The following is a 1,047,559-nucleotide window of genomic DNA, read 5'->3' as shown; positions in this document are numbered from 1 at the left end:
GCTGAGGTTGCACTCACTCCCACAACACACAGCACCCCCATCAGGGTGGAGGGTGCACTCACTCCCCACACACACAGCGCCCCTCAGGCGATGCTGTACTCACTACCCACACACAACAATGCTCCCTCAGGGCGGAGCTGCACTCACTGCCCACACACAATCCGCCACCGCAGGGCAGTGGCTGCATTCACTCCACACAGACACACGCAAAGCGCCCCCCTCAGGGCGAATGCTGTACTCAATCTCCACACACAAACAATGCTCCCCTCAGGGTGGAGGCTGCACTCACTGCCCACACACACACAGCGTCCCCCTCAGGACAGAGGCTGCACTCACTCCCCACACACACATACAGCGCCCCCTTCAGGGCGGGAGGCTGCACTCACTCCCACACACACACACACACACCAGCGCCCCCTCAGGGCGGAGGCTGCACTCACTGACCGCACTCACATACAGCGCCCCCTCAGGGCGGAGGCTGCACTCACTCCCACACACACAGCGCCCCCCTCAGGGCGGAGGCTGCACTCACTCCCACACACACGCACCCCATCAGGGCGGAGGCTGCACTTACTCCCCACACACACACACAGCGCCCCCCTCAGGGCTGAGGTTGCACTCACTCCCCACACACACACACAGCGCCCGCTTCACAGTGGAGGCTGCACTAGCTGCACACAGACATACACACAGCACCCCCTTCAGGGTGGAGGCTGCAATCACTCCCCCAACACATACGCAGCGCCCCGTCAGTGTGATCGGCTGCACTCACTCCCCCACACACACATCGCCCCTCAGGGCGGAGACTACGATCACTCCCCACACACACACAGACACACACACTCACACACACACACAGCACTCCCCTCAGTGTGGAGGTTGCACTCACTCCCCAAACACACACACACACAGCGCCCCTCTCAGGGCGGAGATTGCACTCACTCCCCACACACACTCCGCCGCCGCAGGGCAGTGGCTGCACTCACTCCACACAGACACATGCAAAGCGTCCCCTCAGGCGAATGCTGTACCCACTCCCCACACACAAACAATGCTCCTCAGGGCGCAGGCTGCACTCACTGCCCACACACACACACAGCGACCCCCTCAGGACAGAGGCTGCACTCACTTCCCACACACACAGCTCCCCCCTCAGGGTGGAGGCTGCACTCACTGCCCGCACACACACACACAGCGCCCCCTTCAGGGCGGAGGCTGCACTCACTGCCCGCACACACTCAGCGCCCCCTCAGGTCGGAGGTTGCACTCATTCCTCACACACACACACACAGCGCCCCCCTCAGGGCGGAGGCTGCACTCACTGCCCGCACACACACAGCGGCCCCATCAGGACGGAGGCTGCACTCACACCCCACACACACATACAGCGCCCCCCTTGGTGCAGATGCTGCACTCACTCCCCACACACACATCGCTCCCTCAGGGCGGAGGCTGCACTCACTCCCCACACACACACAGCGCTCCCCTCAGGGTGGAGGCTGCACTCACACCCCACACACAAACACACACAGCGGCCCCATCAGGGCGGAGGTTGCACTCACTCCCCACACACACACACACACAGCGCCCCCCTCAGAGCGGAAGCTGACTCACACCCCACACACACACACACACACACACACACAGCGCCCCCATCAGGGTGGAGGCTGCACTCACTCCCCACACACACACACACCGCTCCACTCAGAGCGGAGACTGCACTCACTCCCCACACAGACACAGTGCCCCCCTCAGAGTGGAGGCTGTACTCTCTCCCCACACACACACACATAAAGCGCCCCCTCAGGGCGGAGGCTGTACTCTCTCCCCACACACACACACACAGCGCCCCCTCAGAGTGGAGGCTGCACACACTGTCCACACACACACACACATCGCCTCCTCAGGGCGGAGGCTGCACTCACTCCCCACACACATACACAGCGCCCCCTCAGGGCGGAGGCTGTATTCTCTCCCCACACACGCACACCCAGCGCCTCCCTCAGGGCTGAGGCTGCACTCACTCCCCACACACACACAGCGCCCCCTTCAGAGTGGAGGCTGCACTCACTCCCCACACACACATTGCCCCCTCAGGGTGAAGGCTGCACTCACTCCCCACACACATACAGCGCCCCCTTAGGGCAGAGGCTGCACTCACTCCCCACACACACACACACAGCGCCCCCCTCTGAGCGGAGGCTGCACTCACTCCCCACACACACACAGACTCACACACACACACACACACACACAGCGCCCCCCCACCCTCAGGGCGGAGACTGCACTCACTGCCCGCACACACACACAGCGCCCCCTTCAGAGTGGAGGCTGCACTCACTCCCCACACACACATCGGCCCCTCAGGGCAGAGGCTGCGCTCACTCCCCACACACACACAGACTCACACATACACACACACAGCGCCCCCCTCAGGGCGGAGGCTGCACTCACTGCCCGCACACACACACAGCGTCCCCCTCAGTGCGGAGGCTGCACTTACTCCCCACACACACACACAGCGCCCCCCTCAGGGCTGAGTTTCCACTCACTCCCCACACACACACACACAGCGCCCCCTTCACAGTGGAGGCTGCACTAGCTGCACACACACATACACACAGCGCCCCCTTCAGGGTGGAGGCTGCAATCACTCCCCACACACACACACAGCGCCCGCCTCAGGGCGGACGTGGCACTCACTCCCCACACACACACACACAGCACCCCCCTGTGAGCGGAGCCTGCACTCACTCCCCACATACACACACACACACAGCGCCCCCATCAGGGTGGAGGCTGCACTCACGCCCCACACACCCAGCGTCCCTCTCAGGACTGAGGCTGCACTCACTCCACACACACACATTGCCCCTCAGGGCGTAGGCTGCACTCACTACCCACACAGACACACATACACACACACACACACAGAACGCCCACCTCAGGGCGGAGGCAGCACTCACTGCCCACACACAATCCGCCACCGCAGGGCAGTGGCTGCACTCACTCCACACAGACACACGCAAAGCGCCCCCCTCAGGGCGAATGCTGTACTCAATCTCCACACACAAACAATGCTCCCCTCAGGGCGAAGGCTGCACTCATTGCCCACACATGTACAGCGCCCCCCTTAGGGTGGAGGCTGCACTCACTCCCAACACACACACAGCGCCCCCCTCAGGGCGGAGCTGGCACTCACTCCCCACACACACATCGCCCCCGAAGGGCGGAGGCAGCACTCACTCCACACACACACAGCACCCCACTCAGGGTGGAGGCTGCACTCACTGCCCGCACACACATACAGCGCAGCCCTCAGTGCGGAGGCTGCACTCACTCCCCACACACATACACAGCGCCCCCTCAGGGCGGAGGCTGCACTTACACCCCACACACACACCCAGCGCCCCCCTCAGGGCTGAGGTTGCACTCACTCCCCACACACACAGCACCCCCATCAGGGTGGAGGGTGCACTCACTCCCACACACACAGCGCCCCCCTCAGGGCGAATGCTGTACTCACTACCCACACACAAACAATGCTCCCCTCAGGGCGGAGGCTGCACTCACTGCCCACACACAATCCGCCACCGCAGGGCAGTGGCTGCATTCACTCCACACAGACACACGCAAAGCGCCCCCCTCAGGGCGAATGCTGTACTCAATCTCCACACACAAACAATGCTCCCCTCAGGGTGGAGGCTGCACTCACTGCCCACACACACACAGCGTCCCCCTCAGGACAGAGGCTGCACTCACTCCCCACACACACATACAGCGCCCCCTTCAGGGCGGAGGCTGCACTCACTCCCCACACACACACACACACACAGCGCCCCCCTCAGGGCGGAGGCTGCACTCACTGACCGCACTCACATACAGCGCCCCCTCAGGGCGGAGGCTGCACTCACTCCCCACACACACAGCGCCCCCCTCAGGGCGGAGGCTGCACTCACTCCCCACACACACAGCACCCCCATCAGGGCGGAGGCTGCACTTACTCCCACACACACACACAGCGCCCCCCTCAGGGCTGAGGTTGCACTCACTCCCCACACACACACACAGCGCCCGCTTCACAGTGGAGGCTGCACTAGCTGCACACAGACATACACACAGCACCCCCTTCAGGGTGGAGGCTGCAATCACTCCCCCAACACATACGCAGCGCCCCGTCAGTGTGATTGGCTGCACTCACTCCCCCCACACACGCATCGCCCCCTCAGGGCGGAGACTACGATCACTCCCCACACACACACAGACACACACACACTCACACACACACACAGCACTCCCCTCAGTGTGGAGGTTGCACTCACTCCCCAAACACACACACACACAGCGCCCCTCTCAGGGCGGAGATTGCACTCACTCCCCACACACACTCCGCCGCCGCAGGGCAGTGGCTGCACTCACTCCACCACACAGACACATGCAAAGCGTCCCCTCAGGGCGAATGCTGTACCCACTCCCCACACACAAACAATGCTCCCTCAGGGCGCAGGCTGCACTCACTGCCCACACACACACACAGCGACCCCCTCAGGACAGAGGCTGCACTCACTTCCCACACACACAGCTCCCCCCTCAGGGTGGAGGCTGCACTCACTGCCCGCACACACACACACAGCGCCCCCTTCAGGGCGGAGGCTGCACTCACTGCCCGCACACACTCAGCGCCCCCTCAGGTCGGAGGTTGCACTCATTCCTCACACACACACACACAGCGCCCCCCTCAGGGCGGAGGCTGCACTCACTGCCCGCACACACACAGCGGCCCCATCAGGACGGAGGCTGCACTCACACCCCACACACACATACAGCGCCCCCCTTGGTGCAGATGCTGCACTCACTCCCCACACACACATCGCTCCCTCAGGGCGGAGGCTGCACTCACTCCCCACACACACACAGCGCTCCCCTCAGGGTGGAGGCTGCACTCACACCCCACACACAAACACACACAGCGGCCCCATCAGGGCGGAGGTTGCACTCACTCCCCACACACACACACACACAGCGCCCCCCTCAGAGCGGAAGCTGACTCACCCCCACACACACACACACACACACACACACAGCGCCCCCATCAGGGTGGAGGCTGCACTCACTCCCCACACACACACACACCGCTCCACTCAGAGCGGAGACTGCACTCACTCCCCACACAGACACAGTGCCCCCCTCAGAGTGGAGGCTGTACTCTCTCCCCACACACACACACACAGCGCCCCCTCAGAGTGGAGGCTGCATACACTGTCCACACACACACACACATCGCCTCCTCAGGGCGGAGGCTGCACTCACTCCCCACACACATACACAGCGCCCCCTCAGGGCGGAGGCTGTATTCTCTCCCCACACACGCACACCCAGCGCCTCCCTCAGGGCTGAGGCTGCACTCACTCCCCACACACACACAGCGCCCCCTTCAGAGTGGAGGCTGCACTCACTCCCCACACACACATTGCCCCCTCAGGGTGAAGGCTGCACTCACTCCCCACACACATACAGCGCCCCCTTAGGGCAGAGGCTGCACTCACTCCCCACACACACACACACAGCGCCCCCCTCTGAGCGGAGGCTGCACTCACTCCCCACACACACACAGACTCACACACACACACACACACACAGCGCCCCCCCCACCCTCAGGGTGGAGGCTGCACTCACGCCCCACACACACCCAGCGTCCCTCTCAGGACTGAGGCTGCACTCACTCCACACACACACATTGCCCCCTCAGGGCGTAGGCTGCACTCACTACCCACACAGACACACATACACACACACACACACAGAACGCCCACCTCAGGGCGGAGGCAGCACTCACTGCCCACACACAATCCGCCACCGCAGGGCAGTGGCTGCACTCACTCCACACAGACACACGCAAAGCGCCCCCCTCAGGGCGAATGCTGTACTCAATCTCCACACACAAACAATGCTCCCCTCAGGGCAAAGGCTGCACTCATTGCCCACACATGTACAGCGCCCCCCTTAGGGTGGAGGCTGCACTCACTCCCAACACACACACAGCGCCCCCCTCAGGGCGGAGCTGGCACTCACTCCCCACACACACATCGCCCCCGAACGGCGGAGGCAGCACTCACTCCACACACACACAGCACCCCACTCAGGGTGGAGGCTGCACTCACTGCCCGCACACACATACAGCGCAGCCCTCAGTGCGGAGGCTGCACTCACTCCCCACACACATACACAGCGCCCCCTCAGGGCGGAGGCTGCACTTACACCCCACACACACACCCAGCGCCCCCCTCAGGGCTGAGGTTGCACTCACTCCCCACACACACAGCACCCCCATCAGGGTGGAGGGTGCACTCACTCCCCACACACACAGCGCCCCCCTCAGGGCGAATGCTGTACTCACACCCACACACAAACAATGCTCCCTCAGGGCGGAGGCTGCACTCACTGCCCACACACAATCCGCCACCGCAGGGCAGTGGCTGCATTCACTCCACACAGACACACGCAAAGCGCCCCCCTCAGGGCGAATGCTGTACTCAATCTCCACACACAAACAATGCTCCCCTCAGGGTGGAGGCTGCACTCACTGCCCACACACACACAGCGTCCCCCTCAGGACAGAGGCTGCACTCACTCCCCACACACACATACAGCGCCCCCTTCAGGGCGGAGGCTGCACTCACTCCCCACACACACACACACACACAGCGCCCCCCTCAGGGCGGAGGCTGCACTCACTGACCGCACTCACATACACGCGCCCCCTCAGGGCGGAGGCTGCACTCACTCCCCACACACACAGCGCCCCCCTCAGGGCGGAGGCTGCACTCACTCCCCACACACACAGCACCCCCATCAGGGCGGAGGCTGCACTTACTCCCCACACACACACACAGCGCCCCCCTCAGGGCTGAGGTTGCACTCACTCCCACACACACACACAGCGCCCGCTTCACAGTGGAGGCTGCACTAGCTGCACACAGACATACACACAGCACCCCCTTCAGGGTGGAGGCTGCAATCATCACTCCCCCAACACATACGCAGCGCCCCGTCAGTGTGATCGGCTGCACTCACTCCCCCCACACACACATCGCCCCCTCAGGGCGGAGACTACGATCACTCCCCACACACACACAGACACACACACACTCACACACACACACAGCACTCCCCTCAGTGTGGAGGTTGCACTCACTCCCCAAACACACACACACACAGCGCCCCTCTCAGGGCGGAGATTGCACTCACTCCCCACACACACTCCGCCGCCGCAGGGCAGTGGCTGCACTCACTCCACACAGACACATGCAAAGCGTCCCCTCAGGGCGAATGCTGTACCCACTCCCCACACACAAACAATGCTCCCTCAGGGCGCAGGCTGCACTCACTGCCCACACACACACACAGCGACCCCCTCAGGACAGAGGCTGCACTCACTTCCCACACACACAGCTCCCCCCTCAGGGTGGAGGCTGCACTCACTGCCCGCACACACACACACAGCGCCCCCTTCAGGGCGGAGGCTGCACTCACTGCCCGCACACACTCAGCGCCCCCTCAGGTCGGAGGTTGCACTCATTCCTCACACACACACACACAGCGCCCCCCTCAGGGCGGAGGCTGCACTCACTGCCCGCACACACACAGCGGCCCCATCAGGACGGAGGCTGCACTCACACCCCACACACACATACAGCGCCCCCCTTGGTGCAGATGCTGCACTCACTCCCCACACACACATCGCTCCCTCAGGGCGGAGGCTGCACTCACTCCCCACACACACACAGCGCTCCCCTCAGGGTGGAGGCTGCACTCACACCCCACACACAAACACACACAGCGGCCCCATCAGGGCGGAGGTTGCACTCACTCCCCACACACACACACACACAGCGCCCCCCTCAGAGCGGAAGCTGACTCACACCCCACACACACACACACACACACACACACAGCGCCCCCATCAGGGTGGAGGCTGCACTCACTCCCCACACACACACACACCGCTCCACTCAGAGCGGAGACTGCACTCACTCCCCACACAGACACAGTGCCCCCCTCAGAGTGGAGGCTGTACTCTCTCCCCACACACACACACATAAAGCGCCCCCTCAGGGCGGAGGCTGTACTCTCTCCCCACACACACACACACAGCGCCCCCTCAGAGTGGAGGCTGCACACACTGTCCACACACACACACACATCGCCTCCTCAGGGCGGAGGCTGCACTCACTCCCCACACACATACACAGCGCCCCCTCAGGGCGGAGGCTGTATTCTCTCCCCACACACGCACACCCAGCGCCTCCCTCAGGGCTGAGGCTGCACTCACTCCCCACACACACACAGCGCCCCCTTCAGAGTGGAGGCTGCACTCACTCCCCACACACACATTGCCCCCTCAGGGTGAAGGCTGCACTCACTCCCCACACACATACAGCGCCCCCTTAGGGCAGAGGCTGCACTCACTCCCCACACACACACACACAGCGCCCCCCTCTGAGCGGAGGCTGCACTCACTCCCCACACACACACAGACTCACACACACACACACACACACAGCGCCCCCCCCACCCTCAGGGCGGAGACTGCACTCACTGCCCGCACACACACACAGCGCCCCCTTCAGAGTGGAGGCTGCACTCACTCCCCACACACACATCGGCCCCTCAGGGCAGAGGCTGCGCTCACTCCCCACACACACACAGACTCACACATACACACACACAGCGCCCCCCCTCAGGGCGGAGGCTGCACTCACTGCCCGCACACACACACAGCGTCCCCCTCAGTGCGGAGGCTGCACTCACTCCCCACACACACACACAGCGCCCCCCTCAGGGCTGAGTTTCCACTCACTCCCCACACACACACACACACAGCGCCCCCTTCACAGTGGAGGCTGCACTAGCTGCACACACACATACACACAGCGCCCCCTTCAGGGTGGAGGCTGCAATCACTCCCCACACACACACACAGCGCCCGCCTCAGGGCGGACGTGGCACTCACTCCCCACACACACACACACAGCACCCCCCTGTGAGCGGAGCCTGCACTCACTCCCCACATACACACACACACACAGCGCCCCCATCAGGGTGGAGGCTGCACTCACGCCCCACACACACCCAGCGTCCCTCTCAGGACTGAGGCTGCACTCACTCCACACACACACATTGCCCCCTCAGGGCGTAGGCTGCACTCACTACCCACACAGACACACATACACACACACACACACAGAACGCCCACCTCAGGGCGGAGGCAGCACTCACTGCCCACACACAATCCGCCACCGCAGGGCAGTGGCTGCACTCACTCCACACAGACACACGCAAAGCGCCCCCCTCAGGGCGAATGCTGTACTCAATCTCCACACACAAACAATGCTCCCCTCAGGGCGAAGGCTGCACTCATTGCCCACACATGTACAGCGCCCCCCTTAGGGTGGAGGCTGCACTCACTCCCAACACACACACAGCGCCCCCCTCAGGGCGGAGCTGGCACTCACTCCCCACACACACATCGCCCCCGAAGGGCGGAGGCAGCACTCACTCCACACACACACAGCACCCCACTCAGGGTGGAGGCTGCACTCACTGCCCGCACACACATACAGCGCAGCCCTCAGTGCGGAGGCTGCACTCACTCCCCACACACATACACAGCGCCCCCTCAGGGCGGAGGCTGCACTTACACCCCACACACACACCCAGCGCCCCCCTCAGGGCTGAGGTTGCACTCACTCCCCACACACACAGCACCCCCATCAGGGTGGAGGGTGCACTCACTCCCCACACACACAGCGCCCCCCTCAGGGCGAATGCTGTACTCACTACCCACACACAAACAATGCTCCCCTCAGGGCGGAGGCTGCACTCACTGCCCACACACAATCCGCCACCGCAGGGCAGTGGCTGCATTCACTCCACACAGACACACGCAAAGCGCCCCCCTCAGGGCGAATGCTGTACTCAATCTCCACACACAAACAATGCTCCCCTCAGGGTGGAGGCTGCACTCACTGCCCACACACACACAGCGTCCCCCTCAGGACAGAGGCTGCACTCACTCCCCACACACACATACAGCGCCCTCTTCAGGGCGGAGGCTGCACTCACTCCCCACACACACACACACACACAGAGCCCCCCTCAGGGCGGAGGCTGCACTCACTGACCGCACTCACATACAGCGCCCCCCTCAGGGCGGAGGCTGCACTCACTCCCCACACACACAGCGCCCCCCTCAGGGCGGAGGCTGCACTCACTCCCCACACACACAGCACCCCCATCAGGGCGGAGGCTGCACTTACTCCCCACACACACACACAGCGCCCCCCTCAGGGCTGAGGTTGCACTCACTCCCCACACACACACACAGCGCCCGCTTCACAGTGGAGGCTGCACTAGCTGCACACAGACATACACACAGCACCCCCTTCAGGGTGGAGGCTGCAATCACTCCCCCAACACATACGCAGCGCCCCTTCAGTGTGATCGGCTGCACTCACTCCCCCCACACATACATCGCCCCCTCAGGGCGGAGACTACGATCACTCCCCACACACACACAGACACACACACACTCACACACACACACAGCACTCCCCTCAGTGTGGAGGTTGCACTCACTCCCCAAACACACACACACACAGCGCCCCTCTCAGGGCGGAGATTGCACTCACTCCCCACACACACTCCGCCGCCGCAGGGCAGTGGCTGCACTCACTCCACACAGACACATGCAAAGCGTCCCCTCAGGGCGAATGCTGTACCCACTCCCCACACACAAACAATGCTCCCTCAGGGCGCAGGCTGCACTCACTGCCCACACACACACACAGCGACCCCCTCAGGACAGAGGCTGCACTCACTTCCCACACACACAGCTCCCCCCTCAGGGTGGAGGCTGCACTCACTGCCCGCACACACACACACAGCGCCCCCTTCAGGGCGGAGGCTGCACTCACTGCCCGCACACACTCAGCGCCCCCTCAGGTCGGAGGTTGCACTCATTCCTCACACACACACACACAGCGCCCCCCTCAGGGCGGAGGCTGCACTCACTGCCCGCACACACACAGCGGCCCCATCAGGACGGAGGCTGCACTCACACCCCACACACACATACAGCGCCCCCCTTGGTGCAGATGCTGCACTCACTCCCCACACACACATCGCTCCCTCAGGGCGGAGGCTGCACTCACTCCCCACACACACACAGCGCTCCCCTCAGGGTGGAGGCTGCACTCACACCCCACACACAAACACACACAGCGGCCCCATCAGGGCGGAGGTTGCACTCACTCCCCACACACACACACAGCGCCCCCCTCAGAGCGGAAGCTGACTCACACCCCACACACACACACACACACACACACACAGCGCCCCCATCAGGGTGGAGGCTGCACTCACTCCCCACACACACACACACCGCTCCACTCAGAGCGGAGACTGCACTCACTCCCCACACAGACACAGTGCCCCCCTCAGAGTGGAGGCTGTACTCTCTCCCCACACACACACACATAAAGCGCCCCCTCAGGGTGGAGGCTGTACTCTCTCCCCACACACACACACACAGCGCCCCCTCAGAGTGGAGGCTGCACACACTGTCCACACACACACACACATCGCCTCCTCAGGGCGGAGGCTGCACTCACTCCCCACACACATACACAGCGCCCCCTCAGGGCGGAGGCTGTATTCTCTCCCCACACACGCACACCCAGCGCCTCCCTCAGGGCTGAGGCTGCACTCACTCCCCACACACACACAGCGCCCCCTTCAGAGTGGAGGCTGCACTCACTCCCCACACACACATTGCCCCCTCAGGGTGAAGGCTGCACTCACTCCCCACACACATACAGCGCCCCCTTAGGGCAGAGGCTGCACTCACTCCCCACACACACACACACAGCGCCCCCCTCTGAGCGGAGGCTGCACTCACTCCCCACACACACACAGACTCACACACACACACACACACACAGCGCCCCCCCCACCCTCAGGGCGGAGACTGCACTCACTGCCCGCACACACACACAGCGCCCCCTTCAGAGTGGAGGCTGCACTCACTCCCCACACACACATCGGCCCCTCAGGGCAGAGGCTGCGCTCACTCCCCACACACACACAGACTCACACATACACACACACAGCGCCCCCCCTCAGGGCGGAGGCTGCACTCACTGCCCGCACACACACACAGCGTCCCCCTCAGTGCGGAGGCTGCACTTACTCCCCACACACACACACAGCGCCCCCCTCAGGGCTGAGTTTCCACTCACTCCCCACACACACACACACAGCGCCCCCTTCACAGTGGAGGCTGCACTAGCTGCACACACACATACACACAGCGCCCCCTTCAGGGTGGAGGCTGCAATCACTCCCCACACACACACACAGCGCCCGCCTCAGGGCGGACGTGGCACTCACTCCCCACACACACACACACAGCACCCCCCTGTGAGCGGAGCCTGCACTCACTCCCCACATACACACACACACACAGCGCCCCCATCAGGGTGGAGGCTGCACTCACGCCCCACACACACCCAGCGTCCCTCTCAGGACTGAGGCTGCACTCACTCCACACACACACATTGCCCCCTCAGGGCGTAGGCTGCACTCACTACCCACACAGACACACATACACACACACACACACAGAACGCCCACCTCAGGGCGGAGGCAGCACTCACTGCCCACACACAATCCGCCACCGCAGGGCAGTGGCTGCACTCACTCCACACAGACACACGCAAAGCGCCCCCCTCAGGGCGAATGCTGTACTCAATCTCCACACACAAACAATGCTCCCCTCAGGGCGAAGGCTGCACTCATTGCCCACACATGTACAGCGCCCCCCTTAGGGTGGAGGCTGCACTCACTCCCAACACACACACAGCGCCCCCCTCAGGGCAGAGCTGGCACTCACTCCCCACACACACATCGCCCCCGAAGGGCGGAGGCAGCACTCACTCCACACACACACAGCACCCCACTCAGGGTGGAGGCTGCACTCACTGCCCGCACACACATACAGCGCAGCCCTCAGTGCGGAGGCTGCACTCACTCCCCACACACATACACAGCGCCCCCTCAGGGCGGAGGCTGCACTTACACCCCACACACACACCCAGCGCCCCCCTCAGGGCTGAGGTTGCACTCACTCCCCACACACACAGCACCCCCATCAGGGTGGAGGGTGCACTCACTCCCCACACACACAGCGCCCCCCTCAGGGCGAATGCTGTACTCACTACCCACACACAAACAATGCTCCCCTCAGGGCGGAGGCTGCACTCACTGCCCACACACAATCCGCCACCGCAGGGCAGTGGCTGCATTCACTCCACACAGACACACGCAAAGCGCCCCCCTCAGGGCGAATGCTGTACTCAATCTCCACACACAAACAATGCTCCCCTCAGGGTGGAGGCTGCACTCACTGCCCACACACACACAGCGTCCCCCTCAGGACAGAGGCTGCACTCACTCCCCACACACACATACAGCGCCCCCTTCAGGGCGGAGGCTGCACTCACTCCCCACACACACACACACACACAGCGCCCCCCTCAGGGCGGAGGCTGCACTCACTGACCGCACTCACATACAGCGCCCCCCTCAGGGCGGAGGCTGCACTCACTCCCCACACACACAGCGCCCCCCTCAGGGCGGAGGCTGCACTCACTCCCCACACACACAGCACCCCCATCAGGGTGGAGGCTGCACTCACTCCCCACACACACAGCGCCCCCCTCAGGGCGGAGGCTGCACTCACTCCCCACACACACATCGCCCACTCAGGGCGGAGGCTGCACTCACTCCACATACATACACAGCGCCCTGCTCAGGGCGGAGGCTGTACTCTCTCCCCACACACACACACACACATACAGCTCCCCTTCAGGGCGGAGTCTGTACTCACTCCCCACACACATGCACAGCGCCCCCTCAGGGCGGAGGCTTTATTCTCTCCCCACACACACATTCACAGCGCCCCCTTAGGGCGGAGGCTGTATTCTCTCCCCAAACACACACACACAGCGCCTCCCTCAGGGCTGAGGCTGCACTCACTCCCCACACACACATCGCCCCCTCAGGGCGGAGGCTGCGCTCACTCCCCCCACACACACATCGCCCCCTCAGGGCGGAGGCTGCACTCACTCCCCACACACACAGCGCCCCCTTCAGAGTGGAGGCTGCATTCAATCCCCACACACACATCGCCCCCTCAGGGCGGAGGCTGCGCTCACTCCCCACACACACACAGACACACACACAGCGCCCCCTCCTCAGGGCGGAGGCTGCACTCACTGCCCGCACACACACACAGCGCCCCCTTCAGAGTGGAGGCTGCACTCACTCCCTACACACACACACACACACAGCGTCCCCCTCAGGGCGGAGGCTGCACTTACTCCCCACACACACACACAGCGCCCCCCTCAGGGCTGAGGTTGCACTCACTCCCCACACACACACACAGCGCCCGCTTCACAGTGGAGGCTGCACTAGCTGCACACACACATACACACAGCACCCCCTTCAGGGTGGAGGCTGCAATCACTCCCCCAACACATACGCAGCGCCCCGTCAGTGTGATCGGCTGCACTCACTCCCCCCACACACACATCGCCCCCTCAGGGCGGAGACTACGATCACTCCCCACACACACACAGACACACACACACTCACACACACACACAGCACTCCCCTCAGTGTGGAGGTTGCACTCACTCCCCAAACACACACACACACAGCGCCCCTCTCAGGGCGGAGATTGCACTCACTCCCCACACACACTCCGCCGCCGCAGGGCAGTGGCTGCACTCACTCCACACAGACACATGCAAAGCGTCCCCTCAGGGCGAATGCTGTACCCACTCCCCACACACAAACAATGCTCCTTCAGGGCGCAGGCTGCACTCACTGCCCACACACACACACAGCGACCCCCTCAGGACAGAGGCTGCACTCACTTCCCACACACACAGCTCCCCCCTCAGGGTGGAGGCTGCACTCACTGCCCGCACACACACACACAGCGCCCCCTTCAGGGCGGAGGCTGCACTCACTGCCCGCACACACTCAGCGCCCCCTCAGGTCGGAGGTTGCACTCACTCCTCACACACACACACACAGCGCCCCCCTCAGGGCGGAGGCTGCACTCACTGCCCGCACACACACAGCGGCCCCATCAGGACGGAGGCTGCACTCACACCCCACACACACATACAGCGCCCCCCTTGGTGCAGATGCTGCACTCACTCCCCACACACACATCGCTCCCTCAGGGCGGAGGCTGCACTCACTCCCCACACACACACAGCGCTCCCCTCAGGGTGGAGGCTGCACTCACACCCCACACACAAACACACACAGCGGCCCCATCAGGGCGGAGGTTGCACTCACTCCCCACACACACACACACAGCGCCCCCCTCAGAGCGGAAGCTGACTCACACCCCACACACACACACACACACACACACACACAGCGCCCCCCTCAGGGTGGAGGCTGCACTCACTCCCCACACACACACACACACCGCTCCACTCAGAGCGGAGACTGCACTCACTCCCCACACAGACACAGTGCCCCCCTCAGAGTGGAGGCTGTACTCTCTCCCCACACACACACACATAAAGCGCCCCCTCAGGGCGGAGGCTGTACTCTCTCCCCACACACACACACACAGCGCCCCCTCAGAGTGGAGGCTGCACACACTGTCCACACACACACACACATCGCCTCCTCAGGGCGGAGGCTGCACTCACTCCCCACACACATACACAGCGCCCCCTCAGGGCGGAGGCTGTATTCTCTCCCCACACACGCACACCCAGCGCCTCCCTCAGGGCTGAGGCTGCACTCACTCCCCACACACACACAGCGCCCCCTTCAGAGTGGAGGCTGCACTCACTCCCCACACACACATTGCCCCCTCAGGGTGAAGGCTGCACTCACTCCCCACACACATACAGCGCCCCCTTAGGGCAGAGGCTGCACTCACTCCCCACACACACACACACAGCACCCCCCTCTGAGCGGAGGCTGCACTCACTCCCCACACACACACAGACTCACACACACACACACACACACAGCGCCCCCCCCACCCTCAGGGCGGAGACTGCACTCACTGCCCGCACACACACACAGCGCCCCCTTCAGAGTGGAGGCTGCACTCACTCCCCACACACACATCGGCCCCTCAGGGCAGAGGCTGCGCTCACTCCCCCCACACACACATCGCCCCCTCAGGGCGGAGGCTGCACTCACTCCCCACACACACAGCGCCCCCTTCAGAGTGGAGGCTGCACTCAATCCCCACACACACATCGCCCCCTCAGGGCGGAGGCTGCGCTCACTCCCCACACACACACAGACACACACACAGCGCCCCCTCCTCAGGGCGGAGGCTGCACTCACTGCCCGCACACACACACAGCGCCCCCTTCAGAGTGGAGGCTGCACTCACTCCCTACACACACACACACACACAGCGTCCCCCTCAGGGCGGAGGCTGCACTTACTCCCCACACACACACACAGCGCCCCCCTCAGGGCTGAGGTTGCACTCACTCCCCACACACACACACAGCGCCCGCTTCACAGTGGAGGCTGCACTAGCTGCACACACACATACACACAGCACCCCCTTCAGGGTGGAGGCTGCAATCACTCCCCCAACACATACGCAGCGCCCCGTCAGTGTGATCGGCTGCACTCACTCCCCCCACACACACATCGCCCCCTCAGGGCGGAGACTACGATCACTCCCCACACACACACAGACACACACACACTCACACACACACACAGCACTCCCCTCAGTGTGGAGGTTGCACTCACTCCCCAAACACACACACACACAGCGCCCCTCTCAGGGCGGAGATTGCACTCACTCCCCACACACACTCCGCCGCCGCAGGGCAGTGGCTGCACTCACTCCACACAGACACATGCAAAGCGTCCCCTCAGGGCGAATGCTGTACCCACTCCCCACACACAAACAATGCTCCTTCAGGGCGCAGGCTGCACTCACTGCCCACACACACACACAGCGACCCCCTCAGGACAGAGGCTGCACTCACTTCCCACACACACAGCTCCCCCCTCAGGGTGGAGGCTGCACTCACTGCCCGCACACACACACACAGCGCCCCCTTCAGGGCGGAGGCTGCACTCACTGCCCGCACACACTCAGCGCCCCCTCAGGTCGGAGGTTGCACTCACTCCTCACACACACACACACAGCGCCCCCCTCAGGGCGGAGGCTGCACTCACTGCCCGCACACACACAGCGGCCCCATCAGGACGGAGGCTGCACTCACACCCCACACACACATACAGCGCCCCCCTTGGTGCAGATGCTGCACTCACTCCCCACACACACATCGCTCCCTCAGGGCGGAGGCTGCACTCACTCCCCACACACACACAGCGCTCCCCTCAGGGTGGAGGCTGCACTCACACCCCACACACAAACACACACAGCGGCCCCATCAGGGCGGAGGTTGCACTCACTCCCCACACACACACACACAGCGCCCCCCTCAGAGCGGAAGCTGACTCACACCCCACACACACACACACACACACACACACAGCGCCCCCATCAGGGTGGAGGCTGCACTCACTCCCCACACACACACACACCGCTCCACTCAGAGCGGAGACTGCACTCACTCCCCACACAGACACAGTGCCCCCCCTCAGAGTGGAGGCTGTACTCTCTCCCCACACACACACACATAAAGCGCCCCCTCAGGGCGGAGGCTGTACTCTCTCCCCACACACACACACACAGCGCCCCCTCAGAGTAGAGGCTGCACACACTGTCCACACACACACACACATCGCCTCCTCAGGGCGGAGGCTGCACTCACTCCCCACACACATACACAGCGCCCCCTCAGGGCGGAGGCTGTATTCTCTCCCCACACACGCACACCCAGCGCCTCCCTCAGGGCTGAGGCTGCACTCACTCCCCACACACACACAGCGCCCCCTTCAGAGTGGAGGCTGCACTCACTCCCCACACACACATTGCCCCCTCAGGGTGGAGGCTGCACTCAGTCCCCACACACATACAGCGCCCCCTTAGGGCAGAGGCTGCACTCACTCCCCACACACACACACACACAGCGCCCCCCTCTGAGCGGAGGCTGCACTCACTCCCCACACACACACAGACTCACACACACACACACACACACAGCGCCCCATCCCCACCCTCAGGGCGGAGACTGCACTCACTGCCCGCACACACACACAGCGCCCCCTTCAGAGTGGAGGCTGCACTCACTCCCCACACACACATCGGCCCCTCAGGGCAGAGGCTGCGCTCACTCCCCACACACACACAGACTCACACATACACACACACAGCGCCCCCCCCTCAGGGCGGAGGCTGCACTCACTGCCCGCACACACACACAGCGTCCCCCTCAGTGCGGAGGCTGCACTTACTCCCCACACACACACACAGCGCCCCCCTCAGGGCTGAGTTTCCACTCACTCCCCACACACACACACACAGCGCCCCCTTCACAGTGGAGGCTGCACTAGCTGCACACACACATACACACAGCGCCCCCTTCAGGGTGGAGGCTGCAATCACTCCCCACACACACACACAGCGCCCGCCTCAGGGCGGACGTGGCACTCACTCCCCACACACACACACACAGCACCCCCCTGTGAGCGGAGCCTGCACTCACTCCCCACATACACACACACACACAGCGCCCCCATCAGGGTGGAGGCTGCACTCACGCCCCACACACACCCAGCGTCCCTCTCAGGACTGAGGCTGCACTCACTCCCCACACACACATTGCCCCCTCAGGGCGTAGGCTGCACTCACTACCCACACAGACACACATACACACACACACACACAGAACGCCCACCTCAGGGCGGAGGCAGCACTCACTGCCCACACACAATCCGCCACCGCAGGGCAGTGGCTGGACTCACTCCACACAGACACACGCAAATCGCCCCTCTCAGGGCGAATGCTGTACTCAATCTCCACACACAAACAATGCTCCCCTCAGGGCGAAGGCTGCACTCATTGCCCACACATATACAGCGCCCCCCTTAGGGTGGAGGCTGCACTCACTCCCAACACACACACAGCGCCCCCCTCAGGGCGGAGCTGGCACTCACTCCCCACACACACATCGCCCCCGAAGGGCGGAGGCAGCACTCACTCCCCACACACACAGCACCCCACTCAGGGTGGAGGCTGCACTCACTGCCCGCACACACATACAGCGCAGCCCTCAGTGCGGAGGCTGCACTCACTCCCCACACACATACACAGCGCCCCCTCAGGGCGGAGGCTGCACTTACACCCCACACACACACCCAGCGCCCCCCTCAGGGCTGAGGTTGCACTCACTCCCCACACACACAGCACCCCCATCAGGGTGGAGGCTGCACTCACTCCCCACACACACAGCGCCCCCCTCAGGGCGAATGCTGTACTCACTACCCACACACAAACAATGCTCCCCTCAGGGCGGAGGCTGCACTCACTGCCCACACACAATCCGCCACTGCAGGGCAGTGGCTGCATTCACTCCACACAGACACACGCAAAGCGCCCCCCTCAGGGCGAATGCTGTACTCAATCTCCACACACAAACAATGCTCCCCTCAGGGTGGAGGCTGCACTCACTGCCCACACACACACAGCGTCCCCCTCAGGACAGAGGCTGCACTCACTCCCCACACACACATCGCCCCCTCAGGGCGGAGGCTGCGCTCACTCCCCCCACACACACATCGCCCCCTTCAGAGTGGAGGCTGCACTCAATCCCCACACACACATCGCCCCCTCAGGGCGGAGGCTGCGCTCACTCCCCACACACACACAGACACACACACAGCGCCCCCTCCTCAGGGCGGAGGCTGCACTCACTGCCCGCACACACACACAGCGCCCCCTTCAGAGTGGAGGCTGCACTCACTCCCTACACACACACACACACACACAGCGTCCCCCTCAGGGCGGAGGCTGCACTTACTCCCCACACACACACACAGCGCCCCCCTCAGGGCTGAGGTTGCACTCACTCCCCACACACACACACAGCGCCCGCTTCACAGTGGAGGCTGCACTAGCTGCACACAGACATACACACAGCACCCCCTTCAGGGTGGAGGCTGCAATCACTCCCCCAACACATACGCAGCGCCCCGTCAGTGTGATCGGCTGCACTCACTCCCCCCACACACACATCGCCCCCTCAGGGCGGAGACTACGATCACTCCCCACACACACACAGACACACACACACTCACACACACACACAGCACTCCCCTCAGTGTGGAGGTTGCACTCACTCCCCAAACACACACACACACAGCGCCCCTCTCAGGGCGGAGATTGCACTCACTCCCCACACACACTCCGCCGCCGCAGGGCAGTGGCTGCACTCACTCCACACAGACACATGCAAAGCGTCCCCTCAGGGCGAATGCTGTACCCACTCCCCACACACAAACAATGCTCCCTCAGGGCGCAGGCTGCACTCACTGCCCACACACACACACAGCGACCCCCTCAGGACAGAGGCTGCACTCACTTCCCACACACACAGCTCCCCCCTCAGTGCGGAGGCTGCACTTACTCCCCACACACACACACAGCGCCCCCCTCAGGGCTGAGTTTCCACTCACTCCCCACACACACACACACAGCGCCCCCTTCACAGTGGAGGCTGCACTAGCTGCACACACACATACACACAGCGCCCCCTTCAGGGTGGAGGCTGCAATCACTCCCCACACACACACACAGCGCCCGCCTCAGGGCGGACGTGGCACTCACTCCCCACACACACACACACAGCACCCCCCTGTGAGCGGAGCCTGCACTCACTCCCCACATACACACACACACACAGCGCCCCCATCAGGGTGGAGGCTGCACTCACGCCCCACACACACCCAGCGTCCCTCTCAGGACTGAGGCTGCACTCACTCCACACACACACATTGCCCCCTCAGGGCGTAGGCTGCACTCACTACCCACACAGACACACATACACACACACACACACAGAACGCCCACCTCAGGGCGGAGGCAGCACTCACTGCCCACACACAATCCGCCACCGCAGGGCAGTGGCTGCACTCACTCCACACAGACACACGCAAAGCGCCCCCCTCAGGGCGAATGCTGTACTCAATCTCCACACACAAACAATGCTCCCCTCAGGGCAAAGGCTGCACTCATTGCCCACACATGTACAGCGCCCCCCTTAGGGTGGAGGCTGCACTCACTCCCAACACACACACAGCGCCCCCCTCAGGGCGGAGCTGGCACTCACTCCCCACACACACATCGCCCCCGAACGGCGGAGGCAGCACTCACTCCACACACACACAGCACCCCACTCAGGGTGGAGGCTGCACTCACTGCCCGCACACACATACAGCGCAGCCCTCAGTGCGGAGGCTGCACTCACTCCCCACACACATACACAGCGCCCCCTCAGGGCGGAGGCTGCACTTACACCCCACACACACACCCAGCGCCCCCCTCAGGGCTGAGGTTGCACTCACTCCCCACACACACAGCACCCCCATCAGGGTGGAGGGTGCACTCACTCCCCACACACACAGCGCCCCCCTCAGGGCGAATGCTGTACTCACTACCCACACACAAACAATGCTCCCCTCAGGGCGGAGGCTGCACTCACTGCCCACACACAATCCGCCACCGCAGGGCAGTGGCTGCATTCACTCCACACAGACACACGCAAAGCGCCCCCCTCAGGGCGAATGCTGTACTCAATCTCCACACACAAACAATGCTCCCCTCAGGGTGGAGGCTGCACTCACTGCCCACACACACACAGCGTCCCCCTCAGGACAGAGGCTGCACTCACTCCCCACACACACATACAGCGCCCCCTTCAGGGCGGAGGCTGCACTCACTCCCCACACACACACACACACACAGCGCCCCCCTCAGGACGGAGGCTGCACTCACTGACCGCACTCACATACAGCGCCCCCCTCAGGGCGGAGGCTGCACTCACTCCCCACACACACAGCGCCCCCCTCAGGGCGGAGGCTGCACTCACTCCCCACACACACAGCACCCCCATCAGGGCGGAGGCTGCACTTACTCCCCACACACACACACAGCGCCCCCCTCAGGGCTGAGGTTGCACTCACTCCCCACACACACACACAGCGCCCGCTTCACAGTGGAGGCTGCACTAGCTGCACACAGACATACACACAGCACCCCCTTCAGGGTGGAGGCTGCAATCACTCCCCCAACACATACGCAGCGCCCCGTCAGTGTGATCGGCTGCACTCACTCCCCCCACACACACATCGCCCCCTCAGGGCGGAGACTACGATCACTCCCCACACACACACAGACACACACACACTCACACACACACACAGCACTCCCCTCAGTGTGGAGGTTGCACTCACTCCCCAAACACACACACACACAGCGCCCCTCTCAGGGCGGAGATTGCACTCACTCCCCACACACACTCCGCCGCCGCAGGGCAGTGGCTGCACTCACTCCACACAGACACATGCAAAGCGTCCCCTCAGGGCGAATGCTGTACCCACTCCCCACACACAAACAATGCTCCCTCAGGGCGCAGGCTGCACTCACTGCCCACACACACACACAGCGACCCCCTCAGGACAGAGGCTGCACTCACTTCCCACACACACAGCTCCCCCCTCAGGGTGGAGGCTGCACTCACTGCCCGCACACACACACACAGCGCCCCCTTCAGGGCGGAGGCTGCACTCACTGCCCGCACACACTCAGCGCCCCCTCAGGTCGGAGGTTGCACTCATTCCTCACACACACACACACAGCGCCCCCCTCAGGGCGGAGGCTGCACTCACTGCCCGCACACACACAGCGGCCCCATCAGGACGGAGGCTGCACTCACACCCCACACACACATACAGCGCCCCCCTTGGTGCAGATGCTGCACTCACTCCCCACACACACATCGCTCCCTCAGGGCGGAGGCTGCACTCACTCCCCACACACACACAGCGCTCCCCTCAGGGTGGAGGCTGCACTCACACCCCACACACAAACACACACAGCGGCCCCATCAGGGCGGAGGTTGCACTCACTCCCCACACACACACACACACAGCGCCCCCCTCAGAGCGGAAGCTGACTCACACCCCACACACACACACACACACACACACACAGCGCCCCCATCAGGGTGGAGGCTGCACTCACTCCCCACACACACACACACCGCTCCACTCAGAGCGGAGACTGCACTCACTCCCCACACAGACACAGTGCCCCCCTCAGAGTGGAGGCTGTACTCTCTCCCCACACACACACACATAAAGCGCCCCCTCAGGGCGGAGGCTGTACTCTCTCCCCACACACACACACACAGCGCCCCCTCAGAGTGGAGGCTGCACACACTGTCCACACACACACACACATCGCCTCCTCAGGGCGGAGGCTGCACTCACTCCCCACACACATACACAGCGCCCCCTCAGGGCGGAGGCTGTATTCTCTCCCCACACACGCACACCCAGCGCCTCCCTCAGGGCTGAGGCTGCACTCACTCCCCACACACACACAGCGCCCCCTTCAGAGTGGAGGCTGCACTCACTCCCCACACACACATTGCCCCCTCAGGGTGAAGGCTGCACTCACTCCCCACACACATACAGCGCCCCCTTAGGGCAGAGGCTGCACTCACTCCCCACACACACACACACAGCACCCCCCTCTGAGCGGAGGCTGCACTCACTCCCCACACACACACAGACTCACACACACACACACACACACAGCGCCCCCCCCACCCTCAGGGCGGAGACTGCACTCACTGCCCGCACACACACACAGCGCCCCCTTCAGAGTGGAGGCTGCACTCACTCCCCACACACACATCGGCCCCTCAGGGCAGAGGCTGCGCTCACTCCCCCCACACACACATCGCCCCCTCAGGGCGGAGGCTGCACTCACTCCCCACACACACAGCGCCCCCTTCAGAGTGGAGGCTGCACTCAATCCCCACACACACATCGCCCCCTCAGGGCGGAGGCTGCGCTCACTCCCCACACACACACAGACACACACACAGCGCCCCCTCCTCAGGGCGGAGGCTGCACTCACTGCCCGCACACACACACAGCGCCCCCTTCAGAGTGGAGGCTGCACTCACTCCCTACACACACACACACACACAGCGTCCCCCTCAGGGCGGAGGCTGCACTTACTCCCCACACACACACACAGCGCCCCCCTCAGGGCTGAGGTTGCACTCACTCCCCACACACACACACAGCGCCCGCTTCACAGTGGAGGCTGCACTAGCTGCACACACACATACACACAGCACCCCCTTCAGGGTGGAGGCTGCAATCACTCCCCCAACACATACGCAGCGCCCCGTCAGTGTGATCGGCTGCACTCACTCCCCCCACACACACATCGCCCCCTCAGGGCGGAGACTACGATCACTCCCCACACACACACAGACACACACACACTCACACACACACACAGCGCCCCTCTCAGGGAGGAGATTGCACTCACTCCCCACACACACTCCGCCGCCGCAGGGCAGTGGCTGCACTCACTCCACACAGACACATGCAAAGCGTCCCCTCAGGGCGAATGCTGTACCCACTCCCCACACACAAACAATGCTCCTTCAGGGCGCAGGCTGCACTCACTGCCCACACACACACACAGCGACCCCCTCAGGACAGAGGCTGCACTCACTTCCCACACACACAGCTCCCCCCTCAGGGTGGAGGCTGCACTCACTGCCCGCACACACACACACAGCGCCCCCTTCAGGGCGGAGGCTGCACTCACTGCCCGCACACACTCAGCGCCCCCTCAGGTCGGAGGTTGCACTCACTCCTCACACACACACACACAGCGCCCCCCTCAGGGCGGAGGCTGCACTCACTGCCCGCACACACACAGCGGCCCCATCAGGACGGAGGCTGCACTCACACCCCACACACACATACAGCGCCCCCCTTGGTGCAGATGCTGCACTCACTCCCCACACACACATCGCTCCCTCAGGGCGGAGGCTGCACTCACTCCCCACACACACACAGCGCTCCCCTCAGGGTGGAGGCTGCACTCACACCCCACACACAAACACACACAGCGGCCCCATCAGGGCGGAGGTTGCACTCACTCCCCACACACACACACACAGCGCCCCCCTCAGAGCGGAAGCTGACTCACACCCCACACACACACACACACACACACACACAGCGCCCCCATCAGGGTGGAGGCTGCACTCACTCCCCACACACACACACACCGCTCCACTCAGAGCGGAGACTGCACTCACTCCCCACACAGACACAGTGCCCCCCCTCAGAGTGGAGGCTGTACTCTCTCCCCACACACACACACATAAAGCGCCCCCTCAGGGCGGAGGCTGTACTCTCTCCCCACACACACACACACAGCGCCCCCTCAGAGTAGAGGCTGCACACACTGTCCACACACACACACACATCGCCTCCTCAGGGCGGAGGCTGCACTCACTCCCCACACACATACACAGCGCCCCCTCAGGGCGGAGGCTGTATTCTCTCCCCACACACGCACACCCAGCGCCTCCCTCAGGGCTGAGGCTGCACTCACTCCCCACACACACACAGCGCCCCCTTCAGAGTGGAGGCTGCACTCACTCCCCACACACACATTGCCCCCTCAGGGTGGAGGCTGCACTCAGTCCCCACACACATACAGCGCCCCCTTAGGGCAGAGGCTGCACTCACTCCCCACACACACACACACACAGCGCCCCCCTCAGGGCTGAGTTTCCACTCACTCCCCACACACACACACACAGCGCCCCCTTCACAGTGGAGGCTGCACTAGCTGCACACACACATACACACAGCGCCCCCTTCAGGGTGGAGGCTGCAATCACTCCCCACACACACACACAGCGCCCGCCTCAGGGCGGACGTGGCACTCACTCCCCACACACACACACACAGCACCCCCCTGTGAGCGGAGCCTGCACTCACTCCCCACATACACACACACACACAGCGCCCCCATCAGGGTGGAGGCTGCACTCACGCCCCACACACACCCAGCGTCCCTCTCAGGACTGAGGCTGCACTCACTCCCCACACACACATTGCCCCCTCAGGGCGTAGGCTGCACTCACTACCCACACAGACACACATACACACACACACACACAGAACGCCCACCTCAGGGCGGAGGCAGCACTCACTGCCCACACACAATCCGCCACCGCAGGGCAGTGGCTGGACTCACTCCACACAGACACACGCAAATCGCCCCTCTCAGGGCGAATGCTGTACTCAATCTCCACACACAAACAATGCTCCCCTCAGGGCGAAGGCTGCACTCATTGCCCACACATATACAGCGCCCCCCTTAGGGTGGAGGCTGCACTCACTCCCAACACACACACAGCGCCCCCCTCAGGGCGGAGCTGGCACTCACTCCCCACACACACATCGCCCCCGAAGGGCGGAGGCAGCACTCACTCCCCACACACACAGCACCCCACTCAGGGTGGAGGCTGCACTCACTGCCCGCACACACATACAGCGCAGCCCTCAGTGCGGAGGCTGCACTCACTCCCCACACACATACACAGCGCCCCCTCAGGGCGGAGGCTGCACTTACACCCCACACACACACCCAGCGCCCCCCTCAGGGCTGAGGTTGCACTCACTCCCCACACACACAGCACCCCCATCAGGGTGGAGGCTGCACTCACTCCCCACACACACAGCGCCCCCCTCAGGGCGAATGCTGTACTCACTACCCACACACAAACAATGCTCCCCTCAGGGCGGAGGCTGCACTCACTGCCCACACACAATCCGCCACTGCAGGGCAGTGGCTGCATTCACTCCACACAGACACACGCAAAGCGCCCCCCTCAGGGCGAATGCTGTACTCAATCTCCACACACAAACAATGCTCCCCTCAGGGTGGAGGCTGCACTCACTGCCCACACACACACAGCGTCCCCCTCAGGACAGAGGCTGCACTCACTCCCCACACACACATCGCCCCCTCAGGGCGGAGGCTGCGCTCACTCCCCCCACACACACATCGCCCCCTTCAGAGTGGAGGCTGCACTCAATCCCCACACACACATCGCCCCCTCAGGGCGGAGGCTGCGCTCACTCCCCACACACACACAGACACACACACAGCGCCCCCTCCTCAGGGCGGAGGCTGCACTCACTGCCCGCACACACACACAGCGCCCCCTTCAGAGTGGAGGCTGCACTCACTCCCTACACACACACACACACACACAGCGTCCCCCTCAGGGCGGAGGCTGCACTTACTCCCCACACACACACACAGCGCCCCCCTCAGGGCTGAGGTTGCACTCACTCCCCACACACACACACAGCGCCCGCTTCACAGTGGAGGCTGCACTAGCTGCACACAGACATACACACAGCACCCCCTTCAGGGTGGAGGCTGCAATCACTCCCCCAACACATACGCAGCGCCCCGTCAGTGTGATCGGCTGCACTCACTCCCCCCACACACACATCGCCCCCTCAGGGCGGAGACTACGATCACTCCCCACACACACACAGACACACACACACTCACACACACACACAGCACTCCCCTCAGTGTGGAGGTTGCACTCACTCCCCAAACACACACACACACAGCGCCCCTCTCAGGGCGGAGATTGCACTCACTCCCCACACACACTCCGCCGCCGCAGGGCAGTGGCTGCACTCACTCCACACAGACACATGCAAAGCGTCCCCTCAGGGCGAATGCTGTACCCACTCCCCACACACAAACAATGCTCCCTCAGGGCGCAGGCTGCACTCACTGCCCACACACACACACAGCGACCCCCTCAGGACAGAGGCTGCACTCACTTCCCACACACACAGCTCCCCCCTCAGGGTGGAGGCTGCACTCACTGCCCGCACACACACACACAGCGCCCCCTTCAGGGCGGAGGCTGCACTCACTGCCCGCACACACACAGCGGCCCCATCAGGACGGAGGCTGCACTCACACCCCACACACACATACAGCGCCCACCTTGGTGCAGATGCTGCACTCACTCCCCACACACACATCGCTCCCTCAGGGCGGAGGCTGCACTCACTCCCCACACACACACACATAAAGCGCCCCCTCAGGGCGGAGGCTGTACTCTCTCCCCACACACACACACACAGCGCCCCCTCAGAGTGGAGGCTGCACACACTGTCCACACACACACACACATCGCCTCCTCAGGGCGGAGGCTGCACTCACTCCCCACACACATACACAGCGCCCCCTCAGGGCGGAGGCTGTATTCTCTCCCCACACACGCACACCCAGCGCCTCCCTCAGGGCTGAGGCTGCACTCACTCCCCACACACACACAGCGCCCCCTTCAGAGTGGAGGCTGCACTCACTCCCCACACACACATTGCCCCCTCAGGGTGAAGGCTGCACTCACTCCCCACACACATACAGCGCCCCCTTAGGGCAGAGGCTGCACTCACTCCCCACACACACACACACAGCGCCCCCCTCTGAGCGGAGGCTGCACTCACTCCCCACACACACACAGACTCACACACACACACACACACACAGCGCCCCCCCCACCCTCAGGGCGGAGACTGCACTCACTGCCCGCACACACACACAGCGCCCCCTTCAGAGTGGAGGCTGCACTCACTCCCCACACACACATCGGCCCCTCAGGGCAGAGGCTGCGCTCACTCCCCACACACACACAGACTCACACATACACACACACAGCGCCCCCCCTCAGGGCGGAGGCTGCACTCACTGCCCGCACACACACACAGCATCCCCCTCAGTGCGGAGGCTGCACTTACTCCCCACACACACACACAGCGCCCCCCTCAGGGCTGAGTTTCCACTCACTCCCCACACACACACACACAGCGCCCCCTTCACAGTGGAGGCTGCACTAGCTGCACACACACATACACACAGCGCCCCCTTCAGGGTGGAGGCTGCAATCACTCCCCACACACACACACAGCGCCCGCCTCAGGGCGGACGTGGCACTCACTCCCCACACACACACACACAGCACCCCCCTGTGAGCGGAGCCTGCACTCACTCCCCACATACACACACACACACAGCGCCCCCATCAGGGTGGAGGCTGCACTCACGCCCCACACACACCCAGCGTCCCTCTCAGGACTGAGGCTGCACTCACTCCACACACACACATTGCCCCCTCAGGGCGTAGGCTGCACTCACTACCCACACAGACACACATACACACACACACACACAGAACGCCCACCTCAGGGCGGAGGCAGCACTCACTGCCCACACACAATCCGCCACCGCAGGGCAGTGGCTGCACTCACTCCACACAGACACACGCAAAGCGCCCCCCTCAGGGCGAATGCTGTACTCAATCTCCACACACAAACAATGCTCCCCTCAGGGCGAAGGCTGCACTCATTGCCCACACATGTACAGCGCCCCCCTTAGGGTGGAGGCTGCACTCACTCCCAACACACACACAGCGCCCCCCTCAGGGCGGAGCTGGCACTCACTCCCCACACACACATCGCCCCCGAACGGCGGAGGCAGCACTCACTCCACACACACACAGCACCCCACTCAGGGTGGAGGCTGCACTCACTGCCCGCACACACATACAGCGCAGCCCTCAGTGCGGAGGCTGCACTCACTCCCCACACACATACACAGCGCCCCCTCAGGGCGGAGGCTGCACTTACACCCCACACACACACCCAGCGCCCCCCTCAGGGCTGAGGTTGCACTCACTCCCCACACACACAGCACCCCCATCAGGGTGGAGGGTGCACTCACTCCCCACACACACAGCGCCCCCCTCAGGGCGAATGCTGTACTCACTACCCACACACAAACAATGCTCCCCTCAGGGCGGAGGCTGCACTCACTGCCCACACACAATCCGCCACCGCAGGGCAGTGGCTGCATTCACTCCACACAGACACACGCAAAGCGCCCCCCTCAGGGCGAATGCTGTACTCAATCTCCACACACAAACAATGCTCCCCTCAGGGTGGAGGCTGCACTCACTGCCCACACACACACAGCGTCCCCCTCAGGACAGAGGCTGCACTCACTCCCCACACACACATACAGCGCCCCCTTCAGGGCGGAGGCTGCACTCACTCCCCACACACACACACACACACAGCGCCCCCCTCAGGGCGGAGGCTGCACTCACTGACCGCACTCACATACAGCGCCCCCCTCAGGGCGGAGGCTGCACTCACTCCCCACACACACAGCGCCCCCCTCAGGGCGGAGGCTGCACTCACTCCCCACACACACAGCACCCCCATCAGGGCGGAGGCTGCACTTACTCCCCACACACACACACAGCGCCCCCCTCAGGGCTGAGGTTGCACTCACTCCCCACACACACACACAGCGCCCGCTTCACAGTGGAGGCTGCACTAGCTGCACACAGACATACACACAGCACCCCCTTCAGGGTGGAGGCTGCAATCACTCCCCCAACACATACGCAGCGCCCCGTCAGTGTGATCGGCTGCACTCACTCCCCCCACACACACATCGCCCCCTCAGGGCGGAGACTACGATCACTCCCCACACACACACAGACACACACACACTCACACACACACACAGCACTCCCCTCAGTGTGGAGGTTGCACTCACTCCCCAAACACACACACACACAGCGCCCCTCTCAGGGCGGAGATTGCACTCACTCCCCACACACACTCCGCCGCCGCAGGGCAGTGGCTGCACTCACTCCACACAGACACATGCAAAGCGTCCCCTCAGGGCGAATGCTGTACCCACTCCCCACACACAAACAATGCTCCCTCAGGGCGCAGGCTGCACTCACTGCCCACACACACACACAGCGACCCCCTCAGGACAGAGGCTGCACTCACTTCCCACACACACAGCTCCCCCCTCAGTGCGGAGGCTGCACTTACTCCCCACACACACACACAGCGCCCCCCTCAGGGCTGAGTTTCCACTCACTCCCCACACACACACACACAGCGCCCCCTTCACAGTGGAGGCTGCACTAGCTGCACACACACATACACACAGCGCCCCCTTCAGGGTGGAGGCTGCAATCACTCCCCACACACACACACAGCGCCCGCCTCAGGGCGGACGTGGCACTCACTCCCCACACACACACACACAGCACCCCCCTGTGAGCGGAGCCTGCACTCACTCCCCACATACACACACACACACAGCGCCCCCATCAGGGTGGAGGCTGCACTCACGCCCCACACACACCCAGCGTCCCTCTCAGGACTGAGGCTGCACTCACTCCACACACACACATTGCCCCCTCAGGGCGTAGGCTGCACTCACTACCCACACAGACACACATACACACACACACACACAGAACGCCCACCTCAGGGCGGAGGCAGCACTCACTGCCCACACACAATCCGCCACCGCAGGGCAGTGGCTGCACTCACTCCACACAGACACACGCAAAGCGCCCCCCTCAGGGCGAATGCTGTACTCAATCTCCACACACAAACAATGCTCCCCTCAGGGCAAAGGCTGCACTCATTGCCCACACATGTACAGCGCCCCCCTTAGGGTGGAGGCTGCACTCACTCCCAACACACACACAGCGCCCCCCTCAGGGCGGAGCTGGCACTCACTCCCCACACACACATCGCCCCCGAACGGCGGAGGCAGCACTCACTCCACACACACACAGCACCCCACTCAGGGTGGAGGCTGCACTCACTGCCCGCACACACATACAGCGCAGCCCTCAGTGCGGAGGCTGCACTCACTCCCCACACACATACACAGCGCCCCCTCAGGGCGGAGGCTGCACTTACACCCCACACACACACCCAGCGCCCCCCTCAGGGCTGAGGTTGCACTCACTCCCCACACACACAGCACCCCCATCAGGGTGGAGGGTGCACTCACTCCCCACACACACAGCGCCCCCCTCAGGGCGAATGCTGTACTCACTACCCACACACAAACAATGCTCCCCTCAGGGCGGAGGCTGCACTCACTGCCCACACACAATCCGCCACCGCAGGGCAGTGGCTGCATTCACTCCACACAGACACACGCAAAGCGCCCCCCTCAGGGCGAATGCTGTACTCAATCTCCACACACAAACAATGCTCCCCTCAGGGTGGAGGCTGCACTCACTGCCCACACACACACAGCGTCCCCCTCAGGACAGAGGCTGCACTCACTCCCCACACACACATACAGCGCCCCCTTCAGGGCGGAGGCTGCACTCACTCCCCACACACACACACACACACAGCGCCCCCCTCAGGACGGAGGCTGCACTCACTGACCGCACTCACATACAGCGCCCCCCTCAGGGCGGAGGCTGCACTCACTCCCCACACACACAGCGCCCCCCTCAGGGCGGAGGCTGCACTCACTCCCCACACACACAGCACCCCCATCAGGGCGGAGGCTGCACTTACTCCCCACACACACACACAGCGCCCCCCTCAGGGCTGAGGTTGCACTCACTCCCCACACACACACACAGCGCCCGCTTCACAGTGGAGGCTGCACTAGCTGCACACAGACATACACACAGCACCCCCTTCAGGGTGGAGGCTGCAATCACTCCCCCAACACATACGCAGCGCCCCGTCAGTGTGATCGGCTGCACTCACTCCCCCCACACACACATCGCCCCCTCAGGGCGGAGACTACGATCACTCCCCACACACACACAGACACACACACACTCACACACACACACAGCACTCCCCTCAGTGTGGAGGTTGCACTCACTCCCCAAACACACACACACACAGCGCCCCTCTCAGGGCGGAGATTGCACTCACTCCCCACACACACTCCGCCGCCGCAGGGCAGTGGCTGCACTCACTCCACACAGACACATGCAAAGCGTCCCCTCAGGGCGAATGCTGTACCCACTCCCCACACACAAACAATGCTCCCTCAGGGCGCAGGCTGCACTCACTGCCCACACACACACACAGCGACCCCCTCAGGACAGAGGCTGCACTCACTTCCCACACACACAGCTCCCCCCTCAGGGTGGAGGCTGCACTCACTGCCCGCACACACACACACAGCGCCCCCTTCAGGGCGGAGGCTGCACTCACTGCCCGCACACACTCAGCGCCCCCTCAGGTCGGAGGTTGCACTCATTCCTCACACACACACACACAGCGCCCCCCTCAGGGCGGAGGCTGCACTCACTGCCCGCACACACACAGCGGCCCCATCAGGACGGAGGCTGCACTCACACCCCACACACACATACAGCGCCCCCCTTGGTGCAGATGCTGCACTCACTCCCCACACACACATCGCTCCCTCAGGGCGGAGGCTGCACTCACTCCCCACACACACACAGCGCTCCCCTCAGGGTGGAGGCTGCACTCACACCCCACACACAAACACACACAGCGGCCCCATCAGGGCGGAGGTTGCACTCACTCCCCACACACACACACACACAGCGCCCCCCTCAGAGCGGAAGCTGACTCACACCCCACACACACACACACACACACACACACAGCGCCCCCATCAGGGTGGAGGCTGCACTCACTCCCCACACACACACACACCGCTCCACTCAGAGCGGAGACTGCACTCACTCCCCACACAGACACAGTGCCCCCCTCAGAGTGGAGGCTGTACTCTCTCCCCACACACACACACATAAAGCGCCCCCTCAGGGCGGAGGCTGTACTCTCTCCCCACACACACACACACAGCGCCCCCTCAGAGTGGAGGCTGCACACACTGTCCACACACACACACACATCGCCTCCTCAGGGCGGAGGCTGCACTCACTCCCCACACACATACACAGCGCCCCCTCAGGGCGGAGGCTGTATTCTCTCCCCACACACGCACACCCAGCGCCTCCCTCAGGGCTGAGGCTGCACTCACTCCCCACACACACACAGCGCCCCCTTCAGAGTGGAGGCTGCACTCACTCCCCACACACACATTGCCCCCTCAGGGTGAAGGCTGCACTCACTCCCCACACACATACAGCGCCCCCTTAGGGCAGAGGCTGCACTCACTCCCCACACACACACACACAGCACCCCCCTCTGAGCGGAGGCTGCACTCACTCCCCACACACACACAGACTCACACACACACACACACACACAGCGCCCCCCCCACCCTCAGGGCGGAGACTGCACTCACTGCCCGCACACACACACAGCGCCCCCTTCAGAGTGGAGGCTGCACTCACTCCCCACACACACATCGGCCCCTCAGGGCAGAGGCTGCGCTCACTCCCCCCACACACACATCGCCCCCTCAGGGCGGAGGCTGCACTCACTCCCCACACACACAGCGCCCCCTTCAGAGTGGAGGCTGCACTCAATCCCCACACACACATCGCCCCCTCAGGGCGGAGGCTGCGCTCACTCCCCACACACACACAGACACACACACAGCGCCCCCTCCTCAGGGCGGAGGCTGCACTCACTGCCCGCACACACACACAGCGCCCCCTTCAGAGTGGAGGCTGCACTCACTCCCTACACACACACACACACACAGCGTCCCCCTCAGGGCGGAGGCTGCACTTACTCCCCACACACACACACAGCGCCCCCCTCAGGGCTGAGGTTGCACTCACTCCCCACACACACACACAGCGCCCGCTTCACAGTGGAGGCTGCACTAGCTGCACACACACATACACACAGCACCCCCTTCAGGGTGGAGGCTGCAATCACTCCCCCAACACATACGCAGCGCCCCGTCAGTGTGATCGGCTGCACTCACTCCCCCCACACACACATCGCCCCCTCAGGGCGGAGACTACGATCACTCCCCACACACACACAGACACACACACACTCACACACACACACAGCGCCCCTCTCAGGGCGGAGATTGCACTCACTCCCCACACACACTCCGCCGCCGCAGGGCAGTGGCTGCACTCACTCCACACAGACACATGCAAAGCGTCCCCTCAGGGCGAATGCTGTACCCACTCCCCACACACAAACAATGCTCCTTCAGGGCGCAGGCTGCACTCACTGCCCACACACACACACAGCGACCCCCTCAGGACAGAGGCTGCACTCACTTCCCACACACACAGCTCCCCCCTCAGGGTGGAGGCTGCACTCACTGCCCGCACACACACACACAGCGCCCCCTTCAGGGCGGAGGCTGCACTCACTGCCCGCACACACTCAGCGCCCCCTCAGGTCGGAGGTTGCACTCACTCCTCACACACACACACACAGCGCCCCCCTCAGGGCGGAGGCTGCACTCACTGCCCGCACACACACAGCGGCCCCATCAGGACGGAGGCTGCACTCACACCCCACACACACATACAGCGCCCCCCTTGGTGCAGATGCTGCACTCACTCCCCACACACACATCGCTCCCTCAGGGCGGAGGCTGCACTCACTCCCCACACACACACAGCGCTCCCCTCAGGGTGGAGGCTGCACTCACACCCCACACACAAACACACACAGCGGCCCCATCAGGGCGGAGGTTGCACTCACTCCCCACACACACACACACAGCGCCCCCCTCAGAGCGGAAGCTGACTCACGCCCCACACACACACACACACACACACACACAGCGCCCCCATCAGGGTGGAGGCTGCACTCACTCCCCACACACACACACACCGCTCCACTCAGAGCGGAGACTGCACTCACTCCCCACACAGACACAGTGCCCCCCCTCAGAGTGGAGGCTGTACTCTCTCCCCACACACACACACATAAAGCGCCCCCTCAGGGCGGAGGCTGTACTCTCTCCCCACACACACACACACAGCGCCCCCTCAGAGTAGAGGCTGCACACACTGTCCACACACACACACACATCGCCTCCTCAGGGCGGAGGCTGCACTCACTCCCCACACACATACACAGCGCCCCCTCAGGGCGGAGGCTGTATTCTCTCCCCACACACGCACACCCAGCGCCTCCCTCAGGGCTGAGGCTGCACTCACTCCCCACACACACACAGCGCCCCCTTCAGAGTGGAGGCTGCACTCACTCCCCACACACACATTGCCCCCTCAGGGTGGAGGCTGCACTCAGTCCCCACACACATACAGCGCCCCCTTAGGGCAGAGGCTGCACTCACTCCCCACACACACACACACACAGCGCCCCCCTCTGAGCGGAGGCTGCACTCACTCCCCACACACACACAGACTCACACACACACACACACACACACAGCGCCCCCCCCCCACCCTCAGGGCGGAGACTGCACTCACTGCCCGCACACACACACAGCGCCCCCTTCAGAGTGGAGGCTGCACTCACTCCCCACACACACATCGGCCCCTCAGGGCAGAGGCTGCGCTCACTCCCCACACACACACAGACTCACACATACACACACACAGCGCCCCCCCCTCAGGGCGGAGGCTGCACTCACTGCCCGCACACACACACAGCGTCCCCCTCAGTGCGGAGGCTGCACTTACTCCCCACACACACACACAGCGCCCCCCTCAGGGCTGAGTTTCCACTCACTCCCCACACACACACACACAGCGCCCCCTTCACAGTGGAGGCTGCACTAGCTGCACACACACATACACACAGCGCCCCCTTCAGGGTGGAGGCTGCAATCACTCCCCACACACACACACAGCGCCCGCCTCAGGGCGGACGTGGCACTCACTCCCCACACACACACACACAGCACCCCCCTGTGAGCGGAGCCTGCACTCACTCCCCACATACACACACACACACAGCGCCCCCATCAGGGTGGAGGCTGCACTCACGCCCCACACACACCCAGCGTCCCTCTCAGGACTGAGGCTGCACTCACTCCCCACACACACATTGCCCCCTCAGGGCGTAGGCTGCACTCACTACCCACACAGACACACATACACACACACACACACAGAACGCCCACCTCAGGGCGGAGGCAGCACTCACTGCCCACACACAATCCGCCACCGCAGGGCAGTGGCTGGACTCACTCCACACAGACACACGCAAATCGCCCCTCTCAGGGCGAATGCTGTACTCAATCTCCACACACAAACAATGCTCCCCTCAGGGCGAAGGCTGCACTCATTGCCCACACATATACAGCGCCCCCCTTAGGGTGGAGGCTGCACTCACTCCCAACACACACACAGCGCCCCCCTCAGGGCGGAGCTGGCACTCACTCCCCACACACACATCGCCCCCGAAGGGCGGAGGCAGCACTCACTCCCCACACACACAGCACCCCACTCAGGGTGGAGGCTGCACTCACTGCCCGCACACACATACAGCGCAGCCCTCAGTGCGGAGGCTGCACTCACTCCCCACACACATACACAGCGCCCCCTCAGGGCGGAGGCTGCACTTACACCCCACACACACACCCAGCGCCCCCCTCAGGGCTGAGGTTGCACTCACTCCCCACACACACAGCACCCCCATCAGGGTGGAGGCTGCACTCACTCCCCACACACACAGCGCCCCCCTCAGGGCGAATGCTGTACTCACTACCCACACACAAACAATGCTCCCCTCAGGGCGGAGGCTGCACTCACTGCCCACACACAATCCGCCACTGCAGGGCAGTGGCTGCATTCACTCCACACAGACACACGCAAAGCGCCCCCCTCAGGGCGAATGCTGTACTCAATCTCCACACACAAACAATGCTCCCCTCAGGGTGGAGGCTGCACTCACTGCCCACACACACACAGCGTCCCCCTCAGGACAGAGGCTGCACTCACTCCCCACACACACATCGCCCCCTCAGGGCGGAGGCTGCGCTCACTCCCCCCACACACACATCGCCCCCTTCAGAGTGGAGGCTGCACTCAATCCCCACACACACATCGCCCCCTCAGGGCGGAGGCTGCGCTCACTCCCCACACACACACAGACACACACACAGCGCCCCCTCCTCAGGGCGGAGGCTGCACTCACTGCCCGCACACACACACAGCGCCCCCTTCAGAGTGGAGGCTGCACTCACTCCCTACACACACACACACACACACAGCGTCCCCCTCAGGGCGGAGGCTGCACTTACTCCCCACACACACACACAGCGCCCCCCTCAGGGCTGAGGTTGCACTCACTCCCCACACACACACACAGCGCCCGCTTCACAGTGGAGGCTGCACTAGCTGCACACAGACATACACACAGCACCCCCTTCAGGGTGGAGGCTGCAATCACTCCCCCAACACATACGCAGCGCCCCGTCAGTGTGATCGGCTGCACTCACTCCCCCCACACACACATCGCCCCCTCAGGGCGGAGACTACGATCACTCCCCACACACACACAGACACACACACACTCACACACACACACAGCACTCCCCTCAGTGTGGAGGTTGCACTCACTCCCCAAACACACACACACACAGCGCCCCTCTCAGGGCGGAGATTGCACTCACTCCCCACACACACTCCGCCGCCGCAGGGCAGTGGCTGCACTCACTCCACACAGACACATGCAAAGCGTCCCCTCAGGGCGAATGCTGTACCCACTCCCCACACACAAACAATGCTCCCTCAGGGCGCAGGCTGCACTCACTGCCCACACACACACACAGCGACCCCCTCAGGACAGAGGCTGCACTCACTTCCCACACACACAGCTCCCCCCTCAGGGTGGAGGCTGCACTCACTGCCCGCACACACACACACAGCGCCCCCTTCAGGGCGGAGGCTGCACTCACTGCCCGCACACACACAGCGGCCCCATCAGGACGGAGGCTGCACTCACACCCCACACACACATACAGCGCCCCCCTTGGTGCAGATGCTGCACTCACTCCCCACACACACATCGCTCCCTCAGGGCGGAGGCTGCACTCACTCCCCACACACACACACATAAAGCGCCCCCTCAGGGCGGAGGCTGTACTCTCTCCCCACACACACACACACAGCGCCCCCTCAGAGTGGAGGCTGCACACACTGTCCACACACACACACACATCGCCTCCTCAGGGCGGAGGCTGCACTCACTCCCCACACACATACACAGCGCCCCCTCAGGGCGGAGGCTGTATTCTCTCCCCACACACGCACACCCAGCGCCTCCCTCAGGGCTGAGGCTGCACTCACTCCCCACACACACACAGCGCCCCCTTCAGAGTGGAGGCTGCACTCACTCCCCACACACACATTGCCCCCTCAGGGTGAAGGCTGCACTCACTCCCCACACACATACAGCGCCCCCTTAGGGCAGAGGCTGCACTCACTCCCCACACACACACACACAGCGCCCCCCTCTGAGCGGAGGCTGCACTCACTCCCCACACACACACAGACTCACACACACACACACACACACAGCGCCCCCCCCACCCTCAGGGCGGAGACTGCACTCACTGCCCGCACACACACACAGCGCCCCCTTCAGAGTGGAGGCTGCACTCACTCCCCACACACACATCGGCCCCTCAGGGCAGAGGCTGCGCTCACTCCCCACACACACACAGACTCACACATACACACACACAGCGCCCCCCCTCAGGGCGGAGGCTGCACTCACTGCCCGCACACACACACAGCATCCCCCTCAGTGCGGAGGCTGCACTTACTCCCCACACACACACACAGCGCCCCCCTCAGGGCTGAGTTTCCACTCACTCCCCACACACACACACACAGCGCCCCCTTCACAGTGGAGGCTGCACTAGCTGCACACACACATACACACAGCGCCCCCTTCAGGGTGGAGGCTGCAATCACTCCCCACACACACACACAGCGCCCGCCTCAGGGCGGACGTGGCACTCACTCCCCACACACACACACACAGCACCCCCCTGTGAGCGGAGCCTGCACTCACTCCCCACATACACACACACACACAGCGCCCCCATCAGGGTGGAGGCTGCACTCACGCCCCACACACACCCAGCGTCCCTCTCAGGACTGAGGCTGCACTCACTCCACACACACACATTGCCCCCTCAGGGCGTAGGCTGCACTCACTACCCACACAGACACACATACACACACACACACACAGAACGCCCACCTCAGGGCGGAGGCAGCACTCACTGCCCACACACAATCCGCCACCGCAGGGCAGTGGCTGCACTCACTCCACACAGACACACGCAAAGCGCCCCCCTCAGGGCGAATGCTGTACTCAATCTCCACACACAAACAATGCTCCCCTCAGGGCGAAGGCTGCACTCATTGCCCACACATGTACAGCGCCCCCCTTAGGGTGGAGGCTGCACTCACTCCCAACACACACACAGCGCCCCCCTCAGGGCGGAGCTGGCACTCACTCCCCACACACACATCGCCCCCGAACGGCGGAGGCAGCACTCACTCCACACACACACAGCACCCCACTCAGGGTGGAGGCTGCACTCACTGCCCGCACACACATACAGCGCAGCCCTCAGTGCGGAGGCTGCACTCACTCCCCACACACATACACAGCGCCCCCTCAGGGCGGAGGCTGCACTTACACCCCACACACACACCCAGCGCCCCCCTCAGGGCTGAGGTTGCACTCACTCCCCACACACACAGCACCCCCATCAGGGTGGAGGCTGCACTCACTCCCCACACACACAGCGCCCCCCTCAGGGCGAATGCTGTACTCACTACCCACACACAAACAATGCTCCCCTCAGGGCGGAGGCTGCACTCACTGCCCACACACAATCCGCCACCGCAGGCCTAGTGGCTGCATTCACTCCACACAGACACACGCAAAGCGCCCCCCTCAGGGCGAATGCTGTACTCAATCTCCACACACAAACAATGCTCCCCTCAGGGTGGAGGCTGCACTCACTGCCCACACACACACAGCGTCCCCCTCAGGACAGAGGCTGCACTCACTCCCCACACACACATACAGCGCCCCCTTCAGGGCGGAGGCTGCACTCACTCCCCACACACACACACACACACAGCGCCCCCCTCAGGGCGGAGGCTGCACTCACTGACCGCACTCACATACAGCGCCCCCCTCAGGGCGGAGGCTGCACTCACTCCCCACACACACAGCGCCCCCCTCAGGGCGGAGGCTGCACTCACTCCCCACACACACAGCACCCCCATCAGGGCGGAGGCTGCACTTACTCCCCACACACACACACAGCGCCCCCCTCAGGGCTGAGGTTGCACTCACTCCCCACACACACACACAGCGCCCGCTTCACAGTGGAGGCTGCACTAGCTGCACACAGACATACACACAGCACCCCCTTCAGGGTGGAGGCTGCAATCACTCCCCCAACACATACGCAGCGCCCCGTCAGTGTGATCGGCTGCACTCACTCCCCCCACACACACATCGCCCCCTCAGGGCGGAGACTACGATCACTCCCCACACACACACAGACACACACACACTCACACACACACACAGCACTCCCCTCAGTGTGGAGGTTGCACTCACTCCCCAAACACACACACACACAGCGCCCCTCTCAGGGCGGAGATTGCACTCACTCCCCACACACACTCCGCCGCCGCAGGGCAGTGGCTGCACTCACTCCACACAGACACATGCAAAGCGTCCCCTCAGGGCGAATGCTGTACCCACTCCCCACACACAAACAATGCTCCCTCAGGGCGCAGGCTGCACTCACTGCCCACACACACACACAGCGACCCCCTCAGGACAGAGGCTGCACTCACTTCCCACACACACAGCTCCCCCCTCAGGGTGGAGGCTGCACTCACTGCCCGCACACACACACACAGCGCCCCCTTCAGGGCGGAGGCTGCACTCACTGCCCGCACACACTCAGCGCCCCCTCAGGTCGGAGGTTGCACTCATTCCTCACACACACACACACAGCGCCCCCCTCAGGGCGGAGGCTGCACTCACTGCCCGCACACACACAGCGGCCCCATCAGGACGGAGGCTGCACTCACACCCCACACACACATACAGCGCCCCCCTTGGTGCAGATGCTGCACTCACTCCCCACACACACATCGCTCCCTCAGGGCGGAGGCTGCACTCACTCCCCACACACACACAGCGCTCCCCTCAGGGTGGAGGCTGCACTCACACCCCACACACAAACACACACAGCGGCCCCATCAGGGCGGAGGTTGCACTCACTCCCCACACACACACACACACAGCGCCCCCCTCAGAGCGGAAGCTGACTCACACCCCACACACACACACACACACACACACACAGCGCCCCCATCAGGGTGGAGGCTGCACTCACTCCCCACACACACACACACCGCTCCACTCAGAGCGGAGACTGCACTCACTCCCCACACAGACACAGTGCCCCCCTCAGAGTGGAGGCTGTACTCTCTCCCCACACACACACACATAAAGCGCCCCCTCAGGGCGGAGGCTGTACTCTCTCCCCACACACACACACACAGCGCCCCCTCAGAGTGGAGGCTGCACACACTGTCCACACACACACACACATCGCCTCCTCAGGGCGGAGGCTGCACTCACTCCCCACACACATACACAGCGCCCCCTCAGGGCGGAGGCTGTATTCTCTCCCCACACACGCACACCCAGCGCCTCCCTCAGGGCTGAGGCTGCACTCACTCCCCACACACACACAGCGCCCCCTTCAGAGTGGAGGCTGCACTCACTCCCCACACACACATTGCCCCCTCAGGGTGAAGGCTGCACTCACTCCCCACACACATACAGCGCCCCCTTAGGGCAGAGGCTGCACTCACTCCCCACACACACACACACAGCACCCCCCTCTGAGCGGAGGCTGCACTCACTCCCCACACACACACAGACTCACACACACACACACACACACAGCGCCCCCCCCACCCTCAGGGCGGAGACTGCACTCACTGCCCGCACACACACACAGCGCCCCCTTCAGAGTGGAGGCTGCACTCACTCCCCACACACACATCGGCCCCTCAGGGCAGAGGCTGCGCTCACTCCCCACACACACACAGACTCACACATACACACACACAGCGCCCCCCCTCAGGGCGGAGGCTGCACTCACTGCCCGCACACACACACAGCGTCCCCCTCAGTGCGGAGGCTGCACTTACTCCCCACACACACACACAGCGCCCCCCTCAGGGCTGAGTTTCCACTCACTCCCCACACACACACACACAGCGCCCCCTTCACAGTGGAGGCTGCACTAGCTGCACACACACATACACACAGCGCCCCCTTCAGGGTGGAGGCTGCAATCACTCCCCACACACACACACAGCGCCCGCCTCAGGGCGGACGTGGCACTCACTCCCCACACACACACACACAGCACCCCCCTGTGAGCGGAGCCTGCACTCACTCCCCACATACACACACACACACAGCGCCCCCATCAGGGTGGAGGCTGCACTCACGCCCCACACACACCCAGCGTCCCTCTCAGGACTGAGGCTGCACTCACTCCACACACACACATTGCCCCCTCAGGGCGTAGGCTGCACTCACTACCCACACAGACACACATACACACACACACACACAGAACGCCCACCTCAGGGCGGAGGCAGCACTCACTGCCCACACACAATCCGCCACCGCAGGGCAGTGGCTGCACTCACTCCACACAGACACACGCAAAGCGCCCCCCTCAGGGCGAATGCTGTACTCAATCTCCACACACAAACAATGCTCCCCTCAGGGCGAAGGCTGCACTCATTGCCCACACATGTACAGCGCCCCCCTTAGGGTGGAGGCTGCACTCACTCCCAACACACACACAGCGCCCCCCTCAGGGCGGAGCTGGCACTCACTCCCCACACACACATCGCCCCCGAACGGCGGAGGCAGCACTCACTCCACACACACACAGCACCCCACTCAGGGTGGAGGCTGCACTCACTGCCCGCACACACATACAGCGCAGCCCTCAGTGCGGAGGCTGCACTCACTCCCCACACACATACACAGCGCCCCCTCAGGGCGGAGGCTGCACTTACACCCCACACACACACCCAGCGCCCCCCTCAGGGCTGAGGTTGCACTCACTCCCCACACACACAGCACCCCCATCAGGGTGGAGGGTGCACTCACTCCCCACACACACAGCGCCCCCCTCAGGGCGAATGCTGTACTCACTACCCACACACAAACAATGCTCCCCTCAGGGCGGAGGCTGCACTCACTGCCCACACACAATCCGCCACCGCAGGGCAGTGGCTGCATTCACTCCACACAGACACACGCAAAGCGCCCCCCTCAGGGCGAATGCTGTACTCAATCTCCACACACAAACAATGCTCCCCTCAGGGTGGAGGCTGCACTCACTGCCCACACACACACAGCGTCCCCCTCAGGACAGAGGCTGCACTCACTCCCCACACACACATACAGCGCCCCCTTCAGGGCGGAGGCTGCACTCACTCCCCACACACACACACACACACAGCGCCCCCCTCAGGGCGGAGGCTGCACTCACTGACCGCACTCACATACAGCGCCCCCCTCAGGGCGGAGGCTGCACTCACTCCCCACACACACAGCGCCCCCCTCAGGGCGGAGGCTGCACTCACTCCCCACACACACAGCACCCCCATCAGGGCGGAGGCTGCACTTACTCCCCACACACACACACAGCGCCCCCCTCAGGGCTGAGGTTGCACTCACTCCCCACACACACACACAGCGCCCGCTTCACAGTGGAGGCTGCACTAGCTGCACACAGACATACACACAGCACCCCCTTCAGGGTGGAGGCTGCAATCACTCCCCCAACACATACGCAGCGCCCCGTCAGTGTGATCGGCTGCACTCACTCCCCCCACACACACATCGCCCCCTCAGGGCGGAGACTACGATCACTCCCCACACACACACAGACACACACACACTCACACACACACACAGCACTCCCCTCAGTGTGGAGGTTGCACTCACTCCCCAAACACACACACACACAGCGCCCCTCTCAGGGCGGAGATTGCACTCACTCCCCACACACACTCCGCCGCCGCAGGGCAGTGGCTGCACTCACTCCACACAGACACATGCAAAGCGTCCCCTCAGGGCGAATGCTGTACCCACTCCCCACACACAAACAATGCTCCCTCAGGGCGCAGGCTGCACTCACTGCCCACACACACACACAGCGACCCCCTCAGGACAGAGGCTGCACTCACTTCCCACACACACAGCTCCCCCCTCAGGGTGGAGGCTGCACTCACTGCCCGCACACACACACACAGCGCCCCCTTCAGGGCGGAGGCTGCACTCACTGCCCGCACACACTCAGCGCCCCCTCAGGTCGGAGGTTGCACTCATTCCTCACACACACACACACAGCGCCCCCCTCAGGGCGGAGGCTGCACTCACTGCCCGCACACACACAGCGGCCCCATCAGGACGGAGGCTGCACTCACACCCCACACACACATACAGCGCCCCCCTTGGTGCAGATGCTGCACTCACTCCCCACACACACATCGCTCCCTCAGGGCGGAGGCTGCACTCACTCCCCACACACACACAGCGCTCCCCTCAGGGTGGAGGCTGCACTCACACCCCACACACAAACACACACAGCGGCCCCATCAGGGCGGAGGTTGCACTCACTCCCCACACACACACACACACAGCGCCCCCCTCAGAGCGGAAGCTGACTCACACCCCACACACACACACACACACACACACACAGCGCCCCCATCAGGGTGGAGGCTGCACTCACTCCCCACACACACACACACCGCTCCACTCAGAGCGGAGACTGCACTCACTCCCCACACAGACACAGTGCCCCCCTCAGAGTGGAGGCTGTACTCTCTCCCCACACACACACACATAAAGCGCCCCCTCAGGGCGGAGGCTGTACTCTCTCCCCACACACACACACACAGCGCCCCCTCAGAGTGGAGGCTGCACACACTGTCCACACACACACACACATCGCCTCCTCAGGGCGGAGGCTGCACTCACTCCCCACACACATACACAGCGCCGCCTCAGGGCGGAGGCTGTATTCTCTCCCCACACACGCACACCCAGCGCCTCCCTCAGGGCTGAGGCTGCACTCACTCCCCACACACACACAGCGCCCCCTTCAGAGTGGAGGCTGCACTCACTCCCCACACACACATTGCCCCCTCAGGGTGAAGGCTGCACTCACTCCCCACACACATACAGCGCCCCCTTAGGGCAGAGGCTGCACTCACTCCCCACACACACACACACACAGCGCCCCCCTCTGAGCGGAGGCTGCACTCACTCCCCACACACACACAGACTCACACACACACACACACACACAGCGCCCCCCCCACCCTCAGGGCGGAGACTGCACTCACTGCCCGCACACACACACAGCGCCCCCTTCAGAGTGGAGGCTGCACTCACTCCCCACACACACATCGGCCCCTCAGGGCAGAGGCTGCGCTCACTCCCCACACACACACAGACTCACACATACACACACACAGCGCCCCCCCTCAGGGCGGAGGCTGCACTCACTGCCCGCACACACACACAGCGTCCCCCTCAGTGCGGAGGCTGCACTTACTCCCCACACACACACACAGCGCCCCCCTCAGGGCTGAGTTTCCACTCGCTGCCCACACACACACACACAGCGCCCCCTTCACAGTGGAGGCTGCACTAGCTGCACACACACATACACACAGCGCCCCCTTCAGGGTGGAGGCTGCAATCACTCCCCACACACACACACAGCGCCCGCCTCAGGGCGGACGTGGCACTCACTCCCCACACACACACACACAGCACCCCCCTGTGAGCGGAGCCTGCACTCACTCCCCACATACACACACACACACAGCGCCCCCATCAGGGTGGAGGCTGCACTCACGCCCCACACACACCCAGCGTCCCTCTCAGGACTGAGGCTGCACTCACTCCACACACACACATTGCCCCCTCAGGGCGTAGGCTGCACTCACTACCCACACAGACACACATACACACACACACACACAGAACGCCCACCTCAGGGCGGAGGCAGCACTCACTGCCCACACACAATCCGCCACCGCAGGGCAGTGGCTGCACTCACTCCACACAGACACACGCAAAGCGCCCCCCTCAGGGCGAATGCTGTACTCAATCTCCACACACAAACAATGCTCCCCTCAGGGCGAAGGCTGCACTCATTGCCCACACATGTACAGCGCCCCCCTTAGGGTGGAGGCTGCACTCACTCCCAACACACACACAGCGCCCCCCTCAGGGCGGAGCTGGCACTCACTCCCCACACACACATCGCCCCCGAAGGGCGGAGGCAGCACTCACTCCACACACACACAGCACCCCACTCAGGGTGGAGGCTGCACTCACTGCCCGCACACACATACAGCGCAGCCCTCAGTGCGGAGGCTGCACTCACTTCCCACACACATACACAGCGCCCCCTCAGGGCGGAGGCTGCACTTACACCCCACACACACACCCAGCGCCCCCCTCAGGGCTGAGGTTGCACTCACTCCCCACACACACAGCACCCCCATCAGGGTGGAGGGTGCACTCACGCCCCACACACACAGCGCCCCCCTCAGGGCGAATGCTGTACTCACTACCCACACACAAACAATGCTCCCCTCAGGGCGGAGGCTGCACTCACTGCCCACACACAATCCGCCACCGCAGGGCAGTGGCTGCATTCACTCCACACAGACACACGCAAAGCGCCCCCCTCAGGGCGAATGCTGTACTCAATCTCCACACACAAACAATGCTCCCCTCAGGGTGGAGGCTGCACTCACTGCCCACACACACACAGCGTCCCCCTCAGGACAGAGGCTGCACTCACTCCCCACACACACATACAGCGCCCCCTTCAGGGCGGAGGCTGCACTCACTCCCCACACACACACACACACACAGCGCCCCCCTCAGGGCGGAGGCTGCACTCACTGACCGCACTCACATACAGCGCCCCCCTCAGGGCGGAGGCTGCACTCACTCCCCACACACACAGCGCCCCCCTCAGGGCGGAGGCTGCACTCACTCCCCACACACACAGCACCCCCATCAGGGTGGAGGCTGCACTCACTCCCCACACACACAGCGCCCCCCTCAGGGCGGAGGCTGCACTCACTCCCCACACACACATCGCCCACTCAGGGCGGAGGCTGCACTCACTCCACATACACACACAGCGCCCTGCTCAGGGCGGAGGCTGTACTCTCTCCCCACACACACACACACACATACAGCTCCCCTTCAGGGCGGAGGCTGTACTCACTCCCCACACACATGCACAGCGCCCCCTCAGGGCGGAGGCTTTATTCTCTCCCCACACACACATTCACAGCGCCCCCTTAGGGCGGAGGCTGTATTCTCTCCCCACACACACACACACAGCGCCTCCCTCAGGGCTGAGGCTGCACTCACTCCCCACACACACATCGCCCCCTCAGGGCGGAGGCTGCGCTCACTCCCCCCACACACACATCGCCCCCTCAGGGCGGAGGCTGCACTCACTCCCCACACACACAGCGCCCCCTTCAGAGTGGAGGCTGCACTCAATCCCCACACACACATCGCCCCCTCAGGGCGGAGGCTGCGCTCACTCCCCACACACACACAGACACACACACAGTGCCCCCTCCTCAGGGCGGAGGCTGCACTCACTGCCCGCACACACACACAGCGCCCCCTTCAGAGTGGAGGCTGCACTCACTCCCTACACACACACACACACACAGCGTCCCCCTCAGGGCGGAGGCTGCACTTACTCCCCACACACACACACAGCGCCCCCCTCAGGGCTGAGGTTGCACTCACTCCCTACACACACACACAGCGCCCGCTTCACAGTGGAGGCTGCACTAGCTGCACACACACATACACACAGCACCCCCGTCAGGGTGGAGGCTGCAATCACTCCCCCAACACATACGCAGCGCCCCGTCAGTGTGATCGGCTGCACTCACTCCCCCCACACACACATCACCCCCTCAGGGCGGAGAGTACGATCACTCCCCACACACACACAGACACACACACACACAGCACTCCCCTCAGTGTGGAGGTTGCACTCACTCCCCAAACACACACACACACAGCGCCCCTCTCAGGGCGGAGATTGCACTCACTCCCCACACACACTCCGCCGCCGCAGGGCAGTGGCTGCACTCACTCCACACAGACACATGCAAAGCGTCCCCTCAGGGCGAATGCTGTACCCACTCCCCACACACAAACAATGCTCCCTCAGGGCGCAGGCTGCACTCACTGCCCACACACACACACAGCGACCCCCTCAGGACAGAGGCTGCACTCACTTCCCACACACACAGCGCCCCCTTCAGGGCGGAGGCTGCACTCACTGCCCGCACACACTCAGCGCCCCCTCAGGTCGGAGGTTGCACTCACTCCTCACACACACACACACAGCGCCCCCCTCAGGGCGGAGGCTGCACTCACTGCCCGCACACACACAGCGGCCCCATCAGGACGGAGGCTGCACTCACACCCCACACACACATACAGCGCCCCCCTTGGTGCAGATGCTGCACTCACTCCCCACACACACATCGCTCCCTCAGGGCGGAGGCTGCACTCACTCCCCACACACACACAGCGCTCCCCTCAGGGTGGAGGCTGCACTCACACCCCACACACAAACACACACAGCGGCCCCATCAGGGCGGAGGTTGCACTCACTCCCCACACACACACACACAGCGCCCCCCTCAGAGCGGAAGCTGACTCACACCCCACACACACACACACACACACACACACAAACAGCGCCCCCATCAGGGTGGAGGCTGCACTCACTCCCCACACACACACACACCGCTCCACTCAGAGCGGAGACTGCACTCACTCCCCACACAGACACAGTGCCCCCCTCAGAGTGGAGGCTGTACTCTCTCCCCACACACACACACATAAAGCGCCCCCTCAGGGCGGAGGCTGTACTCTCTCCCCACACACACACACACAGCGCCCCCTCAGAGTGGAGGCTGCACACACTGTCCACACACACACACACATCGCCTCCTCAGGGCGGAGGCTGTATTCTCTCCCCACACACGCACACCCAGCGCCTCCCTCAGGGCTGAGGCTGCACTCACTCCCCACACACACACAGCGCCCCCTTCAGAGTGGAGGCTGCACTCACTCCCCACACACACATTGCCCCCTCAGGGTGGAGGCTGCACTCACTCCCCACACACATACAGCGCCCCCTTAGGGCGGAGGCTGCACTCACTCCCCACACACACACACACAGCGCCCCCCTCTGAGCGGAGGCTGCACTCACTCCCCACACACACACAGACTCACACACACACACACACACACACACAGCGCCCCCCCACCCTCAGGGCAGAGACTGCACTCACTGCCCGCACACACACACAGCGCCCCCTTCAGAGTGGAGGCTGCACTCACTCCCCACACACACATCGGCCCCTCAGGGCAGAGGCTGCGCTCACTCCCCACACACACACAGACTCACACATACACACACACAGTGCCCCCCCTCAGGGCGGAGGCTGCACTCACTGCCCGCACACACACACAGCATCCCCCTCAGTGCGGAGGCTGCACTTACTCCCCACACACACACACAGCGCCCCCCTCAGGGCTGAGTTTCCACTCACTCCCCACACACATACACACAGCGCCCCCTTCAGGGTGGAGGCTGCAATCACTCCCCACACACACACACAGCGCCCGCCTCAGGGCGGACGTGGCACTCACTCCCCACACACACACACACAGCACCCCCCTGTGGGCGGAGCCTGCACTCACTCCCCACATACACACACACACACAGCGCCCCCATCAGGGTGGAGGCTGCACTCACGCCCCACACACACCCAGCGTCCCTCTCAGGACTGAGGCTGCACTCACTCCCCACACACACATTGCCCCCTCAGGGCGTAGGCTGCACTCATTGCCCACACATATACAGCGCCCCCCTTAGGGTGGAGGCTGCACTCACTCCCCACACACATACACAGCGCCCCCTCAGGGCGGAGGCTGCACTTACACCCCACACACACACCCAGCGCCCCCCTCAGGACTGAGGTTGCACTCACTCCCCACACACACAGCACCCCCATCAGGGTGGAGGCTGCACTCACTCCCCACACACACAGCGCCCCCCTCAGGGTGGAGGCTGCACTCACTGCCCAAACACACACAGCGTCCCCCTCAGGACAGAGGCTGCACTCACTCCCCACACACACATACAGCACCCCCCTCAGGGCCGAGGCTGCACTCACTCCCCACACACACACACACACACAGCGCCGCCTTCAGAGTGGAGGCTGCACTCACTGCACACACACATGCACACAGCGCCCTCCTCAGGGTGGAGGCTGCACTCACGCCCCACAGACAAACACACAGTGCCCCCGTCAGGGTGGAGGCTGCGCTCAAGCCCCACACACACCCAGCGTCCCTCTCAGGACTGAGGCTGCACTCACTCCTCACACACGCACACAGTGCCCCCTTCAGCGTGGAGGCTGCAATCACTCCCCCAACACACACACAGCACCCCGTCAGTGTGATAGGCTGCACTAATTCCCCACACACACATCGCACCCTCAGAGCGGAGACTGCGATCACTCCCCAAACACACACAGACACACACACAATCACACACACACACAGCACTCCCCTCAGTGTGGAGGTTGCACTCACTCCCCACACACATACACAAACAATGCTCCCCTCAGGGCGGAGGCTGCACTCACTGCCCACACACAATCCGCCACCGCAGGGCAGTGGCTGCATTCACTCCACACAGACACACGCAAAGCGCCCCCCTCAGGGCGAATGCTGTACTCAATCTCCACACACAAACAATGCTCCCCTCAGGGTGGAGGCTGCACTCACTGCCCACACACACACAGCGTCCCCCTCAGGACAGAGGCTGCACTCACTCCCCACACACACATACATCGCCCCCCTCAGGGCGGAGGCTGCACTCACTCCCCACACACACACACACACACACACAGCGCCCCCCCTCAGGGCGGAGGCTGCACTCACTGACCGCACACACATACAGCGCCCCCCTCAGGGCGGAGGCTGCACTCACTCCCCACACACACATTGCCCCCTCAGGGCGTAGGCTGCACTCACTACCCACACAGACACACATACACACACACACACACACAGAACGCCCACCTCAGGGCGGAGGCAGCACTCACTGCCCACACACAATCCGCCACCGCAGGGCAGTGGCTGCACTCACTCCACACAGACACACGCAAAGCGCCCCTCTCAGGGCGAATGCTGTACTCAATCTCCACACACAAACAATGCTCCACTCAGGGCGAAGGCTGCACTCATTGCCCACACATATACAGCGCCCCCCTTAGGGTGGAGGCTGCACTCACTCCCCACACACATACACAGCGCCCCCTCAGGGCGGAGGCTGCACTTACACCCCACACACACACCCAGCGCCCCCCTCAGGACTGAGGTTGCACTCACTCCCCACACACACAGCACCCCCATCAGGGTGGAGGCTGCACTCACTCCCCACACACACAGCGCCCCCCTCAGGGCGGAGGCTGCACTCACTGCCCAAACACACACAGCGTCCCCCTCAGGACAGAGGCTGCACTCACTCCCCACACACACATACAGCACCCCCCTCAGGGCCGAGGCTGCACTCACTCCCCACACACACACACACACACAGCGCCCCCTTCAGAGTGGAGGCTGCACTCACTGCACACACACATACACACAGCGCCCTCCTCAGGGTGGAGGCTGCACTCACGCCCCACAGACAAACACACAGTGCCCCCGTCAGGGTGGAGGCTGCGCTCAAGCCCCACACACACCCAGCGTCCCTCTCAGGACTGAGGCTGCACTCACTCCTCACACACGCACACAGCGCCCCCTTCAGCGTGGAGGCTGCAATCACTCCCCCAACACACACACAGCACCCCGTCAGTGTGATAGGCTGCACTAATTCCCCACACACACATCGCACCCTCAGAGCGAAGACTGCGATCACTGCCCAAACACACACAGACACACACACAATCACACACACACACAGCACTCCCCTCAGTGTGGAGGTTGCACTCACTCCCCACACACATACACAAACAATGCTCCCCTCAGGGCGGAGGCTGCACTCACTGCCCACACACAATCCGCCACCGCAGGGCAGTGGCTGCATTCACTCCACACAGACACACGCAAAGCGCCCCCCTCAGGGCGAATGCTGTACTCAATCTCCACACACAAACAATGCTCCCCTCAGGGTGGAGGCTGCACTCACTGCCCACACACACACAGCGTCCCCCTCAGGACAGAGGCTGCACTCACTCCCCACACACACATACATCGCCCCCCTCAGGGCGGAGGCTGCACTCACTCCCCACACACACACACACACACACACACAGCGCCCCCCACTCAGGGCGGAGGCTGCACTCACTGACCGCACACACATACAGCGCCCCCCTCAGGGCGGAGGCTGCACTCACTCCCCACACACACAGCGCCCCCCTCAGGGCGGAGGCTGCACTCACTCCCCACACACACAGCACTCCCATCAGGGTGGAGGCTGCACTCATTCCCCACACACACAGCGCCCCCCTCAGGGCGGAGGCTGCTCTCACTCCCCACACACACATCGCCCACTCAGGGCGGAGGCTGCACTCACTCCACATACACACACAGCGCCCTGCTCAGGGCGGAGGCTGTACTCTCTCCCCACACACACACACACACATACAGCGCCCCTTCAGGGTGGAGGCTGTACTCACTCCCCACACACATGCACAGCGCCCCCTCAGGGCGGAGGCTTTACTCTCTCCCCACACACACATTCACAGCGCCCCCTTAGGGCGGAGGCTGTATTCTCTCCCCACACACACACACACAGCGCCTCCCTCAGGGCTGAGGCTGCACTCACTCCCCACACACACATCGCCCCCTCAGGGCGGAGGCTGCGCTCACTCCCCCCACACACACATCGCCCCCTCAGGGCGGAGGCTGCTCTCACTCCCCACACACACAGCGCCCCCTTCAGAGTGGAGGCTGCACTCAATCCCCACACACACATCGCCCCCTCAGGGCGGAGGCTGCGCTCACTCCCCACACACACACAGACACACACACAGCGCCCCCTCCTCAGGGCGGAGGCTGCACTCACTGCCCGCACACACACACAGCGCCCCCTTCAGAGTGGAGGCTGCACTCACTCCCTACACACACACACACACACACAGCGTCCCCCTCAGGGCGGAGGCTGCACTTACTCCCCACACACACACACAGCGCCCCCCTCAGGGCTGAGGTTGCACTCACTCCCCACACACACACACAGCGCCCGCTTCACAGTGAAGGCTGCACTAGCTGCACAAACACATACACACAGCGCCCCCTTCAGGGTGGAGGCTGCAATCACTCCCCCAACACATACGCAGCGCCCCGTCAGTGTGATCAGCTGCACTCACTCCCCCCACACACACATCGCCCCCTCAGGGCGGAGACTACGATCACTCCCCACACACACACAGACACACACACACTCACACACACACACACAGCACTCCCCTCAGTGTGGAGGTTGCACTCACTCCCCAAACACACACACACACAGCGCCCCTCTCAGGGCGGAGATTGCACTCACTCCCCACACACACTCCGCCGCCGCAGGGCAGTGGCTGCACTCACTCCACACAGACACACGCAAAGCGTCCCCTCAGGGCGAATGCTGTACCCACTCCCCACACACAAACAATGCTCCCTCAGGGCGCAGGCTGCACTCACTGCCCACACACACACACAGCGACCCCCTCAGGACAGATGCTGCACTCACTTCCCACACACACAGCTCCCCCCTCAGGGTGGAGGCTGCACTCACTGCCCGCACACACACACACAGCGCCCCCTTCAGGGCGGAGGCTGCACTCACTGCCCGCACACACTCAGCGCCCCCTCAGGTCGGAGGTTGCACTCACTCCTCACACACACACACACAGCGCCCCCCCTCAAGGCGGAGGCTGCACTCACTGCCCGCACACACACAGCGGCCCCATCAGGACGGAGGCTGCACTCACACCCCACACACACACACAGCGCCCCCCTTGGTGCAGATGCTGCACTCACTCCCCACACACACATCGCTCCCTCAGGGCGGAGGCTGCACTCACTCCCCACACACACACAGCGCTCCCCTCAGGGTGGAGGCTGCACTCACACCCCACACACAAACACACACAGCGGCCCCATCAGGGCGGAGGTTGCACTCACTCCCCACACACACATACACAGCGCCCCCCTCAGAGCGGAAGCTGCACTCACACCCCACACACACACACACACACACACAGCGCCCCCATCAGGGTGGAGGCTGCACTCACTCCCCACACACACACACACCGCTCCACTCAGAGCGGAGACTGCACTCACTCCCCACACAGACACAGTGCCCCCCTCAGAGTGGAGGCTGTACTCTCTCCCCACACACACACACATAAAGCGCCCCCTCAGGGCGGAGGCTGTACTCTCTCCCCACACACACACACACACAGCGCCCCCTCAGAGTGGAGGCTGCACACACTGTCCACACACACACACACATCGCCTCCTCAGGGCGGAGGCTGCACTCACTCCCCGCACACATACACAGCGCCCCCTCAGTGCGGAGGCTGTACTCTCTCCCCACACACGCACACCCAGCGCCTCCCTCAGGGCTGAGGCTGCACTCACTCCCCACACACACACAGCGCCCCCTTCAGAGTGGAGGCTGCACTCACTCCCCACACACACATTGCCCCCTCAGGGTGGAGGCTGCACTCACTCCCCACACACATACAGCGCCCCCTTAGGGCGGAGGCTGCACTCACTCCCCACACACACACACACAGCGCCCCCCTCTGAGCGGAGGCTGCACTCACTCCCCACACACACACAGACTCACACACACACACACACACACAGCGCCCCCCCCTACCCTCAGGGCGGAGACTGCACTCACTGCCCGCACACACACACAGCGCCCCCTTCAGAGTGGAGGCTGCACTCACTCCCCACACACACATCGGCCCCTCAGGGCAGAGGCTGCGCTCACTCCCCACACACACACAGACTCACACATACACACACACAGCGCCCCCCCTCAGGGCGGAGGCTGCACTCACTGCCCGCACACACACACAGCGTCCCCCTCAGTGCGGAGGCTGCACTTACTCCCCACACGCACACACAGCGCCCCCCTCAGGGCTGAGTTTCCACTCACTCCCCACACACACACACACACAGCGCCCCCTTCACAGTGGAGGCTGCACTAGCTGCACACACACATACACACAGCGCCCCCTTCAGGGTGGAGGCTGCAATCACTCCCACAACATACACACAACGCCCCCGTCAGTGTGATCGGCTGCACTAATTCCCCACACACACATCGCGCCCTCAGAGCGGAGACTGCGATCACTCCCCACACACACACAGACACACACACACTCACACACACACACACAGCACTCCCCTCAGTGTGGAGGTTGCACTTACTCCCCAAACACACACACACACAGCGCCCCTCACAGAGCGGAAGCTGAACTCACACCCCACACACACACACACATTTCCCCCTCAGGGTGGAGGCTGCACTCATTCCCCACACACATACAGCGCCCGCCTCAGGGTGGAGGCTGTACTCAATCCCCACACACACATCGCTCCCTCAGGGCGGAGACTGCACTCACTCCACACACACACATTGCCCCCTCAGGGTGGAGGCTGCACTCACTCCCCACACACATACAGCGCCCCCTTAGGGCAGAGGCTGCACTCACTCCCCACACACACACACACAGCGCCCCCCTCTGAGCGGAGGCTGCACTCACTCCCCACACACACACACACACACACACACACACACACAGCGCCCCCATCAGGGTGGAGGCTGCACTCACTCCCCACACACACCCAGCGTCCCTCTCAGGACTGAGGCTGCACTCACTCCCCCCACACACATACAGCGCCCCCTCAGGGCGGAGGCTGCACTCTCTCCACACACAAACATACACAGCGACCCCATCAGGGCGGAGGCTGCACTCACTCCCCATACACACACATTGCGCCCCCCCCGAGAGCGGAGGATGCACTCACTCCCCACACACATATCGCCCCCTGAGGGCGGAGGCTGCACTCACTACCCACACACACACATACACACACAGCGCCCCCGTCAGGGCGGAGGCTGCACTTACACCCCACACACACACCCAGCGCCCCCCTCAGGGCTGAGGTTGCACTCACTCCCCACACACACACACAGCGCCCCCTTCAGAGTGGAGGCTGCACTCACTGCACACACACATACACACAGCGCCCTCCTCAGGGTGGAGGCTGCACTCACACCCCACACGCACACACATACACACACACACAGCGCCCCCCTCAGGGCGGAGGTGGCACTCACACCCCACACACACACACACACACACAGCGCCCCCCTCTGAGCGGAGGCTGCACTCACTCCCCACACACACAGACACACACAGCGCCCCCATCAGGGTGGAGGCTGCACTCAAGCCCCACACACACCCAGCGTCCCTCTCAGGACTGAGGCTGCACTCACTCCTCACACACGCACACAGCGCCCCCTTCAGCGTGGAGGCTGCAATCACTCCCCCAACACACACACAGCACCCCGTCAGTGTGATAGGCTGCACTAATTCCCCACACACACATCGCACCCTCAGAGCGGAGACTGCGATCACTCCCCACACGCACACAGACACACACACACTCACACACACACACAGCACTCTCCTCAGTGTGGAGGTTGCACTCACTCCCCACACACATACACACACAGCGCCCCTCTCAGAATGGAGATTGCACTCACTCCCCACACACAATCCGCCACCGCAGGGCAGTGGCTGCACTCACTCCACACAGACACACGCAAAGCGCCCCCTTCAGGGCGAATGCTGTGCACACTCCCCACACACAAACAATGCTCCCCTCAGGGCGGAGGCTGCACTCACTGCCCACACACAATCCGCCACCGCAGGGCAGTGGCTGCACTCACTCCACACAGACACATGCAAAGCGCCCCCCTCAGGGCGAATGCTGTACTCAATCTCCACACACAAACAATGCTCCCCTCAGGGCGGAGGCTGCACTCACTGCCCACACACACACATCGCCCCCTCAGGGCGGAGGCTGCACTCACTCCCCCCACACACACATCGCCCCCTCAGGGCGGAGGCTGCACTCACTCCCCACACACACAGCGCCCCCTTCAGAATGGAGGCTGCACTCAATCCCCACACACACATCGCCCCCTCAGGGCGGAGGCTGCGCTCACTCCCACACACACACAGACACACACACACAGCGCCCCCTCCTCAGGGCGGAGGCTGCACTCACTGCCCGCACACACACACAGCGCCCCCTTCAGAGTGGAGGCTGCACTCACTCCCTACACACACACACACACAGCGTCCCCCTCAGGGCGGAGGCTGCACTTACTCCCCACACACACACACAGCGCCCCCCTCAGGTCTGAGGTTGCACTCACTCCCCACACACACACACACAGCGCCCGCTTCACAGTGGAGGCTGCACTAGCTGCACACACACATACACACAGCGCCCCCTTCAGGGTGGAGGCTGCAATCACTCCCCCCACACACACATCGCCCCCTCAGGGCGGAGACTATGATCACTCCCCACACACACAGCTCCCCCCTCAGGGTGGAGGCTGCACTCACTGCCCGCACACACACATCGCTCTCTCAGGGTGGAGGCTGCACTCACTGCCCGCACACACATACAGCGCAGCCCTCAGGGTGGAGGCTGCACTCACTGCACACACATACACACATCGCCCCCTCAGGGCGGAGACTGCGATCACTCCCCACACACAAACAGACACACACACACACAGCGCACCCTTCAAGGCGGAGGCTGCACTCACTCCCCTCACACACACAAGCACAACGCCCCTCTCAGGGCGGAGATTGCACTCACTCCCCACACACACTCCGCCCCCTCAGGGCAGTGGCTGCACTCACACACCACACACACACACACACACACACACACACACACACACACACATACACAGCGCCCCCATCAGGGTGGAGGCTGCACTCACTGCCCGCACACACACAGCGCCCCCATCAGGGTGGAGGCTGCACTCACTCCCCACACACACACAGCGCTCCCCTCAGGGTGGAGGCTGCACTCACACCCCACACACACACACACACACACACACACACACAGCGCCCCCATCAGGGTGGAGGCTGCACTCACTGCCCGCACACACACAGCGCCCCCATCAGGGTGGAGGCTGCACTCACTTCGCAGACACACACACAGCGCTCCCCTTAGGGTGGAGGCTGCACTCATTCCCGATACACACATCGCTCCCTCAGGGTGGAGGCTGCACTCACTGCCCACACACACACACATCGCCCCCTCAGGGCGGAGACTGCGATCACTCCCCACACACACACAGACACACACACACACACAGCGCACCCCTCAGGGCGGAAGCTGCACTCACTCCCCTCACACACACAAGCACAACGCGCCTCTCAGGGCGAAGATTGCACTCACTCCCCACACACACTCCGCCCCCTCAGGGCAGTGGCTGCACACACACCCCACACACACACACACACACACACACACACACACACAGCGCCCCCATCAGGGTGGAGGCTGCACTCACTCCCCGCACACACACAGCGGCCCCATCAGGGCGGAGGTTGTACTCACTCCCCAGACACACACACAGCGACCCCCTCAGGGCGGAGGCTGGACTCACTGCCCACACAGACACCGCCCCCCTCAGGGCAGAGGCTGCACTCACTGCCCGCACACACACAGCGCCCCCATCAGGGTGGAGGCTGCACTCACTCCCCACACACATTGCCACCTCAGGGCGGAGGCTGCACTCACTCCCCACACACAGATTGCCCCCTCAGGGCGGAGGCTGCACTCACTCACCACACACATACACAGCGCCGCCCCCTCAGGGTGGAGGCTGCACTCACTGCCCGCACACACACAGCGGCCCCATCAGGGCTGGATGTTGCACTCAATACCCACACATACACACAGCGCCCCCCTTCGGGCGGAGGCTGCACTCACTCCCCACACACATACAGCGCCCGCCTCAGGGTGGAGGCTGCACTCACTGCCCGCACACACACAGCGGCCCCATCAGGGCGGAGGTTGCACTCAATCCACACACATACACACAGCGCCCCCCTCAGATCGGAAGCTGAACTCACTCCCCACACACACACACACACACACACACATTGCCCCCTCAGGGTGGAGGCTGCACTCATTCCCCACACACATACAGCGCCCCCATCAGGGTGGAGGCTGCACTCACTCCCCAGACACACACACAGTGCCCCGCTCAGGGTGGAGGCTGCATCACTGCCCGCACACACATCGCTCCCTCAGGGTGGAGACTGCACTCACTCCCCATACACACCCAGCGTCCCTCTCAGGACTGAGGCTGCACTCACTCCCCCCACACACATACAGCGCCCCCTCAAGGCGGAGGCTGCACTCTCTCCCCACACAAACATACACAGCGACCCCATCAGGGCGGAGGCTGCACTCACTCCACACGCACATACACAGCGCCCCCTCAGGGCGGAGGCTATACTCTCTCCCCACACACACACACACAGCGCCCCCTCAGAGTGGAGGCTGCACACACTGACCACACACACACACACACACAAACAGAATGCCCCCCTTAGGGTGGAGGCTGCACTCACTTCCCACACACACAGCGTCCCCCTCAGGGCGGAGGCTGCACTCACTGCCCGCACACACATACAACGCCCCCCTCAGGTCGGAGGCTGCACTCACTCCCCACACACACATACACAGCGCCCCCATCAGGGCGGAGGCTGCACTCACTGCCCGCACACACACAGTGGCCCCATCAGGACGGAGGCTGCACTCACACCCCACACACACATACAGCGCTCCCTAAGGGCGGAGGCTGCACTCACTCCCCACCCACACACAGCGCTCCCCTCAGGGTGGAGGCAGCACTCACACCCCACACACAAACACACACTGCGCTCCCCTCAGGGTGGAGGCTGCACTCACACCCCACATACACACACATACACACACACACACACACACACACACACAGCGCCCCCATCAGGGTGGAGGCTGCACTCACTCCCCACACAGAGACACACAGCGCTCCCCTCAGGGCGGAGGCTGCACTCACTGCCCGCACACACATACAGTGCCCCCCTCAGGGCGGTGGCGGCACTCACTCCCCACACACACACACACAGCGCCCCCCTCAGAGCGGAGGCTGCACTCACTGCCCGCACACACACAGCGGCCCCATCAGGGTGGAGGATGCACTCACTCCCCACACACACACACAGCACCCGCTTCAGAGTGGAGGCTGCACTCACTGCACACACACACACACACATACACACACACACAGCGCCCCCATCAGGGTGGAGGCAGAACTCACTCCCCACAGACAAACACATAGTGCCCCCGTCAGGGTGGAGGCTGCACTCCCACCGCATCCCCCCCACACACACACACACACACAGCGGCCCCATCAGGGTGGAGGCTGCACTCACTCCCCACACACACACACACACAGCGCCCCACTCTGAGCGGAGGTGGCACTCACACCTCACACACACACACACAGCGCCCCCTTCTGAGCGGAGGCTGCACTCACTCCCCACACACACAGACACACACAGCGCCCCCATCAGGGTGGAGGCTGCGCTCACGCCCCACACACACCCAGCGTCCCTCTCAGGACTGAGGCTGCACTCACTCCCCACACACACACACAGCGCCCCCTTCAGCGTGGAGGCTGCAATCACTCCCCCAACACACACACAGCGCCCCGTCAGTGTGATAGGCTGCACTAATTCCCCACACACACATCGCGCCCTCAGAGCGGATACTGCGATCACTCCCCACACACACACAGACACACACACACTCACACACTCACACAGCACTCCCCTCAGTGTGGAGGCTGCACTCACTCCACACACACATACACACACAGCGCCCCTCTCAGAATGGAGATTGCACTCACTCCCCACACACAATCCGCCACCGCAGGGCAGTGGCTGCACTCACTCCACACAGACACACGCAAAGCGCCCCCCTCAGGGCGAATGCTGTACTCACTCCCCACACACAAACAATGCTCCCCTCAGGGCGGAGGCTGCACTCACTGCCCACACACACACAGCGTCCCCCTCAGGACAGAGGCTGCACACACTCCCCACACACACATACATGGCCCCCTCTGGGCGGAGGCTGCACTCACTCCCCACACACAGACACACACAGCGCCCCCCTCAGGGCGGAGGCTGCACTCACTGACCGCACACACATACAGCGCCCCCCTCAGGGCGGAGGCTGCACTCAAAGCTCACACACACAGCGCCCCCCTCAGGGCGGAGGCTGCACTCACTCCCCACACACACAGCACCCCCATCAGGATGAAGGCTGCACTCACTCCCCACACACACATCGCTCCCTCAGGGCGGAGGCTGCACACACAGACACACACACACACACAGCGCTCCCCTCAGAGCGGAGGCTGCACTCACTCCCCACACACACATCGCCCCCTCAGGGCTGAGGCTGCACTCACTCCCCACACACACATCGCCCCCTCAGGGCGGAGGCTGCACTCACTCCACACACACACTCAGCGCCCCGCTCAGGGCGCTGGCTGTACTCTCTCCCCACACACACACACACACATACAGCGCCCCTTCAGGGCGGAGGCTGTACTCTCTCCCCACACACACATCGCCGCCTCAGGGCGAAGGCTGCACTCACTCCCCACACACACATCGCCCCCTCAGGGCGGAGACTTTACTCTCTCCCCACACACACACACACAGCGCCTCCCTCAGGGCTGAGGCTGCACTCATTCCCCACACACACATCGCCCCCTCAGGGCGGAGGCTGTACTCTCTCCCCACACACACACTCACAGTGCCCCGCTCAGGGCGATGGCTGCACTCTCTCCCCACACACACATACACAGCGCCCCCGTCAGGGTGGAGGCTGCACTCCCACCGCACCCCCCCCACACACACACATACACACAGCGGCCCCATCAGGGTGGAGGCTGCACACACTGTCCACACACACACACACACAGCGCCCCCTAAGAGTGGAGGCTGCACACACTGTCCACACACACACATCGGCGCCTCAGGGCGGAGGCTGCACTCACTACCCACACACACACACACACACAAAGAATGCCCCCCTTAGGGTGGAGGCTGCACTCACTTGCCACACACACAGTCCCCCTCAGGGCGGAGGCTGCACTCACTGCCCGCACACACATACAGCGCCCCCCTCAGGTCGGAGGCTGCACTCACTCCCCACACACACACACACAGCGCCCCCCTCAGGGCGGAGGCTGCACTCACCGCCCGCACACACACAGCGGCCCCATCAGGACGGAGGCTGCACTCACACCCCACACACACATACAGCGCCCCCACTTGGTGCAGAGGCTGCACTCACTCCCCACACACACATCGCTCCCTCAGGGCGGAGGCTGCACTCACTCCCCACCCACACACAGCGCTCCCCTCAGGGTGGAGGCTGCACTCACACCCCACACACAAACACACACAGCGGCCCCATCAGGGCGGAGGTTGCACTCACTCCCCACACACACACACACAGCGCCCCCATCAGGGTGGAGGCTGCACTCACTCTCCACACACACACATTGCGCCCCCCTCTGAGGGCGGAGGATGCACTCACTCCCCACACACACACACACACACACACACAGAACGCCCACCTCAGGGTGGCGGCTGCACTCACTCCCAATACACACACAGCGCCCCCTCAGGGCGGAGGCAGCACTCACTCCCCACACACATACACACACAGCGCCCCCCTCAGGGCGGAGGCTGCACTCACTCCCCACACACACACACACAGCACCCCCTTCAGAGTGGAGGCTGCACTCACTGCACACACACATACACACAGCGCCCTCCTCAGGGTGGAGGCTGCACTCACACCCCACACACACACACATACACACACACACAGCGCCCCCATCAGGGTGGAGGCTGCACTCACTCCCCACAGACAAACACACAGCGCCCCACTCTGAGCGGAGGTGGCACTCACACCTCACACAAACACACACAGCGCCCCCCTCTGAGCGGAGGCTGCACTCACTCCCCACACACACAGACACACACAGCGCCCCCATCAGTGTGGAGGCTGCGCTCACGCCCCACACACACATACACACAGCGCCCTCCTCAGGGTGGAGGCTGCACTCACTCCCCACACACATACACACACAGCGTCACTCTCAGGACTGAGGCTGCACTCACTCCCCACACACACACACAGCGCCCTCTTCAGCGTGGAGGCTGCAATCACTCCCCCAACACACACACAGCTCCCCATCAGTGTGATAGGCTGCGCTAATTCCCCACACACACATCGCGCCCTCAGAGCGGAGACTGCGATCACTCCCCACACACACACAGACACACACACACTCACACACACACACAGCACTCCCCTCAGTGTGGAGGTTGCACTCACTCCCCACACACATACACACACAGCGCCCCTCTCAGAATGGAGATTGCACTCACTCCCCACACACAATCCGCCACCGCAGGGCAGTGGCTGCACTCACACCACACAGACACACGCAAAGCGCCCCCCTCAGGGCGAATGCTGCACTCACTCCCCACACACACACACACACACAGACACACACAGCGCCCCCTCAGGGTGGAGGCTGCGCTCACGCCCCACACACACCCAGCGTCCCTCTCAGGACTGAGGCTGCACTCACTCCCCACACACACACACAGCGCCCCCTTCAGCGTGGAGGCTGCAATCACTCCCCCAACACACACACAGCGCCCCGTCAGTGTGATAGGCTGCACTAATTCCCCACACACACATCGCGCCCTCAGAGTGGAGAATGCGATCACTCCCCACACACACACAGACACACACACACTCACACACACACACAGCACTCCCCTCAGTGTGGAGGTTGCACTCACTCCCCACACACAATCCGCCACCGCAGGGCACTGGCTGCACTCACTCCACACAGACACACGCAAAGCGCCCCCCTCAGGGCGAATGCTGTACTCACTCCCCACACACAAACAATGCTCCCCTCAGGGCGGAGGCTGCACTCACTGCCCACACATACACAGCGTCCCCCTCAGGACAGAGGCTGCACTCACTCCCCACACACACATACAGCGCCCCCCTCAGGGCGGAGGCTGCACTCACTCCCTACACACACATACAGCGCCCCCCTCAGGGCGGAGGCTGCACTCACTCCCCACACACACACACACACACACACACACAGCGCCCCCCTCAGGGTGGAGGCTGCACTCACTGACCGCACACACATACAGCGCCCCCCTCAGGGCGGAGGCTGCACTCACACCTCACACACACAGTGCCCCCCTCAGGGCGGAGGCTGCACTCACTCCCCACACACACAGCACCCCCATCAGGGTGGAGGCTGCACTCACTCTCCACACACACACACAAACAGCGTGCCCCTTAGTGTGGAGGCTGCACTCACTCCCCACACGCACATCACTCCCTCAGGGCGGAGGCTGCACACACACACACACACACACACACACACACACACAGTGCCCCCATCAGAGTGGAAGCTGCGCTCACACCCCACACACAGACACACACACACAGCGCTCCGCTCAGAGCGGAGGCTGCACTCACTCCCCACACACACATCGCCCCCTCAGGGCTGAGGCTGCACTCACTCCCCACACACACATCGCCCCCTCAGGGTGGAGGCTGCACTCACTCCACACACACACTCAACGCCCCGCTCAGGGCGGAGGCTGTACTCTCTCCCCACACACACACACACAGCGCCCCCCTCAGGGCGGAGGCTGCAGTCACACCTCACACACACAGCGCCCCCTTAGGGCTGAGGCTGCACTCACTCCCCACACACACAGCACCCCCATCAGGGTGGAGGCTGCACTCACTCTCCACACACACACACAAACAGCGCGCCCCTTAGTGCGGAGGCTGCACTCACTCCCCACACACACATCGCTCCCTCAGGGCGGAGGCTGCACACACACACACACACACACACACACAGTGCCCCCATCAGAGCGGAAGCTGCACTCACACCCCACACACAGACACACACACACACACACACACACTCAGCGCCCCGCTCAGGGCGGAGGCTGTACTCTCTCCCCACACACACACACACACACATACAGCGCCCCTTCAGGGCGGAGGCTGTACTCTCTCCCCACACACACATCGCCCCCTCAGGGCGGAGACTTTACTCTCTCCTCACACACACATACACAGCGCCCCCTTAGGGCAGAGGCTGTACTCTCTCCCCACACACACATACACAGCGCCCCATTAGGGCGGAGGCTGTACTCTCTCCCCACACACACACACACACAGCGCCTCCCTCAGGGCTGAGACTGCACTCACTCCCCACACACACATCGCCCCCTCAGGGCGGAGGCTGTACTCTCTCCCCACACACACACTCACAGTGCCCCCTCAGGGCGGAGGCTGCACTCACTCCCCACACACACATCGCCCCCTCAGGGCGGAGGCTGTACTCTCTCCCCACACACACACACACACACATCACCCCCTTCGGGTGGAGGCTGCACTCACTCCCCACACACACATCACCCCCTCAGGGCGGAGGCTGTACTCTCTCCCCACACACACACACATACAGCGCCCCCTCAGGGCGGAGGCTGTACTCTCTCCCCACACACACACACACAGCGCCCCCTCAGAGTGGAGGCTGCACACACTGTCCACACACATACACACATCGCCGCCTCAGGGCGGAGGCTGCACTCACTACCCACACACACACACACACACACAAAAAGAATGCCCCCCTTAGGGTGGAGGCTGCACTCACTTCACACACACACAGCGTCCCCCTCTGGGCGGAGGCTGCACTCACTGCCCGCACACACATACAGCGCCCCCCTCAGGTCGGAGGCTGCACTCACTCCCCACACACACACACATAGCGCCCCTCTCAGGGCGGAGGCTGCACTCACTGCCCGCACACACACAGCGGCCCCATCAGGACGGAGGCTGCACTCACACCCCACACACACATACAGCGCCCCCCTTGGTGCAGAGGCTGCACTCACTCCCCACACACACATCGCTCCCTCAGGGCGGAGGCTGCACTCACTCCACACCCACACACAGCGCTCCCCTCAGGGTGGAGGCTGCACTCACACCCCACACACAAACACACACAGCGGCCCCATCAGGGTGGAGGCTGCACTCACTCCCCACACACACACACATCGCTCCCCTCAGAGCGGAGACTGCACTCACTCCCCACACAGACACAGTGTCCCCCTCAGGGCGGAGGCAGCACTCACTCCCCACACACATACACACACAGCGCCCCCCTCAGGGCGGAGGATGCACTCACTCCCCACACACACACACAGCACCCCCTTCAGAGTGGAGGCTGCACTCACTGCACACACACATACACACAGCGCCCTCCTCAGGGTGGAGGCTGCACTCACACCCCACACACACACACATACACACACGCACAGCGCCCCCATCAGGGTGGAAGCTGCACTCACTCCCCACAGACAAACACACAGTGCCCCCGTCAGGGTGGAGGCTGCACTCCCACCGCACCCCCCCCACACACACACACACACACACAGCGGCCCCATCAGGGTGGAGGCTGCACTCACTCCGCACACACACACACACACAGCGCCCCACTCTGAGCGGAGGTGGCACTCACACCCCACACACACACACACAGCGCCCCCCTCTGAGCGGAGGCTGCACTCACTCCCCACACACACAGACACACACAGCGCCCCCATCAGGTTGGAGGCTGCGCTCACGCCCCACACACACCCAGCGTCCCTCTCAGGACTGAGACTGCACTCACTCGCCACACACACACACAGTGCCCCCTTCAGCGTGGAGGCTGCAATCACTCCCCCAACACACAGACAGCGCCCCATCAGTGTGATAGGCTGCACTAATTCCACACACACACATCGCGTCCTCAGAGCGGAGACTGCGATCACTCCCCACACACACGCAGACACACACACACTCACATACACACACAGCACTCCCCTCAGTGTGGAGGTTGCACTCACTCCCCACACACATACACACACAGCGCCCCTCTCAGAATGGAGATTGCACTCACTCCCCACACACAATCTGCCACCGCAGGGCAGTGGCTGCACTCACTCCACACAGACACACGCAAAGCGCCCCCCTCAGGGCGGAGGCTGCACTCACTGCCCACACACACACAGCGTCCCCCTCAGGACAGAGGCTGCACTCACTCCCCACACACACATCACTCCCTCAGAGCGGAAGCTGCACTCACACCCCACACACAGACACACACACACACACACATAGCGCTCCCCTCAGAGCGGAGGCTGCACTCACTCCCCACACACACATCGCCCTCTCAGGGCGGAGGCTGCACTCACTCCACACACACACACAGCGCCCCGCTCAGAGTGGAGGCTGTACTCTCTCCCCACACACACACACACATACAGCGCCCCTTCAGGGCTGAGGCTGTACTCTCTCCCCACACACACACACATCGCCCCCTCAGGGCGGAGGCTGCACTCACTCCCCACACACATGCACAGCGCCCCCTCAGGGCGGAGGCTTTACTCTCTCCCCACACACACATACACAGCGCCCCCTTAGGGCGGAGGCTGTACTCTCTCCCCACACACACACACACAGCGCCTCCCTCAGGGCTGAGGCTGCACTCACTCCCCACACACACATCGCCCCCTCAGGGCGGAGGCTGTACACTCTCCCCACACACACACACACAGTGCCCCGCTCAGGGCGGTGGCTGCACTCTCTCCCCACACACACATACACATCACCCCCTCAGGGCGGAGGCTGCACTCACTCCCCACACACACATCGCCCCCTCAGGGCGGAGGCTGTATTCTCTCCCCACACACACACACATACAGCGCCCCCTCAGAGTGGAGGTGGCACACACTGTCCACACACACACACACAGCGCCCCCTCAGAGTGGAGGCTGCAAACCACTTTCCACACACACACACACAGCGCCCCCTCAGAGTGGAGGCTGCACACACTGTCCACACACACACACACATCGCCGCCTCAGGGCGGAGGCTGCACTCACTACCTACACACACACACACACACAAAGAATGCCCCCCTTAGGGTGGAGGCTGCACTCACTTCCCACACACACAGCGTCCCCCTCAGGGCGGAGGCTGCACTCACTGCCCGCACACACATACAGCGCCGCCCTCAGGTCGGAGGCTGCACTCACTGCCCGCACACACACACACACAGCGCCCCCCTCAGGGCGGAGGCTGCACTCACTCCCCACACACACACACACACAGCGCCCCCCTCAGGGCGGAGGCTGCACTCACTGCCCGCACACACACAGCGGCCCCATCAGGACGGAGGCTGCACTCACACCCCACACACACATACAGCGCCCCCCTTGGTGCAGAGGCTGCACTCACTCCCCACACACACATCGCTCCCTCAGGGCGGAGGCTGCACTCACTCCCCACCCACACACAGCGGCCCCATCAGGGCGGAGGTTGCACTCACTCCCCACACACACACACACAGCGCCCCCCTCAGAGCGGAAGCGGCACTCACACCCCACACACACACACACACACACACACAGCGCCCCCATCAGGGTGGAGGCTGTACTCTCTCCCCACACACACGCACACACAGACCCCCTCAGAGTGGAGGCTGCACACACTGTCCACACACACACACACATCGCCTCCTCAGTGCGGAGGCTGCACTCACTCCCCACACACATACACAGCGCCCCCTCAGGGCGGAGGCTGTCCTCTCTCTCCACCCACACACACCCAGCGCCTCCCTCAGGGCGGAGGCGGCACTCACTCCCCACACACACACACACACACACACACACACACAGAACGCCCACCTCAGGGCGGAGGCTGCACTCACTCCCAACACACACACAGTGCCCCCCTCAGGGCGGATCCGGCACTCACTCCCCACACACACATCGCCCCCTCAGGGCGGAGCAGGCACTCACTCCCCACACACACATCGCCCCCTCAGGGCGGATCCGGCACTCACTCCCCACACACACATCGCCCCCTCAGGGCGGATCCGGCACTGACTCCCCACACACACACAGACACACACACACACACACACACACAGCGCCCCCCCTCAGGGCGGAGCCGGCACTCACTCCCCACACACACATCGCCCCCTCAGGGCGGAGCCGGCACTCACTCCCCACACACACATCATCCCGCTCAGGGCGGAAGCTGCACTTACTCCCCACACACAAATCGCCCCCTCAGGGCGGATCCGGCACTCACTCCCCACACACACATCGCCCCCTCAGGGCGGATCCGGCACTCACTCCCCACACACACATCGCCCCCTTCAGGGCGGAGCCGGCACTCACTCCCCACACACACAGCATCCCGCTCAGGGCGGAGGCTGCACTTACTCCCCACACACACACAGACACACACACACACACACACACCCACACAGCGCCCCCCCTCAGGGCGGAGGCTGCACTCACTGCCCGTACACACACACAGCGCCCCCTTCAGGGCGGAGCTGGCACTCAGTCCCCACACACACAGCATCCCGCTCAGGGCGGAGGCTGCACTTACTCCCCACACACACACAGACACACACACACACACACACACAGCGCCCCCCCTCAGGGTGGAGGCTGCACTCAATCTCCACACACACACACATACAGCGTGCCCCTTAGTGCGGAGGCTGCACTCACTCCCCACACACACATCGCTCCCTCAGGGCGGAGGCTGCACACAAACACACACACACAGCGCTCCCCTCAGAGCGGAGGCTGCACTCAGTCCCCACACACACATCGCCCCCTCAGGGAGAAGGCTGCACTCACTCCACACACACATACAGCGCCCCTTCAGGGCGGAGGCTGTACTCTCTCCCCACACACACACACACATACAGCGCCCCTTCAGGGCTGAGGCTGTATTCTCTCCCCACACACACACACACACACACACATCGCCCCCTCAGGGCGGAGGCTGCACTCACTCCCCACACACATACACAGCGCCCCCTCAGGGCGGAGGCTTTACTCTCTCCCCACACACACATAGACAGCGCCCCCTTAGGGCGGAGGCTGTACTCTCTCCCCACACACACACACACAGCCCCTCCCTCAGGGCTGAGGCTGCACTCACTCCCCACACACACATTGCCCCCTCAGGGCGGAGGCTGTACTCTCTCCCCACACACACACACACACACACACACAGTGCCCCGCTCAGGGCGGTGGCTGCACTCTCTCCCCACACACACACACACAGCGCCCGCTCAGGGCAGAGACTGCACTCTCTCCCCACACACACACACACAGCGCCCCCTCAGGGCGGAGGCTGTACTCACTCCCCACACACACACACACACAGCGCCCCCTCAGGGCAGAGGCTGTACTCTCTCCCCACACACACACACACACATCGCCCCCTCAGGGCGGAGGCTGCACTCACTCCGCACACACACATCGCCCCCTCAGGGCGGAGGCTGTACTCTCTCCCAACACACACACACATACAGCGCCCCCTCAGGGCGGAGGCTGTACTCTCTCCCCACACACACACACACAGCGCCCCCTCAGAGTGGAGGCTGCACACACTGTCCACACACACACACACATCGCCGTCTCAGGGCGGATGCTGCACTCACTACCCACACACATACACACACACAAAGAATGCCCCCCTTATGGTGGAGGCTGCACTCACTCCCCACACACACACACACAGTGCCCCGCTCAGGGCGGTGGCTGCACTCTCTCCCCACACACACATACACATCACCCCCTCAGGGCGGAGGCTGCACTCACTCCCCACACACACATCGCCCCCTCAGGGCGGAGGCTGTATTCTCTCCCCACACACACACACATACAGCGCCCCCTCAGAGTGGAGGTGGCACACACTGTCCACACACACACACACAGCGCCCCCTCAGAGTGGAGGCTGCAAACCACTTTCCACACACACACACACAGCGCCCCCTCAGAGTGGAGGCTGCACACACTGTCCACACACACACACACATCGCCGCCTCAGGGCGGAGGCTGCACTCACTACCTACACACACACACACACACAAAGAATGCCCCCCTTAGGGTGGAGGCTGCACTCACTTCCCACACACACAGCGTCCCCCTCAGGGCGGAGGCTGCACTCACTGCCCGCACACACATACAGCGCCGCCCTCAGGTCGGAGGCTGCACTCACTGCCCGCACACACACACACACAGCGCCCCCCTCAGGGCGGAGGCTGCACTCACTCCCCACACACACACACACACAGCGCCCCCCTCAGGGCGGAGGCTGCACTCACTGCCCGCACACACACAGCGGCCCCATCAGGACGGAGGCTGCACTCACACCCCACACACACATACAGCGCCCCCCTTGGTGCAGAGGCTGCACTCACTCCCCACACACACATCGCTCCCTCAGGGCGGAGGCTGCACTCACTCCCCACCCACACACAGCGGCCCCATCAGGGCGGAGGTTGCACTCACTCCCCACACACACACACACAGCGCCCCCCTCAGAGCGGAAGCGGCACTCACACCCCACACACACACACACACACACACACAGCGCCCCCATCAGGGTGGAGGCTGTACTCTCTCCCCACACACACGCACACACAGACCCCCTCAGAGTGGAGGCTGCACACACTGTCCACACACACACACACATCGCCTCCTCAGTGCGGAGGCTGCACTCACTCCCCACACACATACACAGCGCCCCCTCAGGGCGGAGGCTGTCCTCTCTCTCCACCCACACACACCCAGCGCCTCCCTCAGGGCGGAGGCGGCACTCACTCCCCACACACACACACACACACACACACACACACAGAACGCCCACCTCAGGGCGGAGGCTGCACTCACTCCCAACACACACACAGTGCCCCCCTCAGGGCGGATCCGGCACTCACTCCCCACACACACATCGCCCCCTCAGGGCGGAGCAGGCACTCACTCCCCACACACACATCGCCCCCTCAGGGCGGATCCGGCACTCACTCCCCACACACACATCGCCCCCTCAGGGCGGATCCGGCACTGACTCCCCACACACACACAGACACACACACACACACACACACACAGCGCCCCCCCTCAGGGCGGAGCCGGCACTCACTCCCCACACACACATCGCCCCCTCAGGGCGGAGCCGGCACTCACTCCCCACACACACATCATCCCGCTCAGGGCGGAAGCTGCACTTACTCCCCACACACAAATCGCCCCCTCAGGGCGGATCCGGCACTCACTCCCCACACACACATCGCCCCCTCAGGGCGGATCCGGCACTCACTCCCCACACACACATCGCCCCCTTCAGGGCGGAGCCGGCACTCACTCCCCACACACACAGCATCCCGCTCAGGGCGGAGGCTGCACTTACTCCCCACACACACACAGACACACACACACACACACACACCCACACAGCGCCCCCCCTCAGGGCGGAGGCTGCACTCACTGCCCGTACACACACACAGCGCCCCCTTCAGGGCGGAGCTGGCACTCAGTCCCCACACACACAGCATCCCGCTCAGGGCGGAGGCTGCACTTACTCCCCACACACACACAGACACACACACACACACACACACAGCGCCCCCCCTCAGGGTGGAGGCTGCACTCAATCTCCACACACACACACATACAGCGTGCCCCTTAGTGCGGAGGCTGCACTCACTCCCCACACACACATCGCTCCCTCAGGGCGGAGGCTGCACACAAACACACACACACAGCGCTCCCCTCAGAGCGGAGGCTGCACTCAGTCCCCACACACACATCGCCCCCTCAGGGAGAAGGCTGCACTCACTCCACACACACATACAGCGCCCCTTCAGGGCGGAGGCTGTACTCTCTCCCCACACACACACACACATACAGCGCCCCTTCAGGGCTGAGGCTGTATTCTCTCCCCACACACACACACACACACACACATCGCCCCCTCAGGGCGGAGGCTGCACTCACTCCCCACACACATACACAGCGCCCCCTCAGGGCGGAGGCTTTACTCTCTCCCCACACACACATAGACAGCGCCCCCTTAGGGCGGAGGCTGTACTCTCTCCCCACACACACACACACAGCCCCTCCCTCAGGGCTGAGGCTGCACTCACTCCCCACACACACATTGCCCCCTCAGGGCGGAGGCTGTACTCTCTCCCCACACACACACACACACACACACACAGTGCCCCGCTCAGGGCGGTGGCTGCACTCTCTCCCCACACACACACACACAGCGCCCGCTCAGGGCAGAGACTGCACTCTCTCCCCACACACACACACACAGCGCCCCCTCAGGGCGGAGGCTGTACTCACTCCCCACACACACACACACACAGCGCCCCCTCAGGGCAGAGGCTGTACTCTCTCCCCACACACACACACACACATCGCCCCCTCAGGGCGGAGGCTGCACTCACTCCGCACACACACATCGCCCCCTCAGGGCGGAGGCTGTACTCTCTCCCAACACACACACACATACAGCGCCCCCTCAGGGCGGAGGCTGTACTCTCTCCCCACACACACACACACAGCGCCCCCTCAGAGTGGAGGCTGCACACACTGTCCACACACACACACACATCGCCGTCTCAGGGCGGATGCTGCACTCACTACCCACACACATACACACACACAAAGAATGCCCCCCTTATGGTGGAGGCTGCACTCACTCCCCACACACACACACACTGCGCCCCCCTCAGGGCGGAGGCTGCACTCACTGCCCGCACACACACAGCGGCCCCATCAGGACGGAGGCTGCACTCACACCCCACACACACATACAGAGCCCCCCTTGGTGCAGAGGCTGCACTCACTCCCCACACACACATCGCTCCCTCAGGGCGGAGGCTGCACTCACACCCCACACACAAACATACACAGCGCCCCCATCAGGGTGGAGGCTGCACTCACACCCCACACACAAACACACACAGCGGCCCCATCAGGGCGGAGGTTGCACTCACTCCCCCCACACACACACACAGCGCCCCCCTCAGAGCAGAAGCTGCACTCACACCCACACACACACACACACACACACACACACACACACACACAGCGCCCCCATCAGGGTGGAGGCTGCACTCACTCCCCACACACACACACACCGCTCCCCACAGAGCGGAGACTGCACTCACTCCCCACACAGACACAGTGCCCCCCTCAGAGTGGAGGCTGTACTCTCTCCCCACACACACACACATACAGCGCCCTCTCAGGGCGGAGGCTGTACTCTCTCCCCACACACACACACACACAGCGCCCCCTCAGAGTGGAAGCTGCACACACTGTCTACACACACACACACAGCGCCTCCTCAGGGCAGAGGCTGCACTCACTCCCCACACACATACACAGCGCCCCCTCAGGGCGGAGGCTGTACTCTCTCCCCACACACACACACCCAGCGCCTCCCTCAGGGCTGAGGCTGCACTCACTCCCCACACACACATCGCCCCCTCAGGGCGGAGGCTGCACTCACTCCCCACACACACACAGCGCCCCCTTCAGAGTGGAGGCTGCACTCACTCCCCACACACACACAGCGCCCCCCTCAGGTTGGAGTCTGCACTCACTCCCCACACACACACACACACACACAGCGCCCCCTCAGAGTGGAGGCTGCACACACTGTCCACACACACACAGCGTCCCCTCAGGGCGGAGGCTGCACTCACTCCCCACACACACACATTGCGCCCCCCCCCCCCCCCTGAGGGCGGAGTATGCACTCACTCCCCGCATACACAGCGCCCCCTCAGAGTGGAGGCTGTACTCTCTCCCCACACACACACACATACAGCGCGCCCCTTAGTGCGGAGGCTACACTCACTCCCCACACACACATCGTTCCCTCAGGGCGGAGGCTGCACACATACACACACACACAGTGCCCCCATCAGAGCGGAGGCTGCACTCAGTCCCCACACACACATCGCCCCCTCAGGGAGAAGGCTGCACTCACTCCACACACACATACAGCGCCCCTTCAGGGCGGAGGCTGTACTCTCTCCCCACACACACACACACATACAGCGCCCCTTCAGGGCTGAGGATGTACTCTCTCCCCACACACACACACACACACACACAGCGCCCCCTCAGGGCGGAGGCTTTACTCTCTCCCCACACACACATAGACAGCGCCCCCTTAGGGCGGAGGCTGTACTCTCTCCCCACAAACACACACACACAGCGCCTCCCTCAGGGCTGAGGCTGCACTCACTCCCCACACACACATCGCCCCCTCAGGGCGGAGGCTGTACTCTCTCCCCACACACACACACACACAGTGCCCCGCTCAGGGCGGTGGCTGCACTCTCTCCCCACACACACATACACAGCGCCCGCTCAGGGCAGAGGCTGTACTCTCTCCCCACACACACACACATAGCGCCCCCTCAGGGCGGAGTCTGTACTCACTCCCCACACACACACACACAGCGCCCCCTCAGGGCAGAGGCTGTACTCTCTCCCCACACACACATACACAGCGCCCCCTCAGGGCGGAGGCTGTACTCTCTCCCCACACACACACACACACATCGCCCCCTCAGGGCGGAGGCTGCACTCACTCCGCACACACACATCGCCCCCTCAGGGCGGATCCGGCACTCACTCCCCACACACACATCGCCCCCTCAGGGCGGATCCGGCACTCACTCCCCACACACACATCGCCCCCTTCAGGGCGGAGGCTGCACTCACTGCCCGCACACACATACAGCGCCCCCCTCAGGGCGGAGGCTGCACTCACTCCGTACACACACATCGCCCCCTCAGGGCGGAGGCTGTACTCTCTCCCCACACACACACACACATACAGCGCCCCCTCAGGACGGAGGCTGTACTCTCTCCCCACACACACACACACAGCGCCCCCTCAGAGTGGAGGCTGCACACACTGTCCACACACACACACACATCGCCGCCTCAGGGCGGATGCTGCACTCACTACCCACACACATACACACACACAAAGAATGCCCCCCTTAGGGTGGAGGCTGCACTCACTCCCCACACACACACACACACACACTGCGCCCCCCTCAGGGCGGAGGCTGCACTCACTGCCCGCACACACACAGCGGCCCCATCAGGACGGAGGCTGCACTCACACCCCACACACACATACAGAGCCCCCCTTGGTGCAGAGGCTGCACTCACTCCCCACACACACATCGCTCCCTCAGGGCGGAGGCTGCACTCACACCCCACACAAAACATACACAGCGCCCCCCATCAGGGGGGAGGCTGCACTCACACCCCACACACAAACACACACAGCGGCCCCATCAGGGCGGAGGTTGCACTCACTCCCCCCACACACACACACAGCGCCCCCCTCAGAGCAGAAGCTGCACTCACACCCCACACACACACACACACACACACACACACAGCGCCCCCATCAGGGTGGAGGCTGCACTCACTCCCCACACACACACACACCGCTCCCCACAGAGCGGAGACTGCACTCACTCCCCACACAGACACAGTGCCCCCCTCAGAGTGGAGGCTGTACTCTCTCCCCACACACACACACATACAGCGCCCTCTCAGGGCGGAGGCTGTACTCTCTCCCCACACACACACACATACAGCGCCCTCTCAGGGCGGAGGCTGTACTCTCTCCCCACACACACACACACACAGCGCCCCCTCAGAGTGGAAGCTGCACACACTGTCCACACACACACACACAGCGCCTCCTCAGGGCAGAGGCTGCACTCACTCCCCACACACATACACAGCGCCCCCTCAGGGCGGAGGCTGTACTCTCTCCCCACACACACACACCCAGCGCCTCCCTCAGGGCTGAGGCTGCACTCACTCCCCACACACACATCGCCCCCTCAGGGCGGAGGCTGCACTCACTCCCCACACACACACGGCGCCCCCTTCAGAGTGGAGGCTGCACTCACTCCCCACACACACACGGCGCCCCCTTCAGAGTGGAGGCTGCACACACTGTCCACACACACACAGCGTCCCCTCAGGGCGGAGGCTGCACTCACTCCCCACACACACACATTGCGCCCCCCCCCCCCCTGAGGGCGGAGTATGCACTCACTCCCCACATACACAGCGCCCCCCTCAGAGTGGAGGCTGTACTCTCTCCCCACACACACACACATACAGCGTGCCCCTTAGTGCGGAGGCTACACTCACTCCCCACACACACATCGTTCCCTCAGGGCGGAGGCTGCACACACACACACACACACACACACACACACACAGTGCCCCCATCAGAGCGGAAGCTGCACTCACACCCCACACACAGACACACACACACACACAGCGCTCCGCTCAGAGCGGAGGCTGCACTCATTCCCCACACACACATCGCCCCCTCAGGGAGAAGGCTGCACTCACTCCCCACACACACACGGCGCCCCCTTCAGAGTGGAGGCTGCACACACTGTCCACACACACACAGCGTCCCCTCAGGGCGGAGGCTGCACTCACTCCCCACACACACACATTGCGCCCCCCCCCCCCTGAGGGCGGAGTATGCACTCACTCCCCACATACACAGCGCCCCCCTCAGAGTGGAGGCTGTACTCTCTCCCCACACACACACACATACAGCGCGCCCCTTAGTGCGGAGGCTACACTCACTCCCCACACACACATCGTTCCCTCAGGGAGGAGGCTGCACACACACACACACACACACACACACACACACAGTGCCCCCATCAGAGCGGAAGCTGCACTCACACCCCACACACAGACACACACACACACACAGCGCTCCGCTCAGAGCGGAGGCTGCACTCAGTCCCCACACACACATCGCCCCCTCAGGGAGAAGGCTGCACTCACTCCACACACACATACAGCGCCCCTTCAGGGCGGAGGCTGTACTCTCTCCCCACACACTCACACACACACACACACATCGCCCCCTCAGGGCGGAGGCTGCACTCACTCCCCACACACATACACAGCGCCCCCTCAGGGCGGAGGCTTTACTCTCTCCCCACACACACATAGACAGCGCCCTCTTAGGGCGGAGGCTGTACTCTCTCCCCACACACACACACACAGCGCTTCCCTCAGGGCTGAGGCTGCACTCACTCCCCACACACACATCGCCCCCTCAGGACGGAGGCTGTACTCTCTCCCCACACACACACACACACACACACACAGTGCCCCGCTCAGGGCGGTGGCTGCACTCTCTCCCCACACACACATACACAGCGCCCGCTCAGGGCAGAGGCTGTACTCTCTCCCCACACACACACACATAGCGCCCCCTCAGGGCGGAGTCTGTACTCACTCCCCACACACACACACACAGCGCCCCCTCAGGGCAGAGGCTGTACTCTCTCCCCACACACACATACACAGCGCCCCCTCAGGGCGGAGGCTGTACTCTCTCCCCACACACACACACACACACACATCGCCCCCTCAGGGCGGAGGCTGCACTCACTCCGCACACACACATCGCCCCCTCAGGGCGGAGGCTGTACTCTCTCCCCACACACACACACATACAGCGCCCCCTCAGGGCGGAGGCTGTACTCTCTCCCCACACACACACACACAGCGCCCCCTCAGAGTGGAGGCTGCACACACTGTCCACACACACACACACATCGCCGCCTCAGGGCGGATGCTGCACTCACTACCCACACACATACACACACACAAAGAATGCCCCCTTTAGGGTGGAGGCTGCACTCACTCCCTACACACACACACACTGCGCCCCCCTCAGGGCGGAGGCTGCACTCACTGCCCGCACACACACAGCGGCCCCATCAGGACGGAGGCTGCACTCACACCCCACACACACATACAGCGCCCCCCTTGGTGCAGAGGCTGCACTCACTCCCCACACACACATCGCTCCCTCAGGGCAGAGGCTGCACTCACACCCCACACACAAACACACACAGCGCCCCCATCAGGGTGGAGGCTGCACTCACACCCCACACACAAACACACACAGCGGTCCCATCAAGGCGGAGGTTGCACTCACTCCCCACACACACACACACAGCGCCCCCCTCAGAGCGGAAGCTGCACTCACACCCCACACACACACACATAGACACACACACACAGCGCCCCCATCAGGGTGGAGGCTGCACTCACTCCACACACACACACACACCGCTCCCCACAGAGCGAAGACTGCACTCACACCCCACACAGACACAGTGCCCCCCTCAGAGTGGAGGCTGTACTCTCTCCCCACACACACACACATACAGCGCCCTCTCAAGGCGGAGGCTGTACTCTCTCCCCACACACACACAGCGCCCCCTCAGAGTGGAAGCTGCACACACTGTCCACACACACACACCCAGCGCCTCCCTCAGGGCTGAGGCTGCACTCACTCCCCACACACACATCGCCCCCTCAGGGCGGAGGCTGCACTCACTCCCCACACACACACAGCGCCCCCTTCAGAGTGGAGGCTGCACTCACTCCCCACACACACACAGCGCCCCCCTCAGGGTGGAGTCTGCACTCACTCCCCACACACACACACACACACACACAGCGCCCCCTCAGAGTAGAGGCTGCACACACTGTCCACACACACACAGCGTCCCCTCAGGGCGGAGGCTGCACTCACTCCCCACACACACACATTGCGCCCCCCCCCCTGAGGGCGGAGTATGCACTCACTCCCCACATACACAGCGCCCCCCTCAGAGTGGAGGCTGTACTCTCTCCCCACACACACACACGTACAGCGCCCCCTCAGGGCGGAGGCTGTATTCTCTCCCCACACACATACACAGCGCCCCCTCAGGGCGGAGCCTGTACTCTCTCCCCACACACACACACATACAGCGCCCCCTCAGGGTGGAGCCTGTACTCTCTCCCCACACACACACACATACAGCGCCCCCTCAGGGTGGAGGCTGTACTCTCTCCCCACACACACACACACACACACACAGCGCCCCCTCAGAGTGGAGGCTGCACACACTGTCCACACACACACAGCGTCCCCTCAGGGCGGAGGCTGCACTCACTCCCCACACACACACATTGCGCCCCCCCCTGAGGGCGGAGTATGCACTCACTCCCCACATACACAGCGCCCCCCTCAGAGTGGAGGCTGTACTCTCTCCCCACACACACACACATACAGCGCCCCCTCAGGGCGGAGGCTGTATTCTCTCCCCACACACACACACACAGCGCCCCCTCAGAGTGGAGGCTGCACAGACTGTCCACACACACACACACACACAGCGCCTCCTCAGGGCAGAGGCTGCACTCACTCCCCACACACATACACAGCGCCCCCTGAGGGCCAAGGCTGTACTCTCTCCCCACACACACACACATACAGCGCCCCCTCAGGGCGGAGGCTGTACTCTCTCCCCACATACACACACACACACACACAGCGCCCCCTCAGAGTGGAGGCTGCACACACTGTCCACACACACACATTGCGCCCCCCGCTGAGGGCGGAGTATGCACTCACTCCCCACATACATAGCGCCCCCTCAGGGCGGAGGCGGCACTCACTCCCCACACACACACACACACACACACACAGAACGCCCACCTCAGGGCGGAGGCTGCACTCACTGCCCGCACACATACACAGCGCCCCCTCAGGGTGGACGCTGTACTCATTCCCCACACACACACACACACAGCGCCCCCGTCAGGGCTGAGGTTGCACTCACTCCCCACACACACACACAGCGCCCCCTTCAGAGTGGAGGCTGCACTAGCTGCACACACACATACACACAGCGCCCCCTTCAGGGTGGAGGCTGCAATCACTCCCCCAACACACACAAACAGCGCCCCCTTCATGGTGGAGGCTGCAATCACTCCCCCAACACACACACAGCACCCCGCCCCCCCCAGTGTGGTGGCTGCACTCACTCCCCTCACACTCACACACACACACAGCGTCCCCAGCAGGGTGGAGGCTGCACTCACTTCCCACACACACACACAGCGCTCCCCTCAGAGCGGTGGCTGCACTCACTCCCCACACACACATCGCCCCCTCAGGGCGGAGACTGCCCTCACTCCCCAGACACACACAGCGCCCCCTCAGAGTGGAGGCTGCACACACTGTCCACACACACACACGCACACAGCGCCCCCTCAGCGCGGAGGCTGTACTCTCTCCCCACACACACATACACAGCGCCCCCTCACGGTGGAGGCTGTACTCTCTCCCCACACACACAAACACAGCGCACCCTCAGGGCGGAGGCTGCACTCACTCCCCACACACACACACACAGCGCCCCCTCAGGGCGGAGGCTGTACTCTCTCCCCACACACACATACACATCGCCTCCTCCGGGCGGAGGCTGCACTCACTCCCCCCACACAGACAGCGCCCCCTTCAGAGTGGAGGCTGCACTCACTCCCCACACACACATTGCCCCCTCAGGGCGGAGGCTGTACTCTCTCCCCACACACACACACACAGCGCCCCCTCAGAGTGGAGGCTGCACACACTGTCCACACACACACACACATCGCCGCCTCAGGGCGGAGGCTGCACTCACTACCCACACACACACACGCACACACAGAATGTCCCCCTTTTGGGTGGAGGCTGCACTCACTTCCCACACACACAGCGTCTCCCTGAGGGCGGAGGCTGCACTCACTGCCCGCACACACATACAGCGCCCCCCTCAGGTCGGAGGCTGCACTCACTCCCCACACACACACACACAGCGCCCCCCTGAGGGCGGAGGCTGCACTCACTTCCCGCACACACACAGCGGCCCCATCAGGGCGGAGGCTGCACTCACTCCCCACCCACACACACACAGCGCCCCCCTCAGAGCTGAAGCTGCACTCACACCCCACACACACACACACACACACAGCGCCCCCCTCAGGGCGGAGGCTGTACTCTCTCCCCACACACACACACACAGAGCGCCCCCTCAGAGTGGAGGCTGCACACACTGTCCACACACACACACACATCGCCTCCTCAGGGCGGAGGCTGCACTCACTCCCCACACACATACACAGCGCCCCCTCAGGGCGGAGGCTGTACTCTCTCCCCACACACACACACCCAGCGCCTCCCTCAGGGCTGAGGCTGCACTCACTCCCCACACACACATCGCCCCCTCAGGGCGGAGGATGCACTCACTCCCAACTCACACACAATGCCCCCCTCAGGGCGGAGCCGGCACTCACTCCCCACACACACATCGCCCCCTCAGGGCGGAGCCGGCACTCACTACCCACACACACAGCATCCCGCTCAGGGCGGAGGCGGCACTCACTCCCCACACACACACACACACACACACACACACACACACACACACAGAACGCCCACCTCAGGGCGGAGGCTGCACTCACTGCCCGCACACATACAAAGCGCCCCCTCAGGGTGGACGCTGTACTCACTCCCCACACACACACACACACAGCGTCCCCCTCAGGGCGGAGGCTGCACTTACTCCCCACACACACACAGCGCCCCCGTCAGGGCTGAGGTTGCACTCACTCCCCACACACACACACAGCACCCCCTTCAGAGTGGAGGCTGCACTAGCTGCACACACACATACACACAGCGCCCCCTTCAGGGTGGAGGCTGCAATCACTCCCCCAACACACACAAACAGCGCCCCCTTCATGGTGGAGGCTGCAATCACTCCCCCAAAACACACACAGCACCCCGCCCCCCCAGTGTGGTGGCTGCACTCACTCCCCTCACACTCACACACACACACAGCGTCCCCAGCAGGGTGGAGGCTGCACTCACTTCCCACACACACACACAGCGCTCCCCTCAGAGCGGTGGCTGCACTCACTCCCCACACACACATCGCCCCCTCAGGGCGGAGAATGCCCTCACTCCCCAGACACACACAGCGCCCCCTCAGAGTGGAGGCTGCACACACTGTCCACACACACACACACACACACAGCGCCCCCTCAGGGCGGAGGCTGTACTCTCTCCCCACACACACACATACACAGCGCCCCCTCACGGCGGAGGCTGTACTCTCTCCCCACACACACAAACACAGCGCCCCCTCAGGGCGGAGGCTGCATTCACTACCCACACACACACATGCACACACAGAATGCCCCCCTTAGGGTGGAGGCTGCACTCACTTCCCACACACACAGCGTCTCCCTCAGGGCGGAGGCTGCACTCACTGCCCGCACACACATACAGCGCCCCCCTCAGGTCGGAGGCTGCACTCACTCCCCACACACACACACACAGCGCCCCCCTGAGGGCGGAGGCTGCACTCACTTCCCGCACACACACAGCGGCCCCATCAGGACGGAGGCTGCAGTCACACCCCACACACACATACAGCGCCCCCCTTGGTGCAGAGGCTGCAGTCACTCCCCACACACACATCGCTCCCTCAGGGCGGAGGCTGCACTCACTCCCCACCCACACACAGCGCTCCCCTCAGGGTGGAGGCTGCACTCACACCCCACACACAAACACACACACCGGCCCCATCAGGGCGGAGGTTGCACTAACTCCCCACACACACACACACAGCGCCCCCCTCAGAGCTGAAGCTGCACTCACACCCCACACACACACACACACACACACACTGCGCCCCCATCATGGTGGAGGCTGCACTCACTCCCCACACACACACACACTGCTCCACTCAGAGCGGAGACTGCACTCACTCCCCACACAGACACAGTGCCCCCCTAAGAGTGGAGGCTGTACTCTCTCCCCACACACACACACATACAGCGCCCCCTCAGGGCGGAGGCTGTACTCTCTCCCCACACACACACACACAGAGCGCCCCCTCAGAGTGGAGGCTGCACACACTGTCCACACACACACACACATCGCCTCCTCAGGGCGGAGGCTGCACTCACTCCCCACACACATACACAGCGCCCCCTCAGGGCGGAGGCTGTACTCTCTCCCCACACACACACACCCAGCGCCTCCCTCAGGGCTGAGGCTGCACTCACTCCCCACACACACATCGCCCCCTCAGGGCGGAGGATGCACTCACTCCCAACTCACACACAATGCCCCCCTCAGGGCGGAGCCGGCACTCACTCCCCACACACACATCGCCCCCTCAGGGCGGAGCCGGCACTCACTCCCCACACACACAGCATCCCGCTCAGGGCGGAGGCTGCACTTACTCCCCACACATACACACACACACACACACACACACAGCGCCCTCCCTCAGGGCGGAGGCTGCACTCACACCCCACACACACACACATACACACACACACACATCGCCCCCATCAGGGTGGAGGCTGCACTCACTCCCCACAGACAAACACACAGTGCCCCCGTCAGGGTGGAGGCTGCACTCCCACCGCACCCCCCCCACACACACACACACACACAGCGGCCCCATCAGGGTGGAGGCTGCACTCACTCCCCACACACACACACACACACAGCGCCCCACTCTGAGCGGAGGTGGCACTCACACCCCACACACACACACACAAAGCGCTTCCCTCTGAGCGGAGGCTGCACTCACTCCCCACACACACACACAGCGCCCCCTTCAGCGTGGAGGCTGCAATCACTCCCCCAACACACACACAGCGCCCCGTCAGTGTGATAGGCTGCACTAATTCTCCACACACACATCGCGCCGTCAGAGCGGAGACTGCGATCACTCCCCACACACACACAGACACACACACACTCACACACACACACAACACTCCCCTCAGTGTGGAGGTTGCACTCACTCCCCACACACATACACACACAGCGCCCCTCTCAGAATGGAGATTGCACTCACTCCCCACACACAATCCGCCACCGCAGGGCAGTGGCTGCACTCACTCCACACAGACACACGCAAAGCGCCCCCCTCAGGGCGGAGGCTGCACTCACTGCCCACACACACACAGCGTCCCCCTCAGGACAGAGGCTGCACTCACTCCCCACACACACATACAGCGCCCCCCTCAGGGCGGAGGCTGCACTCACTCCCCACACACACATACAGCGCCCCCCTCAGGGCGGAGGCTGCACTCACTCCCCACACACACACACACACAGCGCCCCCCTCAGGGCGGAGGCTGCACTCACTGACCGCACACACATACAGCGCCCCCCTCAGGGCGGAGGCTGCACTCACACCTCACACACACAGCGCCCCCCTCAGGGCGGAGGCTGCACTCACTCCCCACACACACAGCACCCCCATCAGGGTGGAGGCTGCACTCACTCTCCACACACACACACATACACCGGGCCCCTTAGTGCGGAGGCTGCACTCACTCCCCACACACACATCACTCCCTCAGGGCGGAGGCTGCGCACACACACACACACACACACACACACACACACACACACAGTGCCCCCATCAGAGCGGAAGCTGCACTCACACCCCACACACAGACACACACACACACACAGCGCTCACCTCAGAGCGGAGGCTGCACTCACTCCCCACACACACATCGCCCCCTCAGGGCGGAGGCTGCACTCACTCCACACACACACACAGCGCCCCACTCAGGGCGGAGGCTGTACTCTCTCCCCACACACACACACACATACAGCGCCCCTTCAGGGCTGAGGCTGTACTCTCTCCCCCCACACACACACATCGCCCCCTCAGGGCGGAGGCTGCACTCACTCCCCTCACACATGCACAGCGCCCTCTCAGGGCGGAGGCTTTACTCTCTCCCCACACACACATACACAGCGCCCCCTTAGGGCGGAGGCTGTACTCTCTCCCCACACACACACACACAGCGCCTCCCTCAGGGCTGAGGCTGCACTCACTCCCCACACACACATCGCCCCCTCAGGGCGGAGGCTGTACTCTCTCCCCACACACACACACACACAGTGCCCCGCTCAGGGCGGTGGCTGCACTCTCTCCCCACACACACATACACAGCGCCCCCTCAGGGCAGAGGCTGTACTCTCTCCCCACACACACACACATAGCGCCCCCTCAGGGCGGAGGCTGTACTCACTCCCCACACACACACACACAGCGCCCCCTCAGGGCAGAGGCTGTGCTCTCTCCCCACACACACATACACAGCGCCCCCTCAGGGCGGAGGCTGTACTCTCTCCCCACACACACACATGCACATCGCCCCCTCAGGGCGGAGGCTGCACTCACTCCGCACACACACATTGCCCCCTCAGGGCGGAGGCTGTACTCTCTCCCCACACACACACACATACAGCGCCCCCTCAGGGCGGAGGTTGTACTCTCTCCCCACACACACACACACACAGCGCCCCCTCAGAGTGGAGGCTGCACACACTGTCCACACACACACACACATTGCCGCCTCAGGGCGGATGCTGCACTCACTATCCACACACATACACACACACACAGAATGCCCCCCTTAGGGTGGAGGCTGCACTCACTCCCCACACACACACACACTGCGCCCCCCTCAGGGCGGAGGCTGCACTCACTGCCCGCACACACACAGCGGCCCCATCAGGACGGAGGCTGCACTCACACCACACACACACATACAGCACCCCCCTTGGTGCAGAGGCTGCACTCACTCCCCACACACACATCGCTCCCTCAGGGCAGAGGCTGCACTCACACCCCACACACAAACACACACAGCGCCCCCATCAGTGTGGAGGCTGCACTCACTCCCCACACACACATCGCTCCCTCAGGGCGGAGGCTGCACTCACTCCCCACCCACACACAGCGCTCCCCTCAGGGTGGAGGCTGCACTCACACCCCACACACAAACACACACAGCGCCCCCATCAGGGTGGAGGCTGCACTCACTCCCCACACACACACACACCGCTCCCCTCAGAGCGGAGACTGCACTCACTCCCCACACAGACACAGTGCCCCCGTCAGAGCGGAGGCTGTACTCTCTCCCCACACACACACACATACAGCGCCCTCTCAGGGCGGAGGCTGTACTCTCTCCCCACACACACACACACTCGGCGCCCCCTCAGAGTGGAGGCTGCACACACTGTCCACACACACACACACAGCGCCTCCTCAGGGCAGAGGCTGCACTCACTCCCCACACACGTACACAGCGCTCCCTCAGGGCGGAGGCTGTACTCTCTCCCCACACACACACACCCAGCGCCTCCCTCAGGGCTGAGGCTGCACTCACTCCCCACACATACATCGCCCCCTCAGGGCGGAGGCTGCAATCACTCCCCACAAACACATCGCCCCCTCAGGGCGGAGGCTGTACTCTCTCCCCACACACACACACATACAGCGCCCCCTCAGAGTGGAGGCTGCACAAACTGTCCACACACACACACACAGCGCCCCCTCAGAGTGGAGGCTGCACACACTGTCCACACACACACACACATAGCCGCCTCAGGGCGGAGGCTGCACTCACTACCTACACACACACACACACACACAAAGAATGCCCCCCTTAGGGTGGAGGCTGCACTCACTTCCCACACACACAGCGTCCCCCTCAGGGCGGAGGCTGCACTCACTGCCCGCACACACATACAGCGCCCCCCTCAGGTCGGAGGCTGCACTCACTCCCCACACACACACACACAGCGCCCCCCTCAGGGCGGAGGCTGCAGTCACTGCCCGCACACACACAGCGGCCCCATCAGGACGGAGGCTGCACTCACACCCCACACACACATACAGCGCCCCCCTTGGTGCAGAGGCTGCACTCGCTCCCCACACACACATCGCTCCCTCAGGGCGGAGGCTGCACTCACTCCCCACCCACACACAGCGGCCCCATCAGGGCGGAGGTTGCACTCACTCCCCACACACACACACACAGCGCCCCCCTCAGAGCGGAAGCTGCACTCACACCCCACACACACACACACACACACACAGCGCCCCCATCAGGGTGGAGGCTGCACTCACTCCCCACACACACACACACCGCTCCCCTCAGAGCGGAGACTGCACTCACTCCCCACACACACACAGTGCCCCCCTCAGAGTGGAGGCTGTACTCTCTCCCCACACACACACACATACAGTGCCCCCTCAGGGCGGAGGCTGTACTCTCTCCCCACACACACACACACAGCGCCCCCTCAGAGTGGAGGCTGCACACACTGTCCACACACACACACACATCGCCTCCTCAGGGCGGAGGCTGCACTCACTCCCCACACACACACACCCAGCGCCTCCCGCAGGGCCAAGGCTGCACTCACTCCCCACACACACATCGCCCCCTCAGGGCGGAGGCTGCAATCACTCCCCACACACACATCGCCCCCTCAGGGCGGAGGCTGTACTCTCTCCCCACACACACACACATACAGCGCCCCCTCAGAGTGGAGGCTGCACACACTGTCCACACACACACACACACAGCGCCCCCTCAGAGTGGAGGCTGCACACACTGTCCACACACACACACACAGCGCCCCCTCAGAGTGGAGGCTGCACACACTGTCCACACACAAACACACATAGCCGCCTCAGGGCGGAGGCTGCACTCACTACCTACACACACACACACACACACAAAGAATGCCCCCCTTAGGGTGGAGGCTGCACTCACTTCCCACACACACAGCGTCCCCCTAAGGGCGGAGGCTGCACTCACTGCCCGCACACACATACAGCGCCCCCCTCAGGTCGGAGGCTGCACTCACTCCCCACACACACACACACAGCGCCCCCCTCAGGGCGGAGGCTGCACTCACTGCCCGCACACACACAGCGGCCCCATCAGGACGGAGGCTGCACTCACACCCCACACACACATACAGCGCCCCCCTTGGTGCAGAGGCTGCACTCGCTCCCCACACACACATCGCTCCCTCAGGGCGGAGGCTGCACTCACTCCCCACCCACACACAGCGGCCCCATCAGGGCGGAGGTTGCACTCACTCCCCACACACACACACACAGCGCCCCCCTCAGAGCGGAATCTGCACTCACACCCCACACACACACACACACACACAGCGCCCCCATCAGGGTGGAGGCTGCACTCACTCCCCACACACACATACAGCGCCCCCCTCAGGGCGGAGGCTGCACTCACTCCCCACACACACATACAGCGCCCCCCTCAGGGCGGAGGCTGCACTCACTCCCCACACACACACACACACAGCGCTCCCCTCAGGGTGGAGGCTGCACTCACACCCCACACACAAACACACACACCGGCCCCATCAGGGCGGAGGTTGCACTAACTCCCCACACACACACACACAGCGCCCCCCTCAGAGCTGAAGCTGCACTCACACCCCACACACACACACACACACACACACAGCGCCCCCATCATGGTGGAGGCTGCACTCACTCCCCACACACACACACACCGCTCCACTCAGAGCGGAGACTGCACTCACTCCCCACACAGACACAGTGCCCCCCTAAGAGTGGAGGCTGTACTTTCTCCCCACACACACACACATACAGCGCCCCCTCAGGGCGGAGGCTGTTCTCTCTCCCCACACACACACACACAGAGCGCCCCCTCAGAGTGGAGGCTGCACACACTGTCCACACACACACACACATCGCCTCCTCAGGGCGGAGGCTGCACTCACTCCCCACACACATACACAGCGCCCCCTCAGGGCGGAGGCTGTACTCTCTCCCCACACACACACACCCAGCGCCTCCCTCAGGGCTGAGGCTGCACTCACTCCCCACACACACATCGCCCCCTCAGGGCGGAGCCGGCACTCACTCCCCACACACACATCGCCCCCTCAGGGCGGAGCCGGCACTCACTCCCCACACACACAGCATCCCGCTCAGGGCGGAGGCTGCACTTACTCCCCACACATACACAGACACACACACACACACACACACACACACAGCGCCCTCCCTCAGGGCGGAGGCTGCACTCACTGCCCGCACACACACACAGCGCCCCCTTCAGGGTGGAGGCTGCACTCACTCCCCACACTCACATCGCCCCCGCAGGGCGGAGACTGCGATCACTCCCCACACACACACAGACACACACCCACTCACACACACAAACAGCGCCCCCTTCAGGGTGGAGGCTGCACTCACTCCCCACACTCACATCGCCCCCGCAGGGCGGAGACTGCGATCACTCCCCACACACACACAGACACACACCCACTCACACACACAAACAGCGCCCCCTTCAGGGTGGAGGCTGCAATCACTCCCCCAACACACACACAGCACCCCCCCCCCAGTGTGGAGGCTGCACTCACTCCCCTCACACTCACACACACACACAGCGCCCCCATCAGGGTGGAGGCTGCACTCACTTCCCACACACACACACAGCGCTCCCCTCAGAGCGGTGGCTGCACTCACTCCCCACACACACATCGCCCCCTCAGGGCAGAGGCTGCCCTCACTCCCCACACACACACAGTGCCCCCCTCAGAGTGGAGGCTGCACTCACTCCCCACACACACATCGCCCCCTCAGGGCAGAGGCTGTACTCTCTCTCCACACACACACACATAAAGCGCCCCCTCAGGGCGGAGGCTGTACTCTCTCCCCACACACACACACACATCGCCCCCTCAGGGCGGAGGCTGCACTCACTCCCCACACACACACAGCACCCCACTCAGGGCGGAAGCTGCACTTACTGCCCGCACACACATACAGCGCAGCCCTCAGAGCGGAGGCTGCACTCACTCCCCACACACATACACAGCACCCCCTTCAGAGTGGAGTCTGCACTCACTGCACACACACATACACACAGCGCCCCCTTCAGAGTGGAGGCTGCAATCACTCCCCCAACACACACACAGCGCCCCCGTCAGTGTGATCGGCTGCACTCATTCCCCACACACACATCGCCCCCTCAGGGCGGAAACTGCGATAACTCCCCACACACACAGGCGCAAACACACTCACACACACACACAGCACTCCCCTCAGTGTGGAGGTTGCACTCACTCCCCACACACACTCCGCCGCCGCATGGGCAGTGGCTGCACTCACTCCACACAGACACACGCAAAGCGCCCCCCTCAGGGCGAATGCTGTACTCACTCCCCACACACAAACAATGCTCCCCTCAGGACAGAGGCTGCACTCACTCCCCACACACACATACAGCGCCCCCCTCAGGGCGGAGGCTGCACTCACTTCCCACACACACACAGCGCCCCCCTCAGGGCGGAGGCTGCACTCACTGCCCGCACACACACACACATCGCCGCCTCAGGGCGGAGGCTGCACTCACTACCTACACACACACACACACACACAAAGAATACCCCCCTTAGGGTGGAGGCTGCACTCACTTCCCACACACACAGCGTCACCCTCAGGGCGGAGGCTGCACTCACTGCCCGCACACACATACAGCGCCCCCCTCAGGTCGGAGGCTGCACTCACTCCCCACACACACACACACACAGCGCCCCCCTCAGGGCGGAGGCTGCACTCACTGCCCGCACACATACAGCGGCTCCATCAGCACGGAGGCTGCAGTCACACCCCACACACACATACAGCGCCCCCCTTGGTGCAGAGGCTGCAGTCACTCCCCACACACACATCGCTCCCTCAGGGCGGAGGCTGCACTCACTCCCCACCCACACACAGCGCTCCCCTCAGGGTGGAGGCTGCACTCACACCCCACACACAAACACACACAGTGCTCCCCTCAGGGTGGAGGCTGCACTCACACCCCACACACAAACACACACAGCGGCCCCATCAGGGCGGAGGTTGCACTCACTCCCCACACACTCACACAGCGCCCCCCTCAGAGCGGAAGCTGCACTCACACCCCACACACACACACACACACACACACACACACAGCGCCCCCATCAGGGTGGAGGCTGCACTCACTCCCCACACACACACAGTGTCCCCCTCAGGGCGGAGGCAGCACTCACTCCCCACACACATACACACACAGCGCCCCCCTCAGGGCGGAGGATGCACTCACTCCCCACACACACACACAGCACCACCTTCAGAGTGGAGGCTGCACTCACTGCACACACACATACACACAGCGCCCTCCTCAGGGTGGAGGCTGCACTCACACCCCACACACACACACATACACACACACACACATCGCCCCCATCAGGGTGGAGGCTGCACTCACTCCCCACAGACAAACACACAGTGCCCCGTCAGTGTGGAGGCTGCACTCCCACCGCAGCCCCCCCACACACACACACACACACAGCGGCCCCATCAGGGTGGAGGCTGCACTCACTCCCCACACACACACACACACACAGCGCCCCACTCTGAGCGGAGGTGGCACTCACACCCCACACACACACACACAAAGCGCTTCCCTCTGAGCGGAGGCTGCACTCACTCCCCACACACACAGACACTCACAGCGCCCCCATCAGGGTGGCGGCTGCGCTCACGCCCCACACACACCCAGCGTCCCTCTCAGGACTGAGGCTGCACTCACTCCCCACACACACACACAGCGCCCCCTTCAGCGTGGAGGCTGCAATCACTCCCCCAACACACACACAGCGCCCCGTCAGTGTGATAGGCTGCACTAATTCTCCACACACACATCGCGCCCTCAGAGCGGAGACTGCGATCACTCCCCACACACACACAGACACACACACACTCACACACACACACAACACTCCCCTCAGTGTGGAGGTTGCACTCACTCCCCACACACATACACACACAGCGCCCCTCTCAGAATGGAGTTTGCACTCACTCCCCACACACAATCCGCCACCGCAGGGCAGTGGCTGCACTCACTCCACACAGACACACGCAAAGCGCCCCCCTCAGGGCGGAGGCTGCACTCACTGCCCACACACACACAGCGTCCCCCTCAGGACAGAGGCTGCACTCACTCCCCACACACACATACAGCGCCCCCCTCAGGGCGGAGGCTGCACTCACTCCCCACACACACATACAGCGCCCCCCTCAGGGCGGAGGCTGCACTCACTCCCCACACACACACAGCGCCCCCCTCAGGGCGGAGGCTGCACTCACTGACCGCACACACATACAGCGCCCCCCTCAGGGCAGAGGCTGCACTCACACCTCACACACACAGCGCCCCCCTCAGGGCGGAGGCTGCACTCACTCCCCACACACACAGCACCCCCATCAGGGTGGAGGCTGCACTCACTCTCCACACACACACACATACACCGGGCCCCTTAGTGCGGAGGCTGCACTCACTCCCCACACACACATCACTCCCTCAGGGCGGAGGCTGCACACACACACACACACACACACACACACACACACACACACACAGTGCCCCCATCAGAGCGGAAGCTGCACTCACACCCCACACACAGACACACACACACACACACACAGCGCTCACCTCAGAGCGGAGGCTGCACTCACTCCCCACACACACATCGCCCCCTCAGGGCGGAGGCTGCACTCACTCCACACACACACACAGCGCCCCACTCAGGGCGGAGGCTGTACTCTCTCCCCACACACACACACACATACAGCGCCCCTTCAGGGCTGAGGCTGTACTCTCTCCCCACACACACACACATCGCCCCCTCAGGGCGGAGGCTGCACTCACTCCCCTCACACATGCACAGCGCCCTCTCAGGGCGGAGGCTTTACTCTCTCCCCACACACACATACACAGCGCCCCCTTAGGGCGGAGGCTGTACTCTCTCCCCACACACCCACACACACATCGCCCCCTCAGGGCGGAGGCTGTACTCTCTCCCCACACACACACACACAGTGCCCCGCTCAGGGCGGTGGCTGCACTCTCTTCCCACACACACATACACAGCACCCCCTCAGGGCGGAGGCTGCACTCACTCCCCACACACACATCGCCCCCTCAGGGCGGAGGCTGTACTCTCTCCCCACACACACACACATACAGCGCCCCCTCAGAGTGGAGGCTGCACACACTGTCCACACACACACACACAGCACCCCCTCAGAATGGAGGCTGCACACACTGTCCACACACACACACACATCGCCGCCTCAGGGCGGAGGCTCCACTCACTACCTACACACACACACACACACACAAAGAATGCCCCCCTTAGGGTGGAGGCTGCACTCACTTCCCACACACACAGCGTCCCCCTGAGGGCGGAGGCTGCAATCACTGCCCGCACACACATACAGCGCCCCCCTCAGGTCGGAGGCTGCACTCACTCGCCACACACACACACACAGCGTCCCCCTCAGGGCGGAGGCTGCACTCACTGCCCGCACACACACAGCGGCCCCATCAGGACGGAGGCTGCACTCACACCCCACACACACATACAGCGCCCCCCTTGGTGCAGAGGCTGCACTCACTCCCCACACACACATCGCTCCCTCAGGGCGGAGGCTGCACTCACTCCCCACCCACACACAGCGGCCCCATCAGGGCGGAGGTTGCACTCACTCCCCACACACACACACACAGCGCCCCCCTCAGAGCGGAAGCTGCACTCACACCCCACACACACACACACACACACACAGCGCCCCCATCAGGGTGGAGGCTGCACTCACTCCCCACACACACACACACCGCTCCCCTCAGAGCGGAGACTGCACTCACTCCCCACACAGACACAGTGCCCCCCTCAGAGTGGAGGCTGTACTCTCTCCCCACACACACACACACAGCGCCCCCTCAGAGTGGAGGCTGCACAAACTGTCCACACACACACACACATCGCCTCCTCAGGGCGGAGGCTGCACTCACTCCACACACACACACAGCGCCCTGCTCAGGGCGGATCCGGCACTCATTCCCCACACACACATCGCCCCCTCAGGGCGGAGCAGGCACTCACTCCCCACACACACATCGCCCCCTCAGGGCGGATCCGGCACTCACTCCCCACACACACATCGCCCCCTCAGTGCGGATCCGGCACTCACTCCCCACACACACACACACACACACACACACACAGAACGCCCACCTCAGGGCGGAGGCTGCACTCACTCCCAACACACACACAGTGCCCCCCTCAGGGCGGATCCGGCACTCATTCCCCACACACACATCGCCCCCTCAGGGCGGAGCAGGCACTCACTCCCCACACACACATCGCCCCCTCAGGGCGGATCCGGCACTCACTCCCCACACACACATCGCCCCCTCAGTGCGGATCCGGCACTCACTCCCCACACACACACAGACACACACACACACACACACACACACACAGCGCCCCCCCTCAGGGCGGAGCCGGCACTCACTCCCCACACACACATCGCCCCCTCAGGGCGGAGGCTGCACTTACTCCCCACACACACATCGCCCCCTCAGGGCGGATCCGGCACTCACTCCCCACACACACATCGCCCCCTCAGTGCGGATCCGGCACTCACTCCCCACACACACATCGCCCCCTCAGGGCGGAGGCTGCACTTACTCCCCACACACACATCGCCCCCTCAGTGCGGATCCGGCACTCACTCCCCACACACACATCGCCCCCTCAGGGCGGAGGCTGCACTTACTCCCCACACACACATCGCCCCCTCAGGGCGGATCCGGCACTCACTCCCCACACACACATCGCCCCCTCAGGGCGGATCCGGCACTCACTCCCCACACACACATCGCCCCCTTCAGGGCAGAGCCGGCACTCACTCCCCACACACACAGCATCCCGCTAAGGGCGGAGGCTGCACTTACTCCCCACACACACACAGACACACACACACACACACACACACACAGTGCCCCCATCAGAGCAGAAGCTGCACTCACACCCCACACACAGATACACACACACACACAGCGCTCCCCTCAGAGCGGAGGCTGCACTCACTCCACACATACACACAGCGTCCCGCTCAGGGCGGAGGCTGTACTCTCTCCCCACACACACACACACACACACATACAGCGCCCCTTCAGGGCGGAGGCTGTACTCTCTCCCCACACACACACATACACATCGCCCCCTTAGGGCGGAGGCTGCACTCACTCCCCACACACATACACAGCGCCCCCTCAGGGCGGAGGCTTTACTCTCTCCCCACACACACATACACAGCGCCCCCTCAGGGCGGAGGCTGTACTCTCTCTCCACACACATACACAGCGCCCCCTCAGGGAGGAGGCTTTACTCTCTCCCCACACACACATAGACAGCGCCCCCTTAGGGCGGAGGCTGTACTCTCTCCCCACACACACACACACAGCGCCTCCCTCAGGGCTGAGGCTGCACTCACTCCCCACACACACATCGCCCCCTCAGGGCGGAGGCTGTACTCTCTCCCCACACACACACACACAGTGCCCCGCTCAGGGCGGTGGCTGCACTCTCTCCCCACACACACATACACAGCGCCCCCTCAGGGCAGAGGCTGTACTCTCTCCCCACACACACACACACAGCGCCCCCTCAGGGCAGAGGCTGTGCTCTCTCCCCACACACACATACACAGCGCCCCCTCAGGGCGGAGGCTGTACTCTCTCCCCACACACACACATGCACATCGCCCCCTCAGGGCGGAGGCTGCACACACTGTCCACACACACACACACATCGCCGCCTCAGGGCGGATGCTGCACTCACTATCCACACACATACACACACACACAGAATGCCCCCCTTAGGGTGGAGGCTGCACTCACTCCCCACACACACACACACTGCGCCCCCCTCAGGGCGGAGGCTGCACTCACTGCCCGCACACACACAGCGGCCCCATCAGGACGGAGGCTGCACTCACACCCCACACACACATACAGCGCCCCCCTTGGTGCAGAGGCTGCACTCACTCCCCACACACACATCGCTCCCTCAGGGCAGAGGCTGCACTCACACCCCACACACAAACACACACAGCGCCCCCATCAGGGTGGAGGCTGCACTCACTCCCCACACACACATCGCTCCCTCAGGGCGGAGGCTGCACTCACTCCCCACCCACACACAGCGCTCCCCTCAGGGTGGAGGCTGCACTCACACCCCACACACAAACACACACAGCGACCCCATCAGGGCGGAGGTTGCACTCACTCCCCACACACACACACACAACGCCCCCCTCAGAGCGGAAGCTGCATTCACACCCCACACACACACACACACACACATACAGCGCCCCCATCAGGGTGGAGGCTGCACTCACTCCCCACACACACACACACCGCTCCCCTCAGAGCGGAGACTGCACTCACTCCCCACACAGACACAGTGCCCCCGTCAGAGCGGAGGCTGTACTCTCTCCCCACACACACACACATACAGCGCCCCCTCAGAGTGGAGGCTGCACACACTGTCCACACACACACACACACAGCGCCTCCTCAGGGCAGAGGCTGCACTCACTCCCCACACACGTACACAGCGCCCCCTCAGGGCGGAGGCTGTACTCTCTCCCCACACACACACACCCAGCGCCTCCCTCAGGGCTGAGGCTGCACTCACTCCCCACACACACATCGCCCCCTCAGGGCGGAGGCTGCAATCACTCCCCACAAACACATCGCCCCCTCAGGGCGGAGGCTGTACTCTCTCCCCACACACACACACATACAGCGCCCCCTCAGAGTGGAGGCTGCACACACTGTCCACACACACACACACACAGCGCCCCCTCAGAGTGGAGGCTGCACACACTGTCCACACACACACACACAGCGCCCCCTCAGAGTGGAGGCTGCACACACTGTCCACACACACACACACATAGCCGCCTCAGGGCGGAGGCTGCACTCACTACCTACACACACACACACACACACACAAAGAATGCCCCCCTTAGGGTGGAGGCTGCACTCACTTCCCACACACACAGCGTCCCCCTCAGGGCGGAGGCTGCACTCACTGCCCGCACACACATACAGCGCCCCCCTCAGGTCGGAGGCTGCACTCACTCCCCACACACACACACACAGCGCCCCCCTCAGGGCGGAGGCTGCACTCACTGCCCGCACACACACAGCGGCCCCATCAGGACGGAGGCTGCACTCACACCCCACACACACATACAGCGCCCCCCTTGGTGCAGAGGCTGCACTCGCTCCCCACACACACATCGCTCCCTCAGGGCGGAGGCTGCACTCACTCCCCACCCACACACAGCGGCCCCATCAGGGCGGAGGTTGCACTCACTCTCCACACACACACACACAGCGCCCCCCTCAGAGCGGAAGCTGCACTCACACCCCACACACACACACACACACACACAGCGCCCCCATCAGGGTGGAGGCTGCACTCACTCCCCACACACACACACACCGCTCCCCTCAGAGCGGAGACTGCACTCACTCCCCACACACACACAGTGCCCCCCTCAGAGTGGAGGCTGTACTCTCTCCCCACACACACACACATACAGTGCCCCCTCAGGGCGTAGGCTGTACTCTCTCCCCACACACACACACACAGCGCCCCCTCAGAGTGGAGGCTGCACAGACTGTCCACACACACACACACATCGCCTCCTCAGGGCGGAGGCTGCACTCACTCCCCACACACACACACCCAGCGCCTCCCTCTGGGCTGAGGCTGCACTCACTCCCCACACACACATCGCCCCCTCAGGGCGGAGGCTGCAATCACTCCCCACACACACATCGCCTCCTCAGGGCGGAGGCTGCACTCACTCCCCACACACACACACCCAGCGCCTCCCTCTGGGCTGAGGCTGCACTCACTCCCCACACACACATCGCCCCCTCAGGGCGGAGGCTGCACTCACTCCCCACACACACACACACAGCGCCCCCCTCAGGGCTGAGGCTGCACTCACTGCCCGCACACACACAGCGGCTCCATCAGCACGGAGGCTGCAGTCACACCCCACACACACATGCAGCCCCCCCCATTGGTGCAGAGGCTGCACTCACTCCCCACACACACATCGCTCCCTCAGAGCGGAGGCTGCACTCACTCCCCACCCACACACAGCGCTCCCCTCAGGGTGGAGGCTGCACTCACTCCCCACACACACACAGTGCCCCCCTCAGAGTGGAGGCTGTACTCTCTCCCCACACACACACACACATACAGTGCCCCCTCAGGGCGGAGGCTGTACTCTCTCCCCACACACACACACACAGCGCCCCCTCAGAGTGGAGGCTGCACACACTGTCCAAACACACACACACATCGCCTCCTCAGGGCGGAGGCTGCACTCACTCCCCACACACATACACAGCGCCCCCTCAGGGCGGAGGCTGTACTCTCTCCCCACACACACACACCCAGCGCCTCCCTCAGGGTGGAGGCGGCACTCACTCCCCACACACACACACACACACACACACACATAGAACGCCCACCTCAGGGCGGAGGCTGCACTCACTCCCAACACACACACAGTGCCCCCCCTCAGGGCGGATCCGGCACTCACTCCCCACACACACATCGCCCCCTCAGGGCGGAGCAGGCAATCACTCCCCACACACACATCGCCCCCTCAGGGCGGATCCGGCACTCACTCCCCACACACACATCGCCCCCTCAGGGCGGATCCGGCACTCACTCCCCACACACACACAGACACACACACACACACAGCGCCCCCCATCAGGGCGGAGCCGGCACTCACTCCCCACACACACATCGCCCCCTCAGGGCGGAGCCGGCACTCACTCCCCACACACACAGCATCCCGCTCAGGGCGGAGGCTGCACTTACTCCCCACACACACATCGCCCCCTCAGGGCGGATCCGGCACTCACTCCCCACACACACATCGTCCCCTCAGGGCGGATCCGGCACTCACTCCCCACACACACATCGCCCCCTTCAGGGCGGAGCCGGCACTCACTCCCCACACACACAGCATCCCGCTCAGGGCGGAGGCTGTACTCTCTCCCCACACACACACGCACACACAGCGCCTCCCTCAGGGCTGAGGCTGCACTCACTCCCCACACACACATCGCCCCCTCAGGGCAGAGGCTGTACTCTCTCCCCACACACACACACACACAGTGCCCCGCTCAGGGCGGTGGCTGCACTCTCTCCCCACACACACATACACAGCGCCCCCTCAGGGCAGAGGCTGTACTCTCTCCCCACACACACACACACAGCGCCCCCTCAGGGCGGAGGCTGTACTCACTCCCCCCACACACACACACAGCGCCCCCTCAGGGCAGAGGCTGTACTCTCTCCCCACACACACATACACAGCGCCCCCTCAGGGCGGAGGTTGTACTCTCTCCCCACACACACACATACACATCGCCCCCTCAGGGCGGAGGCTGCACTCACTCCGCACACACATACACACACACACAGAATGCCCCCCTGAGGGTGGAGGCTGCACTCACTCCCCACACACACATACACTGCGCCCCCCTCAGGGCGGAGGCTGCACTCACTGCCCGCACACACACAGCGGCCCCATCAGGACGGAGGCTGCACTCACACCCCACACACACATACAGCGCCCCCCTTGGTGCAGAGGCTGCACTCACTCCCCACACACACATCGCTCCCTCAGGGCGGAGGCTGCACTCACTCCCCACCCACACACAGTGCTCCCCTCAGGGTGGAGGCTGCACTCACACCCCACACACAAACACACACAGCGCCCCCATCAGGGTGGAGGCTGCACTCACACCCCACACACAAACACACACAGCGACCCATCAGGGCGGAGGTTGCACTCACTCCCCACACACACACACACAGCGCCCCCCTCAGAGCGGAAGATGCACTCACACCCCACACACACACACACACACACACACACACACACACAGCGCCCCCATCAGGTTGGAGGCTGCACTCACTCCCCACACACACACACCGCTCCCCTCAGAGCGGAGACTGCACTCACTCCCCACACACACACACATACAGCGCCCTCTCAGGGCGGAGGCTGTACTCTCTCCCCACACACACACACACACACAGCGCCCCCTCAGAGTGGAGGCTGCACACACTGTCCACACACACACACACAGCGCCTCCTCAGGGCAGAGGCTGTACTCTCTCCCCACACACACACACCCAGCGCCTCCCTCAGGGCTGAGGCTGCACTCACTCCCCACACACACATCGCCCCCTCAGGGCGGAGGCTGCACTCACTCCCCACACACCCTAAGCGCCCCCTTCAGAGTGGAGGCTGCACTCACTCCCCACACACACACAGCGCTTCCCCAGCGTGGAGTCTGCACTCACTCCCCACACACACACACACACATACAGCGCCCCCTCAGGGCGGAAGCTGTACTCTCTCCCCACACACACACACACACACAAACACACAACGCCCCCTCAGGGCGGAGGCTGCACTCACTCCCCACACATACACATTGCGCCCCCCCCTGAGGGCGGAGTATGCACTCACTCCCCACATACACAGCGCCCCCCTCAGAGTGGAGGCTGTATTCTCTCCCCACACACACACACACACATACAGTGCCCCCTCAGGGCGGAGGCTGTATTCTCTCCCCACACACACACACACAGCGCCCCCTCAGAGTGGAGGCTGCACACACTGTCCACACACACACACACACAGCGCCTCCTCAGGGCAGAGGCTGCACTCACTCCCCACACACATACACAGCGCCCCCTCAGGGCGGAGGCTGCACTCTCTCCCCACACACACACACATACAGCGCCCCCTCAGGGCGGAGGCTGTACTCTCTCCCCACACACACACACACACACACAGCGCCCCCTCAGAGTGGAGGCTGCACACACTGTCCACACACACACAGCGTCCCCTCAGGGCGGAGGCTGCACTCACTCCTCACACACAGACATTGCGGCCCCCCTGAGGGCGGAGTATGCACTCACTCCCCGCATACACAGCGCCCCCTCAGGGCGGAGGCGGCACTCACTCCCCACACACACAGCGCCCCCTTCAGAGTGGAGGCTGCACTCACTCCCCTCACACACATCGCCCCCTCAGTGTGGAGGTTGCACTCACTCCCCACACACACTCCGCCGCCGCAGGGCGGAGGCTGCACTCACTGCCCGCACACATACACAGCGCCCCCTCAGGGTGGACGCTGTACTCACTCCCCACACACACACACTCACAGCGTCCCCCTCAGGGCGGAGGCTGCACTTACTCCCCACACACACACAGCGCCCCCGTCAGGGCTGAGGTTGCACTCACTCCCCACACACACACGCACAGCGCCCCCTTCAGAGTGGAGGCTGCACTAGCTGCACACACACATACACACAGCGCCCCCTTCAGGGTGGAGGCTGCACTCACTCCACACACACATATCGCCTCCTCAGGGCGGAGACTGCGATCACTCCCCACACACACACAGACACACACACACTCACACACACAAACAGCGCCCCCTTCATGTTGGAGGCTGCAATCACTCCCCCAACACACACACAGCACCCCGCCCCCCCCAGTGTGGAGACTGCACTCACTCCCCTCACACTCACACACACACACAGCGCCCCCAGCAGGGTGGAGGCTGCACTCACTTCCCACACACACACACAGCGCTCCCCTCAGAGCGGTGGCTGCACTCACTCCCCACACACACATCGCCCCCTCAGGGCGGAGGCTGCCCTCATTCCCTCGACACACACAGCGCCCCCTCAGAGTGGAGGCTGCACACACTGTCCACACACACACACACACACACACACACACAGCGCCCCCTCAGGGCGGAGGCTGTACTCTCTCCCCACACACACATACACAGCGCCCCCTCACGGCGGAGGCTGTACTCTCTCCCCACACACACACACACAGCGCCCCCTCAGGGCGGAGGCTGCACTCACTCCCCACACACACACACACAGCGCCCCCTCAGGGCGGAGGCTGCACTCACTCCCCCCACACACACAGCGCCCCCTTCAGAGTGGAGGCTGCACTCACTCCCCACACACACATCGCCCCCTCAGGGCGGAGGCTGTACTCTCTCCCCACACACACACACACAGCGCCCCCTCAGAGTGGAGGCTGCACACACTGTCCACACACACACACACATCGCCGCCTCAGGGCGGAGGCTGCACTCACTACCCACACACACACACGCACACACAGAATGCCCCCCTTAGGGTGGAGGCTGCACTCACTTCCCACACACACAGCGTCTCCCTCAGGGCGGAGGCTGCACTCACTGCCCGCACACACATACAGCGCCCCCATCAGGTCGGAGGCTGCACTCACTCCCCACACACACACACACAGCGCCCCCCTGAGGGCGGAGGCTGCACTCACTGCCCGCACACACACAGCGGCCCCATCAGGACGGAGGCTGCACTCACTCCCCACCCACACACAGCGCTCCCCTCAGGGTGGAGGCTGCACTCACACCCCACACACAAACACACACAGCGGCCCCATCAGGGCGGAGGTTGCACTAACTCCCCACACACACACACACAGCGCCCCCCTCAGAGCGGAAGCTGCACTCACACCACACACACACACACACACACACACAGCGCCCCCATCAGGGTGGAGGCTGCACTCACTCCCCACACACACACACACCGCTCCACTCAGAGCGGAGACTGCACTCACTCCCCACACAGACACAGTGCCCCCCGAAGAGTGGAGGCTGTACTCTCTCCCCACACACACACACATACAGCGCCCCCTCAGGGCGGAGGCTGTACTCTCTCCCCACACACACACACACAGAGCGCCCCCTCAGAGTAGAGGCTGCACACACTGTCCACACACACAAACACATCGCCTCCTCAGGGCGGAGGCTGCACTCACTCCCCACACACATACACAGCGCCCCCTCAGGGCGGAGACTGTACTCTCTCCCCACACACAAACACCCAGCGCCTCCCTCAGGGCTGAGGCTGCACTCACTCCCCACACACACATCGCCCCCTCAGGGCGGAGGATGCACTCACTCCCCACACACACAGCGCCCCCTCAGGGCGGAGGCGGCACTCACTCCCCACACACACACACACACACACACACACAGAACGCCCACCTCAGGGCGGAGGCTGCACTCACTCCGAACTCACACACAGTGCCCCCCTCAGGGCGGAGCCGGCACTCACTCCCCACACACACATCGCCCCCTCAGGGCGGAGCCGGCACTCACTCCCCATACGCACATCGCCCCCTCAGGGCGGAGCCGGCACTCACTCCCCACACACACAGCATCCCGCTCAGGGCGGAGGCTGCACTTACTCCCCACACACACACAGACACACACACACACACACACACACACACACACACACACAGCGCCCTCCCTCAGGGCGGAGGCTGCACTCACTGCCCGCACACACACACAGCGCCCCCTTCAGGGTGGAGGCTGCACTCACTCCCCACACACACATCGCCCCCTCAGGGCGGAGACTGCGATCACTCCCCACACACACACAGACACACACCCACTCACACACACAAACAGCGCCGCCTTCAGGGTGGAGGCTGCAATCACTCCCCCAACACACACACAGAGCACCCGCCCCCCCAGTGTGGAGGCTGCACTCACTCCCCTCACACTCACACACACACACAGCGCCCCCATCAGGGTGGAGGCTGCACTCACTTCCCACACACACACACAGCGCTCCCCTCAGAGCGGTGGCTGCACTCACTCCCCACACACACATCGCCCCCTCAGAGCGGAGTCTGCCCTCACTCCCCACACACACACAGTGCCCCCCTCAGGGTGGAGGCTGCACTCACTCCCCACACACACATCGCCCCCTCAGGGCGGAGGCTGTACTCTCTCTCCACACACACACACATACAGCGCCCCCTCAGGGCGGAGGCTGTACTCTCTCCCCACACACACACACACAGCGCCCCCTCAGAGTGGAGGCTGCACACACTGTCCACACACACACACACATCGCCCCCTCTGGGCGGAGGCTGCACTCACTCCCCACACACACACATTGCACCCCCCGCTGAGGGCGGAGGATGCACTCAATCCCCACACACACATCGCCCCCTCAGGGCGGAGGCTGCACTCACTACCCACACACACACGCACACACACACACACACACACGGAACGCCCATCTCAGGGCGGAGGCTGCACTCACTACCCACACACACACAGCACCCCACTCAGGGCGGAAGCTGCACTTACTGCCCGCACACACACACAGCGCAGCCCTCAGAGCGGAGGCTGCACTCACTCCCCACACACATACACAGCGCCCCCTTCAGAGTGGAGGCTGCACTCACTGCACACACACATACACACAGCGCCCCCTTCAGTGTGGAGGCTGCACTCACTCCCCTCACACTCACACACACACACAGCACCCCCATCAGGGTGGAGGCTGCACTCACGTCCCACACACACACACAGCGCTCCCCTCAGAGCGGTGGCTGCACTCACTCCCCACACACACATCGCCCCCTCAGGGCGGAGGCTGCCCTCACTCCCCACACACACACAGTGCCCCCCTCAGGGTGGAGGCTGCACTCACTCCCCACACACACATCGCCCCCTCAGGGCGGAGGCTGCACTCACTCCCCACACACATACACAGCGCCCCCTCAGGGCGGAGGCTGCACTCAGTCCCCACACACACACATTGCGCCCCCCGCTGAGGGCGGAGGATGCACTCACTCCCCATACACACATCGCCCCCTCAGGGCGGAGGCTGCACTCACTACCCACACACACACGCACACACACACACACACACACACAGAACGCCCATCTCAGGGCGGAGGCTGCACTCACTCCCCACAAACACACAGCACTCCACTCAGGGCTGAAGCTGCACTCACTGCCCGCACACACATACAGCGCAGCCCTCAGAGCGGAGGCTGCACTCACTCCCCACACACATACACAGCGCCCCCTTCAGAGTGGAGGCTGCACTCACTGCACACACACATACACACAGCGCCCCCTTCACGGTGAAGGCTGCTATCACTCCCCCAACACACACACAGCGCCCCCATCAGTGTGATCGGCTGCACTCATTCCCCACACACACATCGCCCCCTCAGGGCGGAGACTGCGATAACTCCCCACACACACAGGCACACACACACTCACACACACACACAGCACTCCCCTCAGTGTGGAGGTTGCACTCACTCCCCACACACACTCCGCCGCCGCAGGGCAGTGGCTGCACTCACTCCACACAGACACACGCAAAGCGCCCCCCTCAGGGCGAATGCTGTACTCACTCCCCACACACAAACAATGCTCCCCTCAGGACAGAGGCTGCACTCACTTCCCACACACACATACAGCGCCCCCCTCAGGACGGAGGCTGCACTCACTGCCCGCACACACACAGCGGCCCCATCAGGACGGAGGCTTCACTCACACCCCACACACACATACACACACACAGCGCCCCCATCAGGGTGGAGGCTGCACTCACTCTCCACACACACACACACATACAGCGCCCCCCTTGGTGCGGAGGCTGCACTCACTCCCCACACACACATCGCTCCCTCAGGGTGGAGGCTGCACTCATTCCCCACACACACACAGCGCTCCCCTCAGGGTGGAGGCTGCACTCACACCCCACACACACAGCGGCCCCATCAGGGCGGAGGTTGCACTCACTCCCCACACACACATCGCCCCTCAGGGCGGAGGCTGTACTCTCTCCCCACACACACACACACACACACACACACACATACACAGCACCTCCCTCAGGGCGGAGGCTGCACTTACACCCCACACACACACACCAAGCGCCCCCCTCAGGGCTGAGGTTGCACTCACTCCCCATACACAAACACAGCGCCCCCTTCAGAGTGGAGGCTGCACTCACTGCACACACACATACACACAGGGCCCCCTTCAGGGTGGAGGCTGCAATCACTCCCCAACACACACACAGCGCCCCTGTCAGTGTGATCGGCTGCACTCACTCCCCACACACACATCGCCCCCTCAGGGCGGAGACTGCGATCACTCCCACACACACACAGACACACACACACTCACACACACACACAGCACTCCCCTCAGTGTGGAGGTTGCACTCACACACACACACAGCGCGCCCCTCAGGGCAGTGGCTGCACTCACTCCACACAGACACACGCAAAGCGCCCCCCTCAGGGCGAATGCTGTACTCACTCCCCACACACAAACAATGCTCCCCTCAGGGCGGAGGCTGCACTCACTCCCCACACACACATACAGCGCCCCCCTCAGGGCGGAGGCTGCACTCACACCCCACACACAAACACACACAGCGACCCATCAGGGCGGAGGTTGCACTCACTCCCCACACACACACACACAGCGCCCCCCTCAGAGCGGAAGATGCACTCACACCCCACACACACACACACACACACACACACACACAGCGCCCCCATCAGGTTGGAGGCTGCACTCACTCCCCACACACACACACCGCTCCCCTCAGAGCGGAGACTGCACTCACTCCCCACACACACACACATACAGCGCCCTCTCAGGGCGGAGGCTGTACTCTCTCCCCACACACACACACACACACAGCGCCCCCTCAGAGTGGAGGCTGCACACACTGTCCACACACACACACACAGCGCCTCCTCAGGGCAGAGGCTGTACTCTCTCCCCACACACACACACCCAGCGCCTCCCTCAGGGCTGAGGCTGCACTCACTCCCCACACACACATCGCCCCCTCAGGGCGGAGGCTGCACTCACTCCCCACACACCCTAAGCGCCCCCTTCAGAGTGGAGGCTGCACTCACTCCCCACACACACACAGCGCTTCCCCAGCGTGGAGTCTGCACTCACTCCCCACACACACACACACACATACAGCGCCCCCTCAGGGCGGAAGCTGTACTCTCTCCCCACACACACACACACACACAAACACACAACGCCCCCTCAGGGCGGAGGCTGCACTCACTCCCCACACATACACATTGCGCCCCCCCCTGAGGGCGGAGTATGCACTCACTCCCCACATACACAGCGCCCCCCTCAGAGTGGAGGCTGTATTCTCTCCCCACACACACACACACACATACAGTGCCCCCTCAGGGCGGAGGCTGTATTCTCTCCCCACACACACACACACAGCGCCCCCTCAGAGTGGAGGCTGCACACACTGTCCACACACACACACACACAGCGCCTCCTCAGGGCAGAGGCTGCACTCACTCCCCACACACATACACAGCGCCCCCTCAGGGCGGAGGCTGCACTCTCTCCCCACACACACACACATACAGCGCCCCCTCAGGGCGGAGGCTGTACTCTCTCCCCACACACACACACACACACACAGCGCCCCCTCAGAGTGGAGGCTGCACACACTGTCCACACACACACAGCGTCCCCTCAGGGCGGAGGCTGCACTCACTCCTCACACACAGACATTGCGGCCCCCCTGAGGGCGGAGTATGCACTCACTCCCCGCATACACAGCGCCCCCTCAGGGCGGAGGCGGCACTCACTCCCCACACACACAGCGCCCCCTTCAGAGTGGAGGCTGCACTCACTCCCCTCACACACATCGCCCCCTCAGTGTGGAGGTTGCACTCACTCCCCACACACACTCCGCCGCCGCAGGGCGGAGGCTGCACTCACTGCCCGCACACATACACAGCGCCCCCTCAGGGTGGACGCTGTACTCACTCCCCACACACACACACTCACAGCGTCCCCCTCAGGGCGGAGGCTGCACTTACTCCCCACACACACACAGCGCCCCCGTCAGGGCTGAGGTTGCACTCACTCCCCACACACACACGCACAGCGCCCCCTTCAGAGTGGAGGCTGCACTAGCTGCACACACACATACACACAGCGCCCCCTTCAGGGTGGAGGCTGCACTCACTCCACACACACATATCGCCTCCTCAGGGCGGAGACTGCGATCACTCCCCACACACACACAGACACACACACACTCACACACACAAACAGCGCCCCCTTCATGTTGGAGGCTGCAATCACTCCCCCAACACACACACAGCACCCCGCCCCCCCCAGTGTGGAGACTGCACTCACTCCCCTCACACTCACACACACACACAGCGCCCCCAGCAGGGTGGAGGCTGCACTCACTTCCCACACACACACACAGCGCTCCCCTCAGAGCGGTGGCTGCACTCACTCCCCACACACACATCGCCCCCTCAGGGCGGAGGCTGCCCTCATTCCCTCGACACACACAGCGCCCCCTCAGAGTGGAGGCTGCACACACTGTCCACACACACACACACACACACACACACACAGCGCCCCCTCAGGGCGGAGGCTGTACTCTCTCCCCACACACACATACACAGCGCCCCCTCACGGCGGAGGCTGTACTCTCTCCCCACACACACACACACAGCGCCCCCTCAGGGCGGAGGCTGCACTCACTCCCCACACACACACACACAGCGCCCCCTCAGGGCGGAGGCTGCACTCACTCCCCCCACACACACAGCGCCCCCTTCAGAGTGGAGGCTGCACTCACTCCCCACACACACATCGCCCCCTCAGGGCGGAGGCTGTACTCTCTCCCCACACACACACACACAGCGCCCCCTCAGAGTGGAGGCTGCACACACTGTCCACACACACACACACATCGCCGCCTCAGGGCGGAGGCTGCACTCACTACCCACACACACACACGCACACACAGAATGCCCCCCTTAGGGTGGAGGCTGCACTCACTTCCCACACACACAGCGTCTCCCTCAGGGCGGAGGCTGCACTCACTGCCCGCACACACATACAGCGCCCCCATCAGGTCGGAGGCTGCACTCACTCCCCACACACACACACACAGCGCCCCCCTGAGGGCGGAGGCTGCACTCACTGCCCGCACACACACAGCGGCCCCATCAGGACGGAGGCTGCACTCACTCCCCACCCACACACAGCGCTCCCCTCAGGGTGGAGGCTGCACTCACACCCCACACACAAACACACACAGCGGCCCCATCAGGGCGGAGGTTGCACTAACTCCCCACACACACACACACAGCGCCCCCCTCAGAGCGGAAGCTGCACTCACACCACACACACACACACACACACACACAGCGCCCCCATCAGGGTGGAGGCTGCACTCACTCCCCACACACACACACACCGCTCCACTCAGAGCGGAGACTGCACTCACTCCCCACACAGACACAGTGCCCCCCGAAGAGTGGAGGCTGTACTCTCTCCCCACACACACACACATACAGCGCCCCCTCAGGGCGGAGGCTGTACTCTCTCCCCACACACACACACACAGAGCGCCCCCTCAGAGTAGAGGCTGCACACACTGTCCACACACACAAACACATCGCCTCCTCAGGGCGGAGGCTGCACTCACTCCCCACACACATACACAGCGCCCCCTCAGGGCGGAGACTGTACTCTCTCCCCACACACAAACACCCAGCGCCTCCCTCAGGGCTGAGGCTGCACTCACTCCCCACACACACATCGCCCCCTCAGGGCGGAGGATGCACTCACTCCCCACACACACAGCGCCCCCTCAGGGCGGAGGCGGCACTCACTCCCCACACACACACACACACACACACACACAGAACGCCCACCTCAGGGCGGAGGCTGCACTCACTCCGAACTCACACACAGTGCCCCCCTCAGGGCGGAGCCGGCACTCACTCCCCACACACACATCGCCCCCTCAGGGCGGAGCCGGCACTCACTCCCCATACGCACATCGCCCCCTCAGGGCGGAGCCGGCACTCACTCCCCACACACACAGCATCCCGCTCAGGGCGGAGGCTGCACTTACTCCCCACACACACACAGACACACACACACACACACACACACACACACACACACACAGCGCCCTCCCTCAGGGCGGAGGCTGCACTCACTGCCCGCACACACACACAGCGCCCCCTTCAGGGTGGAGGCTGCACTCACTCCCCACACACACATCGCCCCCTCAGGGCGGAGACTGCGATCACTCCCCACACACACACAGACACACACCCACTCACACACACAAACAGCGCCGCCTTCAGGGTGGAGGCTGCAATCACTCCCCCAACACACACACAGAGCACCCGCCCCCCCAGTGTGGAGGCTGCACTCACTCCCCTCACACTCACACACACACACAGCGCCCCCATCAGGGTGGAGGCTGCACTCACTTCCCACACACACACACAGCGCTCCCCTCAGAGCGGTGGCTGCACTCACTCCCCACACACACATCGCCCCCTCAGAGCGGAGTCTGCCCTCACTCCCCACACACACACAGTGCCCCCCTCAGGGTGGAGGCTGCACTCACTCCCCACACACACATCGCCCCCTCAGGGCGGAGGCTGTACTCTCTCTCCACACACACACACATACAGCGCCCCCTCAGGGCGGAGGCTGTACTCTCTCCCCACACACACACACACAGCGCCCCCTCAGAGTGGAGGCTGCACACACTGTCCACACACACACACACATCGCCCCCTCTGGGCGGAGGCTGCACTCACTCCCCACACACACACATTGCACCCCCCGCTGAGGGCGGAGGATGCACTCAATCCCCACACACACATCGCCCCCTCAGGGCGGAGGCTGCACTCACTACCCACACACACACGCACACACACACACACACACACGGAACGCCCATCTCAGGGCGGAGGCTGCACTCACTACCCACACACACACAGCACCCCACTCAGGGCGGAAGCTGCACTTACTGCCCGCACACACACACAGCGCAGCCCTCAGAGCGGAGGCTGCACTCACTCCCCACACACATACACAGCGCCCCCTTCAGAGTGGAGGCTGCACTCACTGCACACACACATACACACAGCGCCCCCTTCAGTGTGGAGGCTGCACTCACTCCCCTCACACTCACACACACACACAGCACCCCCATCAGGGTGGAGGCTGCACTCACGTCCCACACACACACACAGCGCTCCCCTCAGAGCGGTGGCTGCACTCACTCCCCACACACACATCGCCCCCTCAGGGCGGAGGCTGCCCTCACTCCCCACACACACACAGTGCCCCCCTCAGGGTGGAGGCTGCACTCACTCCCCACACACACATCGCCCCCTCAGGGCGGAGGCTGCACTCACTCCCCACACACATACACAGCGCCCCCTCAGGGCGGAGGCTGCACTCAGTCCCCACACACACACATTGCGCCCCCCGCTGAGGGCGGAGGATGCACTCACTCCCCATACACACATCGCCCCCTCAGGGCGGAGGCTGCACTCACTACCCACACACACACGCACACACACACACACACACACACAGAACGCCCATCTCAGGGCGGAGGCTGCACTCACTCCCCACAAACACACAGCACTCCACTCAGGGCTGAAGCTGCACTCACTGCCCGCACACACATACAGCGCAGCCCTCAGAGCGGAGGCTGCACTCACTCCCCACACACATACACAGCGCCCCCTTCAGAGTGGAGGCTGCACTCACTGCACACACACATACACACAGCGCCCCCTTCACGGTGAAGGCTGCTATCACTCCCCCAACACACACACAGCGCCCCCATCAGTGTGATCGGCTGCACTCATTCCCCACACACACATCGCCCCCTCAGGGCGGAGACTGCGATAACTCCCCACACACACAGGCACACACACACTCACACACACACACAGCACTCCCCTCAGTGTGGAGGTTGCACTCACTCCCCACACACACTCCGCCGCCGCAGGGCAGTGGCTGCACTCACTCCACACAGACACACGCAAAGCGCCCCCCTCAGGGCGAATGCTGTACTCACTCCCCACACACAAACAATGCTCCCCTCAGGACAGAGGCTGCACTCACTTCCCACACACACATACAGCGCCCCCCTCAGGACGGAGGCTGCACTCACTGCCCGCACACACACAGCGGCCCCATCAGGACGGAGGCTTCACTCACACCCCACACACACATACACACACACAGCGCCCCCATCAGGGTGGAGGCTGCACTCACTCTCCACACACACACACACATACAGCGCCCCCCTTGGTGCGGAGGCTGCACTCACTCCCCACACACACATCGCTCCCTCAGGGTGGAGGCTGCACTCATTCCCCACACACACACAGCGCTCCCCTCAGGGTGGAGGCTGCACTCACACCCCACACACACAGCGGCCCCATCAGGGCGGAGGTTGCACTCACTCCCCACACACACATCGCCCCTCAGGGCGGAGGCTGTACTCTCTCCCCACACACACACACACACACACACACACACATACACAGCACCTCCCTCAGGGCGGAGGCTGCACTTACACCCCACACACACACACCAAGCGCCCCCCTCAGGGCTGAGGTTGCACTCACTCCCCATACACAAACACAGCGCCCCCTTCAGAGTGGAGGCTGCACTCACTGCACACACACATACACACAGGGCCCCCTTCAGGGTGGAGGCTGCAATCACTCCCCAACACACACACAGCGCCCCTGTCAGTGTGATCGGCTGCACTCACTCCCCACACACACATCGCCCCCTCAGGGCGGAGACTGCGATCACTCCCACACACACACAGACACACACACACTCACACACACACACAGCACTCCCCTCAGTGTGGAGGTTGCACTCACACACACACACAGCGCGCCCCTCAGGGCAGTGGCTGCACTCACTCCACACAGACACACGCAAAGCGCCCCCCTCAGGGCGAATGCTGTACTCACTCCCCACACACAAACAATGCTCCCCTCAGGGCGGAGGCTGCACTCACTCCCCACACACACATACAGCGCCCCCCTCAGGGCGGAGGCTGCACTCACTACCCACACACACACGCACACACACACACACACACACACAGAACGCCCATCTCAGGGCGGAGGCTGCACTCACTCCCCACAAACACACAGCACTCCACTCAGGGCTGAAGCTGCACTCACTGCCCGCACACACATACAGCGCAGCCCTCAGAGCGGAGGCTGCACTCACTCCCCACACACATACACAGCGCCCCCTTCAGAGTGGAGGCTGCACTCACTGCACACACACATACACACAGCGCCCCCTTCACGGTGAAGGCTGCTATCACTCCCCCAACACACACACAGCGCCCCCATCAGTGTGATCGGCTGCACTCATTCCCCACACACACATCGCCCCCTCAGGGCGGAGACTGCGATAACTCCCCACACACACAGGCACACACACACTCACACACACACACAGCACTCCCCTCAGTGTGGAGGTTGCACTCACTCCCCACACACACTCCGCCGCCGCAGGGCAGTGGCTGCACTCACTCCACACAGACACACGCAAAGCGCCCCCCTCAGGGCGAATGCTGTACTCACTCCCCACACACAAACAATGCTCCCCTCAGGACAGAGGCTGCACTCACTTCCCACACACACATACAGCGCCCCCCTCAGGACGGAGGCTGCACTCACTGCCCGCACACACACAGCGGCCCCATCAGGACGGAGGCTTCACTCACACCCCACACACACATACACACACACAGCGCCCCCATCAGGGTGGAGGCTGCACTCACTCTCCACACACACACACACATACAGCGCCCCCCTTGGTGCGGAGGCTGCACTCACTCCCCACACACACATCGCTCCCTCAGGGTGGAGGCTGCACTCATTCCCCACACACACACAGCGCTCCCCTCAGGGTGGAGGCTGCACTCACACCCCACACACACAGCGGCCCCATCAGGGCGGAGGTTGCACTCACTCCCCACACACACATCGCCCCTCAGGGCGGAGGCTGTACTCTCTCCCCACACACACACACACACACACACACACACATACACAGCACCTCCCTCAGGGCGGAGGCTGCACTTACACCCCACACACACACACCAAGCGCCCCCCTCAGGGCTGAGGTTGCACTCACTCCCCATACACAAACACAGCGCCCCCTTCAGAGTGGAGGCTGCACTCACTGCACACACACATACACACAGGGCCCCCTTCAGGGTGGAGGCTGCAATCACTCCCCAACACACACACAGCGCCCCTGTCAGTGTGATCGGCTGCACTCACTCCCCACACACACATCGCCCCCTCAGGGCGGAGACTGCGATCACTCCCACACACACACAGACACACACACACTCACACACACACACAGCACTCCCCTCAGTGTGGAGGTTGCACTCACACACACACACAGCGCGCCCCTCAGGGCAGTGGCTGCACTCACTCCACACAGACACACGCAAAGCGCCCCCCTCAGGGCGAATGCTGTACTCACTCCCCACACACAAACAATGCTCCCCTCAGGGCGGAGGCTGCACTCACTCCCCACACACACATACAGCGCCCCCCTCAGGGCGGAGGCTGCACTCACTACCCACACACACACGCACACACACACACACACACACACAGAACGCCCATCTCAGGGCGGAGGCTGCACTCACTCCCCACAAACACACAGCACTCCACTCAGGGCTGAAGCTGCACTCACTGCCCGCACACACATACAGCGCAGCCCTCAGAGCGGAGGCTGCACTCACTCCCCACACACATACACAGCGCCCCCTTCAGAGTGGAGGCTGCACTCACTGCACACACACATACACACAGCGCCCCCTTCACGGTGAAGGCTGCTATCACTCCCCCAACACACACACAGCGCCCCCATCAGTGTGATCGGCTGCACTCATTCCCCACACACACATCGCCCCCTCAGGGCGGAGACTGCGATAACTCCCCACACACACAGGCACACACACACTCACACACACACACAGCACTCCCCTCAGTGTGGAGGTTGCACTCACTCCCCACACACACTCCGCCGCCGCAGGGCAGTGGCTGCACTCACTCCACACAGACACACGCAAAGCGCCCCCCTCAGGGCGAATGCTGTACTCACTCCCCACACACAAACAATGCTCCCCTCAGGACAGAGGCTGCACTCACTTCCCACACACACATACAGCGCCCCCCTCAGGACGGAGGCTGCACTCACTGCCCGCACACACACAGCGGCCCCATCAGGACGGAGGCTTCACTCACACCCCACACACACATACACACACACAGCGCCCCCATCAGGGTGGAGGCTGCACTCACTCTCCACACACACACACACATACAGCGCCCCCCTTGGTGCGGAGGCTGCACTCACTCCCCACACACACATCGCTCCCTCAGGGTGGAGGCTGCACTCATTCCCCACACACACACAGCGCTCCCCTCAGGGTGGAGGCTGCACTCACACCCCACACACACAGCGGCCCCATCAGGGCGGAGGTTGCACTCACTCCCCACACACACATCGCCCCTCAGGGCGGAGGCTGTACTCTCTCCCCACACACACACACACACACACACACACACATACACAGCACCCCCCTCAGGGCGGAGGCTGCACTTACACCCCACACACACACACCAAGCGCCCCCCTCAGGGCTGAGGTTGCACTCACTCCCCATACACAAACACAGCGCCCCCTTCAGAGTGGAGGCTGCACTCACTGCACACACACATACACACAGGGCCCCCTTCAGGGTGGAGGCTGCAATCACTCCCCAACACACACACAGCGCCCCTGTCAGTGTGATCGGCTGCACTCACTCCCCACACACACATCGCCCCCTCAGGGCGGAGACTGCGATCACTCCCACACACACACAGACACACACACACTCACACACACACACAGCACTCCCCTCAGTGTGGAGGTTGCACTCACACACACACACAGCGCGCCCCTCAGGGCAGTGGCTGCACTCACTCCACACAGACACACGCAAAGCGCCCCCCTCAGGGCGAATGCTGTACTCACTCCCCACACACAAACAATGCTCCCCTCAGGGCGGAGGCTGCACTCACTCCCCACACACACATACAGCGCCCCCCTCAGGGCGGAGGCTGCACTCACTTCCCACACACACACACACACACACACACACACACAGCGCCCCCCTCAGGGCGGAGGCTGCACTCACTGCCCCACACACATACAGCGCCCCCCTCAGGGTGGAGCATGCACTCACCCATCACACACACACAGCGACCCCCTCAGGACAGAGGCTGCACTCACTCCCCACACACACATACAGCACCCACGTCAGGGCGGAGGCTGCACTCACTCCCCACACAGACACACACAGCGACTCCCTCAGGGTGCAGGCTGCACTCACTGCCCGCACACACACAGCGGCCCCATCAGGGTGGAGGCTGCACTCACTCTCCACACACACACACACACACACACACACACACACACAGAACGCCCACCTCAGGGTGGAGGCTGCACTCACTCCCAACACACACATAGTGCCCCCCTCAGGGCAGATCTGGCACTCACTCCCCACACACACATCGCCCCCCCAGGGCGGAGGCAGCACTCACTCCCCACACACACACACACACCGCGCCCCCTTCAGAGTGGAGGCTGCACTCACTGCACACACACATACACACAGCGCCCTCCTCAGGGTGGAGGCTGCACTCACACCCCACACACACACACATATACACACACACAGTGCCCCCGTCAGGGTGGAGGCTGCACTCCCACCGCACCCCCCCCACACACACACACACACACACAGCGGCCCCATCAGGGTGGAGGCTGCACTCACTCCCCACACACACACACACACAACGCCCCCCTCTGAGCGGAGGTGGCACTCACACCTCACACATACACACACAGCGCCCCCCTCTGAGCGGAGGCTGCACTCACTCCCCACACACACAGACACACACAGCCCCCCCATCAGGGTGGAGGCTGCGCTCACGCCCCACACACACCCAGCGTCCCTCTCAGGACTGAGGCTGCACTCACTCCCCACACACACACACAGCGCCCCCTTCAGCGTGGAGGCTGCAATCACTCCCCCAACACACACACAGCGCCCCATCAGTGTGATAGGCTGCACTAATTCCCCACACACACATCGCGCCCTCAGAGCGGAGACTGCGATCACTCCCCACACACACACAGACACACACACACTCACACACACACACAGCACGCCCCTCAGTGTGGAGGTTGCACTCACTCCCCACACACATACACACACAGCGCCCCTCTCAGAATGGAGATTGCACTCACTCCCCACACACAATCCGCCACCGCAGGGCAGTGGCTGCACTCACTCCACACAGATACACGCAAAGCGCCCCCCTCAGGGCGAATGCTGTACTCACTCCCCACACACACATACAGCGCCCCCCTCAGGGCGGAGGCTGCACTCACTTCCCACACACACACACACACACACACACACACCAAGCGCCCCCCTCAGGGTGAAGGCTGCACTCACTGCCCCACACACATACAGCGCCCCCCTCAGGGCGGAGCATGCACTCACACCCCACACACACACACATACACACACACACAGTGCCCCCGTCAGGGTGGAGGCTGCACTCCCACCGCACCCCCCCCACACACACACACACACACACAGCGGCCCCATCAGGGTGGAGGCTGCACTCACTCCCCACACACACACACACACAACGCCCCCCTCTGAGTGGAGGTGGCACTCACACCTCACACATACACACACAGCGCCCCCCTCTGAGCGGAGGCTGCACTCACTCCCCACACACACAGACACACACAGCCCCCCCATCAGGGTGGAGGCTGCGCTCACGCCCCACACACACCCAGCGTCCCTCTCAGGACTGAGGCTGCACTCACTCCCCACACACACACACAGCGCCCCCTTCAGCGTGGAGGCTGCAATCACTCCCCCAACACACACACAGCGCCCCATCAGTGTGATAGGCTGCACTAATTCCCCACACACACATCGCGCCCTCAGAGCGGAGACTGCGATCACTCCCCACACACACACAGACACACACACACTCACACACACACACAGCACTCCCCTCAGTGTGGAGGTTGCACTCACTCCCCACACACATACACACACAGCGCCCCTCTCAGAATGGAGATTGCACTCACTCCCCACACACAATCCGCCACCGCAGGGCAGTGGCTGCACTCACTCCACACAGATACACGCAAAGCGCCCCCCTCAGGGCGAATGCTGTACTCACTCCCCACACACACATACAGCGCCCCCCTCAGGGCGGAGGCTGCACTCACTTCCCACACACACACACACACACACACACACACCAAGCGCCCCCCTCAGGGTGAAGGCTGCACTCACTGCCCCACACACATACAGCGCCCCCCTCAGGGCGGAGCATGCACTCACTCTCCACACACACACACAGCGCCCCCCTCAGGACAGAGGCTGCACTCACTCCCCACACACAAATTCAGCACCCCCCTTAGGGCGGAGGCTGCACTCAATCCCCACACACACACACACACACACACACAGCGCCCCCCTCAGGGTGGAGGCTGCACTCACTGCCCGCACACACACAGCGGCCCCATCAGGACGGAGGCTGAACTCACTCCCCACACACACACACACACACACACAGCGCCCCCCTCAGGGCGGAGGCTGCACTCACAGCCCGCACACACATACAGCGCCCCCCTCAGGGCGGAGGCTGCACTCACTCCCCAAACACACACACACAGCGCCCCCCTCAGAGCGGTGGCTGCACTCACACCCCACACACACACACATACACACACACACAGCGCCCCCATCGGGGTGGAGGCTGCACTCACTCCCCACAGACAAACACACAGTGCCCCCGTCAGGGTGGAGGCTGCACTCACTCTACACACACACACATTGCGCCCCCCTCTGAGGGCGGAGGATGTTCTCACTCCCCACACACACACACATACAGCGCCCCCTCAGGGCGGAGGCTGTACTCTCTCCCCACACACACACACACAGCGCCCCCTCAGAGTGGAGGCTGCACACACTGTCCACACACACACACACATCGCCCCCTCTGGGCGGAGGCTGCACTCACTCCCCACACACACACATTGCACCCCCCGCTGAGGGCGGAGGATGCACTCAATCCCCACACACACATTGCCCCCTCAGGGCGGAGGCTGCACTCACTACCCACACACACACGCACACACACACACACACACACGGAACGCCCATCTCAGGGCGGAGGCTGCACTCACTACCCACACACACACAGCACCCCACTCAGGGCGGAAGCTGCACTTACTGCCCGCACACACACACAGCGCAGCCCTCAGAGCGGAGGCTGCACTCACTCCCCACACACATACACAGCGCCCCCTTCAGAGTGGAGGCTGCACTCACTGCACACACACATACACACAGCGCCCCCTTCAGTGTGGAGGCTGCACTCACTCCCCTCACACTCACACACACACACAGCACCCCCATCAGGGTGGAGGCTGCACTCACGTCCCACACACACACACAGCGCTCCCCTCAGAGCGGTGGCTGCACTCACTCCCCACACACACATCGCCCCCTCAGGGCGGAGGCTGCCCTCACTCCCCACACACACACAGTGCCCCCCTCAGGGTGGAGGCTGCACTCACTCCCCACACACACATCGCCCCCTCAGGGCGGAGGCTGCACTCACTCCCCACACACATACACAGCGCCCCCTCAGGGCGGAGGCTGCACTCAGTCCCCACACACACACATTGCGCCCCCCGCTGAGGGCGGAGGATGCACTCACTCCCCATACACACATCGCCCCCTCAGGGCGGAGGCTGCACTCACTACCCACACACACACGCACACACACACACACACACACAGAACGCCCATCTCAGGGCGGAGGCTGCACTCACTCCCCACAAACACACAGCACTCCACTCAGGGCTGAAGCTTCACTCACTGCCCGCACACACATACAGCGCAGCCCTCAGAGCGGAGGCTGCACTAACTCCCCACACACATACACAGCGCCCCCTTCAGAGTGGAGGCTGCACTCACTGCACACACACATACACACAGCGCCCCCTTCACGGTGAAGGCTGCAATCACTCCCGCAACACACACACAGCGCCCCCATCAGTGTGATCGGCTGCACTCATTCCCCACACACACATCGCCCCCTCAGGGCGGAGACTGCGATAACTCCCCACACACACAGGCACACACACACTCACACACACACACAGCACTCCCCTCAGTGTGGAGGTTGCACTCACTCCCCACACACACTCCGCCGCCGCAGGGCAGTGGCTGCACTCACTCCACACAGACACACGCAAAGCGCCCCCCTCAGGGCGAATGCTGTACTCACTCCCCACACACAAACAATGCTCCCCTCAGGACAGAGGCTGCACTCACTTCCCACACACACATACAGCGCCCCCCTCAGGACGGAGGCTGCACTCACTTCCCACACACACACAGCGACCCCCTCAGGGCGAAGGCTGCACTCACTGCCCGCACACACACAGCGGCCCCATCAGGACGGAGGCTTCACTCACACCCCACACACACATACACACACACAGCGCCCCCATCAGGGTGGAGGCTGCACTCACTCTCCACACACACACACACATACAGCGCCCCCCTTGGTGCGGAGGCTGCACTCACTCCCCACACACACATCGCTCCCTCAGGGTGGAGGCTGCACTCATTCCCCACACACACACAGCGCTCCCCTCAGGGTGGAGGCTGCACTCACACCCCACACACACAGCGGCCCCATCAGGGCGGAGGTTGCACTCACTCCCCACACACACATCGCCCCTCAGGGCGGAGGCTGTACTCTCTCCCCACACACACACACACACACACACACACACACATACACAGCACCCCCCTCAGGGCGGAGGCTGCACTTACACCCCACACACACACACCAAGCGCCCCCCTCAGGGCTGAGGTTGCACTCACTCCCCATACACAAACACAGCGCCCCCTTCAGAGTGGAGGCTGCACTCACTGCACACACACATACACACAGGGCCCCCTTCAGGGTGGAGGCTGCAATCACTCCCCAACACACACACAGCGCCCCTGTCAGTGTGATCGGCTGCACTCACTCCCCACACACACATCGCCCCCTCAGGGCGGAGACTGCGATCACTCCCACACACACACAGACACACACACACTCACACACACACACAGCACTCCCCTCAGTGTGGAGGTTGCACTCACACACACACACAGCGCGCCCCTCAGGGCAGTGGCTGCACTCACTCCACACAGACACACGCAAAGCGCCCCCCTCAGGGCGAATGCTGTACTCACTCCCCACACACAAACAATGCTCCCCTCAGGGCGGAGGCTGCACTCACTCCCCACACACACATACAGCGCCCCCCTCAGGGCGGAGGCTGCACTCACTTCCCACACACACACACACACACACACACACACACAGCGCCCCCCTCAGGGCGGAGGCTGCACTCACTGCCCCACACACATACAGCGCCCCCCTCAGGGTGGAGCATGCACTCACCCATCACACACACACAGCGACCCCCTCAGGACAGAGGCTGCACTCACTCCCCACACACACATACAGCACCCACGTCAGGGCGGAGGCTGCACTCACTCCCCACACAGACACACACAGCGACTCCCTCAGGGTGCAGGCTGCACTCACTGCCCGCACACACACAGCGGCCCCATCAGGGTGGAGGCTGCACTCACTCTCCACACACACACACACACACACACACACACACACACACAGAACGCCCACCTCAGGGTGGAGGCTGCACTCACTCCCAACACACACATAGTGCCCCCCTCAGGGCAGATCTGGCACTCACTCCCCACACACACATCGCCCCCCCAGGGCGGAGGCAGCACTCACTCCCCACACACACACACACACCGCGCCCCCTTCAGAGTGGAGGCTGCACTCACTGCACACACACATACACACAGCGCCCTCCTCAGGGTGGAGGCTGCACTCACACCCCACACACACACACATATACACACACACAGTGCCCCCGTCAGGGTGGAGGCTGCACTCCCACCGCACCCCCCCCACACACACACACACACACACAGCGGCCCCATCAGGGTGGAGGCTGCACTCACTCCCCACACACACACACACACAACGCCCCCCTCTGAGCGGAGGTGGCACTCACACCTCACACATACACACACAGCGCCCCCCTCTGAGCGGAGGCTGCACTCACTCCCCACACACACAGACACACACAGCCCCCCCATCAGGGTGGAGGCTGCGCTCACGCCCCACACACACCCAGCGTCCCTCTCAGGACTGAGGCTGCACTCACTCCCCACACACACACACAGCGCCCCCTTCAGCGTGGAGGCTGCAATCACTCCCCCAACACACACACAGCGCCCCATCAGTGTGATAGGCTGCACTAATTCCCCACACACACATCGCGCCCTCAGAGCGGAGACTGCGATCACTCCCCACACACACACAGACACACACACACTCACACACACACACAGCACTCCCCTCAGTGTGGAGGTTGCACTCACTCCCCACACACATACACACACAGCGCCCCTCTCAGAATGGAGATTGCACTCACTCCCCACACACAATCCGCCACCGCAGGGCAGTGGCTGCACTCACTCCACACAGATACACGCAAAGCGCCCCCCTCAGGGCGAATGCTGTACTCACTCCCCACACACACATACAGCGCCCCCCTCAGGGCGGAGGCTGCACTCACTTCCCACACACACACACACACACACACACACACACCAAGCGCCCCCCTCAGGGTGAAGGCTGCACTCACTGCCCCACACACATACAGCGCCCCCCTCAGGGCGGAGCATGCACTCACACCCCACACACACACACATACACACACACACAGTGCCCCCGTCAGGGTGGAGGCTGCACTCCCACCGCACCCCCCCCACACACACACACACACACACACAGCGGCCCCATCAGGGTGGAGGCTGCACTCACTCCCCACACACACACACACACAACGCCCCCCTCTGAGCGGAGGTGGCACTCACACCTCACACATACACACACAGCGCCCCCCTCTGAGCGGAGGCTGCACTCACTCCCCACACACACAGACACACACAGCCCCCCCATCAGGGTGGAGGCTGCGCTCACGCCCCACACACACCCAGCGTCCCTCTCAGGACTGAGGCTGCACTCACTCCCCACACACACACACAGCGCCCCCTTCAGCGTGGAGGCTGCAATCACTCCCCCAACACACACACAGCGCCCCATCAGTGTGATAGGCTGCACTAATTCCCCACACACACATCGCGCCCTCAGAGCGGAGACTGCGATCACTCCCCACACACACACAGACACACACACACTCACACACACACACAGCACGCCCCTCAGTGTGGAGGTTGCACTCACTCCCCACACACATACACACACAGCGCCCCTCTCAGAATGGAGATTGCACTCACTCCCCACACACAATCCGCCACCGCAGGGCAGTGGCTGCACTCACTCCACACAGATACACGCAAAGCGCCCCCCTCAGGGCGAATGCTGTACTCACTCCCCACACACACATACAGCGCCCCCCTCAGGGCGGAGGCTGCACTCACTTCCCACACACACACACACACACACACACACACCAAGCGCCCCCCTCAGGGTGAAGGCTGCACTCACTGCCCCACACACATACAGCGCCCCCCTCAGGGCGGAGCATGCACTCACACCCCACACACACACACATACACACACACACAGTGCCCCCGTCAGGGTGGAGGCTGCACTCCCACCGCACACACACACATACACACACACACAGCGCCCCCATCGGGGTGGAGGCTGCACTCACTCCCCACAGACAAACACACAGTGCCCCCGTCAGGGTGGAGGCTGCACTCCCACCGCACCTCCCGCCACACACACACACACACACAGCGGCCCCATCAGGGTGGAGGCTGCACTCACTCCCCACATACACACGCACACAGCGCCCCCCCTCTGAGCGGAGGTGGCACTCACACCCCACACACACACACACACAGCGCCCCCCTCTGAGCGGAGGCTGCACTCACTCCCCACACACACAGACACACACAGCGCCCCCATCAGGGTGGAGGCTGCGCTCACGCCCCACACACACCCAGCGTCCCTCTCAAGACTGAGGCTGCACTCACTCCCCACACACACACACAGCGCCCCCTTCAGCATGGAGGCTGCAATAACTCCCCCAACACACACACAGCGCCCCGTCAGTGTGATAGGCTGCACTAATTCCCCACACACACATCGCGCCCTCAGAGCGGAGACTGCGATCACTCCCCACACACACACAGACACACACACACTCACACACACACACAGCACTCCCCTCAGTGTGGAGGTTGCACTCACTCCCCACACACATACACACACAGCGCCCCTCTCAGAATGGAGATTGTACTCACTCCCCACACACAATCTGCCACCGCAGGGCAGTGGCTGCACTCACTCCACACAGACACACGCAAAGCGCCCCCCTCAGGGCGAATGCTGTACTCACTCCCCACACACAAACAATGCTCCCCTCAGGGCGGAGGCTCCCCTCAGGGCGGAGGCTGCACTCACTGCCCACACACACACAGCGTCCCCCTCAGGACAGAGGCTGCACTCACTCCCCACACACACACACACACACAGCGCCCCCCTCAGGGCGGAGGCTGCACTCACTCCCCACACACACACACACACACAGCGCCCCCCTCAGAGCGGAGGCTGCACTCACTGACAGCACACACATACAGCGCCCCCCTCAGGGCGGAGGCTGCACTCACTCCCCACACACACAGGGCCCCCCTCAGGGCGGAGGCTGCACTCACTCACCACACACACAGCACCCCCATCAGGGTGGAGGCTGCATTCACTCTCCACACACACACACATACAGCGCGCCCCTTAGTGCGGAGGCTGCACTCACTCCCCACACACACATCGCTCCCTCAGGGCGGAGGCTGCACACACACACACAGTGCCCCCATCAGAGCGGAAGCTGCACTCACACCCCACACACAGACACACACACACACACAGCGCTCCCCTCAGAGCGGAGGCTGCACTCAGTCCCCACACACACACACACACACAGCGCGCCCCTTAGTGCGGAGGCTGCACTCACTCCCCACACACACACACACACAGCGCGCCCCTTAGTGCGGAGGCTGCACTCACTCCCCAAATACACATCGCTCCCTCAGGGCGGAGGCTGCACACACACACACACACACACACACACAGTGCCCCCATCAGAGCGGAAGCTGCACTCACACCCCACACACAGACACACAGCGCCCCGCTCAGGGCGGAGGCAGCACTCACTCCCCACACACACACACACACACATACAGCGCCCCTTCAGGGCGGAGGCTGTACTCTCTCCCCACACACACACACACAGCGCCTCCCTCAGGGCTGAGGCTGCACTCACTCCCCACACACACATCGCCCCCTCAGGGCAGAGGCTGCACTCACTCCCCACACACACATCGCCCCCTCAGGGCGGAGGCTGCACTCACTCCCCACACACACATCGCCCCCTCAGGGCGGAGGCTGCACTCACTCCCCACACACACACAGTGTCCCCTTCAGAGTGGAGGCTGCACTCACTCCCCACACACACATCGCCCGCTCAGGGCGGAGGCTGCGCTCACTCCCCACACACACACAGACACACACAGACACACACACAGTGCCCCCCCCTCAGGGCGGAGGCTGCACTTACTCCCCACACACAGACACAGTGCCCCCCCCTCAGGACTGAGGTTGCACTCACTCCCCACACACACACACAGCGCCCCCTTCACAGTGGAGGCTGCAATCACTCCGCCAACACACACACAGCGCCCCCGTCAGTGTGATCGGCTGCACTCATTCCCCACACACACATCGCCCCCTCAGGGCGGAGACTGCGATCACTCCCCACACACACACAGACACACACACACTCACACACACAAACAGCGCCCCCTTCATGGTGGAGGTTGCACTCACACACACACACAGCACGCCTCTCAGGGCAGTGGCTGCACTCACTCCACCCAGAGACACGCAAAGCGCCCCCCTCAGGGCGAATGCTGTACTCACTCCCCACACACAAACAATGCTCCCCTCAGGGCGGAGGTTGCACTCACTTCCCACACACACACACACACACACAGTGCCCCCCTCAGGGCGGAGGCTGCACTCACTGCCCCACACACATAGAGCGCCCCCCTCAGGGCGGAGCATGCACTCACTCTCCACACACACACAGCGCCCCCCTCAGGACAGAGGCTGCACTCACTCCCCACCCACACTCCACCCCCTCAGGGCAGTGGTTGCACTCACTTCACACAGACACACGCAAAGCATCCCTCTCAGGGCGGAGGTTGCACTCACTCCCCACACACACACACAGCGCCCCCCTCAGAGCGGAAGCTGCACTCACACCCCACACACACGACACACACACAGACACAGCGCACCCATCAGGGTGGAGGCTGCACTCACTCCCCACACACACACAGCGCTCGCCTCAGAGCGGAGGCTGCACTCACTCCCCACACACACATTGCCCCCTTCAGGGTGGAGGCTGCACTCACTCCCCACACACACATTGCCCCCTCAGGGTGGAGGCTGCACTCACTCCCCACACACATACAGCGCCCCCCTTAGGGCGGAGGCTGCACTCACTCCCCACACAGACACACAGCGCCCCCCTCAGAGCGGAAGCTACACTCACTCCCCACACACACACACAGCGCCACCCTCAGGGCTGAGTTTGCACTCACTCCCCACACACACACACAGCGCCCCCTTTAGAGTGGAGGCTGCACTAGCTGCACACACACATACACAGCACCCCCCCTCAGTGCGGAGGCTGCACTCACTCCCCTCACACACACACACACAAAGCGCCCCTCTCAGGGCGGAGATTGCACTCACTCCCCACACACACTCCGCCCCCGCAGGGCAGTGGCTGCACTCACTACCCACACACAAACAATGCTCCCCTCAGGGCAGAGTTTGCACTCACTCCTCACACACACACACACACACACACACACACACACACACAGCGCCCCCCTCAGGGCGGAGGCTGCACTCACTGCCCGCACACACACAGCGGCCCCATCAGGACAGAGGCTGCACTCACAACCCACACACACACACATACACACAGCGCCCCCTTCAGGGTGGAGGCTGCAATCACTCCCCCAACACACACACAGCGCCCCCGTCAGTGTGATCGACTGCACTCACTCCCCACATACACATCGCCCACTCAGGGCGGAGACTGCAATCACTCCCAACACACACACAGACACACACACACTCACACACACACACAGCACTCCCCTCATTGTGGAGGTTGCACTCACACACACACACAGCACGCCCCTCAGGGCAGTGGCTGCACTCACTCCACCCAGACACACGCAAAGCGCCCCCCTCAGGGCGAATGCTGTACTCACTCCCCACACACAAACAATGCTCCCCTCAGGGCGGAGGCTGCACTCACTTCCCACACACACACACACACCCAGCGCCCCCCTCAGGGCGGAGGCTGCACTCACTGCCCCACACACATAGAGCGCCCCCCTCAGGGCGGAGCATGCACTCACTCTCCACACACACACAGCGCCCCCCTCAGGACAGTGGCTGCACTCACTCCCCACCCACACTCCACCCCCTCAGGGCAGTGGTTGCACTCACTTCACACAGACACACGCAAAGCATCCCTCTCAGGGCGGACGCTGCACTCACTGCCCACACACACACAGCGCCCCCCTCAGGACAGAGGCTGCACTCACTCCCCACACACACACACAGCGCCCCCATCAGGGTGGAGGCTGCACTCACTCTCCACACACACACACACACACACATACAGCGCCCCCACTTAGTGCGGAGGCTGCACTCACTCCCCACACACACATCGCTCTCTCAGGGCGGAGGTTGCACGCACTCCCCACACACAGCGCTCCCCTCTAGGTGGAGGCTGCACTCACATCACACACACACACACACAGCGCCTCCATCAGGGTGGAGGCTGCACTCACTGCCCGCACACACACAGCGGCCCCATCAAGGCGGAGGTTGCACTCACTCCCCACACACACACACACACACAGCGCCCCCCCCTCAGGGGGAAGGCTGCACTTACACCACACACACACACACACACACACACACACAACGCCCCCATCAGGGTGGAGGCTGCACTCACTCCCCACACACACACAGCGCACCCTTCAGAGTGGAGGTTGCACTCACTCCCCACACACACATCGCCCCCTCAGGGCGGAGGCTGCACTCACTCCCCACACACACACAGCGCCCCCTTCACAGTGGAGGCTGCACTCACTCCCCACACACACACACACACAGCGTCCCCCTCAGGGCGGAGGCTGCACTTACTCCCCACACATACACACAGCGTCCCCCTCAGGGCGGAGGCTGCACTCACTCCCCACACACACACACAGCGCACCCTTCAGAGTGGAGGCTGCACTCACTGCACACACACATACACACCGCGCCCCCTTCAGGGTGGAGGCTGCAATCACTCTCCCAACACACACACAGCGCCCCCGTCAGTGTGATAGGCTGCACTCACTTCCCACACACACATCGCCCCCTCAGGGCGGAGATTGCGATTGCTCCCCACACACACACAGCGCGCCCCTCAGTGCGGAGGCTGCACTCACTCCCCTCACACACACACTCACAGCGCCCCTCTCAGGGCGGAGAATGCACTCACTCCCCACACACACACAGCGCCCCCCCTCAGGGTGGAGGCTGAACTCACTGCCCGCACACACACAGCGGCCCCATCAGGGCGGAGGTTGCACTCACTCCCCACACACACACACAGCGCACCCTTCAGAGTGGAGGCTGCACTCACTGCACACACACATACACACCGCGCCCCCTTCAGGGTGGAGGCTGCAATCACTCTCCCAACACACACACAGCGCCCCCGTCAGTGTGATAGGCTGCACTCACTCCCCACACACACATCGCCCCCTCAGGGCGGAGACTGCGATCGCTCCCCACACACACACAGCGCGCCCCTCAGTGCGGAGGCTGCACTCACTCCCCTCACACACACACTCACAGCGCCCCCCTCAGGGTGGAGGCTGAACTCACTCCCCGCACACACACAGCGGCCCCATCAGGGCGGAGGTTGCACTCACTCCCCACACACACACACATCGCTCCCTCAGGGTGGAAGCTGCACTCACTCCCCACACACACACAGCGCTCCCCTCAGGGTGGAGGCTGCACTCACACCCCACACACACACACACACACAGCGTCCCCATCAGGGTGGAGGCTGCACTCACTGCCCGCACACACACAGCGCTCCCCTCAGGGTGGAGGTTGCACTCACTCCCCACACACACACACACACACACACACACACACACACACACAGCGCCCCCCACTCAGAGCGGAAGCTGCACTCACACCCCACACACACACACACGCTCCCCTCAGAGCGGAGGCTGCACTCACTCCCGACACACACACAGCGCCCCCCCTCAGAGTGGAGGTTGCACTCACTCCTCACACACACATCGCCCCCTCAGGGCGGAGGCTGTACTCTCTCCCGACACACACACACACAGCGCCCCCTCAGAGTGGAGGCTGCACACACTGTCCACACACACACACACATCGCCCCCTCAGGGCAGAGGCTGTACTCACTCCCCACACACATACACAGCGCCCCCTCAGGGCGGAGGCTGTACTCTCTCCCCAAACACACATACACAGCACCCCCTCTGGGCGGAGGCTGTACTCTCTCCCCAAACACACATACACAGCGCCCCCTCAGGGAGGAGATGTACTCGCTCCCCACACACACATCGCTCCCTCAGGGTGGAAGCTGCACTCACTCCCCACACACACACAGCGCTCCCCTCAGGGTGGAGGCTGCACTCACACTCCACACACACACACACACACACAGCGTCCCCATCAGGGTGGAGGCTGCACTCACTGCCCGCACACACACAGCGCTCCCCTCAGGGTGGAGGTTGCACTCACTCCCCACACACACACAGCGCTCCCCTCAGGGTGGAGGCTGCACTCACACCCCACACACACACACACACACAGCGTCCCCATCAGGGTGGAGGCTGCACTCACTGCCCGCACACACACAGCGCTCCCCTCAGGGTGGAGGTTGCACTCACTCCCCACACACACACACACACACACACACACACAGCGCCCCCCACTCAGAGCGGAAGCTGCACTCACACCCCACACACACACACACGCTCCCCTCAGAGCGGAGGCTGCACTCACTCCCGACACACACACAGCGCCCCCCCTCAGAGTGGAGGTTGCACTCACTCCTCACACACACATCGCCCCCTCAGGGCGGAGGCTGTACTCTCTCCCGACACACACACACACAGCGCTCCCTCAGAGTGGAGGCTGCACACACTGTCCACACACACACACACATCGCCCCCTCAGGGCAGAGGCTGTACTCACTCCCCACACACATACACAGCGCCCCCTCAGGGCGGAGGCTGTACTCTCTCCCGAAACACACATACACAGCACCCCCTCTGGGCGGAGGCTGTACTCTCTCCCCAAACACACATACACAGCGCCCCCTCAGGGAAGAGATGTACTCACTCCCCACACACACATCGCCCCCTCAGGGCGGAGGCTGCACTCACTCCCCACACACACATCACCCCCTCAGGGCGGAGGCTGCACACACGCCCCCCACATACACAGTTCCCCCCTCCGGGCGGAGACTGCGATCACTCCCCACAGACACACACACACACAGCGCCCCCCTCAGGGCGGAGATTGCACTCACTCCCCACCCACACTCCACCCTCTCAGGGCAGTGGTTGCACTCACTTCACACAGACACACGCAAAGCATCCCTCTCAGGGCGGACGCTGCACTCACTGCCCACACACACACAGCGCCCCCCTCAGGACAGAGGCTGCACTCACTCCCCACACACACACACAGCGCCCCCATCAGGGTGGAGGCTGCACTCACTCTCCACACACACACACACACACATACAGCGCCCCCACTTAGTGCGGAGGCTGCACTCACTCCCCACACACACATCGCTCTCTCAGGGCGGAGGTTGCACGCACTCCCCACACACACACAGCGCTCCCCTCTGGGTGGAGGCTGCACTCACATCACACACACACACACACACAGCGCCTCCATCAGGGTGGAGGCTGCACTCACTGCCCGCACACACACAGCGGCCCCATCAAGGCGGAGGTTGCACTCACTCCCCACACACACACACACACACAGCGACCCCCTCAGGGGGAAGGCTGCACTTACACCACACACACACACACACACACACACACAGCGCCCCCATCAGGGTGGAGGCTGCACTCACTCCCCACACACACACAGCGCCCCCTTCAGAGTGGAGGTTTCACTCACTCCCCACACACACATCGCCCCCTCAGGGCGGAGGCTGCACTCACTCCCCACACACACACAGCGCCCCCTTCACAGTGGAGGCTGCACTCACTCCCCACACACACACACACACAGCGTCCCCCTCAGGGCGGAGGCTGCACTTACTCCCCACACATACACACAGCGTCCCCCTCAGGGCGGAGGCTGCACTCACTCCCCACACACACACACAGCGCACCCTTCAGAGTGGAGGCTGCACTCACTGCACACACACATACACACCGCGCCCCCTTCAGGGTGGAGGCTGCAATCACTCTCCCAACACACACACAGCGCCCCCGTCAGTGTGATAGGCTGCACTCACTCCCCACACACACATCGCCCCCTCAGGGCGGAGACTGCGATCGCTCCCCACACACACACAGCGCGCCCCTCAGTGCGGAGGCTGCATTCACTCCCCTCACACACACACTCACAGCGCCCCTCTCAGGGCGGAGAATGCACTCACTCCCCACACACACACAGCGCCCCCCCTCAGGGTGGAGGCTGAACTCACTGCCCGCACACACACAGCGGCCCCATCAGGGCGGAGGTTGCACTCACTCCCCACACACACACACAGCGCCCCCCTCAGAGCGGAAGCTGCACTCACACCCCACACACACGACACACACACAGACACAGCGCCCCCATCAGGGTGGAGGCTGCACTCACTCCCCACACACACACAGCGCTCGCCTCAGAGCGGAGGCTGCACTCACTCCCCATACACACATCGTTCCCTCAGGGCGGAGACTGCACTCATTCCCCCCACACACACAGCGCCCCCCTCAGGGCGGAGGCTACACTCACTCCCCACACACGCATTGCCCCCTCAGGGTGGAGGCTGCACTCACTCCCCACACACATACAGCGCCCCCCTCAGAGCGGAAGCTGCACTCACTCCCCACACACACACACAGCGCCCCCCTCAGGGCTGAGTTTGCACTCACTCCCCACACACACACACAGCGCCCCCTTCAGAGTGGAGGCTGCACTAGCTGCACACACACATACACAGCACCCCCCCTCAGTGCGGAGGCTGCACTCACTCCCCTCACACACACACACACAAAGCGCCCCTCTCAGGGCGGAGATTGCACTCACTCCCCACACACACTCTGCCCCCGCAGGGCAGTGGCTGCACTCACTCCCCACACACAAACAATGCTCCCCTCAGGGCAGAGTTTGCACTCACTCCTCACACACACACACACACACACACACACACACACACACACACACACAGCGCCCCCCTCAGGACAGAGTCTGCACTTACTCCTCACACACACATACAGCGCCCCCCTCAGGGCGGAGGCTGCACTCACTGCCCGCACACACACAGCGGCCCCATCAGGACAGAGGCTGCACTCACACCCCACACACACACACATACACACAGCGCCCCCTTCAGGGTGGAGGCTGCAATCACTCCCCCAACACACACACAGCGCCCCCGTCAGTGTGATCGACTGCACTCACTCCCCGCATACACATCGCCCACTCAGGGCGGAGACGGCGATCACTCCCAACACACACACAGACACACACACACTCACACACACACACAGCACTCCCCTCATTGTGGAGGTTGCACTCAACACACACACAGCACGCCCCTCAGGGCAGTGGCTGCACTCACTCCACCCAGACACACGCAAAGCGCCCCCCTCAGGGCGAATGCTGTACTCACTCCCCACACACAAACAATGCTCCCCTCAGGGCGGAGGCTGCACTCACTTCCCACACACACACACACACCCAGCGCCCCCCTCAGGGCGGAGGCTGCACTCACTGCCCCACACACATAGAGCGCCCCCCTCAGGGCGGAGCATGCACTCACTCTCCACACACACACAGCGCCCCCCTCAGGACAGAGGCTGCACTCACTCCCCACCCACACTCCACCCCCTCAGGGCAGTGGTTGCATTCACTTCACACAGACACACGCAAAGCATCCCTCTCAGGGCGGACGCTGCACTCACTGCCCACACACACACAGCGCCCCCCTCAGGACAGAGGCTGCACTCACTCCCCACACACACACACAGCGCTCCCCTCTGGGTGGAGGCTGCACTCACATCACACACACACACACACAGCGCCTCCATCAGGGTGGAGGCTGCACTCACTGCCCGCACACACACAGCGGCCCCATCAAGGCGGAGGTTGCACTCACTCCCCACACACACACACACACAGCGCCCCCCTCAGGGGGAAGGCTGCACTTACACCACACACACACACACACACACACAGCGCCCCCATCAGGGTGGAGGCTGCACTCACTCCCCACACACAAACAATGCTCCCCTCAGGGCGGAGGCTGCACTCACTTCCCACACACACACACACCCAGCGCCCCCCTCAGGGCGGAGGCTGCACTCACTGCCCCACACACATAGAGCGCCCCCCTCAGGGCGGAGCATGCACTCACTCTCCACACACACACAGCGCCCCCCTCAGGACAGAGGCTGCACTCACTCCCCACCCACACTCCACCCCCTCAGGGCAGTGGTTGCACTCACTTCACACAGACACACGCAAAGCATCCCTCTCAGGGCGGACGCTGCACTCACTGCCCACACACACACAGCGCCCCCCTCAGGACAGAGGCTGCACTCACTCCCCCCACACACACACAGCGCCCCCATCAGGGTGGAGGCTGCACTCACTCTCCACACACACACACACACACACATACAGCGCCCCCACTTAGTGCGGAGGCTGCACTCACTCCCCACACACACATCGCTCTCTCAGGGCGGAGGTTGCACGCACTCCCCACACACACACAGTGCTCCCCTCTGGGTGGAGGCTGCACTCACATCACACACACACACACACACAGCGCCTCCATCAGGGTGGAGGCTGCACTCACTTCCCGCACACATACAGCGGCCCCATCAAGGCGGAGGTTGCACTCACTCCCCACACACACACAAACACAGCGCCCCCCTCAGGGGGAAGGCTGCACTTACACCACACACACACACACACACACACAGCGCCCCCATCAGGGTGGAGGCTGCACTCACTCCCCACACACACATCGCTCCCTCAGGGCGGAGGCTGCACTCACTCCCCACAGACACACAGCGCCGCCCTCAGGGTGGAGGCTGCACTCACACCCCCCCCACACACACACACACACACACATACAGCGGCCCCATCAGGGCGGAGGTTGCACTCACTCCCCACACACACACACACAGCGCCCCCCTCAGAGCGGAACCTGCACTCACACCCCACACACACACACACACACACACACAGCGTCCCCCTCAGGGCGGAGGCTGCACTCACTCCCCACACATCGACACTGCGCCCCCCTCAGGGCAGAGGCTGCACTCACTCACCACACACACACAGCGCCCCCCTCAGGGTGGAAGCTGCACTCACTCCACACACACACACACATACACACAGCGCCCACTTCAGGGTGGAGGCTGCAATCACTCCCCCAACACACACACAGCGACCCGTCAGTGTGATCGACTGCACTCACTCCCCACATACACATCGCCCACTCAGGGCGGAGACTGCGATCACTCCCCACACACACACAGACACACACACACTCACACACACACACAGCACTCCCCTCAGTGTGGAGGTTGCACTCACACACACACACAGCACGCCCCTCAGGGCAGTGGCTGCACTCACTCCACCCAGACACACGCAAAGCGCCCCACTCAGGGCGAATGCTGTACTCACTCCCCACACACAAACAATGCTCCCCTCAGGGCGGAGGCTGCACTCACTTCCCACACACACACACACACAGCGCCCCCCTCAGGGCGGAGGCTGCACTCACTGCCCCACACACATACAGCGCCCCCCTCAGGGCGGAGCATGCACTCACTCTCCACACACACACAGCGCCCCCCTCAGGACAGAGGCTGCACTCACGCCCCAAACACACATACAGCACCCCCCTCAGGGCGGAGGCTGCACTCACTCCCCACACACACACACACAGCCCCCCGCTAAGGGTGGAGGCTGCACTCACTGCCCGCACACACACAGCGGCCCCATCAGGACGGAGGCTGCACTCACTCCCCACACACACACACACAGCGCTCCCCTCAGGGCGGAGGCTGCACTCACTCCCCACACACACACACACACACACAGCGCCCCCCTCAGAGCGGAGGCTGCACTCACTCCCGACACACACACACATACATACAGCGCCCCCCTTAGTGCGGAGGCTGCACTCACTCCCCACACACACATCGCTCCCTCAGGGTGGAAGCTGCACTCACTCCCCACACACACACAGCGCTCCCCTCAGGGTGGAGGCTGCACTCACACCCCACACACACACACACACACAGCGTCCCCATCAGGATGGAGGCTGCACTCACTGCCCGCACACACACAGCGCTCCCCTCAGGGTGGAGGTTGCACTCACTCCCCACACACACACACACACACACACACACACACAGCGCCCCCCACTCAGAGCGGAAGCTGCACTCACACCCCACACACACACACACGCTCCCCTCAGAGCGGAGGCTGCACTCACTCCCGACACACACACAGCGCCCCCCCTCAGAGTGGAGGTTGCACTCACTCCTCACACACACATCGCCCCCTCAGGGCGGAGGCTGTACTCTCTCCCGACACACACACACACAGCGCCCCCTCAGAGTGGAGGCTGCACACACTGTCCACACACACACACACATCGCCCCCTCAGGGCAGAGGCTGTACTCACTCCCCACACACATACACAGCGCCCCCTCAGGGCGGAGGCTGTACTCTCTCCCCAAACACACATACACAGCACCCCCTCTGGGTGGAGGCTGTACTCTCTCCCCAAACACACATACACAGCGCCCCCTCAGGGAGGAGATGTACTCGCTCCCCACACACACATCGCTCCCTCAGGGTGGAAGCTGCACTCACTCCCCACACACACACAGCGCTCCCCTCAGGGTGGAGGCTGCACTCACACCCCACACACACACACACACACAGCGTCCCCATCAGGGTGGAGGCTGCACTCACTGCCCGCACACACACAGCGCTCCCCTCAGGGTGGAGGTTGCACTCACTCCCCACACACACACACACACACACACACACACACACACACAGCGCCCCCCACTCAGAGCGGAAGCTGCACTCACACCCCACACACACACACACGCTCCCCTCAGAGCGGAGGCTGCACTCACTCCCGACACACACACAGCGCCCCCCCTCAGAGTGGAGGTTGCACTCACTCCTCACACACACATCGCCCCCTCAGGGCGGAGGCTGTACTCTCTCCCGACACACACACACACAGCGCCCCCTCAGAGTGGAGGCTGCACACACTGTCCACACACACACACACATCGCCCCCTCAGGGCGGAGGCTGTACTCTCTCCCCAAACACACATACACAGCACCCCCTCTGGGCGGAGGCTGTACTCTCTCCCCAAACACACATACACAGCGCCCCCTCAGGGAGGAGATGTACTCGCTCCCCACACACACATCGCCCCCTCAGGGCGGAGGCTGCACTCACTCCCCACACACACATCGCCCCCTCAGGGCGGAGGCTGCACTCACGCCCCCCACATACACAGTTCCCCCCTCCGGGCGGAGACTGCGATCACTCCCCACAGACACACACACACACAGCGCCCCTCTCAGGGCGGAGATTGCACTCACTCCCCACCCACACTCCACCCCCTCAGGGCAGTGGTTGCACTCACTTCACACAGACACACGCAAAGCATCCCTCTCAGGGCGGACGCTGCACTCACTGCCCACACACACACAGCGCCCCCCTCAGGACAGAGGCTGCACTCACTCCCCACACACACACACAGCGCCCCCATCAGGGTGGAGGCTGCACTCACTCTCCACACACACACACACACACATACAGCGCCTCCATCAGGGTGGAGGCTGCACTCACTGCCCGCACACACACAGCGGCCCCATCAAGGCGGAGGTTGCACTCACTCCCCACACACACACACACACACAGCGGCCCCCTCAGGGGGAAGGCTGCACTTACACCACACACACACACACACACACACACACACACAGCGCCCCCATCAGGGTGGAGGCTGCACTCACTCCCCACACACACACAGCGCCCCCTTCAGAGTGGAGGTTGCACTCACTCCCCACACACACATCGCCCCCTCAGGGCGGAGGCTGCACTCACTCCCCACACACACACAGCGCCCCCTTCACAGTGGAGGCTGCACTCACTCCCCACACACACACACACACAGCGTCCCCCTCAGGGCGGAGGCTGCACTTACTCCCCACACATACACACAGCGTCCCCCTCAGGGCGGAGGCTGCACTCACTCCCCACACACACACACAGCGCACCCTTCAGAGTGGAGGCTGCACTCACTGCACACACACATACACACCGCGCCCCCTTCAGGGTGGAGGCTGCAATCACTCTCCCAACACACACACAGCGCCCCCGTCAGTGTGATAGGCTGCACTCACTCCCCACACACACATCGCCCCCTCAGGGCGGAGACTGCGATCGCTCCCCACACACACACAGCGCGCCCCTCAGTGCGGAGGCTGCACTCACTCCCCTCACACACACACTCACAGCGCCCCTCTCAGGGCGGAGAATGCACTCACTCCCCACACACACACAGCGCCCCCCCTCAGGGTGGAGGCTGAACTCACTGCCCGCACACACACAGCGGCCCCATCAGGGCGGAGGTTGCACTCACTCCCCACACACACACACAGCGCCCCCCTCAGAGCGGAAGCTGCACTCACACCCCACACACACGACACACACACAGACACAGCGCCCCCATCAGGGTGGAGGCTGCACTCACTCCCCACACACACACAGCGCTCGCCTCAGAGCGGAGGCTGCACTCACTCCCCATACACACATCGTTCCCTCAGGGCGGAGACTGCACTCACTCCCCCCACACACACAGCGCCCCCCTCAGGGCGGAGGCTGCACTCACTCCCCACACACACATTGCCCCCTTCAGGGTGGAGGCTGCACTCACTCCCCACACACACATTGCCCCCTCAGGGTGGAGGCTGCACTCACTCCCCACACACATACAGCGCCCCCCTTAGGGCGGAGGCTGCACTCACTCCCCACACAGACACACAGCGCCCCCCTCAGAGCGGAAGCTGCACTCACTCCCCACACACACACACAGCGCCCCCCTCAGGGCTGAGTTTGCACTCACTCCCCACACACACACACAGCGCCCCCTTCAGAGTGGAGGCTGCACTAGCTGCACACACACATACACAGCACCCCCCCTCAGTGCGGAGGCTGCACTCACTCCCCTCACACACACACACACAAAGCGCCCCTCTCAGGGCGGAGATTGCACTCACTCCCCACACACACTCCGCCCCCGCAGGGCAGTGGCTGCACTCACTCCCCACACACAAACAATGCTCCCCTCAGGGCAGAGTTTGCACTCACTCCTCACACACACACACACACACACACACACACACATACACACAGCGCCCCCCTCAGGACAGAGTCTGCACTTACTCCTCACACACACATACAGCGCCCCCCTCAGGGCGGAGGCTGCACTCACTGCCCGCACACACACAGCGGCCCCATCAGGACAGAGGCTGCACTCACACCCCACACACACACACATACACACAGCGCCCCCTTCAGGGTGGAGGCTGCAATCACTCCCCCAACACACACACAGCGCCCCCGTCAGTGTGATCGACTGCACTCACTCCCCACATACACATCGCCCACTCAGGGCGGAGACTGCGATCACTCCCAACACACACACAGACACACACACACTCACACACACACACAGCACTCCCCTCATTGTGGAGGTTGCACTCACACACACACACAGCACGCCCCTCAGGGCAGTGGCTGCACTCACTCCACCCAGACACACGCAAAGCGCCCCCCTCAGGGCGAATGCTGTACTCACTCCCCACACACAAACAATGCTCCCCTCAGGGCGGAGGCTGCACTCACTTCCCACACACACACACCCCCAGCGCCCCCCTCAGGGCGGAGGCTGCACTCACTGCCCCACACACAAACAATGCTCCCCTCAGGGCGGAGGCTGCACTCACTTCCCACACACACACACCCCCAGCGCCCCCCTCAGGGCGGAGGCTGCACTCACTGCCCCACACACATAGAGCGCCCCCCTCAGGACAGAGGCTGCACTCACTCCCCACCCACACTCCACCCCCTCAGGGCACTGGTTGCACTCACTTCACACAGACACACGCAAAGCATCCCTCTCAGGGCGGACGCTGCACTCACTGCCCACACACACACAGCGCCCCCCTCAGAACAGAGGCTGCACTCACTCCCCACACACACACACACAGCGCCCCCATCAGGGTGGAGGCTGCACTCACTCTCCACACACACACACACACACACATACAGCGCCCCCACTTAGTGCGGAGGCTGCACTCACTCCCCACACACACATCGCTCTCTCAGGGCGGAGGTTGCACGCACTCCCCACACACACACAGCGCTCCCCTCTGGGTGGAGGCTGCACTCACATCACACACACACACACACAGCGCCTCCATCAGGGTGGAGGCTGCACTCACTGCCCGCACACACACAGCGGCCCCATCAAGGCGGAGGTTGCACTCACTCCCCACACACACACACACACACAGCGCCCCCATCAGGGTGGAGGCTGCACTCACTCCCCACACACAAACAATGCTCCCCTCAGGGCGGAGGCTGCACTCACTTCCCACACACACACACACCCAGCGCCCCCCTCAGGGCGGAGGCTGCACTCACTGCCCCACACACATAGAGCGCCCCCTCAGGGCGGAGGCTGCACTCACTCCCCACACACACACAGCGCCCCCTTCACAGTGGAGGCTGCACTCACTCCCCACACACACACAACACACAGCGTCCCCCTCAGGGCGGAGGCTGCACTCACTCCCCACACACACATTGCCCTCTTCAGGGTGGAGGCTGCACTCACTCCCCACACACACATTGCCCCCTCAGGGTGGAAGCTGCACTCACTCCCCACACACATACAGCGCCCCCCTTAGGGCGGAGGCTGCACTCACTCCCCACACACACACACAGCACCCCCATGGTGGAGGCTGCACTCACTCCCCACACACACACACAGCGCCCCCCTCAGAGCGGAAGCTGCACTCACTCCCCACACACACACACAGTGCCCTCCTCAGGGCTGAGTTTGCACTCACTCCCCACACACACACACAGCGCCCCCTTCAGAGTGGAGGCTGCACTAGCTGCACACACACAGACACAGCACCCCCCCTCAGTGCGGAGGCTGAACTCACTCCCCTCACACACACACACACAAAGCGCCCCTCTCAGGGCAGAGATTGCACTCACTCCCCACACACACTCCGTCCCCTCAGGGCAGTGGCTGCACTCACTCCCCACACACAAACAATGCTCCCCTCAGGGCGGAGTTTGCACTTACTCCTCACACACACATACAGCGCCCCCCTCAAGGCGGAGGCTGCACTCACTGCCCGCACACACACAGCGGCCCCATCAGGACAGAGGCTGCACTCACACCCCACACACATACACACACACACACACAGCGCCCCCATGAGGGTGGAGGCTACACTCACTCCCCACACACACACACACACACACAGCGCCCCCATGAGGGTGGAGGCTACACTCACTCCCCACACACACACACACACATACAGCGCCCCCCTCAGGGCGGAGGCTGCACTCACTGCCCGCACACACACAGCGGCCCCATCAGGACAGAGGCTGCACTCACACCCCACACACACACACACACACACACAGCGCCCCCCTTAGGGCGGAGGCTGCACTCTCTCCCCACACACACATCGCTCCCTCAGGGCGGAGGCTGCACTCACTCCCCCCCCCACACACAGCGCCGCCCTCAGGGTGGAGGCTGCACTCACACCCCCCCCACACACACACACACACACACACACACACAGCGCCCCCATCAGGGTGGAGGCTGCACTCACTGCCCGCACACATACAGTGGCCCCATCAGGGCGGAGGTTGCACTCACTCCCCACACACACACACACAGCGCCCCCCTCAGAGCGGAACCTGCACTCACACCCCACACACACACACACACACACACACACACAGCGTCCCCCTCAGGGCGGAGGTTGCACTCACTCCCCACACACAGACACTGCGCCCCCCTCAGGGCAGAGGCTGCACTCACTCACCACACACACACAGCGCCCCCCTCAGGGCGGAGGCTGCACTCACTCCACACACACAGAGAGAGCGCCCCCATCAGGGCGGAGGCTGTACTCACTGCCCTCCCACACAAAGCGCCCCCATCAGGGCGGAGGCTGCACTCACTGCCCTCACATACACAGCGCCCCCCTCAGGGCAGAGGCTGCACTCACTGCCCACACACACACACACAGCGCCCCCCTCAGGACGGAGGCTGCGCTCACTCCCCACACACACACACACACACACACACACACACACTTTCTTTTTCAAAATATACTGTATTCATGTAAAAATTTGCACAATACATTGGAAAGCAGTTCAGTACATTTGGATGCGGTCAGCAATTCCATACAATACATTTGGATGCTGACGGCAGTTCTGTTTCGATACATTTGCTTGCTTTACATTTCGAGGTACAATTCAGTACAATCCAGGATACATTGTAATACAGTCATCAAATTACGTTACATGTGGCACTATACGGTACACGGAATGGGTGAGGGTACAGTTACATTTCTTTGCAACATACATTACGAAACAGAACTTGCATTATACTTGGCACTACATTGGTATTTTCAGATCTATGTATACAAAAAGTTTACAAGTACAGCCCGAGGGGAGTTTTGTACTGATTCCAGCCCCTGGGTTTAAAAACATAGAAATATAGAAACATAGAAAATAGCTGCAGGAGTAGGCCATTCGGCCCTTCGAGCCTGCACCGCCATTCAATAAGATCATGGCTGATCATTCCTTCAGTACCCCTTTCCTGCTTTCTCTCCATACCCCTTGATCCCCTGAACCGTAAGAACCATATCTAACTCGCTCTTGAATATATCCAGTGAACTGGCATCAACAACTCTCTGCAGCTGGGAATTCCACAGGTTAACAACTCTCTGAGTGAAGAAGTTTCTCCTCATCTCAGTCCTAAATGGCCTACCCCTTATCCTAAGACTATGTCCCCTGGTTCTGGACTTCCCCAACATCGGGAACATTCTTCCCGCATCTAACCTGTCCAGTCCCGTCAGAATCTTATGTTTCTATGAGATCCCCTCTCATCCTTCTAAACTCCAGTAAATAAAGGGCCAGTCAATCCAGTCTCTTCTCGTATGACAGCCCAGCCATCCCTGGAATCAGTCTGGTGAACCTTCGCTGCACTCCCTGAATAGCAAGAACGTCCTTCCTCAGACTAGGAGACCAAAACTGAACACAATATTCCAGGTGAGGCCTCACTAAGGCCCTGCACAGCTGCATTAAGACCTCCCTGCTTCTATATATCCCCTAGCTATGAAGGCCAACATACCATTTGCCTTCTTTAACGCCTGCTGGACCTGCATGCCCAATTTCAGTGACTGATGAACCATGACACCCAGGTCTCGTTGCACCTCCCCTTTTCCTAATCTGCCGCCATTCAGATAATATTCTGCCTTCGTGTTTTTGCCCCCAAAATGGATAACCTCACATTTATCCACATTATACTGCATCTGCCATGCATTTGCCCACTCACCTAACTTGTCCAAGTCACCTTGCAGCCTCTTAGCGTCCTCCTCACAGCTCACACTGCCACCCAGTTTAGTGTCATCTGCAAACTTGGAGATATTACACTCAATTCCTTCATCCAAATCGTTAATGTATATTGTAAAGAGCTGGGGTCCCAGCACTGAGCCCTGCGGCACCCCACTAGTCACTGCCTGCCATTGTGAAAAGGACCCGTTTATCCCGACTCTCTGCTTCCTGTCTGCCAACCAGTTCCCTATCCACGTCAGTATATTACCCCCAATACCATGTGCTTTAATTTTTCACAACAATCTCTTGTGCGGGACCTTGTCAAAAGCCCTTTGAAAGTCCAAATACACCACATTCACTGGTTTTCCCTTGTCCACTCTGCTAGTTACATCCTCAAAAAATTCCAGAAGATTCGTCAAGCATGATTTCCCTTTCATAAATCCATGCTGACTTGGACCGATCCTGTCACTGCTTTCCAAATGCGCTGCTATTTCATCCTTCATGATTGATTCCAACATTTTCCCCACTACTGATGTCAGGCTAACCAGTCTATAATTACCCGTTTTCTCTCTCCCTCCTTTTTTAAAAAGTGGTGTTACATTACCTACCCTCCAGTCCATGGGAACAGATCCAGAGTCGATAGACTGTTGGAAAATGATCACCAATGCATCCACTATTTCTAGGGCCACTTCCTTGAGCACTCTGGGATGCAGACTATCAGGCCCCGGGGATTTATCGGCCTTCAATCCCATCAATTTCCCGAACACAATTTCCCACCTAATATGGATATCCTTCAGTTCTTCCTTCGCACTAGACCCACAGTCCTCTAGTACCTTCGGAAGGTTATTTGTATCTTCCTTCGTGAAGACAGAACCGAAGTATTGGTTTAATTGGTCTGCCATTTCTTTGGTCCCCATTATAAATTCACCTGAATCCGACTGCAAGGGACCTACGTTTGTCTTTACTAATCTTTTTCTCTTCACATATTTATAGAAGCTTTTGCAGTCAGTTTTTATGTTCCCTGCAAGCTTCCTCTTGTACTCTATTTCCCCCCTCTTAATTAAACCCTTAGTCCTCCTCTGTTGAATTCTAAATTTCTCCCAGTGCTCAGGTTTGTTGCTTTTTCTAACCAATTTACATGCCTCTTCCTTGGCTTTAACACTATCCTTAATTTCCTTTGTTAGCCATGGTTGAGCTACCTTCCCAGTTTTATTTCTACTCCAGACAAGGATGTACATTTGCTGAAGTTCATCCATGTGATCTTTAAATGTTTGCCATTGCTTATCCATCGTCAACCCTTTGAGTATCGTTTGCCGTGTATTCTAGCCAATTCACACCTCATACCGTCGAAGTTACCTTTCCTTAAGTTCAGGACCCTAGTTTCCGAATTAACTTTGTCACTCTCCATCTTAATAAGGAATTCTACCATATTATGGTCACTTTTCCCCAAGGGGCCTCGCACAACAAGATTGCTAATTAGTCCCTTCTCATTACACATCACCCAGTCTAGGATGGCCAGATCCCTGGTTGGTTCCTCGACATATTGGTCTAGAAAACCATCCCTAATACACTCCAGGAAATCCTCCTCCACCGCATTGCTACCAGTTTGGTTAGCCCAATCAATGTGTAGATTAAAGTCGCCCATGATAACTGCTGTACCTTTATTGCACACATCCCTTATTTCTTGTTTGATGCTGTCCCCAACCTCACTACTACTATTTGGTGGTCTGTACACAACTCCCACTAGCGTTTTCTGCCGTTTGGAATTCCGCAACTCCACCCATACCAATTCCACATCATCCAGGCTAATGTCCTTCCTTACAATTGCATTGATTTCATCTTTAACCAGAAATGCATTCCGCCTCCTTTTCCTTTCTGTCTATCCTTCCTAAATGCTGAATACCCCTGGATGTTCCCAGCCTTGGTCACCCTGGAGCCATGTCTCCATGATGCCGATCACACCGTATCCGTTAACTGCTATCTGCGCAGTTAATTCATCCACCTTGTTTCGAATACTCCTTGCATTGAGGCACAGAGCCTTCAGGCTTGTCTTTTTAACACACTTTGCCCCTTTAGAATTTTGCTGTAATGTGGCCCTTTTTGTTTTTTGCCTTGGGTTACTCTGCCCTCCACTTTTACTATTCTCCTTTCTATATTTTGCTTCTGACTCCATTTTATTTCCCTCTGTCTCCCTGCATAGGTTCCCATCCCCCTGCCATATTAGTTTAACTCCTCCCCAACAGCACTAGCAAACACTCCCCCTAGGGCATTGGTTCCGGTCCTGCCCAGGTGCAGACCGTCCAGTTTGTACTGGTCCCACCTCCCCCAGAAACGGTTCCAATGTCCCAGGAATTTGAATCTCTCCCTTCTGCACCACTCCTCGAGCCTCGTATTTATCTGCGCTATCCTGCGATTCCTACTCTGACTAGCACGTGGCACTGGTAGCAATCCTGAGATTACTACTTTTGAGGTCCTATTTTTTAATATAGCTCCTAGTTCCCTAAATTCGCCTCGTAGGACCTCATCCCGTTTTGTACCTTGGTCATTGGTACCTATATGCACCACAACAACTGGCTGTTCACCCTCCCTTTTCAGAATGTCCTGCACCCGCTCCGAGACATCCTTGACCCTTGCACCAGGGAGGCAACATACCATCCTGGAGTCTCAGTTACAGCCGCAGAAACGCCTATCTATTCCCCTTACAATTGAATCCCCTATCACTATTGCTCTCCCACTCTTTTTCCTGCCCTCCTGTGCAGCAGAGCCAGCCATGGTGCCATGAACTTGGCTGCTGCTGCCCTCCCCTGATGAGTCATCCCCCCAACAGTACTCAAAGCGGTGTATCTGTTTTGCAGGGGGATGACCGCAGGGGACTCCTGCACTACCTTCCTTGCTCTACTCTTCCTGTTGGTCACCCGTGGCAGAAGGGCTTTAAACTGTGACTCTTCCCCACCGTGCCTTTGCGGCGACTGCACCAGTTTTTAGTGCGTCCCTCAACATGTACTCCTGGATCTTGGATTGTGCCAGTCTGCAACACGCAGCCGTGGACATCTCCTTGCTCTGGAAGACCAGCAAGTTTCGGCAAGACCAAAGTGCGTCTTTCACTGAGTTGATGGCCCTCCAGCAGCAGGTGATGTCTGTCTCGGTGTGTGTCCCTGGGAACAGCCCGTAGAGCACAGAGTCCTGTGTTATGGAGCTGCTAGGGATGAACCTCGACAGCAACCACTGCATCTCCTTCCAGACCTGCCTTGCAAAGGGGCAATCCTGAAGGAGGTGGATGACAGTCTCGTCTGCACCACAGCCGACTCAGGGGCAGAGTGCCGTGTCTCTGAAACCCCGGCCGTGCATGAAGGATCTGACGGGTAGGGCCCTCCTCACCGCCAACCAAGCTACGTCTTGGTGCTTGTGTGAAAGCTCTGGCGATGAGACGTTCTGCCAAACGAGTTCAACAGTCTGCTCGGGGAACCACCCGACAGGGTCCACCCTCACCTTTCGTAGGGCGTCCAGGACTTTACGTGCCGACCACTGCTTTATGGCCTTGTGGTCAAAGGGGTTTTTTCTGAAAAACTTTTCCACGAAGGAATGGTGGGCAGGCATGGTTCAACTGGTGGGGGCGTTCGCGGCAGTGTTGCCAGACCCATCCTTCGCAATACCGGGGACAGGTAGAACCTTACCACGTAGTAACACTTGGTGTTTGCGTACCGGGGGTCTGTGCACATCGTGTCTCTGCGGACACGGTCCATTTTGGACTTTCAGACAAAGTGGAAGACGGCCCGGGTGACTCCCGCTGCACTGGAGCGAGAGATGGGCCAGACCTGTGCCACGTACAACAACCCCGAGAGCACCTCACTCCTGATGACCAGGTTCTTTCCTGCCATGCAGAGGGAGCACAGCTTCCACCATCCCAGTTTTTGTTTCACTTTGGCGATACGCTCTTCCCAGTTTTTGGCGCATGTCCCGTCCGCTCCGAACCATATTCCCAACACCTTCAGGTAATCTGGCTTAACGGTGAAGGGAATAAAGGATCGGTCGGCACATTTGCCAAAGAACATGGCCTCGCTTTTGCTGCGATTAACCTTCGCTCCCGAGGTCAGTTCAAACTGGTCGCAGATTGTGAGCAATCTGCGGGCCGACTGTGGATCCGAGCAAAAGATGGCGACGTCGTCCATGTACAGGGAGGTCTTGACCTGAGCGCCTCCGCTGCCTGGGATCATCACCCCTCTAATGCCCGCATCCCTCCTGATGGACTCGGCAAAGGGCTCGATACAACACACAAACAAGACAGAGGAGAGGGGACAGCCTTGCCTGACTCCAGATCTGAACGGAAAGCTTTCAGTTTCTCACCCGTTAATTAGAACTGCGCTACTGATATCTGTGTAGAGTAGTTGGATCCAATTGCGGATACCCTCCCCAAACCCCATTTTGGAGAGCACGTCCATCAGGTACGTGTGCGATATCCTGTCAAAGGCCTTCTCCTGGTCTAAGCTGATTAAGCAGGTGCCCACCCTCCTGTCCCGCACGTAGGCGATCGTATCTCTGAGTAGCGCGAGGCTATCAGAGATCTTCCTGCCGGGGACAGCGCAGGTCTGGTCCGGGCGAATCACCAGCTCAAGAGCAGACGTGACCCGGTTGGCGATGACCTTTGACATGAGGCTGCACTCATTCCCCACACACACACACAGCACACACACACGCTGTGTGTGTGTGTGTGTGGGGAGTGAGTGCAGCCTCTGCCCTGAAGGGGGCGCTGTGTGTGTGTGTGGGGAGTGAGTGCAGCCTCTGCCCTGAGGGTAGCGCTGTGTGTGTGTGTGGGGGAGTGAGTGCAGCCTCTGCCCTGAAGGGGGCGCTGTGTGTGTGTGGGGGGGAGTGAGTGCAACCTCTGCCCTGAAGGGGGCGCTGTGTGTGTGTGGGGGGGAGTGAGTGCAACCTCTGCCCTGAAGGGGGCGCTGTGTGTGTGTGGGGGGGGGGAGTGAGTGCAGCCTCTGCCCTGAGGGGGGCGCTCTGTGTGTGTGGGGGGGGGGAGTGAGTGCAGCCTCTGCCCTGAAGGGGGCGCTGTGTGTGTGTGGGGGGGAGTGAGTGCAACCTCTGCCCTGAAGGGGGCGCTGTGTGTGTGTGGGGGGGGGGGGAGTGAGTGCAGCCTCTGCCCTGAGGGGGGCGCTCTGTGTGTGTGGGGGGGGGAGTGAGTGCAGCCTCTGCCCTGAAGGGGGCGCTGTGTGTGTGTGGGGGGGAGTGAGTGCAACCTCTGCCCTGAAGGGGGCGCTGTGTGTGTGTGGGGGGGGGGGGAGTGAGTGCAGCCTCTGCCCTGAGGGGGGCGCTCTGTGTGTGTGGGGGGGGGAGTGAGTGCAGCCTCTGCCCTGAAGGGGGCGCTGTGTGTGTGTGTGTGGGGGGAGTGAGTGCAGCCTCTGCCCTGAGGGGGGCGCTCTGTGTGTGTGGGGGGGGGGAGTGAGTGCAGCCTCTGTCCTGAAGGGGGCGCTGTGTGTGTGTGTGTGGGGGGGTGGTGAGTGCAACCTCTGCCCTGAGGGGGGCGCTCTGTGTGTGTGTCTGTGTGTGTGGAGGGGGGGGGGGGAAGTGAGTGCAGCCTCCGCCGCCGGAAGCTTGAAGGGAGAGCGTTTCCGGTGCGAGGGAGCGTTGCTGCTCGCATGATGGCGGCGCGAGGTTTCCAGACAATGAGCCCGGGCGCGGCGGCGGTGGCGGCCATGGCAGCGGGGCCTGGGCAAGGGCAGCCGCCGGGCCGGATCGCGCCCAACCAGCAGCAAAACATCTTCCGCTCGGCCATGCCAGGGCAGGGATACCCGGTGAGTGCGGGCCCAGGGTGGGGGATGGAAGTGTGTGCACGGCGGGGTGAGGAGGGCAGGCCAGGTCCGAGGCCTTGTGTCCCCCTCCAGCCCAGCGCCTGGCCTCAGACTGCTGACCTCAGGCCCCGCAGCCCTGGCTGCTCCAGCCTCTTGCATTGTTCTCTCGCCCAGAAAGTCACGACTGCTTTAACGAATGCTTTGTAACTCCAACCCACCCCCAAATATACTTGTCCAGGGATGTGGAAGGGAGTTTCTTTGCTTGCAAATTTTAATTTTTAACTTTGGGAAACCCACTTGTGTTGAAAATTGTGACCGGCAATTGATGCTAGAGTTCCAGACCCCCACCACCCTCTGGGTGAAGAAATTTCTCCTTAAATCCCCTCGAAATCTTCTCCAATTACCTTAAATCGATGCCCCCTGGTTGTTGACCCATCTGAGGGAAATGGGTCCTTTCTCTCCACTCTATCTTGGTCCCTCAATTTTGTACACCTCAATAAGGTCTCCCCTCAGCCTCCTCTGTTCCAAAGAAAACAAACCCAGACTATCCAATCTTTCCTTGAAGGTAAAATTCTCTGGTCCAGGCAACATCCTCATAAATCTCCTTTGTACCCTCTCTAGTGCAATCACATCTTTCCTGTAATGCAGTGAACAGAACTGCATGCAGTACTCTAGCCTTGGCCTAACTAATGTTTTATACAGTTCAAGCATAAACCTCCCCTGCTCTTGTATTCTATGCCTCGACTAATAAAGGCAAGCATTCCGTATGCCTTCGTAACCACCTTATCTACCTGGCCTGCTACCTTCAGGGATCTGTGGACATGCACCCCAAGGTCTCTTTGTTCCTCTACACTTCTCAGTGTCCTACCATTTATTGTGTATTCCCTCGCCTTGCTAGCCCACCCCAAATGCATTACCTCACACTTCAGGATTGAATTCCATTTGTCACTGTTCTGCCCACCTGACCAGTTCATTTGATATCTTCCTTCAGTCTACAGCTTTCTTCTTTATCAACCACACAGCCAATTTTTGTATCATCTGCAAACTTCTAAATCATACCCACTACATTCAAGTCTAAATCATTGATATACACCGCAAAAAACAAGGGACCTAGTACCTGCAGAACCCACTGGAAAACAACCTTCTAAACACCCATCAACCATTACCCTCTACTTGCTGCCTCTGAGCCAATTTTGGATCCAACTTGCCACTTTGCCCTGGATCTCATGGGCTTTTACTTTCTTGACCAGTCTGCCTTGTGGAACCTTATCAAAGGCCTTGCTAAAATCCATATAACTACATCAAATGCACTATCCTCATCGACCCTCCTTGTTACCTCATCAAAAAATTAAATCAAGTTAATCAAACACGACCTTCCCTTAACACATCGATGCTGACTCAACTTGATTAATCAGTGTCCTTCTAAATGAAGATTTATCCTGTCCCTCAGAATTTTTTCCAATAATTTTCCCACCATCGAGGTTAGGCCGACTGGCCTGTAATTACTCGGTCTATCCCTTCCTCCCCTTTTTGAACAAAAGGTACCAGATTAGCAGTCCTCTGGCACCACACCTGTAGTCAGAGGCAGGTGGATGGAGTTAGATTGCAGGTCAGCCATGATCTCTCTGAATGGCGGAACGGACACAAGGGGCTGAATGGCCTCTTCCTGTTTCCATGTTCATAATTGTAAGGATCAGATGCAAGTTGGTGCAGCCTCGATGCAGTTCCTTGTGTGCAGAGGTCTACAGTACAGAACTGTAATTTGGCCAACTCGCTCATCCTGCTCCAGCCACCTTGTGATATGGGGCAGACTTGATGGACCAGTAGATCTTTTTTGCCTGTCAATTTTGTATGTTTGTATCAGGAGCTATTAGCCTTGCCATCAGTGTTGTTTCAGCGTATGAACCTTGAGTTTCCTTCAGCAAATGGTACTGAGGAAGTGCTGCACTGCCGAAGATGCCATCTTTCAGATGTGACGCTAAACCGAGGCCATGTCTGCATTCTCAGATGGAGGTAAATGCACGGCATTATTCAAGCAAGATCAGAGGGGTTCTGGCCAAGGTTTAACCCTCACCCAACATCATTAAAAATGGATTGTCTGGTCATTTATCTCATTGCCGTTTGTGGGACCTTGCTGTGTGCAAATTGGCTGCCCTGTTTCATATAACAGTGACTTTTAAAAAAAGTACTTCATTGGCTGGAAAGCCCTTTGGGACGTTCTGAGGCCGTGAAAAGCACGCGGCTGTCAATGGGAGAGCGATGAAAATCAGGGATGCGCAAGAGACCATAATTGGAGGAGCGCAGAGATCTCGGAGGGTTGTGGGGTTGGAGGAGGCTACAGAGGTAGGTGGGCAAGGCCATGGAGGGATTTGAAAACAAGAATGAGAATTTTAAAATTGAGGTTTAAAATTGCCGGAATGGGAGCCAGTGTAGGTCAGCGAGCACTGAGGTGAGGGATGAACGGGACTTGGTGCGAGTTTTAGATGAGCTCAAGTTTGCGGGTGGTGAAAAATGGGAGGCTGGCTAGGAGAGCACTGGAATAGTCAAGTCTAGAGGTCACAAAGGCATGGGATGAGGGTTTCAGCAGCAGATGAAGACGGGCGATGTTACGGAGGTGGTCTTGATGGTGTGGATTTGTGTTCGGAAGCTCATCTCGGGGTCAAATATGACACCAAGGTTGCGAACTGTCTGCTTCAACCTCAAGCAGTGACAAGCCAAAGTATCTCCCTGTTGGTGAGGAGCACAAGACTGCAACTTTTAGTGACCGTAGGTTTGTCAGTTTCATGTAGTTGCACCAAGGGCCAGGCAACCCTAGTGCATTCCCCAGTTGAATTGACTTAACTTATGCACACTGCGTGCATTGTGCGGTTGAGGAATTGCACTGGAGCAACACTTTAGAGCTGGATGAATATCTGGACAACAACTGGATTGAATGCTGCAGGAAAAGTTTCAGATTGTGCAGTTGAATACAGGGCGGAACACAATGGCCCTGAAATCCCGGCCTCCCCGTGTCCGTACGGACCCGGGGAGGCATCGCAAAAGCCGGTTTTTGGCATGCAATGTGCATGCACTGAAAGCTGGCTTTTCCGATCTGTCAAGTTTCTGGCTTGACAGATCTCCCGCATGTCGGGAGCAAGGACATTCCCACGGCAGAGATTGAGCTATTTGCCCATCTCTTTGCCCAGCGAATGTCCTTCAAACTCTTGTGCCTGGTAAAAGCAGACGCATAGCCTACTTTTACCAGCCTATGAGTTTAAAAACATATTAAAGTAAAATTTAAAAATACATATTTATGTTAAAAACCCTGCTCACTCAGGTAATTTTATTTTAAACCATAATTAAAACTTTTTTAAAAAATCGGCAAATTTTTTCCCAAAAACTTATCAACTTTAATTTCTATATATTTATGTGAGGTGTTTTTAAAAAAATGTTTTATATAGTGTTTGGGGGTGTTTCCCATTCATAGTTAATAGGTGTTTCGGACTTGTGAAACTCCTATAACTATGAATGAGAAAATACTTTACCGTGATTGGGTGTCCAGGCTCACGTGACTCCCTAAGGACGTCCCAACGTGAACGCGCTCCGTTGCGCAAGAAGAGGAGACCTTGAGTCCGGGATCTCTGGTGAACGTTCGACCAAAAGGCAAATGCTATTTTTAGTCGAACGCTCGTGGGAAGAAGAAACCGGGATTTCAGGGCCATTAATTTCAGTCCTTCTGGGGCCCTGGGCATGTCAGTTGTGGAATGCCACTGGTCAGGGTTGAATAATGTCACAACCATTTCTTAAAGCTTTGGTCACCTTCAGGGCATCGGGAGAGAGTCTTCAAGTTTTATCTCCGCATTCACATCTCCAGCAGAGTAAATACATTTGGGGGCATTTAGAGTAGCATGTATTCTTTGCAAAAAACAAAGTACAAACTTTATCACTCATCTGGCCTCTTATTATTGACTTATGACTTTGTGTATCTTGTTGCTATCTATTGCACTTTTTTTTTTAAACCTGTCTTTCTATAACGTCTGTCTCACTTTTGGTCATGTTATAATTAACAACTGGATTGAGGAATTTCCAAGGTTGACTGTTTAAGGAAACAAAAAGAAAGATTTGCATTTCTATAGCGTCTTTCACAACTTAAGGACGTCCCAAAGCGCTTTACAGCCAATGAAGTACTTTTTGGAGAGTAGTCACTGTTGTCATGTACGAAACGTAGCAGCCAATTTGCGCACAGCAAGCTCCCACAAACAGCAATGTGATAATGACCAGATCATCTGTTTTAGTGATGTTGATTGAGTGATAAACATTTTGCCAGGACACCGGGGATAACTCCCCTGCTCTTAGAAATAGCACCATGGGATCTATTACATCCACCTGAGAGAGCAGACGGGGCCTCGGTTTAATGTCTCATTCGAAAGACGACACCTCCGACAGTACAGCGCTCCCTCAGCACTGCACTGGGAGCGTCAGCCTAGATTTTAAAGGGAAAGTAGACACATGTTTCAAAACGAGGGTGGTATAAGGCTATGAGGAGAGAGCAAGGCAGTGAGAGTAGCTCTGGATTGCTCTAGCAAGTAACTTGCACACACATGATGAATCAAATGGCCCAGCTCTGTACTGCAAACATCTCTGTTCCATAACATGCCTTATCATGCAACATGATCGGGGTATCCCAAAGTGCTTCATATCCAATTAATTACATTTGAAGTAGAGGCACTATTAAGCAATCACACTTGGCAGCCAATACGTGCAAAGCAAGATCACACCACCAGCACGAGAGACCAGTTAATCTTTATTTGGTGGCATTAGTTGCGGGAAGAATTTTGGCCAGGACTCGGAGAACTCTCTGCTCTTTTTTGAATAGTGCCAGGCAATCTTTAAAGTCCCCCTGATCAAAAAGAGGGGGGGGGGGCGGGCGGCATATTGGTTTAAAATCTCTTTCAAGAGACAGAAAATGCAACACTCCCTCGGTGCTGCACTGAAGTGTCGGCCTAGATTACGTGTTGGTGCTTTGCATTTAACTGTATTCTGGTTACTCGAATGCACGGTCAGCTTTTCACGATTAACAAAGATGGCCAAACTTTAACGCAGTTAACAAAAAAACGATTAGCCATGAACTGGTGGAAGAAATAAAAGCTTGAAAGTGGTTGGGAGATGGATTTTTTTTTTTGTTGCCAGGTTGATGTCAAGTCAGGATTCGGAATCCGAACGCAACCTTTAGAGGAGAATGCATTTGAAAGTAACCTGGTTCTGTCAGCATTCAATGCGATTTCCAAAACTGCTATTTCAGCAAAAGACAATTCTGCACATTAGCAAAACCAATGAAGAAAATACTACACTGTCTGCAGTGTGCTATTTTCATGGCATGAGTATGAACAATCAAGCTCCACAATAACGGAAGCGATCCCGGGAAAAAGATTAGGACTGATTCTGTCAGCTGTGGCTCAGTGGGTAGCACTCTCTTGCCTCAGTCATCTGAGTGCGTTCAAGTCCCACTCCAGAGACATGAGCACAAAAATCCAGGCTGACTACTCCAGTGCAGTGCTGAGGGAGTGCTGCACTGTCGGAGGTGCCGTCTTTTGGATGAGACGTTAAACCGAGGCCCCGTCTGCTCTCTCAGGTGGACTTAAAAGATCCCACGGCACTGTTTCGAAGAAGAGCAGGGGAGTTACCCCGATGTCCTGGGGCCAATATTTATCCCTCAATCAACATCACTAAAACAGATTATCTGGTCATTATCACATTGCTGTTTGTGGGAGCTTGCTGTGCGCAAATTTGCTGCTGTGTTTCCTACATTACAACAGTGACTACACTCCAAAAGTACTTCATTGGCTGTCAAGCGCTTTGAGACATCCGATGGTCGTGAAAGGCGCTATATAAATCCACGTCTTTGCTTAAAAGATGGAGTGGTTTCTAACACAACTGCTCCCTGTGATAAGGCATTGATCTTTGTGATAGTTTAAAATGGATGACTTATTACTGACCTCCCAACTACAGGAAATCGTCTTTCCCTGGTCGCCCTATCAGAACCCATGGTCATTTTTTAAAAACCCCTCCCATGGCCTTCCCTGCTCTGGTGTAAATGGCCCCGAGTGTCTCAAGTCTCTCCTCTTAACCATAGTGCTGTCACCCTGAATGCAAGTTTTTTCCACTAATCCCCGTTGACCCATTGCATTTTCATATAGTCTATTCCGTTTTTAAGGTTCTTGAGCACCCTTTTCGCATACAGTAGCCGACCAATTTCTAAAAGTAGACCAGATCCCTTGGAACTTGAAATCTTTATCCTTTTGTATCTGATCCCACACAGGCATTAACAGTTACCCCAAGCATGGTCAATTGTGTACTGGAATTGATGTACCATGTCTTCAATCTATTCGGTTGAATAGAAATAGTACTCTCAGACCAGAGATCCAACGTGCTAAAGCTAATCAAATTTACACACACACATCTAGGAATTTATCGACAGAGTTTGTGGTATATTTTGACTTGTAAAAAGTCTTTGATAATATGCTTAAGAACTGTGGTATTAATGGTAAAGTGATGCCATGAATGGCTAAAAGATAGAAAGTATAGCGGGCAAGTCAGTGAATGTCTCTTGGATTGCCAACCTGCGCTAATCATGTGCCCCAGGGATTAGTGTTTTGGGCTCCTCTCGTTCTCCAAATACATAAATGATTTGGACGTGGAAATTAGAGAGAATATCATCAACATTTACTGATGCAACCAAATTCAGGATCATAGTAGACTATGAGGAAGAATGCAGGAGGACCGAGATAAATGGAGTGGGCTGATAGGTGGCAAGTGCAGTTCAACATTTACAAATATGTAGTACAGGTACAACGTCCGGAATCTGGAATCCTCAGGACCGAGTCCGTTCCTGTTTTGGAATTTTTCCGGATTTCAGACAAGAAAATCAAGAGTCTGAAATCCGGAATCCTCGACCGAATCCGTGCTGAGTTTTGAGCGGTGAGGTCCGAAATCCGGCAAAACCCGAAATCCGGCACGGATTCGGTCGAGGATTCCGGATTTCAGACTATTGATTTTCTTGTCTGAAATCTGTAATCCGTGCCGGATTTTGGGTTTTGCTGGATTTCGTACCTCGCTGCTCGCCGATTCACGCAGGTATTCCGCTGCTCGCCACCCGGCGCTGAGCTTTTCACCGGTTTCCTTGTCCCTCGCTGCCCGAAGTCGCCATCTTGGCCGCCTCAACAATGTCCGGTTTTCATTCAATAATTCTGGATTCCGGATAACTCCATCTGGGATGCGCAAAATGTCTGGTTTTTGGACAATAATTCTGGATGACTCCATCAGCTATGCGCAAAATGTCCAGTTTTCAGACAATTCTGGTTTTTGGAGTTCCGGAATCGGGACGTTGCACCTGTAGTACATTTTGGGGAAAGAAACAGAATAGAAATGTGCTCTAAATGGTATCATTCTCAGTGCAACAGTGAGATCGAGGGATAGGGGTACATAGATCTTTAGAAGCAGGTTTGCACCTTGAAAAGGCCATATAAAGGATAAATATGAAAGAACATGGGGTAGGAACAGGAAAATGGGATTGGAGTTGATTGCTCTGGCACAGACTCTGTCAAAGAGTCTATGAAATATCTATGATTCTATAATTCGGGAGGATTTGAAGAATCTGCATCGAACCTGCTTTTGTCCACTTCATTTTTTTTCAAAGAAGGAAAGGTGACACATTTGCGATACATCCTCAAAAATAAAGTACAATAAAGTAACACTTTGTAGCTTGAGTATAATCTACAACCATTTTCACATGGTATGACAACTTGTAATGTGGAACCACAATAAAGCCACATTTTTAAAAATTTGTTCCGGCTTGTGGGCGTCGCTGGCAAAGCCAGCATTTATTGTCCATCCCTCAAGAAGGTGGTGGTGAGCTGCTGCCTTGAACCGCTGCAGTCCCGTGCGGTGAAGGTGCTCCCACAGTGCTGTTAGGGAGGGAGTTCCAGGATTGTGACCCAGCGATGATGAAGGAACGGCCGATGTATTTCCAAGGTGTGTGACTCGGAGGGGAACGTGGAGGTGGTGGTGTTCCCATGCGCCTGCTGCCCATGTCCTTCCAGGTCGTAGAGGTCGCGGGTTTGGGAGGTGCTGCCGAAGAAGCCTTGGTGAGTTGATGCAGTGCATCTGATGCTACACAATGAAGAAGTTCTTGATTCTGAATCAAAAAACGTGATGCTGGGAATCTGAAAGCAAGCATAGAAAAGGCTGGAAATAGTAAGTCAGGCAGCATGTGTGGGGGGAAAACAGGAGCCAGTAAATGTTTTTGGACCCTTGGGACCGGCCCGACATTACAACAGTGACTTCTGAAAGTACTTCATTGGCTGTAAAGCGCTTTGGGGCATCCTGAGGTTGTGAAATGTGCTATATAAATGCAAGTTATTTTTCTCTTGATTCTGAAGTAATGACCTTAACTAATTTACAGAGCTTCAGTGATGGATGTTTACTGGCGTGAATTAAGGTGTCCCTGGAAGCATCAGGGAAGGCCACTTTGTCAGATGGGTTGAGGCAGCACTGTAAGGTGAAGGGGACAGAAAGCTACGAATTCGTCTGACGTGTTTGTGGGCTTGGCCCAAGTCTGTCTTTTGTGGGCAGTCTTATTTTTCAGGGTAGAATGCGGAGGAAGGAAGACCAATACCAGTTGAGCCATTGTTCTTGGGTCTTTTGTTTTACTTTGGTGTAGGAACTTGCAATCCATTCATACTGAGGCCTGGTGCTATCATTGGGCTTGGTGCTTGAATTCATCATCTCAAATCCAACCAGTCTGCCGCCTTAATGCTCTCTCTTTGCGATGCCGTTCGCTGTGCTGAGAAACGAGCAGCCTTCATTCATTAATTACATTTAGGCTGTAAAAGTAGATCATAATGTGTTGATTAGAGGCAAATGCCCCATAGATAGTACTGGTAAGTCCTAAATGAGTGCCAATAAAACTGGACGTGTTTGGCATGCTGGGGTTACACATTCTAATAATGTCAAGTGGAGGTTGGGTGTCCTCTTAGTTTGTGACTGGCTTGACCTGGTGCCAATGTAATGGAGTGAATAAAACTTATTCTGCATCATTTTCCTCTGGTGACATTCCCATATTGCTGCGTATACTCCGCTCTGAGGGATGATTGCTGATCTCTTGTCCTCCTTTTAGCCGCTCTGCAAACCCCACCTCTTTTGACCAAGCTTTTAGTCGTCCCTTCTAGTCGCCCCTTTAGAAAGAATGGACTTGCATTTCTGTAGCGCCTTTCACGACCTCCGGACGTCTCAAAGCGCTTTGCAGCCGATGAAGTACTTTTTGAATTGTAGCCACTGTTGTAATGTAGGAAATGCGGCAGCCAATTTGCGCACAGCAAAATCCCACAAATAACCGTGTTATAATGACCCGATAACCTGTTTTAGTGACATTAGTTGAGGGATAACTATTGCCCAGGACACTGGGGGAAACTCCTGCTCTTCTTCGAAATAGTGCCATGGGATCTTTGACGTCCGCCTGCGAGGGTAGACGGGGCCTCGGTCTAACATCTCATCTGAAAGACGGCACCTCCGACAGTGCAGCCCTCCCTCAGCACTGCGCGAGAGAGAGTGTCAGCCTAGATTTTTGTGCTCATGTCTCTGGAGTGGGTTTGGAATCCACAACCTTCTGACTCGGAGGCGAGTACTGAGCTGTGGCTGACACCAAGCACAAAACACAATTTATATTCAGCAATAACCCAAATGAGCAAAGGCTGGCGCTTCCTTTGGCATGCCATCGATTTGTGTCTAGTTTTACCTCTGTAAACAACGATGCCTTTCTATGGTAAGGGCGCTATATAAATGCAAGCTGCTGTTCTGCGCATTGTTTGTCAGCCATTTCCCGTGTACGGGTACTTAATTTTTTGCCATCGTGCCTGCTGATGAGATCGTTTTGAATTATATTAATTTATTTCATTAAAAATCCTCTCCAGTTGACTGGAATTTAATTGCAACAATTCAGCTATTATTGCGCCAGCATTCAAGGCTTTTCTTGAACACCCTTCACTGCGAGCAACTCTTGCTGTGTGCAGGCAGAGCCTTTATTCTCTTTTGAGTCTTGATGTTAATTAGCTGAGACCCGCAAGAGCAGCAGTGTGGAGCTGAAAGGCATGTACAAGAGACGCGATAACTGCTGCTACAAGGTCCTTCGCTGATCCATCTCTTTTGTGGCCTTTCGACTACTCACCGTCTGGCCTTGGACGGAACAATATCGCGACATCTTCTGGCGTGCCAGTGGCTCGTGCAGTTTGACAGTTGATTTGCTGAATTTCTTGTAAAGTTGAGGCGCGTGCATCCTCCCCACAATAAAATGTCGGCTGCCCACGAGCCACAACGTCAGCTTGCCGAGCGAGAGTGCAGTAAAGTCGAGCACAGCACACGGACAAAGGGTGTTTGAAAGGGACGCGGGACATGCAGTCAGCAACCAGGAGCAAACTCTTTGAATTTCTTGCTCACGGTTTGGTAAGGGTCTGTTTCCAAATTAACCCCGCTTTTATTTCCGGCGGTGGCAGCAGGTTTTTGTGAATTGTGTTGCAGCGTTTCGGGTCCAGGAGGTTTACTGTCAACGGACGACTTCTGTCCTAAAGAGGAGAAAGGGTTGCGTTTTTTCCCAGTTGATGCATTTCCCAGCTTGACTGCAGAATCAGTTGCAGCCTCCTGTTCAGCAGACCGAGCAGTTGGATTGATATGTACCTTGTAAGCTGCCTGTACTGGAGTACTGATTTAATGATTTGTTTTTTGTCATGCAACTTATTTTTACAGTCTATTTTTCTGACGTCCCATTCCCCCTATTTCACATGTTGGGTCACATTGTAGCAATTGCCTGTGCTTTGACAGCCAAGAGAGAAGGGAGCGGGACTGCTGACTTGTCCATTTCTTAACCTTCAGACCGAACTTGTCTGTAAATTTGCAAATTTTAAAACATAACTGACTGTAACTGTTTCTCCCCCCCCCCCCCCCCCCCCCCACCACCACCACCACCACCATGGTAACTTGAGAATATACTCGTCTGTGGCCGAGAGCAGTTACACGACCACTTTATACCCCCATACCTTTTCCAATACACGTCTTTAATCTGTCAGCTGGAGTAAAAATTTGATGGGGCAGCTGGCCCTTTGTGTTTTGCCCTCCCATTTGGAGCTGTATCTGGCCTCCATTCAACCACCCCCCCCCCTCCCATCTCCCTGATAATGTGGGCAAGTTTGATCATTTAACATGTGAGGCGCATGAGGCTACCTTGCGAACAATTTCCGTTTCTCGGGGTTTAATACTGGAGTGGCAGCTCTTACTACTTTTAAACTGAGCTTGCTGCTGCCCTCTCTTAGTGTCATACTTTTGTTTTCCCAGCGCCTGGCTCGGTTTCTCTCGAGGCTTGTGTTAGGTGGCTGTTGTGTTCAGAGTTGTCCTTTCGAAACCTCCAGTAGTTGGTGGCAATTTCCCATCCAACACCCGATTGTTGGTATCGAGGTGTGGGGAGTTTGTGTGCTGATTCCAGCTTTTCCCCCTGGTAAGGTCCAATCCTTGCCGCCTCTCATTTTGTCGCTTTCCATTTAACTAGCGTCCAGGAATGCCTCCGGGCAGCCGCATGCCGCCTCAAGGTGCGTCGATGGGTCCTCCGGGCCCTTCCTATGGCGGGAGCCCAGCAGTGCGACCAGGCATGCCTCAGTCGATGATGGACCAGTCTCGCAAGCGGCCAGCTCCTCAGCAGATTCAGCAGGTGCAGCAACAGGCAGCCCAGAACCGCAATCACAAGTACGTCTGATACCCCTACAGAACCTAAGTTCCTCGGCATTCAATGCAAATCAGCCTTGCCAGAAATGATGCGCTTTGAAACTAGGGGGCACAGTCTCAGGATAAGTGGCAGGCCATTTCCAGACAGAGATGAGGAGGAACTTCTCTGAGGGTTGTGAATCTTTGGAATTCTCTGCCCCAGAGGGCTGAGCATGCTGAGTCTCTGAATATATTCAAGACTGAGATAGATAGATTGTTGGAGATAGGGGAATCAAGGGATCGGGAAATCGGGCGGGAAAGTGGAGTTGAGGTCGATAATCACCCACGATCTTATTGAATGGCGGAGCAGGCTCTAAGGGCCGTAGGGCCTACTCCTGCTCCTATTTCTTATGTTCTTATGAAACGGTCGCTGTCTTCATCCCTGTAAAATGCTGATGCATGCAGGGTGTGGCTCTACAGGCGCTGGCAGCGTTCAAATGCCTCGCCCAAGTGACCATCCTTTATGTACGAGTCAAGGAAGTGAGTGTTGACTTGCTATTCTACACTGGGGGGCATCACAGCCAAGCCGAGTATAGGGCGATCCTACCTCCATTCAATGTCCATATCGGTACACCTTCTGATAGCGGTCAGGAGCAGGTAGCCTGGCTGTTTTCTTTTCTCCCTCAAGCCCAAAGTATTGTAGTAGCCCATAACTGCTGAACGTTTTCTTTATTCTGTTCGCCAGAATAGTGGTCTTATCTGCAGCAAGCACACTGCTTCTACAGAGTTGCACGATGAACATTTTCAAATCATAAATACATTATTCTTCACACAGTGGGACTCTTGCAATACTGTACAGCCAATGTCAGCCATTCAGCTGCTGCAGTTATTTCATCATCTTTGTGCTTTATCATATTTATCCTTACCATCCATTAATGTGGAGAAACCGGCATAGAAATGTCCTTGGATAGCTTAGTAGGTAAATGCATGGCTCCGTGTGTACGCCATGTGCAGTCCCCACCATTTATAGGAGTCGCCTTGCTCGCTCGGCTGTCTGTGCTGAGTGGGGACTAGGTTAGTGGTAGGGACTGCAGTTCAGAAGATCGCCCCCTGCTGTGTGCTCAGGTTGGTGATTTCAGCCGGGGGAGCAGATTGGGCACTACATGTCACTACTGTACTCCTGGGCTGATTTTTTTTTTTTTCCCCCTCTCCTGATCACTATCCAATGACTGACTGAAGTGCACACGTATGTGTACCTTGGGTTCATGGCAGGATTCAACGTTGCTTTTGTATCTACTCCCCCATGTCATCAAATCACCTGCTGACGCACACTGTTTGTGCATGAAGTATAGCCACTTAGACGAGGCGCTGGATGGCTGTCTGTATCCGTTGAGCTTTACCCCAGTAGTGGGAGGCCGAGACACAGGGCTTCAGGGAGGAACACGGGACCTAAAGAGCTGAAGGCACGGCCACCAATGATTAAGTGAATGGAAGGGGGTGGTGTCTTTTGGGGTGATGGAGAGGAAATTCGAAAGGAACACAGTTTTAAAAACTTATTGAGAACAAAGTTCTTAATGCACAAATGCTTTGTCTTTACAATAACTGGTTAGTTGTGTGATCTCATTTTGTCCTGACATTTGATCAGTTTTGTGATTAATTTACAGAGTTGTTGCGGGTCATGTTTCTGTAGTTGTTTTGGCAGTGTTTTAATGTCAGGTTTTTGCCAGGTAACCTCTTATGGTGCCTTGTGCTTCTAATGGCCATGGCACTCTGCCTGAATATTAAACGGGTGCCATTTTGGAGTGGCTGGTTTTGGAAGATCGGTTGTCAGGGTAACACATTTATTCTTTCATTTGAATAGTGCAAAGAAGAAGAAAATGGCAGATAAAATTCTACCTCAGAGGGTAAGTATTTCCTTTTTTTGTTATTTTCCTGCACCACATTCTTCACCTCGGGCACCTGATCCAAAAGTTTTGAATTTAAAAAAAGTAATCTTCGCACACCATTCCATAGCTGAAGGCAGGCGAGATGTGCTGATCATAAGGCTTGTCAATCAGCATGTTTAAAATGGCCACTCGGGCTGATGGGGAGCAAGACCTTTTTTTTGGTCAATGCTTGATATGGTCTAGGCAACTGCAGTGCAGTGGGTTTGATGTGGACTTGCATTGCTTGGGACCTGGCTTCAAATCCAATTCAGAACATTTCTGGTTCAGCCTGCAATAATTGCCGGGGAGGGGGATGGAATCGGTGACAATGACTTGGAGTTTATGGCAGGGCTGAAGACGATGGATTTGGTCTTCCCTCCGTTTAACTGGAGGAAATTGTGATTCATTCAACACTGGATGCTGGACAAGTAGTCCATCAACACAGAGGCAATGGGGAGGGGTTGAGGGGGAGGTGGTGAGGAGGTCGAGCTGGGGGTCAGCATCATGCCTTCAAGAAGCAGCATGTTGATGAAAAAGAGGAGGGGTCTAAGTACTGGATGGATAAGAGTGGAACCAGACGAGGGCAGCCCCACTCAGCTGGACAATGGAGGAGGGTGGTGTGGTCGACCATGTCAAAGGCTGAAGACAGGTGGAGGAAGGTAAGAAGGGATTGTGCACCACAGTCACCGAGGATGTCATTTGTGGCTTTGAAAAGGGCTGTTTTGGTGATGATCAGTGTTTGCATTATCCTTTTTGCTACAGATTCGGGAGCTTGTGCCAGAGTCTCAAGCCTACATGGATTTACTGGCATTTGAGAGGAAGTTGGACCAGACTATAATGAGGAAACGTCTAGACATCCAGGAAGCATTAAAAAGACCAATAAAGGTAAAATGTATGGCACGAGCTCAGTTATTTGGAGACGATCTGTACCTCATCCTACTAAAACTTGATTTTTAAGCAATGTGGCTCGGACACTTTTTAATCTAGTGTCATAAGAACAAAAGAAATAGGAGCAGGAGTAGGCCATAAGGCCCCTCGAGCCTGCTCCGCCATTTAATACGATCATGGCTGATCCGATCATGGACTCGGGTCCACTTCCCTGCCCGCTCCCCTTATTCCCATATCGTTTAAGAAACTGTCTATTTCTGTCTTAAATTTATTCAATGTCCCAGCTTCCACAGCTCTGAGGCAGCGAATTCCACAGATTCACAACCCTCTGAGAGAAGAAATTTCTCCTCATCTCAGTTTTAAGTGGGCGGCCCCTTATTCTAACATTATGCCTCGAGTTCTAATCTCCCCTATCAGAAGAAACATCCTCTCTGCATCCACCTTGCCAAGCCCCCTCATAATCTTATACGCTTCGATAAGATCACCTCTCATTCTTCTGAATTCCAATGAGTTAGAGGCCCAACCTACTCAACCTTTCCTCATAATTCAACCCCCTCATCTGCGGAATCAACCTTGTGAACCTTCTCTGAACTGCCTCCAAAGCAAGTATATCCTTTCGTAAATATGGAAACCAAAACTGTACACAGTATTCCAGGTGTGGCCTCACCAATACCCTGTATAGCTGTAGCAAGATATCCCTGCTTTTATACTCCATCCCCTTTGCAATAAAGGCCAAGATTCCATTGGCCTTCCTGATCACTTGCCGTACCTGCATACTATCCTTTTGTGTTTCATGCACAAGTACCCACAGGTGCCGCTGTACTGCAGCTCTTTGCAATCTTTCTCCATTTAAATAATAACTTGCTCTTGGATTTTTTTTTCTGCCAAAGTGCATGACCTCACACTTTCCAACATTATACTCCCTCTGCCAAATTTTTATCCACTCACTTAGCCTTTCTATGTCCTTTTGCAGATTTTTTGTGTCCTCCTCACACATAGAAACATAGAAAATAGGTGCAGGAGTAGGCCATTCGGCCCTTCGAGCCTGCACCACCATTCAATAAGATCATGGTTGATCATTCCCTCAGTACCCCTTTCCTGCTTTCTCTCCATACCACTTGATCCCTTTAGCCATAAGGGCCATATCTAATTCCCTCTTGAATATATCCAATGAAGTGGCATCAACAGCTTTCTGCAGCAGGGAATTCCACAGATTAACAACTCTGAGTGAAGAAGTTTCTCCTCATCTCAGTCCTAACTGGCCTACCCCTTATCCTAAGACTCTGTCCCTTGGTTCTGCACTTCCCCATCATCGGGAATGTTCTTCCTGCATCTAACCTGTCCAGTCTCGTCAGTATCTTGTAAGTTTCTATGAGATCCCTTCTCATCCTTCTAAACTCCAATGTATAAAGGCCCTCTTCATATGTCAGTCCCGCCATCCCGGGAATCAGTCTGGTGAACGTTCGCTGTACTCCCTCAATAGCAAGAACGTCCTTCCTCAGATTAGGAGACCAAAACTGAACACACTATTCCAGCTGAGGCCTCACCAAGGCCCTGTACAACTGCAGTAAGACCTCCCTGCTCCTATACTCAAATTCCCCTAGCTATGAAGGCCAACATACCATTTGCCTCCTTCACCGCCTGCTGTACCTGCATGCCAACTTTCAATGACTGATGAACCATGACACCCAGGTCTCGTTGCACCTCCCCTTTTCCTAATCTGCCGCCATTCAGATAATATTCTGCCTTCGTGTTTTTGCCCCCAAAGTGGATAACCTCACATTTATCCACATTATACTGCATCTGCCACGCATTTGCCCACTCACCTAACTTGTCCAAGTCACCCTGCAGCCTTTTAGCGTCCTCCTCACAGCTCACACTGTCACCCAGTTTAGTGCCATCTGCAAACTTGGAGATATTACACTCAATTCCTTCATTTAAATCATTAATGTATATTGTAAAGAGCTGGGGTCCCAGCACTGAGCCCTGCGGCACTCCATTAGTCACTGCCTGCCATTCTGAAAAGAACCCGTTTATCACGACTCTCTGCTTCCTGTCTGCCAACCAGTTCTCTATCCATGTCAGTACATTACCTCCAATACCATGTGCTTTGATTTTGCACACCAACCTCTTGTGTGGGACCTTGTCAAAAGCCTTTTGAAAGTCCAAATACACCACATCCACTGGTTCTCCCTTGTCTACTCGACTAGTTACATCCTCAAAAAAATTCCAGAAGATTTGTCAAGCATGATTTCCCTTTCATAAATCCATGCCGACTTGGACCGATCCTGTCACTGCATTCCAAATGCGCTGCTATTTCATCTTTAATAATTGATTCCAACATTTTCCCCACTACTGATGTCAGGCTATAACCGCCTACAATTACCTGTTTTCTCTCTCCCTCCTTTTTTAAACAGTGGTGTTACATTAGCTACCCTCCAGTCCATCGGAACTGATCCAGAGTCGATAGACTGTTGGAAAATGATCACCAATGCATCCACTATTTCTGTGGCCACTTCCTTAAGTACTCTGGGATGCAGACTATCAGGCCCCGGGGATTTATTGGCCTTCAATCCCATCAATTTCCCTAACACAATTTCCTGCTTTATAAGGATATCCTTCAGTTCCTCCTTCTCACTAGACCCGTGGTCCCCTAGTATTTCCGGAAGGTTATTTGTGTCTTCCTTCGTGAAAACAGAACCAAAGTATTTGTTTAACTGGTCCACCATTTCTTTGTTCCCTATTATAAATTCACCTGAATCTGACTGCAAGGGACCGACATTTGTTTTCACTAATCTTTTTCTCTTCACATATCTATAGAAGCTTTTGCAGTCAGTTTTTATGTTCCCAGCAAGCTTCCTCTCATACTCTATTTCCCCCCTCCTAATTAAACCCTTTGTCCTCCTCTGCTGTATTACAAAATTCTCCCAGTCCTCCGGTTTGCTGCTTTTCTGGCCAATTTATATGCCTGTTCCTTGGATTTAACACTATCTTTAATTTCCCTTGTTAGGCACCGTTGAGCCACCTTCCCCGTTTTATTTTTACTCCAGACAGGGATGTACAATTGTTGAGGTTCATCCATGTGATCTTTAAATGTTTGCCATTGCCTATCTACCGTCAACCCTTTAAGTATCAGTCGCCAGTCTATTCTAGCCAATTCACGTCTCATACCATCGAAGTTACCTTTCCCCAAGTTCAGGACCCTAGTCTCTGAATTAACTGTGTCACTCCCCATCTTAATAAAGAATTCTACCATATTATGGTCACTCTTCCCCAAGGGGCCTCGCACAACAAGATTGCTAATTAGTCCTTTCTCATTACACATCACCCAGTCTAGGATGGCCAGCTCCCTAGACATATTGGTTTAGAAAACCATCCCTAATACACTCCAGGAAATCCTCCTCCACCGCATTGCTACCAGTTTGGTTAGCCCAGTCAATATGTAGATTAAAGTCACCCATGATAACTGCTGTACCTTTATTGCACGCATCCCAGTTTCTTGTTTGATGCTGTCCCCATCCTCATTGCTACTGTTTGATGGTCTGTACACAACTCCCACTAGCGTTTTCTGCCCTTTGGTATTCCGTAGCTCCACCCATACAGACTCCACATCATCCAAGCTAATGTCCTTCCTTACTGTTGCATTAATTTCCTCTTTAACCAGCAACGTCACCCCACCTCCTTTTCCTTTCTGTCTATCCTTCCTAAATGTTGAATACCCCTGGATGTTAAGTTCCCAGCCTTGGTCACCCTGGAGCCATGTCTCCGTGATGCCAATTACATCATATCTGTTAACTGCTATCTGCGCAGTTAATTTGTCCACCTTACTCCGAATACTCCTTGCATTGAGGCACAGAGCCTTCAGGCTTGTCTTTTTAACACCCTTTGCTCCTTTAGGATTTTGCTGTAATGTGGCCCTTTTTGCTTTTTGCCTTGGGTTTTCTGCCCTCCACTTTCTTTTCTTCTTTCTGTCTTTTGCTTCTGCCCCCATTCTACTTCCCTCTGTCTCCCTGCATAGGTTCCCATCCCCCTGCCATATTAGTTTAACCCCTCCCCAACAGCATTAGCAAACACTCCCCCTAGGACATTGGCTCCGGTCCTGTCCAGGTGCAGACCGTCCGGTTTGTACTGGTCCCACCTCCCCCAGAATCGGTTCCAATGTCCCAGGAATTTGAATCCCTCCCTTCTGCATTACTTCTCAAGCCATATATTCATCTGAGCTATTCTGCGATTCCTACTCTGACTAGCACGTGGCACTGGTAGCACTGATATTACTACTTTTGAGGTCCTACTTTTTAATTTAGCTCCAAGCTCCCTAAATGTGTTTTGTCGGATCCCATCCCGTTTTTTCTACCTATATCGTTGGCACCTATATGCACCACGACAACTGGCTGTTTACCCTCCCCCTTCAAAATGTCCTGCACCCGCTCCGAGACAGCCTTGACCCTTGCACCAGGGAGGCAACACATTGCTTTTCCTCCTATCTTTGTATCATCAGCAAACTTGGCTATGTTGCACTTGCTCCCTTCTTCCAGGTCGTTAATATAGATTGTAAATAGTTGGGGTCCCAGCACTGATCCCTGCAGCACCGCACTAGTTACTGATTGCCAACCCGAGAATGAACCATTTATCCCGACTCTGTTCGTTAGCCAATCCTCTATCCAAGCTAATATATTAGCCCCAGCCCTGTGAACTTTTATCTTGTGCAGTAACCTTTTATGTGGCACCTTGTCAAATGCCTTCTGGAAGTCCAAATGCACCACATCCACTGGTTCCCCTTTATCCACCCTGTTCGTTACATCCTCAAAAGAATTCCAGTAAATTTGTCAAACATGACTTCCCCATCATAAATCCATGCTGACTCTGCCTGACTGAATTTTGCTTTTCCAAATGTCCTGCTACTGCTTCTTTAATAATGGACTCCAACATCTTCCCAACCACAGATGTTAGGCTAACTGGTCTATAGTTTCCTGCTTTTTGTCTGCCTCTTTTTTTAAATAGGGGCGTTACATTTGTAGTTTGTCAACACCTGGTATTAAACTGTGAGAGGATGGAACAAGACTCTTTGAATCTTTTCATTGTGGAAGGGACTTTGCAGAACCAATGGGATTTGTGTGTTACAGCAGTTTAATTCTTTGTAATTATTCATTTTAATTTAACCGTTTGTCTTTTGTGTGGCACTTTAGATTCTGAGCTTCTGGGGTTTTTATTTCAAAGTTTGAGTGCCGGTTTATCATTGCGTGAAGTATGTGACCTTTGTATAGAATGAATAGCGTGCGTCACAATATTCCTCGGAGTAGGGGTGTAATAAGGCTTCCTTTCTCCAATGTTGGGCTTCGAAGCTCCATTCAACTCCTTTTCTCGACCTTGCATCTGGTTTCAATTTTGTTTGCTTGCGGGCTACACAAATCGATTTGCTTGCGATAGCGTACCGCTGCATTCATGCCCTGCGGGTTAATTCAGCAGCAGTTAACCGATTTTAACAGCATAGGTAACCAAGCGAGGTAATGAATTCTTCACGGCTGCTGTCATGACTGCTCAAGGCGGATGATTGATAAATTGGGTCTCCTTCTGAGAGCCAAAACATTGATGTAGTTAGCATCAGAGAGCTTGACTCTCCATGGAATAACCACTAGCTTCCTCCTCCTTTTTAAGAAACCCCAATGTTCCTCTCGTGCCTCATGAATGGATATGTTGGACCATGCAGCCCAGCAAGGTTTGATCTAGGTTAGAAATGTGGAGCTCTCTCCTCCCAAAAAGCTGTTGAGGTTAGGTTAATTGGTCATTTCAAAGCGGAGATTGCTAGATATTTGTTGGGTAGGGATATTGAGGGTTACGGAACCAAAGCGGGCAAACGGAGTTGAGACACAGATCTGCCAGGCTTGAGGGGCTGAATGACCTGTTTCCGTTCCTTTGTTCCTTTTTATGAAAGGGAAATCGTGTTTGACAAATTTATTAGAGTTCTTTGAGGATGTAACGAGCAGGGTGGATAAAGAGGAGCCAGTAGATGCAGTGTATTTGGATTTCCAAAAGGCATTCGAAGGTGTTGAGGCTGGGTCATTGAATATATTAAAGGCCAAGATAGACAGATTCTTGAACTATAGGGGAGTCGAGGGTTATGGGGAACAGGCAGGAAAGTGGAGTTGAGGTCAAGATCAGATCAGGCTCGAGGGGTTGTATGGCCTACTCCTACACTTATTTCTTATGTTCCTCGCTCTGTGCTAAGTGAGCTGATCTTTGGTGTTAAAATTGATCTCCGTGTGGTTAGGAAAGAAATCAACGAGGCTGATGTGACCCATGCTGGAACGTTGAATGAGGATAAATTGTGATTTCCTACAGTAGAGCATGCCACCAACACTCACTATCTAGACTTGCCTGTCGAGTAAACACGTGGGTGAGACACTGAATGGGTGCTGGTACCGATGGAATTCCCCCTTCAGGAGAGAAGGAATAAGGGGCAGAATTCAAAACTCAACCAAAATAGCCAAACAAAAGAAGCCATCCAAATACTGAAATGCAAGTGGGATATGTCGCAAGGGGGAAACAGCAAGCATTCTACACCAGGCAAACCGAAACAAACTCTGGATTCCTCAGTAGCTTGCTTTAGAGACTCTTTCATACAATAATATTTCTGCGCAACAGAAGAAAAAAATATTTTAAGGTAAAACTCCCTCTTTTTTTTTTCCAGCAAAAGCGAAAGCTTCGTATATTTATTTCTAATACGTTCAACCCTGCAAAACCAGACGCAGAAGATGGGGAAGGAACAGTGGCATCCTGGGAGCTTCGGGTCGAAGGAAGGCTTCTAGAAGATGTAAGCTTTTTATTTTTCTCAGTTACCTGGGGAAGGAGTGTATCAAAGATTGCCCCTACCCCTGTCATACCAATCTCCACATTCCTTAGCAACGATATAATGAATAAGCCAGTCGGGTTGTGTTTATGTCAGTTGTCAAGAATCTGCTTTGTTGCACTGACCAGTATGGAGTTGACCACTGAGATGTTGATTGTGCCTTGATCTGCTGTGGGGAGGCACGAAACAGAATCCATGCATTGTTTGGGGTGATGGTGGTCAGGGGCGAAGAAAATTAGCAGGCTAGTTGTTTCTGGGTACCTGTCTCATGGCTTCCAGTGCAGCCCAACGAGAGGCTGGGATCAGGGTGCTCGTCTTGGCACTCAGCCACAGAGACACGTAGCTTTGGCAGACCACTAGAGAACTGTAGGCGGTGGGGGAGTGGGTGCATTAGAAGGTGGTCGCTGGAAATTAATGGTGAAAAACTGCAAGGGAATCTGTGACTCAGTGGGTAGCACACTCTCCTCTGAGTCAGAAGGTTGTGGGTTCAAGTCCCACTCCAGGGACTTGAGCACATAAATCTAGGCCGACACTCCCAGTGCAGTGCTGAGGGAGTGCTGCACTGTCGGAGGTGTGGTCTTTTGGATGAGATGTTAAACCGAGGCCCTGTCTGCTCTCTCAGATGGATGTAAAAGATCCCACGGCACTATTTCGAAGAAGAGCAGGGGAGTTATCCCCAGTGTCCTGGGGCCAATATTAATCCCTCAATCAACATCACTAAAGAAACGATTATCTGGTCATTATCACATTGCTGTGTGTGGGAGCTTGCTGTGCGCAAATTGCCTGCCGCATTTCCTACATTACAACAGTGACTACACTCCAAAAGCGCTTTGAGACGTCCGGTGCTATATAAATCCAAGTCTTTTTCTTTCTTCAATTTCACTCAAATCATCTACTGATCTGCATTAAACTGCAGGAAGCTTATGAAATCTTATTTTTTTGTGTTTATGTAGTCAGCTGTATCGAAGTATGACGCTACGAAACAGAAGCGCAAATTTTCCTCTTTCTTCAAATCCCTTGTGATTGAGCTGGATAAAGACCTCTATGGACCTGACAACCATCTGGTTGAGGTAAGCAGACTGGAGTGATGTGCACTCCGCGACTGAATCATTTGGTTGTGCTACATCTTATTTGTTTCAATTTTAATGCCGACAGTTGAACATTTGAAGAGTGAAGCATGTCTGAGGATTTTCTGTCTGCAATAAAATGTCAGCACCATGATGACAGCTTCACAGACACCACAGTGGTTTGGGTCTCTTCTTTCCTCGGGCATTCTGGTGACTTATGTCATAAGAACATAAGAAATAAGAGCAGGAGTGGGCCATTTGGCCCATCAAGCCTGCTCTGCCATTCAATGAGATCGTGGCTGATCTGATCGTGGCCTCAGCTCCATTTTCTTGCCTATTCCCCATAACTCTTGACTCCCCTATCGTTCAAAAATCTGTCTATCTCTACCTTAAATATATTCAATGACCCAGCCTCCACAGTTCTCTGGGGTAGAGAATTCCAAAGATTCACGACCCTCAGAAGAAATTCCTCCTTGTCTGTTTTAAATGGGTGACCCTTTATTCTGAAACTATGGCCCCTATGATTGCTCTAGATTTCCTCCATGAGGGGAAACATCCTCTCTGCATCTACTCTGTCAAGCCCCCTCAGAATCTTATGTTTCAATAATATCACCTCTCATTCTTTTAAATGCTAATGAGTATAGGCCCAGCCTGCTCAACCTTTCTTCATAAGACAACCCCTTCATCTCAGGAATCAACCTAGTGAACCTTCTCTGAACAGCCTCCAATACAAGTATATCCCTCCTTAAATACAGAGACCAAAACTGTGGTCTCCCCAATACCCTGTATAGTTGTAGCAGGATTCCCTATTTTTATACTCTATCCCCCTTGCAATAAAGGCCAACATTCCATTTGCCTTCCTAATTACCTGCTGTACCTGAATGATAACTTTTTGTGTTTCATGTATAAGGACTGAAGCATTTTGTAGTCTCTATTTAAATAATTTGCTTTTTTATTCTTCCTACGAAAATGGATAACCTCACATTTTCCCACATTATACTCCATCTGCCAAATTTTTGCCCACTCACTTAACCTATCCATATCCCTTTGCAGATTCTTTATATCCTCTTCACAACTTGCTTTCCCACTTGCTTCCCCATGTCATGGGAGGAGCCTGAATGCATCCTGTAACTTGTCCATTCCCTACAATAGAAACTGACAGGTCTGCTGGACCCCAGTAAAAGCTTATTCTGGCTGGCTGTCATGGCATAACTCGTGAGTGTAGTTTAGTTCAACAATCAGCACTCTGGACTAGAGGTGGGACTCAATACTGGTAAGTGACACAAAGGAATCATTTGAGGCGAAACTGATAGAATGCCAGATCGTTTGTGTCTCTAACAGTGCACTCTTCATTAAAATATGTCATTCGTGCAATTGCATTGGCTGTAAGTGAGAGCATGATTGCACAGATGATTCTCTGAAGAATTCTACTGGTGTAGATGGTGAAAGAATGAGTTGCTCTCAGTTATACAAAGTGGTAACTGTACTTCATTAACTCCACTCAGTGGCACAGGACAGCCACAACCCAAGAGACTGATGGCTTCCAAGTGAAAAGACCAGGAGATGTGAACGTGCGCTGCACAGTGTTATTGATGTTGGATTACCAGGTAAGCAAAATGGGCTGACTGTACAGTTTTGGTCTCCTTATCTAAGGAAGGATGTACTTGCCTTGGAGGGAGTGCAACATAGGTTTTCTAGTCTGATTCCTGGGGTGATGGGATTGTCCTATGAGGAGAGGTTGAGTAGACGAGGCCTATATTCCCTTGAGTTTAGAAGAATGTGAGGTGAGCTCATTGAAATATACAAAATTCTTGACTGGGTAGATGCTGAGAGGATATTTCCTCTGGCTGGAGAGGCTAGAACTAGGGGTCACAGTCTTAGAATAAGGGGTCGGCCATTTAGGACTGAGATGAGGAGAAACAACTTCACTCAGAGGGTTGTGAATCTTTGGAATTCTCTGCCCCAGAGGGCTGTGGAGGCTCAGTCATTGAGTATATTGAAGACCGAGATCGATAGATTTTTGGATATTAAGGGAACCAAGAGATAGGGGGTTAGTGTGGGAAAGTGGAGTTGAGGTATGTCATGTATTCAACTGTCATTGTAACCCATGTATAAACTGACCTAAGTTGTACACCGTGAGAACATTGACCACTAAGTGGTGAACTTGTGGAAGACACTCCTAACCTGGACTTTCAGGTATAAAAGGGGAAGCTCCACCCACCTTCATCACTTCAGTGCTGGCTAATAAAGGTTACTGGTCACAGTGACCACCTCTCAAGTATGGGCCTCGTGTGCATTTATACTGTATAGTAAGGACACATTAAGGTAGAAGATCTGCCATGATCTTATTGAATGGTGGAGCAGGCTCGAGGGGCCGAATGGCTGAGTCCTGCTCCTAATTCTTATGAAGAGTTACATATGATCATTTATTAGCTCCAGACGTACTAAATCCACAAGTATATTTCCTTGAAATATTTTAATGAGTTTTAAATACCCAGAACTGGCAAAGGATATGAATTGCTATTAATGTCGTTTGAGCTGCCCAATGGCTCAGTTGGTTAAAGGCATTGAGTAGCTGAGACATACGGATCTTGGTCTGACATCTGATCTGTGCTGAGGTTAGTTGATTCCAGCTGAGGTGACAATGTGTTGACCGTGGCTCATGCAAGTAAAAAAAAATATCCAAGGCTGCCGTTCCTGAATGCTGTTCCTGACTCCTGCTGGGATCTGCGCCTTTGTGGACATCAAGGGCGGACAGGATTGGGTTTTCTGTGCTGGAGCTCACAGTCAAATAACCTGCCAGTTATTACCGTCTAAGCTCACACGTGAATAAATGACCAATCTAGTAAGGTATCGAAAGGTACCCAGCTCCCGTGGAACCCCAGGATGAACTAACCTTCAAACGAGAGGATTGGAAGGGGAAACCAAAAAGTATGATCATTTGAGGTTTGAAATGTGCTAGGAGTTGACAAAAAGCAGCACACTAACTTTATAGCCTTGCCCTTTCTGGACTTTCAGCCACTACTAAATCCCTGGCTGCTTCAGGGTGTTTATCATTGTACTGTGTTTACAGTTAGCCCTTTCAAACGAGCCTTGTTGACTTTTGGGCAAAGTTCAGGACTCTGCTCTCTTGCTGATTATCACTTCTCCTTTCCCTCAGCCAATCTCTAAAATTGAGAAACCTAAGTAAACTGCCACGGTTGAGAAGCGAAAGATTAATCAGTAAGTAGTGTTTGGGTAACTTCTGCTGCCTGCAGTGTTTCATCATTCTGCCCACTGTTGAAAGGGTCAGTTTGGGCAGTAAGCAGAAGAGAGTGGTTGTATGGCAGGGATGACATGGAACAGCTCATTAATACTACTGCTTGTTCAGTGAATCACTGAGCCAGTTCTGGACCTACCATGTGCCCAAATCCTGGCATATTTGGTTACCAGAAACATGTTGAATTTAATTATTTTGAGCCTCAGATGATGTAAGCGGCTGGATCTGCAGTCTCGGTGAAGACTGAGGGTGGCAGCAAACACATTAACTTCTCCAGCTGATTCGAATCTCCTGCATGCAGACACTGGCAGCAGCCTGCGTGTAGTGTAGATCAGGTGTCTGGTGGCCATTTACTTGGTGGCGTTGCTGGGTCTGTATAATGATTCACTTGCATTTTCTTTCTCAGCCGCCCCAGTTTAAATTGGATCCTCGTCTGGCACGTCTGCTGGGCATCCACACCCAGACTCGGCCCGTCATCATCCAGGCTCTCTGGCAGTACATTAAAACCCATAAGCTGCAGGATTCCCATGAGCGGGAGTTCATCAACTGTGACAAATACCTCCAGCAGGTAATTATTGGTGTGCTCTGTGTCTATATGTGAATGCACTGAATCAGCAGGAACGACCAGGTAACGAGAGTGCTTAAAAGCCCGTGAAACCCCACACAATTTCCACTTTCGATTAATCACGAAAGTCTGTGAAAGAAAAGGTGACGGTACTTTTTGATTTATATTCAATAATGCAGGAATGCCCAAGCGTTTTGTCTTTGTGGCCTGCTTAGGTGTGTGCCATTAATTCCCATATACCTCGAGCTGTGGATACGAACAGATCTCGGTGTTCTGGTTTAGGATTTATCCACCAATTATACAAACCTCCAGGTTCATAAATTTCGAGCGAACTATCAAATAAGAAATATGTGCAAATAGAGCTGGGCTGCGAGGGATTTGGCAGCCAGATTGTCTGAGCTTGTGGGCCTCGTGTATCCCACTGGCTGTAGTTGGGACAGCCCTGCAGTAATGCATTACTTTTCAAAATGCAGTAAAAATGTAATTTTATACTTGGCCAGTGCTAAGTGATACTGTTGTAAAGACCCACTTGCTCTTTACGTAACCTCCCCCGCCTCCACAAATCATCCGTTCAGTTTTTATTATATTGATCAAAATGATGTTTGATCGCCATGTTTTTACTTTGCAGTCATCGTACTCGAGGTGGGAATGAAGGGTGCATTAAGTGTTTTCACCAGCTGGATTTGAACCATTTTCTTCTAACTGCTGTCAGGCATACATTGGGACGTGAGTGGCTATACTTCACATGAACAACTGCTCGTGAATTCAGGGTGCCTTCAAAAGAGACGATGAAGAGACGAGTGCAATGTTCCTTTTAATTTTTTGGGCGGGTGGGGCCCCTTTAATGGGCTGTGCGGCCCATTCAAATTTCCACGCATGCACGATTTTTCCATTTAAAAGCTGGCGAACAGACTCTGTGGGACCTCCAGACAGCTGTGTGACCGCGCAGCTTAAAGGGAAACATTGCTCGAGTGTCACAATGGATTAGCACACTGCCCTTTGACCAGATAGTTATCTGCTGACTGTAATGCTACTAAGAGCAATGAGTTTAGTGGAGGCTTTCCTACACCTCTGCTACAATATTGGGATGATTGTAATCCTTAATCTTGGTTGCAGCTTGCTAATTTTTTTTTAAACCGAAGTTTAGATCTGAAATTACAGTTTAAATGGCCTTAACATAATTTTAAAGCAATGAATCACGTGTTCTTATCTTTTCTCCAATGAGTTTGTCAGTCTTTCATAACTTGGGGTTTTAACCCCTTCAAATCAATTGCACAAATCCTCCTGCAGGTACTCTGATAGTATTCCAAATATGGCCTTCTCTGTGAGTCGTAATGAGAGAAATTGCCCATTTGGGACAAAATGCCTGGATGTCCCTACTTGTAAACTACTCGGAAGCATTTTCTTTATTACTCATGTAACAGATCTACATTGTCTCGTGTGTGCATCAGTATCAGAAAATCACAGGTTGACAATGACCAAGGATGATAAAATGACTGTTCTCTCGTGGCCTGATCTGTGCAGCCTCTGAGTACAAAGCTTTATTCTTGCATAAGAGATGTCATTTCCACTAGCTAGATTAGTACTCCTGCATCTAATCTTTGTAAACACGAATCTGCTGGGCATGTGCTTTACACACATGGCTGCAAACTACTCACTTGGGCAATTTCATAGGATTAATATTTTCTCGGAATACTGAGATTAGACAGATTTCTCTTTCACTGTGGTACACCACACACGATTTCGATTTCTGCTGATTATTTTTTTGTTAAAATCTTCCACCTTCCATAAATTTCAAATCATCCAAAACTCTGCTGTTATCCTATCAGTCACCCAACGCCTCCAATTTAAAATTCTCATCCGCGTGTTTAAATCCCTTCATAGCCTCGCCGCTCCCTATCTCTAACATCTCCTCGAGCCCCACAACCTCCTCCCAAAGTCTCCGTTCATCTGGCTCTGGCAACTTTGTGTATCTTCCTCTCCCGCCATTGGTGGCCGTGACTTCAGCCGCCTAAGGCCCTACAATCTGGAATTATTTCCCTTAAAGCGCCTCTGCCTCTCTAACCCCTCTCTCCCTTAAAACCTACCTCTTTGACCAAGCATTTGGTCGCCTCTCCTAGTACTCCTCCTTTGGCTCGGTATCCGTCGGTTCTGCCTTGACGGCTCAGTGAAGCTCCTTGGGACATTAGAAGAGTTGGGGAGAAGACTAGAGGTGAATGGTTTGCTCTGCAATGGTGCTTTTCTTTCACAAATTGCAGGCAAATATTATCAGACTGCTGCCTGGACTCCAGTGTCAAAATAGCACGACAATGAAACTGTGCAGGTCTGTGTTTCAATCAGTCTCCTTTTGTACTGCGGCCTGTGAAAGTCACTTTATATTCCAGTCTCACCAGCCCTTGCTGATTACTGGCAGACATGCACCGTGCAATGTTAGCATTGACTGACATCAGTGGTGTGAGACTTAATATAGATTTAATTTTTCACTTCTCCACATCGCCCGTTACTTGTGATTGGATGTCTTTGTTGGTGTAGCGGTTGTATTCTCTGGAGACTGCTCGAATCACTTCAACCACTCGTTGCAAACAGAGCCACTCGATTCAGTCGGATAATCGGCCTGTCTATACAGAGCTTGTGGGAGCTGCGACCCCTCCTTCCTCCCCGTCCACCAACTGACCGGTCCGTTGAATGAGTAACATCACTGCCGTCTGTGATGTTGCAATCTGCAGACAGCATGCCCATGCAAATTTAGACAGCGCCTGACATCACAACTGGAAAGACCCGGCTGTCCTCCCAGGTGCCTGATCAGATTGATGGGTTGGCACGTTGTCGGAATCTAATTGGTATTATTTAAGTAGATTACTACCTTGGTCAGCCATAATTCAGTTCAGGTATCAAGATACTTGTGTGCCTTTAGAATGCAGTGTTACTGCTTGACTGTTTTCCTATATTGGTGCAAATAGGCGACGGAAAAAGCATCACAGCTAAGTCAATATGCTTCAATGTTTTACGAGATTCTTAATTCATGATTTCAAATTGTTCCTCCCACCAATACCTCGCTCTAGTTTACTACTGCTGAAAATCTGGCTCCAGACAAACATCAAGTTTGGAAGGATAGGATCGAAAACTCAGCGTTTTTCACAATTCAGATAGACGTAGTAGCACAATTTCACACAGCCACCATTACACGTCGCAGAAATCCTAGCGACAATGAGCATACTCAGTCTACCTTATGAATGTGTCTGAGGAGACATTCACATGTGGCTCTGCTCACAGCTATAAGGCAGGCTGACCATTTCCATAAGTATGTTACTATGGAGACTAAACGGATTTGGGTACTGATCTTTTCAAAAGCAAAAAACTGCGGATGCTGGAAATCTGAAATAACAGAAAAAACTGAAAATCTCAGCGGGTCAGGCAGTATCTGTGGAGAGAGAACAACAGAGTTAACGTTTCAGATCTGTTCCCCTCTCCACTGATATTTTCAAGCTGGAATAACCTTAAGTACCGTATTAAAATACAGAACCATGTGAAAAGTAGTAGTCCTGGCTTTTGAAAAATATTGGGAGATCTGCGCTGTAGATTTCTATGTTTCTTTCTATTTTTTCTAGTTCATAATGGCTGGACTCTATATTGGCATTTGATCAATCACAAGGTAAAAATGAACACTTACAATTAGATCGTGTCTTATATCGAAATATCTCCAATCTCGTCACATTATGAATAACTTTTTGGAGTGCAGAGGCTGTTATATAGGCGAAGGTGCAGTCATTCTGCACCAGTAATGCTGCACGGCCAGGAAATGAATGATTTTTCAAGGTTTGTATTGGTTGAGACCTGGTCCTGAGCTTGGGCTCAACCTTGGTGTTGATTTAGACGTGAACAGTGCAAAATGTGTTGAGATTTCTGACTGAACCAGGGCTCTAAATGGCTGCGTCAGACATTGTAGTCTAGTGGAGTAGCTTTGAGCACTAATGTTTAGTTTGGAAATCTAGTTGGTATTTGGAATTTAATATTCACTGTTTTAACAAATTGCAGGTGATGGTTTTTCAATGGTATATGCAGCTCTTATTTTGAAACTAAAACAGGATCCTGTTTTTATTGAAGATCCTTCCTTTGTTGCAGATCTTTGAGTGTCAGCGAATGAAGTTCTCAGAAATCCCTCAACGACTACATGCTCTGCTGATGCCTCCTGAGCCAATCATCATCAACCATATTATCAGGTGAGTATTGTTGACATTCGACCTGCTACACAAGAATTTGAGCTTGATCCATTTATAAAAAGTTCTTAAATATTAAGTTCTAACAACTATACTATAAATGTATTTCTCCAAATACACTCTACTAATTTCTTGCGTTTTCATTTCACTGAATGGGTTTTATATGTGGTTTGCTGTGCATTTTCATTGGTTAAAAGCTTTGCAAAGTGTCGGGATGTTACTGTTCTAACCTTCCTAGACTCCAACTCGGGCCTTTGGTCTGATGCATTTACCCTGCAGAAAGCCCATAGTGTTCAAAATCAGGAACTCCTTGTGCAGTGTCACTAGTGCAAATATGTAACCTGTAACTCCATAACCTATTGGGTTGTCCGCAATGTTCCCACTCACCTTTTTTTGCTCTGTCCCTTTATATGGTTGCGTGGCCCATTTCAAATTTTCTTTCAAATTTTCGCGCATGCGTGGTTTCTTTCATGCGAAAGCTGGCAAGCAGCCTGCACGGGACCTCCAGACCGCTGTGTGGTCACATAGCTTAACAGAAAAATGTTGGCTGTCAGTGTTGTGGGCCACTTTAATTTAGCTGGTGTTTGATCAATTTGAGGTATCTAAACTCTAACCAGACTAATGCATGTAGTGAGCTGACATAACTGCAGCTTCAGTGCATGCTTCAGTGTATTCTGTAATATCCCATCTCCATTTGATGTTTCAGTGTGGATCCAAATGATCAGAAGAAGACTGCTTGTTACGATATTGATGTCGAGGTGGATGACACACTAAAGACTCAGATGAATTCTTTTCTGCTTTCTACTGCTAGCCAGCAGGAAATCGCTGCTCTCGATAATAAGGTTAGCTGGGACCATTCTAACTTGGAGTACATTTGTGGTTCTGGGCAAACAGCTTTGACTGCACTAAACTTCTGTAGTGTAAATTCAGTGTTGGGGACTGATCTAAATCAAGAGTGAAGACTTTGCATCTCACTCTTGTGCGATGGCCTTTTAATGAAGCCCTAAATGGTGAAAGGCAAAGACGTGGCTGTGTGTATTTTGAATTCACTTGTAGCCCTGAGACGAGAGATTGTCGACTCAAACTAGTCAAACCTCCTGCAAGGCTAGAGATACGTAGGAATTTTTATTCTCTGGTGTGTGGAATGGACTTTGTTGCTAATTCACTAAGCTCCTTTAAAAAGAGTTTGCATTATCTCGCAGAAAGTGGGATTGAAGGCATGTGGCCTATTAGTCAGTACACGGCAGAAATATTTGGCGAAAATTCATTGCTTTGGGTTTTTATCTGATTTAAATTCCATTGTCTGGGTTGGTGTGGGGGGAGGGGAGAAAGAGAGAGTGGGCTCCACGAGCCAAATGGCTTTTTCCCAGTGCATGATTCCTCATGTACTTATAGAATTAAATGCTCGTCTTTATGAATGTGCGAGATAAAAACACGTTTGTTCTTCATTCATGGCCTCCATACACTATAGGAATGAAGTCTAGCTTGATTGTTTCTTGGGAATCCGTGTGCTAAGTTTGCATACAAAAAATGATGTGACGTTACAGCTAGGTGCCTTTTGAGGTCTCTTCCCATTGCCATCGAAACCCCAGGACTTGAGCCTTAGGACAAATCTCTTTCCCCCCCCCCCCCCCCCCCCCCCACCACAGTGAAAAATATTTTGTTCACGTTGCTTTGAAAGTGAGGAAAAACCATGGCTTCTCATTGCATACAAGTTATGCCAGATCTCAGATCTTCCTTGTCGACGTACAAATTTACCGCCTCTTTTTCAGGCGTTAACCTGTAAATTGAGATATTGCCCCTAATTGACAACCCCTAAAGCAAGTGCATCTGTTCCTGTATAATTTTTAAAATTCTTCACTTCAGGGGCACACAGTATTCAGAATCTTGGAGAGATTAGGAAGGCAAATGGAATGTTGACTTTATTGCAAGGGGGATGGAGTATAAAAGCAGAGTAGTCCTGCTACAACTGTACAGGGTATTGGTAAGGCCACACCTGGAGTACTGCGTGCAGTTTTGGTCTCCGTATTTAAGGAGGGATATACTTGCATTGGAGGCAGTTCAGAGAAGGTTTATGAGGTTGATTTCTGAGATGAAGGGATTGTCTTATGAAGAAAGGTTGAGCCTGTACTCGGAGTTTAGATGAATGAGAGGTGATCTTATTGAGACACAAGATTCTGAGGGGGCTTGACAGGGTAGATGCAAAGAGGATGTTTCCCCCCTGTGGGGGAATCTAGAACCAGGGAGCATAGTTTTAGAATAAAGGGTCGCCCATTTAAAATGGAAATGAGGAGGAATTTCTTCTGAGGATTGTGAATCTTTGCAATTCTCTACCCCAGAGAGCTGTGGAGGCTGGGTCAATGCATATATTTAAGGTGGAGATAGACAGATTTTTGAATGATAAGGGAGTCAAGGGTTATGGGGAGCAGGCAGGGAAGTGGAGTTGAGGCCAAGATCAGATCAGCCATGATCTTATTGAACGGCTGAGCAGGCTCGAGGGGCCAGGTGGCCGACTCCTGCTATTTCTTATGTTCTTATTATGTATATTGTCAAGTGGCTACACACGAACTTTGTGTAACGGTTGCTATTCCTCCACAAAGTGTCTTAAATCGTGGGCAACATTCTTAAAAAGCCAAAAGCAAAATACTGCGGATGCTGGAAATCTGAAATGAAAAAAAAGAAAATGCTGGAAATACTCAGCAACTCCAGCAGAATCTGTAGAGAGAGAAACAGAGTTAATGTTTCAGGTTGTGACCTTTTGTCAAAACTGGAACGTTAACTCTGTTTCTCTCTCTACAGATGCTGCCTGACCTGCTGAGTATGTCTAGCAATTTCTGTTTTTATTTCTAAAGCCATGTGTCCGTTACGAAAAGGGTTTGTAAATCTTTCACCGAACAGGCAGAGCTGTCGTGCAAACTGTGGAAAGATGTCTCTGAGTTGGGGCCTGTTCACGTAAAACAATTGCCCGCCCAGCCCACACAGTGTTGAGAGTCTTGAGTATTTCTGTAATATTTTTGTCTGCATGCCTTAGAGATAGCACAGCATTGAGGAAGAAAAGAAAAAATAATAACATTTGTGAATTTGCTCCAAGAAAATAATGTCCCTAACTGTTGGGGTTTTAAGCATTATCCGGACGATTTCCATAGGCCAGATAAATAGTGCATTTTCTGAGTTAATTGCGAAAAGAGATCGAAGTTGCCTGTTTGGCAGAGAGCATAGATTTGAGGTTCTATGCAGCTCCCAAGTATAAGCCGTTTATCCTTGCTGTTTTACTCGCACAGATCCATGAAACAATAGAGACCATTAACCAGCTCAAGACACAGAGGGAGTTCATGCTGAGCTTTGCCCGAGATCCACAGGGCTTCATCAATGACTGGCTGCAGTCACAGTGCCGTGACCTGAAGGTACGTATTTTACCAGCTGAAGCCATGCTTAGCTTCTCTTTTGGCTGTGCATTGTTCTGACACTACACCACCGTGCACTGTATTCCTGAGGGGAACTAGTTTGTAAAACTATTACTTCAGGCATGAGCATTTATTGGAATAATGTTTACTTACTAAGACATGAACTTCCAAGTTACAGGAAGCACTATTCAAAGTTCCTTATTTTCTTACAAGAGGCGTGTATTGTGTGGAAGGGGATTTAAGAAGCATTTGATATCTGACTGTACCTGAATTTTTTTTTTTTTTAATTTGACCCAAACTACTATATTCCCAATCTGAGCTGTGTCTGTGGTGAATTGTTGACTAACTTGAGCCTTTAGATTTTTATTTTCCATTATTATAACAGACATAAAATTGTACAATGTTGGCACAGTATACAGGAAGTATAATTCAGTGTGCACAATATTGAAGTACAGAACGAGAGAGAGTAAATAAGCCTTAAGTAGAGGCGCACACAGCCCATATGTTTTGGTGAAAGGTATTGGTGATTAAGTATGCTCCTGTGGCAGTCTTATTGATGACTCTTGATTGTCTTGGGTATGTCGCTTTAACTTTGTGAGTTGCCACAGGCAGGTGGGTCAGCGCATGTTCCTTTTGCATGGTACCTGGGCTAATTAAACTGCGTTGAAGAATAGGGTGCCAGAATGGCCTCCTAGGACAGAGATTGCTGCTTGTGATTTCAACACGAGACGAGTTTCTCATCTCCCTGTATCTTTACCTCCAGTCTGCCATTGTAAACCAGTTACGCCATCAACGTACTCACTTGTAACACACCGCCTTCCTTTCTGCTGAGTCATGCTGGTGTTATCTGCATTCTTGTATTGGGACTTTAACCAAACTATTTACCTACTCACAAACTGAATTGGTAGTTGTCCTACAGAAATCACATTGTGTTATCTTATTTTGCATTGCTGTACTCCACATTTGATTCTCCTTATTATTCAAAAAAAAATGCTGGGCTTTATTTTAAATCCCAAAAGCCAGATTCTTGCTCATTGCTGTATCCTGCGCTTACAGCCGGCAACATACAAGCATAGGAAGCCGAATTCAGGAAAATGTCATTCAATCCGCCGAGCCCTTTCTTTCCATAGGCCGTGTACAAAGCACTCTATCTTGGGCTCTTCAACCCATCTCAGCATAGTCAACTGCAAGTTTTGTATCAGCAGACAATGCCTCATGCATTTATATGACATTCCTGTGACTGTTAGTTTAGCGGAGATGTTAACCCATCTTGTGTCTGTACATTTCCTGTGAACTTTTCCCGTTATAATTCCTATGTCTACATTTGTGGTAGACTTGTTTTGCTGTCATTACACCCTCTTTATTCCCATTCCCCCCCCACCCCTCCATAGCACCTACAGCAACGCGACTGGGTGTAATTACAGTGTGGTGCGTTTGTATGGGCCGTTTCCATTATCGACGTGGAAATGGGAATCTATAATAAAATAAGGACACAAAGTACGACTTGAAAGTGGGCATGGAATTCCAGCTGCACAACCTGGTCCAATTATCAAACCCTGCTTCGACCTTAAGACTTGTTCTTGACTCCCATCAGGAGAGTCATCAAACCTGTGTTTTAAAATAGCAGACAGAGGAATGTTTTCTGAATGGATGAAGCATTTGTCCACCCATATCACTGAAAAGAAGAGCAGTGGTGTCCTGGCTAATATTTATCCCTTAACCAGCATCACTTTATTTAAAAAAAACAATGATCATCTGGTCATTATCTCATTGCTAATTTTGGGATCTTGCTCTGCGCAAATTGGTGGCCGCATATGCTTGCATTGCAACAGTGACTACGCTTCAAAACTAGCGAATTGGGCTGCAAAGCAATTTGGGACATCCTGAGGTTGCGAAAGGCGCTAAATAATGCAAGTATGTTCATTCTTTCCTTACAACCAGTTTGACAGCTATCTGTAAGCAGAGGGGTGACACTGCAAGAGGCTTAGCTGTAAACCCGGTGAGAGTGGTGTGCAGTAAGGGTACACAAGTAACAGGCTGAGATCCAAGTCCACATATTGGGTGCAGCGTTTTTGCACCTCCTGCAGGTTGCAGCAGAAGTGGCCTACAGACCATTAACAGATTTAGTTCCCTCGTAGTCTACTTTACATAGCCTCAAATACAAACACACATTTCTGTTTCCATGGCAACTCTGCGCTCTGCATTCTGTTTGAGGCAATCAGAGGTTCAAAGGAATCTTAAATGTGACAATCAAATTTATAGAAATTTCAGCTCCGAAGGAGGCCATTTTATTCCACTGTGCCTGTGACAGCTCCATACTGGAACTGTCCAATCCCATTGCCCTGCTCTTTCCCTATAGCCTTTAACAGTTGCTGTAATATATTCCACACTTCCCACTTTATACTTGTACTTATCCTGAATTTATGCCCCAATTCAACCAGTGGAAACAATCTTTGACTTTACTCCCTCAAACCCTTTTAACACTTTTATTTGGTCCTCCCCTTTTCTCTGATGAATGCACCTCTAGTTTTTTCAATCTCTCACCATAACTAGTCCCTCTCATCCTTGTAAATCTGTGTTGCGCCGTTTCCATGGTTCTCGTAACCTGTAAACCTGCCCACGTTACTCCAACTTTAGCCTAATCGACACATTCATCACCACCTTCTTTGCCTTTGTATTCAATGCCCTTTTATCTAAAATCCAGCATCCCATTTGCCCTTTTTACAGATTTCTCCACTTGTAATCTTGATTTTAAAGTTCTACATATCTGCACTCTGAGATTATATGTTACTTCATTCCTTGAGAGTTTGACTGTTTAGGGTATATTTCTGTTCTCTGTCTTTCCACACTAGCCCTCACCCCCAGCCCAAATTTTTAACTTCATATATATCTACGTTGAGCTGCATTTGCTACACAACTGCCTAGACCCTATGCCCTTTTTACATTCTTCTTCACTGCTTTTTAGTTTAAAAATGTACAAATGGACTTTGTTCCAATCGAAATAGAAACGTTTCCTTTTGTTGGAACTCGAGTGCGCAAAGCAAAATTAAAACTGGGAGCCTCGAATTGCCACGGTCTTGTTCTGGACTTGTGCTGTTGGGTACAAGGGCCACGCATGGTTCATGATTCATTGGTTCCTCCTTGACTTATTCAGCAGAGGCATCTCTATCTCCGTTCTTGCCAAATACTAACTCGATTTGAGTGTTTGACTTTAGATATCAGTTAGCTGCAAGTACATGGCTTTCTGCTTTGTCATGATGAATTACTCCTCACTGCCAACATTCATGCAGGCGTTCTCTGTCGATTCCGCAATGCGTTGGATGCTCCAAACTTGAGCCAATTACGCGGCGGAGCTAAATTCATGGCACCAGCAGCAACTACATGCGACGCTTCTTTTCTGCTTGATGGGAAGGTCCATACAGACCAGTGGTGCCAAAAATACATTGGTGCCCTGTGTGGGGCTGAGCTCCCAGCCTTTCCGTGGCCAGAAGAAAATGGTGGCCTCTGACAGCCTGCAGTGGTCTGCTCATCCTTCCCAGTGACGTTTGCATCCCGGGTGAAACCACGTTTTCGGGTATTAGCTGTCAGCAGCACTGCAATCGAACTGAAGCATCACTTCGCAGAACCACTTTAGGAGCTCGTTCTGCGATGCTGAGCCCCGGATGCTGTCGATTATCCCTGCCCCTTTTATTGTCACAGGGTGATTCCGACAGTGGTTTGAACCGCCACTCTGCCACCAACAGTGGAGCTGTGGCTGACAGCAGACAGGCTGTGTAAAAGGGTACAGCCGTGGACTCTCAGCCTCGAGGTCATGAATTCAAATCCCACCATGGCGCATTGTGAAATTTAAATCGCAATCTAGCCCTTTGTGGGCTGGTACCAGAAAAAAAGCGCTGAAAGCAAACTTACTGCATTGTTTTTTAAAAATCCATCTGGTTCACTTTGTGCCTTGAGCGAGAGGAATCCTCCACCTTTCCCAGTCTGGCCTACACTTCCGCACTACATGCACTCCGACGTAAAACAATCGCTATCGGAAGGCCCACCCACACCCCATGAACAAATTTGTTTTGCGAAGTCGCAATGCAGTTAAGCACCTGTAAACCAGCACAGCATTCAGCAAAAGCAAGTACTTGGCTTTTATGGATTTTTTTTTTGCAACAGATAAAACTTGTGAAATACTAATGCTGTGGAAGAATAGAAGGTGTAAATCAGCCGTGGTCAAATTGAATGGTGGAACAGGCTCGAGGGACTGAATGGCCTCATCCTGCTCCTATATACATACCTATTATGAGACAGTTAATCATAACCTGGCTGCCTTACTAACAACACACTTATATTTACCCTCACACGTTCCCTTGCTTTCTGCATTACCACCCAAAACAAATTTGAGTACTTGCTTCACTTTCTCCAGCCATTTTGCATTGCGATATTCGCAATTTGCGCTTTGTTCTGCAGCATGAAGTAGCAGGAAGGTGGCTTTCAACTGCGTCTCCGATCCTGTGTGTTTCTGTGGTGCGCTAATGCAATGCAAAGTGCAATTGCCAACAAGCCTTCCGTTCCACCCCCTGACATTTTGATAGCGAGTGAACTTGGTCTACCCGAGTGACTTGCATAGAATCTGGGGAAGCTTCGACACCATTTATTTTTAAATTGCATCTGTCTATTCCAGTCACTTGTTTGATATTTTGTATTTGTAGTCTATGACTGATGTGGTAGGAAACCCGGAGGAGGAGCGCAGAGCAGAGTTCTACTTCCAGCCCTGGGCTCAAGAAGCTGTCTGCAGATACTTCTATTCTAAGGTAAGAATATAATGAGACCTACCCATCATTGGGCAAAATCTTTGTTCTAATTACTTTGCATAATAGAGCTTGTAATGGGGACTGGGTGGCACCGTTGAGTGAATATTTCTCATTCATCCTAAAACCTGGGTTTAGATCCATCCCGCATTGATGGGATGAATGACTCTCGTACCTCTGCTATCTGAAGTCCCCATGTGAAATTGAGTTTGGGGTAGTGTCAACCAACGGTCTAAGCTGTGCAGCCACACAGCTCTCTGCTGGCCCCACGATCTCAGCATTGGATATACTCAAAAGACTGAGCCTCCACAGCCCTCTGGGGTAGAGAATTCCAACAATTTAGCACCGAGTGAAGAAGTTTCTCCTCGTCTCAGTCCTAAATGGCCGACCACTTCAAAATGCTTCACAGCCAATTAATTACCTTTTGCAGCGTGGTGACTTATTAAGTAAGTAAATGTGGCCCACAAACTGCAAATGATAAATGGCCAGTTAATCTATTTTTGGTGGTGTTGTTTGAGAGATGAGGGTTGACCACGGCACCAGGAGAACTCCCTGCTCTTTGTGAAGTGCCATGGAAACCTAGGGCCTCGGTTTAACATCTCACCCACAACCATCTAGCACTCCCTCAGACCTGCACTAAATTGTCAGCTTAGGTTATGTGCTTGAGCTCGAGAGTGAGGCTTGAACCCATGATCTTTTGCCTCGGGCAACAGTGATACCAACTGAGCTAAGTTAACACTTCGCTGTGGTTTTCAGGGCTTCAAGGATCAGTCCAACAAGAAAACGAGTAATTGGGACAGATGAGCTAAAGAAAAGTTTGCTTTAATGGGGACATTTACACAAGTATAAGGTTTATTACCCCACATATTCATTTAACTTTATTATCCTTGAGTTTTCCCCTTCTGTTTTATATACAAGGGGAAAAAATGAACGACAGAATTCAACTATCCCAACACAGACTTTAAATAGTGAAATGTTTAGAAAGATTTTTTTTTAAACTTTTGAAACTGCAATCTTTGAACCATCCACACACCATGAGCAGCTGACTCAACCGGTTATGTACCAACTGAGTTGCTGACTGCAAAGTATGGTGTTTCCCTTTGCCCACAGGGCAAGTAAGTCTACAGGTTTTCACATTTCAGCATTTTAAGCAACTAATGCATGTTAGCTATTAGATAAATAAAATGGATCCTGGTGTGACTTGGCATTTGTCTTGCTACAATTGCACAGGGCCTTGGTGAGACCACACCTGGAGTATTGTGCACAGTTTTGGTCTCCTTATTTAAGGAAGGATATACTTGCCTTGGAGACGGTGCAACAAAGGTTCAATAGATTGATTCCTGGGATGAGAGGGCTGTCCTATAATGAGAGATTGTGGAGAATGGGCCTATACTCTCTGGAGTTTAGAAACATGAGAGGTGATCTCATTGAAGCATACAAAATTCTGAGGGGGATTGACAGAGTAGATGCTGAGAGGCTGTTTCTCCTGGCTGGAGAGTTTAGAACTAGGGGGCATAGTCTCAGGCTAAGGGATAGGCTATTTAAGATTGCGATGAGGAGGAATTTCTTCACTCGGAGTTGTGAATCTTTGGAATTCTCTGCCCCAGAGAGCTGTGGATGCTAAATCTCTGAATATAGTCAAGGCTGAGATCGATAGATTTTTGGAGTGTAGGGCAATAAAGGGATATGCAGATCTGGCAGGAATGATCAGCCACGATCTTATTGAATGGGGGAGCAGGCTCGAGGGACCGTGTGACCTGTTCCTGCACATATTTCTTATGTTCTTATTTAAACAACTTGTGAGCCCAACTTGAAGCAACATATTTCGGGCATCTCTGCTCTTGTTATGCAAACTGTTCTACTTACTGAGATGTGGGTTCACATCAGGACCCATGCGGTATATCCTCTCCCATTTTAAGAGATACGAGGTAGATTTCCCCCTCGTCCGATAGCCCCCCAGGGAGGCCTGGTCCATTTTGCTGGCAGGGCCTCATTGGTGTCCAGATGACTGGAAATCCATAGAAACAGGATGAGATCATTGAGCCCCTCGAGCCTGTTCTGCCATTCAATGAGATTATAGCTGATCTGCGACCAAACTCCATATACCCGCCTTTGCCGCATATCTTTTAATACTTTTTGGTCACAAAATCAATCTCCGATTTAAAATTAACAATTGATTGAGTATCAACTGCCATTTGTGGAAGAGTTTTCCAAACTTCTACCACCCTTTGTGTGCAGTAGTGTTTCCTAACTTCACTCCTGAAGGACCTGGCTCTAATTTTTAGGCTATGTCCCTCCAGCACCCCTTGCCCATGCAACTTGCGGGCTCGGGCTCTGAAGACGGTAGATTGATTGAGGGCAGGGCAACAGGGACCCAGGCTACCTTTCGTGGAGCACTCCGGCTCCTCCTTGCCCAACAGCAATAAAGCAGAACTTACCTTCGGGGTCCTCGTCGGCCAGGCCGCCAGCTGACACGCTCTTCCCAGTTTATTTTAGAAATGCCAGTTGGGTGTCTTCCATACGTGATTTTAAATGGGCTTGACTTGGGGCTGCTCTGTCGCCCACCGGTAGGCCGAGTGGAACACATTCACCCCGCCAGTGTGCCACTGCCCATTGTAAGCAATTATGAAAGCAAATGGTATGTTGGCCTTTATTACAAGAGGATTTGAGAATAAGAGTAAAGGCATTTTATTGCAATTGTATAGGGCCCTGGTGAGACCACACCTGGAGTATTGTGCACAGTTTTAGTCTCCTTACCTAAGGAAGGATATACTTGCCATCGAGGGAGTGCAACGAAGGTTCACCAGACTGATTCCTGGGATGGGGGGGGGTTGTCCTATGAGGAGAGATTGCGTAGACTAGGCCTATATTCTCTCGAGTTTAGATGAATGAGAGGTGATCTCATTGGAACATGCACAGTTCTTACAGGACTTGACAGGGTAGATGCAGGGAGGATGTTTCGCCTGGCTGGGGAGTCTAGAACCAGGGGTCACAGTCTCAGAATAAGGGGTCAGCCATTTAGGACTGAGATGAGGAGAAACTTCTTCACTGAGGTGAGGGTGGTGAATCTTTGGAATTCTCTACCTCAGAGGGCTGTGGAGGCTCAGTATATTCAAGACAGAGATCAATAGATTTTTGGATACTAAGGGAATCAATGGATATGGGGATAGTGCAGGAAAGTGGAGTTGAGGTAGAAGATCAGCCATGATCTTATTGAATGGCGGAGTAGGCTCGAGGGGCCGAATGGCCTACCCCTGTTGCTAATTCTTATGTTTCTGCCAGGGCAGGAGGGCTGAACAAGCACCCTATTGTTGTGTTTTATATCTGTTACAATGCCTTTGCTCTGAAGCTGAATTAGCAACTTTGTCCTCTGCTTTCTCATGTTTTAGGTGCAGCAGAGAAGACAGGAGCTTGAACAAGCCCTTGGTATCCGCAATACATAAGAGATCTGTGTGGCCTCGTCCCATGAGTGGCAACGGGTTGACATGAGATGTCTGGGTTCAAGGTTGAACGCAGTTTTATACGTGCACAAAGATTTCCGTTACAGTTTACAAACTGTAAAACTACATGCATCACTTGCACAAAATAAATCACCGCATAGCCCTTGTACTCCTGAAGTGTTCTTTGCTACCTTTTAGTACAACTGACACGTTCCCTTTATAAAACAGCATAGGATTAGAAAATAAGATTAGCTTATTGGCATTTGGGGGAAGTATAAGCCACAAGTGGTGACCTCAGTAACTATGTAAACAGTATATAAATGACCTAGTACTACTAATAGTGACACATTAGCAAACTAGATCAGACAGATTTGATGTTATATTTGCTTCCTTTGCTGCGTTTTTTTTTGTAAGTGGCTTTGTGTTGAAAGTGGGCAAGTATTTTGACCACAAACTGTGATTTTAGCTCCCTTCCTTAACACCCACCCTCAAAGAACCCTATGCTTCTTCTACCAATGGAGTGTTCCTTAAAATCAGTGAGACAGCGGCGGTGTACTTGCAGCAGCATTGGTACCTGCCTGAAAGCGGGTCAGAGCTTCTTTTACCCCTTTATGTCAGGGCTAAACTATGCCACTTGCCAACTATTCGGGGCCATTTTAGATTACACAATTTATTTTTTAAAAAATCCCCCAAAAATCTCTAGCTTGCAAGTAACATTTATTAATTCCTCTATCTCCAATCCATTCTTCCTCTGTCTTCTTCCTTCCGAGGCTGATTCTAATTTGCACCGAAAGGTTTCTTTCACAGTCTCATTTTCTCTGGTTTGAAATTCATCTCGTTAGTATTTGACAAGAAGTTACACGAGTTTAAAATGAGTTTTGTTCTCAAATTAGTGAATGACTTTAAAAATCACTCCAGTGCTGCTTTATATACTGGGTCGAATGTATTTTATGTATTTTTGTTTATTCCTCTTGACTCCTATCAGAAGTTTCAAGGCCAGAAATGAAGGGATAATTTTGTCTGGCTTTAGACAAAAAAAACTGTTGTGTACAATTCCAATTTAAAGGTGGTTGTCTGGCTATAGTTGCTTTACCTGATGCATTGATACAGGTGTTACATATGTTCCCTTGTTTATGTATCGTTCAATTCTTTAACTTCAAGATTTGTGTGTGCTGTACCCGAAACATCACCCTTCTACTTTGCATTAGTCTTAATAGCACTCAGTACAATTCTACTGAATGGCCACAGTAATAACTGTAGCAAGAGGTTGATGTTAGGGAACTTTTCAAAGCACACTTTAATCTTGATCAAGGCACAAAGTTCACTCAACTTTTGTCCTTGCCATGTAACCTTTTACCTCTGAACATGTATGTAAATCCATGTAGCAGTGAGTGAAACCCAGTTCAATAGTTGTACAAACTGCAACAGTTGGACTAAGACTTTGAAGAGTGCAGCTTCATAGGAGTCAATATTTTGTAGCGATTTAAAGGTGAATTAGTTTTAAAATGTGAAGCGGTGACAAAGTGATACACAACCATTCACTGTCTTTGCAGCAGCATTGTAGCAGCTTATGCTAATCCATGTGTGATCCCTCTTCTGTCTGAACCACATGCTATTGTATTAGCCAAGTTTAACTTTGTGGCATTGAATAAGTTTCTTCACCTAAGCCCATTATAACTTGGTTCTACCATTCAACTTGGAAAGAGTTGATGCCACCCTCTGAAGTGTGATAAACCAGGTTTCTCCAGCTCCCTGTTTAAAAGAAATTAACTGTGAGGGTAAATTATACAAATCCCCATAGTTAAACAAATGGATGTGTATGCTTTGACATTTAATTTTCAGTAACCGATAGCGTACTATCCACTGGATCAGACACTGCTCTAATGCCCTCTCTGGTTGTGTAGCCTGTTGACACTTGCTGTCTAGGCACTCTGATAAAGAGTGCCCAGCTGGGCAAGATACTGGACCATGAATGGTGACAGGAATCAGTGGCTGAAAAAAAAATTCATTTTTTTAATGTGTGATTTGTAATGCTGATCTGAAGTGGAAGATGACCGAGTTGTTCCATCTTCGCTGCAGAAACGGTTATCATACCGACGCTTTATTTCTGCATACACATCCATTTGTTTAACTATGGGGATTTGGATAATTTACCCTCACAATTAATTTCTTTTAAACAGGGAGCTGGAGAAACCTGCTTTATCACCTGTTAAACTTTAAAAAGTCCAGGCATTTTTTTTAAAACCTTGTTGATCTTGGAATTTTCATTTTTAGATCTGTGTCCCAAGGTTAACCATTTCCCTCCAAAGAGATCTCTCTCTTTAATTTAAAAAAAAATCCCCCAAATACGGGGGCAGTGTGGGGGGAGTTGCTCTGAGTTATTCCAGCTATCAGCTGGGACAGGATTAGGGGCCCTTACAATTGGCCTCAATGTCCCCAGGCTGGAAAGGGAAATGAATTAGCCTGAGTTCCCTCCTAATCACTGCCCAGTCACCTTTGCTGGAAGGTGGTTAAGTATGGATATCTGCCACAGACAGAATGAGCTGTTTGTTTTCCATCGTTAAATACCGACCATAGCAGTTCTGGGCTTGCTCGTGAAAGTTCCTTTTAGTCGGTGGGGCGGGGGAAGGCAGCCATAACTTCGGGAGATTAAAGGGTTGGAGGGGGAAGATCCTTCTAAGGATGTCATTGGATAGAATATGAAAGTAACAACAAGAGGCCTTGGCCATCAGTAACTGACTAGCTGGGTATTACACCTGAAAATAAATCAGTTACATCTCCAGTGACATTGAAAGGCTGTTCTTAGTTACGCTGCTATTAAATACATAAGTTGAAACTACTTACTCGGACTGAAATTTGAAGTGGTTGCCGTGTGTTTGATGGCGTAAGCCTGCTCTGTATTGCCAGGTGTTCCAGGGTCCATTTTATTCCAGTTAGCTACCAAATGTAGAAGGAACAACATGAAGGCAATTTGATTTCAAACTCTTCCTTGCCTTCTCTTTCCAAGTGTGTTATGACTGTGGTTAGGATGGGAGTAGTGATGAACAGAAGCTGTATTTAGACAGTTGCTGCAATAAACTGTATTTTTACTAAGTATTTTGAGGGACCAGACTTTTGTACTGTATGCTTGTATGTGTCACTCAGTTTTAATAAAACCTTCAATACAGAATGTTACTGTCTGATTTACTGCAGCGCACATCTGCATTTAACGCAGAAGAGTGGAGGCGTGGCATCGTGAGACTGCTTTTACAACGTCTTGTTACATTTCCGTTCAGCGCGTGGTGCTTACATTTGTAATATCTTTTAGATAATATATTAAAAAAAGGACCTGCAGCTTCAGATGTTGAAGCATTTTGCAGAGTGCAGTATTTATCTGTTACACTAACGACAGGACAGGTTACCTGAAATTATAGCTAGTTTCAATGCCACTGGGTTAGCCCAGAAGAGATTCGAGTCCAGCCATATTTTACTGCATTGACAAATGACCACCAACGTGTGTGCAAAATACATTTGCTTTGCAACGAGAAGTTAACTGAAGGGCTCGAGTGTTTTGTTTTCTTTTGGTTTGGTTTGCAAACTTGTTGAAATCAAATTGGCAATTTGTTTCTTCTTGAAGTTAATGACTGATAAATCCAGTTGGTGTGTTCGAGAAAAACAATTGCAGTACAATCACAAGCCACAGAATGAGCACTTTGGATGAGACCAGTAAAAATGGGTGTACTCCAGTGCAGTGCTGAGGAAGTGTTGCACTGTCGGAGGTACCGTCTTGCGGATGAGATGTTAAACCGAGGTCCTGATTGCTCGCTCGGGTGGACGTAAAAGATCCCATGGCACTATTCAAAGGAGAGCATGGGAATTCGCCCTGGCCAATATTTATCCCTCAATCAACATCGCAAACTGATTATCACGTTGTGGGAGCTTGCTGTGCGCAAATCGGCTGCCGCGTTTCCGACATTGCAACAGTGACTACACTTTGAAAAGGTACTTAATTGGCTGTAAAGCGCTTTAGGATGGCTGGTGGTCGTGAAAGGCGCTATATAAATGCAAGTCTATCTTTTAACAAATGAGGCATTTTGGACCTTGTAGGCTGTTGCACAAAGCATGGAGGTTTTCTATGCACACACACTCTCACTTACAGTACCAAACGCAATCTGGATAGTGATGAACTCAACTTGCAAATTAATAGATTATAGGAAATAAATAATTGTGAAATAGTTCAGTGTACTTGAATTATAACAGGTGCACTGTGGGATCTTGTATCTTGGAAATCAAATGCTTTATTTAAAAAAAAACTCCCTGTTGTCCATACAGTCTGGACTTTCAGTAGATGCAGGGATAGAAATCCAATATTTTACTGTTAGCATCTCAAGCTATCTATCCACTGGGTTTGGTGGCCTGATTGCAAAAACTGAATTCACCAAAAATGACTTGGGTTTTTATGATTCTTGCTGCATGTTGCGGCCCAATGACATCATTGAGACCCGACTGTAATTTTAACTCTGGTCTGAGCGGGGAATCCACCTGTTGTTAAAATCGGGCCACCAGTCTCAGAATTTGAAAGGTTATGTTCAAAATCCTGCAAATTTGCTGATGAAGTGTTCAGTTGGTTCAACCAAAAGGGTGTCCTTAATTTGTTTCACAAGCCTATTTTAGTGGGCCAGCAGAGTAAAGCTTTAAGTGTGGCAAACCATAAAAAGATTTGATGTAATCTCTCCAATGTTCAATGGTTTGTTGTGCAGTGAGAGATATGATCAGTGAGACCCACCACTTTTAGATTCCACTAATTTTAATGGTCATCATTTAAAAAAAAACTTTATGGTGTAACCAAAATTGATCGGCATTGTGATGCGATACCATTGCCATCTATTCTGCTCTATACCGTAGATTCTGCCCGAACTGCATGCAAGGCCCTACAAACGGTAATGAGTTTGAATGAGCAGTTCATTTGATTTTACTCTTTGGTTGATCAGTACACTGGGCGATTGACCTGCTCTTGGACAATACCGTGAGATCTGTAACGTCCACTTCAGCGGGCAGGTGGGGCCTCGGGTTAACATCTCACCCAAAGGACAGTGAGGGGAGGAGAATTAGTAAAGGAAATCTGCCGACCTTACCCAGTCTGGCCTATATGTGACTCCAGACCCACAGCAATGTGATTGAATCTTAACTGCCCTCTGAAATGGCCTAGCAAGCCGTTTCGTTGTTAAGAAAGCGGCTCACCACCACCTGCTCCAGGGCAATTAAGCATAGGCAATAAATGCCGGTTTTGCCAGCGATGCCCACATCCCGTGCATGAATAAAACTATTGGAACGGGAACAAAAATGATTGCTTTATTCTTGAGTATGAGAGAACCAGCCAGTAACTGCCTTGTGCAGTCAATGAACAGTGTTGTACCACCACCATTGTGTTGACACGAAGCGATTTTGGAAGCACATTAACGCAAGAATCTGGGGTGGGGAGTTCTAAAGCAAAAAGATGCAAGACCACCTCCAGGTGCGGTATAACTCCAGTCCAGTGCAAAGCCAACGTGGAATTATTTTTAACTTGGCTTCACGCTGGGTTGGAGTTTTATTACGTCCAATGTGAAGTCCCAAGTGGTGCGATATAAGAAGCAGGAGTAGGCCATTCGGCCCCTCGAGCCTGCTCCGCCATTCAACAAGATCATGGCTGATCTTCTACCTCAACTCCACCTTCCCGCACTATCCCCATATCCCTTAATTTCCTTAGTTCCCAAAAATGTATTGACCTCTGTCTTGAATATACTCAGCAACTGAGCATCTACAGCTCTGGAGTAGAGAATTCCAAAGATTCACAACCCTTTGAAGAAATTTCTCCTCATCTCAGTCCTAAATGGCCGACACCTTATTCTGAGACTGTGACCCTGTGTTCTAGATTCCTCAGCCAGCGGAAACATTTTCTCAGCATTAACCCTGTCAAGCCCCTTAATAGCTAGTAACACTACCTACTGGCTTTTAAAATTTGAATGCATTTCTTTTATCCCATTTCTCCCGAAGGTGGTGTCTTGTGTGGCAGTATTATCTTCTAGATGTTAGCAGTACCAACTGGCTAGTCTTTGTGTGAACCTTGACAGAATGTGTGAGGACATCATGCTTGAACTCGATCCTGCCCTCCTCCAATGTCCGAGCATGTATTGCCAGCTGGGATCACCAGTTAGTGATAAGGAGCTCTCTTTTTTTTCTCCCTCGCTTGCCGAGGCCAGTGTTAGCTCCCAGGTATGCACCCAGCATTGATCCGCTAACTGAGCACAAACTGGACTAGTTGTCGAGAACTATCACATGCACGGGCAGAGCTCCTTTATCATTGGGCAGGATGCAACTGGCCACAAAGCTCTGATCTGCTGGCGCAAATCACACTCCACAGCTACAGTCAACCATGGCTCAGTGGGTACACGCTCACCTTTGAGCCAGAAGGTCGTGGGTTCATTCCCACTGCAGGGACTGGAGCACATAATCTAGGCTGACACTCCAGTGCAGTACTGAGGGAGCGCTGCACTGTCGGAAGGGCAATCTTTCAGATGAGACGTTAAATCGAGGCCCTGTCTGCGCTCTTGTGTGGACGTAAAAGATCCCATGGCACTATTCCGAAGAGCAGGCAAGTTCTTCCTGGTGTCCTAGCCAATATTCAGCCAACACCTAAATCAGATTCTCTGGTCATTATCACATTGCTGTTTGTGGGAGCTTGCTGTGCACAAATTAGCTGCCGCGTTTCCCGCATTATAATAGTGACTACACTTCGAAAGTACTTCATTGACTGTAAAGTGCTTTGGGATGTCTTGAGGCCGTGAAAGGCGCTATAAATGCAAGTCTTTCTTTTACTGGTCTGAGACCAATATCTCTAGTTGGAGAGCACCTTTAAAAAATAAACCTTTTTTTTCCTCAATCTCTCACACATACAGATTTTCTGGCAGAGCTAGTATGAACACTGAAGCCCTGCTCAGTCTCACCAACCAGACTGCAACAATCTCATTAGCCACGCGAGGAGTCATTAAACAGGCCTATGCGAAAATGGCACATAAATCGAAAGCCCTCCTGCTGCAGCGCTGTGGGCACCGGTCGTTTCCTGAAACCAGTGCACTTTTATTGAGCGCAAATTACAATTGCCATGGCAGAGCAAGTCATTTCAATACAGACAAATGAATTGTGCCCATCAAATTTAGTGAGGCGTAGATTTTTTTTTAAAAGAACTGTTGTGTTTTGAAATGTGACTAAGGGAATGGGTCAAAAATGCTCCCAAACTGGGAGTTTTGATCATCAGCCATCCATCTGCTCACTTGTGCATGCACAAAGTAAAAATCTTTCTCTGAACAAATGTTAAAGCATACATCAAGTCTAAAGCATCTTAGTTATCAAGATAGGTTAAAAGAGTTGGGACTCTTTACCTTCGAGCAGCGTAGACTTAGGGAGAATATGATTGAGGTTTATAAGATAATGAAGGGAATAGACAGTGTTCCAGCTGACAGTTTATTTCAATTAAACAGGTTAGGCAGGACCAGGGGGCACAGATTTAAGTTGTATAGGGCTAGATCGAGGTTAGAGGTGGTTCTTTTCCCAGAGAATAGCAGACCTCTGGAACAAGCTGCCCTCTCATGTGGTGGGTGCAGACTCACTGAATTCCTTCAAGCAAAAGCTGGATTTGTTTCTGTCTGCGGCAGAGATTAACTCTTAGAGAAGGTAGGTACTGCAGGGAATTTAATGGCTAGAGTGATCTGGACTAGTTTCGCTCGCCTAGATGGGTCGGAGAGGAATTTCCCAGATTTTTTCCCCCAAATTGGCCTGGGTTTTTTAATCTGGTTTTTTGCCTCTCCCAGGAGATCACACAGTTTGGGGTGAGATATCGCAATTGTGCAGGACAGGCTGGATGGACCAGGTGGTCTTCACCTGTCCCGTCATTTTTCGTATGTTCGTATCAATGAATGATAGCTTGGAATTTAGGCCACTCTAGACTAATGAATAACAGAACATGAATAGAAGGTTGCAATCGAGGCAAGGGATCCAATGAACAACAGAGGCAGCATCTGAACCACTGACATAATTAAAAATAAAAACCTGACCACTCCAGGTCAGGCAGCATCTGTGGAGAGAGAAACAGAATTCACATTCCAGTTCTGATGAAAGGTCACCGAGCTGAAACATTAACCCTGTCTCTCTCTCCACAGATGCTACCTGACCCGCTGACTGTTTCCAGCGTTTTCTGTTTTTATTTCAGATTTCCAGCATCCGCGGTATTTTGCTTTTGTACCACTCATTTAATTACTGAGTTATAACCCACTTAAAGTTGCTTCTGTTTGGTATCTGCTGTTCATGAGAGGAGGTAGTTTTATTCAGTATTGCGTTCGTGGTTGTGATACATTTGTGCCAAATGATTGCTACAGATTGGAGTTGATCAGGAAATTCTGTGAGCTATGTAGATATTTTTTTAAATCAAATGCATCAGCTGTCTTAGTTTACTAATCAGATGTCAGCTGTGGCTCAGTGGGCAGCGCACTCGCTTCTGAGTCAGAAGGTTGTGCGTTCAAGTCCCACTCTGGGGATTTGGGTATGTAACCCAGGCTGCGCTCCAGTGCAGTTCTGAGGGAGCCCTGCAGTGTCAGAGGTGCTGTCTTTCAGCTCAGACGTTAAACCGAGGCCCCGTCTGCTCTCTCAAATGGATGTAAACGATCCCACGGCACTATTTCAAAGTAGAGTGGTGTCTTGTAAAATATTGATCTCTCAACCGACATCACTAAAACAGATGATCTGGTCATTATCACATTGCTGTTTGTGGGAGCTTGCTGTGGGCATATCAGTTGTCGTGTTTCCTATATTACAACAGTAGCTACAAATTGGCTGTAAAGTGCTTTGGGACATGCTAAGGTTGTGAAAGGCGCTATCTAACTGCAATACTTTACTTTTTCTTCTTTCTTCCTGGGGTATACACACCAGTTGTCATTTCGGTGAGGTGGGGTGACTCTTGATGCATCCTAGCATAAGTCTGGATATTAAGGACAAAATTGAGAGGTTAACTTCTTCGAATCAATTTGCTGTAATATATCTGAAATCTTTCCTGATTTATTGTTTGCTGGCAGGAGGGAAATTTTAGGATCGGCATTTCTCCTCTACGTTTTGGGATAATGGTACCGTTTTTGAGAGGCTCCCTAAAAGCTGCTGCAAACACAGCTTGGCACTATTAAGAATTGATATCATCGCTGACCAATAAGCTTGCCCGCAACGCGAGCCAATGAGCGAGCTGGGAGCGGGGTGTGTTTTTCCTTGGCGAGGACAGGCGTTTGAAAGCCCCGGGTGCGCAAAGTGCCCCGGAATTGGCTACAGAGCCGAGCGAATAGCGGCAGAGTGCAGAGTTCCCGTGTCTTCTGCAGCAGCACAAGTGGCCATGGCTCCGAAAAAAGTCTGCATCGTTGGATCTGGCAACTGGTAGGTATGAGCCGTTTTCTCTGCTCTGAACTGTAATATACATCTGTTACATTTCAGTTTGTGTAACTTAAAGCCTGTAGGTTTCATGTTGGTTGAACTGGTGCATTTAACAATGAGTATTGGTATATGCAGTAATAAGATTTCTTTGGATTGCAGTTTGGTGCATTTAGAACATTTTCACCGAGTGACATTTGTCAGTTTGGATACTGATCTTAATCAATAGTTTCCATTTTTGCACTGTGCAAATCCAGAAAGTCAGGTTTGTAACGTAACGAAAAAATAGAAAAGCAAATTGTAATTTAAATGGAGAAAAATTGCAAAGTGCTGCAGTACAGAGGGACCTGGGAGTCTATGTGCATGAAACACAAAAAGTTAGTATGCAGGTACAGCAAGTAATCAGGAAGGGGGATTGCAAGGGGGCCAGAGTATAAAAGCAGAGAAGCCCTGCTACAACTGTACAGGGTATTGGTGAGGCCACACCTGGAGTACTGCGTGCAGTTTTGGTCTCGGTATTTAAGGAAGGATATACTTGCATTGGAAGCTGTTCAGAGAAGGTTCACCAGGTTGATTCCAGAGATGAGGGGGTTGTCTTATGAAGATAGGTTGGGCCTATACTCATTGGAGTTCAGAAGAATGAGAGGTGATCTTATCGAAATGGTTAAGATAATGAGGGGGCTTGACAAGGTGGATGCAGAGAGGATATTTCCACTCCTAGGGGAAACTAAAACTAGGGGACATAGAATAAGGGGCCGCCCATTTAAAATGAGATGAGGAGGAATTTCTTCTGAGGATTGTAAATCTGTGGAATTCTCTGCCCCCAGAGAGCTGTGGAGGCTGGGTCATTGAATATATTTAAGGTGGAGATAGACAGATGTTTGAGCGATATGAGAGTAAAGGGTTATGGGAAGTGGAGCTGAGTCCATGATCAGATCAGCCATGATCTTATTAAATGGCAGAGCAGGCTCGAGGAGCCAGGTGGCCTACTCCTGCTCCTATTTCTTATGTTCTTGCGTTCTTATAAGATATTAAATTTCAGAGAATAAATTATCTTTCTCTACATAACTCCATTTGCTTAACACCATTGAATATTATAGCTCTTATTCAGTTGTCTGTTTCAGTCATATTTTACAAAACAGTACCTGGCCTGCCTAGAATCATAGAAATTTAGGCACAGAAGACGGCCATTTGGCCTATCGTGTCCAAAAAAGAGTTATCCAGCCTAATACCACTTTCCAGCTCTTGGTCCGTAGCCCTGCAGATTACAGCACTTCAAGTGTGCATCCAAGTACTTTTTTAAATGTGATGAGGGTTTTTGCCTCTACCACCCTTTCTGGCAGTGAGTTCCAGACCCCCACCACCCTCTGGGTGAAGAAAGTTCTCCTCAACTCCCCTCTAAACCTCCTATCAATTACTTTAAATCTATGCTCCCTGGTTATTGACCTCTCTGCTAGGGGGAATAGGTCCTTCCTATCCACTCCATCTAGGTCCCTCAATTTTATACACCTCAATCAGGTCTCCCCTCAGCCTCCTCTGTTCCAAGGAAAACAACCCCAGTCTATCTAATCTTTCCTCATAGCTAAAATTCCCCAGTCCTGTTAACATCCTCGTAAATCTCCTCTGTACCCTCTCTAGTGCAATCGCAACTTTCCTGTAATGTGGGCAGTCACATCTTTCTTGTAATGTAGAAATGTTTTGACTGCATTTAGTCGACGGTTGAAGCCTCTGAATAATGCAATGCACTTCTGGAATAGGGGAACATTGGTCTCCCCCGGTTCCTTTCAGTCAGTTGAGCCTGTTCCACTATTCTATTAGATCATGGCTGATCTGCACCTCAACTCCATATCCTTGGATATCCTTACCCAACAAAAATCTATTGATCTAAGTCTTGCAAATTTTAATTGACCCCCAGCCTCAACAGCCTTTTGGGGGAGGGGGTCAGATTTCCACTACCCTTTGTGTGAAGAAGTGCTTCTTGACATCACCCCTGAACAGCCTGGCTCTAATTTGTAGTTAATGCTCCTTGTTCTGGACTCCCCCCACCAGAGGAAATAGTTTCTCTGTATCTACCCCATCAAACCCCTTTATCATTTCACACATCTTAAATAGATCACCATGCAACTTGTCCTCATATAATTTAACCCCCGAAGCTCCGTTATCATTCTGATGAATCAGCACTACACCCCATCCAAGGCCAATATCCTTCCTGAGGTGCGGTGCCTAAAACTGAATGCAAAAGTCCAGATGGCCTGTGACTAGGAATGTGCCTCAATAGTTCACTGCAGTCTAATGTAAATAATGCAGCAGGATCACCTCACACAGCAGTTTAGCAGTGCTACTGTGTTTTTAGTGTTATGAATTTGGGTGTACATAGAGACTACAGCTATTCGGAATCGGAATCTATTAAAAATAGAACAGCAATGAATTTTCCACGGCTTAGTTCCAACTGTTGGAAGGTTATATCAAAGATTCAGCTGTGAAGGCCACTGCCTTTCTCACTGCACCCCCACCCCCCTTTCCCACTCTGAGTTTGTGTCCCAACATTGCTATTTTACACAGGATAGACGGCACAAAAACAGCCCATTCGGGCCAACCAATCCATGCCAGCGTTTATGCTCCACTCGAGCCTCCTCCCGTGAATAGCACGTTTAGTGAGTTGGTCTTACCGCAGGTAAAGGGTACACAGCCAGATAGGGAAGAGCAGTGCAAGGAAGGTAGTGCAGGGGTCCCCCTGCAAAACAGATACACCGCTTTGAGTACTGTTGGGGGGATGACTCATCAGGGGAGGGCAGCAGCAGCCAAGTTCATGGCACCGTGGGTGGCTCTGCTGCACAGGAGGGCAGGAAAAAGAGTGGGAGAGCTATAGTGATAGGGAATTCAATTGTAAGGGGAATAGATAGACGTTTCTGCGGCCGCAACCGAGACTCCAGGATGGTATGTTGCCTCCCTGGTGCAAGGGTCAAGGATGTCTCGGAGCGGGTGCAGGATATTCTGAAAAGGGAGGGTGAGCAGCCAGTTGTCGTGGTGCATATAGGTACCAACGATATAGGTAAAAAAATGGGATGAGGTCCTACAAGATGAATTTAGGGAGCTGGGAGCTAAATTTAAAAAGTAGGACCTCAAAAGTAGTAATCTCAAGATTGCTACCAGTGCCACGTGCTAGTCAGAGTAGGAATCGCAGGATAGCTCAGATGAATACGTGGCTTGAGGAGTGGTGCACAAGGGAGGGATTCAAATTCCTGGAACATTGGAACCGGTTCTGGGGGAGGTGGAACCAGTACAAACCGGATGGTCTGCACCTGGGCAGGACCGGAACCAATGTCCTAGGGGGAGTGTTTGCTAGTGCTGTTGGGGAGGGGTTAAACTAATATGGCAGGGGGATGGGAACCTATGCAGGAAGATGGGGGGGAAGTAGAATGGGGGCAGAAGCAAAAGATAGAAAGAAGAAAAGTAAAAGTGGAGGGCAGAGAAACTCAAGGCAAAAAGCAAAAAGGGCCACATTACAGCAAAATTCTGAAGGGTCAAAGTGTGTTAAAAAGACCAGCCTGAAGGCTCTGTGCCTCAGTGCGAGGAGTATTCGGAATAAGGTGGACGAATTAACTGCGCAGATAGCAGTTAACGGGTATGATATCATTGGTATTACGGAGACATGGCTCCAGGGTGACCAAGGCTGGGAACTCGACCTCCAGGGTTATTCAACATTTAGGAAGGATAGACAGAAAGGAAAAGGAGGTGGGGTGGCATTGCTGGTTAAAGAGGAAATTAATGCAATAGTAAGAAAGGACACTAGCTTGGATGATGTGGAATCGGTATGGGTGGAGCTACGGAATATCAAGGGGCAGAAAACGCTAGTGGGAGTTGTGTACAAACCACCAAACAGTCAGGTTGGGGACAGCCTCAAACAAGAAATTAGGGATGCATGCAATAAAGGTACAGCAGTTATCATGGGTGATTTTAATCTACATATTGATTGGGCTAACCAAACTGGTAACAATGCGGTGGAGGAGGATTTCCTGGAGTGTATTGGGGATGGTTTTCTCGACCACTATGTCCAGGGAGCTGGCCATCCTCGACTGGGTGATGTGTAATGAGAAAGGACTAATTAGCAATCTTGTTGTGCGAGGCCCCTTGGGGAAGAGTGACCATAACATGATAGAATTCTTTGTTAAGATGGAGAGTGACACAGTTAATTCAGAAACTAGGGTCCTGAACTTAAGGAAAGGTAACTTTGATGGTTTGAGGCGTGAATTGGCTAGAATAGACTGGCAAAGGATACTTAAAGGGTTGATGGTGGATAGGCAATGGCAAACATTTAAAGATCACATGGATGAACTTCAGCAATTGTACATCCCTGTCTGGAGTAAAAATAAAACGGGGAAGGTGGCTCAACCGTGGCTAACAAGGGAAATTAAGGAGAGTGTTAAATCCAAGGAAGAGGCATATAAATTGGCCAGAAAAAGCAACAAACCTGAGGACTGGGAGAAATTTAGAATTCAGCAGAGGAGGACAAAGGGTTTAATTAAGAGGGGGGAAATAGAGTACGAGAGGAAGCTTGCCGGGAATATAAAAATTGACTGCAAAAGCTTCTATAGATATGTGAAGAGAAAAAGATTAGTGAAGACAAACGTAGGTCCCTTGCAGTCAGATTCAGGTGAATTTATAATGAGGAACAAAGAAATGGCAGACCAATTGAGCAACTACTTTGGTTCTGTCTTCACGAAGGAAGACACAAATAACCTTCCGGAAATACTAGGGGACCAAGGGTCGAGTGAGAAGGAGGAACTGAAGGATATCCTTATTAGGTGGGAAATTGTGTTAGGGAAATTGATGGGATTGAGGGTCGATAAATCCCCAAGGCCTGATAGTCTGCATCCCAGAGTACTTAAGGAAGTGGCCCTAGAAATAGTGGATGCATTGGTGATCATTTTCCAACAGTCTATTGACTCTGGATCAGTTCCTATGGACTGGAGGGTAGCTAATGTAACACTTTTTAAAAAGGGAGGGAGAGAGAAAGCGGGTAATTATAGACCGGTTAGCCTGACATCAGTAGTGGGAAAAATGTTGGAATCAATTATTAAGGATGAAATAGCAGCGCATTTTGAAAGCAGTGACAGGATCGGTCCAAGTCAGCATGGATTTATGAAGGCGAAATCATGCTTGACAACTCTTCTGGAATTTTTTGAGGATGTAACTAGTAGAGTGGACAAGGGAGAACCAGTGGATGTGGTGTATTTGGACTTTCAAAAGTCCAAGGTCCCACACAAGAGATTGGTGTGCAAAATCAAAGCACATGGTATTGGGGGTAATATACTGACGTGGATAGACAACTGGTTGGCAGACAGGAAGCAGAGAGTCAGGATAAACGGGTCCTTTTCAGAATGGCAGGCAGTGACTAGTGGAGTGCCGCAGGACTCAGTGCTGGGACCCCAGCTATTTACAATATACATCAATGATTTGGATGAAGGAATTGAGTGTAATATCTCCAAGTTTGCGGATGGCACTAAACTGGGTGGCGGTGTGAGCTGTGAGGGGGACGCTAGGAGCTGCAGGGTGACTTGGACAGGTTAGGTGAGTGGGCAAATGCATGGTAAATGCAGTATAATGTGGATAAATGTGAGGTTATCCACTTTGGGGGCAAAAACGCGAAGACAGAATATTATCTGAACGGTGGCAGATTAGGAAAAGGGGAGGTGCAACGAGACCTGGGTGTTATGCTTCATCAGTCATTGAAAGTTGGCATACAGGTATAGCAGGCGGTGAAGAAGGCAAATGGTATGTTGGCCTTCATAGTAGGGGATTTGAGTATAGGAGCAGGAAGGTCTTACTGCAGTTGTACAGGGTCTTGGTGAGGTCTCACCTGGAATATTGTGTTCAGTTTTGGTGGTCTAATCTGAGGAAGGACGTTCTTGCTATTGAGGGAGTGCAGCGAAGGTTCACCAGACTGATTCCCGGGATGGCAGGACTGACATATCAGAAGAGACTGGATCAACTGGGCCTTTATACATTGGAGTTTAGAAGGATGAGAGGGGATCTCATAGAAACTTAAGATTCTGACGGGACTGGTTAGTCGCGGGTAGAATGTTCCCGATGTTGGGGAAGTCCAGAACCATGGGACACAGTCTTAGGATAAGGGGTAGACCAATTAGGACTGAGATGAGGAGAAATTTCTTCACTCAGCGAGTTGTTAACCTGTGGAATTCCCTGCCGCAGAGAGTTGTTGATGCCAGTTCATTGGATATATTCAAAATGGAGTTTGATATGGCCCTTATGGCTAAAAGGATCAAGGGGTATGGAGAGAAATCGGGAAAGGGGTACTGAGGGAATAATCAGCCATGATCTTATTGAATGGTAGTGCAGGCTCGAAGGGCCGAATGGCCTACTCCTGCACCTATTTTCTATGTTTCCTCATCTAAATCTATCAGCATAATCCTGTATCACCTTCTCCCTCATATGCTTGTCCAGCCTCCCCTTAAATGCATCAATACTATTCACTTCAACCACTCCCTGTGGCAGCGAGTTCCACATTCTCACCCCTCTTTGGGTAAAGAAGTTTCTTCTGAATTCCATATTTGATCTTTTGATGGCTCTCTTATATTGATGGCCTCTAGTTATGCTCTTCCACACAAATGGAAACTCTCTCTCTCTATCTAATCTATCAAAACCGTTCATCATTTTAAAGACCTCTATTAGGTCACCCCTCCGCCTTCACTTTTCAAGAAAAGAGACCCAGCCTGTTCATCATTTCCTGATATATATACCCTCGCATTTCTGGAATCATCCTTTTAAATCTTCTGCACCCTCTCCAGTGCCTCTATATCCTTTCTATAATATGGCGACCAGAACTGTACGCAGTACTGCAAGTGTGGTCTAACCAAGGTTCGATACAGATTTACCATAATGTCCCTACTTTTTAATTCTATACCTTTTTAGAAATAAACCCGAGTGCTTGGTTTGCTTTTTTATGGCCTTGCTAACCTGTGTTGCTACTTTTAGTGATTTATGTATTGGTACTCTGAGATCCCTTTGTTCCTCTACCCCACCCAGACTCTCACCCTCCAAGTAATAAGTGACCTCCCTATTCTTCCTACCAAAATGTAATACCTCACATTTATCTGTGTTGAATTTCATTTGCCAATTATATGCGCATTCTGCAACTTTATTAATGTCCTCCTGTAATTTGTTGCACTTCTCCTCAGTATTGACTATCCCTTAATTTGGTGTCGTCTGCAAATTTAGAAATTGTGTTTTTGATTCAAAGTCTAAAATGGTCAATATAAATTGTGAACAGCAGTGGTCCCAGCACTGATCCTTATGGAACACCACTACCCAGCTTCTGCCTCTGTGAATAGCTACCTTTTACCTCTACTCTCTGCTTTCTGACTTGGAGTCAGCTAGCTATCCAATCTGCTACTTGTCCCCTGACTCCACATTCTCTGATCTAATTCATTAGTCTATTATGTGGTAACTTATCGAAGGCCTTTTGAAAATCTAGATCAATTACATCCTCTGCATTACCCTTGTCTACTCTTGCGGTCTGTAGAAGTCTTCAGTACAACATCCTGGAGGGTTTCTCTTCAAGGTGAATTCCTTCGGTCATCTCAACCGGGGGCAGCAGTTGGGGCACTTCATCTTGCCTCAGTGAAAAATGAGAAAAATCCTGCAGGATTTCCACTCCTGGTTAGAATCATAGAAATTTACGGCACAGGAGGCCATTCGGCCATCGTGTCCGTGCCAACCGAAAAAAGAGCTACCCAGCCTAATCCCACTTTCCAGCTCTGGGTCCGTAGCCCTGCAGGTTACGGCACTTCAGGTGCACATCCAAGTACTTTTTAAATGTGGTGAGGGTTTCTGCCTCTACCACTGGTTGCAATCCAGTGACTCTCTCATTGTAATTTGCTTTGTGTCTCTACGTGCTGTGGTAACGCAGCTAAATAGAGATCCAGTGAAGGTCAAATATTTTACTCTGACTGTTTTGCCGCTTGGTTTTGCACATTGAGCACAATAAATAAACTGCTGAAATGATGGACAGGGTGGGAACTGGAACTCTCGGTAGGGTAAGTGAGGCAAGTAAATAGTTTGTCGTAGTGTGCGGGGGCAGTGACTCTCTGGGATGTCAAAGTGAGTAACGTTCAACCTTGGCCAATGCTTAGAAACCCCAGGGCGCTTGATAACAAGGCAATACGATGGCAGTAATCCCGATGGAGAGGGGTGGTTGCTTTTATTGTTTTGCTTGGTTGGTCGATGATTCCTTTTTCCAATCACTACTTTTTTTTTGCATTTGATCACAGATCTTGTTGATTCTCTCAACTTAATAAAAACTGCCCAGCAGCGTTGCGATTTTTAAACTTGCATGGCATGTACAGCACAGAAACAGGCCATTCAGCCCAACAGGTCCGTGCTGGTGTTTATGATCCACACGAGCCTAGATAAAGAGGGTGGAAGGAGGCTCATCAACATACCCTTCTATTCCTTTCTCCCTCATGTGTTTATCCAGCCTCCCCTTAAATGCCTCGATACTATTCGCTTCAGCCACTCCCTGTGGCAGGGAGTTCCACATTCTCACCACTCTCTGGATAAAGCAGTTTCTCCTGAATTCCCCATTGGATTTATTAGTGACTATCTTGTATTAATGACCCCTGTGGAAACAAGTGGAAAGATCTTCTCTACATCTACCCAATCAAATCCTTTCATAACCTTGAAGACCTCGATCAGGTCACCCCTCAGTCTTCTTTCTCTCTCTGCGGTATTTTGGATTGCCCGTTAGTGGTTAGGTAATTAAAACTTAATTCTACTGTTTAGAACAAGACCTTTCACACTGCCATTTTGTTGATTTCGCTTTGGCAAGTTTTTCTTTTTAAATTATTCAACCATTTTGTCATCTCTCTCTGCCTTCCCTTTTATGCTCTTTTCCCAGTCTTTTGTTTTTTTTAATGATTTCCTTTCCCTTTCACTATATATAGAAACATAGAAAATAGGTGCAGGAGTAGGCCATTTGGCCCTTCGAGCCTGCACCACCATTCAATAAGATCATGGCTGATCATTCACCTCAGTACCCCTTTCCTGCTTTCTCTCCATACTCCTTGATCCCTTTAGCCGTAAGGGCCATATCTAATTCCCTCTAACGCCACACAAGTGCCAGGCAATGACGATCTAAAACAATCGAGAGTCTAACCATTGCCCTTTGACATTCAACGGCATTACTATTGCTGAATACTCCACCATCAACATCCTGGGGGTCACCATTGACCAGAAACTTAACTGGACCAGCCACATAAATACTGTGGCAACAAGAGCAGGTCAGAGGCTGGGTATTCTGCGGCAAGTGTCTCACCTCGTGACTTCCCAAAGCCTTTCCACCATCTACAAGACACAAGTCAGGAGTGTGATGGAATACTCTCCACTTGCCTGGATGAGTGCAGCTCCAACAACACTCAAGAAACTCAACACCATCCAGGACAAAGCAGCCCGCTTGATTGGCACCCCATCCACCACCTTAAACATTCACTCCGTCCATCACCGACGTACTGTGGCTGCAGTATGTACCGTCTACAAGATGCACTGCAGCCGTCTTGGTTAATCCTTGCCACTGGACCAAGACCTAGCTCTGTCAAGCCCGTGCGGTGGCGAGTGTACAACGGCCACCGCACATTAAAAAATCTACGCACAGGCATCTTCCATCCTTTAACATGTAGCTTAGGACCTGAAATATTAGGTCCTTCATTGAAACACCTGTGAACTCATCCCTTTTTGGCGTGGAAGCAAGTTATCCTCGATATGAGGGACCGCCTATGATGATGTTGAAGAAGATGCACTGCAGCAACTCGCCAAGGATTGTTCGGCAGCACCTCCCAAACCCACAACCTCTAGCACCTAGAAGGACAACACCAGCAGGCACATGGGAACACCACCACTTCCACATCCCCCTCCAAGTCACACACCATCCTGACTTGGAACTACATCGTCGGTGGATCAAAATCCTACAACTCCCTCCCCAACAGCACTGTTGGGAGTACCTTCACCACACGGACTGCAGCGGTTCAAGAAGGCGGCTCACCACCATCTTCTCAAGGGCAAGTAGGGACGGGCAATAAATGCTGGTTTTGCCAGCGACGCCCACATTCCATGAACGAATTTTAAAAAAAGTATTTCCAGCATTTTCTGTTCTTATTTGCTTCAAACATAATTGGCAGAGCTGCTGCCTTGTGGGCCTGCACTGAGCAGGCAAGGCAGGTTCTGTGGGACTCAAGTTAATGGCAGCAGAACCTGCTGGTCTACAACTATTTTAGTTGTGAACATTAAACAAGTGCCCCCTGATTAAAGGGAGGTCACACTCCAAAAACCTTTCAAGTGCCCCCTTGTTTTTTTTTAGGGCACCAGAAACACACATTTTACAATTGCCCCCTGGGTATAAAAGCAGGGAGGGGCACTAAAACTGACAAACATAGACAAATTAAACTTTAAACAATAAGGATCAAATTAAAGTTTGGTTGCCGGGGGTGATGATGCACTCCAGTCCCTCCGGCGCCCACCTCTCGCGGAAGGCCGCGAGCGTACCGGTGGACACCGCGTGCTTGGATGTAATCGCAGAAGAGAGGCAGGCAGTCGGGCTGAACGACCCCCTCGACTGCCTGGACCGGGTGATGGCCCCCTTGGCCAGGCCCAGGAGGTGGCCTTCCGACCTTCCCGCTCCCCTCCGCACAGGGTGCCCAAAGATCAGGAGTGTGGGACTGAAGTGCAGCCAGAATTTGAGGAGCAGCACCTTCAGATATTGGAAGAGGGGCTGCAACCTCGCACACTCAATATACACATGGAACACGGACTCCTAGACTGCAGAAATTACAAGCGGTGTGGCGTGAACCGACTTTAAAAACCTATTGCACGGGACTGCTCCGTGCAACACCCTCCTGGCCAAGTCCCCAATAAATAGGAGGACTCCTGCATAGAGAGCACTCCATTGAGGACCCCCGCCTCCTCCGGACGTCAACGTGGTGCTCCATGGCGTGTCTGGACGGCAGATGAGGATGGCAACATGGAGAGTGTGCAAGAGCAGCCTGTACAGGAATCCCCTCCGTGCAGAACTGAAAGGCACGGAGGGGATTTCCCAGAAGAGGCTCAAGTTGTGAGGCACCGGGTCCCGAGGGAGGTTTCGGGGCTTGGCGCCGATGAACCTGCTGGTCTACAACTGCAGTTGTGGAATGAGAGACTCGTTAATCTCATAAAGCGGCAGATCAACATGGACCATCACAAGTGAAACGCTTGGTGAATCCAGGTCCGTGTTGTTGCATAAATTGTATAAATTCCTCAACAAGATCAATCCCCTCCCTTACACAATCAAGAGTCGAGGTTCATCCCATGATGAGAACATAGCAACATACGAACATATAAATGGAAGAACTGAACAAGTGCATAAACATATTAACTGCCTTGAATAAGGTCAATTCTGAACGTTACTCTAACATAAGGCAAGTTAGTAGGACCAGACTCCAAACCGTAAACTGGTGAAAAGTTACATTTAGATCCGATCAGAGAACGGACTTCTTGATACGAAGGGCAGTGTAGTTGAGATGTCGACATTCAGGGCAACTCCAAACTTCTAATTCTCATCTTTGTGTTTAAATCTCTCCGTGGCCTCGCCCCCTCCCTATCTCTAACCTCCTCCAGCCCCACAACCCTCCTCCCAAACACTCCATTCCTCTGGCTCTGGCCCCTTATGCAGCCCCCTGTCCCTTTGCCCCACCGTTGGCGGCTGTGCTGTCAGTTGCCGAGGCCCCACGCTGTACAATTCCCCTCCGCCTCTTCACCTCCTCCCTCCTCCTTTAAAACCTTCCTTAAAACTCCACTCATAAACCAAGTTTTTTAGTCATCCTGGACCTTGGCATCCATTTTTATTGCGCCTCTGAAGCACCTTCGGATGGTTTATACATAAAAGGTGCTATATAAATGGAGGTGGTTGTTGGATATCAAGCTGTTGGCATCCAGTACCTTAACTAAGGTGGACAGCGAGTGGCAGCGGGCTTTCGACCATGGGGCCAAGCCCGATTTTGCCGACATTCGCGCTTCCAGCAGTAAAGTTGCTGGCCAGTGATCGGCAGTGTAAATCCTGGTTAATTCCCCCCGTGCCACTTAGCCCAGGGGTACTGCACTAATTGCAGTACCCGTACCACAACCCTGCCTGAAATGAGCTAATTCAGCCTTGACCCCATGACCTTCCCCAGCCTCTGGTTCAGTACCCCGTCAGGCCTTTATCCACCAAACCTAAGGGAGAAGCTGCTAATGAGTAAAATACATACTTGGTAACATAGGAATAAAGGGAGGGAAGATAGATTATGAAAGTAAACTAGCACAAAATATAGAAACAGTAAGAGTTGCTACAGGTGCATAAAAGGAAAAGAGTGGCTAAAGTAAATGGTCCCCTTGAGGATGAAACTGGGGAATTAGTAATGGGAAACAGACATTGAACAAATATTTTGTATCGGTCTTCATGGTAGAACACACTTAAAAACATTCCAATAATGGATAATCAAGGAGCTATAGGGAGGGAGGAACTTAATATCAATGTCACCTAAAGAAGAAGTACTCTGTAAAATAATGGGACTAAAGGCGGACAAGTCCCCTGGACCTGATGGCTTGCATCCTAGGGTCTTAAAAGAAGTGGCTGCAGAGATGGTGGATGCATTGGTTGTAATCTACCAAAATTCCCTGGATTCTGGGGAGGTCCCAGTGGATTGGAAAACTGCAAATGTAACGGCCCTATCTTTTTTTTTTAAAAAAGGAGGCAGACAGAAAGCGGGAAACTATAGACCGGTTAGCCTAACCTCTGTCATTGGGAAAATGCTGGAGTCCATTATTAAAGAAGCAGTAGCAGGACATTTGGAAAAGCATAATTCAATCAAGCAGAGTCAGCATGGTTTTATGAAGGGGAAATCCTGTTTGACAAATTTGCTGGAGTTCTTTGAGGATGTAACGAGCAGAGTGGATAAGGGGGAACCAGTGGATGTGGTGTATTTAGATTTACAGAAGGCATTCGATAAGGTGTCACATAAAAGGTTACTGCACAAGATAAAAGTTCACGGGGTTGGGGGTAATATATTACCATAGATAGAGGATTGGCTAACTAACGGAAAACAGAGCGTCGGGATAAATGGGTCATTTTCCGGTTGGCAAACAGTGACTAGTGGGGTGCTGCAGGGATCGGTGCTGGGTCCTCAACTATTTACAATCTATATTAATGACTTGGATGAAGGGACCGAGTGTAATGTAGCCAAGTTTGCTGATGATACAAAGATGGGTGGGAAAGCAAGTTGTGAGGAGGACACAAAAAATCTTCAAAGGGATATAGACAGACTAAGTGAGTGGGCAAACATTTGACAGATGGAGTATAATGTGGGAAAGTGTGACATTATCCACTTTGGCAGGAAAAATAAAAAAGCAAATTATTATTTAAATGAAGAAAAATTACAAAATGCTGCAGTACAGAGGGACCTGGGTGTCCTGGTGCATGAAACACAAAGTTAGTATGCAGGTACAGCAAGTAATCAGGAAGACAAATGGAATGTTGGCCCTTATTGCAAGTGGGGTGGAGTATAAAAGCAGAGAAGTCCTGCTGCAACTGTTATTGGTGAGGCTACACCTGGAGTACTGCGTACAGTTTTGGTCTCCTTATTTAAGTAGGGATAGACTTGCATTGGAGGCAGTTCAGAGAAGGTTCACTAGGTTGATTCCTGAGTTGAAGGGGTTGACTGATGAAGAAAGGTTGAGCAGGTTGAGCCTGTACTTATTGGGAGTTCAGAAGAATGAGAGGTGATCTTATTGAGATAAATAAGATAATGAGGGGGCTCAACAAGGTAGATGCAGAGATGATATTTCCCCTCGTGGGGGAATCTAGAACTAGGGGGCATAGTTGTAGAATAAGGGGTCGCACATTTAAAACTGAAATGAGGAGGAATTTCTTCTGAGGGTTGTAAATCTGTGGAATTCTCTACCCCAGAGAGCTGTGGAGGCTGGGTCATTGAATATATTTAAGGTGACGATAGACAGATTTTTGAAAGATGAGGGAGTAAAGGGTTATGGGGAGTGGGCAGGGAAGTGGAGCTGAGTCCATGATCGGATCAGCCATGATCTTATTAAATGGCAGAGCAGGCTCGAGGGGCCAAATGGCCGACTCCTGCTCCTATTTCTTATGTTCTTTATGTAGGAGAAGGCCATTCAGCCCCTCGAGCCTGTTCCACCATTCAATTAGACCATGGCTGATCTGTATCTTAACTCCACCTACTTGCCTTGGTTCCATAACCCTAAATACCCACGCCCAATAAAAATCTATCAATACAACAGGCAAAATACTGCAGATGCTGAAAATCTGAAATATAAACAGAAAATGGTGGAAATACTCGGCAGGTCAGTCAACAGCTGTGGTGATAGAAACAGCATCCCTAAAATGTGTTCAACCGCACTTATTCCACACGTTTCGATGGTTGTTGGACAGGAACAGCACAGTGATGGACATTTCGGAGAAGCAGTCTTCTGTGCTGAACATTGACCTGCTTTTCAACATCAGCACAGTTTTAAGGTGCCAGCCATGGCTCAGTGGGTGGCAGCCTCACCTGAGTCAGAAGGTTGTGGGTTTAAGTCCCACTCCAGGGACTTCAGCATAAAAATCTAGGCTTGCAGTACTGAGGGAATGCTGCACTGTCGGAGGTGCCGTCTTTCGGGTGAGATGTTAAACCTGCCCTCTCAGGTGGACGTCCAGGATCCCATGGCATCATTTCGAAGAAGCGCGGGGGGGGGGGGTTCTCCCCGGTGTCCTGGCCAATACATATCCCTCAATCAACGTAACCAAAAAAACATGTTATCTGGTTGTTTATCTCATTGCTGTTTGTGGGAGCTTGCTGTGCACAAATGACAACAGTGACTTTCTCCAGAAGTACTTCATTGGCTGCAAAGCGCTCTGGGACGTCTCGAAGGCGTGAATGGCTAAATAAATTGCAAGTTCGTTCTTTTTTTCCTTTCATAACTTCACGCTATTTTCTGAAAACGTCACTTCCTTCCCTCTCAGGGGATCAGTCATCGGAAAAATAGTTGGAGAGAATGCGGCCAAAAGTAAGAAGTTTGACAACACTGTTAACATGTGGGTGTTTGAAGAGATGGTGAACGGCAGGAAGCTAACGGAAATGATAAACACTGAGCATGAGAACGTGAAGTACCTGCCTGGAAACAAGCTACCAGCAAACCTGGTGAGTGCTGTGCAGCATGGCTCGAGAGGTTTGCAGAGGGGAGAGGTTGTGGGTGGGCTGGGGCACGAGTGCCCAAGGGCTTTTTCTGTCTCACTGTCACTTTGATATGGAGCTTGGGAGGCGGTGTAAAATTATTTAAATCCATGTTCCCATTAATTAGCGTTCATCTCAAACTCCAGTACTATCAGATGCTGCCTGTTCTGACTTCAGATTGATCCACCAACAAGGTGTTCAGAACAGCCCTTTGTAAACCTCCAGGCCCTTCAAGCCAACAAATAAACAAAACATAGGGCAAGTAAAGTTGAGTTGTCTGGGCTTCCCGGATGAATTGTCAGGGCTTGGGGCCGAAGTTTGGACCCTGTAATGTGTTTGCTTCACAGGTTCTTTGCTTAAGAATCCATAGCAACATATTGCTATTGAGAACTAGTTGATTTATTAGCAAAGGTTTAACAATCACACGACACATTAGCAGTTCATCCACCTGCCTCATCGTGGACCCCAGAACACCCAATTGACTGGGGTTTTATTGAGTCTCGTGAACATCATGTGACTGGCTGAGCCATTGTCAATTCAACAGCTCTCCAACTATTTTGTTGTGAACAAAATAAAACATTAAATCAAGTGCCCCCTGATTAAAGGGGAGGTGGGGTGGGGGGGGGGAGAGAGAACGACACTCCAAACACTTTCAAACAAGTGCCCCCCTGTTTTTTTTTTTGAGGGCTCTAGAACCACAAATTATACAAGTGCCCCTTGGCTAAAAGGGGGGGAGGGGGGCACTCATCATAGGCAGTCCCTTGGAATCGAGGAAGACTTGCTTCCACTCTTAGCATGAGTTCTTAGGTGGCTGAACAGTCCAATACGAGAGCCACAGTCTCTGTCACAGGTGGGACAGATAGTCGTTGAGGGAAGGGGTGGGTGGGACTGGTTTGCCGCACGCTCTTTCCGCTGCCTGCGCTTGGTTTCTGCACGCTCTCGCCGACGATACTCTTGGAGCTCAGCGCCCTCCCGGATGCACTTCCTCCACTTTGGCCAGGGATTCCCAGGTGTCAGTGGGGATGTCGCACTTTATCAGAGAGGCTTTGAGAGTGTCCTTGCAACGTTTCCTCTGCCCACCTTTGGCTCATTTTCCGTGGGCGAGTTCCGAATAGAGCGCTTGCTTTGGGAGTCTCGTGTCTGGCATGCGAACTACGTGGCCTGACCAGCGGAGCTGATCAAGTGTGGTCAGTGCTTCAATGCTGGGGATGTTGGTCTGGTCGAGGACGCTAATGTTGGTGTGTCTGTCCTCCCAGGGGATTTGTAGGATCTTGCGGAGACATCGCTGGTGGTATTTCTCCAGCGACTTGAGGTGTCTACTGTACATGGTCCACGTCTCAGCCATACAGGAGGGCGGGTATTACTACAGCCCTGTAGATCATGAGCTTGGTGACAGTTTTGAGGGCCTGGTCTTCAAACACTCTTTTCCACAGGCGGCTGAAGGCTGCACTGGAGGCGGTGTTGGATCTTGTCGTCGATGCCTGCTCTTGTTGATAGGAGGCTCCCAAGATAGGGGAAGTGGTCCACGTTGTCCAGGGCCACACCGTGGATCTTGATGTCTGGGGGGCAGTGCTGTGTGGCGAGGATAGGCTGGTGGAGGACCTTTGTCTTACTAATGTTTAGCGTAAGGCCCATGCTTTCATACGCCTCGGTAAATACGTCAATTATGTCCTGGAGTTCAGCCTCTGTGTGTGCACAGACGCAGGCATCGTCAGCGTACTGTAGCTCGATGACAGAGGTTGGGGTGGTCTTGGACCTGGCCTGGAGACGGCGAAGGTTGAACAGGTTCCCACTGGTTCTGCAATTTAGTTACACTCCAGCGGGGAGCTTATCAACTGTTGAGGTGGAGCATGGCAGCGAGGAAGATTGATAAGAGGGTTGGGGCGATGATGCAGCCCTGCTTGACCCCGGTCCGGACGTGAATTGGGTCTGTGATGGATCCGTTGGTAAGGATCACGGCCTGCATGTCGTTGTGGAGCAGGCGGAGGATGGTGACGAACTTTTGGTGACATCCGAAACAGATGAGGACGCTCCATAGACCCTGTGGCACAATAAACAAAAATTAAACTTTAGACATTAAAAATCAAATTTAAATTTGGTTGCCGGGGGTGATGATGCATTCCAGTCCCTCCGCCGCCCACCTCTCGTGGAAGGCCGCGAGCGTACCGGTGGACACCGCGTGCTCCATCTCCAGGGACACCCTGGCTCGGGTGTAACAGCGGAAGAGAGGCAGGCAGTCGGGCTGAACGACCACCTCGACCGCCCGCTGCCTGGATCGGCTGATGGCCCCCTTGGCCATGCCCAGGAGCAGTCCTACGAGGAGGCCCTCGGACCTACCCGCTCCCCTCCGCACAGGGTGCCCAAAGATCAGGAGTGTGGAACTGAAGTGCAACCAGAATTTGAGGAGCAGCCCCTTCAAATAATGGAACAGGGGCTGCAACCTCTCACATTCAATAAAAACAAGGAACACTGACTCTTCCAGACCGCAGAAATTGCAGGCGGTCTGGGAGCCCGTGAACCGGCTTAAAAACTTATTGCAAACCTGGAAGCAACCTCACAGGTGCACACATTACAGACACCCCCTGGGTTTGGAGTTTTCCTAGACAGCTCCAAAGTCCATGGAATGACGGCTGCTGACCAGACCGTTCACAACCTCAACATCCTATTTGACCCTGAGCTGAGCTTCTGACTACATGTCTGCTCCATCACCAAGACTGCCTACTTCCACCTCCATAGCATCACCCGTGTCTGACTCTGCCCCAGTCCATCTGTTGCTGAAATCCTCATCTGTGCCATTGTTGCCTCTAGCCTACACGATTCCAATGCTTTCCTGGCTGGCCTCCCATCTTCCACCCTCCATAAACTTGAACTCATCTAAAACTCTGCTGACCATGTCCTAACTCGCACCAAGTCCCGTTCACCCATCACCCCTGTGCTCGCTGACCTACATTGGATGACAATGCCTCGATTTAAAAAAAAAAAAAAATTCTCATCCTTGTTTTCGAATTCCTCCTTATCTCTAACGTCTCCAGCACCACGAGATCCATGTGCTCCTCCAATTCTTCCCTCTAAAATCAGGGATGTTCAAATCACTCGCAAAAAGTCTCTTCAGACTGGTGTTGGAATTGAAGATTCATTCCATGGTACAACAGCTAAAGCAACTTGAACAGCGAGAACATTAATAACTGATAACGGGCAGCTCCAAACATCTGAAGGCCAAGAACGGCCTGTCTGACTCCAACCATGGGAGGATGTGAAGAGGAGGGTTTCACCCACGAGTTGAGACAAAGAACTCGACATGCCATCGGTTAAATGGTCCTGCCAATATCCTACACCAGGCCCACCCCTAAAAAGAGAATAAAAGAAAGACCTAGACGGTGAAGATAAGAACTGTTCGTGCCACCAGCCGTCTGTCCGATCGGGACTAGTACCAGCTACTTGTCACGGTCGTATGTACTATGTTTATCCTGATTGTGTGTTGTGTTTGACTGAATTTGAACTACCGCTCCTTTAATAAATTGCCTTATAACTCCGAAGACCCTTTGGTTATTTGTGTGTGACCTGTGATCCTAATCTTACACCGCTCCTCACTGCTGTTTGTTGTCCAATCCTTTCAGGTTGCGGTGCCTGAGCTGCTGGATGCGGCAAAAGATGCAGATATTTTAATGCTGGTCGTCCCGCACCAGTTCATCAGACGAACCTGCGATGAGTTGAAAGGTCACATCAAGCCTTCCACTATCGGAATCTCTCTCATCAAGGTATAGTGTGATCCTGCAGTTATAGGATGGGTCTTTTCTTTTCTCTTGTCTCCCTTCTCCCCTCCCTCTGTCTATTTCTGTTTCCTCTGAGCAGACTCTGCCCAATATATAATTTAGCTCCTCACTGGATCTAGTCCGAATGTCTGTGAGTGCTTTACCCATGGCTGGACAGCCTATTTCTGTTTAATCTTTCGGCTCGGATCTTGCACATCCAATCGTAAAATCATGGTCTTAAATGTTGCTTTCTGCAGGGTATTGACGTTGAACTAGATGGTCTGAAGCTGATCTCTGACATAATCCGGGAAAAGCTTGGGATTGAAGTGAGCGTGCTGATGGGGACCAATCTCGCCAGTGAAGTAGCAGCTGGGAAATTCTGCGAGACCACCATTGGTAATGTCGCACAGTCCTCCATTACCAGGTTGAAGGGTGTGTGTTGTGTACACGGGCAGGACCTGGGAGCTGAAGCCTTCAGTAGTATAAAACGGTGGGCCGTATTCTGGCACCTATGATTTCCCGCCCCCCACAACCAAAAAATCTTCTGATCTCAGCCTTGCTAACGGGGGTGGGGGTGGGGTTGGGGGGGGGGGGAGAAAGAGGGTTTAGATACCATCTCTGCTGGTAGAGAGGAAAACTTGGAAGTCCTTGCACACCTAGCATTTAGTTCAAGGAGCGGAGGTAAGAAGCCAGAAAGACCCTCGGCCAAGGAATGGTACATGACTCCTTCACTTGGAATCATTGGCAAGCACCAAACATCAGGATCAGGAGTAGGGGGACACTAGGGATGCCCATGTGGGGCTCTAAAGGCAGAGTGCAGTAACCACGTGAAGAGAAAATTGACATTCTTAGTGGTATGGCAATGTTCCCTTTAATTTTTTTTTTAGGTGAGCAGCCCCTTTAAGGTTCAAAATACCGTGTGTGTGCGGTTTTTCCTATTTAAAAGCCGGTGACCCGGCTGCGCGGGAGCTACAGGGCGCCATGCGGCCTCGCAGCTTAAAGGCAACATTGTGATACGGTATGTTCGAATCCAGCTGAGGGAAATTTGTACTTGGGAACAGAGTATATTTTTGGGATTTGCGCCCAGTGATGCTTTATGACGCTGATCCTGAACAAATCGAGCTTGCATAGGCAATGCTTACACTTAATCTAAAGGAGCATTAATTTCCAATGGCTTGTGAAAAAAATATTTTAAGAATATCCTGTAATGTGGACGGTGCAGCTCTAAGATAGACACTCCAAAAAGTATTTCATCCGGTGGTCTTGAAAGGCGCTATATGAATGCAATTCTTCGTTCTTCCTTCTTCGTTCTTCCTTCTTCGTTCTTCCTTCTTCGTTCTTCCTTCGTTCTTCCTTCGTTCTTCCTTCTTCGTTCTTCCTTCTTCGTTCTTCGTTCTTCCTTCTTCCTTCCTTCTTCCTTCGTTCTTCCTTCGTTCTTCCTTCGTTCTTCCTTCGTTCTTCTTCCTTCTTCCTTCGTTCTTCGTTCTTCGTTCTTCGTTCTTCGTTCTTCGTTCTTCCTCCTTCTTCCTCCTTCTTCCTCCTTCTTCCTCCTTCTTCCTCCTTCTTCCTCCTTCTTCCTCCTTCTTCCTCCCTTCTCTCTTCTCTTCTCTTCTCTTTTCTCCTCTTCTCTTCTCTTCTCTTCTCTTCTCTTCTCTTCTCTTTTCTCCTCTTCTCTTCTCTTCTCTTCTCTCCTTTTTTTTTCTCTTTTTTTTCTCTTTTTTTTCTCTTTTTTTCTTCTCCTTTTTCTTTTCTCCTCTTTTTCTTTTCTCCTCTTTTTCTTTTCTCCTCTTTTTCTTTTCTCTTCTTTTTTCCTTTTTCTTTTTTCTTCTTTTTCCTTTTTTCTTTTCTCTTTTTCTTTTCTCCTCTTTTTCTTTTCTCCTTCTTCTTTTTCTTTTCTTTTCTCCTTCTTTTTCTTTTTTCTCCTTCTTTTTCTTTTCTCTCCTTCTTTTTCTTTTCTTTTCTCTTCTTCTTTTTCTTTTCTCTCCTTCTTTTTCTTTTCTTTTCTCCTTCTTCTTCTTCTTCTTCTTCTTTTTTCTTTTCTCCTTCTTTTTTCTTTTCTCCTTTTTCTTTCCGGTTTTTTCTTAGTCTTTTTTTTTTCTTTCTTTCTGCTTTCTTCTTTCATCCTTTCTTTTTTTTTTTCTTTCTCCCCTTCTGACTAAACTTTGCATGACTTCTTCTACTGTTTAGGAGCCACAAGCATTGAACATGGAAATGTTTTAAAAGAACTACTGCAGACACGAAACTTCAGGATCAGGGTGGTGGAGGAAGCAGACACTGTGGAGATATGCGGGGCCTTAAAGGTAGATAAAGCTCTCACACGTGGGTTTCCCTGCTTATTTTGAGGAATTTTACGATTGTACGTTACTCATGAGAATTCACCTGTACAGATAAGAGTGATTACATTTCTGAAGCGCAAACTTTAGATGGACAGGTATCAGCTGAGTCAGAAGGTTGTGGTTCAAGTCTCACTCCAGAGACTTGAGCACATAAATCTAGGCTGACACTCCAGTGCAGTGCTGAGGGAGCGCTGCCGTCTTTCGGATGAGACATCAAACCGAGGCGAATTGGTGGATGAATGCACAACCTCAAGACATCCCAAAGCGCTTTACAAACCATGAAGTACTTTTGGAGTGTAGTCACTGTTGTAATGTCTGAAACGCAGCAGCCAATTTGCGCACAGCAAGCTCCCACACACAGCAATGTGATATTGACCTGATAATCTGTTTTAGTGATATTGGTTGAGAGATAAATATTGGCCAGGACACCGGGGAGAACTCCCCTGATTGACTACATCATAACAATACATAACACTTTAAAAATAAAGCACTTTAGATGTCCTGAGGCCATGTAAGGCATTATGCAAATGCCAGTTCTTGTTCTTTTGAATCACCATTTGGTCAGTGATTCACTGGAATTGAGTGTTATTCAGGCCTTTTCCCATGCTCTGTTTAGCTGAATGTTGGTTCATGCGCGGTCTGCTCTCTCCCTCTTTTTTTCTGTTTTTTTTTAAGAACGTGGTTGCTGTCGGTGCCGGATTCTGTGATGGACTGGGCTGCGGAGACAACACGAAGGCTGCCGTGATCCGACTGGGCTTGATGGAGATGATCGCCTTTGCGAGGCTGCACTGCAAGGGCTCTGTGCTGTGCACGACCTTCCTCGAGAGCTGCGGAGTGGCGGACCTCATTGCCACCTGCTACGGAGGCCGCAACAGGAAGATTGCAGAAGCGTTCGCAGTAACGGGAAAGGTGTGGTGGGAGGAAAAACCGGCGTGTCCCTCAACCCCACCCTGAGCTTCGATCCCGCAGTCGGTGACTAAGTTGGGAACGACCCAACACCCTATCTTTCCTGTAGACACCGACTCTTGCTGGAAACCCATTCGACAGGCTCCAGCCGCCCTTGGGGACCTCGCCCAAGTGGCCGTTCTGCATTGAATGTCGGCTGGCTGTTCTACCACATATGACATCACAGCTAAGCCTGATCGTACCCGTCCTTATCTGACATTGCAGGAGTCACTAGATGTCGATCGATAGTGCACATTGTGGTTGATTTTCCCTCTTCCTAGCCCAGGGGCACTGCGGCCTGACTTCAGCTCTCTATCGCGGCCTTGGCTGTGGGTCACAATAGACAGGGAGTCCTGCTTTAAGGCTGGTTATGTTTGTTATCACCAATGATAGTTTAGAATTGCGGCGTGTCTGATGCCTGTGATTGTGTATTTGGGATTTTGGGAGGTTTTGCAGTTCTGAAGATGGAGAACATTCTCCTGACAGAAGGTGTCCTGTTCTCCCCATGGTGCGCTGTCTATATCGAGTGTGGAGATGAGATCCCTTCGAAATGGCAAAGCTCCTCTGCTGCAGGCACTGCCTAACCCCGAGGGCGCGATCTCATGACCTCACTCAAGTGGCTGCTCTCCGGTGGTTGCCGCCAGTGATTGTCCAAAGGAGAGAGGGGGGGGCGGGGCCGGGGGGGGCCATCAGAACCATCCTAACCACCAACAACAATTTTCATTTATATAGCGCCATTAGTGTACTGAAACGTCCCAAGGTGCTTCACAGGAGTATTATGAGATAAAAGAATTTGACACCGAGCCAGATAAGGAGAAATTAGGGCAGGTGACCAAAAGCTTGGTCAAAGAGGTAGATTTTAAGGAGAGTCTTGAAGGGGGAAAAGGAGATAAAGAGACAGAGAGGTTTAGGCAGGGAATTCCAGAGCTTGGGGCCCAGGCAACAGAAGGCACGGCCACCAATGGTGGAGCGATTATAATCCGGGATGCTTGAGGGCAGAATTAGAGGAGCGCAGACATCTCTTTGTGGGGGGGGGGTAGTTGTGGGGCTGGAGGAGATTAGAGCTAGGGAGAGGCGAGGCCATGGAGGGATTTGAAAACCAGGATGAGAATCTTGAAATCGAGGCGTTGCCAATGTAGGTTAGCGAGCACAGGGGTGATGGGTGAGCGCGACTTGGTGCGAGTTAGGACACGGGGAGCCCAACCCAACCGTGTCCTCATCCTATTGTTTGTTAGATAAGGTTATCCAGGGATATGGAGCATAGGCGGATAAATGGAGCTGAGGTGCACATCAGCCATGATCTGATTGAATGGCGGAGCAGGCCTGAGGGGCTGACTGGCCTTCTCCTGTTCCTAGGTTCCACATCTGCACTTTCCAGCAAAAGTCAGGGGGTGGAGGGGAATTCCACCACGCTCTGGAGCCTCCCTCACCCACGTTAAGGGGTACTGGAGCCAATTGTGTTTGTATGGATTCCAACACGTCACGGAACCACCTTCAGACAGATGTGACAAATTGAAGTGACCGTGCTCACTTAGCGTAGGAAATCACAAATTAATTTGTTTTAAAGTTGGCAGCGAAATTCTCGAATGATTCTTGTATCCTTCCTCAGCCTATTGAACAGCTGGAAAAAGAGATGCTGAATGGGCAGAAGCTTCAGGGACCGCAGACAGCTGTTGAAATCAATCGTACTCTAAAGCTCAAAAACCTGGTCGACACGTAAGTGTTATTGTGGCCTATAATTAAATCCCTGCTCCCCGCCCACACCGAGAGACCAGCCCTCCTCTGATTATTCCTTGGGCAGCCCATGCTTGGCACACCCAAAAGGTAGTGTAGTCATCTGTTCTCTAGATTCATACAGCACACAAGGAGGCCCTTCGTGCCTGTGCCAGCTCTTTGACGAGCTGCCAATTTGTCCCACTGCCCTGTTCTTTCCCCGTAGCCCTGCAATTTTTTCTTTCCTTTTCAAGCATTTATCCGATTTCCTTTTGAAAGTTACTATTGATTCTGCTTCCACCGCCCTTTCGGATTATAACAGCACACTGGTGACCGAACCTCCTGCCACTGGGGTAAATATCGTCCAGGGCACAGGGTAGAACTCCCCTGCTCTTCTTCAAAATAGCGCCGTGGGATCTTTTACGTCCACTTGAGAGAGAGCAGACGAGACCTCCTGTTTAACGTTTCCTCTGCAAGACAGCATCTTTGACAGTGTGGCACTCCCTCAGCACTGCACTGGGAAGATTATGTCTCTGGGGTGGGACTTGAACCCACGACCTTCTGACTCCGAGGCAAGAGTGATACCCACTGAGCCACGGCTGATCTAGCATCCAAATGAGAGTCATTGACACCAACAGAGAAGGCCATGTTTTTATTTTGCTCTTGCTAGGAAAAGCGGAATAAAAATGTTGGGAAAAATGCCACTACTTGGAGTGTATGCTGGAGAGGGTGCCATTGTGTCTCTATAACCTATCTACTTTTTTTGGCGAATTTTGCACTTCTCCAGGTAAAGCAAGTTGGTGCTGGGGAATGGAATACCTAGCATTTTGGAGACCCAGTATCTGTATAACCACTACCAGCTCACGTATAATACAGTTGGATGCAGACTATAGCAGTGGCTCAGTGGGTAGTGCACTCGCCTCTGAGTCAGAAGGTTGTGGGTTCAAGTCCCACTCCAGGGACTTAAGCTCACAAATCTCAGCTGACACTCCAGTGTAGTACTGAGGGATCGCTGCATTGTCGGAGGTGCCGTCTTTCAGATGAGACGTTAAAGCGAGGCCCCCTCTGCTTTCTGGTGGATATAAAAGATCCCATGGCACTTTTTGAAGAAGAGCAGGGGAGTTATCCCCGCTGTCCTGGCCAATATTTATTTATCCCTCAATCAACATATAAACTGATGATCTGGTCATTATCACATTGCTGTTTGTGGGAGCTTGCTGTGCGCAAATTGGCTGCCGCATTTACTACATTACAACAGTGACTACACTCCAAAAGTACTTCATTGGCCATAAAGTGCTTTGTGATGTCCTGAGGTTGTGAAAGGCGCTATAGAAATGCAAGTCTTTTTCTGCACTGCTCCAATTGTGTAGCCCATCTCTAACCTCAGATGAGCCCCCTGTACGACACTAGTGTAATGCTTTTCCATTTCCCATAACAACCATCCTGGGGCCTATGAATGACATGACCAACGTAGTACCTGTACCAATTCATGCCAAAGTAGTGCCAGTTTAGTGCTGTCGGCCCCCACACACCGGAAACTGGATTGAGTCTACCCAAACTCCTTTTACGTTAAGACACGTACAACCAGAAGCAACTTTCATCCCATTAATTTGATCCAAACTTCCAGCGGTGGAAGGCCAGTGTCCAATTCACTGCTTCACCTAGTCTGCCCCCATTTTGTAATTTCCTTTGGAATGCCATTGATGATGTCAGAAGAAGTTCACGGACAAGATATCCTGGCCTAACATCTGGGTGAGGCTACGCTTGGGAAGCGGAGCAAAATGAAGCAAGACTGGAGCAGGGAAAGTGTCATAAATCGGCCTCCTCTTTCAATGATGTGCTTCGTTCCGCTTAATATTCAGCTACGTGCAACTGACCTTTGTTCCTTTCCTAGATTCCCTCTGTTCACTGCTGTGTACCAGATCTGTTATGAAGGCAAGCCCGTCTCGGAGTTCATCCAGTGCCTCCAGGATCATCCAGAACACAAGTAACCAGGTCAACCCCGAGGAACCTTTTCCAGACCTCGCTTGGGTTTAATTGACTAACAAATCGAACACCATTCAATGCACGCAAAATATCTACGCCGTATTTGTGTCATGCAAATCTCTGGGTATTTGTGTCATGCACATCTCTGGCACTCGTACAAAATGAGGCAGGTTTTTAACATACATCAAATGTGTGTGTGTGTCTGTATGGGGGGTAGAGTTTCCACTTTGGATGCAATCGGGAAAATGCGCTTGAAATTGCGCTGGTTCGGTCAGGCTTCAAGTTTCTGCTAAAATTGATTTGTAAAATCAACGTAAAACCTTCCATGAACCAGCGTAACAGAACGCAATCGTTTCTCTTTTATTCCACCTTTCCATTCCTTGACGTATTTTAGAGTGGTAACCTGGTGCAGTTTTATTGCATCTGAAAACGGGTTTATCAGCAAAAATAAGCATTTTTAATGGGGTCCAGTCCTCCACCTGATTTAAAATCACTGAAAATTACTTTTTTAAAAAAAAACTATACTGAACCATTGAATAGTTTTATTGCTGTACACGAATCAGTTTCTTAGTAAATTAAATATTTTTTGAGATGAAAAACTTTAAAAACGTGCTGCTTCGTGCCTGTGCACAGGGCCGGCCTTGAAGGTGGGCAATCGCCCAAGGTCCAGAGGGTCTGACATTAACAGCGTCGACATCAGCGAAGACTGTAGTGCCCTCCCAAGAAGAGCAAACTTCAGGTTTCCAGAGCAAGTTCCCAAACACTGGTTCGGCCACAGCTGGAGTACTGCGTGCAGTTCTGGTCACCACATTACAGGAAGGATGTGATTGCACTCGAGAGGGTACAGAGGAGATTTACGAGGATGTTGCCTGGAATGGAGAATTTTGGCTGTGAGGAAAGATTGGAGATACTGGGGTTGTTTTCATTGGAACAGAGGAGGCTGAAGGGAGACCTAATTGAAGTATATAAAATTATGAGGGGCCTAGATAGAGTGGATAGGAAGGACCTATTTCCCTTAGCAGAGGGGTCAATAACCAGGGGGCATAGATTTAAAGTAATTGGTAGAAGGATTAGCGGGGAGTTGAGGGGAAATGTCTTCACCCAGAGGGTGGTGGGGGGTCTGGAACTCATGGCCTGAAAGGGTGGTAGAGGCAGAAACCCTCACCACATTTAAAAAGTATTTGGATGTGCACTTGAAGTACCGTAACCTACAGGGCCACGGACCAAGAGCTGGAAAGTGGGATTAGGCTGGGTAGCTCTTTGTCGGCCGGCGCAGACACGATGGGCCGAATGGCCTCCTCCCGTGCTGTAAATTTCTCTGATTCTATGAAATGCATGGCTAGCACTCCGGATCCTGTTAACTATGCCCATATCAGTGGCAATGGATAGCGCTCAGGATCCCGTCAACCATGCCCACATCAGTGACGAGTAGCGAAAGGAGCTTCTCGAATTCGAAGCTCATTTAAAAACATATTTGCAATCGACCATGGGAAACAACAGGCTATCTTCGCTGTCCATCGAGAATTCTTGGCTCAAACTGTCTTAGTGAACAAAGTTTTAAAAAAAAAAAATGTTAACATTTATTAGTTCAGTGTTCAATTCAATGTTTTGTTTATTTGGCACTTAGCTATAATGTTTTTTATGACTTTTATCGTTATTTAAGTTATAAAATCTTTTTTGAGATTACGGGGTCGAAACTGCCCCTTTCTATAAGGCCTCTGGCTCCCTGAAAGTGACCACGGAGCGGCGGTGGTGAATGTCCGCCCACTCTCCATGGAGGGGCCGCCATTTTGTAAATTGCCCTTCCTCAGGAGCGGTGTCTGGGACCGCTCCGCCCGTTTTGCCGCCGCGGCTTTTGCTGTCGGTACACTCTCTGAAATGGTGGCGCGACAGTCCTTCAAGGGGCGGTGGCACTGCCATCGATGTCATGTTTTTTTTTTGTCGGCCGACTGCCAGGTCGGGCTGACAATGACTGCCGTGTGTCCGGCCGGGCCGCCGACAGGCAGCCTGACACCCCCTATTGGGTACCAGGCCGCTGGCCCGGCCAAAACCCTTCCTGGTGGCCCAGTGGACCTAACTGAAATATCTGCCGAGCTCGCAGCAGCTCTCCCCCTTTAACTGAAGGCGAGAGATGTGGTGACACGCCAGCGCGATGACATCCTCAGCCCCGTCGGTCACTCCGTCTCACCCCCACTTCTGCCCCGCTCGTGATGGCCTCTCCGCTCGGCCCCCACTTCCGCCTCCATGATGAGGCCACATCTGCCCCGCTGGGGGAAAAAAAAAACCCCACGACGAGCTGAATTTCACCAGATAGGCCGCTGCATCCATTGCGGCGGCCAGAACACTTCAAAGTCGGTCGGTGCGCCCCGTTTCGGGCGAAGGTGAATTTCTACCCCTACAGCTTTATTTCTGAAACTTTCGCTGATACTACCGCACCCGTAAACTCAAAGAAAGGGCGGCAAAATACAAGTTTGCCCAGGGCTCGTTTCCCGAAGGCCGGCCCTGTCTGCGCCTAAGCAAATGAGTGCAATTTGAAGAGCCTTCCCAAACCAGCGCAATGTCTGTGTTAACCCGGGGGCGTGGCCTGTTTGTTCGGCGAGGCCTGATTCGGGCAAATTGAATCTTTAATGGCGGGAAACGCGAGCGTAAGTGGTTTTGGACGGAACTCGTGTTTAAAACTTCCTGATCTTTTGTGTTGGTTTGGCCAGTTACACTGATAGTGCTCGCGTAAACAATCGAAAACTCGACCCCATAATAAACTAGTATACTAAAGGCTTGGAAAATAAATCGGTTTTCTAATTTACTGTTCTGCATGCACAAATGGGCTCAATTCATTGGGATTTAGCTTCCAACTTTTAATTAATTGATACAAAGGTGGCTGATTCCCACAATGCATCTGGATCTGTTTTGGTGACGCGACCACGAATGTAATCCAATTGTTATATCTCATTACACCTGCAATTTCAATGTCACATTCTAACCAGTTTTCTACCTGATTACAAGATGAAGGACAAAACTGTTGTGCTTAATATATCGTGTGGAGTTAGAAAAGATCTTTCAGGTTCCAAGATGACCTGCATCTCCTTTGAAATAAACAGAGAGCTGGTCATGGGGAGAGGGGTTGAGATGAGAGCTCTTGCATTCGTTTTTAGTACAGGAACAGTTAACCTGGAGGGAGTTCCAAGATTGTCGCGCTGCCGCAGACAGATTGTGCAAATTGGCCACAGGCTGTCCCACTGCTAAATTGGTCCGAGTTATTGTCTAACATCCGAAAATCAGGCGTAACATGTACTGATTTCTACCCCAGTGCCTGCATCTGACCAGTTGTTTTACCTGACCTGAGCTGGAGATCATAAAGTAGAAAAATGCTGCACAAACATTCTCAAGAATGAAGCACTCCGAGACGAGAGACCCCTGATCTGCCAGTTAATTTTGTTTGTGAAGAATTTTGTATTTTATTTCCAGCGATAATGTGTTTTATTTTTCATTTAACAATGTATTTCTGGTGCAGAAAGAAGCTGGCCCAGGTTTCTTGTGCTATTTATTGATACGTGCTGCACAGCTCTGGCTTTACGAGTGGGCCCATTTTGTGCTTGCAGGCAGTAATTTTTCTTTTCACAACTTCCCTGCCCTGTCCAGCTTTATTTTGAACAAATGGTGGCCACCCTCACCTAAATATGACCTGCAATAATTTGTCACTTGTCCTGTAAATTTTATATGGAATTATTTTAGATACCACTCCCGCCATCCTGACTGTTGATCATAGTTATCTTTCTCATGGGTCGTTATTCGGTGATCTCGAATGATAATCGTAGGCCTCGTACACAGACATTATACCAGATCATCTATCATTGAAAATTTGTAGCAGTTCTAACATAAGGGCTATGGTCAGTCTTGAGGTATTTTTGGCAAAGGCATTGAACCTCCTCGATTTTTAAATACTGCACAAGTGAGTTGTTCCTATTCAACCCTGGCCCTAATAACCAAGCCATAATATTTGATGGAGGTACCTTTTGTTAGGTCTATGATCTGAGGTGTCAAATGGCCATATTTGGGACCTTCTCGTCCCAGGCATTAAAGTTCTATGTTGTTGTCCTCCCATCTCACCGTGATCTCTACGACCATCATTTCTGATTCCCTCTTGAATAAAATGACTGGTTTCTATAGAGCACCGTCTGGTGAGGTGATCCTTGGTTCTATGAATGATGTCCATCCATATTTGGCCACCAGATCTTTTAGGCTGCGTACAATCTTATTATGGTACTTCATTCTAGCGTCCTTGACTGCGGGGCACCTCCCAGAGATTTGGGCTAAGGTCTCATTTGCTGCGTTGCATCTTCTACAGATTTTAATCAATGTTAGCCCTCCCATAGGAGAGGGTGCATCTGGTGAGATAGAGATTACATCTAAGCGACAACCCTTTGATAAACCATGATTGTTTTAGGCCATGGAAGGGGTTGGTCCATGAGTTGGAGATCCTGTCCTTCTGGTAATATCTGATGCCGGAGCCTTGGTATGGAAGGTTCGCCCACCTTTTCAGACTCCCATTCCTCCCCAGCTTTTATATCTGTTCCTCGGTTTGATTTCGCCGCTCGGAGGATTGACGCAGGTGCCGCCTGTGGCCAAGGTGTCTTCAGGGCCGAGGGTGAGGTTGCCTTCTATGGTACTGCTGAACTTTCCTTTGAGGAACTCCTCCACCTCCTTGAGGGGCTTTCAGGTTTCTAAGTTTGGAAATGGTGTTGATAGTACTTTCGCAACAGAATTTGAAGGATGAGTGGATCACTTTGTTGTTAGACAGCTCTAGCACCTCAAGCATTCTGATGACTGCCAATATGATTTGCACCTCCAGTTTTGGAAGCCAAGGCCACCATCCCTGTTGGCGGAGGACAGGATTCCATCAGTAACGTCAGCCGCAAAGTGTAGTATTTCCTTCACGGCCTTTTTGATTAGTTGATCAAGCACAGTAAGGGTATTTTGAGAGGCCTCCGTAAGGACAAGGTGATAGTAAATCCTCGGAATTATGTGCATTTTCAGAAGCTCAAGTTATTGCATGGGCTTCAGCTTGGCCTCTTTCAAGTTGGTAATCCGTGAACCAAGTTTATCGGCCCAGTTGTCCTCGGCAACACCTGCCCATGGATCTATCCGGGCATCCAGGTACTTCTCCGGGGGGGGGGGGGAGTAGCATACGAGGTTCCCATTCAGCCACCAGTTCTTGCATAAAAGTGGAACCCGGCGGTGGTCTTGGGGTTGATGGTTAATCCCACATTCTCACAGAATGATTGTATGCTGGGATTCTTAATCATCCCCGCGTAAGAGTCGCCGAGGGCTGCAACATCATATGCCAATGCAAGTGATGCACAGAATCATCTGCCAATGGAAGTGATACACAGGAAATGGGTTTGTTGCTTGACCGAATCGCCACACGCATATTTACCTGATCAAGCGAGCAGAGCAGGAGGTCCATAGTGATGTTGAACAGAATTGGTGAGAGGATCATCTTGTTTTACACCTCTCCCTAGGGGGATAGGATTGGTCTTAATTCTATCCCCCTCTACCTCAGTGTAGAGGTCCTCGATGAGGTGTATAAAGCCCTTGGGCAGACCTTCCAAGGGCCTCGGAAATGAGTTTGATACAGAATCAAATGCCTCGACTGAATCAACGAAAACAGCCATGAGCTCCTTATTTCTTTTAGCCCCCTTGGTGACCTCCAGTAGCATGGCGGTTAACTTGTGATGGCACAAATTTAATATTGTGGTGCAGGTGCACGGAAAGGTTGGGACAATCTGACAACAGACACTGCCCATGGCAGCCATTGGAGGAAATATAGAAAGCCTTCCACAACACTCGAACGTGTGTGTGTGTGTGTATATATGTAACTCCCATCCATGCTTCAGCTGTGTGTTTTTTTTAAAGTGCTTTCCAACTGATTGAGGGGAGGATTCCTGCTATCATGCAGGAGCTGCCATTTTGTTTCTGTTTCTGACAGGACCCCCCCCCACCCCTAGATTAACTCCTTGTGAGCACTGGCGATTCATTGTGACTTAACTGCAACCTTTGACAAAATATTAGTGTAAATGTCAACTGGAAATTCCTAATGGTGAATGTAGGCCTCTTGGTTTGAGCAAATAATGGTGCCCTGGATGTCACTGATCTCATTTGCAATGGGGTTAAACTAGCCATTTAAGCTCATTTGGCACTGTACACTTGTGATTCCTGAGTGGATAGGGCGCTGTACTACAAGGCCTTGATAATCTGAAGTCACTAGGTTTATTTAGTGTATCTACAATACAGGCAAAAACGTACTTGGCCCGATACTTAAATGTCCTATGTGCTAGTCTGAATTTACCACCTCATTTCTCCTGTCATTAGCACCAATGACCACGTCTGGTGGCTGTGAAAGGTGCTAAAGGCCCCTGGCCCTAACAGTGGGTGCACTTCGACCCCCAAAGTATTTTTCTACCCCTAAAACCCATGCTGCAAGGGCCCACTGCCCATATCCCAATCAAGACTTGCCTTCCAGGTCGACCTCCCTGCTGCCAAGTCCCTCCAACTGGACCCTCGCTTCTCAATCCCCATTGGCCGACTCAGCTTCTCCAACCGATCCCCGGCGATCTCAACGGTGGTGAGCCTCCGACTAGCTCCAACCACAGGTTTGGCCCCTACCTTCACTCCTCGCCCTGACGCACAGGCCTTCCCTCCATTTGGGCCTCCCTCTCTCTACCGACATTTGGGCCTCCATCCCCCCGGCGCCATCCGGGCCTTCACTCTACCGGCAACATCCAGGCCTTCCTCACTGGCAACGTTCAGGCTTCCATTACTCTGGTGACGTTCGGGCCTCCATCCCCCCAGCAACGTCCGAGCTGCCATCCCTCCGGCAATGTTTAGGCCTCCCTCCCTCTGGCAACATTCAGGCCTCCATCCCCCCAGCGACGTCCAGGCCTCCTTCCCCCCAGCAATGTCCGGGCCTTCACACTACCGGCAATGTCCGGGCCTTTAACTCTACTGACTATGTTCGGGCCTTCACTCCACTGATGACGTTCAGGCCTCCATCCCCCCGGCAACGTCCTGGTCTCCATCCCACTGGTGACGTCCTGGCCTCCCCCCGGCTGCTGGCCCCACTCAACAGCGGAGTCTCTGTCGAGCATGTGGTGTACACAATGGCTGTGACCTCTCTGACCTCTCCTCCTCCCACGAAGTGGACCTCTGACCATTCCAATGCCTGCCCCCAGCCAGGCCTCGGTTTTCTCACCACCTCACCGCAGGTTGCTGCCCATCACCGAGCTTACGGCTCACATCCCGCCGTAGGCAATTGGACCCATACAGCAGTGCCTGGTCTCCAGTTGTCTTGGACCCCCTTGCCACTGGGCCAAGACCTTGCTCAGTTTAGCCCATGTGGTAGCCGGCATGCAATGGCCACCTCACGTTAAAAGAACTCACGCACAGGCATCTTCCACCCTTCAAAATGAAGGAACATCAGGACCCTCATGGACAACCCCAACAGCGACAGACCGGAATGCTGCACCACCATCATTGCCCGGGAATTTAGACGATGTCGACATCACTGCTGTAAGCGAGACCCGGTGGGCATTGGCAGGCCAGCTCAAGGAACAAGGTGGAGGTTACACCTTTTGGAAAGGCAAACCAGAAGAACGCCACCTTGGTTTCACCGTCAAGAACGAGCTAGTTGCCCGTCTCAGAGACTCCCCCTGCGGGATTAGCGAACGTTCTATGACACTCTGACTCACCCTATCCCGGAATCAGCGCACCACAGTTATCAATGCGTACACCCCAACACTCGATGCAACAGATGACACCAAAGAGGTATTCTACTCCAGCTTCAAACAATTCCTGTCCCGCAACTTCAACGCCAGAGTCGGTAAGGACACAGACCTCTGGGGAGGTGCGATCGGCAGAGAGGGGGTAGGAAAAACCAACTTCAGTGGTACCCTACCCTTGACAAAATGTCCAGAACATAACCTTGTCATCACCAACACCTTGTTCCGCCAGAGGGACAAGTACAAGGCATCGTGGCAACACCCTCGCTCCAAGCACTGGCACCTGCTCGACTACGTCATTGTCCGAGCCAGGGTTCGCAAGGACATGCACATCACCCGTGCCATGACGGGAGCTGATGACTGCTGGACGGACCACCGCCTAATCCGATCCATCATTAATATCTGAGAACTCACTTTTAGAGTGGAAGCAAGTCTTCCTCGATTTCGAGGGACTGTCTTTGATGATGAGTGTTCGACAGCTCAAAAAATACTCTCCCGAAGCAACCCTAGTTTGAAAGCACGAAAGCTCCAAATAGATTTATCTGTGACATAAACAGCAATTTATACAGCGCCTTTAGCGTAGTAAAACGTCCCACGGTGTTTCACAGGATTGTTAACAAAACTTGACACCGAGCCACATAAGAAGATATTAGGACAGGTGAGCAAAAGCTTGCTCCGAGGTAGGTTTTAAGGAGTGTTGTAAAGAAAGAGCACGCGGTGGAGAGGTGCAGGGAGGGAATTGCAAAGTATACAGAACATCAGGAGTACACAGTGGCCGTTCGAAGTACTGCAAGCCCCTTTCCCCAAGCTTCACTTCGGTATGTTTGTGAAGCCCCACACCATGGTGCTACTTTGCAAAGGCGCTGCGTCTCAGTGACCGAAGGCTGGCTCATGCCCAAAGTTTCCAGTCTGATCTGGACTGTTGGGGAGAAAGCATTCTGCTGGTGGAGTGGACAAATCTGCACCTCCAAGCGACAAAACAAATCGCTTGAATTGATATGGCGCCTCAGCATGTTCCCCCAAATGTCTGGAAGAGCTTCACACAACAGATGAATTTTTGGTTTTTTGGGGTGCGGTGACTATTTATGTAGTTAAATGTGGCTGCCATTCAGCGCCAATAACATTGCCCAATCAGCAGGGAGAGGACTTAACGGTTTAGATGTTTTCACTTGCAAGGGAGACCAGAACTGGGGGCAATAAATATGATAGTCACTAATAAATCCAATAGGGAATTCAGGAGAAACTTCTTTACCCAGAGTGTGGTGAGAATGTGGAACTCGCTACCACAGGAACATAGGAGCAGGAGGAGGTCATTCAGCCCCTCGAGCCTGTTCCGCCATTCAATGAGATCAACCTAACTCCATATACCTGCCTTTGGCCCATATCCCTTAATACCTTTGGTTAACAAAAAGCTTTCAATCTCCGATTTAAAGTTAACAATTGATCTAGCATCAATTGCCGTTTGTGGAAGAGTGTTCCAAACCTCCACCACCCTTTGTGTGTAGAAGTGTTTCCTAATTTCACTCCTGAAAGGTCTGGCTCTAATATTTAGATTATGCCTCCTAGTCCTAGACTCCCCAACCAGCGGAAATACTTTCTATCTACCCTAGCTGTTCCATTTAATATCTTAAAAACTTTGTTCAGATCACCCCTTAACTTTCTAAATTCCAGGGAATACGACCCTAATTTGTGTAATCTCTCCAAGAGTAGTTGAGGCGAATAGTATTGATGCATTTAAGGGGAAGCTGGATAAACACATGAGGGAGAAAGGGATAGAAGGATATGTTGATGGGGTGGGAGGAAGCTCGTGTGGAGCTTAAACAGCATGGACCCATTGGGATGAATGGCCTGTTTCTGTGCTGAAAATATCATGTATGTATGTAATTTTATTTTGGCGATGATGGTTGAGGGATGGCTGTTGGCCCAGGACACCGGGGGAACTCTCCTGTATTCCAAGGATTCATAGGAGGAGCGAAGGTAAGAGAGCACAGTTAATGCACTGCCGCCCCTTGGTGACTAAGTTGTCAAAGTGCTACTTGTGCTGTTGGCATTTAAAATCTGATGGTACATGTTGTGTATCTGTAAAGCATGCACTCCCATGTTCCGCCACCAGGGAGCTCATCCCCTGAAGTCCCAAGGGATCCCAGCATCTCTTGGGAGCACTGTATATAAGTCGGCCCCTAAGGCCTGTTCCTCACTCTGGAGTGTCTTATTAAAAACTGAGGTCACTGTTACTTTAACCTCCCTGTGTGCAGTCTCATCTGTGTTAGGAACACAATAACTGGTGACGAGAATACGAATCCAACGCAGAGATGCAGCAAACTGTGGGCACCCTGGAGAAGTTCTCGGAGGGTGAGGACTGGGAAGCCTATGTAGAACAGTTAGACCAGTACTTTGTAGCCAACGAGCTGGACGGAGAAGGAAGCGCTGCAAAAAGGAGAGCGGTCCTCCTCACAGTCTGCGGGGCACCGACCTACAGCCTCATGAAGAATCTTCTGGCTCCGGTGAAACCCACAGATAAGTCGTATGAGCAGCTGTGTACACTGGTTCTGGAGCATCTTAACCCGAGGGAGAGCGTGCTGATGGCGAGGTATCGGTTCTACACGTGCCAGTGATCTGAAGGTCAGGAAGTGGCGAGCTACGTCGCCGAGCTAAGGTGACTTGCAGGACAATGTGAGTTTGATGGCTACCTGGAACAAATGCTCAGAGACTTTTTTGTACTGGGCATTGGCCACGAGACCATCCTACGAAAACTTTTGACTGTAGAGACACCGACCCTCAGGAAGGCCATTGCGATAGCACAGGCGTTTATGTCCACCAGTGATAACACCAAACAAATCTCTCAGCACACAAGTGCCAGCAATGTTCATAAATTAATGTGCACGAATTGCCACTCTGGATTGTCCCGGACAATGGCCCCACACTGATTGGAAGGAACTGGCTGGGCAAAATCTGCTGGAACTGGGATGACATCCGAGTGCTATCACATGTCGATGAGGCCTCATGTACCCAGGTTCTGAACAAATTTCCTCCCCTTTTTGAGCCAGGCATTGGAAACTTTTCCGGAGCGAAGGTGCGGATCCACTTGGTCCCAGAGGCACGACCCATTCACCACAAGGCGCGAGCGGTACCTCACATGATGAGGGAGAGAGTGGAAATCGAGCTGGGCAGGCTGCAACGCAAGGGCATCATCTCCCCAGTGGAATTCAGCGAGTGGGCCAGACTAATTGTTCCAGTTCTCAAAAGTGATGGCACGGTCAGGATTTGTGGCGATTATAAAGTAACTATTAATCGTTTCTCGCTACAGGACCAATACCCACTACCTAAAGCAGACGACCTATTTGTGACGCTGGCAGGAGGCAAGACGTTCACCAAGCTCGACCTGACTTTGGCCTACATGACGCAGGAGCTGGAGGAGTCTTCGAAGGGCCTCACGTGCATCAACACGCACACGGGACTGTTCATCTACAACAGATGCCCATTTGGAATTTGGTCGGTTGCAGCGATCTTCCAGAGAAACATGGAGAGCCTACTCAAGTTGGTACCACACACGGTGGTCTTTCAGGACGACATATTGGTCACGGGTCGGGACATCGTCGAGCACCTACAAAACCTGGAGGAGGTCCTCCAGCGACTGGATCGCGAAGGGCTGCGGCTGAAGAGGTCGAAATGCATCTTCATGGCAACAGAAGTGGAGTTTTTGGGGAGAAAGATCGCGGCGGATGGCTTTCGGCCCACAGAGGCCAAGACAGAGGCTATCAGGAACGCGCCCAGGCCACAGAACGTCACGGAGCTGCGGTCGTTCCTGGGACTCCTCAACTATTTTGGTAACTTCCTACCGGGGTTAAGCACCCTTTTTAGAGCTCCTACATGTGTTATTGCGCAAAGGTGAGAACTGGGTATGGGGAAAAACAAGTAATTGCTTTTGAGAAAGACAGAAACATTTTATGCTCCAACAAGCTGCTTGTATTGTATAACCCGTGTAAAAGACTTGTGCTAACATGTGATGCATTGTCGTATGGAGTTGGGTGTGTATCACAACAAGCTAACGTTGCGGGGAAGTTGCAACCTGTCGCCTACGCTTTCAGGAGCTTGTCTAAGGCCGAGAGGGCCTACAGCATGATTGAGAAAGAGGCATTAGCGTGTGTGTTCGGGGTAAAGAAAATGCATCAGTACCTGTTTGGCCTCAAATTTGAGCTGGAAACCGATCACAAGCCCCTCATATCGCTGTTCGCTGAAAACAAGGGGATAAATACTAATGCCTCAGCCCACATACAAAGGTGGGCACTTACGCTATCAGCGTATAACTATACCATCCGCCACAGGCCAGGCACCGAGAACTGTGTGGATGCTCTCAGTCGGCTACCATTGCCCACCACGGGGGTGGAAATAGTGCAGCCTGCAAACTTGTTGATGGTGGCGCAGCCCGCAGACTTGTTGATGGTCATGGAAGCGTTTGAAAATGATAAATCACCTGTCACGGCCCGCCAGATTAGGACTTGGACCAGCCAAGATCCCCTGCTGTCCTTAGTAAAAAACTGTGTACTGCATGGTAGCTGGGCCAGCATCCCCGTTGAAATGCAAGAGCCAATTAAGCCGTTCCAGCAGCAAAAGGATGAGCTGTCCATTCAGGCAGACTGCCTGTTGTGGGGTAACTGTGTAGTGCTACCCAAAAAGGGCAGGGAGACGTTCATCTCGGATCTCCACAGCACACACCCAGGTATAGTAATGATGAAAGCGATAGCCAGATCCCACGTGTGGTGGCCCGCTATCGACTCTGACTTCGAGTCCTGTGTACGGCAATGCAGCGTGTGTGCTCAGTTGAGCAACGCGCCCAGAGAGGCACCACTAAGTTTGTGGTCCTGGCCCTCCAGACCATGGTCGAGGATCTATGTCGACTATGCGGGCCCGTTTCTCGGTAAAATGTTCCTGGTGGTGGTGGTGGATGCTTTTTCAAAATGGATTGAATGTGAAATAATGTCGGGAAGCACTGCCACCGTCACCATTGAAAGCCTGAGGGCCATGTTTGCCACCCACGGCCTGCCTGACATACTGGTCAGTGACAACGGGCCATGTTTCACCAGTGCCGAATTTAAAGAATTCATGACCCGCAATGGCATCAAACATGTCACCTCGGCCCCATTTAAACCAGCCTCCAATGGGCAGGCAGAGCGGGCAGTACAAACCATCAAACAGAGCCTTAAACGAGTCACAGAAGGCTCACTCTAAACCCGCCTGTCCCGAGTACTGCTCAGCTATCGCACGAGACCCCACTCGCTCACAGGGGTGCCCCCGGCTGAGCTACTCATGAAAAGGACTCTTAAAACCAGACTCTCGCTGGTTCACCTCAACCTGCATGATCAGGTAGAGAGCAGGTGGCAGCAACAAAATGTAAACAATGGTCGCGCCACTGTGTCACGGGAAATTGATTTGAATGATCCTGTGTATGTGCTAAACTATGGACATGGCCCCGAGTGGATCGCGGGCACGGTGATAGCTAAAGAAGGGAATAGGGTGTTTGTAGTCAAACTAGACAATGGACAAATTTGCAGAAAGCACCTGGACCAAACGAGGTTCCTGACTGCCCTGAACAACCCACAGCAGACACCACCTTTTTCGAGCACACAACACACACCCAAAGGATCAACGATACTACGCCGGACCAGGAAATCGAACCCATCACGCCCAACAGCCCAGCAAGGCCAGGCTCACCCAGCAGCCCTGCAGGGCCAACAACACGCCAACCCAGCGAGGGCACAGCCAACACACCAGAACAGACATTTGTACCGTGGCGGTCCACCAGGGAAAGAAAGGCTCCCGACCGCCTCACCTTGTAAATAGTTTTCACTTTGACTTTGGGGGGTGGGGGGGGAGTGATGTTGTGTATCTGTAAAGCATGCACTCCCATGTTCTGCCACCAGGGAGCTCATCCCCTGAAGTCCCAAGGGATCCCAGCATCCCTTGGGAGCACTGTATATAAGCCGGCCCCTAAGGCATGTTCCTCACTCTGGAGTGTCTTATTAAAGACTGAGGTCACTGTTACTTTAACCTCCCTGTGTGCAGTCTCATCTGTGTTAGGTACAAAATAGTACAGGACACTCAGGTTTCTGTTTTTGGAAGGCTGGTCCATTTTGTTGAGCAGGCCTTTTCTCCAGGTGGTGTTCAGCATTGTGTTGTGCATCATCTGAGGGTCAATTCCAACTGGTAGAGGCTTTGATAGTGCAAATACCACAAAAAATTCAACTTAAAATAATGTCAGGATATGGCCTTTTTGAGCAATTATTGACCGTGTTGCTTATTTCCTCATTTGACTCACCTCTGCTTAACATTTGAACTTGTATTTGTATCTTGTGTGTCACCTGGCTCAATTGTGAAATTGTAGCTCAACATGGGGCCTATGAAAGTGTAGCTCAACATGGAGCCTATGAAAGTGTACATCAACATGGGGCCTATGAAAGTGTACATCAACATGGGGCCTATGAAAGAGTACATCAACATGGGGCCTATGAAAGTGTACATCAACATGGGGCCTATGAAAGTGTACATCAACATGGGGCCTATGAAAGTGTACATCAACATGGGGCCTATGAAAGTGTACCCTAACATGGGGCCTATGAAAGTGTACCCTAACATGGGGCCTATGAAGGTGTAACTCAGCACGGGGCCTATAGAAGTGAGTTGTTTTTAACTGGGATATTCAACAAAGAATAGAAGGGATGGTGAAAGTACCTGTTAATTGAATCCTGAATCTTTCCAAGCAATGGGATTTCAGCCTCCAACGTGGCTGGAACCATCTGATGATCTATAATTTCTTTCGAGAGAGTAACAGGAAGATTCCTTCATTCCTGTCCATTATAGTATGTGACGGGACACAGGAACACACCTGCAAGTCCATAACTTAAAGGTTTCTGTTACAAAAATCACAAAATATGTTGGATGTTCGGTAATAAATGGGTGCACTATGTATCAGGATGTTCATTATGGGAGCAGTGCTTAAAGTGGAATTTGTCAGGAGGTATATTTGATCTTTTTTACCATGTTAATGGAAGCAGAGTCTGCCCATACTACTCTATAATAATCACTATGTTATAGAATAGTTGCTCTCTTACTGAGCAGTATGGTTATGCTCTGCTCTCTCAACCTGTGGCTGTAGACGGAGGAAGACAAGTTAGCAAGTGAACAGTATATCGGGCTGTCTATGGCATCATATGTTTTGTGACAACTGTGAGCTAGAGACCTGCAGCGGGAGAGACAAAGGTTGTTGAAGAGCTGGAATAGCATTCCACAGCGTTCTAGCTTACTTTTTAAATTCAATGCAAATTGTATGAATTTTGAGGGAAGCCCCAATACTCCCAGCCGATCCCACCTCAGATCTCTTATCCGTTAGCTGGGGAAATGCACTGTCCTGGCCTTTGTTCTCAGTTAGTTGATGTTATGTATGCAATAAAGGTTCAAACTGAGTACTGTTTAACTAAGCAAGGTACAACCTTGGCTCTGCTTTATTTTGGCCCAAAGTGCTTGACTCACAAAATGGCTGGCCTTTTATACCAGAGCAGCATCATGTGCGTGCTGCTCAGTGGCCTCCAACAATGACGCCATCTGGTGGCTACAAACAGCATGTACATACATGACAATACCATCCTCTGAGATCTTATCACAGTCTTTCACAGGTTGAGACGGTCCGGTACTTTGCTTTCCTGGGTTGACCGTCTCCATTCGATTCCAGCCTTGGCTGAATGTGCGGGGTTTGTTGTGGCTGGTGGCTGGATGACTGACTGACTTGTTGGGGGTAGCAGTGGCCATGTCAGGAATTGCAAGTCCATTTTTATTAAACAGGTCCATGATGGAAATTCCGGGTTCACTGATGACCCTTGAGTCCTCTGAAGGCTGCTAGTAGGTTGGTTGGTCGTCAATGGTTTCTTTGTCCAACTGCTCTGGCTCGTCTGTGTGCCTCAGCTTTGTCTGATCCATGTGTTTCCTGCAAGTTTAATTCTTGAGCTTAATAATGAATACTCTGTTGCCCTCTTTGGCCATGCCTGTACCAGCGATCCATTTGGGATCCTGACCATAATTCAACACATATATAGGATCATTAACAGCAATCTCGCGTGACACAGTTGCGCGATCGTGATACCCTTGTTGACTTTGTCTTCTGTATTCAACATGATTATTTAAATCCGGGTGTACCAGAGATAGCTTGGTCTTAAGATCTCTTTTCATCATGAGTTCAGCAGGCGAGACCCCTGTGAGTGTGTGGGGTCTTGTCCTGTAACTCAGCAGTATGCAGGACAAGCGGGTTTGCAGTGACCCTTGGGTTACTCTCCTCATGCTTTGCTTGATAATTTGTACTGCACGTTCAGCTTGCCCGTTGGATGCAGGCTTGAATGGTGCTGACCTTACATGTTTTATGCCATTTAAGTTTTACAAACACCTGAAACTCCTGACTGGTGAAGCACGGCCCATTGTCTCTCACTACTATATTAGGCAGACCATGTGTCGCGAACATGACATTGAAATTCTCTATGGTTGCCGTGGATGTACTGGATGACATGATTATGCAGTCTATCCATTTTGAATAAGCGTCCACCACCACCAAAAATATCTTGCCCAGGAAGGGACCTGCAAAGTCTACATGGATCCTGGACCAAGGTTTGGATGGCCATGACCACAGACTCAGCGGCGATTTTGCTGGTGCTTTGCTGAGCTGCATGCAGGTGTTGCACTGATGCATGCATGCTTCCAGTTCAGAATCAATTCCTGGCCACCATAAGTGGGACCTGGCGATGGCCCTCATCATCACTATACCAGGATGTGTGCTGTGTAACTCACGCACAAACTTCTCTCTCCCTTTCTTGGGCATTACAACGCGATTGCCCCACAATATGCAATCTGCTTGAATAGACAGTTCGTCCTTGCGACGAATGTGTACGGTTTGGCCTCCTCGCACACTTGCTTAGGTATGGAAGACCAATCCCCTTTGAGGATGCAACCCTTTACCACCGATAAAATCGTGTCCTGGGCTGGTCCAGGTCTTAACTTGTTGAGCCGTGACCGGGGTTCCTTCACTCTCAAAAGCATCCGTGATTAACATTAAATCTGCCAGTTGTGGCGTTTCCACCTCCGGTGTGGGCAACGGCAACCGGCTCTCAGCATCGGCACAATTCTCTGTGCCAGGTCTGTGGCGAATGACATAATCATAGGCAGATAATGTCAGCGCCCACCTTTGGATGCGGGATGAAGCGTTGGTATTGATACCTTTGCTCTCGGAAAAGAATGAAATGAGCGGCTTGTGATCGGTCTCTAATTCGAACCTCAGACCGAGCAGGTATTGATGCATCTTTTTAACATCGTACACACACGCTAAAGCTGCTTTTTCTACCATGCGTAGGCTCTTTCCGCTTTAGACAAACGTTTGGATGCATACGCGACAGGTTGAAGTTTCCCTGACTCATTGGCTTGTTGGAGTATGCAACCAATTCCATATGATGCTGTGTCACAGGTCAAAACTAAACGTTTACATGGGTCATAATGTATCAGCAGCTTGTTCAAGTAAAGCAAATTGGTGGCTTTCTCGAAAGCTCTGTCTTGCGATGTGCCCCACACCCAGTTGTTGCCTTTTCTCAATAGCATGTGCAGTGGTTCTAGTAAGGTGCTCAATTTGGGTAGGAAGTTACCAAAGTAGTTGAGTAGACCCAGGAACGAACGCAGCTCCGTCACATTCTGCGGCTTGGGTTCATTCGTGATGGCCTTGGTTTTCACGTCAGTAGGTCTGATGCCATCAGCGGCGATTTTCCTCCCAAGGAATTCGACCTCCAGTGCTATGAAGACACACTTCAAGCGTTTCAGTCTGAGTCCCACTCTATCCAAACGCAGTAGAACCTCTTCCAGGTTGTTCAGATGTTCCTTGGAGTCACGACCGGTGATCAGGATGTCATCTTGGAACACAATGGTTCTGGGAACGGACTTCAGTGGACTTTCCATATTCCTCTGGAATATTGCTGCAGCCGAGTGAATTCCGAAAGGGCACCTGTGGTAAATAAACAGTCCTTTGTGCGTGTTAATGCACGTAAGTCTCTGCGACGTCTCGACCAATTCCTGTGTCATATAGGCCGACGTCAAGTCCAGTTTTGTGAATGACTTACCTCCGGCTCGCATCGCAAACAAGTCATCAGCCTTCGGTAACGGGTACTGATCTTGTTTCGAAACCCTGTCGATCGTATCCTTGTAGTCTTCACAGATTCTGACTGTGCCATCACTTTTCAGCACAGGAACAATGGGGCTGGCCCATTCATTAAATTCGACCGGTGATATGATCCCTTCACGCTGGAGTCTGTCCAGTTCAATTTCGACCTTCTCCCTCATCATGTACGGCACTGCCCGAGCTTTATGATGGACAGGTCTTGCATCTGAGTCCACGTGGATCTGCACCTTGGCTCCCGTGAAATTGCCGATACCCAGTTCGAACAGCGAGGGGAACTTGCTCAATACTCTGGCACATGTATCTTCCTCCAATGACAATGCCTTCATGTCGTTCCAGTTGCATCTGATTTTCTCCAACCAGCTCCTGCCGTGCAGCGTTGGACCATTGCCTGGAACAACCCACAGCGGTAATTCGTGAACCACACCGTTATGACATGTTAATTTGTGCGCTGCCAATCACCTTTATCAGTTCTTTGGTGTACGTGCGCAGCTTGGCGTTAACAGGGCTCAGCCTGGGCCTCACAGTCTTAGTATCCCATAACTTATTAAATGCCCTCTCGTTCATGATCGATTGACTCGCCCCCCCCCCTGTCCAGTTCCATCGATACCGGTATCCCGTTAAACTTCACATTAATCAAAGTTGGTTTACTCTTGGTTATGAAGGAGTACAGTCCATACACTTCCTCCTCTGGCATCTCTGATTGCGTATCCGGATCTGCACTAGTCTGACTCTCATCCTCCACGTGGTGTGTCGCAGCTCGCTTGCTCATCTGTGGACACTTGTGCTGGAGGTGCCCCACTCTCAGACAGCCTTTGCAACTACATTGCTTAAATCAGCACTGCTGGTGCCGATGATTTCCCCCACAACGCCAACACGGAGAAGTCGGATACATTCCCGCTGGCGGACTTTGGGCAGCCACAGGTTTCGTGAATGCAGTACTTGCCGAGGTTCGGTTCGGTTCGGTTCTTCACCGATATTTAAAGTGAAGAACTCCTTCACTTTAGACTCCTGTCCGTGTCATACATGATTGAGCGATCTGGATGGCCCTTTTTAAACCCAACTCCTCCACCGGTGGAAGTTTGCGCAGGATCACCTCGTGGTTGATACCGGTAACAAAGAAGTCCCGCAGCATGTCTGCCAACACCGTCCCCAACTTGCACGGTCCCGCTAGACGTCTCAGGTCGGCAACGAATTCCGCCGCGCTCTGGCCCTCCGCTCGAACGTGTGTATAAAACCTGTATCTCGAGATGATGATGCCGTCGTTTGACTTGAGGTGCTCCTGTACCAATGTACACAACTCCTCGTACGTTTTCTCTGTTGGATCTTTATCAGACCGTAGATCTTTGAACCGCACACAGTGAGGAACACGGCCCGGCGCTGATCTGTATCGTCGACCCCCTTCATTTTGTTGACCACGAAGTACTGCTTCAAACGGCTCACAAAGTCTGCCCAATCTTCTCCCTCCACAAATCGCTCTAAAAATTCAATCGTGCTCATTTTGCAAATTCTTGTATTCTTGTCGCCAAATGTTATGTATGTAATAAAGGTTCAAACTGAGTACTGTTTAACTAAGCAAGGTACAACCTTGCTCTGCTTTATTTAGGCCCAAAGTGCCTGACTCTCAAAATGACTGGCCTTTTATACCAGAGCAGCACCATGTGCGTGCGACTCAATGGCCTCCAACAATGACACCATCTGGTGGCTACAAACAGAATGTACATACATGACGGTCGACACCTTCTCCCTTGTCATGGACCAGCTGAGACAGCTCAAAGCTCAGTGTCGGCAGCCAGAAATAAAGCATAGAATGACAAAACTGCATCGACTCAATTTCTCTCTGTATCTCTTGTATGATTCAGCCCTGAGTTAGTTACATTCGGTGGAGTTGATGGGAATGCCGAATGAGGCTGAATTGGTTGCTTTTGATGCATCTCCACAGCTGCACGCTGAATGGAGGGAGTGAGCAGTAGCTGGTTATAATGTGGCGGCACTGACTGGTGTGACTTGTTTTCACTCTCATAGGCTGCCTGTTTGCCACATTTACCAACTAAGCTGGGTGTACCTTCCTATCTCTGTAACCTCCTCCAACTATTACAATCCTCCGAAATCTCTGCGCTCCTCCAATTTTGGCCTCTTGTGCATCCCTGAGTTTCATCGCTCCACCATTGGCGGCCGTGCCTTTAGCTGCCTGGGCCCTAAGCTCCGGAATTCCCTCCCTAAACCTCTCCATCTCGCTCCTCCTTTAAAACCTACCTCTTTGACCAAGCTTTTGGTATCTCTTCCAAGATCTCGTTATGTTGCTCGGTGTCAGATGTTGTCTGAAAGCTCTCCTGTGAAGCACCTTGTGATGTTTTACCACATTAAAGGCGCTATATAAATGCAAGTTGTTGTTGTGTCAATGAGCAACCCCATACTTGTCAGGAGCTGAGATCTGTTTCCCACACCCCTTGCCCCCAGCCTCTAATCCTGGCTTCCTGAATTGCAGCTGGCTCTCATTCCCTTACACTGCTACTGCTACACGCACACCCATCTGAGCTTGAGGGCTTTTGTTACATTGAAAAACCTTGTTGAAATGCCGAAGACCCTAGTGCAGGACACCTCCAAGGTGGAACATAGGAACAGGAGGAGGCCATTCAGCCCCTCGAGCCTGTTCCACCATTCAATTAGATCATGGCTGATCCGTAGCTCAACTCGATTGACCCGCCTTGGTTCTAGAACCCTAAATATCCTTACCCAACAAAAATTCTGTCGATCTCAGTTGTGAAACTTTCAATTGAGCCCCCAGCCTCGACAGCTTTGTGGGGAGCGACTTGCAGGTTTCCACTGCCCTTTGTGTGAAGAAGTGCTTCCTGACATCATTTCTGAATGTCCTGGCTCTAATTTCAAGGTTATGCCCCTTGTACTGGACTTCCCCCGCCACACCAGAGGAAATAGTTTCTCTCTCAATCTACCCTGTCAACCCCTTTAATCATTTTAAACATCTCAATTAGATCAACCCTTAATCTTCTATGCTCGACGGAATAAAGGTCTAGCCTATGCAATCAGTGTTCATAATTTAACCCTTGTCGGAGAGAAGATGAGATAAAGTGAGCCGTCATGGCAAGCCAATGATACAACATGGGGCTTTAAAAGCTGGTACATATGTTGAGGGAAGGCCAGGCTGGGGGACATATGGAGTTCCCCAGTTTTAAGCTCCAGTAAAAGACCAGGGGCTGAAGCAGTGTGTCTTGATTTCAACACGGGAGAGTGGGAGGGGAGAAAGTAGAGCGTGTGGGATGGCAATTTAGAGCATGCGACAACACAAGAGTCATAAGGCGAACAATGAACTGAATACAACTGATACAATAAAGAGATGAGAAATGTAGGGACCAAGAGAGAGATTGGCGGTGAGGGAAAGCAATGAGGAGCTTTTCTTTGCGTCCTGGCCAGGGGTTGGAGAAAGGTGCTGAAACAAGCCTCCTCAGATAGCGGAGGAAGACTCCAGTCTTGGACAAACTTTATAGAGTTCGGAAAAGTGCAGCAAAAAGGAAGAATTCGTGGCTCGAGGAACAGAATAAACAGACACTTTGAGCTGATCATCTTTTATTCACCTTACAAAACAAATTCAGATGGATAAAAGACTCATTTACAGTTTCAAATTAAACACATCTCGACACAAATGACTGAAGGAGACAAGATGAGCAGAGTCTAAGCTTCGACTGCGATGTTTCCCGAAACATATTGGCTCAAACTGGGGCCTGAATCAGGCCAGGAATCAACACTTAAGCTTGATAGCAGAGAGCGACTATCTGACATTAAATATTAGGCTGCTTCAGAACACTGCTGAGTAAGAAAATACAATCCCCAGCTTCCACCAAAAATGGTTCAGGAGAATCCCATCCAAGTGGTCCTAGGATTATAGTCAAAGATGTTTCACCCCTTCAATTTGCTCCATTTTCCCATTTTGAACAGGCACCATTTTATTATAAAAGGATTCAGGCTTATTTAACCACAGAACTTAATACTTGATTTTGGTGAAATGTTGTGCTCATCAAGGTGAGGGAAATTGGTACCCAGTGTCAGCACCAAACATTCCTTAGCAATGTGGAGCACAAGTTAGATACAGAGTAAAGCTCCCTCTACACTGTCCCATCAAACACTCCCAGGGCAGGTACAGCACGGGGTTAGATACAGAGTAAAGCTCCCTCTACACTGTTCCATCAAACATTCCCAGCGCAGGTACAGCATGGGTTAGATACAGAGTAAAGCTCCCTCTACACTGTCCCATCACACACTCCCAGGGCAGGTACAGGGGATGAGATACAGAGTAATACTCCCCCTACACTGTCCCATCAAATACTCCCAGGGCAGGTACAGCATGGGGTTAGAAACAGAGTAAAGCTCCCTCTACACTGTCCATCGAACACTGCCAGGGCAGGTACAGCATGGGTTAGAAATAGAGTAAAGCTCCCTCTACACTATCCCATCATACACTCCCAAGGCAGGTACAGCACGGGTTAGATACAGAGTAAAGCTCTCTCTACACTGTCCCATCAAACACTCCCAGGGCAGGTACAGCACGGGTTAGATACAGAGTAAAGCTCCCTCTACACTCTCCCATCAAACACTCCCAGGGCAGGTACAGGGGGTTGGATACAGAGTAAAGCTCCCTCTACACTATCCCATCAAACACTCCCAGGGCAGGTACAGGGGGTTAGATACAGAGTAAAGCTCCCTCTACACTGTCCCATCAAACACTCCCAGGGCAGGTACACCACGGGTTAGGTACAGAGTAAAGCTCCCTCTACACTGTCCCATCAAACACTCCCAGGGCAGGTACAGGATGCATTAGATACAGAGTAAAGCTCCCTCTACACTGTCCCATCACACACTCCCAGGGCAGGTACAGGATGCATTAGATACAGAGTAAAGCTCCCTCTACACTGTCCCATCACACACTCCCAGGGCAGGTACAGGGGATGAGATACAGAGTAAAGCTGCCTCTACACTGTCCCATCACACACTCCCAGGGCAGGTACAGCATGGGTTAGATACAGAGTAAAGCTCCCTCTACACTATCCCATCAAATACTCCCAGGGCAGGTACAGCACGGGGTTAGATACAGAGTAAAGTTCCCTCTACACTGTCCCATCAAACATTCCCAGCGCAGGTACAGCACAGGTTAGATACAGAGTAATACTCCCTCTACACTGTCCCATCAAATACTCCCAGGGCAGGTACAGCACGGGGTTAGAAACAGAGTAAAGCTCCCTCGACACTGTCCCATCAAACACTGCCAGGGCAGGTACAGCATGGGTTAGAGACAGAGTAAAGCTCCCTCTACACTATCCCATCATACACTCCCAAGGCAGGTACAGCACGGGTTAGATACAGAATAAATCTCCCTCTACACTGTCCCATCAAACACTCCCAGGGCAGGTACAGCACGGGTTAGATACAGAGTAAAGCTCCCTCTACACTTTCCCACCAAACACTCCCAGGGCAGGTACAGGATGCATTAGATACAGAGTAAAGCTCCCTCTACACTGTTCCATCAAATACTCGCAGCGCAGGTACAGCATGGGTTAGAGACAGAGCAAACCTCCCTTTATTCTGCTCTAACAACGTGCCTTCGTCTGTACTGAAGACCTCCTGCACTAGTGCAGCATTTCAATTCCTCATACCACCTCCAAGTTGTCATGTATCTCACACTACTGTACATAACTGTATCTTACCATGCTATACATGACTGTAACTAGAGATGACCTGTAACCACCAGCATACCTTACCACCAGGGATGCACTTGCAGGAGACACTGGATACCTGGATAAGGACAGGTCTCAGGCAAGTGAGGCATTCGAGAGCTGTGTAATAAAGGTGCAGGTCCTGAGTGACCTTGACTTCAGCATGTGCCTCGTGTGTGTCTGTACTGCAGGGACAGGACTTTACAGTGGCGCCGAGTTATGGGATTACAGAATCCACAGAATGGCAACCAACAGCTCAGATGAAAAATACAATGCTGGAGACAATTGGGAGGACTTTATAGAAAGGCTCCAGCAAAGCTTTGTGACCAAAGACTGGCTGGGCGACGATAAGGCAGACAAGAGAAGAGCCCATCTCTTGACCTGCTGTGGCTCGAAAACATACGCCTTAATGAAGGACCTGCTGGCACCCGAGAAACCAGTGAACAAGTCGTTTGAAGAGTTGAGCACACTGGTAAGAGGCCACCTGAAGCCAGCGAGCAGCCTACACATGGCCAGACACAGGTTCTACAACTACAGACGCTGTGTGGGCCAGAGCATACCCGACTTCGTGGCGGAACTTCAGAGGTTGGCTTGCTTATGTGAGTTCTCCGATGAACTAAGGAGAGAAGTACTGAGAGGCTTTTTTATTGAAGGAATAGGCCACACAGGCCTATTCTGAAAGCTCATAGAGACCAAGAACTTGACCCTGGAGGCAGCAGCACTGGTTGCACAGACATTCTTGGCAGGAGAAGAAGAAACGATGTTGATCTACACTGCAGGTACGACAACTAACGAAACATCGGAACAAGGGGTTCACATTGTGAAACAAGCCGCTACCCCCACATACAGACAAAGGCAGGAGAGCAGGCCCTCAACAGCAGGCAGTGGCGCCAGAAGCCATCAAGGGCCACATGAACGGCCGTTCACACCTCATCAACCCACAAAATGAGCAATCAACTACAAACTGAGAGAAGCTCAAGAGAGATCAGCCAGACGCAGCTCATCCTTTGGAAACAATGGAAGCGGTCTGTGCTGGAGATGTGGGGGAAGGCACTCATCAAGGGGGTGTCGATTTCAGCATGCTGTTTGCAGAAACTGCGACGATACAGTCTGATGGATCTGTATGAATCTGTGGGGACTACAAATCTACCATAACCTACAGGACCAATACCCGCTGCCCAGAGCGGAGGATTTATTTGCCACATTGGCTGGAGGAAAACTTTTCTCAAAACTAGATCTCACATCTGCGTATATGATGCAGTATTGACCGACGAGTCTAAGCTACTCACCACCATCAACACACATCGAGGCCTTTTCATGTACAATCGATGGCCCACATGTGCAGAAAAACGGCAGCTTGGCTGGTATACGAATCGGAAAGCGGACCAGAAGACGGTGGGGACAGTACCCAGGGACACCTAGGTACAGCGGGTCAACACGATCAATGGCCACTGCTCTTACAACAAGATGCCTCCAATAATGATGAGGGTCCTACTCAATGGGATACCCGTCAACATGGAGCTGGATACGGGAGCGAGTCAATCTCTCATGAGCGCTCAACAATTTGAACAGCTGTGGCCGCACAAAAGAGACAGACCAAAACTCACAAGGGTCGACACCAAACTAAGGACCTATGCCAAAGAATTTGTCCCAGTCCTTGGCAGCGCCATGCTCTCAGTCACACACAAAGGGAGGGTGAACCGACTTCCCCTGTGGATTGTCCCCGGAGATCTCCCAGCACTGCTGGGGAGAAGCTGGCTGACAAAACTAAACTGGAAATGGGATGATGTTCACGCCATGTCGTCAGAGGAACGGACCTCCTGCTCAACAGTTCTAAGTCGATTTGAACATCTCTTTCAGCCAGGTGTGGGCACCTTCAAAGGGACTAAAGTCAAAATCTACATCACACAGGATGCTAGACCGGTCCATCACAAGGCTAGAGCTGTGCCCTATGTGATGAGGGAAAAGATTGAACATGAACTGGACAGGCTTCTGCGGGAAGGCATTATCTCACCCGTGGAATTTAGCGACTGGGCAAGTCCCATCGTCCCAGACATGAAGCCTGATGGATCTGTATGAATCTGTGGGGACTACAAATCTACCATAACCTACAGGACCAATACCCGCTGCCCAGAGCGGAGGATTTATTTGCCACATTGGCTGGAGGAAAACTTTTCTCAAAACTAGATCTCACATCTGCGAGTCTAAGCTACTCACCACCATCAACACACATCGAGGCCTTTTCATGTACAATCGATGCCCATTCAGCATCAGGTCGGCAGCTGCTATATTCCAGCACAACATGGAGAGTCTGCTCAAGTCCATCCCGGGGACGGTTGTATTTCAAGACGACATACTTATCACGGGCAGGGACACCGACTCCCATCTCCGCAATTTGGAGGAAGTAGTAAAGCGGTTGGATCGGCTAGGCCTAAGAGTTAAGAAATCCAAGTGCCTGTTTCTCGCGCCCAAGGTTGAATTTTTGGGCAGAAGGATTGCCGCTGATGGAATCCGCCCAACAGAGTCCAAAACAGAAGCAATTCGCCTGGCACCCAGGCCCCAGAATGTCTCAGAACTGCGCGCCTTTCTCGGGCTACTCAATTACTTTGGGAACTTTATGCAGAACTTAAGCAGGCTGCTGGAGCCTCTCCACATGCTACTCCGAAAGGGGTGCGATTGGTTTTGGGGGGACGCCCAGGAACGCGCCTTCAATAATGCACACAACCTTCTGTGTTCCAACAGTGTTTTGGCTTTCTTTGACCCAGGTAAAAAGCTAGTTCTTACATGTGATGCGTCAGCGTATGGGGTCGGGTGCGTTTTACAACATGTCAATAGTGCGGGTAAATTACAACCCATAGCTTATGCCTCCAGGTCACTTTCGCGGGCGGAGCGCGGGTACGGAATGGTAGAGAAGGAGGCACTCGCGTGCATGTACAGTGTCAAAAAGATGCACCAATACCTTTTCGGGGCCAAGTTCGCGTTAGAAACCGACCACAAGCCCCTCACGTCCCTACTATCCGAGAGCAAGGCAATAAACGGCAACGCCTCGGCGCGCATCCAACGGTGGGCACTCATGCTGGGCTCTTACGATTACATCATAAGGCACAGACCAGGCACAGACAACTGTGCCGACACGCTTAGCTGGCTACCCCTGGCGACCACGGAAGGGTCTGACGAACAGCACTGTGAGATAGTCATGGCAATCAATGCCTTTGAGTCCACAGGTTCGCCCATGACGGCTCGCCAAATCAGAGCCTGGACGACCAGCGACCCCACGTTATCCCTAGTAAAAAGATGTGTCTTAACTGGTGACTGGGCAGAGGCTCGCGATGCCTGCCCCGAGGAGATCAAACCTTTCCATAGGCGCATGCATGAGCTGTCCCTACAAGCAGACTGCCTGATGTGGGGCAGCTGAGTAGTTATGCCTCTGCGAGGCAGAGAGGCATTTGTCCGGGAGCTCCACCGCGAGCACCCAGGGATTGTTCTCATGAAGGCCATAGCCAGATCTCATGTCTGGTGGCCTGGCATTGACGCGGACTTGGAGCTCTGCGTCCGATGGTGCACCATTTTGTGCCCAACTCAGTAATGCCCCCAGGGAGGTCCCCCTGAGCCCCTGGCCCTGGCCCACCAAACCATGGTCGCGGGTGCACGTAGACTATGCGGGCCCATTCATGGGCAAAATGTTCCTCGTAGTTGTAGATGCATTTTCAAAGTGGATCGAATGCACCATTTTAACTCGAGCACCACCTCCACCACTGTGGAGAGCCTTGGAACCATGTTTGCAACGCACGGCATTCCTGACATATTGGTCAGTGATAATGGTCCGTGCTTCACCAACGCAGAATTCCAAGATTTCATGAGTCACTACGGCATAAATCACGTTACGACGGCACCGTTCAAGCCGGCCTCCAACGGCCAGGCGGAGCGAGCAGATCATTAAACAAGGCATGCTCAAAATCCAAGGTCCCACGCTGCAGGGCCGCCTGTCGCGACTGCTGCTGGCATACAGATCTCGTCCGCATTCATTGACTGGAGTTCCCCCAGCGCAACTATTGATAAAACGGACCTTAAAGACAAGGCTCTCATTAATCCTCCCAGACATGCATGAAATCGTTGAGGCAAAGCGGCGTAAGCTAACCGAGTACCATGACCGAAATTCGAGGGGGAGGTGGAATGAGATAGGGGACAAAGTGTTTGTGCTAAACTATGGTAGGGGCCCCAAATGGCTTGCAAGGACAATAACAGGCAAGGAAGGAAACAGGCTACTGGTGGTACAAATGGACAATGGCCAAACCTGCCGGAGACATGTAGACCAAGTCAAAAGTAGATTCACCAACAACACTGCTGAACCAGAAGCAGACTACAATGTGGAACTCACACCACACCTGGTGGACAGACAGAGGGAACAACCTGAGGAAAGGGCAATCCTAACAGACAGCCCAGGCGAGTCAACAACAATCATACTGAACGAAACAGACAACCCAGGCGAGATACCAGCAACCACACCCAAAGAAAAACAGACACCAAGGCAAACAACTGAACCACAACTCAGACGCTCCACGCGAGAGCGTAGACCACCTGAGAGACTGAACCTATAAAGACAATAAGACCTTGGGGGAGGGTGATGTCATATATCTCACACTACTGTATATAACTGCATCTCACCATGCTATACGTGACTGTAACTAGAGATGACCTGTAACCACTAGCTTACCTTACCACCAGGGGTGCACTTGCAGGAGACACTGGATACCTGTCCCAGACAGATATATAAGGACAGGTCTCAGGCAAGTGTGGCATTCGAGAGCTGTGTAATAAAGGTGTAGGTCCTGAGTGACCTTGACTCCAGTATGTGCCTCGTGTGAGTCTGTACTGCAGGGACAGGACTTTACACACATGAGCTTGCCAATTAGCACTGAATTGGAGATAGGTTTATGCCATGGGTTACATATCCCACTAGGAATCCGACAGAGTACTCAACTCCTTTCATGAGGGTCTTTAAAGATCTTCACAAACTGGCGTTGGAGACATTTTTAAGGGAGAACTGATGGGATTTTAAAAATATATATTTTCAGATTTTTTTGTATCGAGAAACCAGCAAGTTTATGGTACTGAAGGTAAATGCACAGAAAATAAAACACCTTTCTCATTCACTATTCTACATGATAAAGTCTTTTTGGCATAAATTAAACCTTTGTATAAAATAACAGCGAGATATGCATTCAAAGTTCTTATGAGCAACACCTAGCCTGTCAGTTGATTTTTGACTCACTGATTAACCTCCTAAAGGCCTTTGTGAAGGGAGTTAGAAGCGGGAACAAGTTGATATTTGGTTTTATCAAACCCTCTTGCTATTCCTTTTTGACCAAATCTGTTTTACTCCCAGCAGTGGAGACTTTCCATGCCTCTACCATAGACCATATTTTTGGATGTTGGCCCGTAGGCGAAGACTTGCCCGGCAGTGTGTTGGGGCGAGCTTCCCTGATAATTTGATGCTTTAGATGATAGTAGCGATTGCGTTTTTTTTTAAGCGCTTTCCTTTTAAACGCTGTCTCCCACCAGAAGGCGGGATGGGTCTGAGCAGTTCAACTGCACCATGCTGCTACCAATACACTTCTCTGCTCAGGCTGACGAGAAAAGAAAGAACTTGCATTTATATAGCACCTTTCACCACCTCAGGACATCCCAAAGCGCTTTTCAGCCAATGACGTACAAGTGTAGTCACTGTTGTAATGTGGGAAACGCGGCAGCCAATTTGTGCACAGCAAGCTCCCACAAACGGCAAAGCGATAATGACCAGATCATTTGTTTTTGGGTGTAGGTTGAGGGAAAGATAGTGGTCAGAACTCCCCTACTCTTCCTCAAAATAGTACTGTGGGAACTTTTATGTCCATCTGAGGGGACAGACAGGACCTCGGTTTAACATCTCATTAATGGCACCTCAGACAGTGCAGCACTCCCTCAGCCTGTATTTTTGTGCTCAACTCTCTGGAGTCAGGCTCAAACCCATGACTGTCTGCCTCAGAGGCAAGAGTGCTACCCACTGAGCTATGGCTCACACCAATGGTTCGGACTAGGCTGGACCCAAGCTGAATATCCCAGCTTTTTAAATGCTGCTTCACACATTCCTCATCTTAAATTCTCAATTACTTCTTCAGGGGCCCTGCTGAATGTTGCTTGCTGCAGCTTGATTTGCTCCTGGGTGAGCATTCTCATAGAGGGAGAAAGAGACCTGAGGGGAGGGTCCCTGATTTTGTTATTTCGGAATGGTGGAATTTACCTCAGAATTGGGGTCCAAATGGTGAAGTGCATGAGTGGGATGCCAAATACCCACGTAACTCACAGACTGGTATAAAAAAGGTTTGTGCTTAAACCTGTTAAATTAAAACCTCCTGGGTTTGGGCCTAGTCATTTAACATAGGATAAAGATGGTAGCCATGTGTCATTGGGGTCATAGCTATCCTCTATCAAAGGTCAGCCTTTCTCTCAAGCGTTCCCCCTCTCTCGCTCTTTCCCTCCCACCCCAGCCCACATCAAGTTGCAGCACCTTGTTGCTATGGGAGATTCTGTAACCCGGCCTAGACTTCAGGCTCTCTGGAGCTTGACTGCTGACCTTCCGGGTCAGAGTTCAACTCTCGGCCTTGAAAGACCTGGCAGGCAGTGTTGTAAATGACGTCAAACTGAAACCAAGCGCATCATTTAAAAAAAAATGTGATGTTTAAATCTACGTTGGACAGTAATATCCACTGATTCTCCTGTCTTAGCACCAAGGCACATGTGATGATCGTTTCGCCATGCCCAAGATAGAACTAATTCATTAAATTGTAAGAATGGTGCAAGATAATTTGGACTTAGCTACAAGTTTTTTTATCCTCTGTTCAAGGTATGCAGTAAAATGCAAATCTTGCAACAGGGTAAAAGATAAATGTATCTGCCTTCAAAACAAGCTCATTTTTATTGATCAGAAACACAGTAAGCCAATATTATAACTCCAGCATTTGAAGAGCAGTTATTTTGTGAGTCAAAATGGCAGCTCATCTTACCCAAGCTCCTTCGTGTGTATGAAAATACTCTATTATGCAGGATTCAGGTGATGTTGCGAGCAGTAACAAACACGAGTCGAAATGACCCTCCTCTTATCCAAACTTCTCGGCAATGTGAAGGTATAGAGCCGTCTCACATCTGTGGTAAAGTATAGGCGGCCATTTTATGCAATGTGTGCATTTGCAATGGAGGTTTACTGTATTTAAACAGAAGAAGTCATGGGAAAATGTGTCAAGTCTGATCAGACATGACTGGTGAATGGGAATGTAAAAATCTGTATGGAATTCAAATGATCGCATTTCTTTTTTATTTACAACCTGACCGTTATCTGAGTTCGGCACACCAGTGCAGAGCAGAACATCTGGAGAATACTTTTCAAAACGAGACACAGGCCCTAAAATGGACCTTTCACCTCCGCTGCTCCCTCCTTGTTTCAGGAGTGTCACCGTGTGATGTGATTGTTAAGGCGAGTGATGTGCTCCAGCTGAGATCTGCTTGGATACTGGCCCCGGGACGTTTCCGTACAGAATTGTGGTCATTGTCGGAATTTGCGGGATTTGTCCTGGGCTCGCATCACTTGCCCCGGCCCGTTGGGATCTCTCTGGATGCACTTATTAAGATGGGCCGAATGGCCTTCCTCAGCCTCAATTAACTTATTCCCTTTCACTTGCACACAACTTCCCGGCATTTCCCAGCAATCAATGGTAACCAGGCCAATTCCCGCTTGTGCTCCCAATTGTCCCGTTGGTGTAAGTTTTCAATGACCCCCACTCCGTTAAGACTATGGCTGAGAAATTCGGTGCATTTGCGCCTCCCCTTGGTGCTAACGGGGCGCAAATGTGTCAGCGCCCTGGTGCTCCCGCCATAGTCAGTGGGAGTTTAGCGGCGGCGCTACGACATTGCGCCTCGATCTCCTGCTCCCGTAGATCATGACGTCATCGCCGTGCGCATTGCCCCGGCCCTGAACGGAAACACCGACGGCTGCAGGAGGCGCGGATCGGACGTTACAGGGGCGATGATTAAAGGCGAGGTGGCCGAGGTAAGTTTAAAAAAAAAACCGTACCTTTGTTTTCGCTGCGTTCCTCCGTTTCCGTCGCGGGCTTCCCCCGCTGGTCCAGGTCGGTGCTTTTTCATTCGCAGAGCCTGCAGCGGTGGCCCGAACGTGGCAGCGCTGCGCGGCCCAGTGAGCAGCGCTGCTGAAGTCTCCACCCCGCCCGCGTCCTTTAGCGCTTCAAGAAGAAAGTGGAGCGCTAAATTTCCGGGAGCGTTGAAGCGAATTTTGTAAGAGGGGGGAAGCATTCGCGCCGGGCGCTAAGTTTCCCGCCTCTCAAAAGTTACCGCCCCCCGAACCAGGGCGATAATGAATTTCTCCCCCCATGAGTCTTTGCGCCTTCACAATTTCACTACCTGCTTTGAAAATCGTGTGCAGAAGGTGTGAGCAATAGAACCGGTCGGCCTTTTCCACACACACAGATTTACTCACTTCCAGTTGTTTTTTTTTTCTAAACCCTTAGCGGGCTGAAGTTCCCCCGCAATTTTCACAATGGACGTGGAATCAGCCATGATCTCACTGAATGGCGGAGCAGGCCCATTCCTGCTCCAAATTCTTATGTTTTTAAGTTCCCTTGCCTAACACTAATTGCCTGTGAATTTCCGAGCCTGGAGGACCTTCCAGGATCCTCTGAATAAAATTCAATACACCGTGCCAGTCCATTCCACTTGGACCTGATTTGCCCACTAAACAGGGACAACGCTAGCAATAGGAAGACATCGACAAAACAGAGCAAGAGGCAAACAGAATGGTGCAGAAAGACCGAGATAACAAACCGAAACAGAGAGAAGGAGGAAATAGGAAGAGATACATACAGAACCTCAGGGATAGTCAGAGGCAGGTAGAGTCGTAGATCGTTTGGAAAGACAAAAAAAACCGAGCTAGGCAGAGAGAACGAGTCAGAGGGCGAGTGAGACAAATGGAACGAGGAGACAAATAAGGCCCAGACAGAGAGAAGAAATGCAACAACATAGAGATAGAAAGACACAGAGAAAGAAAGCAAAGGGTGACATAAAAAGAGAGGCACTGATAAATCCAATAGGTAATTCAGGAGAAACTTCTTTACCCAGAGAGTGGTGAGAATGTGGAACTCGCTGCCATAGGGAGTGGTTGAGGTGAATAGTATCAATGCATTTAAGGGGAGACTGGACAAGTGCATGAGGGAGAAAGGAATCGAGGGATATGCTGATGGGGCGAGATGAAGTAGGGTGGGAGGAGACTCGTGTGGAGCATAAACACCGGCACGGACCTGTTGGGCCGAATGGGCTGTTTCTGTGCCGTACACACTGGGAAATTCGATGTAAACTCTAGACAGTTGGAAGATTCGATGATGGCAATAACAGGAGTCAGCTGATGCTGGTGGTCACTACTGTGGAGCGAGAGTCAGTACACAATGTCGTTGAATTTATTTACCAACAGAGTCTGGAGTTTGGTGTCACTATTCTCCCTCAGATATTTGTTGATTTGAGTGGAGCTGTATTCTTAATTTTAAGAAATTGGAGCTGGCCACTAACAAGAGTGCCACTCACTGACGTTCATTCTGTGTAGGACATCAGCTGGTGTGTGCAGTCGATATCCTGCCCAAGTCGGGAACGGTGTAACAGATCAACAGGCCTCGGTTTAACTGTCTCATCTGAAAGACGGCACACTCCGACAGTGCAGCACTCCCTCAGCACTGCACTGGAGTGTCAGCCTGGAATTTTGAGCTCAAGTCTCTGGAGTGGGTCTTGAACCCCCAACCTTCTGACTCAGAGGCGAGAGTGCTGCCCACTGAGCCACGACTGGCACTGGTGTGTTTCTCTGACCAAGGTTCCTCGAAGTAGAAGTAGATCTTAACAGAACAATGAATGAGGAAAAATTATTTCCTCTGGTTGGGGAAGCTGTGATGAGGGAGTCATCAATTGAAAACTGCTACTAAGAGAGTGAGGGGAGAGGATGTATTTAACACAGAGGGTTATCGGAGCATCGGATACTTTAAGACATAGTAGTTGAGACAGAGACCAGCACATCTTTTGAGGGAAAAGCGGATAAATATTTGAAGCAGAGGAAGATACAGGGCTATGAGGAGTTTTGGCTAGCTCCAGCAAAGAACTGCCACAGACACGTTGGGCCAAATGGCCTGCTTCTGTGCTTTAATCTTCTTTGGTTCCAATCACTGTGCTCAGCTTGTGAGACACTGAACAAGGTCACTCCCGTGAGTTGATGGCAAGGGCCGCCTTTGAGTTGAATCACTTGGAGGCGACGTATTAAATTAAATTGTCCGCTTTGACGTTTGGGTTTGTTTTGCTCGGCAACTGATTCACGAGGGTTGGACCTGAATCTCCTGCTGTCTTCTCAATAAACCCGAGGCATCGGAAGTGTGAGTTTCTAACTCTCAAATCCGAGGCAGCAATTACCTGAGCATTCTCAGCAAACGTTCGCGGCCTCAGACTTTCAGGGTATCAGCTGTGGCTCAGTGAGTTGCACTCTCATCTCTGGTTGTGGGTTCAAGTCCCACTCCAGGGACTTGAGCACATAAATCGAGGCTGACACTCCCAGTGCAGTGCTGAGGGAGCGCTGCACTGTCGGAGGTGCCGTCTTTCGGATGAGACATTAAACCGAGGCCCCGTCTGCTCTCTCAGGTGGATGTAGAAGTTCCAAAGGCACAATTCAAAGAAGAGCAGGGGAGTTCTCCCCGGTGTCCTGGGGCCAATAATTATCCCTCAATCAACGTCACTAAAACAGATGATCTGGTCATCATCACATTGCTGTTTATGGGAGCTTGCTGTGCGCAAATTGGTTGCTGCACTGACCTCACTTCAACAGTGTTTCATTGGCTGTAAAGTGCTTTGGGGTGTCCTGAAGTTGTGAAAGGCGCTATATAAATGCAAGTTCTTTTCTCTTTCAGATAAAAAGTTACTTAAAGGGGCCAGGACTTTGTGTCACTGCTGCCCGTCACTTTTTTAGCAGTCAGGTGGCCACGATAATCAGGCCAACCCCACTCTTTATTTTCAAGCTCAGTCTTTATTCAAAACAGCACGTTAATTTGAGGTTGGGAGTGGTTGGGATTTCCTCTTCCCTCTCCATTCCTGCCCTCAAGGGGCTGCTTCTTCATGGGGTACAGTTCCTCGCTCACCGGCATCCTTCTGGTACTCTGTTCAACTGGCCATTGTTCGAGTGTGAGCCTTGACAGTATCGGCAAGCTGAGTGACTGCAGGAGGCATCACAGCTGTGCCCAATTCTGTCTGCACGTGGACATTCCACGAGGAGTGGCTGGATAATAACCAGGAACGGGTATCCCAGGAGAATTTCTCCTGTCTCGCACCCCCAGCCCCCTCTCAAAAGCATTGGGCTAACTTATATTGTGTCAGGTGCTGGCCTGGTTGAGACCATAAGCGAATTGGGGGCTTGACCCCCTGTCAATCCTCTAAACTAGAAAGGGTTAAATTACATTCGTGCGACCATACAAGTGTTGACATTCTTTATCAGTTGACAAAAAAAATAATCCATTTAATAGAATTTCTGTTCAGTCCATACAGATTTTTTTTCTCTCTCAAACAAAGGCAGTACATCACATTATCCAAATGTGCCAATCATCTCCGAGAACCTTTTTCTACATTCCTAACAAGTTCCTCACGGAATAACATTTGCTTCGCCCTGGTGTTCCAGTGAAGGTCATAGTGGATGCCATTTTACCACAAGCAGAGTGCAGGACACTGGGCCTTCCAGTAGGGGAGGCAGTGAGCACAGACAGGTCACACGAACCATTTCACAAATACCAGTAGCTTCCATGGTGACGTCTCACCACAGCTAGCTTGCAATGTGTTCTGAAAAATGAGGTATTCTCATCAATTTGTGAATTAAATATTTGCAACTCTGAATGCCCGGTAATGAATATTTTCAAAAGTTAAAAAAAAAACCCACATTGGATAGAGGTGCGTGAAATCTGATATTTTTCCCCCCCACAATCTTGGCCCCCATCCCCAGTACGATCGTGTTTTTGCACGGATAGATTTCTTTAAAGTGCAAATCGTTTCTGTGCCTTTAGAATGCGTGCTTTAAATACATGTGAAATACAGACTCAAAATGGACCCCAGCCTTTCTGTTCCAGGCATTTTCTGCTTTGATGTCAGATTCCCAGCCCTCATAGTTTTTTATTTCATGTTTACAGGTGTTGATACCAAGGTTGCCAATAGTCCTGATTTTGTTACTTGATGAATTTTACCTCATGTTTTGATGTTGCAATTCACTCCCTACTCCCTCTCTCTGTCTCCTCGCTCTCTCTCCACGCACACTCTCTCCACTCACTCACTCTCTCCACTCACACTCCGTCTCCACTCACTCTCTCTCCTCTCACATTCTCCACTCACACTTGCTCTCTCTCTCCATTTACTCTCTCCCCACTCACACTCGCTCTCTCTCTCTCTTCACTCATTCTCTCTCTCTCTCCACTCACACTCCACTTCCACGCACTCTCCCTCTTTTACACTCACACTCACTCTCTCTCCACTCACTCTCTCTTTCTCCACTCACACTCGCTCTCTCTTACTCTCTCCCCACTCACACTCGCTCTCTCTCCATTCACTTTCTCCCACTCACTCACTCTCCCCCTCTCTTTCTCCACTCACACTCGCTCTCGCTCTCTCTCCACTCGCTCTCTCTCTCGCCACTCACTCTCTCTCTCCTTACACACACTCTCCCTCTTTTACACACACTCACTCTCTCCACTCACACTCGCTCACCCACTCTTTTCCACTCATACTCTCTCCACTCACTCTCTCTCTACCCCCTCACTCTCTCTCCACCCTCTCACACTCTCTCTACCCCCTCACTCACTCTCACTCTCTCCCCCTCACTCACTCCCCACTCACTCTCACCCCACTCACTCTCACTCTCTCCCCCTCACTCACTCCCTACTCACTCTCACTCTCTCCCCACTCACTCTCAATCTCTCCCCACGCACTCTCACTCTCTCCCCACTCACTCTCTGCACTCACTCTCCACTCACACCCTCTCTCTTCCTCTCTCCACTCACATTCATTCTCTCCACTCACACTCACTCTCTCTCTTCCTCTCTCCACACACTCACTCTCTCTCTTCCTCTCTCCACTCACACTCTCTCTCTCTCTTCTCACACTCACTCTCTTTCTCCACTCAGCGCTTTGAGACGTACGGTGGTTGTGAAAGGCGCTATATAAATGCATAAACATTTCTTTTACTTGCTAGCAGCTGGCTCTCAAGAGTGGAGATAGCAGATATTTCTGAGCACATTCCTTGTTCAACCTTCGGGAAGGGCACGAGGATGAGAGACCAGGAAAAGCAACTCCAGGGTCTCGCATGATCAGATTGGGCTTACAACTCAGAAATACAATGGAATTGAGGCAATTCTGACCTGAACTTTCGGGCCCAGTGTCTGTTTTCATGGCACCAGGTTGTTATCTCTTTGCTCCTTCAAGAGACTGACATCCCCTGAGACATATCCTGCTCTTGCTGCCACCCTTGCCCGAAGGGGGGTCAACATTAATTCTCCTAAGGGTGTGGAGGCCCACCAGCCAGAGACCAACCCAATTGCCAATGTCACAATTTGTGACAGACTGACATCTAAACCCATCAGGCCCATTTTTCTAAGTCAAGCCCTTTAGTCCTGATCTAGAGGTCCCTCGCTATTTTCTAATGATTTGACAATACATAGATACAAGGATTTCTGTCAAATTATTACATTGCCGATTTTACTGAAGTTCGACTCTGACAGCTGTTTAAAGCACGCATTTGGCGGGGGGGGGGTACAATTTCAAACCAAGGAAGCAAGATGCAGTAACATTTGCACTGTGGTTGTTGGATGGAGACGGTTGCTAGGAGACAAACTCACACTCGACACTACGGTCTCTCACGTGGTTTAGCAGCAGCAGATAACTTTTTTGAAACTATGAAATTGTCGGTAAAGTTACAGGAACAAAAAGCACACAATTGAAGGTTCGGGGAGCAGCACGTGATCATCAGCCTCCAAAGGAAGGCCCAACAGGCCGAGGTCTTGCTGTGTTGTCTGATTCATAGATGGCGGGGAGGGGGGTTGAGTTGAGTGAAGGGCCTGCACTTGTGAGGTAGTTAAATGAATGAAATAATAGGGGGTAGAGTCAGACTTGAGGGGTAGGGCTGGTAATGCGATTAGCTATAATTTGCCCTGTTCCTCTCGACTCGCCCCAGTCCTATGATATGCGCGGCATGCTGTATGAAGCTCATTTGGAAGCAGAACAGATATTGTGAACAGCCACAATTTGTGAGGGGGGGGGGGGGGACAGTGAGGAAATGATCCCGCATCTGTTAGTGGTTAACAACACGATTTAAATCAGAAAGCCAAGGTGAAAGGTTACAGATCAAAGGCCAAGGTCCAGGACATCGGCAAGGCTGAAGGAACAGGGAAAAATATGGGCTAAGCCAGGAAATAGTGGTTAGGCCGGATTTAAAAGGCTGTAGATTGAGAGAAGGAAGGACGTCTGGGAAAGAATGGGTCTTGAGTTCGACCCAGTGAGGAAGAAGGGGGTTGTAGGGTGGCTTGTCCTGTGTGTTATGGCTGTGTCTAACAATGACGATTCCACATAAGACATTGTTGCTGGGATAGTTTCCTCTGGTTGCTACGTGTGAACGAAAACAGGGGAAACCCAAGTGAAAATACATTGGCTGTTGAAAAAGATGCAAATGGCCCTGGAATCTTCAGCCATGTTGCACAGTGCCAAAGATTAGAGGTTGTCGCAGAGAATGTGCTGCAGACAGATATCTGGTGACGCTGAAATAACCATCGCCGTTCATAAGGCTGCCGCAATTCGAGAACCCCGTGAGAAGTCAACACAATGTCGCGTTACTGATTTGCGTGTCTGATTTCAACCGAGAGAAAAAGCACTTGCTTTTATCGAGCGCCTCACGACAACCCGCAAGCCAACGATTTATTGTTTGAAGTGTTGTCCCTGTTTTAATGTAGGCACGTGTGGCGGACAATTTGTGCACAGCAAGCTCCTGCAAACAGCAGCTGAGTTGGACGCCCAATTAAGTTGCTTCTTTAAAAATTTCGGGCGGTATTGGCTGAGGGAAGGAATATTGGTCAGGACATCGAGGGTGAGGCGGGTGGCGGGGGGAAGAAACCCCCTGCTCCTCTTCAAATAGGGCCACGGGTTCTTTTACTTCCACCTGAGCAGTGAGACTGGGGAGGAGGCCTATTTAATCTGGAAGATGAAACCTCCGACAATGAAGTGTCAGCCTAGATTATGTGCTCAGGGACCCATAACCGACTACACAACTGGGCCACAGAGCTAGCCAGAAGTACATAGGAAACGGGGCCAACCAGGAAACGATAGGGTTCAGAGGCTGACAGAGCTCAATGCCTTTGATGTCCAGTCTGATTCAGATCAGTAGTACCTCCCTGGTTTGCAAACGCAATGGGCCAGCCTAGTTACGAATAATTGCCCACTCCTTTAAAAAAAACATAATTCAATCAGCAATTTCATAGTTTCAAAATACATTTTGGGGTGTGTGTGTGTATGTGTGTGTCTGTGAGTGAGCGAGATGGTGGTTGCAGAACCAATGATAGTACATTTCCTTCATGACTAGCAATGAACCATAAGAAGCCAGCAGCAAGGCAAACTGTACAAAATGGTGCACCTGGATCTCGAGGAACCACGCGGTGAAACTAGTCCAGCAATGTCCAAAAAACAAAATGAATCAAGCGGAGATAAAGCTTCCTCAATGACTGGTGGATGGATCGTGACTCTTTGGTAAATAAAACTCTCTGAACATACCCAGTCAGTTGTCTTGTATCTAACTAGGAACTAGGCAGCACAGGCACCAATTTCAGGTATATTCATTTGATACAACGGCAAGGCAGAACTTGGAGGGGCTGGGAGAACGTCCTGGGAAAGAGGGACGCGGGCTGGGAGGGTTTTCCACTGCCGCCACGATGCTCGGTGCCTTCCAGTGATTCTCTTGGCCCGAAAGGCAAGGTTGCCTCAAAATGAGTACTGCAAATGGGAGCCATGCTGAGATGGTCAGTCATCAAGGTCCCACCCCATCTGAATGAAGCTCACCCATTTGTGGACACCTGCCTTGATGAGGTCGCTAAAGGTCGGATTGCACAGGGGGTCTCCCACATGGGTGTGTGTGTTTTATGAAAGGGTGGGAGGGGACATGTCTGCTTCATTTAGGATGTCATGGGGAAGCCGCTGTGACATCAGAGCAGTTGCGACATTGTAAAGAAAGCAGCAGGTTTGGGGAAAATTGTCATTTCAGTCTTGTCAAGAAGCAAAAAAAGAAATTGATAAATTCCCCCTAAAGACTGTGCGTTTTTATTAAATTGAAGAGTAGTGACCGATAGAATTTTGGGGCGGGGGGGAAAGACAAGTATCTTGGTGGACTTGTTTTAAATAAGTATTTCTTGCACCAAACTCCCAACAGAAAGAATGCCAGTTCGACTGGTTTGAGGAAGATGGGCTAAGGCCTCATGGGCCACCTTGAATTCCAGTGCGGGTTGGAATAGCCAATTGAATTGTGTTGCAGGAGTAGGTTGGTCGCCCCTTTTACTGGAGTCTCCCCGTTTATTGCAAGGACATGATGCACTGTTTATTTACTTGTGGAGCACCGGATTGCTTTGGGTAGTCCTCAGTGGTAGCATCGAGTAGGGGTCATGAGCCCCTCCTCCCCCCCCGCCCTCCCCAACAACCATTTTGCGGTCAGCCAACGTGACTCTGGAGGACTCCCTCCATTTCGCTCCCAGGAACCTCCTTGAAAGCCCACCTTCAGACTAGGGGGCGGGGGTAAACTCGTCGTTCTCCAGCTCCCCTCCCTGCCAGCTTGGCCAAATCTCGAGTTTGCCCTCGCCCCCCGCCCCCCCCCCCCCCCGCCACCTCCCACTCCAGTCGGCCAAACCTCGTTCCTCCAGCTGCCCCACTCTCCCGCTGAAGATATCACACAAGCAGCCAATGCGTCGCAGTGGATATGGCGGGGCGGGAGGGGAAGCGGATAGGCCCCAGTCCCATCTTGTCCCCCATGTAGCCCACTTGCTTTCAATTGGGAGACGATAGCGGGACAGACGTGCAAGGGGTCAGGGAAGAGGAGCTTTGTATTTTGTCGCACCTGGGGACTTGGCCTTCCAAAATTGATGCCTTCACCGACACTATAGAACAGCATTCACTTCACAAAAAAGAAGGAAAAAGAAGTCTCTTTACAAACGTGTCCACTCTCAGTAACAAAACAAAAAGAAAATTCAAATAAAGACTATTTTCAGCACAAAAACAGAACTCAACACAACTGCATCATCAACAAAACGTATCCTTATCAACACATTTAAAAGAAAAATTAAGCGGTAGCATCTAGATTTACTAAAAAGAAATTGCATCTGCCTCGCTCTCCAAACATCTGTTTTAAAAAAAAATCTATAAAAGTGTTCAATTGAGACATTTCATTTTAAAGCAAACATTTTTTTTTTGTGTCTCATTTCTACTAAGAGTTGAATTCATTTTTCTTTTTAAAAAGTTAGCGATAAAACAGTGAAGAAAGCACCATTTCTAATTGTGCCCCCCTCCCCCACCCCTACCCCCCCCCCCCCCACCCCGCTCTAATTTCCCGCAAAGCTCTAAGAGACAGTTCGATGCGTGACACAAGTAAATATATTTGCATCTTAAAGCTACCTAATGAATCTAGGGCGAAATTTTTTTTTCATTAAACGCGGCAAAGTCAAGTAGCAGAGAGAGAAAAAAAAAACAAGAAAATAGTCTGCAACACAACTTCAAATTACCCGCTTCTTTGTTACTTTTTGTGGTTTAACATTTATGTCTAAAACTTCTATGATTGTTAAAATATATATATTTTTTTGCACTTTTTTTGCAGCACCCCTGAGGTGTTTTTGTGAGGTGGGGGGCGGGATGAGGGCATTAACATTAACTCTTTTTTTTTCAGGTGTTGAGAATTGGGAGATGTTTTCAGTTAAACGAACCAAGAACACGTTTGTTTAATTTCAGGTCCTACTGTCATTGATGCTACGTCAAAGGCCACAAGTCTGTGGGAGTGTTTCGGTCAAGGGTGGTTTTAACACAGTTGCTGTGAAGCAACTCAATCTGGTTAGTTTTTCCTCTTTCCCCAACCCTCCCCCCACCCCCATTTATTTTTCTTAAACACTAACTTAATTCTTTCTCCCCTCTCACTCGCATGTAATCCAGCAACATCTCTCTGTGAATTGAGAAAAAAATTGAGGAGCAGGCCTGATAAGGAGAGATAGGCCACAAGTGGCTCCCTTTCTGCTCGGGGAATTCTATAGAAGGTGTAAAAAAAAACCTCATAGTTTCTGGTGATTGTATATACTAAACACATTCATGATTACCAGCAAATAAACTAAGAGACTACTTGGGATCCTCGTGACAAGATTTCGGGCTTGATTGTCATGCGGGTATTGACCGCTTCAAAAGGGAGACATAGATAGAATGGCAATGTTGAGTATTAAGGATGAGCGGAGATGGGGGACGAAATGAGGGCTCAATTTCCGGTCACACACTTCATTCTAGCTGCACCAAGAAGGGAGGCAGTAAGGGAGGGGGTAAATGGGATGGGCCAGTTATGCCTGCTGACTGGCCACAGGGGGCACCGATGGCAGGTTGCATACTCACAAAGGTCTTGTGCGCAAGTGAACAGAAGGTGTGGGACAAATTAAAGGACGCGGCTACTGCTAATGACATAAAGTCGTTGCACGTGCACAGTTCCAAAGGTCTCTTGGTTGTTCTTGCCGGACTTCGTAGTCAGCAGTCATTTTGATAGGATGGAAACTGTGTTCGTTTTGTCAGTCATTGGAATAATTCACAGCCCTGCTTCGCAAATGTGGCCACAGACCCCAAAAAGGTTTAGGAAAGTATAATATATGCACCTGGGAGTATGCTCACAGGTTTGCAGAGCTGTTGAGTCCTGTGCAATATGTCTTTAAGTCGGTTCACGGGCTCCCAGGCCACCTGCAATTTCTGCGGTCGGGAGAAGTCCATGTTCCATGTCTATGTTCAATGTGAGAGGTTGCAGCCCCTGTTCCATTATTTGAAGGGGCTGCTCCTCAAATTCTGGCTGCACTTCAGTCCCACACTCCTGATCTTTGGGCACCCTGTGCGGGGGGGGGCGGGGGGGCGGAGGGGGATAGTCGAAATAGTTGAAAGATCTCCATTTACTGTTTATTGTTAAAAAGTTTTATTTTGAATTTGTTGGTTTTAGTGCCCCTTTAATAAGGGGCCACTTGATTTATAGGTTCAACTTAAAATAGTTGTAGAGCTGCTGAGTTGGGAGTGGCTTAGCCAGTCACGTGATGTTCACAAGACTCAATAAAACCCCAGCCAGTTGGGTTCGGAGGATCCACGATGAGGCAGGTGGTTGTGAGCCTGGTGGATGAACTGGTAATGTGTCGTGTGATTATTAAACCTTTGCTAATAAACCAACTAGTTCTTAATAGCAATGTGTTGTTATGGATTCTTAAGCAAAGAACCCATGAAGCAAATACATTATAGAACGGACATTAACTATTCATAAAATCCTAATGCTTGTAAAATGCTAATGACCACGATTTCGATGTAAATATTTGGACAGGAAGACTCTGCAGGTTTAACGGCGAAGTTGAGCATGTTCCCGGCTTCGATCAGCGGAAAGATCTTTAAAAAAAGAGAAACATATAAAACTTGAGCTAAATTTGAGCCTGGAGCTTTCGGCTGAGGAATCTTGGCGATTTTTAATGTGGAACCGTCTTTAATTCAAAAATGCAGTCGGGCAGAAATGGCAGTAGACATTATCCTGTTAGCTGTGTGTTTACAAATCAAATCGTTACTGGGAAAATGATGTGCGTTTTTAATTTTATTTGCATTTCTTTTCAATAAAATTATTTCCAACGGGGGAAAAAAACCACGAGAGCTGCCATTTACGCAGACCTCCGTCTGTTGGGAAGGTTATTTTTTAAAATTTGGGACCCTGACAGTTATGCCGCAGAATACTTCTGGGCAGCTTCCGGTTCGTTGGCAGGAGTCACTCCGTGGTTCGTTGGCAGGAGTCACTCCATGAGTTGAAAGATACTCAGTGAAGACATGGCAAGAGGTTATTGTAGGGCAGAGGGCGTGTAAGCCAGGTTTAGGGCAACGTGTTCACCTTGCCTTTGGTGTTCTACATGGAGAGATTCAACTTGTATGACTACGTCCTCAGCCAGTTTTTGCGCAGAGCAAGTTCCACAAACGGAACACAGCCAATGAATCTCGTCTGTATTTTTTTTTGGAGTGGTGATGGTTGACGGGGGAATCTTGGCCAGTTCTCTGAGAATCACTCCTTGCTCTTCAAATCATGCGATATTTTGTATCCACTCAAACAAGCAGACGGGGCCTCGGTTTAGTATCTCATCTGAGGGACAACAAAGAGCGAGCACACACAAACGATGGGCCAAATGGTCTCCTTGTGTGCAATAAATTCATATGGTTCTGGTCCGTGTCTGTTGAAGTCTCCGTCTAGATTTTGTGCTCCAGTCCTAGAGTGGGACTTGAACCCCCGACCTCTGACTCTTACCAACTGAGCCAAATAAATATACGCTACATAGATGCAAGTTGTTATTTTAATACTGGCTCGCCTTAAAACTTAAAAGTGCAATGAATACCCCATTAAAGAACGTAAGAAATAGGAGCAGGAATAGACCATTGGGCGCCTCGAGCCTGCTCCGCCATTTAATAAGATCACGGCTGATCTGATCTTGGCCTCAACTCCACTTCCCTGCCCACTCCCCAATAACCCTTGAACCCCTTATCATTCAAAAATCTGTCTTAAAAAAAATTCAAATCAAATACTTAATCCCTGCTGAGAACAAGTCAGCTTTTATTGAAAGAATTGGCTCCTAACTGGCTCGCAGTGCAGCTCTTGTCGGTTACCTTCACTGCCGGAGCCTGTAATATGTCAAGTTGAAGCTCACAGTTGCAGGCCCACACAGTGAGAGGACTCCCTCTTGTGGCTGTTCCTATCACAGGCACGCGCGCACACACACACACACACACACACTTTTTTCTCCTTTTCCGGGGGTACTGACTTAAACCGGGGTATAGTTCGTGCCAGGCACCCTCCAGTAATTTGCTCAAGCGGGCAAGTGTCAGTTCACTGTGACTGACGGGCAGGGGGTGTGGTCACTATAGCCCCCCACCCGTGCTCTTGGCCACTGGATAGACATCACAAGCAAGGATACCTGACTGATTTGCTCACATTGAGGCCATTTGTAATCTTTTATGTTGTTGTTGGAGATCAGTTGCCTCATGATTAAAAAAAACAAGAACTTGAGTGATTGTGCAGCAACTTTGAAACAATCAGATGAACATCACTGTGTCTATCATTTAGGAATCATTTGCTGCCCTCAGGGACAAGGTGTCCATTCGGATGGATAATCCCTTAAACGTTTTGTCAGATTGTTTGTAAGTGGATTATCCCAACGCAATGTATTGCCCTTGAGTTAGTAGCATATATTTAACTTCAGGTTAGGTATTTAAACGTTGCAGATAAAGTCCAAGCTATGAAGCTAGTTAACTGGGACAGCAGGACAATAGAAAACTCGCACAAAGTTAAAGATTAGAAAAACGGATTTTCCACCCACGAGACCAAACTCCCACAGAAGGGAGATGATTCAGGGTTTAATTGGAACCTTTAAATGAAAGGTATTGGTTGGAAAGGGGGATTGAGAACTGGAGAGTTATTAACAACACTACTTGATTAACATCCAGGAGAAGAACTTCAATGTTCCTTTAAAGTAGCAGAGGGAAATCCATGATAAGATAATCAGACATGGACTCTGAGTGACCAAAAGCTTGGTCAAAAAGGTAGGTTTTAAGGAGCATCTTGAAGGAGGAAAGAGAGGTAGAGAGGCGGAGAGGTTTAGGGAGGGAGTTCCAGAGCTTGGGGCCCAGGCAACAGAAGGCACGGCCACCGATGGTGGAGTGATTATAATCAGGGATGTCCAAGAGGGCAGAATTAGAGGAGCGCAGCCATCTCGGGGGTTTGTGGGGCTGGAGGAGATTACAGAGATAGGGAGGGGCGAGGCCACGGAGGGATTTGAAATTAAGGATGAGGATTTTAAAATTGAGGTATTGTCAGACCAGGAGCCAATGTAGGTCAGCGAGCACAGGGGGTGATGGGTGAGCGGGACTGGGTGCGAGTTAGGACACGGGGCAGTGTGCACAGGGGGTGATGGGAGAACGGAACTTGGTGCGAGTTAGGACACGAGCAGTGAGCACAGGGATGATAGGTGAGCAGGACTTGGTGCGAGTTAGGACACGGGGCAGCGAGCACAGGGGGTGATGGGTGATTGGGACTTGGTGCGAGTTAAGACACGGGCAGCGAGCACAGGGGGTGATGGGTGAGCAGGACTCGGTGCGAGTTAGGACACGGGGCAGCGAGCACAGGGGGTGATGGGTGATTGGGACTTGGTGCGAGTTAAGACACGGGCAGCGAGCACAGGGGGTGATGGGTGAGCGGGACTGGGTGCAAGTTAGGACACGGGGCAGCCAAGTTTTGGATGAGCTGAAGTTTACATCACATAGAACATTCTTAAAGGGGAAGGACAGTGTCGGAAACAGATATTTTCCCACACAATACATAAATGCACCAAGCCCTATGATACAGCTAAGAAAATTAATGTACCTCGAATGTTGTTAATGTTAGAATTGTGTCATTTAACTTTCCTAGCGAGTAGGCTCAATCCCTGCTACGTGCTAATAATTGGCTATTTCATCTCCTTCCTCTTTAGATAAGGTTTACTTTTGTTAACCAGAGACATAGCGATGGGTTTTGCAGAACTACTTGACTCAAAGCAAACCAAACTCCCGTTAAAATGATTGATGGCAAGACTAGTCAAAAAAAGGACCATTCTGCCTGTTAAAGCTCATTCTCCTGGTACCTTAACTCTCTCTTTATAGCATTCAGCTGAATCCCGAAGGCTTTTGCCTGGCTAATCACACTTACGTTCTTCCTATGATCAGCTCTGAAACTATTGTGCACGCTACACTAGTTTATAAATCTCACCCTGCTGCAATAAAAGCATAAATATGCCGATGAAGGTGCAAGTGGTAGCCCAGATTATACAGCACTGCTCTGTCATTCTCATGTGCGCCAGTTTACCTTTAATGGGATCGGAGTTTGTGGGGGGGCAGGAGGCGGGGAGATGAGAATTTATTTTTACGCAGCGAGTTGTCGTGATCGGGAACGCGCTGCCTGAAAGGGTGGCGGAAGCAGATTCAACAGGAACTTTCAAAAGGGAAGTGGGAAAGGAAAAATGTGCAGGGGGCTATGGGGATTGAGTGGGACTAATTGGATCACTCTTTCAAAGGCCCCTGGCTGTGCTGTATCATTCGGCGAGTTTTATGGCTTGATACAATATCCATTTTAAGCTTTGGCAATGAGGCCATTGATTCGAACTGATCGCCTCTAGCCATGGCCACAGACGTTATTCGGTCTGTGCGAAACATGCAGAGGGTGAGGTGGGCGAGAAAGGGCGGATTCGTGGGGCTTGTGTCAAGGATCTCGATTATCAAGAAACTGTAATTCGAAGTTGTGTTTTTCTGTTAGTGTTCCCACAGAGGACGTTAAAAAAAAGAAGAAAACGGAAACTGCACTAATCTCTACAGCATCGTCATGGCAGCAACAGACAAGTCAAATTGTGGTAAGATCGCAACTGTACAAGGTCATGGACTCCACCTAGTGAAGGTTTGAACTCAAATCAACCTGGATATTTTACAAAACAAAAAAAAACTAATCACGGTTAAAAAGACATTTGATGTGTAATCTTCTCCTCTCTCACTCTGAGCAATTTCAGAATGCTTAAATAATGATTTGCTATAGTTGCACTTTCAAAAAAATAAGCTCTCTTCCCTGTATCAAAATAAACCTCTTTTCCACAGATTCTGCCACCGGGTTTGGTATGTCTGGTTAACTGAAGTAGAAAGTTTATCAAAATAGCTGTGTTTTTTTTTTCTTTCTTTGTTGAATGTCTTACAAATAAAAGGAAAAACTTTTGTGTGTTTTTTTTTTTCTCTCCAAATCTTGTGCAAAAATTTCTCTCTTTTGTTTTCCCTCCAAAGCAGTCTGGTTTCTGGTTCACACCGATTCAGGAGAGCTGATTCTTTCATGTTCTCACTCTCGCATCTGTAAGGAAAGCAAAGAGACTTAAAATAGGTCTGCACCAATCGATCATTTTATGAGCTGCTCCCTCCATGGCCCTCGCCCCTCCCTATCTCTGTAATCGCCTCCAGCCCCACAACCCCCTCGAGATGTCTGCACTCCTCTAATTCTGCCCTCCTGAGCATCCCTGATTATAATCGCTCCACCATCGGTGGCCGTGCCTTCTGTTGCTGGGCCCCAAGCTCTGGAACTCCCTCCCTAAACCTCTCCGCCTCTCTACATCTCTTTCCTCCTTCAAGACGCTCCTTAAAACCGACCTCTTTGACCAAGCTCCTGCCCTAATTTCTCCTTATGCGGCTCGGTGTCAAATTGTTTTATCTCATAATACTCTTGTGAAGCACCTTGGGACGTTTCGCTACGTTAAAGGCGCTATATAAATACAAGTTGTTGTTGTTGAGATAGATGCGCATAAGGCCTCACCTGCAAGTTGCCCTGAAGTGGTGGTGGGCCGCCTTGTCGAGTGATTGTGTTTCTCCCCGACAATTGAGGGGTTTGCTTACCCACTTCAGCCTCAATCACATAGTGTAGGGATGGCAGGTTCCCTTCCCGGAAGGCCATTAATGAACAAATCGGGGTTTTTAAACCAGACCCGTCATTTCTTTGTTTCTGGTGCCAGCCTGTAAATGACCAGATTGATTGAGGCCAACTTTACAACTTGCCTTAGGTGGGACTTGAACTCTGGACCTGCAGGTTGCTCATGGAGCACCATAAGCAGGACAATACTGAGTCCCTTTCCTCATGATGGGGTGTGGTTTCATGGGTGCCTCACCCACATGAAGTGCGAGTCTTGCCCTCATCACGGCCTTGCCAAGATTTTTTTAAGTTTATCTAAAGAACTATTTCAGTTCGGTGTGAGTAACTCTTATTAACTTGATCATCTTCAGAATGACGTTTTCTATCCAAGTATTTGACCGTGACAATCTAGGGTTAAAGAGTGGCTGTCTCCCAGTACTGTGGTTATGGGTTTGGGTCCCAGGACCTGAGCACTTTGATGCTAGATTTGGTAACTAGCCTTAAGCTATGGCAAGTGCTCCGAGGACTAAACCGTATGTTTGTTCTGAGCTGAGGGTGATGGGGGAAAGGAAGGGTGAAAATAGTGTGGACTCTAGAGATGTGCATCTTCAAGGTATCGACTGATAGATTTTGGGATACGAAGGGAATTAAGGGATATGGGGATCGGGCGGGAAGGTGTTGAGCTCGAAGATCAGCCATGATCTTGTTGAATGGCGGAGCTGGCTCGAGGGGCCGAATGGCCTCCTCCTGCTCCAGCTGCTTGTCGGTCCTGTGCATGCGCGAAACATTGAATGGGTCGTGTAATCTGTTAAAATGACCGCTTTCCCCAAAAATAAGGGGGTTCATTGTTGTGCTTCTATTTCTTATGTCCTTATGTGTTGAGGTGTGAAGCTGAAGGTTGAGCTACGTTGTAGCCCATTTCTACTTGACTTTTGCATACGACTCAGCTCTGACCACACTTTTCCTGTTCTCCAGGCTGTTTCTGCTCATTCTCTAGTCTCATTGCCCCATCTTCCTGGGTCACAAGTTTTGGCTCGTTTCAGACTGTCCATCCGTTTAATAAAACAGTGACGTTGGCCAGGTTCTCAGGTCTGAGGGTTAAAAAGCTTGGCATTGAAGCACAGCTTTGTTACAAGTGTAGTGCGCAGGTTCGTACCCATCACTCCTGGCTAGAAATACCTCCGTAGTACTGGGGACATGGCTTTGGCTGTGGGATAAATGTCACATGCACAGGAAATTGCTAGCCAATAGAAAATCCAGCCATGCCCTCAGGTCGGGCTTTGCCACCGGGACGAAAAGAACTGGAAGGCAAGGCTCCTCCCATGCACTTCATAGCAGGTGGCATCAAGAGTGGCCATTGGCAACGGCCCAGGAACAGGTGGGAGTCCAGAGAGAATGTCGGACAGGAAGAAGGAAAACATAATGATTAAAAATGAGAGGAGAAAAGGCTGAGAGCAACGGAACAGGTGCAACAGAAATTCTATACTGAGAGGATTAGCTGCCTACCTCAGGTTTACTTGTTGTGCTGGTAGGAATAGGTTGCATGTTCAGAGGACGTTTCCATAGCAACCTGCTGCTGCTGGCCACTGGGTTCCTGTAAATGGGAAAACATCAAGCCGTCACACAAACATTTCCCAGTTTCAGGAAAGACTTGATGAAAGAAAAAGAAAGGAACGGTGAAGACTGAAATCTGACAAAACTTTGGAGTTAGAAAGCCCAGTGTTCTCTGCTTCCCCCACACAAAGTACTGATCCCAAGACAAGGTGAGTTAACATGTCCGGAACCCAATGTGCAGCAGATTATCTTTTAGAACATGAATTTGACCAAGCAAGGTGGAGCTAATTTAAGGCCGAGGCCGTAAATTGCGGCCTCTCCGGGTGTATACACTGTGCGCACCCGCCTGTAGAGGCCCCGCAAGTTCTGGGTTTAAGCGTGCACTGCACAACATTCAGTTGTTTTCTATTTGTTCTGGATCCAAATCGCCACAGTCAAGCAGAAATATTCCTTCTTCAGTGCTTTCACAATCACTTGGATTCTTTTGACAGATCGTACGAATGCAAAAGTAAAGGGCTTCTGCGGACAGAGATTTGGGCTATTTGCCCACCTCCTGCCCAGCGGATGACCTCATAACGCTTACGTAAGGCCTGCTTTTTTACCAGCGTAAGAGTTTTAAAAGACAGAAAAAAATGAATTTCGTGACTAATTTTTATATTAAAAACCCTGTCCACTAAAATTTAAAAAAAAACATTTTTTTTCGAAAGCATTTCATTTAATTCAATTTCTAACAATTTTAAACAAGTGAGGTGTTTTTTTTTTAATTCGTGTATTGTGTTTTCTTCGTTTTTGGTGGTATTCCCATTCATAGTAGTGGCAGCTCCGTACAACAAGACTGTGGAGTTAAAGAAAATCGGCCGGGGTGGCCTGTTCAAATTAACCTTTTGAACAGGCCGTGTGGGCGGGGCTATCTCCTGAATGAAGGCCGAGGCTTCGTGCACGCAGTGTCCCCGGGCGGTGTGACGTCATGCGCGACCCAGGACTCTGCCGGTTCAAAAGGGAATTCTCTGTGCGCGCGGGGACGGCAGGGCGTATTCGGTAGGCGGAGCTTTGCGTCCGCGGGAAAGCTCCGACCGCAATTTTTGGCCCCTAATTGAAGCAGCTTGGCTAAAGCTCCACTTACTTCTCCTGGTACATGGAGTCCATGCAGCAGCTGATATGCTGTTGCCAATGGTTGTGCGATACTTATCGCTGGGTGCAGCAATGCAACAGCAGCGTAACAGAACCAGGAGATAGTCTTCACACCCTATCAAGACTTATCTTTTGTTTCCTAACTTGTGCCATTACCATCGAATTTTTGCCCATCAGCCCTTTTGTCTCTCGAATCTCTCCTACCTTCCACCCTATCATAAAAACATAGAAACATAGAAAATAGGTGCAGGAGTAGGCCATTCGGCCCTTCGAACCTGCACCGCCATTCAATGAGTTCATGGCTGAACATGCAACTTCAGTACCCCACTCCTGCTTTCTCGCCATACCCCTTGATCCCCCTAGTAGTAAGGACTACATCTAACTCCTTTTTGAATCTATTTATTGAATTGGCCTCAACAACTTTCTGTGGCAGAGAACTCCACAGGTTCACCACTCTCTGGGTGAAGAAGTCTCTCCTCATCTTGGTCCTAAATGGCTTACCCCTTATCCTTAGACTGTGACCCCTGGTTCTGGACTTCCCCAACATTAATAAGAACATAAGAACATAAGAATTAGGAACAGGAGTAGGCCATCTAGCCCCTCGAGCCTGCTCCGCCATTCAACAAGATCATGGCTGATCTGGCCGTGGACTCAGCTCCACTTACCCGCCCGCTCCCCGTAACCCTTAATTCCCTTATTGGTTAAACATCTATCTATCTGTGATTTGAATACATTCAATGAGCTAGCCTCAACTGCTTCCTTGGGCAGAGAATTCCACAGATTCACAACCCTCTGGGAGAAGAAATTCCTTCTCAACTCGGTTTTAAATTGGCTCCCCCGTATTTTGAGGCTGTGCCCCCTAGTTCTAGTCTCCCCGACCAGTGGAAACAACCTCTCTGCCTCTATCCTGTCTATCCCTTTCATTATTTTAAATGTTTCTATAAGATCACCCCTCATCCTTCTGAATTCCAACGAGTAAAGACCCAGTCTACTCAATCTATCATCATTAGGTAACCCCCTCATCTCCGGAATCAGCACTAGTGAATCGTCTCTGCACCCCCTCCAAAGCTAGGATATCCTTCCTTAAGTAAGGTGACCAAAACTGCACGCAGTACTCCAGGTGCGGCCTCACCAATACCCTGTACAGTTGCAGCAAGACCTCCCTGCTTTTGTACTCCATCCCTCTCACAATGAAGGCCAACATTCCATTTGCCTTCCTGATTACCTGCTGTACCTGCAAACTAACTTTTTGGGATTCATGCACAAAGATCCCCAGGTCCCTCTGCACCACAGCATGTTGTAATTTCTCCCCATTCAAATAATATTCCCTTTTACTGTTTTTTTTCCCAAGGTGGATGACCTCACATTTTCCGACATTGTATTCCATCTGCCAAACCTTAGCCCATTCGCTTAACCAATCTAAATCTCTCTGCAGCCTCTCTGTGTCCTCTACACAACCCGCTTTCCCACTAATCTTTGTGTCATCTGCAAATTTTGTTACACTACACTCTGTCCCCTCTTCCAGGTCATCTATGTATATTGTAAACAGTTGTGGTCCCAGCACTGATCCCTGCGGCACACCACTAGCCACCGATTTCCAACCCGAAAAGGACCCATTTATCCCAACTCTCTGCTTTCTGTTAGCCAGCCAATTCTCTATCCATGCTAATACATTTCCTCTGACTCCGTGTACCTTTATCTTCTGCAGTAACCTTTTGTGTGGCACCTTATTGAATGCCTTTTGGAAATCTAAATACACCACATCCATCGGTATACCTCTATCCACCATGCTCGTTATATCCTCAAAGAATTTCAGTAAATTAGTTACACATGATACCCCTTCATGGATTCATGTTGCGTCTGCTTGATTGCACTATTCCTATCGAGATGTCCCGCTATTTCTTCCTTAATGATAGCTTCAAGCATTTTCCCCACTACAGATGTTAAACTAAGCGGCCTATAGTCACCTGCCTTTTGTCTGCCCCCTTTTTTAAACAGAGACGTTACATTAGCTGCTTTCCAATCCGCTGGTACCACCCCAGAGTCCAGAAAATTTTGCTAGATTATAACGAATGCATCTGCTATAAATTCCGCCATCTCTTTTAATACCCTGGGATGCATTTCATCAGGACCAGGGGACTTGTCTACCTTGAGTCCCATTAGCCTGTCCAGCACTACCTTCCTAGTGATATTGATTGTCTCAAGGTCCTCCCTTCCCACATTCCCGTGACCAGCAATTTTTGGCATGGTTTTTGTGTCTTCCACTGTGAAGACTGAAGCAAAATAATTGTTTAAGGTCTCAGCCATTTCCACATTTCCCATTATTAAATCCCCCTTCTCATCTTCTAAGGGGCCAACATTTACTTTAGTCACTCTCTTCCGTTTTATATCTCGGTAAAAGCTTTTACTATCTGTTTTTATGTTTTCCGCAAATTTACTTTCGTAATCTATCTTTCCTTTCTTTATTGCTTCCTTAGCCATTCTTTGCTGTCGTTTAAAATTTTCCCAATCTTCTCGTTTCCCACTAACCTTGGCCACCTTATACGCATTGGTTTTTAATTTGATACTCTCCTTTATTCCCTTGGTTATCCACGGCTGGTTATCCCTTCTCTTGCTGCCCTTCTTTTTCACTGGAATATATTTTTGTTGAGCACTATGAAAGAGCTCCTTAAAAGTCCTCCACTGTTCCTCAATTGTGCCACCGTTTAATCTGTGTTCCCAGTCTACTTTAGCCAATTCTTCCCTCATCCACCTGTAGTCCCCTTTGTTTAAGCATAGTATGCTTGTTTGAGACACTACTTCCTCACCCTCAATCTGTATTACAAATTCAACCATACTGTGATCACTCATTCCGAGAGGATCTTTTACTAGGAGATCGTTTATTATTCCTGTCTCATTACACAGGACCAGATCTAAGATAGCTTGCTCCCTTGTAGGTTCTGTAACATACTGTTCGAAGAAACAATCCCGTATGCATTCTATGAATTCCTCCTCAAGGCTACCCCGTGTGATTTGATTTGACCAATCGATATGTAGGTTAAAATCCCCCATGATTACTGCCGTTCCTTTTTCACATGCCTCCATTATTCCCTTGATTATTGTCCGCCCCACCGTGAAGTTATTATTTGGGGGCCTATAAACTACGTCCACCAGTGACTTTTTCCTCTTACTATCTCTGATCTCCACCCACAATGATTCAACATTTTGTTCATTAGAGCCAATATCGTCTCTCACAACTACCCTGATATCATCCTTTATTAACAGAGCTACCCCACCTCCTTTCCCTTCTTGTCTATCTTGCCGAATTGTCAGATACCCCTGTATGTTTAACTCGCAGTCTTGGCCACCCTGCAACCACGTTTCTGTAATGGTCACCAAATCATACCCATTCGTAATGATTTGTGCCGTCAGCACATTTACTTTTATTTCGAATGCTGCGTGCGTTTAGGTAGAGTATTTTAATATTAATTTTTAAACCATGATTTTTAGTTTTGACCCCTCCTGCAGCCCCTTTATATTCATACATATTGTCCCTTCCTATCACCTTGTGGTTTACACTTACCCCAGTGCTACTCTGCTCTGTTGCCTCCTGCCTTTTGCATTCTTTCTTGGGGTTCTGTTCATCTGAGCTCTCACCCACTCTAACTCGCTCAGAGCCCTCTCCTGGGTTCCCATCCCCCTGCCAAGCTAGTTTAAAGCCCTCCCAACTGTACTATCAAAACCACCCGCGAGAACATTGGTCCCGTCTCTGTTGAGGTGTAACCTGTCCGACTTGTACAGGTCCCACCTACCCCAGAAGCGGTCCCAATTGTTCAGGAAACTAAAGGCCTCTCTCTTACACCAACGGGAGAGTGGAGAGCACTAGTTCCAACTGTCACAGGACGGGAGAGTGGAGAGCACCAGTTCCCACTGTCGAAGGAGAGAGAGTGGAGAGCATCAGTTCCCACTGTCACAGGACGGGAGAGTGGAGAGCACCAGTTCCAACTGTCACAGGAGAGCGAGTGGAGAGCACCAGTTCCAACTGTCGCAGGAGAGAGAGTGGGGAGCACCAGTTCCCACTGTCGCAGGAGAGCGAGTGGAGAGCACCAGTTCCAACTGTCACAGGAGAGAGAGTGGAGAGCACCAGTTCCAACTGTCGCAGGAAAGAGAGTGGAGAGCACCAGTTCCCACTGTCACAGGAGAGAGTGGAGAGCACCAGTTCCCACTGTCACAGGAGAGAGAGTGGAGAGCATCAGTTCCCACTGTCACAGGACGAGAGAGTGGAGAGCACCAGTTCCCACTGTCACAGGAGAGAGAGTGGAGAGCACCAGTTCCCACTGTCGAAGGAGAGAGAGTGGAGAGCACCAGTTCCCTCTGTCACAGTAGAGAGAGTGGAGAGCACCAGTTCCCACTGTCGAAGGAGAGAGAGTGGAGAGCACCAGTTCCCACTGTCACAGGACAGAGAGTGGAGAGCACCAGTTCCAACTGTCGCAGGTAAGAGAGTGGAGAGCACCAGTTCCCACTGTCACAGGACGGGAGAGTGGAGAGCACCAGTTCCAACTGTCACAGGACAGAGAGTGGAGAACACCAGTTCCCACTATCACAGGACGGGAGAGTGGAGAGCACCAGTTCCAACTGTCACAGGACAGAAAGTGGAGAGCACCAGTTCCCACTGTCACAGGACGGGAGAGTGGAGAGCACCAGTTCCAACTGTCGCAGGAGAGAGAGTGGAGAGCACCAGTTCCCACTGTCACAGGACAGAGAGTGGAGAGCACCAGTTCAAACTGTCACAGGACAGAGTGTGGAGAGCACCAGTTCCAACTATCGCAGGACGGGAGAGTGGAGAGCACTAGTTCAAACTGTCACAGGAGAGAGAGTGGAGAGCACCAGTTCCAACTGTCACAGGACAGAGAGTGGAGAGCACCAGTTCCCACTGTCACAGGACAGAGAGTGGAGAGCACCAGTTCCCACTGTCACAGGACAGAGAGTGGAGAGCACCAGTTCCCACTGTCACAGGACAGAGAGTGGAGAGCACCAGTTTCCACTGTCACAGGACAGAGAGTGGAGAGCACCAGTTCCCACTGTCACAGGACGGGAGAGTGGAGAGCACCAGTTCCCACTGTCACAGGACGGGAGAGTGGAGAGCACCAGTTCCAACTGTCACAGGAGAGAGAGTGGAGAGCACCAGTTCCCACTGTCACAGGACAGAGAGTGGAGAGCACCAGTTCCCACTGTCACAGGACAGGAGAGTGGAGAGCACCAGTTCCCACTGTCACAGGTCAGAGAGTGGAGAGCACCAGTTCCCACTGTCACAGGACAGAGAGTGGAGAGCACCAGTTCCCACTGTCACAGGACAGAGAGTGGAGAGCACCAGTTCCAATTGTCACAGGACAGAGAGTGGAGAGCACCAGTTCCCACTGTCATAGGACGGGAGAATGTAGAGCACCAGTTCCCACTGTCACAGGACAGAGAGTGGAGAGCACCAGTTCCCACTGTCACAGGAAAGAGAGTGGGGAGCACCAGTTCCCACTGTCACAGGACGGGAGAGTGTAGAGCACCAGTTCCCACTGTCACAGGACTCGGAGTGGAGAGCACCAGTTCCCACTGTCGCAGGAGAGAGAGTGGAGAGCACCAGTTCAAACTGTCGCAGGACAGAGAGTGGAGAGCACCAGTTCAAACTGTCGCAGGAGAGAGAGTAGAGAGCACCAGTTCCCACTGTCACAGGACGGGAGAGTGGAGAGCACCAGTTCAAACTGTCGCAGGACAGAGAGTGGAGAGCACCAGTTCCAACTGTGACAGGACCGAGATTGGAGAGCACCAGTTCCCACTATCACAGGACGGGAGAGTGGAGAGCACCAGTTCCCACTGTCACAGGACAGAGAGTGGAGAGCACCAGTTCCCACTGTCACAGGACAGGGAGTGGAGAGCACCAGTTCCCACTGTCACAGGACAGAGAGTGGAGAGCACCAGTTCCAACTGTCACAGGACAGAGAGTGGAGAGCACCAGTTCCCACTGTCACAGGACAGGGAGTGGAGAGCACCAGTTCCCACTGTCACAGGACAGAGAGTGGAGAGCACCAGTTCCAACTGTCACAGGACGGGAGAGTGGAGAGCACCAGTTCAAACTGTCGCAGGACGGGAGAGTGGAGAGCACCAGTTCAAATTGTCACAGGAGAGAGAGTGGAGAGCACCAGTTCCAACTGTCGCAGGAGAGAGAGTGGAGAGCACCAGTTCCAACTGTCACAGGACAGAAAGTGGAGAGCACCAGTTCCCACTGTCGCAGGAGAGAGAGTGGAGAGCAGCAGTTCCCACTGTCGCAGGAGAGAGAGTGGAGAGCACCAGTTCAAACTGTCACAGGAGAGAGAGTGGAGAGCACCAGTTCAAACTGTCACAGGAGAGAGAGTGGAGAGCACCAGTTCAAACTGTCACAGGACGGGAGAGTGGAGAGCACCAGTTTCCACTGTCACAGGAGAGAGAGTGGAGAGCACCAGTTCCCACTGTCACAGGACAGAGAGTGGAGAGCACCAGTTCCCACTGTCACAGGACGGGAGAGTGGAGAGCACCAGTTACCACTGTCACAGGACAGAGAGTGGAGAGCACCAGTTCCCACTGTCACAGGAAAGAGAGTGGAGAGCACCAGTTCCCACTGTCGCAGGAGAGAGAGTGGAGTGCACCAGTTCAAACTGTCGCAGGACAGAGAGTGGAGAGCACCAGTTCAAAATGTCGCATGAAAGAGTGGAGAGCACCAGTTCCCACTATCACAGGACAGAGAGTGGAGAGCACCAGTTCCCACTGTCATAGGATGGGAGAGTGGAGAGCACCAGTTCCCATTATCACAGGACGGGAGAGTGGAGAGCACCAGTTTCCACTGTCACAGGAGAGAGTGGAGAGCACCAGCTCCAACTGTCACAGGAGAGAGATTGGAGAGCACCAGCTCCAACTGTCACAGGAGAGAGATTGGAGAGCACCAGTTCCAACTCTCACAGGACAGAGAGTGGAGAGCACCAGTTCAAACTGTGACAGGACGGGAGAGTGGAGAGCACCATTTCCCACTATCACAGGACAGAGAGTGGAGAGCACCAGTTCCAACTGTCGCAGGAGAGAGAGTGGAGAGCACCAGCTCCAACTGTCGCAGGAAAGAGAGTGGAGAGCACCAGTTCCCACTGTCACAGGAGAGAGTGGAGAGCACCAGTTCCCACTGTCACAGGAGAGAGAGTGGAGAGCATCAGTTCCCACTGTCACAGGACGAGAGAGTGGAGAGCACCAGTTCCAACTGTCACAGGACAGAGAGTGGAGAGCACCAGTTCCCACTGTCACAGGAGAGAGAGTGGAGAGCACCAGTTCCAACTGTCGAAGGAGAGAGAGTGGAGAGCACCAGTTCCCTCTGTCACAGGACAGAGAGTGGAGAGCACCAGTTCCAACTGTCGAAGGAGAGAGAGTGGAGAGCACCAGTTCCAACTGTCACAGGACAGAGAGTGGAGAGCACCAGTTCCAACTGTCACAGGACAGAGAGTGGAGAGCACCAGTTCCAACTGTCGAAGGAGAGAGAGTGGAGAGCACCAGTTCCAACTGTCACAGGACAGAGAGTGGAGAGCACCAGTTCCAACTATCACACGACAGAGAGTGGAGAGCACCAGTTCAAACTGTCGCAGGACGGGAGAGTGGAGAGCACCAGTTCAAACTGTCACAGGAGAGAGAGTGGAGAGCACCAGTTCCAACTGTCGCAGGAGAGAGAGTGGAGAGCACCAGTTCCAACTGTCACAAGACAGAGAGTGGAGAGCACCAGTTCCCACTGTCACAGGAGAGAGAGTGGAGAGCATCAGTTCAAATTGTCACAGGACAGAGAGTGGAGAGCACCAGTTCCCACTGTCACAGGACAGAAAGTGGAGAGCACCAGTTCCCACTGTCACAGGACAGAAAGTGGAGAGCACCAGTTCCCACTGTCGCAGGAGAGAGAGTGGAGAGCACCAGTTCGCACTGTCGCAGGAGAGAGAGTGGAGAGCACCAGTTCCCACTGTCGAAGGAGAGAGAGTGGAGAGCACCAGTTCCCACTGTCGCAGGAGAGAGAGTGGAGAGCACCAGTTCCCACTGTCACAGGAGAGCGAGTGGAGAGCACCAGTTCCAACTGTCGCAGGAAAGAGAGTGGAGAGCACCAGTTCCCACTGTCACAGGAGAGAGTGGAGAGCACCAGTTCCCACTGTCACAGGAGAGAGAGTGGAGAGCACCAGTTCCCACTGTCACAGGATAGGAGAGTGGAGAGCACCAGCTCCAACTGTCACAGGACGGGAGAGTGGAGAGCACCAGTTCCCACTGTCACAGGACAGAGAGTGGAGAGCACCAGTTCCAACTGTCGCAGGTAAGAGAGTGGAGAGCACCAGTTCCCACTGTCGAAGGAGAGAGAGTGGAGAGCACCAGTTCCCACTGTCGCAGGAGAGAGAGTGGAGAGCACCAGTTCCTACTGTCGCAGGAGAGCGAGTGGAGAGCACCAGTTCCAACTGTCGCAGGAGAGAGAGTGGAGAGCACCAGTTCCAACTGTCGCAGGAAAGAGAGTGGAGAGCACCAGTTCCCACTGTCACAGGAGAGAGTGGAGAGCACCAGTTCCCACTGTCACAGGACGGGAGAGTGGAGAGCACCAGTTCCCAATATCACAGGACGGGAGAGTGGAGAGCACCGGTTCCCACTATCACAAGACAGAGAGTGGAGAGCACCAGTTCCCACTGTCACAGGACAGGAGAGTGGAGAGCACCAGTTCCCACTGTCACAGCACAGGAGAGTGGAGAGCACCAGCTCCAACTGTCACAGGATGGGAGAGTGGAGAGCACCAGTTCCCACTGTCACAGGACAGAGAGTGGAGAGCACCAGTTCAAATTGTCACAGGACAGAGAGTGGAGAGCACCAGTTCAAATTGTCACAGGACAGAGAGTGGAGAGCACCAGTTCCCACTGTCGCAGGAGAGAGAGTGGAGAGCACCAGTTCCCACTGTCGCAGGAGAGAGAGTGGAGAGCACCAGTTCCCACTGTCGAAGGAGAGAGAGTGGAGAGCACCAGTTCCTACTGTCGCAGGAGAGAGAGTGGAGAGCACCAGTTCGCACTGTCACAGGAGAGCGAGTGGAGAGCACCAGTTCCAACTGTCGCAGAAGAGAGAGTGGAGAGCACCAGTTCCCACTGTCACAGGAGAGAGAGTGGAGAGCACCAGTTCCCACTGTCGCAGGAGAGCGAGTGGAGAGCACCAGTTCCAACTGTCGCAGGAGAGAGAGTGGAGAGCACCAGCTCCAACTGTCGCAGGAAAGAGAGTGGAGAGCACCAGTTCCCACTGTCACAGGAGAGAGTGGAGAGCACCAGTTCCCACTGTCACAGGAGAGAGAGTGGAGAGCATCAGTTCCCACTGTCACAGGACGAGAGAGTGGAGAGCACCAGTTCCAACTGTCACAGGACAGAGAGTGGAGAGCACCAGTTCCCACTGTCACAGGACGGGAGAGTGGAGAGCACCAGTTCCAACTGTCACACGACAGAGAGTGGAGAGCACCAGTTCAAACTGTCGCAGGACGGGAGAGTGGAGAGCACCAGTTCAAACTGTCACAGGAGAGAGAGTGGAGAGCACCAGTTCCAACTGTCGCAGGAGAGAGAGTGGAGAGCACCAGTTCCAACTGTCACAAGACAGAGAGTGGAGAGCACCAGTTCCCACTGTCACAGGAGAGAGAGTGGAGAGCATCAGTTCAAATTGTCACAGGACAGAGAGTGGAGAGCACCAGTTCCCACTGTCACAGGACAGAAAGTGGAGAGCACCAGTTCCCACTGTCACAGGACAGAAAGTGGAGAGCACCAGTTCCCACTGTCGCAGGAGAGAGAGTGGAGAGCACCAGTTCGCACTGTCGCAGGAGAGAGAGTGGAGAGCACCAGTTCCCACTGTCGAAGGAGAGAGAGTGGAGAGCACCAGTTCCCACTGTCGCAGGAGAGAGAGTGGAGAGCACCAGTTCCCACTGTCACAGGAGAGCGAGTGGAGAGCACCAGTTCCAACTGTCGCAGGAAAGAGAGTGGAGAGCACCAGTTCCCACTGTCACAGGAGAGAGTGGAGAGCACCAGTTCCCACTGTCACAGGAGAGAGAGTGGAGAGCACCAGTTCCCACTGTCACAGGATAGGAGAGTGGAGAGCACCAGCTCCAACTGTCACAGGACGGGAGAGTGGAGAGCACCAGTTCCCACTGTCACAGGAGAGAGAGTGGAGAGCACCAGTTCCAACTGTCGCAGGTAAGAGAGTGGAGAGCACCAGTTCCCACTGTCGAAGGAGAGAGAGTGGAGAGCACCAGTTCCCACTGTCGCAGGAGAGAGAGTGGAGAGCACCAGTTCCTACTGTCGCAGGAGAGCGAGTGGAGAGCACCAGTTCCAACTGTCGCAGGAGAGAGAGTGGAGAGCACCAGTTCCAACTGTCGCAGGAAAGAGAGTGGAGAGCACCAGTTCCCACTGTCACAGGAGAGAGTGGAGAGCACCAGTTCCCACTGTCACAGGAGAGAGAGTGGAGAGCATCAGTTCCCACTGTCACAGGACGAGAGAGTGGAGAGCACCAGTTCCCACTGCCACAGGATGGGAGAGTAGAGAGCACCAGTTCCAACTGTCACAGGAGAGAGAGTGCTGAGCACCAGTTCATACTGTCGCAGGACAGGAGAGTGGAGAGCACCAGTTCCCACTCTCACAGGAGAGAGAGTGGAGAGCACCAGTTCAAACTGTCACAGGACAGAGGGTGGAGAGCACCAGTTCCAACTATCGCAGGACGGGAGAGTGGAGAGCACCAGTTCAAACTGTCACAGGAGAGAGAGTGGAGAGCACCAGTTCAAACTGTCGCAGGACGGGAGAGTGGAGAGCACCAGTTTCCACTGTCACAGGAGAGAGAGTGGAGAGCACCAGTTCCCACTGTCACAGGACAGAGATTGGAGAGCACCAGTTCCCACTGTCACAGGACAGGAGAGTGGAGAGCACCAGTTCCCACTGTCACAGGACAGAGAGTGGAGAGCACCAGTTCCAACTGTCACAGGACAGAGAGTGGAGAGCACCAGTTCCCACTGTCACAGGAGAGAGAGTGGAGAGCACCAGTTCCCACTGTCACAGGACAGAGAGTGGAGAGCACCAGTTCCAATTGTCACAGGACAGAGAGTGGAGAGCACCAGTTCCCACTGTCATAGGACGGGAGAGTGGAGAGCACCAGTTCCCACTGTCACAGGAGAGAGAGTGGAGAGCACCAGTTCCCACTGTCACAGGACGGGAGAGTGGAGAGCACCAGTTCAAACTGTCACAGGACAGAGAGTGGAGAGCACCAGTTCCCACTATCACAGGACGGGAGAGTGGAGAGCACCAGTTCCCACTGTCACAGGACAGAGAGTGGAGAGCACCAGTTCCCACTGTCACAGGAAAGAGAGTGGAGAGCACCAGTTCCCACTGTCGCAGGAGAGAGAGTGGAGAGCACCAGTACAAACTGTCGCAGGACAGAGAGTGGAGAGCACCAGGTCCCACTGTCGCAGGAGAGAGAGTGGAGAGCACCAGTTCAAACTGTCGCAGGAGAGAGAGTGGAGAGCACCAGTTCAAACTGTCGCAGGACAGAGAGTGGAGAGCACCAGTTCAAACTGTCGCAGGACAGAGAGTGGAGAGCACCAGTTCCAACTGTCACAGGACAGAGAGTGGAGAGCACCAGTTCCCACTATCACAGGACAGGAGAGTGGAGAGCACCAGTTCCCACTGTCACAGGACAGAGAGTGGAAAGCACCAGTTCCCACTGTCACAGGAGAGATTGGAGAGCACCAGTTCAAACTGTCGCAGGAGAGAGAGTGGAGAGCACCAGTTCAAACTGTCGCAGGACAGAGAGTGGAGAGCACCAGTTACCACTATCACAGGACAGGAGAGTGGAGAGCACCAGTTCCCACTGTCGCAGGAGAGAGAGTGGAGAGCACCAGTTCCCACTGTCACAGGAGAGCGAGTGGAGAGCACCAGTTCCAACTGTCGCAGGAAAGAGAGTGGAGAGCACCAGTTCCCACTGTCACAGGAGAGAGTGGAGAGCACCAGTACCCACTCTCACAGGAGAGAGAGTGGAGAGCACCAGTTCAAACTGTCACAGGACAGAGGGTGGAGAGCACCAGTTCCAACTATCGCAGGACGGGAGAGTGGAGAGCACCAGTTCAAACTGTCACAGGAGAGAGAGTGGAGAGCACCAGTTCAAACTGTCGCAGGACGGGAGAGTGGAGAGCACCAGTTCCCACTGTCACAGGAGAGAGAGTGGAGAGCACCAGTTCCCACTGTCACAGGACAGGAGAGTGGAGAGCACCAGTTCCCACCGTCACAGGACAGAGAGTGGAGAGCACCAGTTCCAACTGTCACAGGACAGAGAGTGGAGAGCACCAGTTCCCACTGTCACAGGAGAGAGAGTGGAGAGCACCAGTTCCCACTGTCACAGGACAGAGAGTGGAGAGCACCAGTTCCAATTGTCACAGGACAGAGAGTGGAGAGCACCAGTTCCCACTGTAATAGGACGGGAGAGTGGAGAGCACCAGTTCCCACTGTCACAGGAGAGAGAGTGGAGAGCACCAGTTCCCACTGTCACAGGACGGGAGAGTGGAGAGCACCAGTTCAAACTGTCACAGGACAGAGAGTGGAGAGCACCAGTTCCCATTATCACAGGACGGGAGAGTGGAGAGCACCAGTTCCCACTGTCACAGGACAGAGAGTGGAGAGCACCAGTACAAACTGTCGCAGGACAGAGAGTGGAGAGCACCAGGTCCCACTGTCGCAGGAGAGAGAGTGGAGAGCACCAGTTCAAACTGTCGCAGGAGAGAGAGTGGAGAGCACCAGTTCAAACTGTCGCAGGACAGAGAGTGGAGAGCACCAGTTCAAACTGTCGCAGGACAGAGAGTGGAGAGCACCAGTTCCAACTGTCACAGGACAGAGAGTGGAGAGCACCAGTTCCCACTATCACAGGACAGGAGAGTGGAGAGCACCAGTTCCCACTGTCACAGGACAGAGAGTGGAAAGCACCAGTTCCCACTGTCACAGGAGAGATTGGAGAGCACCAGTTCAAACTGTCGCAGGAGAGAGAGTGGAGAGCACCAGTTCAAACTATCGCAGGACAGAGAGTGGAGAGCACCAGTTCCCACTATCACAGGACAGGAGAGTGGAGAGCACCAGTACAAACTGTCGCAGGACAGAGAGTGGAGAGCACCAGGTCCCACTGTCGCAGGAGAGAGAGTGGAGAGCACCAGTTCAAACTGTCGCAGGAGAGAGAGTGGAGAGCACCAGCTCCAACTGTCACAGGACGGGAGAGTGGAGAGCACCAGCTCCCACTGTCACAGGACAGAGAGTGGAGAGCACCAGTTCCCACTGTCACAGGACAGAGAGTGGAGAGCACCAGTTCAAATTGTCACAGGACAGAGAGTGGAGAGCACCAGCTCCAAATTTCACAGGACAGAGAGTAGAGAGCACCAGTTCCCACGATCACAGGACAGAGAGTGGAGAGCACCAGTTCCCACTGTCACAGGACAGAGAGTGGAGAGCACCAGTTCCCACTGTCACAGGACGGGAGAGTGGAGAGCACCAGTTCCCACTGTCACAGGACGGGAGAGTGGAGAGCACCAGTTCCCACTATCACAGGACGGGAGAGTGGAGAACACCAGTTCCAACTGTCACAGGAGAGAGAGTGGAGAGCACCAGTTCCCACTATCACAGACAGAGATTGGAGAGCACCAGTTCCCACTATCACAGGACAGAATGTGGAGAGCACCAGTTCCCACTATCACAGGACAGAGATTGGAGAGCATCAGTTCCCACTGTCACAGGACAGAGAGTGGAGAGCACCAGTTCCCACTATCACAGGAAAGAGAGTGGAGAGCACCAGTTCCAACTGTCACAGGACGGGAGAGTGGAGAGCACCAGTTCCCACTGTCACAGGAGAGAGAGTGGAGAGCACCAGTTCCCACTGTCACAGGATGGGAGAGTGGAGAGCACCAGTTCCCACTATCACAGGACGGGAGAGTGGAGAGCACCAGTTCCCACTGTCGCAGGAGAGAGAGTGGAGAGCACCAGTTCGCACTGTCGCAGGAGAGAGAGTGGAGAGCACCAGTTCCCACTGTCGAAGGAGAGAGAGTGGAGAGCACCAGTTCCCACTGTCGCAGGAGAGAGAGTGGAGTGCATCAGTTCCCACTGTCACAGGAGAGCGAGTGGAGAGCACCAGTTCCAACTGTCGCAGGAGAGAGAGTGGAGAGCACCAGTTCCCACTGTCACAGGAGAGAGAGTGGAGAGTACCAGTTCCCACTGTCACAGGATGGGAGAGTGGAGAGCACCAGCTCCAACTGTCACAGGACGGGAGAGTGGAGAGCACCAGTTCCCACTGTCACAGGACAGAGAGTGGAGAGCACCAGTTCCAACTGTCGCAGGTAAGAGAGTGGAGAGCACCAGTTCCCACTGTCGAAGGAGAGAGAGTGGAGAGCACCAGTTCCCACTGTCGCAGGAGAGAGAGTGGAGAGCACCAGTTCCCACTGTCGCAGGAGAGCGAGTGGAGAGCACCAGTTCCAACTGTCGCAGGAGAGAGAGTGGAGAGCACCAGTTCCAACTGTCGCAGGAAAGAGAGTGGAGAGCACCAGTTCCCACTGTCACAGGAGAGAGTGGAGAGCACCAGTTCCCACTGTCACAGGAGAGAGAGTGGAGAGCATCAGTTCCCACTGTCACAGGACGAGAGAGTGGAGAGCACCAGTTCCCACTGTCACAGGATGGGAGAGTAGAGAGCACCAGTTCCAACTGTCACAGGACAGAGAGTGGAGAGCACCAGTTCCAACTGTCGCAGGAGAGAGAGTGGAGAGCACCAGTTCAAACTGTCGCAGGAGAGAGAGTGGAGAGCACCAGTTCAAACTGTCGCAGGACAGAGAGTGGAGAGCACCAGTTCAAACTGTCGCAGGACAGAGAGTGGAGAGCACCAGTTCCAACTGTCACAGGACAGAGAGTGGAGAGCACCAGTTCCCACTATCACAGGACAGGAGAGTGGAGAGCACCAGTTCCCACTGTCACAGGACAGAGAGTGGAAAGCACCAGTTCCCACTGTCACAGGAGAGATTGGAGAGCACCAGTTCAAACTGTCGCAGGAGAGAGAGTGGAGAGCACCAGTTCAAACTGTCGCAGGACAGAGAGTGGAGAGCACCAGTTACCACTATCACAGGACAGGAGAGTGGAGAGCACCAGTTCCCACTGTCGCAGGAGAGAGAGTGGAGAGCACCAGTTCCCACTGTCACAGGAGAGCGAGTGGAGAGCACCAGTTCCAACTGTCGCAGGAAAGAGAGTGGAGAGCACCAGTTCCCACTGTCACAGGAGAGAGTGGAGAGCACCAGTACCCACTCTCACAGGAGAGAGAGTGGAGAGCACCAGTTCAAACTGTCACAGGACAGAGGGTGGAGAGCACCAGTTCCAACTATCGCAGGACGGGAGAGTGGAGAGCACCAGTTCAAACTGTCACAGGAGAGAGAGTGGAGAGCACCAGTTCAAACTGTCGCAGGACGGGAGAGTGGAGAGCACCAGTTCCCACTGTCACAGGAGAGAGAGTGGAGAGCACCAGTTCCCACTGTCACAGGACAGGAGAGTGGAGAGCACCAGTTCCCACCGTCACAGGACAGAGAGTGGAGAGCACCAGTTCCAACTGTCACAGGACAGAGAGTGGAGAGCACCAGTTCCCACTGTCACAGGAGAGAGAGTGGAGAGCACCAGTTCCCACTGTCACAGGACAGAGAGTGGAGAGCACCAGTTCCAATTGTCACAGGACAGAGAGTGGAGAGCACCAGTTCCCACTGTAATAGGACGGGAGAGTGGAGAGCACCAGTTCCCACTGTCACAGGAGAGAGAGTGGAGAGCACCAGTTCCCACTGTCACAGGACGGGAGAGTGGAGAGCACCAGTTCAAACTGTCACAGGACAGAGAGTGGAGAGCACCAGTTCCCATTATCACAGGACGGGAGAGTGGAGAGCACCAGTTCCCACTGTCACAGGACGGGAGAGTGGAGAGCACCAGTTCCCACTGTCACAGGACGGGAGAGTGGAGAGCACCAGTTCCCACTATCACAGGACGGGAGAGTGGAGAACACCAGTTCCAACTGTCACAGGAGAGAGAGTGGAGAGCACCAGTTCCCACTATCACAGACAGAGATTGGAGAGCACCAGTTCCCACTATCACAGGACAGAATGTGGAGAGCACCAGTTCCCACTATCACAGGACAGAGATTGGAGAGCATCAGTTCCCACTGTCACAGGACAGAGAGTGGAGAGCACCAGTTCCCACTATCACAGGAAAGAGAGTGGAGAGCACCAGTTCCAACTGTCACAGGACGGGAGAGTGGAGAGCACCAGTTCCCACTGTCACAGGAGAGAGAGTGGAGAGCACCAGTTCCCACTGTCACAGGATGGGAGAGTGGAGAGCACCAGTTCCCACTATCACAGGACGGGAGAGTGGAGAGCACCAGTTCCCACTGTCGCAGGAGAGAGAGTGGAGAGCACCAGTTCGCACTGTCGCAGGAGAGAGAGTGGAGAGCACCAGTTCCCACTGTCGAAGGAGAGAGAGTGGAGAGCACCAGTTCCCACTGTCGCAGGAGAGAGAGTGGAGTGCATCAGTTCCCACTGTCACAGGAGAGCGAGTGGAGAGCACCAGTTCCAACTGTCGCAGGAGAGAGAGTGGAGAGCACCAGTTCCCACTGTCACAGGAGAGAGAGTGGAGAGTACCAGTTCCCACTGTCACAGGATGGGAGAGTGGAGAGCACCAGCTCCAACTGTCACAGGACGGGAGAGTGGAGAGCACCAGTTCCCACTGTCACAGGACAGAGAGTGGAGAGCACCAGTTCCAACTGTCGCAGGTAAGAGAGTGGAGAGCACCAGTTCCCACTGTCGAAGGAGAGAGAGTGGAGAGCACCAGTTCCCACTGTCGCAGGAGAGAGAGTGGAGAGCACCAGTTCCCACTGTCGCAGGAGAGCGAGTGGAGAGCACCAGTTCCAACTGTCGCAGGAGAGAGAGTGGAGAGCACCAGTTCCAACTGTCGCAGGAAAGAGAGTGGAGAGCACCAGTTCCCACTGTCACAGGAGAGAGTGGAGAGCACCAGTTCCCACTGTCACAGGAGAGAGAGTGGAGAGCATCAGTTCCCACTGTCACAGGACGAGAGAGTGGAGAGCACCAGTTCCCACTGTCACAGGATGGGAGAGTAGAGAGCACCAGTTCCAACTGTCACAGGACAGAGAGTGGAGAGCACCAGTTCCAACTGTCACAGGAGAGAGAGTGGTGAGCACCAGTTCATACTGTCGCAGGACAGGAGAGTGGAGAGCACCAGTTCCAACTGTTGCAGGAGAGAGAGTGGAGAGCACCAGTTCCAACTGTCACAGGACAGAGAGTGGAAAGCACCAGTTCCAACTATCGCAGGACGGGAGAGTGGAGAGCACCAGTTCAAACTGTCACAGGAGAGAGAGTGGAGAGCACCAGTTCAAACTGTCGCAGGACGGGAGAGTGGAGAGCACCAGTTTCCACTGTCACAGGAGAGAGAGTGGAGAGCACCAGTTCCCACTGTCACAGGATGGGAGAGTAGAGTGCACCAGTTCAAACTGTCACAGGACAGAGAGTGGAGAGCACCAGTTCCAACTATCGCAGGACGGGAGAGTGGAGAGCACCAGTTCAAACTGTCACAGGAGAGAGAGTGGAGAGCACCAGTTCAAACTGTCGCAGGACGGGAGAGTGGAGAGCACCAGTTTCCACTGTCACAGGAGAGAGAGTGGAGAGCACCAGTTCCCACTGTCACAGGACAGAGAGTGGAGAGCACCAGTTCCCACTGTCACAGGACAGGAGAGTGGAGAGCACCAGTTCCCACTGTCACAGGACAGAGAGTGGAGAGCACCAGTTCCAACTGTCACAGGACAGAGAGTGGAGAGCACCAGTTCCCACTGTCACAGGAGAGAGAGTGGAGAGCACCAGTTCCCACTGTCACAGGACAGAGAGTGGAGAGCACCAGTTCCAATTGTCACAGGACAGAGAGTGGAGAGCACCAGTTCCCACTGTCATAGGACGGGAGAGTGGAGAGCACCAGTTCAAACTGTCACAGGACAGAGAGTGGAGAGCACCAGTTCCCACTGTCACAGGACAGAGAGTGGAGAGCACCAGCTCCAAATTTCACTGGACAGAGAGTAGAGAGCACCAGTTCCCACTATCACAGGACAGGAGAGTGGAGAGCACCAGTTCCCACTGTCACAGAAGAGATTGGAGAGCACCAGTTCCCACTGTCACAGGACAGAGAGTGGAGAGCACCAGTTCCAACTCTCACAGGACAGAGAGTGGAGAGCACCAGTTCAAACTGTGACAGGACGGGAGAGTGGAGAGCACCAGTTCCAACTGTCGCAGGACAGAGAGTGGAGAGAACCAGTTCAAATTGTCACAGGACAGAGAGTGGAGAGCACCAGCTCCAAATTTCACTGGACAGAGAGTAGAGAGCACCAGTTCCAACTGTCACAGGAGAGAGAGTGGAGAGCACCAGTTCCAACTGTCACAGGAGAGAGTGGAGAGCACCAGTTCAAACTGTCGCAGGACAGAGAGTGGAGAGCACCAGTTCCCACTGTCACAGGACGGGAGAGTGGAGAGCACCAGTTCCCACTGTCACAGGACGGGAGAGTGGAGAGCACCAGTTCCCACTATCACAGGACGGGACAGTGGAGAGCACCAGTTCCCACTATCACAGGACAGAGAGTGGAGAGCACCAGTTCAAACTGTCACAGGACGGGAGAGTGGAGAGCACCAGTTCCCACTGTCACAGGACAGAGAGTGGAGGGCACCAGTTCCCACTGTCACAGGACAGGAGAGTGGAGAGCACCAGCTCCAACTGTCACAGGACGGGAGAGTGGAGAGCACCAGCTCCCACTGTCACAGGACAGAGAGTGGAGAGCACCAGTTCCCACTGTCGCTGGCTGGGAGACTGGAGAGCACCAGTTCCCACTGTCACAGGACAGAGAGTGGAGAGCACCAGTTCAAATTGTCACAGGACAGAGAGTGGAGAGCACCAGTTCCCACTATCACAGGACAGAGATTGGAGAGCACCAGTTCCCACTATCACAGGACAGAGAGTGGAGAGCACCAGTTCCCACGATCACAGACAGAGATTGGAGAGCACCAGTTCCCACTATCACAGGACAGAAAGTGGAGAGCACCAGTTCCCACTATCACAGGACAGAGAGTGGAGAGCACCAGTTCCAACTGTCACAGGACGGGAGAGTGGAGAGCACCAGTTCCCACTGTCACAGGAGAGAGAGTGGAGAGCACCAGTTCCCACTGTCACAGGACGGGAGAGTGGAGAGCACCCGTTCCAACTGTCACAGGAGAGAGAGTGGAGAGCACCAGCTCCAACTGTCACAGGACAGAGAGTGGAGAGCACCAGTTCCCACTATCACAGGACAGAGAGTGTAGAGCACCAGTTCCCACTATCACAGGAGAGAGAGTGGAGAGCACCAGTTCCAACTGTCACAGGAGAGAGTGGAGAGCACCAGTTCAAACTGTCGCAGGACAGAGAGTGGAGAGCACCAGTTCCCACTGTCACAGGACGGGAGAGTGGAGAGCACCAGTTCCCACTGTCACAGGACGGGAGAGTGGAGAGCACCAGTTCCCACTATCACAGGACGGGAGAGTGGAGAGCACCAGTTCCAACTATCACAGGACAGAGAGTGGAGAGCACCAGTTCAAACTGTCACAGGACGGGAGAGTGGAGAGCACCAGTTCCCACTGTCACAGGACAGAGAGTGGAGAGCACCAGTTCCCACTGTCACAGGACGGGAGAGTGGAGAGCACCAGCTCCCACTGTCACAGGACAGAGAGTGGAGAGCACCAGTTCCCACTGTCGCTGGATGGGAGAGTGGAGAGCACCAGTTCCCACTGTCACAGGACAGAGAGTGGAGAGCACCAGTTCAAATTGTCACAGGACAGAGAGTGGAGAGCACCAGCTCCAAATTTCACAGGACAGAGAGTAGAGAGCACCAGTTCCCACTATCACAGGACAGAGAGTGGAGAGCACCAGTTCCCACTATCACAGGACAGAGAGTGGAGAGCACCAGTTCCCACTGTCACAGGACGGGAGAGTGGAGAGCACCAGTTCCCACTGTCACAGGACAGAGAGTGGAGAGCATCAGTTCCCACTGTCACAGGACGAGAGAGTGGAGAGCACCAGTTCCCACTGTCACAGGATGGGAGAGTGGAGAGCACCAGTTCCCACTATCACAGGACAGAGAGTGGAGAGCACCAGTTCCCACTGTCACAGGACAGAGAGTGGAGAGCATCAGTTCCCACTGTCACAGGACGAGAGAGTGGAGACCACCAGTTCCCACTATCACAGGACGGGAGAGTGGAGAGCACCAGTTCCCACTATCACAGGACGGGAGAGTGGAGAGCACCAGTTCCAACTGTCACAGGAGAAAGAGTGGAGAGCACCAGTTCCCACTATCACAGGACAGAGAGTGGAGAGCACCAGTTCCCACTGTCACAGGAGAGAGACTGGAGAGCACCAGTTCCCACTATCACAGGACAGAGATTGGAGAGCACCAGTTCCCACTATCACAGGACAGAGAGTGGAGACCACCAGTTCCATCTGTCACAGGACGGGAGAGTGGAGAGCACCAGTTCCCACTGTCGCAGGACGGGAGAGTGGAGAGCACCAGTTCCAACTGTCACAGGAGAGTGGAGAGCACCAGCTCCAACTGTCACAGGAGAGAGAGATTATTGTCCGCCCCACCGTAAAGTTATTATTTGGGGGCCTATAAACTACGCCCACCAGTGACTTTTTCCCCTTACTATCTCTAATGTCCACCCACAATGATTGAACATTTTGTTCATTAGAGCCAATATCGTCTCTCACAACTGCCCTGATATCATAGACCTTCTCTTTTGTTCTTTCCTCCCCTCCCCTCCAGCATTTCTTTAAGAATCTGTTACATCTTGAATTTTTCCAGTTCTGACGAAGGGTCATAGACCTGAAACGTTAACTCGGTTTCTCTCTCCACAGATGCTGCCTGACCTGCTGATTCTGTTTTTATTACAGGAGATGGTCTATTGGCTTAAACGGTTACTGCACAAGATAAAAGTTGACTGGGTCGGGGGCTAATATATTAGCATGGATAGAGGATTGGCTAACGAACAGAGAACAGAGAGTCAGAATAAATGGTTCATTCTCGGGTTGGCAATCAGTAACTAGTGGGGTGCCGCAGGGATCAGTGCTGGGACCCCAACTATTTACAATCTATATTAACGACTTGGAAGAAGGGACCAAGTGTAATGTAACCAAGTTTGCTGACGATACAAAGATGGGAGGAAAAGCAATGTGTGAGGAGGACACAAAAAATCTGCAAAAGGACATGGACAGGTTAAGTGAGTGGGCAAAAATTTGGCAGATGGAGTATAATGTTGGAAAGTGTGAGGCAGAAAAAATCTTGGCACTTTGGCAGAAAAAAATCAAAGAGCAAGTTATTATTTAAATGGAGAAAAATTGCAAAGTGCTGCAGTACAGTGGGACCTGGGGGTACTTGTGCATGAAACACAAAAGGTTGGTATGCAGGTACAGCAAGTGATCAGGAAGGCCAATGGAATCTTGGCCTTTATTGCAAAGGGGATGGAGTATAAAAGCAGGGAAGTCTTGCTACAGTTATACAGGGTATTGGTGAGGCCACACCTGGAATACTGCGTACAGTTTTGGTTTCCATATTTACAAAAGGATACACTTGTTTTGGAGGCAGTTCAGAGAAGGTTCATTAGGTTGATTCTGGAGATGAGGGGGTTGACTTATGAGGAAAGGTTGAGTAGGTTGGGCCTCTACTCATTGGAATTCAGAAGAATGAGAGGTGATCTTATCGAAATGTATCAGATTATGAGGGGGCTTGACAAGGTGGATGCAGAGAGAATGTTTCCACTGATAGGGGAGACTAGAACTAGAGGGCATGATCTTAGAATAAGGGGCCGCCCATTTAAAACTGAGATGAGGAGGAATTTCTTCTCTCAGAGGGTTGTAAATCTGTGGAATTCGCTGCCTCAGAGAGCTGTGGAAGCTGGGTCATTGAATAAATTTAAGGCGGAGATAGACAGCTTCTTAAACAATAAGGGAATAAGGGGTTATGGGGAGCGGGCAGGGAAGTGGAGCTGAGTCCATGATAGGATCAGCCATGATTTTATTGAATGGCGGAGCAGGCTCGAGGGGCCATATGTCCTATTCCTGCACCTATTTCTTATGTGCTTATTAAACCTCCAAGTGCCTCTATGCTGGCTCTTGGCAAACTTGCTATTTCCCAGTAGATCACTGAGGAGGGTCTCTTTGCTCCGATGGGAGTGAGGAGCTTGGTGGCCTTCCACATCTAAGGCCCAGGTTCACAGGCCACCCAAAGTGACGAAGGTCCCTCAGTAGTATAGATTAAATCTGTTTGGCCAAACAGATGCAGGTAGATAAAATCATAAACAATCCAACAGCATTTTAGATGTCATAAATGTGGATATAGAGTATGACAATAAAGAGAGAACTATAAGTTTATACAAAACATGGGTTTGGCCACAGTTACGGTTTTGAGCACCCCATTGTGGCGGGACTGACATATCAAGAAAGACTGGATTAACTGGGCTTGTATTCATTGGAGTTCAGAAGAATGAGAGGGGATCTCAAAGAAACATATTAAATTCTGACGGGATTGGACAGGTTAGATGCAGGAAGAATGTTCCCAATGTTGGGGGAAGTCCAGAACCAGGGGTCACAGTCGAAGGATAAGGGGTAAGCCATTTATGACCGAGATGAGGAGAAACTTCTTTGCTCAGAGAATGGTGAACCAGTGGAATTCTCTAGCACAGAAAGTTGTTGAGGCCAATTCACTAAATATATTCAAAAAGGAGTTAGATGAAGTCCTTACTACTAGGGGGATCAAGGGGTATGGCGAGAAAGCAGGAATGGGGTACTGAAGTTGCATGTTCAGCCATGAACTCATTGAATGGCGGTGCAGGCTCGAAGGGCCGAATGGCCCACTCCTGCACCTATTTTCTATGTTTCTATGTTTCTATTAAGGCCTTGCAGAGTGGAGGCATAGATTCCAAGTGTGTGGCCAGGGATGGGAAACTCTGGTTCTGAGGAGAGACTTGAGATAGCAAGGCACTGGGATTGGTTTGGATTGCTTCAGCAAAGAGCCGGCACAAACACGATGGGACGAATGGCCTCCTTCTGCGTCCGACACCACAACAAAAGACAGCGAGTCTTGAGAATGAAGGGTCTTACCTCGACAGACACGTTGGAGGGAGGCATTGGGTTGTACTGGGGAATGTACGTCCCTTGTATTGCTGTGGTGGCAGGCATGTACTGGAAGAAGATACAGAAACAAATTGGTTATTACAAGCAACTTGACAAAATAAAGCTACAGACAAGCTCCACAACTATCCTTTGGTGAGAACAACGTACTTTCTAAATGGTGAAAAGCTAAAAACAGTGGGGGGCCAGAGAGACTTGGGGCTTCAGGTACATAGATCACGAAAATGTCATGAACAAGTACAGAAAATAATCAAAAAGGCTATCCAGAGGACTAGAATACAAGGGGGTAGAAGTTATGCTGCAGCTGTACAAAGCCCTGGTTAGACCACACCTGGAGCACTGTGAGCAGTCTGGACACCACACCTTCGGGACGGTCTATTGGTCTTGGAGCGAGTGCAGCGTAGGTTTACCAGAATGATATCCGACTTCAAGGGTTAAGTTACGAGGCGAGATTACACAAACTCGGGTTGTATTCCCTGGAATTTAGACGGTTAAGGGGTGATCTGATGGAAGTTTTCAGGATATTAAGGGGAACAGATAGGATAGATAGAGAGAAAGTATTCCCGCTGGTTGGGGGGTCTAGGACTAGGAGGCAGAGCCTAAACAATAGAGCCAGACCTTTCAGGAGTGAAATTAGGAAACACTTCTACACACAGAGGGTGGTAGGGGTTTGGAACTCTCTTCTGCAAACGGCAATTGATGCTGGGTCAATTGTTAATTTTAAATCTGAGATTTTTGCTAACCAAAGGTATTAAGGGATATGGGCCAAAGGTCACAGATCATCCATGATCTCATTGAATGACGGAACAGGCTCGAGGGGCTGAATGGCCTCCTCCTGTTCCTATGGTAACAGGCTCGAGGGGCTGAATGGCCTCCTCCTGTTCCTATGGTAACAGGCTCGAGGGGCTGAATGGGCCTCCTCTTGTTCCTATGGTAATAGGCTCGAGGGGCTGAATGGCATCCTCCTGTTCCTAATGTAACAGGCTCGAGGGGCTAAATGGCCTCCTCCTGTTCCTATGGTAACAGGCTCGAGGGGCTGAATAGTCTCCTCCTGTTCCTAATGTAACAGGCTCGAGGGGCTGAATGGCCTCTTTCTGTTCCTAATGTAACAGGCTCGTGGGGCTAAATGGCCTCCTCCTGTTCCTATGGTAACAGGCTCGAGGGGCTGAATGGTCTCCTCCTGTTCCTAATGTAACAGGCTCGAGGGGCTAAATGGCCTCCTCCTGTTCCTATGGTAACAGGCTCGAGGGGCTGAATGGCCTCCTCCTGTTCCTATGGTAACAGGCTCGAGGGGCTGAATGGTCTCCTCCTGTTCCTATGGTAACAGGCTCGAGGGGCTGAATGGTCTCCTCCTGTTCCTGTGTAACAGGCTCGAGGGGCTGTATGGCCTCCTCCTGTTCCTAATGTAACAGGCTCGAGGGGCTGTATGGCCTCCTCCTGTTCCTGTGTAACAGGCTCGAGGGGCTGAATGGTCTCCTCCTGTTCCTAATGTAACAGGCTCGAGAGGCTGAATGGCCTCCTCCTGTTCCTATGGTAACATGCTCGAGGGGCTGAATGGCCTCCTCCTGTTCCTATGGTAACAGGCTCGAGGGGCTAAATGGCCTCCTCCTGTTCCTATGGTAACAGGCTCGAGGGGCTGAATGGCCTCCTCCTGTTCCTATGGTAACAGGCTCGAGGGGCTAAATAGCCTCCTCCTGTTCCTATGGTAACAGGCTCGAGAGGCTGAATGGCGTCCTCCTGTTCCTATGTTCCATTATGGGCACACATACTGAATGAAACTAATGTCAATGAAACAAATTGCAATATAACCGTGGGGCTGAATCCCAGGCTGGTACCTGGAGGAGAGGATGGTGGGAAAGGGGCAGGAAGCAACCAGGAAGCCTAAAACGGCAATTCTATTTTTTGTTGCAGTATATCATCAAACCTGCGTTCTCATTTAATACAAAAATTGTATTTTCCACAAGATACCAGCATTCTTTAAAAAAAAAGCAATCAAAAACAAGATGGTGCCTTAGCACATCTCCCAGAAACACTCCCAAAACTCTTTGCAGACGACGAATTGCTTTGATGTTTTGGTGCAGTGGGCAACTATTTTGGGTACAGCAAGATCCCACAGGCGGCCATGCTAATGACCAGATTGCAGTGTTGGTTGAGGGAGAAATCCTCCTTGGGAGGACTCCCTGCTAATCTTTCAATAGTGCCGTGGGATCTTTTACATCCACCCGAACAGGCAGACTTTCCCTGTAGCACTCTCAGTACTGCATTGGAGCGCCAAACTTGATTGTGCCCTGGCCTGGGAGCTTGGACCTTTCTCTTGGCTTTGGTGCCTTGGAGACCACGTTCTATGCCAATTATAATATTAAAATGGCTTTGGTTACTGCCAATAGTGTGAAGTAATATAAATGAGTCAATTGTCCACTTGGGGAGGTCAAGTGGTGTACCAGCTGCAATGAGTTAGCTTTCAAATCATACCCCACAGACTACTGAGGATTTTCCCTGTGGATTTTCCCTGTGGATAGTATAGGCCACACATAAGTAGCGACTGATATGCAGTCTCACCTGCTCTTTCAATGCCTCCCCACATTGACTGGTCTGGGTTAGAGGCAGCTGGCATGGATGTGGTTGCCTCTGGTTACAAAGCCTGATTTTCATTCACACTTCGCTATTGCCCATTGGAGGAAAGGCTCACCAGGGGAGGGAATGCAGGTATTGACTGCAACAACAGTTCGCATTTATATAGCGCCTTCCATAAAACATCCCAAGGCGCTTTGCAAGAGCGTAATCAATCAACATTTGACGCCGAGCTACATAAGGAGATATTAGGGTAGCTCGGGCAAAGAGGTTGGTTTTAAGGAGCATCTTAAAGGAGGTGGAGAGGGGGTCTCGGTTTAACAACTCATCCAAAAGTTGGCACCTCCGACAGTGCAGCACTCCCTCAGTACTGCACTGGGCATGTCAGCTTAGATTTATGTGGCTAAGTCTCTGGAGCAGGACTTGAACCCATGACCTTCTGACTCAGAAGTACATAAGAACATAAGAATTAGGAACAGGAGTAGGCCATCTAGCCCCTCGAGCCTGCTCCGCCATTCAACAAGATCATGGCTGATCTGGCCGTGGACTCAGCTCCACTTACCTGCCCGCTCCCCATACCCCTTAATTCCCTTATTGGTTAAAAATCTATCTATCTGTGATTTGAATACATTCAATGAGCTAGCCTCAACTGCTTCCTTGGGCAGAGAATTCCACAGATTCACAACCCTCTGGGAGAAGAAATTCCTTCTCAACTCGGTTTTAAATTGACTCCCCCATATTTTGAGGCTGTGCCCCCTAGCTCTAGTCTCCCCGACCAGTGGAAACAACCTCTATGCCTCTGTCTTGTCTATCCCTTTCATTATTTTAAATGTTTCTATAAGATCACCCCTCATCCTTCTGAACTCCAACGAGTAAAGACCCAGTCTACTCAATCTATCATCATAAGGTAACCCCCTCATCTCCGGAATTAGCCTAGTGAATCGTCTCTGTACCCCCTCCAAAGCTAGTATATCCTTCCTTAAGTAAGGTGACCAAAACTGCACGCAGTACTCCAGGTGTGGCCTCACCAATACCCTGTACAGTTGCAGCAGGACCTCCCTGCTTTTGTACTCCATCCTCTCGCAATGAAGGCCAACATTCCATTCGCCTTCCTGATTACCTGCTGCAACTGCAAACTAATCTTTTGGGGATTCATGCACAAGGAGCACCTAGTCACGATGGCTGAGCAGTCGAAGGTGCTGTGTTTGGATTGCAATTGCATGTGGAGGAGTGGGTTCAAATCCAATGGCTGACACTTTCTGCTTTGCTTTCGCTGTGGCTCAGTGGGTAGCACACTTGCTTCTGGATCAGAAGGTTGTGGGTTCAAGTCCCACTCCAGGAACTTGAGCATATAAATCTCGGCTGACATTGCAGTGTAGTGTTGGAGGTGCTGTTATTTGTGGGCACGGCCAAGGGTGCCATCAGCCGGTCCAGGCAGCGGGCGGTCGATGGGGTCGTTCAACCTGACTGCCTGCCTCTCTTCCGCTCTTACATCCGGTCCAGGGTGTCCTTGGAGATGGAGCACGCGGTGTCCACCGGTACGCTCGCGGCCTTCCGCGAGAGGTGGGCACCGGAGGGACTGGAGTGCATCATCATGCCCGGCAACCAAATTTTAATTTGATTTTACGTTTTAAAGTTTAATTTGTTTTAATTGCCGGTGTTTAGTGTCCCCCTCCCCTAGGGGGCACTGGAAAAAAAAAATTTGATTTTAGTGCCCAAAAAAAAGAAAAACACAAAAAAAAAACCACAAAAAAGGAAAAAAAGGGCCTTGTAAATGTCTGGTGTGTCATCCAGGTCGGTGGCACAGATTAATGTTTTATGTTTTCAGATAAACTCCAAAAAGAGTTTCATGCACAAGGACCCCCAGGTCCCTCTGCACTGCAGCATGTTGTAATTTCTCCCCATTCAAATAATATTCCCTTTTACTGTTTTTTTTTCCCAAGGTGGATGACCTGACATTTGCCGACATTGTATTCCATCTGCCAAACCTTAGCCCATTCGCTTAACCTATCTAAATCTCTTTGCAGCCTCTCTGTGTCCTCTACACAACACGTTTTCCCACTAATCTTTGTGTCATCTGCAAATTTTGTTACATTACACTCTGTCCCCTCTTCCAGGTCATCTATGTATATTGTAAACAGTTGTGGTCCCAGCACCGATCCCTGTGGCACACCACTAACCACCGATTTCCAACCCGAAAAGGACCCATTTATCCCGACTCTCTGCTTTCTGTTAGCCAGCCAATTCTCGATCCATGCTAATACATTTCCTCTGACTCCGCGTACCTTTATTTTCTGCAGTAACCTTTTGTGTGGCACCTTATCGAATGCCTTTTGGAAATCTAAATACACCACATCCATCGGTACACCTCTATCCACCATGCTCGTTATATCCTCAAAGAATTCCAGTAAATTAGTTACATATGATTTCCCCTTCATGAATCCATGTTGCGTCTGCTTGATTGCACTATTCCTGTCTAGATGTCTCGCTATTTCTTCCTTAATGATAGCTTCAAGCATTTTCCCCACTACAGATGTTAAACTAACTGGCCTATAGTTACCTGCCTTTTGTCTGCCCCCTTTTTTAAACAGAGGCGTTACATTAGCTGCTTTCCAATCCGCTGGTACCTCCCCAGAGAATTTTGCTAGATTATAACGAAAGCATCTGCTATAACTTCCGCCATCTCTTTTAATACCCTGGGATGCATTTAATCGGGACCAGGGGACTTGTCTACCTTGAGTCCCATTAGCCTGTCCAGCACTACCTCCCTAGTGATAGTGATTGTCTCAAGGTCCTCCCTTCCCACATTCCCGTGACCAGCTATTTTTGGCATGGTTTTTGTGTCTTCCACTGTGAAGACTGAAGCAAAATAATTGTTTAAGGTCTCAGCCATTTCCACATTTCCCATTATTAAATCCTCCTTTTCATCTTCTAAGGGACCAACATTTACTTTAGTCACTCTCTTCCGTTTAATATATCGGTAAAAGCTTTTACTATCTGTTTTTATGTTTTGCGCAAGTTTACTTTCGTAATCTATCTTTCCTTTCTTTATTGCTTTCTTAGTCATTCTTTGCTGTCGTTTAAAATTTTCCCAATCTTCTAGTTTCCCACTAACCTTGGCCACCTTATACGCATTGGTTTTTAATTTGATACTCTCCTTTATTCCCTTGGTTATCCACGGCTGGTTATCCCTTCTCTTGCTGCCCTTCTTTTTCACTGGAATATATTTTTGTTGAGCACTATGAAAGAGCTCCTTAAAAATCCTCCACTGTTCCTCAATTGTGCCACCGTTTAGTCTGTGTTGCCAGTCTACTTTAGCCAACTCTGCCCTCATCCCACTGTAGTCCCCTTTGTTTAAGCATAGTACGCTCGTTTGAGACACTACTTTCTCACCCTCAATCTGTATTACAAATTCAACCATATTGTGATCACTCATTCCGAGAGGATCTTTTACTAGGAGATCGTTTATTTTTCCTGTCTCATTACACAGGATAAGATCTAAGATAGCTTGCTCCCTTGTAGGTTCTGTAACATACTGTTCTAAGAAACAATCCTGTATGCATTCTATGAATTCCTCCTCCAGGCTACCCTGTGCGATTTGATTTGATCAATCGATATGTAAGTTAAAATCCCCCATGATTACTGCCGTTCCTTTTTCACATGCCTCCATTATTCCCTTGATTATTGTCCGCCCCACCGTGAAGTTATTATTTGGGGCCGATAAACTACGCCCACCAGTGACTTTTTCCTCTTACTATCTCTAATCTCCACCCACAATGATTCAACATTTTGTTCATTAGAGCCAATATCATCTCTCACAACTGCCCTAATATCATCCTTTATTAACAGAGCTACCGCACCTCCTTTCCCTTCTTGTCTATCCTTCTGCATTGTCAGATACCCCTGTATGTTTAATTCCCAGTCTTGGCCACCCTGCAACCACGTTTCTGTAATGGCCACCAAATCATACCCATTTGTAATGATTTGTGCCTTCAACTCATTTACTTTATTTCGAATGCTGCGTGCGTTTAGGTAGAGTGTTTTAATACTAGTTTTTAAACCATGATTTTTAGTTTTGACCCCTCCTGCAGCCCCTTTATATTCATACATATTGTCCCTTCCTATCACCTTGTGGTTTACACTTACCCCAGTGCTACTCTGCTCTGTTGCCTCCTGCCTTTTGCATTCTTTCTTGGGGTCCTGTTCATCTGCGCTCTCACCCACTCTAACTCACTCAGAGCCCTCTCCTGGGTTCCGAATACTCCTTGCATTGAGGCACCGAGCTTTCATGCTTGCCTTTTTATTACACTTTGACCCTTTCGAATTTTGCCTTACAGTGGCACTTTTTGGTTTTTTGCCTTGGTTGTCTCTGCCCTCCACTTTTACTCAACTCCTTTCTGTCTTTTGCTTCTGTCTCCATTTTGTTTCCCTGTGTCTCCCTGCATTGGTTCCCATCCCCCTGCCATATTAGTTTAACTCCTCCCCAACAGCACTAGCAAACACTCCCCCGAGGACATTGGTTCCCGTCCTGCCCAGGTGCAGACCATCCGGTTTGTACTGGTCCTACCTCCCCCAGAACCGGTTCCAATGCCCCAGGAATTTGAATCCCTCCCTGCTGCACCACTGCTCAAGCCATGTATTCATCTGCGCTATCCTGCGATTCCTACTCTGACTAGCACGTGGCACTGGTAGCAATCCCGAGATTACTACTTTTGAGGTCCGACTTTTTAATTTAGCTCCTAGCTCCTTAAATTCGTCTCGTAGGACCTCATCCCTTTTTTTTACCTATGCCGTTGTCATCCCTTTTTTTTACCTATGTCGTTGTAAACATGCTATCAATTGAGCCAAGTGAACACTTCAGATTGTGGGTTTACAATGGGCTTTTCCTCTGTTTAAAGAAAAATGACTACAAGACACCGCGCCCCCCCCCCCCCCACCCCCACCACAATACTCAAATAACTTGAAGATGCACACTGAAAATGGTGGTGAAAATGGGCTGGCACAAGTCTATTGCTATACTTTTCTAATGGAAGAATCATAGATATGCTATCATGGATAAACTTGGCTCAACTACATAAGTTCACCCCCGAGTGTGTAACTGAGCCATACAGTCAGGGCCAGGAAAATCCCACATTCAATACCTACTCTATGCTGAGTTTGCTCATCTCCGGCATGGTGGCTGCTACAATTGGCCTCCGTGCTAGGGGGAGAAAAAATTTGGTTGGACTTCCAACTCCCGATCAAAAATCCAGTAGGGCACTGGTGCTGGCATCCTCCAGCATCTCAGCCAGGTGGTCATCCTTCACGTGAGCTTAGGCGATAAATGTTGGCAGGCTATTTGGCCACAGGGGACATAACCGCTATGGCCGCTCCCATGTCCACCCACATGCACTGCCCAGCAGGCTGATTTCAACAACCCTTCTCCCTCTCCCTCTCCAGCCCAGGAGAGCTGCATCCAATTGTAGCAGCCTAGTTGCGAACAGCCAACACAGATTGGGGATCTAACCTGAGACTTTGAAAGTCAATAGGGCTCAATGCCACCGTGGGCATTGTATTTATCCGCTAAGCCATTGTGAGCTACAATGAAGGAGAAACTGCTTTGAGGTTAGTTGTGTACTCACTTACTTTTCCCCACGATCCCAGAGCACTACCAGTGTAGGCAGCACTTACCGTTCCTGTGCTGCCCAGGGAGAGGTGACTAAGCTGTTGGGTTAATGGTCCTATCATCGATGTGGGCTGGATAGACATGGCGTGGTCCATTGTTGGTGTTATTACCGTTCCCTTGAAAAACAAACATTACAAACAGTTATGGGCTTTCTATTTTTCCGTTCTCTTGGAGGCAGAGTAACTCACGTTGGGAGATCACTGTTGGAAGCCCTCGAGGGCTCATTCTTCAAGCTGAATAAGGCAGATAAGTTCCTCATCACGGCTGGGCAGTCAGAGGAATGATGTGGCACGGAGAGGCCTGCGCACCTCCTTCACTGGCACCCCTTGGTGCTGGTTAAAGGGCAGTATTGTCAAGGATTGGTTGCCAGTCACTCTCTTGGCTGGGGATTGGTTCATTCTACCAGAAAGGAAGAAGAAAACATTGGCTGGAGGGCTGTGGGGGGAGGTGAGGGAGAGGGGGGGGGGAAATGCCAGAAAGTCAGCCTGGATTCAAGCCCCCGATCGTTCGCTCGCAAGTGGGTACATGTCGGACGAGGACCTGGATGGCGGTTCTCCTTGGCGTTTAGTTGTTACCCGGATGAAGTGGGCACATCAGGTGAACAGGACCAGGCTCAGCTGTAAGGGCAAAAGAGCTCCAAAAAGGTGACAACATCATCAGGGCAGGAGGGTGAGTGGAATTAAGGGTGGGCGAAAGGAGATTTACTTTATAAAATGCAAGGGGGAAAAAAAAAGAGTAAATGAAGCTTACCATTGGCTGCATAAGGTATGACTGATGGTGCATCCAGGATGGGCTATGGACCTGTGGACGACACAAAGAGAATATTCAACAACTTGCATTTATCTAGCGCCTTGAACGTAATAAAACGTCCCAAAGCACTTCACAGGAGCATTACCAAACAAAGTGTTATGTATTGATGCTTGGGGTCACCAGACACCAGAGGGCGCCACTGTCGGAGGTCATCAGGCTGTATGCGTGTGTGCGCGGTCACTGGTATATAAGCGCGGGTACTCTGTCACGCGGGTACTTTGGGCGCGAATAAAGTTGGATCAGGTTTACACCTGAGGCAGTTTGCAGTAACAAGACTCTTGAGTCATTACATTTGGTGACGAGGTAACTTAAGAACCTTCACATGTACAATGGGCACTATTGGAATTCTGGAGAAATTCGTGGAGGGTGAGGATTGGGCTGATTTTATCGACTGCCTGGATCAGTATTTTGTGGCCAACAAAATGGAGGGGGAGGCTGGCGCAGTTCGGCGCAGGGCAGTTTTCCTCACTGTTTGTGGTCCGAAAATTTACGGCCTCATGAAGAACCTTTTCTTGTCTTTATGTCCAACGGACAAAGAGTACGAGGATTTGTGTGCTTTGATGTTTGACCATCTTAAGCCAAAAGAGGGGATCATCAATTCACACTATCGCTTCTACACGCATGTTCGTGCTGAGGGCCAGGATGTGTCGGGATTCGTTGCCGATCGATGACGTCTTGCTGAGCCGTGTAAGTTCGGGAACATGTTGGAAGACATGTTGCGAGATTTCTTCGTGATAGGCATCAACCATGATGTGATTCTTCGGAAGTTATTGGCTGGACTTGAGAAAGGCCATCGCGACTGCCCAGGCATGCATGACGACTGATGATAATTTGAGGCAGATATCATCGAAGAGTCAGAGCTCCACGGCAGGTACTGTAAACAAGATTGTGTCATCTTCTGGCAGAGCTGCTTATGGCAGGGCCTACTCGACTGCTTATGTGAAACCTGTAGCTGCTCAGAGTCTGACAACTGGTTTGAATCTGATTTCTTCCTGTTGGCGTTGTGGGGGCAATCATCGGCCTCATCAGTAGTCGGTGTAAACAATACTCCTGTAATGGCTGTTCGAAAGTGGAGCATCTTCAGAGAATGTGCCCACAACTGAGCAAGCGTGCTGCCGCTCATCACATTGCTGATGATGACCAGTCTAGTGCTGTCCCAGATACACAACCCAAGGAGGAAGTGTACGGTCTGTATTCATTCTTGGCAAAGAGCCAGCCGATAATTGTTAATGTGAAGCTGAATGGCGTGCCTGTATCAATGGAGCTGGACACGGGAGCGAGTCAGTCGATAATGAGCCAAAGGACATTTGACAAGCTGTGGGACACTGAGGCTGTGAAGCCTAAGCTGAGTCCAGTCAATGCCAAGTTGCGTACCTACACTAAGGAACTCATACCGGTGATTGGTAGTACAGTAATCGAGGTGTCATATGATGGTGTGGTTCAAGATCTACCATTATGGATCATCCCAGGTAATGGTCTAACGCTGTTTGGCAGTAATTGGCTCGAGAAAATCAAGTGAAATGAAAAGGCGACAACTGGGTCTGGGGTGTGTTTCAAGATAGAGTCTTTGAGAAAGACTAGAATCTGCCATGTTCAAACAAGTTGCTTGTTCATTATGATCCGTGTAAGCGTCTTGTATTGGCCTGTGATGCTTCATCATATGGGGTTGGCTGTGCACTCCAACAAGCAAATGAGTCGGGTAAGCGTATGCTTTAAGAAGTTTGTCAAAAGCGGAAAGAGCTTACAGCATGGTAGACAAAGAAGCTTTGGCCTGTGTGTATGGTGTAACAAAGATGAATCGGTACCTGTTTGGTCTTCATTTTGAACTCGAAACGGATCACAAGCCACTCATTTCATTGTTTTTAGAAAACAAAGGTATTAATACCAATGAATCATCCCGCATCCAGAGGTGGGCGTTGACATTGTCTGCCTATGATTATGTTATTTGTCATAGACCTGGTACTGAGAATTGTGCCGATGCACTGAGTCATCTGCCTTTGCCCACACCTGATATGGAGATGCCTCAACCTGCAGATCTACTGTTAGTAATGGATGCTTTTGAGAGTGAAGGAACCCTTGTCACTGCTCAACAAGTTAGGATCTGGACCAGTCATGACCCTATTTTATCGGTTGTGAAACATTGTGTCCTCAGTGGTGATTGGTCTGCAATATCTATAGAGATGTGTGATAAGACCAAACCTTACAACCGTCACAAAGATGAGCTGTCCATTCAGTCAGATTGTTTACTGTGGGGTAATCATGTCATCAAGCCTAAGAAAAGTAGAGAAAAATTTGTGCATGAACTACATAGCACTCATCCCGGTATTGTCATGATGAAAGCCATTGCTAGGTCTCATGTATGGTGGCCTGGAATTGACTCTGATCTGGAATCATGTGTGCATCAGTGCAACACTTGCATGCAGCTAAGTAAAGTACCAGCGGAATCTCCACGGAGTCTTTGGTTGTGGCCATCGAAACCATGGTCCAGGATCCATGTCGATTTTGCGGGCCCTTTCCTGGGAAAGATGTTTTTTTGTTGTGGTGGATGCATATTCAAAGTGGATAGAGTGTATTATTATGTCATCCAGTACATCCACAGCTAGATGTCATGTTTGCTACTCATGGTTTGCCTGACATTGTTGTGAGCGACAACGGAGCTTGCTTCATAGGTCTTGAGTTTCAGGAGTTCATGAAACTCAATGGTATTAGACATGTGAGATCAGCTCCATTCAAACCTGCTTCTAATGGTCAAACAGAACATGCTGTTCAAACGATCAAGCAAAGTATGAAACGTGTAACTCAGGGCTCACTGCAGACTCGTTTGTCATGTATATAGCTCAGCTGCAGGACAAGACCTCATACGCTTACTGGGGTTTCCCCTGCTGAACTACTGATGAAGAGAAATCTCAAGACCAGGCTTTCTCGTGTTCATCCTGATTTGAAAACAGATGTCAAAGTCAGCAATGGTATCATGATCGTGCTGCTGTGTCACGTGACATCTCTGTCAACGATCCGGTTTATGTACTGAACTATGGTCAAGGTCCAAAGTGGATCACCGGCACTGTTACAGCCAAGGAGGGTAACAGAGTGTTTATTGTCGTGCTCAAGAATGGGCAACCATGCAGGAAACATGTTGATCAGGTGAAACTGTGGCACGCAGATGAACTGGAACCGTTTGAGGAAGATGTAGTCAGTGACCAACCAACCAACGTTCACTCATCAGAGGACTCTGCTGTCATTACTGACTCTGAACCTTCAGTCTCTGATGTGGTCAGGACCACTCCCATCAGATCGGCTACTCAGTCTTCAGTCACAACTGACTCAGAACACTCGCCCAGAACTAAAGTTGAACTGAGGCGATCAACTCCTGAACGGAACATCTCAGACCGTCTTAATTTGGAAAGAGACTGATATTAAGATCTTGAAAGGGGGATGTTGGTATGTATTGATGCTTGGCGTCACCAGACACCAGAAGGCGCCACTGTCGGAGGTCATCGGACTGTATGCGCGTGTGCGCGGTCACTGGTATATAAGCGCGGGTACTTTGTCACGCAGGTACTTTGGGCGTGAATAAAGTTGGATCAGGTTTACACCTGAGGCAGTTTACAGTAACAAGACTCTTGAGTCATTGCACAAAGTTTGACAACGAGCCACATAAGGAGATATTCGGGCAGGTGGCCAAAAGCTTGGTCAAAGAGGTAGGTTTTAAGGAGCGTCTTAAAGGAGGAAAGGGAGGTGGAGGGGCAGAGAGGTTTAGGGAGGAGTTTAGGGTCCAGGTAGCTGAAGGCACAGCCGCCAATGTTGGGGCGATTAAAATCGGGGATGCACAAGAGGCCAGAACTGGAGGAGCTCAGAGATCTTGGAGGATACCTGTTCATCATCTGCCAACACATATATCCAACACGGAGCAAGAAAGGGAAGTGAAACATCGATTTAGCTTTAAAATACAGATTGAGAGGTGATCGTTACTCTGGTTGATGTGTAATTGTGTCCAACATTATCAAGTGCCCCACGTGAGCTTTGATATCAATTTGTGGCTTAAGGTAATGGTTGCACATAAGAATTTTTAGGAACAGGGACCAGCCCCACCCTTTCAGAGATTAACCCCACCTTTTCACCATATCCCTCACTCCGTTCTCGCTTGTTATATTGTAAGAAAGAATGAAAAACTTGCATTTCTATCGCGCCTTTCACGACCACCGGACGTCTCAAAGCACTTTACAGCCAATGAAGTACTTTTGGAGTGGAGGCACGGTTATAATGTGGGAAACGCGGCAGCCAATTTGCGCACAGCAAGCTCCCACACACAGCAATGTGATAATGACCAGATAATGTGTTGCTTCAGTGATGTTGATTGAGGGATAAATATTGGCCCCAGGACACCGGGGATAACTCCCCTGCTCTTCTTCGAAATAGTGCCACGGGATCTTTTACATCCACCTGAGAGAGCAGACGGGGCCTCAGTTTAACGTCTCATCCAAAAGACGGCACCTCCGACAGTGCAGCACTCCCTCAGCACTGCACTGGGAGTGTCAGCCTAGATTTATGTGCTCAAGTCGGACTTGAACCCACAACCTTCTAACTCAGAGACAAGAGTGCTGCCCACTGAGCCACAGAAGTCTTCTCTGGTAAATCTGGATGAACACTTCACTAGACTTCTCTTCTAACTCTTGTTAAACTTGTCCTCCCTTGGATTTGAACCCTCTGCTGTCACTGTGGGTTGGGATGGGATGGGATGGGATGGGATGGGATGGGATGGGATGGGATGGGATGGGATGGGATGGGATGGGATGGGATGGGATGGGATGGATACACACGGAGCAGCAATCAATGGGGAGTGGGAAATATAGAACTGCAACCGAGTAGGTCAGTAAAATCCTATTTCAGCCAAGTTCTCATGTGCAGCGGAGAAGAGGCTGGATTTAAAACCATTGACACTTAAGATAAAAAAACTTGCATTTCAACGAAACAGAACGTGTAATCGTTTTTCCCTCTCTGCACATCAAAGAAAATTTACTGTGTGAAGGGTGCTCTGAGAGATTTGAGAGTTGGAATAAGGCACTATATTAATGCAAAATCTTTTTCTCAGGTTTCCTGTCCACCATATTAACCCAGCGAAAGGTGTTTGGTACAGGTCAGGCGTATGGGGGAGCAAAAGAAAAGAAATAGAGGAGGGGAAAAAAAACTCAATTAGGAAGGATAGCTTCATAAAACAACACAGCAATAAAGGTTGAGAGATGTTTTATAGGGTAAATTTCTCCAATTGTACCAATTCCCAATAGGAAATATTGGTTGTGGTCGAGCAGTTGAGTGAATCATAAAATAAATCTGCGGCGAGTGGATTTCCCATTACTGTTAATGCCTCTCTCAATTCGTGTGCAGGAGAAGAGAGAAAGCTTGAAGCAAGCACTCGCCCACATCTAGCCTCCAACAGCGTCATGTTGAAATCTAGGCTGACACTGCAGTGCAGTACTGAGGCAGTGCTGCATTGTTGGAGGTGCCGACAATGCAGCTCGCTACAATGTTCAACCTCCTGCACTAGGGTTGCCATCTCTGGTTGGGCGTATTCCTGGAGGTTGCAGCACATGACCTCCCATCTCGAACTGCCCCGCCCACACACTCCCGCCATTGGTCCATCCTACACACAGCCTTCCGATGGCCTTCTTTCGGATGAGATGCTAAACCGAGAGGCCCACTTGCCTGCTCCATTAGATGTGAAAGACCCCAGGGCCCGATTCAAAGACGAGCAGTGCATTCTCCAAGTGTTCTGGACATGTTCTTCCTTTCATGTGTTTCTCCATTGCAATGCTCCTCCAATGCTCTTCCCACATTACATCAGTGACTACACTCCAAAAGCACTTCATTGACTGTGAAGCGCTTTGGGACGTCCGGTGGTTGTGAAAGGCGCTATATCAATGCAAGTCTTTTTTTTATTGTTCCTTTCTAACCCATTCATTCACAGAAGCTCAAAACAGTGGACCTTTTTTAAAAAAAGTCTATGAACCCAAACTCAATAATGAAGACTTGCCTCACCTTCTCTCCTACAATGCACTCGGGTTGCCATCTCTGGTTGGGCATATTCCTGGAGGTTGCGTCACATGACCTTCCACCTCAAACCGCCCCACCCCCACACTCCCGCCTTTGGTCCATCCTACATTGCCAGTGCCCACACTGCCATCCGACAGCCAATTGGAAAGCGAAGAGACCCTTTGTTAACCCGATTGGAAGACTCTTGACTAACAGTCAAGCAGCAATTTTTTCCAATCTTCAATATTTAGGGAGCTAATAAATCAAAGAGAATGGAATGGCCCTGTGATTTTTCTCCTGGGTTTGCTTGCAGGAGATTAATCTTCAATTCCTGGAGACTCCAGGACAATGCTGGAGAGTTGGCAATCCTACCTGCACTTGAGGCCTGAGGCCTTCACTTAGAATTCATCGGGTGTTGTGGGGTAATCTCCAAGCACTCACCTGATATGAGGACACGGGAGAGGTGATGTATGGTGAAATGGATGTCTGTGCGATCATCCTGTTTGGAGCAATACTGTACGGGCTGGAATAAAATCTAGAGCAAGAGAGGACACAGATAGACTTTACGCATCGTTAACCACTTATTTCGTTTAACGCTCCACTATTGTTCCCTTGTCCTTGTTTCTTCCCATTTCCACTCTAATCCTGCTTGATTACAACCATGGGAAGCCCTGCCCCACAGATACTATGCGAATCCCAATGATACCGTCTCTTGTTTAATGCATGCTTCAAAGGTGCAGGAAGGAATAGCACCTTCTTTCCAAAGACGCCCCAAGGAAACAAGGAAATCCCTGTAAATTGTAAAAAGTGGCAGGAACCTGCCGATCCCTTGTTCCTGACCTCTGCACCTGGGGAACTGGGCACTCCACGAGGGCAAAGGTCTCCAAAAGTCACCCGTGGCCATCACGGCCCACGCAGGAATGAGTCACTTGGGTGAGGAACTGGAGGGCAGTCGGTCGCCATGGAGCTAAACCCCAACAGGAGTCATCACCTTCAGGAGAAGAGGGGGCAGATCTAGAAAGAAGAGAAATCCTTTCTTCTGCTGTGATCAAAAAGGATCGCCTCAGAGGCCCTGGGTTTTCGGGTGGCGGAAGTCGATCATGGGGAGCGGGAGCCAGTTGCTTATTCTCCCGCTTAGCCAGGGGAATAGGTGGTGCTGGGGTTAAGGCATCGAAAGAGATGGGAGAACTTTAAAACTACATCGGAAGAAACTATCACGGATGAGGCTAAACTACTTACTCATTTTGCAGAGCAGTCGTTGGGTCATAGGTCAGTGTCATTCCACCCTGCGGGGAAAAATGAACAATGTATTACGGTATAATGTATTTATTATCACAGCGCCATTTTAACAGTCATCTCACTGACAATGAACAACCACCCTAAGAGCACAAGAAAGAAAATGGAATGAGTAAAGGCCATTTGGCCCATCCTTCCACAGACTCTAAACAGTCTAACCTCGCATAGACTCTACCCCACCGACTTAATCTCCTTCCACAACCGCTGCATAATCTATCCATGAGTCACCTAGTTGATCTTCTGAGGGAAAATTGTGCACAAATAGCCCGTAATCCCGAACAGTAATTAAGCAAAACTCCTGGATATTTATATCCACATCGCCGCTATTCAACCCTAACCTACTGTCAGTTGACACCCTCAGAGTCCAGGCACGTAGAAACCTTGTTGTGCCATGGTGTCTTTGATTATCTTTCTCCATCCTTAAAACTATTCCCAAACATTGTGAATCTTTCATAAGCATGTCAACCAGAAGTGAAATATAACACAAGGGTCATGGAATGGGAAAGATATGTTTGCATTATGCATGTGCTCCAAGTTATTTATTTCGTAATGCAAACACATGTGGACAATGTGACCTGATTTAAGTACGTGTGTGTGCTGCATGTTCTGGTATCACCGTCACCACCGATGTTTTGCAACCGCATTCGTTTCCTTGCTGAAGGGATTGACTGATGCGAGAGTCCCGGGCCAGGCTTGTGTTCCCTTGAGTATAGAAGATTAAGGGGTGATCTAATTGAGGTGTTTCAGATGATTACAGGAGTTGATAGGGTAGATCGAGAGAAGCAGTTTCCTCTGGAGGGGGAGTCCAGAACAAGGGGGTGTAACTTTAAAATTAAGAGGTGGGGTTCAGGGGTGATGTCAGGAAGCACTTCTTCACACAAAGGGTCGTGGGAATCTGGAACTCTCTCCCTGAAAATGCTGTTGAGACTGGGGGGTCAATTCAACATTTTAAAACTGAAATTGATGGATTTTAGATAGGCAAGGATATGAAGGGTTGTGGAACCAAGGCGGGTAGATAGATTTATGATACAGATCAGCCATGATCTGACTGAATGGCGGAACAGGCTTGAGGGGCTGAAGGGCCTCCTCATGTACCGTTCCACGAGACCGAGTCGCCCTCTGGTACCTCACACAGCTGGCCCATTCTTCATGTGTGAGCCTAGACAGTGAGTACAGGCTATTCCGCCATGGATGATATCACACCTAAGTTGGATTGTCTCTTCATTCATTGAGCACTTCCGAGCAGGGGTCACCGGTTGGCGATCAGGAGCAGGGAGACTTGTTGACTTCCACTTGCTTCCTCATCTTCCCTGGTCACTGAAGCCAATAACTGCACCTGAAAGCAATCACCAAACTCAACGCAGGCCAGAGATCCTAAACTGGGACCCTTGTGATCGATAAGGGAATAAGGGACTATGGGGAGCGGGCAGGGAAGTGGAGCTGAGTCCATGATCGGATCAGCCATGATCGTATTAAATGGCGGAGCAGGCTCAAGGGGCCGAATGGCCTACTCCTGTTCCTATTTCTTATGTAGTACCACACTGGGCGGTCCAGTCACCCATGAGCCTCTGCGAGAACTCCTTGCATTTTGGATCTTGTTAGGGAGACAACATTTATATAGCGCCTTTAACATAGTAAAACATCCCAAGGCGCTTCACAGGAGCGATTATTAAACAAAACCTGACACTGAGCCACACAAGGAGAGATTAGGGCAGGTGACCAAACACTTGGTCAAAGAGGTAGGTTTTAAGGAGTGTCTTGAAGGAGTAAAGAGAGGTAGAGAGGCAGAGAGGTTTAGGGAGGGAGTTCCAGAGCTTGGGGCCCAGGCAACAGAACGTACGGCCACCGATGGTGGAGCGATTATAATCAGGGATGCTCAAGAGGGCAGAATTAGAGGAGCGCAGACATCTCGGGGGATTGTGGGGCTGGAGGAGATTGCAGAGATAGGGAGGGACGAGGGCCATGGAGGGATTTGAAAACAAGGATGAGAATTTTGAAAACGGCGCGTTGCTTAACCGGGAGCCAATGTCGGTCAGCGAGCACAGGGGCTGATGGGTGAGCGGGACTTGGTGCGAGTTAGGACATGGGCAGCCGAGTTTTGGATCACCTCAAGTTTACTGAGGGTAGAACGTGGGAGGCCAGCCAGGAGTGCGTTGGAATAGTCAAGTCTAGAGGTAACAATGGCATGGATGAGGGCTTCAGCAGCGGATGAGCTGAGGCAAGAGTGGAGACAGGCGATGTTACGGAGGTGGAAATAGGCGGTCTTAGTTATGCTGCGGATATTTGGTTGAAAGCTCATTTCAGGGTCAAATATGACACCAGTGTTGCAAACAGTCTGGTTCAGCCTCAGACAGGAGTTGGGGAGAGGGATGGAGTAGGTGTCTGGGGAACGGAGTTTGTGGCGGGGACCGAAAACAATGGCTTCGGTCTTCCCAATATTTAATTGGAGAAAATTTCTGCTCATCCAGAACTGGATGTCGGACAAGCAGTCTGACAATTCAGAGACCGTGGAGGGGTTGAGAGAAGTGGTGGTGAGGTAGAGCTGGGTGTCGTCAGCGTACATGTGGAAACTGACGCTGTGTTTTCGGATGATGTCACTAAGGGGCAACATGTAGATGAGAAATAGGAGGGGGCCAAGGATAGATCCTTGGGGGACACCAGAGGTAACGATGAGGGGGCGGGAAGAGAAGCCGTTGCAGGTGATTCTCTGTCTACGATTAGATAGATAAGAATGGGACCAGGCGAGTGCAGTCCCACCCAGTTGGACGATGGGGGAGAGGCGTTGGAGGAGGGTGGAGTGGTCAACCGTATCAAAGGCTGCAGACAGGTCGAGAAGAACAAGGAGGGATAGTTTACCTTTGTCACAGTCACAAAGGATGTCATTTGTGACTTTGATGAGAGCCGTTTCGGTACTGTGGCAGGCGCGGAAACTGGTTTTGGAGGGATTCAGAGAGGTAGAGAGGCAGAGAGGGTTAGGCAGGGAATTCCAGAGCTTAGGCACGGCCACCGAAGGTGGAGCAATTACAATTGGGGCTGTGCAAGAGGCCAGAATTGGAGGAGCGCAGATATCTCGCGAGGGTTGTGGGGCTGGAGGAGATTACAGCGATTGGGAGGGGAGGCCACGGAGTGATTTGAACACAAGGGGTGGGAATTTTAAAATCGAGGTGGTGCTGGACCAGGGAGCCAATGTCGGTCAGCGCGCGCAGTGGGTGATGGGGGAAACGGGACTTGGTGCGAGTTAGGACACGGGCAGAAGAGGTTTGGAATGAGCTCAAGTTTACGGAGGGCGGGGAGGCCTGCCCAGGAGCAGGCGAGACTGCATTCTCCTTGGGGGTTTGCCCGTTTCTACAGTTGCCACTCACCGCCTTTGAAGTGTAAGTAACAGACACAACAGCAACCCGCTCCTTACCGGCTCCCCATCTCTGGGCCAAGCTCTGCCGTTCTGCAGGTACTTGTTCTGATTCTGCCGTTTTTTCTGTCCACCATCAGCAAATTTACACAGCAGCGGTTCCGAGGGAGCTACGACAACAGAAAAACACCAACATGTCGGAGAAGGGTGGCACTCAGGCCCGATCCAAGAACTCTCCACCCCTGCCCGCCCCTTCCTTATTTTACACATTAACCCACATCGTCCCGCTTTGCCCCATTATCGTCAATAATATCTTCGCCTCGCTTCCCCAACCGTCACCTTTTAAAGAGCACGAAGAAGGGGGGGGAAAGGTTCAAGATAAAATGTACTCACCCGGAACTCCTGGCTGCAGCTTAATGAATTTACCATTGAAATGAGCGATGATGGCTTCGCATTTCTCTGTTGATTCCATCCTACAAGAAGAAGAATCCAACGGTGCAAGGTTAAACAAGACTAATTGATCCGTGCCTTTGCTACCTCCAGACTTGACTATTCCAACGCACTCCTGGCTGGCCACCCACATTCTACCCTACATAAACTAGAGGTGATCCAAAACTCGGCTGCCCCGTGTCCTAACCCGCACCAAGTCCCGCTCACCCATCACCCCCTGTGCTCGCTGACCGACATTGGCTCCCGGTTAAGCAACGCCTCGATTTCAAAATTCTCATCCTTGTTTACAAATCCCTCCATGGCCCTCGCCCCCTCCCTATCTCTGTAATCCCTCCCTATCCCTACCTCCAGCCCCACAACCCCCCCGAGATGTCTGCGCTCCTCGAATTCTGCCCTCCTGAGCATCCCTGATTATAACTGCTCACCATCGGTGGCCGTGCCTTCTGTTGCCTTGGCCCCAGGCTCTGGAACTCCCTCCCTAAACCTCTCTGCCTCTCTTTCCTCCTTTCAGACGCTCCCTAAAACCGACCTCTTTGACCAAGTTTTTGGTCACCTGTGTTCGTTTCTTCTTATGTGGCTCGGTGTCAAATTTATTTGTTTTGTATTAAAACACTGCTGTGAAGCACCTTGGGATAGTTTACTATTTTAAAGGCGCTATATAAATAAAAGTTGTTGTTGTTGTCAAGAGGTGCCTCATGGAGGCTAGGATGGAGAAGCTAGATCGTCTTAAAGGCCTTAAAAATAGATACTTTCTCCCCAACAAGGTGTGCCATGCCTGCTGGCTGTCAGGGCTCCATGTGAAGGGAGTTTAGACAGTCTCGACCCGGGCTCCAATGGACTTGGGCCCATAGCACAAACTGCACATAATCCAGGCCGCCACTCCCAGTGCCAGTACTGAGGGAGTGCTGCACTGTCGGAGGTGCCGTTTTTCGGATGAGATGTTAAACTGAGGCCCCCGTCTGCTCGCTCAGCAAAGATCCCATGCAACTATTTCGAAGAAGAGCAGGGAATTTGTCCCTGGTGTCCTGGCCAATATTTATCTCTCAACTAACCTCACCAAAACAGATCATCTCGTCTTTTATCGCATCGCTGTTTTGTGGGAGCTTGCTGTGCGCCAATTGGCTGCTGCGTTTCCCACATGACAACAGTGACTACACTCCAAAAGTACTTCATTGGCTGTAAAGCGCTTTGGGACGTCCTGAGGTCGTGCAAGGCGCTATAGAAATGCAAGTTCCTTCTTATCGCCAAGGGTGAACATGTCGTGTGAATAATCCTCTCGCAAAAGCAGACTGAAAAAAAGTAATTTTGCTCCCACTAAATGAAATGATCTTCATAGAATCATGGCTTGATACAGCACAGAAAGAGGCCCACCGTGCCTGTGCTGGCTCTTTGAAAGACCTATCGATTAGTCGCACTTGCCCACTCTTTCCCCATAGCCCTGCAAACCTTTCCACTTCGAGTACTTATCCAAAACCCTTTTGAATGTTACTATTGAATCTGCTTCCACCGCCCTTTCAGGCAGTGTGTTCCAGATCATCACAACTCGCTGCGTAAAATAATGTTTCCTCATCTCCCCCTCTGGCTCTTTTGCCAATTACCTTAAATCTTTGTCCTCTGGTTATCAATCTTTCTGGCAATGGAAACAGCTTCTCTTTAGTTACTCAATTGAAACCCTTCAAGATTTTAAATACTTCGATCAAATCTCCTCAGCCTTCTCTACTCCAAGGAGAACCGTCCAGTCTCCAGTCTCTCCTTGGATAGAGTAAAGAGAGCTTTCGAATGACACATGCTTGCGACACTTGGACCCAGGGGTGCTGATGCTGGCACTGGGTGACAAAAGTCTGCCGCTGTCTTTCTGAGCACAGAGTTTCACCAGAAACCGACTCAAACAGCGCACTGTCCAAAAGCGACACAACGCATCAAATACACCTTCTGCTTTTAACACAACATTGATCTCTGCTCCATTTTGAGACACTGGCCCCGGAATTCCTGGGGGGTGAAGAGGGCACAAGTTGAACTTCTGCCCCAGGGGCCCGCAAGAATACGGGCCGGATTTCAACCAGACCTTTGATATTCTGGTCAGGGGGACGGTGGGCGGATCTCCCTCCTACATCATTAGGGGAGTGTCGGGGGGACGGGGGGTGGGGGGGAGATCCCGAGAAATTCCTGCCTTTATGCTCTTGAAAGGCCTGAGCAGATCTCACATCGGTAGAGACCTGGTAGGAGTCCCTTTAAGGCCCTCTATAGGGCCCAATTCTTTACTTAAGTAGAGATAATCTATCCTGGAGGGAACTGAATACCTCCTCTTGTCGGAGTGGCTCCAATGGGAGCCAAAGAGTTCAAATGTTTCGAGGTCTATCTTCCTTACTTACCCCAGGATATACAGACCTATCTCCCTTACTTACCCCAGGATATACAGACCTATCTCCCTTACTTGCCCCAGGATATACAGACTCATCTTCCTTACTTACCCCAGGATATACAGACCTATCTCCCTTACTTACCCCAGGATATACAGACCTATCTCCCTTACTTACCCCAGGATATACAGACCTATCTCCCTTACTTACCCCAGGATATACAGACCTATCTCCCTTACTTACCCCAGGATATACAGACCTATCTCCCTTACTTACCCCAGGATATACAGACCTATCTCCCTTACTTGCCCCAGGATATACAGACTCATCTCCCTTACTTACCCCAGGATATACAGACCTATCTCCCTTACTTACCCCAGGATATACAGACCGATCTTCCTTACTTGCCCCTGGATATACCAGGCCTATGTTCCTGGCACACAATCCACACAGCCCTCTCCTGAGCTTTGAAAGATAATCACATGATCACTGTGTTTTCTTAATGGTCAACTCAGACGTGCTGCTTACTTTGGCACCAGGTGAAGCCTGGGGCCTAAAGCAAACACTGGCCTTGTCAGAAGCCAGGATTAAAGCATATAATGCTTCAGGTTTATTGTGGGAATTAGATGTTCAGGAATTGTGTGATGATTGCACATTTCCTTGTGAGGTTTACATTATTTTTCTCGGAGGTGGTTACCGATACTGATGTGAAACACAGAAGCTGCACTAAAGTATACAACAGACAGCAATAAACAGGAGATTTATTGGGCCATTAACACAAGCAAAATCCACCTTTATGACCTGCCATAATCTTAATTATACTTTATTTCCTTTGACAAAACCTTATTTTATGCTTTCCACATTCTGCTTTAATTCAATTCTTGTGCATTAATTTTAGTCCTATTTTAATCCTATCTTAAATACATCTATTTTTCCTCTGCTTTAGTGTCGCTGGGTTAGGGAGGGGGAAAAAACATCTACCGGGGCTCCCATTCCTGATCCCTAGCCAGTGACCCCTACTAGAAAATGCAGCTATGTGGGTGTCAGATGCCATCAGGATTGGGCTCGGTTGTGATGGCGGCCGTGGTCAAATAGTCAGTCACCATTCACTGGGCTCATACAGAAAGTTGGCCCAATTGGGGAAGGTGCCAGAGGGTACTCCAGCAAAACCCGGAGAGTAAAGAAGAGGAGAAAGGGACAGCATGTAGCCCGGATTTAGTTGTGGCTCAGTGGGCAGCACCCTTGACTCTGAGTCAGAAGGTTGTGGGTTCAAGTCCCAATCCAGGGACTTGAGCACATAAATCTAGACTGACACTCCCAGTGCAGTGCTGAGGGAGTGTTGCACTGTCGGAGGTGCCGTCTTTCAGATGAGATATTAAACCGAGGCCCCATCTGCTCTCTCAGGTGGATGTAAAAGATCCCACGGCAATATTTCGAAGAAGAGCAGGGGAGTTATCCCTGGTGTCCTGGGGCCAATATTTATCCCTCAAAAACAGATTATTTGGTCATTACCACATTGCTGCTTGTGGGAGCTTGCTGTGCACAAATTGGCTGCTGTGTTTCCCACATTACAACAGTAACTACACTTCAAAAGTACTTCATTGGCTGTAAAGCGCTTTGGGACGTCTGGTGGTTGTGAAAGGCGCTACAGAAATACAAGTCTTTCTTTCTATCTGGGCAAATACCAGCACATTTCATTATGCCTGTGAAAGTAGGCCTTATGAAAAGCATGTTACCGCAGTGGGTGAGCAATACAGCGCAAAGTGGTTGTAAGAATGAGGTGAGGAAGAGAGAATGTAGAGTTTCTGCCACATGGGGGGAAAAAACAAGACTAATCTCGCCCACGACACTGAGATCCAACAGTTCTGTTGTTGATGCCAAGGATGACTATAATTCATTTCTTCCTGCAGCGCACTTTCAATTGCGAGCTTTACACACGGCTGCAAGCGTAGCGTTAACCTGCAAGCTAGCCTGGATCTCTCCCTTCTGTCCCCCTCCTAATTACTCTCCTCTTGCCCCGAGGGTGCTGATTCACATTAGGGCAGGGTTCCACGGGCTCTGGTAACCCTCTAGCACCTCACCCAAGTGACCGGTCTGTAATGTCCTTACTCGACAGTATGAAACCACACGAGGCACATTCTGGGGACAAGGTCACTCTGTGACCTTAACTCTTTATTCACAGGACTCCAAAGATGATGACCCTGCGTGGGACCTCCCTTTTTATACCTGTGAGATCAGGTAAGGGGTGTCTCCCACAAGTCCACCCCTTGTGGTCAAGGTGTGCATCTAGGTTGAGTGTATGCAGTAATACAGTGGTGTTACATTGTGGTTACATACATGACACGGTCCACATCTGTGAGACAGTAAGTGTCAGCTATTATAGCCTATGAGTTAGAAGGTTGCGGGTTCAAGCCCCACTCCAAGAGACTCAAGCACATAATCGAGGCCGACACATCGGTTCAGTACTGAGGGAGTGCGGCACTGTTGGAGGTGCCGTCTTTCCAATGAGATGTTAAGCCCATTTGCCCGTTGAGGTGGGCGTAAAAGATCCCATGGCACCATTCGAAGAAGAACAGGGGGAGTTCTCCCCGGTGTCCTGGACAATATTCCTGCCTCAACCAACATTATTGAACGCTGATTAACTGGTCATTCATTTCATTGCTGGTGCAAAATGGCTGCCAGCTGCCAACAAAGTAGTAGTCACTGCCCTGCAATAGCATTTGAATGTGCTAGCAGTGTGGAAAAGGAATATTATTACTTATGTCGGCGTCTGTGTGAGCACTAAACTCATTTTGATGTGTGGTTGGACTGTTCCTGGAGTACTGAGCACAGTTCTGGTCTCCACATCACAAAAAGGAGGCACTGGAGAAGGTGCAAAAAAGATTTACGAGGGTGATACCAGAACTGAGAGGTTATGCCGATCAGGAAAGCTGGGGCTCGGAGTCATTGAGTACATTCAAGGCTGAGCTAGATAGATGTTTGGACTCTCGGGGAAGCAAGGGATATGGGGATCGGGCAGGAAAGTGGAGTTGAGGTCGAAGATCAGCCATGATCTTATTAAATGGCGGAGCAGGCTCGAGGGGTGAACTCCTGCTCCCAATTCTTATGTTCTTATTATGTTCTTAGCTCTGGAAAAGAGAAGGCTGAGGGGGTGACCCGACAGAGGTCTTTAAGATTAGAAAGTGGTTCGATAGGGTAGACGTAGAGAAGATGTTTCCACTTGTGGGGGAATCCAGAACTAGGGGCCATCAATATCAGATAGTCACTAATAAATCCAATGGGGAATTCAGGAGAAACTTCTTTACCCAGAGAGTGGTGAGAATGTGGAACTCGCTGCCACAGGGAGTGGTTGAGGCCAAAGCGTAGATGCATTTAAGGGGAAGCTGGATAAACACACGCGGGAGAAAGGAATAGAAGGATATGGTGATGGGGTGAGATGAAGAGGGGTGGGAGGGGGCTGGTGTGGAGCATAAACACCGGCACGGACCAGTTGGGCCCAATGGCCCGTTTCTGTGCCGTACATTCTCTGTCACATGCAGCCAGACAACGCGGCGGTTGGCAGTGCCCAGTGCCACCAGCAGCAGCCGTTTGCATTCGCCAGGGAAAGCACACTGCGTGCCACTTCATTTCCACTGTAAACGGGCGGTGACGTGAGGGGGTGTTGGCGCCAGCAAAGCTGAAATGGAAATGGAGCGGAAACTATTTTTTGTTGTTGCTCAAAAAAAAAACTGTGACAACCTTTGATGTTCAAAAGATTACACAGGAGAGGAACAAAAATAAATATCTCCGCGGATCATGTGGAAAAACAGGAAAGAAAGAGTTTGCACAAGTGCGTTGCGCACAGGTCAACCAGTCCCGATCCCAGGTTCCTCGTCGTTTCCATCACACTGTTGTTTCTGGCGCGAGGGAGCCAGGAGACAGGATTTAGGTTTTCCATTGTTTTTTGCTTCTCGATGTCTGCATTCTGATTGCTAAACTGCTGAGAGGGACAATTGCTGCCTGGCGGGGGGGGGGGGGGGGGCAAGAGGACAAGTAGAGGCTCCGCAGCCCTCGACAAGGAAGAAGTCAGGAGTAGAATGGACAGAGTGACCCTGGTCAGCTCAAGGGCAGGCTCGGCATTGGGAAGCGTAATGTGTTTGCTTCACGGGTTCTTGGCTTAAGAATTCAGAGCAACACATTGCTATTAAGAACGAGTTGGTTTATTAGCAAAAGGTTTAACAATCACACGACACATTAGCAGTTCATCCACCAGGCTCACGACCGCCTGCCTCAACGTGGATCCCCCGAACCCAACTGGCTGGGGTTTTATTGAGTCTTGTGAACATCACGTGACTGGCTGAGCCGCTCCCAACTCGACAGCTCGACCAATCTGTGAGCATGCTCACCAGTGCACCCATTGCAGCGAGTAACATAGAAAACCTCGAAGGGAGGAGGGGGAAGAAAGGGGGGGGGCGGGGTGGACAAATTTAAATGCAGACAAAATGGATGTGGGGGGGGGGGGAACATTTAATTACAGTAACTTGCACTGCCCATGATTTCCCAACATGGACAGACAGTGTGCAAAGTTTCCTCCTCAGCAGTGCAAACGACCAAGAGCATGCCCAACTTTGACAATTCTTACAGATTCTTGTCTTCTTCAATGGGTGGTGCAATGGTTCGAAGGAAATTGGATTCCTTTTTTGCCTCTCATCTCCCCAATGGAGTACAGTTCGACAGAACCAGCTGCCTCCTTTCACTCATGAATCAGCCAGCAGGGGGCATCACAGCAAAGCAACATGGTGCCCCAGTGTCTATGTGTACACACACACACACACACACACACACACACACACATGTGTTGCCCTACCCATGTACAATTGTAACATCCCAACTCCTGCCTCTACTCAGCTCAACTAACTCAGACTGGGGATTGACCCTGGGATCTTCTGGACTGTATGGCTCCGAAATATACCAAGCTATCCTTTGCCCCTTCGGCCATCTGGGGAACTGGGATCCTGCTATTTGACTATTTCTCTTACGAAAACTCAAAGAACAACACAGGCACATGCAGGGGGCCTGAGATGCAACGGAGTGATTTGAAAGATATTGGCCATGCTGTGACCACGTCAGTACACAAGGGGGCGGTATTGTGCCATCCACATCATAAGCCTGTCCTGTTTCAGTTTCAACCTCCTTTTCTGTGCCGGGGAGAGACTCTCAGGGAATTAAACATTCGCCTCCTTATCACTAATCACCACGAGGACGGATCCATTATCAGTCACCATTCCCCCAACAGGGAAAAAAGGCTTTCAAACTGATCCCAGGTCTCTGTTATTTTGCGCTTGAACTATCCTGAGCAGCATGGGTTGACAGCCCCTCATTTCCTGTCCCTCTCTCCACATCCCTTTTGGAGGGAGTGGTTTGCCAATATCAGGAGCGCATGATACAGGAAATAATGAGGCCAAGCTCATGCCACCACTGCATGGCACAGCCCAATGCCATGCCAACCTGCTGCACACCCTCCATCCACCTGGCATTAATCAATGTCCTGTAGTATTCTTGGATAGTGTAATGTATGTACCTGTGAGTATGCTCACAGGTTTGTAGAGCTGTTGGTCTGCGGTCTGGAGGAGTCCGTGTTACACGTTTATTTTGAATGTGCGAGGTTGCAGCCCCTCTTCCAATATTTGAAGGGGCTGCTCCTCAAATTCTGGCTGCACTTCAGTCCCACACTCCTGACCTTTGGGCACCTTGTGCGGAGGGGAGCCGGGCAGGTCGGAGGGTCTCCTCACAGGACTGCTCCTGGGCCTGGCCAAGGGTGCCATCAGCCGGTCCAGGCAGCGGGCGGTCGAGGGGGTCGTTCAGCCCGACTGCCTGCCTCTCTTCCGCGCCTACATCTGAGCCAGAGTGTCCCTGGAGATGGAGCACGCGGTGTCCACCGGTACACTCGCGGCCTTCCGCGAGAGGTGGGCGCCGGAGGGACTGGAGTGCATCATCACCCCCGGCAACCAAATTTTAATTTGAACCACTTGTCTAAAGTTTAATTTGTTTAAGTTTGTTGGTTTTAGTGCTCCCCCCTTTTAGCCAGGGGGCACTTGTATAATTTGTGTTTTTGGTGCCCTCAAAAAAAAAACAATGGGGTACTCGAAAAGTTTTTGGGGCACTTGTTTATTGTCTACACAAAAATAGTTGTCGAGCTGTTGAGTTGAGAGTGGCTTAGCCAGTCACGTGATGTTCACAAGACTCAATAAAACCCCAGCCAGTTGGGTTCGGGGGATCCACGATGAGGCAGGTGGTTGTGAGCCTGGTGGATGAACTGGTAATGTGTCGTGTGATTGTTAAACCTTTGCTAATGAACCAACTCGTTCTTAATAGCAATGTGTTGCTATGAATTCCTAAGCAGAGAACCCGTGAAGCAAATACATTACAGATCGTAAGAGAGATGTGTAAAAGGACCAGAAGACCAGCTTGGGCAGCAGTGTTGCCAACCCTCCAGGATTGGCCTGGAGTCTCCGGGAATTGAAGAATAATCTCCCGGACACTGCTGCCAGCAATCCAGGCGAACAATTATTGGGGGTGTTAAAATGTTTTTGCATTTTCTTTGAACACTTCTGTTTATTAATTATTGGTGATGGGGTAAACAAGGCTGACAGTCACGCGTCATCCAATTGGGTAATGAATAGTCATTTTGCTTTCTGATTGGCCATGGGAAAGCGGGGCCCCCGCGAAGATGGACGGGTTGGGCGAACAATGGCGGGGGTGTAGAGACGTGAGGTCATGTGATGAAACCTCCAGGAATGTACCCAAGCTGAGGTGGAGACAGGCAATAGACTCTGCTCAGTGACTCAGAATACAAGAGCAGGGAGGTTATGCTCGAACTGTATAAAACACTAGTTAGACCACAGCTGGAGTAGCGTGCAGTTCTGGTCACCACATTACAGGAAGGATGTGATTGCACGAGAGAGGTTACAGAGGAGATTTACGAGGCTGTTAACAGGACTGGAGAATTTTAGCAATGAGGAACGATTGGATAGGCTGGGTTTGTTTTCTTTGGAACAGAGGAGGCTGAGGGGAGACCTTATTGAGGTGTATAAAATTATGAAGGGCCTAGATAGAGTGGATAGGAAGGATCTATTTCCCTTAGCATAGGAGTCAACAACCAGAGGGACATAGATTTAAAGTAATTGATTTGAGGAGAAGTTCCTTCATGCCGGTGTTTATGCTCCACTCGAGCCTCCTCCCGTCTTTCCTCATCTAACTCTATCAGCATAACCCTCTATTCCCTTCTCCCCCATATACTTGTCTAGTCTCCCGTTAAATGCATCGATATTATTCGCTTCAACCACTCCCTGTGGCAGCGAGTTCCACATTCTCACCACTCTCTGGGTAAAGAAGTTTCTTCTGAATTCCCGATTGGATTTCTTGGTGACTATCTTATATTGATGGCCTCTAGTTATGCTCTTCCCCACAAGTGAAAACATTCTCTCTGTATCCACTCTATCAAAACCTTTCATCATTTTAAAATACCTCTATTAGGTCACCCCTCAGCCTTCTTTTTTCAAGAAAAAAAAGACCCAGCCTGTTCACCGTTTCCTGATATGTGTACCCTCGCATTTCTGGTATCATTTAGGGGGATGGGGGAAGTTGGAGCGGGCGTCACTTTTCTATGTCAGTTAAGATTTCTGAATTAATGCGATGATCATTTGAATTATAGAATCATAGAATCTTAAAGCACAGGAGGTGGTTATTCGGCCTATCATGCCTTTGAAAGAGTTAGTCTCGCTCCCCCGCTCCTTCCCCACAGCCCTGAAAATGTTTTCCCCTTCAAGTACGTATCTAATTCACTTTTGAAAGTTACTATTGAATCTGCTCCCACCGCCCTTTCCGGCAGCGCGTTCCTGATCACAACAACTCGCTGCGTAAACACATTCTCCATCATCTCCCCCTCTGGCACTTCTCTGCCAATTATCTTAAATCTGTGTCCTCTGGTTACTGACCCTCCTGGGAACAGTTTCTCTCTGTCTACGCTATCAAAACTGTTCATGATGTTGAACACCTCTATTTAATCTCCCCTTAACCTTCTCTGCTCTAAGGAGAACAATCCCTGCTTCTCCAGTCTCCCCACATAACTGAAGTCCCTCCTCCCTGGTTTTTGCACTGATGACTTGAAGTGACATTACTCCCTGAAACCTGGCTGAATAGCCCGAGTGGTTTCTATAGTGACAGTGCCCTTTGTTATTGTTAACCCTAATAAGACGCGAGTTGAATGATCAACCAAAATTCTTACTTTGTTCCCAGCCATATCATCAGATGTAGCAGTTACTGATTGACCACCCAATGGAATGCCGTGATTCACACACAAACAAATGTCTTTGTTTTACCCAAGGGCACCAGTTTCACTGAGAGCTGACACGCTGCAGGAGACACCCACAAAGCTAGGGGAGTTCTCAGCCAATGAAAACCGCTTCTTTTCTTTTTTGAAAAGTTGATCTCATTTCTAAAATGGACGGTGGGATCAGGGAAAATGTGGAGCAGAAATCCCGACATTTTAAACTCAAAGACAAAAAAAAGCTTGAGGCGTGGAAGGTTGAGTATGTCGCGGGTTACTGTTCCAGTAATAAAGCTACTCTTGGTGTTTGAGTACTTTTTTGAGTGTAATATTAGTGTCCCTAAAAAAACCAGGGTGACGGAATTTCCCCATGACCTGTTGGCAGGCTAACGCATTCAAAATGATCCTCAATTTTAACATGCGCACCAGACCTTCTGAATACTTTCTGCAAACTTCTTCAGGAAATATAATCAAATATGTGTCAGCTGTGGCTCAGTGGGCAGCACCCTCGCCTCTGAGTCAGAAGGTTGTGGGTTCAAGTCCCACTCCAGGGATTTGAGCACATAAATCCAGGCTGACACTCCCAGTGCAGTGTTGAGGGAGTGCTGCACTGTCGGAGGTGTGGTCTTTCAGATGAGACATTAAACCGAGGCCCCGTCTGCTCTCTCTGGTGGACGTAAAAGATCCCATGGCATTATAACGAAGAAGAGCAGGGGGAGTTCTCCCAGGTGTCCTGGGCCAATATTTATCCCTCAATCGACATCACAAAAAACAGATTATCTGGTCATTATCACATTGCTGTTTGTGGGAGTTTGCAGCAGGTGCATGGGAACACCACCACCTCCACGTTCCCCTCAAAGTCACACACCATCCCGACTTGGAAATATATCGGCCGTTCCTTCATCGTCGCTGGGTCACAATCCTGGAACTCCCTCCCAAACCGCACTGCGGGAGCACCTTCACCACACGGACTGCAGCGGTTGAAGAAGGCAGCTCACCACCACCTTCTCGAGGGCGATTTGGGATGGGCAATATGGAGATGCGCAGTGCCCCGTTACCGATCGGGCGTGATATTCACTCTCGCCCTCTGCAGCATCGCCGGGTGTCAACAATGGCAGCTGCAGGAGGGGTTGTCACCTGGGCTGGCCGCTTGGGGAGCGCTAATTAAAGACAGTGGGGGGGTCAGGTCGGGCAAACTTTATTACTGGCACCAGTCTGGGGCCTTCGGATTGCTTTTCACCGCTGATTTCTGTGTGATTGCTCAGCCCTCCACTCTCTGAGTGCTTGGGGCTGTAATGCTCGTAGCGCAGGTCCCGTGGCCCCACAGAGAGAACATTAGGATTGATTCAACCCATCATTGGCCCTTCCCTTTAAAGGAGAGAAGGAGCCTGTACAGACGGCAGCACTGCACTGTACATTGCTCAGAGCTCTGCCAACACCGCCCCTCTCGCACACTTTAGCGCTGTAAGGGAAGTGCTAACGCTTGATTGAGTGCGCTACTTCCCTCTTGGGAGTATTAAAGCGAAACTTCCCGGGAGCAAAAAATCACTTTCGCCCGGCGATATCTTTGCAATAATTCGAAAGTTAACGGCCAATTTCTAGCCCCCAACATCTCATCTGAAAGACGACAGCTCCATCAAGGCAGTACTCCCGCAGCACCGCACTGAAATGCTCGTCTTTACTTACGAAATAGAAATATGTGTTCCACATTTTAGTTATTCATCCACAGTGTCAATAAACCACCACAACAATAACTTGCATTTATACAGTGCCTTTAACGTAGGAAAACATCCCAAGGCGCTTCACAAGAGGAGGTATTTGGACAGCTGACCAAAAGCTTGGTCAATGAGGTAGGTTTTAAGGAGCGTCTTAAAGGAGGAGAGGTGGAGAGGCGGAGAGGTTTAGGGAGGGAATTCCAGAGGGCCTCGGCAGCTGAAGGCACCAATGGTGAAGTGATCGTAATCAGGAATGCTCAAGAGGTCAGAATTTGAGGAGCGCTGATATTTTGTGGGGGTGTGGGGGTGGGGGGGGGGGGGGGATGGGGGCCGCGGCGGGAGGGGGGCTAGTGGGGCTGAAGGAAATTACAGAGATAGGGAGGGGCGAGGCCATGTAGGGATTTGAAAACAAGGACGAGAATTTTAAAATCGAGGCGATCTTTAACCGGGAACCAATGTAGGTCCGTGAGCACAGGGGGTGATGTGTGAGCGGGACTTGGTGTGGATTAGGACACGGGACAGTGAGCACAGGGGGTGATGTGTGAGCGGGACTTGGTGTGGATTAGGACACGGGACAGCGAGCACAGGGGGTGATGGGTGAGCGGGACTTGGTGTGGATTAGGACACGGGACAGTGAGCACAGTGGGTGATGGGTGAGTGGGACTTGGTGTGAGTTAGGACACGGGACAGTGAGCACAGGGGGTGATGGGTGAGTGGGACTTGGTGTGAGTTAGGACACGGGACAGTGAGCACAGGGGGTGATGGGTGAGCGGGACTTGGTGTGGATTAGGACACGGGACAGCAAGCACAGGGGGTGATGGGTGAGCGGGACTTGGTGTGGATTAGGACACGGGGCAGTGAGCACAGGGGGTGATGTGTGAGCGGGACTTGGTGTGGATTAGGACACGGGACAGCGAGCACAGGGGGTGATGGGTGAGCGGGACTTGGTGTGGATTAGGACACGGGACAGCGAGCACAGGGGGTGATGGGTGAGCGGGACTTGGTGTGGATTAGGACACGGGGCAGTGAGCACAGCGGGTGATGGGTGAGTGGGACTTGGTGTGGATTAGGACACGGGGCAGTGAGCACATGGGGTGATGGGTGAGCGGGACTTGGTGTGGATTAGGACACGGGACAGCGAGCACAGGGGGTGATGGGTGAGCGGGACTTGGTGTGGATTAGGACACGGGGCAGTGAGCACAGGGGGTGATGGGTGAGTGGGACTTGGTGTGGATTAGGACACGGGGCAGTGAGCACAGGGGGTGATGGGTGAGCGGGACTTGGTGTGGATTAGGACACGGGACAGCGAGCACAGGGGGTGATGTGTGAGCGGGACTTGGTGTGGATTAGGACACGGGACAGCGAGCACAGGGGGTGATGGGTGAGTGGGACTTGGTGTGGATTAGGACACGGGACAGCGAGCACAGTGGGTGATGGGTGAGTGGGACTTGGTGTGGATTAGGACACGGGGCAGTGAGCACAGGGGGTGATGGGTGAGTGGGACTTGGTGTGGATTAGGACACGGGACAGCGAGCACAGGGGGTGATGGGTGAGTGGGACTTGGTGTGGATTCGGACACGGGGCAGTGAGCACAGGGGGTGATGGGTGAGTGGGACTTGGTGTGGATTAGGACACGGGGCAGTGTGCACAGTGGGTGATGGGTGAGTGGGACTTGGTGTGGATTAGGACACGGGGCAGTGAGCACAGGGGGTGATGGTTGAGCGGGACTTGGTGTGGATTAGGACACGGGACAGCGAGCACAGGGGGTGATGGGTGAGCGGGACTTGGTGTGGATTAGGACACGGGACAGCGAGCACAGGGGGTGATGGGTGAGCGGCACTTGGTGTGAGTTCGGACACGGGGCAATGAGCACAGGGGGTGATGTGTGAGCGGGACTTGGTGTGGATTAGGACACGGGACAGCGAGCACAGGGGGTGATGTGTGAGCGGGACTTGGTGTGGATTAGGACACGGGGCAGTGAGCACAGGGGGTGATGTGTGAGCGGGACTTGGTGTGGATTAGGACACGGGGCAGTGGGCACAGGGGGTGATGGGTGAGCGTGTGGATTAGGACACGGGGCAGTGAGCACAGGGGGTGATGGGTGAGTGGGACTTGGTGTGGATTAGGACACGGGACAGCGAGCACAGGGGGTGATGTGTGAGCGGGACTTGGGTGTGGATTAGGACACGGGGCAGTGAGCACAGGGGCTGATGTGTGAGTGGGACTTGGTGTGGATTAGGACACGGGGCAATGAGCACAGGGGGTGATGGGTGAGCGGGACTTGGTGTGGATTAGGACACGGGACAGCGAGCACAGGGGGTGATGGGTGAGCGGGACTTGGTGTGAGTTCGGACACGGGGCAATGAGCACAGGGGCTGATGTGTGAGTGGGACTTGGTGTGAGTTAGGACACGGGGCAGTGAGCACAGGGGGTGATGGGTGAACAGGACTTGGTGTGAGTTAGGACACGGGGCAGTGAGCACAGGGGGTGATGGGTGAGCGGGACTTGGTGTGAGTTAGGACACGGGGCAATGAGCACAGGGGCTGATGTGTGAGTGGGACTGGGTGTGAGTTAGGACACGGGGCAGTGAGCACAGGGGGTGATGGGTGAGTGGGACTGGGTGTGAGTTAGGACACGGGGCAGTGAGCACAGGGGGTGATGGGTGAGTGGGACTGGGTGTGAGTTAGGACACGGGGCAATGAGCACAGGGGCTGATGTGTGAGTGGGACTTGGTGTGGATTAGGACACGGGGCAATGAGCACAGGGGCTGATGTGTGAGTGGGACTTGGTGTGGATTAGGACACGGGGCAATGAGCACAGGGGCTGATGGGTGAGTGGGACTTGGTGTGGATTAGGACACGGGGCAGTGTGCACAGGGGGTGATGGGTGAGTGGGACTTGGTGTGGATTAGGACACGGGGCAATGAGCACAGGGGCTGATGTGTGAGTGGGACTTGGTGTGGATTAGGACACGGGACAATGAGCACAGGGGCTGATGTGTGAGTGGGACTTGGTGTGGATTAGGACACGGGGCAAAGAGCACAGGGGCTGATGGGTGAGTGGGACTTGGTGTGGATTAGGACACGGGGCAGTGAGCACAGGGGCTGATGTGTGAGTGGGACTTGGTGTGGATTAGGACACGGGGCAAAGAGCACAGGGGCTGATGTGTGAGTGGGACTTGGTGTGGATTAGGACACGGGGCAAAGAGCACAGGGGCTGATGTGTGAGTGGGACTTGGTGTGGATTAGGACACGGGGCAATGAGCACAGGGGCTGATGGGTGAGTGGGACTTGGTGTGGATTAGGACACGGGCTGCAGGTCTTTGGACCACTGACAGGAAAGGCAAGGAGGGACATCTGGCGACCTCGTTGCCCTGTATTAATACAAGTTCGACTCAAGATGTCCTCACCTGGCAAATCCGACACCTCGGCTGGTGCCATTGGCATCCCGCAGTATCCTCGTGGAAATAACCTGACCAAACGGCTTGAGCATGTTCTGTAGCTCCTGTTCGTCCATGGTTAATGGCAGGTTGGAGATGTACAGGTTCGTTGGGTCCTGCTCTTGTTGCTGCAGGGTAAAAACAAAAGTCCAATTACAGCGCTAGTTCCATGTCTGTATCACCGCTGTGTCCTATCGCTCACCCCCCACTAAGCATTTTCCCTTCCTCTCCTGAAAGTTAGATGTACGGACTGCTGTGGCTCAAGAAGGCGGCTCACCACCACCTTCTCAAGGGAAATTAGGGATGGGCAATAAATGCCAGTCTTGCCAGCGATGCCCACATCCCAGAAACAAATAATAAAAAAGGAATGCCCCCTGATTCCTCACCCAAAGGCCATCCTTCATGCGTGAACCGCGTTGCAGGTTTGGTGACCGTTTTGACAGACGAGGCATAGACGCCTCACCAAGCCAGCATGTTGCCATGGCAATGGGGCCTTCCTGTGGGATCCCACCACCGCCAACCTGAGAAACCGTTATCGTCTCATTTCCCGACTGCTTTTGATGGGCCGGCTGTTTTCTTTGAAACCTTTGCATCCAGGATTGGGACTCAAACGTGGGAGAAACAAGATGAGCTGGAGCATGTTGCTGCTCGGGATGGAGAGATAATCAAGCGGGAATCTTTTCAAATTCCCCAAAGGCGGGTGGAGCCGCGTATTTACAACCAGAGGCCTTGCTCGCCAGCTGCTGCTGACAGGCCCCTCCGGGTGAGGCACTGCCTCAATCCACCATGCTTCTTCGACAGTGAGTGTCCACAGATGTTTTTCCAGACGGATGCCGCTCACTTGACAAACACACATGCGCGTTTCCCAGCCGAAATCAGCAGGCAACAATCAGGGGTGGCGTTTCCTGGCTGTTTTCTCCGCTCGCTGGCTCGGAGACCAATAGTAGTACCAGTGCGAGTGACTTGGGTAAGAGCAGCCAATGTCCAACTACAGGCCAGAATCCAGCCTGGGACATTCCTGGTCCTTGTGGCTGGGTTCCACACTGTGCGGCGCACTTACTAACTGAACCACAGGGGGGCACTGTTGCCCACTTGTTCCACTTCTAAATATAATACACAGGTTCCCCATGGCAGATGCACTTGCGACAGTATATGCCTGTCCTCTGGGACCTGCAGTGAAAAAAAACCCACCAGCACTGCTTTTGAAGCCACATTTGATTTCAATTTGTATGAATTTGCTGGGGAATCTGCCACTAGTCTATCAAAGCACCTCCACTGTCCAAACAAAAACGCCTTTAAAGTGAGATTGGACCCCCACAAACTTTCACTGGATATATTCCACACAACACAGGCTGGAGTATTTGTCAAGAATGTAACACACCTTGGTGATTTGACCTTTGCCCTAATGGTTGAGGACGTAATCTGAACATCTCAGTGTGTTACTGCATTGAGTAGACTGGGTCATTACTCGTTGGAGTTCAGAAGGATGAGGGATGATCTTATAGAAACATTTAAAACAATGAAAGAGATAGACAAGATAGAGGCAGAGAGGTTGTTTCCACTGGTCGGGGAGACTAGAACTAGGGGGCACAGCCTCAAAATACGGGGGAGCCAATTTAAAACTGAGTTGAGAAGGAATTTCTTCTCCCAGAGGGTTGTGAATCTGTGGAATTCTCTGCCCAAGGAAGCAGTTGAGGCTAGCTCATTGAATGTATTCAAATCACAGATAGATAGATTTTTAACCAATAAGGGAATTAAGGGTTACGGGGAGCGGGCGGGTAAGTGGAGCTGAGTCCACGGCCAGATCAGCCATGATCTTTTTGAATGGCGGAGCAGGCTCGAGGGGCTAGATGGCCGACTCCTGTTCCTAATTCTTATGTTCTTATGTTCTTATGTTCTTATGCATATTCCACACCTCCGAAAGGGCTGTTATATTTTTGTTATACAACTGCTAAGAAAGCCGTTACATATTTATTCCATTCCTGTTACAGACGCATTCCATGCTAGTGACAGGGTGGTTATATACGCATTACGTACCCGTTATAGGCCATCATATACTAGTCACACATGTAGACTATACACAATTCTTGATTGGCACCCCATCCACCACCTTCAACATTCCCTCCCTCCACCACCGGCGCCCCCTGGCTGCAGTGTGCACCATCTACAAGATGCACTGCAGCAACTCGCCAAGGCTTCTTCGACAGCACCTCCCAAACCCACGACCTCTACCACCTAGAAGGACAAGGGCAGCAGGCGCATGGGAACACCACCACCTCCACGTTCCCCTCCAAGTCACACACCATCCTGACTTGGAAATATATCGGCCGTTCCTTCATCGTCGCTGGGTCACAATCCTGGAACTCCCTCCCTAACAGCACTGTGGGAGCACCTTCACCACACGGACTGCAGCGGTTCAAGAAGGCGGCTCACCACCACCTTCTCAAGGGGCAATTAGGGATGGGCAATAAATGCCGGCCTTGCCAGCGACGCCCACATCCCAGGAATTAATTTTAAAAAATCACAGATTAAAGGACTGTTCTATACCAGTTCCAGTCTACCAAGGGGCTGTTAGATACTTATTACATCACTGACATATGCCCATTAAATAATACATTGACCATGAATCAATGTGGGACATCCCGAGAATGTGAAATGTGCTCAGAAATGCATGTTCGTTCATTCGTTCGTGTTCCATGCCTATTACAGGGCTTTGCTTTATTGGTTTTATGATTTAGATTTTTTAAATCCTTCAACTGAACAAAGTGCTCCCACATATAGTCCAGATGGGAAAACACATGGGGGACACATGGAGCCCACTTTGGGAAACACTGAAGCTATGACGATGGAGATTGCCTTCCTGATTAACTGGTGCCAGGCTAAGTAAATAGGCCCAACATTTTCAGGGGGTGGAAATAATCTCTCATTTGTCTGTGTTTCAAGACTTGATATTTTTTTAACCGATGCATAAAATAAAGTGCTAAACTTTTCGCAATAATGAAAATGGAACCAAGCTAACCTCACGCCTCCTTGTATAGACCATCCTTCTTCATAACACAGTCCTCTCAGTTCAGGAATCAGCCTCGTCCACCTCTTGTGGTCCCCCTCCAATAATTCTACATCTTTCCTGCAATATCTCCAGTACCATAACTCCCTCATCGAAGCCCATCCCTCTATTGACAGCTCCCCCAACAAAGCCCATCCCTCCAGTATCCTAACCCTCCCATCGAAGCCCATCCCTCCAGTACCATAACTCTCCCATCGAAGACCATCCCTCCAGTACCCTAACTCTCACATCGAAGCCCATCCCTCCAGTACCCTAACTCTCCCATCGAAGCCCATCCATCCAGTACCCTAACTCTCCCATCGAAGCCCATCCCTCCTGTACCCTAACCCTCCCATCGAAGTCCATCCCTCCAGTACCCTAACTCTCCCATCGAAGCCCATCCCTCCAGTCCCCTAACTCTTCCATCGAAGCCCATCCCTCCAGTACCCTAACTCTCCCATCGAAGCCCATCCCTCCAGTACCCTAACTCTCCCATCGAAGCCCATCCCTCCAGTACCCTAACTCTCCCATCGAAGCCCATCCCTCCAGTCCCCTAACTCTCCCATCGAAGCCCATCCCTCCAGTACCCTAACTCTCCCATCGAAGCCCATCCCTCCAGTACCCTAACTCTCCCATCGAAGCCCATCCCTCCTGTACCCTAACCCTCCCATCGAAGCCCATCCCTCCCGTACCCTAACTCTCCCATCGAAGCCCATCCCTCCAGTCCCCTAACTCTCCCATCGAAGCCCATCCCTCCAGTACTCTTAACTCACATATCAAAGCCCATCCAACACACATGCCTCATTTATAATGTGTTACTGCTTCTACTTGAAATGATATATGTTAGCTCCAGTGTCACGGGTATTCCCTATTTACCCCTTCGGTTGGCAGTGAGCATTGGCAGAAACTGGGAGACAATCAGGCATGCACAAGATGCTTCCATGTGACGTAAAAAAATAAAATAAAAGATATATTATTTGTAAATCAAACTGCAGGCTTGTACAGGAAGATTGAGATATCAGCCCACCAGAAAGTTGACTCCTGAGAGCTTATGCCATCAGAGGCAGATGTTTATAATCGGCATTCATGGTGTTTTGACTCTGGAGTTACGAAAGCCACCGTATCCATGTCAAGGCACCACCACGGCAGGGGGAGGATGGGGGGAATGAAAATCAGCATAGTTGAAACCAGTGGTGGAATGTTCTCGTGCAACATGGAGTGACCCTGGGGCTCGTGACTACCCTCTATTGAGATGGATGCTCGGACACCTGGACCTCCCTAAGGTAACTGAGATATATTCTTATGACACACTTTATGAGATGGCCCCAATTCATCATGTGACTTGTTTTATTGTTATACATCGGGATGTGGACCATATACAGTAGACATCTCAAATCGCTGGAGAAATACCACCAACGATGTCTCTGCAAGATCCTGCAAATCCTCTGGGAGGACAGACGCACCAACGTTAGCATCCTCGATCAGGCCAACAACCCCAACATCGAAGCACTGACCACGCTCGACCAGCTCCGTTGGGCGGGCCACATTGTTCGCATGCCGACACAAGATTCCCAAAGCAAGTGCTCCACTCGGAACCCCTACACGGCAAACGAGCCAAAGGTGGGCAGAGGAAATGTTTCAGGGACACCCTCAAAGCCTCCCTGATAAAGTGCAACATTCCCAACGACACCTGGGAGTCCCTGGCCAAAGACCAGTCCGCCCTAAGTGGAGGAAGTGCATCCGGGAGGGCGCTGAGCACCTCGAGTCTCATCGCCGAGAGCATGCAGAAACCAAGCGCAGGCAGCGGAAGGAGCGTGCGGCAAACCTGTCCCACCCACCCCTTTCCCTCCAACCACTGTCTGTCCCACCTGTGACAGAGACTGTAATTCCCGTATTGGACTGTACAGTCACTTGAGAACTCACTTTTACAGTGGAAGCAAGTCTTCCTCGATTCCGAGGGACTGCCTGTGATGATGATGTTATCCATCAGGAGTTGCATTACCACAGTAGTCCACTAGGCGGAGCAGTAGTCCTCTGGAGGGAGCTCGATGTTACAGTAACCAGAGCTGGCTGCCCTTCCTCTGGTAATCAGATTGGACAATGAATGGGTTAAAGTCTCCTGACATAGCAGTTCCTGGAAAAACACTGCTCGGGGGCGGGTGGCGGGGCGGGACAGAAAGAGAACGAGAGCGAGAAAAAAACCCGAAAATCTCCAACAGCACTAGGTTACAGATTGAGCAAATGTTTCACTGCTGGACAGAGTATGGACATTTCCCAGCTGCTCTCACTGACAGCTTCAGCCCTGTGCATACAACTCACAACTAATGCTTGATTAACTGTTCTTGGAAAAAAAAATAAAGGACCCCTTGCCTCTTGTTCCAAGAATTCAGGAAACCAGACATTAGCGATTTCAACCGCAAAAGACATAAAAGAACGAGTGGCTAATTCCAGAAGTCTACCTGCCTTGGGGGCCATACCCCTTCCCTTCCCACCCCCTCCCCTCACTCTGTCCCCACCCCTCCCCGCCACACTCATTTTGTTGTTCTTCAAGAACATAGATTTACTCCTTTGGACCCACAATTATCAGTTGCTTTTTCTCATGCTGGCCTGGTTTTGCTCAAGCAGTGTTGAACCGTAACTGTTAATTGGCAAAGGACCATTCCAGATACCAGAGCCCTACAAATCAGTGTCACACATGCACTGTCTTAGGGCCGGCCACAGACCTCTGCCTGTCTCCTGGTGTTGCTCTGTCACCATTTCCCTCTATTTTCTCTCCCCCCCCGCCCCGCTCTCCTGAGGTACCAGAGGCATCGAGACGGCCGTTCGTACCACGTGCAACGACTCCCCGTCCACCCACTCCCGCGTCGCTGGCTGCCGCCGATCGGAGTGGCAGCTCTGCTGGGGTGGCAATGCCGGCGCATTTTCGCATTCCCTTCGCCCGTGGCCCACGGTGGTTGCCCAGACGCACGCCCGGTCTCAGACCATGTGACTTGGCGGAGCTCGGGGATCGGTCCCGAGACTCCGCCCCCAAGGCTGCGCTTAAAAAAAAAGGGACTTAAAAAAAAAAAAAAAAATTGGTTCCTGGGATGTGGGCGTCGCTGGCAAGGCGGGCATTTGTTTCCCGGCCCCTGATGGCCCTTGAGGAGGTGGCCGTGAGACGGGACTGCTATTGAGTGTTGCCTTTTGTTCCACTTACAAGCTGGAAGGCACCAAGTGCAAACACGCTTCCTGCTTTGAGTTCTCACCAAGGGAGATGAAGTGGGGGCTGTCAAGCGCCCAGCACAGGGTCCCTGCAGGGTACAGCTCCTTCTACCCTGCCCCAGCGAAGAACAGCCGAGCCCACCGCACCATTGGGACATGTCCTCCCATCCTGTAGCCCCTCATGAGTGCGACTGGCACATTTAAAAGGTAGAAGGTAAACTGGACAACAATCTGTCTGCTTGAAACAGATGTAGAGGAATTTCCCAGTTTTTTCCCCCCCCAAATTGGCCTGGGTATTTGATCTGGGTTTTTTTGCCCCTTCCAGGCGATCACATGGTTTGGGGTGGGGGTGGAGTGTATATGTTGTGATACACACGAGGCAGTGCAATGGTTGTGAGACAGGCTGAAGGATCAGATAGTCTTTACCTGTCCCGTCATTCTTCGTATGTTCGCATGTACCGAAAAGGGGTTAGCCCCTGTGCTACACTAACACAGAGAGCAATTTGGTACCAGGCAGTGAAGTGTTTAACAAGGCCCATTCCGGTTACACTTTCCAGCTTTCAATGCCAAATCCGAAGCAGTTTTGGGTGAATGCCCAGTTCAAGGCAGCGGCTCACCGCCATCTTCTCAAAGGGTATTTGGAGATGGGCAATGAATGTTGGCCTTGCCAACGACGCCCGCTTCCTCGGAACGAATAAAAACAATATAATACAGTTCAGCCCAAACCCACTTTACCAAAGAGATCTTTGGTTAGCACAGAGTGGGTTGGCTTAAAAACAAAAGGCTGCTTTCGTGACTTCCCAAGTGCCGGCCAGAATGGAGATGTGTGGCTAATTCCCGCCTCCATGTCACTGGCAGTGGTGTCCATATCCACTCTGAACTCAAAACAAACTGTCCTCTCATTTCTCGTCCCAGTGAACCCTGATCGAACATACATAAGAACATAAGAAATAGAGCAGGAGTGGTCACACGGCCCCTCGAGCCTGCTCCGCCATGCCTGATCTTCTACCTCAACTCTATTTTCCTGCACTGTCCCCATATCCCTCGATTCCCTTACACCCCCAAAACCTATCGCTCTCAGCCTTGACTATACTCAAGAGACTGAGCCTCCACAGCCCTCTGGGGCACAGAATTCCGAAGATTCACCACCCTCTGAGTGAAGAGACTGCTCCTCGTCTCAGTCTCACGCAGCAGGCAAGAGCAGCACGGCCCGTGCGATGGCTGCCACGGGCGAAGAGCCCCGTCGGCCGACACGCGCTCTCGGGGGCCGCGTGCCGAGAGCGGCCCCACGTGGCTCGGCGGCGGTGTTGTGGCGCGCGCCCATCATCACAGACCTCGTCACCCCAGCCACGTCAGACGCGAGCAAAATCCCTCGCTTGAACCAGGCGGCTTAGAACTCCGTGCCAGCTATTTCACGTGCTGTCGAGCCGGGGCAGGCTCGAGCGAGATTTTCATTTCCCTCTGGTTCACGCGATCCCTTAAACTCCTTTCACGTGTGAAAGGCTGCGTTAAGGAGCACACCAAGGCGTTTTATCTCTGTGCATTGAACAGCGTGCTGCCAAAGCAGATGAAACATCAATGAGCCAGCCACAAACCCGATTTGGCGAACCGACAGAACGTACACCGTGTCATGCAATGTTCCAAACAGGCGTCCTTGACTTGGGGACTAAGAATTGCTGCTGGCACAGGGACATCGAGTGAAAATATTGCACAGGCCTCTCCGTACAAAGGGAATGTTTCAGTGCCGTGTCGCTCCCCCAGATTATTGGTTTTACATTACTTGTCCAGAACAGATGACAAGGCTCAGTATTTAAGCCTGGGGGAGGTATCCTTCTCTGTGCTGCCAACTCCCGATTTTCCATCTACTCCTTTTAAAAGGGTGTCAAATCTCGGGCCTGACGATTTATTGAGGGGATTCATCTCAATTTATGGCAATGTCAAGGGGTTTAGTGCAAATTGTTTGATCATTGGTCTCGAGCGCACATTGTCTCACGCTGTCTTCAGGCATTATCACTATCGAAGGGGGTGGGTGGGAGGCCATTTCAATCTTAACCCCCGCCCGGGGCGGGAAATGGGGGTGGGTGATCAGGCCTGTTTCGCCAGAGCATAAAATCTGGGCAGTCTGTAAAACGGGGGGGGGGGGGCGGACCGAGCCAACCTGCTTGCCGCTGGCGGGGGGAGTCGGCTCAAATTGCTCCCCGTGAATCAACAGTCACGCCTCAGTGCCACTGCTGAGGCAGGGAGGTGGGAGGTGGGGGTGGCGGATACAGCGGATTACGGCAGGGAAGTCCCTCCCTATTTCCTGCTGTATCCTCAGCAGGAACCCGGAAGCAACAGCGCACCGAGAGGTTTTTGCGGGGAGGGGTTGTGGTGGGGGGGGGTGCGGGGGGAAGTTCTGCCAAAGTCCTGGCGGGTGTTTTTGTGGGAACAAGCCCCGCTTCCCCACCCCGTGGAAATTCCAGGCCATTGGTGGCACGGCCCGTTGTTGGGTCAGCCGTGGCTCAGTGGGTGGCGCATAAATCCAGGCTGACACTCCCAGTGCAGTGCTGAGGGAGTGCTGCGCTGCCGGAGGTGCTTTTTTTCGGATGAGACGTTAAACCGAGGCCCCGTCTGCCCTCTCAGGTGGACGTAAAGGATCCCGCGGTGCTATGTCGAAGAAGAGCAGAGGGAGATATCCCCAGGTGTCCTGGGGCCAATATTTATCCCTCAATCAACACCTGGGAGTCCCCTGGCCAAAGACCAGTCCGCCCTAAGTGGAGGAAGTGCATCCGGGAGGGCGCTGAGCACCTCGAGTCTCGTCGCCGAGAGCATGCAGAGACCAAGCGCAGGCAGCGGAAGGAGCGTGCGGCAAACCTGTCCCACCCTCCCTTACCCTCAACGACTATCTGTCCCACCTATGACAGGGTCTGTGGTTCTCGTATTGGACTGTTCAGTCACCTGACAACTCACTTTTAGAGTGGAAGCAAGTCTTCCTCGATTCCGAGCGACTGCCTATGATGATGAGCCCTCAACGAACATCACGAAAACAGATAATCTGGTCATTATCACGTTGCTGTGCGTGGGAGCTTGCTGTGCGCACATTGGCTGCCGTGTTTCCCCACATTACAACCGTGACCACACTCCAAAAGTACTTCATTGGCTGTAAAGCGCTTTGGGACGTCCTGAGGTTGTGAAAGGCGCTACATAAATGCAAGTCTTTCTTTTAAAATGTTGTTTTTTTTGTCGGGGGAGAGCTTGTGCAGGGTATTGGATGAGAACGCAATTCCTGTCTCCACTATTTCAGTCAAGACACCAACCCGCTGAAAATAAATACCTCAACATTTCAGCTAAAATAGCGGAGGGGCGGCGAGGGAGGCGGTTTCGGAAGCGGCGGTTCAGGGTTTGTACGCTTGTGGCCCCCGGCCTAATTTCCAGGCCTCCACGTGTTCCCGATCGCGGTCAGCAGATGATGGTGGTCTTGGGAGGAGACCGCGGTGGAATAATCCACGTGGGCCCGGCTTCACCTTCACCGGAGGTCCGCGGGGTTTCCGGCAAAGTTCGGGCAGGTGATGGCGGGGGGAGCAGCTCCCAAGGAAATTCCAGGCCAAAGGTCTCTGGATGGATTGGGCTGAATGGCCTCGCCTCATTCCAAACTTTACGCTGCTGTGAGGTGTCCAGATAGTTGCCCGAAAAATCCGCCGCAGTCCGAAAGATTCCAAGGCAGGCCTGACGAATGACTCTTTGGGAGATAAATTGGCCACCTTTGCGCCTCCCCGTTAGCGCCTCCGGGGGTGGGGGCGGCGATAACGGGGCACTACCAGCTCTACGACCGGGCGCGGTGAGAGGACTGACGGCCGGGGACTTGCCGTGCAGGTTCGCGGCGACGGTAAACCACAACGCCACGATTCCCTCGGAGACTGCGATGTCATCCAGTGCGCAGCGCCCTGGTAGCGCCCCGGATGCTAACTTCGCTTCCGCCCCCCCCCCCCCGCCCCCCCTGCAGCATCGGCGGGCGCCGGCGGCGACAGGAAGCGCCGTCAGGTCGGCCGGCCGTTTGGGGAGCGGCAGTTAAAGGCAATGCCCGTGAGGTCGGCGAAAACATTTTGCTCAACCCCCCCCCCCCTCCGAGTGCGTTTTCTCCGAATGTTCCTCTGCCCCGATTGATGAGCTCTGTTGGGAGCTCGGGGCTGATCGCCGCAGATCGCGGCTGCCGTCGGCGAGCCGGGGGAATCAGATTTATTGCGGAGCCGGGCAGCTTTAAGGATGGCCTTTCCCTTTAAGGGAGAGGAGGAGCCTCCGATCCCGGCAGCGCTGCCCTGGACATGGTGGAGCGCTCTGCCGCGACCGCCCCTGAGGCCTGGTTTAGTGCTCCACTTCCCTCCTGGAGCGCTAACACGGAGGTTTGCGTCCGCTCGAATAGGATGGTGCCCGGCGGTAGTTTTGCGCTCCCGCAAAAGTTAGTGCCCTCCCCCCCCCCCCGCTCCCCCTGCCCCCAGATGGGGCGCGACGCAATTTCTAGCCCTTTGTGTTTAAAATGGGAATTATTCTTGAGCTGTACGAGCTCCAAATTCGCCTCAGAGGGAAGCTCAAGAATGCCGGGCTGATGCTACGAAAGGTCAACAGCAGGAGTCAAAGCAAATTGAACCCGACATACAATGCCCTACAAGTGGAGCCGACTGCACTACAGAAACCATTCTCCAGAAATGTTTGCGACGATTTATAGCTGTAAGCTGAAGCTTGTTTTTTTTTAAAAGCCTTCTCAATAGGCCAGCCTGAATAGGCCCAAAGAATCCGTTTAATAGGGCCTACAAACATTCCTTTTAGCTGAGGGCACGCACACAGAGAGCGACAACACAAGCAATTGATATGTTTCTTCACAGAAGGAAATGGTGGGAAAAACTACTCTCCAGTTCTCAGCGGCTGGCACTTGACCAAGACCCAAAAACTGGAACAATTAGCAAGTGTCACGGGCCAGCTACGTGATACTCTGGCCTGCAGGATGAGGACTGACAGCTGCTTTTCATGGTTAATGAGCTAACCAAATATCTGGTCTCCTTCTCCCCCCCCCCCCCCGCCTCCTCCCCCTCCCTCCCCCCTCTCTGTCCACCCCTTCCCCTCCCCCCAAACAGGAACCACAGACTACGGTATCGTGCCCAAGAGCTAATCCTATTAAACAAACCTTTCAAAAACAGGACCGCTTTGGGCCAGTGCTGCTGTTCCTTTACAGCTCACTGGCAACAATGCAGCAAATTCCATTCACGTTGACGGTACACTCTCCCTCAGGGAGCTAGACAAGAAGGGCTTTGTGGAGTGAAGAAAAGCGGCAGCTTCGCTAAAAATCGCGTCAACGCCTCAAACCAGGATCTCGGGCTGGTTAGCCACCAGACAGCGAGAATTCCATTCGCACATCGTCGTAATACATCACTCAGAAACATCTCAGAGCACTGCAACAGACGCAAGTTATGCTGCCGAAAAAAACCAGCAGTCACGGGTGCACAGCAGGATCCCACGAATGCAAGGGATGAGCCGCTAATCTCTCGTGTTGGCTGCAGGGGGAATATTGGCCACCCCTCTTCGGAATGGTGCCAGGGAAGCTTCAGCATCTACCCGGTCTACTGGATGGGCAGACAGGGCCTCGGTTTAAGCTCTCACCACCGGGAGTGTCAGCCTGGGTGATAGGCCCAAGGCCTGCACTGGGGGCTTGAACCCACGACCTTCTGACTCACTCGAGCCAAGTGGCTACTTTCATCAGGTGGCCAGGCCTTCCGGTTTGACCCAGATTCTTCTCGTTTAGTCGCCTTTGTCCTGACGTTTTCTTTTGCGGTGGGGCAGGGGGGGGAAAAGGGAAATGGGTGGGCGGGGGGGGGGGGCCCACAGGTTCTTACCAAGTGGGAGTGGATGTTTCTGGCCTGCCACCTTGCTTTCCTTATGAGGCACTTAATGGGTGGTACCCCATTCTGGGCATGGCCATGAGAACCATGGCCTTACTTCTGACCCGAGAATCCCAGAGAAAGAAAGAAAGATTTGCATTTCCATAGCGCCTTTCACGACCACTGGACACCCCTAAGTGCTTGATAGCCAATGAAGTACTTTTGAAGTGTAGTCACCGTTGTAATGTAGGAAACGTGGCAGCCAATTTGCGCACAGCAAGCTCCCACAAACAGCAATGTGACAATGAACCAGATAAACTGATTTTTGTTATGTCGATTGAGGGATAAATATTGGCCAGGACACCGGGTAGAAGTCCCCTGCACTTCTTCGAAGTAGTGCCACGGGATCTTTTACGTACAGATTTATTGTGTAAAAATGTATGAATTATATAAAGTAAAATATATCTGTTTCTTTTCCCTTCCTGTGGTCTTGGTGCACCACATCCCACTCCTGGTCAACGTCTTTCCACACCTCCGCTTACAAGTTTGACAAATGGCCACGCTGAGCTTTTGGAGGTAGTCCTTTGTGATTTACCATTGTGAGGAAGCGTAGCTCAAGCCCCGCCAAAAAACGCCATGGTTGCCACCAAGAATATACTGTGCAGCAAAGTGTGGATGTGCTCTGGTCCAGATCCAACAGACGGATCCTGATCGCGGAGATCCAAGATCGACCTTGAGGCCGCTTGCGGCCAACTTTTCTTCTCTTTTTCGATCTCCCTGGGCCACCCACTGTGGCCGAGCAAGTGGGTTGGCATCCTATTCCTAGTGTCAGCCGTGGCTCCGTGGGGCAGCACTCTCACCTCTGGAGAAGGGTTGTGGGCTCGGGTCCCACTCCGGAGACTTGGGCACCTAATCCACGAGAAAGGTGATCGGCACAGAGAGGTCTGAAACGGAGTGGAGCGAAGCGGAATGGTTTATTCGGGGGATTTGGAAAGCGTGGGAATTCGGAGAAGAGGGGACAATTAATTTAAGCTGGACAAATAGGTGAGTGATATTCCCCAGAGGCAGCGGACCTGCGTGGGAGCAGCAGCGGGACTGGCGTCGGAGGCTTGAGAGGCAAGGCTCAACAGGCAACATTCGAAAGGGGACGTCAGAGTTTGAAAGTGACGTCAGCACAAGGGAAGTAGCTGATTGGTGAACGTTTTTTTTCTTCTCTCTGTTAAGTTAGCACTCAGGGGCCGAAATTCATCAGCTCACCGCCCGCTGCCGCTGACATTGACGTTCTTGATCCGCCCAGTGCCACTTTCGAGGTGTCCTGGAGCGGGCGGGAGGAGAGAGGTGCCAGTATCTGCCCACTGACGTCGGCAGACGGCCGAGCGAGTGGCGCAACTGACACCCCCACCCCCCCCCCCACCCCCCACCCCCACCCGCCGAGCTCCCAGATTCCTGCGGGCAGCAGAATGGGGCTGGACCGCTGGCTGGAGGCTGGTCTGTCCCCGACGGTGATTATGGAGAACCTGAAACAAAGGTAAGTGAACATTTTAATACTTTTTTCCCCCACAGTGACTTACCTGGATGGGGGTCCCCTTGAAGGTCTTCCGATATAGTTTTTACATTTTTTACCGTTGATTTTTTTTCTCAGCTCTTTGACCCTCCCTGGGCCCGACTCCATTCTCGGCGGCACTTGGGCAGCAAAGACTTCTGCCGCCGAGAATGAGAGCTCCCGCCCGCTGCCGCCCAGATTGGTGGCGTATGTCGTCCACTTGCCGCCCGCCGACCTTCGAGGGACCTCGGCCATGAATATCCCGCCTAAAGTACCGTCCGGTACCTCGGCGGCCATCGGCGGCCATTGGGCGGGCGGAGGCCCTGATGAAAATCGGCCCCTTGGTCTTTAAATAAAGGTTCGTTAAATCAGCTGACTGCTGAGTAGCGGCTGGGTGTGTTGTGCTAAGGTTTAGAATTTAGTTCTATTCGATAGTTCTGAGTGTAACTCGAGGGATGGCAGGGCAGCTCAGTCCCGTGGAGTGCACATCCTGTGGCATGTGGGAAGTCCCGGGTGCTTCGCACAGCCGGGACGACCCTGTGTGCAGGAGGTGTCTCCAGCTGCACCAACTCGAGCTCCGTGTTTTGGAGCTTGAGCGGCAGCTGGTGCATCCGCGAGACTGAGAACTACGTGGATAGCACGTTTCTAGCGGCGGTCACCCCTCAGCTTAACAGTGTGCAGGCAGAGAGGGAGTGGGTGACCGCCAGACAGAAGGGGAGGACTAGGCAGGTAGTGCAGGAGTCCCCCGAGTCCATCTCACTCTCCAATCGGTATTCTCTTCTGAGTACCGGTGAGGGCGATGGTGGCTCTGGGGAGTGCAGCCAGAGCCAAGTCCACGGCACCACGGGTGGCTCAGCTGCACAGGGGGAAGGAAGAAGAATGGAAGAGCTATAGTGGTAGGGGATTCAATAGTCAAGGGAGCAGACAGGCGTTTCTGCGGCTGTGGGCGTGACTCCAGGATGGTATGTTGCCTCCCTGGTGCCAGGGTCAAGGATGTCACTGAGCGGCTGCAGGGCATTCTGGGAGGAGAGGGTGAACAGCCAGAGGTCGTGGTCCACATCGGGACCAATGACATCGGTAGAAAGATGGATGAGGTCCTGCAGGCAGAGTTTAGGGAGCTAGGAGAGAGATTAAAAAGCAGAACCTCAAAGGTAGTAATCTCCGGATTACTCCTGGTGCCACGAGCTAGTAAGGACAGAAACAGGAGGATAGAGCAGCTGAATGCGTGGCCAGAGAGATGGTGCAGGAGGGAGGGCTTTAGTTTCCTGAGGCATTGGGACCGCTTCTGGGGGAGGTGGGACCTGTACAAGCCGGACGGGTTGCACCTCAACAGAGCCGGGACCAGTATCCTCGTGGGAGGGGTTTGCTAGTGCTGTTGGGGAGGGTTTAAACTAGCTTGGCAGGGGGGTGGGAACCGGAGAATAGATTCAGTAGGGAGGGGAGTAAAGCTGGGATTAGAAAGCAAAAATAAAGAAAGTCAGTTTGAAGGAGAGAGGAAACAAGCAGGAAAAAAGGGTAAAAAAACTAATATAAAAGCTCTTTGTCTAAATGCACGTAGCATTCGTAACAAAATAGATGAGTTGACGGCACAAATAGATACAAATGGGTATGATCTGATAGCCATTACAGAGACGTGGTTGCAAGGTGACCAGGACTGGGAACTAAATATTCTGGGGTACTTGACAATTCGGAAGGAGAGACAGAAAGGAAAAGGAGGTGGGGTAGCACTGTTAATAAAGGATGGGTTCAGTGCGTTAGTGAGAAACGATATTGGCTCAGAGGATCAAGATGTTGAATCAGTTTGGGTGGAGATAAGGAATAATAAGGGGAAAAAGTCTCTGCTGGGTGTAGTCTATCGGCCCCCTAACAGTAACTACACTGTTGGATGGAGTATAAATCAAGAAATAATGGAGGCTTGTAATAAAGGAACGGCAATAATCATGGGCGATTTCAACCTTCATATTGATTGGACAAAACAAATTGGCCAGGGTAGCCTTGAGGAAGAGTTCATAGAGTGTATCCGGGATAGTTTCCTTGAACAGTACATTGCGGAACCAACCAGGGAGCAGTCTAAGATCTGACACTGTGTAATGAGACAGGATTAATAAATGATCTCGTAGTAAAGGATCCTCTAGGAATGAGTGACCATAACATGGTTGAATTTCAAATTCAGTTATAGAGGGTGAGAAAGTTGGTTCTCAAACCAGGGTCTTAAGCTTAAATAAAGGAGACTACAAAGGTATGAGGGCAGAGTTGGCTAAAGTGGACTGGGAAAATAGATTCAAGTATGGGACGGTTGATGAGCAGTGACAGACGTTTAAGGAGATATTTCATAACTCGCAACAAAAACATATCCCAATGAGAAGGAAAGGCTGTAAGAGAAGGGATAACCATCCATGGCTAACTTAGGAAATAAGGGATGGTATCAAATTGAAAACAAGGGCATACAATGTGGCCAAGACTAATGGGAGGCCAGAGGATTGGGAAACTTAAAAGCCAGCAAAGAACGACTAAAAAATTGAGAGAGAGGGAAGATAGATTATGAAAGTAAACTAGCACGAAATATAAAAGCAGATAGTAAGAGTTTGTACAGGTACATAAAAAGGAAAAGAGTGGCTAAAGTAAATGTTGGTCCCTTGGAGGATGAGACTGGGGAATTAATAATGGAGAACAGGGAAATGGCAGAGACGTTGAACAAATATTTTGTGTCGGTCTTCACAGTAGAAGACACTAAAACATCCCAATAGTGGATAATCAATGGGCTATAGGGAGGGAGGAACTTAATACAATCACTATCACTAATGAAGTAGTACTAGATAAAATAATGGGACTAAAGGTGGACAAGTCCCATTACATCCTAGGGTCTTAAGAGAAGTGGCTGCAGAGATAGTGGATGCATTGGTTGTAATTTACCAAAATTCCCTGGATTCTTGGGAGATCCCAGCAGATTGGAAAACCGCAAATGTAACGCCCCTATTTAAAAAAGGAGGCAGACAAAAAGCAGGAAACTATAGACCAGTTAGCCTAACATCTGTCGTTTGGAAAATGCTGGAGTCCATTATTAAGGAAGCAGTAGTGGGACATTTGGAAAAGCATAATTCAATCAAGCAGAGTCAGCATGATTTTATGAAAGGGAAATCATGTTTGACAAATTTGCTGGAGTTCTTTGAGGATGTAACGAGCAGGGTGGATAAGGCGGAACCAGGGGATGTAGTGTATTTGGATATCCAGAAGGCAGTCGATAAATTCGCCAAATCCTGCTCCTATTTCTTCTGTTCTTATCCAGGCTGTCACTCCAGTGTCAATACTGGAGCGCTGCACTGTCGGAAGTGGCATCTTTCGGATCAGAAGTTAAACCGAGGTCCCCGTCAGCCCTCACTTTCTTTACTACCAGGCCTCAGCCAATGCTCTTAGCAAGAACCACTACAACAACAACTTGTATTTATATAGCGCCTTTAACGTAGTGAAACGTTGCAAGGCACTTGAGAAAGAGAAAAATGTTCAGAAAGTTACAGGATGCACCATATTAATATGGTTCTACGAACTGGTTATGAGACAAAAAATTTGACACCGAGCCCACGTAAGGAGAAATCTACCCGTGACCCCTCAGGGTCAACAGGAGTTGATAGGGCAGAGAGAAACTATTTCCACTGGTGGGTTTGGGGGGGGGTTTGCGGTGGGGTGGGGAGTCCAGAACAAGTGGGCATGACCTTAAAATTAGAGCTAGGCTATTCGGGGGGGGGGGCAATTGAAAATGTCAACATTTGAGATTTTTGTTGGGGCTGAATGGCCACCTCCTGTTCAAATGCTCCCAATTGCTGCATGGTGCTGAATTTCACAGCAGTGTAGCTTATCTCAGTTTTAGTGGCCAGTCCCACAATCAGGTTCATCCATGTGCATCGTGTGCTACAACGAGATGGGATGGAGTCTCGTAAGCAATGGAGCGAGAGACCGAATCCTGAAGGCTTAGTAACAATGTGGCGGGGGGGGGGGGGGGGGCGTGGGTGGGATATTTTAACCCCCCAGGTCGGGCGGGAGAGGGGTTAACTTCTTAACGAGAGTAATGCAGACCCCAACCTGTCGCGGACCTGCCCTCTTCCGGTTTAACTGAGGTGGGCTGGGGATCGGGCGGGTAACCCGCTCTCAAGATATTTAAATGAGGCTCAAGATATTTCCCAGGACTCGGGAAACCCGGCAGCTAAAGGGAGACGGGAGCTGAGGGCTGCAGCGGGCAAGGGCTTTTCCAGCACTGCTTGTGGGCCATGAGGAGCAGGTGTGGCCCCCCCTCCCCACCCTATCTCACCCCCCGCCGGCCCCTCAAGCAAACCTGCCGCGATCTCTCCCTCCCCGCGATCTCCAGACCCCCCTGCGATCCGATGATTCCCCCTAATCTCCCTCCCCCCACTCCCCCACCCCCGGCGATCTCCCTCAAGGAGAAGGCCCAGCCCTCCCCGACCTTCTCAGGGCAACCAGGGATGGGCAATAAATGCGGCCCTTATCCCATAAACAAATTTGAATTAAAAAAAAAAAATGACATTCATTGGCATCTAGGCTGGGGAGAGAGAAAGGATATCAGCCAGGGTTCCCATTCTGATCACCGCCCAATAACCCCTGCTGAAGGTGACTATGTTTGGCGCTCACTTGAGGGCAGAATTGGGCTCAGACGTGATGCCTTCATGGCTGAATAGCCTTCCAACGCACACAGCCCGGGCTGACACATGAAGGGACTGTTGGGTTGTGGGAGCCCCTGGTTCCACATTGCAGCCCAAGCCAGCACCTTCTCTTGCGAGTGGTGGTGGTGGGGTGGGGGGTGATAATCTTGCGCTCCTACTCAATCCCACTCCCCCCTCTCCCCAATCGCACATTAACTGCTTGGCTGACGATTATCAAATGTCTGCCTTACCATCCAGTCACTTATAATGATCCAATCTGATTCCAGACATACACTTTCCTGGCCAGGCCCAGTCAGCCCAAATCAAAAGATAAGACTATATTCTGGAAAGATTCTGTTCGAAACACTTGAGCAACTAAAGAATGACCAAAGTATGACTGGAGGAAGCGGAGCAAGCATTTTCCCATAGTTCCATGGGGTGCTGTTATCTCCGTGACAAGGCATAAATGGTCCTCTTAAACCTACCTCAAAAACATTGTGTGTGCAGCCAGGTTTTTACAATACGTCAGGGAGCAGGAATTTTTTAAATGCTTATTTTTGTGAATTGCGGGCCCAAAGAAGGTGAGGTAGCCACTGTTGGCACTGAGCGCTCCCAGGTGGCACATGGCACGTTTAAAGAAAATAAGACTTGCATTTATATAGCACCTTCCATGTCCACCGGACATCTTAAAGCGCTTTACAGCCAATGAAGTACTTTTGAAGTACAGTCACTGTTGTAACGTAGGAAAAGCGGCAGCCAATTTGCACACAGCAAACTCCCACATACAGCAATGTGATAATAACCAGATAATCTGTTTTTGTTATATTGATTGAGGGATAACTATTGGCCGAGGACACCGGGGAGAACTCCCCTGCTCTTCTTCAAAATAGTCACCTGAGAGCGCAGACGGTGCCTCGGTTTAACGTCTCATCCGAAAGACGGCACCTCCAACAGTGCGGCACTCCCTTAGTACTGCCCTCCGACAGTGCAGCACTCCCTCAGCACTGCACTGGAGTATCAGCCTAGATTTATGTGCTCAAGTTCCTGGAGTGGGACTTGAACCCACAACCTTCTGACTCCGAGTTGAGATGCTACCCACTGAGCCACAGCTGACACTTAGATGCAGAGTAAAGCGCCCTCTCCATTCGACCCAACAATGTGCATCGGCCTCCAACCCAACTGCACCAGTGTGACATTTTCCAATTCCTATGGCCTTCCTCCATCGCCTCTCTCAGACTGCTGATGTCCAATGGCGAGCAATTGCCCTGTGGGATCATTTTGGCAAAGTGACGGTTAAGACCGACGAACGTCTGATGGCGGATCGACTCCACTCTTTGCCCGCATTTGGCAGGTCAACCCGGAATTCCTTCCCGCGCGGCACTGCGGATGTCCACCTGGGAAGACGACAGGACGGAAGCGGAGTGCGATACAATTCAACAAAAAGGGCATTCGCACCGTGCGGTGAATGACTGGCTAGCGAGGAGCAGCAAGTTCCTTACAGGACTGACACCATTTACTGAGCCTGAATTCAATGGTCAAGTTAGCAGGCCGACAAAAATTCAAGTTCAAAAGTCAAGAAGGATCCCCAATTATGAGATAGCTTTTGGCTCTGATCTGTCAAAATGACTTTTTTCGAGTGTACATAAGGACTTAGTGATTGGTTTAACTAGCCTTGTACCAGCAACCATCATATTGAAGCAATAGTTTACACAGCCATTTTAAGTCTTAATAGAACATGTTTTGTATGGTGGCTGATGATACTGAGGCATAGTTCAATGAAAGGCCAGGCAGAATAATACTGTACAATTTACAATATCGGGTTACCAGCTCTAAAACGTACTCTGCCCGCAGAACTACACAAGAGTTCAGCTAACAGGCAGACAAGGACTACCTTTTACATTACACGTTCTATGCAGGAACAGAAATAGTTACACGCTTTGCCACGTTACAACTGAGAGTGCAAGATAATGAGCAAGTGAAGATATCATAAAATATGCGCCCAAACCTTTAAGACGGAGGCAGAACCGCATTGCGTACTCCCTGCATGAAACCTTCCGCCACGAATACAAGGTGCCTCTCGAGACGTGTGCTGTGATTTACTCTTCACAGTCTGCAACAATGACTAGCCTGCTCCGAAAGTCTGAGAACTTATATGCATGTTGGAGCTGAGAATAAGACCTTATCAAATCGATAGCAAGGTGCACTCTTGCAAAGAAAGATTTGAGCACAGGCTGCAATGTTTTATTTGCAAATTGCGGAAGAGTTGCCTTTAAGAGCCTGAGCGACGGCAGGGCGTTCTGGGTACGTTGGGTTTCTCGCACGCCCAGCTAAGCCAATCAGAACAAAGATTTCCAGAGGCAGGAGCACCTCACGGTGCTTTTAGCGACACTTCTCCCCCCCCCCCCCCCCGCAGTTTTCAGCTCCTTCTGTGCATCATTAGCAGCTTTTTCACAGGCACAATGCAATTAGCTTTCCAGGTTGCGCGTCTGTTATCGTGTGTTCAGGCCTCCGCAGGCCCTTTAGCGCAAAAATAGCACATTGCAGCACGTGAGTTGGAAAGCAGATGTAACCCAAGCATTCTTAGCGCATAAATGAAGAAATTATTGCAAGCGGTGCCAACTAACGCAGTATATGGAGGGGCGGTTTGGTGACGGGAGCCTGTGTCGACTGGAGGTTGGGGGTGAAAGTGCCACAACTCATTTCACATGGGCCAGGAAAGACGTTTATTTCGCGACTCTGGGCTGGATTCAAGTGAAAGCCGACGGGTGAAAGGAAAGCCCGCCAACCCCGCCCCAACACGCACGCACACATGCACACACACACAAACAAGATCGTAGAGAAAAATAAACATTGCTGGGGCGGGGGCTCTTTCAGGGGGCGAAACATATTGCGAGTTGCTCTCGATGCCTTTCCCAGCTGGCTCTGAAGTGAATTCGCCCTTGCGAGTTCCCCTCCCCCCCTCCCCCCCTCCCCCCAGAGGTCTCCAGAGAATGTGAGGCGAACAGCTCAAAGGCAGCCCCGGTCCCAAGCCGGAAAAATGGTCAGATCTAGCTCAGTGGTAACGAGCGCAAATTAAGATCAACAGATTTCAATTGCCCCCCCCACCCCCCCCCGCGCCTCGCCCCAACCCCTCAGCGGTAAGCACAGTGACTGAACAGACAGCGTCCCCACAAGTGTGAACAATTTGAAGCCGCGATTTTAATTCTCAAGCAGTGAGTGCACCTTGATTGAGGCAAAAAATAATCATTTCAGATTGCAGGGTGGATGGGGAAATAGGGGAGCAGTACAACATTTATCTCCAGGTTGACATCCATGCAGGCCTCTCAGAAAAGCCATTTCTCGGCTATGTAAGCACAAAGTCAAAACTGTTCTCATCAATCCTGCATTGTAGACGCGGAGGTTGTAAAGAACCCATTTTGCTGTTCCAAATACGCAGATAGATGCACTCCTGTGTAATCCCGGGCAGTCATAATCTCCTTTGGTCTAGGCCGCAAGCCAGAGCAGTGACTCACTCAAGGGCTCGCTCTCACAGCTCTCCCATAAAAGTTTCCATGCACTGATAATTTGCTTTTAATTAATTGTGTTTTTCCTCTTTTTTTTTTTCCTTCTTCTCCGCCCTGCTCCCAAATCCCAGCCGGAGCATCACCCCGAGAGCCGGCGAGCTGTGAGGGCCAGAGACACGCACAGCAGCGGCTCGCCTGTGGGCCTCCAGTGACTGCTGGGCCATATCGTAAGCACGAGTGTTTCGCTGGGACGGACACCATCTGCCCCCTCGGTATACTTAGGTAAACGTAACCCGGCACCATCAGTTCTGGTCTCCGTATTTAAGGAGGGATACACTTGCATTGGAGGCAGTTCAGAGAAGGTTCACTCGGTTGATTCCGGAGATGAAGGGGTTTGTCTTATGAGGAAAGGTTGAGCAGGTTGGGCCTATGCTCATTGGAGTTTAGAAGAATGAGAGGTGATCTTATTGAAATGTATAAGATTCTGAGGGGGCTCGACAGGGTAGATGCAGAGAGGGTGTTTCCCCTCGTGGGGGAATCTAGAACTAGGGGTTGTAGTTTCAGAATAAGGGGTCGCCCATTTAAAATGGAGATGTGGAGGAATTTCTTCTCTCAGAGGGTTGTGAATCTTTGGAATTCTCTGCCCCAGGGAGCTGTGGAGGCTGGGTCATTGAATATATTTACGGCAGAGATAGACAGATTTTTGAGCGATAAGGGAGTCAAGGGTTATGGGGAGCGGGCAGGGAAGTGGAGTTGAGGCCAAGATCAGATCAGCCATGATCTTATTAAATGGCAGAGCAGGCTAGAGGGGCCGAATGGCCGACTCCTGCTCCTATTTCTTATGTTATCACAGGAACCAAGGAACAGGAGGAGGCCACTCAGCCCCTCGAGCCTGTTCCGTCATTCAATGAGATCACGGCTGATCTGTGACCTAACTCCATATACCTGCCTTTGGCCCATATCCTTTAATACCTTTGGTTAACAGAAAGCTACCAATCTCAGATTTAAAATTAACAATTGATCTAGCACCCTTTGTGTGTCGAAGTGTTTCCTAATTTCACTCCTGAAAGGTCTGGCTCTAATTTTGAGGCTATGCCCCTTAGTCCGAGACTCGCCACAAGCCCACACAACCAGCGTTCCCGTTAGGCTGTGCAGGCCGCTCACCGGCTGTTATACGAGAGAAACCGCACACACGCGGAAATTTGAACGGGCTACGCATCCAGTTAAAGGGGCCGCGCACCCTCAAAAAATGAGAGGGAACATTGCACACCACCCCTTGGAATACTCGAACTCAGACCAAAATAGGCACATTCCACTCTCTGCTCAATCTGGCCGGCACCTCTTACCTAAACCCTGCCACAAACACTGCCCACTGCACCTCTCTGGTTACCCACAATCCACCCACATGGCACATCTAAGCAAAGCTGTTCGTGGGGTGTGCTTTCTGCCCTGTTCTGTGGCTTGAGACAGCCCCCTTCTAACTCCAGCCATTTTAGAAGGAAGAATGTCATCTGATCTGTGCGAACGGGATTCAATTTGAAACCCGGTTCCCTCCACCACCGGCGCCCCCTGGCTGCAGTGTGCATCATCGACAAGATGCACTGCAGCAACTCGCCAAGGCTTCTTCGGCAGCACCTCCCAAACCCGCGACCTCTACCACCGAGAAGGACAAGGGCAGCAGGCGCATGGGAACACCACCTCCTCCACGTTCCCCTCCAAGTCACACACCATCCTGACTTGGAAATATATCGGCCGTTCCTTCATCGTCGTTGGGTCACAATCCTGGGACTCCCTCCCTAACAGCACTGTGGGAGCACCTTCACCACACGGACTGCAGCGGTTCAAGAAGGCGGCTCACCACCACCTTCTCAAGGGGCAATTAGGGACGGGCAATAAATGCCAGCCTTGCCAGCGACCCCCACATCCCGTGAATGAATAAAAAAATAGATCAATTCCTGATCTCAGGCAGGCCGTGGAGAGCAGAGATGGGACGTGGGGGAACTCCCCAGGAGGGGAGGGGACAGGGAGGGGAGTGCGGCTGCTCTTGATGGCTTGGCACTGCCGCCAACAGAGGGCTTGGGTTGGACACGGGGCCTCCCAACCCGCGGACACTGAGTGGCTCAGAAAAGGGTCTGGGACCCTGATGAAAGAGTGAGGGGTGGGGGAGGAAGAACCGATAAAAGGGTGTGGGGGGAAGGGATGGGAAAATAATCACCTTTAAGCAACGAATAGTGAATAAAAAGTTGAACGAGGAAGTCCCCTTTCTGTATGTATTGCACATAGCCTAAAGCCTATAGCTGCGTTAATCATACACTAAGGCTGCGTTGCTGTCTTTGAAAGTCAATGCGGGCACAGTCACCTCGTAAAATGTGCTGTCATTACGTGAGCAGTGGAGCACACCATCATGCAGCACTGTAACGTAAAGTGGAAGGCTTAGAAATTCATCTGGGGTGGTGGCGATAAACAGGCAGAATCAGATCAGCCGTGCATCATACGCAGTTCCACTGACTGCCACGGAACAGAATCTCAGGTACGCCGTATTAAGGGGCAGCCAGTCCGATATTGCCCGTTTATCACCACCGCCCCCCAGACCAATTTCTCGGCCTTTAAGTTTCACGTTGAAAACACGAAGGGTCGTTCCCCCCCCCCTACCCCCCCCCCCCTGCCGTCCCCACTAAGGTAAATGCACTGCCTGCTGACTGAACAAGCAGTACAGGTCCGAATGCCCCAGGTTCAATCTCCAGTCTGTGCCGGGTGAGCGGAAAAAGTGAAAATGAAAACAGTTTGCGCCGCAGGTACGCCGTGGCCGCTCGCGCATCTCCCCATTTGGCCGCCGGCTCAGCACACGGACACTGCGAGAGGGATGACTTTCTGAGTTACAATCGCATGTGGAACGAGCACATAGCCGCGTTCGCACAAAACTCCTTTCTCCATTATTTCCACGCATCGCACAGTTTATTTTAAATGGGCTGTCGCCTTTGTTGAAATGGTGTGCAGAGGAATTTTACATAAACGTTAATGTGTTCCTTACAAACAGCGAAGAGTTACCCTCACAATATCCTGCACTGCAGAAGTGAGAGCACAGAAATAGTATTGTGCACAGGAATTATTTTCAACAGGCTGAAATCTAGTCGATGCAGGTGAATGGAACATCATCTTGTTAGCAATGCAGGCTTTTAGGTTGTGTATGTGTGGATGTGCATGTGTGCGTGAATATGGGTGGGTGTGTGGCTATGTGAGCATGTGTACTGATATGGATGCGTGTGCAGATGTGCGTGAATATGTGCGTGAATATGTGTGCGTGCGTGTGTGCGTGAATGTGTGTGTGTGCATGCGTGAATATGTGTGTGTGTGCGTGCGCGCGTGTGGATATGGGTGTGTGGGCGGCTGTGTGCGTGGATATGGGCGGGTGTGTGTGTGTGTGTGTGTGTGTGGATATGAGCAGGTGTGTGTGTGTGTGTGTGGATATGGGTGGTTGTGTGTGTGTGGATATGGGAGGGTGTGTGTGTGTGTGTGTGTGTGTGGATATGGGAGGGTGTGTGTGTGTGTGGATATGAGCAGGTGTGTGTGTGTGTGGATATGAGCAGGTGTGTGTGTGTGTGTGTGGATATGGGAGGGTGTGTGTGTGTGTGTGTGGATATGGGAGGGTGTGTGTGTGTGTGTGTGTGTGTGTGGATATGAGCAGGTGTGTGTGTGTGTGTGTGTGTGTGTGTGGATATGGGAGGGTGTGTGTGTGTGTGTGTGTGTGGATATGGGCGGGTGTGTGTGTGTGTGGATATGGGCGGGTGTGTGTTTGTGTGGATATGAGCAGGTGTGTGTGTGTGTGTATGGATATGAGCGGGTGTGTGTGTGTGTGTGTGGATATGAGCGGGTGTGTGTGTGTGTGTGGATATGAGCGTGTGTGTGTGTGTGTGTGTGTGGATATGGGAGGGTGTGTGTGTGTGTGTGTGTGTGTGGATATGGGCGGATGTGTGTCTGTGTGGATAGGAGCGGGTGTGTGTGTGTGTGGATATGAGCGGGTGTGTGTGTGTGTGTGGATATGAGCGGGTGTGTGTGTGTGGATATGGGCGGGTGTGTGTGTGTGTGGATATGGGCGGGTGTGTGTGTGGATATGGGCGGGTGTGTGTGTGGATATGAGCAGGTGTGTGTGTGTGGATATGAGCGGGTGTGTGTGTGTGGATATGGGAGGGTGTGTGTGTGTGTGTGTGTGGATATGGGTGGTTGTGTGTGTGTGTGTGGATATGGGCGTGTGTGTGTGGATATGGGCGGGTGTGTGTGTGTGTGTGGATATGAGCGGGTGTGTGTGTGTGTGTGTGGATATGGGTGGTTTTGTGTGTGTGTGTGTGTGGATATGGGTGGTTGTGTGTGTGTGGATATGGGCGTGTGTGTGTGGATATGAGCAGGTGTGTGTGTGTGTATGGATATGAGCGGGTGTGTGTGTGTGTGGATATGAGCGGGTGTGTGTGTGTGTGTTGATATGAGCGGGTGTGTATGTGTGTTGATATGAGCGTGTGTGTGTGTGTGTGGATATGAGCGGGTGTGTGTGTGTGTGGATATGGGCGGGTGTGTGTGTGTGTGGATTTGAGCGGGTGTGTATGTGTGTGTGGTATGAGCGGGTGTGTGTGTGTGTGTGGATATGGGCGGGTGTGTGTGTGTGGATATGGGTGAGTGTGTGTGTGTGTGTGGATATGACTGTGTGTGTGTGTGGATGTGAGCGGGTGTGTGTGTGTGGATATGAGCGGGTGTGTGTGTGTGGATGTGAGCGGGTGTGTGTGTGTGTGTGTGGATATGAGCGGGTGTGTGTGTGTGTGTGGATGTGAGCGGGTATGTGTGTGTGTGGATATGAGCGGGTGTGTGTGTGTGGATATGGGCGGGTGTGTGTGTGTGTGGATATGGTCGGGTGTGTGTGTGTGTGTGGATATGAGCAGGTGTGTGTGTGTGGATGTGAGCGGGTGCGTGTGTGTGTGGATATGGGCGGGTGTGTGTGTGTGTGTGTGTGGATATGAGCGGGTGTGTGTGTGTGGATATGGGCGGGTGTGTGTGTGTGTGTGTGGATATGAGCGGGTGTGTGTGTGTGGATATGGGTGGTTGTGTGTGTGTGTGTGGATATGAGCGGGTGTGTGTGTGTGGATATGGGCGGGTGTGTGTGTGTGTGTGGATATGAGCGGGTGTGTGTGTATGTGGATATGGGCGGGTGTGTGTGTGGATGGATATGAGTGGGTGTGTGTGTGTGTGTGTGGATATGAGCGGGTGTGTGTGTGTGGATATGGGCGGGTATGTGTGTGTGTGTGGATATGAGCGGGTGTGTGTGTATGTGGATATGAGCAGGTGTGTTTGTGTGGATGTGAGCGGGTGTGTGTGTGTGTGGATATGACCGTGTGTGTGTGTGTGTGGATATGACTGTGTGTGTGTGTGTGGATATGACCGTGTGTGTGTGTGTGTGTATGACCGTGTGTGTGTGTGTGTGTGTGTGTGGATATGACTGTGTGTGTGTGTGTGTGTGTGTGTGTGTGTGTGTGGATATGACCGTGTGTGTGTGTGTGGATGTGAGCAGGTGTGTGTGTGTGTGTGGATATGGGCTGGTGTGTGTGTGTGTGTGGATGTGAGCGGGTGTGTGTGTGTGTGGATATGGGTGTGTGTGTGTGTGGATATGACCGTGTGTGTGTGTGTGTGTGTGTGTGTGTGTGTGTGGATATGACCGTGTGTGTGTGTGTGTGTGTGGATGTGAGCGGGTGTGTGTGTGTGGATATGAGCGGGTGTGTGTGTGTGTGTGGATATCGGCGGGTGTGTGTGTGGATATGGGCGGGTGTGTGTGTGTGGATATGAGCGGGGGTGTGTGTGTGTGTGTGTGTGTGTGTGTGGATATGACCGTGTGTGTGTGTGTGTGTGGATATGGGCGGGTGTGTGTGTGTGTGGATGTGAGCGGGTGTGTGTGTGTGTGGATATGGATATGGGCGGGTGTGTGTGTGTGTGTGCGTGTGTGTGGCTATGACCGTGTGTGTGTGTGTGGATGTGAGCGGGTGTGTGTGTGTGGATGTGAGCGGGTGTGTGTGTGTGTGGATATGACCGTGTGTGTGTGTGTGTGTGTGTGTGGATATGACCGTGTGTGTGTGTGTGTGTGTGTGTGTGTGTGTGTGTGTGTGGATATGACCGTGTGTGTGTGTGTGTGTGTGTGGATATGACCGTGTGTGTGTGTGTGGATATGGGCGGGTATGTGTGTGTGTGGATGTAAGTGGGTGTGTGTGTGTGTGGATATGACCGTGTGTGTGTGTGTGTGTGTGTGTGTGTGTGGATATGACCGTGTGTGTGTGTGTGGATATGGGCGGGTGTGTGTGTGTGTGGATGTGAGCGGGTGTGTGTGTGTGTGGATATGACCGTGTGTGTGTGTGTGTGTGTGTGTGTGTGTGTGTGTGGATATGACCGTGTGTGTGTGTGTGTGTGGATATGACCGTGTGTGTGTGTGTGTGTGTGTGTGTGTGTGTGTGTGGATATGACCGTGTGTGTGTGTGTGGATATGACCGTGTGTGTGTGTGTGTGTGTGTGTGTGTGGATATGACCGTGTGTGTGTGTGTGTGTGGATGTGAACGGGTGTGTGTGTGTGTGGATATGGGCGGGTGTGTGTGTGTGTGTGTGTGTGTGTGTGTGTGTGTGGCTATGACCGTGTGTGTGTGTGTGGATGTGAGCGGGTGTGTGTGTGTGTGGATATGGGCGGGTGTGTGTGTGTGTGGATGTGAGCGGGTGAGTGTGTGTGTGGATATGACCGTGTGTGTGTGTGTGTGTGTGTGTGTGGATATGACCGTGTGTGTGTGTGTGTGTGTGGATATGAGCGGGTGCGTGTGTGTGGATATGAACGGGTGGGTGTGTGTTTGGTGTCAGCGGGGGAGCGGCATTTATGGGAACCTTTCTGAATGTGTTGTCTCAGTTGAAGATGAAGCCCCTAATTCAGATATGAAGGTAGCGGGTGTGAAATGCTGCACAATTAACCGTTCTGCTCGGCCTAGCCTTGCGGATAATTGCCAAGAGTCTGCTCCTAATGGCTCTGATATGGAGATTAAGGTTGCCTTGTAAATGTCAAGACCTGAGAAATTGAATCTCTGCTGGCCCATTCAGGGGACTGCTGACTGCCCCCCTTGTGTACTTGTACCCTCTCCATTTACTATAATTTAGTGACAACATAAAGGTTCTCACTGTTAGGAATTGGTCAATTCGATTAATGATTTATCACAGGAGAAGGGGTGCGTCAATTTTAGTGCAAATATTTGCAGTTTTGAGGACGGTTGAATTCTTGCTGAACTTTAAACACTACATGGGCGTAATTTTAACCGAACCTGTCCCAGGGGATCGGAACGACCGCCCGTTTTACGTCCCGTCTGATTTTACCGGCCATTGAAGTCTGCGGGAAAGATGCGAAACCTGGCTTAAGGGGATGAGAAAATGAGTGGGCTCAGCGAAAATGGCCCCCTACGGGCTTGAAGCTGTTTCAACGTGACAAGTGTGGTACAGACATTCACTATTTAAATGTGGACACTGACTCATTTATTTCAAATGCGGCAAGTAGCTCCATTTAAAAGAAAAGGTCACAAAGGAGTCTGAAGTGAACGCGTTAAGAATTTGTACACAGATCTTCCCACAGCTAAGTTTCAAGCCTTTCCTGCTCCCCCCACAATGCACCGTATTTCGATAACGGTCATGGCGGAGTTCGGCTTTTCTCTTCTTCCCCGCACCCCGCCCTCCCCCCAACCCGCCCAATTTTCTCCTCTGGTCTGCTGAAGGTGGCGACTTTAACTGGTACCTGGTCCCACAGGCACGAGGAGGCCTCGGGCAGAAGTGGCCGCCATTTTGATTGTGTGGAGTGGGCCTCACCGCTGAGGCCTGATCCTGCCCTCGCCTGGCACCCACACACACACACACACACACACACGTGCACTTTGCCACCTGGCGAGCAGCAGTCGGAACCCACACTGATTCCCCCCCTGCCACACCCCCCCGCCCCCATGCCCCCTGTGGCACTGAGCTCAGTTGCAGCGCAGAATGATACAGCGCAGAAGGAGGCCATTCGGCCCATCGCTTTTTGAAAGAGCCATCCAATTGGTCCCACTCCCCATCGCCCCGCAATTGTTTCCGCCTTCAAGTGTTTATCCACTTCTCTTTTGCCGTTGAATCTGCTCCCACCGCCCTTTCAGACGAGGCAGCGCGATCCAGATCACAGCAACTCGCCGCGTAAAAAAAGCATTCTCCTCATCTGGAATCTGGTCCTTGTCGCCCAAAGCCCGACAATCACCATCTCGCAGAATGGAAGTACATCATGTGGCCATGCAACGATTGTCAGCGTGGGCCCGCTCTATACTTCACTCTTGGTCACAACACATTTGAGGCCTTGCTCTGCCCACTAGCACAGGCTGACTTCTGGAATGCTGTCCTCTGTGTGCATCACTCACACAACTGTTTGAAACCCAGAACACAAACTGACCGGCAGACAGCGTTAATCTTTGGTTGTTTAGCTTCTTTTTTTCCCTTTTAGACACTGCCTGATAGTGTGGTGCTATCGCCGAGTGACTGAACAGGAACAGAATGTCTGTCAACGAACTGCTATCCCTTATCACCAATCCGCAGGGAGACACAGAGGATGGAGTTGCTGGTTCAAAATGTCTCGCAGACTCGCGATTGCCACACCAGCTTGCCTGGGATGTGACTCCTCTGTCGTTCCTCCCCCAATTTTCCACTTCCCCCCTCCCGCTGCCTCCGACTCCTGCCTGGGCTCAGTTCCGCGGCTGCCAATAGCTTGCCCTCCACCCGCCCCCGCCCCCCCCCCCCCCCCCATCGCCGCCACACCTCCTTCCCCCCCGCCGACCCCGGTATTTCTGGCCCAAGGGGGCAACACTTCGCGGGCGAGCCTGGCCAGTGAGCAAGCTGCTCGACTACAGGCAGCGGGCGTCACAGCCAAACCCCAGTCGTGCCCTCGTCAGATGCCCCACCCTGACCACACACACACACACACACACGCAATCTGTAGCAGTTTAGAGATTAGGATCAGGGTCACTGGCTGATATTCACCCCCCCCCCCCCCCTCTACCCCACAGCCCATGGACACTGAAGCCGATGGCTGCGCCTCAATGTCACACCAGTCCATGCCAACTAACTTTAGACAGGCCATGAATGAAGCCTGGGGCCTTCTTGGCTCAGTGGCAAACCAGGCCCAACTATCGGGGTGAGGGGAGACGGCAGGGGGGGATGGGGTGGGGGCGGGGGCTACTGTTCACGCCATGAGGCCATAAGAAGAAGCAGGGAATTGAGAAAAGGCCATTTGGCCTATCAAATTCTCTCCTTCAAGCCCATGTGCAATCTACCCTTTCAGATGCCCGAATGCTAAAATGACAGAAGCCATGAATATGATTTTTAAAAAAATGTTAAGAACATGATAGAAAAGCATCCACTGAGCAAGGCTGAGTAACAAAACAAAAAAAAAAAGAATCTTGTTGGCAGGAGAGAAATACCAACAAGTCATGAGGTATATACTGAGTACAGGGGCAGGGAGGTGTTGCTACAGTTGTACAGGGCCTTGGTGAGGCCACACCTGGAGTATTGTGTACAGTTTTGGTCTCCTAACTTGAGGAAGGACATTCTTGCAATTGAGGGAGTGCAGCGAAGATTCACCAGACTGATTCCCGGGATGGCGGGACTGACATATCAAGAAAGACTGGATCAACTGGGCTTGTATTCACTGGAGTTCAGACGAATGAGAGGGGATCTCATAGAAACGTTTAAAATTCTGACGGGTTTAGACAGGTTAGATGCAGGAAGAATGTTCCCAATGTTGGGGAAGTCCAGAACCAGGGGTCACAGTCTAAGGATAAGGGGTAAGCCATTTAGGACCGAGATGAGGAGAAACTTCTTCACCCAGAGAGTGGTGAACCTGTGGAATTCTCTACCACAGAAAGTTGTTGAGGCCAATTCACTAAATATATTCAAAAAGGAGTTAGATGTAGTCCTTACTACTAGAGGAATCAAGGGGTATGGCGAGAAAGCAGGAATGGGGTACTGAAGTTGCATGTTCAGCTATGAACTCATTGAATGGTGGTGCAGGCTCGAAGGGCCGAATGGCCTACTCCTGCACCTATTTTCTATGTTTCTATGCTTCTATGTAAAACTGGCGCCCGCCCCCGCATCTCTGTGCCTCAACGTGACCCCGACACCATATTTGACAGTATTTAACTGTTTCCGGGCAAATGCAACAGATATTGCCGACGGATCTGGCCACTCAGCACGAGTGTCCAACGATGGGGACACCCGCAGAGGACTGGCGCAGCCAGGAGTTGGCAACTGCAATTGTGAGGTGAGTGTGCAAAAGAAATAGATAGCTATCTCGCCCTGGTTTGGCTGGTCAAGCGGTGCTGTCCGTGGGAGGACATTCACTGCTTCGAGTCCCAATCTGGGCAGCAGGCGCATGGGAACACCACCACCTCCACGTTCCCCTCCGAGTCACACAGCATCCCGACTTGGAAATGTATCGGCCGTTCCTTCATCGTCGCTGGGCCAAAACCCTGGAACTCCCTCCCGAACAGCACTGTGGGAGCACCTTCACCGCACGGACTGCAGCGGTTCAAGAAGGCGGCTCGCCATCACCTTCTCGAGGGGCGCCTAGGGGCGGGCAATAAACGCCGGAATTGTCGGCGACGCCCACATCCCGTGAACGAATAATGCAAAACAGACCAATTGCTGATCTCAGGCAGGCCGTGGCGAGCAGAGACGGGACGTGGGGGAACTCCCCAGGAGGGGAGGGGAGTGCGGCCGCTCTTGATGGCTTGGCACTGCCGCCGACAGAGGGCTTGGGTTGGACACGGGGGCCTCCCAACCCGCGGACACTGAGTGGCTCAGAAAAGGGGCTGGGATGGATCCTGATGAAAGGCGGAGGCGGGTGAGGGGATGGGTGGGTGGGGGTGGGGTGGGGGGGAGGGGGGGGGGGGGGCGGCCGGGTGGGGAAGGGACTTTTTTGTAAAGGGGGCAGGGAGGGATGGGAAAATAATCGCCTTCAAGCAACGAAAGGTGGTCAGCCTCTGCAGCCAGCGCTGTGTTACAAGTGCAAGAGTGTGCGCTTACCTTTGCCATCTGAGCCTGTACCCCACTGGACTTCAGCGCAGACACTGCCTTCTGTGCAGCAGCGGGACTGTCGAAATCCACAAACCCATAGCCTTGAAAAAAAATCCAACAGTGTCATTACAAGTGATTCAATGTTAAAATCGGACTTGAGCAATCATTACTGCTGTACCGCACAATACCAAGCAGAGGCCAACCTGCAGCACAGAAAGCACATGCACACGGCTCTCTCGCCGGTTGAAGCACTTGTGCAATCGGGTGCGGCTGCTTGGAGGCTCTCCCGTCTCTCTCCCACCACCCCCCCCCTCCCCCCACACCCGCCCTCCCCCCCACCTCCACCGCGGGGCAGATCTGAAACAGCTCCGGCAGCGCCATTTTGCGCGCGTGTGCGAATTTGCTCCAGCGCCGCATGCTTGGTTTGCCCCAGTCCTGCGCGAGCAACCTTGCTGCAATACTGCATGTGCAGGCTCAGAACAAAATGGTGTGCCCGGCTCTCCCCTGCCCCCCCCCACCACCCCCGCCCCCCACCAGTGCCCACTGCAGGCGGCGGGCATCCGGTCATTGCTGGGCAGAGGTGGCACCCTTGGCGCCAGGCTGAGTGAAACCACCCGACGAGCGGACGAGCTGGTCCACGCCTTTCACTTAAGGTTTTTTTTTTTTGCTCCCATCATGAAAGGACACATCTCTCCACTCCTTTCGTCCGTTGCGCTCCGTGGTCTGTTTACTCCGGCTGGGCTGGGAGGATGTCGCCTTGGCTTTCCGCTCAGCGTTGTCACTCTGGCAAGAGACCAGTGAACAGCACGCGCCCTCGCCGCCCCCCCCCCCCCCCCCCCCACCCCCACCGCCCCTGCTCCCGAGGTAGAATGAGGCCGTTCATCTGACAGATTTCTCCCCCCGCCGCCGCCCCCCCCCCGCACCCCCGGTGGTTTAGTGGGTAAAGGCACGGCATGGGCTGTGTGCGACGGACCCAGGCTCGATGCTTGGCCGACGTGGATCCAAACCATAGCTAAAGGTGCCCTCCCAGCCGCTGGGTTCGGGAGAGCTGTCGGATCCCCAGCGAGCCTGTCCCAGAAACCCCGCCTGCGAGCAACGTTCGGCGAGAACAGGAGCGGGACTGGCTCGAACGCCCTGTGCAGTTGAATGACCTGCCGACACTCACTCTCAACAACAACAACAACAACTTGCATTTAGGTAGCGCCTTTAATGCAGCAAGACGTCGTCCCACGGTGCTTCACGTGAGCGTAATCAGACCAAAGTTTGACACCGAGCCACACAAGGAGATATTAGGACAGGTGACCAAAAGCTTGGTCAAAGAGGCAGGTTTTCAGGAGCGTCTTAAAAGGAGGAGAGAGAGGCGGAGAGGCTTAGGGAGGGCGTTCCAGAGCTTAGCGCCACGGCAGCGGAAGGCACGGCCGCCAACGTTGGAGCGATGAAAATCGGTGATGCGCAGGAGGCCAGAATTGGAGGAGCGCAGAGAGCTCGGAGGGGTGTAGTGCTGGAGACCCTACAAAGACTCTGGTCGATACTGAATGTATAACATGACAGCCTTTTGTATCGTGGAAGGCTCATATGTGATTAATGGCCACTTGCCGGGGTGGGGGGTCGGGGGGGGTTGGTACCAGAGAGCTGCCCATGGAACCAGACCCAGCGAGGACTCAGAGAGAGGAGGAGTGAAAATGAAACATGTGCCTCGAGAGAGTCGACCTCGGCCAATTGGAGCTCTCCAGAACACGGTTGCTACATACGAGTGAAGCGATGGGAGTCTCATCACCCAGTGACCTTTGACTCTGGTGATCATTCTCAGCTCGTTCAACGCGTTACTTTTGAAAGGTCGAGTCAAAATGCCAGCAGCCTCGCATCAAAAAATGGCCACCATCAGTCAATTTAAGCAGAACGTTTAAATGGAGAGAGACTCCAGAATGCTGCGGTACGGAAGGATCTGGGGGTCTTTGTACATCAAACACAAAAAGTTAGTATGCAGGTACAGCAGGTAATCAGGAAGGCAAATGGAATGTTGGCCTTTATTGTAAGGGGGATAGAGTATAAAAGCAGAGAAGTCCTGCTACAACTGTACAGGGTATTGGTGAGGCCATACCTGGAGTACTGCGTGCAGTTTTGGTCTCCGTATTTAAGGAATGATATACTTGCATTGGAGGCAGTTCAGAGAACGTTCACTCGGTTGATTCCTGGGATGAAGGGGTTGTCTTATGAGGAAAGGTTGAGCAGGTTGGGCCTCTACTCATTGGAGTTTAGAAGAATGAGAGGTGATCTTTTTGAACCATATAAGATTCTGAGGGTAGATGCAGAGAGGATGTTTCCCCTCGTGGGTGAATCTAGAACTAGGGGGCATAGTTTCAGAATAAGGGGCCGCCCATTTAAGAAGGAGATGAGGGGGAATTTCTTCTCTCAGAGGGTTGTAAATCTGTGGAATTCTCTACCTCAGAGAGCTGTGGAGGCTGGGTCATTGAATATATTTAAGGCGGAGATAGACAGATTTTTGAGCGATAAGGGAATCAAGGGTTATGGGGAGCGGGCGGGCAAATATAGCTGAGTCCATGATCAAATCAGCCATGATCTTGTTAAATGGCGGAGCAGGCTCGAGGGGCCAAATGGCCGACTCCTGCTCCTATTTCTTATGTTCTTATGTTTCACACCATGCAGCATGGTGGTGGCCTGCAGTGTACCTTTGAGAACAGGAACCTATCTAGACATATTTGAACGTCATGGTCCTCAGCTCAGTTGGTTACAAGCCTGAATTACCTAAAGGCAGCCCATTGTGGTGATCGGGGATTTATAATTGGCATCAATTGGCATAATTGAGCGAAGGACGTAAAGTAGTCATGGCTCCTGCACTTGCATGGTATAAAATGCACATCTGTAGATATTGGGCGAGAAAAGGATTGGGGTTGATTGGGATGACCTCCAACAGCAACTGGTATTTAAATAGCACCTTTAACGCAGAAAAATGTCCCAAGGCGCTTCACAGTGGAATATGCCAATCCGAAGATGAACATGTTAGGAGGGTGCTTGGTCAACAAGTTTGGATTTTAAGGAGGGGAGAGAGGCGGAGAGGTTAAGGGAGGGAATTTCAGAGATTAGGGCCCAGGCAGCTGAAGGCACGGCCACCAAGGGTGGGCGAAATGGGTGGAGGTGGGAGAGGTGTGGGTGCACAATACGCCAGAGTCAGAGCAATCTAGTTCAAGGGGGTGGGGTGGGGTGGGGGTATCTATGGAAGGATTTAAAACCAAGAGGGAGAATTTTGAAGTTGAGGCGTTGCCGGACCGGGAGCCAATGTAGGTCAGTGAGCACAGGGGGTGATGGGTGAGTGGGACTCGGTGTGAGTTAGGACATGGGGCAGTGAGCACAGGGGGTGATGGGTGAGCGGGACTCGTTGCGAGTTAGGACACGGGGCAGTGAGCACAGGGGGTGATGGGTGAGTGGGACTCGGTGCGAGTTGGGACACGGGGCAGTGAGCACAGGGGGTGATGGGTGAGCGGGACTCGTTGCGAGTTAGGACATGGGGCAGTGAGCACAGGGGGTGATGGGTGAGCGGGACTCGGTGCGAGTTAGGACACGGGGCAGTGAGCACAGGGGGTGATGGGTGAGCGGGACTCGGTGCGAGTTAGGACACGGGGCAGCAAGCACAGGGGGTGATGGGTGAGCGGGACTCGGTGCGAGTTAGGACACGGGGCAGCGAGCACAGGGGGTGATGGGTGAATGGGACTTGGTGCGAGTTAGGACACAGGGCAGCGAGCACAGAGGGTGATGGGTGAGCGGGACTTGGTGTGAGTTAGGACACGGGGCAGCGAGCACAGGGGGTGATGGGCGAGCAGGACTTAGTGTGAGTTAGGACACGGGCAGTGAGCTCAGAGGGTGATGGGTGAGTGGGACTGGGTGTGAGTTAGGACACGGGCAGTGAGCACAGAGGGTGATGGGTGAGCGGGACTTGGTGTGAGTTAGGACATGGGCAGTGAGCACGGGGGTGATGGGTGAGCGGGAGTTGGTGTGAGTTAGGACATGGGCAGTGAGCACAGGGGGTGATGGGTGAGCGGGACTTGGTGCGAGTTAGGACATGGGCAGTGAGCACAGCGGGTGATGGGTGAGCAGGACTTGGTGTGAGTTAGGACATGGGCAGTGAGCACAGGGGGTGATGGGTGAGCGGGACTTGGTGCGAGTTAGGACACGGTCAGTGAGCACAGGGGGTGATGGGTGAGTGGGACTTGGTGTGAGTTAGGACATGGGCAGTGAGCACAGGGGGTGATGGGTGAGCGGGACTTGGTGCGAGTTAGGACATGGTCAGTGAGCACAGGGGGTGATGGGTGAGTGGGACTTGGTGTGAGTTAGGACATGGGCAGTGAGCACAGGGGGTGATGGGTGAGCGGGACTTGGTGCGAGTTAGGACACGGGCAGTGAGCACAGCGGGTGATGGGTGAGCAGGACTTGGTGTGAGTTAGGACATGGGGCAGTGAGCACAGGGGGTGATGGGTGAGCGGGACTTGGTGCGAGTTAGGACACGGTCAGTGAGCACAGGGGGTGATGGGTGAGTGGGACTTGGTGTGAGTTAGGACATGGGCAGTGAGCACAGGGGGTGATGGGTGAGCGGGACTTGGTGTGAGTTAGGACATGGGGCAGTGAGCACAGGGGGTGATGGGTGAGCGGGACTTGGTGCGAGTTAGGACACGGTCAGTGAGCACAGGGGGTGATGGGTGAGTGGGACTTGGTGTGAGTTAGGACATGGGCAGTGAGCACAGGGGGTGATGGGTGAGCGGGACTTGGTGCGAGTTAGGACACGGTCAGTGTGCACAGGGATGATGGGTGAGTGGGACATGGTGTGAGTTAGGACACGGGCAGCAAAATTTTGGATGAGCTGAGATTACAGAGGGTGGGAACAGGACAAGGCTATTCAGCCCCTCGAGCCTGTTCCATGATTCAATTAGATCATGGTTGATCTGTATCTTAACTCCTGCCTTGGTTCCGTAACCCTTAATACCCTTGCCTCACAAAAATCTACCAATCTCAGTTTTGACATTTTCAATTGACCCCTGGCCTCGACAGCTGTTTGGGGGAGGGAGTTCCAGACTCTCATTGCCCTTTGTGTGAAGAAGTGCTTCCTGACATCACCCCTGAACGGCCTGGCTCTAATTTTAAGGTTATGCCCCCTTGTTCTGGACTCCCCCCACCAGAGGAAATGGTCTCTCTCGATCGACCCTATCAATTCCTGCAGTCATCTTAAACACCTCAATTAGATCACTCCTGAATCTTCTATACTCAAAGGAATACAAGCCTGGTCTATATAACCTGTCCTCATAATTTAACCCTTTCAGAGTTGAAGGTGGAGGATGCGACTCCGGCCATGGGAGTATTGGAATAGTTTGAGTTTGGAGATGACAAAAGAAAGACTTGGATTTCTATAGCGTCTTTCACGACCAGCAGACATCTCAAAGCGCTTTACAGCCAATGAAGTACTTTTGAAGTGTAGTTACTGTTGTAATGTGGGAAACGCAGCAGCCAATTTGCGCACAGCAAGCTCCCACACACAGCACTGTGATAATGACCAGATAAACTGTTTTTGTTTTTGTTGATTGAGGGATAAACATTGGTCAGGTATTCGAAATCGTGCCATGAGATCTTTTCCGTCCACTTGAGAGAGCAGACAGGGCCTCGGTTTAACGTCTCGGTCTCAACTCCACTTCCCTGCCTGTTCCCCATAACCCTTCAGAGTGCGGCGCTCCTTCAGCACTGCACTGGGAGTGTCAGCCTTGCTGGCGATGCCCATAATAAATGAATATATGTATTTTAAAAAGTGAAGGGGTTTAGCTGGCATAACTGCCTCTCTCTGAAGTCCTCCAGGGAAGGAAATCTGCCACCCTTACCCGGTCTGGGCTGATATCTCACTCCAGATCCACAGCAATGTGGCTGACTCTTAACTGCCCCTGAAATGGCCGAACAAGCCACTCGATTGGATAAGGCAGCTCGCCACCATCATCTCAAGGGCAATTAGGGGTGGGCAATAAATGCTGGCCTTGGCTGTGACACCCACATCCTGTGAATGAATAAATTTCAAAGAAAATGCGGAACAAGTTGTATCCTCGCCAGCAAGGCCACTCTAAGTGCTCAATTTTCCCCAGTGATTTGCGCCTTTTTTTGGAGCAGGCTGCTCTTTTTGGCCAAAGTTGAAAAACCACAGTTTCCCCGATCAATTTGCACCAGCGTAACTCAGTTTTTTTTTCAGCCAAAGGGGGCGTAACCAGCTACCTATGCCAAGAGAGAGAGAGAGAGAGAGAGAGTGTGTGTGTGTGTGTGTGTGTGTGTGTGTCCGGGGACCGAGAATGGGACCGGACCGAATGGGTTGGAGGTAAGTTGCTGCTATGTGCTTTTGTGTTGGGAGCTGGCTGTATGCTTTGCAGCCTCAGCTCGCACTGTGTCCCTGGTTACCATGGCAGCCTGATCTTTTTGGCGCAGATCAAGGCTCCGCCCTCAAAACTAAAGGTCGGGTTCGGCCACGCCAAAATGAAGAAAGACGCGAGATGTTACTTGACACACTGGAGTTGGGTCAGGTAGGTTCACTGTTTCCTATTTCTGTGAACGGGACGGGCGGGAAGCCTCATCTCAGCGTAGCGGCAACTCAAGATTTGCGACCAGCCGCTTAATATTTGCAGTGGACTTCTTGTATCTATCGGCAGCGTTTTGCTTGGGCAACCAGAGATGACGTCTCCTTTGCACGGCGTGTTTTGGGAAAATGATGACACCAGATGGACCTGCTGATGTTCCGCTCGGGATTTACCTTTTGAACGGCGAGTCTGTAAACTTCTCAAAATGGAAAAGCAGGCGCTGAAGATTTGATTCCCCAACTGGGTGCTCGTGGCAAGGAGCGATCGCCTGGAAATCGCGGGCCGGCAACTTAAAAGGGACGGAACGTCAAGATCATAGCATCATAGACATTTACAACAGGGAAGGCGGCCATTTTGGCCCATCGTGCCCGCGCCGGCTGACCAAGAGCTACCCGGCCTAATCCCACTTTCCAGCTCTTGGTCCGTAGCCCTGCAGGTTGCGGCGATTCAGGTGCACATCCAAGTACTTTTTAAATGTGGGGAGGGTTTCTGCCTCTACCACCCTTTCAGGCCGTGAGTTCCAGACCCCCACCACCCTCTGGGTGAAATAAGTTCTCCACTCCCCTCTAAACCTCCCCCCAATTACTTTAAATCTATGCCCCCTGGTTGGTGACCCCTCTGCCAAGGGAAATAGGCCCTTCCTATCCACTCTATCCAGGCCCCTCATAATTTTATCCACCTCAATAAGGTCTCCCCTCAGCCTCCTCTGTTCCAAAGAAAACAAACCCAGCCTATCCAATCTTTCCTCACAGCTGATGCCATTCTTCCGCCGAGCACTTCTAATCAGCTCTCAAAAGTCCAATTTTGAAGATGAAAATCCATTATTCCCTTCACGTTGGCTCGTCATGATGCGCAGTCATTAATTTTTAATCTTCTCAATGAATTCTCAGCCACAGCAGAGTCAATCAACAGCAGTCAAGGCTTGTCGTGCCTCCACTTCGAATCACAATCCAAGATACAGATGAGGAAGAAAGAAAGACTTGCATTTATATAGCGCCTTTCGTGCCCACAGGATGCCCCAAAGAGCTTTACAGCCAATGAAGTACTTTTGAAGAGTTGTAATGTAGCAAACGCAGCAGCCAGTTTGCGCACAGCAAGCTCCCACAAAACAAATGAGATAATGACCTGATAGCCTGTTTTAGCGCCGACAAAGTATTTACAGCACAGAAGCGGGCTATTCCGCCCAACAGGTCCTTGCCGGTGATGTTGGTTGAGGGATAAATATTGGCCAGGACACCGGGGAGAGCTCCCCTGCTCCTCTTCAAAATTGTGGTCATGGGATCTTTCACGTCCACCTGAGAGAGCAGACAGGGCCTCGGTTTAGTGTCGCATCTGAAAGATGGCACCTCCGACAGTGCGGCTCTCCCTCAGTTCTGCACTGGGAGTATCAGCCTCGATTTTTGTGCTCGAGTCCCTGGAATGGGACTTGAACCCACAACCTTCCGACTCAGAGTGCTGCCCACTGAGGCACGGCTGACCGGAAGGCCATTTAGATTGTCCACACAGAACAATCCTCCAGTCTCCCTGCCACAACACGGACTGTGCCTGAAGTTATTCCCTGGCGTTTGCTTCTGCCACCTATCCAGAGGTCCACTGCCACATCTGGACCTTCCTGGCATTCTCTCACATTGGCCGCTCACCAGTTTGACCGTGTTCTATCGTCAGAGGTCAGAGGTGACCTGCAGCTTTGCCCCAGGTGACAACCCTAGCCGTGATGCAAACTGTTACGAGAGAGAATTCTGCGTTGGACGAAACAAGAGGAGAAAAAAACTCGAGACTCCTTACCTCACGTTTAAAAACAAAAAGACTTTTGGTTCAGAGCCAAGTTAATCCAGAATGTTCTGGCCAGACCACAAGGCGGAGACAGAGACGTTATCCTTCCCAGGATGCACCATGCACTTCCAGATGCTGAACCTTTGAGCCCTGAGCATTCCTCTGAACAATAGATGTTGTTCATGCCCGTAGGGGTCTCCTGTAGTGTCAAGACCGCTTATTTTCTTAAATGAAAGCTTATCCCACACGCAAGGTACCAGATTCCTGTTTCCAGATATCCAATTTCACAACAGAAAACGGAAGAAACTTTTATGGATCCAGTTTGTTGAACCTTGTGTCATTTTTTAAAATAATACCACCACAGATTCCCCGGTGTGTTAGTTGGTAAACGCATGGCTCCTCTGTAGCACTGACCCCTAAAGATCAGGAAGATCTCAGGTTCAATCCCTGCGATAGGGACACCATTGTTAGCCTCAGTAAGGCCACACGAGCTGGCTTAATTGATCGGCCTAAATTGAGATGTTCCACTGCTAGCAACAGATGTGACGCGGGTTAGCCATGCCTGGGTAAACTATTACAAGCAAAATACCCGGGAGGAAATATGAAATCTGGACAAATAGGACAAAAAAAAGCCACCGTTCCCCCTCCTCATCCACGACGCACCAGCCTGCCCTCTCTGGCTCTGCGCACACTTTAATCTGTCTCCCCACAAAAGCTGTTGAGGTTGGAGGGGTCAACTGAAAATATCAAAAGTGTGGTTCCGGGACCACGGCGGGTAAGATGGAGTTAGATCACAGATCAGCCATGATCTCAGTGAATGGCGGAACAGGCTCGAATGGGCTCAATGGCCTCCTCCTGTTCCTATGAAGAATGGCAAGTCGGATGAAGGAGGGATGTCCTTACTCCAGGAGAGGAGAACTATGGAGGGCACTGTGTGACATCAAGTGTGTGTGAGAGTGCGTGTGAGTGAGAGTGCGCGCGCGCGTGAATGCGAGTGTGCGTGATCGTGCGTGTCGATGTGCATGTCAGTCGAATAGGCTACCGGCACTCACTGCATAGACCAATATTTGAAGGCCAGCCACTCAGGTGAGGTATTGGTAGGCGGGTGGCACCCGTAGAACCATCTCCAGCAAGAGTCAGGGCCATCAGGAGAGGGGAGAGAGAAAACTGGAGGGGGAAAAAAGAAAGTATGGAATAAGGTACAGAATGAGCTGGAAGGTGGAAATCAGACACGAGCAGCTTCCCCCTGTCTGTGCAGCGGTTAAACGTTGAGCTGGAAGAAAAGCAATCTCCATTTCTGAGGTGACCAACACGAGCGCAGGCAAATACGAGAAGCGCAAACTGACGGCTGTGAAATGAATGAGAGGGAGCCGTTACCTAGTCACGAAGTTGTTCTACTTTTCCAGACGGGTTGCAAAATAAATGAGTCATAGTAAATACAGTCCCCCGCCTCTTATAGCGATGGTCGGTATAATGGGAGAGCGTGAATAACATTCCAGGTGGTTGCCATTTTGGGTGGCTGCTGGACAGAATTTGTACGTTACGGTTGTCGGTAATCACGTCCACTTCTCGTCCTGTGTAAATCAGTGGCTTTGCCCGCCATTAGTTTCAAATTATAATCGCCCATAATTTCAATGGGATGTGAAATTAAAAAGTTCTTTCAAAAGAATATACTGTATTAAAGGCTGCCAGAGAGAGGACAGTTAAAATACCACGCTGTTTTTGAAGAGTAGAATCATACAGCACAGAAGGAGGCCATTCGGCCCATCATGCCTGTGCCAGCTCTTTGGCCACGGGTTCCTCCCTCTTTACAGTCGCTCTTGTTTTTCTTTAAAGGAGAGAGAGAGGTAGGGCTTGGTAACCTTAAGATTCTTTCTACACGGGTCGATTTATGTAAAGGAGTGAAGGGTGAGGTTTGCTGTAATTGCACGAGCGAGTGAGTAAACCCAGTTGTTTCTGCCCGGGATAAAAGGCGTCTTTAAGGCGCTGTGACTGGCAACTTTGAAACGAATGCAAATGGCAAATGGCGATGGTTTTTCTGTCGCTATAAGCGACAGGCCATTTTAAAGGTGGGCGTCTTGAGGAGGTGGGGTCTGGAGCTGGCTTTAACCAGCATATTTTAAACCAACAGTAATGCAAGCTCGGTAGCTACTGAGAGCCAAGACGGAAATCAGGCCTTTTATCAAAGTTATACACCAGGGGACCGCCAAAGACCGTCAAGGAACATGCAAAACATTTAACCCAGCCTTGGCGTTTTTCAAATTCACTGATGCTTTGACACGCACTGATATTGCTTTACCTCCCTTGCTCTTCTAACTCACGAGTGAGCTAGACAGTGAGTAGGTGCCGGGCTATTCAACTGCGAGGGCGTCGCAGCTGAAGCTGACCCCCTCCTCCCTGAACGTCCACACCTTCCAGCAGGGCTCACTGACCAGCATTCCGGGAGACAGGATGGAACCGAGCCCGACAGGCCAGGGATGGTCCAGTGTTTGATCCCCGATCTGTGCAGAATCTTAGCCCGGGTGGTGGTGGGTTTTCCCCAGCCCTGTTTCAGCTGGGGCGGAGAGAAATAAACCAGGGCCTCCGCTCCTGATCAGTGAGTCCCTGCTGGAAAGCGCGGACGTGTGGAATGCCAGGCCAGGATCGTGAGCAATTGCGACTCTCCTACAGTCAAATAGCCGAGAAGCACTCACTCTTTTAGGCTGACACATGGCAAAATTCATTGTTTTTTTCAAAAAAGAGCCTGGTTGTATTTTTCAAAAAAAAAATGCACGGCTGCCGACGTCTAATGTTTTCAATCAGAATTTCTTTGATGAAATAAATTCCCGGATCACGGCAGTGCCAAAGCGAGAGACCTTGCTCGGGAATAGACAACAAAAACGTGAGGTGATTTGCCCTTATGACAGACTGAACTCCCGACAAACTAGGACCAGTGGACTGGAAGCAACTGGGAGGGGCTGGGGAAGGGCAGAGGTCAGACTCAGCAATGCTCCCATGGCGACGATTTGCGGGGCATGTGGTGGGTTATTGGCTTCTTAATTACCGTGGAAATTGCCCCAAGGGCCAGTGAATTTGAACTGCTGCAACTTCATTTGGGTTGCCGTCGCAGGGACAAGGGGCTTGGTGGCTTATAAAATGGCCCCTTCAGTTCCCCCTTAGAGGGCAGAAGGTGGATCCATTCCTCCCCTTTGGCTCGCCAATCTCAACAGGAAATGTTGCTGGAAGTACACCAAGTTCTTTGTGTATAAATACTCTTGCAGATGCCGTTACATGTTTCAGACAACTTTATTGCACGCTCTCTCTCTCTCGCTGGTTCCCCCCACAGTGCAGTTGTCCTTCGGGACCTCCCTAGTGTTCCGTGGATAGCTGGAATCCCAGGAATGCGAAGCCTGCAAAGGCTGGAGAATGCGTTGTGATCAAATGATATGCAATTAGCTTCGGTAAAAGTCTTGAACCTGCGTTTGGCTTTGGGGGGGGGGGGTTGCGTGGAAAGAGAAAAAAAACGCACTTTTGACACAAAGAAAAGGACCTCATTTCAACCTCTCTTCACGGACAAAGGCTGTAACCATGACACTCTGCTGTGTGAGCGCTTTGCCAGTTCCCCGCTCGACACTAATGGAACTGCAGTTCATTCACCCCCCCTGGGTGAATGGAGAATCCTGAGCATTTTACTTTGCATTAGCAGCAAGGAAGTAAAGATTATGAATCCTGCCCCGCTCCCACTGACTGAGAGGCGTGCGTTAACCATTTCAGGTTCAAATCCTGCTCTGCCATATCAGCGATGAACGCACAAGCAACCACCACCGTCACGGAGGCACAAACCTGTTTATTTATCCGTAAACTTGAGCTCATCCAGAACTTGGCAGCCCCGTGTCCTAACCCGCACCCAGTCCCGCTCACCCATCACCCCCTGTGCACACTGCCCCGTGTCCTAACTCACACCAAGTCCCACTCACCCATCACCCCCTGTGCTTGCTGCCCCGTGTCCTAACCCGCACCCAGTCCCGCTCACCCATCACCCCCTGTGCACACTGCCCCGTGTCCTAACTCACACCAAGTCCCACTCACCCATCACCCACTGTGCTTGCTGCCCCGTGTCCTAACCCGCACCCAGTCCCGCTCACCCATCACCCCCTGTGCTCACTGCCCCGTGTCCTAACTCACACCAAGTCCCGCTCACCCATCACCCACTATGCTCACTGCCCCGTGTCCTAACTCGCACCCAGTCCCACTCACCCATCACCCCCTGTGCCCCGTGTCCTAACTCGCACCGCGTCCCGCTCACCCATCACCCCCTGTGCTCGCTGCCCATGTCCTAACTCGCACCAAGTCCTGCTCACCCATCACCCGCTGTGCTCACTGACCTACATTGGCTCCCGGTTAAGCAACACCTTGATTTCAAAATTCTCATCTTGTTTTCAAATTCCTCCATGGCCCTCGCCCCCTCCCTATCTCTGTAATCTCCTCTAGCCCAACAACCCCCCCGCGACCTCTGCACTCCTCTAATTCTGCCCTCTTGCGCATCTCCGATTTTCATCGCTCCACCATTGGTGGCCGTGCCTTCTGTTGCCTGGGCCCCAAGCTCTGGAACTCCCTCCCTGAACCTCTCTGCCTCTCCGCCTCGTTTTTCCTCCTTTAAGACGTTCCTTAAAACCGACCTCTTTGACCAACCTTCTGGTCACCTGTCCTAATAAGCTCCTTATGTGGCTCGGTGTCAAATTCTGTTTCTGATGACGCGCCCGTGAAGCCCCTCGGGACGGTTTAACTTTGTTAAAAGGCGCTATAGAGATGCAAGTTGTTGTTGTTGTTAATACTTCCACTACAGAAGCAGAATTTCACGTGAAAATGTTAACGTTGCTGGCATCACACTGCACAATTTCAACCGATTGGCAAAGCTTACTATTATCCATTAAATGGTTTCATTAAGAGGGTATCACACAACTGGCCACAGTATAGACACAGTTACCAGAACACACCACCCTACTTTGACTCGCATCTCAAGCACGAGATCGCTCTCAGTTATCGTACACTTTATAGACGGGACCAGTTTGAATCAGACCACCTCATCCTGGTAACTGGTGGAACACTCCCATAAAAACAAATAGCCGTGTTAGTATCTCTCCCTTGTGTCTGGTCTCCATGCATCTCACATCATTCCTGTACAGTGCTTAATTCCCGGCTTCCCGGAGGAGCGTGGCAGCACCTGATAACGGCTCCACACTGCTATCGCCCCTCCTACCTTCCTCGCCCTCCATGCTGCTGCCCGTCAGCGCGGATTAAAATCAGGGAATGCCGACAATGGGAAAACAGGTGTTCACCTACGGCACAGGGGCGAGGGGAGGGACCATGGATGCATCATGCCCCCCCTGGCCCTGGCTTACAAGTCCTTTAACATCAGATACTGTTGAAGTAGAGTCTCCTACCTTTGCACTTGTTAGTTGTCTTATCCAGAATGGCTTTTGTGGAAACTATTTTACCATACCTGTTAAGAGAAAAAGGAGAATTTTAGAAATAGCAAAATGGTTGAAGCCGCAAATCAGCGTTTGGGCCAGTGACTTGTTACTGCTGGTACCTGTCCAGGCAGCTGCCTCGAGATGCATAAGCTAGGAATACCGTCATGTTGCAAACAGTTCTTTACTTTCCTCTGCCCTTTCACTGTTCTAAATGGTGTCAGCTGTGGCTCAGTGGGCAGCACCCTCACCTCTGGGTCAGAAGGTTGTGGGTTCAAGTCCCACTCCAGAGACTTGAGCACATAAATATAAGCCTTCACTCCGAGGGGAGTGCTGCACTGTCGGAGGTGCTGTCTTTCGTATGAGACGTTAAACCGAGGCCCCGCCTGCTCTCTCAGGTGGATGAAATGGATCCCATGGCACTACTTCAACGAAGAGCAGGGGAGCTATCCCTGGTGTCATGGAACAATATTTATCCCTCAATCAACATCACTAAAACAGATTGTCTGGTCATTATCACATTGCTGTTTGTGGGAGCTTGCTGTGCACAAATTGGCTGCTGCGTTTCCCACATTACAACAGTGACCACACTCCAAAAGTACTTCATTGGCTGTAACGCGCTTTGGGACGTCGTGAAAGGCGCTATATAAATGCAAGTCTTTCTTTTTCTGTCAGGCTAATGCCAATTCTAACCCTATTTCTTCTACTGACCTCAGATTGGCCGATTCTAACACATGACATTGGTCCGACCAGCTCTGATTCCCGATCGCCCTCTCAGCTCCCTCCTGAATCTGGTATTTCTTTTCCGCCATTTTAAATGTTAAATCTCCAACATCCCCCTTCCTCTTCCAAATTCATATAGGGGCCCACCCTCTACGCCCCTGCGGGCTTCTTCTCTCAACTTGGCAGGCGGCCATGGTCACTATGCAGCTGCCCCATCCCCCTCCCGTGACCCCTGACAGGTCCCCACCCAGAGTTCAGGGCCTCTTTCCCGTGAGAAAGCAGCCATTGCTACGATGGACCACCCAGCATTCTCCGACGCACTCCGAAGTAAACGGTAACTCGGAACCTCGGAGAACATCTTCCTGCTGATGTGCATCATAACATCAAAACAAGGCAAGGGACATTATTGATCAGTCAGTGGGCATTGAGCCAGAAACTGGCCTTTAATTGATTGAAGTGCTTTTACTCAATTGCCCTGCAGTCCCAGTCAAATATACTGAAACCCCATTGAGTGCATGAAAACGTTTAAAAGGCGATTCCCGACTCAGTGCCATGAAGCCAGCACTTGCCATTTTATTGACTTACTTTCCAAGGGATATCATGGGGGAGATGTGCAAGTGGGGCACAATAAGGACCCTGGCCCTATTTTAACTGTAATCTTTCAGATGAGATGTTCAACCGAGGCCCCGTCTGCTCTCTCAGGTGGATGTAAAAGATCCCATGGCACTATTTCGAAGAAGAGCAGGAGAGTCCTCCGGTATTTATCCCGCAACCAACATCGTTAAAACAGATTCATCATCATCATCATCATCATAGGCGGGCCCTCGAAGTGAGGGATGCCAAAAAGGGATGAGTTCACAGGTGTTTCAATGAAGGACCGAATATTCCAGATCCCGAACTACATCCTGAAGGGTGGAAGATGCCTGTGCGTGGATTTTTTTAACATACGGTGGTTATCCGGTCATTATCACATTGCAACTGTGGGAGCTTGCTGTGCTCAAATTGTCTGCCACGTCGCCCCACATTACAACAGTGACTACACTTCAGAAGCACTTCATTGGCTGCAAAGCCCTTCGGGACGTCCTGGGGTTGTGAAAAAACACTGTATAAATGCAAGTCTTGCTCGTAAAAGACAAAACCCCTGCTTTTTAGCTCATACAGATAACTTTTCAGTTACATATAACCTATGATTACATAAAACCCTTCCATATCCTTGTGACCCCCTCTACACCACTACCCCCAATCCCATAGCGCTCAGTCCCTGCTCCCAATACGCCCATATCCCATCACTGACTCACACTAAGACCACAACCTAACACCCATCTCCAGAAAACCACAACGTCACCAAAACAACCCTCGAAACTGCAAAAGCTCGTCACCCTCCTCCACACGATTCCCAGAACCCTCGCCCACACTCCTAACCCCCACCCCAGTGTCCTCTCAGTACTCCCTCACCACACCACAAGTCCACCATCACGCCACCACCAAACCACACAACCCCCTCCAGTCCACACTAACACCTCACGCCCCCACCTGCCCGCAACCCTGAATATTTACTGTAGCATCTTCCTCTCTATCCTTGAATTCAAAACAGTGTAAAGCATAAAGCACAATGCATGGCACAGTGTTCCGTTCCATTCGCAACTCCTCAGATAATGAAGTAGTCCGTGCCCGCATGCAGCAAGGCCTGGATGACATTCAGGCTTGGGCTGATAAGTGGCAAGTAACATTCATGCCACACAAGTGCCAGGCAATGACCATCACCAACAAGAGAGAATCTAACCACCTCCCCTTGACATTCAATGATGTTACCATAATGGAATCCACTACCATCAACATCCTGGGGGTCACCATTGACCAGAAACTTAACTGGACCAGCCACATAAATACTGTGGCTACTAGAGCAGGTCAGAGGCTGGGTACTTTGTGGCGAGTGTCTCACCTCCTGACTCCCCAAAGCCGTTCCACCATCTACAACGCACAAGTCAGGAGTGTGATGGAACACTGGATGAGTGCAGCTCCAACAACACTCAAGAAGCTCGACACCATCCAGGACAAAGCAGGCGCTTGATCGGCACCCCATCCACCACCTTCAACATTCACTCCCTCCACCACCGGTGCACCGTGGCTGCAGTGTGTACCATCTACAAGATGCACTGCGGCAACTCGCCAAGGCTTCTTCAGCAGCACTTCCCAAACCCGCGACCTCCACCAGCTAGAAGGACAAGGGCAGCAGGTGCATGGGAACACCATCACCTCCACGTTCCCCTCCAAGTCACACACCATCCCGACTTGGAAATATATCGGCTGTTCCTTCATCGTCGCTGGGTCACAATCCTGGAACTCCCTCCCGAACAGCACTGTGGGAGCACCTTCACCACACGGACTGCAGCGGTTCAAGAAGGCAGCTCACCACCACCTTCTCTAGGGATGGGCAATAAATGCTGGCCTTTTTTAGGATTTTGAAAGGAATTGATAAGGTTGATAGAGAGAAACTTTCTCCACTGGTGGGGAAGTCTAGGACAAGGGGACATAACCTTAAAATCAGAGCCAGGCCATTCAGGAGGGAAGTTGAGAAACACACCTTCACGCAAAGGGTCGTAGATGTGTGGAACTCTCTCCCACAAAAAACAGTAGATGCAAGCTAAATTAATAATTTTAAATCAGAGATTGCTAGATATTTGCTAGCCAAGGGTATTGAGGGATATGCAGCCAAGGCAGGTGTATGGAGTTGAGATACAGATCAGCCGTGATCTCATAGAATGGAGGAACAGGCTCGAGGGGCTGAATGACCTCCTCCAGTTCCTATGTTCCGATGACTGGGTCGTTTCTGAGTCTAGTTCCCAGTGGGTGTGAGCCCACAGCATCAAACTGCCCAAAAGTTGGCACGGACTTGGCAATCTCGCTCAAGGAGTCCCTGGGGAACGAAAGTGAGGCACTGGTGCTGTAGAATATGTTGTTCTAAGCTTGGGGCTGATGTGCAGAGCTGACTGAGAGGTAGCTGGTTGTCCCTGACCTTCGAGTGCCGAGTATTAAAGGAGACTGATAACCCTCACCCTGATGAACTCAACACCAACGCTTCCCCCAAGTAAAATTGTCGAAAGCCATCTTTATTGTGAAAATAAAATGCTAATTAAATTTCTGCTGCCATGTTAGATGTAGCTGAGTCGAGCTAATTAAAAAAAAACATTCTCGGGATGTGGGTGTCACTGGCAAGGCCGGCATTTATTGCCCATCCCTCATTGCCCCTTGAGAAGGTGGTGGTGAGCCGCCTTCTTGAACCACTGCAGTCCGTGTGGTGAAGGTACTCCCACAGTGCTGTTAGGGAGGGAGTTCCAGGATTGTGACCCAACAACGATGAAGGAACATAGAAAACATAGAAAATAGGTGCAGGAGTAGGCCATTCGGCCGTTCGAGCCTGCACCGCCATTCAATAAAATCATGGCTGATCATTCCCTCAGTACCCCATTCCTGCTTTCTCTCCATACCCCTTGATCCCTTTAGCCGTAAGAGCCACACCTAACTCCCTTTTGAACATATCCAACGAACTGGCCTCAACAACTCTATGCGGTAGAGAATTCCACAGGTCAACAACTCTCTGAGTGAAGAAGTTTCTCCTCATCTCGGTCCTAAATGGCTTACCCCTTATCCTTAGACTGTGACCCCTGGTTCTGGACTTCCCCAACATCGGGAATATTCTTCCTGCATCTAACCTGTCCAATCCCGTCAGAATTTTAAACGTTTCTATGAGATCCCCTCTCATTCTTCTGAACTCCAGTGAATACAAGCCCAGTTGATCCAATCTTTCTTCATGTGTCAGTCCTGCCATCCCGGGAATCAGTCTGGTGAACCTCCGCTGCACTCCCTCAATAGCAAGAACGTCCTTCCTCAGATTAGGAGACCAAAACTGTACACAATATTCCAGGTGTGGCCTCACCAATGCCCTGTACAACTGTAGCAACACCTCCCTGCCCCTGTACTCAAATCCCCTCGCTATGAAGGCCAACATGCCATTTGCCTTCTTCACTGCCTGCTATACCTGCATGCCAACCTTCAGTGACTGATGTACCATGACACCCAGGTCTCGTTGCAGCTCCCCTTTTCCTAATCTGTCACCATTCAGATAATAGTCTGTCTCTCTGTTTTTACCACCAAAGTGGATAACCTCACATTTATCCACATTATACTTCATCTGCCATGCATTTGCCGAACAAAGGCACAGCATCTCCCTTGCCTCTTCCCCCGCCCCACCCGGAATGCAATGCAGCCCCTTCACACAAGCATTATATTTGAGTACACTTGTAAATCTGAAACCAAAGCAGGAAATGCTGGCAACCCAGAGCAAGTCAGTCAGCATCCGTGAAAAGGACAGACAGATCCCCATCCAAAAGGTTGTCTTGTCTGACTTTCCGCAGATGCTGACTGACCTGCTGTGTGGTTTCAGCATTCCTTGTTCCTGGTTCACCTTGGCACAGACACTGCCTTGCCATCTCACCGTTACTGCCCTTCCCCTCGATCCGTAACTCCAGCCCTTCAGTCTGAAATGCTCTCCTCACAACGCAGTGATCCTACAGCTGAAAAGTCAAAAGGCTTCGCGATGCCCCGGCGAGGTACCGGGACCGAAAAAGAAAGAGCTTGCATTTATATAGCGCCTTTCACGACCCCAGGACGCCCCAAAGAGCTGTACAGCCAATGAAGTACTTTTGGAGTGCGGTCACTGTTGCAATGTGGGAAACGCAGGCAGCCGATTTGCGCACAGCAAGCTCCCACAGACAGCAACGTGATAATGACCCAGATAATCTGTTTTTGCGATGAGGGATAAATATTGCGGGAGAACTCCCCTGCTCCTCTTCGAAATAGTGCCGCGGGATCTTTTTCGGCCACCCGAGAGGGCAGACGGGGGCCTCGGGTCTGTCCGGGAAAGACCAGAATGGCCTCGGGGTTGACCCCCTAGTCCCTACCGAGTGAGCTGGATAATCAGCCAGGGCAGGAGCAGGGTTGGGGAGGGTGTTACGATCGGATTCCGCACGGCTGGACGAGGGAGAGGACAAAGCAGCCAGGGTTGCTGCTCCTAATCATCTGTCCAGTGGGGCCACCGGTAGGACAGGTGTGTGTGTGTGTGTGGATGCCGCGCGCCGGTAAAATTGGCCTCGGACGTGAGAGCCCCCGGCGTTGAAAGACTGCTGCCCGGCACTAGCTGGCTGGCCCAAGCTCAGAGCAACATATTCGACAGCACCAGTGCCTCACTTCCGTTCCCCAGGGACTCCCTGAGCGAGATCGCCAAAGTCCGTGCCAACGCATGAGGTGCCGCCACTAGGGGGAGCCAGAGGCGGGCGATGGGCACTTGGGAGGACTGGGCCCCCAGCGAGAGGCAATGCCTTCAGGAGAGCAGCAGAGAGTTGGAACGGCAGGAACTTCTCAGCGGCTCAGTGGCACGGGGCCAGCAGATGGGAGAAGGTGGCTGTGTTTGAAAAGCGCTTGGCAGGGCTGCGATTTCATAAGGACCCGTCCCCTTGGAGGCGAAACAGAATCAGATTTCTCTCCTCCCTCAGCTCCTCCAAGCCCCTTCGGAAACTTTACGCATGAAGCAACGCAAGCAATCTGCTTCGAAAGCTTCCTCCCCTGACCTCCCCCCGCTGCCGCCCTTCCTAGGAGGGAAAAGGTTACCAGAGCTGAATGAATCAGGAGGCTCTATAAATAATTCCCGTCACATGCAAAAATATTTCCTGTTCTCATCAGCTGCAGCCTCGATAGTGCGTATAAATTTCCTGAATGACTCATTGAAGCAAGGCATCCGTGTGATCTCATGCTCTTTTTGAATGGCTCGGTGTTAATTACAGTTTATTTCGGTGATTAATTGCGCCGGTGGCCAGGTTCGTGCGAGCAGACAGATATTTCCAGGCTGCGTGAGGGGAGCGGGTAGGTCCGAAGGCCTCCTCGTAGGACTGCTCCTGGGCACGGCCAAGGGGGCCATCAGCCGGTCCAGGCAGCGGGCGGTCGAGGGGGTCGTTCAACCTGACTGCCTGCCTCTCTTCCGCTCTTACATCCGGTCCAGGGTGTCCTTGGAGATGGAGCACGCGGTGTCCACCGGTACGCTCGCGGCCTTCCGCGAGAGGTGGGCACCGGAGGGACTGGAGTGCATCATCACCCCCGGCAACCAAATTTTAATTTGATTTTACGTTTTTTAAGTTTAATTTATCTTAATTGCCGGTGCTTTTAGTGTCCCCCTTCCCTTTTAGAGGGGGCACTGGGGAAAATTGTGATTTTAGTGCCCAAAAAAAAAACAAAAAAAAAAAAAGAAAAACACAAAAAAAAAAAGGGGGGGGGGGAAAAAAAAAAAAAGGGCCTTGTAAATGTCTGGAGTGTCACCCAGGTCGGGTGGCACCGTTTAATGTTTTTATGTTTTGCAGGTAAACTCAAAAGAGTTTCCAGGCTGCGTCGCCTGAGCAAGAGGCGCAGTCAGTCCCCACTGGCGTTGGCCAGCTAAGCCGGCGACCTTGGCGCCGCTTGCTCGCCCTCGGGCACCCAGGGCATCGCAGCCCCGTCCCGGTCGAACCCGACCCGGGCACCCCTGCACGGCCCAGCAGGGGGGGCGCCGGAGAGCCAGCCGGAGTGAGAGGACCGGCCGATTTATTTCTCCACCCCCCCCCACCCTCACTCCCACCGTCCCCACCCCCTCGCTCCTCAGGTCAGAGGCCCTGAGGCCAATTGTAGCGCTCGAACTCCGGCCTTGGCTGAGACCAGCACAGTGCCGGCGTCAGATCCGGGACCCCCTTTGTCCACGTGTCTCAGTCCTGCGTCTCCGACTTCACCCAGCGAGCCACAAAGTGGCCGGAACGCAAGTTCTTTTCAAAGTTTCCAGTGAACTCCTTCGAATGCACAGCACGGAAACAGGCCAGTCAGCCCAACTGGTCTGTGCCGGTATTGATGCTTGCCACAAACCTCCTCCCACCCTGTCCTGGGGCCAATTTTTATCCTTCATTCAAAATCACAAAAACAGATGATCTGGTCATTATCACATTGCTGTGTGTGGGAGCTTGCTGTGCGCAAATTGGCTGCCGCGTTTCCCACACTACAACAGTGACGACACTCCAAAAGTACTTCAATGGCTGTAAAGTGCTTTAAGACGTCAGGTGGTTGTGAACGGCGCGACAGAAATGCAAGTCTTTCTTTCTCCTTTAGCACACCCTTCTATTCCTTTCTCCCTCATGCAGCATTCCCCTTTAATGTGGCGAATAGCCCAGTTTGTGCATGAACCACAATAAGCTGCAGGGCCCTTCGCTAATCCAGTCTTCACTGCCATCCCACTTCAAGCTGGAAGTGTGAAACCTGATGACTGTGGGCCTCTAAATAGTGCGACAGAGTGAGGGCGAAATTCCCCTGTTGCGCACCTCCCGTTTCGCCTCCGGGGGGCGCTAATAGGGGGCAGAAGTGTTTTCGCCCGGGGTTGAAGGGGTGGCGGGGGAGGGGGCGCGGCAGACTCCCGCGGAATCTCGCGGGGGTTAGCGGAGGCGCGAATCCAGTCGCGCCGCGCCACACTGGTCGCGGCCTGGGCCGCTGCACCGGCAATGATGATGTCATTGCTCTGCGCAGCGCCCCGTGGCGGAAATTGGCCAACGCCAATTGCGATGTCAGCGGCCAGCCCTGTGGGTCGCGAACCGGGCTGCACTCCGCTCGCGGGGGCGAAAGTGAAAGGGGAGGTGCGCTGCTCCGGGCGCCGCCATTTTATTTTCTCTCCGACTCACCGGCCGGGCCGTTGTCCATCGCTGTTGCGGGGTCTTGTGGAAATGTATTTTTATCTAAGCTGATACCACACGGTATTTTTGTGCCCTTTTTAATATGTAACAAAATGGAGTTCTGGTCCTTCCAGGAATTTCTGCATAAAGCAGTCGGTTTGCATAAACAGCTAAACCTGGCTTGAAATGGCTGCTAGCCATCAGACAGCTAGGAGACAAGTCCTGCTGAAGACAAGTACCCCCCCATGGTGCTCTCCTATTGTCTATACGACACCAGTTTCACTCCACCCCACCCTTTTCGAAGTACTCAAACCACCAGCCAATTTATCTTGTAGAGACCTCATCCATTTGATGCAAACAGATAACTGACTAGGAAACTGAACAATCCTGACACAATGCAAGACAGGTAATAGCTCATTACCACACTCTCATGGAGTAATGGCCGGCTGGCCAACTAATAACCCTGACAAAAGGAAATATCTGGAAACCATGTCAGGACAAGGATGTAGTAATTAACTCTTTATCTGTATTCACTGACTGCGAGACAGAGCCAATACACAGGGAGAGGCCATAACTTGGGTTTTACTGTATAAATATCTCGTGAAACTGTACCATTAGAAAGGTGTTCACTTAGCCATTGACTGAGTGTAACCTGCCCCTTGCTAGCAAGTAAATTAAAGAAACATCTGCCGGAGCTGAAGGTGTCTGAGTCATTTATCGGAGGTCGAGATTTCAACAGTTACTTCTTGGAGGTTCCACCGAGATGCATACTCCCTGCCCTGTGAGTAAAACGGATACAGGCATAGTGCCTCTCCAGTGAAAGGCTTCAGTGGCCAAAACAAGGTGAGCCTTTTGCTCACAAGAGGTTTCTTCACTGTTGAATCGCATATGTAATCTGTTGTCCACATGGGAGGTACTGCAATCTACGAGACTCGACATTTAAAAGCTAAAGTTATTTTTTATGATCATTTCTTTCTCAGCTCGCAAGCAGAAGAGATCTGGTTCTGGAAATATCTTGAAACAGCCCGGGGAAGGTTTCAGTAGGTAAGGTAGAAACAGCGTTAGTCGATCGAAGGTTCTTATGTGATAAGAGTTAAGGTAATGGGACCATAAGTTTTATAAGTTTTATTAGGATAAGTTAAGGACTCGGTCTGTAGTGGCGTACAACGCAGACTGAGAATTGATTATTTGTTTAGATAGAGCTTAAGGTTATGATTTGTATACTCGTGTGAATGTTGTTTGTCCTCGTTGTCCTTGTTAGACTGTTGTGTTCAATACCTTTGAGCGACATTGCCATTAGAGAAATGGGAAGAGTCACTCGGGAAAATTGTGATTTGGAAAAACAAGGATTAATTAAGAGAAGAAACAGTGACTGATTGATCAACTACGGTTGGTTCGTGCCAACATATCTCACACACCCAGACTGAGCCCGAATTAAGAGCCTTTTCAGGCCATGTAACGGCCAGGAGAAGTGGGCGTAGAGAACTCGGTTGGCCGAAATGATTGTGAGATCAGAAACTGTGGAAAATCTTAATCATCCAGAATGGGGGCTGGAGCAAGTAAACCACCACCAAAAGGGACCCCAGCCCATTTCATGCTCCAGAATTGTGGTCAGTCTTCAATTGACCACCTAAGGGTAAAGTGGACTAAGGGTGAAAACAGGCCATTTCCACCCGATGGTTCATTTAATTTCGAGAGAATAACCTGTCTAGAAGAATGCCTTATAGACAGAGACCCAGGTAGGAGAGGGAAAAAGAAAGTGAATTGGTCGGCGTTTGGAGATTGGAAAAGGGAAGCTGAGGAACGACACGAGAAGAGCCGAAGAGTTAGCAAGCAGTGTACTTGAGGGAGAAAGCAGATGGATGAACGAGTAGAACAGGTGAATCGCCCTAGACATAGCAAACATCCATCTGTTATGGTTGCTAAAGAGACAAAGGCACACTCACCAAGTGCCCCTAAGGGTTGGGAAAAAGATGAGGATGAGGAATGGGACGATGATTGGACTCCCTACAGCCATCGACCACCGCCGTATGTTCCACCCCCGGGGGGTGCTCCAGGCCAACAAGGAGGAGACGATCCTCGGGCCGGAGCACAGGGAAACGGGGTAACACCCGCTCCCAACAATGCAGGTGCGGCTGCAGGAAAAATAGATCCGTCACAAGGGAATCAATACCGTGACAGCCCTGCAGGGGGCACGCGAAGTCTTACCCGTGGACCAGGGCCCGGTGCCCTGGAGCCATCATCATCTGCATTCCCAGTAAGACTTTTTCCCAGTCCACTCCCTGAGGGGGCTCCGGTCCCTATTTATCGACCATGGTCACCAAGTGAGTTAAGAATAATTGTGGAAGGATTGGCAGACCCTAAAACCAGTATTGAAAAGGCCATAGACCAGTTAAAAGTAATCATCTTGTGCCACGAACCCAGTATATTAGATGGTCAAATCTTACTGAAAGCATGGTTAAAGGACACGAAATTTGCCGAACTTGAGATAAAATTCACAAATTTAAAAACCCATCGAGAGGCTCCCAATGCAGATCCCAGCACGAAGCCAGGAGAGGGGTTCTGGAAAAGAAGCCTTACATTTGGTGTTCCCAAGGAAAACAAATTGGTCCAAAATGATGGAAACTACACAAAGAGTGCGAGAGATCATGAACCAATGTTCAGGCATGAAAATAGAGGAGGTAGAATCTCCCATGATCAGCGCCGTGGTAAATGGGCTACGACCCGAACTCAGAGATCCCTTTAAACTAGTTTGTCTCGGATGGCGACAGGAATCGCTATCCAAGGTTGTATCTATGTTAAAGGACATACAAGAGCGAAATAGAGAATCTAAAAGCAAGGTCACCATGTTTGTGGAACAAGCAGCTGCAACAACACCCACCCCAGCGACACCGTCCTACGGCTCCACCCAGGATAGAGGAAGAGGGCGAGGCAGAGGAGGGAATTTCAGAGGAAGAGGGAGAGGAGGTGCAGGGCGGGAACAATATGATACCTGTTACAATTGTGGTCAGATTGGACACTGGGCTAGAAATTGCCCGTCAAAACAGCAACAACCAAATTATGATTGGACTCAACAGGCAGGTAATAGACCACCTCCTCCCCCTCCAGGACCCAACCCAGGTACATGCTGGACCTCAGACTAATTTCTCGGTTCAAAATCCATTTGGATCACAGAATCAAAAGCAATTCGGCCAACGACCAAATTATCCGTATAATGACCAATGACGCCCAATCCCAGACCCAAGTGCTGTGAACAAACAGCTACCCGTCGTTTCGTTAAATGCCATAGGAGAACCTGAAGTAAAAGTACGAATACAAGGAAAGGATATCCCATTCCTGGTGGATACTGGCGCCACCTATTCGGTCCTTTCGAGGGAAGATACACAGGGAATTCCCACTTCCACTAACCAAACCTCAGTGATTGGACTATCTGGATACGCGCAGCAAATGTTTTTCTCAGATGTACAATTAGAAGATTATGAAGATAGTCATTCATTCCTACTGTCTAAGGAGGTTCCAGTAAATCTGTGTGGACGTGACCTATTATGTAAAATGAATGCCACTATCCTCTGTTCTCCAGCCGGTATGGAAGTTCGAGTCCCCATAGATAAATGTGGCGCATATTCACTACTTCAACCCACAACACCCATATTGTATGCCTGGAAAAGTTTGGACCCTACACTAAGCAAAACCCTATCCTATTTGGTTGGTTCATATTGGTGTGTAACACGGTTAATCACAGACTACCTCAAATCTCAAACCTTGGAAATTGGCACGAAACATTACACTGCACAGCATATTGTGACAACACGGGATCAGACGCTACAGCACAAATCTTTTATCAACCATTCCTGCACCAGAAACATCAATTGATGATCGAACAAATTTTTATCGGACCCGAAGGGATAGCGGCAGGGGTTGAATTATCCTCCCACAGTCAGAGCTTGTTTAAGGTTAAAGGGAGCGTTCCACACTGCACCCTTGCGGTTGCAGGCACACACATAAGCCCCAGGATTTGGGACGAATGGTTAAAAGAATGCAAGGATCCCCAGTACAAGAGGAATGGCACACACGTAATGGAACTTTGGGGCAACATGAAAGGGGGGGAGGCTATTCTGTCAAGTTGAATGGGAAAATATATTTCGATACTGTCTGAGAAGAAAGGATGCTTTCAGTCACTAGCTTCCCATTACAACAAAGCACAGCAGAGCTTCTTGCTAAGGTTCCAGAGCAACTATGGTCTACACACGCTAATGAAGTAGGAAAGATGCTCACCGCACAACCATATAAGGTAGCGATCAATTCGACCGTACCACTTCCTAAGAAACCCCAATACCCATTGTCTCCAGCCGCAGAACAAGGTATCGAGCCAGTCATTACATCTCTGCTGGCCCAGGGAATAATCGTTCCAACTAGAAGTCTGTGTAACACACCGATCTTTCCGGTGCAGAAGCCCAATAGTGACAAATGGAGATTTGTCCAAGACCTAGGAGCTGTGAATCATTCTGTATTCCCAACTTATCCGGTGGTACCCAACCCGGCAATTATACTTGCCAGTATTCCGGCATCCTCAACGTATTACACAGTGATTGATCTGTGTTCAGCATTTTTCTCAATACCCATTCACCCAGAGTCTCAATTCCTGTTTGCCGTCACGTATAAAGGTCGCCAATATACGTGGACAAGACTCCCGCAGGGATATACCGAAAGCCCCACTCTATTCTCACAATGCCTAAAGAGGGATCTGGAAGATGTAATTTTACCAGCAGGTTCTAGTCTTGTGCAGTATGTTGATGACTTATTGCTCGCCTCACCCTCCAAATTGGCCTGCGAAACGGACTCCCTTGTGTTATTAAAAGCCCTGGCCTCGAAAGGACACAAGGTGTCAAAGGCAAAGTTACAATTTGTCTCAGAAAAGGTTCGGTATCTAGGACACAAATTGGTCAGAGATACGAGACAAGTGACACAAGACCGAGTAAAAGCAATCTGCTCTGCCCCACTACCAGTAACCAAAAGAGAAATGAAACACCTCCTCGGCATGACAGGATACTGCCGGCAATGGGTTATGAGTTATTCCGAGATCGTTAGACCACTGTTAGACATGTCCATGCCCGCACTACCAGAAAAGTTGATTTGGAATGAGGTGTCCTGGAATGCTTTCCAGAACCTTAAACAGTCCCTCACTTCAGCACCAGCCTTAGGATTACCAGATTACACGAAGCTATTCAACTTATTTGTTCATCACAAGTCGGGTTTTGCACAATCTGTTTTGACTCAGTTACATGGGGACAGGCAGCGGCTGGTAGTGTATTTCAGTGTCCAACTAGACCCAGTGGCACGCGGACTACCAGGATGTCTTCCTTCATTGGCAGCAGCTTATTATGCTATACAACAGGCTCAGACAATAACTCTAAATCATCAGACCATTCCATACATCCCACACTCTGTCGAGATTTTACTTACTAAATGTGCTACCCAACACCTAACCTCCGCAAGAACCACTAAATATGAAGTTCAACTGTTATCAAATCCGAACCTTATCATCAAAAGATGCACTACCTTAAATCCAGCCACTCTACTCCCCACGGAAGAAGACGGCGAACCCCATTCATGTGAAATGGTAACCGAATTAGTGACTAAACCACGTATCAATCTAACAGATGTACCAATGTGTAACCCTGATCTAGTGTACTATGTTGATGGATCAGCCTTACGAAATGATAGGGGCCAACCTTGAGCGGCTTATGCAATTGTAACCCAGTTTAATGTTGTCGAAACAGCCTCTCTTCCAGACTCCTTTTCAGCCCAACAAGCCGAATTGTTTGCGTTAACTCGAGACTGTATTCTGGCTAAAGGACAAACAGTTAATATCTACACTGACTCCAGGTATGCTTTTGGGGTATCACATGATTATGGACAAATTTGGAAGATTCGCGGGTACCTGACTTCTTCAGGAACCACGATCAAAAATGCAGAACAAGTGGAAAATCTCCTGCGAGCCATTCAATGCCCCTTAAAACTTGCCATTATCAAATGCCAAGCACATACAGGCCAGTCGAATGAGGTGACACTTGGGAATGCCAGAGCTGATAATGCGGCTAAGTCAGCAGCTCTGTCAAAAGGGGGGATGCAGGTGTCATTGTTCCCACTAAGGAAAAATAATTGCTCAGACTCGCCACCCACTATTAATGACGTGCTGGCCTTTCAGACACAGGCCAGTACGGAGGAGGTGGTGACCTGGACGAAGGATCAATGTTATAAAAATCCAGAAGGAATATGGGTTCACCACGACGGCCGCGTGGTGGCCCCCAGATCCTTACTTCCATGGATTGCCCGATGTGTTCATACATTCACACATGCAGGCAAAGTGGTGGGGGGGGGTGGCAGATTATATTTTGGCAACTTGGTATGCACCAGGTATTTCGGCAATTGCAAAACAAATCTGTGAAAATTGTGTTACCTGTCAGACAATGAATCCGGGTAAGACGGAAAAGGTAGAATCTGCCTCCCACCCAAATCCAATCGGGCCTTTTGTACATTTACAAATGGATTTTATTGAATTACCTATGTGTATGGGATTCAAGTATGTATTAGTTATTGTAGATGTGTTCTCGAGATGGATTGAAGCCTTTCCATGTAAAAAGGCCGATGCCACTACTGTTGCTAAATGTTTGTTAAAAGAAATCGTACCGCGCTTTGGAATCCCTGCTAAGCTTTCTCGTGATAACGGGTCACGTTTCACGGGAACTGTTATAAGAGAAATGTGTAAAGCTTTGCAGATTAATCAACATTTTCATTGCAGTTATCATCCACAATCAGCTGGACTTGTTGAAAGATATAATGGAATGCTTAAAAATAAGCTGGCAAAATTATGCAATAACACTGGACTGAAATGGACAGAACTGCTGCCCTTAGCTTTGATGCTGCAGCCAACAGAACAACAGGCCTGTCACCGCATGGGATAGTTATGGGACGTCCCCAACGACTACCTTTTACAGCACCATTTACTGCAAAACAGATGGACATCCACAAAATGGAGGAAAATATGTTGAATTATTGCACTAACCAAATGTATTTCCAGCTTTCATTCACAAGTAAAGGAAGCTCAAGTCAAGCCAGCAGAAGGGAAGTGTCATAACCTGGAGCCCGGGGAATTCGTTTACATCAAAATCTTTAAAAGAAAAAGCAGTCTACAGCCAAGATTTGAAGGACCATACCAGGTCTTGCTGGCGACTAATACTGCAATCAAGGTAAAGGAAAGACCAACATGGATCCATGCGTCCCATTGCAAAAGGGCACCCAACCAGGAGGAAGGGAAGAAGGAACCAGAGGAACAGAAAAAGGAAGACTGAATAAGGAACTGTATGGACTATAGGGACTGATGGTGTTGGGCTTGACAGGGTTTTACTTTGCATTATTGATTACACCAGGGGTACAGACCCGCCACCGAAGGGAACTGCAAGTAAACGTATTTATGGCACTGAGTCATAAGTATGCTCAAGAAAGAAACTTGTCGAGTTGTTGGATATGTTCCCATGTACCTGTCCACTCCGAAGGGGGTATTCCCCTGAGATCTGTCCCCTTTAACGAATCAGAAATGGTAGAATGGTTTTTAGTGCAAAATAGGACAAACCTAACCAAGGTGTCAGAAACGAAGGATCTAACAGAATGGAGGTCAGCAGGGTATAAACTTACAGCCTTCCAGGGATGGTACCAGCCCAATTATAATAATAACCATCAGCCTCCCTTCCTAAGCATTACTCCCAGAATAGGAAATCCTGAAGGTATAATATGCCGAGTGAGTAATGAGACTAAAGGACCAGAAATGGGACGCAGCAAGTGTTCCCAAATGACTAAATGGCAAGCCACAACTAATCCCACTGAGAGAAAGATAGCAACCGTTGGCTGGACAACGGTCCATAACAAAGCCCCAGGTGAAGGGTGGGAAGGTGAGACCACTCGAGTAGGGATAGTGCGAAAGGACCAGGAGCTGACGTCCTATAATTGCACCTACTTTATTTGTGGCCATAAAGCCTACCCATGGTTACCAGCCAACTGGACAGGGTCCTGTTACTTAGAATATGTGGTACCCTTTATCAGATCAATAAGGACTCAAAGGGATGCCTATGGAAGTCATAGATTTAAACAGGATTTGACATGGCTAAATGGAATATTCAAGGTAATGATGCCACCCTATGGAATAGCATCGACCGAATGGCAGTTATGGGAACTGGCTAACTTAGTCGAATCAGTAGCCAACGCAACTTCCCAAGCCTTTGAAGGGGTGAATGATGAAATGGTAGCTATTCGAACAGTGGCTCTCCAAAATCGTATGGCCTTAGATTATCTCCTAGCCAAGGAGGGAGGGACATGCGCATTAATAGGTGAAGAATGCTGTACGTATATCCCAGATAAATCAGAAGGAATCGGCAGTCTCGCTGAATACATCAGGAAAAAGGTAATAGAGTATAAACAGACAGTTGGCCAGGACGGTATCACCTTGTGGGGTTGTGCATCGGGATGGTTGGGATCCCTAGGGAAATCTGTGGGACAGGGTTTGATCATATTCCTGCTGATAGTCTTCGCTTTCTATCTATTATTTGTCGTCGTTAAGTGTTGCTGTGCCAGGGTGGGAGAAACTATGTTACCTACCGAGACCACGGCTAGAGTTATGGTAGCAACAACTGCTGAAGGCTCTTGTGTGGAAATGGAAATGGAGAGACTGTACAAGATCAGAATGGATTAAGTTGTCCTTGTGAAGGACAAAATGGGGGAATGTGGAAATGTATTTTTATCTAAGCTGATACCATACGGTATTTTTGTGCCCTTTTTAATATATAACAAAATGGAGTCCTGGTCCTTCCAGAAATTTCTGCATAAAGCAGTCGGCTTGCATAAACAGCTAAACCTGGCTTGAAATGGCTGATAGCCACCAGACAACTAGGAGACAAGTCCTGCTGAAGACAAGTACCACCCATGGTGCACTGTTATTGTCTATATGACACCAGTTCCACTCCACCCCACCCTTTTCGAAGTACTTAAACCACCAGCCATTATCTCTTGTAGAGACCTCATGCATTTGATGCAAAAAGATACCTGACCTGGAAACTGGACCATCCTGACACAATGCAAGGCAGGTAATAGCTCATTACCACACTCTCATCGAGTAATGGCTGGCTGGCCAACTAATAACCCTGACAAAAGGAAATATCTGGAAACCATGTCAGGACAAGGATGTAGTAATTAACTCTTTTTCTGTATTCACCGACTGCGAGACAGAGCCAATACACAGGGAGAGGCCATAACTTGGGTTTTACTGTATAAATACCTCGTGAAACTGCACCATTAGAAAGGTGTTCACTTAGCCATTGACTGAGTGTGACCTTTCCCTTGCTAGCAAGTAAATTAAAGAAACTTCTGCCGGAGCTGAAAGTGTCTGAGTCGTTTATCGGATTTCGACAGTCTGGGCCACGATCGTGCAGCCCGGCGCTCCGTCGCGATGCCGGGCTGCGACCACGGCAGCCCCTAGACCCGGTGGCCCGGTGAAGGCCCATCAAATGGCCATGCCGAGCTCACAGCGGCCCTCCCTGTTACCGGACAGGGAGGGGCGTTGAAATGCGTCAGCGCTACGTGTAGAGGCCGCGTAGCGCTCTGCGATGCGCCCTGGTCGCGCCTCCAAACCCTGTGAGGGGCGGTAACCCCAATTCCGCTTCCGGGGCAGATTGTCCGGCCTCAGAAAGGTTACCGTCCCCAACCAGGACGGTACGCAATTTCGGCTCCCCCCGTTCCTCCTTTCAGTCAGCAGAGAAGGCCTGCAAGTTTGTCTGTTCCGAGATGGCTGTCATGCGCCAACCACCTTTACGCCAGCCGTGAACGTAACCTGCGACACCCTGAACGACCGTCTCTGCCCGCTTTACCCGTCGGCCCTGTTGACAGCAAGTCGCCGATATCAGGCTGGGTGTGGGGGCGCTCGATAATCGCAGCGTTCGTGTCAGCAGATGTTTTTGCCGACTGGCTGCGCGGCGTGCCAGGAGGGCAACCTGTTGACAGGCCTCAGATGTCAACATCTGGAGCAGGGACGCAGGGAAAGCTAAATGGGCACGGCCCGAGCACAGTCTGCTCATTGACTCAGCAATTGGCTGTGTTGACATCGTGCCCACAGCCCTGTTTTTTTCTTTCAACAGCTGCAAACCAAAAATGATTTTTGTGCTGTCTGATCGCTCTGTCCTCGGCCTCCTGCACTGTTCCAATGGAGCTCAGCATAAGCTCGAGGAACAGCACCTCATCTTTCGTTTAGGCACGTTACAGCCTTCTGGGCTCAACATTGAGTTCAACAACTTCAGACCATAACCAAGGAATAGACATTTTCCCGGACCGGACGTGCTGGTAATGGTTCTGCTGTTGTCATGTACACCTCCTCCAGGCCCAACCTTGCTTTACTTGTCCCATTACCGCCCCCTTTTGCCTTGCACCCTCATCCCTTTTGTAACCCTGCTCTCCAGCCTGTCACAGACCGTCCCGTGTGTACTTGCTCGTTGTGTGCTTTCTTAAAACCTCTAAAATCTCAAACGTCTTCCACCTTGGATGTTCCCTTTAAGCTGCGTGGCCTCGCAGAGCTCCGGGGGGGGGTCCCGAGCAGCCGGCTTTTGATTTGGGAAAGAAAAGGTGCACGTGCGGACTTTTGAATTTGCCGCGCAGCCTGTTAAAGGGGCCGCGCGGCTCAAACCAAAATTAAGGGGAACATGAAAGGTCATCGACCTGAAACGTTAACTCTGTTTCTCGCTCCACAGGTGCTGCATGGCCAAGCTTTCCAGCAGTTTTTGTTTTTTTATTTACGGTTTGCAGTACAGGGTATTTTGCTTTTGTTTCACATTGTGCTTTGGCCGGTGAGCCTCCCCTGTTGCTGGCCAAGTGTACGACTGCCGAGATTCACCAAGACAGCCGGGCAGGAAGATGCACGGCAAAGGCCAGCCAGCAGCAGTGCGCGCCAGAACATTTATGATTGGCGTGCGAAAGGTTTCAGGTTTACGGCACCAGTCAGCACCAGAGCGGGTGTTGTGCATTCAGCTCCCTATGTTCTGCTCCAGAAGTGTGCCTCAATGTCAACCGCACCCTTACTGTGCCAGTGCACTCTTTCAAATCCCCACACCAGCCATCCTTGAGTGAGACAACCAATTTAGTGCAGGATTACAGGGAGGTTGCTGCTGTACCAGAAACCAGTAAACAAACTAACGTCAGAACCAGGTAACAAACTAACAACAGAACCAGGTAACAAACTAATATCAGAACCTGGTAACAAACTAACATCAGAACCAGGTAACAAACTGACATCACAACCAGGTAACAAACTAACATCAGAACCAGGTAACAAACTAACGTCAGAACCAGGTTACAAACTAACATCAGAACCAGGCAACAAACTATCAGAACCAGGTAACAAACTAACAACAGAAACAAGTAACAAACTATCAGAACTAGGTAACAAACTAACATCAGAACCAGGTAACAAACTAACATCAAAACCAGGTAACAAATTAACATCAGAACCAGGTAACAAACTAACATCAGAAACAGGTAACAAACTATCAGAACCAGGTAACAAACTAACATCAGAACCAAATAACAAACTAACATCAGAACCAGGTAACAAACTAACATCAGAACCAGGTAACAAACTAACATCAGAACCAGTTAACAAACTAACATCAGAACCAGGTAACAAACTAACATCAGAACCAGTTAACAAACTAACATCAGAACCAGTTAACAAACTAACATCAGAACCTGGTAACAAACTAACATCAGAACCAGGTAACAAACTAACATCAGAACCTGGTAACAAACTAACATCAGAACCTGGTAACAAACTAACATCAGAACCAGTTAACAAACTAACATCAGAACCAGGTAACAAACTAACATCAGAATCTGGTAACAAACTAACATCAGAACCAAGGGCTAGAATTTCCCCTCCGATTGCTGGCGTCGGATCCTTAGCATTATTCCGGCGGTTGCGTCTTTTTACCCGAAGGAATACTGCTGGTGCACGCTCCCGTGGTTTTGGGTCCTCGATGTCGCCGGTGGCAAAGCCGAGCGATAGGTGACTGGAGTGGGCGGAGAAAACGGGAGAAAGCTCGGCGATCTCCTTACCTTTAGTAAGGAACGCAGAACCACTACAGAAAACGGCCGGGAAATCTTTTCTGCGCATGTGTGGTCATTCCCCCGTGATTTCGGGGTCAAGGGTGACCCTGCACATGCGCAGAGAAGAGTAGGACAGCACTAGACATCGTGAAGCTGCAGAGGTTAGTTGAGGGCAGTGAGAGAAGAGCTGTGAGAGGATTTTGTGAGGTATTTTGAAGAGTACATTGATTATATTCAGTATGTTTAAAATTATATCATAGTATGAAATAATATAATTAATAATATAACTAGTAATAATTATAATAATGGATCTTAAAATCTTAAAAAATAATAGTAATAATAATAAATAATTCATTAATTAAATTCAAATATATATACAAATAAATATCAACAAAATGGAAAATCGAGCCATGGAAGTGGAGAGGGAGTTAGGTGGGAGGAAGAGGGCCACTCGTTTCTCGGAGGAAGCCCAGGAGGCATTGCTGGGCGAAGTAGAGGTGCGTTGGAATCAGTTAACACGGGGTGGGCGAGGGAAACCATCACTCTTCGTGTAACAGTGATTATGGTGAGAGATCGTGGAGGCGGTGTCCTTCATTTCGCCCGTGATGCAGGGGCCGAATCAATGCTGCAAACGGTGGAATGACATCGTTGGGTATGCGAGAGTAAGTACGAACTTTTAGCATGCATTTACTCTTGAAGAGTGACACGTTTTATTATGTTGCAACGCTTGGTGTCATTTTTATTTCCCATTGTCGATCTCATTGTGTGAGTCCTTTGTATTTTCATGTGTTCATCATGCAACATTTGCGTGCTAACAAAACTTAAATCCTGCACTCGTTGACGAAAAGACTGCGGGATGGTTAATTGGGGATGTGCATGTATGTATGTATGTCTGTATGTATGTATGTATGTGTGTGTTCGGTATTAGTAGCTGTCAAATTAGTTCACAGATATTTTTTGTCCCCTTTGCAGAAAAAACTAGCCGGCAATAGGGCGGAGCTCCGCAAAATGGGCGGTGGTCCGCCGAAAACTATTCCTCTGACGGACCTCGAGGGACGGGGGCACATGGTCGCAGCGCCATGTGTGTTGGTGCCGAACCAGTTCTCCCGGAGGCTAAGTCTGCATAATCCCTGGACTGTACTGCGATCATGTAGTTCAATCTTTTGGCCATATAATGTAGAATGTAATATAATGCTGGGAGCAAGACATGTTGTTAGTTGTGACATGATTTATTGGTTGATCACACTCTGCCACTTGGAAAGCAAACAGTTTGGGACTCAAGTTTTGTTATGTCATGTACTCTCTCTATACTTTGCTTATGATAGTTTCATGCAATGATTCTCAGAAAAAAAGGTTTGTTCTCCACATAAGCCTGCGCAAAGTGAATTGCTCTGATGTTACCTCTGACCCCTCCCCTCCCCTGCCGCCGACCATTCATGTTATGTTTTTACAGTTGCCCAGGTGGAGCCGCCTGCCCCTCCCAGAGAGGAGTCATTGCAGGGAAGACCAAATGAAGAGGTGGTGGAAGATGCGGAGGAGATGGTGCTGCAGGAGCTGGAGGTGACCACTCCTCAAAGCGTTGTAATGGTGGTGGTGCAGGAGGGAGGGAGGAATGGCGGGACTTGAAGAGTCCTTTCTGCCGGCGGCCACCGGTTCCTCGGATTCCGGCCCGAGGAAGCGGGATCAAGCGGAATGCAATGGCGCACACCGCTCCCCCCCATGGTGAATCCGCGGTGGCTAATCCGCCAAAGTGGGAACGCCGCGCGACAGGCAGATGCGAGCCTGGACATGGTGGGACTGTCCAGGGTGAGCATCGACTTGATTCGAGAGCTCCTCCGGGCCATTGCTGGGTTGTCTGAAAACATCGCGGCTTTAGCAGCCCGTCAATCGGAGGACATGGCAGAGCTGATTGCCGCGGTGAGGGAGAACACCCAGACTGCCAATGCCAATGCTATGCAGCAATCGACAGTCCTGGGATATGGCACTGCACCCTAAGGTGCCACACCACCAATGGTGACAGCACCTGATCGTCGGGAGGAACCAGTTTCTTCCGACTTTGAAGATGGGTTCTCAGCACCTCCATCTGCTTCAGCACCCCCAAACATAGCGCTGCTATTGTCGCCCCCCCGCCCCGCGTCCTCAGCAGACACACTCGAGGTTCTGTGCTGGTGCACGATGTACTGTTCCCGACGTGAGCAGGGCCAGGGGTGTTGATAGTGGGAGGAGGAGGGTGTCAGGGGGGAGATTGGGGAGGAAAGGCGTTGGGAAAAGTGGCCGCAGGTAGAATTGTGGGAGGGTGCACGGACTTTTCAGTGGTGTTTATACTGTTGTTCATAATGGGTTTTTTTGCACAAATTTTCATTCAGAACAATGATGTTATTTTATTACATTGTTAAAGTTTAATACAAATTACAAGTTTTATATTACATTTTATTCAACTAAACCATTCTTGTATTGTGTCTCACTCACTTCTGGGAAGGGGAAAATATGTCCCATATGACAACTTTTAGGAAACACAACTTTAAATGTGTGATTGCCGGTGTCCCTTGTAAACTCAGACCTCATCTTGGATGATCCAGACCCAACTGGCTGGGGTTTTATTGAGTCTTGTGAACATCATGTGACTGGCTCAGCCTCTCTCAATGCAACAGCTCCACCAACCTGGGAGCATCCTCACAGGTGCATACATTGCAGTTGTCACGCCGGCTACAGTTGAATAGCCCCACGACCACAGTGTCAAGCCACGTGAAGAATGGTTACTTGGATGAGGCCCCGGTGCATGGACACAACCCCTCCCCCGCTACAGCCAGCATCAGTAAGGGGGGGGCGGCGTGGGGGAGAGAACATTTCCAGCAAATAATTCATTTTCAACAATGGGCTGACTCCAATGGCTTTTTCCTGAGTGGTGTTACATATGTTACAAAATCCCTTTCCTGACACCCACAAAATCAGCCCCTCGGGTACTGGTCAGTTGCTCCAGTCAAACAGACGTGAGACATCTGCGATTGAATTGGGTTTATTTTTTAAATAATGTTTCGATTGGGAGCGTCTGTTTGTGCGGAACCAGAAATACACCAGGCAGCATCGCTCAGCAAAGACCCTCAGTTCAGTGTGTCTGAATTCACGGCAGCGAGCGAGACCTGGCATGAGATCAGTAGCGAGGCATCATTCCTCGCCAACCTGCATTCCTCAGTTTAAAAAAAAAAGTTCAAGCAGTAAAATGAACCACTCCTCTCCCTCTTCCCATCCCACTCACACGTGTAATCGCGAATAAAATATTTCATTGCCGGTGATTGCTGTGACTGGCTTTAATTAGATCAGCCCAGGCCGAGTTCGAAGTACTTCAGAAATGACTTTATCGTCTTTGAAATGTGATAATAAATGCAGATTTTCTTTCTAAAGGCTATCGAGCTGTAATGCGTCCCGAGCTGAAAATGTTTGCGTCAGCCTCTGCAAATGCTGCTTCCTCTCCATGCAAACTGCTCCAGTAACTGGAGTTGGCCCAGGAGCTTGATGGAAGTTCAACTCATGATGTTGATGGAACAAATGCTGAAGTTGCTCCTCGTCGGTCTAATTCAAAAATCTCTGGTGGGATGTAATGGGGAGCAAACGTTGTTGGGGAGGTGGGGGGTATCTCCCCAGACTGTTATATCCCCTGATAGTGAGATTGAAAAGGGGGGGGGGGGCAGCCTATTTTCTTCGCTGGACTACTGCTTTTCCTTGGAGTTCTGATCCACAGCACCCCTCCAGCACCTCACCCAAGTGGCTATCCCTTTAAGACAAGCCAAATTTTGTCTATTTGGCTACAAATCAAATTTACGTCATGGAAGGAGGCCATCTCGGCCCACTGTGTCTGGGCAGGCCGACCAAGAACTATCCAGCCTAATCCCAGTTTCCAGCTCTTGCCTCTATGGGTGTACTGCAGCCGAGCCTGATTAGGTGATCCAACACTACAGCAATACATTATAGAAGAAAGTCTTTGGTCTCTTGGTGCTGAAGCGTGGCTTGTGCTGGCGACAAAGAGGGGAATTGATCGTGGAACCATGGAACAGGGAATGGGGGGGCTCCCCCTCCGGGTCAGGGAATGGGCCCCACCCCCCGCCGCCCCCGTCCGGGTCAGGGAATTTGGAGATCCCCCTCCGGGTCAGGGAATGGGGAGATCCCCCTGTGGGCCTTCACCCATTCCTTGACCCCTGGGACGACCTGCTGACCCTCACTGTCTGGGCTCAAACAGTGTTGCGACTGCCGCTCCTCAGGATGGAGAAGTCCAAGGACGAGACCATTGCCGACATGAAGGAGAGAGAGGTAATGATCGAGATTGTTTCGGCGCTCACAGCGGATTGGGCTCGATATTGGCCTTTGACCTATGGTGCCCGATTTAAAGGGAGCCTTACTCTGCTGTACCCGTGCTGTACCTGCCCTGGGAGTGTTTGATGGGACAATGTAGAGGGAGCTTTACTCTGTATCTAACCCCGTGCTGTATCTGCCCTGGCAATGTTTGATGGGACAGTGCAGAGGGAGCTTTACTCTGTATCTAACCCCGTGCTGTATCTGACCTGGGAGTGTTTGATGGGACAGTGTCGAGGGAGCTTTACTCTGTATCTAACCCGTGCTGTACCTGCCCTGGGAGTGTTTGATGGGACAGTGTAGAGGGAGCTTTATTCTGTATCGAACCTCTTGCTGGACCTGCCCTGGGAGTGTTTCATGGGACAGTGCAGAGGGAGCTTTACTCTGTATCTAACCCGTGCTGTACCTGCCCTGGGAGTGTTTGATGGGACAGTGTAGATGGAGCTTTACTCTGTATCTAACCCCGTGCTGTACCTGCCCTGGGAGTGTTTGATGGGACAATGTAGAGGGAGCTTTACTCTGTATCGAACCCCGTGCTGCACCTGCCCTGGGAGTGTTTGATGGGACAGTGAAGAGGGAGCTTTACTCTGTATCTAACCCGTGCTGTACCTGCCCTGGGAGTGTTTGATGGGACAATGTAGAGGGAGCTTTCCTCTGTATCTAACCTCGTGCTGTACCTGCCCTGGGAGTGTTTGATGGGACAGTGTAGAGGGAGCTTTACTCTGTATCCAACCCCCTATCCCTGCCCTGGGAGTGTTTGATGGGACAGTGTAGAGGGAGCTTTACTCTGTATCTAACCCGTGCTGTACCTGCCCTGGGAGTGTTTGATGGGACAGTGTAGAGGGAGCTTTACTCTGTATCTAACCCCGTGCTGTATCTGCCCTGGCAATGTTTGATGGGACAGTGTCGAGGGAGCTTTACTCTGTATCTAACCCGTGCTGTACCTGCCCTGGGAGTGTTTGATGGGACAGTGTCGAGGGAGCTTTATTCTGTATCGAACCTCTTGCTGGACCTGCCCTGGGAGTGTTTCATGGGACAGTGTAGAGGGAGCTTTACTCTGTATCTAACCCGTGCTGTACCTGCCCTGGGAGTGTTTGATGGGACAGTGTAGAGGGAACTTTACTCTGTATCTAACCCCGTGCTGTACTTGACCTGGGAATGTTTCATGGGAGAGTGTAGAGGGAGCTTTACTCTGTATCTAACCCCCTGTACCTGCCCTGGGAATGTTTGATGGGACAGTGTAGAGGGAGCTTTACTACGCATCTAACCCCGTGCTGTAACTGCCCTGGGAGTGTTTGATGGGACAATGTAGAGGGAGCTTTCCTCTGTATCTAACCTTGTGCTGTACCTGCCCTGGGAGTGTTTGATGGGACAGTGTAGATGGAGCTTTACTCTGTATCTAACCCGTGCTGTACCTGCCCTGGGAGTGTTTGATGGGACAATGTAGAGGGAGCTTTCCTCTGTATCTAACCTTGTGCTGTACCTGCCCTGGGAGTGTTTGATGGGACAGTGTAGAGGGAGCTTTACTCTGTATCTAACCCGTGCTGTACCTGCCCTGGGAGTGTTTGATGGCGCAGTGTAGAGGGAGCTTTACTCTGTCGCTAACCCCGTGCTGTACTTGACCTGGGAGTGTTTCATGGGACAGTTTAGAGGGAGCTTTACTCTGTATCTAACCCTGTGCTGTACCTGCCCTGGAAGTGTTTGATGGGGCAGTGTACAGGGAGTTTTATTCTGTATCTAACCCATGTTGTACCTGCCCTGGGAGTGTTTGATGGGACAGTGTAGAGGGAGCTTTACTCTGTATCTAACCCCCTGTACCTGACCTGGGAGTGTTTGATGGGACAGTGTCGAGGGAGCTTTACTATGCATCTAACCCCGTGCTATAACTGCCCTGGGAGTGTTTGATCGGACAATGTAGAGGGAGCTTTACTCTGTATCTAACCGCCTGTACCTGCCCTGGGAGTGTTTGATGGGACAATGTAGTGGGAGCTTTACTCTGTATCGAACCCCGTGCTGTATCTGCCCTAGGAGTGCTTGATGGGATAGTGTAGAGGGAGCTTTACTCTGTATCTAACCCGTGCTGTACCTGCCCTGGGAGTGTTTGATGGGATAGTGTAGAGGGAGCTTTACTCTGTATCTCACCCGTGCTGTACCTGCCCTGGGAGTGTTTGATGGGACAATGTAAATGGAGCTTTACTCTGTATCTAACCCCGTGCTGTACCTGCCCTGGGAGTGTTTGATGGGACAGTGTCGAGGGAGCTTTGCTCTGTATCGAACCCCGTGCTGCACCTGCCCTGGGAGTGTTTGATGGGATAGTGCAGAGGGAGCTTTACTCTGTATCTAACCCCGTGCTGTACCTGCCCTGGGAGTGTTTGATGGGACAGTGCAGAGGGAGCTTTACTCTGTATCGAACCTCGTGCTGTACCTGCCCTGGAAGTGTTTGATGGGATAGTGTAGAGGGAGCTTTACTCTGTATCTCACCCGTGCTGTACCTGCTGAGAGTGTTTGATGGGACAGTGTAGATGGAGCTTTACTCTGTATCTAACTCCGTGCTGTAACTGCCCTGGGAGTGTTTGATGGGACAGTGTAGAGGGAGCTTTACTCTGTATCTAACCCCCTGCACCTGCCCTGGGAGTGTTTGATGGGACAGTGTAGAGGGAGCTTCACTGTATATTTAACCCCGTGCTGTAACTGCCCTGGGAGTGTTTGATGGGATAGTGTAAAGGGAGCTTTACTCTGTATCTTACCCGTGCTGTACCTGCCCTGGGAGTGTTTGATGGGACAGTGTACAGGGAACTTTACTCTGTATCTAACCCCGTGCTGTGTCTGCCCTGGGAGTGTTTGATGGGACAGTGGAGAGGGAACTTTACTCTGTATCTAACCCCGTGCTGTACCTGCCCTGGGAGTGTTTGATGGGATAGTGTAGAGGGAGCTTTACTCTGTATCTAACCCCCTGTACCTGCCCTGGGAGTGTTTGATGGGACAGTGCAGAGGGAGCTTTTCTCTGTATCTAACTACCTGGACCTGCCCTGGGAGTGTTTGTTGGGACAGTGTAGAGGGAGCTTTACTCTGTATCTAACCCCCTGTACCTGCCCTGGGAGTGTTTGATGGGACAGTGCAGAGGGAGCTTTACTCTGTATCTAACCCCCTGTACCTGCCCTGGGAGTGTTTGATGGGACAGTGTAGAGGGAGCTTTACTCTGTATCTAACCCCCTGTACCTGCCCTGGGAGTGTTTGATGGGACATTGTAGAGGGAGCTTTACTCTGTATCTAACCCCCTGTACCTGCCCTGGGAGTATTTGATGGGACAGTGTCGAGGGAGCTTTACTCTGTATCTAACCCGTGCTGTACCTGCCCTGGGAGTGTTTGATGGGACAGTGTAGAGGGAGCTTTACTCTGTATCTAACCCCCTGTACCTGCACTGGGAGTGTTTGATGGGACAGTGTAGAGGGAGCTTTACTCTGTATCTAACCCCGTGCTGTGTCTGCCCTGGGAGTGTTTGATGGGACAGTGGAGAGGGAGCTTTACTCTGTATCTAACCCGTGCTGTACCTGCCCTGGGAGTGTTTGATGGGATAATGGAGAGGGAGCTTTACTCTGTATCTAACCCCCTGTACCTGCCCTGGGAGTGTTTGATGGGACAGTGTAGAGGGAGCTTTACTCTGTATCTAACCCCCTGTACCTGCCCTGGGAGTGTTTGATGGGACAGTGTAGAGGAAGCTTTACTCTGTATCTAACCCCCTGTACCTGCCCTGGGAGTGTTTGATGGGACATTGTAGAGGGAGCTTTATTCTGTATCTAACACCCTGTACCTGCCCTGGGAGTGTTTGATGGGACAGTGTAGAGGGAGCTTTAGTCTGTATAAACCCCCTGTACCTGCCCTGGGAGTGTTTGATGGGACAGTGTAGTGGGAGCTTTACTCTGTATCTAACCCCGTGCTGTATCTGCCCTGGGAGTGCTTGATGGGATAGTGTAGAGGGAGCTTTACTCTGTATCTAACCCGTGCTGTACCTGCCCTGGGAGTGATTGATGGGACAGTGTAGAGGGAGCTTTACTCTGTATCTAACCCATGTTGTACCTGCCCTGGGAGTGTTTGATGGGACAGTGTAGAGAGAGCTTTACTCTGTATCTAACCCACTGTACCTGCCCTGGGAGTGTTTGATGGGACAGTGTAGTGGGAGCTTTACTCTGTATCTAACCCGTGCTGTACCTGCCCTGGGAGTGTTTGATGGCGCAGTGTAGAGGGAACTTTACTCTGTATCTAACCCCGTGCTGTACTTGACCTGGGAGTGTTTCATGGGACAGTGTAGAGGGAGCTTTACTCTGTATCTAACCCTGTGCTGCACCTGCCCTGGGAGTGTTTGATGGGGCAGTGTAGAGGGAGCTTTACTCTGTATCTAACCACCTGTACCTGCCCTGGGAGTGTTTGATGGGACAGTGTAGAGGGAGCTTTACTCTGTATCTAACCCCGTGCTGTACCTGCCCTGTGAGTGTTTGATGGGACAGTGTAGATGAAGTTTTACTCTGTATCTAACCCCGTGCTGTCCCTGCCCTGGGAGTGTTTGATGGGACAGTGTAGAGGGAGCTTTACTCTATATCTAACCCACTGTACCTGCCCTGGGAGTGTTTGATGGGACAGTGTCGAGGGAGCTTCACTCTGTATCAAACCCCCTGTACCTGCGCTGGGAGTGTTTGATGTGACAGTATAGAGGGAGCTTTACTCTGTATCTAATGCCGTCCTGTAACTGCCCTGGAAGCGTTTCTTGGGACAGTGTCGAGGGAGCTTTCCTCTGTATCTAACCCCCTGTACCTGCCCTGGGAGTGCTTGATGGGACAGTGTAGAGGGAGCTTTACTCTGTATCAAACCCCCTGTACCTGCGCTGGGAGTGTTTGATGTGACAGTGTAGAGGGAGCTTTACTCTGTATCTAATGCCGTCCTGTAACTGCCCTGGGAGCGTTTGTTGGGACAGTGTCGAGGGAGCTTTCCTCTGTATCTAACCCCCTGTACCTGCCCTGGGAGTGTTTGATGGGACAGCGTAGAGGGAGCTTTACTCTGTCTCGAACCTCGTGCTGTACCTGCCCTGGGATTGTTTGATGGGACAGTGTAGATTGAGCTTCACTCTGTATCTAAACCCATGCTGTAACTGCCCTGGGAGTGTTTGATGGGACAGTGTAGAGGGAGCTTTACTCTGTATCTAACCCCGTGCTGTGTCTGCCCTGGGAGTGTTTGATGGGACATTGTAGAGGGAGCTTTACTCTGTATCTAACCCCGTGCTGTACGTGGCCTGGGAGTGTTTGATGGGGCAGTGTAGAGGGAGTTTTATTCTGCATCTAACCCATGCTGTACCTGCCCTGGGAGTGTTTGATGGCACAGTGTAGAGGGAACTTTACTCTGTATCTAAAAGTTGTTAAAAGTTGTAATGACTTTTTTTTTTAAAGCCTTTGTGGGTCTCTCGAGGTGCAGGCTGGGGGAGTACACTCTCATTGTCCTTGGTGTAAAATCTTGGTACAAAAGCTTCTAGCTCAGTAAGAGGATTTATTTTTAGATAAAGAGTGGCAGTACAATATTTGAATTGGGATTTTGAGATATTTCAGGTGATCTCCTTGATCAACATTTTGGGTGTATTGGAAAAATCTTGGGTTTGGAAGCCTTTTAATAAGATTAGAAAACAAGTACTTTACATTCTGTGACCTGTGAATCACTATAAGCATAAATGAGAAGTCCGTGTAACACACAGATTCGTCCAGTTCAGAAGCCCACACAAATGGAGGTTTGTCCATGACCTACGAGCTGTGAATGAATCTACTATATTCTCACAATGCTTAAAGGATGTGGAATGAAGTATCCCGGAATGCTTTCCAGAGTCTTAAGCAGTCCCTCACTTCAGCACCAGCCTTGGGAATTACCAGATTACACTAAGCTATTCAACTTATTTGTGCATCACAAGTCGGGTTTTGCACAATCTGTTTTGACTCAGTTACATGGGGACAGGCAGCGACCGGTAGCATATTTCAGTACCCAACTCGACCCAGTGGCACGCGGACTACCAGGATGTCTTCCTTCGTTGGCAGCAGCTTATTATGCTATGCAACAGGCTCAGACAATAACTCTAAATCATCAGACCATTTTGTATATCCCACACTCTGTCGAGATTTTACTTACTAAATGTGCTACCCAACACCTAACCTCCGCAAGAACCACTAAATACGAGGTCGAACTGTTATCAAATCCGAACCTTATCATCAAAAGATGCACTACCTTAAATCCAGCCACTCTACTCCCCACGGAAGAAGACGGCGAACCCCATTCATGTGAAATGGTAACCGAATTAGTGACTAAACCACGTATCAATCTAACAGATGTACCAATGTGTAACCCTGATCTAGTGTACTATGTTGACGGATCAGCCCTACGAAATGATAGGGGCCAACCTAGAGCGGCTTATGCAATTGTAACTCAGTTTAATGTTGTCGAAACAGCCTCTCTTCCAGACTCCTTTTCAGCCCAACAAGCCGAATTGTTTGCGTTAACTCGAGACTGTATTCTGGCTGAAGGACACACAGTTAATATCTACACTGACTCCAGGTATGCTTTTGGGGTATCACATGACTATGGACAAATTTGGAAGATTCGCGGGTACCTGACTTCTTCAGGAACCACGATCAAAAATGCAGAACAAGTGGAAAATCTCCTGCGAGCCATTCAGTGCCCCTTGAAACTTGCCATTATCAAATGCCAAGCACATACAGGCCAGTCGAATGAGGTGGCACTTGGGAATGCCAGAGCTGATAATGCGGCTAAGTCAGCAGCTCTGTCAAAAGGGGGGATGCAGGTGTCATTGTTCCCACTAAGGAAAGATAATTGCTCAGACCCGCCACCCACTATTAATGACGTGCTGATCTTTCAGACACAGGCCAGTATGGAGGAGGTGGTGACCTGGACGAAGGATCAATGTTATAAAAATCCAGAAGGAATATGGGTTCACCATGATGGCCGCGTGGTGGCCCCCAGATCCTTACTTCCATGGATTGCCCGATGTGTTCATACATTCACACATGCGGGCAAAGGGGGATTGGCAGATTATATTTTGGCAACTTGGTATGCACCAGGTATTTCGGCTATTGCAAAACAAATCTGTGAAAATTGTGTTACCTGTCAGACAATGAATCCGGGTAAGACGGAAAAAGTAGAATCTGCCTCCCACCCAAATCCAGTCGGGCCTTTTGTACATTTACAAATAGATTTTATTGAATTACCTATGTGTATGGGATTTAAGCATGTATTAGTTATTGTAGATGTGTTCTCTAGATGGATTGAAGCCTTTCCATGTAAAAAGGCCGATGCCACTACTGTTGCTAAATGTTTGTTAAAAGAAATCGTACCGCGCTTCGGAATCCCTGCTAAGCTTTCTCGTGATAACGGGTCACGTTTCACGGGAACTGTTATAAGAGAAATGTGTAAAGCTTTACAGATTAATCAACGTTTTCATTGCAGTTATCATCCACAATCAGCTGGACTTGTTGAAAGATATAATGGAATGCTTAAAAATAAGCTGGCAAAACTATGCAATGACACTGGACTGAAATGGACAGAACTGCTGCCCTTAGCTTTGATGGTAATGCGATCTGCAACCAACAGAACAACAGGCCTGTCACCGCATGAGATAGTTATGGGACGTCCCCAACGACTACCTTTTACAGCACCATTTACTGCAAAACAGATGGACATCCACAAAATGGAGGAAAATATGTTGAATTATTGTATTGCACTAACCAAATGTATTTCCAGCTTTCATTCACAGGTAAAGGAAGCCCAAGTCAAGCCAGCAGAAGGGAAGTGTCATAACCTGGAGCTAGGGGAATTCGTTTACATCAAGATTTTTAAAAGAAAAAGCAGTCTACAGCCAAGATTCGAAGGACCATACCGGGTCTTGCTGGCGACCAAGACTGCAATCAAGGTAAAGGAAAGACCAACATGGATCCATGCATCCCATTGCAAACGGGCACCCGACCAGGAGGAAGGGACGAAGGAATCAGAGGAACAGAAAAAGGAAGACTGAATAAGGAACTGTATGGACTATGGGGACTGATGGTGCTGGGCTTGACAGGGTTTTACTTTGCATTATTGATAACACCAGGGGTACAGACCCGCCACCGAAGGGAATTGCACGTAAACGTATTTATGGCACTGAGTCATAGGTATGCTCAAGAAAGAAACTTGTCGAGTTGTTGGATATGTTCCCATGTACCTGTCCACTCCAGGGGGGGTATTCCCTTGAGATCTGTCCCCTTTAACGAATCAGAAATGGTAGAATGGTTGACAGTGCAAAATAGAACAAAACTAACTAAGGGGCCAGAAACGAAGGAGCAAACAGAATGGAGGTCAGCAGGGTATAAACTTATAGCCTTCCAGGGATGGTACCAGCCCAATTATAATAATAACCATCAGCCTCCCTTCCTAAGCATTAGTCCCAGAATAGGAAATCCTGAAGGTATAATATGCCCAGTGAGTAATGAGACGAAAGGACCAGGAGCTGACGTCCTATAATTGCACCTACTTTATTTGTGGCCAGAAAGCCTACCCATGGTTACCAGCCAACTGGACAGGGTCCTGTTACTTAGGATATGTGGTACCCCTTATCAGATCAGTAAAGACTCAAAGGGAGGCCTATGGAAGTCACAGATTTAAACGGGATTTGACGTGGCTAAACGGAATATTCAAGGTAATGGTGCCACCCTATGGAATAGCATCGACCGAATGGCAGTTACGGGAACTGGCTAACTTAGTCGAATCAGTAGCCAACGCAACTTCCCAAGCCTTTGAAGGGATAAATGACGAAATGGTAGCTATTCGAACAGTGGCTCTCCAAAATCGTATGGCCTGAGATTATCTCCTAGCCAAGGAGGGAGGAACATGCGCATTAATAGGTGAAGAATGCTGTACGTCTATCCCAGATAAATCAGAAGATATCGGCAGTCTCGCTGAAAACATCAGGAAAAAGGTAATAGAGTATAAACAGACAGTTGGCCAGGACGGTATCACCTTGTGGGGTTGGGCATCGGGATGGTTGTGAGCCCTGGGGAAATCTGTGGTACAGGGTTTGATCATATTCCTGCTGATAGTCTTCGCCCTGTATCTATTATTTGTCGTCGTTAAGTGTTACTGTGCCAGGGTGGGAGAAACTATGTGACCGACCGAGACCACGGCTAGAGTTATGGTAGCAACAACTGCTGAAGGTTCTTGTGTGGATATGGAAATGGAGAGACTGTACAAGATCAGAATGGATTAAGTTGTCCTTGCGAAGGACAAAATGGGGGAATGTGGAAATGTATTTTTATCTCAGCTGATACCACACGGTATTTGTGTGCCCTTTGCAATATATATCAAAATGGAGTCCTGGCCCTTCCAGAACTTTCTGCAGTTTAGCAGTCAGCTTGCGTAAACAGCTAAACCTGGTTTGAGATGGCTGATGGCCATCAGACAGCTAGGAGACAAGTCATGCTGAGACAAGTACCCCCCCATGGTGCTCTCCTATTGTCTACACCACACCAGTTCCATGTCACCCCACCTTTCCTATGTACTCGATTCCACCAGCCACTATCTCTTGTCGAGACCTCATCCATTTGATGTAAACGATAAACTGACCAGGAAATTGAACTATCCTGACACAATACAAGACAGGTGATAGCCCATTAACTATGACTCATGGAGTAATGGCCGGCTGGCCAACTGATAACCCTGACAAAAGGAAATATCTGTAAACCATGTCAGGACCAGAATATAATAATTAACTCTTTATCTGTATTCACTGACTGTGAGACAGAGCAATACACAGGGAGAGGCCATAACTTGGGTTTCACTGTATAAATATCTTGTTAAACTGAACCATTTCGGAGGTGTTCACTTAGCCCTTGACTGAGTGTAACCTACCCCTTGCGAGCAAGTAAATTAAAGAAACTTCTACCGGAGCTGTAAGTGTTGGAGTCATTCTTTTCAGAGGTCGAGATTTCGACAAGAGGGAGCTTTATTGTGTATCTCACCCCCTGTAACTGCCCTGGGAGTGTTTGATGGGACAGTGTAGAGGGAGATTTACTCTGTATCTAATCCCTTGCTGTACCTGCCCTGGGAGTGTTTGATGGGATAGTGCAGTCGGAGCTTTACTCTGAATCTAACCCTCTGTCCCTGCCCATTGGATTGTTTGATGGGACAGTGTAGAGGGAGCTTTACTCTGTATCTAACCCCCTTTACCTGCCCTGGGAGTGTTTGATGGGACAGTGTAGAGGGAGCTTTACTCTGTATCTAACCCCGTCCTGTAACTGCAATGGGAGTGTTTGTTGGGACAGTGTAGAGGGAGCTTTCCTCTGTATCTAACCCCCTGTACCTGCCCTGGGAGTGTTTGATGGGACAGTGTAGAGGGAGCTTTACTGTGTATCTAACCCGTGCTGTACCTGCCCTGGGATTGTTTGATGGGACAATGTCGACTGAGCTTTACTCTGTATCTAACCCCATGCTGTAACTGCCCTGGGAGTGTTTGATGGGACAGTGTGGAGGGAGCTTTACTCTGTATCGAACCCCCTGTACCTGCGCTGGGAGTGTTTGATGGGACAGTGCAGAGGGAGCTTTACTCTGTATCTAACCCCGTGCTGTGTCTGCCCTGGGAGTGTTTGATGGGACAGTGTAGATGGAACTTTACTCTGTATCTAACCCCGTGCTGTACCTGCCCTGTTAGTGTTTGATGGGGCAGTGTAGAGGGAGTTTTACTCTCTTTCTAACCCCGTGCTGTACCTGGCCTGGGAGTGTTTGATGGGGCAGTGTAGAGGGAGTTTTATTCTGCATCTAACCCATGCTGTACCTGCCCTGGGAGTGTTTGATGGGACGGTGTAGAGGGACCTTTACTCTGTATCTAACCTGTGCTGTACCTGCCCTGGGAGTGTTTGATGGGACAGTGCAGAGGGAGCTTTACTCTGTATCTAACCCTTGCTGTACCTGCCCTGGGAGTGTTTGATGGGACAGTGTAGTGGGAGCTTTACTCTGTATCTAACCCCGTGCTGTATCTGCCCTGGGAGGGTTTGATGGGATAGTGTAGAGGGAGCTTTACTCTGCATCTAACCCGTGCTGCACCTGCCCTGGGAGTGTTTGATGGCACAGTGTCGAGGGAACTTTACTCTGTATCTAACCCTGTGCTGTACCTGCCCTGGGAGTGTTTGATGGGACAATGTAGATGGAGCTTTAATCTGTATCTAACCCTGTGCTGTACCTGCCGTGGGAGTGTTTGATGGGATAGTGTAGAGGGACCTTTACTCTGTATCTAACCCCCTGTACCTGCCCTGGGAGTGTTTGATGGGACAGTGTAGAGGGAGCTTTACTCTGTATCTAACCCGTGCTGTACCTGCCCTGGGATTGTTTGATGGGACAGTGTAGATTGAGCTTCACTCTGTATCTAACCCCATGCTGTAACTGCCCTGGGAGTGTTTGATGGGACAGTGTAGAGGGAGCTTTACTCTGTATCGAACCCCGTGCTGTACGTGGCCTGGGAGTGTTTGATGGGGCAGTGTAGAGGGAGTTTTATTCTGCATCTAACCCTGTGCTGTACTTGACCTGGGAGTGTTTGATGGGGCAGTGCACAGGGAGTTTTATTCTGTATCTAACCCCGTGCTGTAACTGCCCTTGGAGTGTTTGATGGGACAATGTAGAGGGAGCTTTACTCTGTATCTAACCCCGTGCTGTAACTGCCCTGGGAGTGTTTGATGGGACAGCGTAGAGGGAGCTTTACTCAGTATCGAACCTCGTGCTGTACCTGCCCTGGGAGTGTTTGATGGGACAATGTAGATGGAGCTTTACTCTGTATCTAACCCCGTGCTGTACCTGCCCTGGGAGTGTTTGTTGGGACAGTGTAGAGGGAGCTTTACTCTGTATCGAACCCCGTGCTGTATCTGCCCTGCGAGTATTTGATGGGATAGTGTAGAGGAAGCTTTACTCTGCATCTAACCCGTGCTGTACCTGCCCTGGGAGTGTTTGATGGCGCAGTGTAGAGGGAGCTTTACTCTGTATCTAACCCTGTGCTGTACATGCCCTGGGAGTGTTTGATGGGACAGCGTAGAGGGAGCTTTACTCTGTCTCGAACCTCGTGCTGTACCTGCCCTGGGAGTGTTGATGGGATAGTGTAGAGGGAGCTTTACTCTGTATCTAACCCGTGCTGTACCTGCCCTGGGAGTGTTTGATGGGACAATGTAGATGGAGCTTTACTCTGTCTCTAACCCCGTGCTGTACTTGCCCTGGGAGTGTTTGATGGGACAGTGTAGAGGGAGCTTTGCTCTGTATCGAACCCCGTGCTGCACCTGCCCTGGGAGTGTTTGATGGGATAGTGCAGAGGGAGCTTTACTCTGTATCTAATCCCATGCTGTACCTGCCCTGGGAGTGTTTGATGGGACAGTGGAGAGGGAGCTTTACTCTGTATCTAACCCCCTGTACCTGCCCTGGGAGTGTTTGGTGGGACAGTGCAGAGGGAGCTTTACTCTGTATCTAACCCCGTGCTTACCTGCCCTGGGAGTGTTTGATGGGATAGTGTAGAGGGACCTTTACACTGTATCTAACCCCCTGTACCTGCCCTGGGAGTGTTGATGGGACAGTGCAGAGGGAGCTTTACTCTTTATCTCACCCATTGTACAGTGTAGAGGGAGCTTTACTCTGTATCTAACCGCCTGTACCTGCCCTGGGAGTGTTTGATGGGACAGTGTAGAGGGAGCTTTACTCTGTATCTAACCGCCTGTACCTGCCCTGGGAGTGTTTGATGGGACAGTGTAGAGGGAGCTTTACTCTGTATCTAACCCCCTGTACCTGCCGTGGGAGTGTTTGATGGGACAGTGTAGAGGGAGCTTTACTCTGTATCGAACCCCTTGCTGTAACTGCCCTGGGAGTGATTGTTGGGACAATGTTGAGGGAGCTTTACTCTGTATCTAACCCCGTGCTGTGTCTGCCCTGGGAGTGTTTGATGGGACAGTGTAGAGGGAACTTTACTCTGTATCTAACCCCGTGCTGTACCTGCCCTGGGAGTGTTTGATGGGATAGTGTGGAGGGAGCTTTACTCTGTATCGAACCCATTGTACAGTGTAGAGGGAGCTTTACTCTGTATCTAACCCCCTGTACCTGCCCTGGGAGTGTTTGATGGGACAGTGTAGAGGGAGCTTTACTCTGTATCTAACCCCCTGTACCTGCCGTGGGAGTGTTTGATGGGACAGTGTAGAGGGAGCTTTACTCTGTATCTAACCCCGTGCTGTGTCTGCCCTGGGAGTGTTTGATGGGACAGTGTAGAGGGAACTTTACTCTGTATCTAACCCCGTGCTGTACCTGCCCTGGGAGTGTTTGATGGGATAGTGTGGAGGGAGCTTTACTCTGTATCTAACCCATTGTACAGTGTAGAGGGAGCTTTACTCTGTATCTAACCCCCTGTACCTGCCCTGGGAGTGTTTGATGGGACAGTGTAGAGGGAGCTTTACTCTGTATCTAACCCCCTGTACCTGCCCTGGGAGTGTTTGATGGGACAGTGTAGAGGGAGCTTTACTCTGTATCTAACCCGTGCAGTAACTGCTCTGGGAGTGTTTGATGGGACAGTGTAGAGGGAGCTTTACTCTGTATCTAATCCGTGCTGTATCTGCCCTGGGAGAGTTTGATTGGACAGTGTAGAGGGAGCTTTGCTCTGTATCGAACCCCGTGCTGCACCTGCCCTGGGAGTGTTTGATGGGATAGTGCAGAGGGAGCTTTACTCTGTAACTAATCCCGTGCTGTACCTGCCCTGGGAGTGTTTGATTGGACAGTGTAGAGGGAGCTTTACTCTGTATCTAACCCCGTGCTTACCTGCCGTGGGTGTGTTTGATGGGATAGTGTAGAGGGACCTTTACTCTGTATCTAACCCCCTGTACCTGCCCTGGGAGTGTTTGATGGGACAGTGTAGAGGGAGCTTTACTCTGCATCTAACCCGTGCTGTACCTGCCTGGGATTGTTTGATGGGACAGTGTAGATTGAGCTTCACTCTGTATCTAAACCCATGCTGTAACTGCCCTGGGAGTGTTTGATGGGACAGTGTAAAGGGAGCTTTACTCTGTATCTAACCACCTGTACCTGCCCTGGGAGTGTTTGATGGGACAGTGCAGAGGGAGCTTTACTCTGTATCTAACCCCCTGTACCTGCCCTGGGAATGTTTGATGGGACAGTGTAGAGGGAGCTTTACTCTGTATCGAACCCCGTGCTGCACCTGCCCTGGGAGAGTTTGATTGGACAGTGTAGAGGGAGCTTTGCTCTGTATCGAACCCCGTGCTGCACCTGCCCTGGGAGTGTTTAATGGGATAGTGCAGAGGGAGCTTTACTCTGGAACTAATCCCGTGCTGTACCTGCCCTGGGAGTGTTTGATGGGACAGTGTAGAGGGAGCTTTACTCTGTATCTAACCCCCTGTACCTGCCCTGGGAGTGTGTGATTGGACAGTGTAGAGGGAGCTTTACTCTGTATCTAACCCCGTGCTTACCTGCCGTGGGAGTGTTTGATGGGATAGTGTAGAGGGACCTTTACTCTGTATCTAACCCCCTGTACCTGCCCTGGGAGTGTTTGATGGGACAGTGTAGAGGGAGCTTTACTCTGTATCTAACCCGTGCTGTACCTGCCCTGGGATTGTTTGATGGGACAGTGTAGATTGAGCTTCACTCTGTATCTAAACCCATGCTGTAACTGCCCTGGGAGTGTTTGATGGGACAGTGTAGAGGGAGCTTTACTCTGTATCTAACCCCGTGCAGTGTCTGCCCTGGGAGTGTTTGATGGGACAGTGTAGAGGGAGCTTTACTCTGTATCTAACCCCGTGCTGTACGTGGCCTGGGAGTGTTTGATGGGGCAGTGTAGAGGGAGTTTTATTCTGCATCTAACCCATGCTGTACCTGCCCTGGGAGTGTTTGATGGCGCAGTGTAGAGGGAACTTTACTCTGTATCTAACCCCGTGCTGTACTTGACCTGGGAGTGTTTCATGGGACAGTGTAGAGGGAGCTTTACTCTGTATCTAACCCTGTGCTGTACATGCCCTGGGAGAGTTTGATGGGGCAGTGCACAGGGAGTTTTATTCTGTATCTAACCCAGTTGTACCTGCCCTGGGAGTGTTTGTTGGGACAGTGTAGAGGGAGCTTTACTCTGTATCTAACCCCCTGTACCTGCCCTGGGAGTGTTTGATGGGACAGTGCAGAGGGAGCTTTACTCTTTATCTCACCCATTGTACAGTGTAGAGGGAGCTTTACTCTGTATCTAACCGCCTGTACCTGCCCTGGGAGTGTTTGATGGGACAGTGTAGAGGGAGCTTTACTCTGTATCTAACCGCCTGTACCTGCCCTGGGAGTGTTTGATGGGACAGTGTAGAGGGAGCTTTACTCTGTATCTAACCCCCTGTACCTGCCGTGGGAGTGTTTGATGGGACAGTGTAGAGGGAGCTTTACTCTGTATCGAACCCCGTGCTGTAACTGCCCTGGGAGTGATTGTTGGGACAGTGTTGAGGGAGCTTTACTCTGTATCTAACCCCGTGCTGTGTCTGCCCTGGGAGTGTTTGATGGGACAGTGTAGAGGGAACTTTACTCTGTATCTAACCCCGTGCTGTACCTGCCCTGGGAGTGTTTGATGGGATAGTGTGGAGGGAGCTTTACTCTGTATCGAACCCATTGTACAGTGTAGAGGGAGCTTTACTCTGTATCTAACCCCCTGTACCTGCCCTGGGAGTGTTTGATGGGACAGTGTAGAGGGAGCTTTACTCTGTATCTAACCCCCTGTACCTGCCGTGGGAGTGTTTGATGGGACAGTGTAGAGGGAGCTTTACTCTGTATCTAACCCCGTGCTGTGTCTGCCCTGGGAGTGTTTGATGGGACAGTGTAGAGGGAACTTTACTCTGTATCTAACCCCGTGCTGTACCTGCCCTGGGAGTGTTTGATGGGATAGTGTGGAGGGAGCTTTACTCTGTATCTAACCCATTGTACAGTGTAGAGGGAGCTTTACTCTGTATCTAACCCCCTGTACCTGCCCTGGGAGTGTTTGATGGGACAGTGTAGAGGGAGCTTTACTCTGTATCTAACCCCCTGTACCTGCCCTGGGAGTGTTTGATGGGACAGTGTAGAGGGAGCTTTACTCTGTATCTAACCCGTGCAGTAACTGCTCTGGGAGTGTTTGATGGGACAGTGTAGAGGGAGCTTTACTCTGTATCTAATCCGTGCTGTATCTGCCCTGGGAGAGTTTGATTGGACAGTGTAGAGGGAGCTTTGCTCTGTATCGAACCCCGTGCTGCACCTGCCCTGGGAGTGTTTGATGGGATAGTGCAGAGGGAGCTTTACTCTGTAACTAATCCCGTGCTGTACCTGCCCTGGGAGTGTTTGATGGGACAGTGTAGAGGGAGCTTTACTCTGTATCTAACCCCCTGTACCTGCCCTGGGAGTGTTTGATTGGACAGTGTAGAGGGAGCTTTACTCTGTATCTAACCCCGTGCTTACCTGCCCTGGGAGTGTTTGATGGGACAGTGTAGAGGGAGCTTTACTCTGCATCTAACCCGTGCTGTACCTGCCTGGGATTGTTTGATGGGACAGTGTAGATTGAGCTTCACTCTGTATCTAAACCCATGCTGTAACTGCCCTGGGAGTGTTTGATGGGACAGTGTAAAGGGAGCTTTACTCTGTATCTAACCACCTGTACCTGCCCTGGGAGTGTTTGATGGGACAGTGCAGAGGGAGCTTTACTCTGTATCTAACCCCCTGTACCTGCCCTGGGAATGTTTGATGGGACAGTGTAGAGGGAGCTTTACTCTGTATCGAACCCCGTGCTGCACCTGCCCTGGGAGAGTTTGATTGGACAGTGTAGAGGGAGCTTTGCTCTGTATCGAACCCCGTGCTGCACCTGCCCTGGGAGTGTTTAATGGGATAGTGCAGAGGGAGCTTTACTCTGGAACTAATCCCGTGCTGTACCTGCCCTGGGAGTGTTTGATGGGACAGTGTAGAGGGAGCTTTACTCTGTATCTAACCCCCTGTACCTGCCCTGGGAGTGTGTGATTGGACAGTGTAGAGGGAGCTTTACTCTGTATCTAACCCCGTGCTTACCTGCCGTGGGAGTGTTTGATGGGATAGTGTAGAGGGACCTTTACTCTGTATCTAACCCCCTGTACCTGCCCTGGGAGTGTTTGATGGGACAGTGTAGAGGGAGCTTTACTCTGTATCTAACCCGTGCTGTACCTGCCCTGGGATTGTTTGATGGGACAGTGTAGATTGAGCTTCACTCTGTATCTAAACCCATGCTGTAACTGCCCTGGGAGTGTTTGATGGGACAGTGTAGAGGGAGCTTTACTCTGTATCTAACCCCGTGCTGTGTCTGCCCTGGGAGTGTTTGATGGGACAGTGTAGAGGGTGCTTTACTCTGTATCTAACCCCGTGCTGTACGTGGCCTGGGAGTGTTTGATGGGGCAGTGTAGAGGGAGTTTTATTCTGCATCTAACCCATGCTGTACCTGCCCTGGGAGTGTTTGATGGCGCAGTGTAGAGGGAACTTTACTCTGTATCTAACCCCGTGCTGTACTTGACCTGGGAGTGTTTCATGGGACAGTGTAGAGGGAGCTTTACTCTGTATCTAACCCTGTGCTGTACATGCCCTGGGAGAGTTTGATGGGGCAGTGCACAGGGAGTTTTATTCTGTATCTAACCCAGTTGTACCTGCCCTGGGAGTGTTTGTTGGGACAGTGTAGAGGGAGCTTTACTCTGTATCTAACCCCCTGTACCTGCCCTGGGAGTGTTTGATGGGACAATGTAGAGGGAGCTTTACTCTGTATCTCACCCCGTGCTGTAACTGCCCTGGGAGTGTTTGATGGGACAGCGTAGAGGGAGCTTTACTCAGTATCGAACCTCGTGCTGTACCTGCCCTGGGAGTGTTTGATGGGATAGTGTAGAGGGAGCTTTACTCTGTATCTAACCAGTGCTGTACCTGCCCTGGGAGTGTTTGATGGGACAATGTAGATGGAGCTTTACTCTGTATCTAACCCCGTGCTGTACCTGCCCTGGGAGTGTTTGTTGGGCCAGTGTAGAGGGAGCTTTACTCTGTATCGAACCCCGTGCTGTATCTGCCCTGCGAGTGTTTGATGGGACAGCGTCGAGGGAGCTTTACTCAGTATCGAACCTCGTGCTGTACCTGCCCTGGGAGTGTTTGATGGCGCAGTGTAGAGGGAGCTTTACTCTGTATCTAACCCTGTGCTGTACATGCCCTGGGAGTGTTTGATGGGACAGCGTAGAGGGAGCTTTACTCTGTATCTAACCCCCTGTACCTGCCCTGGGAGTGTTTGATGGGTCAGTGTAGAGGGAGCTTTACTATGTATCTAACCCCGTGCTGTAACTGCCCTGGGAGTGTTTGATGGGACAATGTAGAGGGAGCTTTACTCTGTATCTAATCCCGTGCTGTAACTGCCCTGGGAGTGTTTGATGGGACAGCGTAGAGGGAGCTTTACTCTGTCTCGAACCTCGTGCTGTACCTGCCCTGGGAGTGTTTGATGGGATAGTGTAGAGGGAGCTTTACTCTGTATCTAACCCGTGCTGTACCTGCCCTGGGAGTGTTTGATGGGACAATGCAGATGGAGCTTTACTCTGTCTCTAACCCCGTGCTGTACTTGCCCTGGGAGTGTTTGATGGGACAGTGTAGAGGGAGCTTTGCTCTGTATCGAACCCCGTGCTGCACCTGCCCTGGGAGTGTTTGATGGGATAGTGCAGAGGGAGCTTTACTCTGTATCTAATCCCATGCTGTACCTGCCCTGGGAGTGTTTGATGGGACAGTGGAGAGGGAGCTTTACTCTGTATCTAACCCCCTGTACCTGCCCTGGGAGTGTTTGGTGGGACAGTGCAGAGGGAGCTTTACTCTGTATCTAACCCCGTGCTTACCTGCCCTGGGAGTGTTTGATGGGATAGTGTAGAGGGACCTTTACACTGTATCTAACCCCCTGTACCTGCCCTGGGAGTGTTGATGGGACAGTCCAGAGGGAGCTTTACTCTTTATCTCACCCATTGTACAGTGTAGAGGGAGCTTTACTCTGTATCTAACCGCCTGTACCTGCCCTGGGAATGTTTGATGGGACAGTGTAGAGGGAGCTTTACTCTGTATCTAACCGCCTGTACCTGCCTTGGGAGTGTTTGATGGGACAGTGTAGAGGGAGCTTTACTCTGTATCTAACCCCCTGTACCTGCCGTGGGAGTGTTTGATGGGACAGTGTAGAGGGAGCTTTACTCTGTATCGAACCCCGTGCTGTAACTGCCCTGGGAGTGATTGTTGGGACAGTGTAGAGGGAGCTTTACTCTGTATCTAACCCCGTGCTGTGTCTGCCCTGGAAGTGTTTGATGGGACAGTGTAGAGGGAACTTTACTCTGTATCTAACCCCGTGCTGTACCTGCCCTGGGAGTGTTTGATGGGATAGTGTGGAGGGAGCTTTACTCTGTATCTAACCCATTGTACAGTGTAGAGGGAGCTTTACTCTGTATCTAACCCCCTGTACCTGCCCTGGGAGTATTTGATGGGACAGTGTAGAGGGAGCTTTACTCTGTATCTAACCCCCTGTACCTGCCGTGGGAGTGTTTGATGGGACAGTGTAGAGGGAGCTTTACTCTGTATCTAACCCCGTGCTGTGTCTGCCCTGGGAGTGTTTGATGGGACAGTGTAGAGGGAACTTTACTCTGTATCTAACCCCGTGCTGTACCTGCCCTGGGAGTGTTTGATGGGATAGTGTGGAGGGAGCTTTACTCTGTATCTAACCCATTGTACAGTGTAGAGGGAGCTTTACTCTGTATCTAACCCCCTGTACCTGCCCTGGGAATGTTTGATGGGACAGTGTAGAGGGAGCTTTACTCTGTATCTAACCCCCTGTAACTGCCCTGGGAGTGTTTGATGGGACAGTGTAGAGGGAGCTTTACTCTGTATCTAACCCGTGCTGTAACTGCCCTGGGAGTGTTTGATGGGACAGTGTAGAGGGAGCTTTACTCTGTATCTAATCCGTGCTGTATCTGCCCTGGGAGAGTTTGATTGGACAGTGTAGAGGGAGCTTTGCTCTGTATCGAACCCCGTGCTGCACCTGCCCTGGGAGTGTTTGATGGGATAGTGCAGAGGGAGCTTTACTCTGTAACTAATCCCGTGCTGTACCTGCCCTGGGAGTGTTTGATGGGACAGTGTAGAGGGAGCTTTACTCTGTATCTAACCCCCTGTACCTGCCCTGGGAGTGTTTGATTGGACAGTGTAGAGGGAGCTTTACTCTGTATCTAACCCCGTGCTTACCTGCCGTGGGAGTGTTTGATGGGATAGTGTAGAGGGACCTTTACTCTGTATCTAACCCCCTGTACCTGCCCTGGGAGTGTTTGATGGGACAGTGTAGAGGGAGCTTTACTCTGCATCTAACCCGTGCTGTACCTGCCCTGGGATTGTTTGATGGGACAGTGTAGATTGAGCTTCACTCTGTATCTAAACCCATGCTGTAACTGCCCTGGGAGTGTTTGATGGGACAGTGTAAAGGGAGCTTTACTCTGTATCTAACCACCTGTACCTGCCCTGGGAGTGTTTGATGGGACAGTGCAGAGGGAGCTTTACTATGTATCTAACCCCGTGCTGTAACTGCCCTGGGAGTGTTTGATGGGACAATGTTGAGGGAGCTTTACTCTGTATCTAACCCGTGCTGTACCTGCCCTGGGAGTGTTTGATGGGACAATGTAGATGGAGCTTTACTCTGTATCTAACCCCATGCTGTACCTGCCCTGGGAGTGTTTGATGGGACAGTGTAGAGGGAGCTTTGCTCTGTATCGAACCCCGTGCTGCACCTGCCCTGGGAGTGTTTGATGGGATAGTGCAGAGGGAGCTTTACTCTGTAACTAATCCCGTGCTGTACCTGCCCTGGGAGTGTTTGATGGGACAGTGTAGAGGGAGCTTTACTCTGTATCTAACCCGTGCTGTACCTTCCCTGGGATTGTTTGATGGGACAGTGTAGATTGAGCTTCACTCTGTATCTAACCCCATGCTGTAACTGCCCTGGGAGTGTTTGATGGGACAGTGTAGAGGGAGCTTTACTCTGTATCGAACCCCGTGCTGTACGTGGCCTGGGAGTGTTTGATGGGGCAGTGTAGAGGGAGTTTTATTCTGCATCTAACCCATGCTGTACCTGCCCTGGGAGTGTTTGATGGCGCAGTGTAGAGGGAACTTTACTCTGTATCTAACCCTGTGCTGTACTTGACCTGGGAGTGTTTCATGGGACAGTGTAGAGGGAGCTTTACTCTGTATCTAACCCTGTGCTGTACATGCCCTGGGAGAGTTTGATGGGGCAGTGCACAGGGAGTTTTATTCTGTATCTAACCCAGTTGTACCTGTCCTGGGAGTGCTTGTTGGGACAGTTTGGAGGGTGCTTTACTCTGTATCTAACCCCCTGTACCTGCCCTGGGAGTGTTTGATGGGACAGTGTAGAGGGAGCTTTACTATGTATCTAACCCCGTGCTGTAACTGCCCTTGGAGTGTTTGATGGGACAATGTGGAGGGAGCTTTACTCTGTATCTAACCCCGTGCTGTACCTGCCCTGGGAGTGTTTGTTGGGACAGTGTAGAGGGAGCTTTACTCTGTATCGAACCCCGTGCTGTATCTGCCCTGCGAGTGTTTGATGGGATAGTGTAGAGGGAGCTTTACTCTGCATCTAGCCCGTGCTGTACCTGCCCTGGGAGTGTTTGATGGCGCAGTGTAGAGGGAGCTTTACTCTGTATCTAACCCTGTGCTGTACATGCCCTGGGAGTGTTTGATGGGACAGCGTAGAGGGAGCTTTACTCTGTATCTAACCCCCTGTACCTGCCCTGGGAGTGTTTGATGGGTCAGTGTAGAGGGAGCTTTACTATGTATCTAACCCCGTGCTGTAACTGCCCTGCGAGTGTTTGATGGGACAATGTAGATAGAGCTTTACTCTGTATCTAATCCCGTGCTGTAACTGCCCTGGGAGTGTTTGATGGGACAGCGTAGAGGGAGCTTTACTCTGTCTCGAACCTCGTGCTGTACCTGCCCTGGGAGTGTTTGATGGGATAGTGTAGAGGGAGCTTTACTCTGGATCTAACCCGTGCTGTACCTGCCCTGGGAGTGTTTGATGGGACAATGTAGATGGAGCTTTACTCTGTCTCTAACCCCGTGCTGTACTTGCCGTCGGAGTGTTTGATGGGACAGTGTAGAGGGAGCTTTGCTCTGTATCGAACCCCGTGCTGTACCTGCCCTGGGAGTGTTTGATGGGATAGTGCAGAGGGAGCTTTACTCTGTATCTAATCCCATGCTGTACCTGCCCTGGGAGTGTTTGATGGGACAGTGGAGAGGGAGCTTTACTCTGTATCTAACCCCCTGTACCTGCCCTGGGAGTGTTTGGTGGGACAGTGCAGAGGGAGCTTTACTCTGTATCTAACCCCGTGCTCACCTGCCCTGGGAGTGTTTGATGGGATAGTGTAGAGGGACCTTTACACTGTATCTAACCCCCTGTACCTGCCCTGGGAGTGTTGATGGGACAGTGCAGAGGGAGCTTTACTCTTTATCTCACCCATTGTACAGTGTAGAGGGAGCTTTACTCTGTATCTAACCGCCTGTACCTGCCCTGGGAGTGTTTATTGGGACAGTGTAGAGGGAGCTTTACTCTGTATCTAACCGCCTGTACCTGCCCTGGGAGTGTTTGATGGGACAGTGTAGAGGGAGCTTTACTCTGTATCTAACCCCCTGTACCTGCCGTGGGAGTGTGTGATGGGACAGTGTAGAGGGAGCTTTACTCTGTATCGAACCCCGTGCTGTAACTTATCTGGGAGTGATTGTTGGGACAGTGTAGAGGGAGCTTTACTCTGTATCTAACCCCGTGCTGTGTCTGCCCTGGGAGTGTTTGATGGGACAGTGTAGAGGGAACTTTACTCTGTATCTAACCCCGTGCTGTACCTGCCCTGGGAGTGTTTGATGGGATAGTGTGGAGGGAGCTTCACTCTGTATCTAACCCATTGTACAGTGTAGAGGGAGCTTTACTCTGTATCTAACCCCCTGTACCTGCCCTGGGAGTGTTTGATGGGACAGTGTAGAGGGAGCTTTACTCTGTATCTAACCCCCTGTACCTGCCCTGGGAATGTTGATGGGACAGTGCAGAGGGAGCTTTACTCTTTATCTCACCCATTGTACAGTGTAGAGGGAGCTTTACTCTGTATCTAACCGCCTGTACCTGCCCTGGGAGTGTTTATTGGGACAGTGTAGAGGGAGCTTTACTCTGTATCTAACCGCCTGTACCTGCCCTGGGAGTGTTTGATGGGACAGTGTAGAGGGAGCTTTACTTTGTATCTAATCCGTGCTGTATCTGCCCTGGGAGAGTTTGATTGGACAGTGTAGAGGGAGCATTGCTCTGTATCGAACCCCGTGCTGCACCTGCCCTGGGAGTGTTTGATGGGATAGTGCAGAGGGAGCTTTACTCTGTAACTAATCCCGTGCTGTACCTGCCCTGGGAGTGTTTGATGGGACAGTGTAGAGGGAGCTTTACTCTGTATCTAACCCCGTGCTTACCTGCCGTGGGAGTGTTTGATGGGATAGTGTAGAGGGACCTTTACTCTGTATCTAACCCCCTGTACCTGCCCTGGGAGTGTTTGATGGGACAGTGTAGATTGAGCTTCACTCTGTATCTAAACCCATGCTGTAACTGCCCTGGGAGTGTTTGATGGCGCAGTGTAGAGGGAACTTTACTCTGTATCTAACCCCGTGCTGTACTTGACCTGGGAGTGTTTCATGGGACAGTGTAGAGGGAGCTTTACTCTGTATCTAACCCTGTGCTGTACATGCCCTGGGAGAGTTTGATGGGGCAGTGCACAGGGAGTTTTATTCTGTATCTCACCCAGTTGTACCTGCCCTGGGAGTGTTTGTTGGGACAGTGTAGAGGGAGCTTTACTCTGTATCTAACCCCCTGTACCTGCCCTGGGAGTGTTTGATGGGACAGTGTAGAGGGAGCTTTACTATGTACCTAACCCCGTGCTGTAACTGCCTTTGGAGTGTTTGATGGGACAATGTAGAGGGAGCTTTACTCTGTATCTCACCCCGTGCTGTAACTGCCCTGGGAGTGTTTGATGGGACAGCGTAGAGGGAGCTTTACTCAGTATCGAACCTCGTGCTGTACCTGCCCTGGGAGTGTTTGATGGGATAGTGTAGAGGGAGCTTTACTCTGTATCTAACCAGTGCTGTACCTGCCCTGGGAGTGTTTGATGGGACAATGTAGATGGAGCTTTACTCTGTATCTAACCCCGTGCTGTACCTGCCCTGGGAGTGTTTGTTGGGACAGTGTAGAGGGAGCTTTACTCTGTATCGAACCCCGTGCTGTATCTGCCCTGCGAGTGTTTGATGGGACAGCGTAGAGGGAGCTTTACTCAGTATCGAACCTCGTGCTGTACCTGCCCTGGGAGTGTTTGATGGGATAGTGTAGTGGGAGCTTTACTCTGTATCTAACCAGTGCTGTACCTGCCCTGGGAGTGTTTGATGGGACAATGTAGATGGAGCTTTACTCTGTATCTAACCCCGTGCTGTACCTGCCCTGGGAGTGTTTGTTGGGACAGTGTCGAGGGAGCTTTACTCTGTATCGAACCCCGTGCTGTATCTGCCCTGGGAGTGTTTGATGGGACAATGTAGAGGGAGCTTTACTCTGTATCTAATCCCGTGGTGTAACTGCCCTGGGAGTGTTTGATGGGACAGCGTAGAGGGAGCTTTACTCTGTCTCGAACCTCGTGCTGTACCTGCCCTGGGAGTGTTTGATGGGATAGTGTAGAGGGAGCTTTACTCTGTATCTAACCCGTGCTGTACCTGCCCTGGGAGTGTTTGATGGGACAATGCAGATGGAGCTTTACTCTGTCTCTAACCCCGTGCTGTACTTGACCTGGGAGTGTTTGATGGGACAGTGTAGAGGGAGCTTTACTCTGTATCGAACCCCCTGTACCTGCCCTGGGAGTGTGTGATGGGACAGTGTAGAGAGAGCTTTACTCTGTATCTAACCCCGTGCTGTACCTGCCCTGGGAGTGTTTGATGGGACAGTGTCGAGGGAGCTTTGCTCTGTATCGAACCCCGTGCTGTACCTGCCCTGGGAGTGTTTGATGGGATAGTGCAGAGGGAGCTTTACTCTGTATCTAATCCCATGCTGTACCTGCCCTGGGAGTGTTTGATGGGACAGTGGAGAGGGAGCTTTACTCTGTATCTAACCCCCTGTACCTGCCCTGGGAGTGTTTGGTGGGACAGTGCAGAGGGAGCTTTACTCTGTATCTAACCCCGTGCTTACCTGCCCTGGGAGTGTTTGATGGGATAGTGTAGAGGGACCTTTACACTGTATCTAACCCCCTGTAACTGCCCTGGGAGTGTTGATGGGACAGTGCAGAGGGAGCTTTACTCTTTATCTCACCCATTGTACAGTGTAGAGGGAGCTTTACTCTGTATCTAACCGCCTGTACCTGCCCTGGGAGTGTTTGATGGGACAGTGTAGAGGGAGCTTTACTCTGTATCTAACCGCCTGTACCTGCCCTGGGAGTGTTTCATGGGACAGTGTAGAGGGAGCTTTACTCTGTATCTAACCCCCTGTACCTGCCGTGGGAGTGTTTGATGGGACAGTGTAGAGGGAGCTTTACTCTGTATCGAACCCCGTGCTGTAACTGCCTGGGAGTGATTGTTGGGACAGTGTAGAGGGAGCTTTACTCTGTATCTAACCCCGTGCTGCACTTGCCCTGGGAGTGTTTGATGGGACAGTGTAGAGGGAGCTTTACTCTGTATCGAACCCCCTGTACCTGCCCTGGGAGTGTGTGATGGGACAGTGTAGAGAGAGCTTTACTCTGTATCTAACCCCGTGCTGTACCTGCCCTGGGAGTGTTTGATGGGAGTGTCGAGGGAGCTTTGCTCTGTATCGAACCCCGTGCTGCACCTGCCCTGGGAGTGTTTGATGGGATAGTGCAGAGGGAGCTTTACTCTGTATCTAATCCCATGCTGTACCTGCCCTGGGAGTGTTTGATGGGACAGTGGAGAGGGAGCTTTACTCTGTATCTAACCCCCTGTACCTGCCCTGGGAGTGTTTGGTGGGACAGTGCAGAGGGAGCTTTACTCTTTATCTCACCCATTGTACAGTGTAGAGGGAGCTTTACTCTGTATCTAACCGCCTGTACCTGCCCTGGGAGTGTTTGATGGGACAGTGTAGAGGGAGCTTTACTCTGTATCTAACCGCCTGTACCTGCCCTGGGAGTGTTTCATGGGACAGTGTAGAGGGAGCTTTACTCTGTATCTAACCCCCTGTACCTGCCGTGGGAGTGTTTGATGGGACAGTGTAGAGGGAGCTTTACTCTGTATCGAACCACGTGCTGTAACTGCCCTGGGAGTGATTGTTGGGACAGTGTAGAGGGAGCTTTACTCTGTATCTAACCCCGTGCTGTGTCTGCCCTGGGAATGTTTGATGGGACAGTGTAGAGGGAACTTTACTCTGTATCTAACCCCGTGCTGTACCTGCCCTGGGAGTGTTTGATGGGATAGTGTGGAGGGAGCTTTACTCTGTATCTAACCCATTGTACAGTGTAGAGGGAGCTTTACTCTGTATCTAACCCCCTGTACCTGCCCTGGGAGTGTTTGATGGGACAATGTAGATGGAGCTTTACTCTGTATCTAACCCCGTGCTGTACCTGCCCTGGGAGTGTTTGTTGGGACAGTGTAGAGGGAGCTTTACTCTGTATCGAACCCCGTGCTGTATCTGCCCTGCGAGTGTTTGATGGGACAGCGTAGAGGGAGCTTTACTCAGTATCGAACCTCGTGCTGTACCTGCCCTGGGAGTGTTTGATGGGATAGTGTAGTGGGAGCTTTACTCTGTATCTAACCAGTGCTGTACCTGCCCTGGGAGTGTTTGATGGGACAATGTAGATGGAGCTTTACTCTGTATCTAACCCCGTGCTGTACCTGCCCTGGGAGTGTTTGTTGGGACAGTGTCGAGGGAGCTTTACTCTGTATCGAACCCCGTGCTGTATCTGCCCTGGGAGTGTTTGATGGGACAATGTAGAGGGAGCTTTACTCTGTATCTAATCCCGTGGTGTAACTGCCCTGGGAGTGTTTGATGGGACAGCGTAGAGGGAGCTTTACTCTGTCTCGAACCTCGTGCTGTACCTGCCCTGGGAGTGTTTGATGGGATAGTGTAGTGGGAGCTTTACTCTGTATCTAACCAGTGCTGTACCTGCCCTGGGAGTGTTTGATGGGACAATGTAGATGGAGCTTTACTCTGTATCTAACCCCGTGCTGTACCTGCCCTGGGAGTGTTTGTTGGGACAGTGTCGAGGGAGCTTTACTCTGTATCGAACCCCGTGCTGTATCTGCCCTGGGAGTGTTTGATGGGACAATGTAGAGGGAGCTTTACTCTGTATCTAATTCCGTGCTGTAACTGCCCTGGGAGTGTTTGATGGGACAGCGTAGAGGGAGCTTTACTCTGTCTCGAACCTCGTGCTGTACCTGCCCTGGGAGTGTTTGATGGGATAGTGTAGAGGGAGCTTTACTCTGTATCTAACCCCGTGCTTACCTGCCCTGGGAGTGTTTGATGGGATAGTGTAGAGGGACCTTTACACTGTATCTAACCCCCTGTACCTGCCCTGGGAGTGTTGATGGGACAGTGCAGAGGGAGCTTTACTCTTTATCTCACCCATTGTACAGTGTAGAGGGAGCTTTACTCTGTATCTAACCGCCTGTACCTGCCCTGGGAGTGTTTGATGGGACAGTGTAGAGGGAGCTTTACTCTGTATCTAACCGCCTGTACCTGCCCTGGGAGTGTTTCATGGGACAGTGTAGAGGGAGCTTTACTCTGTATCTAACCCCCTGTACCTGCCGTGGGAGTGTTTGATGGGACAGTGTAGAGGGAGCTTTACTCTGTATCGAACCCCGTGCTGTAACTGCCTGGGAGTGATTGTTGGGACAGTGTAGAGGGAGCTTTACTCTGTATCTAACCCCGTGCTGTACTTGCCCTGGGAGTGTTTGATGGGACAGTGTAGAGGGAGCTTTACTCTGTATCGAACCCTCTGTACCTGCCCTGGGAGTGTGTGATGGGACAGTGTAGAGAGAGCTTTACTCTGTATCTAACCCCGTGCTGTACCTGCCCTGGGAGTGTTTGATGGGAGTGTCGAGGGAGCTTTGCTCTGTATCGAACCCCGTGCTGCACCTGCCCTGGGAGTGTTTGATGGGATAGTGCAGAGGGAGCTTTACTCTGTATCTAATCCCATGCTGTACCTGCCCTGGGAGTGTTTGATGGGACAGTGGAGAGGGAGCTTTACTCTGTATCTAACCCCCTGTACCTGCCCTGGGAGTGTTTGGTGGGACAGTGCAGAGGGAGCTTTACTCTTTATCTCACCCATTGTACAGTGTAGAGGGAGCTTTACTCTGTATCTAACCGCCTGTACCTGCCCTGGGAGTGTTTATTGGGACAGTGTAGAGGGAGCTTTACTCTGTATCTAACCGCCTGTACCTGCCCTGGGAGTGTTTCATGGGACAGTGTAGAGGGAGCTTTACTCTGTATCTAACCCCCTGTACCTGCCGTGGGAGTGTTTGATGGGACAGTGTAGAGGGAGCTTTACTCTGTATCGAACCCCGTGCTGTAACTGCCCTGGGAGTGATTGTTGGGACAGTGTAGAGGGAGCTTTACTCTGTATCTAACCCCGTGCTGTGTCTGCCCTGGGAATGTTTGATGGGACAGTGTAGAGGGAACTTTACTCTGTATCTAACCCCGTGCTGTACCTGCCCTGGGAGTGTTTGATGGGATAGTGTGGAGGGAGCTTTACTCTGTATCTAACCCATTGTACAGTGTAGAGGGAGCTTTACTCTGTATCTAACCCCCTGTACCTGCCCTGGGAGTGTTTGATGGGACAGTGTAGAGGGAGCTTTACTCTGTATCTAACCCCCTGTACCTGCCCTGGGAGTGTTTGATGGGACAGTGTAGAGGGAGCTTTACTCTGTATCTAACCCCCTGTACCTGCCGTGGGAGTGTTTGATGGGACAGTGTAGAGGGAGCTTTACTCTGTATCTAACCCCGTGCTGTGTCTGCCCTGGGAGTGTTTGATGGGACAGTGTAGAGGGAACTTTACTCTGTATCTAACCCCGTGCTGTCCCTGCCCTGGGAGTGTTTGATGGGATAGTGTGGAGGGAGCTTTACTCTGTATCTAACCCATTGTACAGTGTAGAGGGAGCTTTACTCTGTATCTAACCCCCTGTACCTGCCCTGGGAGTGTTTGATGGGACAGTGTAGAGGGAGCTTTACTCTGTATCTAACCCCCTGTACCTGCCCTGGGAGTGTTTGATTGGACAGTGTAGAGGGAGCTTTGCTCTGTATCGAACCCCGTGCTGCACCTGCCCTGGGAGTGTTTGATGGGATAGTGCAGAGGGAGCTTTACTCCGTAACTAATCCCGTGCTGTACCTGCCCTGGGAGTGTTTGATGGCGCAGTGTAGAGGGAGCTTTACTATGTATCTAACCCCGTGCTGTAACTGCCCTGGGAGTGTTTGATGGGACAATGTAGAGGGAGCTTTACTCTGTATCTAATCCCGTGCTGTAACTGCCCTGGGAGTGTTTGATGGGACAGCGTAGAGGGAGCTTTACTCTGTCTCGAACCTCGTGCTGTACCTGCCCTGGGAGTGTTTGATGGGATAGTGTAGAGGGAGCTTTACTCTGTATCTAACCCGTGCTGTACCTGCCCTGGGAGTGTTTGATGGGACAATGCAGATGGAGCTTTACTCTGTCTCTAACCCCGTGCTGTACTTGCCCTGGGAGTGTTTGATGGGACAGTGTAGAGGGAGCTTTACTCTGTATCGAACCCCCTGTACCTGCCCTGGGAGTGTTTGATGGGACAGTGTAGAGGGAGCTTTACTCTGTATCTAACCCCCTGTACCTGCCGTGGGAGTGTGTGATGGGACAGTGTAGAGGGAGCTTTACTCTGTCTCGAACCCCGTGCTGTAACTGCCCTGGGAGTGATTGTTGGAACAGTGTAGAGGGAGCTTTACTCTGTATCTAACCCCGTGCTGTGTCTGCCCTGGGAGTGTTTGATGGGACAGTGTAGAGGGAACTTTACTCTGTATCTAACCCCGTGCTGTACCTGCCCTGGGAGTGTTTGATGGGATAGTGTGGAGGGAGCTTTACTCTGTATCTAACCCATTGTACAGTGTAGAGGGAGCTTTACTCTGTATCTAACCCCCTGTACCTGCCCTGGGAGTGTTTGATGGGACAGTGTAGAGGGAGCTTTACTCTGTATCTAACCCCCTGTACCTGCCCTGGGAGTGTTTGATGGGACAATGTAGAGGGAGCTTTACTCTGTATCTAACCCCCTGTACCTGCCGTGGGAGTGTTTGATGGGACAGTGTAGAGGGAGTTTTACTCTGTATCTAACCCCGTGCTGTGTCTGCCCTGGGAGTGTTTGATGGGACAGTGTAGAGGGAACTTTACTCTGTATCTAACCCCATGCTGTACCTGCCCTGGGAGTGTTTGATGGGATAGTGTGGAGGGAGCTTTACTCTGTATCTAACCCATTGTACAGTGTAGAGGGAGCTTTACTCTGTATCTAACCCCCTGTACCTGCCCTGGGAATGTTTGATGGGACAGTGTAGAGGGAGCTTTGCTCTGTATCTAACCCCCTGTACCTGCCCTGGGAGTGTTTGATGGGACAGTGCAGAGGGAGCTTTACTCTGTATCTAACCCGTGCTGTAACTGCCCTGGGAGTGTTTGATGGGACAGTGTAGAGGGAGCTTTACTCTGTATCTAATCCGTGCTGTATCTGCCCTGGGAGAGTTTGATTGGACAGTGTAGAGGGAGCTTTGCTCTGTATCGAACCCCGTGCTGCACCTGCCCTGGGAGTGTTTGATGGGATAGTGCAGAGGGAGCTTTACTCTGTAACTAATCCCGTGCTGTACCTGCCCTGGGAGTGTTTGATGGGCCAGTGTAGAGGGAGCTTTACTCTGTATCTAACCCCCTGTACCTGCCCTGGGAGTGTTTGATTGGACAGTGTAGAGGGAGCTTTACTCTGTATCTAACCCCGTGCTTACCTGCCGTGGGTGTGTTTGATGGGATAGTGTAGAGCGACCTTTACTCTGTATCTAACCCCCTGTACCTGCCCTGGGAGTGTTTGATGGGACAGTGTAGAGGGAGCTTTACTCTGTATATAACCCGTGCTGTACCTGCCCTGGGATTGTTTGATGGGACAGTGTAGATTGAGCTTCACTCTGTATCTAAACCCATGCTGTAACTGCCCTGGGAGTGTTTGATGGGACAGTGTAGAGGGAGCTTTACTCTGTATCTAACCCCGTGCTGTGTCTGCCCTGGGAGTGTTTGATGGGACATTGTAGAGGGAGCTTTACTCTGTATCTAACCCCGTGCTGTACGTGGCCTGGGAGTGTTTGATGGGGCAGTGTAGAGGGAGTTTTATTCTGCATCTAACCCATGCTGTACCTGCCCTGGGAGTGTTTGATGGCGCAGTGTAGAGGGAACTTTACTCTGTATCTAACCCCGTGCTGTACTTGACCTGGGAGTGTTTCATGGGACAGTGTTGAGGGAGCTTTACTCTGTATCTAACCCTGTGCTGTACATGCCCTGGGAGAGTTTGATGGGGCAGTGCACAGGGAGTTTTATTCTGTATCTAACCCAGTTGAACCTGCCCTGGGAGTGTTTGTTGGGACAGTGTAGAGGGAGCTTTACTCTGTATCTAACCCCCTGTACCTGCCCTGGGAGTGTTTGATGGGACAGTGTAGAGGGAGCCTTACTATGTACCTAACCCCGTGCTGTAACTGCCCTTGGAGTGTTTGATGTGACAATGTAGAGGGAGCTTTACTCTGTATCTAACCCCGTGCTGTAACTGCCCTGGGAGTGTTTGATGGGACAGCGTAGAGGGAGCTTTACTCAGTATCGAACCTCGTGCTGTACCTGCCCTGGGAGTGTTTGATGGGACAGCGTAGAGGGAGCTTTACTCTGTCTCGAACCTCGTGCTGTACCTGCCCTGGGAGTGTTTGATGGGACAGTGTAGAGGGAGCTTTACTCTGTATCTAACCCCGTGCTTACCTGCCCTGGGAGTGTTTGATGGGATAGTGTAGAGGGACCTTTACACTGTATCTAACCCCCTGTACCTGCCCTGGGAGTGTTGATGGGACAGTGCAGAGGGAGCTTTACTCTTTATCTCACCTATTGTATCGTGTAGAGGTAGCTTTACTCTGTATCTAACCGCCTGTACCTGCCCTGGGAGTGTTTGATGGGACAGTGTAGAGGGAGCTTTACTCTGTATCTAACCGCCTGTACCTGCCCTGGGAGTGTTTGATGGGACAGTGTAGAGGGAGCTTTACTCTGTATCTAACCCCCTGTACCTGCCGTGGGAGTGTTTGATGGGACAGTGTAGAGGGAGCTTTACTCTGTATCTAACCCCGTGCTGTGTCTGCCCTGGGAGTGTTTGAATGGACAGTGTAGAGGGAACTTTACTCTGTATCTAACCCCGTGCTATACCTGCCCTGGGAGTGTTTGATGGGATAGTGTGGAGGGAGCTTTACTCTGTATCTAACCCATTGTACAGTGTAGAGGGAGCTTTACTCTGTATCAAACCCCTGTACCTGCCCTGGGAGTGTTTGATGGGACAGTGTAGAGGGAGCTTTACTCTGTATCTAATCCCCTGTACCTGCCCTGGGAGTGTTTGATGGGACAGTGTAGAGCGAGCTTTACTCTATATCTAACCCCGTGCTTACCTGCCGTGGGAGTGTTTGATGGGATAGTGTAGAGCGACCTTTACTCTGTATCTAACCCCCTGTACCTGCCCTGGGAGTGTTTGATGGGACAGTGTAGAGGGAGCTTTGCTCTGTATCGAACCCCGTGCTGCACCTGCCCTGGGAGTGTTTGATGGGATAGTGCAGAGGGAGCTTTACTCTGTAACTAATCCCGTGCTGTACCTGCCCTGGGAGTGTTTGATGGGACAGTGTAGAGGGAGCTTTACTCTGTATCTAACCCCCTGTACCTGCCCTGGGAGTGTTTGATTGGACAGTGTAGAGGGAGCTTTACTCTGTATCTAACCCCGTGCTTACCTGCCGTGGGAGTGTTTGATGGGATAGTGTAGAGCGACCTTTACTCTGTATCTAACCCCCTGTACCTGCCCTGGGAGTGTTTGATGGGACAGTGTAGAGGGAGCTTTACTCTGTATCTAACCCGTGCTGTACCTGCCCTGGGATTGTTTGATGGGACAGTGTAGATTGAGCTTCACTCTGTATCTAAACCCATGCTGTAACTGCCCTGGGAGTGTTTGATGGGACAGTGTAGAGGGAGCTTTACTCTGTATCTAACCCCGTGCTGTGTCTGCCCTGGGAGTGTTTGATGGGACATTGTAGAGGGAGCTTTACTCTGTATCTAACCCCGTGCTGTACGTGGCCTGGGAGTGTTTGATGGGGCAGTGTAGAGGGAGTTTTATTCTGCATCTAACCCATGCTGTACCTGCCCTGGGAGTGTTTGATGGCGCAGTGTAGAGGGAACTTTACTCTGTATCTAACCCCGTGCTGTACTTGACCTGGGAGTGTTTCATGGGACAGTGTTGAGGGAGCTTTACTCTGTATCTAACCCTGTGCTGTACATGTCCTGGGAGAGTTTGATGGGGCAGTGCACAGGGAGTTTTATTCTGTATCTAACCCAGTTGAACCTGCCCTGGGAGTGTTTGTTGGGACAGTGTAGAGGGAGCTTTACTCTGTATCTAACCCCCTGTACCTGCCCTGGGAGTGTTTGATGGGACAGTGTAGAGGGAGCTTTACTATGTACCTAACCCCGTGCTGTAACTGCCCTTGGAGTGTTTGATGTGACAATGTAGAGGGAGCTTTACTCTGTATCTAACCCCGTGCTGTAACTGCCCTGGGAGTGTTTGATGGGACAGCGTAGAGGGAGCTTTACTCAGTATCGAACCTCGTGCTGTACCTGCCCTGGGAGTGTTTGATGGGACAGCGTAGAGGGAGCTTTACTCTGTCTCGAACCTCGTGCTGTACCTGCCCTGGGAGTGTTTGATGGGACAGTGTAGAGGGAGCTTTACTCTGTATCTAACCCCGTGCTTACCTGCCCTGGGAGTGTTTGATGGGATAGTGTAGAGGGACCTTTACACTGTATCTAACCCCCTGTACCTGCCCTGGGAGTGTTGATGGGACAGTGCAGAGGGAGCTTTACTCTTTATCTCACCTATTGTATCGTGTAGAGGTAGCTTTACTCTGTATCTAACCGCCTGTACCTGCCCTGGGAGTGTTTGATGGGACAGTGTAGAGGGAGCTTTACTCTGTATCTAACCGCCTGTACCTGCCCTGGGAGTGTTTGATGGGACAGTGTAGAGGGAGCTTTACTCTGTATCTAACCCCCTGTACCTGCCGTGGGAGTGTTTGATGGGACAGTGTAGAGGGAGCTTTACTCTGTATCTAACCCCGTGCTGTGTCTGCCCTGGGAGTGTTTGAATGGACAGTGTAGAGGGAACTTTACTCTGTATCTAACCCCGTGCTATACCTGCCCTGGGAGTGTTTGATGGGATAGTGTGGAGGGAGCTTTACTCTGTATCTAACCCATTGTACAGTGTAGAGGGAGCTTTACTCTGTATCAAACCCCTGTACCTGCCCTGGGAGTGTTTGATGGGACAGTGTAGAGGGAGCTTTACTCTGTATCTAATCCCCTGTACCTGCCCTGGGAGTGTTTGATGGGACAGTGTAGAGCGAGCTTTACTCTATATCTAACCCCGTGCTGTACCTGCCCTGGGAGTGTTTGATGGGACAGTGTAGAGGGAGCTTTACTCTGTATCTAACGCCATGCTCTACCTGCCCTGGGAGTGTTTGATGGGACAGTGTAGAGGGAGCTTTACTCTGTATCTAACCCATGCTGTACCTGCCCTGGGAGTGTTTGTTGGGACAGTGTAGATGTATCTAAAATCTAAAATCATAGCAGGCCAGCGAAACTTGCTCGATGGAGTCTCTTTTACCTGCATGATCTGAACGGAGTGAGCACGAGCACGATGGTGAGCCCCCATGTCACGGTAGCACTGGGTGACAGGACCAGCAGTGGTCAGGTCCCTCTGCTCCCTACGCTGGGTTTCACTACGCTGCGCTTATACATTACAAAAAATCTTCTCCTCTCCCCTCTCGCTCTTTGGAGAAGGTGGAACAGCTAGAGTGACAAGCCAGCCTGTTATGATGGTGAACAGGAGTAATCTCCACTGTGAATTCAGTTTGCATCCCAGCTGCCAATACTTAATCCTGTATAACGCTGGCCAAAGTCAGGTCGGTACTTCAAAAATGGCTGGTTGTGCTCGGAGCAATAAGGCGCGGTCGCAGACCTTAAAAAATACTTTTTGGTGGAAATTAGCGCTGGGGGAAATTTTGGGTGGCAAATGTTGACGGGCGATTTGCAGCAATGCCAGCGGTAATCAGAGGCCGAAAATCCCGCTGGCGATAATCGGGAGGTGAAACGGGCGGCACAGGGCAGTAATTAACATTTCTGACCAAAACGGGAGGTAACTGGGCGTTAAATGGGCGACAACAGAGCAAATTCTAGCTCCAGTAACAAACTAACATCAGAACCAGGCAACAACCTAACATCAGAACCAGGTAACAAACTAACATCATAAGAACATATGAACATAAGAAATAGGAGCAGGAGTAGGCCATATGGCCCCTCGAGCCTATTCTGCCATTTAATACGATCATGGCTGATCCGATCATGGACTCAGCTCCACTTCCCTGCCCGCTCCCCATAACCCATTATTCTCTTATCGCTCAAAAATCTGTCTACCTCCACCTGAAATATATTCAATGACCCAGCCTCCACAGCTCTCTGGGGCAGAAAATTCCACAGATTTGCAACCCTCTGAGAGAAGAAATTCCCCCTCATCTCAGTTTTAAATGGACGGCCCCTTATTTAAAGATTATGCGCCCTAGTTCTAGTGTCCCCCATCAGTATAAACATCCTCTCTGCATCTACCTTGTCAAGCCCCCTCACAATCTTATATGTTTTGATAAAATCACCTATCATTCTTCTGAATTCCAATGAGTAGAGGCCCAACCTACTCAACCTTTCCTCATCAGTCAACCCCCTCATCCCTGGAATCAACCGAGTGAACCTTCTCTGAACTGCCTCCAAAGCAAGTATATCCTTTCTTAAATATGGAAACCAAAACTGCACGCAGTATTCCAGGTGCAGCCTCAGCAATACCCTGTATAACTGCAGCACAACTTCCCTGCTTTTATAGTCCATCCCCTTTGCAATAAAGTCCAAGATTCCACTGGCCTTCCTTGATCACTTGCTGTATCTGCAAACTAAACTTTTGTGTTTCATGCACAAGTACCCCCAGGTCCCGCTGCACCGCAGCACTTGGCAGTTTTTCTCCATTTAAATAATAACTTGCTCTTCGATTTTTTTTTCTGTCAAAGTGCATAACCTCACACTTTTCAACATTATACTCTATCTGCCACATTTTTGCCCACTCATTCAGCCTGTCAATATCCTTTTGCAGATTTTATGTGCCCTCCTCACACATTGCTTTTCCTCCCATCTTTGTATCATCAGCAAATTTGGCTACGTGACACTCGGTCCCTTCTTCCAAGTCATAATACAGATTGTAAATAGTTGGGGTCCCAGCACTGATCGCTGCGTCACGCCACGAGTGACTGACTGCCAAGCCGAGAATGAACCATTTATCTCGACTCTGTGTTTTCTGTTAGTTAGCCAATCAGAACCAGGTAACATATTTACATCAGAACCAGGTAACAAACTAACATCAGAACGAGGTAACAAACTAGCATCAGAACGAGGTAACAAACTAACATCAGAAACAGGTAACAAACTAACATCAGAATCTGGGAACAAACTAACATCAGGACCAGGTAACAAATTAACATCAGAACCAGGCAACAAACTAACATTCAAAACCTGGGAACAAACTAACATCAGAATCTGGGAACAAACTAACATCAGAACCAGGTAACAAATTAACATCAGAACCAGGCAACAAACTAACATCAAAACCAGGTAACAAACTAGCATCAGAACGAGGTAACAAACTAACATCAGAAACAGGTAACAAACTAACATCAGAATCTGGAAACAAACTAACATCAGCACCAGGGAACAAATTAACATCAGAACCAGGAAACAAACTAACAGCAAAACCTGGGAACAAACTAACATCAGAATCTGGGAACAAACTAACATCAGAACCAGGTAACAAATTAACATCAGAAACAGGCAACAAACTAACATCAAAACCTGGTTACAAACTAACATCAGAATCAGGTAACAAACTAATATTAGAACGAGGTCACAAACTAACATCAGAACCAGGTAACAAACTAACATCAGAATCTGGGAACAAACTAACATCAGAAACAGCTAACAAACTAACATCAGAACCTGGTAACAAACTAACATCAGAACCAGGTAACAAACTAACATCAGAATCAGGTAACAAACTAACATCAGAACCATGCAACAAACTAACATCAGAACCAGGTAACAAACTAACATCAGAACCATGCAACAAATTAACATCAGAACCAGGCTACGAACTAACGTCAGAACCTGTTAACAAACTAACATCAGAACCAGGTAACAAACTAACATCAGAACGAGGCAAAAATCTAACACCAGAACCTGGTAACAAACTAACATCAGAAACTGGTAACAAACTAACATCAGAACCATGTAACAAACGAGCATCAGAATCAGGTAACAAACTAACATCAGAACCTGGTCACAAACTAGCATCAGAATCAGGTAACAAACTAACAACAGAATCTGGTAACAAACTAACATCAGAACCTGGTAACAAACTAACATCAGAACCATGGAACAAACTAACATCAGAATCAGGGAACAAACTAACATCAGAACCATGCAACAAACTAACATCAGAACCAGGTAACAAACGAACATCAGAACCATGTAACAAATTAACATCAGAACCAGGCTACAAACTAACGTCAGAACCTGGTAACAAACTAACATCAGAACCAGGTAACAAACTAATATCAGGACCAGGTAACAAACTAACATCAGAAACTGTGAACAAACGAACATCAGAACCAGGTAACAAACTAACATCAGAACGAGGCAAAAATCTAACACCAGAACCTGGTAACAAACTAACATCAGAAACTGGTAACAAACTAACATCAGAACCTGGTAACAAACTAACATCAGAACCATGTAACAAACGAGCATCAGAATCAGGTAACAAACTAACATCAGAACCTGGTCACAAACTAACATCAGAATCAGGTAACAAACTAACAACAGAATCTGGTAACAAACTAACATCAGAATCAGGTAACAAACTAACATCAGAACCATGTAACAAACGAGCATCAGAATCAGGTAACAAACTAACATCAGAACCTGGTCACAAACTAACATCAGAATCAGGTAACAAACTAACAACAGAATCTGGTAACAAACTAACATCAGAACCTGGTAACAAACTAACATCAGAACCATGGAACAAACTAACATCAGAATCAGGTAACAAACTAACATCAGAACCATGCAACAAACTAACATCAGAACCAGGAAACAAACTAACATCAGAACCATGTAACAAATTAACATCAGAACCAGGCTACAAACTAATATTAGAACCTGGTAAAAATCTCACATCAGAACCATGCAACAAGCTAACATCAGAACCAGGGAACTAATTAACGTCAGAACCTGGTAACAAACTCACATCAGAACCAGTTAACAAACTAACATCAGAACCAGGTAACAATCTAACATCAGAACCAGGCAACAAACTAATATCAGAACCAGGTAACAATCTAATTTCAGAACCAGGTAACAAACTAACATCAGAACCAGGTAACAATCGAATATCAGAACCTGGGAACAAACGAACATCAGAACCAGGTAACAAACTAACATCAGAAATTGGTAACAAACTAACATCACAACCAGGTAACAAACTAACACCAGAACCAGGCAACAAACTAATATCAGAACCAGGTCACAAACTAACATCAGAACCTGGTAACAAGCCAACATTAGAAACAGGCAGCAAACTAACATCAGAATCTGGGAACAAACTAACATCAGAATCTGGGAACAAACTAACATCAGAACCAGGTAACAAACGAATATCCGAACCAGGTAACAAATTAACATCAGAAACTGTCAAAAAACTAACATCAGAACCTGGTAACAAACAAACATCAGAAGCATGTAACAAACTAACATCAAAACAAGGTAATAAACTAACAGCAAAACCATGTAACAAACTAACATCAGAACCATGCTAGAAACGAACATCAGAACCAGGTAACAAAGTAACATCAGAATCTGGGAACAAACTAACATCAGAACCAGGTAACAAACTAATATCAGGACCATGTAACAAACAAACATCAGAACCAGGCAACAAACTAATATCAGAACCAGGTAACAAACTAACATCAGAAACTGTTAACAAACTAACATCAGAACCAGGTAACAAACTAACATCAGAACGAGGCAAAAATCTAACACCAGAACCTGGTAACAAACTAACATCAGAAACTGGTAACAAACTAACATCAGAACCTGGTAACAAACTAACATCAGAACCATGTAACAAACTAACATCAGAATCAGGTAACAAACTAACATCAGAACCTGGTCACAAACTAACATCAGAATCAGGTAACAAACTAACAACAGAATCTGGTAACAAACTAACATCAGAACCTGGCAACAAACTAACATCAAACCCATGCAACAAACTAACATCAGAACCAGGTAACAAACTAACATCAGAACCATGTAACAAACTAATATCAGAACCAGGTAACAAACTAACATCAGAACCTGGTAACAAACAAGCATCAGAAGCATGTAACAAACTAATATCAGAACCAGGCAACAAACTAACATCAGAAACTGTTAACAAACTAAGATCAGAACCAGGTAACAAACTAACATCAGAACGAGGCAAAAATCAAACACCAGAACCTGGTAACAAACTAAGATCAGAAACTGGTAACAAACTAACATCAGAACCTGGTAACAAACTAACATCAGAACCACGTAACAAACGAACATCAGAATCAGGTAACAAACTAACATCAGAACCATGTAACAAACTAGCATCAGAATCAGGTAACAAACTAACATCAGAACCTGGTCACAAACTAGCATCAGAATCAGGTAACAAACTAACAACAGAATCTGGGAACAAACTAACATCAGAACCTGGTAACAAACTAACATCAGAACCAGGTAACAAACTAACATCAGAATCAGGTAACAAACGAACATCAGAACCATGCAACAAACTAACATCAGAACCAGGTAACAAACTAACATCAGAACCATGCAACAAATTAACATCAGAACCAGGCTACGAACTAACGTCAGAACCTGGTAACAAACTAACATCAGAACCAGGTAACAAACTAACATCAGAACGAGGCAAAAATCTAACACCAGAACCTGGTAACAAACTAACATCAGAAACTGGTAACAAACTAACATCAGAACCTGGTAACAAACTATCAGAACCATGTATCAAACTAACATCAGAATCAGGTAACAAACTAACATCAGAACCATGGAACAAACTAGCATCAGAATCAGGTAACAAACTAACATCAGAACCTGGTCACAAACTAACATCAGAATCAGGTAACAAACTAACAACAGAATCTGGGAACAAACTAACCTCAGAACCTGGCAACAAACTAACATCAGAACCATGCAACAAACTAACATCAGAACCAGGTAACAAACTAACATCAGAACCATGTAACAAACTAACATCAGAACCAGGTAACAAACTAACATCAGAACCTGGTAACAAACAAACATCAGAAGCATGCAACAAACGAACATCAGAACCAGGTAACAAACTAACATCAGAATCTGGGAACAAACTAACATCAGGACCACGTAACAAACAAACATCAGAACCAGGTAACAAACTAATATCAGAACCAGGTAACAAACTAACATCAGAAACTGTTAACAAACTAACATCAGAACCAGGTAACAAACTAACATCAGAACGAGGCAAAAATCAAAAACCAGAACCTGGTAACAAACTAAGATCAGAAACTGGTAACAAACTAACATCAGAATCAGGTAACAAACTAACATCAGAACCATGTAACAAACTAGCATCAGAATCAGGTAACAAACTAACATCAGAACCTGGTCACAAACTAGCATCAGAATCAGGTAACAAACTAACAATAGAATCTGGGAACAAACTAACATCAGAACCTGGTAACAAACTAACATCAGAACCAGGTAACAAACTAACATCAGAACCAGGTAACAAACTAACATCAGAACCATGCAACAAACTAACATCAGAACCAGGTAACAAACTAACATCAGAACCAGGTAACAAACTAACATCAGAACCATGTAACAAATTAACATCAGAACCAGGATACAAACTAACGTCAGAACCTGGTAACAAACTAACACCAGAACCAGGTAACAAACTAACATCAGAACGAGGCAAAAATCTAACACCAGAACCTGGTAACAAACTAACATCAGAAACTGGTAACAAACTAACATCAGAACCTGGTAACAAACTAACATCAGAACCATGTAACAAACTAGCATCAGAATCAGGTAACAAACTAACATCAGAACCTGGTCACAAACCAGCATCAGAATCAGGTAACAAACTAACAACAGAATCTGGTAACAAACTAACATCAGAACCATGGAACAAACTAACATCAGAATCAGGTAACAAACTAACAACAGAACCATGCAACAAACTAACAACAGAACCATGCAACAAACTAACATCAGAACCAGGTAACAAACTAACATCAGAACCATGTAACAAATTAACATCAGAACCAGGCTACAAACTAATATTAGAACCTGGTAAAAATCTCACATCAGAACCATGCAACAAGCTAACATCAGAACCAGGGAACTAATTAACGTCAGAACCTGGTAACAAACTCACATCAGAACCAGTTAACAAACTAACATCAGAACCAGGTAACAATCTAACATCAGAACCAGGCAACAAACTAATATCAGAACCAGGTAACAATCTAATATCAGAACCAGGTAACAAACTAACATCAGAACCAGGTAACAATCGAATATCAGAACCTGGGAACAAACGAACATCAGAACCAGGTAACAAACTAACAACAGAACCATGCAACAAACTAACAACAGAACCATGCAACAAACTAACATCAGAACCAGGTAACAAACTAACATCAGAACCATGTAACAAATTAACATCAGAACCAGGCTACAAACTAATATTAGAACCTGGTAAAAATCTCACATCAGAACCATGCAACAAGCTAACATCAGAACCAGGGAACTAATTAACGTCAGAACCTGGTAACAAACTCACATCAGAACCAGTTAACAAACTAACATCAGAACCAGGTAACAATCTAACATCAGAACCAGGCAACAAACTAATATCAGAACCAGGTAACAATCTAATATCAGAACCAGGTAACAAACTAACATCAGAACCAGGTAACAATCGAATATCAGAACCTGGGAACAAACGAACATCAGAACCAGGTAACAAACTAACATCAGAAATTGGTAACAAACTAACATCACAACCAGGTAACAAACTAACACCAGAACCAGGCAACAAACTAATATCAGAACCAGGTCACAAACCAACATCAGAACCTGGTAACAAGCCAACATTAGAAACAGGCAGCAAACTAACATCAGAATCTGGGAACAAACTAACATCAGAATCTGGGAACAAACTAACTTCAGAACCAGGTAACAAACGAATATCCGAACCAGGTAACAAATTAACATCAGAAACTGTCAAAAAACTAACATCAGAACCATGGAACAAACTAACATCAGAATCAGGTAACAAACTAACAACAGAACCAAGCAACAAACTAACAACAGAACCATGCAACAAACTAACATCAGAACCAGGCAACAAACTAACATCAGAACCATGTCACAACTTAACATCAGAACCAGGCTACAAACTAACATCAGAAACAGCTAACAAACTAACATCAGAACCAGGTAACAAACTAATATCAGAACCAATCACAAATTAACATCAGAAACAGGCAACAAATTAACATCAGAACTAGGTAACAAATTAACATCAGAATCTGGGAACAAACCAACATCAGAATCTGGAAACAAATTAACATCAGAACCAGGTAACAAGCTAATATCAGAACCAGGTAACAAACTAACATCAGAAACTGTGAACAAACTAGCATCAGAACCAGGTAACAAACTAACATCAGAACGAGGCAAAATCTAACACCAGAACCTGGTAACAAACTAACATCAGAACCATGTAACAAACTAACATCAGAACCTGGGAACAAATTACCATCAGAACCATGGAACAAACGAATATCAGAACCAGGAAACAAACTAACATCAGAACCTGGTAACAAACTAACATCAGAACCATGTAACAAACTAACATCAGAATCAGGGAACAAACTAACATCAGAACCATGTAACAAACTAGCATCAGAATCAGGTAACAAACTAACATCAGAACCTGGTAACAAACTAACATCAGAATCTGGGAACAAACTAACATCAGAACCTGGTAACAAACTAACATCAGAACCATGCAACAAACTAACATCAGAATCAGGTCACAAACTAACATCAGAACCATGTAACAAACTAGCATCAGAATCAGGTAACAAACTAACATCAGAACCTGGTAACAAACTAGCATCAGAATCAGGGAACAAACTAACATCAGAACCTGGTAGCAAACTAACATCAGAACCAGGTAAAAAACTAACATCAGAACCATGTAACAAACTAACATCAGAATCAGGTAACAAACTAACATCAGAACCATGCAACAAGCTAACATCAGAACCAGGTAACAAACTAACATCAGAACCATGTAACAAATTAACATCAGAACCAGGCTACAAACTAATATTAGAACCTGGTAAAAATCTAACATCAGAACCATGCAACAAGCTAACATCAGAACCAGGTAACAAACTAACGTCAGAACCTCGTAACAAACTAACATCAGAACCAGGTCACAAACTAACATCAGAATCTGGGAACAAACTAACATCAGAACCAGGTAACAAACTAATATCAGAACCAGGTCACAAATTAACATCAGAACCAGGCAAAAAACTAATATCAAAACCTGGTAACAAACTAACATCAGAATCTGGGAACAAACTAACATCAGAACCAGGTAACAAACTAACATCAGCATCTGGGAACAAACTAACATCAGAATCTGGGAACAAACTAACATCAGAACCTGGTAACAAACTAATATCAGAACCAGGTCACAAATTAACATCAGAACCAGGCAAAAAACTAATATCAAAACCTGGTAACAAACTAACATCAGAATCTGGGAACAAACTAACATCAGAACCAGGCAACAAACTAACATCAGAACCATATAACAAATTAATATCAGAACCAGGTCACAAATTAACTGCAGAACCAGGCAAAAAACTAATATCAAAACCTGGTAACAAACTAACATCAGAACCAGGCAACAACCTAATATCAGAATCAGGTCACATATTAAAATCAGAACCAGGTAACAAGCTAATATCAGAACCAGGTAACAAACTAGCATCAGAATCAGGTAACAATTGAATATCAGAACCTGGGAACAAACTAACATCAGAACCAGGTAACAAACTAACATCAGAAACAGGCAAAAACTAACAATGGAACCTGATAGCAAACTAACATCAGAACCAGGTAACAATCTAACATCAGAAATTGGTAACAAACTAACATCACAACCAGGTAACAAACTAACACCAGAACCAGGTCACAAGCTAACATCAGAACCAGGTAACAAGCTAATATCAGAACCAGGTAACAAACTAACATCAGAACCAGGTAACAAACTAACATCAGAATCTGGGAACAAACTAACATCAGAACCAGGTAACAAACGAATATCCGAACCAGGAAACAAATTAACATCAGAACCATGTAACAAATTAACATCAGAACCAGGCTACGAACTAACGTCAGAACCTGGTAACAAACTAACATCAGAACCAGGTAACAAACTAACATCAGAACGAGGCAAAAATCTAACACCAGAACCTGGTAACAAACTAACATCAGAATCAGGTAACAAACTAACATCAGAACCATGTAACAAACTAGCATCAGAATCAGGTAACAAACTAACATCAGAACCAGGTAACAAACTAACATCAGAACCATGTAACAAACTAACATCAGAACCAGGTAACAAACTAACATCAGAACCTGGCAACAAACAAACATCAGAAGCATGCAACAAACGAACATCAGAATCAGGTAACAAACTAACATCAGAACCATGTAACAAACTAGCATCAGAATCAGGTAACAAACTAACATCAGAACCTGGTCACAAACTAGCATCAGAATCAGGTAACAAACTAACAACAGAATCTGGGAACAAACTAACATCAGAACCTGGTAACAAACTAACATCAGAACCAGGTAACAAACTAACATCAGAATCAGGTAACAAACTAACATCAGAACCATGCAACAAACTAACATCAGAACCAGGTAACAAACTAACATCAGAACCATGTAACAAATTAACATCAGAACCAGGCTACAAACTAACGTCAGAACCTGGTAACAAACTAACATCACAACCAGGTAACAAACTAACACCAGAACCAGGTCACAAGCTAACATCAGAACCAGGTAACAAGCTAATATCAGAACCAGGTAACAAACTAACATCAGAACCAGGTAACAAACTAACATCAGAATCTGGGAACAAACTAACATCAGAACCAGGTAACAAACGAATATCCGAACCAGGAAACAAATTAACATCAGAACCATGTAACAAATTAACATCAGAACCAGGCTACGAACTAACGTCAGAACCTGGTAACAAACTAACATCAGAACCAGGTAACAAACTAACATCAGAACGAGGCAAAAATCTAACACCAGAACCTGGTAACAAACTAACATCAGAATCAGGTAACAAACTAACATCAGAACCATGTAACAAACTAGCATCAGAATCAGGTAACAAACTAACATCAGAACCAGGTAACAAACTAACATCAGAACCATGTAACAAACTAACATCAGAACCAGGTAACAAACTAACATCAGAACCTGGCAACAAACAAACATCAGAAGCATGCAACAAACGAACATCAGAATCAGGTAACAAACTAACATCAGAACCATGTAACAAACTAGCATCAGAATCAGGTAACAAACTAACATCAGAACCTGGTCACAAACTAGCATCAGAATCAGGTAACAAACTAACAACAGAATCTGGGAACAAACTAACATCAGAACCTGGTAACAAACTAACATCAGAACCAGGTAACAAACTAACATCAGAATCAGGTAACAAACTAACATCAGAACCATGCAACAAACTAACATCAGAACCAGGTAACAAACTAACATCAGAACCATGTAACAAATTAACATCAGAACCAGGCTACAAACTAACGTCAGAACCTGGTAACAAACTAACATCAGAACCATATAACAAATTAATATCAGAACCAGGTCACAAATTAACTACAGAACCAGGCAAAAAACTAATATCAAAACCTGGTAACAAACTAACATCAGAACCAGGCAACAACCTACTATCAAAATCAGGTCACATATTAAAATCAGAACCAGGTAACAAGCTAATATCAGAACCAGGTAACAAACTAACATCAGAACCAGGTAACAATTGAATATCAGAACCTGGGAACAAACTAACATCAGAACCAGGTAACAAACTAACATCAGAAACAGGCAAAAACTAACAATGAAACCTGATAGCAAACTAACATCAGAAACAGGTAACAATCTAACATCAGAAATTGGTAACAAACTAACATCACAACCAGGTAACAAACTAACACCAGAACCAGGTCACAAGCTAACATCAGAACCAGGTAACAAGCTAATATCAGAACCAGGTAACAAACTAACATCAGAACCAGGTAACAAACTAACATCAGAATCTGGGAATAAACTAACATCAGAACCAGGTAACAAAGTAACATTAGAACGAGGCAAAAATCTAACACCAGAACCTAGTAACAAACTAACATCAGAAACTGGTAACAAACTAACATCAGAACCTGGTAACAAACTAACATCAGAACCATGTAACAAACTAACATCAGAATCAGGTAACAAACTAACATCAGAACCATGTAACAAACTAGCATCAGAATCAGGTAACAAACTAACATCAGAACCTGGTCACAAACTTACATCAGAATCAGGTAACAAACTAACAACAGAATCTGGGAACAAACTAACATCAGAACCTGGCAACAAACTAACATCAGACCCATGCAACAAACTAACATCAGAACCAGGTAACAAACTAACATCAGAACCAGGTAACAAACTAACATCAGAATCTGGGAACAAACTAACATCAGGACCACGTAACAAACAAACATCAGAACCAGGTAACAAACTAACATCAGAACCATGTAACAAACTAACATCAGAACCAGGTAACAAACTAACATCAGAACCTGGTAACAAACTAACATCAGAACCAGGTAACAAACGACATCAGAACCAGGTAAGAAACGAACATCAGAACCAGGTAACAAACTAACATCAGAACCAGGTAACAAACAAACATCAGAACCAGGTAACAAACGAACATCAGAACCAGGTAACAAATGAACATCAGAACCAGGTAACAAACGAACATCAGAACCAGGTAACAAACTAACATCAGAACCTGGTAACAAACTAACATCAGAACCAGGTAACAAACGAACATCAGAACCAGGTAACAAACGAACATCAGAACCAGGTAACAAACTAACATCAGAACCAGGTAACAAACAAACATCAGAACCAGGTAACAAACTAACATCAGAACCAGGTAACAAACAAACATCAGAACCAGGTAACAAACGAACATCAGAACCAGGTAACAAACGAACATCAGAACCAGGTAACAAACGAACATCAGAACCAGGTAACAAACGAACATCAGAACCAGGTAACAAATGAACATCAGAACCAGGTAACAAACGAACATCAGAACCAGGTAACAAACTAACATCAGAACCTGGTAACAAACTAACATCAGAACCAGGTAACAAACGAACATCAGAACCAGGTAACAAACGAACATCAGAACCAGGTAACAAACTAACATCAGAACCAGGTAACAAACGAACATCAGAACCAGGTAACAAACGAACATCAGAACCAGGTAACAAACGAACATCAGAACCAGGTAACAAACGAACATCAGAACCAGGTAACAAACTAACATCAGAACCAGGTAACAAACTAACATCAGAACCTGGTAACAAACTAACATCAGAACCAGGTAACAAACTAACATCAGAACCAGGTAACAAACAAACATCAGAACCAGGTAACAAACGAACATCAGAACCAGGTAACAAACTAACATCAGAATCTGGGAACAAACTAACATCAGGACCACGTAACAAACTAATATCAGAACCAGGTCACAAATTAACATCAGAACCAGGCAAAAAACTAATATCAAAACCTGGTAACAAACTAACATCAGAATCTGGGAACAAACTAACATCAGAACCAGGCAACAAACTAACATCAGAACCATATAACAAATTAATATCAGAACCAGGTCACAAATTAACTACAGAACCAGGCAAAAAACTAATATCAAAACCTGGTAACAAACTAACATCAGAACCAGGTAACAATTGAATATCAGAACCTGGGAACAAACTAACATCAGAACCAGTTAACAAACTAACATCAGAAACAGGCACAAACTAACATCAGAAACAGGCAAAAACTAACAATGGAACCTGATAGCAAACTAACATCAGAACCAGGTAACAATCTAACATCAGAAATTGGTAACAAACTAACATCACAACCAGGTAACAAACTAACACCAGAACCAGGTCACAAGCTAACATCAGAAGCATGTAACAAACTAACATCAGACCAAGGTAACAAACTAACAGCAAAACCATGTAACAAACTAACATCAGAACCATGGAACAAACTAACATCAGAATCAGCTAACAAACTAACAACAGAACCATGCAACAAACTAACATCAGAACCAGGTAACAAACTAACATCAGAACCATGTAACAAATTAACATCAGAACCAGGCTACAAACTAACGTCAGAACCTGGTAACAAACTAACATCAGAACCAGGTAACAAACTAATATCAGAACCAAGTCACAAATTAACATCAGAAACAGACAACAAATTAACATCAGAATCTGGGAACAAACCAACATCAGAATCTGGAAACAAATTAACATCAGAACCAGGTAACAAACTAACATCAGCATCTGGGAACAAACTAACATCAGAATCTGGGAACAAACTAACATCAGAACCTGGGAACAAACTAATATCAGGACCATGTAACAAACAAACATCAGAACCAGGTAACAAGCTAATATCAGAACCAGGTAACAAACTAACATCAGAAACTGTGAACAAACTAACATCAGAACCAGGTAACAAACTAACATCAGAACGAGGCAAAAATCTAACACCAGAACCTGGTAACAAACTAACATCAGAACCATGTAACAAACTAACATCAGAACCTGGGAACAAATTCCCATCAGAACCATGGAACAAACTAATATCAGAACCAGGAAACAAACTAACATCAGAACCTGGTAACAAACTAACATCAGAACCATGTAACAAACTAACATCAGAATCTGGGAACAAACTAACATCAGAACCTGGTAACAAACTAACATCAGAACCATGTAACAAACTAACATCAGAATCAGGTCACAAACTAACATCAGAACCATGCAACAAACTAACATCAGAATCTGGGAACAAACTAACATCAGAACCAGGTAACAAACTAATATCAGAACCAGGTCACAAATTAACATCAGAACCACGCAACAAACTAACATCAGAATCTGGGAACAAACTAACATCAGAACCAGGTAACAAACTAACATCAGAACCAGGTGAGAAATTAACATCAGAACCAGGCAACAAACTAACATCAGAATCTGGGAACAAACTAATATCAGAACAAGGAAACAAACTAACATCAGAACCAGCCGTAAACTAACATCAGAACCTGGTAACAAACTAACATCAGAACCAGGTAACAAACTAACATCAGAACCTGGGAACAAACTAACATCAGAACCTGGGAACAAACTAACATCAGAACCAGGTAACAAGCTAACATCAAAACCTGGTAACAAACTAACATCAGAATCTGGGAATAAATTAACATCAGAACCAGGCAACAATCTAACATCAGAAACAGGCAACAAACTAACATCAAAACCTGGTAAGAAACTAACATCAGAATCTGCGAATAAATCAACATCAGAACCAGGAAACAAACTAACATCAGAATCTGGGAACAAACTAACATCAGAAGCAAGTAACAAACTAATATCAGAACCAGGTCACAAATTAACATCAGAACCAGGCAACAAACTAACATCAGAATCTGGGAACAAACTAACATCAGAACCAGGTAACAAACTAACATCAGAACCAGGTAAGAAATTAACATCAGAACCAGGCAACAAACTAACATCAGAATCTGGGAACAAACTAACATCAGAACCAGGTAACAAACTAACATCAGAACCAGGTAAGAAATTAACATCAGAACCTGGTAACAAACTAATATCAGAACCAGGTAACAAGCTAACATCAAAACCTGGTAACAAACTAACATCAGAATCTGGGAATAAATTAACATCAGAACCAGGCAACAAACTACCATCAGAACCAGGCAACAAACTAACATCAGAACCATATAACAAATTAATATCAGAACCAGGTCACAAATTAACTACAGAACCAGGCAAAAAACTAATATCAAAACCTGGTCACAAACTAACATCAGAACCAGGCAACAACCTAATATCAGAATCAGGTCACATATTAAAATCAGAACCAGGTAACAAGCTAATATCAGAACCAGGTAACAAACTAACATCAGAACTAGGTAACAATTGAATATCAGAACCTGGGAACAAAATAACATCAGAACCAGGTAACAAACTAACATCAGAAACAGGCAAAAACTAACAATGGAACCTGATAGCAAACTAACATCAGAACCAGGTAACAATCTAACATCAGAAATTGGTAACAAACTAACATCACAACCAGGTAACAAACTAACACCAGAACCAGGTCACAAGCTAACATCAGAACCTGGTAACAAGCTAACATCAGAACCAGGTAACAAACTAACAGCAAAACCATGTAACAAACTAACATCAGAAACAGGCAACAAATTAACATCAGAACTAGGGAACAAATTAACATCAGAATCTGGGAACAAACCAACATCAGAATCTGGAAACAAATTAACATCAGAACCAGGTAACAAACTAACATCAGCATCTGGGAACAAACTAACATCAGAATCTGGGAACAAACTAACATCAGAACCTGGGAACAAACTAATATCAGGACCATGTAACAAACAAACATCAGAACCAGGTAACAAGCTAATATCAGAACCAGGTAACAAACTAACATCAGAAACTGTGAACAAACTAACATCAGAACCAGGTAACAAACTAACATCAGAACGAGGCAAAAATCTAACACCAGAACCTGGTAACAAACTAACATCAGAACCATGTAACAAACTAACATCAGAACCTGGGAACAAATTACCATCAGAACCATGGAACAAACTAATATCAGAACCAGGAAACAAACTAACATCAGAACCTGGTAACAAACTAACATCAGAACCATGTAACAAACTAACATCAGAATCAGGGAACAAACTAACATCAGAACCATGTAACAAACTAACATCAGAATCTGGGAACAAACTAACATCAGAAGCAAGTAACAAACTAATATCAGAACCAGGTCACAAATTAACATCAGAACCAGGCAACAAACTAACATCAGAATCTGGGAACAAACTAACATCAGAACCAGGTAACAAACTAACATCAGAACCAGGTAAGAATTAACATCAGAACCAGGCAACAAACTAACATCAGAATCTGGGAACAAACTAACATCAGAACCAGGTAACAAACTAACATCAGAACCAGGTAAGAAATTAACATCAGAACCTGGTAACAAACTAATATCAGAACCAGGTAACAAGCTAACATCAAAACCAGGTAACAAACTAACATCAGAATCTGGGAATAAATTAACATCAGAACCAGGCAACAAACTACCATCAGAACCAGGCAACAAACTAAACATCAGAACCAGGTAACAAACGAATATCCGAACCAGGTAACAAATTAACATCAGAAACTGTCAACAAACTAACATCAGAACCTGGGAACAAACAAACATCAGAAGCATGTAACAAACCAACATCAGAACAAGGTAACAAACTAACAGCAAAACCATGTAACAAACTAACATCAGAACCATGGAACAAACTAACATCAGAACCAAGTAACAAACTAACATCAGAACCTGGTAACAAGCTAACATCAGAAACAGGCAGCAAACTAACATCAGAATCTGGGAACAAACTAACATCAGAACCATGGAACAAACTAACATCAGAATCAGGTAACAAACTAACATCAGAACCATGCAACAAACTAACATCAGAACCAGGTAAGAAATTAACATCAGAACCTGGTAACAAACTAATATCAGAACCAGGTAACAAGCTAACATCAAAACCAGGTAACAAACTAACATCAGAATCTGGGAATAAATTAACATCAGAACCAGGCAACAAACTACCATCAGAACCAGGCAACAAACTAAACATCAGAACCAGGTAACAAACGAATATCCGAACCAGGTAACAAATTAACATCAGAAACTGTCAACAAACTAACATCAGAACCTGGGAACAAACAAACATCAGAAGCATGTAACAAACCAACATCAGAACAAGGTAACAAACTAACAGCAAAACCATGTAACAAACTAACATCAGAACCATGGAACAAACTAACATCAGAACCAGGTAACAAGCTAACATCAGAAACAGGCAGCAAACTAACATCAGAATCTGGGAACAAACTAACATCAGAACCATGGAACAAACTAACATCAGAATCAGGTAACAAACTAACATCAGAACCATGCAACAAACTAACATCAGAACCAGGTAACAAACTAACATCAGAACCATGTAACAAATTAACATCAGAACCTGGGAACAAACCAACATCAGAACCTGGAAACAAATTAACATCAGAACCAGGTAACAAACTAACATCAGCATCTGGGAACAAACTAACATCAGAATCTGGGAACAAACTATCAGAACCTGGGAACAAACTAATATCAGAACCAGGTAACAAAGTAACATCAGAACGAGGCAAAAATCTAACACCAGAACCTGGTAACAAACTAACATCAGAAACTGGTAACAAACTAACATCAGAACCTGGTAACAAACTAACATCAGAACCATGTAACAAACTAACATCAGAATCAGGTAACAAACTAACATCAGAACCAGGTAACAAACTAACATCAGAACCAGGTAAGAAATTAACATCAGAACCAGGCAACAAACTAACATCAGAATCTGGGAACAAACTAATATCAGAACAAGGTAACAAACTAACATCAGAACCAGCCGTAAACTAACATCAGAATTTGGGAACAAATAACATCAGAACCAGGTAACAAGCGAACATCAAAACCGAGTAAAAAAACTAACATCAGAATCTGGGAATAAATTAACATCAGAACCAGGCAACAATCTAACATCAGAACCAGGCAACATACTAATATCAGAACCTGGGAAAAAACTAACATCAGAACCACGTAATAAACTAATATCAGAACCAGGTAATAAACTAACATCAGAACCAGGTACCAAACTAATATCAGAATCTGCGAACAAACTAACATCAGAACCATGTAACATACTAACATCAGAATCTGCGAACAATCTAACATCAGAACCAGGTAACAAACTAACATCAGAAACAGCCAACAAACTAACATCAAAACCTGGGAACAATTTAACATCAGAATCTGGGAACAAACTCACATCAGAATCAGGTGACAAGCTAATATCAGAAGCAGGTAACAAATTAACATCAGAACCAGGGAACAAACTAACATCAGAACGGGGGAACAAATTAACATCAGTACCAGGTAACAAACTAATATCAGAACCTGAGAACAAACTAACATCGGAACCAGATAACAAACTAACATCAGAATCAGGTAACAAATTAACATCAGAACCAGGTAACAAACTAACATCAAAACCTGGTAACAAATTAACATCAGAATCTGGGAACAAACTAACATCAGAACCAAGTAAAAAACTAATATCAGAACCAGGTAACAAATTAACATCAGAACCAGGTAACAAACTAAGATCAGCAACTGGGAACATACTAGCATTAGAATCTGGGAACAAACTAACATCAGAACCAGGTCACAAATTAACATCAGAACCAGGCAAAAAAATAACATCAGAACCAGGTAACAAACTAACATCAGAATCTGGGAACAAACTAACATCAGAACCAGGCAACAAACTAACATCAGAATCTGGGAACAAACTAACATCAGAACCAGGTAACAAACTAGCATCAGAACCAGGTAAGAAATTAACATCAGAACCAGGCAACAAACTAACATCAGAATCTGGGAACAAACTAACATCAGAACCAGGTAACAAACTAGCATCAGAACCAGGTAAGAAATTAACATCAGAACCAGGCAACAAACTAACATCAGAATCTGGGAACAAAGTAATTTCAGAACAAGGTAACAAACTAACATCAGAACCTGGGAACAAACTAACATCAGAACCAGGTAACAAGCTAACATCAAAACCTGGTAACAAACTAACATCAGAATCTGGGAATAAATTAACATCAGAACCAGGCAACAATCGAACATCAGAACCAGGCAACAATCTGACATCAGAACCAGGCAACATCCTAATATCAGCACCTGGGAAAAAACTAACATCAGAACCAGGTAACAAACTAATATCAGAACGAGGCAAAAATCTAACATCAGAACCTGGTAACAAACAAACATCAGAAGCATGTAACAAACTAACATCAGGACAAGGTAACAAACTAACATCAGAACCAGGTAACAAACTAACATCAGAACCAGGTAACAAACTAACATCAGAACCTGGTAACAAACTAACATCAGAACCATGCATTAAGCTAACATCAGAACCAGGTAACAAACTAACATCAGAATCTGGGAACAAACTAACATCAGAACCAGGTAACAAACTAACATCAGGACAAGGTAACAAACTAACATCAGAACCAGGTAACAAACTAACATCAGAATCTGGGAACAAACTAACATCAGAACCAGGTAACAAACTAACATCAGAACCAGGTAACAAGCGAACATCAAAACCGAGTAAAAAAACTAACATTAGAATCTGGGAATAAATTAACATCAGAACCAGGCAACAATCTAACATCAGAACCAGGCAACATACTAATATCAGAACCTGGGAAAAAACTAACATCAGAACCACGTAATAAACTAATATCAGAACCAGGTAATAAACTAACATCAGAACCAGGTACCAAACTAATATCAGAATCTGCAAACAAACTAACATCAGAACCATGTAACATACTAACATCAGAATCTGCGAACAATCTAACATCAGAACCAGGTAACAAACTAACATCAGAAACAGGCAACAAACTAACATCAAAACCTGGGAACAATTTAACATCAGAATCTGGGAACAAACTGACATCAGAATCAGGTGACAAGCTAATATCAGAAGCAGGTAACAAATTAACATCAGAACCAGGGAACAAACTAACATCAGAACGGGGGAACAAATTAACATCAGTACCAGGTAACAAACTAATATCAGAACCTGAGAACAAACTAACATCGGAACCAGATAACAAACTAACATCAGAATCAGGTAACAAATTAACATCAGAACCAGGTAACAAACTAACATCAAAACCTGGTAACAAATTAACATCAGAATCTGGGAACAAACTAACATCAGAACCAAGTAAAAAACTAATATCAGAACCAGGTAACAAATTAACATCAGAACCAGGTAACAAACTAAGATCAGCAACTGGGAACATACTAGCATTAGAATCTGGGAACAAACTAACATCAGAACCAGGTCACAAATTAACATCAGAACCAGGCAAAAAAATAACATCAGAACCAGGTAACAAACAAACATCAGAAGCATGTAACAAACTAGCATCAGGACAAGGTAACAAACTAACATCAGAACCTGGTAACAAACTAACATCAGAACCAGGTAACAAACGAACATCAGAACCTGGTAACAAACTAACATCAGAACCATGCAACAAGCTAACATCAGAACCAGGTAACAAACTAACATCAGAACCAGGTAACAAACTAACATCAGAACCAGGTCACAAACTAACATCAGAATCTGGGAACAAACTAACAGCAGAACCAGGTAACAAACTAATATCAGAACCAGGTCACAAATTAACATCAGAACCAGGCAACAAACTAACATCAGAATCTGGGAACAAACTAACATCAGAACCAGGTAACAAACTAACATCAGAACCAGGTAAGAAATTAACATCAGAATCAGGTAACAAATTAACAGCAGAATCTGGAAACAAACTAAGATCAGAACCATGTAAAAAACTAATATCAGAACCAGGTAACAAATTAACATCAGAACCAGGTAACAAACTAACATCAGCATCTGGGAACATATTAGCATTAGAATCTGGGAACAAACTAACATCAGAACCATGTAACAAACTAACATCAGAACCAGGTAACAAACTAATATCAGAACCTGGGAACAAACTAACATCTGAACTGTGGAAATGTATTTTTATCTAAGCTGATACCATACGGTATTTGTGTGCCCTTTGCAATACATATATAACAAAATGGAGTCCTGGTCCTACCAGAACATTCTGCATTTTAGCAGTCAGCTTGCATAAACAGCTAAACCTGGTTTGAGATGGTTGATGGCCATCAGACAGCTAGGAGACAAGTCATGCTGAGACAAGTACCCCCCCCCCCCCATGGTGCTCTCCTATTGTCTATACGACACAAGTTCCATGTCACCCCACCCTTTTCTTCTAGACTCAAACCACCAGCCATTATCTCTTGTAGAGACCTCATCCATTTGATGCAAACAGATAAACTGACCAGGAAATTGAACAATCCTGACACAATGCAAGACAGGTGATAGCCCATTACCTCATTCTCATAGAGTAATGGCCGGCTGGCCAACTGATAACCCTGACAAAAGGAAATATCTCTAAACCATGTCAGGACCAGGATGTAGTCATTAACTCTTTATCTGTATTCACTGACTGCGAGACAGAGCCAATACACAGGGAGAGGCCATAACTTGGGTTTTACTGTATAAATATCTTGTGAAACTGCACCATTGCGGAGGTGTTCACTTAGCCCTTGACTGAGTGTGACCTACCCCTTGCTAGCAAGCGAATTAAAGAAACTTCTGCCGGAGCTGTAAGTGTCGGAGTCATTCTTTTCAGAGGTCGAGATTTCGACAGTTACTTCTTGGAGGTTCCACCGAGATTGCATACTCTCTGTCCTGTGAGTAAAACGGATACAGGCATAGTGCCTCTCCAGTGAAAGGCTTCAGTGGCCAAACAAGGTGAGCCTTTTGCTCACAAGAGGTTTCTTCACTGTTGAATCGCATATGTAATCTGTTGTCCACAGGGGAGGTACTGCAATCTACAAGACTCGACATTTAAAAAGCTAAAGGTATTTTTTATAACCATTTCTTTCTCAGCTTGCCAGCAGAAGAGAACAGGTTCTGGAAAAATCTCGCAACAGGCCGGGGAAGGTTTCAGTAGGTAAGGGAGCGCTAGTCGATTGAAAAGAGTTCCTGGTTCTTATGTGATAAGATTTTTATTGTTTTGAATTCGGAAGGGGTTCTTATGTGATAAGAGTAGAGAAAAAAAAAAGAAAGCGCAATCGATCAAAGGTTCTTATGTGATAAGATTTTGGGTATGGAACCATAAGTTTAATCAGTTTTTTTTATTAGGATAAGTTAAGGACTCGGTCTGTAGTGGCGTACAACACAGACTGAGAATTTGTTTAGATAAGGTGTAAGGTTATGATTTGTGTACTCGCGGGAATATTGTTTGTTGTCCTTGTTACACTGTTGTGTGCAATACCTTTGTGAGACATTGCCATAAGAGAAACGGGAAGAGTCACTAGGGAAAGTTGTGATTCGAAAAAAAACACACAAGGATTGATTAAGAAAAGAAACAGTAACTGATTGATCAACTACGGTTGGTTCGTGCCAACATATCTCACACACACAGACTGAGCCCGAATTAAGAGCCTTTTCAGGCCACGTAACGGCCAGGAGAAGTGGGCGTAGAGAACTCGGTTGGTCGAAAGGATTGTGAGATCAGAAACTGTGGAAAATCTTAATCATCCAGAATGAGGGCTGGAGCAAGTAAACCACCACCAAAAGGGACCCCAGCCCATTTTATGCTCCAGAATTGTGGTCAGTCTTCAATTGACCACCTAAGAGAATGGGTAAAATGGACTAAGGGTGAAAACAGGCCATTTCCACCCGATGGTTCATTTAATTAAGAGAGAACAACATGTCTAGATGAGTGTCTTATAAACAGAGATCCAGGTCGAAGAGGAAAAAAAAGGAAAGTGATAGAAAAGGCCTGGGTTCCGATTCTTCAAGCCCATGTAAAATTAACAGAGGAGGAAATTTCAGGGGAAGAGGGAGAGGAGGTGCAGGGCGGGAACAATATGATACCTGTTACAATTGTGGTCAGATTGGACACTGGGCTAGAAATTGCCGGGCAAAACAGCAACAACCAAATTATGATTGGACTCAACAGGCAGGTAATAGAGCACCCCCTCCCCCTCCAGGACCCAACCCGTATGCGACCCAAGTCCAGGTACATGCTACACCTCAGACTAATTTCTCTGTTCAAGATCCATTTGGATCACAGAATCAAAAGCAATTCGGCCAACAACTAAATTGCCCGTATAATGTATCAATGACGCCCAATCCCAGACCCGAGTGCGGCGAACAAACAGCTACCCGTCGTTTCGTTAAATGCCATAAGAGAACCTGATAGTGACTTATGGATTCAAAAAAAAGAGAAGCTTTATTGAATGGAGAGAATGTCTTGTGAATGTCTTGTCTTTGAATGAGAGTGCATGAATGTCTTGTCTTTGAATGAGAGTGCTTCTGTGTTTTTTCCTTGTGTCTGGAAACCTGTTTGGAAAGGTTGTGGAGCTGCCTGTTTGTTTTAGCTCCACCCACTTTTTCAAACAAAGTGAAGTTTTTTAACCCTTCATAGTGTTGTCCTGTATGTGGGAAGTTTAAGTTCGAAGCGCAGGTGTGGATTTATTCGGATGAGAAGTTACGGAGCTAGGAAATGCACAAAGGATAGGTTTGTTGAGACATGGTCCCGGTGGTTAAAAGTTGTAATGCCTTTTTTTTTTAAAAAAGCCTTTGTGGGTCTCTCGAGGTGCAGGCTGGGGGAGTACACTCTCATTGTCCTTGGTGTAAAATCTTGGTACAAAAGCTTCTAGCTCAGTAAGAGGATTTTTTTTCGATAAAGAGTGGCAATACAATATTTGAATTGGGATTTTGAGATATTTCAGGTGATCTCCTTGATCAACATTTTGGGTGTATTGGAAAAATCTTGGGTTTGGAAGCCTCTTAATCAGATTATAAAACAAGTACTTTACATTCTGTGATCTGTGAATCACTATAAGCATAAATGAGAAGTCCGTGTCACACACCGATTCTTCCAGTTCAGAAGCCCACACAAATGGAGGTTTGTCCATGACCTACGAGCTGTGAATGAATCTACTATATTCTCACAATGCTTAAAGAAGGATTTGGAATGAAGTATCCCGGAATGCTTTCCAGAATCTTAAGCAGTCCCTCACTTCAGCACCAGCCTTGGGATTACCAGATTACACGAAGCTATTCAACTTATTTGTGCATCACAAGTCGGGTTTTGCACAATCTGTTTTGACTCAGTTACATGGGGACAGGCAGCGACCGGTAGCGTATTTCAGTACCCAACTAGATCCAGTGGCACGTGGACTACCAGGATGTCTTCCTTCGCTGGCAGCAGCTTATTATGCTATGCAACAGGCTCAGACAATAACTCGAAATCATCAGACCATTCTATACATCCCACACTCTGTCGAGGTTTTACTTACTAAGTGTGCCACCCAACACCTAACCGCCGCAAGAACCACTAAATATGAGGTCGAACGTTATCAAATCCGAACCTTATAATTGCTCAGACCCGCCACCTACTATTAATGACGTGCTGACTTTTCAGACACAGGCCAGTACGGAGGAGATAGTGACCTGGACGAAGGATCAATGTTATAAAAATCCAGAAGGAATATGGGTTCACCACGACGGCCGCGTGGTGGCCCCCAAATCCTTCCTTCCATGGATTGCCCGATGTGTTCATACATTCACACATGCAGGCAGAGGGGGGATGGCAGATTATATTTTGGCAACTTGGTATGCACCAGGTATTTCGGCAATTGCAAAACAAATCTGTGAAAATTGTGTTACCTGTCAGACAATGAATCCGGGTAAGACGGAAAAAGTAGAATCTGCCTCCCACCCAAATCCAGTCGGGTTTACAAATGGATTTTATTGAATTACCTATGTGTATGGGATTCAAGTATGTATTAGTTAATGTAGATGTGTTCTCTAGATGGATTGAAGCCTTTCCATGTAAAAAGGCCGATGCCACTACTGTTGCTAAATGTTAGTTAAAAGAAATTGTACCGCGCTTCGGAATCCCTGCTAAGGTTTCTAGTGATAACGGGTCACATTTAACGGGAACTGTTGTAAGAGAAATGTGTAAAGCTTTACAGATTAATCAACGTTTTCATTGCAGTTATCATCCACAATCAGCTGGACTTGTTGAAAGATATAATGGAATGCTTAAAAATAAGCTAACAAAACTATGTAATGACACTGGACTGAAATGGACAGAACTGCTGCCCTTAGCTTTGATGGTAATGCGATCTACAACCAACAGAACAATAGGCCTGTCACCGCATGAGATAGTTATGGGACGTCCCCAACGACTATCTTTTACAGCACCATTTACTGCAAAACAGATGGACATCCACAAAATGGAGGAAAATATGTTGAATTATTGTATTGCACTAACCAAATGTATTTCCAGCTTTCATTCACAGGTAAAGGAAGCCCAAGTAAAGCCAGTGGAAGGGAAGTGTCATAACCTGGAGCCAGGGGAATTCATTTACATCAAGATTTTTTAAAGAAAAAGCAGTCTACAGCCAAGATTCGAAGGACCATACCAGGTCTTGCTGGCGACCAATACTGCAATCAAGGTAAAGGAAAGACCAACATGGATCCACGCATCCCATTGCAAACGGGCACCCGACCAGGAGGAAGGGAAGAAGGAATCAGAGGAACAGAAAAAGGAAGACTGAATAAGGAACTGTATGGACTATGGGGACTGATGGTGCTGGGCTTGACAGGGTTTTACTTCGCATTATTGATAACACCAGGGGTACAGACCCGCCACCAAAGGGAATTGCACGTAAACGTATTTATGGCACTGAGTCATAGGTATGTTCAAGAAAGAAACTTGTCAAGTTGTTGGATATGTTCCCATGTGCCTGTCCACTCCAAAGGGGGTATTCCCCTGAGGTCTGTCCCCTTTAACGAATCAGAAATGGTAGAATGGTTGACAGTGCAAAATAGGACAAACCTAACTAAGGGGCCAGAAACGAAGGAGCAAACAAAATGGAGGTCGGCAGGGTATAAACTTACAGCGTTCCAGGGATGGTACCAGCCAATTATGATAATAACCATCAGCCTCCCTTCCTCAGCATTACTCCCAGAATAGAAAATCCCGAAGGTATAATATGCCGAGTGAGTAATGAGACTAAAGGACCAGAAATGGGACACAGCAAGTGTTCCCAAATGATTAAATGGCAAGCCACAACTAATCCCACTGAGAGAAAGATAGCAACCGTTGGCTGGACAACGGTCCATAACAAAGCCCCAGGTAAAGGGTGGGAAGGTGAGACCACTCGAGTAGGGATAGTGCGAAAGGACCAGGAGCTGACGTCCTGTTATTGCACCTACTTTATTTGTGGCCATAAAGCCTACCCATGGTTACCAGCCAACTGGACAGGGTCCTGTTACTTAGGATATGTGGTACCCTTTATCAGATCAATAAAGACTCTAAGGGAGGCCTATGGAAGTCATAGATTGAAACGGGATTTGACGTGGCTAAACGGAATATTCAAGGTAATGATGCCACCCTATGGAATAGCATCAACCGAATGGCAGTTACGGGAACTGGCTAACTTAGTCGAATCAGTAGCCAACGCAACTTCCCAAGCCTTTGAAGGGGTAAATGATGAAATGGTAGCTATTCGAACAGTGGCTCTCCAAAATCGTATGGCCTTAGATTATCTCCTAGCCAAGGAGGGAGGGACATGCGCATTAATAGGTGAAGAATGCTGTACGTATATCCCAGATAAATCAGAAGATATCAGCAGTCTAGCTGAATACATCAGGAAAAAGGTAATAGAGTACAAACAGACAGTTGGCCAGGACGGTATCACCTTGTGGGGTTGGGCATCGGGATGGTTGGGATCCCAAGGGAAATCTGTGGGACAGGGTTTGATCATATTCCTGCTGAAAGTCTTTGCCCTCTATCTATTATTTGTCGTCGTTAAGTGTTGCTGTGCTAGGGTGGGAGAAACTATGTTACCTACCGAGACCAGTTATGGTAGCAACAACTGCTGTAGGCTCTTGTGTGGAAATGGAAATGGAGAGACTGTACAAAATCAGAATTGATTGAGTTGTCCTTGTGAAGGACAAAATGGGGCAATGTGGAAATGTATTTTTATCTAAGCTGATACCATACGGTCTTTGTGTGCCCTTTGCAATATATATATAACAAAATGGAGTCTTGGCCCGTCCAGAACTTTCTGCATTTTAGCATTCAGCTTGCATAAACAGCTAAACCTAGTTTGAGATGGCTGATGGCCATCAGACAGCTAGGAGACAAGTCATGCTGAGACAAGTACCCCCCATGGTGCTCTCCTATTGTCTACACGACACCAGTTCCATGTCACCCCTCCCTTATCTTCTCGACTCAAACCACCAACCATTATCTCTTGTAGAGACCTCATCCATTTGATGCAAACAGAGAAACTGACCAGGAAATTGAACAATCCTGACACAATACAAGACAGGTGATAGCCCATTACCTCATTCTCATGGAGTAATGGCCGGCTGGCCAACTGATAACCCTGACAAAAGGAACTATGTGGAAACCATGTCAGCACCAGGATGTAGTAATTAACTCTTGATCTGTATTCACTGACTGTGAGACAGGGCAATACACAGGGAGAGGCCATAACTTGGGTTTTACTGTATAAATATCTTGTGAAACTGTACCATTGCGGAGGTGTTCACTTAGCCCTTGACTGAGTGTAACTTGCCCCTTGCTAGCAAGTAAATTAAAGAAACTTCTGCCGGAGCTGTAAGTGTCGAAGTCATTCTTTTCTGAGGTCGAGATTTCGACAGAACCCAGGAACAAATTAACATCAGAACACTGCAACAAACTAACACCAGAACCAGGAAGCAAAATAACATCAAGACCAGGTAACAAACTAACATCAGAACCAGGTGACAAAATAACATCAGAACCAGGTAACAAACTAACATCAGAACCAGGTAAAAAACTAACATCAGAATCTGGGAACAAACTAACATCAGAACCAGGTGACAAACTAATATCCGAACCAGGTAACAAACTAACATCAGAAACTGTCAACAAACTAACATCATAACCAGGTAACAAACGAATATCAGAACGAGGCAAAAATCTAACATCAGAACCTGGTAACAAACTAACATCAGAACCATGTAACAAACTAACATCAGAAACAGGTAACAAACTAACATCAGAACCAGTCAACAAACTAATATGAGAACCTGGTAACAAACTAACATCAAAACCATGCAACAAGCTAACATCAGAACCAGGTAACAAACTAACATCATAAACAGGTAACAAACTAACATCAGAAACTGTCAACAAACTAACATCAGAACCAGGTAACAAACTAATATCAGAACGAGGCAAAAATCTAACATCAGAACCTGGTAACAAAGTAACATCAGAACCATGCAACAAACTAGCATCAAAACCATGTAAAAAAGTAACATCAGAACCAGGCAACAAACTAATATGAGAACCTGGTAACAAATATACATCAGAACCATGCAACAAGCTAACATCAGAACTAGGTAAAAAACTAACATCAGAACCTGGCAACAAACTAACATCAGAACCAGGTAACAAACTAACATCAGAACCTGGGAACAAACTAACATCAGAACCTGGGAACAAACTAACATCAGAACCAGGTAACAAGATAACATCAGAACCTCGTAACAAACTAACATCAGAATGTGGGAAGAAATTAACATCAGAACCAGGCAACAATCTAACATCAGAACCAGGCAACATACTAATATCAGAACCTGGGAAAAAACTAACATCAGAACCAGGCAACAAACTAATATCAGAACCAGGTAATAAACTAACATCAGAACCAGGTACCAAACTAATATCAGAACCAGGAAACAAACTAAGATCAGAACCTGGTAAGAAACTAACATCAGAACCATGCAACAAATTACCATCATCACCTGGTAACAAACTAACATCAGAAGCATGTAACAAACTAACATCAGAACCAGGTAACAAACTAACATCAGAACCAGGCAACAAACTAACATCAGAACCTGGGAACAAACTAACATCAGAACCAGGTAACAAACTAAAATCAGAAACTGGGAACAAACTAACATCAGAACCATGTAACAAACTAACATCAGAACCAGGTACCAAACTAATGTCAGAACCTAGGTACAAACTAACATCAGAACCAGGTAACAAACTAATATCAGAACCTGGGTACAAACTAACATCAGAACCAGGTAGCAAAATAACATCAGAAACATGCCACAAACTAACATCAGAACCAGGCAACAAACTAATATCAGAACCAGGTAACAAACTAACATGAGGACCAGGTAACAAATTAAAATCAGGACCAGGTAACAAAATAACATCAGGACCAGGTAACAAACTAATATCCGAACGAGGTAACAAACTAACATCAGAAACTGTCAACAAACTAACAGCATAACCAGGTAACAAACTAACATCAGAACAAGGTAACAAAATAACATCAAAACCATGTAACAAACTAACATCAAAACCATGTAACAAACTAATATGAGAACCTGGGAACAAACTAACATCAGAACCATGCAACAAGCTAACATCAGAACCAGGTAACAAACTAACATGAGAACCTGGTAACAAACTAACATCAGAATCTGGGAACAAACTAACATCAGAACCAGGTAACAAACTAACATCAGAATCTGGGAACAAACTAACATCAGAACCAGGTAACAAACTAATATCAGAACCAGGTCACAAATAAACATCAGAACCAGGCAACAAACTAACATCAGAACCTGGTAACAAACTAACATCAGAATCTGGGAACAAACTAACATCAGTACCTGGGAAGAAACTAACATCAGAACCAGGTAACAAGCTAACATCAGAACCAGGTAACAAACTAACATCAGAACCATGTAACAAACTAACATCAGAAACAGGTAACAAACTAACATCAGAACCTGGCAACAAACAAACATCAGAAGCATGTAACAAACTAACATCAGAACAAGGAACAAACTAACATCAAAACCATGCAACAAACTAACATCAGAACCAGGCAACAAACTAACATGAGAACCTGGTAACAAACTAACATCAGAACCATGCAACAAGCTAACATCAGAACCAGGTAACAAACTAACATGAGAACCTGGCAACAAATTAACATCAGAACCATGCAACAAGCTAACATCAGAACCAGGTAACAAACTAACATCAGAATCTGGGAACAAACTAACATCAGTACCAGGTAACAAACTAACATCAGAACCAGGCAACAAACTAACATCAGAATCTTGGAACAAACTAATGTCAGAACAAGGTAACAAACTAACATCAGAACCAGCCGTAAACTAACATCAGAACCTGGTAACAAACTAACATCAGAACCAGGTAACAAACTAACATCAGAATCTGGGAACAAACTAACATCAAAACCAGGTAACAAACTAAAATCAGAACCAGGTAAGAAATTAAGATCGGAACCAGGCAACAAACTAACATCAGAATCTTGGAACAAACTAATGTCAGAACAAGGTAACAAACTAACATCAGAACCAGCCGTAAACTAACATCAGAACCTGGTAACAAACTAACATCAGAACCAGGTAACAAGCTAACATCAAAACCTGGTAACAAACTAACATCAGAGTCTGGGAATAAATTAACATCAGAACCAGGCAACAATCTAAGATCAGAACGAGGCAACATACTAATATCAGAACCTGTGAAAAAACTAACATCAGAACCAGGTAACAAACTAATATCAGAACCAGGTAATAAAGTAACATCAGCACAAGTAACAAACTAACATCAAAACCATGTAACAAACTAACATCAGAACCAGGCAACAAACTAACATGAGAACCTGGAAACAAACTAACATCAGAACCATGCAACAAGCTAACATCAGAACCAGGTAACAAACCAACATCAGAACCTGGTAACAAACTAACATCAGAACCAGGTAACAAACTAACATCAGAATCTGGGAACAAACTAACATCAGAACCAGGTAACAAACTAATATCAGAACCAGGTCACAAATTAACATCAGAACCAGGCAACAAACTAACATCAGAACCAGGTTACAAACTAACATCAGAACAAGGTAAGAAATTAACATCAGAACCAGGCAACAAACTAACATCAGAATCTTGGAACAAACTAATATCAGAACAAGGTAACAAACTAACATCAGAACCAGCCGTAAACTAACATCAGAACCTGGGAACAAACTAACATCAGAACCTGGGAAGAAACTAACATCAGAACCAGGTAACAAGCTAACATCAAAACCTGGTAACAAACTAACATCAGAATCTGGGAACAAACTAACATCAGAACCAGGTAACAAACTAACATCAGAACCATGTAACAAACTAACATCAGAAACAGGTAACAAACTAACATCAGAACCTGGCAACAATCTAACATCAGAACCAGGCAACATACTAATATCAGAACCTGTGAAAAAACTACCATCAGAACCAGGTAACAAACTAATATCAGAACCTGGCAACAAACTGACATCAGAACCATGCAACAAGCTAACATCAGAACCAGGTAACAAACTAACATCAGAACCAGGCAACAAACTAACATCAGAACCAGGTAACAAACTAACATCAGAACCAGGTAAGAAATTAAGATCAGAACCAGGCAACAAACTAACATCAGAATCTTGGAACAAACTAATGTCAGAACAAGGTAACAAACTAACATCAGAACCAGCCGTAAACTAACATCACAACGAGGCAACAATCTAACATCAGAACCAGGCAACATACTAATATCAGAAACTGTGAAAAAACTAACATCAGAACCAGGTAACAAACTAATATCAGAACCAGGTAATAAACTAACATCAGAACCAGGTACCAAACTAATATCAGAACCTGGGAACAAACTAACATTAGAACCAGGTAACAAATTCACATCAGAAATAGGCAACAAACTAACATCAAAACTTGGCAACAAATTAACATCAGAATCTGGGAACAAACTAAGATCGGAATCAGGTAACAAACTAATATCAGAACCAGTTACAAATTAACATCAGAACGGGGGAACAAACTAACATCAGTACCACGTAACAAACTAATATCAGAACCTGAGAACAAACTAACATCAGAAACAGGTCACAAACTAATATCAGAACCAGGTAACAAACTAACATCAGAAATTGGTAACAAACTAACATCACAACCAGGAAACAAACTAACATCAGAACCAGGTAAGAAATTAACATCAGAACCAGGCAACAAACTAACATCAGAATCTTGGAACAAACTAATGTCAGAACAAGGTAACAAACTAACATCAGAACCAGCCGTAAACTAACATCAGAACCTGGTAGCAAACTAACATCAGAACCAGGTAACAAACTAATAACAGAACCAGGTAATAAACTAACATCAGAACCAGGTACAAAACTAATATCAGAATCTGGGAACAAACTAACATCAGAACCTGGGAACAAACTAACATCAGAACCAGGTAACAAGCTAACATCAAAACCTGGTAACAAACTAACATCAGAATCTGGGAATAAATTAACATCAGAACCAGGCAACAATCTAACATCAGAACCAGGCAACATACTAATATCAGAACCTGTGAAAAAACTAACATCAGAACCAGGTAACAAACTAATAACAGAACCAGGTAATAAACTAACATCAGAACCAGGTACCAAACTAATATCAGAACCTGGGAACAAACTAACATCAGAACCATGTCACAAACCAACATCAGAATCTGGAACAAACTAACATCAGAACCAGGTAACAAACTAACATCAGAAATAGGCAACAAACTAACATCAAAACCTGGTAACAAATTAACATCAGAATCTGGGAACAAACTAATATCAGAACCAGGTCACAAATTAATATCAGAACCAGGCAACATACAAACATCAAAACCTGGTAACAAACTAACATCAGAATCTGGGAACAAACAAACATCAGAACCAGGCAACAAACTAACATCGGAACCAGGTAACAAACTAACATCAGAACCAGGTAACAAACTAACATCAGAACCAGGTACCAAACTAATATCAGAAACTGCGAACAAACTAACATCAGAACCAGGAAACAAACTAACATCAGAACCAGAGAAAAATCCAACATCAGAACCGGGTAACAAACTAACATCAGAACCAGGCAGCAAACTAACATCAGAACCAGGTAAGAATCTAACTTCAGAATCACTGAATAAACTAACATCAGAACCAGGCAACAAATTAACATCAGAACCAGGTAACAAACTAGCATCAGCATCTGGAAACAAACTAACATCAGAAACTGGGAACAAACTAAATTCAGAACCTAGGAACAAACGAACATCATGACTTGGTAATAAACTAATATCAGAACCTGGGAGCAAACTAACATCAGAACTAGGTAACAAACGAATATCCGAACCAGGTAACAAACTAACATCAGAAACTGCCAACAAACTAACATCACAACCAGGTAACAAACTAATATCAGAACGAGGCAAAAATCTAACATCAGAACCTGGTAACAAACTAACATCAGAACCTGGTAACAAACTAACATCAGAACCTGGTAACAAACTAACATCAGTTCCTGGTAACAAACTAACATCAGAACCATGTTACAAACTAACATCAGAAACAGGTAACAAACTAACATCAGAACCTGGAAACAAACAAATATCAGAAACATGTAACAAACTAACATCAGAACCAGGTAACAAACTAACATCAAAACCATGTAACAAACTAACATCAGAACCAGGCAACAAACTAACATTAGAACCTGGTAACAAACTATCATCAGAACCATGCAACAAGCTAACACAAGAACCATGTAACAAACTAACATCAGAACCTGGGAACAAACTAACATCAGAACCATGTAACAAACTAACATCAGAATCTGTGAACAAACTAACATCAGAACCAGGTAACAAACTGACATCAGAAACAGGCAACAAACTAACATCAAAACCTGGTAACAAATTAACATCAGAATCTGGGAACAAATTAACATCAGAACCAGGTAACAAACTAATATCAGAACCTGAGAACAAACTAACATTAGAACCGGGTCACAAACTAATAACAGAACCAGGTAACAAACTAACATCAGAACCAGGTAACAAACTAATATCAGAACCAGGTACTGTCGAAATCTCGACCGCCGAAAAGAATGACTCCGACACTTACAGCTCCGGCAGAAGTTTCTTTAATTCGCTTGCTAGCAAGGGGTAGGTCACACTCAGTCAAGGGCTAAGTGAACACCTCCGAAATGGTACAGTTTCACAAGATATTGATACAGTAAAACCCAAGTTATGGCCTCTCCCTTTGTATTGCTCTGTCTCACAGTCAGTGAATATAGATAAAGAGTTAATTACTATATCCTGGTCCTGACATGGTTTACAGATATTTCCTTTTGTCAGGGTTATCAGTTGGCCAGCCGGCCATTACTCCATGAGTCATAGGTAATGGGCTATCACCTGTCTTGTATTGTGTCAGGATTGTTCAATTTCCTGGTCAGTTTATCGTTTACATCAAAAGGATGAGGTCTCTACAAGAGATAGTGGCTGGTGGAATGGAGTACATAGGAAAGGGTGGGGTGACATGGAACTCCTGTAGTGTAGACAATAGGAGAGCACCATGGGGGGGTACTTGTCTCAGCATGACTTGTCTCCTAGCTGTCTGATGGCCATCAGCCATCTCAAACCAGGTTTAGCTGTTTATGCAAGCTGACTGCTAAAAACCAGAAAGTTCTGGAAAGACCAGGACTCCATTTTGATATATATTGCAAGGGGCACAAAAATACCGTATGGTATCAGCTGAGATAAAAATACATTTCCACATTCCCCCATTTTGTCCTTCACAAGGACAACTTAATCCATTCTGATCTTGTACAGTCTCTCCATTTCCATTTCCACACAAGAGCCTTCAGCAGTTGTTGCTACCATAACTCTAGCCGTGGTCTCGGTAGGTAACATAGTTTCTCCCACCCTGGCACAGCAACACTTAATGACGACAAATAATAGATAGAGGGCGAAGACTATCAGCAGGAATATGATCAAACCCTGTCCCACAGCTTTCCCCAGGGCTCCCAACCATCCCGATGCCCAACCCCACAAGGTGATACCATTCTGACCAACTGTCTGTTTATACTCTATTACCTTTTTCCTGATGTTTTCAGCTAGACTGCCGATATCTTCTGATTTATCTGGGATATACGTACAGCATTCTTCACCTATTAATGCGCATGTCCCTCCCTCCTTGGCTAGGAGATAATCTAAGGCCATACGATTTTGGAGAGCCACTGTTTGAATAGCTACCATTTCATCATTTACCCCTTCAAAGGCTTGGGAAGTTGCGTTGGCTACTGATTCGACTAAGTTAGCCAGTTCCCGTAACTGCCATTCGGTCGATGCTATTCCATTGGGTGGCACCATTACCTTGAATATTCCGTTTAGCCACGTCAAATCCCGTTTAAATCTGTGACTTCCCTAGGCCTCCCTTAGAGTCTATACTGATCTGATAAGGGGTACCACATATCCTAAGTAACAGGACTCTGTCCAGTTGGCTGGTAACCATGGGTAGGCTTTATGGCCACAAATAAAGTAGGTGCAATTATCGGACGTCAGCTCCTGGTCCTTTCGCACTATCCCTACTCGAGTGGTCTCACCTTCCCACCCTTCAGCTGGGGCTTTGTTATGGACCGTTGTCCAGCCAACGGTTGCTATCTTTTTCTCAGTGGGATTAGTTGTGGCTTGCCATTTAATCATTTGGGGACACTTGCTGCGTCCCATTTCTGGTCCTGTAGTCTCATTACTCACTAGGCATATTATACCTTCAGGATTTCCTATTCTGGGAGTAATGCTTAGGAAGGGAGGCTGATGGTTATTATCATAATTGGGCTGGTACCTTCCCTGGAAGGCTGTAAGTTTATATCCTGCCGGCCTCCATTCTGTTTGCTCCTTCGTTTCTGGCCCCTTGGTTAGGTTTGTCCTATTTGGCACTGTCAACCATTCTACCATTTCTGATTCGTTAAAGGGGACAGATCTCAGGGGAATACTCCCTTCGGAGTGGACAGGTACATGGGAACATATCCAACAACTCGACAAGTTTCTTTCTTAAGCATACTTATGACTCAGTGCCATAAATACGTTTACGTGCAATTCCCTTCGGTGGCGGGTCTGTACCCCTGGTGTAATCAATAATGTAAAGTAAAACCCTGTCAAGCCCAGCACCATCAGTCCCCATAGTCCATACAGTTCCTTATTCAGTCTTCCTTTTTCTGTTCCTCTGGTTCCTTCTTCCCTTCCTCCTGGTCGGGTGCCCGTTTGCAATGGGATGCGTGGATCCATGTTGGTCTTTCCTTTACCTTGATTGCAGTATTGGTCGCCAGCAAGACCTGGTATGGTCCTTCGAATCTTGGCTGTAGACTGCTTTTTCTTTTAAAAATCTTGATGTAAATGAATTCCCCTGGCTCCAGGTTATGACACTTCCCTTCCGCTGGCTTGACTTGGGCTTCCTTTACCTGTGAATGAAAGCTGGAAATACATTTGGTTCGTGCAATACAATAATTCAACATATTTTCCTCCATTTTGTGGATGTCCATCTGTTTTGCAGTAAATGGTGCTGTAAAAGGTAGTCGTTGGGGACGTCCCATAACTATCTCATGCGGTGACAGGCCTGTTGTTCTGTTGGTTGCAGATCGCATTACCATCAAAGCTAAGGGCAGCAGTTCTGTCCATTTTATTCCAGTGTCATTGCATAGTTTTGCCAGCTTATTTTTAAGCATTCCATTATATCTTTCAACAAGTCCAGCTGATTGTGGATGATAACTGCAATGAAAACGTTGATTAATCTGCAAAGCTTTACACATTTCTCTTATAACAGTTCCCGTGAAATGTGACCCGTTATCACTAGAAAGCTAAGCAGGAATTCCGAAGTGCGGTACGATTTCTTTTAACAAACATTTAGCAACAGTAGTGGCATCGGCCTTCTTACATGGAACGGCTTCAATCCATCATGGGAACACATCTACAATAACTAATACATGCTTGAATCCCATACACATAGGTAATTCAATAAAATCCATTTGTAAATGTACAAAAGGCCCGACTGGATTTGGGTGGGAGGCAGATTCTACTTTTTCCGTCTTACCCGGATTCATTGTCTGACAGGTAACACAATTTTCACAGATTTGTTTTGCAATTGCCGAAATACCTGGTGCATACCAAGTTGCCAAAATATAATCTGCCAATCCCCCTTTGCCTGCATGTGTGAATGTATGAACACATCGGGCAATCCATGGAAGTAAGGCTCTGGGGGCCACCACACGGCCGTCATGGTGAACCCATATTCCTTCTGGATTTTTATAACATTGATCCTTCGTCCAGGTCACCACCTCCTCCGTACTGGCCTGTGTCTGAAAGGCCAGCACGTCATTAATAGTGGGTGGCGGGTCTGAGCAATTATTTTTCCTCAGTGGGAACAATGACACCTGCATCCCCCCTTTTCAATGACACCTGCACCCCCACTTTTGACCGAGCTGCTGACTTAGCTGCATTATCAGCTCTGTCATTCCCAAGTGCCACCTCATTCGACTGGCCTGTATGTGCTTGGCATTTGATAATGGCAAGTTTCAAGGGGCATTGATTGGCTCGCAGGAGATTTTCCACTTGTTCTGCATTTTTGATAGGGGTTCCTGAAGAAGTCAGGTACCCGCGAATCTTCCAAATTTGTCCATAGTCATGTGATACCACAAAAGCATACCTGGAGTCAGTGTCCTTCAGCCAGAATACAGGCTCGAGTTAACGCAAACAATTTGGCTTGTTGGGCTGAAAAGGAGTCTGGAGGAGAGGCTGTTTCGACAACATTAAACTGAGTTACAATTGCATAAGCCGCTCTAGGTTGGCCCCTATCATTTCGTAGGGCTGATCCGTCAACATAGTACACTAGATCAGGGTTACACATTGGTACATCTGTTAGATTGATACGTGGTTTAGTCACTAATTCGGTTACCATTTCACATGAATGGGGTTCGCCGTCGTCTTCCGTGGGGCGTAGAGTGGCTGGATTTAAGGTAGTGCATCTTTTGATGATAAGGTTCGGATTTGATAACAGTTCGACCTCGTATTTAGTGGTTCTTGCGGAGGTTAGGTGTTGGGTGGCACACTTAGTAAGTAAAATCTCGACAGAGTGTGGGATATACAAAATGGTCTGATGATTTAGAGTTATTGTCTGAGCCTGTTGCATAGCATAATAAGCTGCTGCCAATGAAGGAAGACATCCTGGTAGTCCGCGTGCCACTGGGTCTAGTTGGGTACTGAAATACGCTACCGGTCGCTGCCTGTCCCCATGTAACTGAGTCAAAACAGATTGTGCAAAACCCGATTTTGTGATGCACAAATAAGTTGAATAGCTTCGTGTAATCTGGTAATCCCAAGGCTGGTGCTGAAGTGAGGGGCTGCTTAAGACTCTGGAAAGCATTCCGGGATACTTCATTCCAAATCCTTCTTTAAGCATTGTGAGAATATAGTAGATTCATTCACAGCTCGTAGGTCATGGACAAACCTCCATTTGTGTGGGCTTCTGAACTGGAAGAATCGGTGTGACACGGACTTCTCGTTTATGCTTCTAGTGATTCACAGGTCACAGAATGTAAAGTACTTGTTTTCTAATCTTATTAAAAGGCTTCCAAACCCAAGATTTTTCCAATACACCCAAAATGTTGATCACGGAGATCACCTGAAATATCTCAAAATCCCAATTCAAATATTGTACTGCCACTCTTTATCAAAAAAAAAATCCTCTTACTGAGCTAGAAGCTTTTGTACCAAGATTTTACACCAAGGACAATGAGAGTGTACTCCCTCAGCCTGCACCTCGAGAGACCCACAAAGGCTTTTAAAAAAAAAAAGGCATTACAACTTTTAACCACCGGGACCATGTCTCAACAAACCTATCCTTTGTGCATGTCCTAGCTCCGTAACCTCTCATCCGAATAAATCCACACCTACGTTTCTAACTTAAAATGTCTTAAACTTCCCACATGCAGGACAACACTATGAAGGGTTAAAAAACTTCACCTTTGTTTGAAAAAGTGGGTGGAGCTAAAACAAACAGGCAGCTCCACAACCTTTCCAAACAGGTTTCCAGATACAAGGAAAAAACATAGAAGCACTCTCATTCAAAGACAAGACATTCACAAAAGTCTCTCTCCATTCAATTAAGCTTTTTTTTTTGGCTAGCTTTATTTTTTTTTGAATCCATAAGTCACTATCAGGTTCTCTTTTTTTTTACATTTGATTTACTTCCTCTGTTAATTTTACATGGGCTTGAAGAATCGGAACCCAGGCCTTTTCTATTACTTTCCTTTTTTTTCTCTTCTACCTGGATCTCTGTTTATAAGACACTCCTCCAGACATGTTGTTCTCTCTAAATTAAATGAACCATCGGGTGGAAATGGCCTGTTTTCACCCTTAGTACACTTTACTGGTTTTTGTTTCTTTGGTCAATTGAAGACTGACCACAATTCTGGAGTATGACATAGGCTGGTGTGCCTTTTGTGGTGTTTTAACTTGCTCCGGCACCTATTCTGGATGATTAAGATTTTCCACAGTTTCTGATCTCACAATCCTTTCGGCCAACCGAGTTCTCTACGCCCACTTCTCCTGGCCGTTACGTGGCCTGAAAAGGCTCTTAATTCAGGCTCAGTGTGGGTGTGTGAGATATGTTGGCACGAACCAACCGTAGTTGATCAATCAGTTACTGTTTCTTTTCTTAATCAATCCTTGTGGTTTTTTTTCCCGAATCACAATTTTCCCTAGTGACTCTTCCCGTTTCTCTAATGGCAATCTCTCACAAAGGTATTGCACACAAAAGTATAACAAGGACAACAAACAATATTCTCAGTCTGCGTTGTACGCCACTACAGACCGAGTCCTTAACTTATCCCAATAAAAAACAGATTAAACTTATGGTTCCGTACCCAAACTCTTATCACATAAGAACCTTTGATCGATTAGCGCTTTCTTTTTTTTTTCTCACTCTTATCACATAAGAACCCCTTCCGAATTAAAAACAATAAAAATCTTATCACATAAGAACCTTCGATCGATTAGTGCTTTCTTTTGTTTTCTACTCTTATCACATAAGAACCCCTTCCGAATTAAAAACAATAAAAATCTTATCACATAAGAACCTGGAACCCTTTTCGATCGACTAGCGCTCCCTTACCTACTGAAACCTTCCCCGGGCTGTTTCGAGATTTTTCCAGAACCTGTTCTCTTCTGCTGGCGAGCTGAGAAAGAAATGGTTATAAAAAATACCTTTAGCTTTTAAATGCCGAGTCTTGCAGATTGCAGTACCTCCACTGTGGACAACAGATTACATATGCGATTCAACAGTGAAGAAACCTCTTGTGAGCAAAAGGCTCACCTTGTTTGGCCACTGAAGCCTTTCACTGGAGAGGCACTATGCCTGTATCCGTTTTACTCACAGGACAGGGAGTATGCATCTCGGTGGAACCTCCAAGAAGTAACTGTCGAAATCTCGACCTCCGAAAAGAATGACTCCGACACTTACAGCTCCGGCAGAAGTTTCTTTAATTCGCTTGCTAGCAAGGGGTAGGTCACACTCAGTCAATGGCTAAGTGAACACCTCCACAATGGTACAGTTTCACAAGATATTTATACAGTAAAACCCAAGTTATGGCCTCTCCCTGTGTATTGCTCTGTCTCACAGTCAGTGAATACAGATAAAGAGTTAATTACTATATCCTGGTCCTGACATGGTTTACAGATATTTCCTTTTGTCAGGGTTATCAGTTGGCCAGCCGGCCATTACTCCATGAGTCATAGGTAATGGGCTATCACCTGTCTTGTATTGTGTCAGGATTGTTCAATTTCCTGGTCAGTTTATCGTTTAGATTAAAAGGATGAGGTCTCTGCAAGAGATAGTGGCTGGTGGAATGGAGTACATAGGAAAGGTGGGGTGACATGGAACTTGTGTCGTATAGACAATAGGAGAGCACCATGGGGGGGTACTTGTCTCAGCATGAATTGTCTCCTAGCTGACTGATGGCCATCAGCCATCTCAAACCAGGTTTAGCTGTTTATGCAAGCTGACTGCTAAAAAGCAGAAAGTTCTGGAAAGACCAGGACTCCATTTTGATATATATTGCAAGGGGCACACAAATACCGTATGGTATCAGCTGAGATAAAATACATTTCCACAGTACCAAACCAATATCAGAACCAGGTAACAAACTAACACAGAACCAGGTACCAAACTAATATCAGAATCTGCGAACAAACTAACATCAGAACCAGGTAAAAAACTAACATCAAAGCCTGGCAACAAATTAACATCAGAATCTTGGAACAAACTAATATCAGAACAAGGTAACAAACTAACATGAGAAACAGGTAACAAACTAATATCAGAACCACGTAACAAACTAACATCAGAACCTGGGAAAAAACTAACATCAGTACCATGCAACAAACTAATATCAGAAACTGAGAACAAACGAACATCAGAACCAGGTCACAAACTAATATCAGAACCAGGTAACAAACTAACATCAGAAATTGGAAACAAACTAACATCACAACCAGGTAACAAACTAACATCAGAACCAGGCAACAAACTAATATCAGAACGAGGCAAAAATCTAACATCAGAACCTGGGACCAAACTAACATCAGAACCATAAAACAAACTAATATCAGAACCAGGTAACAAACTAACATCAGAAGCATGTAACAAACTAACATCAGAACGAGGTAACAAACTAATATTAGAACCAGGTAACAAACTAATATCAGAACCAGGTAACAAATGAACATCAGAACCAGGAAACAAACTAACATCAGAACCTGGGAAAAAACTAACATCAGTACCATATAACAAACTAATATCAGAACCTGAGAAGAAACGAACATCAGAACCAGGTCACAAACTAATATCAGAACCAGGTAACAAACTAACATCAGAAATTGGGAACAAACTAACATCACAACCAGGTAACAAACTAACATCAGAACCAGGCAACAAACTAAAATGAAAACCTGGTAACAAACGAACATCAGAATCTGGGAACAAACTAACATCAGAACCAGGCAACAAACTAACATCAGAAACAGGTAACAAACTAACATCAGAAGCATGTAACAAACTAACATCAGAACCAGGCACCAAACTAATATCAGAACCAGGGGCTACCAAACTAATATCAGAATCTGCGAACAAACTAACATCAGAACCAGGTAACAAACTAACATCAGAACCAGCTACTAAACTAATATCAGAATCTGCGAACAAACTAATATCAGAACCAGGTAACAAACTAACATCAGAAACAGGCAACAATCTAACATCAAAGCCTGGTAACAAATTAACATCAGAATCTGGGAACAAACTAACATCAGAACCAGGTAACAAACTAATATCAGAACCAGGTAACAAATGAACATCAGAACCAGGGAACAAACTAACATCAGAACCTGGGAAAAAACTAACATCAGTACCATATAACAAACTAATATCAGAACCTGAGAACAAAACGAACATCAGAACCAGGTCACAAACGAATATCAGAACCAGGTAACAAACTAACATCAGAAATTGGGAACAAACTAACATCACAACCAGGTAACAAACTAACATCAGAACCAGGCAACAAACTAAAATCAAAACCTGGTAACAAACGAACATCAGAATCTGGGAACAAACTAACATCAGAACCAGGTAACAAATTAACATCAGAACCAGGCAACAAACTAACATCAGAACCAGCTAACAAACTAACATCAGAATCTGGGAAGAAACTAATATCAGAATAAGGTAACAAAATAACATCAGAACCAGGCCGTAAACTAACATCAGAACCTGGTAACAAACTAACATCAGAACCATGGAACAAGCTAACATCAGAACCAGGTAACAAACTAACATCAGAACCAGGTAACAAACTAACATCAGAACCAGGTAACAAACTAACATCAGAATCTGGGAACAAACTAATATCAGAACCAGGTAACAAACTAATATCAGAGCCAGGTCACAAATTAACATCAGAACTAGGCAACAAACTAATATCAGAACCAGGTAACAAACTAAAATCAGAACCAGGTAACAAACTAACATCAGAACCAGGCAACAAACTAACATCAGGACCTGGGAACAAACTAACATCAGAACCAGGTAACAAACTAATATCAGAAACAGGCAACAAACTAACATCAGAACCTGGGAACAAACCAACATCAGAACCAGGGACCAAACTAATATCAGAACCAGGTAACAAACTAACATCAGAAGCATGTAACAAACTAACATCAGAACCAGGTCACAAACTAACATCAGAACCAGGTAACAAACTAACATCAGAACCTGGTAACAAATTAACATCAGAACCAGGTAACAAACTAACATCAGAACCAGGCAACAAACTAACATGAGAACCTGGAAACAAACTAACATCAGAACCATGGAACAAGCTAACATCAGAACCAGGTAACAAACTAACATCAGAACCTGGTAAAAAACTAACATCAGAACCAGGTAACAAACTAACATCAGAATCTGGGAACAAACTAATATCAGAACCAGGTAACAAACTAATATCAGAACCAGGTAACAAACTAACATCAGAAGCATGTAACAAACTAACATCAGAACCAGGTCACAAACTAACATCAGAACCAGGTAACAAACTATCATCAGAAGCATGTAACAAACTAACATCAGAAGCATGTAACAAACTAACATCAGAACCAGGTAACAAACTAATATCAGAACGAGGCAAAAATCTAACATCAGAACCTGGGACCAAAGTAACATCTGAACCTGGTAACAAACTAATATCAGAACCAGGAAAGAAACTAACATCAGAACCTGGTAACAAACTAATATCAGAACCTGAGAACAAACTAACATCAGAACCAAATCACAAACTAATATCAGAACCAGGTAACAAACTAACATCAGAAATTGGTAACAAACTAACATCACAACCAGGTAACAAACTAACATCAGAACCAGGCAACAAACTAACACCAGAACCAGGTGACAAACTAAGATCAGAACCTGGCAACAAACTAACATCGGAACCAGGTAACAAACTAACATCAGAACCAGGTAACAAACTAACATCAGAAACAGGTAACAAACTAACATCAGAAGCATGTAACAAACTAACATCAGAATCTGGGAACAAACTAATATCAGAAGAAGGCAACAAAATAACATCAGAACCAGGCCGTAAACTAACATCAGAACCTGGTAACAAACTAACATCAGAACCAGGTAACAAACTAACATCAGAACCAGGCAACAAACTAACATGAGAACCTGGCAACAAACTAACATCAGAACCTGGTAACAAACTAACATCAGAACCTGGTAACAAACTAACATCAGAACCATGTAACAAACTAACATCAGAACCACAGAATAAACTAACATCAGAACCAGGTGACAAACTAAGATCAGAACCTGGCAACAAACTAACATCAGAAACAGGTAACAAACTAACATCAGAAGCATGTAACAAACTAACATCAGAACCAGGTACCAAACTAATATCAGAACCAGGTAACAAACTAATATCAGAACCAGGTAACAAACTAACATCAGAACCAGGTAACAAACTAATATCAGAATCTGCGAACAAACTAACATCAGAACCAGGTAACAAACTAACATCAGAAACAGGCAACAAACTAACATCAGAACCAGGTAACAAACTAACATCAGAACCATGGAACAAGCTAACATCAGAACCATGTAACAAACTAACATCAGAAATTGGGAACAAACTAACATCACAACCAGGTAACAAACTAACATCAGAACCAGGCAACAAACTAAAATGAAAACCTGGTAACAAACGAACATCAGAATCTGTGAACAAACTGACATCAGAACCAGGTAACAAATTAACATCAGAACCAGGCAACAAACTAACATCAGAACCAGCAAACAAACTAACATCAGAACCAGGTAACACACCAACATCAGAACCAGGCAACAAACTAACATGAGAACCTGGTAACAAACTAACATCACAAACATGGAACAAGCTAACATCAGAACCATGTCACAAACTAACATCAGAACCTGGTAACAAACTAACATCAGAACCAGGTAACAAATTAACATCAGAATCTGGAAACAAACTAATATCAGAACCAGGTAACAAACTAATATCAGAACCAGGCAACAAACTAACATCAAAACCTGGTAACAAACTAAGATCAGAATCTGAGAACAAACTAAAATCAGAACCAGGTAACAAACTAATATCAGAACCAGGTAACAAATGAACATCAGAACCAGGTAACAAACTAACATCAGAACCTGGGAAAAAACTAACATCAGTACCATATAACAAACTAATATCAGAACCTGAGAACAAACGAACATCAGAACCAGGTCACAAACGAATATCAGAACCAGGTAACAAACTAACATCAGAATCTGGGAACAAACTAACATCAGAACCAGGTAACAAATTAACATCAGAACCAGGCAACAAACTAACATCAGAACCAGCTAACAAACTAACATCAGAACCAGCTAACAAACTAACATCAGAACCATGGAACAAGCTAACATCAGAACCAGGTAACAAACTAACATCAGAACCTGGTAATAACTAACATCAGAACCAGCTAACAAACTAACATCAGAATCTGGGAACAAACTAATATCAGAATAAGGTAACAAAATAACATCAGAACCAGGCCGTAAACTAACATCAGAACCTGGTAACAAACTAACATCAGAACCATGGAACAAGCTAACATCAGAACCAGGTAACAAACTAACATCAGAACCTGGTAACAAACTAACATCAGAACCAGGTAACAAACTAACATCAGAATCTGGGAACAAACTAATATCAGAACCAGGTAACAAACTAATATCAGAGCAAGGTCACAAATAAACATCAGAACTAGGCAACAAACTAATATCAGAACCAGGTAACAAACTAAAATCAGAACCAGGTAACAAACTAACATCAGGACCTGGGAACAAACTAACATCAGAACCAGGTAACAAACTAATATCAGAAACAGGCAACAAACTAACATCAGAAACTGGGAACAAACTAACATCAGAACCAGGGAACAAGCTAATATCAGAATCTGGGAACAAACTAATATCAGAACCAGGTAACAAACTAACATCAGAAGCATGTAACAAACTAACATCAGAACCAGGTCACAAACTAACATCAGAACCAGGTAACAAACTAACATCAGAACCAGGTAACAAACTAACATCAGAACCAGGCAACAAACTAAAATGAGAACCTGGTAACAAACTAACATCAGAACCATGGAACAAGCTAACATCAGAACCTGGTAACAAACTAACATCAGAACCTGGTAACAAACTAACATCAGAACCATGTAACAAACTAACATCAGAACCACAGAATAAACTAACATCAGAACCAGGTGACAAACTAAGATCAGAACCTGGCAACAAACTAACATCAGAACCAGGTACCAAACTAATATCAGAACCAGGTAACAAACTAATATCAGAACCAGGTAACAAACTAACATCAGAACCAGGTAACAAACTAATATCAGAATCTGCGAACAAACTAACATCAGAACCAGGTAACAAACTAACATCAGAAACAGGCAACAATCTAACATCAGAACCAGGCAACAAACTAACATCAGAACCAGCTAACAAACTAACATCAGAACCAGTTAACAAACCAACATCAGAACCAGACAACAAACTAACATGAGAACCTGGTAACAAACTAACATCAGAACCAGGTAACAAATTAACATCAGAATCTGGAAACAAACTAATATCAGAACAAGGTAACAAACTAATATCAGAGTCAGGTCACAAACTAACAACAGAACCAGGCAACAAACTAACATCAAAACCTGGTAACAAAGTAAGATCAGAATCTGAGAACAAACTAAAATCAGAACCAGGCAACAAACTAACATCAGAACCAGGTAACAAACTAACATCAGAACCAGATAACAAACTAACATCAGAACCTGGGAACAAACTAACATCAGAACCAGGTAACAAACTAATATCAGAACCAGGTAACAAACTAACATCAGAAGCATGTAACAAACTAACATCAGAACCAGGTACCAAACTAATATCAGAACCTGGGAACAAACTAACATCAGAAGCATGTAACAAACTAACATCAGAACCAGGTACCAAACTAATATCAGAACCTGAGAACAAACTAACATCAGAACCAAATCACAAACTAATATCAGAACCAGGTAACAAACTAACATCAGAAATTGGTAACAAACTAACATCAGAAATTGGTAACAAACTAACATCACAACAAGGTAACAAACTAACATCAGAACCAGACAAAAATCCAACATCAGAAACAGGTAACAAACTAACATCAGAACCAGGCAACAAACTAACACCAAAACCAGGTGACAAACTAACATCAGAACCTGGCAACAAACTAACATCAGAAACAGGTAACAAACTAACATCAGAACCAGGTAACAAACTAACATCAGAACCAGATAAAAATCCAACATCAGAACCAGGTAACAAACTAACATCAGAAACAGGTAACAAACTAACATCAGAAACAGGTAACAAACTAACATCAGAACCAGGTAACAAACTAACATCAGAACCAGGCAGCAAACTAACATTAGAAGCAGGTAAGAATCTAACATCAGAATCACAGAATAAACTAACATCAGAACCTGGTAACAAACTAACATCAGAAACAGGCAACAAACTAACATCAAAACCTGGTAACAAATTATCATCAGAATCTGGGAAAAAACTAACATCAGAACCAGGTAACAAACTAACGTCAGAACCTGGGAACAAACTAACATCAGAACCAGGTAATAAACTAACATCAGAAGCATGCAACAAACGAACATCAGAACCAGGTAACAAACTAACATCAGAACCAGGTAACAAACTAATATCAGAAGCATGTAACAAACTAACATCAGAAGCATGTAACACACTAACATCAGAACCAGGTAACAAATTAACATCAGAACCAGGTAACAAACTAATATCAGAACGAGGCAAAAATCTAACATCAGAACCTGGGACCAAAGTAACATCTGAACCTGGTAACAAACTAACGTCAGAACCAGGAAAGAAATTAACATCAGAACCTGGTTAGAAACTAATATCAGAACCTGAGAACAAACTAACATCAGAACCAAATCACAAACTAATATCAGAACCAGGTAACAAACTAACATCAGAAATTGGTAACAAACTAACATCACAACCAGGTAACAAACTAACATCAGAACCAGGTAAAAATCCAACATCAGAAAAAGGTAACAAACTAACATCAGAACCAGGCAACAAACTAACATCAGAACCAGGCAAAAAACTAACAAACGAACCTGGTAACAAACTAACATCAGAACCATACAACAAGCTAACATCAGAACCAGGTAACAAACTAACATCAGAACCTGGTAACAAACTAACATCAGAACCAGGAAACAAACTAACATCAGAATCTGGGATCAAACTAATATCAGAACCAGGTCACAAATTAACATCAGAACCAGGCAACAAACTAACATTAAAACCTGGTAACAAACTAACATCAGAATCTGGAAACAAACTAACATCAGAACCAGGTAACAACCTAATATCAGAACCAGGTAACAAACTAATATCAGAATCTGCGAACAAACTAACATCAGAACCAGGTTACAAACTAACATCAGAAACAGGCAACAAACTAACATCAAAACCAGGTAACAAATTAACATCAGAAACTGTTAACAAACTAACATCATAACCAGGTAACAAACTAATATCAGAACGAGGCAATAATCTAACATCAGAACCTGGTCACAAACTAACATCAGAACGATGTAACAAACTAACACCAGAACCTGGTAACAAACTAACATCAGAAATATGTAACAAACTAACATCAGAACCAGGAAACAAACTAACATCAAAACCATGTTACAAACTAACATCAGAACCAGGCAACAAACTAACATTAGAACCTGGTAGCAAACTAACATCAGAATCTGGGAACAATTTAACATCAGAACCAGGTAAGAAACTAATATCAGAACCAGGTCACAAATTAACATCAGAACCAGGCAACAAACTAACAACAGAACCAGGCAACAAACTAACATCAGGACCTGGGAACAAACTAATATCAGAACCAGGTAACAAACTAATATCAGAACCAGATAACAAACTAACATCAGAACCAGGTACCAAACTAATATCAGAACCTGGGAACAAACTAACATCAGAACCATGTAACAAACTAACATCAGAATCTGCGAACAAACTAACATCAGAACCAGGTAACAAACTAATATCAGAACCAGGTAACAAATTAACATCAGAACCAGGTAACAAACTAATATCAGAAGAAGGCAACAAAATAACATCAGAACCAGGCCGTAAACTAACATCAGAACCTGGTAACAAACTAACATCAGAACCAGGTAACAAACTAACATCAGAACCAGGCAACAAACTAACATGAGAACCTGGCAACAAACTAACATCAGAACCTGGTAACAAACTAACATCAGAACCTGGTAACAAACTAACATCAGAACCATGTAACAAACTAACATCAGAACCACAGAATAAACTAACATCAGAACCAGGTGACAAACTAAGATCAGAACCTGGCAACAAACTAACATCAGAAACAGGTAACAAACTAACATCAGAAGCATGTAACAAACTAACATCAGAACCAGGTACCAAACTAATATCAGAACCAGGTAACAAACTAATATCAGAACCAGGTAACAAACTAACATCAGAACCAGGTAACAAACTAATATCAGAATCTGCGAACAAACTAACATCAGAACCAGGTAACAAACTAACATCAGAAACAGGCAACAAACTAACATCAGAACCAGGTAACAAACTAACATCAGAACCATGGAACAAGCTAACATCAGAACCATGTAACAAACTAACATCAGAAATTGGGAACAAACTAACATCACAACCAGGTAACAAACTAACATCAGAACCAGGCAACAAACTAAAATGAAAACCTGGTAACAAACGAACATCAGAATCTGTGAACAAACTGACATCAGAACCAGGTAACAAATTAACATCAGAACCAGGCAACAAACTAACATCAGAACCAGCAAACAAACTAACATCAGAACCAGGTAACACACCAACATCAGAACCAGGCAACAAACTAACATGAGAACCTGGTAACAAACTAACATCACAAACATGGAACAAGCTAACATCAGAACCATGTCACAAACTAACATCAGAACCTGGTAACAAACTAACATCAGAACCAGGTAACAAATTAACATCAGAATCTGGAAACAAACTAATATCAGAACCAGGTAACAAACTAATATCAGAACCAGGCAACAAACTAACATCAAAACCTGGTAACAAACTAAGATCAGAATCTGAGAACAAACTAAAATCAGAACCAGGTAACAAACTAATATCAGAACCAGGTAACAAATGAACATCAGAACCAGGTAACAAACTAACATCAGAACCTGGGAAAAAACTAACATCAGTACCATATAACAAACTAATATCAGAACCTGAGAACAAACGAACATCAGAACCAGGTCACAAACGAATATCAGAACCAGGTAACAAACTAACATCAGAATCTGGGAACAAACTAACATCAGAACCAGGTAACAAATTAACATCAGAACCAGGCAACAAACTAACATCAGAACCAGCTAACAAACTAACATCAGAACCAGCTAACAAACTAACATCAGAACCATGGAACAAGCTAACATCAGAACCAGGTAACAAACTAACATCAGAACCTGGTAATAACTAACATCAGAACCAGCTAACAAACTAACATCAGAATCTGGGAACAAACTAATATCAGAATAAGGTAACAAAATAACATCAGAACCAGGCCGTAAACTAACATCAGAACCTGGTAACAAACTAACATCAGAACCATGGAACAAGCTAACATCAGAACCAGGTAACAAACTAACATCAGAACCTGGTAACAAACTAACATCAGAACCAGGTAACAAACTAACATCAGAATCTGGGAACAAACTAATATCAGAACCAGGTAACAAACTAATATCAGAGCAAGGTCACAAATAAACATCAGAACTAGGCAACAAACTAATATCAGAACCAGGTAACAAACTAAAATCAGAACCAGGTAACAAACTAACATCAGGACCTGGGAACAAACTAACATCAGAACCAGGTAACAAACTAATATCAGAAACAGGCAACAAACTAACATCAGAAACTGGGAACAAACTAACATCAGAACCAGGGAACAAGCTAATATCAGAATCTGGGAACAAACTAATATCAGAACCAGGTAACAAACTAACATCAGAAGCATGTAACAAACTAACATCAGAACCAGGTCACAAACTAACATCAGAACCAGGTAACAAACTAACATCAGAACCAGGTAACAAACTAACATCAGAACCAGGCAACAAACTAAAATGAGAACCTGGTAACAAACTAACATCAGAACCATGGAACAAGCTAACATCAGAACCTGGTAACAAACTAACATCAGAACCTGGTAACAAACTAACATCAGAACCACAGAATAAACTAACATCAGAACCAGGTGACAAACTAAGATCAGAACCTGGCAACAAACTAACATCAGAACCAGGTACCAAACTAATATCAGAACCAGGTAACAAACTAATATCAGAACCAGGTAACAAACTAACATCAGAACCAGGTAACAAACTAATATCAGAATCTGCGAACAAACTAACATCAGAACCAGGTAACAAACTAACATCAGAAACAGGCAACAATCTAACATCAGAACCAGGCAACAAACTAACATCAGAACCAGCTAACAAACTAACATCAGAACCAGTTAACAAACCAACATCAGAACCAGACAACAAACTAACATGAGAACCTGGTAACAAACTAACATCAGAACCAGGTAACAAATTAACATCAGAATCTGGAAACAAACTAATATCAGAACAAGGTAACAAACTAATATCAGAGTCAGGTCACAAACTAACAACAGAACCAGGCAACAAACTAACATCAAAACCTGGTAACAAAGTAAGATCAGAATCTGAGAACAAACTAAAATCAGAACCAGGCAACAAACTAACATCAGAACCAGGTAACAAACTAACATCAGAACCAGATAACAAACTAACATCAGAACCTGGGAACAAACTAACATCAGAACCAGGTAACAAACTAATATCAGAACCAGGTAACAAACTAACATCAGAAGCATGTAACAAACTAACATCAGAACCAGGTACCAAACTAATATCAGAACCTGGGAACAAACTAACATCAGAAGCATGTAACAAACTAACATCAGAACCAGGTACCAAACTAATATCAGAACCTGAGAACAAACTAACATCAGAACCAAATCACAAACTAATATCAGAACCAGGTAACAAACTAACATCAGAAATTGGTAACAAACTAACATCAGAAATTGGTAACAAACTAACATGACAACAAGGTAACAAACTAACATCAGAACCAGACAAAAATCCAACATCAGAAACAGGTAACAAACTAACATCAGAACCAGGCAACAAACTAACACCAAAACCAGGTGACAAACTAACATCAGAACCTGGCAACAAACTAACATCAGAAACAGGTAACAAACTAACATCAGAACCAGGTAACAAACTAACATCAGAACCAGATAAAAATCCAACATCAGAACCAGGTAACAAACTAACATCAGAAACAGGTAACAAACTAACATCAGAAACAGGTAACAAACTAACATCAGAACCAGGTAACAAACTAACATCAGAACCAGGCAGCAAACTAACATTAGAAGCAGGTAAGAATCTAACATCAGAATCACAGAATAAACTAACATCAGAACCTGGTAACAAACTAACATCAGAAACAGGCAACAAACTAACATCAAAACCTGGTAACAAATTATCATCAGAATCTGGGAAAAAACTAACATCAGAACCAGGTAACAAACTAACGTCAGAACCTGGGAACAAACTAACATCAGAACCAGGTAATAAACTAACATCAGAAGCATGCAACAAACGAACATCAGAACCAGGTAACAAACTAACATCAGAACCAGGTAACAAACTAATATCAGAAGCATGTAACAAACTAACATCAGAAGCATGTAACACACTAACATCAGAACCAGGTAACAAACTAACATCAGAACCAGGTAACAAACTAATATCAGAACGAGGCAAAAATCTAACATCAGAACCTGGGACCAAAGTAACATCTGAACCTGGTAACAAACTAACGTCAGAACCAGGAAAGAAATTAACATCAGAACCTGGTTAGAAACTAATATCAGAACCTGAGAACAAACTAACATCAGAACCAAATCACAAACTAATATCAGAACCAGGTAACAAACTAACATCAGAAATTGGTAACAAACTAACATCACAACCAGGTAACAAACTAACATCAGAACCAGGTAAAAATCCAACATCAGAAAAAGGTAACAAACTAACATCAGAACCAGGCAACAAACTAACATCAGAACCAGGCAAAAAACTAACAAACGAACCTGGTAACAAACTAACATCAGAACCATACAACAAGCTAACATCAGAACCAGGTAACAAACTAACATCAGAACCTGGTAACAAACTAACATCAGAACCAGGAAACAAACTAACATCAGAATCTGGGATCAAACTAATATCAGAACCAGGTCACAAATTAACATCAGAACCAGGCAACAAACTAACATTAAAACCTGGTAACAAACTAACATCAGAATCTGGAAACAAACTAACATCAGAACCAGGTAACAACCTAATATCAGAACCAGGTAACAAACTAATATCAGAATCTGCGAACAAACTAACATCAGAACCAGGTTACAAACTAACATCAGAAACAGGCAACAAACTAACATCAAAACCAGGTAACAAATTAACATCAGAAACTGTTAACAAACTAACATCATAACCAGGTAACAAACTAATATCAGAACGAGGCAATAATCTAACATCAGAACCTGGTCACAAACTAACATCAGAACGATGTAACAAACTAACACCAGAACCTGGTAACAAACTAACATCAGAAATATGTAACAAACTAACATCAGAACCAGGAAACAAACTAACATCAAAACCATGTTACAAACTAACATCAGAACCAGGCAACAAACTAACATTAGAACCTGGTAGCAAACTAACATCAGAATCTGGGAACAATTTAACATCAGAACCAGGTAAGAAACTAATATCAGAACCAGGTCACAAATTAACATCAGAACCAGCCAACAAACTAACATCAAAACCTGGTAACAAACTAACATCAGAATCTGGGAAGAAACTAACATCAGAACCAGGCAACAAACTAACAACAGAACCAGGCAACAAACTAACATCAGGACCTGGGAACAAACTAATATCAGAACCAGGTAACAAACTAATATCAGAACCAGATAACAAACTAACATCAGAACCAGGTACCAAACTAATATCAGAACCTGGGAACAAACTAACATCAGAACCATGTAACAAACTAACATCAGAATCTGCGAACAAACTAACATCAGAACCAGGTAACAAACTAATATCAGAACCAGGTAACAAATTAACATCAGAACCAGGTAACAAACTAATATCAGAACCTGGGAACAAACTAACATCAGAATCTGGGAACAAACTAACATCAGAAATATGTAACAAACTAACATCAGAACCAGGAAACAAACTAACATCAAAACCATGTAACAAACTAACATCAGAACCAGGCAACAAACTAACATTAGAACCTGGTAGCAAACTAACATCAGAACCATGCAACAAGCTAACATCAGAACCTGGTAACAAACTAACATCAGAATCTGGGAACAATCTAACATCAGAACCAGGTAACAAACTAATATCAGAACCAGATCACAAATTAACATCAGAACCAGCCAACAAACTAACATCAAAACCTGGTAACAAACTAACATCAGAATCTGGGAAGAAACTAATATCAGAACCAGGCAACAAACTAACAACAGAACCAGGCAACAAACTAACATCAGGACCTGGGAACAAACTAATATCAGAACCAGGTAACAAACTAATATCAGAACCAGATAACAAACTAACATCAGAACCAGGTACCAAACTAATATCAGAACCTGGGAACAAACTAACATCAGAACCATGTCACAAACTAACATCAGAATCTGCGAACAAACTAACATCAGAACCAGGCAACAAACTAATATCAGAACCAGGTAACAAATTAACATCAGAACCAGGTAACAAACTAATATCAGAACCTGGGAACAAACTAACATCAGAATCTGGGAACAAACTAACATCAGAACCAGGTATCAAACTAACATCAGAATCTAGGAACAAACTAACATCAGAACCAGGTAACAAACTAACATCAGAATCAGTAACAAACTAACATCAGAACCAGGCAACAAACTAAAATGAAAACCTGGTAACAAACTAACATCAGAATCTGGGAACAAACTAACATCAGAACCAGGTAACAAACTAACATCAGAACCAGGCAACAAACTAACATCAGAACCAGGTAACAAACTAACATCAGAACCAGGTAACAAACTAACATCAGAACCAGGTTACAAACTAATATCAGAACCTGGGAACAAAGTAACATCAGAACCAGTGTGGAAATGTATTTTTATTTAAGCTGATACCATACAGTATTTGTGTGCCCTTTGCAATATATATATAAAAAATGGAGTCCTGGTCCTTCCAGAACATTCTGCATAAAAACAGTCAGCTTGCATAAACAGCTAAACATGGTTTGAGATGGCTGATGGCCATCAGATAGCTAGGAGACAAGTCATGCTGAGACAAGTACCCCCCCCATGGTGCTCTCCTATTGTCTATACGACACAAGTTCCATGCCACCCCACCCTTTTCGAAGTACTCAAACCACCAGCCATTATCTCTTGTAGAGACCCCATCCATTTGAAGCAAACAGGTAACTGACTGGGAAACTGGAAAATCCTGACACAATGCAAAACAGGTAATAGCTCATTACCACACTCTCATGGAGTAATGGCCGGCTGGCCAACTAATAACCCTGACAAAAGGAAATATCTGTAAACCATGTCAGGACAAGGATGTAGTAATTAACTCTTTATCTGTATTCACTGACTGCGAGACTGAGCAATACACAGGGAGAGGCCATAACTTGGGTTTTACTGTATAAATATCTTGTGAAACTGAACTATTTCGGAGGTGTTCACTTAGCCCTTGACTGAGTGTAACCTGCCCCTTGCTCGCAAGTAAATTAAAGAAACTTCTGCCGCAGCTGTAAGTGTCGGAGTCATTCTTTTATTCTTTTCGGAGGTCGAGATTTCGACAGTTACTTCTTGGAGGTTCCACCGAGATGCATACTCTCTGTCCTGTGAGTAAAACAGATACAGGCATAGTGCCTCTCCAGTGAAAGGCTTCAGTGGCCAAAACAAGGTGAGCCTTTTGCTCACAAGAGGTTTCTTCACTGTTGAATCGCATATGTAATCTGTTGTCCACAGGGGACGTACTGCACTCTACAAGACTCGACATTTAAAAGCTAAAGTTATTTTTTTATAACCACTTCTTTCTCAGCTCGCCAGCAGAAGAGAATGGGTTCTGAAAAAAATCTCGAAACAGCCCGGGGAAGGTTTCAGTAGGTAAGGTAGAAACAGCGCTAGTCGATCGAACAATGTTCCTGAAGGTTCTTATGTGATAAGATTAGAAAAAAAAAGCGCTAATCGATCGAAGGTTCTTATGTGATAAGAGTTAGGGTTTGGAACCATAAGTTTTATCAGTTTTATAAGTTTTATTAGGATAAGTTAAGGACTCGGTCTGTAGTGGCGTACAACGCAGACTGAGAATTGATTATTTGTTTAGATAGAGTGTAAGGTTATGATTTGTATACTCGCGTGAATATTGTTAGTCCTAGTTGTCCTTGTTGTACTGTTGTGTGCAATACCTTTGTGCGACATTGCCATTAGAGAAACGGGAAGAGTTACTAGGGAAAGTTGTGATTCGGAAAAAAAAACAAGGATTGATTAAGAAAAGAAACAGTAACTGATTGATCAACTACGGTTGGTTCGTGGCAACATATCTCACACACCCAGACTGAGCCTGAATTAAGAGCCTTTTCAGGCCACGTAACGACCAGGAGAAGTGGGCGTAGAGAACTCGGTTGGCCGAAAGGATTGTGAGATCAGAAACTGTGGAAAATCTTAATCATCCAGAATGGGGGCCGGAGCAAGTAAACCACCACCAAAAGGGACCCCAGCCCATTTTATGCTCCAGAATTGTGGTCAGTCTTCAATTGACCACCTAAGTGAATGGGTAAAATGGACTAAGGGTGAAAACAGGCCATTTCCACCCGATGGTTCATTTAATTTCGAGAGAATAACATGTCGAGAAGAATGCCTTATAGACAGAGACCCAGGTAGGAGAGGGAAAAGAAAAGTGAATTGGTCAGCGTTTGGAGATTGGAAAAGGGAAGCTGAGGAACGACACGAGAAGAGCCGAAGAGTTAGCAAGCAGTGTACTAGAGGGAGAAAGCAGGTGGATGAACGGGTAGAGCAGGTGAATCGCCCTAGACATAACAAACACCCATCCGTTATGGTTGCTAAAGAGACAAAGGCACACTCACCAAGTGCCCCTAAGGGTTGGGAAAAAGATGAGGATGAGGAATGGGACGATGATTGGACTCCCTACAGCCATCGACCACCGCCGTATGTTCCACCCCCGGGGGGTGCTCCAGGCCAACAAGGAGGAGATGATCCTCGGGCCGGAGCACAGGGAAACGGGGTAACACCCGCTCCCAACAATGCAGGTGCGGCTGCAGGAAAAATAGATCCGTCACAAGGGAATCAATACCATGACGGCCCTGCAGGGGGCACACAAAGTCTTACCCGTGGACCAGGGCCCGGTGCCCTGGAGCCATCATCATCTGCATTCCCAGTAAGACTTTTTCCCAGTCCACTCCCTGAGGGGGCTCCGATCCCTATTTATCGACCATGGTCACCAAGTGAGTTAAGAATAATTGTGGAAGGATTGGCAGACCCTAAAACCAATATTGAAAAGGCCATAGACCAGTTAAAAGTGATTATCTTGTGCCATGAACCCAGTATATTAGATGGTCAAATCTTACTGAAAGCATGGTTAAAGGACACGAAATTTGCCGAACTTGAGATAAAATTCAAAAATTTAAAAACCCATCGAGAGGCTCCGGATGCAGGTCCCAGCATGAAGCCAGGAGAGGGGTTCTGGGAAAGATGTTGGGAAGCCTTACATTCGGTGTTCCCAAGGAAAACTAATTGGTCCAAAATTATGGAAACTATACAAAGAAAGGAGGAGGATGTTGAGGATTATGTAGAAAGAGTGCGAGAGATCATGAACCAATGTTCAGGCATGAAAATAGAGGAGGTAGAATCTCTTATGATCAGCTACGACCCGAACTCAGAGATCCCTTTAAACTAGTTTGTCTCGGATGGCGACAGGAATCGCTATCCAAGGTTGTATCTATGTTAAAGGACATACAAGAGCGAAAGAGAGAATCTAAAAGCAAGGTCACCATGTTTGTAGGACAAGCAGCTGCAACAACACCCACCCGGTGACACCGTCCTACGCCCCCCCCCAGGGTAGAGGAAGAGGGCGAGGCAGAGGAGGAAATTTCAGGGGAAGAGGGAGAGGAGGTGCAGGGCGGGAACAATATGATACCTGTTACAATTGTGGTCAGATTGGACACTGGGCTAGAAATTGCCGGGCAAAACAGCAACAACCAAATGATGATTGGACTCAACAGGCAGGTAATAGAGCACCCCCTCCCCCTCCAGGACCCAACCCGTATGCGACCCAAGTCCAGGTACATGCTAGACCTCAGACTAATTTCTCTGTTCAAGATCCATTTGGATCACAGAATCAAAAGCAATTCGGCCAACAACCAAATTGCCCGTATAATGATCAATGACACCCAATCCCAGACCCGAGTGCGGCGAACAAACAGCTACCCGTCGTTTCGTTAAATGCCATAAGAGAACCTGATAGTGACTTATGGATTCAAAAAAAAAGAGAAGCTTTATTGAATGGAGAGAGACTTTTGTGAATGTCTTGTCTTTGAATGAGAGTGCTTCTGTGTTTTTTCCTTGTGTCTGGAAACCTGTTTGGAAAGGTTGTGGAGCTGCCTGTTTGTTTTAGCTCCACCCACTTTTTCAAACAGAGTGAAGTTTTTTAACCCTTCATAGTGTTGTCCTGCATGTGGGAAGTTTAAGACATTTTAAGTTAGAAGCGCAGGTGTGGATTTATTCGGATGAGAGGTTACGGAGCTAGGAAATGCACAAAGGATAGGTTTGTTGAGACATGGTCCCGGTGGTTAAAAGTTGTAATGCCTTGGGAAGTTGTAGTGCCTTTTTTTTTAAAAAAAGCCTTTGTGGGTCTCTCGAGGTGCAGGCTGGGGGAGTACACTCTCATTGTCCTTGGTGTAAAATCTTGACGCGAAAGCTTCTAGCTCAGTAAGAGGATTTGTTTTTTTTCGATAAAGAGTGGCAGTACAATAGTTGAATTGGGATCTTGAGATATTTCAGGTGATCTCCTTGATCAACATTTTGGGTGTATTGGAAAAATCTTGGGTTTGGAAGCCTTCTAATAAGATTAGAAAACAAGTACTTTACATTCTGTGATCTGTGAATCACTATAAGCATAAATGAGAAGTCCGTGTAACACACAGATTCGTCCAGTTCAGAAGCCCACACAAATGGAGGTTTGTCCATGACCTACGAGCTGTGAATGAATCTACCATATTTTCACAATGCTTAAAGAAGGATTTGGAATGAAGTATCCCGGAATGCTTTCCAGAGTCTTAAGCAGTCCCTCACTTCAGCACCAGCCTTGGGATTACCAGATTACACTAAGCTATTCAACTTATTTGTGCATCACAAAATCGGGTTTTGCACAATCTGTTTTGACTCAGTTACATGGGGACAGGCAGCGACCGGTAGCGTATTTCAGTACCCAACGAGACCCAGTGGCACGCGGACTACCAGGATGTCTTCCTTCGCTGGCAGCAGCTTATTATGCTATGCAACAGGCTCAGACAATAACTCGAAATCATCAGACCATTTTGTACATCCCACACTCTGTCGAGATTTTACTTACTAAATGTGCCACCCAACACCTAACCGCCGCAAGAACCACTAAATATGAGGTCGAACTGTTATCAAATCCGAACCTTATAATTGCTCAGGCCCGCCACCCACTATTAATGACGTGCTGGCCTTTCAGACACAGGCCAGTACGGAGGAGGTGGTGACCTGGACGAAGGATCAATGTTATAAAAATCCAGAAGGAATATGGGTTCACCATGACGGCCGCGTGGTGGCGCCCAGATCCTTACTTCCATGGATTGCCCGATGTGTTCATACATTCACACATGCAGGCAAAGGAGGATGGCAGATTATATTTTGGCAACTTGGTATGCACCAGGTATTTCGGCAATTGCAAAACAAATCTGTGAAAATTGTGTTACCTGTCAGACAATGAATCCGGGTAAGACGGAAAAATTAGAGTCGGTCTCCCACCCAAATCCAGTCGGGCCTTTTGTACATTTACAAATGGATTTTATTGAATTACCTATGTGTATGGGATTCAAGTATGTATTAGTTATTGTAGATGTGTTCTCTAGATGGATTGAAGCCTTTCCATGTAAAAAGGCCGATGCCACTACTGTTGCTAAATGTTTGTTAAAAGAAATCGTACCGCGCTTCGGAATCCCTGCTAAGCTTTCTAGTGATAACGGGTCACATTTCACGGGAACTGTTATAAGAGAAATGTGTAAAGCTTTGCAGATTAATCAACGTTTTCATTGCAGTTATCATCCACAATCAGCTGGACTTGTTGAAAGATAGAATGGAATGCTTAAAAATAAGCTGGCAAAACTATGCAATGACACTGGACTGAAATGGACAGAACTGCTGCCCTTAGCTTTGATGGTAATGCGATCTACAACCAACAGAACAACAGACCTGTCACCGCATGAGATAGTTATGGGATGTCCCCAAAGACTATCTTTTACAGCACCATTTACTGCAAAACAAATGGACATCCACAAAATGGAGGTAAATATGTTGCATTATTGTATTGCACTAACCAAATGTATTTCCAGCTTTCATTCACAGGTAAAGGAAGCTCAAGTCAAGCCAGCGGAAGGGAAGTGTCATAACCTGGAGCCAGGGGAATTCGCTTACATCAAGATTTTTAAAAGAAAAAGCAGTCGACAGCCAAGATTCGAAGGACCATACCAGGTCTTGTTGGCGACCAATACTGCAATCAAGGTAAAGGAAAGACCAACATGGATCCACGCATCCCATTGCAAACGGGCACCCAACCAGGAGGAAGGGAAGAAGGAACCAGAGGAACAGAAAAAGGAAGACTGAATAAGGAACTGTATGGACTATGGGGACTGATGGCGGGTCTGAGCAATTATAAGGTTCGGATTTGAGAACAGTTCGACCTCATATTTAGTGGTTCTTGCGGCGGTTAGGTGTTGGGTGGCACATTTAGTAAGTAAAATCTCGACAGAGTGTGGGATGTACAAAATGGTCTGATGATTTAGAGTTATTCCGAAGGGAATTGCACGTAAACGTATTTATGGCATTGAGTCATAAGTATGCTTCGAAACATAGAAACATAGAAAATAGGTGCAGGAGCAGGCCATTCAGCCCTTCTAGCCTGCACCGCCATTCAATGAGTTCATGGCTGAACATGAAACTTCAGTATCCCCTTCCTGCTTTCTCGCCATAACCCTTGATCCCCCGAGTAGTAAGGACTTCATCTAACTCCCTTTTGAATATATTTAGTGAATTGGCCTCAACTACTTTCTGTGGTAGAGAATTCCACAGGTTCACCACTCTCTGGGTGAAGAAGTTTCTCCTCATCTCGGTCCTAAATGGCTTACCCCTTATCCTAAGACTGTGACCCCTGGTTCTGGACTTCCCCAACATTGGGAACATTCTTCCTGCATCGAACCTGTCTAAACCCGTCAGAATTTTAAACGTTTCTATGAGGTCCCCTCTCATTCTTCTGAACTCCAGTGAATACAAGCCCAGTTGATCCAGTCTTTCTTGATAGGTCAGTCCCGCCATCCCGGGAATCAGTCTGGTGAATCTTCGCTGCACTCCCTCAATAGCAAGAATGTCCTTCCTCAAGTTAGGAGACCAAAACTGTACACAATACTCCAGGTGTGGCCTCACCAAGGCCCTGTACAACTGTAGCAACACCTCCCTGCCCCTGTATTCAAATCCCCTCGCTATGAAGGCCAACATGCCATTTGCTTTCTTAACCACCTGCTGTACCTGCATGCTAACCTTCAATGACTGATGTACCAAGAAAGAAACTTGTCGAGTTGTTGGATATGTTCCCATGTACCTGTCCACTCCGAAGGGGGTATTCCCCTGAGATCTGTCCTCTTTAACGAATCAGAAATGGTAGAATGGTTGACAGTGCAAAATAGGACAAACCTAACCAAGGGGCCAGAAACGAAGGAGCAAACAGAATGGAGGTCTGCAGGGTATAAACTTACAGCCTTCCAGGAATGGTACCAGCCCAATAATGACAATAACCATTAGCCTCCCTTCCTAAGCATTACTCCCAGAATAGGAAATCCTGAAGGTATAATATGCCTAGTGAGTAATGAGACTAAAGGACCAGAAATGGGACGCAGCAAGTGTTCCCAAATGACTAAATGGCAAGCCACAACTAATCCCACTGATGGGAGAAAGATAGCAACCGTTGGCTGGACAATGGTCCATAACAAAGCCCCAGGTGAAGGGTGGGAAGGTGAGACCACTCGAGTATGGATGGCGCGAAAGGACCAGGAGCTGACGTCCGATAATTGCACCTACTTTATTTGTGGCCATAAAGCCTACCCATGGTTACCAGCCAACTGGACATGGTCCTGTTACTTAGGATATGTGGTATCCTTTATCAGATCAATAAAGACTCTAAGGGATGCCGATGGAAGTCATAGATTGAAACGGGATTTGACGTGGCTAAACGGAATATTCAAGGTAATGGTGCCACCCTATGGAATAGCATCAACCGAATAGCAGTTACAAGAACTGGCTAACTTAGTCGAATCAGTAGCCAACGCAACTTCCCAAGCCTTTGAAGGGGTAAATGATGAAATGGTAGCTATTCGAACAGTGGCTCTCCAAAATCGTATGGCCTTAGATTATCTCCTAGCCAAGGAGGGAGGGACATGCGCATTAATAGGTGAAGAATGCTGTACGTATATCCCAGATAAATCAGAAGATATCGGCAGTCTAGCTGAATACATCAGGAAAAAGGTAATAGAGTATAAACAGACAGTTGGCCAGGACGGTATCACCTTGTGGGGTTGGGCATCGGGATGGTTGGGATCCCGAGGCAAATCTGTGGGACAGGGTTTGATCATATTCTTGCTGATAGTCTTCGCCCTGTATGTATTATTTGTCGTCGTTAAGTGTTGCTGTGCCAGGGTGGGAGAAACTATGTTACCTACCGAGACCACGGCTAGAGATATGGTCGCAACAACTGCTGAAGGCTCTTGTGTGGAAATGGAAATGGAGAGACTGTACAAGATCAGAATGGATGAAGTTGTCCTTGTGAAGAACAAAATGGTGGAATGTGGAAATGTATATTTATCTAAGCTGATACCATACGGTATTTGTGTGCCCCTTGCAATATATATATAACAAAATGGAGTCCTGGTCCTTCCAGAACTTTCTGCATAAAAACAGTCAGCTTGCGTAAACAGCTAAACCTGGTTTGAGATGGCTGATGGCCATCAGACAGCAAGGAGACAAGTCATGCTGAGACAAGTACCCCCCGCCCATGGTGCTCTCCTATTGTCTATACGACACAAGTTCCATGCCACCAGACCCTTTTCGAAGTACTCAAACCACCAGCCATTATCTCTTGTAGAAACCTCATCCATTTGATGCAAACAGATAACTGACTAGGAAACTGAACAATCCTGACACAATGCAAGACAGGTAATAGCTCATGACCACACTCTCGTGGAGTAATGGCCGGCTGGCCAACTAATAAACCTGACAAAAGGAAATATCTGGAAACCATGTCAGGACAAGGATGTAGTAATTAACTCTTTATCTGTATTCACTGACTGCGAGACAGAGCAATACACAGGGAGAGGCCATAACTTGGGTTTTACTGTATAAATATTTTGTGAAACTGTACCATTGCGGAGGTGTTCACTTAGCCCTTGACTGAGTGTAACCTGCCCCTTGCTAGCAAGTAAATTAAAGAAACTTCTGCCGGAGCTGAAAGTGTCGGAGTCATTCTTTTCGGAGGTCGAGATTTCGACACCAGGTAACAAACTAACATAAGATTCTGGGAAAAAACTAACATCAGAACCAGGTAACAAACTAACATCAGAACAAGGCAACAAACTAACATCAGAACCAGGTAACAAACTAACATCAAAACCAGGCAACAAATTAACATCAGAACCAGGCAACAAACTAACATCAAAATCTGGGAACAAACTAACATCAGAAACAGGCAACAAACTAATATCAGTATCTGGGAACAAACTCACATCGGAACCAGATAACAAACTAACAGCAGAATCAGGTAACAAATTAACATCAGAACCAGGCAACAAACTAACATCAGAACCAGGTAACAAACTAACATCAGAACAAGGCAACAAACAAACATCAGAACCAGGTAACAAACTAACATCAAAACCAGGCAACAAATTAACATCAGAACCAGGCAACAAACTAACATCAAAATCTGGGAACAAACTAACATCAGAACCAGGCAACAAACTAATATCAGTATCTGGGAACAAACTCACATCGGAACCAGGTAACAAACTAACATCAGAACCAAGAAAAAAACTAATATCAGAACCAGGTAACAAACTAACATCAGAAACTGTTAACAAACGAACATCAGAACCTGGGAACAAACTAACATCAGAACCAGGCAACAAACTAACATCAGAATCTGGGAACAAACTAACATCAGAATCTGTGATCAAACTAACATCAGAAATAGGAATCAAACTAACATCAGAATCAGGTCACAAATTAACATCAAAACCAGACAACAAACTAACATCAAAACCTGGTAACAAACGAACATCAGAAACATGTAACAATCTAACATCAGAACCAGGCAACAAACTAATATCAGAACCTGGGAACAAACTAACATCAGAACCAGGTCACAAATTAATATCAGAACCAGGCAACAAACTAACATCAGATCCTGGGAACAAACTAACATCAGAACCATGTAACAAACTAACACCAGAACCTGGGAACAAACTAACATCAGAACCAGGTAACAAACGAACATCAGAACTTGGGAACAAACTAACATCAGAACCAGGCAACAAACTAACATCAGAATCTGGGAACAAACTAACATCAGAATCTGGGAACAAACTAACATCAGAACCAGGTAACAAACTAACATCAGAAACTGGAAACAAACTAACATCGGAACCAGGTCACAAACTAATATCAGAACCAGATCACAAATTAACATCAGAACCAGGCAACAAACTAACATCAAAACCTGGTAACAAACTAACATCAGAATCTGGGAACAAACTAACATCAGAACCAGGCAACAAACTAACATCAGAATCTGGGAACAAACTAACATCAGAACCAGGTAACAAACTAACATCAGAATCAGGTCACAAATTAACATCAGAACCAGGCAACAAACTAACATCAGAACCAGGTAACAAACTAACATCAGAACCATGTAACAAACTAACATCAGAACCAGGCAACAAACTTACATCAGAACCATGTAACAAACTAACATCAGAACCAGGTAACAAACTTACATCAGAACTTGGGAACAAACTAACATCAGAACCAGGCAACAAACTAAAATCAGAAACTGGGAACAAACTAACATCAGAACCAGGCAACAAACTAACATCAGAATCTGTGATCAAACTAACATCAGAAATAGGAAACAAACTAAGACAAGAATCAGGTCACAAATCAACATCAAAACCAGACAACAAACTAACATCAAAACCTGGTAACAAACGAACATCAGAAACATGAAACAATCTAACATCAGAACCAGGCAACAAACTAATATCAGAACCTGGGAACAAACTAATATCAGAACCTGGGAACAAACTAACACCAGAACTGGGGAACAAACTAACATCAGAACCATGTAACAAACGAACATCAGAACCTGGGAAGAAACTAACATCAGAACCAGGCAACAAACTAACATCAGAATCTGGGAACAAACTAACATCAGAACCAGGTGACAAACTAACATCAGAATCAGGTCACAAATTAACATCAGAACCAGGCAACAAACTAACATCAGAACCAGGTAACAAACGAACATCAGAAACAGGTAACAATCTAACATCAGAACCAGGCAACAAACGAACATCAGAATCTGGGAACAAACTAACATCAGAACCAGATAACAAACTAATATCAGAACCAGGTCACAAATTAATATCAGAACCGGGCAACAAACTAAAATGAAAACCTGGTAACAAACTAACATCAGAATCTGGGAACAAACTAACATCAAAACCAGGGAACAAACTAACATCAGAATCTGGAAACAAACTAACATCGGAACCAGGTCACAAACTAATATCAGAACCAGGTCACAAATTAACATCAGAACCAGGCAACAAACTAACATCAAAACCTGGGAACAAACTAACATCAGAATCTGGGAACAAACTAACATCAGAACCAGGCAACAAACTAACATCAGAATCTGGGAACAATCTAACATCAGAATCTGGGAACAAACTAACATCAAAACCAGGCAACAAACTAAAATCAGAATCTGGGAACAAACTAACATCAGAACCAGGTAACAAACTAACATCAGAATCAGGTCACAAATTAACATCAAAACCAGGCAACAAACTAACATCAGAACCATGTAACAAACTAACATCAGAAACAGGCAACAAACTTACATCAGAACCATGCAACAAACTAACATCAGAACCAGGTAACAAACTTACATCAGAACTTGGTAATAAACTAACATCAGAACCAGGAAACAAACTAAAATCAGAAACTGGGAAGAAACTAACATCAGAACCAGGCAACAAACTAACATCAGAATCTGTGATCAAACTAACATCAGAAATACGAAAAAAACTAACATCAGAATCAGGTCACAAATTAACATCAAAACCAGACAACAAACTAACATCAAAACCTGGTAACAAACGAACATCAGAAACATGTAACAATCTAACATCAGAACCAGGCAACAAACTAATATCAGAACCTGGGAACAAACTAACATCAGAACCAGGTCACAAACTAATATCAGAACCAGGTAACAAACTAACATCAGAACCAGGTTCCAAACTAATATCAGATCGTGGGAACAAACTAACATCAGAACCTTGTAACAAACTAACATCAGAACTAGGTAACAAACTTATATCAGAACTTGGTAACAAACTAACATCAGAACCAGGTAACAAACTAAAATCAGAAACTGTGAACAAACTAACATCAGAACCAGGCAACAAACTAACATCAGAATCTGTGATCAAACTGACATCAGAAATAGGAAACAAACTAACATCAGAATCAGGTCACAAATTAACATCAAAACCAGACAACAAACTAACATCAAAACCTGGTAACAAACGAACATCAGAAACGGGTAACAATCTAACATAAGAACCAGGCAACAAACTAATATCAGAACCTGGGAACAAACTAACATCAGAACCAGGTCATAAAATAATATCAGAACCAGGTAACAAACTAACATCAGAACCAGGTACCAAACTAAAATCAGATCCTGGGAACAAACTAACATCAGAACCATGTTACAAACTAACACCAGAACCTGGGAACAAACTAACATCAGAACCATGTAACAAACTAACACCAGAATCTGGGAACAAACTAACATCAGAACCAGGTAACAAACTTACATCAGAACTTGGTAACAAACTAACATCAGAACCAGGTAACAAACTAAAATCAGAAACTGGGAACAAACTAACATCAGAACCAGGCAACAAACTAACATCAGAATCTGTGATCAAACCAACATCAGAAATAGAAAACAAACTAACATCAGAATCAGGTCACAAATTAACATCAAAACCAGACAACAAACTAACATCAAAATCTGGTGAAAAAACGAACATTAGAAACAGGTAACAATCTAACATAAGAACCAGGCAACAAACTAATATCAGAACCTGCGAACAAACTAACATCAGAACTGTGGAAATGTATTTTTATCTAAGCTGATACCATACGGTATTTGTGTGCCCTTTGCAATATATATATATCAAAATGGAGTCCTGGCCCTTCCAGAACTTTCTGCATTTGAGCAGTCAGCTTGCATAAACAGCTAAACCTGGTTTGAGATGGGTGATGGCCATCAGACAGCTAGGAGACAATTCTTGCTGGGACAAGTAACCCCCCCGCCATGGTGCTCTCCTATTGTCTACACTACAGGAGTTCCATGTCACCCCACCCTTATCTTCTAGCCATTATCTTCTTTCCGAGACCTCATCCATTTGATGCAAACAGATAAACTGACCAGGAAATTGGAACAATCCTGACACAATACAAGACAGGTGATAGCCCATTACCTATGACTCATGGAGTAATGGCCGGCTAGCCAACTGATAACCCTGACAAAAGGAAATATCTGGATACCATGTCAGGACCAGGATATAGTAATTAACTCTTTATCTGTATTCACTGACTGTGAGACAGAGCAATACACAGGGAGAGGCCATAACTTTGGTTTTACTGTATAAATATCTTGTTAAACTGAACCATTGCGGAGGTGTTCACTTAGCTCTTGACTGAGTGTAACCTGCCCCTTGCGAGCAAGTAAATTAAAGAAACTTCTACCGGAGCTGTAAGTGTCGGAGTCAATCTTTTCAGAGGTCGAGATTTCGACAGTTATAACTTGGAGGTTCCACCGAGATGCATACTCTCTGTCCTGTGAGTAAAACGGATACAGGCATAGTGCCTCTCCAGTGAAAGGCTTCAGTGGCCAAACAAGGTGAGCCTTTTGCTCACAAGACGTTTCTTCACTGTTGAATCGCATATGTAATCTGTTGTCCACAGCGGATGTACTGCAATCTACAAGACTCGGCATTTAAAAGCTAAAGGTATTTTTTATAACCATTTCTTTCTCAGCTCGCCAGCAGAAGAGAACAGGTTGTGGAAAAAAATCTCAAGACAGCCCGGGGAAGGTTTCAGTAGGTAAGGGAGCGCTAGTCGATCGAAAAGGGTTCCAGGTTCTTATGTGATGAGATTTTTATTGTTTTTAATTCGGAAGGGGTTCTTATGTGATAAGACTATAAAAAAAAAAGAAAGCGCTAATCGATCGAAGGTTCTTATGTGATAAGATTTTTATTGTTTTAATTCGGAAGGGGTTCTTATGTGATAAGAGTACAGGAAAAAAAAAAGAAAGCGCAATCGATCAAAGAGTTTGGGTACGGAACCATAAGTTTTATCAGTTTTTTATTAGGATAAGTTAAGGACTCGGTCTGTCGTGGCGTACAACGCAGACTGAGAATATTGTTTGTTGTCCTTGTATTACTGTTGTGTGCAATACCTTTGTGCGACATTGCCATTAGAGAAATGGGAAGAGTCACTCGGGAAAATTGTGATTCGGAAAAAACACAAGGATTGATTGAGAAAAGAAACAGTAACTGATTGATCAACTACGGTTGGTTCGTGCCAACATATCTCACACACCCACACTGAGCCCGAATTAAGAGCCTTTTCAGGCCACGTAACGGCCAGGAGAAGTGGGCGTAGAGAACTCGGTTGGCCGAAAGGATTGTGAGATCAGAAACTGTGGAAAATCTTAATCATCTAGAATGGGTGCCGGAGCAAGTTAAAACACCACAAAAGGCACACCAGCCTATGTCATACTCCAGAATTGTGGTCAGTCTTCAATTGACCAAAGAAAAAAAAATGGTGAAGTGGACTAAGGGTGAAAACAGGCCATTTCCACCCAATGGTTCATTTAATTTAGAGAGAACAACATGTCTAGAGGAGTGTCTTATAAACAGAGAACCAGGTAGAAAAAAAAAGGAAAGTAATAGAAAAGGCCTGGGTTCCGATTCTTCAAGCCCATGTAAAATTAACAGAGGAAGTAAATCAAATGTAAAAAAAAACGAGAACCTGATAGTGACTTATGGATTCAAAAAAAAGCTAGCAAAAGAAAAAGCTTTATTGAATGGAGAGAGACTTGTGAATGTCTTGTCTTTGAATGAGAGTGCGTGAATGTCTTGTCTTTGAATGAGAGTGCTTCTGTGTTTTTTCCTTGTGTCTGGAAACCTGTTTGGAAAAGTTGTGGAGCTGCCTGTTTGTTTTAGCTCCACCCACTTTTTCAAACAAAGTGAAGTTTTTAACCCTTCATAGTGTTGTCCTGTATGTGGGAAGTTTAAGACATTTTAAGTTAGAAGCGCAGGTGTGAATTTATTCGGATGAGAAGTTACGGAGCTAGGAAATGCACAAAGGATAGGTTTGTTGAGACATGGTCCCGGTGGTTAAAAGTTGTAATGACTTTTTTTTTAAAAAAAGCCTTTGTGGGTCTCTCGAGGTGCAGGCTGGGGGAGTACACTCTCATTGTCCTTGGTGTAAAATCTTGGTACAAAAGCATCTAGCTCAGTAAGAGGATTTATTTTTAGATAAAGAGTGGCAGTACAATATTTGAATTGGGATTTTGAGATATTTCAGGTGATCTCCTTGATCAACATTTTGGGTGTATTGGAAAAATCTTGGGTTTGGAAGCCTTTTAATAAGATTAGAAAACAAGTACTTTACATTCTGTGATCTGTGAATCACTATAAGCATAAATGAGAAGTCCGTGTAACACACAGATTTGTCCAGTTCAGAAGCCCACACAAATGGAGGTGTATCCATGACCTACGAGCTGTGAATGAATCTACTATATTCTCACAATGCTTAAAGGATGTGGAATGAAGTATCCCGGAATGCTTTCCAGAGTCTTAAGCAGTCCCTCACTTCAGCACCAGCCTTGGGAATTACCAGATTACACGAAGCTATTCAACTTATTTGTGCATCACAAGTCGGGTTTTGCACAATCTGTTTTGACTCAGTTACATGGGGACAGGCAGCGACCGGTAGCATATTTCAGTACCCAACTAGACCCAGTGGGACGCGGACTACCAGGATGTCTTCCTTCGTTGGCAGCAGCTTATTATGCTATGCAACAGGCTCAGACAATAACTCTAAATCATCAGACCATTTTGTATATCCCACACTCTGTCGAGATTTTACTGACTAAATGTGCTACCCAACACCTAACCTCCGCAAGAACCACTAAATACGAGGTCGAACTGTTATCAAATCCGAATCTTATCATCAAAAGATGCACTACCTTAAATCCAGCCACTCTACTCCCCACGGAAGACGACGGCGAACCCCATTCATGTGAAATGGTAACCGAATTAGTGACTAAACCACGTATCAATCTAACAGATGTACCAATGTGTAACCCTGATCTAGTGTACTATGTTGACGGATCAGCCCTACGAAATGATAGGGGCCAACCTAGAGCGGCTTATGCAATTGTAACTCAGTTTAATGTTGTCGAAACAGCCTCTCTTCCAGACTCCTTTTCAGCCCAACAAGCCGAATTGTTTGCGTTAACTCGAGCCTGTATTCTGGCTGAAGGACAAACAGTTAATATCTACACTGACTCCAGGTATGCTTTTTGGGTATCACATGACTATGGACAAATTTGGAAGATTCGCGGGTACCTGACTTCTTCAGGAACCACAATCAAAAATGCAGAACAAGTGGAAAATCTCCTGCGAGCCATTCAATGCCCTTTGAAACTTGCCATTATCAAATGCCAAGCGCATACAGGCCAGTCGAATGAGGTGGCACTTGGGAATGTCAGAGCTGATAATGCAGCTAAGTCAGCAGCTCTGTCAAAAGGGGGGATGCAGGTGTCATTGTTCCCACTAAGGAAAGATAATTGCTCAGACCCGCCACCCACTATTAATGACGTGCTGGCCTTTCAGACACAGGCCAGTACGGAGGGGGTGGTGACCTGGACGAAGGATCAATGTTATAAAAATCCAGAAGGAATCTGGGTTCACCATGACGGCCGCGTGGTGACCCCCAGATCCTTACTTCCATGGATTGCCCGATGTGTGCATACATTCACACATGCAGGCAAAGGGGAATTGGCAGATTATATTTTGGCAACTTGGTATGCACCAGGTATTTCGGCAATTGCAAAACAAATCTGTGAAAATTGTGTTACCTGTCAGACAATGAATCCGGGTAAGACGGAAAAAGTAGAATCTGCCTCCCACCCAAATCCAGTCGGGCCTTTTGTACATTTACAAATGGATTTTATTGAATGACCCATGTGTATGGGATTCAAGTATGTATTAGTTATTGTAGATGTGTTCTTTAGATGGATTGAAGCCTTTCCATGTAAAAAGGCCGATGCCACTACTGTTGCTAAATGTTTGTTAAAAGAAATTGTACCGCGCTTCGGAATCCCTGCTAAGCTTTCTCGTGATAACGGGTCACGTTTCACGGGAACTGTTATAAGAGAAATGTGTAAAGCTTTACAGATTAATCAACGTTTTCATTGCAGTTATCATCCACAATCAGCTGGACTTGTTGAAAGATATAATGGAATGCTTAAAAATAAGCTGGCAAAACTATGCAATGACACTGGACTGAAATGGACAGAGCTGCTGCCCTTAGCCTTGCTGGTAATGCGATCTGCAACCAACAGAACAACAGGCCTGTCACCGCATGAGATAGTTATGGGACGTCCCCAACGACTACCTTTTACAGCACCATTTACTGCAAAACAGATGGACATCCACAAAATGGAGGAAAATATGTTGAATTATTGTATTGCACGAACCAAATGTATTTCCAGCTTTCATTCACAGGTAAAGGAAGCCCAAGTCAAGCCAGCGGAAGGGAAGTGTCATAACCTGGAGCCAGGGGAATTCGTTTACATCAAGATTTTTAAAAGAAAAAGCAGTCTACAGCCAAGATTCGAAGGACCATACCAGGTCTTGTTGGCGACCAATACTGCAATCAAGGTAAAGGAAAGACCAACATGGATCCATGCATCCCATTGCAAAAGGGCACCCAACCAGCAGGAAGGGACAAAGGAATCAGAGGAACAGAAAAAGGAAGACTGAATAAGGAACTGTATGGACTATGGGGACCGATGGTGCTGGGCTTGACAGGGTTTTACTTCGCATTATTGATTACACCAGGGGTACAGACCCACCACCGAAGGGAATTGCACGTAAACATATTTATGGCACTGAGTGATAGGTATGCTCAAGAAAGAAACTTGCCGAGTTGTTGGATATGTTCCCATGTACCTGTCCACTCCAGGGGGGGTATTCCCCTGAGATCTGTCCCCTTTAACGAATCAGAAATGGTAGAATGGTTGACAGTGCAAAATAGAACAAAACTAACAAAGGGGCCAGAAACGAAGGAGCAAACAGAATGGAGGTCGGCAGGGTATAAACTTACAGCCTTCCAGGGATGGTACCAGCCCAATTATGATAATAACCATCAGCCTCCCTTCCTAAGCATTACTCCCAGAATAGGAAATCCTGAAGGTATAATATGCCTAGTGAGTAATGAGACTAAAGGACCAGAAATGGGACGCAGCAAGTGTTCCCAAATGATTAAATGGCAAGCCACAACTAATCCCACTGAGAGAAAGATAGCAACCGTTGGCTGGACAACAGTCCATAACAAAGCCCCAGGTGAAGGGTGGGAAGGTGAGACCACTCGAGTAGGGAAAGTGCAAAAGGACCAGGAGCTGACGTCCTATAATTGCACCTACTTTATTTGTGGCCATAAAGCCGACCCATGGTTACCAGCCAACTGGACAGGGTCCTGTTACTTAGGATATGTGGTACCCCTTATCAGATCAGTAAGGACTCTAAGGGAGGCCTATGGAAGTCATAGATTTAAACGGGATTTGACGTGGCTAAACGGAATATTCAAGGTAATGGTGCCACCCTATGGAATAGCATCGACCGAATGGCAGTTACGGGAACTGGTTAACTTAGTCGAATCAGTAGCCAACGCAACTTCCCAAGCCTTTGAAGTGATAAATGACGAAATGGTAGCTATTCGAACAGTGGCGCTCAAATCGTATGGCCTTAGATTATCTCCTAGCCAAGGAGGGAGGAACATGCGCATTAATAGGTGAAGAATGCTGTACATATATCCCGGATAAATCAGAAGATATCGGCAGTCTAGCTGAAAACATCAGGATGGTTGGGAGCCCTGGGGAAATCTGTGGGACAGGGTTTGATCATATTCCTGCTGATAGTCTTCGCCCTCTATCTATTATTTGTCATCGTTAAGTGTTGCTGTGCCAGGGTGGGAGAAACTATGTTACCTACCGAGACCACGGCTAGAGTTATGGTAGCAACAACTGCTGAAGGCTCTTGTGTGGAAATGGAAATGGAGAGACTGTACAAGATCAGAATGGATTAAGTTGTCCTTGTGAAGGACAAAATGGGGGAATGTGGAAATGTATTTTTATCTAAGCTGATACCATACGGTATTTGTGTGCCCTTTGCAATATATATATATCAAAATGGAGTCCTGGCCCTTCCAGAACTTTCTGCATTTGAGCAGTCAGCTTGCATAAACAGCTAAACCTGGTTTGAGATGGCTGATGGCCATCAGACAGCTAGGAGACAAGTCATGCTGAGACAAGTAACCCCCCCCCGCCATGGTGCTCTCCTATTGTCTACACTACAGGAGTTCCATGTCACCCCACCCTTATCTTCTAGCCATTATCTTCTTTCCGAGACCTCATCCATTTGATGCAAACAGATAAACTGACCAGAAAATTGGAACAATCCTGACACAATACAAGACAGGTGATAGCCCATTACCTATGACTCATGGAGTAATGGCCTGCTGGCCAACCGATAACCCTGACAAAAGGAAATATCTGGATACCATGTCAGGACCAGGATATAGTAATTAACTCTTTATCTGTATTCACTGACTGTGAGGCAGAGCAATACACAGGGAGAGGCCATAACTTTGGTTTTACTGTATAAATATCTTGTTAAACTGAACCATTTGGGAGGTGTTCACTTAGCCCTTGACTGAGTGTAACCTGCCCCTTGCGAGCAAGTAAATTAAAGAAACTTCTACCGGAGCTGTAAGTGTCGGAGTCATTCTTTTCAGAGGTCGAGATTTCGACAGAACCAGGTAACAAACTAACATCAGAACCAGGTACCAAACTAAAATCAGATCCAGGGAACAAACTAACATCAGAACCATGTAACAAACTAACAACAGAACCTGGGACCAAACTAACATCAGAACCAGGTAACAAACAAACATCAGAACCTGGTAACAAACAAACATCAGAAGCATGTAACAAACTAAAATCAGAACCAGGTAACAAACAAACATCAGAAGCATGTAACAAACTAACATCAGAACCAGGCAACAAACTAACATTAGAACCTGGTAACAAACTAACAGCAGAACCTGGTAACAAACTAACATTAGAACCTGGTAACAAACTAACATCAGAACCTGGTAACAAACAAACAACAGAACCAGGTAACAAACTAACATCGAAACCATGTTACAAACTAACATCAGAACCAGGTAACAAACTAACATTAGAACCTGGAAACAAACTAACATCAGAACCAGGTAACAAACTAACATCATAACCAGGTAACAAACTAACATTAGAAGCAGGTAACAAACTAACATCAGAACCAGGTAACAAACGAACATCAGAACCTGGTAACAAACTAACATCAAAACCATGTTACAAACTAACATCAGAACCAGGTAACAAACTAACATCAGAACCAGGCAACAAACTAACATTGGAACCTGGTAACAAACTAACATCAGAACCTGGGAACAAACTAACATCAGAATCTGGGAACAAACTAACATCAGAACCAGGTAACAAACTAATATCAGAACCAGGTCACAAATTAATATCAGAACCAGGCAACAAACTTACATCAAAACCTGGTAACAAACTAACATCAGAATCTGGGAACAAACTAACATCAGAACCAGGCAACAAACGAACATCAGAATCTGGGAACAAACTAACATCAGAACCAGGTAACAAACTAACATCAGAATCAGGTCACAAATTAACATCAGAACCAGGCAACAAAGTAACATCAAAACCTGGAAACAAACTAACTTCAGAACCAGGCAACAAACTAATATCTGAATCTGCGAACAAACTAACATCAGAACCAGGTAACAAACTAACATCAGAAACAGGCAACAAACGAACATCAAAACCTGGTAACAAATTAACATTAGAATTTGGGAACAGACTAACATCAGAACTAGGTAACAAACTAATATCAGAACCAGGTAACAAACTAATATCAGAACCAGGTAACAAATTAACATCAGAACCAGGTAATAAACTAACAACAGAAACAGGTAACAAACTCACATCAGAACCAGGCAACAAGCTAAAATGAAAACCTGGTAACAAACTAACATCAGAATCTGGGAACAAACTAACATCAGAACCAGATAACAAACTAACATTAGAATCGGGGAACAAATTAACATCAGAACCAGGTAACAAACTATCAGAACCAGGTCACAAACTAACATCAGAAATTGGTAACAAACTAACATCACAAGCAGGTAACAAACTAACATCAGAACCATGCAACAAACTAAAATGAAAACCTGGTAACAAACTAACATCGGAATCTGGGAACAAACTAACATCAGAACCAGGTAACAATCTAATATCAGAACCAGGTAACAAACTAAAATCAGAACCAGGTGACAAACTAACATCAGAACCAGGTAACAAACTAACATCAGAATCTGGGAACAAACTAATATCAGAACCAGGTAACAAACTAACATCAGAACCAGGTAACAAACTTACATCAGAACTTGGGAACAAACTAACATCAGAACCAGGGAACAAACTAAAATCAGAAACTGGGAACAAACTAACATCAGAACCAGGCAACAAACTAACATCAGAATCTGTGACCAAACTAACATCAGAAATAGGAAACAAACTAATATCAGAACCAGGCAACAAACTAAAATGAAAATATGGTAACAAATTAACATCAGAACCTGGGACCAAACTAACATCAGAACCAGGTAACAAACAAACATCAGAACCTGGTAACAAACAAACATCAGAAGCATGTAACAAACTAACATCAGAACCAGGTAACAAACAAACATCAGAAGCATGTAACAAACTAACATCAGAACCAGGTAACAAACTAACATGAGAACCAGGCAACAAACTAACATCAGAATCTGGGAACAAACTAATATCAGAAACAGGCAACAAACGAACATCAAAACCTGGTAACAAATTAACATAAGAATTTGGGAACAGATTAACATCAGAACCAGGTAACAAACTAACATCAAAACCAGGTAACAAACTAACATCAGAACCAGATAACAAACTCACATCAGAATCTGGGAACAAAGTAACATCAGAAACAGGTCACAAACGAACATCAGAACCAGGCAACAAACTAACATCAGAACCAGATAACAAACTCACATCAGAATCTGGGAACAAACTAACATCAGAACCAGGCAACAAACTAACATCAGAACCAGGTAACAAACTAACATCAGAACCAGGGAACAAACCAACATCAGAATCTGGAAACAAACTAAAATCAGAACCAGGTAACAAACTAAAATCAGAACCAGGAAACAAACTAACATGAGAACCAGGCAACAAACTAACATCAGAATCTGGGAACAAACTAATATCAGAAACAGGCAACAAACGAACATCAAAACCTGGTAACAAATTAACATAAGAATTTGGGAACAGATTAACATCAGAACCAGGTAACAAACTAACATCAAAACCAGGTAACAAACTAACATCAGAACCAGATAACAAACTCACATCAGAATCTGGGAACAAAGTAACATCAGAAACAGGTCACAAACGAACATCAGAACCAGGCAACAAACTAACATCAGAACCAGATAACAAACTCACATCAGAATCTGGGAACAAACTAACATCAGAACCAGGCAACAAACTAACATCAGAATTTGGGAACAAACTAACATCAGAACCAGGTAACAAACTAACATCAGAATCAGGTCAAAAATTAACATCAGAACCAGGCAACAAACTAACATGGAAACCAGGCAACAAACTAACATCAGAATCTGGGAACAAACTAACATCAGAACCAGGTAACAAACTAACATCAGAATCAGGTCAAAAACTAACATCAGAATCTGGGAACAAACTAACATCAGAACCAGGTAACAAACTAACATCAGAACCAGGGAACAAACCAACATCAGAATCTGGAAACAAACTAAAATCAGAACCAGGTAACAAACTAAAATCAGAACCAGGAAACAAACCAACATCAGAATCTGGAAACAAACTAAAATCAGAACCAGGTAACAAACTAAAATCAGAACCAGGTAACAAACTAACATCAAAACCTGGTTACAAACGAACATCAGAAACAGGTAACAATCCAACATCAGAACCAGGCAACAAACTAATATCAGAACCTGGGAACAAACTAACATCAGAAACAGGTAACAGATTAACATCAGAACCAGGTAAAAAACTAACACAGAACCAGGTAACAAACCAACATCAGAATCTGGTAATAAACTAAAATCAGAACCAGGTAACAAACCAACATCAGAATCTGGGAACAAACTAAAATCAGAACCAGGTAACAAACTAACAACAGAATCTGTTAACAAACTAAAATCAAAACCAGGCAACAAACTAACATCAGAACCAGGTGACAAACTAACATCAGAACCAGGTAACAAACCAGCATCAGAATCTGGTAACAAACTAAAATCAGAACCAGGTAACAAACTAAAATCAGAACCAGGTAACAAACCAACATCAGAATTTGGAAACAAACTAAAATCAGAACCAGGTAACAAAGTAAAATCAGAACCAGGTCACAAACCAACATCAGAATCTGGAAAAAAACTAAAATCAGAACCAGGTAATACAAACTATGATCAGAACCAGGTAACAAACTAAAATCAGAGCCAGGAAACAAACCAACACCAGAACTAGGTAACAAATTAACATCAGAACCAGGTAACAAACTAAAATCAGAACCAGGAAACAAACCAACATCAGAATCTGGAAACAAACTAAAATCAGAACCAGGTAACAAACTAAAATCAGAACCAGGTAACAAACTAAAATCAGAAACAGGTAACAAACTAAAATCAGAACCAGGTAACAAACCAACATCAGAATCTGGTAACAAACTAAAATCAGAACCAGGTAACAAACTAAAATCAGAACCAAAAAACAATCTAAAAGCAGAACCAGGAAACAAACCAGCATCAGAATCTGTTAACAAACTAAAATCAGAACTAGGTAACAAACTAACATCAGAATCTGGTAACAAACTAAAATCAGAACCAGGCAACAAACTAAAATCAGAACCAGGTAACAAACTAACATCAGAATCAGGTCAAAAATTAACATCAGAACCAGGCAACAAACTAACATGGAAACCAGGCAACAAACTAACATCAGAATCTGGGAACAAACTAACATCAGAACCAGGTAACAAACTAACATCAGAATCAGGTCAAAAACTAACATCAGAATCTGGGAACAAACTAACATCAGAACCAGGTAACAAACTAACATCAGAACCAGGGAACAAACCAACATCAGAATCTGGAAACAAACTAAAATCAGAACCAGGTAACAAACTAAAATCAGAACCAGGAAACAAACCAACATCAGAATCTGGAAACAAACTAAAATCAGAACCAGGTAACAAACTAAAATCAGAACCAGGTAACAAACTAACATCAAAACCTGGTTACAAACGAACATCAGAATCAGGTAACAATCCAACATCAGAACCAGGCAACAAACTAATATCAGAACCTGGGAACAAACTAACATCAGAAACAGGTAACAGATTAACATCAGAACCAGGTAAAAAACTAACACAGAACCAGGTAACAAACCAACATCAGAATCTGGTAATAAACTAAAATCAGAACCAGGTAACAAACCAACATCAGAATCTGGGAACAAACTAAAATCAGAACCAGGTAACAAACTAACAACAGAATCTGTTAACAAACTAAAATCAAAACCAGGCAACAAACTAACATCAGAACCAGGTGACAAACTAACATCAGAACCAGGTAACAAACCAGCATCAGAATCTGGTAACAAACTAAAATCAGAACCAGGTAACAAACTAAAATCAGAACCAGATAACAAACCAACATCAGAATTTGGAAACAAACTAAAATCAGAACCAGGTAACAAAGTAAAATCAGAACCAGGTCACAAACCAACATCAGAATCTGGAAAAAAACTAAAATCAGAACCAGGTAATACAAACTATGATCAGAACCAGGTAACAAACTAAAATCAGAGCCAGGAAACAAACCAACACCAGAACTAGGTAACAAATTAACATCAGAACCAGGTAACAAACTAAAATCAGAACCAGGAAACAAACCAACATCAGAATCTGGAAACAAACTAAAATCAGAACCAGGTAACAAACTAAAATCAGAACCAGGTAACAAACTAAAATCAGAAACAGGTAACAAACTAAAATCAGAACCAGGTAACAAACCAACATCAGAATCTGGTAACAAACTAAAATCAGAACCAGGTAACAAACCAACATCAGAATCTGGTAACAAACTCAAATCAGAATCATGTAACAAGCCAACATCAGAATCTGGTAACAAACTAAAATCAGAACCAGGTAACAAACTAAAATCAGAACCAAAAAACAAACTAAAAGCAGAACCAGGAAACAAACCAGCATCAGAATCTGTTAACAAACTAAAATCAGAACTAGGTAACAAACTAACATCAGAATCTGGTAACAAACTAAAATCAGAACCAGGCAACAAACTAAAATCAGAACCAGGTAACAAACTAACATCAGAATCTGGTAACAAACTAAAATCAGAATCAGGTAACATGCTAAAATCAGAAACAGGTAAAAAACTAACATCAGAATCTGGTAACAAACTAACATGAGGACCAGGTAACAAATTAATATCAGGACCAGGAAACAAACTAAAATCAGAACAAGTCAACAAACTAACAGTACACCCTCGTAAAAAACTAATATCAGAACCAGGAAACAAAGTAACATCAGAACCTGGTGACAAACTAACATCAGAACCAGGTAACAAAGTAACATCAGAACCTGGTGACAAACTAACATCAGAACCAGGAAACAAACTAACATCAGAACCTGGTAACAAACGAACATCAGAACCAGGTAACAAACTAACATCAGAAATAGGTAAAAAACTAACATCAGAACCAGGTAACAAACTAAAATCAGAACCAGGTAACAAACTAAAATCAGAACCAGGTAACAAACTAACATCAGAATCTGGTAACAAACTAAAATCAGAACCAGGTAACAAACCAGCATCAGAATCTGGTAACAAACTAAAATCAGAACCAGGTAACAAACTAACATCAGAATCTGGTCACAAACTAAAATCAGAACCAGTGAACAAACCAACATCAGAATCTGGTAACAAACTAAAATCAGAACCAGGTAACAAACTAACATCAGAACCAGGTAACAAACTAACATCAGAACCAGTCAACAAACCAACATCAGAACCTGGAAACAAACTAACATCAGAACCAGGTAACAAACTAAAATCAGAACCAGGTAACAAACCAACATCAGAATGTGGTAACAAACTAAAATCAGAACCAGGTAACAAACGAAAATCAGAACCAGGTAACAAACTAAAATCAGAAACAGGTAACAAACTAAAATCAGAACCAGGTAACAAACCAACATCAGAATCTGGTAACAAACTAAAATCAGAACCAGGTAACAAACTAAAATCAGAAACAGGTAACAAACAAAAACCAGAACCAGGTAACAAACTAACATCAGAATCTGGTAACAAACTAAAATCAGAACCAGGTAACAAACTAACATCAGAATCTGGTAACAAACTAAAATCAGAACCAGGGAACAAACCAACATCAGAACCAGGTAACAAACCAACATCAGAATCAGGTAAAAAGCTAAAATCAGAACCAGGTAACAAACTAACATCAGAACCTGGTAACAAACTAAAATCAGAACCAGGTAACAAACTAAAATCAGAAACAGGTAACAAACTAAAATCAGAACCAGGTAACAAACCAACATCAGAATCTGGTAACAAACTAAAATCAGAACCAGGTAACAAACCAACATCAGAATCTGGTAACAAACTCAAATCAGAATCATGTAACAAGCCAACATCAGAATCTGGTAACAAACTAAAATCAGAACCAGGTAACAAACTAAAATCAGAACCAAAAAACAAACTAAAAGCAGAACCAGGAAACAAACCAGCATCAGAATCTGTTAACAAACTAAAATCAGAACTAGGTAACAAACTAACATCAGAATCTGGTAACAAACTAAAATCAGAACCAGGCAACAAACTAAAATCAGAACCAGGTAACAAACTAACATCAGAATCTGGTAACAAACTAAAATCAGAATCAGGTAACATGCTAAAATCAGAAACAGGTAAAAAACTAACATCAGAATCTGGTAACAAACTAACATGAGGACCAGGTAACAAATTAATATCAGGACCAGGAAACAAACTAAAATCAGAACAAGTCAACAAACTAACAGTACACCCTCGTAAAAAACTAATATCAGAACCAGGAAACAAAGTAACATCAGAACCTGGTGACAAACTAACATCAGAACCAGGTAACAAACTAACATCAGAACCTGGTAACAAACGAACATCAGAACCAGGTAACAAACTAACATCAGAAATAGGTAAAAAACTAACATCAGAACCAGGTAACAAACTAAAATCAGAACCAGGTAACAAACTAAAATCAGAACCAGGTAACAAACTAACATCAGAATCTGGTAACAAACTAAAATCAGAACCAGGTAACAAACCAGCATCAGAATCTGGTAACAAACTAAAATCAGAACCAGTGAACAAACTAACATCAGAATCTGGTCACAAACTAAAATCAGAACCAGTGAACAAACCAACATCAGAATCTGGTAACAAACTAAAATCAGAACCAGGTAACAAACTAACATCAGAACCAGGTAACAAACTAACATCAGAACCAGTCAACAAACCAACATCAGAACCTGGAAACAAACTAACATCAGAACCAGGTAACAAACTAAAATCAGAACCAGGTAACAAACCAACATCAGAATGTGGTAACAAACTAAAATCAGAACCAGGTAACAAACGAAAATCAGAACCAGGTAACAAACTAAAATCAGAAACAGGTAACAAACTAAAATCAGAACCAGGTAACAAACCAACATCAGAATCTGGTAACAAACTAAAATCAGAACCAGGTAACAAACTAAAATCAGAAACAGGTAACAAACAAAAACCAGAACCAGGTAACAAACTAACATCAGAATCTGGTAACAAACTAAAATCAGAACCAGGTAACAAACTAACATCAGAATCTGGTAACAAACTAAAATCAGAACCAGGGAACAAACCAACATCAGAACCAGGTAACAAACCAACATCAGAATCAGGTAAAAAGCTAAAATCAGAACCAGGTAACAAACTAACATCAGAACCTGGTAACAAACTAAAATCAGAACCAGGTAACAAACTAAAATCAGAACCAGGTAACAAACTAAAATCAGAACCAGGTAACAAACTAACATCAGAACCTGGTAACAAACTAAAATCAGAACCAGGTAACAAACTAAAATCAGAACCAGGTAACAAACCAACATCAGAAACAGGTAACAAACCAACATCAGAAACAGGTAACAAACCAACATCAGAATCTGGTAACAAACTAAAATCAGAACCAGGTAACAAACCAACATCAGAATCTGGGAACAAACTAAAATCAGAACCAGGTAACAAACTAACAACAGAATCTGTTAACAAACTAAAATCAAAACCAGGCAACAAACTAACATCAGAACCAGGTGACAAACTAACATCAGAACCAGGTAACAAACCAGCATCAGAATCTGGTAACAAACTAAAATCAGAACCAGGTAACAAACTAAAATCAGAACCAGGTAACAAACCAACATCAGAATTTGGAAACAAACTAAAATCAGAACCAGGTAACAAAGTAAAATCAGAACCAGGTCACAAACCAACATCAGAATCTGGAAAAAAACTAAAATCAGAACCAGGTAATACAAACTTTGATCAGAACCAGGTAACAAACTAAAATCAGAGCCAGGAAACAAACCAACACCAGAACTAGGTAACAAATTAACATCAGAACCAGGTAACAAACTAAAATCAGAACCAGGAAACAAACCAACATCAGAATCTGGAAACAAACTAAAATCAGAACCAGGTAACAAACTAAAATCAGAACCAGGTAACAAACTAAAATCAGAAACAGGTAACAAACTAAAATCAGAACCAGGTAACAAACCAACATCAGAATCTGGTAACAAACTAAAATCAGAACCAGGTAACAAACCAACATCAGAATCTGGTAACAAACTCAAATCAGAATCATGTAACAAGCCAACATCAGAATCTGGTAACAAACTAAAATCAGAACCTGGTAACAAACTAAAATCAGAACCAAAAAACAAACTAAAAGCAGAACCAGGAAACAAACCAGCATCAGAATCTGTTAACAAACTAAAATCAGAACCAGGTAACAAACTAACATCAGAATCTGGTAACAAACTAAAATCAGAACCAGGCAACAAACTAAAATCAGAACCAGGTAACAAACTAACATCAGAATCTGGTAACAAACTAAAATCAGAATCAGGTAACATGCTAAAATCAGAAACAGGTAAAAAACTAACATCAGAATCTGGTAACAAACTAACATGAGGACCAGGTAACAAATTAATATCAGGACCAGGAAACAAACTAAAATCAGAACAAGTCAACAAACTAACAGTACACCCTCGTAAAAAACTAATATCAGAACCAGGAAACAAAGTAACATCAGAACCTGGTGACAAACTAACATCAGAACCAGGTAACAAAGTAACATCAGAACCTGGTGACAAACTAACATCAGAACCAGGAAACAAACTAACATCAGAACCTGGTAACAAACGAACATCAGAACCAGGTAACAAACTAACATCAGAAATAGGTAAAAAACTAACATCAGAACCAGGTAACAAACTAAAATCAGAACCAGGTAACAAACTAAAATCAGAACCAGGTAACAAACTAACATCAGAATCTGGTAACAAAGTAAAATCAGAACCAGGTAACAAACCAGCATCAGAATCTGGTAACAAACTAAAATCAGAACCAGGTAACAAACTAACATCAGAATCTGGTCACAAACTAAAATCAGAACCAGTGAACAAACCAACATCAGAATCTGGTAACAAACTAAAATCAGAACCAGGTAACAAACTAACATCAGAACCAGGTAACAAACTAACATCAGAACCAGTCAACAAACCAACATCAGAACCTGGAAACAAACTAACATCAGAACCAGGTAACAAACTAAAATCAGAACCAGGTAACAAACCAACATCAGAATGTGGTAACAAACTAAAATCAGAACCAGGTAACAAACGAAAATCAGAACCAGGTAACAAACTAAAATCAGAAACAGGTAACAAACTAAAATCAGAACCAGGTAACAAACCAACATCAGAATCTGGTAACAAACTAAAATCAGAACCAGGTAACAAACTAAAATCAGAAACAGGTAACAAACAAAAACCAGAACCAGGTAACAAACTAACATCAGAATCTGGTAACAAACTAAAATCAGAACCAGGTAACAAACTAACATCAGAATCTGGTAACAAACTAAAATCAGAACCAGGGAACAAACCAACATCAGAACCAGGTAACAAACCAACATCAGAATCAGGTAAAAAGCTAAAATCAGAACTAGGTAACAAACTAACATCAGAACCAGGTAACAAACCAGCATCAGAATCTGGTAACAAACTAAAGTCAGAACCAGGTAACAAACTAAAATCAGAACCAGGTAACAAACCAACATCAGAAACAGGTAACAAACAACAATCAGAACCAGGTAACAAACCAACATCAGAATCTGGGAACAAACTAAAATCAGAACCAGGTAACAAACTAACATCAGAATCTGGTAACAAACTAAAATCAGAACCAGGGAACAAACCAACATCAGAATCAGGTAACAAATTAAAATCAGAACCAGGGAACAAACCAACATCAGAATCAGGGAACAAGCTAAAATCAGAACCAGGTAACAAACTAACATCAGAACCAGGTAACAAATCAGCATCAGAAACTGGTAACAAACTAAAATCAGAACCAGGTAACAAACTAAAATCAGAATCTGGAAACAAACTAAAATCAGAACCAGGTAACACACTAACATCAGAACCAGGTAACAAACCAACATCAGAATCTGGAAACAAACTAAAATCAGAACCAGGTAACAAACTAAAATCAGAGCCAGGAAACAAACCAACACCAGAACCAGGTAACAAATTAACATCAGAACCAGGTAACAAACTAAAATCAGAACCAGGAAACAAACCAACATCAGAATCTGGAAACAAACTAAAATCAGAACCAGGTAACAAACTAAAATCAGAACCAGGTAACAAACTAAAATTAGAAACAGGTAACAAACAAAAATCAGAACCAGGTAACAAACCAACATCAGAATCTGGTAACAAACTAAAATCAGAACCAGGTAACAAACTAAAATCAGAAACAGGTAACAAACAAAAACCAGAACCAGGTAACAAACTAACATCAGAATCTGGTAACAAACTAAAATCAGAACCAGGTAACAAACTAACATCAGAATCTGGTAACAAACTAAAATCAGAACCAGGGAACAAACCAACATCAGAACCAGGTAACAAACCAACATCAGAATCAGGTAAAAAGCTAAAATCAGAACCAGGTAACAAACTAACATCAGAACCAGGTAACAAACCAGCATCAGAATCTGGTAACAAACTAAAGTCAGAACCAGGTAACAAACTAAAATCAGAACCAGGTAACAAACCAACATCAGAAACAGGTAACAAACAAAAATCAGAACCAGGTAACAAACCAACATCAGAATCTGGGAACAAACTAAAATCAGAACCAGGTAACAAACTAACATCAGAATCTGGTAACAAACTAAAATCAGAACCAGGGAACAAACCAACATCAGAATCAGGTAACAAATTAAAATCAGAACCAGGGAACAAACCAACATCAGAATCAGGGAACAAGCTAAAATCAGAACCAGGTAACAAACTAACATCAGAACCAGGTAACAAATCAGCATCAGAAACTGGTAACAAACTAAAATCAGAACCAGGTAACAAACTAAAATCAGAATCTGGAAACAAACTAAAATCAGAACCAGGTAACACACTAACATCAGAACCAGGTAACAAACCAACATCAGAATCTGGAAACAAACTAAAATCAGAACCAGGTAACAAACTAAAATCAGAGCCAGGAAACAAACCAACACCAGAACCAGGTAACAAATTAACATCAGAACCAGGTAACAAACTAAAATCAGAACCAGGAAACAAACCAACATCAGAATCTGGAAACAAACTAAAATCAGAACCAGGTAACAAACTAAAATCAGAACCAGGTAACAAACTAAAATTAGAAACAGGTAACAAACAAAAATCAGAACCAGGTAACAAACCAACATCAGAATCTGGTAACAAACTAAAATCAGAACCAGGTAACAAACTAAAATTAGAAACAGGTAACAAACAAAAATCAGAACCAGGTAACAAACTAAAATCAGAACCAGGTAACAAACTAAAATTAGAAACAGGTAACAAACAAAAATCAGAACCAGGTAACAAACCAGCATCAGAATTTGGTAACAAACTAAAATCAGAACCAGGTAACAAACTAACATCAGAATCTGGTCACAAACTAAAATCAGAAACAGGTAACAAACTAACATCAGAATCTGGTAACAAACTAAAATCAGAACCAGGTAACAAACTAACAGCAGAACAAGGTAAAAAACTAAAATCAGAACCTGGTAGCAAACTAAAATCAGAAACATGTGACAAACTAAAATCAGAAGCAGGTAACAAACTAACATCAGAATCTGGTAACAAACTAAAATCAGAACAAGGTTACAAACTAAAATCAGAACAAGGTAACAAACCAACATCAGAAACAGGTAACAAACCAACATCAGAATCTGGTAACAAATTAAAATCAGAACCAGCAAACGAACCAACATCAGAATCTGTTAAGAAACTAACATCAGAACCATGCAACAAACCAACCTCAGAATCTGGTAACAAACTAACATCAGAACCAGGTAACAAGCTAAAATCAGAACCAGGTAACAAACCAACATCAGAATCTGGTAACAAACTAAAATCAGAACCAGGCAACAAACTAAAATCAGAACCAGGTAACAAACTAACATCAGAATCTGGTAACAAACGAAAATCAGAATCAGGTAACATGCTAAAATCAGAAACAGGTAACAAACTAAAATCAGAAACAGGTAACAAACTAACATCAGAACCAGGTAACAAACGAAAATCAGAACCAGGTAACAACCTAAAATCAGAAACAGGTAACAAACTAAAATCAGAAACAGGTAACAAACTAACATCAGAATCTGGGAACAAACTAACATGAGGACCAGGTAACAAATTAATATCAGAACCAGGAAACAAACTAACATCAGAACCAGGTAACAAAGTAACATCAGAACCTGGTGACAAACCAGCATCAGAACCAGGTAACAAACTTACATCAGAACCTGGTAACAAACGAACATCAGAACCAGGTAACAAACTAACATCAGAACCAGGTAACAAAATAACATCAGAACCTGGTAACAAACTAAAATCAGAACCAGGTAATAAACTAAAATCAGAACCAGGTAACAAACTAACATCAGAATATGGTAACAAACTAAAATCAGAACCAGGTAACAAACTAAAATCAGAGCCAGGAAACAAACCAACACCAGAACCAGGTAACAAATTAACATCAGAACCAGGTAACAAACTAAAATCAGAACCAGGAAACAAACCAACATCAGAATCTGGAAACAAACTAAAATCAGAACCAGGTAACAAACTAAAATCAGAACCAGGTAACAAACTAAAATTAGAAACAGGGAACAAACCAACATCAGAATCAGCTAAAAAGCTAAAATCAGAACCAGGTAACAAACTAACATCAGAACCAGGTAACAAACCAGCATCAGAATCTGGTAACAAACTAAAATCAGAACCAGGTAACAAACTAAAATCAGAAACAGGTTACAAACAAAAACCAGAACCAGGTAACAAACTAACATCAGAATCTGGTAACAAACTAAAATCAGAACCAGGTAACAAACCAACATCAGAATCTGGTAACAAACTAAAATCAGAACCAGGGAACAAACCAACATCAGAACCAGGTAACAAACTAAAATCAGAACCAGGGAACAAACCAACATCAGAATCAGGTAAAAAGCTAAAATCAGAACCAGGTAACAAACTAACATCAGAACCAGGTAACAAACCAGCATCAGAATCTGGTAACAAACTAAAATCAGAACCAGGTAACAAACTAAAATCAGAACCAGGTAACAAACCAACATCAGAAACAGGTAACAAACAAAAATCAGAACCAGGCAACAAACTAACATCAGAATCTGGGAACAAACTAAAATCAGAACCAGGTAACAAACCAACATCAGAATCTGGTAACAAACTAAAATCAGAACCAGGGAACAAACCAACATCAGAATCAGGTAACAAACTAAAATCAGAACCAGGGAACAAACCAACATCAGAATCAGGTAACAAACTAAAATCAGAACCAGGGAACAAACCAACATCAGAATCAGGGAACAAGCTAAAATCAGAACCAGGTAACAAACTAACATCAGAACCAGGTAACAAACCAGCATCAGAAACTGGTAACAAACTAAAATCAGAACCAGGTAACAAACTAAAATCAGAACCATGTAACAAACTATAATCAGAATCAGGTAACAAACTAAAATCAGAATCTGGAAACAAACTAAAATCAGAACCAGGCAACAAACTAACATCAGAACCAGGTAACAAACCAAGATCAGAATCTGGAAACAAACTAAAATCAGAACCAGGTAACAAACTAAAATCAGAGCCAGGAAACAAACCAACACCAGAACCAGGTAACAAATTAACAGCAGAACCAGGTAACAAACTAAAATCAGAACCAGGAAACAAACCAACATCAGAATCTGGAAACAAACTAAAATCAGAACCAGGTAACAAACTAATATCAGAACCAGGTAACAAACCAACATCAGAATCTGGAAACAAACTAAAATCAGAACCAGGTAACAAACTAAAGTCAGAGCCAGGAAACAAACCAACACCAGAGCCAGGTAACAAATTAACATCAGAACCAGGTCACAAACTAAAATCAGAACCAGGAAACAAACCAACATCAGAATCTGGAAACAAACTAAAATCAGAACCAGGGAACAAACTAAAATCAGAACCAGGTAACAAACTAAAATTAGAAACAGGTAACAAACAAAAATCAGAACCAGGTAACAAACCAACATCAGAATCTGGTAACAAACTAAAATCAGAACCAGGTAACAAACCAGCATCAGAATCTGGTCACAAACTAAAATCAGAACCAGGTAACAAACTAACATCCGAATCTGGTCACAAACTAAAATCAGAACCAGACAACAAACCAACATCAGAATCTGGGAACAAACTAACATCAGAACCAGGTAACAAACCAGCATCAGAATCTGGTAACAAACTAAAATCAGAACCAGGTAACAAACTAACATCAGAATCTGGTCACAAACTAAAATCAGAACCAGACAACAAACCAACATCAGAATCTGGGAACAAACTAACATCAGAACCAGGTAACAAACTAACATCAGAACCAGTCAACAAACTAACATCAGAATGTGGTAACAAACTCAAATCAGAACCAGGTAACAACCTAAAATCAGAAACAGGTAACAAACTAACATCAGAACAAGGTAAAAAACTAAAATCAGAACCTGGTAGCAAACTAAAATCAGAAACATGTGACAAACTAAAATCAGAAACAGGTAACAAACTAACATCAGAATCAGGTAAAAAGCTAAAATCAGAACCAGGTAACAAACTAACATCAGAACCAGGTAACAAACCAGCATCAGAATCTGGTAACAAACTAAAATCAGAACCAGGTAACAAACTAAAATTAGAAACAGGTAACAAACAAAAATCAGAACCAGGTAACAAACCAACATCAGAATCTGGTAACAAACTAAAATCAGAACCAGGTAACAAACTAAAATTAGAAACAGGTAACAAACAAAAATCAGAACCAGGAAACGAACCAACATCAGAATCTGTTAAGAAACTAACATCAGATCCATGCAACAAACCAACATCAGAATCTGGTAACAAACTAACATCAGAACCAGGTAACAAGCTAAAATCAGAACCAGGTAACAAACCAACATCAGAATCTGGTAACAAACTAAAATCAGAACCAGGCAACAAACTAAAATCAGAACCAGGTAACAAACTAACATCAGAATCTGGTAACAAACTAAAATCAGAAACAGGTAACAAACCAACATCAGAATCTGGGAACAAACTAACATGAGGACCAGGTAACAAATTAATATCAGAACCAGGAAACAAACTAACATCAGAACCAGGTAACAAAGTAACATCAGAACCTGGTGACAAACTAACATCAGAACCAGGTAACAAACTAAAATCAGAACCAGGTAACAAACTAAAATTAGAAACAGGTAACAAACAAAAATCAGAACCAGGTAACAAACCAACATCAGAATCTGGTAACAAACTAAAATCAGAACCAGGAAACAAACCAACATCAGAATCTGGAAACAAACTAAAATCAGAACCAGGTAACAAACTAAAATCAGAACCAGGTAACAAACTAAAATTAGAAACAGGTAACAAACAAAAATCAGAACCAGGTAACAAACTAAAATCAGAACCAGGTAACAAACTAAAATTAGAAACAGGTAACAAACAAAAATCAGAACCAGGTAACAAACCAGCATCAGAATTTGGTAACAAACTAAAATCAGAACCAGATAACAAACTAACATCAGAATCTGGTCACAAACTAAAATCAGAACCAGATAACAAACCAACGTCAGAATCTGGGAACAAACTAAAATCAGAACCAGGTAACAAACTAACATCAGAACCAGTCAACAAACTAACATCAGAACCTGGAAACAAACTAACATCAGAACCACGTAACAAACTAAAATCAGAACCAGGTAACAAACCAACATCAGAATGTGGTAACAAACTCAAATCAGAACCAGGTAACAAACGAAAATCAGAACCAGGTAACAACCTAAAATCAGAAACAGGTAACAAACTAACATCAGAATCTGGTAACAAACTAAAATCAGAACCAGGTAACAAACTAACATCAGAACAAGGTAAAAAACTAAAATCAGAACCTGGTAGCAAACTAAAATCAGAAACATGTGACAAACTAAAATCAGAAGCAGGTAACAAACTAACATCAGAATCTGGTAACAAAGTAAAATCAGAACAAGGTTACAAACTAAAATCAGAACAAGGTAACAAACCAACATCAGAAACAGGTAACAAACCAACATCAGAATCTGGTAACAAATTAAAATCAGAACCAGGAAACGAACCAACATCAGAATCTGTTAAGAAACTAACATCAGAACCATGCAACAAACCAACATCAGAATCTGGTAACAAACTAACATCAGAACCAGGTAACAAGCTAAAATCAGAACCAGGTAACAAACCAACATCAGAATCTGGTAACAAACTAAAATCAGAACCAGGCAACAAACTAAAATCAGAACCAGGTAACAAACTAACATCAGAATCTGGTAACAAACGAAAATCAGAATCAGGTAACATGCTAAAATCAGAAACAGGTAACAAACTAACATCAGAATCTGGGAACAAACTAACATGAGGACCAGGTAACAAATTAATATCAGAACCAGGAAACAAACTAACATCAGAACCAGGTAACAAAGTAACATCAGAACCTGGTGACAAACTAACATCAGAACCAGGTAACAAACTAACATCAGAACCTGGTAACAAACGAACATCAGAACCAGGTAACAAACTAACATCAGAAATAGGTAACAAACTAACATCAGAACCAGGTAACAAAATAACATCAGAACCTGGTAACAAACTAAAATCAGAACCTGGTAACAAACTAAAATCAGAACCAGGTAACAAACTAACATCAGAATATGGTAACAAACTAAATTCAGAACCAGGTAACAAACTAAAATCAGAGCCAGGAAACAAACCAACACCAGAACCAGGTGACAAATTAACATCAGAACCAGGTAACAAACTAAAATCAGAACCAGGTAACAAACCAACATCAGAATCTGGTAACAAACTAAAATCAGAACCAGGTAACAAACTAACATCAGAACAAGTTCACAAACTAACATCAGAACCAGTCAACAAACCAACATCAGAACCTGGAAACAAACTAACATCAGAACCAGGTAACAAACTAAAATCAGAACCAGGTAACAAACTAACATCAGAACCAGGTAACAAACCAGCATCAGAAACTGGTAACAAACTAAAATCAGAACCAGGTAACAAACTAAAATCAGAACCAGGTAACAAACTAAAATCAGAATCAGGTAACAAACCAACATCAGAATCTGGTAACAAACAAAAATCAGAACCAGGTAACAAACTAACATCAGAATCTGGTAACAAACTAAAATCAGAAACAGGGAACAAACCAACATCAGAATCTGGTAACAAACTAAAATCAGAACCAGGGAACAAACCAACATCAGAATCAGGTAACAAGCTAAAATCAGAACCAGGTAACAAACCAACATCAGAATCTGGAAACAAACTAAAATCAGAACCAGGTAACAAACTAACATCAGAACCAGGTAACAAACCTGCAGCAGAATCTGGTAACAAATTAATATCAGAACCAGGAAACAAACTAAAATCAGAACCAGGTAACAAACCAACATCAGCATCTGGTAACAAACTAAAATCAGAACCAGGTAACAAACTAACATCAGAATCTGGTAACAAACTAAAATCAGAACCAGAGAACAAACCAACATCAGAATCAGGTAACAAACTAAAATCAGAACCATAGAACAAACCAACATCAGAATCAGGTAACAAGCTAAAATCAGAACCAGGTAACAAACTAAAATCAGAACCAGGTAACAAACTAAAATCAGAACCAGGTCACAAACCAACATCAGAACCAGGTAACAAACTCACATCAGAATCTGGGAACAAACTAAAATCAAAACCAGGGAACAAACCAACATCAGAATCAGGTAACAAACTAAAATCAGAACCAGGTAACAAACCAGCATCAGAATCTGTTAACAAACTAAAATCAGAACCAGGTAACAAACTAAAATCAGAAACAGGTAACAAACCAACATCAGAATCTGGTAACAAACTAAAATCAGAACAAGGTTACAAACTAAAATCAGAACAAGGTAACAAACCAACATCAGAAACAGGTAACAAACCAACATCAGAATCTGGTAACAAACTAACATCAGAATCTGGTAACAAACTAACATCAGGACCAGATAACAAATTAATATCAGGACCAGGAAACAAACTAAAATCAGAACAAGTCAACAAACTAACAGTACACCCTCGTAAAAAACTAATATCAGAACCAGGAAACAAACTAACATCAGAACCAGGTAACAAAGTAACGTCAGAACCTGGTGACAAACTAACATCAGAACCAGGTAACAAACGAACATCAGAACCTGGTAACAAAATAAAATCAGAACCAGGCAACAAACTAAAATCAGAACCAGGTAACAAGCTAAAATCAGAAACAGGTAACAAACTAACATCAGAACCAGGTAACAAACCAACATCAGAATCAGGTAACAAGCTAAATTCAGAACCAGGTAACAAACCAACATCAGAATCTGGTAACAAATTAAAATCAGAACCAGGAAACGAACCAACATCAGAATCTGGTAAGAAACTAACATCAGAACCATGCAACAAACCAACATCAGAATCTGGGAACAAACTAACATCAGAACGAGGTAACAAGCTAAAATCAGAACCAGGTAACAAACCAACATCAGAATCTGGTAACAAACTAAAATCAGAACCAGGCAACGAACTAAATTCAGAACCAGGTAACAAACTAACATCAGAATCTGGTAACAAACTAACATCAGAATCAGGTAACATGCTAAAATCAGAAACATGTAACAAACTATCAGAATCTGGTAACAAACTAACATGAGAACCAGGTAACAAATTAATATCAGAACCAGGAAACAAACTAACATCAGAACCAGGCAACAAAGTAACATCAGAACCTGGTGACAAACTAACATCAGAACCAGGTAACAAACTAACATCAGAACCTGGTAACAAACGAACATCAGAACCAGGTAACAAACTAACATCATAAATAGGTAACAAACTAACATCAGAACCAGGTAACAAAGTAACATCAGAACCTGGTGACAAACTAACATCAGAACCAGGTAACAAACTAACATCAGAACAAGGGTACAAACCAACATCAGAATCAGGTAACAAACTAACATCAGAACCAGGTAACAAACCAGCATCAGAAACTGGTAACAAACGAAAATCAGAACCAGGTAACAAACTAAAATCAGAACCAGGTAACAAACTAAAATCAGAACCAGGTAACAAACCAACATCAGAATCTGGTAACAAACTAAAATCAGAACAAGGTTACAAACTAAAATCAGAACAAGGTAACAAACCAACATCAGAAACAGGTAACAAACCAACATCAGAATCTGGTAACAAACTAACATCAGAATCTGGTAACAAACTAACATGAGGACCAAATAACAAATTAATATCAGGACCAGGAAACAAACTAAAATCAGAACAAGTCAACAAACTAACAGTACACCCTCGTAAAAAACGAATATCAGAACCAGGAAACAAACTAACATCAGAACCAGGTAACAAAGTAACATCAGAAACTGCTGACAAACTAACATCAGAACCAGGTAACAAACGAACATCAGAACCTGGTAACAAAATAAAATCAGAACCAGGCAACAAACTAAAATCAGAACCAGGTAACAAGCTAAAATCAGAAACAGGTAACAAACTAACATCAGAACCAGGTAACAAACCAACATCAGAATCAGGTAACAAGCTAAATTCAGAACCAGGTAACAAACTAACATCAGAACCAGGTAACAAACCAGCATCAGAATGTGGTAACAAACTAAAATCAGAACCAGGTAACAAACTAACATCAGAACCAGGTAAGAAACCAGCATCAGAATCTGGTAACAAACTAAAATCAGAACCAGGTAACAAACTAAAATCAGAACCAGGTAACAAACCAACATCAGAAACAGGTAACAAACCAACATCAGAATCTGGTAACAAACTAAAATCAGAACCAGGTAACAAACTAAAATCAGAAACAGGTAACAAACAAAAATCAGAACCAGGTAACAAACTAACATCAGAATCTGGTAACAAACTAAAATCAGAACCAGGTAACAAACTAACATCAGAATCTGGTAACAAACTAAAATCAGAACCAGGGAACAAACCAACATCAGAATCAAGTAACAAACTAAAATCAGAAAAAGGGAACAAACCAACATCAGAATCAGGTAACAAGCTAAAATCAGAACGAGGTAACAAACTAACATCAGAACCAGGTAACAAACCAGCATCAGAAACTGGTAACAAACTAAAATCAGAACCAGGTAACAAACTAAAATCAGAACCAGGTAACAAACTAAAATCAGAATCAGGTAACAAACCAACATCAGAATCTGGTAACAAACAAAAATCAGAACCAGGTAACAAACTAACATCAGAATCTGGTAACAAACTAAAATCAGAAACAGGGAACAAACCAACATCAGAATCTGGTAACAAACTAAAATCAGAACCAGGGAACAAACCAACATCAGAATCAGGTAACAAGCTAAAATCAGAACCAGGTAACAAACCAACATCAGAATCTGGAAACAAACTAAAATCAGAACCAGGTAACAAACTAACATCAGAACCAGGTAACAAACCTGCAGCAGAATCTGGTAACAAATTAATATCAGAACCAGGAAACAAACTAAAATCAGAACCAGGTAACAAACCAACATCAGCATCTGGTAACAAACTAAAATCAGAACCAGGTAACAAACTAACATCAGAATCTGGTAACAAACTAAAATCAGAACCAGAGAACAAACCAACATCAGAATCAGGTAACAAACTAAAATCAGAACCATAGAACAAACCAACATCAGAATCAGGTAACAAGCTAAAATCAGAACCAGGTAACAAACTAAAATCAGAACCAGGTAACAAACTAAAATCAGAACCAGGTCACAAACCAACATCAGAACCAGGTAACAAACTCACATCAGAATCTGGGAACAAACTAAAATCAAAACCAGGGAACAAACCAACATCAGAATCAGGTAACAAACTAAAATCAGAACCAGGTAACAAACCAGCATCAGAATCTGTTAACAAACTAAAATCAGAACCAGGTAACAAACTAAAATCAGAAACAGGTAACAAACCAACATCAGAATCTGGTAACAAACTAAAATCAGAACAAGGTTACAAACTAAAATCAGAACAAGGTAACAAACCAACATCAGAAACAGGTAACAAACCAACATCAGAATCTGGTAACAAACTAACATCAGAATCTGGTAACAAACTAACATGAGGACCAGATAACAAATTAATATCAGGACCAGGAAACAAACTAAAATCAGAACAAGTCAACAAACTAACAGTACACCCTCGTAAAAAACTAATATCAGAACCAGGAAACAAACTAACATCAGAACCAGGTAACAAAGTAACGTCAGAACCTGGTGACAAACTAACATCAGAACCAGGTAACAAACGAACATCAGAACCTGGTAACAAAATAAAATCAGAACCAGGCAACAAACTAAAATCAGAACCAGGTAACAAGCTAAAATCAGAAACAGGTAACAAACTAACATCAGAACCAGGTAACAAACCAACATCAGAATCAGGTAACAAGCTAAATTCAGAACCAGGTAACAAACCAACATCAGAATCTGGTAACAAATTAAAATCAGAACCAGGAAACGAACCAACATCAGAATCTGGTAAGAAACTAACATCAGAACCATGCAACAAACCAACATCAGAATCTGGGAACAAACTAACATCAGAACGAGGTAACAAGCTAAAATCAGAACCAGGTAACAAACCAACATCAGAATCTGGTAACAAACTAAAATCAGAACCAGGCAACGAACTAAATTCAGAACCAGGTAACAAACTAACATCAGAATCTGGTAACAAACTAACATCAGAATCAGGTAACATGCTAAAATCAGAAACATGTAACAAACTATCAGAATCTGGTAACAAACTAACATGAGAACCAGGTAACAAATTAATATCAGAACCAGGAAACAAACTAACATCAGAACCAGGCAACAAAGTAACATCAGAACCTGGTGACAAACTAACATCAGAACCAGGTAACAAACTAACATCAGAACCTGGTAACAAACGAACATCAGAACCAGGTAACAAACTAACATCATAAATAGGTAACAAACTAACATCAGAACCAGGTAACAAAGTAACATCAGAACCTGGTGACAAACTAACATCAGAACCAGGTAACAAACTAACATCAGAACAAGGGTACAAACCAACATCAGAATCAGGTAACAAACTAACATCAGAACCAGGTAACAAACCAGCATCAGAAACTGGTAACAAACGAAAATCAGAACCAGGTAACAAACTAAAATCAGAACCAGGTAACAAACTAAAATCAGAACCAGGTAACAAACCAACATCAGAATCTGGTAACAAACTAAAATCAGAACAAGGTTACAAACTAAAATCAGAACAAGGTAACAAACCAACATCAGAAACAGGTAACAAACCAACATCAGAATCTGGTAACAAACTAACATCAGAATCTGGTAACAAACTAACATGAGGACCAAATAACAAATTAATATCAGGACCAGGAAACAAACTAAAATCAGAACAAGTCAACAAACTAACAGTACACCCTCGTAAAAAACGAATATCAGAACCAGGAAACAAACTAACATCAGAACCAGGTAACAAAGTAACATCAGAAACTGCTGACAAACTAACATCAGAACCAGGTAACAAACGAACATCAGAACCTGGTAACAAAATAAAATCAGAACCAGGCAACAAACTAAAATCAGAACCAGGTAACAAGCTAAAATCAGAAACAGGTAACAAACTAACATCAGAACCAGGTAACAAACCAACATCAGAATCAGGTAACAAGCTAAATTCAGAACCAGGTAACAAACTAACATCAGAACCAGGTAACAAACCAGCATCAGAATGTGGTAACAAACTAAAATCAGAACCAGGTAACAAACTAACATCAGAACCAGGTAAGAAACCAGCATCAGAATCTGGTAACAAACTAAAATCAGAACCAGGTAACAAACTAAAATCAGAACCAGGTAACAAACCAACATCAGAAACAGGTAACAAACCAACATCAGAATCTGGTAACAAACTAAAATCAGAACCAGGTAACAAACTAAAATCAGAAACAGGTAACAAACAAAAATCAGAACCAGGTAACAAACTAACATCAGAATCTGGTAACAAACTAAAATCAGAACCAGGTAACAAACTAACATCAGAATCTGGTAACAAACTAAAATCAGAACCAGGGAACAAACCAACATCAGAATCAAGTAACAAACTAAAATCAGAAAAAGGGAACAAACCAACATCAGAATCAGGTAACAAGCTAAAATCAGAACGAGGTAACAAACTAACATCAGAACCAGGTAACAAACCAGCATCAGAAACTGGTAACAAACTAAAATCAGAACCAGGTAACAAACTAAAATCAGAACCAGGTAACAAACTAAAATCAGAATCAGGTAACAAACCAACATCAGAATCTGGTAACAAACAAAAATCAGAACCAGGTAACAAACTAACATCAGAATCTGGTAACAAACTAAAATCAGAAACAGGGAACAAACCAACATCAGAATCTGGTAACAAACTAAAATCAGAACCAGGGAACAAACCAACATCAGAATCAGGTAACAAGCTAAAATCAGAACCAGGTAACAAACCAACATCAGAATCTGGAAACAAACTAAAATCAGAACCAGGTAACAAACTAACATCAGAACCAGGTAACAAACCTGCAGCAGAATCTGGTAACAAATTAATATCAGAACCAGGAAACAAACTAAAATCAGAACCAGGTAACAAACCAACATCAGCATCTGGTAACAAACTAAAATCAGAACCAGGTAACAAACTAACATCAGAATCTGGTAACAAACTAAAATCAGAACCAGAGAACAAACCAACATCAGAATCAGGTAACAAACTAAAATCAGAACCATAGAACAAACCAACATCAGAATCAGGTAACAAGCTAAAATCAGAACCAGGTAACAAACTAAAATCAGAACCAGGTAACAAACTAAAATCAGAACCAGGTCACAAACCAACATCAGAACCAGGTAACAAACTCACATCAGAATCTGGGAACAAACTAAAATCAAAACCAGGGAACAAACCAACATCAGAATCAGGTAACAAACTAAAATCAGAACCAGGAAACAAAGTAACATCAGAATCTGGTAACAAACTAAAATCAAAACCAGGGAACAAACTAACATCAGAATCAGGTAACAAACTAAAATCAGAACCAGGTAACAAACCAACATCAGAATCTGGAAACAAACTAAAATCAGAACCAGGTAACAAACTAAAATCAGAACCAGGAAACAAACCAACATCAGAATCTGGGAACAAACTAAAATCAGAACCAGGTAACAAACTAAAATCAGAAACAGGTAACAAACTAAAATCAGAACCAGGCAACAAACCAACATCAGAATCTGGTAACAAACTAAAATCAGAACAAGGTAACAAACCAACATCAGAATCTGGTAACAAACTCAAATCAGAATCAGGTAACAAGCCAACATCAAAAACAGATAACAAACTAACATCAGAACCAGATAACAAACCAACCTCAGAATCTGGAAACAAACTAAAATCAGAACCAGGCAACAAAGTAAAATCAGAACCAGGTAACAAACCAACATCAGAATCAGAAAACAAACTAAAATCAGAACCAAGTAATACAAACTAACATCAGAACCACGTAACAAACTAAAATCAGAACCAGGTAACAAACTAAAATCAGAACCAGGTAACAAACCAACACCAGAACCAGGTAACAAACTAACATCAGAAATAGATAAAAAACTAAAATCAGAATCTGGAAACAAACTAAAATCAGAAGCAGGTAACAAACTAAAATCAGAACCAGGTAACAAACTAACATCAGAACCAGGTAACAAACCAACATCAGAATCTGGAAGCAAACTAAAATCAGAACCAGGTAACAAACCAACATCAGAACCAGGTTACAAACTAAAATCAGAACCAGGTAACAAACCAACATCAGAATCTGGTAATAAACTAAAAGCAGAACCAGGTAACAAACCAGCATCAGAATCTGTTAACAAACTAAAATCAGAACCAGGTAACAAACTAAAATCAGAATCTGGTAACAAATTAAATCAGAACAAGGTAACAAACTAAAATCAGAACCAGGTAACAAACTAAAATCAGAATCTGGAAACAAACTAAAATCAGAACCAGGTAATACAAACTAACATCAGAACCAGGTAACAAACTAAAATCAGAACCAAATAACAAACTAAAATCAGAACCAGGTAACAAACCAACACCAGAACCAGGTAACAAACTAACATCAGAACCAGATAACAAACTAAAATCAGAATCTGGAAACAAACTAAAATCAGAACCAGGTAACAAACTAAAATCAGAACCAGGTAACAAACTAACATCAGAACCAGGTAACAAACCAACATCAGAATCTGGTAACAAACTCAAATCAGAATCAGGTAACAAGCCAACATCAAAAACAGATAACAAACTAACATCAGAACCAGATAACAAACCAACATCAGAATCTGGTAACAAACTAAAATCAGAACCAGATAACAAACTAAAATCAGAACCAGGTAACAAACTAAAAGCAGAACCAGGAAACAAACCAGCATCAGAATCTGTTAACAAACTAAAATCAGAACCAGGTAACAAACTAACATCAGAATCTGGTAACAAACTAAAATCAGAACCAGGCAACAAACTAAAATCAGAACCAGGTAACAAACTAACATCAGAATCTGGTAACAAACTAAAATCAGAATCAGGTAACATGCTAAAATCAGAAACAGGTAACAAACTAACATCAGAATCTGGTAACAAACTAACATGAGGACCAGGTAACAAACTAACATCAGAATCTGGTCACAAACTAACATCAGAACCAGGTAACAAACCAACATCAGAATCTGGAAACAAACTATAATCAGAACCAGATAACAAACTAAAATCAGAACCAGGTAACAAACCAACACCAGAATCAGGTAACAAACTAACATCAGAACCAGGTAACAAACCAACATCAGAATCTGGAAACAAACTAAAATCAGAACCAGATAACAAACTAAAATCAGAATCAGGTAACAAACTAAAATCAGAACCAGGTAACAAACCAACATCAGAAACAGGTAACAAACCAACATCAGAACCAGGTAACAAACTAAAATCAGAATCTGGTAACAAAGTAAAATCAGAACCAGGTAACAAACCAACCTCAGAATCTGGAAACAAACTAAAATCAGAACCAGGTAACAATGTAAAATCAGAACCAGGTCACAAACCAACATCAGAATCTGGAAACAAGCTAAAATCAGAACCAGGTAATACAAACAAACATCAGAACCAGGTAACAAACTAAAATCAGAACCAGGTAACAAATTAAAATCAGAACCAGGTAACAAACCAACACCAGAACCAGGTAACAAACTAACATCAGAACCAGGTAACAAACTAAAATCAGAATCTGGAAACAAACTAAAATCAGAACCAGGTAACAAACTAAAATCAGAAACAGGTAACAAACTAAAATCAGAACCAGGTAACAAACCAACATCAGAATCTGGTAACAAACTAAAATCAGAACCAGGTAACAAACCAACATCAGAATCTGGTAACAAACTAAAATCAGAACCAGATAACAAACTAAAATCAGAACCAGGTAACAAACTAAAAGCAGAACCAGGAAACAAACCAGCATCAGAATCTGTCAACAAACTAAAATCAGAACCAGGTAACAAACTAACATCAGAATCTGGTAACAAACTAAAATCAGAACCAGGCAACAAACTAAAATCAGAACCAGGTAACAAACTAACATCAGAATCTGGTAACAAACTAAAATCAGAATCAGGTAACATGCTAAAATCAGAAACAGGTAACAAAGTAACATCAGAATCTGGTGACAAACTAACATGAGGACCAGGTAACAAACTAACATCAGAATCTGGTCACAAACTAACATCAGAACCAGGTAACAAACTAACATCAGAACCAGGTAACAAACCAACATCAGAATCTGGAAAGAAACTAAAATCAGAACCAGATAACAAATTAAATCAGAACCAGATAACAAACCAACACCAGAATCAGGTAACAAACTAACATCAGAACCAGGTAACAAACTAAAATCAGAACCAGGTAACAAACCAACATCAGAATCTGGAAACAAACTAAAATCAGAACCAGATAACAAACTAAAATCAGAACCAGGTAACAAACTAAAATCAGAAACAGGTCACAAACTAAAATCAGAACAAGGTAACAAACCAAGATCAGAACCAGGTAACAAACTAAAATCAGAACCAGGTAACAAACCAGCATCAGAATCTGGTAACAAACTAAAATCAGAACCAGGTAACAAACTAAAATCAGAACCAGGTAACAAACCAACATCAGAAACAGGGAACAAACCAACATCAGAACCAGGTAACAAACTAAAATCAGAATCTGGTAACAAAGTAAAATCAGAACCAGGTAACAAACCAACCTCAGAATCTGGAAACAAACTAAAATCAGAACCAGGCAACAAAGTAAAATCAGAACCAGGTAACAAACCAACATCAGAATCAGAAAACAAACTAAAATCAGAACCAGGTAATACAAACTAACATCAGAACCAGGTAACAAACTAAAATCAGAACCAGGTAACAAACTAAAATCAGAACCAGGTAACAAACCAACACCAGAACCAGGTAACAAACTAACATCAGAAATAGATAAAAAAACTAAAATCAGAATCTGGAAACAAACTAAAATCAGAAGCAGGTAACAAACTAAAATCAGAACCAGGTAACAAACTAACATCAGAACCAGGTAACAAACCAACATCAGAATCTGGAAGCAAACTAAAATCAGAACCAGGTAACAAACTAAAATCAGAACCAGGTGACAAACCAACACCAGAACCAGGTAACAAACTAACATCAGAACCAGGTAACAAACTAAAATCAGAACCAGGTAACAAACTAAAATCAGAACCAGGTAACAAACCAACATCAGAACCAGGTAACAAACTAACATCAGAATCAGGTAACAAGCCAACATCAAAAACAGGTAACAAGCAAAAATCAGAACCAGTTAACAAACCAACATCAGAAACAGGTAACAAACTAACATCAGAACCAGATAACAAACCAACATCAGAATCTGGTAACAAACTAAAATCAGAACGAGGTAACAAACTAAAATCAGAACGAGGTAACAAACTAAAATCAGAACCAGGTTACAAACTAAAATCAGAACCAGGTAACAAACCAACATCAGAATCTGGTAATAAACTAAAAGCAGAACCAGGTAACAAACCAGCATCAGAATCTGTTAACAAACTAAAATCAGAACCAGGTAACAAACTAAAATCAGAATCTGGTAACAAATTAAATCAGAACAAGGTAACAAACTAAAATCAGAACCAGGTAACAAACTAAAATCAGAATCTGGAAACAAACTAAAATCAGAACCAGGTAATACAAACTAACATCAGAACCAGGTAACAAACTAAAATCAGAACCAAATAACAAACTAAAATCAGAACCAGGTAACAAACCAACACCAGAACCAGGTAACAAACTAACATCAGAACCAGGTAACAAACTAACATCAGAATCTGGTAACAAACTAACATCAGAATCTGGTAACAAACTAAAATCAGAACCAGATAACAAACTAAAATCAGAACCAGGTAACAAACTAAAAGCAGAACCAGGAAACAAACCAGCATCAGAATCTGTTAACAAACTAAAATCAGAACCAGGTAACAAACTAACATCAGAATCTGGTAACAAACTAAAATCAGAACCAGGCAACAAACTAAAATCAGAACCAGGTAACAAACTAACATCAGAATCTGGTAACAAACTAAAATCAGAATCAGGTAACATGCTAAAATCAGAAACAGGTAACAAACTAACATCAGAATCTGGTAACAAACTAACATGAGGACCAGGTAACAAACTAACATCAGAATCTGGTCACAAACTAACATCAGAACCAGGTAACAAACCAACACCAGAACCAGGTAACAAACTAACATCAGAAATAGATAAAAAACTAAAATCAGAATCTGGAAACAAACTAAAATCAGAAGCAGGTAACAAACTAAAATCAGAACCAGGTAACAAACTAACATCAGAACCAGGTAACAAACCAACATCAGAATCTGGAAGCAAACTAAAATCAGAACCAGGTAACAAACCAACATCAGAACCAGGTTACAAACTAAAATCAGAACCAGGTAACAAACCAACATCAGAATCTGGTAATAAACTAAAAGCAGAACCAGGTAACAAACCAGCATCAGAATCTGTTAACAAACTAAAATCAGAACCAGGTAACAAACTAAAATCAGAATCTGGTAACAAATTAAATCAGAACAAGGTAACAAACTAAAATCAGAACCAGGTAACAAACTAAAATCAGAATCTGGAAACAAACTAAAATCAGAACCAGGTAATACAAACTAACATCAGAACCAGGTAACAAACTAAAATCAGAACCAAATAACAAACTAAAATCAGAACCAGGTAACAAACCAACACCAGAACCAGGTAACAAACTAACATCAGAACCAGATAACAAACTAAAATCAGAATCTGGAAACAAACTAAAATCAGAACCAGGTAACAAACTAAAATCAGAACCAGGTAACAAACTAACATCAGAACCAGGTAACAAACCAACATCAGAATCTGGTAACAAACTCAAATCAGAATCAGGTAACAAGCCAACATCAAAAACAGATAACAAACTAACATCAGAACCAGATAACAAACCAACATCAGAATCTGGTAACAAACTAAAATCAGAACCAGATAACAAACTAAAATCAGAACCAGGTAACAAACTAAAAGCAGAACCAGGAAACAAACCAGCATCAGAATCTGTTAACAAACTAAAATCAGAACCAGGTAACAAACTAACATCAGAATCTGGTAACAAACTAAAATCAGAACCAGGCAACAAACTAAAATCAGAACCAGGTAACAAACTAACATCAGAATCTGGTAACAAACTAAAATCAGAATCAGGTAACATGCTAAAATCAGAAACAGGTAACAAACTAACATCAGAATCTGGTAACAAACTAACATGAGGACCAGGTAACAAACTAACATCAGAATCTGGTCACAAACTAACATCAGAACCAGGTAACAAACCAACATCAGAATCTGGAAACAAACTATAATCAGAACCAGATAACAAACTAAAATCAGAACCAGGTAACAAACCAACACCAGAATCAGGTAACAAACTAACATCAGAACCAGGTAACAAACCAACATCAGAATCTGGAAACAAACTAAAATCAGAACCAGATAACAAACTAAAATCAGAATCAGGTAACAAACTAAAATCAGAAACAGGTAACAAACTAAAATCAGAACAAGGTAACAAACCAAGATCAGAACCAGATAACAAACTAAAATCAGAATCTGGTAACAAACTAAAATCAGAACCAGGTAACAAACCAACATCAGAAACAGGTAACAAACCAACATCAGAACCAGGTAACAAACTAAAATCAGAATCTGGTAACAAAGTAAAATCAGAACCAGGTAACAAACCAACCTCAGAATCTGGAAACAAACTAAAATCAGAACCAGGTAACAATGTAAAATCAGAACCAGGTCACAAACCAACATCAGAATCTGGAAACAAACTAAAATCAGAACCAGGTAATACAAACAAACATCAGAACCAGGTAACAAACTAAAATCAGAACCAGGTAACAAATTAAAATCAGAACCAGGTAACAAACCAACACCAGAACCAGGTAACAAACTAACATCAGAACCAGGTAACAAACTAAAATCAGAATCTGGAAACAAACTAAAATCAGAACCAGGTAACAAACTAAAATCAGAAACAGGTAACAAACTAAAATCAGAACCAGGTAACAAACCAACATCAGAATCTGGTAACAAACTAAAATCAGAACCAGGTAACAAACCAACATCAGAATCTGGTAACAAACTAAAATCAGAACCAGATAACAAACTAAAATCAGAACCAGGTAACAAACTAAAAGCAGAACCAGGAAACAAACCAGCATCAGAATCTGTCAACAAACTAAAATCAGAACCAGGTAACAAACTAACATCAGAATCTGGTAACAAACTAAAATCAGAACCAGGCAACAAACTAAAATCAGAACCAGGTAACAAACTAACATCAGAATCTGGTAACAAACTAAAATCAGAATCAGGTAACATGCTAAAATCAGAAACAGGTAACAAAGTAACATCAGAATCTGGTGACAAACTAACATGAGGACCAGGTAACAAACTAACATCAGAATCTGGTCACAAACTAACATCAGAACCAGGTAACAAACTAACATCAGAACCAGGTAACAAACCAACATCAGAATCTGGAAAGAAACTAAAATCAGAACCAGATAACAAATTAAATCAGAACCAGATAACAAACCAACACCAGAATCAGGTAACAAACTAACATCAGAACCAGGTAACAAACTAAAATCAGAACCAGGTAACAAACCAACATCAGAATCTGGAAACAAACTAAAATCAGAACCAGATAACAAACTAAAATCAGAACCAGGTAACAAACTAAAATCAGAAACAGGTCACAAACTAAAATCAGAACAAGGTAACAAACCAAGATCAGAACCAGGTAACAAACTAAAATCAGAACCAGGTAACAAACCAGCATCAGAATCTGGTAACAAACTAAAATCAGAACCAGGTAACAAACTAAAATCAGAACCAGGTAACAAACCAACATCAGAAACAGGGAACAAACCAACATCAGAACCAGGTAACAAACTAAAATCAGAATCTGGTAACAAAGTAAAATCAGAACCAGGTAACAAACCAACCTCAGAATCTGGAAACAAACTAAAATCAGAACCAGGCAACAAAGTAAAATCAGAACCAGGTAACAAACCAACATCAGAATCAGAAAACAAACTAAAATCAGAACCAGGTAATACAAACTAACATCAGAACCAGGTAACAAACTAAAATCAGAACCAGGTAACAAACTAAAATCAGAACCAGGTAACAAACCAACACCAGAACCAGGTAACAAACTAACATCAGAAATAGATAAAAAAACTAAAATCAGAATCTGGAAACAAACTAAAATCAGAAGCAGGTAACAAACTAAAATCAGAACCAGGTAACAAACTAACATCAGAACCAGGTAACAAACCAACATCAGAATCTGGAAGCAAACTAAAATCAGAACCAGGTAACAAACTAAAATCAGAACCAGGTGACAAACCAACACCAGAACCAGGTAACAAACTAACATCAGAACCAGGTAACAAACTAAAATCAGAACCAGGTAACAAACTAAAATCAGAACCAGGTAACAAACCAACATCAGAACCAGGTAACAAACTAACATCAGAATCAGGTAACAAGCCAACATCAAAAACAGGTAACAAGCAAAAATCAGAACCAGTTAACAAACCAACATCAGAAACAGGTAACAAACTAACATCAGAACCAGATAACAAACCAACATCAGAATCTGGTAACAAACTAAAATCAGAACGAGGTAACAAACTAAAATCAGAACGAGGTAACAAACTAAAATCAGAACCAGGTTACAAACTAAAATCAGAACCAGGTAACAAACCAACATCAGAATCTGGTAATAAACTAAAAGCAGAACCAGGTAACAAACCAGCATCAGAATCTGTTAACAAACTAAAATCAGAACCAGGTAACAAACTAAAATCAGAATCTGGTAACAAATTAAATCAGAACAAGGTAACAAACTAAAATCAGAACCAGGTAACAAACTAAAATCAGAATCTGGAAACAAACTAAAATCAGAACCAGGTAATACAAACTAACATCAGAACCAGGTAACAAACTAAAATCAGAACCAAATAACAAACTAAAATCAGAACCAGGTAACAAACCAACACCAGAACCAGGTAACAAACTAACATCAGAACCAGGTAACAAACTAACATCAGAATCTGGTAACAAACTAACATCAGAATCTGGTAACAAACTAAAATCAGAACCAGATAACAAACTAAAATCAGAACCAGGTAACAAACTAAAAGCAGAACCAGGAAACAAACCAGCATCAGAATCTGTTAACAAACTAAAATCAGAACCAGGTAACAAACTAACATCAGAATCTGGTAACAAACTAAAATCAGAACCAGGCAACAAACTAAAATCAGAACCAGGTAACAAACTAACATCAGAATCTGGTAACAAACTAAAATCAGAATCAGGTAACATGCTAAAATCAGAAACAGGTAACAAACTAACATCAGAATCTGGTAACAAACTAACATGAGGACCAGGTAACAAACTAACATCAGAATCTGGTCACAAACTAACATCAGAACCAGGTAACAAACCAACATCAGAATCTGGAAACAAACTATAATCAGAACCAGATAACAAACTAAAATCAGAACCAGGTAACAAACCAACACCAGAATCAGGTAACAAACTAACATCAGAACCAGGTAACAAACCAACATCAGAATCTGGAAACAAACTAAAATCAGAACCAGATAACAAACTAAAATCAGAATCAGGTAACAAACTAAAATCAGAAACAGGTAACAAACTAAAATTAGAACAAGGTAACAAACCAAGATCAGAACCAGGTAACAAACTAAAATCAGAACCAGGTAACAAACCAGCATCAGAATCTGGTAACAAACTAAAATCAGAACCAGGTAACAAACCAACATCAGAAACAGGTAACAAACCAACATCAGAACCAGGTAACAAACTAAAATCAGAATCTGGTAACAAAGTAAAATCAGAACCAGGTAACAAACCAACCTCAGAATCTGGAAACAAACTAAAATCAGAACCAGGTAACAATGTAAAATCAGAACCAGGTCACAAACCAACATCAGAATCTGGAAACAAACTAAAATCAGAACCAGGTAATACAAACTAACATCAGAACCAGGTAACAAACTAAAATCAGAACCAGGTAACAAACTAAAATCAGAACCAGGTAACAAACCAACACCAGAACCAGGTAACAAACTAACATCAGAACCAGGTAACAAACTAAAATCAGAAACAGGTAACAAACTAAAATCAGAACCAGGTAACAAACCAACATCAGAATCTGGTAACAAACTAAAATCAGAACCAGGTAACAAACCAACATCAGAATCTGGTAACAAACTAAAATCAGAACCAGATAACAAACTAAAATCAGAACCAGGTAACAAACTAAAAGCAGAACCAGGAAACAAACCAGCATCAGAATCTGTCAACAAACTAAAATCAGAACCAGGTAACAAACTAACATCAGAATCTGGTAACAAACTAAAATCAGAACCAGGCAACAAACTAAAATCAGAACCAGGTAACAAACTAACATCAGAATCTGGTAACAAACTAAAATCAGAATCAGGTAACATGCTAAAATCAGAAACAGGTAACAAAGTAACATCAGAATCTGGTGACAAACTAACATGAGGACCAGGTAACAAACTAACATCAGAACCAGGTAACAAACCAACATCAGAATCTGGAAACAAACTAAAATCAGAACCAGATAACAAACTAAAATCAGAACCAGGTAACAAACCAACACCAGAATCAGGTAACAAACTAACATCAGAACCAGGTAACAAACTAAAATCAGAACCAGGTAACAAACCAACATCAGAATCTGGAAACAAACTAAAATCAGAACCAGATAACAAACTAAAATCAGAACCAGGTAACAAACTAAAATCAGAAACAGGTCACAAACTAAAATCAGAACAAGGTAACAAACCAAGATCAGAACCAGGTAACAAACTAAAATCAGAACCAGGTAACAAACCAGCATCAGAATCTGGTAACAAACTAAAATCAGAACCAGATAACAAACTAAAATCAGAACCAGGTAACAAACTAAAATCAGAACCAGGTAACAAACCAACATCAGAAACAGGGAACAAACCAACATCAGAACCAGGTAACAAACTAAAATCAGAATCTGGTAACAAAGTAAAATCAGAACCAGGTAACAAACCAACCTCAGAATCTGGAAACAAACTAAAATCAGAACCAGGCAACAAAGTAAAATCAGAACCAGGTAACAAACCAACATCAGAATCAGAAAACAAACTAAAATCAGAACCAGGTAATACAAACTAACATCAGAACCAGGTAACAAACTAAAATCAGAACCAGGTAACAAACTAAAATCAGAACCAGGTAACAAACCAACACCAGAACCAGGTAACAAACTAACATCAGAAATAGATAAAAAACTAAAATCAGAATCTGGAAACAAACTAAAATCAGAAGCAGGTAACAAAATAAAATCAGAACCAGGTAACAAACTAACATCAGAACCAGGTAACAAACCAACATCAGAATCTGGAAGCAAACCAAAATCAGAACCAGGTAACAAACTAAAATCAGAACCAGGTGACAAACCAACACCAGAACCAGGTAACAAACTAACATCAGAACCAGGTAACAAACTAAAATCAGAACCAGGTAACAAACTAAAATCAGAACCAGGTAACAAACCAACATCAGAACCAGGTAACAAACTAACATCAGAATCAGGTAACAAGCCAACATCAAAAACAGGTAACAAGCAAAAATCAGAACCAGTTAACAAACCAACATCAGAAACAGGTAACAAACTAACATCAGAACCAGATAACAAACCAACATCAGAATCTGGTAACAAACTAAAATCAGAACGAGGTAACAAACTAAAATCAGAACCAGGCAACACACTAAAATCAGAACCAGGTAACAAACTAACATCAGAATCAGGTAACAAGCCAACATCAAAAACAGGTAACAAACAAAAATCAGAACCAGTTAACAAACCAACATCAGAACCAGGTTACAAACTAAAATCAGAACCAGGTAACAAACCAACATCAGAATCTGGTAATAAACTAAAAGCAGAACCAGGTAACAAACCAGCATCAGAATCTGTTAACAAACTAAAATCAGAACCAGGTAACAAACTAAAATCAGAATCTGGTAACAAATTAAATCAGAACAAGGTAACAAACTAAAATCAGAACCAGGTAACAAACTAAAATCAGAATCTGGAAACAAACTAAAATCAGAACCAGGTAATACAAACTAACATCAGAACCAGGTAACAAACTAAAATCAGAACCAAATAACAAACTAAAATCAGAACCAGGTAACAAACCAACACCAGAACCAGGTAACAAACTAACATCAGAACCAGATAACAAACTAAAATCAGAATCTGGAAACAAACTAAAATCAGAACCAGGTAACAAACTAAAATCAGAACCAGGTAACAAACTAACATCAGAACCAGGTAACAAACCAACATCAGAATCTGGAAACAAACTAAAATCACAACCAGGTAACAAACTAAAATCAGAACCAGTAAACAAACCAACACAAGAACCAGGTAACAAACTAACATCAGAAGCAGGCAACAAACTAAAATCAGAACCAGGTGACAAACTAACATCAGAATCAGGTAACAAGCCAACATCAAAAACAGGTAACAAACAAAAATCAGAACCAGATAACAAACCAACATTATAATCTGGAAACAAACTTAAATCAGAACCAGGTAACAAACTAAAATCAGAACCAGGTAACAAAATCAACACCAGAACCAGGTAACAAACTAACATCAGAACCAGGCAACAAAATAAAAGGGGAACCAGGTAACAAACTAACATCAGAACCAGGTAACAAACTAAAATCAGAATCTGGAAACAAACTAAAATCAGAACCAGGTAACAAACTAAAATCAGAACCAGGTAACAAACTTACATCAGAACCAGGTAACAAACCAACATCAGAATCTGGAAACAAACTAAAATCACAACCAGGTAACAAACTAAAATCAGAACCAGGTAACAAACCAACACCAGAACCAGGTAACGAACTAACATCAGAACCAGGCAACAAACTAAAATCAGAACCAGGGAACAAACCAACATCAGAATCAGGTAACAAGCTAAAATCAGAACCAGGTAACAAACTAACATCAGAACCAGGTAACAAACTAAAATCAGAACCAGGTAACAAACTAAAATCAGAACCAGGTAACAAACCAGCATCAGAATCTGGTAACAAACTAAAATCAGAACCAGGTAGCAAACTAAAATCAGAACCAGGTAACAAACTAAAATCAGAACCAGGAAACAAACTAAAATCAGAACCAGGTAACAAACCAGCATCAGAATCTGGTAACAAACTAAAATCAGAACCAGGTAGCAAACTAAAATCAGAAACAGGTAACAAACCAACATCAGAACCAGGTAATACAAACTAACATCAGAACCAGGTAACAAACTAAAATCAGAACCAAATAACAAACTAAAATCAGAACCAGGTAACAAACCAACACCAGACCCAGGTAACAAACTAACATCAGAACCAGGTAACAAACTAAAATCAGAATCTGGAAACAAACTAAAATCAGAACCAGTAACAAACTAAAATCAGAACCAGGTAACTAACTAACATCAGAACCAGGTAACAAACCAACATCAAAATCTGGAAACAAACTAAAATCACAACCAGGTAACAAACTAAAATCAGAACCAGTTAACAAACCAACACCAGAACCAGGTAACAAACCAACATCAGAATCTGGAAACAAACTAAAATCAGAACCAGGTGACAAACTAAAATCAGAACCAGGTAACAAACTAAAATCAGAAACAGGTAACAAACTAAAATCAGAACCAGGTAACAAACCAGCATCAGAATCTGGTCACAAACTAAAATCAGAAACAGGTAACAAACTAACATCAGAACCAGGTAACAAACTAACATCAGAATCAGGCAACAAGCCAACATCAGAAACTGGTAACAAACTAACATCAGAACCAGATAACAAACTAAAATCAGAACCAGGTAACAAATCAACACCAGAACCAGGTAACAAACTAACATCAGAATCAGGCAACAAGCCAACATCAGAATCTGGAAACAAACTAAAATCAGAACCAGGTAACAAACTAAAATCAGAACCAGGTAACAAACCAACACCAGAACCAGGTAACAAACTAACATCAGAAGCAGGCAACAAAATAAAAGGGGAACCAGGTAACAAACTAACATCAGAACCAGGTCACAAACTAAAATCAGAATCTGGAAACAAACTAAAATCAGAACCAGGTAACAAACTAAAATCAGAACCAGGTAACAAACTAACATCAGAACCAGGTAACAAACTAAAATCAGAACCAGGTAACAAACAAACACCAGAACCAGGCAACAAACTAAAATCAGAACCAGGGAACAAACCAACATCAGAATCTGGAAACAAACTAAAATCAGAACCAGGTAACAAACTAGAATCAGAACCAGGTAACAAACTAAAATCAGAAACAGGTAACAAACTAAAATCAGAACCAGGTAGCAAACCAACATCAGAATCTGGGAACAAACTAAAATCAGAAATAGATAACAAACTAAAATCAGAACCAGGTAACAAACCAACATCAGAACCAGGTAACAAACCAACATCAGAATCTGGTAATAAACTAAAAGCAGAACCAGGAAACAAACCAGCATCAGAATCTGTTAACGAACTAAAATCAGATCCAGGTAACAAACCAGCATCAGAACCAGGTAACAAATTAAAATCAGAACCAGGTAACAAACTAAAATCAGAATCAGGTAACAAGCTAAAATCAGAAACAGGTAACAAACTAACATCAGAACCAGGAAACAAACTAACATCAGAACCAAGTCACAAAGTAACATCAGAACCAGGTCACAAACCAACATCAGAACCAGGTAACAAAGTAACATCAAAACCAGTTAAAAAACTTACATCAGAACCAGGTAACAAACTAACATCAGAACCAGGCAATAAACTAACATCAAAACCTGTTAATAAGCTTGCGTCAGAACCAGGTAACAAGCTAACATCAGAAACAGGTAACAAATGAACATCAGAACCAGGTAACAAATTTACATAAGACCAGGTAAAAAACTGACATCAGAACCAGGTAACAAACTAACATCACACCAAGCAAAAAGCTAACATCAGAACCAGATTACAAACTATCAGAAGCAGGGAACAAACTAACATCAGAAACAGAAAACAAACTAACATCAGAACCAGGCAACAAACTAACATCAGAACCAGGCAACAAACTATCATCGGAACCAGGTGACAAACGAAAGTTAGAACCAGGAAACAAACTAACATCAGAACCAAGTCACAAAGTAACATCAGAACCAGGTCACAAACCAACATCAGAACCAGGTAAAAAAGTAACATCAAAACCAGGTAAAAAACTTACATCAGAACCAGGGAACAAACTAACATCAGAAACAGGCAACAAACTAACATCAGAACCAGGCAATAAACTAACATCAAAACCTGGTAACAAATTATACATCACAACTAGGTGACAATTCATACCAGGTAAACAACATCAGAACCAGGATAACAGCAATGTAACAAAAATTACATCAGAACCAGTCAACAAAGTAACATATAGACTTGGTAACAAAGGAACATCAGAACCATGTAACAAACTAACATCAGAACCAGGCAATAAACTAACATCAAAACGTGGTAACAAACTAACAACGAAACCAGGTCACAAATTATCATCACCAACAGGTAACAAACTAACATCAGAACCAGGCAACAAACTAACAGCAGAACCAGTTAACAAACTAACATCAGAACCAGGCAATAAACTTACATCAGAACCAGGTAACAAACTGACATCAGAACCAGGCAATAAACTAACATCAAAACCTGTTAATAAGCTTGCATCAGAACCAGGTCACAAAGTAACATCAGAAACAGGTAACAAATGAACATCAGAACCAGGTAACAAATTAACATAAGAACCAGGTAAAAAACTGACATCAGAACCAGGGAATAAACTAACATCAGACCAAGCAAAAAACTAACATCAGAACCAGATAACAAACTATCAGAAGCAGGGAACAAACTAACATCAGAAACAGGTAACAAACTAACAGCAGACACAGGCAACAAACTAACACCAGAACCAGGTAACAAATTAACATCAGGACCAGGTAACAAACTAACATCAGAACCAGGTAACAAACTAACATCAGAACCTGGGAACGAACTAACATCAGAACCAGGTCACAAACTAACATCAGAAACAGGCAACAAACTAACATCAGAAACAGGCAACAAACTAACATCAGAAACAGGTAACAAACTATCAGAAACAGGTATGTCGAAATCTCGACCTCCGAAAAGAATGACTCCGACACTTACAGCTCCGGTAGAAGTTTCTTTAATTTACTTGCTCGCAAGGGGTAGGTTACACTCAGTCAAGGGCGAAGTGAACATCTCCGCAATGGTTCAGTTTAACAAGATATTTATACAGTACAACCCAAGTTCTGGCCTCTCCCTGTGTATTGCTCTGTCTCACAGTCAGTGAATACAGATAAAGAGTTAATTACTATATCCTGGTCCTGACATGGTATCCAGATATTTCTTTTTGTCAGGGTTATCAGTTGGCCAGCCGGCCATTACTCCATGAGTCATAGGTAATGGGCTATCACCTGTCTTGTATTGTGTCAGGAAAGTTCAATTTCCTGGTCAGTTTATCTGTTTGCATCAAATGGATGAGGTCTCGGAAAGAGATAATGGCTAGAAGATAAGGGTGGGGTGACATGGAACTCCTGTAGTGTAGACAATAGGAGAGCACCATGGGGGGGGGGGGGTTACTTGTCTCAGCATGACTTGTCTCCTAGCTGTCTGATGGCCATCAGCCATCTCAAACCAGGTTTAGCTGTTTATGCAAGCTGACTGCTCAAATGCAGAAAGTTCTGGAAGGGCCAGGACTCCATTTTGATCAAAAGGCACACAAATACCGTATGGTATCAGCTTAGATAAAAATACATTTCCACATTCCCCCATTTTGTCCTTCACAAGGACAACTTAATCCATTCTGATCTTGTACAGTCTCTCCATTTCCATTTCCACACAAGAGCCTTCAGCAGTTGTTGCTACCATAACTCTAGCCGTGGTCTCGGTAGGTAACATAGTTTCTCCCACCCTGGCACAGCAACACTTAACGACGACAAATAATAGATAAGGGGCGAAGACTACCAGCAGGAATATGATCAAACCCTGTCCCACAGATTTCCCCAGGGCTCCCAACCATCCTGATGTTTTCAGCTAGACTGCCGATATCTTCTGATTTATCTGGGATATACGTACAGCATTCTTCACCTATTAATGCGCATGTCCCTCCCTCCTTGGCTAGGAGATAATCTAAGGCCATACGATTTTGGAGAGCCACTGTTCGAATAGCTACCATTTCGTCATTTACCCCTTCAAAGGCTTGGGAAGTTGCATTGGCTACTGATTCGACTAAGTTAGCCAGTTCCCGTAACTGCCATTCGGTCGATGCTATTCCATAGGGTGGCACCATTACCTTGAATATTCCGTTTAGCCACGTCAAATCCCGTTTAAATCTATGACTTCCATAGGCCTCCCTTAGAGTCCTTACTGATCTGATAAGGGGTACCACATATCCTAAGTAACAGTTGGCTGGTAACCATGGGTAGGCTTTATGGCCACAAATAAAGTAGGTGCAATTATAGGGCGTCAGCTCCTGGTCCTTTTGCACTATCCCTACTCGAGTGGTCTCACCTTCCCACCCTTCACCTGGGGCTTTGTTATGGACCGTTGTCCAGCCAACGGTTGCTATCTTTCTCCCATCAGTGGGATTAGTTGCGGCTTGCCATTTAATCATTTGGGAACACTTGCTGCGTCCCATTTCTGGTCCTTTAGTCTCATTACTCACTCGGCATATTATACCTTCAGGATTTCCGATTCTGGGAGTAATGCTTAGGAAGGGAGGCTGATGGTTATTATCATAATTGGGCTGGTACCATCCCTGGAAGGCTGTAAGTTTATATCCTGCCGACCTCCATTCTGTTTGCTCCTTCGTTTCTGGCCCCTTAGTTAGTTTTGTCCTATTTTGCACTGTCAACCATTCTACCATTTCTGATTCGTTAAAGGGGACAGATCTCAGGGGAATACCCCCCCTGGAGTGGACAGGTACATGGGAACATATCCAACAACTCGACAAGTTTCTTTCTTAAGCATACTTATGACTCAGTGCCATAAATACGTTTACGTGCAATTCCCTTCGGTGGCGGGTCTGTACCCCGGTATAATCAATAATGCAAAGTAAAACCCTGTCAAGCCCAGCACCATCAGTCCCCATAGTCCATACAGTTCCTTATTCAGTCTTCCTTTTTCTGTTCCTCTGATTCCTTCGTCCCTTCCTCCTGGTCGGGTGCCCTTTTGCAATGGGATGCGTGGATCCATGTTGGTCTTTCCTTTACCTTGATTGCAGTATTGGTCGCCAGCAAGACCCGGTATGGTCCTTCGGATCTTGGCTGTAGACTGCTTTTTCTTTTAAAAATCTTGATGTAAACGAATTCCCCTGGCTCCAGGTTATGACACTTCCCTTCCGCTGGCTTGACTTGGGCTTCCTTTACCTGTGAATGAAAGCTGGAAATACATTTGGTTCGTGCAATACAATAATTCAACATATTTTCCTCCATTTTGTGGATGTCCATCTGTTTTGCAGTAAATGGTGCTGTAAAAGGTAGTCGTTGGGGACGTCCCATAACTATCTCATGCGGTGACAGGCCTGTTGTTCTGTTGGTTGTAGATCGCATTACCATCAAAGCTAAGGGCAGCAGTTCTGTCCATTTCAGTCCAGTGTCATTGCATAGTTTTGCCAGCTTATTTTTAAGCATTCCATTATATCTTTCAACAAGTCCAGCTGATTGTGGATGATAACTGCAATGAAAACGTTGATTAATTGCAAAGCTTTACACATTTCTCTTATAACATTTCCCGTGAAATGTGACCCGTTATCACGAGAAAGCTTAGCAGGAATTCCGAAGCACGGTACGATTTCTTTTAACAACCATTTAGCAACAGTAGTGGCATCGGCCTTTTTACATGGAAAGGCTTCAATCCATCTAAAGAACACATCTACAATAACTAATACATACTTGAATCCCATACACATAGGTAATTCAATAAAATCCATTTGTAAATGTACAAAAGGCCCGACTGGATTTGGGTGGGAGGCAGATTCTACATTTTCCGTCTTACCCGGATTCATTGTCTGACAGGTAACACAATTTTCACAGATTTGTTTTGCAATTGCCGAAATACCTGGTGCATACCAAGTTGCCAAAATATAATCTGCCAATTCCCCTTTGCCTGCATGTGTGAATGTATGCACACATCGGGCAATCCATGGAAGTAAGGATCTGGGGGCCACCACGCAGCCGTCATGGTGAACCCAGATTCCTTCTGGATTTTTATAACATTGATCCTTCGTCCAGGTCACCACCCCCTCCGTACTGGCCTGTGTCTGAAAGGCCAGCACGTCATTAATAGTGGGTGGCGGGTCTGAGCAATTATCTTTCCTTAGTGGGAACAATGACACCTGCATCCCCCCTTTTGACAGAGCTGCTGACTTAGCTGCATTATCAGCTCTGACATTCCCAAGTGCCACCTCATTCGACTGGCCTGTATGTGCTTGGCATTTGATAATGGCAAGTTTCAAAGGGCATTGAATGGCTCGCAGGAGATTTTCCACTTGTTCTGCATTTTTGATAGTGGTTCCTGAAGAAGTCAGGTACCCGCGAATCTTCCAAATTTGTCCATAGTCATGTGATACCCCTCCATAGTCATGTGATACCCCAAAAGCATACCTGGAGTCAGTGTAGGTATTAACTGTTTGTCCTTCAGCCAGAATACAGGCTCGAGTTAACGCAAACAATTCGGCTTGTTGGGCTGAAAAGGAGTCTGGAGGAGAGGCTGTTTCGACAACATTAAACTGAGTTACAATTGCATAAGCCGCTCTAGGTTGGTCCCTATCATTTCGTAGGGCTGATCCGTCAACATAGTACACTAGATCAGGGTTACACATTGGTACATCTGTTAGATTGATACGTGGTTTAGTCACTAATTCGGTTACCATTTCACATGAATGGGGTTCGCCGTCGTCTTCCGTGGGGAGTAGAGTGGCTGGATTTAAGGTAGTGCATCTTTTGATGATAAGGTTCGGATTTGATAACAGCTCGACCTCATATTTAGTGGTTCTTGCGGAGGTTAGGTGGCACACTTAGTAAGTAAAATCTCAACAGAGTGCGGGATATATAAAATGGTCTGATGATTTAGAGTTATTGTCTGAGCCTGTTGCATAGCATAATAAGATGCTGCCAATGAAGGAAGACATCCTGGTAGTCCACGTGCCACTGGGTCTAGTTGGGTACTGAAATATGCTACCGGTCGCTGCCTGTCCCCATGTAACTGAGTCAAAACAGATTGTGCAAAACCCGACTTGTGATGCACAAATAAGTTGAATAGCTGAGTGTAATCTGGTAATCCCAAGGCGGGTGCTGAAGTGAGGGACTGTTTAAGGTTCTGAAAAGCATTCCGGGATACCTCATTCCAAATCAACTTCTCTGGGAGTGCGGGCATGGACATGTCTAACATTGGTCTAACAATCTCAGAATAACTCATAACCCATTGCCGGCAGTATCCTGTCATGCCGAGGAGGTGTTTCATTTCTCTCTTGGTTACTGGTAGTGGGGCAGAGCAGATTGCTTATAGTGATTCACAGATCACAGAATGTAAAGTACTTGTTTTCTAATTTTATTAAAAGGCTTCCAAACCCAAGATTTTTCCAATACACCCAAAATGTTGATCACGGAGATCACCTGAAATATCTCAAAATCCCAATTCAAATATTGTACTGCCATTCTTTATCCAAAAAAAAAATCCTCTTACTGAGCTAGAAGCTTTTGTACCGAGATTTTACACCAAGGACAATGACCCTGCACCTCGAGAGACCCACAAAGGCTTTTTAAAAAAAAAAAGGCATTACAACTTTCAACCACCGGGACCATGTCTCAACAAACCTATTCTTTGTGCATTTCCTAGCTCTGTAACTTCTCATCCGAATAAATCCACACCTGCGCTTCTAACTTAAAATGTCTTAAACTTCCCATATACAGGACAACACTATGAAGGGTTAAAAAACTTCACTTTGTTTGAAAAAGTGGGTAGAGCTAAAACAAACAGGCAGCTCCACAACCTTTCCAAACAGGTTTCCAGACACAAGGAAAAAAAAAGACAGAAGCACTCTCATTCAAAGACAAGACATTCACGCACTCTCATTCAAAGACAAGACATTCACAAAATCTCTCTCCATTCAATAAAGCTTTTTTTTTGTTACGAGCTTTATTATTTTTTGAATCCATAAGTCACTATCAGGTTCTCTTTTTTTTTACATTTGATTTACTTCCTCTGTTAATTTTAAATGGGCTTGAAGAATCAGAACCCAGGCCTTTTCTATTACTTTCCTTTTTTTTTCTACCTGGATCTCTGTTTATAAGACACTCCTCTAGACATGTTGTTCTCTCTAAATTAAATGAACCATCGGGTGGAAATGGCCTGTTTTCACCCTTAGTCCACTTTACCGTTTTTTTTTGTTTCTTTGGTCAATTGAAGACTGACCACAATTCTGGAGCATGACATAGGCTGGTGTGCCTTTTGTGGTGTTTTAACTTGCTCCGGCACCCATTCTGGATGATTAAGATTTTCCACAGTTTCTGATCTCACAATCCTTTCGGCCAACCGAGTTCTCTACGCCCACTTCTCCTGGCCGTTACGTGGCCTGAAAAGGCTCTTAATTTGGGCTCAGTGTGGGTGTGTGAGATATGTTGGCACGAACCAACCGTAGTTGCTCAATCAGTTACTGTTTCTTTTCTTAATCAATCCTTGTGTTTTTTTTTCCCGAATCACAATTTTCCCGAGTGACTCTTCCCGTTTCTCTAATGGCAATCTCTCACAAAGGTATTGCACACAACAGTATAACAAGGACAACAAACAATATTCTCAGTCTGCGTTGTACGCCACTACAGACCGAGACCTTAACTTATCCTAATAAAAAACTGATAAAACTTATGGTTCCGTACCCAAACTCTTTGATCGATTGCGCTTTCTTTTTTTTTTCTGTACTCTTATCACATAAGAACCCCTTCCGAAATAAAAACAATAAAAATCTTATCACATAAGAACCTGGAACCCTTTTCGATCGACTAGCGCTCCCTTACCTACTGAAACCTTCCCCGGGCTGTTTCGAGATTTTTTTTCAGAACCTGTTCACTTCTGCTGGCGAGCTGAGAAAGAAATGGTTATAAAAAATATCTTTAGCTTTTGAATGCCGAGTCTTGTCGATTGCAGTACCTCCCCTGTGGACAACAGATTACATATGCGATTCAACAGTGAAGAAACCTCTTGTGAGCAAAAGGCTCACCTTGTTTGGACACTGAAGCCTTTCACTGGAGAGGCACTATGCCTGTATCCGTTTTACTCACAGGACAGAGAGTATGCCTCTCGGTGGAACCTCCAAGTTATAACTGTCGAAATCTCGACCTCCGATAAATGACTCCGACACTTACAGCTCCGGTAGAAGTTTCTTTAATTTACTTGCTCGCAAGGGGCAGGTTACACTCAGTCAAGGGCTAAGTGAACACCTCCGCAATGGTTCAGTTTAACAAGATATTTATACAGTAAAACCCAAGTTCTGGCCTCTCCCTGTGTATTGCTCTGTCTCACAGTCAGTGAATACAGATAAAGAGTTAATTACTATATCCTGGTCCTGACATGGTATCCAGATATTTCCTTTTGTCAGGGTTATCAGTTGGCCAGCCGGCCATTACTCCATGAGTCATAGTTAATGGGCAATCACCTGTCTTGTATTGTGTCAGGAAAGTTCAATTTCCTGGTCAGTTTATCTGTTTGCATCAAATGGATGAGGTCTCGGAAAGAGATAATGGCTAGAAGATAAGGGTGGGGTGACATGGAACTCCTGTAGTGTAGACAATAGGAGAGCACCATGGGGGGGGGGGTTACTTGTCTCAGCATGACTTGTCTCCTAGCTGTCTGATGGCCATCAGCCATCTCAAACCAGGTTTAGCTGTTTATGCAAGCTGACTGCTAAAATGCAGAAAGTTCTGGAAGGGCCAGTACTCCATTTTGATCAAAAGGCACACAAATACCGTATGGTATCAGCTTAGATAAAAATACATTTCCACAGGTAACAAACTAACATCAGACACAGGTCACAAACTAACACCAGAACCAGGTAACAAACTAAGATCAGAACCAGGTTGCAAACTAACATCAGACCAAGCAAACAAACTAACATCAGAACCAGACAACAAACTATCAGAAGCAGGTAACAAACTAACATCTGGACCAGGTCACAAAATAACATCAGAACCAGGCAACAAATGAACATCAGGACCAGGAAACAAATTAACATCAGGACCAGGTAACAAACAAACATCAGAACCTAATAGCAAACGAACATCAGAATCAGGTAAGAATCTAACATCAGAACCAGGTAACAAATTAATATCAGAACCAGGTAACAAACTAACATCAGAACCAGGTAACAAATGATCAGAACCAGGGAACAAACTAACATCAGAACCAGGTAACAAACTAACATCAGAAACAGGTCACAAACTAACATAAGAACCAGGCAACAAACTAACATCAGAAACAGGCAACAAACTAACATCGGAACCAGGTGACAAACGAACATCAGAACCAGGAAACAAACTAACATCAGAACAAAGTCACAAAGTAACATCAAAACCAGGTCACAAAACAACATCAGAACCAGGTAATAAAGTAACATCAGAAACAGGCAAAAAAGGAACATGAAAACCTGGTAACAAATTAACATCAGAACCAGGTAACAAAGTAACATCAGAACTAGGTAACAAAGTAACATCAGAACCTTGTAAGAAACTTACATCAGAACCAGGTAACAAACTAACATCAGAAACTGGAAACAAACTTACATCAGAACCAGGTAACAAACTAACATCAGAACCAGGCAATAAACTAACATCAAAACCTGGTAACAAACTAACATCGAAACCAGGTCACAAATTATCATCACCAACTGGTAAGAAACTAACATCATAACGAGGTGACAAATTAACATCAGAACCAGGTAACAAACTAACATCAGAACCAGGTAACAAACTAACATCAGAACCAGGCAATAAACTAACATCAAAACCTGGTAACAAACTAACATCAAAACCAGGTCACAAATTATCATCACCAACAGGTAACAAACTAACATCAGAACGAGGTGAAAAATTAACATCAGAACCAGGCAACAAACTAACATCAGAACCAGGTAACAAACTAACATCAGAACCAGGCAATAAACTAACATCAGAACCAGGTAACAAACTAACCTCAGAACCAGGCAACAAACTAACATCAGAACCAGGCAACAAACGAACATCAGAACCAGACAACAAACTGACATCAGAACCAGGTGACAAACTAACATCAGAACCAGGTAACAAACTAACATCAGAACCAGGTGACAAACCAACATCAGAACCAGGTAACAAAGTAACATCAGAACCAGGTAACAAACTAACATCAGAACCAGGTAACAAACTATCAGAACCAGGTTACAAATTAACATCAGAACCAGGCAACAAATTAACATCAGAACCAGGTAAAAAACTTACATCAGAACCAGGTAACCAAGTAACATCAGAACCAGGTAACAAACTAACATCAGAACCAGGTCCCAAATTAACATAAGAATCAGGTAACAAACAAATATCAGAACCAGGTAACAAACTAACATCAGACCAAGCAAAAAAGTAACATCAGAACCAGATAATAAACTATCAGAAGCAGGGAACAAACTAACATCAGACACAGGCAACAAACTAACACCAGAACCAGGTAACAAATTAACATCAGAACCAGGTAACAAACTAACATCAGAACCATGTCACAAACTAACATCAGAACCAGGCAACAAATTAACACCAGAACCAGGTAACAAACTAACATCAGAACCAGGCAACAAATTAACATCAGAACTTGTCAACAAACTAACATCAGAACCATGCAACAAATGAACATCAGAACCAGGTAACAAATTAAAATCAGAAACAGGTAAAAAATTAACATCAGGCCCAGGTTACAAATTAACATCAGGACCTGGTAACAAATTAACATCAGAACCAGGTAACAAACAAACATCAGAACCTGGTAGCAAACTAACATCAGAACCAGGGAAGAATCTAACATCAGAACCATTTAACAAACCAACATCAGAACCAGGTAACAAACTAACATCAGAAACAGGCAATAAACTAACGTCAAAACCTGGTAACAAATTAACATCAGAACCATGCAACAAATTAACATCAGAAACTGGGAACAAACTAACATCAGAACCAGGTAACAAACTGATGTCAGAAACAGGCAACAAACTAACATCAGAACAAGGTAACAAATTAACATCAGAACCTGGGAACAAACTAACATCAGAACCAGTTAAAAAACTGATATCAGAAACAGGTAACAAATTAACATCAGAACCAGGTAACAAATTAACATCAGAACCAGGTAACAAATTAACATCAGAAGCACGTAACAAACTGATATCAGAACCAGGTAACAAATTAACATCAGAAGCTGGAAACAAACTAACATCAGAACCTGATAACAAACTTTTATCACAAACAGGCAACAAACTAACATCAGAACCATTAACAAACTGATATCAGAAACAGGTAACAAATTAACATCAGAGACAGGTAACAAAGTTACATCAGAACCAGGTTACAAACTGATATCAGAACCAGGTAACAAACTAACATCAGAACCAGGTAACAAACTGACATCAGAATCAGGTAACAAACTAATATCAGAACCAGGTAACAAACTGACATCAGAAACAGGCAACAAACTAACATCAGAACCAGGTAACAAACTGATATCAGAACCAGGTCACAAACTGATATCAGAAACAGGTAACAAATTAACATCAGAACCAGCTTACAAACTGATATCAGAACCAGGTAACAAACTAACATCAGAACCAGGTAACAAATAGCATCAGAACCAGGGAACAAACCATCATCAGAACCAGGCAACAAACTACCATCAGAACCAGGCAACAAACTAAACATCAGAACCAGGTAAGAAACTCACATCAGAACCAGGTAACAAACTCACATCAGAAACAGGCAACAAACTAAATATCAGAACCAGATCAGAAACTACCATCAGAACCAGGCAACAAACTAAACATCAGAACCAGGGAACAAAATAACATCAGAACCATGTAACAAACTGACATCAGAAACAGGCAACAAACTAAACATCAGAACCAGATCAGAAACTAACATCAGAACCAGGTAACAAACTGACATCAGAAACAGGCAACAAACTAACATCAGAACCAGGTAACAAAGTGACATCATAACCAGGTAACACACTAATATCAGAAACAGGCAACAAACTAATATCTGAACCAGGCAACAAACTAACATCAGAACCAGGTAACCCACTAATATCAGAAACAGGCAACAAACTAAAATATCAGAAACAGGTATTAAATTATCACAACCAGGTAACAAACTGATATCAGAAACAGGAAACAAACGAACATCAGAAACAGGTAACAAATTAACATCAGAACCAGGTAACACATTAATATCAGAACCAGGTAACAAACTAACAACAGAAACAGGTAAAAATCTAACATCAGAAACAGGCAACAAACTAACATAAGAAACAGGCAACAAACTAACATCAGAAACAGGCAACAAACTAACATCAGAACCAGGCAACAAACTGATATCAGAAACAGGCAACACACTAACATCAGAGCCAGGTAACAAACTGATATCAGAAACAGGCAACAAACTAACATCAGAACATGGCAACAAACTAACATCAGAAACAGGTAACAAACTAACATCAGAAACATGCAACAAACTAACATCAGAACCAGGATCAAACTAACATTAGAACCAGGCAACAATTTAATATCAGAATCAGTTTACAAACTGATATCAGAAACAGGATACAAACTCACATCAGAACCAGGTAACAAAGCATCATCAGAACCAGGCAACAAACTACCATCAGAACCAGGCAACAAACTAAACATCAGAACCAGGTAAGAAACTAACATCAGAAACAGGCAACAAACTAATATCTGAACCAGGCAACAAACTAACATCAGAACCAGGTAACAAACTAACATCAGAACCAGGTAACACACTAATATCAGAAACAGGCAACAAACTAAAATATCAGAAACAGGTATTAAATTATCATAACCTGGTAACAAACTGATATCAGAAACAGGAAACAAACTAACATCAGAAACAGGTAACAAATTAACATCAGAACCAGGTAGCACACTAATATCAGAACCAGGTAACAAACTAACAACAGAACCAGGTAACAAACGAACATCAGAACCAGGTCACAAACTAACATCAGAACCAGGTAAAAATCCAACATCAGAAACAGGCAACAAACTAACATCAGAAACAGGCAACAAACTGCCATCAGAAACAGGCAACAAACTAACATCAGAACCAGGTAACAAACTAACATCAGAGCCAGGTAACAAACTGATATCAGAAACAGGCAACAAACTAACATCAGAACATGGCAACAAACTAACATCAGAAACAGGTCACAAACTAATATCAGAAACATGCAACAAACTAACATCAGAACCAGGATCAAACTAACATCGAAACCAGGTAACAATTTAATATCAGAACCAGGTAACAAACTGACATCAGAAACAGGCAACAAACTAACATCAGAACCAGGTAACAAAGTGACATCATAATCAGGTAACACACTAATATCAGAAACAGGCAACAAACTAATATCTGAACCAGGCAACAAACTAACATCAGAACCAGGTAACAAACTAACATCAGAACCAGGTAACACACTAATATCAGAAACAGACAACAAACTAAAATATCAGAAACAGGTATTAAATTATCAGAACCTGGTAACAAACTAACATCAGAACCAGGTACCAGTTTAATATCAGAACCAGCTTACAAACTGATATCAGAACCAGGTAACAAACTAACATCAGAACCAGGTAACAAACTAGCATCAGAACCAGGGAACAAACTCGCATCAGATCCAGGCAGCAAACTACCATCAGAACCAGGTAACAAACGAACAACAGAACCTGGCAATAAAGTAACATCAGAACCATGTGAAAAACTAACATGAGAACCATGTAACAAAGTGACATCAGAAACAGGCAACAAACTAACATCAGAACCAGGTAACAAACTACCTTTCAGAAACAGGCAACAAACTAACATCAGAAACAGGCAACAAACTAACATCAGAAGTAGGATCAAACTAACATCAGAACCAGGTAACAAATTAAAATCAGAACCAGGTAACACACTAATATCAGCACCAGGTAACAAACTAACATCAGAAACGGGGAACAAATTAACATCAGAACCAGGTAACAAAATAACATCAGAACCAGGTAACAAACAAACATCAGAACCAGGCAATAAACTAACATCAGAACCAGGTAACAAATTAACATCAGAACCAGGCAACAAAATAACATCAGAACCAGGTAACAAACTAACGTCAGAAACAGGGAACAAACTAACTTCAGAACCAGGAAACAAATTAACATCAGAACCAGGTAACAAACTAAAATGAGAACCATGTAACAAATTAACATCAGAACCTGGTAACAAACTAACATCAGAACCTGGTAACAAACTAACATCAGAACCAGGTAACAAATTAAAATCAGAACCAGGTAACACACTAATATCAGCACCAGATAATAAACTAACATCAGAACCAGGCGACAAACTAACATCAGAAACAGGCAATGAACTAACATCAGAAACAGGCAACAAACGAACATCAGAACCAGGTAACAAACTAACATCAGAACCAGGTAAAAATCTAACTTCAGAAACAGGCAACAAACTAACATCAGAAACAGGCAACAAACTAACATCAGAACCAGGTAACAAACTAACATCAGAACCAGGTAACAAACTAACATCAGAGCCAGGTAACAAACTGATTTCAGAACCAGGTAACAAAGTAACATCAAAACCAGGTTACAAACTAACATCAGAACCAGGTAACAAACAAACATCAGAACCAGGCAATAAACTAACATCAGAACCAGGTAACAAATTAACATCAGAACCAGGTAACAAAATAACATCAGAACCAGACAACAAACTATTAGAAACAGGCAACAAACTAACATTAGAACCAGATAACAAACTAACATTAGAAACAGGTAACACATTAAAATCAGAACCAGGTAACAAATTAACATCAGAACGAGGTAACAAACTAAAATGAGAACCAGGTAACAAATTAACACCAGAACCTGGTAACAAACTAACATCAGAACCAGGTAACAAATTAACATCAGAACCTGGTAACACACTAATATCTGAACCAGATAATAAACTCACAACAGAACCAGGTAACAAACTAACATCAGAACCAGGTAACAAACTAACATCAGAACAAGGCGACAAACGAACGTCAGAACCAGGTAACAAACTAACATCAGAACCAGGTAAAAATCTAACTTCAGAAACAGGCAACAAACTAACATCAGAAACAGGCAACAAACTAACATCAGAACCAGGCAACAAACTAACATCAGAACCAGGTAACAAACTAACATCAGAGCCAGGTAACAAACTAACATCAGAAACAGGCAACAAACTAACATCAGAACATGGCAACAAACTAACATCAGAGCCAGGTAACAAACTAACATCAGAAACAGGCAACAAACTAACATCAGAACATGGCAACAAACTAACATCAGAACCAGGCAACAAACTAACATCAGAACCAGGTAACAAACTAACATCAGAACCAGGTCATAAATAAATATCAGAACCAGGAAACAAACTATCTGAACCAGGTAAAAAACTAACATCAGAACCAGGTAACATAGTAACATCAGAACCAGGTAACAAACTAACATCAGAAACAGGGAACAAACTGATATCAGAAACAGGCAACAAACTAACATCAGAACATGGCAACAAACTAACATCAGAACCAGGTAACAAACTAACATCAGAACCAGGTCACAAATAAACATCAGAACCAGGAAACAAACTATCTGAACCAGGTAAAAAACTAACATCAGAACCAGGTAACAAAGTAACATCAGAACCAGGTAACAAACTAACATCAGAAACAGGGAACAAACTGATATCAGAAACAGGCAACAAACTAACATCAGAACATGGCAACAAACTAACATCAGAAACATGCAACAAACTAACATCAGAAGCAGGATCAAACTAACATCAGAACCAGGTAACAATTTAATATCAGAACCAGCTTACAAACTGATATCAGAACCAGGTAACAAACTAACATCAGAACCAGGTAACAAACTAGCATCAGAACCAGGGAACAAACTAGCATCAGAACCAGGCAACAAACTACCATCAGAACCAGGTAACAAACGAACAACAGAACCTGGCAATAAACTAACATCAGAATCATGTGACAAACTAACATGAGAACCATGTAACAAACTGACATCAGAAACAGGCAACAAACTAACATCAGAACCAGGTAAGAAACTAACATCAGAACCAGGTAACAAACTGACATGAGAAACAGGCAACAAACTAACATCAGAACCAGGTAACAAAGTGACATCATAACCAGGTAAAACACTAATATCAGAAACAGGCAACAAACTGATTTCAGAACCAGGTAACAAAGTAACATCAAAACCAGGTTACAAACTAACATCAGAACCAGGTAACAAACAAACATCAGAACCAGGCAATAAACTAACATCAGAACCAGGTAACAAATTAACATCAGAACCAGGTAACAAAATAACATCAGAACCAGACAACAAACTATTAGAAACAGGCAACAAACTAACATTAGAACCAGATAACAAACTAACATTAGAAACAGGTAACACATTAAAATCAGAACCAGGTAACAAATTAACATCAGAACGAGGTAACAAACTAAAATGAGAACCAGGTAACAAATTAACACCAGAACCTGGTAACAAACTAACATCAGAACCAGGTAACAAATTAACATCAGAACCTGGTAACACACTAATATCTGAACCAGATAATAAACTCACAACAGAACCAGGTAACAAACTAACATCAGAACCAGGTAACAAACTAACATCAGAACAAGGCGACAAACGAACGTCAGAACCAGGTAACAAACTAACATCAGAACCAGGTAAAAATCTAACTTCAGAAACAGGCAACAAACTAACATCAGAAACAGGCAACAAACTAACATCAGAACCAGGCAACAAACTAACATCAGAACCAGGTAACAAACTAACATCAGAGCCAGGTAACAAACTAACATCAGAAACAGGCAACAAACTAACATCAGAACATGGCAACAAACTAACATCAGAGCCAGGTAACAAACTAACATCAGAAACAGGCAACAAACTAACATCAGAACATGGCAACAAACTAACATCAGAACCAGGCAACAAACTAACATCAGAACCAGGTAACAAACTAACATCAGAACCAGGTCATAAATAAATATCAGAACCAGGAAACAAACTATCTGAACCAGGTAAAAAACTAACATCAGAACCAGGTAACATAGTAACATCAGAACCAGGTAACAAACTAACATCAGAAACAGGGAACAAACTGATATCAGAAACAGGCAACAAACTAACATCAGAACATGGCAACAAACTAACATCAGAACCAGGTAACAAACTAACATCAGAACCAGGTCACAAATAAACATCAGAACCAGGAAACAAACTATCTGAACCAGGTAAAAAACTAACATCAGAACCAGGTAACAAAGTAACATCAGAACCAGGTAACAAACTAACATCAGAAACAGGGAACAAACTGATATCAGAAACAGGCAACAAACTAACATCAGAACATGGCAACAAACTAACATCAGAAACATGCAACAAACTAACATCAGAAGCAGGATCAAACTAACATCAGAACCAGGTAACAATTTAATATCAGAACCAGCTTACAAACTGATATCAGAACCAGGTAACAAACTAACATCAGAACCAGGTAACAAACTAGCATCAGAACCAGGGAACAAACTAGCATCAGAACCAGGCAACAAACTACCATCAGAACCAGGTAACAAACGAACAACAGAACCTGGCAATAAACTAACATCAGAATCATGTGACAAACTAACATGAGAACCATGTAACAAACTGACATCAGAAACAGGCAACAAACTAACATCAGAACCAGGTAAGAAACTAACATCAGAACCAGGTAACAAACTGACATGAGAAACAGGCAACAAACTAACATCAGAACCAGGTAACAAAGTGACATCATAACCAGGTAAAACACTAATATCAGAAACAGGCAACAAACTAATATCTGAACCAGGCAACAAACTAACATCAGAACCAGGTAAGAAACTAAAATCAGAAACAGGAAACAAACTAACATCAGAAACAGGGAACAAATTAACATCAGAACCAGGTAACACACTAATATCAGAAGCAGATAATAAACTAACAACAGAACCAGGTAACAAACTAACATCAGTACCAGGTAACAAACTAACATCAGAACCTGGCGACAAACTAATATCAGAAACAGGCAATGAACCAACATCAGAAACAGGCAACAAACGAACATCAGAACCAGGTCACAAACTAACATCAGAATCAGGTAAAAATCTAACTTCAGAAACTTGTAACAAACTAACATCAGAACCAGGTAACAAACTAACATCAGAGCCAGGTAACAAACCGATATCAGAAACAGGCAACAAACTAACATCAGAACATGGCAACAAACTAACATCAGAACCAGGTAACAAACTAACATCAGAACCAGGTAACAAACTAACATCAGAACCAGGTCACAAAATAACATCAGAACCAGACAACAAACTATCAGAAACAGGCAACAAACTAACATTAGAACCAGGTAACAAACTAACATCAGAAACAGGGAACAAACTAACTTCAGAACCAGGTAACAAATTAACATCAGAACCAGGTAACAAACTAAAATGACAACCAGCGAACAAATTAACATCAGAACCTGGTAACAAACTAACATCAGAACCAGGTAACAAATTAAAATCAGAACCAGGTAACAAACTAACATCAGTACCTGGTAACAAACTAACATCAGAACCAGGTAACAAATTAAAATCAGAACCAGGTAACAAACTAAAATGAGAACCAGGTAACAAATTAACATCAGAACCTGGTAACAAACTAACATCAGAACCTGGTAACAAACTAACATCAGAACCAGGTCACAAAATAACATCAGAACCAGACAACAAACTATCAGAAACAGGCAACAACTAACATTAGAACCAGGTAACAAACTAACATCCGAAACAGGGAACAAACTAACTTCAGAACCAGGTAATAAATTAACATCAGAACCAGGTAACAAACTAAAATGACAACCAGCTAACAAATTAACATCAGAACCTGGTAACAAACTAACATCAGAACCAGGTAACAAACTAACATCAGAGCCAGGTAACAAACTGATTTCAGAACCAGGTAACAAAGTAACATCAAAACCAGGTAACAAACTAACATCAGAAACAGGGAACAAATTAACATCAGAACCAGGTAACAAAATAACATCAGAACCAGGTAACAAACAAACATCAGAACCAGGCAATAAACTAACATCAGAACCAGGTAACAAATTAACATCAGAACCAGGTAACAAAATAACATCAGAACCAGACAACAAACTATCAGAAACAGGCAACAAACTAACTTTAGAACCAGATAACAAACTAACATTAGAAACAGATAACACATTAAAATCAGAACCAGGTAACAAATTAACATCAGAACGAGGTAACAAACTAAAATGAGAACCAGGTAACAAATTAACATCAGAACCTGGTAACAAACTAACATCAGAACCTGGTAACAAACTAACATCAGAACCAGGTAACAAATTAACATCAGAACCTGGTAACACACTAATATCTGAACCAGATAATAAACTCACAACAGAACCAGGTAACAAACTAACATCAGAACCAGGTAACAAACTAACATCAGAACCAGGCGACAAACGAACGTCAGAACCAGGTAACAAACTAACATCAGAACCAGGTAAAAATCTAACTTCAGAAACAGGCAACAAACTAACATCAGAACCAGGTAACAAACTAACATCAGAGCCAGGTAACAAACTAACATCAGAAACAGGCAACAAACTAACATCAGAACATGGCAACAAACTAACATCAGAACCAGGCAACAAACTAACATCAGAACCAGGTAACAAACTAACATCAGAACCAGGTCATAAATAAACATCAGAACCAGGAAACAAACTATCTGAACCAGGTAAAAAACTAACATCAGAACCAGGTAACAAAGTAACATCAGAACCAGGTAACAAACTAACATCAGAAACAGGGAACAAACTGATATCAGAAACAGGCAACAAACTAACATCAGAACATGGCAACAAACTAACATCAGAACCAGGTAACAAACTAACATCAGAACCAGGTCACAAATAAACATCAGAACCAGGAAACAAACTATCTGAACCAGGTAAAAAACTAACATCAGAACCAGGTAACAAAGTAACATCAGAACCAGGTAACAAACTAACATCAGAAACAGGGAACAAATTAACATCAGAACCAGGTCACAAACTGATATCAGAAATAGGTAACAAATTTACATCAGAACCAGGTTACAAACTGACATCAGAACCAGGTCACAAACTGATATCAGAAACAGGTAACAAATTAACAACAGAACCAGCTTACAAACTGATATCAGAACCAGGTAACAAACTAACATCAGAACCAGGTCATAAATAAACATCAGAACCAGGAAACAAACTATCTGAACCAGGTAAAAAACTAACATCAGAACCAGGTAACAAAGTAACATCAGAACCAGGTAACAAACTAACATCAGAAACAGGGAACAAACTGATATCAGAAACAGGCAACAAACTAACATCAGAACATGGCAACAAACTAACATCAGAACCAGGTAACAAACTAACATCAGAACCAGGTCACAAATAAACATCAGAACCAGGAAACAAACTATCTGAACCAGGTAAAAAACTAACATCAGAACCTGGTAACAAACTAACATCAGAACCTGATAACAAGCTTTTATCAGAAACAGGAAACAAATTAACATCAGAACCAGGTCACAAACTGATATCAGAAATAGGTAACAAATTTACATCAGAACCAGGTTACAAACTGACATCAGAACCAGGTCACAAACTGATATCAGAAACAGGTAACAAATTAACAACAGAACCAGCTTACAAACTGATATCAGAACCAGGTAACAAACCAACATCAGAACCAGGTAACAAGCTAGCATCAGAACCAGGGAACAAACCATCATCAGATCAAGGCAACAAACTACCATCAGAACCAGGAAACAAACTAAACATCAGAACCACGTAAGAAACTAACATTAGAACCAGGTAACAAACTAACATCAGAAACAGGGAACAAACTAACTTCAGAACCAGGTAACAAATTAACATCAGAACCAGGTAACAAACTAAAATGACAACCAGCTAACAAATTAACATCAGAACCTGGTAACAAACTAACATCAGAACCTGGGAACAAACTAACATCAGAACCAGGTAACAAATTAAAATCAGAACCAGGTAACAAACTAACATCAGTACCTGGTAACAAACTAACATCAGAACCAGGTAACAAATTAAAATCAGAACCAGGTAACAAACTAAAATGAGAACCAGGTAACAAATTAACATCAGAACCTGGTAACAAACTAACATCAGAACCTGGTAACAAACTAACATCAGAACCAGGTAACACACTAATATCAGCACCAGATAATAAACTAACATCAGAACCAGTCGACAAACTAACATCAGAAACAGGTAATGAACTAACATCAGAAACAGGCAAAAAACGAACATCAGAACCAGGTAAAAATCTAACTTCAGAAACAGGCAACAAACTAACATCAGAAACAGGCAACAAACTAACATCAGACATGGCAACAAACTAACATCAGAACCAGGTAACAAACTAACATCAGAACCAGGTAACAAACTAACATCAGAACCAGGTCACAAATAAACATCAGAAACAGGAAACAAACTGTCTGAACCAGGTAAAAAACTAACATCAGAACCTGGTAACAAACTAACATCAGAACCTGATAACAAGCTTTTATCAGAAACAGGAAACAAATTAACATCAGAACCAGGTCACAAACTGATATCAGAAATAGGTAACAAATTTACATCAGAACCAGGTTACAAACTGACATCAGAACCAGGTCACAAACTGATATCAGAAACAGGTAACAAATTAACAACAGAACCAGCTTACAAACTGATATCAGAACCAGGTAACAAACCAACATCAGAACCAGGTAACAAACTAGCATCAGAACCAGGGAACAAACCATCATCAGATCAAGGCAACAAACTACCATCAGAACCAGGAAACAAACAAAACATCAGAACCACGTAAGAAACTAACATTAGAACCAGGTAACAAACTAACATCAGAAACAGGGAACAAACTAACTTCAGAACCAGGTAACAAATTAACATCAGAACCAGGTAACAAACTAAAATGACAACCAGCTAACAAATTAACATCAGAACCTGGTAACAAACTAACATCAGAACCTGGGAACAAACTAACATCAGAACCAGGTAACAAATTAAAATCAGAACCAGGTAACAAACTAACATCAGTACCTGGTAACAAACTAACATCAGAACCAGGTAACAAATTAAAATCCGAACCAGGTAACAAACTAAAATGAGAACCAGGTAACAAATTAACATCAGAACCTGGTAACAAACTAACATCAGAACCTGGTAACAAACTAACATCAGAACCAGGTAACACACTAATATCAGCACCAGATAATAAACTAACATCAGAACCAGTCGACAAACTAACATCAGAAACAGGTAATGAACTAACATCAGAAACAGGCAACAAACGAACATCAGAACCAGGTAAAAATCTAACTTCAGAAACAGGCAACAAACTAACATCAGAACCAGGTAAAAATCTAACTTCAGAAACAGGCAACAATCTAACATCAGAAACAGGCAACAAACTAACATCAGACATGGCAACAAACTAACATCAGAACCAGGTAACAAACTAACATCAGAACCAGGTAACAAACTAACATCAGAACCAGGTCACAAATAAACATCAGAACCAGGAAACAAACTATCTGAACCAGGTAAAAAACTAACATCAGAACCAGGTAACAAAGTAACATAAGAACCAGGTAACAAACTAACATCAGAAACAGGGAACAAATTAACATCAGAACCAGGTAACAAAATAACATCAGAACCAGGTAACAAACAAACATCAGAACCAGGCAATAAACTAACATCAGAAACAGGTAACAAAATAACATCAGAACCAGACAACAAACTATCAGAAACAGGCAACAAACTAACATTAGAACCAGATAACAAACTAACATTAGAAACAGGTAACACATTAAAGTCAGAACCAGGTAACAAATTAACATCAGAACGAGGTAACAAACTAAAATGAGAACCAGGTAACAAATTAACATCAGAACCTGGTAACAAACTAACATCAGAACCTGGTAACAAACTAACATCAGAACCAGGTAACAAATTAACATCAGAACCTGGTAACACACTAATATCTGAACCAGATAATAAACTCACAACAGAACCAGGTAACAAACTAACATCAGAACCAGGTAACAAACTAACATCAGAACCAGGTAACAAACTAACATCAGAGCCAGGTAACAAACTGATATCAGAACCAGGTCACAAATAAACATCAGAACCAGGAAACAAACTATCTGAACCAGGTAAAAAACTAACATCAGAACCAGGTAACAAACTAACATCAGAACCAGGTAACAAACTGATATCAGAAACAGGCAACAAACTAACATCAGAACATGGCAACAAACTAACATCAGAACCTGGTAACAAACTAACATCAGAACCAGGTAACAAACTAACATCAGAACCAGGTCACAAATAAACATCAGAACCAGGAAACAAACTATCTGAACCAGGTAAAAAACTAACATCAGAACCAGGTAACAAAGTAACATCAGAAACAGGGAACAAACTGATATCAGAAACAGGCAACAAACTAACATCAGAAAATGGCAACAAACTAACATCAGAACCAGGTAACAAACTAACATCAGAACCAGGTAACAAATAAACATCAGAACCAGGAAACAAACTATCTGAACCAGGTAAAAAACTAACATCAGAAACAGGTAACAAAGTAACATCAGAATCAGGCAACAAATTAACATCAGAAGCAGGTAACAAAATAACATCAAAACCAGACAAAAAACTATCAGAAACAGGCAACAAACTAACATTAGAACCAGGTAACAAACTAACATTAGAAACAGGTAACACATTATAATCAGAACCAGGTAACAAACTAACATCAGAAACAGGGAACAAACTAACTTCAGAACCAGGTAACAAATTAACATCAGAACCAGGTAACAAATTAACATCAGAACCAGGTAACAAACTAAAATGAGAACCAGGTAACAAACCAACATCAGAACCTGGTAACAAACTAACATCAGAACCTGGTAACAAACTAACATCAGAACCTGATAACAAGCTTTTATCAGAAACAGGAAACAAATTAACATCAGAACCAGGTCACAAACTGATATCAGAAATAGGTAACAAATTTACATCAGAACCAGGTTACAAACTGACATCAGAACCAGGTCACAAACTGATATCAGCAACAGGTAACAAATTAACAACAGAACCAGCTTACAAACTGATATCAGAACCAGGTAACAAACCAACATCAGAACCAGGTAACAAACTAGCATCAGAACCAGGGAACAAACCATCATCAGATCAAGGCAACAAACTACCATCAGAACCAGGTAACAAACTAAACATCAGAACCACGTAAGAAACTAACATCAGAACCAGGTAACAAACTAACATCAGAACCAGGTAAAAATCTAACTTCAGAAACAGGCAACAAACTAACATCAGAAAAAGGCAACAAACTAACATCAGAAACAGGCAACAAACTAACATCAGAACCAGGTAACAAACTAACATCAGAGCCAGGTAACAAACTGATATCAGAAACAGGCAACAAACTAACATCAGAACATGGCAACAAACTAACATCAGAACCAGGTAACAAACTAACATCAGAACCAGGTCACAAATAAACATCAGAACCAGGAAACAAACTATCTGAACCAGGTAAAAAACTAACATCAGAACCAGCTAACAAAGTAACATCAGAACCAGGTAACAAACTAACATCAGAAACAGGGAACAAACTGATATCAGAAACAGGCAACAAACTAACATCAGAACATGGCAACAAACTAACATCAGAACCAGGTAACAAACTAACATCAGAACCAGGTAACAAATAAACATCAGAACCAGGAAACAAACTATCTGAACCAGGTAAAAAACTAACATCAGAACCAGCTAACAAAGTAACATCAGAACCAGGTAACAAAATAACATCAGAAACAGGGAACAAACTGATATCAGAAACAGGCAACAAACTAACATCAGAACATGGCAACAAACTAACATCAGAACCAGGTAACAAACTAACATCAGAACCAGGTAACAAATAAACATCAGAACCAGACAACAAACTATCAGAAACAGGCAACAATCTAACATTAGAACCAGGTAACAAACTAACATTAGAAACAGGTAACACATTAAAATCAGAACCAGGTAACAAACTAACATCAGAAACAGGGAACAAACTAACATCAGAAACAGGGAACAAACTAACTTCAGAACCAGGTAACAAATTAACATCAGAACCAGGTAGCAAATTAACATCAGAACCAGGTAACAAACTAAAATGAGAACCAGGTAACAAATTAACAACAGAACCTGGCAACAAACTAACATCAGAACCTGGTAACAAACTAACATCAGAACCTGGTAACAAACTAACATCAGAACCTGATAACAAGCTTTTAACAGAACCAGGTAACAAATTAACATCAGAACCAGGTCACAAACTGATATCAGAAACAGGTAACAAATTTACATCAGAACCAGGTTACAAACTGACATCAGAACCAGGTCACAAACTGATATCAGAAACAGGTAACAAATTAACATCAGAACCAGCTTACAAACTGATATCAGAACCAGGTAACAAACAAACATCAGAACCAGGTAACAAACTAGCATCAGAACCAGGGAACAAACCATCATCAGAACCAGGCAACAAACTAAACATCAGAACCAGGTAACAAACTGACATCAGAAACAGGTAACAAATTAACATCAGAACCAGGTAACAAAATAACATCAGAACCATGTAACAAACTGACATCAGAAACAGGCAACAAACTAACATCAGAACATGGCAACAAACTAACATCAGAACCAGGTAACAAACTAACATCAGAACCAGGTAACAAATAAACATCAGAACCAGACAACAAACTATCAGAAACAGGCAACAATCTAACATTAGAACCAGGTAACAAACTAACATTAGAAACAGGTAACACATTAAAATCAGAACCAGGTAACAAACTAACATCAGAAACAGGGAACAAACTAACATCAGAAACAGGGAACAAACTAACTTCAGAACCAGGTAACAAATTAACATCAGAACCAGGTAGCAAATTAACATCAGAACCAGGTAACAAACTAAAATGAGAACCAGGTAACAAATTAACAACAGAACCTGGCAACAAACTAACATCAGAACCTGGTAACAAACTAACATCAGAACCTGGTAACAAGCTTTTATCAGAACCAGGTAACAAATTAACATCAGAACCAGGTCACAAACTGATATCAGAAACAGGTAACAAATTTACATCAGAACCAGGTTACAAACTGACATCAGAACCAGGTCACAAACTGATATCAGAAACAGGTAACAAATTAACAACAGAACCAGCTTACAAACTGATATCAGAACCAGGTAAAAAACCAACATCAGAAGCAGGTAACAAACCAGCATCAGAACCAGGGAACAAACCATCATCAGAACCAGGCGACAAACTAACATCAGAAACAGGCAATGAACTAACATCAGAAACAGGCAATAAACGAACATCAGAACCAGGTAACAAACTAACATCAGCACCAGGTAAAAATCTAACATCATAAACAGGCAACAAACTAACATCAGAAACAGGCAACAAACTAACATCAGAACCAGGTCACAAACTAACCTCAGAACCAGGTAAAAATCGAACATCAGAAACAGGCAACAAACTGATATCAGAAACAGGCAACAAACTAACATCAGAACATGGCAACAAACTAACATCAGAAACATGCAACAAACTAACATCAGAACCAGGATCAAACTAACATCAGAACCAGGCAATAATTTAATCTCAGAACCAGCTTACAAACTGATATCAGGAACAGGTAACAAACTCACATCAGAACCAGGTAACAAACTAGCATCAGAACCAGGGAACAAACCATCATCAGAACCAGGCAACAAATTACCATCAGAACCAGGCAACAAACAAAACATCAGAACCAGTTAAGAAACTAACATCAGAACCAGGTAACAAACTGACATCAGAAACAGGAAACAAATTAACATCAGAACCAGGTAACAAACTGATATCAGAACCAGGTCACAAACTGATATCAGAAACAGGTAACAAATTAACATCAGAACCAGCTTACAAACTGATATCAGAACCAGGTAACAAACAAACATCAGAACCAGGTAACAAACTAGCATCAGAACCAGGGAACAAACCATCATCAGAACCAGGCAACAAACTACCATCAGAACCAGGCAACAAACTAAACATCAGAACCAGGGAAGAAACTTACATCAGAACCAGGTAACAAACTGACATCAGAAACAGGTAACAAATTAACATCAGAACCAAGTAACAAAATAACATCAGAACCATGCAACAAACTGACATCAGAAACAGGCAACAAACTAAACATCAGAACCAGGTAAGAAACTAACATCAGGAGCAGGTAACAAACTGACATCAGAAACAGGCAACAAACTAACATCAGAACCAGGTAACAAAGTGACATCATAACCAGGTAACACACTAATATCAGAAACAGGCAACAAACTAATATCTGAACCAGGCAACAAACTAACATCAGAACCAGGTAACAAACTAATATCAGAACCAGGTAACACACTAATATCAGAAACAGGCAACAAACTAAAATATCAGAAACAGGTATTGAATTATCATAACCTGGTAACAAACTGATATCAGAAACAGGAAACAAACTAACATCAGAAACAGGTAACAAACTAACATCAGAACCAGCTTACAAACTGATATCAGAAACAGGTAAAAAAACTCACATCAGAACCAGGTAACAAACTAGCATCAGAACCAGGGAACAAACCATCATCACAACCAGGCAACAAACTACCATCAGAACCAGGTAACAAACTAAACATCAGAACCAGGTAAGAAACTAACATCAGAACCAGGGAACAAACTGACATCAGAAACAGGTAACAAATTAACATCAGAACCAGGTAACAAAATAACATCAGAACCATGTAACAAACTGACATCAGAAACAGGCAACAAACTAAACATCAGAACCAGGTAAGAAACTAACATCAGAACCAGGTAACAAACTGACATCAGAAACAGGCAACAAACTAACATCAGAGCCAGGTAACAAAGTGACATCATAACCAGGTAACACACTAATAACAGAAACAGGCAACAAACTAATATCTGAACCAGGCAACAAACTAACATCAGTACCAGGTAACAAACTAACATCAGAACCAGGTAACACACTAATATCAGAAACAGGCAACAAACTAAAATATCAGAAACAGGTATTGAATTATTATAACCTGGTAACAAACTGATATCAGAAACAGGAAACAAACTAACATCAGAAACAGGTAACAAACTAATATCAGAACCAGGTAACAAACTGACATCAGAAACAGGCAACAAACTAACATCAGAACCAGGTAACAAACTGATATCAGAACGAGGTCACAAACTGATATCAGAAACAGGTAACAAATTAACATCAGAACCAGCTTACAAACTGATATCAGAACCACGTAACAAACTAACATCAGAAACAGGAAAAAAATTAACATCAGAACCAGGTAACAAAATAACATCAGAACCATGTAACAAACTGACATCAGAAACAGGCAACAAACTAAACATCAGAACCAGGTAAGAAACTAACAACAGAACCAGGTAACAAACTGACATCAGAAACAGGCAACAAACTAACATCAGAACCAGGTAACAAAGTGACATCATAACCAGGTAACACACTAATATTGAAACAGGCAACAAACTAATATCTGAACCAGGCAACAAACTAACATCAGAATCAGGTAACAAACTAACATCAGAACCAGGTAACACACTAATATCAGAAACAGGCAACAAACTAAAATATCAGAAACAGGTATTAAATTATCATAACCTGGTAACAAACTGATATCAGAAACAGGAAACAAAATAACAACAGAAACAGGTAACAAATTAACATCAGAACCAGGTAACACACTAATATCAGAACCAGGTAACAAACTAACAACAGAACCAGGTAACAAACTAGCATCAGAACCAGGTAACAAACTAACATCAGAACCAGTCGGCAAACTGACATCAGAAACAGGCAACGAACTAACATCAGAAACAGGCAACAAACGAACATCAGAACCAGGCAACAAACTAACATCAGAACCAGGTAAAAATCTAACATCAGAAACAGGCAACAAACTAACATCAGAAACAGGCAACAAACTAACATCAGAAACAGGCAACAAACTAACATCAGAACCAGGTAACAAACTAACATCAGAACCAGGTAACAAACTAACATCAGAGCCAGATAACAAACTGGTATCAGAAACAGGCAACAAACTAACATCAGAACATGGCAACAAACTAACATCAGAAACAGGTAACAAACTCACATCAGAAACATGCAACAAACTAACATCAGAACCAGGATCAAACTAACATCAGAACCAGGCAACAATTTAATATCAGAACCAGCTTACAAACTGATATCAGAAACAGGTTACAAACTCACATCAGAACCAGGTAACAAACTAGCAGCAGAACCAGGGAACAAACCATCATCAGAACCAGGCAACAAACTACCATCAGAACCAGGCAACAAACTAAACATCAGAACCAGGTAAGAAACTAACATCAGAACCAGGTAGCACACTAATATCAGAACCAGGTAACACACTAATATCAGAACCAGGTAAGAAACTAACATCAGAACCAGGTAACAAACTAACATCAGAAACAGGCAACAAACTAACATCAGAACCAGGTAACAAAGTGACATCATAACCAGGTAACACACTAATATCAGAAACAGGCAACAAACTAATATCTGAACCAGGCAACAAACTAACATCAGAACCAGGTAACAAACTAACATCAGAACCAGGTAACACACTGATATCAGAAACAGGCAACAAACTAAAATATCAGAAACAGGTATTAAATTATTATAATCTGGTAACAAACTGATATCAGAAACAGGAAGCAAACTAACATCAGAACCAGGTAGCACACTAATATCAGAACCAGGTAACACACTAATATCAGAACCAGGTAACAAACTAACAACAGAACCAGGTAACAAACTAACATCAGAAACAGGTAACAAGCTAACATCAGAACCAGGCAACAAACTAACATCAGAACCAGGTAAAAATCTAACATCAGAAACAGACAACAAACTAACATCAGAAACAGGCAACAAACTAACATCAGAAACAGGCAACAAACTAACATCAGAACCAGGTAACAAACTAACATCAGAACCAGGTAACAAACTAACATCAGAGCCAGATAACAAACTGGTATCAGAAACAGGCAACAAACTAACATCAGAACATGGCAACAAACTAACATCAGAAACAGGTAATAAACTAACATCAGAAACATGCAACACACTAACATCAGAACCAGGATCAAACTAACATCAGAACCAGGCAACAATTTAATATCAGAACCAGATTACAAACTGATATCAGAAAGAGGTTACAAACTCACATCAGAACCAGGTAACAAACTAGCATCAGAACCAGGGAACAAACCATCATCAGAACCAGGCAACAAACTAAACATCAGAACCAGGTAACAAACTGACATCAGAAACAGGTAACAAATTAACATCAGAACCAGGTAACAAAATAACATCAGAACCATGTAACAAACTGACATCAGAAACAGGCAACAAACTAACATCAGAACATGGCAACAAACTAACATCAGAACCAGGTAACAAACTAACATCAGAACCAGGTAACAAATAAACATCAGAACCAGACAACAAACTATCAGAAACAGGCAACAATCTAACATTAGAACCAGGTAACAAACTAACATTAGAAACAGGTAACACATTAAAATCAGAACCAGGTAACAAACTAACATCAGAAACAGGGAACAAACTAACATCAGAAACAGGGAACAAACTAACTTCAGAACCAGGTAACAAATTAACATCAGAACCAGGTAGCAAATTAACATCAGAACCAGGTAACAAACTAAAATGAGAACCAGGTAACAAATTAACAACAGAACCTGGCAACAAACTAACATCAGAACCTGGTAACAAACTAACATCAGAACCTGGTAACAAGCTTTTATCAGAACCAGGTAACAAATTAACATCAGAACCAGGTCACAAACTGATATCAGAAACAGGTAACAAATTTACATCAGAACCAGGTTACAAACTGACATCAGAACCAGGTCACAAACTGATATCAGAAACAGGTAACAAATTAACAACAGAACCAGCTTACAAACTGATATCAGAACCAGGTAAAAAACCAACATCAGAAGCAGGTAACAAACCAGCATCAGAACCAGGGAACAAACCATCATCAGAACCAGGCGACAAACTAACATCAGAAACAGGCAATGAACTAACATCAGAAACAGGCAATAAACGAACATCAGAACCAGGTAACAAACTAACATCAGCACCAGGTAAAAATCTAACATCATAAACAGGCAACAAACTAACATCAGAAACAGGCAACAAACTAACATCAGAACCAGGTCACAAACTAACCTCAGAACCAGGTAAAAATCGAACATCAGAAACAGGCAACAAACTGATATCAGAAACAGGCAACAAACTAACATCAGAACATGGCAACAAACTAACATCAGAAACATGCAACAAACTAACATCAGAACCAGGATCAAACTAACATCAGAACCAGGCAATAATTTAATCTCAGAACCAGCTTACAAACTGATATCAGGAACAGGTAACAAACTCACATCAGAACCAGGTAACAAACTAGCATCAGAACCAGGGAACAAACCATCATCAGAACCAGGCAACAAATTACCATCAGAACCAGGCAACAAACAAAACATCAGAACCAGTTAAGAAACTAACGTCAGAACCAGGTAACAAACTGACATCAGAAACAGGAAACAAATTAACATCAGAACCAGGTAACAAACTGATATCAGAACCAGGTCACAAACTGATATCAGAAACAGGTAACAAATTAACATCAGAACCAGCTTACAAACTGATATCAGAACCAGGTAACAAACTAACATCAGAACCAGGTAACAAACTAGCATCAGAACCAGGGAACAAACCATCATCAGAACCAGGCAACAAACTACCATCAGAACCAGGCAACAAACTAAACATCAGAACCAGGGAAGAAACTTACATCAGAACCAGGTAACAAACTGACATCAGAAACAGTTAACAAATTAACATCAGAACCAAGTAACAAAATAACATCAGAACCATGCAACAAACTGACATCAGAAACAGGCAACAAACTAAACATCAGAACCAGGTAAGAAACTAACATCAGGAGCAGGTAACAAACTGACATCAGAAACAGGCAACAAACTAACATCAGAACCAGGTAACAAAGTGACATCATAACCAGGTAACACACTAATATCAGAAACAGGCAACAAACTAATATCTGAACCAGGCAACAAACTAACATCAGAACCAGGTAACAAACTAATATCAGAACCAGGTAACACACTAATATCAGAAACAGGCAACAAACTAAAATATCAGAAACAGGTATTGAATTATCATAACCTGGTAACAAACTGATATCAGAAACAGGAAACAAACTAACATCAGAAACAGGTAACAAACTAACATCAGAACCAGCTTACAAACTGATATCAGAAACAGGTAAAAAAACTCACATCAGAACCAGGTAACAAACTAGCATCAGAACCAGGGAACAAACCATCATCAGAACCAGGCAACAAACTACCATCAGAACCAGGTAACAAACTAAACATCAGAACCAGGTAAGAAACTAACATCAGAACCAGGGAACAAACTGACATCAGAAACAGGTAACAAATTAACATCAGAACCAGGTAACAAAATAACATCAGAACCATGTAACAAACTGACATCAGAAACAGGCAACAAACTAAACATCAGAACCAGGTAAGAAACTAACATCAGAACCAGGTAACAAACTGACATCAGAAACAGGCAACAAACTAACATCAGAGCCAGGTAACAAAGTGACATCATAACCAGGTAACACACTAATAACAGAAACAGGCAACAAACTAATATCTGAACCAGGCAACAAACTAACATCAGTACCAGGTAACAAACTAACATCAGAACCAGGTAACACACTAATATCAGAAACAGGCAACAAACTAAAATATCAGAAACAGGTATTGAATTATTATAACCTGGTAACAAACTGATATCAGAAACAGGAAACAAACTAACATCAGAAACAGGTAACAAACTAATATCAGAACCAGGTAACAAACTGACATCAGAAACAGGCAACAAACTAACATCAGAACCAGGTAACAAACTGATATCAGAACGAGGTCACAAACTGATATCAGAAACAGGTAACAAATTAACATCAGAACCAGCTTACAAACTGATATCAGAACCACGTAACAAACTAACATCAGAACCAGGTAACAAACTAGCATCAGAACCAGGGAACAAACCATCATCAGAACCAGGCAACAAACTAACATCAGAACCAGGCAACAAACTAAACATCAGAACCAGGGAAGAAACTCACATCAGAACCAGCTAACAAACTGACATCAGAAACAGGAAAAAAATTAACATCAGAACCAGGTAACAAAATAACATCAGAACCATGTAACAAACTGACATCAGAAACAGGCAACAAACTAAACATCAGAACCAGGTAAGAAACTAACAACAGAACCAGGTAACAAACTGACATCAGAAACAGGCAACAAACTAACATCAGAACCAGGTAACAAAGTGACATCATAACCAGGTAACACACTAATATTGAAACAGGCAACAAACTAATATCTGAACCAGGCAACAAACTAACATCAGAATCAGGTAACAAACTAACATCAGAACCAGGTAACACACTAATATCAGAAACAGGCAACAAACTAAAATATCAGAAACAGGTATTAAATTATCATAACCTGGTAACAAACTGATATCAGAAACAGGAAACAAAATAACAACAGAAACAGGTAACAAATTAACATCAGAACCAGGTAACACACTAATATCAGAACCAGGTAACAAACTAACAACAGAACCAGGTAACAAACTAGCATCAGAACCAGGTAACAAACTAACATCAGAACCAGTCGGCAAACTGACATCAGAAACAGGCAACGAACTAACATCAGAAACAGGCAACAAACGAACATCAGAACCAGGCAACAAACTAACATCAGAACCAGGTAAAAATCTAACATCAGAAACAGGCAACAAACTAACATCAGAAACAGGCAACAAACTAACATCAGAAACAGGCAACAAACTAACATCAGAACCAGGTAACAAACTAACATCAGAACCAGGTAACAAACTAACATCAGAGCCAGATAACAAACTGGTATCAGAAACAGGCAACAAACTAACATCAGAACATGGCAACAAACTAACATCAGAAACAGGTAACAAACTCACATCAGAAACATGCAACAAACTAACATCAGAACCAGGATCAAACTAACATCAGAACCAGGCAACAATTTAATATCAGAACCAGCTTACAAACTGATATCAGAAACAGGTTACAAACTCACATCAGAACCAGGTAACAAACTAGCAGCAGAACCAGGGAACAAACCATCATCAGAACCAGGCAACAAACTACCATCAGAACCAGGCAACAAACTAAACATCAGAACCAGGTAAGAAACTAACATCAGAACCAGGTAGCACACTAATATCAGAACCAGGTAACACACTAATATCAGAACCAGGTAAGAAACTAACATCAGAACCAGGTAACAAACTAACATCAGAAACAGGCAACAAACTAACATCAGAACCAGGTAACAAAGTGACATCATAACCAGGTAACACACTAATATCAGAAACAGGCAACAAACTAATATCTGAACCAGGCAACAAACTAACATCAGAACCAGGTAACAAACTAACATCAGAACCAGGTAACACACTGATATCAGAAACAGGCAACAAACTAAAATATCAGAAACAGGTATTAAATTATTATAATCTGGTAACAAACTGATATCAGAAACAGGAAGCAAACTAACATCAGAACCAGGTAGCACACTAATATCAGAACCAGGTAACACACTAATATCAGAACCAGGTAACAAACTAACAACAGAACCAGGTAACAAACTAACATCAGAAACAGGTAACAAGCTAACATCAGAACCAGGCAACAAACTAACATCAGAACCAGGTAAAAATCTAACATCAGAAACAGGCAACAAACTAACATCAGAAACAGGCAACAAACTAACATCAGAACCAGGTAACAAACTAACATCAGAACCAGGTAACAAACTAACATCAGAGCCAGATAACAAACTGGTATCAGAAACAGGCAACAAACTAACATCAGAACATGGCAACAAACTAACATCAGAAACAGGTAATAAACTAACATCAGAAACATGCAACACACTAACATCAGAACCAGGATCAAACTAACATCAGAACCAGGCAACAATTTAATATCAGAACCAGATTACAAACTGATATCAGAAAGAGGTTACAAACTCACATCAGAACCAGGTAACAAACTAGCATCAGAACCAGGGAACAAACCATCATCAGAACCAGGCAACAAACTAAACATCAGAACCAGGTAACAAACTGACATCAGAAACAGGTAACAAATTAACATCAGAACCAGGTAACAAAATAACATCAGAACCATGTAACAAACTGACATCAGAAACAGGCAACAAACTAAACATCAGAACCAGGTAAGAAACTAACATCAGAACCAGGTAACAAACTAACATCAGAAACAGGCAACAAACTAACATCAGAACCAGGTAACAAAGTGACATCATAACCAGGTAACACACTAATATTAGAAACAGGCAACAAACTAACATCAGAACCAGGCAACAAACTAACATCAGAACCAGGTAATAAACTGATATCAGAAACAGGCAACAAACTAAAATATCAGAAACAGGTATTAAATTATCATAACCTGGTAACAAACTTACATCTGAACCAGGTAACAAACTAACAACAGAACCAGGTAACAAACTAACATCAGAACCAGGTACAAACTAACATCAGAACCAGGCGACAAACTAACTTCCGAAACAGGCAACGAAATAACATCAGAAACAGGCAATAAACGAACATCAGAACCAGGTCACAAACTAACATCAAAACAAGGTAAAAATCTAACATCAGAAACAGGCAACAAACTGACATCAGAAACAGGCAACAAACTACCATCAGAAACAGGCAACAAACTAACATCAGAACCAGGTAACAAACTAACATCAGAGCCAGGTAACAAACTGATATCAGAAACAGGCAACAAACTAACATCAGAACATGGCAACAAACTAACATCAGAAACAGGTAACAAACTAACATCAGAAGCAGGCAACAAACTAACATCAGAACCAGGATCAAACTAACATCAGAACCAGGTAACAATTTAATATCAGAACCAGCTTACAAACTGATATCAGAAGCAGGTAACAAACGAACATCAGAACCAGGGAACAAACGAGCATCAGAACCAGGCAGCAAACTACCATCAGAACCAGGTAACAAACGAACAACAGAACCTGGCAATAAACTAACATCAGAACCATGTGACAAACTAACATGAGAACCATGTAACAAACTGACATCAGAAACAGGCAACAAACTAACATCAGAACCAGGTAACACACTAATATCAGAAACAGGCAACAAACTAATATCTGAACCAGGCAACAAACTAACATCAGAACCTGGTAACAAACTAACATCAGAACCAGGTAACAATTTAATATCAGAACCAGCTTACAAACTGATATCAGAACCAGGAAACAAACTAACATCAGAAACAGGTAACAAACTTGCATCAGAACCAGGGAACAAACTAGCATCAGAACCAGGCAGCAAACTACCATCAGAAACAGGTAACAAGCGAACAACAGAACCTGGCAATAAACTAACATCAGAACCATGTGACAAACTAACATGAGAACCATGTAACAAACTGACATCAGAAACAGGCAACAAACTAACATCAGAAACAGGCAACAAACTACCATCAGAAACAGGCAACAAACTAACATCAGAACCAGGTAACAAACTAACATCAGAGCCAGGTAACAAACTGATATCAGAAACAGGCAACAAACTAACATCAGAACATGGCAACAAACTAACATCAGAAACAGGTAACAAACTAACATCAGAAACATGCAACAAACTAACATCAGAACCAGGATCAAACTAACATCAGAACCAGGTAACAATTTAATATCAGAACCAGCTTACAAACTGACATCAGAAACAGGAAACAAACTAACATCAGAACCAGGTAACAAATTAACATCAGAACCAGGTAACACACTAATATCAGAACCAGATAATAAACTAACAACAGAACCAGGTAACAAACTAACATCAGAACCAGGCGACAAACTAACATCAGAAACAGGCAATCAACTAACATCAGAAACAGGCAACAAACGAACATCAGAACCAGGTAACAAACTAACATAAGAATCAGGTAAAAATCTAACTTCAGAAACAGGCAACAAACTAACATCAGAAACAGGCAACAAACTAACATCAGCAACTGGCAACAAACTAACATCAGAACCAGGTAACAAACTAACATCAGAACCAGGTAACAAACTAACATCAGAGCCAGGTAACAAACTGATATCAGAAACAGGCAACAAACTAACATCAGAACATGGCAACAAACTAACATCAGAACCAGGTAACAAACTAACATCAGAACCAGGTAACAAACTAACATCAGAACCAGGTAAAAAACTAACATCAGAACCAGGTAACAAAGTAACATCAGAAGCAGGTAACAAACTAACATCAGAAACAGGGAACAAATTAACATCAGAACCAGGTAACAAACTAACATCAGAACCAGGTAACAAACAAACATCAGAACCAGGCAATAAACTAACATCAGAAACAGGTAACAAAGTAACATCAGAACCAGGTAATAAATTAACATCAGAACCAGGTAACAAAATAACATCAGAACCAGGTAACAAAATAACATCAGAAACAGGCAACAAACTAACATTAGAACCAGGTAACAAACTAACATTAGAAACAGGTAACACATTAAAATCAGAACCAGGTAACAAACTAACATCAGAAAAAGGGAACAAACTAACTTCAGAACCAGGTAACAAATTAACATCAGAACCAGGTAACAAACTAAAATGATTACCAGGTAACAAATTAACATCAGAACCTGGTAACAAAGTAACATCAGAACCTGGTAACAAACTAACATCAGAACCAGGTAACAAATTAACATCAGAAACTGGAAACAAACTAACATCAGAAACTGATAACAAACTTTTATCAGAAACAGGCAACAAACTAACATCAGAACCAGGTAACAAACTAACATCAGAAACAGGCAACAAACTAACATCAGAAACAGGCAACAAACTAACATCAGAACCAGGTAACAAACTAACATCCGAACCTGGTAATAAACTAACATCAGAAGCAGGTAACAAACTAACATCAGAAACAGGCAACAAACGAACATCAGAACCAGGTCACAAACTAACATCAGAACCAGGTAAAAATCTAACATCAGAAACAGGCAACAAACTAACATCAGAAACAGGCAACAAACTACCATCAGAAACAGGCAACAAACTAACATCAGAACCAGGTAACAAACTAACATCAGAGCCAGGTAACAAACTGATATCAGAAACAGGCAACAAACTAACATCAGAACATGGCAACAAACTAACATCAGAAACAGGTAACAAACTAACATCAGAAACATGCAACAAACTAACATCAGAACCAGGATCAAACTAACATCAGAACCAGGTACAATTTAATATCAGAACCAGATTACAAACTGATATCAAAACCAGGTAACAAACTAACATCAGAACCAGGGAACAAACTAGCATCAGAACCAGGGAACAAACTAACATCTGAACCAGGTAACAAACTGACATCAGAAACAGGCAAGAAACTAACATCAGAACCAGGTAACAAACTGACATCATAACTAGGTAACACACTAATATCTGAAACAGGCAACAAACTAATATCTGAACCAGGGAACAAACTAACATCAGAACCAGGTAAAAAACTAACATCAGAAACAGGCGACAAACTAACATCAGAAACATGCAACGAACTAACATCAGAAACAGGCAACAAACGAACATCAGAACCAGGTAACAAACTAACAACAGAACCAGGTAAGAATCTAACATCAGAAACAGGCAACAAACTAACATCAGAAACAGGCAACAAACTAACATCAGAAACAGGTAACAAACTAACATCAGAACCAGGTAACAAACTAACATCAGAACCAGGCGACAAACTAACATCAGAACCAGGCGACAAACTTACATCAGAAACAGGCAACAAACTAACATCAGAAACAGGTAACAAACTAACATCAGAACCAGGTAACAAACTAACATCAGAACCAGGCGACAAACAAACATCAGAAACAGGCAACGAACTAACATCAGAAACAGGCAACGAACTAACATCAGAACCAGGTAACACACTAATATCTGAAACAGGCAACAAACTAATATCTGAACCTGGGAACAAACTAACATCAGAACCAGGTAAAAAACTAACATCAGAAACAGGCGACAAACTAACATCAGAAACAGGCAACGAACTAACATCAGAACCAGGTAACACACTAACTACAGAAACAGGCAACAAACTTACATCAGAAACAGGCAACAAACTAACATCAGAAACAGGCAACAAACTAACATCAGAACCAGGTAACAAACTAACATCAGAACATGGCAACAAACTAACATCAGAACCAGTTAACAAACTAACATCAGAACCAGGGAACAAACTAACATCTGAACCAGGCAACAAACTAACATCAGAAACAGGGAACAAATTAACATCAGAACCTGGTAACAAACTGATATCAGAAACAGGTAACCAACTAACATCAGAAACTGGTAACAAACTAATATCAGAAACAAGCAACAAACTAACATTCGAAACTGGAAACAAACTAACATCAGAACCAAGTCACAAACTAATATCAGATACAGGCAACAAACGAACATCAGAAACAGGTAACAAACAAACATCGGAACCTGGTAACAAACTAATATCAGAAACAGGCAACAAACTAACATCAGAACCAGATAACAAATTAACGGCAGTACGAGGTAACAAATTAATATCAGAACCAGGCAACAAATGAAAATCAGAACCAGGTAACAGACTAATATCAGAAACAGGCAACAAATGAACGTCTGAACCAGGGAACAAACTAAAATCAGAAACATTTAACAAATTAACATCAGAACCAGGTAACACACTAATATCAGAACAAGGTAACAAACTAACATCAGAACGAGGCAACAAACTAACATCAGAACCAGGTAACAAACTAACATCAGAACCAGGTAACACACTAATATCAGAACAAGGTAACAAACTAACATCAGAACGAGGCAACAAATTAACATCAGAACCAGGGAACAAACGATAATCAGAAACAGGTAACAAATTAACATCAGAAGCAGATAACAAACTGATATCAGAAACAGATAACAAATTAACATCAGAACCAGGTATCAAACTGATATCAGAAACAGGCAACAAACTAACATCAGAACCAGGTAACAAACTAACAACAGAACCAGGTAACAAACTAACAACAGAACCAGGTAACAAACTAACATCAGAACCAGGTAACAAACTAACATCAGAACCAGGCGACAAACTAACATCAGAACCAGGTAATAAACTAACATCAGAAGCAGGTAACAAACTGATATCAGAAACAGGCAACAAACTAACATCAGAACCAGGTAACAAACTAACAACAGAACCAGGCGACAAACTAACATCAGAAACAGGCAACGAACTAACATCAGAAACAGGCAACAAACGAACATCAGAACCAGGTAAAAATCTAACATCAGAAACAGGCAACAAACTAACATCAGAACATGGCAACAAACTAACATCAGAACCAGGTAACAAACTAACATCAGAAACATGCAACAAACTAACATCAGAACCAGGATCAAACTAACATCAGAACCAGGTACAATTTAATATCAGAACCAGATTACAAACTGATATCAAAACCAGGTAACAAACTAACATCAGAACCAGGGAACAAACTAGCATCAGAACCAGGTAACAAACTAACAACAGAACCAGGTAACAAACTAGCATCAGAACCAGGTAACAAACTAACATCAGAACCAGTCGGCAAACTGACATCAGAAACAGGCAACGAACTAACATCAGAAACAGGCAACAAACGAACATCAGAACCAGGCAACAAACTAACATCAGAACCAGGTAAAAATCTAACATCAGAAACAGGCAACAAACTAACATCAGAAACAGGCAACAAACTAACATCAGAAACAGGCAACAAACTAACATCAGAACCAGGTAACAAACTAACATCAGAACCAGGTAACAAACTAACATCAGAGCCAGATAACAAACTGGTATCAGAAACAGGCAACAAACTAACATCAGAACATGGCAACAAACTAACATCAGAAACAGGTAACAAACTCACATCAGAAACATGCAACAAACTAACATCAGAACCAGGATCAAACTAACATCAGAACCAGGCAACAATTTAATATCAGAACCAGCTTACAAACTGATATCAGAAACAGGTTACAAACTCACATCAGAACCAGGTAACAAACTAGCAGCAGAACCAGGGAACAAACCATCATCAGAACCAGGCAACAAACTACCATCAGAACCAGGCAACAAACTAAACATCAGAACCAGGTAAGAAACTAACATCAGAACCAGGTAGCACACTAATATCAGAACCAGGTAACACACTAATATCAGAACCAGGTAAGAAACTAACATCAGAACCAGGTAACAAACTAACATCAGAAACAGGCAACAAACTAACATCAGAACCAGGTAACAAAGTGACATCATAACCAGGTAACACACTAATATCAGAAACAGGCAACAAACTAATATCTGAACCAGGCAACAAACTAACATCAGAACCAGGTAACAAACTAACATCAGAACCAGGTAACACACTGATATCAGAAACAGGCAACAAACTAAAATATCAGAAACAGGTGTTAAATTATTATAATCTGGTAACAAACTGATATCAGAAACAGGAAGCAAACTAACATCAGAACCAGGTAGCACACTAATATCAGAACCAGGTAACACACTAATATCAGAACCAGGTAACAAACTAACAACAGAACCAGGTAACAAACTAACATCAGAAACAGGTAACAAGCTAACATCAGAACCAGGCAACAAACTAACATCAGAACCAGGTAAAAATCTAACATCAGAAACAGACAACAAACTAACATCAGAAACAGGCAACAAACTAACATCAGAAACAGGCAACAAACTAACATCAGAACCAGGTAACAAACTAACATCAGAACCAGGTAACAAACTAACATCAGAGCCAGATAACAAACTGGTATCAGAAACAGGCAACAAACTAACATCAGAACATGGCAACAAACTAACATCAGAAACAGGTAATAAACTAACATCAGAAACATGCAACACACTAACATCAGAACCAGGATCAAACTAACATCAGAACCAGGCAACAATTTAATATCAGAACCAGATTACAAACTGATATCAGAAAGAGGTTACAAACTCACATCAGAACCAGGTAACAAACTAGCATCAGAACCAGGGAACAAACCATCATCAGAACCAGGCAACAAACTAAACATCAGAACCAGGTAACAAACTGACATCAGAAACAGGTAACAAATTAACATCAGAACCAGGTAACAAAATAACATCAGAACCATGTAACAAACTGACATCAGAAACAGGCAACAAACTAACATCAGAACATGGCAACAAACTAACATCAGAACCAGGTAACAAACTAACATCAGAACCAGGTAACAAATAAACATCAGAACCAGACAACAAACTATCAGAAACAGGCAACAATCTAACATTAGAACCAGGTAACAAACTAACATTAGAAACAGGTAACACATTAAAATCAGAACCAGGTAACAAACTAACATCAGAAACAGGGAACAAACTAACATCAGAAACAGGGAACAAACTAACTTCAGAACCAGGTAACAAATTAACATCAGAACCAGGTAGCAAATTAACATCAGAACCAGGTAACAAACTAAAATGAGAACCAGGTAACAAATTAACAACAGAACCTGGCAACAAACTAACATCAGAACCTGGTAACAAACTAACATCAGAACCTGGTAACAAGCTTTTATCAGAACCAGGTAACAAATTAACATCAGAACCAGGTCACAAACTGATATCAGAAACAGGTAACAAATTTACATCAGAACCAGGTTACAAACTGACATCAGAACCAGGTCACAAACTGATATCAGAAACAGGTAACAAATTAACAACAGAACCAGCTTACAAACTGATATCAGAACCAGGTAAAAAACCAACATCAGAAGCAGGTAACAAACCAGCATCAGAACCAGGGAACAAACCATCATCAGAACCAGGCGACAAACTAACATCAGAAACAGGCAATGAACTAACATCAGAAACAGGCAATAAACGAACATCAGAACCAGGTAACAAACTAACATCAGCACCAGGTAAAAATCTAACATCATAAACAGGCAACAAACTAACATCAGAAACAGGCAACAAACTAACATCAGAACCAGGTCACAAACTAACCTCAGAACCAGGTAAAAATCGAACATCAGAAACAGGCAACAAACTGATATCAGAAACAGGCAACAAACTAACATCAGAACATGGCAACAAACTAACATCAGAAACATGCAACAAACTAACATCAGAACCAGGATCAAACTAACATCAGAACCAGGCAATAATTTAATCTCAGAACCAGCTTACAAACTGATATCAGGAACAGGTAACAAACTCACATCAGAACCAGGTAACAAACTAGCATCAGAACCAGGGAACAAACCATCATCAGAACCAGGCAACAAATTACCATCAGAACCAGGCAACAAACAAAACATCAGAACCAGTTAAGAAACTAACGTCAGAACCAGGTAACAAACTGACATCAGAAACAGGAAACAAATTAACATCAGAACCAGGTAACAAACTGATATCAGAACCAGGTCACAAACTGATATCAGAAACAGGTAACAAATTAACATCAGAACCAGCTTACAAACTGATATCAGAACCAGGTAACAAACTAACATCAGAACCAGGTAACAAACTAGCATCAGAACCAGGGAACAAACCATCATCAGAACCAGGCAACAAACTACCATCAGAACCAGGCAACAAACTAAACATCAGAACCAGGGAAGAAACTTACATCAGAACCAGGTAACAAACTGACATCAGAAACAGTTAACAAATTAACATCAGAACCAAGTAACAAAATAACATCAGAACCATGCAACAAACTGACATCAGAAACAGGCAACAAACTAAACATCAGAACCAGGTAAGAAACTAACATCAGGAGCAGGTAACAAACTGACATCAGAAACAGGCAACAAACTAACATCAGAACCAGGTAACAAAGTGACATCATAACCAGGTAACACACTAATATCAGAAACAGGCAACAAACTAATATCTGAACCAGGCAACAAACTAACATCAGAACCAGGTAACAAACTAATATCAGAACCAGGTAACACACTAATATCAGAAACAGGCAACAAACTAAAATATCAGAAACAGGTATTGAATTATCATAACCTGGTAACAAACTGATATCAGAAACAGGAAACAAACTAACATCAGAAACAGGTAACAAACTAACATCAGAACCAGCTTACAAACTGATATCAGAAACAGGTAAAAAAACTCACATCAGAACCAGGTAACAAACTAGCATCAGAACCAGGGAACAAACCATCATCAGAACCAGGCAACAAACTACCATCAGAACCAGGTAACAAACTAAACATCAGAACCAGGTAAGAAACTAACATCAGAACCAGGGAACAAACTGACATCAGAAACAGGTAACAAATTAACATCAGAACCAGGTAACAAAATAACATCAGAACCATGTAACAAACTGACATCAGAAACAGGCAACAAACTAAACATCAGAACCAGGTAAGAAACTAACATCAGAACCAGGTAACAAACTGACATCAGAAACAGGCAACAAACTAACATCAGAGCCAGGTAACAAAGTGACATCATAACCAGGTAACACACTAATAACAGAAACAGGCAACAAACTAATATCTGAACCAGGCAACAAACTAACATCAGTACCAGGTAACAAACTAACATCAGAACCAGGTAACACACTAATATCAGAAACAGGCAACAAACTAAAATATCAGAAACAGGTATTGAATTATTATAACCTGGTAACAAACTGATATCAGAAACAGGAAACAAACTAACATCAGAAACAGGTAACAAACTAATATCAGAACCAGGTAACAAACTGACATCAGAAACAGGCAACAAACTAACATCAGAACCAGGTAACAAACTGATATCAGAACGAGGTCACAAACTGATATCAGAAACAGGTAACAAATTAACATCAGAACCAGCTTACAAACTGATATCAGAACCACGTAACAAACTAACATCAGAACCAGGTAACAAACTAGCATCAGAACCAGGGAACAAACCATCATCAGAACCAGGCAACAAACTAACATCAGAACCAGGCAACAAACTAAACATCAGAACCAGGGAAGAAACTCACATCAGAACCAGCTAACAAACTGACATCAGAAACAGGAAAAAAATTAACATCAGAACCAGGTAACAAAATAACATCAGAACCATGTAACAAACTGACATCAGAAACAGGCAACAAACTAAACATCAGAACCAGGTAAGAAACTAACAACAGAACCAGGTAACAAACTGACATCAGAAACAGGCAACAAACTAACATCAGAACCAGGTAACAAAGTGACATCATAACCAGGTAACACACTAATATTGAAACAGGCAACAAACTAATATCTGAACCAGGCAACAAACTAACATCAGAATCAGGTAACAAACTAACATCAGAACCAGGTAACACACTAATATCAGAAACAGGCAACAAACTAAAATATCAGAAACAGGTATTAAATTATCATAACCTGGTAACAAACTGATATCAGAAACAGGAAACAAAATAACAACAGAAACAGGTAACAAATTAACATCAGAACCAGGTAACACACTAATATCAGAACCAGGTAACAAACTAACAACAGAACCAGGTAACAAACTAGCATCAGAACCAGGTAACAAACTAACATCAGAACCAGTCGGCAAACTGACATCAGAAACAGGCAACGAACTAACATCAGAAACAGGCAACAAACGAACATCAGAACCAGGCAACAAACTAACATCAGAACCAGGTAAAAATCTAACATCAGAAACAGGCAACAAACTAACATCAGAAACAGGCAACAAACTAACATCAGAAACAGGCAACAAACTAACATCAGAACCAGGTAACAAACTAACATCAGAACCAGGTAACAAACTAACATCAGAGCCAGATAACAAACTGGTATCAGAAACAGGCAACAAACTAACATCAGAACATGGCAACAAACTAACATCAGAAACAGGTAACAAACTCACATCAGAAACATGCAACAAACTAACATCAGAACCAGGATCAAACTAACATCAGAACCAGGCAACAATTTAATATCAGAACCAGCTTACAAACTGATATCAGAAACAGGTTACAAACTCACATCAGAACCAGGTAACAAACTAGCAGCAGAACCAGGGAACAAACCATCATCAGAACCAGGCAACAAACTACCATCAGAACCAGGCAACAAACTAAACATCAGAACCAGGTAAGAAACTAACATCAGAACCAGGTAGCACACTAATATCAGAACCAGGTAACACACTAATATCAGAACCAGGTAAGAAACTAACATCAGAACCAGGTAACAAACTAACATCAGAAACAGGCAACAAACTAACATCAGAACCAGGTAACAAAGTGACATCATAACCAGGTAACACACTAATATCAGAAACAGGCAACAAACTAATATCTGAACCAGGCAACAAACTAACATCAGAACCAGGTAACAAACTAACATCAGAACCAGGTAACACACTGATATCAGAAACAGGCAACAAACTAAAATATCAGAAACAGGTATTAAATTATTATAATCTGGTAACAAACTGATATCAGAAACAGGAAGCAAACTAACATCAGAACCAGGTAGCACACTAATATCAGAACCAGGTAACACACTAATATCAGAACCAGGTAACAAACTAACAACAGAACCAGGTAACAAACTAACATCAGAAACAGGTAACAAGCTAACATCAGAACCAGGCAACAAACTAACATCAGAACCAGGTAAAAATCTAACATCAGAAACAGGCAACAAACTAACATCAGAAACAGGCAACAAACTAACATCAGAACCAGGTAACAAACTAACATCAGAACCAGGTAACAAACTAACATCAGAGCCAGATAACAAACTGGTATCAGAAACAGGCAACAAACTAACATCAGAACATGGCAACAAACTAACATCAGAAACAGGTAATAAACTAACATCAGAAACATGCAACACACTAACATCAGAACCAGGATCAAACTAACATCAGAACCAGGCAACAATTTAATATCAGAACCAGATTACAAACTGATATCAGAAAGAGGTTACAAACTCACATCAGAACCAGGTAACAAACTAGCATCAGAACCAGGGAACAAACCATCATCAGAACCAGGCAACAAACTAAACATCAGAACCAGGTAACAAACTGACATCAGAAACAGGTAACAAATTAACATCAGAACCAGGTAACAAAATAACATCAGAACCATGTAACAAACTGACATCAGAAACAGGCAACAAACTAAACATCAGAACCAGGTAAGAAACTAACATCAGAACCAGGTAACAAACTAACATCAGAAACAGGCAACAAACTAACATCAGAACCAGGTAACAAAGTGACATCATAACCAGGTAACACACTAATATTAGAAACAGGCAACAAACTAACATCAGAACCAGGCAACAAACTAACATCAGAACCAGGTAATAAACTGATATCAGAAACAGGCAACAAACTAAAATATCAGAAACAGGTATTAAATTATCATAACCTGGTAACAAACTTACATCTGAACCAGGTAACAAACTAACAACAGAACCAGGTAACAAACTAACATCAGAACCAGGTACAAACTAACATCAGAACCAGGCGACAAACTAACTTCCGAAACAGGCAACGAAATAACATCAGAAACAGGCAATAAACGAACATCAGAACCAGGTCACAAACTAACATCAAAACAAGGTAAAAATCTAACATCAGAAACAGGCAACAAACTGACATCAGAAACAGGCAACAAACTACCATCAGAAACAGGCAACAAACTAACATCAGAACCAGGTAACAAACTAACATCAGAGCCAGGTAACAAACTGATATCAGAAACAGGCAACAAACTAACATCAGAACATGGCAACAAACTAACATCAGAAACAGGTAACAAACTAACATCAGAAGCAGGCAACAAACTAACATCAGAACCAGGATCAAACTAACATCAGAACCAGGTAACAATTTAATATCAGAACCAGCTTACAAACTGATATCAGAAGCAGGTAACAAACGAACATCAGAACCAGGGAACAAACGAGCATCAGAACCAGGCAGCAAACTACCATCAGAACCAGGTAACAAACGAACAACAGAACCTGGCAATAAACTAACATCAGAACCATGTGACAAACTAACATGAGAACCATGTAACAAACTGACATCAGAAACAGGCAACAAACTAACATCAGAACCAGGTAACACACTAATATCAGAAACAGGCAACAAACTAATATCTGAACCAGGCAACAAACTAACATCAGAACCTGGTAACAAACTAACATCAGAACCAGGTAACAATTTAATATCAGAACCAGCTTACAAACTGATATCAGAACCAGGAAACAAACTAACATCAGAAACAGGTAACAAACTTGCATCAGAACCAGGGAACAAACTAGCATCAGAACCAGGCAGCAAACTACCATCAGAAACAGGTAACAAGCGAACAACAGAACCTGGCAATAAACTAACATCAGAACCATGTGACAAACTAACATGAGAACCATGTAACAAACTGACATCAGAAACAGGCAACAAACTAACATCAGAAACAGGCAACAAACTACCATCAGAAACAGGCAACAAACTAACATCAGAACCAGGTAACAAACTAACATCAGAGCCAGGTAACAAACTGATATCAGAAACAGGCAACAAACTAACATCAGAACATGGCAACAAACTAACATCAGAAACAGGTAACAAACTAACATCAGAAACATGCAACAAACTAACATCAGAACCAGGATCAAACTAACATCAGAACCAGGTAACAATTTAATATCAGAACCAGCTTACAAACTGACATCAGAAACAGGAAACAAACTAACATCAGAACCAGGTAACAAATTAACATCAGAACCAGGTAACACACTAATATCAGAACCAGATAATAAACTAACAACAGAACCAGGTAACAAACTAACATCAGAACCAGGCGACAAACTAACATCAGAAACAGGCAATCAACTAACATCAGAAACAGGCAACAAACGAACATCAGAACCAGGTAACAAACTAACATAAGAATCAGGTAAAAATCTAACTTCAGAAACAGGCAACAAACTAACATCAGAAACAGGCAACAAACTAACATCAGCAACTGGCAACAAACTAACATCAGAACCAGGTAACAAACTAACATCAGAACCAGGTAACAAACTAACATCAGAGCCAGGTAACAAACTGATATCAGAAACAGGCAACAAACTAACATCAGAACATGGCAACAAACTAACATCAGAACCAGGTAACAAACTAACATCAGAACCAGGTAACAAACTAACATCAGAACCAGGTAAAAAACTAACATCAGAACCAGGTAACAAAGTAACATCAGAAGCAGGTAACAAACTAACATCAGAAACAGGGAACAAATTAACATCAGAACCAGGTAACAAACTAACATCAGAACCAGGTAACAAACAAACATCAGAACCAGGCAATAAACTAACATCAGAAACAGGTAACAAAGTAACATCAGAACCAGGTAATAAATTAACATCAGAACCAGGTAACAAAATAACATCAGAACCAGGTAACAAAATAACATCAGAAACAGGCAACAAACTAACATTAGAACCAGGTAACAAACTAACATTAGAAACAGGTAACACATTAAAATCAGAACCAGGTAACAAACTAACATCAGAAAAAGGGAACAAACTAACTTCAGAACCAGGTAACAAATTAACATCAGAACCAGGTAACAAACTAAAATGATTACCAGGTAACAAATTAACATCAGAACCTGGTAACAAACTAACATCAGAACCTGGTAACAAACTAACATCAGAACCAGGTAACAAATTAACATCAGAAACTGGAAACAAACTAACATCAGAAACTGATAACAAACTTTTATCAGAAACAGGCAACAAACTAACATCAGAACCAGGTAACAAACTAACATCAGAAACAGGCAACAAACTAACATCAGAAACAGGCAACAAACTAACATCAGAACCAGGTAACAAACTAACATCCGAACCTGGTAATAAACTAACATCAGAAGCAGGTAACAAACTAACATCAGAAACAGGCAACAAACGAACATCAGAACCAGGTCACAAACTAACATCAGAACCAGGTAAAAATCTAACATCAGAAACAGGCAACAAACTAACATCAGAAACAGGCAACAAACTACCATCAGAAACAGGCAACAAACTAACATCAGAACCAGGTAACAAACTAACATCAGAGCCAGGTAACAAACTGATATCAGAAACAGGCAACAAACTAACATCAGAACATGGCAACAAACTAACATCAGAAACAGGTAACAAACTAACATCAGAAACATGCAACAAACTAACATCAGAACCAGGATCAAACTAACATCAGAACCAGGTACAATTTAATATCAGAACCAGATTACAAACTGATATCAAAACCAGGTAACAAACTAACATCAGAACCAGGGAACAAACTAGCATCAGAACCAGGGAACAAACTAACATCTGAACCAGGTAACAAACTGACATCAGAAACAGGCAAGAAACTAACATCAGAACCAGGTAACAAACTGACATCATAACTAGGTAACACACTAATATCTGAAACAGGCAACAAACTAATATCTGAACCAGGGAACAAACTAACATCAGAACCAGGTAAAAAACTAACATCAGAAACAGGCGACAAACTAACATCAGAAACATGCAACGAACTAACATCAGAAACAGGCAACAAACGAACATCAGAACCAGGTAACAAACTAACAACAGAACCAGGTAAGAATCTAACATCAGAAACAGGCAACAAACTAACATCAGAAACAGGCAACAAACTAACATCAGAAACAGGTAACAAACTAACATCAGAACCAGGTAACAAACTAACATCAGAACCAGGCGACAAACTAACATCAGAACCAGGCGACAAACTTACATCAGAAACAGGCAACAAACTAACATCAGAAACAGGTAACAAACTAACATCAGAACCAGGTAACAAACTAACATCAGAACCAGGCGACAAACAAACATCAGAAACAGGCAACGAACTAACATCAGAAACAGGCAACGAACTAACATCAGAACCAGGTAACACACTAATATCTGAAACAGGCAACAAACTAATATCTGAACCTGGGAACAAACTAACATCAGAACCAGGTAAAAAACTAACATCAGAAACAGGCGACAAACTAACATCAGAAACAGGCAACGAACTAACATCAGAACCAGGTAACACACTAACTACAGAAACAGGCAACAAACTTACATCAGAAACAGGCAACAAACTAACATCAGAAACAGGCAACAAACTAACATCAGAACCAGGTAACAAACTAACATCAGAACATGGCAACAAACTAACATCAGAACCAGTTAACAAACTAACATCAGAACCAGGGAACAAACTAACATCTGAACCAGGCAACAAACTAACATCAGAAACAGGGAACAAATTAACATCAGAACCTGGTAACAAACTGATATCAGAAACAGGTAACCAACTAACATCAGAAACTGGTAACAAACTAATATCAGAAACAAGCAACAAACTAACATTCGAAACTGGAAACAAACTAACATCAGAACCAAGTCACAAACTAATATCAGATACAGGCAACAAACGAACATCAGAAACAGGTAACAAACAAACATCGGAACCTGGTAACAAACTAATATCAGAAACAGGCAACAAACTAACATCAGAACCAGATAACAAATTAACGGCAGTACGAGGTAACAAATTAATATCAGAACCAGGCAACAAATGAAAATCAGAACCAGGTAACAGACTAATATCAGAAACAGGCAACAAATGAACGTCTGAACCAGGGAACAAACTAAAATCAGAAACATTTAACAAATTAACATCAGAACCAGGTAACACACTAATATCAGAACAAGGTAACAAACTAACATCAGAACGAGGCAACAAACTAACATCAGAACCAGGTAACAAACTAACATCAGAACCAGGTAACACACTAATATCAGAACAAGGTAACAAACTAACATCAGAACGAGGCAACAAATTAACATCAGAACCAGGGAACAAACGATAATCAGAAACAGGTAACAAATTAACATCAGAAGCAGATAACAAACTGATATCAGAAACAGATAACAAATTAACATCAGAACCAGGTATCAAACTGATATCAGAAACAGGCAACAAACTAACATCAGAACCAGGTAACAAACTAACAACAGAACCAGGTAACAAACTAACAACAGAACCAGGTAACAAACTAACATCAGAACCAGGTAACAAACTAACATCAGAACCAGGCGACAAACTAACATCAGAACCAGGTAATAAACTAACATCAGAAGCAGGTAACAAACTGATATCAGAAACAGGCAACAAACTAACATCAGAACCAGGTAACAAACTAACAACAGAACCAGGCGACAAACTAACATCAGAAACAGGCAACGAACTAACATCAGAAACAGGCAACAAACGAACATCAGAACCAGGTAAAAATCTAACATCAGAAACAGGCAACAAACTAACATCAGAACATGGCAACAAACTAACATCAGAACCAGGTAACAAACTAACATCAGAAACATGCAACAAACTAACATCAGAACCAGGATCAAACTAACATCAGAACCAGGTACAATTTAATATCAGAACCAGATTACAAACTGATATCAAAACCAGGTAACAAACTAACATCAGAACCAGGGAACAAACTAGCATCAGAACCAGGTAACAAACTGACATCAGAAACAGGCAAGAAACTAACATCAGAACCAGGGAACAAACTAACATCTGAACCAGGTAACAAACTGACATCAGAAACAGGCAACAAACTAACATCAGAACCAGGGAACAAACTAACATCTGAACCAGGTAACAAACTGACATCAGAAACAGGCAAGAAACTAACATCAGAACCAGGTAACAAACTGACATCATAACTAGGTAACACACTAATATCTGAAACAGGCAACAAACTAATATCTGAACCAGGGAACAAACTAACATCAGAACCAGGTAAAAAACTAACATCAGAAACAGGCGACAAACTAACATCAGAAACAGGCAACAAACGAACATCAGAACCAGGTAACAAACGAACAACAGAACCAGGTAAGAATCTAACATCAGAAACAGGCAACAAACTAACATCAGAAACAGGCAACAAACTAACATCAGAAACAGGTAACAAACTAACATCAGAACCAGGTAACAAACTAACATCAGAACCAGGCGACAAACTAACATCAGAACCAGGCGACAAACTTACATCAGAAACAGGCAACAAACTAACATCAGAAACAGGTAACAAACTAACATCAGAACCAGGTAACAAACTAACATCAGAACCAGGCGACAAACAAACATCAGAAACAGGCAACGAACTAACATCAGAAACAGGCAACGAACTAACATCAGAACCAGGTCACAAACTAACATCAGAAACAGGCAACAAACTTACATCAGAAACAGGCAACGAACTAACATCAGAAACAGGCAACAAACTAACATCAGAACCAGGTAACAAAGTGACATCATAATCAGGTAACACACTGATATCAGAAACAGGCAACAAACTAATATCTGAACCAGGCAACAAACTAACATCAGAACCAGGTAACAAACTAACATCAGAACCAGGTAACACACTAATATCAGAAACAGGCAACAAACTAAAATATCAGAAACAGGTATTAAATTATCATAACCTGGTAACAAACTGATATCAGAACCAGGTAACAAACTAACATCAGAACCAGGCGACAAACTAACATCCGAAACAGGCAACGAACTAACATCAGAAACAGGCAACAAACGAACATCAGAACCAGGTCACAAACTAACATCAGAACCAGGTAAAAATCTAAGATCAGAAACAGGCAACAAACTAACATCAGAAACAGGCAACAAACTGCCATCAGAAACAGGCAACAAACTAACATCAGAACCAGGTAACAAACTAATATCAGAAACATGCAACAAAGTAACATCAGAAGCAGGATCAAACTAACATCGAAACCAGGTAACAATTTAAAATCAGAACCAGGTAACAAACTGACATCAGAAACCGGCAACAAACTACCTTTCAGAAACAGGCAACAAACTAACATCAGAAACAGGCAACAAACTAACATCAGAACCAGGTAACAAACTGATATCAGAAACAGGCAACAAACTAACATCAGAACATGGCAACAAACTAACATCAGAACCAGGTAACACACTAATATCAGAAACAGGCAACAAACTAAAATATCAGAAACAGGTATTAAATTATCAGAACCTGGTAACAAACTAACATCAGAACCAGGTACCAGTTTAATATCAGAACCAGCTTACAAACTGATATCAGAACCAGGTAACAAACTAACATCAGAACCAGGTAACAAACTAGCATCAGAACCAGGGAACAAACTAGCATCAGATCCAGGCAGCAAACTACCATCAGAACCAGGTAACAAACGAACATCAGAACCATGTAACAAACTGACATCAGAAACAGGCAACAAACTAACATCAGAAACCGGCAACAAACTACCTTTCAGAAACAGGCAACAAACTAACATCAGAAACAGGCAACAAACTAACATCAGAACCAGGTAACAAACTGATATCAGAAACAGGCAACAAACTAACATCAGAACATGGCAACAAACTAACATCAGAAACAGGTAACAAACTAACATCAGAAACATGCAACAAACTAACATCAGAAGTAGGATCAAACTAACATCAGAACCAGGTAACAATTTAATATCAGAACCAGCTTACAAACTGATATCAGAACCAGGTAACAAACTAACATCAGAACCAGGTAACAAACTAGCATCAGAACCAGGGAACAAACGAGCATCAGAACCAGGCAGCAAACTACCATCAGAACCAGGTAACAAACGAACAACAGAACCTGGCAATAAACGAACATCAGAACCATGTGACAAACTAACATGAGAACCATGTAACAAACTGACATCAGAAACAGGCAACAAACTAACATCAGAACCAGGTAAGAAACTAACATCAGAACCAGGTAACAAACTGACATCAGAAACAGGCAACAAACTAACATCAGAACCAGGTAACAAAGTGACATCATAACCAGGTAACACACTAATATCAGAAACAGGCAACAAACTAATATCTGAACCAGGCAACAAACTAACATCAGAACCAGGTAACAAACTAAAATCAGAAACAGGAAACAAACTAACATCAGAAACAGGTAACAAATTAACATCAGAACCAGGTAACACACTAATATCAGAACCAGATAATAAACTAACATCAGAACCAGGTAACAAAGTAACATCAGAACCAGGTAACAAACAAACATCAGAACCAGGCAATAAACTAACATCAGAAACAGGTAACAAAGTAACATCAGAACCAGGTAACAAATTAACATCAGAACCAGGTAACAAAATAACATCAGAACCAGACAACAAACTATCAGAAACAGGCAACAAACTAACATTAGAACCAGGTAACAAACTAACAGCAGAAACAGGGAACAAACTAACTTCAGAACCAGGTAACAAATAAACATCAGAACCAGGTAACAAACTAAAATGACAACCAGCTAACAAATTAACATCAGAACCTGGTAACAAACTAACATCAGAACCAGGTAACAAATTAAAATCAGAACCAGGTAACAAATTAAAATCAGAACCAGGTAACACACTAATATCAGCACCAGGTAACAAACTAACATCAGAAACAGGGAACAAATTAACATCAGAACCAGGCAACAAAATAACATCAGAACCAGGTAACAAACAAACATCAGAACCAGGCAATAAACTAACATCAGAAACAGGTAACAAAGTTACATCAGAACCAGGTAACAAATTAACATCAGAACCAGGTAACAAAATAACATCAGAACCAGACAACAAACTATCAGAAACAGGCAACAAACTAACATTAGAACCAGGTAACAAACTAACATCAGAAACAGGGAACAAACTAACTTTAGAACCAGGTAACAAATTAACATCAAAACCAGGTAACAAACTAAAATGAGAACCAGGTAACAAATTAACATCAGAACCATGTAACAAACTAACATCAGAGCCTGGTAACAAACTAACATCAGAACCAGGTAACAAATTAAAATCAGAACCAGGTAACACACTAATATCAGCACCAGATAATAAACTAACATCAGAACCAGGCGACAAACTAACATCAGAAACAGGCAATGAACTAACATCAGAAACAGGCAACAAATGAACATGAGAACCAGGTAACAAACTAACATCAGAACCAGGTAAAAATCTAACTTCAGAAACAGGCAACAAACTAACATCAGAAACAGGCAACAAACTAACATCAGAAACAGGCAACAAACTAACATCAGAACCAGGTAACAAACTAACATCAGAACCAGGTAACAAACTAACATCAGAGCCAGGTAACAAACTGATATCAGAAACAGGCAACAAACTAACATCAGAACATGGCAACAAACTAACATCAGAACCAGGTAACAAACTAACATCAGAGCCAGGTAACAAACTAACATCAGAACCAGGTCACAAATAAACATCAGAACCAGGAAACAAACTATCTGAACCAGGTAAAAAACTAACATCAGAACCAGGTAACAAAGTAACATCAAAACCAGGTAACAAACTAACATCAGAAACAGGGAACAAATTAACATCAGAAACAGGTAACAAAATAACATCAGAACCAGGTAACAAACAAACATCAGAACCAGGCAATAAACTAACATCAGAAACAGGTAACAAACTAACATCAGAACCAGGTAACAAATTAACATCAGAACCAGGTAACAAAATAACATCAGAACCAGACAACAAACTATCAGAAACAGGCAACAAACTAACATTAGAACCAGATAACAAACTAACATTAGAAACAGGTAACACATTAAAATCAGAACCAGGTAACAAATTAACATCAGAACGAGGTAACAAACTAAAATGAGAACCAGGTAACAAATTAACATCAGAACCTGGTAACAAACTAACATCAGAACCTGGTAACAAACTAACATCAGAACCAGGTAACAAATTAACATCAGAACCTGGTAACACACTAATATCTGAACCAGATAATAAACTCACAACAGAACCAGGTAACAAACTAACATCAGAACCAGGTAACAAACTAACATCAGAACCAGGCGACAAACGAAGGTCAGAACCAGGTAACAAACTAACATCAGAACTAGGTAAAAATCTAACTTCAGAAACAGGCAACAAACTAACATCAGAAACAGGCAACAAACTAACATCAGAAACAGGCAACAAACTAACATCAGAACCAGGTAACAAACTAACATCAGAACCAGGTAACAAACTAACATCAGAGCCAGGTAACAAACTGATATCAGAAACAGGCAACAAACTAACATCAGAACATGGCAACAAACTAACATCAGAACCAGGCAACAAACTAACATCAGAACCAGGTAACAAACTAACATCAGAACCAGGTCACAAATAAACATCAGAACCAGGAAACAAACTATCTGAACCAGGTAAAAAACTAACATCAGAACCAGCTAACAAAGTAACATCAAACCAGGTAACAAACTAACATCAGAAACAGGGAACAAACTGATATCAGAAACAGGCAAGAAACTAACATCAGAACATGGCAACAAACTAACATCAGAACCAGGTAACAAACTAACATCAGAACCAGGTCACAAATAAACATCAGAACCAGGAAACAAACTATCTGAACCAGGTAAAAAACGAACATCAGAACCAGGTAACAAAGTAACATCAGAACCAGGTAACAAACTAACATCAGAAACAGGGAACAAACTGATTTCAGAAACAGGCAACAAACTAACATCAGAACATGGCAACAAACTAACATCAGAAACATGCAACAAACTAACATCAGAAGCAGGATCAAACTAACATCAGAACCAGGTAACAATTTAATATCAGAACCAGCTTACAAACTGATATCTGAACCAGGTAACAAACTGACATCAGAACCAGGTAACAAACTAGCATCAGAACCAGGGAACAAACTAGCATCAGAACCAGGCAGCAAACTACCATCAGAACCAGGTAACAAAGGAACAACAGAACCTGGCAATAAACTAACATCAGAATCATGTGACAAACTAACATGAGAACCATGTAACAAACTGACATCAGAAACAGGTAACAAAGTGACATCATAACCAGGTAAAACACTAATATCAGAAACAGGCAACAAACTAATATCTGAACCAGGCAACAAACTAACATCAGAACCAGGTAACAAACTAAAATCAGAAACAGGAAACAAACTAACATCAGAAACAGGTAACAAATTAACATCAGAACCAGGTAACACACTAATATCAGAAGCAGATAATAAACTAACAACAGAACTAGGTAACAAACTAACATCAGTACCAGGTAACAAACTAACATCAGAACCTGGCGACAAACTAATATCAGAAACAGGCAATGAACCAACATCAGAAACAGGCAACAAACGAACATCAGAACCAGGTCACAAACTAACATCAGAATCAGGTAAAAATCTAACTTCAGAAACATGTAACAAACTAACATCAGAACCAGGTAACAAACTAACATCAGAGCCAGGTAACAAACCGATATCAGAAACAGGCAACAAACTAACATCAGAACATGGCAACAAACTAACATCAGAACCAGGTAACAAACTAACATCAGAACCAGGTAACAAACTAACATCAGAACCAGGTCACAAAATAACATCAGAACCAGACAACAAACTATCAGAAACAGGCAACAAACTAACATTAGAACCAGGTAACAAACTAACATCAGAAACAGGGAACAAACTAACTTCAGAACCAGGTAACAAATTAACATCAGAACTAGGTAACAAACTAAAATGACAACCAGCGAACAAATTAACATCAGAACCTGGTAACAAACTAACATCAGAACCAGGTAACAAATTAAAATCAGAACCAGGTAACAAACTAACATCAGTACCTGGTAACAAACTAACATCAGAACCAGGTAACAAATTAAAATCAGAACCAGGTAACAAACTAAAATGAGAACCAGGTAACAAATTAACATCAGAACCTGGTAACAAACTAACATCAGAACCTGGTAACAAACTAACATCAGAACCAGGTCACAAAATAACATCAGAACCAGACAACAAACTATCAGAAACAGGCAACAAACTAACATTGGAACCAGGTAACAAACTAACATCAGAAACAGGGAACAAACTAACTTCAGAAACAGGTAATAAATTAACATCAGAACCAGGTAACAAACTAAAATGACAACCAGCTAACAAATTAAAATCAGAACCTGGTAACAAACTAACATCAGAACCTGGTAACAAACGAACATCAGAACCAGGTAACAAATTAAAATCAGAACCAGGTAACAAACTAAAATGAGAACCAGGTAACAAATTAACATCAGAACCTGGTAACAAACTAACATCAGAACCTGGTAACAAACTAACATCAGAACCAGGTAACAAATTAAAATCAGAACCAAGTAACACACTAATATCAGCACCAGATAATAAACTAACATCAGAACCAGGCGACAAACTAACATCAGAAACAGGTAATGAACTAACATCAGAAACAGGCAACAAACGAACATCAGAACCAGGTAACAAACTAACATCAGAACCAGGTAAAAATCTAACTTCAGAAACAGGCAACAAACTAACATCAGAAACAGGAAACAAACTAACATCAGAAACATGCAACAAACTAACATCAGAACCAGGATCAAACTAACATCAGAACAAGGCAACAATTTAATATCAGAATCAGCTTACAAACTGATATCAGAAACAGGATACAAACTCACATCAGAACCAGGTAACAAACTAGCATCAGAACCAGGGAACAAACCATCATCAGAACCAGGCAACAAACTACCATCAGAACCAGGCAACAAACTAAACATCAGAACCAGGTAAGAAACTAACATCAGAACCAGGTAACAAACTGACATCAGAAACAGGTAACAAATTAACATCAGAACCAGGTAACAAAATAACATCAGAACCATGTAACAAACTGACATCAGAAACAGGCAACAAACTAAACATCAGAACCAGGTAAGAAACTAACATCAGAACCAGGTAACAAACTAACATCAGAAACAGGCAACAAACTAACATCAGAACCAGGTAACAAAGTGACATCATAACCAGGTAACACACTGATATCAGAAACAGGCAACAAACTAATATCTGAACCAGGCAACAAACTAACAGCAGAACCAGGTAACAAACTAACATCAGAACCAGGTAACACACTAATATCAGAAACAGGCAACAAACTAAAATATCAGAAACAGGTATTAAATTATCATAACCTGGTAACAAACTGATATCAGAAACAGGAAACAAACTAACATCAGAAACAGGTAACATATTAACATCAGAACCAGGAAGCACACTAATATCAGAACCAGGTAACAAACCAACAACAGAACCAGGTAACAAACTAACATCAGAACCAGGTAACAAACTAACATCAGAACCAGGCGACAAACTAACATCAGAACCAGGTAAAAATCTAACATCAGAAACAGGCAACAAACTAACATCAGAAACAGGCAACAAACTGTCATCAGAAACAGGCAACAAACTAACATCAGAACCAGGTAACAAACTAACATCAGAGCCAGGTAACAAACTGATATCAGAAACAGGCAACAAACTAACATCAGAACATGGCAACAAACTAACATCAGAAACAGGTAACAAACTAATATCAGAAACATGCAACAAACTAACATCAGAACCAGGATCAAACTAACATCGAAACCAGGTAACAATTTAATATCAGAACCAGGTAACAAACTGACATCAGAAACAGGCAACAAACTAACATCAGAACCAGGTAACAAAGTGACATCATAACCAGGTAACACACTAATATCAGAAACAGGCAACAAACTAAAATATCAGAAACAGGTATTAAATTATCAGAACCTGGTAACAAACTAACATCAGATCCAGGAACCAGTTTAATATCAGAACCAGCTTACAAACTGATATCAGAACCAGGTAACAAACTAACATCAGAACCAGGTAACAAACAAGCATCAGAACCAGGCAGCAAACTACCATCAGAACCAGGTAACAAACGAACAACAGAACTTGGCAAACATAGAAACATAGAAACATAGAAAATAGGTGCAGGAGTAGGCCATTCGGCCCTTCTAGCCTGCACCGCCATTCAATGAGTTCATGGCTGAACATGCAACTTCAGTACCCCATTCCTGCTTTCTCACCATACCCCTTGATTCCCCTAGTAGTAAGGACTTCATCTAACTCCTTTTTGAATATATTTAGTGAATTGGCCTCAACAACTTTCTGTGGTAGAGAATTCCACAGGTTCACCACTCTCTGGGTGAAGAAATTCCTCCTCATCTCGGTCCTAAATGGCTTCCCCCTTATCCTTAGACTGTGTCCCCTGGTTCTGGACTTCCCCAACATTGGGAACATTCTTCCTGCATCTAACCTGTCTAACCCCGTCAGAATTTTAAACGTTTCTATGAGGTCCCCTCTCATTCTTCTGAACTCCAGTGAATACAAGCCCAGTTGATCCAGTCTTTCTTGATAGGTCAGTCCCGCCATCCCGGGAATCAGTCTGGTGAACCTTCGCTGCACTCCCTCAATAGCAAGAATGTCCTTCCTCAGGTTAGGAGACCAAAACTGTACACAATACTCCAGGTGTGGCCTCACCAAGGCCCTGTACAATTGTAGCAACACCTCCCTGCCCTTGTACTCAAATCCCCTCGCTATGAAGGCCAACATGCCATTTGCTTTCTTAACCGCCTGCTGTACCTGCATGCCAACCTTCAATGACTGATGTACCATGACACCCAGGTCTCTTTGCACCTCCCCTTTTCCTAATCTGTCACCATTCAGATAATAGTCTGTCTCTGTTTTTACCACCAAAGTGGATAACCTCACATTTATCCACATTATACTTCATCTGCCATGCATTTGCCCACTCACCTAACCTATCCAAGTCGCTCTGCAGCCTCATAGAATCCTCCTTGCAGCTCACACTGCCACCCAACTTAGTGTCATCCGCAAATTTGGAGATACTACATTTAATCCCCTCGTCTAAATCATTAATGTACAGTGTAAACAGCTGGGGCCCCAGCACAGAACCTTGCGGTACCCCACTAGTCACTGCCTGCCATTCTGAAAAGTCCCCATTTACTCCTACTCTTTGCTTCCTGTCTGACAACCAGTTCTCAATCCATGTCAGCACACTACCCCCAATCCCATGTGCTTTAACTTTGCACATTAATCTCTTGTGTGGGACCTTGTCGAAAGCCTTCTGAAAGTCCAAATATACCACATCAACTGGTTCTCCCTTGTCCACTCGACTGGAAACATCCTCAAAAAATTCCAGAAGATTTGTCAAGCATGATTTCCCTTTCACAAATCCATGCTGACTTGGACCTATCATATTACCTCTTTCCAAATGCACTGCGATGACATCCTTAATAATTGATTCCATCATTTTACCCACTATCGATGTTAGGCTGACCGGTCTGTAATTCCCTGTTTTCTCTCTCCCTCCTTTTTTAAAAAGTGGGGTTACATTGGCTACCCTCCATTCCATAGGAACTGATCCCGAGTCAATGGAATGTTGGAAAATGACTGTCAATGCATCCACTATTTCCAAGGCCACCTCCTTAAGTACTCTGGGATGCAGTCCATCAGGCCCTGGGGATTTATCGGCCTTCAATCCCATCAATTTCCCCAACACAATTTCCCGACTAATAAGGATTTCCCTCAGTTCCTCCTCCTTACTAGACCCTCCGACCCCTTTTATATCCGGAAGGTTGTTTGTGTCCTCCTCAGTGAATACCGAACCAAAGTACTTGTTCAATTGGTCCGCCATTTCTTTGTTCCCCGTTATGACTTCCCCTGATTCTGACTGCAGGGGACCTACGTTTGTCTTTACTAACCTTTTTCTCTTTACATATCTATAGAAACTTTTGCAATCCGTCTTAATGTTCCCTGCAAGCTTCTTCTCGTACTCCATTTTCCCTGCCCTAATCAAACCCTTTGTCCTCCTCTGCTGAGTTCTAAATTTCTCCCAGTCCCCGGGTTCTCTGCTATTTCTGGCCAATTTGTATGCCACTTCCTTGGCTTTAATGCTATCCCTGATTTCCCTTGATAGCCACGGTTGAGCCACCTTCCCTTTTTTATTTTTACGACAGACAGGAATGTACAATTGTTGTAGTTCATCCATGCAGTCTCTAAATGTCTGCCATTGCCCATCCACAGTCAACCCCTTCAGTATCATTCGCCAATCTATCCTAGCCAATTCACGCCTCATACCTTCAAAGTTACCCTTCTTTAAGTTCTGGACCATGGTCTCTGAATTAACTGTTTCATTCTCCATCCTAATGCAGAATTCCACCATATTATGGTCACTCTTCCCCAAGGGGCCTCGCACAACGAGATTGCTAATTAATCCTCTCTCATTACACAACACCCAGTCTAAGATGGCCTCCCCCCTAGTTGGTTCCTCGACATATTGGTCTAAAAAACCATCCCTTATGCACTCCAGGAAATCCTCCTCTACCGTATTGCTTCCAGTTTGGTTAACCCAATCTATGTGCATATTAAAGTCACCCATTATAACTGCTGCACCTTTATTGCACGCACCCCTAATTTCATGTTTGATGCCCTCCCCAACATCACTACTACTGTTTGGAGGTCTGTACACAACTCCCACTAACGTTTTTTGTCCTTTGGTATTCTGCAGCTCTACCCATATAGATTCCACATCATCCAAGCTAATGTCCTTCCGAACTATTGCCTTAATTTGCTCCTTAACCAGCAATGCTACCCCACCTCCTTGGCAATAAAGTAACATCAGAACCATGTGACAAACTAACATGAGAACCAGGTAACAAACTGACATCAGAAACAGGCAACAAACTAACATCAGAACCAGGTAATAAACTACCTTTCAGAAACAGGCAACAAACGAACATCAGAAACAGGCAACAAACTAACATCAGAACCAGGTAACAAACTGATATCAGAAACAGGCAACAAACTAACATCAGAACATGGCAACAAACTAACATCAGAAACAGGTAACAAACTAACATCAGAAACATGCAACAAACTAACATCAGAAGTAGGATCAAACTAACATCAGAACCAGGGAACAAACTAGCATCAGAACCAGGCAGCAAACTACCATCAGAACCAGGTAACAAATGAACAACAGAACCTGGCAATAAACTAACATCAGAATCATGTGACAAACTAACATGAGAACCATGTAACAAACTGACATCAGAAACAGGCAACAAACAAACATCAGAACCAGGTAAGAAACTAACATCAGAACCAGGTAACAAACTGACATCAGAAACAGGCAACAAACTAACATCAGAACCAGATAACAAAGTGACATCATAACCAGGTAACACACTAATATCAGAAACAGGCAACAAACTAATATCTGAACCAGGCAACAAACTAACATCAGAACCAGGTAACAAACTAAAATCAGAAACAGGAAACAAACTAACATCAGAAACAGGTAACAAAGTAACATCAGAACCAGGTAACAAACAAACATCAGAACCAGGCAATAAACTAACATCAGAAACAGGTAACAAAGTAACATCAGAACCAGGTAACAAATTAACATCAGAACCAGGTAACAAAATAACATCAGAACCAGACAACAAACTATCAGAAACAGGCAACAAACTAACATTAGAACCAGGTAACAAACTAACATCAGAAACAGGCAACAAACTAACATCAGAACCAGGTAACAAACTAATAGCAGAACCAGGTAACAAATTAACATCAGAAACAGGCAAAAAACTAACATCAGGAATAGGCAACAAACTAACATCAGAACCAGGGAACAAATTAAGGTCAGAACCTGGTAACAAACTGATATCAGAAACAGGTCACCAATGAACATCAGAAACTGGAAACAAACTAGTATCAGAAAAAGGCAACAAACTAATCTCACAAATAGGTCACAAACAAACATCAGAACCTGGCAACAAACTAACATCAGAACCAAGTAACAAACTAACATCAGAACCAGGTGACAAATTAACATCAGAACCAGGTAACAAACTGATATCAGAAACAGGTAACAAATTAACATCAGAACCTGGAAACAAACTAATATCAGAAACAGGCAACAAACTAACATCAGAACCAGGTAACAAACTGATATCAGAAACAGGCAACAAACTAACATCAGAACCATGTGACAAATTAACATCAGAACCAGGTAACAAAGTGATATCAGACACAGGTAACAAATTAACATCAGAAGCAGATAACAAACTATCTTCAGAAACAAGTAACAAACTAACATCAGAACCAGGTAACAATCTAACATCAGAACCAGGTAACAATCTGATATAAGAAACAGGCAACAAACTAACATCAGAACCAGGTAACAAACTAACATCAGAACCAGGTAACAAACTAACATCAGAGCCACGTAACAAACTGATATCAGAAACAGGCAACAAACTAACATCAGAACATGGCAACAAACTAACATCAGAACCAGGTGACAAATTAACATCAGAACCAGGTAACAAAGTGATATCAGAAACAGGTAACAAACTAACATCAGAACCATGTAACAAACGAACATCAGAACCAGGTAACAAACTAACATCAGAAACAGGCAACAAACTAACATCAGAACCAGGTTACAAACTAACATCAGAATCAGCAACAAACTAACAATCAGAAACAAGCAACAATCTAACATCAGAAACAGGTAACAAACTGACATCAGAAACAGGCAACAAACTAACATCAGAACCATGGAACAAACTAACATCAGAAACAGGGAACAAATTAACATCAGAACCAGGTAACAAACTGACATCAGAACCAGGTAACACACGAATATCAGAAACAGGTAACAAACTGATATCAGAAACAGGCAACAAACTAACATCAGAACCAGGTAACAAACTAATAGCAGAACCAGGTAATAAATTAACATCAGAAACAGGCAACAAACTAACATCAGGAATAGGCAACAAACTAACATCAGAATCAGGGAACAAATTAAGGTCAGAACCTGGTAACAAACTAACATCAGAACCAGGTAACAAACTAACATCAGAAACAGGGAACAAACTAACATCAGAACCAGGAAACAAACTAACATCAGAACCTGGTAACAAACTGACATCAGAAACAGGCAACAAACTAACATCAGAAACAGGTAACAAATTAACATCAGAACCTGGTAACAAACTGATATCAGAAACAGGCAACAAACGAACATCAGAACCATGTGACAAACTAACATCAGAAACAGGGAACAAATTAACATCAGAACCAGGTAACAAACTGACATCAGAACCAGGTAACACACGAATATCAGAAACAGGCAACAAACTAACATCAGAAACTGGTAACAAACTAATATCAGAAACTGGAAACAAACAAACATCAGAACCTGGCAACAAACTAATATCAGAAACAGGCAACATGCTAACATCAGAAACAGGCAACGAACTAACATCAGAAACAGGTAACAAACTAACATCAGAACTAGGTAACAATCTAACATCAGAACCAGGCAACGGACTAACAGCAGAAACAGGCAACAAACTAACATCAGAAACAGGCAACAAACTAACATCAGAACCAGGTAACAAACTAACATCAGAACCAGGTCACAAACTGATACCAGAAACAGGCAACAAACTAACATCAGAAACAGGTAACAAATTAACATCAGAACCTGGTAACAAACTGATATCAGAAACAGGGAACAAATTAACATCAGAACCAGGTAACAAACTGATATCAGAACCAGGTAACAAATTAACATCAGAATGGAAACAAACTAACATCAGAACCAGGTAACAAACTAAGATCAGAAACAGGCAACAAATTAACATCAGAACCAAGTAACAAACTAACATCAGAAACAGGTAACAAACAAACATCAGAACCTGGTCACAAACTCATATCAGATACAGGTAACAAACTGACATCAGAAACAGGCAACAAACTAACATCAGAAACAGGGAACAAACTAATATCAGAAACAGGCAACAAACGAACATCAGAACCAGGTATCAAACTGATATCAGAAACAGGTAACAAACTGACATCAGAACCATGTGACAAATTAACATCAGAACCAGGTAACAAACTAATATCAGAAAAAGGCAACAATCTAACATCAGAAACAGGCAACAAACTAACATCAGAACCTGGTAACAAGCTAACATCAGAACCTTGTAACAAATTGACATCAGAACCAGGTAACACACTAATATCAAAAACAGGCAACAAATTAGATCAGAACCAGGTAACAAACTGACATCAGAACCAGGTAACACACTAATATCAGAAAGAGATAACAAACTGATATCAGAAACAGGCAACAAACTAACATCAGAACCAGGTAACAAACTAACATCAGAACCAGGTAACAAACTGACATCAGAAACAGGCAACAAACTATCAGAACCATGTTACAAACTAACATCAGAACCAGGTCACAAATTAACATCAGAACCTGGTAACAAACTCATATCAGAAACAGTAAACAAACTAACATCAGAACCAGGTAACAAACTGATATCAGAAACAGGCAACAAACTAACATCAGAACCAGGTAACAAACGAACATCAGAACCTGGAAACAAACTAACATCAGAAACAGGCAACAAACTAACATCAGAACCAGGAAACAAACTAACATCAGAACCAGGTCACAAACTAACATCAGAAACAGGCAACAAACTAACATCACAACCATGTTACAAACTAACATCAGAATCAGCAACAAACTAACATCAGAACCAGGTCACAAACTGATATCAGAAACAGGCAACAAACTAACATCAGAACCAGGTAACAAACTAACATCAGAACCAGGTAACAAACTAACATCAGAAACAGGCAACAAACTAACATCAGAACCAGGCAACAAACTAACATCAGAACCTGGTAACAAACTGATATCAGAAACAGGTAACAAACTTACATCAGAACCAGGTAACAAACTAATATCAGAAACAGGCAACAAACGAACATCAGAACCAGGTATCAAACTGATATCAGAAACAGGTAACAAACTGACATCAGAACCAGGTAACAAATCAACATCAGAATGGTAACAAACTAACATCAGAACCAGGTAACAAACTAACATCAGAAACAGGCAACAAACTAACATCAGAATCATGTAACAAACTAACATCAGAACCAGGTAACAAACTAACATCAGAAACAGGCAACAAACTAACATCAGAACCAGGTAACAAACTAACATCAGAACCTGGTAACAAACTGATATCAGAAACAGGTAACAAACTTACATCAAAACCAGGTAACAAACTAAGATCAGAAACAGGCAACAAACGAACATCAGAACCAGGTATCAAAGTGATATCAGAAACAGGTAACAAACTGATATCAGAACCAGGTAACAAATTAACATCAGAATGGTAACAAACTAACATCAGAACCAGGTAACAAACTAATATCAGAAACAGGTAACAAACTAACATCAGAACCAGGTCACAAACTGATACCAGAAACAGGCAACAAACTAACATCAGAACCAGGTAACAAACTAACACCAGAACCAGGTAACAAACTAACATCAGAAGCAGGTAACAAACTAACATCAGAACCTGGCAACAAAATGATATCAGAAACAGGTAACAAACTTACATCAGAACCAGGTAACAAACTAATATCAGAAACAGACAACAAACGAACATCAGAACCAGGTATCAAACTGATATCAGAAACAGGTAACAAACTGATATCAGAACCAGGTAACAAATTAACATCAGAATGGTAACAAACTAATATCAGAACCAGGTAACAAACTAACATCAGAAACAGGCAACAAACTAACATCACAACCAGGTTACAAACTAACATCAGAATCAGTAACAAACTGATATCAGAACCAGGTCACAAATTAACATCAGAACCTGGTAACAAACTCATATCAGAAACAGGTAACAAACTAACATCAGAACCAGGTAACAAACTAACATCAGAACCAGGTAACAAACTAACATCAGAAACAGGCAACAAACTAACATCAGAACCAGGTAACAAACTAACATGAGAACCTGGTAACAAACTGACATCAGAAACAGGCAACAAACTACCATCAGAACAAGGTAACAAACTAACATCAGAACCTGGAAACAAACTAACATCAGAAACAGGTAACAAACTAACATCAGAACCAGGTAACAAACTAACATCAGAAACAGGCAACAAACTAACATCAGAACCAGGTAACAAACTAACATCAGAACCTGGTAACAAACTGACATCAGAAACAGGCAACAAACTACCATCAGAACCAAGTAACAAACTAACATCAGAACCTGGCAACAAACTAACATCAAAAACAGGTAACAAACTAACATCAGAATCAGGTAACACACTAACATCAGAAACAGGCAACAAACTAACATCAGAACCAGGTAACAAACTGATATCAGAACCATGTAACAAACTAACATCAGAACCAGGTTACAAATTAACATCAGAATCATTAACAAACTAACAATCAGAAACAGGCAACGAACTAACATCAGAACCAGGTAACAAACTCAGATCAGAACCAGGTTACAAACTAACATCAGAATCAGTAACAAACTAACAATCAGAAACAGGCAACAAACTAACATCAGAACCAGGTTACAAACTAACATCAGAATCAGTAACAAACTAACAATCAGAAACAGGCAACAAACTAACATCAGAACCAGGTAACAAACTGCCATCAGAAACAGGCAACAAACTAACATCAGAACCAGGTCACAAACTAACATCAGAACCTGGTAACAAACTCATATCAGAAACAGTAAACAAACTAACATCAGAACCAGGTAACAAACTGATATCAGAAACAGGCAACAAACTAACATCAGAACCAGGTAACAAACTAACATCAGAACCAGGTCACAAACTAACATCAGAAACAGGCAACAAACTAACATCACAACCATGTTACAAACTAACATCAGAATCAGTAACAAACTAACATCAGAACCAGGTCACAAACTAACATCAGAAACAGGCAACAAACTAACATCACAACCATGTTACAAACTAACATCAGAATCAGTAACAAACTAACATCAGAACCAGGTAACAAACTGATATCAGCAACAGGCAACAAACTAACATCAGAACCAGGTAACAAACTAACATCAGAACCAGGTAACAAACTAACATCAGAAACAGGCAACAAACTAACATCAGAACCAGTTAACAAACTAACATCAGATTCTGGTAACAAACTGATATCAGAAACAGGTAACAAACTAACATCAGAACCAGGTAACAAACTAATATGAGAAACAGGCAACAAACTAACATCAGAACCAGGTATCAAACTGATGTCAGAAACAGGTAACAAACTGATATCAGAACCAGGTAACAAATTAACATCAGAATGGTAACAAACTAACATCAGAACCAGGCAACAAACTAACATCAGAACCAGGTAACAAACTGATATCAGAAACAGGCAACAAACTAACATCAGAACCAAGTAACAAACTAACATCAGAACCTGGTAACAAACTGACATCAGATACAGGCAACAAACTACCATCAGAACAAGGTAACAAACTAACATCAGAACCAGGTAACAAACTAACATCAGACGGGCAACAATTTAACACCAGAACTTAGTAACACACTATTATCAGAAACAGGTAACAATTTAACATCAGAAAGAGGTACCAATTTAACATCAGAACCAGGTAACAAACTGATATCAGAGACAGGTAACAAATTAACATCAGAAAGAGGTAACAAACTGATATCAGAAACAGGCAACAAATTAACATCAGAACCAGGTAACAAACGCAGATCAGAACCAGGTAACAATCTAACATCAGAAACAGGCAACAAACTAACATCAGAAACAGGCAACAAACTAATATCAGAACCAGGTAACAAACTAACATCATAACCAGGTAACAAACTGCTACCAGAAACAGGCTACAAACGAACATCAGGAACAGGCAACCAATTAACATCAGAACCTGGTAACAAACTGATATCAGAAACAGGTAACAAATTAACATCAGAATGGTAACAAACTAACATCAAAACCTGGGAACAAACTAATATCAGAAACAGGTAACAAACTAACATCAGAACCAGGTCACAAACTGATATCAGAAACAGGCAACAAACTAACATCAGAACCAGGTAACAAACTAACATCAGAACCAGGTAACAAACTAACATCAGAAGCAGGTAACAAACTAACATCAGAACCTGGCAACAAAATGATATCAGAAACAGGTAACAAACTTACATCAGAACCAGGTAACAAACTAATATCAGAAACAGGCAACAAACGAACATCAGAACCAGGTATCAAACTGATATCAGAAACAGGTAACAAACTGATATCAGAACCAGGTAACAAATTAACATCAGAATGGTAACAAACTAACATCAGAACCAGGTAACAAACTAACATCAGAAACAGGCAACAAACTAACATCACAACCAGGTTACAAATTAACATCAGAATCAGTAACAAACTGATATCAGAACCAGGTCACAAATTAACATCAGAACCTGGTAACAAACTCATATCAGAAACAGGCAACAAACTAACATCAGAACCAGGTAACAAACTAACATCAGAACCAGGTAACAAACTAACATCAGAAACAGGCAACAAACTAACATCAGAACCAGGTAACAAACTAACATCAGAACCTGGTAACAAACTGACATCAGAAACAGGCAACAAACTACCATCAGAACAAGGTAACAAACTAACATCAGAACCTGGCAACAAACTAACATCAGAAACAGGTAACAAACTAACATCAGAACCAGGTAACAAACTAACATCAGAAACAGGCAACAAACTAACATCAGAACCAGGTAACAAACTAACATCAGAACCTGGTAACAAACTGACATCAGAAACAGGCAACAAACTACCATCAGAACCAAGTAACAAACTAACATCAGAACCTGGCAACAAACTAACATCAGAATCAGGTAACACACGAACATCAGAAACAGGCAACAAACTAACATCAGAACCAGGTAACAAACTGATATCAGAACCATGTAACAAACTAACATCAGAACCAGGTAGCAAATTAACATCAGAATCATTAACAAACTAACAATCAGAAACATGCAACGAACTTACATCAGAACCAGGTAACAAACTCAGATCAGAACCAGGTTACAAACTAACATCAGAATCAGTAACAAACTAACAATCAGAAACAGGCAACAAACTAACATCAGAACCAGGTTACAAACTAACATCAGAATCAGTAACAAACTAACAATCAGAAACAGGCAACAAACTAACATCAGAACCAGGTAACAAACTGACATCAGAAACAGGCAACAAACTAACATCAGAACCATGTAACAAACTAACATCAGAACCAGATCACAAATTAACATCAGAACCTGGTAACAAACTCATATCAGAAACAGTAAACAAACTAACATCAGAACCAGGTAACAAACTGATATCAGAACCAGGCAACAAACGAACATCAGAACCAGGTAACAAACTAACATCAGAACCAGGTAACAAACTAACATCAGAAACAGGCAACAAACTAACTTCAGAACCAGGTAACAAACTAACATCAGAACCAGGTCACAAACTAACATCAGAAACAGGCAACAAACTAACATCACAACCATGTTACAAACTAACATTAGAATCAGGAACAAACTAACATCAGAACCAGGTAACAAACTGATATCAACAACAGGCAACAAACTAACATCAGAACCAGGTAACAAACTAACATCAGAACCAGGTAACACACTAACATCAGAAACAGGCAACAAACTAACATCAGAACCAGGTAACAAACTGATATCAGAAACAGGTAACAAACTAACATCAGAACCAGGTAACAAACTAATATCAGAAACAGGCAACAAACTAACATCAGAACCAGGTATCAAACTGATGTCAGAAACAGGTAACAAACTGATATCAGAACCAGGTAACAAATTAACATCAGAATGGTAATAAACTAACATCAGAACCAGGTAACAAACTAACATCAGAAACAGGCAACAAACTAACATCACAACCAGGTTACAAACTAACATCAGAATCAGTAACAAACTGATATCAGAACCAGGTCACAAATTAACATCAGAACCTGGTAACAAACTCATATCAGAAACAGGCAACAAACTAACATCAGAACCAGGTAACAAACTGATATCAGAAACAGGCAACAAACTACCATCAGAACAAGGTAACAAACTAACATCAGAACCTGGCAACAAACTAACATCAGAAACAGGTAACAAACTAACATCAGAACCAGGTAACAAACTAACATCAGAAACAGGCAACAAACTAACATCAAAACCAGGTAACAAACTGACATCAGAACCAGGTAACAAACTAACATCAGACGGGCAACAATTTAACACCAGAACGTAGTAACACACTATTATCAGAAACAGGTAACAATTTAACATCAGAAAGAGGTAACAATTTAACATCAGAACCAGGTAACAAACTGATATCAGAGACAGGAAACAAATTAACATCAGAACCAGGTAACAAACTGATATCAGAAACAGGTAACAAATTAACATCAGAACCAGGCAACAAACGAACATCAGAACCAGGTCACAAACTAACATCAGAAACAGGCAACAAACTAACATCACAACCATGTTACAAACTAACATCAGAATCAGCAACAAACTAACATCAGAACCAGGTCACAAACTGATATCAGAAACAGGCAACAAACTAACATCAGAACCAGGTAACAAACTAACATCAGAACCAGGTAACAAACTAACATCAGAAACAGGCAACAAACTAACATCAGAACCAGGCAACAAACTAACATCAGAACCTTGTAACAAACTGATATCAGAAACAGGTAACAAACTTACATCAGAACCAGGTAACAAACTAATATCAGAAACAGGCAACAAACGAACATCAGAACCAGGTATCAAACTGATATCAGAAACAGGTAACAAACTGACATCAGAACCATGTGACAAATTAACATCAGAACCAGGTAACAAACTAATATCAGAAAAAGGCAACAATCTAACATCAGAAACAGGCAACAAACTAACATCAGAACCTGGTAACAAGCTAACATCAGAACCTTGTAACAAATTGACATCAGAACCAGGTAACACACTAATATCAAAAACAGGCAACAAATTAGATCAGAACCAGGTAACAAACTGACATCAGAACCAGGTAACACACTAATATCAGAAAGAGATAACAAACTGATATCAGAAACAGGCAACAAACTGACATCAGAACCAGGTAACACACTAATATCAGAAAGAGATAACAAACTGATATCAGAAACAGGCAACAAACTAACATCAGAACCAGGTAACAAACTAACATCAGAACCAGGTAACAAACTGACATCAGAAACAGGCAACAAACTATCAGAACCATGTTACAAACTAACATCAGAACCAGGTCACAAATTAACATCAGAACCTGGTAACAAACTCATATCAGAAACAGTAAACAAACTAACATCAGAACCAGGTAACAAACCGATATCAGAAACAGGCAACAAACTAACATCAGAACCAGGTAACAAACGAACATCAGAACCTGGAAACAAACTAACATCAGAAACAGGCAACAAACTAACATCAGAACCAGGAAACAAACTAACATCAGAAGCAGCAACAAACTAACATCAGAACCAGGTCACAAACTGATATCAGAAACAGGCAACAAACTAACATCAGAACCAGGTAACAAACTAACATCAGAACCAGGTAACAAACTAACATCAGAAACAGGCAACAAACTAACATCAGAACCAGGCAACAAACTAACATCAGAACCTGGTAACAAACTGATATCAGAAACAGGTAACAAACTTACATCAGAACCAGGTAACAAACTAATATCAGAAACAGGCAACAAACGAACATCAGAACCAGGTATCAAACTGATATCAGAAACAGGTAACAAACTGACATCAGAACCAGGTAACAAATCAACATCAGAATGGTAACAAACTAACATCAGAACCAGGTAACAAACTAACATCAGAAACAGGCAACAAACTAACATCAGAATCATGTAACAAACTAACATCAGAACCAGGTAACAAACTAACATCAGAAACAGGCAACAAACTAACATCAGAACCAGGTAACAAACTAACATCAGAACCTGGTAACAAACTGATATCAGAAACAGGTAACAAACTTACATCAAAACCAGGTAACAAACTAAGATCAGAAACAGGCAACAAACGAACATCAGAACCAGGTATCAAAGTGATATCAGAAACAGGTAACAAACTGATATCAGAACCAGGTAACAAATTAACATCAGAATGGTAACAAACTAACATCAGAACCAGGTAACAAACTAATATCAGAAACAGGTAACAAACTAACATCAGAACCAGGTCACAAACTGATACCAGAAACAGGCAACAAACTAACATCAGAACCAGGTAACAAACTAACACCAGAACCAGGTAACAAACTAACATCAGAAGCAGGTAACAAACTAACATCAGAACCTGGCAACAAAATGATATCAGAAACAGGTAACAAACTTACATCAGAACCAGGTAACAAACTAATATCAGAAACAGACAACAAACGAACATCAGAACCAGGTATCAAACTGATATCAGAAACAGGTAACAAACTGATATCAGAACCAGGTAACAAATTAACATCAGAATGGTAACAAACTAATATCAGAACCAGGTAACAAACTAACATCAGAAACAGGCAACAAACTAACATCACAACCAGGTTACAAACTAACATCAGAATCAGTAACAAACTGATATCAGAACCAGGTCACAAATTAACATCAGAACCTGGTAACAAACTCATATCAGAAACAGGTAACAAACTAACATCAGAACCAGGTAACAAACTAACATCAGAACCAGGTAACAAACTAACATCAGAAACAGGCAACAAACTAACATCAGAACCAGGTAACAAACTAACATGAGAACCTGGTAACAAACTGACATCAGAAACAGGCAACAAACTACCATCAGAACAAGGTAACAAACTAACATCAGAACCTGGAAACAAACTAACATCAGAAACAGGTAACAAACTAACATCAGAACCAGGTAACAAACTAACATCAGAAACAGGCAACAAACTAACATCAGAACCAGGTAACAAACTAACATCAGAACCTGGTAACAAACTGACATCAGAAACAGGCAACAAACTACCATCAGAACCAAGTAACAAACTAACATCAGAACCTGGCAACAAACTAACATCAAAAACAGGTAACAAACTAACATCAGAATCAGGTAACACACTAACATCAGAAACAGGCAACAAACTAACATCAGAACCAGGTAACAAACTGATATCAGAACCATGTAACAAACTAACATCAGAACCAGGTTACAAATTAACATCAGAATCATTAACAAACTAACAATCAGAAACAGGCAACGAACTAACATCAGAACCAGGTAACAAACTCAGATCAGAACCAGGTTACAAACTAACATCAGAATCAGTAACAAACTAACAATCAGAAACAGGCAACAAACTAACATCAGAACCAGGTTACAAACTAACATCAGAATCAGTAACAAACTAACAATCAGAAACAGGCAACAAACTAACATCAGAACCAGGTAACAAACTGCCATCAGAAACAGGCAACAAACTAACATCAGAACCAGGTCACAAACTAACATCAGAACCTGGTAACAAACTCATATCAGAAACAGTAAACAAACTAACATCAGAACCAGGTAACAAACTGATATCAGAAACAGGCAACAAACTAACATCAGAACCAGGTAACAAACTAACATCAGAACCAGGTCACAAACTAACATCAGAAACAGGCAACAAACTAACATCACAACCATGTTACAAACTAACATCAGAATCAGTAACAAACTAACATCAGAACCAGGTCACAAACTAACATCAGAAACAGGCAACAAACTAACATCACAACCATGTTACAAACTAACATCAGAATCAGTAACAAACTAACATCAGAACCAGGTAACAAACTGATATCAGCAACAGGCAACAAACTAACATCAGAACCAGGTAACAAACTAACATCAGAACCAGGTAACAAACTAACATCAGAAACAGGCAACAAACTACCATCAGAACAAGGTAACAAACTAACATCACAACCAGGTTACAAACTAACATCAGAATCAGGAACAAACTGCTATCAGAACCAGGTCACAAATTAACATCAGAACCTGGTAACAAACTCATATCAGAAACAGGCAACAAACTAACATCAGAACCAGGTAACAAACTGATATCAGAAACAGGCAACAAACTAACATCAGAACCAAGTAACAAACTAACATCAGAACCTGGTAACAAACTGACATCAGATACAGGCAACAAACTACCATCAGAACAAGGTAACAAACTAACATCAGAACCAGGTAACAAACTAACATCAGACGGGCAACAATTTAACACCAGAACTTAGTAACACACTATTATCAGAAACAGGTAACAATTTAACATCAGAAAGAGGTACCAATTTAACATCAGAACCAGGTAACAAACTGATATCAGAGACAGGTAACAAATTAACATCAGAAAGAGGTAACAAACTGATATCAGAAACAGGCAACAAATTAACATCAGAACCAGGTAACAAACGCAGATCAGAACCAGGTAACAATCTAACATCAGAAACAGGCAACAAACTAACATCAGAAACAGGCAACAAACTAATATCAGAACCAGGTAACAAACTAACATCATAACCAGGTAACAAACTGCTACCAGAAACAGGCTACAAACGAACATCAGGAACAGGCAACCAATTAACATCAGAACCTGGTAACAAACTGATATCAGAAACAGGTAACAAATTAACATCAGAATGGTAACAAACTAACATCAAAACCTGGGAACAAACTAATATCAGAAACAGGTAACAAACTAACATCAGAACCAGGTCACAAACTGATATCAGAAACAGGCAACAAACTAACATCAGAACCAGGTAACAAACTAACATCAGAACCAGGTAACAAACTAACATCAGAAGCAGGTAACAAACTAACATCAGAACCTGGCAACAAAATGATATCAGAAACAGGTAACAAACTTACATCAGAACCAGGTAACAAACTAATATCAGAAACAGGCAACAAACGAGCATCAGAACCAGGTATCAAACTGATATCAGAAACAGGTAACAAACTGATATCAGAACCAGGTAACAAATTAACATCAGAATGGTAACAAACTAACATCAGAACCAGGTAACAAACTAACATCAGAAACAGGCAACAAACTAACATCACAACCAGGTTACAAATTAACATCAGAATCAGTAACAAACTGATATCAGAACCAGGTCACAAATTAACATCAGAACCTGGTAACAAACTCATATCAGAAACAGGCAACAAACTAACATCAGAACCAGGTAACAAACTGATATCAGGAACAGGCAACAAACTAACATCAGAACCAGGTAACAAACTAACATCAGAACCAGGTAACAAACTAACATCAGAAACAGGCAACAAACTAACATCAGAACCAGGTAACAAACTAACATCAGAACCTGGTAACAAACTGACATCAGAAACAGGCAACAAACTACCATCAGAACAAGGTAACAAACTAACATCAGAACCTGGCAACAAACTAACATCAGAAACAGGTAACAAACTAACATCAGAACCAGGTAACAAACTAACATCAGAAACAGGCAACAAAATAACATCAGAACCAGGTAACAAACTAACATCAGAACCTGGTAACAAACTGACATCAGAAACAGGCAACAAACTACCATCAGAACCAAGTAACAAACTAATATCAGAACCTGGCAACAAACTAACATCAGAATCAGGTAACACACGAACATCAGAAACAGGCAACAAACTAACATCAGAACCAGGTAACAAACTGATATCAGAACCATGTAACAAACTAACATCAGAACCAGGTTACAAATTAACATCAGAATCATTAACAAACTAACAATCAGAAACATGCAACGAACTTACATCAGAACCAGGTAACAAACTCAGATCAGAACCAGGTTACAAACTAACATCAGAATCAGTAACAAACTAACAATCAGAAACAGGCAACAAACTAACATCAGAACCAGGTTACAAACTAACATCAGAATCAGTAACAAACTAACAATCAGAAACAGGCAACAAACTAACATCAGAACCAGGTAACAAACTGACATCAGAAACAGGCAACAAACTAACATCAGAACCATGTAACAAACTAACATCAGAACCAGATCACAAATTAACATCAGAACCTGGTAACAAACTCATATCAGAAACAGTAAACAAACTAACATCAGAACCAGGTAACAAACTGATATCAGAACCAGGCAACAAACGAACATCAGAACCAGGTAACAAACTAACATCAGAACCAGGTAACAAACTAACATCAGAAACAGGCAACAAACTAACATCAGAACCAGGTAACAAACTAACATCAGAACCAGGTCACAAACTAACATCAGAAACAGGCAACAAACTAACATCACAACCATGTTACAAACTAACATTAGAATCAGGAACAAACTAACATCAGAACCAGGTAACAAACTGATATCAACAACAGGCAACATACTAACATCAGAACCAGGTAGCAAACTAACATCAGAACCAGGTAACACACTAACATCAGAAACAGGCAACAAACTAACATCAGAACCAGGTAACAAACTGATATCAGAAACAGGTAACAAACTAACATCAGAACCAGGTAACAAACTAATATCAGAAACAGGCAACAAACTAACATCAGAACCAGGTATCAAACTGATGTCAGAAACAGGTAACAAACTGATATCAGAACCAGGTAACAAATTAACATCAGAATGGTAATAAACTAACATCAGAACCAGGTAACAAACTAACATCAGAAACAGGCAACAAACTAACATCACAACCAGGTTACAAACTAACATCAGAATCAGTAACAAACTGATATCAGAACCAGGTCACAAATTAACATCAGAACCTGGTAACAAACTCATATCAGAAACAGGCAACAAACTAACATCAGAACCAGGTAACAAACTGATATCAGAAACAGGCAACAAACTAACATCAGAACCAAGTAACAAACTAACATCAGAAACAGGCAACAAACTAACATCAGAACCAGGTAACAAACTGACATCAGATACAGGCAACAAACTACCATCAGAACAAGGTAACAAACTAACATCAGAACCTGGCAACAAACTAACATCAGAAACAGGTAACAAACTAACATCAGAACCAGGTAACAAACTAACATCAGAAACAGGCAACAAACTAACATCAAAACCAGGTAACAAACTGACATCAGAACCAGGTAACAAACTAACATCAGACGGGCAACAATTTAACACCAGAACGTAGTAACACACTATTATCAGAAACAGGTAACAATTTAACATCAGAAAGAGGTAACAATTTAACATCAGAACCAGGTAACAAACTGATATCAGAGACAGGAAACAAATTAACATCAGAACCAGGTAACAAACTGATATCAGAAACAGGTAACAAATTAACATCAGAACCAGGCAACAAACGAACATCAGAACCAGGTAACAAACTCAGATCAGAACCAGGTAACAAACTAACATCAGAAACAGGCAACAAACTAACATCAAAACCAGGTAACAAACTGACATCAGAACCAGGTAACAAACTAACATCAGACGGGCAACAATTTAACACCAGAACTTAGTAACACACTATTATCAGAAACAGGTAACAATTTAACATCAGAAAGAGGTAACAATTTAACATCAGAACCAGGTAACAAACTGATATCAGAGACAGGAAACAAATTAACATCAGAACCAGGTAACAAACTGATATCAGAAACTGGTAACAAATTAACATCAGAACCAGGCAACAAACGAACATCAGAACCAGGTAACAAACTCAGATCAGAACCAGGTAACAAACTAACATCAGAAATAGGCAACAAACTAACATCAGAAATAGGCAACAAACTAACATCAGAAACAGGCAACAAACTAATATCAGAACCAGGTAACAAACTAACATCATAACCAGGAAACAAACTGCTACCAGAAACAGGCTACAAACGAACATCAGGAACAGGCAACAAATTAACATCAGAACCTTTAACAAACTGATATCAGAAACAGGTTACAAATTAACATCAGAACCAAGCAACAAACTGATATCAGAACCAGGTAACAAATTAACATCAGAATGGTAACAAACTAACATCAGAACCTGGGAACAAACTAATATCAGAAACAGGTAACAAACTATCAGAACCAGGTAACAAACTGACATCATAAACAGGTAACAAATTAACATCAGAGCCAGGCAAAAAACGAACATCAGAATCAGGAAACAAACTAACATCAGAACCAGGATTAAACTAACATCAGAACCAGGTAACAATTTAACATCAGAACCAGGTAACACACTATTATCAGAAACAGGCAACAAATTAACATCAGAACCAGGAAACAAACTGATATCAGAAACAGGTAACAAATTAATATCAGAACCAGTTTACAAACTGATTTCAGAACCAGTTAACAAACTAACATCAGAACCACGTAACAAACAAACATCAGAACCATGCAACAAACTGATACCAGAAACAGGCAACAAACTAATATCAGAAACAGGTAACAAATTAACATCAGAACCAGGTAACAAACTGATATCAGAACCAGGGAACAAATTAACATCAGAACCAGGTAACAAACTGATATCAGAAACAGGTAACAAATTAACATCAGAACCAGGTAACAAACTGATATCAGAACCAGGTAACAAATTAACTTCAGAATGGTAACAAACTAACTTCAGAACATGGGAACAAACTAATATCAGAACCAGGAAACAATCTAACATCAGAACCAGGTAACACACTAATATCAGAAACAGGTAAAAAATTACCAGGAAGAGCTAACAAATTAATATCAGAATGAGGTAACAAATTGATATCAGAGACAGGTAACAAATTAACATCAGAACCAGGTAACAAACTCACATCAGAACCAGGCAACGAACTAACATCAGAAACAGGCAACAAACTTACATCAGAAACAGGTAACAAATTAACATCAGAATGGTAACAAACTAACATCAGAACCAGGTAACAAACTAACATCAGAAACAGGCAACAAACTAACATCACAACCAGGTTACAAATTAACATCAGAATCAGTAACAAACTGATATCACAACCAGGTTACAAACTAACATCAGAATCAGTAACAAACTGATATCAGAACCAGGTCACAAATTAACATCAGAACCTGGTAACAAACTCATATCAGAAACAGGCAACAAACTAACATCAGAACCAGGTAACAAACTGATATCAGAAACAGGCAACAAACTAACATCAGAACCAAGTAACAAACTAACATCAGAAACAGGCAACAACTAACATCAGAACCAGGTAACAAACTGACATCAGATACAGGCAACAAACTACCATCAGAACAAGGTAACAAACTAACATCAGAACCTGGCAACAAAATGATATCAGAAACAGGTAACAAACTGATATCAGGACCAGGTAACAAATTAACATCAGAATGGTAACAAACTAACATCAGAACCAGGTAACAAACTAACATCAGAAACAGGCAACAAACTAACATCACAACCAGGTTACAAACTAACATCGGAATCAGTAACAAACTGATATCAGAACCAGGTCACAAATTAACATCAGAACCTGGTAACAAACTCATATCAGAAACAGGCAACAAACTAACATCAGAACCAGGTAACAAACTGATATCAGAAACAGGCAACAAACTAACATCAGAACCAAGTAACAAACTAACATCAGAAACAGGCAACAAACTAACATCAGAACCAGGTAACAAACTGACATCAGATACAGGCTACAAACTACCATCAGAACAAGGTAACAAACTAACATCAGAACCTGGCAACAAACTAACATCAGAAACAGGTAACAAACTAACATCAGAACCAGGTAACAAACTAACATCAGAAACAGGCAACAAACTAACATCAAAACCAGGTAACAAACTGATGTCAGAAACAGGTAACAAACTGATATCAGAACCAGGTAACAAATTAACATCAGAATGGTAATAAACTAACATCAGAACCAGGTAACAAACTAACATCAGAAACAGGCAACAAACTAACATCACAACCAGGTTACAAACTAACATCAGAATCAGTAACAAACTGATATCAGAACCAGGTCACAAATTAACATCAGAACCTGGTAACAAACTCATATCAGAAACAGGCAACAAACTAACATCAGAACCAGGTAACAAACTGATATCAGAAACAGGCAACAAACTAACATCAGAACCAAGTAACAAACTAACATCAGAAACAGGCAACAAACTAACATCAGAACCAGGTAACAAACTGACATCAGATACAGGCAACAAACTACCATCAGAACAAGGTAACAAACTAACATCAGAACCAGGTAACAAACTAACATCAGAAACAGGCAACAAACTAACATCAAAACCAGGTAACAAACTGACATCAGAACCAGGTAACAAACTAACATCAGACGGGCAACAATTTAACACCAGAACGTAGTAACACACTATTATCAGAAACAGGTAACAATTTAACATCAGAAAGAGGTAACAATTTAACATCAGAACCAGGTAACAAACTGATATCAGAGACAGGAAACAAATTAACATCAGAACCAGGTAACAAACTGATATCAGAAACAGGTAACAAATTAGCATCAGAACCAGGCAACAAACGAACATCAGAACCAGGTAACAAACTCAGATCAGAACCAGGTAACAAACTAACATCAGAAACAGGCAACAAACTAACATCAAAACCAGGTAACAAACTGACATCAGAACCAGGTAACAAACTAACATCAGACGGGCAACAATTTAACACCAGAACTTAGTAACACACTATTATCAGAAACAGGTAACAATTTAACATCAGAAAGAGGTAACAATTTAACATCAGAACCAGGTAACAAACTGATATCAGAGACAGGAAACAAATTAACATCAGAACCAGGTAACAAACTGATATCAGAAACTGGTAACAAATTAACATCAGAACCAGGCAACAAACGAACATCAGAACCAGGTAACAAACTCAGATCAGAACCAGGTAACAAACTAACATCAGAAATAGGCAACAAACTAACATCAGAAATAGGCAACAAACTAACATCAGAAACAGGCAACAAACTAATATCAGAACCAGGTAACAAACTAACATCATAACCAGGAAACAAACTGCTACCAGAAACAGGCTACAAACGAACATCAGGAACAGGCAACAAATTAACATCAGAACCTTTAACAAACTGATATCAGAAACAGGTTACAAATTAACATCAGAACCAAGCAACAAACTGATATCAGAACCAAGTAACAAATTAACATCAGAATGGTAACAAACTAACATCAGAACCTGGGAACAAACTAATATCAGAAACAGGTAACAAACTATCAGAACCAGGTAACAAACTGACATCATAAACAGGTAACAAATTAACATCAGAGCCAGGCAAAAAACGAACATCAGAATCAGGAAACAAACTAACATCAGAACCAGGATTAAACTAACATCAGAACCAGGTAACAATTTAACATCAGAACCAGGTAACACACTATTATCAGAAACAGGCAACAAATTAACATCAGAACCAGGAAACAAACTGATATCAGAAACAGGTAACAAATTAATATCAGAACCAGTTTACAAACTGATTTCAGAACCAGTTAACAAACTAACATCAGAACCACGTAACAAACAAACATCAGAACCATGCAACAAACTGATACCAGAAACAGGCAACAAACTAATATCAGAAACAGGTAACAAATTAACATCAGAACCAGGTAACAAACTGATATCAGAACCAGGGAACAAATTAACATCAGAACCAGGTAACAAACTGATATCAGAAACAGGTAACAAATTAACATCAGAACCAGGTAACAAACTGATATCAGAACCAGGTAACAAATTAACTTCAGAATGGTAACAAACTAACTTCAGAACATGGGAACAAACTAATATCAGAACCAGGAAACAATCTAACATCAGAGCCAGGTAACACACTAATATCAGAAACAGGTAAAAAATTACCAGGAAGAGCTAACAAATTAATATCAGAATGAGGTAACAAATTGATATCAGAGACAGGTAACAAATTAACATCAGAACCAGGTAACAAACTCACATCAGAACCAGGCAACGAACTAACATCAGAAACAGGCAACAAACTTACATCAGAAACAGGTAACAAATTAACATCAGAATGGTAACAAACTAACATCAGAACCAGGTAACAAACTAACATCAGAAACAGGCAACAAACTAACATCACAACCAGGTTACAAATTAACATCAGAATCAGTAACAAACTGATATCACAACCAGGTTACAAACTAACATCAGAATCAGTAACAAACTGATATCAGAACCAGGTCACAAATTAACATCAGAACCTGGTAACAAACTCATATCAGAAACAGGCAACAAACTAACATCAGAACCAGGTAACAAACTGATATCAGAAACAGGCAACAAACTAACATCAGAACCAAGTAACAAACTAACATCAGAAACAGGCAACAAACTAACATCAGAACCAGGTAACAAACTGACATCAGATACAGGCAACAAACTACCATCAGAACAAGGTAACAAACTAACATCAGAACCTGGCAACAAAATGATATCAGAAACAGGCAACAAACTAACATCAGAACCAGGTAACAAACTGATATCAGAAACAGGTAACAAACTAACATCAGAACCAGGTAACAAACTAATATCAGAAACAGGCAACAAACTAACATCAGAACCAGGTATCAAACTGATGTCAGAAACAGGTAACAAACTGATATCAGAACCAGGTAACAAATTAACATCAGAATGGTAACAAACTAACATCAGAACCAGGTAACAAACTAACATCAGAAACAGGCAACAAACTAACATCACAACCAGGTTACAAACTAACATCAGAATCAGTAACAAACTGATATCAGAACCAGGTCACAAATTAACATCAGAACCTAGTAACAAACTCATATCAGAAACAGGCAACAAACTAACATCAGAACCAGGTAACAAACTGATATCAGAAACAGGCAACAAACTAACATCAGAACCAAGTAACAAACTAACATCAGAAACAGGCAACAAACTAACATCAGAACCAGGTAACAAACTGACATCAGATACAGGCAACAAACTACCATCAGAACAAGGTAACAAACTAACATCAGAACCTGGCAACAAACTAACATCAGAAACAGGTAACAAACTAACATCAGAACCAGGTAACAAACTAACATCAGAAACAGGCAACAAACTAACATCAAAACCAGGTAACAAACTGACATCAGAACCAGGTAACAAACTAACATCAGACGGGCAACAATTTAACACCAGAACTTAGTAACACACTATTATCAGAAACAGGTAACAATTTAACATCAGAAAGAGGTAACAATTTAACATCAGAACCAGGTAACAAACTGATATCAGAGACAGGAAACAAATTAACATCAGAACCAGGTAACAAACTGATATCAGAAACTGGTAACAAATTAACATCAGAACCAGGCAACAAACGAACATCAGAACCAGGTAACAAACTGATATCAGAAACAGGTAACAAACTAACATCAGAACCAGGTAACAAACTAATATCAGAAACAGGCAACAAACTAACATCAGAACCAGGTATCAAACTGATGTCAGAAACAGGTAACAAACTGATATCAGAACCAGGTAACAAATTAACATCAGAATGGTAATAAACTAACATCAGAACCAGGTAACAAACTAACATCAGAAACAGGCAACAAACTAACATCACAACCAGGTTACAAACTAACATCAGAATCAGTAACAAACTGATATCAGAACCAGGTCACAAATTAACATCAGAACCTGGTAACAAACTCATATCAGAAACAGGCAACAAACTAACATCAAAACCAGGTAACAAACTGATATCAGAAACAGGCAACAAACTAACATCAGAACCAAGTAACAAACTAACATCAGAAACAGGCAACAAACTAACATCAGAACCAGGTAACAAACTGACATCAGATACAGGCAACAAACTACCATCAGAACAAGGTAACAAACTAACATCAGAACCTGGCAACAAACTAACATCAGAAACAGGTAACAAACTAACATCAGAACCAGGTAACAAACTAACATCAGAAACAGGCAACAAACTAACATCAAAACCAGGTAACAAACTGACATCAGAACCAGGTAACAAACTAACATCAGACGGGCAACAATTTAACACCAGAACTTAGTAACACACTATTATCAGAAACAGGTAACAATTTAACATCAGAAAGAGGTAACAATTTAACATCAGAACCAGGTAACAAACTGATATCAGAGACAGGAAACAAATTAACATCAGAACCAGGTAACAAACTGATATCAGAAACAGGTAACAAATTAACATCAGAACCAGGCAACAAACGAACATCAGAACCAGGTAACAAACTCAGATCAGAACCAGGTAACAAACTAACATCAGAAACAGGCAACAAACTAACATCAAAACCAGGTAACAAACTGACATCAGAACCAGGTAACAAACTAACATCAGACGGGCAACAATTTAACACCAGAACTTAGTAACACACTATTATCAGAAACAGGTAACAATTTAACATCAGAAAGAGGTAACAATTTAACATCAGAACCAGGTAACAAACTGATATCAGAGACAGGAAACAAATTAACATCAGAACCAGGTAACAAACTGATATCAGAAACTGGTAACAAATTAACATCAGAACCAGGCAACAAACGAACATCAGAACCAGGTAACAAACTCAGATCAGAACCAGGTAACAATCTAACATCAGAAATAGGCAACAAACTAACATCAGAAACAGGCAACAAACTAATATCAGAACCAGGTAACAAACTAACATCATAACCAGGAAACAAACTGCTACCAGAAACAGGCTACAAACGAACATCAGGAACAGGCAACAAATTAACATCAGAACCTTTAACAAACTGATATCAGAAACAGGTTACAAATTAACATCAGAACCAAGCAACAAACTGATATCAGAACCAGGTAACAAATTAACATCAGAATGGTAACAAACTAACATCAGAACCTGGGAACAAACTAATATCAGAAACAGGTAACAAACTATCAGAACCAGGTAACAAACTGACATCATAAACAGGTAACAAATTAACATCAGAGCCAGGCAAAAAACGAACATCAGAATCAGGAAACAAACTAACATCAGAACCAGGATTAAACTAACATCAGAACCAGGTAACAATTTAACATCAGAACCAGGTAACACACTATTATCAGAAACAGGCAACAAATTAACATCAGAACCAGGAAACAAACTGATATCAGAAACAGGTAACAAATTAATATCAGAACCAGTTTACAAACTGATTTCAGAACCAGTTAACAAACTAACATCAGAACCACGTAACAAACAAACATCAGAACCATGCAACAAACTGATACCAGAAACAGGCAACAAACTAATATCAGAAACAGGTAACAAATTAACATCAGAACCAGGTAACAAACTGATATCAGAACCAGGGAACAAATTAACATCAGAACCAGGTAACAAACTGATATCAGAAACAGGTAACAAATTAACATCAGAACCAGGTAACAAACTGATATCAGAACCAGGTAACAAATTAACTTCAGAATGGTAACAAACTAACTTCAGAACATGGGAACAAACTAATATCAGAACCAGGAAACAATCTAACATCAGAGCCAGGTAACACACTAATATCAGAAACAGGTAAAAAATTACCAGGAAGAGCTAACAAATTAATATCAGAATGAGGTAACAAATTGATATCAGAGACAGGTAACAAATTAACATCAGAACCAGGTAACAAACTCACATCAGAACCAGGCAACGAACTAACATCAGAAACAGGCAACAAACTTACATCAGAAACAGGTAACAAATTAACATCAGAATGGTAACAAACTAACATCAGAACCAGGTAACAAACTAACATCAGAAACAGGCAACAAACTAACATCACAACCAGGTTACAAATTAACATCAGAATCAGTAACAAACTGATATCACAACCAGGTTACAAACTAACATCAGAATCAGTAACGAACTGATATCAGAACCAGGTCACAAATTAACATCAGAACCTGGTAACAAACTCATATCAGAAACAGGCAACAAACTAACATCAGAACCAGGTAACAAACTGATATCAGAAACAGGCAACAAACTAACATCAGAACCAAGTAACAAACTAACATCAGAAACAGGCAACAAACTAACATCAGAACCAGGTAACAAACTGACATCAGATACAGGCAACAAACTACCATCAGAACAAGGTAACAAACTAACATCAGAACCTGGCAACAAAATGATATCAGAAACAGGCAACAAACTAACATCAGAACCAGGTAACAAACTAATATCAGAAACAGGCAACAAACTAACATCAGAACCAGGTATCAAACTGATGTCAGAAACAGGTAACAAACTGATATCAGAACCAGGTAACAAATTAACATCAGAATGGTAACAAACTAACATCAGAACCAGGTAACAAACTAACATCAGAAACAGGCAACAAACTAACATCACAACCAGGTTACAAACTAACATCAGAATCAGTAACAAACTGATATCAGAACCAGGTCACAAATTAACATCAGAACCTAGTAACAAACTCATATCAGAAACAGGCAACAAACTAACATCAGAACCAGGTAACAAACTGATATCAGAAACAGGCAACAAACTAACATCAGAACCAAGTAACAAACTAACATCAGAAACAGGCAACAAACTAACATCAGAACCAGGTAACAAACTGACATCAGATACAGGCAACAAACTACCATCAGAACAAGGTAACAAACTAACATCAGAACCTGGCAACAAACTAACATCAGAAACAGGTAACAAACTAACATCAGAACCAGGTAACAAACTAACATCAGAAACAGGCAACAAACTAACATCAAAACCAGGTAACAAACTGACATCAGAACCAGGTAACAAACTAACATCAGACGGGCAACAATTTAACACCAGAACTTAGTAACACACTATTATCAGAAACAGGTAACAATTTAACATCAGAAAGAGGTAACAATTTAACATCAGAACCAGGTAACAAACTGATATCAGAGACAGGAAACAAATTAACATCAGAACCAGGTAACAAACTGATATCAGAAACTGGTAACAAATTAACATCAGAACCAGGCAACAAACGAACATCAGAACCAGGTAACAAACTGATATCAGAAACAGGTAACAAACTAACATCAGAACCAGGTAACAAACTAATATCAGAAACAGGCAACAAACTAACATCAGAACCAGGTATCAAACTGATGTCAGAAACAGGTAACAAACTGATATCAGAACCAGGTAACAAATTAACATCAGAATGGTAATAAACTAACATCAGAACCAGGTAACAAACTAACATCAGAAACAGGCAACAAACTAACATCACAACCAGGTTACAAACTAACATCAGAATCAGTAACAAACTGATATCAGAACCAGGTCACAAATTAACATCAGAACCTGGTAACAAACTCATATCAGAAACAGGCAACAAACTAACATCAAAACCAGGTAACAAACTGATATCAGAAACAGGCAACAAACTAACATCAGAACCAAGTAACAAACTAACATCAGAAACAGGCAACAAACTAACATCAGAACCAGGTAACAAACTGACATCAGATACAGGCAACAAACTACCATCAGAACAAGGTAACAAACTAACATCAGAACCTGGCAACAAACTAACATCAGAAACAGGTAACAAACTAACATCAGAACCAGGTAACAAACTAACATCAGAAACAGGCAACAAACTAACATCAAAACCAGGTAACAAACTGACATCAGAACCAGGTAACAAACTAACATCAGACGGGCAACAATTTAACACCAGAACTTAGTAACACACTATTATCAGAAACAGGTAACAATTTAACATCAGAAAGAGGTAACAATTTAACATCAGAACCAGGTAACAAACTGATATCAGAGACAGGAAACAAATTAACATCAGAACCAGGTAACAAACTGATATCAGAAACAGGTAACAAATTAACATCAGAACCAGGCAACAAACGAACATCAGAACCAGGTAACAAACTCAGATCAGAACCAGGTAACAAACTAACATCAGAAACAGGCAACAAACTAACATCAAAACCAGGTAACAAACTGACATCAGAACCAGGTAACAAACTAACATCAGACGGGCAACAATTTAACACCAGAACTTAGTAACACACTATTATCAGAAACAGGTAACAATTTAGCATCAGAAAGAGGTAACAATTTAACATCAGAACCAGGTAACAAACTGATATCAGAGACAGGAAACAAATTAACATCAGAACCAGGTAACAAACTGATATCAGAAACTGGTAACAAATTAACATCAGAACCAGGCAACAAACGAACATCAGAACCAGGTAACAAACTCAGATCAGAACCAGGTAACAATCTAACATCAGAAATAGGCAACAAACTAACATCAGAAACAGGCAACAAACTAATATCAGAACCAGGTAACAAACTAACATCATAACCAGGAAACAAACTGCTACCAGAAACAGGCTACAAACGAACATCAGGAACAGGCAACAAATTAACATCAGAACCTTTAACAAACTGATATCAGAAACAGGTTACAAATTAACATCAGAACCAAGCAACAAACTGATATCAGAACCAGGTAACAAATTAACATCAGAATGGTAACAAACTAACATCAGAACCTGGGAACAAACTAATATCAGAAACAGGTAACAAACTATCAGAACCAGGTAACAAACTGACATCATAAACAGGTAACAAATTAACATCAGAGCCAGGCAAAAAACGAACATCAGAATCAGGAAACAAACTAACATCAGAACCAGGATTAAACTAACATCAGAACCAGGTAACAATTTAACATCAGAACCAGGTAACACACTATTATCAGAAACAGGCAACAAATTAACATCAGAACCAGGAAACAAACTGATATCAGAAACAGGTAACAAATTAATATCAGAACCAGTTTACAAACTGATTTCAGAACCAGTTAACAAACTAACATCAGAACCATGTAACAAACAAACATCAGAACCATGCAACAAACTGATACCAGAAACAGGCAACAAACTAACATCAGAAACAGGTAACAAATTAACATCAGAACCAGGTAACAAACTGATATCAGAACCAGGGAACAAATTAACATCAGAACCAGGTAACAAACTGATATCAGAACCAGGTAACAAATTAACTTCAGAATGGTAACAAACTAACTTCAGAACATGGGAACAAACTAATATCAGAACCAGGAAACAAACTAACATCAGAACCAGGTAACACACTAATATCAGAAACAGGTAAAAAATTACCAGGAAGAGCTAACAAATTAATATCAGAATGAGGTAACAAATTGATATCAGAGACAGGTAACAAATTAACATCAGAACCTGGTAACAAACTGATATCAGAACCAGGGAACAAACTAACATCAGAAGCAGGTAACAAACTAACATCAGAACCACGTAACAAACTAACATCAGAATCAGTAACAAACTAACAATGAGAAACAGGCAACAAATTAACATCAGAACCAGGTAACAAACTGGTATCAGAAACAGGCAACAAACTAACATCAGTAACACGGAACAAACTAACATCAGAACCAGGAAACAAACTAACATCAGAACCAGGTTACAAACTAACATCAGAATCAGTAACAAACTAACAATCAGAAATAGGCAACAAATTAACATCAGAACCAGGTAACAAACTGACATCAGAAACAGGCAACAAACTAACATCAAAACCAGGTAACAAATTAACGTCAGAACCTGGTAACAAACTGATATCAGAAACAGGCAACAAACGAACATCAGAAATAGGTCACAAACAAACATCAGAACCTGGCAACAAACTAATATCAGAAACAGGCCACAAACTAACATCAGAACCAAGTAACAAACTAACATCAGAAACAGAGAACAAACAAACATCAGAACCTGGTAACAAACTAACATCAGAACCAGGTAACAAACTAACATCAGAAACAGGCAACAAACTAACATCAGAACCAGGTAACAAACTAACATCAGAACCAGGTAACAAACTAACATCAGAAACAGGCAACAAATTAACATCACAACCATGTTACAAACTAACATCAGAATCAGTTACAAACTAACATCAGAACCAGGTCACAAACTGATATCAGAACCAGGTAACAAACTAACATCAGAACCAGGTAACAAACTAACATCAAAACCAGGTAACAAACTAACATCAGAACCTGGCAACAAAATGATATCAGAAACAGGTAACAAACTTACATCAGAACCAGGTAACAAACTAATATCAGAAACAGGCATCAAACGAACATCAGAACCAGGTATCAAACTGATATCAGAAACAGGTAACAAACTGGTATCAGAACCAGGTAACAAATTAACATCAGAATGGTAACAAACTAACATCAGAACCAGGTAACAAACTAACATCAGAAACAGGTAACAAACTAACATCACAACCAGGTTACAAATTAACATCAGAATCAGTAACAAACTGATATCACAACCAGGTTACAAACTAACATCAGAATCAGTAACAAACTGATATCAGAACCAGGTCACAAATTAACATCAGAACCTGGTAACAAACTCATATCAGAAACAGGCAACAAACTAACATCAGAACCAGGTAACAAACTGATATCAGAAACAGGCAACAAACTAACATCAGAACCAAGTAACAAACTAACATCAGAAACAGGCAACAAACTAACATCAGAACCAGGTAACAAACTGACATCAGATACAGGCAACAAACTACCATCAGAACAAGGTAACAAACTAACATCAGAATCTGGCAACAAACTAACATCAGAAACAGGTAACAAACTAACATCAGAACCAGGTAACAAACTAACATCAGAAACAGGCAACAAACTAACATCAAAACCAGGTAACAAACTGACATCAGAACCAGGTAACAAACTAACATCAGACGGGCAACAATTTAACACCAGAACTTAGTAACACACTATTATCAGAAACAGGTAACAATTTAACATCAGAAAGAGGTAACAATTTAACATCAGAACCAGGTAACAAACTGATATCAGAGACAGGAAACAAATTAACATCAGAACCAGGTAACAAACTGATATCAGAAACAGGTAACAAATTAACATCAGAACCAGGCAACAAACTCACATCAGAACCAGGCAACGAACTAACATCAGAAACAGGCAACAAACTAACATCAGAAACAGGCAACAAATTAACATCAGAACCAGGTAACAAACTCACATCAGAACCAGGCAACGAACTTACATCAGAAACAGGTGACAAACTAACATTAGAACCTGGTAACAAACTGATATCAGAACCAGGGAACAAACTAACATCAGAAGCAGGTAACAAACTAACATCAGAACCACGTAACAAACTAACATCAGAATCAGTAACAAACTAACAATGAGAAACAGGCAACAAATTAACATCAGAACCAGGTAACAAACTGACAGCAGAACCAGGTAACAAACTAACATCAGAAACAGGCAACAAACTAACATCAGGAATAGGCAACAAACTAATATCAGAACCAGGGAACAAATTAACGTCAGAACCTGGTAACAAACTGATATCAGAAACAGGCAACAAACGAACATCAGAACCAGGTATCAAAGTGATATCAGAAACAGGTAACAAACTGATATCAGAACCAGGTAACAAATTAACATCAGAATGGTAACAAACTAACATCACAACCATGTTACAAACTAACATCAGAATCAGTTACAAACTAACATCAGAACCAGGTCACAAACTGATATCAGAACCAGGTAACAAACTAACATCAGAACCAGGTAACAAACTAACATCAAAACCAGGTAACAAACTAACATCAGAACCTGGCAACAAAATGATATCAGAAACAGGTAACAAACTTACATCAGAACCAGGTAACAAACTAATATCAGAAACAGGCATCAAACGAACATCAGAACCAGGTATCAAACTGATATCAGAAACAGGTAACAAACTGATATCAGAACCAGGTAACAAATTAACATCAGAATGGTAACAAACTAACATCAGAACCAGGTAACAAACTAACATCAGAAACAGGTAACAAACTAACATCACAACCAGGTTACAAATTAACATCAGAATCAGTAACAAACTGATATCACAACCAGGTTACAAACTAACATCAGAATCAGTAACAAACTGATATCAGAACCAGGTCACAAATTAACATCAGAACCTGGTAACAAACTCATATCAGAAACAGGCAACAAACTAACATCAGAACCAGGTAACAAACTGATATCAGAAACAGGCAACAAACTAACATCAGAACCAAGTAACAAACTAACATCAGAAACAGGCAACAAACTAACATCAGAACCAGGTAACAAACTGACATCAGATACAGGCAACAAACTACCATCAGAACAAGGTAACAAACTAACATCAGAATCTGGCAACAAACTAACATCAGAAACAGGTAACAAACTAACATCAGAACCAGGTAACAAACTAACATCAGAAACAGGCAACAAACTAACATCAAAACCAGGTAACAAACTGACATCAGAACCAGGTAACAAACTAACATCAGACGGGCAACAATTTAACACCAGAACTTAGTAACACACTATTATCAGAAACAGGTAACAATTTAACATCAGAAAGAGGTAACAATTTAACATCAGAACCAGGTAACAAACTGATATCAGAGACAGGAAACAAATTAACATCAGAACCAGGTAACAAACTGATATCAGAAACAGGTAACAAATTAACATCAGAACCAGGCAACAAACTCACATCAGAACCAGGCAACGAACTAACATCAGAAACAGGCAACAAACTAACATCAGAAACAGGCAACAAATTAACATCAGAACCAGGTAACAAACTCACATCAGAATCAGGCAACGAACTTACATCAGAAACAGGTGACAAACTAACATTAGAACCTGGTAACAAACTGATATCAGAACCAGGGAACAAACTAACATCAGAAGCAGGTAACAAACTAACATCAGAACCACGTAACAAACTAACATCAGAATCAGTAACAAACTAACAATGAGAAACAGGCAACAAATTAACATCAGAACCAGGTAACAAACTGACAGCAGAACCAGGTAACAAACTAACATCAGAAACAGGCAACAAACTAACATCAGGAATAGGCAACAAACTAATATCAGAACCAGGGAACAAATTAACGTCAGAACCTGGTAACAAACTGATATCAGAAACAGGCAACAAACGAACATCAGAAATAGGTCACAAACAAACATCAGAACCTGGCAACAAACTAATATCAGAAACAGGCCACAAACTAACATCAGAACCAAGTAACAAACTAACATCAGAAACAGAGAACAAACAAACATCAGAACCTGGTAACAAACTAACATCAGAACCAGGTAACAAACTAACATCAGAACCAGGCAACAAACTAACATCAGAACCATGTAACAAGCTAACATCAGAACCAGGTAACAAACTAACATCAGAAACAGGCAACAAACTAACATCAGAACCAGGTAACAAACTAACATCAGAACCAGGTAACAAACTAACATCAGAAACAGGCAACAAACTAACATCACAACCATGTTACAAACTAACATCAGAATCAGTTACAAACTAACATCAGAACCAGGTCACAAACTGATACCAGAACCAGGTAACAAACTAACATCAGAACCAGGTAACAAACTAACATCAGAACCAGGTAACAAACTAACATCAGAACCTGGCAACAAAATGATATCAGAAACAGGTAACAAACTTACATCAGAACCAGGTAACAAACTAATATCAGAAACAGGCATCAAACGAACATCAGAACCAGGTATCAAACTGATATCAGAAACAGGTAACAAACTGATATCAGAACCAGGTAACAAATTAACATCAGAATGGTAACAAACTAACATCAGAACCAGGTAACAAACTAACATCAGAACCAGGTAACAAACTAACATCAGAAACAGGCAACAAACTAACATCACAACCAGGTAACAAACTGACATCAGATACAGGCAACAAACTACCATCAGAACAAGGTAACAAACTAACATCAGAACCTGGCAACAAACTAACATCAGAACCAGGTAACAAACTAACATCAGAACCAGGTAACAAACTAACATCAAAACCAGGTAACAAACTAACATCAGAACCTGGCAACAAAATGATATCAGAAACAGGTAACAAACTAACATCAGACGGGCAACAATTTAACACCAGAACTTAGTAACACACTATTATCAGAAACAGGTAACAATTTAACATCAGAAAGAGGTAACAATTTAACATCAGAACCAGGTAACAAACTGATATCAGAGACAGGAAACAAATTAACATCAGAACCAGGTAACAAACTGATATCAGAAACAGGTAACAAATTAACATCAGAACCAGGCAACAAACTCACATCAGAACCAGGCAACGAACTAACATCAGAAACAGGCAACAAACTAACATCAAAAACAGGCAACAAACTAACATCAGAACCAGGTAACAAACTCACATCAGAACCAGGCAACGAACTTACATCAGAAACAGGTGACAAACTAACATTAGAACCTGGTAACAAACTGATATCAGAACCAGGGAACAAACTAACATCAGAAGCAGGTAACAAACTAACATCAGAACCACGTAACAAACTAACATCAGAATCAGTAACAAACTAACAATGAGAAACAGGCAACAAATTAACATCAGAACCAGGTAACAAACTGACATCAGAAACAGGCAACAAACTAACATCAAAACCAGGTAACAAACTAACAGCAGAACCAGGTAACAAACTAACATCAGAAACAGGCAACAAACTAACATCAGGAATAGGCAACAAACTAATATCAGAACCAGGGAACAAATTAACGTCAGAACCTGGTAACAAACTGATATCAGAAACAGGCAACAAACGAACATCAGAAATAGGTCACAAACAAACATCAGAACCTGGCAACAAACTAATATCAGAAACAGGCCACAAACTAACATCAGAACCAAGTAACAAACTAACATCAGAAACAGAGAACAAACAAACATCAGAACCTGGTAACAAACTAACATCAGAACCAGGTAACAAACTAACATCAGAAACAGGCAACAAACTAACATCAGAACCAGGTAACAAACTAACATCAGAACCAGGTAACAAACTAACATCAGAAACAGGCAACAAACTAACAATACAACCATGTTACAAACTAACATCAGAATCAGTTACAAACTAACATCAGAACCAGGTCACAAACTGATACCAGAACCAGGTAACAAACTAACATCAGAACCAGGTAACAAACTAACATCAGAACCAGGTAACAAACTAACATCAGAACCTGGCAACAAAATGATATCAGAAACAGGTAACAAACTTACATCAGAACCAGGTAACAAACTAATATCAGAAACAGGCATCAAACGAACATCAGAACCAGGTATCAAACTGATATCAGAAACAGGTAACAAACTGATATCAGAACCAGGTAACAAATTAACATCAGAATGGTAACAAACTAACATCAGAACCACGTAACAAACTAACATCAGAAACAGGCAACAAACTAACATCACAACCAGGTTACAAATTAACATCAGAATCAGTAACAAACTGATATCACAACCAGGTCACAAATTAACATCAGAACCTGGTAACAAACTCATATCAGAAACAGGCAACAAACTAACATCAGAACCAGGTAACAAACTGATATCAGAAACAGGCAACAAACTAACATCAGAACCATGAAACAAACTAACATCAGAACCAGGTAACAAACTAATATCAGAAACAGGCAACAAACTAACATCAGAACCAGGTAACAAACTAACATCAGAACCTGGTAACAAATTGACAGCAGAAACAGGCAACAAACTACCATCAGAACAAGGTAACAAACTAACATCAGAACCTGGCAACAAACTAACATCAGAAACAGGTAACAAAATAACATCAGAACCAGGTAACAAACTAACATCAGAAACAGGCAACAAACTAACATCAGAACCAGGTAACAAACTAACATCAGAACCTGGTAACAAACTGACATCAGAAACAGGCAACAAACTACCATCAGAACCAAGTAACAAACTAACATCAGAACCAGGTTACAAATTAACATCAGAATCATTAACAAACTAACAATCAGAAACAGGCAACGAACTTACATCAGAACCAGGTAACAAACTCAGATCAGAACCAGGTTACAAACTAATATCAGAATCAGTAACAAACTAACAATCAGAAACAGGCAACAAACTAACATCAGAAGCAGGTTACAAACTAACATCAGAATCAGTAACAAACTAACAATCAGAAACAGGCAACAAACTGACATCAGAACCTGGTAACAAACTGACATCAGAAACAGGCAACAAACTAACATCAGAACCATGTAACAAACGAACATCAGAACCAGGTCACAAATTAACATCAGAACCTGGTAACAAACTCATATCAGAAACAGTAAACAAACTAACATCAGAACCAGGTAACAAACTGATATCAGAACCAGGCAACAAACTAACATCAGAACCAGGTAACAAACTAACATCAGAACCAGGTAACAAACTCATATCAGAAACAGTAAACAAACTAACATCAGAACCAGGTAACAAACTGATATCAAAACCAGGCAACAAACTAACATCAGAACCAGGTAACAAACTAACATCAGAACCAGGTAACAAACTGATATCAGAACCAGGTAACAAATTAACATCAGAATGGTAACAAACTAACATCAGAACCAGGTAACAAACTAACATCAGAAACAGGCAACAAACTAACATCACAACCAGGTTACAAACTAACATCAGAATCAGTAACAAACTGATATCAGAACCAGGTCACAAATTAACATCAGAACCTGGTAACAAACTCATATCAGAAACAGGCAACAAACTAACATCAGAACCAGGTAACAAACTGATATCAGAAACAGGCAACAAACTAACATCAGAACCAGGTAACAAACTAACATCAGAAACAGGCAACAAACTAACATCAGAAACAGGCAACAAACTAACATCAAAACCAGGTAACAAACTAACATCAGATACAGGCAACAAACTAACATCAGAACCAGGTCACAAACTGACATCAGAACCAGGTAAAACACTAATAACTGAAACAGGTAACAAACTGATATCAGAAACAGGCAACACACTAATATCAGAAACAGGCAACAAACGAACATCAGAACGAGGTAACACACTAATATCAGAAACAGGCAACAAACTAACATCAGAACCAGCTAACAAACTGACATCAGAAACAGGTCACAAATTAACATCAGAACAGGTAACAAATTAACATCAGAACCAGGCAACAAACTGATATCAGAACCAGGAAACAAATGTCCAAAAGAACCAGGTAACAAATTGATATCAGAAACAGGTAAGAAACTAACATCAGAACCTGGGACAAACCAATATCAGAAACAGGCAACAAACTAACATCGGAAACAGGTAACAAACAAACATCAGAACCTGGTAACAAACTAATATCAGAAACAGGCAACAAATTAACATCAGAACCAAGTAACAAACTAACATCAGAAACAGGTCACAAAGAAACATCAGAACCTGGTAACAAACCAATATCAGAAACAGGCAACAAACTAGCATCAGAACCTTGTAACCAACTGACATCAGAAAAAGGCAACAAACTAACATCAGAACCAGGCAACAAACTGACATCAGAACCAGGTAATAAATTAACATCAGAACCAGGAAACAAACTAACATCAGAAACAGGCAAAAAACGGACATCAGAACCAGGTTACAAACTAACATCAGAATCAGTAACAAACAAACAATCAGAACCAGGCAACAAACTAACATTAGAACCAGGTAACAAACTAACATCAGAACCAGGCAACAAACTAACATCAGAAACAGGTCACAAACTAATATCAGAAACAGGCAACAAACTTACATCAGGAACAGACAACAAACTAACATCAGAACCAGGTAACAAACTAACATCAGAACCAGGTAACACACTAACATCAGAAACAGGCAACAAACTAACATCAGAACCAGGTCACACACTAATATCAGAAACAGGTAACAAACTGATATCAGAAACAGGCAACAAACTCATATCAGAACCAGGTAATAAACTAACAGCAGAACCAGAAAACAAACTAACATCAGAACCAGGCCACACACTAATATCAGAAACAGGCAACAAACTAACATCAGAAACAGGTAACAAATTAACATCAGAACCTGGGAACAAACTGATATCAGAAACAGGTAACAAATGAACATCACAAACTTGTTACAAATTAACATCAGAACCAGGTAACACACTCATTTCAGAACCAGGTAACAAATGAATATCAGAAACAGGTAACAAACTAACATCAGAATCAGGTAACAAACTAACATCAGAAACAGGCAACAAACTAACTTCAGAACCAGGTGACAAACTAACATCAGAACCTGGTAACAAACTGACATCAGAAACAGGCAACAAACTAACATCAGAAGCTGGTAACAAACTAACATCAGAAACAGGGAAGAAACTAACATCAGAAACAGGTAACACACTAATATCAGAAAAAGGCAACAAACTAACATCAGAACCAGGTTTCAAACTGACATCAGAAACAGGCAACAAACTAACATCAGAACCAGGAAACAAACTAACATCAGAACCAGGTAACACACTAATATCAGAAACAGGTAACAAACTAACAGCAGAACCAGATTACAAACTGACATCAGAAACAGGAAGCAAATTAACATCAGAACCAGGTAACAAACTGATATCAGAACCAGGTAAAAAATTAACATCAGAACCAGGTAACAAACTGATATCAGAAACAGGTAACAAACTAACATCAGAAACAGGTAACAAACAAACATCAGAACCTGGTAACAAGCTCACATCAGAATCTTGTAACAAATTGACATCACAACAAGGTAACACACTAATATCAAAAACAGGCAACAAACTAACATCAGAACCAGGTAACAAACTGACATCAGAACCAGGTAACACACTAATATCAGAAACAGATTAACAAACTGATATCAGAAACAGGCAACAACCTAACACCAGAACCAGGTAACAAACTAACAGCAGAACCAGATAAAAAATTAACATCAGAACCTGGCCACACACTAATATCAGAAACAGGCAACAAACTAACATCACAAACATGTAACAAATTAACATCAGAACCAGGTAACACACTAATTTCAGAACCCGGTAACAAACTAATATCAGAACCTGGTAACAAACGAATATCAGAAACAGGTAACAAACTAACATCCGAAACAGGTGACAAACTAACATCAGAAACAGGCAACAAACTCACATCAAAACCAGGTAACAAACTAACATCAGAACCTGGTAACAAACTGACATCAGAAACAGGCAACAAACTAACATCAGAAGCTGGTAACAAACTAACATCAGAAACAGGTAAGAAACTAACATCAGAAACAGGTAACAAACTAACATCAGAACCAGGTGACAAACTAACATCAGAAACAGGCAACAAACTAACATCAGAACCAGGTAACAAACTGACATCAGAAACAGGCAACAAACTAACATCAGAAGCTGGTAACAAACTAACATCAGAAACAGGTAAGAAACTAACATCAGAAACAGGTCACACACTAATATCAGAAAAAGGCAACATACTAACATCAGAACCAGGTTACAAACTGACATCAGAACCAGGTAACAAACTAACATCAGAACCAGGAAACACACTAATATTAGAAACAGGCAACAAACTAACATCAGAACAAGGTAACAAACTGACTTCAAAAACAGGTAACAATCTGACATCAGAACCAGGTAACAAACTAACATCAGAACCAGGTAACAAACTAACATCAGAACCAGGTAACAAACTGACATCAGAAACAGGTAACAAATTAACATCAGAACCAGGTAACAAACTAACATCAGAACCTGGGAACAAACTGACATCAGAAACAGGCAACAAATTAACATCAGAAACAGAGAACAAACTAACATCAGAAACAGTTAACAAACTGATATCAGAAAGAGGTAACAAATTAACATCAGAAACAGGTAACAAACTGACATCAGAAACAGGTAACAAATTAACATCAGAACCAGGTAACAAACTAACATCAGAACCTGGTAACAAACTGACATCAGAACCAGGTCACACACTAAGATCAGAAACAGACAACAAACTAACATCAGAAACAGTCAACAAACTGATATCAGAAACAGGAAACACACTAATATCAGAACCAGGTAACAAACTAACATCAGAACCAGGTAACACACTAATATCAGAAACAGGCAACAAACTAACATCAGGAACAGGCAACAAACTAACATCAGAAACCGGGAACAAACTCACATCAGAAACAGGTAACAAACAAACATCAGAACTTCGTAACAAACTAATATCAGAAACAGGTAACAAACTAACATCATAAACAGGTAACAAACTAATATCAGAACCTGGTAACAAATGAATATCAGAAAAAGGTAACAAACTATCAGAAACAGGTAACAACAAACATCAGAACCTGGTAAGAAACTAATATCAGAACCTGGCAACAAACTAATATCAGAAACAGGCAACAAACTAACATCCGAAACAGGTAACAAACAAACATCAGAACCTGGTAACAAACTAATATCAGAAACAGGCAACAAACTAATATCAGAAACAGGCAACAAACTAACATCCGAAACAGGTAACAAACAAACATCAGAACCTGGTAACAAACTAACATCAGAAACAGGCAACAAACTAACATCAGAACCAGGTAACACACTAATATCAGAAAGAGGCAACAAACTAACATCAGAACCAGGTCACAAACTGACATCAGAACCAGGTAACAAACTGACATCAGAACCAGCTAACAAACTAACATCAGAAACAGTTAACAAACTGATATCAGAAACAGGAAACACACTAATATCAGAACCAGGTAACAAACTAACATCAGAACCAGGTAACACACTAATATCAGAAACAGGCAACAAACTAACATCAGGAACAGGCAACAAACTAACATCAGAACCAGGTAATAAACTAAAGCAGAACCAGATAACAAACTAACATCAGAACCAGGCCACACACTAATATCAGAAACAGGCAACAAACTAACATCAGAAACAGGTAACAAATTAACATCAGAACCTGGGAACAAACTGATATCAGAAACAGGTAACAAATGAACATCACAAACTTGTAACAAATTAACATCAGAACCAGGTAACACACTAATTTCAGAACGAGGTAACAAATGAATATCAGAAACAGGTAACAAACTAACATCAGAATCAGGTAACAATCTAATATTGAAACCAGGTAACAAACTAACATCAGAACCAGGTAACAAGCTAACATCAGAAACAGGTCACAAATTAACATCAGAACCAGGTAACACACTAATATCAGAAAGAGGCAACAAACTAACATCAGAACCATGTCACAAACTGACATCAGAACCAGGTAACAAACTGACATCAGAACCAGCTAACAAACTAACATCAGAAACAGTTAACAAACTGATATCAGAAACAGGAAACACACTAATATCAGAACCAGGTAACAAACTAACATCAGAACCAGGTAACACACTAATATCAGAAACAGGCAACAAACTAACATCAGGAACAGGCAACAAACTAACATCAGAAACCGGGAACAAACTCACATCAGAAACAGGTAACAAACAAACATCAGAACTTCGTAACAAACTCATATCAGAAACAGGTAACAAACTAACATCAGAAACAGGTAACAAACTAATATCAGAACCTGGTAACAAATGAATATCAGAAACAGGTAACAAACTATCAGAAACAGGTAACAACAAACATCAGAACCTGGTAAGAAACTCATATCAGAACCTGGCAACAAACTAATATCAGAAACAGGCAACAAACTAACATCAGAACCAGGTAACAAATTGACATCCGAACCAGGTAACACACTAATATCAGAAACAGGCAACAAACTAACATCAGAACCAGGTAACAAACTGACATCAGAACCAGGTCACACACTAATATCAGAAACAGGTAACAAACTGATATCAGAAACAGGCAACAAACTAATATCAGAACCAGGTAATAAACTAACAGCAGAACCAGATAACAAACTAACATCAGAACAAGGCCACACACTAATATCAGAAACAGGCAACAAACTAACATCAGAAACAGGTAACAAATTAACATCAGAACCTGGGAACAAACTGATATCAGAAACAGGTAACAAATGAACATCACAAACTTGCAACAAATTAACATCAGAACCAGGTAACACACTAATTTCAGAACCAGGTAACAAATGAATATCAGAAACAGGTAACAAACTAACATCAGAACCAGGTGACAAACTAACATCAGAACCTGGTAACAAACTGACATCAGAAACAGGCAACAAACTAACATCAGAAGCTGGTAACAAACTAACATCAGAAACAGGTAAGAAACTAACATCAGAAACAGGTAACACACTAATATCAGAAAAAGGCAACAAACTAACATCAGAACCAGGTAACAAACTGACATCAGAAACAGGCAACAAACTAACATCAGAACCAGGAAACAAACTAACATCAGAACCAGGTAACACACTAATATCAGAAACAGGTAACAAACTAACAGCAGAACCAGGTTGCAAACTGACATCAGAAACAGGAAGCAAATTAACATCAGAACCAGGTAACAAACTGATATCAGAACCAGGTAAAAAATTAACATCAGAACCAGGCAACAAACTGATATCAGAAACAGGTAACAAACTAACATCAGAAACAGGTAACAAACAAACATCAGAACCTGGTAACAAACAAATATCAGAAAAAGGCAACAATCTAACATCAGAAACAGGCAACAAACTAACATCAGAACCAGGTAACAAGCTAACATCAGAACCTTGTAACAAATTGACATCAGAACCAGGTAACACACTAAAATCAAAAACAGGCAACAAACTAACATCAGAAACAGGCAACAAACTAACATCAGAACCAGGTAACAAACTAACATCAGAACCAGGTAACACACTAATATCAGAAACAGGCAACAAACTAACATCAGGAACAGGCAACAAACTAACATCAGAAACCGGGAACAAACTCACATCAGAAACAGGTAACAAACAAACATCGGAACTTCGTAACAAACTAATATCAGAAACAGGTAACAAACTAACATCAGAAACAGGTAAAAAACTAATATCAGAAACAGGCAACAAACTAACATCAGAAACAGGCAACAAACTAACATCAGAACCAAGCAACAAACTAACATCAGGAACAGGCAACAAAATAACATCAGAACCAGGTAACAAACTAACATCAGAAGCAGGTAACAAACTAACATCAGAAACAGGCAACAAACTAACATCAGAACCAGGTAACAAACTAACATCAGAACCTTGTAACTAATTGACATCAGAACCAGGTAACACACTAATATTAGAAACAGGCAACAAACTAACATCAGAACCAGGTAACAAACTGACATCAGAACCAGGTCACACACTAATATCAGAAACAGGTAACAAACTGATATCAGAAACAGGCAACAAACTAATATCAGAACCAGGTAATAAACTAACAGCAGAACCAGATAACAAACTAACATCAGAACCAGGCCACACACTAATATCAGAAACAGGCAACAAACTAACATCAGAAACAGGTAACAAATTAACATCAGAACCTGGGAACAAACTGATATCAGAAACAGGTAACAAATGAACATCACAAACTTGTAACAAATTAACATCAGAACCAGGTAACACACTAATTTCAGAACCAGGTAACAAATGAATTTCAGAAACAGGTAACAAACTAACATCAGAACCAGGTAACAAGCTAACATCAGAAACAGGCAACAAACTAACATCAGGATCAGGCAACAAACTGACCTCAGGAACAGGCAACAAACTAACATCAGAACCAGGTAACAAACTAACATCAAAACCAAGTAACAAACTTATATCAGAACCAGGGTACAAACTAACATCGAAACCAGGTCATAAACTTACATCAGAACCAGGTAACAAACTAACATCAGAAACAGCTTACAAACTGACATCAGAAACAGGTAACAAATTAACATCAGAACCAGGTAACAAACTGATATCAGAAACAGGTAACAAATTAACATCAGAAACAGGTAACAAACAAACATCACAACCTGGTAACAAACTAATATCAGAAACAGGCAACAAACTAACATCAGAACCAGGCAACAAACTGACATCAGAAACAAGTAAAAAATTAAGATCAGAACCAGGTAACAAACTGATATCAGAACCAGGTAACAAATTAACATCAGAACCAGGTAACAAACTAAGATCAGAAACAGGTAACAAACTAACATCAGAACCATGTAACAAACTAACATCAGAACCAGGTAACAAACTAACATCAGAAACAGGCAACAAACGAACATCAGAACCAGGTTACAAACTAACATCAGAATCAGTAACAAACAAACAATCAGAAACAGGTAACAAACTAACATCAGAACCAGATAACAAACTAACATCAGAACCCTGTAACAAATTGACATCAGAACCAGGTAACACACTAATATCAGAAACAGGCAACAAACTAACATCAGAACCAGGTAACAAACTGACATCAGAACCAGTTCACACACTAATATCAGAAACAGGTAACAAACTGATATCAGAAACATGCAACAAACTAATCTCAGAACCAGGTAATAAACTAACAGCAGAACCAGATAACAAACTAACATCAGAACCAGGTAACAAATTAACATCAGAACCTGGTAACAAACTAACATCAGAAACAGGCAATAAACTAACATCAGAACCAGGTAACAAACTAACATAAGAACCTGGTCACAAACTGATATCAGAAGCAGGCAACAAACTAACATCAGAACCAGGTAACAAACTAACATCAGAACCTGGTAACAAACTAACATCAGAAACAGATAAAAAACTAACATCAGAACCAGTTAACACACGAATATCAAAAACAGGCAACAATGCAACATCAGAACGAGGTAACAAACTGACATCAAAAACAGGTAACAAATTAACATCAGAACGAGGTAACAAACTCACATCAGAACCAGGTAACAAACTAACATCAGAACAGGTAGCGAACTGATATCAGAACCAGGTAACAAACTGACATCAGAAACAGGTAACAAATTAACATCAGAACCAGTTAACAAACTAACATCAGAACCTGGTAACAAACTGACATCAGAAACAGGCAACAAACTAACATCAGAAACAGATAACAAACTAACATCAGAACCTGTAAACACACTAATATCAGAAACAGGTAACAAACTTACAGCAGAACCAGGTTACAAACTGACATCAGAAACAGGAAGCAAATTAACATCAGAACCAGGTAACAAACTGATATCAGAACCAGGTAAAAAATTAACATCAGAACCAGGTAACAAACTGATATCAGAAACAGGTAACAAACTAACATCAGAACCAGGTAACAAACAAACATCAGAACCTGGTAACAAACTAATATCAGAAAAAGGCAACAATCTAACATCAGAAACAGGCAACAAACTAACATCAGAACCTGGTAACAAGCTAACATCAGAACCTTGTAACAAATTGACATCAGAACCAGGTAACACACTAATATCAAAAACAGGCAACAAATTAGATCAGAACCAGGTAACAAACTGACATCAGAACCAGGTAACACACTAATATCAGAAACAGATATCAAACTGATATCAGAAACAGGCAACAAACTAACATCAGAACCAGGTAACAAACTAACATCAGAACCAGGTAACACACAAATATCAGAACCAGGTGACAAACTAACATCAGAAACAGGCAACAAACTAACATCAGAAGCTGGTAACAAACTAACATCAGAAACAGGTCACACACAAATATCAGAAAAAGGCAACAAACTAACATCAGAACCAGGTTACAAACTGACATCAGAAACAGGCAACAAACTAACATCAGAACGAGGTAACAAACTAACATCAGAACCAGGTAACACACAAATATCAGAAACAGGTAACAAACTAACAGCAGAACCAGGTTACAAACTGACATCAGAAACAGGAAGCAAATTAACATCAGAACCAGGTAACAAACTGATATCAGAACCAGGTAAAAAATTAACATCAGAACCAGGTTACAAACTGACATCAGAAACAGGAAGCAAATTAACATCAGAACCAGGTAACAAACTGATATCAGAACCAGGTAAAAAATTAACATCAGAACCAGGTAACAAACTGATATCAGAAACATGCAAAAAACTAACATCAGAAACTGGTAACAAACTATCAGAAACAGGCAACAAACTAACATCAGAACCAGGTAACAATCTAATATTGAAACCAGGTAACAAACTTACATCAGAACCAGGTAACACGCTATAATCAGAAACAGGCAACAAACTAACATCAGGAACAGGCAACAAACTGACCTCAGGAACAGGCAACAAACTAACATCAGAACCAGGTAACAAACTAACATCGAAACCAAGTAACAAACTTATATCAGAACCAGGGTACAAATTAACATCAGAACGAGGTAACACACTAATATCAGAAACAGGCAACAAACTAACATCAGAACCAGGCAACAAACTGACATCAGAAACAATTAAAAATTAAGATCAGAACCAGGTAACAAACTGATATCAGAACCAGGTAACAAATTAACATCAGAAACAGGTAACAAACTAACATCAGAACCAGGCAACAAACTAACATTAGAACCAGGTAACAAACTAACATCAGAACCAGGCAACAAACTAACATCAGAAACAGATCACACATTAACATCAGAACCAGGTAACACACTAATATCAGAAAGAGGCAACAAACTAACATCAGAACCAGGTCACAAACTGACATCAGAACCAGGTAAAACACTAATAACTGAAACAGGTAACAAACTGATATCAGAAACAGGCAACACACTAATATCAGAAACAGGCAACAAACGAACATCAGAACTAGGTAACACACTAATATCAGAAACAGGCAACAAACTAACATCAGAACCAGCTTACAAACTGACAGCAGAACCAGATAACAAACTAACATCAGAACCAGGCCACACACTAATATCAGAAACAGGCAACAAACTAACATCAGAACCAGGTAACACACTAATTTCAGAACCAGGTAACAAATGAATATCAGAAACAGGGAACAAACTAACATCAGAATCAGATAACAAACTAACATCAGAAACAGGCAACAAACTAACTTCAGAACCAGGTGACAAACTAACATCAGAACCTGATAACACACTAATATCAGAAACAGATAACAAACTGATATCAGAAACAGGCAACAAACTAACATCAGAACCAGGTAACAAACTAACATCAGAACCAGGTAACACACAAATATCAGAACCAGGTGACAAACTAACATCAGAAACAGGCAACAAACTAACATCAGAACCAGGTAACAAACTAACATCAGAACCTGGTAACAAACTGACATCAGAAACAGGCAACAAACTAACATCAGAAGCTGGTAACAAACTAACATCAGAAACAGGTAAGAAACTAACATCAGAAACAGGTCACACACTAATATCAGAAAAAGGCAACAAACTAACATCAGAACCAGGTTACAAACTGACATCAGAAACAGGCAACAAACTAACATCAGAACGAGGTAACAAACTAACATCAGAACCAGGTAACACACAAATATCAGAAACAGGTAACAAACTAACAGCAGAACCAGGTTACAAACTGACATCAGAAACAGGAAGCAAATTAACATCAGAACCAGGTAACAAACTGATATCAGAACCAGGTAAAAAATTAACATCAGAACCAGGTTACAAACTGACATCAGAAACAGGAAGCAAATTAACATCAGAACCAGGTAACAAACTGATATCAGAACCAGGTAAAAAATTAACATCAGAACCAGGTAACAAACTGATATCAGAAACATGCAAAAAACTAACATCAGAAACTGGTAACAAACTATCAGAAACAGGCAACAAACTAACATCAGAACCAGGTAACAATCTAATATTGAAACCAGGTAACAAACTTACATCAGAACCAGGTAACACGCTAACATCAGAAACAGGCAACAAACTAACATCAGGAACAGGCAACAAACTGACCTCAGGAACAGGCAACAAACTAACATCAGAACCAGGTAACAAACTAACATCGAAACCAAGTAACAAACTTAGATCAGAACCAGGTAACAAACTGATATCAGAACCAGGTAACAAATTAACATCAGAAACAGGTAACAAACTAACATCAGAACCATGTAACAAACTAACATCAGAACCAGGTAACAAACTAACATCAGAAACAGGCAACAAACGAACATCAGAACCAGGTTACAAACTAACATCAGAATCAGTAACAAACAAACAATCAGAAACAGGTAACAAACTAACATCAGAACCAGGTCACAAACTAACATCAGAACCAGGCAACAAACTGATATCAGAAACAGGCAACAAACTAACATCAGAACCAGGCAACAAACTAACATCAGAAACAGATCACACATTAACATCAGAACCAGGTAACACACTAATATCAGAAAGAGGCAACAAACTAACATCAGAACCAGGTCACAAACTGACATCAGAACCAGGTAAAACACTAATAACTGAAACAGGTAACAAACTGATATCAGAAACAGGCAACACACTAATATCAGAAACAGGCAACAAACGAACATCAGAACTAGGTAACACACTAATATCAGAAACAGGCAACAAACTAACATCAGAATCAGATAACAAACTAACATCAAAAACAGGCAACAAACTAACATCAGAACCAGGTAACAAACTGACATCAGAAACAGGCAACAAACTAACATCAGAACCAGGAAACAAACTAACATCAGAAACAGGTAACACACTAATATCAGAAAAAGGCAACAAACTAACATCAGAACCAGGTAACAAACTGACATCAGAAACAGGCAACAAACTAACATCAGAACCAGGAAACAAACTAACATCAGAACCAGGTAACACACTAATATCAGAAACAGGTAACAAACTAACAGCAGAACCAGGTTACAAACTGATATCAGAAACAGGCAACAAACTAACATCAGAAACAGGTAACAAACAAACATCAGAACCTGGTAACAAGCTAACATCAGAATCTTGTAACAAATTGACATCAGAACCACGTAACACACTAATATCAAAAACAGGCAACAAACTAACATCAGAACCAGGTGACAAACTAACATCAGAACCTGATAACAAACTGACATCAGAAACAGGCAACAAACTAACATCAGAAGCTGGTAACAAACTAACATCAGAAACAGGTAACACACTAATATCAGAAAAAGGCAACAAACTAACATCAGAACCAGGTAACAAACTGACATCAGAAACAGGCAACAAACTAACATCAGAACCAGGAAACAAACTAACATCAGAACCAGGTAACACACTAATATCAGAAACAGGTAACAAACTAACAGCAGAACCAGGTTACAAACTGACATCAGAAACAGGAAGCAAATTAACATCAGAACCAGGTAACAAACTGATATCAGAAACAGGCAACAAACTAACATCAGAAACAGGTAACAAACAAACATCAGAACCTGGTAACAAGCTAACATCAGAATCTTGTAACAAATTGACATCAGAACCACGTAACACACTAATATCAAAAACAGGCAACAAACTAACATCAGAACCAGGTAACAAACTGACATCAGAACCAGGTAACAAACTGACATCAGAACCAGGTAACAAACTGACATCAGAACCAGGTAACAAACTGACATCAGAACCAGGTAACACACTAATATCAGAAACAGATAACAAACTGATATCAGAAACAGGCAACAAACTAACATCAGAACCAGGTAACAAACTAACAGCAGAACCAGATAACAAATTAACATCAGAACCTGGCCACACACTAATATCAGAAACAGGTAACAAACTAACATCACAAACATGTAACAAATTAACATCAGAACTAGGTAACACACTAATTTCAGAACCAGGTAACAAACTAATATCAGAACCTGGTAACAAACGAATATCAGAAACAGGTAACAAACTAACATCCGAACCAGGTGCAAACTAACATCAGAAATAGGCAACAAACTAACATCAGAACCAGGTAACAAACTAACATCAGAACCTGGTAACAAACTGACATCAGAAACAGGCAACAAACTAACATCAGAAGCTGGTAACAAACTAACATCAGAAACAGGTAAGAAACTAACATCAGAAACAGGTCACACACTAATATCAGAAAAAGGCAACAAACTAACATCAGAATGAGGTAACAAACTAACATCAGAACCAGGTAACACACTAATATCAGAAACAGGTAACAAACTAACAGCAGAACCAGGTTACAAACTGACATCAGAAACAGGATGCAAATTTACATCAGAACCAGGTAACAAACTGATATCAGAAACAGGTGACAAACTAACATCAGAAATAGGCAACAAACAAACATCAGAACTTGGTAACAAACTAATATCAGAAACAGGCAACAAAATAACATCAGAAACTAGAAACAAACTAATATCAGAAACATGCAAAAAAATTAACATCAGAAACTGGTAACAAACTATCAGAAACAGGCAACAAACTAACATCAGAACCAGGTAACAATCTAATATTGAAACCAGGTAACAAACTTACATCAGAACCAGGTAACAAGCTAACATCAGAAACAGGCAACAAACTAACATCAGGAACAGGCAACAAACTGACCTCAGGAACAGGCAACAAACTAACATGAGAACCAGGTAACAAACTAACATCGAAACCAAGTAACAAACTTATATCAGAACCAGGGTACAAACTAACATCGAAACCAGGTAACAAACTTACATCAGAACCAGGTAACAAACTAACATCAGAAACAGCTTACAAACTGACATCAGAAACAAGTAAAAAATTAAGATCAGAACCAGGTAACAAACTGATATCAGAACCAGGTAACAAATTAACATCAGAAACAGGAAACAAACTAACATCAGAAACAGGCAACAAACTAACATCAGGAACAGGCAACAAACTGACCTCAGGAACAGGCAACAAACTGACCTCAGGAACAGGCAACAAACTAACATCAGAACCAGGTAACAAACTAACATCGAAACCAAGTAACAAACTTATATCAGAACCAGGGTACAAATTAACATCAGAACGAGGTAACACACTAATATCAGAAACAGGCAACAAACTAACATCAGAACCAGGCAACAAACTGACATCAGAAACAAGTAAAAAATTAAGATCAGAACCAGGTAACAAACTGATATCAGAAACAGGTAACAAATTAACATCAGAAACAGGTAACAAACGAACATCAGAACCATGTAACAAACTAACATCAGAACCAGGTAACAAACTAACATCAGAAACAGGTCACAAATTAACACCAGAACAGGTAACAAATTAACATCAGAACCAGGCAACAAACTGATATCAGAACCAGGTAACAAATGTACATAAGAACCAGTTAACAAATTGATATCAGAAACAGGTAACAAACTAACATCAGAACCTGGGACAAACTAATATCAGAAACAGGCAACAAACTAACATCGGAAACAGGGAACAAACAAACATCAGAACCTGGTAACAAACTAATATCAGAAACAGGCAACAAATTAACATCAGAACCAAGTAACAAACGAACATCAGAAACAGGTAACAAACAAACATCAGAACCTGGTAACAAACTAATATCAGAAACAGGCAACAAACTAGCATCAGAACTTTGTAACCAACTGACATCAGAAACAGGCAACAAATTAACATCAGAACCAGGTCACAAACTAATATCAGAAACAGGCAACAAACTTACATCAGGAACAGACAACAAACTAACATCAGAACCAGGTAACAAACTAACATCAGAAACAGGTCACAAATTAACATCAGAACCAGGTAACACACTAATATCAGAAGGAGGCAACAAACTAACATCAGAACCAGGTCACAAACTGACATCAGAACCAGGTAACAAACTGACATCAGAACCAGGTCACACACTAATATCAGAAACAGGAAACAAACTGATATCAGAAACAGGCAACAAACTAATATCAGAAGCAGGTAATAAACTAACAGCAGAACCAGATAACAAACTAACATCAGAACCAGGCCACACACAGGCAACAAACTGACATCAGAAGCTGGAAACAAACTAACATCAGAAACAGGTAAGAAACTAACATCAGAAACAGGTAACACACGAATATCAGAAAAAGGCAACAAACTAACATCAGAACCAGGTAACAAACTGACATCAGAAACAGGCAACAAACTAACATCAGAACCAGGAAACAAACTAACATCAGAACCAGGTAACACACTAATATCAGAAACAGGTAACAAACTAACAGCAGAACCAGGTTACAAACTGACATCAGAAACAGGAAGCAAATTAACATCAGAACCAGGTAACAAACTGATATCAGAACCAGGTAAAAAATTAACATCAGAACCAGGTAACAAACTGATATCAGAAACAGGTAACAAACTAACATCAGAAACAGGTAACAAACAAACATCAGAACCTGGTAACAAACTAATATCAGAAAAAGGCAACAATCTAACATCAGAAACAGGCAACAAACTAACATCAGAACCAGGTAACAAGCTAACATCAGAACCTTCTAACAAATTGACATCAGAACCAGGTAACGCAGTAATATCAAAAACAGATAACAAACTGATATCAGAAACAGGCAACAAACTAACATCAGAACCAGGTAACAAACTAACAGCAGAATCAGATAACAAATTAACATCAGAACCAGGTGACAAACTGACATCAGAAGCTGGTAACAAACTAACATCAGAAACAGGTAAGAAACTAACATCAGAAACAGGTCATACACTAATATCAGAAAAAGGCAACAAACTAACATCAGAACCAGGTTACAAACTGACATCAGAAACAGGCAACAAACTAACATCAGAACGAGGTAACAAACTAACATCAGAACCAGGTAACACACAAATATCAGAAACAGGTAACAAACTAACAGCAGAACCAGGTTACAAACTGACATCAGAAACAGGAAGCAAATTAACATCAGAACCAGGTAACAAACTGATATCAGAACCAGGAAAAAATTAACATCAGAACCAGGTAACAAACTGATATCAGAAACAGGTAACAAACTAATATCAGAAACTAGAAACAAACTAATATCAGAAACATGCAAAAAACTAACATCAGAAACTGGGAACAAACTATCAGAAACAGGCAACAAACTAACATCAGAACCAGGTAACAATCTAATATTGAAACCAGGTAACAAACTTACATCAGAACCAGGTAACAAGCTAACATCAGAAACAGGCAACAAATTACCATCAGGAACAGGCAACAAACTGACCTCAGGAACAGGCAACAAACTAACATCAGAACCAGGTAAATAACTAACATCGAAACCAAGTAACAAACTTATATCACAACCAGGGTACAAACTAACATCGAAACCAGGTAACAAACTTACATCAGAACCAGGTAACAAACTAACATCAGAAACAGCTTACAAACTGACATCAGAAACAGGGAACAAATTAACATCAGAACGAGGTAACACACTAATATCAGAAACAGGCAACAAACTAACATCAGAACCAGGCAACAAACTGACATCAGAAACAAGTAAAAAATTAAGATCAGAAACAAGTCACAAACTGGTATCAGAACCAGGTAACAAATTAACATCAGAACCAGGTAACAAACTAACATCAGAAACAGGCAACAAACTAACATCAGAACCAGGTAACAATCTAATATTGAAACCAGGTAACAAACTTACATCAGAACCAGGTAACAAGCTAACATCAGAAACAGGCAACAAACTAACATCAGGAACAGGCAACAAACTGACCTCAGGAACAGGCAACAAACTAACATCAGAACCAGGTAACAAACTAACATCGAAACCTAGTAACAAACTTATATCAGAACCAGGGTACAAACTAACATCGAAACCAGGTAACAAACTTATATCAGAACCAGGTAACAAACTAACATCAGAAACAGCGTACAAACTGACATCAGAAACAAGTAAAAAATTAAGATCAGAACCAGGTAACAAACTGATATCAGAACCAGGTAACAAATTAACATCAGAAACAGGTAACAAACTAACATCAGAAACAGGCAACAAATTAACATCAGAAACAGGCAACAAACTGACCTCAGGAACAGGCAACAAACTAACATCAGAACCAGGTAACAAACTAACATCGAAACCAAGTAACAAACTTATATCAGAACCAGGGTACAAATTAACATCAGAACGAGGTAACACACTAATATCAGAAACAGGTAACAAACTAACATCAGAACCAGGCAACAAACTGACATCAGAAACAAGTAAAAAATTAAGATCAAAACCAGGTAACAAACTGATATCAGAACCAGGTAACAAATTAACATCAGAAACAGGTAACAAACTAACATCAGAACCATGTAACAAACTAACATCAGAACCAGGTCACAAACTAACATCAGAAACAGGCAACAAACGAACATCAGAACCAGGTTACAAACTAACATCAGAATCAGTAACAAACAAACAATCAGAAACAGGTAACAAACTAACATCAGAACCAGGTCACAAACTAACATCAGAACCAGGCAACAAACTAACATTAGAACCAGGTAACAAACTAACATCAGAACCAGGCAACAAACTAACATCAGAAACAGGTCACAAACTAATATCAGAAACAGGCAACAAACTTACATCAGGAACAGACAACAAACTAACATCAGAACCAGGTAACAAACTAACATCAGAAACAGGTCACAAATTAACATCAGAACCAGGTAACACACTAATATCAGAAAGAGGCAACAAACTAACATCAGAACCAGGTCACAAACTGACATCAGAACCAGGTAAAACACTCATAACTGAAACAGGTAACAAACTGATATCAGAAACAGGCAACACACTAATATCAGAAACAGGCAACAAACGAACATCAGAACTAGGTAACACACTAATATCAGAAACAGGCAACAAACTAACATCAGAACCAGCTAACAAACTGACATCAGAACCAGGTAACAAACTGACATCAGAACCAGGTAACAAACTGACATCAGAAACAGGTCACAAATTAACAACAGAACAGGTAACAAATTAACATCAGAACCAGGCAACAAACTGATATCAGAACCAGGTAACAAATGTACATAAGAACCAGTTAACAAATTGATATCAGAAACAGGTAACAAACTAACATCAGAACCTGGGACAAACTAATATCAGAAACAGGCAACAAACTAACATCGGAAACAGGTAACAAACAAACATCAGAACCTGGTAACAAACTAATATCAGAAACAGGCAATCAATTAACATCAGAACCAAGTAACAAACTAACATCAGAAACAGGTAACAAACAAACATCAGAACCTGGTAACAAACTAATGTCAGAAACAGGCAACAAACTAGCATCAGAACCTTGTAACCAACTGACATCAGAAACAGGCAACAAACTAACATCAGAACCAGGCAACAAACTGACATCAGAACCAGGTAACAAACTAACATCAGAACCAGGAAACAAACTAACATCTGAACCAGGCAACAAACGAACATCAGAACGAGGTTACAAACTAACATCAGAATCAGTAACAAACAAACAATCAGAAACAGGTAACAAACTAACATCAGAACCAGGTCACAAACTAACATCAGAACCAGGCAACAAACTAACCTCAGAAACAGGTCACAAACTAATATCAGAAACAGGCAACAAACTTACATCAGAACCAGGTCACAAACTGACATCAGAACCAGGTAAAACACTAATAACTGAAACAGGTAACAAACTGATATTAGAAACAGGCAACACACTAATATCAGAAACAGGCAACAAACGAACATCAGAACTAGGTAACACACTAATATCAGAAACAGGCAACAAACTAACATCAGAACCAGCTAACAAACTGACATCAGAACCAGGAAACAAACTGACATCAGAACCAGGTCAAACACTAATATCAGAAACAGGTAACAAACTGATATCAGAAACAGGCAACAAACTAATATCAGAAGCAGATAATAAACTAACAGCAGAACCAGATAAAAAACTAACATCAGAACCAGGCCACACACAGGCAACAAACTGACATCAGAAGCTGGTAACAAACTAACATCAGAAACAGGTAAGAAACTAACATCAGAAACAGGTAACACACTAATATCAGAAAAAGGCAACAAACTAACATCAGAACCAGGTAACAAACTGACATCAGAAACAGGCAACAAACTAACATCAGAACCAGGAAACAAACTAACATCAGAACCAGTTAACACACTAATATCAGAAACAATAACAAACTAACAGCAGAACCAGGTTACAAACTGACATCAGAAACAGGAAGCAAATTAACATCAGAACCAGGTAACAAACTGATATCAGAACCAGGTAAAAAATTAACATCAGAACCAGGTAACAAACTGATATCAGAAACAGGTAACAAACTAACATCAGAAACAGGTAACAAACAAACATCAGAACCAGGTAACAAACTAACAGCAGAACCAGATAAAAAATTAACATCAGAACCAGGTGACAAACTAACATCAGAAACAGGCAACAAACTAACATCAGAACCAGGTAACAAACTAACATCAGAACCTGGTAACAAACTGACATCAGAAACAGGCAACAAACTAACATCAGAAGCTGGTAACAAACTAACATCAGAAACAGGTAAGAAACTAACATCAGAAACAGGTCATACACTAATATCAGAAAAAGGCAAAAAACTAATATCAGAACCAGGTTACAAACTGACATCAGAAACAGGCAACAAGCTAACATCAGAACGAGGTAACAAACTAACATCAGAACCAGGTAACACACAAATATCAGAAACAGGTAACAAACTAACAGCAGAACCAGGTTACAAACTGACACCAGAAACAGGAAGCAAATTAACATCAGAACCAGGTAACAAACTGATATCAGAACCAGGTAAAAAATTAACATCAGAACCAGGTAACAAACTGATTTCAGAAACAGGTAACAAACTAACATCAGAAATAGGCAACAAACAAACATCAGAACTTGGTAACAAACTAATATCAGAAACAGGCAACAAAATAACATCAGAAACTAGGAACAAACTAATATCAGAAACATGCAAAAAACTAACATCAGAAACTGGTAACAAACTATCAGAAACAGGCAACAAACTAACATCAGAACCAGGTATAAATCTAATATTGAAACCAGGTAACAAACTTACATCAGAAACAGGTAACAAGCTAACATCAGAAACAGGCAACAAACTAACATGAGGAACAGGCAACAAACTGACCTCAGGAACAGGCAACAAACTAACATCAGAACCAGGTAACAAACTAACATCGAAACCAAGTAACAAACTTATATCAGAACCAGGGTACAAACTAACATCGAAACCAGGTAATAAACTTACATCAGAACCAGTTAACAAACTAACATCAGAAACAGCATACAAACTGACATCAGAAACAGGTAACAAATTAACATCAGAACGAGGTAACACACTAATATCAGAAACAGGCAACAAACTAACATCAGAACCCGGCAACAAACTGACATCAGAAACAAGTAAAAAATTAAGATCAGAACCAGGTAACAAACTGATATCAGAACCAGGTAACAAATTAACATCAGAACCAGGTAACAAACTAACATCAGAAACAGGTAACAAACTAACATCAGAAGCAAGTAACAAACTAATATCAGAACCAGGTCACAAACTCACATCAGAACCAGGTAACAAACTAACATTAGAACCAGGTAACAAACTAACATCAGAAGCAAGTAACAAACTAATATCAGAAACAGGTCACAAACTAATATCAGAAACAGGCAACACACTTACATCAGGAACAGACAAAAAACTAACATCAGAACCAGGTAACAAACTAACATCAGAAACAGGTCACAAATTAACATCAGAACCAGGTAACACACTAATATCAGAAAGAGGCAACAAACTAACATCAGAACCAGGTCACAAACTGACATCAGAACCAGGTAAAACACTAATAACTGAAACAGGTAACAAACTGATATCAGAAACAGGCAACACACTAATATCAGAAACAGGCAACAAACGGACATCAGAACTAGGTAACACACTAATATCAGAAACAGGCAACAAACTAACATCAGAACCAGCTAACAAGCTGACATCAGAACCAGGTAACAAACTGACATCAGAACCAGGTAACAAACTGACATCAGAAACAGGTCACAAATTAACATCAGAACAGGTAACAAATTAACATCAGAACCAGGCAACAAACTGATATCAGAACCAGGTAACAAATGTACGTAAGAACCAGGTAACAAATTGATATCAGAAACAGGTAACAAACTAACATCAGAACCTGGGACAAACTAATATCAGAAACAGGCAACAAACTAACATCAGAAACAGGTAACAAACAAACATCAGAACCTGGTAACAAACTAAAATCAGAAACAGGCAACAAACTAGCATCAGAACCTTGTAACCAACTGACATCAGAAACAGGCAACAAACTAACATCAGAACCAGGTAACAAGCTGACATCAGAAACAGGTAACAAATTAACATCAGAACCAGGCAACAAACTGACATCAGATCCAGGTAACAAACTAACATCAGAACCAGGAAACACACTAATATCAGAAACAGGCAACAAACTAACATCAGAACGAGGTAACAAACTGACATCAAAAACAGGTAATAAATTAACATCAGAACCAGGTAACAAACTGACATCAGCACCAGGTAACAAACTAGCATCAGAACCAGGTAGCAAACTGATATCAGAACCAGGTAACAAACTGACATCAGAAACAGGTAACAAATTAACGTCAGAACCAGGTAACAAACTAACATCAGAACCTGGTAACAAACTGACATCAGAAATAGGCAACAAACTAACATCAGAAACAGATAACAAACTAACATCAGAAACAGTTAACAAACTGATATCAGAAAGAGGTAACAAATTAACATCAGAAACAGCTAACAAACTGACATCAGAAACACGTAAAAAATTAACATCAGAACCAGGTCACACACTAAGATCAGAAACAGGCAACAAACTAACATCAGAAACAGTTAACAAACTGATATCAGAAACAGGTAACAAACTAACATCAGAAACAGGTAACAAACAAACATCAGAACCTGGTAATAAACTAATATCAGAAAAAGGCAACAATCTAACATCAGAAACAGGCAACAAACTAACATCAGAACCAGGTAACAAGCTAACATCAGAACCTTGTAACAAATTGACATCAGAACCAGGTAACACACTAATATCAAAAACAGGCAACATACTAACATCAGAACCAGGTAACACACTAATATTAGAAACAGATAACAAACTGATATCAGAAACAGGCAACAAACTAACATCAGAACCAGGTAACAAACTAACAGCAGAACCAGGTAACACACTAATTTCAGAACCAGGTAACAAACTAACATCAGAAACAGGCAACAAACTAACATCAGAACCAGGTAACAAACTAACATCAGAACCTGGTAACAAACTGACATCAGAAATAGGCAACAAACTAACATCAGAAACAGATAACAAACTAACATCAGAAACAGTTAACAAACTGATATCAGAAAGAGGTAACAAATTAACATCAGAAACAGCTAACAAACTGACATCAGAAACACGTAAAAAATTAACATCAGAACCAGGTCACACACTAAGATCAGAAACAGGCAACAAACTAACATCAGAAACAGTTAACAAACTGATATCAGAAACAGGTAACAAACTAACATCAGAAACAGGTAACAAACAAACATCAGAACCTGGTAATAAACTAATATCAGAAAAAGGCAACAATCTAACATCAGAAACAGGCAACAAACTAACATCAGAACCAGGTAACAAGCTAACATCAGAACCTTGTAACAAATTGACATCAGAACCAGGTAACACACTAATATCAAAAACAGGCAACATACTAACATCAGAACCAGGTAACACACTAATATTAGAAACAGATAACAAACTGATATCAGAAACAGGCAACAAACTAACATCAGAACCAGGTAACAAACTAACAGCAGAACCAGGTAACACACTAATTTCAGAACCAGGTAACAAACTAACATCAGAAACAGGCAACAAACTAACATCAGAACCAGGTAACAAACTAACATCAGAACCTGGTAACAAACTGACATCAGAAACAGGCAACAAACGAACATCAGAAGCTGGTAACAAACTAACATCAGAAACAGGTAACACACTAATATCAGAAACAGGTAACACACTAATTTCAGAACCAGGTAACAAACTGACATCAGAAACAGGAAGCAAATTAACATCAGAACCAGGTAACAAACTGATATCAGAACCAGGCAAAAAATTAACATCAGAACCAGGTAACAAACTGATATCAGAAACAGGGAACAAACTAACATCAGAAATAGGCAACAAACAAACATCAGAACTTGGGAACAAACTAATATCAGAAACAGGCAACAAAATAACATCAGAAACTAGTAACAAACTAATATCAGAAACAGGCAACAAACTAACATCAGAACCAGGTAACAATCTAATATTGAAACCAGGTAACAAACTTACATCAAAACCAGGTAACAAGCTAACATCAGAAACAGGCAACAAACTAACATCAGGAACAGGCAACAAACTGACCTCAGGAACAGGCAACAAACTGACCTCAGGAACAGGCAACAAACTAACATCAGAACCAGGTAACAAACTAACATCGAAACCAAGAAACAAACTTATATCAGAACCAGGGTACAAACTAACATCGAAACCAGGTAACAAACTTACATCAGAACCAGGTAAGAAACTAACATCAGAAACAGCTTACAAACTGACATCAGAAACAGGTAACAAATTAACATCAGAACGAGGTAACACACCAATATCAGAAACAGGCAACAAATTAACATCAGAACCAGGCAACAAACTGACATCAGAAACTAGTAAAAAATTAAGATCAGAACCAGGTAACAAACTGATATCAGAACCAGGTAACAAATTAACATCAGAACCAGGTAACAAACTAACATCAGAACCAGGCAACAAACCAATATCAGAAACAGGCAACAAACTAACATCAGAACCAGGTAACAATCTAATATTGAAACCAGGTAACAAACTTACATCAGAACCAGGTAACAAGCTAACATCAGAACCAGGTAACAAGCTAACATCAGAAACAGGCAACAAACTAACATCAGGAACAGGCAACAAACTGACCTCAGGAACAGGCAACAAACTAACATCAGAACCAGGTAACAAACTAACATCGAAACCAAGTAACAAACTTATATCAGAACCAGGGTACAAACTAACATCGAAACCAGGTAACAAACTTACATCAGAACCAGGTAACAAACGAACATCAGAAACAGCTTACAAACTGACATCAGAAACAGGTAACAAATTAACATCAGAACGAGGTAACACACTAATATCAGAAACAGGCAACAAATTAACATCAGAACCAAGCAACAAACTGACATCAGAAACAAGTAAAAAATTAAGATCAGAACCAGGTAACAAACTGATATCAGAACCAGGTAACAAATTAACATCAGAACCAGGTAACAAACTAACATCAGAAACAGGTAACAAACTAACATCAGAAACAGGCAACAAACGAACATCAGAACCAGGTTACAAACTAACATCAGAATCAGTAACAACCAAACAATCAGAAACAGGTAACAAACTAACATCAGAACCGGGTCACAAACTAACATCAGAACCAGGCAACAAACTAACATTAGAACCAGGTAAGAAAACTAACATCAGAACCAGGCAACAAACTAACATCAGAAACAGGTCACAAACTAATATCAGAAACAGGCAACAAACTTACATCAGGAACAGACAAAAAACTAACATCAGAACCAGGTAACAAACTAACATCAGAAACAGGTCACAAATTAACATCAGAACCAGGTAACACACTAATATCAGAAAGAGGCAACAAACTAACATCAGAACCAGGTCTAAAACTGACATCAGAACCAGGTAAAACACTAATAACTGAAACAGGTAACAAACTGATATCAGAAACAGGCAACACACTAATATCAGAAACAGGCAACAAACGAACATCAGAACTAGGTAACACACTAATATCAGAAACAGGCAACAAACTAACATCAGAACCAGCTAACAAACTGACATCAGAACCAGGTAACAAACTGACATCAGAAACAGGTAACAAACTAACATCAGAACCTGGGACAAACTAATATCAGAAACAGGCAACAAACTAACATCGGAAACAGGTAACAAACAAACATCAGAACCTGGTAACAAACTAATATCAGAAACAGGCAACAAATTAACATCAGAACCAAGTAATAAACTAACATCAGAAACAGGTAACAAACAAACATCAGAAACAGGCAACAAACGAACATCAGAACCAGCTAACAAACTGACATCAGAACCAGGTAACAAACTGACATCAGAACCAGGTCACACACTCATATCAGAAACAGGAAACAAACTGATATCAGAAACAGGTAACAAACTAATATCAGAAGCAGGTAATAAACTGACAGCAGAACCAGATAAAAAACTAACATCAGAACCAGGCCGCACACATGCAACAAACTAACATCAGAAGCTGGTAACAAACTAACATCAGAAACAGGTAAGAAACTAACATCAGAAACAGGTAACACACTAATATCAGAAAAAGGCAACAAACTAACATCAGAACCAGGTAACAAACTGACATCAGAAACAGGCAACAAACTAACATCAAAACCAGGAAACAAACTAACATCAGAACCAGGTAACACATTAATATCAGAAACAGGTAACAAACTAACAGCAGAACCAGGTTACAAACTGACATCAGAAACAGGAAGCAAATTAACATCAGAACCAGGTAACAAACAAACATCAGAACCTGGTAACAAACTAATATCAGAAAAAGGCAACAATCTAACATCAGAAACAGGCAACAAACTAACATCAGAACCAGGTAACAAGCTAACATCAGAACCTTGTAACAAATTGACATCAGAACCAGGTAACGCACTAATATCAAAAACAGGCAACAAACTAACATCAGAACCAGGTAACAAACTGACATCAGAACCAGGTAACACACTAATATCAGAAACAGATAACAAACTGATATCAGAAACAGGCAACAAACTAACATCAGAACCAGGTAACAAACTAACAGCAGAACCAGATAACAAATTAACATCAGAACCTGGCCACACACTAATATCAGAAACAAGCAACAAACTAACATCACAAACATGTAACAAATTAACATCAGAACCAGGTAATACACTAATTTCAGAACCAGGTAACAAACTAATATCAGAACCTGGTAACAAACGAATATCAGAAACAGGTAACAAACTAACATCAGAACCATGTGACAAACTAACATCAGAAACAGGCAACAAACTAACATCAGAACCAGGTAACAAACTAACATCAGAACCTGGTAACAAACCGACATCAGAAACAGGCAACAAACTAACATCAGAAGCTGGTAACAAACTAACATCAGAAACAGGTAAGAAACTAACATCAGAAACAGGTCACACACTAATCTCAGAAAAAGGCAACAAACTAACATCAGAACCAGGTTACAAACTGACATCAGAAACAGGCAACAAACTAACATCAGAACGAGGTAACAAGCTAACATCAGAACCAGGTAACACACAAATATCAGAAACAGGAAGCAAATTAACATCAGAACCAGGTAACAAACTGATATCAGAACCAGGTAAAAAATTAACATCAGAACCAGGTAACAAACTGATATCAGAAACAGGTAACAAACTAACATCAGAAATAGGCAACAAACAAACATCAGAACTTGGTAACAAACTAATATCAGAAACAGGCAACAAAATAACATCAGAAACTAGTAACAAACTAATATCAGAAACATGCAAAAAACTAACATCAGAAACTGATAACAAACTATCAGAAACAGGCAACAAACTAACATCAGAACCAGGTAACAATCTAATATTAAAACCAGGTAACAAACTAACATCAGAACCAGGTAACAAACTAACATTAGAAACAGGCAACAAACAAACATCAGAGCCAGGTTACAAACTAACATCAGAATCAGTAACAAACAAACAATCAGAAACAAGTAACAAACTAACATCAGAACCAGGTCACAAACTAACATCAGAACCAGGCAACAAACTAACATTAGAACCAGGTAACAAACAAACATCAGAACCAGGCAACAAACTAACATCAGAAACAGGTCACAAACTAATATCAGAAACAGGCAACAAACTAACATCAGAACCCGGCAACAAACTGACATCAGAAACAAGTAAAAAATTAAGATCAGAACCAGGTAACAAACTGATATCAGAACCAGGTAACAAATTAACATCAGAACCAGGTAACAAACTAACATCAGAAACAGGTAACAAACTAACATCAGAAGCAAGTAACAAACTAATATCAGAACCAGGTCACAAACTCACATCAGAACCAGGTAACAAACTAACATTAGAACCAGGTAACAAACTAACATCAGAAGCAAGTAACAAACTAATATCAGAAACAGGTCACAAACTAATATCAGAAACAGGCAACAAACTTACATCAGGAACAGACAAAAAACTAACATCAGAACCAGGTAACAAACTAACATCAGAAACAGGTCACAAATTAACATCAGAACCAGGTAACACACTAATATCAGAAAGAGGCAACAAACTAACATCAGAACCAGGTCACAAACTGACATCAGAACCAGGTAAAACACTAATAACTGAAACAGGTAACAAACTGATATCAGAAACAGGCAACACACTAATATCAGAAACAGGCAACAAACGGACATCAGAACTAGGTAACACACTAATATCAGAAACAGGCAACAAACTAACATCAGAACCAGCTAACAAGCTGACATCAGAACCAGGTAACAAACTGACATCAGAACCAGGTAACAAACTGACATCAGAAACAGGTCACAAATTAACATCAGAACAGGTAACAAATTAACATCAGAACCAGGCAACAAACTGATATCAGAACCAGGTAACAAATGTACGTAAGAACCAGGTAACAAATTGATATCAGAAACAGGTAACAAACTAACATCAGAACCTGGGACAAACTAATATCAGAAACAGGCAACAAACTAACATCAGAAACAGGTAACAAACAAACATCAGAACCTGGTAACAAACTAAAATCAGAAACAGGCAACAAACTAGCATCAGAACCTTGTAACCAACTGACATCAGAAACAGGCAACAAACTAACATCAGAACCAGGTAACAAGCTGACATCAGAAACAGGTAACAAATTAACATCAGAACCAGGCAACAAACTGACATCAGAACCAGGTAACAAACTAACATCAGAACCAGGAAACACACTAATATCAGAAACAGGCAACAAACTAACATCAGAACGAGGTAACAAACTGACATCAAAAACAGGTAATAAATTAACATCAGAACCAGGTAACAAACTGACATCAGCACCAGGTAACAAACTAGCATCAGAACCAGGTAGCAAACTGATATCAGAACCAGGTAACAAACTGACATCAGAAACAGGTAACAAATTAACGTCAGAACCAGGTAACAAACTAACATCAGAACCTGGTAACAAACTGACATCAGAAATAGGCAACAAACTAACATCAGAAACAGATAACAAACTAACATCAGAAACAGTTAACAAACTGATATCAGAAAGAGGTAACAAATTAACATCAGAAACAGCTAACAAACTGACATCAGAAACACGTAAAAAATTAACATCAGAACCAGGTCACACACTAAGATCAGAAACAGGCAACAAACTAACATCAGAAACAGTTAACAAACTGATATCAGAAACAGGTAACAAACTAACATCAGAAACAGGTAACAAACAAACATCAGAACCTGGTAATAAACTAATATCAGAAAAAGGCAACAATCTAACATCAGAAACAGGCAACAAACTAACATCAGAACCAGGTAACAAGCTAACATCAGAACCTTGTAACAAATTGACATCAGAACCAGGTAACACACTAATATCAAAAACAGGCAACATACTAACATCAGAACCAGGTAACACACTAATATTAGAAACAGATAACAAACTGATATCAGAAACAGGCAACAAACTAACATCAGAACCAGGTAACAAACTAACAGCAGAACCAGGTAACACACTAATTTCAGAACCAGGTAACAAACTAACATCAGAAACAGGCAACAAACTAACATCAGAACCAGGTAACAAACTAACATCAGAACCTGGTAACAAACTGACATCAGAAACAGGCAACAAACGAACATCAGAAGCTGGTAACAAACTAACATCAGAAACAGGTAACACACTAATATCAGAAACAGGTAACAAACTAACAGCAGAACCAGGTTACAAACTGACATCAGAAACAGGAAGCAAATTAACATCAGAACCAGGTAACAAACTGATATCAGAACCAGGCAAAAAATTAACATCAGAACCAGGTAACAAACTGATATCAGAAACAGGGAACAAACTAACATCAGAAATAGGCAACAAACAAACATCAGAACTTGGGAACAAACTAATATCAGAAACAGGCAACAAAATAACATCAGAAACTAGTAACAAACTAATATCAGAAACAGGCAACAAACTAACATCAGAACCAGGTAACAATCTAATATTGAAACCAGGTAACAAACTTACATCAAAACCAGGTAACAAGCTAACATCAGAAACAGGCAACAAACTAACATCAGGAACAGGCAACAAACTGACCTCAGGAACAGGCAACAAACTGACCTCAGGAACAGGCAACAAACTAACATCAGAACCAGGTAACAAACTAACATCGAAACCAAGAAACAAACTTATATCAGAACCAGGGTACAAACTAACATCGAAACCAGGTAACAAACTTACATCAGAACCAGGTAAGAAACTAACATCAGAAACAGCTTACAAACTGACATCAGAAACAGGTAACAAATTAACATCAGAACGAGGTAACACACCAATATCAGAAACAGGCAACAAATTAACATCAGAACCAGGCAACAAACTGACATCAGAAACTAGTAAAAAATTAAGATCAGAACCAGGTAACAAACTGATATCAGAACCAGGTAACAAATTAACATCAGAACCAGGTAACAAACTAACATCAGAACCAGGCAACAAACCAATATCAGAAACAGGCAACAAACTAACATCAGAATCAGGTAACAATCTAATATTGAAACCAGGTAACAAACTTACATCAGAACCAGGTAACAAGCTAACATCAGAACCAGGTAACAAGCTAACATCAGAAACAGGCAACAAACTAACATCAGGAACAGGCAACAAACTGACCTCAGGAACAGGCAACAAACTAACATCAGAACCAGGTAACAAACTAACATCGAAACCAAGTAACAAACTTATATCAGAACCAGGGTACAAACTAACATCGAAACCAGGTAACAAACTTACATCAGAACCAGGTAACAAACGAACATCAGAAACAGCTTACAAACTGACATCAGAAACAGGTAACAAATTAACATCAGAACGAGGTAACACACTAATATCAGAAACAGGCAACAAATTAACATCAGAACCAAGCAACAAACTGACATCAGAAACAAGTAAAAAATTAAGATCAGAACCAGGTAACAAACTGATATCAGAACCAGGTAACAAATTAACATCAGAACCAGGTAACAAACTAACATCAGAAACAGGTAACAAACTAACATCAGAAACAGGCAACAAACGAACATCAGAACCAGGTTACAAACTAACATCAGAATCAGTAACAACCAAACAATCAGAAACAGGTAACAAACTAACATCAGAACCGGGTCACAAACTAACATCAGAACCAGGCAACAAACTAACATTAGAACCAGGTAAGAAAACTAACATCAGAACCAGGCAACAAACTAACATCAGAAACAGGTCACAAACTAATATCAGAAACAGGCAACAAACTTACATCAGGAACAGACAAAAAACTAACATCAGAACCAGGTAACAAACTAACATCAGAAACAGGTCACAAATTAACATCAGAACCAGGTAACACACTAATATCAGAAAGAGGCAACAAACTAACATCAGAACCAGGTCTAAAACTGACATCAGAACCAGGTAAAACACTAATAACTGAAACAGGTAACAAACTGATATCAGAAACAGGCAACACACTAATATCAGAAACAGGCAACAAACGAACATCAGAACTAGGTAACACACTAATATCAGAAACAGGCAACAAACTAACATCAGAACCAGCTAACAAACTGACATCAGAACCAGGTAACAAACTGACATCAGAACCAGGTAACAAACTGACATCAGAAACAGGTAACAAACTAACATCAGAACCTGGGACAAACTAATATCAGAAACAGGCAACAAACTAACATCGGAAACAGGTAACAAACAAACATCAGAACCTGGTAACAAACTAATATCAGAAACAGGCAACAAATTAACATCAGAACCAAGTAATAAACTAACATCAGAAACAGGTAACAAACAAACATCAGAAACAGGCAACAAACGAACATCAGAACCAGCTAACAAACTGACATCAGAACCAGGTAACAAACTGACATCAGAACCAGGTCACACACTCATATCAGAAACAGGAAACAAACTGATATCAGAAACAGGTAACAAACTAATATCAGAAGCAGGTAATAAACTGACAGCAGAACCAGATAAAAAACTAACATCAGAACCAGGCCGCACACATGCAACAAACTAACATCAGAAGCTGGTAACAAACTAACATCAGAAACAGGTAAGATACTAACATCAGAAACAGGTAACACACTAATATCAGAAAAAGGCAACAAACTAACATCAGAACCAGGTAACAAACTGACATCAGAAACAGGCAACAAACTAACATCAAAACCAGGAAACAAACTAACATCAGAACCAGGTAACACATTAATATCAGAAACAGGTAACAAACTAACAGCAGAACCAGGTTACAAACTGACATCAGAAACAGGAAGCAAATTAACATCAGAACCAGGTAACAAACAAACATCAGAACCTGGTAACAAACTAATATCAGAAAAAGGCAACAATCTAACATCAGAAACAGGCAACAAACTAACATCAGAACCAGGTAACAAGCTAACATCAGAACCTTGTAACAAATTGACATCAGAACCAGGTAACGCACTAATATCAAAAACAGGCAACAAACTAACATCAGAACCAGGTAACAAACTGACATCAGAACCAGGTAACACACTAATATCAGAAACAGATAACAAACTGATATCAGAAACAGGCAACAAACTAACATCAGAACCAGGTAACAAACTAACAGCAGAACCAGATAACAAATTAACATCAGAACCTGGCCACACACTAATATCAGAAACAAGCAACAAACTAACATCACAAACATGTAACAAATTAACATCAGAACCAGGTAATACACTAATTTCAGAACCAGGTAACAAACTAATATCAGAACCTGGTAACAAACGAATATCAGAAACAGGTAACAAACTAACATCAGAACCATGTGACAAACTAACATCAGAAACAGGCAACAAACTAACATCAGAACCAGGTAACAAACTAACATCAGAACCTGGTAACAAACCGACATCAGAAACAGGCAACAAACTAACATCAGAAGCTGGTAACAAACTAACATCAGAAACAGGTAAGAAACTAACATCAGAAACAGGTCACACACTAATCTCAGTAAATGGCAACAAACTAACATCAGAACCAGGTTACAAACTGACATCAGAAACAGGCAACAAACTAACATCAGAACGGGGTAACAAGCTAACATCAGAACCAGGTAACACACAAATATCAGAAACAGGAAGCAAATTAACATCAGAACCAGGTAACAAACTGATATCAGAACCAGGTAAAAAATTAACATCAGAACCAGGTAACAAACTGATATCAGAAACAGGTAACAAACTAACATCAGAAATAGGCAACAAACAAACATCAGAACTTGGTAACAAACTAATATCAGAAACAGGCAACAAAATAACATCAGAAACTAGTAACAAACTAATATCAGAAACATGCAAAAAACTAACATCAGAAACAGATAACAAACTAACATCAGAACCTGTAAACACACGAATATCAGAAACAGGCAACAAACTAACATCAGAAACAGGCAACAAACTAACATCAGAACCAGGTAACAAGCTAACATCAGAACCTTGTAACAAATTGACATCAGAACCAGGTAACGCACTAATATCAAAAACAGGCAACAAACTAACATCAGAACCAGGTAACAAACTGACATCAGAACCAGGTAACACACTAATATCAGAAACAGATAACAAACTGATATCAGAAACAGGCAACAAACTAACATCAGAACCAGGTAACAAACTAACAGCAGAACCAGATAACAAATTAACATCAGAACCTGGCCACACACTAATATCAGAAACAAGCAACAAACTAACATCACAAACATGTAACAAATTAACATCAGAACCAGGTAATACACTAATTTCAGAACCAGGTAACAAACTAATATCAGAACCTGGTAACAAACGAATATCAGAAACAGGTAACAAACTAACATCAGAACCATGTGACAAACTAACATCAGAAACAGGCAACAAACTAACATCAGAACCAGGTAACAAACTAACATCAGAACCTGGTAACAAACCGACATCAGAAACAGGCAACAAACTAACATCAGAAGCTGGTAACAAACTAACATCAGAAACAGGTAAGAAACTAACATCAGAAACAGGTCACACACTAATCTCAGAAAAAGGCAACAAACTAACATCAGAACCAGGTTACAAACTGACATCAGAAACAGGCAACAAACTAACATCAGAACGGGGTAACAAGCTAACATCAGAACCAGGTAACACACAAATATCAGAAACAGGAAGCAAATTAACATCAGAACCAGGTAACAAACTGATATCAGAACCAGGTAAAAAATTAACATCAGAACCAGGTAACAAACTGATATCAGAAACAGGTAACAAACTAACATCAGAAATAGGCAACAAACAAACATCAGAACTTGGTAACAAACTAATATCAGAAACAGGCAACAAAATAACATCAGAAACTAGTAACAAACTAATATCAGAAACATGCAAAAAACTAACATCAGAAACAGATAACAAACTAACATCAGAACCTGTAAACACACGAATATCAGAAACAGGCAACAAACTAACATCAGAACTGATATCAGAACCAGGTAACAAACTGACATCAGAACCAGGTAACAAACTGACATCAGAAACAGGTCACAAATTAACATCAGAACCAGGCAACAAACTGACATCAGAACCAGGTAACAAACTGACATCAGAAACAGGTCACAAATTAACATCAGAACAGGTAACAAATTAACATCAGAACCAGGCAACAAACTGATATCAGAACCAGGTAACAAATGTACATAAGAACCAGGTAACAAATTGATATCAGAACCAGGTAACAAACTGATATCAGAAACAGGTAACAAACTAACATCAGAAATAGGCAACAAACAAACATCAGAACTTGGTAACAAACTAATATCAGAAACAGGCAACAAAATAACATCAGAAACTAGTAACAAACTAATATCAGAAACATGCAAAAAACTAACATCAGAAACTGGTAACAAACTATCAGAAACAGGCAACAAACTAACATCAGAATCAGGTAACAATCTAATATTAAAACCAGGTAACAAACTTACATCAGAACCAGGTAACAAGCTAACATCAGAAACAGACAACAAACTAACATCAGGAACACGCAACAAACTGACCTCAGGAACAGGCAACAAACTAACATCAGAACCAGGGAACAAACTAACATCGAAACCAGGTAACAATCTAACATCAGAAACAGCTTACGAACTGACATCAGAAACAGGTATCAAATTAACATCAGAACGAGGTAACACACTAATATCAGAAACAGGCAACAAACTAACATCAGAACCAGGCAACAAACTGACATCAGAAACAAGTAAAAAATTAAGATCAGAACCAGGTAACAAACTGATATCAGAACCAGGTAACAAACTAACATCAGAAACAGGTAACAAACTAATATCAGAACCATGTAACAAACTAACATCAGAACCAGGTAACAAACTAACATTAGAAACAGGCAACAAACAAACATCAGAGCCAGGTTACAAACTAACATCAGAATCAGTTACAAACAAACAATCAGAAACAGGTAACAAACTAACATCAGAACCAGGTCACAAACTAACATCAGAACCAGGCAACAAACTAACATTAGAACCAGGTAACAAACAAACATCAGAACCAGGCAACAAACTAACATCAGAAACAGGTCACAAACTAATATCAGAAACAGGCAACAAACTTACATCAGGAACAGACAACAAACTAACATCAGAATCAGGTAACAAACTAACATCAGAAACAGGTCACAAATTAACATCAGAACCAGGTAACAAACTGACATCAGAAACAGGTCACAAATTAACATCAGAACAGGTAACAAATTAACATCAGAACCAGGCAACAAACTGATATCAGAACCAGGTAACAAACTGACATCAGAACCAGGTAACAAACTGACATCAGAAACAGGTCACAAATTAACATCAGAACCAGGCAACAAACTGACATCAGAACCAGGTAACAAACTGACATCAGAAACAGGTCACAAATTAACATCAGAACAGGTAACAAACTGATATCAGAACCAGGTAACAAACTGACATCAGAACCAGGTAACAAACTGACATCAGAACCAGGTAACAAACTGACATCAGAAACAGGTCACAAATTAACATCAGAACAGGTAACAAATTAACATCAGAACCAGGCAACAAACTGATATCAGAACCAGGTAACAAATGTACATAAGAACCAGGTAACAAATTGATATCAGAAACAGGCAACAAACTAACATCGGAAACAGGTAACAAACAAACATCAGAACCTGGTAACAAACTAATATCAGAAACAGGCAACAAATTAACATCAGAACTAAGCAACAAACTAACATCAGAAACAGGTAACAAACAAACATCAGAATCTGGTAACAAACTAATATCAGAAACAGGCAACAAACTAGCATCAGAACCTTGAAACCAACTGACATCAGAAACAGGCAACAAACTAACATCAGAACCAGGTAACAGGCTGACATCAGAAACAGGTAACAAATTAACATCAGAACCAGGCAACAAACTGACATCAGAACCAGGTAACAAACTAACATCAGAACCTGGTAACAAACTGACATCAGAAACAGGCAACAAACTAATATCAGAAACAGATAACAAACTAACATCAGAAACAATTAACAAACTGATATCAGAAAAAGGTAACAAATTAACATCAGAAACAGGTAACAAACTGACATCAGAAACAGATAACAAAGTAACATCAGAACCTGTAAACACACGAATATCAGAAACAGGCAACAAACTAACATCAGAACCAGGTAACAAGCTGACATCAGAACCAGGTAACAAACTAACATCAGAACCAGGTAACAAACTGACATCAGAAACACGTAACAAATTAACATCAGAACCAGGTCACACACTAAGATTAGAAACAGGCAACAAACTAACATCAGAAACAGTTAACAAACTGATATCAGAAACAGGAAACACACTAATATCAGAACCAGGTAACAAACTAACATCAGAACCAGGTAACACACTAATATCAGAAACAGGCAACAAACTAACATCAGGAACAGGCAACAAACTAACATCAGAAACCGGGAACAAACTCACATCAGAAACAGGTAACAAACAAACATCAGAACTTCGTAACAAACTAATATCAGAAACATGTAACAAACTAACATCAGAAACAGGTAACAAACTAACATCAGAAAAAGGCAACAAACTCACATCAGAAACAGGCAACAAACTAACATCAGAACCAAGCAACAAACTAACATCAGGAACAGGCAACAAAATAACATCAGAACCAGGTAACAAATGAACATCAGAACCTGGTAACAAACTGACATCAGAAACAGGAAAAAAACTAACATCAGAAACAGATAACAAACTAACATCAGAACCTGTAAACACACGAATATCAGAAACAGGCAACAAACTAACATCAGAACCAGGTAACAAGCTGACATCAGAAAGAGGTAACAAATTAGCATCAGAAACAGGTAACAAACTGACATCAGAACCAGGTAACAAAATAACATCAGAACCTGGTAACAAACTGACATCAGAAAGACGTAACAAATTAACATCAGAACCAGGTCACACACTAAGATTAGAAACAGGCAACAAACTAACATCAGAAACAGTTAACAAACTGATATCAGAAACAGGAAACACACTAATATCAGAACCAGGTAACAAACTAACATCAGAACCAGGTAACACACTAATATCAGAAACAGGCAACAAACTAACATCAGGAACAGGCAACAAACTAACATCAGAAACCGGGAACAAACTCACATCAGAAACAGGTAACAAACAAACATCAGAACTTCGTAACAAACTAATATCAGAAACAGGTAACAAACTAACATCAGAAACAGGTAACAAACTAACATCTGAAACAGGCAACAAACTAACATCAGAAACAGGCAACAAACTAACATCAGAACCAAGCAACAAACTAACATCAGAAACAGGCAACAAACTAACTTCAGAACCAAGCAACAAACTAACATCAGGAACAGGCAACAAAATAACATCAGAACCAGGTAACAAACTAACATCAGAACATGGTAACAAACTGACATCAGAAACAGGAAAAAAACTAACATCAGAAACAGATAACAAACTAACATCAGAACCTGTAAACACACGAATATCAGAAACAGGCAACAAACTAACATCAGAACCAGGTAACAAGCTGACATCAGAAAGAGGTAACAAATTAACATCAGAAACAGGTAACAAACTGACATCAGAACCAGGTAACAAACTAACATCAGAAACAGTTAACAAACTGATATCAGAAACAGGAAACACACTAATATCAGAACCAGGTAACAAACTAACATCAGAACCAGGTAACACACTAATATCAGAAACAGGCAACAAACTAACATCAGGAACAGGCAACAAACTAACATCAGAAACTGGGAACAAACTCACATCAGAAACAGGTAACAAACAAACATCAGAACTTCGTAACAAACTAATATCAGAAACAGGTAACAAACTAACATCAGAAACAGGTAACAAACTAACATCTGAAACAGGCAACAAACTAACATCAGAAACAGGCAACAAACTAACATCAGAACCAAGCAACAAACTAACATCAGGAACAGGCAACAAAATAACATCAGAACCAGGTAACAAACTAACATCAGAAGCAGGTAACAAACTAACATCAGAAACAGGCAACAAACTAACGTCAGAACCAGGTAACAAACTAACATCAGAACCTTGTAACTAATTGACATCAGAACCAGGTAACACACGAATATTAGAAACAGGCAACAAACTAACATCAGAACCAGGTAACAAACTGACATCAGAACCAGGTCACACACTAATATCAGAAACAGGAAACAAACTGATATCAGAAACAGGCAACAAACTAATATCAGAAACAGGTAATAAACTAACAGCAGAACCAGATAACAAACTAACATCAGAACCAGGCCACACACTAATATCAGAAACAGGCAACAAACTAACATCAGAAACAGGTAACAAATTAACATCAGAACCAGGTAACACACTAATTTCAGAACCAGGTAACAAATGAATATCAGAAACAGGTAACAAACTAACATCAGAATCAGGTAACAATCTAATATTGAAACCAGTTAACAAACTAACATCAGAACCAGGTAACAAGCTAACATCAGAAACAGGCAACAAACTAACATCAGAACCAGGTAACACACTAATATCAGAAAGAGGCAACAAACTAACATCAGAACCAGGTCACAAACTGACATCAGAACCAGGTAACAAACTGACATCAGAACCAGCTAACAAACTAACATCAGAAACAGTTAACAAACTGATATCAGAAACAGGAAACACACTAATATCAGAACCAGGTAACAAACTAACATCAGAACCAGGTAACACACTAATATCAGAAACAGGCAACAAACTAACATCAGGAACAGGCAACAAACTAACATCAGAACCAGGTAATAAACTAACAGCAGAACCAGATAACAAACTAACATCAGAACCAGGCCACACACTAATATCAGAAACAGGCAACAAACTAACATCAGAAACAGGTAACAAATTAACATCAGAACCTGGGAACAAACTGATATCAGAAACAGGTAACAAATGAACATCACAAACTTGTAACAAATTAACATCAGAACCAGGTAACACACTTATTTCAGAACCAGGTAACAAATGAATATCAGAAACAGGTAACAAACTAACATCAGAATCAGGTAACAATCTAATATTGAAACCAGGTAACAAACTAACATCAGAACCAGGTAACAAGCTAACATCAGAAACAGGTCACAAATTAACATCAGAACCAGGTAACACACTAATATCAGAAAGAGGCAACAAACTAACATCAGAACCATGTCACAAACTGACATCAGAACCAGGTAACAAACTGACATCAGAACCAGCTAACAAACGAACATCAGAAACAGTTAACAAACTGATATCAGAAACAGGAAACACACTAATATCAGAACCAGGTAACAAACTAACATCAGAACCAGGTAACACACAAATATCAGAAACAGGCAACAAACTAACATCAGGAACAGGCAACAAACTAACATCAGAAACCGGGAACAAACTCACATCAGAAACAGGTAACAAACAAACATCGGAACTTCGTAACAAACTCATATCAGAAACAGGTAACAAACTAACATCAGAAACAGGTAACAAACTAATATCAGAACCTGGTAACAAATGAATATCAGAAACAGGTAACAAACTATCAGAAACAGGTAACAACAAACATCAGAACCTGGTAACACACTAATATCAGAAACAGGCAACAAACTAACATCAGGAACAGGCAACAAACTAACATCAGAAACCGGGAACAAACTCACATCAGAAACAGGTAACAAACAAACATCAGAACTTCGTAACAAACTAACATCAGAAACAGGTAACAAACTAACATCAGAAACAGGTAACAAACTAACATCTGAAACAGGCAACAAACTAACATCAGAAACAGGCAACAAACTAACATCAGAACCAAGCAACAAACTAACATCAGAAACAGGCAACAAACTAACATCAGAACCAAGCAACAAACTAACATCAGGAACAGGCAACAAAATAACATCAGAACCAGGTAACAAACTAACATCAGAACCTGGTAACAAACTGACATCAGAAACAGGAAAAAAACTAACATCAGAAACAGATAACAAACTAACATCAGAACCTGTAAACACACGAATATCAGAAACAGGCAACAAACTAACATCAGAACCAGGTAACAAGCTGACATCAGAAAGAGGTAACAAATTAACATCAGAAACAGGTAACAAACTGACATCAGAACCAGGTAACAAACTAACATCAGAACCTGGTAACAAACTGACATCAGAAAGACGTAACAAATTAACATCAGAACCAGGTCACACACTAAGATTAGAAACAGGCAACAAACTAACATCAGAAACAGTTAACAAACTAACATCAGAAACAGGCAACAAACTAACGTCAGAACCAGGTAACAAACTAACATCAGAACCTTGTAACTAATTGACATCAGAACCAGGTAACACACGAATATTAGAAACAGGCAACAAACTAACATCAGAACCAGGTAACAAACTGACATCAGAACCAGGTCACACACTAATATCAGAAACAGGAAACAAACTGATATCAGAAACAGGCAACAAACTAATATCAGAACCAGGTAATAAACTAACAGCAGAACCAGATAACAAACTAACATCAGAACCAGGCCACACACTAATATCAGAAACAGGCAACAAACTAACATCAGAAACAGGTAACAAATTAACATCAGAACCTGGGAACAAACTGATATCAGAAACAGGTAACAAATGAACATCACAAACTTGTAACAAATTAACATCAGAACCAGGTAACACACTAATATCAGAAACAGGCAACAAACTAACATCAGGAACAGGCAACAAACTAACATCAGAACCAGGTAATAAACTAACAGCAGAACCAGATAACAAACTAACATCAGAACCAGGCCACACACTAATATCAGAAACAGGCAACAAACTAACATCAGAAACAGGTAACAAATTAACATCAGAACCTGGGAACAAACTGATATCAGAAACAGGTAACAAATGAACATCACAAACTTGTAACAAATTAACATCAGAACCAGGTAACACACTAATTTCAGAACCAGGTAACAAATGAATATCAGAAACAGGTAACAAACTAACATCAGAATCAGGTAACAATCTAATATTGAAACCAGGTAACAAACTAACATCAGAACCAGGTAACAAGCTAACATCAGAAACAGGTCACAAATTAACATCAGAACCAGGTAACACACTAATATCAGAAAGAGGCAACAAACTAACATCAGAACCATGTCACAAACTGACATCAGAACCAGGTAACAAACTGACATCAGAACCAGCTAACAAACTAACATCAGAAACAGTTAACAAACTGATATCAGAAACAGGAAACACACTAATATCAGATCCAGGTAACAAACTAACATCAGAACCAGGTAACACACTAATATCAGAAACAGGCAACAAACTAACATCAGGAACAGGAAACAAACTAACATCAGAAACCGGGAACAAACTCACATCAGAAACAGGTAACAAACAAACATCAGAACTTCGTAACAAACTCATATCAGAAACAGGTAACAAACTAACATCAGAAACAGGTAACAAACTAATATCAGAACCTGGTAACAAATGAATATCAGAAACAGGTAACAAACTATCAGAAACAGGTAACAACAAACATCAGAACCTGGTAACAAACTGACATCAGAAACAGGAAAAAAACTAACATCAGAAACAGATAACAAACTAACATCAGAACCTGTAAACACACGAATATCAGAAACAGGCAACAAACTAACATCAGAACCAGGTAACAAGCTGACATCAGAAAGAGGTAACAAATTAACATCAGAAACAGGTAACAAACTGACATCAGAACCAGGTAACAAAATAACATCAGAACCTGGTAACAAACTGACATCACAAAGACGTAACAAATTAACATCAGAACCAGGTCACACACTAAGATTAGAAACAGGCAACAAACTAACATCAGAAACAGTTAACAAACTGATATCAGAAACAGGAAACACACTAATATCAGAACCAGGTAACAAACTAACATCAGAACCAGGTAACACACTAATATCAGAAACAGGCAACAAACTAACATCAGGAACAGGCAACAAACTAACATCAGAAACCGGGAACAAACTCACATCAGAAACAGGTAACAAACAAACATCAGAACTTCGTAACAAACTAATATCAGAAACAGGTAACAAACTAACATCAGAAACAGGTAACAAACTAACATCTGAAACAGGCAACAAACTAACATCAGAAACAGGCAACAAACTAACATCAGAACCAAGCAACAAACTAACATCAGGAACAGGCAACAAAATAACATCAGAACCAGGTAACAAACTAACATCAGAAGCAGGTAACAAACTAACATCAGAAACAGGCAACAAACTAACGTCAGAACCAGGTAACAAACTAACATCAGAACCTTGTAACTAATTGACATCAGAACCAGGTAACACACAAATATTAGAAACAGGCAACAAACTAACATCAGAACCAGGTAACAAACTGACATCAGAACCAGGTCACACACTAATATCAGAAACAGGAAACAAACTGATATCAGAAACAGGCAACAAACTAATATCAGAACCAGGTAATAAACTAACAGCAGAACCAGATAACAAACTAACATCAGAACCAGGCCACACACTAATATCAGAAACAGGCAACAAACTAACATCAGAAACAGGTAACAAATTAACATCAGAACCTGGGAACAAACTGATATCAGAAACAGGTAACAAATGAACATCACAAACTTGTAACAAATTAACATCAGAACCAGGTAACACACTAATTTCAGAACCAGGTAACAAATGAATTTCAGAAACAGGTAACAAACTAACATCAGAACCAGGTAACAAGCTAACATCAGAAACAGGCAACAAACTAACATCAGGATCAGGCAACAAACTGACCTCAGGAACAGGCAACAAACTAACATCAGAACCAGGTAACAAACTAACATCAAAACCAAGTAACAAACTTATATCAGAACCAGGGTACAAACTAACATCGAAACCAGGTCATAAACTTACATCAGAACCAGGTAACAAACTAACATCAGAAACAGCTTACAAACTGACATCAGAAACAGGTCACAAATTAACATCAGAACCAGGTAACAAACTGACATCATAAACAGGTCACAAATTAACATCAGAAGAGGTAACAAATTAACATCAGAACCAGGCAACAAACTGATATCAGAACCAGGTAACAAACTGACATCAGAACCAGGTAACAAACTGACATCAGAACCAGGTAACAAACTGACATCAGAAACAGGTCACAAATTAACATCAGAAAAGGTAACAAATTAACATCAGAACCAGGCAACAAACTGATATCAGAACCAGGTAACAAATGTACATAAGAACCAGGTAACAAATTGATATCAGAAACAGGTAACAAACTAACATCAGAACCTGGGACAAACTAATATCAGAAACAGGCAACAAACTAACATCGGAAACAGGTAACAAACAAACATCAGAACCTGGTAACAAACTAATATCAGAAACAGGCAACAAACTAGCATCAGAACCTTGTAACCAACTGACATCAGAAACAGGCAACAAACTAACATCAGAACCTTGTAACAAGCTGACATCAGAAACAGGTAACAAATTAACATCAGAACCAGGCAACAAACTGACATCAGAACCAGGTAACAAACTAACATCAGAACCAGGAAACACACTAATATCAGAAACAGGCAACAAACTAACATCAGAACGAGGTAACAAACTGACATCAAAAACAGGTAACAAATTAACATCAGAACCAGGTAACAAACTAACATCAGAACCAGGTAGCAAACTGATATCAGAACCAGGTAACAAACTGACATCAGAAACAGGTAACAAATTAACATCAGAACCAGGTAACAAACTAACATCAGAAACAGATAACAAACTAACATCAGAAACAGCTTACAAACTGACATCAGAAACAGGTAACAAATTAACATCAGAACCAGGTAACAAACTGATATCAGAAACAGGTAACAAACTAACATCACAAACAGGTAACAAACAAACATCACAACTTGGTAACAAACTAATATCAGAAACAGGCAACAAACTAACATCAGAACCAGGCAACAAACTGACATCAGAAACAAGTAAAAAATTAAGATCAGAACCAGGTAACAAACTGATATCAGAACCAGGTAACAAATTAACATCAGAACCAGGTAACAAACTAAGATCAGAAACAGGTAACAAACTAACATCAGAACCATGTAACAAACTAACATCAGAACCAGGTAACAAACTAACATCAGAAACAGGCAACAAACGAACATCAGAACCAGGTTACAAACTAACATCAGAATCAGTAACAAACAAACAATCAGAAACAGGTAACAAACTAACATCAGAACCAGATCACAAACTAACATCAGAACCAGGCAACAAACTAACATTAGAACCAGGTAACAAACTAACATCAGAACCAGGCAACAAACTAACATCAGAACCAGGTCACAAACTGACATCAGAACCAGGTAAAACACTAATAACTGAAACAGGTAACAAACTGATATCAGAAACAGGCAACACACTAATATCAGAAACAGGCAACAAACGAACATCAGAACTAGGTAACACTCTAATATCAGAAACAGACAACAAACTAACATCAAACCAGCTAACAAACTGACATCAGAACCAGGTAACAAACTAACATCAGAAACAGGTCACAAATTAACATCAGAACCAGGTAACAAACTGACATCATAAACAGGTCACAAATTAACATCAGAAGAGGTAACAAATTAACATCAGAACCAGGCAACAAACTGATATCAGAACCAGGTAACAAACTGACATCAGAACCAGGTAACAAACTGACATCAGAACCAGGTAACAAACTGACATCAGAAACAGGTCACAAATTAACATCAGAAAAGGTAACAAATTAACATCAGAACCAGGCAACAAACTGATATCAGAACCAGGTAACAAATGTACATAAGAACCAGGTAACAAATTGATATCAGAAACAGGTAACAAACTAACATCAGAACCTGGGACAAACTAATATCAGAAACAGGCAACAAACTAACATCGGAAACAGGTAACAAACAAACATCAGAACCTGGTAACAAACTAATATCAGAAACAGGCAACAAACTAGCATCAGAACCTTGTAACCAACTGACATCAGAAACAGGCAACAAACTAACATCAGAACCACGTAACAAGCTGACATCAGAAACAGGTAACAAATTAACATCAGAACCAGGCAACAAACTGACATCAGAACCAGGTAACAAACTAACATCAGAACCAGGAAACACACTAATATCAGAAACAGGCAACAAACTAACATCAGAACGAGGTAACAAACTGACATCAAAAACAGGTAACAAATTAACATCAGAACCAGGTAACAAACTAACATCAGAACCAGGTAGCAAACTGATATCAGAACCAGGTAACAAACTGACATCAGAAACAGGTAACAAATTAACATCAGAACCAGGTAACAAACTAACATCAGAAACAGATAACAAACTATCAGAAACAGTTAACAAACTGACATCAGAAACACGTAACAAATTAACATCAGAACCAGGTCACACACTAAGATCAGAACCAGCTAACAAACTAACATCAGAAACAGTTAACAAACTGATATCAGAAACAGGAAACACACTAATATCAGAAACAGTCAACAAACTAACATCAGGAACAGGCAACAAACTAACATCAGAAACCGAGAACAAACTCACATCAGAAACAGGTAACAAACAAACATCAGAACTTCGTAACCAACTCATATCAGAAACAGGTAACAAACTAACATCAGAAACAGGTAACAAACTAATATCAGAACCTGGTAACAAATGAATATCAGAAACAGGTAACAAACTATCAGAAACAGGTAACAACAAACATCAGAACCTGGTAAGAAACTAATATCAGAACGTGGCAACAAACTAATATCAGAAACAGGCAACAAACTAACATCAGAACCAGGTAACAAATTGACATCCGAACCAGGTAACACACTAATATCAGAAACAGGCAACAAACTAACATCAGAACCAGGTAACAAACTGACATCAGAACCAGGTCACACACTAATATCAGAAACAGGTAACAAACTGATATCAGAAACAGGCAACAAACTAATATCAGAACCAGGTAATAAACTAACAGCAGAACCAGATAACAAACTAACATCAGAACCAGGCCACACACTAACATCAGAACCAGGTGACAAACTAACATCAGAACCTGGTAACAAACTGACATCAGAAACAGGCAACAAACTAACATCAGAAGCTGGTAACAAACTAACATCAGAAACAGGTAAGAAACTAACATCAGAAACAGGTAACACACTAATATCAGAAAAAGGCAACAAACTAACATCAGAACCAGGTAACAAACTGACATCAGAAACAGGCAACAAACTAACATCAGAACCAGGAAACAAACTAACATCAGAACCAGGTAACACACTAATATCAGAAACAGGTAACAAACTAACAGCAGAACCAGGTTACAAACTGACATCAGAAACAGGAAGCAAATTAAGATCAGAACCAGGTAACAAACTGATATCAGAACCAGGTAAAAAATTAACATCAGAAACAGGTAACAAACTAACATCAGAAACAGGTAACAAACTAACATCAGAAACAGGTAACAAATTAACATCAGAACCTGGGAACAAACTGATATCAGAAACAGGTAACAAATGAACATCACAAACTTGCAACAAATTAACATCAGAACCAGGTAACACACTAATTTCAGAACCAGGTAACAAATGAATATCAGAAACAGGTAACAAACTAACATCAGAACCAGGTGACAAACTAACATCAGAACCTGGTAACAAACTGACATCAGAAACAGGCAACAAACTAACATCAGAAGCTGGTAACAAACTAACATCAGAAACAGGTGACACACTAATATCAGAAAAAGGCAACAAACTAACATCAGAACCAGGTAACAAACTGACATCAGAAACAGGCAACAAACTAACATCAGAACCAGGAAACAAACGAACATCAGAACCAGGTAACACACTAATATCAGAAACAGGTAACAAACTAACAGCAGAACCAGGTTACAAACTGACATCAGAAACAGGAAGCAAATTAACATCAGAACCAGGTAACAAACTGATATCAGAAACAGGTAACAAACTAACATCAGAAACAGGTAACAAACAAACATCACAACCTGGTAACAAACTAATATCAGAAACAGGCAACAAACTAACATCAGAACCAGGCAACAAACTGACATCAGAAACGAGTAAAAAATTAAGATCAGAACCAGGTAACAAACTGATATCAGAACCAGGTAACAAATTAACATCAGAACCAGGTAACAAACTAACATCAGAAACAGGTAACAAACTAACATCAGAACCATGTAACAAACTAACATCAGAACCAGGTAACAAACTAACATCAGAACCAGGCAACAAACGAACATTAGAACCAGGTAACAAACTAACATCAGAACCAGGCAACAAACTAACATCAGAAACAGGTCACAAACTAATATCAGAAACAGGCAACAAACTTACATCAGGAACAGACAACAAACTAACATCAGAACCAGGTAACAAACTAACATCAGAAACAGGTCACAAATTAACATCAGAACCAGGTAACACACTAATATCAGAAAGAGGCAACAAACTAACATCAGAACCAGGTCACAAACTGACATCAGAACCAGGTAAAACACTAATAACTGAAACAGGTAACAAACTGATATCAGAAACAGGCAACACACTAATATCAGAAACAGGCAACAAACGAACATCAGAACTAGGTAACACTCTAATATCAGAAACAGGCAACAAACTAACATCAGAACCAGCTAACAAACTGACATCAGAAACAGGTAACAAACTAACATCAGAAACAAGTAAAAAATTAACATCAGAACCAGGTAACAAACTGATATCAGAACCAGGTAACAAATTAACATCAGAACCAGGTAACAAACTAACATCAGAAACAGGTAACAAACTAATATCAGAACCATGTAACAAACTAACATCAGAACCAGGTAACAAACTAACATCAGAACCAGGTAACAAACTAACATCAGAAACAGGTAACAAACTAACATCAGAACCATGTAACAAACTAACATCAGAACCAGGTAACAAACTAACATCAGAACCAGGTAACAAACTGACATCAGAACCAGGTAACAAACTGACATCAGAAACAGGTCACAAATTAACATCAGAACAGGTAACAAATTAACATTAGAACCAGGCAACAAACTGATATCAGAACCAGGTAACAAATGTACATAAGAACCAGGTAACAAATTGATATCAGAAACAGGTAACAAACAAACATCAGAACCTGGTAACAAACTAATATCAGAAACAGGCAACAAACTAGCATCAGAACCTTGTAACCAACTGACATCAGAAACAGGCAACAAACTAACATCAGAACCACGTAACAAGCTGACATCAGAAACAGGTAACAAATTAACATCAGAACCAGGCAACAAACTGACATCAGAACCAGGTAACAAACTAACATGAGAACAAGGAAACACACTAATATCAGAAACAGGCAACAAACTAACATCAGAACGAGGTAACAAACTGACATCAAAAACAGGTAACAAATTAACATCAGAACCAGGTAACAAACTGACATCAGAACCAGTTAACAAACTGATATCAGAAAGAGGTAACAAATTAACATCAGAAACAGGTAACAAACTGACATCAGAAACACGTAACAAATTAACATCAGAACCAGGTCACACACTAAGATCAGAACCAGCGAACAAACTAACATCAGTAAACAGTTAACAAACTGATATCAGAAACAGGAAACACACTAATATCAGAACCAGGTAACAAACTAACATCAGAACCAGGTAACACACTAATATCAGAAACAGGCAACAAACTAACATCAGGAACAGGCAACAAACTAACATCAGAAACCTGGAACAAACTCACATCAGAAACAGGTAACAAACAAACATCAGAACTTCATAACAAACTCATATCAGAAACAGGTAACAAACTAACATCAGAAACAGGTAACAAACTAATATCAGAACCTGGTAACAAATGAATATCAGAAACAGGTAACAAACTATCAGAAACAGGTAACAACAAACATCAGAACCTGGTAAGATACTAATATCAGAACCTGGCAACAAACTAATATCAGAAACAGGCAACAAACTAACATCAGAACCAGGTAACAAATTGACATCCGAACCAGGTAACACACTAATATCAGAAACAGGCAACAAACTAACATCAGAACCAGGCAACAAACTGACATCAGAAACAAGTAAAAAATTAAGATCAGAACCAGGTAACAAACTGATATCAGAACCAGGTAAAAAATTAACATCAGAACCAGGTAACAAACTGATATCAGAAACAGGTAACAAACTAACATCAGAAACAGGTAACAAATTAACATCAGAACCAGGTAACACACTAATTTCAGAACCAGGTAACAAATGAATATCAGAAACAGGTAACAAACTAACATCAGAACCAGGTGACAAACTAACATCAGAACCTGGTAACAAACTGACATCAGAAACAGGCAACAAACTAACATCAGAAGCTGGTAACAAACTAACATCAGAAACAGGTAAGGAACTAACATCAGAAACAGGTAACACACTAATATCAGAAAAAGGCAACAAACTAACATCAGAACCAGGTAACAAACTGACATCAGAAACAGGCAACAAACTAACATCAGAACCAGGAAACAAACTAACATCAGAACCAGGTAACACACTAATATCAGAAACAGGTAACAAACTAACAGCAGAACCAGGTTACAAACTGACATCAGAAACAGGAAGCAAATTAAGATCAGAACCAGGTAACAAACTGATATCAGAACCAGGTAAAAAATTAACATCAGAACCAGGTAACAAACTGATATCAGAAACAGGTAACAAACTAACATCAGAAACAGGTAACAAACAAACATCAGAAACAGGTAACAAATTAACATCAGAACCTGGGAACAAACTGATATCAGAAACAGGTAACAAATGAACATCACAAACTTGCAACAAATTAACATCAGAACCAGGTAACACACTAATTTCAGAACCAGGTAACAAATGAATATCAGAAACAGGTAACAAACTAACATCAGAACCAAGTGACAAACTAACATCAGAACCTGGTAACAAACTGACATCAGAAACAGGCAACAAACTAACATCAGAAGCTGGTAACAAACTAACATCAGAAACAGGTAACACACTAATATCAGAAAAAGGCAACAAACTAACATCAGAACCAGGTAACAAACTGACATCAGAAACAGGCAACAAACTAACATCAGAACCAGGAAACAAACTAACATCAGAACCAGGTAACACACTAATATCAGAAACAGGTAACAAACTAACAGCAGAACCAGGTTACAAACTGATATCAGAACCAGGTAACAAATTAACATCAGAACCAGGTAACAAACTGACATCAGAAACAGGTCACAAATTAACATCAGAACAGGTAACAAATTAACATTAGAACCAGGCAACAAACTGATATCAGAACCAGGTAACAAATGTACATAAGAACCAGGTAACAAATTGATATCAGAAACAGGTAACAAACAAACATCAGAACCTGGTAACAAACTAATATCAGAAACAGGCAACAAACTAGCATCAGAACCTTGTAACCAACTGACATCAGAAACAGGCAACAAACTAACATCAGAACCACGTAACAAGCTGACATCAGAAACAGGTAACAAATTAACATCAGAACCAGGCAACAAACTGACATCAGAACCAGGTAACAAACTAACATGAGAACAAGGAAACACACTAATATCAGAAACAGGCAACAAACTAACATCAGAACGAGGTAACAAACTGACATCAAAAACAGGTAACAAATTAACATCAGAACCAGGTAACAAACTGACATCAGAACCAGTTAACAAACTGATATCAGAAAGAGGTAACAAATTAACATCAGAAACAGGTAACAAACTGACATCAGAAACACGTAACAAATTAACATCAGAACCAGGTCACACACTAAGATCAGAACCAGCGAACAAACTAACATCAGTAAACAGTTAACAAACTGATATCAGAAACAGGAAACACACTAATATCAGAACCAGGTAACAAACTAACATCAGAACCAGGTAACACACTAATATCAGAAACAGGCAACAAACTAACATCAGGAACAGGCAACAAACTAACATCAGAAACCTGGAACAAACTCACATCAGAAACAGGTAACAAACAAACATCAGAACTTCATAACAAACTCATATCAGAAACAGGTAACAAACTAACATCAGAAACAGGTAACAAACTAATATCAGAACCTGGTAACAAATGAATATCAGAAACAGGTAACAAACTATCAGAAACAGGTAACAACAAACATCAGAACCTGGTAAGATACTAATATCAGAACCTGGCAACAAACTAATATCAGAAACAGGCAACAAACTAACATCAGAACCAGGTAACAAATTGACATCCGAACCAGGTAACACACTAATATCAGAAACAGGCAACAAACTAACATCAGAACCAGGCAACAAACTGACATCAGAAACAAGTAAAAAATTAAGATCAGAACCAGGTAACAAACTGATATCAGAACCAGGTAAAAAATTAACATCAGAACCAGGTAACAAACTGATATCAGAAACAGGTAACAAACTAACATCAGAAACAGGTAACAAATTAACATCAGAACCAGGTAACACACTAATTTCAGAACCAGGTAACAAATGAATATCAGAAACAGGTAACAAACTAACATCAGAACCAGGTGACAAACTAACATCAGAACCTGGTAACAAACTGACATCAGAAACAGGCAACAAACTAACATCAGAAGCTGGTAACAAACTAACATCAGAAACAGGTAAGGAACTAACATCAGAAACAGGTAACACACTAATATCAGAAAAAGGCAACAAACTAACATCAGAACCAGGTAACAAACTGACATCAGAAACAGGCAACAAACTAACATCAGAACCAGGAAACAAACTAACATCAGAACCAGGTAACACACTAATATCAGAAACAGGTAACAAACTAACAGCAGAACCAGGTTACAAACTGACATCAGAAACAGGAAGCAAATTAAGATCAGAACCAGGTAACAAACTGATATCAGAACCAGGTAAAAAATTAACATCAGAACCAGGTAACAAACTGATATCAGAAACAGGTAACAAACTAACATCAGAAACAGGTAACAAACAAACATCAGAAACAGGTAACAAATTAACATCAGAACCTGGGAACAAACTGATATCAGAAACAGGTAACAAATGAACATCACAAACTTGCAACAAATTAACATCAGAACCAGGTAACACACTAATTTCAGAACCAGGTAACAAATGAATATCAGAAACAGGTAACAAACTAACATCAGAACCAAGTGACAAACTAACATCAGAACCTGGTAACAAACTGACATCAGAAACAGGCAACAAACTAACATCAGAAGCTGGTAACAAACTAACATCAGAAACAGGTAACACACTAATATCAGAAAAAGGCAACAAACTAACATCAGAACCAGGTAACAAACTGACATCAGAAACAGGCAACAAACTAACATCAGAACCAGGAAACAAACTAACATCAGAACCAGGTAACACACTAATATCAGAAACAGGTAACAAACTAACAGCAGAACCAGGTTACAAACTGACATCAGAAACATGAAGCAAATTAACATCAGAACCAGGTAACAAACTGATATCAGAAACAGGTAACAAACTAACATCAGAAACAGGTAACAAACAAACATCACAACCTGGTAACAAACTAATATCAGAAAAAGGCAACAATCTAACATCAGAAACAGGCAACAAACTAACATCAGAACCAGAGAACAAGCGAACATCAGAACCTTGTAACAAATTGACATCAGAATCAGGTAACACACTAATATCAAAAACATGCAACAAACTAACATCAGAACCAGGTAACAAACTGACATCAGAACAAGGTAACACACTAATATCAGAAACAGGTAACAAACTGATATCAGAAACAGGTAACAAACTAACATCAGAACCAGGTAATAAACTAACAGCAGAACCAGATAACAAACCAACATCAGAACCAGGCCACACACTAATATCAGAAACAGGCAACAAACTAACATCAGAAACAGGTAACAAATTAACCTCAGAACCTGGGAACAAACTTATATCAGAAACAGGTAACAAATTAACATCACAAACATGTAACAAATTAACATCAGAACCAGGTAACACACTAATTTCAGAACCAGGTAACAAACTAATATCAGAACCTGGTAACAAACTAACATCAGAAACAGGTAAGAAACTAACATCAGAAACAGGTAACACACTAATATCAGAAAAAGGCAACAAACTAACATCAGAACCAGGTAACAAACTAACATCAGAAACAGGCAACAAACTAACATCAGAACCAGGTGACAAACTAACATCAGAACCTGGTAACAAACTGACATCAGAAACAGGCAACAAACTAACATCAGAAGCTGGTAACAAACTAACATCAGAACCAGGTAACAAACTGACATCAGAAACAGGCAACAAGCTAACATCAGAACCAGGAAACAAACTAACATCAGAACCAGGTAACACACTAATATCAGAAACAGGTAACAAACTAACAGCAGAACCAGGTTACAAACTGACATCAGAAACAGGAAGCAAATTAACATCAGAACCAGGTAACAAACTGATATCAGAACCAGGTAAAAAATTAACATCAGAACCAGGTAACAAACTGATATCAGAAACAGGTAACAAACTAACATCAGAAACAGGTAACAAACAAACATCACAACCTGGTAACAAACTAATATCAGAAAAAGGCAACAATCTAACATCAGAAACAGGCAACAAACTAACATCAGAACCAGGTAACAAGCGAACATCAGAACCTAGTAACAAATTGACATCAGAACCAGGTAACACACTAATATCAAAAACATGCAACAAACTAACATCAAAACCAGGTAACAAACTGACATCAGAACAAGGTAACACACTAATATCAGAAACAGGTAACAAACTGATATCAGAAACAGGCAACAAACTAACATCAGAACCAGGTAACAAACTAATAGCAGAACCAGATAACAAACTAACATCAGAACCAGGCCACACACTAATATCAGAAACAGGCAACAAATTAACATCAGACACAGGTAACAAATTAACATCAGAACCTGGGAACAAACTGATATCAGAAACAGGTAACAAATTAACATCACAAACATGTAACAAATTAACATCAGAACCAGGTAACACACTAATTTCAGAACCAGGTAATACACTAATTTCAGAACCAGGTAACAAACTAATATCAGAACCTGGTAACAAACTAACATCAGAAACAGGTAAGAAACTAACATCAGAAACAGGTAACACACTAATATCAGAAAAAGGCAACAAACTAACATCGGAACCAGGTAACAAACTGACATCAGAAACAGGCAACAAACTAACATCTGAACGAGGTAACAAACTAACATCAGAACCAGGTAACAAACTAATATCAGAAACAGGCAACAAAATAACATCAAAAACTAGCAACAAACTAATATGAGAAACATGGAAAAAACTAACATCAGAACCAGTTAACAATCTAATATTGAAACCAGGTAACGCACTTACATCAGAACCAGGTAACAAGCTAACATCAGAAACAGGCAACAAACTAACATCAGGAACAAGCAACAAACTGACCTCAGGAACAGGCAACAAACTAACATCAGAACCAGGTAACAAACTAACATCGAAACCAAGTAACAAACTTATATCAGAACCAGGGTACAAACTAACATCGAAACCAGGTAACAAACTTACATCAGAACCAGGTAACAAACTAACATCATAAACAGCTTACAAACTGACATCAGAAACAGGTAACAAATTAACATCAGAAACAGGCAACAAACTAACATCAGGAACAGACTACAAACAAACATCAGAACCAGGCAACAAACTGACATCAGAAACAAGTAAAAAATTAAGATCAGAACCAGGTAACAAACTGATATCAGAACCAGGTAACAAATTAACATCAGAACCAGGTAACAAACTAACATCAGAAACAGGTAACAAACTAACATCAGAACCATATAACAAATTAACATCAGAACCAGGTAACAAACTAACATCAGAAACAGGCAACAAACGAACATCAGAACCAGATTACAAACTAACATCAGAATCAGTAACAAACTAACAATCAAAAACAGGTAACAAACTAACATCAGAACCAGGTCACAAACTAACATCAGAACCAGGCAAAAAACTAACATTAGAACCAGGCAACAAACTAACATCAGAACCAGGTAACAAACTAACATCAGGAATAGGTAACAAACTAACATCGAAACCAAGTAACAAACTTATATCAGAACCAGGGTACAAACTAACATCGAAACCAGGTAACAAACTAACATCAGAAACAGGGAACAAACTAACATCAGAAACAGGTAACAAACTAACATCAGGAATAGGTAACAAACTAACATCAGAAACAGGCAACAAACTAACATCAGGAACAGACAACAAACAAACATCAGAACCAGGTAACAAACTAACATCAGAACCAGGTAACAAACTAACATCAGAACCAGGTAACAAACTAACATCGAAACCAGGTAACAAACTAACATCAGAAACAGGCAACAAACTAACATCAGAAGCTGGTAACAAACTAACATCAGAAACAGGTAAGAAACTAACATCAGAAACAGGTAACACACTAATATCAGAAAAAGGCAACAAACTAACATCAGAACCAGGTAACAAACTGACATCAGAAACAGGCAACAAACTAACACCTGAACGAGGTAACAAACTAACATCAGAACCAGGTAACACACACATATCAGAAACAGGTAACAAACTAACAGCAGAACCAGGTTACAAACTGACATCAGAAACAGGAAGCAAATTAACATCAGAACCAGGTAACAAACTGATATCAGAACCAGGTAAAAAATTAACATCAGAACCAGGTAACAAACTGATATCAGAAACAGGTAACAAACTAACATCAGAAATAGGCAACAAACAAACATCAGAACTTGGTAACAAACTAATATCAGAAACATGGAAAAAACTAACATCAGAAACTGGTAACAAACTAACATCAGAACCAAGTAACAAACTATCAGAAACAGGCAACAAACTAACATCAGAACCAGGTAACAATCTAATATTGAAACCAGGTAACGAACTTACATCAGAACCAGGTAACAAGCTAACATCAGAAACAGGCAACAAACTAACATCAGGAACAGGCAACAAACTGACCTCAGGAACAGGTAACAAACTAACATCAGAACCATGTCACAAACTAACATCAGAACCAGGTAACAAACTAACATCAGAAACAGGCAACAAACGAACATCAGAACCAGGTTACAAACGGACATCAGAATCAGTAACAAACTAACAATCAGAAACAGGTAACAAACTGATATCAGAAACAGGCAACACACTATTTTCAGAAACAGGCAACAAACGAACATCAGAACTAGGTAACACACTAATATCAGAAACAGGCAACAAACTAACATCAGAACCAGCTAACAAACTGACATCAGAACCAGGTAACAAACTTACATCAGAACCAGGTAACAAACTGACATCAGAAACAGGTCACAAATTAACATCAGAACAGGTAACAAATTAACATCAGAACCAGGCAACGAACTGATATCAGAACCAGGTAACAAATGAACATCAGAACCATGTAACGAACTAACATCAGAAACAGGTAACAAACAAACATCAGAACCTGGTAACAAACTAACATCAGAACCAGGTAACAAACTGACATCAGAAACAGGTCACAAATTAACATCAGAACAGGTAACAAATTAACATCACAACCAGGCAACGAACTGATATCAGAAACAGGCAACAAACTAACATCAGAACCATGCAACACACTAATATCAGAAACAGGCAACAAACTAACATCAGAACCAGGTGTCAAATTAACATCAGAACCAAGTAACAAACTGATGTCAGAAACAGGCAACAAACTAACAACAGAAACAGGTAACAAACTAACATCAGACCTGGTAACAAACTCACATCAGAACCAGGTAACAAACTATCATCAGAACGAGGTAACACACTAATATCAGAAACAGGCAACAAACTAACATCAGGAACAGGCAACAAACTAACATCAGAAGCTGGTAACAAACTAACATCAGAACCAGGTAACAAACTGACATCAGAAACAGGCAACAAACTAACATCAGAACCAGGAAACAAACTAACATCAGAACCAGGTAACACACTAATATCAGAAACAGGTAACAAACTAACAGCAGAACCAGGTTACAAACTGACATCAGAAACAGGAAGCAAATTAACATCAGAACCAGGTAACAAACTGATATCAGAACCAGGTAAAAAATTAACATCAGAACCAGGTAACAAACTGATATCAGAAACAGGTAACAAACTAACATCAGAAACAGGTAACAAACAAACATCACAACCTGGTAACAAACTAATATCAGAAAAAGGCAACAATCTAACATCAGAAACAGGCAACAAACTATCAGAACCAGGTAACAAGCGAACATCAGAACCTTGTAACAAATTGACATCAGAACCAGGTAACACACTAATATCAAAAACATGCAACAAACTAACATCAGAACCAGGTAACAAACTGACATCAGAACAAGGTAACACACTAATATCAGAAACAGGTAACAAACTGATATCAGAAACTGGCAACAAACTAACATCAGAACCAGGTAACAAACTAATAGCAGAACCAGATAACAAACTAACATCAGAACCAGGCCACACACTAATATCAGAAACAGGCAACAAACTGATATCAGAAACAGGTAATAAATTAACATCACAAACATGTAACAAATTAACATCAGAACCAGGTAACACACTAATTTCAGAACCAGGTAACAAACTAATATCAGAACCTGGTAACAAACTAACATCAGAAACAGGTAAGAAACTAACATCAGAAACAGGTAACACACTAATATCAGAAAAAGGCAACAAACTAACATCGGAACCAGGTAACAAACTGACATCAGAAACAGGCAACAAACTAACATCTGAACGAGGTAACAAACTAACATCAGAACCAGGTAACACACAAATATCAGAAACAGGTAACAAACTAACAGCAGAACCAGGTTACAAACTGACATCAGAAACAGGAAGCAAATTAACATCAGAACCAGGTAACAAACTGATATCAGAACCAGGTAAAAAATTAAAATCAGAACCAGGTAACAAACTGATATCAGAAACAGGTAACAAACTAACATCAGAAATAGGCAACAAACAAACATCAGAACTTGGTAACAAACTAATATCAGAAACAGGCAACAAAATAACATCAGAAACATGCAACAAACTAATATCAGAAACATGGAAAAAACTAACATCAGAACCAGGTAACAATCTAATATTGAAACCAGGTAACGAACTTACATCAGAACCAGGTAACAAGCTAACATCAGAAACAGGCAACAAACTAACATCAGGAACAAGCAACAAACTGACCTCAGGAACAGGCAACAAACTAACATCAGAACCAGGTAACAAACTAACATCGAAACCAAGTAACAAACTTATATCAGAACCAGGGTACAAATTAACATCGAAACCAGGCAACAAACTTACATCAGAACCAGGTAACAAACTAACATCAGAAACAGCTTACAAACTGACATCAGAAACAGGTAACAAATTAACATCAGAAACAGGCAACAAACTAACATCAGGAACAGACAACAAACAAACATCAGAACCAGGCAACAAACTGACATCAGAAACAAGTAAAAAATTAAGATCAGAACCAGGTAACAAACTGATATCAGAACCAGGTAACAAATTAACATCAGAACCAGGTAACAAACTAACATCAGAAACAGGTAACAAACTAACATCAGAACCATGTAACAAACTAACATCAGAACCAGGTAACAAACTAACATCAGAAACAGGCAACAAACGAACATCAGAACCAGGTTACAAACTAACATCAGAATCAGTAACAAACTAACAATCAGAAACAGGTAACAAACTAACATCAGAACCAGGTCACAAACTAACATCAGAACCAGGCAAAAAACTAACATTAGAACCAGGCAACAAACTAACATCAGAACCAGGTAACAAACTAACATCAGAACCAGGTAACAAACTAACATCGAAACCAGGTAACAAACTAACATCAGAAACAGGTAACAAACTAACATCAGAAACAGGTAACAAACTAACATCAGGAATAGGTAACAAACTAACATCAGAAACAGGCAACAAACTAACATCAGGAACAGACAACAAACAAACATCAGAACCAGGTAACAAACTAACATCAGAACCAGGTAACAAACTAACATCAGAACCAGGTAACAAACTAACATCGAAACCAGGTAACAAACTAACATCAGAAACAGGCAACAAACTAACATCAGAAGCTGGTAACAAACTAACATCAGAAACAGGTAAGAAACTAACATCAGAAACAGGTAACACACTAATATCAGAAAAAGGCAACAAACTAACATCAGAACCAGGTAACAAACTGACATCAGAAACAGGCAACAAACTAACATCTGAACGAGGTAACAAACTAACATCAGAACCAGGTAACACACAAATATCAGAAACAGGTAACAAACTAACAGCAGAACCAGGTTACAAACTGACATCAGAAACAGGAAGCAAATTAACATCAGAACCAGGTAACAAACTGATATCAGAACCAGGTAAAAAATTAACATCAGAACCAGGTAACAAACTGATATCAGAAACAGGTAACAAACTAACATCAGAAATAGGCAACAAACAAACATCAGAACTTGGTAACAAACTAATATCAGAAACAGGCAACAAAATAACATCAGAAACTAGCAACAAACTAATATCAGAAACATGGAAAAAACTAACATCAGAAACTGGTAACAAACTAACATCAGAACCAAGTAACAAACTATCAGAAACAGGCAACAAACTAACATCAGAACCAGGTAACAATCTAATATTGAAACCAGGTAACGAACTTACATCAGAACCAGGTAACAAGCTAACATCAGAAACAGGCAACAAACTAACATCAGGAACAGGCAACAAACTGACCTCAGGAACAGGCAACAAACTAATATCAGAGCCAGGTACCAAACTAACATCGAAACCAAGTAACAAACTTATATCAGAACCAGGGTACAAACTAACATCGAAACCAGGTAACAAACTTACATCAGAACCAGGTAACAAACTAATATCAGAAACAGGCAACAAACTAACATCAGAACCAGGCAACAAACTGACATCAGAAACAAGTAAAAAATTAAGATCAGAACCAGGTAACAAACTGATATCAGAACCAGGTAACAAATTAACATCAGAACCAGGTAACAAACTAACATCAGAAACAGGTAACAAACTAACATCAGAACCATGTCACAAACTAACATCAGAACCAGGTAACAAACTAACATCAGAAACAGGCAACAAACGAACATCAGAACCAGGTTACAAACGGACATCAGAATCAGTAACAAACTAACAATCAGAAACAGGTAACAAACTAACATCAGAACCAGGTCACAAACTAACATCAGAACCAGGCAAAAAACTAACATTAGAACCAGGCAACAAACTAACATCAGAACCAGGCAACAAACTAACATCAGAAACAGGTCACAAACTAATATCAGAAACAGGCAACAAACTTACATCAGGAACAGACAATAAACTAACATCAGAACCAGGTAACAAACTAACATCAGAAACAGGTCACAAATTAACATCAGAACCAGGTAACACACTAATATCAGAAAGAGACAACAAACTAACATCAGAACCAGGTCACAAACTGACATCAGAACCAGGTAAAACACTAATAACTGAAACAGGTAACAAACTGATATCAGAAACAGGCAACACACTATTTTCAGAAACAGGCAACAAACAAACATCAGAACTAGGTAACACACTAATATCAGAAACAGGCAACAAACTAACATCAGAACCAGCTAACAAACTGACATCAGAACCAGGTAACAAACTTACATCAGAACCAGGTAACAAACTGACATCAGAAACAGGTCACAAATTAACATCAGAACAGGTAACAAATTAACATCAGAACCAGGCAACGAACTGATATCAGAACCAGGTAACAAATGAACATCAGAACCATGTAACGAACTAACATCAGAAACAGGTAACAAACAAACATCAGAACCTGGTAACAAACTAACATCAGAACCAGGTAACAAACTGACATCAGAAACAGGTCACAAATTAACATCAGAACAGGTAACAAATTAACATCACAACCAGGCAACGAACTGATATCAGAAACAGGCAACAAACTAACATCAGAACCATGCAACACACTAATATCAGAAACAGGCAACAAACTAACATCAGAAACAGGTAACAAATTAACATGAGAACCAGATAAGACACTAATATCAGAAACAGGCAACAAACTAACATCAGAAACAGGTGTCAAATTAACATCAGAACCAAGTAACAAACTGATGTCAGAAACAGGCAACAAACTAACAACAGAAACAGGTAACAAACTAACATCGAAACCAGGTAACAAACTCACATCAGAACCAGGTAACAAACTATCATCAGAACGAGGTAACACACTAATATCAGAAACAGGCAACAAACTAACATCAGGAACAGGCAACAAACTAACATCAGAAGCTGGTAACAAACTAACATCAGAACCAGGTAACAAACTGACATCAGAAACAGGCAACAAACTAACATCAGAACCAGGAAACAAACTAACATCAGAACCAGGTAACACACTAATATCAGAAACAGGTAACAAACTAACAGCAGAACCAGGTTACAAACTGACATCAGAAACAGGAAGCAAATTAACATCAGAACCAGGTAACAAACTGATATCAGAACCAGGTAAAAAATTAACATCAGAACCAGGTAACAAACTGATATCAGAAACAGGTAACAAACTAACATCAGAAACAGGTAACAAACAAACATCACAACCTGGTAACAAACTAATATCAGAAAAAGGCAACAATCTAACATCAGAAACAGGCAACAATCTATCAGAACCAGGTAACAAGCGAACATCAGAACCTTATAACAAATTGACATCAGAACCAGGTAACACACTAATATCAAAAACATGCAACAAACTAACATCAGAACCAGGTAACAAACTGACATCAGAACAAGGTAACACACTAATATCAGAAACAGGTAACAAACTGATATCAGAAACAGGCAACAAACTAACATCAGAACCAGGTAACAAACTAATAGCAGAACCAGATAACAAACTAACATCAGAACCAGGCCACACACTAATATCAGAAACAGGCAACAAACTGATATCAGAAACAGGTAACAAATTAACATCACAAACATGTAACAAATTAACATCAGAACCAGGTAACACACTAATTTCAGAACCAGGTAACAAACGAATATCAGAACCTGGTAACAAACTAACATCAGAAACAGGTAAGAAACTAACATCAGAAACAGGTAACACACTAATATCAGAAAAAGGCAACAAACTAACATCGGAACCAGGTAACAAACTGACATCAGAAACAGGCAACAAACTAACATCTGAACGAGGTAACAAACTAACATCAGAACCAAGTAACACACAAATATCAGAAACAGGTAACAAACTAACAGCAGAACCAGGTTACAAACTGACATCAGAAACAGGAAGCAAATTAACATCAGAACCAGGTAACAAACTGATATCAGAACCAGGTAAAAAATTAACATCAGAACCAGGTAACAAACTGATATCAGAAACAGGTAACAAACTAACATCAGAAATAGGCAACAAACAAACATCAGAACTTGGTAACAAACTAATATCAGAAACAGGCAACAAAATAACATCAGAAACTAGCAACAAACTAATATCAGAAACATGGAAAAAACTAACATCAGAACCAGGTAACAATCTAATATTGAAACCAGGTAACGAACTTACATCAGAACCAGGTAACAAGCTAACATCAGAAACAGGCAACAAACTAACATTAGGAACAAGCAACAAACTGACCTCAGGAACAGGCAACAAACTAACATCAGAACCAGGTAACAAACTAACATCGAAACCAAGTAACAAACTTATATCAGAACCAGGGTACAAACTAACATCGAAACCAGGCAACAAACTTACATCAGAACCAGGTAACAAACTAACATCAGAAACAGCTTACAAACTGACATCAGAAACAGGTAACAAATTAACATCAGAAACAGGCAACAAACTAACATCAGGAACAGACAACAAACAAACATCAGAACCAGGCAACAAACTGACATCAGAAACAAGTAAAAAATTAAGATCAGAACCAGGTAACAAACTGATATCAGAACCAGGTAACAAATTAACATCAGAACCAGGTAACAAACTAACATCAGAAACAGGTAACAAACTAACATCAGAACCATGTAACAAACTAACATCAGAACCAGGTAACAAACTAACATCAGAAACAGGCAACAAACGAACATCAGAACCAGGTTACAAACTAACATCAGAATCAGTAACAAACTAACAATCAGAAACAGGTAACAAACTAACATCAGAACCAGGTCACAAACTAACATCAGAACCAGGCAAAAAACTAACATTAGAACCAGGCAACAAACTAACATCAGAACCAGGTAACAAACTAACATCAGAACCAGGTAACAAACTAACATCGAAACCAGGTAACAAACTAACATCAGAAACAGGTAACAAACTAACATCAGAAACAGGTAACAAACTAACATCAGGAAAAGGTAACAAACTAACATCAGAAACAGGCAACAAACTAACATCAGGAACAGACAACAAACAAACATCAGAACCAGGTAACAAACTAACATCAGTACCAGGTAACAAACTAACATCAAAACCAGGTAACAAACTAACATCAGAAACAGGCAACAAACTAACATCAGAAGCTGGTAACAAGCTAACATCAGAAACAGGTAAGAAACTAACATCAGAAACAGGTAACACACTAATATCAGAAAAAGGCAACAAACTAACATCAGAACCAGGTAACAAACTGACATCAGAAACAGGCAACAAACTAACATCTGAACGAGGTAACAAACTAACATCAGAACCAGGTAACACAGAAATATCAGAAACAGGTAACAAACTAACAGCAGAACCAGGTTACAAACTGACATCAGAAACAGGAAGCAAATTAACATCAGAACCAGGTAACAAACTGATATCAGAACCAGGTAAAAAATTAACATCAGAACCAGGCAACAAACTGATATCAGAAACAGGTAACAAACTAACATCAGAAATAGGCAACAAACAAACATCAGAACTTGGTAACAAACTAATATCAGAAACAGGCAACAAAATAACATCAGAAACTAGCAACAAACTAATATCAGAAACATGGAAAAAACTAACATCAGAAACTGGTAACAAACTAACATCAGAACCAAGTAACAAACGATCAGAAACAGGCAACAAACTAACATCAGAAACAGGCAACAAACTAACATCAGGAACAGGCAACAAACTGACCTCAGGAACAGGCAACAAACTAATATCAGAGCCAGGTAACAAACTAACATCGAAACCAAGTAACAAACTTATATCAGAACCAGGGTACAAACTAACATCGAAACCAGGTAACAAACTTACATCAGAACCAGGTAACAAACTAATATCAGAAACAGGCAACAAACTAACATCAGAACCAGGCAACAAACTGACATCAGAAACAAGTAAAAAATTAAGATCAGAACCAGGTAACAAACTGATATCAGAACCAGGTAACAAATTAACATCAGAACCAGGTAACAAACTAACATCAGAAACAGGTAACAAACTAACATCAGAACCATGTCACAAACTAACATCAGAACCAGGTAACAAACTAACATCAGAAACAGGCAACAAACGAACATCAGAAACAGGTTACAAACTAACATCAGAATCAGTAACAAACTAACAATCAGAACCAGGTCACAAACTAACATCAGAACCAGGCAAAAAACTAACATTCGAACCAGGCAACAAACTAACATCAGAACCAGGCAACAAACTAACATCAGAAACAGGTCACAAACTAATATCAGAAACAGGCAACAAACTTACATCAGGAACAGACAATAAACTAACATCAGAACCAGGTAACAAACTAACATCAGAAACAGGTCACAAATTAACATCAGAACCAGGTAACACACTAATATCAGAAAGAGACAACAAACTAACATCAGAACCAGGTCACAAACTGACATCAGAACCAGGTAAAACACGAATAACTGAAACAGGTAACAAACTGATATCAGAAACAGGCAACACACTATTTTCAGAAACAGGCAACAAACGAACATCAGAACTAGGTAACACACTAATATCAGAAACAGGCAACAAACTAACATCAGAACCAGCTAACAAACTGACATCAGAACCAGGTAACAAACTGACATCAGAACCAGGTAACAAACTGACATCAGAAACAGGTCACAAATTAACATCAGAACAGGTAACAAATTAACATCAGAACCAGGCAACGAACTGATATCAGAACCAGGTAACAAATGAACATCAGAACCAGGTAACAAACTGATATCAGAAACAGGCAACAAACTAACATCAGAACCATGTAACGAACTAACATCAGAAACAGGTAACAAACAAACATCAGAACCTGGTAACAAACTAACATCAGAAACAGGTAACAAACAAACAGCAGAACCTGGTAACAAACTAACATCGAAACCAGGTAACAAAATTACATCAGTACCAGGTAAAAAACTAACATCAGAACCATTCAACAAACTAACATCAGAAACAGGTAACAAACTAACATCAGGAATAGGTAACAAACTAACATCAGAAACAGGCAACAAATTAACATCAGGAAAAGACAACAAACTAACATCAGAACAAGGTTAAAAAACTAACATCAGAACCTGGTAACAAACTGACATCAGAAACAGGCAACAAACTAACATCAGAACCAGGTAACTAACTAACATCGAAACCAGGGAACAAACTTACATCAGAAACAAGCAACAAACTAACATCAGAAACAGGCAACAAACTAACATCAGAACCAGGTAACAAACTAACATCAGAACCTGGTAACAAACTGACATCAGAAACAGGCAACAAACTCACATCGAAACCAGGGAACAAACTGACATCAGAACCAAGTAACAAACTAACATCAGAACCTGGTAACAAACTGACATCACAAACAGGCAACAAACTAACATCAGAACCAGGTCACACACTAATATCAAAAACAGGCAACAAACTTACATCAGAAACAGGCAAAAAACTAACATCAGAACCAGGTAACAAACTAACATCGAAACCAGGTAACAAACTAACATCAGAAACAGGTAACAAACTAACATCAGAAACAGGTAACAAACTAACATCAGGAAAAGGTAACAAACTAACATCAGAAACAGGCAACAAACTAACATCAGGAACAGACAACAAACAAACAACAGAACCAGGTAACAAACTAACATCAGAACCAGGTAACAAACTAACATCAGAACCAGGTAACAAACTAACATCAGAAACAGGCAACAAACTAACATCAGAAGCTGGTAACAAACTAACATCAGAAACAGGTAAGAAACTAACATCAGAAACAGGTAACACACTAATATCAGAAAAAGGCAACAAACTAACATCAGAACCAGGTAACAAACTGACATCAGAAACAGGCAACAAACTAACATCTGAACGAGGTAACAAACTAACATCAGAACCAGGTAACACACAAATATCAGAAACAGGTAACAAACTAACAGCAGAACCAGGTTACAAACTGACATCAGAAACAGGAAGCAAATTAACATCAGAACCAGGTAACAAACTGATATCAGAACCAGGTAAAAAAATTAACATCAGAACCAGGCAACAAACTGATATCAGAAACAGGTAACAAACTAACATCAGAAATAGGCAACAAACAAACATCAGAACTTGGTAACAAACTAATATCAGAAACAGGCAACAAAATAACATCAGAAACTAGCAACAAACTAATATCAGAAACATGGAAAAAACTAACATCAGAAACTGGTAACAAACTAACATCAGAACCAAGTAACAAACGATCAGAAACAGGCAACAAACTAACATCAGAAACAGGCAACAAACTAACATCAGGAACAGGCAACAAACTGACCTCAGGAACAGGCAACAAACTAATATCAGAGCCAGGTAACAAACTAACATCGAAACCAAGTAACAAACTTATATCAGAACCAGGGTACAAACTAACATCGAAACCAGGTAACAAACTTACATCAGAACCAGGTAACAAACTAATATCAGAAACAGGCAACAAACTAACATCAGAACCAGGCAACAAACTGACATCAGAAACAAGTAAAAAATTAAGATCAGAACCAGGTAACAAACTGATATCAGAACCAGGTAACAAATTAACATCAGAACCAGGTAACAAACTAACATCAGAAACAGGTAACAAACTAACATCAGAACCATGTCACAAACTAACATCAGAACCAGGTAACAAACTAACATCAGAAACAGGCAACAAACGAACATCAGAAACAGGTTACAAACTAACATCAGAATCAGTAACAAACTAACAATCAGAAACAGGTAACAAACTAACATCAGAACCAGGTCACAAACTAACATCAGAACCAGGCAAAAAACTAACATTCGAACCAGGCAACAAACTAACATCAGAACCAGGCAACAAACTATCATCAGAAACAGGTCACAAACTAATATCAGAAACAGGCAACAAACTTACATCAGGAACAGACAATAAACTAACATCAGAACCAGGTAACAAACTAACATCAGAAACAGGTCACAAATTAACATCAGAACCAGGTAACACACTAATATCAGAAAGAGACAACAAACTAACATCAGAACCAGGTCACAAACTGACATCAGAACCAGGTAAAACACGAATAACTGAAACAGGTAACAAACTGATATCAGAAACAGGCAACACACTATTTTCAGAAACAGGCAACAAACGAACATCAGAACTAGGTAACACACTAATATCAGAAACAGGCAACAAACTAACATCAGAACCAGCTAACAAACTGACATCAGAACCAGGTAACAAACTGACATCAGAACCAGGTAACAAACTGACATCAGAAACAGGTCACAAATTAACATCAGAACAGGTAACAAATGAACATCAGAACCAGGTAACAAACTGATATCAGAAACAGGCAACAAACTAACATCAGAACCATGTAACGAACTAACATCAGAAACAGGTAACAAACAAACATCAGAACCTGGTAACAAACTAACATCAGAAACAGGTAACAAACAAACAGCAGAACCTGGTAACAAACTAACATCGAAACCAGGTAACAAAATTACATCAGTACCAGGTAAAAAACTAACATCAGAACCATTCAACAAACTAACATCAGAAACAGGTAACAAACTAACATCAGGAATAGGTAACAAACTAACATCAGAAACAGGCAACAAATTAACATCAGGAAAAGACAACAAACTAACATCAGAACAAGGTTAAAAAACTAACATCAGAACCAGGTAAAAAACTAACATCAGAACCAGGCAACAAACTAACATCAGAACCTGGTAACAAACTGACATCAGAACCAGGTAACAAACTAACATCAGAACCTGGTAACAAACTGACATCAGAAACAGGCAACAAACTAACATCAGAACCAGGTAACTAACTAACATCGAAACCAGGGAACAAACTTACATCAGAAACAAGCAACAAACTAACATCAGAAACAGGCAACAAACTAACATCAGAACCAGGTAACAAACTAACATCAGAACCTGGTAACAAACTGACATCAGAAACAGGCAACAAACTCACATCGAAACCAGGGAACAAACTGACATCAGAACCAAGTAACAAACTAACATCAGAACCTGGTAACAAACTGACATCACAAACAGGCAACAAACTAACATCAGAAACTGGTAACAAACTAATATCAGAAACAGGCAACAAACTAACATCAGAATCAAGTAACAAACTAACATCAGAAACAGGCAACAAACTAACATCAGAACCAGGTGACAAACTAACATCAGAACCAGGCAACAAACTAACATCAGAACCAGGCAACAAACTAACATCAGAACCAGGCAACAAATTAACATCAGAAACAGGCAACAAACTAACATCAGAAGCAGGTAACAAACTAACATCAGAAGCAGGTAACAAACTAACATCAGAAGCAGGTAACAAACTAACATCAGAAGCAGGTAACAAACTAACATCAGAAGCAGGTAACAAACTAACATCAGAAGCAGTTAACAAACACTGCTGAGGGGAGAGGTGCCCATCATGTTATCTGGTTCTGCTTATTGTCCGCTGTCCAATGTTCCCTTTAAGCGTGGCTGCGCAGCGATCTGACGGTCCCGCGCAACTCGGCGCTTAAAGGGGAAAACCATTGAATGGGCTGCGCAGCCCGTTAAAGGGGCCATGCGGCCCAGAAATAAATTCACGGGAACATTGCCCCTGAGCCCTCGCGGAAACTGCACACACACGCACATGAATTGGGAACATCATCAGGCCCAACGTGAATGAATAATTTGCTGAAACTCACTGTCTCGGGTCACACACTAAGATTGACATCAGTGGAATTGTATCTCAGTAAGAATCGATGTCTTCAGGAGAGGAAGGGGACAAAATCTAAGGAGAAAAGAAGAAAATGGCATTTCTGGGACTCACTGTCACCTATCCACTCACCTCTGTATTATATAACAGTCGTGTTATGTCCAACCAAGCTTTATTAAATAAAACTTCATATTCATGCAGTTGGAATCACGCGGTGCAGTAGCCTGGTGGACACTGTGGACAGTTTGTGAGTGTGGTCTTGGTGGTCTGCTGCATTATTGATTTTAATTAAAGGGTAAAATAAACATATTTTATGTTGAGGGTTTTTTTTTGCATCCAACAAAATAATATAACTTCTTGGTGACGACTCTTGCTTCCGGTGTTTTGGGGTTCCAGTCCCACTTTGGAGACTTGAGCACATAATCCAGGCTGACCCTGTTGGTGTCAGTGCGGATGGAGGCCACTGCACCATTTGGATGAAAAGCTAATCACCGGAATTCACGGCACAGAATGAGGCCATTCGGCCCATTGTGTCTGTGCCGCTGCTTGTGGTTCAGATTGGCGTTTAAGGTCCCATGTGTGAGATGAAGACGGGCAGGGGGGGCTTTCCTGGGAGTAGTGGCAAACCTTCCTCCCTCAACCAACACCACCAACCGCTCCTCCACCCCACTGGCTCCCCCCCCCCCCCGCCCCGCCAAAGATTAACTGGCCATTCATCTTGTTGCGGTTTGAGGGATCTTGCTGCTTTCAAAATGGCTGCCGCGTTTCCCAACCGACCAACCATGTGGGCTTTTCAAAGTAATTCATTGCGTGTGAAGTGCTTAGCGATGTTTGAGAGATGCGATAAGTCATTGTGTAAATGCAAGTCGTTTTTCTTTTGCTTTCTCTGATGTGGATAGAATTAATTCTTACAAGGCTCAGCAGTGCGTGAGAAAGCTGTAGGGCTACATGGATCAAGCTGTATCATCTCATACTCTCAACTCTCGCTTTCCCAGGTGCTCAGAATTGTGGAGCTCCTTAAGAAGGTGTAACTACTAGAATGATTCCCCCCCTCCTCCAATTTATTTCATATAAGAAATAGGAGAAGGAGTAGGCCATTCGACCCCTCAAGTCTGCTCTGCCATTCAATAAGATCATGGCTAATCTTCTACCTCACCTCCACTTTCCTGCACTATCCCCATATCCCCTGATTCCCTTAGTGCCCCAAAATCAATCGATCTCTATCTTGAGTATACTCAATAGCTCAGCATCCACAGCCCTCTGGGGCAGAGAATTCCAAAGTTTCTCCTCATCTCAGTCTGAAGTAGCCCCTTATCCTGAGACTATGCCCGCTAGTTCTGGACTCCTCAGCCAGGGAAAACAGCTTCTCTGCAACTAGCCTGTCAAGTCCCCTCAGATTTTTATACGTTTCATTGAGATCACCTCTCATTCTTCTAAACTCTAGAGGATATAGGCCCAGTCTAGCCAATCTCTCCTCATTGGACAATCCCACCATCCCAGGAATCAGTCTGGTGAACCTTCGTTGCACTCCCTCTATGGCACGTATATCCTTCCTGAGGTAAGGAGACCAAAATTGTACACATAGCAAGACTTCCTTACTCTTACACTCCAACCTTGCAATAAAGGCTAACATACCATTTTTCTTCCTAACTGTGTTATGGATTATGTTTCTGCTCCAGCCCCAAAATGATAATAGACAGTCATCTGGTATTTCTGAAAACATGTTCTTGGGGTGTGGAAAAGCCACGTTTATTGCCCATCCCGAGTTGCCCTGAGGTGGTGGTGGTGAGCCACTGCTAGATAGGGATATTGAGCCAAGAACAATGAAAGATATAGGCAGTCCATGTCCATGTCAGGATCATGCGTGGCTTGGAGATGCGTGGAGATGATGCTTTTCCCATGGCATTGCTGCTCTTCATGCAGCATTCCTTTACCAGCCCACCGCCCCCCCCCCCCCCACCACCCGTCAATCCCCAATGCTTTCTCTCCCTTTCTCCTCTCCTCTCCTCTCCTGGATGTAGCGATTCACACTGGGGTACAGTTCCACAGGGTCTAGCTCCACTCTAGCACCTCTCCCAAGTGGTTCTGCATGTTCTCGCTCAACGCGCGCATTGTTCCGGTCTGACAGCGAACCGGAGCAGGAGGAACCCTGGCTGGCTTCCTCCCCTCCCTCGGCCTCAGGAGCGGGGGGGGGGAATCAGAGGCCAATCACCGAACACCACCTACCCAGCCCCGCCGTGTCCCCCTTTGACCACCACGCCAGCTGAGATCAGCACACAGCAGGGCCCCGAGTCGGGGCAGGGGGGGTTCAACAATCCCACCCGCGTGAGGCACGAAACCGACCTCGCCATCGAACAATGACCAAATTCACTTCTGGGAGCTGTTACGGCAGCACAAAGCAAAGCCCAAAGCCTTATCAGTTGGCAATCTAAACCACATGCCGAGAACAAGTAGACAAACGACACCTCGCTGCACAGCGGCAAACACAAACCAGCTGGTCCCCAAGCCACGGTACAAATAAAGTTACACTTGGAGAGACAGCTATTGCCCACAGCAAAGAGAAAACATGTTAAAGACAGTATGGTAATGCCTCTCCGGTAATAAAGGATCGTACATATTGCAATAAAATGTGCCCGGACTCATTGAAGAAACAATTAGATGCTATCGTGGAAAGCGGGTGGGGTGTTGTTCTGGCGGGGGGGGGGGAAGGGGGGATGGGAACAAGTGGGCCCTTTTCCCTCTGAACCCATCTTGTAATATTGTGTAGTTAAGGGCTCGCCCAGTGGCACTGTTACGTAACATGGGCGATTCTCGCTTGGCAATTTTGTCCTGGCAAATCACCAGTCCGGTTGTGTGTCGACATGTGATGCAGAACAGGAGATGGCCAGCGGCTGTGCCGATAGTTACCCACCTTCATGGCTGAGCCACAGTGCTAGCGGGTGGCTGGTCATGGTTCCCAGGAGAGAAGGAGGATCACAGCACCTCACACCCCACCAAGCTTACTCTGCTGCAGCTCACAGTCCCACCATATGCAGATGAGACGTTAAACCGAGGATTCCCATGTTACTCTCTCACGAAGAAAAGCAGGGGAGTTCTCCCCGGTGTCCTGGTCAATATTTATCCCTCAGCCAACATGACTAAAGCAGATTATCTGGTCATTATCACAGTGCTGTTTGTGGGAGTTGCTGAGCACAAATTGCCTTTTTTTTTTCTCTTTATTCATTCACGGGATGTGGGCGTTGCTGGCAAGCCAGCATTTATTGCCCATTCCTCGTTGCCCTTGACTGAGTGGCTTACTAGGCCATTTCAGAGGTCTGTTAAGAGTCCACCACATTGATGTGGGTCTGGAGTCACATATAGGCCAAAGTAAGGATGGCAGATTTCCTTCCCTAAAGGACGTTCTCGACCTGTTTGCAGCCTTTGACACAGTTGGCCACTCCATCCTCCTCCAACGCCTCTCCACCACCGTCCAACTGGGTGGGACTGCACTCGCCTGGTCCCATTCTTATCTATCGAATCGTAGACAGAGAATCACCTGCAATGGCTTCTCTTCCCACCCCCGCATCGTTACCTCTGGTGATCTATCCTTGGCCCCCTCCTATTTCTCATCTACATGTTGCCCCTTAGTGACATTATCTGAAAACACAGCGTCAGTTTCCACATGTACGCTGACGACACCCAGCTCTACCTCACCACCACTTCTCTCAACCCCTCCTCGGTCTCGAAATTGTCAGTCTGCTTGTCCGACATCCAGTTCTGGATGAGCAGAAATGTTCTCCAATTGAATATTGGGAAGTCCGAAGCCATTGTTTTCGGTCCCCGCCACAAACTCCGTTCCCTAGACACTGACTCCATCCCTCTCCCCAACTCCTGTCTGAGGCTGAACCAGACTGTTCGCAACCTTGGTGTTATATTTGACCCTGAAATGAGCTTTCAACCAGATATCCACAGCATAACTAAGACCGCCTATTTCCACCTCTGTAACATCGCCCATCTCCGCCCTTGCCTCAGCTCATCCACTGCTGAAGCCCTCATCCATGCCATTGTTACCTCTAGACTTGACTATTCCAACGCACTCCTGGCTGGCCTCCCACATTCTACCCTACGTAAACTAGAGGTGATCCAAAACTCGGCTGCCCGTGTCCTAACTCGCACCAAGTCCTGCTCACCCATCACCCCCCTGTGCTCGCTGACCTACATTGGCTCCCGGTTAAGCAACGTCTCGATTTCAAATTCTCATCCTTGTTTACAAATCCCTCCATGGCCTCGCCCCTCCCTATCTCTGTAATCTCCTCCAGTCCCACAACCCTCCAGATGTCTGCGCTCCTCTAATTCTGCCCTCTTGAGCATCCCTGATTATAATCGCTCAACCATCGGTGGCCGTGCCTTCTGTTGCCTGGGCCCCAAGCTCTGAAACTCCCTCCCTAAACCTCTCCGCCTCTCTTTCCTCCTCAAAACTGACCTCTTTGACCTGCCCTAATTTCTACTTATGCGGCTCGGTGTCAAATGTTTTATTTCATACTCGTCCTGTGAAGTGCCTTGGGATGTTTCGCTATGTTAAAGGCGCTATATAAATACAAGTTGTTGTTGTAGTGAATCAGACAGGTTTTTACAACAATCCGGCAGTTACATGGTCACCTTTACTGATACTAGCTTTTTATTCCAGATTAATTCATAAACTGAATTTAATTCCCAGGTTGCCACGGTGGGATTTGAACTCATATCCCCAGATCACGTCCAGGCCTCTGGATTACTAGTCCTGTAACATAACCACTATGCTACCATTCCCGCAACCTGCCAAGGTCATGACATTACAGCAGCGACTACACTTCAAAAAGTACTTCATTGGCTGTTAAGTGTTTTGGGACGTCCGGTGGCCATGGGAGGCACTATATAAATGTAAGTTCTTTCTTTTTATAGTTGGGACTGGGAAAAGGTTGATGGCCTATGCTCTATTCCATGGGAACTAAAATGTGCAGGGTCTTAAATTATTGATTTTACAATCTGCCCCTCTTCAGACTCTGATTGCAGTTCCTCACCATGCTGATTCCTTCCCCCTCTGTTGAAACGTATAAGAGTCTGAGGGGGCTTGACAAGGTCGATGCAGAGAGGATGTTTCCCCTCGTGGGGAAATCTAGAACTAGGGGGGGGGCATAGTTCCAGAATAAGGAGTCGCCCATTTAAAACAGAGATGAGGAGGAATTTCTTCTCTCAGAGGGTCGTGAGTCTTTGGAATTCTCTGCCCCAGAGAGCTGTGGAGGCTGGGTCATTGAATATATTTAAGGCAGAGATAGACAGATTTTTGAACGATAAGGGAGTGAGGGGTTATGGGGAGCGGGCGGGGAAAGTGGAGCTGAGTCCAAGATCGGATCAGCCATGATCTTATTGAATGGCGGAGCAGGCTCGAGGGGCCAAATGGCCTACTTCTATTTCTTATGTTCTCAACCCAAGAAAGCAGCGTGACCCAGGTTTGAAGCTACTCCGCACACCCCATCAACTCTACTCTGTCGCTGGCGGGAAGGTTGTCCCTGTGGGACGGGACTGCCCTGTGCCAATTTTTGCCGACCCTGCCTTCCCCCTCAGGAGCCTCTCCACTGTTGAGGTCACGCCAATGCAGACACCAACTGATGGCTGCGATTTGAGTTTGTGACTCGCTGGCTGGGAGGAGGTTAACACACTGCCAACACAGCTAATGGGCTGGCAATTTACTGAGCTAAATGTGTTAAAGGTTACTGCTTAAATTTAATGAATTGACCTGCAGGGGGGAAGTGAAATGCCTGCACTCCTTTATGGTTCTCCCGCAGAATTTGTGTTTAATTGCTTTCTACGATTACAGAATAATCCAGAAAGGAAGGAAGGGCTCCGCCATAAGAGATTCCGGACGCAGTAGAAATGAAGTGGGTGCACTCTGCTGATGCCAAGCAGGCAAATCCGTGTGAGGAGCGGCCAGTAGAGCACTGTCTATTAACCCTTTCCTCGGGCGCTGTGCTCGCCTTGACAGCATGTTGCTTCCTGAAGCCCCTGTCTGTGATGAGAGGGAACCACAGGACGCCCAGCGGGAGAACGTGCAGTAGGCCGCAAGCCTGCCATGTAGCAGTAGGCCGTAAACCTGCCATGTAGCAGTAGGCTGCAAGCCTGCCATGTAGCAGTAGGCCGTAAACCTGCCATGTAGCAGTAGGCTGCAAGCCTGCCATGTAGCAGTAGGCCGCAAGGATGCCATGTAGCAGTAGGCCGCAAGGATGCCATGTAGCAGTAGGCCGCAAGGATGCCATGTAGCAGTAGGCTGCAAGCCTGCCATGTAGCGGTAGGCCGCAAGGATGCGATGGAGCGGTAGGCCGCAAGCCTGCCATGTAGCAGTAGGCCGCAAGGATGCCATGTAGCAGTAGGCTGCAAGCTTGCCATGTAGCGGTAGGCCGCAAGGATGCGATGGAGCGGTAGGCCGCAAGCCTGCCATGTAGCAGTAGGCCGCAAGGATCCCATGTAGCAGTAGGCCACAAGCCTGCCATGTAGCGGTAGGCCGCAAGCCTGCCATGTAGCAGTAGGCCGCAAGCCTGCCATGTAGCAGTAGGCCGCAAGGATGCCATGTAGCAGTAGGCCGCAAGCCTGCCATGTAGCAGTAGGCCGCAAGGATGCCATGTAGCGGTAGGCCGCAAGGATGCCATGTAGCGGTAGGCCGCAAGCCTGCCATGTAGCGGTAGGCCGCAAGGATGCCATGTAGCGGTAGGCCGCAAGGATGCCATGTAGCGGTAGGCCGCAAGCCTGCCATGTAGCAGTAGGCCGCAAGGATCCCATGTAGCGGTAGGCCGCAAGGATCCCATGTAGCGGTAGGCCGCAAGGATCCCATGTAGCGGTAGGCCGCAAGGATCCCATGTAGCGGTAGGCCGCAAGGATCCCATGTAGCGGTAGGCCGCAAGGATGCCATGTAGCGGTAGGCCGCAAGGATCCCATGTAGCAGAAGGCTGCAAGGATGCCATGTAGCGGTAGGCCGCAAGGATGCCATGTAGCGGTAGGCCGCAAGAATTCCATGTAGCGGTAGGCCGCAAGGATGCGATGTAGCGGTAGGCTGCAAGGATGCCATGTAGCAGTAGGCCGCAAGCTTGCCATGTAGCAGTAGGCCGCAAGGAATCCATGTAGCAGTAGGCCGCAAGCCTGCCATGTAGCGGTAGGCCGCAAGCCTGCCATGTAGCAGTAGGCCGCAAGGATCCCATGTAGCGGTAGGCCGCAAGAATGCCATGTAGCGGTAGGCCGCAAGAATGCCATGTAGCAGTAGGCCGCAAGGATCCCATGTAGCAGTAGGCCGCAAGCCTGCCATGTAGCAGTAGGCCGCAAGCCTGCCATGTAGCAGTAGGCCGCAAGCCTGCCATGTAGCAGTAGGCCGCAAGCCTGCCATGTAGCGGTAGGCCACAAGCCTGCCATGTAGCGGTAGGCCACAAGCCTGCCATGTAGCGGTAGGCCACAAGGATCCCATGTAGCGGTAGGCCGCAAGGATGCCATGTAGCGGTAGGCCGCAAGGATCCCATGTAGCGGTAGGCCGCAAGGATGCCATGTAGCGGTAGGCCGCAAGGATCCCATGTAGCGGTAGGCCACAAGGATCCCATGTAGCGGTAGGCCGCAAGGATGCCATATAGCGGTAGGCCGCAAGGATCCCATGTAGCAGTAGGCCGCAAGGATGCCATGTAGTCTTTGGAGCAGAGTGTGCAGTTACGGATGTCAGCGCTGCACCGTGTATCCCCTTGAGACCGCGCAGCAGGCAATCTGACTATTTTCACTACCTCACCGCCCGGATGCCCGCTCCTAAAGATCTGAGGGTGCTGGGCTGCCGTCTCCAGGTATGGAAGCTGTGTCAAAGTGTGGGCCTTGGCTCAGCTGGTGGCACTCCCAGATGGCCAATCAGCACCACCAAAACAGAAAATGATGAAAGGTTTTGATAGAGTGGATACAGAGAGAATGTTCCCACTTGTGAGGAGGAGCATAACTAGAGGCCATCAATATAAGATCATCAGCAAGAAATCCAATGGGGAATTCAGGAGAAACTTCTTTACCCAGCGAGTGGTGAGAATGTGGAACTCGCTGCCACAGGGAGTGGTTGAAGTGAATAGTATCGATGCATTTAAGGGGAGGCTAGACAAGTATATGGGGGAGAAGGGAATAGAGGGTTACGCTGATAGATTTAGATGAGGGAAGATGGGAGGAGGCTCGAGTGGAGCATAAACACCGGCATGGACTGGTTGGGCCGAACGGCCTGTTTCTGTGCCGTTTATCCGATGGATTCACCTGGTCATTTATCTGATTGCTGTTTGTGGTATCTTGCTGTGTGTTTGCTGCGTCTGCCGACAAACCGAGAGTGGAAAACACTTCCAAAAACGCTATTCATAGGCTGCGAGGCGCTTTGGGACGTCCTGAGGACGTGATAGGCGCCGTATAAATGCAAGCTCCTTCTCGCTTTCAAAGATAATGAATAAATAAATCACGCTGTAAATCAGGACTGCGGAGTGCAGACAAACGGCTGGACGATTTAATGAAATGGAACTGGTGCGCACACACATGACTGGCTCTGACAACAATGTCTATACGGGCTGTCTTTGCAGAGCGCTCTCTGGCAACAGCCTTGCTGCAGCTGTTCAGTCTCCAGCAAGACTGAAGCTCATTTGCATTTCTGATAAGGAATCCAATTTTCTCCCCTCCACAAGCTGATGACGCTTTCCCTGCATTACCACAGGGCCTGTGCTTCAAAAGCACTTTATTGGAACGATTGGATCGGCTGGGTTTGTTTTCTTTGGAACAGAGGAGGCTGAGGGGAGAGGGGCCCAGATAGGGCGGATAGGAAGGACCTGTTTCCCTTAGCAGAGAGGTCAACAATCAGGGGGCATAGATTGAAAGTAATTGCGGGGGAGGTTTAGATGGGATTTGAGAGGAAATTTCTTCACCCAGAGGGTGGTGGGGGTCTGGAACTCACGGCCTGAAAGGATGGTAGAGGCAGAAACCCTCACCACATTTAAAAAGTACTTGGATGTGCACCTGACGTGCTGTAACCTGCAGGGCTACGGACCGAGAGCTGGAAAGTGGGATTAGGCCGGGTAGCTCTTTGTCGGCCGGCTCGGACACGATGGGCCGAATGGCCTCCTTCTGTGCTGTAAATTTCTATGTTTCTGTGATTAAAAAACCCTTCTCAAGGCACAGCCCATTGCCCGTGACTTTGGTCACCTCTCCGAATCCTGTCCTTGTTAGCTCAGCGCCTGGCCTAGCTGCAAAGCATTCTTGTGTTAAAGGCGTGAGATAAATGCTTGTTGCTGTTGTGGTGCGCACTGTGGCCTGTCCAATGACAGCGCCGGGTCTCATCGATGCTGCTTCCTCACAGCAGAGGGCGCCTCCACACTCCAATCTGTTACACGCTTACCTGTTTCATTAACCCCAGGCATCTCGAGAATCTGCCATTCCCCCTGCTGCTGCTTCTCCGTGCGAACAAATGTCTCTCAAATCACCAACATCAGAGGGTCACTCATAAATCCAACCGGGAATTCAGCAGAGACGGCCTTACCCCGAGAGTGGTGAGAATGTGGAACTCGCTACCACAGGATGCTGCGATGGAATTTAGCCCTTCAACGGTGTCATAAAATGGAGTGGTTCAGGCAAATAGCATAGACGCCTTTAAGGAGAAGCTAAATAGGGGCATGAGGGACATAGGAATAGAAGGATATGTTAATGGCCTTTATTGTAAGCGGATTTGAGTATAAGAGTAAAGGGGGCAAAACTGCCCCTTTTTAAAGACCTGTTAGTGCCTCTGGGGGGGGCTCTAACGGGGCGGAGGAGAAATTGCCGGGAATTTTGCGGAGGCGTTGACCGCCAATGGCGGCGATCCTGCAACGGCCCCCTTGATGCCCCGGGGGGGGGGGGGGGGCGGGGGGTGAAATTGCCCCGCGGGCCGCGAGGCTGGCCCGAACGGGATGTCAACGCCAGCTTCGCGGGACGCCCCGCTTTTTTGATTGCCGACTCCTCGGGGCGGCTCAATGATGGCGGCCTCGTGTGGTCCGGGCTGCCAGCACTCCGCCTTGGGTGCCCGGGCTGCTGGCCCAAAGGTGGAGTTGAGGTCGATGATCAGCCATGATCTTATTGAATGGCGGAGCAGGCTCGAGGGGCCGAATGGCCGACTCCTGCTCCTAATTGTTATGTTCTTTTAGGGTGAGATGAGGTAAGGTGGGAGGAGACTCTTGTGGAGCATAAACATCGGTACAGACTGGCTCGGCCAAATGGCCTGTTTCTGTGCCATCAATACGAAGTGGAAAAAATGAACAACAGCGCCTGCTTCTGGCTGGGGTTTCCAGCGCTCCAGGATTGCCTCGGAGTCTGCAGGGATTGAAGTTTAATCTCCAGGACACTGCTCGAGCAAGGCAGAGGGGGGGGGGGGGGGGGGGAAACCAGAGGGGCCAGATCAGCAGATTTCATGTTCGTTTGACTGTCCGTCCCGGCTGGCTTTTCCAGCACTGCTTGTGGGCCAGGAGGAGCAGGAGTGACCCCACCCCACCCCACCCCACTCATCCCCGCCGGCCCCTCAAGCAAACCTGCCGCGATCTTTCCCCGCGCCCCCCCCCCCCCCCCACCCCCTCCGCCACCCCCACAGACCTCTCCCCGCCCGTGTGTGACTTGGAGCGGAACGTGCTCCCATGCGCCAGCTGCTTTTGTCCTGCTAGGCGGTAGAGGCGGCGGGTTTGGCACTTCTCGTGCCAACCAATAGGGGGCAGCAGGACCAAACCCCTCCCCCCCCCCCCCCCGCGCTCCGCCACAAAGAAAATCAACTGAACTAAAGTCTGCCGCCGCTGTGAGGTGGCGCTGCGCACGAGGGCAAGTCCCAGGTTTGGGTGCCTGCTCCGTGCTGAGTTAGCGGGCCTCGTTTCACAGCGCGGTGGGAGCCGCCAGGGTTGAACTCAGCGGCCCTGCGTTGAGGGAGGGGGAACGAATCAGCCAGGGCTCGCACTCCCACACCCCACGGAAAAGCGAGCTCGTCGACGGGCTTCGGCTGGGGCCCCGGGCAGCCTCGACTGTGGCACTGCCGCCGGTCGAATAGCTGCTGCCAATCCACCGCGAGGACGGCCCGTTGCAGGGCGTGGCGGGCGGCTGGCACACGAGGGACTGCACCCCAGCGCAAGGCAGGGTCATCGGGAGAGGAGGAGAGCAAGTTGAGGGAGGGGGGGGTTGGGCAGTGGGGTAAGGAAGGCATTAGGGGGTGATTATGGGCATCTCTGAACTGCACACAGCCATAAGCACACCGTACCGAAGGAAAATAACAGGACTATCATTTGCACTAAGACCCCTTCTGCTCACTCTCAGTCACTGCAACATTCCTTATAAAAGCGACTTTGGTTGGGAGTGCCAGAATGCACAAGTGCTGAAGAACCTTGACCTACACGCAGCCCCTTCCTGCCCCCTCAATGCCTTCCCCTCTGTCACCCCAGAGGCGGCTTGTGGGAGCCTTTCTACTGCCCCTCGCTCTGCCTCAACGCAGCTTTTATGCGAGGGAGAAAAACCTAAATTCTTCCTGGTGATCTCGCGAGTAGCTTTACTGATTTCCCGTGAGGTGGGCTCAATATCAGCGGCAGCCAGATGTGAGCAAGGTTGCATCAAAACACACGCACACACACACGTGCACGCAAGCGCGCACACACACACACGCGCACACTTGCACGCAAGCGCGCATACACACGCACATACACACACACACACACGCAGACACTTGCATGCAAGCGCGCACACACACGCATACACACACGCGCACACTTGCACGCAAGCGCGCATACACACGCACATACACACACACACACGCAGACACTTGCATGCAAGCGCGCACACACACGCACGCATATACACATACACACGCACGCGCACACACACATATACACATACACGCGCACCCACACACACGCATATACACATACACACACACGCAAGCACAGACATGCAAATGCACACAGGCACACAAGTGCACACACACATATATACACACACGCAAACGAACGCAAGTGCAGACACGTGAGGCCCAAGGACAAATCGATGGATATCATATATCCTTGTCAAAAATAATGCTAACTCCTTCAATTTCACATGGTGGGAAATCTGAATTCAGTGCCTTTTATATCCTCAATGGGCCTTTTATATCCTCACTGGGCCTTTTATATCCTCACTGGGCCTTTTATATCCTCACTGGGCCTTTTATATCCTCACTGGGCCCTTTATATCCTCACTGGGCCTTTTATATCCCCACTGGGCCTTTTATATCCTCACTGGGCCTTTTTTTTATCCTCACTGGGTCTTTTATATCCTCACTGGGCCCTTTATATCCCCACTGGGCCTTTTATATCCCCACTGGGCCTTTTATATCCTCACTGGGCCTTTTATATCCTCACTGGGCCTTTTATATCCTCACTGGGCCCTTTATATCCTCACTGGGCCTTTTATATCCTCACTGGGCCTTTTATATCCTCACTGGGCCCTTTATATCCTCACTGGGCCTTTTATATCCTCACTGGGCCCGTTATATTCTCACTGGGCCTTTTATATCCCCACTGGGCCTTTTATATCCTCACTGGGCCTTTTATATCCTCACTGGGCCTTTTATATCCTCACTGGGCCCTTTCTATCCCCACTGGGCCTTTTATATCCTCACTGGGCCATTTCTATCCCCACTGGGCCTTTTATATCCTCACTGGGCCTTTTATATCCTCACTGGGCCTTTTATATCCACACTGGGCCTTTTATATCCTCACTGGGCCTTCTATATCCTCACTGGGCCTTTTATATCCTCACTGGGCCCTTTCTATCCCAACTGGGCCTTCTATATCCTCACTGGGCCTTTTATATCCTCACTGGGCCTTTTATATCCTCACTGGGCCCTTTCTATCCCCACTGGGCCTTTTATATCCTCACTGGGCCATTTCTATCCCCACTGGGCCTTTTATATCCTCACTGGGCCTTTTATGTCCTCACTGGGCCCTTTCTATCCCCACTGGGCCTTTTATATCCTCACTGGGCCCTTTCTATCCCCACTGGGCCTTTTATATCCTCACTGGGCCCTTTCTATCCCCACTGGGCCTTCTATATCCTCACTGGGCCCTTTATATCCTCACTGGGCCTTCTATATCCTCACTGGGCCTTTTATATCCACACTGGGCCTTTTATATCCTCACTGGGCCTTCTATATCCTCACTGGGCCTTTTATATCCTCACTGGGCCCTTTCTATCCCAACTGGGCCTTCTATATCCTCACTGGGCCCTTTATATCCTCACTGGGCCCTTTATATCCTCACTGGGCCCTTTCTATCCCCACTGGGCCTTTTATATCCTCACTGGGCCCTTTCTATCCCCACTGGGCCTTTTATATCCTCACTGGGCCCTTTCTATCCCCACTGGGCCTTCTATATCCTCACTGGGCCTTTTATATCCTCACTGGGCCTTTTATATCCACACTGGGCCTTTTATATCCTCACTGGGCCTTCTATATCCTCACTGGGCCTTTTATATCCTCACTGGGCCCTTTCTATCCCAACTGGGCCTTCTATATCCTCACTGGGCCTTCTATATCCCCACTGGGCCCTTTATATCCTCACTGGGCCTTTTATATCCTCACTGGGCCTTCTATATCCTCACTGGGCCTTCTATATCCCCACTGGGGCCTTTATATCCTCACTGGGCCTTTTATATCCTCACTGGGCCTTTTATATCCACACTGGGCCTTTTATATCCTCACTGGGCCTTCTATATCCTCACTGGGCCTTTTATATCCTCACTGGGCCCTTTCTATCCCCACTGGGCCTTTTATATCCTCACTGGGCCCTTTCTATCCCCACTGGGCCTTTTATATCCTCACTGGGCCCTTTCTATCCCCACTGGGCCTTCTATATCCTCACTGGGCCCTTTATATCCTCACTGGGCCTTCTATATCCTCACTGGGCCTTTTATATCCTCACTGGGCCTTCTATATCCTCACTGGGCCTTCTATATCCCCACTGGGGCCTTTATATCCTCACTGGGCCTTTTATATCCTCACTGGGCCTTTTATATCCACACTGGGCCTTTTATATCCTCACTGGGCCTTCTATATCCTCACTGGGCCTTTTATATCCTCACTGGGCCCTTTCTATCCCAACTGGGCCTTCTATATCCTCACTGGGCCTTCTATATCCCCACTGGGCCCTTCCTATCCCCACTGGGCCTTTTATATCCTCACTGGGCCCTTTCTATCCCCACTGGGCCTTTTATATCCTCAGTGGGCCCTTTCTATCCCCACTGGGCCTTCTATATCCTCACTGGTCCTTTTATATCCTCACTGGGCCTTTTATATCCACACTGGGCCTTTTATATCCTCACTGGGCCTTCTATATCCTCACTGGGCCTTTTATATCCTCACTGGGCCCTTTCTATCCCAACTGGGCCTTCTATATCCTCACTGGGCCTTCTATATCCCCACTGGGCCCTTTATATCCTCACTGGGCCCTTTCTATCCCCACTGGGCCTTTTATATCCTCACTGGGCCCTTTCTATCCCCACTGGGCCTTCTATATCCTCACTGGGCCTTTTATATCCTCACTGGGCCTTTTATATCCACACTGGGCCTTTTATATCCTCACTGGGCCTTCTATATCCTCACTGGGCCTTTTATATCCTCACTGGGCCCTTTCTATCCCCACTGGGCCTTTTATATCCTCACTGGGCCCTTTCTATCCCCACTGGGCCTTTTATATCCTCACTGGGCCCTTTCTATCCCCACTGGGCCTTCTATATCCTCACTGGGCCCTTTATATCCTCACTGGGCCTTCTATATCCTCACTGGGCCTTTTATATCCTCACTGGGCCTTCTATATCCTCACTGGGCCTTCTATATCCCCACTGGGGCCTTTATATCCTCACTGGGCCTTTTATATCCTCACTGGGCCTTTTATATCCACACTGGGCCTTTTATATCCTCACTGGGCCTTCTATATCCTCACTGGGCCTTTTATATCCTCACTGGGCCCTTTCTATCCCAACTGGGCCTTCTATATCCTCACTGGGCCTTCTATATCCCCACTGGGCCCTTCCTATCCCCACTGGGCCTTTTATATCCTCACTGGGCCCTTTCTATCCCCACTGGGCCTTTTATATCCTCAGTGGGCCCTTTCTATCCCCACTGGGCCTTCTATATCCTCACTGGGCCTTTTATATCCACACTGGGCCTTTTATATCCTCACTGGGCCTTCTATATCCTCACTGGGCCTTTTATATCCTCACTGGGCCCTTTCTATCCCAACTGGGCCTTCTATATCCTCACTGGGCCTTCTATATCCCCACTGGGCCCTTCCTATCCCCACTGGGCCTTTTATATCCTCACTGGGCCCTTTCTATCCCCACTGGGCCTTTTATATCCTCACTGGGCCCTTTCTATCCCCACTGGGCCTTCTATATCCTCACTGGGCCTTTTATATCCTCACTGGGCCTTTTATATCCACACTGGGCCTTTTATATCCTCACTGGGCCTTCTATATCCTCACTGGGCCTTTTATATCCTCACTGGGCCCTTTCTATCCCAACTGGGCCTTCTATATCCTCACTGGGCCTTCTATATCCCCACTGGGCCCTTTATATCCTCACTGGGCCTTTTATATCCTCACTGGGCCTTCTATATCCTCACTGGGCCTTCTATATCCCCACTGGGGCCTTTATATCCTCACTGGGCCTTTTATATCCTCACTGGGCCTTTTATATCCACACTGGGCCTTTTATATCCTCACTGGGCCTTCTATATCCTCACTGGGCCTTTTATATCCTCACTGGGCCCTTTCTATCCCAACTGGGCCTTCTATATCCTCACTGGGCCTTCTATATCCCCACTGGGCCTTTTATATCCTCACTGGGCCTTCTATATCCTCACTGGGCCCTTTATATCCTCACTGGACCTTTTATATCCTCACTGGGCCTTCTATATCCTCACTGGGCCCTTTATATCCTCACTGGGCCCTTTATATCCTCACTGGGCCTTCTATATCCTCACTGGGCCCTTTATATCCTCACTGGGCCTTTTATATCCTCACTGGGCCCTTTATATCCTCATTGGGCCCTTTATATCCTCACTGGGCCTTTTATATCCTCACTGGGCCTTCTATATCCTCACTGGGCCTTTTATATCCTCACTGGGCCTTCTATATCCTCACTGGGCCTTTTATATCCTCACTGGGCCTTTTATATCCTCACTGGGTCTTTTATATCCTCACTGGGCCCTTTATATCCTCACTGGGCCTTTTATATCCTCCATTCGGGAAACGGTCAGTCAAACAGCCTGTTCCCTCATCTCCAAAATGAATGATAAACCAAAAGTGTGCAAAGAAAATGAGAAAAGCACAATTGTTTTTATGCCCCTATCATTTTCAATTCCTGGACCGTCCCGGCCAATCCAAGAGGGTTGGCAACCTTGTTCTGTCCGACCAGAAACCCGGAAGAAGTCAAAACCAGCGCATTCATCAGCTCTTACTGAGAGCAGGCCGGGGAGCAGAAGGAGCAGCGCGGCGACACACCACTCCAGGGAGCAGCACGTGCTGGAGCAGGAGAGCAACGGCAGTGAAAAGGGACGTCATCAATGTCCAGGTCGGTGATTGGAGCGTGAGCAGGTACAGCAGGAGAGGCGAGGTCGGGGCAAAGGAGCGGCGATAGATTGTGGAGTGACATGATCGGGGCCCAGGAGAGGCGCGAGTTCGGGGCCCAGAAGAGGTGAAGGGCCCAGGGGCAGCACGGGCCCAGCCCACACTGCGATATGTGTGCGCACTAGGCCCGTGCAGCAGAGCTGGTCTCCAGTCGTCTTGGTTAACCCTCGCCACTGGACCAAGACCTAGCTCTGCCAAACCCGTGTGGTGGCTGGTGTGCAACGGCCACCCCACGTTAAAAAAATCCACGCACAGGCATCTTCCACCCTTCAACATGTAGTTCAGGATCTGGTATATTAGCTCCTTCATTGAAACACCTGTAAACTTTTTGACGTGGAAGCAAGTCATCCTCGATTCGAGGGACTGCCTATGATGATATATACTCACTGGGCCTTTTATATACTCACCGGGCCTTTTATATACCCATTGGTTCTGCCTCATTAACAGCAAAGTTCTCTGCCACCGAGGACTTCTTTGAGGAGGCTTGATTTCAACACAATTCACACAGTTTCACGCAGTGTGAGGAGCAGCAGTGTGAGGGCTATAAGGAGCAGAGAACTGCAGCCACACCCACCTCCCAACAGGGCCGCCTTTGATCTTTGCGAGGGAGAACCCTGGAGGTTTAGGACAGAACGTACTGCGCTCTGAGCATCCTGGGTCGGAGCCAGGACCAGCACTCTTCCCATCAGGAGAAAGCTCGGGAAAAGTGGTTCCTTTCCCGTGCAGCACGAACAATCCTTTCTGGAAGGGCAAGCAGGACAATGGAGTGGAGGATATCCTGAAGATGCTGCTGTCAAAACACTCGCTGTGCGTCTAAAAAGGGCACAGAATGACAAATCCACGGCTCGAGAAAACGATGGATTTACAGCCCCAAAACCGGTCACCTTCCAGATGGGTTTCAAAAGCCAACTCAGCCGAGTTCTCAACTCTGTGTAGTAACAACTTACAAATGTTGTCACTTTATCAAAATGGCAATTTGTGCTGGCATATAAATCCATGGGCAATAGCGGCACACCGGGGTACAGTGTCGCTATCACCCCTCTACAGATGTAGAAGTGGGGTAACAGGTACACAGTTTAACACTTTGACGTAAGCCGATCTGTAGCAACATTGATGAGAGCATTGGGTAGCAGGAGGAAGAGGGCAGCAGGGAAACGCGAATGACATTTGACACATTCTGGGGCTTAGTGAAGGAGCCAGCAATAATAGTCCCACAAAGTACAGAATCGTCCGCCAATGCACAGAACCCATTGGTCCGTTTCACTTTGCCGAATTGACAGGGGGGGGATAATAAAAAGGAAAATGCCATTGGGGCTTTAAGCCGAGTCACTAACTCTGTTGCAACCCTTGAACCGCAGCGAACCCCTTTTGTCACCCTGCAGGTATCGGGAGACGTTATCAGGCAAGAGGAAGTGTTGAAGACAACAGCATTGGAAGGCTGCCCTGCTGGCTCAGTTGGGAAATACACCACCGAGTGTGGACCTCAGTCACACAGCCCGCAAAGAGCCCAGTCTCGAAACCCCACTCTGCTGAGTCCCACGTGTAGTCATGTGCAGATGCTGGCATGGCAAAACCTACTGAAGAAGTCAGATACTCCGCCAAATGCAATCCCAGGCTGATGTTGCTTATGCAGGATCCCTAAGTAATCAGCAATCCTTTTTATTTGAAACAACATTCATCTCTATAGTAGCCTTTAAGCTTTAAAGGTTATTATCGACTTGGTTATTCCAACGCACTCCTGGCCTCCCACGTTCTACTCTCCATAAACTTGAGGTGATCCAAAACTCGGCAGCCCGTGTCCTAACTCGCACCGAGTCCCGCTCACCCATCACCCCCTGTGCTCGCTGACCTACACTGGCTCCCGGTTCAGCAACGCCTTGATTTCAAATTCTCATCCTTGTTTTCAAATCCCTCCATGGCCCTCGCCCCTCCCTATCTCTGTAATCTCCTCCAGCCCCACAACCCCCCGAGATGTCTGCGCTCCTCTAATTCTGCCCTCTTGAGCATCCCTGATTATAATCGCTCCACCATCGGTGGCCGTGCCTTCTGTTGCCTCGGCCCCAAGCTCTGGAACTCCCTGCCAGACCTCTCCACCTCTCTACCTCTCTTTCCTCCTTTAAGACGCTTCTTAAAACCTACCTCTTTGACCAAGCTTTTTGTCACCTGTCTTAATTTCTCCTCATGTGGCTCGGGGTTAAGTTTTGTTTGGTAACGCCCCTGTGAAGCGCCTTGGGACGTTTTACTACGTTAAAGGCGCTAGATAAGTGCACGTTGTTGTTGTTGTTGCTGTTAAACTTTTATCTCGCCCACTTCTCCTTTTCTTTAGTTTTCAGTTTTTTTCTTTTGCCCCCTTCATGGTTCTGAAGCGTTTTTCCAACATTGGAGGCCGTGCCTTCAGCCATTTGGGCTGCACTCTCTTCACTTCCCTCACTAAACCGCTCCTCCTCTCGACCTCTCGCGCCTGCTTCAAGACCCTCCTTAAAAGCCAGCTCTTTGGCCGAGCTTCAGGCCACCTCCTTCTTCGGCTCGGTGTCCATTTTGTTCCCTTATGTCTCTGTGAAGGATATTTTGCTATGTTAACGCCACTGTATAAATACAGGCGAATGTTGTTTCAATAGCCTTTCGATTTATTAACTTCTCTCTGAATGAGAGAGGCACCTGGACAACCTGGTCCTTCAGAAAGACTGATTTCTGAGCTGGTCGCTACGAGGGATTTTTTTGCTAGAATTTTACGGCACAGAAACAGGCCATTTGGCCCAATAGGTCCATGCTCCACACGAGCCTCCTCCCACCATCTCACCTCATCACCACAGCCTTCTACTCCTCTCTCCCTCATGTCTTTAGACTCAGAGAGTTGTTAACCTGTGGAATTCCCTGCCGCAGAGAGTTGTTGGTGCCAGTTCATTGGATAAATTTAAGAGGGAGTTAGATATGGCCCTTACGGCGAAGGGGATCAAGGGGTATGGAGAGAAAGCAGGAAAGGGGTACTGAGGGAATGATCAGCCATGAGCTCATTGAATGGCGGTGCAGCCTCGAAGGGCCGAATGGCCTACTCCTGCACCTATTTTCTATGTTTCTATGTTTACCTAGCCTCCCATTGGGGTTGTTCTCCTTGGAGCAGAGACGGTTGAGAGGAGATTTGATCGAGATGTTCAAAACCATGAGGGGTCTGGGCAGAGTAGATGGAGAGAAACTGTTCCCATTGGTAGAAGGGTCGAGAACGCGAGGACACAGATTTAAGGCGATTGGCAGAGGAACCAATGAGGAAAAACTTTTTTACGCAGCGAGTGGTTAGGATCTGGAATGCGCTGCCCGAGAGGGTGGGGGAGGCAGACGCAATCGTGGCTTTCAAACGGGAATTGGATAAGTATCTGAAGGAAAAAACAATTGCGGGGCTACGGGGAAAGGGCGGGGGGGAGTGGGACAGGCTGAAGTGCTTTTGCAGAGAGCCGGCACGGGCTCGACGGGCCGAATGGCCTCCGTTTGTGCTGTAACCATTCTATGAAGGTTTCTATGCTATTCACCTCAACCACTCCATTTTATTTCTTGCATAACTCCAGTGAAGGGTTAAAGTCCATAGTGCAGGACAGCATCAAGATGGGGATGAGTAGGAGAGAAGCTGAGGTAAGCTGCAGAGCAGTGATTCGATGACGATAAGCTTGGGTTTAAGCGGAGAAGACAGTGCCATGGCTCTCTCTCACAACACCGTGAGAGGGCGGGAGGAAGGATGGACGTGCTCGGGATGGGCTCGGAGGTATTCTGCAACAAAAAAATCCGTGAGCATTCTACGAAAATGGTGCAGTTGTTATTTAATATCCAGATAATTATTCTTAGAGTTAAATTTAGTGATAGAAATATTAACTGTATGTGAAATAACCACTGCACCATTATTTGTAGAACAGCACACTCTGGGTCAGCAGGTTGTGGGTCCAAGTCCCACTCCAGGGACTTGAGCACAGAAATCCAGGCTGACACTCCCAGTGCAGTGCTGAGGGAGCGCCGCACTGTCGGAGGTGCCGTCTTTTGGATGAGACGTTAAACCGAGGCCCCGTCTGCTCTCTCGGCTGGATGTAAAAGATCCCACGGCACTATTCTGAAGAAGAGCAGGGGAGTTCTCCCCGGTGTCCTGGGGCCAATATTTATCCCTCAACCAACATCACCAAAAACAGATGATTTGGTCATTATCACATTGCTGTGTGTGGGAGCTTGCTGTGCACAAATTGATTGCCGTGTTTCCCACATTACAACAGTGACTGCACGTCAAAAAGTACTTCTAAAGCGCTTTGGGGCATCCTGAGGTAGTGAAAGGCGCTATATAAATGCAAGTCTTTCTTCAATATTCTTGGTTTAAAGCAACACAGTGGCTTTCCTTCACAGCCTGGTGCTGCCGTCATTGCTGATGACTAGAAAGGAAGGCGTGGACACTTTGTAAATTTGCTTCAGGGGAGTAAACAAAAAGCAAATGCTGGATCCTAAATTAAAGCAATCTGTCAGCATGTGAAAACAGGAAGATGGGTGAAGACTCTGAGTGCAGAACTGTTGTCAAAGGTAGAAACTGGGAGATAAGTGAACCCATCTATGGGACTGGACAAGAGGAGGGGGAAGCAATTGGGGAAGTCAACAGTCGATATGTGGACTCCTGTCACGGCGAGGCAGTCACTGGATCTCATATCTGTTCAGACACCTCATCCCACACGATATTCCTGGGCCCCAAATAGTCCCCTTGCAAAAGACAGCAATCTGCACGTTCTTCCCCTGAACTAGCTTTTCCGTATTCACTGCTCACTGTCTGGCCTTCCCTGCGGTGAAGATTGAGCAATCGCTTTGCCAAACATTTCTGTGCTGTCCTCAAAACGTGACCCTGACCCCCTTCCAAAGCCACTCCCATTCCCACTCTGACCTCTCGGTCGCTGGCCTTGCGCACTGTTCCAACCAAGCTTCAGGAGCTGTCACCATGATCAGCCATGAACTCATTGAATGGCGGTGCAGGCTCGAGGGGCCGAATGGCCTACTCCTGCACCTATTTTCTATGTTTCATCGTTCACGAGGGCGCTCTGCAGCCCTCTAGTTGCAGCATTCACTTCAGCAACTTCAGACCGTAGCTCGATCCTCCATTTGTTTCTGCCCGTTCATCCCATTCCAGTTTCGTGCTTTATCCCCTTTCTGTGTCTCGAACGATTTCTCATTGCCTGACTCAGATGATTGTGAGTGATCACCCAGCATTTCGCCTCTTGCCAGCTTTTTCATCGAAGCATGGATACAGCTCCGAAGGAGGCCATTCGGCCCATCGTGCCTGTGCTGGCTCTTTGAAAAAGCGGTCCAATTAGTCCCGCTCCCCCCTGCTCGATCCCCATCGCCCAGCTAACTTTTCTTCATCGTGTATTTGTCCAATTCCTTTTTGAAAGTAACTATTTCAAGCAGCGAATTCCAAATCATAACAACGCACATTTTTCCTCATGTCCCCTCCGGTTTATTTTCCAATCACCTTAAATCTGTGCCCTCTGGTTACCGATCCTCCTGCCCCTGGAACGCGTTTCTCCCTATTCACTCGGTCAAAACACTTCATGATTTTGAACACCTCGGTCAAATCTTCCTTTAGCCCCCGCGGCTCTGAGGAGAATGACCCCAGCTTCTCCAGTCTCTCCAGGTCACCGAAGCCCCTCATCCTTCGGATCACTTCCTGGAATGGCCGTTCAAGGCTGCTGTCAGGGAGCACTTCTTCACACAAACGATGTTGGCTTAACCACCCTTTTTGTTTTTGAAAAACAATGCCATCCCCGCGCCCGGGTGCACTCGGTTCATGAGCGCGCGTGCGTGAGGCGTCTTGCTTAATGCCTGCGCACGGCCTTTTATTTTCCAGTCCTCCGCCCCCATGCGTGGGAGGCGGGAAATCGAATCTCCATTGACCCTGCAATCGCAGGGCCGTCCCGAGTAGAAGCCCACGGCTTTTCCTGCAGAGTAAGGGAAAGCTTGAATGACAATCCCCCCCCACTCCCCCCCCGGTGTCGCTCTCTACCGCCTCCTGCTGGTTAGACACAGGGTGGCGGAGGCCTGGAAGAAAACTTGCCAGCCCACCCAAAGGTACCGCGGGGCGACAGCAGATGGGCAACGTCAATCTACGATTAGCGCAAATGCTCATTTTTTCCCCCCGTGAAAACAGAAAATGTATTGAAAAGAAGTTATAAGTCCCTTCTGATGGTCATAGTGTAGGGGGGGCGGGGGAGGGCACTGCCTCATCTGAAAACTGAGACACACTGATCAGAAAGGTGTCTTGTCTATGATAAGTGAGGGCTGATCTCGGCCAGGACCATGATGAAGGTACGTACAACTGGTCTCGGCAGGGTCGGTATGCTGTCTGGCGATAAGATCAGGCTGGGTTGTGCTGCATGCCATAGTTCAATAGCCGGACAACTATGTGAGCTGACAAATAAAGAATGGCCATCGAAGTGGGGTATCAGAGCGCTGCCGACATCCATGCAGCCCAACAAGAGTTTAAGGGATAGGGAGTGGGAGCGGCTGGAGGCTGGCATTGTGCTATGGGGTTTGCTTTAGTACACCGGGGCTTGCCTGACCATCTTTGGGTCCATGTTTGCACATTGTGGCCTGGCTTGGCACACTGGGTCTGCTTCAGCAAGATTGGCACTTTCAAGACGCGTGGGAAGCCCATTCGCGTGCTTGATTCCGGCCTCTTGTCCACCAGATCCAGTGGTCTTTTCACCTGACCTGTCCAGCGGGTTGGCGGTTCAAGCCGCCCAGGTTACTTACCCGCCCGGGACGCGCCCCTCCCAATGTTAACCTGCGCTTCTAAGCAGGCAGTGAGGGCCCCTGCCCACAGCCGATGGGGTCCTTCCCGATGCGTGCCAGGGCCCCGTGACGTCATCGGGACCTGACCGCCATTTTGAGGGATGGGCTGAGCGAGGAAGCCTTCGCAGCGTGCTGAAGAGAGCAGGGAAGAGCAGGCCGAAGCCAGCAGAGGCTAGATAAAGACATGAGGGAGAGAGGAGTAGAAGGTTATGGTGATGGGGTGAGATGGTGGGAGGAGGCTCGCGTGGAGCACGGACCTATTGGGCCAAATGGCCTGTTTCTGTGCCGTAAAATTCTAGCAAAAAAATCCCTCGTAGCGACCAGCTCAGAAACCAGTCTTTCTGAAGGACCAGGTTGTCCAGGTGCCTCCCTCATTCAGAGAGAAGTTAATAAATCGAAAGGCTACTGAAACAACATTCGCCTGTATTTATACAGTGGCGTTAACATAGCAAAATATCCTTCACAGAGACATAAGGGAACAAAATGGACACCGAGCCGAAGAAGGAGGTGGCCTGAAGCTCGGCCAAAGAGCTGGCTTTTAAGGAGGGTCTTGAAGCAGGTGCGAGAGGTCGAGAGGAGGAGCGGTTTAGTGAGGGAAGTGAAGAGAGTGCAGGCCAACTGGCTGAAGGCACGGCCTCCAATGTTGGAAAAACGCTTCAGAACCATGAAGGGGGCAAAAGAAAAAAACTGAAAACTAAAGAAAAGGAGAAGTGGGCGAGATAAAAGTTTAACAGCAACAACAACAACAACGTGCACTTATCTAGCGCCTTTAACGTAGTAAAACCTCCCAAGGCGCTTCACAGGGGCGTTACCAAACAAAATTTAACCCCGAGCCACATGAGGAGAAATTTGGGCAGGTGACAAAAAGCTTGGTCAAAGAGGTAGGTTTTAAGGAGCATCTTAAAGGAGGAAAGAGCTAGCGAGATTTAGGCAGGGGGTTCCAGAGCTTAGGCTGCTAAGGTCGAAGATCAGCCGTGATCTCACTGAATGGCGGAGCAGGCGCGAGGGCCGTCGGGCCTACTCCTGCTCCTATTTCTTATGTTGGCCTCGGAAGCCAATCCCGCCATCTCCCCGGTGTGGCAGGTGGCTTCCTCCGCTTCCTGACTTGGCCAAAGAGGCCCTGGATTTAAAACAGCCTCAGCCTCATTTTTGGAGCAGTTTCCAACCCACCTCACCACCAATCTGCCCAAAACCCACCCAAAAATAGGGTTCAAATCTGTGTCCAACTTTCCCTCGCACTTGCCCCCTCTTTCATTTCTGGATCTCCTGTCTTTTTACCTTCCTCTGTCCATGATCGAAATTCCCTGGTCGAAAATATCAATTAGAAAAATAATTCAACTAGAACTGCATTGGCACATTAATTTTTTTTCATTGAGCAGCCACTGATTTAATGTACAGAGTGCACGGGTTTAATTGTGTGAAGAAATTAACTGTAATACCCTCAGCTATTTAATAACGTGAGTTAACTAAATTCACACAGCCAATGGACTGGTTCTTCATCAGAAGCCGAGTGGCCACAACTTAGGCCGGACAATTCATGAATAAAAGGCCGCAATCGCTTTGAGTCGCTCCACCATCGGTGGCCGAGCCTTCAGCTGCCTGGGCCCGAAGCTCTGGAACTCCCTCCCTAAATCTCGCCGCCTCTCTCTTTCCTTTCAGATGCTCCCGACAACCTTCCTCTGTGACAAAGCTTTTGGTTGTCTGCCCGAATATCTCCTCATGTGTGGCTCGATGCTTTGTTTTTGTTCGCCAACGCTCCTGTGAAGCGCCTTGGGACGTTTCACGATGTTCAAGGCGCTCGATAAAGATGAGTTGTTGTTGTTGAACATCAGCAGGCCGGGGCCACTGGAGGGAGCAGCGCGTGCTGCTGCAGGAGGGCGACGGCTGCGAAGCCAGGCCGCTGATCGCAGTGCGGGCAGGCACAAGCAGGAGGGGCGAAGGAGCAGCGAGAGAATCCAGAGGGACGCGATCGGGGCCCGGGAGAGGCGTGAGTCCGGGGCCCAGAAGAGGCGAGGGCCCAGGGGGCAGCACGGGCCCAGCCCACCCTGCGATGTGTGCGCTCGCTAGGTCCGTGCAGCACAGCAGGTCTCCAGTCGTCCTGGTCAACCCTTGCCACCGGACCAAGGCCTAGCTCGGTCAAGCCCGTGTGGTGGCTGGTGTGCAACGGCCACCCCACGTTAAAACAATCCACGCACAGGCATCTTCCACCCTTCAACATGCAGTTCGGGACCTGGAATATCAGGTCCTTCATTGTAACACCTGTGAACTCATCCCTTTTTGGCGTGGAAGCAAGTCATCCTCGCTTTCTCTATCGGCTGTCGGCAATGTTGTTCGTTCTCAAGCCCATCTCCGGTGGCTTGCAATCTGCAGCATGAGGCCTGCTGTGGCTGGCGCCCTCAAGTCAGAGCTGCTGTCCAGACAGCCCCTGTTGGAAATGAAGCAACTCACGCTGGTCACGGGGTCTTGGGGGAAGGGTAGCGGGAGCTTCAAGGAGATAAAGGAAGGACCACGAGTGTTGAAAATCCTGCAACCAAGATCAGTTTGGAAATACACAGCAGGTCGGGCAGCTTCCAGACAGAGCGGCAGGCCAACCTTCGGGCGAGATCCTTCATCAGAAGCGGCATGGTAAAGAGGAACGCTCCCAATTCATGGGCGAGAGAAGCAAATGGTCTCTGGCGTCTATTTCTATCTGTCGCGCACGTAACAGCAACAGTGCAAAAAGAAATAAGTCATTCTCAAAAGCGGTGACGTGTTGCCAACTGGGCAAAGGTCAAAGGGGAGAAGCGGCAGAGGTCAAGAGAGCTTTTCTTTACACGACGTGCACAGTGCCCATGGCACTGTCCACGTTCGGTCAATGGATAAGCATTATGCTTTTATATACAAGGTGGCGACCACATTGGGAAAGAGAATTCAGTCACCGGCTCCACAGTGACACCTAGTGGCCAGGGCCCGCAACTACAGTGTGATGGTTGACATGACAAAATTGAATTGGAAATGCTTGCCCAGCACACAGCCTGGTAAATGTTGACGCAAAAGTGTGACCCAAAATCGTGACAAAGGATGTATGATTTTTGGACAGGAAGTGTCGCACCCTATGCAAGATTTTTTATGCCATATAGATTTAACTTAAACAAGAAACATACATACTCTCAGGAATTGAAACAGAACATGCTGGAAACACTCAGCGGGTTAGACAACATCTGTGACGAGAGAAACAGAGTTAGCGTTTCAGGTTGATGACCTTTCGTCAGAAAGCTGAAATGTTAACTCTGTTTCCCTCCCTACAGAGGCTGCCTGACCCACTGAGTGTTTCCAGCACTTTCGGTTTCGATGTCACATTTCCAGCATCCACAGTGTGTTGTACCTCAGGACATGGTTTCAGATCGAGTGAAGGCTTGTTATGGAGGGATAGTCTCCTTAGCGGATTGCCCTGGGGCTGACCTGGTCGTGGGGCTAGGGTGCGGCCTTGCAGGAGAGGACCCCACATTTCCCGATGTTTCTCCAGCTCTGTGCACAGCTCACTCTGCTATGGCGGACGGGAGAAGGAGCTTGAATCCGTTATCTAACCCAGGCCACTACCTGACGTGGGAGCGCTTGATACTGGGCCTGGATTCAACCAATAGGAAGACTGATCCATTCTTTATCACGGTCATCCCTCAGCTTGATGGGCCGAAAAATTAACTTAAGAAAACAATATTCAGGGTGCGCTTTGAACCACTGTGAAAGATAAGAAATACTTGCGCCTTTCACGACCACCGGACGTCCCAAAGCGCTCTACAGTCAATGAAGTACTTTTGGAAAATAGTCGCTGTTGTAATGTAGGAAACGCGGTAGCCAATTTGCGCACAGCAAGCTCCCACAAACAGCAATGTGATAATGACCAGACAATCTGTTTTTGTTCTGTGGATTGAGGGATAAATATTGGCCCCAGGACACCGGGGATAACTCCCCTGCTCCTCTTCGAAATAGTACCATGGGATCTTTTACATCCACCTGAGAGAGCAGACAGGGCCTCGGTTTAACGTCTCATCTGAAAGACGGCACCTCTGACAGTGCAGCGCTCCGTCAGTACTGCACTGGGAGTGTCAGCCTAGATTAACGTGTTCAGGTCCCTGGAGAGGGACTTGAACCCGCAACCTTCTGACTCAGGAGGCGAGAGTACTCTCTATGCTACATTCAGAGCAAAGAGCAGGTGATGAGGCACTGGTGCGAAATATGCTGCCGCTCTCAAAATCCACTGTTGACACAGCACAAAACTTCAAACGTGAATCCCACCGACAAAATGGGCGGGGCTACAGCCTGAAACTGCTCTGGGCCTTAGCAGTGGCTCCCACATTCAGAATTAGTGCCTTTGTCATATAATTGTCCTCACGAACCCATCCCAGAAGCTGCAGTTGATTAAGTCAGAAAAATTGGCACCAAATTAATGTTTGCAGACATCCCACCTCGCCCTCCTCCCCAGGGCAACACCCTCGTTTCTGAACTTCCGAAGAGGCCTTCAAGCCATCAAGCCCAGAACTCTCATCCTGAACCCTTCCTTCAAAAGCCTCCTCAAAAGCTGCCTCTGAGGACATAAGAACTCGGAGCAGGAGTAGGCCATTCGGCCCCTCGAGTCCACTCCGTCATTCAATGAGACCGTGGCTGATCTACCTTAACTCCACTTTCCCGCAGTGTCACCATATCCCTTGATTCCCTTAATATCCAAAAATCTATCGATGCGTGTCTTGAATATACTCAACGACTGAGCCTCCACAGCCCTCTGGGGTAGAGAATTCCTAAGACTCACCACCCTCTGAGTGAAGGAGTTTGCCCATTCCTGCTCCCCACTTTTTCCGTCGCCTCCCCTAACTCAGTGCTGGCTCCTTCGCTTCTCACCTCGTGAAGTGCCTTGGAAGGTTAAGAGGGTGGAAATTTGGTCGCGCCTCTCTCGCGGCGTTAACCCGGGCGGGGCGGTAAATTTTGCGCCGGGAAACGGTTTGCGTCTGCAGCCACAAAGTTCAGCAGCTGGGCCCTGAGTGTGGGGCGGAGCGCTAAGGGAGGCGTTCCACACCTCTCTCAGGGCGCTCGGCCGGCTGAGCAACTGAAAGTCCCCAGCTAAACAGCCGGCCTCGTGGCGCCCGAAGAGAGGCTTCCGTGGGCAAAACGCCCACCACAAACGTTCCCAATGCTTTACTGACGCCACATCAACATTAATCGCAAAAACAGAAAAATAAAAACCAAGCACGCTTACCTCAGGCCGACATTCCTTCCCTCACTGCGGCCGCTACAGGTCAGACCGCCCGCTTTCCCAGGCGGTCCCACTAGGGGGGCGCTGCGGGGCGCTACGGATCGGGCGCGGACCAAATATCGAGCCGGTGTCGCAACCGGGGGGCGTCGCACACCGGCTCGCCTCTCCCGGGCGGTACTGCTCCGCGCCCCCCCCGCAAACCCCACACCGAATGTCCCGCCGGGGTGCTGGAAGCTGGACGCACGCCCGGAGGTGCTCTCCGCCGCCATTACCGCCACTCCGGGGCGCAGACAGAGACGGCAACGAACTGCAAATCCAGCCCTCAGAGTGCCACTAAAAGTCAGCTGTTGCCATTGAACAATCGCCTGCAGTTTTCAAATCTACGTCCACTCACCTCATCGCGTAGTTTACTCAATAGTTTGCATTAAACAGAATAAATGCGAGGGTTTATGCCAACCCGAAGTATCTGGGGGCCCGAAATAGGCCTTGAACCCCCCCCCCCCCTCCAGGAAACTTTGCCACACCGTCGCACTTGGCTGAGCCTCGGGTTGGCAACTCTGGTTGAACGTATTCCTGGAGGCTTCATCACATGACCTCCCGCCCCACCCAGTCAAACAGCCATTTTATGCCCACCCCCCTCCCACCCCGGCCCGCCTGCAATATGTTGACAACTGAGAAACAGAAGTGTACAAAGAGGCTTATGTTCCCTCTCTCAGTCCCGGGGTTCATTCGCAGCGGTTTCCAGGAGTGCAACCCTTAATTTCTGCAGACTCCAGGGCAATCCTGCAGGTTGGCAACCCGAGTCTCAGCCTCCACCTTCATTAAACTCTTCAGGCTGGGAGGCCGGATTTTTGAGCCACCCTATCTCCAAACGCGTTTTGAAGAGAATTTACATTCAAAATGATGTTTTTGTCCAATCTCAGGTTGCATCGCCTGAGATTATCATGAGCCACGACAGAGCCCCTCAATGCGCACGATGCCTCCAAATTGATTAAGTTGTTCGGGCAACAGCGAGGGAGCTTCCATCTCCAACTGGCTGTGCTTTACGAGGTCTGGAAGTGCTTGACGTTGGCACTGGGTGCCTGAAATGGGAGGAGCTCCACTCCCCCATCACCCTCACCCCTCACCTTTCTGATCACAAAATGTCATCCCCGAAAAGTGAAGGAAAATTGGAGCAGCAGAAATAAATCATGATGATTAACTCCAAGATCATTCTTTTTATTTTATAAACTTAAGAACACAAGAGTTAGGAGCAGCAGTAGGCCATACATCCCCTCGAGCCTGCTCCTCCATTCAATGAGATCATGGCTGATCTTCGACCTCAATTCCACTTCCCTGCCCAATCCCCGTACCCCTTGATTCCATCAGTGCCCAAGAATCAATCAATCTCAGTCTTGAATATACGCAACGAATGAGCATCCACAGGGCAGAGAATTCCAAAGATTCACAACCCTTTGTGTGAAGAAATTTCTCCTTCTCTCAGTCCAAAATGGCCGACCCCTTATCAACAACAACAACAACAACTTGTATTCATATCGCGCTTTTAACGTAGCGAATCGTCCCAAGGCGCTTCACAGGAGTGTTATGAGACAAAAAAATCGACACTGAGCAATATAAGGAGAAATTAGGGCAGGTGACCAAAAGCTTGGTCAAAGAGGTATGTTTTAAGGAGCGTCTTGAAGGAGGAAAGAGAGGTAGAGAGGCGGAGAGGTTTAGGGAGGGAGTTCCAGAGCTTGGGGCCCAGGCAACAGAAGGCACGGCCACCGATGGTTGAGTGATTATATAATCAGGGATGCTCAGGAGGGCAGAATTAGAGGAGCGCAGACATCTCGGGGGGTTGTGGGGCTGGAGGAGGTTACAGAGATAGGGAGGGGCGAGGCCATGGAGGGATTTGAAAACAAGGATGAGAATTTTGAAATCGTGGGGCATTGCTTAACAGGGAGCCAATGTCGGTCAGCGAGCACAGGGGATGATGGGTGGGCGGGAGTTGGTGCAAGCTGGGACACGGGGGCAGCCGAGTTTTGGATCACCTCGAGTTTACGTAGGGTAGAATGGGGAAGGCCAGCCAGGAGTGCGTTGGAATAGTCAAAGTCTAGAGGTAACAATGGCATGGATGAGGGTTTCAGCAGCGGATGAGCTGAGGAAAGGGCGGAGACGGACGTTGTTACGGAGGTGGAAATAGGCGACCTTAGTTATGCTACAGCTATGTAGTCGGAAGCTCATTTCAGGATCAAATATGACACCAAGGTTGCGAACAGTCTGGTTCAGCCTCAGACTGGAGTTGGGGAGAGGGGTGGAGTCAGTGTCTGGGGAACGGACTTTGTGGTGGGGACGTCCCAATAGTCAATTGGAGAAAATATCTGCTCATCCAGAACTGGCTATCCTGAGACTATGCCCCTAGTTCTAGACTCTCAGCATCTACCCTGTCCAGCCCTCTCAGAATCTTTGAATTCATTGCGATCACCTCTCATTCTTGTAAACTCCAGAGAATAGAGGCCTATTCTACTCAGTTGGGTTAAACAGTGAGGAATGCTTTTACGTCGGATATACGGCACAGAAACATGCCGTTCGGCCCAACCAGTCCAAGCCGGCGTTTGTGCTCCACTCGAGCCTCCTCCCGTCTTTCCTCATCTAAATTTATCGGCATAACCCTCTATTCCCTTCTCCCTCATATACTTGTCTAGCCTCCTCTTAAATAATATTCACTTCAACCACTCCCTGTGGCAGCGAGTTCCACATTCTCACCACTCTCTGGGTAAAGAAGTTTCTTTTGAATTCTCCATTGGATTTCTTGGTGACTATCTTATATTGATGATCTTTAGTTATGCTCTTCCCCACAAGTGGAAACACTCTCTCTGTATCCACACTATCAAAACCTTTCATCATTTTAAAGACCTCTATTAGGTCACCTCTCAGCCTTCTTTTTTCAGGAAAAAAGAGACCCAGCCTGTTCATCCTTTTCTGATATATATACCCTCGCATTTCTGATATCATCCTTGTAAATCTTCTCTGCACCCTCTCCAGTGCCTCTTTATCCTTTTTATAATATGGTGACCAGAACTGTACACAGTACACCAAGTGTGGTCTAACCAAGGTTCGATGCAGGTTCACCATAACTTCACTACTTTTCAATTCTATACCTTTAGAAATAAACCCGAGTGCTCGGTTTGCTGTTTTTATGGCCTTGCTAACCTGTGTTGTTATTTTTAGCGATTTGTCTATTTATACTCCGAGATCCCTTTGTTCCTCTCCCCCACCCAGACTCTCACCCTCCATCATCATTGGCTTAGACGAATCTGAGGGTACCGGGGAGGAGAATGAACATGAACCTCGAATGACACAGTCAGTGCAATATACTGGGCTAACAACCGCTGCAGCAATATCAGCGTATTGCATTGCAGGCACAAAGTAGACCCCTTGGCCCCTCACCTTTGGTCCTTTCTTCGATTGTGCTTCTCTGTGACGCGCCTTGGCACGTTGTCCGATGTTAATGTCGCTAAAGAAATGAATGTTAAGCGTTGTGGCTGCACTGCGCAGCCAGGCACAAGGCAGAAAATAATCAAATCTAAAAGCAGGATTGACAACCCATCAGCTCCAAAATTCTCCTTTCCACGGCTATCAGACTGGCGCCGTCTCCTTTAAAGCCCCCACAACATCAGTCCGGCGACCTCGCCTTCAACACTATGCCAACTTCTCCACTTCGGAACACAAAGTGCTGGCTGCTTTAGAGAGCACACTGTTTTTTTAAAATTCCTTCAGGGGATATGTGTCACCAGCAAGATCAGCATTTATTGTCCATCTCTAATTGCCCTTGAGAAGGTGGTGGCAAGCCGCCTTCTTGAACCGCTGCAGTCCATGACAACTGAGCGGCTCGCTGGCCCATTTCAGGGGGCAGTTAAGAGTCAACCCCATCACTGTGGGGTCCAGAGTCACATGTCAGCCCAGACCAGGTAAGGACGGCAGATTTCCTTCCCTGAAGGACATTAGTGAACCAGATGGGTTTTTACGACAATCCGGTAGTTTCGTGGTCACCGTTACTGACATTAGCTTTTCATTCCAGATTGAATTAATTAACTGAATTTAAATTCCCCAGCTGCCAGGGTGGGATTTGAACCCGGGTCTCCGGATCATGGATCATTAGTCCAGGCCTCGGGATTACCCCTCCAGTAAACATGACCACTATGCTACCGGTCCTTATGCTTCGTGATTGTTTAGTGCGAGAGGCAAATGGGCAGACGGAGGTAGTCGGAACTTGAAATAAGTGTCTCGACGAAGGTCTGATCGGTGGGAGGTTTGGGGTTTGCAACATTGTGAAGGATTCATTCAATCCATTACCATCATTGTTATTAAACAGAGTGCTCTATAAATCCCCAACAATGACAACGATTCTCTTTTCTTGCACATATTGCCTCAAAGGAGTTATTATCCTCTCCTCCACAAGGTCATTTGAAGCATACAAAGTACTTACGGTTGGCAGAGCATGACAAGGTCCTGGTCGGTCGTGCCAGGGTGGAGGCCGCGGATGTACAGGTTGGTTTTACTCAGTTGTTCCCCTCCGACGCTGCTGCTGTTACTGCTGCTGTTGGTGCTGGGACTGGGCGGTGCCATCTGCTGGGCTGTTGGGGCATAGGGCTGTTGGCAAAATAAATCAGGCTCTGTTACCGGCTGCGGGCTCAGTAAGCAACAAACTGCCCCCCCCGCCCCGCCAACACCGCCCCGCCACACAACGCCCACCAACTTTAAAGTTAAGTTGGCACGCTGTCTTCCAACGCGACCAGTTGGTTCCCTGGCAGGAGCGGAGCAGGTGACCTCAGCGGGTGAACTCCCGGCCCTGAGATTTCAGTCGTACAAGCGAGATAAAGCAGGACGAGAGGTGGAACTTGAAACTGATGTTCCAAAGCTACAAACTCACAAACGGCAAAGTAAAGACAACGCCCACGAAGGGGTTTAATCGGGGAGAATTATGTTGTCTTAAATCAACAGAATGTGACATTCAATGTGACACCAAGATTGGAGACCACAGCTAATATTTCCCCTGAGAGTTTGTACCGAAGAGTTGCACATGCATAGAATCCCAGAGTATTTACAGCGCAGAAACAGGCCACTCAGCCTAACAGGTCCATGCTGGTGTTTATCGTCCCACCCCTCTTCATCTCACCCTCGATTCCCTTCTCCCTCATGTGCTTGTCGAGCCTCCCCATAAACGCATCTATATCGGCGCGATCCTGGCCTGCAAGACCATCAGCAGACCGGGGCCATTGCAGGGAGCAGCGTGGGGTGGCGGACCACTGCAGGGAGCAGCGCGTCCGGCACCGAAGCGGCGTGCCGGACGGCACCATCGCGGCACGCACCCCCCGCCCCCCCCCCGCCCCCCCCCGCGAAAATCCACACGGAGGTCGGACCGGTAAGCCGGAGGACAGCACAGAAAGGGCGGCGCGGACCTCCCTCTTCAACTTTCGCCCCGCGAGCGGCCCAGCTCACGACCCGCGAGGCTAGCGCCGAGAACGCCCGCGGCGGCGGCGGCGGCCTCACGGGGCGCCAGCGAATCTCCGCCGCCGGACGGAAACGGGGCGCTGCGCCCCAGAGGCGCTAGCGGCAGTGGAAAACCCATGCGATGTTCCCCCCCCCCGCCCCCCCATCTTCTCGACACCTCTCCTATCAAACCCCTATCAGTTCCATGAAACTTTTCCGATTGAAAGTACAGTATGATGGTAAGTACGGCAGGGAATCGAATACGGCCAGGGTGATCTCCTGGACTAGTTACGATCGCCTGGATGGGTCGGAGAGGAACTTTCCCAGATTTTTTCTCCCTAAATTGGCCTGGGATTTTATCTGGTTTTTGCCTCTCCCAGGAGATCACATGGCTCCGGTTGGGGTGGAGTGTAGAATGTTTCAGTGCAAGGGGTGTCGCAGTTGTGTGAGGCGGACTGGTTGGGCCGGGTGCTCTTTGCCTTGCCGCCATTGTTCATGGGTTTATATGTAACCTTCAGGGCTGCTGACCGAGGGCCGTGCGGCTCTTTGTCGGCCGGCGCGGACACGATGGGCCGAAATGGCCTCCTTCTGCGCTGTAAATTTCTATGTTTCTTTCTACGATGTTCCCTCCCTGCAAACTGTCTCAAATGATGAGCTTTAAAGCAACAGAAATTCACGCATCTGATTCAGTAACAGTGACACTTGTGAGATTGGACATCGGAGAACCCAAAGGAAGAGCAGAGATCTGTCTCGGTCTAGTTGATCAAAAATCTCCCTCCTGCCAACTGCAGAAGGAACTTTAAATAGATCAGAAAGCATCAGAATCACAGATGACAATTTCTTGAAACCCATTCACCAGATGTGCCGTGGGATGGAGTATACATCACAGCCCTCACTGCCATTCAAAGCAATCCTTCCTCTTGTCTCACGCTGTCAAGCCGTGGCTCAGTGGGCAGCACTCTTTACCTCGGAGTCAGAAGGTTGTGGGTTCATGACCCACTCCAGAGACTTGAGCACAAAATCTAGGCTGACACTCCGGTGCAGTGCTGAGGGAGTACTTCGACTTGTCTACAAAAATTAGCAATTGGAGGCAAACCGTCTCTTCATTATCAGCAGCAAATACCAACAGGCCAGGCCACGCAGTGAGCTACAGTGTAAAACTACTCAATTGTGGCCCAACAATATTAGTTGTCCCTAAGAAGAGGTGCCGTCTTTCGGATGAGACGTTAAACCAAGGCCCCGTCTGCTCTCTCCAGTGGATGTAAAAGATCCTATGGCACTATTTGGAAGAAGAGCAGGGGAGTTATCCCCGGTGTCCTGGGGCCAATATTTATCCCTCAATCAACATAACAAAAACAGATTATCTGGGTCATTATCACATTGCGGTTTGTGGGAGCTTGCTGTGCGCAAATTGGCTGCTGTGTTTCCCACATTACAACAGTGACTACTGAAGTACATTTTTAAATGTACTTCATTCATACTTTGTGACGTCATGTGGTCGTGAAATGCGCTATCTAAAGGCAAGCCTTCCTTTTACAGATAATGACTTATGCTGGTCCTGCTCGCTGGCATCTGAAGTGGCCCTTTCTACTGGCACAAGCCTTGACAATGAGTGCCAGCTGTCTCCAAATAGCTGTCTGTGCCAGATTCCAATCGAGGTCCCACAGGCCTTTTGCAGATTGGATTTCATGCACATACTGAACAAAGGCCCATAACAATGGAAGGCACGCTACGTTTCAAGCAGTGGATCGTGCAGCACAGTTAGCTGGATCGAGGGGGAAGGATCCCAGGATCCACAAGGCTCCTCGGTAGAAGATTGTTCTCGCAAGGTCGTGCCTGTGCAAAGCTTCAGCACTGTGGCAAAGGCTCCTGGGAAAAGTAGTGTCAAGGCTGCAAGAGTTTTTTGATTCATTCACGGGATGTGGGTGCTGCTGGCAAGGCCAGCATTTTTATTGCCCATAGGAGAGGCCTCCCTCTGTGCTGCACTAGCCTACGAAAGCTGTTAAGCAGACAAATCAATCTGGCCCGCAGCTTTCTGTGGTGCCGGACAGGGCTGAGTCCCTCAGGGAAAAGGCACGGAGACTCTGCCAGGGACCCCTGCTTCTGATCGCCGGCCAACGAGCCCCGACGCTGGAGAGTGCAGGTGCCGAGGAGCCGGGTGAGAGGTTGATCGGGTTCAGCCGCGATGCACCCCCAGGGCCGAATAGCCCAGAGAAATTCACACGGGTGGTGAGGCACCAGGAGGCTCCTGTGGCAAAGAAAGGGTCAGGGTACTAAAATGTGCAGGAGAGCCTTTGGAAATAAATCAAAGACTCACAAAGCGCAGCAAAGGAAGGATGCTTGACTGGTTTATCAAAGTCATTTGAACCTGCAAGGTGTGTTGGTAGCCTGGCACACAGTGTGAGCAAGGTTATTGGAATACAAAAACATGTTTATCCATTTCCCATCAGTGAAGTTGTACAGCAATTGGACCAAAACACACAGATGGAAAGAACCACTTTAAATGGACAACATGTTCACGTCATAAAAGGAAAAAACAGCCAGTGATACTGTGCCACCCGACTCCCACTGTGATAACACTGTGCCCCATGACTCCCACTGTGATACTGTGCCCCATGACTCCCACTGTGATAACACTGTGCCCCATGAGTCCCACTGTGATACTGTGCCACCCGACACCCACTGTGATAACACTGTGCCCCATGACTCCCACTGTGATAACACTGTGCCACCCGACACCCACTGTGATAACACTGTGCCACCCGACACCCACTGTGATAACACTGGGCCCCATGACTCCCACTGTGATAACACTGTGCCCCATGACTCCCACTGTGATAACACTGTGCCCCATGACTCCCACTGTGATACTGTGCCCCATGACTCCCACTGTGATAACACTGTGCCCCATGAGTCCCACTGTGATACTGTGCCACCCGACACCCACTGTGATAACACTGTGCCCCATGACTCCCACTGTGATACTGTGCCACCCGACACCCACTGTGATAACACTGTGCCCCATGACTCCCACTGTGATAACACTGTGCCCCATGACTCCCACTGTGATAACACTGTGCCCCATGACTCCCACTGTGATAACACTGTGCCCCATGACTCCCACTGTGATACTGTGCCACCCGACACCCACTGTGATAACACTGTGCCACCCGACACCCACTGTGATAACACTGTGCCCCATGACTCCCACTGTGATAACACTGTGCCCCATGACTCCCACTGTGATAACACTGTGCCCCATGACTCCCACTGTGATAACACTGGGCCCCATGACTCCCACTGTGATAACACTGTGCCCCATGACTCCCACTGTGATAACACTGTGCCCCATGACTCCCACTGTGATAACACTGTGCCCCATGATTCCCACTGTGATACTGTGCCACCCGACACCCACTGTGATAACACTGTGCCACCCGACACCCACTGTGATAACACTGTGCCCCATGACTCCCACTGTGATAACACTGTGCCCCATGACTCCCACTGTGATAACACTGTGCCCCATGACACCCACTGTGATAACACTGTGCCCCATGACTCCCACTGTGATAACACTGTGCCCCATGACTCCCACTGTGATAACACTGTGCCCCATGACTCCCACTGTGATAACACTGTGCCCCATGACTCCCACTGTGATAACACTGTGCCCCATGACTCCCACTGTGATAACACTGTGCCCCATGACTCCCACTGTGATACTGTGCCACATGACTCCCACTGTGATAACACTGTGCCCCATGACTCCCACTGTGATACTGTGCCACCCGAAACCCACTGTGATAACACTGTGCCCCATGACTCCCACTGTGATACTGTGCCACCCGACACCCACTGTGCTAACACTGTGCCCCATGACTCCCACTGTGATAACACTGTGCCCCATGACTCCCACTGTGATAACACTGTGCCCCATGACTCCCACTGTGATAACACTGTGCCCCATGACTCCCACTGTGATAACACTGTGCCCCATGACTCCCACTGAGATAACACTGTGCCCCATGACACCCACTGTGATAACACTGTGCCACCCGACACCCACTGTGATAACACTGTGCCCCATGACTCCCACTGTGATAACACTGTGCCCCATGACTCCCACTGTGATAACACTGTGCCCCATGACTCCCACTGTGATACTGTGCCACCCGACACCCACTGTGATAACACTGTGCCACCCGACACCCACTGTGATAACACTGTGCCCCATGACTCCCACTGTGATAACACTGTGGCCCATGACTCCCACTGTGATAACACTGTGCCCCATGACTCCCACTGTGATAACACTGTGCCCCATGACTCCCACTGTGATAACACTGTGCCCCATGACTCCCACTGTGATACTGTGCCCCATGACTCCCACTGTGATACTGTGCCCCATGACTCCCACTGTGATAACACTGTGCCCCATGACTCCCACTGTGATAACACTGTGCCCCATGACTCCCACTGTGATAACACTGTGCCCCATGACTCCCACTGTGATACTGTGCCCCATGACTCCCACTGTGATACTGTGCCCCATGACTCCCACTGTGATAACACTGTGCCCCATGACTCCCACTGTGATACTGTGCCCCATGACTCCCACTGTGATAACACTGTGCCCCATGACTCCCACTGTGATAACACTGTGCCCCATGACTCCCACTGTGATAACACTGTGCCCCATGACTCCCACTGTGATAACACTGTGCCCCATGACTCCCACTGTGATAACACTGTGCCCCATGACTCCCACTGTGATAACACTGTGCCCCATGACTCCCACTGTGATACTGTGCCCCATGACTCCCACTGTGATAACACTGTGCCCCATGACTCCCACTGTGATAACACTGTGCCCCATGACTCCCACTGTGATAACACTGTGCCCCATGACTCCCACTGTGATAACACTGTGCCCCATGACTCCCACTGTGATACTGTGCCACCCGACACCCACTGTGATAACACTGTGCCCCATGACTCCCACTGTGATACTGTGCCACCCGACACCCACTGTGATAACACTGTGCCCCATGACTCCCACTGTGATAACACTGTGCCCCATGACTCCCACAGTGATAACACTGTGCCCCATGACTCCCACTGTGATACTGTGCCACATGACTCCCACTGTGATAACACTGTGCCCCATGACTCCCACTGTGATACTGTGCCACCCGACACCCACTGTGATAACACTGTGCCCCATGACTCCCACTGTGATACTGTGCCACCCGACACCCACTGTGATAACACTGTGCCCCATGACTCCCACTGTGATAACACTGTGCCCCATGACTCCCACTGTGATAACACTGTACCCCATGACTCCCACTGTGATAACACTGTGCCCCATGACTCCCACTGTGATAACACTGTGCCCCATGACTCCCACTGTGATAACACTGTGCCCCATGATTCCCACTGTGATACTGTGCCCCATGACTCCCACTGTGATAACACTGTGCCCCATGACTCCCACTGTGATAACACTGTGCCCCATGACTCCCACTGTGATAACACTGTGCCCCATGACTCCCACTGTGATAACACTGTGCCCCATGACACCCACTGTGATAACACTGTGCCACCCGACACCCACTGTGATAACACTGTGCCCCATGACTCCCACTGTGATAACACTGTGCCCCATGACTCCCACTGTGATGCTGTGCCACCCGACACCCACTGTGATAACACTGTGCCACCCGACACCCACTGTGATAAAACTGTGCCCCATGACTCCCACTGTGATAACACTGTGCCCCATGACTCCCACTGTGATAACACTGTGCCCCATGACTCCCACTGTGATAACACTGTGCCCCATGACTCCCACTGTGATAACACTGTGCCCCATGACTCCCACTGTGATACTGTGCCCCATGACTCCCACTGTGATACTGTGCCCCATGACTCCCACTGTGATAACACTGTGCCCCATGACTCCCACTGTGATACTGTGCCCCATGACTCCCACTGTGATACTGTGCCCCATGACTCCCACTGTGATAACACTGTGCCCCATGACTCCCACTGTGATACTGTGCCCCATGACTCCCACTGTGATAACACTGTGCCCCATGACTCCCACTGTGACACTGTGCCCCATGACTCCCACTGTGATAACACTGTGCCCCATGACTCCCACTGTGATAACACTGTGCCCCATGACTCCCACTGTGATACTGTGCCCCATGACTCCCACTGTGATAACACTGTGCCCCATGACTCCCACTGTGATAACACTGTGCCCCTTGACACCCACTGTGATAACACTGTGCCCCATGACTCCCACTGTGATAACACTGTGCCCCATGACTCCCACTGTGATAACACTGTGCCCCATGACTCCCACTGTGATACTGTGCCCCATGACTCCCACTGTGATAACACTGTGCCCCATGACTCCCACTGTGATAACACTGTGCCCCATGACTCCCACTGTGATAACACTGTGCCCCATGACTCCCACTGTGATAACACTGTGCCCCATGACACCCACTGCGATAACACTGTGCCCCATGACTCCCACTGTGATAACACTGTGCCCCATGACTCCCACTGTGATAACACTGTGCCCCATGACTCCCACTGTGATAACACTGTGCCCCATGACTCCCACTGTGATAACACTGTGCCCCATGACTCCCACTGTGATAACACTGTGCCCCATGACTCCCACTGTGATAACACTGTGCCCCATGACTCCCACTGTGATAACACTGTGCCCCATGACTCCCACTGTGATAACACTGTGCCCCATGACTCCCACTGTGATACTGTGCCACATGACTCCCACTGTGATAACACTGTGCCCCATGACTCCCACTGTGATACTGTGCCACCCGACACCCACTGTGATAACACTGTGCCCCATGACTCCCACTGTGATAACACTGTGCCCCATGACTCCCACTGTGATAACACTGTGCCCCATGACTCCCACTGTGATAACACTGTGCCCCATGACTCCCACTGTGATAACACTGTGCCCCATGACTCCCACTGTGGTAACACTGTGCCCCATGACTCCCACTGTGATAACACTGTGCCCCATGACACCCACTGTGATAACACTGTGCCACCCGACACCCACTGTGATAACACTGTGCCCCATGACTCCCACTGTGATAACACTGTGCCCCATGACTCCCACTGCGATAACACTATGCCCCGTGACTCCCACTGCGATAACACTGTGCCCCATGACACCCACTGTGATAACAATGTGCCCCATGACACCCACTGTGATAACACTGTGCCCCATGACACCCACTGTGATAACACTGTGCCCCATGACACCCACTGTGATAACACTGTGCCCCGTGACTCTCACTGCGATAACACTGTGCCCCATGACACCCACTGTGATAACACTGTGCCCCATGACTCCCACTGTGATGACACTGTGCCCCATGACTCCCACTGTGATAACACTGTGCCCCGTGACACCCACTGTGATAACACTGTGCCCCGTGACTCCCACTGTGATAACACTGTGCCCCATGACTCCCACTGCGATAACACTGTGCCCCATGACTCCCACTGTGATAACACTGTGCCCCATGACTCCCACTGTGATAACACTGTGCCCCATGACTGCCATTGTGATACTGTGCCCCATGACTCCCACTGTGATAACACTGTGCCCCATGACTCCCACTGTGATAACACTGTGCCCCATGACTCCCACTGTGATAACACTGTGCCCCATGACTCCCACTGTGATAACACTGTGCCCCATGACTCCCACTGTGATACTGTGCCCCATGACTCCCACTGTGATAACACTGTGCCCCATGACTCCCACTGTGATACTGTGCCACCCGACACCCACTGTGATAACACTGTGCCCCATGACTCCCACTGTGATAACACTGTGCCCCATGACTCCCACTGTGATAACACTGTGCCCCATGACTCCCACTGTGATAACACTGTGCCCCATGACTCCCACTGTGATAACACTGTGCCCCATGACTCCCACTGTGATAACACTGTGCCCCATGACACCCACTGTGAAAACACTGTGCCACCCGAAACCCACTGTGATAACACTGTGCCCCATGACTCCCACTGTGATAACACTGTGCCCCATGACTCCCACTGTGATAACACTGTGCCCCGTGACTCCCACTGCGATAACACTGTGCCCCATGACACCCACTGTGATAACACTGTGCCCCATGACACCCACTGTGATAACACTGTGCCCCATGACACCCACTGTGATAACACTGTGCCCCGTGACTCCCACTGTGATAACACTGTGCCCCATGACACCCACTGTGATAACACTGTGCCCCATGACTCCCACTGTGATGACACTGTGCCCCATGACTCCCACTGTGATAACACTGTGCCCCATGACTCCCACTGTGATAACACTGTGCCCCATGACACCTACTGTGATAACACTGTGCCACCCGACACCCACTGTGATAACACTGTGCCCCATGACTCCCACTGTGATAACACTGTGCCCCATGACTCCCACTGCGATAACACTATGCCCCGTGACTCCCACTGTGATAACACTGTGCCCCATGACACCCACTGTGATAACACTGTGCCCCATGACACCCACTGTGATAACACTGTGCCCCATGACACCCACTGTGATAACACTGTGCCCCATGACACCCACTGTGATAACACTGTGCCCCATGACACCCACTGTGATAACACTGTGCCCCGTGACTCTCACTGTGATAACACTGTGCCCCATGACACCCACTGTGATAACACTGTGCCCCATGACTCCCACTGTGATGACACTGTGCCCCATGACTCCCACTGTGATAACACTGTGCCCCGTGACACCCACTGTGATAACACTGTGCCCCGTGATTCCCACTGTGATAACACTGTGCCCCATGACTCCCACTGCGATAACACTGTGCCCCATGACTCCCACTGTGATAACACTGTGCCCCATGACTCCCACTGTGATAACACTGTGCCCCATGACTCCCACTGTGATACTGTGCCCCATGACTCCCTCTGTGATAACACTGTGCCCCATGACTCCCACTGTGATAACACTGTGCCCCATGACTCCCACTGTGATAACACTGTGCCCCATGACTCCCACTGTGATAACACTGTGCCCCATGACTCCCACTGTGATACTGTGCCACCCGACACCCACTGTGATAACACTGTGCCCCATGACTCCCACTGTGATACTGTGCCACCCGACACCCACTGTGATAACACTGTGCCCCATGACTCCCACTGTGATAACACTATGCCCCATGACTCCCACTGTGATAACACTGTGCCCCATGACTCCCACTGTGATAACACTGTGCCCCATGACTCCCACTGTGATAACACTGTGCCCCATGACTCCCACTGTGATAACACTGTGCCCCATGACTCCCACTGTGATAACACTGTGCCCCATGACTCCCACTGCGATAACACTATGCCCCGTGACTCCCACTGTGATAACACTGTGCCCCATGACACCCACTGTGATAACACTGTGCCACCCGACACCCACTATGATAACACTGTGCCCCATGACTCCCACTGTGATAACACTGTGCCCCATGACTCCCACTGTGATACTGTGCCCCATGACTCCCACTGTGATAACACTGTGCCCCATGACTCCCACTGTGATAACACTGTGCCCCATGACTCCCACTGTGATAACACTGTGGCACATGACTCCCACTGTGATAACACTGTGCCCCATGACACCCACTGCGATAACACTGTGCCCCATGACTCCCACTGTGATAACACTGTGCCCCATGACTCCCACTGTGATAACACTGTGCCCCATGACTCCCACTGTGATAACACTGTGCCCCATGACTCCCACTGTGATAACACTGTGCCCCATGACTCCCACTGTGATAACACTGTGCCCCATGACTCCCACTGTGATAACACTGTGCCCCATGACTCCCACTGTGATAACACTGTGCCCCATGACTCCCACTGTGATAACACTGTGCCCCATGACTCCCACTGTGATACTGTGCCACATGACTCCCACTGTGATAACACTGTGCCCCATGACTCCCACTGTGATACTGTGCCACCCGACACCCACTGTGATAACACTGTGCCCCATGACTCCCACTGTGATACTGTGCCACCCGACACCCACTGTGATAACACTGTGCCCCATGACTCCCACTGTGATAACACTGTGCCCCATGACTCCCACTGTGATAACACTGTGCCCCATGACTCCCACTGTGATAACACTGTGCCCCATGACTCCCACTGTGATAACACTGTGCCCCATGACTCCCACTGTGGTAACACTGTGCCCCATGACTCCCACTGTGATAACACTGTGCCCCATGACACCCACTGTGATAACACTGTGCCACCCGACACCCACTGTGATAACACTGTGCCCCATGACTCCCACTGTGATAACACTGTGCCCCATGACTCCCACTGCGATAACACTATGCCCCGTGACTCCCACTGCGATAACACTGTGCCCCATGACACCCACTGTGATAACACTGTGCCCCATGACACCCACTGTGATAACACTGTGCCCCATGACACCCACTGTGATAACACTGTGCCCCATGACACCCACTGTGATAACACTGTGCCCCGTGACTCTCACTGCGATAACACTGTGCCCCATGACACCCACTGTGATAACACTGTGCCCCATGACTCCCACTGTGATGACACTGTGCCCCATGACTCCCACTGTGATAACACTGTGCCCCGTGACACCCACTGTGATAACACTGTGCCCCGTGACTCCCACTGTGATAACACTGTGCCCCATGACTCCCACTGCGATAACACTGTGCCCCATGACTCCCACTGTGATAACACTGTGCCCCATGACTCCCACTGTGATAACACTGTGCCCCATGACTCTCATTGTGATACTGTGCTCCATGACTCCCACTGTGATAACACTGTGCCCCATGACTCCCACTGTGATAACACTGTGCCCCATGACTCCCACTGTGATAACACTGTGCCCCATGACTCCCACTGTGATAACACTGTGCCCCATGACTCCCACTGTGATACTGTGCCCCATGACTCCCACTGTGATAACACTGTGCCCCATGACTCCCACTGTGATACTGTGCCACCCGACACCCACTGTGATAACACTGTGCCCCATGACTCCCACTGTGATAACACTGTGCCCCATGACTCCCACTGTGATAACACTGTGCCCCATGACTCCCACTGTGATAACACTGTGCCCCATGACTCCCACTGTGATAACACTGTGCCCCATGACTCCCACTGTGATAACACTGTGCCCCATGACACCCACTGTGAAAACACTGTGCCACCCGAAACCCACTGTGATAACACTGTGCCCCATGACTCCCACTGTGATAACACTGTGCCCCATGACTCCCACTGCGATAACACTATGCCCCGTGACTCCCACTGCGATAACACTGTGCCCCATGACACCCACTGTGATAACACTGTGCCCCATGACACCCACTGTGATAACACTGTGCCCCATGACACCCACTGTGATAACACTGTGCCCCATGACACCCACTGTGATAACACTGTGCCCCGTGACTCCCACTGTGATAACACTGTGCCCCATGACACCCACTGTGATAACACTGTGCCCCATGACTCCCACTGTGATGACACTGTGCCCCATGACTCCCACTGTGATAACACTGTGCCCCATGACTCCCACTGTGATAACACTGTGCCCCATGACACCTACTGTGATAACACTGTGCCACCCGACACCCACTGTGATAACACTGTGCCCCATGACTCCCACTGTGATAACACTGTGCCCCATGACTCCCACTGCGATAACACTATGCCCCGTGACTCCCACTGTGATAACACTGTGCCCCATGACACCCACTGTGATAACACTGTGCCCCATGACACCCACTGTGATAACACTGTGCCCCATGACACCCACTGTGATAACACTGTGCCCCATGACACCCACTGTGATAACACTGTGCCCCATGACACCCACTGTGATAACACTGTGCCCCGTGACTCTCACTGTGATAACACTGTGCCCCATGACACCCACTGTGATAACACTGTGCCCCATGACTCCCACTGTGATGACACTGTGCCCCATGACTCCCACTGTGATAACACTGTGCCCCGTGACACCCACTGTGATAACACTGTGCCCCGTGACTCCCACTGTGATAACACTGTGCCCCATGACTCCCACTGCGATAACACTGTGCCCCATGACTCCCACTGTGATAACACTGTGCCCCATGACTCCCACTGTGATAACACTGTGCCCCATGACTCCCACTGTGATACTGTGCCCCATGACTCCCTCTGTGATAACACTGTGCCCCATGACTCCCACTGTGATAACACTGTGCCCCATGACTCCCACTGTGATAACACTGTGCCCCATGACTCCCACTGTGATAACACTGTGCCCCATGACTCCCACTGTGATACTGTGCCACCCGACACCCACTGTGATAACACTGTGCCCCATGACTCCCACTGTGATACTGTGCCACCCGACACCCACTGTGATAACACTGTGCCCCATGACTCCCACTGTGATAACACTATGCCCCATGACTCCCACTGTGATAACACTGTGCCCCATGACTCCCACTGTGATAACACTGTGCCCCATGACTCCCACTGTGATAACACTGTGCCCCATGACTCCCACTGTGATAACACTGTGCCCCATGACACCCACTGTGATAACACTGTGCCACCCGACACCCACTGTGATAACACTGTGCCCCATGACTCCCACTGTGATAACACTGTGCCCCATGACTCCCACTGCGATAACACTGTGCCCCATGACACCCACTGTGATAACACTGTGCCCCATGACACCCACTGTGATAACACTGTGCCCCATGACACCCACTGTGATAACACTGTGCCCCGTGACTCCCACTGTGATAACACTGTGCCCCATGACACCCACTGTGATAACACTTTGCCCCATGACACCCACTGTGATAACACTGTGCCCCGTGACTCCCACTGTGATAACACTGTGCCCCATGACACCCACTGTGATAACACTGTGCCCCATGACTCCCACTGTGATGACACTGTGCCCCATGACTCCCACTGTGATAACACTGTGCCCCATGACTCCCACTGTGATAACACTGTGCCCCATGACTCCCACTGCGATAACACTATGCCCCGTGACTCCCACTGTGATAACACTGTGCCCCATGACTCCCACTGCGATAACACTGTGCCCCGTGACTCCCACTGCGATAACACTGTGCCCCATGACTCCCACTGCGATAATACTGTGCCCCATGACTCCCACTGTGATAACACTGTGCCCCATGACTCCCACTGTGATAACACTGTGCCCCATGACTCCCACTGCGATAACACTGTGCCCCATGACTCCCACTGCGATAACACTGTGCCCCATGACTCCCACTGTGATAACACTGTGCCCCATGACTTCCACTGCGATAACACTATGCCCCGTGACTCCCACTGCGATTAATCTTCAATTCCAGGAGACTCCAGGCTAATCCTGGAGGGTTGGCAACCCATTCCAAACCCTTCCCAGTTAAAATTGGGGCTCTGCGCTCCGCGATTTTGGCTTGGAGCTGGGCAAAAACTGCGCAGGGTTCCCGAGTCGGCGGCTTTTCAGCGCCCCGTGCTGGGCGATGTGTGGACCTATGGATAAGGGCGGGGCTCGTCGCCACTGTGAAGCCCCCTCTGGCCAAACAGCTCGCTGGCACTCGCGGTTCATGCTGCGGCACAACGGTGGGCACTGGCGGGCCCTGTCCGCCCACCTGAGGAACCAGCGGCAATCCGCACCGACAGGCGGGGCGGGCGCGTGGCGGGGGGAGTGAGTGCGTTGAGCGCGGTGGTTGGAACTGGAGTAAGTCCGACAGATACAGAGCGGGCAGCAGCTGACAGGAAGTGAGGGAATGCGAGTCCAACCGATTAAAACGTACCGCGGGGGGAGGAGGCGGGGGTGGTGGGGGGGGGGGTGCGGGGGGTTGCGGTGGTGGGTGGGGGCTGCAGGATGGGAACAGAACATCAAGCAAAAATAGATCAAATTGTGAACGGCAGTGCTCGGCAGCCCAGTTGTATTCGAAAGAATCAATGGAATCGCCCCGCCCCGGGATCGTGCCCCGGGGTCCTTGGCTCCCTCACGTTTGTTTGTTGTGACCTTCCGAATGCAGCACAACGCCTCAGTCACGCTGGAACCAGGAAGCGACTTGCACTGTGTGCCCCGCGGGTAGGAGGCGGCCAGACGACCAGCCTGTTTTGAGCTGCACGGTGAATACTCGCAGGCGCCAAAATTAGCACGTGCGATTAAGCAGAGGGCAACGTGTCACTGGTGGCGCAGCAGGCAAAGTATTTGGGCGAGCTGGGTGTGCAAACAGCAAGGGTCGTCAGGCTGTGCACAGCAGGCGGTGGGGCAGATAGGTTTACCAGGCCGCGACCCTGGGCACCAAGGGTTACGTTACGAGGCGAGATTACACAAACTCGGGTTGTATTCCCTGGAATTTAGACGGTTAAGGGGTGATCTGACGGAAGTTTTCAGGATATTAAGGGGAACAGGCAGGGTAGATTGAGAGAAACGATTCCCGCTGGGTTGGGGAGTCCAGGACTCGGGGGCACATTGGAGCCAGACCTTTCAGGAGTGAAATTAGGAAACACTTCGACACACAAAGGGAGGTAGAAGTTTGGAACTCTCTTCCACAAACGGCAACTGATGCTCGATCAATTGTTAATTTTTAATCTGAGACTGGTGGATTTCTGTTAACCAAAGGTATTAAGGGATATGGGCCAAAGGCAAGTATATGGAGTTAGGTCGCAGATCAGCCGTGATCTCATTGAATGACAGAACAGGCTCGAGGGGCTGAATGGCCTCCTCCTGTTCCTATGGTAACAGGCTTGAGAGGCTGAATGGGCCTCCTCCTGTTCCTATGTAACAGGCTCGAGGGGCTGAATGGCCTCCTCCTGTTCCTATGGTAACAGGCTCGAGGGGCTGAATGGACCTCCTCCTGTTCCTATGTAACAGGCTCGAGGGGCTGAATGGCCTCCTCCTGTTCCTATGGTAACAGGCTCGAGGGGCTGAATGGCCTCCTCCTGTTCCTATGGTAACAGGCTCGAGGGGCTGAATGGCCTCCTCCTGTTCCTATGGTAACAGGCTCGAGGGGCTGAATGGCCTCTCCTGTTCCTATGTTAACAGACTTGAGGGGCTGAATGGCCTCCTCCTGTTCCTATGGTAACAGGCTCGAGGGGCTGAATGGGCCTCCGCCTGTTCCTATGTTCCTAGATACATAAATACATACACAAGGCTCAAGGAAATGATGGTGAGACCCTGTAAAGCACTTAAAAAGCATGGAGTGGCAATTTGAAAATCCACCCCATTGCCTCTTCTGGCTGCCCATCGGCGTTACAATGTGCAAATGCATCGGAAAGTCGTTCAACCGACAAATTAATCTGGCCCGCAGCTTTCTGTGGTACTGAACGAACTCAGCTGGGGCTACAACAGGCCTCAGTCCCTCAGAGCTAAGCTGTGGGAACTCCGCCAAGGACCCCCAATGCTGGAGAGTGCAGGTGCCGAGATGTTGGGTGAGAGGCTGATCGGGTTCAGCCGCGATGCACCTCAGAGCCGAATAGTCCAGCGACACTCACACCGGGAGTGATGCACCAGGAGGTGCCTGAGGCAAAGAAAGGGTTAGGGTGCAAAAACGTACAGGAGAACCTTTGGAAATAAGTCAATGAATTACAAAGCACGGCAAAGGAAGTGATGCTTGACTGGTTTATCGAAGTCATCTGAACCTGCAAGGTGTTCGTGGCCTGGCACACAGTATGAGCAATGTTATTGTAATACAAAAACCCTTGATGTGATTACACTGTACCACGTAACACCCTATGTAGTGACACTGTACCACGTAACACCCGCTGTAGTGACACTGTACCACGTAACACCCGCTGTAGTGGCACTGTACCATGTAACACACGCTGTAGTGACACTGTACCACGTAACACACGCTGTAGTGACACTGTACCATGTAACACCCGCTGTAGTGACACTGTACCACGTAACACACGCTGTAGTGACACTGTACCACGTAACACACGCTGTAGTCACACTGTACCACGTAACACACGCTGTAGTGACACTGTACCACGTAACACATGCTGTAGTCACACTGTACCATGTAACACCTGCTGTAGTGGCACTGTACCACATTACACCCGCTGTAGTCACACTGTACCACGTAACACACGCTGTAGTGGCACTGTACCACGTTACACCCGCTGTACTCACACTGTACCACGTAACTCCCGCTGTACTCACACTGTACCACGTAACACCCGCTGTAGTCACACTGTACCACGTGACACCCGCTGTAGTGACACTGTACCACGTGACACACGCTGTAGTGACACTGTACCACGTGACACCCGCTGTAGTCACACTGTACCACGTGACACCCGCTGTACTCACACTGTACCACGTGACACCCGCTGTACTCACACTGTACTACGTGACACCCGCTGTACTCACACTGTACCACGTGACACCCGCTGTAGTCACACTGTACCACGTAACACACGCTGTAGTCACACTGTACCACGTGACACCCGCTGTACTCACACTGTACCATGTGACACCCGCTGTAGTCACACTGTACCACGTAGCACCCGCTGTAGTCACACTGTACCACGTAGCACCCGCTGTAGTCACACTGCACCATGACTGTACCACGTAGCACCCGCTGTAGTCACACTGTACCACGTGACACCCGCTGTAGTCACACTGTACCACGTAGCACCCGCTGTAGTCACACTGTACCAAGTGACACCCGCTGTAGTCACACTGTACCACGTGACACCCGCTGTACTCACACTGTACCACGTGACACCCGCTGTAGTCACACTGTACCACGTTGCACCCGCTGTAGTCACACTGTACCACGTGACACCCGCTGTAGTCACACTGTACCACGTGACACCCGCTGTAGTCACACTGTACCACGTAGCACCCGCTGTAGTCACACTGTACCACGTGACACCCGCTGTGCTCACACTGTACCACGTGACACCCGCTGAACTCACACTGTACCACGTAATACCCGCTGTACTCACACTGTACCACGTAGCAACCGATGTAGTCACACTGTACCACGTGACACCCGCTGTAGTCACACTGTACCACGTGACACCCGCTGTACTCACACTGTACCACGTGACACCCGCTGAACTCACACTGTACCACGTAATACCCGCTGTACTCACACTGTACCACGTAGCAACCGATGTAGTCACACTGTACCACGTGACACCCGCTGTAGTCACACTGTACCACGTGACACCCGCTGTACTCACACTGTACCACGTGACACCCGCTGTAGTCACACTGTACCACGTGACACCCGCTGAACTCACACTGTACCACGTAATACCCGCTGTACTCACACTGTACCACGTGACACCCGCTGTAGTCACACTGTACCACGTGACACCCGCTGTACTCACACTGTACCACGTGACACCCGCTGTAGTCACACTGTACCACGTGACACCCGCTGAACTCACACTGTACCACGTAATACCCGCTGTACTCACACTGTACCACGTGACACCCGCTGTAGTCACACTGTACCACGTAGCACCCGCTGTACTCACACTGTACCACGTAATACCCGCTGTACTCACACTGTACCACATAATACCCGCTGTAGGGGCACAGTACCAACTAACACCCGTAGTGGTGACATCCATGTGACTCACTGGATCTTTGGACATTATTCTACAGTATGTTACAAAAGAAAGGGCGCTATTTTAATACTCTAGCAGGTTCTCAAAGAAGTTGCGAGGAGTACTGCAAGTAAACAGGGAGTGTGGATTAGAAAATACAATGATGTCATGGGGTAAAGCCTCTTCACAAGAATGGGCCAGCATAGTTGTCATTTTTTTGAGTTATCAAGTTGTGTTTACACGTGTCATAATGGGCAGGAGGGGCTGGTTGCTCGGCAACAACCATGTTGTGGCCCAGGTTGTCCACTTAGCTGTTGTTTTTTTTCTCTTCTTCATTCACTTGTGCCTCAGTTCGGCCTCAGATCTCTTTAAACTTGCCCGGGGGCGAATTAAATGATTTGATGGGGTCGATCGAGAGAAACTATTTCCTCTGGTGGTGGGAGTCCAGAACAAGGGGCATAATCTTAAAATTAGTGCCAGGCCGTTCAGGGGTGATGTCGGGAAGCACTTCTTCACACAAAGGGCAGTGGGAATTTGCAATTCTCTCCCCCAAAATGCTGTCGAGGCTGAGGGGGGGGGGTTCAACTGAAAATTTAAAGACTGATATTGTTAGATTTTTGCTCGGTAAAGATATTAAGGGATGTGGAACCAAGGTGGGTCAATGGAGTTAAGATACAGATCAGCCGTGGTCTCATCGAATGGCGGAACAGGCTCGAGGGGCTGAATGGCCTCCTTCCTCTTCCTAATGTTCCTACAACCACCACCCGAGCCCTGGGCTCTACTTTACAGTCACGCAGGAGGATCCCTGAGCACTCGTGTCAGCTCCTGATGGCGCGATTAAACCTCCTGACAGGGCCACGGAGCAATGCCATCGGGAGGTCAGCCAGCAGCACTGGGAGCTGGCACCGGCAACCGGGAAGCCACCCACCCCTCCCCCCGCCGATCGATCGGTAGCCTCGAGCCGATGCATCCGGTGTGAACACGTCGCGGCTTTACATACTGACGTCGTTTCCGATTGGGTGGTGCTGGCTGTGTGTTTTAAGGGGCGAAGCAATTCATTTACAACAACAACCTGCATTTATATAGCGCCTTTAAGGCAGTAATACATCCCACAGCACTTCGCGGGTGCGATTATCAAACAAAACCGAGCCACATAAGGAGATATTAGGGCAGATGACCCAAAGCTTGGTCAAACAGGTAGATTTTAAGGAGCGTCTTAAAGGGGGAAAGAGAGGTCGAGAGGTTTCGGGAGAGAATATAAGAGCGGAGGGCCTTGGCAGCTGAAGGCACGGCCGCCAATGGTGGGATGATGGAAATCAGGGATGCGCAAGAGGCCAGAGTTGGAGGAGCGCAGAGATCTCGAAGGGTCGTCGGGCTGGTTATTCAGCACAGTACCGAGCGATGTGTAACATGACTCAGCCTTTTGTATCGTCACTTAGGAAAGCAATCGAGTTGCCAAGTTAAAGTGCCACTGGTCACTGTGATCAACTTGGAGTCAATGGAATCCGTGGCTCAGTGGGTAGCACTCTCACGTCTGAGTCAGAAGGTCGTGGGTTCATGTCCCACTCCAGGGACTTGAGCAGACAACCTAGGCTGACACTCCCAGTGCAGTACTGAGGGCGTGTGACATTGTCAGATGTGCCCTCTTTCGGATGAGACGTTAAACCAAGGCCTCAACCGCCCTCTAAGACAGACGGAAAAGATCAATGGCAATATTTGGAAGAAGAGCAGTGGGAGATATCCCCGGTGTCCTGGGGCCAATATTTATCCCTCAACCAACATCACTGAAAACAGATGATCCGGTCATTATCACACTGCTGTCTGTGGGAGCTTGCTGTGCGTAAATTGGCGGCCGCGTTTCCCACATTACAGCAGTGACTACACTTCAAGAGTACTTCATTGGCTGTAAAGCACTTTGGGGCAGCCGGTGGTCGTGAAAGGCGCTATAGAAATGCAAGTCTTTCTTTCTTGTTTGTTCCTCCCATGTGTTGATGACATCATAAAGATAGCCAGCAGGTTTCCCATGTCTAATAGTTTGACCAAAATCAGGAGACTGTTCTGAGAAAACGTGTGTACAATGTTGCCTGATTAAGCCACCAGAGGAAAGTATCTCCCAGACACCAAGTACCCTGACAACGTCATGTTTGTGGCTGTTGATGTCTATATCTGAGAATGCTCTGTATTGTCCTACATATTTGTTTTCAGGAGATTACATCTGTCAGAGTCACTTTCGATACCCACTTACGTGTTGCGGTGAAGTGACTTTGATGGGTCTCCCTTTCACTGGTGCATTTGCCGAAGTTGAATTGCATCGCTTGTGTTTCGTAAACAGCTCATTCAGTGACTGCTGCCCGAATCAGAAACATCATCTATCGCAACACAAGTAACAGAGAATACATGCTCAAACCCAAATACTGACTGTGCAACCAAAGAGGCATCATTACACATTGTATATAGCTGAGATAATATACCATGTGAAATGTGTTATTTATGACAACTTGTATTTATATAGCACCTTTAACGTGGTGAAACAGCCCAAGGCGCTTCACAGGAGTATTATGAGATAAAAGATTTGACACCGAGCCACGTAAGTAGAAATTAGGGCAGGTGACCAAAAGCTTAGTCAAAGAGGTCGGTTTTAAGGAGCATCTTGAAGGAGGAAAGAGAGGTAGAGAGGCGGAGAGGTTTAGGGAGGGAGTTCCAGAGCTTGGGGCCCAGGCAACAGAAGGCACGGCCACCGATGGTTGAGCGATTTATAATCAGGGATGCTCAGGAGGACAGAATTAGAGGAGCGCAGACATCTCTGGGAGGTAGTGGGGCTGGAGGAGATTACAGAGATAGGGAGGGGTGAAGCCATGGAGGGATTTGAAAACAAGGATGAGATTTTTTAAATCGAGGCGTTGCTTAACCGGAAGCCAATGTAGGTCAGCGAGCACAGGGGTGATGGGTGAGCGGGACTTGGTGCGAGTTAGAACACGGGGCAGCCAAGTTTTGGATCACCTCACGTTTAGGTAGGGTAGAATGTGGGAGGCTGGCCAGGAGTGGTTTGGAATAGTCAAGTCTCGAGGTAACAAAGGCATGGATGAGGACTTCAGCAGCGGATGAGCTGAGGCAGGGGCGGAGACAGGCGATGTTACAGAGGTGGAAATAGGCGGTCTTAGTTATACTGCGGATATTTGGTCGAAAGCTCATTTCAGGGTCAAATATGACACAAGGTTGTGAACAGTCTGGTTCAGCCTCAGACAGGAGTTGGGGAGAGGGATGGAGTCAGTGTCTAGGGAACAGAATTTGTGGTGGGGACTGAAAGCAATGGCTTCGGTCTTCCCAATATTCAATTGGAGAAAATTTCTGCTCATCCAGAACTGGTGTCGGACAAGCAGACTGACAATTTAGAGACCGTGGCGGTTATGCACGTTAAATAATGATACTATGTATAAATGTAGTACCCTGTATGTATATCGACATGCATAAAGGAGGCTGAGGGGAGACCTTATTGAGGTGTTTAAAATTATGAGGGGCCTAGATCGAGTGGATTGAAGGACCTATTCCCCCTTGCAGAGGGGTCAACAATCAGAGGGCATAGATTTAAAGTAATTGATAGAAGCATTAGGAGATTTGAGGGGAAATTTCTTCACCCAGAGGGTTGCGGGGGTTTGGAGCTCACTGCCTGAAAGAGTGGTAGAGGCAGAAACCCTCACCACATTTAAAAAGTACCTGGATGTGCACTTGAAGTACCGTAACCTGCAGGGCTACGGACCGAGAGCTGGAAAGTGGGATTAGGCTGGGTAGCTCTTGGTCGGCCGGCACGGACACGATGGGCCGAAATGGCCTCCTTCCGTGCTGTAAATTTCTATGCTTCGATGCACTTTATATATATTGTGCATTTAATATAAGTGTCTGATTTAGATATTGTCTGCCGTTTATACAACTGGCAGCAAAGCATACAATGATATACTGCGTCGTTAATTAATACGGTACTTATTAATCTTCCATGGTATTGTTTTCCCTGTAACTGTCTCTCTACTTCTCTTTTTGTCTTTCTACTCGTTCAGTTTCTCTCTCTCGCTCGCTCTGTGGCAACCCTACAGGTTGCATCTTCTATCTTCTTATAAAGCTTAAGGTGTGCAGCAAGATAGCAGAAGATGGATGTCAAGATCGGGAGAGGCCGGATGAGGAGGGGTGAGGCTATGGTGGGCTGAGAGAGGGCTGCACTGTCGGATGAGACGTTAAACCAAGGTCCCGTCTGCTCTCACAGATGGACGTAAAAGATCCCATGGCACTATTTCGAAGAAGAGCAGGGGAGTTCTCCCCAGTGTCCTGGCCAATATCTATTGCCAGCATGGACTAGTTGGCCCGATTGGCCTGTTTCTGTGCCGTATACCCCATGTCATGGGATCAGTGCTGGGGCCCCAACTATTTACAATCTATATTAACGACTTGGAAGAAGGGACTTAGTGTAATGTAGCCAAGTTTGCTGAAGATACAAAGATGGGGGGAAAAGCAATGTGTGAGGAGGACACAAAAAATCTGCAAAAGGACATAGACAGGCTAAGTGAGTGGGCAAAAATTTGGCAGATGGAGTATAATGTTGGAAAGTGTGAGGTCATACACTTTGGCAGAAAAAAATCAAAGAGCAAGTTATTATTTAAGTGGAGAAAGACTGCAAAGTGCCGCAGTACAGCAGGACCTTTTTGGAATACTGCGTGCAGTTTTGGTTTCCATATTTACGAAAGGATATACTTGCTTTGGAGGCAGTTCAGAGAAGGTTCACTAGGTTGATTCCGGGGATGAGGGGGTTGACTTATGAGGAAAGGTTGAGTAGATTGGGCCTCTATTCATTGGGATTCAGAAGAATGAGAGGTGATCGTAGCGAAACATATAAGATTATGAGGGGGCTTGACAAGGTGGATGCAGAGAGGATGTTTCCACTGATGGGGGAAGACTAGAACTAGAGGGCATGATCTTAGAATAAGGGGCCGCCCACTTAAAACAGAGATGAGGAGGAATTTCTTCTCTCAGAGGGTTGTAAATCTGTGGAACTCGCTGCCTCAGAGAGCTGTGGATGCTGGGACATTGAATAAATTTAAGACAGAAATAGACAGTTTCTTAAAAGATAGTGAGATGAGGAGAAATGTCTTCACTCAGAGGGTTGTGAATCTTTGGAATTCTCTACCCCAGAAGGTTGTGGCTACTGAGTCATTGAGTGTATTCAAGGCTGAGATCGATAGAATTTTGGGCACGACAGGAATCAAAGGATATGGGGATCGGGCGCGAAAGTGGAGTTGAGGTGGATCAGCCATGATCTTATTGAATGGCGGAGCAGGCTCGAGGGGCTGAATGGCCTACTCCTGCTCCTAATTCTAATGTTCTTATGTTCTCACTACTGGGCAAACAGAAACTCTGTGTTCACAGATCGCTCGGTTTCCTACGCTGCAACAGTGACTGCCCTTCAAAAAGTACTTCATTGGCTGTGAAGCACTTTGAGACGTCCGGTGGTCGTGAAAGGCGCTATATAAATGCAAGTCTTTCTGTTTTGCTGACCCTGCCCGGATTAATAGGATGCCTCTCTTCTTAAGCCGTCAACAGCTGCTGTCACCTATCCCTGACGTTCAGCTGGGCAATGGCGGCCCGAAACACCTGGTTAGGGTGGGAGGAGACATTCTGCCGCTTTCATTCCCACATCAAACACCAGCCGTGTCCCTGCAGAGGCTGCTCACTGGGGCCGCGCCAGTGACTCAATCAAACTTACAGGAACCTTTTGTTGGCCTGGACGTGTTCAACAGCTATCAGAAATCCTATCGACACAACAATCCCCGCCCTTTGTGATGGCAGACCAAGTGTAACTTCTTCCTTCACAGAGAGGTCCCCTGTGCTTCACAGCTGCAGAACATGCTCTTTAGCTGTCCACAAAATGTGCCTGATCCCGATGGCCATTTACTGGATACTCCGTGGGTTTGCAGGAGCTTTCGGCGACATCGTTGGTGATATTTCTCCAGCGACTTGGTGGCAAAGCAGTCCCACCCACCCCTTCCCTCAACGACTGTCTGCCCCACCTGTGACAGGGACTGGGGCTCTCGTATTGGACTGTACAGCCACCTCAGGACTCATGCTAAGAGTGGAAGCAAGTCTTCCTCGATTCCGAGGGACCGCCGATGATGATGACGCCGTGGATCCCACAGAAAACATCCAGACCACACAGCTCTCCTGACGTAACCGGCCAGGCAGTCGGGCAGACCTCTGGTTAAAACCCAGACGGACACGGCATTTTCAGGCAACCAAACTCAAGGCTAACGTCCAGGTGTAAACGGGATAGGCTGACTAGTTTGAAATGTCTTTCTCCCCTTCTTGCTCTCCCTCGGACATATATCTTCCCCATCCGGCAGAATGGTGAGCAACCGACGCTTTGGGGAGTGTGGTCACTGTTGGAATGTGGGAAACCCGGCAGCCAATTTGCGCACAGCAAGCTCCCACAAACAGGAACGTGATAATGACCAGATCTTGTTTTTTTTTTATGGTGTTGGTTGGGGGATAAATATTTCCCAGAACACCAAGGAGAGCCCCCACCCCCAGTCTCAGAATTAGGGGTCGGCCATTTAGGACAGAGTCGAGAAGACATTTCTTCACTCAGACGGTTGTGTGAATCTTTGGAATTCTCTACCCCAGAGGGCTGTGGAGGCTGAATCGTTGCGTGTATTCAAGGCTGAGAGAAACAGATTTTTGTGCACTAAGGAAATAAAGGGATATGGGGATTCTGCGGGAAGTTGGAGTTGAGGTAGAAGATCAGTCATGATCTTATTGAATGGCGGAGCAGGCTCGAGGGGCCGAATGGCCTACTCCTTTTCCTAATTCTTATGTTCTCACTTCTGGGCAAACAGAAAGTCTGCGTTTACAGATCTCTCGATTTCCTACGTTGCAACAGTGACTGCCCTTCAAAAAGTACTTCATTGGCTTTGAGACGTCCGGTGGTCGTGAGAGGCGCTATATAAATGCAAGTCTTTCTTTTCTTGTTAGCTTGCATCGGAGACTCTTTTTCATGGCGATGGGTTTCCGTACATGTCATATACCCAGCTGACCTTTCCCTTCCCGACCCTCCATTACAGTCCTTAAAGTAATTATCCCACCATTCTCCCAAGTCCAGACCTGCTAGGGGTTGTCAACCCTCCAGGATTGCACCTGGAGCACCCCCCCTCCCACAGTTTTCATTGAACACTTTTGTTTATTAGTTATAAAAATATTGGAGGTGGTAGGGTGATGGGAGAAAAAGGCTGTTTGACTGAGCGGGGCGAGTGGAGGGTGGAGGGCATGTGATGAAACCTCCAGGAATACGTCCGACCATTACATCGATAAACGGCATAGAAACAGGCCATTCGGCCCAACCAGTCCATGCCGGTGTTTATGCTCCACTCGAGCCTCCTCCCATCTTTCCTCATCTAAATCTATCAGCATAACCCTCTATTCCCTTCTCCCTCATATACTTGTCTAGCCTCCCCTTAAATGCATCGATACTATTCGCCTCAACCACTCCCTGTGGCAGCAAGTTCCACATTCTCACCGCTTTCTGGGTAAAGAAGTTTCTCCTGAATTCCCCATTGGATTTCTTGATGACTATCTTATATATTGATGGCCTCCAGTTATGCTCTTCCCCACAAATGGAAACATTCTCTCTGTATCCACTCTATCAAAACCTTTCATCATTTTAAAGACCTCTATTAGATCACCCCTCAGCCTTCTTTTTTCAAGAGCAACGAGACCCAGCCTGTTCACCCTGTATACCCTCGCATTTCTGGTATCATCCTTGTAAATCTTCTCTGCACTCTCCAGTGCCTCTATATCCTTTCTATAATATGGCGACCAGAACTGTACACAGTACTCCAAGTGTGGTCTAACCAAGGTTCGATACAGGTTTACCATAATGTCCCTACTTTTCAATTCTATACCTCTAGAAATAAACCCTAGTGCTTGGTTTGCTTTTTTTATGGCCTTGCTAACCTGTGTCACTACTTTTAGTGATTTATGTATTGGTACTCTGAGATCCCTTTGTTCCTCTACCCCACCCAGACTCTCACCCTCCAAGTAATAAGTGACCTCCTTATTCTTCCTACCAAAATGTAATACCTCACATTTATCTGTGTTGAATTTCATTTGGCAATTATATGCCCATTCTGCAACTTTATTAATGTCCTCCTGTAATTTGTTGGAGTCCTCCTCAGTATTAACTATCCCCCCCCCCCCCCACCACCCCCCACCACCAATTTGGTGCCATCCGCAAATTTAGAAATTGTGTTTTTGATTCCAAAGTCGAAATCATTAATGTCATCATCATCATAGGCAGTCCCTCGGTATCGAGGAATACTTGCTTCCATTCTAAAAATGAGTCTTTAGGTGGCTGAACAGTCCAATACGAGAGCCACAGTCCCTGTCACAGATGGGACAGACAGTCGTTGAGGGTAAGGGAGGGTGGGACAGGTTTGCCGCACGCTCCTTCCGCTGCCTGCGCTTGATTTCTGCACGCTCTTGGCGACGAGACTCAAGGTGCTCAGCGCCCTCCCGGATGCACTTCCTCCACTTAGGGCGGTCTTTGGCGTTAATGTAAATTGTGAACAACAGTACTGATCCTGTGGAACACCACTACCCACCTTCTGCCACTGTGAATCACCTTTTAACCCTACTCTCTGCTTTCTGTCTTGAAGCCAGCTAGCTATCCAATCTGCTACTTGTTCCCTGACTCTGCATTCTCTGACCTTGTTCATCGGTCTATTATGGGGTATCTTACCGAAGGCCTTTTGATGTTGGCAACCTAAGGCCTACTGAGGTAAAGCTTAGAGGAGCTCTGCAACTCTCGCATAAGCGCCGCACCAGAACCCCGTAGTCATAGCAAAGGGGGGGAGGGGGTGCAGTGATTGTGAATGACGGCAAGGGCTTGCTTTCAAAGCTCGAACATAATGATTTTAGTGTCTGGGAGCCCATTTATGAAGGAATGTTCTTTGAACTGAAGAACTGCTGAGTGACTCGGAACAAGAAACAGTTTGCCCATTGATTCATGTTACATGAAAAGGTTCGGCTGCAAATTCCAGTTCCACAAATACATTTTTGCGTGGATTCGCTATTCCCAGCTCATTGTCGGATATTCCCTGCGGACAAAGATTCGAAGCAGCATTTTCTTTATTCATTTTCCAGTAAACACTCAAAAACTGAGAAACACTTCACGAGAAATGGGCAACTCATTAAACCGTTACATTTTGATCAGATACGATGCAGCAGAATTAAAAGGTGTGCAGTGTACAAAAAAAAACTGACGTTATATATAATGAACCATCACCCCTGTGCTCACTGACCTACATTGGCTCCCGGTCTGGCAACGCCTCGATTTTAAAATCCTCATCCTTGTTTTCAGATCTTTCCCTGGCCTCGCCCCTCCCGAGCTCCGTTGTCTCCTCCACCCCTACAACCAATGTTCCCTCTAAATTTTTTGGGGTGCAGCGCAGTGCCTTTAATGGTTTTTTCCTTTATTCGTTGGTGAACCGGCTGCATGGGAATGCTCGAGCGCTGCACTGCCGCGCTTAAACGCAATATCTTACAACCCTCTGAAATCTCTGCGCCCCTCCAATTCTGCCCTCCAGAGCATCCCCCATTTTGATCGCTCCACCATTGGCGGCTATGGCCCCAAGCTCTGGAACTCCCTCCCTAAACCTCTCCGCCTCTCTTTCCTCCTTTAAGATGCTCCTTAAAACCCACCTCTTTGACCCAGCCCCTGCCCTAATATCTCCCTATGTGGCTCGGTGTCAAATCTTGTTTGATAATCGCTCCTGTGAAGCGCCTTGGGACGTTGTACGACGCGAAAGGCGCTATATAAATGCGAGTTGCTGTCGTTGTTGGATAAAACCATTTTGAAATGGAATGAAGGCTCCCAGAGAGAGGAGGTGGAATGGAGAAAAGGTAGAGACCAACTCTCAGAATGACCACATTTAGTAAAACGCATGCGGCCATCTACAATGAATGGGTAGCACCAGATCCAAAGCCCACAGATGTAACCCCTCCCTCTGGGAGGATTACCTGAGATGAAATACTATATTTTGTTATGTACGCAGGCACAGCAGGCAATTTGCAGTAAGGTCCCACAACCAGCAGTGAGATGAATGACTACATCATTTGCTTCAGTGATGCTGCTTGATGGATAAGTTGGCCAGGACATCCCCCTACTTTGCTGTGGGATCTTCTACGTCCACCTGAGAGAGCAGACAGGGCCTCGGTTTAACGTCTCCTCCAAAAGGCGGCACCTCCGACAGTGCGGCGCTCCCTCAGCGCTGCGCTGGGTGTCGGCCTGGATTTTTGTGCTCAAGTCCCTGGAGTGGGACTTAAACCCACAACCTTCTGACTCAGAGGCACGAGAGCTACCCACTGAGCCTGAGCCAACTTCCTGCGTTGGGGATGTTAGCCAGACGCCCTGAATCCCGAATCGCTGGAAGTGTGCAGGTGGGAGCGTCGGATGATTTGGCTGAGCTGTGATGCCCATTGCAGTCGGACATCCTGCCTATACTGAGCGCCAACGGCTCGCACGTGACCACTGGCCACTTGTGGGGAAGTATTGGGGGTTAGCCTGTGACTGGGCAAGCACACCCCAGCCTTCAGGAGGAGAAATCATCATCACAGGTGGTCCCTCGAAGCGAGGATGACTTGCTTCCACGCCAAAAAGGGATGAGTTCACAGGTGTTCCGATGAAGGACCTAATATTCCAGATCCAGAACTACATCCTGATGCCTGTGCGTGGATTTGTTTAACGTGGGGTGACCGTTGCACACCAGCCACCACACGGGCTTGACAGAGCTAGGTCTCGGTCCAGTGGCAAGGATTAACCAGGACGACTGGAGACCAGCTCTGCTGCACGGGCCTACTGCGCACACATATCGCAGTGTGGGCTGGGGCCGTGCTGCCCCTGGGCCCTCGGCTCTTCTGGGCCCCGAACTCATGCCTCCCCTGGGCCCCGGTCACGTCCCTCCACGATCTCTCGCCGCTCCTTTGCCCCGACCTCGCCGCTCCTGCTGTGCCTGCCCACGCTCCAATCAGCGGCCTGGGCCTTGGTGACGTCCAATCCAGTTGCCCTCTTCGCTGCCGTCGCCCTCCTGCACCGGCTCGCGCTGTACCTTGCGGTGGTATGGCCGCCACACTGCTCCCAGGCCGCCGCTCGATGCTTCCCCCCCCCCACCCCATGTCCCCGACCTGACGCTGGTGGTGTGATGCGAGAGACCGTCAGCGGCAGGTCGGGGCCATAAAAGGCGCGGCGAGCCCCGACCTGCCGCTGAGAAATAAATGCTGAGAAACCGACAACGGTAGCCAAAAAAAAAAAAAACTCCCCAATATTCTTGGTGTAAACATTTGGGAATCATCGTTTGCTTATCCGTGGCATTACACAGATGTGGGCCTAGTTGAAAGAGCAGATTCAGCAAGCAGTGTCATTCAGAAGGGCAAAATGTCACAGTAAATTTTAATGAGCATTCACATTGCACGGTCTTTCCGCTCACAGCATTCAATCTGCCAGACAAAGCAACACAGCATCTCTGCGTCCAACACAAAGAGGCTACACAGCAGTACTCATGTCAAAAGGCCTGATTAAAGGCGCACTGTCATCAACACATTCCAGCTCACGCACCAGGGAACCAGATCCTTAAAGTAAGATGCTTGTGATCTTTCCAGACCAAAGATGAAGACTGCGTTTGTTAAAGCCAGTGATGACGCCGTTATTGCTGAACCGGTTGTTACAGAGCCCTAGCACCGGAATCACCCCCGCCCCCCTCCCCCGCCCTACCCTGCCACCCCGTCGGATCACAGGACTGAAGAGCACCTCCCATTTCCTCTCAAACAGGCCGCTTTGCATCGCTGTGATCCATTATTGCACCACTGACACCCAATGTGTTGGATACCTCGGGTGTGAATTGCCCAAACGAATGCCTCTCATTTTACCCAGTGACGGGGAAACCACCTCGGGAAGCTTCACGCTGGCTGGCTGCTCGCTCTGCTTTCCGTCACTGCGTGGCTGCTCTCTTTGGCTCTCTCCCGGAACCACTTTGCCTTCCTATCTCCCTTCCTGTTGTCCGCAGCCCGCTAGACGGCCATCTCCATGACGGTGGCTTTGGTCTCTTTGTCCCCCCCCGCCCCCGCCACCCCCCGCATCCTTCTTAGACCCAGCTCCGCACAGAGTCCTCTCTAAATGGTGAGAAACTAGAAACAGGGGGGGGGGGGTCCAAAGAGTTTTGGGGGCACGGGTACACAGACCAATGTCACGGACAGGTACAGGAAATACTCAAAACAGGCGAATGGAATGCCGTCCTTTATATTATATGTGTGTCCAAATGTGCGTCAGCCAGTGGCTCAGTGGGCAGCACCCTCGCCTCTGAGTCAGAAGGTTGTGGGTTCAAGTCCCATTCCAGGGACTTGAGCACATAAATCCAGGCTGACACTCCCAGTGCCATGCTGAGGGAACGCTGCACTGTCAGAGGTGCCGCCTTTCGGATGAGACGTTAACCTGAGGCCCCGTCTGCTCTCTCAAGTGGACGTAAAAGATCCCACGGCACTATTTCGAAGAAGAGCAGAAAAGTTTGTCTTGGCCAGCATTTATCCTGCAACTGACATCACCAAAGCTGCACCTCTGACAGTGTCGCACTGGGAGCGTCGGCCTGGATTATGTGCTCACGGCTGTGGAGTGGAATTTGAACCCATGACCTTCTGACTCAGAAACGAGGGTGCAAACACTGAGCTAACTCGATACCATAACTTGCACCACTCATGTGAAGAAAATTGCTGGAGCACTTAAGGCTGAACATCGGAACAGGAGCAGGCCATTCTGCTCCAGCAGTCAATGAGATCATGGCGGATCTGCGACCTAACTCGAATTTTTAGGTTCTGTGCCCTGGTCCTAGACTCCCCAATCAGCAGAAATAGGTTTCCCTCCATCTACCTTTAATATCGTGAAATCTCATTGCTGTTTGTGGGAGCTTGCTGTGCGCAAATCGGCTGCCGTGTTTCCCACATTGCAAGAGTGCCTATGCTCCAAAAGTACGTCATCAGCTGCAAAGCACTTTGGGACGTCCTGAGGTGGTGAAAAGGCGCTATAGAAATGTAAGTCTTTCTTTCCATTTGAACTTAATGTGTCGCTGTCACAGAGTTTAACAAAGTTCCAGCAGGTTTTGGGAAACGTCATGTCTGGCCGTTTAAATGTCAGGTGGTGACTAAACATTGCTCTCAGGCGGCAGAAAGGGGCCCCTCAGGATACAGTCAGTGCTCTGGCAGATTCAGCCGGATCGCCTGCGCAACAGAGGGGCTGGGCGACCAGGGGGAAAGGGGACTATTCCTCTGCCACAGTCGGCAGGCTTGGCAAGCGGCAGGAACTGCCGACACCCACTGAATGGGCCACCCGTGGGGCACAGGAGCCACTGGGCACTGTTGTTGGGAGAGGCGGTGAGGGGCACGGACGCTGATAACAGATTTGCCTGATCGAAGCTGGCATCCAATCCAGTCACCTCCCTCGAAGGACAGTGCTGCTCCTTCAGGATCAGTTCAACCAACAAGTGAAATTCAGCTCCATCCATCCTCTGTTTTTTATTTTCATGCCCCAATTTTTTTAATTACACTGTTTCCCATCCCCCCCCCCCCCCCCCACCGTCCCCCTCCCGAGACCATTGTAATCTGCTTCAGTTCCGTGTTTTTTGGGGGGGGGGGAGCAAAATTGAATGTGTTTTGTTCCCTGGATCCAGCCTCGATATGTTTCGAGTCACTCTGAAGCAACTTTAATTTAGTGCCATCAAACTCGAAGCCTGCCCACAAAATCATTTCAGAGAAGCTTCTCTCAGAGGGGCCATTTTCTACATTAAAAATTATTTGGACGCAATGATTCAGTGGGTAAATGAGAGCTATACTCAAACATACAGACCAGGAGGGTCCCAGATTTGGTCTCTGATTTGTGCTGAGTTCGTTGAACTATGCTAAGGCAATGATAAGAGGCACAACAGTGTACGTGTGTGTCTATGCGTATGCATGTGTGTGTGTTTATGCGTATATGTGTGTGTGTGCATGTGTGTGTATGCAAGTGTGTGTGTGTGTGTGTGTGTGTGTGTTTCTGCGTATGCATGTGTGTGTGCGTGTGTGTGCACATGTATGTGTATGCAGGTGTGTGCGCGTGTGTGCACATGCATATGTGTATGTATGTGTGTATGTGCGTGTGCATGTGTGCGTATGCATGCGTGAGCACATGATGGGTACGCATGCGTGCGTGCGCGTGTGTGCATATGCATGTGTGTGCGTGTGTATGTGTGCATGTATATGCATATGCGTATGTGTGTGTGTGTGTGTATGCATATGCATATGTGTGCGTGTGTGTGAATATGCATGTGTGCGCGTGTGTGTGTGTGTGTGTGTGTAGGCGAGGACAGAATTTGGCTTGACTAATACCCCCCTCCCATGGCCAAATAGCCCGTCGGCATTCACTGTCTAGGCTTTCACATGACAAATGGCCACTTTAGCAATGTGCCAGATGCCACTAAGCAACTCAGAGCAAGAATCAATGACTTCAGGAGGGGAGGACGGAAAGGGGAGCAAAATGAAGGTATTCAGCAAACCACTGCCAAAAAAGCAGAACCTAATTATGCAGGTCAGACTAAAATACTTCAAGAATCGAGCCCTCGTTTGCCACAGTAATGGCTGCTCTGATGCCCTCCCTCCCCAGCATAAAGATAGTGGCTCGAACTTGTATATACACACTGTGCATGTCTGCTGACATATTTTCACACTGGTGTAATACAGTCCAGTTAATCCAACAGTCTCGGAGCATTCAATTCACATTCCAAACGGCCAAGTTTGGCTGCTGTGTCTCCCTGACACTCAAATCTGCCAAGCTTTGCTGTGATGAATTCTGTTGGAATACTTGCCAACTGTCATTTACTTGAAGGAACGGCCACTCAAAAATCGGCCTCGGGTCATCACCCTGGCACCCCTCAGCTTGGCGCAAGCCTTGTAAAGGGGCCTGAACTCTGACCTCCACAGAACCGTACAGCACAGGAGGCCATTCGGCCCATCGTGTCGGCTCTTTGAGCAGTCTAAATAGTCCCTCCACCCCCACCCTTCCCCACAGCCCTGCAATTTTTTTTCCTTTTCAAGTATAGATGAAAGGCTTGAAGGAGAAATAATGACAGGGATATGGGGAAAGAACGGGAGAGTGGGTCTGACTGGATTGCGCTTCGAGAGAGCCGGCGTAGGCATGACGGGCCAAACGGCCTTTTTCTGTGAACAGGCTTTGTGTCGCTGATGGGAGACATCTGTACAATCTCTCCCTGAGGGCATCAGCTGGATGGCCGACAAGAGCACAGCATGTTATTCAGAGCGCTGGGTCCCCAGCAAGCCCCGGCCTCAAATTGGGCTCAGATGCCCCTCAAATGAGTCATCAGAGTTTTGCATGTTTGCAGCTTTTTTTAGTCACGCACTCAGCCAGGCCACCTTGCAAGGGCCCATTTGGGTGTGGAGGCGAGGGAGAGGAAATACAAATGACCCAAAACGGGGTCAAAGAATAAGGGCGGCAAGTCGGAACGACAGCGAATGACAGTCAGTCTGCAATTCCCATGGCAGACGGACAGGTGAAGACCATCTTGTCCATCCAGCCTGTCCCCACACCGTTGTGGCACCTCGTGTATCACAACATATACACCCCACCCCCCCCACCCCAAACCATGTGATCTCCCGGGAGGGGCAAAAAAACAGATCAAATACCCGGGCCAATTTGGGAAATTCCTTCTCCGACCCATCTCGGCGATCGAAACTAGTCCAGGAGATCACTCTGGCCCTGAATTCCCTGCGGTACCTGCCTTCTGTAAGAGGTGATCTCCGTCCCAGCCAGAAACAGGTCTGGCTCTCGCTTGAAGCAATTCAGCGAGTCTGCATCCTGCTGCTGAATGGAGAAGTCTCTGCCCTTCATAACCTCATCATCCTTATAAGGTGCACATACATAGAATTCCATCGAGTGTACAGCACAGAAACAGGCCATTGGGCCCAACAGGTCCGTGCCGGTGTTTATGCTCCACACGAGCCTCCTCCCACCCTTCTTCATCTAACCCCATCAACATATCCTTCTATTCCTTTCTCCCGCGTGTGTTTATCCAGCTTCCCCTTAAATGCATCGATACTATTCACCTCAACCACTCCCTGTGGCAGCGAGTTCCACATTCTCACCACTCTCTGGGTAAAGAAGTTTCTCCTGAATTCCCCATTGGATTTATTAGTGACTATCTTATATTGATGGCCCCTAGTTTTGGTCTCCCCCACAAGTAGAAACATCTTCTCTACGTCTACCATATCGAACACTTTCATCATCTTAAAGACCTCAATCGGGTCAACCCTTCAGCCTTCTCTTTTCTAGAGACAACAGCCCATTTTCTATGGGTGCCAGAGCCCATGCTCCAGTATCTCGCTCAACTGGGTATTCTTCACATGTGGTTGAAGCAGTGATTGCTGGAAGGTGGAGGGAATGTGGGGGGAGACAGGCGGGAGCAGTCCTGACCAGGTCGAAACACTGCCAAAAATCAGACATTCACACTGCAGCCGAGTTCCCAAAGATTTCATTTTGGAGCAATAATCAAGACTCAAAGGTAGGCATGTCTGCAAGCTTCAAAGGCAAGGAACCACGAGTAACATTAAACTCCCCAAAACGGCAACAAAGAATAAGGGCGGCAAGTCGGAACGACAGCGATTGATGGTCCGTCTGTAATTCACTTGGGCCGGGATTTAGTACCCAGAGAGGGCACTGAGGGTGGATTTATGAAAGGGAAATCATACTTGACAAATCTTCTGGAATTTTTTGAGGATCGAACCAGTAGAGTGGACAAGGGAGAACCGGTGGATGTGGTGTATTTGGACTTTCAAAAGGCTTTTGACAAGGTCCCACACAAGAGATTGGTGTGCAAAATCAAAGCACATGGTATTGGGGGTAATGTACTGACGTGGATAGAGAACTGGTTGGCAGACAGGAAGCAGAGAGTTGGGATAAACGGGTCCTTTTCAGAATGGCAGGCAGTGACTAGTGGGGTGCCGCAGGGCTCTCTGCTGGGACCCCAGCTATTTGCAATATACATTAATGATTTAGATGAAGGAATTGAGTGTAATATCTCCACGTTTGCAGATAACACTAAACTGGGTGGCGGTGTGAGCTGTGAGGAGGACGCTGCAGGGTGACTTGGACAGGTTAGGTGAGTGGGCAAATGCATGGCAGATGCAGTATAATGTGGATAAATGTGAGGTTATCCACTTTGGGGGCAAAAACACAACGGCAGAATATTTTCTGAATGGCGGCAGATTAGGGAAAGGGGAGGTGCAACGAGACCTGGGTGTCATGGTTCATCAGTCATTGAAAGTTGGCATGCAGGTACAGCAGGCAGTGAAGAAGGCAAATGGTATGTTGGCCTTCATAGCTCGGGGATTTGAGTATAGGAGCAGGGAGGTCTTACTGCAGTTGTACAGGGCCTTGGTGAGGCCTCAGCTGGAATATTGTGTTCAGTTTTGGTCTCCTAATCTGAGGAAGGACGTTCTTGCTATTGAGGGAGTGCAGCGAAGGTTCACCAGACTGATTCCTGGGATGGCTGGACTGACATATGAGAAGAGATTGGATCGACTGGAGTTTAGAAGGATGAGAGGGGATCTCATAGAAACATATAAGATTCTGACGGGACTGGACAGGTGAAATGCGGGAAGAATATTCCCGATGTTGGGGAAGTCCAGAACCAGGGGACACAGTCTAAGGATAAGGGGTAGGCCATTTAGGACTGAGATGAGGAGAAACTTCTTCACTCAGAGAGTTTTGTTAACCTGTGGAATTCCCTGTCGCAGAGAGTTATTGATGTCAGTTCATTGGATACATTCAAGAGGGAGTTAGATGTGGCCCTTATGGCTAAAGGGATCAAGGGGTATGGAGAGAAAGCAGAAAAGGGGTTCTGAGGGAATGATCAGCCATGATCTTATTGAATGGTGGTGCAGGCTCGAAGGGCCGAATGGCCGACCCCTGCACCTATTTTCTATGTTTCTAAGTCTGCAATACCCAGAGGTGGGCACTGAGGGTAAGTGAGTAATACCCAGAGGTGGGCACTGAGGGCAAGTGAGTAACACCCGGAGAGGGTATTGAGGGTAAGTGAGTAATACCCAGAGACAGGACTGAGCGTAAGTGAGTAATACCCAGAGGTGGGCACTGAGGGTAAGTGAGTAATACCCAAAGACGGGCACTGAGGGTAAGTGAGTAATACCCAGACACGGGCATTAAGGGGAAGTGAGTAATACCTAGAGACGGGCACTGAGGGTAAGTGAGTAATACCCAGACACGAGCACTAAGGGGAAGTGAGTAATACCCAGAGACGGGCACTGAGGGTAAGTGAGTAATACCCAGAGACGGGCACTGAGGGTAAGTGAGTAACACCCAGAGACAGGACTGAGGGTAAGTCTGTAATACCCAGAGGTGGGCACTGAGGGTAAGTGAGTAACACCCGGAGAGGGTATTGAGGGTAAGTGAGTAATACCCAGAGACAGGACTGAGCGTAAGTGAGTAATACCCAGAGACAGGACTGAGCGTAAGTGAGTAATACCCAGAGGTGGGCACTGAGGGTAAATGAGTAATACCCAGAGACGGGCACTGAGGGTAAGTGAGTAATACCCAGACACGGGCACTAAGGGGAAGTGAGTAATACCTAGAGATGGGCACTGAGGGTAAGTGAGTAATACCCAGACACGGGCACTAAGGGGAAGTGAGTAATACCCAGAGACGGGCACTGAGGGTAAGTGAGTAATACCCAGAGACGGGCACTGAGGGTAAGTGAGTAATACCCAGACACGGGCACTGAGGGTAAGTGAGTAATACCCAGAGACGGGCACTGAGGGTAAGTGAGTAATACCCAGAGACGGGCACTGAGGGTAAGTGAGTAATACCCAGAGACGGGCACTGAGGGTAAGTGAGTAAGACCCAGAGAGGGGCACTGAGGGTAAGTCTGCAATACCCAGTGAGGGCACTGAGGGTAAGTGAGTAATGCCCGGAGAGGGCACTGAGGGTAAGTGAGTAATACCCAGAGACGGGCACTGAGGGTAAGTGAGTAATACCCAGACACAGGCACTGAGGGTAAGTGAGTAATACCCAGAGGTGGGCACTGAGGCTAACTGAGTAATACCCAGAGATAAGATTGAGGGTAAGTGAGTAATACCCAGAGATGGGCACTGAGGGTAAGTGAGTAATACCCAGAGGTGGGCACTGAGGGTAAGTGGGTAATACCCAGAGACAGGACTGAGGGTAAGTGAGTAATACCCAGAGACGGGCACTGAGGGTAAATGAGTAATATCCAGAGGTGGGCACTGAGGGTAAGTCTGTAATACCCAGAGAGGGCACTGAGGGTGAGTGAGTAATACCCGGAGAGGGCACTGAGGGTAAGTGAGTAATACCCAGAGGTGGGCACTGAGGGTAAGTCTGTAATACCCAAAGAGGGGCACTGAGGGTAAGTATGTAATACTCAGAGATGGGCACTGAGGGTAAGTGAGTAATACCTAGAGGTGGGCACTGAGGGTAAGTGAGTAATACCCAGAGACGGGCACTGAGAGTAAGTCTGTAATACCTAGAGGTGGGCACTGAGGATAAGTCTGTAATACCAAGAGATGGGCACTGAGGGTAAGTGAGTAATACCTAGAGGTGGGCACTAAGGGTAAGTGAGTAATACCCAGAGACGGGCACGGAGGGTAAGTGAGTAATACCCAGACACGGGCACTAAGGGGAAGTGAGTAATACCCAGAGACGGGCACTGAGGGTAAGTGAGTAATACCCAGAGACGGGCACTGAGGGTAAGTGAGTAATACCCAGAGACAGGACTGAGGGTAAGTGAGTAATACCCAGAGACGGGCACTGAGGGTAAGTGAGTAATACCCAGAGGTGGGCACTGAGTATAAATGAGTAATACCCAGAGACAGGACTGAGGGTAAGTGAGTAATACCCAGAGACGGGCACTGAGGGTAAATGAGTAATATCCAGAGGTGGGCACTGAGGGTAAGTCTGTAATACCCAGAGAGGGCACTGAGGGTGAGTGAGAAATACCCGGAGAGGGCACTGAGGGTAAGTGAGTAATACCCAGAGGTGGGCACTGAGGGTAAGTCTGTAATACCCAGAGATAAGATTGAGGGTAAGTCTGTAATACTCAGAGATGGGCACTGAGGGTAAGTGAGTAATACCTGGAGGTGGGCACTGAGGGTAAGTGAGTAATACCCAGAGACGGGCACTGAGAGTAAGTCTGTAATACCTAGAGGTGGGCACTGAGGATAAGTCTGTAATACCAAGAGATGGGCACTGAGGGTAAGTGAGTAATACCTAGAGGTGGGCACTAAGGGTAAGTCTGTAATACCCAGAAGTGGGCACTGAGGGTATGTGAGTAATACACAGAGAGGGCAGTGAGGGTAAGTGAGTAATACCAAGAGGTGGGCACTCAGGGCAAGTCTGTAATACCCAGAGACGGTACTGAGCGTAAGTGAGTTATATCCAGAGACGGGCACTGAGGGTAAGTGAGTAATACCCAGAGGTGCGCACCGAAGGCAAGTCTGTCATACCCAGAGAGGGCACTGAGGGTAAGTCTGTAACACCCAGAGACGGGATTGAGCGTGTGAGCAATAACCAGAGAGGGCACTGAGGGTAAGTGAGTAATACCCAGTAGTGGGCACTAAAGGCAAGTCTGTAATACCCAGAGAAGGCACTGAGGGTTAGTGAGGAATAACCAGAGATAAGATTGAGGGTAAGTCTGTAATACCCAGAGGTGGGCACTGAGGGTAAGTGAGTAACACCCGGAGAGGGTATTGAGGGTAAGTGAGTAATACCCAGAGACAGGACTGAGCGTAAGTGAGTAATACCCAGAGGTGGGCACTGAGGGTACGTGAGTAATACCCAGAGACGGGCACTGAGGGTAAGTGAGTAATACCCAGACACGGGCACTAAGGGGAAGTGAGTAATACCTAGAGACGGGCACTGAGGGTAAGTGAGTAATACCCAGACACGGGCACTAAGGGGAAGTGAGTAATACCCAGAGACGGGCACTGAGGGTAAGTGAGTAATACCCAGAGACGGGCACTGAGGGTAAGTGAGTAATACCCAGAGACGGGCACTGAGGGTAAGTGAGTAAGACCCAGAGAGGGGCACTGAGGGTAAGTCTGCAATACGCAGTGAGGGCACTGAGGGTTAGTGAGGAATAACCAGAGATAAGATTGAGGGTAAGTCTGTAATACCCAGAGACGTGCACTGAGGGTAAGTGAGTACTACCCAGAGGTGGGCACTGAGGTAAGTGAGCAATACCCAGAGACAGGACTTAGGGTAAGTGAGTAATACCCAGAGACAGGACTGAGGGTAAGTGTGTAATACCCGGAGAGGGCACTGAGGGTAAGTGAGTAATACCTAGAGGTGGGCACTGAGGGTAAGTCTGTAATACCCAGAGAGGGCACTGAGGGTAAGTGAGTAATACCCAGAGAGGGGCACTGAGGGTAAGTGAGTAATACAGAGAGGTGGGCACTGAGGGTATGTGAGTAATACCCAGAGAGGGCAGTGAGGGTAAGTGAGTAATACCAAGAGGTGGGCACTCAGGGCAAGTCTGTAATACCCAGAGACGGTACTGAGCGTAAGTGAGTAATATCCAGAGACGGGCACTGAGGGTAAGTGAGTAATACCCAGAGGTGGGCACCGAAGGCAAGTCTGTCATACCCAGAGAGAGCACTGAGGGTAAGTCTGTAATACCCAGAGACGGGATTGAGCGTAAGTGAGTAATACCCAGAGAGGGCACTGAAGGTAAGTGAGTAATACCCAGTGGTGGGCACAAAAGGCAAGTCTGTAATACCCAGAGAGGGCACTGAGGGTTAGTGAGTAATACCCAGAGATAAGATTGAGGGTAAGTCTGTAATACCCAGAAACGGGCACTGAGGGTAAGTGAGTAATACCCAGAGACAGGACTGAGGGTAAGTGAGTAATACCCAGAGATGGTCACTGAGGGTAAGTGAGTAATACCTGGAGAGGGCACTGAGGGTAATTGAGTAATACCTAGAGGTGGGCACTGAGGGTACGTCTGTAATACCCAGAAATGGGGACTGCGGATAAGTCTGTAATACCTAGAGGTGGGCACTGAGGGTAAGTGAGTAATACCCGGAGAGGGCACTGAGGGTGAGTAATACCCAGAGACGGGCACTGAGGGTAAGTGAGTAATACCTGGAGAGGGCACTGAGGGTAATTGAGTAATACCTAGAGGTGGGCACTGAGGGTACGTCTGTAATACCCAGAGATAGGGACTGCGGATAAGTCTGTAATACCTAGAGGTGGGCACTGAGGGTAAGTGAGTAATACCCGAAGAGGGCACTGAGGGTAAGTGAGTAATACCTGGAGAGGGCACTGAGGGTAAGTGAGTAATACCTAGAGGTGGGCACTGAGGGTACGTCTGTAATACCCAGAGATTGGCACTACGGATAAGTCTGTAATACCTAGAGACGGGCACTGAGGGTAAGTGAGTAATACCCGGAGATGGGCACTGAGGGTACGTCTGTAATACCCAGAGATGGGCACTGAGGGTAAGTCTGTAATACCTAGAGGTGGGCACTGAGGGTAAGTGAGTAATACCCGGAGAGGGCACTGAGGGTAAGTGAGTAATACCTAGAGGTGGGCACTGAGGGCAAGTCTGTCATACCCAGAGACGGGACAGAGCGTAAGTGAGTAATACCCAGAGCGGGCTCTGAGGGTAAGTGAGTAATACCAAGAGACAGGACTGAGGGTAAGTGAGTAATACCCAGAGACAGGACTGAGGGTAAGTGAGTAATACCCAGAGATGGGCACTGAGGGTAAGTGAGTAATACCCAGAGACAGGACTGAGGGTAAGTGAGTCATACCCAGAGACGGGCACTGAGGGTAAGTGAGTAATATCCAGAGGTGGGCACTGAGGGTAAGTCTGTAATACCCAGAGAGGGCACTGAGGGTAAGTGTTTAATACCCGGAGAGGGCACTGAGGGTAAGTGAGTAATACCCAGAGGTGGGCACTGAGGGTAAGTCTGTAATACCCAAAGAGGGGCACTGAGGGTAAGTGAGTAATACCCAGAGATGGGCACTGACGGTAAGTGAGTAATACCCAGACACGGGCACTGAGGGTAAGTGAGTAGTACCCAGAGACGGGCACTGAGCGTAATTGAGTAATACCAAGAGATGGGCACTGAGAGTAAGTCTGTAATACCCAGAGACAGGACTGAGGGTAAGTGAGTAATACCCAGAGATGGGCACTGAGGGTAAGTGAGTAATACCTGGAGAGGGCACTGAGGGTAATTGAGTAATACCTAGAGGTGGGCACTGAGGGTACATCTGTAATACCCAGAGATGGGGACTGCGGATAAGTCTGTAATACCTAGAGGTGGGCACTGAGGGTAAGTGAGTAATACCCGGAGTGGGCACTGAGGGTAAGTGAGTAATACCCAGAGACGGGCACTGAGGGTAAGTGAGTAATACCTGGAGAGGGCACTGAGGGTAATTGAGTAATACCTAGAGGTGGGCACTGAGGGTACGTCTGTAATACCCAGAGATGGGGACTGCGGATAAGTCTGTGATACCTAGAGGTGGGCACTGAGGGTAAGTGAGTAATACCCGAAGAGGGCACTGAGGGTAAGTGAGTAATACCTGGAGAGGGCACTGAGGGTAAGTGAGTAATACCTAGAGGTGGGCACTGAGGGTACGTCTGTAATACCCAGAGATTGGCACTACGGATAAGTCTGTAATACCTAGAGACGGGCACTGAGGGTAAGTGAGTAATACCCGGAGATGGGCACTAAGGGTACGTCTGTAATACCCAGAGATGGGCACTGAGGGTAAGTCTGTAATACCTAGAGGTGGGCACTGAGGGTAAGTGAGTAATACCCGGAGAGGGCACTGAGGGTAAGTGAGTAATACCTAGAGGTGGGCACTGAGGGCAAGTCTGTCATACCCAGAGACGGGACAGAGCGTAAGTGAGTAATACCCAGAGCGGGCTCTGAGGGTAAGTGAGTAATACCCAGAGACAGGACTGAGGGTAAGTGAGTAATACCCAGAGACAGGACTGAGGGTAAGTGAGTAATACCCAGAGACGGGCACTGAGGGTAAGTGAGTAATATCCAGAGGTGGGCACTGAGGGTAAGTCTGTAATACCCAGAGAGGGCACTGAGGGTAAGTGTTTAATACCCGGAGAGGGCACTGAGGGTAAGTGAGTAATACCCAGAGGTGGGCACTGAGGGTAAGTCTGTGATACCCAAATAGGGGCACTGAGGGTAAGTGAGTAATACCCAGAGATGGGCACTGACGGTAAGTGAGTAATACCCAGACACGGGCACTGAGGGTAAGTGAGTAGTACCCAGAGACGGGCACTGAGCGTAATTGAGTAATACCAAGAGATGGGCACTGAGAGTAAGTCTGTAATACCTAGAGGTGGGCACTGAGGGTAAGTCTGTAATACCCAGATGTGGGCACTGAGGGTATGTGAGTAATAACCGGAGAGGGCACTGAGGGTAAGTGAGAAATACCCAGAGACGGGCACTGAGGGTAAGTGAGTACTACCCAGAGTTGGGCACTGAGGGTAAGTGAGTAATACCCAGAGACAGGACTGAGGGGAAGTGAGCAATATCCAGAGACAGGACTGAGGGTAAGTGAGTAATACCCAGAGACAGGACTGAGGGTAAGTGAGTAATACCCAGAGAGGGCACTGAGGGTAAGTGAGTAATACCTAGACACGGGCACAGGGTAAGTGAGTAATACCCAGAGACGGGCACTGAGGGTAAGTGAGTAATACCCAGAGACGGGCACTGAGGGTAAGTCTGTAATACCCAAAGAGGGGCACAGAGGGTAAGTGAGTAATACCCAGAGACGGGCACTGAGGGTAAGTGAGTAATACCCAGAGATGGGCACTGAGGGTAAGTCTGTAATACCAAGAGATGGGCACTGAGAGTAAGTGAGTAATACCAAGAGGTGGGCACTGAGGGTAAGTCTGCAATACCCAGAGACGGGACTGAGCGTAAGTGATTAATATCCAGAGACGGGCACTGAGGGTAAGTGAGTAATACCTAGAGGTGGGCACTGAGGGTACGTCTGTAATACCCAGAGATTGGCACTACGGATAAGTCTGTAATACCTAGAGACGGTCACTGAGGGTAAGTGAGTAATACCCGGAGAGGCACTGAGGGTAAGTTAGTAATACCCAGAGGTGGGCACTGAGGGTAAGTGAGTAATACCCAGAGACAGGATTGAGCGTAAGTCTGTAATACCCAGAGACGGGCACTGAGGGTAAGTGAGTACTACCCAGAGGTGGGCACTGAGGGTAAGTGAGTAATACCCAGAGACAGGACTGAGGGTAAGTGAGTAATACCCAGAGACAGGACTGAGGGTAAGTGAGTAATACCCAGACACGGGCACAGGATAAGTGAGTAATACCCAGAGACGGGCACTGAGGGTAAGTGAGTAATACCCAGACACGGGCACAGGGTAAGTGAGTAATACCCAGAGACGGGCACTGAGGGTAAGTCTGTCATACCCAAAGAGGTACACTGAGGGTAAGTAGGTAATACTCAGAGATGGGCACTGAGGGTAAGTGAGGAATACCCAGAGAGGGGCACTGAGGGTAAGTCTGTAATACCCAGAGATGGGCACTGAGGGTAAGTCTGTAATACCTAGAGGTGGGCACTGAGGGTAAGTCTGTAATACCCAGAGATGGGCACTGAGGGTAAGTGAGTAATTCCTAGAGGTGGGCACTGAGGGTAAGTGAGTAATAGCTAGAGGTGGGCACTGAGGGTAAGTGAATAATACCCAGAGAGGGGCACTGAGGGTAAGTCTGTAATACCCAGAGATGGGCACTGAGGGTAAGTCTGTAATACCTAGAGGTGGGCACTGAGGGTAAGTGAGTAATACCTGGAGAGGGCACTGAGGGTAAGTGAGTAATACCAAGAGGTGGGCACTGAGGGCAAGTCTGTAATACCCAGAGACGGGACTGAGCGTAAGTGAGTAATATCCAGAGACGGGCACTGAGGGCAAGTCTGTAATACCCAGAGACGGGACTGAGCGTAAGTGAGTAATATCCAGAGACGGGCACTGAGGGTAAGTGAGTAATACCCAGAGGTGGGCACCGAAGGCAAGTCTGCAATACCCAGAGAGGGCACTGAGGGTAAGTCTGTAATACCCAGTGATGGGCACTGAGGGTAAGTGAGTAATACCTAGAGGTGGGCACTGAGGGTAAGTCAGTAATACCCAGACATGGGCACTGAGGGTAAGTGAGTAATACCTAGAGGTGGGCACTGAGGGTAAGTGAGTAATACCTAGAGGTGGGCACTGAGGGTAAGTCTGTAATACCCAGAGACGGGCACTGAGGGTAAGTGAGTACTACCCAGAGGTGGGCACTGAGGGTAAGTGAGTAATACCCAGAGACAGGACTGAGGGTAAGTGAGTAATACCCAGAGACAGGACTGAGGGTAAGTGAGTAATACCCAGACACGGGCACAGGGTAAGTGAGTAATACCCAGAGACGGGCACTGAGGGTAAGTGAGTAATACCCAGACACGGGCACAGGGTAAGTGAGTAATACCCAGAGACGGGCACTGAGGGTAAGTGAGTAATACCCAGAGGCGGGCACTGAGGGTAAGTCTGTCATACCCAAAGAGGTACACTGAGGGTAAGTACGTAATACGCAGAGATGGGCACTGAGGTTAAGTGAGTAATACCCAGAGAGGGGCACTGAGGGTAAGTCTGTAATACCCAGAGATGGGCACTGAGGGTAAGTGAGTAATTCCTAGAGGTGGGCACTGAGGGTAAGTGAGTAATAGCTAGAGGTGGACACTGAGGGTAAGTGAATAATACCCAGAGAGGGGCACCGAGGGTAAGTCTGTAATACCCAGAGACGGGCACTGAGGGTAAGTGAGTACTACCCAGAGTTGGGCACTGAGGGTAAGTGAGTAATACCCAGAGACAGGACTGAGGGGAAGTGAGTAATATCCAGAGACAGGACTGAGGGTAAGTGAGTAATACCCAGAGACAGGACTGAGGGTAAGTGAGTTATACCCGGAGAGGGCACTGAGGGTAAGTGAGTAATACCTAGAGGTGGGCACTGAGGGTAAGTCTGTAATACCCAGAGAGGGCACTGAGGGTAAGTGAGTAATACCTAGACACGGGCACAGGGTAAGTGAGTAATACCCAGAGACGAGCACTGAGGGTAAGCGAGTAATACCCAGAGACGGGCACTGAGGGTAAGTCTGTAATACCCAAAGAGGGGCACAGATGGTAAGTGAGTAATACCCAGAGATGGGCACTGAGGGTAAGTGAGTCATACCCAGAGATGGGCACTGAGGGTAAGTCTGTAATACCAAGAGATGGGCACTGAGAGTAAGCGAGTAATACCAAGAGGTGGGCACTGAGGGTAAGTCTGTAATACCCAGAGGTGGGCACTGAGGGTATGTGAGTAATACCCGGAGAGGGCACTGAGGGTGAGTGAGTGATACCTAGAAGTGGGCACTGAGGGCAAGTCTGTAATACCCAGAGACGGGACTGAGCGTAAGTGATTAATATCCAGAGACGGGCACTGAGGGTAAGTGAGTAATACCTAGAGGTGGGCACTGAGGGTACGTCTGTAATACCCAGAGATTGGCACTACGGATAATTCTGTAATACCTAGAGACGGGCACTGAGGGTAAGTGAGTAATACCCGGAGAGGCACTGAGGGTAAGTGAGTAATACCTAGAGGTGGGCACTGAGGGTCAGTGAGTAATACCCAGAGACAGGATTGAGTGTAAGTCTGTAATACCCAGAGACGGGCACTGAGGGTAAGTGAGTAATACCCAGACACGGGCACAGGGTAAGTGAGTAACACCCAGAGACGGGCACTGAGGGTAAGTGAATAATACCCAGAGACGGGCACTGAGGGTAAGTGAGTAATACCCAGACACGGGCACAGGGTAAGTGAGTAACACCCAGAGACGGGCACTGAGGGTAAGTGAATAATACCCAGAGACGGGCACTGAGGGTAAGTGAGTAATACCCAGAGGCGGGCACTGAGGGTAAGTCTGTCATACCCAAAGAGGTACACTGAGGGTAAGTACGTAATACTCAGAGATGGGCACTGAGGGTAAGTGAGTAATTCCTAGAGGTGGGCACTGAGGGCAAGTGAGTAATAGCTAGAGGTGGGCACTGAGGGTAAATGAATAATACCCAGAGAGGGGCACTGAGGGTAAGTCTGCAATACCCAGAGATGGGCACTGAGTGTGTCTGTAATACCTAGAGGTGGGCACTGAGGGTAAGTGAGTAATACCTGGAGAGGGCACTGAGGGTAAGTGAATAATACCAAGAGGTGGGCACTGAGGGCAAGTCTGTAATACCCAGAGACGGGACTGAGCGTAAGTGAGTAATATCCAGAGACGGGCACTGAGGGTAAGTCTGTAATACCCAGAGAGGGCACTGAGGGTAAGTCTGTAATACCCACAGACGTGATTGAGCAAAAGTCAGTAATACCCAGAGAGGGCACTAAAGGCAAGTCTGTAATACCCAGAGGTGGGCACTGAGGGTAAGTGAGTAATACCCAGAGATAAGCTTGAGGGTAAGTCTGTGATACCCAGAGACGGGCACTGAGGGTAAGTGAGTACTACCCAGAGTTGGGCACTGAGGGTAAGTGAGTAATACCCAGATACAGGACTGAGGGGAAGTGAGTAATATCCAGAGACAGGACTGAGGGTAAGTGAGTAATACCCAGTGGTGAGCACTAAAGGCAAGTCTGTAATACCCAGATAGGGCACTGAGGGTAAGTGAGTAATACCCAGAGAGGGCACTGAGGGTAAGTGAGTAATACCCAGAGATAAGATTGAGGGTAAGTCTGTAATACCCAGAGAGGGCACTGAGGGTAAGTGAGTAATACCCAGAGAGGGCACTGAGGGTAAGTGAGTAATACCTAGACACGGGCACAGGGTAAGTGAGTAATACCCAGAGACGGGCACTGAGGGTAAGTGAGTAATACCCAGAGACGGGCACTGAGGGTAAGTCTGTAATACCCTGAGATGGGCACTGAGGGTAAGTCTGTAATACCAAGAGATGGGCACTGAGGGTAAGTCTGTAATACCTAGAGGTGGGCACTGAGGGTAAGTGAGTAATACCAAGAGGTGGGCACTGAGGGTAAGTCTGTAATACCCAGAGACGGGACTGAGCGTAAGTGCGTAATATCCAGAGACGGGCACTGAGGGTAAGTGAGTCATCCCCAGAGGAGGGCACCGAAGGCAAGTCTGTAATACCCATAGAGGGCACTGAGGGTAAGTCTGTAATACCCAGATAGGGCACTGAGGGTAAGTCTGTAATACCCAGAGACGGGATTGAGCGTAAGTGAGTAATACCCAGAGAGGGCACTGAGGGTAAGTGAGTAATACCCAGTGGTGAGCACTAAAGGCAAGTCTGTAATACCCAGATAGGGCACTGAGGGTAAGTGAGTAATACCCAGAGAGGGCACTGAGGGTAAGTGAGTAATACCCAGAGATAAGATTGAGGGTAAGTCTGTAATACCCAGAGAGGGCACTAAGGGTACGTCTGTAATACCCAGAGATGGGCACTGAGGGTAAGTCTGTAATACCTAGAGGTGGGCACTGAGGGTATGTGAGTAATACCTGGACAGGGCACTGAGGGTAAGTGAGTAATACCCAGAGACAGCACTGAGGGCTCGTCTGTAATACCCAAAGATGGGAACTGAGAGCAAGTCTGTTATACCTAGAGGTGGGCACTGAGGGTAAGTCTGTAATACCAAGAGATGGGCACTGAGGGTAAGTCTGTAATACCCAGAGGTGGGCACTGAGGGTATGTGAGTAATACCCGGAGAGGGCACTGAGGGTAAGTGAGTAATATCTAGAGGTGGGCACTGAGGGCAAGACTGTAATACACAGAGGCGGGACTGAGCGTAAGTGATTAATATCCAGAGCCGGGCACTGAGGGTAAGTGAGTAATAGCTAGAGGTGGGCACTGAGGGCAAGTCTGTAATACCCAGAGACAGGATTGAGCGTAAGTCTGTAATACCCAGAGACGGGCACTGAGGGTAAGTGAGTAATACCTAGAGGTGGGCACTGAGGGTAAGTGAGTAATACCCAGAGACAGGATTGAGCGTAAGTCTGTAATACCCAGAGACGGGCACTGAGGGTAAGTGAGTACTACCCAGAGGTGGGCACTGAGGGTAAGTGAGTAATACCCAGAGACAGGACTAAGGGTAAGTGAGTAATACCCAGAGACAGGACTGAGGGTAAGTGAGTAATACCCAGAGACAGGACTGAGGGTAAGTGAGTAATACCCAGAGAGGGCACTGAGGGTAAGTCTGTAATATCCAGAGAGGGCACTGAGGGTAAGTGAGTAATACCTAGAGAGGGCACTGAGGGTAAGTGAGTAATTCCCAGAGACGGGCACTGAGGGTAAGTGAGTAATACCCAGACACGGGCACAGGGTAAGTGAGTAATACCAAGAGACGGGCACTGAGGGTAAGTACGTAATACTCAGAGATGGGCACTGAGGGTAAGTGAGTAATACCTAGAGGTGGCCACTGAGGGTAAGTCTGTAATACCCAGAGAGGAGCACTGAGGGTAAGTCTGTAATACCCAGAGATGGGCACTGAGGGTAAGTCTGTAATACCTAGAGGTGGGCACTGAGGGTAAGTCTGTAATACCCAGTGATGGGCACTGAGGGTAAGTGAGTAATATCTAGAGGTGGGCACTGAGGGTAAGTCTGTAAAACCCAGTGATGGGCACTGAGGGTAAGTCTGTAATACCTAGAGGTGGGCACTGAGGGTAAGTGAGTAATAACTGGAGAGGGCACTGAGGGTGAGTGAGTAATACCAAGAGGTGGGCACTGAGGGCAAGTCTGTAATACCCAGAGACGGGACTGAGCGTAAGTGCGTTATATCCAGAGACGGGCACTGAGGGTAAGTGAGTCATTCCCAGAAGAGGGCACCGAAGGCAAGTCTGCAATACCCATAGAGGGCACTGAGGGTAAGTCTGTAATACCCAGATAGGGCACTGAGGGTAAGTCTGTAATACCCAGAGACGGGATTGAGCGTAAGTGAGTAATACCCAGAGATAAGATTGAGGGTAAGTCTGTAATACCCAGATAGGGCACTGAGGGTAAGTGAGTAATACCCAGAGAGGGCACTGAGGGTAAGTGAGTAATAACCAGAGATAAGATTGAGGGTAAGTCTGTAATACCCAGAGACGGGCGCTGAGGGTAAGTGAGTAATACCCAGAGACAGGACTGAGGGTAAGTGAGTAATACCCAGAGACAGGACTGAGGGTAAGTTAGTCATACCCGGAGAGGGCACTGAGGGTAAGTGAGTAATACCCAGAGGTGGGCACTGAGGGTAAGTGAGTAATATCCAGAGACCGGACTGAGGGTAAGTGAGTAATATCCAGAGACAGGACTGAGGGTAAGTGAGTAATACCCGGAGAGGGCACTGAAGGTAAGTGAGTAATACCTAGAGGTGGGCACTGAGGGTAAGTCTGTAATACCCAGAGAGGGCAAGTCTGTAATACCCAAAGAGGGCACTGAGGGTAAGTGAGTAATACCCGGAGAGGGCACTGAGGGTAAGTGAGTAATACCTAGAGGTGGGCACTGAGGGTAAGTCTGTAATACTCAGAGAGGGCACTGAGGGTAAGTGAGTAATACCCAGAGACGGCACTGAGGGTAAGTGAGTAATACCCAGAGGCGGGCACTGAGGGTAAGTAATACCCAGAGACGGGCACTGAGGGTGAGTGAGTAATACGCAGACACGGGCACAGGGTAAGTGAGTAATACCCAGAGACGGGCACTGAGGGTAAGTGAGTAATACCCAGAGACGGGCACTGAGGGTAAGTCTGTAATACCCAAAGAGGTGCACTGAGGGTAAGTACGTAATATTAAGAGATGGGCACTGAGGGTAAGTGAGTAATACCCAGAGGTGGGCACTGAGGGTAAGTGAGTAATACCCAGAGAGGGGCACTGAGGGTAAGTCTGTAATACCCAGTGATGGTAACTGAGGGGAAGTGAGTAATACCTAGAGGTGGGCACTGAGGGTAAGTCTGTAATACCCAGAGATGGGCACTGAGGGTAAGTCTGTAATACCTAGAGGTGGGCACTGAGGGTAAGTGAGTAATACCTGGAGAGGGCACTGAGGGTAAGTGAGTAATACCCAGAGACAGCACTGAGGGCTCGTCTGTAATACCCAGAGAGGGCACTGAGGGTACGTGAGTAATACCCAGAGAGGGCACTGAGGGTAAGTGAGTAATACCCAGAGACGGATACTGAGGGTAAGTGAGTAATACGCAGACACGGGCACAGGGTAAGTGAGTAATACCAAGAGACAGGCACTGAGGGTAAGTACCTAATACGCAGAGATGGGTACTGAGGGTAATTGAGTAATACCTAGAGGTGGGCACTGAGGGTAAGTCTGTAATACCCAGAGAGGGGCACTGAGGGTAAGTCTGTAATACCCAGAGATGGGCACTGAGGGTAAGTCTGCAATACATAGAGGTGGGCACTGAGGGTAAGTCTGTAATACCCAGTGATGGGCACTGAGGGTAAGTGAGTAATGCCAAGAGATGGGCACTGAGGGCAAGTCTGTAATACCCAGAGACAGGACTGAGCGTAAGTGAGTAATATCCAGAGACGGGCACTGAGGGTAAGTGAGTAATACCCAGAGACAGGACTGAGGGTAAGTGAGTAATACCCAGAGACAGGACTGAGGGTAAGTGAGTAATACCCGGAGAGGGCACTGAGGGTAAGTGAGTAATACCCAGAGGTAGGCACTGAGGGTAAGTGAGTAATACCCAGAGACAAGACTGAGGGTAAGTGAGTAATACCCAGAGACAGGACTGATGGTAAGTGAGTAATACCCGGAGAGGGCACTGAGGGTAAGTGAGTAATACCAAGAGGTGGGCACTGAGGGTAAGTCTGTAATACACAGAGGTGGGCACTGAGGGTAATTGAGTAATAACCGGAGAGGGCACTGAGGGTAAGTGAGTAATACCGAGAGGTGGGCACTGAGGGTAAGTCTGTAATACCCAGAGAGGGCACTGAAGGTAAGTGAGTAATACCCAGACATGGGCACAGGGTAAGTGAGTAATACCCAGAGACGGGCACTGAGGGTAAGTGAGTAATACCCAGAGACGGCAACTGAGGGTAAGTCTGTAATACCCAAAGAGGTGCACTGAGGGTAAGTACGTAATACTCAGAGATGGGCACTGAGGGTAAGTGAGTAATACCTAGAGGTGGGCACTGAGGGTAAGTGAGTAATACCCAGACACGGGCACTGAGGGTAAGTCTGTAATACCCAGAGATGGGCACTGAGGGTAAGTCTGTAATACCGAGAGGTGGGCACTGAGGGTAAGTCTGTATTACCCAGTGATGGGCACTGAGGGTAAGTGAGTAATACCCAGACACGGGCACTGAGGGTAAGTCTGTAATACCCAGAGATGGGCACTGAGGGTAAGTCTGTAATACCGAGAGGTGGGCACTGAGGGTAAGTGAGTAATACCCAGACACGGGCACTGAGGGTAAGTCTGTAATACCCAGAGATGGGCACTGAGGGTAAATCTGTAATACCTAGAGGTGGGCACTGATGGTAAGTGAGTAATACCTGGAGAGGGCACTGACGGTAAGTGAGTAATACGAAGAGGTGGGCACTGAGGGCAAGTCTGGAATACCCAGAGACGGGACTTAGCGTAAGTGAGTAATATCCAGAGACGGGCACTGAGGGTAAGTGAGTAATACCCAGAGGTGGGCACCGAAGGCAAGTCTGTAATACCCAGAGGTGGGCACTGAGGGTAAGTCTGTAATACCCAGAGAGGGCACTGAGGGTAAGTGAGTAATACCCAGAGATAAGCTTGAGGGTAAGTCTGTAATAGCTAGAGGTGGGCACTGAGGGTAAGTCTGTAATACCCAAAGAGGTGCACTGAGGGTAAGTACGAAATACTCAGAGATGGGCACTGAGGGTTCGTGAGTAATACCTAGAGGTGTCACTGAGGGTAAGTGAGTAATACCCAGAGAGGGGCACTGAGGGTAAGTCTGTAATACCCAGAGATAGGCACTGAGGGTAAGTCTGTAATACCTAGAGGTGGGCACTGAGGGTAAGTCTGTAATACCCAGTGATGGGCACTGAGGGTAAGTGAGTAATACCCAGAGATGGGCACTGAGGGTAAGTCTGTAATACCCAGAGAGGGCACTGAGGGTAAGTCTGTAATACCCAGAGACGGGATTGAGCGTAAGTGAGTAAAACCCAGAGAGGGCACTGAGGGTAAGTGAGTAATACCCAGTGGTGAGCACTGAAGGCAAGTCTGTAATATCCAGAGAGGGCACTGAGGGTAAGTGAGTAATACCCAGAGAGGGCACTGAGGGTAAGTGAGTAATACCCAGAGATAAGATTGAGGGTAAGTCTGTAATACCCAGAGATGGGCACTGAGGGTAAGTGAGTAATACCCAGAGACAGGACTGAGGGTAAGTGAGTAATACCCAGAGACAGGACTGAGGGTAAGTGAGTAATACCCGGAGAGGGCACTGAGGGTAAGTGAGTAATACCCAGAGGTGGGCACTGAGGGTAAGTGAGTAATACCCAGAGACAGGACTGAGGGTAAGTGAGTAATACCCAGAGTCAGGACTGAGGGTAATTGAGTAATACCCGGAGAGGGCACTGAGGGTAAGTGAGTAATACCTAGAGGTGGGCACTGAGGGTAAGTCTGTCATACCCAGAGAGGGCACTGAGGGTACGTGAGTAATACCCAGAGACGGGCACTGAGGGTAAGTGAGTAATACCCAGAGACGGACACTGAGGGTAAGTCTGTAATACCCAAAGAGGTGCACTGAGGGTAAGTACGTCATACTCAGAGATGGGCACTGAGGGTAAGTGAGTAATACCTAGAGGTGGGCACTGAGGGTAAGTGAGTAATACCCAGAGAGGGGCACTGAGGGTAAGTCTGTAATACCCAGAGATGGGCACTGAGGGTAAGTCTGTAATACCCAGTGATGGGCACTGAGGGTAAGTGAGTAATACCTAGAGGTGGGCACTGAGGGTAAGTCTGTAATAACCAGAGATGGGCACTGAGGGTAAGTCTGTCATACCTAGAGGTGGGCACTGAGGGTAAGTGAGTAATACCTGGAGAGGGCACTGAGGGTAAGTGAGTAATACCAAGAGGTGGGCACTGAGGGCAAGTCTGTAATACCCAGAGACGGGACTGAGCGTAAGTGAGTAATATCCAGAGACGGGCACTGAGGATAAGTGAGTAATACCCAGAGGTGGGCACCGAAGGCAAGTCTGTAATACCCAGAGGTGGGCACTGAGGGTAAGTCTGTAATACCCAGAGAGGGCACTGAGGGTAAGTCTGTAATACACAGAGACGGGATTGAGCGTAAGTGAGTAACACCCAGAGAGGGCACTGAGGGTAAGTGAGTAATACCCAGAGATAAGCTTGAGGGTAAGTTTGTAATACCCAGAGACGGGCACTGAGGGTAAGTGAGTAGTACCCAAAGAGGTACACTGAGGATAAGTATGTAATACTCAGAGATGGGCACTGAGGGTAAGTGAGTAATACCTAGAGGTGGGCACTGAGGGTAAGTGAGTAATACCCAGAGAGGGGCACTGAGGGTAAGTCTGTAATACCCAGAGATAGGCACTGAGGGTAAGTCTGTAATACCTAGAGGTGGGCACTGAGGGGAAGTCTGTAATACCCAGTGATGGGGACTGAGCGTAAGTGAGTAATACCTAGAGGTGGGCAATGAGGGTAAGTCTGTAATACCCAGAGATGGGCACTGAGGGTAAGTCTGCAATACCTAGAGGTGGGCACTGAGGGTAAGTGAGTAATACCCAGAGAGGGGCACTGAGGGTAAGTGAGTAATACGAAGAGGTGGGCACTGAGGGCAAGTCTGGAATACCCAGAGACGGGACTTAGCGTAAGTGAGTAATATCCAGAGACGGGCACTGAGGGTAAGTGAGTAATACCCAGAGGTGGGCACCGAAGGCAAGTCTGTAATACCCAGAGGTGGGCACTGAGGGTAAGTCTGTAATACCCAGAGAGGGCACTGAGGGTAAGTGAGTAATACCCAGAGATAAGCTTGAGGGTAAGTCTGTAATAGCTAGAGGTGGGCACTGAGGGTAAGTCTGTAATACCCAAAGAGGTGCACTGAGGGTAAGTACGAAATACTCAGAGATGGGCACTGAGGGTTCGTGAGTAATACCTAGAGGTGGCACTGAGGGTAAGTGAGTAATACCCAGAGAGGGGCACTGAGGGTAAGTCTGTAATACCCAGAGATAGGCACTGAGGGTAAGTCTGTAATACCTAGAGGTGGGCACTGAGGGTAAGTCTGTAATACCCAGTGATGGGCACTGAGGGTAAGTGAGTAATACCCAGAGATGGGCACTGAGGGTAAGTCTGTAATACCTAGAGGTGGGCACTGAGGGTAAGTGAGTAATACCCGGAGAGGGCACTGAGGGTAAGTGAGTAATACCCAGTGGTGGACACTAAAGGCAAGTCTGTAATACCCAGAGAGGGCACTAAGGGTAAGTGCGTAATACCCAGAGATAAGATTGAGGGTAAGTGAGTAATACCCAGAGACAGGACTGAGGGTAAGTGAGTAATACTCGGAGAGGGCACTGAGGGTAAGTGAGTAATACCTAGAGGTGGGCACTGAGGGTAAGTCTGTAATACCCAGAGAGGGCACTGAGGGTAAGTGAGTAATACCCAGAGAGGGGTACCGAAGGCAAGTCTGTAATACCCAGAGAGGGCACTGGGAGTAAGTCTGTAATACCCAGAGACGGGACTGAGCGTAAGTGAGTAATATCCAGAGACGGGCACTGAGGGTAAGTGAGTAATACCCAGAGGTGGGCACCGAAGGCAAGTCTGTAATACCCAGAGAAGGCACTGAGGGTAAGTCTGTAATACCCAGAGAGGGCACTGAGGGTAAGTCTGTAATACCCAGAGACGGGATTGAGCGTAAGTGAGTAAAACCCAGAGAGGGCACTGAGGGTAAGTGAGTAATACCCAGTGGTGAGCACTGAAGGCAAGTCTGTAATATCCAGAGAGGGCACTGAGGGTAAGTGAGTAATACCCAGAGAGGGCACTGAGGGTAAGTGAGTAATACCCAGAGATAAGATTGAGGGTAAGTCTGTAATACCCAGAGATGGGCACTGAGGGTAAGTGAGTAATACCCAGAGACAGCACTGAGGGTAAGTGAGTAATACCCAGAGACAGGACTGAGGGTAAGTGAGTAATACCCGGAGAGGGCACTGAGGGTAAGTGAGTAATACCCAGAGGTGGGCACTGAGGGTAAGTGAGTAATACCCAGAGACAGGACTGAGGGTAAGTGAGTAATACCCAGAGTCAGGACTGAGGGTAATTGAGTAATACCCAGAGATGGGCACTGAGGGTAAGTCTGCAATACCTAGAGGTGGGCACTGAGGGTAAGTGAGTAATACCCAGAGAGGGGCACTGAGGGTAAGTGAGTAATACCCAGAGACAGAACTGAGGGTAAGTGAGTAATACCCAGAGACAGGACTGAGGGTAAGTGAGTAATACCCGGAGAGGGCACTGAGGGTAAGTGAGTAATACCCAGAGGTAGGCACTGAGGGTAAGTGAGTAATACTCAGGGACAGGACTGAGGGTAAGTGAGTAATACCCAGAGACAGGAGTGAGGGTAAGTGAGTAATACCCGGAGAGGGCACTGAGGGGAAGTGAATAATACCTAGTGGTGGGCACTGAGGGTAATTCTGTAATACACAGAGGTGGGCACTGAGGGTAATTGAGTAATAACCGGAGAGGGCACTGAGGGTAAGTGAGTAATACCTAGAGGTGGGCACTGAGGGTAAGTCTGTAATACCCAGAGAGGGCACTGAAGGTAAGTGAGTAATACCCAGACACGGGCACAGGGTAAGTGAGTAATACCCAGAGACGGGCACTGAGGGTAAGTGAGTAATACCCAGAGACGGGCACTGAGGGTAAGTCTGTAATACCCAAAGAGGTGCACTGAGGGTAAGTACGTAATACTCAGAGATGGGCACTGAGGGTAAGTGAGTAATACCTAGAGGTGGGCACTGAGGGTAAGTGAGTAATACCCAGACACGGGCACTGAGGGTAAGTCTGTAATAACCAGAGATGGGCACTGAGGGTAAGTCTGTAATACCGAGAGGTGGGCACTGAGGGTAAGTCTGTAATACCCAGTGATGGGCACTGAGGGTAAGTGAGTAATACCTAGAGGTGGGCACTGAGGGTAAGTGAGTAATACCTGGAGAGGGCACTGAGGGTAAGTGAGTAATACCAAGAGGTGGGCACTGAGGGCAAGTCTGTAATACCCAGAGACGGGACTGAGCGTAAGTGAGTAATATCCAGAGACGGGCACTGAGGGTAAGTGAGTAATACCCAGAGGTGGGCACCGAAGGCAAGTCTGTAATACCCAGAGGTGGGCACTGAGGGTAAGTCTGTAATACCCAGAGAGGGCACTGAGGGTAAGTCTGTAATACCCAGAGACGAGATTGAGCGTAAGTGAGTAATACCCAGAGAGGGCACTGAGGGCAAGTGAGTAATACCCAGAGATAAGCTTGAGGGTAAGTCTGTAATACCTAGAGGTGGGCACTGAGGGTAAGTCTGTAATACCCAAAGAGGTGCACTGAGGGTAAGTACGTAATACTCAGAGATGGGCACTGAGGGTCAGTGAGTAATACCTAGAGGTGCGCACTGAGGGTAAGTGAGTAATACCCAGAGAGGGGCACTGAGGGTAAGTCTGTAATACCCAGAGATAGGCACTGAGGGTAAGTCTGTAATACCTAGAGGTGGGCACTGAGGGTAAGTCTGTAATACCCAGTGATGGGCACTGAGGGTAAGTGAGTAATACCAAGAGATGGGCACTGAGGGTAAGTCTGTAATACCTAGAGGTGGGCACTGAGGGTAAGTCTGTAATACCCAGTGATGGGCACTGAGGGTAAGTGAGTAATACCCAGAGATGGGCACTGAGGGTAAGTCTGTAATACCTAGAGGTGGGCACTGAGGGTAAGTGAGTAATTCCTAGAGGTGGGCACTGAGGGCAAGTCTGTAATACCCAGAGACGGGACTGAGCGTAAGTGAGTAATATCCAGAGACGGGCACTGAGGGTAAGTGAGTAATACCCAGAGGTGGGCACCGAAGGCAAGTCTGTAATACCCAGAGGTGGGCACTGAGGGTAAGTCTGTAATACCCAGAGAGGGCACTGAGGGTAAGTCTGTAATACCCAGAGACGAGATTGAGCGTAAGTGAGTAATACCCAGAGAGGGCACTGAGGGCAAGTGAGTAATACCCAGAGATAAGCTTGAGGGTAAGTCTGTAATACCTAGAGGTGGGCACTGAGGGTAAGTCTGTAATACCCAAAGAGGTGCACTGAGGGTAAGTACGTAATACTCAGAGAGGGGCACTGAGGGTCAGTGAGTAATACCTAGAGGTGCGCACTGAGGGTAAGTGAGTAATACCCAGAGAGGGGCACTGAGGGTAAGTCTGTAATACCCAGAGATAGGCACTGAGGGTAAGTCTGCAATACCTAGAGGTGGGCACTGAGGGTAAGTCTGTAATACCCAGTGATGGGCACTGAGGGTAAGTGAGTAATACCAAGAGATGGGCACTGAGGGTAAGTCTGTAATACCTAGAGGTGGGCACTGAGGGTAAGTGAGTAATACCCGGAGAGGGCACTGAGGGTAAGTGAGTAATACCGAGAGGTGGGCACTGAGGGAAAGTCTGTAATACCCAGAGACGGGACTGAGCGCAAGTGAGTAATATCCAGAGACGGGCACTGAGGGTAAGTGAGTAATACCCAGTGGTGGACACTAAAGGCAAGTCTGTAATACCCAGAGAGGGCACTGAGGGTAAGTGCGTAATACCCAGAGATAAGATTGAGGGTAAGTGAGTAATACCCAGAGACAGGACTGAGGGTAAGTGAGTAATACTCGGAGAGGGCACTGAGGGTAAGTGAGTAATACCCAGAGATGGGCACCGAAGGCAAGTCTGTAATGCCCAGAGAGGGCACTGAGAGTAAGTCTGTAATACCCAGAGAGGGCACTGAGGGTAAGTCTGTAATACCCAGAGACGGGACTGAGCGGAAGTGAGTAATATCCAGAGGTGGGCACCGAAGGCAAGTCTGTAATACCCAGAGAGGGCACTGAGGGTAAGTCTATAATACCCAGAGAGGGCACTGAGGGTAAGTCTGTAATACCCAGAGACGGGATTGAGCGTAAGTGAGTAATACCCAGGAAGGGCACTGAGGGTAAGTGAGTAATACCCAGTGGTGAGCACTAAAGGCAAGTCTGCAATACCCAGAGAGGGCACTGAGGGTAAGTAAGTAATACCCAGAGAGGGCACTGAGGGTAAGTGAGTAATACCCAGAGACAGGACTGAGGGTAAGTGAGTAATACCCAGAGTCAGGACAGAGGGTAATTGAGTAATACCCGGAGAGGGCACTGAGGGTAAGTGAGTAATACCTAGAGGTGGGCACTGAGGGTAAGTCTGTAATACCCAGAGAGGGCACTGAGGGTAAGTGAGTAATACCCAGAGACAGGACTGAGGGTAAGTGAGTAATACCCGGAGAGGGCACTGAGGGTAAGTGGGTAATACCCAGAGGTGGGCACTGAGGGTAAGTGAGTAATACCCAGAGACAGGACTGAGGGTAAGTGAGTAATACCCAGAGTCAGGACTGAGGGTAATTGAGTAATATCCGGAGAGGGCACTGAGGGTAAGTGAGTAATACCTAGAGGTGGGCACTGAGGGTAAGTCTGTAATACCCAGAGAGGGCACTGAGGGTAAGTGAGTAATACCCAGAGACGGGCACTGAGGGTAAGTGAGTAATACCCAGAGACGGACACTGAGGGTAAGTCTGTAATACCCAAAGAGGTGCACTGAGGGTAAGTACGTCATACTCAGAGATGGGCACTGAGGGTAAGTGAGTAATACCTAGAGGTGGGCACTGAGGGTAAGTGAGTAATACCCAGAGAGGGGCACTGAGGGTAAGTCTGTAATACCCAGAGATGGGCACTGAGGGTAAGTCTGTAATACCCAGTGATGAGCACTGAGGGTAAGTGAATAATACCTAGAGGTGGGCACTGAGGGTAAGTCTGTAATAACCAGAGATGGGCACTGAGGGTAAGTCTGTCATACCTAGAGGTGGGCACTGAGGGTAAGTGAGTAATACCTGGAGAGGGCACTGAGGGTAAGTGAGTAATACCAAGAGGTGGGCACTGAGGGCAAGTCTGTAATACCCAGAGACGGGACTGAGCGTAAGTGAGTAATATCCAGAGACGGGCACTGAGGGTAAGTGAGTAATACCCAGAGGTGGGCACCGAAGGCAAGTCTGTAATACTCAGAGGTGGGCACTGAGGGTAAGTCTGTAATACCCAGAGAGGGCACTGAGGGTAAGTCTGTAATACCCAGAGACGGGATTGAGCGTAAGTGAGTAACACCCAGAGAGGGCACTGAGGGTAAGTGAGTAATACCCAGAGATAAGCTTGAGGGTAAGTTTGTAATACCCAGAGACGGGCACTGAGGGTAAGTGAGTACTACCCAGAGGTGGGCACTGAGGGCAAGTGAGTAATACCCAGACACGGGCACTGAGGGTAAGTCTGTAATACCCAAAGAGGTGCACTGAGGGTAAGTACGTCATACTCAGAGATGGGCACTGAGGGTAAGTGAGTAATACCTAGAGGTGGGCACTGAGGGTAAGTGAGTAATACCCAGAGAGGGGCACTGAGGGTAAGTCTGTAATACCCAGAGATAGGCACTGAGGGTAAGTCTGTAATACCTAGAGGTGGGCACTGAGGGTAAGTCTGTAATACCCAGTGATGGGCACTGAGGGTAAGTGAGTAATACCTAGAGGTGGGCACTGAGGGTAAGTCTGTAATACCCAGAGATGGGCACTGAGGGTAAGTCTGTAATACCTAAAGGTGGGCACTGAGGGTAAGTGGGTAATACCCGGAGAGGGCACTGAGGGTAAGTGAGTAATACCTAGAGGTGGGCACTGAGGGCAAGTCTGTAATACCCAGAGACGGGACTGAGCGCAAGTGAGTAATAGCCAGAGACGGGTACTGAGGCTAAGTGAGTAATACCCAGTGGTGGACACTAAAGGCAAGTCTGTAGTACCCAGAGAGGGCACTGAGGGTAAGTGAGTAATACCCAGAGATAAGATTGAGGGTAAGTGAGTAATACCCAGTGGTGGGCACTGAGGGTAAGTGAGTAATACCCAGAGACAGGACTGAGGGTAAGTGAGTAATGCCTAGAGGTGGGCACTGAGGGTAAGTCTGTAATACCCAGAGAGGGCACTGAGGGTAAGTGAGTAATACCCAGAGAGAGGTACTGAGGGTAAGTGAGTAATACCCAGAGACAGGACTAAGGGTAAGTGAGTAACACCCAGAGACGGGCACTGAGGGTAAGTGAGTAATACCCAGAGGTGGGCACTGAGGGTAAGTGAGTAATACCCAGAGGTGGGCACCAAAGGCAAGTCTGTAATACCCAGAGATGGGACTGAGCGTAAGTGAGTAATATCCAGAGACGGGCACTGAGGGTAAGTGAGTAATACCCAGAGGTGGGCACCGAAGGCAAGTCTGTAATACCCAGAGAGGGCACTGAGGGTAAGTCTGTAATACGCAGAGGGCACTGAGGGTAAGTGAGTCATACCCAGAGACAGGACTGAGGGTAAGTGAGTAATACCCAGAGACAGGACTGAGGGTAAGTGAGTAATACCCGGAGAGGGCACTGAGGGTAAGTGAGTAATACCCAGAGGTGGGCACTGAGGGTAAGTGAGTAATACCCAGAGACAGGACTGAGGGTAAGTGAGTAATACCCGGAGAGGGCACTGAGGGTAAGTGAGTAATACCCAGTGGTGAGCACTAAAGGCAAGTCTGTAATACCCAGAGAGGGCACTGAGTGTAAGTGAGTAATACCCAGAGAGGGCACTGAGGTAAGTGAGTAATACCCAGAGATAAGATTGAGGGTAAGTCTGTAACACCCAGAGATGGGCACTGAGGGTAAGTGAGTAATACCCAGAGACAGGACTGAGGGTAAGTGAGTAATACCCAGAGACAGGACTGAGGGTAAGTGAGTAATACCCGGAGAGGGCACTGAGGGTAAGTGAGTAATACCCAGAGGTGGGCACTGAGGGTAAGTGAGTAATACCCAGAGACAGGACTGAGGGTAAGTGAGTAATACCCAGAGACAGGACTGAGAGTAATTGAGTAATACCCGGAGAGGGCACTGAGGGTAAGTGAGTAATACCTAGAGGTGGGCACTGAGGGTAAGTCTGTAATACCCAGAGAGGGCACTGAGGGTAAGTGAGTAATACCCAGAGACGGGCACTGAGGGTAAGTGAGTAATACCCAGAGACGGACACTGAGGGTAAGTCTGTAATACCCAAAGAGGAGCACTGAGGGTAAGTCTGTAATACCCAGTGATGGGCACTCAGGGTAAGTGAGTAATACCTAGAGGTGGGCACTGAGGGTAAGTCTGTAATACCCAGAGATGGGCACTGAGGGTAAGTCTGTAATACCTAGAGGTGGGCACTGAGGGTAAGTGAGTAATACCCGGAGAGGGCACTGAGGGTAAGTGAGTAATACCTCGAGGTGGGCACTGAGGGCAAGTCTGTAATACCCAGAGACGGGACTGAGCGCAAGTGAGTAATATCCAGAGACGGGCACTGAGGGTAAGTGAGTAATACCCAGTGGTGGACACTAAAGGCAAGTCTGTAGTACCCAGAGAGGGCACTGAGGGTAAGTGAGTAGTACCCAGAGATAAGATTGAGGGTAAGTGAGTAATACCCAGAGGTGGGCACTGAGGGTAAGTGAGTAATACCCAGAGGCAGGACTGAGGGTAAGTCTGTAATACCCAGAGAGGGCACTGAGGGTAAGTGAGTAATACCTAGAGGTGGGCACTGAGGGTAAGTCTGTAATACCCAGAGAGGGCACTGTGGGTAAGTGAGTAATACCCAGAGAGGGGCACTGAGGGTAATTGAGTAATACCCAGAGACAGGACTGAGGGTAAGTGAGTAATACCCAGAGAGGGCACTGAGGGTCAGCGAGTAATACCCAGAGACGGGCACTGAGGGTAAGTGAGTAATACGCGGAGAGGGCACTGAGGGTAAGTGAGTAATACCCAGAGACAGGACTGAGGGTAAGTGAGTAATACCCGGAGAGGGCACTGAGGGTAAGTGAGTAATACACAGAGACGGGCACTGAGGGCAAGTGAGTAATACCCAGACACGGGCACTGAGGGCAAGTCTGTAATACCCAGAGACGGGCACTGAGGGTAAGTCTGTAATACCCAGTGTGGCTTACGCGCAACACTGAACTCCCAAAGACAGGGAAAATGAGCGATAAGAATGTGGAAGCACTGCGCCACAGGAACAGGAGCCGACAGAACCACTGTGTTTGCAGCATTTTAATATAAGTACCGGTTCTGAGTGCATTTAACCTTTCAGGAAAGTGGAACACGAGATGGTTAAAGCATGAGGCAATAGCTATGTTCTATAATTAGCTCAAGGTCCTTATATTCCAGAATAGACTCAGCTGGAGCCTGCACTTACTCTATTCGTAGGTTGAACATTTGTGATTGAACTTTAAAACTCAAAAAACAGCAAGTGATTTAAAAATAATATATATACTGGACAATTCACAGTGAATTGAAGAGAGTTAACATGACATCGAAAACTGTGAGAGAATGCCTCAATTCGACGACTGTCCTGCAATTTGTATAATAGGATTTGGTTATCATTTGCTCAATAAAAAATCTTGTTTTCTTATTGTTGGGGTGTGACAATCTGTTTCTTTGATGCCAACATTTTCCTGACACTGGGTGAGTTTGTGCAGAGGTCAATTAAGAAGTTGCAGATATTCTGGCTCTAATATTTTGTTTTGCTGGGATGTTCGGTTGTTTATTTACATGTGTTTTTTGTGACGTGTGATACAGAAATTTGAGGGTGACAGACAGGAAATGCGTGTAAGACCGTTTTTGTAATATTGCCGATCGATAGCCAATGGAAATGGAAATCGAATCCAGGCAGCATCCACCCAATTGTGCTTCCCATGGTGTAACGTTCCTCTCCTTAAAGCGTGCTGTTTCCTTTATGACCTGGATCTGAATAGTTACAAGCAACTTGCAATCTGCAAGTTTTCCCTCGCCATGCAGCGATTAAACTCTGACTGACCTCGGGGCCTATTGGAGCACTTCGGCCAGAGGGAATACCTAAGCAGTGGCCTTGAAGAGATGGAGATCAGGTTGGCAGCGAAACATCACAACCATATTCCAAACTCCAAATGACTCGTGGGCAATGCGACAGGAGATTTGCCAGTATTTTACCAGTGGTCCTCTGACTGATACAGACTAGTGGGAGACAGAAATGAACTTTCTTTGATGTCATTCTAGTTTTCAAATCCCTCCATGACCTCGCCCCCTCCCTATTTCTGTAACCTCCTGCAGCCCCACAACCCTCTGAGATCTCTGCACTCCTCCAATTCTGGTCTCTTGACCATCCCCGATTTCTATTGCTCCATCATTGGTGGCCGTGCCTTCTATTGCCTGAGCCCTGAGCAATGGGGTTTCCTCCCTAAACCTCTGTGGCTCAGTGGGCAGCACACTTACCTCTGAGTCAGAAAGGTTGTGGGTTCAAGTCCCACTCCAGAGATTTGAGCACAGAAATCCCGGCTGACACTCCAGTGCAGTGCTGAGGGAGCGCTGCACTGTCGGAGGTGCCGTCTTTCGGACGCGACAGCAAACCGAGGCCCCGCCTGCTCTCTCAGGTAGGGATAAAAGATGCCACGGCACTATTTCGAAGAAGAGCAGGGGGAGTGCTCCCCGGTGTCCCTGGCCAATATTTATCCCTCAGTCAACATCACAAAAACAGATTATCTGGTCATAATCACATTGCTGTTTGTGGGAGCTTGCTGTGTGCAAATTGACTGCTGCGTTTCCCACATTACAACAAGTGACTGCACTTCAAAAGTACTTCATTGGCTGTAAAGAGCTTTAAGACGTCCAGTGGTCATGAAAGGTGCTCTATAAATGCAAGTCTTTCTTTTTTAAAGACGCTCCTTAAAACCAAACTCTTTGAAAAAGCTTATGGTCATCTGCCCTAATATGCGTCAAATGTTGTTTTATAACACTGCTGTGAAGTGCCTTGGGGCACTTTACTGTTAAAGGCGCTATATAAATCCAAGTTATTATTGTTGTAACAAAAAGGCGAGTACCCTTTATGAAACAAATCCGAAGAAAAGTAGCAAGAACAACAGCATCATTATAACTGGAACCAGCTTGAATTAAGGACTGATGACAGTGAATGGATGAAGTCCTTCGGTGGACTGGGAAAACTATCAAAATGTCTCCAAGGTGATCATTGGGAGATAGAGACAGCATTATCTTGTCTATAGAAGAAGTGCTTGCACTTATATAGCGCCTTTCACGACTTCGGGATGTCGCAAAGCACTTCACAGCCAATGAAGTACTTTTGGAGTGTGGTCACCGTTGTAATGTAGCAAACGCGGCAGCCAATTTGCGCACAGCAAGCTCCCACAAACAGCAATGTAATACTAACCGTGTCATCTGTTTTTAGGTGTTGGGTGAGGGATAAACAGTGGCCAGGGCACCGGGGAAAACTCCTGAAAGAGTGACATGTCCTGGGATCTTTTACATCCACCCGAGAGGGCAGGCAGGTCCTCGGTTGAATGAAACAAGGGACCTCGTGACAGCGCAGCACTCTCTCAGCACTGCACTGGGAGTGTCAGCCGAGATTTTTATGCTCAAAGTCCCTGGAGTGAGATGTGAACGATCACACCCTTCTGACTCCGAGGCGAGTGTGCTGCTAACTGAGCCACGGCTGACACTGGGTCATGTACCAAAGCTCGAGAGAAATTATAGGCAAGCTCAACTTGGATCCTCTATCTAGGAAGGCCCGACAGGCAGGCCTCTCACCACAACATTCCAATTATTTCTTAAATGATCTCGGCTTTTCATCTTCATTCAGCATCCTTGCAATGTGTCAATCACCCTTTTACCAGTTTGAACTCGTGGTCTCTTTGTCGAGCGCTCATAGTTTCATTTGAAGTCGTGCTTCACATCTTTCTCTTCCTTCTTGTATACTTCTTGCGATCATCCCTTCCGTCAGCATAAGAACAGAAGAAATAGGAGCAGGAGTCGGCCATACGGCCCCTCGGGCCTGTTCCACCATGCAATAAGATCATGGCTGATCTGATCTTGGGCTCAGCTCCACTTCCCCGCCCGCTCCCCATAACCCTTGACTCCCTTATCAACATCACTTCCGACAGTCCTATCAACGCCCTCCCCCCCACCCCCCCCGGATTTATCCAAGGGTCTCTTCCGCCTTTGCAGTCGCTTGACGTTACTGCCCGCTTCTCAGCAAGTATCCTCTGCTCATCAGCTCTGATTTAATGAGGCCGAAATTCAGTCAGGCCTGGGGCCTACCTGTTCTGGCACAGAGTCCCTTCCTTGCGCTCAGTGCTCCACCCCGAGCAAATTGCAGCAGTGGATAGCGATCAGGACCAGGAGCCCAGACTGATTTTTTTTAATCCCCCTCTTTGCCCCCCAGCGCAGGAAGAAAGAGGCTAACCAGCGGCACCCCTCATGTGCTCCGGAAACAGACAGCACTGCAAGTATGCATTCAGCGACATAATACGCCTCTTTGCACCGCTGAATGAAACAGGTAGAACAGTGCTGGAGGCACTGGCGGGCGTATTGCGGATCCACATTACTTATGCACAGCCCGACATTCACACGCAACGGCCATAACATGATGACAGAAATAATTAATAGCAGCCACACACGCCAGTACCAGAAGCCTCATTTCTATTCACAAGAACAGGAAGGCAAAGGTTCCTGGAACATCGGGACAGGAGTAAGCCATTTAACCCTTCGAGGGCTGATCCGAAATGGGATCTGATCTGATGGGAATATTGCCACCGTTGTGTTATAAGGAAAGACTTGCATTTCTATAGCGCCTTTCACGGCCACCGGATGTTCCAAAGCGTTTCACAGCCAATGAAGTACTTTTGGAGTGCAGTCACTGTTGTAATGTAGGAAACGCAGCAGCCAATTTGCGCACAGCAAGCTCCCACACACAGCAATGTGATAGTGATCAGATCATCTGTTTTTATTATGTTGGTTGAGGGATAAATATTGGCCAGGACACCGGGGAGAAGTCCCCTGCTCTTCTTCAAAAGAGCACCGTGGAATCTTTCACATCCACCTGAGAGAGCAGACGGGGCCTCGGTTTAACGTCTCATCCAAAACACAGCACCTCCGACAGTGCAGCATTCCCTCAGCACTGCACTGGAGTGTCAGCCTAGATTTTTGTGCTCAAGTCTCTGGAGCGGGGCTTAAACCCACAACCTTCTGACTCTGAGGCGAGAGTGCTGCCCACTGAGCCACGGCTGACCCTGTTTGGGCAACCACGACAACTTACGTTTATATAGCGCCAAGTAAAACATCCCACGACCCTTCACAGGAGCGATCAGCAAACATTATTTGACACCGAGCCACCTCAGGAGATATTAGGACAGGTGACCAAAAGCTTGGTCAAAGAGGTAGGTTTTAAGGAGTGTCTTAAAGGGGAGAGGTGGCATTGGCTGTGACAGAGTCCTAGTCGAATAGCCTGCCCACACTCACTGTCGTCTCACACTTGGGTAAGGGTCCAGGGGGCCGGTACCCGTGGGACCATACCCAGCACACCTGTGGAACTGAACCCCGGCACACATCATCGCAAGAGAGCTGCGTGGGAAACGGGCAAATCGCTGCACAGTTACGGGCACTGCTCATTCTGCTCTTCAAATAAAAAGTCACAGACCTATCTTTACACTGATTATGGCCCCAATCTGCCTCAAGATTCTGCTGGAAAGGCGTGTAGTTGAAACGGGTCTGCATTCAAGTTAGCATGTCCTCAGGTAAAAGCAAAATAAACACAGGGGAGCCTGCTTATTATCAAACCGGTTTGTGCTGGAAGCCCTATTATTGTAATGATTCAAAGCTCGGCATTCAGTCTGCGCCACCACACCCTGGTAAGGCAGACAGGACCAGCTCGGCCGTTTCATGACACCGAGGCCTGGTTTTTCCCTCTGCGCAGCTGCCTCAATTCAGTCGGATTGGCAACAGGCACAGTGGGCAGAATCTCCCACCAAGCCTGAATCAGGCCTGCCACAGGCCGCCCCTTGCCCACCCGCTGCTTGCAACTGGTGGCCCCCGCCCCCCACCCCCCCTCGCCGTGTCCAACCTCTCTCGCTGCCGCTCCCTGAGACCGCCTGGTGGCAGGCAGTGGTAGGCCCGGCCTAGCAGAGGCCTACTCCCCGCTCCGATCCACGACCGACTGAAGACCTCGCTCTCGGCTTGGTTTAAATGGGCAATCACAAGCAGGCTCCGGCTTGCGGGCTGGCTGGTACCCGCGGGTACCCTGACCCGGAACAATGAGCCGGGGTCGTGGCAGGGTTGGTGAAAGTCCTGCCCTGACCCCGGAGGCGTGGGCTCAGGGAAATCCAAACTCAAATGTCTCCTCAGGCAATAGACGGGGCCAAATAAATAAACACAAATGGAGTGACTATTTGGACTGCCCTTTCTCCGTCCTTCTGCGCCTGCGTCCTCTTGGCTCTGCCCCCCGATGCCTCCCGCCCGGAACCGAAAGTGGGGCCCCGCAATCCGTCCGACCACATTGTTCCTCAGAGCACGCGGGCGGCCGGGAGAGGGACGGCAGGGAGAGAGACAGAGAGACACGGGAGGGAGGGGGGGTGGGGCGGAGCGAGAGAGAGAGACACAGGGGTGGGGAGAGAGAGACATGGGGGGAGAGAGAGACATGGGGGGAGAGAGAGACACGGGAGTGGGGAGAGAGAGGGACACGGGGGTGGGGAGAGAGAGAGAGACACGGGGTGGGGGGGAGAGAGACACTGGGGGGGGGGGAGAGAAACGTGGGGGGGGGTTAGAGAGAGACACGGGGGTGGGGTGATAGAGACACGGGGATGGAGAGAGAGAGACACGGGGGGGGGTGGGGAGAGAGACGTGGGGGGGGGTTAGAGAGAGACACGGGGATGGAGAGAGAGAGACACGGGGGTGGGGAGAGAGAGACATGGGGGTGGGGAGAAAGAGAGACACGAGGGTGGGGAGAGAGAGAGAGAGAGAGACATGGGGGGGGAGAAAGAGACATGGCGGGGGAGAGACATAGGGGTGGGGAGAGAGAGGGACACGGGGGGTGGGGAGAGAGAGAGAGAGAGACGGGGGGGGAAGAGAGACATGGGGAGGAGAGAGACGAGGGGGGGGGAAGAGAGAGCCACGGGGGGGGGAGAAAGACACGGGGAGAGAGACATGGGGGGGGAGAGAGACATGGGGGGGGAGAGAGACATGGGGGGAGAGAGAGACATGGGGGGGGAGAGAGACATGGGGGGGGAGAGAGACATGGGGGGGGAGAGAGACATGGGGGGGGAGAGAGACATGGGTGGGGGAGAGAGACATGTGGGGGGAAGAGAGACATGGGGGGGGAAGAGAGACATGGGGGGGGGAAGAGAGACATGGGGGGGGAGAGAGACACGGGGGGGGAGAGAGACATGGGGGGGAGAGAGACATGGGGGGGGGAGAGAGACATGGGGGGGGAAGAGAGACATGGGGGGGAGAGAGACACGGGGGGGGAGAGAGACATGGGGGGGAGAGAGACACGGGGAGGGGGAGAGACGGGGGGGGGGGAGAGAGACACGGGGGGGGAGAGAGAGACACGGTGGGGGGGAGAGAGAGAGACACACAGGGGTGGGGACAGAGAGAGACACGGGGAGTGGGGGGTGTGAGAGACATGGGGGGAAGGAGAGAGACACGGAGGGAGAGAGAGACATGGGAGGGGGAGAGAGAGACATGATGGGGGGGGGTAAGAGAGAGACACGGAGGGAGAGAGAGACACGGGGGGTAGAGGGAGGTCATGCACTTGCTCTGGGGTAAGGGACTTTGGCAGGGGGAGGGTTGCACTTGCACTGGTTAGATCTATCCTCTCTGGCTTCTGAAGTCAAAATGGATCGAATTACAATTTGCAAAGTTAGTCAGAACTTGGGCTGGGCAATTCCAGTTACGCATTCCAGAGAAACGTCAGGGTATGGCTTCTCCTCCAAGGGGATAAATCAGTAATAGGTCATGTGATAATGGAGAGCCAATCGGAGACAAGACGGCCATTTCCGCAGTACAAATAAACGCATCCATAAATAAAATGAGCAGGACTGGTTTGCATAGTGAGCCACACTGACTGTGACTTCCTCCACCTCAGTTTGATCTTTCTGATGAGGCATCAAATCGAGGCCCCGCCTGCTCCCTCAGGTGGATGTAAACGATCCCATGGCACTACTGGAAGAAGAGCAGGGGAGTTCTCCCCGGTGTCCTGGGGCCAATATTTATCCCTCAATCAACATCACTAAAGCAGATTATCCGGTCATTATCACATTGCTGTGTGTGGGAGCTTGCTGTGCGCAAATTGGCCGCTGCGCCAATTTGCGACTTTGGGACGTCCTCAAGCAGTGAAAGGCGCTATATAAATGCAAGTCCTTTTTTTTCCACACTTAATGAATTACCTTTGAAGTGCAGTGACTGTTAGTCGATAATCATGGCAGCTATTCTAGAGATAAGAAAGACTTGCATTTCGATAGCGCCTTTCACGACCGCAGGACATCCCAAGGCGCTTTACAGCCAATGAAGTACTTTTTGAAGTGTAGTCATTGTTGTAATGTGGGAAACACAAGGTAGTGATTGTTCCCATGGATTGGAGGGAGGCTAATGTAGTATCAATATTTAAAAAGGACAAGAAGTCTGAACTGGAAAATGATAGGCCCATTAGCTTAGCTACTTGGGAAGTAGTTATAAGGGATGATTAGAGATAGCCTGTATGACCAGCTGGACAGAGCTGGGGCTATTTGAGACTCACAAAATGGCGTCTGGAACGGAAAGTCATGTGTCACCAATTTGGTTACATTTTCAGAGGTGGGGTAACTAGGTTGGCAGATGCAGGTAGTCCTCTCGAGATTGTATGTCTGGACTTTCAGGAAGTTTTGACAAGGTGCCACACAATAGGTTACTTCATAAGACCAGTGGGCAGCACTCTCGTCTCGGAGTTAGGAGGTTGTGGGCTCAAGTCCCACTCCACGGACTTGAGCACAAAATCCAGGCTGACAATCCCAGTGCAGCGCTGAGGGAGTGCCGCCCTGTCGGAGGTGCCGCTTGTCGAATGAGACGGTGCTATTTTGAAGAAAGAGCAGGAGAGTTATCCCCGTGTCCTGGGCCAATACTTATCCCTCAACCAACATCGCTAAAAAAACAGATTATCTGGTCATTATCACTTTGCTGTTTGTGGGAGCTTGCTGTGCACAATTTGGCTGCCGCATTTCCTGCATTACGACAGCGACGACACTTCAAAAAGTACTTCATTGGCTGTAAACCGCTTTGGGAATGTCCTGAGGGTCGTGAAAGGCGCTATATAAATGCAAGTCTTTCTTTTTGCTTTGTAGGACAGATCCTGGATTGGATCAGGAATTGATTGAATTCTCGCAGGCAGAGGGGTATTATTAATGGAGGTAGTTCTGCATGGAAAACGGTTAAGGGTAGAGTCCCACAGGGATCCGTGTTAGGTCAGCGCCCTTCGCAATCTGTACCTGTGATCTAGATGGAGGTGTTATGGGCACTGCCCACAAGCACGCAGATGAAAGATTTATGCTCGTTTTGGGAGCTTGGATGAGACAACAAAATAGGGACTTCAATCAGATCCGGATGTAATGGGGGAATGGGCCCACATCTGGCTGAAGTCATTTAATGTAGATAAATGTTGTGTCATGCATGTGTGTAGGGCTAGCGGTAATCATGTCGATACCATGCTGGGTACAGAATTAAAGCAGGAAAGGGACCTAGGTGTTTTAAAATGAGTCTCTGAAGGTACACGACCAGTTCCACGAGGCTATTGCCAAGGCAAGTACAGAGTATGCGGGTGTATAGTAAGGACGATCCAATATGAAACAAAAAGAACTATTTTTTCCTTCTACAAAACCATGGTTCGGCAAGTTTTGGTCCCTCACATGTCGAATGATATAGAGGCCCTTGAAAAGGTTCTGAGGAGGGTCACTAGATTGATGTCTAGTTTAAAGGCACTTAGTTACCACAATAGCTGGGTCTTTTTACTCAATAAAAACATGGACTTTAGGGTCCAAAGTGGCCCTAGAAATAGTAGATGCATTGGTGGTCATTTTCCAACATTCCATGGACTCTGGATCAGTTCCTATGGATTGGAGGGTAGCTAATGTAACCCCACTTTTTAAAAAAGGAGGGAGAGAGAAAACAGGGAATTATAGACCGGTCACCCTGACATCGGTGGTAGGGAAAATGTTGGAATCAATTATTAAAGATGTAATAGCAGCGCATTTGGAAAGCAGTGACAGGATCGGTCCAAGTCAGCATGGATTTATGAAAGGGAAATCATGCTTGACAAATCTTCTGGAATTTTTTGAGGATGTAACTAGTAGAGTGGACAAGAGAGAAACCAGTGGATGTGGTGTATTTGGACCTTCAAAAGGCTTTTGACAATGTCCCACACAAGAGATTGGTGTGCAAAATTAAAGCACATGGTATTGGGGGTAATGTATTGACGTGGATAGAGAACTGGTTGGCAGACAGGAAGAAGAGAGTAGGAATAAACGGGTCCTTTTCAGAATGGCAGGCAGTGACTAGTGGGGTGCCGCAGGGTTCAGTGCTGGGACCCCAGCTATTTACAATATACATTAATGATTTAGACGAAAGAATTGAATGTAATATCTCCAAGTTTGCAGATGACACTAAGCTGGGTGGCAGTGTGAGCTGTGAGGAGGATGCTAAGAGGCTGCAGGGTGACTTGGACAGGTTAGGTGAGTGGGCAAATACATGGCAGATGTGGTATAATGTGGATAAATGTGAGGTTATTCACTTTTGTGGTAAAAACAGGAGGGCTGATTATTATCTGAATGGTGACAGATTGGTAAAGGGGGAGGTGCAACGAGACCTGGGTGTCATGGTACATCAGTCATTGAAAGTTGGCATGCAGATACAGCCGGTGGTGAAGAAGGCAAATGGTATGTTGGCCTTCATAGCTAGAGGATTTGAGTATAGGAGCAGGGAGGTCTTACTGCAGTTGTACAGGACCTTGGTAAGGCCACACCTTGAATATTGTATTCAGGTTTGGTCTCCTAATCTGAGGAAGGACATTCTTGCTGTTGAGGGAGTGCAGCGAAGGTTCACCAGACTGATTCCCGGGATGACAGGACTGAAATACGAAGAAAGACTGGATCGACTGGGCTTATATTCAGTGGAATTTAGGAGAATGAGAGGGGATCTCATAGAAACATATAAAATTCTGACGGGATTGGACAGGTTAGATGCAGGAAGAATGTTCCCGATGTTGGGGAAGTCCAGAACCAGGGGTCACAGTCTGAGGATAAGGGGTAAGCCATTTAGGACCAAGATGAGGAAAGACTTCTTCACTCAGAGAGTTGTGGGCATGTGGAATTCTCTACCACAGAAAGTTGTTGGGGCCAGTGCGTTAGATATATTCAAAAGGGAGTTAAATGTGGCCCTCACGGCTAAAGGGATCAAGGGGTATGGAGAGAAAGCAGGAAAGGGGTACTGAGGTGAATGATCAGCCATGATCTTATTGAATGGTGGTGCAGGCTCGAAGGGCCGAATGGCCTACTCCTGCACCTATTTTCTATGTTTCTATGATTTAATTGAAGAGTTTAAAATGAAGAAGGGATTAGACTGTATCTGTGTGGAAAGAATAGCCAGGTTTGGGAACACATACGTAAGTATAGAAGGAGGCCATTCAGCTCTTCGACCCTTTTCTGCCATTCAATTAGATCATGACTGATCTGTATCTTGACTCCATCTACCTGCCTTGTTTCCTTACCCTGAATAACCTCGCATGACAAATCCCTATCGATCTCAGTTTTGACATTTTCAATTGACGCCCGGCCTCAACAGCTGTTATGGGGAGAGCGTTCCAGATTCCCACTGGACAATCTTCCAGTGGTGTGAAGAGGTGTTCCCTGACAACATCCCTGAACGGCCTGGCTCTAATTTCAAGGTTATGTCCCCTTTGAATCATAGAATGGTTACAGCATGGAAGAAGGCCATTCGGCCCGTCGAGCCCGTGCTGACTCTCAGCCAGTCCCACTCCCCCGCCCTTTCCCCATAGCCCTGCAACTGTTTTTCCTTCAGATACTTATCCAACTCCCTTTTGAAAGATAAAATTGAGTCTGCCTCCACCACCCTCTCAGGCCGCGCATTCCAAATCCTAACCACTCGCTGCAGAAAAAAGTTTTTCCTCGTGTCGCCTTTGGTTCTGTCGCCAATCACCTTAAATCTGTGTCCTCTGGTTCCCGACCCTTCCACCAATGGGAACAGTGTCTCTCGATCTACTCTGTCCATGATTTTGAACACCTCGATCAAATCTCCTCTCAACCTTCTCTGCTCCAAGGAGAACAACCCCAGCTTCTCCAGTCTATCCACGTCACTGAAGTCCCTCATCCCTGGAATCGTTCCCGTGTTCTGGACTCTGCCCAACAGAGGAAATAGTTTCTCTCGATCTGCCCGATCAAACGAGGGGGCATGCATAGGGCAGAGGAAACGCTTCAAGGACACCCCTGAAGCCTCCTTGAAAAAGTGCAACATCCCCACCGACTCTTGGGAATCCCTGGCCCGAGACCGCTCAAAGTGGAGGAGAAGCACCCGGGAAGGCACCGAGCACTGAGGCTCTTCGCCGGGAGCACGTGGAAGCCAAGTACAAACAGCGGAAGGAGCGCACGACAAACCAAGCCCCCCACCCACCCACCCGTCCCTCCAACCACCGTCTGCCCCACCTGTGACAGAGACTGTAGGTCCCGCATTGGACTCATCAGTCACCTGAGAACTCGTGTTAGTGTGGAAGCAAGTCATCCTCGACTCTGAGGGTCTGCCGAAGGAGAAGATATCTGCTATGCAAGCATAGAACTACCTTGGATGTCAGGAGATTTTACTTGGGGTTATCGACACTTGGAATAAGTTACCAGCTGACTAACTTTAGTCACTTTAAAAACGAATTAACGTTTCCTTGAGATGGATAGAATCATAAGGTTCTCCCGTTGGGGGACTTCTGCAACACACAGCTAAGGCATCGGGACACACAAAGGAAACGCATTGTGAACTGTGCTCGCAGTCCCCGCCTTCAAGCAGCAAGATCTTTATCACATCACACCAACAGGATGCCAGTTAAAGATCCAATTTCTTGGAACAGCTACAGACTTGCTCTGACCGCGGGCATACCCGATCGACTTCGAACAGCCTTAAAGCTGTGTGCACACCCCTGAACAAAGAATAGGCCAAGCGGAGCGCACTTATCAGGGGATGGATTTCTGAGTGACTGGATTCTGACAGTGGCACGGTGACACAGGGCATGGATGTGCCACACGCTGTGCCCGGAGCCAACGGGAATCCTGGGCTCGGTTGTGATGCCACCAGTGGGAGGGGTTGAGTTGAGGCTAGATGCTTCCACAATGCAAAGCAATGTCAATGGCTTGGTCAACTCGGTACAATCTTGCATTCCCCTCCTTCCAGCTAGTGATCGGCAAATGAGATTGTGGGCCTAAGACAATAAATGCCCCCGTCATCCATTGCAGGCTGGGAAATGGTGCATTTCATTAAAGGAGGCGATAAGAGGGTTATCCCCCTGCGATGAGGGGGTTCTCCTATGATGTGAGATTGTGCAGAATAAGAACATAAGAAATAGGAGCAGGAGTAGGCCATACGGTCCCTCGAGCCTGTTCCGCCATTTAATACGATCATGGTGATCCGATTATGGACTTTGGTCCACTTCCCTGCCCGTTCCCCATAACCCCTTATTCCCTTATCGGTTAAGAAACTGTCCATTTCTGTCTTAAATTTATTCAATGTCCCAGCTTCCACAGCTCTCTGAGGCAGCGAATTCCACAGATTTACAACCCTCTGAGAGAAGAAATTTCTCCTCATCTCAGTTTTCAATGGGCGGCCCCTTATTCTAAGATTGTGGAAATGTATTTTTTATCTAAGCTGATACCATACGGTATTTGTGTGCCCTTTGCAATATATATATAACAAAATGGAGTCCTGGTCCTTCCAGAACTTTCTGCATAAAAGCAGTCGGCTTGCATAAACAGCTAAACCTGGTTTGAGATGGCTGATGGCCATCAGACAGCTAGGAGACAAGTCATGCTGAGACAAGTACCCCCCCCCCCCCCCCCACCATGGTGCTCTCCTATTGTCCATACAACACCAGTTCCACTCCATCCCAGCCTTTTCGAAGTACTCAAACCACCAGCCATTATCTCTTGTAGAGAACTCATCCATTTGATGCAAAAAGATAACTGACTAGGAAACTGGACAATCCTGACACAATGCAAGACAGGTAATAGCTCATTACCACACTCTCATGGAGTAATGGCCGGCTGGCCAACTAATAACCCTGACAAAAGGAAATATCTGGAAACCATGTCAGGACAAGGATGTAGTAATTAACTCTTTATCTGTATTCACTGACTGCGAGACAGAGCCAATACACAGGGAGAGGCCATAACTTGGGTTTTACTGTATAAATATCTTGTGAAACTGTACCATTGCGGAGGTGTTCACTTAGCCCTTGACTGAGTGTAACCTGCCCCTTGCTAGCAAGTAAATTAAAGAAACTTCTGCCGGAGCTGTAAGTGTCGGAGTCATTCTTTTCGGAGGTCGAGATTTTGACAAGATCATGCCCTCTAGTTCTAGTCTCCCCCAACAGTGGAAACATCCTCTCTGCATCCACCTTGTCAAGCCCTCTCATAATCTTATACGTTTCGATAAGATCACCTCTCATTCTTCTAAATTCCAATGAGTTTCGGCCCAACCTACTCAACCTTTCCTCATAAGTCAACCCCCTCAACCTCGGAATCATCCTGGTGAACCTTCTCTGAACTGCCTCCAAAGCAAGTATATCCTTTCGTAAATATGGAAACCAAAACTGTACGCAATATTCCAGGTGTGGCCTCACCAATACCCTGTACAACTGTAGCAAGACTTCCCTGCTTTTATACTCCATCCCTTTGCAATAAAGGCCAAGATACCATTGGCCTTCCTGATCACTTGCTGTACCTGCATACTAACCTTTTGTGTTTCATGCACAAGTACCCCCAGATCCCGCTGTACTGCAGCACTTTGCAATTTTTCTCCATTTAAATAATAACTTGCTCTTTGATTTTTTTTCTGCCAAAGTGCCTATGCTCTCTGGAGTTCAGAAGAATGAGAGGTGATCTGATTGAAACATCTGAAGAGGATTGACAGGGTCAATGCTGAGAGATTGTTTCCCCCTGGCTGGAGTGTCCAAAACGAGGGGGCATAGACTTAGGATAAGGGGTCGGCCATTTAAGAGGAGGAATTCACTCAGAAGGTTGTGAATCTTTGGGATTCTCTACCCAAAAGGGCTGTGGATGTAGAATCATTGAGTATATTCAAGGCTGAGATCGATAGATGTTTGGACTCTAGGGGAATCAAGGGATATGGAGATCGGGCGGGAAAGCGGGAAAGGGAATTAAGGGTTACGGGGAGCGAGCGGGTAAGTGGAGCTGAGTCCACAGCCAGATCAGCCATGATCTTGTTGAATGGCGGAGCAGGCTCGAGGGGCTAGATGGCCTACTCCTGTTCCTAATTCTTATATTCTTATAATTCAAAGATGGTAAGGAGGGTGAGAGGAAAAGAGCAATTGGAGTCATATGAACTGAAAGCTTTGCTGGATTTCACATCTGCCACGCTCTTGCTAGTATTAAGCAGCCATTCTAGCCTGGTTCATTCCTTAAAAGAACAGAAGAAATTACAGAACAAGAAAAGCTCATTGGGCCTTTCAAGCCCACTCCAAGCCAGAACGGTTGAGCAGGTTGGGCCTATACTCATTGGAGTTTAGAAGAATGAGAGGTGATCTTATTGAAACATATAAGATAATGAGGGGGCTCGACAGGGTAGATGCAGAGAGGATGTTTCCCCTCGTGGGGGAATCTAGAACTAGGGGGCATAGATTCAGAATAAGGGGCCGCCCATTTAAAACTGAGATGAGGAGGAATTTCTTCTCTCAGAGGGTCGTAAATCTGTGGAATTCTCTGCCCCAGAGAGCTGTGAAGGATGGGTCATTGAATATATTTAAGGTGGAGACAGATTTTTGAGCGATAATGGGGTAAAGGGTTATGGAGAGCGGGCGGGGAAGTGGAGCTGAGTCCATGATCAGATCAGCCATGATCTTATTGAATGGCGGAGCAGGCTCGAGGGGCCAAATGGCCGACTCCTGCACCTATTTCTTATGTTCATATCTTCCTTCAGCACTCAGTTGCCAATTTGCACTGTCACATGCTCGCCTCACGTTAATCTGCTGAAAGAAGTGAATCGCAGGTTAAAACCTCACCTTGAGCTACAGGTATACCGAGTGGAAGTTCCCTATCTCAATCTAAAATTACAATCGGCTAAACAGATGGCATCCCCTCCCATGGTCCAAACCAGGAATGTGAAAAGGAGGAACCTTTCAAGTGAGCAGTCGCTCTCAGATCTCTCCCAGGTATTGTTTAAAGTTTTGTTTTGTGTTTGCAAACCAGCAGATCTCCTGTGGGCGTGCTCACGGTCGGTCAGGTGATATGCTGTTTTACACAGACAGGGGTATGGCACCATTTAATGCTCAACGCCGGAGCTAAGAGGCAGCTGTGTGTAAAGTGGTCTGTCCCTTTAAGGCCGCACCGTCTAATTGCTTTAACAGCCTGGGGGGGGGGGGGGGCGGCAATTAAAGGTCCATTGCTCTTGGGGACACCCTGGGGCGGAAATATGTGTGGTACCTGAAGCTGGCTGCCAGAGGCTGGCTGGAAATTGGGCCTCACTTCCGTGAAGCTGGCAAGCTGCGGACGCCCATCTGGCCATCCGAATGCAGCTCGCCCAGTCGGGGCCTCGGGAAATTTGGCCAACTCCCAACGTCGAGCTGGCCACCAGGTACATCCACCGCGATATGTCGGGGGGAGGGGCCGGGGAAGAGAGAGGCAAATGACGGGGGGGGGGTGGGGGTGGGGGGGCTGATGGTGAACCCAGGCAGCAGCGGCCCTATTGTTGTGGAGCGAGGAGGAGCAACTCCTGGTTCCACATAAAGGTCAGTTTTTTTTTAAAGTAAAACTTCGCTTTTCCTCGGCAGCCTCCCCACTGGACCGCTGTGGACCCAGAAAAACGGAACGGAGCATGTGCAGCGCAAGCTCCGCCCAGTTTATGCCGATTTTGGGAGAAGGGTAACGAAAAACAGGCGCGAGGACCCTGATTAGCATATTCAAGGCACCTAATGCCTGTTTCAGGTGGGTACTCTGGACACTTAGAGGTCGCCCATTCTGGGGGAGATCGCGCCTCAAAATTCATCCCCTCCAACAAATGGGCAAGAGAGGGAAGTTCCTGTGTGCATTCGGAATGATAGCCTTTCATTTTCTCTGTTTTCTACGTTTTTTTTTAAAGTGTGACACAGAAGCTTGGATGTGTGACAGGTGGTGTGACAGACACACGTCGAAACACATATATAGAGATTACACAGATGCTGTAGACTCCAGTGCAGTGCTGAGGGAGTGCTGCATTGTCGGAGGTGCCGTCTTTCGGATGAGACGTTAAATCGAGGCCCCGTCTGCCCTCTCCGGTGGATGTAAAAGATCCCACGGCCACGATTTCGAGTAGAGCAGGGGGAATTCTCCCAGGTGTCCTGGCGAATAGTTAGCCCTCAACCAACGTCACGAAAAACAGATTGTCTGGTCATTATGACGTTGCTGTTTGTGGGAGCTTGCTGTGCGCAAATTGGCTGCTGCGTTTCCCACATTGCAACAGTTCAAAAGTACTTCATTGGCTGTAAAGTGCTTTGGGACGACCGGAGGTCGTGAAAGGCGCGATAGAAATGCACGTCTTTCTTTCTTCTATTAATCAAGAGCAATTGTTTGCATGTATTCTTATTGTGAGGCCCCATGTTCCCCCCACTTGATATAAGGTCAAGGGGAGCCATGCCACTTAGCACTGCTGCTGTTACCTGGAATCTTCCCAATGTGCCAATTGGGATCTGTTAAGAAGCATCATTGCCTATCAAGGCCTTGCAACAAAAAATGCCAAGTAGTTCGACTGGCTCCTTCCCCGCTGACAGCACCGATACTTCCCCTTTAAATCCAAGACAAATATGGCCGCCACAGCATGCTGGTGACCCCACCACGCCAGGCGTAGTGCAGCCACAATTCTCCACACAGTGGGTTCCTCAAGGGGAAGGGACTGAGTGGTTTCCCCACAGGTATTGGCAAATTAACGGCCTCTGTCAGAAGACATTCTGGGGGTGAAATGGGGATGTTCGCTGATGATTGCACAGTGCTCAGTTCCATTGGCAACTCCTCAGATAAGGAAGCAGTCTATTGCCTCAGATAATGGAGCAGTCCATGCCCACATGCAGCAAGACCTGGACGACATTCAGGCTTGGGCTGATAAGTGGCAAGTAACATTCGCGCCACACAAGTGCCAGGCAATGACCATCTCCAACAAGCGAGAGTCTTACCGCATTCAACGGTATTACCATCGCCAAATCCCCCACTATCAACATCCTGGGGGTCACCATTGACCAGAAACTTAACTGGACCAGCCACATAAATGCCGTGGCTACAAGAGCAGGTCAGAGGCTGGGTATTCTGCGGCGAGTGTCTCACCTCCTGACTCCCCAAAGCCTTTCCACCGTCTACAAGGCACAAGTCAGGAGTGTGATGGAACACTCTCCGCTTGCCTGGATGAGTGCAGCTCCAACAACACTCAAGAAGCTCGACACCATCCAGGACAAAGCAGCCGCTTGATCAGCACCCCATCCACCATCTTCAACATTCACTCCCTCCACCACCGGCGCACCGTGGCTGCAGTGTGCACCATCTACAAGATGCACTGCAGCAACTCGCCAAGGCTTCTCCGGCAGCACCTCCCAAACCCCCGACCTCTACCACCTAGAAGGACAAGGGCAATAGGCATCACCTCCATGTTCCCCTCCAAATCACACACACGCCATCCTGACTTGGAAATATATCGGCCGTTCCTTCATCGTCGCTGGGTCACAATCCTGGAACTCCCTCCCTAACAGCACTGTGGGAGCACCTTCACCACACGGACTGCAGCGGTTCAAGAAGGTGGCTCACCACCACCTTCTCAAGGGGCAATTAGGGGATGGGCAATAAATGCCGGTCGTATTGCCAGCGACCCCCACATCCGAGAGCGAATAAAAAAAATTCATTTGGGCCGGTCGCACAAAGCGGGCAAAGTCTTCACCCATATCTCGCTCGGGTTGCCAACTTGTCCAGGATTGCCCTGGAGTCTCAAGGAATTGAAGGTTAATCTCTCTTGGGCAGTGCTGGAAGCAACTCAGGAGAAAAAAATTATTGGGGCGTTTTAAAATAAAAATTTCTTTGAACACTTTTCAAGTCATAAAAGTGTTGGAGATTGGGAAAAGAGAAGGCTGTTTGACTGACAGTCAAGCATCATCCAATCGGACAACGAAGAGTCAATTGCTTTCCAATTGGCTGGGAAGGGAGCCCGTTGCGTGAATGGACATGTTGGACAGCCAATGGGGGGGAGCGGGAGGATGTCAGGTGACAAACCCTCCAGGAATACATGCAGCCAGAGCTCGCACTCCGACATCTTGCCCTGCCCCCAACTCAGCATTCTCCTTTAACGTTCCCTCACCTGCAAAGTGTGGCAGCGACTCTCCCGGCATGCGAGGCACACTTTCGAAATCTAGGTTGCTGGTCGCATTGGCCGTGCTTTCAATCCCCGCTCTCAACGCTGCTTAACGCTTCCAATATTTTTCAAAACACTACATCATATTGGCAGCTGGCTTTGTCTCAGCTAACTGGTTCCAAATGTGCAACGTAGGGTGGGGGGGGGGTGTGTGTGAAGGGGGCTGGAAAGTAAATGCACCAATTCCCACAGTCGCATGCCCGTTCTTTATTTGCTATCCTTTTGATAGCAGGTTACATGCGTGCAAAGTCATCGCACCCCCTTGAGCTATAACTGCCCGTAAGCTGAAGGGCCTGTAACGTGTCAACTATGCACTTGGAGAGACATCAGTTGACTCCACTCAAATCAACAGATGTACGTCCAAGTTTATGGCTGACATTTTACAGGCCCTCGCATCAGGCTTTTTATTTGAACGCTAACAGAGAACATTCTGTTAGGAACCTAGTGACCAGGGGAGGGGAGGGGAGGGGTGGGGGGGGGGGGGGCGGAACGGGCGGCACACATGCAATCAATCTGATTGGCACAGGAACCAACCGTGTCATTGACTGGAGAAAGAGAGAGAGAGAAATATAGAACCGATAGGAGTGTGCGAGGGAGAGGATTCAGGGCGGGGGGGGAGGGGGGGGGTGATATGAGCCAGAAGGTATCTGCAAGAGTGGGACCTCTTCCCCCTCCCACACGCCCGCCCCACCGGCACACACCCTCCCTGCCCCCTCCCCGGGACATGGCAATCTGACAGGTGGCTGGTGCTTGCCATCATTTAAACCCCGATATTTTCACTTGCCCGTTTCTTTCCCCCCCCCCCAAATTTTGAACAAAGTAACCGTTAGGTACAAAGTAAAACTAAACCCAGCCCCCTCCAGAAAATGCTGGAAAGGCACAACAGCAAACCCGTACAGCATCTGGACAGAGAGGAAGGAGAGCAGGTGTACGCTTAACCTTTTCTCCTTTCAGAGGCTCAACGCGACTGCTGCGTGTTTGACTGGAATTTTCCGCTTTCTCCTGCTGATCTTAACTGCATTTCGCAAGGTTTCGAATTCACAGCACAGCACCAGCTCCCAGTCACAAAGCTGCACTGAGGTTTAAAGGGGCCAAGTCTTTTATTGGCACTGCTTGCGGTACAGTGGCTAACATTCCAAATCTATCCAATTCAATTAAAAGCCCCTTTTCCATTGCTGCCTTACACTAAGCTCGCAGATCCATGCGGCAGCCAGTAGTTGGAACGTTACAGTAGGGGTGTCAGTGCCCCTTGGCTAGGGTGGGCAGGGAAGCGGGAGCGGGGGGGTGGGGGGCGGGAGAGAGGATCACAGAATTTTAGATGTTTACAGCACGGAAGGAAGCCATTTCGGCCCATCGGGTCCGTGCCGGCCGACCAAGAGCTATCCAGCCTCATCCCACTTTCCAGCTCTCGATCCGTAGTCCTGCAGGTTACGGCACTTCAAGTGCACATCCAAGTACTTTTTAAATGTGGTGAGGGTTTCTGCCTCCACCACCCTTTCAGGTAGTGAGTTCCAGACCCCCACCACCCTCTGGTGAAGAAATTTCCCCTTGTATCTCCTCTACACCTCCCCCCAATTACTTTAAATCGATGCCCCCTGGTTATTGACCCCTCTGCCGAGGGAAACAGGTCCGTCCTATCCACTCTCTCATAATTTTATATACCTCAATTGGGTCTCCCCTCAGCCTCCTCTGTTCCAAAGAAAACAGACCCAGCCTATCCAATCTTTCCTCATAGCTAAAATTCTCCAGTCCAGGCAACATCCTCGTAAATCTCCTCTGTACCCTTTCCAGTGCAATCACATCTTGTGGGACATGTTTTTCGGAGAGAACATGTTGCTCACATCTTCCCTTGTGAAAACTCTGAGGAAGCAATTCATATCCATTCAGAATATTGACTATCTTGTGCCCCATCTCAGTTTCAAGTTGATTTCCATCTTTTAATGTTCTCCACCCGCCCTTCTCTGACAGCCCGCTTGCTATTTTGCACAGTTATGTTTAGCCTTTGCGGCTATGCTTTTGTTTCTGGGTCTCGTTTTGCCCCTCTCACCACCTTTTGTGATCCTATATTCATCCCAGTCGGCCCCTCCTCCTTTCTCCCCGCAGGCGTTCCTCTTATTTTAATTTGTTAATCCATTTAGGGTCACGTTTGTTCAGCCTGAGTTCGCTGATCTTGGGTAAGTCCTGCATGTTCAGCATTATTCCTTTAAAGGTGTTCCATGTGTCTTCTAAAATGCTGATAAACATCCTCCTCCAATCCATTTGTTTTGATTTTCTCCTCATCTCTTTCAACTGAGCCCTGCACTTTACAGCCAATGAAGTACTTTTTTTGGAGTGTACTCACTGTTGTAATGTAGGAAATGCAGCAGCCAACTTGCGCACAGCAGGTTTCCACCAACAGCAATGTGACAATGAGCAGATAATCGTTTTTTGTTATGTTGATTGAGCGCTAAATATTGGTCAAGGACACCGGGGATAACTCCCCTGTTTTTTTTCGAAACAGTGCCCTGCGATCTTTCACATCCACATGAGACGGAAACTGAGAAACATAGAAACATAGAAAATAGGTGCAGGAGTAGGCCATTCAGCCCTTCGAGCCTGCACCACCATTCAATCTGATCATGGCTGACCATGCAATTTCAGTACCCCATTCCTGCTTTCTCTCCACACACCTTGATCCCTTTAGCCGTAAGGGCCACATCTAACTCCCTTTTGAATATATCTAATGAACTGGCCTCAACAACTTTCTGCGATAGAGAATTCCACAGGTTAACAACTCTCTGAGTGAAGAAGTTTCTCCTCATCTCGGTCCTAAATGGCTTACCCCTTATCCTTAGACTGTGACCCCTGGTTCTGGACTTCCCCAACATCGGGAACATTCTTCCTGCATCTAACCTGTCCAATCCCGTCAGAATTTTATATGTTTCTATGAGATCCCCTCTCATTCTTCTAAACTCCAGTGAATATAAGCCTAGTCGATCCAGTCTTTCTTCATATGTCAGTCCTGCCATCCCGGGAATCAGTCTGGTGAACCTTCGCTGCACTCCCTCAATAGCAGAATGTCCTTCCTCAGATTAGGAGACCAAATAGGAACATGTTAAACTTGATCATTCTGTGGTCACCGTTCCGTAGGGGTGCTATGACTTCCATTTCCTGTATGTTATCTGGTTGATTTATGAATACGAGTTCAAGGTGAGCACTGCTCTCTTGTGGTTTCCTTACACACGGAGTCATGAGGTAGGCATAGATTACGTGACCAATACTGCCTCTAAACCACCTGCGTTTTCCCAATTTATATTGGGTTGATTGAAGTCTCCCATTAAAATAACTTTCCTGAGCGCACACACATTTCTTATCTCTTCATCGAGCAAACCGTTCGTTCCTGTGCTGACCTAGTGGTCTGCAGCTCAACCCCAGTGCTAGCTTGGATTTTTTTCACATTAGAGATCGCTACCCAGGGGAGTTTTTTCTCTATGTTAATCCCCCTCCACCCCCCTCCACCCTAAAAAAGATCAACTCAATTTGCCACCCTGATATTTATGGCTACCCTATCTTCTTCTCTGGACATTCTGTGCCCCCTGCATATGATATTAATTTTCATCTTTGTCACATTTGATATTCCCAGCACCTCATCGTGTCAGCTGTGGCTCAGTGGGTGGCACCCTCGCCTCAGAGTCAGAAGATTGTGGGTTCAAGTCCCACTCCAGGGGCTTGAGCGCATAAATCTAGGCTGACACTCCCAGTGCAGTGCTGTGGGAGTGCTGCACTGTCGGAGGTGCTGTCTTTTTGGATGAGATGTTAAATCGAGGCCCCGTCTGCTCTCTCAGGTGGATGTAAAAGATCCCATGGCACTATTTTGAAGTAAGAGCAGGGGAGTTGTCCTGGGGCCAATATTTGTCCCTCAACCCCAATCGCTAATTGAAATGATCTGGTCATTATCACATTGCTGTTTGTGGGAGCTTGTTGTGTGCCAATTGGCTGCTGTGTTTCCCACATTACAACAGTGACTGCACTCCAAAAGTCCTTCATTGGCTGCAAAGCTCTTTGGGATGTCCTGAGATCACGAAAGGCGCCATAGAATTCTATTGTTCTTTCATTCCAGTCTCTGCACAAGTGGGCTACTTATTGATTTTGCATTATGCAGTTCTGCTGAGCTCAGCAGTATGGGAGCCTGCAGGGCTGTTTTTAGCAGTCACCTCTGTAATTGGGGGGCGGGGGGGGGGTGGGGGCAGAGGGGGGTACGGCGGAGGCCGGGAAGAGGAAGCGTGATTGGTGTTGGAAAGGCGTTTGTGGCCAGCTTTCTCACGTCCTTGGAACCTAGTAACAGGAGGAGGCCATTCAGCCCCTCGAGCCTGTTACCATAGGAACAGGAGGAGGCCATTCAGCCCCTCAAGCCTGTTACATTACGAACAGGAGGAGGCCATTCAGCCCCTCGAGCCTGTTACCATAGGAACAGGAGGAGGCCATTCAGCCCCTCGAGCCTGTTACCATAGGAACAGGAGGAGGCCATTCAGCCCCTCGAGCCTGTTACCATAGGAACAGGAGGAGGCCATTCAGCCCCTCGAGCCTGTTACCATAGGAACAGCAGGAGGCCATTCAGCCCCTTGAGGCTATTACCATAGGAACAGGAGGAGGCCATTCAGCCCCTCGAGCCTGTTACCATAGGAACAGGAGGAGGCCCATTCAGCCCCTCGAGCCTGTTCTGTCATTCAATGAGATCATGGCTGTTCTGCGACCTAACTCCATATACCTGCCTTTGGCCCATATCCCTTAATACCTTTGGTTGACAAAAATCTATCAATCTCAGATTTAAAATTAACAATTGATTGAGCTTCAGTTGCTGTTTGTGGAAGAGTTCCAAACCTCCACCACCTTTTGTGTGTAGAAATGTTTCTTAATTTCACTCCTGAAAGGTCTGGCTCTAATGTTTAGACTATGCCCCGTGGTCCTAGACTCCCCAACCAGCAGAAATCGTTTCTCTCTATCTACCCTATCTGTTCCCCTTAATATCCTGAAAACTTCCATCAGATCACCCCTTAACCTTCTAAATTCCAGGGAATATAACCCTAGTTTGTGTAATCTTGCCTCGTAACTTAACCCTTGGTGCCCAGGTCTCGGCCTGGTAAACCTACGCTGCACTCCCTCCAAGGCCAATATACCCTCCCTAAGATGTGGTGTCCAGGACTGCTCACAGTGCTCCAGGTGTGGTCTAACCAGGGTTCTGTACAGCTGCAGCATAACTTCTACCCCCTTGTATCCTCTTTGTCAGGTGTCCTCACTCTCTGAAGAAAATATTTTCTCATGTCAAGTCTTTTTTTTAAACTCCCATTCAGTCTGCTCTCCAGCTGAGCACCATTCACCACTCCCAATGTGAGAAAACTTGCTCCCTCTGCCCGTCTACTATGCAAACAACCGCCATCTTGTCGGCTCTGCCTCTCAATGCTTCCTACCCTCCAACGAGGGCGTTGACACCATGTGAGGTTGGGAACCGACTGTGCCGAGGTGCTCAACCCTCATCTGTGGCTCAGTGCGATCGCCCCTCCAATCTGTGGCCATCTGCAGGCCATCTCTTGAGCCTCGCTTGCGTGAAGAGCAGTCACCGTGAAAATCTTTACGCAGTGAGCTGCATCCATTTTGCTCACCGGGTCCTGCCTGGCTGCGAAATGCTTCAGTGGCGTCAATCCGAAGAAGGCATGAGTGGCAGAAATCTGGGCGCGCGCGGTCTGCTCAAACTGGAATCACGGTTGACCGGGAGAATTAAGAGCGCCACTTGCTCCTTGGTGAATGTAATCAATTGACTGGCATTCCTTGCCCTGTGCCCCCGTCACTAACTGCAGCCTGTACTCTGGTGGTGCGTGCAATACAGCACTGGAGTTTTCCCATTACTTGTGGAATTTTACCTTCTGTTCCTATTTAATAAATCCCTGCTGACCACATGCAAACCCGGCGCATTCTTCACACAAGTCAATCTGACAAAGCTGCGGGGAGCTGTTGTGAGGGAGGACATAATTAGTATGTGAGACGTGCACTCGTGTCTCATAACTCTGACATCATGTGTCGGACAGGAGTCTTCCGCTTTGCTCTCGTTTCCCTCTCTTCGCCAGCGTACTCCGCTCCTGAACAGCTGTTTACATTGTACATTAATGATTTAGACGAGGGGATTAAATGTAGTATCTCCAAATTTGCGGATGACACTAAGTTGGGTGGCAGTGTGAGCTGCGAGGAGGATGCTGTGAGGCTGCAGAGTGACTTGGATAGGTTAGGTGAGTGGGCAAATGAATGGCAGATGAAGTATAATGTGGATAAATGTGAGGTTATCCACTTTGGTGGTAAAAACAGAGAGACAGACTATTATCTGAATGGTGACAGATTAGGAAAAGGGGAGGTGCAACGAGACCTGGGTGTCAGGGTACATCAGTCATTGAAGGTTGGCATGCAGGTACAGCAGGCGGTTAAGAAAGCAAATGTTGGCCTTCATAGCGAGGGGATTTGAGTACAGGGTCAGGGAGGTGTTGCTACAGTTGTACAGGGCCTTGGTGAGGCCACACCTGGAGTATTGTGTACAGTTTTGGTCTCCTAACTTGAGGAAGGACATTCTTGCTATTGAGGGAGTGCAGCGAAGATTCACCAGAATGATTCCCGGGATGGTGGGACTGACCTATCAAGAAAGACTGGATCAACTGGGCTTATATTCACTGGAGTTCAGAAGAATGAGAGGGGACCTCATAGAAACATTTAAAATTCTGACGGGTTTAGACAGGTTCGATGCAGGAAGAATGTTCCCAATGTTGGGGAAGTCCAGAACCAGGGGTCACAGTCCAAGGATAAGGGGTAAGCCATTTAGGACCGAGATGAGGAGAAACTTCTTCACCCAGAGAGTGGTGAACCTGTGGAATTCTCTACCACAGAAAGTAGTTGAGGCCAATTCACTAAATATATTCAAAAGGGAGTTAGATGAAGTCCTTACTACTCGGGGGATCAAGGGGTATGGTGAGAAAGCAGGAATGGGGTACTGAAGTTGCATGTTCAGCCATGAACTCATTGAATGGCGGTGCAGGCTAGAAGGGCCGAATGGCCTACTCCTGCACCTATTTTCTATGTTTCTATGTTTCTATGTAGCACGAACATCCTGCGGCTGGCAAGGCTCCCCAGGTGCCGGCCTGCGCGCCCGTACCTCGCCCAAGCGAATCATCCCCCAGAGCCAAGACAGTGTGCGCCAGCAGGCCGATTCACCCGCAATCAGCTCCGGGAGAGGACTGACCCCGGGGTCTCTCTGGTCTGCGCGCTCTGGTGCTACACCACTAGGCGATCAGCTCTTCGGATCTTGCACACCCTTGGTGGGGGCGGAGGGTGCAGAGGGATTAATTTCCCCTGCTTAATTCGAGAACTAGGGGGCCCGCGCGCGGCAAACCAGTCCTACCCACCCTTTCCCTCGACCACTGTCTGTCCCACCTGTGACAGGGACTGTGGCTCTCGTATTGGACGGTTCAGCCACCTGAGAACTCATTTTAAGAGTGGAAGCAAGTCCTCCTCGATTCCGGGGCACTGCCTCTGATGATAGTTTCAGAATAAAACGGAAATGAGGAGGAATTTCTGCTCTCGGAGGGCCGTGAATCTTTGGAATTCTCTGCCCCAGAGAGCTGTGGAGGCTGGATCATTGAGTACATTTAAAGTGGAGACAGACAGATTTTTGAACGATAAGGGAGTCGAGGGTTATGGGGAGCGGGCAGGGAAGTGGAGTTGAGGCCAAGATCAGATCAGCCATGATCTTATTGAATGGCAGAGCAGGCTCGAGGGGCCAAATGGCCTACTCCTGCTCCTATTTCTTATGTTATGTTCTTATGTGACTGTTTACTCCTATTGAGCACAAATGCCCTGTGCCAGGAGTTAGCGGGTTCGAGGTGTGTGGGCCATGATTCCAGCCACATTTGTCGGAGGATATTTGGAACAGATGCCAAGTGCTTGGTTGCAGTGTGGGAGGGAACAAGCAGGGACAATGTGCCCCAGGCCACCCGCACACAGCTCCAGGCATCTCGTAGTGTGGAGTAGAAGTGACAGATAGCCGGGAGCAGCTTGCTCCTCGCCCATTGGACTAGGGAATGGTGCTTGGCCATTGGGGAACCTACTTAATTCCCCTGCTTAATTCGAGAACTAGAGGCCATCGTCTCAGAATAAGGTGCCGCCCATTTAAAACGGAAATGAGGAGGAGTTTCTTCTCTCAGAGGGTTGTAAATCTGTGGTGTCGTCACGTGACCTTCCTGCCTCCAACGGCCCCGCCCCCACACTCCCGCCATTTGTTGCCCGACATGTCCGTCCTCGCCATGCCCTGCCTCCCCACGGCCAATCGGAAGGCAAACACACTCTGCATTACCCAACTGGATGACTCTTGCCCGTCAGTCAAAAAGCCTTTGCCCCACGTCTGAAATCTTTTACAACTATCAAACAAAATTGTTCAAAGAAAAATGAAACAGAAATAAAATTTTTTGAAAGCCCCGTGGATACTTCTCACGACTTTTGCTCGCAGCACTCTCGCGGAGATTAATCTTGAAATCCTGGAGACTCCAGGCCAGTTCTGGAGGGTTGGCAACCCCAGGTACAGTCCGGTTCTCACCCCCGCTGTATGCCTACAGCAATTCACAGGCCTCCATTCACCACGTACAGGGTATTGGTGAGACCACACCTGGAGTACTGCGTACAGTTTTGGTCTTATTTAAGGAGGGATATACATGCATTGGAGGCAGTTCAGAGAAGGTTCACTCGGTTGATTCCTGAGATGAGGGGGTTGTCTTATGAAGAAAGGTTGAGCAGGTTGGGCCTCTACTCATTGGAGTTCAGAAGAATGAGAGGTGATCTTATCGAAACGTGTAAGATTCTGAGGGGGCTTGACAGGGTAGATGCAGAGAGGATGTTTCCCCTCGTGGGGGGAATCTAGAACCAGGGGCATAGTTTCAGAATAAGGGGTCGCCCATTTAAAACTGAGATGAGGGGGAATTTCTTCTCTCAGAGGGTCGTGAATCTTTGGAATTCTCTGCCCCAGAGAGCTGTGGAGGCTGGGTCATTGAATATATTTAAGGCGGAGATAGACAGATTTTTGAATGACAGTGGAGTCAAGGGTTATGGGGAGCGGGCGGGGAAGTGGAGCTGAGTCCATGATCAGATCAGCCATGATCTTATTGAATGGCGGAGCAGGCTCGAGGGGCCAGGTGGCCTACTCCTGCTCCTATTTCTTATGTCGTAGCAAGCAGCTTAATGAGCAAACATTCCCAAAACCTCTGGCTCCATAAATAAGCCAGAGTCTGTTTGGAACACCGAGATAGCATACTCTCCTTCCTCAGCTGGCTACTGAGGCAATAAGGATCTCGACACGAAAGCAAGCCAGCAGGAAGATGGATTGAAGGCAACAATGTTTTAAACAAGCAAGTAACACAATGAAAAAAAAGAGACCATTTATTTTTTTCTTTAAATGTGGTTTTTGGCCCCATTGTTCAATATTCTGTGGAACTCAGCTCACCATCAGCAGCTTCAGGCAGCAGGGGCAGAAAGTGAGGAGTTTAAAACCCTTTTGGAGGGATGATGGCAAGTTCGAATTAAAAATCAGGACCCAATTTTAACTCCGGGCAGGGGTTTTGGCCGAGTGGCTGGCAAGGTCCTCACCGCTAGAGAAATCAGGCTCGCTCCGTTTTAACTCCCGGGCCTCATTTCAATCCCGTTAGCTGACCTTCCCGCCCATTTCATCATGGTCACAGGGACCTGATGCGCCTATGTAAAGGGCACCCTGGTTTGGGCGGGTATCCTTGCCGCCTGGTCAAGGGAGCGGGTTACAATGGCGGATGACAGAATCCTGGCAGTTCCAGGGTGGGGTAAGTAACTCAGAGTAACTGGCTAAACCCCCCCACCCGCTGGTTTCCACTGGGCAGGTAGGGTTAAAATCAGCCCCCTTTTGGCCAATCAAGCCCACTCCATCCAAGCCATGTACATTCTGGCCCCATCAAGGACTTTACCCAAAGGGTTGTAAATCTGTGGAATTCGCTGCCTCAGAGAGCTGCGGAAGCTGGGACACTGAATACATTTAAGGCAGAAATAGACAGTTTCTTAAACGATAAGGGGATAAGGGGTTATGGGGAGCGGGCAGGGAAGTGGGCCTGAGTCCATGATCAGATCAGCCATGATCTTATTGAATGGCGGAGCATGCTCGAGGGGCCGTATGGCCTACTCCTGCTCCTATTTCTTATGCTCTTATTTCATGTCCTGAGGGAAAGTTCCGTGAGATTCCACCTCGACCCCTCACCACCTCGCCCCCAACCATAAAAGGTAATCGATGAAAACTCAGGATTACTGGAGTTCACCTTTCAATCTCTAATGCTCAACAATGGCTCCTTGCTTTCCACTGGTGACATTTCCATTGTCCCAAAAAATAACCCCCATCATGTCCCAGATGGTGACAAGAGAGATGCAGAAGATGAAGGTAATTCAGACTATCTTAGCTCAACCGACTACAGTTCCACCCCGCCCCCCCCTCCCCCCACCCCCGATCACAGCCATCCGGCTGTTTCTTGAACATCTTCGGGGAGCCGGGGGGGAGCTCCTCTACTTTACACAGAAGTCCATGTCATGTTGGATCACTTTTTTGCGTAAAGAACTTCCGTGCACTCGTCCAGAATTTGCCCTGTAAGTGCGTCCATTTGGCCCGCAGCAATGATTCAACTTCGAGCAGTGTTTCGGATTTCTATATCATTCACGGTCTTATATAGCTCGATAAGGACCCTCCTCTCTCAGGCACCCCCTTCCAAAGCCCAAACATCTCCAGTCTGATCTCATAATTCTTCCATAAAGTGTTATCCTGGTCAATGTTTATCTCTATAGCCTTGCAACCTGGTTTTCAGTCGACATTCATCTATCTTGTTTGAGAGGAGCCCATCACGTGTCTATTAGTATGTGTGTGTGTGGTGGAGGGTGGGTGGGGAGACATCTTCAAACCTTTTGAATCACTTGCACCTTTGCAGTTCATTAATCTTCCCTAGTTCTGCACTCACCATCTAAGTTAAATAGCTCCCTTACAATGCCATTATCCATGTACTTTTGCCATTTCAATGATATATGTCCCATTCCGTCAAACAAGCAGCGGTAAGTAGGCACTCTTTGGTGTTAACTTGGCTCAAGGAGGATTGGCAAAGTGGGATTGAAACTGATCCTCTGTGCCAGGCTCTGCTACTTGATACCTGAACCAGACAGGTCCTCAGTACTTGTATGGATTTCTCAGTTGTGCAAACTTCTGGTCCACATTAATGTCCCTCTGTTTAATTCTGTTCAGTTGTGGTCTATTTGTGTTTGGCACTGAGTGAGGATGAATATCACAGGGCAGGACCTAACTGCATGGAAAGCTTAATAAGTATCATTAGATCCAGTATTATCATTGGGCTCCTTTGGCATATCGATACCAATACTATCGAAATAATGTGTGATACGTTTTGTTCATCATCTTAAACTGCTTCCACATCTGGAACTACTAGTACGTCATCCAAGTTTGTTTCATTGAGAAACCTAGGCTCAAGGTCCATAGCACAGTACACCGTCAGGGTTAAAAGATTGGATGACTAGATGAGGTAAATCAAGATGTCAGTGAACAAATGATGTCCTGCACGTTCAAGGACAGAGGAAAGACTGAGTCTGGGAATGAGTCCCCCAGTTTTGAGGTGCTTGGAAAGAATGACGATTGCGATGAGTCTTGACGTCAATACAATGAGGTTGTAAAGAGAAGCAAGATTGTGTTGGACAACATACTGAGAGCATAGAAGGAACGAGAGGGGAAAGTTCAAAGGAGGACTGAGCATTGTAGCATCGATAAATACAAGAAAGGTCAAAATGTGGAGAGAGGCTAGAGATAAGAGAAGGGTTGATGATCAGATAAGAAGCTTTTTTTTGTTGCATTGTGCCCAGGAGTGCTCGGGATGTGCTAAAAGAGCTTCCCCAGTTAAAAGAAAGGCATATCCTCTTGGTGTCGCAAACATTTTACTGCCAATTCATTCTTTTTGAAGTGTAGTCACTGTTGTTCTGCTGGCAAATAGTCAAGGCTTGCAGATTTTGCCTTTTATGAAAATTAAGAGTTGCTGAGAGGAAAACAAGTTATTGGCCTGAAAGAGGAAGCTGAGCTTCTTGGAGGCCACTTTACTAATGGAGGAGATATGAGAGTTCCAACAACAACAATGCAGTGAAATGTCCCAAGGTGCTTCACAGTATTATGAGATGAAACATTTGTTACTGAGCTGCATAAGAAGAAATTGGGGCAGGTGACCAAAAGGTTGGTCAATGGTGGGTTTTAACGAGCGTCTTGAAGGAGGAAAGAGAGGTAGAGAGGCGGCGAGGTTTAGGGAGGGAGTTCCAGAGCTTGGGGCCCAGGCAACAGAAGGCACGGCCACCAATGGTGGAGCGATTATAATCAGGGATGGTCAGGAGGGCAGAATTAGTGGAGCGCAGAGATCTCGGGGGATTGTGGGGCTGGAGGTGATTGCAGAGATAGGGAGGGGCGAGGGCCATGGAGGGATTTGAAAATAAGGATGAGATTTTTGAAATCGAGATGTGAGATCAGAGGAGATAGCGAGGACCAGAAGTTTGATGCATGGAGGATGAAGTGTGAAGTCATCAAGGGCAAGAAGTGATAGCTGTGTGTTAGCTTTGTGAGAAATGTGCCTGAAAGAAGAAAAATGTCCATTGCCCATTGATGGGAATGGAGGCGATCTCGTTGTAGTGGTTCAACCATTGCAATGAGAGAGAACTGGAGGCAATGGACATCTTTTTTCTTTCGGGCACATTGCTCACAAACCTAACACACAGCTATCACCTCTTGCCCTTGATGGCTTCAAACTTGATCCTCCATGCACCAAACTTCTGACCCTCACTACCTCCTCTGATCTCACATCTCGATTTCAAAATTCTCATCCTTGTTTACAAATCCCTCCATGGCCCTTGCCCCTCCCTATCTCTGTAATCTCCTCCAGCCCCACAACCTCCCCGAGATCTCTGCACTCCACTAATTCTGCCCTCTTGAACATCCCTGATTATAATCGCTCAACCATCGGTGGCCGTGCCTTCTGTTGCCTGGGCCCCAAGCTCTGGAACTCCCTGCCTCAACCTCTCCGCATCTCTTTCCTCCTTCAAGACGCTCCTTGAAACGTACTTCTTTGACCAAGCTAATTTCTACTTCTGCGGCTCGGTATCAAATTTTTATCGCATAATACTCCTGTGAAGTGCCTTGGATCTTTTCACTACGTTAAAGGCGCTATATAAATACAAGTTGTTGTTGTTGTTGTTGAACCGAAACAGGCATGAACATTGCTTTAGTGGGAAATCATATAATAGTCATTTCATTTTAAGTGCATTGTGCTAGACCCTGTCAAAGATGTTGGAGATGTCAAAGACAATGATAGATGGTTTGACTAAAGTATTCATGAGCAGAGTGCCATAAAATATAGGCAGCTAAATCTCCAGTGGAAAGATGTTGAAATTCATACTGGACTCGGCCAGAACTTTCAAGGCAATAGATAATTTGAACTCAAAGAGCTTGTTCCAGTCACAGCCTAAGTTTGGAAGGGCAATTTTCAGAAACTGAACTACTGGGTGTGTTTCGCAGTTTAAGTACTCTTTGCCCAGGAGAGGCGAGGGTTCGGGGTCCAGAAGAGGTGAGGGCCCAGGGGCAGCACGGGCCCAGCCCACACTGCGATGTGTGCGCGCACTAGGTCCGTGCAGCAGAGCTGGTCTCCAGTTGTCCTGGTTAACCCTTGCCACTGGATCAAGACCTAGCTCTGTCAAGCCCGTGTGGTGGCTGGTGTGCAACGGTCACCCCACATTAAAAAAAATCCACGCACAGGCATCTTCCACCCTTCAGGATGTAGTTCAGGATCTGGAATATCAGGTCCTTCATTGTAACACCTGTGAACTCATCCCTTTTTGGTGTGGAAGCAAGTCATCCTCGTTTCGAGGGACTGCCTAATACTATACTATACTCATTGCACGAAAATTTCACCAAGCCACCATTACACGTCGCTGAAATCCTCGTGGCAATTCAAGGTTGACTCAGCACCATTCCAGCTGTGAAACTGGCACGGCCCTGCACTCCTGTATCTCCTCCGAGTCAATCCATCCCAATAGTCATCGGCATTCACCAAGCACCGACAATATTCACAAAATCAATGGAAATGGTGAAAAAAATTCAAAGGGATGACAAAGGCAATCATAATACTTTGTAGCTATTTTGATTGCATAGCGGGATCTTGTTGGCATGTCTCACTGTTTAAACAGACAGGGAGATTGATTAGCACAGAAAGAGAGGCAGGTACATAATAGGAAAGGATTAAAAGAGATCAGGTCAGAAGTAGCGGGGAATAAAAAAGGGAGCTGAACGATAGGCCCAACAGCGCTGATAACCTATGTGGTCACAGGGACAACTCCAACCTTGCAATGTATGCAATGGGTAAACCTTTACTGCAACACACTTCTGGCTCCCGAATTCCAAGTTAGGCATTAAACAGATGAATTACTGGCTCCCTCAAAGACTCGGCAGGTTTATCTGATTGAGGGCGTTTCAAACCTCTTCCTTCGGTGGCCATAGAGAAGCAAAGCAGTAATTTGGGGTCAATTGACAGTCTCGCTCAGAGGGGGCATAATGTTGGCTGTTGTGAGAAGTGGACGTGTCACACGGGGGCCATTCTGAGGTGGGCTTTAAGGGGCATTGCTGGGGCAGTTGAGAGTGAGCTTTATGCGGCGTCGAAATAAACTGTTGGTGTATAGAGCAGTCGTTCTCTCATCTCTCCTTTATGGATGTGAGACCTGGACACCCTACAGGCGTCACGTCAAAAAGTTGGAAGCTTTCCATATGCGCAGTCTCAGATCTATACTCCACATACGCTGGCAAGACCGGGTGTCAAACTTTGAGGTTCTGGAGAGAGCACAATCAACTAGCATCGAGGTGATGATCATGCGAGCCCAGTTCCGGTGGGCTGGACATGTCATCCACGTGGATGAGTCAAGGATCCCTCGTCAGCTTCTTCACGGCGAGCTCTGTGAAGGCCGAAGACACCAGGGACGCCCCCGCAAGCGCTACAAAGATTGCATCAAGGCTAACCTCCAGTACTGTGGCATCCGACCAAAGGACCTCGAGAATACAGCAGCTAATAAAATCCAGTGGCGAACCCTCACGAGGACTGCCTGCCAGACCTTCGAAGAAAGCCGATGTCAATGCCGGCGGGACACTACAGATAGACGACATCAGGTGGCAGTACTGTCAGCATCAGGAACATCGAACTTCCCTTGTCCGACGTGCAAGAGACGATGTGTATCCAGAATTGGTCTATACAGCCACTTGAAGACACATGTTATTGATGATTAGCACATCAACGTCTTTGTTGGATGTGACAGACGACCAAGAAATACACTATATCTGACCTGGGAGTGCCTAATGCTGACAGGTTGTGGAAAAGAGGTCCATTTGAGAATATAATTGAGCAGAAACCAACATGTAGCCAATTCAAACATTACACCAATGGATCGCTCGTGGATGGACTCGGCTTAGAATTTCAATGAAAGCAGGTAAACTTGCTGAGTCTTTGAGGGAGCCAATAATTCACCCGAGGGGTGGGGGAGGAAGCTAGATTCACTTGAGGGATTGGAGAGGAAGCAGAACGTGGATGGAAACCACCTCTCCCTCAGTTTTTAGTTGGCGATTCCAAGAACACGAGCGAGGTGGAATATGTTACACCACGTGGCACTGACCAGAACGGTCCCACTTTTCAGCACCTGGTTGCGGGCGGGAAGGGCGTACAAATGTTGTCAACATTCCTCAACTAAGGAGGAGAAAATAGGTCAAAGCTCCTGCTCTGAAATGGGAGTCGCCATTAGGTGTGTACACATGGAAAGAAACAAAACATAAGAACATAAGAATTAGGGGCAGGAGTAGGCCATTCGGCCCCTTGAGTCATTCAATGATATCATGGCTGATCTTCTGCCTCAACTCTTGTCCCATATCCCTTGATTCCCTTAATATCCAAAACTCTATCAACCTCTGACTGAGTATACTCAAAGACTGAGCCTCCACAGCCCTCTGGGGTAGAGAATTCCAAAGATTCACCACCAGAAGAAAGAACTTGCATTTATATAGCGCCTTTCACGACCTCGGGACGTCCCATAAAGCTTCGCAGACAATGAAGTCACCGTTGCACTGTGGGAAATGTGGCAGCCAATTTGTGCACAGCAAGCTCCCACAAACCGCAATGTGATAATGAACAGATAATCTGTTTTAGTGATGTTGGTTGAGGTACAAACAGCGGCCAGGATACCGGCCACACAGCAAAATGCAAAGAGCGAGTACTGCGATAATCAGATAGAAACGCTATATGTACAGTCTATCCTGTTAAAGTTCTGTCAATGCTGGGAAACATGCCGTTTCCTCTTTTTTCTTTTAATCAAAATAACTGTAGAATTAGAGCAGCAAATTATAGACCTATACATTTTATAATCCGTGCTTTACAGTAAAGCCATTCTCCAAAAAAATCAAGCCACAGAAATAATATGTCAGCCATTCAAAAAGAAATCCAGGTGTGACGAGAAGTATTAAATAAAGGAACGTGAAGCCCATTCTACTTTTATCACGGCATTAATCGTTCCTGAAATCCAGTTTTCTCAGAATGAGAAACTGGCTCCTCGTTGTGGAGAGGCACTGAGTGGAAGTGAACTCCTCTGTGTGAGACTGGCCTGGGGCGGGGCAGTGACTGTGATTTTACCTCCCCTTCCTCTCATTCAAAGTTCTTTGGCTCCATACACAGCCTCCCACTTACTAGCATGAAAATAAGAACATATTAGGAGCAGGAGGAGGACATTCGGCCCCTCGAGCCTGCTCCGCCATTCAATAAGATCATGGCTGATCTTCTACCTGAACTCCACTTTCCTGCACTGTCCCCATATCCCTTGATTCCCTTAATATCCAAAAATCTATCGATCTCTGTCTTGAATATACTCAACGACTGAGCCTCCACAGCTCTCTGGGGTAGAGAATTCCAAAGATTCACCACCCTCTGAGTGAAGAAATCTCTCCTCAGCTCAGTCCTAAATGGCCGACCCCTTATTCTGAGACTGTGACCCCTGGTTCTAGACTCCCCAGCCAGGGGAAAACATCCTCCCTGCATCTACCCTGTCAAGCCCTGTAAGAATGTTGTGTTTCAATGAGATCATCTCTCATTCTTCTAAACTCAAGAGAATATAGGCCTAGTTTACTCAATCTCTCCTCATAGGACAATCCCCCATCCCAGGAATCAGTCTGGTGAACCTTCGTTGCACTCCCTCAATGGCAAGTATATCCTTCCTTAGGTAAGGAGACTAAAACTGTGCACAATACTCCAGGTGTGGTCTCACCAGGGTCCTATATAATTGCAGTAAGACGTCTTTACTCTTATACTCAAATCCTCCTGTACTAAAGGCCAACATACCATTTGCTTTCTTAATGGTGCAATCGGGTGTTCACTGAAGGAATTATAGAAATAAATATTGGCATTCATTTAGCAAGTGCCAGCAGCATCCACAAACAGCCAGCAAACGTTTGACCAGCGAATCGGTTTGTTGTGGGAGGAATGTTGACCAGGACACCAAGGCAATTCCTCCACTCCTCTTTAAATAGTGCCATGGGATCTTGAACATCCACCCAACCAGCACAGGTAGACGGCATCTCACCTGACCAGACAGTGCAGCACTCACACAGCACTGCACTGGAGTGTCAGTGTAGGTTAGGTGCTCAAGTCCCTGGAGTGGGGCTTGAACCCACAACCTTCTGTGCAGAGAGACAAGAGCCAAACTAATGCAACAACAACAACTTGTATTTATATAGCGCCTTTAACGTAGTAAAACTTCCCAAGGCACTTCACAGGATTGTTTTAAGACAAAACAAATATATTTGACACCAAGTCACATTAGAAAAAATTACGGCAGATGACCAAAAGCTTGGTCAAAGAGGTAGGTTTGAAGGAGAGTCTTGAAGGAGGAAAGAGAGGTAGAGAGGCGGAGAGGTTTAGGGAGGGAGTTCCAGAGCTTGGGGCCCAGGCAACAGAAGGCACGGCCACCGATGGTCGAGTGATTATATAATCAGTGATGCTCAAGAGGGCAGAATTTGAGGAGCGCAGACATCTCGGGGGGTTGTGGGGCTGGAGGAGATTACAGAGATAGGGAGGGGCGAGGCCATGGAGGGATTTGTAAACAAGGATGAGAATTTTGAAATCGAGGCGTTGCTTAACCGGGAGCCAATGTCGGTCAGCGAGCACAGGGCTGATGGGTGAGAAGGACTTGGTGCGAGTTAGGACACGGGTTGCCGAGTTTTGGATGACCTCTAGTGTACGTAGGGTAGAATGTGGGAGGCCAGCCAGGAGTGTGTTGGAATAGTCAGGTCTAGAGGTAACAAAGGCATAAGAACATAAGAACATAAGAAATAGAAACAGGAGTAGGCCATACGGCCCCTCGAGCCTGCTCCGCCGTTCAATAAGATCATGGCTGATCTGATCGTGGACTCAGCTCCACTTCCCTGCCCGCTCCCCATAACCCCTTATCGTTTAAGAAATTATTTACTTCTGTCTTAAATTTATTCAATGTCCCAGCTTCCACAGCTCTCTGAGGCAGCGAATTCCACAGATTTATAGGCCTCAGAGAAGAAATTTCTCCTCATCTCTGTTTTAAATGGGCGGCCCCTTATTCTAAGATCATGCCCTCTAGTTCTAGTCTCCCTCATCAGTGGAAACATCCTCTCTGCATCCACCTTGTCAAGCCCCCTCAAAATCTTATATGTTTCTATGATAAGATCACCTCTCATTCTTCTGAATTCCAATAAGTAGAGGCCCAACCTACTCAACCTTTCCTCATACGTCAACCCCCTCATCTCCGGAATCAACCTCGTGAACCTTCTCTGAACTGCCTCCAAAGCAAGTATGTCCTTTCATAAATATGTAAACCAAAACTGCACGCAGTATTCCAGGTGTGGCCTCACCAATACCTTATATAGCTGTAGCAAGACTGCCCTGCTTTTATACTCCATCCCCTTTGCAATAAAGGCAATGGATGAGGGCTTCAGCAGCGGATGAGCTGCGGCAAGGGCGGAGACGGGCAATGTTACTATACTGGCCAGATCTGACTGAGGGAACGAGATACTTGCCAAATGTACTTCTGCAGTGTAAGAAGGGGGAATCTTCAAATAAAAAAGGTACAGTTCAGTTGACTAATTGACTGCAACAACCTACTGGTCTGCTATATTACCACCATGGTCATGCATTGTAACCATCATCATCCTAGGCAGTCCTTTGAAATCGAGGAAGACTTGCTTCCACTCTAAAAGTGAGTTCTCAGGTGACTGTACAGTCCAATACGGGAATTACAGTCCCTGTCACAGGTGGGACAGACAGTGGTTGAAGGAAAGGGTGGGTGGGGAGTCTGGTTTGCCGCACGCTCCTTCCGCTGCCTGCGCTTGATTTCTGCACGCTCTCGGCGATGAGATACGAGATGCTCAGCACCCTCCCGGATGCTCTTCCTCCACTTAGGGCGGTCTATGGCCGGGGACTCCCAGGCGTCGGTGGGGATGTCGCACTTTATCAGGGAGGCTCTGAGGGTGCCCTTGTAACGTTTCCGCTGCCCACCTGGGGCTCGCTTGCCGTGTAGGAGTTCTGAGCAGAGCGCCTGCTTTGGGAGTCTTGTGTCGGGGGCATGCGGACAATGTGGCCCGCCCAGCGGAGCTGGTCGAGTGTGGTCAGTGCTTCGATGCTGGGGATGTTGGCCTGGTCGAGGACACTGACATTGTAACAAACCCCACTTCAAACGCCACCATTTGCCTCCCAAACGCACTGCAACATTACAAGCCATTTCTTTACTGCATGCTGGGGAATGGGTTCAGAAAAGAACTTAAATCCCAGGCATTTAATGAGGTACTTAGTTGCAAAAACACTGCGCCATGATCTGACAAAAATCAATGAGGACATCTTTAATTAGGAAGCAGTGTGAGGTCTGGATTTAAGCCCAGCGTATAGTGCATATTCAAATGAGTCCCAATAGAAAAGATAAAACATATCTAAATGAAGGTTGGTGTCGGATTTATGTTCTCATTCTTGATCTTTCACTGGCATATCTAGTTCCAGGAGAAGAACAAGATTAATTCACCAACCCTTTGTACGTTGGCTGCTTGAGTTCAATATTAGTCTCTTGCAAATTGGATCTGCGGGGTGGATGGTGGCGTTTCAGACCCTGCTTCAAATAATGATGAGGAAATTCCCTTATGGGTGACGTGCACAGACGCCAACTGATTCCCAAAGTAACAACAACAACTTGTATTTATATAGCGCCTTGAACGCAGTAAAACATCCCAAGGTGCTTTGCAGGAGTGTTATAAGACAATTGTTTTTTTTTTTAAATTGACACCAAGCCACATAAGTAGAGATCAGGGCAGGTGACCACAAGCTTGGTTAAAGAGGTAGGTTTTAAGGAGCGACTTAAAGGAGGAAAGCGAGGTGGAGAGGTTTAGGGAGGGAATTCCAGAGCTTAGGGCCCAGGCAGCTGAAGGCACGGCCACCGATGGTGGAGCACTTATAATCGGGGATGGTCAAGAGGGCAGAATTAGTATGATATTTAACTCAGCACTGATGTTTCACTTAAAGGGGAACTTCCTTTCTGAGAAAATTGTTACGGCAAACCTTTTCTTGTTTGTAAAGAGCATAAGAAATAGGAGCAGGAGTAGGCCATTCGGCCCCTCGAGCCTGCTCTGCCATTCAATGAGATCATGGCTGATCTTTCACCTCAACTCCACTTTCCTGCCCGATCTCCATATCCCTTGATTCCCTCAATATCCAAAAATCTATCGATCTCTGTCTTGAATATACTCAACGACTGAGCCTCCACAGCTCTCTGGGGCAGGGAATTCCAAAGATTCACCACCTTCTGAGTGAAGAAGTTTCTCCTCATCTCAGTTCTAAATGGCCAACCCCTTATTCTGAGACTGTGTGACCCCCTGGTTCTAGACTCCCCAGTCAGGTGGAAATATCCTCCCTGCATCTACCCTGTCAAGCCCTGTAAGAATGCTGTATGTTTCAAAGAGAAAAGGGGGAGAATCGTGATGACATTTTACACAGGTACTGTCTTTCTACCCAAATGTTTAAGAAGAGAAAAAAAAAAGATTTTCCAAACATGTTTTGTGAAGACGGTGCCCCTTTAATTTGAGAATTCTTTCCTGACTGGAGTGGCCAATTAAAAGGCTTCGACTGCATCGGATCACCAGACCAGTGCTAAACAAACAGCAAAGGCCACTGACTGTTTCCTGTTTCTGTACTGGGGTCACTCAGGGTTTGAAGCCTGCTCTTTGTCTGCGCTGACCTTTGACACGAGCAGTTGTTGGTTTTTGTGCTTTGCAATTATTCTCTGCCTTTTTACAGCTCAACGATCACAAAAAGGTTTTATCCGTTTGCTCCCTTGTCTGTTACCAAGCCGCACAATACATACACATAGACAGCTCAATCAGCAACATTCACTGCCAACCTCCCCACCAGGACATGGAGTGGGTACTTTAAAAGGAACGCCAACTTTTCAAAGCATTAATGAACTACTCTTTCCCCGCCCGCACCCCCCCAGTTCTTATTTATCCACCTCTTTTGAGGCCGCCTCAATGCCATCTACTGCAGTCATCAATCATAATGACCTGCTGCTCATCATTTTACCTGCAATAAAATTGGACTGGTATCATCGAGCCGATTCATTATCGGAAATGGAAGCTTTGTTTTAACATTTAAGTTCTAATAAAGTGCATTAAACCCCCCCCCCCCAAAAAAGGGGGCTAAAAGTGACCCAATAACGCTTTGTTTTTAGCAGTGATTGCAATCTGTGACAGACAGCGCTTTATACAATGGCTGTGGCCTCTGGACTGGCCCGACACCACTTTTTCACAGGGCTACTTTTGACAGTTGCAAGGTAACCGTTTCCCCACGTGATCTCGTTTTGCAATGGTGCCATTACTCTTTTTTTCTACCACCCAAAATAAACACTCCAGCGTCGTTAAAGGGTCACTCCGCGGCATACTCACAACATTGAATCTGTCAACTTAACCCCAGTAACTGAAAGTCCCTTCTGAAATGAAAGCCCGTGGCCAGCGAAACCATTCATAAAAAAGTCATTATGCAGCACTGGGGAACGATATATCAGCAGCAGGGATGCTGTCTGAATGTAAAACAGTTGCCAGATAGACGGTTACGCAATTGTGTAAACGTGGGCATCACCGGCAAGGCCAGCATTTGCCAATTGCCCTCGAGAAGGTGGTGGTGAGCCGCCATTTCAGAGGGCAGTTAAGAGTCAACCACGTTGCTGTGGGGTCTGGAGTCACATATAGGCCCAAGACCGGGTAAGGGCGGCAGATTTCCTTCCCTAAAGGACATTAAGTGAACCAGATGAGTTATTTCAACAATCGGGCAGTTGCATGGTCACCATTACCGTGACTAGCTTTCTAGCCCAGATTTTTTTTCAATTAACTGAATTAAAATTCCTAGCGGCCTTGGTGCGATTTGAACGCACTTCTCGAGATTATCAGTCCAAACCTCAGGATTGCTAGTCCAGTGACATAACCATTATGCTACCGTACCCCGATCATCTCCTTTAATCATTTGAAACACCTCGATTCGATCAGCCCTCAAGCTTCATGAGAGATACAAAGTGCCCGAAATTGGGCCGCGGTAGTAACGACTAAACAGCATTTTCTTAACACAGAAACACTATGATGCAGTACCTGGGATCATCTGCTTGATACACTGGTGCAGGGCAATCAACTTCCAGCATCAGCCTGCATGCGATTTACAAACGTGGATCACGGTAATGGAGCAGACGGGCAGTCTGCAGGCTTTTGAAACCGAAGGCTGGTGTCACCACCACCTTTTCTCTCCTACCCTTTTGGATCTCAGTGGTGTCCTGCACTGTGGTGACCTTGGTTCGTTACCCTGGTTCCTCAATTTAAAAAAAACCCAAACAAATTTCGCAACCGCGCTATATCCACACACACACACACACACGTAGGACAGCTTATCACTGTACTGCAGCATCAATTTAAAATTGATTTTGCCTTCTAATCATTCTATCTCCCTCCTTTTCAAATAGTGGTGTAATTTATGCACCTGCAAGCATGCTCACAGGTATGTGGAGCTGCTGAGAGGTGGGCACCGGAGAGACTGGAGTGCATCGTCACGCCCGGCAACCAAATTTTAATTTGATTTTATGTTTTAAAGTTTAATTTGTTTTAATTGCCGGTGCTTTTGGTGTCCCCCTCCCCTTTTACAGGGGGCACTGGAGGAAAAAATGTGTGGAGCTGCTGCACTGCGCGGAGGGGTTTCCTGTACGGGCTGCTCCTGCACACTCTCCACCTTGCGATCCTTGTCTGCCGTCCGGACACGCCATGGCGCACCATCTTGCCGTCCGGAGGAGGCGGGGGTCCCCGATGGAGGGCACTCTACGCGGGGGTCCTCCCACTATTTATCGGGGACTTGGCCTGGAGGGTGGTGCACGGAGCAGTCCCGTGCAATACGTTTTTAAGCCGGTTCACGGGCTCCCAGGCCGCCTGCAATTTCTGCGGTCTGGAGGAGTCCGTGTTCCATGTTTTTATGGAGTGTGCGAAGTTGCAGCCCCTGTTTTATTATTTAAAGGGGCTGCTCCTGAAATTCTGGCTGCACTTCAGTCCCACACTCCTGATCTTTGGGCACCCTGTGCGGAGGGGAGCGGGTAGGTCCGAGGGCCTCCTCGTAGGACTGCTCCTGGGCACGGCCAAGGGGGCCATCAGCCGGTCCAGGCAGCGGGCGGTCGAGGGGGTCGTTCAACCTGACTGCCTGCGTCTCTTCCGCGCGTACATCCGGGCCAGGGTGTCCCCGGAGAAGGAGCACGCGGTGTCCACCGGTACGCTCGCGGCCTTCCGCGAGAGGTGGGCGCCGGAGGGACTGGAGTGCATCATCAACCCCGGCAACCAAATTTTAATTTGATTTTTATTTCTTTTAAAGTGTAATTTGTTTTAATTGCCGGGTTTTAGTGTCCCCCTCCCCTTTTATAGGGGGCACTTGTAAATTATATGATTTTAATGCCCCCCAAAAAAAATCACAAAAGGAAAAAAACACACAAAAAAAAACAAAAAAAAAAGAGGGCAGGTATAAGTGTCTGGAGTGTCCCCCAGATCGGGGGGCACTCGATCTAATGTTTGTTTTGTACTCCATAAAAGAGTTGTGGAGCTGCTGCACTGCGCGGAGGGGTTTCCTGTACGGGCTGCTCCTGCACACTCTCCACCTTGCGATCCTTGTCTGCCGTCCGGACACGCCATGGCGCACCATCTTGCCGTCCGGAGGAGGCGGGGGTCCCCGATGGAGTGCACTCTACGCGGGAGTCCTCCCTCTATTTATCGGGGACTTGGCCTGGAGGGTGGTGCACGGAGCAGTGCCGTGCATCAAATTTTTAAGTCGGTTCACGGGCTCCCAGGCCGCCTGCAATTTCTGCGGTCTGGAGGAGTCCGAGTTCCACATTTTTATGGAGTGTGCGAGGTTGCAGCCCCTGTTTCATTATTTAAAGGGGCTGCTCCTCAATTTCTGGTTGCACTTCAGTCCCACGTTCCTGATCTTTGAGCACCCTGTGCGGAGGGGAGCGGGTAGGTCCGAGGGCCTCCTAGTAGGACTGCTCCTGGGCCTGGCCAAGGGGGCCATCAGCCGGTCCAGGCAGCGGGCGGTCGAGGGGGTCGTTCAGCCCGACTGCCTGCCTCTCTTCCGCGGTTACATCCGCGCCAGGGTGTCCCTGGAGATGGAGCACGCGGTGTCCACCGGTACGCTCGAGGCCTTCCGCGAGAGGTGGGCGCCGGAGGGACTGGAGTGCATCATCACCCCCGGCAACCAAATTTTAATTTGATTTTTATTTCTTTTAAAGTGTAATTTGTTTTAATTGCCGGGTTTTAGTGTCCCCCTCCCCTTTTACAGGGGGCACTTGTAGATATATTTCTTGGTTTACTGCCCAAAAAAACCCCACAAAAAAAAAGGGCATGTGAAAAGTGTTTAGAGTGTTCCCCGGATCGGGCGGGCACTTGATTTAATGTTTATGTTGTGTCCCCAAAAAGAGTTGTAGAACTGTTGCCCAAAAAACCCCACAAAAAACAACAACAAAAAAACAAAAAAGGGCACTTGAAAAGTGTTTGGAGTGTCCCCTTCCTTTAATCAGGGGACACTTGAACCAACTGTTTATTTGTTTCACAACAAAAGAGTTGTAGAGAGGTTGCCCAAAAAACTCCCCGAAAAAACAACAAAAAAAACCCCAAAATGGGCACTTGAAAAGTGTTTGGAGTGTTCACCCACCCCCATCCCGCTCCTTTATTCAGAGGACACTTGATTTTATGTTTATTTGTTGTTCTCTCAAAAGAGTTGTGGAGCTGCTGCACTGCGCGTAGGGGTTTCCTGTACGGGCTGCTCCTGCACACTCTCCACCTTGCCATCTTCGTCTGCCGTCCGGACACGCCATGGCGTACCATCTTGCCGTCCGGAGGAGGCGGGGGTCCCCGATGGAGGGCACTCTACGTGGGAGTCCTCCCACTATTTATCGGGGACTTGGCCTGGAGGGTGGTGCATGGAGCAGTCCCGTGCAATAAATTTTTAAGTCGGTTCACGGGCTCCCAGGCCGCCTGCAATTTCTGCGGTCTGGAGGAGTCCGTGTTCCACGTTTGTATTGAGTGTACGAGGTTGCAGCCCCTGTTCCATTATTTAAAGGGGCTGCTCCTCAAATTCTGGCTGCACTTCAGTCCCACACTCCTGATCTTTGGGCACCCTGTGCGGAGGGGAGCGGGTAGGTCCGAGGGCCTCCTCGTAGGACTGCTCCTGGGCCTGGCCAAGGGGGCCATCAGCCGGTCCAGGCAGCAGGCGGTCGAGGGGGTCGTTCAGCCTGATTGCCTGCCTCTCTTCCACGGTTACACCCGAGCCCAGGTGTCCCTGGAGATGGAGCACGCGGTGTCCACCGGTACACTCGCGGCCTTCCGCGAGAGGTGGGCGCCGGAGGGACTGGAGTGCATCGTTACCCCCGGCAACCAAATTTTAATTTGATTTTATATGTTTTAAAGTTTAATTTGTTTTAATTGCCAGATTTTTAGTGTCCCCCTCCCCTTTTATCAGGGGCACTTGTAAATTATATGGTTTTAATGCCCCCCAAAAAAAATCACACAAAAAAAACATTAAAAAAAATAAAGGGGCAGTTAAAAGGGTCTGGAGTGTCCCCCAGATCGGGGGGCACTTGATCTCATGTTTATTTTGTTCCCCCCCCCCCCCAAGAGAGTTGTGGAGCTGCTGCACTGCGTGGAGGGGTTTCCTGTACGGGCTGCTCCTGCACACTCTCCACCTTGCCATCCTCGTCTGCCGTCCGGACACGCCATGGCGCACCATCTTGCCGTCCGGAGGAGGCGGGGGTCCCCGATGGAGGGCACTCTATACGGGAGTCCTCCCACTATTTATTGGGGACTTGGCCTGGAGGGTGGTGCACGGAGCAGTCCCGTGCAACAAGTTTTTAAGTCGGTTCACGGGCTCCCGGGCCGCCTGCAATTTCTGCGGTCTGGAGGAGTCCGTGTTCCATGTTTTTATTGAATGTGTGAGGTTGCAGCCCCTGTTCCAATATTTGAAGGGGCTGCTCCTCAAATTCTGGCTGCACTTCAGTCCCACACTCCTGATCTTTGGGCACCCTGTGCGGAGGGGAGCGGGTAGGTCCGAGGGCCTCCTCGTCGGACTGCTCCTGGGCACGGCCAAGGGGGCCATCAGCCGGTCCAGGCAGCGGGCGGTCGAGGGGGTCGTTCAGCCTGACTGCCTGCCTCTCTTCCGCGGTTACACCCGAGCCAGGGTGTCCCTGGAGATGGTGCACGCGGTGTCCACCGGTACGCTCGCGGCCTTCCGCGAGAGGTGGGCGCCGGAGGGACTGGAGTGCATCATCACCCCCGGCAACCAAATTTTAATTTGATCCTTTAATGTTAAAAGTTTAATTTGTCGGTTTTAGTGCCCCTTTAATAAGGGGGCACTTGATTTATAGTTTCAACTAAAATAGTTGTGGAGCTGCTGCATTGTGAGTGGCTTAGCCAGTCACGTGATGGTTACAAGACTCAATAAAATCCCGGTTAATTGAGTTCAGGTTTTCCACAATGAGGGGTGCCGTTGTGAGCCTGGTGGATGAACTGGCAGGGTTCAATTTGATTGTTAAACCTTTGTCAGCCGTGGCTCAGTGGATAGCACATTTGCCTCTGAAGTCAGAAGGTTGTGGGTTCAAGCCACATAAATCTAGACTGACACTCCCAGTGCAGTGCTGAGGGAGTGCTGCACTGTCGGAGGTGCCATCTTTCGGATGGGACGTTTAACCGAGGCTCCGTCTGCTCTCTCAGGTGGATGTAAAAGATCCCATGGCACTATTTCGAACAAGAGCAGGGGAGTTCTTCCCGGTGTCCTGGCCAATGTTTACCCCTCAATCAACACAACAAAAATTATCTGGTCATTATCACATTGCTGTTTGTGGGAGTTTGCTGTGCGCAAATTGGCTGCCGCTTTTCTCACATTACAACAGCGACTACACTCCAACAGTACTTCATTGGCTGTAAAGCGCTTTGAGATGCCCGATGGTCATGAAAGGCGCGATATAAATGCAAGTCCTTTTTTTCTTTGCAAGTGAACCCTCGGGTCCGAGGCCGTTCCAGATTCCGTGCTTTTCCGGACTTTCAATTGTCTTTCGGACGTCACACCCAGGTTCTGGTATGTCCGGATTTCGGATCGTCAGAAGGGTGGGGGTGGCGGTGGGGGTCCTCGCTGGGGAGGTGTTCGGGCCGCCGGCCCCATCGATGAGGTCGTCGGGCGGGCCCTGTGGCGGAGGTGGTGTTCGGACGGGCCCTGTCGCGGAGGTGGTGTTCGGACGGGCCCTGTCGCGGAGGAGGTGTTCGGGCGGGCCCTGTCGCGGAGGAGGTGTTCGGACGGGCCCTGTCGCGGAGGAGGTGTTCGGACGGGCCCTGTCGCGAAGGAGGTGTTCGGATGGGCCCTGTCGCAGGGGAGGTGTTCAGATGGGCCCTGTCGCTGGGGAGGTGTTCGGACGGGCCCTGTCGCAGGGGAGGTGTTCGGACGGGCCCTGTCGCAGGGGAGGTGTTCGGACAGGCCCTGTCGCGGAGGTGGTGTTCGGACGGGCCCTGTCGCGGAGGTGGTGTTCGGACGGGCCCTGTCGCGGAGGTGGTGTTCGGGCGGGCCCTGTCGCGGAGGTGTTCGGGCGGGCCCTGTCGCAGGGGAGGTGTTCGGACGGGCCCTGTCGCGGAGGTGGTGTTCGGACGGGCCCTGTCGCGGAGGTGGTGTTCGGGCGGGCCCTGTCGCTGGGGAGGTGTTCGGACGGGCCCTGTCGCTGGGGAGGTGTTCGGGCGGACCCTGTCGCGGAGGTGGTGTTCGGACAGGCCCTGTCGCGGAGGTGGTGTTCGGACGGGCCCTGTCGCGGAGGTGGTGTTCGGGCGGGCCCTGTCGCAGGGGAGGTGTTCGGACGGGCCCTGTCGCGGAGGTGGTGTTCGTACGGGCCCTGTCGCGGAGGTGGTGTTCGGACGGGCCCTGTCGCGGAGGTGGTGTTCGGGCGAGCCCTGTCGCTGGGGAGGTGTTCGGACGGGCCCTGTCGCGGAGGTGGTGTTCGGGCGGGCCCTGTCGCGGAGGTGGTGTTCGGGCGGGCCCTGTCGCTGGGGAGGTGTTCGGACGGGCCCTGTCGTGGAGGTGGTGTTCGGACGGGCCCTGTCGCGGAGGTGGTATTCGGACGGGCCCTGTCGCTGGGGAGGTGTTCGGGCGGGCCCTGGCGCTGGGGAGGTGTTCGGACGGGCCCTGTCGCGGAGGTGGTATTCGGGCGGGCCCTGTCGCGGAGGTGGTGTTCGGGCGGGCCCTGTCGCGGAGGTGGTGTTCGGGCGGGCCCTGTCGCGGAGGTGGTGTTCGGGCGGGCCCTGTCGCGGAGGTGGTGTTCGGGCGGGCCCTGTCGCTGGGGTGGTGTTCGGGCGGGCCCTGTCGCGGAGGTGGTGTTCGGAGGGGCCCTGTCGCGGAGGTGGTGTTCGGGCGGGCCCTGTCGCAGGGGAGGTGTTCGGGCGGGCCCTGTCGCGGAGGTGGTGTTCGGGCGGGCCCTGTCGCGGAGGTGGTGTTCGGGCGGGCCCTGTCGCGGAGGAGGTGTTCGGGCGGGCCCTGTCGCGGAGGTGGTGTTCGGACGGGCCCTGTCGCTAGGGAGGTGTTCGGACGGGCCCTGTCGCGGAGGTGTTCGGGCGGGCCCTGTCGCGGAGGTGGTGTTCGGGCGGGCCCTGTCGCGGAGGTGGTGTTCGGACGGGCCCTGTCGCGGAGGTGGTGTTCGGGCGGGCCCTGTCGCGGAGGTGGTGTTCGGGCGGGCCCTGTCGCGGAGGTGTTCGGGCGGGCCCTGTCGCTGGGGAGGTGTTCGGACGGGCCCTGTCGCGGAGGTGGTGTTCGGGCGGGCCCTGTCGCAGGGGAGGTTTTCGGACGGGCCCTGTCGCGGAGGTGGTGTTCGGACGGGCCCTGTCGCGGAGGTGGTGTTCGGGCGAGCCCTGTCGCTGGGGAGGTGTTCGGACGGGCCCTGTCGCGGAGGTGGTGTTCGGGCGAGCCCTGTCGCGGAGGTGGTGTTCGGGCGGGCCCTGTCGTGGAGGTGGTGTTCGGACGGGCCCTGTCGTGGAGGTGGTGTTCGGGCGGGCCCTGTCGCGGAGGTGGTGCTCGGGCGGGCCCTGTCGCGGAGGTGGTGTTCGGGCGGGCCCTGTCGCTGGGGTGGTGTTCGGGCGGGCCCTGTCACGGAGGTGGTGTTCGGACGGGCCCTGTCGCGGAGGTGGTGTTCGGACGGGCCCTGTCGCGGAGGTGGTGTTCGGGCGGGCCCTGTCGCAGGGGAGGTGTTCGGGCGGGCCCTGTCGCGGAGGTGGTGTTCGGGCGGGCCCTGTCGCGGAGGTGGTGTTCGGGCGGGCCCTGTCGCGGAGGAGGTGTTCGGGCGGGCCCTGTCGCGGAGGTGGTGTTCGGACGGGCCCTGTCGCTGGGGAGGTGTTCGGACGGGCCCTGTCACGGAGGTGTTCGGGCGGGCCCTGTCGCGGAGGTGGTGTTCGGGCGGGCCCTGTCGCGGAGGTGGTGTTCGGACGGGCCCTGTCGCTGAGGAGGTGTTCGGACGGGCCCTGTCACGGAGATGTTCGGGCGGGCCCTGTCGCGGAGGTGGTGTTCGGGCGGGCCCTGTCGCGGAGGTGGTGTTCGGTCGGGCCCTGTCGCGGAGGTGGTGTTCGGGCGGGCCCTGTCGCGGAGGTGGTGTTCGGGCGGGCCCTGTCGCGGAGGTGGTGTTCGGACGGGCCCTGTCGCGGAGGTGTTCGGGCGGGCCCTGTCGCTGGGGAGGTGTTCGGACGGGCCCTGTCGCGGAGGTGGTGTTCGGGCGGGCCCTGTCGCGGAGGTGGTGTTCGGGCGGGCCCTGTCGCTGGGGAGGTGTTCGGACGGGCCCTGTCGCTGGGGAGGTGTTCGGGCGGGCCCTGTCGCGGAGGTGGTGTTCGGGCGGGCCCTGTCGCGGAGGTGATGTTCGGGCGGGCCCTGTCGCGGAGGTGGCGTTCGGGCGGGCCCTGTCGCGGAGGTGGCGTTCGGGCGGGCCCTGTCGCAGGGGAAGTGTTCGGGCGGGCCCTGTCGCGGAGGTGGTGTTCGGGCGGGCCCTGTCGCGGAGGTGGTGTTCGGACGGGCCCTGTCGCGGAGGTGGTGTTCGGACGGGCCCTGTCGCGGAGGTGGTGTTCGGGCGGGCCCTGTCGCGGAGGTGGTGTTCGGGCAGGCCCTGTCGCGGAGGTGGTGTTCGGACGGGCCCTGTCGTGGAGGTGGTGTTCGGACGGGCCCTGTCGCGGAGGTGGTGTTCAGGCGGGCCCTGTCGCTGGGGAGGTGTTCGGACGGGCCCTGTCGCTGGGGAGGTGTTCGGGCGGGCCCTGTCGCGGAGGTGGTATTCGGGCGGGCTCTGTCGCGGAGGTGGTGTTCGGACGGGCCCTGTCGCGGAGGTGGTGTTCGGGCGGGCCCTTTCGCGGAGGTGGTGTTCGGGCGGGCCCTGTCGCTGGGGAGGTGTTCGGACGGGCCCTGTCGCTGGGGAGGTGTTCGGGCGGGCCCTGTCGCGGAGGTGGTGTTCGGGCGGGCCCTGTCGCGGAGGTGGTGTTCGGGCGGGCCCTGTCGCGGAGGTGGTGTTCGGGCGGGCCCTGTCGCAGGGGAGGTGTTCGGGCGGGCCCTGTCGCGGAGGTGGTGTTCGGGCGGGCCCTGTCGCGGAGGTGGTGTTCGGACGGGCCCTGTCGCGGAGGTGGTGTTCGGGCGGACCCTGTCGCGGAGGTGGTGTTCGGACAGGCCCTGTCGTGGAGGTGGTGTTCGGACGGGCCTTGTCGCGGAGGTGGTGTTCAGGCGGGCCCTGTCGTGGAGGTGGTGTTCGGGTGGGCCCTGTCGTGGAGTTGGTGTTCGGGCGGGCCCTGTCGCGGAGGTGGTGTTCGGGCGGGCCCTGTCGCAGGGGAAGTGTTCGGACGGGCCCTGTCGCGGAGGATGTGTTCGGGCCGCCGGCCCCGTTGATGAGGTCGTTGGGCGGGCCCTGCCATGCTGGAGCTGTTCGGGCAGGCCCCGTCTCAGAGGAGCTGTTCGGACGGGCCCTGTCGATGAGGAGGTGTTCGGACGTGTCCTGCCATGGTGGAGCTGTTCGGACGGGCCCTGTCGATGAGGAGGCCCAAAGTAATGGCAGCGGCAGCGGGCGAGGCGAGCGGTGTCGAGGTAAGGGCAGCGGCGACGAGGCCTGAGGTTAGCGGGCCCAGATTCCGGAACATTTTACGGATTCCGGACGACCCTGCCACCGACCGTCCCGCAGTCCGGAACATTCGGGATTCCGGAACTCCAGATTTTCGAAGTTGCCCCTGTATAATTGCGACTATTGTTTGGAGACATGTTTTGAAAAGATCCACGCTTGACTTTTTTTTTGCTCGCTGCTGTTCATCTCCCGATTGTGAATGAAACAAACTCAAAATAGCAGCTCATTTTTTTCTGTGGAAAGTCATCTCATATCAACTTGCCCGGAATCAATTAAACAGTAAACGTTATTATTTGGCAGCTCTCAAAAATGGATTTTTATTCTTACTTCAGGTATTGTTTCCTGAAATCGTCCGTGTAGAACAGAGTGTTGAGGTTTTGAATCATTCCCTTTATTGTTGTTGCATTCATTGCTTTTCAATCAAATTTCGAAAAAATACAACGGGATTTGCAAATTATTGTGAAATTGTTTGTGTTTGATCAACTACTTCATGCCCCACAGCACAAGGTATCTCCCCAAGGTGTTTCAGAATTAAAATACTGCGGATGCTGACTTCTGAAACAAAAACCGAAAATGCCGCAGATCTTAGCCCACCTCCCCCACGGCGAACCCTTCGTACTGACGAGGGGTCACCGACCTGAAACGCCAACTCTGTTTCTCTCTCCACAGATGCTGCCTGGCCCCGCTGAGTATGTCCAGCATTCCCTGTTTCGATTGCCAAACTGCCATGACAGCAGCAGGTCAACATCGGGCGGGAACGTAAGAACATAAGAATTAGGAACAGGAGTAGGCCATCGAGCCCCTCGAGCCTGCTCCGCCATTCAACAAGATCATGGCTGATCTGGCCGTGGACTCAGCTCCACTTACCCGCCCGCTCCCCATAACCCTTAATTCCCTTATTGGTTAAAAATCTATCTATCTTTGACTTGAAAACATTCAATGAGCTAGCCTCAACTGCTTCCTTGGGCAGAGAATTCCACAGATTCACAACCCTCTGGGAGAAGAAATTCCTTCTCAACTCGGTTTTAAATTGGCTCCCCCGTATTTTGAGGCTGTGCCCCCTAGTTCTAGTCTCCCCGACCAGTGGAAACAACCTCTCTGCCTCTATCTTGTCTATCCCTTTCATTATTTTAAATGTTTCTATAAGATCACCCCTCATCCTTCTGAACTCCAACGAGTAAAGACTCAGTCTACTCAATCTATCATCATAAGGTAACCCCCTCATCTCCGGAATCAGCCAAGTGAATCGTCTCTGTACCCCCTCCAAAGCTAGTATATCCTTCCTGAAGTAAGGTGACCAAAACTGCACGCAGTACTCCAGGTGCGGCCTCACCAATACCCTATACAGTTGCAGCAGGACCTCCCTGCTTTTGTACTCCATCCCTCTCGCAATGAAGGCCAACATTCCATTCGCCTTCCTGATTACCTGCTGCACCTGCAAACTAACTTTTTGGGATTCATGCACAAGGACCCCCAGGTCCCTCTGCACCGTAGCATGTTGTAATTTCTCCCCATTCAAATAGTATTCCCTTTTTTTGTTTTCTTTCCCCAAGGTGGATGACCTCACACTTTCCGACATTGTATCCCATCTGCCGAACCTTAGCCCATTCGCTCAACCTATCCAAATCTCCTTGCAGCCTCTCTGAGTCCTCTACACAACCCGCTTTCCCACTGGGGAGCTGGGGAGCGGGTGCGTCAAGCGTGAGCGGCCGGAGAGCGGGACAAGCACCGCAGGGCCTGCGCATGAAGAGCAGCGAGCTGGAGCTGGGTGGGGTTGCCCGGGGTACAGGGTGAGTATTCTGTGGACAAATCCGCAAGCAGCTCCAAGATTAATGCGCTCACCTACACCGTCATCTCTGAAAACCAGGGAGAGAGAGCCTGAGGGAGGGAGGGAGGGAGTCAGTATTAATTTGAAGTCGTGCTTCACATCTTTCTCTTCCTTCTTGTATACTTCTTGCGATCACCCCTTCCGTCAGCATAAGAACAGAAGAAATAGGAGCAGGAGTCGGCCATACGGCCCCTCGAGCCTGCTCCGCCATGCAATAAGATCATGGCTGATCGGATCTTGGGCTTAGCTCCACTTCCCCGCCCGCTCCCCATAACCCTTGACTCCCTTATCAACATCACTTCCGACAGTCCTATCAACGCCCCCCCCCCGCCCCCCGCCCTGCAACTCCTACCTCCAGAGTCAACTCTTCTTCCTCATCTATATGCTGCCTCTTCGTCACGTAGTCTTCAGATATGGGGCCAGCCTCCAAACGCACACTGATGACACCCAGCTCTACATCTGCAGGTCCCTCGAAAGCCCTCCATAGGTTCTGCGTTGACATAAGAAACAGGAGCAGGAGTCGGCCATTTGGCCCCTCGAGCCTGCTCCACCATTGAATAAGATCATGGCTGATCTGATCATGGGCTCAGCTCCACTTCCCTGCCCGTTCCCCATAACCCTTCACTCCCTTATCGCTCAAAAATCTGTCTATCTCCGCCTTAAATATATTCTGTGACCCCGCCTCCACAGCTCTCAGGCAGAGAATTCCACGGATTTACAATCCTCTGAGAGAAGAAATTTCTCCGCATTTCAGTTTTAAATGGGCGGCCCCTTATTCAGAGACTATGTCCCCTCGTTTTAGTTTCCCCTATGAGTGGAAATATCCTCTCTGCATCCACCTTGTCGAGCCCCCTCGTTATCCTATACGTTTCAATAGGATCACCTCTTATTCTTCTGAATTCCAATGAGTAGAGGCCCAACCTACTCAACCTATCTTCATAAGTCAACCCCCAATATGTGTGCGTGCAGCAGAGCAGGTCTCCAGTCGTCCTGGTTAATCCTTGCCACTGGACCAAGACCTCGCTCTGTCAAGCCCGTGTGGTGGCTGGTGTGCAACGGTCACCCCACGTTAAAAAAATCCACGCACAGGCATCTTCCACCCTTCAGGATGCAGTTCAGGATCTGGAATATCAGTCTGGGGGCAGGGCTATTGAAGGCAGGAGGTCATGTGACGACACCTCCAGGAATATGTCCAACTGGAGTTAGCGACCCTACTCCTGGTCTAAGGAAAAGGGGGAAAAAAACTTATAGCTGCTCTGATAGTGAGAAGAGGAAAAAAAAAAGACTTACATTTCTATAGCGCCTTTCACAACCACCGGATGTCTCAAAAGGGCTTTACAGCCAATGAAGTGCTTTTGAAGTGTGGTCACTGTTGTAATGTGGGAAACACGGCAGCCAATTTGTGCACAGCAAGCTCCCACACACAGCAATATGATAATGACCAGAGAATCTGTTTTAGTGATGTTGATTGAGGGATAAATATTGGCCCAGGACACTGGGGATAACTCCCCTGCTCTTCTTCGCAACAGTGCAGTGGGATCTTTTACGTCCACCTGAGAGGGCAGACGGGATCTCGGTTTAACATCTCATCCGAAAAAGGGGAGCAATTTGGAATGAAACTAAAGAAAATCAAGCTGACAGACATTTATTCTCACTGACAAAGGAGTAGAAACGCGTCGCAGAGAGCCAATACGGGCAAATATCGGCTTTCCCCTTGGTTTAGCAAGGTTCCTTGGAGGTCAAAGGTCGTGGGTCAGGCTTGCGTGCACCTATGAGGTGCAGTTCATTCACAGAATGTCAGACAGCCGGGGAGATTTGTATCAACAAGCTCACGAGATGAGCTAATGCAGCGTAACCATAACGATAGGGTTGTGCTATCCCCGGGGCTTTGCTGTTCAAGCTCCGACAGGTCACCGGCGGTTTTGTGCGGAGCTTATTTTCTGGGGGTGGGGAGGGAGGCGTGGGCAAGCTGGTGCACAGGCCGTGTCGCTTTTCCAAGCCACGACAAAACTTTGCCACGAGGTTCGGGTCAGTGGCAGTTGCCACCGGCCAAGCCCACCGAGCGAGTCTCACCCTCCGAAATCAAAGCTTGGATTCACTTCAATATTCTTGTTTCAGTCAGGTTGTTGAAAAGTGCTGCTTGAACAGTGAGTGGGAAGTGGATAACTACTTGGAAAGGAAACATTTGCAGGGCTGTGGGGAAAGGGCTGGGGAGTGGGACTAATTGGACCGCTCTTTCAAAGAGCCGGGACAGGCATGATGGGCCGAATGGCCTCCTCCTGTGCTATATGATTCTGAGAGTGCCTATGGGGAATTTTGGCTTGCAAACGTTACTGAGCTGGATGGTGGGAAGTTACTGAATTCACATCTACAGTGGATGCTGGAGTGCCCTTAGGTTATGGACCAGATGGGAGCGCTCACCATTCTGAATGGTGGAACCACCCGTGAAACGTAAAGACGGATAAATCTGTTCGATGACCCCACCTTTCGCAAGCCACACTAACCCAGCTGCTGAGGCGGCACATGATGCCATTTCTAAGCTTTGAATCAAAAAAAAAAGACCTGCATTTCTATGGCGCCTTTCACAACCACCGGACGTCCCAAAAGGGCTTTACAGCCAATGAAGTGCTTTTGAAGTGTGGTCACTGTCGTCATGTGGGAAACGCGGCAGCCAATATGTGAATTGGTAAGAAATGTAACCTGTGAAAACATCACCATTCCCGGGACGTGTAAGCAACTTTACCAGCATCCCTGTGCTAAAAAGACTTACATTTCCATAGCAACGGGCCTACGGTGACTGAACAAACCTATGGCACAGAATTCCGGGAATGTAATGGCGTTTACCAGCATTTTGTGAATCGGACCCTTTTCCTGTGAAAACAGCACTGGCGTTCCGGATCACTGTCCAGTGGTGCCCGCTGAAAAGTGCGCATAGTGGGGTGAAGACAGGTTCAGGCTCGGGTGGTGAGGCCTGTTGCCAACTCCGGTTGGATGTATTCCTGGAGGTGTCGGCACATGACATCCTGCCTCCCACACTCCCACCATTGGTCGCCTGACATGTCAATCCTGGCGGCGTCCCGCCGTTGCTCTACCCAACATATCCATCTTTGTGGCACAGCGCCTTCTCACTTCATTGGATGATTATTGACTATCAAACAGCCTTACTTTTCCCAATACCTGTATTTTTATAACCAATAAACAATAATGTTCAAAGGAAATGAAAATTAAAAAACACAATTTTGTTTCATGCCCCCTCTGATTTTTCTCCTGAGTTGCTGGCAGCAGTTTCCAGGAGAGCCATCTTCCATTGCTGGAGACTCCAGGGCAATCCTGGAGGGTTGGCAACCTACTCCCGCCCCTCGTGGTCAAATTACCTGCTGGCATTTAATGTCCAGACTCACACATAAACATAAGAAATAGCAGCAGGAGCAGACCATTCGGCCCCTCGAGCCTGCTCCACCATTCAATAAGATCATGGCTGATCTTCGACCTCAACTCAACTTTCCCGCCCGATCCCCATATCCCTGGATTCCCTTAATGTTCAAAAATCTATCGATCTCAGCCTTCAATGGGTCAATGACCCTCAGGATCAATGACCCTGCCCTCCGGAGCAGAGAATTCCAAAGATTCACTACCCTCGGAGTGAAAAAGTTTCTCCTCATCTCAGTCTTTAAATGGCCGACCCCTTATCCTGAGACTGTGACCCCTGGTTCTCGACTCCCCAACAGTCTCTCAGCATCTACCATGTCAAGCCCTCTCAGAATCTTATATTTTTCAATGAGATCTTATGAGATCACCTCTCATTCTTCTAAACTCGAGAGAGTATAGAGCCATTTTACTCAAGCACTTGTCATAGGTCAACCCTGTCTTTCCAGGAATCAATCTGGTGAACGTTCGTTGCAGCCCCCTAAAGAGGGCCTACCTGTGGCACCGTACTCAAGTAGCTGTCTCTGGAAGGGAAAAATCTGGGAAAGTTGTCAACAGGCCCCACTGATTTTTTTATGTACTGTAAAACTACTTGAAGTGGAGGGGGAGGGAACGGGCGGAAGGGCAAAAGGGAGTCTTAAGTCGCATCTGTCCCAACAAGGAGCTGTGCGCAAGACAACCAGGGCGACACGTTAAGGGGATAGGCCCAAGACAAGCTCGGCTTTCCACCGGGAGCATTCCGTACCTTGTCTCTGGCATCAGTGGAGTCTCATCATTCGATCTCCGACTTTCCAAGTGGATGTGTTCCACTGACAAAGAGCAGCCACTGATCACTGTGGACGCACGACTGGCATGAACGTCGTCATGGCACCACTGCGCTGCTCTGTCGCTTCACACATTGTCATGTGTTCATTCAAGGGAGCAAACACAGAATGCCCATTAACCCAGGCAAAACCCCTCCATTTGCCAATTATATGCCGATAATGGCTTTCGCCTCAAGGGCATGTCAATCACACGTCGCGGTGCCACACTTTGTTGCAGTTGGCAAAACAATCTTTTTTTTTTCATTTCCGGCTGCTTTTCCGACCTTGGGAAGGAGCTCGAAACCGACGAGTAGTTGCCAGTCCACAGAGAAACAATTTCCCTCCAATTGCCCAACAGGATTGAGCTGGTTATAGAAAGATAGCGTACAGGCTGAACCTCCCTTATCCAGAACTCCCTTAACCGGAACCACCCCTCGTCCAGAACCATTCCCGGCCACCGGGTGGCGCACGCGCAGAACTCCGACATGAACACATTGAAGTCCTTCCTCGCTGCCGACTCCCGCAATCACTGGCCTGACCCCGCGATCCACCCCCCGCCCCCCCCCCCCCCCCCAATGATCTCTCTGCCGCACTCCCAGCCCCGATATCCCCTTGCTCAGTACCTGTACCATCCAATTTAACGTGACCACCCCTCGTCCAGAAAAATCCCTTATCCAGAACAGGCCAGGTCCTGAGGGTGCCAGATAAGAAAGGTTCAACCTGTACTTGTGTTTCTATAGCGCCTTTCACATTCGCAGAATGTCCCAAAGCGCTTTACAGCCAACGAAGTACTGTTTGTTTCGGAGTGCAGTCGCCGCTGTAAAGTCGGAAATGTGGCAGCAAGATCCCACCAACAGCAATGTGACAATGACCAAATCATCTGCTTTTTTTTGTGATACTGATTGAGGGATAAATATTGGCCCAGGACACCAGGGAGAACTCCCCTGCTCTTCTTCAAAGCAGTGCCGTGGTGTCTTTTACGCCCACCCGAGAGGGCAGACGGGGCCTTGATTTAACGTCTCACCCGAAAGACAGCACCTCTTCTCTGGGTCGACCAATGGACATTAGTTGGGACACAATCGAGTGGTTTTACACTGTAGCTCACGGCGTGACCTGACCTGTTGGTGTTTGCTGTTGATAATGAAAAGCTGTTTCGCCTCCAATTGCTAATTTTAGTAGACAAGTGGAAGATGCTGTTTGTCCAGTTGACACCGCTCTTTGTAAATGGGAAACCGATACAAGGCTGGGATTACTGCTGACAGAGCCTTACAGAACAGTCTTAATTAAGTAGAACCTTGATCGGAGCCGTGCGCTTCTTCTTAAAGAACAGGCTGACTGTACTCACTGAGCCCATCTGCTCCAATGGCTGCACATTGCAAGTTAAGGTTACTGATGGAGGTTTGCAGCTCTTTGTAACCAAGTGTTGTACAACAACACCAACTTGCATTTATAGAACGGAGTTGAAATTCGCTTTTTAACGCCACCCGTTGCCGCCGGGGAGGGGCGGCTAAGTCCTTACCGTCGGCGGCGACCGGGTTCCTGGGCTCACGGTAAACGTAGTTGGGCTGTGGGGGCGGCGCCAAGACATACCGCTGCGCGCTCGGCCGCCACCCACGTGGTGACATCATCGAGCGTGCAACGCCCCGTTGCCGCTGCGAGATTCGGTGAGTGCGGTGGCCTTACCGGCAGGCGACCCGTACAGCCTGGGAAAGGTGGTGGGACATCGGGGGTCCCGGGGCGGGAGTGTCCAGGGATCAAGGTCAGTGGTGATGTTTATATTTTGGGGCATTTATGTGTGACTGGGACCGGTGGGGAAGTGCGGGTGTGGATGAGGGAAAATGTCGGAAACTTTTTAATCCCATTTTTTTCCCTCTCGCGTGTCGTGGGGAAATTCGGTCGGCCTCCTGACCTCCCGTTCCGTGGGTGCCCGAGGTGGGAGGGGGGGGAAGTGTGCAACGCCACTTTGTACTTTGTTCGGGGCCAGGGGCCCAGGGGCAGCATGGGCCCAGCCCACACTGCGATATGTGCGCGCTCGGTCCGTGCAGCAGAGCTGGTCTCCAGTTGTCCTGGTCCAACCCTTGCCACTGGACCGAGACCTAGCTCTGTCAAGCCCGTGTGGTGGCTGGTGTGCAACGGTCACCCCACGTTAAAAAAATCCACGCACACACACACACACACACACACACACACACACACACACGCACACACTCTCTCACACACACACACACTCTCTCACACACAGACACACACTCTCACACAGGCACACACACACAGACACTCACACACACGCACACAGACACTCTCTCACACACACACACACTCTCTCACACACAGACACACACTCTCACACAGGCACACACACACAGACACTCACACACACACACACAGACACTCACACACACGCACACACACACACACACAAACACACAGACACTCTCTCTCACACACACACACTCTTTCACACACAGATACACACTCTCACACACACACACACACACACACACCCTCACACAGGCACACACACACAGACACTCACACACACACACAGACACTCACACACACACACAGACACACACACACACACACACACACACAGACACTCTCTCACACACACACACACTCTCTCACACACAGATACACACTCTCACACACACACACACACACACACACTCTCACACACACACACACACAGACACTCATGCAGTTTGGGATCTGGAATATTAGGTCCTTCATTGAAACACTTGTGAACTCATCCCTTTTGGCGTGGAAGCAAGTCATCCTCGCTTCGAGGGACCGCCTATGATGATGACTTTGTACTATCTGTCGTATTTTTGTTAAGGATTCAAAAATACTTAAATCCAGCCCCATGTTCTAAAAATTACCAGATGCAAAGTTACTTCAAGGCTGCAATCTAATCTTCAGGTTCAAATGACAGTTATAAACTTCCATACTTCACTTTCCCAGTGTTTGAGCGACTCAATCTGAACAACTCAACCATTGAATGGTATTCACGCCCTGTAATCACTTCTGAATATCCAGGATTCTCTATTTGATTTTCGCTTCTAACTTTCATTTGAACTCAAAGATTAAATTACACCCTTGTAATTACTTTGTGATACTTAATACTTTAATATTTGCAACGAGAAAACGTGCAAAAGCTGACAATTCAAAAAATAGCCCTGAATGTTGGCTCGTGACATGTGGTTTCACTGAGCATACTCTGTTTTTCATCTTACCTGCGCACGGTTTTGGTCTCTGTATTTAAGGAAGGATATACTTGCATTGGAGGCAGTTCAGAGAAGGTTCACTCGGTTGATTCCTGAGATGAGGGGGTTGACTTATGAGGAAAGGTTGAGGAAGATGAGCCTATAATCATTGGAATTCAGAAGAATGAGAGGTGATCTTATCAAAACGTATAAGATTATGAGGGGGCTTGACAGGGTGGATGCAGAGAGGATGGTTCCGCTGAAGGGGGAGACTAGAACTAGGGGACATAGTCTTAGAATAAGGGGCCGCTCATTGAAAACGGAAATGAGGAGGAATTTCTTCTCTCAGAGGGTTGTGAATCTGTGGAATTCACTGCCCCAGAGAGCTGTGGAGGCTGGGTCATTGAATATATTTAAGGTGGAGATCGACACATTTTTGAACGATAAGGGGGTCAAAGGTTATGGGGAGCGGGCAGGAAAGTGGAGCCGAGCCCAAGATCAGATCAGCCATTATTAAATGGCGGAGCAGGCTCGAAGAGCCAAATGAACTGCTCCTGCTCCTATTTCTTCTGTTCTTATGTATGAGCGTGTTGTAGCCTCCACTGTGACCTTTGCTAAGGCTTGTAGTCCACTCAAGCGCAAGAGCTTCCTGCTTGCCCAGAAGCAAATGAAACCAGCCACACCTCGGGCTCATTAAATACAGCGAGAGAAGAACATACGAACTTACATTTATAGAATGCCTTTCGCATCCTTACTGGCTTCACAGCCGTTGACGGTCTTTTGAAGAGAAGCCATTGTTGTAATGTAGGCGAATGCGGCAGACAATTTGTGCACAGCAAGGTCCCAAAAAACAAAAATGGGCAGCAATGACCAGTTGATCATATGCTAGTTCTTGGATCAAGGACGTATCCAGGGTGGTATATGAGCCAGAGGCCCCAAACTCTGGAACTCCCTCCCTAAATCTCTCCGCCTCGCTACCTCTCGTTCCTCCTTCAAGACGCTCCTTAAAACCGACCTCGTTGGCCAAGCTGTCCTAATATCTTCTTATGTGGCTCGGTGTCAAATTTCGTTTGATAATCGCTCCGGCGAAGCGCCTTGGGTCGTTTTACTACGTTCAAGGCGCTATATAAATGCGCATTGTTGTTGTTGTTTGTCTATCTGATTGGCAGAAGATTGTGTTGGTGATGACCAGCAATTTGTGAAGGGAGGAGCTTGTTATTATTGGGCTCGCCAACATCACTGGCATCTGTGACGCCAGTCTCGGTGGTGGCATCCTTGCCAATCCTCGCATTGAGGTCCATGATGATCAATTTGCTGAGGGTGCTGCACTGATGATGTCAGCCAGGTCACTTAAAAAAAAACTGTTCCTTCTCCTCATCTTTAGGCATCATTTTTGGCACGTTGGCATCAATAATAAATAGTGGCACAGTGCGTCTGCTTCAGTGACAGTCTCTCAATCAGCAAGAACTTGTGAATACCTTTTGGCACCACACGGTTGCAGTTATGGCATTGTGAACTGCAAATTCTATGCCAGAAGTGTGTGGTGCCTCACCTGCTCAGCCGCGCTGAAAGGTGATTACGCAGTGCTATCTTCGACCAGTTGTCCCTCTCCAGCCTTGTCCCTCTTCCTTGGTGCGGTTTCTATGCTATAGTGAGCCAGCTCTCGTGCTACCAATGGATTCTCCGCTCTGGCCTCTCTCGACATTGTCTGTCAAGAAGTGTTCTGGTGTTCCCTGAAGCCAAAGCGAAAAAGGGATGGCCTATGAGCCTTGGTTAGTTGCCCCACTGTTAAGAGGTTACCAATGTTCAGGGCATCTGGTTAAGTTTGATTTGTAAATATGGCAAAAATAAGTCCATAGCTTTTGTTGTGTATAACCATACAAGTTATGTATGATGATTATTTTATGACGATTACTTCTTCATTAAGGAGGGAGAAGTGTAATGCAGAGTTCCACCTAGTGGACTACTGTGGTAATGCAACTGCGGATGCAAGTACAACAAAAGGATCATGTGACATGACAAGTTCCTGTCGGGCCATCTTGTGTATGTGATTTCCGAAAGAAAATATCACATGCTTCAGCTCCCAACTATGTGGAGTAAAGAGTGTGAACCCGAAGTAGGGCTGCTAAGTCATTTGGGATGCTGATGAACGAAAGTCCAGCCTCAAATATGTAGGACCGAGCAATCAGGCTCCCAAAGCCCATCCTACAGGCTGCCAGTGTCAGCGTGCCTGCCGCTTGACCGCCTGTTGCAGGGTTTCTATCTCCTCATCCAACAAGGGAAAAACAGACGCAGGCGTGGATTCCAATGGCAGGGGCTCGGGCTGAGCACATTTCTGCTCCCTCGTCCCTCTGCAATGGCAAGTCGAGACAGAAGGCTTGGTAAACTTCGTAACGCAGTCCACGAGAGAACTCGGAGCCATCTTCGCCTTACAGTGTAGCCTTGGATAATGCTTGGAGCTGGGGGGGTGGCGGAGTTCTTCTTTGGCAGTCCCCCGGAGTCGAGGATGACTTGCTTCCACACTAACATGAGTTCTATAGTAACTGAGGAGTCCAATGCGGGATCTACAGTCTCTGTCACAGGTGGGGCAGACGGTGGGTGGAGGGACGGGTGGGTGGGTGGGGGGCTTGGGTTGTCGTACGCTCCTTCCGCTGTTTGTACTTGGCTTCCGCGTGCTCCCGGCGAAGAGACTCGAGGTGTGTTCGGTGCCTTCCCGGCTGCTTCTCCTCCACTTTGCGCGGCCTTGGGCCAGGGGTTCCCAAGAGTCGGTGGGGCTGTTGCATTTTTTCAGGAAGGCTTTGAGGGTGTCCTTGAAGCGTTTTCTCTGGCCTCCTGGGGCTAGCTTGCCGTGTCGTAGCTCGGAGTCGAGCGCTTGCTTCGGGAGTCTTGGATCAGGCATGTGGACAAGGTGACCCATCCATCAGAGCTGATAAGCGGGTAAGTGGAGCTGAGTCCACGGCCGGATCAGCCATGATCTTGTTGAATGGCGGAGCAGGCTCGAGGGGCTAGATGGCCTACTCCTGTTCCTAATTCTTATGTTCTTATGTTCTTATGATTGAGCGTGGTCAATGCCTCAGAGCTGGGGATGTTGGCCTGAGAGGATGTAGTGGGTCCAGGCCAACATCCCCAGCACTAAAGCACTGACCACACTCGATCAGCTCCGCTGGGTGGGCCACATAGTTCGCATGCCGGACACAAGGCTCCCAAAGCAAGCGCTCTACTCGGAACTCCTCCACGGCAAACGAGCCAAAGATGGGAAGAGGAAATGTTACAAGGACAACCTCAAAGCCTCCCTGATAAAGTGCGACATCACCACTGACACCTGGGAGTCCCTGGCCAAAGACCGCCCGAGGTGGAGAAAGTGCATCCGGGAGGGCGTTGAGCTCTTCGAATCTCAACGCCGAGAGCGTGAAGAGGTCAAGTGCAGGCAGCGGAAGGAGCGTGCGGCAAATCAGTCCCACCCACCCCTTCCCTCGACGAATGTCTGTCCCACCTGTGACAGGGTCTGTGGCTCTCGTATTGGATTGTTCAGTCATCAAAGTCTCACTAGGAGTGGAAGCAAGTCTTCCTCGATTCCGAGGGACTGCCTATGATGATGATGATGAGTGGGGTCCACCATTCCTCCATACCTCTAAAAACTCAAACCTCTGTAGAGGTTGGTCAGTCTCAGATTGGGCAGTAAACCACCGTGCCCAAGCATGCCGACTGTTTGCCTAGCCTCTACTGTTTAACTTGCTCAGCATGGATAGCCCCTGTTGGTGGCATGGCCTCTGCTGGTATTGTTCCTGAACTTATGAAGGCAAGCAAGCCCATTCGCCCTGCAGTCGAGCTAAACAAAGAGGCAAAGGATCACCATCCAGCCATGGTTCAGCTGGCAGCACTCTGGCCTTCGAGCACAAAATCCAGGCTGACACTCCAGTGCAGGGCTGAGGGAGCACTGCACTGTCGGAGGTGCTGTCTGTCGGATGAGACATTAAACCCAAGGCCCCGTCTGCTCTCTCAGATGGACATAAAAGATCCCACGGCACTATTTAGAAGAGTCCTCCCCAGAGTCCTGGCCTATATTTATCCCTCAGCCAACATCACTAAAATCAGATTGTCTGGTCATGATCACACTTTAAGTTTGTGGGAGCTTGCTGTGAGCAAATTGGCTGTTGTGTTTCTTACATGACAACAGTGACTATGCTTCAAAAGTACTGGCGCTGTCAAGCGCTTTGGGACATCCTGAGCTCGTGAAAGGCGCTATATAAATGCTGGTCTTTTTGTTGCAACCACAGAGCCAAACTGCAGTGGCGGCCTAATTTCTAAAGACACATAACAAGACTAAAGATTGATATTGGAACAGCAGCACAAAGTGGACTGAAAGTGAATTGAGTGTCGCCTCACTCACAAAGAAAAATATGGAGCTACTTATAACTATTTAGGGTCCACCTCATTCAGACCTAAGCACACTAAGGTCGGGGGCGGGGGGGGGGAGCGGAAGAGACAGGGAACGATATTCCAGACCATTAAATATAGCAAACAAGGTGACCAGCAATCCTCTAGCAAAACCTACAGCCTTATCTTAAATCATGACATAGCATATTCCAAGCCAGCAGTTCCGATCATCATAACCAATAATCAAATCGATAGAAAATGCCCCTGGCTGATAAAGCCTCATGTAGTTTTTCAAACAATTGAAGGCCAAAGCTTTCTGGCTGATAAAACAGTAACAAAGGAGTGCAAATAATGTATAAATCGTCTGCACACAATGGTTACCAACGAACGGTCCAATACTCAGGAGGTCTAATGTTGATTTTCTCCCATGAACAAACCGCAGGCCAATTCTCGCTGTTAAAAGAAATGCAATGGCTGTTTTAACACACAAGTGGCCCCGATTTTAACTCCCTCTCTGCAGCCCCCCCTCCCCCCCTACCTGGTGGGAACCAGGCAGGGGCCAGTTAAAATAAGGTCAGTAACTTACCCCCTCTGATCCCACCCGATCTTTACAGCACTTTGCAGCCTTCTGGACTCAACATCAAGTTCAACAATTTCAGATAGTAACCTCTGCCCAGATTTTGTTCCCTTTCCTTCCTGTTTTTTTAACCACCCCCCGCCCCCGCCCCAGCCCCCCACTTTTTATTTATTTATTTTTAATTTCTCTGTTTCCCACGGCAGCTGGTAATTATTCTACCATTCACACCCTAACTAGACTCATCGTTTGTTTTCTAACTTCTGCTATTACCATCTCAAACCGGCCCATCGTCCCATTTGTCTCTCTAATCTCTCCTGCCTTCCACCCTATCACCGACCTTCCCTTTTGTTCTTTCCTCCCCTCCCCCCTTCAGGGCCCCAGCACTTCCTTCAGAATCTGTTACATCTCAAACTTTTCCAGTCCTGACGAAGGGTCATCGACCCGAAAGGTTAACTCTGTTTCTCTCTCCACAGATGTTGCCTGACCCGCTGAGATTTCCAGCGTTTTCTGTTTTTATTTTAGACTCCGGCATCCGCAGTATTTTGCTTTTGTGTTGAGGCCCGATCTTAGCCTGCCTCCTAATTTCACAAACTCGGGTTGTATTCCCTGGAATTTAGAAGGTTAAGGGGTGATCTGATGGAAGTTTTCAGGATATTAAGGGGAACAGATAGGGTAGATAGAGAGAAACGATTTCCGCTGGTTGGGGAGTCTAGGACTAGGGGCTAGAGTCTAAACATTAGAGCCAGACCTTTCAGGAGTGAAATTAGGAAACACTTCTACACACAAAGGGTGCTAAGGGTTTGGAACTCTCTTCCACAAACAGCAATTGATGCTCGATCAATTGTGAAGTTATCAAACTCTGATTTAAAATTATTAACCAGTGATATGGGCCAAAGGCAGGTATATGCAGTTAGGTCACAGATCAGCCATGATCTCATTGAATGGCGGAACAGGCTCGAGGGGATGAATGGCCTCCTCCTGCTCCTATGGTAACAGGCTCGAGGGGCTGAATGGGCGTCCTCCTGTTCCTATGGTAACAGCCTCGAGGGGCTAAATGGCCTCCTCCTATTCCTATGTAACAGGCTCAAGGGGCTGAATGGCCTCCTCCCCTGTTCCTATGTTCCTTTGAGCAGGCAAGCGGGACACCCGCAGGATCTTTCTTTACAGATGCAGATCGGGTTTGGATGAGATCATCAGGACCCGACTACAATGTTAATTGGGAGGCCTGAGTGAGGGGGAAGTAGTGATGGCCTCCCTGTCAGGCCAGACCTGCTGGGGGAGTGCACCATGAGCCAGTGGAGGCCAAGGTGGGATTGGTCCTCTGGGCTCCACAAGGAAGCCTTGGGCCTCCCTTGCCCCAGGCTACCACCATCACGTCCAAGGCTGTAATGTATGCACCTATGACTATGTTTACAGGTTTGTAGAGCTGTTGAACGTCCGAGCCAGGGTGTCCCTGGAGATGGAGCACGCGGTGTCCACCGGTCCACTCGCGACCTTCCGCGAGAGGTGGGCGCCGGAGGGACTGGAGTGCATCATCGCCCCCGGCAACCAAATTCTAAATTGATTAAAGGTCTTTCGTTACAGTCTTAAATTGTTAATTTGTGGGTTCTAATGTCCTTGTCAAAGGGGGCATTTGATTTAAGTATCAACAAAATAGTGGTGGAGCTGTTGAGTTGTGAACGGCTTAGCCACTTGTGACACTTGTGATGTTCACAAAACTCAATAAAACCCCAGCCAGTTGGGTTCAGGGGATCCAAGATGAGGTATGCAGTTGTGAGCCTAGTGGATGAATATATCGTGTAATCGTTCAACCTTTGTTAATAAACCAACTAGTTTGTAATAGTTGCTTAATAGTGTTGCTATGAATTCTTAAGCAAAGATCCCACAAAGCAAATGCATTACAAAGACCATTTTCCTCACCAAAAATGCATTTTATAGTCAATTCTCTGTGGAAAAGCATCAGCCATGGTGGAGCGGGTAGTACTCTCGAAGCTCTGTGTCTGAAGGCTGTGGGTTCAAGCCCCACTCCAGAGGTTTGAGCACATAATCTGGACTGGCGCCCCCAGTGCGGTACTGAGTGAGTGCCGCACGGGTCGGGAAACCATCATTCAGATGAGTCATGATTGCGAAGCTCTGCCAGCCTGTTCGGGTGCATGCGAAAGATCCCACGGCACTATTTGGAGAAGAGCAGCCGAACGGACCTCCAAATGGGCGAACTGGCACGTCGCCTCATTGGTGCTCGTGGAATCATGCTGTGCACAAAATGGCTGCTGTGCCTGCCGACTGACCAACAGCCGTTGCCTCCCAGAGTAAGCCGTTGTTGGCGAGGCGCTTTGAACCATGTCGGAGAAAGATGGTAAATATAAACGCCAGCCTCTGCTTTTCTTTGAAGCAGGAGATGGTCGAACTTACTCGACAGAGAGTAAATAAGATGGAGAGGGCCTCTGTTAATTAAAATAATCGCAGTGTAACCTGTCTAAACGATTCACTCTATAATGGGAATCCAGTGTCAGTCCAGACAGGTTCATGACGCAGGCAAGGCTATGTAATGGATGGATATTATAACAGCCTTTGCTATTGCAGCACACTCAGTACTTTGTTTAAATATCGCACGCAACCCTGACATGTATTGTACAGGAAGGCCCCTGCTTTTCGCAGACTCACCTCCCGCTCCCCCACCCCCCCCGGACCCCACACCACTGCAGCAACATCTGAGCCACTCAGTAGCCTCCTGCCCAGAGTCGCGGAGGGTATTTCGGCACCCAGGTGCTGCAGCTGAAACCTGAGCTCGTTCAGCCTGCTCGGAGTGAATGGATACAGGAAGTGAAACTGACAGCCTCAGCCGTCCTGATGATCTGCACCATCAACCCATTTTAATCGGCCTTGGCGCAGACAGACCAGACATTGCCTGACGTCAAGCTGGGATGTGCTGATTCTGGCGAGCATCTGTTGACAAAGTGGCTATTTTTCCCAATTACGCGACGATCATTTTGTGACCGAACAGCGTTCCCCTTTCTTGAGTCGGGCTATCTATTTTCCTTCCTCCTGGTTTTTCTTGCCTCAGTTTTAAATCTTTTTTTTTGCCTGCTCTCCATCCCCAGCCCCGCCTCCCCTGGAGTTGCGGCCTCTGGGTGGAGATCGGATCCACAGGTACCAGGGCCTCCTCAGCGCCTCGCCCAAGTGCTGATTCCTCCTGTGGCAGCCGAGTGAGTCAGTAAGCTATTCGAACATGGGAGGCATCAAGGGTGAATCTAATCCTGTCCTCGCGTAATAGTCAATGGGGTGGGGTTACCAGATAGAACATAAGAAATAGAAGCAGGAGTAGGCCATACGGCACCTGCTCCACCATTCAATAAGATCACGGCTGATCTGATCATGGACTCAGCTCCACTTCCCTACCCGCTCCCCATAACCCTTCACCCCCTTATCGCTCAAAAATCTGTCTATCTCCGCCTTAAATATATTCAATGACCCAGCCTCCACAGCTCTCTGGGGCAGAGAATTCCAAAGATTCACGACCCTCAGAGAAGAAATCCCTCCTCATCTCTGTCTTAAATGGTGATCAGCAATGGAATCCATCAAGGGCCTAAACTCTGGAATTCCCTCCCTAAACCTCTCCGCCTTGAAGACGCTCCTCAAAACCGGCCTCTTTTACCTTCATCTGCCCTAATATCTCCTTATGTGCCTTGGTGTCAAATTTTGTTTTATAAAACCGCTCCTGTAAAGCGCCTTGGGACGTTTTGCTATGTTAAAGGCGCTATATAAATACACGTTGTTGTTGTTAAAGGTGCTATATATGTGCAAGTTGCTGCTGCTGTTGATATTCCCCTTCTCGAGCTAGGGATTACCAACCCTCCAGGATTGGCCTGGAGTCTGCGGGAATTGGAGATTCATCTCCTGGACACTGCTGGGAGTAACATCAATGTGGCGTTAAAAAATGCTTTCTTTCAACACTTTTGTTTTAGTTATACAAATGTTGGAGATGACGAAGAAAAGACTGACTGAATCATCCAATCGGAGAATGAAGAGACTTCAAGGGTTAAGTTACGAGGAGAGATTACACAAACTCGGGTTGTATTCCCTGGAATTTAGAAGGTTAAGGGGTGATCTGATGGAAGTTTTCAGGATATTAAGGGGAACCGACAGGGTAGATAGAGAGAAAGTATTTCTGCTGGTTGGGGAGTCTAGGACTAGGGGGCATAGTCTAAACATTAGAGCCAGACCTTTCAGGAGTGAAATTAGGAAACACTTCTACACACAAAGAGTGGTAGAAGTTTGGAACTCTCTTCTGCAAACGGCAACTGATGCTCGATCAACTGTTAATTTTAAATCTGAGATTCATTGATTTTATTAACCAAAGGTATTAAGGGCTATAGGCCAAAGGCCCATGGAGTTAGGTCGCAGACCAGTCGTGATCTCATTGAATGGAGGAACAGGCTCGAGGGGCTGATTGGCCTCCTCTTGTTCCTATGGTAACAGGCTCGAGGGGCTGATTGGCCTCCTCTTGTTCCTATGGTAACAGGCTCGAGGGGCTGATTGGCCTCCTCTTGTTCCTATGGTAACAGGCTCGAGGGGCTGATTGGCCTCCTCTTGTTCCTATGGTAACAGGCTCGAGGGGCTGATTGGCCTCCTCTTGTTCCGCTGTTCCTTTTCACTTCCCAATTGGCTGGGAAGGTGGGGCGATGTGAGGATGGACGTGTCGGGCGGTCAATGGGGGGAACAAGGCAGTTGGAGGGAGGCAGTCATGTGATGAGACCTTCAGGGGTACATCCAATCAGAGTTAGCAACCCTATCCCTGGATCTTTGAGGCCAAATGTACCTTGACCACTGTTCCAGCTGAGATCAACCTGCGACTTTATGGTCTGTATACCTCAATCCCTCATCAGCCTTTTGCTCGCTAAATAAGTAGGGCAGCACTTCAGTCTTTTTCAGCCTGACGTGTTCGATCTTTTTTGTTCGTTCCTCCAGTTTTTTTAATCTCCCTTTTATATCTCCCCAAGGTCATGTACTTCCTGCTGCCAACAGGATGTGTGCCTCCTCCTGCTTCCCCCTCCCGGGCCTCAGCTGGTGCTGCTCCAGCCAAGTACTGGGACCACCTATAATTAGGGGGGAACCACAATGCTACAGTAAGATCACTGCATCAATGATCCAGTCACACACCACCCTGACTTGGAAATACATCGCCGTTCCTTCATCGTCACTGGGTCACAATCCTGGAACTCCCTCCCTAACAGCACTGTGGGAGCACCTTCACCACACGGACTGCAGCGGTTCAAGAAGGCGGCTCACCACCACCTTCTCAAGGGGCGATTAAGGGACGGCCAATAAATGCCGGCCTTGCGAGCGATGCCCACATCCCGTGAACAAATGAAAAAAAGCATCCACTCAATGTCAAAGGCTCATCAGGCGCTGGGATCCCCCTGTGCAATGTGAGCACGCGAGCGCGTCAGCAAGTTTGCATGAAACTCCTCCAAGCACGACTTTAACGGCAGTGCGAACCCATTTATGTTAAACTCGTGAGGGACTTCATTAAAGTAGTGTTGGAATGTCAAACAAAGATGGAGTCACCAAACCCCCCCCCCCCACCCCCCCGACCCCCCGGATGGTCTGGGAGTCTCCCGGAATCGGCGGGGATCTCCCGGGGTGCTGCTGCTGGCAAAAGCAATCAGCAACAGAGGTCCCAACGATTATAAAGTAAACGCAAACACATTTTGCAAACTGCCGGCCAATATTACGTGGCCAAATGTCAAGTGATCAAACCTGCAGGAATATGTCCAACCACAATTGGCAATCCGAAACCAACTGGTTAATCACATGTTCATATTGCACGGTGCAATTTCGACCCACTTGTGTTCTTCCTTATCTCAAAAAATGAGATATTTTTTCCTATTATACCTAAGATATTTCTTCCTATTATACCAGGCACTGGGTTCAGCCCTGTGACCTCAACCACTCAAACACAAAAGCAGCAATTGGTATGGTAATTGGGATTAGACTGGATAACCTCTTGTTGGCCAGCACAGATACGATGGTAAGTATTGCAGGGAATCGAAGACAGCCAGGGTGATCTCTTGGATTAGTTTCGATCGCCTGGATGGGTCGGAGAGGAATTTTCCCAGATTTTTTTTTCTCCTAAATTAGCCTGGGTTTTTATCTGGTTTTTGTCTCTCCCAGGAGATCACTTGGCTCACACGGTTGGGGTGGAGTGTCGAAGGTTTCAGTATAAGGGGTGTTGCAGCCGTGTGAGGCGGACGGGTTAGGCTGGGTGCTCTTTGTCTTTCCGCCATTGTTCATAAGTTTATATTCGACATATTTACTGAGGCATACGAAAGCATGGGCCTTACGCTAAACATTCGTAAGACAAAGGTCCTCCACCAGCCTGTCCTCACCGCACAGCACTGCCCCCGGGTCATCAAAATCCACAGCCCTGGACAACGTGGATCATTTCCCATACCTCGGGAGTCTTTTATCAACAAAAGTAGACATTGATGACAAGATTCAACACCGTCTCCAGTGTGCCAGTGCAGCCTTCGGCCGCCTGAGGAAAAGAGTGTTCGAAGACCAGGCCCTCAAATCCACCACCAAGCTCATGGTCTACAGGGCTGTAGTAATACCCGCCCTCTTGTATGGCTCAGAGACATGGACCATGTACAGTAGACACCTCAAGTCGCTGGAGAAATATCACCAACGATGCCTCCGCAAGATCCTACAAATCCCCTGGGAGGACAGACGCACCAACATTAGCGTCCTCGACCTGGTCAACATCCCCAGCATCGAAGCACTGACCACACTTGTTCGCGTGCCTGACACGAGACTCCCAAAGCAAGCGCTCTACTCGGAACTCCTTCATGGCAAACGAGCCAAAGGCGGGCAGAGGAAACATTACAAGGACACCCTCAAAGCCTCCATCCCCAAAGTGCAACATCCCCACTGACACTTGAGAGACCCTGGCCAAAGACCGCCCTAAGTGGAGGAGGTGCATCCGGGAGGGCGCTGAGCACCTTGAGTCTCATTGCTGAGAGCATGCAGAAGACAAGCGCAGGCAGCGGAAAGAGCGTGCGACAAACCTGTCCCATCCACTCTTTCCCTCAACGACTATCTGTCCCACCTGTGACAGGGACTGTGGTTCTCGTATTGGACTGTTCAGCCACCTCGGGACTCATTCTAAGAGTGAAATCAAGTCTTCCTCGATTCCAAGGGACTGCCTATGATGTTGATGATATGTAACCTTCAGGGCTGCTGACCGAGGGCCGTGCGGCTCTTTGTCGGCCGGCGTGGACACGATGGGCCGAAATGGCCTCCTTCTGCGCTGTAAATTTCTATGTTTCTATTATGGGAACACCACCACCTTCACGTTCCCCTCCAAGTCTCACACCATCCTGACTTGGAAATATATCGACCGTTCCTTCATCGTCACTGGGTCACAATCCTGGAACTCCCTCCCTAACAGCACTGTGGGAGCACCTTCACCACACGGACTGCAGCGGTTCAAGAAGGCAGCTCACCACCATCTTCTCAAGGGGCAATTAGGGATGGGCAATAAATGTTGGCCTTGCCAGCGACGTCCACATCCCGAGAACGAATTAAAACAAAATGCCTGACCCAAATTGATTTCTATGCTCCATTTATAAAAAAAAAGGATTGTAAAACAAGAATAAATCTTTGCAAATGCTACCAGTGAGCTGCAGTCACTGCAAATTATCTCGAAGCCAGGGATTGTGGGTTCAAGTCCCATCCGGGTTGACATAAAATTTTACCAAGACGGGTCGATGCAGTTAAGATCCAGATCAGCCATGATCTCATTGAATAGTGGAACAAGCTCGAGGGGCTGAATGGCCTCCTCCTGTTCCTCTGTTCTCAGTTGGTCTCTCCGTACACCAGTTTCCCTTAAAAAATTTAATTATTCAAATGTATTATAATCTGGGACTGACTGATGCTAACACTCGTGGCGAGGTTGGGGGGGGGGGAAGGATTAATTTCCCCTACTCAATTCTAGAACTAGGGGGCATAGTTTCAGAATAAGGGGTCGCCCATTTAAAACGGAGATGAGGAGGAATTTCTTCTCTCAGAGGGTCATGAATCTTTGGAATTCTCTACCCCAGAGAGCTGTGGAGGCTGGGTCATTGAATATATTTAAGGAGGAGATAGACAGATTTTTGAGCGATTGGGGATCTCGAGGGTTATGGGGAGCGGGCGGGGAAGTGGAGCTGAGTCCATGATCAGATCAGCCATGATCTTATTGAATGGCGGAGCAGGCTCGAGGGGCCGAATGGCCTACTCCTGTTGCTATTTCTTATGTTCTTATGTTCTTAATTCGGCCGACGAAAATTCCTTGGCGACCCACACGAGGTCTTTGAGCCTAATGGCTGCAAGACACACCCCACCCTTCCCCACGGGGACCTCAGCATTGAGGGAAACCTAAGTTACCTTTGCTTGGTCTTTCTTGGAGGAGCCCAGAGGAGGAGAATGTTTGCTCTTCCCGACTGGGAGCAGATGAGCAGTGTCAAAGCTTGCAGAATAAAGCACGGCATACAAGAGGCCCTTCTCATGACGGGCTCATAATCGCACAGAACCCCTGCCGATGGGCCACAGCTCTGTCATTTGCCTGGGTGGAATGGATGCGCCTTTCAACCAACTAGCCTCAGAAACTTCCCTTTTGTGTGGTAATAGGCACCGTTAGCATAATCACCCCAGGGCAAGTCTTGGGTTTATGGTGTCAGATGGCGGTGCACGCATTGATTAGAAGGTCATGTTCTTTCAGATTGAATAGATCTTTCAGGGCCCATTGAATAAGTGGCATTATTGGAATGTCCCCATCACCCTCTGGTATCTCAAGAATGTGGGCCTTATTATGAAGAGCCCTGTTATCAAGATTGTCAATCTTAGCAGTTGCCACATTGTTGCTTTGCAATAAAGGATATCCTCCATGGTATCTGGGCATGCGCCCATCATCCAGAGTGCAGGACGCAATAGTGTTAAATGGTGCAGTGTCAGCTGTGGCTCAGTGGGCAGCACCCTCGCCTCTGAGTCAGAAGGTTGTGGGTTCAAGTCCCACTCCAGAGACTTGAGCACAAAAATCCAGGCTGACACCCCCAGTGCAGTACTGAGGGAGTGCTGCACTGTTGGAGGTGCTGCCTTTCAGATGTAGACATTAAATGTCTGCTCTCTCAAGTGGATGTAAAAGAGCCCATGGCACTATCTGGAAGAAGAGCAGGGGAGTTGCTCCTGGGGCCAATATTTATCCCTCAATCAACGTCACGAAAGCAGATGATCTGGTCAATATCACATTGCTGTTTGTGGGAGCTTGCTGTGCCAAAATTGGCTGCCACATTACAACAATGACTATACTCCAAGAAGGACTTAATTGGCTGTAAAGCGCTTTGGGACGTCCTGAGGTTGTGAAAGATGCTATAGAAATGCAAGTCTTTCTTTCCTTTATCCGTGCAGTATTCTGAAGTTTCTTCATCCCTGAAGCAAAAGAGGATTCTATGGTGGCTCAGAATTCAGCCAGGACCATGGGTTTCTTGGCTTTGTATGCTCCGGCTATTTTTGGCTGCCATTTTCAGACTACTCTCGTAGAAGAGATGCTGTTCTGTACATCCCACAGTGAGTGTTTTCACTTGCTCTGATCTGTAGGCATGCCCAGGGTTCGAACAGAGCCCTCTTAAATTTATTTCAGCTACTGGTTTTAATCTCATGCTTTCACATGATTCTCCTTGGGCGTCAAAATAGCATTACGTTAGACTTTGATTTAGGCCGAACACAGTAAACAGGAGACAGTGAAAGAACAAGCAGATAGTACCAGTAACAATATATATATTTTTAACTATAGTCATTAAGTTTCAGCTCACTCCGCCTGTTGGTGAAAATAATAGCTCACAACTGTCGTTCTAAACTATGATATAAATAATATTCATTTGTAGCAGTTCTGTTCATTTACTCTCCATCTATGAAAGCTATTTAGTCTGACTAATTCTCTTCTAAAGACTACAGACAGACTCACTGATTTGAAGAAGACAGGTTCATAAATACAGGTTGAACCTCCCTTATCCAGCACCCTCGGGACCTGGCCTGTTCCGGATAAGGGATTTTGCCGGACGAGGGGAGGTCACGTTAAATTGGATAGTACAGGTACTCAGCAAGGGGATATCGGGGCTGGGAGTGCGGCAGAGAGATTGGGGGAGTGGGGGGGATGGATCACGGGGTCAGGCCAGCGATTGTGGGAGTCGGCAGTGAGGAAGGACTTCAATTTGTTCATGTCGGAGTTCTGCGCATGCGCCACCCGGTGGCCGGGAATGGTTCCGGACGAAGGGTGGTTCCGGATAAAGGAGTTCTGGATAAGGGAGGTTCAACCTGTACCTTCATTAAAAAAGTGAGAAAGACCAAACAGGTTTAAATACCTCCCTGTTCAATGCAAACATGGGAACAGGAGGAGGCCATTCAGCCTCTCGAGCCCGACCCTCCCATCAATTAGCTCATGGCTGATCTGTAACTCTGTCTACCTGCCTTGGCTCCGCAACCCTGAATGCCCTTGCCTAACAAAAATCTATTAATCTCAGTTTTCAAATTTTCCATTGATCCTCCAGCATCGACAGCATTTTGGGGGAAGAGAGTTCCAGATTCCTACTACCCTTTGTGTGAAGAAGTGCTTCCTGACATCACCCCTGAACGGCCTGGCTCTAATTTTAAGATTATACCCCTTGTTCTGCATCACAGAATCATAGAAATTTACAGCACGGAAGGAGGCCATTTCGGCCAACCAAGAGCTACCCGGCCTAATCCCACTTTCCAGTTCTTGGTCCGTAGCCCTGCAGGTTACAGCACTTCCGGTGCACATCCAAGTATTTTTTAAATGTGGTGAGGCTTTCTGCCTCTACCACCCTTTCAGGCAGTGAGTTTCCCCACCAGTGGAAATAGCTTTTCTCTAGCTACCCTATCATCCGGTATGACGGAATTCTGTGGTGAAATGAGTTTTCCCTCAGTGATGTTTAATACATTGGTCACTGGGCACATGTGGTTGATTGGGAATACAGATGTGGCTCATTGCATTTTTGATTCGTTAATAGATCATGAGTAATACCCACCGTCGTTGGGCATGCGATCTCAATACCAATATTCTCACGGCCTATGCAATGTGAACTTTAACCTGTTTGTTGGTAAGAACATAAGAACAGAAGAAATAGGAGCAGGAGTCGGCCATTTGGCCCCTCGAGCCTGCTCCGCCATTTAATAAGATCATGGCTGATCTGATCTTGGCCTCAACTCCACTTCCCTGCCTGCTCCCCATAATCCTTATCGTTCAAAAATCTGTCTATCTCCACCTTAAATATATTCAATGACCCAGCCTCCACAGCTCTCTGGGGCAGAGAATTCCACAGATTTACAACCCTCTGAGAGAAGAAATTCCTCCTCATCTCAGTTCTAAATAGGCGACCCCTTATTCTTAAACTATGCCCCCTAGTTCTAGATTCCCCCACGAGGGGAAACATCCTCTCTGCATCTACCTTGTCGAGCCCCCTCAGAATTTTATATGTTTCAATAAGATCACCTCTCATTCTTCTAAACTGCAATGAGTAGAGACCCAACCTGCTCAACCTTTCCTCACAAGACAACCCCTTCATCTCAGGAATCAACCTCGTGAACCTTCTCTGAACAGCATCCAATGCAAGTATATCCCTCCTTAAATACGGAGACCAAAACTACACGCAGGTAAGATGAAAAGCAGAGTGGTTTTTGAAGGTTTTGAGTACTATACTTCCTTGGTTATTGTTGGTAGATGTTTAGTAAGTAAGTAAATATACACATGTGAAGGACATTTACCTGTACTTAAAGAAGGCTAACTTTGAAGGTATGAGGCGTGAATTGGCTGGGATGGATTGGCGAATGATACTGAAGGGGTTGACTGTGGATGGGCAATGGCAGACATTTAGAGACCGCATGGATGAACTACAACAATTGTACATTCCTGTCTGGCATAAAAATAAAAAAGGGAAGGTGGCTCAACCGTGGCTATCAAGGGAAATCAGGGATAGTATTAAAGCCAAGGAAGTGGCATACAAATTGGCCAGAAATAGCAGCGAACCTGGGGACTGGGAGAAATTTAGAACTCAGCAGAGGAGGACAAAGGGTTTGATTAGGGCAGGGAAAATGGAGTATGAGAAGAAGCTTGCAGGGAACATTAAGACGGATTGCAAAAGTTTCTATAGATATGTAAAAAGAAAAAGGTTAGTAAAGACAAACGTAGGTCCTCTGCAGTCAGAATCAGGGGAAGTCATAACGGGGAACAAAGAAATGGCGGACCAATTGAACAAGTACTTTGGTTCGGTATTCACGAAGGAGGACACGAACAACCTTCCGGTTATAAAAGGGGTCGGGGGGTCTAGTAAGGAGGAGGAACTGAGGGAAATCCTTATTAGCCGGGAAATTGTGTTGGGGAAATTGATGGGATTGAAGGCCGATAAATCCCCAGGGCCTGATGGACTGCATCCCAGAGTACTTAAGGAGGTGGCCTTGGAAATAGTGGATGCGTTGACAGTCATTTTCCAACATTCCATTGACTCTGGATCAGTTCCTATGGAGTGGAGGGTAGCCAATGTAACCCCACTTTTTAAAAAAGGAGGGAGAGAGAAAACAGGGAATTATAGACCGGTCAGCCTGACATCGGTAGTGGGTAAAATGATGCAATCAATTATTAAGGATGTCATAGCAGTGCATTTGGAAAGAGGTGACATGATAGGTCCAAGTCAGCATGGATTTGTGAAAGGGAAATCATGCTTGACAAATCTTCTGGAATTTTTTGAGGATGTTTCCAGTAGAGTGGATAAGGGAGAACCAGTTGATGTGGTATATTTGGACTTTCAGAAGGCGTTCGACAAGGTCCCACACAAGAGATTGATGTGCAAAGTTAGAGCACATGGGATTGGGGGTAGTGTACTGACATGGATTGAGAACTGGTTGTCAGACAGGAAGCAAAGAGTAGGAGTAAATGGGTACTTTTCAGAATGGCAGGCAGTGACTAGTGGGGTACCGCAAGGTTCTGTGCTGGGGCCCCAGCTGTTTACACTGTACATTAATGATTTAGATGAGGGGATTAAATGTAGTATCTCCAAATTTGCGGATGACACTAAGTTGGGTGGCAGTGTGAGCTGCAAGGAGGATGCTGTGAGGCTGCAGAGCGACTAGGATAGGTTAGGTGAGTGGGCAAATGCATGGCAGATGAAGTATAATGTGGATAAATGTGAGGTTATCCACTTTGGTGGTAAAAACAGAGAGACAGACTATTATCTGAATGGTGACAGATTAGGAAAAGGGGAGGTGCAACGAGACCTGGGTGTCATGGTACATCAGTCATTGAAGGTTGGCATGCAGGTGCAGCAGGCGGTTAAGAAAGCAAATGGCATGTTGGCCTTCATAGCAAGGGGATTTGAGTACAGGGGCAGGGAGGTGTTGCTACAGTTGTACAGGGCATTGGTGAGGCCACACCTGGAGTATTGTGTACAGTTTTGGTCTCCTAACCTGAGGAAGGACATTCTTGCTATTGAGGGAGTGCAGCGAAGGTTCACCAGACTGATTCCCGGGATGGCGGGACTGACCTATCAAGAAAGACTGGATCAACTGGGCTTGTATTCACTGGAGTTCAGAAGAATGAGAGGGGACCTCATAGAAACATTTAAAATTCTGACGGGGTTAGACAGGTTAGATGCAGGAAGAATGTTCCCAATGTTGGGGAAGTCCAGAACCAGAGGTCACAGTCTAAGGATAAGGGGTAAGCCATTTAGGACCGAGATGCGGAGGAACTTCTTCACCCAGAGAGTGGTGAACCTGTGGAATTCTCTACCACAGAAAGTTGTTGAGGCCAATTCACTAAATATATTCAAAAAGGAGTTAGATGAGGTCCTTACTAATAGGGGGATCAAGGGGTATGGCGAGAAAGCAGGAATGGGGTACTGAAGTTGAATGTTCAGCCATGAACTCATTGAATGGCGGTGCAGGCTAGAAGGGCTGAATGGCCTACTCCTGCACTTATTTTCTATGTCTATGTTTGTACCGTGGAAGTGTACGGAAGATATTTTCTACTAAAATTAAGGTGTGTGGCTAAAACGCTGGTCGCCTTAGCCACTCATGCAGTGGATCAGCGATTTCTGATTGGACAATAGTGTCCAATGTAGAAAATCTTTCCCATGTCGTCCAACGAGGCGAGGGGAAGGGCCCCTAACCACATCACTCAAGCATGCCTCTTTGGGCCATTTGAAAATCATGAGGGCTCTGGACAGAGTAGATGGAGAGAAACTGTTCCCACTGGCAGAAGGCTCGAGAACTAGAGGACACAGAATTAAGGAGATTGGCAAAAGAACCAAAGGCGATGTAAGAAAAAACGTTTTTACGCAGCGAGTGGTTGGTTTCTGGAATACAATGCCTGAAAGGAAGGTGGAGGCAGACTCAAGCATGGCTTTCAAACGGGAGTTGGATAGCTATCTGAAAGAAAAAAAACTGCAGGGCTACGGGGAAAGGGCGGGGGCAGTGGGAGTTGGCACGGGTTCGAGAGGCCTCCTTCCGTGCTGCAGCCATTCTGTGAGTCTATGAATCACTTGACTACGCGGACTGGAATAGCCCTGCTCTTGACGGAGGAGCCCATTGGTGACCGACCCCCATGTGGCTGCCGACTGGCCAATTCATCCATGACTGTCCTGGGAAGGTGTCAGATGCACTTGAATTGCAGAGGTGTAACGTGGCAATGAAAGAGACTTTTTAAACACGCTGGGCTAACGAGCTGCCAGATACCCTGAGCATGTCCGGCCGTCCCCCGACAGAAATCAACTCCCCCAGCCTGCGTGTGCTGGCTTTTGTTTCCAGGATATAGGGCAGTTTCTCCGATGGAGCAGGGTTTTAGCTCTGCATAATCTCGGGCTCAGCTGCTTCCTGTACGAGTTGCAGCGGAACACCCAAGGAAATCACGGAGAGGAAAGCGAATTCTGACTTGACCGAGAGGCCACTGAATACGCCCCCACCAGAAAGGAAGGATCCCGATCTGAATTCACGATGAGAGCTTCACTTTCTGACAAATGACGGATAGCTTGTTGAAAGGCCAAATAAAAGCTTTTAAAACAATGTCGTTCTCACTTTACTGTTGAACTTATGCTACTACACCTTGTCCATTGGTTCCATCTCTAGCTGAGCTGGTAAAATGTTAACACCGTTACATGGCTCTTCTTGTGAAAAGAGAAAAGTAATTGGGGTTTGGCTGGGGTAAAAGTTGCTATTCTTTACCTGCTGTTATCAAATTGGCTGCTGTGTTTCTTACATTACAAACCGCCACTACATTTCAAAAATACCTCACCGGCTGTAAAGCGCTTTGGGACGCCCTGCGCTTATGAGAGGCGCTATCGAAATGCAGGTCTTTCACCTCAGAGATCTGGCTTTGAATCATAGGAACAGGGAGGAGGCCATTCAGCTCCTCGAGCATGTTCCGCCACTCAGTGAGATCATGCCTGATCTGTATTTTAACTCCATCGCGGTTCCGTAACCTTTAATATCTTTGCCTAAAAAAAAAACTCCCAGTTTTGAAATTTTCCAATGACCCCTGCCCCTCCCGCCAGATTCCCACGATGCTTTCTGTGAAGAAGTGCTTCCTGACATCACCCCTGAACGGCCTGGCTCTAATTTTAAGGTTCTGCCCCCTCGTTCTGGTCTCTCCCCCCCTCCCCCCCACCAGAGGAAATCGCTTCTCCCTATCCACCCCATCAAATCCCAGCCCGCACGGAGAAGGCTGATCATTTCTCGCTCACTGCAAGGAATTGGAAGCGAAATGAATTTGGCCGGTCGCGCCCTATTTCTCTTGGGCACGAGGCCACAACACAAAACTGCTCATAACTCAGCACTAATTGACACTCGCCTGGCAGTCTGAGTTCGAGAGACCCATGGCGGAGGCCGGGGATGGGGGCCAGTGTGAGGGGGGGGGGGGAACTAAAGAAAGAAATGAAATTGTCACACTGCTGCAGTAGGTAGTGCTTTTCTGTGGCTGGGGGTGGGGTGGGCTGTTGGGACAGAGTAAATGGAGCTTTACTCCATGTCTGTCCCATGCTACACATGGGCTAGAGTAGACACCGAGTCTAAAGATAAAACAGGTTTGTTTTTCAATACTTTCCATCCCATTGTAAACAGAGTAGAGCAAAGGATTTTCAGCCAGAAATGTTAGATATGAATTCGTGATTCTGAACAATGGGTTTCAACCAAGCCAAATTGTTGACATATTTGCTATTGCGTGTGATACTCCCTCCCTGTTTTTAATATTAGACTGGAGAAGCTGGGAGTGTGCGCCTCAGAGCAGAGAACTTAAGAGGAGATTTGATTGAAGTGTTGAAAATGATGAAGGGTTTTGCTAGAGGAGATCGGGAGAAACTATTCCCACTGGCAGGGGGGTCGATAACCAGAGGGCACAGATTTAAGGTAATTGGCAAAAGAACCCGAGGGGGGGAGACGAGGAGAATGTTTGTACGCAGCGAGTTGTTGTGATGTGGAACTCGCTGCCTGAAAGGGCGGTGGGAGCAGATTCAGTGGTGACTTTCAAAAGGGAATGTGCAGAAATACTTGGAAGAGGAAAGATTGCAGGGCTTTGGGGAGATGGTGGCGTAGTGGGAGCAGTAGCATAGTGGCAATGTCACGGGATTAATAATGTAAAATACCTGCGCTAATAATCTGGAAGCAAGAGTTCAAATCCCACCACGGCAGCTGGGGAATTTAAATTAAATAATTCTGGAATAAATTTTTTTAAAGCGACTGGCAGTAATGCCGTAAGAACCCACCTGGACTAATGTACGTCCAGGAAGGAAATCTGCCGTCCTTACCCGTACCTGGCCGATAAGTGACTCCAGACCCCACAGCAATGTAGTTGACTCTTAACTGCCCTCTGAAATGGCGGCTCACCACCACCTTCTCGAGACCAATTATACAGGCCAATAAATGCTGGCCTTGCCAGCGACCCCCACATCCCGTGAACTCATTTTTAAAAATTAGACAGCTCTGTTCAAAGAGCCGGCTGGCACAGGCACGATGGGCTGAATGGCCTCCTCCTACATAATAAGAAATAGGAGCAGGAGTAGGCCATACGGCCCCTCGAGCCTGCTCCGCCATTTAATACGATCATGGCTGATCCGATCATGGACTCAGGTCCACTTCCCCGCCCACTCCCCATAACCCCTTATCCCCTTATCGGTTAAGAAACTGTCTATTTCTGTCTTAAATGTATTCAATGTCCCAGTTTATCACAAGTGCCTGTGCTGTCTGATTCTAATGATTAAGACTTGCATTTATATAGCGCCTCGTCACATCGCTGAAATGCCTCCCTGCGCTTCTGATAAAATATGCTGCTGCTGAAGTTGGTGACTGCCTGTCTGAAGGCAGCACAAGTGCCATTGCCCGACAACAATCGATTCGTCTCAGTTTTGGACATTTTCAAACTGAGCCCCAGCTTCAACTTTCGGGGGAGAGCGCTCCAGATTTCCACCAGCCTTCGTGTGAAGAAGTGTTTCCTGACATCGCCCCTGAACGGGCCTGGCTCTAATTTTAAGGCGGTGGCCCCCTTGTGCGTCAGGGCTCCCCTGTGGTCCTGTTGAGTGAGGTAATGGAGGGTTGCTTTAATGCACTAATCCGTTCAGCATGATTAGTCAACACCGTCAGGGCGAAAAGAGTCAGAGGGAACAGCACGGAGATTAAAACAAGAGGACAAACGGGAATGGGTTCCATTCTGCACAGAAGGGCCACGCAGGCGGAATCAGCTTTCACGTTTGACGCCCGTTACGCTCCTTTATCCGTGGATGTGCCAGTGCAGTCCTGAACTGAAAAATATTTTTACACGTGTGAAACAACACGGACTGCACGCAGAGAGTATCGCACCTGTGTCCCAGCTGTGCGTGTGTTTGAACTGGCTGCAAACCCCTCCCAAAATATTATCATCCCTTTCCCCAAACAGTGCGGAGCAGACAAAAAGAGATCAAGGGACACAGGAAACATAAAACCTTGCAGCTTTTCCAGTTTAATCATTGAACTCCTATCTGCGTTTCATCAATCAATGGTTCAAATTTAACCTATTTGTTTTGATTCCACTTCCGATCATAAAGAGGACTTCTTTTTCCTTTGTTCCTGCCAATTCTCTGAGTCTGCAGTGTCAGAACGCCGTGGCTCAGTGGGCAGCACCCTTGCCTCTGAGTCAGAAGGTTGTGGGTTTAAATCCCACTCCAGGGACCCGAGCACATAAATCTAGGCTGGCACTTCAGTGTGGTGTTGAGGGAGTGCTACACTGTTGGAGGGGTGTCCTTTGGAATGAGATGTTAAATCGAGGCTATGTCTGCTCTCTCAGGTGGACATAAAAGATCCCATGGCACTATCTGGAAGAAGAGCAGGGGGATTTCTCCTTGGTGTGCTGGCCAATATTTATCCCTCAATCAACATCACTAAAACAGTTTATCTGGTCATTATCACATTGCTATTTGTGGGAGCCTGCTGTGCGCAAGTTGGTTGCTGGGTTTGCTACATTACAACAGAGACTACACTCCAAAATGACTTCCATTTTTAAAGTGTTTTGGGACGTGCTGAGGTCGTGAAAGGCACTATATAAATGCAAGTCTTTCTTATAAGCCTCCGCTGCCCTTTGGCTTCTTGGTCATTTTTCATTCGTGAGCTTTTGCAATGAGTCTTGGTGCACTATCCGACCAAAGGGGGGGCGGGGGGGCGGTGGGGAGGGGGGGGGTCGGGGGGGGGGAGAGGGCCGCGATGGTGACGGTTGCTCACCTGAGGTGGGGGCTGAGGTACATCTTTGAGTTTCGTTCCCCCGCACTGAAATCCCTCACCTCGACGAGCGCACAGACACTTAACCCATTAGCAATGAGAAAATGGAGACACTACAGACACAAATTCTTGTTATTAGGATTATGGTTGGGCAGAAGATTAATGTAATTTGTGCTGTGAGCAGCTCTTAAACTGCTGCAAAATTTTATTTAGAGCCAAATCACAATTATGCGTTCTGTTTGGTCCAAATGATTTAATTAGACAATAATTAATAAGATCGTATTCATTTGTGAGCTTTATCCAGCGTCCGTGCGGACACAATACGTAGCCACAAGTCAGGGGGCAAAATGCGACCTTGTTTATACCACACAGTTTCACTCCACTATTCCACCTTGAATCTCGTCATGGCATTTAATCACTTACCATGTTGAACAAGTAGGTTCCTGCCGCATCCTTCACCGCATCCCCTGCCAGCACGAAGCCTGATGGTACACTTGCTGCTCAATGTGCAACGGCATCGCAGGAAGGTTGCAGGTGGAGCTAGCACTGGGCTCAGTGGTGCCACCCATGGTCGAACAGCCCCGTGAATGCTCCCCGTTGAGGCTCGCGCACGAAAGAATGGCCCCTTCGACGAGGGGCTGGAGGGTGGAACGTAAGAAACAGGAGCAGGAGTCGGCCATACGGCCCCTCGAGCCTGCTCTGACATTTAATAAGATCATGGCTGATCTGATCTTGGCCTCAACTCCACTTCCCCGCCCGCTCCCCATAACGCTTGACTCACCTATCATTCAAAAATCTGTCGATCTCCACCTTAAATATATTCAATGACCCAGCCTCCACAGCTCTCTGGGGTAGAGAATTCCACAGATTTATGAGAGAAGAAATTCCTCCTCATCTCCGTCTTAAATAGGCGGCCCCTTATTCTGAAACTATGTCCCCTAGTTCTAGATTCCCCCACGAGGGGAAACATCCTCTCTGCATCTACCCTGTCGAGCCCCCTCAGAATCTTATACGTTTCAATAAGATCACCTCTCATTCTACTAAACTCCAATGAATACAGGCCCAATCTGCTCAACCTTTCTTCATAAGACAATCCCTTCATCTCGGGAATCAACCTCGTGAACCTTCTTTGAACTGCCTCCAATGCAAGTATACATCATTATCATAGGCAGTCCCTCGGAATCGAGGAAGACTTGCTTCCACTCTTAAAATGAGTCCTTAGGTGGCTGTACAGTCCAATATGAGAGCCACAGTCCCTGTCACAGGTGGGACAGACAGTCGTTGAGGGTAAGGGAGAGTGGCACAGGTTTGCCGCACGCTCCTTCCGCTGCCTGCGCTTGATTTCTGCACGCTCTCGGTGATGAGACTCGAGGTGCTCAGCGCCCTCCCGGATGCACTTCCTCCACTTAGGGCGGTCTTTGGCCAGGGACTCCCAGGTGTCAGTGGGGGTGTTGCACTTTATCAAGGAGGCTTTGAGGGTGGGCCTTGTATTGAAGCACTGACCACACTCGACCAGCTCCGCTGGGCAGGCCACATTGTCCGCATGCCAGGCACGAGACTCCCAAAGCAAGCGCTCCACTCGGAACCCCTTCACGGCAAACGAGCCAAAGGTGGGCAGAGGAAACGTTACAAGCAAATATATCCCTCCTTAAAGAAGGAGACCAAAACTGTACGCAGTACTCCAGGTGTGGAACCCGAACCCAAAACGTGAATCAACGCTTTCAAGAGGAGAAGGTGGAAAACTGAAGGAATGGCAGAGGGAGCAGCCTGAAGCAAAAATCCGAGCATCCATTAGCAACTTTTAGTGTCCGACGCAGGCAGGCGCACGACAGTGTCAGCTTGGCTCGTTTGCTCGCACTCTTTCCGGTGTCAGAAGGCCGTAGGTTCAAGTCCCACTCCAGGACTCGAGTCCGTCATCTCGGCGGGGCCTCCAGTGCAGTATTGAGGGGGTGCTGCACTGCCGTAGGTGCCGCCCTTTCAATGCTGCATTAAACCGAGGCCCCGGCTGCCTGTCCCCATGGCTTGGGGGCATGTTGAAGATCCCATGGGGCTACTTGAGGAGGAGCAGGGGATTTTCGTGGGCCAACATTCCTCCTTCACCCAACAGCCCCAGAAACTGATTAACCAGGCGTTCGCCTCCTTGCTGTTTGTGTGTGAAACGTCTGCCTACGTCTTTAACAGCCACTGCACGTCAATGCCGTTCTTTGCATGTGGCGCACCTTATAGGTGCTTACGGCACAGAAGGAGGCCATTCGGCCCGTCGAGCCCGTGTCGGCTCTCCGCAAGAGCACCTTAGCCAGTCCCACTCCCCCCCGCCCTTTCCCCGTAGCCCGGCAAAAAAACGCTTCTCAGCTACTTATCCAACTCCCTGTTGAAGGCCGTTTGTGCACAAGTCACTTGAATGCAGGTGACTCTTTCAATCGCGAGGGTTTCATCGATAAAGATTATACGCAGCATCCCATGCTCTGGAGCAGAGTGACCAAAGCGGTCGCGGCGAGGATGAAAGGACGCAAACAAAAACAGAAATGAATTTTGAGAGCAAGTGGGATTTGGAAATAAAAGACAGGAAATGCACAGATTGGAGAGCGCATGAAAAGACAAACTATATTTGCCAAGCTCAGCCCCTTCGAGGCACTTCCAAGTAGCTGCATCATGTTAAATGGGGGTGACAACCAAAAAAGAGAAAGTAAAATAATGCAACCGGCTTAATTTCTGAGCTTTCATCGCACTGGTTCAATGTAAAAAGGATCACACAAATGTAATGGCCTTTTGGTTTATGAGAACGTAATTGAGAGTCCAAGAAAGCACTGGAAATTATGGGAAATAAGGACTCATTAAGTGTCTTAAAAGCATTTTCTGGCCCCATGATATCTGCAATAAAATCATTTCGATGCAAAATGTCCATTTCGGTGGTCAATGACATCAGAATTCAAGAAGCACGCACAGAAAATTAATTCCTGCTAAGTGGAACGACGGCAAAAGTAGTGATTTAAAAGTGCATCATTACTGTTTCAGGGATGAATCTCCAATTTTAAAAAGCACTTTCAAAAAGATGAAAAGCTGAAAAACACATTTGCCGCACCACACGGGGGTGTACTGCGTGCACATTGGGCAGCCATTTTGTGCACAGCAAGATCTCGACAGAGAACAAGATGAGTAACCGGTTCATCATCATCATAGGCAGTTCCTCGGAATCGAGGAAGTCTTGCTTCCACTCTAAAAGTGAGTTCTCAGGTGGCTGAACAGTCCAATACGGGAATTACAGTGTGTGTCACAGGTGGGACAGATAGTGGTTGCGGGAAAGGGTGGGTGGGACTGGTTTGCCGCACTCTCCTTCCGCTGCCTGCGCTTAGTTTCTGCACGCTCTCGGCGACGAGACTCGAGGTGCTTAGCGCCCTCCCGGATGCACTTCCTCCACTTAGGGCAGACTGGTCTTTGGCCAGGGACTCCCAGGTGTCAGTGGGGATGTTGTACTTTATCAAGGAGGCTTTGAGGGTGTCCTTGAAACGTTTCCTCTGCCCACCTGGGGCTCGCTTGCTGTGAAGGAGTTCCGAGTAGAGCGCTTGCTTTGGGAGTCTTGTGTCGGGCATGCGGACAATGCGGCCCGCCCAGTGGAGCTGATCGAGTGTGGTCAGTGCTTCGATGCTGGGGATGTTGGTCTGGTCGAGGACGCTAACGTTGGTGCGTCTGTCCTCCCAGGGGATTTGCAGGATCTTGCGGAGACATCGTTGGTGGTTTTAGTGGTGTTGACCGAGGGTGTAATTGTGGGCAAGGCACAGAGAGAAGTTCCTCCGATTTCTTCAATAGTGCTACGGGGTTGTCAATATTCACCTGAACCATAGGAACAGGTGGATGGGGCCCCTGCTGTGGCTCAGTGGGTAGCACCCTCGCCTCAGAGGCAGAAGGTTATGGGTTCATAGTCCCACTCCAGAGAATTCAACACAAAAATCGAAGCTGACAGCCTAGGGCTGTGCTGTGGGCGAGCTGCCATCCTTCAAATGAGAGTTTAAACTGAGGCTCAGTCTGCCCTAAAAACATCCTTATCGCATTGCTGTTTGCAGGAGCTTGCTGTGCGCAAATCAGCTGCCACATTACAACAGTGACTGCACTTCATTGGCTGTAAAGTGCTTCGGGATGGCCTGAGGTGGTGTAAGGCGCTATATAAATGCAACTTTGCTTATTGGTTTCTGTTGAACGCCTCATCTGAAGGGCAGCAGCTGCGGAAAAGCAGCGTTCCCTCCAAGGGGTTGCTAGCCCTCCCGGACTGCCCTGAGGTCTGCAGGAATGAAAAATGAACCTTGCGAGCAACATTGGGAGAAAAATTCATTTTTTTTTAAAATGGTGTTTCTTTGAACAATTCCGTTTATCAGTTATGTTGCAGATGAGGAACAATGGCTGTTTAACTGGCCACTACCAGAAGTCAAGAATCATTCAATTGGGTAGGCGAACATTCTGTGGGCCGCGAGGTTAGACGTGTCAGACATCCAATGGCGGGGGAGGGGAAGGGTTGATGGCGGCACCTCCTGGAATATGTGCATCATCATCATCATAGGCAGTCCCTCAGAATCGAGGAAGACTTGCTTCCACTTTTAGAATGAGTCCTTAGGTGGCTGAATAGTCCAATATGGGAATTACAGTCCCTGTCACAGGTGGGACAGACAGTGGTTGAGGGTGAGGGAGGGTGGGACTGGTTTGCCGCACGCACTTTCCGCTGCCTGCGCTTGGTTTCTGCATGCTCTCGGCGACGGGACTCGAGGTGCTCAGCGCCCTCCCGGATGCACTCCCTCCACTTAGGGCGGTCTTTGGCCAGGGACAACGTGGACCCATTTCCCATACCTCGGGAGCCTCTTATCAACAAGAGCAGACATTGGCGACGAGGTTCAGCACGGCCTCCAGTGCGCCAGTGTAGCCTTCGGCCGCCTGAGGAAAAGAGTGTTCGTAGACCAGGCCCTCAAATCCGCCACCAAGCTCATGGTCTACAGGGCTGTAGTGATACCCGCCCTCCTGTATGGCTCACAGACATGGACCATGTACAGTAGACACCTCAAGTCGCTGGAGAAATACCACCAACGATGTCTCCGCAAGATCCTGCAAAATACGTGCAACCAGAGCTGTCAACCCTATGCCTCAATACCGCACCGGGGCGAGAGCCTATATTATTAGCTCAAGCCTTGGGAGTGGGGCTTGAACCCACAACCTTCCGCCATGGAGGTAACCGAGCGACGCCGATGTTTAAAAGGGACGCACCGTGGAACAGGGTGAAGCGATGAGGAACAAGAACGATCCGAAGTGAAAAGGGGGAATGAGCAATGAATAGAACGACTCGCAATCACGACCACCTCAGGGCGCCACAAAGCACTTTCGAGCCAATGAAGCTCTTTTGAAGTGTAGTCACTGTGGGAAAGATGAGGTGTGCTTAAGCGCTACAGTCAAGAGAGAAGGTGGCGGACCTCAGTGAGGCAAAGTATCAAACGGTGTACAGGTAAGGTGAAGATCGAAGATACCTCAAAGTCAGGCCGGCTGAACCTGAGGACATTCATTTAAACGAATGAAAAGTCAATTTAGAACAGATGTTTGAAAAAAAAAAGTCTTTCCCCAAAAGGTTGATTTGAAATAATTGATCAGGTAAGGGAGTGATGGCAAAGGCAATTCAGGGAGAGGCAGTCGGTCGAAGATGCAATTGGGTGGCAGGTGAGGTGAGTTGGACTACCAGAAGGATGTGTCTGATGGGCCGAAAGGCCTTTTCTCCTGCTTGCTTTTGCTTTATGTTTGGAAGCATCGAAAAGAACGACTGGACTTTAGGTACAGACTCTGTCCTTTGTTGGGAGTTAGATGCAAGGAACCGAGTGAATAGGCTCATGGGCACACTGCCCTCAGTATGCAGTACCAACACCAGCCCTGCCCACTGCCCTCAGTGTGCAGTACCAACACCAGCCCTGCCCACTGCCCTCAGTGTGCAGTACCAACACCAGCCCTGCCCACTGCCCTCAGTGTGCAGTACCAACACCAGCCCTGCCCACTGCCCTCAGTGTGCAGTACCAACACCAGCCCTGCCCACTGCCCTCAGTGTGCAGTACCAACACCAGCCCTGCCCACTGCCCTCAGTGTGCAGTACCAACACCAGCCCCGTTCACTGCCCTCAGTGTGCAGTACCAACACCAGCCCTGCCCACTGCCCTCAGTGTGCAGTACCAACACCAGCCCTGCCCACTGCCCTCAGGGCTGCAGGACACCTCAAAACAGATCACTTTTGGAAATGGCGTCAGAGTTTCGACTTCGAGATATGTTTCAACTGCTTTCCAACAAAATGTTTCAGTCACAGAACAGCCCGTTTCCACAGTAAGAGTCGCACAGTCACACGCTGCACTCCAAAAGTGTTGAAAGGGTGCTGGACCCCGTTTTCTCCATGGCCCTCCCAATGCAGGACACAACACTTACCTCCCCATTGACACAACAGAGCAGAGAAGGTTAAGGGGAGATTAAAGGGAGGGTATGGAGTTAGTTGTGGATCAGTGGGCAGCACTCGCGCCTCTGAGTCAGAAGGTTGTGGGTTCAAGTCCCACTCCAGGGAGTTGAGCTCCCATGTGCTCCGACACTCCCAGTTCAGTACTGAGGGAGTGCTGCACTGTCGGAGGTGCCGTCTTTCAGATGAGCCGTTAAACCGAGGCCCTGTCTGCTCTCTCGGGTCGACATAAAAGATCCCATGGCTCTATTCCGAAGAAGAGCAGGGGAGTTATCCCCGGTGTCCTGGGCCAATATTTATCACTAAAACAGATTATCCTGGTCATTATCACATTGATGTTTGTGGGAGCTTGCTGTGCGCAGATTGGCTGCTGTGTGTTTCCCACATTACAGCAGTACTTTATTGAGGTTGTGAAAGGTAATGATAGATGCAATTGTTTCTTTCTATAATGAAGTCCCTTGATAAAGTGTGGAAGTGTACCCAGTAAGGATCGGCACCTTCCAGAGAAAGGAAAGGAACTGTCAAATAAAAGTAATCCACTTTCAGTCATCTAATGGATTATAATGGCAATGCTACAATGTCGTGGGCCAGTGACATGCTTCGTGGCGGCCATACCCACTGCAAGGTACAGCGCGAGCTGGTGCAGGAGGGTGACTGGATTGGACATCACCGAGGTCCAGGTCGGTGATTGGAGCGTGGGCAGGTACAGCAGGAGCAGCGAGGTCGGGGCAAAGGAGCGGCGAGTTCAGGACCCAGAAGAGGCGAGGGCCCCAGGGGCAGCACGGGCCCAGCCCACACTGCGATATGTGTGTGCGCACTAAGTCCATGCAGCAGAGCAGGTCTCCAGTCGTCTTGGATAACCCTTGCCACTGGCCCAAGACCTAGCTCTGTCAAGCCCGTGTGGTGGCTGGTGTGCAACGGCCACCCCACGTTAAAAAAATCCACGGACAGGCATCTTCCACCCTTCAGGATGTAGTTCGGAATCTGGAATATTAGGTCCTTCATTGAAACACCTGTGAACCCATCCCTTTTTGGCATGGAAGTAAGTCATCCTCGCTTCGAGGGACCGCCTATGATGATGATAAGTTATTAATTGACGCCATTTTGGTGCCTAGCTCATAAAATAGTGCAGTCTGCTGCCTGCCTGTCTGAATCCCAAGTGTGTCAACTATTGCAGGGTGGATGAGACTGTGAGGAAAGATACAAATAGAAATCAATCTGAGCGCCCATACTTTAAGCAATTGAAGTGATGCATTTAGACCGACGTGTTTCAAGTCAATTACATAAGAATTAATGAGAAAATCAACCAGTACCTCAAGAGCTATGCAAATAAGTAGGTTGTGTGCTGCCCTGCAATGTAAACCTGTACTGTATTCTGTTCAGCGAACACCCTACAGGCCCCATCGCCTTAAAATTAGAGCCAGGCCGTTCAGGGGTGATGTCAGGAAGCACTTCTTCACACAAAGGGCCGTGAGAGTCTGGAACTCTCTCCCCCAAAGAGCTGTTGAGGCCGGCGGGGCGGGGGGGGGGTCAATTGACAGTTTCAAAACTGAGATTGGTAGATTTTTGTTAGGCAAGGGCATTAAGGGTTCCGGAACCAAGATAAATGGAGGTGCAGATCAACCATGATCTGATTGAATGGCGGAACAGGCTCGAGGGGCTGTATGGCCTCCTCTGGGTTCCTAACATTTTGGACCGTTTAGATTTATATCGGAAGTTGCAGAAATTTCAATGGGAAGATAAAGATAGAGAGGCAGAGAGATAAAGCGACAGAGCGAGACAGAGAACGACAGATAGATATAAAATGTTTTGCATGGGGGTCTGTGCTCATTAAGGTGAGGGATGGAATAAAAGAAAGACGTGCATTTGCACTGTGCCTTTCACAACCACTGGACGCCCCAAAGTGCTTTACAGCCAGTGAAGTACTTTTGGAGTGCAATCACTGTTGATTCCTCATCAAGCACTCAGTGTCACCATCAAGTACTCGGAGGTCAGGTGTAGAACGATTGACTGTGGAATAAAACTCCCTCTAGTCTGCTCTAACCGCTGATTGAGATTGCCAATTAGGGCCAGTTTATGTGCTCTGTCAGAATTGACTGGCAAGTAACTGGGTCGAGATTATCCAGACAGATAGAGGACATGTACTTTCAGTTTCTGATTTATTTTTTTAATTCCTGGGTCTTCCCACTAAGAATTATTTTGCACATCGTTAATGCATTAAAAAAGGAGGAAGAGTTCATTTCCTCTTTAAAATGAACTCGACCACATTGATGTCAACTCCGACATATGCCCAGTGGCCCCCTCCCCCTCCCCGCTTATGCCCGCTCTTCAGTTGCTTTTGAGAGAAGTTGGGAGACTTTGTTCCCGATGTTGGGGAAGTCCAGAACCAGGGGACACATTCTAAGGATAAGGGGTAAGCCATTTAGGACCGAGATGAGGAGAAACTTCTTCACTCAGAGAGTGGTGAACCTGTGGAATTCCCTGCCGCAGAGAGTTGTTGATGCCCGTTCGGTGGATATATTCAAGAGGGAGTTAGATGTGGCTCTTACGGCTAAGGGGATCAAGGGGTATGGAGAGAAAGCAGGAAAGGGGTACTGAGGTGAATGATCAGCCATGATCTTATTGAATGGTGGTGCAGGCTCGAAGGGCCGAATGGCCTACTCCTGCACCTATTTTCGATGTTTCTATGTTTCTATGAGACGCGGCATGGCAGAGAACTGCGTCTCAAAACGTTCTTACGGTAGGTTAGAGTTGGCAGGGGATTCGGGCTCAAGCTGTGACCCACAACCTACGGGCACCCTTTGCCCAGATTTCTGCTGCCAGGCTGCCACCAGTCCCTGTCGGGAGGGCCAGTTGGGCAGAGGTCACCGTTTTGTGCCGCTTCTGATGGCAGCTCTCCGAACCCACACAGAAAAAGATGAATTCCCGAATGCCATCTGGAGGGCAGAGTTTGCCTCCTTCACACTGTCGGATGCCATCAGTGATGGCAGTGCCACACGGGTGCCACAGGTAGTCACTGAACAAGGTTAAAAATTCACCATATATCTGCCTGAAAGTTGCAGATTTGGGGCCATTTGCCAAACAGAATGTCCAGGACTCCTTGAATGGGGAATTCACATTGCAGACAGGGCAAGTGAAAAACAGCAGAAGTTAGCGATTATTTTAAACAGGTTTAAGCTTCTGTATGAGAAGCCCAGATGGCAACATAGTATGACCGACCACGTTACACATTCGTACATAGACCTCCAGGCTGGACTATTCCAACGCACTCCTGGCCGACCTCCCACCTTGCACCCTCCATAAACTTCAACTCATCCAAAACTCGGCTGCCTCGTGTCCTAACTCGCACCAAGTCCCGCTCACCAATCACCCCCTGTGCTCGCTGCTCCATGTCCTAACTCGCACCAAGTCCCGCTCACCCATCACCCCCTGTGCTCACTGCCCGTGTCCTAACTCGCACCAAGTCCCGCTCACCCATCACCCCCTGTGCCCTGTGTCCTAACTCGCACCAAGTCCCGCTCACCCATCACCCCCTGTGCACACTGCCCCGTGTCCTAATTCACACCAAGTCCCACTCACCCATCACCCCCTGTGCACACTGCCCCGTGTCCTAACTCGCACCAAGTCCCGCTCACCCATCACCCCCTGTGCTCACTGCCCGTGTCCTAACTCGCACCAAGTCCCGCTCACCCATCACCCCCTGTGCCCTGTGTCCGAACTCACAGAATGTCCCACTCACCCATCACCCCCTGTGCACACTGCCCCGTGTCCTAACTCGCACCAAGTCCCACTCACCCATCACCCCCTGTGCTCGCTGACCTACATCGGCTCCCGGTCCGGCAACATCTCAGTGTTAAAATTCTCATCCTCGTATTCAAATCTCTCCATGGCCTCGCCCCTCCCTATCTCTATAACCTCCTCCAGCCCCACAACCCCCCGAGATCTCTGCGCTCCTCCAATTCTGCCCTCTTGAGCATCCCTGATTATAATCGCTCCACCAAGGGTGGCCGTGCCTTATGTAGCCTGGGCCCTAAGCTCTGGAACTCCCTGCCTAAACCTCTCCACCTCTCTCTCCTTTAAGACGCTCCTTAAAACCTACCTCTTTGACCAAGCTCTTGGGCACTTGTCCTAATATTTCCTTATGTGGCCCGCTGTCCAATTTTGACTGCTAATGCTCTTGTGATGCAACTTGGGACGTTTTACTACGTTAAAGGCGCTATATAAATGCATGTTGCTGCACTTCACAGATTGGAAGGTCGACCCTAAACTGATCAGACTGGGCAGAAGCCTGAGAACAAGGACACCCACACTCTTACAGACGGAATATGATGCAAATCATCAGGGGAAAGCGACCGAACTAACAATGGAAGAGGTGGACGGGGCAGGGGGTGGAGGAGGCATGGCCATATCTTACAAATTTGGGAAGAAGTTTCAAATCCGCAGCTATTTATTTTGTGAGAGAAACTTGTTTTCACACTTGTGAACAATAGAGGACCTATATAATAAAACATCTGGTTCTGATGACCGACTCTCAGTGGCCGGGACATTTCTCAGCTATTGCTTACTTCCGGCTGTCAAAGCCAGTGGGAAAGTTCTTTGAAGATGGAAATCTCGCACTGCAGTATACCGTCACACTGCACCATGGAGGAGTTGTGTGGATTTATGGATTCCTACACACAATTCCTTCCTAATCTCCGCTGGCTGCCCAATGAGCAGGAGTGAGGCCTACCACCAAGGGAAGAGTGTGAATCACATCGAAAGTACCACACGATTGACAGGCCATTCGGCCCAACTAGTCCGTGTTGGTGTTTATCCCCCACAGGAGCAGTCGTCCTGATCCCATGTACTTGCTCTGTTCCATAAGAACATAAGAAATAGGAGCAGGAGTAGGCCGTGCGGCCCCTCGAGCCTGCTCCGCCACTTAATACGATCATGGCTGATCCGATCATGGGCTCAGCTCCACTTCCCTGCCCGCTCCCCATAACCCCTTATCGGTTAAGAAACTGTCTATTTCTGTCTTAAATTTATTCAAACTTCCACAGCTCTCTGAGGCAGTGAATTCCACAGATTTACAACCCTCTTGAGAGAAGAAATTCCTCCTCATCTCAGTTTTAAATGGGCGGCCCCTTATTCTAAGATTATGCCCCCTAGTTCTAGTCTCCCACATCTCTGTATTCCCCTTTCCTTCAACCACCTCTCGAACCAATTCTTAAAGCTTGTCAAGGTCTCTACTTTGAGGCTCTTTGACGCTCTACTTGAGTTTAGAAGAATGAGAGGGGCTCTCATTGAAACGTACACAATCCTTACAGGGTTTGACAGGGTAGATGCAGGGAGGATGTTTCCTCCTGGCTGGGGAGTCTAGAACCAGGGGTCACAGTCTCAGGATAAGGGGTCAGCCATTTAGGACTGAGATGAGGAGAAATTTCTTCACTCAGAGGGTGGTGAATCTTTGGAATTCTCTGCCCCAGAGGGCTGTGGAGGCTGGGTCATTGAGTGTATTCAAGACAGAGATCGATAGATTTTTGGATATTAAGGGATGTGGGGACAGTGCAGGAAAGTGGAGTTGAGGTCGAAGATCAGCCATGATCCCATTGAATGGCGGAGCAGGCTCAAAGGGCCGAATGGCCAACTCTTGCTCCTAATTCTTGTATTCAATCACTAACTCTGTCAGTGAATCCCAAAGCCTCACAAGCCTCAATGTTTATATAAAAAAAAAGTCCGTCTGCAATTCTGGTCAGCTCTCGCGTAACTCCTGGCTACCGACTCCAGGCCGGCCCTGCCGAAGGCCCGGTATCGGGGCGCCTCTCTGCTCTGGAGGGATGGTGTGTGTTCCAAGAGGACTGTAAGTGCGGGGAATAAACAGGAAGTAATGTGCAACATGCCACAACACGTTTTGTGCACTGCAGTGTGCACCGAGTCCCCAAAGGCTGCCAAAAGATCAATCACTTGAATGTGACACGAAAAGATTTAAACAAACTGAATTTACTAACAGCCAAGGTTCCCACCTGAGGTGGTGGCCATTTTAATGTGCTGGTGGCCAGCCCCGCCAGCCATTTTGAACGACAGATAAATCGGTGGAGTCGCGAACATGGTCCCACTTAAATTAACAGCTCCAATGTTTCTGTCAGGTATTTTCGACCCCGCGTAAACTAATCCAATGATAACATTAAATGTAGGGATCAAACTGGAAGGGGAAGTCTGATTATTGGAATGTTTTGTCTTTGTTTTGGGAACATCCGGAAATTAAACTGCCATTCATAGGAAAGGGTGGAATGAATGAGGGAAACAAGCCCTGATCATGGCATCCCAATGTGTAGGTTGGTCGGTTATGAGACTCGATACGACAGAAGGCATGTGGCTCCCTGCAGACTCCTTTTTGAATGGAATCAGCCATGGACTTCCAGCCTGGCCTCGCTGACATCGTCAATGGTTCCCTGTCCTCAGGTACTGTCCCACTGCCTTTCAAAACCGCTGTCATCACCTCTCCTCCTCAAAACTATCTACCCTTTGACCACCCCCTCCGTCCTTCCAAACTATCGCCCCATCTCCAACCTTTCATTCCTGTGCAAAGACCTTGACCGCGTTGTCGCCTCCCAAATCTGTGCCCATCTTTCCCACAACTGCATGTTTGAGCCTCTCCAATCAGGTCCAACAGCACCAAAATGACCCAAACCTGTAATGTATTTGCTTCATGGGTTCTTTGCTTAAGAATCCATAGCAACACATTGCTATTAAGAACTAGTTGGTTTACGAACAAAGGTTTAACAATCACACTACACATTACCAGTTCATCCACCAGGCTCACAGCTGCATACCTCATCGTGGACCTAGACCTAACTGGCTGGGGTTTTATTGAGTCTTGTGAACATCACGTGACCGGCTAAGCCACTCACAATGCAACAGCTCTACAACTATTTTGGTAAAACATTTAAAACAAGTGCCCCTTTGTTTTTAAGGGCACCAAAACCCACATAGTAACAATTAAACATTAAAAGGAACCTTGTCAAATCAAATCAAATTAAAATTCTGTCCCCTGTTGAAATGATGCACTCCAGACCCTCCGGCGCCCACCTCTCGCAGAAGGCCACGAGCGTACCGGTGGACACCGCGTGCTCCATCTCCAGGGACACCCTGGCGTTAATGTAGCCACGGATGAGAGGCAGGCAGTCGGGCTGAATGACCCCCTCGACCGCCCGCTGCCTGGACCGGTTGATGGCCACCAGAGTTGGGGACCCTAATTGAGTGTGAGTGTACAGAACAAAACAACCTAAAAATCAACACAAATGGCAATCTCAAGTATTAGACTGCAGCAGTCAGGGGCTTTTGTTTTATACCTTGATGGATGTGGGCGTCACTGGCAAGGCCGGCATTTATTGCCCGTCCCTAATTGCCCCTTGAGAAGGTGGTGGTGAGCCGCCTTCTTGAACCGCTGCAGTCCGTGTGGTGAAGGTGCTCCCACAGTGCTGTTAGGGAGGGAGTTCCAGGATTGTGACCCAGTGACGATGAAGGAACGGCCGATATATTTCCAAGTCAGGATGGTGTGTGACTCGGAGGGGAACGTGGAGGTGATGGTGTTCCCATGCGCCTGCTGCCCTTGTCCTTCTAGGTGGTAGAGGTCGCGGGTTTGGGAGGTGCTGCCGAAGAAGCCTTGGCGAGTTGCTGCAGTGCATCTTGTAGATGGTGCACACTGCAGCCAGGGGGCGCCGGTGGTGGAGGGAGAGAATGTTGAAGGTGGTGGGTAGCGTGCCAATGAACTGGGCTTCTTTACTGATGTCAGGGCTAGAGTTTCAAGCTCATTCCGTGGTTGACGTACAAGGAGCTTCACTTTCCATCCAGTTCATACTATACTTGGCTAAAAGTCGCTCATCATGACTAGCATAAAGTTCTCCGCAAAATTCACCAACCAATTTCCTTAGCATCCCCTCCCGAACATATTGGCACAAGCAGATGTTTGGTTCCGCAGATACCAGCTGCCCTCCTCCAACACCTAACCAAGTAGCCATGCCTCACATATTGGCCCAGACTGTGTGTAACAGCCGGCTGTTCAACCAGTTCCTCACCACACCGTGCAACAACTGGCATCTATATAGCGCCTTTAACATGGTAAAACGTCCTAAGACACTTCACACGAGCAATTAGCAGGCAAAATATGACACCGACCCACGTATAGAGATATTAGGGCAGGTGACCAAAAGCTTAGTCGAAGATGTAGGTTTTAAGGAGCGTCTTAAAGGAGGAGAGAGAGGTAGAGAGGCGGAGAGGTTTAGGGAGGGAATTCCAGAGCTTGGGGCCCAGGCAACAGAAGGCACGGCCACCAATGGTTGAGCGATTAAAATCAGGGATGGTCAAGGGGCCAGAATTGGAGAAGTGCAGAGATCTCGGGGGGTTGTGGGGCTGGAGGAGATTACAGAGATAGGGAGGGGCGGGGGCCATGGGGGGGGGGATTTGAAAATAAGGACGAGGATTTTGAAATCGAGGCGTTGCTTAACTGGAAGCCAATGTAGGTCAGCGAGCACAGGGGGTGATGGCCGAGCGGGACTTGGTGCGTGTTAGGACACGGGGCAGCTGAGTTTTGGATCACCGCTAGTTTATGGTGCCGTTACCAACTGAGCCCTTGCGGGAAGGCCCTGATCGGATTTTCCGCCCCACCGAGTCACGGAATTTAAAGTAGGTTTGCGAGGCCCAATCTGGATGAGCCATGGAGCGGCCAGGGTGGCGGAAAAGAGTGGCGGTGCACCGTCTCATGCCCGAGAACCCCAGAGCAAAGCAGAGCGCAGCCAATAATGCGACTGGGGCTCGGGCCTACAGTACCCTTGGCAGCCAAGGAGCTCCCACAGGCTGTACACATCCCTGGGTGATCCACGTGTGAGGGAACAGATGTCAATGAAGCGAGCTGCAATGTTGCCGAGGTCACCGTCAGCATCAGCAACAATAAAGCCGACGCAGTAAAAAATATATTGGACTGACCTTGGGGTTATAGGCCGGGGCTGACTCAAATCAAAGCGGCGCGCTATTTGCCTCCTGTTTACATGCTTGCTTTATTTATCTTGCAGCTTTCGTGACTGAACCCTCACTTATTTACTGAGCGCGGTGCTTATCAAGGTGAGGGCGGTGGGTGCTGGGGAATTGAGAGCTCTCTGATACTCGGTGTCAGCAACAAAGCATTCTCAGGTCAGGTACCGCCCCGGGGCCTCTTTCAAGCCTCGCTGGGCTTGGATTTCGGGGTGCGGCTCCCCGCATTGACACTACCCGATCCGGCGGAATCAAAGAACCACGGCAGAACAAAAAAAAAACGGGTGTGCAGGGCCCTGGTGCACTGACATTTGCAGTTGCAGAAATGCTTCAGGTTAAATATTAAAAAAAAGGACGCGGCCTTTCAGAGAACTGAGCCCCGCTGTGGGCTCGGCATTCACCTCTGGGACTTGGGTTCAAATCCAGTCCAGATTGATGGGATGAAAGAGACCTCTGTCTGATGGCTGAAAGGGTCCTATGTTAAACGAGTAGAGTAGGGTCGTGGGGGGGCACTTTCCTCTGTATCTGGCTGCGCTGTACCTGCCCTGGGAGTGCTTGATGCTGACATTGGATGCCTGAAACGGGAGGCGTTCCGCTTCCCCAGCGGGAACATCCCTCACCTTGAGCACCGCCATCGAGGACAAATTCCAACTCCAATCCTCGAGGCGAACGATCTCTGCTGAATGCTCAGTGCGAATTCAGCAGTGAGTAAAGCATGCACCGTTTCACGTCTCCTCCTCCTGACAGGTCTCCTCGATGAAAATGGTTTCCGGTGACACAAATCTGTGCAGCCAGTATATTCAGCAAGATCACCGATAAAGAAAGACTTGCATTTCTATAGCGCCTTTCACAATGTCCCAAGCGCGCTTTACAGCCAACGAAGCACTTTTCGAAGTGTGGTCACTGTTGTGATGTGGGCAACGCGGCCGCCAATTTGCGCACAGCAAGCTCCCACAGCCAGCAATGTGACAATGACCAGATAATCTGTTCTTGTGATGTTGATTGAGGGAAAAACATTGGCCCAGGACACGGCAGATAACTCCCCCCTGCTCTTCTTCGAAATACTGCTGTGGGATCTTTTAAGTCCACCTGAGAGAGCAGACAGGGCCTCGGTTTAACGTCTCAGCTGAAAGACAGCACCTCACTCCATCAGCACTGCACTGGGATCCCAGCCTATATTTATGTGCTCAAGTCCCTGGAGTGGGACTTGAACTCACAACCTTTGAACTCCGAGGCAAGGGTGCTGCCCACTGAGCCACAGCTGGAGTACAACTGCAATGCATGGAGGAAGCAGTAAGCATTAAACAAGAAAGAAAAAAGGCAAAAACTGACAGAACATCACATGCACTTGGTCAATTTAACAAATGGCCAAATTCTCTCTGTTTTACTGCAGCAATTCTAAGACTTACAAGGGCAAATGAAAGCTAGGTATTACCTTGACAGCCCAGCCGCTCTAGCTCAAGCCTTCGGCAGAGCAACATCTAGTCCATAACCTACTAATCTATATTCCATTTGCAATGTTATGTACATACAAAAAAAAAACATTTTAGAAAATTAAAACGTCTTACTTCAAATCCAGCCAAAATCTCTTAGATATGCAACCGTGTTCTGCTAAGCAAAAGGCTACTTCAAGAGTAAAGCAATGTTATGAGATTAAGCAGCACTGAGGTAGCAATTGGGACCTACCAGGGGCTGAATTTAAACTACTGGTGAAAGATAATTGTGAAGGAACTCTGCTGTAATAGCACAGGCGATCTTTACGCACTCGCTTTCCCACAGGATGGGAAAATTAAGTGACTAATTAGGAATTTTCTTTGAAGGGGCCCTGCAACCCCTGGAAAGTTGGCAGTGAAGCTCTCTGCCGCTGCTTAAGATATCTGCATCATGGTGACATTATATACCAATCACAAGAATGCCATTCACAGCGAAATGGCACGATTCGTAGTTGGACGACGGCATCCATTGCACAACAAAACTATTCATATCGAAGCGCCATTGCTAGCACGGAAAGTGATGCAATTTGTACACCACGCCATTCAGAGCACAATCATACCATTGGCCGCATTGATACACCATCACGCCTCACCGACACGCCATATACTGCACCGACACACCATCACGCCGCACCGACACGCCATATACTGCACCGACACACCATCACGCCGCACCGACACGCCATCACACCGCACCGACACGCCATATACTGCACCGACACACCATCACACCTCACCGACACACCATCACGCCTCACCGACACACCATCACGCCGCACCGACACACCATCACGCCTCACCGACACACCATCACACCTCACCGACACACCATCACGCCTCACCGACACACCATCACGCCTCACCGACACACCATCACACCTCACCGACACACCAAACGCCGCACCGACACACCATCACACCTCACCGACACACCATCACGCCTCACCGACACACCATCACGCCTCACCGACACACCATCACGCCTCACCGACACACCATCACGCCGCACCGACACACCATCACGCCGCACCGACACACCAAACGCCGCACCGACACACCATCACGCCTCACCGACACACCATCACGCCTCACCGACACAGCATCACACCTCACCGACACAGCATCACACCTCACCGACACAGCATCACACCTCACCGACACACCAAACGCCGCACCGACACACCATCACGCCTCACCGACACACCATCGCGCCTCACCGACACACCATCACGCCTCACCGACACACCATCACGCCTCACCGACACACCATCACGCCGCACCGACACACCATCACGCCGCACCGACACACCATCACGCCGCACCGACACACCATCACGCCTCACCGACACACCATCGCGCCTCACCGACACACCATCACGCCTCACCGACACACCATCGCGCCTCACCGACACACCATCGCGCATCACCGACACACCATCACGCATCACCGACACACCATCACACCTCACCGACACACCATCACACCTCACCGACACACCAGCACACCTCACCGACACAACAAACGCCACACCGACACACCATCACACCTCACGCCGCACCGACACACCATCACGCCTCAACGACACACCATCACGCCGCATCACTTGCGGTACCACCAAACTGGTGGCACCATTCGCATTGAAAAACGCCACTCTCCTGCCACATTGTGGCGACCAGAATGTCACAGCGCTCCTTCCTTCCAACTGCAACCGATCCCGAGCTTGGGCGCGTGCTCCCTTCCACAAACGGGCAAAGACCACCCCCACCACCAGCCCCCCACCTACAAACCTCACCCGCGTGTTGATTGATTAACAGTGTTTGCACAGGATGTCCCAGTTAAGCTTGTTTATAATGGGTCGTTGCCCAAGGGCAGCTGACAGACTCAACAAAGTGCAGGGCACAAAGTGGAGACTGCACCCCCAGGAGAGGAGTGGAAACGGCCCGCATTGCAAGCTCAGCTCGCGTTAGCTGCTGGGGGGGGGGCATGCCAACTCTCTGAAGATTGTATGAAAGCCCAGCAAAAAGGCACTCGGCAGCCTTCACGCCAAACTTGCTCACTTGACATGGAACGCTGCATATGTATGTACACATCCAGAGTCTGACACAGGCGCAGCTTGAAAGCAACCGCGCAGAACGCAAATGCCAAAAAGAGGAAAAGGACGCCAAACGGACAGGCGACAGAAGCCCAGAAGGGACGCCGCTGTGACCCTACCTGTTTCGCTGATGGGATCCTGATGGGGACGCTTGAAAAGATCATGTTGTGTGTCAGATGGCAGTCCCGTGCCCCTTCCCCAACCACCTTCCCCCCAGCCCCAAAATAAAAGAGAGCAGGAACAGCTGTAGTTCTCGTCCTGGTTCAAATGTCCTCCTACAGTAAAAGGCACCTTCAACACAATCAGATCTGCGAATATTGGGGGGGGGGGGTGGGCTTGCTTAGAGGGGAGGGGAGCGAGAAAATGAAGATTCGGTGGGGTTGGATTGTCGGGATGAGTCTCCTACCCCCAGCTCTGATTTGGAAACCAGCTTTTTTTTTATGCAAGTGAAACACACAAAACCCCGCGGCTGCTCCAGATTTGCTACATTACTTGCACCACTCTTCAATTTCCTTGCAGTTTCAGGCTCTGCTCATCCAGGCTCAACCACTCCTCGCACAGCAAGGGGAGGATCGCCCGAGAGCATGTGACATCTCCAATCGTGTCCTGAGAAAGGGTTCCTGTCACATCCCTCGCCCGGCTCCTTCATACCGAAAACAGCCCGATGGGGCTGGCGATATGTCTTTTATTAACAAGCCCACTGTGTGTAAATATCTTGTAAAATCTCTGCCTCTGCCCACCCACCCCCCCATAAACTGTAATCAATTGTCTCTGCTCTGCATGCCAGAAATTCCTTGGGATTAAATCTGTGGAACCAGACCGTCTGCCAAAAAAGCACAACCCCCGTGGAACCTCCAAGTTTCAAACGCTGACTGCGTGACTTTACACCCGCAGCCCACCCCAGCCCTCCGATTGGCCACTTCAGCTGCCATTGCTTCTGGACACCTGAGAGTCTTCTTCCTGAGCCCACCTTGATCGCCATAGCCTCCCCAACCCCAACACACACCCTGACACACACACACACCCTTACACACACACTCTCACACACCCTGACACACACACTCTTCCACACACACCCTGACACACGCACACACCCTTACACACACACACGCCCTTACACACACACACCCTTACACACACACACGCCCTTACACACACTCACACCCTGACACACACACACCCTTCCACACACATACCCTTACACACACACACACACCCTTACACACACACAAACACACACCCTGACACACACACACACACACACCCTCCCCCCTCCGACCCCCCCTACACACACACCCTCCCCCACACACACATTCCCCCCCCAACCCCGCCCCCCACCCACACACACACCCTCCCCCCCCACACACACCCTCCCCCCCACACACACACCCTCCCCCATCCACCCACACACACCCTTACCCACACACACACACACCCTCCCACACACACCCCCCACATACCACCCCCACACACACACCTTCCCACAACCATCACCCCACACATACACCCTCCCACACCCCCCCACACACACACACCCTCCCCCCCACACACACACCCTCCCACACACACCCACACCCCCCCACCATCCCTCCCACACACACACCTTCCCACAACCACCCCCACCACACACACCCTCCGACACACACACACCCTCCCCCCCACACACACACCCTCCCACACCCCCCCACCATCCCCCCCCACACACACCCTCCCACACACACACCTTCCCACAACCGCCCCCACCACACACACCCTCCGACACACACACACCCTCCCACACACACACACTCTCACACACACACATACCCTTACACACAGACACATACCCTCCCCCCACCCCCCACACACACACCCCCCCGCACATCCCCCACACACACACACACCCTCTCCCCCCCACACACACCCTTACACACACCCACACACATACTCTTCCACACACACACACTTATACACACACACACTTACACACACACCCACACCCCCACACACACACCCTTCCACACACACACACACACTTACACACACACACACCCTTCCACACACACACACACCCTTCCACACACACACCCTTCCACACACACACACACACCCTTCCACACACACGCAGCCATCCCATCATCATAGGCAGTCCCTCGGAATCGAGGAAGACTTGCTTCCACTCTTAAAATGAGTCGAATCTTTAGATGACTGAACAGTCCAATACGAGAGCCACAGACTCTGTCACAGGTGGGACAGATAGTCGTTGAGGGAAGGGGTGGGTGGGACAGGTTTTGCTGCACGCTCTTTCTCTGCATGCGCTTGGTTTCTGCATGCTCTCGGCGATGAGACTTGAGGTGCCCAGCGCCCTCCTGGATGCACTTCCTCCACTTAGGTCGGTCTTTGGCCGGGGACTCCCAGGTGTTAGTGGGGATGTTACACTTTATCAGGGTGTCCTTGTAACTTTCCGCTGCCCACCTTTGGCTCGTTTGCCGTGAAGGAGTTCCGAGTAGAGCGCTTGCTTTGGGAGTCTCATGTCTCTCGTGGACAATGTGGTCCGCCCAGCAGAGCTGGTCGAGTGTGGTCAGTGCTTCAATGCTGGGGATGTTGGCCTGGTTGAGGATGCTAATGTTGGTGCATCTGTCCTCCCAGTGGATTTATAGGATCTTGCAGAGACATCGTTTGTGGTATTTCTACAGGGACTTGAGGTGTCTACTGTATATGGCCCATGTCTCTGACACACACACATCCTCCCACACACACACACACACACACACACACATATCCTTACACACAAACACATACACCCTCCCCACCCCCACACACACTCCCTTCCCCATACACCCTGACACACACACACACCCTTACACACATGCAAACACACACACCCTTCCACACACGCATCCTTACACACACGCCCTTTCACACACATGCAAACACACACACCCTTCCACACACGCATCCTTACACACACGCCCTTTCACACACACGCAAACACACACACACCCTTCCACACACACACACACCCTTCCACACACGCTAACACACCCTTACACACACGCATCCTTACACACACGCCCTTTCACACACACGCAAACACACACACACCCTTCCACACACACACACACCCTTCCACACACACACACACACCCTTACACACACGCATCCTAGACACACGCCCTTTCACACACACGCAAACACACACACACCCTTCCACACACACACACACCCTTCCACACACACACACCCTTACACACACGCTAACACACACACACCCTTCCACACACACACACCCTTCCACACACGCATCCTTACACACACGCCCTTTCACACACACGCAAACACACACACCCTTCCACATACACACACACCCTTCCACACACACACACACCCTTCCACACACGCATCCTTACACACACGCCCTTTCACACACACGCAAACACACACACACACACACACCCTTCCACACACACACATACACCCTTACACACACGCTAACACACACACACCCTTCCACACACACACACCCTTCCACACACGCAAACACACACACACTTCCACACAAACACACACACACACACACCCTTACACACACGCAAACACACACGCCCTTTCACACACACACGCCCTTTCACACACACAAAACCTTTCACACACTCACGCAGACACACCCTGCAATCGCGAGTTGCGGGCTGGTTTTATCTAAACCGTTCCTGTCTCTCATAAACAACAGTTCTCAGTTAGGGATCACTCACAGGCCTATCTATCTAAATATATATATATATATATATGTATATATTGATGTCTATATCCAAAAGATCCACTGAGAATGCAATCAGATCAGGAATGTGTTTGAGTGAAAACTGAAGCTAATTGCCACTAGGACCGTGAACAAGGACACTGGAAATCAGATCTTGCAACCGTCTTAAAAAGAATAATGGCACAGGAACTAAAGCCTGGAATATTTAACCGAGGAGATAGCTTTATAGATTTCTCCGGCTCTAATCCAGTCATTAATAATAAAACAGTGAGGGGACAATGAGATTGTAATGAATGAGTCCGACCCTGGTTAATATCACAGGATATATTTCAGTGAGTGCAACATCATTGCTTTCCCAGATCTTGCGATCAGCCTCCCCTCCTCTCCGTGCCCTCCGCTCCCTCTCAGTGTCTCGATATTTCAGCTCTTTTTTTGCCGCAGTCTTTCGAACTTCCTCCGAGTTTGTTTTTGAAAGGTGACAATTGCTCGCTGAGATTTTACTGCACAGCTCCATGTGTTCACTCCCGGGGAGGGAGGTAGCAACCGGTACCCGCCCCTCCAACCCACCTTTTAACTCGGAACTGTGTGAATGGAATCCCTTAATCCCCAAACCGCCCACCCCTCAAAATAAAATCGATCAAGGTGATGAACCCACGCACTGGAGCAAGTCCTCTTTTGTCAGAGACAGTTACTTTCAAAGGCATGGTTCAAATCGATTTTTTTAAGAGGTATATTTTAGATCTTTGCCCCGCCTTTTCAAGGCGCCATTCGCTCCTGAAAGTCTCTTCCACCCCACCGCCCCCCACCCGCTTTGCAGCCGAGCGTCTTTGCATAACACAGTGACTGCACTCCAAAAGTACTTCATTGGCTGTAAAGCGCTTTGAAACGTCCGGTGGTCGTGAAAGGCGCTATAGAAATTCAAGTCTTTCTTTCTTTCCTTGAACCCCTCACCTCTGGAATTCACGCCCTTTTCAACAACCAGCAGAACGATTTGCTGCACGCATGCCCCTTATCCCTGCCCTCCCTTCTCCCACCCTCCCCTCCCCTCCCCTCCCTTCACCTCCTCTCGACCACCCCCGCCCTCTCCTCTGCCATCCCCTCCCCTCCCCTCCCCTCTCCCACCTCCGCCCTCCCCTCCACTCCCTCCTCTCTCCCAACCCCTCCCCTCCCCTCTCCCAACCCCTCACCTTCCCTCTCACCACCCCCACCCCTCCCTCCCCTCTCCCACCCTGCCCTCCCCTCTCCCACCCACTCCCTCCCCTCCCCTCTCCCACCCCCTCCCTTCTCCCACCCCCGCCCTCCCCTCTCCCACCCCCTCTCCTCCCCTCTCCCACCTCCTCCACTCCCCTCCCCTCTCCCTTCCCTCCCCCTCCCTCCCCTCCCCTCCTCTCCCCTCCTCCCTACCACCCCCGCCCTCCCCTCTGCCACCCGCGCCCTCCCCTCCCCTCTCCCACCCGCGCCCTCCCCTCCCCTCTCCCACCCGTGCCCTCCCCTCCCCTCTCTCACACGCGCCCTCCGCTCCACTCTCCCACCCACCCAGCCCTCCCCTCCCCTCTCCCACCCCACCGCTCCCCCACTCCCGCCCTCCCCTCTCCCACCCTCGCCCTCCCCTCTCCCACCCACTCCCTCCCCTCCCCTCCCCTCTCCCATCCCTGCCCTCCCCTCTCCCACCCCCTCCCTTCTCCCACCCCCGCCCTCCCCTCTCCCACCCCCTCCACTCCCCTCCCCTCTCCCACACCCTCTCCCACCCCTCCCCTCTCCCCTACCCTCTCCCACCCCCGCCCTCCCCTCTCCCACCCCCTCCACTCCCCTCCCCTCCCCTCTCCCACCCCTCCCCTCCCCTCTCCCACCCCCCTCCCCCACCCCCCTCCCTCCCCTCTCCAACCCCTCCTCTCTCCCCTCCCCTACCCTCTCCCCTCCCCTACCCTCTCCCACCCCCGCCCTCCCCTCTCCCACCCCCTCCCCTTCCCTCTCCCACCCCTTCCCCTCCCCTCCCCTCCACTCTCCCACCCCCTCCCTCCCCTCTCCCACCCCTCCATTCTCCCCTCCCCTACCCTCTTCCACCCCCTCCCTCCCCTCTCCCACCCCTCCCCTCTCCCCTCCCCTACCCTCTCCCACCCCCTCCCTCCCCTCCCCTACCCTCTCCCACCCCCTCCCTCTCCTTTCCCCTCCCCTACCCTCTCCCACCCCCTCCCTACCCTCTCCCCTCCACTCTCCCACCCCCGCCCTCCCCTCTCCCACCCCCTCCCTCCTCTCTCCCACCCCCTCCCCTCCCCTCTCCCACCCCTGCCCTCCCCTCCCCTCTCCCCTCCCCTCCCCTCTCCCTCTTCCCCGCCCTCCCATCACACAATCTCGGTCAATTCTAGCTTTCAGCCTGGGGCTGGACCATCCTGTCTGGGTTGTGGAGAAACATTCTCAATCTGAGAACAGCTTACCTGTTTATTATGAAAATACATCCGAGCTCTTGCGCTCTGTCTCCAAACAACACACACAAATCAATTTGCCAATTGCTCCTTAATATATATATATATATATATATAGATAGATATATTAAAAAAAACATATTTTGGGCAACATTTACAAACAATGATTAAAACAGAAGGGACTCCCAACACCTTCGCCTTTCTAAGACAGAAGGTGGGCCACCCCACTTGGAAAAATAAATGCTTAAAATAAACAATCCCCCCCCCTCCAAAAAGAAAAATGCAGGGAAGGGACATTCAACGGGATCGTTTTCTTCTGCACGCCCCGTTTGAAATGCTAATCTTCAGTTTCAGGATAAACATTGTTAAGTCGCAATCTAAACAACCCATTTCTACCGTTCACAAGGCGGCGAGAGGCAGCTGCACCTTGAAAGACGAAACTCACAAGTTCGCTACAATGCCCAGTTATGTACAGAGCGGAATGACTTCAATGTAACTGTATATGCTTGCCGCTAATGCAGCGTGCAGCACCCTATTTTAGGCTGCAGAAGTTTTATTGCAGTGAATAAACACCCCTTATTGTTTCTGACAGGCTGAGATGAGGTAAGTCGACCAGGGGGCTCGAGTGCAGTATAACACCAGCAGACTGGTTGGGCCGAATGGCTCGTTTGTGTGCTGTATATTCTGTGTATAATTTTCCGCACATAGAGCATTGGGCCCCGACACCCGTGCAAAATTGATGCTAGTTAATGGATTTCTGCCCGAATTGTGACCGCATCAATCCAGTTGTTACAGGAGACCCCTCCTCTCCCCAAACTTAACGCTTGTTCAACAGATGAGATGTAGAAACTTAAAACTTTATTCGGTTTATGTATGTATGTTTTTTTTTACTTTGAGGAGAAGAGAGTTCAACTTTAAAAGATCGATCATGAACAAAGTGAGGGTTTAGAAAACTGAAATGATTGAATGCAGTTTCAATCTTTTTTTAAAATTCCCTCCCTTAAAAACAAAATATTTTATGAGACATGTTCTGGGTTTATTAAGGGCCCGGGGTGTTAATAATTGGCCACACTGCGCGCTTTTAACCTGTTTCAAATACAACAAGCGGCGCTGATGTTCTGTGAAGTGTCTCAAACAAAGTGAGGTGGCGAAATTTCCGGGGTTTTAACAATTCTGGGAGGAGGGGGCCCGCTGCAACATCTAAACAAATAATGGCGTGAATCTGTTGAGCGGCACTCTGCCATCCCTGGTCAAGTGTTAAAGAGCTTCACGTGATGAGCAACACATAGGCCAGGCCAGGTATTTTCAGTGGGGGGGGGGGGGTAGCAGGGCAATGGACCCTGGCAATTTCACCTTTAAAATAGCAACCATACCGCGCCCCCTTCCTCCCCAACACATCTTTACCTATCGATAGAGGGAAGTGGGGCACTTTTAACAGCACGGAGCTACAAAGCTTTCTGCAAAGATTGACCAGGCGTTCAAGCGATCAAATCAAGTCTGTTATAGGGATGAATCAATTCGGGACATCAAGTAGGAGAGATTTGTGTTCCAGATAGCTATGTCAACTTTTTAGTCACAACTTTTTATATTTTAGACTGTATTTGAAGATTGTTTCTGTATGACTTACTCCTGCTCCTAATTCTTCTAAAACCACAAGAAATAGGAGCAGGAGTCGGCCATTCGGCCCCTCAAACCTGCTCCGCCATTCAATGAGATCATGGCTGATCTACCTCAACTCCACTTTCCTGCACTGTCCCCATATCCCTTGGTTCCCTTAATATCCAAAAATCTATCGATCTCAAAGACTGAGCCTCCACAGCCCTCTGGGGCAGAGAATTCCACAGACTCACCACCCTCTGAGTGAAGAAGTTTCTCCTCATCTCAGTCCTAAATGGCCGACCCCTTATTCTGAGACTGTGCCCCCTGGTTCTAGACTCCCCAGCCCGGGGGAAACATCCTCTCTGCATCTACCCTATCAATCCCAGTAAGAATGTTATGTCGCCCCAGGGTGCATAACTTCATTCGCTCTTTGTACAGTCTTTGTCCCTCCAGGTATCTGACTGGCCGTGAATCAACTCCAGATAATGTTCTCCGGGACGAAACCCGAACAAAAAGGCCTAATTTCCATGCGTACTTTGGAGAGAAAGGAATTGGAGCAAACAGGTCGTGACACTCCAGTTTAAATCACCCTGGAAGTCGCGCGTTTTCGAACGGAAAGGTCCCCATCCTACACCACCCACGACATGTGGACTTCTGCGACCAGCATCTTGGCTACAAAGAGACAGGATATTAACCCCATTGCTGGATGCTAATAAAAAAAAGCTACTTTCGTCCCGAGATTCCCAAATTGAAACCAGCAAAGGGACTGAGAGAACGACACTTCATATTCAACATGTTGGTCTGGCACTACTGTGATTTAGTTAAGAGAGAGAGAGAGGGAGAGGAATCTGAGATTAAATGGAAGAAATATTATCGGACATGAGCTGATAAGGGTCCTCCAATGCAGGGACCACACGCAAGCGTGTGTTTTTTTACACTGCCATCCCGACACTAAAATGATGCAATGTTGCACGCACTCGATGCACATCGTGTCCAAGCCCCCACACACCCACATGCCCTAAAGGTAAAGATGCAGCAACAGTTGAAATAACGAGATAGTCAGTCACCAGCAACCAACATGTTGCCCCTCTCTCTCTACGTCCCGACGTGCCTCCCACATCCTCACTTGGGCGCTGGAAAAGGGAGACAGAGGGCGTTCAGCCGCCCAACTGAGTGAGGCATGTACCCAGAAGGTTACAATGTCACAGCACGCAGATTCACATTGCGTTATTCCCCCATGGGCTTTGGTACCAATTACAGCAGCGAGCTGAGTTTTATTTTAAAGCCCTCCATGTTAAAAAGCCACTCTTAGTGTGATATAAGTATCTTATCAGAGAATGGTAAGCAGTTTTTTTTTTATAAAGAGCTATCTCCTCTCTCCCAAACGCGAGAGAGGAATGCGTTTGTGCAACAGGATACTTTCGATATGACTGGATTGAACTATCCAGTCCTCTCCGCCCACCCTGGGTTTGTTACTACCACACTGTATGCATGTTGAACGTAGCCCAATCTGCCTTTGGGTTGATTTCTGTGAACAATCTCACCCCCTCCCGTTCCCGTTGCAAACAAGACCCCCACCACCAGATATGTAACCCACAACAAATATTTCTGGTTGCAAAAACAAATAACACGGGGCAACGTTTCCATTCTTAACCTCCGCCCCCGCCCCCCCCTCAAAAAAATAACACGGGCCATTCTCCGCCCCCCTCCCCCCCTCCCTTAACCAACCTCTTTATTTGAAGCGATCACTATGAATGCTAATATTAAATCACAGCCTGTGCAGTGAGGTCGTACGCTCCCCCCTCCCCTCCCCACGAGCCCGGCTGCACTTTGAGAAACTTTCTGCCACTTGGAAATTCACAATGCCCAAAGAAACAGCAAACACGTCAATTTCCCTTCCAAGTTGCAGTCACGCCGCAAAAGCCGATCAAAAATATTTGGAAAGTACTCAGAAAGTGCTGAGGTAGGTGCATAAACCCCACAATCCCGAGCCCACAAAATATACAGTCCCCCCACCCACTTCCCCATAGCTACCACCGCAGTCCCGCAGCACAGATCAGGTCAAAGAACTGGCCTTGTTTTTTTTTACCTTCTTTGATGAACGGTTAGAATAGGGATAAGGACTAAATCCTGCCCGTGGCACCGACAGCAGCATTTTCTTTTAATGTCAAACCTGAGCCAAAGGAGGAGGCTGACGTCAGGACGGGAAGTTGGAACGGACTCAACTGGGACTGAGCACGGTGCACCAACTACTGGGTCCTAGTGCTAGTTCGCTCATGAGCTCATCTCTCTCTCTTCACTCATGAGCTCATCTCTCTCTCTTCACTCATCATCATCATAGGCAGTCCCTCGGGATCGAGGAAGACTTGCTTCCACTCTTAGCATGAGTCCTTAGGTGGCTGAACAGTCCAATACGAGAACCACAGTCCCTGTCACAGGTGGGACAGATAGTCGTTGATGGAAAGGCTGGGTGGGACTGGTTTGCCGCACACTCCTTCCGCTGCCTGCGCTTGGTTTCTGCATGCTCTCGGCGACTGGGCATTCACTAGATCCTACAAATCCCCTGGGAGGACAGACGCACCAACGTTAGCGTCCTCGACCAGGCCAACATCCCCAGCATCGAAGCACTGACCACACTCGATCAGCTCCGCTGGACGGGCCACATTGTCCGCATGCCAGACACGAGACTCCCAAAGCAAGCGCTCTACTCGGAACTCCTTCACGGCAAACGAGCCAAAGGTGGGCAGAGGAAACGTTACAAGGACACCCTCAAAGCCTCCCTGATAAAGTGCAAGATCCCCACTGACACCTGGGAGTCCCTGGCCAAAGACCGCCCTAAGTGAAGGAAGTGCATCTGGGAGGCCGCTGAGCACCTTGAGTCTCGTTGCCGAGAGCGTGCAGAAATCAAGCGCAGGCAGCGGAAGGAGCGTGCGGCAAACCTGTCCCACCCTCCCCTTCCCTCAACGACTATCTGTCCCACCTGTGACAGAGACTGTGGTTCCCATATCAGACTGTTCAGCCACCTAAGAACTCATTTTTAGAGTGGAAGCAAGTCTTCCTCGATTCCGAGGGAACGCCTATGATGATGATGATGATCACTGGGCCATTTCTAACCTACAACAGTTCGGGGTGCAGTTAGAGCTGTTCCCCACAGAAATGTACAGGGAGAATAGGTCTTGATTTTAACCCGACTCACTCAGCAGAAATCTGGCGGGTGGGCAGTTAAAATCGCCCTGGCTCTCGGCGGTCCAAAAGCCGCCATGACGAAGGGTTGTCGACCCGAAATATTAACTCTACTTTCTCGCCACAGATGCCACCTGACCCGCGAGAGATTTGCAGCATTTTCTGTTTTAATTCCAGGTTCCAGCATCCGCAGTATTTTGCTTTTGTATGATCACAACATCTGCAGTTTTACCTCGCTCTCCTGAGCAGGCAGCAAGGAGATGCACCCGGAGCCAACGGGGTCCTTCTTTACACGTGCATTTTGCGGCCCGATGACATCACTGAGAAACCCATCTGGTTCACGAATGTCCTTCAGAGAAAGAAATCTGCCACCCTTACCCGGTCTGGCCTAGATGTGACTCCAGAACAACAGCAACGTGGTTGACTCTTAACTGTCCTCCGAAATGGCCCAGCGAGCCATTGTATCAGTTGTATCAGCTGGCTCACCACCACCTTCTCGAGGGCAATTAGGTAATAAATGCTGGCCTTGCCAGTGACGCCCACCTCACGTGAATGGATACATTTTAAAAACTGTCTGTGAATTGAGAATTAGACTGCCAGGGAAATAAAGACAATGGACAGACTCGCGAGTGGAACCATAGCGTTCTGTGGCCATATACCATGCTGATACACCGAGGAGTTGATTGGAATGGAAACAGACACAATAATCTGGAATAATACCCTTCCAGCCAAATCCAGAGAGAAGCCCAGATGAACACAAATGATTATTCGGCATTGTTTTTTTCCCCGAGTTAAGCTTACATGTTCTCGGGACATGGAATCAATTCAAATGCCAACATGTGAGCCATGAATGCACTGGACAGATACCAACCAGCAAGAAGTTCAACTGGACCTCGTGGAAAAATTTACTCCAACAAACAGCCCTTTCTTAATCTGATTCTTGGCAAGGTCCCTTGATTCCAATTTAGAAAACAATTCTGGGCACTCATTAATTCTTCAACCCCAACCTCAGCAAAGCTCCTCCTCCTATAGAAATGTGACATTTTATTTCACACAGTCATCCTTGTGATGTCTTAAACCACAAATAAAGATTCCACTGTAGTTCATTTCAAATTAACAAAAAAAAATGATTTCCTCAGATATACAGCAGTTCAGAAATAAAGCTGGAATACATTCCTGACGTATTTTTAAAAGTATATTGTGAGGTACAGGACTGTAACTCTGCCAAGGGCTACTGATGACTTGAATAATGAGAAGGAAAGCAAGTGGTTAGAACCTCTGATGATATAAATATGAAATATGATTTCAGAGTGATATCCATCATTCATGTAGTTGGCAGTCAATTTCTCCATGATATCTTGATCGGGTCTCTCAGGGTATTACTTGTGTCAATAGAGAAAGAGCAAATGAGGTTCTGAGAAAAGAAGATTTAACAAAGGAACAACACATCATCCTGAAGGAACACACTGTGCAAAGAAATTATGCTGTATATTATATGTATATTGACCGCGTTATCTACAGTATACACTGAAAGTATTACCCTCACATTGTATTACCCTGACACTGTAATATCCTCACACTGTATTACCCTCACACTGTGTTATCTTCACACTGTGTTACTCTCACACTGTTATCCTCACACTGTGTTACCCTCACACTCTGTTATCCTCACACTGTGTTATCCTCACACTGTATTATCCTCACACTGTGTGACCCTCACTCTGTGTTACCCTTACACTGTGTTACCCTCACACTGTGTTATCCTCACACTGTGTTACCCTCACTCTGTGTTACCCTCACACTGTGTTAACCGAACACTGTGTTATCCTCACACTGTGTTATCCTCACACTGTTATCCTCACACTGTGTTATCCTCACATTGTGTTACTCTCACACAGTGTTATCCTCACACAGTATTATCCTCACACTGTGTTATCCTCACACTGTGTTTTCCTCACACTGTATTATCCTCACACTGTGTTATCCTCACTCTGTGTTACCCTCACACTGTGTTATCCTCACACTGTGTTATCCTCACACTGTGTTATATTCACACTATGTTATCGTCACTCTGTGTTACCCTCACACTGTGTTACCCTCACACTGTGTTATCCTCATACTGTGTTATCCTCACACTGTGTTATACTCACACTATGTTATCCCCACTCTGTGTTACCCTCACACAGTGTTATCCTCACATTGTGTTATCCTCACACTGTGTTACCCTCACAATTTTATCCTCACACTGTTACCCTCACTCTGTGTTACCCTCACACTGTGTTATCCTCACATTGTGTTATCCTCACACTGTGTTATCCTCACACTGTATTATCCTCACACTGTGTTACCCTCACTCTGTGTTTCCCTCACACTGTGTTATCCTCACTTTGTGGTATCCTCAGACTGTTATCCTCACACTGTGTTATCCTCCGACTGTTATCCTCACACTGTGTTATCCTCCAACTGTGTTGCCCTCACACTGTTTTATCCTCACACTGTTATCCTCACACTGTGTTATCCTCACACCGTGTTACCCTCACACTGTGTTACCCTCAAACTCTGTTATCCTCACACTGTGTTATCCTCACACTGTGTTACCCTCACACTGTGTTACCCTCACACTCTGTTATCCTCACACTGTGTTATCCTCAAGCTGTGTTACTCTCACAGTGTGTTACCCTCACATTGTGTTACCCTCACACTCTGTTATCCACACACTGCTATCCTCACATGGTGTTACTCTCACACTCTGTTACCCTCACACTGTGTTACCCTCACACTGTGTTATCCCCACACTGTGTTATCCTCACACTGTGTTACCCTCACACTCAGTTATCGTCACACAGTGTTACTCTCACACTGTGTTACCCTCACACTGTTATCCTCACACTGTGTTATCTTCACAATGTGTTACCCTCACACTGTTATCCTCACACTGTGTTATCCTCACACTGTTATCCTCACACTGTGTTATCCTCACACTGTGTTATCCTCACACTGTTATCCTCACACTGTGTTATCCTCACACTGTTATCCTCACACTGTTACCCTCACACTGTGTTACCCTCACACTGTGTTACCCTCACACTGTTATCCTCACACTGTGTTATCCTCACACTGTTATCCTCACACTGTGTTATCCTCACACTGTGTTATCCTCACACTGTTATTCTCACACTGTGTTATCCTCACATTGTTATCCTCACACTGTGTTATCCTCACACTGTGTTACCCTCACTCTGTTATTCTCACACTGTGTTATCCTCACACTGTTATCCTCACACTGTGTTATCCTCACACTGTGTTATCCTCACACTGTTATCCTCACATGTTATCCTCACACTGTGTTATCTTCACACTGTGTTATCCTCACACTGTTATCCTCACACTGTTTTATCCTCACACTGTGTTATCTTCAAACTGTTATCCTCACACTGTGTTATCCACACACTATGTTACCCTCACACTGTGTTACCCTCACACTCTGTTATCCTCACACTGTTATCCTCAAGCTGTGTTACTCTCACACTGTGTTACACTCAAACTGTGTTATCCTCACACAGTGTTACCATCACAATGTGTTACCCTCACACTCTGTTAACCTGACATTGTTATCCTCACACGGTGTTACTCTCACACTGTGTTACCCTCACACTGTTATCCTCATACTGTGTTACCCTCAGACTGTGTTACCCTCACACTGTGTTTTCTTCATACTGTGTTATCCTCACACTGTGTTACCCTCAAACTCTGTTATCCTCACACTGTGTTACTCTCACACTGTGTTACCCTCACACTGTTATTCTCACACTGTGTTATCCTCACAGTGTTATCCTCACACTGTGTTATCCTCACACTGTTTTACCCTCACACTGTGTTATCCTCACACTGTGTTATCTTCACACTGTGTTATCCTCACACTGTGGGACCCACACACTGTATAACCCTCACACTGTCTTACCATCACTCTGTGTTATGTTCACACTGTGATCCTCACACTGTGTTATCCTCACACTGTGTTATCCTCATACTGTGTTACCCTCACACTGTGTTATCCTCACACTGTGTTATCCTCAAACTGTGTTACCCTCACACTGTGTTATCCTCACACTGTGTTATCTTCACACTGTTACCCTCACTCTGTGTTACCCTCACAATTTGTTATCCTCACACTGTGTTATCCTCACACTGTTTTAGCCGATTACCCTCACACTGTGTTACCCACACGTTGTATAACCCTCACACTGTCTTACCCTCACACTGTGTTATGCTCACACTGTGATCCTCACACTGTGTTATCCTCACAGTGTGTTATCCTCACACTGTATTACCCTCACACTGTGTTATCCTCACACTGTGTTATCCTCACACTGTAATCCTCACACTGTGCACTGCTCACACTGTGTTATCCTCACACTGTGTTATCCTCACACTGTGTTAACCTCACACTGTTAGCCACACACTGTGTGCTACTCACACTGTGTTATCCTGAAACTGTGTTATCCTCACACTGTTACCCTCACACTGTTATCCTCACACTGTGTTATCTTCACACTGTTACCCTCACACTGTTATCCTCACACTGTGTTATCATCACACTGTTATCCTCACAATGTGTTATCCTCACACTGTGTTATCCTCACACTCTAATCCTCACACTGTTATCCTCACATTGTGTTACCCTCACACTGTGTTCGCCTCACAGTCTGTTATACTCACACTTTGTTATCCTCAAGCTGTGTTACTCTCACAGTGTGTTACCGTCACACTGTTTTATCCTCACACTGTGTTACCCTCACATTGTGTTACCCTCACACTGTGTTATCCTCACACTGTTATCCTCACACTGTTATCCTCACACTGTGTTATCCTCACACTGTTATCCTCACACGGTGTTACCCTCACACTCTGTTATCCTCAAACTGTGTTACTCTCACACTGTGTTACCCTCACACTGTTAACCTCACACTGTGTTACCCTCACACTGTGTTACCCTCATACTGTGTTACCCTCACACTGTGTTATCCTCACACTGTGTTATCCTCACACTGTGTTACCCTCACACTGTTATCCTCACACTGTGTTATCCTGACAGTGTTATCCTCACACTGTGTTATCCTCACACTGTGTTATCCTCAAACTGTGTTATCCTCACACTGTTATCCTCACACTGTTTCATCCTCACACTGTGTTATCTTCACACCGTTATCCTCACACTGTTTTATCCTCACACTGTTTTATCCTCACCCTGTGTTATCCTCACACTGTTATCCTCACACTGTTATCCTCAAGCTGTGTTTCTCTCATACTGTGTTACACTCAAACTGTGTTATCCTCACACTGTGTTATCCTCACACTGTTATCCTCACTGTGTTATCTTCACACTGTGTTATCCTCACACTGTTATCCTCACACTGTGTTATCCTCACACTGTGTTATCCTCAAACTGTGTTATCCTCACACTGTTATCCTCACACTGTTTCATCCTCACACTGTGTTATCTTCACACCGTTATCCTCACACTGTTTTATCCTCACACTGTGTTATCCTCACACTGTATTATCCTCACACTTATCCTCACACTGTTTAATCCTCACACTGTGTTATCTTCAAACTGTTATCCTCACACTGTGTTATCCACACACTGTGTTACCCTCACACTGTGTTACCCTCACACTCTGTTATCCTCACACTGTTATCCTCAAGCTGTGTTTCTCTCATACTGTGTTACACTCAAACTGTGTTATCCTCACACTGTGTTACCATCACACTGTGTTATCCTCACACTGTGTTATCCTCACATTGTGTTATCCTCACACTGTGTTACCCTCACACTCTGTTATCCTCACACTGTGTTACTCTCACACTGTGTTACCCTCACACTGTTATCCTCACACTGTGTTATCCTCACACTGTGTTATCCTCACACTGTGTTATCTTCACACTGTATAATCTTCACACTGTTACCCTCACTCTGTGTTACCCTCACACTTTGTTATCCTCACACTGTGTTATCCTCACACTGTGTTACCCTCATAAGGTAATATGCTCACAGTGTTACCCTCACACTGTGTTACCCTGACACTCTGTTATCCTCACACTGTTATCCTCAAGCTGTGTTACTCTCACACTGTGTTTTCTTCATACTGTGTTATCCTCACACTGTGTTACCCTCAAACTCTGTTATCCTCACACTGTGTTACTCTCACACTGTGTTACCCTCACACTGTTATTCTCACACTGTGTTATCCTCACAGTGTTATCCTCACACTGTGTTATCCTCACACTGTTTTACCCTCACACTGTGTTATCCTCACACTGTGTTATCTTCACACTGTGTTATCCTCACACTGTGGGACCCACACACTGTATAACCCTCACACTGTCTTACCATCACTCTGTGTTATGTTCACACTGTGATCCTCACACTGTGTTATCCTCACACTGTGTTATCCTCATACTGTGTTACCCTCACACTGTGTTATCCTCACACTGTGTTATCCTCAAACTGTGTTACCCTCACACTGTGTTATCCTCACACTGTGTTATCTTCACACTGTTACCCTCACTCTGTGTTACCCTCACAATTTGTTATCCTCACACTGTGTTATCCTCACACTGTTTTAGCCGATTACCCTCACACTGTGTTACCCACACGTTGTATAACCCTCACACTGTCTTACCCTCACACTGTGTTATGCTCACACTGTGATCCTCACACTGTGTTATCCTCACAGTGTGTTATCCTCACACTTTATTACCCTCACACTGTGTTATCCTCACACTGTGTTATCCTCACACTGTAATCCTCACACTGTGCACTGCTCACACTGTGTTATCCTCACACTGTGTTATCCTCACACTGTGTTAACCTCACACTGTTAGCCACACACTGTGTGCTACTCACACTGTGTTATCCTGAAACTGTGTTATCCTCACACTGTTACCCTCACACTGTTATCCTCACACTGTGTTATCCTCAAACTGTGTTACCCTCACACTGTGTTATCCTCACACTGTGTTATCTTCACACTGTGTTATCCTCACACTGTGGGACCCACACACTGTATAACCCTCACACTGTCTTACCATCACTCTGTGTTATGTTCACACTGTGATCCTCACACTGTGTTATCCTCACACTGTGTTATCCTCATACTGTGTTACCCTCACACTGTGTTATCCTCACACTGTGTTATCCTCAAACTGTGTTACCCTCACACTGTGTTATCCTCACACTGTGTTATCTTCACACTGTTACCCTCACTCTGTGTTACCCTCACAATTTGTTATCCTCACACTGTGTTATCCTCACACTGTTTTAGCCGATTACCCTCACACTGTGTTACCCACACGTTGTATAACCCTCACACTGTCTTACCCTCACACTGTGTTATGCTCACACTGTGATCCTCACACTGTGTTATCCTCACAGTGTGTTATCCTCACACTGTATTACCCTCACACTGTGTTATCCTCACACTGTGTTATCCTCACACTGTAATCCTCACACTGTGCACTGCTCACACTGTGTTATCCTCACACTGTGTTATCCTCACACTGTGTTAACCTCACACTGTTAGCCACACACTGTGTGCTACTCACACTGTGTTATCCTGAAACTGTGTTATCCTCACACTGTTACCCTCACACTGTTATCCTCACACTGTGTTATCTTCACACTGTTACCCTCACACTGTTATCCTCACACTGTGTTATCATCACACTGTTATCCTCACAATGTGTTATCCTCACACTGTGTTATCCTCACACTCTAATCCTCACACTGTTATCCTCACATTGTGTTACCCTCACACTGTGTTCGCCTCACAGTCTGTTATACTCACACTTTGTTATCCTCAAGCTGTGTTACTCTCACAGTGTGTTACCGTCACACTGTTTTATCCTCACACTGTGTTACCCTCACATTGTGTTACCCTCACACTGTGTTATCCTCACACTGTTATCCTCACACTGTTATCCTCACACTGTGTTATCCTCACACTGTTATCCTCACACGGTGTTACCCTCACACTCTGTTATCCTCAAACTGTGTTACTCTCACACTGTGTTACCCTCACACTGTTAACCTCACACTGTGTTACCCTCACACTGTGTTACCCTCATACTGTGTTACCCTCACACTGTGTTATCCTCACACTGTGTTATCCTCACACTGTGTTACCCTCACACTGTTATCCTCACACTGTGTTATCCTGACAGTGTTATCCTCACACTGTGTTATCCTCACACTGTGTTATCCTCAAACTGTGTTATCCTCACACTGTTATCCTCACACTGTTTCATCCTCACACTGTGTTATCTTCACACCGTTATCCTCACACTGTTTTATCCTCACACTGTTTTATCCTCACCCTGTGTTATCCTCACACTGTTATCCTCACACTGTTATCCTCAAGCTGTGTTTCTCTCATACTGTGTTACACTCAAACTGTGTTATCCTCACACTGTGTTATCCTCACACTGTTATCCTCACTGTGTTATCTTCACACTGTGTTATCCTCACACTGTTATCCTCACACTGTGTTATCCTCACACTGTGTTATCCTCAAACTGTGTTATCCTCACACTGTTATCCTCACACTGTTTCATCCTCACACTGTGTTATCTTCACACCGTTATCCTCACACTGTTTTATCCTCACACTGTGTTATCCTCACACTGTATTATCCTCACACTTATCCTCACACTGTTTAATCCTCACACTGTGTTATCTTCAAACTGTTATCCTCACACTGTGTTATCCACACACTGTGTTACCCTCACACTGTGTTACCCTCACACTCTGTTATCCTCACACTGTTATCCTCAAGCTGTGTTTCTCTCATACTGTGTTACACTCAAACTGTGTTATCCTCACACTGTGTTACCATCACACTGTGTTATCCTCACACTGTGTTATCCTCACATTGTGTTATCCTCACACTGTGTTACCCTCACACTCTGTTATCCTCACACTGTGTTACTCTCACACTGTGTTACCCTCACACTGTTATCCTCACACTGTGTTATCCTCACACTGTGTTATCCTCACACTGTGTTATCTTCACACTGTATAATCTTCACACTGTTACCCTCACTCTGTGTTACCCTCACACTTTGTTATCCTCACACTGTGTTATCCTCACACTGTGTTACCCTCATAAGGTAATATGCTCACAGTGTTACCCTCACACTGTGTTACCCTGACACTCTGTTATCCTCACACTGTTATCCTCAAGCTGTGTTACTCTCACACTGTGTTACACTCAAAGTGTATTATCCTCACACTGTGTTACCCTCAAACTCTGTTATCCTCACACTGTGTTACTCTCACACTGCGTTACCCTCACACTGTTATTCTCACACTGTGTTATCCTCACAGTGTTATCCTCACACTGTGTTATCCTCACACTGTTTTACCCTCACACTGTGTTATCCTCACACTGTGTTATCTTCACACTGTGTTATCCTCACACTGTGGGACCCACACACTGTATAACCCTCACACTGTCTTACCATCACTCTGTGTTATGTTCACACTGTGATCCTCACACTGTGTTATCCTCACACTGTGTTATCCTCATACTGTGTTACCCTCACACTGTGTTATCCTCACACTGTGTTATCCTCAAACTGTGTTACCCTCACACTGTGTTATCCTCACACTGTGTTATCTTCACACTGTTACCCTCACTCTGTGTTACCCTCACAATTTGTTATCCTCACACTGTGTTATCCTCACACTGTTTTAGCCGATTACCCTCACACTGTGTTACCCACACGTTGTATAACCCTCACACTGTCTTACCCTCACACTGTGTTATGCTCACACTGTGATCCTCACACTGTGTTATCCTCACAGTGTGTTATCCTCACACTTTATTACCCTCACACTGTGTTATCCTCACACTGTGTTATCCTCACACTGTAATCCTCACACTGTGCACTGCTCACACTGTGTTATCCTCACACTGTGTTATCCTCACACTGTGTTAACCTCACACTGTTAGCCACACACTGTGTGCTACTCACACTGTGTTATCCTGAAACTGTGTTATCCTCACACTGTTACCCTCACACTGTTATCCTCACACTGTGTTATCTTCACACTGTTACCCTCACACTGTTATCCTCACACTGTGTTATCATCACACTGTTATCCTCACAATGTGTTATCCTCACACTGTGTTATCCTCACACTCTAATCCTCACACTGTTATCCTCACATTGTGTTACCCTCACACTGTGTTCGCCTCACAGTCTGTTATACTCACACTTTGTTATCCTCAAGCTGTGTTACTCTCACAGTGTGTTACCGTCACACTGTTTTATCCTCACACTGTGTTACCCTCACATTGTGTTACCCTCACACTGTGTTATCCTCACACTGTTATCCTCACACTGTTATCCTCACACTGTGTTATCCTCACACTGTTATCCTCACACGGTGTTACCCTCACACTCTGTTATCCTCAAACTGTGTTACTCTCACACTGTGTTACCCTCACACTGTTAACCTCACACTGTGTTACCCTCACACTGTGTTACCCTCATACTGTGTTACCCTCACACTGTGTTATCCTCACACTGTGTTATCCTCACACTGTGTTACCCTCACACTGTTATCCTCACACTGTGTTATCCTGACAGTGTTATCCTCACACTGTGTTATCCTCACACTGTGTTATCCTCAAACTGTGTTATCCTCACACTGTTATCCTCACACTGTTTCATCCTCACACTGTGTTATCTTCACACCGTTATCCTCACACTGTTTTATCCTCACACTGTTTTATCCTCACCCTGTGTTATCCTCACACTGTTATCCTCACACTGTTATCCTCAAGCTGTGTTTCTCTCATACTGTGTTACACTCAAACTGTGTTATCCTCACACTGTGTTATCCTCACACTGTTATCCTCACTGTGTTATCTTCACACTGTGTTATCCTCACACTGTTATCCTCACACTGTGTTATCCTCACACTGTGTTATCCTCAAACTGTGTTATCCTCACACTGTTATCCTCACACTGTTTCATCCTCACACTGTGTTATCTTCACACCGTTATCCTCACACTGTTTTATCCTCACACTGTGTTATCCTCACACTGTATTATCCTCACACTTATCCTCACACTGTTTAATCCTCACACTGTGTTATCTTCAAACTGTTATCCTCACACTGTGTTATCCACACACTGTGTTACCCTCACACTGTGTTACCCTCACACTCTGTTATCCTCACACTGTTATCCTCAAGCTGTGTTTCTCTCATACTGTGTTACACTCAAACTGTGTTATCCTCACACTGTGTTACCATCACACTGTGTTATCCTCACACTGTGTTATCCTCACATTGTGTTATCCTCACACTGTGTTACCCTCACACTCTGTTATCCTCACACTGTGTTACTCTCACACTGTGTTACCCTCACACTGTTATCCTCACACTGTGTTATCCTCACACTGTGTTATCCTCACACTGTGTTATCTTCACACTGTATAATCTTCACACTGTTACCCTCACTCTGTGTTACCCTCACACTTTGTTATCCTCACACTGTGTTATCCTCACACTGTGTTACCCTCATAAGGTAATATGCTCACAGTGTTACCCTCACACTGTGTTACCCTGACACTCTGTTATCCTCACACTGTTATCCTCAAGCTGTGTTACTCTCACACTGTGTTACACTCAAAGTGTGTTATCCTCACACTGTGTTACCATCACAATGTGTTACCCTCACACTCTGTTATCCTGACATTGTTATCCTCACACGGTCTTACTCTCACACTGTGTTACCCTCACACTGTTATCCTCACACTGTGTTATCCTCACACTGTGTTACCCTCACACTGTGTTATCCTCACACTGTGTTATCCTCACACTGTGTTATCCTCACACTGTGTTCCCCTCACAATCTGTTATCCTCACTCTGTTCTCCTCACACTGTGTAATCTTCAAACTGTTACCCTCACACTGTGTTATCCTCACACTGTGTTACCCTCACACTGTGTTCCCCTCACAATCTGTTATCCTCACACTTTGTTATCCTCAAGCTGTGTTACTCTCACAGTGTGTTACCCTCACACTGTGTTATCCGCACACTGTGTTACCGTCACATTGTGTTACCCTCACACTCTGTTATCCTCGCACTGTGTTACCCCCACACTGTGTTATCCTCACACTGTGTTACCCTCACAATGTGTTATCCTCTCACTGTGTTATCCTCACACTGTGTTACCCTCACACTGTTACACTAACAGTGTTATCCTCACACTGTTATCCTCATACTGTGTTATGCTCACACTGTGTTATCCTCACACTGTGTGACCCTCACACTCAGTTATCCTCACAATGTTCTCCTCACACTGTGTTACCCTCACACTGTGTTATCCTCACACTGTGTTATCTTCACACTGTGTTATCCTCAAACTGTTTTATCCTCACACTGTGTTATCCTCACACTGTGTTGTCCTCACAATGTTATCCTCACACTGTTTTGTCCTCACACTGTGTTATCTTCAAACTGTTATCCTCACACTGTGTTATCCTCACACTGTTATCCTCACACTGTGTTAACCTCACACTGTTATCCTCAAGCTGTGTTTCTCTCACACTGTGTTACACTCAAACTGTGTTATCCTCACACTGTGTTACCATCACACTGTATTATCCTCACACTGTGTTATCCTCACACTGTGTTATCCTCACACTGTGTTACCCTCACACTGTGTTATCCCCACACTGTGTTATCCTCACACTGTGTTACCCTCACACTCAGTTATCCTCACACTGTGTTATCCACACACTGTTATCCTCACACTGTGTTATCCTCACACTGTGTTACCCTCACACTGTGTTACCCTGACACTGTGTTATCCACACACTGTTATCCTCACACTGTGTTATCCTCACACTGTGTTACACTCAAACTGTGTTATCCTCACACTGTGTTACCATCACACTGTATTATCCTCACACCGTGTTATCCTCACACTGTGTTATCCTCACACTGTGTTATCCTCACAATGTGTTATCCGCACACTGTATTATCTTCACACTGTTCCCCTCACTCTGTGTTACCCTCACACTTTATTATCCTCACACTGTGTTATCCTCACACTGTGTTATCCTCACACTGTTGCCCTCACACTGTGTTACCCTCACACTGTGTAACCATCACACAGTGCTATCCTCACACTCTGTTATCCTCACACTGTTATCCTCAAGCTGTGTTACTGTCACACTGTTTTACACTCAAACTGTGTTATCCTCACACTGTGTTACCATCACAATGTGTTACCCTCACACTGTGTTATCCTCACACTGTTATCCTCACACTGTTATCTTCACACTGTGTTATCCTCACACTGTGTTATCCTCACACTGTTACCCTCACACTGTGTTATCCTCACACTGTGTTACCCTCACACTGTTATCCTCACACTGTTATCCTCACACTGTGTTACCCTCACACTGTGTTACCCTCACACTCTGTTATCCTCACACTTTGTTATCCTCAAGCTGTGTTACTCTCACAGTGTGTTACCCTTTTACTGTGTTATCCTCACACTGTGTTACTCTCACATTGTGTTACCCTCATACTGTTATCCTCACACGGTGTTACCCTCACACTGTGTTACCCTCACACTGTGTTATCCTTACACTGTGTTACCCTCACACTGTGTTATCCTCACACTGTTATCCTCACACTGTGTTATCCTCACACTGTTATCCTCACACTGTGTTACCCTCACACTGTGTTATCCTCACACTGTGTTATCTTCACACTGTGTTATCCTCACACTGTGTTACCCTCACACTGTGTTATCCTCACACAGTGTTACCCTCACACTGTGTTATCCTCACACTGTGTTATCCTCACACTGTTATCCTCAAGCTGTTTTTCTCTCATACTGTGTTACACTCAAACTGTGTTATCCTCACACTGTGTTACCATCACACTGTGTTATCCTCACACTGTGTTATCCTCACATTGTGTTATCCTCACACTGTGTTACCCTCACACTCTGTTATCCTCACACTGTGTTACTCTCACACTGTGTTACCCTCACACTGTTATCCTCACACTGTGTTATCCTCACACTGTTATCCTCACACTGTGTTACTGTCACACTGTTTTACACTCAAACTGTGTTATCCTCACACTGTGTTACCATCACAATGTGTTACCCTCACACTGTGTTATCCTCACACTGTTATCCTCACACTGTTATCCTCACACTGTGTTATCCTCACACTGTGTTATCCTCACACTGTTACCCTCACACTGTGTTATCCTCAATCTGTGTTACCCTCACACTGTTATCCTCACACTGTTATCCTCACACTGTGTTACCCTCACACTGTGTTACCCTCACACTCTGTTATCCTCACACTTTGTTATCCTCAAGCTGTGTTACTCTCACAGTGTGTTACCCTCACACTGTGTTATCCTCACACTGTGTTACTCTCACATTGTGTTACCCTCACACTCTGTTATCCTCATACTGTTATCCTCACACGGTGTTACCCTCACACTGTGTTATCCTCACACAGTGTTACCCTCACACTGTGTTATCCTCACACTGTGTTATCCTCACACTGTTATCCTCAAGCTGTTTTTCTCTCATACTGTGTTACACTCAAACTGTGTTATCCTCACACTGTGTTACCATCACACTGTGTTATCCTCACACTGTGTTATCCTCACATTGTGTTATCCTCACACTGTGTTACCCTCACACTCTGTTATCCTCACACTGTGTTACTCTCACACTGTGTTACCCTCACACTGTTATCCTCACACTGTGTTATCCTCACACTGTTATCCTCACACTGTGTTATCCTCACACTGTGTTATCCTCACACTGTGTTATCCTCACACTGTATCATCTTCACACTGTTACCCTCACTCTGTGTTACCCTCACACTTTGTTATCCTCACACTGTGTTATCCTCACACTGTGTTACCCTCATAAGGTATTATGCTCACAGTGTTACCCTCACACTGTGTTACCCTGACACTCTGTTATCCTCACACTGTTATCCTCAAGCTGTGTTACTCTCACACTGTGTTACACTCAAACTGTGTTATCCTCCCACTGTGTTACCCTCACACTGTGTTATCCTCACACAGTGTTACCCTCACACTGTGTTATCCTCACACTGTGTTATCCTCACACTGTTATCCTCAAGCTGTTTTTCTCTCATACTGTGTTACACTCAAACTGTGTTATCCTCACACTGTGTTACCATCACACTGTGTTATCCTCACACTGTGTTATCCTCACATTGTGTTATCCTCACACTGTGTTACCCTCACACTCTGTTATCCTCACACTGTGTTACTCTCACACTGTGTTACCCTCACACTGTTATCCTCACACTGTGTTATCCTCACACTGTTATCCTCACACTGTGTTATCCTCACACTGTGTTATCCTCACACTGTATCATCTTCACACTGTTACCCTCACTCTGTGTTACCCTCACACTTTGTTATCCTCACACTGTGTTATCCTCACACTGTGTTACCCTCATAAGGTATTATGCTCACAGTGTTACCCTCACACTGTGTTACCCTGACACTCTGTTATCCTCACACTGTTATCCTCAAGCTGTGTTACTCTCACACTGTGTTACACTCAAAGTGTGTTATCCTCACACTGTGTTACCATCACAATGTGTTCCCCTCACACTCTGTTATCCTGACATTGTTATCCTCACACGGTGTTACTCTCACACTGTGTTACCCTCACACTGTTATCCTCACACTGTGTTATCCTCACACTGTGTAACTCTCACACTGTGTTATCCTCACACTGTGTTATCCTCACACTGTGTTATCCTCACACTGTGTTCCCCTCACAATCTGTTATCCTCACTCTGTTCTCCTCACACTGTGTAATCTTCACACTGTTACCCTCACATTGTGTTATCCTCACACTGTGTTACCCTCACACTGTGTTCCCCTCACAATCTGTTATCCTCACACTTTGTTATCCTCAAGCTGTGTTACTCTCACAGTGTGTTACCCTCACACTGTGTTATCCGCATACTGTGTTACCGTCACATTGTGTTACCCTCACACTCTGTTATCCTCGTACTGTGTTACCCTCACACTGTGTTATCCTCACACTGTGTTACCCTCACAATGTGTTATCCTCTCACTGTGTTATCCTCAGACTGTGTTACCCTCACACTGTTATACTAACAGTGTTATCCTCACACTGTTATCCTCATACTGTGTTATGCTCACACTGTGTTATCCTCACACAGTGTGACCCTCACACTCAGTTATCCTCACAATGTTCTCCTCACACTGTGTTACCCTCACACTGTGTTATCCTCACACTGTGTTATCCTCACACTGTGTTGTCCTCACACTGTTATCCTCACACTGTTTTGTCCTCACACTGTGTTATCTTCAAACTGTTATCCTCACACTGTGTTATCCTCAAACTGTTATCCTCACACTGTGTTATCCTCACACTGTTATCCTCAAGCTGTGTTTCTCTCACACTGTGTTACACTCAAACTGTGTTATCCTCACACTGTGTTACCATCACACTGTATTATCCTCACACTGTGTTATCCTCACACTGTGTTATCCTCACACTGTGTTACCCTCACACTGTATTATCCCCACACTGTGTTATCCTCACACTGTGTTACCCTCACACTCAGTTATCCTCACACTGTGTTATCCACACACTGTTATCCTCACACTGTGTTATCCTCACACTGTGTTACCCTCACACTGTGTTACCCTGACACTGTGTTATCCACACACTGTTATCCTCACACTGTGTTATCCTCACACTGTGTTACATTCAAACTGTGTTATCCTCACACTGTGTTACCATCACATTGTATTATCCTCACACCGTGTTATCCTCACACTGTGTTATCCTCACACTGTGTTATCCTCACACTGTGTTATCCTCACAATGTGTTATCCTCACACTGTATTATCTTCACACTGTTCCCCTCACTCTGTGTTACCCTCACACTTTATTATCCTCACACTGTGTTATCATCACACTGTGTTATCCTCACAATGTTGCCCTCACACTGTGTTAGCCTCACACTGTGTAACCATCACACAGTGCTATCCTCACACTGTGTTCTTCTCACACTGTGTTACCCACATAAGGTGTTATGCTCACACTGTTACCCTCACACTGTGTTATCCTCACAATGTGTTATCCTCACACTGTATTATCTTTACACTGTTCCCCTCACTCTGTGTTACCCTCACACTTTATTGTCCTTACACTGTGATATCCTCACACTGTGTTATCCTCACACAGTTGCCCTCACACTGTGTTACCCTCACACTGTGTAACCATCACACAGTGCTATCCTCACACTCTGTTATCCTCACACTGTTATCCTCAAGCTGTGTTACTGTCACACTGTTTTACACTCAAACTGTGTTATCCTCACACTGTGTTACCATCACAATGTGTTACCCTCACACTGTGTTATCCTCACACTGTTATCCTCACACTGTTATCCTCACACTGTGTTATCCTCACACTGTGTTATCCTCACACAGTTACCCTCACACTGTGTTATCCTCACACTGTGTTACCCTCACACTGTTATCCTCACACTGTTATCCTCACACTGTGTTACCCTCACACTGTGTTACCCTCACACTCTGTTATCCTCACACTTTGTTATCCTCAAGCTGTGTTACTCTCACAGTGTGTTACCCTCACACTGTGTTATCCTCACACTGTGTTTCTCTCACATTGTGTTACCCTCACATTCTGTTATCCTCATACTGTTATCCTCACACGGTGTTACCCTCACACTGTGTTACCCTCACACTGTGTTATCCTCACACTGTGTTACCCTCACACTGTGTTATCCTCACACTGTTATCCTCACACTGTGTTATCCTCACACTGTTATCCTCACACTGTGTTATCCTCACACTGTGTTATCCTGACAGTATGTTACCCTCACACTGTGTTATCCTCACACTGTGTTATCTTCACACTGTGTTATCCTCACACTGTGTGACCCTCACACTGTGTTATCCTCACACAGTGTTACCCTCACACTGTGTTATTCTCACACTGTGTTATCCTCACACTGTGTTATCTTCACACTGTGTTATCCTCACACCGTTATCCTCACACTGTTTTATCCTCACACTGTGGTATCCTCACACTGTGTTATCTTCAAACTGTTATCCTCACACTGTGTTATCCACACACTGTGTTACCCTCACACTGTGTTATCCTCACACTGTGTTATCCTCACACTGTGTTACCCTCACACTGTGTGACCCTCACACTGTGTTATCCTCATACTGTTATCCGCACACTGTTATCCTCACACTGTGTTATCCTCACACTGTGTTGCCCTCACACTGTGTTACCCTCACACTGTTATCCTCACACTGTGCTATCCTCACACTGTTATCCTCACACTGTGTTATCCTCACACTGTGTTATCCTCACACTGTATTATCTTCACACTGTTACCCTCACTCTGTGTTACCCTCACGCTTTGTTATCCTCACACTGTGTTATCCTCACACTGTTGCCCTCACACTGTGTTACCCTCAAAATGTGTAACCATCACACAGTGCTATCCTCACACTGTGTTATCCTCACACTGTGTTACCCTCATAAGATGTTATGCTCACACTGTTACCCTCACACTGTGTTACCCTCACACTCTGTTATCCTCACACTTTGTTATCCTCAAGCTGTGTTACTCTCACAGTGTGTTATCCTCACACTGTGTTACCCTCACACTGTGTTATCCTCACACTGTTTTATTCTCACACTGTGTTACCCTCACACTGTTATCCTCACACTGTGTTATGCTCACACTGTGTTACCCTCACACTGTGTTATCCTCACACTGTGTTATCTTCACACTGTGTTATCCTCACACTGTGTGACCCTCACACTCTGTTATACTCACACTGTTATCCTCAAGCTGTGTTACTCTCACACTGTGCTACACTCAAACTGTGTTATCCTCACACTGTGTTATCCTCACACTGTGTAACCCTCACACTGTGTTATCCTCACACTGTGTTATCCTCACACTGTGTTACCCTCAAACTCAGTTATCCTCACACTGTTCTCCTCACACTGTGTTACCCTTAGACTGTGTTCTCCTCACACTGTGTTATCCTCACACTGTGTTACCCTCACACTGTGTTACCCTCACACTCTGTTATCCTCACACTTTGTTATCCTCAAGCTGTGTTACTCTCACAGTGTGTTACCCTCACACTGTGTTATCCTCACACAGTGTTACTCTCACATTGTGTTACCCTCACACTCTGTTATCCTCATACTGTTATCCTCACACGGTGTTACCCTCACACTGTGTTACCCTCACACTGTGTTATCCTCACACTGTGTTACCCTCACACTGTGTTATCCTCACACTGTTATCCTCACACTGTGTTATCCTCACACTGTTATCCTCACACTGTGTCATCCTCACACTGTGTTATCCTCACAGTATGTTACCCTCACACTGTGTTATCCTCACACTGTGTTATCTTCACACTGTGTTATCCTCACACTGTGTTACCCTCACACTGTGTTATCCTCACACAGTGTTACCCTCACACTGTGTTATCCTCACACTGTGTTATCCTCACACTGTGTTATCTTCACACTGTGTTATCCTCACACCGTTATCCTCACACTGTTTTATCCTCACACTGTGGTATCCTCACACTGTGTTATCTTCAAACTGTTATCCTCACACTGTGTTATCCACACACTGTGTTACCCTCACACTGTGTTATCCGCACACTGTGTTATCCTCACACTGTGTTACCGTCACACTGTGTGACCCTCACACTGTGTTATCCTCATACTATTATCCGCACACTGTTATCCTCACACTGTGTTATCCTCACACTGTGTTGCCCTCTCACTGTGTTAGCCTCACACTGTTATCCTCACACTGTGCTATCCTCACACTGTTATCCTCACACTGTGTTATCCTCACACTGTGTTATCCTCACACTGTATTATCTTCACACTGTTACCCTCACTCTGTGTTACCCTCACGCTTTGTTATCCTCACACTGTGTTATCCTCACACTGTTGCCCTCACACTGTGTTACCCTCAAAATGTGTAACCATCACACAGTGCTATCCTCACACTGTGTTATCCTCACACTGTGTTACCCTCATAAGATGTTGTGCTCACACTGTTACCCTCACACTGTGTTACCCTACACTCTGTTATCCTGACACTTTGTTATCCTCAAGCTGTGTTACTCTCACAGTGTGTTATCCTCACACTGTGTTACCCTCACACTGTGTTATCCTCACACTGTGTTATTCTCACACTGTGTTACCCTCACACTGTTATCCTCACACTGTGTTATGCTCACACTGTGTTACCCTCACACTGTGTTATCCTCACACTTTGTTATCCTCACACTGTATTATCTTCACACTGTTCCCCTCACTCTGTGTTACCCTCACACTTTGTTATCCTCACACTGTGTTATCCTCACACTGTTTTAGCCTATTAGCCTCACACTGTGTTACCCTCACACTGTTATCCTCACACTGTTGTCCTCACACTGTGTTACCCTCACACTGTGTGACCCTCACACTCTGTTATCCTCACACTGTTATCCTCAAGCTGTGTTACTCTCACACTGTGTTACACTCAAACTGTGTTATTCTCACACTGTGTTACCATCACAATGTGTTACCCTCACACTCTGTTATCCTGACATTGTTATCCTCACACGGTGTTACTCTCACACTGTGTTACCCTCACACTGTTATCCTCACACTGTGTTATCCTCACACTGTGTTATCCTCACACTGTGTTATCCTCACACTGTGTTACCCTCAAACTCAGTTATCCTCACACTGTTCTCCTCACACTGTGTTACCCTCAGACTGTGTTATCCTCACACTGTGTTATCTTCACACTGTGCTATCCTCAAACTGTTTTATCCTCTCACTGTTTTATCCTCACACTGTGTTGTCCTCACACTGTGTTATCCTCACACTGTTATCCTCACACTGTTTTATCCTCACACTGTGTTATCCTCACACTGTGTTATCTTCAAACTGTTATCCTCACACTGTGTTATCCACACACTGTGTTACCCTCACACTGTGTTACCCTCACACTCTGTTATCCTCACACTGTTATCCTCACACTGTTTTATCCTCACACTGTGTTATCTTCAAACTGTTATCCTCACACCGTGTTATCCACACACTGTGTTACCCTCACACTATGTTATGCTCACACTCTGTTATCCTCACACTGTTATCCTCAAGCTGTGTTTCTCTCACACTGTGTTACACTCAAACTGTGTTATCCTCATACTGTGTTATCCTCACACTGTGTTATCCTCACACTGTGTTACCCTCACACTCTGTTATCCTCACACTGTGTTACTCTCACACTTTATTACCCTCACACTGTTATCCTCACACTGTGTTATCCTCACACTGTTATCCTGACACTGTGTTATTCTCACACTGTGTTACCCTCACACTGTGTTACCCTGACACTGTGTTATCCTCACACCGTGTTATCCTCACACTGTGTTATCCTCACACTGTGTTATCCTCACACTGTATTATCTTCACACTGTTCCCCTCACTCTGTGTTACCCTCACACTTTGTTATCCTCACACTGTGTTATCGTCACACTGTTTTAGCCTATTAGCCTCACACTGTGTTACCCTCACACTGTGTTATCCTCACACTGTTGCCCTCACACTGTGTTACCTCACACTGTGTAACCATCACACAGTGCTATCCTCACACTGTGTTATCCTCACACTGTGTTACCCTCATAAGGTGTTATGCTCACACTGTTACCCTCACACTGTGTTACCATCATCCTCTTTTATCCTCACACTTTGTTAACCTCAAGCTGTGTTACTCTCACAGTGTGTTGTCCTCACACTGTGTTACCCTCACACTGTGTTATCCTCACACTGTGTTATTCTCACACTGTGTTACCCTCACACTGTTATCCTCACAGTGTTATCCTCACACTGTCATCCTCACACTGTGTTATCCTCACACTGTGTTATGCTCACAATGTGTTACCCTCACACTGTGTTATCCTCACACTGTGTGACCCTCACACTCTGTTATCCTCACACTGTTATCCTCAAGCTGTGTTACTCTCACACTGTGTCACACTCAAACTGTGTTATCCTCACACTGTGATACCATCACAATGTGTTACCCTCACACTCTGTTATTCTGACATTGTTATCCTCACATGGTGTTACTCTCACACTGTGTTACCCTCACACTGTTATCCTCACACTGTGTTATCCTCACACTGTGTAACCCTCACACTGTGTTAACCTCACACTGTGTTATCCTCACACTGTATTATCCTCAAGCTGTGTTTCTCTCACACTGTGTTACACTCAAACTGTGTTATCCTCACACTGTGTTACCATCACATTGTATTATCCTCACACTGTGTTATCCTCACACTGTGTTATCCTCACACTGTGTTACCCTCACACTCTGTTATCCTCACACTGTGTTACTCTCACACTGTGTTACCCTCACACTTTTATCCTCACACTGTGTTATCCTCACACTGTTATCCTCACACTGTGTTATCCTCACATTGTGTTACCCTCACACTGTGTTACCCTGACACTGTGTTATCCTCACACCGTGTTATCCTCACACTGTGTTATCCTCACACTGTGTTATCCTCACACTGTGTTATCCTCACATTGTGTTACCCTCACACTGTGTTACCCTGACACTGTGTTATCCTCACACTGTGTTACCCTCACACTGTGTTATCCTCACACTGTTGCCCTCACACTGTGTTACCCTCACACTGTGTAACCATCACACAGTGCTATCCTCACACTGTGTTATCCTCACACTGTGTTACCCTCATAAGGTGTTATGCTCACACTGTTACCCTCACACTCTGTTATCCTGACATTGTTATCCTCACACGGTGTTACTCTCACACTGTGTTACCCTCACACTGTTATCCTCACACTGTGTTATCCTCACACTGTGTAACCCTCACACTGTGTTATCCTCACACTGTGTTATCCTCACACTGTTATCCTCACACTGTGTTATCCTCACACTGTGTTATCCTCACACTGTTACCCTCACACTGTGTTATCCTCACACTGTGTTACCCTCACACTGTTATCCTCACACTGTTGTCCTCACACTGTGTTACCATCACACTGTGTGACCCTCACACTCTGTTATCCTCTAACTGTTATCATCAAGCTGTGTTACTCTCACACTGTGTCACACTCAAACTGTGTTATCCTCACACTGTGATACCATCACAATGTGTTACCCTCACACTCTGTTATCCTGACATTGTTATCCTCACATGGTGTTACTCTCACACTGTGTTACCCTCACACTGTTATCCTCACAATGTGTTATCCTCACACTGTGTAACCCTCACACTGTGTTATCCTCACACTGTGTTATCCTCACACTGTATTATCCTCACACTGTGTTACCCTCACACTCAGTTATCCTCACACTGTTATCCTCAAGCTGTGTTTCTCTCACACTGTGTTACACTCAAACTGTGTTATCCTCACACTGTGTTACCATCACATTGTATTATCCTCACACTGTGTTATCCTCACACTGTGTGACGCTCACACTCTGTTATCCTCACACTGTGTTACTCTCACACTGTGTTACCCTCACACTGTTATCCTCACACTGTGTTATCCTCACACTGTTATCCTCACACTGTGTTATCCTCACATTGTGTTACCCTCACACTGTGTTACCCTGACACTGTGTTATCCTCACACCGTGTTATCCTCACACTGTGTTATCCTCACACTGTGTTATCCTCACACGGTGTTATCCTCACATTGTGTTACAGTCACACTGTGTTACCCTGACACTGTGTTATCCTCACACCGTGTTATCCTCACACTTTGTTATCCTCACACTGTGTTATCCTCCCACTGTTTTAGCCTATTAGCCTCACACTGTGTTACCCTCACACTGTTATCCTCACACTGTGTTATCCTCACACTGTGTAACCCTCACACTGTGTTAACCTCACACTGTGTTATCCTCACACTGTATTATCCTCAAGCTGTGTTTCTCTCACACTGTGTTACACTCAAACTGTGTTATCCTCACACTGTGTTACCATCACATTGTATTATCCTCACACTGTGTTATCCTCACACTGTGTTATCCTCACACTGTGTTACCCTCACACTCTGTTATCCTCACACTGTGTTACTCTCACACTGTGTTACCCTCACACTTTTATCCTCACACTGTGTTATCCTCACACTGTTATCCTCACACTGTGTTATCCTCACATTGTGTTACCCTCACACTGTGTTACCCTGACACTGTGTTATCCTCACACCGTGTTATCCTCACACTGTGTTATCCTCACACTGTGTTATCCTCACACTGTGTTATCCTCACATTGTGTTACCCTCACACTGTGTTACCCTGACACTGTGTTATCCTCACACTGTGTTACCCTCACACTGTGTTATCCTCACACTGTTGCCCTCACACTGTGTTACCCTCACACTGTGTAACCATCACACAGTGCTATCCTCACACTGTGTTATCCTCACACTGTGTTACCCTCATAAGGTGTTATGCTCACACTGTTACCCTCACACTCTGTTATCCTGACATTGTTATCCTCACACGGTGTTACTCTCACACTGTGTTACCCTCACACTGTTATCCTCACACTGTGTTATCCTCACACTGTGTAACCCTCACACTGTGTTATCCTCACACTGTGTTATCCTCACACTGTTATCCTCACACTGTGTTATCCTCACACTGTGTTATCCTCACACTGTTACCCTCACACTGTGTTATCCTCACACTGTGTTACCCTCACACTGTTATCCTCACACTGTTGTCCTCACACTGTGTTACCATCACACTGTGTGACCCTCACACTCTGTTATCCTCTAACTGTTATCATCAAGCTGTGTTACTCTCACACTGTGTCACACTCAAACTGTGTTATCCTCACACTGTGATACCATCACAATGTGTTACCCTCACACTCTGTTATCCTGACATTGTTATCCTCACATGGTGTTACTCTCACACTGTGTTACCCTCACACTGTTATCCTCACAATGTGTTATCCTCACACTGTGTAACCCTCACACTGTGTTATCCTCACACTGTGTTATCCTCACACTGTATTATCCTCACACTGTGTTACCCTCACACTCAGTTATCCTCACACTGTTATCCTCAAGCTGTGTTTCTCTCACACTGTGTTACACTCAAACTGTGTTATCCTCACACTGTGTTACCATCACATTGTATTATCCTCACACTGTGTTATCCTCACACTGTGTGACGCTCACACTCTGTTATCCTCACACTGTGTTACTCTCACACTGTGTTACCCTCACACTGTTATCCTCACACTGTGTTATCCTCACACTGTTATCCTCACACTGTGTTATCCTCACATTGTGTTACCCTCACACTGTGTTACCCTGACACTGTGTTATCCTCACACCGTGTTATCCTCACACTGTGTTATCCTCACACTGTGTTATCCTCACACGGTGTTATCCTCACATTGTGTTACAGTCACACTGTGTTACCCTGACACTGTGTTATCCTCACACCGTGTTATCCTCACACTTTGTTATCCTCACACTGTGTTATCCTCCCACTGTTTTAGCCTATTAGCCTCACACTGTGTTACCCTCACACTGTGTTATCCTCACACTGTTGCCCTCACACTGTGTTACCCTCACACTGTGTAACCATCACACAGTGCTATCCTCACACTGTGTTATCCTCACACTGTGTTACCCTCATAAGGTGTTATGCTCACACTGTTACCCTCACACTGTGTTATCCTCACACTGTGTTACCCTCACACTGTTATCCTCACACTGTTGTCCTCACACTGTGTTACCCTCACACTGTGTTACCCTCACACTGTGTTACCCTCACACTGTTTTATCCTCACACTGTGTTATCTTCAAACTGTTATCCTCACACTGTGTTATCCTCACACCGTGTTATCCTCAAGCTGTGTTACTCTCACAGTGTGTTATCCTCACACTGTGTTACCCTCACACTGTGTTATCCTCACACTGTGTTATTCTCACACTGTGTTACCCTCACACTGTTATCCTCACAGTGTTATCCTCACTGTCATCCTCACACTGTGTTATCCTCACACTGTGTTATCTTCACACTGTGTTATCCTCACACTGTGTGACCCTCACACTCTGTTATCCTCACACTGTTATCCTCAAGCTGTGTTATTCTCACACTGTGTTACACTCAAACTGTGTTATCCTCACACTGTGTTAGCATCACAATGTGTTACCCTCACACTCTGTTATCCTGAGATTGTTATCCTCACACGGTGTTACTCTCACACTGTGTTACCCTCACACTGTGTTATCCTCACACTGTGTTATCCTCACACTGTGTTACCCTCACACTGTTATCCTCACACTGTGTTATCCTCACACTGTGTTATCCTCACACTGTGTTATCCTCACACTGTGTTATCCACACACTGTGTTATCCTCACACTGTGTGACCCTCACACTCTGTTATCCTCACACTGTTATCCTCAAGCTGTGTTACTCTCACACGGTGTTACACTCAAACTGTGTTATTCTCACACTGTGTTAGCATCACAATGTGTTTCCCTGACACTCTGTTATCCTGACATTGTTATCCTCACACGGCGTTATCCTCACACTGTGTAACCCTCACACTGTGTTATCCTCACACTGTGTTATCCTCACACTGTGTTATCCTCACACTGTATTATATTCACACTGTTCCCCTCACTCTGTGTTACCCTCACACTTTGTTATCCTCACACTGTGTTATACTCACACTGTTTTAGCCTATTAGCCTCACACTGTGTTACCCTCACACTGTGTTATCCTCACACTGTTGCCCTCACACTGTGTTACCCTCACACTGTGTAACCATCACACAGTGCTATCCTCACACTGTGTTATCCTCACACTGTGTTACCCTCATAAGGTGTTATGCTCAGACTGTTACCCTCACACTGTGTTACCCTCACACTCTGTTATCCTCACACTTTGTTATCCTCAAGCTGTGTTACTCTCACAGTGTGTTATCCTCACACTGTGTTACCCTCACACTGTGTTATCCTCACACTGTGTTACCCTCACACTGTGTTATCCTCACACTGTGTTATTCTCACACTGTGTTAACCTCACACTGTTATCCTCACACTGTTATCCTCACACTGTCATCCTCACACTGTGTTATCCTCACACTGTGTTATGCTCACACTGTGTTACCCTCACACTGTGTTATCCTCACACTGCGTTATCTTCACACTGTGTTATCCTCACAATGTGTGACCCTCACACTCTGTTATCCTCACACTGTTATCCTCAAGCTGTGTTACTCTCACACTGTGTTACACTCAAACTATGTTATCCTCACAATGTGTTACCATCACAATGTGTTACCCTCACACTCTGTTATCCTGACATTGTTATCCTCACATGGTGTTACTCTCACACTGTGTTACCCTCACACTGTTATTCTCACACTGTGTTATCCTCACACAGTGTAACCCTCACACTGTGTTATCCTCACACTGTGTTATCCTCACACTGTGTTATCCTCACACTGTGTTACCCTCACACTCAGTTATCCTCACACTGTTATCCTCAAGCTGTGTTTCTCTCACACTGTGTTACACTCAAACTGTGTTATCCTCACACTGTGTTACCATCACATTGTATTATCCTCACACTGTGTTATCCTCACACTGTGTAACCCTCACACTCTGTTATTCTCACACTGTGTTACTCTCACACTGTGTTATCCTCACACTGTGTTATCCTCACACTGTTATCCTCACACTGTGTTATCCTCACATTGTGTTACCCACACACTGTGTTACCCTGACACTGTGTTATCCTCACACCATGTTATCCTCACACTGTGTTATCCTCACACTGTATTTTCTTCACACTGTTCCCCTCACTCTGTGTTACCCTCACACTTTGTTATCCTCACACGGTGTTATCCTCACACTGTTTCAGCCTATTAGCCTCACACTGTGTTACCCTCACACTGTGTTATCCTCACACTGTTGCCCTCACACTGTGTTACCCTCACACTGTGTAACCATCACACAGTGCTATCCTCACACTGTGTTATCCTCACACTGTGTTACCCTCATAAGGTGTTATGCTCACACTGTTACCCTCACACTGTGTTACCCTCACATTCTGTTATCCTCACACTGTTATCCTCAAGCTGTGTTACTCTCACACTGTTTTACACTCAAACTGTGTTATCCTCACACTGTGTTACCATCACAATGTGTTACCCTCACACTCTGTTATCCTGACATTGTTATCCTCACACGGTGTTACTCTCACACTGTGTTACCCTCACACTGTTATCCTCACACTGTATTATCCTCACACTGTGTAACCCTCACACTGTGTTATCCTCACACTGTGTTATCCTCACACTGTTACCCTCACACTGTGTTATCCTCACACTGTGTTACCCTCACACTGTGTTAACCTCACACTGTGTTACCCTCACACTGTGTTATCCTCACACTGTGTTATCTTCACACTGTTATCCTCAAACTGTTTTATCCTCACACGATGTTATCTTCAAACTGTTATCCTCACACTGTGTTATTCACACACTGTGTTACCCTCACACTGTGTTACCCTCACACTCTGTTATCCTCACACGGTTATCCTCAAGCTGTGTTTCTCTCACACTGTGTTACACTCAAACTGTGTTTTCCTCACACTGTGTTACCATCACACTGTATTATCCTCACACTGTGTTATCCTCACACTGTGTTACCCTCACACTCTGTTATCCTCACACTGTGTTACTCTCACACTGTGTTACCCTCACACTGTTATCCTCACACTGTGTTATCCTCACACTGTTATCCTCACACTGTGTTATCCTCACACTGTGTTACCCTCACACTGTGTTACCCTGACACTGTGTTATCCTCACACTTTGTTATCCTCAAGCTGTGTTACTCTCACAGTGTGTTATCCTCACACTGTGTTACCCTCACACTGTGTTATCCTCACACTGTGTTATTCTCACACTGTGTTACCCTCACACTGTTATCCTCACAGTGTTATCCTCACACTGTCATCCTCACACTGTGTTATCCTCATACTGTGTTATCTTCACACTGTGTTATCCTCACACTGTGTGACCCTCACACTCTGTTATCCTCACACTGTTATCCTCAAGCTGTGTTACTCTCACACTGTGTTACACTCAAACTGTGTTATCCTCACACTGTGTTAGCATCACAATGTGTTACCCTCACACTCTGTTATCCTGAGATTGTTATCCTCACACGGTGTTACTCTCACACTGTGTTACCCTCACACTGTGTTATCCTCACACTGTGTTATCCTCACACTGTGTTACCCTCACACTGTTATCCTCACACTGTGTTATCCTCACACTGTGTTATCCTCACACTGTGTTATCCTCACACTGTGTTATCCACACACTGTGTTATCCTCACACTGTGTGACCCTCACACTCTGTTATCCTCACACTGTTATCCTCAAGCTGTGTTACTCTCACACTGTGTTACACTCAAACTGTGTTATCCTCACACTGTGTTAGCATCACAATGTGTTACCCTGACACTCTGTTATCCTGACATTGTTATCCTCACACGGCGCTATCCTCACACTGTGTAACCCTCACACTGTGTTATCCTCACACTGTGTTATCCTCACACTGTGTTATCCTCACACTGTATTATCTTCACACTGTTCCCCTCACTCTGTGTTACCCTCACACTTTGTTATCCTCACACTGTGTTACCCTCACACTGTGTTATCCTCACACTGTTGCCCTCATACTGTGTTACCCTCACACTGTGTAACCATCAAACAGTGCTATCCTCACACTGTGTTATCCTCACACTGTGTTACCCTCATAAGGTGTTATGCTCAGACTGTTACCCTCACACTGTGTTACCCTCACACTCTGTTATCCTCACACTTTGTTATCCTCAAGCTGTGTTACTCTCACAGTGTGTTATCCTCACACTGTGTTACCCTCACACTGTGTTATCCTCACACTGTGTTACCCTCACACTGTGTTATCCTCACACTGTGTTATTCTCACACTGTGTTAACCTCACACTGTTATCCTCACAGTGTTATCCTCACACTGTCATCCTCACACTGTGTTATCCTCACACTGTGTTATGCTCACACTGTGTTACCCTCACACTGTGTTATCCTCACACTGCGTTATCTTCACACTGTGTTATCCTCACAATGTGTGACCCTCACACTCTGTTATCCTCACACTGTTATCCTCAAGCTGTGTTACTCTCACACTGTGTTACACTCAAACTGTGTTATCCTCACAATGTGTTACCATCACAATGTGTTACCCTCACACTCTGTTATCCTGACATTGTTATCCTCACATGGTGTTACTCTCACACTGTGTTACCCTCACACTGTTATTCTCACACTGTGTTATCCTCACACTGTGTAACCCTCACACTGTGTTATCCTCACACTGTGTTATCCTCACACTGTGTTATCCTCACACTCAGTTATCCTCACACTGTTATCCTCAAGCTGTGTTTCTCTCACACTGTTTTACACTCAAACTGTGTTATCCTCACACTGTGTTACCATCACATTGTATTATCCTCACACTGTGTTATCCTCACACTGTGTTATCCTCACACTGTGTTACCCTCACACTCTGTTATCCTCACACTGTGTTACTCTCACACTGTGTTATCCTCACACTGTGTTATCCTCACACTGTTATCCTCACACTGTGTTATCCTCACATTGTGTTACCCATACACTGTGTTACCCTGACACTGTGTTATCCTCACACCATGTTATCCTCACACTGTGTTATCCTCACACTGTGTTATCCTCGCACTGTATTTTCTTCACACTGTTCCCCTCACTCTGTGTTACCCTCACTTTGTTATCCTCACACGGTGTTATCCTCACACTGTTTTCGCCTATTAGCCTCACACTGTGTTACCCTCACACTGTGTTATCCTCACACTGTTGCCCTCACACTGTGTTACCCTCACACTGTGTAACCATCACCCAGTGCTTTCCTCACACTGTGTTATCCTCACACTGTGTTACCCTCATAAGGTGTTATGCTCACACTGTTACCCTCACACTGTGTTACCCTCACATTCTGTTATCCTCACACTGTTATCCTCAAGCTGTGTTACTCTCACACTGTTTTACACTCAAACTGTGTTATCCTCACACTGTGTTACCATCACAATGTGTTACCCTCACACTCTGTTATCCTGACATTGTTATCCTCACACGGTGTTACTCTCACACTGCGTTACCCTCACACTGTTATCCTCACACTGTATTATCCTCACACTGTGTAACCCTCACACTGTGTTATCCTCACACAGTGTTATCCTCACACTGTTACCCTCACACTGTGTTATCCTCACACTGTGTTACCCTCACACTGTGTTAACCTCACACTGTGTTACCCTCACACTGTGTTATCCTCACACTGTGTTATCTTCACACTGTTATCCTCAAACTGTTTTATCCTCACACGATGTTATCTTCAACCTGTTATCCTCACACTGTGTTATTGACACACTGTGTTACCCTCACACTGTGTTACCCTCACACTCTGTTATCCTCACACGGTTATCCTCAAGCTGTGTTTCTCTCACACTGTGTTACACTCAAACTGTGTTTTCCTCACACTGTGTTACCATCACACTGTATTATCCTCACACTGTGTTATCCTCACACTGTGTTACCCTCACACTCTGTTATCCTCACACTGTGTTACTCTCACACTGTGTTACCCTCACACTGTTATCCTCACACTGTGTTATCCTCACACTGTTATCCTCACACTGTGTTATCCTCACACTGTGTTACCCTCACACTGTGTTACCCTGACACTGTGTTATCCTCACACTTTGTTATCCTCAAGCTGTGTTACTCTCACAGTGTGTTATCCTCACACTGTGTTACCCTCACACTGTGTTATCCTCACACTGTGTTATTCTCACACTGTGTTACCCTCACACTGTTATCCTCACAGTGTTATCCTCACACTGTCATCCTCACACTGTGTTATACTCACACTGTGTTATCTTCACACTGTTATCCTCACACTGTGTTATCCTCACATTGTGTTACCCATACACTGTGTTACCCTGACACTGTGTTATCCTCACACCATGTTATCCTCACACTGTGTGACCCTCACACTCTGTTATCCTCACACTGTTATCCTCAAGCTGTGTTACTCTCACACTGTGTTACACTCAAACTGTGTTATCCTCACACTGTGTTAGCATCACAATGTGTTACCCTCACACTCTGTTATCCTGAGATTGTTATCCTCACACGGTGTTACTCTCACACTGTGTTACCCTCACACTGTGTTATCCTCACACTGTGTTATCCTCACACTGTGTTACCCTCACACTGTTATCCTCACACTGTGTTATCCTCACACTGTGTTATCCTCACACTGTGTTATCCACACACTGTGTTATCCTCACACTATGTGACCCTCACACTCTGTTATCCTCACACTGTTATCCTCAAGCTGTGTTACTCTCACACTGTGTTACACTCAAACTGTGTTATCCTCACACTGTGTTAGCATCACAATGTGTTACCCTGACACTCTGTTATCCTGACATTGTTATCCTCACACGGCGCTATCCTCACACTGTGTAACCCTCACACTGTGTTATCCTCACACTGTGTTATCCTCACACTGTGTTATCCTCACACTGTATTATCTTCACACTGTTCCCCTCACTCTGTGTTACCCTCACACTTTGTTATCCTCACACTGTGTTATCCTCACACTGTTTTAGCCTATTAGCCTCACACTGTGTTACCCTCACACTGTGTTATCCTCACACTGTTGCCCTCATACTGTGTTACCCTCACACTGTGTTACCCTCATAAGGTGTTATGCTCAGACTGTTACCCTCACACTGTGTTACCCTCACACTCTGTTATCCTCACACTTTGTTATCCTCAAGCTGTGTTACTCTCACAGTGTGTTATCCTCACACTGTGTTACCCTCACACTGTGTTATCCTCACACTGTGTTACCCTCACACTGTGTTATCCTCACACTGTGTTATTCTCACACTGTGTTAACCTCACACTGTTATCCTCACAGTGTTATCCTCACACTGTCATCCTCACACTGTGTTATCCTCACACTGTGTTATGCTCACACTGTGTTACCCTCACACTGTGTTATCCTCACACTGCGTTATCTTCACACTGTGTTATCCTCACAATGTGTGACCCTCACACTCTGTTATCCTCACACTGTTATCCTCAAGCTGTGTTACTCTCACACTGTGTTACACTCAAACTGTGTTATCCTCACAATGTGTTACCATCACAATGTGTTACCCTCACACTCTGTTATCCTGACATTGTTATCCTCACATGGTGTTACTCTCACACTGTGTTACCCTCACACTGTTATTCTCACACTGTGTTATCCTCACACTGTGTAACCCTCACACTGTGTTATCCTCACACTGTGTTATCCTCACACTGTGTTATCCTCACACTGTGTTACCCTCACACTCAGTTATCCTCACACTGTTATCCTCAAGCTGTGTTTCTCTCACACTGTGTTACACTCAAACTGTGTTATCCTCACACTGTGTTACCATCACATTGTATTATCCTCACACTGTGTTATCCTCACACTGTGTTATCCTCACACTGTGTTACCCTCACACTCTGTTATCCTCACACTGTGCTACTCTCACACTGTGTTATCCTCACACTGTGTTATCCTCACACTGTTATCCTCACACTGTGTTATCCTCACATTGTGTTACCCACACACTGTGTTACCCTGACACTGTGTTATCCTCACACCATGTTATCCTCACACTGTGTTATCCTCACACTGTGTTATCCTCACACTGTATTTTCTTCACACTGTTCCCCTCACTCTGTGTTACCCTCACACTTTGTTATCCTCACACGGTGTTATCCTCACACTGTTTTCGCCTATTAGCCTCACACTGTGTTACCCTCACACTGTGTTATCCTCACACTGTTGCCCTCACACTGTGTTACCCTCACACTGTGTAACCATCACACAGTGCTTTCATCACACTGTGTTATCCTCACACTGTGTTACCCTCATAAGGTGTTATGCTCACACTGTTACCCTCACACTGTGTTACCCTCACATTCTGTTATCCTCACACTGTTATCCTCAAGCTGTGTTACTCTCACACTGTTTTACACTCAAACTGTGTTATCCTCACACTGTGTTACCATCACAATGTGTTACCCTCACAATCTGTTATCCTGACATTGTTATTCTCACACGGTGTTACTCTCACACTGTGTTACCCTCACACTGTTATCCTCACACTGTATTATCCTCACACTGTGTAACCCTCACACTGTGTTATCCTCACAAAGTGTTATCCTCACACTGTTACCCTCACACTGTGCTATCCTCACACTGTGTTATCCTCACACTGTATTATCTTCACACTGTTACCCTCACTCTGTGTTACCCTCACACTGTGTTATCCTCACACTGTGTTATCCTCACACGGTGTTATCCTCACACTGTTTTAGCCTATTAGCCTCACACTGTGTTACCCTCACACTGTGTTATCCTCACACTGTTGCCCTCACACTGTGTTACCCTCACACTGTGTAACCATCACACAGTGCTATCCTCACACTGTGTTATCCTCACACTGTGTTACCCTCACATTCTGTTATCCTCACACTGTTATCCTCAAGCTGTGTTACTCTCACACTGTTTTACACTCAAACTGTGTTCTCCTCACACTGTGTTACCATCACAATGTGTTACCCTCACACTCTGTTATCCTGACATTGTTATCCTCACACGGTTTTACTCTCACACTGTGTTACCCTCACATTGTTATCCTCACACTGTGTTATCCTCACACTGTGTAACCCTCACACTGTGTTATCCTCACACTGTGTTATCCTCACACTGTTATCCTCACACTGTGTTATCCTCACACTGTGTTATCCTCACACTGTTACCGTCACACTGTGTTATCGTCACACTGTGTTACCCTCACACTGTTATCCTCACACTGTTATCCTCACACTGTGTTACCCTCACACTGTGTTACCCTCACACTCTGTTATCCTCACACTTTGTTACCCTCAAGCTGTGTTACTCTCACAGTGTGTTACCCTCAGACTGTGTTATCCTCACACTGTGTTACTCTCACATTGTGTTACCCTCACACTCTGTTATCCTCACACTGTTATCCTCACACGGTGTTACCCTCACACTCTGTTATCCTCACACTGTGTTATTCTCACACTGTGTTACCCTCACACTGTTATCCTCACACTGTGTTACCCTCACACTGTGTTACCCTCATACTGTCTTACCCTCACACTGTGTTATCCTCACACTGTGTTATCCTCGCACTGTGTTACCCTCACACTGTTATCCTCACAGTGTTACACTCACACTGTGTTATCCTCACACTGTCTTACCCTCACACTGTGTTATCCTCACACTGTGTTATCCTCGCACTGTGTTACCCTCACACTGTTATCCTCACAGTGTTACACTCACACTGTGTTATCCTCACACTGTGTTATCCTCACAGTATGTTACCCTCACACTGTGTTATCCTCACACTGTGTTATCTTCACACTGTGTTATCCTCACACTTTGTTATCCTCACACGGTGTTATCCTCACACTGTTTTAGCCTATTAGCCTCACACTGTGTTACCCTCACACTGTGTTATCCTCACACTGTTGCCCTCACACTGTGTTACCCTCAGACTGTGTAACCATCACACAGTGCTATCCTCACACTGTGTTATCCTCACACTGTGTTACCCTCATAAGGTGTTATGCTCACACTGTTACCCTCACACTGTGTTACCCTCACACTCTGTTATCCTCATACTGTTATCCTCAAGCTGTGTTACTCTCACACTGTTTTACACTCAAACTGTGTTATCCTCACACTGTGTTACCATCACAATGTGTTATCCTCACACTCTGTTATCCTGACATTGTTATCCTCACACGGTGTTACCCTCACACTGTGTTATCCTCACACTGTGTTATCCTCACACTGTGTAACCCTCACACTGTGTTATCCTCACATTGTGTTATCCTCACACTGTGTTATCCTCACACTGTGTTACCCTCACACTGTTATCCTCACACTGTTATCCTCACACTGTGTTACCCTCACACTGTGTTAACCTCACACTGTGTTACCCTCACACTGTGTTATCCTCACACTGTGTTATCTTCACACTGTTATCCTCAAACTGTTTTATCCTCACACTATGTTATCTTCAAACTGTTATCCTCACACTGTGTTATTCACACACTGTGTTACCCTCACACTCTGTTATCCTCACACGGTTATCCTCAAGCTGTGTTTCTCTCACACTGTGTTACACTCAAACTGTGTTATCCACACACTGTGTTACCATCACACTGTATTATCCTCGCACTGTGTTATCCTCACACTGTGTTACCCTCACACTCTGTTATCCTCACACTGTGTTACTCTCACACTGTGTTACCCTCACACTGTTATCCTCACTCTGTGTTATCCTCACACTGTTATCCTCACACTGTGTTATCCTCACACTGTGTTACCCTCACAATGTGTTACCCTGACACTGTGTTATTCTCACACCGTGTTACCCTCACACTGTGTTATCCTCACACTGTGTTATCCTCACACTGTGTTATCCTCACACTGTATTTTCTTCACACTGTTCCCCTCACTCTGTGTTACCCTCACACTTTGTTATCCTCACACTGTGTTATCCTCACACTGTTTTAGCCTATTAGCCTCACACTGTGTTACCCTCACGCTGTGTTATCCTCACACTGTTGCCCTCACACTGTGTTACCCTCACACTGTGTAACCATCACACAGTGCTATCCTCACACTGTGTTATCCTCACACTGTGTTACCCTCAAAAGGTGTTATGCTCACACTGTTACCCTCACACTGTGTTACCCTCACACTCTGTTATCCTCACACTGTTATCCTCAAGCTGTGTTACTCTCACACTGTTTTACACTCAAACTGTGTTATCCTCACACTGTGTTACCATCACACTGTGTTACCCTCACACTGTTATCCTCACACTGTTATCCTCACACTGTGTTATCCTCACACTGTGTTATCCTCACAGTATTACCCTCACACTGTGTTATCCTCACACTGTGTTACCCTCACACTGTTATCCTCACACTGTTATCCTCACACTGTGTTACCCTCACACTGTGTTACCCTCACACTGTGTTATCCTCACACTTTGTTATCCTCAAGCTGTGTTACTCTCACAGTGTGTTACCCTCACACTGTGTTATCCTCACACTGTGTTACTCTCACATTGTGTTACCCTCACACTCTGTTATCCTCACACTGTTATCCTCACACGGTGTTATCCTCACACTGTGTTATCCTCACACTGTTACCCTCACACTGTGTTATCCTCACACTGTGTTACCCTCACACTGTTATCCTCACACTGTGTTACCCTCACACTGTGTTACCCTCATACTGTCTTACCCTCACACTGTGTTATCCTCACACTGTGTTATCCTCGCACTGTGTTACCCTCACACTATTATCCTCACAGTGTTACACTCACACTGTGTTATCCTCACACTGTGTTATCCTCACACTGTGTTATCTTCACATTGTGTTATCCTCACACTGTGTTACCCTCACAATGTGTTATCCTCACACTGTGTTATGCTCACACTGTGTTATCCTCACAGTATGTTACCCTCACACTGTGTTATCCTCACACTGTGTTATCTTCACACTGTGTTATCCTCACACTGTGTTACCCTCACACTGTGTTATCCTCACACTGTGTTACCCTCTCACTGTGTTATCCTCTCACAGTGTTACCCTCACACTGTGTTATCCTCACACTGTGTTATCCTCACACTATGTTATCTTCACACTGTGTTATCCTCACGCCGTTATCCTCACACTGTGTAACCCTCACACTGTGTTATCCTCACACTGTGTTATCCTCACACTGTTATCCTCACACTGTGTTATCCTCACACTGTGTTATCCTCACACTGTTACCCTCACACTGTGTTATCCTCACACTGTGTTACCCTCACACTGTTATCCTCACACTGTTATCCTCAGACTGTGTTACCCTCACACTGTGTTACCCTCACACTCTGTTATCCTCACACTTTGTTCTCCTCAAGCTTTGTTACTCTCACAGTGTGTTACCCTCACACTGTGTTATCCTCACAATGTGTTACTCTCACACTGTGTTCCCCTCACACTGTTATCCTCACACTGTGTTATCCTCACACTGTGTTACCCTCACACTGTGTTATCCTCACACTGTGTTACCCTCCCACTGTGTTATCCTCACACTGTGTTATCCTCACATTGTGTTATCCTCACACTGTGTTATTTTCACACTGTGTTATCCTCACACTGTGTTACCCTCACTCTGTTTTAGACTCACACTGTGTTATCCTCACACTGTGTTACCCTCACACTGTTATCCTCACACTGTTATCCTCACACTGTGTTACCCTCACACGGTGTTACCCTCACACTCTGTTATCCTCACACTGTGTTACCCTCACACTGTGTTATCCTCACACTGTTATGCACACACTGTGTTATTCTCACACTGTGTTATCCTCACACTTTGTTACCCTCACACTGTTATCCTCACACTGTTATCCTCAATCTGTGTTATCCTCACACTGTGTTATCCTCACACTGTTATCCTCACACTGTGTTATCCTCACACTGTGTTATCCTCACACTGTGTTACCCTCACACTGTTATCCTCACACTGTGTTATCCTCACACTGTGTTATTTTCACACTGTGTTATCCTCACACTGTGTTACTCTCACACTGTGTTACCCTCACACTGTGTTATCCTCACACTATTATGCACACACTGTGTTATCCTCACACTGTGTTATCCTCACACTGTGTTACCCTCACACTGTTATCCTCACACTGTTATCCTCAAACTGTGTTATCCTCACACTGTGTTATCCTCACACTGTTATCCTCACACTGTGTTATCCTCACACTGTTTTACTCTCACAATGTGTTACCCTCACACTGTGTTATCCTCACACTGTTATGCACACACTGTGTTATCCTCACACTGTGTTATCCTCACACTGTGTTACCCTCACACTGTTATCCTCACACTGTTATCCTCAAACTGTGTTACCCTCACACTGTGTTATCCTCACAATGTTATCCTCACACTGTTATCCTCACACTGTGTTACCCTCACACTGCTATCCTCACACTGTTATCCTCACACTGTGTTACCTCACACTGTGTTACCCTCACACTCTGTTATCCTCACACTTTGTTGTCCTCAAGCTGTGTTACACTCACAGTGTGTTACCCTCACACTGTGTTAACCTCACACTGTGTTACCCTCACATTGTGTTACCCTCACACACTGTTATCCTCACACTGTTATCCTCAAACTGTGTTACCCTCACACTGTGTTATCCTCACAATGTTATCCTCACACTGTTATCCTCACACTGCGTTATCCTCACACTGTGTTACCCTCACACTGTTATCCTCACACTGTTATCCTCACACTGTGATACCTCACACTGTGTTACCCTCACACTCTGTTATCCTCACACTTTGTTATCCTCAAGCTGTGTTACACTCACAGTGTGTTACCCTCACACTGTGTTATCCTCACACTGTGTTACCCTCACATTGTGTTACCCTCACACACTGTTATCCTCACACTGTTATCCTCACACTGTGTTATCCTCACACTGTGTTATCCTCACACCGTGTTACTCTCACACTGTGTTAACCTCACACTGTGTTATCTTCACACTGCGTTATCCTCACACTGTGTGACCCTCACACTGTGTTACCCTCACACTGTGTTATCCTCACAATGTCTTACCCTCACACTTTGTTATCCTCACACAGTGTTACCCTCACACTGTGTTATCCTCACACTGTGTTATCCTCACACAGTGTTATCTTCACTCTGTGTTATCCTCACACTTTTATCCTCACACTGTGTTATCCTCAAACTCTGCTCTCCTCACACTGTTCTCCTCACACTGTGTTATCCTCACACTGTTATCCTCACACTGTTTTATCCTCACACTGTGTTATCTTCAAACTGTTATCCTCACACTGTGTTATCCACAGACTGTGTTACCCTCACACTGTGTTACCCTCACACTCTGTTATCCTCACACTGTTATCCTGAAGCTGTGTTACTCTCACACTGTGTTGCACTCACACGGTGTTACTCTCACACTGTGTTACACTCACACTGTTATCCTCACACTGTTATCCTCACACTGTTATCCTCACACTGTGTTATCCTCACACTGTATTATCCTCACACTGTGTTACCCTCACGCTGTTATCCTCACACTGTTATCCTCACACTGTTATCCTCACACTGTGTTATCCTCACACTGTTATCCTCACACTGTGTTATCCTCACACTGTGTTATCCTCACACTGGGTTATCCTCACACTGTTATCCTCATACTGTTATCCTCACACTGTGTTATCCTCACACTGTGTTGTCCTCACACTGTGTTATCCTCACACTGTGTTTTCCTCAATCTGTATTATCCTCACACTGTGTTATCCTCACACTGTATTATCCTCACACTGTGTTACCCTCACACTGTTATCCTCACACTGTTATCCTCATACTGTTATCCTCACACTGTATTATCCTCACACTGTGTTACCCTCACACTGTTATCCTCACACTGTTATCCTCATACTGTTATCCTCACACTGTGTTGTCCTCACACTGTGTTATCCTCACACCGTATTATCCTCACACTGTGTTACCCTCACGCTGTTATCCTCACACTGTTATCCTAACACTGTTATCCTCACACTGTGTTATCCTCACACTGGGTTATCCTTACACTGGGTTATCCTCACACTGTGTTACCCTCACACTGTTGTCCTCACACTGTGTTATCCTCACACTGTTACCCTCACACTGTGTTACACTCACACTGTTATCCTCACACTGTGTTGTCCTCACACTGTGTTATCCTCACACTGTTACCCTCACACTGGGTTATCCTCACACTGTTCTCCTCACACTTTTATCCTCACACTGTGTTACACTCACACTGTTATCCTCACACTGTGTTACACTCACACTGTTACACTCACACTGTGTTATCCTCACACTGTGTTATCCTCACACTGTTATCCTCACACTGTATGATCCTCACACTGTGTTACCCTCACGCTGTTATCCTCACACTGTTATCCTCACACTGTGTTATCCTCACACTGTTATCCTCACACTGTTATACTCACACTGTTACCCTCAAACTCTGTTATCCTCACACTGTTATCCTCAAGCTGTGTTACTCTCACGCTGTGTTACACTCAAAGTGTGTTATCCTCACACTGTGTTACCATCACACTGTGTTACCCTCACACTGTTATCCTCACACTGTGTTATATTCACACTGTGTTATCCACACACTGTGTTGCCCTCACACTGTGTGACCCACACACTCTGTTATCCTCACACTGTTATCCTCAAGCTGTGTTACTCTCACACTGTGTTACACTCAAACTGTGTTACACTCACACTGTGTTATCCTCACACTTTATTATCCTCACACTGTGTTACCCTCACGCTGTTATACTCACACTGTTATCCTCACACTGTTATCCTGAAGCTGTGTTACTCTCACACTGGGTTATCCTCACACTGTTATCCTCATACTGTTATCCTCACACTGTGTTATCCTCACACTGTGTTGTCCTCACACTGTGTTATCCTCACACTGTGTTTTCCTCAATCTGTATTATCCTCACACTGTGTTATCCTCACACTGTATTATCCTCACACTGTGTTACCCTCACACTGTTATCCTCACACTGTTATCCTCATACTGTTATCCTCACACTGTATTATCCTCACACTGTGTTACCCTCACACTGTTATCCTCACACTGTTATCCTCATACTGTTATCCTCACACTGTGTTGTCCTCACACTGTGTTATCCTCACACCGTATTATCCTCACACTGTGTTACCCTCACGCTGTTATCCTCACACTGTTATCCTAACACTGTTATCCTCACACTGTGTTATCCTCACACTGGGTTATCCTTACACTGGGTTATCCTCACACTGTGTTACCCTCACACTGTTGTCCTCACACTGTGTTATCCTCACACTGTTACCCTCACACTGTGTTACACTCACACTGTTATCCTCACACTGTGTTGTCCTCACACTGTGTTATCCTCACACTGTTACCCTCACACTGGGTTATCCTCACACTGTTCTCCTCACACTTTTATCCTCACACTGTGTTACACTCACACTGTTATCCTCACACTGTGTTACACTCACACTGTTACACTCACACTGTGTTATCCTCACACTGTGTTATCCTCACACTGTTATCCTCACACTGTATGATCCTCACACTGTGTTACCCTCACGCTGTTATCCTCACACTGTTATCCTCACACTGTGTTATCCTCACACTGTTATCCTCACACTGTTATACTCACACTGTTACCCTCAAACTCTGTTATCCTCACACTGTTATCCTCAAGCTGTGTTACTCTCACGCTGTGTTACACTCAAAGTGTGTTATCCTCACACTGTGTTACCATCACACTGTGTTACCCTCACACTGTTATCCTCACACTGTGTTATATTCACACTGTGTTATCCACACACTGTGTTGCCCTCACACTGTGTGACCCACACACTCTGTTATCCTCACACTGTTATCCTCAAGCTGTGTTACTCTCACACTGTGTTACACTCAAACTGTGTTACACTCACACTGTGTTATCCTCACACTTTATTATCCTCACACTGTGTTACCCTCACGCTGTTATACTCACACTGTTATCCTCACACTGTTATCCTCACACTGTGTTATCCTCACACTGTTATCCTAACACTGTTATCCTCACAGTGTGTTAACCTCACACTGTGTTATCCTCACACTGTGTTTCCCTCAAACTGTATTATCCTCACACTGTGTTACCTTCACTCTGTGTTACACTCACACTGTTTTATCCTCACACTGTGTTATCCTCACACTGTGTTGTCCTCACATTGTTTTATCCTCACACTGTGTTATTTTCACACTGTGTTATCCTCACACTGTGTTACCCTCACTCTGTGTTACACTCACACTGTGTTATCCTCACACTGTTATGCACACACTGTGTTATCCTCACACTGTGTTATCCTCACACTGTGTTAACCTCACACTGTTATCCTCACACTGTTATCCTCAAACTGTGTTATCCTCACACTGTGTTACCCTCACATTGTGTTACCCTCACACACTGTTATCCTCACACTGTTATCCTCACACTGTGTTATCCTCACACTGTGTTATCCTCACACCGTGTTACTCTCACACTGTGTTAACCTCACACTGTGTTATCTTCACACTGTGTTATCCTCACACTGTGTGACCCTCACACTGTGTTACCCTCACACTGTGTTATCCTCACACTGTGTTATCCACAGACTGTGTTATCCTCACACTGTGTTACCCTCACACTCTGTTATCCTCACACTGTTATCCTCAAGCTGTGTTACTCTCACACTGTGTTACACTCACACGGTGTTACTCTCACACTGTTTTACACTCACACTGTTATCCTCACACTGTTATGCTCACACTGTTATCCTCACACTGTGTTATCCTCACACTGTATTATCCTCACACTGTGTTACCCTCACGCTGTTATCCTCACACTGTTATCCTCACACTGTTATCCTCACACTCTGTTATCCTCACACTGTTATCCTCACACTGTGTTATCCTCACACTGTGTTATCCTCACACTGGGTTATCCTCACACTGTTATCCTCATACTGTTATCCTCACACTGTGTTATCCTCACACTGTGTTGTCCTCACACTGTGTTATCCTCACACTGTGTTTTCCTCAATCTGTATTATCCTCACACTGTGTTACACTCACACTGTGTTATCCTCACACTGTATTATCCTCACACTGTGTTACCCTCACGCTGTTATCCTCACACTGTTATCCTCATACTGTTATCCTCACACTGTATTATCCTCACACTGTGTTACCCTCACACTGTTATCCTCACACTGTTATCCTCATACTGTTATCCTCACACAGTGTTGTCCTCACACTGTGTTATCCTCACACTGTATTATCCTCTCACTGTGTTACCCTCACGCTGTTATCCTCACACTGTTATCCTAACACTGTTATCCTCACACTGTGTTATCCTCACACTGGGTTAGCCTCACACTGGGTTTTCCTCACACTGTGTTACCCTCACACTGTTGTCCTCACACTGTGTTATCCTCACACTGTTACCCTCACACTGTGTTACACTCACACTGTTATCCTCACACTGTGTTGTCCTCACACTGTGTTATCCTCACACTGTTACCCTCACACTGTGTTACTCTCACACTGGGTTATCCTCACACTGTTCTCCTCACACTTTTATCCTCACACTGTGTTACACTCACACTGTTATCCTCACACTGTGTTACACTCACACTGTTATCCTCACACTGTATGATCCTCACACTGTGTTACCCTCACGCTGTTATCCTCACACTGTTATCCTCACACTGTGTTATCCTCACACTGTTATCCTCACACTGTGTTATCCTCACACTGTGTTATCCTCACACTGGGTCATCCTCAGCCTGTTATCCTCATACTGTTATCCTCACACTGTGTTATCCTCACACTGTGTTGTCCTCACACTGTGTTGTCCTCACACTGTGTTATCCTCACACGTGTTATCCTCACACTGTTACCCTCACACTATGTTATCCTTACACTGTGTTACCCTCACACTGTTATCCTCACACTGTTATCCTCACACTGTGTTATCCTCACACTGTGTTATCCTCACACTGTTATCCTAACACTGTTATCCTCACACTGTGTTATCCTCACACTGTGTTGTCCTCACACTGTGTTATCCTCACACTGTGTTTTCCTCAATCTGTATTATCCTCACACTGTGTTATCCTCACACTGTGTTACACTCACACTGTATTATCCTCACACTGTATTATCCTCACACTGTGTTACCCTCACACTGTTATCCTCACACTGTTATCCTAACACTGTTATCCTCACACTGTATTATCCTCACACTGTGTTATCCTCACACTGTTATCCTCACACTGTTATCCTCACACTGTGTTATCCTCACACTGTGTTATCCTCACACTGTTATCCTCACACTGTTATCCTCACACTGTGTTATCCTCACACTGTGTTATCCTCACACTGGGTTATCCTCACACTGTTATCCTCATACTGTTATCCTCACACTGTGTTATCCTCACACTGTGTTGTCCTCACACTGTGTTATCCTCACACTGTGTTTTCCTCAATCTGTATTATCCTCACACTGTGTTACACTCACACTGTGTTATCCTCACACTGTATTATCCTCACACTGTGTTACCCTCACGCTGTTATCCTCACACTGTTATCCTCATACTGTTATCCTCACACTGTATTATCCTCACACTGTGTTACCCTCACACTGTTATCCTCACACTGTTATCCTCATACTGTTATCCTCACACAGTGTTGTCCTCACACTGTGTTATCCTCACACTGTATTATCCTCTCACTGTGTTACCCTCACGCTGTTATCCTCACACTGTTATCCTAACACTGTTATCCTCACACTGTGTTATCCTCACACTGGGTTAGCCTCACACTGGGTTATCCTCACACTGTGTTACCCTCACACTGTTGTCCTCACACTGTGTTATCCTCACACTGTTACCCTCACACTGTGTTACACTCACACTGTTATCCTCACACTGTGTTGTCCTCACACTGTGTTATCCTCACACTGTTACCCTCACACTGTGTTACTCTCACACTGGGTTATCCTCACACTGTTCTCCTCACACTTTTATCCTCACACTGTGTTACACTCACACTGTTATCCTCACACTGTGTTACACTCACACTGTTACACTCACACTGTTTATCCTCACACTGTGTTATCCTCACACTGTTATCCTCACACTGTATGATCCTCACACTGTGTTACCCTAACGCTGTTATCCTCACACTGTTATCCTCACACTGTGTTATCCTCACACTGTTATCCTCACACTGTGTTATCCTCACACTGTGTTATCCTCACACTGGGTCATCCTCACCCTGTTATCCTCATACTGTTATCCTCACACTGTGTTATCCTCACACTGTGTTGTCCTCACACTGTGTTGTCCTCACACTGTGTTATCCTCACACTGTGTTATCCTCACACTGTTACCCTCACACTATGTTATCCTTACACTGTGTTACCCTCACACTGTTATCCTCACACTGTTATCCTCACACTGTGTTATCCTCACACTGTGTTATCCTCACACTGTTATCCTAACACTGTTATCCTCACACTGTGTTATCCTCACACTGTGTTGTCCTCACACTGTGTTATCCTCACACTGTGTTTTCCTCAATCTGTATTATCCTCACACTGTGTTATCCTCACACTGTGTTACACTCACACTGTGTTATCCTCACACTGTATTATCCTCACACTGTGTTACCCTCACACTGTGTTACCCTCACACTGTTATCCTCACACTGTTATACTAACACTGTTATCCTCACACTGTGTTATCCTCACACTGTGTTATCCTCACACTGTTATCCTCACACTGTTATCCTCACACTGTGTTATCCTCACACTGTGTTATCCTCACACTGTTACCCTCACACTATGTTATCCTTACACTGTGTTACCCTCACACTGTTATCCTCACACTGTTATCCTCACACTGTGTTATCCTCACACTATGTTATCCTCACACTGTTATACTAACACTGTTATCCTCACACTGTGTTATCCTCACACTGTGTTATCCTCACACTGTTATCCTCACACTGTTATCCTGACACTGTGTTATCCTCACACTGTGTTATCCTCACACTGTTACCCGCACACGATGTTATCCTTACACTGTGTTACCCTCACACTGTTATCCTCACACTGTTATCCTCACACAGTTATCCTCACACTGTGTTATCCTCACACTGTGTTTTCCTCAAACAGTATTATCCTCACACTGTGTTACCTTCACTCTGTGTTACACTCACACTGTTTTATCCTCACACTGTGTTATCCTCACACTGTGTTATCCTCACATTGTGTTATCCTCACACTGTGTTATTCTCACACTGTGTTATCCTCACACTGTGTTACCCTCACTCTGTGTTACACTCACACTGTGTTATTCTCACACTGTTATGCACACACTGTGTTAACCTCACACTGTGTTATCCTCACACTGTGTTAACCTCACACTGTTATCCTCACACTGTTATCCTCAAACTGTGTTATCCTCACACTGTGTTACCCTCACATTGTGTTACCCTCACACACTGTTATCCTCACACTGTTATCCTCACACTGTATTATCCTCACACTGTTATCCTCACACTGTTATCCTCATACGGTTTCCTCACACTGTGTTATCCTCACACTGGGTTATCCTCACACTGGGTTATCCTCACACTGTGTTACCCTCACGCTGTTGTCCTCACACTGTGTTATCCTCACACTGTTACCCTCACACTGTGTTACACTCACACTGTTATCCTCACACTGTGTTGTCCTCACACTGTGTTATCCTCACACTGTTACCCTCACACTGTGTTACACTCACACTGGGTTATCCTCACACTGTTCTCCTCACACTTTTATCCTCACACTGTGTTACACTCACACTGTTATCCTCACACTGTGTTACACTCACACTGTTACACTCACACTGTGTTATCCTCACACTGTGTTATCCTCACACTGTTATCCTCACACTGTATGATCCTCACACTGTCTTACCCTTACGCTGTTATCCTCACACTGTTATCCTCACACTGTGTTATCCTCACACTGTTATCCTCACACTGTGTTATCCTCACACTGTGTTATCCTCACACTGGGTTATCCTCAAACTGTTATCCTCATACTGTTATCCTCACACTGTGTTATCCTCACACTGTGTTATCATTACACTGTGTTTTCCTCAATCTGTATTATCCTCACACTGTGTTACACGCACACGGTGTTATCCTCACACTGTTATCCTCATACTGTTATCCTCACACTGTTTTGTCCTCACACTGTGTTATCCTCACACTGTATTATCCTCACACTGTGTTACCCTCAAGCTGTTATCCTCACACTGTTATCCTAACACTGTTATCCTCACACTGTGTTATCCTCACACTGGGTTATCCTCACACTGGGTTATCCTCACACTGTGTTACCCTCACACTGTTGTCCTCACACTGTGTTATCCTCACACTGTTACCCTCACACTGTGTTACACTCACACTGTTATCCTCACACTGTGTTGTCCTCACACTGTGTTGTCCTCACACTGTGTTGTCCTCACACTGTGTTATCCTCACACGTGTTATCCTCACACTGTTACCCTCACACTATGTTATCCTTACACTGTGTTACCCTCACACTGTTATCCTCACACTGTTATCCTCACACTGTGTTATCCTCACACTGTGTTATCCTCACACTGTTATCCTAACACTGTTATCCTCACACTGTGTTATCCTCACACTGTGTTGTCCTCACACTGTGTTATCCTCACACTGTGTTTTCCTCAATCTGTATTATCCTCACACTGTGTTATCCTCACACTGTGTTACACTCACACTGTATTATCCTCACACTGTATTATCCTCACACTGTGTTACCCTCACACTGTTATCCTCACACTGTTATCCTAACACTGTTATCCTCACACTGTATTATCCTCACACTGTGTTATCCTCACACTGTTATCCTCACACTGTTATCCTCACACTGTGTTATCCTCACACTGTGTTATCCTCACACTGTTATCCTCACACTGTTATCCTCACACTGTGTTATCCTCACACTGTGTTATCCTCACACTGGGTTATCCTCACACTGTTATCCTCATACTGTTATCCTCACACTGTGTTATCCTCACACTGTGTTGTCCTCACACTGTGTTATCCTCACACTGTGTTTTCCTCAATCTGTATTATCCTCACACTGTGTTACACTCACACTGTGTTATCCTCACACTGTATTATCCTCACACTGTGTTACCCTCACGCTGTTATCCTCACACTGTTATCCTCATACTGTTATCCTCACACTGTATTATCCTCACACTGTGTTACCCTCACACTGTTATCCTCACACTGTTATCCTCATACTGTTATCCTCACACAGTGTTGTCCTCACACTGTGTTATCCTCACACTGTATTATCCTCTCACTGTGTTACCCTCACGCTGTTATCCTCACACTGTTATCCTAACACTGTTATCCTCACACTGTGTTATCCTCACACTGGGTTAGCCTCACACTGGGTTATCCTCACACTGTGTTACCCTCACACTGTTGTCCTCACACTGTGTTATCCTCACACTGTTACCCTCACACTGTGTTACACTCACACTGTTATCCTCACACTGTGTTGTCCTCACACTGTGTTATCCTCACACTGTTACCCTCACACTGTGTTACTCTCACACTGGGTTATCCTCACACTGTTCTCCTCACACTTTTATCCTCACACTGTGTTACACTCACACTGTTATCCTCACACTGTGTTACACTCACACTGTTACACTCACACTGTTTATCCTCACACTGTGTTATCCTCACACTGTTATCCTCACACTGTATGATCCTCACACTGTGTTACCCTAACGCTGTTATCCTCACACTGTTATCCTCACACTGTGTTATCCTCACACTGTTATCCTCACACTGTGTTATCCTCACACTGTGTTATCCTCACACTGGGTCATCCTCACCCTGTTATCCTCATACTGTTATCCTCACACTGTGTTATCCTCACACTGTGTTGTCCTCACACTGTGTTGTCCTCACACTGTGTTATCCTCACACTGTGTTATCCTCACACTGTTACCCTCACACTATGTTATCCTTACACTGTGTTACCCTCACACTGTTATCCTCACACTGTTATCCTCACACTGTGTTATCCTCACACTGTGTTATCCTCACACTGTTATCCTAACACTGTTATCCTCACACTGTGTTATCCTCACACTGTGTTGTCCTCACACTGTGTTATCCTCACACTGTGTTTTCCTCAATCTGTATTATCCTCACACTGTGTTATCCTCACACTGTGTTACACTCACACTGTGTTATCCTCACACTGTATTATCCTCACACTGTGTTACCCTCACACTGTGTTACCCTCACACTGTTATCCTCACACTGTTATACTAACACTGTTATCCTCACACTGTGTTATCCTCACACTGTGTTATCCTCACACTGTTATCCTCACACTGTTATCCTCACACTGTGTTATCCTCACACTGTGTTATCCTCACACTGTTACCCTCACACTATGTTATCCTTACACTGTGTTACCCTCACACTGTTATCCTCACACTGTTATCCTCACACTGTGTTATCCTCACACTATGTTATCCTCACACTGTTATACTAACACTGTTATCCTCACACTGTGTTATCCTCACACTGTGTTATCCTCACACTGTTATCCTCACACTGTTATCCTGACACTGTGTTATCCTCACACTGTGTTATCCTCACACTGTTACCCGCACACGATGTTATCCTTACACTGTGTTACCCTCACACTGTTATCCTCACACTGTTATCCTCACACAGTTATCCTCACACTGTGTTATCCTCACACTGTGTTTTCCTCAAACAGTATTATCCTCACACTGTGTTACCTTCACTCTGTGTTACACTCACACTGTTTTATCCTCACACTGTGTTATCCTCACACTGTGTTATCCTCACATTGTGTTATCCTCACACTGTGTTATTCTCACACTGTGTTATCCTCACACTGTGTTACCCTCACTCTGTGTTACACTCACACTGTGTTATTCTCACACTGTTATGCACACACTGTGTTAACCTCACACTGTGTTATCCTCACACTGTGTTAACCTCACACTGTTATCCTCACACTGTTATCCTCAAACTGTGTTATCCTCACACTGTGTTACCCTCACATTGTGTTACCCTCACACACTGTTATCCTCACACTGTTATCCTCACACTGTATTATCCTCACACTGTTATCCTCACACTGTTATCCTCATACGGTTTCCTCACACTGTGTTATCCTCACACTGGGTTATCCTCACACTGGGTTATCCTCACACTGTGTTACCCTCACGCTGTTGTCCTCACACTGTGTTATCCTCACACTGTTACCCTCACACTGTGTTACACTCACACTGTTATCCTCACACTGTGTTGTCCTCACACTGTGTTATCCTCACACTGTTACCCTCACACTGTGTTACACTCACACTGGGTTATCCTCACACTGTTCTCCTCACACTTTTATCCTCACACTGTGTTACACTCACACTGTTATCCTCACACTGTGTTACACTCACACTGTTACACTCACACTGTGTTATCCTCACACTGTGTTATCCTCACACTGTTATCCTCACACTGTATGATCCTCACACTGTCTTACCCTTACGCTGTTATCCTCACACTGTTATCCTCACACTGTGTTATCCTCACACTGTTATCCTCACACTGTGTTATCCTCACACTGTGTTATCCTCACACTGGGTTATCCTCAAACTGTTATCCTCATACTGTTATCCTCACACTGTGTTATCCTCACACTGTGTTATCATTACACTGTGTTTTCCTCAATCTGTATTATCCTCACACTGTGTTACACGCACACGGTGTTATCCTCACACTGTTATCCTCATACTGTTATCCTCACACTGTTTTGTCCTCACACTGTGTTATCCTCACACTGTATTATCCTCACACTGTGTTACCCTCAAGCTGTTATCCTCACACTGTTATCCTAACACTGTTATCCTCACACTGTGTTATCCTCACACTGGGTTATCCTCACACTGGGTTATCCTCACACTGTGTTACCCTCACACTGTTGTCCTCACACTGTGTTATCCTCACACTGTTACCCTCACACTGTGTTACACTCACACTGTTATCCTCACACTGTGTTGTCCTCACACTGTGTTATCCTCACACTGTTACCCTCACACTGTGTTACACTCACACTGGGTTATCCTCACACTGTTCTCCTCACACTTTTATCCTCACACTGTGTTACACTCACACTGTTATCCTCACACTGTGTTACACTCACACTGTTACACTCACACTGTGTTATCCTCACACTGTGTTATCCTCACACTGTTATCCTCACACTGTATGATCCTCACACTGTGTTACCCTCACGCTGTGTTATCCTCACACTGTTATCCTCACACTGTTACCCTCACACTGTGTTACACTCACACTGTTATCCTCACACTGTGTTGTCCTCACACTGTGTTATCCTCACACTGTTACCCTCACACTGTGTTACTCTCACACTGGGTTATCCTCACACTGTTCTCCTCACACTTTTATCCTCACACTGTGTTACACTCACACTGTTATCCTCACACTGTGTTACACTCACACTGTTACACTCACACTGTTTATCCTCACACTGTGTTATCCTCACACTGTTATCCTCACACTGTATGATCCTCACACTGTGTTACCCTAACGCTGTTATCCTCACACTGTTATCCTCACACTGTGTTATCCTCACACTGTTATCCTCACACTGTGTTATCCTCACACTGTGTTATCCTCACACTGGGTCATCCTCACCCTGTTATCCTCATACTGTTATCCTCACACTGTGTTATCCTCACACTGTGTTGTCCTCACACTGTGTTGTCCTCACACTGTGTTATCCTCACACTGTGTTATCCTCACACTGTTACCCTCACACTATGTTATCCTTACACTGTGTTACCCTCACACTGTTATCCTCACACTGTTATCCTCACACTGTGTTATCCTCACACTGTGTTATCCTCACACTGTTATCCTAACACTGTTATCCTCACACTGTGTTATCCTCACACTGTGTTGTCCTCACACTGTGTTATCCTCACACTGTGTTTTCCTCAATCTGTATTATCCTCACACTGTGTTATCCTCACACTGTGTTACACTCACACTGTGTTATCCTCACACTGTATTATCCTCACACTGTGTTACCCTCACACTGTGTTACCCTCACACTGTTATCCTCACACTGTTATACTAACACTGTTATCCTCACACTGTGTTATCCTCACACTGTGTTATCCTCACACTGTTATCCTCACACTGTTATCCTCACACTGTGTTATCCTCACACTGTGTTATCCTCACACTGTTACCCTCACACTATGTTATCCTTACACTGTGTTACCCTCACACTGTTATCCTCACACTGTTATCCTCACACTGTGTTATCCTCACACTATGTTATCCTCACACTGTTATACTAACACTGTTATCCTCACACTGTGTTATCCTCACACTGTGTTATCCTCACACTGTTATCCTCACACTGTTATCCTGACACTGTGTTATCCTCACACTGTGTTATCCTCACACTGTTACCCGCACACGATGTTATCCTTACACTGTGTTACCCTCACACTGTTATCCTCACACTGTTATCCTCACACAGTTATCCTCACACTGTGTTATCCTCACACTGTGTTTTCCTCAAACAGTATTATCCTCACACTGTGTTACCTTCACTCTGTGTTACACTCACACTGTTTTATCCTCACACTGTGTTATCCTCACACTGTGTTATCCTCACATTGTGTTATCCTCACACTGTGTTATTCTCACACTGTGTTATCCTCACACTGTGTTACCCTCACTCTGTGTTACACTCACACTGTGTTATTCTCACACTGTTATGCACACACTGTGTTAACCTCACACTGTGTTATCCTCACACTGTGTTAACCTCACACTGTTATCCTCACACTGTTATCCTCAAACTGTGTTATCCTCACACTGTGTTACCCTCACATTGTGTTACCCTCACACACTGTTATCCTCACACTGTTATCCTCACACTGTATTATCCTCACACTGTTATCCTCACACTGTTATCCTCATACGGTTTCCTCACACTGTGTTATCCTCACACTGGGTTATCCTCACACTGGGTTATCCTCACACTGTGTTACCCTCACGCTGTTGTCCTCACACTGTGTTATCCTCACACTGTTACCCTCACACTGTGTTACACTCACACTGTTATCCTCACACTGTGTTGTCCTCACACTGTGTTATCCTCACACTGTTACCCTCACACTGTGTTACACTCACACTGGGTTATCCTCACACTGTTCTCCTCACACTTTTATCCTCACACTGTGTTACACTCACACTGTTATCCTCACACTGTGTTACACTCACACTGTTACACTCACACTGTGTTATCCTCACACTGTGTTATCCTCACACTGTTATCCTCACACTGTATGATCCTCACACTGTCTTACCCTTACGCTGTTATCCTCACACTGTTATCCTCACACTGTGTTATCCTCACACTGTTATCCTCACACTGTGTTATCCTCACACTGTGTTATCCTCACACTGGGTTATCCTCAAACTGTTATCCTCATACTGTTATCCTCACACTGTGTTATCCTCACACTGTGTTGTCCTCACACTGTGTTATCATTACACTGTGTTTTCCTCAATCTGTATTATCCTCACACTGTGTTACACGCACACGGTGTTATCCTCACACTGTTATCCTCATACTGTTATCCTCACACTGTTTTGTCCTCACACTGTGTTATCCTCACACTGTATTATCCTCACACTGTGTTACCCTCAAGCTGTTATCCTCACACTGTTATCCTAACACTGTTATCCTCACACTGTGTTATCCTCACACTGGGTTATCCTCACACTGGGTTATCCTCACACTGTGTTACCCTCACACTGTTGTCCTCACACTGTGTTATCCTCACACTGTTACCCTCACACTGTGTTACACTCACACTGTTATCCTCACACTGTGTTGTCCTCACACTGTGTTATCCTCACACTGTTACCCTCACACTGTGTTACACTCACACTGGGTTATCCTCACACTGTTCTCCTCACACTTTTATCCTCACACTGTGTTACACTCACACTGTTATCCTCACACTGTGTTACACTCACACTGTTACACTCACACTGTGTTATCCTCACACTGTGTTATCCTCACACTGTTATCCTCACACTGTATGATCCTCACACTGTGTTACCCTCACGCTGTGTTATCCTCACACTGTTATCCTCACACTGTTATCCTCACACTGTGTTACCCTAACACTGTTATCCTCACACTGTGTTACCCTCACACTGTGTTACCCTCAAACTCTGTTATCCTCACACTGTTATCCTCAAGCTGTGTTACTCTCACGCTGTGTTACACTCAAAGTGTGTTATCCTCACACTGTGTTACCATCATACTGTGTTACCCTCACACTGTTATCCTCACACTGTGTTATATTCACACTGTGTTATCCACACACTGTGTTGCCCTCACACTGTGTGACCCTCACACTCTGTTATCCTCACACTGTTATCCTCAAGCTGTGTTACTCTCACACTGTGTTACACTCAAACTGTGTTACACTCACACTGTGTTATCCTCACACTTTATTATCCTCACACTGTGTTACCCTCACGCTGTTATCCTCACACTGTTATCCTCACACTGTTATCCTCACACTGTGTTATCCTCACACTGTGTTAACCTCACACTGTTATCCTAACACTGTTATCCTCACACTGTGTTATCCTCACACTGTGTTATCCTCACACTGTTATCCTCACACTGTTATCCTCACACTGTGTTATCCTCACACTGTGTTATCCTCACACTGTTACCCTCAAACTATGTTATCCTTACACTGTGTTACCCTCACACTGTTATCCTCACACTGTGTTATCCTCACACTGTGTTATCCTCACACTGTTATCCTAACACTGTTATCCTCACACTGTGTTATCCTCACACTGTATTATCCTCACACTGTGTTACCCTCACACTGTTATCTTCACACTGTTATCCTAACACTGTTATCCTCACACTGTGTTATCCTCACACTGTTATCCTCACACTGTTATCCTCACACTGTATTATCCTCACACTGTGTTATCCTCACACTATTACCCTCACACTATGTTATCCTTACACTGTGTTACCCTCACACTGTTATCCTCACACTGTTATCCTCACACTGTGTTATCCTCACACTGTGTTATCCTCACACTGTTATACTAACACTGTTATCCTCACACTGTGTTATCCTCACACTGTGTTATCCTCACACTGTTATCCTCACACTGTTATCCTTACACTGTGTTACCCTCACACTGTTATCCTCACACAGTTATCCTCACACTGTGTTATCCTCACACTGTGTTTTCCTCAAACTGTATTATCCTCACACTCTGTTACCTTCACTCTGTGTTACACTCACACTGTTTTATCCTCACACTGTGTTATCCTCACACTGTGTTATCCTCACATTGTGTTATCCTCACACTGTGTTATTTTCACACTGTGTTATCCTCACACTGTGTTACCCTCACTCTGTGTTACACTCACACTGTGTTATCCTCACACTGTTATGCACACACTGTGTTATCCTCACACTGTGTTATCCTCACACTGTGTTAACCTCACACTGTTATCCTCACACTGTTATCCTCAAACTGTGTTATCCTCACACTGTGTTATCCTCACACTGTGTGATCCTCACACTGTTATCCTAACACTGTTATCCTCACACTGTGTTATCCTCACACTGTGTTATCCTCACACTGTGTTGTCCTCACACTGTGTTATCCTCACACTGTGTTTTCCTCAATCTGTATTATCCTCACACTGTGTTATCCTCACACTGTGTTACACTCACACTGTGTTATCCTCACACTGTATTATCCTCACACTGTGTTACCCTCACACTGTTATCCTCACACTGTTATCCTAACACTGTTATCCTCACACGGTGTTATCCTCACACTGTGTTATCCTCACACTGTTATCCTCACACTGTTATCCTCACACTGTATTATCCTCACACTGTGTTATCCTCACACTATTACCCTCACACTATGTTATCCTTACACTGTGTTACCCTCACACTGTTATCCTCACACTGTTATCCTCACACTGTGTTATCCTCACACTGTGTTATCCTCACACTGTTATACTAACACTGTTATCCTCACACTGTGTTATCCTCACACTGTGTTATCCTCACACTGTGTTCTCCTCACACTGTTACCCGCACACTATGTTATCCTTACACTGTGTTACCCTCACACTGTTATCCTCACACAGTTATCCTCACACTGTGTTATCCTCACACTGTGTTTTCCTCAATCTGTATTATCCTCACACTGTGTTACACTCACACTGTGTTATCCTCACACTGTATTATCCTCACACTGTGTTACCCTCACGCTGTTATCCTCACACTGTTATCCTCATACTGTTATCCTCACACTGTATTATCCTCACACTGTGTTACCCTCACACTGTTATCCTCACACTGTTATCCTCATACTGTTATCCTCACACAGTGTTGTCCTCACACTGTGTTATCCTCACACTGTATTATCCTCTCACTGTGTTACCCTCACGCTGTTATCCTCACACTGTTATCCTAACACTGTTATCCTCACACTGTGTTATCCTCACACTGGGTTAGCCTCACACTGGGTTATCCTCACACTGTGTTACCCTCACACTGTTGTCCTCACACTGTGTTATCCTCACACTGTTACCCTCACACTGTGTTACACTCACACTGTTATCCTCACACTGTGTTGTCCTCACACTGTGTTATCCTCACACTGTTACCCTCACACTGTGTTACTCTCACACTGGGTTATCCTCACACTGTTCTCCTCACACTTTTATCCTCACACTGTGTTACACTCACACTGTTATCCTCACACTGTGTTACACTCACACTGTTACACTCACACTGTTTATCCTCACACTGTGTTATCCTCACACTGTTATCCTCACACTGTATGATCCTCACACTGTGTTACCCTAACGCTGTTATCCTCACACTGTTATCCTCACACTGTGTTATCCTCACACTGTTATCCTCACACTGTGTTATCCTCACACTGTGTTATCCTCACACTGGGTCATCCTCACCCTGTTATCCTCATACTGTTATCCTCACACTGTGTTATCCTCACACTGTGTTGTCCTCACACTGTGTTGTCCTCACACTGTGTTATCCTCACACTGTGTTATCCTCACACTGTTACCCTCACACTATGTTATCCTTACACTGTGTTACCCTCACACTGTTATCCTCACACTGTTATCCTCACACTGTGTTATCCTCACACTGTGTTATCCTCACACTGTTATCCTAACACTGTTATCCTCACACTGTGTTATCCTCACACTGTGTTGTCCTCACACTGTGTTATCCTCACACTGTGTTTTCCTCAATCTGTATTATCCTCACACTGTGTTATCCTCACACTGTGTTACACTCACACTGTGTTATCCTCACACTGTATTATCCTCACACTGTGTTACCCTCACACTGTGTTACCCTCACACTGTTATCCTCACACTGTTATACTAACACTGTTATCCTCACACTGTGTTATCCTCACACTGTGTTATCCTCACACTGTTATCCTCACACTGTTATCCTCACACTGTGTTATCCTCACACTGTGTTATCCTCACACTGTTACCCTCACACTATGTTATCCTTACACTGTGTTACCCTCACACTGTTATCCTCACACTGTTATCCTCACACTGTGTTATCCTCACACTATGTTATCCTCACACTGTTATACTAACACTGTTATCCTCACACTGTGTTATCCTCACACTGTGTTATCCTCACACTGTTATCCTCACACTGTTATCCTCACACTGTGTTATCCTCACACTGTGTTATCCTCACACTGTTACCCGCACACGATGTTATCCTTACACTGTGTTACCCTCACACTGTTATCCTCACACTGTTATCCTCACACAGTTATCCTCACACTGTGTTATCCTCACACTGTGTTTTCCTCAAACAGTATTATCCTCACACTGTGTTACCTTCACTCTGTGTTACACTCACACTGTTTTATCCTCACACTGTGTTATCCTCACACTGTGTTATCCTCACATTGTGTTATCCTCACAGTGTTATTCTCACACTGTGTTATCCTCACACTGTGTTACCCTCACTCTGTGTTACACTCACACTGTGTTATTCTCACACTGTTATGCACACACTGTGTTAACCTCACACTGTGTTATCCTCACACTGTGTTAACCTCACACTGTTATCCTCACACTGTTATCCTCAAACTGTGTTATCCTCACACTGTGTTACCCTCACATTGTGTTACCCTCACACACTGTTATCCTCACACTGTTATCCTCACACTGTATTATCCTCACACTGTTATCCTCACACTGTTATCCTCATACGGTTTCCTCACACTGTGTTATCCTCACACTGGGTTATCCTCACACTGGGTTATCCTCACACTGTGTTACCCTCACGCTGTTGTCCTCACACTGTGTTATCCTCACACTGTTACTCTCACACTGTGTTACACTCACACTGTTATCCTCACACTGTGTTGTCCTCACACTGTGTTATCCTCACACTGTTACCCTCACACTGTGTTACACTCACACTGGGTTATCCTCACACTGTTCTCCTCACACTTTTATCCTCACACTGTGTTACACTCACACTGTTATCCTCACACTGTGTTACACTCACACTGTTACACTCACACTGTGTTATCCTCACACTGTGTTATCCTCACACTGTTATCCTCACACTGTATGATCCTCACACTGTCTTACCCTTACGCTGTTATCCTCACACTGTTATCCTCACACTGTGTTATCCTCACACTGTTATCCTCACACTGTGTTATCCTCACACTGTGTTATCCTCACACTGGGTTATCCTCAAACTGTTATCCTCATACTGTTATCCTCACACTGTGTTATCCTCACACTGTGTTGTCCTCACACTGTGTTATCATTACACTGTGTTTTCCTCAATCTGTATTATCCTCACACTGTGTTACACGCACACGGTGTTATCCTCACACTGTTATCCTCATACTGTTATCCTCACACTGTTTTGTCCTCACACTGTGTTATCCTCACACTGTATTATCCTCACACTGTGTTACCCTCAAGCTGTTATCCTCACACTGTTATCCTAACACTGTTATCCTCACACTGTGTTATCCTCACACTGGGTTATCCTCACACTGGGTTATCCTCACACTGTGTTACCCTCACACTGTTGTCCTCACACTGTGTTATCCTCACACTGTTACCCTCACACTGTGTTACACTCACACTGTTATCCTCACACTGTGTTGTCCTCACACTGTGTTATCCTCACACTGTTACCCTCACACTGTGTTACACTCACACTGGGTTATCCTCACACTGTTCTCCTCACACTTTTATCCTCACACTGTGTTACACTCACACTGTTATCCTCACACTGTGTTACACTCACACTGTTACACTCACACTGTGTTATCCTCACACTGTGTTATCCTCACACTGTTATCCTCACACTGTATGATCCTCACACTGTGTTACCCTCACGCTGTGTTATCCTCACACTGTTATCCTCACACTGTTATCCTCACACTGTGTTACCCTAACACTGTTATCCTCACACTGTGTTACCCTCACACTGTGTTACCCTCAAACTCTGTTATCCTCACACTGTTATCCTCAAGCTGTGTTACTCTCACGCTGTGTTACACTCAAAGTGTGTTATCCTCACACTGTGTTACCATCATACTGTGTTACCCTCACACTGTTATCCTCACACTGTGTTATATTCACACTGTGTTATCCACACACTGTGTTGCCCTCACACTGTGTGACCCTCACACTCTGTTATCCTCACACTGTTATCCTCAAGCTGTGTTACTCTCACACTGTGTTACACTCAAACTGTGTTACACTCACAGTGTGTTATCCTCACACTTTATTATCCTCACACTGTGTTACCCTCACGCTGTTATCCTCACACTGTTATCCTCACACTGTTATCCTCACACTGTGTTATCCTCACACTGTGTTAACCTCACACTGTTATCCTAACACTGTTATCCTCACACTGTGTTATCCTCACAGTGTTATCCTCACACTGTTATCCTCACACTGTTATCCTCACACTGTGTTATCCTCACACTGTGTTATCCTCACACTGTTACCCTCAAACTATGTTATCCTTACACTGTGTTACCCTCACACTGTTATCCTCACACTGTGTTATCCTCACACTGTGTTATCCTCACACTGTTATCCTAACACTGTTATCCTCACACTGTGTTATCCTCACACTGTATTATCCTCACACTGTGTTACCCTCACACTGTTATCTTCACACTGTTATCCTAACACTGTTATCCTCACACTGTGTTATCCTCACACTGTTATCCTCACACTGTTATCCTCACACTGTATTATCCTCACACTGTGTTATCCTCACACTATTACCCTCACACTATGTTATCCTTACACTGTGTTACCCTCACACTGTTATCCTCACACTGTTATCCTCACACTGTGTTATCCTCACACTGTGTTATCCTCACACTGTTATACTAACACTGTTATCCTCACACTGTGTTATCCTCACACTGTGTTATCCTCACACTGTTATCCTCACACTGTTATCCTTACACTGTGTTACCCTCACACTGTTATCCTCACACAGTTATCCTCACACTGTGTTATCCTCACACTGTGTTTTCCTCAAACTGTATTATCCTCACACTCTGTTACCTTCACTCTGTGTTACACTCACACTGTTTTATCCTCACACTGTGTTATCCTCACACTGTGTTATCCTCACATTGTGTTATCCTCACACTGTGTTATTTTCACACTGTGTTATCCTCACACTGTGTTACCCTCACTCTGTGTTACACTCACACTGTGTTATCCTCACACTGTTATGCACACACTGTGTTATCCTCACACTGTGTTATCCTCACACTGTGTTAACCTCACACTGTTATCCTCACACTGTTATCCTCAAACTGTGTTATCCTCACACTGTGTTATCCTCACACTGTGTGATCCTCACACTGTTATCCTAACACTGTTATCCTCACACTGTGTTATCCTCACACTGTGTTATCCTCACACTGTGTTGTCCTCACACTGTGTTATCCTCACACTGTGTTTTCCTCAATCTGTATTATCCTCACACTGTGTTATCCTCACACTGTGTTACACTCACACTGTGTTATCCTCACACTGTATTATCCTCACACTGTGTTACCCTCACACTGTTATCCTCACACTGTTATCCTAACACTGTTATCCTCACACGGTGTTATCCTCACACTGTGTTATCCTCACACTGTTATCCTCACACTGTTATCCTCACACTGTATTATCCTCACACTGTGTTATCCTCACACTATTACCCTCACACTATGTTATCCTTACACTGTGTTACCCTCACACTGTTATCCTCACACTGTTATCCTCACACTGTGTTATCCTCACACTGTGTTATCCTCACACTGTTATACTAACACTGTTATCCTCACACTGTGTTATCCTCACACTGTGTTATCCTCACACTGTGTTCTCCTCACACTGTTACCCGCACACTATGTTATCCTTACACTGTGTTACCCTCACACTGTTATCCTCACACAGTTATCCTCACACTGTGTTATCCTCACACTGTGTTTTCCTCAAACTGTATTATCCTCACACTCTGTTACCTTCACTCTGTGTTACACTCACACTGTTTTATCCTCACACTGTGTTATCCTCACACTGTGTTATCCTCACATTGTGTTATCCTCACACTGTGTTATTTTCACACTGTGTTATCCTCACACTGTGTTACCCTCACTCTGTGTTATACTCACACTGTGTTATCCTCACACTGTTATCCTCACACTGTGTTATCCTCACACTGTGTTATCCTCACACTGTGTTATCCTCACACTGTGTTAACGTCACACTGTTATCCTCACACTGTTATCCTCAAACTGTGTTATCCTCACACTGTGTTATCCTCACACTGTTATCCTCACACTGTGTTATCCTCACACTGTGTTATCCTCACACTGTGTTACCCTCACACTGTTATCCTCACACTGTTATCCTCAAACTGTGTTACGCTCACACTGTGTTATCCTCACAATGTTATCCTCACACTGTTATCCTCACACTGTGTTATCCTCACACTGTGTTATCCTCACACTGTTATCCTCACACTGTGTTATCCTCACACTGTGTTATCCTCACACTGTGTTAACCTGACACTGTTATCCTCACACTGTTATCCTCAAACTGTGTTATCCTCACACTGTGTTATCCTCACACTGTTATCCTCACACTGTTATACTCACACTGTGTTATCCTCACACTGTGTTATCCTCACACTGTTACACTCACACTGCGTTATCCTCACACTGTGTTACCCTCACACTGTTATCCTCACACTGTTATCCTCACACTGTGTTACCTCACACTGTGTTACCCTCACACTCTGTTATCCTCACACTTTGTTATCCTCAAGCTGTGTTACACTCACAGTGTGTTACCCTCACACTGTGTTATCCTCACACTGTGTTACCCTCACACTGTGTTATCCTCACACTGTCTTACCCTCACACTGTGTTATCCTCACACAGTGTTACCCTCACACTGTGTTATCCTCACACTGTGTTATCCTCACACAGTGTTATCTTCACACTGTGTTATCCTCACACTTTTATCCTCACACTGTGTTATCCTTACACTGTGTTATCCTCAAACGCTGTTCTCCTCACACTGTTCTCCTCACACTGTGTTATCCTCACACGGTGTTATCCTCACACTGTTATCCTCACACTGTGTTACCCTCACACTGTGTTACCCTCACACTGTGTTATCCTCACACTGTTATCCTCACACTGTTTTATCCTCACACTGTGTTATCTTCAAACTGTTATCCTCACACTCTGTTATCCTCACACTGTTATCCTCACACTGTTATCCTCACACTGTTTTATCTTCAAACTGTTATCCTCACACTCTGTTATCCTCACACTGTTATCCTCAAGCTGTGTTACGCTCACACTGTGTTATCCTCACACTGTGTTGTCCTCACACTGTGTTATCCTCACACTGTTATCCTCACACTGTGTTATCCTCACACTGTGTTATCCTCACACTGTGTTATCCTCACACTGTTACCCTCAAACGATGTTATCCTTACACTGTGTTGCCCTCACACTGTTATCCTCACACTGTTATCCTCACACAGTTATACTCACACTGTGTTATCTTCACACTGTGTTTTCCTCAAACTGTGTTATCCTCACACTGTGTTACCCTCACTCTGTGTTACACTCACACTGTGTTATCCTCACACTGTGTTATGCTCACACTGTGTTATCCTCACACTGTGTTATCCTCACACTGTGTTACTCTCACACTGTGTTACCCTCACACTGTTATCCTCACACTGTTATGCACACACTGTGTTATCCTCACACTGTGTTATCCTCAAACTGTGTTACCCTCACACTGTGTTACCCTCACACTGCTATCCTGAAACTGTGTTATCCTCACACTGTGTTATCCTCACACTGTTATCCTCACATTGTGTTATCTTCACACTGTGTTATCCTCAAACTGTGTTACCCTCACACTGTGTTATCCTCACAATGTTATCCTCACACTGTTATCCTCACACTGCGTTATCCTCACACTGTGTTACCCTCACACTGTTACCCTCACACTGTTATCCTCACACTGTGTTACCTCACACTGTGTTACCCTCACACTGTTATCCTCACACTGTTATCCTCAAACTGTGTTACCCTCACACTGTGTTATCCTCACAATGTTATCCTCACACTGTTATCCTCACACTGTGTTATCCTCACACTGTGTTATCCTCACACTGTTATCCACACACTGTGTTATCCTCACACTGTGTTATCCTCACACTGTGTTAACCTCACACTGTTATCCTCACACTGTTATCCTCAAACTGTGTTATCCTCACACTGTTATCCTCACACTGTTATCCTCACACTGTTATACTCACACTGTGTTATCCTCACACTGTGTTATCCTCACACTGTTACCCTCGCACTGCGTTATCCTCACACTGTGTTACCCTCACACTGTTATCCTCACACTGTTATCCTCACACTGTGTTACCTCACACTGTGTTACCCTCACACTCTGTTATCCTCACACTTTGTTATCCTCAAGCTGTGTTACACTTACAGTGTGTTACCCTCACACTGTGTTATCCTCACACTGTGTTACCCTCACATTGTGTTACCCTCACACACTGTTATCCTCACACTGTTATCCTCACACTGTGTTATCCTCACACTGTGTTATCCTTACACCGTGTTACTCTCACACTGTGTTATCCTCACACTGTGTTATCTTCACACTGTGTTATCCTCACACTGTGTTACCCTCACACTGTGTTATCCTCACACTGTCTTACCCTCACACTGTGTTATCCTCACACAGTGTTACCCTCACACTGTGTTATCCTCACACTGTGTTATCCTCACACAGTGTTATCTTCACACTGTGTTATCCTCACACTTTTATCCTCACACTGTGTTATCCTTACACTGTGTTATCCTCAAACTCTGTTCTCCTCACACTGTTCTCCTCACACTGTGTTATCCTCACACGGTGTTATCCTCACACTGTTATCCTCACACTGTGTTACCCTCACACTGTGTTACCCTCACACTGTGTTATCCTCACACTGTTATCCTCACACTGTTTTATCCTCACACTGTGTTATCTTCAAACTGTTATCCTCACACTCTGTTATCCTCACACTGTTATCCTCAAGCTGTGTTACTCTCACACTGTGTTACACTCAAACTGTGTTATCCTCACACTGTGTTACGCTCACACTGTGTTATCCTCACACTCTGTTATCCTGACATTGTTATACTCACACTGTGTTATCCTCACACTGTTATCCTCACACTGTTATCCTCACACTGTTATCCTCACACTGTGTTAGCCAGACTCTGTGTTATCCTCACACTGTTATCCTCACACTGTTATCCTCACACTGTTTTATCTTCAAACTGTTATCCTCACACTCTGTTATCCTCACACTGTTATCCTCAAGCTGTGTTACTCTCACGCTGTGTTACACTCAAAGTGTGTTATCCTCACACTGTGTTATCCACACACTGTGTTACCCTCACACTGTGCTACCCTCACACTCTGTTATCCTCACACTGTTATCCTCAAGCTGTGTTACTCTCACACTGTGTTATCCTCACACTGTGTTATCCTCACACTGTGTTATCCTCACACTGTGATCCTAACACTGTTATCCTCACACTGTGTTATCCTCACACTGTGTTATCCTCACACTGTTATCCTCACACTGTTATCCTCACACTGTGTTATCCTCACACTCTGTTATCCTCACACTGTTATCCTCAAGCTGTGTTACTCTCACACTGTGTTATCCTCACACTGTGTTATCCTTACACTGTGTTACCCTCACACTGTTATCCTCACACTGTTATCCTCACACAGTTATACTCACACTGTGTTATCCTCACACTGTGTTTTCCTCAAACTGTGTTATCCTCACACTGTGTTACCCTCACTCTGTGTTACACTCACACTGTGTTATCCTCACACTGTCTTATCCTCACACTGTGTTATCCTCACATTGTGTTATCCTCACACTGTGTTATTTTCACACTGTGTTATCCTCACACTGTGTTACTCTCACACTGTGTTACCCTCACACTGTGTTACCCTCACACTGTTATCCTCACACTGTTATCCTCAAACTGTGTTATCCTCACACTGTGTTATCCTCACACTGTTATCCTCACACTGTGTTATCTTCACACTGTGTTATCCTCGCACTGTGTTACCCTCACACTGTTATCCTCACACTGTTATCCTCAAACTGTGTTACCCTCACACTGTGTTATCCTCACACTGTGTTATCCTCACACGGTGTTATCCTCACACTGTTATCCTCACACTGTGTTACCCTCACACTGTTATCCTCACACAGTTATCCTCACACTGTGTTACCTCACACTGTGTTACCCTCACACTCTGTTATCCTCACACTTTGTTATCCTCAAGCTGTGTTACACTCACAGTGTGTTACCCTCACACTGTGTTATCCTCACACTGTGTTACCCTCACATTGTGTTACCCTCACACACTGTTATCCGCACACTGTTATCCTCAAACTGTGTTACCCTCACACTGTGTTATCCTCACAATGTTATCCTCACACTGTTATCCTCACACTGCGTTATCCTCACACTGTGTTACCCTCACACTGTTATCCTCACACTGTTATCCTCACACTGTGTTACCTCACACTGTGTTACCCTCACACTCTGTTATCCTCACACTTTGTTATCCTCAAGCTGTGTTACACTCACAGTGTGTTACCCTCACACTGTGTTATCCTCACACTGTGTTACCCTCACTCTGTGTTACACTCACACTGTGTTATCCTCACACTGTTATGCACACACTGTGTTATCCTCACACTGTGTTATCCTCACACTGTGTTAACCTCACACTGTTATCCTCACACTGTTATCCTCAAACTGTGTTATCCTCACACTGTGTTATCCTCACACTGTTATCCTCACACTGTGTTATCCTCACACTGTGTTATCCTCACACTGTGTTACCCTCACACTGTTATCCTCTCACTGTTATCCTCAAACTGTGTTACCCTCACACTGTGTTATCCTCACACTGTTATCCTCACTCTGTTATCCTCAAACTGTGTTGTCCTCACACTGTGTTATCCTCACACTGTTATCCTCACACTGTTATACTCACACTGTGTTATCCTCACACTGTGTTATCCTCACACTGTTACCCTCACACTGCGTTATCCTCACACTGTGTTACCTCACACTGTGTTCCCCTCACACTCTGTTATCCTCACACTTTGTTATCCTCAAGCTGTGTTACACTCATATTGTGTTACCCTCACACTGTGTTATCCTCACACTGTGTTACCCTCACATTGTGTTACCCTCACACACTGTTATCCTCACACTGTTATCCTCAGACTGTGTTATCCTCACACTGTGTTATCCTCACACCGTGTTACTCTCACACTGTGTTATCCTCACACTGTGTTATCTTCACACTGTGTTATCCTCACACTGTGTGACCCTCACACTGTATTACCCTCACACTGTGTTATCCTCACACTGTGTTATCTTCACACTGTGTTATCCTCACACTTTTATCCTCACACTGTGTTATCCTTACACTGTGTTATCCTCAATCTCTGTTCTCCTCACACTGTTCTCCTCACACTGTGTTATCCTCACACAGTGTTATCCTCACACTGTTATCCTCACACTGTGTTACCCTCACACTGTGTTACCCTCACACTGTGTTATCCTCACACTGTTATCCTCACACTGTTTTATCCTCACACTATGTTATCTTCAAACTGTTATCCTCACACTCTGTTATCCTCACACTGTTATCCTCAAGCTGTGTTACTCTCACACTGTGTTACACTCAAACTGTGTTATCCTCACTTTGTGTTACCCTCACACTGTGTTATCCTCACACTCTGTTATCCTGACATTGTTATACTCACACTGTGTTATCCTCACACTGTTATCCTCACACTGTTATCCTCACACTGTTATCCTCACACTGTGTTAGCCAGACTCTGTGTTATCCTCACACTGTTATCCTCACACTGTTATCCTCACACTGTTTTATCCTCACACTGTGTTATCTTCAAACTGTTATCCTCACACTCTGTTATCCTCACACTGTTATCCTCAAGCTGTGTTACTCTCACGCTGTGTTACACTCAAAGTGTGTTATCCTCACACTGTGTTATCCACACACTGTGTTACCCTCACACTGTGCTACCCTCACACTCTGTTATCCTCACACTGTTATCCTCAAGCTGTGTTACTCTCACACTGTGTTACACTCACAATGTGTTATCCTCACACTGTGTTACCCTCATACTGTGTTACCCTCACACTCTTATCCTCACACTGTGTTATCCTCACACTGTGTTACACTCACACTGTGTTATCCTCACACTTTATTATCCTCACACTGTGTTACCCTCACGCTGTTATCCTCACACTGTTATCCTCACACTGTTATCCTCACACTGTGTTATCCTCACACTGTGTTATCCTCATACTGTTATCCTAACACTGTTATCCTCACACTGTGTTATCCTCACACTGTGTTATCCTCACACTGTTATCCTCACACTGTTATCCTCACACTGTGTTATCCTCACACTGTGTTACACTCACACTGTGTTATCCTCACACTTTATTATCCTCACACTGTGTTACCCTCACGCTGTTATCCTCACACTGTTATCCTCACACTGTTATCCTCACACTGTGTTATCCTCACACTGTGTTATCCTCACACTGTTATCCTAACACTGTTATCCTCACACTGTGTTATCCTCACACTGTGTTATCCTCACACTGTTATCCTCACACTGTTATCCTCACACTGTGTTATCCTCACACTGTTACCCTCATACTATGTTATCCTTACACTGTGTTACCCTCACACTGTTATCCTCACACTGTTATCCTCACACAGTTATCCTCACACTGTGTTATCCTCACACTGTGTTATCCTCAAACTGTGTTATCCTCACATTGTGTTATCCTCACACTGTGTTATTTTCACACTGTGTTATCCTCACACTGTGTTACCCTCACTCTGTGTTACACTCACACTGTGTTATCCTCACACTGTGTTATCCTCACACTGTGTTATCCTCACATTGTGTTATCCTCACACTGTGTTATTTTCACACTGTGTTATCCTCACACTGTGTTACTCTCACACTGTTATCCTCACACTGTTATGCACACACTGTGTTATCCTCACACTGTGTTATCCTCACACTGTGTTACCCTCACACTGTTATCCTCACACTGTTATCCTCAAACTGTGTTATCCTCACACTGTGTTATCCTCACACTGTTATCCTCACACTGTGTTATCCTCACACTATGTTATCCTCACACTGTGTTACCCTCACACTGTTATCCTCACACTGTTATCCTCAAACTGTGTTACCCTCACACTGTGTTATCCTCACAATGTTATCCTCACACTGTTATCCTCACACTGTGTTATCCTCACACGGTGTTATCCTCACACTGTTATCCTCACACTGTGTTACCCTCACACTGTTATCCTCACACTGTTATCCTCAAACTGTGTTATCCTCACACTGTGTTATCCTCACACTGTTATCCTCACACTGTTATACTCACACTGTGTTATCCTCACACTGTGTTATCCTCACACTGTTACCCTCACACTGCGTTATCCTCACACTGTGTTACCCTCACACTGTTCTCCTCACACTGTTATCCTCACACTGTGTTACCTCACACTGTGTAACCCTCACACTCTGTTATCCTCACACTTTGTTATCCTCAAGCTGTGTTACACTCACATTGTGTTACCCTCACACACTGTTATCCTCACACTGTTATCCTCACACTGTGTCATCCTCACACTGTGTTATCCTCACACCGTGTTACTCTCACACTGTGTTATCCTCACACTGTGTTATCTTCACACTGTCTTATCCTCACACTGTGTGACCCTCACACTGTGTTACCCTTACACTGTGTTATCCTCACACTGTCTTACCCTCACACTGTGTTATCCTGACACAGTGTTACCCTCACACTGTGTTCTCCTCACACTGTGTTATCCTCACACTTTGTTATCATCACACTGTTATCCTCACACTGTGTTATCCACACACTGTGTTACCCTCACACTGTGTTATCCTCACACTGTTATCCTCACACTGTTTTATCCTCACACTGTGTTATCTTCAAACTGTTAACATTACACTGTGTTATCCTCACACTGTGTTATCCACACACTGTGTTACCCTCACACTGTGCTACCCTCACACTCTGTTATCCTCACACTGTTATCCTCAAGCTGTGTTACTCTCACACTGTGTTACACTCACAATGTGTTATCCTCACACTGTGTTACCCTCATACTGTGTTACCCTCACACTCTTATCCTCACACTGTGTTATCCTCACACTGTGTTACACTCACACTGTGTTATCCTCACACTTTATTATCCTCACACTGTGTTACCCTCACGCTGTTATCCTCACACTGTTATCCTCACACTGTTATCCTCACACTGTGTTATCCTCACACTGTGTTATCCTCACACTGTTATCCTAACACTGTTATCCTCACACTGTGTTATCCTCACACTGTGTTATCCTCACACTGTTATCCTCACACTGTTATCCTCACACTGTGTTATCCTCACACTGTGTTACACTCACACTGTGTTATCCTCACACTTTATTATCCTCACACTGTGTTACCCTCACGCTGTTATCCTCACACTGTTATCCTCACACTGTTATCCTCACACTGTGTTATCCTCACACTGTGTTATCCTCACACTGTTATCCTAACACTGTTATCCTCACACTGTGTTATCCTCACACTGTGTTATCCTCACACTGTTATCCTCACACTGTTATCCTCACACTGTGTTATCCTCACACTGTTACCCTCATACTATGTTATCCTTACACTGTGTTACCCTCACACTGTTATCCTCACACTGTTATCCTCACACAGTTATCCTCACACTGTGTTATCCTCACACTGTGTTATCCTCAAACTGTGTTATCCTCACATTGTGTTATCCTCACACTGTGTTATTTTCACACTGTGTTATCCTCACACTGTGTTACCCTCACTCTGTGTTACACTCACACTGTGTTATCCTCACACTGTGTTATCCTCACACTGTGTTATCCTCACATTGTGTTATCCTCACACTGTGTTATTTTCACACTGTGTTATCCTCACACTGTGTTACTCTCACACTGTGTTATCCTCACACTGTTATGCACACACTGTGTTATCCTCACACTGTGTTATCCTCACACTGTGTTACCCTCACACTGTTATCCTCACACTGTTATCCTCAAACTGTGTTATCCTCACACTGTGTTATCCTCACACTGTTATCCTCACACTGTGTTATCCTCACACTATGTTATCCTCACACTGTGTTACCCTCACACTGTTATCCTCACACTGTTATCCTCAAACTGTGTTACCCTCACACTGTGTTATCCTCACAATGTTATCCTCACACTGTTATCCTCACACTGTGTTATCCTCACACGGTGTTATCCTCACACTGTTATCCTCACACTGTGTTACCCTCACACTGTTATCCTCACACTGTTATCCTCAAACTGTGTTATCCTCACACTGTGTTATCCTCACACTGTTATCCTCACACTGTTATACTCACACTGTGTTATCCTCACACTGTGTTATCCTCACACTGTTACCCTCACACTGCGTTATCCTCACACTGTGTTACCCTCACACTGTTCTCCTCACACTGTTATCCTCACACTGTGTTACCTCACACTGTGTAACCCTCACACTCTGTTATCCTCACACTTTGTTATCCTCAAGCTGTGTTACACTCACATTGTGTTACCCTCACACACTGTTATCCTCACACTGTTATCCTCACACTGTGTCATCCTCACACTGTGTTATCCTCACACCGTGTTACTCTCACACTGTGTTATCCTCACACTGTGTTATCTTCACACTGTCTTATCCTCACACTGTGTGACCCTCACACTGTGTTACCCTTACACTGTGTTATCCTCACACTGTCTTACCCTCACACTGTGTTATCCTGACACAGTGTTACCCTCACACTGTGTTCTCCTCACACTGTGTTATCCTCACACTTTGTTATCATCACACTGTTATCCTCACACTGTGTTATCCACACACTGTGTTACCCTCACACTGTGTTATCCTCACACTGTTATCCTCACACTGTTTTATCCTCACACTGTGTTATCTTCAAACTGTTAACATTACACTGTGTTATCCTCACACTGTGTTACCCTCACACTCTGTTATCCTGACATTGTTATCCTCACACGGTGTTACTCTCACACTGTGTTACCCTCACACTCTTATCCTCACACTGTGTTACCCTCACACTGTGTTATCCTCACACTGTGTTACACTCACACTGTGTTATCCTCACACTGTGTTACCCTCACACTGTATTATCATCACACTGTGTTACCCTCACGCTGTTATCCTCACACTGTTATCCTCACACTGTGTTATCCTCACACTGTGTTATCCTCACACTGTGTTATCCTCACACTGTTATCCTCATACTGTTATCCTCACACTGTGTTATCCTCACACTGTGTTATCCTCACACTGTTACCCTCACACTGTTCTCCTCACACTTTTATCCTCACACTGTGTTATCCTCACACTGTGTTTTCCTCAAACTGTATTATCCTCACACTGTGTTATCCTCACACTGTGTTATCCTCACACTGTTATCCTCATACTGTTATCCTCACACTGTGTTATCCTCACACTGTGTTACCCTCACACTGTTATCCTCACACTGTTATCCTCACACTGTGTTATCCTCACACGGTTTTATCCTCACACTGTGTTACCCTCACACTGTTACCCTCACACTGCTATCCTCAAACTGTGTTATCCTCACACTGTGTTATCCTCACACGGTTTTATCCTCACACTGTGTTACACTCACACTGTGTTATCCTCAAAACTGTGTTATCCTCACACTGTGTTATCCTCACACTGTTATCCTCACACGGTTTTATCCTCACACTGTGTTATCCTCACACTGTTATCCTCACACTGTGTTATCCTCACACTGTGTTATCCTCACACTGTGTTACCCTCACACTGTGTTATCCTCAAACTGTGTTATCCTCACACTGTTATCCTCACACTGTGTTATCCTCACACTATGTTATCCTCACACGGTTTTATCCTCACACTGTGTTATCCTTACACTGTGTTATCCTCACACTGTGTTACCCTCACACTGTGTTATCCTCACACTGTGTTACCCTCACATTGTGTTACCCTCACACACTGTTATCCGCACACTGTTATCCTCAAACTGTGTTACCCTCACACTGTGTTATCCTCACAATGTTATCCTCACACTGTTATCCTCACACTGCGTTCTCCTCACACTGTGTTACCCTCACACTATTATCCTCACACTGTTATCCTCACACTGTGTTACCTCACACTGTGTTACCCTCACACTCTGTTATCCTCACACTTTTTTATCCTCAAGCTGTGTTACACTCACAGTGTGTTACCCTCACACTGTGTTATCCTCACACTGTGTTACCCTCACTCTGTGTTACACTCACACTGTGTTAACCTCACACTGTTATCCTCACACTGTTATCCTCAAACTGTGTTATCCTCACACTGTGTTATCCTCACACTGTTATCCTCACACTGTGTTATCCTCACACTGTGTTACCCTCACACTGTTATCCTCACACTGTTATCCTCAAACTGTGTTACCCTCACACTGTGTTATCCTCACACTGTTATCCTCACACTGTTATCCTCAAGCTGTGTTATCCTCACACTGTGTTATCCTCACACTGTGTTATCCTCACACTGTTACCCTCACACTGCGTTATCCTCACACTGTGTTACCCTCACACTGTTATCCTCACACTGTTATCCTCACACTGTGTTACCTCACACTGTGTTCCCCTCACACTCTGTTATCCTCACACTTTGTTATCCTCAAGCTGTGTTACACTCACAGTGTGTTACCCTCACACTGTGTTATCCTCACACTGTGTTACCCTCACATTGTGTTACCCTCACACACTGTTATCCTCACACTGTTATCCTCAGACTGTGTTATCCTCACACTGTGTTATCCTCACACCGTGTTACTCTCACACTGTGTTATCCTCACACTGTGTTATCTTCACACTGTGTTATCCTCACACTGTGTGACCCTCACACTGTGTTACCCTCACACTGTGTTATCCTCACACTGTGTTATCTTCACACTGTGTTATCCTCACACTTTTATCCTCACACTGTGTTATCCTTACACTGTGTTATCCTCAAACTCTGTTCTCCTCACACTGTTCTCCTCACACTGTGTTATCCTCACACGGTGTTATCCTCACACTGTTATCCTCACACTGTGTTACCCTCACACTGTGTTACCCTCACACTGTGTTATCCTCACACTGTTATCCTCACACTGTTTTATCCTCACACTGTGTTATCTTCAAACTGTTATCCTCACACTCTGTTATCCTCACACTGTTATCCTCAAGCTGTGTTACTCTCACACTGTGTTACACTCAAACTGTGTTATCCTCACATTGTGTTACCCTCACACTGTGTTATCCTCACACTCTGTTATCCTGACATTGTTATACTCACACTGTGTTATCCTCACACTGTTATCCTCACACTGTTATCCTCACACTGTTATCCTCACACTGTGTTAGCCAGACTCTGTGTTATCCTCACACTGTTATCCTCACACTGTTATCCTCACACTGTTATCCTCACACTGTTTTATCCTCACACTGTGTTATCTTCAAACTGTTATCCTCACACTCTGTTACCCTCACACTGTTATCCTCAAGCTGTGTTACTCTCACACTGTGTTACACTCACAATGTGTTATCCTCACACTGTGTTACCCTCATACTGTGTTACCCTCACACTCTTATCCTCACACTGTGTTATCCTCACACTGTGTTACACTCACACTGTGTTATCCTCACACTTTATTATCCTCACACTGTGTTACCCTCACGCTGTTATCCTCACACTGTTATCCTCACACTGTTATCCTCACACTGTGTTATCCTCACACTGTGTTATCCTCACACTGTTATCCTAACACTGTTATCCTCACACTGTGTTATCCTCACACTGTGTTATCCTCACACTGTTATCCTCACACTGTTATCCTCACACTGTGTTATCCTCACACTGTGTTACACTCACACTGTGTTATCCTCACACTTTATTATCCTCACACTGTGTTACCCTCACGCTGTTATCCTCACACTGTTATCCTCACACTGTTATCCTCACACTGTGTTATCATCACACTGTGTTATCCTCACACTGTTATCCTAACACTGTTATCCTCACACTGTTATCCTCACACTGTGTTATCCTCACACTTTTACCCTCATACTATGTTATCCTTACACTGTGTTACCCTCACACTGTTATCCTCACACTGTTACCCTCACACAGTTATCCTCACACTGTGTTATCCTCACACTGTGTTATCCTTAAACTGTGTTATCCTCACATTGTGTTATCCTCACACTGTGTTATTTTCACACTGTGTTATCCTCACACTGTGTTACCCTCACTCTGTGTTACACTCACACTGTGTTATCCTCACACTGTGTTATCCTCACACTGTGTTATCCTCACATTGAGTTATCCTCACACTGTGTTATTTTCACACTGTGTTATCCTCACACTGTGTTACTCTCACACTGTGTTACCCTCACACTGTGTTATCCTCACACTGTTATGCACACACTGTGTTATCCTCACACTGTGTTATCCTCACACTGTGTTACCCTCACACTGTTATCCTCACACTGTTATCCTCAAACTGTGTTATCCTCACACTGTGTTATCCTCACACTGTTATCCTCACACTGTGTTATCCTCACACTATGTTATCCTCACACTGTGTTACCCTCACACTGTTATCCTCACACTGTTATCCTCAAACTGTGTTACCCTCACACTGTGTTATCCTCACAATGTTATCCTCACACTGTTATCCTCACACTGTGTTATCCTCACACGGTGTTATCCTCACACTGTTATCCTCACACTGTGTTACCCTCACACTGTTATCCTCACACTGTTATCCTCAAACTGTGTTATCCTCACACTGTGTTATCCTCACACTGTTATCCTCACACTGTTATACTCACACTGTGTTATCCTCACACTGTGTTATCCTCACACTGTTACCCTCACACTGCGTTATCCTCACACTGTGTTACCCTCACACTGTTCTCCTCACACTGTTATCCTCACACTGTGTTACCTCACACTGTGTAACCCTCACACTCTGTTATCCTCACACTTTGTTATCCTCAAGCTGTGTTACACTCACATTGTGTTACCCTCACACACTGTTATCCTCACACTGTTATCCTCACACTGTGTCATCCTCACACTGTGTTATCCTCACACCGTGTTACTCTCACACTGTGTTATCCTCACACTGTGTTATCTTCACACTGTCTTATCCTCACACTGTGTGACCCTCACACTGTGTTACCCTTACACTGTGTTATCCTCACACTGTCTTACCCTCACACTGTGTTATCCTGACACAGTGTTACCCTCACACTGTGTTATCCTCACACTGTGTTATCCTCACACAGTGTTATCTTCACACTTTGTTATCCTCACACTTTTATCCTCACACTGTGTTATCCTTACACTGTGTTATCCTCAAACTCTGTTCTCCTCACACTGTTCTCCTCACACTGTGTTATCCTCACACTTTGTTATCATCACACTGTTATCCTCACACTGTGTTATCCACACACTGTGTTACCCTCACACTGTGTTATCCTCACACTGTTATCCTCACACTGTTTTATCCTCACACTGTGTTATCTTCAAACTGTTAACATTACACTGTGTTATCCTCACACTGTGTTACCCTCACACTCTGTTATCCTGACATTGTTATCCTCACACGGTGTTACTCTCACACTATGTTACCCTCACACTCTTATCCTCACACTGTGTTACCCTCACACTGTGTTATCCTCACACTGTGTTACACTCACACTGTGTTATCCTCACACTGTGTTACCCTCACACTGTATTATCATCACACTGTGTTACCCTCACGCTGTTATCCTCACACTGTTATCCTCATACTGTTATCCTCACACTGTATTATCTTCACACTGTGTTACCCTCACACTGTTATCCTCACACTGTTATCCTCATACTGTTATCCTCACACAGTGTTGTCCTCACACTGTGTTATCCTCACACTGTATTATCCTCTCACTGTGTTTCCCTCACGCTGTTATCCTCACACTGTTATCCTAACACTGTTATCCTCACACTGTGTTATCCTCACACTGTTACCCTCACACTGTTCTCCTCACACTTTTATCCTCACACTGTGTTATCCTCACACTGTGTTTTCCTCAAACTGTATTATCCTCACACTGTGTTATCCTCACACTGTGTTATCCTCACACTGTTATCCTCATACTGTTATCCTCACACTGTGTTATCCTCACACTGTGTTACCCTCACACTGTGTTATCCTCACACTTTGTTATCCTCAAGCTGTGTTACACTCACACTGTGTTATCCTCACACTGTGTTTTCCTCACACTGTATTATCCTCACATTGTGTTATCCTCACACTGTGTTATATTCACACTGTGTTATCCTCACACTGTGTTATCCTCACACTGTGTTACCCTCACACTGTTATCCTCACACTGTTATCCTCACACTGTGTTATCCTCACACGGTTTTATCCTCACACTGTGTTACCCTCACACTGTTACCCTCACACTGCTATCCTCAAACTGTGTTATCCTCACACTGTGTTATCCTCACACGGTTTTATCCTCACACTGTGTTACACTCACACTGTGTTATCCTCAAAACTATGTTATCCTCACACTGTGTTATCCTCACACTGTTATCCTCACACGGTTTTATCCTCACACTGTGTTATCCTCACACTGTTATCCTCACACTGTGTTATCCTCACACTGTGTTATCCTCACACTGTGTTACCCTCACACTGTGTTATCCTCAAACTGTGTTATCCTCACACTGTGTTATCCTCACACTGTTATCCTCACACTGTGTTATCCTCACACTATTTTATCCTCACACGGTTTTATCCTCACACTGTGTTATCCTTACACTGTGTTATCCTCACACTGTGTTACCCTCACACTGTGTTATCCTCACACTGTGTTACCCTCACATTGTGTTACCCTCACACACTGTTATCCGCACACTGTTATCCTCAAACTGTGTTACCCTCACACTGTGTTATCCTCACAATGTTATCCTCACACTGTTATCCTCACACTGCGTTATCCTCACACTGTGTTACCCTCACACTATTATCCTCACACTGTTATCCTCACACTGTGTTACCTCACACTGTGTTACCCTCACACTCTGTTATCCTCACACTTTGTTATCCTCAAGCTGTGTTACACTCACAGTGTGTTACCCTCACACTGTGTTATCCTCACACTGTGTTACCCTCACTCTGTGTTACACTCACACTGTGTTAACCTCACACTGTTATCCTCACACTGTTATCCTCAAACTGTGTTATCCTCACACTGTGTTATCCTCACACTGTTATCCTCACACTGTGTTATCCTCACACTGTGTTACCCTCACACTGTTATCCTCACACTGTTATCCTCAAACTGTGTTACCCTCACACTGTGTTATCCTCACACTGTTATCCTCACACTGTTATCCTCAAACTGTGTTATCCTCACACTGTGTTATCCTCACACTGTGTTATCCTCACACTGTTACCCTCACACTGCGTTATCCTCACACTGTGTTACCCTCACACTGTTATCCTCACACTGTTATCCTCACACTGTGTTACCTCACACTGTGTTCCCCTCACACTCTGTTATCCTCACACTTTGTTATCCTCAAGCTGTGTTACACTCACAGTGTGTTACCCTCACACTGTGTTATCCTCACACTGTGTTACCCTCACATTGTGTTACCCTCACACACTGTTATCCTCACACTGTTATCCTCAGACTGTGTTATCCTCACACTGTGTTATCCTCACTCCGTGTTACTCTCACACTGTGTTATCCTCACACTGTGTTATCTTCACACTGTGTTATCCTCACACTGTGTTACCCTCACACTGTGTTATCCTCACACTGTGTTATCTTCACACTGTGTTATCCTCACACTTTTATCCTCACACTGTGTTATCCTTACACTGTGTTATCCTCAAACTCTGTTCTCCTCACACTGTTCTCCTCACACTGTGTTATCCTCACACGGTGTTATCCTCACACTGTTATCCTCACACTGTGTTACCCTCACACTGTGTTACCCTCACACTGTGTTATCCTCACACTGTTATCCTCACACTGTTTTATCCTCACACTGTGTTATCTTCAAACTGTTATCCTCACACTCTGTTATCCTCACACTGTTATCCTCAAGCTGTGTTACTCTCACACTGTGTTACACTCAAATTGTGTTATCCTCACATTGTGTTACCCTCACACTGTGTTATCCTCACACTCTGTTATCCTGACATTGTTATACTCACACTGTGTTATCCTCACACTGTTATCCTCACACTGTTATCCTCACACTGTTATCCTCACACTGTGTTAGCCAGACTCTGTGTTATCCTCACACTGTTATCCTCACACTGTTATCCTCACACTGTTATCCTCACACTGTTTTATCCTCACACTGTGTTATCTTCAAACTGTTATCCTCACACTCTGTTATCCTCACACTGTTATCCTCAAGCTGTGTTACTCTCACACTGTGTTACACTCACAATGTGTTATCCTCACACTGTGTTACCCTCATACTGTGTTACCCTCACACGCTTATCCTCACACTGTGTTATCCTCACACTGTGTTACACTCACACTGTGTTATCCTCACACTTTATTATCCTCACACTGTGTTACCCTCATGCTGTTATCCTCACACTGTTATCCTCACACTGTGTTATCCTCACACTGTGTTATCCTCACACTGTTATCCTAACACTGTTATCCTCACACTGTGTTATCCTCACACTGTGTTATCCTCACACTGTTATCCTCACACTGTTATCCTCACACTGTGTTATCCTCACACTGTGTTACACTCACACTGTGTTATCCTCACACTTTATTATCCTCACACTGTTTTACCCTCACGCTGTTATCCTCACACTGTTATCCTCACACTGTGTTATCATCACACTGTGTTATCCTCACACTGTTATCCTAACACTGTTATCCTCACACTGTGTTATCCTCACACTGTGTTATCCTCACACTGTTATCCTCACACTGTTATCCTCACACTGTGTTATCCTCACACTGTTACCCTCATACTATGTTATCCTTACACTGTGTTACCCTCACACTGTTATCCTCACACTGTTATCCTCACACAGTTATCCTCGCACTGTGTTATCCTCACACTGTGTTATCCTCAAACTGTGTTATCCTCACATTGTGTTATCCTCACACTGTGTTATTTTCACACTGTGTTATCCTCACACTGTGTTACCCTCACTCTGTGTTACACTCACACTGTGTTATCCTCACACTGTGTTATCCTCACACTGTGTTATCCTCACATTGTGTTATCCTCACACTGTGTTATTTTCACACTGTGTTATCCTCACACTGTGTTACTCTCACACTGTGTTACCCTCACACTGTGTTATCCTCACACTGTTATGCACACACTGTGTTATCCTCACACTGTGTTATCCTCACACTGTGTTACCCTCACACTGTTATCCTCACACTGTTATCCTCAAACTGTGTTATCCTCACACTGTGTTATCCTCACACTGTTATGCACACACTGTGTTATCCTCACACTGTGTTATCCTCACACTGTGTTACCCTCACACTGTTATCCTCACACTGTTATCCTCACACTGTGTTATCCTCACACTGTGTTATCCTCACACTGTTATCCTCACACTGTGTTATCATCACACTGTGTTATCCTCACACTGTTATCCTAACACTGTTATCCTCACACTGTGTTATCCTCACACTGTGTTATCCTCACACTGTTATCCTCACACTGTTATCCTCACACTGTGTTATCCTCACACTGTTACCCTCATACTATGTTATCCTTACACTGTGTTACCCTCACACTGTTATCCTCACACTGTTATCCTCACACAGTTATCCTCACACTGTGTTATCCTCACACTGTGTTATCCTCAAACTGTGTTATCCTCACATTGTGTTATCCTCACACTGTGTTATTTTCACACTGTGTTATCCTCACACTGTGTTACCCTCACTCTGTGTTACACTCACACTGTGTTATCCTCACACTGTGTTATCCTCACACTGTGTTATCCTCACATTGTGTTATCCTCACACTGTGTTATTTTCACACTGTGTTATCCTCACACTGTGTTACTCTCACACTGTGTTACCCTCACACTGTGTTATCCTCACACTGTTATGCACACACTGTGTTATCCTCACACTGTGTTATCCTCACACTGTGTTACCCTCACACTGTTATCCTCACACTGTTATCCTCAAACTGTGTTATCCTCACACTGTGTTATCCTCACACTGTTATCCTCACACTGTGTTATCCTCACACTATGTTATCCTCACACTGTGTTACCCTCACACTGTTATCCTCACACTGTTATCCTCAAACTGTGTTACCCTCACACTGTGTTATCCTCACAATGTTATCCTCACACTGTTATCCTCACACTGTGTTATCCTCACACGGTGTTATCCTCACACTGTTATCCTCACACTGTGTTACCCTCACACTGTTATCCTCACACTGTTATCCTCAAACTGTGTTATCCTCACACTGTGTTATCCTCACACTGTTATCCTCACACTGTTATACTCACACTGTGTTATCCTCACACTGTGTTATCCTCACACTGTTACCCTCACACTGCGTTATCCTCACACTGTGTTACCCTCACACTGTTCTCCTCACACTGTTATCCTCACACTGTGTTACCTCACACTGTGTAACCCTCACACTCTGTTATCCTCACACTTTGTTATCCTCAAGCTGTGTTACACTCACATTGTGTTACCCTCACACACTGTTATCCTCACACTGTTATCCTCACACTGTGTCATCCTCACACTGTGTTATCCTCACACCGTGTTACTCTCACACTGTGTTATCCTCACACTGTGTTATCTTCACACTGTCTTATCCTCACACTGTGTGACCCTCACACTGTGTTACCCTTACACTGTGTTATCCTCACACTGTCTTACCCTCACACTGTGTTATCCTGACACAGTGTTACCCTCACACTGTGTTATCCTCACACTGTGTTATCCTCACACAGTGTTATCTTCACACTTTGTTATCCTCACACTTTTATCCTCACACTGTGTTATCCTTACACTGTGTTATCCTCAAACTCTGTTCTCCTCACACTGTTCTCCTCACACTGTGTTATCCTCACACTTTGTTATCATCACACTGTTATCCTCACACTGTGTTATCCACACACTGTGTTACCCTCACACTGTGTTATCCTCACACTGTTATCCTCACACTGTTTTATCCTCACACTGTGTTATCTTCAAACTGTTAACATTACACTGTGTTATCCTCACACTGTGTTACCCTCACTCCGTGTTACTCTCACACTGTGTTATCCTCACACTGTGTTATCTTCACACTGTGTTATCCTCACACTGTGTGACCCTCACACTGTGTTACCCTCACACTGTGTTATCCTCACACTGTGTTATCTTCACACTGTGTTATCCTCACACTTTTATCCTCACACTGTGTTACCCTCACACTGTGTTACCCTCACACTGTGTTATCCTCACACTGTTATCCTCACACTGTTTTATCCTCACACTGTGTTATCTTCAAACTGTTATCCTCACACTCTGTTATCCTCACACTGTTATCCTCAAGCTGTGTTACTCTCACACTGTGTTACACTCAAATTGTGTTATCCTCACATTGTGTTACCCTCACACTGTGTTATCCTCACACTCTGTTATCCTGACATTGTTATACTCACACTGTGTTATCCTCACACTGTTATCCTCACACTGTTATCCTCACACTGTTATCCTCACACTGTGTTAGCCAGACTCTGTGTTATCCTCACACTGTTATCCTCACACTGTTATCCTCACACTGTTATCCTCACACTGTTTTATCCTCACACTGTGTTATCTTCAAACTGTTATCCTCACACTCTGTTATCCTCACACTGTTATCCTCAAGCTGTGTTACTCTCACACTGTGTTACACTCACAATGTGTTATCCTCACACTGTGTTACCCTCATACTGTGTTACCCTCACACTCTTATCCTCACACTGTGTTATCCTCACACTGTGTTACACTCACACTGTGTTATCCTCACACTTTATTATCCTCACACTGTGTTACCCTCATGCTGTTATCCTCACACTGTTATCCTCACACTGTGTTATCCTCACACTGTGTTATCCTCACACTGTTATCCTAACACTGTTATCCTCACACTGTGTTATCCTCACACTGTGTTATCCTCACACTGTTATCCTCACACTGTTATCCTAACACTGTTATCCTCACACTGTGTTATCCTCACACTGTGTTATCCTCACACTGTTATCCTCACACTGTTATCCTCACACTGTGTTATCCTCACACTGTGTTACACTCACACTGTGTTATCCTCACACTTTATTATCCTCACACTGTTTTACCCTCACGCTGTTATCCTCACACTGTTATCCTCACACTGTGTTATCATCACACTGTGTTATCCTCACACTGTTATCCTAACACTGTTATCCTCACACTGTGTTATCCTCACACTGTGTTATCCTCACACTGTTATCCTCACACTGTTATCCTCACACTGTGTTATCCTCACACTGTTACCCTCATACTATGTTATCCTTACACTGTGTTACCCTCACACTGTTATCCTCACACTGTTATCCTCACACAGTTATCCTCACACTGTGTTATCCTCACACTGTGTTATCCTCAAACTGTGTTATCCTCACATTGTGTTATCCTCACACTGTGTTATTTTCACACTGTGTTATCCTCACACTGTGTTACCCTCACTCTGTGTTACACTCACACTGTGTTATCCTCACACTGTGTTATCCTCACACTGTGTTATCCTCACATTGTGTTATCCTCACACTGTGTTATTTTCACACTGTGTTATCCTCACACTGTGTTACTCTCACACTGTGTTACCCTCACACTGTGTTATCCTCACACTGTTATGCACACACTGTGTTATCCTCACACTGTGTTATCCTCACACTGTGTTACCCTCACACTGTTATCCTCACACTGTTATCCTCAAACTGTGTTATCCTCACACTGTGTTATCCTCACACTGTTATGCACACACTGTGTTATCCTCACACTGTGTTATCCTCACACTGTGTTACCCTCACACTGTTATCCTCACACTGTTATCCTCACACTGTGTTATCCTCACACTGTGTTATCCTCACACTGTTATCCTCACACTGTGTTATCATCACACTGTGTTATCCTCACACTGTTATCCTAACACTGTTATCCTCACACTGTGTTATCCTCACACTGTGTTATCCTCACACTGTTATCCTCACACTGTTATCCTCACACTGTGTTATCCTCACACTGTTACCCTCATACTATGTTATCCTTACACTGTGTTACCCTCACACTGATATCCTCACACTGTTATCCTCACACAGTTATCCTCACACTGTGTTATCCTCACACTGTGTTATCCTCAAACTGTGTTATCCTCACATTGTGTTATCCTCACACTGTGTTATTTTCACACTGTGTTATCCTCACACTGTGTTACCCTCACTCTGTGTTACACTCACACTGTGTTATCCTCACACTGTGTTATCCTCACACTGTGTTATCCTCACATTGTGTTATCCTCACACTGTGTTATTTTCACACTGTGTTATCCTCACACTGTGTTACTCTCACACTGTGTTACCCTCACACTGTGTTATCCTCACACTGTTATGCACACACTGCGTTATCCTCACACTGTGTTATCCTCACACTGTGTTACCCTCACACTGTTATCCTCACACTGTTATCCTCAAACTGTGTTATCCTCACACTGTGTTATCCTCACACTGTTATCCTCACACTGTGTTATCCTCACACTATGTTATCCTCACACTGTGTTACCCTCACACTGTTATCCTCACACTGTTATCCTCAAACTGTGTTACCCTCACACTGTGTTATCCTCACAATGTTATCCTCACACTGTTATCCTCACACTGTGTTATCCTCACACGGTGTTATCCTCACACTGTTATCCTCACACTGTGTTACCCTCACACTGTTATCCTCACACTGTTATCCTCAAACTGTGTTATCCTCACACTGTGTTATCCTCACACTGTTATCCTCACACTGTTATACTCACACTGTGTTATCCTCACACTGTGTTATCCTCACACTGTTACCCTCACACTGCGTTATCCTCACACTGTGTTACCCTCACACTGTTCTCCTCACACTGTTATCCTCACACTGTGTTACCTCACACTGTGTAACCCTCACACTCTGTTATCCTCACACTTTGTTATCCTCAAGCTGTGTTACACTCACATTGTGTTACCCTCACACACTGTTATCCTCACACTGTTATCCTCACACTGTGTCATCCTCACACTGTGTTATCCTCACACCGTGTTACTCTCACACTGTGTTATCCTCACACTGTGTTATCTTCACACTGTCTTATCCTCACACTGTGTGACCCTCACACTGTGTTACCCTTACACTGTGTTATCCTCACACTGTCTTACCCTCACACTGTGTTATCCTGACACAGTGTTACCCTCACACTGTGTTATCCTCACACTGTGTTATCCTCACACAGTGTTATCTTCACACTTTGTTATCCTCACACTTTTATCCTCACACTGTGTTATCCTTACACTGTGTTATCCTCAAACTCTGTTCTCCTCACACTGTTCTCCTCACACTGTGTTATCCTCACACTTTGTTATCATCACACTGTTATCCTCACACTATGTTATCCACACACTGTGTTACCCTCACACTGTGTTATCCTCACACTGTTATCCTCACACTGTTTTATCCTCACACTGTGTTATCTTCAAACTGTTAACATTACACTGTGTTATCCTCACACTGTGTTACCCTCACACTCTGTTATCCTGACATTGTTATCCTCACACGGTGTTACTCTCACACTATGTTACCCTCACACTCTTATCCTCACACTGTGTTACCCTCACACTGTGTTACACTCACACTGTGTTATCCTCACACTGTGTTACCCTCACACTGTATTATCATCACACTGTGTTACCCTCACGCTGTTATCCTCACACTGTTATCCTCACACTGTTATCCTCACACTGTGTTATCCTCACACTGTGTTATCCTCACACTGTGTTATCCTCACACTGTTATCCTCATACTGTTATCCTCACACTGTGTTATCCTCACACTGTGTTATCCTCACACTGTTACCCTCACACTGTTCTCCTCACACTTTTATCCTCACACTGTGTTATCCTCACACTGTGTTTTCCTCAAACTGTATTATCCTCACACTGTGTTATCCTCACACTGTGTTATCCTCACACGGTGTTATCCTCACACTGTTATCCTCACACTGTGTTACCCTCACACTGTTATCCTCAAACTGTGTTATCCTCACACTGTGTTATCCTCACACTGTTATCCTCACACTGTTATACTCACACTGTGTTATCCTCACACTGTGTTATCCTCACACTGTTACCCTCACACTGCGTTATCCTCACACTGTGTTACCCTCACACTGTTCTCCTCACACTGTTATCCTCACACTGTGTTACCTCACACTGTGTAACCCTCACACTCTGTTATCCTCACACTTTGTTATCCTCAAGCTGTGTTACACTCACATTGTGTTACCCTCACACACTGTTATCCTCACACTGTTATCCTCACACTGTGTCATCCTCACACTGTGTTATCCTCACACCGTGTTACTCTCACACTGTGTTATCCTCACACTGTGTTATCTTCACACTGTCTTATCCTCACACTGTGTGACCCTCACACTGTGTTACCCTTACACTGTGTTATCCTCACACTGTCTTACCCTCACACTGTGTTATCCTGACACAGTGTTACCCTCACACTGTGTTATCCTCACACTGTGTTATCCTCACACAGTGTTATCTTCACACTTTGTTATCCTCACACTTTTATCCTCACACTGTGTTATCCTTACACTGTGTTATCCTCAAACTCTGTTCTCCTCACACTGTTCTCCTCACACTGTGTTATCCTCACACTTTGTTATCATCACACTGTTATCCTCACACTGTGTTATCCACACACTGTGTTACCCTCACACTGTGTTATCCTCACACTGTTATCCTCACACTGTTTTATCCTCACACTGTGTTATCTTCAAACTGTTAACATTACACTGTGTTATCCTCACACTGTGTTACCCTCACACTCTGTTATCCTGACATTGTTATCCTCACACGGTGTTACTCTCACACTATGTTACCCTCACACTCTTATCCTCACACTGTGTTACCCTCACACTGTGTTATCCTCACACTGTGTTACACTCACACTGTGTTATCCTCACACTATGTTACCCTCACACTGTATTATCATCACACTGTGTTACCCTCACGCTGTTATCCTCACACTGTTATCCTCACACTGTTATCCTCACACTGTGTTATCCTCACACTGTGTTATCCTCACACTGTGTTATCCTCACACTGTTATCCTCATACTGTTATCCTCACACTGTGTTATCCTCACACTGTGTTATCCTCACACTGTTACCCTCACACTGTGTTACCCTCACACTGTTATCCTCACACTGTGTTACCCTCACACTGTGTTATCCTCACACTGTTTTACCCTCACACTGTGTTACCCTCAAACTGTTATCCTCACACTGTGTTTCCCTCACACTGTGTTACCCTCACACTGTTATCCTCACACTGTGTTATCCTCACACTGTGTTATCCTCACACGGTGTTCCCCTCACATGGTTTTACCCTCACACTGTGTTATCCTCACACTGTGTTATCCTCACACTGTGATACCCTCACACTGTTATCCTCACACTGTATAAGCCTCACACTGTGTTACCCTCACACTGTGTTATCCTCACACTCTGTTACCCTCACACTTGGTTAACGTCACACTGTTATCCTCACACTTTATTATCCTCACACCGCACTCTGTGTTACACTCACACTGTGTTACTCTGACACTGTGTTATCCTCACACTGTGTTATCGTCACACTGTGTTATCCTTACACTGTGTTGCCCTCACACTGTGTTATCCTCACACTGTGTTCCCCTCACACTGTTATCCTCACTCTGTGTTACCCTCACACTGTTATCCTCACTCTGTGTTATCCTCACACTGTCATACCCTCACACTGTTATCCTCACACTGTGTAACCCTCACACTGTGTTAACATCACACTGTGTTACCCTCACACTGTGTTATCCTCACACTGTGTCACCCTCGCGCTGTGTTCCCCTCACGCTGTGTTATCCTCACACTGTGTTACCCTCACACTGTGTTATCCTCACACTTGTTACCCTCACACTGTTGTCCTCACTCTGTGTTATCCTCACATTGTGTAACCCTCACACTGTGTTATCCTCACGTTGTTATCCTCACACTGTTATCCTCACACTGAGTTATCCTCACACTGTTACCCTCACACTATGTTATCCTTACACTGTGTTACCCTCACACTGTTATCCTCACACTGTGTTACCCTCACACTGTGTTACCCTCACACTCTGTTATCCTCACACTTTGTTATCCTCAAGCTGTGTTACTCTCACAGTGTGTTACCCTCACACTGTGTTATCCTCACATTGTGTTACCCTCACATTGTGTTACCCTCACACTGTGTTATCCTCACACTGTGTTATCCTCACACTGTTATCCTCACACTGTTATCCTCACACTGTGTTATCCTCACACTGTGTTATCCTCACACTGTTATCCTCACACTGTGTTATCCACACACTGTGTTACCCTCACACTGTGTTACAATCACACTCTGTTATCCTCACACTGTTATCCTCAAGCTGTGTTACTCTCACACTGTGTTAAACTCAAACTGTGTTATCCTCACACTGCGTTATCCTCACACTCCTATCCTCAAGCTGTGTTACTCTCACACTGTGTTACACTCAAACTGTGTTATCCTCACACAGTTTTACCCTCACACTGTGTTACCCTCACACTGTGTTATCCTCACACAGTTTTACCCTCACACAGTTTTACCCTCATACTGTGTTGTCCTCACACTGTGTTACCCTCACACTGTGTTACCCTCGCACTGTGTTATCCTCACACTGTGTTACCCTCACACTGTGTTACCCTCACACTGTGTTATCCTCACACTGTGTTACCCTCACACTGTTATCCTCACACTGTGTTATCCTCACACTGTGTTATCCTCACACGGTGTTCCCCTCACACGGTGTTACCCTCCACACTGTGTTATCCTCAGACTGTGTTATCCTCACACTGTGATACCCTCACACTTGGTTAACGTCACACTGTTATCCTCACACTTTATTATCCTCACACCGCACTCTGTGTTACACTCACACTGTGTTATCCTCACACTGTGTTATCCTCACTCTGTGTTATCCTCACTCTGTGTTACCCGAACACTGTGTTATTCTCACACTGTATAACCCTCACACTGTGTTACTCTGACACTGTGTTATCCTCACACTGTGTTATCCTCACACTGTGTTATCCTTACACTGTGTTGCCCTCACACTGTGTTATCCTCACACTGTGTTACCCTCACACTGTTATCCTCACACTGTTATCCTCACACTGTGTTATCCTCACACTGTGTTACCCTCACACTGTGTTACCCTCACACTGTTATCCTCACACTGTGTTATCCTCACACTGTGTTATCCTCACACTGTGTTACCCTCACACTGTTATCCTCACACTGTGTTATCCTCACACTGTGTTATCCTCACACTGTGTTATCCTCGCACTGTGTTATCCTCACACTGTGTTATCCTCACACTGTGTTATCCTCGCACTGTGTTATCCTCACACTGTGTTACCCTCACACTGTGTTACCCTCAGACTGTTATCCTCACACTGTGTTATCCTCACACTGTGTTATCCTCACACGGTGTTCCCCTCACACGGTGTTACCCTCCACACTGTGTTATCCTCAGACTGTGTTATCCTCACACTGTGATACCCTCACACTTGGTTAACGTCACACTGTTATCCTCACACTTTATTATCCTCACACCGCACTCTGTGTTACACTCACACTGTGTTATCCTCACACTGTGTTATCCTCACTCTGTGTTATCCTCACTCTGTGTTACCCGAACACTGTGTTATTCTCACACTGTATAACCCGCACACTGTGTTACTCTGACACTGTGTTATCCTCACACTGTGTTATCCTCACACTGTGTTATCCTTACACTGTGTTGCCCTCACACTGTGTTATCCTCACACTGTGTTACCCTCACACTGTTATCCTCACTCTGTGTTATCCTCACACTGTGTTATCCTCACACTGTGTTATCCTCACACTGTGTTATCCTCACACTGTGTTACCCTCACACTGTGTTTTCCTCACACTGCGTTACCCTCACACTGTTATCCTCACACTGTGTTTCCCTCACACTGTGTTATCCTCACACTGTGTTACCCTCACACTGTGTTACCCTCACACTGTGTTTTCCTCACACTGTGTTACCCTCACACTGTGTTATCCTCACACTGTGTTATCCTCACACTGTTATCCTCACACTGTGTAACCCTCACACTGCGTTACCCTCACACTGTGTTACCCTCACATTGTGTTATCCTCACACTGTTATCCTCACACTGTGTAACCCTCACACTGTGTTATCCTCACACTGTGTAACCCTCACACTGTGTTACCCTCACACTGTTATCCTCACACTGTGTTATCCACATCCTGTTTTATCCTCACACTGTGTTACCCTCACACTGTGTTATCCTCACACTGTGTAACCCTCACACTGTGTTACCCTCACACTGTTATCCTCACACTGTGTTATCCTCACACTGTGTTACCCTCACACTGTTATCCTCACACTGTGTTATCCCCACACTGTGTTACCCTCACACTGTGTAACCCTCACACTGTGTTAACCTCACACTGTTATCCTCACACTGTGTAACCCTCACACTGTGTTAACCTCACACTGTTATCCTCACACTGTGTTATGCTCACATGTTAACCTCACACTGTGTTACCCTCACACTGTGTATTGCTCACACTGTTGCCCTCACACTGTATAACCCTCACAGTGTATAACCCTCACTCTGTGTTATCCTCACACTGTGTTATCCTCACACTGTGTTCCCCTCACACTGTATTATCCTCACACTGTTATCCTCACACTGTGTTACCCTCACACTGTTATCCTCAAACTGTGTTATCCTCACACTGTGTTATCCTCACACTGTTATCCTCACACTGTTATACTCACACTGTGTTATCCTCACACTGTGTTATCCTCACACTGTTACCCTCACACTGCGTTATCCTCACACTGTGTTACCCTCACACTGTTCTCCTCACACTGTTATCCTCACACTGTGTTACCTCACACTGTGTAACCCTCACACTCTGTTATCCTCACACTTTGTTATCCTCAAGCTGTGTTACACTCACATTGTGTTACCCTCACACACTGTTATCCTCACACTGTTATCCTCACACTGTGTCATCCTCACACTGTGTTATCCTCACACCGTGTTACTCTCACACTGTGTTATCCTCACACTGTGTTATCTTCACACTGTCTTATCCTCACACTGTGTGACCCTCACACTGTGTTACCCTTACACTGTGTTATCCTCACACTGTCTTACCCTCACACTGTGTTATCCTGACACAGTGTTACCCTCACACTGTGTTATCCTCACACTGTGTTATCCTCACACAGTGTTATCTTCACACTTTGTTATCCTCACACTTTTATCCTCACACTGTGTTATCCTTACACTGTGTTATCCTCAAACTCTGTTCTCCTCACACTGTTCTCCTCACACTGTGTTATCCTCACACTTTGTTATCATCACACTGTTATCCTCACACTGTGTTATCCACACACTGTGTTACCCTCACACTGTGTTATCCTCACACTGTTATCCTCACACTGTTTTATCCTCACACTGTGTTATCTTCAAACTGTTAACATTACACTGTGTTATCCTCACACTGTGTTACCCTCACACTCTGTTATCCTGACATTGTTATCCTCACACGGTGTTACTCTCACACTATGTTACCCTCACACTCTTATCCTCACACTGTGTTACCCTCACACTGTGTTATCCTCACACTGTGTTACACTCACACTGTGTTATCCTCACACTATGTTACCCTCACACTGTATTATCATCACACTGTGTTACCCTCACGCTGTTATCCTCACACTGTTATCCTCACACTGTTATCCTCACACTGTGTTATCCTCACACTGTGTTATCCTCACACTGTGTTATCCTCACACTGTTATCCTCATACTGTTATCCTCACACTGTGTTATCCTCACACTGTGTTATCCTCACACTGTTACCCTCACACTGTGTTACCCTCACACTGTTATCCTCACACTGTGTTACCCTCACACTGTGTTATCCTCACACTGTTTTACCCTCACACTGTGTTACCCTCAAACTGTTATCCTCACACTGTGTTTCCCTCACACTGTGTTACCCTCACACTGTTATCCTCACACTGTGTTATCCTCACACTGTGTTATCCTCACACGGTGTTCCCCTCACATGGTTTTACCCTCACACTGTGTTATCCTCACACTGTGTTATCCTCACACTGTGATACCCTCACACTGTTATCCTCACACTGTATAAGCCTCACACTGTGTTACCCTCACACTGTGTTATCCTCACACTCTGTTACCCTCACACTTGGTTAACGTCACACTGTTATCCTCACACTTTATTATCCTCACACCGCACTCTGTGTTACACTCACACTGTGTTACTCTGACACTGTGTTATCCTCACACTGTGTTATCGTCACACTGTGTTATCCTTACACTGTGTTGCCCTCACACTGTGTTATCCTCACACTGTGTTCCCCTCACACTGTTATCCTCACTCTGTGTTACCCTCACACTGTTATCCTCACTCTGTGTTATCCTCACACTGTCATACCCTCACACTGTTATCCTCACACTGTGTAACCCTCACACTGTGTTAACATCACACTGTGTTACCCTCACACTGTGTTATCCTCACACTGTGTCACCCTCGCGCTGTGTTCCCCTCACGCTGTGTTATCCTCACACTGTGTTACCCTCACACTGTGTTATCCTCACACTTGTTACCCTCACACTGTTGTCCTCACTCTGTGTTATCCTCACATTGTGTAACCCTCACACTGTGTTATCCTCACGTTGTTATCCTCACACTGTTATCCTCACACTGAGTTATCCTCACACTGTTACCCTCACACTATGTTATCCTTACACTGTGTTACCCTCACACTGTTATCCTCACACTGTGTTACCCTCACACTGTGTTACCCTCACACTCTGTTATCCTCACACTTTGTTATCCTCAAGCTGTGTTACTCTCACAGTGTGTTACCCTCACACTGTGTTATCCTCACATTGTGTTACCCTCACATTGTGTTACCCTCACACTGTGTTATCCTCACACTGTGTTATCCTCACACTGTTATCCTCACACTGTTATCCTCACACTGTGTTATCCTCACACTGTGTTATCCTCACACTGTTATCCTCACACTGTGTTATCCACACACTGTGTTACCCTCACACTGTGTTACAATCACACTCTGTTATCCTCACACTGTTATCCTCAAGCTGTGTTACTCTCACACTGTGTTAAACTCAAACTGTGTTATCCTCACACTGCGTTATCCTCACACTCCTATCCTCAAGCTGTGTTACTCTCACACTGTGTTACACTCAAACTGTGTTATCCTCACACAGTTTTACCCTCACACTGTGTTACCCTCACACTGTGTTATCCTCACACAGTTTTACCCTCACACAGTTTTACCCTCATACTGTGTTGTCCTCACACTGTGTTACCCTCACACTGTGTTACCCTCGCACTGTGTTATCCTCACACTGTGTTACCCTCACACTGTGTTACCCTCACACTGTGTTATCCTCACACTGTGTTACCCTCACACTGTTATCCTCACACTGTGTTATCCTCACACTGTGTTATCCTCACACGGTGTTCCCCTCACACGGTGTTACCCTCCACACTGTGTTATCCTCAGACTGTGTTATCCTCACACTGTGATACCCTCACACTTGGTTAACGTCACACTGTTATCCTCACACTTTATTATCCTCACACCGCACTCTGTGTTACACTCACACTGTGTTATCCTCACACTGTGTTATCCTCACTCTGTGTTATCCTCACTCTGTGTTACCCGAACACTGTGTTATTCTCACACTGTATAACCCTCACACTGTGTTACTCTGACACTGTGTTATCCTCACACTGTGTTATCCTCACACTGTGTTATCCTTACACTGTGTTGCCCTCACACTGTGTTATCCTCACACTGTGTTACCCTCACACTGTTATCCTCACACTGTTATCCTCACACTGTGTTATCCTCACACTGTGTTACCCTCACACTGTGTTACCCTCACACTGTTATCCTCACACTGTGTTATCCTCACACTGTGTTATCCTCACACTGTGTTACCCTCACACTGTTATCCTCACACTGTGTTATCCTCACACTGTGTTATCCTCACACTGTGTTATCCTCGCACTGTGTTATCCTCACACTGTGTTATCCTCACACTGTGTTATCCTCGCACTGTGTTATCCTCACACTGTGTTACCCTCACACTGTGTTACCCTCAGACTGTTATCCTCACACTGTGTTATCCTCACACTGTGTTATCCTCACACGGTGTTCCCCTCACACGGTGTTACCCTCCACACTGTGTTATCCTCAGACTGTGTTATCCTCGCACTGTGTTACCCTCACACTGTGTTATCCTCACACTGTGTTATCCTCACACTGTGTTATCCTCGCACTGTGTTATCCTCACACTGTGTTACCCTCACACTGTGTTACCCTCAGACTGTTATCCTCACACTGTGTTATCCTCAGACTGTGTTATCCTCACACTGTGATACCCTCACACTTGGTTAACGTCACACTGTTATCCTCACACTTTATTATCCTCACACCGCACTCTGTGTTACACTCACACTGTGTTATCCTCACACTGTGTTATCCTCACTCTGTGTTATCCTCACTCTGTGTTACCCGAACACTGTGTTATTCTCACACTGTATAACCCGCACACTGTGTTACTCTGACACTGTGTTATCCTCACACTGTGTTATCCTCACACTGTGTTATCCTTACACTGTGTTGCCCTCACACTGTGTTATCCTCACACTGTGTTACCCTCACACTGTTATCCTCACTCTGTGTTATCCTCACACTGTGTTATCCTCACACTGTGTTATCCTCACACTGTGTTATCCTCACACTGTGTTACCCTCACACTGTGTTTTCCTCACACTGCGTTACCCTCACACTGTTATCCTCACACTGTGTTTCCCTCACACTGTGTTATCCTCACACTGTGTTACCCTCACACTGTGTTACCCTCACACTGTGTTTTCCTCACACTGTGTTACCCTCACACTGTGTTATCCTCACACTGTGTTATCCTCACACTGTTATCCTCACACTGTGTAACCCTCACACTGCGTTACCCTCACACTGTGTTACCCTCACATTGTGTTATCCTCACACTGTTATCCTCACACTGTGTAACCCTCACACTGTGTTATCCTCACACTGTGTAACCCTCACACTGTGTTACCCTCACACTGTTATCCTCACACTGTGTTATCCACATCCTGTTTTATCCTCACACTGTGTTACCCTCACACTGTGTTATCCTCACACTGTGTAACCCTCACACTGTGTTACCCTCACACTGTTATCCTCACACTGTGTTATCCTCACACTGTGTTACCCTCACACTGTTATCCTCACACTGTGTTATCCCCACACTGTGTTACCCTCACACTGTGTAACCCTCACACTGTGTTAACCTCACACTGTTATCCTCACACTGTGTAACCCTCACACTGTGTTAACCTCACACTGTTATCCTCACACTGTGTTATGCTCACATGTTAACCTCACACTGTGTTACCCTCACACTGTGTATTGCTCACACTGTTGCCCTCACACTGTATAACCCTCACAGTGTATAACCCTCACTCTGTGTTATCCTCACACTGTGTTATCCTCACACTGTGTTCCCCTCACACTGTATTATCCTCACACTGTGTTATCCTCACACTGTGTTACCCTCACACTGTGTTATCCTCACATTGTGTTACCCTCACACTGTGTTATCCTCACACTGTTATCCTCACACTGTGTTACCCTCACACTGTGTTACCCTCACACTGTGTTATCCTCACACTGTGTTATCCTCACACTGTGTAACCCTCACACTGTGTTATCCTCACACTGTGTTATCCTCACACTGTGTTACCCTCACACTGTGTTATCCTCACCCTGTGTAACCCTCACACTGTGTTATCCTCACACTGTGTTATCCTCACACTGTGTAACCCTCACACTGTGTTATCCTCACACTGTGTTATCCTCACACTGCGTAACCCTCACACTGTGTTATCCTCACACTGTGTTATCCTCACACTGTGTTATCTCACACTGTTATCCTCACACTGTGTTACCCTCACACTGTGTTACCCTCACAATGCGTTATCCTCACTCTGTGGTACCCTCACACTGTCTTATCCTCACACTGTGTTACCCTCACAATGCGTTATCCTCACACTGTGTTACCCTCACACTGTGTTACCCTCACACTATGTTACCCTCACACTGTGTTATCCTCACACTGTGTTACCCTGACACTGTGTTACCCTCACACTGTTGTCCTCACACCGTGTTACCCTCACACTGTGTTATCCTCACACTGTGTTATGCTCACACTGTGTTATCCTCACACCTTTATCCTCACACTGTGTTACCCTCACACTGTGTTGCCCTTATACTGTGTTACCCTCACACTGTGTTATCCTCGCACTGTGTTACCTTCATACTGTGTTACCCTTATACTGTGTTATCCTCACACTGTGTTACCCTCACACTGTGTTACCCTCACACTGTGTTACCTTCATACTGTGTTACCCTCATACTGTGTTATCCTCACACTGTCTTACCCTCACACTGTCTTACCCTCACACTGTGTTATCAGAAGAAGAACAGGGATGCCCTGGTGAATATCTAATCCTCAATCAACATAACAACAACAGATTATCTGGTCATTATCACATTGCTGTTAGTTGGAGCTTGCTGTGCGCAAATTGACTGCCTATTTTCCCACAGTACAACGGCGATTACACTTCAGAAGTACTTCATTGATTGTAAAGTGCTTTGGAACGTCCTAAGTTCATGAAAGGCCCTTTAGAAATGTAAATCTGTCTTTCTTTCTTTCCAATAGTCAACATGTGCCAGGAGAGTCTGCCAATAAATACGCAAATATTCTCGTGACAAAACTGAAGCAGTGGAATGGCACAGTGCAATAGTGTACGGCCGTCAGTCCCCAAGTGAAGAACAATAATCGATGCAATGGAGTCTCTTGCCAACTGACAGTCAAGGAGTAAAGAAGTCTAACTGCAATTATATAGGGCCCTTGTGAGGCCGCACCTGGAGTATTGTGCACAGTTTTAGTCTCCTGACCTGAGGAAGGATATACTTGCCATTGAGGGAGTGGAACAAAGGTTCAGCAGACTGATTCCTGGGATGGCAGGACTGTCCTATGAGGAGAGATTGAGTAGACTGGGACTATATTCTCTGGAGTTTAGAAGAATGAGAGGTGATCTCATTGAAACATACAAAATTCTTACAGGGCTTGACAGGGTAGATGCAGGAAGGATGTTTCCCCTGGCTGGGGAGTCTAGAACCAGGGGTCACAGTCTCAGGATAAGGGGTCGGCCATTTAGGACTGAGATGAGGAGAAATTTCTTCACTCAGAGGGTGGTGAATCTTTTGAATTCTCTACCCCAGAGGGCTGTGGAGGCTCAGTCGTTGAGTATATTCAAGACAGAGATCGATAGATTTTTGGATATTAAGGGAATCAAGGGATATGGGGACAGTGCAGGAAAGTGGAGTTGAGATCGAAGATCAGCCATGATCTTATTGAATGGCGGAGCAGGCTCGAGGGGCCGAATGGCCGACTCCTGCTCCTAATCCTTCTGTTCGTATGCTCTTTGATCTGATTCCCCTCATCTCTCGGACAAGCAGTCATTTGGTAAGCAGAGTATTTCATCTTGGAGGCTGGCCGGGGAGAAAGATTCAGCAGGTGTCCTCTCCTGTTGAAGTGCATTTCCCATCAAGCCACATGGAGCAACCGTGTTGGCAGCCAGCGAGAAGTGGCTTCTCTCGATCTACCCCGTCAATCCCTCTTGTCATTGTAAACACCTCAGTTAGATCACCCCTTAATCTTTTATACTCAAGGGAATAAAAGGCCAGTCTATGCAACCTGTCCTCATAATAAGAACATAAGAAATAGGAGCAGGAGTTGGCCATACGACCCCTCGAGCCTGCTCCAGCATCTTGCACTTGGCTCCACTTCCCCGCCCGCTCCCCATAACCCCTTATTCCCCTATCGGTTAAGAAACTGTCGATCTCTGTCTTAAATTTATTCAATGTCCCAGCTTCCACAGCTCTCTGAGGCAGCGAATTCCACAGATTTACAACCCTCTGAGAGAAGAAATTCCTCCTCAGCTCAAATGGGCGGCCCCTTATTCTAAGATTATTTCACCCTTTTCGCCCCGGTATCACGCTGGTGAATCTGCGCTGTCTGCCCCCACTCTAATTCCTCAGGGGTGGTACCCAGAACATGTATGCAATGGGAACCTGACCACTGAGTGCAGCCATGCTCCAATGAATTCACAGTTCTGACTCCAGCGAATGTCGCTTTTCCGATTCCAGTGCTTTCAGCACCACGCCCACGTAATAAACCATTTTCGGTGTGTACCTGTGCTGCATCGCAAGCATATCTGTGTTGCAGTTTGATAAGCCGCGGCTTGCAAAGCCTGTCGTCGGAGATCATTAAACTCACAACTTAAAAATAGCTGTGAATGTTATGTACATGCCTTGGCAAGGTGTTGGAGTAAAGATTAATTTACCTTGTTTCAATCAGGCTGAGGCTAAATGTGGATGAGCTGCTCGAGCAAGTACACACCTGATCCAGACAGACCATGTCTGGGGTGGGCTGCTGGGATGGGGGAGATGGGGGAGGGTGGGGGGTCGGTTGGACAGTAGTGTGGGCCACAGCACCCTGGGGCTAGTGGTGGTGGGGGGGCGGAGGGGGGGAACCCTGCCCAGGTTCTCACACCTACTCACAATTTAGGGTGCCGTGCTGGAAGTTGCATGGACGGAACGGGATTCATCTTGGATTCCCCTCTCCAACTTTTTTTGGAGGGGAGGGGAGTTTGCGATTTCTGCCGTGTGAAGAAGTGCTTCCTGATTGCACTCCTGCTCTAATTTTAAGGTTAAGCCCCCACCAGAGAAAGAAAAGAAAGATTTGCATTTCTATAGCGCCTCTCATGACCACCGGACGTCCCAAAGCGCTTTACAGCCAATGAAAGACTTTTGGAGCACAGTCACTGCTGTAATGTGGGAAACACAGCAGCCAATTTGCGCACAGCAAGCTCCCACAAACAGGAATGTGAGAATGACCCAGATAATCTGTTTTTGTTATGTTGATTGAGGGATAAATATTGGCCCCAGGACACCGGGGATAACTCCCCTGCTCTTCTTCAAAATAGTGCCATGGGATCTTCTCGATCCACCTGAGAGAGCAGACAGGGCCTCGGTTTAACGTCTCTGTCATGATTGTAACTGCAATGTAACACCACTGTATTACTGTATACACTCAACACAGATGCACACCTTGACCACAGGGGGTGAACTTGTGGGAGACACTCCTTACCTGATCACTCAGGTATATAAAGAGAGGTCCCAAGCAGGGTCATCACTTCTGGAGTCCTGTAATAAAGAGTTACGGTCACAGAGTGGCCTTGTCCCTGGAATGTGCCTCATGTGGTTTTATGCTGTAGAGTAAGAACTTTACATTGGCGACGAGAAACGGGAATTCACGACCCATGAGAATGGCCACCAGCAGCACAGAGGAACGGTACTGTGTTGGGGAAGACTGGGACGATTTTGTCGAGAGGCTTCAGCAAAGCTTTGTTATGAAAGACTGGCTGGGGGATACAGCGGCCGACAAGCGACGGGCTCATCTCCTGACCAGCTGCGGGCCAAAGACTTACGCACTCATGAAGGACTTACTGGCACCCGAAAAGCCGTCGGACAAAACCTTTGAAGTGCTTAGCAAGTTGATTGTGGAGCACCTCAAGCCGGCGAGCAGCATACACATGGCTCGACACAGATTCTACACCCATCGACGTCGTGAAGGACAGAGCATACCGGACTTTGTAGCGGACCTCAGGCGCTTGGCCAGCCTCTGTAAGTCCACAGACGCCTGCAGGAGGGAGATGCTGAGGGACTTCTTTATCGAGGGTATCGGTCATTCGGGAATTTTTCGCAAGTTAATTGAGACCAAGGACTTGACCTTGGAAGCGGCGGCGTTGTTAGCTCAAACTTTCATGGCGGGGGAGGAAGAGATGAAAATGATTTACACGCGCAATTCTGCCTCTAATGCGGCGATAGATCAGGGAGTCAACATCATCACTGCTACTCAGAGCCCCGCAGGCAGGCAGGGGCAGTCCGACATTTACCAGGCAGCAATAGACCCCAGAGTCGGACCTCAACAGAGACAATGGCAGGCTGAACGGACATTCACGCCATCACAGTGGACAATGCGGCCCGGGATGGGGCCATTGACACCCACTAATACGGTACTTAAGAGCAGTCAAAGGGACAGTCAGTGTGGAATTCCTGGCCCTAGAACCCTTTGTCCCAAACAATGGAAACTTTAACATGCTGGAGGGAAAACACTCAGCCAGATCTTGCAGATTCCAACAGTTTGTCTGCAGGAACTGCAATCTCAGTGGCCATTTAGCTTGAATGTGCAGGAAGCCTGCAACCAGACGAATATATGAGGCGGATGGACCAGAGGAGGGTTCTGTGAGGCAGGATGGCTTTTGGGGCAAATCGATGGACGCCGAGGTTCAGTGGGTCTATGTGGCGAATATTCACAGTTCATACACCAAAACGCCACCAATGATGATGAGGGTTTTATTGAACGGTATCCCAGTACAAATGGAGCTGGACACGGGGGCCAGCCAGTCACTCATGGGCGTTCAGCAATTCAAGAAGCTATGGCCACACAAAGCCAGTAGACCCAAATTAGCATGTATTGAGACACAATTATGGACTTACACCAAAGAAATCATTCCGGTGCTAGGCAGTGCAATGTTGGCTGTCACGCACGATAGCTTAGTGAACTGGCTGCCGCTCTGGATTGTCCCGGGCAATGGTCCCGCACTGTTGGGGAGGAGCTGGTTAGCCGAGATGAACTGGAAATGGGAGGATGTTCATGCAATGTCCTCGGTGGAGTGAAGTTCGTGCTCACAAGTCCTACAACAATTCGAATCACTTTTCCAACCGGGCGCCGGGACTTTCAAAGGCACTAAAGTAGTGATACACATCACCCCGGACGCCAGGCCAGTGCACCACAAAGCCAGAGCGGTGCCGTACGTGATGCGGGAGAAAATCGAGAGCGAATTGGACCGGCTGTTGCGAGAGGGCATCATCTCGCCTGTTGAATTCAGCGACTGGGCGAGCCCCATCATCCCCGTCCTAAAAGCGGATGGCTCTGTCAGGATCTGTGGCGACTACAAGGCCACCATCAATCGGGTGTCACTACAAGACCAATACCTGCTCCCGAGAGCGGAGGACCTCTTCGCCACGCTGGCAGGCGGCAAGCTGTTCACCAAGTTGGACCTCACTTCAGCCTATATGACCCAGGAACTGGCCGACGAATCTAAACTACTGACCACCATCACCACGCACAAGGGACTGTTTGCGTATAACAGGTGCCCGTTTGGCATTCGATCAGTGGCCGCGATTTTTCAACGCAACATGGAAAGCCTGCTTAAATCCATTCCTGGAACGATCATATTCCAGGACGACATTCTCATCGCGGGTCGAGACACAGAGCAACATCTCCACAACCTGGAGGAGGTGCTACACCGACTGGACCGGGTAGGCCTGCGACTCAAGAAGTCTAAATGTGTGTTCTTAGCTCCCAAGGTTGAGTTTCTGGGCAGGAGGGTTGCTGCAGATAGGATTCGGCCTACCGAATCCAAAACAGAGGCCATTCGACGAGCGCCCTGGCATCGGAGTTGCGTTCATTCCTGGGACTGTTGAACGATTTCGGGAACTTTCTGCCGAACTTGAGCACGTTGTTGGAGCTGCTACACGTGCTCCTGTGTAAGGGTTGCGATTGGTTTTGGGGGGACTGTCAGGAACGGGCTTTTGATCGGGCGCGAAACCTACTGTGTTCAAACAAGCTGTTGACCCTGTACGACCCTTGCAAAAGTTTAGTTCTGAGGATGTGATGCATCGTCCTATGGGGTTGGGTGCGTGTTGCAGCAGGGTAATGCTGAGGGTCAGCTACAACTGTGGCTTATGCCTCCAGGTCGCTCTCTCAAGCAGAACGGGACTATGGGATGGTTGAGAAGGAAGCGCTCGCATGTGTCTGTGGTGTAAAAAAAATGCATCTGTACCTCTTCGGTAGGAAGTTTGAATTGGAGACAGACCATAAGCCACTCACATCCCTGTTGTCAGACAGCAAGGCTGTCAATACCAACGCATCAGCTCGCATACAGCGATAGGCTCTCACGCTGGCTGCTTATGACTACTCCATCCAGCACCGGCCCGGCACTGAAAACTGCGCTGACGCGCTCAGCAGGCTCCCACTGGCCACCACCGAGAGGGCAGCTGAGCAAAGCGCTGAGATGGTCATGGCTGTCGATGCCTTTGACAGCGCAGGCTCCCCTATCACAGCCCACCAGATCAAAATCTGGACAAACAGAGATCCCCTCCTATCCCTGATTAAGAAATGTGTCCTGACTGGGGATTGGGCGCCCGCACACGGAGCATGCCCTGAGGAGGTCAGACCATTCCACAGACGGATGGATGAGCTCTCCATCCAAGCTGACTGCCTACTATGGGGCAGCCGGGTAGTCATGCCCCAGAAGGGCAGGGAGGTATTCATCAGGGAACTCCACAGTGAGCACCCAGGCGTCGTGATGATGAAGGCCATTGCCCGGTCACACGTTTGGTGGCCCGGAATTGACTCAGACCTGGAACACTGTGTTCGCAGGTGCACGACATGTGCTCAGTTGGGCAATGCCCCCAGGGAGGCCCCGCTCAGCCCGTGGCCTTGGCCCACCAAGCCATGGTCACGCATTCATGTTGACAATGCGGGCCCGTTCATGGGAAAGATGTTCCTTATCATTGTAGATGCGTACTCGAAATGGATCGAGTGCATCAGCCTGAATTCATGCATGTCATCCACCACCGTGGAAAGCCTATGTGCGATCTTCGCTACCCATGGCTTGCCGGACATCCTGGTTCGTGAGAATGGCCCGTGTTTCACGAGCTATGAATTCCGGGAGTTTATGTCGGGCAATGGCATCAACCACGTCAGGACTGCGCCGTTCAAGCCGGCCTCCAATGGCCAGGCGGAACGTGCAGTCCAAATCATTAAGCAAGGTATGCTCAGGATTCAAGAACCCTCCCTACAATGTGCCTATCGTGCCTCCTGCTGGCCTATAGATCCCGCCCGCACTCGCTCACGGTACTCATGAAATGGACACTCAAAACTCGGTTGTCCCTCATCCACCCAGTTCCGACCGACATATTTGAGGGCAAACACAAGGCACAAAACGAGTTCCATGACCATAATTCGAGGGGGAGATGTATAGATGCATGGACACGGAGGAACCTGAAGGAGACCATGAGATGGAGCTCACACTACCGCCAGTGAACGAGCAACAAGAGCAATCAGAAGAATGCACAGTCCCTGAGGTCAGCTCGGACAGGCCGGAATCACCACACTCACGTCAGTGTCCAACAACCAGAGCCCCAACTGCGGCACTCCACGAGGGAGCGTAGACCACCTGAAAGACTAAACCTATGATCCCAGTAAGACTTTGGGGGGGGGGGGGAGGAGATGTCATGTATGTAACTACAATGTAACACCACTGTATTACTGTATACACTCAACGCAAATGCACACCTTGACCACAGGGGGTGAACTTGTGGGAGACACTCCTTACCTGACCACACAGGTATATAAAGGGAGGTCCCACGCAGGGTCATCACTTCTGGAGTCCTGTAATAAAGAGTTAAGGTCACTGAGTGGCCTTGTCCCTGGAATGTGCCTCGTGTGGTTTCATGCTGTAGAGTAAGACTTTACTGTCTCATCCAACTCCCTCAGCACTGTGCTGGAGTGTCAGCCTCGAGTTCTGCGCTCAAGGCCCTGGAGTGGGACCTGAACCCACAACCTTCTGACTCCGAGGCAAGAGTGCTGCCCACTGAGCCACGGCTGAAATTGTTTTTTTCTCCCTACTCCATCAAATCCTTTTTATCATTAAACACCTGGATTCAATCACCCCGCAATCCTCTAAACTCAAGACTTTCCAAACCAAGTTTATGCACCCTGTCCTCATAAATTAACCCTTTGAGTGAGGATACGTGCAGCAGAGTTTTGGATGAACTCACGTTGACGGAGGGTGGAAGGTGGGAGGCCGGCCAGGAGAGCGTTGGAATGGTCGAGTCTGGAGGTAACAAAGGCACGGATGAGGGCTTCAGCAGGACTCGGGCTGAGGCAGGCGGGGGGGGCGGAGGTGGTTGATGTTATGGACTGTGTTCTTTAGTGCGATCAGTCTTTCGTGAATATGGGATCAGAAGCTCAGCTCAGGGTCAAATGTGATGCCAAAGTTGCGAACAGTCTGGTTCAGGCTGAGAAAAGAGCTGGGGAGGAGATGGAATCAGTGACAGAGGCATGAGGCTGGATTTTCGGTTGTCTAACGCCTCAGTTAGTGGCCAGAGGGGACGTGAATGGGAGCGTTAGAGCTTAGCAACCGGGAGCACTGCTTTTAGCGCCCCGATGGAAAATCCATTAGAGGCTCACCAGGGGCACAACCATTAGCGCCCGGCTGCTGGCGATCGCTCCGATCCTGACGTATTCCTGGTACAACGCTCACACTCGCGCCCCGGTCGGTAAATTCGTTGCGGCTGCCTCACTGAGCGCCCGCCAATAACACCGTCTGGATAAACAGTGGGCCCAGGCTTGCAGGGTCGTTAACTGGCGGCCACTTAAAGGGACGAGGAAGCACTTCCCTCAGAGGTCACAGTCAGTGCAACGTTTACACACAGCGCGGTGCGTGAGCCTCCCAGTTTAC

At 47.7% G+C, this 1,047,559-nt stretch overlaps 3 protein-coding genes across 10 annotated transcripts; 2 read left to right on the top strand and 1 right to left on the bottom strand.

Annotated features, from left to right (window-relative positions):
* The first annotated feature begins 150,541 nt into the window (after positions 1-150,541).
* Positions 150,542-196,014, top strand: smarcd1 (SWI/SNF related BAF chromatin remodeling complex subunit D1). 3 transcript variants are annotated; one of them, XM_070869485.1, is made up of 13 exons: positions 150,542-150,716; positions 162,286-162,479; positions 164,299-164,341; positions 165,125-165,247; positions 171,939-172,061; positions 173,051-173,167; positions 174,670-174,771; positions 176,830-176,991; positions 181,111-181,208; positions 181,912-182,047; positions 184,487-184,609; positions 189,307-189,408; positions 192,795-196,014. In XM_070869485.1, exons 1-13 carry the CDS (start codon positions 150,561-150,563, stop codon positions 192,846-192,848), a joined length of 1,533 nt encoding a protein of 510 aa, XP_070725586.1. In that variant the 5' UTR covers positions 150,542-150,560; the 3' UTR covers positions 192,849-196,014. The 3 variants fall into 3 exon arrangements, with proteins under 3 accessions (XP_070725586.1, XP_070725587.1, XP_070725588.1); XM_070869486.1 differs by lacking the exon at positions 176,830-176,991; XM_070869487.1 differs by lacking the exons at positions 174,670-174,771; positions 176,830-176,991.
* Positions 196,015-202,083: 6,069 nt separating this feature from the next.
* On the top strand, positions 202,084-228,793 carry LOC139240880 (glycerol-3-phosphate dehydrogenase [NAD(+)], cytoplasmic-like). The gene is made up of 8 exons (XM_070869386.1): positions 202,084-202,277; positions 217,327-217,504; positions 221,155-221,295; positions 221,547-221,685; positions 223,477-223,589; positions 224,301-224,534; positions 226,180-226,286; positions 228,178-228,793. Exons 1-8 carry the CDS (start codon positions 202,084-202,086, stop codon positions 228,272-228,274), a joined length of 1,203 nt encoding a protein of 400 aa, XP_070725487.1. The 3' UTR covers positions 228,275-228,793.
* A 40,865-nt stretch (positions 228,794-269,658) lies between these two features.
* Positions 269,659-940,250, bottom strand: LOC139240935 (RNA-binding motif, single-stranded-interacting protein 2-like). 6 transcript variants are annotated; one of them, XM_070869478.1, is made up of 14 exons: positions 940,164-940,250; positions 764,888-765,051; positions 385,407-385,465; positions 371,603-371,694; positions 338,682-338,839; positions 322,834-322,913; positions 322,501-322,610; positions 319,035-319,081; positions 318,237-318,330; positions 311,709-311,759; positions 310,919-311,074; positions 302,693-302,773; positions 278,265-278,352; positions 269,659-276,209 (listed from the first exon to the last, which is right to left on the bottom strand). In XM_070869478.1, the coding sequence occupies exons 1-13, from the start codon at positions 940,227-940,229 to the stop codon at positions 278,272-278,274; spliced, it is 1,239 nt and encodes a 412-aa protein (XP_070725579.1). In that variant the 5' UTR covers positions 940,230-940,250; the 3' UTR covers positions 269,659-276,209; positions 278,265-278,271. The 6 variants fall into 6 exon arrangements, with proteins under 6 accessions (XP_070725579.1, XP_070725582.1, XP_070725580.1 ...); XM_070869481.1 differs by having other exon boundaries at positions 310,964-311,074; XM_070869479.1 differs by lacking the exon at positions 940,164-940,250 and adding an exon at positions 930,436-930,509.
* Positions 940,251-1,047,559: the final 107,309 nt, after the last annotated feature.

Source organism: Pristiophorus japonicus, chromosome X, assembly GCF_044704955.1.
Source record: "Pristiophorus japonicus isolate sPriJap1 chromosome X, sPriJap1.hap1, whole genome shotgun sequence".
Lineage (NCBI taxonomy): Eukaryota > Metazoa > Chordata > Chondrichthyes > Pristiophoridae > Pristiophorus > Pristiophorus japonicus.
This window is presented reverse-complemented; position numbering and strand designations above follow the sequence as displayed.

Bases quoted from the DNA above. Each gene is read 5' to 3' on its own strand.
- LOC139240935 (XM_070869478.1), bottom strand. From the start codon at position 940,229: ATGCTGCTGTCGGTGCCACGGGCAGGATTTAGTCCTTATCCCTATTCT. The intron at 319,082-322,500 runs GTAAGGAGCGGG...TTTTCCCCGCAG, and splicing joins GGCCCAGAGATGGGGAGCCG to GGTGGAATGACACTGACCTA. The intron at 311,075-311,708 runs GTAAGCTTCATT...TTGTTTTTCAAG, and splicing joins CATACCTTATGCAGCCAATG to GGAACGGTAATAACACCAAC.
- LOC139240880 (XM_070869386.1), top strand. From the start codon at position 202,084: ATGAGCGAGCTGGGAGCGGGGTGTGTTTTTCCTTGGCGAGGACAGGCG. The intron at 221,296-221,546 runs GTATAGTGTGAT...TGCTTTCTGCAG, and splicing joins TCGGAATCTCTCTCATCAAG to GGTATTGACGTTGAACTAGA. The intron at 224,535-226,179 runs GTGTGGTGGGAG...ATCCTTCCTCAG, and splicing joins CGTTCGCAGTAACGGGAAAG to CCTATTGAACAGCTGGAAAA.
- smarcd1 (XM_070869485.1), top strand. From the start codon at position 150,561: ATGATGGCGGCGCGAGGTTTCCAGACAATGAGCCCGGGCGCGGCGGCG. The intron at 184,610-189,306 runs GTACGTATTTTA...TTGTATTTGTAG, and splicing joins CACAGTGCCGTGACCTGAAG to TCTATGACTGATGTGGTAGG. The intron at 189,409-192,794 runs GTAAGAATATAA...CTCATGTTTTAG, and splicing joins GCAGATACTTCTATTCTAAG to GTGCAGCAGAGAAGACAGGA.